General features: G+C 41.6%; 1 long non-coding RNA gene across 3 annotated transcripts; it reads left to right on the top strand.

The window, feature by feature from the left end:
* Positions 1-384035: 384035 nt before the first annotated feature.
* On the top strand, positions 384036-1080369 carry LOC109280872 (uncharacterized). 3 transcript variants are annotated; one of them, XR_009464392.1, is made up of 6 exons: positions 384036-384433; positions 454967-455012; positions 827180-827293; positions 1041529-1041663; positions 1069763-1069892; positions 1079971-1080369. It is a non-coding gene; the product is annotated as an uncharacterized LOC109280872 (long non-coding RNA). The 3 variants fall into 3 exon arrangements; XR_002087329.2 differs by lacking the exon at positions 384036-384433 and adding an exon at positions 398332-398393 and having other exon boundaries at positions 1079971-1080368; XR_009464391.1 differs by lacking the exons at positions 384036-384433; positions 827180-827293; positions 1041529-1041663; positions 1069763-1069892; positions 1079971-1080369 and adding exons at positions 398332-398393; positions 569332-569411; positions 569708-569912.
* The last annotated feature ends 73064 nt before the right edge of the window (positions 1080370-1153433 follow it).

Raw genomic sequence — 1153433 nt, 5'->3', positions numbered from 1 at the left:
TCCCCTGACCCACCTCCCCCAACACAGACACTGAACAGCCACCCCCGCCCCGACCAGGACCAGAGCCCCCTGGAACCCCCAATTCCCAAGTGTGGCTCAGCCCTCTCATCCCTGGACCCACCTTGCCCCCCACATGGAACCTGACACAGACCCTACCTGAAAGTCTGGTCCGTGTCCACGTGGGGGAGGAGGGTTTAGAAACTCTGGTCTTAGCGGGAACAGGGTCCATGTAGTTTGGGTACAGAAAGGGACAGCATCTGGCTAATCCAGGTCCAATAAAGTGGGTTCCTGATTCATAAGACCCTGCCTTACCATGTCTAAACTACATGGACTCTACCCCTGCCAGGATCAGAGACTGCAGACTTGTCCCTCCAATGGAACTGGACTGGCCCAATCTGGCACCCAGTACTCAGAACCATCAACACCCAGACAGTCACTAACTTAACACAATTTCAGTCCAGCAGCATATGACCCCACCAGACTCACCCACTCTGCTGGAATTGGGTCCATCAGCTTGTGCCAGAGAGGTAAGGATCCACTGGGCTTCTGAAGGGGAATCTGACTGCCCACAAACCCTGAGGGTGCATCCAGATGAGTGCAGCCGTGCTTTTGCAGTGTACGTTTGCAGTGCCACATACTGCACAGTCCAGTGTTCTCTATACTGCAAGGGTGCATTGCCAAAGCATGCGCTGCACTGGGTTTTTTTTCTGTGGGTTTTTCTGACCCCTGGATATCCAGAGGTCAAAAAAAAACTGAGGAAAAAAAAAAAAACCTGAGCAGCGCACACTTGGCCAGCACATGCTGCTGAGAAGCAGAGCCAGGCTGCCCAGAGCCATGCTCCTCTGCTAGCCAGGCTCCACACAGCAGAATTACCATGGCTACAGCCCCAGGAGGCCCCCAGGACCTCAGGTAAGGCTGCCTCCCCTACCCACCTGGGGTAACTTGCTGCGTACCAAAGCGCACGTGGCATAGGCATTCCCTGGGGACAAGAAGCGGTGGCTCAAGTTGCACTGCTGCTATTTGTCTCTGGAAAACCAAACATCCACAAACATTTGGACACACCCTGGGACTCCTATCTGAAGCCCCGACAGCTGGGAAAGAGAGAGGGGAGGGGTGCTGTGGGGAGAGTGGATGTAGGCCAGCCAATCATCCCAGACCTGTGCCCTCAGCAGGCAGACTGGGCATCCTGCAAAGCAAGCTGGGATGTATGCTCTGGGGCTAGTGCAGTCTGCCTGCAGAGCATTCAGCTTGCCCCCTTAAACACTTGCACAGTGTTCTACTAGTAGGTTTCCAACCACTTACATTAAACTGCTAAACTTCACTAGTTCATTTGCTTGCATGCACCCTATACCTTTCTCTAAAACAAATGAAGATACTATTTGCTCTCCAACTGTTAATACAAACTGAGAATCTGTCCAAATTGGTTTAGAAGCTAAATTTTCGAAAACTAGGAGCTCAAAATGATTAAAAATAACATCATCCACATTTCTTCCCATCTTGAAGAAAGATAGGATGTACCACGGGGACATTAAGGGAGGGATTGTTGAAGGTACAGTACTGCTTCCAAGACACTAAAACTTGTTAACAAGAACCAATCTCACAATGAGACGTATCAAAACTCTACCTCAGAACCAGCCTCTTTTTTTTTTTTTTGCTCCACATATACACTACCTGAATTTGTCACATTTGCCTGATGTATCTTCTTAATTATCATCCTAATAACTAATTAAAGGTTACCTGAGAAGGCTCCCTCTTTTACTGTAATGTGGGAATTAGCCGGTTTTCTCAGCCATCAGAAGTAAATGCCCCTTTTCATCATTCTGTACAGAATAAAATGAGATATCTGAAGTACCAGTATAACAGCAGGGAGCGCTGTATTAAACTTTTCAATCTAAAAAAAAGAAGAATTCAGAGAAAGTAGCCTGGTACTACACAGGTTACTCTCCAGAATATAATGGCTCAGGGGAGACATATTGGCAATGCAAAACTGATTTAACAGGAAAGAAAAATACATCCTCTGGTTAGCAAAGCACACACAATAGAGTCAGCTTTGCTCATTTTGAAGTTTCGAATTGCATAAAAAATATTGGCATTTTCCCCTTTTACAAACTAAAATGCTAAAAACTGTGTTGTACTCTATATAATTTGTCATGCCATGCTGAGAGGGCATGTCAACATCTGATGTTACATCACCATAGCAATACACTACATCAATGTAGTGTCCATGGGCAAAAATCGTGATGCTCCCACTATGTCGCCATAGCAATGTGCTTCCAAAAGGAAGTACAAAATGATGGCGCAGTAACAACGGTGCCATAGGGGCACATGTAGATGCACCCAGAAATAGGTAGTTAGTTATGTTAGGCTGAAGTCATAGAGAAGGCAAGGCAGAGACACACCTGATAGATTCAGAGATGCATAAACTGTTGTCATCACTGAATTGAGTCATTGATGATCTTTGTAGTTGCCAGCCTTCATTTGCTTGCCTAAAAGTTTGTGTGCTCCCTCATTTATAGTGAAAATCATCCATTTACACTGTCCAAATACCCCACTGTAGGCAAATATTTGAGTCCTTTATTTCAAAAAGGCAACCACTTAGAATGTCAAGACTTCTCTATTTCTTGTATTGAAAATGACAAATTTTGTTGCCATTTTTTCTTGAATAATGAGGTCACATATTTCCCTGAGATACCAGCTTATCAGCATATTTTTAATATATTCAAAAATTAAAGTCATTACTATGTATCTCTAAATCTTGTATGACTCCTGCAATAATTACAGTTTATATTCAGTAATCAAGGCATTGGGTGTCATAAAAGCATGTTGATTGGTCTATGATTGAATTTGTCTTTTCTGGAAATGCAAGGAAATATCCAATAACAAAGAAAGAAGTAAACTAAGGATTTCCTTATATTTCTTTTCTGTGAATTTCCAGAGAAGCAGACACTTATTTATATTTGTTTTCCCTGTAATATTAGTTTTAGGCAAAAGTTACTCACTTTAAATTTTGAATATTCTCTTTTTTTTTTTTAATTGCCACTTTACAGTAGTTTTCCCTTGCAGAAAATCACTAGAAAGCTGATTCCAGACTTCTTTGGCAAAAGTATTTTTTGCACCAAAATATTTTTCACACATAAAGCCACCTTGCAAATATAAAAAGGAAGATGGACAGTTTTGTCAATTGTGAAATTCTTGTAGATGAAGCTAAAAGTTCTTTGCAGTGCCCAAATTTTGCTCTTGGAAATATGATTAGGGATTATTGTAGTCATTGAATGCAATTCTGTGTTTACCTGAATGGATTCTCAATTTTTTGGACTACCTGGGGACAAAAATTTCCATTGCTCTGTACAACAATGGTGGAGTAATTCAGTCTATCCTACGATAAGTTACTTGTCCCACTGAACATTTTGGAAATGTCTCTTTCACTGTCAGGGATTGATTCTAGTAATCATAACCTACCAGATGGGATGTCAACGGCACAATCAAACCTGGCATTTATGTTATTACACTACCAATACAACCCACTCATGGTTCTACAAAAGCTAAACCCTCATTCAGGTTATCAATACTTATTTTCGCTTTAGTAAAGAAATTGCCTTTTACATTGCAGAATGGAAAAAATAAACTTCTTGTAAATCAATAGTACAGTGCACTCTCTTCCCTTGCTTCAGATAGTCCTGATGAATATAATTTTAGTCTACCAATGTAAGAGATGCTACAGATTTAGTAGCAACAGCGGTGGCATTATGATGTTCTAAATATTACCGTTTTTCAGTACTATCTGAGATTTAAAGTATATTAAAGTGATTAGAATACCTCATAAATGTTTAATAACCATCAATTTAGTCATCAGTGAAAGGAAGCTAATATCCCTATTGATACAGTTATCCCATGTTACACTGAGATTAAGGCTCTGCAGTTTCAGAGGGACCCTCAGAACATACCATGTTGGGAAGTTGGACTATTCAAGTGAAATAAGCAATAGCCACTGAATTAGACCAGTGGAGGATTGAGCCTGAGAAATTAAGATCAAGTCCTTGGACTGCATAATTGTAATGCAACCCTGGCTTATGTAACTTATCAAAGTAAAACCACCAAATGTGTTAGGAAAATATTTTTTTTTTCCTCAAAAAAACTTGTGGGTAAAGTTTTCTGATTGACTCAAACCATTCTTTAATCAGCTGACAGCATGCTTTGCTCACTTCAGAGTGAAAAGAAAATCACTTCAGCTTCCAGAATGAATTCCTTACTCACTGAAACAGAAGTGATGGGTTCAAAATCATATTTTTCATTTGGTTTCTATAAAAAAATGGCTAAATCCTAAACTCATCACTCAGATAAACCTCCTCTGAGCTCAGTTTACATGAAAAAAGGCTGAGTAATACTCAATAAGCAGCATACAAAAAACTAGAACTCTTGGTTCCAAAATGTTACCTTTTATTAGACCAACTGGGAAATCGCAAGACAAATGTCTTTTCTGCAAGCTTTCCAAATCAAAGTCCCTTCATCAGGCTCTGGGAAAAATATAGATGGTACAAGATGGTAAAACCATCTTTTTACTATCTTGTACCATCTACGGTTTTCCCAGAGCCTGATGAAGGGACTTTGACCCCAAAAGCTTGCAGAAAAGGACAATTTTCTTGTGATTTCACAGTTGGTCTAATAAAAGGTATAATTTTGGAACCAAGAGTTCTAGTTTTTTTAATGTCTTCTTGCCTCAGACCAACATGACTACCAAGTACACTCAATAAGCAGCAAGTGTTTGGCCCAGTTGGCAGATGGCTGCTATTCTTTGCAAATACTTCTGGAGGAGATGGAACGGGGAACTACAGCAAAATGTACATAGACAATCCCACTTTCAGAATTCTATCTATAGTACAGCTCAGAGTTGAAGTTATGTAATCAAATTTCCTTTCTGCTCTATGCTTCCAGGAAGAAACCCTGGTCACATTTCTGCTGTGTATGTATCTTAACCTCATCCTAGACACATTCAAAAGTTCTATTGTGTTTGGACTGTCACTCAGCAGATATATGTCATTGAATGCCATTACCTCAACAGGTGTCCAATCAGAACCAATGTCTAACTGGAGTTGCTTTGTCTGAGATTCTCTGCCTTACAAAAGGGAACCATTATAACCTATTATATGTGAAAGGAACTTTCGCTGGACACAGTAAGTGGGCCAATTCTTTTAAGAACTCCACCAAAGTGTTTTAAGTGGATTCTTAGTCCAACCCAGTAGATACAGGATAGCTTCCCCCCCTATGTCTCCTTTGTTTAATCCTTTTGCAGGAAATCTTTTCTCAGATATTCATTTCAATTAGGTTATTAACATCATTTTTACCACCTCTGTAACAATCCATTGCCTTTGAGTTACTGGAAAATTGAGGCATCATACTATTAAAGATGTGTCTAGAAGGAGTTACTTTGGGGTTTTTTTTTAATACAGTTTTTTTTTTATAAAGAGTTCTTTGTACCTGGGAATTGGAACTTATTGATGCTGGCAAAAATAATGGCACCTCTAGTGGCATTATGAATGGTTGATATATGTACTGATAATTCCCTGACGTAAACTGATGTACAGCAGCCAGTGTACCTTTCAACTCTCTAACATAAAAATAAGGCTGATAAAATTCAAGACTGGTAGATGGGAGCTGCAGTGAGCTGTACACCAGAGATTCAAACTTTGCAAACAAGATGCCCTAGGCTCTCATGAAAAATGCAGCCTACCAACTTGCCTTTGCCCATTAGGGTCATGTAAAAATCCTTTCACCTTTAAATTTCACCTGCTACTGTTCTTTTGCTGCACCCGGCCCCTGCTCCTAGTGTGATGCAGCCTTTGAGGCTTCTGTTGTTTCAGATACTGGAAAGGAACATTCATTTAAAGAGATTTATTGCAAAAGGTCAGACTATACATTACCTCGGCATTAGGTTGAGTCTGCAGAATAATGATTTCATTTAGATTACTGAGGTTCTTCAGACTTATCACTTCTTTTAAAATATGAGTTTGAAGGATCAGGAATATATCAAAGTCTAGCAAATAAGTTTATTTCCATTTTTCTATGGGTTTTTGATGCACTGAAAAGCTAAAGCACTTTTGTTCATTTTTTTAAATGAATTTTTATTTTGGAAAAAATTGCATTGCATACTGAGCTTATTTAATAGTGTAAAGCATGTAGCATTTCCACACAACCAAAAATTTCTACTCCAAATTAGATTTTAAGTTGCTTACTATACATTATCACATAAAGCTGGGCCAAGACAGCCGGACTGAAGTGTAAATTAAATATTTCATCTCTAAAAACAGTGCAAATTAATGTAGTCAAATGGAAGTCATTTTTAAACAGTTTCTTATGCCTCTGTTTATAAATCAATATTTATTTTGTACATTATAATCCATGTGCTGCTTCCAATTCTCTACTAATTTCTCCCTCTCTTCTAAGAGAACCAATCAGACATAGGCCTGATAAAAACTAAGGTTAAAATCATGTCTAGTGTTAATCCACTGATTCTGGTAAAGTCAGTACGTGAAGTCTGGTCACATCGAAGGCTACAGGAATTTTGCCAGATGAATTCAGCGGGGCCATTTCATACTATTTATGTAGAGCTTGTCAACATTGTGTCTAAGGTCCTTATTTGGTAAAACACCTATTTTGGACAGAATTAAATGACTATGCAAGGTGTAATTCAGTGGAAAATAGGCATTGGTTTAGCAAATCATTGTGTCCCAGTTACAAGCACTTATGTTTGTCATATTGTCAGGACTTGAATGAGGCTCTTAAATAAGAGGGGAGAACTACCCATAATTTAGAATACCCCTGAAAGCCAAGGAGGGTTAAGGAGCATGACGAAGATAGCTGAAACTTGATTATTCCCAGACTGATACACTTAAAACAGTTATAATCATCTTTCTTGATGATCTCTTCTGTTCTGTTCTGTCTGTTCAACATGGTATTTGAACATCCTTTTCACTTGAAACTTGCAAACTATTTTTTGCAAAGGCTAAGGAGGTTTCATTATCCCCAAACTATTTACAGAAATCTACAGGTTAATAAACTGTGCAATATGAAGTGACTTACCTAAAGCAACCCAAACAAAAATAGCAGAGAGAAAAATAAATCGCAGGAGACCCCAGATCCTTCTCTAACCACTAGACAAAACTTCTCTATTTCCTCTTTAAATAAAAGGAAATATTAATTGCTTTAACATGAACAATTTTTAATTGCAAGTCAAGTCATATGACTGTATTACTTGTTACATGCCCTCGGTATCAGATGTGTTTCTATTCCTAAACCAGTAGCCATTAGAAATAAAAATAATAATGAAAGAAATAATGAATAAAATGAAATCACCTGTTCAGAAACTTAGATCAAGTAGAAAAAGGAAAAAAAGGGATCCAAACTGGGATTGAAACTGGAGCGAAGCTTGAGAATACTAGCATGTTCAACATCGTCATCTATCATTTAATCACAAAAAGTCTATAGCAGTGCATATTTTTAATATTTTCATTCTTTTCATCTCATTCTCTTCATTCTCTACCATCTCACCGTTACCAGGAAAGCCAAATTGGGATCAAGGAATAAGAGGCACATGTGCTTATGACAAAAACAATTTTCTATCGGAAAATTCAATCAAAGTTCTTTTAATCAGGACATGAATCTTTCAGATACACATCACAAAACTTACAGCAAACGTGACCCCCATTGCTATTTTTCAGTCATTCTGCAATTACAGCCTATCAGTAAGAGGCCAGGAGAAAGGAGGCAGTACAGAAACAGACAGACCTTGTAAAATCAGTTTTAAACATGATGAACTTGGTATTTTTTTCTATTTATCTCAGTCTGCAATTTCAATCCTTTGGGGACACAATGAAATGGAATTGGGCAAAATGTCAATCAATACAGCAAAAATCACTTTTAAAGGGTATGCTATAAATGCAACACTAAGAGCTGAACCCTCTGCTTGCAAAAATGGGTCTGCAGATTGTTTTTATTTAATGGATGCTGCAAAATGGTAAAATGGCAATGTTTAAAAGGACTGTTATACACTCCCTCTCATTTAGCTGACCTACAGAGAAAGTTTATTGGGTGGTTGTAGTCTAATGCTGATCAATCTTTGCAATAAAGTCATTCAGTTTCTCAAGCTACTTTGTAACTTTGATTGAATGTTTCAGCAGAAAAGATCATGCCAAACTGATTCACACAACCTACTGGGGGCTAGATTTTGAATTTAGTTACAACCGATGCCAGCAGCAAGTTTTGACACCCTGCCATCAATTCAGTTGTGCTAGCCAGTCCATTGGAACAGCTCCATCAATTGCTTGCCCCTTCAAGTCTGCTTCACAATCACCTGAACAGTCAGCATGTGTAGAGCACCCTCCTAACCAAATACTCTTCAAGCCAAGATCTGGGTAATCCATAAAATACTGTAGATCCCTTTATCTTCGTTCATGTAGGCATAGAACAAATCACAATAAGGCCCTGTTCAGATAGTATTTGTTTTGCTTCAGTAAAAATATAATTGTCATTAATTTAATTAATTCCATACTGTGATTTCCTCTTCCTTTGTCCTCAATAGAGTATTGCAATCACCTCCCACTTCATGATTAATTTCATTCATATTTTCTTTAACTCTTCCTTTCCAAGCTAAAAAAAAAGCCTGTTGGCATTACGCTGTGATCTCCTGTCTATGGTTATATTCAGGATTCATCTGCAATGATGGTTCCTGCACATGGTGTTTATTAGATTTTTTGGCTTCTCTTTAGCTCAATTTTCAGCAGATGTTTTAAGTTTACCCTTCATTATGAATCCAAATAGGAAAAGAGGAAATGTCTAGGCTTGCAATGAAGCATTATGAAATCAAATGGCCAAACTGTTGTTTGTATCTTGGAAATGCTTGTGTGAATTTTCCCTTTGCAATTTTCTGCCATTGTAAATGTTTTGCTCTTCACAGATCAACGGAACACTATTCCCAATTTTACTTGCAGCATTAAGTACCAAGCAATTTGTCTTCATCTATTAACAGTGAGTACATTGATGTCCTAAGGCTGTAGAAAGTTTAATAGAAATTATATAGTAGTTGTTTTTTTCTGGCATAACAATACACCTTTTTTGCCTGTAAAACGTTGATTGCAGCCAAGAAATATAACACCAGGAGTGATAGTGCCAGAGTTTTCACTACTCTCTAAGTGCGTATTTCAGTCTGTCAATAAGTGGCAACAGTTTTGTGCATTGTTTTGAATAGAAGTTTTAAAAAATATCATGAATGTCCCTATGTATGCATGATGATCTGTGTAGTGCAGTGGGTTACTGATTGCTTTGGGTTTTGCTTGTGAACACAAACAGGAGTTGTCAAAGAGGCTTTTGTCTGATATCCATCTAGTCACACCTAGTTTAGCACATCTGTTCCTTACACAGGAAGGGAAGGAGGGGATTCTAAGGTATGGACAAGCAGGCATTTTAGCTACTTTAAAAAAGGATAAAGCTGCTTCCTCTAGGAAGCCTACAGCAGCCATTCTAAGGTAATTGTTGCACATGCATGATCTTGTAGCAATACAAAAGAGCTAAATCAACTAACCTTGACCCTGAATATAGCAGAGTTGGAGTTGGAATGGTATATATGGAATAAGGCAGGGGTGTAGCCATGTTGGTCTAAGGACATAGGCAGACAAGATTCCTTGGGAGAATTTGATATCTTTTATTAGACCAACCCAAATAGTCGGAGAAAAGTTATTAAGCAAGCTTTTGGGTTCAAAAACCCTTTGTCAGGCTAAGGACGTTTCAGCAGTTGGTGTGTGCTCTTCCTGGATGGAATGAAAAGTAAACAAGCCAGGGGCTGGGCTGGGGAGTCAGTTGCCAGGCAGATTATAACGTATCAAAAATCCAATGTTTATGTTTAGTCCATGATCTCTAGTATCCAGGAGGTTGATGAAATGGAGCTCATAGGCTTGTCTCTGGGAAGTCTTGAGTAAGTTTCCCTTGAGGATCAGGACTGAGAGATTGGAGAGAGAGTGGCCCTCCTGTGAGAAAAGTGTCCCCACCGGTAATTGGGTGTTTCTGTCTTTGATGGATTTCCGGTGTGCATTCATTCTGGTGCGCAGTTGTTGTTTGGTCTCTCCTACATATCTTCCATCAGGGCATTTGGTGCATTGGATGAGGTATATTATATTTCTGGAGGTGTAGCTGTAAGATCCTGGGATGCTGATGGCTCTGTTGTGGGGTGTAGTAATTGTGGGGGTGGTGGAGATGTGTGGGCAGGTTTTGCAATTCTTGTCATGGTACGGTCTGGATCCTTTTGGTGTGTTTGGGCTTGAGGAAGTTTGCTTCTGGTGATGAGGTTGACGAGGTTTGGTGCTTGTTTAAAGGCTAGGATGGGTGGCTCTGGGAAGATGTTTTTAAGAATAGGGTCTCTGTCTAGTATGGGTTGCAATTTTTTGAGGATTTTCCGTACAGGTTCAAGGGAGGGGTGATATGTCATAACCAGCGGTGTGCAATTTGTGTGTGGGGGGGTCCTGTACTGCAGCAGTTCTTCACGTGGTATCCAGGTGGCTCTTTCAAATGTGCAATCTACCTCTCTGGAGGAGTGTCCTTGCTGGGTGAAAGCCTTTTTAAGATTGGTGAGGTGGCGATCCTGGGTGTTCTCTTCAGTACAGATGCGGTGGTATCTGAGGGCTTGGCTGTATATCACAGCTTTTTTGGTGTGTTTAGGGTGATTGCTGGTTCTGTGCAGATATGTATGTTGGTCTGTGGGTTTCTTGTATACTGTGGTCTGTATTTTACCCTTCTGGATACTGATCATTGTGTCTAAAAAGGGGATGTTGGTGCTGGAGTATTCTAAAGAAAGTCGGATGGAGGGATGGTGACTGTTGAATTTCTGGTGGAACTCAATCAGAGATTGCAGGTTCTCAGTCCAAATGATGAAGATGTCATTGATGTATCTTAAGTATAGCAAGGGTTTGATGGTGCAGTTCTTGAGGAAGTCGTCTTCCAGGTGGCTCATAAAAAGGTTGGCATACTGTGGGGCCATTTTAGTGCCCATAGCTGTTCCCATAATCTGGAGGAAGTGATGATTATTAAAAGTGAAATTGTTGTGTGTGAGGATGAAGTGTATAAGGTCAGTAATATCTTTGGGTCTGTATTCTGAGTTGTAATCTTGTTCCTGTAGATATGTAAGGCAGGCATGGATGCCATCCTGGTGTGGGATGCTGGTATATAGGATGGTAACGTCCATGGTGGCTAGGAGTGTGTTGCTGGGAAGGTGGTCTATGTTTTTAGGTTTCCATAGAAAGTCTGTGGTGTCTTGGACAAAACTTGCTCTGTGGGTGACAAGCGGTTTTAGGATTGATTCAACGAAACCTGATATTTCCTCAGTTAGGGTCCCATGGTTGGATATGATAGGTCTGCCAGGGTTCCCTTGTTTGTGGATTTTAGGGAGCATGTAAAAAGTCCCTGGGTTAGGTAGCAGGGGGATCAAGGTCTGTAGTTTTTCTTGTAGTCTTAATGGAAATGATTTGATGGTATTGTTGAGTTTTTTGGTGAAAAGGGGAGTAGGATCTTCTTGTAGTTCTTTGTAGTAGGTGGTGTCAGAGAGCTATCTCTTGGCTTCCTTTATGTAATCCTCATGGTTTAGGATGACTATGGCTCCTCCTTTATCTGCTGGTTTTATTACTATTTGGTGGTTAGATCTTAGAGATTCTATGGCCTTTTTCTCTGGTAGAGAGAGGTTGTTGTGGTGGCGCGTGTTGCTGATTATTTCATTGTTCATTCTTTCCCTGAAGCAGTCAATGTAGCGGTCAAGGTTAGGGTTTCATCCACTGCGAGGTGTCCAATCTGTTGTTTTTTTGGGCTTGTTGGCATTGATCCTTTTCTGAATGCTGTCAGAGGATGATTTGTTGTTGGGAGTGGGTTCAGTTTGGTCATGGAAATATTCTTTGAGGCGCAAGCGTCGGAAGAATTCTTCCAATTCTCCACATTGAAGTATTTTATTAGGGTATTTTTCTGGACAGAAATTTAGGCCTTTAGAAAGGACAGATGTTTCAGTTTTGGTAAGCGTGTGTGTGGAGAGATTGATAATATTTGTGGGTTGGTTGCTGCTTTCAGTTTCATCTTGTCTGCCTATGTCCTTAGACCAACACGGCTATAACCTAAACCCCTGCAACATGGAAGATATCGAATTCAGCCGTCTGAAATGGAAACTGTACAACATGAAAAGGAAAGAAGCCAAACTCAACAGCAACATATATTTTCCAAGCCTTTGTAAGAAACACAACTTCATTCCCTGAGGACTAAACATCTACAATCCTTTGACTACTACACCCAACTCCAAATATGCTTCACAGCTATGCAGAAGAACTTCAGAGAAAATTAAAAATCATCTACTTCACCTACTCTACTCCAAAAGAGACCAACTCAGGAAGGAAATCACCATATACTACAACGATTTAAAAGACAGAAATCCATGCATGTTCCCTGACAATATACAGTGGATACAACGAGACTACGAAAAACTTTCTACAACATTCATCCTACATAAAAAGAAGAAATGGAACGAATTACTCCAAGAACAAGCTCCCCAGCCACAAAACAACCATCAGAGGAACAACACCAACACCTTACAACAGTCCAACCTCAGACTTGATGAAACTGAAAAGGCTTTCACCCAACAAGGACACTCCTCCAGAGAGGTAGGTTGCATGTTTGAAAGAGCCACCTGGATACCACATGAAGAACTGCTGCAGTACAGGAACCCCCCCCCTCCCCCCACAAATCGCACAACGCTGGTTATGACGTATCACCCCTCCCTTGAACCTGTACGGAAAATCCTCAAAAAATTGCAACCCATACTAAACAGAGACCCTATTCTTAAAAAGATCTTCCCAGAGCCACCCATCCTAGCCTTTAAACAAGCACCGAACCTCGCCAACCTCATCACCAGAAGCAAACTTCCTCAAGCCCTGAACACACCAAAAGGATCCAGACCGTGCCATGACAAGAAATGCAAAACCTGCCCACACATCTCCACCACCCCCACAATTATTACACCCCACAACAGAGCCATCAGCATCCCAGGATCTTACAGCTACACCTCCAGTAATGTAATATACTTCATCCAATGCACCAAATGCCCTGATGGAAAATATGTAGGAGAGACCAAACTGTCACAACCCAAAGTTGTGATTTTGTGTTTTGTGTGTGCTTTGGCACTGCTAAATTTTTTTCCCGCTAAATTGCAGCTTCTTTGCAAGGTGGAGTTTTCTGCTGAAGAAGAGAACCCTGGTGCAACGGAGAATTCCTGCCAACTTGTAGCTTTCTTTGCAGGGTGCATTTCTTTTTGCATCTAAGAAATGCTCGGTGCAAAGAGTTCCCACCATTTGTATTGAAATTCGAGCCACATTATTGGTTCACATTAAATTATGCATACGTGGCGGCTAGCGATTGGCTTGCTAGCCGTATAAAGAGCTTGGGTGGTTTCCGCCCAAGTCGGAATTCGAGAGAGAGAAAAACCTTCACCTTGCGTGAAGATCTCTAAGCGCTGCAGATCCTTACAGACCCAACGCATTTCTTAAAAGGCAACAGGGGCCTGATCAGCCTCTGGCCTCTCCCTGTCACCGATAGGTTCCTAGACGTATCCCTCCCTGCGCGCAAAAAAAGATGGACCACGGAGTTTCGACAACTCTGTAGGAGATCGAGCTTGTCGTAATCCTCAAACGAGGATTTAAGTGGAGCTGTGCCTGGAAAACTGCCCAGCCTACACCACGACCATCTTTGGTGTAAGTAAACAATCTTGAATCAACCACTAAGCGTCCGTGACTAATTCTAGCTCACCCCCCGGTTTTCTCCGACCCCGTGTGCCCGGGCTGCTGGCCACAGCCCGCATGCACAAAACGGGCAGCGGATCGCTCCCGGCCCGCACACAAACAACAACTGTGCGCCAAAATGAACGCACACCGGAAATCTATCAAAGACAGAAATACCCAATTACCGGTGGGGACACATTTCTCACAGGAGGGCCACTCTCTCTCCAATCTCTCAGTCCTGATACTCAAGGGAAACTTACACAGCACTTCCCAGAGACAAGCCTATGAACTCCACTTCATCAACCTCCTGGATACTAGAGATCATGGACTAAACATAGACATTGGATTTTTTATACATTACAATCTGCCTGGCAACTGACTCCCCAGCCCAGCCCAGCCCCTGGTTTGTTTACTTTTCATTCCATCCAGGAAGAGCACACAGCAACTGCTGAAACGTCCTTAGCCTGACAAAGGGTTTTTGAACCCAAAAGCTTGCTTAATAACTTTTCTCCAACTATTTGGGTTGGTCTAATAAAAGATATGAAATTCACTCAAGGAATCTTGTCTGTCTATATACGGAATGATACACTTGTATCATTAAATATTCATGCAGACTTAACAGTAACATTATATTAGCTTTTATGGGCATCCTTTGAAATTGAACCAGTTGTCACATCTTTCTATAAGCCTATTTGAGTTGTTATACCTTACTTCAGACTTACATGGATAAAATGTTGCACTATTTGCAGTCTGCATGGAGAGAATGCTCCTGGGTTGGTGTTTGTTACCACAAAATGTTGTTTTACTCTCTGAATTCACTGCATATTGCACAAGCAAGCACACTAGGGTTGCTTGTATCTCTGAAGAAGAGGATTGCTTGTCCAGTGTAAAGTGGACTTTCAAAATCATGTCCTCGTTTTTTTTCAGATAGACTTCCTTGGAAGGAGGAAAGTGGTTCTGGAGATGACCAGATACATAAAAGCAACCTCTATTTCAAGCCAATAGAAGTGACAATGGTACCCTTTGTAATGGACTGTAATGTTGAATGTCATGTACATACTATAATGTTGTAACCTGAACTACAGCTCCCAGAATCCTCCAGGGGACTAAAAGAAAGAACTATAAATTTGCACTACTATTCCTATAGGGCTGCAGGGGATGAAGGAAGTGGAAAAGCAGCAATGGAGTGCAGGACAGTGTAGCTAAAAAGACACATGATTGGAGGCTCAGAAACAAGGACTGAGGAGACAGAGCCAGATGGAGCCAGGACTGAAAGCTGTGGCAGCAGGGTTCAGATGTGGGAGCCCTGGCAGATGGTGATTAAGCATTTTGGGACCAGAGGCTGGTTGGGAGTTACTCTGGGGTTATGGGAGGGTTTATGGTTTCTCAAGTGTGTATACTGCAGTATTAGTGCTCCTATATATTACTTGTTCTTTGGTAACTTCACCACAGTGTCACTGTTTATTACCTGTTCCCTGGATCCTAAGTGTATGTATCTTAATATTAATGTTTGTTCACCTGTGCCTGTCCCTTTCTCCCTAGCCCATTCCCCAGCATCCCCTGTATCAAAGTGGAAAGTTCTTTTGCTGGCCCTCTGTGCCAGTTCCTAGGATTGTGGGGTTTGGTACATCTTGGAGACTCACTGCTTGTAGGGATAAGAGATGCGGGGACCCCAGTGAATATTTTTTTCCTACCATCTGACTGCCTTTCTAATAAATGCCTGGACTTTTCCTTTCAACTTGTTATATGCTAACAGTGTCAAATCCTGCTGACAGTGGGGTTCAATGGGGCTGAAAAGGAGCCACAGTAACTCTCTAAAATGCTGGGGTGCTCAGGATCTTCTCAGCAAGGTAGAAAGCTAGATCTGTACAGCAGACTACACCATGAGAGGAACTTTCAGATAACAATTACTGGATGCTCATAGAACCTTTGCTTGCATGATTCACCTGTACTCCACATTAGGTCCGTATTTGATCAGTGCAATGCCTAGGAGATTTTGAAAATTGGTTCCTAAATCAGGGGTTGACAACCTATGGTTTGTGGGCTGAATCTGACCCTGAAGAGCTTGGATCCAGTCTGAAAAGGTCTGATCCAGCCCATAGTGTTGTCCTGTGCAGGCAGAGGACAACTAAGCATTTGTGGTGGGGTGCGGGTAGCCTAGTAGCCCCAGTCCCCTCATCAGCCTCATGCTGCTGACACGCTCCCCCCCGACACACATACACAGGAGATGATGTTGCTTCATTAGCTTAGCATCCTTACTGCAGCCACTTCCTTTCTTTCTGCCAAATTTACCAGTCCCATTTACAATGGGAAATGCTACTATTTAGCAACAGTGATGGGCTGTGGTAGCTGAAGTAGGGAAATGCCAGAGGGTCCCTAGACCCCAAAGCTGCAGCATTAACCCCCAGAAGGGTGTAAGGCTGGCAAAGAGACGAGGGCTATGCCTCTGCTGGCAGCATGCTAGGGTGGGGGAACAGGTTTTCTACAATGGCAGCCAGATCACGAGTAGTAGCCCACTATTTTTAAATGGTTGCTGATCCTTGTTCTATATGACTTATCTAGAACTCCTTGAATATCTGAAATCAGCAGAGCAAGTCCTTCTCTTAGTCCATGTTTCCTTGCTGATCTGTGATGAGTGAGGCAGTGCTTGTTCTTATGTCTGTCATGGGCTTCATAATTTTCAGAAGTTGAACTAATTTTGCTCAGTGCCTGGAGAGCTGCCTGACTGGTTCATGGACAGCACTGGCTGTTATAATTAGGAGTAGTGGTTTGTCTTGTGGCCCACAGATTCTGTGTGGGGTTTTTTATTAGTGTTTTGTGACTGACAAAATCATTGCCTCTTACCCCTGTGCACATTAAGCAATGGAGAAAAACAAATAACTGCTTTTGTCATTTTAAATTTAAATTCAGTTCCATGAGGAAGTTGAGTTGGGATTCTGATGTCCCATGAAAAGCAGGGAGAAAGTGAAGAAAAGGTATTTTTTAACTCTCTTAATTTTTTTTTCATTGTGACCATTATGTACATACCCACTTTTGCTTTTCAATAACAATTGTGCACAATGATGTTTGGTTGCATGAAGGTTGAGAAGTGGCTGGTTTCTCTGGGCACCTATGCATGTGCTCAATGCCTGCTCCGACATGTGCTAATTAGCTAGAGTGTGCTAATTGGCACACCGACAGCCTCACTGTCATGTGTATTCAGCATCTCCATGCTTCAAAATGGTGGTGGGGGTGCTTTATTAAGTAAAGCTTGTTGAACAAGCTTTATTTAAAGCTTTCCCACCACCATTTTGAAGCACAGGATGCTAAATACATAAGATGCTAAATACTTGAGATGCTCATGAGATGCTCTAATTAAAGTGCACCCCCTTCACATCGTGGAGCACATGTAAAGATGCCTCCTGTGACTACAGTCACTTATATGTGGATTTGCGTGCTGATGTTTGACTAATTCCACTTATCCACTTAGGAAGTAGAAAAAATGCCATGTGGTACAGGTGACCAATCATAGACCATCAATAAATTAGTCTTTTTAACCATTGTAGAAGTTTATGAAGAACTTTTTGCTTATTTTTAAGAACTTCAGTGGCCTACCCTGAACTCTTAAAAGAGAGGAAAGGAAACTGCTAGGTCTATTCAATTTTTTCCTACCATTTTGTCCATTTCTTTTTAGTGTAACTTTGTAATTCACATTATTTTCTAGGTGATTCTCTGGAAGGACAAAAGGCTGGAGTATAAAAATTGTGGATCTTACACAGGCAAGGGGAGGCTTAAAAGACTTGAGCACTGTTCTGTGGCTAGGAGGAACAGGCTCCCTTCATACGTTTCTGTCTCTTTGGTTTCAGCATCAGGTTTAGGGACCTTTCTAGAGACATCCTTCTAGTTGATTCCCTGCCCCCCCTCCCCCCATGTTGCCAGACTGTTCCTGAGTAGTATGGGTTTTTCTGTATTCTACCCAGAAGCATAGGGATTTAAATGTATTGGGTATAGTAGGTTTCTTGTACTGTACCAAATATTTCCCTTAGAACTTGGTTTTCAAACACTTGCAGCCCTTTTCCATTTGCCTTTGTCAGAATCTAGATTTACATCCATAGAAAAGGAGAAGTTGATCCTTTGTGCCATAAAGCAGGATTATAAGCTTTCCTGAGATTTTCCTTGATGCAATTATTTGATCCAGGTTAAACAGGCATGTTCTAGCACTGTAAATTCTTGCCTTAATGTCTTCAGTTGATTGCCCTCAGTAATTATTGGGCACCTATCCACATGCATTGAGGCTGCTCTGACATGTTGTAATAACAGTGTTTTGAAACAGACTTGATTAATTGAGTCTGCCGAAGCATGGTAATTACTGTGCTCCAGCAGACTCCAGTGTCACGTGTATTGGTGTCCCCGCACTGAAAAATGGTGGCAGGGGTGTTTTAACTAAAGCTCATTCCACAAGCTTTAGTTAAAGCACTCCCAGCCCAATTTTTTCATTGCGGGGTGTTGAAAGCAAATTAAGATGCTCATGGCTGGCTCATGTTAGGTTATGGGACCAGGACAGTGCAAGTTGGTAAGGCCATTCACAGGTGAGAGTGTAAATAGGACAAGTGATGTCATTCTGGTCCTCAGTTTTGTAATTTTCCATACGACATCCCTTAGGTATAATGGATAGAGTGCAGTGTGCACATTTTGGGGATGAGTGCATCATCCAAAGTGCTGTGTGCACTGGCCCTTTAAAAGGTTTCTGTGAGGGAGAGGCTCAAGGTATGTATGTATGGATGTATGTGTGGTTGGTGGTGAGGGTACGCTTGTGAGAAAGCTTGTTTAGGAATGCCTGAGGGCCTGTAAAGACTGATTTGATAGAGAGACAGTGATTGAGAGAGAGTGATAGCTTGTGTGAGTGAGTATAGATCTGCCATGGAATCTGGGCCCTTTGCGAGGAGCTAGGATCCCTGGAGTGGTTGGAAACCACCCCTCAATACACTGCTATCCTCAGTCAGAGGTTGGCTCCTGACATTCTCCCGTCAGGTGCATAAGGGCTTTGGTAGCAGCCTCACTGAGTAGTTGGTGAGTATCCCCCATACCTTGGGAAGGGATACTTTTGTGGGCTATCCTTTCTCTTGTATACCCTTGTATAAGACCAGTGACTGGTAATAGGGTAAGGTAAGCCCTGGCACTGGGTCTGAAGAAGGAGACAAAGCCGCCAACGGTGGTCCAATAAGTCTCTCTCATGATTGCTCTCCCTTTGTTCTGGTTATAGGATTTATAGGACTTAGGAATACTTAGTGTTGATTGTTACTGGTGTTACTGTTGTCCTTTATATATATATTACTAACATAGCAGTGGCTGTTTTGTGTTTCTTTAATAAACCGTTTCATTAGAGTACCACAACCCTTCCTCTTAGCGATTATTAATTAAATTGCTGGTAGATATGGACAGGGTCAAGATCCACCGTACCTTTCGGGGAGAAATCTGAGGAGAAGGGGTTGTTTAGGCCAGCTTCAAGATTTGGTTTAAAAGGTGCAATTTTTCCCCAACAGGGGATGCTGATACACTTGATGCTCCTGGTGCTTTAATTAGAGTGGCTCTTGGAAGCACTCTAATTAAAATGCCCACCCTTCCAGAGCACGTTTATAAATGCCCATTGTTCCTAAATATTTAAATTTAGTTTTGTTGACATTAACAGCAATCCCAGCTTCTTTGGCATTTGACTCTATGATCTCTTCATTCTTTTGTATTATTTCCATTTCCTTTCCTGCTAGGCAGATATTATCTGCATATGAAAATACCTGGTGCAATCTGTTCAGCTACAGATGTTGGCTGAAAATGTTTGAAAACAAAGTACTAAGGAAAATATTTGGTGCAGTACAAGAAAATGGAGTATGGGGGAAAGACATAAAGAAGAGCTTGTGAACGTTTACAAAAGACCTGATGTCTGAGGTAAGATAAGAGTGCAGAAAATTAAATGGGTAGGTCATATTGCAAGAAGTGATGAAAGAAGGCATGCAATGTTAAGCAGATTTTGGAAACTGAGGTGAAAGGTGTAAGGCTTCGAGATAGACCAAGGCAACAATGGGAAGATAACATAAAAACTGATCTTATAGGGATAGGCAAAAATGCCACAAGTTTGAAGGAGACTGTACAAGATAGGAGGAGATTAGTTAAGGCTGTTATCAACCCTAGAGGCCTGTAAGATTGGAAAGAGAAACATGTGCATTAGGTTGCAAAATTCATGTTTGAGACTATATTAATTGGTAGGGGCAGCTATCTCCTCATTGATACAGACTATGGAAGGAGGAATGGGTCAAATTATTATTTGATATTTTCCATATAATAAAATCATGGCCTACTGAAAATATGTTCCTGGTCCCTTGTCTGTCTGTCTTCAGTGTCTTTAACAAAATTCACTTCCAGGGAATGTAATGATGTTTTGAGCTATATGCTAGCTTTGGTTGCTTTTTGTGTATGTTACTTGTAAAGATCTTTTATTTGAGAGAGCAGTTGTGGAAAAAAGCAAGAGTTGCACTTATGAAGGGAGGGAAGAGGCAGTAATAAACATGGTTATGTTTATATTTTTCAATGTCACAAATTTTCAGACTTGATGATACTGCTTATGGGGTTCTGCTACTGCAAACATTTTCTTTTCTTTCATTTCATTTCACGATGATGAAAATGAAATACTATTTCACCTTGAAAGCTTTACTTCTGAAATGGGATTTTAACCAGAGTACATTTGTCCAGAAACCACCAAACCTTGAGATGAATAAAAGGTTTGACAGCTGAAAGTTGATAAGCTCTGGTGCCCTATTTTCCGGTGTTCCAGCCTACTGTCTTGTTTTGTGTAAATAGGCTACACCAGCAGTGATGATTATTATTACACTGATAATGTGGCCTACAGAGTCACAAATAATGGATTACATCAAAAAATACATTATTTGGAAGGCCTTAAAAGTGTAACGATAAACAAACAAACACAAAAAGTTCACTACCAGCTGGCCCACAGGGCTATTTGGGCTTTTTTCAAATTAGCTGAAGAAATTTATGTTTAATGGCTTTTTCTATGTTGGAAGAAAGTAGAAAATGATAAAATATCCCTTCTTACTGATTCATTCTTATACTAACCCTCACAACAGAAAACAAAAGTTTAAAGACATGTAGTATGCTTTATAATTTATTATCTTAGGGCTTGTCTACAGTCTGTGTTAAATCTTCATTATAATTTTTATTTTAGTGATGCAAATGGTTTTAGAAGATTTTAAATATAAATATTTGTTCCAATCTATTTAAAGATAAGGAGTGAAAAGTGACTTAGGATGGAATGCTGCCATCTGATATGAATATTATATTTTAAAATGTCAAAACAATGTAGGCAAACTATGAGTTTTCAAATGAAAGGAAAAATTAGGAAAGACTGGTACCTTTAAAATATATCACAGTATACTATTTCTTTTGACAGACAGTAGAGGTTCTAAACAACAATTGTGAGAAATATTTAATACAACTAAAACAATTTGTGTTCCTCTAGTCTTCAAAATGGCTGAACCAATTTCCTTCTTTTAAAAAGAAACACATACACATCCCAAAGTAGTCATTCAGCAAGGGATATTTCAGCCTATACTTATCAAATTCAGGAAAATAATAAGCATCTAACTGTGGTGTTAAAATGGAAAGTATGGGGCATGTTTAACTACTGGTTAAATATAGTAGTCAGTCTTTTGTGTATCATAAAGAGAAAGGAGGTTTAGGTTATCCATAGAGTTGTTTAATGATCAGTAGGCTGAATTGTACTTCAAAGATGTATTTGAAGTAGATAAGCTGTTGTTTTTCAGCACTCATTTCTGCACTGGAGGGTATGGTCTACAAGTATTACTGTTTGCTAGAAATGATATAAATGGAAGTGGCTTCTGGTGCGCATTCTCAAATCAGTGATAAAGTAGCTGACCCTTACTTTACTGGAGCCAATAGCAACCATAGCTTTAACTTCTTAGAAGATACTTACACCTTTAATAAGACAGGTCCTTTTTTGCATTTCCTTTTCTATTTACTTTTCTTCTCAGTCTTGATGAACATTACTAATGATTCTTTAATTGGGAGCCACTGATATGGGCAAACATACAAACGTTTAGAGTTCTTAGGATGAAGTTACATTATACGTAGACCATACTCAATCTGTGGAATGTTAAGCTGTGTTAAAGTTAGAATGTGCTGTGAATAGTTGCACCTTAAGGGTTAATGTTGTTTCTTCTCTGCATAGCTGTCAGCTAGAGTGCTGGTGATCAAGGGTGTGGCTAAAAGCCAAGACACCTGAGCTCTGTCCCTGCTCTGAGTGGGGGGCAGGGGTGTGGGAGTGGTGCGCCCTGAAATGTGTAGGGACTGCAAATTGCTCGTCTTCTCTCCATGGAGCAAAGTGAAGTTACCCTAACATGAGCTAGGTAGTACAGCCTAGAGGTAACCCTTCCTGAACTGGTATAACTTTGAGATGATCAGAGGGCATTTAGCATGAGTTATCAAGCAGATGCTTGTGTTTAAGTACCCTTAGTATGGTCTAAGTCAAGGGTAGGCAAAATAGAGGCTGTGGGCAAGATTCAGCCCACTAGACCATTCTATCCAGTCCTTGGGCCCCTCCAAAAGAAAATTTTCACCAGCCTGTGGCTGCCCTTCTGAAAGCCAGCTGGAGCCATAGGCTTTCAAAGGTTGCACACAATTGGATCAAGCCACCTCTGTGGGGCTACCAGCACTCTAGCTGGACAACAGCTACCCCCGCACAAACTCATATCCACACCTTCCCCATGTCCTTACTACCCCCACAAACCCCACACAAACAGCCACACCCCCACAAACCCCACATACACAGCCACACCCCACAAATCTCACACATACACACATCCCCACAAACCCCACACACACCCCACACCTACCCCCAACCAGACCTCACACATTCCCCCACACACAATATACAAGAGTAAGACTTTATTTTGAGCTGTTATGCACTCACTTTTATACACACTATGCAAACAATTAAACCAGAACAAAAACATGTTTTAGATAAAATTAAAATACATTATAGTAGATGTTTGATTTTTAGTATACGATTTTTTTTTTCCAGTATCAAGATGGCAAGCCCCCTCCTAGTAGCAGTACTTCTGGGAGCAAGGGTTCTTAGCAAGGGCTATAGTTAGGGGTTAGGGACAGGACTTCCAGTCCAAGGATGGCAACAAAGAGTCCAGAGAAGAGCCACGCGCATGATCAGAGGTCAGGGAAGCAGACCCTACGATGACAGGCTGAGAGCCCTGGGGCTCTTTAGCCTAGAAAAGCGCAGGCTCAGGGGTGATCTGATGGCCACCTACAAGTTTATCAGGGGTGACCACCAGTATCTAGGGGAACGTTTGTTCACCAGAGCGCCCCAAGGGATGACGAGGACGAATGGTCACAAACTACTACAAGATCGTTTCAGGCTGGACATAAGGAAGAATTTCTTTACTGTCCGAGCCCCCAAGGTCTGGAACAGCCTGCCACCGGAGGTTGTTCAAGCGCCTTCATTGAACACCTTCAAGATGAAACTGGATGCTTATCTTGCTGGGATCCTATGACCCCAGCTGACGTCCTGCCCTTTGGGCGGGGGGCTGGACTCGATGATCTTCCAAGGTCCCTTCCAGCCCTAATGCCTATGAAACCTATGAAACCAGGGGGCAGGGCATCTATCGGGGGCAGGGCCCCCCCTCAAGGGGCAGGGCTACCCTTGCAGTCCTCAACAGCTCACCAAAAGTCATTAAATGGCCCTCCTGCTGGAATAATTTCCTACCCCTGGTCTAAATATAATGTGTTACTTTAGTTTCCATGACTGAAAAAGGAATCCAGTGGCATAAAATGTGTGAATAGTTGAGATGCAAAAGACACTTATGAAGAGCTATCAAAGAAGTGACTGTTGAAGAGCTTAGGAAAAATTTCAAACCCAGCCCAGAAAATCATCAGCACTGGAAAGGATATATTGACAACCAGGCTAAAGTCCAGGTTTTACAAATGCATTTTTATGTGCTTACACATGAGAATTCCCTTTAACTACAAGACTGAGTCCTACAAATCTACCTGTGGGTCCTGAGGTTCATTTTCTGTGGCCAGCACACTTTCTTAGTTGTATAGGAGGTGTTTTTGGATGATTGTTTATGTTTCTTAGTGAGTACAATTATCTTTCCTTCTAAATGTAATTATAACACAGTCTACTCTTAATGGATGAGGACCATTATGCTTAGTACTTTATACCCTTATTAACATTCTTTTTTTTTAACTCTTTGCTACTAATTTTGGCTAGCACATTGATCTTAAATTCAATGTAAATCTCATTTTAAATGTTTTTGGCATTATTCCAGGGAGAAGCCTGAAAAGGAGAGACTAACTTAAAATAGATCTGGACACACTATAGAATCACACCCATCAGTTATTATGGGTTATATTAACAGTTATTATACATATAGATATTTCTTCAGTGCAGATACCTCATTGTTGTTGTTATAAATCAGTGAAGAAGGTAGAGAGCAAAGATGGCACAGATGCTAAGGTATATGGTTGACAGCCTAGGAGTCACAAATTTAAGGTGACTGTCAGAATCTAATAAAGCTGTGAATTCTATTAAAATACCTTGTCACAAGCACATAAGAAAGGAAGTGGAGATAGTGAAGAGAAGATATGTTAAGGTCTGTGACTTTTTCCTTCTGATATGGAGAATAAACTTCTACATGATTTGCCAAGCTGATTTGACATTGTTAATGATTCTCTAGGGTCACAGAGCTTAATTTAATCAGGTGTCTGATTCAGTCTTGTATTATTGCCAAATGTGCACTCACACACAGTGAAAAAAGGAACAAACAATCTGAATTAACTTGAAAGTAAATTCACTGAGCAGTGTCAGTAGACTCCATGCATTTCCATAACACAGTTAGAAAATTGCCTCATGGTGCCCATGCATGGAGATGACTGACTGCATTGAGAAGAGGATTACAAAGCAGGGTGAATGCTTGTGTAGGTGGGATACTTATAGTATTGAGTAAATAGAGATGGTATGGGTTATAGCTGTTTTTTTAAACCCTGTGGTTGGGGGGAATAATGGGGATTTGGAAGTCTATCTGTTTTAAATACTTTGTTACTTGGCTTTTCAGTCTCTATCTATGTGTTTAACTGTGTGTTGTGTCTGCTCCCCATTGTTTATTTAGCAGTGGTTGAGAAGATGAAAAACCACTTACGAATTTAGTACATTTTATTGAAGATAATGGAGATACAAAATGAAGGCCTGTGACGTCTCTTTTCAGAACAGAACCATCCTTTAAGCCTTCCTTTTAACATAATCCCACATGATCTTTATACAATTTAGTTTTTTACTTAAATGGACTGGATCCAGTTTTTATAAGTGATTAATTGACTTCGAATTAGAAGTCCCATTTAGGAGCATAAACCAAACCTCACTGAAATTCACTTAGGTGCCTTGGAAAGGCCCACTCATCAACCCTGTTAGGTAACTAGTGCTTGCTGGTCCTTTGGATGTATCATTATCCATGAAAAAGGGGGATTTTTTTTGGAAAGATTTACATGATTCTTCAATGCTGTTAAAAATGATACAAAATTCCTAGTATAAGAAGGATAATAGGAGTCTCTAGGGGGAATATTGTGATTGCTGTGCAATAGGATACTGCTGCTTCTCACATTGCTCAGCACCTGAGTTAAAATCAGCCCACAGATAATATGATAAGCACATCACCTAATGTGATTCAGAATGAGCAATTTTTGTATTAATGGCTTTCTTACTGTATTAATGAAAACACAATTCACCATTACAATGGGAACATCACTTAAATTACATAAAAATTGCTAATGCAAAAGGAGGTTGTTAATAAGGTAAAACTATTGTATGTGCTAATGACATTCCTATTGTATTAACAGTGATTTTTATATTAGCAACTGTTGTATTACATTAGCAAAAATCGAACCAACTCATTGACGTTATAATAAAGTCATTTATGTGGTAGGACTTGTCTATTGTATTAGAAAGATTTGTGAGTGCAAATTATCTTTCATGTGATTTCTGTGAGGATTGCAAGGTCTAAAAGATCCAGTACAAATCTAGGAAATGGAAGACTTGAGTTTTATTCTTGAATCTGTTGCTGAACTTGCCATTTTTTTTCAATAAGTTGCATCAATTCTCTGTGCTTCATCTTCCTCTTTTATTAAATGGGGATAACAGTTACTGACTACTTATATACAGCTTTATTCACAAAAAAATCTATAGAATTGCAAAAAAAAAAATCTTTTAAAAGAGGAGAGCGTATACTCTGATCCTATACTGTTGGAAGTGAGTAGTACACACAAATCTCATAAAAATCGAATGATCATACCTCTTCTTGAGTTAGAAACCTAGAAACTAAAAGGACTAGTCACATTTGAAAATCTTGATGGGGAAGTCAGTAAAATTAATCTGAGTTTGCACAATACTCTTTTTTATTTCCTTTCTATACCCACCCCCTCAGCTCTGACCATTCAGCAACCAGGAGCAGCCAGCATGGATCTGCCAGCTCTTAAATGACCAGGGCCTGGGGTGAAAGGGGGGAATTAAGCCCCCTTGCCTAAGGACCCAACCCAGGTCTCCCCAGTAACCCAACCAGGGTAGCTGGCAGGGGATGCGAGGTGAGGGGACCCAATTTTCTTCCCCTTTCACCTCAGCTCTGGCCATTCAGTAGTCAGCAGCTCTGTACTGGCTGCTGTATGGCTAGATCTGGTTGGGGGGGGAATGGAGCCCCCTCACCTTGGGGGCCCTATCCAGCTCCCCCCAATAGGTGAGTGGACTTCATGCCCCTTTTGCAGCTCTGGAGATTCAGCATCATCAGCTCCCTCTCCTTCTCATTGGCTCCAGCCCAGCCCCACCTCCCATATGAAAAACTAACCCTGAGGTACTTTTGAGCACCTTAATGAGCCTGATTTCATACCTTAATTTAATACCTGCAGGGAAAGCAGTGGACATGATATACCTTGGCTTTAGCAAGTCTTTTGATATGGTCTCCCACAGCACTCTTGCAAGCAAGCTAAGGAAGCATGAGTTAGATGAATGGACTGTGAGGTGGATAAAAAAGCTGGCTGTATCGCCAGGTTCAATGGGTAGTTATCAATGGCTCAATGTCTAGATGGCATCCAATATCAAGTGGAAAACTCCAGGGATTGGTCCTGGGGCCAGTTTTGTTCAATATCTTCATCAATGACCTGGAAGATGGCATGGAGTGCATCTTCATCAAGGTTTAAGATGACACCAAGTTGTGGGGAGTAGTAGATATGCTGAAGGTTAGGGTTAGAAGTGACCTAGAAAAATTGAAGGATTGGGCCAAAAGAAATCTCATGAAGTTCAAAAAGGAGAAGTGCAAAGTCCTGCACTTAGGATGGAAGAATCCCATGTGCTGCTACAGGATTGGGACCAAGTGGCTAAGCAGCAGCTCTGCGGTAAAGGACCTGGGGTTACAGTGGACAATAACTTGGATATGAGTCAATAGTGTGCCCTTGTTGCCAAGAAGGCTAACAGCATACTGTACTGCATTAGTAGGAACATTGCCAGGAGATCAAGGGAAGTGATTTTGTTTATGTATCATTATGGTGATCTGCAACTTCATATCTCAAAGCCCTAGTATATAGGTTGTTGATCATCTGTTCATTTAAGTACATTAATGCTTTTAATGAATTAGACCTAGGAACATCAAAGATGGCAAGGAGAATGTCATTGGGATCAGTTAATGCTTCTCCCTCTTGTCCATGTAATTTACTAAATGGCTAGTTTTAAGCTTTGTTATAGAAGGCAACATGCAACACTTATGAAAATAGTTAATAATGATCACAAATAACAATAGCATGAGCTGTTTGAAATATTTATTTCCAGAGAATATTTTCCATTCTTAAACTGAATCTCTTTCATATCTTTGAATGAGCTCTTTCATATCTATGCAAAGTAGTTGAACATGATGAATTCTTTGTTTGAAGGGAAAACTGGGAACATCTTCCCTTTCCCATATTTCTATTCCTGGATCTTAGAAATTTGATAGTATCTCAAATTGTTGTAATTGTCCCCTCTCCTTAGTACTATGATGGGTCTCATTGTCCAATGGTATGTGTATTACTACATAGTCTGCCTCAGTCTATAGTAAATTTCAAACTGCAAACGTTCTCTGTTTAGTGGTATCCTGCCTTGATTCATCCACTTTTAAATTATCCTGCACATGATCAATTTGTTCAGTAAGTTTTCAGTGCTGCTTTTTAGAGTTCTGCATTTCAATAAAGCCCTGGCCCTGAAAAGACTTTATGCACAAGTTTAATTTTTCACACACTTAGTATCCTCATTGAAGTAGCTGAGGTTACTTAAAGTATTTAAACTTAAGAATTTGCATAAATCCTTGTGGGATTGATTACCTAATGATTTTAAAGGACTTCATAACTTCTCCAATCCCCATAGAAAAAATCTCAGTGACAAAAAGAAGAAAGTTTCATATTCCTTGCAGTTCACCTTGGCAATTCCCCATATGCACATGTATAGGACTTGAGTATTCTCTCACTCACAGTAACATAAACCAAGAGAAACCCCAACAAACTCAATCGTCAATCCCAAACTCACTACTGCATGATGAATAGAGAGAAGAATGAACAGCAGAATATCTATGTGTTATTGAAATCCTAGGATTCTTAAAGTAGCAATAAAGAGTTCGATATCCCCACTCTTTACTTCTTAAAGGAGACTGTGCACCTAATTCTCTAAACGGTGGTTTATAGAAATCCCAGTCTCAGTAGAACTAAATGCAAAAAGGCCATGTGAATGCCCTTTGTATGAGTATGAATTTCAGTAATGTGTGTGTTTAACTAATCCCCTAAAATGAAAAGTTATAAATAGGATATGTAAAAAATAGAGTGAATATGTGTATTTTTCTATGTTTCTCAAAAAATTTCAAACAATTTTTTAGTAGTGGCTGAATGAATGTGTCTTCAGTGTCATGTCATTTTTAAATAAATAGGGTTTTTTTTTCTGGTGGTGTTGTGAAACCTTTGGAGTTAATTACTGGAATTAGTTGGATTATTTTTTGCTTATCTTTATTCATCTGGGACTACATACAATTTGCATGTAGCACCATGGTCTGAGTCTACTTTTGATACAGTCAATTATATGAGTCTATCAACAGCGATTTTATTATGGGAACAATGGAGACAGAAGGTTCGTGCTCTGTGATGAATGTAGATTAGAGAGAGGTCACCCTGACATACATAATTAGTTTTAGAATTTTAAATTAATAGGTAGTATGCCCCTAAGGCATCCATACATTAGGCTGAGGCTGCAGGATATCTGGTCCAGCTCCTGTCTGCTTTTGTCAGCAATGACATGGCTTAATGCACTGCTTGTATAATGGCATAAGATATTATGGCAAGACTAAATCACTGTAAAAACAAAATTTGCATAATACTTTGGTCATACTACATATATTTCCCTTTGGAAACATTTGTGCTGTTAAATTATTATGCAAATTCCAAATAGATGGTTGGCTCAGGCTGATATATCTTCAGGTGCTTTATGAGAGCTAAATAGATGCTTAAATAAGGACTCTATAAACAACTGATGCAGAAGATCGAGGCATATGAATTCACCATTGTATGCTGTTATAGTCAAGCATTGCTAACTAAAAATACCCAAATTAAAAGTAAACTGAAAAACATTTTTCCAGCTGAAAACAGAATTGAGGGACTTTTTCTTAAGCAACAACTTATATGCAAATGTTATTTTTAACCTGGTCCAAGACTTTACTCCAAACTGGAAGAAAACCCAAATAAAATTGCTGTTTTGCTTCCCTGCAACCCTCCGAAATTCTAAGAAAAAAAAAATGGTAACTAATGCCTCTGCTTCCCAGAGTGCATCTGTATTTCATGGTCTTGCTTGTTGTTAGAAGTTGACTCCAAAGAAGTTATTCTGAGACTCACCAGTGTGAAGAACATGATGTAGAAATGTGGATAGTTTGGTAAAATGATTACAATGAAATTTAATAGTAGGTAAAACTTATTTGAGGGTTTTAACTCAAAAAATCACAAAGACATGAAAAGATTTACTGAAGTTTGTACTTTTGAAAATTGATTTGGAACAAATTTTCAAGCAAATCTGGCCCTGTTTATAGTTTTGTATATTTACATTTTTAAAATGCATTGTTTGCAAGAGTGAAAGGTAGCTTCATGGCATCAGTTAGTTTTGCTTTAAACTTTTGAGCTTGTTAATGAAGAGTTCCAATCTCATAAAAACGGACTGCATCCTATGTTTGCAAAATGTCATGTAAAGTGAAATTAAGGAGTTCCACAAAGCTGAGTCTGCTATCTTAGTGTTTTTGACTTACTGGGTTTACTAGTAATCTCACATTTAGAGACATTTTACATATTGTCTATATTATTTGGTTGCATTCCTACTTATACTTGGTATAAATATTAATACCTTTTAGCTGGGAACACAGATGAGCACAGGTCATTTTAAGCTGAACCAGGAAAGTGCTTCACACAAAACCTAAGATATTTCCCAGACTGATGAAGTTTCAAGTGCCTCTTGAGATGAGTTGACCTTTAGCCCAATTAATATTAGACTGAAATGATCTCCAAAAGTTTATGTATTGATAATTATTAGTAAAATGATAAAGCAATATGAAAAAGTTGTATTAAAATATCAAAATCCCATGTACCTATGAATTAAGACATCGACAGAACATTAAGTCTGTTGTGATTTTTTTTCCCCTTTTAAGATAGCAATAGCTGTTGTCAATCAGTGGCTGATATTTTACAAATGGAATATATGCCAGACACTCAGATTCCTGGCCATTCAACCTTTTTTATTTCTTCTTAGAGATAATGTCAATGGAATAAAATGTCACTGAATAATGGCTTCTTGCTGCTACATAAATGCCACAGCAAAACCAATTATTTATTTTATAATTACCTGTTTTATGGAAAATAAATGTTGAAGTGATCCCAAAATGTTTGTTTTGTTTTGCTCAAGACACTGATCCTCTGACAACCTCCTATTATGATGCCTTTACTTTTATTATTATGTCAAATGATTGATGGGTTGCAAATTGAATCATTTTGTCTTGCAGGGACTTGTGCAGTTGAGTGATTTTTACAGAGTAAAAAAATTGTTGAATTCTTACCTATCCTTCATGAGCTTTTTGCCCTTCTCTGAGACCATTTAAAAACGTTTCTGCTTGTTTAGAAAACTGTTAAAGGCATTATTGTAAAGTTTTCCTTATTGTTTACCTTTCCAACTGTAAATTCATTCTGCTTTTCCCTTCTCAATCTTTTGACCACCCCATCTCCAGAACTTGAGCCTCCTCTTTTTATATCACTCTTCCACTGCTTTGATCCCTCTGCTTGAAATTCTACAATGTCACTGACTTTCTAAATAATGCCTAGTTACTAGAGACATAATACCAGTAATATGACAAAAATAAAAGCCTTTTCCCCAAACATACATGGGATTTCTCCTTCACATGGGAAGTCTCATAATGGAGATTTTTTCATGTTCTGTCTTAGCAGAACCTCCTGCATTTTCAAAAACTTATCTGCAACAAGTTCCTGACAATGCTGGCAGCGATCTTCACTAGCTTTGCTGTCAGTTCTCAAGGTATCATTGATCAAAACAAAGATCAACCAAGATGCATACAGCTACAACTTCAGTCCAGATGACCAGTCTTTAATAGTAACCAAGTCTGCCTGCTACAACTACGAGGAGGATGGCATCACAAAAATAGCTGCTGAATGATCCAAAGCCTTCTTGCTCCATGTGTGAATATAAAGCCCAGCCAGTCTCTAATTGCATGGGTACTGAACAAATCCAGCTAGGGTAAATCTGATAAGAAGAACTGGAGTCAGGACTGAACCACTTTCCCATCATCAAATTGCTAAGGACTATATGATTTTGTGTGGCTTCCCCCCACCCACTTTCCCCTGCAGCATGAGGCACACACTTTTCCCTTAGAGCCTCTGAGCATCTATTACTTTTCTGCCATTGTAGTGGCCAGACATTGACATATCTCTTTGCTCACCTCATTTGTACATGTGCTGTGCTGTACTGTAAAGTGTTTTTGTTGTTCCTATGTTTGTAATGGGCTTTGTGGTTATAGTGTGAGAGGGGTTGATTTTTGAGCTCTGTAGATTATGGTGGCCTGTAAATACAAAGGTCTAGGCATATTGGGAAAACGTGATATAATTGATCTCAAAACAACAGCATTTTTTTTTCTCACAAAGTTTATTTTACAGTCCCCAGGATAAAACTATCACTGGTCGTGATGAATTAAGAGTATTCAAGGATATTCCCTACCTCCTTCCAAAATGATGGAAGCACTTTAATAAGAGACTCTGGAAAGTTCCTGTGTTTCCTAAAATGGCTGCTGTAGAAAGTGTAACTGATGTTAAACCTCCATTGGGTTCAGCCTAGGGTTATTATACTTTCCCTCTTTTTCAAAATCTTGGGTTGGTTTCAGTTTCAGGCACAATGGTATAAATCCAGATGAAAGCTATCCTCTCATTTCAAGTCTTCCAAGGTTTACACCAGGGAATGAAAACTGAAAATGAATTCTTGTCTTTATTGCACATTGTAGTACAGCAACTAGAAAACGGTGACAAATTACAATAATAAATGCCAGCCTTTTTCTTCTTCTAATCTGCTTTATTTCCTGTTTGGCCTGTTGGAGATTTTGAAAAATCGACTTTGTTACATTTCTATAAGAATGCTCTGTTGCAACTAATGGAATTGATAGGCCAAACCCCTCTCTTGGGGACGGGCATTTTATGTCCAAGTACTGCTGCCTGGCTGCACTTAGCTTTTCCTATCTTGTCATTTCTTGTCCAAATTGTCCATCCTTCTGTGCTAACTTTCCTTAGAGTTGCACAATTTTGTGATTATTATAACAACCATGCAGTTGGCACAACGGCTGAAATAAATCGTGGCAGACATCACTTGACTTTTGTTTAAGGTCAGATGGGCCACCTGGAGCTTCAGCCGCAAGTAACGCAGAACAGGTGTCCTTTAGAGTTATAGTAAATAGTTTTTGATCTCCCGCTATAGTGGGCCAAATCAAAACTACCCTATTCAAATAACTTCACAAAGAGAAAATCCACATCTGAAACCTTGATTTAGCAAAATATGGGTTTAATTTTAATCATATGTGTAGTTACGTCTTTTTTTCTTCAGCAAAGCAAATAAGAATGTGTTTAACTTTAAGAAAGTATTTTCTCTCCTTAAAGATTAAGAGCATATATAAATTCTCTAAGGAATAAGGATGGGATTAATCACATGCTTAAGTGAATTGGAATCTATGACTGAACTTTGCAGCTAGTCCTAATACAAAACCGAAGTTTCCTATCTACTTTGCAGGAGGATAACTACACTGCTGAGCTCTGCCTCCTTTTTTCTTTTCCTTTGTAATCGAAACTCTCTCCATTTTCCTCTTAAATCAACTATCTCTACCAATTTTAATCCCAAACCAAAAACAGCATGCTTTGTCTGCAACTAATAAGGACAAACAGCTAAGGAAAGAATTTCTAGTTGATAAATGGAGAGAAATTGTTTGGTTTTATTGAAAAAATGTTTAAGCAAGTACTTATATTAAACCAATTTCATTCCTAGTGTAAACAAGTATTTTATATAATGAAAACTAAACTCTTCAAATGAGATGATTCTTGGGATATTTTTGTAGAAAAGCTGATAATCTAATGGACATTTCTTTAAAAGTAAGTACTTTCATAGAAAAAACGTACTGAGTAGTAAAGACCTTTTTAATCTAGTGGAGAAAGATATAAGTAGAACCAATATCTAGAAAGGAATCCCAAACAAATTCAAATTAGGCATATAATTTTTAAAAGTTATTGCAGTTAAGATTTGAAATAGCCTGCAAGCAGAAGTAGTAGACACACCTCCAATTCTTGAGATCCTTAAATGAATAATAGACATCTTCCTGGAAGATACACCTTAGGCAAACACAAGCAAGCCACTAAACTAAATATTCTAGTTTTCGGTTCTGGTTATAGTAGTTTATCAAAGGTCAGACTTTTCAAAGATATTTAGATGCTTTCAGATATTAAATACTTTTAATATTTAGATCATTTCAGATGCAAGTAGGATTTGTAGAAGTGCCTAGGCTGGTTATTTGTTAATGGCCATCAAAATTAGAGGGCTAAGTGCTTAATCTGAGTATTCACTGATTAACTTTTTTAAAAACATCATCTGGCATCTATCTGAAATTTTAGATGTCTAATACCTTAGAAATCTGGCCTCTAGTTACTAGAGATGGCTGTTATTTTTATGTTAAAATATAGCTGTTTGTTTTCTCTAGTGTTGTATATATATATCACTAGAGAAAACAGATAGATACATACATTTCAAATCTATGTTTTCATTGGGTATGCATATTTTGGGTCATTGGATATATATATAAGTTGTCATCGTATATATATATATATATATATACGGTATATGTATATATATATATGGTAATGACATCTTTGCTTATTGTAACTTGTTATTAATCCAACTTCCATATGGGCCACATTTCCAGGATGTCTTTTTTATTTAATATTATTCACAGGTTGGGATGTAGAGAAACTTTTGCCCTGAAGCTCACAAATTTGGCCTTCCATTTCAGTTTGGTGGACTCTGAGGATAGTAATTTGCATAGAAATATTTCAGCAAAAATAATGACTTGAAAAATATGAAGTAAGTTTAAGCAGCATACCCTAAAATGAGTATTTTTTTTTAAAATAGACATCAAAATGTTAGAAAGTTTTTGACCATATCCATAAAATATAGAAAGTAAATTGTTTTTAATGCCATTGTAAAATATATATGTAAAGCATTGCAAAGAATGATTTATAATAAAAAAAAATGATGAGTGATCCTAAAAAATAACAGCAGTAGTTGATGTACCAATGATATTGCAGCACTAGGGGGAAAATGGACTACATTTTTAATGTCATTGCTGTAGGTATACATTTTTCATTTCAGTCACAATTTCTTCTTGTTCCAAACATGCCATATAATCTGAAGGGATCTAGGGAATTAATTAGGTGCATTTCATTTCTCCTCTACCTAATCCCCTCAATTCCTTTAGTTTAGGGAGCTGAACACACCAATGACTGATAAGCCATGAGGGTCCTATTTACTTTCCAGAAGGTTCTGCAAATCCCAACGAGATGCTGGCCTGTGTTTAAATTTTCTTTTCTTTGTCCTTGAGGTGGTGGCATTTGAAATCAAAAGTACTATTGCACTTGGAAAAACAAATGGGAAAGGATTAATAAGAAGAACAACCTTGGCATTTTAACAGCTGCAAACCTCTTTTACAGTCAAGTTTACTAATATTTTCTGCTTAATTAGTGGTGCATCAAAGGACATACAAAGCATTAATTAGGATCAACAATATGAATTTTGACCATTCTACTTCCTATATATAATAATTACAGTGAGTATAGTTAAAAAAACTACCAGAGTTTCATTGTTTTAATTCTGCAGTGTTAGATTGAATAGGAATGCTTTCAGGTCTATTCTGAAATAACAAACTGCATTTGTCTTACTGAAGGATGGAAAAGAGCATGCGCCTATACCAAGTATATCACACCCTTGATCCTGGTCCTTTGATTCTGTACATTTTTCTTGAAGAGAACTAAAAGGGTAGTATTATGCTCTTCTCTGTCTCCCTTTGTTTTGTAGCAGAAAGCCCCCTTTTCCTCTTGCCTGCATTTGCTCTCCCCTCTTTAAATATGTTTTTCCTCTTCTACCTTTTCTTCCTTCCTCTTTTTTTCACTTTAAGATAAGGAATTTTGTTTTGAAATGTGTATGTGTGCATTTTGTATCTCCCCTTGTATTTTGGTATTTTTATCTATTTGTGTGCCATGGCATTACTTTTGTAGCTTATATTTTATACTCCTCACCTTTCAACTTTCAACTAAATGTGTTCAGTTTCATAAGTAAGTTATACATTGTAACAATGTTAACAAGGGCAGGAGTCAAACTGCCGCTTCCCTGTATCAGGCTGGCCCCTGAAAAAGCGAGTGAATCAGTGATTGAATGTGTAACACGGTAGCAGGCAGCAATTAACACCTAAGGAAACTGAAGATCAACCAACAGAACAAATCAATAGAAGACAATGTAACAACCAGGAAATCTCTAAACGTCACTGATCAAGGGCTAGAAGCCCTGGCCTGAGTTAATCAACGCCGGGGACCAACTTTGGGGCTGAATATCTCCACATCGACCGCTCCCAGAGCCCTATTCAAAATTCAACAACAGAATCCCAAACCTGCATGTACATGCGGATGACCCCTGGGGCTGACAGATGCCATCCAGTAGCCACTGAGGGGGGAAGTCCCACAAGGGTCAATGACCTCTGGATTGGGCAACCCTGAAAACTGGGGTTCACCAAATTCTGCCAAGGACAGATAAAAAGCAGTGAAAAGTGACCCTCAGCGGTGCCCTCTTGATCTCCAACTTGACCAGCACCCAACTTGTCCAGCCAGAAGAACCAGCCGGCGACCCCCTTCTGGAAGATAACACCATGCTGAAAGAAGCCTCAGCGGCAGACTCCAGTGCCTGTGGGATAGGTATACCTGACTTTTATAGCTTGCTACTGTGTGTGTGCATGTGTGTGCATGTGTGTCTGGGTGTATGTGGGGACCAGGCCCAAGGTTTATGATTTAACTTCATTGCAGTACTTCAATACGCCTAATAAACCAGAATTTTAAGGATCCCGAGTTGGACATTTGTAGCCAACAGTTTCAGTGTATGTAGAAGATTAGTAAAGAGAATGAAATACTTGGGATTTATATGATGAGATTTAGCTTTACATCTACTGTGTATCAGACTTAATTAAGGCAATTGTGTCACTGTCCTGGTGAGAACGGATAAGGTGGGGGCATGAACACAAAATAATGACTGCTGTAGTACAATTAGGGGTGGATGAGTGGGCACCAGCCCTGGGCCTTGCTTAAGAGGGGCCAGAATGGCAGAGCTTGTGCAGCAGTGGTGGCAGCAGCTACTGCAGTGGCTACTGCAGGAACATATACCACCCACGTGTGGGAGCTGGTGCAGCAGTAGCAGCAGCTCCTAGTGTGATGGGAGACCTTATGCAACGCTAACTGTTTGTGTGTGCCTTATCCTGCTGCATCTGCTTCCTCCTCCATTAAGCCAAAAGCCCTTATATCATTGGAAGTACATAACCATTAAAGCTATGCATAGCCATCTGGGTTGATTGTTAAGAATAAGAAAGTAAATAAAATCTCTGAAAAAGTTTCCTCTGGAGGTTCCTTGTGTGCTGTGAAATAACATTCCTCAAATTCATCCAACCCCCTCCCCCACCCACAACTTTATCACTCCATATTTTAGATGGTAGCAAGCATCTTATCCAGAAATGAGGCATTGATGTATTCAGTTTCATCATCACAATATAACATGGCACATTTTTCAATATTGTTAGATTCAGATTAGGTCATTACTATAGAAACTGCATCAAAAGAATGATTTGTAAGCAATTGCCTGACTTGTCATAATTTTTAACATTACATATGCAGAATAAGTTGCCTGATAAATGTGTAAAACAATAATGCCCATGGAGTACTTATTAATGTTCTGAAAGTTACAAGCAGCTTATCTCTGGCAAAGTTTGACCTTCATTCTTACTATGCCAATTAACTATTTCTCCCAGAAATGAAACATGAGGCCTATATCTTTCTCTCCTTATTGATCTTTCCATTGAGCCTGCAGAAGCATTTTTATCTGGTGGCCCATTAATGTGGCAAACACTTAGACATTTAACTAGGAAAGAGTAATGATGTCATCTGATGTGCTATAAAACTCACGTATTCGATTTTCCACATTTGAAATAGCAGCTTTTCATTTCCTTCTATTACCTCAAATAAGGCTGGTGCTAATTATGCCTTGCTAATTTCCTTTGTTTTATTACACTTAAATAGCATACTTCAAGTGTTCAATGTTATTTGCTACCACTGTGCCTAGATATCAAGCAACAATAAAAGTACTGAGACTTTACGGGGATGAGTTAGTGCAGGTTGACTAACAGCTTAATTATTCTGCTATTGTATTGCATTCAAATTATAGAGCTCCCTTCTAATTTCAAGCAAGTGGTCAGACATCTTTGAAAATCTGCTATTGTGCTTAAGCAAACTGGTTGTTTCAACGGTTGTAGCAACTGCATGTATTATGCGGGATCTTTCTAAGTAGTGCTTGCCATCTGAGTCTAGAGTGCCAATGCTAGTGCTACCTCTCTTGGATTTTAAAGATTTCTGCTTATCATTCCAATTTATCATCCTAACTGTGGCTAAGTATCTCTAAGACTTTTCCTGTCTGAGCAAAGAATCATGTTTAGGACATATTTAGGATAACACTTTCCTAGAAGCCAAAGGAAGTGACTATTCATCTAACTTCAGTGATATTCTGGCAACTAGCTCCCCAGTCTTAATTTCTGCACAAAATGTCCATTTTACAAATTTGGTAAAATATACATACATTGATTTGAACTAGGGAGTTCCTTTCCTCACACGTCTAGTGTGTAGTGTAAAGTATATAGTCTTTTAGAGGTACATGACACTCGAATAGTAGAAAACAAAGAAATTGTCAGCAGTGTTGTGTCTGTATTGATTAGGAGGTGTTCACCTTCCCTGTTTGCTCATTTCAGTGTTAATTAATGCTATTCTTTCTCTTGCTTGTTTTTGCAGAGGGATGATTTAGCAGTTGCAGTGAAAGCATTATACAAAGAAAACATATCCCTATTAACTGGAACTATTTTGTACCATAAGCAGTAGATGATGCAAAATGTCTTCCTTGATGCAGGATCCTCATTTAAAGCTGGATCCAAAATCCATTGATTTAAATGGGAACCATTTTAATTTGGATTCCATATTGGACCTTTATGAAGCCCCACTCAGGGATTCAAGAAGGACCTAAGTGTTGTCTAGGCTGCTTTGTAGTCACCAAACAGGTGTGAATATCACTATATATAAATAAGGAGCTGTTTCAAATCCCAGTTAAGTTATGAATAGAGCTAGTTAGAATGTTACTGATTTGACAAAATGTAAAATGTTCTGCAGGAATGTATAGATTTTATTGAGTCTTCTGATGGAAACACGCAGGTTTACTACTAACTCATCTAGTATCTTGGAAGTTCATGCGGGTCCAGGAGCCCCAAGTCTCCTGATAGCCCCAGGAAGATAAGGCTATCTGAGGAAACTATCAGCTGCATAGCAGGGATCCCAGAAACCTTAATAACCCAGACTTAAGTTCTAAACTGAAGAAACTAGGGCTTAATCTTGGGTACCTCAGGCATCATCATTTCATAGTAGTTTCATACTAGCTAGGGTCAGGAGGGACCTGAACAGATCATCTAGCCTGACCCCCTGCCACAGGCAGGAATGAATTATGGGTTCACAAGATCCCAGACGGCTGATCATCCAAACTCCTCTTGAATTTGCCCAAGGTAGGGGCGAGTACCACTTCTCTGGGAAGTTGGTTCCAGATTTTGGCCACCCTAACTGTAAAATATTGCCTTCTGATCTCTAACCTAAACCTATCCTCCATTAGCTTATTACCATTGTACCTCATCACCCCAGGTGGTGCTGGGGAGAAAAGGGCTCTACCTATTTCCTGTTGATCTCCCCTGATAAGCTTGTAGGCAGCCACCAGGTCCCCCCTCAGCCTCCTCTTGCTGAGGCTGAACAGGTTCATGTCCCTCAGTCTCTCCTCATAAAGCCTGTCCTGCTGCCCTCTCACTGAGCGGGTGGTCTTCCTCTGAACCCTCTCCAGGCTGGCCACATCCCTTTTGAAGTGCAGCGCCCAGTACTGGATGCAGTACTCCAACTGCTGCCTGACCAAAGTCGCATAGAGGGGGAGTATCACCTCACTGGACTGGCTTGAGATGCATCTTTGGATGCATGACAAGGTATGGCTGGCCTTGCCGGCTGCGGTCTGGCATTGGCAGCTCAAGTTCATCTTGGAGTCAATAATGACTCTAAGATCCCATTCCGCCTCTGTGCTTTCAAGAAGGGAACTCCCCAGCCTGTATGTATGCTATGGGTTCCTTCTCTCAAGGTGCAGCATCCTGCATTTATCTATGTTGAACCGCATCCTATTCTCATCTGCCCACTTTTGTAGTCTGTCTAAATCTTGTTGCAGTCTCTCTCTCTCTGCAAGTGTGTCCACCTCACCCCACATCTTAGTGTCATCAGCAAACTTGGACAGCATGCTTTCCACCTCCTCATCCAAGTCGCTGATGAAGATATTAAACAGTGCGGGCCTGAGGACCGAGCCCTGGGGTACCCCACTGCTCACATCTCACCAGGTTGAGTACAACCCGTCCACCAGTACTCTCTGGGTGTGCCCCATCAGCCAATTTTTTACCCCTCCAACTGTGCAGGCATCAATGTCACAGTCGCTTACTTTATTGATGAGGAAGGGGTGAGAGACAGTGTCAAAGGCCTTCTTAAAGTCTAGAAAGACTACGCCCATGGCAACTCCATCATCCAAGGATTTAGTTACTTGGTCATAAAAGGTAGTCAGTTTGGTCAGGCAGGACCTGCCTTGGATGAACCCATGCTGATTCCCCCTGAGCATGATCTCCCAAGCTGTCCCCCCACAGATGTGCACCTTGATGATTCTTCCTAAGATCTTCCTGAGTTTCTGATTGTGTGGCCAGGAGCAGAAATACTGGATCTGTAGGAAGCTTGGGAAGATTCAACAGTTTGTTCCAAAAAGGTGAAATAAAATGTCCGTTTAGGGTTTTATAATAATATTTTGGAATTCTTGGTCTGGGGGGAAATTTAGCCATTTTCATCTTGACATGGAATGAAAATGACTTTGAAATTTCAGAAATTTTTGTGGGGAGAAAATGTTGACATTTTTGGTTTGAAAAAATGAAATGATCTTTCCTTTTAACTTTCAAAAAATAAACAGATGAAACATCCTATGTTATGTCCAGACTTAGGTGCTATTTCAAGTATACCAAGGCCAAAAATAAGATGCCATACAATATCAAAGTGATGAGATTGTGTTTCTGTGTTTAATCTTAACATTTATTAATTTTTTCTGTGCTCCGCTGTCTCACCTTACAGTATTAGCATAGGATTTTATATTTCATACTTTTAAATACCTGGTTACTGGCAGTTGAATCTTGAACACTGATTTAAACAGCTGGAAAGAGTGTTCATGCTCCTAGACATGCCCAACACTTATTAGTTGACATTTTATCAACTATTAAAAACATCTGTATGCTTTTTCTTGATCTTATAATGGCAATAATAACCTCAGTATAAAGTATTTCCTACAGATTAATGACCAGTTGAACTTAATAGCCCTGAGATGTACTTTAGGACCTCTGCTTCTCGCAGATGATCATTAATCCCCAGGAAATGTCTTGTGTTTAAATCATCATTGTTTAATTAGGCCATTATGAAAGTGCATGTTGATTGCAGTATTACAGAATGCTAGAGATAGGCAGGTGGCTGGAAAGATCAATGGTATTGCAGTAAAATGACCCCAGCCTACACACACATGTAAACTGCAAGGAATTGCTCTACCTGATATTTTATTCTTAAACTTTGTGGGCTTGATTCACTATGGAGCATTTCCAGTTTTAAACCAGTGGCACTTGACTGAAATAGACATGTACATATGTGTACACATACACATACAAAGTGAGCAGGAGTCAGTGGCATTAATTAAACTAAATGATGTTGTGTAAGTCTGACCCCAGTTTAGGCTTTGGAAATTATCTAGTCAAGTAGGCTCATGCAAGGAGGCTCTTTCAGACTTCTGCTTGTATGTAAACAAAAGCATATTTAGAAGCATTCTTTTAAAATGATAGTCTGCTACTATAGGAGTCCAACTTCACATCTTTAAAGGGAGTTGTATATATATAATGCTGGGGAATCAAGCCAGGCTACCTTTCTTCCTTTAAAGACAAATACATTAGATATGAAATGTTGAGTTTCCACTGACAGTTGTAGAAATATTCCCGTATGCATAGCACTCTAATTTTCTTTCTTTCATCTGCACATATAAAATGGAAAGAAGCACCAGTTCATTTTAGTGTATGCTGCTTAAACTTATTTCATACTTTTCAAGTCATCATTTTTGCATACAATGGCAGGGAGCCCCACCCCCCATGTCCCTGGATGAGCCACCCAGGCTCTCACTGTCTCACCACCCACCCCAGGGGCCCATTCATTCCAGCCCCTGCCTCTGCTCCCCTACCTCCCTCACCATGGGGGCCTTAATCTACCCCCCTCCCTCCCAGCACACTTACCTACTAGGTTCTACTTGACACATGGTGCTGTGTTCCCAGCCTTGTGCAGCAGGCTGCTGCTGGGCTCTGGGTGTGTGCAGCACCTCCCCCCAGCCTTCTGCAGACCACTTCTAGGTCATCTGTATACCACAGTTTGGGAACCTCTGACATGAATGATATTTTCATCATCTGGACTAAAGACCTGGACTCACTTATTGTTTTGTACCATAGCTTTAACAACTATCACCTCTCAATCAGATTTTCTGTGGAATACTCCTAGACTAGCATCAAATTTCTAGACACCACATCCACATCTGGGCCAACCCTACAAATCACTGCATACAAAAAAACTCACAGACAACCATGCTTATGTCCACAAGACCAGCAATCATCCCAAGCACACCAAAGAAAAAGCTGTTATCTATAGTTATGCCTTCAGATACCACCATATATGTTCTGAAGAGAACATTCATGATGCCAACCTAGGCAGCCTACAATGTACCTTTATACAACAAGGACAATCCAATAATGAAATAGACTGAATATTTGAAAAAAAACTATTGAAATTCCCCATGGTAACCGACTACAATACAAAAACAAACCCTCTTGTGACCATCCACCTCCTATGGTCACCTATTGCCAAACCATGGAACTGATTAAAAGAATCATCAAGCAATTACAGTCTACACTTGACAAAGATCAGACCTTGAGAGAAATATTCCTAACTCTTCTGCTCCTGGCTTTCAAATAAGCCCATAACCTTAGCCAGCTCGTCATCAGAAGCAAACTCCTCACAGCTCACTGACATCAAATTGGACACAGCCTTGCTTTAACAATAGATGCTTAACCTGTCAAAGCATCTGGATGCTGCTATAATCAATGTCCCACACAAGAAACACATCAGAATCTATGGCTCCTACACAGGTCTTTCCCAAAATGTGATATATCTGATCCAAAAGCAACAAGTTCCCTCATGGTAACTACATGGGTGAAACTAAACAGCAACTACATAAATTCTGACAGAAACAAATAAGGACAGAGAAAAACATGTGTCAGTAGGAACATATTTGGTATAGAATAATCACTGCCTTTCAGATTTCACTATCCTCATTCTCAAGAGAAGTTTGCCAAATGCTTTAACAGGTGAGTTTGGTAACAAAAAAAATCATAGGCTGTCTGGACACTAGGAACCAAGGACTGAACACTGATGTTGATTTAATGATATACTATAATCTACCTGATTCCTGAAATTCTTTCTACATACTGCAGGTAATAATGATCCTCCTCCCTTTTGATAGACCTTGATCACTCAGCAATCAAGCTTCTTTTCTTCTGCTAATTGTTATTCTGTTCCTCCTGGAATTTATTCTAGCCTTAAATTTCGCAGCTCTACCCCACTGTTCTTAAAAATCACTGTGCTTCAGGTCCCCAGACCTGAAGAAGAATGCTTTCCATTGGCAAGCTTGTCTAGCTTTTCCTAACTATACAGTTGATCCAAAAAAAATCCTTGCCTCTTTTATAATTCCTGGATCATCATGGCAACAACATCAAATAGTAAAGACTATGGCCATGATTTTCTTTATAGGATGGAAGACCTGAAAGTCATACAGTCCTGACCCTCTCCACCCCTATATTGCACATATGCTTTATAAGACTCTAGACTTTTACATTCCAAAGCTTATTTTAAAACTCTAAACTATTTTCTAAGTCTGAGGGATTCCCCCTCTCCCCTCCTTAGCCACCCTCACCTTTGCTTTCTCTCCCCTTCCCAAAGATTATGGATAATTCTCAATCCTCTCTACAGCCATTGTGAGATGGACCACAATTTCCTCAATTTGTAAATGGATTGAATTCACTTTCAGGCTCAAATTGCTTCAAAGACATTCCAAATCAATAACATAGTGGCTTAAACATGAGATACAATGAGCTTCTCCTTGTACTCTTATCTCAACTCTGCTAATTCCCATCACAGAAGGAGGGTGAAAATAATTCATTTTTTAAATCACTGGTCAAATGAGATATCTGGATTGATCTTAACATTTTGTTGTTATTTTTGAAACAGAAATTTTTTTTAAAAGTTTGAAAGAGTAACATTTAACAAATGAATTGGATGCTAAATATAATGTTTGCTGGGGCAAAACTGAAATGTTTGGTTTAGTTTTCAGGGGGTGTCTTGGGGATAGTGAGAAGCGGTACTGGGAAGCCCTACTCATGGGACTTGGGTGGGAAGAAACACAAAAATAAAGAAAGAAATGCAAAATAACCACTTACCTGCAGGAGAAGTGATGCCAGAAGACAGAAGAGAAAAGCCCGTGTGGTTTACCTTTATGCAATTAAGGCCGGCGGGTGACATCATAAGGACACATCAGCCAGCAGCAATAAAAGTGGCTGCTGGCAGTAGGGAGGGGAGATCTCCATGCTGGCAACGGGCGGAACCGGCACGCACAGGGAGCACCCAGATGTTGAGTGGCTGGGGAAGCAACAAGAGCTCCCCACACTGTAGGCACTGAGATTGAGCCCTGGGAAGGGTGGAACACTGGGGGTGACTTCCCCCTTGTGTCGCCGGGGAAGACGCCAAGTGGCGATGTGGCCAATTCGGCGAACGCAAAGAAGGGGTGAAAACCAACCTCAGGGAAGCGGAGTTCTTCCCACTTGAACGCCCCAGGTACCAGTTCAGGGATCTGGGCTAGGGGCAGAAGGAAGAGAGGGACCCTGCAGGACCAGCATAGGGGGAGAACTGTCAAGTTCGGGCAGGAGGTCTGGGAAAGCTGACTGGTAGGATACCGGACAGGAAGGCCCCTTTCGGGTTGTTTTTTTCTTTATTTCCTTTTCTTTGTTTTATTTCTTTACCCCTGCTCGACAGGGGCACCCTTAAGCCCCAAGAAGAGAGGTGACTGGTTCAAAGGGAATCTCAGGCCCAGAGTTTGGCCCGGCTAAGTATCCTTCCCCAAAGAAAAAAGAGGATACCATAGGGCACAAGGAACAGCCACATTGGAGTGGCAGCTGAGTCAAAATCTGGCACCCCACCAGAGGTTGGTGTAAGGCTGGGGTGTAGGGGAGGTGGAGCCCCATGAACATCCTGCAAGCAGAGTGGTCATCCCTGAGGGGAGTTTCGAGGCTGAACCCCACACTGACATACATTCAAAGACATGGCAGGTGAGTTTGAGGAAGGCCAGTGGGACAACTGAAACACACCTCGGGGAACCCACGAAACTAGAGAGCGTACACCCTCTGCTGTCTGTGCCAAGGAGGCCCGTGAGTGGGCATTCAAAGCCAGGTGGCCACAGGGGATAACTTTTAAAAAAATAACAGCTTACATTTAAAAATAAAATATTGTTTCAATATGAACAACTGAAATATGATGAGCTTGGCATAAAATCTTCTGACTGTTTTATTTTACAGTTTTTAAATAAGCCAAAAAAATTGAAGGATTCTATACAGATTTGTGAATTATGTTGATCAACACAAAATCTTGTTTATGTACAAAATACTCTGTCTGAAAAAAAATAGCAGCACTACACCAAGGCAGCAGTCAAATAAATTATGGAAAAAAGTCAAATTACCTGTCTCTAAAGATGAGATAATATCATATTCCTACTTTACCTAACATTCACTGGAATGAAGTAAATAAATCATTGTTAGATATACCAAAGTTCCAATCAAGTTTTAAGATATCACTGTCACGTTATAATGATTTTATGGTAATAATATCACTATAAGAAACAACTGAATTTTCTAGTTTCCATGCATACAAATGACTCTTTTAACACTATGAACTATTGAATATTAGTGAAGAATAATCTTATAACTTTTATTTTAATTCACATTGGGAATTTTTGAGGAACACTTTATATAAAATATCTAAATGAAAGCATTTTACTACCACTGGGTGCTTGTACACACACTGGAGGTTTAGTTCTCCACAAATTGAAATGGTTGGTTTTTAACTGTGTCACTTAAAAACCCATTTCAATTAAGGGTCTTCTGTGATGTCACAGTGCATCATGCCCCCCATCCGCTCACCTGCCTCCCCACCCCCCTTGCAGGCACCACCAGAAAAAAAAAAGTGGTGAGGGGCCCAATCCTTACCCCCTCCCCCCCAGACCTACCTGCCTCTCCCATGGCCAGGGAGCAAGCTGCTGGCAGGCCAAGTGGTCCCTGAGCTGTGGGGGACTCCAGAGCTTCCTTCCATGGTGATGACCCCCACCAGGCGGCACCACCCACTAGCACCCAGCCCAGGCAGTCTTTGGGAGATGCCACCACCATGGAGGGAAGCCCTAGGCCCCGTGCAGCTCAGGGGCTGTGCAACTTAGGGGCAGCTTGTGCAGGCAGCCTCAACTGAGGAAAAAAAAAAAGAAAAAGGTGTTGAGGAACCTGATCTTTTTTTTGTGTGTCCTCCCAGAGTCTGTCTGCCTGCCTGAGCTGTGCAGGGCCCAGTGCTTCTGCCTGTGGTGGCAGTGCCCCCTGGGCAGCACCTGCCCATTAGCAGCACACCTAGGTGGTCCTGGGGGTGCCACAGCTGTGTGAGGAAGCACCAGGCCCTAAGCAGCTCAGGCAGGCAGTCAGGCCCCAGGAGAAAAAGAAAAGATCAGGCTCTTTACTGCTTTTTCTTTTTTTTTTCCCCTCAGTTGAGCCACCTGCTTCCCTCTGCAGTGATGGCACCCCACAGGACTGCCTGGGCCAGGTGCCACTTGGGGGTTGCCACCACTGCAGAGGGAAGATCCAGGATCACCCTCAGCTCAGGAGCCACTTGGCCTGCTAGCAGCTCGCCACCCAGCTCTGAGAGAGAAAGGTGGGCTCCAGCACCTTGTGCACCATCCCTATTGCCTTCCTGCTGTCTGGGATCACCCAGGAATGGCTGGCTGGCTTGCCTCTGGGGCAGTGCAGCAAGGTGGAAGGTGGGCAGTTGAATGTGCTGATGGTGAGAGAAGGCAGCAGGGATGATGCACGGGGTACTGGAAGCCCATCAAGCCCAAGCTTCCCCAAGCACATCTGGGCTCCCAGTGCTCCATGCGCTGTTGCACTTTGTTATGTAGCAAACTAGAATACCTCAGATGGGTTTTACCTTGCTACATAACAAGGTAATTTAAAGTGAAATACGCTGACGAATGTGTACACCGTCATAAAATTAAAGTGAAATACACCACCGCAGGTGTAATCAGCAGTGCCATTAAAGTGGTAAAAAAGGGCACAGTATTATTAGCCTACAGCACATTAAGCATCTTGTGTAGATATGCTCACTGTACAGTAGATTAGTCTATTGAGCAGTAAAGCATTTTGTGTAGACACACTCAGTAAAGTGTCAACATCTACATGTGCACCAGTATTAGGTCCAAGTAAACTTATAAACTACCATAAGATAGTACTGTTGGGGACAGTACTATCTTATGGGTGGATCATTTACTGCGCTGAATGCATGTGTAGACAGTGCCCAGGTTGGGTCCAGACTCCTGCCTATTGCTGAGACACACAGCTCTGTAGGGACAACACTCTTGTCTCCCAGCCAGAACCTGTGCCACCCGATGCTGCCACCCAGAGCCAGAGGCTGATCCCCAGGCCCTTTGCCAGCCTGGTTCTGCCCCACACCAGCTTGAATTGCTACTTTCCTGCATGCATGTGTAGAGCTGCACCTGGGAGCAGCTTACTCTGGTTCAAACAGCTCTGAAGTTTATTGCTTTGCTTTAATATCACATGTAGATGTACCCACTGTGTAAAAAAGAACTTTTTGTTTATTTTAAACTTACTACATGCCAATGTTGTTTTATGACCCCTTAGTTCTTGTATTGTGAGAGATTATTAAACAATAGATCACTATTTATTTTTTCTTTGACACTGAGTATTTTGTAAACACTTATCGTGGTACCCCCTGAAGTGTCTCTTTTCTAAACTTCATAGGTCTAACCTCTTTAGTCTCCTATCATATGAAAGGTCCTCCATACCACTAAGCATCCTTGTTGCCCTTTTCTGGACCTTCTTGAGTTGTATATTCTTTTTGAGGTGAGAGCACCAGCACTGGGCACAATATTCAAGGTGTAGACACACCAGGGATTTATGAAGGTGGATAATGCCACTTTCCATTACATTTACAATACCTTTCTTAACCATCCCTAACATTTTGTTTGGCTATTTTGGCAGCTGCTGAGCAGTAAGCTGATGTTTTCAGTGAACTGTCCACAATTACTCCCAGATTTCTTCCCTGTATGATAACAGCTAATGTAGAGCCCATCATAGTATAGCTATAATTTGGGTATTTTTTCCCAAGTGCATCACCTTACATGTATCTAAATTGAATTACATCTGCTATTTAGTTTCCTATTCCCCCAGTCATGCCAGATCCTTCTATAGTTCTTGACATTCTGCCTTGGTCTTTATCACTGAATAATTTTTGTGTCATCTGCAAGTTTGGCCACCTCACTACTCATCCCCTTCTCCATATCATTTATGAATATGCTAAACAGCACTGGTCCCAGAACAGATCTTTAGGGGATCCTGCTGTTTACCTTTTTCCAGCCTGAAAATGACCATTTATACTCACTCTTTGTTTTCTGTCATAGAACCAATTTCTAACTGATCCCATGACCCCTAACTTAGTTAAGAGATTCTGATGGGGGATCTTGTCAAAGGCATTTTGGTAGTCCAGATATACTATGTCACCTGGATCACCATGTTCTACCTGCTCATTGCCACCCTAAAAGAACTGTAGTAGGTTGCTAAGGAATCATTTCCCTCTGGCAAAGCTGTGTTGATTCCTCCTCAGCAAGTCATGTTCATCCATGTGCTGAACAATTCTATTTTTTAATTATTGTTTCTACCAGTTTTCCAGGAACAGAAGTCAAGCTCACTGGCCTGTAATTAATTCCTTGTGTCCCCTCTAGAGACTTTTGAAAATAATGGAAGTAACACTGACAGCCCTCCATTCCTTTTGTACCAATGCTGTTTTTAGTGATAGGTTGCATACCACAATAGGAGTTCAGCAATTTCTGATATATTCTCCTTCAGGATATTAGGATGATTGCCATCAGGTCCTGGTGATTTGATGCTGTTTATTTAACAATTTCCTCTACAACCTCATCAACTGAAACCTCAATTTGTATTAGCTCCACTGACTTGTCTCTGGAGTGGAATGGATTTGATGACATAATTTCCCTAACTTCTTCCATAGATATGACAGATGCAAAGAATGCATTTGGTTTCTTGGCAATGGCCTATCATCCTTTAGTTCACCTTTTACAACCTGATCATTCAAAGGCCCAATTGACTCTCTGGCAGGACTTTGGCTTCTAATGTACTCAAAAAAAAATGTGTTACCTTTTGTGTCTCTAGCAAGTTTCTCCTCAAATTTCTCTTAGCTTGTCATATTTCAGTTCTACATTTGCCTTGCCAGTGTTTCTAGGTCTTTTTATTATTATTATTTTCCTTTTTAGAATTTGACTTCCACTTTTTGAAAGAAGTCTTTTTTCTGCTTATTGCCTTAGTAACTCTGCCATTAAAACATGCTGGCTTTCTTTTATTATGCTTTTCTTTATGCTTTTCTTTCTTTCTTTCTTTCTTTCTTTCTTTCTTTCTTTCTTTCTTTCTTTCTTTCTTTCTTTCTTTCTTTCTTTTTGATTTGCAGTATGCATTTGTCTCGTGCCTCCAATATGGTGTTTTCAAGCAGTTCCTATACTACCTGCAAGTTCCTCACTTCCCCATGAGCCCCTTTTAACCTCCATCTAACTGACTTTCTCATTTTGATGTACTCTTCCATTTTAAAGTTAAAGGATCATGAGGCCCAGATCTTCAGGCCAACCTGTACATACTCTTTACTGGCCCCAATTTGTCACCCTCCCTGGAATAAATGCCTCTTAAAAGAAAGAAAAAAAAAAGTTAAAGGATAATGCGGTAGATTTTTTAGTCCCCCCTCCTACATTGATGTCAAACCCAATCGTATTGTGGCCACTAGGGTGGTGCAAACCTTTGGAAGCTGATTAGATCCACAGGAGATTTGGCCCAATTCAGGGACCGAATCTCCACATCTGAATTGAATTGGGAGACCAATTAAAAGCTCTGAATCAATTTGGCCACTTTGGAGATTCATCCATAGGCTAAAAAGGCAGCTGACACAGCTGCCTCCAGCTGTTAAGTCTGTTGGGTTTGGGGGAGGGGAGAGGGAAGGGGTGTAGGGGAGGGAGGGATTGGGGCTGGTACAAGCTGCCCAGCTGGGGCAGGGGGCATATTACTCAGGGAAGGGAGCGGGGGGGGGGCAGGATGGGAGCACGGCAGTGCTGGGAGCGGGGGCTCTGCCCTGCTGCCGCTTGTCCAGCCACAGTGGGGTAAGGGAACAGAATGTGGGTGTGGCTCACATAAGGCAGAAGGGGGCAAGCGTCAGCAGGGCAGAGCCCCCACTCCCAGCACTGCCGCACCTGCACCCCCCCACGCCTATTGGCAAGCAGCGACAGGGCAGAGCCTCTGCTTTCAGCACTGATGCAAACATGGCAGCGCTGGAAGTGGGGGCTATACCCTGCTGCCGCCTGGAGTGAGAAGTGCCTGCATTGCACCACACCACCCCCCATGCTGACTGGGCAAGCAGCAGCAGGTCACAGCCCCCATGGCTTCCCCTGCCAGGACAGAGGCAGGCACAGCCAGAGGAGCTGTGGGAGAAGCCCCCATGGCTGCCCTGTCTGGCCCCATCTCTTGCCCAGCCCAGCCTCCTGGCACATTAAAAAAAAAAAAAAGCCCTGCACTCACCGGCTCTGGCAGCAGTGATCGGGTCCTCTGAGGGCTCATGGGCTCTGAGGGCCTCCCTGTGCAGTGTGGAGCAGTGGGGGGCACCAGTGATTGCCCCCCCATTTGGCACCCATGCAACAGCTGCCCTATGGTTTGGGTGCAGTGCAGCTCAGCAGGGCACCACTCACTGTCTGGGAGCTGGGGTGGTTTCACCTGTCAGCTGGAGCCTGGCACCACTCAACCGCAATGGCCCCAGCTCCAAGACAGCACACAGCTGTGAGTGCGGGGTTTAAAAAAAAAAAAGAGCCCGGCACTCACTGGGTGCACCAGTGGCAATTGGGACCTCTGAGGGCTCCTGCCCAAGCCCTGCTGTGCAGTATGGGGCAGTGGGAGTCAGGGGGGATCAACCCCCCAACTTGGCACCTGCACAGCAGCTGCCCCATGGCACAGGTGCAGTGTGGCTCAGCAGGGCACTGTGTGCTGTCTGGGAGCTGAGGCAGCTCCACACGTCAGCTGGAGCCTGGCACCACTCAGCCCCAGTGGCCCCAGCTCGCAGGCAGCAGATGGCATCCTGCCGAGCCATGCTGCATCCATGCCATAAGGCAGCTGCCACACAGGTGCCAGGCGGGGGGGTGGGGGGGGGCGATCCATGCTGCCCACCACTGACCCATGCTGGACAGGAGGGTCTCTGCCACAAGTGTCCAGAGGCCCCAGTAGCTGCTGCTGCATCCAGTGAGTGCAGGGCTTTTTTTTTTTTTTAAGTGCCAGGAGTAGCCTGGGGCCAGGCAGGGGATGGGGCCAGGGAGGGCAGCCATGCGGGCTTCTCCCACAGCTCCCCCCACCCAGGGAGAGGCAGCAGAACCTGTAGCTGCCCAGCACACCTGCCTCTCCCCAGCTGATCTGGATCACTGAATCTCTCCAAATCAGCGCTGAAGCTCGCGATGCAAATCTCTGAATCGAATTACTGTCCTCTGAATCAGCTGAATCTGAATCAAATATTTCCCTATTTGCACAGACCTAGTGGCCACTATTGCTGAGTGGCTAAGTAACTCTTACCCTTTGCACCAATCCTGTGCACTACTTGGGTGCATCCAGATGATACGTGTGGTATGTGATGTCACAGACCCATCTGTGGCACTGCACACTGCATGTGCTGCATATGCAGACATTCCCTGCACTAATAATTTGCAGTGCAAGGAGCGGTTTTGACACCAGGAGATCCCTGTGTCAAAAAAAACTACGCTAGAAAAAAGTAGGATGGCACATGTTGCAGCAGCCTGTGCCACCTGAAACCAGAGTCTAACTAGCCAGAGCCATACTTTAACTGCCAGCCAGGTTCCCTGCTTCCAAATGACTACTGCTGGAGCCCCAGGAGACCCCCAAGATCCCAGGTAAGACCCCAGCCTCTCCTGCCCCACTCAGGGCAACTTCCACCTGCCAGAGCACGCATGCAGGGGCATTCCCCAGGGACAAGTACCAGTGGAACAACTATGTGCTGCTGCTATTTGTCCCTGGGGAAATGTATGTGTGCACTCATCTGGATGTACCCCTTAAGACAAGAAAAGGAAGGGCCTTTCCTTTTGTAGTTTCCAGGACTAACTGCTCCAGGAAGCTGTCTTTTATAAGATAAAGAAATTTGGTCCCTGCATCCTAACTTGATTTTAGATAGATCCAGTCTATTTGTGGATAGCTGAAGTTCCCCATTGTTACTGTTGCAGCCTTCTTCAACTCCCTTAGCATTTCTAGCTCACTGCCGCTGTCCTGGTCTGGGGGTTCATAGTATATCCCTAGACATACTTTTATTCTTTTGAGACCCAGGATTTCTATTCACAAATATTCTATGGTGCCACTCTTATCAGTTGATAAATTTAACCTATTTGATTTGATTCAGTCTTTGATGTACAGTGCCACTCCCTGACCAGTATGGCCTACTCTATCATTCCTATATAACTGTACCCTGGTATTATAGCATCCCATTGATTTTCCTTCTTCCACCCTGTTTCAGAGATACCTATTATGTCAATACTATTATTGACTGCTAAACATTCAACTTCTCCCACTTGATCTTAAATTTCTAGTATAAGAATACAAATGTGTACTTTTTATTTTTGCCTGTTTGGTTACTTCTGTGTGACTTTTTACTCATTAAAGGTATTTGCTTGTGTTTGTCTTCACCCTGTTCCTTTCCCTATTTTCTTACAGTTTTATTGCTATAAGGTATATCAAGCTGAAATGTGTTCTGATCTACACCTGTTGGCTTTCCCCTTATTTTTAGTTTAAAAACTGTTCTACAACCTTTTTAATGTTATGTGCCAGCAGGTGGAGACCATTCCTTCTATAAAGGCTCCTCTTGTTCTAATAGCCCCCGCCAGTTCCCAATAAACCTCAACCCTTCCTACCAATACCATTGTCTCAGCCGTGCATTGAGACTCTGGATCTCTGCCTGTCTAGCTGGCCTACACATGGCACTTGAAGCATTTCAGAGAATGGTCCCATAGAGGTCCTGGCCTTCATCCTTTTACTTAGAAGCTTAAATGTAGCTTTCAGGAACTCCCTGCTACCCTAGAGAATCAGGAATTTATATTTTCCCACTTGTTAACTGGCCTTAAGAATTATAATATATATATTAGGAGAGATGGCATGAAATTTAAACATGCAGTGCTTTTCAGGAACATAAATGTAATAATATTGAAGAAGAAGAAGAAGAAGAAGTAAAGACACCTGCAACTCATTAAGTTGCATACATTTTCCATTTTGTTACAAAACTTATTTCTTTCCAGCTGAAAGTTTCTCATTGATTTCTCTTTAAATGCTATATTCAGGTTAACCCTTGTTGGAAAAATCAATAATTTATTCCATACCTCAGTAAAATGCAAAATGGTATGTGTTCTACTTAGCATAACAGCATCTTGCTAATATATGTGTAGAACATAAATCACCAATTTCCATTAAACAGTAAATTTTAGCCATTGATTTTGTTCAAAGCTTAGACACTATGTTGGAACTTGGTTTCTATTCAAAACAGAGTCTAAATCTCTCTGTTAATACAGGAAATAAATTTGATATTTTGTATATGTAAGCATACATTTCTTGATTTTTTTTCAAAAGCTCATTCATGACGACATATTTACTGAATGAATAGATTCTAAATTAATTGCTAGAACTCATCACCACAAGATATCAAGGCTAAAAGATTTCATGGAATAGACTTCTATGTTTGCGAACACAAACCAATTAACTGTATGACTCAAATATCCCATGTTGGAAAGCTTTTCCCTAACTGTAATTTCCTTGTCCTTTACCCTGAAACACCTGTTATCGATTCTTTTTGGTGACAGGACAATGAACAAGAAAGACTTAGATCCCAACTACCAACCTATGCAAACCTGTCAATGCAACTATGATTCCTTGAACAGTGTGGATTTTTTTTTCTGTCAGCCTTTAGTTTAATTGACTTTCCTTTCAAAATAATACTAGCTTATTTCCTTATATCATTTTTTTTATACACCATAATTTCTAGATGACTGTAGTATATTAAAAAGCTAGACGTTTTGGATCATGTCTAGCACATTATATGTTAGTTGTAGGTGACAAAGGAATTGCACTTACATCTCATACATGGTAGGATCACTTATATTACAAGAGCACACTATTAAATAGTTAAAACAGAGGGTTATAAATCATCACTGAACATAGACTTGCCCTCAGCCGGCAAGTCTACATGTGACACTTTATTGTGCATTAGAGCTAATTACTGTGCAGTAAGTGTCCATGTCTCTATGCACAGACACTTATCGAGCAGTAGTTAGCTCTAATTTCAAGTAAATTTGCTACCTGCAAATGCAAGGAGCAAATTTACTAAAGATTACTTACTGCTCAGTAGCACACATGTAGACTCCAGACCGGGAACAAATGTGCTCCTGGTAATCTGGGCAGCAGGGGGCAGGAGATTGCTCCCTGCCTCCAGGACCTGCCTGATTCTCAGGTGAGCTCCACCACCAGAGCCTGGGTGGGGACAATGTCCCTCCACCCCAGCAGCAGGGAGCTCCCAGTTCCCACTCCACACTCACAGGGCCAGTGCTGAGAGATCCTTATCTCCCAGCCTGAGCCCTGTGGTAATGGGACCCAGGTTGGGAGACCTGGGTGGAGCTGGCACTGGGAAAGAAATATCTCCCAGCACCAGTCCTATGGCCATAGAGCTGGTGCTGAGCGATAAGGATCCCAGGTCCCATGACCACAGAGCTCAGGCTGGGAGATAAGGATCTCCCAGCCCAGGCCCCAGGATCACGGAGCAAGGCAGCTCCTAAGGCAGTGATTTATATCCCAGCCCCTGCCTGGCTCCTGGACTAGTATCCAGGGGGAGCCTAGAACTTCCCTGGGAGCTGCAGGGGCCCATTGTAGGCCCACAGGAAGCAGGGGCAGTCCACTGCTAGGAGCAGCAAATCTGCTCGTGAGTCCTTCCACATGTAGACATGTGCCCCAGATTATGTGTAGACATGTCCAGTAGGTGCATTTACCTGTGAAATTAATTTGAAGCAATAAACCCCAGAGAAGCATCTACATGTATACCTGGGACAACAGCAATTTGAGCCAGGGCAGAGCAGTTTATGCCATGGCTGCTTAGCCCTGGTCTCTGGGTGGTGGCATTGGGAGGCAGAGGAATGGCAGGGGCATGAGGGTGCTGAAAATGTGGAACCATTTGGCTAACTAACAGGCACGAGTCTGGCCCCCTGCTGGCTGGGCTGACAAAGTACAATTTATACCTATAGGGTGCATCCAGATGTGCGTGGACATTTGGTTCCCTGGGGACAACTAGCAGTGATACACCTTGTGCCACAGCTACTTGTCCCCAGGGAAAGCTTCTGCCACATACATTTTGGCTCACAGCAAGTTGCCCCGGGTGGGGTAGGAGAGGGTGGGGCCAGCACTGTGCTGGCCCCAGCAGCCTTATCTGGGCTCCTGGGGGCCTCCCGGGACCGCAGCCACAGTGATTCAGCCAGGCTGAGCTTGGCCGGTAGCAGACTGTGACTCCGGGCAGCCCAGCTCCACTTTTCAGCATCATGCACTGCCTGAGTATATGTTGCACTGGGGTTTTTTTTCTGCAGTTTTTATTTTCCTCCTTGGACATCTAAGGGGTAAAAAAAAAAACTGCAGGGAAAAAAAAATTTGCAGCATGCACACAGGCAGTGCACCCTTGCAGCGCGGAGAACACCGGACTGTGTGGTATGCAGTGCTGCAAACGTGTTTGCGGTACCACATTCTGCATGACCGCGCTCTTCTTGATGCGACCACAGTCAGCATCTACACATGCATTTAATCATAGTAAATTACCTTGCTGTAAGATAGTACTGTTCCCAACAGTACTATCTTATGGCAGAGTTTATTAGTTTACTGTGGCCTAACACCATTGCACAGGTAGACGCTAACACTTCACTGCACAGCTAATTGGTCTACTCTGCCTAAAAGCACACCTGTAGACACAGCCAGTAACACTACATTGATTTATAAAAACTGAGAATATGAGCTAGGAAATATGGATTATATCTTCATTTTTTAATCATTTGGTCTAGTCATCTCAATCTTCTGTCTCATCTTCCTTATCTAGGAATTTCAGTATCATACTTCTGAAAAGTTGCTCTAGGTAAATATCAAAACATTCATAGGTCCAGTACTACATGAAGGAAAAATTAAATTAATGAATACTTTCCTAAAATTTTGTTATTAGTACCCCCAAGGGTAAGATGTGAGCTCTGCATGTCAAAGTTTTGTGTTTAACTTCAATAAAAGAAACATTTGAATATATGAAACAGAATTCTATTTCACCAAGAGGACAACCAAAGTACAAATTGTGACCAACTCCATGTTACCAACTCAAGTGTAGGAGGAATGCTATTATATGCTCTGTGTGCATTAGGGTCCCCATCATAGGAATAGGCTCACCCTCTAAAGCCACAGACGTCTTTCTCTTCCTATATTAGGCACACTTACATGTCCACTTACATGTCCACTTACCAATTAGCTGTGCAGTGATAAGGTAATAGAATCACTCCTACACTTTTGTTAGGAAACTCAGAATTGGTTGTAAGCTGCACTTTGATTGTCCACTAAGTGCAATATAAATCTATCAACAGTGTAAAGTGCTCTAGATAGTCTGATTGATGGGTAAAAATGTGTAAGACAAGTTGTGTTCATTACTGCAAAGTAGCCTGGCAGCAGCCTGGGAAATCAGGTTCTGCCCAAGAGAAGTGATAAGCATGATTCCCCCCCCCCCCCCCCGAGCCTGCCTGCATGAGCTGTGTCGGGGACCGGTGCTTCCTTCTGCAGCTGTGGTGTCCTGTGGGGCTGCCTGAGCCAGGTGCTTGCAGGCAGGTGTCACCTGGGGGGAGGGGAGGGTGCTGCTGCCATGAAGGGAAACACCAGCCCCAACCCACAGCCCAGAGACCACTCTGCCCACTGGCAGCTCACCCTCCCCTCCCTGCTAGAGAGGCAGGTAAGTCAGCAGGGTGTGAGCACAATACAGGGGTTTAATCAGCCTTAAATTGAAGCGGTGTTTTTTTAAAACCTGCCACTTCAATTTAGAGCCCCCACTTCATCTACACATACCCTAAGAGAAGGAGCCTCGGAGTGGAGACTGCATCCTGACCAGATGTACTTTGCCTCTGATAAGAGCTCTAGGATTGGTAGATATAGAATTGTTTGATTGCTTGTATTGTTGCTTTTTTGTTATCACTGCGTATCAATAAACTCACCTATTATCAACTGGCAAGTGTTGTGGTCGGTCTGAGGGTTGTGCTCACCCAAAACAAAGGTATAGGGGCTGGGTCCAAATCCAGTGTCAACAATACGGCACCTGTTACAGGGAGAAAAGGGGATATGCCAGCAGGAGCAAAGGGAAAAAAACTCACCTGCAGCCGGACAACGGCGGGAAAAGCAGGACTATACCGGGAAGCCAGGTGCTCCCAATGAAGTGCTGCCCAGACTCCAGCAGGGATGCATGTGGGAGCAGGATCAGGGTGGATTGGCTCCTCCTCCTGGGGGAGGATCCAAAAGAGACAGATTGCCCTTGAGGCACGGGCCAAGTGGAGAGAGCAGATGATAAAGATGATAAATGGCTTGGAAAGCAAGTCATATGAGGATAAGAGGAAGGAGCTAGTCATATTCAGCTTGCAGGAAAGGTGCTAAAGATGGGACATAATAGCAGTCTTCAAATACCTGAAGAAGGAAAGCACCTTTTCTCTCTTGCTGCAGAGACGAGGACATGGATCAATGGCTTGAAGCTGCAGCAAAGTTAATTAAAATTGATATCTGGAAAAATATCTTCCTTGTTAGAATAGAGAGGCAGTGAACTAGACTGTCTAGGGAAGTTGTGGACTTTCCAGCACTGGAGATGTTCAAGAATATTTTGGACAGACACTGGTCAGGGATGATCTAGGTGTAGCTATGCCTATAATCTGTTATGGGAATTTCCCATGCTTCTGGGCTTTCCTGGTTGCCCCTGCCTCTCCTCCCTTCCCTCCTTTCTGCCACATGTGTCATAGCACTTTAAACCTTCTTCAGAGGCATTTGGTGTTGGCTACAGCCAAGGCTTGGGACTTTGATTGGGGTGTGGCAATGCTTCTGTTGGGAGCCAAGCCAGAGGCTCCTGTTAGAAGGTCTTGATCAGGGTCAAATCAATCCCTATATTTGGGGTCAGGAAGAAATTTTCTCCCATGATCAGATTGGTATGGATTGTGGGGGTTTTCACTTTCCTCTGTAGTGAGGGTCATAGCTGTCTATCCAGGATCTCTTCAGCATATATTGACCACATTTCATAGAAGCAGGATGTTGGCTGCCATAATTTCCCAGCTTTACCTGGGGCAGGTTAGGGTATTAGGTCTGTGTTGTGTTAGGGTTGATGGTAGTCTTATGTAGAACTTAAATTATGGTTTGTATATAGGGGTCTGTACAGGGATGATCCTGCCCCATGCAGTGGGTTGGACTAGATGACATCTGGAGGTCCCTTCCAGCCCTACTTCTCTATGATTCTATGCAAGAAGAGAAAGCTGACACTAAAAGGTCAGAATGATAGTGGTACTTCCAGTTCTGTTCTTCCTTTCTTGTTTACTACGGCTAAATAAATCTAATTCATTCCTGTTTGTTAGTTTAATGCTTTCCGCATCTCCATTTCCCCTAAAACCGCATTCATAGCTATTAGTGGCTTGTTATTATCCAGTACCATATCAATTAACAGAGCAAATGTGCAAAGAACAGGATGTAAATCAATCCTGTATGTAAGACAGTGGCCTTGTAGATTGAGTTTTTCATATTCCCTCAAGCATTCACAGTAAAGTGATTTCTGATTATAAGGAAGAGTGGTTAAGGGAAAGAATGATAAGGAATTATAAGGAAAAATAGTTAAAGAAAACACACACACACCAGACTACTTCAGGCCCAATCCACCAGTAATTTAATGAAAGTTGGATTAGGAGCCTCAGAGGCGGTTTGGTGTTGTGGTTTTTTCCCCCGCTTCTCATTTATTTTTCTTTCTTTTTTTGTCCCCCTCCCCCCCCGCCCCTTTTTTTTTTTGGATTTGTTAGGAAGGAAAGAACCTCAAATGTGTTCAGACAAGATGCTCAAAGTCTGAATGATTTTCTGTTCCTTTATCCAAAAATAATTGTACCCAAGCTTCTTAACTGTGCAGGATTTAGGGGTAAGTGTTATGTCTGTAAGCTTGCTTTCCTGAAATTGCTAGCATATTCTGGCTCTGATCACACTGTGGACATTCAAGATGTTTTAAAATCAATTAAACCATTCAGGACTATCAAAAATGTGGTCTGTGGAGTAACAAAGTAGCTGGTAAATATGCACCTGAGTTTTCTTTAAGCACTGCTTTTAATAATAATAAAAGTTACCATTTGCATGGCATGCTTTAAATTTGGCTGAGCATTTTAGATGGGGAGATGTGTTATATTATTTTTAAAAATGCTATCAGATTGCTGTATGGTTCAGTTCCACTTGTAGAAATGAGCCTAGGTTTTTTCAAGAGACTGAAATCTTATCAGCCTCCTTTTATTTTTCCATTCTGGTTTAAGCATCCCTTTCTCTGATATGGGATCAGGGTCTTAGGCCAAGGTATGTTTTGTGTATACAGGTCAGGCAAACCATTTTACCTGTTTTTGGTCTCTCTCTGAACCAGTAAACTTCTACTGCTGTTAGACTAGCACCCAGCAAAACTTTATATTCCACATTACTTTAGATGACTGGTAGTTGCTTGGACTACATTATAATGGTTGTGTGGTGAATGTGAGATAAGGTCTAATGTCCACTAGGAGATGAATTGAGGCTATTTAACTTAAGATCCCTTTCAAAGTCATCTAATGATTCCCTTTCACTCCACAGAAAGCTAGATTCCAATTCAGGCCACAGAACCAGCTCAACATTTTAAATTTTGTACCTCTTTTATATCTTGAACACAGAGGTGAGAGGCCAAAAATAATTCATTGAGCTGTACTGGCATATTTCTGACTGCTGGCTTGACATCATCAAAGTAAGGAGAGTTTTGATGGAATAAATACCTGTTTTCAGAAACTATGTAGAGAAAACATTCAAAGCCCAATCATGTTCCACTTAATTGCACCAAATTCTCTGGAATTCCATCAGTTTAAAAATAATGTAAGGTGATGGGGAATTATTGTGGACTCCTGTTATTAATCAAATGAAGGATATAGCTGCAAACTTGTGAGTGTTATACTGAAGGGCATGTTCAGCTACCATCAGCTGGTACTACTATATTGACAGGAAGGAATTACAAATAAAGAACAGTCTTTTATTTCTTTCTTTCTTCATTTATGTACTCTCAGTAGTATGCTATAAAAAGTAAACTTTTCTGTTAAATGATTTTCAATTTGTATCTAATTCTTCCTTTACTTAATGTCATGCTTGTTGCTTTTGACTGCTGTATTTCATGATAAAATGAAGTAACACATTTTCACTAATTATGTTGCCATATTCATGTTTCTCTCTCACATCATCTACAAACATCCGTTCCTTGCATTTTAAAAACCAGAATTCATTCTGCACATTTCTTCCTAATTTGCAACAAGTCCTAAAGCTGTAGATTTTATAATCTGACAAAGTCCCTTTTAAATGCTCCAAAACCACAAGGTGTGTTAATTACAGAATGCTATGGGGAGGTAAGAGATCAATTAGACCATTAATCCAATTGATTCCATTTTGGATAGTCCACAGATTCCAGTCACTTATAATCTTTCCATAAACAAATGCACATGTATGCAATAAACTCAGAAGTTAGAGAACACTCTGAGCATAATTAAGAAAAAAATGTTATTTATCATTTTGCATAATACCCATTCATAAAACGTCATTTACAATAACAAAAGAAAGCCATTCCTTTTGATAAATAGCATAAATAACAATTATTGTTTTATCTGTATTACTTTAAAAATCTTTTCAGTCCTTGGTTAGTAATGTGAATGCAAAATAAACAAACAAAAAATCAAACACTTGTTATACCATTTACCTTACTTATTTTGTTTTCTGAAAAGTGTCCATGTTCCTGGATTGTGATTAAATTAACAGATGTAAGAGAGAGATTTTCAAAGGGATGTCTTCCCCACCTCCTCTGCACATTATGATAGCATTGATCATGATCAGCAATGTTGTATATGATTATATGCTTATAGGCCTATTTATATAAATGTTGGCATCAATTCTTAGTTTTCCCTGTGAATTCACCTAAAATGTAACTATTTGAGGCTATTTTCTTTTTCAGACAAAAAAGAAAGAGTGAGTATTGGCCTACTTCCAATTAAACTGATGGGAGTTTTTGTTGATGGTTGGAAAGTATGTTTGGACCTTTTGTTGGGGGCTGTAAAGATCAATAGGTAGCCTGTACAATTCATGTTTTTGATTTGCTCTAACTGAAAAATTTTCTTTCTACAGTCCAAGACAGAACGTGGTTTTTAAAACATGCCCAGCATTATTGGGCATACAGAAGGGCATACAGAAGGGCCTTTCAGTAGCAAGACCCTGAGAAAAATTCTTAATAATGCATCCAGAGGTTCTTCTGGGATTCTGGAGATCTGTATACTCTACCAGCAGCTACACTTTCCTTTGAATTAATGTAGATTCTATCCAGAACTGGTCAGCTATAGCTTCACAGTCACTTTGCATTTCCCTGCTTCATTTAGGAGACAAAGGGGATTGATGAGAGCCACTTGCACATAGTGAATCCTAGTAACATCTCTGAAGGCCAAGAGCTCCCCAATCGACAAAAATGCCAAAGTACACAATGTTAAAGATACAGGCAGTATTTCTGTCATATGAAAGAAGAAGGAAACAAGGTCTGAATAGCAGGAAGCAGCACTTCCAATCTACACTATAACTGTGCTCAGCATCAAGGGCACACATTGCAGAGAGAACTTGCTGTCCACTCTACCACAATAGGTCTGATCAGGGCAGCCACAATTTAGCCTTCAGTATGTATGTATTGAATAACCCATAAATGCCTCCATAAAATATTTGTTAAAAGTGAACCATTAATCTGTTCCAGATGCTTTGTGTTTTTATTCAAGGCCTGTAACTCCGTTCCATGAAAAGTAGATGATAATACATGGGATAGAAATTTTCACATGGATTGAGGTATATTCTCTTGATCTAACCTTTCACTGCTTCCAGGCATGACAATAGCTTTGAATGATACACTAATTCACAGCTGAGCTTACAATTATACAAACTAAGGAAATCATGCCAATAGAACTTCCATGAAAGACTTCCTTCAATGTCAAGGATATACAAACATCCCTGGTTGATAACTAAAGTAGTTACTTTCATATTCCTAGAACCCAGATTCATAGAATCATCTTTTACATTAATTCCTCCTCATTTCCCTTAAAATTATAAACAGCAGTATTATTTGAAGTGGTCACGATTGTCCTGGATTTTGATTCCAATGCAACCAGGAGGAGCACAGCCCTTTACGCATGTCACTGTTGCAAGTTGCATTGCTGCCCCTCTGTCAGTAGGTGACCAAGGAGAGCACGTAGACTGATTGGTTTGTATTTGGAATAAACTGCAATTAAGTTAAGTGGGCTGCAATTAACTTACAGATATGCACAGAGATGTCCTGAGATGGGGTTGGGGGTGTAGCACCCAGACTACTTCACAGGTACTTGAAGATGGACAAGGGATATGAATGTCTGTAGGATTTCAAGACAAAAGGCTTTCTCTCAGGAGAAATACAATGTCTGTTTATAGCTTTACATCCTAATTCCACCTTTCCTCCTCACTCTTCTTTTGGCCCTGATTCAGCAAGAGTGTTAAGCAAAGCTCTGAACTGTAAGTCCTTGAATTATCCCATTTTTTTGCCTTTACCCAACACTGGCTTTCTCTCTAAATTGAATCTATTGCATCTTTCATAGCCCTAGAACCTCCAGGCACATTAGACTGGCTCTCTCCTAAGTCCTTCCTCATTTCTTCCACCTACAGCCTTGACTTAGTCCACTGACAAACCTATACTGTACAGTTGCTGTGTACCAAGTCATAACATGTGGCAGATGGAGGAATGTGTATACTGAGCAGTTGAACAGGTAGGCAGAACGCCATCTGTAGGCAACATGTAGTGGTATTTAAAATATCATTGTAAACAATGAGGCATATCCTAATGACCTTACTTTTTTAATTCATTAAAAATGGCAATGCAATTAATTCCTTTTGTCTATGTAAAGATCTATGTAAACTAAGTAAGTATCTCATAGTTTTACTCATTTTTTTACATGATTATATGGAGTATTTTTGGAAAAAAAGAATAGAAGGGATCTGACATACACAGCATGCAAAAGCCAAGAGAAGACAATCTGTGACTGATGTTGATTTAAAGCCACTTATTCCTCTAAAGAAACATGTTGAAGTCAGTAAAAGTCTCACTTTTCAATGTCTTTTCGCAATTTTATTGCAACCATAACCTCATTACAATGTGGTTTATTGACAAGTGTTGATGTATTTCAGTGTCCCCTTCCATTTTGGTTATCACCCATATTTTAAAAAGTCAGGACAGGTTCCCTCTTACAGTAAACTCCTGTGAGATAATTTGCCACTGTGATTTAATTTGCCATTTTCTCTTTGCAATTCTGAGCTAGCACCTCCCATAATTGTTTACCACTGGAAAATTCGCCATCATTTGCATTTCCTTGGACTAGCAAATTGACTGGAGTTTACTGTAATGTCTTGACCCCATCACCTTGAAAAAAGGTACATTAAATCTCTGAGAAGCCAAAGCCTCTGCTTGTCAGAGGATTTGTGTCTCTACCATTCTGCAAAGATATCCTTTAGGAGAAATTGCTTCTGCAAACCAGAGGCCTTGCATGGGAATGTAAGACAAAGTGCACTATAAAGAAGATTAAATATTTTGACTGGAAGGTTGTGGCTAGAAAACAGTTCTGAACCTATTGGATCACTTTGTTTAAACCACTGAACTGTGGTAATTAGACTTCCTGGGAAAGAGCATTCATATTTTAGAGACTGAAATGCTGACTCTCGTTGGCTTTCTGTAATATGCACTGCTGATTTCTTTCCTTGGTTTAACAATGTGTATCATCTCCTTAAGTGATGATGCTTTTTTCATCTCATTTAAGGGTCTACATGTGGAAGCAGATGATAGCTGAGGGTCCCCTACTTTACACATTGCCCTCCAAGGAAGGAGCTTTATAAAAGAAAGGAGCTTTATAAAATTAGTGCAATGTCAACTATCTCCCTGTGAAATGTCTGGAATTAAGGAGGCAATGAAAGCAATTCATAAAAAGTTCAGCCACCCAAAGCTTTCTCTGTTGTATTATTACTAGAGAGAAGGCTGAACTGACAGCGTGGGGTCACTCCTCTCCTGGTTTTTCTCGCAGATCTTCCTCTGACTTGATCACTTTCAGCTGCCCTACAGGCCATGGTTTTAATGCCACTCAGCTCAGTCTTGTTTCCCTAAATTCCTTGCTATCAGCCAACCAGTGATTTCTGATGCTCAGTTCTTCCTTGAACTGCTTTTTTATGAGAGAAAACTTTTACTGGCTGGTTTTTTTTGTTTTCCCCTGTAGATGTTTTAAGCTGTCTTTGTCATATCAAAATTGTTGAAAGGGGAGTACCAGATGTACCTTGGGAAATTCTGTTGGGAATAGGACCTACCCCAAGAAGTACAGAGTTGACTGTGCTGGCTTTCTGCTCCTTCCCCTCATAGGTATAAGAGTCAAGTCAAGTTAGACTAGTATCCTGACTGAAGATATAGAAGAAACAAGTTACCTTGTCTCAGTCTCAGTGCACCAGTGCAGGAATTAATTTTACCTGATGGTTCCATGGAAGATAACAGTTAAGATGGATCTACCTATAACATTAGGTACCCAATATATATTAAGTGGTAATGGTACTCTTTATGAAATGCTGTACAGGAAGAGCAGGATACTTGCTCAGTTGCAGCTTGTGGAATCCAGATCTGGTTTTAATTAATCTACAACCTGAAAATGTTACATTTTGGGCAAGGCATATCTCTTGTATAGGAACTCTGCGTTAATGAAGGAAATTCTTTCTGTAGAGCAGGAAGCTTCTTTTAGGATACATGGAATCTCTTTGGCTGAAGAATTGAATAGCTTTCTATTTTGCTATCTTTTGCTATATTTAGAGGTGCTGGGAAGAGCATTTCTTTGCTTTGGATTGTGCTTTTGGGAATTTTCTCTTTCGGTACTGAACAGCATGGAAGAACTAAAACTCTATTTTTTTCTCACTAAAAAGACATTAAACAGACATGTAACAGTTTGTAAATGGCATTTCGACATTTTTATATAGTAGGTGACATGGAGAAGTAAATTTCCTGCATTGTGAATAGCAGTTTCCTGGTGGGTAGATGAAGTGACCTGTTTTCAACAGTGTTTCTCCCTTCTGGGACCTAAAAACATCCTGTATCTCTTTGCTTCAGTCCACTCAAATGTTCTAACCTTTCTGGATGTGCAAGTGTAGGATTGGTGTTACAGCAAGAAATCATAGGGTTCTTTTAGTTGTTGAAATGAGGTGCACTCTCAGCCATAATAAAACCTATTAGTGTGGCACATTAGGCAACTAGTTAGGAAGCTGGCAGTAAACTGGATGCTTCCTGATTTTTCCACCAGCACAGGGCTCAAGTGCCTCTTTAAAGGATTGCTTCTTTGGAGCTGGGTGCAGTGCACATGGGAGAAGAAAGGATGAGGAAATGCTCAGTGTGAGGGATCACAAAAGGGGAGTTGGCTGGTAAGCTATTTCTTTTCCCAAGACTATGCTACTGCTGGGCCCTAAGAATGGAGGATCTCTGCTTGTTCTTCCAGATGCCCAATATGTCTAGAGCAGTGGTTCTCAAACTTGACAGACTCAAGGTGCCCCTTGATAGACTTGAGGCACCCCTGCAAAATGTCATCTCTTAGTTTTCACTCAGTTCTTGACTACAGAAAAATAATAGAACAGTTCTTCTATTGAAAAGCATGGAAGAAGACCACAGCAGGTCATAATGGTTTTAACACTGTAAAGTCTTTGAATTCTCTGAATTTATCATGTGAATCATGTGTATACACTTTTCAATACTAACATTTTGCTGGCTGCACCCTGTGGCATCCTTGAAAGGATCTCAAGGCACTTTGATTGAGAATCACAGGTCTACAGAGACATCTCTACAACTCTCTAGCTGGTCGCACCCTCGTTAGTTGAAGAGTTCTAGTCTACAGCATATCAAAACTCATTTGCAAGGGTTTGAACAACAAATAGTTGCAAGACCAGTTTGAAAAAAAAAATGCCTGAATATTATGTTTTAAAGGAAAAGCCTTTTTTGGTTACTGGTATTATTTAATATTCATATATTATTCCTTCTTGAAATAGTAATTTCTTATTGGAAACAACTTGTAATAAACTATTTCTATTAAATAAAAGTAGCACAGAGACCTCAATATTGGGTGTTGGACCTAACCATATGTGTGTACAGTTTAACTTCAGATGTATAATAAGGAACTATTACAGGTGAAGAACTGGGCACTGGAAGATTATTTGCCCAAGATCACATAGCTAGAAAATGAACCCCACCTCCTAAATCTCATAAAGTAACTACAAGACCATCTTTATTTTGGCTGTCCTCCTTTTTAAGACTGAGAAAGGAGGGACTCTTGCTCCTGTGACTGAACTCTCACTTAACATCTCTCCAAAAATGGACACATTGCACTCTAGCAAACTGGAATTTAGCTTGGCATACATTCATGTGGCTTGGACATAATGCAGCACAATAGACACTTCTTTAGGGATGGAGAGCAGTTCCAGAGACCTTATCTAAATTAAATGAAGAAACCACTCTCAAAAATGATGGTAAAATTCCTGAAGCCTGCCTTCTTTAATGACTATCCAAATTACTTTGGGATAGCCTGACAGATCTCTGTGAAATGCTTATGTTTCTCATGACTGCTTTTCCTACCTAAAATAATGACATGCAGAGCTATGGAAGATAGTTGCTAATGTTTTTGAGATCTGACAACCTGTATAAGCTTTCCTTTAGTGACACACTTTATGAAGAAAAGTACCATATTAACCTGAATTGCAATGTATTATATTACAGTAGTTAAGCTGTAAAAGAAGCCAGACTGGACCTGGTTCTTTACTCTGAACAAACTTATACTAAATCTAACCCATTGATTTTTATGCAATTGACTAGGTTGGAGCACAAAAGGGGTGAGCAGCAAGCTGTAAGATGTCTGTTTTTAAACCATAAACCCAAGTTTCTATGTCAGCAAATCCAATAGGTGAAGAGAGCATGCTGGTTATAATGGGCTGTAGCTTCCTCTCTGCTAAAGTAGTCTATACAAGGTCAGGAGAACTTAAATGGTGGGTAGTGCAGTTGGAGAAATAACTTTGTGTATCTGTTCTTATGCAGTGACCATTGTCATGGTACCTATTAGGGGTGTGTGAAGTGGGCCGCATTTGGTTCGGATTTGGCAGAATTCAGGGGACAGTGATTCAATTAGTTGATTTGGATTACTGTCCCAATTTGATTCGGCTGATTCCAAATCTGAAGATTTCATGCTGATTCGGAGAATCAGTGATTCGGCCATAGAGACAGCTTTAAATGTTATTTCTACATACCTCGAGGAACCAGGTGCAGCTTGTGAAAGTTGAGATGGTGGGGCAGATGGAGCATTCCACAGGAGCATAGGGGTACCCCTGTGTGCTTGGCAGTGGACCACCCATGCTTCCCCGGCTTGGCGATAGGCTATAGGGCCACCCCGGGTCCCTCCCCAGACCCAGGAGGCATCAGTCACAAGCCGGGGTGAGGGTCCCCTGCGCACTCTGTGGCAGACCCGGAAGTGGACCAAAAGTGCTTCGGGTTGACTTCCGGGGCTGATGCTGAGCACGCTGGGGACCGCCCCCGTGTTCCTGTGGGATACTCCATCTGCCCCACCATCTCAGCATTCACAAGCTGCCTGGTATCTTGAGATATGTAGAAAAACATTTAAAGCTGTGTCTATGTCTGAATCATTGAATCTCTCCAAATTGATTTAGAGAGATTAAAGGGTCTCCTGATTTGATTTGGATTTGGAGATTCGGCTGCTGAATCGGGCTGAATCTCCGCTGAATTGAATCAGCAACTGAAGCTTCTCACAGCCCTAGTACCTATGCTAGTTAAGCAAAGAAGGTTACATTACCATTCTCCCTTCTTCCCTATGCATGTGTCATGGGCTTTCAGTGTAAAGGATAGAATAAACTGAGACCCATTCACTTTCAGAAGAGAACAAGAATGCTTTCTTGTTCTCTTGTGCAAGTGAATTCTCCAAGTCATGGATCTGTCATCAAGGAAATTGTGGGTTGCTCACTTGAATTTTGCCTTCAGTCGACCAGTTACAATATACTGGAACATAGCTGTGATGGGGCTTCATTATGATAAAGAAAGAAGCAGACCTTTAAATAACTTGAGCCAAGTCCATGGAATTGTCTGAAGGCCCTGACTGAAACTTTTAATGTGACTCCCTCCCGACAATTAATAGAAAGCCAGTAATGAGAGTACAATGCTGGGGTGACAAGCCCAGTTGACCTGTTGTACTGAGTAATTGAGCTTCTGTCTGATTATGAGCTCTGAAGCTTCTTGGCTTTGAATGTCACTTGAGCATGGATGCTACCTGTGACATGTCACCATATCCTTGGTAAAAACTACAAGTAAGCACATTACAGGTAGCAGGTGATGCTATGATTTTGGCATAACCTATTAAAGGGCTGCAACCTGGGCAGGCTACTGTTGAGTTTGGTTTCTGCAGTAAAATAGAAAGCTCTGAAAGGTGAATGTTATGGTAACTCCTCCTGACTTCTCTTGGGGTGAATTTAGAGGAAAAAGGTCAGTCCTTATCATTCCTTTGCCTATGTGACACCTATCATCTTGGCCTGACTTAGACAAGAGGCTCTGTGGCTCTGGAAGAGAAAGTATGTCTGTAAATAGATGTCGTATTTGTCCTGGGAGAAAGCCTTTTGTCATTGGAACCAATAGATGTGCAAATTTATTATCCTATGTCAAATTCCTTTGAAGTATGAGGGGGGAAAATAGGTTAATAATTTCTCCTAGGACATGTCCATGTGCATCTGTACTATTATTCTGCCTCACCCAGAGACAAGCTGGGGAGCTTGTGTGCTCTTGCTTGTCACCTACTGATGAGGAGCATTGCAATTTAAGGAGAGGACGAGCCCTGCAATTTAAAAGGATATAAATATCTGAGGCATACATGTTCAAAAGACTTGGGGAGATTCTTCTGAGTTTATTCTCCTTGTAGAAAAACTTACCCAGTGATGCCTGAACAGACATTCAAATATTGAGTCCCTGAAGAGCAGAGAGTTTGAAGTATTACTTCTGGGCAGCTGGGTCCCCTGTGCATACATCTCAGCGTGATCTGCAGGCTCCCTCAGTCTGCCAGTTTGAGAACTGGCTTGTAGGTAAAATAGATACTTCCTTAGAACAATGGTCCAGGTGAATGGCAAGGGTTAATTGATTTCTAAAAGCCTGTTTGTGACAGTTTCCTTCAAGGCCCACTGTGCCTGACAGGCAAGCAGCAAGCAGACACACAGGTTGGGAAACTGAAGACATGTACCAACTGTTCCATTACATGAGATAAAGTGGCATTAGGTCACAGTGCCAAACTGCAGGTCCCTTAAAATTCCTGGCCTTGATAGATGAATCAAATTAGGAGAAATGGCTAAAACCCAAATTAGGAGGTGTGCTGTGATGGGTTTGTGAAACAAAGGAATATGTTGACAGGACAGAGCATGGACAGTATGATGACCACAGAGAGACCAGTCAATGATGCCCAGAGATGAAGAGACATTAGGTGGGGAAAAGGATACAAAAGGCAGAATTTCAGAGCAGCAAAGTGTCCCCAAGATGGGAACCCAAGGCCACCATGGACAGAGGGCACACTTCCAGCTCATCTCACTGGGATGGGAGTGGGCCTCAGCCTCTGACCTCCAGGCTGCTGACATCTGACTTTCAAGAGAACCTCAGAGTGAAGCTTGCATACTGGCCAAATGTACCTTGACTGAACCCTGGGACTGATAGATATACAATTGTTTTCATTATTCTTAGCTGCTATTACTGTATCGATAAAATGTGTCTATTATCAAACGGAGAGGTTGTGGTCATTCTGAGGGTTTAGATCCACCCAGAACAATGTATCTGCATCATAAATCCAGTGCCAACACTGCCTGGTGACAGATGGCAGTGATGGACAGGGCAGCTCCAATTGACTGACACAGATTGATCCAAGTCATCATATTTCTCTCAGTAGCACAACATGAGATTATGAAACGGGTGTGTTCTGCTCCCTGCTTGCCTAGAGTAGTAGAGTCCAGCCACAGTAACAGTCTCCTAGAGTGGCCATTTTTGCTTGGGGAAAAAATCCCAAACATCTGTACATTTGTGGTTTCTCCTGGAAAAGCAACAACTCTCGCAGGAAAAAACTGAATGTCTGTATGTGGCCTAAACTATGCTCATTTTGATCTGGGTCAAACCCCAGGATAATCAGGTCCATCTCAAATGAGATGCCTATTTACAGCCTCTGTGGCTTTTCAGATTGAGATAAACAAGCTAGCTTTGTAGCTGGGGACTTTAACAGACTGGTGTCTTCTGTGTCTTGGGCTCAAAAGGGGTGTGTGGTCTGTAATATACACTAATGGTGATGGGTCATACTGTCTTTACTCAACTTGGTTCAGTTGGGTTTTTCTCTGGAGGCATTTTTATACATGTAAGCACCACAGGGCTGGGCACTTTGAAAAGCTCCCAGTGCTGCATTTCTTGCAGTTGTATAAGCGGCGAAATGTGTGTCAGCACTGAGAAAATGGCGGTGGCACACTATTGATCTAAAACACATAGAAGTTGCTTTCGTTCAAAAGCTCACTGCCGCCATTTTCTGTACACTGTTGCACGTTTCACCACTTATACAATTGCATGCAGCACAGCGCAGTGAGCAGATTCAATTAATCATTTCTGCTCCAAAGTGGAGGATGTCCAGAGCATCGCAAGATGAAATGGTATGTGTATAAATGCCCTGGAGGACTGCCCCATCATGGTTATCCTGATATAAGTTCTACAGCATTTTTGAAGCTTCACTCACTTTAATCAATTACATTTCTAGGAGACTTTGCCAGCCCTTGCAGGTGTTTTCATGAATATTTAGCTAGAGGTAGTAAAACTGATTTAGTCACTTGAATATGCCAGACACAGTTTGTGTTTATTATTTTTATATTTCCTTTTCTTCAAAGTAAGTTTTCATATGTGTTCATAAGTCATCTTACCACACACTCATCAAAATACAAAGTTCCATAACATACACAACATACATAGCCACTAGCTTCCCTAAAACATCAGCGGGAAATGGAATTGGGCTTAAACTATAAGGAAATAATAAAAAATATAAGAATAAATGTATAAAACTAAATTGCTACTTCCCTATGGCAGGACAGGAAGCCCCACATCTGTTCTTCAGCTGTACCAGAGCCCAGTACTTTGAAAGAGAGGCAGAACCCTCAGTGCACTAGCCAAGTAAGAGCCTTGTTACACATTAATTTTAGGCAGCTCATGGAGCTCTTAACCCCTGTATTGTCCACACATTAATACCGGAAACTAGTTTGAAGCATTTGTTATGCAGCTTAAAGTTATACCACTTCAGGGTAGGATTATCTCTGATCCATGTTACTCAGCTCATGTTGCACAAAGGTGTAGCTACTCTAGGCTACACCTAAGTGCAGGCACCCCACCTGCCCCCTCTCCCCTGTTGTCCTGGGTTGGGCCTACTGTCCCACCCCAGCACTCCAGACCCCTGCTCACTGCCACCCACCCCACTTGCTTATGGCTTCCTGTGCTGTCTGTCCCAGGGAGCAGGAAGGGAAGATTAATCTGCCTGTCCAGCCTCTGTGGCTGCTGGGCAGGCAGGTTAGCCTTCCCCTGCCTGCTCCCTGAGGACAGACAGTCAGGCAACTAGAAGTAGGTGAGGGAAGGTAGGGTCAGGGGGCACCTTGAGGACCAGGGGAGAGCCCTGGAGGTGGGTGGGGACCAAGGGAGCCCTGGGGGTCAGGGTACAGGAGAGAAGCCCAGAACTGGGGGGAATGGAGGAGGACTTCAGTCCTCCAGGCCCCTTCTGGTCTGAAGTGTAACTTCTCCAAACTTGAGCTAGTACTAACACTGATCAACATTTGTGCAGCTCACAGCAGAAGGTGTAATAAGGCCCTAAGAATAAGACCTCTTCCTTCCCAAACAAGGGAGAGGAACAGAGAAATCTGCATTTGCCAGGTTCATGCTCTTTGTTTTTGAGTTCTCTTAGGAAAAATTGAAAGATCAAAAGAGGAGTCCTGATCACAAAGCTCTCAATATACTAGAGAGTGACTCCCAAAGGTGAACAGCTCTCTGACTGGCTTAGCTAACTACCATCCCTCCTCCTACCCCAATCCTCTCAAACTTGGGAATCCTAGGGTGCCTGTAGATGTTCAGGGACGCTGCTCCAATGCGCTGTAATTACATATAAATTGAGTCTGCTGGAGCGTGCTAATTAGTGTGCTCCAGCAGCCACTATGTCTCATGTATTCAGTATCCCTGTGCTTCAAAATGGTAGCAGGGGTGCTTTAATTAAAGTTCATTGAATGAGCTTTAGGTAAAGTGACCCTGCCATCATTTTGAAGGGTGGGATACTGAATATAGACGATGCTATGGGCACTTTAATTAGAGTGGCTCTCAGACCTGCTCTAATTAAAGCGCCCTCCACTCACCCCCATGTAAAGATGCCCCTACAGTATAGAGAACATGTAGATAGGCTTAGACAGAGTCTGATAGACTCTGTATACTGGTGGAAGAAAGAATGGGAATTTGGTATTTCGCAAGAGGAATATATTCCCGTCTTTTTATCCATTATCCAACAAATCCCTATCCATTGAACAGCTATTCAAAGTCATAATACTTATTGTCCAAAGTTATATTTCATATAATGGCACTCTTGGCTAGGTAAGAATGTAGAAGAATCACAGAGAATCGACAGGCAAAATAAGTAGGGCAACCTGATGCTCAGAGAAGAAATAGACAAGTCACTGCTACGTGGGTGATGTATACAAGTAGATGGTGTGTAGGATAGAGAGAACAAAAACTTCTTTTTCACATATATCATATCAGTTTCAGTTGTTTCAGCCATTTAAAGATCTCTAACAATAATGTTTGCTTTTAAAAATACTCATTTTAACAAATTGAAATGATAACCAGTATTTTAACCACGTCCCTGACTGAGCCTTCTAAGTCTAGTTTCAATAGGGATTTTCAAGCATTGTGGGCTCTAAGAATATTCTATTTTATATAATATAATCTATTTTAAGTTTTTATGCTAGTATACATCACTTCAATATCTGAGCATGTTGCACAGAAAAATTAACAGCAAGAGTGAATCCTCTAGTGAGCTCTTTGGTTCTTTACCTTTGGAGACAAAAACTGTACTTGTTTTTATTTATTTCTTTGTTGTTTTATCACAAATCTTTTGTTTCTTTTTTTATGGGTGGGCAGGGAATTTAAATAGATGTGGGATACATGAATGTCTACTAGACCCTCTGACATGATTCTATAGTACATTGTTGATATCAACAGGAACTATATAGATGTGCCTTAGGACAGAAGTTGGACAATGCTTTTTATAGCCAAAGTCAGCCCAGAAGCAGTGCAGATCTTGTACATGAAGATCAGAGCTTATACTTCATGGCATTAGGTTTGATGTAAATCCCACACTAAATCCCAGAATTCCTTTGGTGTTGTCCAGTGCTACCCTTTATGTCCTGCATTAATTTTATTAAGCAAATTGCTTAGAAGAGGATGAAAAGGTAGATAGATAAATGTCTCAGTGGAGGAAAGGAAACAATGCAAGAGTTCCTAACCCATCCTTCTTTGTCAGGAAGGAAGTATTTATTTTAAAGACTATAAAAAAGACTAAACACTAAAACTATGTTTGTGTTGATACTTTAAACTCCAGTCTTTTCCACTTTTGGTGTGCAAGCACAAGAAGATATCTTCTCTGTACAATTAAGGGAGAATGTGGACACTGACAAAATGTGTCCTTCTAACAAACAGCGCCTATGATTAGGAGTTAACAGCAGACCACATGTAAAATGAATGCAAGTAATCTTATGGTTTTATTTTTTTCTTCTTTGCCTACTTCTCAGAAATGCCTCAAATTGACACTAATTTGATAGTTTCAACTCCGAAAGCCCCTTTGGATAGTGAAGGTGGAATGCAAAGAAATTCTCCTTGGTGTCAGTCAGTAACTTTCTCCTTTCTTCAAGTTACAAAAGGTGATTGATGGGAATAGAAGCTCTACTCAATGCTATAACAGAACCTGTACTGAAAGCTAGATTGACAGGCAACTGCTGGATTTTTTTCCCCCTTTAATTGTGCAAAGTAATGACAATGAGCAAGATGCAAGGAAGAGTTGCTTGATCTGTTTTTAATAGGATTTTTCTGACCTAAATGAAAAGTAATACAGTAATACAGTAATATTATATGTTTAAAACGTTCAAAACACATCAGAGTCTATTACACAAAGTTTCATTCTCTCTCACATACACACAGATTTATAATCTTGCTTGGTGGGTTTCAGAGAATGGCTGACAATGGGAAACGATTACCCCGGCTGTAAACTCTGTAAATGCCGTTACCCATTTTACTGATATTAATTTGTTCATACAGGTAAAACGGCTTTCAAAAGATGTGATTTGACTTGGCACGATTTGTTTAGGATGTGTGTGCCCTGTGGGGAAGCTGCACCTGATGGAGGACTTGCTCTGGGAAAAAGGTGATGTAGAGAGAAACCTGACAGCTCCTGGCAGCCAGTTCTATATATTGCCTCACTGGTACAGCCTTGATTAGTCATCTTAAAATGCTCTGGCCATGCCCTGTTGTCAGGTCAGTGGCATCTACTACTAGGAGCAACAATGGACCCTATTTTATTTCACTTCAGCTGCCACACAGAAAACTACTTATTCCCATTCTTGCTTCATCCATATGATTCAGTATGATCACAGCCCAGCCCTTCCACCATTCTCAACTGTAAGCCTCTATGAAAATGACAGGTTAAGGGAGGGCCTTAGCCCTGGCCCCAGTGTGAAAGGTAGTGTGGAACATGGGAAGGATCCACCCATTGAAGAGGAGAAACCCAGACAAGTTTATGTTCATCTATGTGCCTGTGAGAAGGTGCTCTGTATGCAGTACTGTTCTTAAGAAAAAAAATGAGCCCCCATTCTACAGTGTTATACAGAATAGATCAGATCAGAATGCCTACCTCCTCCTCATCTGCACTATTTAATGATTATCATTATCCCAAAGGTGAATGTGCCCAGATGAAGAAAGAGTTACAAATATACTAATAAGCAGCTCAATTCACATCAATTGGGTGCTGCAAAGAAATGGATTTTCAAACTGTGTGAGTAGAGGAGGGAAATGATCTAAAGTCCTATAGTACACAAAGCTTCTCTCCACTTGCAAGATAGTTATGAGACAAAAGGAAACTAAAGCACAGAGTCACATCCTGCATGCTTTACTCTGGTTGTCTATAGAAACTTTCCCTATTAAAGTTACTTTGGGTCTGATTAATGACTGAAGTCCTAGATAATGATCTCTCAAACAAATAAGTTAGGATTAACTTCTCTATCTTCCTCAGAAATTAAAACATTTTGAAGTGCGCCTGTATACACACATCTAATCATATGGTGCAATATATGGTGTTAAATGGATACCATTTAGGTAGTAAAATCAAGCATTCAGAATGCCAGAATTGCAGTTTCATTTATGCAACCTTCATTTGGCTTCCTTGAAGTACATGACCTCAAATTATTTTTTCCATACACTACACTGAATAAATGGTGGAAGTCCATATTTTATTTTGTTTTCTTCTTGTATTTCAGCTGTGGCTTGTGTCTTGTTTACTGCAAAGTGTTTCCTTGTGGTAGTGTCTGAGTGATGTGGTCATGAGGGTCCAGGAAATATTTGGGATGCAGGGATTTTGTGGGTGATATTTTTTATTGGGCCAACCTCATGGTTGAGATAGATTTAGACAAGCTTTTGAATGAAATGTGTTTAATTATGCATTCAGAAGCAACTGATCCAATAAAAGATATACAGGAAGCAAGGATTTTGCAGATGATAATGTCCTTATGGGCATTTCTGGGGTGACTACTACTATATTATCTATTTTTCAAATAGTAATGAGTGCCATCTCACAAAACACGTTTTGAGGTGAGTGTGTATTATTTCTATTTACAGATGGGGAACTGAAGCAAAGAGAAAGATTAAGGTCAAAAGATTCCAGTAAGAATGAGTCCTCTCATTTCAGACACTTAGGATTTGCTTTCTTTCCACCTCCCCTTCTCACCCTGAATAGTTGTAACCCTTCATATGTTTAAAGCACAGCTCCCATTGCCTCCCATGCATCTGTAAGCACTTCTGCAAGTCAGATGCCAGAATACCAAATAGGGACCCAGAAAATGAAGAACATGCACACATATATTGACCAGACCAGCTGTGAAAGATGTAGTTCAAGTGACTTGCTTCTCATTACATAGAAACCCTGTGGTATAAATTGTTGCCTATACACATGACTTGAGGCTGCTTTGACATGCTGTAATTACAGTGCATCAGAGCAGTTTTGATTAATCAAGTCTATTGGAGCTTGGTAATTACTGTCCTCCTCCAGACTCCAGTACCATGTGTATCAGTGTCCCTGCACTTAAAAATGGTGGCAGGGGTGCTTTAACTAAAGCTTGTTCAAGGAGATTAGTTAAAGTGTCCCTGCTGCCATTTTTCAGTGTGGGGATGCTGATACAAGTGACACTTCAGGTGCTTTAATTAAAGTGGCTCTCAGAGCTGCTCTAATTAAAGTGCCCCTCCCCCCACTTCCTGGAGAATGTGTATAAATGCCCAATAGGAACAGAATCCAGTTGCTAAGACAAGTGTGAAACTGCCTTAACCATGGTATTACTCTTCACTCTTCTGAAATCCCTATACTTATTTTTAGAAGTGAGTTGTTTCGGTCGAAATTTTGTAAAAACTTTTACTTTGAGGCAGATGTAAATAAACATGTTGGGTCAAAGTATTAATGTTCAGCAAGGCTGTATGTAATTGAAAGCAGTCTTATACTGGAAAGTGTTTAGTAATATTGATATGATGTGGTGCCATTATCCCTACCTAATATGCATTTGTATATTTTAAAAAAGGACTGGTAAATTATTATATTAGTTTCTCCTGGATTCTTAGGCTAGAGGCTGAAATTATTTCTCATGTGTTTGTCTCCATGGCTGAGAAGGGGTTTGATTCACCTTTGCCTCTTGAAACCTTTTGTTGGCTGATACAGTTTGAATTTTAGTCACAGAGGAAGTTGACTTTCCTGTCTGCCTTATTCTGGCACACTTGCTCTAAAAGGTAGGTTCAAAGGAGACTAAAGAAGCAGAGTAAGAAGGGCAAAAACAACAGTCTTCAACTCTCCTTTGTCAACCATATCATTCAAAGAGAAAACTAGAGAGGAAGGAAGGGATTGTGCTCAGATGCCACCAGACCATCTAACATTAAAGGAACAAAGTGAGATTAAAAACTGCACAAACTTCAAGCTGTCTAGATAGTGCTGAATGAGCATTTGATTTTACTCCATGTGAAGAGTTGTCAGAACTGTTTGTTCAAGAATAGTCTTGACTATGGCCTTTTTTTCCCCTCCCACAACTCTTTCCCTCAAAAAGGTTATGATTAGCTGTACTAAGATTTGTGGCTGTTCTAGCTCCAGATTCTCACACATGGAGGTTTATTCTTATCCAGCCTTCCTTGGAAATGTCACCCAACAAATTCTATAGTAACTGGGGATGCTTACAGACACAGAGAATAGATTAGGAAAGGATTCTGTTTCTTAAGGACAGGCTGATTTCACTTGCCATGCCAAATGACCCTTCTGAGGGGAGGGCAGCAACAGAGCATCTCTGTAACTTCCCACGTTCCAAAGGAACAGTGAGACTCCTGGTGAACCTGGGAGAAAGCTTTCATGTGCAGAGATGCTATAACTCTCTGTTGGGAGAGAACCCCACAACTAAATACAGTAAACTCTCTGGTAACAGGCACCTTACAAGCTGGCATGCTCTGTTAACCGGCATGCCGGCTTGTAAGGAAAAGTGAAACCGGACATGCCCACCATGGCACTTCTGGTTTCTACAAGCCCCCACGGCCTGGGGTAAGGCAGCCTGCCCCGCTGACCCCCCATGGCCTGGGGGCATAACAGCTGCATGGGGCTGTGTGGGGCCTGCCTCCCCGTCCTGCAGGGCCCACGGGAGCGGTGGCGATGTGACAGGAGGGGCGGAGGGATGCCCCAGATGCGGTGGGAGAAGTGGTGGCCCAGGCCACTCAATTAACCAGCATATTTTGTTATCCGGCATCCCCCATTCCCAGGGGATGCCGGATAACAGAGTTTTACTGTACTGCCAAAGCTGTATACAAAACTCAATTCTTTTTATCGATATGTTGCTTCATGTACAAATGAGATTTCTATCTTTCTTGCTAAATAGGACACACAGCTACCACGATGATACGGTCATATAGATGGAAACAAGGATTATAATCAAGTCTTTTAAATGGGTAAGTCTTTTCAGATTCATTTGACAGACTGCTAAATGATTTGTGTGGTTATCTCTGCCTAGATCAAAGTGGGAGCAGAATCCAAGAATCCTGCCTCCCATTCTGATGAACATCTAAAAAATATCTTGAATCTACAGGCTATTACAGTAAATATGCAAATAGAGAGGATAACATTGAACAACTTAAAACATACTTAGCAGTAATTCAGTCATGTAAAATAAGTAAGTAAATGTGAAGAATAAAGAAAATGATGGTTTAAAACATGCTCAAGTCTTTTACCCATTACCAAAGCCAAAGGATGTTGATAAACTTTGAAGGTGTCCTTTAGTGAACTTATAAAGCATCCACATAGAAGCTATTGTAAAGCAAATCAAAGGCTTCAACCTAGGAAACGAACCAACAAATGGCTGGATTCATCTCTTCAGTAATAGAGCTGACAGCATGATTGGATGGCAATGAAAGCCAGGTGGACATATCTGGTTAACCTTCTATCATTAGCTTTCCATTAATGTGGCCTGTTTTGATTTATTACATTAGCAGAAGAGCATAGCTATTTAGAAGTGGATAACTCTAAAGTTTAATGGCCAGATTAACTAATGTTGATGCCCAGAAGTTTAATTTAAAACTCTTTGTGCCATCCTGACCCCTTTCAGCATGGATTAATTCCATGGAAAGACAGGTTTTGGTAAAGCTTCCCTCCAGCCCCAACTCTGCTTACAGAAGCAGCTTTAGATTTTGCCCAGTTTGAAATAGCAGTTGCTAGATGCTGCAAAGAGACTATATCATCACTGGACTAAAATACATGGATTATATAACATCCAAAATTAATTCATCTGCACCTGTACCAACATCATATATGCTATCACCTAGTTACAGTGCTCTTCAGTCTGCATTGGGCAAACAGAACAATCCCTTCATGAAAGAATGAGGGGCACTGATCTGACATCAAATCTAAAACTGCACAAAAGCCTGTGGCAAAACACTTTAACCTCTTTGGACAATCCATTGCTGACTTCAGGGTATCTGTTTTTAAATAGAGAAATTTTAAAAGATAGAGAAACAAAAAAATCATTCCCACACTGGATTGCATTAAGTATAGTCTAAACAGAGACTAAGGATTCTTCTTATGACCTTTTTGGGAGATTGTCTTTTTTGAGCCCTTTTCTCTCCTTGGGTTAATTACTTGTTTTCCTTTCAAACACTGCTCCCCGCCCTAACCTGTCTCAGCCCCTTTCCCTCCTTTGCAGTAAAATAACTCTATGTGATAGTTTGGTCTGTGCATATCCTTCATAGCACCTGATGAAGCGAGCTCTTGATCACAAAAATGTGTACATCTCTGACTCGGATCATTTATAATGTGCTTCTCTACCATGCTTCATATGCAAGCCACAGTTGCACTACATCCTTGTCCAACACCTAGCACTCTTTTGACCTGCATAGTCTGTCTACCTAAAATGGAAAAGTGACTCCACTGAAATCCATGAGAGTTTTTCTGCTCTTATAGTTGTCTTCTGGAAGGGATGTTGTTACCAAGTCCTCCTTTGGCTAACTGACTTCCTTCTTGAGAAGGACCCTTCACTAAAATTTGGGTTCTCCAATTACCACAAACCTAGGGTGTATCTATCCCCAAACAAGTAATCCATACTTTAAAAATAATGGAAAATGTTTTACTTTTCTTTTAGACCTAATCATGATATTTGTTTAAGTCTTTACCTTCCCCCCCTTTTCAGATATTTGAGAGCAAAGCTCTTGTTTTTCTGCACTTTTTTAATTTCCTGTCTGAAACGAAGAAAGTCCCAGGAAGCTATATCAGTCCCTTGGGTGCACAGTGATCTGAGCTAATACATGGATGATTTAGAAAGTCATAAAATAATGATGCATAATGAGTGCATTTAGTATTTTACGCATGTTAAGGATCCCTGTAGCTCAAAGGCAGAATTATTCTTGATTTTTTTCAGGGTCTTTTATATTCAAGAAATAACCAGGCTATTTCAAAGTTAGCTGATGACCTATGCAATTGTAAAAATCTACTTGCAAAGGATATCTCCCTAGACATGTTCTCACTTTATACAAATACTCATTGTTCTTTATTAAAATGAAATACACAGCACCAATTAAAATAAACCCCTATTTTCAGAGAAAAATGCTGCTAGGTTTAATATACTAACTTCCTTTATGCTGGAGAACTAAGATCACACATGGAGATTATAATACGCTGACCAAAGCTTAAAAGGTCCATCATTAAATGACTTTCAATTTAACATTCAGATTGGACAGCATAACATTAAAGTGTACCACGTGTAATTTAGACAGTTGTTATATTTGCACTTATTGATATATGGCGTAATTAGGGTGTGGCCACCAGGGCATCCATCCTAGTCACTGACTTGAGAGGAGAGGGATATAAAAATGACTGCTGTCACAGCCATGCAATTTTACTGGTAGTTTGGTGGTGGCTAGAATGTGTTGCTGCTTTTGCGTATGTAGCAGCTGTACAGGCTCCTAGCTGCATCATTATACCTGTGAAATACATTTAGGTGGACAGTTTAATATCCTTTGTCTTATGAAAAAAAGCCCTGCACTCTAAAATATTGAGTTTCAGAGAAATGTTTAGAAGGACAGACAAAGTTGGTTGTATGGATCAGTAAATGTACAAATTGAAGGCCAGATTCTTTACTCTTCAACTTCCCCAAATGCCCTTTTACTTTGGGCACCTTATGGGGATGAAGTATACAGATGGGTTATACCTGATTACTCCAAAGTTGGAGACACATTAAAAAATGAAGTCAAAAGGTAGGGTGGTGTTCCTTTTTCTTTCATTTGCTTGTTTACTCAAAATAATGTTTCACATGAAGTTTCAAAGTTACTTGAAGTAGGCTAGCAAAGTTTCCATCATTGCTTCCAATTGGAAAATTTCAGCTCAAGTGGTTAAGGCTTGATAAGTGAAAACAGGGGTATTTAATGGAAAGTGTTTGTAAACTTCCTTTTTCTTTTCTTTTTTTAGATATGTAACTATCTTTTAAAATTGTTTATGTCTGACTATATCCCATGATTTTCTTTAGAAACTGTACAAACACAAAAATGGACAAATGCTTATATTCTGTTTCTATTTTCATGACGATACGCTACAGAATTAATTTTATACATGAAAAGAAGCTAATATGTTATTGTAAAGTCCCTGAAAAAAGGGATAAAAGATGAGCCAATTAGAATTCTTACTGAGACAAGACCCAATATCCAAAGATCAAGATGTAAGATTAGATTTAACTTAAGAAGTAAATATCTCCAATGTCTGAGGTGCTCAAAATATATAACTAATACCATAATATATTTTTTAGCCTGAACACATCTATAAAAGAAATTCCAAAACTAAACTATAAGGTAGAGCACAGACCACTTGAACAAACCCCTGAAGCTATGGCAATAGTTTCAATGTAATTGGTTTGGTTACTAAAGAACCATCAGGAAAGTGTTTATTTCTAGTGAAGAAGCTATGATGGAAATATTGCTAGCCTAGTTCAAGTAACTTAGAAACTTCATCTGAAACATTTTTTTGAGTAAATAACCAAATGGAAGAAAAAGGAACCCCACCCTACCTCATTTGACTTCATTTTTTAAATAGGTCTCCGACTCTGGAAGCTCAAAGTACTGTCAAATGTATTCTGCATCAACAAATGAAATGGTAAACTACTGGTACCTGCCAGAAATCACGTAGAGTCAGTTAATTATCCTCTGAATTGAAATGGAGACAGTACAGAAGATCAGAGCACGGAATAACAGTTGGGGGTACCTTAACTAGAAGTTAATAGGACTCTGTTACCTGCTCTTTGCACTATGCTTCCCTACTTACACACCTCTCACATTCATTGGGAAGCCGAATGGTGATGTTTAAGTCAAAAATTAAGAAACTGAAATAATGCATTATGCAGTTATAAACATAAGAATGTAGGCAAAAAAATCCCCACCACCACCCCCTTGTTCCAAAATTGGTAGGGGCCATAGTGTTGTAGCAGATAAAGGGGAAGATCTAATAGAATGCACAATTAATATATGCAGCATCATTCTTTCATGTGGTACTATCCACTTGAAAGGCATATACAGCTGGCATGGTGACTTGGAAGCAGTGCTGTTTGTTGTCACACAATTTGCCAGTCATGGGAAAATCTCAGAAGCTGAGAGGTTCAGTTTGGTTGGACATTAAAATACTTAAAATGCCATTATAGATGAAGGTTTAGCACTGTCTTTAAAGTTACCAACACTTTCCATTAAATATCCCTGTTTTCATTTGCCAAACCTTATCCATTTGAGCTGAAATTTTCCATATTGAATGTTGCCTCAGGTAGAATTATTTTTGAACATTTTAGCTAAAATGCTCCAGCTATTTCTGAGAGAGAGACTTGGGGCAAAAATACCTTGTTTTTCCCATGTTAAAAAAATCTATAATTTACATAGTAATTTCTTTTACCTGATTGCCATTTAATAGTATTTAGGGAAGTTATTTTGTCATACAAGCCCTTAAAATAGACTGAGACAACCCGTTTATTTCACATACATCCTAGTAACTGTCAGATCATGTTGATTTCAATATGCTATTGAATTGTAGATGGAACCTGTGAATTGGTCCATATCTCATGACTGATGACTGATACTTTGGATCAAACAATTTTTAACCAGGAACATCTTGTAGTTCCCAAGGTTCTGCTGAATCTCACATAGCTAAGCTAAGATATTAGTTTGTTAAATACACAAAATGAAACAGATTTGAATTAATATGTGGGCAGAATTGGTTGATTTGTGCTTATATTAATGAGATAAATTTATTTTTTTTCTATTAATGAATAATGTGGAAATGAATTATGTTGTTAATTATTTTTTCTTTCTTTATTATTCAGTAAGTAGTTGAGAGGAGCAGGCTTGAGTAAATAGTGATGGGTAAATAGATGCTTATTGACAGGATTACCAAAGGGGCCCAAGGGCCTGGGACTTGAATGTGTGCCACATCTGTGACTTTCCCATTCTGCACATGCCAAACCCTAGAGGTAAGGTAGTCAGCCACACTTTTGCACCAATAAGTACTCCTTAGACAGTGAGCCAAACAACAACTCTGGCTACAGCACTATATGGTTGTCCTAACTCATTTTAGGGAGCTGGTGCGTGCAGAGGGTATGTCTGAGAGGGTTCAGTATGGTTCACAGTGGCATTTCTAGAAGGCCTTGCAGATGTGTCCTTAAATACCCATATCCTATTAAACTGTAATTAGAGTTGGGCATCTAAGACTTTTGTTGGACACTCAAGACTATAAGTTTTAGCTACATGCGTCATTTGTTTGGCAACTAAATTCTCAAGTATATTTCTCCTTAATTTTCATAAAACTCCAAAATATTAGACTTTTGTTCATATTGATATGGTAGATCTATTAGGTTAAACAGTAGAAAAGTGTTTTCTAGCAGGGGATATGAAAAAAAACTTGCAGAGTGAAACGCTTCCACTTTTATTGTGATGTTATTTTCCTCAGACATTCTTGTGCAAGAAAATGAGGTCCACTGTGGGTAACCATGGTGAGGGACCTCATTGGTGGGGGGATATTGTTAAACTTGGGAGGGTTTTCATGGGAGGTAGTTCCAGCTGCCGGACCCATCAGCAATCCTGCAGCTCTCCCGCTGGAGTAGGGGACATTATGGAATGCAGTTAGGGCTGTGTCACAGTGGCAGAGAGTGAATGAGAAAAAGGAGAGTGAACTGGGTATGACCAGGGTTTTTTCCACATTTATTCTCTCACTTGCAGCCTCCAGCATTTCAGGTCTGGGACATTCTAATTCAGAGGCTGTATCCTAATGTACTGTCTCCATTTCAATTCAGAGGAATACTGGAAGAGGGAGGGGGAGCTTGGAGACCCCAGCAGTAGGAGCAACAGGAAAGTAATGGAAGGAGCAGCACCAGACTAGGAGCCTGGGGGCTGCAGGATAACTCCTCAGGGGCTGGATGTGGCCTGCAGGCCACCAGTTGGCCTGCCTTAGGCTTTTCACCCACATTGGTCTTGATCCTGCAAGATGCTAAATATTCTTGTTAAATACTGAGCACCTCTAGCCATATGTAGGGAGCTACTTAACTCACAACAACACAAAGCCATTTCTCCAGCTTTGTCTTGGGACAAAGAGTCCATTTTGCAGGACTGTTGTGGTAGCCCTGCCCCTTGGTGCTGATTGGCACTGGAAGGAAGGAAGAAAGGATGAGGGGGCAGCCACCATCTTAACTGCTGGATGCCCTTCATCTATCCCTGCTTGGTTGAGAGGCCTGAGGGGGGAGGAGGAAGGAGGGGCAGCCACCATCTTGTCTGCTGCCTCCTTTATGCTGCCCCAACATCTGGCACCTTCCCCTCACAGGGGTAGGGGCTTGTGAGGCACACCTGGGAGGGAAAACCTTAGTAAAAACATATTTTTATTGATTTTTTTAATGGATTTCATGGGCAAACTTGTATTTTATGGGCAACTCCAGATTTTGTGGTTTCTAGGAAATCCATGAAACCACAATTTAGGTAGGACTCTAGTCATATGGAAGGTAGTGCGGACTGAGAGTATTCAACACCTCATGCAAGTGGTAAAAACACTGCAACTTCTAGCTCAGAGATGTGACAGTGAATTTGCTTTTCTTAAAACTGCATTCATTTTGCTTAATGGGATTTGCTGCTGGATTGTAACGGTGTTGTGATATAGATAGAGAGAAAAGCATTTCTGCCCCAGTCTTCACATTGGTCATCTGTAAAAAGGAGAGAGAAAGTTGAGCCAGTGCTGATATCCAAGATTTTGTACATTCTGTGAGTTTTGATCAAACACAAAGCTATAATCAAAGGCTTCCCACAGGTCTTGATGATCAGCAGTTTCCTAATAATCAAAATCAAGCATCCCATTAACAAATGCAATGAATCTAGAAATAGTGTTTTTCTGGAAAAGATCTAGGAGGTCAACATTTTCACATGTCTTTCACCTACAGTTTTCCTCTGTTCTGTACATACACATATTTCACAAACTGGCACAGCTGCAAAATGCTGTCATTCCTTTTGTTTATTGTGACTAAATACATTGAAATTGTATTGGCTATTTGGCTGACACTTGGGTCAGGATCAATGGGGGAATAATCTGGGACAATATTTATGTTTCTGGAAACCATTGAGTTTTATACACTATCACTTCAAACCTTTTGGAAGCTGTGTCACAATTTCATGCAAATTCATATTTTTTCTAACTTAAAACTTGATGCGTCGGGATATGAATCAATAGTAAACAGGTTCTTTTATATTAGCTATAAGTGATACAGGCAGGCAGGCAGGCAGGCAGGCAGGCTTATAGGAAGATCTTTATTAAATATGCTGAATGGTCCACGTGAAACTAGAGCCTCCATGTACACATACCAGCAATACCTGGCTAAAATTTCTGAGCCATGGTGCTATTAAGATCTTCTTGAAATCTGACCTTCTTCCAAGGTTTTCCTTATCTTCCTTATCTCTACCAAATGTTCATTGGAACCCTCCCCCTCCAACTAGATTTCTGTAAGGAAGGATTTATGTAAGAACTATACTTAACACAGCTACTTTTATAACTTGTACTAAGTGGCTGCACAGGGACCCAACAAATATCGCATGATGCTTCCAGAGACAACAGAGCAGCATGCAGACATGGCTTATCCTGCTTTCACTTTTCTTTCATCATAGATTTGTTAAGGTTTTTGGAGGTGAAGGGCTTTGCAATTCATTGCCACTCCCTTGGACCCAAAACCACGAAGGGGCATTTCATGAAGATCCTGTCATTTTCCTATAGTCTGACCTTTTCAAGGAGCTCAGACAATAATAGTAATTGTTTTGTTTATTTTTGCACCCATGCAGTTTTTTAATTTTCTAGGAGAGGAAATCTATTCTCCTATTAAGTTCGTGTCTATGGTGTTTGTGTCAAAAAAGTGGCATTATATATTTATCTTTTTCAAAGAACTTTGTCCCAAATGTTGCAAGCTTCCCAATAGTAATATTAACAATCAGGGATACTGAAAATAAAGTTCACATATTTATCTAATTGCTTACCATGTATTTGGGACAACAATTTACACTTCATAAATACTGTATGTTTTTGCAGGTTTGTTCCTTTTGGACACTGATCATTTAACCAGTTAGCTTCACTTCCTGGTTATAATCTGTATACCAGACACTAACACAATGGCCACTGGCTGGGTTTCCAGCACTGCAGAGGAATATTTATTTAAGATAAAAAGCAAATTTTTCATTGAAAGAAAAACAAATCAAAACTTTTCTATCCTACTGTGTTTTGCAAAGCTCTTGAAGTGGCTTTTCAGTTGGGCCTAATTTCATTAAGAAACCTCTTCTATAAGTTCCATAAGGTTTCCGCAATGAATATTTTATTAAATGTGGTAAAAAAGTAGGAGGAAGTGTTCTTTACAATTCAGACAATAATAAAAGCAGCTTGGATAATTCACTGGTTCCAGGAGAGAGATGCAGAAGTCCTGTTACTTGCAAAGAATCAGGTCCCCCTCCGTAGCAGAGGTGTGGTCCCCAGCAAAAGTTATTGGTGCAAGTCTCCAGTGAGGAAAGCATGATGAGTTTGTCCGGCTGCGTTTAAGGCTTGTCTGCCTGCTGAAGAACAGCACAGCACATCCTTGCAGCTCTTATCTACAGAGTGATGTGGTGCACTGGTAGAAGGCTTTGTCTTTATTCACAACACATTCGTGTGTCTCGGCAGGAGAGGAAACAGCAGAGTTGTCTTAGCCTGTCCTCTCCCACTGTCTGCAAAATAAACTGCATACTAACTCACCATTAGAGAGAAAGAAAGGGAGAGAAAAAAAGACAGAGAGAGAGAGAGAGAGAAAAAGAGAGAGAGAGAGAGAAGGGGGATGCTCTCTGGCTCTTTCATACATTAGGTCTCTCTGCAAAGGCAGAAGGCAGAAGGAGCAGCATCAGCAACCTTGCAAGCAGTGACTGTAACTGTTTCCCATTAATATCATAGTCTAAGATACTTTGTGAAGCCAATGTATTACTTTATACATGTAACACTTGAGCTCTACTGAAAACTGGAAGTGTCAACAACACCTTTGTTTTTGATTTATTTATAAAGATTTGCATCTTCCTCAGCGCAAACCTTATCAAGAGAGATTCACCCAAGACAGGTAAGAGATTTGTAACACCTTTACAGGTTATCATATGCTAACAATGATTACTTTTTAATACTACATCTGGCTATTGCTGGACACTTCAAACTATTAAATATTTTTCATGCTGTCCTTTTTAATAAGTTCATTCCCAAGAATCTTCAGCATAAATCTTTGCTGAGCACTAAAGATCAAGGCTATTTATTTATCTTAAAAGTTAGAGTTCACAGTGAGGGAACTTTGTTTTCAGAAATGTGATGAGATCCATTTCTTAATGTCTCTACTGTTTTATTGAAATTATCTTATGATACTATTTTTAACTATTGTCCTTTGATTAGTGTGGAGGGGTGGTTTTTAAGGTTTGGATTTTTTTTCTTAAACGCATAGTCCAAGACAACTACTAGTGGACTGATTAACCAATGTAGTTTTGAGAGTTTAGTCATTCTCATTCTATTTGCTGAAATGAGTCTACGATAATTTTACAGCATGATTGTATTACATACAATAGGCTGTTTCATCAAAATGTGATTTACAAAATGCAAGCAATTGTGAGAAATATTGAACAAATTATTTTAGATATTGTACCTGTGGAAACTGCATGTAATCTGCTTATTATTCAAGATCACTTATATGATTGTTCTGCTAACATCTATCAAGTTCACTGATAAAAAAGTATGTTCTTTGCAGAAAGTCATAAATAAACCTTTGAGAAGTGAGTAGTATTGAAAATGTTTTATACTTTGAGGGGCAAAAATTGGCAGAGGTTTTACTTTATAAATGTTATAATGATGCTGATTTCTTTGCCATTGCCTGGGTATACTCTTATACATCATAGATCATTTTTGGGACACTCGGTGCTTAAAACAAAAAAAAGTTCAAATGAATTATTGCATCGTATGATGAGAAGAGATTGCTAAGAAAACTGGAAAAGAATCAGTAATAAAATCTGCTCTAGTGACACTGGACATTAAATTTAAACTTCACAGATTCCAGTAAGTGTATAAATAAGTCATTTCTCAGATATTTGCAGGCCAATCTGTAACTTTCTTATTTCTAGCTCTTCCTAATAAAGCACCTTTTACTAGTGTGTTTTTCCTATCTAATTGCTTCACACAAAGAGCTCTCAGGGATAACCATTTAAAGACTTTGTGATGACACTTTTATGGTTTCTGGATGTAACTTGTGAGGCACCATTAATAATGAAGACAACTAAAATAAGCTGTAGTACTGTACATGCTTGGGGTGGTGGTTACATTTAAATCCAGTATTGCATTATTATAAGACCATATAGAATTTTACATTGGCAAATGTTATGACCCCTGTAATATTTTGTGACTTTTTTCTCACTTTCAGTTTCATAACATCCTTAGGCACTGGGCACTAGGCACTGGGCAGTTTTTTGTAGTTCAGAACAGGACTTTACAGAAGTACTTTGTGAAACTTTCCAGATTTGAGAGATGCCAGTGGTTTTTTCTCACAAGTTTTCATAGGGCCTAAAGGAACTTCCTGCTATATAGAGTAAAACTTGGATGTTTGGCTGAGGAATGGATAACTTCATCTTCTAATGAGGTTGAGAAACAAAAAGTAGCAGTGACTTTGAATAGATCAGGGGACCACTATAGCTTCCAATGAAGTCACTGCCTGAAACCTGATTTTCAAAGAAAGGTCTGAAGGGAGTCAAACTAAAATATAAGAAGTTTGAAAAAGCACAGGATAGTTTTTCTCACTGCTCCTGAGCTCTGTGCAGAAAACATCCATAATGCTGTAGCTAATACCTCTTGGACATGATCTCTTAGCTGGTTCAAATCAGTATGGCTCTATTGACTTCACTGGAGGTGTACCAGTGAATACCAGTTGATGATCTGCCTCCTGGGTGCAAAGTGTGTGTAGATATGAATGTGTTTGCATGTATATATGTATGGGGAGGGGAGGGGAGGAAGGTGATAGTGTACGGGTGGCTTATGGTGTTAGAGCTACCTTCAGTGCTATGTACTCCAACAGGGGTACACTGGGGCATGCTGAGAGCATAGTCATGGAGTCAGGATACTGGTCTTTGGGTATTGTAGACTAAATGAAGAATATAGTGTAGCGTCCAATAAATACACTCCTCCAAAGTAGGTTACCCTGCCCCTGTACTTGAGGAACAGATTAAAAGAGAACAGTATGTTTCTTATATGGCCTTCTATGGTTTCCAGGAAGCAAACAGCATCTATGATTCAGTACCATCTAGACTCACCCCCTAACACATCAGTGGTTCACTGCACATTCTGGGTCCTTAAAACACTGCTGAAGAGCCCTTCTGTCAGCTCTTCTGTGGTGGAGAAAGTCTCCTAAGGAAAAAGGCATTCTCAGGAAGCACTTTCTTCTCAAGAGGCCCATCCATCATAGGGATGATCCTGCCTCAGGCAGGGGTTTGGTCTAGATAACCTCTTGAGGTCCCTTCCAGTTTTACATCTCTATGATTCAATGATTCTTAGTGTAACTAATAGTTATGACCTCCTGTGCCACAGCAGGAATAATGCCTATTCCCACAACTTCTGGCACAAGATACCTGCCCTCTGTCTACCAGGCTGGTTTGGCTCTGGGATGTCTATTCCAGCATTTGTCATTAAGGCTTTTTAAAAGCACTGTGATAGACAGGTCAGTTCTAACAGAATTGACATGTATTAATTCCTGTCACTTCAAGGTTGTTACCATACAGCTCAAGAATATATTTTTCTTCTTTAGGAGAAGTTTGAAGGACTTTTAGTTCAATGCAGTTAGAGGGAAAACTTTTTTTTATTCTATCACTTGTATTAGTAGATAGAAGCACACCTGTACAGAGGAAACCACCGAGATAGCAAGGATACCTGCTCCATGAGTTCTTGTCGGAAGGCAGGCAAGTTGTTCTAAAACACTGCTTACAGAAATATTACATACTGCTGCTTATATTTTAGTGTTAGCATAACTCTAGTCAGTTAATTGTCTGCCACTGTCATCTGGGGTTTGTAACTCATTACTTTAATTCCTAAATTTTTCATGTATACCGCCTCTGTCCTTTACAAGTTACAGGAGGGAAAATAACAAAAAGCTTTGTGACTTTACATGCAGCTTTGTACGCCTGGAGTTGAAATTTTTATCCTTTTAGGAATGTTCAGCCAACCAAACTGTGATTGGAAAGCATGACTCTGACAAACCTATTTTTCTTTCACCCAAGGACTTTATCATTTCATCCTTAAATGTACCCCTTTGTGCAGAAAATGCAACTTTTTAATTAATAAAAATATATTTCATGTAAGGGAATTAACCAACAACACTCTTAAAACATACTTGTTACAAAATAAACTGTGAAAAGGCAAACTGCTGTGCTCGCCATAAACCACAGACTAAAGACAATAGGACTTCTTGTGAAAAGGGAAACAGAATTCAAAGCAAAGAACAAAGTCAGAGGTGTGTCCAAACTAATTTAACTTGCACCTAAAAGACTCTCTTGGGCAACACACTTTAACTTGCACATTCCCATTCATTGCTTTTGCTGCTTCTCACCCTTTATTCAGTCCCTAACCAATTTAGACACCAAGAGAGTTCATGGGACATATTTAGAAGTGGTAAGTTACATGCTTGTAAAAAATATGAGCCTAAAGTGTTGAACAGAATCTCAGAAAAGTTTATTAATGAAATATCCATGATGAAGTGGCTAGAGGGAGTTGTATTTGTTCAGCCTATCTTGGGGGAGGAAGGGAGATACAAAGATACAGCACCAGTAATTTGTCCTAAGAGTGGAATTTAAGTGACTGATGTACCATTAAGTAACCTCTTTATATGTGGTCTGGGGGTGGGGGGTGCTTTAATGGGGGGGGGGGTGCTTTAATTAGAATGGCTCTGAGAGCCACTTTAATTAAAGCACCTGCAGCTTCTTGTGTATTCAGTGTCCCATGTTTCAAAATGGCAGCAGAGGCACTTTACCTAAAGCTCGTTCAACAAACTTCAATTAAAATGCCCTCACAGCCATTTTGAAGTGTGGGGACACTGAATACACAAGATACAAAAGCTGCTGGAGCACGCTAGTTAATGTACTTCAGCAGACTCAATTAATTTATTCTGCTCCAATCCATTGTAATTACAGCACATCGGAGCAGCATCCCTGCATGTCTACAGGCACCTTGTAAGAGTAAATCCAGACAATCAAAATCCCAAGGCTGAATTGATTCAATATTCATAGATTCATCTAAACTGTGTAGATTGAACCAATAAGTGAACAGACATTCATTTTTTTATTTTGGAAATGCAACCACATGCCTGCACTGTCTCAGGCCAGAAGCCATGGGAACCTAGATCTTGTCTCCTGACTCTGCTGGAGCAGACAGCTCGGGCCAAGACTAGCCCGGCCACCCTAGGGTTTTCAGAGGAGGTGCAAAACATCCTGGGATGCTGGGAGAATATCTGTTAACCTGAATCTGGAGGGGATCTGGGACAGAAGTTGGATAAACCAGTTTCACCTAAATCAGTTAAGTCTGATACTACATCCATCTTGGTTTATTTTAAACTGGCTTTAGCCACTTTGAAAGGAGTTTATGTACAATGAACTTCTGTCATGTTACAGATCTGAACCCGTTTCCAATGACTTATATCAGTTTATGTGTAATTTCTGTCCCTAGACCAAAAGTTTACAGTTATCGTATCCACAGAACTGAACTCAGTACAGCAACTGTTTATTAATGAAAGGGATTGGTTGTTTTTAGCCAGTCAAGAGATAATATTTTGGTGTATTCAGTAAAACTAGCCTGTTAGTACTCCAAGTATTTTCATAAATAATTGCTAAAGCAAAAAGGTGAAACACAATGCCTATATGTATGCATTAACTACTTCTTGTATTGATTCTCATTATGGTGTCAATAAAATAGATCTGTAGGGTATTGTCTCTGTTCCAATTAAACATTTCTTTCATTCACAATGATGGCACTGAAAAGCTGTTACAGTGAATGTCATGAATATGTATTAAGCACTGTCAGCAAGAAACAGTTAAAAAACAGTTTAAAAAAAAGTTAGGCCCACAAAAATCATGAGTTTGGCTTGAAAGTCCAGTGATTTTAAAAAAAAATGTAATTAGGACTTAATGTTGCTCTGAACTTGACCTTATTAAGAAATCCAGACAGAGATGGAATCAGTAAGGCATGGAAGGGTAGATCAAGTTAAGGACTTAGATCTCTGCAGTGAGATTTTTTGTACTGATTCTGAAACTGTAATTATAAAGACTACCAGGAAGTTGTCATTTAAGCACCATAATCAATTAACTTTTGACTTTAGGTTTTCCCACACTCTTTCACTTGCATGTACTAGGGACTTTCCTCAGTCCTGATATTGCTAAGCAGCTTGGTGTCTAGATTCTTTTCTCCAGTTAAATATGCTGAGGGAATAGGTCTTGATGACATTTCAAGAGTAACCCTAATGCACATGAGCAGGATCAGTGTCCTTATAAAATGCAGTGGTAGCTGCTTCTCTGTTTTAAAGAATGTGGTGGTGATGGTGTTCCTCCCGCTTCTTCTATATAATACTCTAATGGTTATAAAGTGGCAGAGCCATATTCAATTCCATACTCTGCCTACAGGGGTTCAAACCTTCATTTTCCACCTCTTAGGAGCATAGTCTAACTACAAGGCCATACAATTTTAATGAAGAAGGATGCATCTGTGTGTGTAGGGTGGACTCTCAATATATCCTGTTGAAGTGGTGCTACTATGGAGAAACAAAAAAAGGTTGATCCATAGAGGACATACAGATAAGAGTGCAACTCCATAGTCTTGTGGTTAGTGCACTCAGCTGGCAGAAGGGAGACCTGAGTTAAAGTTCCTTTTCAAAGGACTGTTTCTGTCTTCTATCTAATGACTGTTAATGTAATCCTTTATTGGATTATTGACTCTAGATGAAGGAAGGAAAGAATGTTTGGGGTTATGTGAATTATTTTGGGTTAATCAGCAAAGCAAAAAATTAACTTTTTAGTAGATTTTTATAAATTAAATTTTAAAATTTAGGCAAATTATTTTTGAAACACCAAAACATACCTTATTCCCTATTGAAAATGGCAAAATATTTCTGTTTGCAGAATTTGGTATGCTTTTGTGAGATTTCTTTTGACATAAAACTGCTTTTGTTGACAAATATAAGTATGCCTGAAAAATATCACCAGGATACATTAGTGATGGATGTAGTCCAAAAATTGTTAACAGACAAAGCATGATTTAGGGTGATATTGATTTCAATTCCAAAACAAAAGAGAACTGAGAGAGATACCTGAATGGTATTGGTTGTCAGAGCTTCACTGACCTTAATTAGCTTTTACCAGTTTACATAATTGAATAACCTGTCTGTAATAATATTGGTATAGCAGGGCACTGGGATGTGCTTGCTCATTTAAAAGGGCAAGCCATCCAAGAGACTGCTTGCAGGTGGCAGAAGGGAGTTAATGAGAGATTCACTTGACCAGAAGAGGACTCAGGCTTCAGCTATATAAACCCAGAGCCTGCAGAGGTCAGGAAGTCTCTTCCCAGTGTTCATGAAGAGAGGAGCTCCTGGCTGTAGGGCATCAGGGCACCTGAAGGGACCTGGATTTAGTTAAACTGCATTGCAAGCCTGGGAACAAAGGCATGTGCAATGGGCAGAGAAAAGCAGAATTACAAGCAAGTGGCCTTCGATTTATGTTAACTCTAGAGGGTTGAGGTGCCTACTAGTGGGTCTGAGAGCCCAAGAGAGTTGAGTATATAGGTTAGGGGATAGCCCCAGGTGGGAAAGATATGCCCACTAGAAGATGAGGAATGTTTGCCTCTTAAAGAGGCAGAGAGCTTTTTCAGCTGTTGTTTGTGTTTCTGTTATAGCCCAGGAACTTAGAGTTTATGTTACTTTTTACTCTGGTGGTTTGGGTTGGGACCATAGGGGAAGTTTCAGAGATCCTATTAGTGCCTGAGTGGCACACGACTGCCTAGATCTGTGCCAGATGCAGGCTCAAGGCCTGAGCAGTTGTTGAGCCCAGAGAGGGGCAGAGCGCAGGAGTACAGCGAGCTGGGGGCCAATGGTCCGGTGCTCAAGAGGAGTGCGGACATACAGGAGCTAGGGGCCTGGTGACTGAAGGTAATAGATTGAAACTAGTGCCTCAACCCAGTTCTGATGTAGAGGGCCTAGGTTAGAAAGCCTAGTGAGGTTAAAGGGGCAGAGGCCAAGAAGGTCAAGGCCTCAACAGAGGAAACAACGTTAATGTAACATCTACAAGGCCTGGGGCATTGTGTAGGGGAGGAAAAGGTGCCACACACTTTGCTCTTAAGGCTACATGTACTCTGCAGGGGTCTAGTCAGTCTGAGAGGGTTGGATTGTGGTCAAGAGTGAAATAATTAGGAGTAAGGTGCACTCTAAGGCCTATTGGCAGCCTCCCTTAATCAACCATTAATATTAAGATGAAGGCATGGCAGGTGAGCAATCCAGAGAGAGTGGCATTAGGTTCTGAACCAGGCAGGAGCTGCAGGGCTACTAGGGGCATCACTGCCAGCCCCGTGGCCACGAGTCCTGTCACAAATGGCTAAAAACTTCATTGTTGCTTTTATCAATGTCAAATGACATCAATTTATTTACATATTTATACTTCCATTGCAGAGTGGTTGGAAACTTTCCCAAGTATCTGGGATTACCATATTGTTATAACTCATCTTCAACGACCATACATGTCTGCATGAAAGTTAAATGTGTCATTCTGCAGCCAATAAAATGTCAGAGATTAAAGAGTTCCTTCGATCATGAACTTTCTTTATTTGATTAAAGGGTTCCTGACATTTTAGAAAAATTATTTTCAAATTAACTCTCCATGCTTTTCCTTTAATCTGTGCAGGGAAATATTACTGGCCTTAAAGTTGCTTTGAGACTGTGACAGACTCCAATTAATTAGTTGCTTCTGACAGATAGGTATATTGTAAATAAAAACCATGGGGTTCCTATAAGAAGGTTAATTCATTACCTACAAAAGAAAGTAGGGGCCCTGTCCACCACTCACAAGTGCTATAAGATTCTTCTAGCTTGCACTGAATGTCTAGATGATATAGAACCACCGTAGCAGGTCTTCACAACTCCAACCCTCAGATGAAAGGAATACTCCAAGAAAAGGGTGTGTAGTCAAGTCATCCTGGATCTTCAGTGATTTAGGCTGATAGAGTAAGACTGGGGGATCCATACACAACTTAAAACCATTAAAACTGACTGAAGATGAGGATGGTGCTGACATGATTGTCAGCTGGCCACAGGGTAGGGTGCATGGCATAAGAAGTTGTATACCTCCCTATCAGATCTGTACCAAGAACTTGATTTGTAAAGTGGAACTGTTTGCAATTAATAGTATACAGGGGAAGCTATAATTTTGCTAAACCTTTATATTAACTAGAGTAAAATTAAACTGATACCATATATAATAACCTTCTTATAGGTTCTGGTGAACATCTCAACAATAATATATTCCATAAGCTTCTGAAAGACAAACTTTTAGTGCTTATCTTATAATCCACTAAACATATGCAGCCTCATCTTCATTTTTCCCCTTTTAGTACTCACAACTCATAAATGATGATTTATTTCCAGTAAGAAACATGTGGTGGGGCCAGATGTTCAAATAAAATGACTCCCAACAGACCCACAATACAGGTTTATTTGAGAATGGGTATGTCTAAATACACATAGGACAAAACTTACCATAATTCAAAATGAAGATGCAGGGCATAAAGTGCTGTAAAATAACAACAACAACAACAACAATACTGTTTGTACCAGTTTAAAGTCTGAGGACCATATCCTGTGCCTCCTATGTGGCATGTTGTTATTGTAAGTGAATTATGCATTCTGTAACACAGGTGATAAAAGCGCTCAAGCAACAAATAATTAACAAGACTTAGAGAAGCTCACAAGAATTGTACTTTTTGTCACTTTCAGAAATAGAATTAAGAATTCCCAGGATTATTGGTAAATGCCTCTCAGCTGAACCTTTGTGGCATCCAAAGTAGTTTTATCTAATTTATTCTTTCAGAAGTGAACACTGACCCTGGTTAACAGTGGTAACTTGAATCTATAGTCCTCCATTTGATTATTTTAATGTTCTGTGACTTACCCTCTTACCTTCTCTAACTAGCAGTGCCCTGCCCCATAGACTCTGCTTCAAAGTGGATTAATTTCTCCTCTGTAACCTGTCCAACTTGCTAATTTGCTGCCAGCTGCTAAGAAACACATGATGGGGAAGCCTGAGCCCACCTTCACTCATAACATGTATTTATCAATAACCTGTATTTTTAAAAATGATTTATTCCACTTTATATAAAATGGGCCTTTCTAATTTTGCTATTATCTAGTTATAAAACAGGACAGAAAAATTAATAGCATTGCCCATATTAGAAGCAGGCCTGTTTCTGTAATGGGTTGTCATAATGGCTGACTAGCTGCTGTTCATTCATGAGGTCTCATTCTTTTGAGATACAATGTTTCCTGAGGGTAACTCACTAGACTGAAGCATTTTTTTAAATCTGTTCCACTAAGTTTGGGAACAAGGAGGACATTATCCTTGTCCTTGTGAAGCACCATTTAGTGTTCAAGTCAGAATCCCAGAATGTTGCTAATAATTGTCATCAATTAATTTCTTTCAGCCAAATCCTGAAAGACATTGTGTACTTTGAATTAATGAGAGTTTAAGGTGCTTAGCATGTTACAGGATTAGACCCTGAATAAAGCAAATACTTTTATTAAATTATCATCAGTAAAAATATACAGAAAATATAATATAAAAAAAAATATAAAAAATATAATATAAAAAAGGGCTGTTTTTATGCTAGTGTCCAAAAATCACAGTTTCCCCATGAATTACACTAATTCCTTATCTTTAGATACAACACAGTAAATTATAATTCCATTTTTTATGTTTTCACAGCAACAAGCTAAACATTTGTATACTTTTGCTTTGAGACACATCTGAAAGTATTTCTATTTTCTGTATTTTTTGAGATGTTTGAAAGGCTTGAATTGATGAGCAATGCATGACAAAAATACTCATGCCTTTACATGATCTGTTTCCACATTTGAAACAACAAATTCTGTTTGCTGCCTGCAGGAAATATTACGAAAGTTATTAACATTTTTACATCTGGGAATGCGCATGGTAATCATTGTCCCAAATTTTAATCTTCACCTGTGTTCATTTACGCCTCTTTTGAGAATGAGTTATCTTGAAATCTTGGAAAAGGTTCAATGCAGGTTGCTGGAATCACTGTACTGGGTGTTGAGGAAGTTGCCCTGAGGAAGCAGTCCCTGGGCCACTGCAGCTATCCATCATGCAGCAGGTATGGCTATACATGTGCACAATGCCCCAGTTAATATACTGTTAAAGATGGGTAAGGTGCATTGATTTTTGTATACTTGAACACAAATACATTTCAGTCACTTTCAGGGTGAGGGAAGGTCAAGGATGGGGTCCTGCATGGATCTGTGCTACACATAGTTTTGTTCAGCATTTTCACCAATGACCTGGAAATGGGAGGTACACAGTGACATTTCCATGTTTACAAATGATACTAAATTATTCTGAGTAGTCAAATCCCAAGCTGACAGAGAAGGGCTGAAGAAAGATCTCCCCAAGCTGAGTAAGTGGGCAAAACATGATAAATGAACTTCATTGCTGACAAGTTCAAGGTAATGCATGTGGGGAGAAATGACCTCAGCTATACAGACACAATGCTGATAGTTATGAACTGGGTTCAGGAAAGAGACCCTAAAGTCAAAGGAGATAGTTCCCTAAAAACATCAGCTGAATGTGCAGCAGTGACCAACCCCTCACCCCTGCAAAATGCTGGGCATCTTTAAGAAGAGGGCTGAAAACAAAATTGAGAAAATCATCATGCCACTGTAGAAATCCACGATGCATCCATATCTTGAAAATTGTTTGCAGTTTTGGTCTCCACAGCTCAAAAAGGCTGTAGTAGAATTAGAAAAGGTATCAGAGAAGAACAACCAAAATAATCAGAGGTGTGGAATAGTTGTGATGCCTTGATAGACTAAAAAGGTTAGTACTCTTCATTTTGGAAAGGAGAAGGATGAGGGAAAATATGAGAGAAATGTACAAAATCATGAATGATGTGGATAAAGTAAATAGGGAACTGTTATTAACCAAATCCCAGAATGCTAGAATTAGGGGCATCCATTGAAATTAGTAGGAGTCAGTTTTAGTAGGAGAAAGTACTTTTTATTCTGTGTATAGAGGCAACATGAAGTTACAAATAACACTTAGACCACACTAAATCTGTGAAATGTTAAGCTGTGTTAAAGTTAAAGCATGCTGTGAGTAGTCGCACGTTAAAGGTTAATACTGTTTCTTGCTTGCACAGATCTGACTTGCCACTGAAGAGCTGGTGAGCAGGTGTGTGGCTAGGATTTCACAGATTTCATAGACATTAGGGCTGGAAAGGACCTCGCAAGATCATCTTGTTCAGCCCCCTGCCCAAAGGCAGAAAGTCAGCTGGTGTCAGAGAACCCTAGCAAGATAATCATCCAATCACATCTTGAATGTGTCTAGAGTAGGTGCTTGCACCACTTCTGAGGGTAATCTGTTCCAGACTCAGGAGACTTGGATGGTAAAGAAGTTCTTTCTTATTTTCAGTCTAAAACAGCCTTCCAGCACTTTGCCACCATTGAACCTTGTTTTCCATCAAGGTCCTGATGTGCACCCCTGATATACTTATAGGCTGCCACCCAGGATCTAGGACAGTTGGACTCTATCCCTGGTCTGGGTGGGATGAAGGCTGGGAATGGTGCATCCTAGGATTCTGAAGAGCTGCACATTGCTCATTTTATCTCTGTGGAACAGACTGAAGTTACCTTTAACATGAGCTAGGTAGTACAGCCCAGAGGTAATGAAGTGGTGCAACCTTGAGGTGCTCAAAGGGCACATAGCATAAGTTAACATGCTTTAATATGTGAATGCCCATGTTTTAAGTGTCCTTAGTATTGTACAAGTGTAAGGTGTAACTTCACCCATAGATAGTATAGCCAGGTTAAAAAAGGGATTAAACAGATTCATAGATGATAGGGCTATTAAACAGAAGAGTCAGAGATGTTTCCCTTGTCACCTGTAAACTGATGATGCCTTTAAACTAAGTGCTGCACCTGGGCAAAAAGAACAACCAACACACTTACAGGCTGGGGGATGACCTTCTCAGCAGCACAGCAGTGGAAAGGGATCTAGGAGTTATAGTAGACTCCAAGATGAACATGAGTCATCAATGTGATGAAGTGATTAACAAGGCTAACCACACTTTATCATGCATTAGCAGATGCATAACAAACAGGTCCAGGGAGGTGATGTTTCCCCTCTATGTGGCACAGGTCAGGCTGCAGTTGGAGTACTGCATCCAGTTTTGGGCACCACACTTCAAGAGGGATGCAGAGACTCTTGAGAGGGTTCAGAGGAGGGCCACTCATATGGTTAGAGGCCTGCAGGCAAGGCCCTATGAGGAGAGACTGAGGGACCTAGATCTCTTCAGCCTTTGCAAGAGAAGGCTGAGAGGTGATCTTGTGGCTGCCTATGCATTAATCAAGGGAGGGCAGCAGGGAATAGGAGATGCTCTATTTACTAGGCCACCCCCTGGAGTGACTAGGAACAATGGCTACAAATTGATGGAGAGCAGATTTATGTTGCACATTAGAAAGAATTTCTTCACAGTAAGGGTTGCCAGATTCTGGAATGGGCTTTTAAGGGAAGTGGTGATCTCCCCTACCCTGGGGGTCTTCAAGAGGAAACTGGACAAGCATCTAGCTGGGGTTGTCTGACCCCAGCACTCTTTCCTGCCCAGGGCAAGAGGTTGGACTCGATGGCCTACTGAGGTCCCTTCCAATCCTTGAATCTATGAATCTATGAATCTATCACTTGGGTTCCTGAGAGGATAATAAATAGGGGATAGATCACTCTAGTTATAGCTGGTTTTGAGCTCTCCCTCTAAAGCATCTACTGTTTGCTACTGTCAGGGACAGGTTCCTATGCTAAATGGATCATTGGTCTGACTTAGAACGGTACTTTCTATGTTCTTAATATCTTCTCCCCCATCCCCGCACCACAAAACAAGACTCCATATTTATTAGAGCCTTGTCTGTGAATTTATACACACACTTTTATATATAAATCAACTTCTATTCCATATTCCTTACATTATTCTTATTCCCTTTTTCTTGGTGAAAAGTACTATGTTGGTTTAAGAAATACTAGCTTTTCAAAAATGCAAAAGAGAAAAATAGAAAGTAAAAACATTTTTCAACAGATGGGATTTTATTAGAGTGACTAGTGACATTGGAAGTTTGTGCACAGGTAAATGAAAGTTCTAGTAATTCATTTCCCCTCTTTCTTGTAAAAGAAAATGACTATAAATATTCCAGGACAGGCCCAAGAAGTTCTATCTGCAGTTTTTAACTTCAGTGGTATGAAGAAATGAGAAATTTGATAAATGTGGCCATTTTAAAAAAGCAAGAAAGACAGGAGAAATGTTTGCTTTGAATTATATCTTGAGGGAGTGTCTGGGGAATGTAGATTTGGATAAACTATGACAGAAGTCAAGGAAACAAAAGGTAACTTTGAAATATTTTACTACTAAGCTATTTTAACACACACAGATCACTCTCTACATCCAAGAAAGACTAGAGTAATGTCAGTAAGTTAGGAGAAACAATCAGAAAAGGAAGTGGATGTGAGATCTTTACTCTAAATGCAGGGAATGCACCTGCCATTTGCAAGTTAGATTTCTTTTGGAATTGTGTTGGATCTTCAGATGCTCTTGGGAGACCAAGAAAGTAAAATACACTTTTCCATTTGCACTTGGCCAGGAATTTGTTTTTTTGTTTTTTTTTAACTTTTGGATAAAGGAACATAGTAACTATCATCTTTGTTTGGATAACTTCAATATTGGATAACTTCAATACATTCTACACGGGACTACATGTTAGGATCAGTCAACAATTGAAACTCATGCAGGAAGAGCCTTTTGGCAGTGAATTTAATTTGCAGTTTTCTGTATCTACTTCTGTGTGCTCCCTCTATTCCCATTTATTTCAGTATCACAGACCTTTAAAAAGTTATCTTCCAAATTCCACTTCAAGAAGTATGGTCATCCCCATTTTACAGATGGAGAACTGAGACACAGAGAATAAGTGATTTGTCCAATGTCACACAGGAAGGCTGTTTCCATGGTCACACTGGGACAGGAAATTGAGTTCCAGGCTGGTACACTAAACATTGGATCACCTCTCCCTTTAATAACAGTAATCTTTTGTCAGTGAGCCCCACCATTTTAATAACAATTAAAACAACCTGAAAGGCTGAAAAATATTGTCAAGTTGTTATCAAGCAAAAACTAATCCCTTTGTGCAGCTTATTATGGAAGGTAGGTGGAAAAGGTAGGATGATCTAGTCAGTGACCTAAGAATCGAAGGGAAGCTGGGTGACAGTGACCATAAGTTCATCACTTTCACTATCCATTTCAAAGCTGGCAAGTCAGTCAGCAATGCAGTAGTCCTCAACTTTAGGAAAGCTGACTTTCATAAGCTCAAGAGGCTCTGAGGGACCATGATTTGACAGGGAAGGGAGTTCACAATGAGTGGTTGCTCCTTAAGGAAGCGATCCTAGAAGCACAAGGGAAGTCCATTGCAACCCATAGGAAAGGTGGTAAAAGGGCTCAGCAACCCCCTTGGCTCAATAGGGAACTTGTGAACCTCCTACATCTAAAAAGAGAGGCTTATAAAGAATGGAAGATAGGAAACACCACTAAGGAGGAGTATTTTGCATTGGCCCACACCTGTAGGGAGCAAACTAGGAAAGTCACAGCTGCAATCAACCTCAAACTGGCTACACAAATCAAAAACAATAAAAAAAACATTCTTCAGATACTTGGGGAGTTGGAAGAAAAACAAGGGCAACATTGGACCTCTGCTAAACCAACTGGTCTACCTGAAAGCCAACACCCAGGAAAAAGCCGATCTGCTTAATGATTACTTTGCCTCAGTTTTTCACTAGCCCAGAGGGATCACCCTGCCTAACATGATGCAGGATGACCTGGGTGAGGGTAAATATATGCCCACCATTGGTGTAGATCTTGTGAGACACCCACAAATCAGCTGTTCCGGATAGATTGCACCCAAGAGTGCTAAAGGAACTGGCAAACCTTATAGCATGGCCACTGGTAAGGATATTTGAGAACTTGTGGCACTCGGGCAAAGTACCTGAAGATTGGAAGAGAGCCAATGTGGTACCCATCTTCAAGAAAGGGAGGAAAGAAGATCCAGGAAACTACAGGCCTATCAGTTTGACCTCAATACCTGAAAATAACTTAGAAAAAAATATCAAAGAAACCATTCTTGATAGGCTAACAGAAGGCAGCATTCTGAGGGGTAGCCATCACAGGTTTGTTGTGAGTAGGTCTTGCCTGACTAATCTCATTTCTTTCTATGATCAGGTGACGTATCACCTGGACAAAGGGGAAGAGGTTGATATATATTTGGACTTAAAAAACAAACCACATCACACTTATAGGCTTAGCAATGCTAAAGTTGCTAGCACCACAGCTGAAAGAGACTTGGTGGTCATGATTGACCACAAGATGAACAAAAGCCACCGATGCAGTACCGCAGCCAGCAAAGCGAACAAAACTCTGGCTTGCATCTACCGATGAATCTCAAGCAAGACCCAGGATGTTATCCTCCCACTGTACTCGGCCTTGGTGAGGCCGCAGCCAGAGCACTGCATCCAATTCTGGGCTCCACAATTCAGGAGAGATGTGGAGAAGCTTGAAAGAGTCCAGAAGAGAGGCACACGCATGATCAGATGGCAAGAGAACAGGTCTTATGAAGAGAGGCCGCAAGTCTTGGGACTCTTCAGCCTGGAAAAGCACAGGCTCAGGGGTGACTTGGTGTCAGCCTACAAGTGCATAAGGGATATACATCAGGATCTGGGGGAGTGCCTGTTAAGCAGAGCACCCCAAGGGATGACAGGGTCCAATGGTCACAAACTCCTGCAAGACTCTTTTAGGCTGGACATAAGGAAAAACTTCTTTACGCTCCAAACCCCCAAGGCTTGGAATAGACTCCCTCCAAGAGGTGGTGCAAGCACCTACTTGGGACACTTTTAAGAAACATTTTGGATGCTTATCTTGCTGGGATCCTTTGACCCAACTGACTTCCTACCCTTTGGGCAGGAGGCTGGACCTGATGATCCTACAAGGTCCCTTCCAGCCCTAATGTCTATGAATTCTATGAAAACTTCTGAGATTGGAAAACCTCTCAACATATGTCATTCATATGAATATTAAATAGCAAATCCTACAGTGTTCTTTTTTATACATCCAAAGAGTGCAGATGGTGAACAGGTAACTATAGCACTATGATTGGCTTGAGAACATCTCTGTTCAGAGCGCAGAAGAACAGCAGAGACTCCCTATGCCTGAAGAAGGGTGACTGTGCCCAAAAGCTTGCAAAGAACTTTTTTCCAACTATTCATTTGGTCTAATCTACTCAAAGAACCTTGCCTGCCTATGCCCTTAGACCAACACAGCTACAACCAACAACCCTATGACTCACTGTGTATATAATAGTCTCAAATTTATTCAGAAGCAACCATTTCAAAGCTCAGCTCCACTTCTCAAACATAATTCTTGTAGTACAGCAGAGTGGAATGCTATGGCAGACTCAAAAAGGACAGCTTTTTCTACACCTAACTGCAGTCCCAACAGCTTGCTTCTATGTTAAGCTTATAGTGGGAGTGTAAAAACAAGACAATTTTTTTTCTTCACTGGCTGCCTCTGTTATTCTATTTTTATATTAAGTTATGCCTGTCAATACCTATATAGCTGAAATTTTACCTGTCAACTTGTAGTATCAATGGCTGACAAGTTTAAGCATTTGAGAAAGAATTATTGTGAATAACTGGAAGCAAAAAAGCTGTCAATCAGCATTGGTTTTGGGAGTCATGAACATATTTATTGAAGTGTAAGAATTACACCATATCATGGCTTTTCTATGGAGTTTTCATTAGAAGTGTCCCCTAATCACTTTGATGCTTCAGCTTTGCATTTTCCATCAGAAAAAGGGTATGTTCAGAAAGATATGTTGACATATTCTGCTGCACTTGGATGTAAAACTACATAGCTCCTACTTAAAGAAATTATGGGTATATTAAAAAGTCTCTACAGCGTTACACCATAAATATCCATTGTCTATTAAACATACTATCACTATATGCATCAATCATAGGTATCCTTGGTTTTATGTGACTTTAATTTAGAGAGTAATTTCTGCTTTTCTCAAAGGATGGTAAGAAATGATGGTGCCTAGATTAAGGTACACGAGCCAAAATTCAGTCATTTCATTTAGTAACCTATTTATCACAGCTGCCACTTTCTTCATAATTAAAATCTAATCTCTACAGAACAAGCAAGCTCTGGAATCAACACCAATGTACCTCTCTAAATTGTGCCATTTGGAAAAAAATATTTAAATAGCTAGTGTGAATTATGACTTGTATAAGATTGTACTGTTCTTGCCTTCTATGATTTAATATGATTAGTTTTTCAGAAAATGAAAGCTATAATTCAGTGGTTCCAAAGCATTGGGTGTATGTGTATGTGTGGCATATATACTGTAATTATGAAATTAATGAGGTGTGTTCACCAATATGATTGGTGAAGATCACTCAGATATTTATTCATAGAAAACTGTCTTTCTGTGCCAACTCTGTATTTGCCTACGCTTGGAAAATGTTAACAGTTAGTGTGCTGAAAATTTTCTAGTAGGGGCCATAGAATCTTCTCTTCTTGATAGGTCATCTGGATTTATGGCAGTCATATTTACTTTTAACTGAGTGCACACCTACTTACCTAGAGAGCAATCTCACTTTTATTTCTGCTTTGGATAGTTTGCTTACACTTGGAGTTACAACTTACTATTTACTGATCCTTGCTATTTTCACTTATCTAGCTAATAAATCACAAATTAAGCAATGGGTCATGTTTCTTACATGGCCTACAATTGTAACCAACAAAGTTCTGAAATAAATAAATTCTATATCTATTTCGATTTCCTGGTGTCACTGGGACATGTTCCTAATAAAATGGACATTTAGGAACTCAGGAGTTGCCATAAAGTACATCAGTGATCCATCACTATCCAGTTTCTGACACAGACTAATAATGGAGGCTTCTAGGGAAAGGACTATAATGGAACATTATGGAATTACTTGCCATAGGTGAAAATTTCTTCCAACCCCCAACAGTTAGTGGTTCTCCCTTATACTCTCACTTACACTAATGCAACTCCATTGATTTCACTGGAACTCTGGGTTTACCCTTTGTGCCATTATACATTACAAAATATGCAATGGAGGCATTTGTCATACTACAGTAGTAACAACCCACTATTTATGATTTACAACTGAATATATTGCATTGATAACAATTATCAAGACCAAATGCATTTCACAGAAAATGAGACTCAAATCAGCAGGGAAAAGACTGCATAATCCATAGCAGTTTCAGGTAAATTTAAAAAATGGAAATTTTTATTGAACAAAAGTATGAGAATAAATAATTGAACTTGAAAAATATGCTTTGTGTTACTGAAATTGATATTAAAATCAATGGATTTTACCCTGCCCTTAAATGTTGTGATTTTAATGTGCCACAGTTCATTCAAGGCTGTAGAGCAGAAGAGAAGCTGGAGAGTCTGACATTTGAATTGGGCAGTCTGGTCTTTCTTGCCCCTTAGATAACAGAATAGGCAATTTGCATCTGTGGGATAAGCACATTGGATGACATTCTTTTTTTCTTTTTTTTTTTCTTTCTTTTTTTTTTTGGCTAAACACAATCAGTAAAGAGTTATACTTGTAGTCATCATTTTTAGACATATAATTAAAATCTTGACTGCAATGAACTGTACCTTTTTGTAGACTGTGAATTTCAGGCTTTCTGCAGACTCAAGCACACATTTGCAAAGGATATAAATACTAGAAACACTTCTTTTAATGAAAGCCTATATAGTGAAGCCCATGTTCAGCAGCAAAGTGTTGATGGCAAATTTGGTGCTGCATTCGGATATCTGTCTGGACCCCTTTTGAGCTACAGCAGTAACTAGTAGCAGAATGTAGCTCTCTGATCTGAGGACTTGCTGTTATTAATCAAGGGATTTTTAATTAGATTGTTAATGACAAGTTTTAATTATCTAATAATGATACTGAATGTAAAATTGCACAGATATAAATTGTTTTCTGAATTACAGGCTGCAACCACCTTTCCTGAGAGGTTTCACAGAGTAAAGACATTTAATTGGAACCTGAAGATTAGGGCAATTCACTTACATTAGCTAGATTTGAATCAGGGTACTTCTGCTACTAATTCAGCCACACACAGTGTCATTGCAATCTGATGGCTGTTTTAAGGATTTATGTGGAATATATAGGTAGCATCAGTCAAATACTAAGCAGGCATTGACATTAGAAAAAAAGCATGGCTGCTTAAACTAATAGATGCCTTTGTTGGAGTTCTTAACAGTGAAAGTTAACAAGGAAGCTGAGCACAACCTTGGCACCTTTATAGCCGGTCTTTTAGAAGTCAGATCTCACATGCATTTGTAGGAGAGCATATCAAACTACTTGTCTACATCTTATTCAGAAGCAGGCTAGATTCTCCATTCATTAGGCTGGCTCAGTTATAATACTGCTCTTCATTTTTGTCCCCATACCCGATTAAATCCTGTTTTGGTGGTCCATCCCTCATCTAAGGCAGTGACCTTTGAGGTTCTTCTGAGGGACTCTACCCACCAAATCAGATGTACTTTCCTTTCCTTCCTCTCTTTTTCTCCTCCTTCATATGCTCCTGCTTTCTTTCCCCTCTCCTTGTGCTCTTTTCCTTCCATTGGAATAGCTGGCCCTTTCTGCTTGCGGTAAGACTTTTTCCAAGGGACTTGTCTGCCTATACCCTCCCCTGGAATCACAGATTGGCATTTTTTCCAAACATTAAATTCACTTTTATTGAAAAAACAAATGCACCACGGCAGAAGCCCAAAGTGTCTGTCCTCACTGGCAGCAGTTAACACTGAGGTGAAGGAAAGACTGAAACAATTAAACATTATTTGATGCCTAAGAGATTTCATGCATAACCACCAATCACTTTTGCTGGGAAGGTTCGGGAAAAGGAAGATGGACTGTTAAGAAAGAAAAGGAGCTCTATAAAATGCATGTGTGTGTATGTGTGCGCGCATGTACATACCCTATATAGAATAAATTCAGGGCACTACAACAGTCAAATGGGAGTGGTTATCTCTTGTGGTGAAATTAATTGCTTGCTTAGCATGAACCAGAGCTTTTAATAGTTTATCTTGGATTCAAAGGTATTTGTCTGCCTTCTTTTTTTGGAAGACTAATTATTTTTTTTCCTTAGTTCAATTAATTGAGTTGTAAGATTTTATTTTGCAGCAAAGTTAATTTCCTCAAATGTATTTTACCTTGTAGCTGCCTCCTGTGTAAGTAGTTAATGTAATGCTTGTGCTCCTCTGACTTCAAAGGCTGGCTAAGAAACAAGTCCATAAGTTTGTTATGCATAGAAATGGGGTGAAAGAAGCAGGGGCCATGTAGTTATTTTTCCACAGAGAGGAAAATAACTTACATGCTCTTAAGAAGTAGCACAACAATATTGCTGCTCTCCTGTAGCAGTGAACAGTATTTGGAGCTTATTACCTACGGGGTGCTATGAATCCAATCTTCTCCTTATTTTAAGCTGTATTGAATTACACAATCAGGTTATTGTTCTTTTTATCATTTTCTAAATAATAGCAACAGCAATGGTCTGAGCTGTGATCTCATTTACACCAGTGAATATCTCGGTGTTCACTATTTAACTAAGAGACAGACTCTAGATATAGACATGGGTAGATGAAATCAGTCTCATGTCCTTAATAAACAGCAGCATATTGAATCTGATCCTGCAGATTACTTGTGCTAGGGGGGAGGAAGTCCCAATGAGCTATAATAGAAATTTTGCTTGGGTAAGGGATGCCATTTCCATTGTAAAGATTTTACTTAAGTCAACATTTAAGTTCAAGATGTCCTTCTCTTATTCCTTTTTCTTCATCCCCTTGATGAGATAATGTTCTTGTGTCCCTAAGTACATGATCTAACCTTTTGTCTTTGTCAGTAACAAAAAGGGGAAGGGAGAGGGGGGAAGATTTATCACAGGGAAAATTGAGCGTAAATGAATGTAGCTCATCATTTTAATCATAGGTCAGGTCATCTTGGCGAACCCCTGCCATGTTTTGGCACAGTCACATGCCACTTAAATATAAGTGCTTCCTTTATGAATTAATAAGTAGACTTGCTAATTTTCATTCTTATGTGTAAAGACAAAGTCCATTAAATGCTTTAATCCAATCAAAAAAAAATCACATCTTGAATTGTTGATGTGATTGCCCTTCTGTCATTAGTTGAAGGAAGAATTAGAGGTTGTCTGGAGTTTAATTTCATAAATATCAAACTTTCCTTTATAATATACCACCTTTAACTAAACCTGTTTAGTCAATGTATCTGATTAGCTATAGCTTTTATACTGAATCTTCTATAAAAAAACAAAAACAAAACAAAACATAGTTTTATCTAGACAGTGAACTTCTAAATCATGACATCATTCAGAAGTTCAAGAGTCAGATTTTCCCCCTCATACTGAACACAGCAAGGAACATGATGAGAGTGTAACTGAGAGAAAAGGAAAAAGAAAATTTCTGATAGTGATCATTTCCTAGCAGGAAGAAAATGGGATCAGCAGTACAGTTGGTCCCAGACCTAACTGGGCCTTGTAGGGTACAAACAATCCTTGACTTACAACATTTTGAGTTACAATGTTTCACACTTAAAATGCTTATAAATTGACACCCTGTTTCAACTTTATGATGTCAGTTTCGACTTTACAACACTTGATCTGACTCCAAGCCATGCCAGCAAACAAGTTATCTGCATCACCCATCTCCCTGGAGAACATCTGTCCAAACTTCCTTGGACACTTTCTTTAAGAAAGCAGAGAAGAATCCAGAAAAACCTGCAGCCAAGACTCCTGAGAAGACTGGGTGAATTCAGCCTCCTACCAGGACAAAACTAAAATATGTGAAGATTAGAGCCAATAACTCCTCCCCTACCTATACAGTTGTTCTAACCTCAATATTCTACCCTTTCTGTAAGCTTTTTTCCTCTAAATATGAAGAAGAGGAGCACAGTTTCTGAAATGACTAGAAAAACTATAGAAGCTTCAGATGATATTAAGAATAAGAATGCAAGCAACCCCTGCTTAGCGCTCTTAATTGGTTCCTGAAAAAAACGAGCGTTAAGCGAAACAAGCGTTAAGTTAAACCAAAAGTATTTGACGACCCAAGATGGCAACTGTAATTGTTTTAATGACCCAAGATGGCGACCATGAGTGTTATAGTGAAACTTGCTCAGTGCTAAGTGAAATCAGGTATCAATTTAAAATGAGTACTATAGCGAAATAGCGCTAAGCGAAACAGCATTAAGTGGGGGTTGCCTGTTTTACATCAGCAATTTTACCTTTATGATTTTATGTGTTGTAATAAGCGATCATTTCATCAACTGCTGTAAAGTTACAGTTACACTGAACAAATGTGTGATGACACTGAATTCAGTTTGCTGGCAAATGGAAGAGGTTATGTTCTATTGCACTAGCTTACAGTGGGTGCATCTATATGTGTACTTTACTGCGGAGTTGACCAGTTAGCTCCTCAGTAAGGTGTCACCATCTACACATGTGCTGGTATTAGAGTACAGTAAACTCCACCATAAGATACTACCATCAGAGGATTTATTTACTGTGCAGAAATGAATGTGTGGATGCTGATCAGGATCACAGCAGTTTGAGTCAAGGCAGAGGAGCCCCAGGTTGGCGGCAGATTCGTGGGTGTCAGCCACACTGCTCCACAGTTTTGGGACTCTCATGTCTCAGCCAGACCCTCTGCTTCCCAACATTACTACCAGAGCCCAGACCTGATCCCACAAGCCTGTTGCGAGCCTAGGGATGTTCCACCCCAGCTCAAACTGCTGCTATCACAGACACTATCCACACGTGCGTTTGCACCTGGGAGCAGCTGACTCTGCTGCAAACTGCACTGGAGTTTATCACATTGCCTTAATGGCATGTGTAGATGCATCCAGTTTTTCTAAAACATACTTAACTGGCTTGAAGAGGATTCCCTGTAACTGGCAAATCTTTCAGTGAAATAGAACTAACCCCGTGGACTCCTGATCTATTAACACATTGGGAAGGGAAATGTGCAGGCCTTGTAACTGAATAGCATCCAGCTGCCCTGTGAAGTGAAATGGTTGACAGATGGCATGAGTTAATAGTACTGTGAAGTAGTTGATAGATGGCATAAGTTAAAGCAACCTTTAAGACATGAATGACACAAATATAGACCCAGATTAAATGCAAAAGTTAATTTAAGTCATCTTTACCCTCTCTGCCCTCTCCACTGTCCCATCAAAAGCTATACTCTGAGCTTCTCAGCCCAAATTCAGAATCTGGCCCATTGTTGTTTGCATGAATTCTTGTTGCTGGGATAGTTCATTTCAAAATAGAGAAGCCAGTCACATAAGAGCATGCTTTCTTATTTTAATAAGTTGCCACAACTTTTTCTGTTGTCTAACATACTGAAGAGGGGAAAACAGCACAAGCCAAATTAAATATTTTCTTACAACGCTATTCACCTAATTCATAGGACTGCTAAAGTCAATAAAATGCATTGGCTTAATTTTAATAGTGCTTAAGCCTATACAAAATAAAACCTATACAGAAATGTTTTGCTGAATCAAGGCCTTAGATTGGGGGTTACAAAATATATTTGTGGCTTTTCTGTGCTTTACTGAATATTTGGCACAGAGTACAGTTAAAATATTGTAAATGAAGAAAAATTTATGGAATTGAGAACACCAGACTGGCAAATACATGTTCATCAAAAACAGATTAGCAAGAAACAAGACTCACATAATCCTGTAATCAAAACTTGATACACAAACCCATGGAAATGCTAAACAACTGCTGTAAATATTAGATAATTAATTTCTTTTTTTTTTCCCTCCCAAAATGATGAGCCGTAGTGAGAAATATTTCTCATAAAAGATAATTTCTTCTTATTTTAAGATTGCACCTACTTTGCACCTGCCTGCTGGTAAGAGAATGCAGCTTAATTAATAGGATGAAGGCATAGTTGGTCCACTGAGATAGAGAACTTCACAACATAAATCTCATATTAGCAAATATCACAGCAATTGTCAGATATGGACGTATGTGGATAGGTGCTTTAAACCTCCAAATGGCTAAAAAATTCTGTGAGGAATAGTGGCTTCACTGAGGATGAGTGGATGTCAATGAGGTATAAACACTGATATTCTGTATTACAGCTGGATTTTTTTCCTGATTAAGAAACTTGACTGATTACTCAAACAGTCATTTGGGGTGGAACAAAAGGGGAGGAGGTATGTTGTATATGAGAAATTTGCAAAGATTCATTACTAGGGATTACATATAATGAAACGCATCCAGAGCATGAGGCTTTGCAGTTGGTGCGCTTAATATGTACAAATTAAATCTTTGCCTAGAAATATAATAATAAAAACAATGAATTAAACATCAGGACCAAGAGATTTTGGCTTATTAATACAGTGTAACCCTATTCAGTGAACTCTAATTTACTGAACACAGATGTTGCCAGCAAAATAATTAGTGGAGAAATTGTATATCCAGCAGAATATCAAATGTATTAAATATTAAATTTAATAAAGATTTAATCTCTTATTAGAAGTTAGGTAAAAGGATTTGTGGTGGGAAACATTAGATAATTTTATCCCTTTTTACATGGTTAAACTCCAGAAAATGAAGCTTAGTGAACAGAAATCATTCACGTAAAAGTGCACGATGAAAGAGAAAAAAGGCTTTGCATTTGTTGTTAATGCATTTAGTCATTTGAATTTTTTTTCCTTCTCCAAGGAAATCCTCTTGAGATTTATTAATCCTGCACTCACTGGGGACCTGGAGAAAACACATTGGTATCTATCACTAAAACTACTGGAACACCAGAAGCAGCATTGAACTTTGGACAATATTTCATAGATGTTGGTTTATAGGCTCCGTCGCAATCTCATGGAGTACGGCTGTGATTATCCAGACCATCTCTTTTCTGACAACTTTTCTGTGGTAACTGTACTAATTGCCAAGATGGAAAAGTTTTATTAGTAAAGTCTCTTTTTAAGTGTCTGGGGGGGGTGTTGACACGAGACACTGACTGTGCAGTAGCCAAAAAATACTGCACTGTAGCATGTCATAGCACAGACAGTGCTAATATGCTACTGCACAGTAGTATTCGGTTACTGTGCTGTAGCATTATTTAAAAGACGTTCAATGGTGCTACTGTGCAGTAACTCCAGTTACTGCACATTTATTTAGTACTTGCTAATGCATCAGTACTAAATAAATGAGCAGTAATGACTATGCAGTAGCATCTCATGTAGATGTGCCCCGTAATGCAATGAGTTAAGCTCCTTGTCCTGATTTTTAGAGGAATTTCCAAGCAATGAAGAGCCCAGAGGCTGAAAGAAACCAATATAGCAATAGGCCTGTTTTGTATCCTTGGATTCTGAAGTTAACTATGATGCCTTTGAACTGCCTGACGAAACCTCTATGCTGGGGGAATTCCTTGTCTGGGGAAGGGGAGAATCTTCCTGGAGTCCAGCTCCCTTATGTCATGGAAACAACCCAAAACATATGTGTCAGGGCCACAGGGCTTTTGGTTGTTCATTTAATTTTTCACTCTCATCTACTTTGCTTCTAGCTTTTCCCTGGCACTGGTGTCTCTGTGGCTTTGACCTCCTGCTAATTCCTTCTTCCTGAGTGTGCATCCTGTTACATCATTCTCTTCTCTCATATGTTTCCTAGCCCCGTAGTTCCCTTTCCCATGTGGCTTGGTCCTCTTTTCTCTCCCCTGGACACATTGCCTGACTGTTTTGTTCCCTTCTCTCACAGATGTTCTTTGGGTTTGGTCCTTGGACCAGTGTTATTTAATATCTTGATCAGTGATTTGAGCGAAGGTGTGGAGAGCACCCTCTCCAAGTTCGCAGATGATACCAAGTTGCGGGGCAAAGTTAACACACCAGAGGGCAGGGAGCAGATACAGGCCGACCTAGATAGGTTGGATTAGTGGGTGGAATGAAATAGGATGAAGTTCAACAAAGATAAATGTAAGGTCACCAAGGAAGGAGGAATCCCCAGCACACCTATAGGTTGGGGGATGACCTCCTCAGCAGGTCAGAGGCTGAGAGAGATGTTGGAGTCATAGTTTACTCCAAGATGAACTTGAGCCAGCAGTGTAATGAGGTCATCAACAAAGTCAATTGCACCTTGTCGTGTATTAGCAGATGCATGACCAACAGATCAAGGGAGGTGATGCTCCCCTCTATGCAGCATTGGTCAGGCCGCAGTTGGAGTACTGTGTAAAGTTTTGGGTGCCACACTTCAAGAGGGACACAGAGAATCTGGAGAGGGTTCAAAGGAGGGCCACTCACATGATTAGTGGCCTCTGTGAAAGACCCTACGAGGGGAGGTTGAGAGATCTGGATCTCTTCAGCCTTCACAAGAGATATGTGAGGGGAGACCTTGTAGCTGCCTATAAATTTATCAAGGGAAGAGAACAGGGAATTGGTAATGCACTATTTACCAGAGCACCCCAGGGAGTAACTAGGAATAATGGGTGCAAACTAGTAGAGAGTAGATTTAGGTTAGACATTAGGAAGAAATTTTTTTTATAGTAAGGGTGGCCAGAGTCTGGAATGGGCTTCCAAGAGAGGTAGTACCATCACCTAACTTGGAGGTCTTCAAGAGGAGGCTTGATAGTCACCTGACTGGGGTCATCTGACCTCGGTCCTCTTTCCTGCCAGGGGCAAGGGATCGGACACGATGATCCATTGTGGTCCCTTCCGACTCTATAATCTATGAATCTGTGCTAGATTAACTTTAATCTAGGTCATCTGGGTAACAACAATGCAGAAGACATGTCAGTACAACCACCATGGACTCTGGGCATCTTCTTCAGTGGTTAGTCTATGCCAAAATCCATGGCACCACACCTTCACTGCTGTTAATTCTCATGTGGCTAGACTAAAAAGAAGCAGAAACAAGGAAAAGAAACATATAAATCTGAGAAACATTGCTCTGGCCTCATGTGACTTCTAACCTTACAGAGAAGCAAACTCTACAAACCTGTGCAAATTGTATATCTTGATGATATCCCTGTCTTTGAAAATCACTTTATTAATCAGTAGCTATAGAAGATTATATCTCTATTTAAGGTGATGAGGCAATCAATCAAGTAGCAGTAATTCTGAATTATTAAAAGTTTCTATCTGAACATGGGAGCAGTTTGTGAATGGGACAGTCATATTTGAAAGGAAACTGTATATTAAGATATCACTTTTACATCTTTGGCAGACTTGTAAGCCAAAGTAACAGGATACAAGCAAGTCCAGGCTGACACTGCGGGGAAATCTGTACCATAATTGCACGCTATAGGAATGCTACAGGCATGGGAATTCACATAAACTGACACACAGGAAGCTATAAAGGGAAGAATAGGAAAATTATTCATGAGAGGAAGGAGTAAAAGGGAAATGGTAGAAAGAAACAGAGGATTTGAAAGATGATTCTGAGGAGAAGCGTCAGTCTCTTATACACAGAGAAGAGTGATGAGAATTTGAGCAGCAGGGAGGATTGTCTGTAAAGCAAAGTCAAGACCTAAATTTCAGAAGGACAGAGATTAAGGACCATGCTACAAACTGTGATATCCTAGCCATTTTAGTTATTACTTAGAATATATAGAATCCTCTACTTTCTTTTAATTTTAGACCATGTTTTTGTCTTAGAAGACAAGAAAACTTTTAGAAGCTGGTTATTCTATTCCTTGCAGCCACAGCCACACGACTTTAGAATCCTGAACGTTTACGTTTCTGTGTCCCCGAAGCTTTCATTATCATCTATCATTGAATAAAGTTAATGTGGTTGTCTTAAATATCATAGATGACATTATGAATTACCAGGAGGACATAGTTGCTAAAAATATGCCAATCTTGAGGCTATGGAAGAAAAAAATGTAATAGAAAAAAATAATTTAGATTCAACCAAGTAAAGGTATAGCAAAAGCTTGCAAGTTGGCTAGGTGGCCTAGATTGGAACACACAGAAACAACCGCAAGGAACTGGCCTTGAAACAGCATATTCAGCTCTGAGAAATCCCAGGACAGAGGTTTAGGAAAATGAAAATGTGTTGCTGGCAGGAACACTTATCAAATTGGAATTAAGGTGCATTGTTATAAGAATGGAAAATGAGCCTCTGAAAGATGAACCACTGGAGTTTCAACCCTGTACTGAGTCTGTTTACAGAAACAAGAAAATCTCAGATGGAGTTCCATAAATTGACCAGGTGCCAGCTCTATTATTTCCTAATTACTTTTAGTATTGCAGCATTGTGAATAAACCTAGCGTGTCAGTTTCCAAATGCATTCTTTTATACTTTTATTTCCATTGCTAATTCCCAAACTTATCTCTTTTTTCTCAGCACTGGGAACATCAGTATTTTTAGAGTAATGAAATCTGGGGAAACAAGTAGAATCTCCCTGGTAGAAGGGTCACATTATTCAGCTTCATCGTACAGAATAGGGCCTAAATTGCTAACTTTTGATATTTCCATCTAGTTTTATATCCTATTAGAAAATTTTATTGGATGTTAAGGGTTACCCATATATTTTGCAGGTTCCTTTTATAGTTAAAGACAGAAACATGCATTTCTTTAATATTTTTATTGCAATTTAAGTTAAGAATATTTTTGCTCTTTAACAATAAAGGAAAACCAATATCAGCACATATTTCAAAAGACTATTTCCTGTGCTTCCAGGCTTTTCTCAGTGTTCTGGTTTTACTGCATTTAGCAGAATTAAATGTGTAAACTATTGTGAATATAGGAAGGACACATCATCAAATTGTGCTTGCATCTCTAGCTGGTCTTAGAGGAGTACTCTGGAGTTGTCAGATGGTATCCTAGCTAAAAAGGCCAATTAGCTTTAAGAGATTCCATCCGGTTCCCTTTTCTGCACCACTGAGCTTCAGTTTTTGCATTTTAATGAAACGGAATGGGCTGAGAGTGGCTTTTGATTTGCAGTAAGTACAGTAACTGGGATGTCATTAATGCTGCAAATGTCCACAAGGTCTTTTACCAGCCAAGTTACTACCTGATTTCTGTTATTTAAACAAGGTTTGCACACTTCTATTTTTATATATAACCAGCTTCAAAATACAGTGCTTGGAATTCTGAGCTGTGCAGTACAGAAAGATTCATCCTGATTCAGGGCCATGCCAAGAGTTTGTGAGGCCCCAGCATACAACAATCCTCCTGGGCTGCTTTCAGGCTGCCCTGAAACTGCTGAGAATCCCCATTGCTTGCAAAGCACTCTCCTGTTTCTGGCATTCCAGAAATCATCTTGATTCTCTTAATATGACAATGTAGGGTCTCCCTCTTTCCTTTCCCTTTCTCCTAAGGCACTTGAGTTATAACTACCTAATTGCCTAAGAGGCATTGGTTGCCTGTTATAGGAACTTTTATTTCCCAGCATGCCATTCTAGATTTAGCCCTTTAAATCTGCCAAAGTGAAATAGCTGCAGCTCTATAATAGATATACTGTGGCTGGCTGGTTATTGTATTTCCTTGTGTTCTAGGTGGAAATACCATGATTTCTTGTTATGATATTGCTTTCCTCATTCTTAACGTAGCCCAGGTAACTCAGGTGTATACTCCCCTTCTCCAACTGAAGGGGATTGTTAGCTGGCAGGTGTGCTGTATGGGGGCGGGAACTGCAGACTGCTCAGTTTCCCTCCATCCTCGTAGAACCAGGCCAAGACAGTAAGGGGACTTAACTATATACAAAGTTATTTACATTAACTTATCACAAGGAAAATAAACATGGATATAAACATATGTACTATGTACTAACATATATATATATATGTTATCTAAACAAATACCATAAACAATACCCTCTGGGTAAATGTCATAAGACCTTAGACCAGTGCTCCAGATACAGGTAAGTCACAGGTAAGTATCTGATCTGAAACAGATAAACCCCAAAATAAACATAGATAGCCAACAGATAAACTATAGATAAGTGTGGGTGAACAATAAATAAGCCACAAATAAATACAAATAAACAACAGGTAAAATAATAGCAACAGGGGGTCCCAACAGAGCCCTAGGACTGTACTTATCTATTCATTTACAAGCACGAGAGTTCACAAAGTATAAGGCATGACATCACACCACTTATGGCGCAAGAACCCCAAAGAGAAACTTAACTGCAAGGGGAAACCCCAATGCCCCTGGGCTTTTCCCAAGTCCGACAAGGAAGCTAGTATCTTTAGGGGGGCCCTTCCAGTGGGACCTCCACTTTCAGGAACCCTTAACTAACTGGGGGTGGGGCAGGGACTCCCCCTCCCCTGTGGGAATCCTCTTTTCCCTGCAACTCATGGCTCCCAGGCCTGGAGGGTGGCCCTCATCCTCTGAGGGTCACCGATACTCTTCAATGTTTTCATCAGCGACTTGGACAAGGGAGTGAAGTGTACTCTGTCCAAGTTTGTGGATGACACAAAACTGTGGGGAGAAGTGGACACACCGGAGGGCAGGGAACGACTACAAGCAGACCTGGACAGGTTGGACATATGGGCACAAAACAACAGAATGCAATTCAACAAGGAGAAATGCAAAGTGCTGCACCTGTCCAGCATACCTACTGCCTAGGAAATGACCTGCTTCGTGGCACGGAAGTGGAAAGGGATCTTGGAGTCCTAGTGGACTCCAAGATGAACATGAGTCGGCAGTGTGACGAAGTCATCAGGAAAGCTAATGGCACTTTATCGTGCATCAGCAGATGCATGACGAACAGAACGAAGGAGGTGATACTTCCCCTCTATCGGGTTCTGGTCAGACCGCACTTGGAATACTGCGTGCAATTTTGGGTGCCGCACTTCAAGAGGGATGTGGATAACCTGGAGAGGGTCCAGAGAAGGGCCACACGTATGGTTAAGGGCTTGCAGGCCAAGCCCTATGAGGAGAAACTAAGGCACCTGTACCTCTTCAGCCTCCGCAAGAGAAGGTTGAGAGGAGACCTTGTAGTTGCCTATAAGTTCATCATGGGGGCACAGAAGGGAATTGGTGAGGCTTTACTCACCAAGGCACCCCTGGGGGTTATAAGAAATAATGTCCATAAGCTAGCAGAGAGCAGATTTAGACTAGACATTAGAAAGAACTTCTTCACAGTTAGAGTGGCCAAGGCCTGGAATGGGCTCCCAAGGGAAGTGGTGCTCTCCCCTACCCTGGGGTTCTTCAAGAGGAGGTTAGATGGGCATCTGGCTGGGGTCATCTAAACCCAGCACTCTTTTCTGCCTACGCAGGGGGTCGGACTCGATGATCTAGCCAGGTCATGATGACCCAGCCAGGTCATGAGGCACTACAGGGATTTGGGAGCGGGGCTTAAGGGTCTGGGGGCACAGGTGGTGTTCTCGTCGATCCTCCCAGTCTCAGGCTATGGGCTGAGAAGGGACAGGAGGATCTATGTGGTCAACCAAAGACTGCGGCACTGGTGTCGTCAGGAAGGCTTTGGCTTTCATGACCACAGCCCGCTCTTTGGCGAGAAAGGCAGCGAGCTGCTGGGAAGAGATGGTCTCCACCTCTCTCCCCTAGGGAGGAGGCTCTTCTCAGCCAGACTGGCTGACCTGCTCCACCGGGCTTTAAACTAAGCCCGTTGGGGGACGGGGGGTCTACTGCCACTGCTGGCCCGGTGAGCAATCCTTGCAAAGCCAGTGGATCACGGCACTCAAGGGAGCCCACCCCAGCCCCAGCCCTGGTAAAATCTGTGGGCAAGGAAGGAGCCCCCCAGGGGGCACTTGCCTGCCTGTACACTAATGACAGGAGCCTGGGGAAGAAACAGGAGGAACTCATTCTCCTGCTCAGTGCAAACAATTACAATGTCATAGGGATAACGGAGACCTGGTGGGACTCCACCCATGACTGGACCACGGGGATAGATGGCTATACCCTGTACAGGAGGGATCGTGTAGAGAAAAGGGGCGGGGGTGTAGCTCTGTATGTTAAGGAAAGCTATGCGTCCCTGCAAACCAATATTGGCGACCAGGGTGGATGGCTGGGGACCCTCTGGGTTAAAATCCGTGGGGAACATGGCACAGGGGACACAATGGTGGGAGTCTATTACAGACCTCCCACCCAAAGTCCTGAGCTTGACCAGGAGTTTGCCCAGGAACTGGCTGAGGCCGCATGCTCCAGGACCATGGTTGTCATGGGTGACTTCAATTACCCGGACATCTCGTGGGAGGATCGCTCAGCAAAATCTGAGCGGTCGCAGAGCTTCCGCTCGTGCGTGGATGACCTCTACCTGACTCAAGAAGTCTATGGGCCAACGAGAGGCAAAGCGCTGCTCAACCTGGTACTGGCTACTGGGGATGACCTAGTCGGCGACCTAGTGATCGATGGGAAGCTGGGTGACAGCGACCATGAGCTGATCACCTTCACCATCCGCCGAAAAGCTGGCAAGTCAGTCAGCAACACGCAAGTCCTTGACTTCAGGAAAGCCGACTTTGACAAGCTCAGGAGGCTTGTCAGTGAGGCCCTAAGGGACTGTGACCACAGGGAGAGGGGAGTTCAAGAAGAGTGGTTGCTCCTCAAGGGAGCGATCCTCAATGCCCAAACTAAGTCTATTCCATCTCGGAGGAAAGGCAGCAAGAGGGCACAGCAGCCCCCCTGGCTCTCCAGGGACCTAGCAGACCTCCTGAGGCTAAAAAGAAAGGCCTACAAAGGATGGAGGATGAGAGTCACCTCCAAGGAGGATTATTCTGCACTGGTCCGGTCCTGTAGGGAGCTGACCAGGAAAGCCAAGGCTGCAACTGAACTCCAGCTAGCTTTGAGCATCAAGGACAATAAAAAGTCCTTTTTCAGATACGTGGGGAGCCGGAGGAAAAGCAGGGGCAACGTTGGATCCCTGCTGAACCAGATGGGGCAAGTGACAACTGACGCCCAGGAAAAAGCCAACCTATTAAATAGGTACTTTGCATCGGTCTTTCATCAGCCCCATGGGACGCCCATGCCCGCTACAGGGCCAGGAAGTCCGGGTGAGGGTGATCCCCTGCCCTTCATTAATGCTGACTTCGTGAAGGAACATCTTGAGAAGCTGGATACCTTCAAGTCAGCCGGCCCTGACAATCTTCACCCCAGGGTACACAAGGAGCTGGTGAGCATCATAGCCCAGCCTCTAGCACGGATCTTTGAAAACTCTTGGCGCTCTGGTGTAGTGCCCGAAGACTGGAAGAAGGCCAATGTGGTGCCTATCTTCAAAAAAGGGAGGAAAGTGGATCTGGCTAACTATAGGCCCATCAGCCTGACTTCTATCCCGGGGAAGATCTTAGAAAAGTTTATTAAAGAGGCCATCCTTAATGGACTGGCCGACGCCAACATCTTAAGGGATAGCCAGCACGGGTTTGTTGCGGGTAGGTCTTGCTTGACCAATCTCATTTCCTTCTACGACCAGGTGACCTATCACCTGGACAAGGGAGATGAGATTGATGTCATATATCTTGACTTCAAAAAAGCCTTCGATCTGGTGTCCCATGATCGTCTCTTGGAGAAACTGGCCAATTGTCGCCTTGGGTCCTTCACGATCCACTGGCTGGAAAATTGGCTCCGGGGTCAGACCCAGAGGGTAGTAATTGATGGAAGTCACTCATCGTGGTGTCCGGTGACCAGTGGGGTCCCCCAGGGCTCTGGCCTTGGACCCATACTGTTCAACATCTTCATTAATGATGTGGACACTGGAGTCAGAAGTGGACTGGCCAAGTTTGCTAATGACACCAAACTTCGGGGCAAAGCATCCACACCAGAAGACAGGAGGGCAATCCAGGCTGACCTGGACAGGCTCAGCAAGTGGGCAGACAAGAATCTGATGGTGTTCAATGCCGATAAATGTAAGGTTCTCCACCTTGGGAAAAAAACCCCACAGCATCCTTATAGGCTCGGCAGTGCTTTGTTGGCTAGCACTATGGAAGAAAGAGACTTGGGGGTCATCATTGACCACAAGATGAACATGAGCCTGCAATGTGATGCTGCGGCTAGTAAAGCGACCAAAACGCTGGCTTGCATCCATAGATGCTTCTCAAGCAAATCCCGGGACGTCATTCTCCCCCTGTACTCGGCCTTAGTGAGGCCGCAGCTGGAGTACTGCGTCCAGTTTTGGGCTCCACAATTCACAAAGGATGTGGAGAAGCTTGAGAGAGTCCAGAGAAAAGCCACGCGCATGATCAGAGGTCAGGGAAGCAGACCCTACGATGGCAGGCTGAGAGCCCTGGGCCTCTTTAGCCTGGAAAAGCACAGGCTCAGGGGTTATCTGATGGCCACCTACAAGTTTATCAGGGGTGACCACCAGTATCTGGGGGAACGTTTGTTCACCAGAGCGCCCCAAGGGATGACGAGGTCGAATGGTCACAAACTACTACAAGATCGTTTCAGGCTGGACATAAGGAAGAATTTCTTTACTGTCCGAGCCCCCAAGGTCTGGAACAGCCTGCCACCGGAGGTCGTTCAAGCGCCTTCATTGAACACCTTCAAGATGAAACTGGATGCTTATCTTGCTGGGATCCTATGACCCCAGCTGACTTCCTGCCCTTTGGGCGGGGGGCTGGACTCGATGATCTTCCGAGGTCCCTTCCAGCCCTAATGTCTATGAAATCTATTGAGGTCCGTTCCGACCCTAACATCTATGAATCTATGAATCTATGAATCTGCGCCAAGCTGCAGTGGGTTTTGGGGGTGTGGGGGTCACTGTCCCCTGGAACAGGGCTCCGCTATGCAGGGCTTCTGGGGCCTCTGGCTTGGCCCTGTCTGCTGGCTCAGTAGCCCAAGCACCGACTGGCTCCCTGGACTCAACCTTTTGCTGTGTGTTGAGGCCTGGGCTGCTTCATGCAGCACCAGGCTCACTCCGCTCCTGGAGCCTCTGTGCAGCGTCTCCTGCACCGAGCTCCCAGCCTCATTTTGGGGGCTAAGGACCTGAACCGCCCAAGCACTCCAAAGGTCCTACTTCATGCACCATCCTGTGCACCATGTCTCTGGCTGCACACCAGAGGTTGCTGACCTGAGCCACCTCATGCAGCTCCTGGGGTCTGGACGCTGTGTGCTGTGCTGCTCACCGAGAGCCCAGCTGCTGGAGCCGTCCGCCATTCCCTGCTGATAGAAGTCTTCAGGGGCACTTCAGGGCTACTGCTTCACCCTGATAAGCAGCTCTCCTCAGCTCTTCTCAGCCCCACTTTTCTTTCTTCTCTCTCCTGGATGTGTTCCCTCATGATGGGCATGCAGCTCCTTTTATATGCTCCACGGCTTCCAGACCTGAGTGTTAGTCTTCAATCAGGTCCGGGGGAGAGGGAGAACTCCTCTCCCCCTCCTCTCAGGAAAGGGGCATGACTTAACTCCTCTTGCTGCCTCCCGATTGGTGATTGGGCTCCACCATTCAAAATGACAAGATTTCAAGCCTGGGACTCAACCCAAGCTCCAAAAGGCAAGTCTGTTACATTAATATGACACATTTCCACAAGACAAGAATCAACAGAACTTTGAATGGATGTGTGAGAGCTATTTATCCAGTCCCAACAAAACATATCAGAAGAACTGGAGCTGGTTTGTATACAATGAATGAGGCTATGCAACAAGGCAAAGAAATATAATTGAAGTAGGTAAGGCCAACATTGCCAGATTTGTAGTATAGCTCTGAAGCTTCAGACTTAAGCAGTTTAAAATATTCCTAGGACACTAGTATATTATTGTCAGCTGGGCATGGAATTCTATGCAGGTAACAGAATTTAGCCACAGGCACTTCATTTTAGATATACCTTCTTTGAATTACTTTGTGTGTCAGCTAAAACAGGAGCAAAATGTGTGGAAACTGTTTGTTGTTCTTTGAAAGAAGATCTTTAAAACTCTTCCTTTTTGATGCCTTCTTCTGTAGCCCAAAAGTATGCTCTCTGACTCTGTCATATGTTTTCTTGATGTTTGATCATCAACTTTTGTATAAAAGCCATGGCAAGATTTATTTAGTCCATAGTTTATGTAATGCTTTGCAGATTCATAAAGTCAGTGGGATTGTATTAATATGGTTTGATGGTTGACAATTGTGAAGTTTTAGTTGGGTTTTCCTGTCTAAGTATAAATTGAGGCAGTGCTGCCTAAAAAATAAATAACTAAGAGGAAAAAAGAAACTACAGCAACCCACGCAGCTCATTAAATAGATCCACTGACATTTAAGAAGCTACTTCCAATTTTGTTTCCATTTTCAGTGACAGGTAAAATAACTTCAAAATACACACAATTTAAATGCTTTTGGCTTAATCCTGCTTGTTTAACTTTATCCCAGATCATTCAACTAGTTACTGAGTCACCACCATATTATTCCAATGTAACATTACCATAACTTGATTGAAATGAGTGGCGCTACAGTAGCATGGACATATTATATCTCCATAACCATTTTTATGTGGAGACACACTTGTTCCATGGTAGTGGGGAGTCACTGAATACTCACTTTTATGATAGAAATGCAGTCTGTAAGTGGGAGATCATTGTCCCCTGAACGTTTTCTCCTGCAAGGCCTCTTGGATTCACTAACCATAAAGTCACTGATCAAATTGTCGTTTTCTGACAAAGCATAAGACTGCATTGGAAGACCCCTCAGAAATCCTGCTTCTTCAGGCAAACGCTGAAGGTAATTTGTATACATATAATGGGGCTGTATGAGCAACATCATATGCGCCTGCAGCACATCACTGCCTTTACCTAGGTTTTAGATAGGTGCAAAAGCCCTTGCCTATGGAGCATCTTGTAGAACCAGGACTATGAGGAGTAGCTGGTAATAGGAGAAAGTATAGCAGAGGTAAGAAGGTGATGAGTGGTACAGGATACAAAGACAATTGTCATGGCGGAGTAATGACCTATTTCTCTAGGCACAATGACGACTGCAGAGTTAGTTAAAGGATAGTCCTCCCATAGTAATAAAAGAAATAATATTTTTGAGGTTTCTTTTCTTTTTCTAAATGAAAATGGATGTTTCATAAAGGGAGAATTAAACCAATTGTCAATGGGGATTTACAGAGCACTTTTAAAAAAATAAAATTGTACTCTCATCAGGCAATCTCCACATATTGAGCTGTAAAGAAGTGGCAAAAAACAATGACATTCTTTTTAAAATTGCTGCTTCAGCTCTAGTGAGACATTATAGTTTAGCTGCAAGTGCTAGGAATAATGTTTTGCATAAATAGTCCACAATATTGAGCATATTCTGTATCTATAATTAGAGCTTTGATTTACTTACAGACAGAAATAATTAGGGAGTAATAATTGTACTGTAATTCTTCTGTTATAACCCAAGCTGGATTTTCCTGTCCCTTGTTAAAATAAAAGGTGCGCAGATGTATTTCTTTAACTTTTATTAAAACACTGTAAAAGCTGTTTAGGGATAAATGCACTTGTTGCCATAGATGAGAGCATGAACTACAATAAGCATGCTTCATTTCTTATATAATTCATATAGGTATTACAGTACACCTGGAGTTCAGCTAGAAAATCCCTCAAATTCAAGACCACCAAAACTTCTGAATGCTTTTATGACTCTACAGCAGAATGATGGATTCCCTTACTGCTAGAACTAGAGGCCATATCTTTCACTGTTTCCAGTTCAGTTAAATTTACCTCATGTTGAGGGCCCGCACAGCATCTAAATCTAGCCTAAGCCTTCAGAGCTTAAATAGTACAGTGGCCCAAACCTGCCTTGCTGTGCTCCCAAAATGTAAATGATGTAGCCTGAAATGGCAGGGCACAAAGCCAGGCAGCAGGAACATTTCTCAGAACTTAGGCCTGCTTAAAATTGCCTGTATTGGTGGAGTCTCCATCCTTGGAGGTTTTTAGGACCAGGGTAGACAGAAATTTGGCTGGGATGATCTAGTTGGGGCTAGCCCTGCTTTGAGCAGGGGGTTGACTAGATGACTTCCTAAGGTCCCTTCCAACCCTCACTTTCTATGATTCTATGCCTATGAGCAACAGAAATTAAACATTATCCATAAATTGAATCAAGAATGAGGTAAAGCCTTCAAGGAAAGGTAACTATTGTTGATGGACATCACTGGAAAGTATGAGGCCAAGAATTGAAGGAGGACAGAGGATTAGAATTAGCCTGTACCTGGTTAACATCTATTACTTCTTGAGTTGCAATTTGGCAAGCTGATACATTTTCTGCCCTGTCATAAAAGGAAGCACCAGAGTAACTAGCCAGAGCAGGCCAACTAGTGAGGTGGCAGCTAAACTCTAGGTTAAAAAGTCTACTCATTCCCACAGGCACTACTTCCACTACTGGTGGTGGGTAACTACAGTATGAACTGCCTACTACTGCCAGTCCCACTTGTCTCTTTTCCCTGCTACCCCTCACATCCCCAGTTGAATTCTGGGAACAAAGACAGGGATTAATTTACTATCCAGGAATTAACATTTCTCATACAGGAATGCACCTTTCACCGTTTTTACAACCCCAATGAATACATTATTTATAATCAATTGATATTGAATTAGTGTATAATTACTGCCCAATTTAATCTCAGTTCAATTATCTGAGATGCATAATTCAAAGTGGTGACCATTATTTCTATAACTTTGATTTTTCTCCTCTAACTGCTAACGTCTTTAGTAAGAAGCTATTTAACTTCCCATATTTCAAGGTGATTGTTGCCTGGATAGAATTATCCTATTTTACTAACATTCTGAAGAGAACAATCATTTAATAGTCCTCACCTTCCAGTGCCAAGAAGCTAAGTGCAGATACTCTAAGTCTTAGTGCTCGATTTTAGCATTGGATCTTTAGATCTCTGGAGTGTCTCTGCCTGTCATGACTGGATAAAATGCAGAAACACATCTCTGAGACAAAAAATGTTACAGGTTCATCCATTTCTCCTTAATCAGTGATGGGCAGTGTGATGCACTTTAATGTGACAGCAGATTGGCATAATAGTGGATATATTAATTCAGAGCAACTTGTTCAGCAGAAGTCCCTTTTGCCAAGGCTGAAGTCAAATGCACAAAAATTGCACATACCTCTCTCTTACCCTTTGAAGTAGTGAATTTTCGTGTGGTAAACAGATGCTTGCAAGCAATACAGATAAAATGGTACGTGCACCTGTAGGCTGGGTATATAGATTCTGCAAAGGAAGCACAGGTATAAACCTTTTCTTTCACCCATTTCCACTGTTGTTTTCTGACCTAGAAGAACAGGGTTAAAGGGGTGCTGTGCACTGACCCAAGACTCATCTATCTTCAGTATATCTACACTCCATCTTCAATTGATATATGCAAGTAATTCATGTTACTGCAGTGCTTGTGGTAAATTGACCATATAAAATATTGTGCACTCCTTGCTAATTATAAAACTATTGGCAAAATTGTGAAGATATTATAAGTGACCACGATGTTAGGCTGGTGAATCCTGTGACACAGTCTTCAGGTTGCAATGGTTAACACTGACCTATTGTTTTGTTGGGTCAAAAGTGTTACATTTGATTTTTCATAGAAATATTGCTAGAAAGCATTTGAATCACAATTGTGTGAGCTCTCAAGAATGTGCGAGTGCAGTTTCTCTATGTTACTTTAATTCATGTTTCAAGAACTGAGCGTGCTGATAGAAATACAAGAATTATTTACCTGTTACTCCAGAATAGCGGTGAAACAGAATCAGAAGTGATTCAGTCATAAATAATAAAGAATGCTTGTGAAGGTGACACAGATATAGCTCCAGTTGTAGCTCAAATATTTGATGAGAGCTATTTATGTTTGGATTTAAGAATGGATAGAAAATTATATGCCTAAAATTTAATTAGCAATATCTACTTATGGGATTCCTGTTTATCTCTTAAACGTGAATTTAGTGCTAACAAAATGTACCAGGCTAACAATGCTGCAAACAGTCCTCTAAAGCTTCCTCACTCTCTCCTAGTGATAGAGCTCTGGACTATAGTAAGGAACTATAGAAACTCAGTTCTTGGCCTGTCTAGTGGTTAATATACTGCTGTTTCTGTGATTTAAATTAGGTAAACCAAGGTTGAAGCAGCCAAAATCCATGTTTACTTCTAAGTTTCTTGACAGTTAAGGTCAGTTTCTTTGAACCAGTTAGCCTGTAAGATGCTGGTGCCCTGCCTTTTCTCTGGCAGTAGATCAAGATGCAAGAATCAAACCTGAATTTTGAAAACCACCAAAACTGTAGTATTTGGACCTGGGATTTTGTTTTTATTTATTCTGAAATGGGATTACTTATATGTTTGAAGTTAAGACTCAGATTTTTAAAGGCATATGGATGCCTAACGGTGCTGATTGGTGCCTGGTAGGATTTTTTTAAATGGCTATGTGTCTTATTCTAATTGACTTCAGTGTTAATTTGGTGAATAAGTGTTTTGGGAAATCCTCCTAGCTGTACCTTTAAAATCAGGTTTTAAGTGCTTTGAATGATAAGGGCAGAATATTCATTGCTTGGCTGGAGCAAGTCCACAATGAGAGGCAGCCTTAGCTCCAGGAAGATTGTACAAAATATGTGAGATAGTTACCTCAATGGGAAGTTAATTGACAGTCATATAATTTATTAGTAAATGAGGTCCTGGTTCATCAATAGTAATTTATAAGGCTATGACTATTGCTGTAACATTTAATAAAAATCAGCAAAACCATCCCAAACAGTGCTGACTAATGTTTATCATAATGTCACCTTGTTTCCATAAGCCAATAGCTCTCATTTGAATGTCTGTGCTTCTAAAAGATTTTTCAACTTCATTGAACTTAATTCAGCTTAGGTCATAAACTGTTTCCAACCAATGTCTGTTGGACTTATGTGAAATGCACTATCCTCTAGAGACAGCTGTCCAATAAGCCATGTGGTTTAGACATCCAGTTTTATTCAAACGTGCACCAGTTGTGCATGGTGTGTCTGTTCTACATAGAAAAATCTACCAATTTAGCATCTTTTACAAACAGTAAATTCAGAAATCAATTCCACACCAAATATATGGTAGCATCATTTTTAAGGTAGCATCAATTAAATCCATTGCCTAACCCTGAAAAGCCATGATGTTCAGGGTAAAAGTATACAACCTTGTAACCTTTCTCCACTTGTTCACTTGAATGAGTTGACACTTCAGAAACTTTCCCTAGTTTGCTATCTTCTAAGATTCTGACCCCTTGCTTAGCCAAGGGTTATTTTCACACTGTGTTATAATCACTGTGTCAAACAACTGTTCAATAAAAATCAATCTAAGTTGAAATACAAAAACTGTTAGGCAGTAAAATATGTATTAAGTCATTATACAGAAAATACAAGGTAACTATAGGCATAAATATAATATGCTTCTCACATTACTTGGAACTGTTGATACAGAAATGGAATTACAGTAAATGAATGATTACATGGCACATTTGATGTGCAAGCCTGGTTATAACTCTTTTGAGCTACACTGTTCAAAAGGGCACTGGTGATAAGCAGAAAAGGGCCATATTCCAGCTGGAAATCACTGGCAGAAGATTTTTGTGGAATACAGGAACTCCTTGCAGGTGTGCCTACATGAGACATTTCATCATTGCAGTCCCTCAAAGATGAAGATGATGCTTATCAGGCTTGATGGTTCCTCAGGTGACTGAGGAACCCAATTCTGGATGCACGTGTTCTTCAGCAATGGGGGTATGTTGTGCAGGGAAGTGGGATTGGCAGCCCCAGGTTGGTCTCCTTCTCCTTCGTCCACCACTGCCAACTCAGTATCAAGTTGTTGGACCTCAAAGTAGTGTGTGCCTTGGTGGACCAGGTGGCGCCATGCTGAACAGTCAGCAGTTTGCTCCTCCCAGCCATTGGTGTCGATGTCTCCATGCTTGAAGGTGATTTTGAGTGTGTCTTTGTTCCATTTCCTTTGGCTGTCCTTTGAGAGTTGGCCAACAGAGGGCTGGGAGAAGAGAAGCTGGCAAAGAAGGTGGTTCTTGGACATCTGGTTGCAGTGGCCCGTCCATCAGAGATGATTTCTCAAGAACACGGCTTTGATGCTGGCGGACGCAGTTTCGTGGAGGTACTGTCACACTGGTCTGGTGGTCCTCCCATTTGATCTCCAGGATTCGATGCAAGCACAGCTGGTGAAAGTTCTCAAGGCTCTTAATGTGGCATTGATAGATGGCCCAGGCTTCACTGCAGTAAAGGAGGCTGGTCAGCCTGATAGTCCTATAAACCAGGACCTTCATCAACTTCCGAAGATCTCTATTTTCAAAGACACATTGCCACATCTTGAAGAAGGCACCACTGGAGCAGTTGACCTGGTGCTGGACTTCTTCATCAATGGTAGCTCGTTGAGAGAGGTGGCTGCTGAGATACGGAAAGTGCTCCATGTACTCCGGATCCTTCCCATCTACATAAATAGTGTGAGGGATGTTTAGCTAGCCTCAGGAGGGTTGGTGAAGAACCTTCTTCTTTGCAACATTCAAGAACAGGCCAAGTCTCTTATACGAAGCATTGAAAAGATTAAGGGTCACTTGCACATCCTGTGCAGGGTGAACCATTGCACAACAATTGTCCACAAACTGAAGGTTGTGGATGTCCTTGGTGCTGAATTTTGTTTTCTCCTGGAAGCACCCAAGATTGAAAAGCTTCCTGTTCAGTTGATATTGGATACTGACACTGGATGGTAGAACATCTTGGATGGGGTGGATGATGACAGTCAGGTAGATGGTAACAGGGTGGGGGCTATCACACATCCTTGGTTGTCCCCGGTCTGGATAGGAAAGACGGTGGTTTCAGATCTTCCACTCAGGATGATGGCAGTCATATAGTCATGCCGGAGTCTCAGCATGGTGACAAACTTCAGCAGGAAGCCAAGGCATTGGAGGATGGTTCACAGAGCTTCATGATTTAAGGAATTGAGTGCCTTGATCAGGTCAATGAACATGAAGAACTTGATTTTGCTCCCAACATTTTTCTTGGATCTGCCTGGCAATGAAAACCATGTCTGCAGAGCCCCGGGATGGCTGGAAGCCGCACTGGGTTTCCAGAAGGATCTCCTCAGTGATGGGATGAAGGAAGTTCAGGAGGATGCAGGCCAGGATCTTACCTGCAATGGACAAGAGGGAAATACCCCTGTAGTTCCCACGGTCAGATTTGTCCCCCTTCTTGTAGGTGGTCATGATGGTCACATTCTTGAGATCCCTGGGGATGTCCTCTTCATCCCAAAGTTGAAGGATAAACTGGTGGAGTTGTGATGTGAGCCAGAAGCCACCAGCATGTTAGACTTCTGCGGGTATACCATCTGGCCCTCAGGCTTTCTTGGTTTTCATCTGTTGGATGGCCCCCTTCAGCTCTCCAATGTTTGGTGGATCATTGAGGGAATCCACCACAGGGCATTGCAGGATGGCTTAGAGGGTTTCCTCTGATATGGAGGACTCCCAGTTAAGAAGGAGTTTGAAATGATCCTTCCAATGGAGATGGATGGCATCATCATCCTTAAGGAGCCAGGAGCCATCCTGTGATCAGAGGGGGTTTTGTCCAATGAAGTGGGGTCTGTAGATTGTCTTGGTAGCCTGGAAGAAGTTATGCATGTCATACTGATCAGTGTAGCCCTGGATCATGTGCGCCTTGTCCAACCATGCGGGGACAGGTGGGGAGGGCTGTGCCATGAGGCCCCAAGCCAGTAAGCTGCAGACAGTGCGGGAGGTTGGAGTTGGGCAGGGGAGCAAACAGGGGAGTGAGTGGGAGGCTGGATCTGGGTAGGAGGGGTGAGTCGGGGGCTGGGGCCATGTGGGGGGTGGGCGGGAGACCCACCCCTCCTGAGATGCCCCCCCATGGTCTCCCACACCCTCAGTAGTCCTCCCCCTCCTCTAGCCCCCTCTCCACCTCCTAGTTACCTGGCATGGAGCCCAGGTCCCGGTCACTTCAGCCTGCACCACTATCTGCCTGCATAGAGCACTGGGTAAAGGGCCAGCCATAGGGACACTCTAACTGGCTACCAGAGTGTCTCTGTGGAGGTCTGAGCCTCTGCCTCAGCTCACAGTCTGGGACTGTGCTCTGCTCCTCTTCTTTCCCTGGGGTATTTTTTGGTACTTGGATCTCTAGGTATCATGTTTTACCCCCACTCGGCAAATATGCAACACAGAGAATGCTTTTTGTTCCTTGCATGCATGTTTGCATGCAAGGAACAAAAAGGGGTTTGAGATGCTGCAAGAGGGTTTGAGATGCTGCAAGAGGCATGTGTGTACTCGTCTGGACATGCCAATAAAGGGTAAACAGCCTATAACACTATATTTTTCCTGAAATTGGGAAATGACTACCTTAGAGATACTGTTGTTATGAAAAGCATACTTTTTAATGTTGATTAATGATCAGACAACAATATTAAGGTCAGGTACTGACTCAGTAGGGAGGTAATTTATGCCTCCCTGGTAGTTGGGTTTAGGCTTCTAAACAACTAGGTGTTTTTCAGAGGTTTTGAATGCAGTCAGACATAATCTCCAATACTTTCAAAATGTATAGAGGCATTCTTCTTCACTGTTTGGGTGTTCAGATAAATCAATCTGAAAGTGTAGAAAGTTGTGCATAGGATTACAGGATCATAGGAAAATAGAGTTGGAAGGGACCTTACAAGTTTCAGCCCCAATTCAGAGCAGGATCATCCCTGACTAGACTGGAGGGGTGAGATTACACATCACAATTAGACCATGTTAATAGCACTTAAAGTCACACAATAAGGCTCATTAGCAAGTACTAAGTACCCCCTAGGCATTTTAAAGTTATGATGCTTTGGGCAAGGGCAAGGATTATCTTTCAGCTGTGTTACCTACCTTGAATTAGTTACATTTTGACTATTCACCTGAGATAAAACCACCAATCTGCAGTCCTCCAGTATCCCAGGATAGAGTGAGGGGAAAGAGGAAAAGGGGGACAGAAGGAAGTCTGCCTATGGTCTACGGTAATCTCCAGGTCCTTTTCTGCAGTACTTCAGCCTAGCCACTCATTCCCTAGTCTGTATTTGTGCATGCAATTATTCCATCCCAAGTTTAGGACGATGCACTTATCCTTGTTTCATATTCTACAGTTGCAGCATATTCCAGTTTTGCACGCTATAAGAGGCAAATTTCACTGAAAAAAAAATTTCACAGTGAATATTTAACCCAGATGTTATAGTTTCCCATGTGCCTTCAACAAGAAAAAAATATGATTACATGGCAATAGAAATTCTGCAGCAACTGGAATGATATACTGAAAGAGATGTCAAACTCTATTATGTAACTGATTTTTTTCTAGGCCAAATAGAAAATAAAATGGAGGCAAACTCTCCTTTGTAGGATATACCTGAAAACAAACTAAATTGCAGAAGATATAAAAGACATTCAGTTTATAGCACATACCAATTCCTGGGTAGCTGAAAATAAACTTAAATCCCCTAAACAAGACCAAATTGTCAAAATGCCTTCTTCCATAACATAACCTGACAGTGTCCACAGTTTTGTAGACCGATGGAACATGATCTGAGTCTAGACTCGCTGAACCTTCTTTTGCCTTATGCAAGCTTTTCCAGGAGGAAATAACCTAACCTCTTTAAACTCAAAAAGATAAAAGATCTTCTTGGCTTTAATTCTAAATCAGCTCATCTTTTGGCATAAAACAAGCCTTGCTGCAATAAAAGATACTCACCTCATGCATCTGCACTGATCACAATTCTCCAGAGGATTTGCCAGAGCTTGATAGGTTCCCAAGGTTTCTGGAGTACAGCTTGCACAGACTTTTGACTGCCATCCTTACAATGCTTCAGTCTGGCTTGAAATTGGAACACTGCAAATTGATCCTTTTAGGTTAAGTACAGACAGTCAAAAAGCCTGAGGCTGGATCGATTTAGTGTCCACAGGTTAGTTTAAGTTGTGCAGATTGAACTGATAGGCAAGTAAACAGACACACGTTTTTGATTCAGAAAATGCAGTCACATGCCTGCAGTGGCTCAGGCCAGAAGCTGGGGGGTGCTAAAGCATGCTTCCCTGTCTGGCTGGAGAAGGTAACTTGCACTAAGGCAAGACAGGATTTGTCAGGAAACTGCAAAGCATCCTAGGATGCTGGGAGACTGGAGTTAACTTGAATGTGGAGGGGAGTTGGGATAGAAGTTCAATAAACTGATTTTACCTAAATCAGTTAAGTCTGATACGACACCCATCCAGGTTTATCTTAAACTGGTTTCAGCTATTTTGAACATGGTTTATATGCAGTGAACTTCTGTTGTGTTACAGATTTGAACTAGTTTCTGATCACTTATACTGGTTTCTGTGTAATTTATGTTCCTAGCCATAATGTTTATTTTGATTAAGATTGAGAATTATAGTATTGTGGGAAAAAAATTCATATCTGACTTTTCAAAATCTGGGACCTGCATCCATCCCACAGGCATGTGCAAAACTCCTCACACATGAACTCATGTCTCATTGCTGGGTTGCATAAATGGGCGTTTGTGCCCACTAGGATCTATTTACATGTTTCATAAATGGATTTGTGCCTGCAGTTTTATGTTGTATTTTTCTAAGCAGCTGAATGCATATTCAGCCTCAGGTTTTGTAAGTGTATATTTTGGGATTGAGGTTTGAAAGATTTTGGTGTGTAAAATGGAAACTTGTTCAAATGCAGCTGTTCTTTGTTTTAAAGGTTTTCCAGTCTTCTAGAGGATATTCAGTTTCAAAGCTGAGGACCCCTGATTGTATAGTTCTATAGTAGATTTTGAGCAGCCATGATAATACTTCTACTGGAAAGATCCTAATAAGTTTGTTGAAAATGTCCAGATGAGCACTTGAGCAGGAGACAGAGCTAGGAGATATGTTCCAGATTTCAAATTTGTTCTGCTTTTCCAGTTCACATATTGCAGTGGCAAAATATATGTCTGTATGTTTATTGAGAGAAAAGCAATAAATATATTGCAGAACTTTTATCTCATAAATCTTATCCTCATAAAAAATATAGTTGCTTCTGCTCTAATGGGTATGTACCAGCCAGGCTTCTTGGGCCAGATTCCATTCCAATTATGGAGTAGAAATAGACGTAGATGCCTAAGTACTATTCTGTTCTACCCTGTTAAAGTCCATATATCCCTCTAGACTTGCAACATGTTGCTGTTTTATATTTAAGATCAAATCGCAAAAAAAAGATGAATAATGAAGAACAGGATCCACCCCTTTTAGCATGAACTTTTTTCAGGGACTCAAATATGTTAGCATAGAATCACACTTAGGTACCTAAATCTATTTATGGGCCTGATACATGGAATAGAATTTAGACCCTTGCACTATAGTTTGTGGTATAATATTGGTAACTGAACTACCTTTCAGTGGATTGAATACAATTAAAATCCCTCACTCTAACAGAAAGCAAAGAACTCAGACAGTGGAAAACCCAAAAGAAAAAAAAATCCTTTAAACAGAAAACAAACAAAAACAGAAAAACCTAATGGTTCAGAGAAATTCATTATACTTTCCTGTACTAACCCAGAACACTGCTCATTTGCTTTCTATGCAGCCATTTACATGACTTCATTCACCATAATATTGAATTATTTTACAAAAGTAATTTATTTTGTACAGTCACAGTGCCCCTCTGAATTTAGGATATTTTACAGCAGGGTAAGCAGAGTGACAGTGCTAGGAACTGAATGAAGGTTTCTTTAGTCTCTCTCTTGCAGTTAATAGTCCCAAGACTGCCCTGTTTTTTTAGTATGAAGGGTGTGACCTTTAAATGGGACTTTGAGAGTAGAGGTTGCATTTATATCTGAGCAATGTAAATTGTATTTTTTAATCTGAATTTGTTTTAACTACAATTGTCCAATATTGAGTAATATGCTTTAGCAACTCTCTCAGATGACATTTTGGTTAATAATTGCTCTTGAGTTTTATTGTGTCCAGTTATTGGAACTGCACAAAATGAAGTAACAGAAATGTTTTTTAAAAAGCTGCTTTCACTTTTTCAGCACAAAAAAGAACCACAGGGATTTTAGTTAGCATCTTTTGAAACAAATACCAACAAATAATAAGAAAACCAATTAAATATAAATTGAATAAAATATTGCTTGGCATTTGTTATGCACCTAATACTCCAGTATCTGACACATTTTGTTATTGATGGGAATTCTATGAGATTAATGGGAAGACTATTCAGTAGAGTTTCAGGGGCAATTAGGTACCTAACTTCCTCAGAAGTTGAAAAAAAAATCTCACCCATAAGCTTATATTAGTGCTAGGAAGATCTTTCTGGCTTGAGCTGAACGTGTCTGCTATTTAGCTCTGATGCTTAATTTTCAACCCTTCTAGGGGAATGTGTACCTGTGGAGTCTAAGGCCATGTACAGGAATTACACTTTTACTGGTATAAGTGATTAGAAACTGGTCTACAACCTGGAACAGAACAGAAGTTTGGCACACAAAACTGGTCTATACCCATAACAAAAGTTCAAGACACACAGTCTGGTTTAAATATGGAGGAACCCAGTCTGATTTGTCCCCCTGAACAAAGGATGAATGTATATTCGGTTTGCTACTGATCTCATTGCTTACAGAAAACTTTGCAACTTAGATCAATTCCTTCTCAGGCTCTTTGAATTTCTGTACCTAGCTCATTACATCAAGGTATGAAGGTAACTGTAGTGTATAAAAACAATCAAATGCCTTTGACATCAACACTGAGATGAAACAGGGCTGTGTCTTAGCCTCCATGATTTTTAAACATCTACTTTTCATTCCTGTTTCGTTATGCATTCAAGGACCGGAATGATGACATTTATTTTTGAACCAGACTAGACAGAGGATTGTTCAATTTTGCAAGGTTAAGAGTGAAAACCACGGAAAAAGAACTGGTTTTGAGAGATTTCGTGTTTGTGGATGATGCAACCTTGGTTACCCACAGTGAATCTTCCCTGCAAAATCTCTTGAGCAGATTTTCTCAATTATGCAAGATCTTTGGGATGGCAATTAGTCTCAAGAAGACTGTCATCCTGTACCAAGGGGTGAAAGAATCAATACCTGACATCACTCTGGAGGATAATTTCTTGGTGTCATTGAGCGTTTTTGTTACTTGGATTCTATGATCAGCAGGAATATTGACCTTCATACTGAACTAACAGAATCAGAAAAGCAGCTAAACATTTTAGGCTATTAAAGAAATCTGTATGGAATAATATAAAATTTTCAACTAAGGTGAAGATATGAATCTATGAGAGTTGAGTGCTGTCATCCCTGTGTTATGGCTCAGAAATGAGGACTACATATGCTAGGCATATAAAAAATCTGAACAGCTTCCACGTGAGATGCCTGCATAAGATCCTGAAAACAAAGTGGGAAAACAGAATATCAAATACAGAGGTCCTGGAGTTTATGGGACTGCCACACTTAGAAACCACTAACAAGAAAACAAGGTTGCAATGGATAGGCCTTATCAGGAGAATAGGAGAAGACCATCTCCCCACCAAGAGTAATTTGTACAATGAGAGTCAAGATGGCTCTAGGAAGTGGGGTCACCCTCTATGGTGGTATCATCAGGTGTGCAAAAATATATGAAGTCTGTCAATATCGATGTAGAAAGCTGGGAGAAGCGTGAAGAATCTACTCTGATCTGGAGGGAAGATCTGGCATTGGGTGCAGCTCAGCATGAAGCGGCTTTGATTCAGAGGATGGAAACAAAGCGAGAAAGAAGAAAGCAGAATGCTGTAAATTTGGTTTCCATGAATCTGTGAAACTTGTAATAAGCTGTGTCACTCTTGAATTGGGCTTGTCAACCAAATGGATTCATCAGGCATCTTACTAGACCGCTTACGTGTGCACCATGATTCAGAGGATGTACAGTTGCCTACTACTACCTAGTCTAAGACAGCAGTCCTGGAAATGGAGCTGTAAACATGGACTCTTAACTCCTGTGTTGAGTTCCACTTCAAAGTTTAATTTCTGTTGGTTTCCGTGCAGACTAGAGGATTCCATGTTTTCAGTTCCATTTGTAGATTCCAAAGTATTGTCTGTACACTTGGTGTGACTGCCCCTTCTTGGTTTCCAAGCTGTTACTTTAACAGAAGTAAAAGGTAAACAGAATTCTGATGAAAATAAATGTTAATCTGACTCAGAGGCAGATTTAGAGTTAGTGGGGCCCTTTGCACAGCTTCATAGATTCATAGATTCATAGATTCCTAGAGTCAGAAGGGACCTCAGTGGGCCATCTAGTCTGACCCACTGTCCCTGGCAGGCAAGAAAAGAAGCACCAACCCTGAGGTCATGTGATCCCAGTCAGGTGCTTGTCCAGTCTCTTCTTGAAGACCCCCAAGGATGGGGTGAGCACCACCTCCCTTAGGAGCCCATTTCAGATTCTGGCAACCCTGACCATGAAGAACTTTTTCCTAATGTCCAGCCTGAACCTTCTCTCTAGTAGCTTATGGCCATTGTTCCTTGTTGTTCCAGGGGGTGCCCTGGTGAAAAGATCATCACCTACTTCATGTTGCTCTCCCCTTATGAATTTGTATGCTGCCACAAGGTCCCCTCAGCCTTATCTTGGAGAGGCTGAAGAGGTTAAGGTCCCCTAGCCTTTCCTTGTAGGGCCTTCCCTGCAGGCCTCTAATAAGGCAAGTGGCTCTTCTTTGGACCCTCTCCAGGTTGTCCACATCCCTCTTGAACTGAGGCATCCAGTACTGGACACAGTACTCTAGCTGCAGCCTGACCAGTGCCGCATAGAGGGAGAGAATCACTTCCCTGGACCTGTTTGTGAAACACTTACAGATGCACAACAAGGTGCGACTGGCTCTGCCAACTGCTTCATCACATTGGAAACTCATGTTCATCCTGGAATCAACAGAGGTGAGAAGTCCCCCCTCCCCCCCCCCCCCCCAGCCTGTAGGTATGATGACAGTTCTTCCTCCCTAGATGTGGCACCTTGCACTTGTTCTTATTGAATTGCATCCTGTTGCTCTCTGCCCACTTCTCCAGCCTGTCTAGGCCAACCTGCATCTGATTCATCCCCTCCAGGGTGTTAGCTGCACCCCATAATTTTGTGTCGTCTGCGAATTTGGACAGGGTGCTTCCCACCCCTTCATCCAGATCACTGATGAAGATGTTGAACAGCACTGGCCCCAGAACTGCACTGGCCCCAGCTTCATTTTTGCCCCTCCCCCTCCCCCCAGTACCCAGCCAAGAAAAAGAACATTCAAGACAGTGAAAAAACGGTGAAGCAATTTTTTTGCTAGACTACTTCAAAAAAACATGTTTAGAGTACAGTTTGCAGAATAAGTTCACAGAATACAGAAAGCCTGTACTGCTTTGCAACTTGAAATGTTTATTAAGTTCAGTCATTTGTCAGATTTGTCCTGCATTTTGGGACCCCCTGTCACTGGGGACCCTGTGCCACTGTGCAGTTTGTTTCATGGTAAATCTGCCACTGATCTGACTCTATGTTCAGTTTTCTAGGGTAGTATCATGGCTTCTCAAAGTAGCAGAACTGCTACTAGTAAAACTACTAAAACATTGAATACATACATTGAATAAAAAGAAGTGATTTGAACATTTCCTCCTCCCTCAGATCAGTATATTTGGTGTGCCTTTTCTTTCTGATTACTTTTGTTGTTCTCTATGCCTGGACACATCTGGATCAAGACCAGGACCAGAAACGAAGTACCAAACTAGTAAATTTGTTTTATTCGGTATTCCTGATGGAAGGGGAAACAAGGAATGTCAAAAACCTCCCCCAAAGCCTGTTATAAGATGATTTCCTGAACAATTTTTAGACATAAGGTCATTTTTATAAGGTTTGATAACTGCACAAAGTTGGGCTATTTTCTTCTAACGTTCTTCTTGAAACTTGCATTTGTTCTTGCAAAAGAAGCCACATAGATGTGGCCATTTGGTGAGTCTCCCACCACTCTTTGGTGTTTCTCCTATGCAGTCCACATCTCCATAATATATAATTCTAGGTTTTGCTGGAGAGGTGATCATAGTTAATTGAACTCACTACCAGAAACTTGTAGATAACTTCTGAGACCTTTGGATAATCAGTGTTCACTTTCATTTCCTTGGATATTTGTGAAGTCTCTCAAGAGCAAATATTTGGTTCAGGTTATTATGAAGGACTTGTTAAATTCTGTAAAGTAGTAATAATTAAAAGCTTTCCTGCTATCTGATATAGCCTTGTGAAAATCTCTCTTTCTTTTTTTTAAACTGTAAATTAAGTGTTCAAGAGAAAACAACCTTGAAATGTCCTCAGAAATGCAAAGGGCCATGAGCTTCAGCTTTTGCTTCTACCGACTGTATTGTTGATATAATTTCTGCAATCAGTAATGAAGGTCCAGCTTGTCATTCTTCCATTCTTGAATTCTTGTCATTGTAGCTAAAGTCAAGGAAGAAGAAAGCTCTCTACATTCCAAATAATGATCTCTGTAGGTAGTGGGAAGAATGTTTTAAAGTTTAATGACCTCTTTCATTGCATCAGTTCTGAGCCTGGCACAGAATACCAAGGTAAAGATATATAAAGATGACTTTGCACACCCATATATTGGGGCTGTTATGGATAGTTCAGCCCCCTAGCACATGTTAGAACAACCTTGAAGTCTGTCCCCATCATTGAAGAATGGTCCTGACCATGCCTCCACTCTTCTGGTCCAGAATCACCTGTCAATAATATTATAGAATGAACTATAACTGCTCTGCTCCTGTTTCCCTCTATTCAGATGGAGGACTGGGTTGACATTTGCATTTTCTCTCACCATCCTATAACATTTGCAGTGCATCAATTCATTTGGCCCATGCTTAAAATTCTAAAGGTAGTTTACAAACTGAAATCTGAAAGTAAATATTTGCCAACTCCCATAAATTACAAAGGAATATTCAAGTTACACGCACTTATCTTGTCTGCTTCTTCGCATCATGTCTGTCCAGCACTAACTCTCAGCCAAGGAGGCCAATATTAATTGCTGACAGGTGTGTGGGTGAGAGTACATGATGAAGTACCTACAATCCAACGTTGATCAAAAGATTACAGCTTTCATCTATAAATACAAGTAAATGAATATACTGATGGTAGTGCAGAATGCTTACCATGTCTTGATTCCCACTGCAGACTGCATTTGGATGGTTATAGTTTCCTTATCACTTGGAGGGTCACAAAGTAGCAAATAGAAAGCCAGATTCAACTGGACATAGATCAATAATATGTTGTATTTATAGGTTATTGTGTGCATTTATTTTGCCTTTGTAAATCCTATTTTTTTTCCTTTTAATATTAAAATCTTTGCAATGTATATATATATTCCATATATTATGATAACCAATGTTAGGATTCATATTATGTTAGAAACATGATAAACAATGGAACTTCAGGAGTGAGAAGGGGTATCCAAATGCATCTTGATGGCTGTTTCCTGTTACACAGAATATTTGGGATGAAATGGGCACTTGTGAAGACATGGCCTTAGACTACCAGATACAATGTATGATACAGTAGATGAGGGACAGGCAGTTATTTCAGCTGAAGCATTTTGGTAAGCTGTCAAGGACCGCAAAGGTATCCCCACACTTTGACAGGTACTTCACCCCCTGGTTGCCATCTTGGGACCAGAAATCCTGCTCCCACCCCTGATCTTTGCCATGAGAGGTCCCTCCCCTTGCCCCCCAGAAATACTCCTTTTGGGAAGGGGAGGGTTACCATCCTAGAACCAGAAAAAAACAGAATATATACTAAAAGTCAAACACCTACTATAACATATTTTAATTTTATTACAAAAAATACTTTTTTCAGGATTTGTTTTTGTACAGTGTATATAGAGGTGTTTGAGTAATAACTCAAAAATAAAGTCTTACTTTTACATATTGTGTGTGGGGGTGCCCAGCAGTTCATGGCTTTGGCCAGTGCTGCACATGGGGGTGAGGAGCATAGCCAGGTCATCCTGCCTCTATTGCATGGGGCAACCCACAGTGCATATGCAGCTACAACACTTGCATGGCACCAGGAGAAGCCCTGTGCAATGCAGCCAGCTGTCTTCACCACTCCCTGCCACACAGGTCCTGGGACTCCACAGGAAGCAGGGGCTGGGGCTCTTCTCCATTTATGCCAGAGTCCTGAGGCATGCATGGTAGGAGGCTGGGAAGGCAGCCAGGTCCATCACACTGAGCTTCCCCCAGTGTCACATGATGCAAGAGCTGTACATGTGCTACAGGGAGCCCCATGCAAAAGAGGTGGGCTGGCCTGGCTCTGTTCCTCACTCCCATGTGCAGCACTGGCCAGAGCCATGCACCACTGGGCACCAGTGACTGCACAAGGCATGAGTGCCCAAGTGCCCACTGCCTGCTGCTGCTGTTGCTGCTGCAACCAACAGGGGATGTGCATCATGGGGCAGAAATGTGTGTGGGAGGTTCTGACACACCCCACCTTCCCTTACACCCACACCTTGCCTACCCAAGCTCCACACTCCTGCTGCCCCCCGGGCATGGGCTCCATGCTGCCACCAGCACCCAGCCCCATGTTCTGTGCTCCTGCCCAGCTGCAGCCCCGCATTCCTACCACTTCCCTACATGGTACCCAGAATAAGCAGGACACAGGGGAATCCAAGCAGGTCTACCTCTGACTGCAGCAGTGGCAGCAGCAGCCCCGCCCAGAAGCTGCATACTGGCTGGGCCATGCCTTTCCATGCAGGGGTGGGAGCCAGGTGAAATAGGATATGTGGGGGTATATGTGTACATGTGGGTGCCTCGCTCCCACCTTCATGAGTGAAAGGGCTGGGTGGGGTACAATTAGTGAGCACTCATGAGTTGGATGAAATTGCCTGGTGGACCAGATTCAGCCCATGGGCTGTATTTTGCCCACCCCTGCAGTAGATGCATTTACACACGTCATTAAGACTATGTAATAAAATGTGATCCAGTTTGCACTGGAGTCAGCTGCTCCTGGGCTTAGAGTCTACATATGCTCCCAGGACCACAGCAGTTTGAGCTGGGACAGAGCATTCCCAGGATGGCAGCAGCTGGCTGGCAGCAGGAGGGCGGGGGGGGGGGGGTCAACCCCAGGCTCCAGGTGGTGGTATTGGGTGGTGGAGGGGCTGTCTTGGGCATAAGAGGTCTGCAGAACCATGAGGCTGACCCTCCCCAAGCCTGTTGCTATCCTAACAGTATTAACTTCGGGCAGAGTTAATTAGTTTACTGTGCCCTAGTTCTGGTGTGGTTGTAGATGGTGACACTTTACTGCAGAGCTAACTGGTCAACCGTACAGTAAGGTACATGTGTAGGTGCACCCACTATATACAATATATAATCTGACAGTAGCCACTTTACCCATGAAAAAAAAAAGAACAATCTTGAAGCAGGGGCACACTTTGTTTATTCTTCTCACAAATAATATATTAGACTCACAGCTATCTTTGCTCTAAAAATGAAGTGACTTACAAACATGAATGGATTAAGGCTCGCAACTGTCTAAGATAGGGACAAAACAAAAAGAGAAATTCCTGGTTTAGGAAAGAATTTAGATGTTATTTTATCCTTATTTAGGACAGCATTGAGTAGGAATACATTAAAAAATCAAGGACCATTACCACCAGTCAGCAGAAGAGGTAGAGAAAGAATCCATGAATTCTGACTTAAGTTGACTGTGCTTATCCACACCTTACTCAGGGCCTTGTTGCATCTTTAACTGTGAGTCACACAAATGTTGATCAGTGCTAGTGCTAGCTGAAGTTTGGAGCAGTCACACACTCAGGCCAGCAGAAGTCTGGTGGACTGAAAGGTAAGAATCTTCCCCCTATCATTTCAGGTTTCCCCCCTGCCTCCTGCCCCACAGGGATCCCTTGGTTCTTCCTTCTGTCCTGGAACTCCCCCTATGCCTATTGCGTTGCCCTCTGGCCTCCCCTCCCAGCCTCCGGTGCTCCCACACTTTCCTGCCCTACTTATTTGTGACTGCCTATGTTTTCTGTCCCAGGGGAGCAAGCAGGGAAGGGTTAACCTGCCTTCTTCACCCTTGCCTCTGTCACTGCTGGGCTGCTGCTCTTCTCTGAGCTGAGCCCACCCAGACAGCAGCAGAGGTGGTGGCCAGCCAGACAAGTTAACCCGTTGCTGCCTGCTCCCTGGACAGACAGTACAGGCAGCCACAAGTAAGTGGGGAGTGGGGAGACAGGATCTGGGGTTTTGGAGTGTGTGTGTGTGAGGGGGCACAGACCTGATCGGGGACATTAGGGGAGGGGATCAGGTGGGTGTTTACACTAAGATGCAGCCTAGACTAGCTGCACATTGTGTAACAGGAACTGGGCTACATGGATCAGAGATAACCCTGACCTGAAGTGGTGTAACTTTTGAGCTGCATAATGAGTGCTTAAAACTATTTTCAGGTGTTAATGTGTGGACAATTCAGGTGTTAGGAGGTCCAGGAGCCACCCAAATTATCGTGTAACAAGGCCCTCATACTTAAATATGTCTCTTAAGAGTTTGAAGCAGGTGGACTGTTAGTTTTGCCTCTGGTTTTAAACTCAGTATGAATATTAATAACTATATCTTATTGAAAAAATAAACTTTTATTGGCAAGTATGGTGGAAAGTCTCAAGTAGAAAGCACAATGTGTTCTTACACAGGGAAATTCTTTTCAACCTCTGTGGCATGAAAATAGTCTTCAAACCAACTCCCATACTCCTTATATAATGAGCAAGGTGACAGTGAATTAAATGTGCTATAATTACATAGATCCAGTTGGCTTAGTTCACTTTACAGGTAATATGAATGGCGGGGGTCACTATTCTAAGTAGGCACTAAATGGATGTGGGTGGGATTGTGCTTTATGTGATTAGATTTCTCCCCAGCCTAAACCTTTTACACTTGAATAGCTGCAAGATAGCTAGCTTTGTCTCTTTTGTGAACAATGTATAATACAAAACTGAGACTGGTATCTTGGACCATACAGTAAGAAGCTCATCCCTCTCGGGCTATATCTACAGTACAATAATATCCCACATACTATTGATTTTATTTATATCCTGATGTTATTATTTTGTGTCAAATCTACAATTCTTTTGTTACGGATATAGTGCAACTCCTATTCTGGGTCCTCTATACATTTTATTAGGCATGGAAATGTTGCTGAAACATATTCTCCCAACGGGTTATTTACTTCTCCTATTATTGTTTTATCATCCTCCAAAGTACAGTCAAATTCCTACTTAAATCCATGGAAAGTGTCCCATTGACATCAAGGGGGAGCAGGTTAGGCTAGTGATTAATTTCACCATTTCTCCCAACCACGGTGTCTTTCTAGGTCAATATTATCTGACTCCAGATCCGGCTTGCATTATACATTTAGTCTCAAGGGCCATCTTTACATGTGCTCTGGAATGTGTTTGTGTGCGTGGGGGGGGAGGGGGGAGGTTAATTAGAGCAGCTCTCAGGAGCCACTCAATTAATACACCCACAGCATCTCATGTATTCAGTGTCCCACACTTCAAAATGGTGGCAAGGGCATTTTAAGTAAAGCACATTCAACCAGCTTTAGTTAAAGTGCCCCCCACCACCATTTTGAAATGTGGGGTTGCTGAACACACATGATGCTGAGGCTGCTGGAGTGGTCTGATTAGAATGCTTCAGCAGACTTGATTAATTGAGTCTGCTTTGATACTTTTTAATTAGAACACATCAGAGCAGACCACGGGGATGTGTATAGGTGCCCAAGAAGCTGTGGCCAGATAAATATATGTAAATGTACCCTAGGGAAGTTGGTGCTACTGTTGTCACCTCCAAAAGAGCTGAGAGTACAGAATGGAACTGTATGTGACCTCAAAATGAACACTCCAGCCTGCTGGAAATATTAGCATCCTGTAGTTGTACAAAGTTTTATGGCAACCTTCTTTACATTACTGAGAGGAAGTTACAGAAGACCACTGCAGCGGAGATTAGCTGAACTGAAAACTGTGTGTATTCTGTGAAGAACTTAGTTAGATTTGAGCTTTCCATAAAGAAGACAGTGATATTCCAGGAAAAATAGGATGTGGTTATATCTTCTTATTTAGAAGTGGCTAAGCTAGCCAAAAGTCATCATGAAAGGAATATGCTCAATATAAACACAATGGGGAAAATACTTTTAACACATAGATAGACTTTGAAATCTACATGCTAATAGTATCAGTTGAAAAGGTAACATTAGCGTAGCATCCAAAGAACACTGTCTTTGTTGCTTTATACTTCTTAAAAGTTTGCAATCTGTCTCCCTATAATTTGAGAATAAATGTGTACTAACTTTACTCAAGAATAGTTATTGAACTTCTGTCTTCTACCAAATTTATCCTTTCAAAAACCTCATTTAATAATGACATCAAGAATTACTTTGAATTTTTAATTCGTTCCATAAGTGTAAATTCTCCAGCAATACCACATATTTATACTGTAAAAGTATATTGTCTCTTGAGAGGTCATGTACACAGAATTATGACTAACACTAACTCTTCCATAAAGTATGTTCTTTATAGGATAATAGGATATATAGTAGCTATTTTAGAAAGAGAAAGAAAACATGTTTATGGTTAACAAGTGCTTATATTAAGTGTGATTAATATTATTACATACTGTATGCTACAAAATCATCATGTGGAGAGGTATTCGTAGAGAAAACAAAACATGCGTAAGTGACTGCATGCCTATCTTTTGTGCTAAATCCACATGCTATATCATACCAAAATGGTCACTATTTTTTAAAATAACCTGAAAGTTATGTTGATGCTTCTATATCCTGGGGTAACCTATTAAAAAAAATAAATTAGTAGAGTCTTACAAAAAATCAAAGATTTTTTTGAGAAATAGCTTTTCGATGATTTTTTTAAACATTCTGTTTTCATAAAAACAACCCAGGTTATAATGTTTTTCATGTTTTTGGCAAACATTTTAGTACAAGTAGTCATTTCAGTTGAATCCTTGTTTTATAAGGAAAAGTATTTTTAGAGCAGCTGTATGCTGAGTACTTTATTTCTTCTATTGTTATGCCTGTAATAGCAGAGCAGGGTTATTTAGCTGATGAACAGATTGGAAAATGGGTGCTCTTGCACATCTTCTGTTGTTTCATTATACCTGCATGCAAATCAGCCATTAAAAAGAATTACACTGGTGTTAAAAAAATGATAAAATCTTCAAAAAAAGGTCTTCCGTTTCCCAGGGACATTAGTAGTAACTCAGGAACTGTGTAGTTTAGGACACTTAAAAATATTCTAGATGTGGATAACTTAACTGCATATAGAATGATGAATCCTTATTAGCCTTTCACATGCACTGACCTGAAGCTCTGAAGATGATGGATAGATTGTGTGAGGGTAAGGACAAACGAATAAAGTATAGGGAGACAAACAGGGTAGGGCAGCTAATGTGTGGTAACGTTCATCTTTGTTTTTAGTCCACAATAAGTGAAAGCTAAAGTGGGGCAATTCTGAAAGACACAAGATTTTACTTATTATCTGCTATGATAAATATACCTCTAGGTCTATCAGGCAGAAGGTGAAAAGGTGAAAGCTACTCACTTTCTGCACTGTTGTCCTTTGCAGGAACACATTTATAAACAAGAGATCCTCTTTTGATAAGGAGGGGAATTAAGTAGGTTTGTTGAATCCATAGGGGACATAAACATGACTTGACTCTCTCAGATATAGTTGGGAGCTCTGTCACATTATTCATTATTATAATGTATGTGTTGATAAATGGTATGTATTATTATTTGTTATTATGTTTATTATAGCTGGTTAGAGGCCAACTGAGAATGTGGTTCTATTGTGCTAGGTGCTATAGAAACTAGGATAAAAAGTCTAGTTAACAACTCTGGACCTTTGCTTTTTAAAACTAAGAACATTTTGATTTCACCAGCTTTATTAGAAATTCTTAATTGAGGTAGATATAATCACTTTTACACTTTATAAGAAGTCTTACAGTCTATTGCAAGAACCAGCCAACCTTATTGCTGAGTTTATCACTTTCCTGACTGTTCCTGACCTGCTTTCCTTTCTTGCAGTTACAACTCAACAGTGTTTTTTAAAACAGTGCAAAAGAAAAGCACTGGAAAAGCCACCCAATGAGCAAGTCGACTAAGAATGTTGAACTTAAGTTACTGTACTAGAGATTTCCATCCCTATTATGATCTAAGGAAATAATTCACAAACATTACAGAAATATGTTGCACAAACACAATACTTTCCAGCTGTAATAAGAGTTTCAAAATACAAATTCAATATCTAGCATGCCTTTTATCTATTCAAAAAGGCCACATCCAGAAGAATGTGGCTATGCAGTATGTGTTGCTGCAGACCCATTTGTGGTGCCACACACTGCACATTCAGGTATTCCTCACGCTGCTGCCTTGCAGTGCAAGGGGTTTTTTGACCCCTGGAGATCCTGGAGTCAAAACACTCGCGCCAAAAAAAAAGTGGGGCGGCACACACAGTGGCAGTATGTGCCATCCAAAACTAAAGCCTGGCTGGCTGGAGCCATGTCCCAGCTGCCAGCAGGCTCTGGCTGCAGAAGCACTATGGCTGCAGTTTCCCTGGCCCCCAGGATCCCAGATAAGGCTGCTGGGGTCAGCACAGTTGCTGGCCCCAGCCTCCTCTACCCCACCCGGGGTAACCTGCCATAGGCCAGAGTGCATGGGGCTCAGGTGTTCTCCAGGGACAAATAGCAGCAGCACAAGATATGCGGTTGCTTCTTGTCCCCAGGAAAAGAAATGTCCGTGCTCATGTGGACATGGCTGAGATGTGCAAGTTGCCCTGGGTTTCAAACCTCAGTGTCTTATATGTAGATAACTGACAGAGTTATCATGTTTCTTTATATTTTATATTTGAGTGCATACATTTTTATTAAATACAATATGTTGGTCCAGGTAATCAATAAGCTGTATCTAGCTCAGGAATAGAGTTGGTTCTTAATGCAGGATATTGAGTCTCATAACATTTTTTCCTGTAGTTCACGGGTACAAATGCCAGATGTCTGAAAATCCCTGAGTTTTTGTAGCTATACTTGTACGAATATACCTTTAAGACAATCATTTTATTTGGCAAATGCTCTTGAAGACACAAAACATGGGTTAATAAATATTTAAGTTATAATTACATCTTTTTTCCTGAAACGAGTTGTAAAAAGGATGATATCAAGTCCAAGTATTAAATTAAAAAAATTTAGTAACAGCTCCTTGAGTTTTATGATTAAATATAAAGTAAATGACAAACTACTATGCTGTAGAGATATTCAACATATTTATTTAATATCGCATAATATTACTTTAGTAAATCTTTGGATTTTTGGTAGTAAAAATATTTTAAAATGCTCTAAGTTCTAAGATCATTGAAACAATACTATGAAAAGTCTAAATAAAGAAAATAAACAACACAAGAAAACAGCTGATAGTGATTTCTCCTTTTGCCAAGACCTGGGCGCAACATGTCCTTTTCCCTCCTACAGCATTAAAAACAGTGAAAAAAAATGCAGGTCCTCTTCTTGTTATATGTGTTCGCGATGTCCTTTTGTGCTGCAGAAGAAGCTCCATAAATCTTTCATATGAGACTATTTGGTATATTGTGTCAGGTCAGATCAGAAAGTTTCTGATACTGAGCTTTGTAGACAGCACATGGGATCCCCTCATGGACTCACAGGCCTGATTTTAAGCCCAGTGAAAGTCATGGAGCAACTCTTATTGATTTTACACATTTTGGATGAAATCCTTATAGAAACCAATAGTAAATTAATGCAGAAAATACATGACTATCCTGAACACCTGCAGATCATCATTGCCATCCTCAAGTCTCCAAGCTTCTCAATAAGCCACTACCTGGCTCAGTCACTGAGCTTTCAGTCCCTCAGATCTCAGCCATTCCAACAAATTGCTTTTCAACTCCCAGAAGTGACAATGCCTTTGGACAATCAGATTTCTACTAATTTCATTCATTTGGAATTGTGATGGAAAGAGACACATGGAACTGAATCCAAAGCCCACTGACATAAAATGAGTCTTTCTATTGAATTTAATAGGATTTGGGGCTAGTCCCAGAATGTCTAATAATAAAACCGTTCAAAATACATTGGTTGGGATTCAGAGGGATTCATAAAAAGTATGTGCCTCATTTTTCACTTGTCCGAGTTCACTCAGGATTGGGGATCCTGGCTTTCTCTGTTTAAAAATCACAGATTCTCTGATTAAAACTCCCCAAATCCATGTTTTTTCCGCAATTAAAATGAAACACCAATCAATATATAGTTATCAGTTGAACACAATGTTTTATTGATATATTTTCAATTTTAAAGTGATTTGGAAGCCTACCAGTGCCTCAATTTTATAATAAAATAAATTCTAAATACCTATAAATCTTGGCATTTGATTTTGGGGTTTTTGTTGGTGCCCCTCACTCTCTACCTACAGCCCCCTGGACCTGCTGGTGCACCTCACTTCCCACTCACAGCCCCCTCAACTCTTGCTTGTGCCCCTCACTCCCCACCTACATCCCCTGGGCCCTGCCAGTGCCCTTCACTCCCCACCCACAGCCACCTGTGTCCCCCCATCCCAGACCTGCAGGAGGGGGCCTCCAGCTGCCAAGTCTATGGGGCCAGGGACCCAGGTCCACAGCCCCCTGTCCCCTGCAGCAGTTCCTAAGCCCTGGCAGCTGCCTGCGGGAGGTGGCAGCTGCTGCGGCAGAGTGGAGCATGAAGCCCAGCTCCCCTTCCACCATGGGCAGCACGGCTGGAGCAGAGCCCATTGGAGGGTGGAGGCGGGCTGCCCACTGTAGGCTTGGGGCTCCCCACCCTGCTGCCCTTCCCCCCACCCCGGGACCTCCACAGCTCATTGGTTGGGACCCAGCATGGCAGGACAGAGTAGGACCAGGCAGGGGAGCTTGTTGCTGCTACTGGGAGCCCTGTGTCACCATGGTGAGGAACTCTGCCAGCCTGCAAGGGGAAACCCACTGGTTCCCGTGCTTTTCTCTTAAAGGACAGAATCTGGGTTTTTCTCCTTAAAATGAGAAAATCTGGGTTTTACCATGTTTTTCTGTAGTGAACCAAAAACCTGGATCCCTGCTCATGATATCAAGTACAGTGATCAATATTAAGGATAGATGAAGCCTTTAGAAAAACCTGAATAAAACAGTAAAGGAATGACGTAAAAAAACTCAAAGGAAAACTGTTTCAAAGCTTTCGTGTTGACACAAAACCATAAAAGTCAATGAGTACTCCAAGATGGATCTACATTTATTCTGATGTTTTTCATATCTCAGGAAAGCTCTGGGTAAGGTTGAAAGCTAACAATTCAATAAGAAATCTAATACACTTTAAATGTTTACCTTCTGTCATACCCCATATTTCTTGTATTTTACCTAAAAAATACTATGATGATTTTCAGAGAAGTAAAACATTTCTCTTTTGAAAAAATAAAATATGAGAAGTAAAATGGTAGATAAACAAGTTTGATAAGATGTCTTGATGGTTATTGAAAAGGAAACTTCTGAATAACTAAAAGAAGAAAACCATTAAGTCAATTTAATATTTACGTTTTTCTTGTACGTTTCTTGTCCAAGTTCTATTATCTGAAAAGAACATTAATTATTTAAGAATCACCTTTTGTTGTGCTGCTGCTAACTCTGTCAGTTAAAGGAAATTGAATGCCAGAAAGATAATAATGGATAATAACCCCACCTCTGTGGGAAGGGGCAATGAAATAAGTAATACATTTCTGTTTAAAGTTTCATGTTTTCATTGCTTTCCTTTTCCATCCTCTGTTCTCTCTTCTATATTCTTAGCTAGTTGAATGCAGACTTATGAAATCACTTCTTTGTGTAAACGCAGTCATCAGTTTCCTCTCGTATATATACATATATACACCTTGGTTACAAAGGCATCCAAATTTTGGGGTTGTTTATATACATATATATATATATATATATATATATATATATATATATATATAACTGTAAATCTCAACATCAGTAGGCCCAGCAGGAAGAAGTATAGCTGGTATAGCAAGAGTATGGTACTGTTATGTCCTGACAGGTATGAAGAAGTTGTCTGAGCCCTTGGGGCTCCTTGATATTTCTGGTATTGGGTTATAATGAGACAACTAAGCTAGGTACAGATATTCAAAAAGCCTAAGGTGGAATCAATCTAAGTAGCGTGATTTTCTGTAAGTAGTGTACTTTAGATCAGTAGTAAACAGAACACACATTTGCCCTTTGCCGGGGGCAGGAAGGGGGGCCACAAATCTTAGACCGAGGTCCACCATTTTAAACCAGTCTGTGTACTGTTATGGACATAGACCCTTTTCTGATCACCTGTAGCAATAAAAGTGTAATGTCTGTACCAGCCTTAGGGACAATTTCAGAAGAGAAACAAGTTAAGTAGGACAATTATTCTTGTTACCATTGATACTTTCTCTTATCTACTTAGAGGACAGAGTATAAGAAAAAAATCAGAATGTCATGTTGATTAATGCAAGCTTCATGGTGTGGTGAGCTATTAATCTCCATGATTTAAGATGGAAAAGACATTGAAAATGAACAGAGATACAGATAGAACAAATGCAGACAAGTATTTGTCCTATGTCTATTCAGCAGCTTCCTGCCAGATCAGTCTGCCTGTCTTTACATGAAACACAGTCATCTTTAAGATCAGTAAGGTCAGTTGAGTTGGGTTTCCCTTTGTGTATAGAACAGAGTTCACTGAAGGCAGGGAATTTTTCTGGGGGTCCCTCAGCTTATATACTTAATATCTGTCTCCATGACCTGAACAAGCCTGGCCTTTTACACCGTAAGACTACTGAAAAATTTCTCTGTTATATATATGACAGGTGTAACAAGGGATAACAGAAGAGTTTGAAAGGGGAGACATTTTATTCTGAGTTAGTGTTTTGCAGGAGTAGCGATGAGGAAGTTTTCATTTGGTGCACTAGCTTCTTTGCTTGAAGAAAAGCTGTTGGGTTTGCTGCTCCTGGTCATGTCTTAACTGGGTTGCATTTTTAATTTTCTGTCAAGGGCACCTAATCCTGGTAGAGAAATAAGGAATGGTCTAGTGTGTAAGGTATCTAAAAAGGAGTCAGACTTGAATGCATGCATCTACTCAGCTACACATTTCCTGAGAAATCCTGAGCAGGTTACTTAGCTCCATTAGCATATCTATATAGTGGCAGAGCTATATCCTGGCTACCCATTCTGATCTGCATGTTCCAAACTCAGAAATACCCTAGTGAAACGTCTCCAGGGACATTCTCTCAAGCTAGAGACCAAAGTCTTAAGAGCAGCCATAGAGGAGTGCCCAGAAGTTACTTCACTGGTCCCTTTCTGGCTTTAGAGCAGGTAAGCCTCGTGTGTGAGGCCGAGCCTCATGTTTAATATTGAACTTCCATGTCTCAACTGATGCTAGGATATACATTAAAAGTTGCAATGCAGTCTCATATTACAGTCATCTGGCCAATACAATACAGTAAGATAGGATTCTTTTAATTTTGCTTAAAACCATTTACTTTTGGAATTTAGAACTAAGCATCAGCAAGATGAACAGTCTGTTATAGACTTACTTTGGTTTACCATATTATCTATTAGATTTATTATAAAGCCAAGATCCATTACCACTGTTTACCCCCTTGCTTTTCATAACCATCGTATTCTGTTAGAGAAAATTCTAACATTAAATTATTAACATTCTGTAAGTACTGATCTACTTAAACATCCTCTTAAAGAGATGTGGCAATCATCTCTTTTTAATAATTTACTAATATAACAGCATGATTGCCCTATGGTTCAAGGGAGAAACAATGGGTCAGTTCATATTACACTTCAGTCAAACCACCACAGAAAAGCTTTAATTATATAGTAAATCACGCACTATATTAGTTATGTATTGAGATGTCTTCCTTAGCCAGTAAGTTTACCAACCTCTCCTCCCTTAGCTCTTCAAAGAAGCTTGTGGAACTCCAAAAACAATTGAAAACAAATCCTAGTATTTATCAGAAAGTATTTATCAATGGCCAATTCATTTTTAAGGTATAAATTTGCCCAAACTATTTTTAATGGCTAATAGTCCCAGACAGGACAAGTAATTAGAATGTACAATAATTCAAAGAGATTTTCTCCCACCTCTGCCTATGAGATGAGCTCCTTGACAGCCATTGACAGTCCTGATAGAACTCATATTAAAATTAGTAGGGGTCTTTCCATTTATGTTGGACCCTGACCTAAATGATTTGTATTGTACACAACAAGTTTATGAAATAATAATCACGTAGGCCCATTGATCTCCTGAATTGGCAGATGTGTGAATGAGAGCACATGCTTCTCCACATAGCCTCATACCTATCTTCAAGCCAAAAGATGGTTTGTAGGTGAAGGTAGGTGACTAAGTAGCCAAAGGTTTGGGTACTAGTTCTAGTATCTTGTATTAAAATTTTGTTTAATATTAGAAAAATAATTGAATCTCTCTGCCAAGTATTCCCATGTGTAAAACAGAAACATAATTCTTCCCTATTCCTATCCCAAAGTTGACATGAGATTAAATTCATGTTTGTGAGGCACTCCAAACACATAGAGCACCCCAGAAATTGCTAAACACATCATAGTGATATATTTTTGGTTTGGTTTCTTAATTCCCCAGTGTAGCAAGAAGCACACCCAAGGGGCAGCCATGATACCACCACTGGTCAAGTAGCTCCTGCCTTATTCTTGCTCCTTGGGTTCCCTTCTTTTTCCCTCACCTGCCATACCTTGGTTTAACTAGTTGATCTGTGAAAAGGGAGGCTGCCCACAGTCCCAGAGCAGGCCTGGATCTATTTTTAGTCTGTGGACTCTACTCAAACCCCCCTGATCCCTGTTCTGCCCTCAGGCACTAGGCAGGACCCTGCCAGTTCATACATGCTCAAGTGTACTAATTGCCTTCTGCGCTAATATTGTGGTCTCCAGCCTCCCCTCCACCCATGCCCATGCCTCACAGGGATTTCCATTCAATCAGTCTCCCATGTTGGGGCCTCAGCCTTCCTAGCCCCTGCCTCTTTCCTCTCTCAGGGTCTTCTAGCCCAGGCCCACTGTGCTGGACCTGGCTTCTGGGTTCTAGCTTCTGTCACAACTTCTCTGGCTCTGGGCCCTTGGCTTTGATGATGACTGTCCCCTGAGATCATGGGTCCCCTGGCTCTGGCTCTGCCCTTCTCAGGCAGTGAGCCTGCACTCCACCCTGGCCCTAGCCGCAACCTTCTTGTATACTTGGCCCCATGGCCCTGGCACAAAACAGCCTTGTGCCCTTTGGGTAACACTCGGATCTTCTCCACCCCTGAAAGTCCTAACCCAGTCTACTGGTTTAACTATAAGGAAAATGTAAACCCACTGGCTATAACACAAATTAGCCCCACACTGGTCCCAAACATAAACTCTAGCTTACTAGGTTTGCAACACGACTTTCCCTTACCCTGGATTGCATTCTGCTGCAAGCCATCAGTGTCTCACTAAGTCTCCAGGGCAGCTCAGCTGTCAGCCAGGCCTTCCTCTGCAGCCTTCTTAGTCAGGAGGTCTTCCCCTGCTACCTGCAAGACCAGACTCTTCACCCTGGCTCAGGCCCTGGGTTTATGCCTCACTAACCCTGCCCACATCCGGTCAGGGGGCTTGCTAGCCCTGGCACAGCTATTTTATTCAAATGGGATGCTTACTGCTGTTACTCTAGCTTCATAGCAGTATCTTTACTCCTCAAGCAGGACTCTGCCCTACTCTGTACTATCACTGAGCAGCTATCCCGACAGTAGGCACTCTTAATCTGTGGTTCCCTGTCTGCCTACTCCCTTAAAGTAACGTGAGCCCTAGGCTCCCTGTTACCCCCAGCAAATTAAATTCTGAGCTCCCTTAAAATTTGAGGATTTTTAGAAACTTAAAAAAAATTAGGGTAGGTGAATGGGATTAAACAATCACAATTTTCCCCCAAATCACTTCTGTGGATCTGAACCAATGACTCAAAGGCTTAGTTTACACATTTCTGTACTTTTAGACTGTTTTAATTCTGCTTTCTCTCCTCCTTTCTACAGTCATTTTATATTGAATTTATACATTAACCAAGTCATGAATATTTTTTTAACAATGTAGATACCACCATCCTGCTTTATTTCTGCTTAGCTGTATTTTAGGGGGGAGCTATATCCTTTCTCTATCCAATTGGTATTTTGTTGCATATGTTGCACAATGTGCTTTGCAGCAACTAAACTAAGGGAAAAATCATACATCTAGTAAATTCTTCAGTCACTCACAATCCTCATTTTGCAACTGGCTTTTGATAAAACTGGCTAAAATTGAGACAGAATAGTTTGAAGGTATTCATGGGGGGGTATGGTGATGATGATGATGATGGTATGTGTTTCTCAAGTGTTACCCTTGGACTTGTTCTGTACCTAACAGTGCAACTGCAAACAGAACAGCTCTGGTCAAAGTAGCTGTTTAACTTCCACACTCTTGTTTTCTGAATAGTGCTTATAGACATTTGTAAGAGGCTGCTTTCTGCAGAAGCAACTTCCATTTTGTGAGGTGGAGCACATGTAACTACCTACAACATGTTTTCTCTCTTTTTACCTTGTTGTTTTCCAATTATCTAAAATAAAGACCATTCTTGGTGACAGAGTGTGGCTGTTTTCTGTGTGTGGGAAACAGGCTAATGATTTCAAATGGCAAATAACTCTTAAAAGCTCATAATCTGCGAAAGAGACAAAGGAATTGGAACAAAAAATATGACACAACAACCAACTTAAAGTTTCCTTAAATCAGAAAGGTGTAGGGAGGGAGGAGTGGGGAGGCTTTTACTCGACTCAGGAAGACACTACAAATTAATGTGTTTAGCTGGGAGAGTGTTTCAGAGTTCCCTAGGGAAATCCTTTTGAATTTATATCACCCAGCAAACAACATTTCTAATCTTTCTGATTTTAACGGCTAAGGTTACACATATCATCTCCTTTAAAAACTCAATGTGTTAATTTAATTGGCCCTTGTAGATGGACAGACAGCCAAATGCATGTGGTAGGGTGTCAGTTTGACTGAGTTTAGCATCTTACAGCCCTGAAATATAGTCTATCATAACTACAGCCTATGGATAGTTTAAGGATAAGCCCACATAAAGAATGAAAGTAATTTCATATTGTATTGTCAGACTAGACATCATGAAACTAGGGTGGACAGGTGGAAAACCCAAAGGATAAAATCCTAAATGCTCTGAAGTTAGAAGTAAAATGCATATTCATTTTGATGGGTTCAGGACTTTGTGCGTAGACTTTCAAGGATACTGGTGTTTATCAGAGAATGTGTAATCCTTATCTGAGAATTAGATAAATCAAGTTAATTATGTATATTATATCAGGAACGACATCTCTTAGTGTGCTTCAGTTGTACCAGTGTCCCTACTATTTGAAATTTGGTGCACTAACAGCAGTAAATATAATTATGCTATTCCTTATGGTAGTGATTTTCTAAAACATGCACATCTGCTACTATGGAGTGATCTGCCAGCTCTGGGGAAATATCACTTAGCAAAACATGTAGTGCACACAAAGCAATTTCCAGCAAAGTTGTTTGCTAAACTAAATCCAACATGTTGGAGGGAAGAAAGCTGTAGATGAGAAAACCCTAGCAGCATTAAGAGCTGTTGTATCCTGGGAGATGGCTGATATTGTTCTACATTACAGTACAGCCTAACATCTATGAAAGCCCTTTCCAGTGGAGAAAAATGTTAAAAAGTAAAAACAGCCAAGAGACTTTCTGCAGGATGAGGCCAGCTAATCTGCTTCGGGGAATCCCATAAATATATAGTCAATCAAATACTGCCATTTTGCTACATGAAAATATCAGTAGTGTCTGTAATATGCCATGAACTGGTCCCTTTTCAAAAACAACAGAGTTTACAATCCTGTTAGCAGAAGGACTATCATAACAACACTGGTACTGAAAAATGAGTATACAATTTTCTTATAAAGATAGCTCCATTTCACTTGTGTTCTTACTTTGCATATGGCAGCATCAAAGCTGAGTATTATGGGTCTTCTATGGTGTCTGAATATTTGGCTGTTTTTTTCTTACCTATTTCACATCCACAGATATTACTGACTTATGTGGGATTCTTCATGTTTAAGATTCAGCATTTGCTTTCCTTTACCAGGGCTAAAGTGTTGGATCGACACTTTATAGCAGGGGTGGGCAAAATATGGCCTGAAGGCCAACTGCAGCCTGCCAGGCCATTCTATCTGGCCCATGGGGCCCCTAAAAAAATTAGAAAGTTAATATTTATCTGCCCCTGGCTGCCTGTCATGCAGCCCTTGATGCCTTGACAAAACTCAGTAAGCAGCCCTCTGCCTGAAATAATTGCCTGCCCCTGCTTTATACTAAGCAAGTCCTGAAGTCCAGAAAGCATGTGTAGCTCAGTAGAGGCCCATTAATCCTAGTGTGAATCCAAAGTTTTCTGAGTAGATGCCACCCTGAAGTAAGTAATGTTCTTCTTTTACTATTATATCTACAGCAGTGCAGAAAATATTTCAGTAAGTCTATGATTAATACTACAAGTTTTTTTACTAAATCCCATTTTAGCTCCTCTATAACTTTGATTTGGAAAATGTGTTTGACCTGAAAAAGGTCAAGCTTACTATGAAGTAAAAGCCACAAAGTACATTAACATTATTATTAACAAGCAGTTTTGTGACTTTTAGTTTTGATCTAAACTAGTTTTGAATTCTATAATTTGAAATGTTCACTTTTCAGAAATATTTTTTTGTTTCCTAGTTATTCATGAAACTCATCACCACCCTCTCTAACGATATATGTGTGTGTACACACACACACACACACACACACACACACACACATATAGTTAGAGAGAGTGGTGGTGAGTTTCATGAATAACTAGGAGACAAAAAACAACAACAAAATATATATATACACATTTTCTTATATATAACTAGGAAACATATATATATATATATATATATATATATATATATATATATATATAGCCTCCCCTACGAGGAGAGACTAGAGAAACTGGACCTTTTCAGCCTCTGCAAGAGAAGGTTGAGAGGCGACCTTGTGGCTGCCTATAAGTTCATCAAGGGGGCACGGAAGGGAATTGGTGAGGTTTTATTCACCAAGGCGCCCCCGGGGGTTACAAGAAATAATGGCCACAAGCTAGCAGAGAGCAGATTTAGATTGGACATTAGGAAGAACTTCTTCACAGTTAGAGTGGCCAAGGTCTGGAACGGGCTCCCAAGGGAGGTGGTGCTCTCCCCTACCCTGGGGGTCTTCAAGAGGAGGTTAGATGAGTATCTAGCTGGGGTCATCTAGACCCAGCACTCTTTCCTGCTTATGCAGGGGGGTCGGACTCGATGATCTATTGAGGTCCCTTCCGACCCTAACATCTATGAATCTATGAATCTATATATATATATATATATATATATATATATATAGTCAATCCCTCACAGGCGAGGATGATTATCTTCCATGATTGCTTTATCTTTGGGTCAAAAGATGGTTGACAAGGCTGATCCAAGATTGACAGACTGTTGTTGCAACTCAGGCACATATTTCCATGTGGGTGGGTGGCTCTGAATTCTTGATTTTGTCCACAACATGCTGTTCCTGCTGCTCCCACTTTTCTATCTCCTGTTGTCATCATAAGGTTTCAAAGTACTGAGATCCTTGCAGCACTCTTCCCACATTCGGGCTAGTGCTGGGTGATAGTCTCCCATGAACTGATTTTGACATTACAGATTTTCAAGTTGGTCTTGAGGATATCTTCAAAGCACTTTCTCTGCCCTTCTCTTGAGCACATGCTTTGACTGAGCTAGGAGAATAAAACTTGCTTCAGGAATTTGGAGCCAGACATGGATTACATAGCTGGCCCAGTGAAATTGATGTTGGGTGATCATTGCCTCAATGCTTGTGGTGCTTGCTTACAAGAGGACACTAATGTTAGTGCATCTATCTTCCCACTGGATTTGAAGAAGCTTCCACATGCAGCATTGATGGTACTTCTCCAGTGACTTGAGGTGTCTCCTGTATGTTGTCTACATCTCAAATCCATACAGTAAGGTGGCGATCATGACTACTTGATAAACCATGAGGTTGGTGTTGGATCTGATGTTGTGATCTTAGAACACCTCTTTCTCAAGCACTGCCAACATTCTCCCGTTGTTGTTGGAATTTGCCAGTTTTTTGTTGAGGCACTAGTCAAAAAGGTCTTGCTTGTTTGTGTCCTTGAGTGCTTCAACACTGATTTTCATTGGCATTTGTTGTGCTCACAGGACGTACATGTAAATTAAAACAAGACAGAATCTTATCAGGGAATAAGGCATGCCGCCACATTTATTGGAACATAAAACATTAAACATGCAACATGAAAAAAAACAAACAGTATCAGCTTCACTTATTCCTATGCATACTCATTCATTCATTCATCCATTCATCCATTCATTCAAAAGAGACAAGCACACACGCACAGAAGTTAAACAGTCCTGCAAAGGTTAAGGTGTTACCAAGTTCTAAGTCACTTGGGTCAGTCTGGTAGCCGGCCAGGCTAACCATGAGGGCTGGAGTCAGGTCTTGTTGGACACACCCAAAATTCCTTCTTGCGGGTGGAAAAAGACCCAAAGCCTTGTCTTTGTGTTCATTCTTTATAGTGACAGCTGTCCATACAAGCCTATGGATTCTGCTGAGTCAGACACGAAGGTCATCCTCCTTGTTGTGTTGGCAGGCTGGGATTGGTAGGACATGATCTTCTGGCTTTGTGGTCTGCAGTCTTCAGTGGGGACATTGCTTGCAGTCTTCAGCTATCAGGGTGAGGCATGATCCAGTATTTGGTAATCCTTAACTGCTGACTCGATGTCACTACAGCCTTTAACCATTAAACCACAGAAGGCTATTTTCATCTGCTGCAAGAGAACTGTTTTCCTTCATGTTGTTACATACATACATCATTCACTCTTTTGTTACCTCTTTCAACATATGCCAGACATACTGCAAACCCTTACACAAGCATTTTCCTTATACTAAATTTAAGTGCAAAAGTCATAAGACCAATAGGTCAAATATGTTTAAAATCATGAGATCAATATGTTCAATATATTTATGCTAAGCAATAAGAAATTGAAAATAGATGGTTAATTGCAGAACACTAATAATGACTGATCAAATTATTATAAAAAGTAAATCATAGCAAGACTAACTTTATCTTAAAGGTTAAATATTTCATTATATAAAAAGAAAAATAACAATATAAGCAATCAAAATGATTATAGTCACTGCAATACTACACATAATGATTCTTGCCCTACAGCCTGTGCTCTAGTGGCTGGGAGCATCTGTGAATTCTGATAGACATTCAACTGAGCTATGGATTCTGATCTGTGAATTCACATAGATGTTAAACTGAGCCAAGAAATTACTTAGATATTTAAAGGGGCGTTTAAATAGAATTTAGACACTTAATTCAAAACTGTGTTCCTGAAAACCTCTGTTTTCTGTCATCTAATGCTATAGAGACCTAAATTCCATAAGCATCTTAGGTTTTTTTATTTACTTTAAAATTTCCCAGGCATCTAGCTACTTCTTCTGAGCATGTCTAGAACTGTCAAAGTCTTGTGCTCATAAGGCCCAATGAGATTCATAAATGTTGAACTCCTACGCATAAATCTGCTGAGGGACATAGGCTAATGGTATTCCCAGAGCATATCCTATACCATTGACAGGGTCAGGATCCACACAAAATGCGCTGTGTTAATCAATATCTTTTAAGACACAGCAATGTCTATTTTTATATTAACAACCTAGTCTTAAGGACACAGCACTATTGCCAGGCTCTGTGATCTGCCCGAGCAGAGCAATTTTCAGGATCAAGTCAACGTACAGTAATAGTTTAAATGCGAAGATCAAACACCCAATCAGTGCTAGGCGAGAGAAAGAATTGTATATCCCAACCATGCCACATGGGCTCATTCACACGAATGTCAGATTTCTGCCAGTCAGAAAACTTTTTCTTTTATCCTCACCATATGGAAGTTCAAGACACATTAAATGGTCTTTTCTGTGCCAAGGTTGGCAAAAGGCCTAATCCAACAGCAAATTTTTATACAAAATCAACAGGCTTTAACAAAACGACAGTCACAATTCAGCATGTTACCAACTGATGGCCTTATATGTGTGCATCTGCTATGTAAGAGGGAAAAAAAAAACTTTTCCCTTAAAGTGACAGCTATCTCATTAAATGCTTTAAATTCTAATAAAATAAAAGAAATAAAACTTTTTAATATTCTTATGTAAATGAGAAGTTTCTATTTGAAGGAAATTAAATCATATGACTAGAGAATCAAAAGGAAAATATTTCATTCAGAACATTTGCAGCTAAAGATCTCATTCGAATCTCCACTATACCAGTGCAAATGTCCATGCAAACAATTGCAGTTTATAATGGTGTCACTGAGATCAGAGTTTGGCTCTAAGGATAATCCACTATTAAGAGGTGCCATAACCCAGCATGTTAATGAAAACCAGGAGGCATTTCTGTCAACACATATTGGCCTTTTCTGAGTACTTATATATAATAAATGGGCCAAGATCATTTTCAGCTGTGGGCAGCAGGTATCTAATATGTAAGGACATTGCACTAAATCTACAAAATGACTTGTTCCACTAAATTAGCTATGTTTAATTAATGAATTGTTTTATTCTTTATCACTTCATCAATAAGAGAATATGGTATCTATTGGTCAAATTATGTGACAGAACTGTGACCCAGCTAGTATATTGATGTTATGGAAAAATATTAATATTAATTAGAGATTCAGAGATTGCTAAAGATGATAACAAGGCAGAGGACTTAATCCAAAGACCTTTGAAATCCATGGAAAAATTTGCATTGGTTTCAATGGGCTTTGAATCAGGTCCAGAATGAACAGCTGTCTGGAAGTCACATATTTGTGAGCTGGAATCCCAAATCTACCATCAGTCATCCATGAGCCTTTTGAGTAAATGAAACTGTATGTGCCCACTCACCTTTCTTTGAAAGGGAGCAAAGCATTTATAAGCATGAAATATTTAACACTGCCTTATAAGATGGTTCTAAACAAAGTTGTAGATTAATGCCATTATGGGTGCATCTACAGGGGACACTACTGTACAGTCATTACTGTGCATTTGTTTAGTATGGGTATTAGCAAGTACTAAATAAATGCTCAGTAACTGGAGTTACTGCTCAGTAGTGCCAATGTGAGCGTCTTTTAAGCGATGCTACTGCTCAGTAACCTAATAATACTACATAGCACCATATTAGCACTGTCTGTACTGTGATGCGCTACTGCACAGTATTTTTTGGCTACTGCAAAGTTAGCATCTCATGTAGACATGCCCTATGAGACACACCCTATAAATGCTTTTTACTGACATTCATATTTTTCTAACAGTATTTTAGGTCTTAGAAGTGTGATGGGAAGTCCATACAAAAAACTAGAACTCTTGGTTCCAAAATGATACCTTTTATTAGACCAACTGGAACATGGGAAGTCCAGATATTCCATACTATTTGGGGGTCTTACAGAGCCTAATACAATATGCTAATTTTAATATATTTTCAAAGGATATAGACCAATACAGTAAACTTACATATGACTCATGGGAGAAATTATGATATCCTTTTGAAGAAATGAGGTAGGTTTCTATAAAATCATCTTTTCCAATTAAAAGGATACATTTAATAAGAAATGAAAGCATGTGATATGAAATATAATAGAAAGAGATCTCTGTCCTCCATATTACATACAGTGTCTACACTTCATGGGGAAGATCCCATAGCTGAATCTTTTCCTACTCCTGTGCTTTTTTTGCACCACTGACAGAATTTGACTAAACAGTCCCCTCCCCCAGCTGTTCAGTTTAGCTTATTTTATAAAAGAAGCTTCTTTATGATTGCTGTATGAAAACTCTCTGTTCATTCAGAAACAAATTGATTACCAGTTCTTTATTATCAGTAGTAACATGGTATCCATAAGGTGCTAGATGCTATTCAAATGGATAGCAAGAAAATCCTTGGGTTCTCAAGAGTAACTTTACGTTTGTGAGTAGAATTATTGAATATTCAATGCATAAATTCATGCTAAAACCTGTGCATCTGTCTAAACATTCAACGACCTTCTCTGAGTTCTCTGACTCCCTCACAAATAACATTAAAAAAAAAAAGAGCATAGAATTCTGACAATGTAAAACTATGGCTTTATGCTTGGATGCATTTGTCTCCTGGAATAACCAGAAATAACTACCGAAACTAGCTACTTGTTAATAATAATTACACTCATTCCAATGGAAGCAAGATCAAACAAAAATTACCTATAATTTTTCTTTTGCAAAATACTCTTATTATGCTAAGAAAGTAGTTTCTTATAAAACTCTCTCTCTCTCTCTCTCTCTCTCTCTCTCTCTCCTTCCCTCTCTTTTGCAAAATACTGAAACTTTATCCTGATGTCTGAGTGGGGTGAAATCTTAAGCATTGTAGATTTCTTGCCATCTCAAGAGTATAAACTGAGGTTGAAATGTTCTTCAGATCTATTCGTTCCATCAATTTGTCTTCATAAAGGCTTAAAAGATTACTATCCTACATAAAGGGACCTAGCTTATAAAGAAAGAAGTAGATACCAGAGGAATCACTGGCCACGAATACATGAGATGCTGACTATGTTGTTACCCTGCAGTCATTTAGTACTTGCATACTAAAGTACTAAATGACTTGGCAGTAACCAGAGCTACTGTGTAGTAGCATCACTGGATGGCTTTTAGGTGATGCTGATCATGCAGTAATGCATTACTATTGTGCAGTAGCATCGCATTCTGCTTTGTGCCATGTGACACTACTGTACAGTAGTAATGAGCTACTGTGCAGTCAGTGTCTCACTGCACAGTCAGTGTCTCATGTACATGTGGCCTCTGTGTCATAAAATAGAGTTTCTAGAGTTTGAAATTCTAATGATTCCACATCTCTTTAAATAAAAAGAAAAAGTGTTAACTGTAGTTGGTATATATATAGCAACTTCTTTTGTACATTTATATACTTATATAGAACTTTTAAATTCATATAAAGTTTCTTCCAGTTGCAGTACATAGCAATATTACATATAGAAGTAGTGGTACTGGATTAGAAAAGTGGGCTGTGGAGTCCCAGTCATTCCCAGAATTCTAATTATGCCTTTGGCAATTCACCTTTGGGAAAAGGCAATAACCAGTGCTTGTCTGAGAGAGATTCTAACAGCAAAATTATGATATTACTAATCCAATGCGAGTTTTAAAGGTCCATCTTGTAACTTAACCCTGTCTCTGAAGTATGTCTCAGGTTGTGTGTGAACTAGACAGCCAAGACTTCTGTAGATTTAAAAGAACAGTGGGATCATGCACTTTTAAATCTTCTTTGCTTTAGGAAGCAAAGAAACCCTCTTGGTGGAGCAAGTAAATCCAGGAGCCTGGAGGGGAAAAAAGAGGCCTATAGGCTGTGGAAGCAGGGGGCTGCCACCAAGGAGGAGTATACCTGCTTGGCTCGAGTTTGCAGGGAAACAGTGAGGAGACCCAAAGCTGAAATGGAGCTTAGGCTGGCAGCAAAAGTCAAGGATAACAAAAAGGCATTTTTTAAGTACACAGGAAGCAAAAAGAAGGTGCAGGGTAATTTAGGGCCCTTTCAGGATGAACTAGGACAGCTGGTAGCAGATAGGATGGCCAAAGCAAAGCTTCTAAATGATTTCTTTGCATCCGTATTCTTGGACACAAATACAAATATGCATCCCATTGGGACCTTAGGTAAGCCCAGTATAGATACCAACCCACCAACTGTTTGTGCTGACATAGTAAAGGAGCACCTGGAGGGGTTGAATGTATTTAAGTCAACAGGTCCTGATGATCTTCATCCTAGGCTACTTAGGGAATTAGCTGGTGTCATAGCAGAGCCACTGGCACAACTGTTTGAGCACTCGTGATGCTCAGGACAGGTCCCAGAGGATTGGAAAAGGACCAATGTGGTCTCTATTTTCAAGAAGGGGAGGAAGGAGGAACCGGGTAACGATAGGCCAGTTAGTCTCACCTGTATCCTTGGCAAGACCTTTGAGAAAATTGTTAAGGATCACATTTGTAGGGGACCAGCAGGTAAAATGATGCTAAGAGGCAATCAGCATGGGTTCATAGCAGGCAGACCCTGCCTGACTAACCTGATCTCATTTTTTATGACTGGGTCACAAAATGCTTGGATGAAAGAATAGAGGTAGATGTGATTTACTTAGATTTCAAGAAGGCCTTTGACTCAGTGTCACTGAGTATTTATTTATTTATATATTTATATATATATAAATAATAAACATATTTATTTATTTATTTTATATACTTATAAATAAACTAAACAGTTGCAATGAAGATTATTACACAGTCCGGTGGGTAGAAAATTGGCTTAGGGGAAGCACCCAGAGAGTGGTGGTGGATGGGTCAGTTTCTACCTGGAGTAACATGGGCAGTGGAGTCCCCCAAGGCTCTGTCCTGGGACCAGTACTATTCAATATCTTCATTAGTGACTTGGATGAGGGAGTAGAAAGCACCCTGTCCAAGTTTGCTGATGACACAAAACTATGGGGAGAGGTACACAAACCAGATGGCAGGGAGCAAATCCAGGTTGATTTGGACAGGCTGGGGAAATGGGCCAAACAGAATAGGATGCAGTTTAACAAGGACAAGTGTCATGTGTTGCACCTGGGGAGGAAGAATCATCAACACTCCTACAGCCTAGGAGGGACCATTTTAAGTAGCACAACTACGGAAAGGGATCTCTGAGTCATAGCCGACTCCAAAATGAACATGAGTCACCAGTGTGATGAGGCAATAAGTAAAGCTAACTGCACCCTTTTTTGCATAAGTAGGGGCTTCACAAACAGGTCTAGGGAGGTGATACTTCCCCTCTACGTGGCATTGGTCAGGCCACAGCTGGAGTACTGCATCCAGTTTTGGGCACTGCACTTCAGAAGGGATGTGCATGGCCTGGAAAGGGTTCAGAGGAGGGTCACTTGTCTGGTTAAAGGCCTACAGAAAAAACCTTATCAGACCAATTGGAAGACCTGAACCTCTTCAGCCTTCACAAGAGGAGGCTGAGAGGTGATCTCATGGCCACCTACAAACTCATCGGGGGGGACAACAAGAAATAGGGGATACAGTGTTTACCCAGGCACCTGTCGGGGTAACTAGAAACAATGGCCACAAACTGCAAGACATCAATTTGGATTAGACATCAGGAAAAAAATTCTTTACAGTGAGGATCGCTAAAATATGGAATAGGCTTCCAAAGGAGGTCATGCTGTCCCCTTCCTTGGAGGTGTTTAAAAGGAGATTGGACAAACACCTGGCTGGGGTCATCTGACCCCAGCACTCTTTCCTTCCCAGGGCAGGGGGGTTGGACTCGATGATCTAATATGTCCCTTCCAACCCTAATAACTATGAAACTATGAAATAATCATATCTTCTCATATGTTTGTGTAGAACCAAGCATGCTAGGCTGTCAGTTAAGAAGTCATTATTAATAGTTAATCTATTTTTTTATAAATTGGACCTTTCTTTTATGTTGGTGCAGTATGTATTTTATGCATCTAGTCATTCATCAATTAATGTTATACAAACAGATATTCAGAAATGTCTGGAGGTTTCTTTGTACGCACTCTCAAGATTTGTCCCTTAGTGGAAAAATCCAAAAACAACTTTGAAAGTATACTCCAGTTCATAATATAAAGTTCTGTAATGGAATTGTATTTGAAAGAACAGAGAGTTACTGATGCAGAATTTTACGTCCCTTCCACCATATATGCCAACCTTAATGTAATTTCCTGCACTCTGGCTTGATTTATAGTGTCTAATTTACACAATCAGAATATGATTATCTAAATAACTGTATAACATGCAAATCCCTGTGCACTGATTGGCTGACAGTCTTTATTAGCCATTCAAAGTGCATGAATTTGCATAATAACATTGTACTTGTTTCTCAGTGACTGTACTGTGAATATGCCAATTATGTACTCTGGTCACTACAATCTTTCTTCTCTGATTGGCTCCTGCATTCAGAATTTTCAAGCTCTTTGCCAAAAACAAGCATATCACCTTGACTTCTCCTCTCTAGAGTGGCAGCAGAAAAACTCTAAAACTTGTATGAAAAAAGAAAAATGAAAGTACAAAGAAGGGATGTTAAACTGATAGATGTTGCTGTAGAAGTTATAAAACTTATGCATTTTCCCCTTCTGCTTTTCTTGTCCCTCCATTCCTTCTCTCTCTTCCAAAGGGTCAGGAAGGCTTTTGGGGCATTTATAGATGACACTTTGAAGTGGGTTCAAAGTGGGTTAAATGCCTTTTGCACTGCTTTAATGGCATTGCTGGTTGCACATTCGGTGGCATATTGCATGTTAATTCCAGGCACTGTAGCACATTTGGTGGCGTAATGCACCTTGAATGACTTTGGGACGCAGCAAATGATTTTGGGGTGCTGCAAAGTAAAACACCTCCAAGGAGTTTTAGTTTCCTACCCTACAGCCATGCTTCCATGGCTGTACTGAAGAAGCACTGGGCTCCTTGCGGCTCAGGGGCTGTGCAGGCACAATGTGCAGGCAGCCTGGCAGCAGCCCAAGAAGGCAGGCTCCACTGAAGGAAAAAAAAAGCAGTGAGCCTGGTTCCCAACCCGCCCCCCCCGAGCCTGCCTGCCTACCTGAGCTGTGCGGGGCCCAGTGCTTCCCTCTGCAGCTGCGGTGCCCCCTGGGACTGCCTGAGCTGGGTGCCTGTGAGCAGGTGCCACCTCGGGGGGAGGGGGCCACCGCTGCCGTGGAGGGAAGCACCAGCCCTCCCTCCCCCAACTCAGGAAATGCTCTGCCTGCCAGTGGCTCAATCTCCTCTCTCCGCCGCTGGAAAGGCAGGTAAGGATCAGGCTCCAACACAGGTATACAGGACACAGGGGTTTCCTTTGCCCTAAATTGAAGTGGTGTTTTAAAAAAAACACTGCTTCAGTTTAGGGAGAATTAAACCCCTGTGTCATGTACAAATGCCCTTGTTTCTCAATTCACTCCCCTATATTTCATGGCTTGTATTTGGAGAATTTTAGCCCCTCTCTTCCTAATCATTGCTAATGTGTTATCTGGACAAAAATCTGGTTATTCTTCACAGAAAAGCCTTGATATATAAAAAAAAAAAAAAAAAAAAATGAAGGAAAAATGAAAGGGAGAAATAATTGCTGCTATGGTTCTTTGGAAGTGATTGTGAAAAAAAGGGGAAAAAACAAAACAAAATAAAATTCTGAAATACATTACTACAACAAGCCTTCATCTGTCCAAAAGAAGATGGTCTTTTAATAAAAAGCAAGAAGAACTTTGACAGGTAGTGACCTTGGTGCCTTGACCTTGGTGCTCCCACATTCCCTACTGCTTTCAGTCCTAGCCGAGAACAAGTCTTTTTGTAACATTGAAAAATCAGACCTTCATCCTGCAAGCTGTTGCAGATGACAGACCCATTCACTTCAAATATGCTAGATTCAGATGCATAGTTCACATATGTTAGTATTAAGCAGGAGCCAGGGCTAAGTGGATTACCTATTTTTCAGTCTGTGTAGGGACTGCAGTGGCTTTTCTGGGTTTTATATTTATCATTTTTAAGCTCCTTTTCCTTCTTCTTTTTTAATTCTTTAGTGAATCTCAACTTTTTGCAGGCTTGTAACACCTTTTAGCTTTTATTTTATTTTCCCCTTTAAAAAAAAAAGGTTTAAGACAAAATTTCCCATGCTTCATTGAACAAACAGTTAATATTTTTTTTCTTATTGAGAAAATAATGAGTTACTTGGGCAGTGATGGCCTAGTGCTAGCACAGGAAAGTTGCTGTTCATGTTAAATCTGAAGAGGAGAAAGCCATTCTGTGTAGTTTCCTGTAACCAGTCCAGATGATGACCAAATAAGACCTCTGTCATTCCCTCCAACACTGAATACTATTGGGGTAATCTTGATCCTATTTTTAACAAATACATGTATTTAATAAATGCTTAATAGTATGTACTGGAACAGACTCATTGATTTTAATAGGATGGTTCACATAAAGAATGAGGAATATAGTGATCCTGGATTAGTGATCCTGGAGCTGTAAAATACTCTGGTCCTTGAACCTCAGCCCTTGAATTTCAAGCAATAACTGTTAGTTTTCTAGTAATAATATTTTTCATTAACATCACCAAATTGGCATGGGTCGAATATGAAGTATGGTGCTAGCTGAAATTCTACCAGCTAATCCATTTATTCCCCCTCGTACAGTGACCCAATTCATTAGACAAAGTCTGAATGTCAAAGTTTGAATGAAATTTGCCCACTGGCTTCACTAGAGATTTCTTCTAACCACATGCCCTCACAAGTTACTCATTTGTAGTCTTGAAGTAATATTACAAAAAAACAATCTTGGGGTCTAATTTATAAAAGTTGGTGTCTGTGAGTTTGGCAGTGCCACATTGCTTAACAATAAGATCCTTATGACATTTCACAATATTCTTTGGACCGAAAATGAGGAGTACTGCTAGAACTGAAAATATTTGCTAAACCAAAAAGATTTCTTCCACTGTGACCACTGTGGAAAATCTGAGGTAGAGTACGAAATAGAACTCAAGCTGCCTTATATCACTTTCATCCTTTACACTGTTGATGGGTGACTTTGCTTTTTCAGTTCTTTTCACTAAAACAGTTCTCTTACGTTTGGGTTCACAGCCTTGCAGGGGATTGTTCTTATCCACACAAAATGCATGTCAATCTCTTTGTTTCCATCAAGCAAATATTTTTGATTATTCCTTTTATAAAATACAATACTTTGAGTAATGTAATGGTAGCACTCTCCTGCTTCTATACGATCTTCAAATGAGTGAACATCAGGAGTCTGTGTGTTATATGAATTCCTTGAAGAAAGGTGGGACTTAGACTTCTAGAAGAACCTGAATAATTTAGCATATGAAACATAATGCCAAATTATATCATGGATCCCCCCCCTCTCCCCCAATGCAGCATATGTAGTAAAATACAAGCTGTTTAAGAAATGAAGGCCTGAATTGTACTCCCAGCACCCATTATTCAGTACCAGACTGTAAATGTTTTAGTAAACTGTGGATGAGTGTCTAGCAGTGATTGGGTTGAATTGGGGAAGGACTTTGCTTTTGATGCTTGCTCAACAACCATAGAAGCCCATGTAAATTTTTTGCACAAATGCAAAAGTAGAATGTGACCCTGAATACTCTTTTGTCCTTGATTATACTGAAAAAATTGTGCGCAAAGAGAGAAAGAGCTATCAGAACTATGTTGTGTGCAAAGGCAGAAGTCTGATCAAGTGTTGTAAAATGTTATTTTTCTCCCTTTCAGCATCACTATTAGTTTTGCCATAGTAGGTGTTGCCTGTATCTATTTTCATCATTCACTCAGAAAGCAGAAAAGGACTATTTCATTTCTTCACGACATGCCTGGCAGGAAGCACTGAAGTGGTGCTTAGATGAGAAGGCATTTGTTTTATGATTATCTGATCCCTCCAACCATGTTTTTGACCATCCTTCCTCTTAGTGTCTCTCTGATGCTTTTAACAAAGAAAATAGAAGAAGCCCACTTTTATAGGAAGGAGAATGGATGTGCTGAGGCCAGTGCTGAAGGCCTGACCTGCTGAGAGGATCACAGCCAGAGTACAAACTCACTCTCTGGGATTTTGAGTCAGGTTGACTTTGTGCAGCACTAGTTTGAAATCCTAAGCCAGGCAGCTCCTGTTTAGTGATTTCATGTAAACTTGCTGCTCACAGTCTTGCACATTAGGCAGGTGTCAAAGCAGCTCTAAGTCTAGCTGTTCCTCATACAAAAACTGGACTCTGTTAAGCTGCATCCCTGGCTGACTTGTCATAGGTATATCATACAATAGCTTCTGAAGCTACAGGGACAAAAGCTAAGTACAGATGTTCAAAAAGCCCAAGGAGGAATCAATCTAAATGACATGGATTTCTCTAAGCAGAGTAAGGTAGATTGCTAGTGAACAGTATACATCTTTGCTCCTTGGTGGGGGCACACAGGCTGCCTGAGCTAGCTGAAGCCTGCAGGTTGGGATGCTGCTGGGATGCTCCTGTATGCCTCCAAGTTTGTCCCACGGGCTCCCTAGGCTTCCAGGGACTACCAAGCACAGGTAAGGGCCTGGACCACCCTTGATTGGCTGATGGGTATGGGCAAGCATGTCCACAGACATCCCCTGCCCCAATACTTTGGGACCTTGTAGCTGCAGGCCAAAAAAATCTTGCAGCTCCCCAGGTGCCCATGACCTGGGTACTTGCCGGCAGCGGCTGAGCCATGGAGGTCACAGGGTTGCCTCAGTGCAGGCCCAGTCCCAGTGTTCTGCCCTCTGCCATCCTGACCCACCAGAGATGAGCCACCTGCACTGGCTCCTGCTCAGGGGGGTCAATGTTGGGGTGTGGGTGGCAGGGTGCAAGGCGCTGGCCATGGAGATATGGTGTGTGGGAGCCAGAGACGGGCTCTGTGGGGCGGTGCCCAAGCATAGAGACATGGAGATCACCGGCTAGATGTGCAGGAGCCAGGGTCATGCTCCGTTAGTCTGTGCCTGCTCACAGGAGTTCTCCTGGGCTCAGTGTCAGGTGTGTATGTACATTATGTGGTGCTTCATGATGGGGTATGGGGCCATGGCCTGGGGATGCAAATGCCTAGGTCCTGAGGCAACTATAGGCCCGTCAGTCTTACCTCAATCCTGGGGAAACTCTTTGAGAAGATCATCAAAGAGCACATCTGCGATGGGCTGGCGTTGGGGATGATGCTCAAGGGCAACCAGAGCGGTTTCATTAGGGGCAGGTCATGTCAGGCCAACCTGATTGCCTTTTACAATCAGGTCACAAAAGCATTGGATGCAGAGGTTGCTGTAGATGTAGTCTTTCTGGACTTCAGCAAGGCCTTTGACACTGTCTCCCACCCCATCCTCATTAAAAAACTAGGTGACTGTGGCGTCGATGCCTACACAGTCAGATGGATTGCAAATTGGCTGAAGGGTCGTACTCAGAGAGTGGTGGTGGATGGGTCATATTTGACCTGGGGGGAAGTGGCAGCGGAGTCCCCCAGGGCTCGATCCTTGGGCCCGCGCTGTTCAGTTTCTTTATCAGCGATTTGGATGACAGGGTGAAAAGCAACCTGTTCAAATTTGCTGATGATACCAAAATATGGGGAGAGGTGGGCACGTTAGCAGGGAGGGAGAGACTGCAGAAAGACCTGGATAGGTGGCAGGGGTGAGCTAACAAAAACAGGATGCGTTTCAATACTGACAAGTATTGTCAGTACTACTTGGGCAGTAGTAACCAGCAGCACACTTATAAGATGGGAAACTCCCTTCTTGAGAGCACGGAGGCAGAAAGGGATTTTGGAGTCATTATTGACTCCAAGATGAACATGGGCCGACAATGCGAGGTCACGGTCGGCAGGTCTAACCGGACCTTATCATGCATCCACAGATGCGTCTCGAGTAGGCCCAAGGAGGTGATCCTCCCCCTCTACATGACACTGGTCAGGCCACAGCTGGAGTACTGTGTCCAGTTCTGGGCACCCCACTTCAAGAGGGATGTGGATAACATTGAGAGGGTCCAGAGGAGGGCCACCCGCATGATCTGGGGACAGCAGGGCAGACCCTACAACGAGAGGTTATGGGACCTGAACCTGTTCAGCCTTCACAAGAGAAGGCTGAGGGGGGAACTGGTGACCATCTATAAACTCACTAGGGGGGACCAGAAGGGTTTGGGGGAGACCTTGTTTCCCCTAGCGCCCCCCGGGATAACAAGGAATAATGGCCACAAGTTGTTGGAGAGTAGGTTTAGATTAGACATCTGTAAGAACTACTTCACAGTCAGGGCGGCTAGGATCTGGAACCAACTTCCAAGGGAAGTGGTGCTGGCTCCTACCCTGGGGGTCTTTAAGAAGCAGCTCAATGCCTACCTGGCTGGGGTCACTTGAGCCCAGTTTCCCTTCTGCCCAGGCAGGGGGTCGGACCTGAAGATCTGCAAGGTACCTTCCGACCCTACTTCTATGATTCTATGGTGATTCTATGAGGCTTCTGCGGGGAATACAGATGCCTATCTTCCACCCTATGCCCTGCCACCACCTGCCTGTGGCTGACATATGGTCAGAGGCAAGATGCAGGGCTGGGGAAAAGGTTTGTGCTGGCTTGGCTCTGGGAGAGCTTGGCAGCGGTGCCCATTGGGCACTCAGCCAGAGCAGTCAGTCAGGTGTAGATCAAGTGATAGTGCACCTCCCTGTGAGGTGGGTGGTGCGGGGGGGGGGGGAGGGCACAAAGGAGCTTGGGATGCCATAGGACAGCAATCTAATTTGAATCAATAGGGGATCTGGTACAGAAGTTTGATTCACCAATCTAATCTAAATTGATCAGATCCGAGCGCATATCAGATCAGGTCTATCTTAGACTACGTTCTGCCATATTTAGACCTATGTGCACTGAAATTCTGTATGGTTATGGGTTTAGATCAATTGCCATTTACTTAGATTGCTCTATGTGTAATGTCTATACCTGGTCAAAGTGTTACATTTCCGTAAAAAATAAAGCTGATTCTCTTTTGCTGCTTTCTGTTTTTCAGGAAGAGAGCATTATTCTGAAATCCTTTTTAAGCCCCATGCTTGGGGTTAGTCAAACAGAGTGCAGGTTGACTTACATAATGTATGGGTCAGTGGCCTCCTAGGGGTATTGTTTCAAGCACATCATTTTTCAGGAATTCCAGAACACTATTTATTGATATTTTAGAGGTGCACAAAAGCTTGAAACTCTGCCTATTTTTGCAGCTAATTTATTCCCTTGCTGAATGTTAGCCTAGCAACCAAACTGACTGAACTGGTCATATTTCTCACCATGGGTGAAGTTGAATGTTAGGGAAAGGTTCATTCTGAATGTCCTGCTCTAAAATTCACTGTGGAGAAAATTAGTTTTCAATTCATGGGGGCAAACCTTTTCTCCTAAAGCCATCACTGAGCCTATGCTTTAACAGACCACAGAACAAATGTATTTTTAAGAAGACTGAGGAATGTATCAGAGGTGAGGAGGTATTTGGAATTGTGAAATGCTGCTTTAAAAAATCTATCTTTTCAGACCCTTTCCATATGCAGCCTACAGTCATTTCTCTCCTTTCTATTGAAGAGATATTGATATGTCTAATTCAAATGTTGGGGATTTGGAAGAAAACAGAGAGACCACATAAATGAAGTTTCTTTAAAAGTTTCTTTTTCCCTCAGAGAGAATACAGCATACTCAAAAGTAGGCAGAAGGCTACCGTCTTCATTTTAATACTCAGATTATAGTCTGTTTTCTAGTTCTGGATGATGATTCAGTACAGCAGGTAGGATAAGGGAGTTCAGGTCCATGGTTGGAGCTCCAAAGTGCTGCTATAATGCAATTTTTTAACAATAATTATTATCCTAATGGTAGTTTCAGCATAAAGTCTTCATCAGTCTTCTCATATTTACTCCATCTGGGGGATATTAACTTGAGCACCTCAGTTGCTACAGCACAGCTTGTAAGAGACAATCTTAAGTATGATGCGTATGTCTATTATGTGCACAGCTGTGCCAATAACTAACATATATTTCATTTTGTTTTCCAAAATACTGACTTCACAGGAAATATGATATAAAGGAAGACTCCTGCATTTATAAAAGGTTTTGGTTTTATTTATTAGCTGTTATTTAGTCCTGTTCTTCTATAGTGAAAGGTAGGTAGATTCCATTAAAAATGGAAAGGTAGGTAGATTGATTCTTATTTTTCAGGTTTGAGCTAGGGGAAGGTAGTATTTTGTATGATTTAATGAAAATCCAAGACATTTCAAATGCCTCAAAGGAAGTTTCCAGAAAATAAGCACAGCCTATGAATACATGCCACTCTTTCCAGCAAGCCTGGGAAATGTAGTTTCTTTAAAGTTAGCATGTTATGCAATATGGTAAGAAGCAGCAAAGAGTAGTTCATTATAAAAGTGTATGCTGGCTGTGGTAATGTAGCATACAGTGTGAATGTGTGATCCTATAAAGACCAGAGAGAGGTAAGGAACTACTGAATCTAAGCATGCTCATGGTAAGGACCTTATTTTATAAATACCCCTCACCCCCTCATTACAAATATTTTGCAGATGAATTCCAGTATTCATAGGTTTACTCGTTCGAATTAATTTGTGAATTAATTAATTAAGAACCAGCACCATTGTCCTTTTTCACATAATTCCAGAACCAAGCATGATGGATTCCATGAGTCTAGCATTTCTCTGTTCTAGGGTCTCCCAAAGATACTGCTTAAAGACTTACAGCAGAATTTCATCCTGAAGCTTACTGACTAGGACTATCTTTGATACTTACTACCTATGGGCTTGTTAAATTCCTATGATCCAAAAATTGGGATCTTAATTGAAATTCCATGCCTCTACCCTTACTCAGATGAACTCTAAAGAAATGTTACCAACACCTGCACCTTTATCTTTTTCCCATATTCCTTTACTATCAGACTTATACTTATTACTTATATTTTAGAATGAAGGGACACTAGACAGAACAAAAGTAAAGTTGCCATAGGGGAGAAAGGTCACAGCGTGTTCATTTTCTCTGCACAAATTATGGCAACCTGGAATAAAATAGCTGCTGGCAGGTCAAAAGGATCTTGCTCATTTTATATTTAGATAATCAGTAAAATGATTCTGTTGGAATCTTGTCTCATTGAGCTTGTTGCTGTGATATTTTAACCATGATTCTCCCTGAAGTAAATAGAAAAAACTACTGTACTTAATAATTCTTTACAACACATAGAACCTTTAACATTCCTACAATAGCTAATTAGTTGTTTGTGCATAAAAACACTGCCATATGTATGCTTAGGAAGGGTAATAGCATGCATCTATTAAATATGCATACAACTGTATCCTTAAAGTATAAAGAAATTTCTAGTACTGAGAAAACAATAATCTTTTAATAATTATGGCTGCAACCAAGTTTAATAAGACATATCCACAAAAATTACCTTAGATTTAAACACCTATATGCATAGATTGATTTTTATAGACCCTTGACAAACATTCAGGATACCAAACTTAATGTTAACCAAGATTTTGTACAGTAAAGTGCGTAGGCATTTTTCTCAGATAATATGTTGGTGATATCCATTTCATATTTTGTCAACCTGTGTGATAAAATTTGTAGCTTAGAATATATAAGTATTTTTGCTGGATCCTTCCCAAATCTCTTGAGCAGCTTTCCAATAGAATTCATTTTTTCCCAGAGAGATAGGTTAGTTGGGCACGTGTAGACAAAACAGGGGCCCTAAAATGAAGCAGTGGGTTTTAAAAAACACTGCTTCAATCTAGGGCTGATTAAACCCCTGTGTCATGCACATACCCTGCTGATAACCATCTAGCTGGGGTCATCTAGACCCAGCACTCTTTCCTGCCTATGCAGGGGGTCGGACTCGATGATCTATTGAGGTCCCTTCCGACCCTAACATCTATGAATCTATGACTTACCTGCCTCTCACTGTGGAGAAAATTAATTTTCAATTCATGCGGGCAAACTTTTTCTCCTAAAGCCATCGCTGAGCCTATGCTTTAACAGACCATAGAACAAATGTATTTTTAAGAAGACTGAGGAATGTATCTCCAGTGGGGAGGGGAGGGCGAGCTGGCTGGGGCAGTCCCTGGCCTGCGGGAGGGGCTGGTGCTTCCCTCTGCAACAGTGGCATCCCTGCCCCCAGACAGCACCCACCCAGTGGCACTCAGCTCAGGCAGTCCTGCCTACACATGGCCTTTGTTTCTAGATCTGAGAAGCTGTGAAGAAGTTAAGATGCATAATATATGTAGTATTTAGTTTAAATAGCTTGTATACATTTCTAAAATTATTGTTTGTAACTTCATTTTCACCCTTAATTGCATTCAAATGAGCACTAGGATATAAGCACAGCACAGTTTAACAGCATACACAAAGAACAACAATTATACTGAAGCAGGCATAAACCTGAGGTGGCCCTTTTGTGCTTCTGTACCACCTCCCAACAGGCAGCACTATACTGAAATAAGCAAATCATCAACAACAACAATGTTTGTAAGTCTCTGGCCCCTGATAGATCTTACATATATTAAACAATTAAGTTGTTAATCGTGCAATAAATTTAGACAAGCCACATGTATAATTATCACATGATAAAACATGACTATCCAGCTATACAAAGAGCCAACCAGTAGGGCTGTGCAAAAATTCGGTAGCAGATTTGATTCAGAGGAGATTCGGCCGAATTCGGGGACCAAATCTCCAAATCCGAATTGAATTGGGAGATCAATTAAAAGCTCTGAATTGATTTGAAGCATCCAAATCAATTTGGAAATGCTTCGGAAAAGATCCAGCCACTTTAGAGATTTGGCCATAGACTAAACAGGCAGCTGACACAGCTGCCTGCAGCTGGTAAGTCTATTGGGGTTGGTGGGGGGGGAGGAGAGAAGAGGAATGGGGGTGTGAGGCATTGGGGCTGGGACAAGCTGGCCAGCCAGGGCAGGGGGGCATGTTACTCGGGAAGGAGAGTGGGGGCGTGGGATGTGGGCATGGCAGAGCCTCCACTCCCAGTGTTGATGTGGGTGCAGTAGTGCTGGGACCAGAAGCTATGCCCTGCTGCTGATGAGAGCGAGCCTTGCCTGCATTGTGCCCTCCTGTGCCAGCTGGACTGGGTGGGGGATGGGGCCAGGCAAGGCAGCCATGGGGGCTTCTCCCATGGCTCCCCACACTGAAGCAGAGGCAGGCACAGCCAGAGGAGCTGCATGAGAATCCCTCATGGCTGTCCTGCCCAGCCCCAGCCTCCTGGCACTTAAATAAAAAATAAAAAAGCCCAGCACTCATCGACTCTGGCAGTGGTGATTAGGACCTCTGAGGGCTCGTGGAAGAGCACCCCTGTGCAGTGAGGGCAGTGATGATCATTTCCCCCCCCCCCGCCTGCCACCCACACAGCAGCTACCCCATGGCACAAGTGCTGTGTGGCACAGCAGGGTGCCAAGAACTGTCTGGAAGCTGGGGCTGCTCCACCTGTCAGCTGCAGCCCACCACCATGTAGCCTCAGCAGCCCCAGCTCCCAGACAGTGCATGGTGCCCTGCCAAGCCAGTGCCTGTGCCATGGAGCATCGGCTGTATGGGTGCCAGGTGTGGAGGAATGATCCCCACTGCCCTCACTGCACAGGGGGGCTCTTCCACGAGCCCTCAGAGGCCCTGATCCCTGCTGCTGCAACTGGTGAGTGAGGGGCTTTTCTTTTTTTCTTTTTTTTTTTAAGTGCCAGGAGGCTGGTGCTGGCAGGGGATGAGGCCAGGCAGGGAAGCCAAGGGGGCTTCTCCCGCAGCTCCCCACTCCTGGGGAGAGGAAGACACAGCTGAAGGAGCCAAGGGAGAACCTGCAGCCACCTGACTGTGCCTGCCTTTCCCCGATTGATCCGAATCTCTGAATCAGCACCGAATCTCTGATTCCGATTCAGCTGAATCAAATGGGTACAGTGATTCGAATCACTGATTCAAATCACTGTCCTCTGAATCAGCCAAATGTGAATCAAACACTTCCCTATTCACACAGGCCTACCAACCAGCTATAAAGTTAGTGCTTGAAAATGTATAACAACTCCATACCTGTTTTCTCTCCAGCTTTAACTTGAATATATAGCAGGGCCCTTGGAAATGTATCTGAAATATCTTTCTGCAAAATAAATTCCACAGGCAATACAAAGTGTATAAAATGTTATTGGCATGAATAGGTTGATCTGCCAATCTTATTTATAGCTTTTCTATGTCTGAATAACAAGAAAGAATCAGAAAAGATCAGCTCAGCGAAAGCGGAGAATTTTCTCAGACAGAAGGGCTGTGCATGTCCATGTCTCCCATTAAAAATTGGAATCTTTAACCCATTTATTCCTTTAGACAATCACCCCAGTATACAACATTACCTGTTCTGCTACATATATCACTGCATATCCACCTCAACATATTCTCTCCATACACAGTAAGAATTATAGGGGTTATGCATTATGTCTTGACTTGAGATTATCTCTAGTTTCACATTATTGCATCCAATCCTAACTCCTTTCAGAGTATACTTATTGCCATTGTAGGCAGATTCCATACTAATCATTGAGCTCAGTCTCCAGATACAGTGTCTTCTTCTGATAAAACAATGTCATTCAGGGGAAGATGAAACTGTAATTACAATCAGAGTTCAAGCTGGCAGGAGATGGAGCAAAAATTAAAAGTGCTAAATCTCTGGCATTTTGATTATCTGAAAACTCCCCAAATCTTGCAGACGGCTGCATTTAAATATGTTGCCAAGTGGCTCTCTATAAATCAAGTCATAATTGTTCAGAGCTTGGTTGCAGAAGCCGCTGTCAATTTTCCACTCCTTGTGAAATTCTAGGCTTTGATTAAGAACTAAGGTATGAATAATGGACTTTCTTCCATTGAATCCATAGTCCACTAAGGCGAAAAAAACAACAACCCCCTCCCCCCTCCCCCACACACACACATTTTTAAAAGCTTTTCATAAAGAGCTAAGGTATTTAGAGCATTTATTTGAGAGGACTTTGAATTTCAGTCTTGGACATACAAGCTCTCACTTATTAAAATGCTGAAGTGATAAGAATAAGTACTTTCCGTAATATCAATCTGCTCCTCAATTAGTGTCCATTGTATTCAGTCACATATCAATATTCACTAAGGATACTCACAAACATCTTAAATTCAGCTAATTTGGTAGCCTATTTTCCTTTCCCTATTATATATGTAACTGATATTGGTGGAAGGTTTGTGTGCATATGGTACAGATAATGGACAATTTAAACTCTCTTTTCAGTTAATAAAATTATTTAAAACTATTTTTAGTGGTTTGGCTAATGGTCTTTTCTATCATGTTTACCTTTTAGAATGAAAAAAACATATACACAGGTTGCTTCAGAACACAGGAAGTTTACTTTCTATATGCAAATAAGAGTGCTTAGCAGTGATCATCATGGCTCAGAAGAAGAGATTTGAGAATTGTTTATATATATGTGGAGCATGAACTGCCATCCACTGAGAATAGTGGAAGTTTACTGTTAGCTCATATTAGTGCAGAAAAAATGTTTATATTTGGAAAGGAAGAGCATGTAACTCTCAGATGATAACCATGCTTGGGGAGTTTTTGGTTTTCTATTAAGGCCACATACAGACATTCAGTTGCTACTTTCCCAGTAGAAGGCACAAATGTACAGATTTGTCTCCCAGAGCAAAAATGGCCACTCGAGAGAAAAATAGCCCAGAAACAACCAGTGGTAAGTCATTCCCAGGAGAGTTTCTCCTGGGAGAGTGAATGTCTGTACATGTTCACTTCTGAGTGAGGCCACAACGCAGTCCTCCAGCATCCCAGCAAGACTGTGGGAGCATCTACCTGAAATGCTTTACTGCACAGTAAACTAATCTACTGTGCAGTAAAGTGTCACCATCTACATATGTGTGGCATTTACCGTGCAATAAATTTGTTTACTGCGCTGTTGGCTAGTAAATACAGCTACTAGATTAACTATGCAGTAGTTACTGTGCAGTAGCTCTCGTGCAGATGCTGATCAGAAGCAAATTTCCCCCTAATCAGCCATACCAGCAGAGGGCTACAGGGAATGGGGGAGTTCTCTATCCCTCATCCTGGCACTCTTCAGCTCCTGGCTCTCCCTGGGAGCTGATCAGCACTGGGGCAGGGTTGCTTTCTGTTCGCCCCCCCCCCCCCCCCGCCAATCCTGATGCTACTTGGCTCCTGGCTCAACACAGGAGCGAGGAGTCAAGCAGCCCTGGAACTGAGGAGAGCTCTCATTTCCTGCTCAGCTAGGGGTTTGCAGGGGGGTGGCCAGGACCTGTTCCACTGCTGATGCTGCATAGCTAGGGAGCCCTTATGCATCCATCTCAGTGTGCTCTGCTGTGCAGGCTTCCTCAGTCTGCCAGGAGATGGATAGTAGCAGTGTACAGGGCACCTCTAATTGCTGACCCAGAATGCTCAGTCTATGTCTCGCTGCAGCACAATGTGTGAATTGTGAATGAGGCATGTTCTGCTTCCTGCTTCACTGCAGCATTAGAGACCCAGGTGATTCCTGCCTGACTGGGAGCTTGCTAGCACCTGCCCCAGGAGTGGGACATCTCCCAGTGAGCACCCCACTAATCAAGAAGCTGTTTTGGACATAGAGCTTGCTGGAAGCGATGTGTCCCAATGTGCATGGGGTCAGGAGAGCTCTACTGGCTGCAATAGCAGCTGTCTCTCTTCCATACCAGATTCCCTATAGATTCAAGCAGCCAGGAGGCTGCTGCCACTGCAGCCAACAGAACTCTCCTGGCACCATGTGAATCAGGACCAGCTCCATGCTTCCTGACATCCTGGAGCTCCCTCTGGCTGCTGTAAGGGGGGAAGAGCTGCCCTGTACAGATTTGCTCCCAACAGGTGCATTCGTAGATGTGCTTCTAGGGAAGGCTTACTGTGCAATATTTTACTGCACAGTAAGCCTATATCACACTATTAGCATGTGCAGACATACCCAGTGTGTATGTGGATGTGCCTGTAATGCTGCAGCGAAGCAGGAAGCAGAACATGCCTCATTCATGACAGCAGGAAAAGCTTCTTCACCATTAGCTGAGTGAGGCAGGGGCATAGACTGCCTAGGGAAGTTGGGGACTTGCCATCATTGGATGTGTTTAATAGAATGGCCAGAGAAATGAGTTATCAAATAGCAGGTTTTCTTCAAAGCTATTCAAAGAAATCATAATTATTTACTGAATAAATAATAACTTCATTTTCTTTTTATTGGGGGTAATCTAAAGTCTTCCAAGCACTACAAAATACACTTGAAATTATAATGAAATAAATACAGTTTGGATTTAAACTATTAAGAGGATATGGTGATAAAAAGGATATCCATCTTTAACTATCATAATAGGTTAGTTTGTTTAAATTATTTCACCTAGCCTAAGAAAAGTAGTTTGATCTATTATTATATAACAACACAGTCCCACTAGCAAAGCATTTGCATAAAATATATAATCCACATCTGGCTGTTTAAATTGATGACTGATTTCTGCTGACAGATCTTCCCTCCTCATACTCCTTTAAACAGCATTAGTTATTCCTGTTTCTAGCAAGAATAATGTTTATAACAGGTTTGTGAATAGACTGGCTTCAGTTGAAAATAGGGAAATCTTTTGTGCCATATACAGTGGTCACTATTACTTTTTCCATTACAAGAATAAGATAGCATTTCTGGTGGCAGTTCTTTTTAGAACTTCAGCGTTGTGAATCTCACTGCAAAGTTGCCAAAGTTAACATAGTATGCGGCACCTGTACACATGCTCTGGGTTGGGGCATTTTAATTAGAGTGGCTCTTGGGAGCTGCTCTCATTAAAATGCGCACAGCGTCTCATGTATTCAGCTTCCCACATTTCAAAATGGCAGCGGGGGTATTTTAACTAAAGCTTGTTTGATGTGCTTTAGTTAGACCGCCCCCTTTGCCATTTTGAAATGTGAGGGTGTGGAGTATGTGAGACTGCAGCACACTGGAGCATTCTGATTAATTCAATTAATTGAGTCTGCTCCAATGCATTTTCATCAGAATGTGTAAACGTGCTCCTGAACATGGATTTAGGAGGCCTAAACAACAAAAAGACATTGAGAAAAAAATCTGAGGTACATAAACAACTGTTAGTTACCTAGGAGCTTGGGAATAAATGAGGTTAAAACTGTAATCTAAAAAGGTATAGGCAATACTACTAAGAGGTAAGACAGTTATACATAGCAAGACTGAAAGAGAAAGACTTGAGAAAAGTACTGCAGATTCTGAAGGGCATATATTACTCTAAAAGCATCAAGGTAAAACCTGTTGCTTGATTTTTAGAACATGCTGGATAATTTCATTGTAATTTGAACCAGAGTTTTAGCTATGAACTGCACTAATAATCAGTTAATATAATCTCATATATTGGCAGGAAAAAGGATCCCCTGCAGGAACAGGAAGGATTTTTTTTTAATCCTATGTGTATAGCATTGCACTGTTAGCAACATATATTATAAGAAGCTTTTGCCTGCAGGCAGAATATAATACTTGAGTAGGTGGAACAATACTATGGCAAATCCTATGATCCTGTGAAATGTTCAAAATAATTGATTTCTTATTTTTTTTTAACAAAGCACTGAGTAGGGAATTTAGCTGCTTGATTCCCATTAAAGTTGACCAAGAATGTTTCACTAATCTTAATGTTACAGGGATTTGTAATTGATTTGATTGAGTTTAATTGATTTACTTGCTCTATGGGCAGGCTTTAAAAGGAGCACCTGAATGTGCCTAGGAAGCAAAGAAAATAATAAGGAGCTTTATAAATTGTCAGGGTTCTGCTGCAAAGCTGCATTGTTTTCTTTTTCCCCAACCCCAAAGGATTATTTTGTATTGCTACTAAGATTTTATTTTTTATCTGAGAACATCTATTAATTCACATTATTGAAGACCACTATTGGTTTTCACAGTGCCACAATTACTATAGGTGCTATTTAACATGGGGGAGAGGGAAGACTGATGTAGGTTTATATTTCTGAAAGTCACAGAGCTTAAAAAACCAAGTCTTAAAGCCAGGATTTTATAATATCCATATGCATTTGTATTATAGCTGCATGAACAAATGGTTACTTTTTTTGAATATTTTCCCAAGTCCCTCATCCAGTATGAGATCTAATACCTTATATAAAGTACCATTAATAAAGACAATACCTATTTTTTTTCCCCTTTCAATAACAAGCTGTAAAAAATGAAGCAAAATGTATTTGAAGGTGTCCTTTTCTTAAAAAGTAGTAATGCAGAGTGAGATACCTTTACAAATACTCCATGTTGGACTGGAGTATTGCAATGATATAGTTCTTGGCTGGGAACCTTATGTTTAATGAGCACTATATGGAAGTTCAACTGTTGCAAAAGGAAATGGTTTACCTGTTTTGTTGTGCATTTTACTTGGTGCATAGTCCACCTTTCTCTGCAGCCTGAACCAATTTCTACTTTATTTCTGGGAACCTTTTAAATGGCATTTTGAAGCTCTAAAATTGGAAGATGCTTTGAGGTGTGAAAGTGAACTTAAATTGTTTAGAGAAACTTCCTGCAGAACTCCAGCTATTCAGGGAAAACTCACCAGTCACCTGCTGCTGAAGGCAAAATTTTACCATTTGTTACAAAATTACAAAAAAGCAAGAGAGGAGATATCAGAAGCAGCTTTAGTTGTGTCAGATGAGAAATTCACTCATAGGCATGGTATAGGGAGGCTGGTCAACTTGATTCTCCAATGAGAATATCTTTGAGAGTACTTGGAACAATCTGATCCTCTGCAGCATTCAGTTAGGCCAAAAGGAGTGTAATCAAGCTGTTAGTGCTCCTCCTTTTCTCTGTTGAGGTACAGTAGAAAATTGAGTAAAATCTTGTGGGTATTTTAGGCCCAATTCAGACCAACTGAATTCAGTTGAACCACTCACCTTGAGATTTAAATCAAAACTTTATAAAGAACAAGAGCTCTTTTTGTATGTCTCATCAGTTGAGAGCAGGTAAAATCCTCAAATTTAAGGCAACAGAAATCTTTCAGTGCAGTGACCTTAAATTTAAATGCATTTGTCTCCCTCATACTACAGCTTTAGCTTTCTAACCATAAAATACATTTTTTTTCTATTAAAGCTGTGTCCGAGTTTTTAATAAATGAAGAATAGAGATCTTGATTTCTCTTACTAAGATTTCCTAGTGCATTCAAATCTAGTGAAGAGAATGTTTCTTCAGCTTACTGGTATAGTATCAAGTATCAGCGAGTCCTCTGTCTTGTGAGAATCAGTGCATTTTCTGTCTCGTGCCATTGAATTGTACCTTCTCTTTGACATAATTGTACAATTCGTGTTACTTTATGTTCTAATCAATCCAAGCTGGCCAAAACTGCAATTACAATCAATGCTCATATCGACAGAGACAGAGCAATAATGAGAAACTGCAGATCAGTAATAAACATGTTTTGGTGTTCTTTTAACAGCTTGCAATAAAGAAGGGCTAGTCCTATTGACTAACTCATAAACTATCTGTAAGCTATTTTCAAACCCTAAACAGTCAAGAGTATCCCAAAACAAACAAAGCAGATTATTTTGTGGGAAACAAAGTATATTCAAAACAGCTGGCTCAAACATTACATTTCTCTAACACCTGTGACTTGCAGCCATGCTGTGATCCTGCTAGATCTTGCAACCTGACTTGGCCAGTTTTTTGCCTCAGAGACTCTGAAGAGCACCTTGCTCATTACAAGCAATTCAATAGAAAACAATTTACCTTCTGGGTCAGTACTGAGGTAATGGTATAACATGAGGTTAGAGCACTCTCTGGTTTTGTATTTGCATGCTGCACCCTGCTTGGAATAGCTAGGTTAATGTATGGAATGTCTCTGTTGATTATGGTTACACAGCTGTACTGTTAGGAAAGCAGATATCTTTGCCTTTTTACTGTCGTGTATACTCCATATGTGATCTTTGTGCCATTGGTAAGGGGATTTTGAATAGGTTTTGTGCCTTTAATTTTCTGGTTCTCTGTCACTTAGGTACAAAGATAACAGGTGCTACAGAATTATAAACTAAATGGAATGAATGGAGAAATAGATTAGTGAGAGAAATACATTTCTGTATAGCAAAGTTATCTTCAATCCATATCAAGAATTATCCTTGAGAGGGATGCAAGCACCAGGTTCTTTGTTTCACTCAGTTACAATGAATAGTAACTTTAAAATTATGTTTGTTACATTTGGGGATGATCAGCACAGAAATTATATAAAATGAAATGCATTTGATCAGTATACCTTTAATATACTGGGTGATATTTTTGATTCAGCAGAAGACATATTTGAATCAGTTGGTGAGTTTGATTTACCGTAGGAGATATCTCTTTTGATAGATGATGCATCTTATTCAATATTCAGTAAGTAATGATTCAATAGGGGATGCATCTGATTTGGTGAGTGAAGTATTAGATTTGATTTTGAATAATTTTTCCTAGTAACATATACATTTATTTTAATAGCTGATGTATTTATTTTATTGTGAAGTGTGTCAAATTCAAAATATAATAATCTTTCTTCGATGGGTGTGATTTTTAGATTTTACAAGTAATGCATATGTTTCAATTAAAGGTAATATAAAATATTCATTACACCTTGTCATGAGTTCACAATCCTTTTAAACCCGTCTCAAATGGCACCTATGATGGAAGTCTGCAGTGGCTTAAATGTTAAAGAGATTGCTAAGTGTGGAAATGAAAGCATATCTTTAGCAGAAGCTAGTTAAATACCATTATTATATAGATGGAACCTTATCAATAGCAACTGCCTACATTTATACTGTGCCTAGCACAATGAAATTTCAAATACTATAATAGTGACATAAATAACAATGTATTAATAAGGCATAATAAGTCAAGGGTTGCTCCTACTCTCAGTCATTTCAACAAGAGGTTTTACATTGGCTTCAGTGGAAGCAGAATTTGGGGCTCCATACTCTTAGCAATGGTAGAACATAGAAAGTATTTCAGTTTTTCCTTCCCTGCCCAGGAACACAGTGGCTTACAGAGTTTGTGATGACCTTTAATCCCTGCCCAATCAACCAGCCACACAATGCAATTTGTTGTGTCTTTTCAATAGAGGCCAACATAAATTAGGTTTTAGCTGGCACCATATTACCCTTGTTTTAAGTGTTTAAACTTTATAGGACTAAAGGTTATCTCCCTAGATGCTTCTTATTTTATTTAGTAGCATGCTATGAACAAAATTATATTAGGTTCAACCCTGCCTGCTCTTTTCTATCTTACTATTCTTATTTAATATAGAACTATGGCTACAAGGAAGGGGGAAAGAACAGAGAAAAAGAACAGTTTTATTAACAGGTTTTAATGCTAGTATTGTGCTATATACAAATATCCAACTAGAAATGAGAAGCCGAATGAGTCTTAAAGGAATCTGAAACAAAAATTATTACTTAAAGAACCAATATTACTTACAAGATTTTTCAAGAAGTTATAAAAACCATACCATTCACATCAATCATTTTACTCTGTTCTAGCTAACTTGAGAGCCTTGGGTTCTATTTCTTGTTTTGCTTCTGGCCTCCTTAGGTAACCTTTGTTGCTTTGTGTCTCAGTTTCCCCTTCTGTAAAATGGGAATACGGATGCTACAGTTCTTTGCAATCTACTGATCAGTGGTTGGAGCTCTACTGGTAGCTAAATAAATAAATATATATATATAATGCCAATTAAGCAGTTACCATAAATAAGGGCCAAATAGATAACAGCTGACATCTATTAATGTTTTCTAACACTGGATTTTGATTGTGTACAAATGTCCAAAAATAGAAAAGGAAGGATAACATAGGTTTAAAATAAACTGAAATTGTGATAAAAACTAGGGATGTGTGAAGCTTTGAGTGGTGATTCGATTTGGAGGAGACTTGGCCCAATTCAGTGGCTGAATCTCTGAATCCAAATTGAAACAGAGGACCAATTAAAAGATCTGAATCGATTTGAAGCTCTCTGAATCTTTGGAAAGATTGGGAAAACTCCTCTTGCTTTCTAAAGGCTTCTCTTAGCTAAGCCAGATAGAACTGTCCTCAGCAGACTGTTTTGCAGCTCCCTGAATTCACTGAGGCATACTGTACCCTGGCTGTACCCCAGCCCTCAAGAAAAGCCTCCTGTACTAAGAAGGAAAGGCTTGTAGTGATATAGAGCCAACAAGGTATATAGATATAGAGCTCTGCACAAGGCTTTTTGTCTACATCAAGGGAATTCTTTTCTGATTCTTTAAAGCAGATTTCCAATCCCTTTGTGCCATCAAATCATGCAAATGGGATAAAGCTAGGGACCAGGACCATCCTGAGATTTTAATCGTCAATCTATTCACCAGATGAGTGTGGAACATTCATTCCCTTTTGAGCAAGCTTCTACTCGGACTTCTATCACCTTTTCTAATTAACTGACTTCCAATTTTCCTCTGGAAATGTCTAGGGCTGTGTTTTCGCTCTTGCTCTGCACCCAGTGGTAGGGATATCTCATTGTATCTTTTGTGTTTTGCTTTGTTACATTTTTTGATATGTTCATAATCAGTTTGCTATTCATGTAGCAGTATTTGAATTGCAAATTGTATAAAACACTATTTAAATGATCTAAAGCCTCATACGATTCAATATAAGTTTAAAAGCAGTCCCAATAATTTTTCTATAAGCATTAATTTTGGAAACAGTATTGTTCACTTACATAAGGTAGCCAAGTTTTTGGGTAGCACAGTACCCTTTCCCAAGCCTCACTGTGTAAAGGTGAGGTCAGAGGAAGGATATTATGACACCCAATCTATCCCAACCATGCATTCGGTCCAGTAAAAGATAATTCCCAAGAATTCTTGCCCCTCTCTTATTTCCTTGACCATCATGGCAACAGCATCACCTCAGCACTACTGTCTCTGTGGAGGCATTTGAATACAAATATAATGCAATGCTAGATGTAGATAGGAAAATACAGTGGCTTATAGAAAATTAACATTTTAACTTCTTCCTAAGTACCCAAGCTGTTAACATACCTGGACTGTTTATTGGATAATGCATGCTTTTGTTGTTACGAATTAAACATGAAAACAAGCATGCTTCCTTTAAAATATTATCTGACTTGTTATATTCCATAACACTGCATTATGCCATATCACATTGGCATGATAGGCAAGTGAAACAAGACAGTTCATGCTAATGAACAGGGAAACACAGCAGTGTGCTAGCTGCTAAATTCACTTAGGGTATTTCAGAACATTTGGAGGTATTATAAGGTAGACAGTTATTGTTGAGCGTAGCAGAACAAAAATGAAATAAAGTGAAATATTATATTTTTGCCTCTGTTTTAACCAATACATAAAGTATTCCCTCACTTGATAAATACATTTAATGTTTGTCAAAAAAAAAAAAAGAAAGTTAAGATGTGCTGTAGGAGTATTCAAATTAGGATACAAGGAACAGATCTGAATATTAATTAGAAATACATTTCATCACAGCGTATTCTGTCTCCATGGTGGTTTCCACTACCATTTGCCTGAATATTCTCTGATTCTATTCATTGCTTGCAAGAAAACAAGCTGTGTTATTTTTCCTTTTGAGAATATGGCCTGCTAGGAATAATTAGATAGAGTTGTAGTAAACAACCCCCTGTGGAAATTATTAATTTAATTGAAAGAAAAATTTGTACTTTACGATTGTTCTGGCCATTGTGAATTATACTGGCTATCTCTAGCCAGACAGCTCATATTTTGAGTAAATAACATGAGATTCTCAAAGTGTCAGTGCTTATTGTTTTCCAGATTCCTAGCACTCTTTTTTTGTTAATGCTGAGCTGTTTATGATGTAAGGCTACTTTAAAATCAAGCAGGGTTTCAGATTTCTTTGGAGCAGGTGACATTGGATTTTCATGACACCGTAGTATTAGTATTGCTGTGCTGCTTTTGTGGACTGACAGAAGCAAAACTGTAATTTTTGTTGATGCTATATTTTATTTTATTCTTTTTTAATTTGTAAATTAGAAGTGGTCTTTTTTTCTCCTTTTTTTTTTTTTATAACTATCTGATAGGCTTAGCCCTTTTTTCTATTTGCGTACAAACAAAATGTTGATCTTTACCAATTAAGGTCCCAATTCAACAAAGCCCTTATGCATATGCAAAATGTTAAGTATGTGATTAGTTGATGGGAAGTCAAACCATTCTATACCTCCTCTGCTATATGGCTTCGGAAACAACTGAAACTAAAAATATCAACTATTTCAACAACACTTTCAAGTTTCAACAGCAACAAAAATATACTTACATAAACTAGTGTTTCCATTTACAATCAGATTCGCTTTTTTTTTCACAATAGGCCATTCTTACCCAGGAAAAACAAATCTTCAGTACAAGCAGCTGTAAAAGGGCTTCTACAACACCAAAGACAGCAACTAAGTTCTACTTGATCAGACCCTGTGCTTTGAAAATTTTAATAGCATGTTGCATGTTCAATTACCTTAATAAAGTTTCACCATCTCACCTGCTTTCTAATACTCATTAGCTGTTTCATATGAACAAAAAATAGGTTTAACTATCATTTAAAAAGTTAAATTGCAATATAGGTGCGCTGCACAGATTCAAGGACATTCCCGTTCTTGTTCTGGGACTGAGGTTAGCTCGGGTGATGTATGCCCTTTATTGTTATTGTTGACTATGCAAAGATATCTAATTGGTAAACGCTCATTTTGATTATTTTTCTCCTAACTTTAAATACACTTATATCTATGGGCAACTGAGAAATATAGGGTTTCCTTTGAAGATTTGATTTGAAATAATGTTTTTTTTCTTTTTAGAAGACTATAATATAATTTCAAATCAGTCCCAGCTTGGAGCACAGCCATTTCTCCGGAGTCGAGTCAAGTTTAGTCCTCGTAACAACGTGTAGAGATTCCACAAACTTTAGGCTTTTATCTCTGTAACAAGGACCCTTTTTCCCAACTATAAGGGGGGAAAGGGCTCTTCAGAAGGGACTGTTTAGACTGGAAGGCCTGATACTGGCAGAACTATAAGGGAAGGACTCCAAGAGTAAAGGGCAGAAGAGCAGTGCAGGAGTTAGGCTAAAAGGAGGCTGGTCCTTGGACCTGGGAGAAACCTGAGTAGGATGAAGGAGGCCTAATAAAGGTTAGGCTAATGAAAGCCAAGCCAAAGGACTTTAAATAGGGCTGAGAATAGCCAGCCATGACAGGAGACTAGCAGAAATCACTAGAAACTAACAGAAAGGTGTGGGGGAGGTATAAAGGGAAGTAGAAGGCAAACTTTGAAGGAGACCTTGTGAAGCATCACTCCTTAAGGCAAGGCCCTCTCTTGGTGGCCTGACCACTAAAAGAATGGGAAGACCCTCTCCCAGTGGCCTAAACACTAAAAGGAAGACAAGGCATGGCAGGAAACTCGGAGAAGCTAAATTAAAGGCTTGGACAGTGGGGGCCAAATGGACTGTACCTCAAAGTAAGGAGGTGTTGGTACTTGCTCTCAGTCCCTAGTGTGACTATATAGTCCCTTGTGAAAAGAGCACTAAAGAGACCTGTGATTAGAAATGAGCAGTTGTGTCTACCTGAGATGCTTTACTCAAGATTGGAGCTGATTATTGCACAGTAAGCATCACCATTTACACGTGCTTACTGTGCAGTAATTGATTCTTATCAATCTCCCCTCACAGGGTCCTACACGGAGGTCACTAATCATACGAGTGGCCCTCCTCTGGACTCTCTCCAGATTCTCCACAACCCTCTTGAAGTGCGGCGCCCAGAACTGGAACCAGTACTCCAACTGTGGCCTGACCAGTGCCGCATAAAGGGGGAGCATCACCTCCCTAGATCTGTTATTATGCATTAGCAGATGTGTGACCAAAGTGTGATTGGCTTTGTTACGCTGCCGGCTCATGTTCATCTTGGAGTCAACTATGACTCCATGATCCTTTTCAGCAGCTCAGCTGCTGAGGAGGTCATCCCCCAACCTATAGGTGTGCTGAGGATTCCTCCTCCCTAGGTGGAGTACCTTGCATTTGTCTTTGTTGAATTGCATCCTGTTTCGTTCTGCCCATTGGTCCAACCTGTCCAGATTGGCCTCTATCCACTCCCTGCCCTCTGGTGTGTTAACTTTGCCCCATAACTTGGTGTCAGCCATGAACTTGGACAGGGTGCTCTCCACACCCTCATCCAAGTCGCTGATGAAGATATTAAATAACACCGGTCCAAGAACTGAATCCTGTGAGACACCACTGCCCACCTCCTTCTAGGTCGAAAACAACCCATCCACCACTACTCTCTGGGTGTGGTCCCTAAGCCAGTTTGCTACCCACCTGACTGTGTAAGCATCCACTCCACAGTCTGCTAACTTCATTATAAGAATAGGATGCAAAACTGTATTGAAGGCCTTCTTAAAGTCCAGGTAGATGACATCTGCCTCAGCTCCAGTGTCAAGGCAGCGTGTGACTTGATAAAGTTTGTCAGGCAGGATCTACCTGTGATGAACCCATGCTGGTTTCTTTTCAGCATCATTTCCCCTACTGGGCCTTCACAAATGTGCTCTTTAATGATTTTTTTCCAGTGTTTTCCCAAGGATAGAGGTAAGACTGACTGGCCTAAAGTTACCCGGCTCATCCCTTCTCCCCTTCCTAAAAAAGTGGCATCACGTTGGCCCTTTTCCAGTCCTTAGGGACTTGGCCAGAGCACCATGAGTGCTCAAACAGCCGTGCCAGCAACTCAGCTGTGACTCTGGCTCAAGAACTTTACTTCCAGGGTTATGTCTTTTCAAAGGAAATATGCTGTTAAAGCATTTCTAGAAATACTAATCAGTTCTAGAAATGTTAATCCACTGTATCTGAAGGATGCCCACATGCTGATGCTTTTTTAGATGCTGCCAGAACATGTTTTCTGCTTTTCCTAGGAATTCAGATAGATGCAAATTATGGACTGTGCTATATAGATTTCATTTTAGCTTTAACAGTTTCCTCTTATTCCTAATAGCACCCACATTTTGTATGTTGCAGTGTATTCAGTAGTTTTCATAAAATCTTTGTTGTTTCAAAGTAGAAGCTATTTTCAGTGCTTTCTGTACAGCAAGGACAGCTGGCAGTGCCCCAGGGTCATATCTATCTTTGGTGTGATCTGCCTCTAGTCCATCAGTTCCTTGGAGTGGAACAGTTTTCATTGTACTATAGCTGAGTTGGTCAGTTCAGATGAAGGCAGGCAGTCGGCACCATATAGAAACCAATTTTTTACCTCCTATTAAACTCTAAACACTAAAGGCAAGAAGTGCAGGCTATCTTGTCTTCTTCATTTCACTCTCATACTACCCAGTGAGCTGCCTACAGTGGAGTTCAGGACTCCATTCAAACAATGTATTACCTTGCTGTGCTATTTTATTGTTGAACTCTGTGAGGGCTGGGAGTGCTGAAGAGAGTAGGTGATGGCATTTAATCACAGGTGATCAGTAGTTGGTACTGGATCAGGTGAAGTGGGATGCTCAGGCCACCCTCTCAGATTACAGAAGATGAAGCACAGTATTCAAACTCTCTGAAACAGCTGAGGGCAAATTCTCTCTCTGCTATGATGGTGACCTGAAATATGAGTATCTTAGCTTAATAAAAGAAAGACACAAAATTAATTCTGTAAGTCTGAACTAATACATTCTCTCTACTTGCGTTCATGTGGCTATCCTAGAAGTAGACAAATAAACCATTTTGAATGTTGTGGGGGTTGCATTTGTTTGGCTGGTTTTACTTTTTTAAATAGAATTGCCTGGGTTTCTATTCAGAGAACTTCTGGTCTTCATTCTAGCTGTTCATATGATGCTGAACTAATCTTTCACTTCAGGTTTTGTATTTGTGAATTTAAAAAATGTTTTAATAGGAGCTTAATTTTCAGAAACTTGCATGACCCATTGAAAATCTGGAGGGCTTACTGTTAATATTCACTTCTACCAGTGATGGTTCTCCATACTTGATACACATGCATAATATCATACACATATTTAGTCATGTAATTTATTTTCATAACTATGTTATTCCAATTTTCCATGTGAAGAAAGTAATGCAAGAGAAGAATCAGTTCCAGAATCAGAAATGCTCAGTTACCATTCCTGAATGCAGACACTGGCCAACTACATGTTCAAATAGCGGTTAGATTCATGAGGCACCATTTGCACATTTGTTTATTCACTTTTCACAAGCAGTTGTATGCACATTTGGTGTAAAAAGATCCTAAAATGATATGTCCAGAGTCATTCATCAAATTATTTACACAAGCAAGACTGGAAACCCAGTCTCAAAATTGCTATGTAACTTTTAATTATTTGAAAGCAAGCTGTTATAAGAAGAAGAATGTTTCTTCTATGTCCTGCTGCCTGTTGGGTTTAAATAAGTTTTCCAGTCTGCTACTGCCAAGATTTGCTATTGTTCTACTACAGAAAAAACTCACTATGAACTCGGCAGCATTGTCATTTCTAAAAGATGGGTATGTACTACAACAGTGGGACACATGCTTTAATAATCAAAATGTATTACTACCATAAAAATGTTGTTTCAGCTCTTTTTGTGTGAAGCAAAACAGTGGCACCCAGTGGCCAGATATGCTAAAGCCCTAGCCATAAGCTTTTACAAACTTCTTCAATGGAAAGAAAAAGAAATTCGCTCCTGCATATGAATTGTTTTCTCTAATGCTCTAACTGTCCTTCTAAGAATAATTATTAATCTCCTAACAAATGTCAAAGTACTTCCTTGTTTTCAGATACACAAGGCCTTGTGTGAATTCAGGTATGGGGTAATCAGCTACAATTACTGAACTTAATATTAAGTCATTTTAAACAATGGAACTCTATTTTGTATAACAGCATTTACATGTTTGTATTTTACTATTTGAGGGAAACCCTCTAACTATGATTTTATTGTAGTGTTTTCCATTGTTTATATATTTTTTTTCTCCAGAAACCAGTGTAGTATACATATTTCTTCATCACTGCAAGGATCCTAGAAGGACTGATGGCCTTGACTCTTTTAATAACTACTAAGCCCTGGCTTCCCATCCTTTCCTAGAAGACTCAAAGTTCTCATAAACCCATGATAATCCATCCTTTGAGGCTTTTAGGTCTTTGGCCAGTGGGGATTGTGGCAATTAGGATATTAGTATTTGTAAAGCAGTAAGTTAGTCATGAAGTGCTTCAGAATGCACATGCTGCCATGTAGCAGCTGCGGGGCCCAAGATGTCAGCATAAACTTATTTGAAACATTGTCTTTTTCAGTCTTTTCCTAAATGAGAAAAACAACACACATCTCAGAAGCACCAACTGAGTTTCTCTTCTGTAGCTACATCAGAGTACAGATGGTGTGGATACTTAACACTAGGCCAAATACGGGTGCTTCACTCTAACACTGTATGACCAAGGCCACAAAAGCCTTTGCTACTCAAGCTGCATTTATTGCTTCTCTGATAGCATAAAACCAGCTACTTTTCATGTGATTAAAATGAATTTCCTTATGACTACATGTCATAGTTTAGGAAAGAACAAGTAAACCTTCAGCCCTACCAGTCAGCTCAACCTAGTTTGTTTTCAAGGCTCTATTATGAAGAGAAGGCAGAAGATAGCATTTTCCTTTTGTAAATGGCAGCAGCTTTACTTTTCTGCAACCTGGGGATAAGGGGTACCTGTACCCAAAGTCTTTTTGGTCACATGGTCTTCGCCCAAAAGACCACATCTGCGCTTTGCAAAAAAGGCTTGCTTCTAAATCTGTTGTTATTCTGTTCGTGTCCAGGAAAAGCAATTCTTTGCTTGGCTCCATGTCAAGGCACTGGATCATTATCATCAAATGTTTTTTGTCAATTTTTTTTCTGCAAGTCTGAACTAATTTAGATGATGTCAAGATCTTTGCTACCCCTGTGTTAAACAGAACGCTTATTCTTGAAAGATCTTTAACACTCTCCCCAAGGCAAAGCAGGAAAAGAAGGTTAGTGGACGATTCAGTAGTTAAACTACTGACAAATATTTGATATGCCTCTAAGGCTTTACACTTTAGTTTGTATCTGTTAAATTTCCATGAGTTTTTTTTCAGTAGTTAATTACCCTCATGAAATATATGGAGCCTGCTCGCAGCGATGCCTCACTTTTAGAAATTTTTCTGACTGTCATTCTAGAAGTAAATTAATCAATGTAATGGGGTTATCGCCCTGTGCCTTAGACTGTCTTGAAAAAGGAAAGAGAGTAACTAGTGAGCAAGTGACTTCTTTCACTGTCTTTATAGGATGTGACATACACTCATTATCCCCCCATACCTATGCATAGAAATGATTCCTTGTAAATACAGATTTCCCTCGCTTTATTCAGGTTCTGTATGTGCAAATTCACTCTTATGCAACGACCCTTTTTATACCAAAAATTTGTTGTATGAGAGAGAAATTCACTGTTATGTGATCAGTGTGGTGGAAGCCCTCAGTCAGCTGCTTTGTGTGGTGCATTATGGGAGTTATATGCACCAAAATATAGCCTCCTGTATGGATCTGTGCTCCTCACTCATTGTCTGTGGCACGTGTTTCTGTAGTTGCCCATCCCCATTATGATAGTATCCTGTGCTTGTGTGCACTGTCTGCTGTTGGTGAGTACCAAAATTATCTTGTAAAAGTGGTAGTAATGGGTCTGGGGGTCAGTACAGTCGGTGTCTTGAAATGTATCCCTGTTACATTGTAAAGTGGGTTCCCTTTATGTGAATTCAAGTTATGCACCGTTTTCTAGGAACACATGTACAGCATAAAGTGAGGAAAACCTGTATTCCTTCTGCTACTTTGAAAGGAGAGCAAGCAAGGAGCCGGGTTATATACAACTGACTCCTATCTGTCTTGCAGATAAAATAGAAAGGATCATTCAGCTTAGGTCAATATCATCTTTCCTGCAATTTTCACGCACCACTAGGAAACAGAGAGAGATCATACAGCAAATAAAGGGTCTCCTGGAAGAAGAGAGTCCTCTCTTCCTACAAAGTTCTTGGGATTTTCCAGCCTTGAAAAAATAATTCTAGGTTTTGTGGCCTATTTCCCTCATTTCAGTAAAAAGGATGACAGGACACACATCATGGCTTGATGTATTGAAGAGGAAGGAGATCATTCTCATAGGATTTTTTTACCCCTTGAATTGCTGCTTGCAAGTAGGATGGATGAATATAGGCCTTACAAAATTAAGAATGGGCTGCAATTACTGATATATTAAAGGTTCCTAAATGGACCTGTGTATCCCATTTTCGCTGGCAGCTCTGTAAGGGATTCTTCTTGCATATTTACTAATGTAAAAGTATAAAAAGTATTAAAAAAAATAAGTCCGCCCAAGCATTGGAAAATGCCACAATTTGTCTGAACTGACCTGAAATCTTCCTTTGTTTGCTTCGTTGTAATTTTTTATGACATCTCAGGGAAAATAAAACTGTCTTGTATGCCCAGCAGCCTGGTATGCATCATTCTGATGTAGAAATGATAACATTAACTTGCATAATCATTTTGATACAGGACATGGCAAATTGGATCCCTGTTATTAATGGTTTGTGCTAACTTTATCTTAAGCTGCCAAAGTACATCTATTGAGAAAAAGTAAAGAGGTGGAGGCGAAAGAATGAATAAATCATAATTTTAAAAAGTATATTAAGAAATATCTTGAATGTGTTCAGAAGTTCTCAAAGCAGGTCCTTCATCCTGGCAATTTTATATCCTGTATATGTGTCTGTCCTTTATATTCTATCATTTTGTTTTCTGCCTTGTTTTGTTGCTATTTTGACAACCGTCAGCACTGACAATGCTTCTGAGGAACTGAATACTATAACAGTCACCTGTGTCTGTATAAAAGTGGGAGTACGTGTTGCTTCCCAGCATTTGTTGAATATGAGACTGAATAACTTAATTGACTGGGTTCAGCCATGTTATCAGTGATATTTACATTCTAGGAATGCATAAACCTTTTTATTTAATTTCTTATTTAAGTTTTTTATAAGATTTTAGGGGTGAGTTGAAGCCTGAGTCTAACTTAAGTGTCACTAAATGAAGTTTCACTGAGTTGTGCATTTAGAAACAGTGTACAGTACCCTGTGGAGTTGCTGACACAAAGGCCAATAGATATAGGAAGTTATAATTTGGCAGATTCAAAAATTAATTCTATGAGGAAAAACTATTTTTTATACACAACAGGGAAAAGATAAGCTTGTGTTAACAACCCAAATGCAGCAAAGCACAGCCTAAGCAGTTTGGTGATCGTACAAATTAAAAACAAATACAACCACAATCCGAGTCTCTTAGGTCAAGCAAATCGCTGATATTTCTTAGGAGGCAGGTTGCCTTTTGTCTGTTACCATTTGTAAAGGTGTACTTTGTTTCCCTTATCAAACCCTGCCCTACATTCGTAACTACAGTAGGACTGGATTGTGCAGCAAGAATACATTGACAAAGTGGAACTGTTTGGGTCAGCATTTCTGGCTAAGCAATTCTCGTGCTAATGTGCATGAGGTAAAGAAGGGGCACTAATAAAGGGACCTTGAGTCAGGCTTCCTGCCACTGTACCACCACTACCATAAATTGCAAATCTGCACAGTGGCTGAGCAAGCAAGATTATCTTTACTCTATCTTATAGGTGGGGAACAGATAGAGACCCTTCTCAGCATATTTGGATATGCATCTTCTATCTATTCCTTTACCTCTGAACCATTATACTCTAAATCTAGACCTTGCCAAAGAGTTTGCTTTTGATCATTAAGTACATTTCCTCACAGTTTTTGCTTTCTTGTCCTGTAAGCATTCACATAGTTAAGTTTTATCAGTAAGAATGTTAGAGGAAAATAATTTAAAAGTTTTATGAGTGTGTACTTCCAGAAACTGAATATTAAATCCACACTTGAAGTATTCATGCCAGAATTACTATCATACTCATTCAACCAGGGAGCAGGAAAAAAAATAAAATAAAAGCAACTCACTTGCCTACTTGTAATTGGGTAAAGCAGTTTTGGTTTCAAATGTACAATGTTGAAAAAGCAGAGAACTGTTCATAAAAATTGAAAAAGTCACTTTGAGAAATGAATAAATGCAATGTTCTGCAACCCTCAAGGGTATTCTCAGAGCAAAAGGAGAAACTAGTTATGTCTGATAAATTATTCAGTCTATTTTCTTATCTCTACCTAAATCAGAAAGCCAAACATTTTTTGCATTTAATTCTATACATTTTTTTTCTTGGGTATTTTTCTGTGAGCAAATTTGTAAATTTAATCCTTAAACATTACCTCCGCATAGAACATTATTTTATATTCAGTAAGAGCTATTTAAAGAGTACACTGACATTACTCTGATTTTTGAGATTCAATGCATCTGTGGCCAACTGGGAACACCAAGGGTTAAGCTTGCCATGTATTCTCTGTAAAGCGGATGGAGAGAGAGTTAACAATCTTGCTAAAATCTTGTTGGCTCAGTCTTCTGACTATCCGTAACAGCTCTCAACGTTACTTTTAAAATTAACTCGATCACTGCAGTGTATGAGAGAGTTCTCAATCTTGTCAGTGAACCTTGTCATTCCCCCCCCCTGAATTCTGAATAAATAATTAAACTCTTGATTATTTCTCCGCATATTATAAAAGGGATTACAGATCTCAAACTAGTTCCTGGGAAACATGAACAGGATATTCATTGGCTGTGTGCATCTACCTTTTCTCTCCAGGTTTTTAAACCTAAACCTTCCTATTCCAATGCTGCTCCATAAAGTGATGAATAATATGTCTACAGACTGTTAATTACTGTGTAAAATGATAGTTACATATGGCTGGATGCACCGAGGGATAGCAAATGAAGCACATGCCTATGCACTTTTTGAATAAGGTTTGTTTGCAAAGCACAAAAAAAAAAAACCAAACAAAAACAAAACAAAACAAAATATAACAAAAACACATGGATTTGGGCTCTCAAGATGCACAGCTGCTAGCAGGTAATACTAACTTGCTGCAGGTGGGTCCAGCATATAAATCAGAAGTCTGTGCTTCAGCTAGTTCTACTTATTCCAAGTGTGACCTAATAATATATTTATTGTTTTTCATTTATATTTAAGGTCAAATGAAAAGTATGTTGGGACTTATTTCCCTAGCCACACAAGCCAAATAAATATTTCAAATACTCTGAGGAATACCTACTAGCTACTTCATAGCAGAATGAAATGCTGTCTTTTTCAGAGGTTACCGTGTCACCCACTAGATCCTTCTTTATTTACTCAGCCAAGTAAACAAAAGTTTGCACAAGCACCTCAGTTCATGTTGTCTATTTTTGCCTTGTGAGTTGTAGGGTTATATAACATACATACAAACTGTATAGTGTATAGATATTTAAATGAAAATCACTGAATCTTCTTTCTGCTTCACCAACACAGCAATACATTTTCAGGTCTGTGTCTGTCTTACTTTAATTATCAAGAGCCAAATAAACAGCAGAGCTAAATTCAGTTCTTTGATTTTGCAGGGTGCTCAGGCCACAGGAAGACACTTAAGGGTATACTTTAGCTGATGATGAATGGTAACAAAGAAATGAGTTATTGCAAAAGAGCTAAACATGATGCTTTCAAAACTTCCTATGGGATTTAGACACCAAAACCAGGTACAGACATTACACTTTTACCAGTATAAGTGTTTGGAAACTGGTCTACACCTGTAACAGAACAGAAGTTTGGCACACAAAACCAGTCTATACCTGTAACAGAACAGAAGTTCAGTGCACACAGACTGGTTAAAAAGATGGCAGAACCGGCTCTAAGATTTGTCCTCCACACCGAAGGGCAAATGTGTGTTCTGTTTGCTACCAATCTAAACTATGCCACTTACAGCAAACCATGTAACTTGGATCCATTCCATTTTAGGCTTTTTGAATACCTATACCTAGGCCAGGCAAGGTTCTTTGGGTAAATCTTTTATTAGACCAACTAAATAGCTGGAAAAAGTTCTTTGCAAGCTTTCAGGTACAAACACTGTTCGTCAGGCATAGGGAGACTCTGCTTGTGTTATGTGTTCTCCAAGGTAGAAAAGAAGCTAATTTACAATATGCTTTCACAGACTTGCATGTTGTAAATTAGCTTCTTTTCTACCTTGTGTCACAACCCAAAGTTGTGGTTTTTGTTTGTGTGTGCTTCGGCACCACTAAATTATTTTTCCCGCCAAATTATAGTTTCTTTGCATGGTGGAATTCTCTGCTGTGGAGGGGAGCTCCGGATGCAAAAGGCTTTCTCGCCATTTTGTAGCTTCTTTGTAGGGTGCATTTCTTTGCTGCATACTAGTGATGCACATTGCAAAGGAGTTCCCGCCATTTGTATTTAGATTTGCGCCACATTATTGGCTGGTTCTAAATGTAGGCACACGTGGCGGCTAGCTATTGGCTTGCTAACCATACAAAAGGCTTGGGTAGCTTCCGCCCAAGTCGGAGAGAGAGGAAAACTGGAGGACTTTACGAACCCCAGGAGGAGGAGACTTCGCCCTGTGTGAAGATCTCTAAGCGATGTGGACCCTTGCGGACCCAACGCGCCTCTCTTAAGCAGGCAATAGAGGCTTAATAACCGGACCCATGGAGCTTTAACAACTCCGGAGGGGGGAACAAAAGAACGAACTGCCTCTAGCCTCTCCCCGTCGCCGAGCGCAATCCTAGACATATCCCTTTCCTGTAAACCCAATTTTTGAACCCATGGAGCTTAAACAACTCCGGGGCCTGGGAACCGGACAGCCCACGGAGCTTCGACAACTCCGTGGGAAAGAATTGCCGAACCCGCGGAGCCTAAACAACTCCGTGGGAAAGAATTTGTCGTAGTCCTCCAACGAGGATTTAAGCAGAGCTGCACCTGGAAAGCTGTCCAGCCTACACCACTACCATCTTTGGGTGTAAGTAAATAATCTTTTGATCAACCACTATGCGTTTGTGACTAATTCTAGCTCGCCACCGGTTTTCTCCGACCCCGCGTGCCTGGGCTGCTGGCCACAGCCCGCGTGCGCAAAGACAGGCCGTGGATCGCCCCCCCCGACTCGCACTTGGCGGCGGGATCGGGGCCCGGCCCGCACACCTTGCAGAACACATAACACCAGCGAGTCTCCCTGGGCCTGATGAAGGGTATTTGTACCTGAAAGCTTGCAAAGAACTTTTTTCCAACTATTTAGTTGGTCTAATAAAAGGTATCACATCTACCCAAAGAACTTTACCTGTCTATGTCCTTAGACCAACACAGCTACAACCAAAAACCCTGTACTTAGTTCAGCTTCCTTTAGGCATCTGTGAAAGTTTCACCCTCAAGCTGCACATCTGAAGGGACTCTTCACTCACAGTTTTTATTCTGCACTTTGGGCAAGATAGTAGCTAGTCTTAGAGAGGTGACTTCTCTGTATACATACAGAAGCAGTCACAATTTGGATGCTAGACCTCAGAAGCATAAAGAGGAGTGAGATGCATACTCTAGCACTTGCTTAGAGACCTGTAGATAATGATTTTTGCCACTCTTAAGAAGAAGTACAAGCTAATAGAAATACAGGGCTAATAAAAACATTTAATCCAAACTTTTTTCCTATGATAAGCTGGGTCTTTGGCTAAACTGAATTTTCATGGAAAGTATATATTTTACATTTATTTTATTTTTCAGCAGAAGAAAAAACATTTTTCTACTGAATGCTGATGAAATATTTTCTTTTCTAGATAAAAATTTTCTTAACACAGGGAAAAAAAGTTGTCACTATTTCCAAGTAAAAATAAACATGGGCAAATTTAATTTGGCAAATGTCTTATGCACTGAAAATTGTTGTTATGTATTATGGCCAGTTTAAAACTAACAATAAAATTGAGTCAAATATCATAAATATCTGTATTTAAATTAAAAAAGGAAGAGAGAGAGAATTCAACATTTGAAAATGTTGAGGCATTTTTTAAATGAAACATTCTGAATTTTTTTACTAGGTTCACTTGGGCGCTATTAACAAAACGATTAAGGAAAAAAATGCTACCATATGTCACTATATTCTGAGATGCTTATGTCACTGACTTGGGATATGATGGCCCTATTCTCAATTTTTTGTTTTGAAGCAGGTGGGGAGTAGGGGATTAACCGGGCTTTCCTACAACTCCTGAGCATCTTTATCACCACCACCAAGTTTCATAAGAGGTGGATGAGTTCCATTGTGGATCTCACTATTTTCTGTCATTAAACATGAATTGAAAAGTAATATATATTTATTTTCATTTTTTCCAAATAATACTAATAAAAATCCTTTTATTTTTAACAGAAACAATGTATATTTTTATTTCAGCTACTGAATCCAAAACAAAAAAATAGCTCTGCATAAAAGGTTTTCCTCCAGATCTAACATGCACCTTAAGAAACCTAGGACTGTGTGCTAGTTTCTAGCTAAAACAGTTCAGGTAATTAATTTTCCATCTTTTTTGCATGTGTTCTTTATGAAGTCTCAAGTCCATTTTGCTCTTTTCTCTCTGTCCTAGTTCTGTTGTTTTTTTCCCCCCAATCACTATCTCTTCTGAATAGAATAAATATCCAATAGTATTAAAATATCAATCTAATTTTCAAAGCCACAGAGTTCGTTTTGGTTCAAAAAATAAGTGGAAAATATTTGCTTCCCCCAGGTTTACAGTGGTTCACCAAATGAGTGACTTAATAGCTAAGCATTGGAAAAACACTGTTTTCTTTTCTGGGTATATCCCATGTGCATTAATGCACCTTTGCTTCTGTGCATTAAGTTTAGTACCTCTAATATGAGGTGCTGCATAAATGCAGAGTGGCTGATGCTAATGCACATTAGCAAAGGTGCATCATCTTTTTGTGATGGTTAATGCACAGTGACCTAATTCTACAGTGCATTAATGCATTAGCACAGTTTTTGCTGTGACATGCTAATGTGGTGTAGATTTAGTTTACTGCGCATTAAGCATCTCATGTAGACATGCCCTTTGAGGCAGGGTTCAAATTAAAGGGAGTTGGGGGGGGCTGAGCCCACCATAAGAGATGAGAGCCCCCCACAACCAGCAGCCAGGCAGAAACTGCTGTTTAACATGGAGGAAAACCAGCCCTTCCCCCTTGTCATGGCCAGGTGCTTTTTGCTGCAGCCACCCGGAGTCCACTCCCAGGCTGCCCTGCAGCTTCTCGCTGTTGCTGCTACCACCGCCAACCCCTCCCTCCCCACAGCAGTCAAAATGTAATTCAAATCCTGCTTTGAGGAGTTTTTTCTCCCCACTTTATGCATTCTCTTACTGAGTTGTGGTGTTGCCCTGTCCAAGACGTGTAAAGGTTCAGTGTCCATGGGTTCAGTATGGGTCATCTTTGTATTTCCCCACACACTCCCAGATCCTTTCAGAGGATTGCTTTCAGATAGCAGGATATACCTTATCAAGAAATCATCCACCATCCTTGGAATTCCCTTCAAGAGGTGAATTCAGTCATAAATGGGGAGTATTAACTTATCCACAAGAGTTATGGTAAATTTGGGCATAAGGTGATACTATGGAGAATAGCCCTATCAAATTCCCAATTTTCTAGCCCAAACCCCAATGGAGTCTCCTCAGAATGATTCTGCCCCTCTGGAATGGTACTTTCTAGGCCAGGACAAAATGAATGTCTATGGGCACACCTACACGAGATGTTTTCTGTGGAGTTGCCTGATTAGCTCCTCAGTAAAGGTCTTGGTGTCTACATTTGTGGCCCTGTTAGGTGGCAGGAAACTAATAAAATCTGCAACAGGTTAGTTTCCAGGAATCTGGAGTTTTTCATGCACAGCAATGCATATGTAGATGCTGATGGAGCTGGCTGCAGGGACTGGTGGTCAGGTAGCCACCTTATGCTTATAAAGCATCCTTATGCCCCCTCTGAAGCACGTTGCGGCAGGTTGGAGCAGTCCTAGGCTGGCAGGATGACTCCTGGGGCCCTCTGCCAGCTGGGGCTTCTCCAACCCAGCTCAACATGCTACAGTTCCAGGTGCACATGTAAATGCAGTGCCCAGGAGCAATAAACTCTGATATGATATATACCGGAGTTTATTACTTCACCCTAATATGCACATGTAGATGCTCACTATATGTCTGGTTCATGGGAGCAGCAAATACATTATGGTCCTAATGAAACCCAGACACAGGGCCTAAAAAGTATAAATATTATGGCTTTATAGCCAGCTAGCTTTATGCTCTGTACAAAGCCTGTTTGCAAAACAAGACTCCTTGTTCTCTCATGTTGATTTCTATAACTGCAGCAGCAGAGAAATATCATGCTAGAGTCAAGGGCAAATTGATCTCTCACAGTGGAGGCAATTTCCTCTTTTAAAAAACTTAAAATGAGATTTTAAAAAATACAAACAAATCTAGTAAATCCACTGAGGAGATTATTGAACTAAGTGAAGCTAGATGAGCTTGAAAATATATTTCCTGTTTGTCCCAAGTTGTAACTTCCCTTTATTAGTTTGTCTGTGCTGACCTAATGGGAGTTGTTAGGCTGAGCATATGTAATAGAGGAAGCCAGGCTCTCTCTCATGATAAAGACATAGATACCAATCTATACCTACAGACAATTGAAGATAGATGCAAACTAAATATTTGGTTTTCTACTGGAGGAGATGGGGAATGCAGGAGGGGAAGGTACTCAACTCTGCAGGCCACATCCTTACCTATTGTAAATAAGCATGATTTTGATCAAGCCACAAGAGTTAAACTGCTATAGTCCCACAAGTGCGCTCTACTTTTCTCTGAATATTCTGAAACAATCTGGGAAATCATACTTCCCTAAATGAGACACAGAAGGGATTTATCTTTAAATTGTGAAGAAGCTTAGTCCCAATTCAGAGAGATGCATGTTTTCTATTGAAAACTGGTTCCTTTGTCGGTTAACTTTTAAAATAGTTCCATTTTAAGCATTTTGAAAAAGTGCAATTAACCAAGCAACTGCACACACACATTAACAGGAATACTGTAATAAACACAATATAAGTCTTCAGCCATTTTAGAAATAAAGGATTTGTCATGCCTAATAGTCTGTCAAGTGAAGAAATTAGGTTGGCTCATGTTATCAAATTTTAAAAAAATCAAAGTAATTGCACATTACATTTGTCACCGGTTGTTCTCCTACTGAACACTCCAGTGCAGCATAACCAACACATGCTTCACTTTTTTTAAGTGCATGAACATGTGTCCCTCTGACTTAAAAACAAAATGCTTTCATTCTTAATGCTGAGCAGGTGCTTCAGTGCTTTATGTGACCAAAGCTGAAAGTTCATATCAAACCTGCTAAAAGATGCTTTTGTATGAGGCAACATCAGGGAGATTCCACATGTTCCCATTGGAGAGTATATGTTTATCCCTCACTTGGAAAAAAAAGATTGTAGCTCTAAACCTGGCAGATCTGTGGGAGGTTATAGCCTTGTGTCTCAGAGTTGACTTTGCTTCAGGGTTAGAGAATAATTGAATATCTGTGAATTGTTTTTAAATATGTGAGGAGGTTTTTTTAAGGCATAAATGACAGTTAGATCCCCAGGCCTTATAAATTCTCAGTACATTTCAGGTTCTGTTGGGCCCATTTGAAAATTATGATTTAGGGGTATTAGTGATCATAAGAGTACTGTGGGTTACATATGAAGGCCTTTCCTCAGCTGGTGTCAATCCTTAAAATGCTCAGATTTCAACAGAGCTGTATTGATGTACACCAGCTGACATTTTTTGAACATATTTATAATGGACTTTGGCTATCAGAAGGAATCCGCCTTTGAACAGCTGAGTGAAGTCAGAAAATGTAATCTACAAATACCATTTCAAGTTACTTACTGATATATTTTTCTGTCTTTAGCTATGTAATCCTGGCCTGGCCACATGCATGAGATCTCTTTTTGAACTAAGCCCATCCTGCTTCAATATGTCCTATAATAATGGCTCAATAGAGGGCACTAACCTGCTATAGCAGGCGACCTAGCATGACAAAAGATATGGCAGAGATAACCCATATATATGCTGTTCAATTACGGATAGTTTTTAAAATGAACATATGTGCTCTGTCCCTAATAATTCAATGGTTTAACTGTTATTGTTGACATATCTCTCTGCCATACTTTACCCCAATTTCTTTTTCTTACACAGCTCCAAGCACTCGTGATGGATCAGAACAAAAGCTTACTTAATGCTCTTTCAGATTTCATTGACTGTGGGCAACTGAGCCTAAAGCAATATTTTTTTTGCCAAACAGCATGAGAGCTGGAGGCTACTACTTTGATTCTGATTACATACCTGGTGAACGCCATAGCGAGTCTTAGTGCTGTCAAGCCCCTCAAAGATTTAACTTGTGAGCTCCCTGCTGTTTGCCCAGTAGGTTCTCTCTCTAACATGTAACTCTAGATGCGTTTTTTTAAAGCTTGCAGTAAAACATGAACCCTAAATGTAGAAAGAAAATCATTCCATTGGGCCCATTCCTGAAAAGGGGGCTACAGTCCTACAATTTCATTCAGGAAACAGCATTAATAATCACATATTCATTTTTAGTTTCCAAAAAAAATCTTTTTATAACAGCAATTTCCCGTTACGGTGTCAGTGATGCTGTATCTTTTCCCTATCCCTTAGGAATATTTTTAAAAATGGAAAATTAACTAGATACAGTGATCTTCACTTAACTGAGGAAAATAACATTTAGGAGAGTAATCTGATCAGTAAAACTCATTGTTTTCATGAATAAAATGCATTAAGACAGTGGGCGATTAAAACTTTAAGTGTAGAAAACAGCTGAGTGGTGGAAACGGAAGCCTGACATTCAGATCAAGATTGCTGAATTATGCTCTCTGAATGTAATATTGTTGTGTGCATGGAAGGTACATAGATGGGGTACCACCATTATCTGCTGGCTATGTCAGAACCAAAGAAAACAACTAGAATGTCATCCATTATTATTGTTTTTGCTGTTGTTATTTAAAGTTACATTGGAACATTAATGTGTATTTTGACGGACAGACTTAGGATCCCATTTGTTATTATGCATCTATAACTCTCATCCTTCCCGCCTCCCCCACAATTTTTACTATTGGACATGGCTAAATTCAATCTAGACTCAGGCGTGTCTGTTGGCAAGATCTCTGGGAGACTGGCCCTCTTAGAGAAATAAAATCAACATAAAATAATGTATCATATTATTGTTGCATTGCTCTACACCTTTCCTGGCATTAATAGCATGACATTTCACTCGTATAGATGAAGGAGAGATGCTGTAGTGTCCGTAATGTCCACGTCTATGAGGAAGAGTTACTTCTAAGAAACATCATAAGATCTCATGTGTACACTTGTGCAATTACAAAATGACACAGAGGGGCACTCTCCAATGTTTTCAAAGGACATGTTTTCAAGAGCCAAATGCACTTAGCATAAAGTACTGATCCCCTCAATACCAGCTGTGACGAGAGCAGGGGAGAATCCATAGGACCTTTACAGCACTACATGGATCTTAAATTTCAATGTAGCAAAGGAGTTATTTGGGTGCCTAATCCTAAGAGATTAAATGTAGATGCTATGTAGTCCTATTAGTGTCAATCAGGCTATTTATATGCATGAAGTTAAATACATAGATACATTTTTTTGGTTGGAACTGCATTGTAATTAATGTGCAACTAGAATTATGCCTAAAGCTGGTCTGGAACTTTTTGTTGAAATATTTTTCTAGTCAGCAATTGGAAAATGCTGATCCGTCAAAGATGTGCTGTATTTACCCCAGTCCAAGAGAACTCTGAATTTCCATGTACCAAATCTAGTTAATGAAGAGTCACCCTAAATTCATCCCTCCCCACTGCTGCAGCAGGGCAGGCAGTGCGGAGAGGAGGGACAGACAGAGTGGTGGGAGTTAAGCAGTGTGACCTTTGTCTCTTGCCCCCAGTTCTCTCTCCACTTTCCCCTCCACTGTGCTTGCATGCCCCAGCATCTGCCCCCTTGCCTGCCTTCTACTTGTCCCCACCATGTGTGCACCTGCTGGCACCTACCACTCTGCACAGCCTCTGCTCCTCACATCTGCCCCAGCCCCTTCCTCCTGCTTACTCTTTGGCTCTGGTAGGGCTCTACCCTAACTCCAACCTGGGCCAGGGAGCATGTAGTTGGTCTAGCTCCAGCTTGGCCCAGTAGCAGTGGTGATTATAGCTCTGGCAGGCTTCAGAGATGGAGCCTAGGTTAGAGCTGTTGCTGCTGCTGCCACTGCCACTGCTACAGAGCCAGGCAGGCGCCAGAGCAACTATGTGCTCCCTGCCCTGGGCCAGAACAGGGTGGGTAAGTGGGGGGCAGAGACTACAGAGAGAGTGCACGGGGTGGGGGGGCAAGCACAGGTGTCAGGGGATCATTAGCAGTTGCAGCTCTGATCCCAACCTTGGGTTGGAGCTACAGCAGCTGCCCACCTAACCACAGCCTTGTACTGAATCCAGGATGAGTGGCTTCCCCCCATGTTAAATGGGAAGAAAAACTTTGTCTTAGATTCAAATAAACACAGTATTAGCTCCAAGATGAATTTTTTACTCAAACTCACTTGAGAGAAGGAGAGAGAACTTACCATTGATCTACTGATTCTGCTAGGATGGGTCTCTGTCTCTTTCTCTTAATATTTTTATTAAATTAAATTCTTTTCTTCTAGCCAGCTTAATTATGACTTTGCAACACGATAGCCCTCACACCTCTGATTTCTACCCTGGCCCCACCTGCAAAATGAAAGATAGAAAATGAGAGAGAAATATAAAATACCTGAACAACAAATAAGTAACATTTTTTTTTAATCTTGTTTTTGCTGGACTCCCTAGTAACACTTTAACAATGAATAGATTGGTGTCCACAGCTCCAGGCTCCAGGCTCTGAAAGAAAGTGTCTTTGTTTGATAGTTTTATTATATGTTTTTAAGCTAAATGCAATGGGGAAAGAGGTGATTTACTGGTTCTGCACTGCTTTACTGACTTTAGTTCAGATTAGAACAGGCTGCTAACCCCTATTTCTCACCTGTGACTCCAACCTATAAATTATAAACATACTGGCACAATCGTTATATTATTATTTTTTTATAGCTCTCAATTTACAACTCTGGCTGTCCTTGAGCAGGTTCTTTGTATTTGTTACAATCTCCTGAGGGAGGATTCATTGACTGGTGACTCTACATTTTAGCTCAAAGGAAATTCAGTCTCATTCTGGTGTCTTCAATTTTCCACGAGACCCTACTGGTCCTCATTGATTATGTACCAAGGATTAATTATGCTGTCACTTAGTGTATTTACATCCTTGGACAATGTATTAGCTCACTTACTTTAGTATGGTCAGCGGTTTGTTTTTTTTCCTGGTGTGGGGGCACTTTTTTTTTTTTGTTAATTGCTTCTGAGCAACATGTTGCCATTTAAACTGAATGACAGCGATCAGATACCTAAGTTATATTTATTCCTCCAATAAATCCATGAAGATGATTTTCCTTTGCTACATTAGGAGCTGGAATTCCTAGCTCTTGCTTCAAAGACACCAGAAAAAATGGTGAGTCATGAACTAATAATACACTAACATTTCCAATTGGTTGTTTTATCCAGTTCAGAGCACCGTCTAGATAAATGTGTTACTTTTTTGATAAAAGACACCAGAGTGATCACATATAAATAAGGAGATTGTGCCATCTGGACTCTTATTTTTAGCTATCTGTCATTAAGGGTACAATAATATCATAATAAAAATAAAATGTTGAGATGATTGGAAGGGATGGAACAAATTATGTGGGGGGTGCATATTGAACATATAATTTAAAGCCTGTGTCATGGTATTGGGCTTTGTGGTGCTGTTATCCAAGTACAGGGCTCTGAACGCTGGTAGCTGCTATGATGGCAAGGCAGAGTCCTCTACAAAATAATTACCTTAGTACTTTTAATGTGCTGGGCTGATGTTAAGGCACAGATCTAACTGGCTTAGGATCTCTAACACAAGCTATTGAAGTTGACTGACTCAGAAGTCAAATTTGTCAACATGGTGTCAGTTCCCAGTCATCAGTGAAGTAAGTGGAATAACACCTGGAGGTATAACTAGCAATTTTGATACCCTGAGTAGAGACTCTTTTGAGCACTGGAGAATGGGGAGATGCCAAGTGCTAGAGAATGGGGACGTGGAGTGCTGCGGGAAGTTGCTGGTGCCCACTCTAAGTCCGCACTCGGGACTAGGGCTTTGCTTTCCCTATACTAGGTATACTACTGGAATTCACTGTTGGGGATGAACACAGTTCCTTTAGTTTGCTCTGGGCCTTCTCTGAGCCCACTGGTTCACCTCTATTTTGAACGGTGGTGTGAAAATCAAGCTCTTTGAAATTACTGTTTCTGTTGAAATTAACAGTTTCACAATGATGACCTAAAAATAATAGAGTGCAACCCTAAATTGAAGCTATATTGGCCACATATGGAAGACATTCATTAAGAAAATAATATTGTTTTAGAGAGAAGACTCATTCTGTTCACGTTCTCATCTTTGCTGTCCAGGACATATTTGTCATCAGGTATATAAATTACCAAACTGCATTTAGAGCTGTTCTTGCATATGAAGTAACATTGTCCTTTACAATGGCCTTCATAATCTAGATAGAAACAGAGCAGTTAAAAACTATATATGATACATTGACTGAAGGTGTAAGATTAAGTGGCTAAAAAAATCGTGAGTGACTAAATGGAAGAAATGTGTTTTTTTAAAGAAAAGATTTTAAACAAGAGAAAGTGAATCTATTCACTGTGAGAAGAAGAAGGTGCTGTAAGTGGTGTCTTAGATGACAAAAGCATATGGTCATTCATTTTGTATGTTTTCCTGCTTTCCTTATTTCTTCGTTTTTTGGAGGGGACAGGGAGGAGGTCTTAATTTTTTTTTCCATTAGTGGTCCATATTGTTTTATTTATTGTGTGTGTCCTAAAGGGACTTTTAAGGAGGTTTGAGAACTATGTTTGTCATATGGGGGCTGCATACTAATTACCAGTCTGACAGGATATAATAACAATACAAGAGCATCAGTGAAGGAAAAAAATGATCAGAATATGCAATTATTTTATAAAAGAGTTTCTTTCCTTGAGGGAAAATTCTGCACATTTACCATCTGCGACAAAGGAGATGCTGAACTGTGTAAGTGAATTACCCGTAGCTCTGTGTACGTGTGTATATGGAACAGGATGAACTTGAAATGACATTAAGCTATTTTGTTATTGCAAGGAAAGACTAGGAAAGGTACTGAACTGCAAAGATGCATTTCCTTCCCTTTCAAAAGCCTAATTCAGGTTGATAAATGAAACATGATGTAAAGCAGAAATACTGTATAGACTTCTACGGAAATGTTTGTTATGCTGCACAAAGATTTCATTTTTCTTCATCGTACAAGCAAGATGAAAACTTATAATGTATTGAAGAAAAAAATTAATAACTAGACTGTGTCAGGATTAACAATCTGTTTGGATAGATGTTTATTAATAGTACTAGAAAAAAGAACGCTTTAAGAATATTAAAGGGGCAGCTTCTACCTACAAAACCCGGAGCATTATTTAAAGTTCTGCCTCTCAGATATGCTATTCATTTTTCTTTTGTAAGATCATTGGGCTTCAGAAGGATAGGTGATCTTATACATTGTGGGTATTAAGTTTTGGCTTTTTCTGCTTTAATTCTTCAAATGCAAAAAAAAAGGCTGAAAAAGACACTTTATTTCTCAACCATACTGTAGTCAATCATGGGTTCCCACAAGACCATTAACTGAAGCACTGTATAATCATATATTATCTTCCTAAGAGCCACTCTGAATCCACATGTTATTCAGTGTCTCTTATTTTGCTGCAGTTTTCAACTCACAGTGAAACACAGTGCATACTATGTGGCATCTCCATGGCACAGGAAGATGCAGCTAAGAAGTAGAGTGTATGCTTAAATACAGCATTTAACTGCCTGGCAGAGCACATGGTACTCAGTGCACACAAACAAGGTTGTTAATCCAAGCCAGGCTAAAATGTTTTTTTGGCCTTTGTATACCACCCGAGTAGTGTATAGGAACCACCCTCCCCATGTCATATTGATGTTATTGATATTACAAAGCAAGTCCCGCACAAGATCAGAGTCAAATGTCCATTGTGTTAGACTCTTTTACAATCCAAATACATGAGACAAAAAAGATTATCAGTTATCCTCATCAGGGACATGACAAGCAGGGTTTGTGGCCTGGGCAAATCCTGTGAGAGAGTGGGGAAAGGGGAACCATGATTCTGAGAGCAGGAGGAAGTGTAGAGGAGCCTTACCCAAATAGACATGGCTCTTTTCTTATGGGTTACTGTACTATTTTGTATCTTTTTCCAAAATAAGAGCATCAAGGGAATTTGTTATACAGTCTGGAATTCCCTACTACGTTAAAAGAACTCGGAACCTTAACTGTGAGAGTCTTTAATATCAGTTGAAAGGGAAAGTGCTTTGTCACCACTTTGACACAATTAAGGAATAACATTTTAGTTCCATTTGAACTGAACATCCCAGTCATAGTGGCCATCAGTAATTAGATGGAGGGACTGCTGAGGATTAGCAGTAATTAGTTGCTTTGCAATACAAATGATCATTGTGGTGTGTGATTCCTTTTTCCATCTGTTGATATGAATGTACATACAACATACTATATTTACCTGAAACTTGTAACTAAGATCAGCTTTAAGACATCTACTACAGGCAACTCCAACTTACCACTGTTTCGCTTAGCACTTTTTCACTATAAAAATCATTTAAAATTAATACCCAATTCCACTTAGCGCTCAGCACGTTTTGTTCAAACACTCACAGTTGTCATCCTGAGTCATTAAAAACACTTGCAGTCGCCATCTTGGATTGTCAAATACTTTCAGTTTCACTTAACGCTCGTTTTGCTTAGCGGTCAGTTTTTCAGAAACCAGTCAAGAGGACAAGCGGGGTTTGCCTGTATAAGCAGTTAGGAGTGATAGTTTTAATTGTGTCTGTTTCAGTACCAAGGCTCTGAAAGATCAAGTTATCTTTGAATTGCATCAGAAAGTTTGCAGAGAAAATGGCATTAATGGAAGAGGCAAAGATTCTTGTGGGTAATACCTTTTATTGGACCAACATAAAAACCTAATGATGACCCTCCAACATAGGAAGAAAAATTGGAATCACTTATTTCAACCAGAGCCACATAATCACATTATCTCAACCATGAGCATTGAGCGGGGGGAGGCGGAGACAGGAAGAAACAGGCTAGGGAGCTTGTTCCTTCCCAGATCCACCCCCTAATCTCCCAGCCTGAGCTCTACGGTCCTGGGGCTCAGGCTGGGAGGTCATCATCTCCCAGGCTAAGCCCCTCAACTGCAAAGCTCAGGCAGGAGATAAGGGTTTCCTAGCCTGAGCTCCTTGACCATGGGGCTCAGGCTGGGAGATAAGGGTTTCCTAGCCTGAGCTCCTTGACCATGGGGCTCAGGCTGGGAGATAAGGGTTTCCTAGCCTGAGCCCCATGAACACAGAGCTCAGGCTGGGAGATAAGGGTCTCCCAGCTCCCTGATTATGATGGTGAACGGGAGTGTGGGAGATAAGGATCCTTATCTCAAAAATCCCAGTTCAATAAAATGAATTGCAAAATTGCAACTGACTGTAGTGATGCTAGAATGCCACCCAACAGTGTCTAAGAATCATGGAGTCAGCAGTACCCAGGGGTTTGTGTTTGCCTTTAAAATGTCATGTGTCAAAGCTGTCTACACATGATAAATAAAAGCTACTTGAACAGACTCAGTAATGTAAATTATCTAAAATAATATAATATTAAATGTCTTAGGGTAAAAATTTCTCAAGTTTGGAAGCAAGTTGGTGGAAACAAAATGAATGTAATTTGCATTTTACCCAAAAAAAGATGTTCCTCTCCCCTCCTGGTTTTAATGATTATATCTCTCTATCACTGAAAACCCCCCAGTAACTTCTGCACCTAAAACTTTGTTTCTCCTTCCAGAGGAAGTGAAGGGCTTTCACTTTTAAACTACTAAACACAAATGTGAATTTTGAAATCCTTGGATTAAAACAATATTCCAGTTATGACATTGGTCCAATAAAAGATATCATTGCCTCTTGCACTGTTCTTTAAACAAATATATTGGCCTTCTATTAGACTTATTAAGAAAGCTGCTTTGCTTGAGTGTTAGGTCCTTTTTACACATTGTACTTTAAGCTTCTCAAATGTTGATATGTGTTTAGTGTTAATTTGAGTTTAGATTAGTTACACATTCAGGCTAAAAAACTTCTCTGATTGTCCCCAACCTGCACAGCTGTGACTTGCTACTAGAAGGCTGGTGAGCAGGGGCCTGGCTAGGTACTACAGCTGTGAGTTGCTACACTGAACAGGCAGGTGAGGGGAAGGGATTCTGGAGAAGTGAAATTTGGGTGGCTTATCTTGGGAGAGAGGCCAGACATTCAAACACAGTGGAACATGAACAGGATAATATGGGTCAGAGATAATCCTGGTCTGGAGTGTGTAACTTTAAAATGCCTAAAAGGTACTTAAAACTAATTTCACTTCTTGATGTGTGGCCAGTCCAGGTGTTAAGAGCTCCCTGAGCCACCTAAAATTAATGTGTAACTGAGCCCTTAGTGTGGTATTTTAGTTGTGTTATACAAAAATGTGCAGTTCAGACAAGTTTTGTGATATAAGCTGTATATGGCAATGTTCAGAGATTTCAAATGGTCATATGGACTGATATTCACTGATTGGGTATAAAGAGGCAGCTGGCTCTGTTAGTCTGTCAGGCAGAAGGCAGGGAACCTTAGAGACTAAGTGGTTCAGAGAAGAAAACGTGTTCATATGTGACAGCCTACCTTGTCAAAGGCTATTATATACACATATCTAATCAATAATGAGACTTTCAACCCAAACTAACCCTCCCCCCCCCGGTAGTTCCCAAGTGCCTGTATCTTCAAGCAGGGATCAGGGAACCTCTGTGAGAGTTCTCTTCTCTGCATTTGTAGATGCACACTGGAGAAATCCCCTGCAAAGGAATTCCCCTGCATGCATATCTGCAAGCAGGGATCAGGGAACACCAGTGCCCCTGTGGGAGTTCCCCTCTCCTGCTTGCAGACACAAGCTAAAGAAATCCCCTGCAGAAGGATTGCCCCATGCACAAGTAGGGAGCAGGAAAGTTCCCACCCGCCCCCACTGCATCTGGGGGTTCCTCTGCAAAGAATTTCACCATACACAACTGCTTGCAGATGTGTGTGTGAAGGTATCCCTCTGCAGGGGATTCCCCCACTCCCCAACATGGGGTGCACATCTGCAAGGATGGGGGTCCCTCCTGCAGACACACCCCAACTTGGGGCCCTGTAATCAACAACATCTATAAACATCCATGGAGCATGATCAGCATCTGTGGAGCTGTGCTGCAACCTATCACAGCACTGCCATCATGCTCCACATATCATGTCTGTTTCGAGCCAAAGATAGAGATCGATTAGGCAAAGATCAGATAAACAGATACCTGAAATCCTACGCTACTGTTAGGAAGATCCACACAGCACTGTTAGACTGTACTATATCAAGATGGATAAGGAACACCAGTTCAACATAACCTGATACCTAAGACACACTTGAATTTGATTTTATACCTATCGAGATTAAAAAGGAAATAGTAACCCCTATAGGCAATGGGAATCCCTATGCAAAATAATCATCATCTATTCATGTCTATTGGGGCATGGATAATGGCTGATGCCTCAAAGGGGGCTGGCCTTGCAGATGAACAGCCAGGTTCTAACTTCAGTAGAACTACATCAGCAGTAGGATAGTGATCAGTGGATGCGTCTACACATGTCTTTAATGGACAGCAATAAACTGCGGAGCTATTGCTGTGCAGGTTATTGCTCTCGGGAAGCTCCTGGGCATATGTCTGAACATGTATCTAGACTGCAGCACATTGAGCCGGGTCACAGCAGCCCCAGCTGACAGGAGGTCCAAGGAGCCAGCCTTCCAAGCTGGGGCTGCACGTGGGCTGGATGGGGCATGAGGGTGTGGGGCTAGCTGGCAGGCAGCCCTTTCACTGAAGCACCCTCATGCCCCAGCCAGCCATGCACAGTCTACACATATACTGCTGCACACACACACACAAAATTTCAGCAGGGTAAGACTTGGATTTACTGGTGCCAAATTTATTAGCTGTGTGTGCCCTAATAGGGCTTACATGTAGACACTGAAACATTTCCTGCACAGTTAAAATTAGTCAACTGTGCAATAAATGTCTCATGTAGATGTGCCCAGTGTAAGTGGAGGTGGTTATGTTCTAGTCCAAATAAGAGAATATTGCCCAATTTTCAAAATATCTCTATCCATGCAAGAACCAATAGGGTTTTTTTTGGAAACAGAGGCTTCCAAACTCAAGCTTCAAAGCCAACATTTCCATTTTAGTTACCCAAATTCCAGTTTGAAGGTCTAAAGGTTTAAAATGGGCACTTTACCTCAAACATTCAAGGTTGGAAATTGACCTTCCTTCAGGAAACAAAAATTTAGATTTAAGCTTTCAAATTCAACTTTATTTTTCTATTGCACATGCCCTAGATAATTTATTTCCAAATACTGGCAGGAAAATGTTTCACAAAAACCTAACATGTATGATATCTGCCCTTGATAGAGAAAAATCATTTAAAAGTAAGATATATCTGAAGACTAGCTCATTAGTAAGCAATATAACTGATTATGATAGACTATAATAGGAGCCTTAAGATTGGGACTTGCAAAATGACTCTTTGCGTATATTGAAAATGACAGGTATATTAAATTCAAGGATATCTGCTAATTAGGAATGGCAACTTATATCTCATCTACTTGATGGTAAAATATTCTAAGAGCTGGATGCATCCATTCTATAACTGCATTGAGAAGCACAGCAGAGTTTTTCCTCTCATTTTTCTTTCCCATCCTTTTAAGGCATTCTGAGACAAGACAAAGGAAAGACACATTTCTATTGTTTTTCCCCACTTGTTTTTCATTTTTTTCTCTTGCTTATCAACATTTTGCCATGTGGTGTGGTTTATAAATGAAGTAATAGCAATAATAAAAAAATGCATCTGAATTTTAATTTTTCAGAGCTAGAGATAACACAAACATTTTATTTCAAAATTACAAAAATGTAATTATGTTTTTGTCTTCAGCACATTAAGCTGAGTAACTGAAAGCTTATATGTTTCAGTTTCTCTCTGAGTCACATATACACACATGCACCTGTATTATACTAAAGGAAGTTCGGAAAGTTGCATATTCAAAACTTAGGAAATGCTAGAATAAAATTTTTCTGTGCAACATCAATCAATCCCTCTTATGCATATAACTTATGATAGGGTCTTTATTTACATGGTAACATATTATTTTTTTCCACATGACCCCAGCCTCGGGGACTGCATTCAGAGGAGCAATCACATGCATGTTGTGGTGTCTCAAAGCAGTTTGAGATGCCACAGGATGCACGCTGGGAATGAAAAAATGTATGCAGCACAGACTCTAAGTTTGATCCTTGGAAATCCTGGTATAAAAAAAAGTGCTCAAAAAAAGTAGCACGTCCTGTAGCATGCCCTGAAGCAACCGGAGACTGGGTCTTCCAAAGAGATGCTCTAGCGCCCAGCCAGAGCATCTCTATGCCTGCCGCATGCCCCTTCTGCTCCATCACTCTGCCTCAGCGCGCTGGTGCAAATAGAAGATGGACATTGCTGGCAGCAGTGGCCCGGACCCAGGCTGTGTCCTCGGTAAGCAGGGACATAGGGAAGAGGGGACCATGTGTGGGTGGGGGACTGTATGGGAGGGGTGGATCCCCTGACCACCCACTGTGCAAAGCCCTTACCATCCCCAGCAGCAGCAGCCAGAATTGGGCCCTCAGACCTCTCATGGCCCGCTGTAGGCAGAGCCTGCCAATGAGTTGCCATGTTGCCTGAGATCCGGGGGCTACCCGTGGTGCACAGAGCTGGCCTGGCCCACTGGTGCATGTCTTCGAGCACGACCAGACCAGCTCCTTTTGTCACCCAGGGCTCCTGGTACTTCACATGGCAGCTGCACAACATTGGGCCAGGCTGGTTCCTGCCTCCATGTGCCCTGCACGCCATCGGGCCAGGCTGGCACCATGGAGGCACAGACGCGGGGAGCAGAACAGTTAGGGTTGGCACTGGGACAGAGCTGCTGCCAGGAGGGGAATTCATGGGAGGCAGGCAGGGAACTAGTGGGAGGTCAGAAGCAAGGGCTACTGATCAGGCTGTGGGTTGGGAGTGAGGGGCAAGGGCATGGGCAGGGGCAGGACACTGGCATGTGCATGCTGCTCAGCACCACAAAGCAGCTACAGCTGTCCCCACAGCGAAGGGGGCAGTTCTGATTTTTCTATGCTAAAAATTCCAAAAGCAAATGGCAAATTGTATAGATATCTAGAATTAATTATATTATGATGATAGAGGAACTTGTAGGCTTCTAAATTGCTTTAAAATTTTAAGTATATCAATAAAACATCGCTCAAGTGATCTCTCTCTATATAGTGGTGTTTCATTTTAATTGTGGAAGAACATGGATTTGGGGTATTTTAATGTCAGAATTGGGGGGGGGGGGGGTTAATTGGAGAATTTGCAGTTTTTAAGCAGGGAACACCAGGATCCCTGTTGGTGAGGCAAGTGGCAGGACCCAGGCAGAGGAGCCTGCCCAGGACCAGCACCTAGGTCAAAAGTATTAATTATTTTCTGGTGTCCAATCAGGGACACCCAAGACCTGATATTTTTAGATGTCTTAGCATTATAAATATGTATGTCCAAAGCACAATACAAATTAGCATCAATTGCAGTAGTGAGTGGAAGTTTATCTACATATTCTACCCAAACTCTGTTCCCTGTCTTTGCCCAGCACATTCAGTTCCTCTGTACCAAGCTTCCAGGCTCAGCATCTCCTACTAGTCCTATTGGCTCCTTTCCTGTCTTTCTTTCTCAATCCTCTTGTCCACCCAATCTTAGTGTTTCTACCCCAACTGCCTATTCCATTTCCTTCCTCTCTTCTCCTTCTCCTACCCTTGTCAGTCCCAGTCTCCCCATACGGTTTTATTTTCCCAATTTATCACTCCTACCTTGCTCCCTCCCTTTGCTTCCTTCCCCCTACAGATCTGGCTTGAAGCTGCTTGATTTAGATGCAGAACAGACATATCTTCCAGGACGCAGCAAGGGGGATAATTCAGAGCAGAAGAGAGAAGCTTCCATCTTCTGATTTCATATGTCCTGATGACAGCCAAGAACTGCAACTGTAGGGAAAGTTCTGCTTAGCCCCAGGCTGGAACTTGCTCAGTACAGATAGAAGCTTTGGAGAATTTAGCAGCTAAAATGAAAGTCTCTAGCTGAGCATCACTGAACTGTGATTTTTAAAAGGTTTTAACTCGGCCAAAAATATGTGAATTTTATTGTGGCACATCCCTGACACAAAGGACTCTATCTGCCAAATTTCAAATCTAAGTGGTGACCATTGGAGTTCTGGAGCTTTTTAAAGAAAATGCCACAACATTTTATAACATGCGGAAGACAACATATGTTTTCCTAGCCTCATTCTTAGAAATGCTGAACTTTTTTGACTGAGACTTTCTTAAACAGTTCAGCCTGAGGCAGACACCTGGCATGCAACATTTTAGACGAAGGAGTTAAAGTTTGGCAAAGTTCTAAAGCAGCTGAAAATATAGTCTCTTAATGAGAATAGTTGGACAGCAGTGAAATTAGGCAGTGTTACTGGCTTTATTCTATTTTATTCCAAATGCTTCTAAAATCAAAGCATTCTAAAAAGAAAATGTTACAAATCTATGAAGAAGCTTACTATGTTCTGGTGTATCTAAGCAGAATATAAATAGTATAAGGTAGTGGGGTAGGCAGTCAAATATTCATGTAATGCACAAATATAGATGGCTTTTATGCAGTATTTTAAAGCTGCAAAGTATTTTGACCAACAGTTTCAAAGAGTGGTGCCTAAAATTAGATATCTAAATCATATTTAAGTTAGCATTCCAGGAAACTCCCAAATGCTCTAACTTTAAGTTCTCAAGGGGTGTGTCTACATGAGACACTTTACTGTGCAGTAGATTAATCTACCATGTAGTAAAGCATCACCATCTACATGTGCACACCATTTACTATGCAGTAAATCAGTTCGCTACTACCTGTAGATACAGTTAGTAAACTAATTGCACAGTAGCTACTGCACAGTAGCACATGCAGAGACACTGCCAGGGAGCAAACTTGCTCCCTGTCAGCCCCAACACTAGGGACATGTCCAGAGGAGCGCAATTGTGCAGTATATGGTACTGCAGACATGTCTGTGATGCCACATACCCCATGCTTGGTTGTTCCTCACACTGCAAGGGAGCAACGTGGATGGGTTTTTTGACCCCTGGATATCCAGGGGTCTGTACACTTATTCAAGTTACTTTGGTCTGAGAGTTTTATGACCTTGCCAGATTCTTTGGTTCAAGATGGCTAGTAATAGAAGTAGAGTGTTTTTGCCCAGTGTCCCAGGTGTTTTGAGTGCTGGACAGAATGAACAAGTGAAGAGAAAAAGTTATTAAAGTTTTTGAACTTCATCAAAGGCTCATGATTGCTCTTTAAGTTGCTCTTATAATTACAGTGGCACTTGGAAGCCCCAGGCAAGTTCAGGTCCTCGTGCTATTTACTGAACCGACATAATCCCTGCATTCCAGATTTTGTAATCTAATATACAGGGTTTACTTGAATGAGGTGCAAGTTAGGTCAAGGGATGGGAATATATGCTTTTGAATAAGACTTTAATAATCTTTCTATTTGGTATAGACATTAAAAATCCCATGGCATGTGCAAAAAGAGTAGAGGCTCACTCTTTCTGCTTCATCTGTCTTTTCAAGAATGTATTTTATGTATAATGATATCATCAGATTATGCAAACACCCTCCATGTAGATCCATGACTGTGATGCACATCAAGAACCTCTGGGAGAAATTGTCAACATTATTATAATAAAATGATGACTTTCAAATGCTGCCCTATTCTACAAAGCACATTCATAGCTACAACTTAGAGTAGAACAATTTTATAGTGTATAAATTAATGGAATATTTATTTTCCTTTTTTGTAGGTCGGTTTGGGTATCTAACTTCTGAACTAAACCTTTACTAGTCCTAGTCAGAGCCTGTTAGTTGTGCACTATAGCAGATAAAGTGGTTAATCTACTAACTCAATTCCAGTGCATCTTACCTCTTAAATGTGGCTGCAGGGGTGGATCCAGTGGCACAGTCACACCTCCCTTTCAGACTACACAACAGGAGCAGCAGCTAGGGAATTTTTTTAAGTCCCTGCATCATGTAAAGACCTTCCTTCCCTCACTCAGCGGCAGGTCAGCTCATCTTCCTTCCCTGCCACTGTGCCTATGTCCCTGCTGTCTCTGGTTGCCCTAAGTATTGGAGGAGCTCCAGACCCACTCCTACCCTACTCCAGTCAGGTTTGGGGGGGGTTTGGTGGGGGCAGACTTAGCTTGGGAAAACAGTAATAGTGGCAGCAAATAGATTCCTCCTCTCTGCCTTGTCCTCTCTGTGGGCTTAGTGAGGGAAAACCCATCTAGTGCTACCACCACTGCAGATGTCTCTAGATGAGCCTGGTTCTTTGCATGGCCCAGGAAAGGGAGGGCAGGTGCTGCTTGCCAGGGGTTGGGAAGGGGGTGCCAAGAGCTTGCGTGTGTATGTGTTGGGGGGGTGAGGAGGATATAGTCTTATCTGATTTGGGGACTTAAAAAGAGTTCCTGGTTTCTGCTTCCATGGCATAGTCTGTCCATCCGAGTGTGTGTGGGGGAGGAGTTGGGAGCAGAGGTGCAGCCACCTGCAGTGCTGGTTGCTGTTCGCACACAAAATCCTGGATCCACCCATGCCTAGCTGGAACCTTACCTGAAACATTCTGCCACATGTTTATTTTAGTTTTTTTAGTTTTCCAGCAGTTAGAGCAGAAATATAAAAATGAAAAGTTCTGTTCCTAATTTGCCACTAGCATGTCCTTACTTTAGCCAAGTGACTTTACCCCTTAGTGTCTCAGTATCCACATCTTTAAAATGATTTTGATAACAGAAGGGTGCTTTGAGAGTTAATTATGTTTTTATGAAGCACTTTGGGAACCTTATATTATACAATATACATAATCTGCAAACTAATATAGAATAGAGGCTAATTTGGAATTCTTTCTCATTCATATTTGTTTGCCATTTCTGCTTTTCAACTGATAAATGGTTTCCAAACCTACTAACACAAATCCTTTCAAATATGTGCCATTTACAACCTTAAACACATGCAAAGCTTTGTCATCCCTATGATAAATAATACACTTGAAATGGTAGCTATCCAACCATATTTGACCTGTTACATAAATATAGTCAAAACTGCCTGCAATTACTGTAGGATCCAACAATTCAAACCAGTCTCATGTTAAAGACAAATCATGCATAAACTCCAGCTAAGTAGTGGTCTCCCATGATTCTGATTCATGCTGTGCTGAGAAAATCTTCATGAAGGCAGATATGCTGCATCAAGAACTAATTAAGAACACAATGTTTTATGCCTCCTTTGCACAATTTTTAGCCATGAAAATAAGTAACAGCATACTGAAAATAACTAAAGCAACAAAATATAGCACTTTTCCCCCCTTATTCTTATGCTTAAGACTTTAAATCATATCTTGCATTTTTCCTCTGCTTCAATTACTGGATGTGTCTCTGGGGTTTGAATGCCAAAAAATGAAGCCTAGTCAGTAGGAAAAGAGTGTTTATTTCACAGAATATTTTATTTTTGTTAGCCCATGATGATGTGAACATTTTCAAAAATAGGCTTAATTACTCTTTATGGAAGTAAGAGTAAAATGTGTGTCAGCTTTACTATAATTAGTTTCCATACACATAATTTCTACAATCTTTGGTATGATACCTGGTCAAGCAATCAAGTGACCTTAGCTCATCCCAAACTGAGTATAGCAGAGAAGAAAAAATTCTGTAACCATTTATACTAGAGGTGCACTGATACATCGGTCTCATATGGGATCGGTGCCAATATAAGGAAAAGTGACAATTTTGGTAATCGGCTTTTTTTTGGCTGATGTAGCCAATAATGTGGCCAATAAATGTCCCATGCATGTGCTCAGCCACAGTGCAGCATGCTGGCGGCCAGGAGCACAGCCTGGCAGCATGGAAGGCAGCTGGGTCTGGCTAGTAAGTCTGTTGTGAGGGATTTGGGGGGGGGGGCAGATCCAAGCCCCAGTGGTGAAGGAGGGAGTGGGGCTGGGGCTGGGGCTGGGGCAGAGGCAGGCACTGCACAGCCAGGGTGCAGCATGGGGTGGAGTCACAAGTGGCTTGTCTGGGGTGCATGGCAGGGGGTATCTCCTGCTACTGCATGCACTCTGGGAGGGTATGGGGGTGTGTGCCCCCAGATCTATGTGTGGGGCAGGGCAGGCTGCCACTTTGGGCAGGGGCAGGTGTGGCGCTGGGCTTCTCCTGGTGGGGATCTGGCCTGGGCTGGGGTGTGCTCAGGGTGGGCAATGGCGGCACTAGGAGGGTTGGTTGGGGGAGCTATGGTGAATTTTGGGGTGGCTGCAACTCCCCCTATAGCCCCCCTCCCAGGATTGCCACTGCCCACCCCAAGCACAACCCAGCCCCACACTAGCAAGACCCTGGCACTACCCTGGCCCCAGCCCACAGTGACAGCCCACCCTCACCCCACTCAGATCTGGGGACTCATGCCCCCCATGCCCTCCCAGGGTGTGTGCAGCAGTGGGAGCTTCCCCCCCAGATGAGCTGCTCAAGGCTGTGTGCCATGCCCCATTGTGGCTGGGCAGCGCCTGTCTCTGCCCCAGCCCCACTCCTTAACTTACTGCGGGGACCTTGATCTGCCCCCTCCACACCCCTTCCCCTACAACAGGCTTACCAGCCAGATGCCACTCTCCATGCTGCCTGGTTGCACATTGGAATCAGATTGGTATCAGCTGAGATGACTCACTAAAAATTGGCCATCGGTGTTGACCTGAAAAATCTCTATTGATGCACCCCTAATTTATACCAGGTATTGGTACTTTCCTCAAGTTTGCCTCACACACACCTCTCAAAGCTATTTATATGACAAGGGCCTTCTAGAGAGAGTATCAAACCTTCAGCTAATGTAATGCTTCCCAGTATTTGGGAGTTAAGAAGGAAGTTGGTGGTAATCTAGCACAGTGGTACCCAATCTTCTGATCCGGCGAGGCCAGTCCACGGAAACGGGAACAGGTAGGGCCCCACGTGTCAAGATCAGGGCGGTAACACCTCTGCCAGGTCCTGCTTGGCCCTGTGACACTCTGCATCACCCTGCTCAGTCCTGCAGTACTCCACATTGCCCTGATTGCCCTGCACGCTTGAGTACTCACAGCCAGGCTCTCCGGCCCATGGGTTTCCCCCTGAGTCAAGAAATTTGGCAGCAGGGGAACATAAATTAGCTACCACTTTTCTCCTGTGCCAAATTTTTAGACTCATGGGGAACCTCACAGGTTAGATAGCATGGCTCCATGGGCCAGATCTGGCCTGCAAGCCAAGGTTGAGCCCTTCTTCTCTAGTACATCAGTAATGGCATGATAGTAAATATGTCCTATATATAAGTTGCTCAGAATATTTTTTCTATTCACTAGAAAGTCAGTTGTTGGGGACTGTGGGAGAACATATGAAAGCCCATGTTGAAAATTAGCTTTTGAACAAAACAAAGACATTTCAGTCTGATTAGTTCAGTGAGGTGTTTTACATTGTACTGTCTTCAGATATTTCATAACTTCAGTGTGAAATAAAACAAGAGTAGTTTTTGACTTTTTAAGGAAGTTTCTCTTTGACTATCATAGGACTGGCCACATTTTAAGCTGAATAATATCCCTATAAATTAGTATCGTGCATCATTCACAGCAGTGAGGCAAGGAGCACATGAACTGAGTATATTGAGATCTGCTTTACATTCAAAGTAGAAAACCTACCACATAGAGAGTACAACATTTTTTTTCTCTGTTTCCAATATGTCATTATTTCTCAAGAAATTTTTGAACCACTTTGTGAGCAGCTTGGTTTCTTCTATTGGAAAGGCTCACTGGTTACAAGTGAAAATTGCCAATTGTTTCTGTAGTTGTAGATTTTCTCTGTTTTCTTGGCATCCACAATTGATATTCCTCTAATTCTGTGTTATCTAAATTACGACTGTTTTAGTGCTTCTCCTGTTCACTTCCTATCACCCCTGCTTGTCATTTAGCTTTCTCTCAGTATTGTCTTTACTCCCTTTGTCTTCTCTGAAAATGGCATTAGCTCCTATCAGTTCAGCAGACAGATACATGGGAAAAATCATGGCTTTAAGTGTCGCAAGCTTTGCTTGCACTTGAGACAAGGGTAGCAGGATTCAGAGAACATTTAGCTGTGGGTCAGCACCCTTGACCCCATTAAGAACAACAGGGCATTTTGAAGGAATTGTTCATGGAGTATTCACCTGAAGAATTTGTCAACTGTTGATGAAGAAAATTTCATTTTTAAAGAGTAATGGTAAAAAGTTTTTAAAATGTAGCAAATAGACAAGATGTCAGTGAGATGTTGCTATAACAAATGTAAAGTGTTTGCAATTCAATTATTAAGTTCACTTTGGACTTGGAAGAGAGAATTTATGTGATATTTGATGCTAAATTTCCCATGTTTTAATCGATTTGAACTTAAGCTGGTTATACAATGTGTCATTTAAAATATTACAGTATTTTTGTGTATATGAATGTCTTCATTCAAATTCAAAACTTAAGCTGTTGAATTTAAAAGTGACTGGTAACCTAACTCTAATTTTTTTTTTTCCTGTCCCTTGGCTGGAGGCTCACAACTGATAATGCTATGCATGTGAAAGTTTACAGCAGTCTTATTTTAAATAAATTCTTCCTGAGTATTAACATGTGAGCTTAATATTGGCTTCTGCCAATAAGCTGAAAGTTCATGCAAAGTTACTACAAAATAGTTCAAATGTGATGGAAGCAATTTAAAAAATATATATATTTAAATAAATAAGCCTTTTTTTTCTTTTGCGATAAGTATTCATCTCCATATATACCTGCATTATAGCTAATAGACAAGGCCTACCAAATTGGAAGTTCTAACTGCTCATAACTCCTATGTAAAAGCTATGTCCTCTATTAGCTTCAGTGAGCTGGTCTCCAATACCATTTGGATCAAGCCCAAAGTTGGTAGGAGCTGTTTACACTTCATAGATCTGCTTTCTTTCTGTAAATAGAAGAGGGCAATGAAAAGGAGTAGATGCTTATTCATCATGAAAGCATGCAGACCAATAGACTGTGGCTACCTGAGGCTTTATTCATGTACTCTGTGTTAAATATGTGTCTTCCAAAATCAGCAAGAGTGTGTATGCATGGAAATGTATTATATGGATAACACTTCTATGCAAATGGAGTACATAATACATGGACAGTTTTCCCATTGGAAAGAAGGGAAAAAAAAGAATGTCAATCGTATTTTAACATTTTTAATGATTTGAGTTATAGGGAGTTTCACTTTTCTCAGATTGATCCTATTTGGAGTACCAAACACAAACACACAGAGAATCTCTTCCATAAGAATCAGTGGTTCAAGATTATTGATAGAGAAAGCCATTGCATCCTATTATAAAACTCTCTTTCCTAATGTATTTTCCTTAGATAAGCAAATTTCTTGCCTTGCTACATTCAGCTTTATAGATTACAGGGAATTATACTTTATTACCATCAAATAAAACTGCGAATGCAGTGATAATGAAAATGGGGGGAAAAACCACCAACATATTTGCATCAGGTTCTCCTTGAAGAAGAAGATGGAATTTTCAGAAATGATTGAAGAAATAGCCTCTGCATAGTCTTGCTTTTTATCTTGCTTTTTTTTTTTTTAATTAACTACTCTAATTCCAACCTTCTAATTAGATGGATGAGTCACTTGGGAATAAAGTACCACAGATGTGTAAATAAGCAGACAGTTCTAATTCCTACACAATTATTGTATATACTTAAATACAAGATGATGTTTTTTCCCCCAACCAGCATGCGGGGAAAACGTCCCTCGTCTTACATTTGCACACAAGGAAACCTCATAAAATACATTGTGGGTACATCTATACATGCGCTTTAATGCATTGTAGCCAATCCTACTGTGCATTAAAGTAGCACGTAAAAAACTGTCTAATACACTAATGTGTAGTAGTATGGGCTACTGACCATTAAGTGTCTCCTAAAAAGCATGCACTTGCACAACTCAATATTAACATTGCCTAATATGCATTTAGTTAGTACCTCATACTGGAGATACTAAATTTAATGTGTATTAGGAAAAGCACATTAATGCATGTGTAGATGCAACCTGTCTGTCATTAAACTGCTGCCAAAAGCAGCACGTGTTCAGTAATGGAAACCAACCATTAAATTGATTAAATGCAGCCAACACTAATCAAAACTATAAAACACATGGCCCATATGGGGCAGACATGCTGAAAAGAACCATATTTTTCCTTTTGGCCCTTAAAAAAATGAATCAATGTTTCCATCCACAGGGAACTGGCACTAGGCCTGGAGGTACTGCAATACCAGGCCAGCACCTGGAGGTCTGGTGCTAGCTCCAACACCCTCCCCTTGGTGCCAGAAATGTTTGATCTTAGCCAAAAGGTTGACATGCTTACAGAAACCTACCACACAAGATAGGTTAGTGCAACCCATCTGAATAATATATATGGTAGCAACATTGCACGCCGTCCCCCTCAGCAACAACTCTTGGTGAAGCCCATGTCATGGTGAGACATTACCTTGATTACATTTTTACTTCCTCTTCACTCCCACAGCTTTGCTGCACCTTTCTTTCCCATTGCCAATTATTCCTGTTTCTTCACCAGTCTTAAATGTCTGGCAAATGTCACCTAACAGAACCCCAAACAGTTCACCCAGAATTCCTCTGTTGCCCTCCCCCCCCCCTTGCAGCCTGTCACATATAATTACTGTGGCCTCATGTGCCATGAGGTGGAGTTGGATCAGGTTCTCCTGCATCTCTTCTGCATATACATTTTGGAGGTTCCCCAGGACTCATGACAAGAACACCCGGTTTCAGTCATGAATGGGGGCTAATTCACACATGGATCCTTTGTGGGGAGTATCTGGAGTACACACACATACTGAGTGAGCAGTGGTGAGCTGCAGGGTCATCATGGCTTAAAATGCTGCTGCCTAGTCCAATGAATTATATGGTGAATCATGAGCCTTTTGTCTTTGGACTAATTTCGTGCATAGTTTGTACTACACATAAGTAAAAACAAATGTGTTGTGTAAAGGTGTGTTTGTTGAGTACCTGTGCTAAAACTTGCAGCAGTTTCTGAAAAGGTAAAATGCATCAATTTTAGATGAACTAAGTATATGGATTGTATATGCAAATTGTCACAGAGATGTTTATTTCAAGGTCAGAGTTTTCAAATTTACTTCTCACTTCCACGTGCTTAGGGAGAGCAGAGTCGGGCAGTAGGGAATGGTAAGGGGCGGCAGGGGGAAGAAGTTTACAGGTTTACCCTTTGCATGTACAGGTAAAAGCACAATAGGATGTAATGCATGATCCCACAATCACACTTCCTGCAATGCACAGCTGTGATTTCATGGATCATGCATAGATTCCATAGTGCCTTTACATGCACATGTAGAGGGGGCCAAACAAAGCTCATGTGAGCAGCCTCTTAGGTCATGAGGATCAGCTAGAGATTAAGAATTTGGATTCAGCTGCCTGGCAGTGGTTTTCTTTGTGCCTCAGATTGTAGCCAAGAAAATCTGTGAGATAAATACTGGTTTTAAGAGCTAGAGCTGAAGGTAAGTGTCCACACCCCTAACATGTGTGCTCGTTGAAATCACTCTGACTGTTATTTAAATTAAACATAATAGTCAGAAGTATTCCATTTATATGATCCTAAAATTTCTACAACATTTTAAAGGGGCCTCAGCATACAAGCAACTAGACAGAGCTTTTTCTAAATAAGCTGCAACTTTAAAGGTGCAAACCTTGTAGAGCTGAAGCTTAGTTGGCGGTGTGCTTCATGTCCTTCATGTAAAATATTCTGTCACTTTTAATTTTGAATCTTGTTTACTTTCTCTGTTACAAAAGAACTGGGACTTGTTTTTAGCAGCTCTGATTAAGTTTCCATTGATTTTTGAGATAGGAAATGGAACTTTCAGATTTCCCACATGAATTTAAAGCAAGTCAGATATTAACCTCGAGGTAAAACATCTGCCATGGCATTCAAAGAATAGGCAAGTACTATCTTACTAAAAACAGCATCTGTGCTCAAAATGGAGTGCTTGGGATTTGGATTTTTAGAGTAATACAACACACAGGATGTTTTATATTTTCACAAACTATAAAAAATATAATTTTCCAACCCACTCCCTTTGTCCCCCACTACCAACCTCTAGGCTTCCAGTTAGGAAAGGCTTGAGAGAAAGTAAGAGCAAAAGGAGCTAATCAATTATAAATGATAATGCAGGGCAATATTTTAATTCATATTTATTTTTCTTAAACCAGATATTGATTTTTTTTTTTTTTTACCGTTTCACAGTTTTATATATTTGAGAGAGTGATTTGATCCCATTTCCCTTCTGTCTGATGCTTTCTACCAAAAAAGTTCCAACCTGAATCTAGGACTATGTAACTGATTTCCAACTTTACATCAACCTGTACTAAAGTGCTGGATCTAAACACCCCTACTTTGAACTTTCATGATTAAAAATGTCACTGGTATGAAATAAACATCAGTATTATTCACCAAAGCACCATTATTATTATTCGATATAATAATCTGAAATGCATGCCATGCTTTGGAAAATAAGAGTTCAGTCAACAACTGATAAACACAAAAATCTAATTCTTGGATATTTTTCAGTTAAGTATTTTTTCCCTTCTTTAGGCAAAACATGTCCTTTCTTGATCAGCTGATTCAAGTGTTTCTGTCAAGCCCAAAATCTTTCATTAGAAAAAAAAAATTGATAAATCTAAAAAAAAGAGCATTCAGATGTTAGAAGTCTTTTCCGGGGGGGGGGGGGGGGGGGAGATACATCATGGTCCAACAAGCTGGAATGCTTCTCTTTTTTTAAAGGCATTATCAGTGAATAGTAATTATTATGTATATGAAAAAAGAAGCCCATCTGTCCTCCATAAAGTGCAGAGGCACTGAATATTTTATCTGTGAGACTTCGAAGACTTTTATTTATTGACTTCTTAAAGTAAATGAAGCTTATGGACAGTTTTATTGTTATAACAGTGATCCCATGAAGCTTTGTTTCTGTCTGCAAACAAATATGGAACCTTTCCTGTAAATATCTTTCTCATTGGGATAAATAGGCTGCAGCTGGTTAAACTCTAGTCAATATTTTGAAACCTATTAAAAAGAGAACTGATCAATACATTCAAACACCCTTGTAAAACAGCTTTGATCAACAAAGTAGAACACTTTTGAAATGCATAGAGAAAAAAAATCCATTGATGCCTTTATAAATGAGTTAATCTTCCCATGCTGAATGTTAACATTTGAAGTGCCACCTAAGTGATGATAACTTAAAAGTCATTCTGGGACTCACAACAATTTTATTGAAGAACAAGACAAGCAGCCTTCTAAAGGATCAGATATTAAGCTGAAGCTGGATAAGATGGAAATACTCCATTATTAGTGCTTCTCACCTAAATACTCAAATTAAACTAATATAATAATTAATCAGCCCAAAGACCTTGTAAGTGATACCATCTGGAAACAGAAAATACAACATCAGCTATTCAATACCAGTGGACATACCATATTTGCTTGCATATTTGCCTTCACAGAATCAGCCCTCATAAACTGGAATACATATAGGAAGTGGAGAAACCATTTTTTCTTCACAAGAAAAGGTAGAATAGAGCAAACAGAAACTCATGACTGCCAAGGTGGCTGCATGTCCTCTCTGGGGCTGAAAAATTGTAGAGGAAAGTCCAGCGTTAACCCTTTCACAGATGCTGGTGATTCAGTAGCTTTAAGTGAGCTACTGCATGCAGTCTGTTCTTGATGAGGCTTGTGGTGTGGAAATAATACTTTATTTGAGACCCGGAACTTATATAAAGATCTAGTTACAGTAAAGACATAACAGTCTTACAACTACCCTCACAAGTGTCTGGGGCCTAGCCTTGTTGTCTTACTATACTAGGAAGTTCCTGCTCTCTTTCCCATAATGTGTCCTCAGATGCCACACTTCTGGGAAACTGTTTCCAGGAAGACTTGCTCTGTCATAGTCAGCCATGACTCTGGAAAAATCTTTTATTTTTAATTTTTTTTTTTTTACATTCTGCTTTCCAAAAATAAGGTTCATGTTTTATTGGGGGCATACAGTGTGTAAGAAAATACAGTACTGTGTCAAGAACTGAGCCATTTGAAATAACACAGTCCAATATTTTGTGAACACATCAAATAATGACTACTTATAGTCTACTAACGGTGCTTAAACATTTTCTTGTCATCCACAGTTCATCACATTTTCAGTCATTTTAAAATATTTTTATACTGATATTTCTTGGATGCTTCCTGTATGACAAAGAGAAGATGGTTTCTTAAAGCAATGCTCTGTATTACTGTAACGTACACTTCCATTCTTTAATGGTAATGGCAATGTTTTAGAATTGAAGAAACAAAAATGTAATAACTAGAACTGAGTAACATAGTCATAAAATTAAAAACACTTGTGATTAGTCTTTTCTTAGTTTTAGTGTCAGAGTGTTCTCTTCCAAAATTATTTGTATTCAGAAAAACATCAGGGAACCTATTTATCTGAATAATAATGAACATTTCATTTAGTGAAGTTTGTCATAAATTTGAACTGATATGGCCAAGCAATTTTATGTGCCTCAGTTTTTGGTTGCTGAGCTTGAAATGCCTTATTGTGGCTTAGATTTTCAGAAGGGGCTCAACATTCACCCTCTGAATCTCAGATGTCTTTTACATTCTCTTTTAAACCTGATGTATTAAACTAGACAAATACCTGTAGTTCACCAAGGGGAATGCACAATGTTTTCCAGAAAATACACATCTATTCCTTATTAAAGATTATGTGTGTTTCAGAATATGTGAACAATAAGAATGCATCTACACGTGCGCTTTAATACGCATTAGCCTACTTTAATATGCATTAAAGCATCACAGTCGAGGTACTAGATTTAATGTGAATTACCTAAATTGATTGAGTGTAATGTACTAGAAAATTGTGCATTAGTCTATCTTAATGCACATTAGCTAAAGAGCACATTTTTGTGACACTTTAATGCACATTAAAGTAGGCTAATGAGCATTAATTAAATGTAAGGTAATAAATACATAGCCGAGGAAAAAAAGGCCATTCCACTCTGCCTGTAAGATGACAAATGCACTGTATAACTCAAATATAAGATGATTCTGAATATAAGATGACTTCCCAATGATTGGATACTATATATAGAAAATGTTTACATTTCTTATAATTTTTCAGGTATAGAATCTAATTGTTGGAGGTTTACATTGAATTTGTCCCCCTCCCACTTCTACATGTAAAATAAGTGTGAGGGAGTCACTAGGCCAGGCATTAAGCAGTTAAGCTTTCTTGAGGAAAAATAGTCTGAAACCTGACTATATTGTGATTATTTTTTTTATAACTAATTAGTTCCTTATTATTTTCTTCCTCCAACTGTAGTTTTGTAATAGTACTTGATTTCCTTATTTGGCCATTATCATGCCAGAGAAGACTGTTTGAACTAGTGAAATCATGTCCCCAGAGAAGCCAATGTGGATTGACTGCCATGCTCATTTTATATAGTCTTCTGAGTGGTTGCCACAGGATTTTGAGCATCATTCTGTGCCCTAGATTCTATTTTGAGTCCCACAGCTGAAATGTTCCATATCCTATTATCAGTCTCTTGGAGCCCCTCTACATGTGCAGGTAAGGTAATGAGATCTAATGCATGTTTCACACAATCAGGCCTCCTGCCATGCCACACGTGCATGACAAGAGACATCCAGTCACGCATTACTGCTAGTGCAGGCAGAGCCCAATTCCAGGCTCCTCCTGAACCAGCAAGAAGCAAGCTCCCATGGCTGGGAGCCCCATCAGCTGACCCAGGCTCCCAACTATGGGGTCACCCTAGGGTCTCTGTGGCAGGGAGACTGCAGCTGATGTAGTGTCGCATTCACGAGGGTTCATGAAGCAAGAGGTACCTCCATAGCTGAGACATCAGATCAGCTGTGGTCTTCCAGCCATGGGAGTGCATCTGGTGCCTCCACAGCTGGGAGCCCCACCAGGTTACTCCACAGATGGGGTTCCCAGTAACAGGGGCATGTGCTCCCATGGTTGGGTGCTAGCATCATCCAGGAGCTACCAGGCTCAGGGGTGCACATAACCCTGGCACGTGGGAGCTCCATTCAGCTGATGGGACTTCCTGCCACAGGGGACCCTGGTTTCATCTTCAATTAATGGCATGATGGGAAACAGCTCCAAAGTTATTCCATGTTTTTTGTGGAATAACTTTTTAAGTTATTCCTCTTTTTATCATTTCATTAATTGAATGAATATGTGGCTGGGTGATCACTGAAGGTGTGATTAACTAGTTAAATATAATGTATAGATGGGGTCTTGAACTATCCAGTCAAAATTGCAAGGCAGAAACATAGAAAGGAGGAGAGAGAGTGAGAGGGAGAGAGAAAAAGAAAAGCTAAATTAAGGGAGAGCTAAGTGGGGAAAATTATTTCTGTAACTGTCCTCATTACTTAATTTTTCTATTTTACCTTTTATCTACCATTTGATGTTTTACTCTTTAAATAGTAGATTCTTTGTGACATATAATGGGTTTCTACAGAGTCCAAGTGTATAATTCCTAGTTGGAGCCTATAAAATATATTTTCCATATCACCATAGTATAATAGAATAATGGCATAGGAAGCCAGATGATTTTGCATCCAATATGTTAAAAAAATAGTGCAAAGATGGTAGACAGATGTACCAAATGCAGGACCATGAGGAGCAACGATGGCTACCTGTGGATGGCTATCAAAATGCTTATTGCAGCACAATACAGTTAGTATAGGAGGCTGGTTTTGATAATACCAGAAGTTTGCATTTTCTCTACACGTACAACTTTGTTTAAAAGTGACACCTGCTGTTGCTAAGACACATTGCCTGCCTAATCTTTTTCCTATCACGTTCAGTCAGCTCAGTTGGCCAATCTATTTGCTGTTTCTGAATTGAACACCGTAAAACAAAACAAAGAAAAGAAGGCAAAGACCCAGTACACAACAGAGGTAGTCCAGGTGAGGAAACCATCAGGTTGTCCTGTATCTTATTTGTATGTTATTAACCAGCAACAGAGAAGTCATTCCAAAGCCTGGGCTTGTTTCCTACTTTTTGGGAAATGATTTGTAAGCCTTGCAGGGAAAAGGCTGATTTTTTTTTTTAATGGACGTTTATTCTGAATACAAAAATCCAGACGTTAATGTCTTGAATGTGCTAGATAACAATAACTCATTCATTAATTGGAAGACAGATTATTAGACTATGATCCTGCAAAGGAACCTTCAGGCACAACTTGCTTGCTTACCCTAATGCAATGTGCCCCTAACTTCAAGTTGCTGAAATTAACAGACCATGCTTGTAGTTTGCTTGCCTACTTACAGAAGTGAGCATATAATATTATCCTTTTATTTTTACTGGTAGATTATGATTAAATTGAACCAACTGGTTATTTTAAGCCATGTACTCTGCATGTGTACCCATTTTCTTGATAATATTGATTTGGCACCTGTCTAATTGATCTCTAAAATTCTGGTCATTTTCACCTGTTTTTCCTTCAATTCTGGGCTACAAGACCCCTGTCTGGTTCATTTGGACCTGTAGTCTGAAAGCAGTAATTCCACAACTTCCTGTTCATCACTTCAAGTCCTCCTGCATCCCACTTCCTGTCTCTCCTGCATATAATTAGAACCAGATACATCATGAGACACAAATAGTGGGTAGACCAATTCCTAGAAGCACTCCACTCAAGGATGCACAATGGGCAGCATTCACAAAGTAGGGAGGAATAGCTGTGGCTTAGGCTAGTTGAAGATGACTAAGGACCTACCTAAATTGGGGCAAGACAAAGAGTTTTTCATGGCCCGCTTGAAGCATGAAAAGCCACTTTCATGGATGTTTCACAGTAGCCCTGCTGCTCACTGCTGATTGGCATAGTGGGCTGCTTTTTGTGCAGTCCTGCCCCTCACTGCTGATTGGTGAAGAGGCCCTGGCAGGGGAGGAGGGATGAGGGGGTAGCCATCGTCTTGGCTGCTCCCCTTCATGCTGCTGTGCCAGCTAGTGCTTCACACCCCGCTCCCACCAGGTGGGGTGCAAGGCTGGGAAGCAGCAACTGTCACTGTAGATCCAGCATTTTACTTCTAGTAAGTTTTACTTTTTTGGGAGGCCATTCCATGTGAAATTGTGGCAAATACCATTTTTCATGGCGATCATATAAACCACCGTTTTTGTGGTTTCTATGAAAATAAGAAAAGCACAATTTAAGTAGGCCCCTAAAGATGATCCTCAGGACCATGCCGTACATAGTGTAAGCTTATGTTAAAGACAGTGTAGTAAAGAGACACAGTGGAAAAAAAATGCTAGAAGATTAAAATAAAGCAAGGAGTATTAAAACAGGGAGGAAGAAAATGAGAGAGAGAGAGACAATTAGAGAAAAAATGTTTAATTGAATCTAAAGCTAACCTAGGGCAAGGAAAAGCACCTCCAGAACCCTTCAGAGATAATGGATGTGTAAACTGATTTTTTTTTTTAAGTATAAAATAATATACATTAAACCATTGAGATACAAGGGAATTTTTCATTATTTCCCTTATGGCAGAAATATGGTTAGAGCAACTTACCTAAAGGCTTGTCAAAATTGTGGTAGCAATATGTCCCTTTGAGCAGGGGGCTTAACATGTTTCACCCTGGCAATTTTGCAAGTATTTAGGCAGTGAGAGCAGGTAGTGAGGATGAGCTCAGAGCAGCCTCCCAGGCAAACTCCTGGCTCTGGTATTCACCAACAGAATTGGATGTGCAAGATGAGTGAATGTTGTGCTCAGATCCTCTTCTGCCAGGACATGCAAACAGTAAGGTAGGGATGTCCTTTTGGTGTCAAGAGGGAGGCCTATTTATGTAAATGTTGGATCATTTACACAGGGGGTTATTTACAAAGAGAGAAAACATTTTCACAGGTGGAACATAGGTATGGAACAGGAGAAATAACATAAATTTAAAGATGTGTTGGTTTCAATAGGTTGTGGTACCATAGCTCCAGAAGTCATAACTGAGATCAGGTTCCCATCGTGTCAGGCTCTATATAAAGATATAGTACAAAGAAGATCCTGTCCAACGTAGGTAGTATAAGAAGCCCAGCAGGAAAAAAGAGATAAAAAGAAACTGAGATGCATAGGGGGCATAACTTGCCTGAAGTCACAGAAAAGGTCAATAGCAAAAGTGGTTTAAAATTTGGTTTTGACTTCATTTGGATAAAATGTAAAACAAATAAAAAAAACCCAAGTAACCTGCAAAGAAAAAAAAATAGCATAATTAAATAGATTATACCTTAAAAATAGAAACAATTTCATTGCTCTTTTTCTCTGTCTTTTAAAAAAAAGTTTAATACATTAGAATTAGTAGAATACAAAAACCGTTAATATGACATAGTTATGGTTAATCTAAAACTTAATATGACTTAATTCTCTGTTTTCTTAAATTTTATTTTATAGAAAGTGAAACAAGTTTTTTTCAGTTTTTTTAATTAGCATAGTAATGGGAAATTCAATAGCAGTCTAGGAAGAAAGTGGTATCACTTCTGTTTCTTTAAACCCATTCTATGATGCTCATTAAATGCTCCTCTGTAGACATGTGCATGAGAAGGATCTACAGAAGAACGTACATAAGATAAGGCTATTAAGAAGAAACCTTCTGTCTTAAGACACCACGCCATAATATACCCACATATATTGAGTATAATTCTGCTACTCATATTTTAAAATCTCATTAATTAAACAAGTGTGTTTATTTAGTCCCTTGAGTTGACAATTGAGACTGGCTTCTATATTATATAATTGGTCTTAGAACTATGAGAATTGTCAGTTTGGTGCCCAAAACTACTACTAATAATAATGATGATAAGAATAATTTTGAGTTAGACTGAAACAAATACACACACACATATAGAGGGAGAGAGAGACTAAAACAAATATATAGAATTTTATATATATAAATTAGATTTTCTGATTTATGCCATTTTTAATTTTTTTATTAAATTAAGATAAATTTAGTCTTGAAACAAAGTTTCACAACAAAAAAATGAAATGTTTCATTTTGAAAATGTTGAAATAAATTTGTTTAAAAGAATTTTGGCCACAATTTACTGATTTTTTTCACGTATTTACAAATAATTATGGTTAACCTAAAAATCACATTTTTCAGCAAATATTTTTTTGACCCAAGATTTGGCTTCATAGCTGTTGGGCTAGAAAAGTTAAACTTCAGTAGAATGTTTAAAGTCCCTGTGCATGCTGTCAGTCTTCCTGTTCTCTTCTTGCTTTTACACAGGGAAAGTAATCAGTTACAGGGAAGGAGATGGAGAATACAGCCAGGAATAGTTTATTGTAGAATGATTCTCTCTCTAGGTATCTGTCCTCAACCTTGAGTCTTTCCTAATATTGACTATGGCTAGCTAATTTTAGAAATGCATACTCTCACAGGGACAGTCATTGCAGGATTGTTGATTTGTCAGATCTTGAGTCCCATATGTAGCTAGGATTTTTAATGGGTTCTAGTTTGCAACACAGTCTTGAAGATCTATCTTGAGACCATAGAGTCCCTGTTTCCTTACTGGCTGTCACAACCAAATTAAATAGTGCCCATGTCACAAACAAATAAAACCATTCAAAACAGTTTTTTTCTACACTAAGTTAACTAAGGGTTAACAATAATGATAATAACCACTTTTTTTTGCTGCACATGTCAAAAAGAAATTTATAACTGCGACACTAACATAAAATAAAACTTAGCCTTCTGTGCTGTACATAAATCATTATAATTGGTCAAAGAAAACAGGGAGTAACCCTATAAAATAAAACCCTAACAAAGACCACTAAATAATTGGCGATTCTAATTAAATTTATGACGTGACAAAAAACAATTGGCTATTACACAAATAAAACCCATCTTCACTTCCGTGAAGAACGGGAGACCTCCGCACACACACCTAAAAAACCTCTAAACATATGCGTGAAAATAACTGACAAATTAATCACTTGTCAGTCTCCCCTGTCTCAACCCAATTCTCAGACATAAATCAACAACCTGCCGGCCCGATCTTTTTCTCCATTTATCTGCCCGACTGATGAACTCTTATACAGACCGACCTATGACCTACAAACCTTAAACTATAACTAACCAAGTATCTCTGACCTCCGCTATTCACCACCTTGACGGCTTAAATAAATAATCTTGCTTTACAACCGATAAGCGTCCGCCTAATTAATTCCACTCCAAGCATCACAAATACCCGCCTAACGGCCTTCTAAGGTGACGGACCCTTAACTGCCCGGGTGAGAGTCAGGGACAGCTGCTGGCCGGCTGCCCTGAGTCCCGGCACTGGCAAATGTCTTGAGCTAAACCACTTTTTTGCTCTGATCAGGTGCTGAAAAATTACAGTTCCCTGGATGGCACTTAGGTACTCCTACTCCATGCCATCACCACTCTGAATGAGAACAGTTCTTCCATTCTTCACCTGGGGTCCCTATAGGTGCCTAGGGGAGATGCTCTAACTCATGGCACTTTACACAAAACACTGTGAGTTAGAGCCCCCTCCCCCTGACTCAAAAGACATTCACCTGTTGGGTCAGGGGGGATTGAGCCTGCCTGAGTCTTCCCTGGTCAGCAGATGTGGGTGCTCCAGCACCCTCCCAGGGAGGTTTGTTGAACGGCCCCTCTTCCCAACCCTATCTTCCCCAGATCTGGTCACAGCAAAGCCAAGCCAGCAGCTGTGTGCTGCCTATGTCAAGAGACTCAGCTGGGGGTAGAGGAAGGGATCCCCCCCTCCCTTCCCGAATCCTTATCCTGAGCTTCTTGATAGCAGGAACACACAGCTGCCAGCTTGCAGCTGCTGGCTGGACTTTGCTGCAGGTGGAGCTGTGGGGTGGAGCTGAAACAGAGCTCCCTTGCCTCCATAGGCCTGGCCTGGCTCCCCATAATGCCCCAGCCAGAGTAGCTGTGGGAACCCATGAGGCAAGGGGACTTCATGCCATCCCCCTCCAGCTCTGGCCATGGCAAAGCCCAGCTGGCAGTTGAGTATTGCCCCTTCTCCCTCCCCCACTGCACAGGGAAGAGACTCTCTCTACTCTGTGACAGCCCTGCATTAAAAAAAATTAACCCTCAAAGGAACCTGAAACAAAGTTCCCAAAGGTGCTCTGCTCTAGAGTGCCTTCAGCTAATAGATGATTTACCAAGAGTTAATTTTTCATGCAATCAGCCATTTTAAAATGCTCTGCAGCTGTGAATGTGCATTATGTCATGGCTGTAGAGAGCTTTCAGGGGCCAAATTACATGAAAAATGTAACTTGCATGAGCACCCCTGATGTGTTTTTTACATTACAGGAATTGGCGGAAGACTCTGAAGCACATACTTCACTCTGTAAATCTAGGTATCAGACCTGATACTAGCATTTCAGTCTGGATGAATATGAAGGATTTTAGAGTTGGCTGGTACACAGTTCAGACTTCATTGACTAGTAACGCTCAAAATGTAAATTATTTTCCTGTGGTATATGCATTTATAATTTTTGGTAAATCTAATGCTGCTAAAAGCCAATTTGAGTCATTTTAGTCCAGTTCAGATACATTAAACTTGCCGTGATTATTTATATACAAAAGCCAGAGCAATCTCACTACAGCACTCTCTTGTCATTGTCCGCTGCTTGTGAAATATTTGAAAGGCTTGCCTATTTTGTTAAAAAGCCTGAGCTATCTGTTCTTCTCTAAAAGCATGAAATTACTGTGTACTAAATGGCAAAAGATATTAAAAACATTATCATTGTATTAGCTTCCTCCACTCCAACTGCTCAGAACGTAGATGAGGCTTGCAGTATTTATATAGTCCTCTACAGTATTTATTAACACTGTGAAATGTTTAAATGAAATATTTTAGTGCAGGCTGACAAGATTTCAATTTATGAAGAGCACAAAAAGATGCTCTTCAATATTTACCCAAACCTATTATTTTGGTGTAAAACCTCTCACTTGTGGTAATGGATAGGCCTGAGGACAGGTGTATATCTTGCTTGGTTTGCTGGGAATAATTTCCTAAAATGGGACAATTTGATAGAATTTCATTTGTGGTGTAGAAGGCCAAAATTAGACTGCAGACAAGAAAAGAGGAAGAGGGGGAAAAATTGGACCATAGGAGAAAAAACCTTTCCTTTCTCACTCAGTATCTGACATGTCAGTCAAGCTCTGGAACCAGGCCAGTGATTTGTAATTATCTGTTTGGTGTAAAGGAAGGAACAGAAATAGAGCACTATTTCCGAAGATAAATAAAGCTGTCTTCTGAGAATCTGAGCCACATTCTCTCAAATAACTGGTATATTTATGTTGCTCTTTTTTTTTTTCTTTCCAACTCATACATGTTTTGATTTTAAGTGGTGGATTAGAAAATGGTAAGATATTACAGAACCTGCATTCAGAAACAGTGGATCAACTTCTAAATAACTAGAACTATAGAACTTGAAAGATCCTTTTAGGGCAGTCAGTCTAGTCTGCTGCTTTTGTGGGCAATGTGTAATCCCTTTCTTGAACTGGTAAAATTCCATCTTAAAACTGGCTAGTATATTTTTCTCCCCTCACCAAACACTGAATATAAATATCCCTGTACTTTGGGAACGATTAGCATTACCATAGAAGTAGAGTACTTACCTTCTAGCCCATAGGCCAAATGCAGCCCACGGAGCTTTGGAATCAGGCCCATGGGACTCCCCACAAGTTGGGAAATTTGGCAGTGGAGCAGGAGCAGTACTGCCCCCACTCCCCGATGCCAAAATCCCAAACTCAGTGGGCTAGGACACAACCCCCCTCCGCACAGCTGGTTTGGGGCCAGGTTGTGCCCACCTCTCCCTGCAGGCCCTCCCCCAGGGCAGCTGTTTTGAGGCCAGCCCATGCCCCCTTCTTCTCCACCCTTCTGCAGAGCTGGGCCACGTCCCCTTCCCTCTACCTAGCCAGGTTGGAGCTGGGCTACACCACCTTCCTCCCGTGGGTGCCTGGCTTATGGCTGGGTCGCATCTCCTCCTCCTTGTGGGGCCAGGTAGGGCTGAGCCAAGCCCCTTTCCTCCACAGCTGGCTCAGAAATAGGCTGTTTCCCTCCCCACTCGGCATGGCTGGATGCAACCCCACTGCACCTGCTTTTATAAAAAAAACAAACTGAAGTGAAATCGAGTATTTCTGTTGATTGTGTCCTTTGAGATGGCGGTTTCCTTCAAACTAAAAACTCAAAATCAAGTTCAGCAGGGTGTGAATTCTTGTAATATTGATAAAGCCAAATAAAAATGTTAACATGAAGTTCTGTGAAGTGAATGTGTTGCATTGCACACATTTCTAGTAGAAGGCTGTTAAGTGGTTCTGTCATTTAATTGTTATGTGACAGATACATTTTCATAGAACAAAGAAGATAAAAAATATAGACTGGGGTTCCTAAGCACCCTTTAAGCCCCATAAAATTAAAGATTTAAATGACTTACCTATAAATCCAACTGTTTCTATAATGTTTATAGACCAAAAGTAAGAAAAGCATTCAGCTTTATCTGGTTGTATCAGGAAGCTGGGTCAAGTACTTTATATACGTGTATTAAACTTTCTGTGCTTCAGCCTGTTCTTTTTTTTCCTTTTTAATCTTTTTATAACAGAACTACCAATGACTAGATGGGGTTAGTCTGATATGTACACTGTTCATAGAAATAAAACACATAGTCAAATTAGTAAATTACCTTTCATATATCAAAGCACCCAGAGGGGAAAAGAAGACTAAGACAAAATAAACACTCATACTTTATTTAAGGAACAGTACAAAGATACTCAATACTCATACCCGGATTTTTAAAGCTGTGCAACAGTCAAGAGCTTCCACTAAGAATCTCTTTATATGAATCTATGTAGAATCTCTGTATGCATGACACAAGGCTCGAAAGAACAAATATTTCATCCCTAATGTTTTTGGAAGAGTTTAATAGATTAGGAGCTCTTCCTCTTCCTGTAAAAATGTTTAAAGCTCACTTGAAAATATTATGTGTACATACATATATTTTAGGTAGATAGAAATGAACACAAACAACAAAGGATTTCTAACTCTAATCCTATCAGCCTCACATCAAGTTACCAGAGTCCAAATAAAATATAGGGTAAAAACCCATTTCAATATTTGTGGTACATCTGTAAACTTACTTGATTTCAGACATTTCCCTCTGTGATTAAAGACTTTTGGGAACAAACTGGTTTTCAAAATAGTATAGGGCAGTGATAGTGGTAGTCTTGTGGGACAGTTTATATTTTGTTCAGTTTCCCTGGGGACGGAAAGAGGATGTGTACATTTCCCATACAGCAAAAATAGCCCCACAGCCTCTTGGGTAGTTTGTGAGAACAGAAACATAGTAGATGAGGCTCAGCTGGGTTTCTCTCCTTTCTAATTCCAGGGCAACTAACACTTCTAGAGAGCTAAACTCTAGTATATCACTCATCTTAGTCACATAGGCAGAGAGAAAAATCAAATCATAGGCAGAGAGGACACAGTATTTTCAACCATCAGTGTTCCTGGTGTTTGGATACTCTGTCATTCGTTCTAAATTGTATTGATTCATATACAACCTTATTAAAATATATATTCTTAAGGTAATAAGTGGAACATCAAGCTCACTCATCAGCATACACAAACAGTGAGGCTGCTCCAAAGTGAGCAGACTTGATTAATTGAGTCTACTGAAATGTGCTAATTAGCGCTCAGGCAGCCTCCAGCATCTTGTGTATCAACATCTCCACACTCCAAAATGGTGACAGGGGTGCTTTATCTATATGTGTGAATGAGTTTTATACTATCTATATCTTTATCAAACAAGTGTTAGACTTCTGCTACCATTTTGAAGTACAGCAATGCACACAAGATGCTCTGAGCACTTTAATTAGAGTGGCTCTTGGAGCTGCTCTAGCTAAAGCACCTCCCACTCCCGGAGCACATGTATAAATGCCCCTCAATACAGGCATTTCTCTGGGACCCTCAGCCCTAGATATTATTTTGTGTTGTCCGATTGGTTATTTTCCTTACCAACCTCTCTTTCAGAGTCAGTCTTATCCTCTCTGTTTCCCTTGCTCTTCTTTGTTTCTCCTTCCCTCCTTGTAGCATCTCTTCATTGTCCTTACAAGTTCTCTTTCACATCTTTTTTCCATTATTCCTTTACCAAGATTAGTTTATCAATATTGCTCCTCCATGTCTCAGCTTACTTCTATAATAATAAATGACTTTTGCAATTAAGTGAAAGTCATTATCTTTTCATATAACCAGCCCCTCCAACCATATTATCTTGTTATAGTCATAGTTGTCTTCTTTTCCACTTTCCCATGTATGTACTCAATGTGGCAAGAAGGTGAGTCACCTGAAAAGATGTTAAGAATGTAGATAATTATGATGTCAGTGGCATACATATGCTTTGCCTGATTAAGGCTAAAGTGCTGAGAACCTGGCAGAGCTGAGCTTATGTTTATAACTCTCATCTGCTAAGCCTTGTTCTAAACTGGTTGGTCAATGCTTTGGGGCAGAGCCTTATTCTTGACTGACACTTAAATGTAATGAGGCTCAAATACTAAATGGTGTGCTACTGTAGTATTATAACTGATAACAACACAGAAAGAGCTGGTTGAAAAAGTCTTTGTTTCTTAATTTTTCAGTGAAATACTGGAACAATTTTTCCAAAAAAGAAACTTCCATGAAAAAGACAGCCTGTTATAAAGCTAGCTGTATAATTGGTGCCAATATAAGAAGTCTAATATGTTTTGAACAAGAAGGAGGACATTTTCACTGAAAAAGTTTCCATTTTTTAAGTAGCTTTTACTTTCTTCATAAGATGAAATAGATGCCACTATAACACTGAAATATTGTCCAACATTTCTGTCACTCTAGTGAAATACTGCACTTCTGGAAATAATCTGTTTCTTTGCAAGGGGCAACAGTAAGGTTAGTACAGTATTTTTGTTTTGTGCTTATACATCATAGGGAAATGGACCATAACTATGATACCTAGGTGCGATAGAAAAATAATAATTATTGATAATACTCTTGCATTGTAAAATAAAGTGTTCTCTCATAATGAGGTGTGTACCTCAGCCCATATTGGAGTGTTGCAGATTGATGTGCCTTTGCTACAGAATTTATGCTAGAGAGCATGTATTTAAAACTGAAAAGGGGAGTAAGAATTAGGGTTACCATATTTCCAGTTTAAAAAAAGAGGACACCTGTCAGGGGTGTAATATGTTTTTGGGGGGGCAGTGATATGCCCATGCCCTTGCCATGTCACTCACCCCCAAGCCACAGCCTTCCCAGCCCTGCTGCTACCCCTCACTTTCTGCCCACAATTGCCCCCCCATCCCTGCTGATACCCCTGACTCCCAACCCACATCCCCCTGTGTCCCGTAGTTCTGACCCACAGTCCTCCACCCCCTCCAGTGTCCCACAGTCCCAAGCCACAGTCCCCACAGTCCTGCCAGTGCTCCTCACTTCTGACCCACAGCCCCTACTCCCTCCAGCTCTGCGCTGTCTCCTCGCTGCCCCACCCCTGCAAGCACAGGCATGGACCCTAGTGCCACTGGCCCAGCCATGAAGCTCCCTGCTGCCCCTGAAGGGATCCCCCCACCCCTCTCCCCTGCTGGAGGGGCAGGCATCTCTCCCATCTTTCCTGTCCTGCTGCAGCCCCAGTGCCCAAACAGCTTCCCTAAGCACTGGCAGGTACTTGCCTGCCTTCGTGCACCCATTCCCTCCACATATTCCTCACACACACACACACACACACACACACACACACACACACACACACACACACACACACACACACTTTCTCACCCACCCAGACAGTCCCCAAGCCCTGGCCCTCCAACCCTTGTCCCCCATAAACTTACCTGCATGCAGCTTCCGGAGCTGCTCCCACCACCCTGCCAGGTGGCATGCTGGCCACATGCATATGCATGCACAGATGTATGTGATGCCCCTTGCCTCCAACTGCCCTTCCCCTTGCCCCCACCCCCATCCCCAAGCAGCTCCTTGCTAGAGCAAGCCAAAAAGTGCCAGGAAAAACTTTGATGCTGACCAGAGCAAAATCCTGGACATTTGTTGATATTTTTAAAAATCACCTGGACAGAGATGGGAGGACCCAGAAAAAGCACTTTGAAGTTGTTCTGGTTAAATGTCTTAAGACAGATACCTGTGCAGAGACTTTACTGCTGACATTCTCAGTGTCCACCTTGTCTGCAGACTTGTCTGTATTTATGCACGAGAGACCCGGTCATGGAGCACAAGAAGCTGGATACAAGGTAGCTGCTCAGACCCCTACAGAGTGCCAGAGACATGTAAGTAGATAGTGCTAGCAACATGAGGACCAAAGGGGACCCTTGATGTGGGGTGTTAGAATAATCAGGTTGGCAACTGCTTGTACCTGCAGTGCCATGACACTTGAATAGGCTATCCAGGCCCTGGAACATGCTGCAAAGATTCAGGAAAAAGGTCTACAGATGACTACCTTCTCTCTGAGGGATGCCACCCATACTGCTGTGGAGCTGAGAGAGTCACAGTACCACAATAGGGAGTTTATGCACAGGGTCAAAGACCACTTGGGATCCAGCTATGACACTCCTAAGTGGTGTCAGCCCCACTTCCCATAGGGAGATCATTGCCATCCCAGGCTAGAGTGGAGAGGCAGGCTGTCACCTCACTCACCTCTGCCATGGGTATGCTGGGTGGGCATGCGCAGGACTGCCAGCTGATGGCTCATGGCTATGACAAGCTGCTGACACACCAGGTCCAGGTGGGCAGCTATGATGTCCCTGCCAAACAGGAGCTGCTCAGCCATTAGGCCCTGCTTCAGAAGCTCTGGCAGCCAGGGAAGCCCATGAGGCATGCTGGGTGGCATGTAAAAGCTTCTTACCTGCTGCGCTCGGCCCATGAAGGCAAGCTCTGAACTTACCCCGCCAAGTGCTAACGTGTTCTGCTTCCTCCTGATCTAAACGGGGGCACTTGGAAGAAAGCTCAAAAGTTAGAGCACTTTTGCTGCTGGCTTCTTGGAGCCCCTGTACTTAGCCTAACTATCTAAATACCTTTAAAGATATGGCCAGGTACACTTACAATATAACTCTTTTTTTAGACTATATGTTGACATTATGCTTCATATGAGAAAAGAGAAAATAGAGATGACAGAATCTAAATTTTGTGATCGAATTAATTTCTGATGTAGCTGAGAAAATATTATTCTTTAACTATTACATCTACAACTGATTGAGCAGACAGGTTCTACCCACAAGGGGCCCTCAGAAAGTTATGAACTCAAATGGTTGCTAGTGAAAGTCCTCTTCCAGGATCAGTTTCTTATTTATTACACTTGTTTCTGATTTTAAAGTGCAATGTAATGTTATAATTTGATGCAATCATAAATAGTTAAGAGCAGCATTTGAAATCTAATTTGGTAAGCAAATAGCAAAGTTATAAAATTAGGCTTGGAGCAGAGCTATATAAGGCTGAATTCAGTCCTGATAACACTATATTAACTTACACCAATGCTGAATGTACTTCCCTGATTCTGCTGCCAGTGAAGAAAACAGCCCATGGAAGGGGGTTTCAGGCCTCATTTTAGTACTAAAATATAAACAGAGTATTCACTTGAAGGAGTGCACTGCTTCTAAAATGAAAATCATCTTTATTAGTTACTTTGCAGGTGTAACATGCTTTTCATTATATCCTTTTCTAATTTTATTTAAGAAGAGAACTTGAGATAAACCTGTTACACCTTGGATTCCAATTACAGGAAGATTCTACAACTGGGTGTAATATGTATAAGTGCCAGCTCTAAATTAACAAAGATTCATTCCATTCACTATTTCTACTAACTGCTTTAAGGTCTTGACTTTGCATAGTAAGGAGATTATAGAAATGCCTGAAGGACAATTCTGGGTATAAAACCAAATGCCCCCATGCGAATTAAAGTTGCAAAAAAAAAAAAATCCCTTTCATCTTATTATTAATTGTATAATTAATGCATCCTGTGTACTGATAAGAATAATTCCATGTAATTAATTTTTAAGAATTAAAACCTTGCCTTTATCCGGTCGCATGGTCCACTTTCATGTTTATAGCTGTGAATATAAATCCTCTTATCTAATTATAACATGACTGGTTTCATTGTTCAAAAGAAACCACTCTTTATTATTTATTATTTTATTATGTTATATTTTACTTTATTATAGTAATTATAGGCTTTTCAATAAAAAAATAAAAAGTCCAAAGAATGTAAAATTTAAAGACTTCTAAAGCTTATCGGTGAAATTCTGTACTGGTTTGGATAAGGTGTGATATTTCATTTGTTTTCTGTGTCTGTTTTTGTCTTCCATGATTACCCATTCTGTTTACAAAAAGGCTCAATTAGCATTTCAATAGTAAGCCAGAGAGCAGACAGGTTGAGAATTCTTATAGAACTAATTTGGCAGGCCTTCTCATTTTCCCCCCTCTCTCTCATAGCTTTTTCTTTGCCTCTAATCAAGCTACAGTTATTAAAGCTAGAATAAAAGAACTGATTTTCCATTACATTGATGCATGTTGAACAGTGCCTTGCTTTGCTTTTTCTTTCAGCTATGCTAATTGGACTCAAAGGAAATATTTAGTTTATAATAGCAAATGAAGAATTCATTAAATTCTAGGAAGGAAAAAAGTCAGCAATGGAACTGGACAGTGTTTTTCAAACACATCCTTCCCCACATACTTATCTTACTGCAGGGGCAAAATGGAAGGACTGCATTTAAGTTTAAGGAGTTACAGTGATATGAGACATAAGGTTTTTACAGTTGATTGTCAGCATTTCTAATTTTGTTCATAGCTAGGAATCTCCCAAGCCTTACTCTGATTTTAGGAACAAGACATAAAGCAAATGAAAGAAAATTATACAGTGTTTCCAGTTCCTAAGATTTTGTTGTAGATCATGTGTTCTGTTTTGGTTTTAAAGCCCAGAGATGGTTTTGGGCATCTCTGCTTAGAAGTAGTGAAAAGGTTCCTGGGTAATATCTGGGAATCAGCATAAAGCCGGGGAACTTCCTTATCTTAGACAAGCTTTTTTCTGCAATATTATGACTGTCTTAATTGTAGGTGCTCCTGGCATACATTAATGTAAAAATGATAAAACTAATTCAGGATCAAAAATCTCTAGCATAATGATTCTCATCCAGGATGCTGGGGCCCCAGATCTTTTGAAGGGTACCCTGATGTATGAGAAGGTAACTGGTGTGTTAAGAGATAAGCAAATCTACTAAGCATGTAAGCAAAGGCTCAGGTTTGCTTGCCTGGGTGACCCCTCATCCCCATTGCAAGTCCTCTCTACAAGGAGCTAAGCACTGCAATCTATAAATTCGTTTTTGAAATTGGAGAAGTGCCTTGAGTGCAATGATGGATGTGTTGAAACCAAAAAGGTTAAAACCAGTACTCTAGTAGTTAAATTAATCCACTCATGTTTACATGCCTTAATAGGAGGTGCATAATCAGAATTATAGCTAAATAAACTCCGAATAACCTGTTGTTCTTATGTATGAACTCCCTTCCACATGACATGTAACCACATCTATGCAAGAAAGTTTTGCCGGCAGAACTGTTGTGGGCTTGTGGATGCTAACATTACTATGATATACTCCAGCATATACATATTTGGCTTATTTTATCTGTGCCAGGCATGTTCATTGCAAGTTGTATCGGCAGAAAACATGCTGTAGCCAGGAGTAGGCAAGGTGTACAGCTGTTGGCATTGTTACATTGTTGGAGTATATTCATGGTGGCATTTTGCTGGGAGCTGTATGTCACCTGGTCTCCTGTCATCTGGGGAGGATATTTTACTTAGGCAGCAGAAAGGCTGGGTTTTGCTGGCTTACATATATAGTTTGTATGAATGTGTACATACCTATAGCAACAATAGGCAACTTCTGTCAGCAAAACTTTATAGTACAAAGCAGGCCCCAAGCCCTGCACATGCATTTTAAGAATTAAAAGTCAAATAGGATTTCACAGCTTGTGGCAAAAGCAGTGGAAGTGGTAGGAATCAACACCTATCAAAGTAAAAACACAGAAAATCAACACCTATCAAAGTACCCTATTTTTGATTTGTGGATCTTTATCTTAGAGAGACAAAAGCCTGCTGCTTTGTGATTTAGATTTCCTAGCAATCTATGTTGACATTATATTGCTCCTATCACCCTAGTGTCTGAATACCTCACAGGGAAAGAATTTATCCTCACATTACCCCTGCCAGGTAGAAAGAGCCATTTTACAGATTGAGAGCTGAAGCACAGAAAGGTTAAGAAACTTGCCTAAGGTCATTGTGAATTCTGTGGCATAGTTCAGAATTGAACACAGATCTTCTGAGTCCTAGTCCCGTGCCCAAGATCCCTTTAATTTCTATCATGGCAAGGTTTTTATTTGTGTTCTTTATTAGGCAAGCATTTTGGCAGCTGAGATCTGTGCAGGCTGCATCACCATGGAGCATTCTCGTAATACTGGTGTGTGCAGCATAACCCAAGTGGTCCAGGTCCACGTGCTGGCAATGCAATGTTCTAACAGACGAGACAGCTTCTCCCTACGATGGCCATGCATGCGCCTGGACTGTCAGCACAATTAGTGCTAGTGAGTTTATTGAACCAGTGACTATAAGAGTTACAGTTCTAAAACGTGCTACTCATACATTAATCTAATGAGTATCATAGTAATGGTATCAAAAGGAAAACTGGAAAGTATTTTGGGGAGAGAAATCTCAGAGAAACTCTTGTGGGCTGCAGAGGTTGGAAGTTTTATTAGACAGACAAATACGGAGGTGTTTCTGAACCTAACTCCCCATCTGTCTGTACTCCTTGGCTATCTATCACTCTTCTGATCTTCCCTTTGAACTGTACTGACTTTGAACTTTTCAGAACACCCGATTGCTTTGCCGGGCCTGGATGCCAGCCTGCCACTAATTTCAATGCTCCAGCACTAGGTCCCTTAGAATGCATTCCTTATACCACTGTCATTTTCCCTTAGCTCCAACAAATTTTGCAGACCTGAATGTTTGGTAAGTATAATACACTTATATCATTCCCATAAGGTACTATGTAAGACATTTAAAGTGGCTCTTTATAGTTTCTAGCAACTCTAGGCTTGCCTTTCCCTTCCATCCTGTGTTGACTGAATGTTTCTTGCGTCACTCTCTTCCTCCCACTCCCCCTATGGATGAACATTAAACTGATGTGTCATTAGAACTCAAATCATCAATTAAATGAAGAAAGACAGAGCCCAGCCTGGAAACGTGGGCTTATGTTATATGGATCAGAACAGAACAGCAAATCTTTTCACAGCAATCTCCGATGAAAAGCTCAAGCGCCATTGTATTAAAATGAATAAATGGCTTTTTAATTTTTCTCTCACATGGTACAGCACTGAAGCTTCTTTGAAATTTAGGAGGCACTGGAATTGCCTCTTTGTTATCTTGCTGTATACGGCTCCCAGGGACTGGTAAGTACAATACTACAGCTCCCCCTGCTGCTCTGACATTCCCTCTCAATTGGTTCTGACCTTAGTCTGAGACTTGCTCTAAACTCATCCTCTGCTATATTCATTCAGCTCCCTTTGTGCCCTTTTAATCCAATTTCTCAGCTCCCTATGCTTTCCCTCTGACCCTTTCCTGATTTTCCTTGTGCCGGACTCCTTTATAGCTTTCCTTAGCAGCCGCTGAATTATTGGCACCTTTCAGTCCCGGCTTGCTCACTGTACCCTCTCTCTCAGCTTCCAGCCTCCCAGAGGATCATACTCAGAGCTCTGCCTGAGCCCTTCAGATCCTCTAAATCTCACTTGTGAAATGTGCACTTCTCATTCTGCACAAACTGCAGCTGTATGAATCAACAAGACCAAAAATAAGCAGTGCACTATCAGACACTGATGTGGGAAAACAAGTAAAACCAACACAACGCTCCCTCAGTGTTTTGAAATGTCAGTATCACAGCTCTTCCTATTATCTGTCATCTAAAACATTTATATGGCACCAATCACCATACTGTCTAGGGGAATGTCGCCCGTATTAGAGATCAAAAGCATGCAATTTTTATTTTTAAAAGAAACAATTTTATAACTACAGCATCAAAAACTTGTTTCCAGGCCAGCACCTCAAACATATACCTTTCATTTTGATGGATTTCTGTCATTTTTTTTTATTTTAAACCTACAGATCTAAACTGACAGCATTTTATTTTTGCCCAGTTTCAGCACAAGGCAGCAGAAAAAGTGGAAATTTAAATCAAACGGATTCATTTAGGGGACATAACTGGCTTGTTGCTGCTGAAGGTAACAAGCTGTTGCCTATGCTGTAGCTTCAGCACAAGATATAAAGTACAACTTGTTTATGGGTAAAGTGTATTTCTTAATTAAGGTTGCTGACCCATCATTTAGGTTGAGATTGTGAACCCACTAAATTAGAATGGGAAGGAAATAAATCAACCTGCAAAAGAGATTTTTCAGACCAGTCTTCTCTAGGGACTAATTTAGTCTCACAGGGACAGATTTTAAAAAAGTAATTAGATACCCAAATCCCCAATAGGTGTTTAGGGGAATTTTCAAAGCCATCTTGGCTCTGGATTTCAATAACAACATACTTCTAAAAATCAGAGTTATCATTCCCTCTTCTTGATAATGGATTACCTGAAACAAACACCCTTAATAGGACAGTTCAATCCTCATATTCTGTTGGGCAGGGGATGAAGAAGGTTAACCAAGAGGGATTCTCCCTTCTCAAAAAAGCACATCCATTCCTCCCATGATCAGCTTCAGCATGGCTGCCCATTCAACTATCATCTCTACCTTTCCTCACTCAAATGGAGCACAGATTTCAATGATTTTTTTTTTTACCTGACTGGGCAAATAAGGCAGATCCCACTTCAAGCTGCTTTACTTGGAGTGCACTGAGAGGGAATCCAAGAAGCCCCTTTCCCACAGCGTTTCAGTAAGTCACATGCCAGTGCTAAGATCAAGTAGCATAGCTACAAACAGAAGATACCAGTACTGAACCCTCAGTAAAGCATGCTTCATGGCAGGACATGTGGGAATTGTTAAGTTACCCCTTAAAAAAGGCAAAGAAGGGCCTCTGGTGAACAAATCCTCTCACATTTCTAGAGATGTATTGTTTGTCCTTGTTAAATACAAATATGATACCTATAGATCCTGCTGTTAAGAAAATGTCCCTTCTTCCATGACTGCAGTTCTCTTTGTATTCAAACCTTCAGTAATGAAGTATATGCTGTAAGCCATGGTATATATGCACTGAAATGTATAGCAAGATAAGCCATATACAATGCAAGAAAAATCACTGTTTAAGTACAGCAAAATCTTCTTAGCTGTAACGGATCCTAGAGAATATTGAAAGAGCCCAATTAAACAGTTGTCCCAGTTCTCATAGGCTCCTAGGAATGCATTTCACTGAGAATCACTTTTCTTTCAAGAATTGCTTTAGAGATCAGTAATGTATAAAGAGCTGCGACTGTGTTCTACATTTAATGGTAGCTTTTATCCCAACATCAGTCACAAAGGGCTAGATAAAAGAAGGAACTGAGGCACCTTTTAGGGACTTGATCCTGTATTGGAAACCAGAGGGATGAGACAGGCGGTGAGGCCCCACATACAGAGCAGGGAAAGATAGAGGCATCGCAGAATGGGACCTAAACCAGGCAACAATCTGAACAGAATGCTGCCTAAAATAAAGTAGGTTGGAATGGCTAAGAAAGGTCACCTGCCTTCAGGTTCAGGGCCTTTATTTTACTCTACTTGAGCTTAATAGCCAGGAATCCTTTCCTGAGGGAAGATGTGTAAGCTCTTTCTTCCAACAGTGAAGCATGTGAATCTTTTTGTCCCGTTGCAGACCACTCCAGTCCGACCCCCATGCTTCTGCTGTATACAGAGGTATGTGGGACAGTTCCACCTAGTGGTGGTGGCAGAGAAGCCTGGGGAGATGCAGGAAGCGCACAGATAAATCTCCAGGCTGCCATACGGCTGCCAAATGCAACACGTGCCTCTGCCTCTAGGGGTGTGCATGGTCAGACTGGAAAGGGCTACATTTACATGCCAGATAAACCTGCAGGCAACAGCACCCCTTTCTAGTGAAACCCGCTTCTTCCTGGCCAAGAGTTACACCAGGGATGGGCAATTATTTTGGGTGGAGGGCCACTTAATGTGTTTGGGTGAACAGTTGAGGGCCACACGGGTAGCCCTGCCCCATGGCAGTTGCCCCACCTCCTGGTTACCATCTTGGGGCCAGAAGTCCCACCCCTAGCCTCTGAACTTTGCCACTGGAAGTCTCTCCCCTTGCCCCCTGGAAATACTCCTTTTGGGGTGGGGGGAGGGGGTTTGCCATCTTAAAACCAGAAAAAAAACCCCAAACCACACACTGAAACTCAAACACAAACACGTACTACAACATACTTTAATTTTATTACAAAAACTATTTTTGTCATGATATGTGTTTGTATAGTGTATATAGAGGTGATTGCATAATAACTCAAAAATAAATTCTTAGTCTTGTGAATTGTGGGGGTGTGCGCATGTGTGTGCACGTATGGTGGGGTATGTGTGTGTATGTGTAGGGTGGGGTGTCGGGGTGTGCATGTAGGGTGAGGGTGTATGCATGTAGAGTGGGGTATGTGTGTGGCGGGGTGAGGGGTGTATGGTGGGGTGTGGGAGGTGTATGATACATTGTGGGGGGTTATGAAGGGTTGTGGCTGTGTATGGGGTGGCATAGGGTATGTGGGGGGGTTATGTATATGTGAGGGGTTTTGAGAGCAGGGTGTGGGTGTGTGGGGTTTGTGGGGTGTGAGGGAGGGTGTGAGATAGATTTCATAGACATTAGGGCTGGAAGGGACCTCGGAAGATCATCAAGTCCAGCCCCCTGCCCAAAGGGCAGGAAGTCAGCTGGGGTCATAGGATCCCAGCAAGATAAGCATCCAGTTTGCTCTTGAAGGTGTTCAACGTAGACGTTTGAACGACCTCCGGTGGCAGGCTGTTCCAGACCTTGGGGGCTCGGACAGTAAAGAAATTCTTCCTTATGTCCAGCCTGAAACAGTCTTGTAGTAGTTTATGACCGTTCGACCTAGTTGTCATCCCTTGGGGTGCTCTGGTGAACAAACGTTCCCCCAGATACTGGTGGTAACCCCTGATAAACTTATAGGTGGCCATCAGATCACCCCTGAGCCTGCGCTTTTCCAGGCTAAAGAGCCCCATGGCTCTCAGCCTGTCATCGTAGGGTCTGCTTCCCTGACCTCTGATCATGCACATGGCTCTTCTTTGGACTCTCTCAAGCTTCTCCACATCCTTTTTGAATTGTGGAGCCCAAAACTGGACGCAGTACTCCAGCTGCGGCCTCACCAGGGCCAAGTACAAGGGGAGAATGACGTCCCGGGATTTGCTTGAGAAGCATCTATGGATGCAAGCCAGCATTTTGGTCACTTTACTAGCCACAGCATCGCATTGCAGGCTCATGTTCATCTTGTGGTCAATGATGACCCCCAAGTCTCTTTCTTCCATAGTGCTAACCAGCGTAGCACTGCCGAGCCTATAAGGATGCTGCGGGTTTTTCTTCCCAAGGTGGAGAACCTTGCATTTATCAGCGTTGAACACCATCAGATTCTCGTCTGCCCACTTGCTGAGCCTGTCCCGGTCAGCCTGGATCACCCGCCTGTCTTCTGGTATGGATGCTTTGCCCCAAAGTTTGGTGTCATCAGCGAACTTGGCCAGTCCACTTCTGACTCCAGTGTCCACATCATTAATGAAGATGTTGAACAATATGGGTCCAAGGACAGAGCCTTGGAGGACCCCACTGGTCACAGGACACCACGATGAGTGACTTCCATCAATTACTACCCTCTGGGTCTGACCACAGAGCCAATTTTCCAGCCAGTGGATCGTGGTGGATCCAAGGCGACAATTGGCCAGTTTTGCCAAGAGGTGATCATGGGATACCAGATCAAAGGCTTTTTTGAAGTCAAGATATATGACATCAATCTCTTCTCCCTTGTCCAGGTGATAGGTCACCTGGTCATAGAAGGAAATGAGATTGGTCAAGCAAGACCTACCCATGACAAACCCATGCTGGCTATCCCTTAAGATGTTGGTGTCGGCCAGTCCATTAAGGATGGCCTCTTTAATAAACTTTTCTAAGATCTTCCCCGGGATAGAAGTCAGGCTAATGGGCCTATAGTTAGCCAGATCCACTTTCCTCCCTTTCTTGAAGATAGGCACCACATTGGCCTTCTTCCAGTCTTCGGGCACTATACCAAAGTGCCAAGAGTTTTCCAAGATCCGTGCTAGAGGCCGGGCTATGATGCTCGCCAGCTCCTTGAGTACCCTGGGGTGAAGATTGTCAGAGCCGGCTGACTTGAAGGTATCCAGTTTCTCAAGATGTTCCTTCACAAGGTCAGCATTAATGGAGGGCAGGGGATCACCCTCACCCGGACTTCCCTGTCCCATAGTGGGCATGGGAGTCCCATGGGACTGATGAAAGACCGACACAAAGTACCCATTTAATAGGTTGGCTTTTTCCTGGGCGTCAGTTGTCAGTTGCCCCATCTGGTTCAGCAGGGGTCCAATGTTGCCCCTGCTTTTCCTCCAGCTCCCCACGTATCTGAAAAAGGACTTTTTATTGTCCTTGATACTCGAAGCAAGTTGGAGTTCAGTTGCAGCCTTGGCTTTCCTGGTATGCTCCCCGCAGGACTAGACAAATGCAGAATAATCCTCCTTGGAGGTGACTCCCATCCTCTGTAGGCCTTTCTTTTTAGCCTCAGGAGGTCTGCTAGGTCCCTGGAGAGCCAGGCGGGGCTGCTGTGCCCTCTTGCTGCCTTTCCTCCGAGATGGAATAGACTTAGCTTGTGCATTGAGGATCACTCCCTTGAGGAGCAACCACTCTTCTTGAACTCCCCTCTCCTTGGGGTCATGGTCCCTTACGGCCCCATTGTGGGGAGCCCCCTATACTCCCACTACGGTGCCACAGCAGCCAGGGCCACTCAGGGTGCTCGTGCCTGGAGGGGTGCAGCTCTGGCCAGTGCTGCACATCACATCATGGCAAGGGGCACAGCCTCCACCGGCAGTCTGTATTGCCAGCACAGTTGTTAGGCACGGGAGGGAAGCCCCAAGTGCTGGAGCTGGTTGCCTTCCCTGCCAGGGCTGTACAGCACTGGAGGGAAGCCCCAGGTACCTTCCCCTGGAGGGCTGAGAAGGCAGCCGACGCCAGCTCCTGGGGCTTCTCTCCTATGCCTGGTGAGTGCAGGGAGTGCTGGCAATACAGACTACTCACCGGAGGCTGCACCCCTTGCTGTGATGTGTAGCGCTGGCAGGAGCTGTGCCCAGTGGGGCACCCATGCCTTGAGCACCCCTGCCTGCTCCTGCAGCCCCTGCCACCACCGGTTGTGGCTACACACCATTGGAGGAGTGTGTGGGGGTCCTCAGACCCCCCACCCTCCCTTACACCCACGCACTGCCCACCTGAGCTCCGTGCTGCCACTGCCCCCTGGGTGTGATACCCTCCCTGCCAGCAGCCCCAGCCCCATCCTCCCACTCCATGCTCCTGCCCAACTGAATTCCTGCCCCAACTGCTTCCCTACCTGGTGCCTGGAACCAGCAGGAGCCCGGAGAAGTGGAGCAGGTCCCCACGGGCTGCAGCAGTGGCTGCAGCAGCCCTGCCCAGAAGCCATGTGCTGGCAGGGCTCGGCCCTTCTGGTCCTGAGGGTGGAAGCAAGGTGCAATAGGATATGTTTGGGGGTGTGTACACATAGGTGCCTTGGTCCCACCTCATAGCTGGAAGGGCTCAGTGGAGCACAATTTGTTGGCGAGTGCTGCAGGCTGGATAAAAGTGCTTGGCAGGCCGGATCCAGCCAGTGGGCAGTATTTGCCCCCCCCGGTCTACACTCTACAGAAGGTCTGGGGCACTTTCACCTGGCGAAGGCATCCAAACCCCAGTTGAGAACCACTGAGGCAAGCTGAAGCTGTACAACAGTGGTTCTCAGCCAGGGTATGACAAGTTTGGAGAAGTTATGAAGGGCTTACTTAAATCCAAAAAGGTTGACAAACACTGGCAGAGCAAATCTGGGTAATGTTCCTGTCCATAATACAATAGCAAAACATTTCTATATAAACAGTAGCTGCACAGCTGGAAATCTAAGCAAATAGATAATCTCAGTTATTAATACTGTAAACAGGACAGAGATATCACCAGTTGGGCCTCTTAATGAAATAGGTACACCATTTACCTAATTATACATGAGGATTTAATTGTGCTGCACTACATCTGTTTCCTGGGAGCCATAATGATTATCAGAGCACTATGGTTTTTTTCCCAAAATTGCATGCAAAACACTGCATATTTTCATGTATAATCACATTTATTAAATCCCACAATGAATAAATAATTTCATTATTTCCTATACTGAATAAAGTTGTGCACAATGGAAATTAAGACAATGGAAACAGAACACGAAACAACAAATATCCTTTATGTTTAAATCTGTGTTTTCATAAGTCTATTCCTGGATAAAAATGATAGGAGAATAAGTTTGGCTAAAATGCAAATTCCTTTTGTGACTTTATCAAGAACTCAGACCAAACCATTTGTGGAAGTTTAAAATACTCAGTAAAATAATGGAGAGTTGAGATAAAGTTAGCAGTTTTATGCAGGGCCCCAGAAGCCAGACTCTCCCTACACCTATCACCTTGAAACTTGGCAGACTTCATGGCCTCAGCAGGAGCTACCACCCCTGCAGTTTTCACCCTGCTGTGGTGTAACACATAGACGTGACATAAGTTTTCCTTTCAAGAATTTGGGGTGCAGTTTCCCCGAACCCCCTCCACCTATCGCCTTGAAACTTGGCAGGCTTTGTGGCCTCACTAGGGGCTACAATCCCTTTCGTTTTCACCCTGCTGTGGATTAACACACACTGGGTCATCTATGTCACGAGTTTTGCTTGTCCACAGCTTGAGGTTCAGTTACCCCCAAACTCCTGCACCTATCTCCTTGAAACTTGGCAGCTTTGTGGCCTCACCAGGGGCTACTACTCCTGTAGTTTTCACCTCCCTGTGGTGTAAAACATACATGTGATGGATGTCAGTTTTGCTTTCAAGAATTTGGGTGCTGTTTCTTCTGAACCCCTTCATCTATCTCCTTGAACCATAGTAGGCTTCATGCTTTCATCAGACACTACCACCCCTGAAAGTTTCATCCAAATCAGACAAATAACAACAAAGTTATAGATATTTCATTGATTCCCCATTATACCCTATGGCCGGATCTCTGAAGCGGCTCCGAAGCTTCGGAGCTGCTTCGGCCGAATCAAAGCGGGAAACCGATCCAGAGCTCTGAATCAAATCGCTGGCATCCGAATCGGCTGGATCTGAAGCCAAATCGAATAGCTGCCTATTTGCACAGGTCTAGTATGCAGCATCGCAGACCAATGTGCAGTGCTGCACACCACCCACACCCCACATGCAAGTGTTCCCAATGCTGCAAATTAGCAGTTTGGGGAGATTTTTGACCCCAGGAGATCCTGGGGACAAAAAAATCCTGTACTTAAAAAAAGAGGGGTAGTGCACGTGGTAGCAGTGTGCATCACCAAAAACCATAGCCTGGCCAGTTGATCGACTTCCGGCCAGGCTCTCTGATGCAGGATTGCTGCAGCTCTCAAAGGCCCCTCGGACCCCAGGTAATTCTGCGAGGGCCTGCACAGTTGCTGGCCCCAGCCTCTCCTACTCCACCCAGGGCAACGTGCTGCACGCCAGAGCACACATGGCATGGGTATTCCCCAGGGACAAGTAGTAGCACATGCATTGTGCTGCTACTGTTTATCCCTGGGGAAAACACATGATCTTGCTCATGGGGATACACCATCATGGTCAGTCAAAACCTGAAAGAGCCTTAGATAAACAAGAAAAGGAATTAAAGGATGTCTTTACATTATTCCTGGAATCAGGAAGTTCTGAAAAATACCTCATAAGAGCATATTTTAGGGGAAATTTAGCTCAATTTCATGTTACAAGTGAAAAATGCCTTTTTCATAAAAATTTCCACAAACAATTTTCAAACTGTGTCACCTACAAACACTTCCTTATTAAAAAGATGTATAGCAAGACTATCCTAAGGTTAAGGCTATCTTCTGTTAGGCAATGCAACAAAAGATTGGGAATCCTGTATGGAAACTTTATTGGTGACAAACACACGAACATAAGTAGTTTTATTAGACAACTTACTACAACTTATTAAGCAAAGTAAATTATAAACAGACACTAAAGAATAGCCAAGAACCACAACCTTACCTGATTGACTAAAATCTCTACTTTCCTAATCTAGCCCCTTCTAAGGCCCCCTCTACACATGCAGGTAAAGGCATGGTGGGATCTAATGCATGATCCACAGTCACACCTCCTGCCATGCCATACATGCATGGCAGGAGATGCGATTGTGGGATTGTACATTACAGCTCATCACGCCTTATTGCCAGTTCAGGGAGAGCCCATTCTCACGCTCCCCCTTCACTGGCAAAGAGCAAGCTCCTGCAGCTGGGACCCTCCTTAGATAAGGGAGTCCCAGGCACAGGGGTGCCCCATGCAACCCCAGGGCTGGTGGATTGTGACTAATACTATTCCCTCCCTAGCCTCAGAGGTGTGGGATTCTGGGTCTCCATTTTGCCAGGACCTAGTCAGCAGCTGCTGAGACCCCCAGTCCTGGCTGGGAAAATGCATCCCTGCAGCTGAGAGCCCCACAAGTTGTGGCAGGGGTGATTCTGCTACATATGCAAATTAAAGCTCAATAGCAACCAGCTATGAGGTCAGTACACATTTTCAAGATCTAACTTTATATCTGGTTGGAGCATTTTATGGTGTGATAACTACTTTGCGTCTGTAGTTTGTCTCAAGGTAACTGCACAGTTAACCAGTTAATTGTGCAATACCTGTAATGTGTAGAGGGGATCTAATTGTCCACAGGTAACAGTAATGTGATGCTTCTTCTGGCCATGAGCTATGCTCAGTGCAAGGGCATGCCAAAATTAAAGTAAAGCACTGGTTTTGGTTTTTTCTTTCATGCCTGTAACCAGCCATAATATTTTTGTCCAGAAATTTTACTCTTAGTTACTAAAAGAGAAAGGTAGGTGAATAAAATAAGGAAACCCTTGCAAGGTGAGTATGACGCAAGTCAAATGAGAGTTTTAGTAAGTTACTCATGTTAGGCAAAGGGCCATACATGTATTCAAGCATATGCTGCAATTAGCTAGTGAGAATACATGCTCTTTTAAGTTTTCTTGTACAGAAGGAACTCCAAGGTATCCAAATATTATTTTCATTGTCTAAACTATTTAATGCAACTATTAATAGAAATCCCTGTTTTCACAACTTCAGGTTTTCATCATGCACTTATTTATTGTGTAACTTTATACATATTGATGGGGGCAGGCACTTTATGGCCTAGGCCCTTTCTGGCCCACTGTCTTACCCAAGGACGTCAGGATGCAGGTATCAATGCTGTCACAGCTGCTCTCCAGTGTTGTAATTCACAACTGCTATATCTTTGATCTTTTACAAGTTGGGAGCTAGTTATGCTGGCTGATAGGCCCAGGCCTCTTGGAGGAATTCCTCCATGGGGCTCTGCCTCCCTTTATACCTGACCCTTACCACATTATATATGTTATGCTAAATTCTTCTTTTTGGGGCATGACCCCTTGTGACAAATATATTAGTGCTTCCTAGGCTGCCAGGATCCTGGTCAGGCCTTTCTGATGGATTCAAATGAAGCCACGCAGTGGGCAATCCTAGTTTTGATCCACCATGCAATCAGGGTTTATCCACTTCTGTTAATTGACTGACAGCTTTCCAGTGTAAATAAACTTAAATAGATTCACTAATTCCTCAACCCTATCAGAAGGTGTCTTGGCTGAAGTCCCTTTCTTTCTTCAGGGTTGACCCACTACATCAATTTCTTAGCAGTCCCAAATAGGAAAAATCAACTTAAAGGGATGTATTCATCTGGGGTTGATCCCCCTCTATCAATTTATTTTTCAGCCATCCCAAAATGGAAGAATCAACTAAAATGCATTCACTCCTTCCCCCTCCCCATCAGTTCCTTTTTTAAGCAGTCCTGGAACAGAAAAATTCAATTTAAGCAAACAAACTCACACTGGCTGGCTCTACTGCCCCATTCCTTGAAGGCTCAGGCTCACCTTCCGCACACCACCCATCTTAGGCCAGGGCTGCATGCTGGGCTGCAGGTCTTCACTAGGTGTGCTGCCCCAGCATTCTGTCAGCAATCCTTGCGCTGGCTGGTGGTCCTCCGACCAGTCATGACTGCTGCCATGCACTCCTTCACTTCAGTTAGCTGCAGGCTGATGCAGGCAGGAGAGTCCTCTGGCATCTTCCTTGCTGGGATCCCTTTCGCGGCTGCCCCTCTCTGGGGCCAGAAGTACTGCTTCACACTTCCTGGCCACCAGTCTGGACAGAACACATGCTGCGAAAGTGCAGCAAGGTGCTCCAGGCTCTGGCTGTGCTCACCTAAGGCTGTGCTCACCTAAGGTAAGTGTGGAATGATTGTCATCCCCGGGACCTCCTCTGCACCCAGAGCTTCTCCCTTCGCACATATAAGTAACATTATTACATTTAAATGGACTACCCATACTCATATTCTTGTTGGTATGGTTGGGATCTTAGCCCTGATTCTTAACTTTGTTTCCATGACTGTCCTACTTGATTTCTATAGCACTCTAATCACAGTTGTTAAATTGAGTGTGTGCAGCAGGTTTTTTAGGACTGGGTTCTTGATTAAGATCTATAGTTTTCAATAGATGTCTCTCAAAATACTCAGCAAATGAAAAAGGCAATATAGATACTTCATACACCGAGTAACTTCTATGCTAGCATCCAGTAAGACGAGGGAAAATCTCTTTCAATTGTTTAAGGAAAGAAATGAGAGTTGAACTCAAATCTGATTGCAAATGAGAGGCTTGAAGTAAATCAAAATTTTTTTCTGGCCTTGGAAGTTTTCTGATCACCTGTGCAAAACTATTGATTAATGATGATCATTTACACATAAATGTTTTCCCTGCTGCACTTGTGGGAAAAGTGTTAATATTTATTGTTTTCTAGCAAAAGGTTTTCAGCAGGCCTGTCAGCATAAGTAAAAATGGTTCACAGTAGTAAGAAGATTAAGCTGACAGCAAACCATTTTCTGTTGTCACATGAACAAGCTTACATGCAGTTTGTTTTTTTGAATTGAATGAAAATTAATTATATATATCAAAGAAACATGCTGATGTAATTTGAAGATCAGTTTACCTTTATTTGAACAGCCTGAAAGCTCATTTCAAGATTAAGTAATTTAATTAAGCAAATTAATAAATTAAAGTGATACAGGGTCATTTAGTAAGCAGGTTGTTTTAACTTTAGAATAAATATTATTAAATTGTATAATTAAGTGTCAATTAACTACCAATTCCAAACCTGATTATACCTTATAAATCTTAATGTTGCTTGTTAAAGCAAAACAGCACTGAAATGGTACTTGTTAAAGCAAAACACCGCTGAAATGGTACTGCCAGTGTGCATTACTTTTTAAAAATAAATGTCTTTATTGAGAATAGAAAAATAAATAAACTAAGTAATTTTCAAGTTTATTGCAAGCAGAACTTCTGTTTCACAGTTTGAAACAAAAAGATAGTAACATATTAAGGTTTATTAATATAATAGACAGATAAAAAACTGACAAGGGTTTCCTGTAGAAAGTGACAGGTGGAAAATGCTGCAAATATGTATAATTTTTTATAATGTTGCTATAAATTAATCAGCTCCTGGATTTCAGGTTGAAAAAATAAATAATTGTTTATTGTCAACTAATCCAAGATAAAAACCTAGTCAAAGGCAACATGTTGTCTTCGCGTGTGGCAGGTTATATTGAAGATTATGGGGGAATTTAGAGTTTACCTTGACTTGCTAACTTATCTTAAACCTATGCCTTGTCTTCAGAAGGATGTTTGCCTCCTGCTGGTTGCCATACTTTGGCTTGCATGGGTTAGAAAAGCTTTTTTTCTTCCTTTGTGAAAGTGAAGTCACTAATCTAAAAACTCATTGATTGTGGACTGCGTTAAATTTTTCATCCATATTTTCTAGCTTGAGCTCCCTTCTATATAGTTTTAGTCAAATAACATGGTACAGCAAATAAACATCCTAGTTGCATATAGAAGTGGGTAAAACTATCAAGATATGTAGGGCTAGATCCATTAAAGGACACTGGACAATTAAAACCTGGAGTGGAATCCAGGACCCTATGTTAGGTACACAAGTTTCCTCTTCAATGCATGAGCAGTATTAAGTGTCTCAGAATGAAATCCAAAACAGAGCCCTAAACTAGGAGCTACCTCAAGCTAGCTGCTAGGAAATAGTGAAAACAGGGGTGTACCTTAAATTCTGCCCCTCCCTCCAGCTTATGCACCACCCTTCCCTTGGAATACACATTCTGGAACCCTCTCTTGAAGGTAGTTTATTCTACATGTATAGTCCTGTTACTAGAGAAACTGGACAGTGCTCACCCTTTTTTGGAAAATATCTGGAGGAATTGTTGAACTTAGTCTGAGAAGATTCCAAAAACCAGAGAATGGCCACTCTCCAGAAACAGAGAGAGAGTGGGAAGGAGCATAAATCAGTAGCATAATGGTTAGGGTAGTAGAGGGGAGAGGAGACCTGGGCTTTGGGTTTTAGCACTGTTTTACTAATTGTACATTAAAAAGTAAGTAGTTAAAATAATAAACAGTCCTTGACCAGGGAATAGAACCCAGGACTTCCCTTTTGGGTTGACTCAAGAGATGTGCTACAGTCCACAGCCCATATCTGGTCTGCCAGTTACTTTTATTTGGGCTCAAGTGACGGTTCCAGCTCTGGCCTTTGTTGATACTGCAGGGGATGCTGGGTGGAAGCAGCGTCATACACAAGCCCACTTGGCTCCATGTTGGAGGCCCTGGGTGAGCTGCACTCAGGCCCCAGTGACTGCTCTCAGGCTGTGCTGGTGGTGCCCCTCCTCCTCGCGGCTTGGATCTGGTAAGAGCTGCCCCAAGTGCTAGGACCATGTGGCAGATGCTCCACAATCATGCCCAGAGGTGTCAGAGCTTCCCCTGTGCTTCCCAGCAGGTGAAGCCCTGACCCAGGCCCAGCCTCACCTCCCAACTTGCCCTGTGAATCACTGTGACCCAGTTCTGCCACCTGCCCCCTCCTGGCTGCAGCTAGCACAGCTCCTGTCCAATCTACATGGATGAGGCTGTCCCCAGTGCCCTGGGGCTGGAGGAAGGGAGAACCCTGGGCTCCAGGTCAGCACAGCCTGCATGGCCCTGGCAGGGAGCTGGGGCAGGCCAAAGTGGACTGCTGGGCTTCCACAGGCTTTGTGGGAGCAAATGTGGATGGGAAGGGGTGAGGCCAGGCAGCTTTTGGGTGTAGGTGGATCTTGAGGGGTATGTCAGGGGGTAGTCTGAGGCAGGAGCTGCCTTGTCATTTGGGGGAAGAGGTGGCTGGGCAGTGGCAGGGCTCTGGTGGGGGTGTCCTCCCTTGACCAAGTGCCCTGCTAGCTTGTTTTTGTTCCCTTGAGAGTGACTTTATTTTGAGCTATAATGCAATCATCTCTCTATACACCACTCAAAAATCATAAGTCAGGACAAAAAATATTTTCTGAAATAAAATTAAAATATTTTATAGTAGATGTTTTATTTTTAGCATATGGTTTGTGTTTTATCTATAAGTTGTTTAAATAATATCATCACCACTAATTTTATATGTGCAGAGCTCAGCTGGGCAGGGGGTGGGGGGTAGAGACTGCCACACTCTCCCCCCATAGCGTGCAGCCCCACTGTCTGGCAGCAGCAGTAAGTAGGTGGGGACATCAGGGAACTCATGCTTGATGCAGGTGTGGCTCTGGCCAGCACTGCACAGAGGAGGGAGTGGAATTTGCCTTATGCTCAAGACTCTGCTCCCAGCACCTGTAGCTCCTGCCCTAGCAGTGGGGGAAGCCCCACACTGGAGCCTGCTGTCTGCCCCGCTTTGGGCTGTAGTCCCCACACTCTAATGGGAGTGGATGGAGCCCTGCCCCCTGCTTCCCCAGAGAGTCTAGCACAGGGCTTCTCCATGTGAGTGGAGGGCTGTAGGAGCCCCCACACCCACACCCTGCCCAGCTGTGCTCTATGCTTCTGTTGCCCCTCAGAGGAAGGAGGAAGAGGGGGAAGAGTTCCCCCTAGCATGGAACAGAGCCTCCCCCACCCCCACTCTGGGGTTGGGCAGCATCACATGGAGCCCCCCCCCCCTCCCAGCCCTGGGGCAGTGGGGGCAGGAGGGGAGGGGAAGGAAGAGTCCCTATCCAGTGCCTCACAGAGTCCCCCTCCCCACCCTGGGAGGAGGAAGAGAGTCCCCCCTCCCCCCAAGCATGAAACAGAGCCCCCCTCCCTACCCTGCAGGACAATCAACCCAGCATGGCCCTGTTAAGGTGAAGGGGGCAGGGAGAAGAGTTAATTCCTCCCTCCATTTCTTCCCTGCAGCTGGGGTCTGGCAGCTCCAGGGGCCACCACTACAGCCCCCTCCCCTCTGCTCCCTGGCAGGTAGGCAGACCCTGGCTGCAGTGGGGAAAGAGGGAAAGGAGGGAAAAATGAATCCTCTCCCTATCTACTTTGCCTTAATGGGGCCATGCCCACCAGTGTCTCCATTAGGGCCAGTTCTTGCTCCAGCTAGAGAGCAGAGGGGCAGGGCCAGCCCTGCTGTGGAGCAGAGAGCCCAACCACAGAGAGCATTTTGGGATGCTGGGGGACATGTTAAACCAGCAAGGGGTCTGGGACAGATATTGCATAAACTGGTTTGAGCCAAATCAGTTAAGTCTGACACTACATTCAACCAGGTTTATCTCAAACTGGTTTCAGCCATTTTGAAACTGGTTTATGTGCACTGAATGTCTGTTCTGTTACAGGTTTAAACCAGTTTCTGATCACTTAAGCCATTTTACGTGTAATGTCTGTCCCTACCCTAAGTGGCCCTCCAGCTGATGTAATTGCTCACCCCTTATGCTAGAGTCACGTTACCTTTTGCCAGCTCCTGCCTCAGCCTGCACCTTGACACACTCCTCAAGAGCCATCTGCTTTTATTTCTCTGGTCTTGATTCTTCAATTCTTTTCCACCTGGGAAATGAGGGGTCTGGGACAGATATTGCATAAACCAGTTCGAGCCAAATCATTTAAGTCCAATACTACATTCAACCAGGTTTATCTCAAACTGGTTTCAGCCATTTTGAACTGGTGAAGTTGAGAATTATTACCATAGTCTGTATATGAGGTAATATTTCAGGTTTTGTTATTTATTACTCATTTAAAACTTTTACTTAATGAAAGGTGTTGTTATGTTTTACTGAAATGGGTAGCAACATATTTGGGGTCTTGTATGTTGTTCCAATTCAAGAAAATGGCAATGGGTGTCAAGTGTTTCTTTCATGAAAATTAGTTTGTTTATAAGTCATATGCATAGTATTTCTTCTACTCAAATTCCTTTTTCAAGCAACAGGAGACAAACTTCTTGCTCTGAGCTTCTCTGTCACCACCCTATTCTTATGCATAACCATCAGAAAAAAAATACCTGGTGAAGAAGTTCTCTGCCTAGATGGTTCATATTACTCAATTGACTTGTACATGCCTCTGTCTTAGTTGATGTGTATGTATACCTGTATTTTGTCTTGAGAACTTTAACTCCTTCTTTGCAGCTATTTTAAGTCTAGGTAGAAGGTTACACTCACCAGTTTCAGTGACATTCACCTAAGTCAGAAAAGGAATAGGTTTGACTTGTTAATTCCAGCAAACTACTATGGAAAATGTTGACCAGTTTCAATTTAGGACAATACTTAAATATGTGTGGGCGGGAGTGGTCCGAGGCTTTTGGGGGCACGCAGCAGGCTGTGGCCAGCAGCCCTGGCACGTGGGTCGGGGAATGCAGGCCGGCGGACTAGAATTAGGCATGGACGCGTAGCGGTTGATTAAAGATTATTTTACTTACACCGTAGATGGTCGCGGTGCAGGCAGGAGAAAACTTCGCTTAAGTTGCAGTTACAAAACTCGTACGAACAAGACCCGTAGAAAAACTCAAGCCTCTTGAAATAACTCGGGCAGAGCTCTGGATATATACACACACAGAGTTTGTTAGGCTCCATGGAACGAGCGCGCAGGGAAGGGTACGTCGAGGGATTAGGCAGCGACGGGGAGAGGATAGAGGTTGATCAGGCCCCTATATCCTTCTTAAGGCACACGCTGGGTTTGTTAGGCTCCGCAGCGCTTAGAGTTCTTCACAAGATGTGAAGTCCTCCTTCTCCTCCTCCAGATGGTTGTGGAGTCCTCCAACTTGGGCGGAAACCGCTCAAGCCTCTTATAAGTCTAGCAAGCCAATTGCTAGCTGCCACGTGGGAATAATTTAGAACTGGCCAATAGTGGGACACAAATTTGCATGCTAATGGTGGGAACTCCTTTGCACCGGGGTTTTCTCTATGCAACTGAGAATTGCACCGTGCAAAGAAAGCTCCTTGTGGCGGGAAATAATTCTGCAGTGCCGAAGCACATACAAAATCATACCCTTGGGTCATGACATCCCCCCTTGCTGAAGGCACAGCTGAATAATGCCATACACTCGTTACTCAGGTCATCGAGAGCTCTTACCACGGGTCATTAAACTAAACGGGTAAACATAAAATTAGCTAACATAAGAAGTTCGTCCTCCAGGGATCGAATCAAATAATAACCACTACAAATACATATACACATAATCAGATTTATAACAAAGAACTGCACGATCAGGGCTTCAGTGGGCGTCATGGCGAAGTCGCGCGTCAAGCCCTCGCTTCTGCCGATGATGTTATCCTTCTTGGGGCTTCTCTCCACCACGCACTCTGAATTCCGGATCTGTAAACAAAACTCTCAAAAGATAAGTTAACGTATATCAAAATATTTACAGAATTTCCATGGAACCACACTATTATTTTTAAAACATATAATACAGGTGTTTGCTACTCCGGACAACCGCCTCTTGCACACTCAACTGGATAAAATTGTCGAGAAGTCGTCATCCAGTTCTTCTAGATAATGGAAACCTAACTCATAGGCCCGTTGCCATTGGCCTGCATCCCCTAAAATCTGAAGTTGCCGCTTATTGAGTCCAGAACGCTGTAGGAGAAATCCAAACATGTATCGCTCCTCTGGTGTTCTCTGTGGCAACAATGGAAGATCGGATTTGCGGTGTCTCGCGCCTTGAGCCTCGGTCTGGTGTCAACGTTCCCGATCACTGGATAATCTTGGCTCCATCAGGATACGCAGTCGTTACAACTGACAAAGGAGGTTACTCACGGGTTGGTTCACCATTGGGTTAAGCAGAATCCGGAGGACAACGATGTTCTTTTGCCCGTAAACCTCAAGACAACTATCTATGCTGTGAATGGTCACTGGAACGATTCCAGGATCTCGTAGATGACGGTGAGGCCATGGTCTTATTCGCTGGAGTGATGTCAGTCCCAGCGCACATGCTCTGGGGTTCCAGGCACAGTACGAGACTCCAATGATCGCTAGCTTGAGTTGCTCTGCACTGGTATGTTCTGGCCATCCGTCATGCCATGCGTGGGCTTTCTGACCGATCAGTCCTGCAACAAGTGCTGGCAGTGGAATAGGCCAGTGAGCATTAAACGCCACCATGTCAATGTCAGTGACATGTCCTCTACTCCACGAAGCTTGTCTGACCAAGAAGCTTGCTTCTTCCTGGTTCAGCAGGTCAGACCCAAGTTCCACGACCAAACGTCCCAACCACACAGCCAGAGTTTCTTCAGGTTGGATTCTTGATTCTCTGCACAAATTCTGCAGTTCCGTTCTGGTGTGAGCATAGTAGGCAGTAGCAACTCGGTTAGTTGTTGTTATAGGCTGAACTACTGCTGCGGGAGTCATTGTTGTTATTGCTTCAGGCAGGAGGGGCGGATGCACTCCTCCACTCGATTCTCCCTTCTGTCGGCAAGAAGGCGTGGTCGCCGGAAGCGAAGCTGCGTCGGTGGGCGGGGTCGCCGGCCGAATTCTCGCGGGTTTCTCCAAAGCTCCACCCTTCTCTTCCGGTTCTTCCACGTGGTCTCCCTCTTGCTCAGCACCATCTTGGCGTGGCGTCTCAGGATTTTCTTTCACAGCCGCTTCTTTGACCGCTTGAACGGCCATACGCAGCTGGGCTTTTAAACTTAAATTCTTCTGCATTAAATCGGTTACAGTACAAAAAGTTGCAGTTAGCACTCCCCCCTTGTCGTATTTTGGGGCCACCCTCTCATCTGCGGCACGTCCCTCCGTCTCCAGATCTTCGCGGAGCTCGGATGGAAGCTCACAACCCCTTAATTTAGACGCCAGCATAAAGGGGGCGAACCGGTCGATCGGCACCGGTTCTTCACTCTCCCGAGCACATCTTAGGCAATGGGCACACTCCCGGGTGAGGGTCAGGTCCACTGCGCCTGCCGGGTTGACACTGGCAAAGGGACACAGTGTCGAGGGGCCTGAACAGGACCCGCTCATCACTCATCACACACCCGAATGCCACGGGGTGAAGATACACTTCCCTCTCTTTTGGGGCTCTGTCTTCGGAAGCTCCCTCTTCTCCCTTTAGCGAAAGGCGTCCGCTGATAAACCTCTCACCCATTCCGCCCGCCTGGTGGTAAGCGATATGCGCCTCCAGTTCCATGAAGTTTTCTACTTGGCGTTTTCCACTGCGCCAAGGGCAGTTCTTAACTAATTCTAGCTCCAGCGTGCCTTCCCCTGATCCCATCCTCATCGCCATGTGCAGGCTGGGAGCGGTCCGAGGCTTTCGGGGGCATGCAGCGGGCTGTGGCCAGCAGCCCTGGCACGTGGGTCGGGGAATGCAGGCCGGCAGACTAGAATTAGGCACGGACGCGTAGCGGATGATTAAAGATTATTTTACTTACACCGTAGATGGTCGCGGTGCAGGCAGGAGAAAACTTCGCTTAAGTTGCAGTTACAAAACTCGTATGAACAAGACCCGTAGAAAAACTCGAGCCTCTTGAAATAACTCAGGCAGAGCTCTGGATACACACACACACAGTGTTTGCTAGGCTCCGTGGAACGAGCGCGCAGGGAAGGGTACGTCGAGGGATTAGGCAGCAACAGGGAGAGGATAGAGGTTGATCAGGCCCCTATATCCTTCTTAAGGCACACGCTGGGTTTGTTAGGCTCCGCAGCACTTAGAGTTCTTCACAAGATGTGAAGTCCTCCTTCTCCTCCTCCAGATGGTTGTGGAGTCCTCCAACTTGGGCGGAAACCGCTCAAGCCTCTTATAAGGCTAGCAAGCCAATCGCTAGCCGCCATGTGGGAATAATTTAGAACTGGCCAATAGTGGGACACAAATTTGCATGCGAGTGGTGGGAACTCCTTTGCACCGGGGTTTTCTCTATGCAACTGAGAATTGCACCGTGCAAAGAAAGCTCCTTGTGGCGGGAAATAATTCTGCAGTGCCGAAGCACATACAAAATCATACCCTTGGGTCATGACAAAATACACTATTAATATTAATTATTCTTCTTCCTTTAGATTGGGGCACCTATTTCCAACTATTCCCAATGTAGGAATAGTTGAAAATAAATCCACACATATCAGATGTGTTGTCTAGTTTTCAATTTTCATTTTATATCCCAGTAAAGTAAAATATTATTATTATCCCATTATTATTATTATTATTAAAGTATTATTATTATCCCATTATTATCCCATTATTTAAGTATGTGTGTGGTTGGATTTGAAAGTAATTATTACTGAGCTAACACAGAAAAGAAACTGCAGTCAGTGAAACCTTTGGACTTTTATTCCATTATGTTTACATGTTTGTATTGCTCTCAGCGCATTAGCATCTGGGAACCTTGAAGCAGAGCATTGAATGACATGACTAATATCTTTAACACACTGGTTCTTTCATCTTCTCCCAAGCAGTTAAGCACATGCAGTAGATTGTGGTGTTTGTACTCTATATTTATTAGGCAGGTATCCCCAGCTTTTTCTTACAAACACACCCCAGCAGTAGTCAGTTTGTGGTAAGTTTGATGTCTTCAATAGCAGTCAGATGCATACAGAACTGATTGTGTAGTTGTACTATATTTGGGTGTGTGGATGCGGTATAGTTTAAGAGTGTAAAAAGAGAACATCAAAATAAGCAGTATTCAGGCTGTGTCTGTTCTTCCATATGTACCGTCCTCTCTCATCATACAAGTAGAGTTCTTGGCATTCTAGAGACCATCTTAGATGTAGCATCATATACTGGGATTCTATCTGTTTTTAACTTTGTTTTGTCATGCCATTTCAGTGGTTGGAATTGTGATGATGTATTATGATTGAATTTCTGTTTCTGCATATTTTTTTTGCAAATTCTCTACAAGTGAATTGGGATCTGTCTTCAACTGTATGGTCTGAAATTTCATGGCTGTTTAGTGCTTCATTCCTTAGTATACGATGATTGCTGCTGGACGGCTTGTTCACTTTCTAGGAGCCTAAAGAGCAGTCTGAAAAGATCTCTTTCTACTCTACTCTGAAGTCAGTTGCAAATGCTGTATTTTCTCATTCAAGTTTTTTACTTTTTAGCTAGTGGTTCCTGACATGTATAACTCTTGCACACTAGGTACCAGATATCTTAGTCTCATGTGGCCTGTATACAGCATCCATGGTGTTCCAGAACAGCTCCAACATCTTCTGTATGGAGTTCATTTTCAATGATCTGGGTATTAAGATGTTGGCAGCTTTGTGTGTGTGTGCCCATCTGGTCTTGTTAGTTCTGGTATTTTTTTTGTTTTTCATGGCAGAAGGATTTCCCTCCAATATCTAGCCTCCCAGATAAAATGGTTTATAATTTTGTCCTACTCAAATTGTTACCCATCCTCAAATAGACACATCAAACTTGCCATATGCAAACAATTACAAGACATTCTGTTTCAATTTCCCTATGCCTTTCCCCATGTGTGACCTTGATACAAAGCTTCTGATACTATTTTGTGGAAGGGATGGCCCAATCCCATCTCACTAGACTCATGTTGTGTAATTGTCACATCATTTGCACTGTAACAGCTCCTGATGGAATAGTTAGTCATGAGCTCCTGGGCATGTGTTATGGTTCCATCACACTAAGACAAAACATCCGTACTGCATATTTGGATATACCTATACTGCAGTCATGATAGTGATATCAATGGTGTGTTGGCAGATGTGAGATAGCTTTAAACCAGACACTAAAGAAACAGAAAAATAGCACACACTGGCCTATGTGCTGCTATGGCTAGGCTGTACTAGTCTCTGAGATAACTTGTTTAAACCTAACTAGAACTTGTTGAAACCTAACTACAGTATGTTCTTGAGTCACTTCTGTTTCTGTGGTGTAGACATACTCTTTGTCCAGTAATTGCGTGTGAGATTTCAAAACATCTGAAAAATGTGAAAGAAAATCTTTTGTGATAGCTGTCAAAATCTAATAGTCTCTGGATACATATTATAACTTTAGGTAGGAGCATTAGCACATTGTTTTCATCTTTTTGAGCATGGCTGTACACTTGGGAGGTCAGCCACTATCTTACATATAGTACTACAGTCCATCACTATTTCTCTTTGTTTATGTTTCATCTTAGATATACATCTTTCATTTTTTTTCTGACAGATAAATGAGGCTCTGGTCATGATCCTCTTCTGTTTCCAGTATGCAAAAGTTATCGTGTGTGATGCCAATCACTGAGAATCCTGTTAGTATATCTTACTGGCAGCACTGAGAACCTTCCACTGCAAGTTTGATCCAAAACAGCATGTACAATCATATGTTCCAGTTGGTATCCAAAGTGTGGTGAGGTACCTCCTTTTTTCGGGTAGCTTTTGCCAATATCTGTCCTTGACAGCACGTGCTAGGAATATTTTTGCTTTTGAGGGCATTTTGATAGTGTTTTGTTTAAACTGAATTGATCTATGCAAATGTGCTGATTGTTCAGTTTTCATGGATACCAAATTGCCTAACCAACTTCAGAAATGACAGCCTTTTTTATTTGCTTCATTGTTGCTTTGACTGCAATGGTTACACTTTAAGGCAGGTTTTGCCCCAGACTTTTCATGTGTTTTCTGGTGTAACACACCTAAAAGGCATCCCTTTCTTTCAGAAATATCTTTGGATTCCTTTACGGATTCAATGTGTGGATACTGCCATACATTGTCTGCTTTCAATATGACTTCTTTACTTTTATGTCTATTGTATGATGACTTTGTCCTAGGCTTAATGATAGGCTTATGAATTTACTACTTCTACTTGAATTCTGTGCATTTTTTTGTTCCCTGAAATCTCAAATTGACTCCTTTCCCCAGGTATTCTTCTCAAAATTTGTTTTGTTGTAGTAGTATTGCTATGTGTGACAGGGGGCCATCTTGCGGCTGATCAAATCATTGGCCCATCTAGAGCAGTCCACTCACCTGCCTCCCTGCCACACCTTTGATGTGTCATGTTTACAAGGCCGACAGCTGTCCATTTACTCCCTGATGCCAAGGGCGTAATACACAGCTCTGAACCTTCCCTTATACCGTGTCCCAAGCCTCGCAGATGACATCATTATGTGGCTCCAGTCCCAAGATTGACCTCATTCTATGCCCACCTGGCATTCGGACCCCACCTGGATCCCTCCTACTCAAGTGGTCTACTCCACCCTGAGGCACGGCTGTCAAGCTCCCTGAACCCTTCTCCCTCTCAGCAGTGGCCTCCTCCAGGACCTTTGGTCACACAGGCTGTGGCCTCACCTCTAGGCCAGTCAGAACCCCGGGCCCCTGGCTCTGGGCATCCCTCGCAGTGGGCACTCTGGCCCTTTGACCATTCTGGTCCTGGTCCCAGCATTGACCAGTCGAGGGTTTCTCTAGTCAGATTTGTTAGCAGCTAGCCCACTTCATCTCATAAGGGTCCACCTTCTCGGGCCCCTCCAAACACCACTCACTCTTTCACTAAGGCCAGCGTATGCACAGTCCTTCAGGCCCACCCTTGTGGACCCAACTCTATGCACCCCATCTCACATGCCCTCTTACTGGGACTACTACTCTGCCACTCCACTGGGGCTCTTTGCCTTACACCCCTTGGATTTCAGGCCTGATGACATGCCTGGACCCCTTGTCTGTCCCTTCTATGGGGAAACGCACCAGGTCATGGAGGGCTGAGGCTATATGGCACCCTATACTCACCTTTCACTAGGCAGGCACTAGTGTGGCATTTCCTGGGGACCACCCCGCCACAGACAGCCCCATCCACAGCATCCAACCCTAGCAGGCTGTAGTTTTAGGTCATTCCACAGGACCAGGAGCCTCCTCCATCCCCATAGTTCCTACCCTTGAGCACCAGATATTCTGGAAGCAGCAGCTCTGGCTGGTGATGTTCTCTCTCTGCCTCCCTCCAGCAACTGCCAGCTCAGCTCTGAGGGCCTATGTGTACACTGAGGCTGCTCAGTCCCATCATCCAATCAAGGAGTCCTTCCACAGTCATGTGACCACCTTGTTAGGCTGCATCACACCTGCTGGCTGCTTCACAGCCTCCTTAAGCCTCTTAAAGTGGCTTTTACTAAATGAAGATTTACAAAGACAAATGACACAGAAAACCAAAGGATTGAATGGAAAGCCAAGCTAAGTTACTTATTGAATTCCTATTAGAGGAAGACTAAGGGGAATGTTGCAAACTCTCACAAACAGCTTCTGTTTCATTGCCTTACAGGGCCTGCAGCTGCATACAGGGAGAGGCTGCCCTTGGCAGCCAGGGTAGGGCCTCAGGGTCACCATTCCCACACCTGAGGCTCTGCAGGTGCGCTGGCTCCCCCAAACAAGGACCCTGGACAAGATACTCCTCCTGGACTGCATAGTCACAGCAGATGCTCAGGCCTGGCAGGCAGAAGATGTGGCCCACTAGGACAGGTAGTGGGTGGAGGACATCACCCTTGAGAAGATGTGGGACCAGGAAGACAGGGAATTCTAGGTGCAGCTCCTGGCCCTGGAGCACAAGCAGTTGGAGGCTCTATGGGAACAGAAGGACAACCTGATCAAGGCAGTGTGGGCCATACATATAACCGCTGAGTGCTGGACACCATTCTGGCCCTGGCAGCTGCCTTCATACTGCCCACTGCCTGGAACCCAACCCTAGCCACAGGTCCCCCCTGGAGGCTACCCAACACCCAGCAGCAGGCCCCTGCCTGGGCCTGGGAGGAGATCCTGCACTGCCTCCAGTAGGCAGGAGCCCCTGGGCCAGCCCCTGCTCCAGGTCCAGAGTCACTCAACCCCACCACCTGGGTTACACCCTGCTGCTCAGCCCAGTTCTACATGGGTATGGAGCCAGAGCTGCCTGCAGCAGGGCCAGGACCACACACCAGCCCTGCTGACCCTGGACACCACCAGCCCAAGAGGGAGCCACCCATGCCAGGGGATTACCACCATGGCTCCTGGGCAACCCCTATGCCCACTGCTCTCACTGAGGTGTGTACACCTGTGGAGGAGTGGCCAGAGGCTGGGGTGCTGGCCGCGTGTCTCCATGCTTTGTCTCCTAGGTGTCCCCACCTCATGGCCGGGGTGCCGGGATGGCACACAAGGCACTTTTTACATAGTTTTCATGGGGAATAAGGTTTTTAATTGTTAGTGGGTGAGGTGGGTGGTGGAGGAGCTCTGTTTGTTGGGGAGGGAGGGGGGAAGAGGGGCTCTGTTTTTGGGGGAAGGAGAGTGGGAGGTCGGGGTCTCTTGTTGATGCAAGGGGAATAAACACTTGTTCTTCTGAGATGTCTGTAGTAAGCATGGTGGGCAGGGGAGTAGGGGGGTCCGTGGACACCAGTACAAATGGGCTAGATGGGGAGTGCTGGTGGAGGCGATAAGCCAGTGCCTTCTGTACCCAGTGCCCTGACCCTGCTGGTGGGTGTGTGGGTCTCCTGGGGCCTCAGTGGGGGATGGCCACCACTGTTGCTGCTGCCATAGCTGGTGCTCCCACTGCTAGGCATCCTCCACCCACCATACCTGCTCTGCCCAGGCCTTGCACAAGAGCTCCCTCTGGGCCTCACAGATGTTTTGCAGCATGCAGGCTGTAACAATGACCTGGGGGAGGTTGTCCTCAGAGAGCTTGAGACAGGCGGTGAGGGCACTGCAATGGTCCTTGAGGCAGCTGAAGGTGCACAGGGCACAGGTCTAGCCTAAGCATCAGGTAACTAGTGTGCATGTTGGACCCAACAGTGGCAGAAGAGGCTTATTGCAGGGCCCTGGAAAGAGGGAACAGATTGGCAGCAAATCTTCTCCCACTTCTCTGCACATGAAGATGCCTGCCTGGCACAATTTATTGTGAGTAATTTACACACAAGTAAATTGGTGCCACATCAAATGCATATTTAGATATACCCCCTACCTCTAAGTCATCTTTTACCATTTTTTTTTCTTCTCTGCCTTGTATTTGTGCATTTGGTTTTGCATTCATTTCAGTATAGTTTTTTCCATGCTTTCTATCTGTCCTTCAGCAAATGATCACCATGTTATCCTCACTTATTCTCTGCATTTGCGTGTGAACTAGTTTGCTATCTTTACACATGTCTATAGCTCATGGAAGAATTAGTGTGGTCTCTAAGCTTTCTCATTAAGGTAGCAAATCTTGTTTTCCTTTTCCTAATTTATCACATATCAGCCCATCTTCTCAGATTCAATAATTGCACAAGTTAGACATTTTGCACAGTTGAGTAATCTATTGTGCAGATTCTTGATTATGTGAGGGTCACTCAGAAAGTAATGCCTTTTTTTTCCATGAGTGGAAAAAGGCCATTAATAGAAAAGGAGGCTTTGTTGAAAAATATGTGTATGTTCAACAATTTGATTATACAAACTTTCTATGCAAGTTTAATATATTTTTAATAAAATTTGGCTAAAGAAAAATGTAAGAAGTCTTACTTGCTGGCTGAGCCTTATATTTATTGAAAAGATCTTTCATGTTAGTGCTTTTTGCAGATTGAAAATGCTTCTGGATTTTTTTATGTGATACCTCCTGATCTGTTGCTGATCAGGACCCTTTGCCCATTTTTGTAAGACAGTGGCTTCTCTTGTTTTTTTTGTTTTGATTTTTCTATTTTTTCCTGCCCTCCAAAGGCCCATTATAATTTTGGAGTTTGAATTTACTAGTTGGTAAACATGTCCTTTCTTGCCCATCTGCTCAGGAGTAGGAATTTGACATGCCACCACAATTATAGTTTTCATTCTCTTTTTTTCTCTTGAAATATACTTTAAATCTTTATTTCTAATTTCATTTACATGTAGGAGCTGACTCGCTTCCGAAACTATGTTCTAATTATAAATATTAAATGAGAGATTGTCAAAACAGAGTGATATTCAGGTTTTATGCCCCAACATATACTGTTCTCTTTCTTCAAGCACATCTGGAACGTAGACACGTTCTTGGTCATTGTTCCTAATCATACTTGTACGATAGCTCCCCTTACTTGGAAACTATCCTTTATAACAGATGGGAGGTAAAAAGTTCAAGGAAATTGAGGGATTTTTTTTCTGATAAAGACAAGCATCAATCATATTTCAAAGGACAGTAGGAACACTAGGAGAAAGTTTGGAGAGGGAGGGTTTAAAATAATGTTATCAATAAAACAGATCATCAGAAAGTTTAGCATCTTACATTTACTTCAGGGTAAGAGAAAACAAAGAATGACTTTTATCCCAAATGTACTTCTTAGTTACATAGCCAGATGAAAGGGACTGACAGAGTGACAATATTCAGCTGTTGGAAGTTGAGAAAAATACAAGGTTATTTTTATTGTTTCTTGAGCTTCAAAACAAGGATACAGTGTAGGATTCTGCAGGGGGAAAGGTGAGCAATCATTTTAGTCTTGTCCTTTTAAAATAAAACCAGCTTCTATGTCAATATAGGATCATAATAGAAGGTTTTTTAGCTTTTACTATATGAAGATTTACAAAGACAAATGACACAGGAAATTAAAGGATTGAATGGAAAGCCAAGCTAAGTTACTTATTGAATTCCTATTAGAGGAAGACTAAGGGGAGGAAACTTCCCAAAGTTCTCTATCATTAATCACAAAGTTATTAATCTGCAAAGATGAGAGAACCCATTTTCTTTGGCTTGTTTTCTGGTATTCATTTGGGGTGAAGAATGTCACCCCTGCTAAGAATTTTGTCCACGGGAAAAGACTTCCTGACTGGAAGAACAGTGAACTAATAGTGACAAAAATAATGATCTAATACTGACAGAAAGCCCCTGACTACTGCATAGTAGCATCTCATGGGAGAAAGTGTGATGTGACGCTATTGCATAGTAGTCACGAGCTACTGCACAGTCAGCATCATGAAAAATCCAGTCCTTGGAGTGACCGCACAGTAACTCCAGTTCCTGCGCAGTCGTTTAGTACTTGTTTATACAAGTATAACCCAGGTGACGGCCAATAGTTGCCACTCCTGCCCAATATCAGGGATGGTGTGGTAAGAATGGGGGAGGACTTCTGGCCAGCACCAATTCACTTTCTAGCTGGCCTCTGCTCCCCACAGAGCAGGTCCCAAGAAACTCTAACACTTAACTGATTTAACTATTTACACTTTATTTACAAAACAAGACTAGCAGGAAAGGTTATTTACAAGTGAACTTAAATGACATAAGCAGAATCACAAAACAAACCAGAATGCATTAGTCAACCCTTGACTCAAGAACCACAGGTAGGGGAACTGGCAGCTTTCAGCCACTGCTGAGATGCTACCACAAGGAAGCAAGGTGCTCACTCCCAGCAGCTCCAACAGGCTTCCCAATAAGCGACAGACTGCAACAGGTTAAGCTCTTCTGGTCTGCAACAATCAAATTGTATCAAACCCCAACCCCACAAAGAGGCTGAAGGGTGACGCTCCTTGGCAACCAAAAAGGCAAGCAACAAGCAACAGAGTAGACTCCTGCAGCAATCAGCATGACCCAAGCAGAAAGCTCAGGGACTCCATCCGATGACAATCAACTGCAGCATAAGGGACAGGACTGCGTCCCCTCTGGGGCAGTCAGTGGCAGAGGATCAGTAGCACAGGTAGCTCCCAGGGGTCATTGCTCTAAACCCTTGCTCCAGATGATTGTCTGGGCACTCCACACGCCTCACGGCTCACCAATCCCACTCCGAGCGCCGGCCTGCACCCTGAGCTCCTAGGGACACTCATCCTGGTGCTCTGCTGCTCCTCAGGATCCCAATGCCTTGCTTGCTACTGTCCCACTTCCCCAAGGAAGGTAAGGGGTTGCCTCAACTCACCGGCCCAGCTCCCTGCTCTGGATAAGGATGCTGCCTGCGCTCCTGGCTGCTGCTTCTCCGCAGTGGAGTGGGCGGCTGACAGCCACCCCGAGCCTTCAGGATGCCGGGCACATCCAGCACACTGCGATGGGGCCTTGAGGCACCAGCTCTCTGCCCCAAGCCCTGGCCGCAGCTCCCCCTGCTGTAGGGCTGGAGGTACGGCTGACTGCTGCTGTTGCCTTCTCCTAGGGCCTTCCAGGCCTCTGCTGGGTCAGTTCACCCCAGCTCTTCTTAGGCCTCCTGTGTCGTTCCCCGGAGTCACTGTCAGCAGCTCCCACACTCCAGTTCAGCTGCTGCTTTTATCCCCTCCGGCAGTCCCTCCCTGACTTGCAAATTGGTAAACCAGGGCTCAGGGTGGTGGGCCCCCAACTCTGGCCACCCCCTTCCATGCGAATGAGGAGATTGAAAACCCTTCTTTCGATTGGCTTCTCCTTTTCCACAGGGCAGGGCTCCCCGGCTCCACCCTTGAGGTCGCTTAGAGCTCACCGGCACTGTTTCTAGCCCAGGGTAAGTATCTCAAGCCAATCTGGTGAGCCCACATTGTCAGTCTGTTACACAAGTACTAAATGACTGTGCAGTAATGACTTTTCAGTTAGCATCTTGTAGATGCGGCCAAAGTTGTATAAATTGACTGATTTAGAAGCTGAGCTCTCTAAAGACTCTTATATTTCCTAAACAGCATGGAAAAAAGAGTGGAGATGGAAGACTGAGGGATTTATTAAAATATTCTGCAAGAAGTTTGCAGGCAATTTGGAGAAGATTCAGTAGAAACTTGACTCAAAGGGAATCTGAGTTTCAAAACTTTGCTTAACTTTTTGTGTGTCTATTAATTAAAAGATATAACCACTTACGCATTTCTAGTTTTGGCAGGAATAGGAAGACTCATGCTATAAGATGGAGAATTATATTCAGAGGCCGATAAATGTATTTTAGGTATTACTGGAACTTACTGTTATTGGCAGAGAGGTATTTGATGACATCAGGATTTTAGTTTTAATTTAAATTAAAATATATCTAGCTTTCATGGTTGGGGGAAAAAAAGCTTAATAGCATGACCTTAGTATAGCTGATATAGTGATGTCAATGTGAATTTTTGTGAAAAAGGAATAATGTTAACCTGGGAAGAAATAGAACTTATTGGATCTTATACCCAGCACAGGAATAGTCTTAAATTTCTGTTGTCCTGAAGTTACCACCCTCTCCTACTTTGTGGCCCTGGGAGTCACTGCACCACCTCTACAAATGAAATGGGAAGGTCTACTCAGACTCTATTGAGATGGTGGCAATGAGAGTCCCATATCTGGGATGTGTTTCTAGAGTGCTAGGTTGCCTTTCTCCAGATTTGATTATATATGTCTGAGGTGAACATCAGCACTGTGGGTATTTTTTAGTTGCAGTGTCTGGAAGTGCAGCAGTCTGTGGGAGCCAGCCACTATGCACTGATATATATATTGTCAGGCTATACTCTTGATTCCCAAAGACTAATGTATGAGACAAATTATGAAATGCTATGTTAAAACTTAGGGGATTTTTGAACATCTAAACCAATGATGTTGATTAGACTCATGTATTTACTTTACCACTTTCCGTTATTTCCTTAGTTCCTTTTAATCTTCTCCAGGGAAATTGAAAATTAATATTGCCTGGTTATACTGAATTATAAAAGTTATTTAGTAAAGCCAGAAAAATTTTCTTGAAGGATTTCAAACCACATTGTTTTGTATGAAATTGCAGGTAGGGACATGTATATTTGTTTCAAAAGGGGAATGTTTCCAAAGGGGAGCTCCTGATTGGAAGCATGAAGCACAAAGCCAGGGCCCATATAAATGTAACAGACTGCTCTAACTTTGCCCCTGGATAAAATAGCATGTAGTAGGAGCTGTGTTGCTACATTTGTATAGTTCCCCGTTTCTCTATGTATGACCATTAGAATGTAAAAGCTGCTGCATGGTGCAGAACAGGCATCCCCACTCTTCCTCCTCTGCAGAAATGACTCCAAATGTACGTGTCTATACCCTGCTATAGCATGTAAACAGGTTTATAACATGCACTTCAACATATTGAAATGAATCGTGGCTTGGATGTGTGCCTCTGGTTCAGTATACATTTTTTTTCAATGCAAAATAGAATGAGTTTTCTTGGTTTTTGTTTTTGTTTTTTTTTTTTAAGTTTTGAATACATTTAGCCCTTGTATTGAGATATTTGAAAAGTAAGAAAAGTGAGACTCTGAATGTAAAGAGAAGTGGCCAGTGGCAGTGCAGGTTTATGAATTTCAGGCCTGACTTTGAAGGACCCCTAGGTTAGAGGACTATACTCTTCCCATACCCAATTAATCTTTGGTCTTTTTGCTGATAATCCTGCCTATGGTGCCAAATGTTGTGGTGTGTTTTGTGACCTAAGACACAGATTCATTAGTAACCAGACAAACAACTGTTTGGTCTTTGAACAGCCACCCAATAGTAAATGTCAGTACATTACTATTTGCATATAACAACGTCTGTAAGTTTCAATACCACATAACATTCACAGAAAAAATAAGATAAATTAGCAGCAAACAAGTATTTAAAGATGATTTCTTCATTTGGGTGTGATATTTTTGGTGGGAATTCAATGTTAATGTATTTGTATGCTTTCAAAAATTATATGTACAAATCTGTTTGCCAGATTTCTAGAAATAGAAATTTCTTTTTAAATGTATTTGCATCTGAGCATCTGTTAACATTTAAAACAGTTTAAATAATGTTTGGTATCTTTGGGGGAGGAGAGAAATGCACTTTATTTTGCTGGAAAAAAAATAGATATATTTTTCTTCCTATTCCTCAAAATAGGATAAATAGTTTCATAGATTTCATAGACATTAGGGGTTGGAAGGGACCTCAAGAGATCATCAGGTCCAGCCCCCCCCCCCCCCCCCGCCATAGGCAGGAAGTCAGCTGGGATCAAGTGACCCCAGCAAGAAATAAATCTAGCTGTTTTTTGAAGGAATCCAGAGTAGGTGCTTGCATCACCTCTGGGGGTAGTTTGTTCCAGACCCTGGATACATGCACCATAAAAAACTTTTTTTCTAATATCCAGTCTAAATCGGCCTTCCTGGAGTTTATGGCCGTTAGACCTTGTTATCCCTTGGGGAGCTCTGGTGAACAGACATTCTCCCAGGTCCTGATGTGCCCCTCTTATGAAGTTGTAGGCTGCCACCAAGTCTCCTCTGAGCCTTCTCTTCTCCAGACTGAAGAGTCCCAAGTCCCTCAGCCTCTCCTCGTATGGCCTTCCATCCAGGCCTTGGATCATACGACTGGCTCTCCTCTGGACTCTTTCAAGCTTCTCCACGTCCTTCCTGAAGTCGGGGGGGGGGCAATGCTGGATGCAGTACTCCAGCTACAGTCTCACCAGGGTTGAGTAAAGTGGGAGGCTGACTTCCCTGGTTTTGCTTGAGAACATCGGTGGATGCACGCCAGAGTTTCGTTAGCTTTCCCTGCCACTGCATCACATTGGTGGCTCATATTCATCTTGTGGTCAATCAAGACCCCCAAGTCCCTTTCGGTCCTGGTGCTAGCAAGTGTAGCACTGCCAAGCCTGTAAGTATGCTGAGGGTTCTTCCTACCAAGGTGCAGCACCTTGCACTTCTCTGTATTGAAGGCCATCCAGTTTTTGTTGGCCCACCTTGAGAATGTGTCCAAGTTGGCCTGTATTCCCAGCCTGTCCCCCCCCGTAAATTGGTATCATCCACAAATTTGGCCAGTTCACATCTGACTCCCGAATGTAGATCATTGATGAAAATGTTAAAGAGTACTGGCCCGAGTACCAAGCCCTGAGGGACTCCACTGGTAACACTGCACCACGTTATATTTGCTCCATGTTGGCTAGCATTAAGAATTTTGCCATTAGTTAATGGATCCCCTGACAATATTCTCCAGAATTTTTCCAGGGATGGACATCAGACTGATTGGTTTATAGTTCCCAGGTTCATCCCTCCTCCCTTTCTTATAGATAGGGACCACGTTGGCTCTTTTCCAGTCATCTGGGACCTTGCCCGAGCACCACGATTTTTCAAATACCCCTGCCAAGGGGAATGCAATGATATCTGCCAGCTCTTTCAAGACCCTCAGATGCATTCCATCTGGGCCCACAGACTTGTGAATGTCTAGTTTCTCAAGGTGTTCCCTCACCTGATCAACATCAATTTTTGACCCATCACCTGCTCCCAAATTGGTTTGTGCCATTCCTGGCAGTGCAATCCTCGTGGGAGGGTGAAAAACTGATGTGAAAAAGTCATTTAGGAGATTGGCCCTTCCTTGGACATCTGATGTCAGTTGCCCTGTTGGATCACTCAGGGGCCCAATACTGTCCTTGTTCTTTTCCCTACTCCCACATATCTAAAGAAGGACTTTTTGTTGTCCTTGATACCCGTAGCAAACCTAAGTTTGGCTTGTGCCTTGACTGCTCTCTGCAGGTGCGGGAAAGTGCAGAGTAATCCTCTTTGGTAATGCTTCCTGTTTTCCAGCTCGTGTAGGCTACTCTTTTGAGCTTAATGAGATCCAACAGTTCCTTATTCAGCTATAGGGGCTTCCTTGCTCGTTGACTTCATTTCTTGTGAGAAGGGATGTCTTTGCCCTGTGCTTCAAGGATTATATTTTTGAGCAATGACCATCCCTCATGTACTCCCTTATCTGGGGGGATACGGCCTCTGATTGCCTGACTGACCAGTTCTCTCAGTTTGAAGAAGTTGGCCTTCCCAAAGTTAAGGACTTCTGTTTTACTGAGGGGTTTGCCTGTGCTTCGGTGAACTAGGAAGGTGACCAACTCATGGACACTGTCACCAATCTTCCCCTCAATCCGTAGATCACTCACCAGGTCCTTCCCTTTGGCCAGGACCAGATCCAGCAGTGCCAATGCTACTTGATAAAGCAGTTATTCTGGGAAATGTTCTTATGTCCATTCCAGGCAGGTGTCACACCATACAGTTAAATATATATAGGATCTTAGCTCACACTGTTTCCTGTTAAAAGGTGAAACAAACAGAATCAATGAAAAATTATTTTTATGTATATTTCTCTAGCTGACTACAAAAGAAAGTTTATGGATAATAGATTCCTCAGATGGTCAATACAGTGCTAAGCACAATTTCAGAATGATATTGATTGTCCTAAAACCCACAGTTTTATAATGTAAATCATTCCCATTTTTATTTGATACTTATATGCTCATCTGTGATCCCACTAATAAGAAAAATGGTTGCCCTGAAGAGTTAGTTTAGTCTATGTCTCTTAGTATAATTTATTATATGGATTATAATTCCAGTGACCAAAACTGTTTAAATTAAAGGGCTGGGGGGGTTTCTTCTTAAGATATTTGCATGTTCACGTGCACCCAACTATTGAGAGAGCTAGATTTTACCAAGTCCTACTATCATATCACTTTGTTCTTCTAATACTGAATAGGAGAGAAGCAGCTGAGCATAGAGTTCAACAGAAGTGATTTTCTTGTTCAATTTTCTGTTTAAAAATAATGAAGTGCTCACTAGGCTGGAGATGTCACACAGTAATACCTCACCACAATGAATTATAAAAAGTAGTAATTCAATGTATGCTGTAATCACTGTGTTCTGCAGTGAGATTAACACTCATAGGCATGATATAAAATAGATTTATCTATACATATAGCATGTCTTTAAACTGCTTGCCAAGGTGAGTCTTTCAATGAATACTGTCCTTGTTCAAAAGCACATTGTCACAATTGGCTGAGGCTGCTTTAATACAGCAAGGTTCGTTTCCTCTTTTCACAGTTCTGGGAAATTGTGAAATAATTTATATTTTTACCTCCCTTAGAAATTTTGAGTTGTTACAAAATTCTTTTTAAGAGGCACTTTATGGCACTGCCTTAAAGGTATGATCAGCAACAACTGATGCTTAAAATTAAGCTGCATCTAGAAAATTCTTAGTCTTTACAAAATGTCCATCTTTTCTATATGTAAAATATAGTCACATACATGAAAAAGAACTAATTCCTCCATCTCTGGGTCACTTCACTTTATTCCCAGGATACCCCTCACTGGATGCTAGTGAGTTCAAAGACACTTCTAAAAAAATAGAAACGTGTTTGTGTATCTCTAGCTTTCTGTAGCTAGATGTAGTATCTGTGTGTCTGGTAACTCAGGGAAAAACATTTTGTAGCTACTATGGGCACGTCTATATGAGATATTTACTGTAGTTACCTAATTAGCTCCTCTCTAAAACATCTCGGCATCTACACATGTGGTGGCAGGAAACTAATTAATGCCACAGCAGATTAGCATTTGTAAATACAAATACTATCCCAGTACAGAGTTTTTTCATGCACAGCAATGTATGTGTACATGCTGACCCAGCTGGTTGGGGCACGAGGGTGCTTCAGTGTGGGGGCTGCCTGCCACCTAGCCCCACACCAAAGTACCCTTGTGCTCCAGCCATCCCCTCTGCAGCAGGTTTAGCTGGGTCAGATCAGGCTGGCAGGCTTCTGGCTGACCCCCTGGGTCCCCTGCCAGCTAGAGCTGTTCTGAACCAGCTCAATGTGTTGCAGTCCCAGGTGCAAGTATAAACGTGGTGCTCAGGAGCAATATGTGATAGAGTTCATTGCTGTGCATTAATATGCACACACAGATGTACACTGTATGTCTTTTCAGTCCCTTTGCACTAGGTTTTAGGTTTTCCTGATGTCAGAAGCCTTGTGTGCTAGATCCTGTGAACTATCTTTTTTCTGTAGTTTTTCCATAGGGACAAAATGCTTTAAAAATAGGGACCAGCTATACTTAAAAAGAGGTATCAGAAGCTCTAAGTACTCGGTATAGTGCTGTCATCTGGCAACATGTTAACAGAACACTCTCTATCTAATTTCATAGCTACCCCAGTGTCATCTCTGTTTTTTTTTCACTGATGAATCATCCTTAATGCCAAAAACTTGTGACAGTACCTATTTCTTAGTAGTGATCTACAAATGCTACAATGCTAGTAGTGATCTACAAATGATGGTCCAGTTCCCTCAGCACTGGATACTGTCCTCCTAGTACAGGGATTTCCATACAACCCATGTGTATCACCACTAAACTCACTTTAACTCTGGTAATGTCTTTGATTTTTTGGAGGCTTTGCACTACCTTTTACCTAGGTCTGAGGAGGTACTGTGCAAGTTTCAATAGAGCAGAGGAATGTCAAGGAAAATGAATGTGTGGAGAGAGGAACTGCATGTCAAAAGGCTTGATGTCACAGAAGCGGAAGAAAAACTATAACTAACAATTGGAGGTCAGATTTCTCCATTTTAGCACTCCTAAAATTCAATGAGATTCTTCTCATGATGGAGGTTCCTAAGTATAGATACGATTCCATACATGATACCCCTTCTTCCTGGGACAGATTTGGTGGTGACTGAAGGAATACACTTGTGGTATCAATCTGAGGTCTATACTTAGTGCAATTTAGGATGCATTTGGAGGCTCTCAGGTAGTTCCGTGAGTAAGAAGGGTATAATTTCTAAAGCCTCTTCACCTTCTATTTTATGGGGCTTTGACCTATGAATCAGTTTTCTCCACATTCTCTTTCTATGCCTCCTTTCAATCCAAGTATGATGTCAATAGAAACCTTTGTCAATATTAAAGCATCTTCTTGGTCAGGAGGACCATAAAAGAAGTCTTTTCTCAACAGCTCTTTCACTCCCTATCACTTGGAACAGAGAAAGTGAAATGACTAGCCAAAGTTAACTGAAAAAGAGGAATGTATAGAGAAGGAGAGGCTGGAAAAAACTGATGCTTAAGCATATAGAAAATGCCATACTGGGTCAGACCACAGGGCCATCAAGCCCAGTATCCTCTATCTCAGGGGCAAAGAGCAAATACTAATGGAGTAAATATTTATGCAAGACTTATCCAAACTAACCCATCCCTCTTGTCTTACAGCTTTTACCATTTAGAAACCCAACCTTATTTAGTTTAGTATCTATCAATGGGCTTAACCTGCATGAATTTGTCCAACCTCCATTTGAACCTAGTTAAAATATCATCCCCTATAACATCTTGTGGCAATAGGTTTCATGAGTTACTTTAGTGCTGTGTGAAAAAGAACTTAATTTTGCCTCATTTAAACTTGCTTCTTAATAATTTCAATGCATGTCTCCTAGTTTTAGTATTGTGAGAGATGATAAATAATAAATCCTTATCTACTTTTTCCATACCGTTCATTATTTTAAAGAATGCTGTCATATCCTGTTGTCATTTTTATCTCTAAAATGAAAAGACCTTAGCTATTTTAGCCTCTAATCCTACAAAAGCATCTCCATGCCCCTGATAATCCTTGTTTCCCTTCTCCGTACCTGTTCTAGCTCTTCTATACAGGGGCTGGGGAAGTGGGGAGGCAGAACGGCCTGAAGTAAGGTGCAGGCATACCATTGATGTATACAGTGGTGTTTCTCATTCTTGGACAGAATGAGGGGGGAAAGAGTTTCTATCTTTTATTTACTGTTAACAATACTTCAGGAAAGTGTGTTAGCCTTTAAAATTCAAGTTGGAAAGTATCATCAATCAAAAATATACAAACAGCTCTCATAGTAGGAGTTCTTTTCCCTTGTGCATTTGCTTAACCTTAAACTTTAACAAGTTCTACTTACATTTGTGGTAATGAACTTAAAATAAATCAAAAGTAAAAGATCAGTCACATTTACTGTATGACTGAAAGTTTTTGTGTTAGGAACAGTGACTGGACTTGACTAGACCACATCCAGAAGGGGATCTCTTCTGAAATAAGATGAAAAGTCAGAGTACTTGCTCTTTCATGTATCAAGGGGGGTAAAATTCTAGTGAACTGTGCAGTAACTGTCTATTCCCTACTGTGTACTGAGATTAAAATATCGTTTTGACTGTGATCGTTACCAATCAGAACTTCTATAGTTGTTCCTTAGAACTGAAGATACATTCATCTTCCATACCATACAACATCCAGCCTTTTCACTTAAAAATACCTGATGGGTAGAAATCTTGTATTGGTTTGGAGGGAACTGTATTTGATGGGCTTCTATGTTTTTGCAGAAATTCAGATTTCATGGAGAAGAAAATGTTGTGGACTGTCAATGGAAAAAACCCATCTGTGCTAGTACATAAAACAGCAGGACAATACAGCAGTGAGAAGCAGAGAAATTAAGGAGATGGTGGTGGATTTACTATATTTAGATTAGTTAACACACACAGAATATTTGTTGTTACCCTATAATGTTAATATTGAACCCAATTTTACAGTGCCTTGCACCTTATGGTGATATAACAGTAGTGCAAAATGGGTGTAAAATGATGTCACTCTGAACTGGAAGCATTTTACAACCATTTTAATACTCTTCTCACATATTGAAAATTACTAAACAAGGTGCAAAGCAGTGGAGAAATAGGCCTGTTTTTTACTTTGAAACACATTTTTCTGTTCCATATTGACATGCAGTAGTGATGTTTCTTAGTGTACTCTACTAAACAAGTAAGTGAATTTACTCAGATGTCCTTCCTTATATTTGAGAGTCATTTATACAATCAAAATGAGAGAGGAAACAAGGTCACTATTATGATAGCCATTGTGGGTGATTCCACTAATATCTGAGCTGAACTCATCTAAGCAAGGCTACTGGTGTTAATCAACATTTTTCATAAACTAATTCCATTGTGAGTGTTTGTAATTTCTATTTACAGGGTAACTCCATTCCCTACAAGTCAAATATGGCTTTTTGATATTCATAGATTTTCTTTTTAAATGTCACTGAAATTATCTCAGAGGAGCAGATCTGACAGGTCAATCACTGCAGATGGTAAGTGCTTTGTTAATTATACAGAAATTTAGAAACAATTGTAGAATGTCTTGCCTCAGGAGAAATTTCTCTCTTATCCTGCTTGAGAATAGATTTCCTTTACTGAATTAATTCTGTGTTTGTGAAAAGATAACAATCTCTGCTGCATTGTAGGAATAACTCCTTGCCTCTTGTTCAAATATGCAACTGTAAATAAGCAGAGGATATTGCAAATAAACAATACCATTCTTTTTAAATAATGCAATGTGTGTAATTAGGGCGATGCAATTACAACAGTGTACAGCTCTCAGTGTAACAATTAGTTTTTCAGTAAAATGTAATTTGTTCCAATGCAAATGTTTTCCCTCAATTCAGAAGATTCCCTTGAGTTGTTACAATAATAAGCCTATTTCTACAAATATATGTATTTGTGCACAGTATGTTCCAATACACAAATCAAAGAGGACAGCAACATTATAATAAGCTACTGGAATTATAAAATGCTAGCAAAATGGTATTGGTGCTACTTTCTGATGGTGGAAATATGTCCAAGTACCCTTCTTAGATTTTCATCTAGCTCAAAGAAATCTTGTTAAAGCTGAGTGTCTCATACAGTATTGCATCAAATTTCATTGCAACATAATTTCACTGTTGAAGATGGCTGGTATTGATCTATCTTATGTTCTTATACAGTCCCTATTACTGTACTAACTTGCCACCCATGAGGTTCAGAAATACTGGTATCCCTGTTTAACAATGAAGTTAAATGGCTTGCTCAAGATAACTCAGGAAGATTGTGAAATGGTAGGGACTTGAACCTGGGTCTTCCATGCTCTGTGTGCTGGACCTCCCTCATTTCTAGTAGTGCCACCTTTTACCAATGAGTTAAAACATTGTAATATATGAAAATACAACTTACTAGCCTACTAGGCTCCTTGGACAGTTGACATCTCTGATTAATCCAAGCTTCAAAATACTTACTATGGTGCAGGATAAATTAGATATCATTTTAAAACATCTGAGCGCACATTACCAATTGCATTGCTAAAAAAAAGCACCAATCATTTTTTGGTTGTATTGCATACAAATCTGCATTTATTAGTTTGCTTTCAAGACTAGTGTAATATAATGGGGGACATTTTTGTACAGATAAAACAGCACAGTTCTATCTATGCAGGCATTGGCAAGGCTAGTTCAGTTATATTAATATTACTGAAAGATCCCAGGAGAAGTTACAGAAAGAATGAATATAATTACCCAAGATGGATGGATGGGAGCACTCGACATTTTCTTTTAAAAGTGATTCAGTCTGAACTTTTAATTTTCATTTTTTTATCCTCTTAGTACATGCCTTATGTTTGCAAGGCATTTGTGTTTTTATTGTGAGCACTGTCCTACTGTCACATTTGAAGGTTTGATTCTCGGTGACTCTAGCTCTAAACATGAGTTATTGGTTACTTTTAAATATTGGAATGCATTCAGTAAATGATTAAAAAAACCCACATACACACAGCAGCAGCAATGTGTAATCATTATAGAGATAGGTGCTGCATTAAGCATGTCTGCTTTGCTCAAGTCAGTGTTAATGAAACATCCCAGCTGATTAAAGTGGTAGAAAGAAAAGTCACCTGTGAGCATCCATGTTTCACTGTATTCTTTTACTTTTTGTTTCTGTTTCTTAAAATACAAGATGTAAGCAACAAGAAGAAAAAAAAGAGTGTATTAATTATAAATCTTACTACCTATCACACACGCTGATTGGTGACATCTTCTGGTGAGATTCTTTCTTGTCTTAAAACTCTGTACACTCCACTGTTCTGCTTCCCCTGAATTCTAATGAGAGAAAGAGTGGGAGGCATAAGAGAAGAAGGAAAATAAAATAGGCCTCTGAAAATGCAATGATATTGAATTGATATTTACATTCATCCAGGAACCGTACTTGTGCCTGCTCTTGAATAACAGTAATGGTGATCAAAGGAGAAATGTATGATCTTTGGGCTTGATGCTTTCAAACTACACACCAATCACTGTAATTCAGGAGAAAATGGGGACAGAACTACACCAATAAATACCACAATCATTGCTACCTGAGTAAAAGTGACTCCCACCCAATAAAGCTAAAGCGAGTAAAGACTGCTCTATTACATGCTATGCTGAAGTTAAATATAGGACTAAAATCCATTCAAAGACCGTCTGTTCCTAAGAGTGTAGCTAGTCTGCTTTGTTAAGTGAATAATACTGTTCACAATCTTCAGAGCGATCAGCATTGCTGAAGGCACAGCCTGTGTTACTGCGCAAGCCTATTTTAACCGTGGTTGTGCCAGCTGTGGTCCCATGTGGAGTCCTATAGGATGTGTAGTTTTATGGAATTAAATACCACTAAAAAGAAGATATGCAGGTGGAGCATGGACTTCTGGTTCTTCCTCCTCTCCAGTTCTGGCCCCGCTCTGTTTATGCATAGAAATGCAGCTGCCTTCAGACAAGAATCTGAACAGTAGCCAGCTGCTTTATAACTGTATTAGCCTGAAGCCCTCATGAGAAATATTTTTTTGCTGGAAAATAAATTATAACATGGATAAGTGGTGCCTGACAAAGCTAAACAGGAGCCATACTGCTGTATTGCAAATTCATCTGCAGTCTCTCGGTAGAAAGACAAATAAAAGCACTTCATCAAAATCAGTCAGAGAAACCCAGGAATGCTCATAGGAGACCACTAAACTCTAAATACCAATCAATTCACCAACTTTTTTGTCAAACTTGCAAGTCCCCTTAAGCACTGTTGTCTAGAACTACCGGAAAGCAGCTGCATGGCATGCAGTGGGGGGAAAACAGACCTATTTACAAGGCCCTGTATAGCAGAAGCAGTCAGGGTATTTGCATATCTTTGCAAGCCTGTTCCTAAGTTCATTGAAGGCAATGGAGTTATTCTAATTGCTTCTGAAGGCTTATGGCCCATTTGAGAATATAGGGTAACAATTTTGCACAATTTGCTATTTTCAGTGACTTGAATGTGTTCACTAGTATTCTGTGGCTATTTGAGTTCAAGATTGCTAACTTTTAATCTTTGTTTTTGAACTGAAAGTCACTGAATTAGACTACTGTGAAATTTTAGTCAACATGTTTGAACTGCCCGCTCTGAAGTGCCCCCTCTGCCTTCTAAGGCACTAAGGTACAGACATTTAAAAAGCATGAAGCAGAATTGATCAAAGTTACTGTAATCTGTAAGCAGCATAGTTTAGATGGGTAAGAAACAAAACAAACATTCACCCTTTGGTGGGGGCACAAATCTTAGACCAGGTTCCACCATCTTTAAATCTGTCTGTGTGTCCTGAACTTCTTTTCTGTTATGGGTATAGGCCAGTTTCCAATCACTTATACCAGTAAAAGTGTAGTGTTTGTACTTGGCCTCAGAGATTTTAAGGGTGTTTCTAAAGCCAGTGAGATGTAAGGACATTGATCTTTGTCACTGGAATTGCTCTTCAAATTTGGAAGTGTATCTTGAGAAAAGAGACTAGTATCAGCACTAAAAGTGATTGAACAAAAAAGCAAAGGTTACTGTCCTGCTATTACAATATTTATATGCTTCAAATCAGGAGCATATGTTAAAAATCTGTTCAAACAATGTCAGGTCCTGTATACACAGCATAACAGCTAGAGAGAAAAGTAGCTTTTCTCAAACTCCATATATCTCACTGTGTCAGCACAAATAAATGTTCTGACTTGAATAAAAAGCAAAGGGAACTCATCAACTAGGCTGTGAAGCAGAGCACAGGACAGCACAGCTACATAGTGGATTAGGTCTAAGCTGACCCTGAAATAAATGATGAACACTCCTGGCTTCTCCTGGGTTTACATTTTTTCTTCTCTTCTTTTTCTAGCATTGTATTGATTGCATCCTTTATCTCTCAGGTCTTCCTTCCGGTGTTTCATTCCTTTACTTCCAAAACCCCTGTCACTTTGTTTACATTCTTTGCCTTCTCTGACCCTTTGCTTCCCACCCCATCACCTAGATATTTCTGTAGCTTTTATTTTCACTTCATTTCTCTTTTTCTTTGAGGAAACAGATTTTTCTCCTATTCAAATCAATGTTTTTTGACTGAAACCAAGAGTAATATTGGGCTGCAGGTCTCTATGCTATGGCTATATTACTCTGTATATTCAGGCAGCAAGCCAAAGTTGGTACTGGATTTCAAACAATGCTTCACTAACAGTAAAGGTACAGAATCTCACAAACCTCATTTATTGCTTCCAGGCTATTTTATTAAGCATTTTGTGAAACTACTTTTTATCCTGCTACTAAGAAAGTTGAAGCTTGTAGGCTCCTAGGACAATGTCTTGACAATTTCTGAGTGTTAGTTGATTTAGTGATAAAGAAAATGGGAGAGGATAGGGTTCAGGTGTTAATGAATAATCCATGAGCGCAGTAAAAAAAAAAAATAGTATGAATTTTGTTTTATTTTTTTCAAGCATGCAGTGAAAAGCCACCCTGCTTCCCTTTTGCTGGGTTTATGAAAAATCTAAATGTTTGGGGCCATATGCTGCCATCATTTATATAAAATACCATTGATCTAAGTGGCAACTCCCTGTGTAAAGTGACAGCAGGAGATAGCCCTTGGTGTGTTCATGTCTGGCTATTTGCAGCTTCTGCTATACATAAAAATAGCTTTTTTCAGAGAGTCTTTGTGTGAGGGATGGATAGCTGAAGTGATTGATTATTGGACCTTAATCTGCAGCTCATAAATTGAAGCTAGGTGTGATAAGCTGCCATTTGTTGAGTGTATTGTAGATGGTATGAAATTAGTTGCTGCTTTCAGTGTAGTTCTTAGAGAACAGTAAGACAAAAAATAAAACCATAACTGACACTTGTTGGCTATTTACAGACAGTCAAAAAGCCTGAGGCAGAATCAGTCCAGCCTTTATCGGCTTCTTGCCTGAAATGCCCAGGCCAGAAGGGGAGGTGGGGGGGAGAGGTGGGGGCACTCCTGCACACCTCCCACCCTGGCCACTGAGCCTAGCCAATTCAGGGCCATCCCTGACCCCCTGCTGTCACCACAGACCCCCCTCTGCACAGAGCCTTAGGCGTCCAGAGCTGGTAGGCATGGTGGCAGCAGAGGGGCAGGAGCAGTGCAGGGACAGATCCCTCTGTCCTGGTCAGACCCCCTCAGCTGGGGTTTGCATAACACGTGGTGGGGGGTGGCCTGCAGCCTGGCATTCCTCCCCCTGCAGCCTGGCTGGGTGATCATACCCAGTCCTGTCCTCATGCTGGACCCATGAGCTGTGGGAGGCAGGACCAAGAGGAATGCAGCCTGCCCACCCTGGCCATGGCCCCACCACGCTGTGCAGGCCCCAGTTGTGGGGGCACTGGCCAGGGCTTAGAGGCTGGGTCCAGCACAGGGCTGGGGCGATTGCCCAGCTGGGTTGCAGAGGGAGGAAAGCTGGGCTGTGGAGGAAAAGCCACTGTCACAGGGCCCCCCAGTGCTGTGTAGACCCCAGCGGGGGCAGAGCAGGAGGCTTCATTCCCTCCTTTGCTGGGCCTGGTGCCCCTGCTGGTTGCCTGGTCAGCCAGGCTCTGCTGGAGCAGACAGCAGGGCAGAGGCTAGCCTGCCAGCTCTGTGAACCAGGTTGACAATGGAGGTGAAAAGCATCCTGGGATGCTGCGGAACTGTGAAGTAACCTGATACCAAATCATTTGAAAGTGTCAAGGAACAACTGCTTGTATCTTAGTGCATATCTCATTACCATTTTTGCCAAACCTGTACATTGTCTTTGTGAATGCCATAGGCAAAAGAAAAAAAATCCCCCAAACCCCCCAAAACCCCTAAAAAACCCCAAAGCTTGTAAAATCTGTTACACGTGTATGCACATAAGCACACAATTGCTTTGAATTTCACAAATACATCAGGAATTGATACAGGTAAAAAAGGATGCAATCAGTAATTGATATGAATTACTGGGCGTTTCAAAGTATAGACTCACCAGCTGCATCCTAATGAGTGGGAGTGTGTGGTTTGTGGCACCTCAAAGCCTTCTGAGATGCCATAAAATACACATGGTGCTCCTCATTCTATTCACCGTACTGCGTATTTGCAGCACAGTGGCAAAATTAGATATTGTTAAATCACGGTATCTAAAAAGTGCACAACAGGAAAAGTGGGGCAGTGTCTGTGGCTGCAGCGAGAGCTGCCCGAAACTGGAGCCTGGCAAGTCAGAGCCACACTCTGGCTGCCAGCCAGGCTCTGTGCACCTGGGTTGCCACTGCTGCAGTCCCAGAAGGCTCCCAGGACCCCAGGTAAGGCTGCTGGGGCCAACCCAGGTGCTGGCCCCAGTCTCCTCTACCCCACCCAGGGCAATTTCCTGTACACCACAGTGTGCATGCAGAGGCATGCCAAGGGACAACTAACAGGGGCACGCACTAGGAGCAGCACAAATGTATGCTCATTTATGCTCGTGGGGATGCATCCACTATTTCAAACTACTTCCGAGTATTTGAAGCTTTATGGCATGAAATTCAAGAGGCAAAAATTGATAGGTTCATAAAGCTCTACCAAGCCTTCTTCAGGACATTATCTAAGCACATTTATCAGGTGAAATAGTGTCAGGAGAATGGTACTGTTTAATTACAGAGAAGCATTCTAATAAATTATATATCTTACTTTCTAAAACACTTGATTCTTCCTGCCAACTCTTTGATGCCATCTGTTATAAACAACCATTTTCTGTCCAGTCTAAATTGTGAGTGGGTGCAATCCTGTTTCCCAGATATCATAACACATTCTGTGCTTCCCTTGTATTTTGGTTAGGTACAGATAACCATGGATACACATGAATGTTGTTCAAGGTTTCCAATGGCATTGTCAGTCTCAGGTGTCTAGAAAAACAAACAAACTTTTCTTACAGAATGATTGATGACAGCTTTGATTGCTAAAGGCAGTCATCAAGTTGTGCACATCATTGCCAGTTCCAGGCCAAATTTACTACTTTCCTAAGTTTTCAAGATGGTGCAGTGAAGCCCAAGTTTCATTTCATTTCATTTCATTTCATTTCATTTGGTTTAATTTTGTTTCTTTGCTTTGCTTTCTTTGCTTTTTGTTACATATGATAAGTCAAATAGACCCCTTTCAATGACTGAAATACGAATTCGTGAATAATTAGCATAGCCCATGTAAGTGGTCCTTCTGCTATCACATTCACACACATCATTCTAATTTTAGCTGGCATTTGCCTTTGATATTGATTTATTTAACCACCAAAGCATCTCCTTTAATATGGCCTACAGAGTAAAGCATTATACTGGAACTCAGAGAACCTGGGCTCTGGTTGGAACTCAGGACCTGCTAGGTGGCTGAAGTAAGTAATGCATCAGTGCCTCAGTTTCCCCAGCTATAAAATTTGGGTAATGATAGTGTTGCAAGACTCCCAGTTACGAACAGACCTTAAAGTATAATCCATGGGTGATACTCTCAGTGGCATAGTGCAAAGGGCTATGTGGTTTGTATTATGTAGGTCCACAAGCCATTTCCAAATGTGCTTGAGCATGCACTTGCAACAGCAAAATTAGTAGCAACAGACTACTTTTTGCTGCTGCACACGCCCCTGCATATGCACTTTGGTGACAAGCAAACTGTCCCACTTTGGGCAAACAACTCTTGCCTGGTTCTTCCCAGGTCCTGGCATGCTGGAGGAACCAGGGCAAAATTGCAGGAGTGGAGATGGTCTGGCTCACAGCCAGAGCATCTCCCTGGAAGACCAAGCCTCCATGTGTTCTGGTGCGCACTGCTGTTACATGCGCTGCACTACTTTTTTCCTGGTGGTTTTTTTTTTGCCTCTGGGATTTCCCGGGAGCAAATGTTGGCCCTGTGCTGCAAATTTGCAGCACAGGGCACATTTTAACTTTCCCCACATACAGTTTGTGGCACCACAAAGAGGTTTGCAGTGCCACAAACTGCTTATGCCTGCATGTCTGTATGCAGCCATAGTGTGGTAAGACTTCTTTGTGTCTGACTATAGAAGGATATAAATTACCTAATCCCAATCAGTTAATCCACACCTGCCATAAATTTTGTATTTTTTTTTCCCAACAATTGCTACATACTCTATTTTTTCTGGCCTAGTTTTGACCTATGAGTAAACAGACATTTCAGTCTCTCACTCTTCAGGGAAAGGGCTGTGTCATGTAAAAGTGCAGCTGACTCAAAACCAAAGAGATTTCCTGGCCTGTCTTAACTTCCCAGTGATAACTAAATGAAAATGTCATCTTAAAAGGGATGAGTAGCACATGGAAAACAGGAACCCTGTACATCTGGGACATGCTTTTGAAATGTGACCAATCAGAAATGACCAAAGTTCTTTCCTACTCACTGGCTATAGGAAGTCTTTGGGGGAATGAGTCACATCTAGCCTTCCAATTAGCACTGCAAAGGGTGTACAAGTCACACCAGGCAACTGCAGCCACATTTCAGAAGAGGTCAGCAGAATAAAGGAAATCAGTATGTCAATAAGCCAGCAAAGTCCAGCTCATTTCTCCATGATTGGGTAATAGCAAATTGATGTTCTCTCCCCTCTTTATCCAAAAAAAGGGGGGAAAAGGGACATCCTTTTCCCCATCTCCTTTGAAGTTTGCATTTAATTAGAAAAGATCACAGATCATAATTCTGCACATGCCTGTGGTATACATCCTAATGATTTAGCCATAAAATATTTCATAGCCATAGCAAGGGAAGGAAAAATGGTGCCTAAGACATTTTTTTAAATGTATATATTAATCAAAGGCAAACTCATAAAGTTTTAGATACACTTTCATTAATGTACAACAAAATATTTTACATTTCTCTTCTCATGTGCTCTATACAGTATGCCTGCTATTTGCTGAAGGCCCCAAGCACAGAGTTCTCAGTGAAGGCTATTGACCCTTGGAGTTTTCAGTCTTTCAGAGTGCAGAGCTGGGGATATGCAGCAAGGTCTGCCTTTTCCTGTGGGATAGATACATTGGGGAGAATTTCTCCCTTCATGCTATATAACAGCTGAGAGTAACAGGGATGTAGAATAATGTTGCCTAGATATAAGCACCTTGGGTTGTTTTCCCAGAAAAAAAAATTAACTGCATATTCTCTGTTTAATATAGAAAGGTAGCTTTTTAAAGAAAAATTATCACTGGAAAAGAAATGGGACATTGTGAAATATGTACATCAAGTTTACATAGATTTCATTAAAGCTTGTGACAGTATTAGAAGAGTCACTATGGTCAATCATGGTGGGCTTTGGAATTCCCAAGACACTAGTACACTTTATGAAGATGTGCAATGAAGGATCAAGGAGTTGTGTGAAAACTGAAGGAATGCTATCAGACTTGATAGAAATCAATAGCGGGCACAAATGAGGGAGTGCAGTGTTACCACTGCTTTTCAGTTTAATGCTTGAGAACTTCATAAGAACCCTTGAAGAAAAAGGAAAAGATCTACTACTAAACAGACGGCACCAGGTATTTATGTATGCAGACACTATCTGCCTAATAGGAAAGAAAATACAGATGGTCCAAAAGAATACAATGATCAGGCAGTCAAATGCCAAGGAAGTTGGGCTTGTTATCCATGTCAGCAAGATTACATATACAATCACATGTGGAAAAAATGTCAAGGTCACAGGAAGATATGGATAGAAATTAAATTTCTCTATCTTTTCCATATTGCATCTTCACAGACAGACTTGCTAACCCAGTGAGGAGGGCTTTAAACTAGATTTCCCGGGTGGGGGGGGGGGGGAGTTGGAGACCAAAGCCCTGAGGTAAGTAGGAAAGTGTACCAGGGAAAGTGGGTGACCTGGAGGAAGCACAAGAGGAGGGGGCAATAGGTAAGGCCTTCTTCATTCTTCCTGAGAAAGTAGGGCAATTGGCTGTACACTAATGCACAGAACCTAGGAAACAGGCAGGAGGACTTGGAAGTCTTCACACAATCCCAGAAGTATGATATTATTGAAATAATAAAGAATAGAGACTGGATAGCTTGAATGACTGGAGCACTGTCATGGATAGGGATAAACTGCTCAGGAAGGACAGGCAGGGAAGAAGAAGAGGAAGAGTTCCTCTTTATGTAAAGAGCTGTATGCAGGGCCGGCCCATCCAATCCTGCAGAACCTGTGGCCACAGGGGGCCCCACAGCCAAGGGCCCCCCTATGGCCGTGAACACTCCAAAGCAGTGCCGTAGCAAGGGGGGTTGGGCGGGCACCACCACTGCCTAGGGGTGCCACCATTCTACATTGCTGCTGCCACCACTGGGTTCATGTCCATCCTCTCACCACGCTCCCCTCCCCCCCTGCCCCCCCCCGCTACCACTGCTGGTGCCACTGCTGCCGCCGCTGTCAGCTTCTTTGGCCACTTTCCACCCTGCCTCCCAACCACTGCTGCTGCTGGCTTCTTCACATCAGAGGGACCCAAAATTATATCTTGCGGGGGGGCCCAGAAAAGTGTGGGCCAGCCCTGGCTGTATGATTGCTCAGAGATCCAATATGAAACTGTACATAGATCTGTTGAAAATCTCTGGGTTAGTCAGAGGAGAGAGCTACAAGATCGATGTTGTGGTCTGCTATAGACCACCAGACCAGGAAGATGAGGTGGATGAGGGTTTCTTCCAACGGCTAGCCTACTTTTTTCAGATCACAGGCCCCAGTTCTTATGGGGAACTTCAATCACCCTGACATCTTCTAGGAAGGAAACATAGCAGTGCACAGGCAATTCAGGAAGTTTTTGGAAAGTATTGGGAACAACTTCCAGGTGCAAGTCTTGGAGAGGCCAACTAGGGGCTTTGCTTTCCTTGATGTGCTACTCACAAACAGGGAAGAATCAGTAGGAAACATAGAAGTGGATGGCAACTTGGGCAGCAGTGATCATCAGATGATTGAGTTTAGGATCCTGAGAAAAGGAAAGAAGGAGAGCAGCAGAGTAAGAACCCTGAACTTCAGAAAAACAGACTGTAGTTCCCTCTGAGAACTGATGGACAGGATCCCCTGGAAGGTCCATCTGAGGGGAAAAGGAGTATAGAAGAATGGGTTGTATTTTAAAGAAACCTTACTTAACACACAGGAATTAATCATCCTAAAGACTAGCAAGTATGGCAGAAGACCAGGTTGGCTTAGCAGGGAACTCTTCAGTGAGGTAGCACACAAAATGAAAGCTTACAAGAAGTGGAAATTTGGACAAAGAACTAGGAAGGAGTATAAAAGTATTGCTCAGGCATACGTGGATGAAATCAGGAAGGCCGAAACACATTTGGAGTTGCACCTAGCAAGGGATGTGAAGGGTAACAAGAAGGGTTTCTACAAGTAGGTCAACAACAATCACTAACAGTGTGGGTCCCTTACTGAATGGGGGAGCCAACCTAGTGACATATGGTGTGGAAAAAGCTGAAGTACTCAGTACCTTTTTTATCTCAGTCTTCACAGGAAAGGTCAGCCCTCAGACTACTGCACCTGGTATCACATTTTGGGGAGGAGGTTAGCAGTCGACCACAGCAAAAGAACAGGTTAGGTATTATTTAGAAAAGCAGAATGTGTACCATGGGACTGGACATGATGCACCCAAAGGTCCTAAGGGAGTTGGCTAATATGATTGCAGAGCCAGTGGCCATTGTCTTTGAAAACTTGCGGTGGTTGGGAGAGGTCCCATATGATTGAAAAGGGCAAACATAGTGCCTAACTTTAAGAAATGGTAGGAGGATCCAAGGAACTACACACCAGTCAGGCTCACATCAGTCCCTGGAAAAATCATGGAATAGGTCCTCAAGGATTTCATTTCTAAGCACTTGGAGGAGAAAAAGGTCATTAGAAACAGTCAGCATGGAATGGACTCACCAAAGGTAAGTCATGTCTGACCACCCTGATTGCCTTCTATGATGAGGTAACTGGCTCTGTGGATGTAGGAAGAACAGTGGATATGACATATTTTGGCTTCAGCAAGGCTTTTGATACCGTCTCCCACAACATTCTCACAGGCAAATTAAGGAAGTACAGGCTGGATGAATGGACTGTAAGGTGGAGAGAAAACTGGCTGGATAAGTGGGCTTAGAGAGTAGTAATCAATGGCTCTATGCCTACTTGGTAGCCAGTATCGACTGGAGTGCCCGAGGCATTGGTCCTGGGGCTGGTTTTGTCAGTATCCTTATCAATGACCTGAAAGATGGGTTGGAGCACACCCTCAGCAAGTCTGCAGATGATACCAAGCTGGGGGGAGTAGTAGGTACACTAGACAGTAGGGATAGGATTCAGAGAGACCTCAACAAATAGGAGGACTGGGCCAAAGAAATCTCATGAGGTTCAATAAGGAGAAGTGCAGAGTCCTGCACTTTGGACAGAATAATCCCATACACTGGTACAGGCTCAGAACTGACTGTCTAAACTGCAGCTCCACAGAAAAGGAACTAGAGGTTACTGTGGAAGCTGAATATTAGCCAACAGTGTGCCCTTGTTGTCAAGAAGGCTAACAACATACTGGGCTGCATTAGTAGGAGCATTGCCAGCTGATCAAGGGGAGTGATTCTTCCCTTCTATTTGGCACTGGTGAGGCCATATCTGGAGTACTGTGTCCAGTTTTGGATCCCCCACTACAGAAAGGGCGTGGAAAAATTGGAGTGAGTCCAGCAGAGGACAGTGCAAATGATTAGGAGACTGTGGCACCTGGCTTCTGAGCAGAGTCTGAAGAACTGGGCTTATTTAGTCTGGAGAAGAGAAGACTGAGAGGGGATTTAATAGGGTGGTTGCAAAGAGGATGGTACTAGACTGTTCTCAGTGGTGTTGAATGACAGAACAAGGAACAATGATCTCATGTTGCAGCAAGGGAGGTTTAGGCTAGATATTAGGGGACATTTCCTCATGAGGAGGGTAGTAAAACACTGGGGCAGGTTACCCAGAGAGGCTGTGGAAACTCCATCCTTGGAGGTTTTTAAGACCTCGCTAGACAAAGCCTTGACTGGGATGGTAAATTTGGGGATGATCCTACTTTGAGCAGGGGGTTGAACTAGATGACCTCCTGAGGTCCCTTCTAACCCTAATTTTGTATAATTCTATGTTTCTATGCTTTTAGAACTGAGAGAAGGCATGTGAGGCAGACTTTGGAAACTGTATCAGTCCTTGAGCTAGACCACGACACCAATAGGAAGACAACAACACTGATCTGGAAGGGATAGGCAAAGATGGGGCAAGGTGGAAAAAGACTGCACAAGATAGGAAGAGATGGAAGGCTGTAGTTAAGGTTGTTCAAGGCCCCCAAAAGCCTGTGAGACCAGACAGAACAAGCACTTTTTTAAAAAGAGTAATGGAATGCTTACTTAGCAGATATTTCATTTATGAACCCATCACAGGAGGCCACAAATAAGTTTCCCTTTATAATAATCACAAAGTATACCTGCAAATTCATACTTTCAATAACAGGTGGAAAAACAATCTGTTTTAGGCATACCAAACCTCTTTCTTATACCTAAAATAAAGGTAGTAATCTCAGATGTATGTTCAGAGAGCATTAATGAAGAGGCAGAGAACATTTTAAAAGGCCGGTGATAGATTTTTACATTAGGAACAAACAAAATCCTCCCCAAAGAAGAACTTCCTTCAAGCATAAACATCAAAGATCTTTTAATAAGAAACTAACATATGACACTGTCCCTTGTGACAAGAACAGCCAGATTGAAAGTCTCTATTTCCCTTAACTGATAAGCAGCCCGATCGACTTTTCAATAAACAAGGATCCTTCATACAACTTTAAAGGAAATCCAGCTAAACTATTTGAGCCTTCTAAATTCTAACAAAAAGAATATAATGACAATCAGCATGATAATGAGATGTTTTTGCTTCCAAAAGAATGCTTAAGGAAGTGTAGTACAATATAGGGTATCTTAATAGTTTGAATAAGGAAAAAAAAGAAATCTTCAGCATCCTGATGCTGATTATAAGTGTAGCAATTTTTTTTTTTCTCATTAGGTGAACAAACAAAACATGGAAAATATATTTGCATTATACTGATATGGATAAAAACAAACCAAAAAAAAAAAAAATGGTCCCCCTGAAGTTCCCCTGCCTCCATTTGCGAATTATTTAGTCCTTTTTTTTCTTTAAAAAATTCCTATTTATTTTAATTCTTCAAGTTTTTGTATTATTTTTTCTGCTGAACTCATGGGCTGTATTCAACCCAAGTATATTTTTCAGGAATCTTGCTATTTGCTGAAAAATAATTTGCCCATCTCTACTTCTGATGCTATAAATGGCTGTATGTCCTTTGGCTTCAATGGAGAAGGACTTCAGGCTGTTAATTACCCTTACTTATCAGCCATAAGCCTGAAATCAAACATGTTTAGATCATATCTCACTGCAAGTATGGATGCCTATAGAAGTTGATGGACATCTACCCAGATGAATCTCTTGCCCATAGCCTTTTAGATCAGATTATAAAATATAAGATACTGTTTCCTAGCTGAAAGATTAGTTTCTGTTAAGAAAACCAAATACCAGTAAACAATTCAGAAATACTTTTTTTTCTCTCAACATGATGACCAAAGCTGAAACACATGAACACAAATATACACAAATGTGTATGTGTAACTTCCATCTACATGTAGTATGACTTGAGAGCGGACAAGGATTTATTCTTGTAGGAGAGATGACTGTTGATGACTGGCTATAATGTAATAAAATTCCTAAAATAAATTGTTTGTGTAAATTATTTATTCAGTAGTGGATACATGATATTTTCTTCTTCATGTCATGTTTTCTGCATGGAATATCTTCATATTTATTTGAAAATTTTCACAGAATTTTTCTGCACTGCTGATGATTGCTAAGCAAATAATGAATAATGCAACTCATCATTTACAGTATGGTGGTTAGTTACAAATTAATTTTTTTTCCCATTTCACTGATTTATCCAGTTAAGAAATTATGAAATGCAATTTTATGTACTAAATTATCTTTCAGTGAACAAGTATGCTTAAACTTTATTTTTTTCAGTGGTCACACTAGTAAAAGTAGAGTGATTTTAATAAATGAAGCCCTACTTCTTCTCTACCCTCACAAAAAAAGAACACCACCAGCATCCTCAACTGTGAAATAGTTGAGAATATGATAAACAGAGGTTTGCTCTATTCTACAGTTTTAGTTCTCCTTATTATGATATAACTAAGAGATCCTGGAAAACAAACATGTCTGAAATATAGGTTCCATGTATTTTATTCTGAGACCATAACCAAAAAATAAAATAGCTTGAATTTTGTAATATTAAAATTGACATCTACTCTGCCAAATTACAGCTTTGTGATTTGCCAGTTGTACTGACACACAAAATGAGCTCTCATGGAAATATTTCTCTAGCCAATGGATAGCAGTTCTATTCATATGCAGATAACACTGTTGCTATGTCCATTCCCCCGCTCCCCCCGCAAAAAAACACTACAAAGAAGAATCGGTATAATTGAAAGATGTACAGTGAAGTAACAGGTGAGAACAGAATCTAAATGGAGAATGCCAGGAATGAAACAGTTTCACATCATTGTTCTTTCTGACCAGACAGCCAGAAAAAATGTGAGGATCTAAACTTTTTACCAAAGCAATATGATATATGCTTTAAAAAAATGCTGTGGTCTGCTACAAGTTTTGATTCTATACAGAAAACACCCACAAGTTGTAATATAAGTTTAACAATCTTTTTTTTTTTTTGTGATGTCTAAAAGTGGGTGGTGAAACTAAAATTCCTCTTGTGTTTGCTAAAGATTGTTTTCAGCAGGACTGCTAGAGCTCCAGCTATAGCAATAGTTATAGTTAAAGTTACCTAAGCATTTCCATTGAAATTTCTATACATTTGTTATAGTTTTCTAAAAATTTTGTTTGCGAAGAAATGTTATTCCAACACGTGATCGTTATTTTATTTATATATGTTATTTATAAAAATAAATATTTTTTCAGCAACTTTGAGACAAAACTGTTGATATCTTTTCAGGTTGTAGAAACAAATGTTCTTCTCTGAGGCCATGTCTACTTGTGTGCTTTTCTGTGGAGTAGAATAATTAGCTGCAGAGTAAAGCATCACTGTCTTTCATATGCAATGGTGTTAGGCTGCAGTAAACTAACTAAACAGTACTATCTTACATCAGGGTAATTTACTGCAATTAAACGCACATGCAGATGCTGACCACTGGCATAAACTGAATGCAGTCAGCCTAGTCAGCCAGGGGCACTCCTGCTTGCTGCCCAGCCATATAACTCTGCACTTTCTACACCCTCATGCCCCAGCCATCCCCTCTGCACCTCAATTCTGCCACCTGGAACCTGGGGCTGAGCCCTGTGCCTGTTGCCAGCTCAGGCCTGGTTCCAACTGCTGCTGCCCCAAGCACATGTATAGATGTTGCACCCAGTAGTAGTTTACTCCAGCTCAAACTGCTCCAGAGTTTATTGCTTCACATTAATGGCTGGCACACATAGATACACCCTGAGTATTTTAAAACAAACAAAAATAGAACCAAACTTGAAAGTGTTTGAGTAGCCATGTAACCCAAATGACTGGGTGCAGGAAGTTGAACTTTATCAGAGATAACGTCCGAACTGAGAAAGGAGTGTATTGGTAAAACCTTTTGATTCCTCAGCTTTCTGACCCTTGAGGGACTCCACGATGTGAATGCACAATTGCAGCTGGTAGCATGTTTTAAATGTTTTTCAACACCCCTAAGAAAAAGGGAAGGCTGCTAAAGCAAAAAGGCATGAATCTGCTGGAATATGAATTCTATCAAATGCTGTAGATACATGTAACACTTGTCATAAATATGTTATGTATGTCCAAAGGGGGGGGGGGGAGAGACTATTGTGTCAGGGAGTAGTTTGAGCAATCATTGTATGACACTTCCCAACCCTGGATGTGGTAAGTGCATGTCTGAGACACTAGTGGGGTTCCCTCACACCTTCACAGGCACCCTTCAGCCCCAAGTCCCTCTCTACCATCTGTTCCTGGATCATTTGAGAACAGACTGGGTGAGTCTACATGTGACACTATGTCACCATAGCAATGCACTCCCTTGGTATAGCATGTTGCTACGGCTCACAGCATAAGGTATAACAAGACTCTAAATTTCAGTGATTGCTGTTCGTTAGCCATTAGACTTTGAACCTCTCCTAGGGCATGGCCAGACGTGTGTGGACGTTTGGTTCCCTGGGGACAACTAGCAGTGGTGCACCTGGCACCACAGCTACTTGTCCCTGGGGAACACCTGTGCCATTTTGGCACACAGCAAGTGGCCCCAGGTAGGGTAGGGGAAGCTGGAACCAGCACTGTGCTGTCCCCAGCAGCCTTACCTGGGGTCCTCGGGGCACCCTGGGGCTGCAGCCAGAGCGACTCTGCCACACAGAGATAGGCTGGCAGTGAAGCACGGCTCTGGGCAGCCCAGCTCTGCTTTTCAGCAGCACAGGCTGCCCAAGCATGCACCATGCGTTTTTTTTTCTGCAGTTTTTTTTTGACCCCTGGATATCCAGTGGTAAAAAATCCTCATGGAATAAAAAAACAGCACAGTGCATGCTCAAGCAGCATACCCTTGCAGCCCTGAAAATACCAGATGGTGTGGGATGTGATGCTGCAAACATGTTTTCAGTGCCACATACCACACAACTACATGCTCATCTGGATGCACCCCTAGGTGCACCCCTAGGTACTCATAGTTTATTACTGGACAATCATTATCAGACTCTGCAATCCTGCCTCTATTATAGCATAAAAGAAATACATTTTGTATCCAATAACACAATGCATATAAACATAAGGGCAATAAAACTAGATACAGCTTGATACTACCCATATATACAGACCACACTTTCCATGTCAGAAAAAAAACTAGAAAAAAAAAAAAAAGCATGATAGCCTATGAACCCTCCAGACCATAGTAAGGTACCATGTACAACTTATGAATTGGAGTTTGATTTTTATGAACATAAGAGCATACATTCTACAGTCCTGGCTTATGACTGATTCATGCTCTGCTACCTCCTGCTCTTTATAGTAGAGAGCAGGGGAATGATGCCCACAAGTCTATTTGTAAGAGATATCAGTTAAGGACTATGTGATGGGCAAATAGTCCTGCTGTCCAGACAGACAGACTGGCTCAAGAAGAATTATTTTCTCCTGGCTTTTCTGCCAAAGACTGGGGTCTAGAGCAATAGAATATCTTCGGAGACAGACCTATGAAAGTCTTAGTACAGACTTATAAAAACAAAAAGGATGAAGAGTTGGAGGGGAGACTGTCAGCACAGGAAACTTAGGAAAAGGAAGAACAATGGATCCTGTTTAGCTGCAGATAGAGCTAAAGAAGGACCCAACTAACTGCACATAGCATGACTGAAAATGAAGCTATTTGCTGGGTGGATGCAGGGAGCAGGATACTGGATTATAAAAAATATCAGCATGTGCTGGAACCAACAGGAAGGGCCAGATGGCAGGGCATGTGTGCAGTATGCACTCCATGCCAGTCCCCTGTGCTCCATGCAGTATGCATGGCCACTTTAGTCCTGTGCATCTCCTGCAGCACATGCCAGCCCCAGAGTGCCAGCACCACATGCACAAAGAGCCTTGGGGCTAGTACATACTGTGGGAAGTGCTGACACAGCCCTGCCCCATTCCAGTGCTGGTTTCAAAATGGGAGAGGGGGAAGAGAGTGGAGGGAGCTCATTCTGGGGGTTGTTCTGCTGGTGCTGGAGGTTGGGGTTGGTGGATTGGAGCCCCTCTGAAATGGAGGGATAAAATCCAACCCCCCACTCCAGCTCAGGTTGGGGAAACCCCAGAATGGGCCTCCCTTCTCTGCTTCCCCCTCTCCGCTTTTTTGAGACAGCACTGGGGGCTAGGAGAGGGGTGGCAAGCCTAGGGAAAGAGGTTGCAGAAATACAGCCTTTCCCCCTGTATTAACTCCTAATGTCTGTTGGGTTGGGAGGGTCAGTCTAACTCATGGAACTTTTGGGGATACACCATGAGTTAGACTGGGGAGCTGCACCCCAGTCTGAACCCTTTGTGAAAATTGTGTTCTAGTGTTCAGGTCTTACTTTTCTTATCTTTGTCCTTCCACAGGTCACAGTTTACTTCCCATCAGTGTTAGAACCCTCAGTATTATTCAGCAATTGAAGTTCAAACTTGCATTGTTAAAAAAGAATATTATTAAGACCTTAAGACCTTTGACTGGGACTCCTACTTTAGACTTTTCAGTTTGATTAATAGGAAATAATCTCTCTCTTTTGTGATTTGGTTGACTAATAGAAGTTAGAAGCAGCACAAATAATTTCTACAGAAGCGTACTTATTGTTTTAAGAATATTATGAAAATTAGTCCCTTACTAGATGGTTAGGTCTTTAGATATGCTAATGAACAATAGTCTTCTATGCCATCTTTTAATGTACTTTTAATCACCAGCTAAGTAACAAAGAAGTGTCTTTTAAAATAATTAAGACTACATATTGGGTCTCCATAGGATATCAACAATAAAGGCGTTAATGATGCATCCAGTCATAATGGAAACAATAAAAAAGTCTTACTTTCAACAACCCAAAGCAACTTTCACAGGATACATTCATCTCGGTCAGAATAATTTTCATGCCAGCAAAGCATTTTTCATTCTGGAGAAATTGCAAAAAAAAATTTTAAAGAAGTTATTACTAATGGTAGCAACCTCCTATGTAAGTGCAGCCAGATACTTAAAGGAAAGACAAGATATCTCTGAAAGACAATAGGTTACTGTGACTAAAGAAAAAATGCCATGGTATGGCAAATATACAAAAAAAATATGATAGTATGACTTCCTCTATAACAATATCAAGATTCACCAGTGATTTTTAATGAGATTTCCTTGCACATTGATTCTTGGCATTTTAATAACATTTTAAAATCTTCCTGGAAAAATTAAGAACTTTTTCTTTCCTTGAACTCTTTGGCTATGTATTTAAAAATGTAAATGTTTCCACCCCCCTCCCCCCCCCCCCACCCTCAAAAATGGCCTGTGAGAATCAAGAAAATAAGTTTTATGTCTGTGATAATTTAGGTTAACAAGTATTTTAATAGGAATTCTGTGGATGTTTGGCATATCAGTCATCTCTGGTTTAGTTAAAAAGACCAACCATTTCTTGTGGGATCCATCAAAGCTATTTGTAGTGTGCAAAACTAAGTGCTAGATCAATCAATATAGACAAGTCCTTATTGTGCAAGCCTGCACATGCCTGGATTTGCAAATTGCAAGATTGTGCAGCAGCCAGAAATACATACAGCAATGGATTATTTTATTTTAGTCATCCAACTTAAGGCAGAATAGGTGCAAAGTGCTACCCAAGTGTCAAAATCTTACCATTTAGCTGGCTAGAAGATAGAGTTCTGAAAAGCAGAAGCAGGTATTGAGCATTATATTAGCAGATCGCTTATTGCTCAAAACACGATAGCTCTGAACAACAATTGGTGTAGGAAACCTTCTTTATTATTGACACAGAAAGAAAATTGTCATAAATTTTCCATTATGAAGTGTCCAAGATGTATTGGTACTGCAGAAAGCTGCTGCATTTTAATTCATGTGCATTCTTTTGAAAACTGCCTTTTCAACCAGGATGTTTCAGCCCATGGGAATGCAGTGTATAGAATACTGCTAGGAGACCGGTAAAAGACCATCTGTGCTTTGGTCAAAAAGACTTTAGCTGACATGGAAAAAGCATTTAGTTGTTTTCTATATAGTTCCTATTTTATGTGGAGAAAAATATGTGAAAACACCTTATAGAAATTAGGGAAACCTTTTAGATAACCTGTCCCATAAATGTGTGAACACAAGATGATTCTGTACAGTAAGGCTGTGCAAAATTGCTGTCTCATTTCGATTTCAGATTTGGCCATTTCAGATGACAGTGATTTGTTGTGATGTTTCAGATCACTGCTCTGTTTTGATTCAGCCAAATCTGTTTCAGAGTTTCGACGTTGTTTCAGAGATTCAGATCGGCTGGGGAGAGGCAGGCACAGCTGGGTTGCTGAAGGTTCTCCTGTGGCTCCTCCAGCTGTGCCTGCCTCTCCCGGGGTGGGGGAGCCACGGGAGAAGCCCCCATGGCTGCCCTGCTTGGTCCTAGCCTAGTTCCAGCACTTTGAAGAAAAAAAAAAGCCCTGCATTCACTGTGCAGTGGTGATCCAGGCCTCCGAGGGTTCATGGCAGAGCTCCCTTGCAGAGTGTGCGGCAGTGGGGGGTAGCAGCAATCGCCCCCCCCCCACTTGGCACCCACACAGCAGCTGCCCCGCGGCGCAGGTGCAGTGTGGCTCAGCAGGGTTCTGCATGCTGTCTGGGAGCTGGGGCAACTCCAGAAGTCAGCCAAAGCCCAACACTGCTCAGCCCCAGTGGCCCCAAGTCCCAGATGGTGTGTAGTTCCCTGTGAACCACACTGAACCCATGCCATTGGGTAGCACCCTCTGCCCAGCAGTGCCCTGCTTTGTGCAGGGGGGCTCTGTCATGAGGCCTCAGAGGCCCTGATCCTCACTGCCAGAGCTGGTGAGTGCAGTACCTTTATTTTACCTTTTTTTAAGTGCTGGGAGGATGGGGCCGAGTGGGGGAGAAGGGGGGCATCAGGGGCGGGGCTGGAAGGGCAGGAGATAGGGGAGCAGAGGCAGTGTGGGGGGGCTCTGCCACATGGCCCCAGAGCCCCCATAGCCCCTGCTACAGCCAGTGAGTGTGGGGCTTTTTATTTATTTATTTTTTTTAAGTGCTGGAAGGCTGGGCCAGGCAGGGGATGGGACCAGGCAGGGCAGCCATGGGGACTTTTCCCCCGGCTCCCCCGACTGTGCTTGGCATGAGCTGCACTGAGTAGACTCAGGTGCTGGTGCTGGCCCCAGCTGGCAGTGGCAGCATGCTGTCATTCTGCATGTAGATCCGGGGACCCGTGTCCCCCAGGAGGGCTCTGGGGCTGTACCAGACTCCTCCCAGGGGGCATGGGCCCCCAAATCTGTGCATGGGATGGCAGCAGGCTGTTGTCCCTCCCCCAGAGCACTGGGATTGGAAGAAACCTCAGGGACAGATTGCAGACACCGGCGAGCTACAGATGTCAATATCAAAGCAATCCTTTCACCCCTCATCCCCCTCCCTCTTCTGTTTTCCTGCAAGCCCAACTCCAAAGCATCCAAAACATCCAAAACATTTCTGAAATGTTTTGGATGGTTTCATTATGTTTCAAAGATGTTTCAGAACTTTCCAGTTCATTTTGGATTCGGTGCTTCAGGCACCAAAATGGGCCAAAACACCTCTGAAATGAAACGGCTACTGAAATTTTGTACAGCCCTACTATACAGTATATTTGTACAGCCAATGTGAAGAGGGAGGACAGGAGTCAATAGACCATGTTCCATACCCATTTTTGCCACTGGTCCAGTGTGGGCCTGCAGTTAATTCACTTCAACCCCTTGTGCCTCTGATTCTGTCCCCCTCCTTTCCATTCCCTGCCACTTTACCCATTCACGTTAAGTCTATTTAAATGATAAGCTCTTCAAGATAGGGATGTCTCTTACATTAATCTGTACATTGCCTAGAATAATGGGCCCAATCTCAGCTGGGGCCTGTAGACACAATAGTAATACTAACAATTATAATAATTATATTTGTTCGGGTTTTGTCCAATCTAGTTATAAAAATCCCAAGTGATATGGCTTCCTCTGCTTCCTTTGACAAATTATTCCTTAGTGTAACACTGTTAAGACATTTTTCCTAATAGCCCACATTTATTTTTCTCACTTTTGTTTCATTACCTCTAATTAACAGTCTTTGTAGTATTTGAAAGAATCCTCCAACCTTGGTATTTCCTTCTATTATCTAAAGTCTGTTAAATCATTCCCATATAATCAATATTGCAGGCTGTCATAAACTTCCAGAAGTTTTCACCATCTTTTTGGTACAGAGAAGGCCAGAACTAACTGCAGAGGGTGTTAGTACATTAACTTTTCACAAGGAAAAGAAACTTGGATATAAACATACATGCTCTCACTCTCTCTATATATATATGATATCTAAACAAATAGCACAAACAATATCCTCTGGGTAAATGCTATAAAAACTTAAACCAGTGCTTTAGATACAGGTAAGTCACAAGTAAGTATCTGAGCTGAAACAGATAAACCCCAAACTAAACATAGATAGCCAACAGATAAACTATAGATAAGTATAGGTGAACAATAAATAAGCCACAAATAAATACAAATAAACAACATGTAATATAATAGCAAAAGGGCCCTAGGACTCTACTCATCTACTAATTTACAAACATGAGAGTTTACAAAGTATAAGGCATGACATCACACCACTTATGGCGCAAGAACTGCCAATATAAACTTAATCCCAAGGGGAAACCCCAATGCCCTTGGGCCTTTTCCCAAACCTGTCAAGGAAGCTGGCAACTTCAGGGGGGCCCTCCCAGTCAGACCTCCACTTTCAGGAGCCCTTAACTAACCAGGGTGGACTCCCCCTCCTCTGTGGGAATCCTTTTTTCCCTGCAACTCATGGCTCCCAGGCCTGGAGGGTGGCCCTCGTCCTCTGTGCCAAACTGCTCTCTCACCTGCGGTGGGCTTCAGCAGGCATCGCTGTCCCCTGGAACAGAGTTTTACTATGCAGGGTTTCTGGGGCCTCTGGCTTAGCCCTGTCTGCTGGCTCAGTAGCCTGAGCACCATGTGGCTCCCTGGACTCAACCTTTTGCTAGGAGTTGAAGGCCTGGGCCACCTCATGCAGCACCAGGCTCACTCTGCTCCTGGACCCTCCGTGCAGTGCCTCCTACACTGAGCTCCCAGCCTCATGCTGAGGGTTGGGTACCTGAGCTACACAAGAACTCCTAAGATCCTGCTCCAAGCACTGGCCTGTGCATCATGTCTCTAGCTGCACACCAGAGGTTGCAGATGCGAGCCACCTCCCTCAGCTTCCAGGGTCTGGGTGCCTTGCATTATGCTGCGCACTGAAAGCCTAGCTGCTGAAGCTGTCTGCTGTGCCCCACTAATGGAAGTGTTCAGGGGCACTTCCAGGCTACTGATTTATCCTGTTGAGCAGCTCTCCTCAGCTCTTCTAAGTCCCTCTCTTCTCTGTCAGAGCATGCAGCTCCTTTTGTACTCTTCAGGGCTCTGTCCCTGAAGTCTTTCAGACCTGACAGTGTTGCAGTCTTCAATCAAGTCTGGGGGGAGATAATCTCCCCCTCCCCTCAGGAAAGGGGCGTGACTTAACTCCTCTTGCTTCCTCCTGATAGGTGGATGGGCTCCACCAATCAAAACAGCAAAATCTCAAGTCTGGGACTCAACCCAAACTCTAAAAGGCAAGCCTGATACATAAATTACAATGTTTACTTCCTTGCAGAGGGGCCTGGCAGTGAAGATGGAGGACTGTCCAGACAGGTACAAGCTTGAGCTTGCTCTTATCTGTATAGAATATCTGTTTAACTCCTAACTCATCTTTTAGCTCCTTACACTTCAGAGCACCCTTCTAAAGATCTGGTGGCACCCTGTTTGAGAATCACTGTGCTAGGTATTGCTCAAGCAAATGACATAAAGGAAATCTTTAACCCAGTAAAATCTAGGGGTGTGTGAAATAGGCCGTATTTGATTCTGTCAGCCTCAATCAGAGACAGTGATTCAATTAGTTGATTCGGATCACTGTCCCTGATTTGATCTGGCTGAATCCAAATCTGAATATTCACTGCTGATTTGGAGAATCAGTGATTCGGCCATAGACACAGCTTTAATTTTTTTTTTCTACATACCTCGAGGTACCAGGCACAGCTCATGAATACTGAGATGGTGGAGTGGATGAAGCATCCCACCCGCATTTCTGGTCCACTTCCGGGTTTGCTGCCGAGCACACAGGAGGGCTCCCCCGCCAGCTCGGCGATTGGCCATGGGAGAACCCCACCAGGTTCCCCCCACAGACCCAGGAGGCATCAGTCACTGAGCTGGGGAGTTGTGGGGGGGGGGGGGGGGCTGTGTACTTTCTGGTGGACCTGGAAGTGGACCAGAAGTGGACACTAAGACATGGGGCGAGGTGGACACACTCTAAGGGAGAGAGAGGATGCAAATAGATTTAGACAGACTACAAAAGTGGGCAGACAAGAATAAGATGGGGTTCAATGTAGACAAATGCAGGGTGCTGCACCTTGGAAGAAGGAATCCACGGCATACATACATGCTGGGAAGTTCCCCTCTTGAAAGCACAGAGGCAGAAAGGGATCTTGAAGTCATTATTGACACCAAGATGAACATAAGTCGCCAATGTCAGACCATAGCCATCAAGGCATCCAAAGGTGCATCTCAAGCCGGTCCAGAGAGGTGATATTCCACCTCTATATGACTTTGGTCAGGTCGCAGTTGAAGTACTGCGTCCAGTACTGGGCATCACACTTCAAAAGGGATGTGGCCAGCCTGGAGAGGGTTCAGAGGAGAGCCGCCCGCTTGGTGAGAGGGCAGCAGGACAGGCCCCATGAGGAGAGACTGAGGGACCTGAACCTGTTCAGCCTCGGCAAGAGGAGGCTGAGGGGGGACCTGGTGGCTGCCTACAAACTCATCAGGGGAGATCAACAGCAAATAGGTAAATCCCTTTTCTCCCCAGCAGCACCTGGGGTGACTGATGAGGAACAATGGTAATAAGCTGATGGAGAATAGGTTTAGGTTAGAGATCAGAAGGCAGTATTTTACAGTTAGGGTGACCAAACTCTGGAACCAACTTCCCAGGGAAGTGGTCCTCGCCCCTACCTTGGGCAAATTCAAGAGGAGGTTGGACGATCACCTGTCTGGGGTCTTGTGAACCCAGCATTCATTCCTGCCTGTGGCAGGGGCTAGGCTAGATGATCTGTTCAGGTCCCTCCTGACCCTAGCTACTAGGAAACTATGAAACTATGCACTGGGGAGGCCCCTTTGCTCCTGTGGGATGCTCTGTCCGCCCCAGCATCTCAGCATTCATGAGTCACCCGGTACCTTGAGGTATTTTTGTAAAAAAAATTAAAGCTGTCTCTATGTCCGAATCATAGAATATTTCCAAATCTCTCCAAATTGATTTGGAGGTTTCCAATTTGATTTGGGGAGATTAAAGGGTCTTCTGATTCAGTTCAGATTTGGAGACCCGGCCACCGAATCAGGCCAAATCTTGGGCAAATTGAATCGGGGACCAAAGCTTCACACAGCCCTAGTAAATTCAAAGTCTGGGATTCACACAATACCCAACAGCTGGAAAACATGCACACAGAGCATGTCTAGTGTTCATTAATTCACCATAGTTAAAGCTCATTAAGTTTAGTACCTATACTGACAGGTACTAAATGTGCTGTAATCGGTGCTACTGCACATTGGCACAAATGAATGGTCTTTTTGTGACACTAGTGCGCAGTAGGCTAAAACTGCTAAATCTAAAAATAACTGTGCACGACACACTAGGCACAGTACAGGCTATTACTACACCATCATTTAGTACTTTCAAAAGGAAGTACTAAATACTGATGAAGTAACAAAGGCTTCATAGAGACACATGTAGACATGCCCTCTGTGTTGCTCAAAGCAGAGTTTAGAGTTGCTTCATGGTTATTTTTAGCAATTATGGCAAAGCTAGGGTAAACACAGATCTAGGAAATGTACATTTTGTTTGTCTTTATAGAGGCTTCAGGTTTCTTTTAAATGGATGTGATTTCTTTTTTATAACACATTACAGATTGTCTTATTTAAACCTAACAGTATAATTTACATATTTTCCAAAGATCAGTCTAGTTGTCTCTATCATAAGTATTTCTCCCCCTCCAAATAACAAAATATCTAGGATCTGCATACAAGGAACTTCCTGCAAATTACGTATGACTTATTATTTTGGCTATTCTATGCATAATAGTACCAGTAGTTCAATATTGATCATATATATACTCAGAAGAAATAGTTAAGGTTGAAATTTAACAAATTAATTAAAAAAAAATGGGTTTGTTTTTAAGTGAATGGTTTCAAATTAGGCATTTATTGGTACTTTTAGGCACTAAATTAATAAACCTATTTTAAATTATTAGGTATTTTGTTTTTTTGAGAACCAACCCACCTATTTAGGACCTAATTTTAGAAACCCAGCCCCTCCACTAACTAGGATATTAACTGGAATATTTCACTGAAAAACCCAGAGAAAAAATAGTCAGTGTTAACAGGCCAGTTTACAGAGAAAAAATAGCAACTGGAATTGTAAATTGTTACTGCACAAAGATGTCCCTTTCATTAAAAAGCCGAGAGATATGCTCCAGGTTTTTGTTTACTCCATGCATAATATCAAGCTGCAACAAAGTAATTTTTTTTAAAAAATCACACATACCACATAGAAGTCTGGTGCAAATCCCTGAAATGAAAGTGGTGATTTTCACTCAGCTCTCTGCAAAGCATCTCCACCCACCCCTCATAGTCTTCAGCAAATAGAAAGTCAATATTGCAATTATATGCATATTGTTGCCATGTATAATACAGAGCAGAATTACCTATCTTATTCTGAGATGTCCGAAGATTTCTTTTTTGTTTTTTGTGGTTTTTTAAAAAGTATTAACAACTATCATTTTCGTTCTAACCCAATAATGCAGCCTGTGGGGACATTCCAAAGGTACCTTATGTCTTTGATGAAAGACAATGTAAATTCAGAAGCACATTGTCCACCATATGTACATTGCTCTTCTACTTTTCATTTTCCTGTAACAATATGGCTCATGTGTATTCAGGAGACTTCAAAAGTGCAGCCAAAAAGACTGAGGCTCAGAATGGTCCTTTTTTATGCCTTTGATGTACAAAGCAAATCAGCCTGAACTCATCAGAGACTAGTGATGACGGAGGCTGGGCAAATCTTAGAATGATCAAAGCATTCAAAGTCACTGACATTTGCAAAGAAATTAATGATTCCTCTACAAAGGTTTTAACCATCCTATAAATACGATAAATGTAGGAATCTTTAGATGGATTCTGCCATTAACTAAAGCACATTACCCAAAATAATCACAATAGTAGCTAATTTATTAGTGAAAAATATTCACCACATTCATTTAAATCCCACCAAACAGACTATATAAAAGCATTTTGGAAACCTTGATAGTACTTTTTTAAACTGAGAAATTAGACATTGAAAAATATTACTGTGTTTGGCATATCGTACAACTACAAAGGATCATTATCCAATCTAAGAGATATAGAATTATTACAGATTTATCAATTGTTTCTACTGATACAAAAGGTCCACTGCTGGCATAAGATGTCTGACTCACAAGAATTGCTGTAATGAAGTTAAATCCCTTAACTTATCTTTAATAATTCTAGTGACAGTTACTACTTTTAGCAGAACTTCTAAAATACACTTATCTTTGGTTTGATTGGCAGTTAAAGGGCCAGATTGTAAATTCAGGGTTGGCATTTTCTCTTCAGAGCAGATTTCTCAATGTTGTTAAATATGTTGAGATCACATTCATGCTGGAGGAAGAGATAAACCAACCAATAGATAGCTGACAACGCAGTATTTCTTTGCCTTTATATTTTACTGCTTTAAATGATATCTGCATGGCTTCTTAAGCTTACTGATTTCATTAGATCATTTGTTTTTTTAAAGATATTCTGATTTCACTACTGTAACACCAAGACATTCTTATGCCACAATAAATAAATAAAGGAAAGTTACAGATTTCATTCAAATGAAACATGACTCTAGACTCATTGTCAAGAGCAGGTATAATTGATTAAGTCTTCAGCCACCCCAAAAGAAGTTGACCCCACTTACAATGATAGAACGTTGTATTTCTCATTTGTACATATGCTACTAGGCTAAGGACATTAGAAGTTAAATTATGCTGTGTTCTCTGATGCGCCAACAGACTTGGTGGCCTATAGTCCCTATAGACAAAAGGCTGGGTTTAGTCGGTGCACTACATTTATGCACTAATTTATAGGAGGTAAACATGCAAAGCAGTGCCTGCAGATTTAGCCACATGACTCCCATTAATTATTTAAATGAGTATGTAAGACCATTTCCAGGAAATTTCTTATCAACATTTTCAGCCAAAATCCCATTTGAACACATTTTTAGATGTTTCCTTCAGGCTTTTGTTTGAATTATTACACCCTGGGTACATCTACAGGAGACACTACTGTGTAGTTGTTACTGCACATTTATTTAGTACTTGTGTTAGCAAGCACTAAATAAATATGCAGTAACCACAGTTACTGTGCAGTAGTGTTGGTGAATATCTTTTAGGTGACACTGCTGCACAGTAACCTAATAATACCGTGCCGTAGTATTTTAGCACTGTTCGTGCTGTGATGAGCTCCTGCACAGTATTTTGCAGCTACTGCACAGTCAGAGTCTCATGTAGACACAAGTATCACTGTGTTTTATATATGTGTAGTAGGCTTACCTTTCAGAGCTTAGGTTGAGTCCCAGGTTTGAGATCCTGCTGTTTTGATTGGTGGAGCCCATCCACCAATCAGGAGGCAGCAGGAGAAATAAAGTCACATCCCTTTCCTGAGGGGAGGGGGAGAAGAGCTCTCCTAGACCTGATTGAAGACTGTAAACTGTCAGGTCCAGAAGACTTCAGGGGCGGAGGCCTGGAGCGTATAAAAGGAGCTGCATGCCCAGCATGCAGGGCAGATGTGGTGAGAGACTCAAGAAGAGTGGAGCCAAGAAAAGCTAGGGAGCTCTCCCCCAAAGGGCAATAGGCCCAAGGCTCCTGAAGCTGCCACTGGAGGAGCAGCCTTGGGAGCAGTGTGAGACTCCTCGTGCTGCTGATGGTGCAAAGGGACAGTGCATGGAGACCCAGCCCTGGGAGTAGTGTGAGACTGCTCGGGCCCATCACAGTGCAGGATTTGGTGCATGGAGCCCAGGCTTTGGAGCTGCAAGCAGTGGCTCGAGCCTGCAACCCTGGCAGAGCCAGCTGGCCACACAGTACGTGGGGCAAAGGCCTTGGGGCTGCAGTGAGGGGGATCAAGCCCCATCTCCTGGCAAGTGGCCAGGTCCCATGATGCACAGGGAGGTTCATGAGCCCAAGCCTTGGGAGCCAGAGAGCAGCAGAGGCTGCTTGGGTTAGTCACCCGGTGTGAGGACAGCTGGCTGAAGCCTGAAGGGCCTGGCCTGTGCTAAGAGAGCCCTCAGTGCCAAGCCAGGGCACAGGGAAATGGTAGTGCTGCAGCATGAGGGTCAGCACTCAGGAGCCAGCAGCAGTGATGCAGCTGAGCCCTCAGTGCCCAGAGTGGGGCACAGGGTAGACAGGAGCCCAGCAGTGCAGGAGAGGCCTGGAGTGGCACTCCAGCAGAGGAGATCCCATCAAGCTACATCCTTGGATCCCACAGGGGAAAGACACTTGGGGAGGGCAAGCCCAGAGAAGGGGCTGGGTGAGCAGCCCCCTGCCTAGTCATGGCCCTAAAAGGAGGGGCTCCTGATGCTTCCTGGACATCCCCCAAGGGACCCCATTGGAAGAAAGACTATCTCTTGCCATGGTTCAGGGGCTGTATTAAGGAATAGATATTATTAAGATTATTCATGTTTATGCCTTACATTTTGTATTTGAAATGTTGTATTGTGATGTTGTAAATAGTGTTATTTAGGGTTTGACCTTGGTTATTGGTTAGTGTTCTCTGTGTAAATATATGTACATGATATTTATTTTTATGTTTATGTATATTATAACAATAAATTGTATATAGTTAAGAACCTTGGGCTTGGGCTAACTCTATAAAGGAAAGAGGGATCCGCTTGAAATTCTGGCATCCCTCTCACAGCACCCACTCCTGCCTGTCCATCCCATTCAGTTGAGAATAGGGCACACCCTTGGGTGTACCCAGGTTAGATATGTTTACATTCCAAAAAGGATGCTTTGTATGTCCAGGACAACAGTGTCCAGTGGGTGTATCTACATGTGTGCTTTAATCTGCATTAACCTATTTTAATGAGCATTAAAGCATCACTAAAAAACACGCTATTTAGTAAATGCACATTAAAATAAGCTAATGCACATTAAGCATTACTTAAAAACTGGGCATTTATACACATACCTTTTCATCCCGCAACGTGCTGGAGATCTGCTGCTCTGCATGTAAGCTGAGTGCACTGTGCTGCACTGCATGAAGTTGTATAAGCAGTGAAATGCATGTCAGCATGCAGAAAATGGTGGCAGTGTGCTTTTGAACTAAAGCATCATCTATGTGTTTTAGTTCAAAAGTATACTACTGCCATTTTCTTAGTAGTGATGTGCATTTCATTGCTTATACAACTGTAAGCGATGCAGCACCAGGCTCTTTTCGCAAAGCCTGACATTGTGTCATTTGCATGTGTAAAAATGCCTTGTGCTCTTTAGTTAATGCTCATTAAGGCAGACTAATGTGCATTTTCCTAGTACCTCACAATGGAAAGTGCCTATACACAAGCGCAGAGGCTGCTCTGACATGCTGGAAATTCAGTGCATCAGAGGAGATTTGATTAATTGAGTCTGCTGGAGTGTTGCAATTGCTGTGCTTCAGCTGCCTCCTGCACCTTGTGTATCAGCATCCCCACACTTAAAAATAACAACAGGGGCACTTGAACAACAGTTTATCAAATGAGCTTTACTTCAAGCATGCCCACTGCCATTTTTAAGTGCAAGGATGCTGATACAGGAGACACAGCAGCACTTTAATTAGAGCAGTTCTCAGAGCACTTGTAAAAGTGCTCTGAGGTACTAGATTTAATGTGCATTAACTAAATTGTGTTAGTGCTCATGTAGATGTGCCCTGTGAGATGGTACATGGGCATATCAACTGAAGCAGCCTGATGAGCAAGCAGTGTCCCTGGCATGATGATATTCATTTTCTGTAGGGGCTTTATTTCATAGATATCCTGACATTTTCTTACCTAAGGAACATAAAAAGGCATGCAGCACACAGGGCTGGAGCTAGAATGTCCAGAAATCTGCAGGCTAGACCATATGACTCCATGAGGTGGGTCTGGCAGGGGGGCCATATGTTTGATACTCATGTGCTACAGAAACCCATTGGAGAACTGTACATCAGTTAAGCTATAAATTGCAGAATTACTAGTTGTAGTCCACAACTAGTTATAGAAAAGAAATGTATTAGGGAAATCTGGGGGAAGATATCAAGGTTTGTATAAAGGAGAGAAAAATATTCTCTAACCTACCCTTGTATTCATGATTACACATAGTTAAGTATAGATCGGAAGGATGCGAACTCATTGAAATTTAACTGAGAAGTATGATTTGGAGAAGGAATGTTGTGGTTTAATGGATTGAGCATAGGGCTTGAAGGACCCAGAATATAGGTTCTTGTCTTCTCCACTGCATATTTGATGTATGAGATTGGGTAGTTCACTCATCCTCTAGGTAGGTAATCAAGATGCAGTCTGTAAAATGGAAGCAGGTATGCTTAGCCTTCTGTACAAACGAGTTGAAAGAAATATTTATAAATATGTGCAGAACGTGATTTTAACTGAGAATTAGAATTACATTTGTACTACTCCGCTCATTGTCACTGTGTGTTAAAATTTAGGTTCCTAATTTAGTAGGCTGGTTTTCAGGGGTAGCACACATACAGTTCTCATATAGGTCAGTTTGAGCTGTGGTGCTATGCATTTATATGTATGTCATTAACTTAGGTGCCTGATTTTACATACCTGCATTTAAACATATTAATGACTCCCTCTGTGCTGAGCTTTAACTTAATGCTGTGAGGGTTATATTTTTTGTCACATAGATTTTGTGAGGTTTAAATGTTCATTAACTACTTTTAAGATGAGTCACTTAATACGGTAACTTTAATTAAGGATGGTTGAACCTCAAAAGTGGGAGTAAGTAAACTGAGGTATAAAGAGGTTGTGTGACTTGCCCAGGATTGAGAACATTGTTCATGAGCCTTGGCTGCCAGGGGAAGAGATACTAAACTGACATGCACATAGGCTTTCTGAGGAGTTCATAGAGCTGTAAATTCCTCCTTATTCTTCAGCCTGGCAGAGCTAAGTATAATTTAGTAGATTGCTAATCTGCTCTGTGTTAAAGGAGCAACGGCCTTCATCTCCAGGTGTAGGTCTTCTTTGCTTCTCTTTGCAAGGAAATAGGGAGGAGATGTTGCCCAATGCTATTCTGATTCAAGTTCCAGTAAGTACACTGTCTGTATAAGTGAATAGAGGTTAAACAAATGGAATCTTCCATTTCAGTAGTCACAGATACAATAATGAAGCATTGGCCCAGTTCTTCTACTGTAAATGAGGAGTACTTTCTTTCAGACCTTCCCTCTAGGAAGGTCTGCAGTACAAAACAAATTGCTGGTTTGGGCCGGGCTTGCGGGGAGAGGGGATGTAATATAAAATAATGAAAAAACTCTCATTCTTCCCTTCCCTTGCATGACCCCTAGATCACACTAAAGAGAGTATATTTTAGTCATACCACACTGTTCTTTTAAGGTGCTATATCTTCAATATCTAGCTGCATTTTATTTTATTTTGTATGTTGCTTTACGGCCTGCCAATATGGTCATCCTTATTGTGTGCATCAGTTAAATTCTGTAAATATATATTGATATGCATTTGTATGTATTTATTATTATTGGATTGCATTTTGGATTGTTTAAATTCACCAAAAATTCATTAAAAGATTTATTAGGGGACCAAATACTAATTATGTTAAGCTTAGCTCCGAACTATCATTAGAGAAACTTAAAAAATAAATATCTAGTCCCTTTCTCATGTAATTGTGGACAGTATCTCTATTTTTATTTATGGATGATACTTAAAGAACTGGTTAGTTGTTAGCTTCAAATGGATTTCATATAAAAGTAACAGGCTAAGCCAGTAAAAGCAGAAAAATGAGTAGATAGCAACTCTGGTATGGGATGGAGATAAATAAAGATCTAAAATGAGGTATGTCCCATATAACAAGGTCATTTGCGAGGTAGATGGTGTGTGCACTTTGTGTCAATGAATAATGCATTCTGGTAAGTATCAAGGTATTCATGATGCATGAGTTCTTTGTATATATTATCAGGAGATCCATTTTACTCGGAAGATGAGACAAATACTTCAGGTACCTTAATTTATTTTAAATGGTTAGTTGGGAAAAGTGTGTGTGTGTCTACTTGAATTTGGTTTTCTTTTTCAATCCTGATGGGGTGGCGGTCCTAAATGACCTTCGCACATATACAGTATGGACTTTCATTCAGTTCCTGTTCACTGCAAGTTGTTTGGCTCCACAAATGAGCTCATTTTAATGCCTGTTAGGAAGAACATGTCCTGCCACCATGGAAAAACTAACAATTCATCTTTCCTACTGCTCTTTGTATGAAAAACTACATGGAAATTGACACGTTTTCCCCCCAAAAGCAAAGAAAAGGGACATTGTAATGAATGAAACTCTAATGAAATTCTGTTTAGTTTTAGTTCTTAAACAAAATGTAAACTAGCCAAATCAGTTAGAAAGAAAACACTAATTGTATCAATGTGATTTGCCCTGAGAGACTGCTACAATGTAAATATTTATCAGAGCTCAATGAAGTGATTGGGTTTTTGACATTCAGGTAAAAGCCTTTACTGATTTCTCTCTCCCCCACCCCTGTCCCTCCCCCCTCCAGCTTAAAGCAAATAATAGAAATTCAGGATCTCCTGGTAACAAAAATCAACTACTTGGCAATGTTGTTTCTTGCAGTGATAACAGTCTTATAGGCACTTTAGCCCTGTTGCTCCATATGAGGGTTTGCTCTCTTTTTGCCGTTGCTCTTCTTAAGGCACTTCTGGAACAAATGTTTTGTTCCTGGATTGTTAACAAAACATATAACAGAAGAGAGGGGGAAAGTCTGAGGCTCTGCATGGATGTACGAGGCTTAGGGATTTGTAAAATAATCTTAGAATTGGGCAAAGGTACATAGCTCATTTATTTCCCACCAGAAAATCACTTCTCTCTTCTTAGTAAGGATAAAGCTTCCTTGTTTGAAAATTCTTTTCCAATCCAGTGACTTTTCCTTCAGAACACTTTCTTTTCCAGCCTTAATCAAAGCTATCCATGGCTCAGTAGTTTGAACAAATCCAAGACAGTACATAATTCCATTGGAAAATGTTGCTTATAGTGCAAATTATCTAATAGGTTTGGCAGAGGTACTAACATGTATTCTCCTCCTCCACCGCCACCTATACATTGTTTATATTTTCCATATCTCCAATATTTAGACCCAAAGTGATAGCTATAAAAAGGTATTTAGATGTTTGGTGTTGGGAATTGGCTTATAGGTATTATATGTATAGATTTGAACAATAGTCCAGGGTGGCATCAAAGGTTAATTAATTTCTAAAGGCCTATTCACACAGTTCCCACAGCCTTTAAGGCAGGCAGGGTGTCTAACATAGCAAGGCCAATGGAAATGCACATAGTATGGGAAATTGTGGGCATGTACTTCACTATTCCATAACATGAGATAAGGTAGCATTAGCTCACAAGGCCCCAAAGTAGGTGTCTGAGAGTTCCAGTTTTGGCCAACAGACCAAATTAGGATGTGTGCATGTGATGTGTTTGTGAAACAAAGCGATATGCAGACAGGACAAAACGTGGACAGTATGACAGCCATAGAGAGATCAATCAGTGATAGCCATTGATGAAGATTCATCAGGAGGGGAAAAGAATACAAAAGCAGAGACTTTAGAGCAGCAAAGGGTCCCCCATCCCTAAAAAGAGCTCCCTGACAAAGGGGCCCTGAAAGGGACCCCCAAAAGGGGTCCCTGAGAGGGGAATCTGAGGCAATATGGACAGAAGGGTCCCCGAGAGGGGAACCCAAGGTATATAGGCAGAGGGCATACCACCAGCCCATCTCATCTACCCCACTGAGGGGGTTGGCCTCAGACTCCAACCTCCAGGCTGCTAATATCTGACATTCAAGACAGAACCTCAGAGTGAAGCTCGCGTCATGGCCAGACATTCCTTGACTTTGATGACAGCCCTAGGACTGGTAGCTATATAATTGCTTGTATTATTATTTTCTGCTATAACTGTGCATCAATAAATTTGCCTATTATTGAATGGAAAGGTTGTAGTCAGTCTGATGGTTTTGGATCCCCACAGAACAAGGCATCTGGGTCATAAATCCAGTGCCACCACAAGGTAGACCAAGAGGACATGCTGGAAATCAACTCTAGTCCTTATGTGAAACAGTAGTATGTTGGATGGGGTCTAACCAAGTCTACTCACTTTTGTCTAGTATTCATTTCTGTCCCTTATAGCATAAAATAGCTTTTGCCCATTGATGTTGTGCTAGAGACTTGATAAATAACTCATTCAAGACATCTTTGTGGCCCCAGTTAAAGCCAATGAGATTCTTGGGTGCGTGAAAAAAGATAGGAGGTAACAGAGCATGATATGATGTGCCAAACAAAACATGTCCCTGTTTAGAGGCTGTGTTCTTTCATGTTATGAAAGACACTGTAAAATTTTCATAAATGAACAGTAGGGATGAAGGCATGGGAAGTAATAAAACAAGTGATTCAAAAACATGTTTTTTGTTTTTAGTTGAGAAAAGGAAATGAACTATGTGGGGACCTGACTAAACTGTTAAATTTTAGGTGGGGGAGGGGCTGTCATAATAAGCTCTCCCTTCTGGATGCTTTTCAGGCTGCTGCTTTTGGTCTTCTAAGCTTTGATATCTGAAGTAAGGTATGACACATTTTTGGGATATAGATCCTCTGTCTATCAACCCCTTGGAAGGCTGAGACTGTGCATTCCAACTGCCTACCTTGAGATAAGTGCCAGCTCCCTCATTGCTTCCTGTTGCTTAAGCAGAGGGACCTTTTTGCCCATTCTGATTTACCATTTGCATCCAATATCTATATGTTAGCAGCTTGTCATGCTTCAGGGCATATGTTGAACATAATAAAAGCCAGGAAGGCATTTTTCTCCTTCCATATAATTACATAATTGGCTTAGTGCACTGGTTGAAGTGTATCACCTTTAAGTGACAGGATACTCACTGAACTGGGGATTTGAAGGGATATCTTGGCTTTCATGGTTATGTGTGTGCTTTCTCTTCCCATATGAAAACAGAGTCCTGCATCTCTGATTTCTTGTGTTGATACATTAGTGATATATCTGTTCTCCAACTGTAGGAGCCAATATGTTGAATTGAAAGTCTATAGTTTCCATCCCTATTTTATTTGTGAAACTCTTGGCAGATTTTCTCCCACCTCTGGCTTCTTTTTGAGCAGCATAATCTTATCTCACTGGAGGCAACAAAAGCTCTAAAATCTGTCCTGCTCTACTGCTCTGGAAAACACAGCCCTTGCTCACCTGCCAATCAGCGGTGAGCATGAAGAGTAAAATAACACAAAATACAACAAGATGCAGACTGTATATTCTCCTGTGCAATCCTGAATACAAAATATAAAAGATCCACTACAGATATAATAATCTCAGAAACACCTTCTTACAATAACACTCTTAAAACAGCATTGCAGATGAAAAACTCTTTATATATGCACTAAAATGATGCCAAGGGATATTACCGTCTGTGGACACACTCGTCCAAGAATTCTGTATTATGGAAAAGTAGGTCTGGGTAGCAGTCGAGGACCTCAGGTTTTCAACAACATCAGGTAATGATGAAGTCCCATTTATCAACTTAGGCAAGATTCTTAGGCTGAAACCTGATGATCATGGTGTGCAGTGCCGCATACTGCACATTCAGGTGTTCTCCATGCTGCAAGGTAGCAGTGCAGGGGCATTTTCTGACCCCCAGACATCCCGGGTTAAAAAAAAAAAACACACACAAAAAAAACCGGGACAGCACATATGGAGACAGCACATGCCACCCAAAATGAGAGCCTGGCCAGCTGGAGCCAAGCTCCAGCTGCCAGCCAGGCTACAAGAGGCAAGATCACCACTGCTGCAGCCCCAGGAGGCCTCCAGGACTCTAAGTAAAGCTGCTGGGGCCAGCTTAGTACTACTGACCCCAGCCTTCCCTACCCTACCCTACCCAGGGTAACCTGCAGTGTGCCAGAGGGTGTGTGGCACAGGCAATCCCTGAGGACAAACAGAAGTGGCAAAAGGTGTTCCACTGTTTCTTGTCCTTGGGGAAACAAATGTGCAAGCTCATGTGGATGCAGCTGTAAGGTGCATTCAAATGACCATGCAGGTGTGCTTTGAAGTGCCTCAAAGGCTTTTGAGGTGCTGACAAATGCACACGATGCATATGAAAGTGTTCTTTGTGCTGCAGCACAAAGACAAAATTAGATACCAGGTATCTAAAAAAATGAAGCAAAAAAAAGTAGGGTGGCCAATGTCACTGCAGTGTGTGCCTCCTGAAACCATAGCCTGGCTGGCCAGAGTCATGCTTCAGCTGGCAGTCAGGCTCCGCATGCCCATGCCCAGATCACCACTGCTGCAGCCCTAGGCAGCCTCAGGACCCCAGGTAAGGTTGCTGAGGCCAGGCCAAGTGCTGGCTGCAGTCTCCCCTACCCCACCCATGGCAATTTGCCATGTGCCAGAGCAGGCGTGCAGAGGCATGCCTGGGGACAAGTAGAAGTGGCACAAATACGTGCTGCTGCTATTTGTCCCTGGTGGGAAAACTCATGTTCCTGCTAGGGGGGTGGTCCATTATATGTTAAAGTAGAGGTTGTTTTTTTTTTTCCTGAACAAGTTAGAAGTGTAAATAAAACAGCTATGCCATTAGATAGTCTCTCATTAAATAGCCTTCTTAGTACCCATCTGAATAAAGGAATGACACTGAAGCATATAACAATTTTTTTTTTATTCACTTTTTGTTTTTCCTTTTAGAACTTCCCAGGTCTGCCTCTGGGTTACACTGTGTATGCAATATCCATTAATTTAACTTAAGTCTTGCTTAGTTTTACATACAGTGTACAAAGGACCACATTATATATGCAGCTTTGTTGCCTAATTAGTTTTTTTATATACAACATTGCTGCTTCCAGCAGCAACCCAGAAACTCCTTAACCTTTTTAAACTGCAGTTACTCTATAAGGAGCTTTCTGGTATCCTCTAGCCAGTTATGGCCTAGTAGTGCCTTCCTACTTTGGACTCCGACAAACAGCTGAACTGTCTTGCATCTGTATAGATTCATCCTGACTGGTGTCTGGAAAAAAACCCCAAACAAATAAACTATCAAATATGAAAGGAAGAGGAACACTTAATTCAATCACTACTATGTTGTGTGTGAAGGAGGGGCTATAAACAGATTCCTACCCTCCCCTTTGCCCCGCTTCCCCTCCCGCCCCCATATTTTCTTTGGGGGAAGAAAAGCGAAAGGGAAGGCAAAGGCACTTTTGAAATAGTCCTAGTATCTGCTATATATTGTGAATATATGGAAAGGATGTTTTAACTATAAAAGAGGTTAACCAACCAGTTTAAATGCCAAGTGTAACCTGATATGAAAATGTTTTCCTTTGGGACAGTTCTATGTTAATGCTGTAATCTAAACAGAGAAAGCATATGGCTACTATACAGTTTCCAGCAGACCTATCAATACTGGTGGATCATTTAAAAATATTTTATCTTGAAACATGCATATACTATACTTTTATGGAGCAGAATCAAACTACCCTTGTCTTTTCAGACTGGCAGACAGGTCCTGGCATTAGGGTTCTAGCGTGTTATTTAGAAGATAAGGGTTCTATTAACCTGTAGCATGATGTTGATGTAGGTGCTTAAAACAATTTCCCCATCTCTAATGCAGGAATAAGGACCTCTGGAGGGATAAGTATGAAAAGTGCTGGGTAGGTCTGTTTTTATTTGTTGTTTTCTGTAGTAGAAATTCTTTCCCAAAAGCTGTGATGACCTTGAAGATGTGAGTTAATCAACAGGTTAATTAAAAAAATTACATATGGTAAGAAGGGAGAGTGACTAGTGTGGGAGATACAAGGCGGTCAGTGTTGGCAATGAAAAATATATTGGAAAGACATTTGATATTCAAGGTTCTGAAACAATAGTGAAACGAATTAAAATATTTCTTCAAAATAGAGGCGATTAATCTAAGTGATATGTAGCTGAAAACAGGATATGGGAACTTTAATACATGACATGGCTAGCTTTTCCATTTCACAATATAAATTATATGGTTTAGGAATAGTGCATCTTTCAGTTGTGTGGGATGTAATAGTAGATGACCCTAGAAGTTCCTTCCAAATCTATGAGTCTATAACCTATCTTGTTAAGTGCAAGTATGAGAGAAGTCCCTAGATTGGAAAGGATCATGGGGAATGAAGAGTGATTGGTTATTTGATACATAGCTTTGGAAAGCATAACCTGATATATGTTTTAAAGAGACCTTGAATTTATCTTCTTTTTTTTTCCTTCAGTCTTAATCTGCTTGGCATAAAAATGTTGAGGCGTTTCTATAGTTTGTTTCATAAAGCAAAAAGCTAAAAAATGAGTTCAGTTGGCCAAGATGTGCCTATCATATCCTCAGCTATTTCAACATTATGTCTCAAATTCTTAAGGGTATCTTAAGTCAGTCAAGTCCCATTGCTTGTGAAAGGAGTTAAATGCCTATGTACCTTTAAAGACCTGAACATAACTTTGCATAATAAAATTAATGAATGCAAATCAAATATTGTGTAATATGTTGTTATGCAACATACTTCTTTATTGCCAAGGAGTTAGGTTTTTTTCAGCTCCTTACATCTTCACATGAACTTTTCACTTGACTAAATAACAGGTCTGTCAAATGATGATGTTTTCATTGCTTTCTTCACTCACTTTCAGATTATTTCTTGGCTTCGTCATTCCCACTTGTCATTCATTTGTCTTGAAACATAGTTAAAAATGCTTTCCCTATTTCCTTGGTGACCTTTCTGCAAACATTCTCTGCATTTCTAACATACCCCCATGCACATGCCAACTATAGTTTTCCTTTGTGTGGTTTCCATGAAGTTAAAAGCAAGTGACAAAAGTATTGGTCTCCAAAGATTTGTTTCTAATCACTTCCTAGAAGCCCATGGGTTTATTTATTTTTACCATGTAAATCTAATAATACTTTGTGAAGTCTTCTTCACATTATTGTGACTAGTCCTCTGCTTGCAAAATGTCATAACCACTGATTACGTGGTTGAGTGAGCCATTTTCACTATTTTGTGAATTAGGAAGTGCTAGTGGTATGAAATACATGCAATCCACTTGTGCTGGAACCGTGCCGGCCACTCTACTACGTGAAGCAAATGTGAAGGCATTTGGCACAATCCAAAAGGAGTGGCCTTCATAGTTATTTTTTCCCCAAGACTCTAGGCTTCCATCATCTCCTTTCACTTGAAGATTCTCCTGTCTTTTTCTTACTGAATCAACTTTTATATGTGGTATTAGTGATCATGAAAAAATGTATGTAAAGATATGACACAACCACATGAAACATGGGTTAGTTTTAAGCCATGTTTCATGTGATTCCCACAGCTACAAAATATCTAATTCCTCACAATCCAATTCCATTGCAACCAAAAAAAGAAAAGGAATTCCACTCATCACTACATATGTATAGCAGGCTATCAGATTCTCATGAAAACCTAAGGTAATTTAGGGTGCAAATGGTGAGGCAAGTTAGTTGGCTAGAAAGGAGTAATGGGAGATGACATTCTCTTGGGGGTTGGTAACTCAACAGATTTAATTCTCCAAACAAACCTGCAAGGTGCCCCTCACTAAACACCTCGCAAATAGAAGAATTCTGAAGCTTTCACATAACTAATTTAGGCCAGGTTAGATATAAAGTGTAACGAGATATAATGCTTGTGTCCTTTCAGATATTCCTCTTACTTGTCATTTCACTTGCAGTTTAGACAGCTGACTTTTGATTATCATACAGTCCTGATGTCACCCATTTATAAGGACTGCACAGAGTAGTATCTCCTATGTTTGTGTATAAAAATCAGCATCTATAGTATGTTAGTAGGATGCTTAAAATCACTGTTTTGCTTTAAGGTAAGAAACAATATAGAAGTTAGTGTTAGAAGTACACCGATACATTGGTCTGGTATCAGGTTGTTACCCATATAAAGAAAACTGGCTGTATCAGATATTAGCACGATGGGGCGGATAATTTGTCCAATAAATGCCCGTGCTGCGCACAGCTGCAGTACAGCTCCCAGGCAGTGAGGAGCAGAGCCGGCAACATGGAGTGCTGCCTCCAGCTGGTAAGTCTGGTGTGGTGGAAGGAGAGCGGGGAGGGAGGGGGTATGGGGAGGCAGATCGACGCCCCCTGTGGTGAGGGAGAGGGCAAGGGCAGGCACTGCCTAGGTGGAGTGGGGGGAGCAGAGCCACAACTCAATGGGGGGGCGGCTCCTGCTGCTTTCACCCTGGGAGGGCATGGGGGGGCCACTTGCCCCCCCCCATGAGCTGTGGCTTTGATCCCCTGCCCCACCTGGGCAGCGCCTTCCCCTGCTCCTGCCCCCTCTCTCACCATGGGGGGGATGTTGATCTGCCCCCTCATGCCTCTTCCTTCCCCTTCCACCACACCAGATTTACCAGCTGGAGGTAGCTGTATTGGAAATTGGATTGGTATTGGGCAATATGCCTCCTCAAATGTCAGCTATTGGTATCGGCTCCAAAAATGTCTATCGGTGCACCCATATTTACTATATATTTCCATAAACTAATCATACTTTTAACTCCTTCCCAAACATAGCTAATAATCTGAGCTCATGATTAGTTTAACAAGTTATTCTATTGTTGGAGTGAGTCTGGTTTCTCAGGCCCTGGGCTATACTGAATGACATCCAAAATGATACATCAAGTTCATGCTACATGATACTTCAGCTCAACTTACAGTGTGATCTATGGAGTGGGATGCATGTGGCAATTACACTGGGAGCTATTCATCCATCTTTTCAAGCAGTTGTAGCAAACTGTGATAATAGCTAAATATAGGAGACAGTCAATGAGGACATTATTGAAGATGGAATGAATAAGCCCTGGGCCTTTGTCTAGACCTCGTGGGACTGTTTTCAACTTGTGGGGGCATAGTGCATTTCATTATGTCACAGATTAAAAACAATAATCTTCTATATGATGTCTCAGACGCTTGCTGAAAGGTCATGATACAGATAGAACCCAAACCACTGTGGCTTTCAAGTAGTGCTAATAAGTCAAGGAACTCACATAACTGTGTTCAACACCTATGTATTGTATGTGGAAATGATAGCAGAAATCAATTTAAAAATGAACTGGGATCAATTATTTTCCCCTTCTCATCAGGTAGATTGTCAGCTAAAATGCAAGTGATCTTATTTTATTTAAATTTACAACCATCCAGCTGTTTAGTGCAGAAAAAAACTAGCAAACACTTTAGTGCTATAGGCTTTTTGTCATCCTCTGGGAGAACTGTTAAACAGAAAAATATAATTTCATGACTGAATTTAGAGTTCAGTTCCATGAAAATTGGCAAAGAACTTATATCAGCAAAAAATCTGATTGTTAAGGTTTTTTGAAATGCTTAATTTTTATTTGTCCTGAATTATTTGAGATATTTAAAGGTATACACTACAGAAAACTACTGGCCTAATATTTTTCAGTAAAATGTTATTGATTGAAATATTCGTATTATATTTTTGTGGAGATTGCATAAAATGAAATAAGCAATATGCTGTTATTGTTAGGCATAAAAGCTCATTTTGGAGGAATAATACATTAACTGCTTTTGCATCTTCTATGTTAAAAGTATTTTAAAGGAATACATTGGTAGAATATAACCATGCATTATTTTTATTCTAATCATACTGTAACTTCAACTCCAGTTACGGAGAGTATCTGATAAAGTGAGCTCAGGCTCGCAAAAGCTGATGCATCTTTGATAAACAATAGGTACAGACATTTGGGGAGGTGAGATTGTGTTAAAAATGTCTACCCAATATAATTTACTTTACCCAGGTACAGACCTTAAACATATGGGGCATTTTTGTAATGCAAGTGCCACAGCACTGTGATGCTTGCAATTGTATAAGCTGAGAAATGGCAGCGGTGCGCTTTTGAACTAAACACATAGAAGATGCTTTAGTTAAAAAATGCATTGCCACCTTTTCCTGTGCGCTGGTGTGCATTTCACCACTTATACAACTGCATGCAATGCAGCACAGCGTGCATCAGAGCTTGCATGTGGAGCAGACTCAATTAATTGACTGTGCTCCAAAGTGGCAGATCTCTGGTGCATCGTGTGACCAAAAAGTATTTGTATAAATGCCCGTGGTGCCTTACAGATGTTTGGGGCCCTGCTTTAACTCGTAGTGCTTTACATAAAACACCATGAATTAAAGCTTTCCCTCATGACCCAACAGATGTTCACCTACCTGCACTGGCCCTGGCCAGCAGCAAGGAGTGCCCCAGTAGCATTGGAGGAGGCTGCTGAACCACCCCTCTTCCCCGCCCCATCTCCCCAGCTCCAGGGCTGTCAGCAGGGGAGGGAGGGGGAGGGAGAAGCCATCATTGTGCCTGGAGGGGGGACAGGGAATGGAACCACCTCACCTCATGGGCCTGACTCAGGCCCCCCCAATACCCCAGCTGACATAGCTGTGGGGGGGGACCTGTGAGATGAGGGGGCTCCATTCCACATACCTCGCCCTCCAGCTCTGGCCAGGCAAAGCAGCCAACAGCTTCATGCTGGCTGCTCTCTCCCCTTCCCCTTCCCCTTCCCCCTCCCTCTTCCTCTCCCACTGAAAGCCCTTGGGGTGGGGCTGGACTGGTGCACAAGTTATGTAAGTTGCCCTTTTTTAAGCACCTTAATGTAATACCTCATTTGACTACAGTTAATTTTTCATGCGATTGGCCATTTTAAAAGTGCTTTGCAGCTGTGTATGTTTGTTATGTTATGGCTGTGGTGTGCTTTCAGAGGCTCAATTACATGAAAAATGTTACTTGTGTAAGCACCCTTAGCTTGACCTAACTTGGGATCTAAGTGTGAACTGTACATAAGTTCAGGAAGTTTAGTTCAGTTTAAAAATGGCTGACCTGATCCAAGGTAACCCTACCTCAGAAGTAGCCTAATTTAGATCAGGTTCAGCAAGACTGATTTAACTGAATTTATGTACAGTTTCCAGTGTAGCCCCAGGGCTGGGAAATCCCTGCCACTAGCCCCAGCCCTGGGGCTATATTTTTCCTAACTGCCTTTCTGACACCAGGCTATTTATTAGCCCCCTGGCACCTTGCCCTACCCCAACATGGACATCCCTTGACTACTGGGCCAGCCATGGGTATTTGTTCACCAAACTTCTGTGGCTCACCCAGCCAAGCTCACCAAACTCCCCATCCTGCCAGCCATGCCTGGTGCTGGTAGTCAATATAAGTGAGGGTGGGGTGAAGGGCGGGTGGAATTGAAGGGTTAGGTTCTTTGTGGGGGTGCTGTTTATCTGGGAGTGCAGGGAGTTGGGGAACTAAAAATAGACCAGGTTCCTGGGAGAGAGCCCCACTATCCTCCCAAACCCACCCCCACCGACCCTACTTGCCCCCAATCCCACAAAACCCTCCCAGACCCTACCAACCCCTCTGGACCCTGCTAGCCTTCATCAAAGTCTCCAAGCCCCCTGTGGACCCTGCTTGCCTCCCCCCCTTCCCACTGTTTCTCCCACTCCCCCTTCATGGACCTACTTGACTCCCATTTCCCTCCACAGACTCCACTTGTCCCTCCCCATCTCTCCTGTGGACCCTGCTTGTCCCCCAAATCTCCTCTGTGGACCAGCTTTCCCCCTCAGTCCTCCTGATCACCCCTGTGGACCCCACTGATTCCCCAGATCCTCCCAAAACTCTGCTGCTAGCCACCACATCCTGACTTGGCCATTTTAAACTCAGTCTAACCTCCCCTTAACCTCCCCAAATGTCTGTATGCACCTTTAATTAGTCTATAATGTGCACCTCTACCCTGCCTTCTGCCTGACTTTGAATTAACATGGCTAACTTTTCTATAACTCTGGTTGTGCAGTTCCATAGATGCCAACTTTTATTTTTGGTGGGGGGCAGAGCTCAGATGAAGCCCCTCCCTCAGGAGGCAGAGACAAGCAGAACCCACTGGGGGGTGGTGTGCGGGTGGATGTGGGCTACCTACTGCAGGTTCAGGGTTCCCTGCCTACTGCCCTCCTCCAGGAAGACCCATGCCACCATGGTGAGGTGCCTCCTATCCACCTGGCAGCAGCAGGGGACACAATTCTGTGCTACTGCTCCTGCCCCCACTGCTGAACCTGTAGCCCTGAACCTGTAGCAGGTAGCCTGCATTTAGCCCCACCCCACTCACAAATCTGGGAGTTTGTGCCCCCCCCATACCTACCTCCCTGGGAATATGTGCAGCAGTAGGGAGCCACCCCCCTTCTTTCTGAACAAGTCACCCATAGCATGGCTCTGTCATGCTCCCTGCCCTGGCGCCAGGCCCCATGAACTGCCCTGGCTGGGCAGTGACCCCAGGCCCAACCCTTACCCCACTCCCTACCTCACTGTGGGGGGCCTTGATCTTCTGACCACAGACTTACCTTCAAGCAGCTGGGGAGCTGCTCTCTATTACTGCCTGGGATGTATTCCTGGCCGTGTGAATGTGTGCATGTGCACACGTGCATGTGACTCCCCCTGTGCCCCACTCTCTGCAACCCCTTATAGGAGCCCACACAAACCTGGGTTTGTCAGTCTTCAATTAGGGATTAAGGTGCTCTTCTCAAGGTAGGCCAGGGCCCTTGGGCCCCCACATACTCAGTGCCTATAAGCAGTTCATATACAATTATCTATACCTTAATATTACCCATTGTTCAGAGCCTTTGTAATGTTTAAACTGTGTACAGACATCATTGCCAGTATAGAAGGAATTATAGTCCCAGCTCTGAATATTGTTCTATACCTAGATGTAAGTCAAGATTTGTCTTAAATTTAAATGGAACTGTTGGAAAAGTACCAATGACAGGCTTGCTTAATTTTTCTATCCCATGGTTGGAATCTTATTTTTCTAAAACAGGCATACTACAGAATACAGACCTAACAGAATGGTCTTTAGTTTGACTGAGTGGTACTGACCAGTAGTGAAAACAAGAACTAAATCCAGTCTCAAATGATGTACAGTGACTTCAGGTAAGTATTGGGCTTCAGCTCATCTTCCCTTCCTGATCCAGAAACAGAACAGCTCATATGTAAACAGAGCATAGGTTCAGATATCTATTCCTCCCAACCCGCACATACTCTTCCTGGATTCTTTCCAACTTTGATGTTATTTTCTACTTTTTCCATCAGAGTTGGGCAAAAGGGAATTTGGAAACCAGAACTGTTGGAAAACTGGAATCTCCACTCCCTAAGAGTTTTTAATGCTCGTGCTTCTTTGAAAACAAATGTCAAATATCAAAATGTTGAAAAAATTTATGGAATAGAGGTTTCTAAAAATTTTCCGTGTGTTAATGTAAAAGTGTTTTACTTTGGCTCATTTCAAAATGAAACTACTTCATTCTGCTCTCTGATCTCAGCTCAAATAAATCTACTATGATATGCCAGATTAATTAAAATAATGAATCATGAAAATAGTAGCCTACCTAGACTGAACTCAGTCTTTTTATTCCCTTCTGCCCCTGCCTCAGTTAACCTTTCTTTGCAAAGAGAAATATTTGTTTTTATAAAGTTATTTAAACATTTTCAAGCTTGTGTCTTGTCTACATAGGGGATTGTTTCGGAATAATTATTCAGAATTAACTAATCCTGATTAATCTCCTATGTCAATGTTCCTGGAATGTTTGTTGTGGGTTAAAAATGCCTTGTTTCACTTTTAAAGTGTATTGAGCTAACTGAAAATAAGGCATGTTGGAGTAAATGCATACACACAAAAGAATTAGGAAAATAGCTATTCTGCTTTATCTACACAAAGAAGTTCATTTAAACATGTAGAGTTTTTGGTTTGGAACGTTACCATGCAGGTGCTTATTTTATTTAAATCTGCATCCATCAGAATTTGAGAGTTAGTATGATCACTGTATATGAAAAACGGTGGTTTGGGGGTATTCAGCCCATAAATTTGTAGCGAGTGAATACTATGAAATGTAATAAAAACAAATCTTAAATCAGGAAATATGTTCTAATGTGTACTAGGTTTTTGAATGCTCTCCCAAGGACAGCAATTGATGACCCATTGCTTGAACTTTTAAATTAGACTGGATAAAGTCTGTACACTGACACAGTGGTAGGCAAAATTATTTAATATTCATTTTGCATATCTTAGTTCTGTGTTTCAAAACACTACCAAGATTAATCTAACCAGGAAGTGCAACTGTGGTCCTTTACAACTTGTGTCATAAAATAGATAGACCAACAAATAATTAATCACCATAGAGGTCACTATTTTACTTATGGAAAATTAGTAATAACAAAGTTCATGGCTGAAAGAGGGATAACGAGTCATGCACTGTAGATTTCATATTACAATATTGGGGACTGGAAGAGCTGTGTGTAAGTGATACTAAGCTTCTTTTCCTTCCCCTTCCTCACCCCTGCCCCACCCCATTCAGCATTTATTATGTACAAATGTCAATACAAACTTTCTCTTCATTTTTAATCGTAGGAGATCTGAATAGTAAGATTTATTTGTGTTTCACAGCTAACATCTCCATATTTTCCGTTATTGTCATGATACAAATAATCTCTACCACCCAATTCAAACATGCTTGGTCAATCATTGATGCCAATAAAGACCAGTTAGGGTATATGGAGCCTTCATTATTTAGAGTCCCATATGTTTGGAGGGATGGCTGGAATACCAGATCTAAAACTGTCACTAACTCAGATGATAGGCAACGGCTAAAACCCTGGTCATCTCTAAACTGGGTTGTTTTATGTATTTTCATGGTCCATGATACATCTGATATCTTACGGCATGTGTAGATGAAATGGGTGCCCTAAATTGAAGTGGTAGGTTTTCAAAAACACCGCTTCAATTTGGGGCCCTTTAAACCCCCGTGTTGTGCACACACCCAAATTTACCTGCCTCTCTGGTGGCGGGGAGAGGAGGGTGAACTGCCAGTAGCTGGAGCTGTCCCTGGGCTACAAGGGGGGCTGGTACTTCCCTTCGCAGCACCAGCAGCAGCAGCAGCAGCTGCCCCCCCCCCAGGTGACACCTGCCTGCAGGCACCTGGCTTGGGTGGTCCTGGGGGACACTGCAGTCATGGAGGGAAGCACTGGGCCCCCACACAGCACAGGCAGGCAGGCTCCAGGGGAAAAAAAAAAGATCAGGCTCACCATTTTTCTTAGGTGGAGCCTGCCTTCCTGGGCTTCTGCCAGGCTGCCTGCATGGACTTCCTGCCTAGTCCCTGAGCTGCATGGAGCCCAGTGCTTCGCTCCATGGCTGTAGGGCAGCAAAGTAAAACTCCTCAGAGGACTTTTAGTTTGCTGCACCCCTAGTCATTTAAGGTGCATTACACTGCCAAATTTCCTAGAGCAGCTGGAATTAATGCGCAATACACTGCTGACACATGCAAACACTAACACCGTTAAGATTTCATAGACATTAGGGCTGGAAGGGACCTCGGAAGATCATCGAGTCCAGCCCCCCGCCCAAAGGGCAGGAAGTCAGCTGGGGTCATAGGATCCCAGCAAGATAAGCATCCAGTTTGTTCTTGAAGGTGTTCAATGAAGGCACTTGAACGACCTCCGGTGGCAGGCTGTTCCAGACCTTGGGGGCTCGGACAGTAAAGAAATTCTTCCTTATGTCCAGCCTGAAATGGTCTTGTAGTAGTTTGTGACCATTCGACCTCGTCATCCCTTGGGGCGCTCTGGTGAAAAACGTTCCCCCAGATACTGATGGTCACCCCTGATAAACTTGTAGGTGGCCATCAGATCACCCCTGAGCCTGCGCTTTTCCAGGCTAAAGAGCCCCAGGGCTCTCAGCCTGTCATCGTAGGGTTTGCTTCCCTGACCACTGATCATGCCCGTGGCTCTTCTCTGGACTCTCTCAAGCTTCTCCACATCCTTTTTGAACTGTGGAGCCCAAAACTGGACGCAGTACTCCAGCTGTGGCCTCACTAAGGCCAAGTACAGGGGGAGAATGACGTCCCGGGATTTGCTTGAGAAGCATCTATGGATGCAAGGCAGCATTTTGGTCGCTTTACTAGCCACAGCATCGCATTGCAGGCTCATGTTCATCTTGTGGTCAGTGATGACCCCCAAGTCTCTTTCTTCCATAGTGCTAGCCAACATAGCACTGCCGAGCCTATATGGATGCTGCGGGTTTTTCTTCCCAAGGTGGAGAACCTTGCATTTATCGGCATTGAACACCATCAGATTCTCATCCGCCCACTTGCTGAGCCTGTCCAGGTCAGCCTGGATCACCTGCCTGTCTTCTGGCGTGGATGCTTTGCCCCAAAGTTTGGTGTCATCGGCGAACTTGGCCAGTCCGCTTCTGACTCCAGTGTCCACATCGTTAATGAAGATGTTGAACAGTATGGGTCCAAGGACAGAGCCCTGGGGGACCCCACTGGTCACAGGACACCACGATGAGTGACTTCCATCAATTACTACCCTCTGGGTCCGACCCCGGAGCCAATTTTCCAGCCAGTGGATAGTGGGGGACCCAAGGCGACAATTGGCCAGTTTCTCCAAGAGACGATCATGGGACACCAGATCGAAGGCTTTTTTGAAGTCAAGATATATGACATCAATCTCATCTCCCTTGTCCAGGTGATAGGTCACCTGGTCATAGAAGGAAATGAGATTGGTCAAGCAAGACCTACCCTCAACAAACCCGTGCTGGCTATCCCTTAAGATGTTGGCATCAGCCAGTCCATTAAGGATGGCCTCTTTAATAAACTTTTCTAAGATCTTCCCCGGGATAGAAGTCAGGCTGATGGGCCTATAGTTAGCCAGATCCACTTCCCTCCCTTTCTTGAAGATAGGCACCACATTGGCCTTCTTCCAGTCTTCGGGCACTACACCAGAGCGCCAAGAGTTTTCCAAGATCCGCGCTAGAGGCTGGGCTATGATGCTCGCCAGCTCCTTGAGTACCCTGGGGTGAAGATTGTCAGGGCCAGCTGACTTGAAGGTATCCAGCTTCTCAAGATGTTCCTTCACGAAATCAGCATTAATGGAGGGCAGGGGATCACCCTCACCCGGACTTCCCGGCCCTGTAGCGGGCACGGGCGTCCCATGGGGCTGATGAAAGACCGACGCAAAGTACCTATTTAATAGGTTGGCTTTTTCCTGGGCGTCAGTTGTCAGTTGCCCCATCTGGTTCAGCAGGGATCCAACGTTGCCCCTGCTTTTCCTCCGGCTCCCCACGTATCTGAAAAAGGACTTTTTATTGTCCTTGATGCTCAAAGCTAGCTGGAGTTCAGTTGCAACCTTGGCTTTCCTGGTCAGCTCCCTACAGGACCGGACCAGTGCAGAATAATCCTCCTTGGAGGTGACTCCCATCCTCCATCCTTTGTAGGCCTTTCATTTTAGCCTCAGGAGGTCTGCTAGGTCCCTGGAGAGCCAGGGGGGCTGCTGTGCCCTCTTGCTGCCTTTCCTCCGAGATGGAATAGACTTAGTTTGGGCATTGAGGATTGCTCCCTTGAGGAGCAACCACTCTTCTTGAACTCCCCTCTCCCTGTGGTCACAGTCCCTTAGGGCCTCACTGACAAGCCTCCTGAGCTTGTGAAAGTCGGCTTTCCTGAAGTCAAGGACTTGTGTGTTGCTGACTGACTTGCCAGCTTTTTGGCGAATGGTGAAGGTGATCAGCTCGTGGTCGCTGTCACCCAGCTTCCCATCGATCACTAGGTCATTGACTAGGTCATCCCCAGTAGCCAGTACCAGGTCGAGCAGCGCTTTGCCTCTCGTTGGCCCATAGACTTCTTGAGTCAGGTAGAGGTCATCCACGCACGAGAGGAAGCTCTGCGACCGCTCAGATTTTGCTGAGTGATCCTCCCACGAGATGTCCAGGTAATTGAAGTCACCCATGACAACCATGGTCCATGACAACCATGGTCCTCAGCCAGTTCCTGGGCAAACTCCTGGTCAAGCTCAGGACTTTGGGTGGGAGGTCTGTAATAGACTCCCACCATTGTGTCCCCTGTGCCATGTTCCCCACGGATTTTAACCCAGAGGGTCTCCAGCCGTCCACCCTGGTCGCCAATATTGGTTTGCAGGGACGCATAGCTTTCCTTAACATACAGAGCTACACCCCCGCCCCTTTTCTCTACACGATCCCTCCTGTACAGGGTATAGCCATCTATCCCCGTGGTCCAGTCATGGGTGGAGTCCCACCAGGTCTCCGTTATCCCTATGACATCGTAATTGTTTGCACTGAGCAGGAGAATGAGTTCCTCCTGCTTATTCCCCAGGCTCCTGGCATTTAAAAAGTGGTGCAAAAGCATTTAACCCACTTTAAAGTGTCATGCACACATGCCCTTCATTTCATCTATGCACGGCCTCATATTTTAGGGCTTCAGATGAGCACTTCTCTGGAACACTAAAACTCATTTTTACGGTTTGCTACATGTCATTCACATTTTTCCTATAATAAATATTTTGTTCATATGCTGTTAGATCAATATACTATTTATGGACTGAAAGGAATACTGAGTGACACCTGGTATCTGACCAACATGTAAGATAGTCCTCTATTGCACTTTAATACATTATATGCACAAATTTCAGGTCACAGATTTTGATGATTTTTGTTTCTAAATTGCATCCACCAAATCTGAATGCCATATCAGATCTGACACAGGTTAAAAGTTAATTGGACCTAACCTCTTAGGGTACTCTATAGATTTTTGAAAATTTTGCCTTTTATGTCTACCATAAATATGTCCAAATAGTTATTAATGTGAAACTTTGGTAGTCTCACTTGTAAGTGTTTTTAATATTTTTAATTAAAAAGTGCCCCTTTTCAAAAATAGTCTGAAAAATTATATTTCAATATTTTCCAATTTATTGACAAAATAAATGCCAAAGTAGTATTTTTTTTAACATACTAATCCTATTTTTCCATGCACCCCTTTATTGTCTCCCAACTTTTTTCTACAAAAAGCAGCTACTAAGATTTTTTTTTCCCCCATTAGCTATAACTAATGTATAGGAGAAGTATGTTAAAATATTATAAAATATCATTTAAAAATAACTTTGCTCATAGAATCATAAATAATAGGCTGGAATAGGACTTTGGAGGTCATGTAAGCTATCTCACTTCACCTGATAGATGATTGTTTAATCATTTGTTAAAAAGCTCTACTGCTGAGTAATATACAAATGTCCTAAGTAATGGATACCAGCATTTAACTATCCTTACAGTTATAAAATTATTCCTGACACCAACCTAAATCTTGGTTGTTGGAATTTAAAAATAAGGCAAAACCCTTTTTCACATTTGTCATTTAATTAGTTTTCCCTCACCATTTAGTACATGAATTCCTTTCCTATGAAATCATTTAGAGAATGTTTTCCTTTTATTCTTTATACTCTGCTTGCATCTCATTTTATATTTTGGCCTTCCAATTTTGCTCTTGGATGCCTGTGCTACTCTTCTATATAGATCCTTAGTAATTTGATTTCCTTTCCATTTTTTTTGCATGATTTTTCTCATAAGTTTTAGTCTCTTAATTTTTTTCTGTCCTTCCTTCATGTTCAGATAGTTTGTGTATAGTTTTCCTTTAACAGTGTTTAATTAACCCCCCCCCCCCCCCGCCAATTCTCTTTCAACTCTTTTCTTACTTCTGCTTTCTATGGCCATGTGTAGCCGAAACAAGTGATGTGTGTGCATGACACTTTAAAGCAGGTTAAATGCTTTTGCACCACTTTAATGGTGTCAGTGTTTGCATGCTTCAGCAGTGTATTGTGCATTAATTCCAACCACTGTAGGAAATTCGGTGGGAGAATGTGCCTTAAATTACTCGGGGTGCAGCAAACTAAAACTGCTCTGAGGAGTTTCAGTTTGCTTCCTGTACAGCCATGGAGCAAAGCACGGGGCTCTATGCAGCTTTGCAGCTCTGCATGAAGCCCTGCAGGCAGCCTGGCAGCAGCCTAGGAAAGCAGGCTCTCCCCAAGAAATGTGGCAAGCCTGGTCTTTTTTTTCTTCCCCCCTGAGACTGCCTGCCTGAGCTGTGTGGGGGCCTGGTGCTTCCCCCCAGAGCTGTGGTGCCCCCCAGGCCCACCTGAGCTGGGTGCCTGTGGGTGGGTGCTGCCTGGGGGGGATGCTGCTGCCACAAGGGAAGCACCAGCCCCTTCCTCTTGCAGCCCAGGGACCTCTTCACCTGCCAGCAGCTCGCCCTCCCCTCCCCACCACTGGAGAGGCAGGTAAGTCAGCAGGGTGTGTGCATGGCACGGGGGTTTATTTGGCCCTAAATTGAAGTGGTGTTTTTAAAAACTCACCACTTCAATTTAGGGCTCCCATTTCATCTACACATGTCCTATGGGGTCTTTCTTTTAAATTCTGAGCTGATTCATATCTTCTATCTTGAAGTTGATTGTCTTTCATTGATGATTCTCCCTCCTTTTCTTTCTTAGAATGAAGAAATTTATCATTACCTGAACCGTAAACTACATTGCATTCTACTTTCATATTCTCAATTACTGGTCATTCAAGTTCCAGGAAAAAAATCCCTATAGTCATTTTTTACCCCAAGTTTTGCATTAAAAAAAAGTTGTCAAAATATTCAAAAACTTGCTGAACAGGCCACCCTACTGTATTATTTCCCAACAGATGTAATTAGAGAACTCCATTTCTAAATTCTGTGCTTTGTATGAATCAAATAATTGTTCAAAAATACTTCATCCTTTGCATCTTCCTGGTTTGGTGGTTCACAAATAGATATCATGCTTGTTGTTTCCTGTAACAGGGAGCCAGGGGCTCCTATTACTTTAAGAGAAAGACTGCAGCAGAAAGGGACCTAGGCAGCTGAGCAGGGATTAGCTGCAGGAGGGAAGGCAACAGGGGAGCAAATGCAACTGAGGCACAGTAAGCTTCCCATTAAGATGAGGGGACATGCCTGCAGCCAGTCAGGAGAACACTTGATCCGAAGGGCAAGAGCCCAGGGGATATAAGCCCAGGCCCCTAAGGAAGAGGGGCAGTGTAGCCTTGAACCCTGCAGGGAGAGGGTTTCTTGCCAGCTCAAGCTGGTGGGACACAGAAGCTGCAGGTCGTGACAGGTAATCCCAAGGCTGACAGAGTCAGAGAGTGGGGAGGTGACTTGTTAGTGATATGATGACCCAGGCTAAGTGCAGACAGTCAAAAAACCTGAGGCTGAATTGATTCAGTCTTAGCAGGTTAGTCTAAGCTGCAAAGATTAAACTAAGAAACAATTGAAGACATTTACCTTTGATTCAGGAAATGCAGCCACATACCTACAATAGCTCAGGCCAGAAGCTGGGGGTGCTACAGCATGGCTCTCTGGAACTTTTTCCTGCTGCCCCTGAGGTCCTGGGATTTGCAGTCCAGCATCACATCAGCAAGACTCTGGAGAGTGGCTCATTACTTCCTCTTCCTGCTTCCAGGTCCCTTTGGGACTTGTAGTCCACAATTGCAGCCAGCAGTAACTTTCAGTACGTTTAGCTGCAGGGCTGCTCTGAACTCAGGGGAAGATGAATTTAGCCCCCTTCCCTGGTCCCAGACTCTAGCCAGGGTTTGCCTCTCTTCCCTTCCCCACTCCCTACCCTGCAAGTCAAGGGCTGGGAAGCATGCTGGGATGCTGAGGGACTGTGATTTAACTTGAACCAGGAAGGGGTCTGGGACAGAAGATTCATATACCAGTTTGACCTGAACCAGTTAAGTCTGATACTACATTCAACCAGGTTTATCTTAAACCAGTTTCAGCCATTTTCAAACTAGTTTATGTGCACTGAGCTTCTGTTCTGTTTAAACAGGTTTAAACCAGCTTCTGATCACTTAAGCTGCTTAAACCAGTTTATCTGTAACTTCTGTTGCTAGCCCCAGAGAGGGACTTCAGGAACTGAGTGTGAAGTGGTTGGTTGCAATTTTGCTCTAGTTTATACTAGGACTGAATTTGGCTATAGAGCTGGAAGAGAGGCAACAGGGGTGACTGAGAAGCAGGCTAGTTTTTGAGCCCTGCTAGAGGCAGGGGTGCAAGACACAGATAGGCCAAGAAGGCCAGGGCCTGAGCCCTGAGGGGACAGCTGAGGTGGCTGAGACTGAGTCCAGAAGGGCAATGCAGATGGCCAGGGGCTGCTGAGAGGCTGAAACTGAAAGAGGAGGCCAGAGCCAGGGGACCTAGGCTACCAGCCTACAGCCAGAATAACCTGTTGGCTAAGGCTTAGAAGACCAAAGCCTATACAAGGAATTCACTGGTGACAGAGTGACATCTGGAAAGCATGAAAATGGCTAGAGTGGTGGACAGAAGTTATGAATAGTCCATAATGTACCTAGTACCCTGGGGTACCAATAAAGCTAGGAGGACCACAACTGAGGCATAGTAGAGCTGGGCTGTGAACCTGGAGGCAGCCTCTCTTCTGTACTAGGTGTAATTATGTCAAGATGTGACAGGCAAGGGATAAGGAAGGGTATTGGGAGGGGCCCGAGTAGAGGTCAGGAGTTGAGAGGCCACCGGGGGTGCTCAGTGCTAGCCTCAAAGGCTGGGGCCTACATTTCCCCATTATCTTTACCCAGAGAATTTTTCATACAATATTTGGAGAATTTCAACAGGTCTATTTACTGCCATATTCTAGACTTAGATTTGCCACCATATTTGTCATGCCAATTAAATCCTAACTTTGATTATATATTGAGATAACTTCCCATACTGAATCTCCTAGTTATTTCCCATACTGAATCTATAAACAGACCTATAAAGATTTTAGCAGATTGACTTCTGTTTCTGTTATTGTGCCTTCTGTGGTTCTGTTATGATTTCCCATTTTTCCTCCCTAGTTCCTTATTATGGCTTTGTCCAGATCACCATGATTTGTCAGTACAAATTACATGTGGGCTTTTATCACTCACCACCATTGAGCCCACTTTAAAATCCTTCTCAAAAGGTTAGCAAGTCGTGGCCCAAGTATATCTTCCTCTTATTTTTTAAATGGCCCCCTTTTCTGTTCAATAGTCAACCTTTCTGGAATACCTCCTCATGATCAAAACCATACCAGTGACATCATTTACCTTGCCATGCATTTATCTTCAGGTTGCATCTATCCCTGTGTGGCCATTTACCCATGAGTAGAAGTAATGAAAAAAACAACTTGGATGACAAAATTCATTGCCGTCACTCCCACAGCCTGACAGCTGCTTCTGATCTGCTTGATCTATTTGTTGGCAGTATCATTAGTGTCCACAAGGATGAACAACATGGGGCAGTAGGTGAAGGGTGGAAGAGCTTTGGCAACTGTTCCATGAGGCCTCAGATTTGGATTTCTCCCAGGCGGCACTCTAGAAAGAAGTCTTCAGCTGCCACCACTTTGTGTGTGTGTGTGTACGCGCTAAGGAGTATGAACTACAGCAGTCTTAGTGCCATTCCCTTTTTCTTCTACCTTTAGAGCTGGTTCCTCAGCTACTGATCCTTAAATTCAAAAACTAAAACCCAAGTCTTTGGGAGCATGTTTGCAATCCCTTTTCAAACTGTCATCTGATGACTGTTTTTCTTCTTCTTTGGAGTTGAATTTAAATAAACCTTGAAAACTGCACTGAATTTCATATCTATGCTTGCCACAGATAAGAAGTGGTTAAATCCTTGTGACTGGAAATAACCACAAACTTCAACTTGTCAAATTTCATGAAAAGCTATAACAAACAGTGATTTTATGAAAGACAGTGCAGACTGAATTTAAAGAGACACACTTCTAAATGGTTCTATGGAAAGAAGACCAATGAATGCCACTAATGAGGTATTAAAAGTGACTAGTTTGCAAGTAACACTAAGAATGCACTCACTACAGAAGAATCCATTTGAAAATCTTCTGTTAGTTCAATATCTTAAAAGCAAATCAATTTACATATGTGGCTTTGCAATCCTCCTTTCTGATACAGTTACAGGAAGGATTTGGATGGTGTTGTTTCTTGTGCATTGTTGATACTAAACTATTTTAAACATCTCCCCATTTATGCCTGTGACTGCAGTAATGTAGAGCAGGGCTACGCAAAATTTCAATGGGTGTTTCATTTCAAGCCTGTTTCAATGCGTTTTGAGCTTGAAACAACAAAATCAAAATGAAACAAAAGGCTTAAAAACAGCTTTGAAATGAAATGAGGACACTCAAAACATTTCAAAAGTTTTGAAATGTTTTGAATTTCGAAGCCAGGCTTATAGTTTCGTAGTAGCTAGGGTCAGGAGGGACCTGAACAAATCATCTAGCCTGACCCCCTGCCACAGGCAGGAATGAATGCTGGGTTCACAAGACCCCAGACAGGTGATCATCCAACATCCTCTTGAATTTGCCCAAGGTAGGGGTGAGGACCACTTCCCTGGGAAGTTGGTTCCAGAGTTTGGTCACCCTAACTGTAAAATATTGCCTTCTGATTTCTAACCTAAACCTATTCTCCATCAGCTTATGACCATTGTTCCTCGTCAGTCACCCCAGGTGGTGCTGGGGAGAAAAGGGCTCTACCTATTTGCTGTTGATCTCCCCTGATGAGTTTGTAGGCAGCCACCAGGTCCCCCCTCAGCCTCCTCTTGCTGAGGCTGAACAGGTTTAGGTCCCTCAGTCTCTCCTTATAGGGCCTGTCCTGCTGCCCTCTCACCAAGCGGGTGGCCCTCCTCTGAACCCTCTCCAGGCTGGCCACATCCCTTTTGAAGTGCGGCACCCAGTACTGGACACAGTACTCCAACTGTGGCCTGACCGAAGTCACATAGAGGGGGAGTATCACCTCTCTGGACCAGCTTGAGATGCATCTTTGGATGCATGACAAGGTATGGCTGCTCTTGCTGGCTGTGGTCTGGCATTGGCGGCTTATGTTCATCTTGGAGTCAATGATGACTCCAAGATCCCTTTCCACCTCTGTGCTTTCAAGAGGGGAACTCCCCAGCCTGTATGTATGCTGTGGATTCCTTCTCCCAAGGTGCAGCACCGTGCAGTTGTTTATGTTGAACCCCATCCCATTCTCATCTGCCCACTTTTTGCAGTCTGTCTAAATCTATTTGCAGCCTCTCTCTCCCTTCGAGTGTGTCCACCTCACCCCACATATTAGTGTCATCAGCAAAGTTTGACAGCATGCTTCTGACCCCCTCATCCAAGTCGCTGATGAAGATGTTAAATAGTGTGGGCCCGAGGACCGAGCCCTGGGGTACCCCATGGCTCACATCTCACCAGGTTGAGTACAACCTGTCCACCACTACTCTCTGGGTGTGCCCCATCAGCCAATTTTTTACCCATCCAACTGTGCAGGCATCAATGCCACAGTCGCTTAATTTATTGATGAGGATGGGATGAGAGATAGTGTCAAAGGCCTTCTTAAAGGTTTGCTTGCAGCTAAACAGAAACTGAGAAGAGGGAGGGGGAGGAGGGGAGAAGGACTGCTCTGATATTGTCATCTAGCTCCCTGTTTGATTCCACAGTTCTCTGATCATTTCCCCAGCTCCTCCTGGGGGGTGCAGGCCCCTGATCTGTGTGCCAGGTTTCAGCAGACTGCCACTGCAGGGTGGGACCTCAGCTCTTCCTAGGGGAGGTGGGCACCCAGATCTGCACACGCGGTTTCAGTAGGCTGCAGTGACTCCCAGCCTGCAGAAGCAGCTTGCTGAAACCCTGCGTTCATATCTGGGAGCCTGAACCCCACCAGGAATAGCTGAGGAAAGTAATCAGAGACCTAGGGAATCAAACAGAGGGCTGGGGAATTGAACCGGGAGCTGGGGAATTGAACCGGGAGCTGGGAGAATTTTCAGGTCCCTGAAAATTCCCCCAGTTCCTGGTTGGATTCCCCAGCTCTCCGATCACTTCCCCCATCTCTTTCTGGTGGGGTGCGGGCCCCCGGATGATGCAGGATGACAGCAGACTGCCGCTGCCAGCTGGTGGTGGCTCTGGGCTATTTCCTCAGCTGGCAGCAGCAGCCTTCTGAAACCCTGCATGAAGATCCAGGGGCCCGTGCCCCCCCGAAGGGTTGTGGGGCTGTGCCAGACTCCTTCCGGGGGGTGCAGGCCTCCAGATCTGCATATGGGTTGACAGCATGCTGCCACTGCTGGATGGGACCAGCACCAGCACCTGAGTCTGACCAGTACAGCTCACACTGAGCGCCAGGAAGAACCCAGTGCTGGTGCTGGCCCCAGCTGTCAGTGGCAGCCTGCTGTCATCCCACGCACAGATCTATGGGTCCATGCCCCCCAGGATGGCTGTGGAGCTATGACAGACTCCTGCTGGGGGGTGCAGGCCTCCAGATCTGCACATAGGATGACAGCAGGCTGCTGTTGCTAGATGGGACCGCCACTCAGCGCAGCCTGTATCAAATGCTGGGAAGAATGGTACTGCTGCTGGCCCCATGCAGCTGTGGCATCATTCTGTCATCCTGCATGCAGATCTGCAGGCCCACACCCCCTAGGAGAGCTGCAAGGCTGTGCCAACTCTTCTAGGGGATGTAGGCCCCTGGATCTGTGTGCAGGATGACAGCAGGCTGCTGCTGACTGGGACCGGTGCTGGGCACAGCCTGTGTTGAGCACCAGGAAGAATGCTGCTGCCGCCGGCCCCAGCCAGCCCTCCCTCTAGGAACTTTATATGGTCCTAATGCAACACTGCATTTTAGCATGTTTTAACAAGCCCCATTCTATTGAAACACCTTGCAGAGCTGAATGGAAATACCTAAAGTAAATTTAAGTTGACAGGAAGACAGGCTGAAATTCCAATGCAGACAATACTGCTGTTTGCTAAAATAACTTAAAATTATATTTGACTTTAAGAATTTGATATATACTCATAAAAGATCAAATGAATGAAAGAAGTATCGACAGATTCTACACATGTGAGCAAATCCTCATAAGAAAAAACAAAATTATGGTATTACAATAAAGCAGGGTTGTCAAGATGAGTGGCACTGGGCCAGTCTTCAGGCTGGATTGGGTCTACAGACTGGCCCTCAGTCTTGGATCAAGTTTACCACAGGTGCCCAAGGAAGCGTGCACCCCAAACTGGCCCTGACTACAGCTGGCAGTATGCCCCAGGAACCAGTCCGGAGTCCAGCACACCCCCTAGACCAGCCCTGTACTTCCTGAGTAACATGGGCCAGTCTGGTGTGTACCTCATGCAACACTTGGGTCCAGCCCAGAGTCCAGCACATACCCAGAGTGCTTGAGTCCAGCCCCTGGGACCAGCCTGGTGTCCAGCACACATCCTGAACCAGCCCTGTACTTCCTGGGCAATATGTGGGCCCAGTCTGGTGTGCACCTCATGCAGTGCTTGGGTCCAATCTAAGAACCATAGGCAGCACTGTGAGCTGGATGATAGGGCTTCACAGGCTGTATCATTGGCACCCCTGCAATCAAGTATCAACACACATTATATTTGACTTTCCATCATTTTGTCACTCAAAAGACATGCAGGGTTGTAAGGATATCAGTATCAACTTATATTCACCAGGGAGTAGCCTAGGTGTAGTCTGTGGATGTGTCTACGTGTAATTATTAATGTGATGCAACAAGTTTGTGCCAGAGTTTATTGCTTTCAGGCGCAGTGCTTATACATGCACCTGGGACTGCAGCATGTTGAGCTGGGGCAGCACAGCCCTGCCTGGGAAAGGACACTGGGGGTCAGCCTGCCAGCCCAGGTCTGCTCCAACCTGGTTCAACATGCTGCAGAGGGGCTGGCTGGGGCACCACAGTGCTTCAGTGCAGGGGCTTCCATTCAAATTTACTTGTGTGTTGCAGCAGAGTAAATAACTCCACCATAGGATAGTATTTGTATCTGGCAGTACTAACCTAAGTCAATTAATTAATTCACTCCAACCAAATAGTTCTGCACATGTAGACGGGTGACACTTTACTGCAGTGCTAATTAGGCACCCTGAATGAGTTAATGAATTTCTTCTCCAAAGACTACACATTTGGGCATATTTGCTTTTTTTTGATAAAATTCAACTTAAATAATTATTTTTTTTTAAAACTCACATTCTCTTTCTTCTGATATAATCATAACCTTCTATAGAGTATGCAAATGAGGAAAATAGGATAGAGAAGCCAAATCTTTGCAGTTTACACTTGTGGTTAACCTGTATAACTTTCTACCTCTCATTCTGTGTTTATAAGAGTTTCATGTCACTCATGCAAGATGACATTTCTCTGTGTCTGTCTTGCATATTTGTGTCTGAAGCAGTTGCTATTCTTGTCTAGATCAACTCCTAAGTCTCATGCATGTAAATGCAGTTTGTCCTTCAGAAGTCATTTCATCCATGTGCCTCTTTGTTTGCAATTTATTTGCATCCACAGCGTCCCAGAACAAGTGAGTCTTCATAAGAAAAGAACTAAACAGAATCTGACAGGACACAAGTAAGAAACAAAGTCTTTAACCCAATGAGATTGTTGTGAGGGTTTAGCTTCTACTTTCTTGGTCCAGGTTTCTGGTTTTAGAGAGAAAAAAAAGGGAGGTTTTGGCTTTCAGTATTTTTTGTTTGTTTTCTTTTCACTGAATACAATTAAAATCAAGGCATTCATGCCTTTTAATGCCCTTGGGGAGTTCAGTATACATGGAGTAAGTCATCACATACTCAGAGCTTTAGTGAGCACCTTTCTACACAGATTTTCAGGAGCCTACCACTCACGATTGAGGCCAATGTCCAAAGTACTGAGCCTTGAATAACTTTATGTTTCATAGAGCTGGATATTTGAAGGGTTTTGGAATTCAACTTTTATTCTTCTGTGAAAACAAACAGGTAGATTTAAAATTAAGAGCTGGACCCTTTTAAACTCTAGTCCTAATAATAGATGTTGAATCTACTTTAGAAAATCGGGTTCATAGTTGCTGTCATGATCATACTCCAGCTACACATTGAGGATGCCACTTTCATCAGCCTTCACCTATTAATGCACATACAGGTAGACAACATACATAAAGTCCACTTAACAATCTATTGATTCTTTTTCAGCCCTACCAGCATATCTAATAGCCATGAGTGACTGGTGCCTCCTGAATCTGGGGGGGCACCCTCAGAAGGTGCCAGCAGCAGCAGCCCTGTCAGGGGGGCATCAGCCCTACTGACAGTATTAGTGTTGGCCATGAGGGTGGGCACTGGCCCTGTCAGGGGGGCACATGCACCCCCGTGCACCTCCTACCAGTTGCCTATGCTAATAGCCATACTGGTACAGGCATGTCTGGAGAAAAGTAGCTTCTGTTGGAAAGTGTAAGAAGTGTTCTCTGTTTCCCAATGTAATCTCAGCTCCTTTGGTATATTGGTAAAGGTGAGCTTGGTTGTGTCTAATTTCTGCATTCCAAAGATATTCCAGGAACTTTAAGTAGCTTGTAGTCATCAAAGTAGTTGCCCATGAAACACATTGAAAATTGTATTTATTTCTGCAAGCTCTGTAGGTACTTGAAAAACAGCAATTTTTTTCCCCATAATTTTAGCTAAGAATCTACCCTGTCCCTTTTCATAACAACTCAGTGTTTACATTTCGGGGGGGGGGGGGGAGTCAAATTTTGAAATGTTTTCTTACCACTCTTACACTTCTACCAGCTACATCTTCTAGGCTAGGGGTTGTCAACTGGGGCTACGAGTAACCCTGGGGGTACTTGAAAAGGGCCTGGGGGTATGCAGGAGGCAGGGAAAGGCCATATGTGGTGGCTGCCACTGCTCCATATTCAGCTGCATGCCACCACGGTGTGGGGGGCACTCTGTGTCCAGCCACCAGGGGTACACTGACCCCAAAAGTTTGAAAACCCCTGTTCTAGGCTATTAATTTTGACACTTCCTGTCCTCACATCTCCCGAGTATATTTAAGCCTTAATTCTGAATGATTATGAATTTATTTCAAAATAAGGAAATATACCTGATAGGAAATGCATTTGTACTTCTTAAAATGCCTGTAAAACTTATCGGTATGTCCTCATTAAAAATAGACTGTCAGTACCAATCTACCCCTTGCTGTATGGCTTAATTGTGCCTCATATAAAAAAAATAGTATATCTTGAGATGGCATTGTAATGTATTTATATATTAGAAGCAAAGTTCATAATCATTCTTCCTTCTTAAAAAGAAAAAAAAATGTTTTTTGTAGGTGTTACTCAGCTGGATAATGTTATTTCTTGGAGAATAGGATCCTAATTATTTTGATACATTTAATATGGGGGCCAATTCTGGGCTCTGCACATTTTGATTTGAAGACTGAGAAAAATCGTTTCCCGAAGGGCTGGGGGTGGAGGGGGTGGGAAGACTTTTTCTATGATTACTTTGTGAAATGCTATATATATATTCACACTCTGTTTCTAAGCATATAGTAAGTCAAAATTTTTACTTAAAAAGGAAGGCTTCCTTATTTCCTAACCTCATTCTTTTTACATGTGATCTCATCTCTTCCTCCTTTTCACAGCTTTAATAAAATGGGAAACTAATGAAAAATGTTTGCAGCCCTGATTATAGAGTGCTGAGCAGTACCTGCTATGAGAAGCATGCACATATGAATCACAACTCAAATGGATCTTTGATTACTCCTATGGCTTTATGCAAGTTATGATTTGTGATATCAGGGAGGCCCAGAAATCATTTTAAATATTTTCATTACAGTGCAGTTCAAATCTACTGTGGAAAAACAAGTCAAGTGTTCTGCTAGCCAGTTGCTATCCCCATCATTACAGAACACTTTAGGAGGTCTCCTTTTATTCATGCCAGCTGTGTGGTTTAATTTAAAAGTAATTCCAAGCATTTAACATGCTCCCTTCATTTTAAAAGGGTACTTCTTAAAAACGAAAAGGATTCAATCAGTGTTCAGAGGCGCAAACATGGTACAATATAAATAAGTCCCATCAGTGCAGGTCTGATGGTTTCCTATTTAAATAGTTTTTTATTAAATATGAAATGTCCAAATTACCTAATCATTGTTGGTTGCATGATAAACTATTTTGCAGTGCCTCTCTCCACCGTCTTATCTCATAGCTGCAGGATGTCTGTTGATAATGTTGCCTTCGTGTTAGACAAGTGGACAAATAATTTGATTGTTCTGTTTACCACATTGTTCAGAGCAGTGCTTTAAAACTAAACTTTTGTGTCTCATGGTGTGACAAAGTCCATTAGTTTTATTTGTTGGTTATTTTTTTGAAAGCCTCAGCATCAATATTGTGGGTTTCTTTTTCTTTTTTTTTTTTTTTTGGCATTTTCCATTTTTTCTCCCTGCCTTTCCCCTCCCCCAAACAGTTTCATTGTTACTGTCTATCTTCTACATTCACTCTAAATGGCAGTAAATGGTCAACATGAGGAAGAGTAGCAAGATTAGGTCCATAGATATCAAATGTAAATAAGATAGTAGGGTGATTAAGACCAAGACCAGAATGAGTGACCTTTACCTAATATAATTGGGTGCCTGTACATATGCAGGAACACTGCTCTGATGCACTGCAATTACAGCATGTCGGAGCTGGAGCATGCTAATCAGTGTGCTTTAGCAGCCTCTGCAGCTCATGTTTCAGCATCTCAGCACTTCAAAATGGTAGTAGGGGCACTTTAACTAAAGCTCATAAAATGAGCTTTAGTTAAAGCACCCTATATTTGCTTCAATATATAATGTTCTGCAATAAATACTGGGCATGTGCATTTACCAGCAAATTAGCTTAATGTATCTTGTGATATCAGGTTCCCAAGTTAATGCCTCCAGTTGTTTTCTGCATCTCTCATGATGTTTGCTTGTTGAGTTAGGGGGGGATTAAGCCTGCCTGCACCGACCCTCCTGGCTAGTAGACGGGTGCACTCCAGAAGTCTCTGAAAAGGCTACTGAACCACACATCTCCCCAGCCCTGTCTCCCCTCCCTGCTCTGCCCTCCCCACCCCTGCAGCTCTGGGGTCAGCAGGGACAGAGGGGAAGGGGAAAGTAAGAAGCACAGAGCTGCTGGCTGGGCTTTGCCAGGCCTGAGCTGGGGGGGGGGTGTGGGGGGGCAGGCGGGAGGTGGAACAGAGCACTTAAACTCATTGCGCTTTCTCTAAACTGCCATATGTTAGAGCAGGGGTCTGAATGTCTGTTTGCACCCTTCATGATAGTTCTCCTGGTATTGATGAAGAGCACTAATATTGGTGTTGAGGCAAAGATGATGGGATGGGAAGAGGCCTCCTGTAGGTGAGCATTTTTTTTTACTCAATTGAGAGCCTTTGAAAAGAGACAATGTTACTACATTCATTTCCTACTTTGGTTCCTTCCCAAACTCTGATATTTGGCTGGACTTAAAGGTCAGACTGCCTCATTTTCTGAATCTGTAGGTTTAGAGTAATGATACTTCTCCAGTACCTGTATGTAGAAGGGCAGGGATTTCAGGCCTATCTCATTTACTAATTTGCACTCACTGTGCTAGGATTATATAATATGGCTGCCCCATCTGTAGTCATTTTTATTTGTTTTAGAGAATACAACTGGTATTAATTTATAAAAATGAGGAAGGCTTGCCATCTACAATTATTAATTAGCTTGCACATCTGCTGAGAAGGTGTTTCCATAAGCCTTGTCTTAAATACTTTATTGTGCTTTTCTTTTTCTTTTCTTTTTTTCTATGGGGTGGGGAGGATCAGTGCTAATTTTCAGTGTTTACCAGCAATCATAGATGACTAGCAGTTAAAAAGCCATCAGCTCTGTCACATTTTTCAGTGAACAGAATCCCTTTCCAGATGGCCCTTCATTTGGATAATGGACAGCCTAAGGGGATAAAAATGTCACCTGTTGTAGCTAGTCAACAGTATTAATAAAAACAGAAGAACAGACCATTCATGAAACAGGCAACAACCCAAAGATGATTTTATGAATTGTGGAATGAGTCTCTTGGTAGAAAACCTTACTTTTAAGAGTTCACAGAGAATATCTGCTCTAGTCATGAATCACTTTGAGAGATTTGTCTGTCTGATTTATTATTAATGGATCTGATTTTTCTAAGTGTCTTCTAAATGAAGAAACAGAGAATACATAAGAGCTATGCTTAAAGCCATGATAAAGTCATGAGTAGAATTCTGTGTATAATAGATTTTTTCTCGTTTGTTAGCAAATTTCAAATTTTTTTGGTTGAAAAAAGGTCATTTGTCTCGAAACACAGTTTTAATTTCCTTTTAGATTTGAACATTTAAGGCCCCCTCTACACATTGTAGGTATCATGCAATTAACTGGTTGATTGAACAATTACCTTAAGACCAACTACTAGGCCTGTGCAAAGTGGCTACTATTCACTTTGGATTCGGCCATTTCGGGGGACAGCAATTCAATTTGGTGATTTGAATCACTGTCCCAGATTGATTCAGAGATTCTGCTCTTCCCAAATTAGTCAAGTCTCCAAATCACACAGGCCCCATTCCCCACCCGCTCTCCCAGACCCACCCAGCCCCAGCTCCCGGCACTTTGAAAAAACAAAAAACCTGCACTCACTGGCCATTGCCAGGTGGGTGGGTGATCCCTGCAGACCCATGCCATGTGGGGGGCTCTGCCATAAGCCCCCTGCCCACTGTCCCAGTCCCCACATGGCTGCCCCACTTGCCTTAGCACCTGGCCTATAAAAAAAAAAAAACAAATAAAAAAAAAAATCAAAAAAGTCCTGGCTCACCAGCTCCTGCCTGCCTAGGGTGGGTGGGAGTGATCCCCACTCTGTCCTGATGGCTGCTGCAGCAGCCAGTGATTCCAGGTTTTTTTTGTTTTTTTGTTTTTTAAAAGGTCCAGGAGCTGGGGCAGGCGGGCCAGCCACTGGGGGGGGGGGAAGAGGAGGCTGGGAGAGTGGGTGGGGGTTAGGGGACTCATGGCACAGCCCCCCACATGGTGTGAGGAAGTGGGAGACAGCAGGGATTGCCCCCACCACCTGGAAGCAGCTGGTGAGTGGGGGCCTTGTTTTAAAAAAACAAACAAACAAACAAACTGGGAGCTGGGTCAGGGGAAGAAGCCATGGGGAGGGCTCCGGCAGGGATGGGGGGTGCTGTGGGGCCAGGGGCAGCAGGCAGGGGATGGGGCCTGGCAGGGGTCCCCCACCATAGTTCCCTCTCCCAGCCCCCCATCCCCCACCCCCTACTTAGCAGCATAGAGTCTGGGTCCAGCTCACTGCTGCAGCCAGCAGGGACCGCCCAAATTGCCAAAAGGTCTCTGAATCTTTTCTGAATCAATTTGGAGAGCTTTGAATCGATTCAGATCTTTTAATTAGCCCCCTGATTTGATTTAGATTTGGAGATTCAGCCACTGAATCGGGCTGACTCTCCTCCGATATTTCAAATCAGCACCCGAAGCTTTGCACAGCCTTACCAGCTACATTTGCAAAGTAGCTTTCACACAATAAGTAGCTCTGACCAGCTATAAAGTTTAACCTCAAAAATATGTACTAATTTTATAGTGGGTTGGTATCAAGCTTCAATTTGCAATGTCTCTTCTACAGATGGGAGGCATATCAGCTGATAGGGTTCTTGGATCTAACATGCAATCCCACAGTTGCACCTCCTGCCATACATGTGTGTCATGGCAGGAGGCATGTTTGTGTGAATCATGCACTAGATCCAATTATTCCTCTACATGCTAAGGAAAAGGTGACAGAAAACTATTATTTTTAAATAGTAACATAGTTTTAAAAATTCAAAACAAAAATGGTATTATGGATAAAAAGTAAAGGTTTTAGGTGAAGTTTTAATCTCTCAAATTCAACTGAAAATGAAATACATCATTTGATTAAACCAGAAATGCAACAATATGAAAGGAGGATTTTATAATATATATTGTGTAGACTAAAATTTCAGTTTAAAATTCAGCCATCTCAAATTATATCCATGGTTTCCCCCCAGCCCAAGTTCTGAGGCCCCTGGCACATGTTATTTTTCTGGTGTGATTAAGGTGTTAATTGTATCAGAAACAGCAACTAGCCACACATTCAAATAATTTATGGCACCGGAATATAATATCACAAACTAGTCACAAAAATTTTGCTTGAAAAAAAAAAATAAAAAAATCTTTGGGGCTTGTTCACATAGTGCCATATCTTGAGTGTGTGGCATGCTCTGCAAGGACCAGGCTTGAACCCCAGAACAGTCTTAGTCAGCAGCCCTGCCAGATGATGGCTGTTCAGGTGGTCCAGGGCTCAAACTCCAGGTCTGTCCTAATAAGCTCATCATCAGCTGGCAGGGGCTGCCCAGGACTTGATCCCAGAGATGATTTCTCCTAGTTGACAGGAGATAGGGGCAGCCCCATGGCATAAAACTTGTGGCTGTCTCAATTAGCTGATGATCATTCATCAGGGACTGCCTAAGGGATCCAGTCCTGGGGTGGTCCCTGCCAATTGATGGGAGATTTGGATGGTCCTGCGCCTAGAACCTGGAGGTCCATGATCTGATGATTGGTTAGCCGCAGGGCAATCCCTTCTACCCAACTGCAGATCATGGCTGGAGTTCTGAGGCAGTAATGGGGCAGTACTGATCTGCCAATGATTGACTGATAATTGGTTGCCTCTGAGGACTACTGAAAGCCTTGAATGGCCCTATGGGTCCCTGGAGACAGACAAAGATCAGCTGATTGTCAGTCACTCAACCTACTGGTACAGAGGAAACCTGGAATCATGATCCTGGGCTCCCCTGAACCAGCAATATGGTATGATTGAGGTCTCATCCTGGATCCCACAATTGTGCATCCTGCCATACATGTGTAGCATGGCAGGAAGCACAATAGTTGGGACCATGCATCATATTCCATCATGCCTTTAATTACATGGGTGGCAAAGGCCTGGAAATCAGAGCTTGTGGGTTCCTTTGCCTGGTTCTGCTATGAAGGTGCTGAGCTTGGTTAGATCTCTTAATGTTTGTGCCCATTTGCTTATTAAGGAAATGGATATAACTATTCATGTTACAAGGAGGGTGTTGCGGAGACTTAATGTGCAAGATTCATTTTCCCCTGATGCATGTAACTAGTTTTTATTTATTTTCATTACTATATACACTGTACCTTTCACATTTTGTGAATGAATACCCCTATCCATGAGACTGCACATCCTGAATATTATTAAAGATCTTTACCTGACCAGACAATGACCTGTGAGCTTTATTTTAACATTGTAATTTTTTTTTTACCACAGCTCCCTTAATGAACTAGTATCTATAAAAGTTTATCTCTTTATTACAAATGAACCAGGCCCAATAGGTGACAGTCTAAAGGGCAAATCTCCAAGACCACCTTAGTAATTTTTTGATATGGGTGAATGTATAGCCACTACTTTAAGATATTTTTCAGCAAGCCTCCATAGTCCAAGCAATGTTAAAGAGGAGGAATATATTGCAGTATATTTTTCCATAAAATAGACCATTATTTTGCTCACATTATCCCTTAATTATGATTCTCATGTAAGCTCAAGTTAGTTTATTTACACTCCACCTCTTCTTTACAACCCAAAGGCATTGGATACTAAACTGATGTACACACTGAAAAGTAATCAAGACGACTGCAATGCAAGTCACTTACCTTGGAAGAGCATGCTAAAGCAAATGCAAGGAACTGAACCCTTTTTATATTTACATGTATTGGTATTCTCTCAGACTTTAGATGCTGAACTCCTCTTCCCGTATCCAGAGAAGAATACTTCATGAACCAATCTGTTGCATGGATTTCTTTTCCATCAGATTCAAGAATAAGCTCAGATGAGGCATAACATTTTAGACCAAGGGAGTTACCCAGAGTATTTAGTGGGAGGATAAAGCCACATTTTCTTTAGTAATTAGTTTGATTTGCAAGGGATATTATTTTCAGAGGGTGAAAAAATATACTCTAGCAAGCCATCCTCCCTTTTCATTCAGGAAGTAGAGAGTTTTAGTATATGTTAGATAAGAGTTTAAGGAAGAAGGCAGGGTAGAGATGTACCCTACAGACTGATTAAATCAGAGATACCCAAGCTTTTGTGGGCCAGCATTCACTTCATTAGATGCTATGAAAGAACATACACAGAACAAGCTATCAAACAGAGACAGTGATTTCAACATGAAGGACAGAGGGAAGAAAAGAAAGAGGAGAAAGGGAGGGGCACTGCTGAGAGATGCAAACAAGTAATAAACCTATAGGAACAAAAGGTTCATGTGGCAAGTGGAAACTCCCTGGCTAACTACAGTGCTAGTCTCCTCACCTGCCTCTGGACACGCCACCTGCCTTTTTCGTCTGCCATACCTTGGTGACAATTCAGGTGTTAATTAGGCAGGAGGCTGCCCTTCAAATGCCCTGGTCTTTTGGGACTACGTATGCAACTCCAACCATCTCTATACCACATCCCAAGCCTCACAGATGCTCCTAATAGCTGGGCTCTGCTACAGGCCGAGGCCAGGCTCAATTAATTCCAGTGTTAGGCCTCTCGTTCTCTGCACTCTCATACTGCCCCTCCTTTTCCCAGGGCCATACTCACCCTGCCCTCACCTGAAGTGTTCTGGGGCTTGTTTCCCTGCACTCTCTGGCCAGCAAGCACACAGCCGAGTGAGCGCTGGGTAGTTTGCAGAACACTGGAATGACTCTGCCTTTAGTCCCTCACTGGGTTGCTCACCCAGCTGCTCTGAATTAGGGGCCGCTGATTTGTCCCATTGTTTACCCATGGCACTTCCTCAGCTGCTCCACCCAATCAGCCTCTGGCCCACCTATGGCCTCAGGTGCCCGAAGGCTTACCTGGACCTAACCCGGCCCCCATGTTAGCAGGGCCTACCCTCAAGCCCCCTGCTCACCAGGACCCACTTTGCAATCTTTCCTCCCAGGGCCTCATCTCAGGCCCCCTGTTCATAGGGCTTCACTACTCACCCTTCTCAGCATTCACATGTTGCAACTGTATCCTAGCCCCCAACTCTAGCCTCACTCCTTAAACTGAGCCCCTCATTCTCACTGGGCTCCTTCCCCCACACAGTCAGGGCTCCTAGCCTCTGGGCACCTTGCCTCTTTGCTAGGCTCCATATCCCTTACTAGGCTCTTCAGGCCTCCCAACTGCCAATCTGGTGCAGGCTCTCAGGTGCTCCAGTGCACCCTGCTCAACACCTCCACTGAGGCCCATACTCTGCCCCCTACACTGGGGCTTGGGGGTCATACACACACCCCACAGGCTCAAGTGGCCGTAGCCATGCCTGGCCCCACTCTCCAGCATCTTGTATCCAACAAAGGCTCAGGTGGCCACAGCCATGCCTGGCCCCAAACTGCCTCCAATGTTAATCGACCCACCTGAAGGTGGTGGCTGGGGCTTAGGCACCCTTATTTGCCTTCCACCAGGGTGGTAACTGGCCTGGCATTTCTGGGGGGCTGTTCTGCCACAAACAGTCCCACCAGACCACCCATCCCCAGAAGGGTGCAGTTTTAGGTCTTGCCCAGGACCAAGAACCTCCTAACCATCCACATCAGCTCTTGTCCTTACCTCCTGGTGTTACCGAGGCAACAGCTCCATCAGATGTTGTTTCCTTGGTGCCAGGCAGCAGAGTACTGCCTTTGGCTCTGCTGGCCTGAATCTTAAAATGGCCACTCATCAGAGCTGGGCTGCACCTGCTGGTTGCCTCTTCAGGCTCTTAAAGTGGCAGACACCAGAGGTGTTCTGCCACACACCTTCCTCCCTTAGAATAGCTCCTGGGGGAGGTTCCCCCTGCTGCTCTGCCAAAACAGGCTCCCCTCAGAGCCTGTGAAAGCCCTTGAGTGGCGAGCATCCCCAAAGGTTCTCCACCACAGTTCACAAAAGACAAACAAAGTCATGGAATAACAATCTATTGTCCCTGTTTAGACCAGATTTAACTCAATCCAGTCTGTGGGTGATTTGTTGTTCTGCAATTTTATATTTAAGTTAGCTTTTAAAGTTTTGCATGTGTTCTTTCATAGTATCTGATAAAGTGAGCTCTGACTCATAAAAGATTATTCATTTCTGATTTAATTAGTGTACAAGGTGTATCTCTATCCTGCCTTCTGCCTGACTTCAAACTAACTACCTCTCTCTGCTTGTAGGGTGCCTATACATGAACAGGGAGGCTGCACTGATGTGCTGGAATTCCAGCGTGTTGGAGCAGACTCAGCATGGAAATTACTGTGCTCCAGCAGCCTCCTGCATCTCATGTATCAGCATCCCTGCACTTCAAAATGGTGGTGGGGGCACTTTATCTAAAGTTAATTTGTAAAGTTTTAGATAAAGCACCCCCACTGCAATTTTGAAGCACAGGGACACTGATACAAGAAATGCTCCAGGCACTTTAATTGGAGAGGCTCTTGGAGCCATCCTAATTAAAGCACTCTCTTGCCCTCCCCTCACCCAGAGCATGCGTATAAATGCCCATACAATTTAAGGGATACATATATCAGCAGTGTAACCAGAGGGAGCCAATAAGGGCACCCACCACCAGAGATGGCGAAGAGGAGGACAAAAAAAAGCCACTGTTACTAGCAACCATGTGTTTGCATTCGCTATCACAGTTGCAACCAGAAGTCAGGCACCTGGCTACATTCCTACACTGATGACATGCATGTGCAGGACTTATTCAGAAGGGCTTAGTTTGTCATACTGCATAAAGGCAAAGATTCTCTTAAAACTAGTGATTTGGGGGTTATTTTTTGGAACCAAGCAAAAACCTGGTTTATCAAAAAAAAAAAAAACACTGGTCACCCACCCCCTGAAAACCAGGCCTCTTAAAAATAGCTCAAGTGGGCACCCAACATTTTTAATCACTTTTGAAAATCTTGGCAGCATCTTCTGAAAACACAAAGTATGTTGGGCCAGAGGATCATCTGGTATAAAGTGATAAAGGAAGTGGGGTTATGCTGTTTTGTACCTCTGGAATGCATCCCAGAGCAGTGGTTAAAAACCCAACAGGTAGTGAATCGCACTGTTTTACAAAGTAGCTTTTTTTTTTTTTTTTTTTATGTGAGACATTCCACAAAACCTAATGAAGAAGAAGTTACTTTTCTTTGGTATTTAATGGCTCCACTGACTGGTATAGAAGCAGTTTTATGGATCCCAGTATGAGAACTATATAGTTTTCCTAGCTGGGAGGTGAATATTCTTAACCTGAATTTTGATTAGTCTGTAGAATTCAGGTTGAGAATTGTCAGGTATCTAAAAAAAGTTGGAAAGGCTGTTCTCAGAAAGGGGAGGAATAGCCTCAAGTACCTGACAGGGGAGAATACAGGGCATTTTGATACACACTAGAATAAGTATGCATTACCACGAACTATTGGGTCAATAGGTATGTTTTAATGGGAGCTTATTTCTACTTACCTGAATGCATTTTCCAGTAATAGATTTAATCATAAACTAAACATTTTTTTTTCATAGCAAACTATAGGACTACTAACTATTATTCTTCCATCAATCATATTAAGTAATACATAATAAAAATGTGTGCTAATAGAAATTCATTGATGGAAGCTAGAAAAATTCACACATATAATCTATTGTTAATTTTATGCATCATATCAGATGACATTGCGGATACTATTTGCTGAGTAGTAATAGCACTGGTCTTCACTGGCATAAACTTATTCCTCAGGTTCCACCCTCTCTCACACAGCACAGTGCTCTAAACACGAGGCCATAGCTTAGGCATTATCTAGCTTTTCTTTTGAAGCTGGCTCCCTGTGTAGACAAAAACAAAGATACAAAGAAACACGAGGAAAGAAAAAGATAGAAGGTGTGCATCTTGTTGAAATGGATGCTGCTTTGGAAAGGAGCAGGTCCTAGTCTAACTTCTCACTCAGTGGCTGCATCAGATATGCTGGCACATGTGGTTTGCAGTGCCACAAGCCTCTTTGTGGCACTGCAAAACACATGCAACAAATGTTGAAATGTGCCCCGCAGTACAAATTTGCAGCAAGGGGCCAAATTTGCTACTGGGATTTCCTGGTAGCAAAAAAAAACCAAACAAAAAAACCACACAACAAACAAACCAACAACCCCCCCCCCGAAAAAAAGTGTTGTACTGCATGCCCACCAGGCATGTACCAGCACACATGGAGGCTGGCCTTTGTGCTGCTAGACTTATGCCCCTGTTGTTCCAGGCCACAGGCAAGATTTCTAGGGCCAGCACTGTTACTAGCCATAGCCTCCCATTCTCCCTGGCTGAAAAGTTGGGAGGCGCTGGGCAATGGCAGTTTGAACATTGCAGGATATCCTGCAATGAGGGGCACGTGCAAGGACGTGCACTGTGGCAATTTGTGCTGCTGCAAGTGTACACCCCAGCATGTCCAAAGCCAGCCAGTGGGTGCATCTACACATGCTGCTGGTGTGACACAAACTCTGGTGCAATTTGGGTCAGAGTTTATTGCTCCTGGATGCAGCATTTACACACATTCTGGGGACTACAGCATGTTAAGCCAGGGTGATGCAGGGGGCTGGGGGGTCAGCCTGCCAGCCCAGAGATGCTCTGCCCTGGCTCAACATGCTTCAGAGGGGCTGGCTAGGGCACAAGGGTTTTATAGTGTGGGGCTAGGCAGCAGGCAGCCCCCACACTAGCACTATCCTGCCCCAGTCACCATCTACACAGGCATTGCAGCAAAGTAAGTAACTCCACAGTAGGATAGTACTTGTATTGAGCAGTACTATCCTACAGCAGAGTTAATTAGTTTACTCTGACTTAATAGGGGTGCATGTGTAAACAGTGACACTTTACTGCTGAACTAATTAGTCAGCTCCCCAGTAAAGTGCATGTGTAGATGCCCCCAGTTTGCAGTGTTAGTTTTAAATGTCCCATGGTTCTTTTTCAAGAGAGCTATACCCTTCAGTCTTCATAGTGCCTCTAGTCACCCAAAGGCTATTTCTAGTTTCCTAGTCCATTTGAAATATATAGACTTTTTGAATATGTTTTCCTCAGCCAAGTTTTGGGTTTTCTTGAAATCCCAAGAGACTGACAAAACCATTCAAGTGAACCTGTATATTTTAGGAAGCAGGGGTGTTTAAGAGGTTTTGCATCTAAATCATGCAAAATTCAAACTTTAATTATGAAACAATTGAAGCTTGGCAGTTTTTTGTGTTTCACTCTAACCTTCAGGATTGGTTCGAATCCAGACGGCAAAGCAAAATTTAGAAAAAATGCAATCCAACATGTGGCGAAAGACTACAGCAAAGTGAATGTTCCCATATACCTGGCAATGAAAAACTTAGATTGGCAACATTCCACTTATTTGTTAGAAAAGAAACCATGAAGTGGGAAGTGATTAAATTATAAGAAACTATAAGCAACCAGATGCTACAAGTGGGCAGAAACAGAAGGTAATAGAGGATGAGGTAGGGAAGCAGGAACTATTGGGCAACTGTTTTTCTATTTTCAGCTTTACTTGCTCTTGATGTGTGATTTTAGGAACTTTAATAAAACTTCTTCCTCTTACCCTCCAGGTAAAGTTAAAAAGAACACACACACACACACACACACACACACACACACACACACACACACACACAGGAAGTTAAAATATGATTTCCTCTTTAAAGTCTAGGTGACTTTACAAATATACGTTGGCTACATGGATTGAAATCATAAGGGTGTTTATGAAAGAGTGCAGAAGAAATATATGTTCATCATAAGAAAAAATATAAATGAACTGACAGAAAACATTATCAAAATATGCAAATAGAATTTGCCACTGTAACTATATTTTGTAGAATTTGCCAAGAACAAAGTGTTCTTGGTCTAAATCCTGGTTCCAATGACATTAATGACCTTTGCAAATGACTTTGGTGGGACCAGGCTTTTACATCCAGTCTTTTATACAGCAGCTTCCTTGTCAAAGAGTCATAATATGATCTTAATTTGAAAACTTATGTTAAGTATCTGTACTGGAATAAATTTAAATTATTCTGATTTTCTATTGTTTTGATTAGTTTCTACCCTAATATGTGATTTATAAGACTGTTGAGGATGATCCCTGTTACCTTAGCAATATATTTTTTCTTTCCCATATCAGAGCATTACAAAAACATACAATTTCAATATTAAAATCTATATAAGAATGGTATAGGTAATAGTAAGAGGAGTAGGATTTTCATTTAATTGCTGTCTACACATCTATATACATCTATTGTTGTTTCCCTTTAATTTATGTTTTGTAGTACATGATAATATTATGATGTTGGGTCAGCAGTATGAGCCAGCAAAATATTAAGAGGCAGTAGTGTAAAAAATTCCACTCATTTTTGAAAAATTCCTCTTGAGTTTAGGTGTTACAATTGTTGCACAGATGGTACAGTAACCATATCAAAGAGGGCTGTCAGGTCCCTGTAATTTGTGACACAACATCATGAGTGCAAGATGAATGGAAGCCTAAACTCCACATTTCCCAGTCTTTTGGGGATTAATTCAAGTCTTTATTGATCTACTGATGCCTCTTGGAAAATTCTCTCTATTAAGAGAGAGTTCTACATCTGTTTTATACTTATGTTGTCTGTATTTTCATTTTTCATTACTTATTGGCAGTTCTATGAAAATTAATCTTTTCCCCTTCTTTTTGAAGAGTTTATAACAGCTCTTCCTGTTTCCCACCTGATGTCATAGGCTTGGTTTGTAAAATCATAATTCATAGCTATGGATATATGAGAAATTATAGGGCTTTGGAAAACAAAGCACAGCAGTGTGGCAAAGTTTTTCCTGTGCCTTTCTTCAACATATTTTATGACTAACTATACACATACTAAAAATGATTAGGGTGATTTGTTTTACTCTGTTTTATTTTAGTAATACATAAAGATACTGTGTGGTGTCAGATGAGAAAACATACTTTGTCATGCGGTTAAAAAACTTGCAAAGTGGAATAGTCTACTTTTTTACATAGTACATTTAATTTATCTATATTTTTCTCCTGTGTATCTACTTTTAGGTTCACATCTTGAAATAGGTCTGAGTCATGTAAGTGAACAAGATAGTAACTGTAGACTTAAAAATGTGATCCTACTTGCGACATAATGTATTGAGTTTTTGTAGAGTTATATGGATGAAGACCTGTTTACTGGTCTCATCTGACTGTCAGAAAATTGTTCAGTGTTAAGTGATGGGACCTAGCCCATCGCCATTGCTGCTACTATAGTACTAATAGCAATCCTGAAACTGACTACTACTTCTTTTTCCCCTCCAAAAAGTATTTCCTTCCTTTTTTGCCTTATATTCCAATCTGTCACAGTAGTAAAAGAAAAGGGGAAGGGACTTTTGAATTTGTCTTTTCCTTACACAGAAGATTTGGAATTGACTTCTCTAGGTTTATTTTATGACCTACACTAGGATCTGCAAGTTTCAAGACAGGATACTGTGGTTTTATTACCATTTACATCAGGGCTGTCCAACTGGTGGCCTAAGGGCAAGGGCATTAACCTGCAGCCAAATTTGATCTGTGTCAAATTTAAGCTACGCTCCTCCATTTTTAGTATGTAACAGGACGAGTCCATGTCATAGCTATTCTATAAGGAAAAAAAGAGAAAGGCCAAACTTGTCTGCAGCATGACTAAACAGAGCATGGATTTTGTCTATGCTGTTTCGCTAGACCTGGCAAAGCTGGGAAATAATATCTATTAAAGGCTCTCAAAGCATGGAGTTCTTAAAACCACAAGCTCAGAAAGACCCTCTGTTAGCCCACGCTTCACACTCAAAGGCCATTACTACCAAATAGTATAGTTTGAAAGAGAACATCATGAATATCCAGTGTACATATTGAAATGATGTTTCATACAGGCATGAGATAAAATAAAATAGCAATTTATGCATGAGCTCGCAATTATGCACAATGCTTATTTTTATCCAAAGATATCAAAGATGTTTTCATATCTGAGCCCTTTTTCCCTTTTATTCAAATTGGCTTTAGCAGAACAGAATGATTATGAAGCCCATTAATCTTAATTTTTCACACTGAGATTCATTTTATAGGACTGGAATCTACAGAAATGGAATCATCCACCTCTTGGTCCACCACTAGGATATTTGAATGCAATGCAGAAAGAAAATTAAACACAAGAGATGAGACCGCAAGTCTAATAACTCAGTAATTTCTAAATAAATAGACTCAGATTGATTGAAAAGAAAAAATCTGTTTTTCCCAATAACATAGGATGGTAATATTCATCTAAAAATGTCTCAGATTGATATGGATTTTCTAAAGCCTCTCACTTATTACTCCAACCCGTTATTTAAGTGTATGCAATGGTACCAATTCCCCACTGTCTTATGCCTTCTCTAACTGTGGTTACACTTAATTGTAAAAGTGAGAATAAAACTTTGTATAAAAGAAAAGATAGGGAAGAGAAGGTCAAAAGGTTATCTAGTCCAAATTCCACCCCTTTGCTCAAGGCATTTTTATAAATAATCCTGGACAAATATTTGCCTAAACTACACTTAAATGTGGAAATATCTGTCCAAGATACATGATGATCAGGGATCTGGGCCACTGTATTTAATGGCGTTTGCTTTATTAACTCAGTTAAATCATTAACTTGAATAAGATATTAAGGGAAAACAAGACCACCATGGGTGGGATGGGTTCATATATCCATCCAGCAATTTTAAAACATCACAACATGTTTAGAGGGACTTTTGCAGTCTTCTTTACATGGTGGGTTTGAATTCCCATCTAAACAAGCAACACAGGAATCTTAATAACGCTAAAATGTAAAAAGTCATCAGAGAAAAAAAATGGTGACTTTTTCTGCTTGCAAAAGCCTTGTATTATGAAGCCTGGATATAGCAGAGTGAAAATTAGTGGTGTCTCTTGGCAGGTGGTTGCCTAAATACCTTCTCAGAACTTAATCTGTATGGATTCATAACCCTTTTAAATTTTCTTTTGAAATTTTGAATTGGTCTTCCAATTCTCACAGGCGAAACAGTTAAATCTCTTAATTTTCATGTGATTTCATGGCAAAGCCTTTGGAAACAAAGTTTAATCAAATTTTGGTGTAAAAACAGACCCCAGAGTTGCTTAAAGTTTGTCTCAGGCTCACTTAGGACTGTTTATTTTGATGATGATCCTTTTCTGAATTTCTGGCTATTAATGAAATCTTAAAACAAACAAACAACCCCCCCTGCAAAACAACCCTTCACCCCAAGGAATTGCATAGTTTTGTGTGGATTCACTGAGAACTTATCATACATTTCTAGTTATGTCTAATCTGTTGGTAATTACTGGGTATGCTCAACAGGAACTTTCTGTCTGTAACTTCAATTATTAGAGTATTAATATACTTAACCCATCAGGGTACCCAGGAGTCCTTTAGATATGTCATCAGCTTTTAAAATCATTGACACTACTATTGGATCCAGCAGAGGTGGATGGGAATCATGGTTGAGTGCTTCTGTTTCTTGCTTTCTAAGAGATCCCAGAGGATGGTGTTGGGTAATTGCTCATCCACTTGGAGAGCACGCTCTGATTATAAAATAAATAAATGAATAAAAGTGAAAAAAGAAATTACACCATTTGCTAAGAAATAGATCAAATGTTGCCCCCCAACTGTTCAGCATCATTGTCTCAGCATGAAAGTGAACCCAAACCTCTGATCCTAACCATGCATACATGAGCGAGGGAATAAATGGAGCTTTATAAATGTGCTATAGACAACCTCTCTTTCTTTCATCTCTGTGCCTGCTAGGTAAGAAAGGATCTTCCTGTCTGTAAATCCCTTTCTGTTGTTTGCCTGGTAGAGAAATTAAGTCTGCTTTTTCCTAACAGGCATACACTGTTAGGAAGAGGGACATCTTTTGTTGTTATCTCCCAGGCCAAGGAACACAAATTCAACTATTTGCTTTGTGAGAAAGATGCAGATGCCTGGTTATAAAGATTTTGTTCACAGTTTTATTTATTTGACAGACTTTACAACCAGTATGGGTTGAGCTCTGTGAATGCTTATAATAAAACACCAGCAGGAGAAAGACAGCTTAGAGTCACAACCTGTTCCATGTGCCATGATGTAAAAAGATAAATGAGTTTGCTATTTGTGGCTTGGAAGGATAGAATTGAAAATGAAAGGCTTTCACAAGTTTCGTTGTCTGCCCCCTTGTGTTCTTCTTATGTTTCCATAGTCTCATGCTGCATCCCTTCCCCTGCTACCAAGTTTATTTTTGAAAATGCTTAGACAAACAATTTGCCTGCTCAGAAACCTGATATACTAAGGCAGTGCTGGTCCAGAAAGTATCCAACATTCACTTACCTAGACTCCTCATCCTGCAATTAGATAGCAGAGGCAACCTCCTAAAACTGCTGTGAGTCTCCACTTAGGCCTTGGGATCTGCCCACTCATATTTTCTTGCAGTATTACAAAATTTTAATTTTTCATCTAATGCTGTCCCACCAAATACTTGAATGCTACTGAAAAACTAAAATGCTTAGTCCTTCTGTTCACTCAGTTATTATATAATTAGATAGTACTGAATGTGATAACTTCAGAAGTAAGAAGTACATTTCTAAGGGCTAGGTGGAAACAATAAATACAGTACCACCTAGATAGCTCTGATTTTATGGCACATCTCTGCTGTGTTGTTATATTTATTCCTCTAATATGAAAGTGCAACATGACAAGAATGTAATTTGGAAATGTATGGACACAAAACTTTAAGTTTTGGAACTGGGGGAAGTAGCTCTTCAACAAACTTTGTGTCAAACCTTTCTATTTGATGAAATCTCTTCTACCATAAATAAAATAATTGTTTATCAACTGGTACACATATAACTATCCCTGGCCCCAACACTATTCCCCAAAAAGTCCTATCTCAAATGTGTTACTATAATTCAGAAGGACAGAAGACCCAAAGTCTGTAAAGTCCTCTAGTCATCTCACCATTGTAATTCCATTTCCTATGGAAGCCCTCAGTTATAATAGGTGGTAATACAAAAACCCTAAAATGTCTGTAACGAAAAACACACCCAACTTCCTGAAATATTTTGGTTTTTTTTTACCTTAGTATACACAAACAATTGAATAGTGTTGAGTGGTGAACAACCCTAATTCTCTTTAGAAGACCCAGTTTGTAGGAGTACAGCTACTGTAAACACAAGTTACATGTGTGAAGGAAGTACTACTGTTATAAGTAAAAATCTCTCTGCTTTTCTTAAGATATCATAAAAATGTCATGGATTTTTGTGATGTTTCTTTGTTAATGACCATGGAAACATGTCAAAATGCAAGTGTACAAAATGCAAGAGCCTTGAATAGGTAAGTGTGCGATTCCATCAATACCTTCAGGTGATTTCCTAAAACGTGAAATATGTGCTCTGTTAATTAAAAAGAGAATAAAGAAGAGTCTGCCAATGATTAACAATATATCTAAATGTGACTCAGTAGGAGCATCAAGACTTTCTACTGACCTGTAAGATAATATTGCGTTCAATTTTGGGTGCCACACTTCAAGAGAGATGTGGATAACCTGGGGAGGGTCCAGAGAAGGGCCACTCGTATGGTTAAGGGCTTGCAGGCCAAGCCCTATGAAGAGAGACTGGGGCACCTGGAACTCTTCAGCCTCTGCAAGAGAAGGTTGAGAGGTGGCCTTGTGGCTGCCTATAAGTTCATCACGGGGGCACAGAAGGGAATAGGTGAGTATTTATTCACCAAGGCGCCCCTGGGGGTTACAAGAAATAATGGCCACAAGCTAGCAGAGAGCAGATTTAGACTGGACATTAGGAAGAACTTCTTCACAGTTCGAGTGGCCAAGGTCTGGAATGGGCTCCCAAGGGAGGTGGTGCTCTCCCCTACCCTGGGGGTCTTCAAGAGGAGGTTAGATAGGCATCTGGCTGGGGTCATCTGAACCCAGTACTCTTTCCTGCCTATGCAGGGGTTTGGACTCGATGATCTATTAAGGTCCCTTCCGACCCTAGCATCTATGAATCTATGAATAGTGCTTTTGTGTATGTAAGCGGAAGAAGAAAATGCATTTCTGCCTTACATTGAAAAGTTATCTCGGTTGAAAAGACAACAGAAACAGCAATGGATTCATTTCAAATTATAATGATTCCTGTATTTGCTGTCCTTTTGAAGGCTTAACTCCAGTTGACTTCATTATATATAGAATATCTGATGCATCTGATTCTAACAGTTAGGAAAGATAAAGGAAAAATTTCCAAGAGCTGCCTGTAGATGTTGCTATATGACTTTTCGTGTCATTCACCTGAGGTGACCAACTAAGCCCCATATACTATTTGCCCTATTTATCCATGTGTATTGATAATGGTTAGATTTTGTGTTGATTCCACCAAATGCAAAAATCAAATCCCCAGTGAAAGATCAAACCCACAGTATTTTGTTCAAAATGGAGCTTTAAACTTAAAGTTATCCAAGTTTATAATACTATGCCTAGAGAATGGAGTTTTCAGTCATACGTTGTCTTTTCCTTTTTGTTATGGGATAAAGCCTGTAATGGCTTTTTAAATTTAGTTTTATTGTTTGACTGTACACATGTTCCATCCTATCATGTATGCTATTTATGTAGGTTATCTTTCTGACTTTAAGAAAATAGTATGCACTGCATTTTACATGAAAAAAAAACAATTCACACAGTATATGGACTCGTTTTTGAAGTTAGGAGGCCATAGTAGCAATCCATAGTAATTAAAAGTGCTCTGAAATATAATCTGTGGCTTAAGACAAAAGACTATATATATATATATATATATATATATATATATATATAGCGCTACTCATCCATATAGGTGCTCATGATACTTCAAAGTGTGACTTTGAACAGGTCAAAAGTGACTACATGGCAATAAGGTGGCAGGCTCTATAGATAGTGGGGAGAGCAGTTGATGTGAAATATATAGCAGAGGCAACCTCCTGAAACTGTGCAGTGAGTCTCCACCTCAGATATATATATATTACTTGATTTGCATGCAGGAAATAATGCCTATAACTGGAAATAAGTTTTAAAATTAGTTTTCTTATTTATAGTAGGCAGTTTAGCCAATGCTAAGATAATGCTAATTTAGGAATAGCTGAACAAAACACCCTGTGAATAGTTAACATCAGGAAGATAAACCACACAAAATATTTCAAGTGGAGGATCATAATAAGCTTGTCTGAAATTTTATGCAAAATATTTTTTTGTGTGTGAACTATGGTAAATGAGAGAGATAGATTTTGCTTTATTTTTGCCTTTATCATCATTATTCTGCATTTAAAAAATACAGGTCCTGTATAAAATTTTATGGCCATCATGCAGTGGTTGGTCTAATTACATATTAATCTATAGTGAATCTGCTCTAGATAGAAGTATTTTTTGATTCACCCCAAAGCACTTTTTACAATATTCCACTATAACCAAACTAGAGCTATGCAGTTACACAAATATAACTATGAATGATAGTATTTTTATGTGCCCATATAATGAGTTCCTTAGAATATATTACTGCAGTCCTCATTTATTTCATCTTGAAATACCAAACTATTATTACCTATATTAAATCCAATCATGTAACAATTCTAAAGCATTATAAGCGTTCAATGATGTGAAGTCAAGTGCTTATAAAAATGGCCTCTTAAGTATAGTACAAAGAAAACAACACCCTAAGAGTTATTTCTGACAGAGGACAGGGTATTAAAATGCTGCTAGATGATATCCCAGCTTGGGTTTAAAGAATTAATGAAGAACAAATGTTCTAACTGACATGTAAGCATGAAATTCTCTCTGTGGGTTGACCTTCATTCTTCTGCAGTTAGTTAATGAGGATTTTCTTTGTTATCTTTCTTGCTGAAGAACCTCAGGGCCTTGTATCATTATTGAATGAACACAATGTCACCTCAGCTGGCAGTAATGTTTTGTCTTTTGTCAGGAAAAGAAGTTTCCTTGTGTCAGCTGGTGAAAGCACAACATAGCAATAGGCAATTGAGACCAGACGTTTCAATTCAGCTAACTTAGCCCAGAGGAGATGTTTAACCTGCTGCAGTTGTTCTGATCAGAATATTTAAGCTTGCTTGTTACACAACTCTTGGATCTACTTCTGGAGTTTGGAATGGCTGTCATAAATTAATGATAAACCAAAGCAATTTATCTTGAGATCTCACCATATTCCCTTTTTAGCAGTTAATTATCATTTCTTGGCTGAACAGTATGTATTTTGAAAATAAGCACTTAACAGCAGCTGTTTTTACTCAAAGTGGTAAGTGAATTGTTCCTACCTGTGCTTCTTGAGGGGTGGGGGAAGGATATCTGCTCAGAAACTTGAGTTGCAGTTTTGTGTGATTTTGTGAAAGGAGTTACTGGAAATGAGAATTCCATCTAATACTTGTCAGTTGTGCTGCCCCACAATATTTGTAGCATTCTCATCATTGCTAATGGTGGATATGTCATCATACCCTGGAGCTAAGGGGAAGAGTAACTCCTCTGTTGAAGAGGAAAGGATTTCTTTAGGTCATATCTTTCATTGGACCAACTTCATAAAATATGTAGTTGGTCTAATAAAATCTATCATTCAAAAAACCCCAACCTTGGCTATCACACAATTCCTGGACCATCATAGCTACAAAATCACTCTAACAGTACCATAATATGGGATATTCAGTTGAACATATGATCAAATGAGTTTTTCTTGTTGGGGGTTTGTTTGTTTTTTTTACTATTATTATTTAGTATTACAAAGGGCATTTGTAAATTTTGGAGGGAGGGAGGGAATTAACTGAATAGATTGTCGAATGCTTTGTTCACTCTTTTGTTGTATATAAGACTTCTTGCATAGCACCCTAGTTATGGAGATACAGAAAAATATCAGGCCTGGCTGTCCAGTGAAATAGTCTTGATGGTGATGCGTAAGGGTGAAGACATTTCATGTCTTTTCTGAAAAAAATACAAACACTTATCTACATGTCATGGGAAAAGAAAAATGCAGCTCTTTCCATGGTTAGCTAAGTAGGAAAGGATACCAACTCTACAGCTATATAGAACTTCCTTCAAGTTCAGATCCCCTATAAGCATTTAAGAGTGGCAGCTTAAAGGGAGGTAAGATCTCTCTCTCTCTTGCATGTGCGCTCTCTCTCTCTCTCTCTCTCTATAAATATATATATTATATGTACTGTGTATACAACACCCATGGAAGTGACATAAAGCTATACTGCACATATGACTACTACTCTCTTGGCTGATATGCCGAGGATTGAACCAGGCCCCTGGAACTGAAAGCTTTTGTCTCTACAGCTTGAACTAGAAAGCCAAGCTCTCTAGGTAAGGGAGTATCAGATTTGAATGCTCTGAAGCAGGGGTGGGAAAATGGTGGATCTGGTTAGCAGCTAGACTCCATTTCCCTGCAGTCCCTGCCAGCATCATTGTGGCCGGTTTCCATGGAGATCCCAGGAATGGCAGGGCCATGACAGCGTAATTTCCAAGGAGATTAGCCCCAGCAGCACTGGCAGGGCTTGCAGCTTGGTAGGGAGCTCCTCCAGGGCTACAATCTTGCATCAGTGACAGAGTGATTTGGAGCCAGGGCAGAGGTGTGATCTGCTGCCCGCATGTCCCTGCCCAGGGCATGCTGGCAGTGGATCGTGCTTCTGCCCTGGCTCTGGACCATGCTGTCACCATTGCAAGATCCAGGCTGTGGAGCAACATGGGGGCCCGGCCATGTACCCTGCCAGTGCTGCTGGGTCCGGTCTCTATGGAAACCTTAGCGCTGCACTGTCATGGCCCCACTGCCCCTAGGGTCTCCATGGAAACTGGCCACAGTGACACAACCAGGGGCTGCTAGGAAATGGACTCTGCAGTGGGCCCAATTCTGCCCATGGTCTGGACTTTGCCCACCCCTGCTCTAAAGATTGGTGCACAGGGATGCAACATTCACTGACTAGTCACCCTTTGTTGGCAGTGAAACTAATCAGAAAACAGAAACCAATGAATACAGTAAGTTTTGATATCTGTGCTTCCTAATTTATCTGATTCTGTGTGTGTGTTGTGTTTAGTACATTTTAGATTCAGAGTCCCTAATTGAATCAGTGCTTACAAAGTTTGCTTTTGGGTCAGATACAGAACTGAATACAACTTTTTTTCCTGAGATATGTCTGAAATTAAGTGAGAATGGATGAATTAGCAAGACTTCATTATTCAAGAGAAAACATATAATCTTATGAGTTTAGCTGTTTGTGTGATATCAGGCATGTCCAAATGAACATGCATGTATGGTTTGTGGTGCTGTGGACCCAAGTGTGGTGCAGAAAACCACATGCACCACACAAGCAGGCATTTGCTGCACTCCTAATTTGCAGTGTGGTGGGGTTATTTTTGCACCAGAAGATCGTAGTGTGAAAAAAGCCATGCCAGAAAAATGTGGCACAGCACACATGGTGGCAGCGTGCATCTCCTGAAACTGGAGTCTGGCCAGCCAGAGCCATGCTCTGACTATCAGTCAGGGTCTGCACTCCTGTATCACTGCTGCTGCAGTCTTGGGAAGCCCCCAGAACCTCAGGTAAGGCAACATCCAGAACACTTTTTCCCATGCTTCCCACATACAGGGGTGTGTGCTGGGGCAAAAAGCAGTGGCACAAATTTTTGCCACTTTTTTTCCCATGGGAACTGCACCCCCCTTCTTGTGGGGACATGACCATCCTGTCCATTTGGAGTCAAGATCCTGCAAAATTATAATTACTGACAGACTTGAATGTATGCTCTCACTTAAACTGAGATGTGGGGGGATTGGAGGGGTTTGTGGGTGGGTGTAGGATTTGTGAGGGTGAGGTTTGGGGGGGTATGGGGCTTGTATGGGGGTTTGTGGTTTGTGGCTGGGTATGTGAGTGAGGGGTTTGTGGGGGTGGCTTGAGGGGTGGACTGTGGGTGGATTTGTGGGTGGATTGTTGGGGGGACTGTGGATGTGGGGGGCCTGCTCAGGAGGGATGCATCTGCCCCACAGGGTGCAGCCCCCCCGCACAGCACACAGACTGCCCACCCTCCCGCATGGCCCACAGCTCCCCACCCACAGAGCCCACAGCCCCCCCACAGGGCCACATCTCTCCCCCCCCCCCCCATACTCCACAGCAGCAGCAGCCACTGAGCACTCAGAGCCTGCTGCTATCAGAGCCTGGCATGGCGCAGCAAGCTGTGTTGGATGCAGCACCACCTGTACCACTCATCATGGGCCTGGTACAGGGCCCTGTGCCTTTGGGCAGGACCAGGCTGCTTGGACTATCACCTAGGGGCTTGGCACTGCTTGCAGGGGCTGTGCATCCCATTGGGCTGGGTCCTGCCTCCACAGAGGTGTCCTGGGGCATGTGGAGGCAGAACCCTGCCCAGCATGATGTGTAGTCCCTGCAAGTAGTTCTGGGCCCGTGGGTGACAGCCTCAGTGACCTGGTGCTTCCTTAAGGTACATGGCTCTGCACTGCGCCAGGCCAGGCTGGGCCTGCGCGTTTTGGCAGAGGCATCGCTGGGTGTCAGGCGGCCATGGCTGTGCCATACTGCCCTGCACCATAGGAGGGGAGAGGGCTGAGCTCTCTAATGCCAGCTGCTGCTTTGCTGGGGCTGTGTGGCAGGCTCTATGGATGGTGGGGAGAGAATTTGATGTGATATAACTTCACTTCTGTTAGGCTTTTGACACAGTCTCCAATGTCATTGTTGGAAGTACTATAAGATGAATACATAAGTGGTTAGATCATCATACTCAGTGGATAGTCATCAATGGCTCAATGTCTAGTTGGGAGGAGGTATCAGCTGGGGTACCCCAGTGTTCTGCCTTAGGTTTCATATTGTTCAACATCTTCATTAGTGATGTGGATGATGGGATTGAATGCATGTTAAGCAAATTTGCAGATGACACCAAGTTGGATAGAATAACAGATGCCCTTGAGGGTAGAGCTAGGATCCAGAATTACCTGAATGGTCTGAAAAAATGGTGTATAATCAATCAAATGAGATTCATCAAGGACAAGGGCAAAGTCTTGAACTTGGGATGGAGTAGTTGTATGTACAAATACAGACAGGCTAGGCTGCAGTATTTCATAGTAGGAGTAGGGGGTGGTTACAGTAGACCATAAACTGAAAATAAGCCAACAGCGTGTTCATGTTCCAAAGCAAGCAAACAAACCACAAAATAGTTTATTGGGCTGTTTTAAAATAAGTGTCACTAGGGAAAAGATTCTTCCATTTTATTCAGCACTGGTGAGACCTCATCTGGAGTAGTGTACCAAGTTTTGGGCTGCACACTTCAAGAAAGATGTGGACAGATTGGAAAGAGTCCAGCACAGAGCTACAAAAATGATTAGGGGCCTGGGAAGCATAACTTATGAAGAAAGGCTGAAAGACTGAGGCGGGGATTTGATAAGTCTTCAAATATCTTAAGGTTGATTACAGAGAGAATGAAGATGGGCTTTCCTCTATGACCACAGGGAGTAGGACTAGGAGCAATGCACTGCTGCAGCAAGGGAAATTTAGGTTTTAAATTTTGGAGAATTTCCTGAGTATAAAGGTGGTCAACCTTTGGAACAGGCTACCTAGGAACATTATGGAATCCCCATCCCTGGAAGTTTTCAAGAGGAGGTTGGACAGACATTTGGCTGGGGTGGTCTTGTCAGGGATGTTTTTCCCTTGAACAGCGGGCCGGACTACATGACCTTGTGAGGTCCCTTCCAGCCCTACTTTCCTATGACCCTATGATACATTCAGAAGATTTGTTATATTGTGATTTTTCAGATCACCCATCTTTTATTGAGGCAAGAACTACTGCCATCTCAAACTGCTTCCAGCATGGCATAAATCTATGATCATGACTATAATCAGGTATTTATATATAATGCAAGTGAAAAGCATCTGTGCATTTTTGCTATTCCAGCCATCCTGCAAATTCTTGATACTGTAAACTGCAATGAATCTTTGAGCCGACAGGCACATATGTTTTGTTAGTCATTAAAATAATGCTGTATTAAATACTTCTCAAAAGTAAGTCAAGTACAACTGTGTTAGCTTCTGGTTATTAGGACACATATGTCTAATATACATTCATTTCAGAGTCCTTTAGGGGACAGCATTGTTATTAATAGAGACAACAGCTGAAAGAGCATATGGTTTATTAAGTCATGTTTATATTAATTATATGAAGATACTATTCAAAGGGGGTCACTGGTCTATAACTGCTTTATACCAGAAAGGCTGGTAAGAAACCTGATCATCTGATCTACTATCTTTAGTCAGAAGGAAACTGTATTTTGAGGAAACCTGGTAATTAATGGGATTGTTAAGTACATAATGTTATTATAAAGAACCAAAGAAGAGTAGTATTAGCAAAACTGCATTTGTGTTATTTTTTGCACCATGATAAAATGTATGGGGAAAGGTCCAAAAGTAACAGGGTTGCATGGTATCAAGCACTTCCAGGCTTTGATCTATGATTGAGGTCCCTAGATGGTAACATAACACAATTAATAACAAAAAATGTAATCTCATAATTGCTACTCATAATATAAAACCAAATTCCATTTAAAACAATATCTTTGGTCTACCACACAACTCTGTAGCTTTTCCAATATACATTTATAAGGGTAGTAAATATTCCAATACCTGCTGCCACGCACATGATTTGTTGTCTGCAAAAACTGCAACAACTTTATAATAATCTTGCATCTTTAAGAGCACTTTTAATCTCAAAGCATCACAAGCTCCATAATACAAGGTTTGTTTCAGTAGTAAGTAAAGAAATGCTTGGTAGAATATTGCTGGTGTTTAGTAGGCATCATGCCACCATGAAAAGTTTAGGACCAAAAATGATGAGTACCATATGAAAATAAACGAATTTAAGTAGCAGGAATTGACCACAATCTGCAGCTTGGTCAGGACACATGAGGCTCACATCTCTTCTCCTCACCTTTTGTACTCTGAACCTGTGTCCAAATTAAAGATTTAAAATCTTCTGTGCTATGTCTATTCTGTTTAAGATATGGAAAGAGTTTTATGCTTCCCATGCCTCTGCAGAGTTTCAGTAGAAACCGAAATGATTACACTTTTGCCTTTTCTATTCCTTGACTCCTTTCCCTGGTAAATAATTAGGTACACAATACACAACTTCTGATGGGGCTGTAGAGATTTTGTTTCATATGCATAACTTACTCTTCATGTCCTAAGGTTACATGAACAGAATTGTATGGTGGTTGCCATTAAAAAGCCAACTTTTAAGAATAGCTGCTATCCCACAGTTTCTGGGATACCATGCTCATTTCTTATTGCAAGTTTAGGTAAACACTGGGATCTAGTTCTTCTGTGTGTATATTTTCAGGTAAACATTGTTTTAAAAAGGGCCCTATAATGCCAACTCCAAGCATTCAAAAATGAGCTAGGATTAAAAAACAACCTAAATTAAAATGAGATTTTTTTTAAGTGCTGTTTCTATTTTCATTATTTTTTTTTTAATCAAGATGGACTTGGACCGTGTTGAAAAGCTTCTCTTCACAAATATGAGAGTTCATGTACTTGTTCCTTTTTAAGAGGAAAACTGAGACTGCTGATAGATTCTGACAGAATCACATGACTCTGGGGGTGGGGGACATGTTGGGTGTGGAAAACAAGAAGTGTAGCAAAATTTACTATAAAACTGTGAGGACTGCAATACTGTGGGGGCTCTTTAAGTAGCTGTTGGCCTAGATTTTCATAAAGTGTCAGTCTGCATGACTGTGAACACCTTAAATTTCTGAAGATGCTCAGCCACTGGTTTCTGAACATGAGGGACAGTGTTGGCCTGTGGATTCAGTGAACTCTTGGAATTAGGACACCTAAATTTTATTCCAGCCTTTGCTATTAGTCTGCTGGTTGACCATGAGCTGAGCATGTCACTTGGCCCCTCTGTGCCCTACTTTGTGCATCTGTAAAATGACATGATAATACTGACCACTTTTGTACATCACTTAATCTACTGAGAGGAATGTAGGAGTTAGCTCTCAGTATTTAAGAGCTCTCACTCTAGGAACCCACATTTTGAAGAACTCCAAATCAGGCACACTTCTGAAAATGTTGAAAACCAGTATTTTAAATACTCCTATGAGTCTTGTCTTGATGAGGTGCAATACAAATTTAGAAACAGATGACTAAATGCTAGGCAGTTCAAGTAAAACATCTTACAAAACAAGTGTAAAAATATAGGAACAAGGAACTTGGTAAAGGGAGGTAACAACTGCTTGCTCTTCCCTATCATTGGTTGGATAGGATGATCTTGTGAGGTCCCTTCCAGCCCCTTACAATATCTATGTTGCTGCAAGCCCAACAGGCAGTGCATCATGCCATTGCCTGTGGTCCCTTCTCCCTTTCTGCTCCTGGTACCAGTGCGCTGTCACTGGCATTGCAAAGTAAACTGGCCACAAGCATTTGACTTGAAGTAAAATGAGTGCAAAACTTAACTGCAGGTAATCCATAAATTTGAAGTAAACTTTGGTAATTTTTCTTGAATTACGCATCACGTGCGTGTAATATTTGTCCTATTAAGGTGAAAGAGCAACTTTTAACTAGCTATCCTCCTCCAAAAAGTAATTGCAGCTACACTACAGTGTGGGAGAATTTGTGTCAGAGCCCAGAACTCCCTGTGCACCTCAAGACAACTGTTAAGTAAATTCTAATTACAGGGTCAATTAGTTACAGCTGCACAAATTCTCTGTGTTACACAAAGGTAACAGAAAGCAGTGAGCTCACACAGGTGTATGTGTGTGGACATAATTGGCTTGCAAAACCTCTCTCAGATAATGATGCAGCAGAAGAAAATATCTCTTTTAGAGTCTCAAAGTCTAGCCTTACTTTGTAGGAAGTACCACCCTCTCTCTATCGTAGGCACATTTAGTACAGAAATTCTTGAGAGTGCGCGTGGAATACTGCCATTAATTTTAGTCACTTTTCAGGGCAGACAGCTGACTTTATAAAACGTAATTGCTGAGATGTAAAATATAAAGATGGTGCATTTAAAAAAGTAATCACCATAAGTAATTGGAGTATTTTCCTATGTTGTTGTTGTTAATCATATTTATGTTTAGTGTCAAGGTTTGAGCCTCACTGTGATAGGCATTGTAAAAACAAGGAGAAATAAGCGGTCATTCGTCATACAGCACATATAGTCCACGTGGGACAAGTGAAGGGTAAGTGAAAGGGGAGGTTATATAATACATTTCTTAGAACTGTGAGTTTTAGTTGGGAAGAAATGAACATGGCAGAAAGACAAGGGAAGGGAGGCGGGCAGGAAGAAGGAGCGGGATTTGAAGGAAAAGTGGACTGAGGGTGAGTAAGTAAGGTGGGGGAAGGTTGGAACAAAGAATTAATCAGCAATAGGCAGAGAAATTCAGTCAAAAATGTCTGAATAATTTGACCGTACTAGTTCCAAAGCCCTTTCCTTCTGGGGCTGCTGTGCTAGCTAGAATTTTTTTTTTTTTTTTCCTTAAGCCTGTCTGGTATTAAAACGGGGTGGGGTGCTGTGCAAAAGACACAGAGAAGTTTCTGGCACACTTCTCATCTGCACCATTGCTTCTGTCCCTGCATAAGTAGTTTCTTCCACTGCTCCAAATAGCTTGAGTATTTGACTGACCTCTTCCTGAAGTCCCTTGCCCTAACAAGACAAGTATTTTGATGTGCCTTTCCAGAACGGGGCCCAAAGCCCACCAAATAGAGCTATAATCCTAGAACAAGAGGATGCCATGCTGTAAAAGTTCAGAGCCTTGAGTCTGGGGGGTTTGGGACTGAGGAAGTGATGGTTTACTACTATTCCTATGGGACTGCTGTGTCTCAATCACTGCAAAATAGTGAATACTGGACTCTAAATTGTGTTCTGGATAATACAGTGGACATTTTTCTGTATGTAAATCTCATTGTTTAAGATTTAATTGAGATTGATGCAATGCACATTGTATATATACAAGGCACTTTGAGCAGTTGATGAGAGGTAAATCCCTGCCTTTTTTTACCTTGCAAGTACTTCATGTGCATATGTCCTAAGTTCAGTTGTGCTGCAGCAAGGTACATAAAGTGCAGCAGTGCTGCTACTTACTCCAGGAGTCTGAAGATTACTTGAAAAAGGTGGTATAATTGCTATCTATGTTCCTCTTTAGGTCCTAGTCTTTCTTGTTTGTTTGTTTTTTAAATAAGTTAGAACAGCAACAACCAAATGAGTTGAAATTCAGGCCTAAAATGTGCAAATATTAATGGTAATATTGGAGCAATGTTGTAGCTGTAGTGGTCCAGGAAATATGCAAAAGTGGAGGATTTTTCTAACTTGCTCCAGTAACAGTTATTGCTGCACAAACTCCTTGCCCATCAAATATTTTATTATATTCTGCATTATGCACATGGTGTTTCCCACTCCTTGGGATTGCAGTCTACCATAAGCCGCAATAGTGCATAACTGGAAATTTGATTAATCTTTTGTTGTTTATTTTACTTTGGAGCTTAGTAATAATCCCCTGACAAGAGTCCCCAGTTTCTTCATCTAGCTTCTGCAGGCTATTTGCAACCATGATATTCACATAGTTTTATTATCCTTTCTACTTGCACATCACTTCATTATTTATTCAGTTGCAGTGTGCTGCCTGTTTAGCTTGGATTTTTAGTTCAAGGTCTCATTACAGACTATTATGATTATCAAGAGTGTGGCATTTGTCTACTTTCATGACCTGGTTTCTGTTTATTCACCACATGTTGTTGCTGGTGGGACTTTTAAAAGTATTTTCAAGTGGTGCTGAATGAAAATCAGGATCATATTCCATTATATAAAAGGTCATATTCTACCTTGATGTTTGTATCAATTTCTATTGTTATCAGTAGAAAATGTTTATAAGCCTATAGTATAGATCTCGCTCACAGATTTAGAATTAAATTTTCAAACAGCTTAAAGTTATATCCTACACATGGTCACCCTGTGGGTACCTATACACATGCTAGACATCTGATCCAATACATGCTAACTAGCATGCTTCAGGAGCCTCATTGTCTCATGTATTCTGTGTCCTTGTGCTTCAAAATAGCAATGGCAGTGCTTTAACTAAAGCTCATTGAACAAGCTTTAGTTACAACTCCCACCCCCACCATTTTGAAGTGCAGGACACTGAATACACATGATGCTGAAGGCACTTTAATTAGAGCAACTCTTGGGGCCACTCTAATTAAAGTGCCTCCACCCACCTGTAAAGATACCGGCACCACTTACATTGGTCCATGGGAGCTGAATTCATTTCATGGAGGGGAACAGCTTATTTCTTAATGTGGATGAAATTTTGAAATAGAAAAAGGAGGGTTTTTTGTAAACTGTTCCTTGTTTATAAGCAGATAATGCAATCAGTTTATATACAGCTGTATATAATTTTTAATTGATTTTTATTTAATTAATTTAAATGTCTTCTCTATTTTTTGTTTTATACTGATTTTTGTAGAGGATCCCTGGTTCCTTTAGTGACCAGACTGCATAAATGGAGCATCTTTTGACTCTGCTGGAAAATGCAGGCAAAATTTGATCCTCTAATTTTTATTTTTTGTGGGGAGGAATGGGGGTAGGGGCAGGACTGTCTCATCTAATTTTAGGCAAAAACTCTCGCTCTTTCTTGTTTAAAATCTTGTTAAACAGATATTTAACATCTTGGGAGAAGATAAATTGTTCTAGAGAATCTTCTACATACTGCAAATCATTTTGGTCCTTAGCTACGATAAGGAGGTTTTGATGTCTCTAGGCTTAAAGTTTTCTGATGTAGGAGACAGATGATCTGGGATTTTGTAATCCTTGACACAGTTCTGTAAAATACTAACAGTAGAGTCGCCAGGTGCTATGCTTTAATCACACTACAAGGAACAGCTGACATGTGGCATAATAGCAATAATTCCAAGCTAGATGACTGCAAATAATCTACCTACAAATTATATTGTCAAGTGAATCCACATACTTTGTAATATATTCTAATACATATTAATTTGAGATCCCTATAGGGGACAGTCTATTTATTAATACACAGAGGAGCAGATGTGGTGGCATATGGTTTACCAACTCATATTTATGTTAATTCTATGTAAATAGGATTTTAATAAGGTAACATCAGTCTATGGTTTTGGAATCCATTTTGGGCTAGTAGCAAAGGGCAGTGAAAGGGGGCTCTCTCTGTGGAGGTAAGGCTGCATTTAACATCCTTTTGTTCTTTGAACATGTGTGATATCATTTACAAATGCAATAACAACTTCATTTCACAGACAGAATACTATCCAATCTTTTCTGTGGGCATTATTGTGCTACTTGGTCCATCTGCATTAAGATTTTCAAACCTGCCTCAAAATATTGTCTGCCATGTGGTTTCATCAGACTGAAATTTATATCTGCTAAGTGGAAAACATCTGCAGTATAGACCTGCATTCAATTGCTTTATAAAAGTTTGCAGAGCTCCAAAAACTGACTTCCTTTTGCACCCTTTGTCCATATGACTAGCTCCCTGCATTATCACCCACCTACTGCCACCAGTTGGAATAGTTTAGACTGCAATTCTCATTTAGCCTCAGGCTCAGAAGCCACTTCCTCTAGGTCATGATTTTTTGTTATTTGTATTATTATTATTAAGCTCCCAGGCACTGCCAATAACCATTTCAATTTCTGACTAGGAGAAAAACAGCAATTTGAGTTCCTGCAAACAGGTGGGGAAACCAAAGGTATTTATCAGCACTTCTTTTTCAGAGAATGAATTTTTAAAAAGCGTACTACAAATCTTTTCAAGTCTTTTACTAGCAAACAAACAAACATTTCATTCAAGTCTTCAAAGAAGGTTCAGATTTATCTCAATAGGACTTTGTCCTCATATCTGTCAAATGTTTATATTCTGTGCAAGCTGGTTTGCTCAGCCTTAGTTGCTATTTTCATACCTTGGTTCCCAAATATTTCCCAGAGTTATAGCTCTGGATGAAAAAGTAGAATTTTACTCCAGAGTGGTAATTGAGGTGACTTTAAGAAAAAAGTTTTTCTCCATTATTTGTTTATATTCAAATTTTATAAATAGGATTTTTTTTTTTTTCCTGTTGGGAAGAGTTGGGAAACTTACCTGAACTTCTACCAACTGGCATTTTATGATGGGACATTTTTAAAGGAATCTGATGTAATGAACAGTTAAATCCAGAAATATGATTTAATATAGAAGGACATGGAAGTTTTTTATGTGGACTGTATGGCTGTGTAGAAAACAATTTTTACTTAACCAAAGGAATAACTCAGAGTGAACCCAGGGCATGGAACTTTTGGTTTCAGAGATGCCTGGCTGTCTGCTTGAAATATAAATACTCAATATTAGTTACCTAAAGTGTGAACGCTAATAAAAAAAAAAAAAAAAAAAAGTTGTCAAATTTTCAGTGAAAGAAATCCAAAACTACTTAAAAATAACTAGGTGCTTACACATGATGGTTTTTGCCATTTAAAGCATTCTAAAGCCATCACATGTGTGTGACTTCAGAACATTTTTTTTAAATGGTAGAAGTTGCCTTAATTAAATTTCATTGTATGTGTTTTAAATGTAAAGCTAACTGCAGTAGCACATCTCAGCTTACCTAGTTTGCTTTTATTGCACATGCATTTAACTAGGGCTTTTCAAAGGGGCAGTTGATAATTGCTATCACCAGGTGTAGCTAGCTTTGGAGCCTAGTATCAGTATGTCTCAAAGCAATCTCCTTTGTAATTTAAAAAAAACCCCAACCCCCAAAACAAAAGTAAAAATGATCAACTTGTCAGTGTTATTTATTCAGCACCTGCCTTTTACGGGGTGGGGAGGGTTGCAGATCATACTCCATTGTCCCCCTCCCCCCAGGAGCCAGGAGAGCCTGGAAACATGAAACGTGGCTATGGGAAGCCAGCAAGGAGACTGCCTACCACAGCTCAAATAATAGCTTCCAATAGTCTCCTCCCCCTAGGCTGCATCCTCCCCCTGAACTCTTTGCATGGGGGTGGGGGGTGAGACAGAGGAGATTACTTTTATCACATGCACGCATGCCTGTGTGCATATGCCCACACACAGTGCAGTCAGTCATGAAGATTACTCATAAGCACCGAGTCATTCTAGACTTCCCTGCAGCCTCAGGCTGTATTGTTCAGTATCCACCTCATCGTCCCCTATTCTACAGAACTACAGCATGACACAAAACTCACACCAAGCCATGGAATGTCTATTAAGTTTTAAGATGCAACTGGTGCCTCCTGAATCTGGGGGGCGGGGGGCACTTGCAGAAGCTGCCAATGGTATTGGCCCTGTCGGGGGGGGGGGGGGCATGTGCACCCCCTACCAGTTGCCTATGAGGTGCTGTTCCTACAGCACTTAAAATCAAGTGCAGAAATTACAGCATCTTTGGAAATACCTGCCCTGCACATGTATAGGCACCCTCTATGGGTAAGATACAGATGTTCAAAGTGGAACATGTACAGATGTTCAAAGTGGTGCCATATGCCTTGCTGCCCAGCCCACCCAGCAATGGGACACGCATGGCACTGCACCACGCTGCTTTCAAAGGTGGCAGGGTGGCAGTGAGGCACAGAGGCAGGGAGCAGGCAGAGACTAGCTCACAGCTTCAGCCCGCCCTTGCCCTGTGCAAAGCTCAGGGGACCATGTGCATCCTCTTGGCTCCCTGGCACTGCAGTTCTGGAGGATCACTGGGCTCTGATTGTGCCATGACCTGGCCCAGGTGGGGCCTCATTCACCATGAATGGGGCCCTAGCCAGGCTGAGTCATGGGATAATCTCCACAGTGCAGCAGGGAGTGAGGCAGGCATGAATGATTCACCTCTGCCCCTACCCCACTTCCTTCTGCACTGTGGAAGTCTCAATGTGACCCCTGCCCCCCAAGCCAAGGCAGTCATAAAGAAAACAGATAGAAAGAAACTTACCTACCTGCTGGGCCAGCTGTGACCCTGATTGTGCAAGGTATCTAAACAGGTAGGTAGTGTGTGCACTACTTCCCCCCCACCCCGGCTGCAGCAGCCTGCAAACGGGCTGCCCTGTGGCTATCCCTGCTTCCCTGTGTTTGGGGGGGGGCTGAGCCCCATTAGCCCCCACCTTCCACTGCCTATGCCTAGGAGGCTGTCCAAGTAGCTTCTCTCTCTATCCCTGCTGCCCTGCACCAGCTGGTGACTGTCAGCAGTGGCTGGTGGGGAGAGACTCCGGACTCCTTCCCCACAGTTGGGGAGCCAACTGAGCAGCAGCATGAACCATCAGGGGTAAGTGCAGGAAGGGAAATCCCAGAGCCCTACCCCTGCAGCCTTTCTACCACAAAACAGTAGCATGCCACTTCCTGGCCTGGATGGGTGGTGGGGATAGAAACTGGACCCTCTCCCTGAAGCCCTACTGCCTAGGCTGTACCACAGCTATGGGGGGAGAGACTCCTGAGCCCGTACCCTGCAACTCTGCCCTGCCAAGCAGTGATGCACTGCTGCCTGGCCCAGGCTGCTGTAGTGGGGGGAGGGAGTGACCCTGCAGCCCCATCCTCAGCTAGGCTGTGGCACACTATGGGGCTAGAGTAGCTGTGGGGGCAGGAACCATTCTTCCTTGCCCCCCCCTCCCTCCCAGCAAGGTTGTGCACTGAGCAGAAACCATCCTTCCTTGCCCTCCCCCACCCCCCTCCCAGCAAGGTCGTGCACTGACTTGGGTCAGTGACAGCCAAGGGGGTGGGGCTGGCCTAGGCTTAGCAGAGTAAAAGAGCTCTGCACAGGACTGAACTCTGTCCTTGGGCAACACTGCCTAGGATGGCAGAGATCATGCTCTAAGTTAATCCTTGGTGGAATGTGGCACAGACATTCGATTAAGTGCTCTTAGAAAGCACTTTAGGTTACTACACATCCATCCAGGGTTAATTTAGAGTGTGATCTGCCATTTTCTAAGAGCTGTGAATGTCTGTTGTCTTTAGAGTGCTTTCTGCCTGCTTAATAAACAAGATCTGTAATGTCTGTATCTAACTCATGGTGTTTCCCCACCTCCAATTTCTATCCCATTCTTTTTATATCTAATGGTGGCATTTTTTTTCATTAAGCCAGAAATTTAGGCACCAAGCAAAACTTAAGTTTCATACTGGAGTTCTAATGATATTTCTATACTGGGAAAGTACTGTACTACAAAAAGTCTCTCCTATACTTCTTTTAGTATAAAGTTACAGAACTTATAATATTTCAAAAAAGGATGATTCTGATGTTGAGTGACTTTCTTTTTGTAAGAGAAGTCTAAATTCAGTGGTTTTTGGATCTGCCCTGAAGAAAAGTTCCAATGTCTTATATGTAGGGTCCTACCAAATTCACAATTTTGCAGATTTCATTAAATTTAGTATTGCCCATGAAATCCTTGGAATGTTCAAAATCCACCAGGAACCCTTACCAAGTACTGAGGCAGCTTACAGGGATGGGGGAAAAAGTTGCCAGCAAACTGGCTTCTACTCCACCCCTCACTGCTGACTGGCTGAAAGGGCTGCCCATCATGTACCCCCACTCCTCTCCACCAATCAGCTGTGTGGGGCAGGGCTACATGATGGACAGCTCCCTGCAGCCAATCAGAGGTGAGGGGCTGGGGCACTGGGGCCCCTTGGCCAGTCTCAGGCATAGAGGAACCACTGTGCTCTACTTGCAATCTGGCTGCCCAGGCTCACGTCCTGCTCACAAAATTTGGAGGCAGCCCCCTCCCTCCCCAACCCCCACCATGGATTAGGTAGGTCCCTATTTATATACATGTAAACTGCTATTGATCATATAAGCTAATTCCATGACTGCATTTTGTCTTGCTTTGTTGCTTAATTCATAGATGTTTGGGGCTGGAAGGGACTCCTTGAGATCATTAGGTCCATCCCCCCTGTGCTTGGGCAGGAAAGATTGCTGGGGTTAAATGATCTCAGCAAGATGAGCATCCAGATGTTTTTTTCAAGATAGCCAGAGTTGGTGCTTGTATCACCTCTGGGGGGAGTCTAGTCCAGACCCCAGACACTCAAGTTGTAAAGAAGATTTTCCTTATGTCTAATCCAAAAAGTGGCCTTCTAGCAATTTATGACCATTAGTCCTAGCCTTCCCCTGAGGAGCCCTGGGGAACAGACATTCTCCCAATCCCTGATGTGCACTCCTTATATACTTATAGGCTGCCATCAACTCCCCTCTGAGTCTTCTCTTTTCCAGGATGAAAAGACCCAAGTCTCTGAGCCTCTCATCATATGGCTTACTCTTTATACCTCTAACCATATGCATTGCCCCTCCTTTGAACTCTCTCAAGCCTCTCCACATCCTTCCTGAAGTGTGGTTTCTAGAGCTGGATGCAGTGCTCCAGCTGCGGCCTCATGAAGGCTGAGTAAAGTGCGAGGATGACATCCTTAATCTTGTTTGAGATGTATACCAGTGTTTTGTTTGCTTTGCCAGCTATGGCATCGCATTGGTGGCTCATGTTCATTCTATAGTCTGTCAAGACCCCCAGGTTTCTTTTGGTTGTGGAGCTAGTAAGTATAACACTGCCGAGCCTGTAAGCATACCTTGGGTTGTTTCTCCCCAGATGGAGCACCTTACACTTCTCAGTGTTTAAAGTCATCAGGTTTTGATCCGCCCACCTTACAAGCCTGTCCAAGTCAGCCTGTACCTCAACCTATCCTTCAGCGTGACCACAGTCCTCCATTATTTGGTATCATCTGTGAACTTTGCCAGTTTGCTTTTAACACCAGAATGCAAATCATTAATGAATATGTTAAAAGGCACTGGTTCAAGTACTGAACCCTGAGGGATGCCACTGGTCACCAAGCACCATGTTGACTCAGTTCCATCTATTATTACTGTCTGGGTCCTGCCTTTGAGCCAGTTTCCTAGCCACTGGACCATTGGGTTATTGAGGCCATAGTTCCCCAATTTTACCATGAACATGTTGCAGGAGACAGTCACAGGATTTTTTTGAAATCCAAGTAAATCACATCAACTTCATCTCCCTTGTCCAGGAGGTGTGTTACCTGATCACAGAAGAAAATGAGGTTGGTCAGGCATGACCTGCCCAGAACAAAGCCATGTTGGCTATCTATTAGAGTGTTGCCTTCCATTAACCTATTGCTACTGGTTATGCCAAAACCATATTCTGTTTTGTTTAATACTCCATGCCATCAATTCCTGTGAGTTATAATAATTCACATGTTCTCTATGAATAACCTTTCATTTTATAGCAAAATTCTTCTGCTAGGATCTAATAAAAAATAATCAATAATATATGTGGTAATCTCTTTAAGAAAATGCTTTAAAATAGTAAATAAGCATGTAAGCAACAGATTTAAAAAGCAGCACTTAAAAGGCAGGATATAATGACAACATGTTATGTTCTTATTCCCTAGATAGCAAAGCAAATACAATGAAACAGTTGGGAACCTAAGCAAATCAGAATAAGGGAAAGACAATAGCATGCAAGATTATTAGAAAACTATAATGAACTGTGATCTCTCAAGTGGTCAGCAAATATAGTTCCCCTATCACTGCTGATAGTGAGAGACACTGGAGATTCATAATCCATCCAAAGTGAAACGACAGTTTGTGTCATCATCAGCAGAGGGATATCAGATCGTATATCTTCACTTGACAAGAGGTGGCAATTTAATCTGACAAGTTTCCTGCCAATGAGGACAGCTTTAGGAGTTCAACTGCTGTGGTAAAGATTTGACATGTCATTGAGGGATGTTGTGCAGAAGCTTGACAATAAACTGGAACTTGCTAATGCAGTTTAGGATTGCTGTAAAAATTTATTAGAAACCAGAGACTGTAAAATTACTATACTCCTCCAGAAATGTTTTTCTTTCCCTTGCTGAATATTTATGTGATGTTTAATGCACAGCACATGTTTAAAAACTTGTTTCCTGATGGTATAAAAGAAGTCTATTATAATGCACATGAAATTGCAAGGAATTCAATTAAATGCATGAGAGAATAAATAGAATGTCCACCTGTAAGCCTATTTTGACAAGGCTTTACTTTGAATTTTTTCCCTTTAGTTTAAGAAGATTCAGAGATAGGAACTAGTGAACTAAGAAACAATTTGCATCTGATTCTGTGTCATTATAATTGTGGAAAGGTGTTTCAGGTCACAAGCAGCTAATAAGTTATCTGGACCCCAGAAGTTCATTAGAAAATGTGGTTGCACCAGAGCTCCCAATTTTAAATAATTATTTCGGCATTTAAAAGTGGAGGTGTAGGTTGTGGGAATTACAAAACTTTCTAATCATATTAAGTAACAAACTCCCATTGAAAATAAATGGGAAATTAGGCAGCTAATGCACCTCCCCCAAGTCCACCTATTAGCATCTTTATGTTGCTAAAGGCCTTTGAAAACCTCTTCCCCCTGTATCTGAAGGTGGTGGGGGTAAAGAGGTGGGAAAATATATTTGCTGTACTGCTGCTTAATGAGCCACTCATCTGATCCTAAACCAGATGTATGAAACTTATAGTTGCTGTTTTTAAGTCTGATTTGGAAAGAATGGGATGTTTGGCTTGGGAATGTCACATTTACAAATATCACAGTATAGTGGGACTAGAAGCATAGTTCAGTCTGAAAGTGTTTTCTACCCTGCAGGTTCTTTGCCACAGAATATTTTCAGGAAGAGATGGAGGATGCTGTAGGCATGTATCCTTCTCAACTCATCTCAGTTCTTGCTGATCCATGGACAAGAGATATTTTTAATATACCTATCATTCCCAATGTGCTTCTCCTGTTTTCTCTATAACCTTAGATCATCTTGATATTTCATGGTAGTGAAAACAATATTATATCTTGAAAATCTAGTTGATCATTGATGAAAGGCAAATCACCACACATTAGCTGACAAAAGTTTTGTGAATCCTGCCAAGGTAGATATGTTATCCTAAATGTTCATAGTGATGTAGAGGGTTGCAGCTGTTGATGTTAGTGTCCCTAACAGAAAAAAAAAATTAAAAGGGAATAATGCATGCTGAGGAGGAACCATTTGTATAGGCATGGTGCCTAAAAGAAGGAAAACCTGTTCTGAGAAAAATGTATCCAGCTAAAAAGAAAATAAAGTATGGGTCTGATCCCTGGTCTTTTTATTAAAGGGGCTCATAGCATCATCTGAGGATTCCCAGAGGCAGTATGTTTGGCTCTACTTTACCCCACCATTAAATAGAGTGTTGCATTATTCCTTTGCAACCACAGCTAATGTAATATTTCTACTGAGAGTCCTTATAAAGCAAGATAAATTAAAGTAGCCTGAGGTCACCACAGGTTATGTTGGTGGCCGTACTATGCCTTGACTGTCTCATGGACTTGTGGAGTGAAAGGGAGAGAGATATTCCACTAGATCCAAGGACAGGGAACCTGCATTTACTTCATTTTGCTACTTTCTACTTCTCCCCTTAGTCCATTTTAGCAGTATATTTCCATCATAGGGTGCAGTAGTACCATACTGCATCCTAATTGTTCTTTAGTTAAGAATGCTTCCTGCTAGCTGGGAGTATTTTTCAGCAGTTGAGACAGCACTGTGGTGGGAGGCTGGAAAGAAAATCTTGATTAGTCAATGTGAAATAATTTTGCTGTTTTCAGAGAGGAACCCCTTTTAACAGAAGAAAATGTGTTGGATCTTACATGCTAGTTTGTAAGTCAAGATCAGAGGGATGAAAGTCTGTGGGACATTCTGGGAATCCTGGGATGTTCTTAGCTAGGTTTTTTTTTTTTTTCTTGATTTAAGACAGGTAGTTAGACATGTAAGTCTGTGGTTGGGCAGAAAGCAGGGAAGATTTGCACTTTATAGACTCAATTGCAGCTGCATGGCAGTGGTTTGCTTCATCACATTCTGTGAAGGGATTACAGGAAACAGTCTCTAAATAGAAAGCAGTGATTAGAATACAAAGGGTGAGGAAGGGGAATAAAAGAGGATAGAGCACTGCTGAGAGGCAAAGTGGGTAGGAAAGAGAAACAAAACAGTTTACTCAGTGATGCTCAACTATTTGGCCCCAGGATCCATATGGCAAGTGCAGGTCTGATCTGGGGGCTTGATCCCTCAGCAGTCAGCAAAAGGAGTTAGGCTGTACATGCCAAGATCAAGGACCTGTGCTGCCTTGGCCTGGCTCTGTAGGTCCAATCTAGCATGCAGGGCTTCACTACCTGGCTTCCTGGATTCCCCACAGGGTAGGAAATTTGGCAGCATGGTTATAGGAGCTAATCCAGTGAACGGGATAAGAATCTATTGTCTTGGTTTAGACCGTACTTAACATAATCCAGTCTGTGGGTGATCACTTTTTCTGCAATTTGCCATTCAAGTTCATTTTTTAAATTTTTGTAATCTAGAGCAGCCACTCTGAGGTCAGTGATAGAATATCAATGGAGGTTTAATCCCTTCAGGGAAAAGTCTCCTTGCAGCATCTGATGAATTAAGTTGCTGCTTACAAAAGCTTATGCTATACATCTCTGACTTAGAATGCAGGGTACATGTACACCTTATAGACTATATTAATTTTAAGAACATTGTTTAATTCAAGAAATGTTTCCTTCTCCTTATTCTTTTGAGTCTGCAATTTGGACTTCCAAATCATAACCAAAGTACAATATAAGGAACCTGTTTAAATTGTAGCATTCCCACTATGAGATACCCATGTCTTAAGTAGTGTTTAAAGTGTTATCACACATTTTAAATTATCGTTATTATTTACTACTAAGTGGCAATCTGTTGGCATTGTTGTGCTTGCTTCTTGTATTTATTTCAGTGGCATTTATTATAGCAATAGATGTATTTTATCAATACATGGCCATGGAATTGAGCATGTCTGTGATAAGCAATGTTACAATACTTTTGCCACATTAACTGGGGAAGAGAGAGGCTTGATAAGGTTTTCAATTCAAATGCTGGAAAGATGCCTGGTGTTATCTGGTAGGGAGACAGTGCTTTACTGCTAGTCCATAGAGAATGAGTTATGACAATCACCTGTTTCACCTAGGTTCTTTAGTTCAGGCTGTAGTAGCTCCTCAGTTGAATTCATGGCATAAAAGCAGTACCAGACAAACCTTTTATGCATTGCAGCTACTAGAGGGGGACAGAGTTACCATGTGTAAGAGTGGGTTATTCAAGGAACAGCTTTTGGGAGTACTGTGCTCAAGCATTCAGATCCCTTTTCTTTGCTCTTTTATTTGTTTATATCCCTTGCTGCTTTAGGGGGATCAGCTGCATGTTGCCAATTAGGCTCATCAGCATTGTCAATAACAGATGTGGAGTTCCTAGTAATCCACCACTCTTGTTAGTGGACTGCAAGGGTTTCCGACTGTTTGTGTTGGGATTTAACCCTTATCCCCCTGTGTGCCTGATCCTTTGGGGTGGCTTTCATGCTGTAACAGGCCCATGTTTAGGTTTTGATTTTCTGTTCTGTGTAATTGCTTATACTGGCATCTTCAACTATGTTTTTAGCCAGGGTTACAGCTGCTTAGTATAATTAATACTAAGGCATAATGAATTCCAGTTTAAATTAAAACATATTTTAATGGTTCAGCTACATGTTAGTAATGCTTTCCTCCATGTCATACTGATTACTGGACCATTCCTTGTCTTTCCACTCTACTTTTGTATTGATTCTGTATTTGCTTGGGACAACCCTTTGACACATTTCTCTAGTCTAGTCTAACATAAAAGACCCTGCATACCTATGTTAGAATAACCACATCACACCAATGGGAAGAGGAAGGTATCATAACACTTACTGGCAATTGTTATATGGAACAAATATCAAGGCAATGCTGACCACAGATCAGTGCCAGTGAAAACTGGAAACATGTTTTAATGCATGTTTAATGTATTTGTAGGCCTGTTGCTAATTAAAAGGGGTAGTCTGAACATTCTTTGAAGCCTATAGTAGAATAAGGAATCTATATATTTCTTTTCTATCAGTGTGACGGGGCACTTAGTGTGCCTGTCACTTTATGAGAAGAGGCTGCTCAGAAAGAAGCCTGCAGGTGGTGAATGAGGCTGATTAGAGAGTCATATGACTAAAAGGGGGCTGGGCTTCAGCTATATAAGTCCATGGCTTAAGTTATTTAATTAGTCTAGCCCAAAGTGCCACAAGGAGAGGAGTTCATTGCAGCAGGGCTCCTGAGATAACTGCTGAGCTGGGGTAAGCAGTACTGAGTCTGGGAACAGCACAGGTCTTGAAATACATAGGCCTGAGACCAGGGGCAGATGCAGACCTGGAGGGGCAGGCCTTGGAAAACTGGTGGCTTGTGCATGGGACTAAAGAGCGATAAGGAGGTCCCAGCTGGCTGAGAAAGGGGGGCCACTGGAATAGAAGGCCTGGGGCCTGGAGAAAGAGGGCCCTCAGTCCAGGAAGTGTCGAGTAGAGAGAGCTTGGGGCATGAAGCCCAGTACAGGCAGAAGTGAAAGTGTCCAAATGAAGGCAAGTGTGAGCAAGGCTTGAGGGTAAAGTCAGAGCCTGAGCAAAAGGCAGAGTATGGGGCTGAGGGGGCTTGGAGGTCTCAACTGGTCTAGGAGCAGGGCCAGTGTCTAGGGAAGTCAAAGGCCAGGGACCTCTGCTGGAGACTGCCAGGGCCAGGGAGCCCAGAGACGACAACTAGCTTAGGAGTGGGACTAGGGGCTAGGGAGACCAAAGGTTAGGGACCACAGCCAAAGACTGAGATGGCCAAGAAGCCCATATCTCAGGAGGGATGAGGACTGGGGCTGGAAGCCTGGAGCCTAGGAAGGGCATGTGTCAGCATGTCATCTGCGAAGCATGGGAGTGGGTACTGGGGAGGACGGAGCCCATGTAATTAGCACTTAAGGCAGTGACTCTGATGGCCACAGGTGCCTATAGTAAGACCAGGCTTGGGCAGCCCTAGGGCAGCCTTTCTTTTATCAGAGGTTAAAAACACCAGGGCGGAGGGTGAGTAAAGGGGAAAGGGCCCAAAGGGAGTCAGTTTGGCAAGGGCTGAGTGGGCTCCAGGGGCTACTGTGACCATCGCTGGGATGAGCACTTGCTGCAATCAGCTGTTAAGTTGTAGGGAGAACAGTAAATTCAGTAGGTTGTTGCAACATTTGAATGCAAATTTTTACATTATTAATAATGCTGTAAAAATAAATGTTTAGCATCTAGACCTAATGTTCTATGAGTAATACGTGCAAAGCAACCCCTACAGTACAGCAGGCTTTTGTGTTCTAGTAAAGTATTTCCAGACATAAAAGTATGGTCCTTGGAAACCATGAAATAATGTGTAGACAGAAACTCCACTGAGTGCTCTGTCAGCCATTAGCTATTCTCTGAGTGGCAGCCAGTGACAAGGTGGAGTTAGTGAGCCTTAACATCCAGTTCCCGAGGGCGTCTAACAAGTCAGGAGCACCGAACAGAATAATGCAAAATTGAAATTTAAACGCCCTTACCAAATACTTTTTTTTATATGAAGAAGAATGTTTTTGTTTCCTTTTCTACTTTATGAAGAGACTTATAGCTAAACAATGTTTATACGAAATAAAGAGAAAATACTGATTTGCAATGCAATTGAAGATGTTCGATTTCTGTGAAATAAATATTAAACAATGACCCTGTGTCCAGCAGAGAAACTCTTGATCATGTTAACTCGAATTTGTGAGTGTGTGCATGTGCATATGCACTGGAAAATCAGAATTTCAGACTAAAACAAAACATTTGCTTGACACCTCTTTACTAAATCCTGTCATAATTTCTCAAAGTTAACTGGAAAGACCCGAGGTTTTTTCCACTTGAAACTGCAATGCAAATATGGATATCAATACCAGATGCGCTTCATAACACCATGGCTGATGGATTATTGATTCATAATGAAGTTTTAATTCTCTGCATGTTAAGTAAATTATGTAGCTGTTGCATTGATACTACTGGATTTCTCACTTGTCATTAGTGAGTTATAAATTATTTAAGTTAGTTGCTTTGTCAGTATGGCTTTGTTGAGATTAGATCTGCAGAAAATAGCTAACATGTACAATGCTTTTTCAAAATGAGTTATTACGTTTAGACTGATGCATAATTATTAAATGCGTGGTATACCAACATTTTAATTCTGAGGGTTCCTTGGTTTGGAGTATATTTCATGTAGACTTTTACTGCTTTAGATAACAATTTAATATAACAGATCATTGAGAATTAATCTACACTTGTACAGAATGTCATCAAAAGACTGTTGCATCATTTACTCCATCTTGACTGCTTAAGTTACCATTCAGATGGTGGATAGGTGTCCTCCAAAACACTTGTAGGATGGATTTCAATCTGATAAAATATAGAGCTTTGCCTGCACTCCATATGTGGACATGCTTACCCTGGATTAAAAGTACAATGGTTCATTTCATTTTATAAATAGATTAAGATAGAGCAAAAGAGGAATGTCTGCACATGGAGTTATTGAGGAATAGCTACAGCAGTACATTCACATTACTTTAAATTAATTTTCAATTGTAGACAGAACATATAGGTAGACATTTATAAATATCTTTACGTTTTGTTGAAAACCAGCTTTTTGTTTACTTATATGTAAGGTCCGGAGTTTAGATTTCCATGTTCCACTTGGCAACAGATTCTGATTTTTACTAACACTTGAAGTCAAGCAGGTGGCACTTATTTGTACTCTGGGAAAACTGATTTGGATCTGTAGCAGTGTTATCATGGCTAGGGAGAGACACTACACAGAAACTGGTTTAAGTGATCAGAAACTGATTTAAACCTGTAACAGAACAAATGTTCAGTACACACAAACCATTTTGAAAATAGTTTGAGATAAACCTGGTTGAATGTAATATCAGACTTAACTGATTTGGTTCAAACTGGTTTATGTAATGTCTATCTCAGACCCCTTCCTGGTTTAACTTAAACTAGAGTCCCCCAGCATCCCAGATGCTTTGCAGCCCTGGACTAGGCTCTGTTCTGGAGCAAGGCTGGCTCTGCCCTTATGCTCCCTACCTGGAGCTCCTGCAGATACTGCAGGCACAGAGCTCTGTCTGGCTTCCCCCTCCCTGCCTCACCCCTCACTGCTCAAGCAGGGATTCTCCTCATCCCCTCTCCCACAGCAGGGACTGTAGCCAGCATGTGGTATACTAGCTAATACTGAGAGGTGTCTGTGTACAGCAGATGGGACAGTTTCTGCTTTGGGCTTTTTGGAGCTAATCGGCAAGTAAGCTGGTAATGTCTATTTCTTCCTTCCTTGGAAACAGTTGTTTAAGAAGAACTAATGAGAGAGGTTTTTGTTTTCTGGATGGAGTGCTAAATGCTGCCCTGCCGTGCAGGTCAGGAGCAGTGTGGGGAGTGGGGGGAACCCCTCCCTAATCAGAGTCTCCTGCTGGGGCCTGGCCATGCCCCCCCCCCCCCCCCAGCTCAGCACTGTGGAAAGGACTGGAGGACTGCTGTAGCGCCCCCTGGTTTCTACCCACTGCAGGCATCTTTCTGCATTTCTTTAGTCCAGAAGGGATGTTTGAGAGGTTTCAAACCTGAGCCTAGCCAGGTTAGACTAACTTACAAAGCTCAAATCAATTCAGGGTCAGGCTTTTTAAATGTTCAGATGCAAGTGCAAATCCCTCCAAACAGAACTTCCTAAGTATTGGTACTGAAATGCATAGTTTCAAAATGTAGCTATTCATAGTTTTAAATTAGCCTGTGTCATTCTTCTCCCCTGGCTCCCCACAATGATTTAGTAATTCAGTATATGCTTTCACTTTTTTAAATCTGCAGGAATTCTGCAGATGTTACCTACTAATGAAACCAGAACTTTTAAATGTACAGAAATGGTTAAACTTACCTATCTAGTTGGTGCTTTCAAATTTGCGTATACCACCTCAGTTAATATGAGAAGCCCATTGTATAACAGTGTATGATATGGTATAGTAGATGTTTCACTGATAGAACAGCTCTATTTATTTAAAAAAAAAAATCAACTTTTGCTGGCTATTCTCCATGAAAGAAAAATGAATATCCTAGAATTTTCTAGTAAGTCAGAAAACCTCGTTGTTCCGAATTCAGCTATGCCCCACCAATGCTGTCCTGAGCTAAACGTGTTTCAGCTGGTGCACTCCACTACAAGTATGTGCTAGATGCTAAAAAGAGAGCAGAGTTTTATTATTATTACAATAGTGAGAGAAGATTTTGCAGTGATTTATTTAATCTTTTTTTCCCCTGGGTTTGTTTCATTACATATAATAACCTTCCCCAGGCAACAATAGTTAGCAGATAGTTCCTTTCTACTGGAACTAGAAATATGCAGGGAAAGCTATGGATAACCCTAAGGCTAAAACCAAATTCTGCTGTCTTTTAATTAGCAAGCAGTCATGCTAGGGGGCAATAAAGCAGAAAGAAATGCCAAGTCTGTGTGTGCACGCACATGTGCATGCACACATGTAAATAGCTATATTCATTATGAGTTTTGGACTAACTCCACAAGATGAGCATTTGATACACTAGTTTATAAGTTTGTAGGGATAATGTTATAACTGAATGGCTGGCAATTTATGGAGAGCATCAAATCTGGAGCTGGGGGGTCAAATCTTGTCCACATATAACATGACTTATCAAGCTTTAATTCATATTTTCACCCTCAAAAATGAGAGAGAATCTTGCTTGCATTCATTTGTACATCATACAAATAAAATGCTGCTAAGGTCAATTAAAAGAATTAAATTACTTTTTTTATTATTGTTCATCAAAAGAAATTGCTTAATTTAGAGTATTAAGGTAACACTTTGAATATTAAGGTAATTGCAAGATATGACCAATAAACATGATGATATCTATTGGTGTGATTCACAAATTTGTTTCCTGTTATGGATCACATTGATTTTGCTAGAATCTATTTGAAATGGAATGATTTTGAAAGCAAAATACTAGATATGTCCTAACATGTCAATATCCAACACTGCTTCCTCACATAGATCAACATTTGTGGATCATGTTCATACATTAAAGATGATATGATCATAGGTGGCCTTCATATTCACCTTTGTAATTACTGTTTTAAGTTTTAATGCATTTCTAGAAGAGCCAGATCTGCACAAATGTGCTTCAGTATAATATTTGTGTGTAAGTGATTCAGTACCCTAGTGAAACATACCAATAGATAGTTATGACTTCTTTAATTTTCTTGAAAATGTGTGTGAAAGTTTTGTGGCTTTGAGACATCTCTGTTTTACCAGTAAGGGCCATGCCCTGTATGTTAGCATACAATGTCTTGCGATCCATGTTCCCAAAGCCTTAAAGTTGCACCTAGAATATTTGTATATGAACTAACATGTATGCATAACCTGACACCTGTATTTGTAAAAGTTTATTTGTACTGTCTGTGCAGATACTAATATACAACTGTTCATTCCTGCAGAAAATAGCTGGAAATGCAAAATATGCAGGGTAAATTTGGTGAGTTTTTTCTGACCAGTCTGATTCTTTGCATCTAAGCATTAAATAATGTAATGTATTCTCTTAGATAAAGTGGTTAAAATGACATTTTAGAAAGCAGCAGCTGGTCAGAAGAATCAACTGGCAGACGATATTCATTGCTAGTATCTGTAGACTGCCATGTTTTAAAGGGAAACTTGCATTGCCTTTGCCAGCACTGGCTTCCTACTGAGCCAATTGCAGTGCTATTATTGTTTAATCAAAGTCTGAAAACAGTGGGAAAAGCCTTCATTTTTTAAATGCATAAAAGTGTCTGTGCAGAGTGTATATGTATGTGTGTTCTGGAGGCCAAGTGGCTACTTATCTAGTTTTTCCACAAACCTGAAAATCTAGATTCTACCTCCCTGCCCACTTCAGTTGCTTGGTAGAACTAAATGTTTTAGAAAGACATGACTGAGTGCACAATAGTAAAGAGATTAACGTGAAAACAATTGTTAATATTTAGGCTTTTTTTTCCTTCAAAATATTTCAAAGCATCCATCGTTTCAACAGAGAAAAGGAAGCAAATTTTTATAGAAAATTACTTTGTCTTCATAGACTTATCTTGGAAGCAGAGAATCTGTTCTGGGTGCTGATCAGAATTGTGCCATAACACAGGCACATTTTTGGAACTATCCAAAAGTATTGATAATTTTGTGTTGGTTTTATTTTTGCCTTCTGTGTTTCCCATCTTTCTACCCTTTCCCCTCCCGCCTGCCTCTCCTCTAAACACTATCCTAATTTTGTGTTCCTATTTTATGAAAGCAGTTACTTGGCTCAGTAAACATAGAAAATGATGACCTTCCAAAACATTTGCAACAATTCTGGATTAATTGGGTATGAACAGATGTCATCAAATGAAGTGGGTCAGTTGTGCTGGGATGTGTCCTAGCATAGCAGATCTGCTTCATTAGGCAAAATGGACATCACCTGCTGTCCTTCAAGCTTGGGTCCCTGCTGCTTCTATGAGTGGGACAAGGCTTAGGGCATACCTCTGCAAATAGGGAACCCTGGGTTTCCCTGTTTGTAGAGGTGTGCCTGGGGGATTCTCCAAATCTTGTGCTGCCCCATGCTTCTATGCTGTGTCCTAAACCACCATATGCCAAGTCCTGCAGCCTCCCCTTACCATTTCAGGACATGTGCAATAACTTGCACTGCCCCATGATTCTGCACTGAGTCCTATTCCTGTGGTATCCCTGGATCTACCTCTGTAAATGGGGAAATGCAGGCAAGCTCTGGGGGCTTCAGGGGCTGAATCCTGCATGGTGTAGGAATTCCCTTGAAGAGAATTCCCTCAGCATGCAGAACTGGGCTCCTGAAACCTTGGGGAGGGCCTGCTTAGGGTGGTCGAAGTGTGGGCAGCTACAGGAGAGCATGGGCGGCCCATCATAAAGTAAACAGGTGTCTGTCACTAAATAAATAAATAAAAATGGCAAAAATTGACACCACCTATGTCATGGCCACAAATATTGTACCACCCTTGCCAACCCACAAATGCCCAAGGGCAATGTCTGTTTCCAGCCATTTTTTCCATTATGGTGTCACAAAATAGTCCTTGAAATTTGACTTATTTCACTGGGAATAGGATAGAGACTTGATTTAGCAATGGGCCGTGTATCCTCAGCCATACGCCTAAATCTTTCTTGAAAGAAGTGGGATTTCTACACTTAAACATACACCCATTTCAAAAGAGGGTAGCATCTAACACCAATTAGCAGGTTCCAGACAGGTCTTGTTTCTTTAGGCAACCGAATACTCATAAAATTCTGTCCCTTAGAGCATAATGAATGAATAATGTTTAGGGAATACTGAAAACTGCCACAGTAAGAGCTGCTATTTTTAGTTCATGGAAATACTTTGCTCTGGGTCTTAACTTGCAATCCGGCACTAAATTTTTCACATTAAAAATGTTTTCAAAATAGTACCCATCCATGTAGATTTGAGGGAAAGTTAAACTTGTGCATTAAATATAAAAATACATTTTAAAAATGAAGTAGCAAGTTATCTTTTAGTTAAGATTTGTAACACTTTCCATTTTATTCTATGTCAAAAAGGTTTCAGAACTGCACAAGTACAAACAGTCAAAAGCCAGAGGCTGACTCAATTCAATTTTCACAGGTTAGTCTAAACTGTGTAGATCAAACTGATAAACAAGTGAACAGACATTCACTTTTACTTCTGGAAATGTAGACGCGTGCCTGTAGTGGCCCAAGTCAAAAGCTGGAGGGTGCTAGAGCACACCTCCCTGCTCAGCTGTAGCAGACAGCTTTGGCCAAGGCTACACCACCCACCGAGGGGGGGGGGGGGGGCTATAGGGGCATTGCAAAGCATCCATGGGATGCTGGGAGTTGGTGAGTTAACTTGAAGCTGGAGGGATTCTGGGATAGAAGTTCCATAAACTGATTTAACCTAAATCAGTAAAGCCTGATGCTACATCCATCCAGGTTTATCTTAAACTGTTTTAGCCATTTTGAAAGGGGTTTATGTACACTGAACTCCTGTTGTGTTACAGATTTGAACTGGTTTCTGATACAAATTACAACAATCTGGTATAATTTGTTCCTAGCCTATGTGTGGTATATTTCACCTCTTTAAAGAAATTAGATTTTACCATTTCTATTATACTTTGTCTGTGTGCATGCATGTGCACACACCTTTGCCCACCTCTTAAGTATGATGGACTTCATGAAACAGCATCAAGCTTTATGGTGTTCTCCATGAGCCATTTTCGTGTTACCAGAAATGTTGTTTTCCCCCTGCACCTATTTAAAAAAAAGTAATTTTGCTGCAAGCTCAGTGGAGCTGTTTGTAACATTATTTTAGGCTTACTTTTTATCATGAGTCCAATGGGCAGATTTACTCTGGAAAGCAGCCTGCAGGTCTAATGGGTTTGACTTATTTGTTGGGAATTTGCTATAGGGGCACATTTTTGATTCAGCTGTAATTTCCCTCTGATAGAACATTTTAATGATGACATTAAATAGTGTGTGTGTGTGTGTGCGTGCGTGTGTGTGTGTCAGTGAATTGGCAAAATATAATTTTTAAGAGAAAAGGAGTTAATGACAATTAACAGTTGTAACAAGCGCCTTAATCTTAAATGTGGTTTTGTTTACTGAGTGATCTGTGGTGATATATAGAAATATTCATGAGAAATGCTCTTGGAGTTTACTGAGAAATGCAAATCCATAAAGGCTTAGGCTTGAATGCCTCACCTTGACATTCACTTGGGAACAAATAATTTTATCTGATAAAATACCCAGAAATAGCAATTGAGCCATACTGTTGGACCTGGAAGGCTAGAATTAATTTGGAGCATTAGTTCATTGTAGCCTGAGCATCAAATTTAAATAGAAAATACATAGATATTTTATTTACAGATTAACTTTTTAAAATGTATTGTCAGTGTTCTGTGATGTGTTCACATCTGTCTTGTTTTTAAATTTAAGTGAGTATAATCTTAGAGTGGGTCTTATTTCTTTTCTTTATACCATTTACAGCTTTTTCCACAAAATGGAAACAAGAGCCTTTTTAAAAGAGGTTTTCCTTACACTTTTAAGATCCAGAGAAATTAAGACATACTTTTAGTGGCCATATAATATCTACCAGTAGCCTAATATAACCCATTCTGAATGAGCACCCTCTAACTTGCTGCAGTAGTTTGCAATGATATTTGAAAATGACACAAAATAATAAAGTGGCTTTATTTTCATTCAAAAAAATAATACAATTTTAAGTTTGATGTTCTTAAAATCGGTGAACAAAGTTAAGATTTCCATAGCAACCCAAGGTGTATCCTCTTATACACATACGTAAATCTCTTAACTTTGTTCCCTGATTTTCAGAATATCAAATTTAAAATTGCATGGTGTGTGTGTGTGTGTGTGTGTGTGTGTGTGTGTGTGTGTGTGTGTGTGTGTGTATTCCTTGTAAGAAAATGAGAGAGACAACAGAAGTTCAAAAATACAGACCATCATGTTATCTACAGCCTTCTAAGTGGGAAAAATAATATTTAAAATTCTGCAGTTCTGTTGTAATGCACACATTTACATTCAGGGGAGTGGACAACCAGTGTCTCTATTATATAGCTGGGATATAAGCATTTAGGATGAGACTTGATAGAGTGGCAATCCAAGAAAAGAATGTATGCATCCTGGCTCTTTACACGCAAGTGGTTCACTGCATCACAGCATGTAGTACCCTGTGAATCTCCCTGATATTTCCCCATAATGACTAATACTCTAAGTATAAGGTGTAGATGGGACCTTAAAGTGTGATTAACCAGTTAATCCTTGCTTAAGTTGTGACCCAGCAACACATCCAACCAATTAATGGTGTGATAAAAGAAGCAATAAGCTACAACATTATTCACAAAAATGTGTAATAATTTGGAGCTTGTTCTTATCATGCTATTAATTGAACATGTGGCCAAGTGCTCATTTGTGGCTAGGAGCCCCACCACCTGTTGTCAGTCCCACAGCAGACCCGGTTCTCAGGGGCAGCAGAGAGATCGCTGTCACCTCTGCGAGCCTTGGCAGGTGTGGAACTCACAGCGGGATAGTGGGGAGAACTCTGCTGCTGCTGTGAGCCTTTCAGTTGTGAGGGTCATGTGTCAGAGGCAGTGGGGGAAATACTGGCCCCACTGTAAGCCCCATCAGTTGTGGAGCAAACTGCCATGAGAGCCAGTGCAGGGGAGCCCAGGATCATGACCCTGAGCTCCCCCTGCATTGTCAATAAGAAGCGGTGAGATCTAATGCATGATCCCACAGCTGCACCTTCTTCAATGCACACATGGAATGGCAGGAGGCATGATTGTCTGGATCATAAATTAAACCCCATTGTGCTTTTACCTGCATGCGTAAAGGGGCCCTAAGTAATTGTCTGTCATCATCTGGAGATATCCTTTTCCTTTTCCACCCCTGGAATACTAAATGCAATTGTATGTGCTGCTAAAATCCTGTGAGCTTCTTTTTTCCTCTTTGAAGTCTGAGGAGTTCTTTGAAATATGTGGATCAAAAACTGGCAAGTCTTCCCAGTATAATGATATTTGATTTGTAGAAAAGCCTCACCTTTGGGAAGGACAAGCAGGGGGAAAGGGAGGAAGTGTTGTTCTGTATATGAAGGAGATATATGTGTGTTCTGGGGTGCATTATGAAGAGGGAGGGTAGACTTGTTGAAAGCCTTTGGGTAAAGGTTAGATGGGAGATCAGAAGTGGGGATGTCACCATGGGTATTGGGTATAGGCCACCAAACCAGGAGGAAGAGGTAGATAAGGCCTTCTTTAAACAATTGAGGGAAGCTTTCAATCTGCAAGATCTGCTTCTCATGGGGGACTGTAATTATTGACAACTTGTAGTAGGGGGCTTACTGCTTTGAGAAGGCAGACTGTGAAACTCAACAAAGACAAACTCCTGCACTTTGGATGGAATACTTGCATGCGCAGTACAGACTGGGGAATAAGTGACTAGACTGCAGTACTGGAGAGCAGAACCATGGGTTACAGTGCACTATAAGATGAATAAGGCAACAGGGCATTTTGTAAAATCTAATGGTATAGTGGGTCATGTTGACAGGAGTGTCACTTGCTGATCAAAGGAAGCAATTCTTCCACTGTTCAGCACTGAGACCTCATCTGGAAAGTGCATCCAGTTTTGGACCCTATACTTCAAGTAAGATGTGGACAGGTTGAAAGCATCCAACACCGAGCTACAAAAGTGATTAGGGACCTAGGAAGCATGACTTAGGACGAAACACTAAATAAACAAGGGTTATTTAGCCCAGAGAAGAGAAGACTGAGTTGGGATTTGATAAGTCTTCAAATATTTGAAGGGCAATTGCAGGGATGACAGAGATTAACTTTTCTTTGTGGCCACAAGGGACAGGACTAGGAGCAATGGCCTCAAACTACAGCAGAGGAAATTCAAGTTAGGGATTCAGGAGAATCTTTATGATTGTGAGGGTGGTAAGGCATTGGAGCAGGCTACCTAGAGCAGTTGTGGAATCTCTAATCCTGGGAACTTTCAAAAACAGGCTGGACAGACACTTGGCTAGGATGTTTCAGTTGGGGATGATCCTGCCATGAGCAGGGGGCTGGATTAGATGAGTCTGTGAGGTCCCTTTCAGTTTTTCTTTCTTAGGATCTTTCATGATGATTTGGACCGCTGTTCCCACAGGTAACGGTATTTGTACCATTTGGTGTAACTGTTCAATGAGCATCCAAATGCTTCAGTGTGCTGCTTCACCTGCATGACATTTGCTGATTGTAGTTCTGTCAGCATAGGTAAAACATTATGATTAGGTGATCCATGATAAACTTATAGGTGGAAAGTTTATCGGGGTGTTCACCAGGATCTGGGGGAACGTCTGTTCACCAGAGCACCCCAGGGGATGACAAGGTCGAACGGTCACAAACTCCACCGTGACCGATTCAGGCTGGACATAAGGAAGAACTTCTTTACTGTCTGAGCCCTCAAGGTTTGGAATAGACTGCTGCCGGACATGGTTCAAGCACCCACTTTGAACGCCTTCAAGACACATTTGGATGTTTATCTTGCTGGGATCCTATGATCCCTGCTGACTTCCTGCCCCTGGGGCAGGGGGCTGGACTCAATGATCCTTTGGGGTCCCTTCCAGCCTGAATGTCCATGAAGTCTATGGAAGTCCAGCTGTGAACCTGCTCCCTGGCCTTGACCCATATCCCTCAGACCCTGGCTCTGCTTCCGGGCCAGTTGAGACCTCCACCAACTCTAAAGTCTCAATCCCTAAACCACTGATCTTGCTTACCCCCGCTCGGATGCTACTGAGGAGCTTGACTACAGCCCTTCTGCTCAGGAGCTTTTCTCTTTGTGTTTCCCCAGGCCAGATTGCCTGCCCAGCTCAGGCCCTGGGCTTATGAAGTGCAAGCTTAACCCCCTTCTGGGTTATGTGGCTCCTGATCTGCCTCCTGCAACACCTACAGTCTGCTTTCTCTGCAGCCTTTCTGCTCTTAAAATAATAGGAGCACCAAGCCTCATTCTGATTTTTACCCCAGAAAGCACTCAGTGGAATATCCCTTCTTCTCTGCATTCCTTCACTCCCCTCCCCCCATGCACACACACTTTATCCTCTAGGCCTGAGCTTGTCTCTGTCTTGGACATTTGCCAGGCTTACTTTGTTGACACTTTTCTGTGCTAGACAAGGCATTTTGTTGTATTTTGGTATGGATTTCCTCCCAGGTTGGCTAGGTACAGACATTCAAAAAGCCCAAGGTGGACTGGATCTAAGCTGCACAGTTTTCTGTAAGTGGCATAATTTAGATTGGTAGTAAGCAGAACATATATTCACACTTTGGTGGGAGTGCAAATCTTAGACTGGGTTCTGCCATTGTTAAACCAGTTTGTATGTGCTAAACTTCTCTTCTATTATAGGTTCCAATCACTTATGCTGGTAAAAGGGAAATGTCTGTACCCGGCCATGATGTTGTTTTTTGGGTCTGGTGCTTGGCCTTTTTGGGTGTACCCCAATGAGCATGCATGTGCAGAGGGTGTGCATCTCCCACAGGACAAATGGCAGCAGCACATTTATGCTGCTGCTATTTATCCCTGAGCTCTGGTGTGCAGCAAAGTAACGCAGATGTGGTAGAGGAGACTGGGGCCAGCACCTAGGGTCCTGGGGACCTCCCAGGGTGGCAGTAGCAGTGCTGAACCAGCCACTTGGAGCCTAGCCAGCAGGCAGAACGTGGCTGTAGCTGGGAAGGCTCCCCTTTTGGTGGTGCATGTTGATGCCACATGTGCCACACTGCTTTTTTCAGAGGCTAATTTTTTTTTTAATCTCCTAGTGTGAATCCCCTCTCCCCCACATCACAGAGCAAAATAGCAGTAATGGTGAATGGGTGCCCATGTACTGCATGCAGCTGGTGATGCCTCAAACTGCATGTTTGTGCTTGTCAGGATGCACCCTTTGATTGTATCTTCTCTCTGCACTGGAAACCTCAGCTGATGGTCCTGTATTAGGGACTCTATTTTCCTCGAGGGAACTTCCTCAAGCATAAACTTTTACAATTCTTGCCTTTTAATTTTTTGTTTGTTTGTTTGTTTTTTATTTTCTCCTTGACAATTCGTCCTGTAAAAAAGTCAGGCAGACCATTTCTGTAAGTCTCTCACTGCTCCCCTTTTGTTTGCAGAATGATTTAGCCAGAAAACTGCCTCTTCTCCAGCCTGTCTCTCTAAGCCCTACTCTAGAGCACATCATGGATCCTTTGCCCTCAACCACTCACAGTCTACTTCTGTCAGACTCAACCACTTAATACTTCACTTTCCTTTAATTAGTCAGTCTTGAGGCCTCTGCCTCTATTTTGCTGCTCACATATTCCCCCTCTTCCCCCTCGCATCCTGTTTCTAGTTTCTGTTTTTCATGCATATGTCATTTGCTAGGGGTACTTCTGTGGCATTTAAATAGCTGCTGAAGTTTACTAAGAGCTCCAGCGTATTGATCAATCATTTTTGAAGGTGGGTGTGGTGCATCTACTAAATTTTGATAGGCATCACATAACAAAATGGTTAACTGTATATCATGGGTGTGCATACTGCTTTACATTCCCTAGATTAATGGGTTCTAGAGTGATAGGAGGCTCAGTTGCATCTATAATGGCTAGCTGTGGCATAGGCTTTTTTCTGTACTGGTATGTCTGAGCAGCTGTCCTTCTCTGCCAATCATTATACCTGCTTCCATCTCCAGGCTGATAACTAGAGCTTTTTGCAGGAGGCAGGTGTCAGGTTCCATGAACAGGCGTTCCTGCAGCCGGGTGCTGTTTGTCATTGTAATGAGTTGGCTCCTTACCATCTCATCTCAGAGTGCCCTTAATGTGCTCATAACCACAAGTTCCCATATTGCAGCCACAGACTGATTTATGGGTTCCTGTCTCTCTGACCACACTGCTGAAACTTAGTCTGTTCTGCTAATGCATTTGAAATGGGTCTGATGTGTTTTTTACAGTGCTTGCATGGTCTTTGTATATAAGGTGGCAAAATACACTGGCCTTATGCCCCCAATGAATAAAAAAGCAATGCTTACATCCATCTGTTCTTACATCAGGTCACCTGCTAGAGGGGGAGGGAGGTAAACTTTCTAGCAAGTCCATGACAGAAATATAATTCCTGAAAGCTGTTGAAAAGAAGTTACTCACATGTATACATTTGCCTTCCTCTCTGCCAAATGTTTCTCTGTAAATAAGGAAGGAGATAGGAACTTGAACAGTAAGCTGTTTACCCAACTCTGCAGTATAAATAGCTGGTATGTACATCACTTAACTTCCTCATTTCCTCTGACCTTCATCCTTAGGACCCTGTTCTGCAAAAAAAAAAAAAAAAAAAAAAGAGGGCTTTTTGTCAAATAGTGGGGGTTCAGTGATGTGTTTATGGGAGTGGTTGGCAGATGGTTATTTTTCAGCGTTAGGTGAATTCAAGTGTGTGGGTCTCAAAACATGATATGCTTTTCTTTCTGCGTTTTTACAAAAATAGTGGAGAGTGTGCTGATGTCTACACTGCTCAGTATGGTGCTAGGGCAGGGGTGGGCATTATTTAGGCTGAAGGGTAGCTTAACAGCTCCCCAAAACTTGTTGAGGGCTGCAAGGGCAGTCCTGCCCCTTGACAGGTGTCCCACCCCTTAATCTCCATCCTGGGGACGGAAAGTCCCAGCACCTAACACCTGACATTTGCCACCAGAAGTCCCTCCTCTTGCCTTAGAAGTATTCCTTTTGGGGAGGTGAGGGGTTCCATCTTTGAACCAGAAGAAAAAAAAAATCATATACTAAAAACTAAAACATCTACTATAACTTTAATTTTATTTCAAAAAATTATTTTTGTCCCAATTTGTGTGTTTGCATAGTGTATAGAGGCAATTGCATAACAGCTCAAAATACAGTCTTATCCTTGTATATTATGTGGGGTGGGGAGAAGGGTGTGGGTGTTAGGAGGTCTGGGGGGTGTGGTTGGGGGGGCTGTGGGGGAGGGTATGGTGGAGGCTGGTGGGTGTGTGGGGAGGAGGGGTACTCAGAGTATATGAGTCCCTGCAGTCTAGCAAGACCACCCCTGCCTGGCCCTCTAGTGCTCAGCTTTCCATGCTTCTACTCCAGTTGCAGGTGGCAGCAGGGTGCCCCATAGCACTCGTGTCTGAGACCCTAGCTGCACATGGTGGCAGTGTGCAGGGCCATCCCAGACCCATACTGTGCAGTTCCCCATACTCCCAGTTCCCTCTCCCCCAACAGGAGTCCCTGCCCCCAGCGTGGTGGGGCTATTTCTACTTTCCCAGCCTTCCCTCCCTGGGGAACAGCCATAGGGCAGCCAGGCACAAGGCTCTGCCAGGCAGCAGCAGCTTGTCTCTGTCATGACCCAAATGTCTGATTTTTGTGTGCTTTGGCACTAAGAATTATCCCCGTGGGTATACAGCTTCATTGCACGGAGGAGTTCTGCTGCGCAGAGAACCCGCGTGCAGGGAAGTGTTCCCGCCACTTTGCAGCGATCTTTGCAGGGTGCATTTCCTTTGCAACACGGAGGTGCACGGTGCAAAGGTTTCCCTCTCGTCGTATGCAAATTTGTGCCCCGCAATTGGCTAGTGCTAAATTATTCACACGTGGCGGCTAGCGATTGCCCTGCTAGCCGTATAAGAGGCTTGAGCAGTTTCCGCCCAAGCCGAAGAGGACTCCGCATCCATCTCGTGGGGACTCTGGGTGTGCGCAGCAGGGTAATAGAAACCCTGTGTGTCGCTCAGAGGAGTTTGGCGGCCTGATCCACCGCCCACCTCTTCCCGTCTTCGAACGGAGCCTACTATAAGACGTAATGACGAGTTTAATGCGCGCTTGTCCTGGACATCCGGAGTTTGTCGTGTTCTGTCTGCGTGGAGCCTTGCAACCTCCACGTGTGTTCGTGTTTTTTGTTGTAACCAACTCAAGCAAGTTCTCAGCCTACACCACGACCATCTCGGTGTAAGTAAAATAATCTTAAAATCAACCGTTACGTGTCCGTGCCTAATTCTAGCTCGGCGCCCGCCCTCTCCGACCCGGCCTGCCTGGGCTGCTGGCCACAGCCCGCGTGCAGAGCGATGTAAGCGACCCGGGGTCAGACCCGGCGCGCACAGTCTCTAGTGCCCCCTGGCTCAGGGCTGGGGGCAAATCAGGCCAAACTGGGGTGTGGGATGGTTGGTTAGAGATGCCAGCTTCCAGAGCAGCAGCTGACAGCTAGGGCCCCTGATAACCCTTATGGCCCACGGGGCTCTTCCATAAGCCAAATTTTGCCTGCCCCTGTGCTAAGGAATATCCAGTATGGATTCCTGCTACCTTGCTAAACACAATAACATAGTCATCTTAGTGTAATATTTGGGAGTACGCAAAGAAGCTTTGTCTTAGGACATAAGATGGCTGCATTACTTTCATTTTGGGAGGGGGCAAGTGCGCTGCAGTGCAGTAAGGGTGCCTATACACGTGATGATTTTTGCCATTTCAAGCATTCTAAAGCCATCACTGAATATACATGGGTGACTAGAATGTTTTGTAAATGGCAGAAGTCACCTTAATTAAACCTCATTGTATATGTTTTTAAATATAAGATGAACTGTGATAGTACATCTCAGCTAACTAGTTTGCCTTTTTATTGAATGTGCATTTAACTGGGACTTTTCAAAGGCTACTCTGCAGCCTCCAACTGTATTGCGAGTATCCAGGACTCCCTGCCTCCTGCTCTACAGAACTACAGCAAGACATGAAACTTGCACCAAAGGGCAGAACTGTGATTATTAGGTTGTAAGGTGCTGAACCTACAGTGCTTTAAGTAAAGTGCAAGCTACAGAAGTTTTGGAAATGTCTGCCCTGAGCGTATATAGGCACCCAAAGTCCTTCCCTGATGCTAAGGTGTGTTAGACAAGCCCTTTGGGTGTGTTAAGCAAAATAGCCTCCTTTTCTTTTTGTCCCCAAAACAGTATCTGAAATGCTTTTTGTGATTTCAGTCTATGTGGAAATGACCCTGTTCCTAATGAAAGGGTGCATTGCAAATAGAAAACTTACCGGAAGAACTGAAAATATTTATGTTTTACAAGAAAAAATACCTTCCATTTTCTATAATTCCACAACATAATTTCATTCTATTGGGTCTGAAATCAGTTCAAATTTATTAAAATAAGAATTTTGTTGAATTCAATCACAATTTTTTTTTTTCACCAGCTATTCCCTTGACCTGAAGAGGTCAAGGTTCCCTTTGGCAAAAGTATGAAAGAAGAATGTTTTTGTATACAAGTGCAAAAACCTTGCACAGATATTGTTATGGGAAGCAGTGGTGGGAGGCAGCTGAACTACAACTCCCAGACCGATGTATTTGGAGTTATGGACAAAAACTTAATTTTGGGGCTATTTCTCAACAAAACAAAATTCTGTAGAAAGTGGACATTGTTTTAACAATGCACAAACCAAAAAATTTAGTCAAAGTTTCCACTGGGAAAAAATATGTATCCGGAAAAGTTTCAATTAAACCTATTCTCCAAATGGTAGGTACTTTTGTGCGGAAGAAGCCTAACTACAAATCCATCACCTGTTTTTCCACATATGCAGCTCCTCCTTTTATAGTCACTCTTTTTTCCTATTTTCCTTTATTATATTTCATAATCTATATCCATAATGGAAAAATGTCTTGGATTAAAACAGTTTTAGATCAAAATTGAACACCCGGAAAGGTGAAAAATTTAACAAAATTGTAAGTTTTTTGGCCTCCTAAAATATTCCAGTTTGGATGCATTTCCTCATTGGCTCAGGGGAGTTGTGGATTAGTTGCCATGTGTTTCTGTTTTCATTTCTGGGCCTGGGTCCACAGCTAAATTTGATCTCCTGAGATGGATTACAGCCATAGTCAAACCATGACGCATTATCTCCCAGTCAACCAAAGGAATGACTGTGGTGAGGACATAGTCCAATGATCAGTCAGCTGAAACTGTATGGGAGTTTGTGGCTATGAGCACATTGAGGGCATTTTTAAGATGAGATTGTAAAGACCCTGACCTATGAAAAAATAGGATGATGAGAACACCAAAGCATGTTTCTGATGAGGTATGGTATTAGTACTTCTAAATTGAAATATTTCTGTTTTCAGTCAAAATATTTGCTTGGTTTGGTTTGGGGTTTTTTTAGTCTAAAAGCCAACTTCTTTTTTCTCTAGGAAGAATACTGTTTTCCTGCTGGAGGGCCATGCTCTTTCAAAATGCAATCAGTTCTCCCTTTTATAACAGAACAATGTATCTATCCAACTTGGAATAAGAAAAAGGAATGAAGAGAGGTTTGGTTTTGGCCAGCCACCCTAGATTCTTTCTTTTCATGTAAACGCAGAAGGAACTCAGAGTTGGCTTTTAACTAGACCTTTCACAAATGACAATATGCTGTCATTCTTTCTCTACAGCTTTGTGTAGTCTATAAAGTGCGTCTCAACATGCAGTCCTGATTGCCAATTCATAGACAGTTAACTGAAAAATATTTCACTAGGCATTATTTTAGGGTTGCAGAAGAGAGGAGAAATGATCTAATGTGCTGTTAGAAATAGTAAATCTTGAAAAAGAGAAGTTTAAGCAATTTTAAATGACTTTCATATAGTAGCTAGCAGCAACTTGGGGATCATTGCTATCATGGACCTGTCAGCCAGCATGCCCAGAAACCCCAAGTTTTCTCCCTGTTATCCTGCTGCTCATCTCAAGGAACAGACTAGGGTTTGGTGCTGGGACAACTCATCCACCTCAAGCTTCAGCAAAACCTGCTCTTATACCAGACTGCACAGCTGCAGCAGGGAAATCTTTGCCAGCTTGAGGTTGATGAGGGGAGGGGAGGGTGTCTTCCCTTGGTCATAAAAAAATTATGGGTCCTGCTCTCCATAGAAGAGAAATACCTGGAATATCAGTTGCTGTGAGCTCACACTTTGACACGAGCAACCACTATGGCAAACAAACAAACAAAAACAGAAGGGATGTATCCCGGCAAGCCCACAAGTGCAGGGACTCATTTTTCCCAGGGGACAAAAACAGTGGCACGTATTTGTGCTGCTGCTATTTGTCCCTGGGCATACCCCTACATGTGCACTCTAGTGCCCAGCAAAGGGACCTGGTTGTGGTAGGGGAGGCTGGCACTAGCACCTGTGCTGGCCCCAGCAGCCTTAGCTGGGGTTTTGGGGGTCTCCTGGGGCAGCACTGCCAAGCCACCTGCTTGGGGCATGGCTGGCAGCATGGCTCTGGCTGGCCAGGGTCTGGTTTCTTGTGCACACATTGTTTCCGTGTGTATGCCACACTGCCTTTTTTTATGAAACCAGGATATGCTGTTATCAAAAAAAAAACCCAAACCCCACCACACTGCAAATTATCAGCACAGCACACAGGTGCATGAGTGCTGTATGCAGCTTGTGGCAACCTCAGATGGCTTTGAGGCACTGCAAATTGCATGTATGTGCTTGTGGGGACATGTCCAAGGATGCATAGAAGAGAAAAAGCTGTACAAGAAAAAGTTGATCATAGTGTTTGGAGGTAAAGTACAGAACAGAAACAATGGATACAATTTCTTATCTTCTCAAACAGTTACAACACAATCCTTCAAATACTTCTGACAGTTTTTCCAGAGATCTGCCTTCCTGCTGACTGCCAGCTCTGGCTGGGGACCTAGATTCATCTCTGGGTATGGGACAGTCCAAAAAACAACTTCTACCTAACAGACACCTTCTAATATCTTCATACCACCTCCATATCTACTGTCTAATCAACTTGCTGGGGAGCTGGAGATCCTATATAACAGGGTGTCAAATTAATTTGACCAGATTTAGCATGTGGGGTTGGTCTGGCACAGGTCAGGCACCATATATGCAGTGCATGCTGCACCGACCCTCTGTGCTGGGTGCAGCGTGCATGTGGATCTGGCCGGATCCAGCTTGAGCTGCATGCAGCATAAAACTCGCAGGCAGCACTGTGGACCAGATTATAGCGCTCTGCAGGCTGGATGCAGCCTGCAGGCCCCAGCTCTACAATATACTTGCCTGTCTGGAGAATCTGGAATTTTTCCAGGTAATTTGCTCATTTTGCTGGAAGTGCTTGCTATTGTGGGAGTAACGTTTCTTCTTACAGGTGTGTCCATTCCCTCAATATTTTAGGCATCCACCTGAACAACAGCCCTCTCTGTCAAGTGTTTGGGAGCAGCAATTCCAGTCTCCGTAACAAGATTTGGCCATTAATACCTGATAGCTTAACTTCCCCACACCCTCCACTGTGTTCATTTAGGCATGCATACCACAGGTAAATATATTCTGACATGTAAATATATTAACTAGGGATGTGCATATAACTTTTTGATTTATGCCACAGAATTGTAAAGTTACATATAGAATAACACATACATACAATACAGCTATAAAAATGATACAAATGAAAACAGCTTACCATTAGCTTTAAAAGAAATTAAACATGAAGGTAGTTAAATAAGACTTGGAGCAAATACCTGTTTGAGATGCTCTAAACCCAAAAATCATTCCTGCTTCTGGGATGGGTTCATGACAGCTGTTTACTAAGAAAATAAGTCCTGCCATCGTTGTCTTTCCAAGATAGTTCTACAGAATATCCCAGTTAAGTTTGACAGCTTGTTAGCAAGGAATTCCTGCCTAAGGGCATCTCATAGACGCATCTTATCTTATTGTACTAAACATCAACAAAATTAGGTATAAAATAACAGGCCAAATTTTATCCCTGGCATAAATAGGATAATATTTTTCCCCTGTATGTTCAACAAACACTTTTTTCCCCACCTTATGTATACATTTGTGTGATGTGTAAAGTAATTTCATGTATGCTCATTCTACAGTAAAAGAGGAGCCAGGTACTTTCAGTTACTAACTTGTTATTAACTTTCCAAAATTAGAGTGAGTTTTGGGGTCTTGATTTCTGATCCAAAGATGGTAAATAAAACATTTTAATAAATTTAAATAACTTAACAGGTCATGGGCATGGAATCGGATGCAATTTTTTTCTGTCCATCTCACTAAAAGTGGTGTTTTCAGTTTTCTGAAAAATGACATATTTTACTTGTACTATGATTTGTTTCTCAAGATCAAATTTTATCCAAATTACATCTCCAGATTTTGGTCTCCAACTTTCAAAACTTCTGCAATATATGTATACAAATATGAAAATGCGTCATCTGCATGCAAAGGTGACAGTTTTCTATTTTCCACCTTATTTTGAAAACCAGACTATACATTAAAAAAAGAGAGGAGAGAGAAAACCTGACTTGTGCACAGAAGTTTGGTGCCCTAGGCATATATGCCAGACTGTGCAAGAGGAGGGGGGATGCCAGGTACTGGACTGTTGCAGCACAGGTGCCCCATCAAAGGCCAGGTACAAGCATTACACAGTTTAAGGGATCAGAAATCAATCTAAACCCCTAACTATACATAAGTTCAGCACACATAGAGCAATCTAAAACTGGTGGGATCTGCTCTAAAATAGACCTGGTTCAATGTACATTAAAATGTAATCCATTTAAGTTAGACTCGTGAATAAAACCTCTGCACCAAATCACTCGCCCCGCTATCCCGGCCTCCTTTGCTGCCCCTTGTGTTGGCTACAAATGTCCAACTCGAGATCCTTAAAATTCTGGTTTATTAGGCTGATTGAAACACTGTAATGAGTTGAATCATAAACCTTGAGGCTGGTCTCTCTCTCTCGCACGCACGCACGCACGCAAGCTACAAGAGTCAGGTATACCTATCCCACAGGCGCTGGAGTCTGTTGTTGAGGCTTCTTTCAGTGTGATGTTATCTTCCAGAAGGGGGTTGCTGGCTGGTCCTTCTGGCTGGACAGGTCGGGTGCTGGTCACATTGGAGATCAAGAGGGTGCCCCCGAGGGTCACTTTTCGCTGATTTTTATCTGTCCTTGCCAGACTTTGGTGACTCCCCAGTTTTCAGGTTTGCCCAATCCAGGGGTTGTTGACCCTCGTGGGACTCTTTCCCCCCCCCCCCCCCCGGTGGCTACTGGATGGCATCTGTCAGCCCCAGGGGTTGTCTGCATGTATGTGCAGGTTTGGGAGTCCGTTGATGAATTTTGAATAGGGCTCTGGGAGCGGTCGATTTGGAGATATTCAGCCCAAAAGTTGGTCCCCGGCATTGATTAACTCAGGCCAGGGCTTCTAGTCCTTGATCAGTGACGTTTAGAGATGTCCTGGTTGCTACATTGTCTTCTATTGAGTTCTTCCATTGGTTGATCTGCAGCTTCCTTGGGTGTTAATCGCTGCCTGCTATCGTGTTACACATTCAATCACTGATTCACTCACTCTTTCAGGGGCCAGCCTGATATAGGGAAGCAGCAGTTTGACTCCTGCCCTTGTTAACATTATTACAATGTTGTCACAGGCCAGCTGGGCACTGTGAATGTATCAATTTTGGATTGAGGAGGCAAAGTTGGGAGTGGAATAAAGGCAAATTTATTATAGCTTACACACACACACAATAGTTAACAGAAAGATAAATGTGATAAGCAGATAAAGCAATACAAAAGAGCTAATAGTAAAATAATAACAACAGATAATAATAACAGATAGATAGATAGATCAATCTGTCACAGGCCAACTGGGCACTGTGAGGGTATTAACCACACTGGGGTGTTCAAAACAACAAATAGACAGACATGGGTTGGCAACTTATCGATAGCCTCTCAATGCCAGGTGTGCGCCAAGTGGTTCCAGCGAAGTCAGGCGTCCCTGAAGATCAACGCTGTCAGAGGGCTTACCGGGGAAGGGCCGTTGCTCAGGATCCGATCCTCACTCACACCGGGAGTCCAGGGTCCAGGCGTGGGACAGAAATGGCCGTTCTGTTCTCTCCTTCCTGCTGGTTACATGATGCATGTGTTTTTTATACCTAGTTTTATGCTAATCTGTTGGCTTCAGGGCCACTCACAATCTTGCCCTATAGCTGTTACCCTATGGGATTGAAAGGTGTCAAAATCATCACAAAAGGTTACTACCCAGACTCAGGTTTATCCAATAAGCAAATTATGATGCAGCACATTTAGGTTTGAAATTGACATTGCTCCGCCCTAATCCCAACCCCTTTTAGGCTTCAGTTGAATATGCTTTCTTGGGATACCTCTTCCTGGAATGTGTTTGGGTGTGCCTGGCAGTTAGATCTAGGTTTTATCACTAAGGCTGAACCCTGAGCAAAAAACCGCTAGGCCAGCTAATCTCAGAGCTACAGCTTTGCCTCTGGGGCCCAGTCAGTTCCATGAACAGTTAATTTATCAGTTTGGTTAAACTTATGACAGACAAGTTATATTTGCAAACTTATAAGCTTATATTAACTAATATTACCTATTTAGGCAAAACACCAAATGCCTCCAAGAAGCACACATTATTGCTTATTAATCCCTCTGGTTCTGGCTGTCACAAATGTATAACTTACTTATGAAACTAAACGCATTTAGTTGAAAGTTGAAAGGTGAGGAGTATAAAACATAAGCTACAAAAGTAACGCCATGGCACACAAATAGATAAAAATACCAAAATACAAGGGGAGATACAAAATGCGCACATATACATTTCAAAACACAATTCCTTATCTTAAAGTGAAAAAAAGAGGAAGGAAGAAAAGGTAGAAGAGGAAAAACATATCCAAGGAGGGAAGAGCAACTGCAGGCAAGAGGAAAAAGGGCTTTCTGCTACACTTGCGGGGGGGGGGGGGCAGGGAGGGGGTGCAAGTGGGGAGGTACACTACTGCTCAGCCTGTGCTTGGCTGCTCCAGCCAAGTGCCAAGCAGACCCTACTTCCAAGCTGTCCCAGAACCAAGCCAGCACAGACACTCACTCCAGCCCTGCTTCCTGCCTCTGGGCATCTGTCAGCTTCAGCCAGGCAACAGGGATGGCAGGGGAAGGGAAAGGGAGGCATCACTGTCCCCTGCACAAGCCCTGAGACCTGGGTTGGGATAGCAAGCCAGAACATTGGGATTGGGCCTGCATGAAGACAACCATGTGACTGTACCTTGGGTGCTGCAAGACTTTTTTGGCCCACAGCTACAGGGTTCTGAAATACAGGCAGGGGGCAGGTGTGAGGTTGTGTTTGCCCTTGCCTGGAGCCAGTCAGGGTGGTCTAAGTATTTGGCTGTGCTTGAAAGTCTCTAGCAGTCCAAGAGGGAGCCTATGGGGCATGCTGGGAGGCATGCAGGAGCGCCCCCAACCTGAAGGTCTCAGCCAGTGTAGGAAGCCTGAATGCTGCCCCCCACTCCCTCCCAACCAAACAGGAAATGTGTATACTGCTAACTACCAGTCTAACCTAGGCCACTTGCAGATAACCACATAACTTAGATCGATTCTGCCCTGGTCTTTTTGAATGTCTGTACTTGTCCTAATGCAATGTCTAGATGTAGTATACAGCTAGCCAGTTCTGTTACTATGTATGTATGCAGAGAAGCACTGATTTCTTCTGGGTTTTTTTTCCCCCTAGTGTGCTGCACTGTGCTGGGGGTGGGGAGTCAGGGAAATGTGTAACTTCAGATATGTCAGATATTTTCAAATCCTTTTTTTTTTTTACTTGGAAACCTTGCTATCAGGTTTTGTGGACCTCTACAAAGTTGATAGCCTCATTTCACTACCTTGTGGACAGGAATCTAAAAAATTGTAACTGTTTGCCTAGCATGTAGCATAACATAATTCAAAGCTGGACTGAGGCTAGCATGCATACAAATTATAATAAATAAATGTTTTAGGAGTTCAAGTCCCTGTTGTCTTCATTACCAAATCCTTCCAGGAGCATTCAGCTTTTGTTTCTTTATAAATAATATAAATGTATTTTCCACAAAGATCTAGCATGCTCCTCAACCAAGAATTAATGTTGTGTGTGTGTGTGTGTGTGTGCGCGCGCGCGCGTGCATGTGTAAAGACTTCTAAATAAACTGAAGTTGGTGAAGAAGTTAGCAACCTAATTGTTAAGTCACTATGGAGGATCACACTTGCAATGGTCTACATTAGTAGGGTTTTGGATAACATAAAGGGCTTGGTTTTGTTCTGTGGAGTTTGGAGTGTCCTGCATTGGGGACTGCTGGTCTAGCATTGCCCAACAAAATTATAATTCACAATTTTCTGTTGTTTGCCCAGCATTCCCTAGGTTGTGTGGCAATTTTGTTGCTTTTGTTTTTAAATGTGGGTATGTGCAGATTTACTTGAATTTGGATGCTGTTAGGCATAGGGTATTCTACTTTTTCATAACTTTTTGTGGTTCTAGATGAGTTACTAGACTTTCTTCTGTATGGTTTCTGTCTTAAATGTAAATAAAAATACTGATCTCTGCAGTGTCTGAAGCACAGCAAATAGAAGACTATCATTAATTGAAACTAGATTTTAATTAATCAAAAATCTAATATTTAAAAATGTCTAAAAATAAAAATTACAAAACAACTACGAAGAACCCCTGATAAAGCTAAGTAAATAATAAAAACTGTTTAGGCATATTCTACAAAATCCAAAAGTACTGAGGTATCACTAAAAAAAAAAAAAAAAAGCTTTCTTTGATTTCCACAGAACTGTAGTATATAAAACTCAATGTTCTGACTTTAAAATTTAAAATACACGTTTCTGGTGACTGACAAGAAATTACTATTGGATGGTTTTTCCTTTTAATCTCATCCCTTAACACATTTTTAAAAGCATTTAACCTGCTGGATTTCTGTGACGTGAATCTATCTTATTACCTACCCATGCAGAGAACAGTTGATCCAGTGAAAGATGCTAACGAATTAGGAAAATATTGGTTCTTAGCCTCTTTGATCCTGGTGTAGAAAGTAGGACATCCCCAAACAACCCCAGGACAGACTTTCTTTATGTTATAACTGACTCCAGCGATAACCCCCTAAATGACTAGCTTAGTGGCTCATACCAGAGTCTTACCTGATAACAAATAATGTGGCTAATAAGGTAGTATGGTGAATTTTTAAGTCCTAATAACTGTCACAGACTTACTTGAAGTATTTCAGTTTATTCTCAAAGTGAACACATGGAATTAAAAGGGGAAAAGATACTCTTTCTGATGGTGCCATCCTGGTGGCAAAGTATTATCAGCAAAAGACAGGGACATCTTCAAGAATGTGTCAGGAGAGAGAGGAAGTAGACTAGCATTGATAGCTACAAATTGTGTTTTAGTAATGATCCATGACTTTCACTTGGTTTAATGTGCAAAGTAATGCAACTTTAATTCCTTACATAAATGCACATATCCTTCTTGGTACTCTTACAAGATTGGGGGGGGGGGGGGAATGAATTTTTTAGGTTAGGGACAGTTATGTGAAAGTCTATCAGAAAACATTCCTTTAGCACAACAGCTTTTTGCTTTGAGGTCCAGAATGGAGAAAAGATTTGATACCACTTTCAGAAAGCAATTCATTGATGTTAGACAGCAAATGTATTTAATTAACCCTTAAAATGTGGGTAATATTATTTGGTCTTGGATACAGACTTTAACTAAATGAAAAAACTGTGCGCCGAAGAACATTATATACAGTAATACTCCATTTTTACAAAGGGAGATTTTCATCAGAAAAACATTATACCTGCCACTGTATAAAGTGTCTGAGTAAAAATCTTTTATGTCAAGCAGTCTGTTGGTCGATTACATTTTCTCAACTAATCACCTTTTACACTCTATGCTGCCTACACAAGGTTATGTATTGCTTATGTGGGCAAGTCTGATTAATATGCATCTGCAGAGCTATGGGAAGACTACTTCCCAAGTGATGGCAAGAATTTACTGCATATTTATTATGAAAAACATGTTGGTTGGCAACAAGGTTGCAATTGCATATTAATCCCACAGAAGACATTGGCTTACATCATGCCATTATAACCTGAATTACTGTTACTTTACCATAATTGTATAATTACATCATCACCACTGGGTGTGCTACAGTACTAAAGAAGCTAAGCAGTACCCTACAACCAAGCCTTCCAGTTCTGAAACAGTTTTCACATAAAAGTGCTTATTGGGTTTCAGCCAAATGTCATATGTACTTGCTCAACTGAGATCTGGACAAGGGATGCTTTTAAAAATAGGAGATATAACTTGAAAGCTGATAGGAATGGGGGAAACCCCTCTAAATGTTCAAGGTTTAATTTAAGTCCATCCCACTTTTAGACAGCTGGCAGCCACATGCTACACAGGCAGCACCCTCCTACCACCATCCCAGCTCCATCCCACTCCACAGGTTGTTGAGTACTCCCCCACACATGGTGTGGGTACCCCAGTTCCTCTTTTTTGTCAGCCACACATACTATGTGGACAGTAATTCCTGTCTCCTGCATCACAAGCAGCCCTGCCACATATACAGCCTCTCTCTCCCCCAACCATATGCATCCCTTGTCTTCAGTGCAGGCAGCCCAAGTTCCTTTACCACGCATGTAGCTTAGGCTCTCCAGCTCTCTCACTCCTCCCCTGGTAGGTAGAACTGGTAGTGGATAGTGGTGACCAGGTGGGAGCCCACAGACTGCATGTTAACCTTGTCCTGTGGGGGCCTTCACTTAGATAGCCCAGGTTAAATTCAAATGCCCTTTTGTGTTTTTTGCTTATTTTAAATGATGTGGTTAATGTAAGGTTCTTAATAATGAGAAGAGAGTTCATCTGGGTGAAGATAAGGGGAATTTGCCAACTGTCCTAAATGGCTCTACCAGTGAATATTGATTGTCCAGTCCTAGGTTCCAGAATTTGACTAGCCTCAAGATCACTAACAGATGGAGTTGATAGAGAATAACCATTATGTATAGGGACCTAATTAGTTCATGGTTTCATGGATTTCTTAGAGGCCATGAAATCCAGGACTGTCCATGATCAACATCAAAAACCTTAATAAAAATAAAATAGTGGCTCCCCAGTGGGAGCCAGCAGTCCTCAATGCTGGAAGAGGAAATTGCCAGCTGGTGGGGCAGCAAAAGGGGCAGTGGCCTCTTCATTCCTCTTGCCTCAGCTGGGGCCTTTCCACCAATCAGTGCTGAGGGGCTGGGTGGCATGAAGGGCAGCCAGAAATCAAGATGGCAGCTGCCCCTTCATCCCTCTGCCTCCCCAGGGCACCTCTGCCAATCAGCACTGGGGGGCAGCACCTCTCTCCCAATCAGCAGGGCCACCATGAAATGCCCACAAAATCATCTCGGCGTACCACAAGCAGGCCAGAAAAAAAACCTCTTTATCTCGCCATGATTTAAGTAGATCCCTAATTTTGTATTACTATGAAGATGTATTACATATCTATATACCATATATCAAAATAGAATAGCACAATAATACATCTGGAAGCCAGTGACTAGATGTTGCTGTAAGTTCTCATTTAGCAAAATCTCAGATTTACTGTCTATGCACATGGTTTATGGGGATTAAGATAAAGGTGAAGGAGCCGCAGTTTTTACCACTCCCTTCTGAAAGATGAGTGGAGCTCTCTTTTCCGTTCCTAGCATGAAGCAGCAGTCCTCTTCAGCTGGTCTTCACCAATAGATAGAATTTTTAAGAGAACAAGCCCTGTGCTTACCTTAAATATCTATTTCATCATCTTAGGCTTTCCTCTGGAAATATCTACTAAGCTGTTGTATCAAGTCATGTGAATGACCCACAGTCTTACAAGGTTTAGGTTGTTTGGTCTGCTCTGTGGCTGACATTCATTGAGTGCTAATAAGGAAATGTATTCAAGATGCGTAAGTTGCGTGTTAAGCTTCTCTTTTGTAAGTGGGGGAAAAAAGGCAAAGCATGTATCATGTTTATTGTTTCAGGTATAAACAAATGAGCATTTTGCATATATGGCATATAGACAGGTAAATATGACTTGGCCATATTTGCTTCATGGGAAGTCACGCTCACAGGGAAGAGAATTCTATCCAGAACTTGTTGGGCAAGTTCTGTACAGAGTAACTCACAAAGGTCATGTTCTATATTCTGATAAGTTTTTAATAGGCTAGTGTTATTTGTAAGCATAAAACTAAGCATTCTTGCATTTATTTTTCTCATATACAGTAGCTTTATTACTGGTATTGACAAAGTTAGTGTTTGGGGGGCAAATGAAGAATGAACCACCTTGAGAAAAAATTGTTCTCAGCAAGACGATAAGTATTTATGGGAGAAGCAGGCTTTTCTGTGAACAGCTGTAAAACTGCCACAGGGCATAAACAATGTTTGAAATGCATTCAAACACAGCTAGTCATGAATTATAAATGTCTCCATGACCCTTCCTGAGCAATTTGGCCACTGGGGTTAACTGTCATCTAGTAGGGGTTTATGACCCAGTGGAAATGTGGATCTTGGCTTACTTTGTGTTCCTGAGGCCCCAAAGGAGTTACCAACACAGAGGAAAGCAATTATAGGAAGAAAGATTTGAAGAGTGAAAAAAGAAAGTGAGAGTGGGAGAGATCAGCTTTCAAAGTTCATTTTTATTGCATTAATTTGTTAAAAAATTGTCCACTTATTTAAAAAAATCCTTACCAATAGGAAAGGAATCTGTACTCTCAGCTTTTTTTTTTTTTTAATTCCTATTATAGGATTGGATGGATTATTCATTCAGATGGATTATTGATTTGTTTGAAGCTCTGTGAACTAAGTGTAGCAGAGAGAGAATTGCCCACCCCTCTCGAAATAAAAAGATAAACATAATTTCAGTGCTGATAAACTTATTTCTGAGAGATGACAAAACTACTGCTTAATTTTATGCACACTGGGAAGGGTTGCTAGCAGTCTAGAGGTTGAAACAGAAACCATGACAAAAAAGAAAAGAATTCAACTTGATGTGTATATGTATACGTATGTACATGTGTATATATGTATGTGTGTGTATGTAAACACACAGAGCAAAAAGATGCTACTGTACAGTTACTTGAAATCTATGGGATGACTTATTAGGGGAGAGTACAATATTATATCTGGCAGACAACTTAATCAGGTAGCAAAGTCTCAAATTTTGCTGTCGATGCACATGCTTGATTGGGATTGAAGTAAAGATGGATGAAGGTACCACAACTGATTCTACCCCCTGCTGAAAGCTGAATTAAGCTCTCCCCTCAGTTTCTTACATGGAAGAGCAACCCTTTTTTATGCCTTTCCTTTCTCCTTGACTGTCATGGCAAGAGTTTCTTTTTCCAGATTTTCTCTGCTTTAACCTCATGTACTTAGCACTGCTTCAGCTGAGACTCAAATAATAGACTTGTGCTCTAAACAGATGTTGCCCTGTGAGGTCAGGCAAACTCCCAGGATCTCAAAATTGTACTGTTAGACAGGAGGGTGTGACACAATTGCACATATACAAACACACAAATCAATTGGGTGCACATGCGTGCATGCACCCCCCCCCCCCGGCACATATACATCCAAGATTACCAGCCTAGACACATGAATACCTATCAGCAAATCAAGCACCTACACACACCAAAAATTAGACAACAATCAGTTGTTAATACCCACACACTCAGTATACATACATAGATCACTAATTTATATATCATGCACACAATGACATATATATTCACCAGTTCACACACATACCACCCACCTACATATATACGCAGGTGATTTCCTAACTTGGATGGTATGGTGTGTATATGTGTGCTTGGGATACCTGGAGGGAAGAGTAAGGTGAGAGAGTGAAAGTGTAGGGAATGAAAGTTACCAGGACTGGGATTAGAACCAGTAGACTAGAGAGAAGCTAGACTGAGGAACTGAGGTTTGGGGTTACTTAAGGTCAAGTGGCCCCAGGGTTACTTGAGGTCACTGGTGCTGGGGTGGAAGCAAGGGAAAAAGGCCGGTGGCAAGGAGGAGACAGCCAGGAAAGAGAGAGCAGAAAGCTGGGAGATTGCGGCTGGAAACTGAGGCAGAAAGTTGGGAGATCAGGGGCAGATAAGTAGTGGCAAGGAGGAAACAGTCAGGAAACAGATAAAAACCCAACTCGGGGTTTCAAAGTAACTCGCACTCACACTCACTCTGGTAGCAGGAGAAAGAGACTCAGTGGAAGGGTTGGACTCCAGGTAGGGAAGAGAAGCAGAGTCCAAGTCCTTTGCTTGGTGAAGAAAGGTGGGTGATAGCTACCTCTCCTGGGCTGTGAGTTGGGGGTCAATGGAGTTGGGGGTCTTCTCCAGCAAGCTGTTGTCCAGAGGGTCGTCACCAGCTGGGCCTCTAGGTGGATATGGTGCTGGTCCAGATGGAGAGGGTGTCCCACTGGGTCTGTCTTCATTGTCCCCTTTTATAGGGGCAGACCTTCTATGACCCCAGTGGCAGGGGGCATGCCCAGGCAAGGGTCAAACCCTGGTGCACTGAGCATGTGCATTCCAGGTCAGGACAGTTTCAGGTGTCTATAATGGTGGGTTGGGTGGCTTCTGCAGCAGTCTTTGTGTTGTTAACCTTGAGCCAAGGAGGGTCAATGCAGGGTGATGGTTGGGTCTTTGAGTTGATGGTTCAGTCATTCAGAGGGAGCTACGTTTAGACCTACTGCCATTGTCTCTCAACCACCCTCATTCATCCCCATTCATTCAGGAACCAATTTACATAGGAGGGGTAAGTATAAGTCACACAGTTACAACAGAGTTACTATAGGGTATGCCTGGGCTGGGGACACAAGATAGAGACTTGACAAACAAACTGGAAACTTGACATGACTTATGCTAACTTACATATGTAGGCCTAAATCATATAAATCCAATGTAAAACAGTAAAAATCAATACAAACATAATAGAACACTACCTGCAATACAAAAAGGGGCTTATCACTGTGTGGGAACACAAGAACCCATCCTAGCTTACCCAGTACTACCTATAATCACCCATAAGGGATAGAGAGGGCAGAAAGAAAGTCAGAAATGGTTAGGGGAAGGGGAGGGAATGTATTTCCAAACAACAACAAAAAAACCCCCAAAAAACCTGGGGCCCTGCTACATACTAAAACTGGGGGTTTTGCTACACAGAGATGCATTAGTAGGCCACTGAAAAGGAATACTGCCTCATCAGTGGCCAGCACAAAAAAATGTGCTAAGCCAGTCTCAGCTGCAAGTTGCTTTCTCTGGACAGTATCTTACATTAAAGAGACTGTGTTTTATTTAAGGTCTCCATATTGTGCACCGTAAAGTATTAGTCCATTATCAGTATAGCACAATAAAAGCATTGATTGTAACTGTACTGTATGTCAATTGCTGCAGTCTTTTACAATTTAGCTTTGATCCTGATGGTGAAAGATAAAGGTGCGTAAGAGCCAGCAACCTCTAAAAGTGTCATTTAGCACATTAAAAATGTGTCCTACATAGAAGAAATGTGTGTGAAGGACAAGGCCAAAAAACAGAGTGACTAAATAACTACAACATACTTGGACAAACATTTGCAACCCTCTACACAATCCTATTCCCAGTGGACAGGAGGGAAGATGAAAGCACACAATGTAACTGTTGTGGCTCATTTGTATCATGCCTTAAATTAAACATGTGGCATGTTGGGACTGACCCATGACAGATGCTCAGCTAAATGTAGAGATCTAGTATGGGGCATACCTCGTGCCCAGAACACAGCTTTTGGGCTGGAGGCACCACTCAGTCCTAGACCCAGTGACCCCACCCAATACCCAGAGGCATGAAGATGGGGTGCCATAAGCCTGATGCCAGGGAGTGTGTTCCTGATCTCAGATTCACTGCACCCTGAACCTTTAGAAAACAGGAATTTAACTGAATTCCCTATCCCACCCAAAGTGGAGCTTGAATCCCCCAGCTCACCACTTTTGGTGCTGCCTCATGAGGAGCATGTGCAGTTGGGGAGCCAGGAGCTCCCAGATGCCTGTGCCTTCCATCATGAGTCCTGGTGCACAAGTAGCTTTAAAGATCAGTCCTGCAATTAGCTGCAACTGTTTTTTTTTAAAATGCTGTGGGTGCAGAGACCTAGGTTGTAGGGAGAGGCTTGATTTCTAGTTCCTAGTGTCCAGGGAGCTTTAAAGAGTATGCTGAGGTGATTTTCCTGGGTTTTCCTGCCAGAGCCTTTAAACCTTGTATCCAGCAGCTAGGGTTGCGCTGATGGAGCATTGGGCGGGGGTGGTGGGGGTGGGGGGGAAGAACATGGGGATGACAGAAGCTCCCAGTGGAGTTTAAAGTCTTCAGCAATGCCTTTGGCTCCCTGCACTGCAAAGAACTTCCGATGTCCCAGGCCCAGTAGCCTGACCAGAGCTGCCAGGTACCAGGTTTTGACAGTTAGCTGATTATTGGCTCATCCTGGATAGCCCAGTCTCAACCGAAACCTGGAACTATCCCAGCTGAGACCAACAGCAGCTGATTATCAGCTCCCCGCACTGAGGACTTGAACTGGCACTGATGCAGTCTGGGGCCAGAGCTGATAGTCAGCTCATTGTCAGCTCTGGTCCCAAACTGCATATGTTGCATGGCAGGAGATAGTTATTGGGATTGGGGATTAGATCCCATTGTATCATTAAATGAATGTGTGTCAGGTAGTAAGAAAATACAAACTGCAAATAGCCCCTGTCCCAAAGAGTTTCCCTGCACCAGTGTTCAGACAGACCAAGAATGATCATAAACACAAGGCCTGGGGTTAGGAATTTGTGTTTATTTGAAATACCATTCAGAATCTGAACAGTGCATTGATTTAGTTCAGTGCCCTGCTTGTAAAGACAAGGAACCCTGAACTACATGGATATAAAACAAGTCCATGATGGGTAAAACAGTAAAAAAAGTTGATTGTAAAAACAAATAAGGAAGAAATTGGCCACATGTGAAGAAAAGCTACATCCTTGCTAAAAGGTGGTCTTTTTTGTTCTTTCTGTAACAAATCTATCACTTTATCTCTGGATTTAAGTGGTTATACACTGCCAACAGATTTTCAGCTACTGGCACACATGTAACTGCTTGATTGGTACTTATAGGATCACTTCCAGCAACAAGTTTGATAGATCAGGGTTTTTTTTTTTGTTTGTTTGTTTTTTAACAACTGTACCCCTTCCATCACATGTACCTCTTTATATTTTTTCTTGTTTTTAAAGGAGGGGTGCAGATCAGATCCCTCATGGTGAGGGAGAGAGTGGGGCTGGGGCAGGGCAGGTGCTGCACAGCCAGGGTGAAGCATGGGACAGAGCTGCAAGCAGCTCATCTGGGAGGTATGGGGAGGGGGAGCAGTTCTTGCCACTGCATGCACCCTGGGAGGGCATGGGGGGCATGTGGCCCCAGATCTGTGCATGGGGCAGGGCGGACTGCTGCTGTTGGCTGGGGTGGGGCTGCATTGGGGTCTTCCTGGCTGGGGCTGGGCCAGGCTGTGCTCAGGGCAGGTGGCAGTGACACTGGAAGGGTGGCTACGGGAGGGAGTGCAGCCACTCCAGAATTTGCTGTAGGCCCTCCCCCCCCCCCCTCCCAGTGCCACCATGGCTCATCCCAATACCCTTCTGGGAACAGCCTGGCATGAACCCAGTCCGAGCCTACAGTGGCAGCCTGCCCTTGCCCCATGCACAGATCTGGAGGCTGATACCCCCCTATGAGCTCTTGGGTTGGCATGCAGTGGAGGAAGCCACCCTCCCCACCGCACATCTCAGTCCTGCACCCTGCCCAGGCAGCTGCAAGCCCTGCCCCAGCACCAATCCCACTCCCTACCCCACTCTTGGGGCCTCCATCTGCCCCGCCCCCTTCCCTCAACCAATTTACCAGCTGGATCTGACTGCTCTGCACGCTGCCAGGCTGTGCTCCTGGCCACCTACATGCTGCACTGCAGCTGTGAGCATGCATGTAGCATTATCAGCCATATCAGTTCTTCATACTCCCTACAACCTTTCTAAGTACCCCCAAGGGGTATGCGTACCCCCAGTTGACAACCACTATGCTAGATAATCATCTGTTACAGAGCTTACTAAATGAGCTTGGATCTTTCTCACTATGCTGCCTGCCCTTGAGCCCTCCATGAAGTGATGTTCAATTTTAGCTAGGAAATTTGAGATCAACAACTTTTTAAAATTAAAATACAGAAATTGACAGTGGATGCAATAATCAGTGTTCTTGTGTTTGAAACACTATTCCCAGCAGAACTGAATGAAGAGGCATTTTGAATAGGCCACTGATGGCAGACAACTGAGGAAGACAAGGCACTGTTGTCAAATGATTTTTCAGCTAATGGTCATGAATTGCTTTGAAAAGGTAAAGTGCCATAATAGTGCAAAGAATTATTATTCATTTCCCGATGGATTATAGAGTAGGTTCATTTTTATATGTTTCCTCACTGGAGTTTATTTCTAACATAGTTGCAAATGGGAATATGCCCAGGGCTGTCTAACTGTCTAACAATTTAAATGAGTGAGATTTCAAAAGATTAGAAGTGAGTTGTTAAATGTCTCATTTAAACTCATTGCAAAATATTTCATTGTTTGAGGAAGACACTTTAACAATGGTCTGAAAATTAATCCAAGACAAGATTTTACTCTCTACAAATGAGTGAGACCTATGTAGTGTACAGAGGCTAATAACTCTATTTGTCAGGGTCCAAAATGTAGATGTGAATGCCATTAAAATGCATGCTGTACTGTCATTCAATTCCTTGTCATGACATAAAAAACAAAAACCCCACCATTTATCAAGCTGAGCCTTTATCGTGTTGACAGAAATAGTCAGGCCAGAGGTAGGAAATCTACATGCACTTCCAAAGTTCAGGGGGTATCAAATCCAGTGACCTGGTTTATTTATAAATGTCAGCCCTCCTTAGCAATTCACTAAAAAAAAATCTATACAGTCCTATAGTCTTGCTTGCCCAGAGTCAGTTTTAAGCCACTGAAGAATCCCTGCATGACACCTGTTATCCTCGTGCTTCTCTTACGAAGGATCTTGCCTCAGCCTGTCTTGAGACAAGTGAATCGTATAAATACATTCAAATATTTATTTTTCCCCAAATATTTTGGACATAGAAATACATTTTTATGTATATATTATTTTCTAAATATGAAACCAAGGGTCTAAGATTTGTCCTTTGTTATATTCCTGCAGCCTCTTTAATGTAAGCCAGTTGTAAGGGAAGCACTTTCACTTTAATTCTGAGATTTTCCCCCCCCCCCTCTGATTTCAAGTGAAATCAAGGTATATTGCTGGCACCTCATAAGCAAGGTATATGAGCAACTGAATCAAAACGGATAACATCTGTGGAAACAAAAATGAATAGGACCAAGGAGGAGGATGTGGGGGGGGGGGAGGGGGGACCTACCTCGCCTGCCTGCCTGCCTGCCAAATTGAATTTACTGTTTAGAGGTGTAAGGAACTTTGCATTTTCTGGTAAACTCAGTTCTATCAAAACTGAAATACTTCCATCAATTCCATCAAAACTGAAACACCATAAAATGTTGAATTTTCTGATTATTTTTTCCTGGAGGGGAGGGGAAAACAAACAAAACTCTAAGAATGTCAAAGGGTCCCCTCTTCATAAATTTCAAGTGAAATACTGAATGCTCATTTAAATGACTGTGAAAGCTTTTAAACATAAAATAAAGAAACAAAAAATACCTCCAAAATAAAATAAAACACTTTAAAATCATTTGAAAAAAAATGTCCTTTGGATTTTTCCTCCTCAGAGAAGTTGGTTATGTGACTTTGTTTGTTTGGTTTTTTTTTTTTTTTGGGGGGGGGGTTATTATTTTTTTGGAGGAGGTGGAGGGGGAGTTGGGGATAGAGAGAGCTCATATCAACTTAGACTAAACAAAAGATTTACATTCCACACTCAATGAAATTTTCCTCCATACTGCTTAAGTATAAATCCATGAGAACCAACTATAGGATTAGATTTGATTAAATAAAGTCTATCAACCTTCACTTTAACACCCCCTCCCCGCCATACAAATAGAAAAAGATTGTTGTGTTACCTTGACTCATATGGGAACATTTCAAAGTGGGGAAGAACTCTTTATTTCCATCCAAATATCTATAAATATTTTTCTGTATATGTTTGTCAGAATTTGCCTCTTTGCTCGTGAAAGTGTGGCCTATAATTTGTGTCCAGAGTGTATTTCAAGGATACATTGAAGTCATGTAGTCTGAGGGACTACAAAAGGAACTGAGAAGTTAGGACTGCTAGTTTTTAATTTTGCCATTACCTTGCTGTGTTACATACATTGAATCACGGGGTGCATACAGAAGTTACATTTGTAATGTGATTAGCCCTCTGAAAGTGCTCTACAGTCATGCCGTGAAACATGCATGGCTGCAGAGTGCTTTAAAAGTGGCTGATCATGGGACAAATCAACCCTCATCAAATGGATCACCTATGGAACTTCTGTTCCCTAGGGTGAATCTCTCATGCAATCAGCCCCTGGTGCCATCTGCAGAAAGGGAGGGTGGAGGGAGACGTGAAGGTAGAGGGAGCGAGCTGCGAGCTGTTGTTTGCCCAGCCTGAGCTGGGGGGGTGGATTGGAGCCCCCCGCCCCACCTTGCATCTCCCCTCCTAACCCCCCTCCAGCTCAGGCCAGGCAAACCCCAGCCCACAGCTTTCTCCCTGTCCCTTCTCCCCCCTCCCTTCCTTCAGACTGCATTGGAGTTGGGGGTGGGAGGGAGTGGAGGGGGGAAGTTGGAGGAGAGAAGCTGCAGGCATGCTTCTCATGCTCAACCAGCTTCAAAAATTGGAGCTCAATTTTTCCCATCCCTCCAAACCCAACAGGTAAACATCTGTCAGCATCCACAAATGCTGTCTCATTTTGACTCATTTTGATAAGTAAATAAGCAAGATGATGCCAGCAGACTATTTATAAATTCTGTAAAGTACCTTTGGATCTATGAGTAAAACAGTGGGAGAATGATAACAATAATTTACAAAAGTACATTGAATCAATTTTGGTTTCTGTATCTTCACATCTCTTTATCCCTGTTGTCCATGACCCTTTTTCTAAAAATGTTAATGCAAGAGAGTCTTTCAAAGATGTAAAGGAATGGCCATTCTTTGTTGGAATGTCTACACAAAGCAAGTATGACATTTCTGTCCTCCCTAGACTCCATAATTTCATCTGTGTGAATAACAGGTTCACTTAAAGTTAAGTGCAATGGATAAGTCACTAGTGAGAGACTTAAGAAAATAAACCTGAGTCATCTAGTCCCTATTTCTTGTGCCAAGTCATTAGGTTACTTCACACTTCAGTTTCACACGCTTAAAGTGACATTAAGTAAAATACTCTTCCTCATTGGGCAATTCTGTGAATAAATACAATAAAAGCTATGAGACCTTTAGTATAGTGCTGGGGCCAGTTAAGTACTTCTGTAAGTGCAAAGTTATTTGGGAGTAAAAAGATATGCTTTACAGCAAAAGCTTCAGTCATTCGGTCAGGAGACACAAGCAATAGCATGCGAAATTACTAAATAAGCCAACACAACAAACAGAGAAATGAAGATACAGCCAAAGGCTAAGTACAGGCATTCAAAAGGCCTCTGGCAGAAATGTTTTAACTACTTCACTTTACTTAAAGTGCTATAAGTTAGAGTGGACAAGATTCTTTGGGTAAATGTGTACATTTCATTAGACCAACTAAATAGTTGTAAAAATTGTTCTTTGCAAGCTTTTGCACACAAACACCCTTCAGACATAGAGAGATACTGCTATTATTTTGTGCTCTTCTGGATGGAATAGAAGCCAATATGCAAAATGCAGGTCTATGAAAATGCAAATGCATAGCAGTGAGGATCAGAGGCCATGGGAGATGATAGGTGTGATTTAAGTTAGAGCAAGAATGAACCAAACAGACATTCACTGTTTGGTGAGGGAGGTTCGGTGCCTGCCTGCACCGGCCAAGGCCAGCAGATGGGGGGCACTTTCTCATGCCTTCCAGATGGCTGCTGGAGTAGGCCTTTTCCCCAGCCCTGCACCATCTCCCTCTTCCCCCTCCCCTTGCCACTTGGTGACTGGGAGGGAGGTGGGGAAACAGAATCCCCTGCAGTGAGGGCACCCCCACAGCTTGCTGGCTGGGGAATTGGGGAGGGCTGCACCAGGTCTGTGTAGCAGGACTTGGCTGGGGGGTGGGGGAGAGCTGCATGATAGGGTGATGCCCCCACCCAGCCTCTTGACAGCATCAGCGAGAAACTGCAGTGTGGGGCTGCCCAGCCTGGCTTTTCACTGAGCTGGGAACTGGGTCCAGGACAGAAAGGAGCCCCTCCCCCCCCAGCATGTGGACCCAGCCCAGCACCCCCAGACCCCTTCCATCAAGCTGTGGGTGGGGGGGGCCTCATGGCATGGGGTGTTTCCTTCCCCTCAATTCTAGTTCCTGCCATGGCAGAAAGCTGGTCTGGGCAGCCCTGCTGTAGCTCCTGGCTTCTGCTGCCAAGGGGCTGGGGTATGGGGGGAAGGGAGCCCCTCTGCCACGTGGTCCTTGCTCAACCCAACCCCAAGACCTCAGCCAGCAAGTTGGAAGAGGGGGCTCATGGTTGGAGGGCTCCCTTCCCTCACTCTTCCCTGTTCAAGCCTCCTGACAACAGCAACCAGAAGCTGCAGCATAGGTCTGCCCAGCTTGGCTTTTCATTTCCTTGGTAACTGGGGCTGGGGGAAACAAAGCCTCTGTGTTGCTTGGACTTGGTTCAGTTCCCACCAAGACCCAAAACCCGATCACACAAGCTTGGGGTGGGATCTGTGTGGCAGAGATACTCTGTTACCCCACCATGCTTCCCAGCTGCACAGGGAGGAGATGGAGCTTTTTCTCTCTCCCTTCTGTGACAGCCTAGAAGCAGGGCTGTGCTGGTGCTCTCTCAGCACAGTCAAGCACCAGCTGAGACTAGGAAGCCACCTAGTGAGAATGCAACCTATGTTGAAGTGGAATGATGAATAGTAGTGTTGCTCAAAAAAGCTCTGTAACCTAAAGCACTTTAGTCTAATACTACATCCATTAAGGGTTAACTTGGAGCATGATCCACAATTTTTAATGTGCTTAAAGTGCTGTGAATAATGTCTGTTCTGTTACAGCTTTAAAGCACTTTGTGCACTAACATGCATTAAATATAACATCTGTACCTAGCCAAAAACTGCCTATATACAAACTTGGGGGTAGGGGCGGGGAGCGTTTTAATTAGAGTGGTTCCCAGAGAGCCACTCTAATTAAAATGCTTCCGCATCACATGTATTAAGCCCCTGTGCATTTCAAAATAGCTAGAGAATGCTTTAGTTAAAGCATGCTGTGGCCATTTTGAAATGCACAAGGGCTTAATACATATGATGCTGTGGAGATGCTAGAGTGGTCTAACTAGAATTCAGAGTAGACTTGATTATGCACAGATCACTTGTAAAATAGGAACAGTGGTAAATGATGTGTTAGAAATAATTCATTTCTACACTGAGTTGCATGTTGATTTCTGCCCCCATCCCCCGTTGCCATTATTATTTAAACTAATAAATGGGGAGTGGGAGGAAAGTTAGTTGCTAAGGTTTGAAAAGAAGCTTCATTTTCTAAACGGTATATATCGGAAAAAGTAGTTAAGCTACATTGGATATTGCACAATGCACTCTTCCACAATTAATTTTTTCTATTCTAATTCTGTCTGATCTGGTATTTGACTTATTTAATATTGTAGGCTGAGTTAATAATGTCTTTAGAGAGTTGGCCACTGCACTGATGTTAAAACATCTTATTTGGAGGAGTAAATAGGGACAACATAGCTCTTTATACTTTGGGACCTTAGTGATAGGCTTCAGTAGCCCACATCCCCACTGTTAGCTTTAATAGGATTAGTTTTGGTATTATCAAAAGAGCAATTAACACCTGCAGATATGATCACAGATGGTATCAAAGAGGCAGAAGAACTCAATTTTACACTGAAGCTGTGCTTAGACTTTTGTATCTGCCACATCAGTACAAAATTGGCTACACATTACAGTTATGACCTGCTACTTGTATTTCTAGCTTCAACTTGTTAAGTCATGATAAAGCAGTGCACTTGCTACGAATAATAGTTATATTACAGCTCAACCTCATAGTGTACATGTGGCATCTGTGGGCACAATACAAGGAAAAAAAATTCCTTTTTACTGTATCTTTGGAAATATAAGGCACCGCCTTGCTCTAAGATGTGGATGCTAACGGAATGTGCTTCAGCTTGAAATGACAAAATACTGACTGATATAGTTGATGAGAGAACTCATTAAAAATCACTATGAACATTTAAGGCCAGAGCTTCAGTCCCATTAAGTCTACAGTCATCCTAGGGTTCTCTTTGCAATAGTGATGTAGAACTGGTATCATTGGTCAAATCTTGTCCTCTCACTACCCTTGGAACAATAAGTATATGGAGGAAATGGCCAGAGTTCCAGGTCAGGACCTGTGCAAGTTGCTATGCAGTCATTTTCCAGTGTTATTTACAATGTTGCTGTGGTCCAGTCTGATTTAAAGCCTGATTCTGTTGAGTAAGGGTTTCCATAACAAAAGTATGGCTAAGATGTTTCATAGTTGGTAGGATCAGAAGGGACCTGAGCAAATCATCAAGTCCGGCCCCCTGCCATGGTAGGAAAAAGTACTGGGGTCAAATGACCCCAGCAAGGTGTTCGTCTGACCTCCTCTTAAAGACCCTCAGGGTAGGAGTGAGCACCACTTCTCTTGGAAGTTGGTTCCAGATCCTAGCCGCCCTGACTGCGAAGTAATGTCTCCTGATGTCTAGTCTGAATCTACCCTCTGCCAGCTTGTGACCGTTATTTCTAGTCACTCCTGTTAGTGCTTGGGGGAACAGGGACTGCCCCAGTGCCTGCTGGTCCCCTTTGACTAGTTTGTAAATGGCCACTAGATCCCGCCTCAGGCTTCTCTTGTGGAGGCTGAACAGGTTCAGGTCCCTTAGCCTCTCCTCATAGGGTTGCCCTGCTGCCCCTTGATCATGAGGGTGGTCCTCCTCTGGACCCTCTCAACATTGTTCACATCCCTCCTGAAGTGCGGCACCCAGAACTGGACACAGTACTCCAACTGTGGCCTGACCAGTGCCACATAGAGGGGGAGGATCACCTCCTTGGACCTGCTTGAGATGCATCTGTGGATGCATGACAAGGTGTGGTTGGCCTTCCTGACTGTGTCCCCACACTGTCGGCCCATGTTCATTTTGGCATCAATAATGATTCCAAGATCCTTTTTTGCCTCTGTACTGATGAGAAGGGAGTTCCCCAGCCTGTAAGTATGCTGCTGGTTCTTCCTCCCCAGGTGCAGAACCTTGCACTTGTCAGTGTTGAAACCCATCCTGTTCTCATCTGCCCACCCTCGTAACCTGCGTAGGTCCAATTGCAGCCTATTCCTCCCTTCTAGCATGCCCACATCCCCCCACATCTTAGTGTCATCAGCAAATTTGAATAGGGTGCCGAATTATTGTTCTGCAATAACATAGCTAGCTCAGGAACTAGTAGCAGTCCAGCTACAGAAGCACAGAGCTGAGTTGGAGTTGCAAGGTTTACCTGAGAAGTGGGCTAACTGGCACATGTTGAACTTCATTCTGCCACACCTAGATTGCTGTCTGTGAATATAAATAACTAGTTGAGAATAGCTTAGTATGTAGATCAGGCATTGAAAAAATATAGCCTGTAGGCTGGGTCCGGCCCACCAGGCACTTTCATCCAGCCCATGGCACCTCCCCAATGAATTGTGCCCTACCCAGCACTTACACCCATGAGGATGGGAGTGAGGCACCTGAGTGCAGAAGCCCTCAACATACCAAACTGGGCCACACTTCCACCCTCCTGGGTGGAAGGGCTCTGCCCAGCCAGCAGCTTCTGGGTGGGGCTTCTTGTGCAGATAGAACCTTCTCACTCTGGGAAGCAGGTAGGGAAGTGGTGGGGTTGGTGGGGGTAGGGTGGAGTTTCAGCTGGTTGGAAGCGGGAGCACAGTGCAGAGCCTGCACCCACAGGGGCAGCGGGAGCATGGAGGAGCTTAGCTGGGCAAGGTGTGGGAGTGAGAGTGAGGGGTGTAAGGATTCCCCCCATGGTGTGCAGCCCCAGCTGCTGGCGGCAGCAGCAGCAGCAAGCAGGGAGGTCAGGGTGCTCATGCCCAGCAGAGGCGTCTGATGGGATGTGGCTCTGGCTAGTGATGCACAGGGAAAGGGAGTGGAGCCTGCCTTATCACTGGGGCTCTGTGCTGCATGCCCGCAGCTCCAGCACCCACAGTGGGGGAAGTCCCACACTGGAGCCTGCTGCTTCCCTTGCTCCCTGCTGATAAGATCCCTGCACTCTGCTGGGAGTGGAAGGAGCCCTGCCCCTGCTTTCCCATGGTATCCAGTGCACGGCTTCCCCACTACCATGTGGAACTACAGATGCACAGTGTGGAGCCCCTGCAATAGAGGTGGCCAGCACTGAACTGGGGGCAAGGGGCTCATTCCCCTGCAGCCTGACTGCGTGTTTCTATTGCATGCCTGCAGCTCCACTCTTGCACCTGTGAAGCCCCATGCTCAACTCATGGGGAAGCAGGGGTGGGGCTCCTTCCACTTCCTGCTGCTCAGGTCTCTGCACTCTTCTGGAAGTGGGGGAAGCAGCAGGGTTCAGTGTGGGGCCTCCCCTGCTGTGAATGCTTGAGCTGCAGGCATGTGATCTGGAGCCCTGGTGAAAGGGCAGGCTCCACTCCCTTCCCCCCATGCAGCACTGGTTGGAACTGTGCCTGCTTCAGACATGAGCACTCTGACTTCCCCACTGGCTCCTGCTGCTGCCAGGCAGCAGGGGCTGCACACCATAGGAGATGTGTAGGTGGTTCCTATATCCTCCCACCCTCTCTCGCACCCCACATACCCACACCTTGTCCCCACAACCCCCATTGACATGTACATACACCCCAACATATTCTAGGTGTAGCCTTACACAGCTACACCCCTCCCCCCACATACACACACTATAAAAGCATGGGACTTTATTTTTGAGTTATTGTGCAATCCCTCATATACTGTACACAATCACAAGTCATGACAAATATTTCTTGTGATAATATTAAAATATATTACAGTAGGTTTTTTACTTCTGTTTTTTCTGGTTCTAAGATGGCAACCCCTGCTCCCGAAGGGAGTATTTGAGGGGGTGGGGGACAGCAAGGGAAGGGACTTCCAGTGGCAAAGGTCAGAGGTTAGGGGGCAGGACTTCTGGTCCCAATGTGGTGACCAGGGGGTGGGGCAACTGTCAAGGGCAGGGTTACCTATGGAGCCCCTGACAGCTCACCAAAACCTGTTAAGTGGCCCTCTGCCCAAAATAAATGCCCGCCCCTGATGCAGGTGCTCTAATGTAGCCAGAAATGTGACTACAGTATAAATGTGCTATAGATCTTTACAGAGGCCATCTCTAGTGGACACAGACAGTTTTCTCTCTCATTCACATTCAAACATTGTCACACTTGCTGAGAACTTTTTGGTGTTGCACTGGGTGTTTTTTAGTTTAGGGGGAAGGTGAAATTTTTTTTTCCCCTTTGCATGATATTACCATATTTTCATGCATATACTGCACATGGGTATAACCCGCACCCATGTATAACCCGTGGAAAATTGCATTTTCAAAAAATAATCCATGCATACCCTGCATCTGTGTATTCCCCGCACCCCTTTTTTCCCCACACCCCCAGGCAAGGAGGCACCCCCGGGAAAGAAGGAGACGGAGGACGAGGCCCTGCCACGGCCCCCTAGCTCACCTGCACCACTGCCCCCTGCCCCAGCAGTGCAGCCTAGCCCACCTGGACCCAGTGGGGAGGTGCCGCTGGGTGTTAACTACATGCCATGGCAGGCAGCGGTGGCCAGGGTGCCCCCAGGGTGAGAAGGAGATGGAGGGCAAGGCCCTGCTGTGGCCCCCCAGCCCACCTGCACTGCCGGCGGGGCTCAGTGGGGAGGCGCCACTTGACTTGGAGTTGCCTGCATAACCCGCACCCTTGCATAGCCCGCACTCAGCTGCTCTGCCCAGCTCTGCTCTGCCCCCAAAGTGCGGGGCCCAGGGCGGTTGCCCCAATTCACGCCTCCTCCCACCCCCGGGGTGGCCCTGTACTCCATTTTCTACCAGCTTCATTCATTCTCCTTCTCCCCTCTCCCTCCTAGACTACCCTCTCACCCACTGACTCCCCAATTTCTATCTTCACTGACTGGCTTTCTTGCATGCATACCAGCCTCTGGCTTCTTTCCTATTCATTCCATCCAGAAAGAGCATAGACCAAGGGTATTTATACCTGAAAGTTGGAAAACTTCTTTGCAAGTTATTTGAGTTGGTCTAATAAAATATATCAGATTTACTCAAAGAACCTTGTCTGCCTGTGACTCTAATATTGATATTTAGGATGGTACATCAGGAGCATTATATATTTCACTTTGCAAGGATGTAGAGTCCAGTCATCAAAACTGAAATGCTTTACACTTACAAACAGGGCATTACCTGCTAGAAATGAATGAGGGCAGGGGTATTTACAATAGTTATAAATAAATAGGTATTGCATGACCTAGAGTAACACCAAGTTTATTTTTAAGGTCATTTTTGACAACTGAAAATACATCTAGAATGCTAAATGCACCCTGCACAAGGATGCAGCTTTATACAGCAATTATCCAATACAAAGTCAACTAAGTTCAAAAGAAATTGGTTGCTGCCAACACCTTTTTATTCAGTTCCCTGTAGGTAAAGAACAAGAGCCAGGTTGGAACAGTAAATTTAACCCCAAATATGTTTCATCATAATGTTCTCTGCAAACAATGTATTGGTTGCTGCTTGTAAATCAGATTAGTGTTGCTGTGGAAGCCAAAAATTACTTTTGGACACTTTCCTGAGAATTGTGTTTTACTTCTCTCCTTGCTGCAGTTTGCATGTTCCAGCACAGGAGGCAGTCTTGTTATTTCTCAATATATTCTGATGAACTTCTTGGAAGTTCCTTCAAATGAAATACTCCTGCTTCCACCTCCCAGGAGAGTTTTATTAGCTGAAACTCAGTATCCATATTTATTCCACAACCTTTATGTCCAAGGTCCAACTTGCAAACTTACTGCCCCAGACCTGGTGGTACAATGCCAGCAATTTCAGAATCAAGTTGGGAGTTTTAGTATTCTCTCTTGAACTATAAATTCTGCTGCTGGTTCAGGCTGGTAATCCATGATAAGTCCATGATACTAGTTGCAGAGGGTTCTGAAGGTCACAGATGTGGGAACAAATACATTTATAATTCACAGGAGGAAGCATACCTGATAATCCTTGCCTTTCTTGCCAGCCATCCTGATTATAATGCTAATGTTCCATTGAAAAGCAATAGAAAATAAGTTACAGTTAGCTTTTGGTGATGCAGAGGCCAGGACCTCCAGGGGCTGCAACCGTGGCAATCTGGCAGCAGGGAGCCTGGTTGGCAGCCAGAGTTTTTAGTCCAGCTGTCCAAGCTCCAGTTTTGAGTGGCTCATATTGCCACCACATGTACCACTCCACTTTTTTTAGGCGTGGGGTTTTCTTGACACCAGGATCTCCTGGTGTCAAACCCTTCCTGCCCCCAACCCCTTCCACTCTGCTCCCATGGGGCTGCAAATTAGCAATGTTGGGAATGCCTGCAAATGCAGTACATACAACATGCAAAAGATGGAGCTGCAGTACTATATACCACATGTGTACACTCTCGCCCTCTGTGCATATTCTGAGCCTCTTCTGTGTGCTACTTAAAAATTGGATTTATTCTATTGTATCTTATTCTAATTCTTATATTTATTGCATTCATGCATTCTTCTATTCATTGCATGGACACCTTTCAATAGGGCAATAAGACAGGTGGGAAGAGTGCATTGTGTGTCACGTCCTTCCTAGTTACTTATTCCCTTGTGAGTAGAAATTGCATGTAGATGGTTGCATTATATGTGTATATTAGCAAAAGCCAAATGATTTCCACTCCCCCCCCCCCTTTTTTTGTTAAAGCAGAAGGTGATGAGGTCTGTGGGAGATTCATAGATCCTGAAGAACGTGTTTTGTTGCCCAGGGTTGACCCCAAAGAATGCTTTGTCTTCCTGGATAAATAACCTTTTACCATTGATTTAGATAGTTCCACTCTATGAGAAGATTATTTTTATCAACCAGAAACTTTTAGTGACATTATAGGAATTTAGGCTGAAACTATGAAGTGCCTTGAATGTATGGAGTGACATTTCATGTTTGATACAATGTTCTTTGGGGATCCAGTGCAGTGAGTGGAAGACAGATTTTCATTGGACAGTCTTCTATGGTATGACTGGAGCCTCAATTCAGTAAATTATAGATGTAGTACCCCCTTTTACTGTCTGCCTGGTGGAGAAAACTCTTTTAATGCAGCAGTTAGGGTAGTTTCAGGGATGCTGATTGAATAGTGTCCCTATGAAAACTAGGTAATAACTACTGAATAATTACTTGCATCTCATTAATACTGTGTATCCTAAAGGATCCTAAAATATTTGAAACTTTCTGGGGAGAATTATTTGTTTGATCAAATTTTTCATTTCAGGATTAAAAAAAAAAAATTAAAAGATTTCCACGTTATTTTTCATTAAAAAATAAAACAGAGATACAAACCTGGTCTTTACTATTTTGAGCTCACTCTATCTAGGAATTTATACAAGATTAAATATTATATATAAATGATTGAAATTGAAATAGAAAAGACATTTTCCCAGATTGATCTAATGATCAAACCAGACTTTCAATTAACAGAAGTCAAAAAATATATATATTCATTTGAACCAGGAAAAAAATGTCAACTTTTTAAAAGCATTTGTAGTATGGGAAAACTTGTTTCCCACCCAACTCTGTGCAACTATTATGATGAAAATGCATGCCTCACTCTCATAGTCTGTACATGGTAATCCCACAGACCATCACTAAGGTATAATGGCATAAAACTATTGTAATGGAATAGGAAGAAAGCCCCTCCAGGTCGGGGACTGTCTCTGCTTGTACAGAGTCTAGTGCAATGAGGTTCTGGGTTCCTAGGTATTATTGGAATACCAATATTAATGTTGGTGGCCTTTTAAAAATCCTTATGTTGATCACAGTTAACTGAAAGAATTTTAACTTATTTTTGGTCCAATTGCTAGTTTTTTCTTTAAAGTTTTAGTTTCTTCTTTTTTCTGTATTTTGATGATCTTGGACAATAAAATTGGTCTATTTTGCTTTGCTGTCTAGTCTTCAGAGTTTTGCTTTTGTTTTTAGTTTGAATAATATCAATCAGTTTTACTTTCCAGTTATCATGGCCAAATACCATATAGCCTAAAGTATCAATACTTTCCACTTAGGAAAAAAGTTTGAATAAGATTTTAAATTGCATATTTAGGTTTGCTTTAAAAAACATATTTTAGTGAAGTCAAGGGTTCAGTGGAGCCTTTTCTGGATTCAAAGATAACGATAAAATAAAATTGTGTGTCATAGAACATTGACAAAATGGGGTTTCTTAATATATTCAATTGATGGTTATGTAATATCAGTATGTGGATTTAGCATGTGACATATTTCAGTATAAAAAAAAATACACCTCACAGCAAGTGAGAGAGCTGGAAAGAAATAAGAAAATACACTGCTTCTGTTTCACCACTGGGTGATACTCTTGTTCAATTTATTCATTTTATCAAGGTCATTTATATAAAGATTAAAAATGTTACACAATGAGGCTCTTAAAGAATAGGATTTAGAGAAAAATAAAGATCTTCTCTCCTCAACTTCAACTAAATTAAACTTTAACAGCATCTTTGGTTTATAAATATATATGAGTCTTATCATAATCTTTACTTTCACTATACTGGGTTCACTTTAATGTGCTTAGTTCTTAAATTGAATACAACAGCAAACTGATTGACACATTTTTAAGTTACAATGATTCCCAGTACAATTAAACCTGTACAGTCAGTATCAAACCTATGTAATACAAGCTAAAATGTTGTTCCATCCCTTTCAGATATTAATTAGATATGTCTTTTTTAATGAAATGCTTTGTGTAATATAAATAATATGATGTAGGTACTATGTTATACCTTTATATTATGTGAAGACTGACATTTTAAAAGGTTTGCTTTGTTTTTAACTTAACTGCTTCTATTTTATGCTGATTAAAAATAAAATCTGATTATCTGAATACTTGAAGTTCACTTTAGCTCACTTAAAGGACTTTGTTAGGACCTCCTTGGATTTTGTCATTAATGTCACACGTGACTGTATAACTGGAGCTAGCAGGAGGCTGAGATAGGCACACGAATTTAGACTTGTGACATCACAAATACAATTTTTACCTCTGAGGAAACCTTTATAGAAATCATAAAGAAGCAGTGATCAGCTTGTTATTTCTCTTTTTGTTGTGCCATTCAATTTTAATTCTTAAAACTAATGTAGTGACTCAGGAAGGGTGTTTTCACTTTGCAGCAAGAATTCAAACTCAATATTTACCGAATATGATGTCAAAAGTGTTCTGAGACCGCAAAACACTCCTACGTGTCTGCCTTCCTATTTATTCTAGAAATTGTGTGTGGAAAGAGTATGAGAACAGACTAATTTTATGGAAATATTATGCATGCCAATGTAGCATCAGGGGTGGAAGGGAAGACTCTAGAGAATGGTTTATAATCCATATCCTATGGAAATACATCCTTTGAAAGTAAGCATTATTCAGGTTTCATTTATTTGTAAATTATCTGCAGCATGCTAACATTAACATCTTACTTTTCCTAGAACTTGGTTCTGAGTTTTGTAAAATCATAACTTTGGGTTTTTTTATTTTCACTGTAAATCCCTTGATATCTAGTACTGTCCCCTATAGCTTGAATTTTCCAAAGGACTTGTCATGATCTGGAGTCAATGATCCGTTAATGACACCAGCATTCTCATTACAGTGCTGACATCAGTTATGCCTCTTTTCCCTCCTAGTCTGCCGAGTATGCAGGTGCATTCTAAAAGGCCCCCAAATCAGTTGCTAAGGTCACTTTCATTATTGGCTTTTGCTGGGAACAGATGATTTGGTTTCTATGCAACATAAATTGACTTATTTCAAATCAAAGAAAGTATTCTCCTCTAGCCTTGACTGACAATATTAAAACAAAGAGCATGCCCCTACAAATGCTTATTAGTGGATAGTGATTTTACCAAGAACACTCAAGTAAGCTCTATCCTAAGCAATGCTCTTTATCTGTGATTGACAGTAAACATTTATGGGCCCAAACTTGCCAGAATGAAATTATGTGAAAATAATCATCCTTTCAAGTGAAAACCTTCACCCTTTTAACTGTGTAGCCACATCAATTATAGCTTACTTCCTTAGGGGGTAGAGATTCCATTTCTCTTCTGTATTCTCTTTATTCCCTTCTGCTGAGCATCAGTGATATACTGGGGAAGTCTAGCCTGAAAGAACACAGGGACAAGCTGGTCTGACCCGTGTGGACAGGGACAATAGTGTAGCAGTTCAGGTTCCAATGAAGTAAAAGAAATCCCCCAAAACATCCACATTTCTCTGGCTCTTCTCTGAGAAAGCACAGGTAGGGAAGAATATTAAAGAAAAGAACAAACCACATTGGCATGTTTGGGTTTTACATTCTCTGTAGATTCTGTTCAACTGGGCAAAGCTAAAGTTCACGTGTGTGTGTGCATGTGCGTGTGTATGTGAGAGAGAGAGAGAGAGAGAGAACAGCCCTGTGCCTGTCTTCCTGCTTCTAGCTCAAGTTACACAGTCACATTTGACATCACAGACAAAAAAAAATCTGAGGAGGTCCTGACCAGGTCCTGTAAGAAGGCTAAAGTGAATACTTGTCATTTCAAGTAGTTGGATAATTAGATATTGTTAAAATTGCCAAAATAAAAACAGATTAAATATAAAATGCACTCTTATATTTACAATAGCAAAATATTATATCAGCTGGATTTCTAAGAGGCGGTCATTGTTTAGCTTCCAGTACTATTAAATCTGAAGTACTATTAAGTCTACTGTAGCTTATAAAATAATTTCTAATGAATAGCTTAATTCTTTGGCAGATGTCCTGTATTATCTTCTTAAACATATAATAATTAGTCTCTGAACTAAAAATATTATGAATATGAAGTATTTTTAAATAGTATATGATCTGCTTATATATATTTGTTTTAGTTACAATATTATAAACTTATATACATTTAATATATCATATTATTTGTAGTCCAATGGCTAATTATAGTGTACATTCAGCAATTCTACCAAGTATTTCAGTTGTTTAATTTTTCTTGTGTATTCCACACCACTGGAGCAGGACAATAGTAGATTTGTCTACCACTCTTGTCCTCTAACAAAAACAATAGTAATTTCTCTGCTTCAATAACTTTAGAAAAAGGATTGCCTTGTATTTGAATACAACAATCTAATAACAATAGCTTTTACCAAACCAGTGTGTCAAAGGAAATACTGAAATTTTAGGGAATTTTTTTTGTCACATATTTTTATGATTTACTCCACTGAGCAACGCAGAACAAGAAAACTTATTTTAGGAGAAATTTTAAAGTAGCCTTTATGATGATAGAAAAGAAAATGGTTGCACTTATTAACAATGGTCATTCAGGAGCACTAGTAGTTAATTGTGTTTAGGTGATATCTGTACCTTTTAGAGACTCACAACATTTTCTTTTGTCTTATTGTACTGTATACAAGAGCTTACCTGCAACCCAGTGATAGATGTGATCTCCAAAACTCTAAAAGTTTAATCTAGAATCACTTGATTTAAAACAAATAGACTCTCATCTTAATTTTTCCAGAGCTGTTTGTCCAGGGAATTGTCATATATATGACAGTGGGTTAGACAACAGTTGCCTTGCCATTACTGTAATGCAAGTTAATTGCAGATGGAGGGCTATGTTTCTAGCCTAGATTTTAACCAGACCTTCATACTGCTACCCAAATATTTTTAGGGCAGTGTCTTAGTTCTGGAATTTCTGGGTTACAATAGGTATTCAAAAAACTAAATTGCATCTTGTGTGGTGATGGTGGGATGAGAGGAATTACACCCATAATTAGTAAGTGAGCAAACAGGTCAAGTTTCACAAAACTGCTAAACTCTGAATCTTAAACACATGCCAGGCTGCTACCCAACCTTCAAGGCAATGAGGATAAGACAGTGGCAAAGAAACAGGGGGTTTGAAGGTAGAGAGGAGCTCAGGACAGGTGTTGGAGGTGGCAGTGAGCCAGAAGCAGGACAGGGAGAAATAAGACAGCAGTTAGAAGGGCAGGCCAAACCATAGTAAAACAAAACCCAACTTAGGGGTCCAAGTAACAGTTTTATTACACAGACAACACTACACAGCCCCAGACAACACACTACACAGCCCCATGAAATTATTGGTACACACACACACACACACACACACACACACACACCCACCACACACACGTGCGCACACTGGCAGCAGGAGAGAGACTCAGTGGTAGGGCTGGAGTTCAGGTAGGGAAGAGAAGCAGAGTCCAAGCCCTTGGTTGAAAAAAGGATGGGGTTGATAGCTACCTATCCAGGCTGGAAAAGGGGTCCTTGTCCAGCAGGTGTTGTCCAGAGGTGGGTCACTGGCAGGGCCTGTGGGTGGATAGGTGGTGTGGCATGGTGCTGGTCCAGATGGAAAGCACGTCCCACTGGGTCTGTCTTTAATGCCCCTTTTTATAGGGGCAGACCTTGTGTGACCCTAGTGACAGGAGGCATGCCCAGGCAAGGGTCAGCCCCTGGCATACTGAGCATGTGTGCTTCATGCAGGAATGTGCAGTTTTGGGTGTCTATAATCGTGGGGTACAATGGTGGAGTTGCTGGTTCTGCAGGGTCTTTTGTCTTTCAAATGCTGGGTTCTTGTCTCTGTTCCTGAGTGAAGTCCGTGGTTCCTGGATGAATCAATGTGAGGTGATGGCCTGGTTGTTACAGGCCATTCAGTAGAGGCCTGCTACCATTGTATTTAAATCATTCCCAATCACTCTCATTCATCTGGGAACCCATGTACATGGGAGGGGTACGTGACTCATACAGTAGCGACACAGGGGATGCACAGGCAGAGAACACAAGATGGAGACTTGACATACAAAATGGAAACTTGACATTACTTTGGTTCACTTACAAACACATGCCTAAACCATACAATATCCATATGAAACAATAAAAATCAATACAAAAATGGTAATACAATATACAACAGTAAGAATCAATACAAACCTAGTAATAATACAATATAAAACAGTGGATATCCAAAACCAAAAACTTGCTACCAAAATAAAAATTTTAAAGCTTATCCTAAGTCTGATCTCGCTTATGCTTGTCTATAGGGAATAGAGAGGGAGAGAAAGAAAAGCCAGAAATAATTGGGGGAGGGAAGGGAATGCATATCTATCATATATATTAAAAAAGAAAAACTGGGGGTTTTGCTACAAATCTAGTATCAGACTTAACTGATTTGGCTCAAACCAGTTTATGCAATGTGTGTCCCAGACCCCTTGGTGGTTTAAGTTAAATCAAAGTCCCCCACCATCCTGGCATGCTCTCTGCTCCACAGCAGGGCTGGCCCCTCCGCTCCCTCTGCTCCCTGGCTGGAGCTCAACACAGACTTGTAGGCACAGCAGGGTGTGCTGGCTCCCCTCTCGCCACCTGCTGCTTAAGCAGAGATCCCTTCCTCCTGTCTGCTACAGCAGGGACCATAACCAGCATGTGGTATGCTAGCTAATGCTGAGAGGTGTCTGTGTGTGTGTCTCTCTCCAGTTTCGGTGGGGCAGGTGAAACAGTGACTGCTTAGGGCTTTTGGAGCTAATCAACAGGTCAGCTGGTAAGCTGTTTAAGAAGTTTGAAGTAATGTGGAGAGAGGCTATTTTGCTACTTGGGTGATAAAGACTGTTATCAGCCATCAGCCTCTCCCTTCCCCCCCCCCCCCCCATCTGGCTTGCTCACCTGGCAGTTTGCTGCAGCCAGTATGAGGAAGCAGGAATAGGGAGATTGAAAAGTTCTGTATCATGAACAGATGCATGTACTGCATACCCCTTCTTGCCTCAGAGTGCTAGGCCAGAGCTGGGGGCTGGCAACACTCCTGCCCCTGGAGCAGCCAACAGGGAAAAGCCTGAGACCATGCAGGCAGACATCCCTAATGAGAGGAGTCCTGCCAGGGCCTGGCCATGCCCCCCTTAGCTCAGGTTCCTGAAGAATGGAAGGGAGGACTGCTCTAGCATCCCCTGGCTTCTAGCCTGAGCCACTGCAGGTATGCGCCTGAATTTCCTCAGTCCAGAGAGGATGTCTGTCCAGTTACAAACCAGTTCAGCCTAGTCAGGTTAGACTAACTTGCAAAGATTGAATCAATTCAGGCTCAGGATTTTTGAATGTCTGTCCGTAGCCTAGCAGTCCCTACTCAGTTGGTAGCTTTTTGCACTGAAAGCCTATGAGATTTGCAGGGCAATCTTTTTTTTAATGTAACTTAGAAATATTGGAGACTTCAGTTGTTGTTTTTTTTTTCATTTGAAATATCAGGGTTTGATTCTTCAGTTCAAAATTAAATGTTTATGACTATGTACAAATGGATTGATGTGCATAACAAAGAAAATGTTCACAGAAGTCCTTGCCACATATGATCCTGAATTTGAAAATAGCTATATTGCTTGGATTCATAATCACTCTCTTCTCTTTCATTTTCTCTTGATGGTTGATATTTTGAGTTTCTATTTTTAAATGCTTTCTTCTCTTTTGTGGAGAAAAGAAGCAAACAACTGCCATTAGCTGAAATTTAAAGGATAGTTATTTTTCTTCAAAATACATACCTTACCTTGTGTATTGACACATGATTAATGCACAATACAGTCTGTTGAAGACGACACTTTGTCACATACAAAAAGCAAGTGACCGTAAATTGGTGTACCTGTCACTGGGTTTTGTTGTTGTTGCTGTTGTTGTTCAATGCCATGTAGCACAGCACTGCAGCGTGGAAGGGAATCTACAAGTATAACACTGTCAGCAATTGCAATAAATCTTGTTTATCTTGATCTTTTATCTTTTCAGTGTTCATTTTTGTTTGCACAAGCAAAGATGATGACATGAAAGACAAGTTCATTTTCTTTTTTTTTTTTTTCATTCAGTAACCTTGACCCAAATTCATACAATAAAATTGGTTAACATACAAGGTGTACAGCTTTGTAACAGCCAGTTAGGGTGAGGTGCACTCACCCTGTAGCAAGCCCTGATGACTGAGATTGAGGTGGGAAAATGTATCAAGAGTATCAGAAGAGCCATAGAATATGCATTGCAAGTGTAGTCAGGTACCTGGGAAAAGTATCTTATTGTTCCCCTTTGTCTCCCATGTACCACAACCCTCCTCCCTCCCCTTAACAAACACCCTCGTTTGCCCCCCACATGCTAATAAAAGGTTGAAATTAATCAATATTTATTTATAAGCAAAAGTTCATACATCCAAATTGTTGCAAAGCCTTCAGCATGGAAGCAGTTATGCCAGCTGATAGAATTCACTCAGTGATTCAAAGAAGAAAAAGAACTTTGTCACAAGGAAAACTGGTTTATGTTACAAAAGGGAAACATAGCTACTGTGGGCTTATTTCTCTCTTACTTTATGCACTGACAGGAGCTGCATCTGTGTGGGCATGAGCAATATTTGACCCTTAAGATAACACTACATTAATACATATGACTGGTTCATTAAACATCCTGGAACGACAAAAAAGCCTGCATGTCTCTCTAGAACAGTAGCTGTTACCTAGTGATTCACACTACCTGTTAGCAATGATTGACAAAGGGTCACTTTTGGATGTCTATAAAACACCTATCCCAAGCACTTTTTTTTTTTTTTTTTAATCTGGTTGAAAAATCTTGGAAAAATTTTAAGTGACACCACTTAAAGGATGTAGGTGTCTGCAGGTTTATGGTCAATAATCATTTGACTATAGTTACATGTTGTAAAATGTTTGAATAATTACCATGGGGCAGGAAATCCTATGTAAATGACCCTTGTCCTCCATGGAATGCCTGCTGGGGAGCTAATAAGTCTTGAGTTCTAACCATGTCTCTAACACTGAATTCCCTACGAAGTTTCCAAATGGCATTTAGACCAAAACTCAGGAATTTAAATCCTTCTGAGGTTGTGGCATGATTTTCAGAAATGCTGAGTACCTAGTTCACCATGATTAAGATCTCTATGTTGTTCTGTGTCTGCACAGTTTGTGGCATGTGACTCTTGAGTGCAATTGCATGCTATGGTAACACAACTAATAATTAATAACAGGTGCTTTCAAACTGAAGTAAGCTAAATGGGAGCAAGGCACTTTTATGCCAAAATAACTCCATGGGTTGATGAGCTGTAATTTATATATGTAAAGCTAGTGGTTTCTCTTTTGACAGGACATTTTTTTAACCCTCTTGTGATTGAAAAACTTCCATAACTGCAGTCTGAGAGTCTTTATTTTATGTTTCTGCAGGAGGATTCCTCGTGGTTCCTCATCAGAAGACCTAGAACTTCTTCTGGTAAGACTGTTGGATCATCTTACTATTCTATTACAAAATGTCATTTTCTGGAATCTGCAGTCACTGAAAAGGAATCTTTGTCTTCGCTGTCATTTGAGGGTTTCCTAAGCAGTGCTTGCATCCCGTTGTTCTGTGTCCCCTTTCCTGCACCCCCTCTCCCATCTCCTTTCTGCCTTTGTTTTAGAAATTTGTAGACAGTACTTGAAAGGTATTCTGAGTAATTAAGAATACTTGAAATGTTTACATATTTTGTGTATAAAACCTATTCTAATATGTTTTAAAGATATGTTTTATTATATCCAAACATATCAAAGATTGCCTACAGATGTTCAGGGAAGTTAGGGGGAGGTTAGATCATGTTAAAAATGGCCACCCAATCTGACTTAGTTTGCCCAGGTGCAGACTTTATACTTAACTCCCTAGTTAGGTTGATCTATGTGCAAGCTATACAGAAGTTCAGGAAGGTTTGATCGGTGGCCAACCCAATCCAAGTTAACCTGACCTTTGAGGGAGCCTTACTTGGATTGAGTTGGCCATTTTTAGACCAATCTGACTGTCCCAATTTTCTATATAGTTACCAGCACATCCCCAGGGCTGGGAACACCTAGCCACTGACTCCAGCCCTAGGTCTGCACATTTTCTACCCAAACCCTAGCACTGAGCTATTTTAGCTCCCCGGCCTCTCGCCCCATCCCCAGATGAGCCCACCAAACCCCCCATTACACAAGCTGCTCCTGGTGCCAGTTTATCAGTATTTGCCAATGCTTGGAGCTAATGAATTAAGTGTCTGTGGGGGGGGGGGGGGGGAGGGGAATGGTTAGGTTTTCTGGCAGGGACCTAAAAATATCCTCTGGTCAGGGGGGAGAGAGCCCCCTTGTTCCCTTCAGCCCTGTCCCACAGACCCTGTGACCCCCCTGATGCCACCAAACCCTCCTGGACCCCACCAACATCTATGGACTTTGCCTGCTCCCACAATTTCCCCAATCCTTCCCACAGAACTTGCTAGCTTCCCTGATCCCCCTTGGACCCCACCTGCCTCTGAAGCCCCCCAACAAACTCCATCTGCCCCCTGATCTTCCTCCATCCCAACTTACCTTAAATCAGGTGGCTATTTTTAATATCGATCTAACCCCTCTCTAACATTCCTGAATGTCTTTACCCAGCCAAAATGTATTCTGTTGCTACAGCATATGAAATACTACATTGACAGCTCAGAAATTCTTCAGAGGGCTTATGTGATCCTTTATTTAGCAAACCTACGAGCCATGTAAGAAGAAATTCAGCTTCTCTTATTTTGAGCAAGTTTTTGGCCTTCTTCATTTCCAAGCTGGCCGTAGTAACATAGACAAATACAAATTGCTTCCAATATTAAAAGAAATAGTTCATTTTTTCTAACATCTAAAGATTATCACCACATAATTTTCTTTATCATAAAACAGTTTGGTTATGTTTAGATTGTCTCTCTCTGAATGGTTGGTCCTGTACAAGTGCTGTTAAGCACAGAAGTTACTGCTTTAAAATGGAAGGAATGAATTCTCTGTGTTGTATCTTATCTAAAAGCAAATATGCAGTCTTCTTTTTAAGTAGTTAGTCCCCTCCAAATTGCATCATAAGTGTCATAAATTGTGGCTACATAGTACTGGGAGAATCCATCACATTGGTCCTGAAGGAAGAAGAATATCATCATGGAACAGAACTGTTAGTTGGGGTATCATGTTTAAAATTCTGGGAATTCATCATTGGTGATTCAGTTCCAGATTTTACACTGCTACTGATTAAACAGCCTGAACTTGACTGATTTAGCCTTATAAATTTAAGATATGGCAACAACTACCTGTATTCAGTGTCTGCTCCTCTATTTTTAAGTATTCATAATACTGCTGTATAACAGTTAATTTAGAACGTTCTACCATGGCTTCACAAAGGGCTTTTCATAGGTTATTATAGCATATGGGTTTTGTCATAGGTTATTATAGCATATTAATCTAGCTTTATATTAGTATAATTTTATTGATCCCACAGAAGAAAAGTGCCATCCTCTTCTTTTATGTGATTCTGTAGACCCTGACTTTCACAAGATAATTTGGTGTCCAATCTTGTGGAATACCTGGCCAGTACTATACACTCAGAAGTGGCAACATACAGTGCAGGAACAGTGCTCAGGGGGAGATGCTGCCCCCTCTTTTTATGCCAATGTGTGTCAACTGGCCATTTAAACACCAGTTTTGGACAAAAGAAGGTGCACGGCCACTGCCATTGTTCTGTCCTCCTTGTTGCTGGAGTTGGAGCTGGAGCCACTTCAGGGAATGTGAGGGTGCAGGGGGATAGGGAAAGAAGGCTGGAAGCACCCCCCCCCCCCAGATCCATTCTGGCACCCCACTTAGGCAGCACCCAGGACTTGTGCACACTCTCCCATCCATTGTTACACTACTCACATTAGGAGGAAAAAGTTAATAATTAACTACCCTGCTACTGAATAATATTTTTGTGTTTGTACAAATTTTTATAGCTATGGTGCTATTTCTGTATTAATGATGTGCTTCCTCCTTTCTTACATTTCTATTCATTCTAGCTATAGACAGACATAAAATAAGAGAATAAGCTACAGAAAAAAATTTCCGTAACCTAAAATAAATGTTATGAGGCTAATTTTTTATAGAGGTAACATAAACTAGGATATTAATTTGAAACGGATGAAGTAGAAGTGATGCATACAAAGAAAGGCACATTAACAATAACTCCAATTTAGCCATAGACGTTATTCAGATGTTTTGCTTCAGAAAACAGCTATTCACAGATCTGAGTTAACCTAGAAAGATCCTGTGTGTAATTTAAAAGCTACTAAAAGTTTCAAACACCTCTCTTAATGCATCTCAGTGTGGAAGAAGGCATCTCTCAACACTCTGATCCTCATATAGTACTTCATGATGACCAGTTCTAGCTATGTCTATCATTTTACATTTCACTGTAGCAGCAGTTGGGTCCTAGGAGAGAGGCACTTTCTAAATTCCATAGCATCAGACATTATAGGAAAAAGGATTCTAAATTGTTTGTATTCCTTTTATTAGTTGTTGCATTTTAGTCATGGAGAGCTACACCAGTGCCAACTCCAAGATAAATGATGTGTGGCCATCATTATCTTTAGTTCTCAGGACACAGCCAAGAACCAAGTGCAGTCTTTAAATCATGTCTGCTCTTTGCATAGTTACAATCTCCAATGATGTAAAAATTTTAGTAAACATCAGATAAATAAGGTTATACTCTATTATGTTTTAAAAAGTGCTGGTGATGGAAAAATATGCAAACTTAGATTGAAATTCTCCTATAACAGGCACGTGTAACTCAGCATGGAGAATACTCTATTCCTCACAACTTTGATGTAGCCCTCCCACGTGTTTATCTTGTTAGTTATTTCAGTTCAGCACATGAAACTGTGAAATGTATAAAATCAGGTAAGGCTTTTGCAAAGTAATTGCAGGGTAGAAATTATAAACTTGTATCAGAAGCTGATCTAAGAAGTATATACTTTTGACATAGCAGTAAAATTGAGTATGAGTTGGGGAGAAAAATAGAGAAGGATGATAGATCATGCATAATGAAGAGCTTTGACAAAAATAGTGTGAATAAGAAACAGTTAGTGTATTACCACAGCTGGAGTATAAACATGCAGATGGAAGTGATAGCTGTGATGTCTGATCTCCAAATGCATTTTGAATCTTCTTAGATCTCTATGAAGGAATCGTTTAACACGTTTCTGGAAGGGGACTCCTAGAAAATCCTCCTCTGCACAAAAATTAACTTTCCTTGCACTTTTTCATTCTTTTGTTGCTGTAGGGTACTAGTCATCACTTAGATTTTTATTTGTGGTACAATATGGCACCAATATTATTTTGAACTTGTCAGATGAGGCTCAGCAAACAGATCCGATTACCCAAACATAATCTTCTCTCCTGCTATACCAGAGTAATAAAATAGAAGTTCTCACTCAGCTTCCTGAGGATAGAGTTAGAGAGTCAACTACATGCAGGTGTGGATGAATAGCCCTAATTTAAAACCAGTCAGGACTCTCACCCTGCATGTATTCTAGTAAGTCTGTTGAAGACAGCCCAAATCCAAACCCAGCAAGAGCCTAATTCATGTACAAGTATTATATTAGCAACATCAGAAATCATATGAATTGAGCACTTGGGTGCTTGGTGGGCTGATAGCTCTGAAGAACTAAGTGTTCTGCTTATCCATGGCATGGTACAACATGCAAAACAGCAGCACAGGCTTTCTTCATGTTGTCCTACCTGTGTATCCTTAACCTTAACAACCACTGTGAAGTTCATGCTCAGAGGCCCCTTAGGAAATCACAGCCATCAGCCTTTCACCTGTAACTGTCAATAATGATGATGTTTTTCCCTTATATATTTATATATCCTGAGAGGCCAAATGCCATCAAATTTATGATTAGGGAATTAACAACTTGGGGTATGAAATGTCTGGAAGTGACATGCTCTAAATTCTGTTGTTAGTCCTCTGAGCTATTGGGTTTCCATCCTTCTCTCTCTCTCTCTCTCTCTCTCTCTCTCTCTCTCTCTCTCTCTCTCTCTCTCTCTCTCTCTCTCTCTCTCTCTCTCTCTCTCTCTCTCTCTCTCTCTCTCTCTCTCACACATCCCCTTCCCCAAGCCAAAAAACAGCAGTTACTCTTTTTTTAGCATTATCTAAAAGGAAACAGAGAGGATTTTACTCTCTAGTTTAGTTAGTACAGTCAGCATAACAATCGTAGTGTACAATCTAACTCTTTCACTTTAGGTATTGATGGAACTTGTCATGGATTCAGTTTTTCATTATCAGCTACCTATAAACCCCACAATACAAGAATTAAAAATCTATCAAATTCCATCCTTTTGGGGGGGGGGGTGTGCATACACATTTCTTATATATAACCAAAAATTATTTTCTTTATCTGGAAGATAACCTTTTTATGTGATTTTTTTTTTTTTTTTTAATAATGACAATGACAGACCAATGGCTTTACTTGCTCCATTTCATTCATTTATTTTTCAAATTTGACATTCTAAGAATTAACATTTTATCATTGACAGAGGATCTGTTTGTTAACTTGAATGCCTGCTGCTTATTGGTAAAAACCACTTCTGATTTCATTTAAATTGTTTTGTTTAACTAAAAGCAGTTCTGTGGCATACATGGGTATTTAGAGATTATTGTGCAAGATAATTTGTATGGCATTTATAAGTGCAGTCCTAGGGACTTTGATTTTAATAAACAGTTTGCCTACAACCATGCAACCCTCTGTTGTGGTATGCTTAGATCACCCAAGAAGGGAATGATTTAAAAACAACAAGAAAATGCCAGCGTGCTACAGGAAATGGTGTTAGTAGTTCAGATAACTGATTTTTTCACATCCAGGTCTTGCTTAATCAGTACCTGGGCAGGATGTTGTAGAACTGTAGGTCTTACTATTTTGAATTGAGTGCAGTAGTTGACTTTTTCTAATACTACTTTTTTGTTGTTTTTTGAGATTGGAAAAGGCTATTGCATATACACAAGTTAAGGTATTATTAATTCCTGTTATTACAGCTGGTTTCCATGTCTGGTAACTGCATCTAATATACTGAGATACTAGGGACTGTCCAACTTCACGTAGTTCTGGTGCTGTGTACCATGTTTGTTTGTTTGTTTGTTTTTGTTTTTAAATGATGGCATATGTGTCCTTAGCCTCTTCTCCAAACTGACTACATTTCAATGGGGATGCTGTAGCTACATATATTCCTAGCAGGATGCATTTATAATTGTTATTTGTACTGATGTAATATCTATCCAGAAAGCTTAAACATGAGAAGTAATTAATTCACTAAGTCTCAAATCAGCCTCTTTGGGAGTTATCTAAGAAGTATGCAAGGGTCATTCATATGGTACTGAAATGAAACCACTTTTGGAATGGAAAACAGCTGGAACTTTAACAACAGAAGAATATAAGTTAGCATTTGACCAGTATGCTGAATGCACCATGGGAATTCTAGTGACCCTCAGGAATAAATATTTCTTCCTCACCCTAACCCGAATACTTAGCCTTCTACTGGTGTTCCTATGTTGACTGAGTAAAATACCACCTGCTAAATCACTCATGCTTCTTTCTCTGTTACTTAAGCATTGCTGGGAGGTCTTTCCAAATACTGATTAAGATGAACTTATAAGATTTGACAGAACCACAGCTCAAGATGGTATGGCTGGAGGCAGTCAAGTATTTTAGGATGAAGAAGTCTTTTGAAACGTAAGGTAGAATCATGCAGAATAATTATCAGCAGATGACATTTTATTCCATTGTGATTTAAACCTTTCAATAGGTGTTTGGCATAATGTGGAAGAAAAAGCAGAATGAATAGTTGGTAGATACAAAGATGTTTCTTCGAACAATGCAATTACATTTCTTTTGCATAAATAACTTAGCTGTTTATAGACTTATCCTTGAATTGATAGTTTGGGCTTTTTTTTTACAAAGACATGATAGGATTTTCAAAATACTGAAATATTTGCTAAAAACACTGGGAAATAATTTCTAATCAAAACAGCAAATAGCCTGCTGGTTGCGGCTCTTGAATGGAATTTCAAAGACCTAGGTTGAAGCCCTGTTGGGCAACATGAGGTATGTCCAGCCAAGTGCCTGCGTGCAGTTTGCAGCACTGCTGACCTGCCTGTGCCATCACAAACCCCACACACCGCACATGCAGGCATTCACTGCATTGCTAATTTGCAACATGGTAGGTTTTTTGACACTAGCAGATCCTGGTGTCAAAAAAAACACGCAACAGAAAAAAAGTGGGGTGGTGCATGTGGCACCAGCATATGCTGCCTAAACTGGAGCCTGGCCCTCTCCAGCTTCCTTCCAGGCTCTCTGCATCCATATCTCTGCTGCAGATGTCCTGGAAGGACCCCAGGTAAGGCTGCCTGGGCCAGCCTCTAGCCCACTACAGAGCATGCGTGCACGGGCATTCCCCAGTGATGAATAGCAGTGGCACAACTATGTGCTGCTGCTGTTTGTCCCTTGGGAAACGCACATGCACACTCATCTGGATGTGCCCATGAAGAGCAGGGACTTAAATACTGGTGACCCATCTCCCATGTTAAAGGCCTGGCTGGTGGTTGTTTTGCATGTTCTTTCTTAACATCTGCTGTTGAAGCCATTGTACTTTACAGGTTCACCAGCCCAGAAAGAGAGACTGGGATCGGTGATTTAGTCAGTCATTTGGGATGTAAGAGAACTGGATTTAAAAATAAAATTGAAACAGGTACAACAGTTAATATTGAGAAAGAACCATTTCAGCCTAAAAATATATCTGCCTGAGATGCAGGGAAACTGACAGATCGGGACTTCCCATATCCTATGCGAGTGTTCTAACCACCATCATAGATTTCATAGACATTAGGGCTGGAAGGGACCTCGGAAGATCATCGAGTCCAGCCCCCCGCCCAAAGGGCAGGACGTCAGCTGGGGTCATAGGATCCCAGCAAGATAAGCATCCAGTTTCATCTTGAAGGTGTTCAATGAAGGCGCTTGAACAACCTCCGGCGGCAGGCTGTTCCAGACCTTGGGGGCTCGGACAGTAAAGAAATTCTTCCTTATGTCCAGCCTGAAACGATCTTGTAGTAGTTTGTGACCATTCGTCCTCGTCATCCCTTGGGGCGCTCTGGTGAACAAACGTTCGCCTAGATACTGGTGATCACCCCTGATAAACTTGTAGGTGGCCATCAGATCACCCCTGAGCCTGCGCTTTTCCAGGCTAAAGAGCCCCAGGGCTCTCAGCCTGTCATCATAGGGTCTGCTTCCCTGACCCCAGATCATGCGCGTGGCTCTTCTCTGGACTCTCTCAAGCTTCTCCACATCCTTTTTGAATTGTGGAGCCCAAAACTGGACGCAGTACTCCAGCTGCGGCCTCACTAAGGCCGAGTACAGGGGGAGAATGACGTCCCGGGATTTGCTTGAGAAGCATCTATGGATGCAAGCCAGCGTTTTGGTCGCTTTACTAGCCGCAGCATCGCATTGCAGGCTCATGTTCATCTTGTGGTCAATGATGACCCCCAAGTCTCTTTCTTCCATAGTGCTAACCAACATAGCACTGCCGAGCCTATAAGGATGCTGCGGGTTTTTCTTCCCAAGGTGGAGAACCTTGCATTTATCGGCATTGAACACCATCAGATTCTCATCCGCCCACTTGCTGAGCCTGTCCAGGTCAGCCTGGATCACCCGCCTGTCTTCTGGCGTGGATGCTTTGCCCCAAAGTTTGGTGTCATCGGCGAACTTGGCCAGTCCGCTTCTGACTCCAGTGTCCACATCGTTAATGAAGATGTTGAACAGTATGGGTCCAAGGACAGAGCCCTGGGGGACCCCACTGGTCACAGGACACCACGATGAGTGACTTCCATCAATTACTACCCTCTGGGTCCGACCCCGGAGCCAATTTTCCAGCCAGTGGATCGTGGGGGACCCAAGGCGACAATTGGCCAGTTTCTCCAAGAGACGATCATGGGACACCAGATGGAAGGCTTTTTTGAAGTCAAGATATATGACATCAATCTCATCTCCCTTGTCCAGGTGATAGGTCACCTGGTCGTAGAAGGAAATGAGATTGGTCAAGCAAGACCTACGCGCAACAAACCCGTGCTGGCTATCCCTTAAGATGTTGGCGTCGGCCAGTCCATTAAGGATGGCCTCCTTAATAAACTTTTCTAAGATCTTCCCCGGGATAGAAGTCAGGCTGATGGGCCTATAGTTAGCCAGATCCACTTCCCTCCCTTTCTTGAAGATAGGCACCACGTTGGCCTTCTTCCAGTCTTCGGGCACTACACCAGAGCGCCAAGAGTTTTCAAAGATCCGCACTAGAGGCTGGGCTATGATGCTCGCCAGCTCCTTGAGTACCCTGGGGTGAAGATTGTCAGGGCCGGCTGACTTGAAGGTATCCAGCTTCTCAAGATGTTGCTTCACAAAGTCAGCATTAATGGAGGGCAGGGGATCACCCTCACCCGGACTTCCCGGCCCTGTAGCAGACACGGGAGTCCCATGGGGCTGATGAAAGACCGACGCAAAGTACCTATTTAATAGGTTGGTTTTTTCCTGGGCGTCAGTTGTCAGTTGCCCCATCTGGTTCAGCAGGGGTCCAACGTTGCCCCTGCTTTTCCTCCGGCTCCCCACATATCTGAAAAAGGACTTTTTATTGTCCTTGATGCTCAAAGCTAGCATATCGTATTTTTCTGTTGTTGAAATAATGAACAATTTTGGAGAACTGGAAAACTGTTTCCCACCCATCTCTAATCATTACTTGAAGCAAACATAATGTTACTTTGCTTTTGTTATGAGCATGTGTTTTCACATTTGTTTTATTAGTAGGTAAGTAGTGTTCTGTGTTTAATATAGTGAACTTAAAGTCTATGGGCATTTTCACATGTGCTGTGGGACACAGCACTGAACACTTTAATTAGCAAGCTGTACTTATTAAAAGACCTGCAGGTCATGTGTATCAGCATCCATATGCTGAACAAATGGGGGTGGGGCACTTTGAACTATCACTTATCAAACCTGTTTTATTTCAAAGCACCCTGCCACCATTTTTCAGTGTGGAGATGCGCTGGGACACTGATACACGTGATGCGGAAGAGATCATCAATTTCCGTGCTCCAGCAGACTCAATTAATCGAGTCTGCTCTACGGCACTGAATTTCCTGCATGTCAGAGCAGGCTCTGCACGTCTGTATAGGAGCCCTAAGGCACCTAAGCGTCAACATAATGGCTGACATTATAAATCACTAAGGATGCCTGACTTTGAATGGGACTGATTTCAGAAGTCGATTAAGCTGTCTTGGAAAATCTTGTCCTTACAATTATTGTTATTGACCTCACTTCAAGATTTCTATTATATATGACATAGTTGATACCTATTAAATAGTACTTTCTAGAAATATTTCTTAATGTGTTATGTTCCTTATTTTTATGGGACAATTCAAGGTAACAAAAATGTGCATCTGTTTGGGCAAGGAGGGGTGGGTTTTTTCTGTATAATATAGTGAGGATTATAAAAGATAAAGTTAGCAATGAACCTTAGAGATATGCAGTTCACACTCAAGATCATTGGGAGACCACTCCTGTGAGAGCTGATAAAAAGGGAACTGTGAAAAGGTATGATAATGGTTCATAACAGATCAGCACATCTGAGGCATTTGCACAATGGTCATTTATGTAGGGTATTTGTTACCATTACTATTAGCTGCAGCATCATTGTAGTTTATGAACTGCAGCATGAACATTTTCCAAGCCTATAAAAAGGGGAGGGCAGTGAATGCAAAGTTATGAAGCGAGGTAAGGCAAGCTGTGAGGTAGGAATGGTGCTGGTGCTCTCTGTGAGTAAAGGCTACAGACAGTTTTGTAGGTATATAAATGGAATTAGGACCCATTCTAGGTTATTCCCCTTTCCCCAATTAATTTTTCCATTGACTTAATTAAGCTCAACAGCTTTTCATTAGAAGAGAACTTGCTCGCCAGGAGGGTTTTTCACAGCTCTCCTCATAATCCATTTTCTCCCCTTGTTTTTCTATGTGATAAAATCATAATCCTGCCTTTGCAACATAACAGAATGATAGCAGCACAGAGAGAGAGAAGTCTCCCTTTCATTGAGCTTTTAATTCCTCTATTGACATCAATAATGCTTGAGAAGCCTTCTCCAGGGAGGAAAAGAAAGAAAGTAGAGAGGGAACTGCCCCCAGAAACTCAGTTTGCTTGCAAGGCAGGCCTTTGAAGATGTACATACCCCCACCAATAATTCGGCATGGGTAAAGGGGCTTGTCGTGAAAGGATCATCATGAACATTTGCTCAAAGCTCAAACCACAGAAAACCTAACCTCTTTGAGATTAGGTTTTCTGGTTTGTGAGAATATAAGTGGAAAATTTTCCATGACAAAGGCAGTCCAAAATTAGGAGGAGCACTTCAGGAACAAAAGAAAGCTACAAATTCTGCACACTTCAAGGTAATGAGAACTGAGTCATCTAGATGCTAATTCTAGCTAGACTTCTGAACAGTCTAAGGGTCTCCAATCACCAGTGATTTCTCTATTGTTTGGTTATTTACATGGCAAAATCCCATGGCTCTTTTGCAACTGTTTCTGCATCAACTGCATTATGCATCTGTTCACATGGTGGACCATTTTTCTGCATAAGCAATTGTTTGTAGGGGAAATTTGTTCTAATAAAACAAAGTAGAAATAACAGGGGGGAGAGAGAGAGAATTCCATTAGAAATCTAGCTTCAGATTGGAGCTCTGATTTATTTGTGATTTTTCTATATAGCAAAAGCAAAAATAAACCCAGCAAACATTAATTTACTCCTTTTAGAAGAGTTTAGTGAATCATTGAATTAGGCAGCTTAAAAAAATTAAATCATAATTTTTCAAAATACATGAGAATTGCGTAGACGAAGTCTTCCTTTCTCCAAATGTAGTCATGCATTCACTGAATAAAACATTTCAAACAGTCTAGCTAAAATGTCTTTTATTGCAAATCATTCAATTTTTGCTTCTCAATTCATTCATGGCTTTGTAAAGAATGTGAATTCCATATGTTGTTAAGAAGTAAGAAAGGATGCAAAGTTAATCCTGTCTTTATTTGCAGATCATGCTAGGGCTAGTTTTCACTTATCTGAACCCTAATGTTGATCTTAAAAAAAAAAAAAAAAAAAAAAGTAAGATTAGATTTATGACTGGAGTGTCTTGTTTTACTCCAGATACATATGCATGCTACCATGCTTGTTTTTCAAAATCACTCAGTCTTGGTGCAACTGTATCAACATAAAAGTTAGTGGAAGTTTTGCCTTTAGGAGGAAGAGATATTCCAAAACTGAGTGCTTTTGAAAATCCCAACCTATATAAGCATATTAAAAAGACAACGCAAAAATGTTCATTTGTTGGGGGTATAGTATTAGAAAGTTGATTTGCTTCCACACAATATGATTTCCCTAAATTTTGGAACACAAAGGCTTACTATTATAAGAGTAACAAAGTTATTTGAAATATAGCCATTTGAAATGGGTATAGAGAAGGGACTAGGCATTTAAGGACAGTCAAATACTCTGGAACTGCAAGCTGTGTTTACCAGCTCAGACATCTTGTCTTCTTTATGTGTTATCTAGCTCTATTGCTTCATGCAAGTAATTAACATACCTTCCACCAGTGCCTTAACTACAATAAATCAATACATCTTCAATGAAGTCCATGGATCTAAATCCATCAGTGAGCACTGAGGCCATCACCACTCACTATTTTATTCAGTTACATAATTATCATAATTATAGTTATAATCATTGTCCACCATTGCAGATGTTCGTTGATTTAATATTTTTAAACTGCTTTGAATCCTTAGGAAGGGGAGGTATGTTCTATTTCACACGTGCCATAAGTAGGCATCCTCTTTGTGTAGCACACAGCAGATTGGAGAGGGGACAGACAGCACAGCAGCAGATAGGACAGGAAGCAGAAAGTAAAGCAGCAAATCGGGCAGAGAGCACAGAGAATGAAGCAGAACGCAGAAGAGATCAGGCAGTGAACGCAGGGCTGGGAGCAGAATATAGGGCAACCAATCTGGCAAGGCAGGGGATAGGAGTGGCACTTGTGGAGGAGAACTTGTGACATGCCTACCAAAAAGTTTGTCCCTGATTGTTCTAGTTTATGCCACCATTTTTCTCCTAGCAATGAGAAGAATCCTTGGTTTTCAAAGTAGATCTGAAGAAATAACTTGAAAATTAGTTAACTGTGGCTCTAAAAGAAGTAGAAAAAACCCAGCACATTCTTAACTATTATGCTGGTTTTAAAGTAAGCTATGTGCTGTAGCAACTAAAAATAGAGGGTTGTTAGGGTGACAGAGTTTGAATCTTGGGGAGCATTGGATTTGCAGCTGAATAAAAGGCTATAACCTGTGGTCTTACAAAGCTGGTAACCACAAGGCAGAATGGTATGTTAAAAGTAACATTACAAGACTGTTAGGCAGGCATTTTCCTAACAATATAGTAGTGTTGTAAGATGTATAGCTCATTGTATAAGAAAAACAGGATGCAGACCACTGGATATCATTAGGAGATAAAGCAGAAGGAAGACCTTGGAGACAATGAAGAAATCAGCAAAAGACTACAAGTGACTGAAAGAAGCAGGGGTCAGGGTCTTAGGCATGCTCTCATAGCAAAAAGACATGTAAATAAATGAAATGCATAGGTAATTCCATGCTAATGAAATAAACAGTAAACAGAGGTGGAGCTAAAGATGGGAAGGAACAAGGGTGGAACAAAGGAAGGACAAAGGTGGGATAAATGTTAATGAGCATAACCAAGGTTTATAAATATGGAAAGATGTTCATGGTGGCATGGAACTGATGTCTAACAAGGGTGAATACATATGTTTTTCAGTTTCCAACATCAGTGGTTGGTACCATTTAATGCTAGTCATCAAAGCAATTACGTCTGTAGAAGTATAAATGTTTTCTCAACTTCCTACCTGGCCAGGTGCTTGTTATATTTCATAGTTTGATGATTAGCTGTTAGCATTAATTTTAACAATTACAGCTTGCCAATGATATCACTGATTTTCCATTTATACGTGGAAAAAGTCAGATTAAGAAAAAAATTTCAGGAGAAGAAAAGTATTCATTTCAGTTTTTTGTGTTATTCTGTACTCCCAATATGCTGCTAGGGAGAGAGAAAGTATGCATGCCAACTAAGTACATAAGTTCTTGGATCCATGTCCCCTCTAAAAGCTTCCAAACACTCTTTAGAGTCCAAGGGACCAGAAAACAGCTTCAGATTTCAAAGTAGAACTATTTTGAATTATCCATATTGTATTGCATATAAAACCCCCTCTTTTTGACTGGGAGGTAAAAATAGCTTTAAGGTATTCAACAATTTAACTACCCAATATCAAACTAATAATGTTTTAGTGTGCATTACTAGGTGAAGAAAAGAATTGTAATACACAAAGTTATGGTCATTTTTTTTATTCCATGTATATAGGTACCATATGCTTAAAGCACAGAGCTAACAAACGTAAATATTTCAGGTAATAAATAGAAACTCTGGGCATAGCACAAGAGTCTGAATTCCTTGCTTTACCTGTGGTTTAAATTACTTGGAATAGGAATGGGATATCTATTGTTAAGTATTTCCATACCTTAGCCTACTTGAAGAGGTGAAAAATTTTGAGTGGCTCTCTGTAACGGGTAAGCACCTTTGGGGAAAAAAAAAATTAAAAATGTATTCAGCTGGTTAGCATCTGGGCAAAACTGCTTTCTGTTATTATGGCCTTGTAGGTAGTAACACTAAAAAAGGGTTAGTGGAAACACAAAAGTGAAAGAATACTTTTGAATTGATTTTCTCCCTTTCATTCATGTCTGACTCCCACTTCTCTTCAGAGTTCTGATGGAACAAGCCAGGGGGCTGAGATAATGCAGTTTCTGAATGTTGTGAGAAGTAATATATGTAGTACGCTTTTCTGAGATACCTCTTGCATACATAAATCTATCTGTCTGTCTGCTCAAAGAAGGAAATAAGGAAGAAATGATTTTACCTTTTATAAAACTCTCCCAGAACTTCCCATTTCCTAGAACCCTTTTAACACTAGCTGTGAATAGCATCTAATGTATACAAATGTATCTTTTGAGTTGTAAATAAAGCAGCAAAATATTGTAGTTTTAATAGCCTTATGCTTTCCATATTATATTTTTAACAGATACTCTTAGTGCCATATAGTCTTAGAACTGTAGCACACAGAAATTCCTGCATGAATTATTGATTCCTAAAAGGATCACATCAGAGAACAATTTGAATGTGTTGCTTAGAGAATAAAAGTGCAGCATTGGTCAGAAAATAATGCTTGGATTGCCCCGGGGGTGGTGGCACCTCTTTCTCAGCATAAAAACTCTTTGAGCATGTCCACACATGCAGGCACATGTGCTTACAGCAGCTCAAATAGGAGCGGCACAAATTTGAACCAGGGATTATTGCCTTAGCACACATGCCTGGACATGTACTTTGGTGTAGGGCAAGTTGTGCCACTTAGGGCAAAATAACCCTGCCTGTCTCCTCTCTGATCTACAGCTAGGGGCAACTAGAGTCTGAGGCCAACACCTGTGCTGGCCCCAGCAGTATAAAAAAACTGCCTTGGCAAGCAGCTCAGGAGCTTCTGGGGCCTGGTCAATTGGTATCTAGGGACACTAGCCCCTTGTGCCAGCTGGAGTGCCAAAGCAGCCCTAACCAAGAGTTCCCTGCACACTCTACCCACTGTAGCTGTCTGGCAGTGGGGGCTGTTGCCTGGCTGTGACCTGCTGCCTCCTGCAACAGCATGCAGCTCCAAGTCTGCATGTCTACCGAACCCGCATGGGGACATCACGGCCACAGCAGATGCATCTATACCTCTGGGCCAGCTGCCAGCAGGCTGTGGCTGCACAATTGGCCTTTGTGTGGCACTACTGCCATGTATGCTGCAGCCCTGCTATCTGGGCAGCTATTGCCCAGAAGATATTCTCAGTGTGGTGGCCTGCTTTGAACTGTCAAAGCATGTCCTCCTTGACTCAAGTGGCCAGGAGATCAGTCACCCCAAGCTGGGTCCTGGGTGCCAGCCCTAAGCAGGCTCCTCTGCCTTGAGTCCTGCCACTTGCCTCACTAGCAGGAGTCCCAGTGTTCCCTATTTAACAACTGCAAAATCTCTGATAAAAAAAATCCCAAATTCACTTTTAAAATACCCCCAAATCCATGTTATTCCATAGTTAAAACAAAAGACTATCTATCTATCTATCTATCTATCTATCTATCTATCTATCTATCTATCTATCTATCTATCTATCTATCTATCTATCTATCAACTGGGCAATGTTGTATTGATATATTTACAATGTTAAAGCAATTTGGAAGCCTACCAGTTGTCTCTATCATCATAAGAAATTCTAAATAACTATATGTTTTGAAGATTGCTTTTGGTTTTCTTATCATAGAACAGTTAGAGCTCCCCTGCGCCCTTCACTAACTAAGATGTGGGAACAGCTGGCCCTGCAGCCACAGCTCTTGCTAACAGATCTCATCTTGTCTGGCACCTGGGCACAATGGGTGTGTGATACGGGGGTGTGGGGTTTGCAGGAGGGGGGTAGGAAGGGATGTGGGAGCATGCGGGGGTGTGGAGGGATGTGGGAGGGGCATGGGGTGTGTGGGTAGGTGTGGGGGGATTGTGTGGGGTGCTGCTCAGGAGGGGTGGTTCTCTTGCCCTCCCACAGGGCACAGCCCCCTCCCGCACAGCCCACATGCCCCCCTCACATGGCCCCAGCCCTACATACAGCCCTAGCACCCCCACATAGCCCACATGCCCCCCCCAACAGGATCCCATTGTGTAGGCCCAGCATGCTGCAGCACTGTGTGCTTTTGGGCAGCTCTGGGCCACTCATGCTGTCATCTGGGGCCTTGCACCATTCACTGGGACTGCCTGTTGTGCCGGGCTGGGTCCTGTGTGTATGGAAGCAGCCTGGCCTGATGGCACTCGGGGCCCATGGACACAAGATCCAGCCCAGCATGACGGGTGGTCCCCACAAGCAGCCTGGGGCCCTGGGTGACAGCTTAAGTACCCCAGAGCTGCCTGAAGGTGCATAGTCCTACGTTGAGCCTGGCCAGGCCTGCATGATATGGCACAGGCAATGCTGGGTGCCAGGAAGCTGGGGTTGAGCTGTGCTGCCCTGTGTCATGCAGGGGGCCTGTGCCAGGAGGCCCTGAGCCCCCTGATGGCTGCTGCTCCTGCAGATGAGCTCTGGGCCATGCTGGGGAGGGGGGCATATGGGCCTTGTGGGGGGGCAGGCGGGGAACCCATCCACCCCTCCCAGCCCTGCTTATCTGGAACAGAGCCTGGGTCCAAGTCGTTGCACCCTGCATTCCTGTTTGCCCTGCATGGGCAGGCAGCGTGCTGAAGTATCGGGCAAGGGGGAGGCATAGAGACACTCTGGCTGGCTATCAGAGCATCTCTTTGGAGAACCCAAGCCTCTGGTTGCCTCAGAACACAGTCCTGGACTGTGTCTTGCCCTACTTTTTTTCCAGGAGTGGGGTTTGATACCTGGATATCCAGGTAGCAAATTTTGAGCTCATGCTGCAAATATCCAGCACAGGGAACATTTTTTTTGTTCCCAGCGTGCCTCTTGCCATGTCTTAAACTGCTCTGAGATGCGGCAAGAAGCATGTATGTGCAGGTTCATCTGCACACACCCTGTGTGTCTACACACATATATGTGTGTGTCTGTTTACCTCTGTTTCTTCTGTGAATCATCCCTATCTGCATATTTTTCTGCACTTCCCCTCACCCCCAAAAAAGTTCTGATTACGAAGTCCTCCTTAGTACTGAGGGAAAAAGAATCAGAAAAAATATGGCTTTTCCAGAGAATATTAAATTATCATTAAAACAATATCATTTGACTTATAAAAATACAAAGTTTGATAAATCTAAGGTATGGAAAAAGATACGCTGGTTCAAAGGTTCTTTTATGTCTAATGAAACAAAATTCAGAACTTAACTGCTGAGAGCAACATGAAGAACTGGACTAATGTCTTCCACACAAGTTCAAGAATATTCTTTCAAGTTACTAGGAGAATATTGTATGGTATTATACCAACAATAGTTTCAGCTTTTTGAATATACATATATAAAGAGACCTACAGTTTTCTTCCACTCATAACAAACAGGTATTTCCTGTTTAATATCTGTTTATCAAGAATAACATCCAAAATTTAGTAATACATTTCATACCAGCATACTTTCCTTTTAATAGATGTGATTAGGCCAGAACTTCATTTTCTCCTTCTGGATCACATTTTGAAATAAATTGATGCCAAAACTTTATTGGCATCTTGACCTTGAGAACACAAGAAAATGATCCTTTCTGCCATCTTCATTTATCTATAGCTTTATTAGCTGAGGGACTTTGGCACAACCACATTAACTAGACGTAATTAATCTGCACACTGATGACATCAATCAACCTCCATCTAAGTAATGTAATCAGCCTCTGTAATTTACTTTTCCAAAAATAAAAGGATCTCATACTCTGAATGCAGTAACAAAGGAAACAGGAAAAAGTGTTGCATGAATAGAAGTGCAGTGTCTAATTGCGGATGTGTGAGATGCGGGGTAGAAAGTTCAAAAGGAAGTTTACCATTTCTATATATAGTAGTAGGATATAAAAAAAAACAACAAAAAAACGTTATTATATTTATTATTTCCATTGTGCCTCAAAGCTCAAAACAGCACCTGTTTTCAAGGATAGTGGAGTCCCTCAATAGTGTGTGATGTTTGTAAAGTCACAGCTCCTAATATTTATATACCTGCCTCAGTTATAATATCTCTGATTTGAAATGGCTTGCTTTAGCAAAGAAAAGGGCATATTTCAGCAAACTTAACGAGTGCAAAAAATTTCTTCTGATGGCCCCTCTATCTTATCCTCCTACTCTAAATTCTGCATGCAGTGTGTGCAGAATACATAGTACATAACTATGGTGCTAATAAAAGAGTAGAATTTTTCCATGAATTTCAAGCTGGCTGTAAGATAGGGTGCAGAAGGCTACTAGACAAAGAGATATTTGAGGGGGAAAAAGTTCAAGCAATATAGATTTAAAAAATATAGTCTAAGTAGAGGTCTGCATTAATGTCACTGTGACTAATCCATGAAGCTTCCAACTTTGTCTGCGGGGAGTCCCATATTTCTTATTAATAGGATCAGTAGTGGGCATCCACTAAATCTGCAAGAAATCTAACTGTTAGAATTAATTTTACTATCTCATCACAATAGTCATATTAGGCACCTCTTAAAAGGCCAAACCATTGCAGATAACACAAGATGCCCTGAAATGCATTTAAAAGAATCTAAATCTCTACTCAGTGATAAAAGCCAAAGGGTGTTCTTTTGAAACGTTGCTCAGCTAAAGCATATAGCAGGTGAGAGGGCTGTTCTCAAAGACTTCACTTCCCCTTTGTAGTTTTATTTAGTACTTTTAAAATCTTGAAACAAGTGAGCAAATCGAGGTAGTGAATCTGGTCCTGCAAACGAGTATAGACCCTTTGTAGAGGGATTATAGGCAGTGTTAAGATTAAAAATACCTTTAAAAATGAGTTGATACAGGTCATTGATGAGTACACTCTTCCCTGGAAGTGTTCTGCTATAAATGTGAATGAAACGAAAGAAACCAAAAATTCTACTTTGTGACAATTAACAGCACATACAGGAGAATAGTCCAAGTTTTTCATCTCTGTGGGACAAATCCTTAGCTGATGTTAATTGGCGTAATTTTATTGATATTTATTTGCTGAATATCTGATACATTTTTATGTCCTGCAAATAACTCTGTATAATCAGGTACAAATACCAGGAAGTTTAATAGTAGCATTACAAAAATTAAATCTTACATCACGCAGGACCAAAAAAAGAAATGCTATCTTATGAATAAGGAAAATAAAACTGTAATTTTCAGTAAACCAAACTATTGCCAAGAGCACTAGTGTGCATTTCATCAAAAGAAAAGAATAAAATAAAAGGAAAACACACCAAGAAACAAGGGAAAAAGCTTAACACTTGTCATTAGTTCTGTGAAAAAAAAAAAGGTGGGAGTGTGGGGCAGGATAGTAGGATATAAGGAACATTGAATTTTCAGTTGGTGTACCTTTTTTACGGTTTATTTATTAACAAATGCAACTTAATGAGTGCTCAGGTAAGCCAATTTGTTACTTAAGTAACAAATGTAACTTTTAGGCTAGGGACAGACATTCAAAAAGCCTGAGCCTTAATTGATTCAGTCTTTGAAGGTTAGTCTAACCTGCAGAAAGTGAAGTGGTTTGCAAGTGGATAGACATTGAGCGCATGCCTGCAGTAGCTCAAGCCAGAAGCCCAGGAGCGCTGCAGCAGCCCTGCCTTCCACAGGGAAGCTGAGCTTAGGAGGGGGAGCAATTCGGGCACACAAGGCTGCACAGCCCCAGAGGGAAACTCTTCTCCTTCTTCCCTCTCCCCCACAGCCACTGGGCCAGAAGGGGACCCCTGTTCAGTGCTGGGGGTGGGATCTTCTCCCTCCTCCTCATCCCTGTGGTGGGGTAGGGGAGGGCGGCCCTGTGAGAGTGTCTAGCCCCAGAGGGGGACTCTTTCCCTTGCTTCTCCCCAAATGCTGTGGGGTGGGGAAGGGGGGGGGGGCTCTATAAGATGCTGTCCAGCCCCAGAGGGGGACTCTTCCTCCCACTCCTCCCCCTGCTCCCCACCCCCCCCCCCCCGGGCAGGAGGAGGCTCTGTTCCATGCTGGTGGGAACTCTTCCCCCTCCTGCTCCCCCTAGAGGGGCAGTGGGAGCAGAGCTCAACTGGGCAGGGTGTGGGTGTGAGGGAGGGTGTGGGAGTGTAGGGACCCCCACACACTCCCCCCATGGCATGAAGCCCCTGCTGCCTGGCAGCAGCAGCAGGCAGGGAGACCAAGGTGCTTGTGACTGGTACTGGCATGGCTCTGGCTGCTGCTGTGTGGGGGGTGGGAAGAGAATGGAGCCTGCCTTATCGCCATGGCTCTGGTCTGTAAGTCTGAGCCTGCAGCTCCAGCCTTCACAACAGGGGAAGCCCTGCACTGGAGCCAGCTGCTTCCCCTGCTCCCCTCTGTGCAGGTCCCGGCACTCTGCTGGGATTGGAGGGAGCCCCGCCCCCTGCTTCCCTGCAGAGTCCAGTGTGGGGACTTCCCCTCTGTGAATGCAGGGCTGCAAGCACACGGTACAGAGCCCCAGGGTTTGAAATGGCAGGGCAGACTGTGCAGGGCTGTGCTCCTCACCCCCAGCACAGCTCTGGTTGCCTCTATCATGGCTCTCTCTGCCCACTTTGCCTTAATGGGGCCATGCTGGCTGGTGTCTCTGCTAGGGCTGGTCCCTGCTCCAGGTAGAGAGCATAGGGGTGGGGTCAGCCCTGCAGCTGGAGCAGAGAGCCCCACCCTGTCCAGAGAGCATGCTGGGATGCTGGGGGAGTCTGGTTTATCTTAAACCACCAAGGGGTCTGGGACAGACATTGCATAAACTGGTTTGAGCCAAATCAGTTAAGTTTGATACTACATTCAGCCAGGTTTATCTCAAACCAGTTTTGGCCATTTTGAAACTGGTTTTAGTGCACTGAATGTCAGGTTTAAACCAGTTTCTGATCACTTAATCTAGTTTATGTGTAATGTCCGTCCCTAGCCTGAAAGATGTATTTAGCCCCATAAAGTATACATAAAACCATATTTATCCCATAACCAAGTTAGTGTTTACAGAACAGTCTTCTCTTCCTTTCAGTCTCTGGTGGTTCCTTTACATTTCATTGTCAGTGTTAAGCTTTTGTGTTTCTTCCTCTATATGTGTAACCTGCTTAATAATTAATCCCCTCTCTTTCCTCACAGCTGTGCATTATACAGGGCTCTCTGTCTTCTACTCATCTATGCATTTTTATATTTCAGATTCCTTCCAAATTTGTTTTTGTTAGCTTGTAGAATCTGCACCCTCCTGAGTACCCAACCCCCCCAAACTTTCTGGTTTGGATGCAGAAAAAGACTTTTTTCCCTGTTTTTCCCCTCCAGCAAATTCCAAGAATGTCCACCAAATTTCTAAGTAAGCATCTTCCCCCCCCCCTTCCCCCCCCCCCCCGGTAGAAACATTGGTGTCATAGGGCCGTATTTCCATTACTAACACTTCCCAAACTTTTTTAATTTTTTTTAATTTTAGAGATGCCACATCTTTTCCAGGCTGTTGCAACTATAATTCTTGCAGCCACTAGAAGATGAGTGATCAATTCCATATGACTCTTATGTTGCCAAGTTCTCTGGAAGGATCAGTAAGCATACTAAGGGGTTATCTAACAACTGACATCCTATTTCCCTTTCTGTGCCTAAAACCTTTTTTCCAGCTCATTCCACTGCTCCCTACAGTTAGACCTCAAGTTGATAAACTTAGGCCAGGTACAGAAATTACACTTTTATTGGTATAAGTGACTAGAAACCATTGTGTAACCCAGAGCAGAACAGAAATTCGGCATACAACAATAGTCTACACCCAGAATAGAACTGAAGTTTGGCACACATTAGATGGGTTTAAAACTCTGTCTAAGGTTTGCCTCCCCCATCAAAGGGTGGATGTATGTCCTACTACCAATCTACACTATGCCACTTATGGAAAACCGCCTAACTTAGATTGATTCTGCCTCGGGCTTTTTGAATGGCTGTACCTAGCCTTTGATTTTTTCATTTTGGCAAAATGGGTTTTATTTTCCAGTGGCAAGTTTAAAACTGAATATGATTTTCAGGTTTATAGTCTATCATCATTATAAAAAAACCCAACCCAACTTCTGCTCATTCATAACATTGACAAATTAAAATAATAATTTCCTCCCTCTCCCAGCCTCCAGCTGTCTTTTTAAATAGATCTCGCTGCTTTTGAAGTACAAGTGGAATAAAATAAGAAATGCAAACCCTGTTCCTGATCATGGTAACCAATGCATTGTATAGGAGCATGTTGAAGCCGTGTTTTGGCATTACGAAGCAAGAGCAACCTCAACAAATAAAAATAGAAGCTTTTCATAAAGCTGAGTCAGAAGCCAGACAAATGTAGGCAAGAGCACTCAAACCACCCAATACTTTACCTAGCAGGAAATAAGCAACCACCAAACATTTTAACTTTTTTGAGGGAGAGTTTCCTACATAAGGTCATGAAGAAAACCATCCCACACAATATAAAAATAGAGAGAGATGTATAGCCATGTTAATTTGGTTTCAGGCAGAAGGCAGGGTAGAGGTGCACCTTATAGAGTAACTGAATCAGCTGTATAAGCTTTTTATGAGCAAGAGCTTGCTTCATCAGTTGCTATGTAAACTAATAGATAAAATCAATAAAAATAATCACCCATGTAAGTAATGGAAACCTTCTCAAAGGTAAGATAACTTGGTTAAAGAATCCAAAAAATTCTACTGCCCAACTAGCAGTCTCCAGTTCAGGGAAGAGGCCAGTAGCAGCAACTTCTCACCTAGTCTCCCCTCCCCAGCAAGTCTGGGAGGGGAGATGAACAGCAGGGCATGCTTCCAGCCCATGTTGGGGTGTCCCTAGTTTGGGGAAAAATCAGGAAACAGCAGGTGATGCTCCTCTCTCCTCCTGGACAAGACCCAGGGGAGAGAGGGTAGTGTACACATGTTCACTCTTGTGTAAGAGTTTCTCTCACAAGAATGATCTTCCAAGATCCTGTTGAAACCTGGAAGATCTTTATCCCAGAGGGGACATATTTCCCTCAGGAGAAACTGAATGAATGATTTGTGCTTGTAGTTTCTACTAGGAGAGTTGTGATTCTGGTAGAAATGTAATCTCTCTACATGGCTTAAGTAGAGCAGATTGAAGTCTTCATCTTCTAATATTCCTATCTTCCTGCCTGATAAGTACCTTGAAGTTATGACTTGTTCACCCTTTGTACTTTACAACAGGGAGAAAAGTGTTTACTACCTTGTAGCAGAATAACAAAGGAAAGGAAGAATAAAAACTGATCTAATAAATTAATAAGTTTAAAGACATTTAGCTCTCTCCCGCCCTGTTTCTCTCACTAAATTATTTCCCCTAATTTTCCTTCCATTTTTGCACATGGTTCTTATTAACTGGAAAAAGGTCTGTATCAGCTAACTTTGTTTCCTCATTGTTATTCATTGGTCCAAAGAAGCTGAGATGGGCATCTCGGTTTATTTAATCAGTAACTTTCTGCAAGGGAGGTTAGGAATCATCTCTGTGTATCAGAACTGATATGTAGCAATGCCCGTCAGAAGAGATTAGTAGGTCCATGTCAAGGTGGAAGCAGCGGGGTAGAATGAAACCTGATGCTGGGTTAAGTAATTGGGTTCTTGTTCAATAAAAGTGCTTGTTTGTGTGTTGTAATGAAAGATCTTTGGTGCAATGGATGTCTGAATCCAAATACCCTCCGGATTTTCTGATGGATAAAGAGATAAGGGTGAAAGGGATTTAATTTAGAACTATTGAAAAACTTTAAAGAGATTAGAGGAATTCGTAAATGTACTCTCTCTTTTATCAGGGTGCCTTTTGTGACTTATCAGAACCAGTATAAAAAATTGACACAGAAGTCTTCTTTGGCTTGCTGCCGTTATTAACTCCCCATCTGAGGCTCACATGTAGGGGGGACAATAATGAAGAAATTCTGGTTTTCCTGCTTGTATTATCTAATCAGAATGTAGGAAGGTGTTTCTGCAATTGCTTCCCACTTGAGTGTCTTATCAAACCCAAGGACGGTAGTGCTGGCTTACAGAATTATTTTCTCCTGCTCTTGCTTCAAATGAAAAGTCCTCTTTCCAAGGTCAGGTCATACTAGTGGATCTAAGCTTTTATTTAACTAGCTCTCCTAACAACAGTCTTTAAAACTGAGAGAATCCTATTTATTTTTAGGGGCGTGGTAAGCTCTTTTGACTACTGAATGTTGATGTTGCCTTCAGTTGTAATATTCGATAGATTCTATACAGACGTTTTTCATAGATTAATATTCCATAGATTCTGTAGTAAAGTGCTTTTATATATACATTTTTTGCGGTCCTTTTAATAAATGGATGATCAAGAAGTGTGATAAGAATATGAGGAGGGAAATGTTGCTTAATCCTGAAACGAGTGAAACATAGCTGTGTATCTCCTCCATCTTTTCTTAATCATGTGTATTTTAAATAATCTTAATCATGTAAAATATACAACTTCCAATTTTAGGTTGGGAAGAGCATGTTTGATTTGTAAGGATTAACTGTCTCCTCTAAGTACAGTAGTTCACTCAAGATACACAATTAGTTGACATGGACTGAATATTTTTCCTTTGTAGTTCTGTGCACTAAGTTTCTCTAAGTCTGTTGATTTCTAATGGTGGATTAAAACTTACAATTGCAGAACCATCACATGTTACTTCCCTATGGTTGGATTATCAATCCACAGTGGGAATTGCTTTGATTCTCTACAAAAAGGTGCATTCCTGGCATAGGATGGTAATGTTATAATCCTATGCTACATACCTCAAGAAATCTCAAAAGCACAATCCAATATCACTTGAGTTATCTCTGCTGACTGCTCATGTTGTGTGGTGTTGCTGGCTACAGACATTCAAAAATCATGAATAAAACCTCCAATTCAAAGATTATCCAAGATTAAAATTGTTGAACAATTTCTATTTGTCTTCTGCTCTAAGACTTCAGGATGATTTTGGGTCACATTTTCAAGCTTTTTTATCATCACAAAGGGCAAACACTTACTTAGAAAATAATGTATGCTGAGATTCTCATGCAAGTCCCTTATTCCTGGAGTTGGAACTTTAAGAAACAAATCATTGTTTAATTACAAACTGGTACCACAGAGGGGACACAGAAGGTTATGAGCCCAAGAAGCTCAGGAGTATTCTTAGTAAATGGGTTATCATGTAACACTGCCTAACTGCGTATGCCCATGTCTTCTTCTACAGGCTTCCTCAGTGAGGATAAGGTATTCTTTTAGTTTAAAGACTACAATGTTTTGCTTCTGAAGATTCAGATTTTGTCCTTGCAGATAACAATGTTATATCTAGGCATATCGCCACAAACACATTACAGTAATATATTCAAGGATCTGATTTGATCCAAAACAGAGAAAAATTCTGAGTGACAGATGGAAATTCAACTTTCTTTTTCCCAGCACAGTATAGAAAAAAAAAAAAATAAAGCCTTGTCCACATCAGTCCTTCCTCCAAGCTTATATTTGTTATGGAATCGTATGCGGCCAAGAGAGCTAGTCTCAAAAATCAGATTCCTCTTAGTGTATTTTCCATCAGTGCATGAGGTCAGAGGTAGTGATACTTTCATTATGTGCTTTTTAACTTGGAAACTAAACCCTCCATATTAACAAGTACATATATGCTCCCCTTTGTCTGCAAGTATAAGAGACTTTCTATATTTATTTTCCCCTAAGTAAACCCCAACACTCAGCTGACAAGTTTAAATCAGAAGAGGATCAGGTTGCCTGTACCTATCTCAGTCTTACAGCTTCAGGAGACAATATAATGAAAGTTACTGTTGTGGGGGAAGGGGGAGGCAGGGGGGGAATGGGACCCCCCCCCACCTTTTTGTTTTTGACAAGGCCTTTTTTTCTCTCTGCACAGGAGTTATAAGTGTGGACAGCCTTTTTCTATTGATGTAGTGGCACTGCTAGTCCTACAGGATGGTGTACACAATTAGATATGTATACAGAGATTGGCCCACTGTTCACTGGTCATGTTCTCACTTTTACTGTTCGTAGCCCAGAATGTCTTATGTTCTTCACACATGGTGATGTGTAAACTGGGATCAAAGTAATTAGATGCTTTAGAATGCACTGTAAATAATAATCATTGCCTTTGGGGGAAAAAATTCAGCTTGTTATTGTACAGAATTGGTTGATGGTCTTTGGTTTGTTATGAATCCTTTTGCCCTTTACCAGTATTTCAGTGAGAAAATCTGATGTACTCGGCGGGTGGGAGGGAATCCTATGACAAGCAACAGTCTTGTTAGTGCAGCAGCCTGAGCAAGGAAATTCTGCCACAAAAAAAGAAGTGAGCAACAGATCCTTCCTTCAGTTTTCATGCCATATTTTAATTGTAATTTTGGATCCACACAGCATAGATATTTTCTGATTTGTAATTTGGACAATCCAAAATATATTTCTGGACTCTAACAATACAGTCCTCAGCTAAAAAAGAACTGGGGTTGGGGGCAAAAATTAGTAGGTTACTAGACTCCTATATTTATCTGATTCCTAAATATATGGCATTTGATGTGTGGCAAAAGTACAAAGCAGTTCCATGGTATCCCATTCTGATGAAGCTTCATGTTATCCTCTGAACTGTAGATGTTATGATTAGAGCTGGGAAATAACCAACCTGGTGAAAAACCTGTATTTAAAAATGAAAAATGGGAGAAAGAGAATTGCCTTTCTGACTACCTTGTGGACAAGATTATTATGAAAAAAAAAAGTCTTCCCTCAATTTGAAAATAAAATACAAAAACAATTATAGCACTGAGCTAACCTATATCTTTCTAATTTAACATAGTATATGTTAGTTCTTTGATTAAGCTCAAACATTGCTATAAATTAACCTTAAAACAGGAACTTGTGTGTTATTTTTTGTGACTTTTGAACAGATGATTGTAGCTGAAGAGCAAGAAGGTGTGATAAAAAAGCCAGCAATCCGCCTTAGCTCTGATCAGCTGGGAATACCTCTTAGTGGCCATGTCTACACAAGACTCTGACTACTCAGTGGCCTCTGACTGCTGTGCAGTTGCGTTGCATGGCAGAAAGCATAATGTTACATTACTGTGCAGTAGTCTCAGGCTACTGTGCTGTCAGCATCATGAAATAGCCATTCCTCAGTGCTACTGCACAGTAATTCCAGTTACTGCACAGTCATTTAGTACTTATTTATACAAGTAACAACTGCACAGTCAGCATCTCACGTAGATGAGGCCAATGAATGTCAAATGTCTTCAATCATTGGTGTCCATGGCAAAGCTGCCAAATATATGGGCAGTACTTTCACCAGTAATCTAAGCACTGTTCACTTCTTGATCCTTGCAGCAAGAATATGAAATGAGATTTAAGTTCCAAAGTTTAATAAAGTTAATACAAACATACTCTGTCAAAGCAGAACAAGGATACATTTTCAGTTGTCAGTATGTTTCAAATATAGGCAAAAATACCATAGAATTCAATTACCATACAAATTAAAATTAGAATATGCTTGGGAACCAAATAATTTGGGGATTTTTTTTTCAGTTTCAAAGACATTTTGACTTGAATGAAAACTGTCAAAAAATATTTTTTGAAAATACTTAGGAATTTTTTGTTTGTTTTTTTTTTTTTACATAATTCTGTGATTTGTTTTTGCTTCTTTTATAAAATCATTTAAATTTTGTTTTTCCACAGGGTAGTTCTGGATTGTTTACAAATTGTGACTTTGCCCTGTGGGTTAGTGATAGACATTCAAAGAACCTGAATTGATTCCATCTTAGATTAGTCTAACCTGCAAAGCTTGAACAATTTGGAGGTGAATAGACATTCCCATTTCATTCCAGAAATGCAGGCACATGCCTGTGTGCGGGCCGGGAGTGGTCTGAGGCCCTCGGGGGTGTGCAGCAGGCTGTGGCCAGCAGCCCTGGCACGCGGGTTGGGGAATGCAGGCCGGCGGACTAGAATTAGGCACGGACGCGTAGCGGTTGATTAAAGATTATTTTACTTACACCGTAGATGGTCATGGTGCAGGCAGGAAAACTTGCTTGCGTTGCAGTTACAGACAGACATGTGGAGTTTGCTAGGCTCCACAACACGAACTCAAACAAGACCCGCAGAAAACTCAAGCCTCTTGAAATAGCTCGGGCAGAGCTCTAGATACACACACACACACACACACACACACACACACACACACACACACACACACACACACACACACACACACACACAGCTTGCTAGGCTCTGTGGAACAAGCGCGCAGGGAAGGGGTTCGTTGAGGGATCGCGCTCGGCGACGGGGAGAGGCCAGAGGTTGATCAGACCCCTATAGCCTTCTTAAGGCACACGCTGGGTCCGTTAGGCTTCGCAGCGCTTAGAGTTCTTCACAAGACATGAAGTCCTCCTCCTCCACGAGATGGTTGTGGAGCCCTCCAACTTGGGCGGAAACCTCTCGAGCCTCTTATACGGCTAGCAAGCCAATCGTTAGCCGCCACGTGGGAATAATTTAGAACTGGCCAATAGTGGGGAACAAATTTGCATGCGGGTGGCGGGAACTTCTTTGCACCGGGGTTTTCTCTTTGCAACTGAGAAATGCACCCTGCAAAGAAAGCTCCTCGTGGCGGGAAATAATTTAGCAGTGCCGAAGCGTGCACACACAAAATCACACCCTTGGGTTGTGACATCTCCCCTTGCTGAAGGCACAGCTGAATTATGCCATAGACTCGTTACTCGGGTTATCGAGAGCTCTTACCATGGGTTGTCGAACTAAACGGGTAAACAGAAAATTAGCTAACATAAGAAGTTCATCCTCCAGGGATCGAATCAAATAATAACCAGCACAAATACATATACACATAATCAGATTCATAACAAAGAGCTGTACAATCAGGGCTTCAGTGGGCGTCATGGCGAAGTCACGTGTCAAGCCCTCACTTCTGCCGATGATATTATCCTTCTTGGGGCTTCTCTCCGCCCCATTGCTGGAGCAAAGATAGCACTCTGGCTAGGAAGGAGAGGGGCAGAGCTAACCCTGCTCTGCTCCAGCAGACAGCTCAGCCCAGGGCTGCAAAGCATTTGGGATCCTGTGGACTCTGATTTAACTTAAACCAAAAAGGGGCCTGGGACACAAGTTTCAAAAACCAGTTTGACTCAAGTCAGTTAAGTCTTGTACTATATTCAGCCAGGTTTATCTTAAACCATTCAGTCATTTTGAAACTAGTCTCAGGAGGTCCTTTCCAGCCCTAAACTGCTGTGAATCTGGTTTATGTGCACTGAACTTATATTCTGTTACAAGTTTAAACCATTTTCTGATTGCTTAAACTAGTTTATGTGTAGCTTCTGTCCCTAGGTGTGGTATCCTCTGCTAGTGCCTTGATCAAATAAAAGTACATAAATCACTGAATGCACTCATTCCAACTTTGTGTCATGCAAAACTCTCTCTCTCTTTTTTTTTTTTTTTTGGTTTGGATGGATTTTTGGTTTTAGAAAATCTAAAATCAGATCAAAACAAAAAAGTCTTTTGAAGCCTTCAAAGTAGTTTTATTTCCTACTCCTTTTATGTGGTGGGGCAGGAAAGGGAGGAGAGTGACAGCTGCAAGTCCCTCTGTTGAAGAGGTGGTGCAGACTTGGAGGTGGGCTGTGAGGAAAGGAGAATCCTTGGGTGTGAGGCAGAATGGTAGGAATGAGTGGGCAGGGAGTAGGAAAAGATTTCTTGTAACTGGATGTGAGTGGAGGTTTGGGTGTCATAGATGGGGTTAGCTGAAGGGTTTCTTGTGTGGAGGTCTTGGCAGGGGGGTGGTTGATGGGGGCAGAGGTAGTTGGAGTTCTCAAGTTTTAGGGTGTTGTTTAGGGAATCCTTTCTGTGGCTTGTTTGTTTATAATAAGTTTTTCTGAGCCATTTGGATAGGGAAATATACAAATAAATATGAGCTGAAGAAAAGGCATGGGAGGAATGATTTTCACTTTAAGCTACCTCTTATAAGTTAGGGAATATGTCCTTTACATGGCCTAGTCTGTGCTTGGAACAATTATTTCCTTTATCCCTAGTAAGCCGAAGGGCACACATTCACAGTTCTGTGCTGTCCAGTGTTTTCCTCGCTTTTCTCTCTTTCCAGATCTAACCTTAATAATTTTTATCAGTGGAAGTTCTGTACTGAGACTTAAGGAAATTAAACCAAAATTATTAAGCGTGAAAACTGTTGCACAATTGTCTATTTGCATTCTTCCTTTATTGTTGATCTCTTTGGTTTTTTAGAACTGGCAACACTGGAAAGAAACTGACAGCGTTATCAAATTTGAAACGTTATTATTTTGTTGCAGTATAGTGAAGTAGTGATTCTGCTAGTTCATGTGCTTATGGTGATTAATGCCACAGGTCAGCAGCATCAGGTGTCAGGCTGCCTTTTTAGTCCATGCATTACAATAGAACAGCGATAAGTCCAGAGCCTTTTTTTGAAAATTCAAAAACAAATCTTTGTCAAGCTCTGCATCCTTGGTGAGCATCTTGCTTCATTTTAGGGATCCATAGGGCATTATTTGGGTGAAAAAAGCATGTGTTGATGCAGTCATAAATAATTATCATTACATTGCAACAAAAGATATAGGTAACCTGAATTTTTCTCAAGTTCTCAGCATTAACAACCACTGTTGGCTTAAGGGGCTTGTTCCACCTTACGCTGTGTTGCACATGAGTAATGTTAATTGGCTTAGTGTTGTTTGGCTTAGTGGAGTAGTCAAACCACAGCTGTGAATTGAAAGTAGAGCAGTGGCAGGACTAGGAGCTGTGCATGGCCCCAAGTGAAGGTGCCCCCCCATAATGTTTCTATCATTTTCCTTCTATTTTTCTGTAACTAAAAACTCTTTGAGCCCCCAAATACGAGCTCTTTTCAATCTGGGGGGTAAAATGTGGTTGAAGCACCCCCAGCAATACCAAGTGATTCCAGGACCCAATGTACACAGTCAGGAACCTGTGGCTGGATGGGTGGGTTGCTGGCTGTGGGGAAGGACCACATGGGAAGTACCGGGACTGCTGAGCTTTACAGGCTGCAGTGCTGGTTTTGCCCGGCAGGAGTAGTGAGCTAGTCCGGACAGTGGCAGGAAGCACTGTAACCATCGGGTTCTCCTAGGTTGTGGTGCTTGAACTGCCTGAATTACCTGGGGGGGGCACCTTCTGGATCAGCTCACTTTTTCTGTTGGCAAGAGTGAGCACTGCAGCCCCGGAACATCCAAGATATTGGAGGATGCCAAATTACGTGGAATATCTGGAGAGTACCACAACTACTGTTCCTTGTTCCTGTTCCATTAACAACACCTTAATGGAACAGAAGTAAGGTTATTTGGATTAGAGATAATCCTGCCCTGAAGTGGCATAAATTTAAGGTGAATAACAAGAACTTTAAACTGCTTAAATGTGTTAATGTGCAGCAAGTCCAGGGGTTAAGAGCTCAAGAAGCCATCTAAAATTACTGTGTAACAAGGCCCTAAATGTATTCACTATTATTCTTGACTATCTTTTGGAATAAATACAATAGATACTTCTGACCCATTTAGAGAACACAGATACTAATTTTTAATGCCCATTATAAGCAGCAAGCCTTTGAAAATTTAATTCAAATAATTAAAGCTTGTTTAATGAAGAAGATGTGAAACTGATTTCTGGAATGTAGCCCACGCTTTTCAAAGTGTGTAGATACCAACCTTTTGTCTTTGGCTCGGCTTCTTTAAAAAAAAGATTTGGGGCAAAAGGATTATTAAGTCGTACTGGAAGTGTACTCTCAACTACCATTTCTAGGATGGTTTCTCAAATCATCATTGCTTTTTATTTATTGGGTTACTGTAATTATTGTAATCTGCAATGCTTATTATTCTAATTCAAAACTAATAACAAAATAAGTAATGCAAATAACTAATCTATAAACCTACACATTAATTTTTGTCTTTCACAGAATTATTGGATGTGTTTGCATCAACATTTGTTTTTCATCTCCAGATTTGCATGCGTTTTCAAGACATTCTCACATGGCAATGAGGTTTTTCCATTGTTTAAAATTTATCCATTGTTTCTTGCTCCAAAAATGTTAATGGGCCCACTGCATAGACACAACATATTTATTCTGCAATAATTTCCTTTGGATTTTACTCCACAATAAATTTATTCTGTAGTAAAGTGAAGACACACAACTCTCCTAAACTTGCTGCCTAAAGTAGGTGCTATTATAGTGTTTTGCAATGAGGTGGCAAGAGAATGAAATTACATTAAGCAAATGGCCACCCCCTGAGTGAATTGACAGTGCAAGCAGATACAAAATATGTCAGATACTGTTCCAGCTATTGAGAATCTAAGACGACTTAATCACCTAAGGAAAATTCTTTTTCAAATTCCTGACAATCCATTAATGCATCTCCTTTTTATAACATACTATCATACCACCCTTGAAACTGAGTGAAGCAGTGAGGGGGAGGAGGGCCAACTCAGCTCTGGTATTAACAGATTTTCAGGGACTTGGGCATGCACTTACATTCATAATCAACCCTGCTCAAGTCCACTTATGTGCCTAATATGTGGAATAGAATCTGAATTGAAAAATTGTTTTATATTGGAGACATGGGTGACTGGAGCCTCCTGATTCGGGGGGGGGGGGGGGAGGGTGTCCAGGCACCAATTGCTGATTTGGGGGGGCGTTCCCCCAGTGGCTGATTGCTGAGCCCAGAACCACCAGCACTTCCGGTATTACTGCCGGCGCTTCTCTTGCCTTTGGGGGGGGGGAGGGCATGCCGGCCCTTCTCCCAGTGCCCCCACTTCTGGGGGCCAATCTCAGGGAGGACACGTGCCCCCCATACTCTTCCTATGCATAGCCAATGATTGGAAAACAACATTTCCACTGATAGACCAGGTAGGAAGTGTGTGGCTAGCAGGGGTCAGGGTTAAGGTTCTGGGTGTCTTTTAGACTGAGCAGCTGAAATGTGCTCCTGCCCTCATGACTATATAGAATATCAGCTGTGTCCTCTCCCTCTTTCCCTCCCTCCCCCTTGGGATGTTTTGTGATACAGTTGGGGTGATGTAACTGAGACGTGGTCCAGGAAAAATGCAAGAGGCAAGGATTTTTGTGCGATATATATTTTATTGGACCAACTGTATAGTTTGGAGGGATATAAACAAGTCCTCAGTCATGAAGACCTGGGAAGGGGTGCTTCATACCTAAAAGCTTGTTTCTGCCTCCCAACATAGTTGATTCAATGGAAGATACCACTTACAAAAATCATCGCCTTTAATATTCTGTAGGATTTTAAGCATGTTTGTAGTGCTACAAACAACTTGAATGGCTCTTTTTTTGTTTTGTAGCACTACAAAAGCATGTTTAGCACTACAAATGTAACACCTCTCCACAGCTAAATTACATAATTTTTTTTGAGTGCCAGTTCATTTCTTGAGTTTGCAGCTGATTGTAACCAACCTTAAATTTCAAGGAATTTTACATTTTGCTATAAAGATCTTGTATGTGCCAAGTAAATGCCTGTGGTATTTCAGTGTACTGTAAATCCATGCACATTCCTCTTTGCCCAAGATAACAGAACCTTAAAAGGCCTCATGTTATTACTGAAAAAGAGAGTCCATGTATAGATGTTTGCTTAGCTTGTTGGCAGAATGGAATTTTAATCTAAAGAACAAACTGAATAATACCTTCCTTGCATTCTGTGTTTAATCCAATAAGCTCTCTTGTAAAGTTTTATTATGATGTTTTTGTCATTTTAGAATGTATGGCTTATATTAAAAACAGATGGCCAGATTCTAGATGGGTATGTCTATATTATTATAATTTATTTATATACTAGGGCTATTTATACACTATGGCTTAAAGTTCCACACTGCATAAAAGCAAGTGTGCAGCTAATGCGAGGGGATCCCTGGGGCACGTCTACACATGCATTAATGTACTTTAGTTAATGCAGATTAAAGCTAATACCTCCATTGTGAGGTACTAAAAAAATGAACATTAGCCTGTCTTAATGAGCATTAACTGAAGAGCACAGGGTGTTTATACATGTGCTCTGCGGGTGGTGGGGGATGCTTTAATTAGAGCAGCTCTTGGAGCTGCTCTAATTACAGTGCCATAGCATTTCTTCTGTCAGCATCCTCACACTTCAAAATGGCCATAGAGGTGCTTTATCTAAAGCTTGTTTGATGAGTTTAAGATAAAGTGCCTCCACTACCATTTTGAAGTGTGGGAACACTGATACACAGATGCAGAGGCTGGCTGGAACACAGAAATTACCACACTCTAGTACACTCAGTTAATCAAGTCTGCTCCAATGCACCGCAATTACAGTGTGTTGGAGCAGCCTCTGCTCTTATATATAGGCACCCACAGTTTTTAAGTGATGTTTAATATGTATTAAAGCACATGTGTAGATGCACCCTTTCTCTCTAAGAGATAACATCTTTAAGTAGCTTAATTAACTTATCTGCTAATATTATGGCCAACAGTGTGTGGTATATGATGTCTTATCCCAATCTCTGTTCAAAACAAGCAGACTTAGATATACAGACAGTGATTTTGAGAATAAAGCAGTTTTATCAATTTTCAAATAAGAAAGGTGTCCTTTAAGATAAGAGAAATAAACTTAAGAAATGTTTGTTTGTTTTTATAGCAGATCAATTGTAACAGTCAGGAAAGTAATTTTGAAAATTATACATTTCTAATGTGTGAAGACTTGTGTAATGCCTTCCATGAGCCTTCTAAGACCAAACTGCTTACAGTATTTACCAAAAAAAAGTACCTTTCATTGCTGATACAATCCCTACAGAGCTGAATACAGCTATTTTCTGCTTTGTCTCCAATACTGTTAATATCGCCAGCTAAGCATTAACTCTAGAATTGGCACTTACAGGTCAAAATATTGACTCTCTTCAGTGCTGAAAATAATAAACCTTAATTGTGTGGGATCATTTTCTATTAAATGAAAAGCTGAGAATTCCAACTCTAGAAAAATCAAGTTTTAATTATCACAAGGAAGGAAGTTCTCTCACCTGTCATAGGTTTCCAGATAGCAGTATGCATTTGTCTGTGCTGGAGTTCAGAGACACTTTTCTGTTTATAAGTATATAAGATATGATTATGGGACAGTGGAGGGGAGGAGAACACAACAATTCAATAGGCAATTTAAAAAAATTGAATAGCGAGGTAAAATCGTCTTTATTTGTGAAATTGTTCAAATGAACATGTATAAAATTATCTTTTGATCTTTTCACAAGTCCATTTATTACTTGGGGGGGAAATAATTAGCAGAGTATTTTAAAATAAATTGTCAATTCTGGTTTGCAAGGTAAGATAATCAACAGTAACCTTGACATTAGTCTTAGTGTAAGTTCTGTTAGAGCTATATTGAGAAGAATGCAAACTTAAAAATAGCTGTCTTCTAAATAGGCAATCCAAAGGAATAGCATTATATTACATACATGGCATATTCCATTGCAAAGTGTTTCACACTTTACCCCACACATGAAATGTGAAAACCTTTCTGTGATAGCTACTTTGTATATTAAATGAGGTTTAGTTGAAGCCAAGGATATTGGGGCCAACTGGTGTTCCTCTGATACATATCATGGGGAATCTTTCACTTTTTATCTGTATGTCTGTACCTTGCAACAAAATATGAACCAGACTGTGTTGCACTGGTCCATCAAGGGGACACTGCAATGTAGAAGATGAACAGCTGATCCTACATGCCATGAGGGCCATGGGTTGAGGGAGTGTTGTTCTCTAGTAATGTGGTGTTTTTTGTATTTGACAGGTGTTTCATGCTTGTTCCCTGGGAGAGCCACATAACTTTGCACTTTCAACTTTTCTGTTTTTTAAAAAAAGATCTGTATAATAAAAGTTTAGAAAGTCCAGAGAATCACTTGTTCTCCCTCTCCCACTCCCTCTCTTTTGTGTGTATTTATATATAGTTATATCCGTGTAGCCTAATATTATATATCTACTGCAGAACTGGCTGTGCAGATTAGCAGATGTACATTTGAAAGGGTGATTTACTAATGCTATATCAGGCACAGTTGCTATTTCTGGATACTATAACATACTTATAGCTAAAGCCTTGTTGAAAAATCTCATTTAAGGAGTATGCATATTAGTGATGTATAGGGAGAATAAAAGACCACAGGTTTTCATTATTGTCTCTATTGCATATTACAGTGTTCTAGGAGAAGCTAGACAGGAGTGTATCCAAAGCAATGCAAAATATAGTATACTTCACACCTTGGCCTGGTATTCCATACAGATTAGGACATATGGTATGAAGCACTCAGGACACAGGAACCGTGTTACCTTGTACCTTCAGGTCTTTTCTAATTGAATTTAGGAAGGTATACGTGTGTTGTCAAAAGATGGATTAAAGCTTGTACTTTTTTGTAATCTACTTCATCAAACTTTAACTCTGAGAAACCCATGACAGCAAATGTCACATCTTATTTTCTGTAACACATCTGATTCCTATGTGAGAATAATGCTTATTCAGGGAGTATAGAAATTGTTGAACCATGGGGCAGTGTGGATATGTTATTGGTTTCAATTTTAGATAGTTCCATAGGTAACTGTCACCTAGCCCAATCTCTTCAATCCTGAGATTTAGCCATACTGCTTTTCGTCATTGGCTTGCACTGTGTGTGGTACAGATCAGAGTTTCCTCCCTGAGCTCACTAGGAGAAGAGGGTGCTGGTTCATGATGCAGTGAGTGCCCCCTTGAGCTCTGAGAGTGGGGCATTTAAATGGATTTTTAAAAAGGAAAACAGGAAATTGGTGCAGACAGAGTGAGGAAGGTGGCACTCACTTCATCTGCAGCTGGAGCTTGGGGAACTGCAGCAGCATGAGATTCACCTTGAGAAACACCAGCTACTCTACCAAACCAGGGTCCAAGAAGGTGTGATGGGGTGTCATAATATCCCTAGCAGTGCTAAACGCCCTTTCGCTTGGAACACAGGTCAGTGGACAGGACAGGTATTCCTGGGCAAATGTGGCCAGATCCTGCCACATCTGGCAGCGGGTTGCCCAATGGACCACAGTCCAGCAGCTCCACATGCTCAGTGAGATAGGTAGTCACCAGCCTTTCTAGCATCAGGTATGTGGAGTTCCACCAAGTCTCCACATCCTGCATGATTTTGTGCTGTGGGATGCTCAGCTCTGCCTGTTTCTCCTGCAGCATCTTGCCCCCTTGATGCTACAGTGGAAGTAGCCAACCACATTCCTGCATTTGGAAATGAGCTGGCTCATAGTGGTAGTGGATCTTGTCCCCCTCCAAGGTATCTGTGATTATAAGGTGCAGCCTGTGTGCCTCACAGTGGATGCCAACAAGTTAGCATCATGGACCGCCTTGACCATATTGCACCTATTTTTGGAGACCATGAACCCATGGGTAAGCTCACCCTGCCCAACAAGCCACTCCTGCACCATGTGGTTCATGGCCACCATGATCTCACTTGCTGTGTGAGGGTCATCCATCACCTTGGCTTGAAGGAGAGCCCACTGATGACCTGACTGATTGTGCCAGTGCCCTGTGAGGGAGAGGTATGCATCAGCTCCACCCTGGCTGCTCCTGATGTCCGAGGTGAAGTGAAAGGCTATCTGTCGCCCTGCCTTGTGCAGATCCTCCATCAAGTACTCCCTGAATGCCTCATTCAGGAAGGGCACTACTGTCCTGCTGAAGGTAGTGCATGCGGGCACTTGATAGGGTGGGGCTATGAGTGCCATGAGCTGGCTGAACCCTGGGCACTCAAGTAAGGAGAAGGGCTGGTCACCCAGAGCAAGCATCTCCCCAATGCTCTGGGTGACCTCACTCGCCCTTGCAACGCGCCCCTCTTTGTCTGCGGCTTTCTGCCACTGGTCCAGAGTGGCCTGCTTCAGCTTCATTAGGGTGGGGGCTTTGGAACAAGAGTGGGACTTACCTTTGGGCACACTCCCACTGGTGCCAGGCTAAGGAGGAATAAGGCCAAGAGGGTGCTGCCTCCTGAGATGCAGCAGCATTGCCGTGGTGGTGAAGTGTTTCATCTCCTTGCCCCGGCTGATATGTCTTTGGGAGTGCTTGCAGATAGCATACTTGGGATCATCTGCCACCTCAAAGTGATCCCACTGCTTCTGGGTTGAGGGTGGGGATCTTGCCTTATCCCCCTCCTCAGCAGGCTGAAGCACAACAAAAGGACAAGCTGACTCAGCTGAACCACTTGCCTCCACAACCACAACCTCCTCCGAGGTGCTTTTTGGAGAAGGAGACCTGGCTCTAGGGGAGCGCTGAGAGGTGTGAAGCACAAACTCAGATTCCCTGTCATTCCCCAGAATTTATTTTGCTATAGCACTCAAGTCCCTTGCTTCCAGATCCAGCTGCTCCTCTGGCACTGGGAGGATCATGATGGGAGATGAAATTAGGGTGGAGGAGACTGTCATTCTGCTGCTGGTGGTTATTTTTGGTGTTAGGGGAGGTGGTGCAGGTGCAGGGACAGGTCCTTGCTCCCACTGGCAGCAGAAGACTCATCAGTGCCTGGAAAGAGGATTCATCTATATTTGAGGGTGGGTGGGGAGGGACTTGCAGCTCTAGCTCTCACCCTACCCTCTCTAGCCCCTTTTTCTCCCCTGCCGGAAGACCTGGCACCTGCCTTTCCAGCATGCTTCATATTAATCTTTCCTGTGCTGGAAATTGTGTGTGTGTGTGCAGCTGAAATATCTCTTCTTCTCTCTGTGTGTATAACTAACTTCTTCTCTAATATCTCTTCTTCTCTGATTACTGTATGTCTCTGACTTCTTCTGTGTTGTGTTTACTGTATGTGTGTATAACTAATAATATGAATATTACTACTTCTTCTCTGTGTATGTTTGTGAGTGTGTGTAATGCATGTGCTTTCCTGCACAGTTATGGATCACACTGCTAGGGAAAACACAGCTTTAATTTTAAGAAGTGTAGGGGAAAAAATGAGAATAAATAAGAGTTTTTTGGGGGGAAGAATAAGTTGAAAGAAATGGATTGGATAGGGATAAGTAGAGGGATTCCAGGCAAGAGTAATTAGTAAGCTGTATCCAATCCTTTCTAAGAACAGAAACTAGCAGGAGACTGACTAGAAAGCCAAGCCAGTCCAGTCCAGTACCTGCGCTGTTGCTCAGGCAAAAACAGCTCACAAAAGGGACAAAAAGGCTGCAGACCAGAGGCTTATATCCTGTTTCTACATCCCTCCCCCAGAGCACTGTGATTGGAAGGAGACTCAGGGAAAGATCAGTCACGGGCCAGCTACAGATGTTAGTCTTTCCCCCCATGCTCTCTCCCCCTGTTCTCCATTTCTGTTCCCCTGAAAGACTGCCTTCTGAATCTCCAAATCTTGTTCTGAATCTTTTCTGAATCAATTCAGAGATTTTTTTTTTCTCCTGATTCAATTTGATTTCAGCAATTCGGCTTCCGAATCAGGCCGAATCATCTCCAAATCTAATCGGCAATAGAAGTTTCACACATTCCTACTAGTTTATGTTAAAATTAATGGAAGTTAGGAAATTAGGAACCCAAACTCTATAGACAGCTTTTATGGTCTGTTTTAAAACGAGATCATGCTTTCAAGGTGATCATGATGGCATGTATCTCATTTTTGTTGTCAAGAGAAGTGTCATTCAAAATCTTGACAATGCAAACTTTGTTTTGTGCATTGAATTTCACTTGAATTTCAAGTGAAAGTGTGAAGACAGAATTTAGGTTAGATGATAGAATAGTGTCATGGAAAGGATTTAAGGTGAAGACAGAAGCAGAAATGTAACCACAAAAAGGAAAATGGGAAAGAAAAAAATCTAGCTCTATGAAAAGACAGCTGGTACATATTACAGAAAGGTTTATTACAGAAAGGTATATAACCGGTGCCTGGCTGCATGATGATGTAAAGGATTTTTGCTATGTGTACTTAAAGGAAAATCACCATTTCTATAATGTAGTAGCTGAGAGCAGACAGTGTGCTCTATCAGATGAATAACTGGAATTCTACACATTACAAATCATCTGTCAGGAGCCCTGGGTGGCAATTGGGAAGCAAACAAAAGAGGATAGATGAATGGTCTAGTAAACAGAGACAACTGGATTTTTATTTATATGCAGAATATGGCATATTTTGAGCAGTTCACTGCAAAGACTGAATACCCTTTTGGTTTCCAAGCTGACTTTTTAACTTCAATATTGTTTCTTGCAATAAGTTTCCTGTCTTTCATTTAGACTAGGTGGAGGCCTGAAAACAAGGATCTGAAGGCTGGAAAACATTTGTTCTGGGTATTCAATTTCCCTACCATCTAAACTACTTGTTTCTAGGGCTTCCTTAAAATGAACACTGGATAATGGCAGCTCAGTGTGGTGTCGATGCACTGGTAGAAGCCCCATTATAACTACTTTATTTCATTTGTTCAGAAACCTAATCTTCTTTATTTTTATTTTATTTATATAATCATTTTGCACAGGGAAGCTCTGGTAGGGTGACAAACCACTTTGCTCTCATGCAGGTCTTGCTGCAGGGAGCTATTACATACAATCACATGGTACATTATAAACTATATAATACCTATAACATAGGGTGGAAAAACACAATAAAATGGCTCTGTCCCAGCTGGAGTCTCACTGGCAGTCTTATTAAATTTGCAACATCAATCACACTGCATTCAGCTTTACAACTTTTAAGGCCATATGCTATGCATGCTCTCTGCACTGAGTTCTCATTGATGACAAGGAGTATCCTACACCTGCAACAACAGTCAGTTTCTAATCCATGCTGGTTTAAAACCTTTACTGTCTAAGCCCCCCTTCTAATCCTAAAGCCACTAAAATAAGCCCCTTTACAAATGCTCTCACCAAGAGTTTGGAAAGCCTCACCTATTAGATGCAATTATGGTTTGAAGCGTGGCTCTCATGATTGGATTTAATTCTGAATTTTGTTATATGTTTTCTTTGAAAAGAGGAGCAACATTTTTGGAGATCATATGGTTTGCTTCCTCCTTTTTGCAGACACACTGGGCACAATTTTGCACAAGACTACAGACACACTGGGCACAATTCTCATTTACACTGTTATCCCTTTACAAAGCAATAACAGGAAGTTTCAGTAAGTTGACTGTCGAACCTTACTTTTCTAGAGTCCCATTCATCTAGTGATTTCTAAATGTTCTATGATTTTTTTAATAGCTTTCACTACTTCTCTGTAAGGTAAGGACACATGGGAGAAGCTAAAGAAGGGAGCAAATAAGTGATTCATGGTGAAGATGAACTTTAAGCTAGTTTCTGATTTGATAATAGACTCCTGGTTTTCCTATTCAGGCAAACCCCTACATTCTGTGTTTTAGGACACATTCAAATTTCAGCCCAAACTTATAAGGAGTGCTGCATAGTTGTAGATTATGAAATCCACAGGACAAAGCAGCTTGTCTACTCCTGTACTCAGCACGCTGGTAGTGCTGAAGGAAAAAAAATAATGGTAACGATAAAACACATTTGTTCTGCAGTTCTGACTGTATAAAAAATGGGTCTAAGCATTGAAATAGCATGTTACACAGACAGAAAGCTATGTGAAGGCTAGTGTGAAACTTTTAATACAGAAGAAGAAACCTGAGTTACACTTTCTTATGGCTTGTTAGTTTTCCTAATTTTTAGAAGGAGAGGGGGAGGTGGGGATGAGTGAACAGGAGCAAGAGAGATGGATATGATATAAGGTCCAAGAAACCTTAGTGATTTAAAAAGTCTGAGTGACATTGACCCAAATATAATCTTGCAAGTAGTTTGTTGGATGAAAAAAAAAGATTGATTTCTTTTTTTTAAGCTGCTCCTGTATGATTTCTTAACTCTTGCGGTTTTGCTTTGCTGTATTGATCGCTCCTGATGCTTATCTCTCAGAGTCTGCACAATGTCTATCCCAAGCAGCTATCTGTTCAACCCTCAAGTCCACCACATGCTTCCTTCAGTTGACCTCAGTTAACCCCTTTTACTTTGTCAGGCATCAAATGTTAGCAATAGAAGTCTACTCCTCCCCACTGTGGGATTATGATTATATGACTTTTATGTCCAATACTTTGTTATTTACGGAAACCTTTGGTAATACACTGTTGCAGTCTAGACAGTCATGGCACTCTTGATACATGATGGTATTTTTTTTATGCTCTTTAGCTAGGAAGGATTAACTCTAGACCTAATCAAGCCCAGGTCCCTGAGGAAAATTGAAGTTTAGATTCTGAGCTCACTTATACTTGGTGTAAAGCAGGAATAGCTTTGCTGAGGAAAATGAAGTGACATCACTATGAAATCAATAAAAGTGAGATCAAGGTATAGTACTAATATAGAATCAGAATATAGTATTAATTTTATAAGACAAAATCTATATCCTTTAACATTTTTAGGATGAAGATATAAATGAATTGATTTCATTAGCAGTTTAAGATCAGAAGCATATTTAATTCTTGTCCTGAATAAAGGTCACAATTAATGATAAAGCCAGTTTTTTCCATACACGTTTTGATCCAAGTTGAGAAGAATTTTTAAAGTATTTTCAATGTCCATGGTTTCCAGTTAAGCAGCAAGAAGTTGAATCATATCCATCTGACTCAAATCATGTTCAAACTTTAATAAACACTTGAAAAGTTAGAGAATATATCAGGATATCTTTTAATATAGTGGATTTAGAATAATGATTACTGAATATTGAGGATGTATTATTAAATTGTTTTGTAGATGCTATGGGGCCCATTTGTATTAGATACTTTACAAATAAAAGACATAAAAACCAATAAACACATTTTTTAAATAGCTCATAATATGGGGTTTAGACAATATGCGTCAAGTAAATATTCTGACAAAAAGTTGACTGGGAAGACAAGGTACCAGCTGAGATAAATGCATTAGCATACATGAATGTATATATAGTCCTACCAGATTGATCAACTACCAATACCTTGGAAGCTACTTTAGCAAAAATCTGATTTGGAATAAGCACATTGAAAATGTAAATACAAGAGCAAAACAAGCTTTGACTGGAGTTTTATCTGTTTTTACAATAAGATGGACAGAAGAGCACTTCAGGAAGCATTAACAGTTTAGAGAACCAGATTCCATTTTATTGTTTGGAGCAGAACTCTGGGATGCTGACCCTATTGTCCATGAAAAAAAGAAGATTATTAATTACTTTCTAAAGTGAGAGTAGGAGGTTCATGTGGGGGCTCATGCACTCTGAAACTGGACTGATAAATACGAGCACCTTAGCTCAAGTAAGAACTCTAAATTACTGAATGAAAACTAGATATTTTACATCCACCAGATACCCTAAGAAGCTGTTGCCAAATGAACCCTTTTTGGGTGGTTAAATAATATCTATATTCTCTTCTAGACAAATGGTCTGAGAAATGTACTGAGAGTCACTGACCCAATACTTCTATATGTTAAGCAAGACATAAATTTTAAGAATTAAAATGCCAATGTGCAGATGGCTATGATGAAAGGGAGACTGTCTCAAACTTTCCCTTGTTTGAGATTAATGAACTGCTCTTTTGCCCTAGATAGCTACCTGTCTGTGGTGCAAAACTACAGGCAATGAGAGACCATTATCGCTAAGTACAGAGAGTCAAAAAGCCTGAGGAGGAATTTATTCAGTCTCTGCAGGTTTCTTTGAGCTGCATAGATTGAACCAATAATGCATTAAATTCACATTCAGTTTTCACTTGGGAAAAGTAGCCAGATGCCTACACTGGCCCAGGCCAGAAGACAGGGGTGGTAAAGCATGCCTCCCAATCTGCTGGCCTTTTGTGAGTGAGACAAAACCCAGCTGAGCCAAGGATATTTCTGATTGGCTGCCCAGCACATGCCCCACCCTCCACATGAGCGGAGAAGCCCCTGTCCCAGTGCTGGGGGTCTGCCCATGCAGCAGGATCCACCTCAGGGAGTTTTCTCCAGCCTGAACAAGGTCGTCTTCCCTGCTGCAGAAGCCTGGGGGATTTCCTCGCTACCCCCTCCTCTGTGTGGTCCAGCTTCTGCTTAACCACCCCACCTGCGCAGGTGGGAGGGGGAAAAGGTCCCTCCCTCAGGGACAGGTGGCTGCCCATGTTGGAGGAGGCCTTCAACACTGAGGCAGGGGACTGTTCCCCCACTCCCATCTCCAGGGGTGGGGGTGGCTGAGCAATGGTTGGACCATGTGGGGGGAGTGGCTGGGGAGAAAACCCCATGGATCCCACAATGGGGGAGGCTGGAGCTTGCAGGACCCTGGGTGGGCGAGAAGAACCCCTCTGCAGCAGCTCTACCTGAGTGGGCAGACCTGCCATATACAAAGAAGGGGGACTGTTCCCCTATACCTGTGGGATGGCCAAGAAGCAGCTGGACCATCTGGGGAGAGGAGTGGGAGTGGTTCCCAAAGCTCCTGCAGCAGGGGAAAGCAACCTGGGTAGCTGGGGGAAACTCCCTTGAGACAACCCCTGGCACCAAGATGTGGGGACCTGTGGGGTGGGGCTGGCCAAGCAGCAGCTGGATCGCATGGGGGAAGGAGTGGGGGAAAATCCCCAAGGCTCCCATAGCAGGGGAGACCACCTTGGGTGGGTCAGAGAGACCCCCCTGAGGTGCCCACAGGGGCAGACCCCCTCAGCACTAGGATAAGAGACTGTTCCTCCCTGCCACCTGCAAGGACAGAGCTATCCAAACAGTGGCTGGATTGCATGGGGAAGGGGTGGGAGGAAATTTCCCAGGCTGTCAGGACATGGGAAGCCAGGCCTCAGGGAACCCCAGGCAAAGTGGGGGAAAATCCCTGAGGTGGCTCCCCCTGTATGGGCCAGCCCCCTGGCACTGGGACAGGGACAGGGACAGCTTCCCACATCCCACCTGTGGGACAGGCTGAGCATGGTGGGGGTTGAGCAGCTGGGAAGACTGGAGTCTGGTGGCAGGGCCAGGGCTGGGGGAGGATTTGTTCCCCCTTCCCCCCCCCAACATGGTGGGCTGACAGGCCAAGCAGGACAGTGGAGGCTTTGGTGCCTTGGCTTTTTGATAGCCTGAGGGTTGGAGCTGATCAGGCTTGGCTGGAACAGAATGCACATCTAAGGCTAGCCCTGCTACCTCGTGAACAGGAGTTGGTGGGGGGGTGCAAGGCATCCTGGGATGCTGGGGAACTGTGACCTAACTTGAGTCAGGAGGCAATCTGACACAAATGTTCAGTAGACTGGTTTCACCTAAATTAGTTAAGTTTGATATTACATCAATCTAGATCTGTGTTAAACTGAGTTTGGCCATTTTGAAACCGGTCTATGTGCTCTGTACTTATATTCTGTTACAAGTTTAAACTGGTTCCCAATCACTTGTACTGGTTTATGTGTAATTTCAGTTCCTAGCCTAGGAGACTGAGATTCACTATAATGAGATCTGTAGTCATCTTGAGCAGATGGTTTCAAACCCCATAGTTGCACAGAGTACAGAGTTGTGAGAAGAATGAGTAAGGACGTGCGAAGTTCATGGTGGAAGTAGAGTGCATGGTGGCTCCTTTAATCTTGCATGTTCCCCCATGTACACCTTGCCTCCTGCTCCCTCCACACCCGCTGATTAGCAGAGGACCCCACTGTTCCCTCCAGATGAGCAGGGAAGCTAAAACCACAATTTAAAACATGGCCCTGTTTTTTCCTCCTCACGAGTCAGCAACAATCAGCAGGGCCATCTGGGGCCCCTCAGTCAATCAGTGATGGGAGGCAGAAATGGTACCATATTTAAAACCACAGTTTTTGCCTCCCCACTGATAAGGAGTAAGCTGTAAGTGGGGACTCTTCACCAATTGGGGAGGGGGGAGAAGAGGGTGGGGTGCGGGGGAACCTGCAAGATTAAAGGAGCCACAGAGCACCCCACTTTTGCCATGAATTTGGTAGGTCCCTAAGAGTGAGATTTGTGGTGGTGGTTTGTTCTTTGACAAAATAAAATTAATCTCTCCATTAATAGTAAATATTAAATACTGAGCTAATGAAGTAAAAACAATCTGCCTTCTTTTTAATACTTCAGTCTTATACACCTTCGGTGTATTTGTGTTATTTATACAAAGAATGAAGGCCAAAATCAAATAGAGTCCTCCTGCTTTGTTTTGCATTTTTATTGTCCACTGTGCTGTGCTTTATCTTTTCTTTTATGTCATCAGACACTATATCCTGTTTTAATTTTGTGTAAGCTGCTAAAACAGATAATCCTACTATGCTATGTTTTATTTTATATATAGTTTTGTTGCTTATTTTATCGTACTGTTTTGTTGAAAGTTGTAAATATATTACTACTGACCAGGCCCTGAGCTGCCCCTTTCTCCCTCCAGACAGCCCCTCTCTCCCATCAGACCCTGTAGATTTGCCAGCCCCTCCTCCCAGCCTGAATTACTTACCCAGCAGCTCCCCAATGGTGCTCCAGACAGAAGTTAAAGGCTGTATGTTCTTCTCCCAGTCTAACTTTAGGCAGCTAGAGTAAAGTCACCTAAACCTAGACTGGGTAGAGCTAATGCTTGTTTGCACCCTAAGGTGCCACCCTGCCCTGCCTTCTGCCTAAAGTCAGACTAACGTCTCTAAATACCTCTCTCCTTCTCTAAGGTGAAAGTATCAACCTCAGGCTTTAAATCTGTGTATGCAAAATATATATCAGGAGTTTGTGCTAATGGGCTCATGGACTGGAACTTACAAAGGAGCTTAATAGATGTATCGTAATTCTTTGGATTGACCTTGGAAAGCCAAACTCAATCTGTGTTTTCATTTTAAATTGTTGTACTGTTCAAATGTTCAGGAATTGCTGTCCCTCATTGCCCCTGCTGGAATCTCTGTTAGCAGTAAGCAAGCTATAGCAAGGGACCCACTACACAAGTCTGTGCCACGGACCTTTACCAATGATACTGGCATGTGGAAGAAGTGCAGAGTTTGGTCTTAATATTTAATAGCAGCTTTAAAGACCATTTATTCTTGCTCTTGTATCCTTTTTCAATGTGAAAATTCAGCAGATGCTGTTTATCTGTATCGTGAGTGCACAGATCTCTGTGGATGAAAACTGAAAAATACATTTACTTAACTGTATGGAGAAACTGGCCTTTAGAGTATATTTTAAGTTTCTGGTCTTTCATGGCATAAGAAGAGAAGCAGATTAATCAGTGCATCAATCACTACTATATGCACTTGGGACAATATATTATTCATGACCATGGCTTGAAGATAACAGAACTGATCCCAGTTTCCATAGAGGCAAGCCTTCATAATGTCCTCTGATCATATACAACTGACATTTGATTAGCACTCACAGATAGAATCATTTTTATGTAAAGCTTATGCTGCAGTAGGAAACTGCTCAGTTGTCCTTTTTTGAGATAAAGCTAAAAATACATTGCCTCGAAGTAACTGGACTTTTAATGCAAGAAAGAGGCTAGTTTTAGATTTTTGCAATTTAAGTTCTAATGCTGGCAATCTCTGCATAATGTCATTACCACCAAAGGTAATAATTTTTGTGCCTATGACATTAAGAAGGCTGAGCCAAATTCTCCTCTGCTGTTTACTTCAGTGGAGTTACACCAAGATAACTGAAAGGTGAATTTATCTCCTTGACGATGGTCTGTGCTTTCCAACCACTTCCTTAACTAGATATCACCTTCAAACAACACCAGTCTTCTAGAAAAATCAGTATATTAAAATAGAAGTACATTTATACATAATTTGGTTTACCTTTTGTTACCAAATTATAATCAATCCTTAAATGCAAGGGTGTCCCGGTAAAGCAGAAGGTGAAAAAAACTGCCTGAAAATAAAGCATCGCTAGAAAAATTCATGAATGTATAGATAAACCACTCTATTACACATATAATCCCTGGACAAAAAGGGGTTAATGTCTAACCTTGAATGAATGCCGTAGGAATAAATTGCATGAGATCTAGATAACAGTAGCATTACAATGTGTGACAAATCATCACTCCTTCTTTTAGTATTCACAGAATTAACATTAATCATGCTGAATTATTCTAGTAGTCGAGTGTATGTCACATCTTATATCCATAGAATTCCATTGTACTTTAGCATGAATGAATGCCTACTTATCTGAGTGTTAATAATTACTACTACGTTGATCCAGTAATAGAAAGAGAGCTTAAAACTCAATGTCATCCTATATGTGGAAATGCATTTTAACAATAGTATCAAACAGCATTGGGTACATAATTTTTTTTTTTTTTCTAAAAGAGATTCTTAGACTAGTTAAGAAATATAGAGTTGACCTTTCAGAAAATAAGCATTTGTCACCGAAGAATGATGTCACAAAAGTGTACTCGATTTTACCAATATTTGCTGGTGTGTGTGTGTATAGCAAAGTGTAAAATCAATAAAGGAAGCTGATTGTTTTGTAATATCCTTCCATTTCCTCAGCAAGTCATAATAACTTGTTCTGACTTTTGCAGTATGGAGAGCCTTCCTGCTGTTATGAGAGAGAGAATATGTTTGTACAATGCTTTAAGTGCATAGTTGGAAAAAAAAAATTACCACTGAAATCTCTTTATTGGGTCCTCCTCCCTGTTTTTTAACAAGATGTATACTATTGAAATAAGAAACAAATGAAACATGATGTATTGCAATTTTTATTTGTATTAGCATTTTAATCAGTGAAGCAAGATTATCATGTATGTGGATTTAAAATAGTGACTAGCAGCCTCTCTAGAGCACATTTTTCTGCATATTATATTTAATTATATAAGACCCTAATTCTGCAAATACTTTTGTACATTAATTCATTCTGACTCCTTATATGTATAGTTGTGCATGAGAAAACATCATGTAACTCAGGTTTTTGTAGGCTGTTCAGATTTTTATGATTCACTTTTTTTCTTTATTTGTTTACTCACAAGAATAGTTCTGCTGGGGTAAATTTGAGCATGTGAGCATATGACTGAAGTTAGGCCTGTGCATAAGTGATTTCCTTTTTGGATGGTGACCTCTGCCATTTATGGAAAATAACATATACAAAAGTTAGTAAGGAAATGATCCTTCGGGCACAGAGGGAGATGATCCCAATGCGAGGAGAAAGAGGGAAAGGGGGCAGGAGGCTTGTAGGGAGGCAGTTAGATGGGCCAAAGCTACCATGGAGCTGAGGATGGCATCCCAAGTTAAGGATAACAAAAAATTGTTTTTTAGATATATAGGGAGTAAAAGGAAGGCCCAGGGAGGAATAGGACCCCTGCTAAATGGGCAGAAGCAATTGGTGACGGACAGGGGGGACAAGGCTGAACTCCTCAACGAGTTCTTTGCCTCAGTGTTCCTAAGTGAGGGACAGGACAAGGTTCTCACTGGGATTGTAGAGAGGCAGCAGCAGGGTGCCAGACTACCATGTGTAGACCCTGAGATGGTGCAGAGTCACTTGGAGAAACTGGATGCCTTTGTCAGCAGGCCCGGATGAGCTCCATCCGAGGGTGCTGAAGGCACTGGCCGACATCATTGCACAGCCACTGGCGGGAATATTCAAATGCTCATGGCACATGGGCTAGATAGGCACCTAGCTGGGGTCATCTAAACCCAGCACTCTTTCCTGCCTATGCAGGGGGTCGGACTCAATGATCTATTGAGGTCCCTTCTGACCCTAACATCTATGAATCTATGAAAAGAATTATCCATATAAAGGAGAATTTCTTAAGGGTCCAAAATCCTCTTGGTATTGAAATCAATAATTCAAAGTTCCCATTGGCTAAATTAGGTGCAGAATCAGTCCTTAAACGTGTCCACAAATATTTGGTTACATTTTAGGATGTAAACAGCATGCTTTTTTTCTAAAAACATTTGAATGGGTAGCATAAGTGAAATAACTTAATGGAAAGTGAATTTCAAAGCTGTCTGCCTGAATATCTGTGAAAAGATCATTTTAAATTGCTCTTGCAAATATCCACACCTGCAAAGTTTATCGAACCTTCTAATTATGGTTGAGAAAACTATGTATCCAACCAATCATAGCTAGGCAACACAGTTCAAACTCATATTGGGTGCCCGTACATATGCTTTGGGACAGTGCCAGTGTGCTGTAATTACAGCTCAATTAATCAATTAATCAAGTCTGCCGGACTGTGGTAATTACCATGCTCCAGCCAACCTCCATGCCTCATGTATTGGCATCCCCATGCCTCACGTCTTAGCATCCCCACATTTCAAGGGCGGGGCGGACTTTAACTAAAGCTTGTCGAATGAGCTTTACTTCAAGCCACCCTGCCACCATTTTGAAGTGTAGGAATGGTAATACATGAGATGCTATGGCGCTTTAATTAGAGCGGCTCTTGGAGTGGCTTTAATCTAAGCACCATCCCCCACCCCCAGATTACATGCAAGAGTGCTAATTATTTGTAGTTGTTTAATATAGTTAAAATCCAAACCATCACTCATTAAAATGAATAAACATGAGGAATTTCTGGGCATCTCCCTAGAGGCCCAAACCTGTGTTTGTTCCAGCACATGTTATTATAGCATGTGCTGTGCTAGGTTATTTTTATTTTTATTTTATTTATGTATTTATTTATTTTGCTACTGGGATATCCTAGTAGCAAATTTTACCCCTGTGCTGCAATTTTGCAGTGCAGGGCACATTTTAACATCCTATATGTGTGGTTTGTGACTTTCTATCTATACATCCCCCATCACACATAGTATACAAGTGCTTCACAGTCTTCATAATTTTTTTTTCCTTACAAGTGTCTGGCAAGAAAGAAAAATGATAGTATCCCCATTTTACAGATGGAGATATGAGGCTCGAAAAGCTTGCCTAAAACAGTACAGAAATTCTTTGACAGAGCAGAGAATGGCAGAAGGCAGTGTACATGTACAATTTGTAGACTAAGTAAATCAGGGATGCATAAGCTTTGGTAAGCATCAGCTTTCTTCACCAGCTGCTGTTAAGGGACTACAGGAGGCCACACTTCTAAATAGAAAGTAGTGATTAAAATAGAACGGGTAAGTATGGGTGAAAAAAGAGGGAGCACTGCTAGGAGAGGCAAGGCAGGTAGAAGAGAGAAAAGGAAAGCTAGTAAGTCATTGAGGGACATGGGATTATAAAAGCTACTCGAGGTAATGGGAAATGAGTCCTCAGTCTTGGATTAGACCTGGGCTGTCCAACTTCATTCAGGCCAGGGGACTTATGGTGTGCTGGTTGTGGGCCACAGGCCTCATATTTCATGGGCCCCACCATGCAAGCCCCCTTGTGCTGCCACCACACAAGCGAGCCCCTTTCCCTCTCCACTGCTACTGTGTGAGCAGCAGGAGCTCTTCCATTGCTTCCACTGTGTGGATGGGCCCCCTGGCCCCCATTGCTGCTGCTCCTGTGTAAGCCCTACCCCCCACCACTCAGTTACATGGACAGGAAGCTTACCAGGGCCTCTCCTGCCAGTCTTAGCTGCTCCCGACAGTCTAGCTCCTGTCCCAGCAGCAGGAGCAATACAGTGAATGGTAGGAGCCTGTGCTGTGGGCCTCACTTTAATCCCTCATAGGCCACTAATTGGATAGCCCTGGTTTAGACCATACTTAACACTCTCCAGTTGGTGGATGATTTCTTGTCCCACAGTTTCCTGTTCAAGTTAGTTTTTAATAGTTTGTTGTGTATGAACAACTACTCTGAGGTCAATGCATTAATGTTGAGAGAGGTTAAAATGTTTGACAGGCTTATGTATCTTTCTGTAATTGATGCCAACTCACTAGTCATTCATTCTTTTAAATAAGGATTGTCCCGTCTGTCCAGTGTAGGCAGCAGAGGGCACTGTAAACTTAAGATAGTGTATCTGATATTGGTAGAGGAGCAGGTGAATGAATTTTAGATGTTACAATCTGTGTTGTTTAGTCCATTGCTTATGTGGTCTGTGTTGATCAGGGGGCACAGCTGGCACTTGGTCCTGGAGCAATGTCTGGTGTCTTGGTAAGAATAGGAGTGAGGTAATCTGTTGCTGGACACACATCATTTGAGGTTGAGGTGCTGCCTATAAGCATGGTTAGTCCTCCATGGTTACCGTGAGACTGTTGTCATTTTCCAGGAGGGGTTAGAGCTCAGTAGTTGTGTCCAAGGTGTTCAAGCTTGGAGTTCTTGGTAACAAACCAGAGAGATTCTGTTGTTCTTCTCTTGGGGTTGGCATTGTAGTGTAGGAATCCGTGACCCAGTTCCTTAGGGTACGTATCCTGGTCAGCAGGTTCGGAACATATATGCTTGGAATGCAGAGTGTGCCTGTACACAATGGATCTAGTGGTGTGCTTAAGATGAGAGCTGTTAGCATGGAAGTAACTTTATCAGTTGAGTGGTTTCTGATACAAATAGTGGTGGTGATCTAGTGGTGGTGATATGGCCATTGCAGACTTTCATAGCAGTGCCAAGAGTATTTCAGGGTCAGTTAGATGGAGGGGTGAAACTTCAACACCTGGTTGAACATCTCTACAGATTTCTTCTTATAGGTCCATATGATGAAGTCCTAAATGTACCTTAGGACTATCAGGAGAATGAGAGGGCAGCTAAGTAGGAAGTGGACTTCATGATCTGTCCTAAATATACTGGCATACCGTGGGGTGGGAGGCATACATTTGTCAATGGCAGTCCCATTCATTTGTAGGTAGGAGTCCCCAGATTTGTAAGAGTTGTGCTTCAGAAGTGCAACAGAAACAGAAGTACTGTTCTCACTGGGAATAATGATTTTTATAGCTCATAATTTGTCCTCATGGAGGATGTTGGTATATAGAGATGTGACATCCATAGTAGCTAGTATGATGGTAGCTGGAAGCTTGTCAGTGAAATGTAGCTTCTTTACAAAATCTATGGTATCTTTTATATAGATGGTAGTTCCCATGGTGTATGGGAAGGGGATAGAGTCAGCATAGCCAGAAACTCCCTCTGTGCTGATACCAGTACCAGAGCAGAGAATGACACTGCATCTCCCATGTTCACTTATAGGTTACTGAGTAAATGCAATATTAGCCCAGGGTCCTTGTATGGAAGAGGATGATTTAAATGTTTCCATAACTACTGAACACAATAGCACTAAATTCCTTAAAAATCCTTAAGTATGTTTCCCTTGCCCAAAATTCCAGCATGATATGGCATATGTTAAGTTTCCCCTATATCCCAAGGACTACAAGTAAAAGAGAAGAAACTGTTAGAGGGCCCACTACTTCTATATATAAGAGTGTAATCCAATGCAATGGGCACCTCAAATATTAGCATTGCCAGATGTGGTGCATCAGTCTCTAGCTATACAAGTCAACATGAGATCATATCTAAGTGCTATAATTCTTTATTGTCCATGATTTTACCATAGTCTTTCAATGCTCATTAAGAATAAACAAGACGGACTCTAAATATGTATGTGTTACCTTATCCCTTCTTGACTTTCCTACAAAATTAAAAATTGCCCAAACTGTCTGAATAATGTTTTTTATTAATTAATGCTCAACACATGATATGATGAAATTTCATGCTGGAAATGGATTTCACAATTCAATCTCTCAAAATAAGTTTAAATAAAGAAAAAAACTGGACCTAATTTTTTGCAAAAAGCAGCTCTTTTGTCGGTTCTAAAACCACAGGAAACAAATAAGCTAAATGTTTTAATGCAAAATCTTTTCCATAATTTTGCCAGCCCTGTTGGAAATGCAGAATCCTCCAAAAAATAAGCAGAGTGAACTGAGAGAAATTAGTAATTTGGAAGCAAAGAGTGAAAAACTGAGATAGTTTTGCAGAGTGAACAAAGTATCCTGGCAGGACACAGGATTTTTGCAGGCCAAGAAAACAGAATTCAAGCTGTTAGACATACTGCAAGCATCCTATTTAGGCAAAGAAATGTGCTGTTATATTGGAACATTCTGGAAAGCCTTCTTGCCCAGCTGGTACTATATTTCACTCCATGGTTGCTACCACAGTCACACTCTGACAGAAGTTTACAACTACTGTTGGCAACATCCAGAACTCTCTTGAAGGTGGTGATATCTACTCCCAAAACTCTCAAGTCATTGGCATTCATGGAACCAAGCATATTAACAGAGCCCATCTGAAAGTGTCACAAGCTGGAAAGTCTGATGTGAATGTTGTTCACATAGCTGTTGAAATTTCTTCCCGAGTTTCTGATTACAAGTTAGAAAAGCATTGTGCAGCATTTTGGGAACAAGGTCAGGTGATACAGTTATTTTCCAGTTATTGGCCAGTTCCTGGGCTTTGTGCAGGTATACAGGAGATAGAAAAAACTTAAGTAGCTTATGAATTGCACTCTCTCTGATCAGGAAAAGCATAGGAACTGCTCCTACCCTGCCCAGATAGGAGGTACAGCTCTCTCCCTAGAAGCTCCTTTCACTCCAGAACAATGTTTCAGAACCCTAACAAGAGGATATATGGTATAAAGTCTTTGTGACCAACTAGGAGATCACAGAAGGGTTGAGATTCTGAGAAGCTTCCTGTTCTTGTGCACAATTAAGACCTCAAGGATCTTATTTTTCTACCAGCAACTTTTTTAAGGAATGGGGAATCTTAAACCAGTTTGCCTACTGTAAATTCTAATAAATCAAGAAAAGTATCTGAATTATTTTAATTGTTTTTAGATTTGTAAATCATTGCAGTGGACATGTAGTTTACTGTGCAGTAAGTGCATGTGTCTACATGCTTACTGTGCAGTAAATGGCATTATTCAAGAGTAAATTTACTATCTGCTAATGCAAGTAGCGAATTTATTTGTGAGAAGTTACTGCACAGAAACTCATGTGTAGACACCATCCAGAATCAGATTTGCTCCCAGCCAGCCCCACCACTAGGAGCCAGCCTGAGTTCAGCCCCAGGGTTCTGGTACTGGGAGCCTCTCCTTCCCAGGGCTGTGCCACCTCTATGGCAGCCCCAGCTTCAGGCCCTTAAAATACTTCAGGGATTTTGAACCCCAGGGCACATGCAGACAGCCTGAGGCCACTCCAGGCCCCTGTGTCCTCCTCCTCAGGTCACAGGTCAGCTGCACCAGCCTGTCTGCAGCCCAGTGCTGCTGCCTTACACCACAGTGCCATGTAGTTGCCAAGTCTGGCCTGTCCAGGCCTGCAGGGTGCTGCAGGCTCCTGCAATGCCAGCCAGCAGCCAGGCCCAGCTCCAGGCAGCTCCAGGCCACCAGGGCCAGCTCCAGCTGCCTGCAGTGCACCCCAGAAGCCTGCCCAGAGCCTGCAGGTGTTGTGAGTCTTTGCCTCAACACGTGGTTCCCAGTCCCAGATGCTTGCCCTAAGGGAGTGTTTACTCGCAAGTAGTTTACTTGCGAGTAAACCGATTTCGGATCAAATTCACGTGTAGAAATACCCAGTATATATTTTATTCGAACCAAGGAAACAATTCTGTGGAACTCTATACAGTCTAATATCTAATTGTATAAGATACTCTGTATCATAAAAGGAAATACAAAGCAATGATGGTTGTTGTGCAAATATAGACCTCAGTTCTATGTGATGATGGCTGAGAGAGAGACTTCTAAATATAATCCATTCAAATTACTGTCATGTTCTTCCTATGGAGTAGAGAGAAAGTTATTTCTCCTTATGTTTCAATTACCATACCTGGAGATGTTTAACAAACCTCCAAAGTAATATAGAAGTAACATAGTGCATATGCATTAACTGTGGCACTAAAGACATCTTGGTAGTTTAAATTAAATTAGCAATCAGGTGCAGAAGAAAGAAACTGGAAGCCAAAAATGTTAAACTTAAAATATTTGGTCACTTCTTAATAAATTAAAAAAGAGCTTGAAACTAAACCTGAACCAGTCAGAATATTCCTTTATTGCAAATTACATTAGAAAAATATTAACCTGACAGTCATATTTCTGATGATGTTTGCTGCACAGATTTACAGTGTTTTTGTAGACTGCAGCAAGCTTACATATAAATAGTATTTTAAATCTTTCATTCACACTTATGTAGATGCCTTGGACTAAAAATTCATTTTTTAAATAGAGCAATATGAATTTGGTGCTCCTTATCTGTTAAATGAACAGTATAATGTTTATTTCAGTCACAAGCTAAAGCAAATACTGAAGCTGAAAATGCAGTCAATTTCTGGATGATGTGCAGTAACTGAAAATGATTAGTATGTTGTGCCCAAAGCCAAAACCTTAGAGAGAAAACTATTATATGCAGCACACATTTGATCAACTTGACTTTGTCCTTAGCCATAGATATTGATTCATTCTTTGAATGGACAAAGAATGTGCACAGGGAACATCTGACATCTAGAGTCAAAGGGTAACACCTAAGCTCAAACTAGAACTAAAGCTGCCAACACTAGCTCCCAGGTATACAGAGGTCAAAGGGAATGAGGCTGTCAAATGTGACTCAAACGCAGTTGAAATTCTAAAACGAGATTTTTCCCTCCACTGTTACAGTTATTGGTTGAAACCTAGGAGATCTAACAAAACTTGACAAGGTACATTGCAAGACTGTGCAGTAATGCAGATTAAGACTGAGACAGCAAGGTTTGCACTCATAGCAAAGCTAATAGATAAAGGCTATCCCTGAGATGTACCCTATGGGATTAATGATTCACAAACTTCAGGAATGTTGCAGAAAACTATAGTGTAGTAGCATAAAATTGTAAACTTAGGCAGAAATCGTTTACATAACACACCAATAAAACTAAGACCCAAATCATTTCAAGTAAAACTTCTGTAGCAGTTGTCACAAAATGACATGATAGTGTCTCATGGACATTAATGATCTAAATTTCACCACCCCCTGCAAGACAGGTATGCAGTAATTAGCCCTATTGCAAGACAGATAAGTGATTATTATCCATATCATACAGATGGAGGAAATTGAAACACAGGAAGCATTAAATGATATCTACCAAAGGCAGACAGAAAATTTATTATTTAGCAAGGAACAGACCCCAGCTCTGACTGCTTTATCCTAATCATCTAGACCACATATCTAATCTCAAATTCTATTTTATTTTTAACTTTGAACAGCACACTTATTTTTCAAGTTCTGCCTTCCCTCGTAGTTGCCTAAACAGGAAAAATAATTGCAAAATATCAAAATAAGGAGTGGTTCAGGTTGCTTCTGGTTGCTGAAAGCATGATACACTTTGAAATTTCAGAAAAGACCATGTCTTCATAAGAGTTCTTCAGCCCTAGAGACTTGGATACTTCTGATCAGTGCCTGAATTGTTACACATTAATCTGGACTGTATTTGAAGCAATATGTAAACTGCTTGTGATTTAATGCCAGGTTTAAGGCCCTCATACTGAATAGGAAGTACCCTACTGTAAAACAGGCCATACTGAGATAAACAGGAGTGCTTGTAGAGTGAAATTCTGCTCAGTGTAACTGGGGGCAAGGGACTAGATTCTGGCACATGATGTCAAGGTTTCAGACTTAAGTTTATTGATTTTAAACAACCTTTCATTGAAAGAAAAATATTTCCTGAGGAAAACTTTAACTGGGTCACTGCTACTTTCATATGATCCTTGATGCAGTTTCAGTGTCAGGAGATTGGATAATTCAATGCATAAAAACTAAGCTGTAGCGGACTATGACAATTTAAAAAATCCTATTTTTTTGCATTCAGTATTAAAATAATTGTTATAGATGCACCTATAATAAAATAGGAATCTGTTTTGATATGTATGAAAAGACTTATTTTTCTTTGTATAGGACCTGAGTACAATAGTGTAGTGGAAGTATGTGGTGACTATAAATTGACCATTAGTTGATGTTTAGACATGGATCAATATCCAATTCCTAGACTGAAGGATCTTTTTGCAAATATGGCAGGTGGTAAAATGTATTCACCTTGATTTATCACAAGTTTATCGACAGAATATGGGAGATGACAGCTTCAAACCACATTTGATCATTAATACTCATAAGAGGCTCTATCACCATAACCACTTACAGTATGTGCTTATGTTTTTGAAGTGTCTGCTCAGATTCAACAAGGTTTAAAAACTGTTCTTTTCTACATGCATAGAATTGTAGTCATGACAAAAATAAACTCTTGTCCCTCAAGTCTCTGGAGTACAATACAGTGAAGTTACAAAAGTCTAAAAGAAACATCTGAACCTTATTTCTTGTTTTGCTTTTTAAAATTATGAAAAGTTTCAGTGAAATCTCCTTGAAAGAAGGTGGTCTCTACTATGAAAATTCCTGAGAAATCTGCAACCAGAAAAGAACAGTGGTACCATCAAACAGCTTCTGAACTGAATAAGAACTTTTATCCTATTTATGTTTGGTGTTTATGGTGCAACCCTTTCAGTGTACTTGACTGCTAATGTTTCACTATGTGGGTGGGTAAGGGTATCATGTCATTTTTCTCAGGATGCTCATAGTCACTAAAAAGCCTAGTTTTTCTTCCATTCCCTTTTTTTGCAAACTACAAACTTCTCCCGCTGACTTGCTCTGTGGCTTTCAGAAAGTCATGCTATCTCTCTTTACCTTTGTTTCATATATATTAGATGAGGATATTGATACTTGCCTTTAATCTCAAAACTTTTTAGAGAGTTGTAAGTACAAAGTGTTCACTATCGTAATTCAACTTGAAATAATTTTCTCGATTTGTCTCTTGAAATAGGTTTTACCTGTAGATGTAAATAAACTCATAGAATTGAGTGACTAATTTCTGACAGGTAAATTTTCCATGATGATTGTTTTGCTTTTTGCTCATATAACAAAGATCCTTTTTTGACAATTCATTTGTTACACAGAGGTGTTCACTTTTGTAGATATGTAAGGTAGTAATTTTTATTGCTGGGGTTAATGGCAGGAAAGAGTTGGGAAAGTACTTAATTCTGTTAGACCAAACAAGAGATGATCTGGTAGCTGCTCAGTTAGATGAGTTGTGTTGTTCCTTTTCCAGATGCAGCGAGTGAGCATCCAAACACATCAGCTCGGAATACGCCAGTGTTTACTTTGAGGTCTGCTTACTAAGAAATTTGTGATTGTAAATTTATTTCTGAAGGAAAGAAAATTAGAGGGGCCCAAACATGACTTGAAAAAATTACTGCAAAAAATTCATTCTTTTAGTTTTTGTGTCTCCTATATACAGGTTTCCCTCACTTTATGTGGATTCTGTATATGCGAATTTGCTCTTATGCGATGACCCTTTTTATATTAAAAAAAAATCATTATATACGTGGTAAATTCACTCTTATGTGATCAGTGTGGTAGAAGCTGCTTTGCGTGGTGTATTGTGGGAGTGATGCACAACAAAATATAGTCTGCTCTGTGGATCTGTGCTCCTCGCTTGTTGTCTGTAATATGTATTTCTGTAGTTGTCATCCTCATTATGGTAACATTCACACACTGTGCTTGTGTGTACTGTCTGCTGTTGGTGAATACCAAAATTGTCTTGTAAAAGTGGTAGAAATGGGTCTGGGGGTCAGTACAGTTGAGGTCTTGAAATGTATCCCTATTTGTTACATAGTAAAGTGGGTTTCCTTTATGCATATTCCAGTTATGCACCATTTTCCAGGAACACATGTACAGCACAAAGTGAGGGAAACCTGTAGTTGTTTATGGAACATATTGGCACATCAAGGGTATCATGTAAACCAGAGGACATGTTTAATCAGCTATAAACTCATGTTCTAAAAAACAAAGGGAGAAGACAGAAGATACATTTGTTGTGCAGTTGGCCCCTTGAAAGTGCTCTATAAGCATGCCCTTACAGACATGCATGGCTGCAGAGTGCTTTGAAAGTGCCCAATTGTGTGACAATCTGAACCCTCCAAAGCAGAGCACCTTCATTAACATCTTGCAGCATGCTCTGGGAGGAGGCTCCCAGTGCTCTCTTCAGAATGGGAGGGGGAGAAGGGAAGGGAGGAAGTTCTACTTGGGGTTTGACCAGTCTGCGCTGGAGGGTGGGGTGTGGGGGCTCCAATCCACCTTCCCCACCCTCCAGCATGGGCTTCTAAAGACATCACTGGAGCTGGGAGGTGGGAGGGGGAAGGGCCAGGGAGAGCAGCTGCAGACATGCACCCACTGAAACTTGATCCCTCAACCCCCGGACCCAACAAAGAACATTTGTTAGGTCAGGAGGAATGCTGTAACTCATGAGTTACAGTGGGGAGCTGCACATCCATCAGTGCCCAAACTGAGTAGCCAAGAACATGAAAGCTAAAAAAGTATTTTTTTAATATTTCATTATGTGCTGCTTAAGTGACATAACTAAAATGCATGCAGTGCTGACCATTGTGGCCATGATAGGATTTCACAGTAAGAATCACAGTAGGGGATTCCAGACCTAAAAGCTTGAACCTCTACAGCAGGAGATCAGATTCCTCTGCACAGCTAAGGGGTGGAGCAGAATTCTCATCTTCAGTTGACTGAGCAGAGAGATGCATATAACATATATTGCCCAATGGATTACGCAGTCATGATCTATGGATTTCAATGAATTTTTCTTTAAATGACAAAACTGGACAGAGCATGGATGACTAGAACCACCTTTGATGGGGGGGGGCACATGCCCCCCCCCAGCAAGCAGTCAGCAACTGGGGGGGTAGTTCCATCTCACCAACTGGGGGTGGGGGTGGGGGGGGGAGAGTCTCCCATGGCCAATCTTGCTGACCTGGAAGTGGCTGCGGCGCTCCCGGAAGTGGCCATGGTGTTTCATTTGGTGCTCCCACTCCCCGGCTGGTGCTCTCTGGCGGGGCACCTGTGCTCCTGCCTGCCCCCTCACCTGTCACTGAAGTGGGGACTGCAGCCTGTCAGGGGGTGCGCCAGCGCTCTCAGGGGCTGCACGTGCACCCCCGTGCATCCCCTACATGTCGCCACTGGAACAAACTATAGCTAAATAACCAAAATGTATTTGTATTCTGGAAGGTTTGGAGCATAGTGATAAAAATGGACATTTTTGGCAAAGGATAACTGGTCTTTTTTTTTTTTTTTTCCCCAAGGCGATCTGTATTTCTTCCCCAAAATCCCTAGTCAAAACACAATGGTGTTGATGGCAAGGAACAAAGCTAGGATTAAGGCATTGAAAATAAAAGATCTGCAATTATTTGCTGTCTCCCAGGCTTGACCTTGTTCACAGTGCTGATAGTAGAGTTGAACTGGTGACTCTTCTAACGGAGACTCCCAGCTGAGACGGCTTTAACAGTTGACAGGGCAAACCATGTCAGGAAAATGATCGAGGGTAGGACTTGCACACTATGTGAAAAGGAGTGTGGTGTTTCCCTGAATGAATCAGTGAATGTGACCCAGGGCTGTCAACTCTGTCACTTTGCTGACCTTGCTAGACCGGCATCTCTTTAAGAGTTGTACTGAATATGATCAAATTTTGCTCAACTTGTTTTCCTGAAGTATGTCTTTTGCTATAATTGCTGTAAAGCACAAACAATTGTTACTCAGTGTTGTATGTTGTACAGTGCCATTGTGATCAGGTGGAAATTATCTGCTATCCAAAAATGGATCTTGTCCCCTTATACTTCTGTTAGGCTGAACATTCTTTTGATTATTTAAATCTATTAAATGTCTTGCCCCCTCTCACCTTCTCCTTGTGATACTGCAGGAGTCAAGATGATCTTGTACTGTACAAAGGGAAAAGATGTCCATGTTAAGTGTCATTTAACAAGCAGTTATTGAAGGAGGCTTTGCTGAATGGATAATCAAATTGGTCCTCCAAATGCCCAGTGGCACACGCAAAGTCAGTGTGCAGCTGGCACATGACTTATGCTTAGTTTTCATATTGCTACATTGTGCTTTTTCTACTGACCTCTTTCATTATTTCTCCTAATTTTCCCCATTCCTTCCTTTGCACATAACATAGATGTGCACAAATTTCACAACATTTCCCATTCTCATTGGTTTGAATATAGACGATGAAGTTACTCTGGTAGGGCTAGTGCCCCTTGTATATATTTTGTATGTATTCTTTTTATGACTTTTTGAGGGTGGAGTCTTGCTCAGCTGAATGCTCACAAGAAATCAATTAGAAGCTTCCACAAAGAGGGACTCGTGCTGCAAAATGTTTAATATTTGATGAGATGGGGCATTGCTTGATAAGCAGGAAAACAGGGTTTTGTTAGTATTGAACATAATAATAGGGATGCAGCCTCTGAATCAGAACTTCCTGCACCTCTGAATGTTGGAAACCACGGTGAGGGGGAAGCAAGGAGTAGAAGATGCAACAAAATTAAACAAGAATCTAACCCTTATACATTTTGTAAAAAATTCACATGCACATTTGTGTGAAGGTCACACTCCCTTAATTCAGGAATTAAAAAATACCTTGTGAATTTGTGACCTGTTTATTTAATCGAAACAAACAGTACAAGCTTTATATAGTGTGTATACAATACTCAGAGTTCAGTGGTTACATAAAAGTAAAGAAGCGTTAATATAAAACAGTATTGGATAAATTTAAACTTAAGGAGTTTTAAAAAAATTGTAAACAGTCTGGGGGTGTTTGTGAGCAAAATGGAAGGTCAGTTATTCACTGTGATTTACTTACTGAGCTTACACAACCTGCAGTACTTTCTTCTTCAGTTCTATACAACAAACAATTTTACATTTGCCATCACTGACTTGGGTTCCTCTCATTTTATCGTGATGCCCTACAGTATGTCCTGCTTATTATACCAGCTTAATTGTCTCTATGGGCATTATCTAATTGCTTTCTTCCATCCTCTTATCCATTATCTCTTTACAGCACTTTGATAACATCCTATTTCTTCATCATCTCCACTTCAGAATATGTCATATTAATCACAGAAATCAGAGATGGAAAAGATCTGTGAGGTCATTGAGTCCAACCCACTTACCAGAGCAATGTTATTTCCTGTATGTTCTCCAATGCATTATTGGAGCCTGTTCGTAAGTGACTGAGTGAAGTGACTGGATTTCCTCAACCTCATTCAAACCTTTATGCAATAAATTTTCCCTTCCTTCCTTCCCTCCACTTTTTGATACTTCAGCCATCTGCTAACAAGCAAAGTCCTTCATGCCAGATGTTAAATTGCACAGGCTTATAAACCTCAGGCACTGAGTCAGGAACATCATACTCATAACATTGTTATTAATATGTTAACAGGTGGAAACTTATTATTGTCCCACTGCTCTTTTTATTTGCAGTTATGTTTAGTTTACAGTTACACTTGATTAAAGCTTGGGCTGTTAACATTTTAAGTTATTTTAATTCACAAAGTGAGAATGCTTACTGCAGTAGCCAAAAATCTATTAGTTATTGATCCAGCTGCATCATCAGCCTTGTTTTTAATCTGCATGAAATCTAAACTGCTCACACAGACATTTGGGTGTTTTGTAAGTGTTGAATAACTTGATATTGATGATCTTGCTAATACAACTGGTGCAGAACAAAGAAATACAAAGGAAAGTGTCAGAATGCATTTTGCAAATACCACACTGCTGCAACAATACAGAACAAACTTCATGGTTTGTCAACATACATAAATTGTATCAAAATGGTGAATTTTAGCAATTTTCTGACTGACACAGCCTGCTTCAGGCTATGTCACTTGCCTCTCCCTAGTTTTTACAAGCCATCTGTTTATGAAAGGAAGAGTTGCCACCCCGTAGTCATGGTGCAAAGAAAGAGATATAAGTGAGCTGCGAGCATTTCTAGCTGCAGGTTGCTCAGGTCAGTCTGGACACACACTTCTCCAGCAGCTCTGTTTTAACATTATTCTTCCTATTAAAAAATAAGAGTTGGAAGGGTTTTGTTTCCCTCCCTCCCCCATACATCACAATGTGAAATAATGATCATTAAAACAATAGACTGAAGACCCAGAAATGCTTTCTACATGCCACTCTTTTAAAGAGAACAGGAGTTATATTTCAGCAGTTTCTCTCCCACCATGAGAAGGAAACAAATGTGCCGTTCAGATTGGTTCTAGCTCTTTGGCTCCCACTACCTACCATTGTACCCTGTTTCTTACCACTTTTGCATATTGGTGTATTTCTCTGCACCAGCTCCTTTTGCCCATACAGTGTTAAAACCAGTTCATACCTCTTTGTGCAAAAATCTTGCATGTGCATGCACTCATGGGCATGCATACATATGTGTATAAGGGTATCATTCACAAAGATTGTGACTCTACCTCTCCCTTTCTGCTCTTTTTTTTTTCTTTCGTGGACGTTAGCTTTCTGAAGTCTAAATTCAATGTGCGAAGCTTTGGTCCCCAATTCGATTTGGCATAGATTCAGTCCGATTCAGTGGCTGAATCTCCGAATTTAATCAAATCAAAGGACCCTTTAATCTCTCCGAATTGAATCGGAAACCTCCAAATTGATTTGGAGATTCAGACATAAACACAGTTTTAAATGTTTTTTTTTCTACATACCTCTATTTAGCAGGGGCTCGTGAGTGCCGGAATGCTGGGATGCATGGAATGTCCCACAGAAGCACAGGGGGCTCCCCAGCGTACTTGGCACTAGACCCGGAAGTGGACCAGAAGCTCTTCCAGTCCACTTCCAGGTCTGCTGGGGAATGTGCAGGGAGGTTCCACAGCACCTCCCCCAGCTCGGCGACTGGTGCCTCCTGGGTCGGGCGGGGGGCGGCATCCAGGGTCCCTCTGCGGCCAATCACCAAGCTGGGCAGGCACGGGGGGGTGGGTGTCTCTCAGCACACTTCTGGGTTCACCACTGAGCATGTGGAGGGAACCCCCCGCACTCCTGTGGGACCCTCCATGCACCCCAGCATCACAGTGATCATGAGCCGCACCTGCTACCTCAAGGTATGTGAAAAAAAACGTTTAAAGCTGTGTCTATGTCTAAATCAGTGATTCTCTAAATCAGCATGAAATCTTCAGATTCGGATTCGGTCTAATCGAAACAGGGACAGTGATCCGAATCAACAGATCAAATCACTGTCCCTGATTCTGGCTGAATTTGAATTGAATAGGGCCTGCTGCACACACTCCTAATTAACATGTGAGCTGGACAGCCATTTACACATACAGCTCTTCCAAACTTCATTGCTGCCCCTGTGAGAGTAGGTGGCCAGTAAGGGCATACAGACTGACAGGTTCATCTCTGGAATAATTGGCAATTAACATGAATAACTCATGATTAACTTTCAGATGTACGCAGCCTTGGGGAGGAGGGAACTGTTAGCACATTTTATCTCACATACATATGTACTTGAAGTGATACAACAGACTTGTAAATCTGTAGGATTCCAGGACAAAAGTCTTTCTCCTAGGAGAAATGCCAACTCTGTTTACATTCTATGTATTTTGGGAAAAGGTTCATACTCTTAAGTAGGTCTTAATGTCCATTTACACAGTGGTCTGGCTATTCTACTGCACGGAGTTTAACTATAAAAGTACCATTTAAAGATTTTTTAAAGATCCTCTGATACACCTTTTATTACAATATTTTAGCATATAACCTGTGAATTACTGAAGTTTCAGATTTCTTGCTTATCGAACTTTAGCTTTTATTCTGTTACTTGTAGTTACTTTTGTTCATATGTAGGACAGGAAGTTGTTTGTCTACCTACACCATTGTTCTTGTCAAAAACAAATCCTGTTATTGGATGCTTTGCCAACAAGTTAATGCCCTGTAGGCAATTCTTGCATGTCTTTAAATTTATAAGACCAGCTCTGACTATTTTAATAATCCCTTGGGCAATTTTGTTAATTGCTGAATATTCTCATTTTTAAGAAATAGAGTATGTATCTCAGGGTCCATCTGCTTTTCTGACTTGATTTTGCTGTGAAGTCTTAAGGATAAATATGTGTCATCCTAATTACTTCCACAGAATTGGCCTTTGCTGTCTTTGGCTGTGCCCCTCTCATCCATTTTGTAACCTCATGCATGTCATAGTTAATCCCAATTTCCACTTCTATATTAAAAACAAGAAGTCTATATCCTTTTTATTGGAAGAGTGTGAATCAATTATGACAACTGAAGTTTTATTTCATTCCATGAATTACCATATTGTTCTGACTATAGGTTGATACTTTTTTCCTCACCTCCCCCCCCCCTTTGATTCATATGTAGAGCCAAACTCTAATAGGAGCTATACAGAGCAGATGGTCTAGCAAAACTATCTTAAAGGCCGCAATGCCTTATAATTTCCATACAGGATCATCTTCTCTGTACTATAGTAAGCCTTAAAGGTAACACATAGCGATATCTTCTCCATTATGGTAGCTGTAGGAGAGCCACAATACCTGGATGCCTCAGACTGTCACTACCTCACAGTTGCTGGAGATCTCTCTGGACTTCTCCACTGCAGAAGGAGGCAGACCTTTATCCTACATCATGGAAGTCGGTGATCAAATACCCTAATAGCCCTATATCAAGTTGAGACTTCCAGGTCCTTGGCTCCATTTCAGACAGAACTGAAGCTCCCTACTGAAGCTGAAAACACTTTGCAGGAACTGTTCTGAGTTGCAAAAACCCCAGGACCAAACAGAAGTTCTCTGCTGGTTCCAGGGGGAAGGGGAACCACTCTGTGGGCTGGGAGCCTGTAGCCAGTTTCCCCTAGCAACAGCCCCTCATCTCTTCCAGTCTGTCCCTATTTCAGAATGGAAGTGGGGAAAGGGAGCAGAGGGAGCTCATTCTAGGGGTTTCTTAGCCAATGCTGGGGTGGGATGGATGTACAGGAGCCCCCCACTTCAGGGGGCTCCAATACACCCATCCCACCTTCCAGCAGGGGCTGAAAAAACTCCACACCAAACTTGCTCTGCTGTCTTTCCTCTGTCCCATTCTGAAAACAGCTCAAGGCTGGCAGGCAGTACAAACAGAAGTTACAGAAGCCACTGTTTTGTAATGTCTTCATCTGACCACTCATTGGCAATTTTTGACACCATCTGCAGCCATGATCTTGTTTGGTCATGGCTGTAAACCACATTCTGTGGCCAGATTGGGTGAAAATTGTCACTTCTGTCTGCAGCTCCTGTGACTCCAGCTCTGGGGGAGTCCATGTGACAGATAGCTAATGAAGCCACAGAACCCTGCCATAGAAGTTGGTCAAAATTAATAGTGAAACATTTAGAAATCAATAAAATAGCATTTTTAACAAAACAAAACAAAAAAATCAGAAAATCCTGTAGAACAGCCCAGTTTCTTCTCCTGCATATCCCTCAAAAATTAGATTAGTTTGGATTTTGAATCCCTAAAATCAGGGAGGCTTGGATCCAATATTTTGGATCGACATGTCAATGAAGTTTGGCTACACAACCATAATTAAAATATGGCTTTTTAATAAAGGCCTGTTTTGGTTTACACTGGTAAACATTCTCCTTTTATTGAAAAACAGTTGTCTTGACATTTACTGTCAGGGGATATTAGGTTGAGGAGAACATGATAAGTAAGGGGCAAAATTATCTTTGTTTAAAAAAATGTATTTTTCGGGCACTTAACCTTTGGCTCCTTATTTGAATCTCTTACTGGATTTTGGAAAAACATTAGCAATTCAAAGATGTTATCTGTAGTTATCAATTTATACTGGCAGAAAAAGCTGTTGTTCCTAAAACTGAATCTGAATAATGAGCAGTTGAATTATATGCACAGTAGAATTACAAACTGAACAATACAGTATTTTATTTTCTTTCAACTTGCAGCTTATGCTGGCTGTTGGGTCCATAAATACCTTGTAATTTTCAGAGCTGAAATGCAAAATCCTGGGGAAGGGAATGCTAACTTATTTCCCAATGGTGGTGCTAAAGCTGCTATAAGCTCTATAATGGTCACCTGTTAAATACTAGCTTCTGAGCTGGCTACATTGCTAATCAGCTGTTTTGGCCATTGGCCATAAGGAAAAATAGCCCATTGGGCACCTATACACAAGCAGTGAGGCTGTTCCAATGCACTGTAATTACAGTGCATCAGAACAGACTCGATTAATCAAGTCTGCTGCAGCATGGTAATTACCACACCCCAGAAGATTCCAGTGCCTTGTGTATCAGTGTCCTCTCACTTAAAAATAGTGGTGGGTGTACTTTATCTAAAGCTCATTCAATGACTTTTAGATAAAGTGCCCTGGCTGCCATTTTTAAGCACAGGAATGCTGATACATGAGACAGTCTGGGTGCATCAATCAGAGTGGCTCCAGTGGCCCCCTCCACACCCCACTTGGAGCACATATATAAGCACCCACTGATGTTAGAGAGCATGACCTATTGGGCTAAGTATGCAGCAGGCTGTGGTCTGTCTTTAAATGTCAGCTTTGAGCTGCACAATCTCTTGGGCCTTGGGTATGTCACTTATTCTCTCTGCTTAAATTTGTATTTGTTAAATGGGAATACTATTTACTTTGGAAAAAAAAACGTGATTGGTCATCTTAGTTAATTCTTGTAACATGATTTGTTTTATTTCTGGTTTGGGCTTTGTGGGTTGGGGGAATAGTGTATTTTTAAGGGATCAATGTTTTTTCCTAGCCAGAGGAAATAATGTGGAAAGAGCTTTAATAATTTAGAAAAAGCTTTAATAGGGATTATATCTTCATGTGTGCACATGCACACACACACAAATAACATGGAAAGAGTTTAGGTAAATAAAAAAAAAAGTAAGTAGTAGAGGGTACTGTTTGGAGTAAAGCAAGAAGGGGAAGTAGGGGATATTTAAAACAATCCCAAGGCTCTAGGAGCTCAGTCCGGGGTTTAGAGCCAATTTAGACAAATCTCTAAAAGATTCGCTGACTGTTCCCTTTCTTTTTTGGTGGGTTTTTTTATGCAGGAGCAGCCAGTTCATATGACTTATTGTCTCATTACTGGAACTTTGTAAGTAAAGCTAAAGTATATTTTATGGGATTCTAAACTGAAGTTCACTGCTTCCGACATGTGCAAAAGACTTCAGACGTCTATCATTTCTCTTTTCCCTCTCTCTCTGAGTCTGTTCCTTCTGATAAACGTCTCTGAAGCTTAAGCTTCAACACTTGGTCTTATAAATTGTAGGAAGAAAGTGAGATTTCCATGTGGTGATTGAGAAAAAAGTTGTGCCATCTTTATGTTTATGAGTATTCCACTTGCTACTAACCTGTTTGTTTGGGTTTGGTTTTTTGTGGGGTTTTTGGGGGTGGGGGTTAAGAAAAATAATGTTCTATGATTGTAGGTAGAGGCAGGGAGTCATCTGGAGTAAGCTAGTGTTTTACAAATGCAAATGGCTTTGGTATCAAACCTGCACAATAGCCAACATTGTCAGCACTCTGCTAAAGGGGAACCTTAGAGCAGTGTCACAGTCTTGGCAATCTGAAAGGGTTGCTATGGCTACTGGTGCTAAACAAGCCAGGTGTTGAGAGCAGAAGAAAAAAAAATTAGCTATCACATTCAGAGTTATGATACTTGTTATTTTTCTTCTGTTTCTTGAAAGGTTGTTAGCTGCCATCTCTCACCTCAACTCTAAATTGACTGTTTGTAGTAGTGAAATGAATGAATACCCTGCTGTTTAATTCCAATTAGCATGACAGAGTTTTCTTAAATGAAGATATCTGAGGTGCTAAATTAAATATCAGATATAATTTGGAGCCAAAAACATTAAATGGATAACTGTCTCTTGAGGAGTACCTGACAGCCCGCTCTGCACCAGTACCCACCTAATACTGAGCTAGACAGGGTGATGGATCAGTTGGACAGCTACAAGATTTACATAATATACTACATCCAATATGTTGTTCAGTGGAAACCTTCTAAGTGTCTTAAATTATGAAATATGTCATTTCTGGTAAGTACAATTATCTGCAAAAAGTGGCAAAGCACTAATAGTACTCAGAAGTAAAGGCTCTTTTTAAAATATTACTGTTACAAAGTATAGGCTTTTGTAGCCTATAGCTTTACATTTGGACATGTGGATGGCCAGTGACCTCTGCTGTAATAGAAAAAACATCCTTGAACACAGCTAAAAGTGGATATGCCCAATGAATTGCCTGTTCATATTGCAAGAGGAGGGGCATACATGGGAGAGAGTCTACCAATGAATAGGTGAAATTGGAAAAAAGCATACATATTGCATATGTGCTTAAAGCTAGTATATAGTGTTAATAAATGTCAAATGTAAAGTGGGTCCACATTTTTCCATTGACAGTTGATCAATTAAATATTTAAATATTATTTTTAGTTGTTGTCAAAAGTGTCGTCTTTGATTTTACTTTGCATTGATGCAAATTTATAGGCAAAATACATCATGAGAGGTATACTTCTATTGCCTTGAATCACCTTTCTTCTCTTTACATTGGGCTTATAAGACAACAACTGTTTCATTTGTGCCATAGCCAGGGAATCAATAACCCACAACTTCTGTCATGGTGAAGCATGTAGTCCAAGTAGGTGACATGGCCTACTGACACAAATGGGAGCATGAGGACCACCAAAGCATTTCAAATTAAAATATTTAGTGTTGGCAACAATTTTATTGAAAATCTCTATTATTATTTCAGAATAAACATTTTCTAAACAGCTGTATTTTGCCTTAAATAACAACTTCTGAAATGCACAGTTTCCTTAAAGAAAAAAAAGGGACCCATCTTATACCTTTACTGCAGCCTTTCGTTGTTTCCTTGCTCAGTGCTTCCTTTGTGCTACCCTCACAGCCCCAGAAGTTGGCGCAAGAAACAGGGAGGAGTTCCCACTTTTATACAGAAAATCATAGGGGTAAGGGTCACAAACCAACAGGCCAAAGGGAGGAAACAGATTAATAAAGAAACATCAACAGCCATGGTAATATACACTCAGTCCCTTAATTTCTCCCCCACGCCTCTGGAGGTGTTGTCAAACAAGCCTTTACCCTCAGAGTGCTCAAGAAGCAGCAGTCTGTAGTTACCCCTAAATCTGAATCCAGGTCCTGCAGTTCATAAAGTCCTGCATGACCATGCCAGTTGGATCCCCACTTCCACTGTGCGCTCCCCCAAAGTAGGGCTGACTGACTGCCACGCACAGGGCTGCAAAAGTTTGTTTTTCACTCTGACTGCAACTTCCTCTCCTGCTTGATTTCTCTTCCTTCTTCCCCTGTCCCGTCCCCATTCCCTGCAGGTTTCTAGGGGTTGTCATCCAAATGAATAGTCATCACAGTTTTCTGGGAGTTGTAGTCCAACTTAGGAGTCATCACAGCTCCAGAGACCTTATCTTGGTTCCATCTGCTGTTACACACATTACTGATTACATTCACACATTACTCATTATACTTGCAACAGGCCAAGTAGCAATAGAAACTGGACTATGGAAAATTGCAACTAAATCAAAACTGATCCAAACAGATCCAAAAATGAAAGATGAAAGAAAAAAAATAATGTAGTGCACCTGGTATAATAGTAGCTGGTAGAAACCAAATTTGGCTGTATAGAAGTGTAACCTTTTTAATGCTAAGTCAGGTTGAAGAGTAATACCTTTATAATTCCTATGCACCCACTTCTATTATCTGTTGCAACAGTGGGGAACAGTCAGCCAAGTTTTCTATGGCTAAACCTGTAAACAAACCTTAAAATGGGTTTATTCCTTATTGGAGGTTTGACCCCACAGTATCAGTAAAATGAGTCTCCTGTCCTTTCTTTGTCTTGTTGATGGGTAGCCAGAGACTGTAAAACAGCTGTTTAAAGGACCGAAATTATTCTCTTAGAGTAAAATCCAACAGCCATTGGTGAGACCTTACTGAGGGAAAATCTGATGGTACTTGCATGAAGAAAGCTTTATATTTTGCCTGAATGAGGAATGTATTATCTGATCACTGTCAGTGAAGAAGTAAAGAGTTCTCATGTATCAGAAAACCAGTATGCAAATTAAATGTATTAGGAGATCCTTGCTTTTTAACCTCGATTCATAACTATTGTGTGCTAATATAGTTAATTCCCATTATAATTAAACTCTTGCCAGTCTTTCATGTTCAATGATTGTCTTTTATGCAAAAGTACTATACAGTCAATCATGAGGTTATATTTTTTCTATGAGATGTTTTAAAATGTAATTATAATAAAACTTTCAGGAAAGGATAGCCTTATCAATTCTGTTGTTTTCAAGAGTGGTTTCAACAGTAGGATTTTGTATTTTTTTTGCCTTTAAAATCTCTTAGTTCTATAGGACTTTTTGAATAAATAAATGCTTTTATATTTGAAATGCCTTTTAGTATTCAGGATTAATATTTACCCTTACATTCAATTAAATTCTTTAGAAACAAACTTTCCTATGCACAGTGGCTTTCTTAAACACAAAACATTGCCAGCAGCATCAATTTGGCAGTTCACTGTTTTATCTTCAAGCAATGTTTGGTCTGTCTAATGCCTCCTTTCAATTGCTCTTCCCTTTTAATGGTCATGACCTTGCTAGCTTCACTTAAAGGACTGCTTTTAAGATATTGTTGAAATCTGGAATTGTGATTTATTTGTGCCATTGGAGTGGCTGCTATACAGGAGTTTGTGTAAACATAATGTTTACACACTATCTTCTAAAAAATAAATAAATAAATAAAAAACTCCAAAAGGACTTGAAACAATTTCTCAAGCTAGTGGAAAACAGACAAAGTAAATTCAAGTCCTTATTGTATTTTTCTTTCTATGCACTTTAGGGTTCAGATTTCCAGACAGCCTAATTCAGTAAGGTATCCATAGCCCATTGAAGTTCAATAGAAGTTGAATGCTTAACTTTTTTGAAAAGTTCAACTGAGTATCTTTAAGAGAATAATTTAAGTAATGTGAGTAGGTATTCAAATTGTTCACCATGCTTGATCCAGTTCACCATGAATTCTTGGTGGGAGGCAGAGCTAGGGGATGTTACCCCTCCTCACATAGGGCAGGGCCCCTCTGAGAAAGAGTTAGGACCCAAGGAAGGGGGTGGATTTTGACTGCCTGGCAAGCTGGTGTATGCAGGTGTTGGCAGGTTTTCTAGCCCAGACCCCGTTCCCTGTGTGTTAGCGGGTGAGGGTCTGGGTAGGGTAATCTATTTTAGAGGAATTTTGGCATGGGAGCACCTGCCTGCAGCACAGCAACCCCTGGGGCACACCTTGAGACCCTCACAGCAAGCGCCCACCCATGCTTTCTGCAGGAGGGGCACAGAAGCAGCTCTGCCTTCCTGGGCACCCAGTCCAGGCTACCCATGTATACATATCTGAGGCCATCATCATGTACAGCATTATTAACTGAGGGTGTGAGTAAGTTCTTGACAGTTTCTCAGTTGTGTATCAATTAGTTTCCTTTTCTTTAACCTTTGTAAATAAAGTATGCATAGTTATAAATTGTGTGGCATCTAATCGAAGGTCTAGGGACGCTAAATGCCCCCCTGTAAGGGGAACTTCCCTCACTCCAGGAGGATGGGCGGGTCCAGGCTGTGGGCATCTCCAGGGATCCGGAGTTGGGTTGTGGTTTTGCAGGTAGCCCTGCATCCAGGGTTACATGTCCATACTAAATCCATGTTAAAAGAAAATTAGGACTCAAATGTAGTAATCTAGGAAAATTCAAAATATAGATTAAAGATGTTGATACAGCTTTAATTCCAGTTAGTGTAGGTGTTATGATAATCCTACCCAACATCAGAAAGGGAAATTTATGGTAGAATCAAGAGAAGAACCTAGCTCTAATTGGTTTCTGATCCACAACCATAACCACAAAAATACACCATTGGTTTCCTTACATTCATCTGCCTTATTCTGTTCAGGAAATAAAAATGAACAAATAATTTTAATCATATAACTAAAGACTGTATCCTGACATACAGTGTTCAAGAACCCTGTGTTATACTGAATTGGCTGTATTTTCTGAAGCTTTCCTAAATAGGACAGAGAATAAGTGGGGAATTTTTAGGTCAAACAACTAAAAATGACCAAAGTGACTTAAAAGTGGGGTGTATAATGGTAAGTTATATGGAAAAGAAAAAGCATTAAATACAAGCATGATCCTTAGACAATGGAGTGAAAATTAATCACTACAATATGGTTGAGCTAGGTATTAGGTATAACTAGCTCACCAGGATGTAATTGTAAGAGTCAGTGTAATGAGTAATGTCTTCAGCATATTTGTGTGAATCCTTTCTTTGACTCTCTGAGCTTAGCAAAGCTGCCTTTATATCTGCAACTCATTCTGCTCACCTGTCTGTGTCATTTTAGTCAACCTGTCATTTCTAGCTCATGTGTCTTCTTGTAGCCACAGGCTGACAGTCTGTGTCCTTGTAATGCTTTCAATGTGCTCTCTCAAAACTCTCTTTTCTCTCTGTTGTTTATCATGCTTTAGTCTTGTACAATAGGGATTTAAGCTCCAGTGTTTAATATTCCATTGTGGTTTCCTGTGTATCTAATATTTAATTAATTTTTATTCCTCTAAATTCAAATGTGTTCGTTCTCCTAACTTGCCATTGTGGGGTACAGAATGGATTCAAATTTATAAATAATAGCTAGGATTGTACAGTGCCTACCACAAATGTACAAGGTTTAATAGTAATGATAAATGAAATGATAAATAACAGGAACTGTCTACTTCCCTATAACAACCATAATTGTTTTCCCTGTTGTACTGTATAGTTAATTAAGGAAAAATAAACTTCCTACAGTTTTTAAAATTACACTTTATATATAATTTTTTTTTTTTATATGTTAGGCCAGTCTTGGGGAAGGGGCAGGTCTGGGGCCACTCAGGGATTGAGGTGCCAACCAGGGTCAGGAGGAGCAAGTAGAATCTAGGGACATGCCAGGTCAGGAAGCCGTGAGGTCAGTCTGAGAGTGGGGTCTAGGAAAAAGGTGAAACAGGAAGTTTGGAGATCAGATGGAGGGCAGAATCAGAGAGCAAGCTGGGTTGAGAATCTGGAAGATCAAGCAGAGAGCAGAGCTGGAGAGCCAGCTGGAAGGAAAAGCAAAGCTTGAGACCTGTTGCTCAGACGCTTCCTGTTCTTGTGCTGGGGTTTATATGTGGGAAGCTGATCCTAGTCAGTCACTCTGGCGACAGGGGGTGCGTAGAGGATTAGGCCCTGGTGAAGGCTTTAGCCATTCAGGATCAGTCTGGGCAACCAACTGTAGTGATTACTACCTTAGGCCAGTATGAACAACTGTGTTGAACAAGCTGAAGGCCCACATTTGTGTCTGTGGCTTAACAATCATAGGCTATGTTGGATGTTAGTTGTCTTTTATTACACTGTGCCGGGGTGCTCAACCTCCGGCCTGTAGGCCAAATGCGGCACATGGAGCTGTTGCATCTGGATCCTGGATCTCCCCACAGGGCAGGAAATTTGGTGGTAGGGGAGCAATGGCCATTAAAAATATTACCCTCCCCACTGCCGATTTCCCAAACCCAAATCCCTGCACACCTGGTTGGAGCCAGTCTGCACCCCCTTGCCCCTGCAGGGTTGTGTTGGGGCTGGTCCATGATTCCTTTTTTCCATGAGGCCTGGCTATGCCCTCTTTCCAGCCCATGAGGCTGGGTTGAGTCTGGGCCATGCCCCCTTTTTCCCCAGGGGGCCAGGCTGGGCCTGAGCCATGCCTCTTCCCCCCCTGTCGGGCTGAGCCATGTTGCCTTCACTTTCCCAGCCAAGTCACCCCCCCCCCCCCGGGCTGGGTGAAGCCCCTTTTCCTCCTTCAGGGGTGAGCTGCCATCAGTTCCCCTCTGTGTGGCCAGATGGTGCCTGCTGAACTGGCCCTGGGTTCTGCATCAGAACCACCAGCTGGATCAGGCCCATAGTTGAATCAAGGACCACTCATCCGATCTTCCAGGGGAAAAGGTTGAGCACCACTACAATATGTCATAGTTTGAGTGTTATGTAGGATTAGGAGGTTGGAATATGTTCATGCAAAATAAGAACATTTCCTTTAATTGTGTACATATCTCACACTTGTTTTTCAGGGGAAAGGTCTATTTCGTAATCATTCCCTAAGTTTTGTTGTGGGGGTTGGTAATGTTGTGGGTACTTTTGGGTGAGAGTATATATCCACAAAAATAAACTGTGTAAAGAGCCATTAATTTCCCATTAAATGCAAATTATTTTGCATATCTTTGTATTGCAAAAGATGCTAGTATAGTATAAGTAACCATAGTGATTACTTATCTCCCCCTCCCACCAATATACAAGTGGATTATTGATTTAAGTAGTCTACTGACACAATATGGCTAGTGTCCTGCTAGGAATTTGGTGTAAACATAAAACTTTGATTTGCCTTACCTCGTTAATAAGATTGCATTATAAAGCTCTGAAGGAACTCATCTACATGTCAGTCATATCTAAGTTGAATGACTTGCTTTCAGTTATATGCAACACCCACCTACTGTGGGATTTTGATATGTTCCTTACCATTCACCATTAGAATTCTGAATGTTGTGCTTTGCTTAGATCTGTTGCAAAAACCTGAACAGCCTCCAGGTGATATTGGGACTGATTCTAACCTTGTTGAAGTCAAATGAAAGACCTATTGAAATCAATTGCCTTTGGATCGAGTCTTTTGAACATAATTCTTTACAAACAGTGGAAATATCGTTGGTGTACAAGATGTGTTTGTTTCTTGAGGGGTTTTTTAAAAATTCATTTTCACGGGAGAAAAAAACTGAGCAGTATCAGGGTATCAGGTCACTTGTTGTGGACCCTCACAATTCACACTTTTTTGCTGGAAGTCTCAGTATAGAGGATGACTATTAAAAAGCAGGGGCCTGGAAACTAAGGGCACCTATATGCATGCAGCAAGGCAACTCTGACATGTTGTAAGAGTCTGCTGGAGTGCGGTAAATACTGCACTCCAGCAGACTCCAGCATCTCATGTATTAGTGTCCTGCACTGAAAAATGGTAGCTGGGGCACTTTAACTAAAGCTTATCAAAATAGCTTCATTTAGAGAGCCCCTGCTGCCATTTTTCAGAACGGGAATGCTGATACATGAGATGCTTCAGGCTCTCTAATTAAAGTGCCTCCACCCCACTCCCAGAGCATGTGTATAAATGCCATAAACTGCTATCTCACACTAAGAGGTGCCTAGATACATTACTGTGTCAGTGCATTGAATAAGACTTTTCTCTCAGTCCATCATTTCTATAAGGAAGGGGTCCTCCATCTCTAACATAAACCAGTCCACAACCCTAAGTAAACTTAAATTACTTGAAACAGCTCAGATAAGTTCTGGAAAAGGTGGAACACATGTTGGACAATGATACTTTCTCAACCTTATGTACTAGTGCTAGTAAAGTTTGCATTAATTGGCACTTAGGGCTGTGCGAAGCTTCAGTAGCTATTTCAATTCAGAGGAGATTTGGCCTAATTTGGGGACTAAATCTCCAAATCCGAACTGAATTGGGAGACCAATTAAAAGCTCCAAATTGATTCAAAGCATTGATTCAGAAAAGCTTAGGAAAAGTTTTGTCCACTTCAGTGATTCAGCCATAGGCTAAACAGGCAACTGACACAGCTTCTTCCAGCTGATAAGTGTTGAGATTGTGGGAGAGGGGAGGAAATGGGCATGTGGAAGGAAGGAATTGTGGCTGGGGCCAGGGGCACGTTACTCAGGGAGAGGGGCGGGGGGGTGCGGGATGTGGGTGCAGGATGCGGATGTGGCAGTGCTGAGATGGGGACTCTGCCCTGCTGCCACTTGCCCAGCCGGGGTGGGGCCGGGGCAGGATACAGGCATGGCTCAGTCTAGGTGTAAGGGGGAAAATGGCAGCAGGGCCTAGCCCTCACTCCCAGCGCTTCCGTGCCCATATCCTATACCCATCCATGCTGGGTGGCAAGCTGTGGCTGTGCAGCATGAGTCAGTGGGGGGCAGCAGGGATCATCCCCCCCACCTGGCACCTCGCAGTAGATACCCTATGGCGTATGTGGAGCGTGGCTTGGTAGGGTTCTGTACATTGTTTGGGAGCTGAGAAGGCTCCACCTTTTAGCCAGAGCCTGGCACTGCTAAGCCCCATCTGCCCCAGCTCCCAGACAGTGCACAGTGCCCTGCCAAGCTGCATTCCACCCATACCATGGGGCAGCTGCTGCACGGGTGCCAGGTGGGGAGCAGCGATCCCTGCTGCCCCTCACTACCCTGCGCTGTGCGGGGGGGCTCTGCCATGAGTGCCCAGAGGCCCCAATTGCCACTGCTGCAGCCAGTGAATGCGGGGCTTTTTAAGTTCCGGGACTAAGCTGGGGCTGGGCAGGGGATAGGGCTGGGCAGGGTGACCATCGGGGCTTCTCCTCCAGCAACCCGCACCCAGGGAGAGACAGGAACAGCTGGAGGAGCTGTGGGAGAACCTGCAGCCACCTGGCTATGCCTGCCTCTCCCTGGCTGATCTGAACCGCCGAATCTCTCTGAATCAACACTGAATCTTCCAAAGTCGATTCAGCCGAATCAATTCAGGACAGTGATCCAAATCTCTGAATCGAATCACTGTCTTCTGAATTGGCCAAATCCAAATCCAAATCGAATACTTCCCTTTTCGCATAGGCCTAGCAGTCATCCTTTAGGTTGGTAGATTTTCTCATCTATGGTAAATTGGCTTGTCAGTCTTCTAATAAACGTTCCATGCTTTTATAGAACTTGTTGCAGATAGCAAGGCAGCAGTAGCACTCCATTTTATTTTTAGCCTATATAGTCATTTCAGATTCATAATGGCATCTTCTTAGAATGTATTGTTAAATATGATGTCAATGTTGCAATCAATAGAATACAAGTTTGCTAGTGAATAGGAGCAGAAGAGAGAGAGAAAAGATGCTTTGGGATATGTTTGTAAATGCTTAAGTAGGTTTTGGATTATGCTATAAAAAGGCAGAAAACACTTATTTACAAGCCAAAGCCTTCCATTTATTTTAAAGTACTCTCTGCTTTCCATAGATTTGTGAACTGCCATTGCACTTCTCACCTGTACATACTGTTTTTCAATGACAACTTGTTAGCTGAGGATTTTTGTGAGAGCTACTATCTTAAGAGTGATTATTAGGCACAGTAGGCTAGATAAATTATTTATTAAATATGTTTTCATTATTTCTCAGTAAAAACATCACTGATCTCTTTTTCTAAGTGCTCCATTGTAACAGTCATTTACAGACAAAGCAGGTCTTTGCTTAGATAAATATTTATGGATAAGTGTTGTTATGAAAAATGAAAGAGCTATTACAAACAGAGCTGGTCAGGAGTTGTATGATAAAATGGTGTTCCATCAGAAAATATCAATGCATCCAAACCCAGACTTTTTGTGGGACAGGGTTCATTTCAACAACACTTTAATGAGGAGGTTTCCAAGGTTCAGAAATGAATTTTGGCCATATACTCCCTCATTTCCCCGATCCCTGAATGCTCAGAAGTCTTGTGATGAGGCCAGTGGCCTGTGTTGTGGGCCAGATCTAGTAAAAGGCACAGCTGATTAAAGTTTACCCCATAGCTCCCATAGAATCCAAAACCTAGGGAGCTGGTCACCTAGGGCACCTATACACGTGCTGCTAGTCTGCTCTGATGTGCTGTAATTACAGCATGTCAAAGCAGACTTGAATAATTGAGTCTGCTGAAGTGTGGTAACGAGCTTAAATGAGCTTTAGTTAAAGTGCCCCCACCAGCATTTTGCAGCATGAGGATATATGAGATGTTTCAGGTGCTTTAATTAGAGTGGTTCTCAGAGCCACTTTAATTGAAGTGCCACCCCGACCCTGCAGAGCATGTGTATAAATACCCCTAGGCTCCCATGACAATCCATAAGGAGAATTAGGCTCCTCAGAAGTATGATGTGTTCAACTCACATTCTCAGCCAAGCACCCCCTAGAGCTAGCTGACACAAAGTGTTAAGTTCAGAGGGCAGTATCTGACCTTCTGCCCCTATCCAGAGTTTACATTTCTGTCTGGCATATTTGTCCATTTGGTATCCAGGAGCTAGAGTCTGCTCCTGAAAATAAACACTTTACAACTGTTCTCTCGAAGAATTGAGCATGATGTATAGCTTTCCTTTAAAAAAAAAAAAAACAAAAACAGTGAAGGGACAGTGAATTGCCATTGGTGCTGCCTGACATACTATGTAATGACCCAGAAATTAAGAATTTTTTCCAGGAAGTGAGAGACTTGGCCTTTAGGCTGTCATACTAAGAGAAGCCTAAGACACATCTCCCATCTTTCAGGGGAGTAACATAGGGCAGAGGTTGGCAGTCTTGCTGATGACAGCCATAGCTTGCATCCCAGCCACAGATGCAGGCCAGAAGTCTCTGCTGCATTGGAGCAACCTGCTGCCTGATTTCACTCTGCTGCAGGTTACCAGTCCCTCTATAGTGAGAAATGGCCAGATGTGGCAGGGCAGCAGGCTCTGCTGCAGAGTGCTGCAGGAGGGATGGGTGGCACAAGGTAGCTCTAGGCTACTGATTCCCCATGCCATATCAAACATTTGTGGGTTTGATCAGACCTCTTAATGTTCTGGGTCTAGCCTGTGAGCTGTAAGTTGCTGACCCCCGACTTAGAATATAGGCTATGCTGAAAGCTCTTTGCACTTCCTGTTAAAGCTCTGAAAGTTGAATTGGGGTATTCTTCGTTCAGGAAAAAGAGGAAATGGTTGTATCCTACTGGTTAGGGTCCTGGGTCTTGGGAGGGAGAGGACCTGAGTTTTATCCCCTGCATCTATACTTTTTCTGGTTTTATTCAGTGACTGGAAAAGATACAAATAGTGCTGGATACAATAACTGGAACCCTCAGAGAATCCACACCCTAACCAGAAGGCTTACAGGGTGATGATCTCCTTGGTGTTGCCTGTTTCTGGACCCTAGAATCTTGTATTCCATTCTTAGCAGTAGAGCTTCAACAGGTGTTCACCCTAGCCCTCAGTTGTTGACTCTGGATTTAGGATCCAGATACCTTGTTTTGGGGAGGTGGATGAGACGGGCTGGTGGTATGCCTTCTGTCCATGGTAACCTCAGGGACCCTTACTGAGAGACGAGGACAAGAATGAGAAGGATTGGGGAGGGACCCTTTGTTACTCTTAAGTCTCTGCTTTTGTATTCTCCTTCCCTCCTGATGACTTTTGATGACTCTTGATCCATGTCTATCACTGGTTGGTTGTCTCTATGTGGTCATACATCCATTTAGCTTTCTGGGCCTTCTAATTGGTCTGTCAGGCCTGTAACAGGTAAGCTGAGTTATGCTGAGGTTCTTAGCATAAGTTCAGGCCTTTCCAGAACTCAGCAATTAAATTGTGCAGAGTACCTTATAAGGCACTGGGAAAAGTGAGTGCTGTAATTGGTATGGTGGGCTAACCAGGTACAGTAGTTTCCCTAGAAGGAAAGGAAACCAAAAATGGAATAGGATTGGAGTACCTTATCTAGAAACATGAGTTAAGAACCTTGAGGATCGGATAGTTTGAGATGAGAAAGTTACAAAAGTAGTGGACAGAGACAGTGTGTGTTCTGTGTTGCCACCCTGGGGAGACGGGATCAACCTTGGAATTCTTGCTTTGAGTAACAAGCAATCCAGAAACTAACATCGCACACACCCACTAGAGGATCTGAGGCCAGTACCACTGAAGGTCGCTGCTGTAATGTCTGAAGGAACTGCTTGTCAGGTTGTATTATAAGGAGAAAACCTGTAATAAGCTTAGGGGTTACTATTAAACGTTCACTTGATACCAAACCAGATGAGGGGCTGTGTCTATCTTTAGGGGTCTCTTGTCAAAGGAATCCTGGGGGCAACAAGCCCTGTTTGCTCTGGGGCCTTGTTAGCTGGTTCCACTTTATTTTGTGTTGTGGGCAGTATGGTACCTATCCCCTCAGTTCCCAGACTGTTTTCCAAACTGTGTGTCCTTGTTGGCCTTGTTGTGTTAGACAGCCTGTCTGCTTCCAAGGCTGGAGAAACTGGGTGACTGTGAGACCCAAGCTCTTTAGAAATCAATTAACCCTGCTGCCCATCCTGAACCATTCTAATACATAAATCTATACCTATAAGCCAATTCCCCCCCTCCAAAAAACCAAACCTTTAAATACCATTTTTAAGCCAACATCAGTGTGAGGGCTCTTTCCTATAATGTCATGGATATACTATATTTACATTAATATAAGACAAACCTGAATATAGGGTGACCCCCCTCAATAAATAGATTCTATATATGGAAAATTTATAAATTTGATATAATTTTCCAGGTACATAATCTACTTATCAGAGGATTGTCTTGAATTTAGCCCTTGCCTACTACTACAGTAGGGGAAATAGTGGTGTTGGGTGGGGGGGGAATCAGGTGACCCCTTGTCCTCTCCTCCCTCGCTCAGTTTTTTCCTGCCCCTGCTCACTGCCAGACTCTGCTTGGTTTCTGTTTCCCCACTGAATACAGAATGGAAGGAGGTGAGCTGTATGTGACAGTAAGGGGGAGAAAGGGACAGAGCACAGGGCAGAAGCTGCAGAGGGAAACAGGAGACTGGTCTAGGTCTGACTCTAGCTCTGACCCAGACTTAGGCCAGAGTCAGAACCGCAGCAGTTGCCTGCCCCCTCTTCCCCCTTATTACCTTGAAATGCAAGGAACCAAAAAACCCACTGACTTCACAATAAACATACCTCTAGTAACTCGCATACATGCAAATTACTATGAATAAATTCATCCAGCATTGATGCATTTTAACTTGTTGCAAGCTGCTGCAAGTTTCAGCACAGATACTCCAAAAATATGCTTTTGAGCAGCACGTTTGTACCTAATTTACATAGTGCAAACTGTGTAACATTATTCCAGAGCCAAATGGCTCATGATTTATATAGTTCATTGGATTAAGCCCCAGCAGAGTCAACAGTACTTGAAGCCATGGTGACCTCACAGACCAGAACTGCTTAGTATATGCCTGTACTCCAGATACCTCCCACAAAGGATCCATGTGCTAATTAACAACCCAACTCATGACTGGAACCAGGTGTTCATTATGCCCATGATCCTCCAAAAATGTATATATAGATGAGACACAGGGTTGCATGGTCTATCTCCACTCCATAGAGGATGGGACCACACTAATCATACATGACAGGATGAGAGTGGGGGCTACATAGATGTTTGGTGATGTTTGCCAGACATATAAAGCTTATGAAGAAACAAGAGTAATTGAAAATGAGAAAGAAAGGTGCAGCTCAGCTATATGAGTGAAATGTATGCGATGTTGTGGTTCACCGTGACTTGAAAAAGAGTTGGCACTCAGTGGGACTGAGCATAATGGGCACTATATTTTATTTAGATGTGCTGCAATTACCTTTCCTTGTGGTAGGGTCTCACCGGCATTGAAAGCTTGATCTATACCTTGAAGGCAGAGAATGGGATCAAGAGAGTGAGGTACTAAGGCATGGACAAGGGAAACCTGAAGCTTGAAACAATGGCAGTGGTGACAAGTAAGCATACGGTGGAAAAAGAGTTGAAGAGCAGAAATGAATACCTGGAGGCAGAGAGTATACTGAAGTGGAGAAGAAAGGAAGAAAGAAGGTGACAGTTTCTGAGTGTCGCCAGTTTGAGTTTGAATTTGAGTTTCTGAGTGTCCTGCCAGTTTTTGAGTGTCGCCAAAATAAAACTGTGATTAGCACGGGAGATGATATTATATGGACTCCTACCAACAGGATCAGAAGAAACATTATTAAAAATGTTATTAGCATGTTTTAAAACTAGTTCATGGAAAGTTAGAAACCTCTAGGTGTCTAAGGGGTTGGCTTTTACTTAAAGAAAGTGCCTGAAGCTGGGGCTGCATGAATTGAAATACTACATTGATTGGGACAAGGAAGAGATTGGAGAAGAAAAGGCAGAGGAGAAGTGGAGGAAAAAGGACTGGACACACTTGTTTCACTAAAGTAACAGAGAGGGCTGATAGAGAGGCAGGGAGTGTCAGGTGGTTACTGAGGTAACAGGTTTTTTTGTGGGTTTCTGTATGAAGAAGTAGAGTTCTGTAAGGGTGTGGTTTTGTAGGAAGTTGATGTATGTTGTTTAAGGTTTTAATATATGTAGCTGTATGTTTTTGATATGTAGTTTCTGTGCTATGAAGTCTTGGTAAAACAAGGATGCTCAATGCATGTAGATTTGTAAGTGCAGTGATAAATATATTTTTATAACATTTGTTAAAAAAAATAAAAGGTTCCTCTCACCATTTTGGCCTTTTTAGATGAGATCGAATGTAGCATTTTTGGCATCAAGGGGAGGGTGTCAGGGCTGCCCTTGCCCTCCTGGTGCCTGCCTAGTACTGCAGTAGAGTACCTCCAAGCCTGGTGCCAAATCCCTGCAAGGGTGTGGGGGGACGACACCTGTTTGTTTGTTTTTAAGGAACACACACACACACACACACACACACACACACACACACACACACACACACACACACACTTTTCCCATCAGCTTATTTGCCCATTGTGGGTTAAGTGTTTTATGGTATGCTCGGCATTGATTACATTCAATCACCTTCATAGTTGGTTTCCATGACTGATAACATGCTGCTTCTAGCAGCAGTTTCATCATAGACAGTGGTAGTGGACACATCCCGACGAGTGTGGCCATGCAGTACGTGGTGCCGCAAACATGTCTTCAGCACCGTAAGTCAGGTGTTCTCCACGCTGCAAGGGTGTGCTACCCATGCATACGCTGCTCCATTCCCTCCCCCCGCTGTTTTTCAGCTCTAGGACTTGAAACTGTAAGCATCTGGGGGGACTTTCAAGCCAGAGAAGTCCAGTGTTTAGCTACCTTCAGGATTATCTGTTAGATGTATATACTGCCCTTTCTGACAGACTTATTCCAAAGAAAACCAGCACTTTCTTTGGAACAATTCTAAATAAGAAAAAGGATAGCTAACTGTTTTTGTGCCACTGACACTGAATTTGTAGGGCCATCTTCATCCCTTTCATGCAGAGGCACAGCTTCTGTTATGTTCAATGACAACTACAAGCTTAATTCAAGGACAATTTTGCCCTTTCCTCTTTACTCATGTTTCCCTTTTTAAGTTTTTTTTTTTCATCTTTCCTTCCATCTTTCTGAATATACTTTTCTGTTTGTTTCTGAAATGTAGTGTATTTCAGTTATTTTTTCTGCCTTACTTTCATTTTTGCTTCATTTTCTCTATCTCCATTTCTGTATTTCCATTTCAGTTTTTCTCCTTCTTCCCACTGCCAAATTTGCCTCTTTTTCTTCACCTCTATTTTCCCTCTGCTATCTACTTCTTTCAGTCTCTGTTTCCTCAGTAATAGCTTGGTTACTGCACTTTACTTTACTTCTGCTATTTTTTCTGCTAACCTATAAATGTACATGACCTCTGAAATGGAAATAAGAGCAATAAATATACAAAATACTTCAAAAGCAAAAGCAGTATCTTCGATCTATTCAGGTTGTGGGCCTGAGACAAGCTCTGCGAAGCCTGACAAATTTAGGAGATTGAAAAAAAGAATTAAACCCAACCTTTTTCTTGCAAGAAAATTAGTAGTCCTAAGGTCAAAATGCAGTAATAGGGAACTGCTTACAATTCAATTCAAGATATTACATGATGCTTTAAAGTGTAAAACCCAGTTGACAACCATAAAAACATTTACAGTCACACTAATTGACCCCTGCTGTGATTTGTAGTTCTAATAAACAGTAATGTTAAAAAAAAATCTCTGGAAAGATGTCAGCTACTAAACACACATGAAAAGAGTATTTACCATGGGGTTTTTTTTCACAAGCCATCAGGCAGTAATAAGGAATTTGGAAAAGACAGATAACCCTTCCCCTGAAAAGTTGATTTTGACTATGAACTTTAATGGAACAATTTGCCTCCTGGGCATTTTCAGATTGTGTAAAAAAGCTTTTCTGCCAAAGCACTCACCAGAGACATATAGATGCATGTACTGCGATTTCTGAGACTGAATGAGTTAACTGTGAACATGGACACAGTTTTTAAACCACAGCATGTTGTCTCTATTTTCTACCAGGGAACTTATTTGAGCAGGGTAATAAAGTCAAACATTTATGGAAAGAGGATTGCTGTTGCTATGAGCAGTGAAGAAATATATAGCAAATACCTTCACTGTGAGGAAGAAGAAAACATTGCTTTAAATTGGTCAGGTTAAATATGAACAGTGTGCTTGCTTGCTTGCTTGAATGTGTCCTGCCAAGAGGTGCAAGATAACCTCTTACCCCTGGCCTAGCCAGAGCAAGAGACAAGCCTGCGAAAAACCTATTTCTTTCATAACATCTGATATTCCAGCAATGACATAGAGTGGATATGTGCAAGAGTTTACAAAGTAAATCACAAGTGGCAGTAGTACAGTTGTCAGGGTGTTCATTAGTACATGTATGTGGTATGTCAGCTGAAGCAAAAAAGATCTTAGTTCATTGTTCTAATAGGAGAGACTTCCAAGAAACAACTGTCATCTGATTTCTGACATCCGGGAGAAGACAATTAAACTAAATTGGGGACATTCTTGAGAGCTCTATAAAGTTAACATTATGTACTGTAAAAACCATCCAAATGAAGCCTGACACTAGATCAGCAACTTAACTTGGAGGGAGAGAGAGAAAAAAAATTACAGATATAGGTACACAGTCAAAGAATAAGGAAGTTGTGATATCCCCTGGGAGTAAAAAGAGACTAAGAGGGGTCTACAGGTCAGCAACAAAGCTAGGCTATTTTCCCTTATGGTAGACATGATAGAATCTCCCCCACCCCTTTTCCCCCTGCTCCCCCTTGAGATATTTTTGCTTTTCTATTCATTAAAGAGAAAAGAAAAGAAAGGTTGAAAAGCAAGTATTTCCAAATCTCCCACAAGAGGTAACCAGCAATGAATTGCTGGCCTATATTGAAAAATATAATGCAAGCATGATTAACAAGTACACACTTTCCAAGAATGTATAATTGCAATAGTCACTAGTGAGTAATATGTACCTAATCACTTCATAATTACTGAATAGTCACTTCCAGACTGAAGTTGTCTGGCTTCCTCAGGGTGTTAGGTCCTGAGCAACAAACTAAAGGCATTTGCATTGCAAGAGCTCCTTTTATGAAGACAATACAAAATTGACCATTCCAGCAACTAAAATGATGAGCATGATCCAGATTTGATAGCAGTCAAGAGGCAAAGCCTTATAGCCCTGATGTCCTAGCAGAGGGTGGATTACTGCCCTTGTTAAAATGAGATTTTACTGTTTTGAGAACTCTTTAGTATGTCTCTAACTATGGAAGTAACAAAATATGCTATCCCCTTCCCTCCCCAAAACCAGTGGAGACTAAAATAGCAGGCTTTACATGTGTCAAGCAGAAACACTTAATGACCCTCAGGCCACTCTTTTGACCAGGGGTCAAAGATGCTGATAGACTCTTTATCCTTCTTTCTCTGAAAACCTTGTGACTTAACACAGATGCAGATGCCTGGAAAAATTCCCAGACAGTTCTCCAAGGACTCAAATAAAATTATCTGCAGCAAATAAAGAGGACAAAGGAATATCTACCTCCTACTGCTAAATTTAGAATTGATGGGGTAAATTAGACTATGGCATCACAAACTGCCAATGCTAAGTTGCTATCTGAAGGGAAAGCTAATTCACAACCAAGATTCCAGATTTAATGATGTAAATCATGATGTAAATTGTATTGTATGCCACAAATTGATCTAATACAAGCTAAAGAACAATGTGTAATAATCTGAAACATGTTCTCAAATATTTTCATGGGCTGTACTTTATTAGAGAGATCATCTTATCATTGCACAAAGGCAAAATAGCTTCACTGAAGGTCTTACAGAACAGAATTTGACTCAATGAGGGGAGACAGTTATTCCAGTGGGACTGATCTAAGTGACTGGCTTTCTACCCTTTATTTCAGAGCTTCTCAGTGTTAGGAACTTTCCCACCAGCACTTAGGCTTAGGTAGAGGATGCCATTAACAAAGGGACTAACTTCTGCAGTAACTATATCCTTATATTTCTGCTAATGCTTTCTTATTCAGACTTGGGGCCTGATCCTATTCTGTATAGACATTTACATGGTATGCAGATGTCTAGGGCTTCTCTATACCACACTGGCAGTCTCTCCTGACCCAGCTGTGCCTGAGCCTTTTGCACCCACCTGCACCTGCAATTGCACTCCAAATCCATAAGTGCACTTGTGAAGAGAGGCCTTCTTGAAAACCAGGGGCAGTTCTATCTGCCCTGCACATCTCTGTTTCCAGAAGAAGCATGAAGGGTCAAACTGGGAAGGGTGGTAGGAAGAGTGGCAGCTCCTGTCTGCTTTCAGTTTATCAGAGCCAGGCTCCTGCCACAGCCCTTCCTGGTCTGGCTCCCTACAAGCCACACAGGGCAGTTCCACCTGATGCAGGAGCAGTGATGCCCATGACACAGCACCCCTGAAAAGTTGTTGTGGTACTGTAGTTGAGAACTATTGGCTTAGTGTCTCTAGAAGGTGAGTGGGCTACAGGGAAAGACGGAAAGGCCTACAAGAGAAAACCTTGGGAATAAGCAATCTGAGAAGGCCATGAACACACCCAAATGTATGTGCACATACAGATATATGTGCATAGTTTGGTCTTTTCCTTTAAATATTGGTCTCGTTCATGCACAACAGTTGTGCACAATTTTGAAAAGTTGCCCTTAAGTTCACAAAAAAAAAAAAGCAATTTCCAAATTGGCTATTCTTGGCATTTGTGGGATCTGGAATACTATTTGCTTTCTCTGATTTTGCATCACCTCTTCAGTCATCCTTGGTACTTGAACACAGAAAGACCAAAGTTGCCCCCCCCCCCCCTTTTTTTTTTTTAGGGACAATTATACAGATAATTAATTTAGAACTATTACAGTTAACCTATGTACTTTCCCCCCTCTCCACCACTCTTTTGCACTAGTACAACAGATAACCCTAATTTTTCAGGCTGCTTTAATCTAGTCTTACAAATGAAAGTTGTTTAAATTGTGTGGTGATGTTTTTCCCATACATTAAAACCATCAGTTTTGAGAGAGTAATAAAAAGGAATGGCAGCTATCCCAGTAATTTAAAATATCTATTAAGTAGGCCCTTCTTTCTGGAAAACAAGTTTTAAGATTACATGCTCTGTATTTAATAAGAACTTTGAACTGATACCATCAACTCATAGTAGGAGAAACAACAACACTTATAACTTTGCCACTCTTAACGGTGGTGATCTGGAATTTTCTGCAGAAATGATTCAACACAGCAATGTTAAAATGGCTGGATTATTATGGGATTTTATCTGCAAAACTGGAAGGCTAAAGCCAATTTTTCAAGGAAAGTGTAGGTTCAGTTGATCACAATCCTCTCCTTTGATAAAACTAAGCGAATGCAATTTGGAGTTTTTGTTTTACATGTTGCTCCACTCTGCTGCCTTCACTGAAACCCTCTCTCACAATGTGTTTTACTTTCTTGTCTCTCTTCACCTGACTTCCCTCTCCTAAAAGATAGAGACACTTTCTTTTTCTTCCTTTAACTTAAATTTCCATTGTGTCAAGACCAACAATGATCTGATAGAGCACAGTGCTGCCTGTTATACTAGCATAAGACCTTGTCTTGACTGAATCACGATCAATTTTACATTGGGGTGTAGGTTGCCTTAGAAAACTTTTAGTTTAACATACTGCAAATAGTATTCAGTAGTAGAAGCCTTCTTAGAAACATATTGCCTTCTAAATCCTATAAACTCAAGAAATTAGGTTGAATCTTTAAACCTTTACATTTACCTTTGTAAATATTGCTTTATTTTCATTTTCTGTATTAATGCCCTATAATGTACAAAAACCCCTATATGAAACATGAATGATGGCATGTAAATGTTTGCATGTTTACTATCAAAGAGGTTTCTTTTATTTTTATCTCGATTGCAGTGCTAGTAACAAAGAGAAACAAGATTGGTTTCATGTGCGTATTCTCAAGGCAAACTTGTCACTCATGGAATAACAGTCTGAAATGGATGACAGTGCTCACACCAGCTGCTTGACATCTAGGCAGGTGCTGGAGCCCTAGGAAATGTCACACCGTCAAATGCAGCTTCTGAATGTGTGACTGGCAAAAAAGCTTCTGGCCACAGTTATCACCCCAGGCCATGGCTAACACCCCAGGCCACATCATTCCTTAGCTTGAAACCATTGCTGAGCTGTCAGTTTAATAAATGAGTAGCCACTTTGTTTTGATCAGCATTGTCAGGGCTTATTTCAAAAAGTGATTCTGATTCCTTCTCACAGCCTAGCCTAGCCAAAGTCAATTGGTACAATTTCAAGGTGAATTTATTCATTCTTTATAAAAGTTCTATGCACGAATATATCAAGACAGTTGAATAAATTGAAATAAATAGACTTGGAGTTACATATTCTCCTAGTAATTGAAATAGTTTCCCCCCAATATATTTGTAGTAATAATGCTACCTTTATGAGGACCAGACTATCTACAGAGAGGAAAGCATGGAATTACCATTTTGATAACATATTTGGAAAATGCAATTGGGGCTAATATGTTGGAAAGGGCAGGTGAAAGTTGTCCTTGCCTTTAACTTACTGCTTAAGATAAAGTAAGAAGGAAGTTTGCTACTAAATAATAATACACGTTCAGCTGATTATTAGAATGTGCATAGTGGTTACTTAGTTTGCTTTGCAGATGCAGTACCAACATTTCTTCTGTTTGTTTTGAGGTAATAGTGGATACGTCTTAATTATTATGGTAAGGAATGTAAGAGTAAATGTGGACAATGTTGAGTGCCATGGGATTGCATAGTATGGGTACCCTATGTCACTTAGTTTCTGTGTGGGGAGTCAAGATGCACTGAGCAAGGTGAGAATGTCAAGTCTTTAAAGTAATGGAATGATAAGGCCAGCATTTGCTTTTGTTTAAAGTGCATAATAGTGTCATGGTACACAGGCTTCAGCCTTCACTTTTGTTTTGTAAGATAAGTCAAGGCGATATTTTTCTATTGTTCCTCCAGAAAAGAATCAAAAACTGACAGACAGCAAAAACGAACAAATAACATGCCCTTGTTTTCCAAGTAGAAGGGGACTGAGTATAGGTGGTTTAAGAAAAGCTTTTAGAAGACTACCATTTGTATTATTCCGCTTGACTTTTCAAAGTTGGCAATTACATTACATAGCAGCATTGCTTCTCTGAGCTGAGTCTAAGACTTGCAAGTACTCTTGACTGATGGTAGTTGCCAGATAACTGAGATTTAAGAGTAATAACAAAAGAGTTGAGCAACAGTTTCAGATACCTGTCTAGGTCTTCACATGGGACTTGACACTATGGAGCAATACATTTTGAGAAGATTTTCAAGAGAGGTTTCTAGGTTTATACATTAGTAAATGACATCCAAAGAGCTGATCAAATTGATAATCCTGGCAGAAACAAGTGAAGACATTATTTTCGCTTCTTGGTCTGTTTAATGGTGTCAATCAGCTGCTTGTCATTTGACTTGCATTCTTGGACAGCACTTCCCATATGATGATCATCCAGTCTTCTCATTTTCCTGAAAGCGCATCTTCCCTTAGAGGAAGATTAGGAGTGACTGGTTCTGAAAGGATAAGAGGAGACCTACCATTCATTTCTGCCCAGGTATTTCAGTTTTCTGGTGACTCTTGTCACTCTTTCTTTCCAAGGCCTGGAGTGGAGTGGCCCCAGGGGCATTGGTTCAGAGCAAGTGGTTCAGCAGGACCTTTTTTCTATGAGTTCCTTACACCTCCGATTTATGATAGCTCCTGCTGCTTTTTCCTCCGTTTCAAGGAGTTTATGGGCACATCTACAGAAATATTTACTGCAGTTTACTAATTAACTACATAGCAAACATCTCTGCATCTACGTGTATACCCCTATTAGGGTTCATGAAACATAAACTGTGCAGCAGGGTAGGACTTGCAAGTACAAGTCCTACCCTGCTGCAGAGTTCTTTTCATGAACAGCAGTGAACGTTTAGACACTACACTGGCTGTCTGGGGCACAGAGTGCTTCAGCGTGGGGCTAGGCAGCAGGCAGCCATCATCCTGAAGCATCCTCATGCCCCAGCCAGCTACTCTGCAGCACATGGAGCCCCATCAGAGGAGCCCTGGGCTTGCAGGCTGACCCTGCAGGTCCCCTGCTAGCCTGGGCTGCTCTGACCGAGCTCTACATGCTACACTTAGATAAACTCCAGGGCAAAATGTTTTTTGTTTCTGGGCACATGTTCAAGTGGCTCACCCAGGGGCAAAAACGCTGAAGCAATAAGATTCAGAATGTATTTGTGTGCATTAATTGTATGTATAGATGTGCCCTCTATGTGTGTGTATACAGCTGCTGGTTGAGTAGGGAGGAGTTAAAAATTAGTATCACATTCAGCCACCTCTAGGCCCCTGTAGATTTTCAGGTAAAGGCATGATAGGATCTGAGGGGTATAACTTGTAGCCGTGTTGGTCTAAGGACATAAGCCGACAAGGTTCTTTGGGTATATCTGATATCTTTTATTAAACCAACTCAAATACTTGGAAAAAAATTGTTCTTTGCAAGCTTTCAGGCACAAACATACTTCATCAGGCTGAGGAAGCATCTGCAGTTGGTCTGTGCTCTTCCTGGATGGAATAAATAGTAAAGAAGCCAGAGGGTGGTATGTATGCAAGAAAGGCAGTCAATGACAATATAAATTAAGGAGTCAATAGGTGAGAAACAGATTGGGGGGGGGCAGAGCTCTCCAGTCTCTGTTCTAATCCTCAAAGGGAATTTGCAAAACACCTTTCACAGATGAGCTTATGAACTTCACTTCATCAACCTACTGGATACAAAATATCATGCACTAAATATAGACATTGAATTTATGACACATTATAAGTTTCCTAACCCCCCCCCAAACCTGTCTTTCACCCATTGACTCCTTAATTTATATTGTCATTGACTGCCTTTCTTGCATGCATACCAGCCTCTGGCTTCATTATTATTCATTCTATCCAGAAAGAACACAGACCAATTTTAAATGCTTCCTCAGCTTGACAAAGGGTGCTTGTATCCAAACGCTTGCAAAGAAAAATTTTTTTCCAGCTATTTGAGTTAGTCTAATTAAAGCTTTCAGATTTACCCAAAGAACCTTGTCTTATAGGATCGGTTGCATGATCCATACAGTTGTGCCTCCTGCCATGTCACACATGAAATGTGATTGTGGGATCCAACATCAACTCAAACCATGCCTTATTTTCAGTGCGGGGGATTCCAGGCTCCCCTGCACTGGCAAACAGCAAACTCCCACAGCTGAGAGTCCCATAGCTGATCAGACTCCAAGTTGCAGCTGCACATTGTGCACCCCTGCAACTGGAAGCTCCATCAGCTGACTGGGCTCCCAGGTGTGGGGGCATAGCTATCTATGTTCCTTGCTACATGTTCAAATTAAAGATGGGTAGAAAGTAGCTATAAAGTTGTTATACATTTTCCAGCTCTAACTTTATGGCTGAATGGACCTGATTTATGGCATCATAGTTGCTCTGCATATGTAGCCAGAGTAAATTAACCAGTTAATTGCTTAATCCATGTAACATGTAGAGGAGGCCTCTGACTCTTCAGCCCCAATGACCTCCAAATAAATGGGTACAGGCTTTGGCATGAGTATGGAGCCAGGCTTCAACTCGTACCTCAATCTGTTACTGTGCCCTTGAGAAAATACTATCAAAGGATGAAACGGACACTTGGACCTCAACTCAGTCAAGCACATTAAATGTGCTTAGCTGAAACAGAGGGCACAGATACCTATAGTCCTGCTTCTTTTCTTCTTCTAATTTATATTTTTCTCCCCTCACACTTTTTTCCCTAGATAAAGGGAATAAGAATGAAATGCTAAGATAATTGAAACACTGTCAAGTCAGGGAATTTTAAATACAGTTAAAGGTCTTCGAAGTATTAATGGCATATGTTTGATTTCTGATGTAGTAGCTTTATTTGATTTATCTATTTAAAGTCTCAACTTTAACATTTCATTAGTAGTAAGAAGAGTGTCATTTGCCTGTCAGACTTTTATTTTGTCCAGAGATTTATTATATTTCATTCTGGATAACTAAATATGCTTTGGGCACTAACTAAATATACTTCTTGTATTTGGAAAGCCACATTATTAAAAAAAACCAAAATGAAACCCAGAACTGTTATGGCATATCAGGTAAAACACATTAACGTGTTTTTCAGTGGATGCATTTTTTTGTTTTGTGTTTTTGTTTGTTTTTGTTTTGTTTTTTACTGGGAACACTGTAACAGCTCCTAAAGAAATGATGTATTCACATCCTTCTTAGTTCAGGAATTATCACCCAGAGCCATGTTATGAACTAATGCCCTGTAAACACTGGAGCTTGAAAAACAAAGACCTTTTTGGTTTAAAGGAGAAGAAAGAGCTATGTGAAATGCAGAAACCACAAAGTCTGGGGCACCTCTTAGATGGTAAATAAACATACAGTTCCTGACCTGATAACCTTGCTTGCTAAGTTGCATCCCAGAACAAAATTTCTAAAGACAACTTACATATCCCCTTGAAAATCAAAGGTTTATAATGGCAATACCAAGGGTATCCTTAACTACATTAGAGCAAACTGTGCTACTGTGATAAGAGAAAAATATATATTTTACTTTGTGCAGTTCATCTTTTCCCAAATCATGATTAGTAGGTGGCAGGGACAATATGGCATTGAATTGTATGCAAAGATAACCAAGATTTCAAATATGAATCTTTTGCCAGTATAGAAGATGAAGATGACAGTTATAATCTCTTCAGATTCATAATTTACTGAGCGTTAGGCAGACCTGAAGTGATTGATAGTCTCTAGGCAGGGTTTAGTGATTTGAAAAGCATTTTATTGCATTACGCAAATGTGAAATCTAAAAGTTTTAGTCCACCCTTATCTGTAACTTGTACAGCTCAAGGGAACTGATCTTCTGGAAAGTGAAAGGAAAAGACGCAGAGTTGCTATAGAAAATCTACTGTACCTTATCATTTTGTACATCATCTTCTATACAGTAGGTCATACTGAGTAAATTCTACAGCCCTCTGGAGACCAGGAATTATTCTTTCTATTGAAAGAGCAGCCATGGCAAGCCTGGGATAAACACATTCATTAATGTATGTTATTGAGTGGTAACAGTGCAATTAACCTGTGGCTTCAAAATATGTGTATTTTTAAATTCACTGGTTTTATTATAACCTTAGAGAGATAAATGAAGTAGTTCAGTATTAATTATTTACAAACATGTCCATAAAACTAAGGACACAGATTAGGTCGTCCTTCCAAAATAAAGTGTATTATATTTCTGCAGATTTTTTGGTTGGATTTGCTTTCTTTCTAAGTAGTATAAACATTTTTAATTCACTGGAGTTGCTTTGGATTTAAATTCATTTAATTGGAGGCCCTGGCTGACTAAATGTGGACTTGTAGTTGTCATTTTGTAGCTGAGAAATGAAAGGGGGAAATGGTGTTTGTTTTTTTAATTTTATAAAACTTGAAAAGTTTGAATGGTTGCCTCAGATTGCAAAATGACCCAGATGCCCTTTGCCAGGTACACAATGCCAGGAGCCATATAAATAGCTAAAGTAGAAACCAGGATGTAATGCTTAAATAGCACAAGAACAAAAAACTCCTTATAATGCTGGCATTTCTGTTTGTACCCAAATTTGCTTTCAATGCTATTAGAGAATTCTTGCATTCAGTGTTATGGGTGTTTAGCTGCATGTCTACTTGCATGTATAGATTGTAATTTTATGGAGCAAGATGTTTGTCAGCTTTTGAAACTCAGACTACAGAATTTACTTCAAGCTTCCTGTGAAAGCTTCACAAACATACTCTTGTTGGCTTGTTTGGCTCAAAATAGAAAGCAAACACACAAGCTCTAAATAGTTGTACTTGATGATGCAGCTCTGTTATCCAACTGTGACTCCAGTCAAAGAGAAGGCAGGGTAGAGATGCACCTTATGGGCTAATTAGATCAAAGGTACATAAGCTTTTGTGAGCCTGTATTCACTTTATCAGGTGCTGTGAAAGGACATGCACATCCTTTGTTTAGTTTAAAGCAAATAGAAATGGAACTTAGCCACAGAAGTTTGGATCTGACTTTCAGGTGGGTTCATCTGCAAGGTACAGATGCTGGCATGTGTCTTGCAACAAAAGGACAAAATTCTATCTGCATGGATTTGCTCTTGGTATTAGTGGTTTGATCAGAAAAATGGGCAATATAATCCTTATACTTCAAATGAAGTCAGATCCAGAGTTGAGACATAACATGCATAGCTGAGAGAAAATTTTGCCTTTCTCTAATACATTGTAGTTTGAATTTTCAACACCATTTAGAGTTACAATCACTATGTTCTTATTGTAGTCAACATGCAATAAGCATGCAGTTGACTTCATTATGGGCCAGTGCAGGGTACCTATATAGTAGATTCTCCCTTAATCATCTAGCAAATTTCCTAATGGCCTATGCCAAATTTGGTCAGGTAGATTTAGATTGTGTCACAGCAATAGTTTTAACTGCAGAATTCTCTAGCCACTGTAACCTTTCTCTGTCCAAATTAATACATTGTATGGACTTTATCACAACGATTCATACTCTAACTTCTTTTAAAAGTCAGCAATTGGTTATTTTGATTTTGGGAAGTTTGGGCTTACAATATTTTAGCAGTTTAAAGAGTTATGTTCATCAGGTTTTTTAAAGTGAATGTTGTTGCTGATTTTTTAGAAATATTAGATGGTTACAGAGCAAAAGCTCCTGCATGGTGAACTGAAAATAGATGTTCTAACATAAAAATTGAAATATCAAAATAGGTTTGCCTAAAAAGAAATGGAACATTAAAGTTTGGGATTACAAAACTGAATGATCAACTTAGAAGAGAAGCAATTCCTTACAGGTATGACGCAACTGGTTTATTTTGCAATAATATTACACTTTTCAAAATAAATGTCACAAAAAAGAAGAAAAAGAACAGATGGAATATGCTGTTGCTCAAAATACTACATTTGTAATATACTGACTGTCTGATAAACTTTAGTAATGGAAGTTGGTACCATCAATAGAAATTCACAGACAGGTTTAGCCCAGTACAACTTAGAAGCAACTCTTGTTATGAGGTAAACTTTCAGAGCTTAGCAATTTCAAAGTTTCCCCTCTGATCTATAGAAAATTGGAATGCTAAATCCCTACATTGCCTGTATGGTGGGAAGTAAATTACATACAGAGGACCAGATTGTGACTTCCTGCTGCACAGACACACAAAATGAAGGAGTCTTAGGCTTGTGCTCAGGAGTTAGACAAAATCAGTCCTATCATTCTTCAGTCTTTCATGAACTCGTGTCCCCCATCTACACAAACCATATCAAATGAGGCGTGCCCATGGCCATATCCTTGTTTTGCTACACACTGCATAGAAGAACATGTGCTGAACCAGCACAAGGAATATAGCAGAGGATGTGCTCTTTTTGCCTGCTTCAGAGTCCATAGAATTGTCTTTTTCTCAAGAGTTAACTCAGGTTATCTACACTTGAGATGCTTTACTTGAGTTAATTTAGTTCAATTGAGAATGGTCATACTGAAACAGCTCTTGAGCTGCTGCACCCCTGCTGACTTGTGTATCATGCTAAGACTTTTATGGGTACATCTCACAGTTCTTAGTACTGCAGTAACCAGAGTTTCTCCGCAGTCTTTCCTAGTGAACTGTGGAAAAAAAATCTTTGCCTTTTCTGGGGATTCAGGGAAGCACTGGAGTACAGGTGGCTTTGAGCAGTGGTACCCTGGTCATTTTTGCAGCTGCCAAGTTGTTCTGGACTCTCTCAGCCAGACAATTTGATTTAAAAGCATGACTGCTCATGAGTTAAAGTTCTTCTGATGTGGACAGCACTGCAGTTAGAGTCATCATCTTCTGCCCAAAGCTGTGGCTGAAAGCCACAAAAACCTTTCCCTTTGTTAAGAGTACATTCAGAGGCTGTTTAAAATCTCCTGAGAGCTTTGCAGGATTTACTTTGACACCTCTGTTTCATTATTTCTTCCATCAGCTATCAGTAAGAATTAGAGAAAGTGGTGGGGAGAAATTCAAGGAAGGTGCTTATTAGTAATAAAGGAAATCCAACAAATTTTCCATAATAGTCTGAGCAATCAGATAAATTGATTTTTAAAACTATTCTAAGAGAAAAATTAAATAGATGCATCCACTCAAGCATGACCATTATGAGTTTCATGTCCACAGAGGTGTCAGGTCTGACACGTTATTAAAAAGATCAGATTAGAATTCAGGGAAATTTAGCTAATAAAAATGAGCAAAAAATAAATTCAATAAGGTAATTGCTTGTTACAGTTTCTGGCCTCCTGTCTACCACCTGCCATGCTCTAGTAAACTGTACTTTAGGAAAGGGCATTGTATAATAACTTTTTATATTGTAACAAGATTATGTTTTCTTGCACTGACATTCAGGCACAAACATTTATAATTAACTATGGGAATGTGTCTAAGCCATACCTTATTATGACTGATATGGCTCTTTTCAAAATGTAGTGCACCATTGTTCTTTTTAGCTCTATCAACACCTGCTTGTAGTACCATGAATAAAAGCATAAGACTTGGAGGTGAGCATAGGAAAGGGGAATTGAAAGAATAAGAATGCATGAGAGAGGTGTTTTGGAGCCTTGGTTTCATAATTGAGAACCTACTGTCAATTTATATCCTGTGTCTTTGTGACCAAATGCAAGAGAATCCGAAGAATGATAAAATGTACCATCCTCCTGTCCCATGAACTTCCATGCCAGCACCTGATTTACAGTAGTTATCTTATTTGTTATTTGTATTACAACACCAAGCTGGTAAGCACTTGAACAGTGCATAGGTAATTTGGTGAGGTCAAGTTATAAGGTGCCCTGGTCAGTCAGTTAATGTAACAAGCTGTCATCTTATTTCCCTCTACTCCTTTTCCTTGGAGTATAAAGAGGTACTTGATATTCGTACTGGGCACTATCAAAAGCAATCTACGTAATATTTGGGAGAAGACTTTTCACTTATTTTCATGCTTTACGTCAGGGCTGTTCAACTGGTGGCTCACTGGCTGTATGCCGCCACCAAAGAGTTAAACTACTTCCCATGGGCTCCTGGTCTGTGGCCACTGGCTACTCAGAAGTTGAACACTCTTGCTTTTCATTTAGTGATTGCTTTAAATTAAAAGAAAATAAGTACCATGACATAATCATTAAAAAGGCTCATTTAAAACACCTGATCTCCAAAGCATTTCTGTAATTATGAGACATTGCTTTTACCCCCATTTCAGTGCAAAATTAGCTTCAAGGAGCTGCACTTATTAAAGGACACCTTGTACCTGTAAGAACAGTTAGCTTCATTTTAAACTCCAAAATAAGTCAGTCAACCACAAGGGCAGTAGATTTTGAGAAGCAGTGTCTGCCTGATCGCTCTTAGATCCCTTCTACATGTGCAGGTAAAGGTGCTATAGTATCTAATGTGATTCACATGTGTATGGCAAGAGGCATTATTGTAGGATCTAGCACCTTATTTCCAGTACAGGGGGAGCATGGGAATGCCATCCTGGGCTTCCCTTGCACCAGCAAATAGGGGACTTGCAGACCTGGCTGCACCACACATGTAGCTGGAACTGAGGTCTCCTACTTGTAGGGAATGCAGTTAGGAGCTTGTAGCTACTGCAATATCCCAGCCATAGGGGTGCACCATGCATCCCTGGGGCTGGGAGATCACAGTGATGTCGCACAGTTACCAAGACCCAAGAGTCCCACAACTGCTGGTCATTGCAGGGATGGAGTCTCCTTAGCTGCGGGACTCTCAACCCCTGCTGGCCATGGTGCACCCCTGTGGATGGGACCTGGTTGACTGATGGGGTTCTTAGCCACAAGGGAGATCCTTCTTGTATTAGCAAGTACTAAATAAGAGCTCAGTAACTGGAGTTACTCTGCAGTAGTGTTGGTGAACTTTTAGGTGATGCTACTACACAGTAGTCTGATAATACTGTGCATTAACATATTATCACTGTTCTTCCTGTGACTTGCTATTGCACAGCATTTTTTGGCTACTGCACAATCAGCATCTTATGTAGACTTGCTCATTTTCAGGGATAAGCCCTTTTAAGGTGTGATAGGTACTTTGCATATGTAGCTGCCCTCAGTTTAATTGCACAATAGTTGTAACATGTAGAGGGGGCCTTACTAATCTGCTACTTATTTATTGATTTAGTAGTATGACATCTAGAGATACTGCCAAGTCACGGATGGAAGGTCAGTGACTATAAAAATTAGGTATGGCATAAGAGGGGAACTAATTTAAAGACTGTCAAGACAAATACAGATTATTCAGGGCTATACCCAATATTTTTGCCATGCAAGATTAAGTATTATAGTGAGACAAAACTGACTGAAGATTTGGAGATTTTAAACTAGGCCACTAACAATATAAATACATTTCTTGAATATGCAACTGAACTATGTCCAAATTCTTGTTTGTTTCTCAGTTCTGTTGGAATAAAATTGATCTACAAAAGTATGGGAGAGGATAGGAGTCAAGATAGCGAACAGTGTTTGGTTCATACCACTGGATTAAATACTGGAATGCCAATTTTTAAGATAAGAAACCAAAGTGCAAAGTGTTTTGCCCCAAGTTGCACAGAGTGAACTAGCTCACCAAGTACTAAACTAGCACCAAAATTTTGGACAATCCCACTTCTCCAAACAGGAGCATATGTTAGAATATGTTATATGAGTTGAAATGGTTTGTTTATGTTCTGTTATGTTCCAATAAAAGTCAACATGAAAATGGCAGTGTTATTTTCACTTGAGTTCCTCTATCAACTATATTCTCTCTCTCTCTTTCTCTCTGAATCATATATATAATTTTGTTTCCTATCACTGCAATGTGAAAATTATATTTCTATATGAAAATCCTCCATGTTGCATACCCATGTAGTGTAGCTTCCTATGTTATACTTGAAGAATCAGTACTGAAAATGTTTAACATTTATTTGATTAATTAAAAATGTTTCTTAAAATGATTTTGATGTATTGTCACTTAATTTAAAAATTCCTTAACGACATTGGTGGGGCTGTACTGAAATGTCTTGCCTTGAAGTTCAGGCTAAGGAACCAATCTTGCCAACACTTGCAGATGTTAGTTGGGGCAAAATCAGTGGAGCTCTTCATGTAACTATTGGCAACCAGGTGTAAGCACTGGAAGAATCAAGTCTTTATGCTAAATAAGAAGGAACAATCCTGTTTTTGTGATGGAAACAGATGACCATAAATTTTATCACTGATATCCACATACAGTTTGTCTTCTTTGTTTATAACACAATTACTGTACATGGTTTAATAATTACTATTCCAGAATCTAATAATTTATGCATTAATATTTTCCCCTGTCATGTCTTTAATTTCTGCAATTAATTGTCTTAATAACTGAAAGGTTAATTGCACTATTCATCAGGATTGCTTGCCGTGAAATGGTAGACAATAAGAACCTTTAAAGATAAAGGGCAGGCTGACTAAACAGGGTTGTCATTCCAGTGGAATTTTTTTTTTTTTTTAACTTGCTAAGGTGGTCTAATGGATTCATTCAATTGCCTAAGTCTTGGGTTTAACAACTGTTCCCATTTAAACTAACAGAATTTTAACAAGCCATCTGTTACTAAAAAAAATAGTGTTCTGAATACATCCATGTCAGGAGTATCGTTCAGTAGGGCAGTGTGAGGTGAGTGAGCAGGGCACATGCCCTAGGTACAGCACTAGGGGAGCAGTGCTAGAAGGACAGAGAGATGGTGCCTTACCCCCTCCTCCCATTCTGTGGCCCAGGTAATGTGTGTAATGTAGTGAAATAATTCTGGGCATTGTAGCTTTGTATAGCTATACGTAAAAATAAGCAAATGTAGATGAGCATCATCCTCATTTTTCAGTTAAGGAAATGGAGCCCAGAGATATTATAGACCACTAAATTACTGTGGCTAGCATTAGGCATCCATACTACTCCACATAGGTTTATTCCTGTTCCAGAAGCAGTATAGCGGTCTCTGTATGGAGCTGCTGGTAGGCTGAACTATCACTGCTGAATGACACTGCCAATTAATCTGACCTCATACTAACTAGCACACCCACAGTACTACATGGATATAGCTACACAACTTCCAGTCCAAAAGACAGAGGGAACAGAATAGCACAGCATGTTTAAGAATGCTATTACCAAACAGATTAATAGTCAGGTCATACTCAAAGAGATACTGAAAAGATTCTAGAATGACTTCTACTCCTACAGGTGCTTTTTAAACTATCATTCATAATGCATAGCATGTTTACAAGTAGCAAATATTCTATAGTTTGCCTTCTGGGAAATACTTTTTTTCCTTGCGTAAGTGCCCGCATTATAGGAATAGAGAGACATTTCACATCTCTGGAAGGTATTTCTATCTCTATAATGGTGGAACTTGCATGCTCAGAACGGGTAATAGAATCACTCTTACACTTTATTTGTTTAACTCTGAGTTTGTCATGTGCTACACTTTGGTTGACTCATACATTTAATTAACTCCTGCCTTATATTGGGTTTACTGTATGTAACCATACAATATACGCTACGTGCATAACACATTCCAAAACATATGCAATATAACATTAGCATGAGCTAGATGCATACCAAGAAGCAAGCAGAAGACACAGATATTATTAGTACTGGGTGAACACTATGCTACATCTGCTATATTATGTCTGCTTTGGAGAGTAACTTGGATGGAGAATGTTACACTGTAGAGTTCCTGAATATGGTTCTTTGATTCATAGATTCATAGATGTTAGGGTCGGAAGGGACCTCAGTAGATCATCGAGTCCGACCCCCTGCATAAGCAGGAAAGAGTGCTGGGTCTAGATGATCCCAGCTAGATACTCATCTAACCTCCTCTTAAAGACCCCCAGGGTAGGGGAGAGCACCACCTCCCTTGGGAGCCCGTTCCAGACCTTGGCCACTCGAACTATGAAGAAGTTCTTCCTAATGTCCAATCTAAATCTGCTCTCTGCTAGCTTGTGGCCATTGTTTCTTGTAACCCCGGGGGCGCCTTGGTGAATAAATACTCACCAATTCCCTTCTGTGCCCCCATGATGAACTTATAGGCAGCCACAAGGTCGCCTCTCAACCTTCTCTTGCGGAGGCTGAAAAGGTCCAGTTTCTCTAGTCTCTCCTCATAGGGCTTGGTCTGCAGGCCCTTGACCATACGAGTGGCCCTTCTCTGGACCCTCTCCAGGTTATCCACATCCTTCTTGAAGTGTGGCGCCCAGAATTGCACGCAGTACTCCAACTGCGGTCTGACCAGCGCCCTATAGAGGGGAAGTATCACCTCCTTGGACCTATTCGTCATGCATCTGCTGCTGCACGATAAAGTGCCATTGGCTTTTCTGATGGCTTCGTCACACTGCCGGCTCATGTTCATCTTGGAGTCCACTAGGACTCCAAGATCCCTTTCCACCTCTGTGCCACCCAGCAGGTCATTCCCTAGGCTGTAGGTGTGCTGGACATTTTTCCTCCCTAGGTGCAGCACTTTGCATTTCTCCTTGTTGAACTGCATCCTGTTGTTTTCTGCCCACCTGTCCAACCTAGCCAGGTCTGCCTGCAGCTGTTCCCTGCCCTCCGGCGTGTCCACTTCTCCCCATAGCTTTGTGTCATCTGCAAACTTGGACAGAGTACATTTGACTCCCTCGTCCAAGTCGCTGATGAAGACATTAAAGAGTATCGGTCCAAGGACCGAGCCCTGCGGGACCCCACTGCCCACACCCTTCCAGGTCGAGACCGACCCATCCACCACGACTCTTTGGGTGCGACCCTCTAGCCAATTCGCCACCCACCGGACTGTGCAGTCATCCACATCACAGCCTCTTAGCTTGTTCACCAGTATGGAGTGGGATACCGTATCAAAGGCCTTCCTGAAGTCTAAGTATATGACATCCACCCCTCCTCCTGTGTCCAGGCGTTTCGTAACCTGGTCATAGAAAAAGACTAGATTGGTCAGGCACGATCTGCCCGCCACAACCTGTGCTGGTTTCCCCTCAGCATAATTTGCCCTGCCGGGCTCTCACAAATGTGAGCCTTGATAATTTTTTTCAAAGACTTTACCAAGTCTTGATGGTGAAGACATGTCTTCCATCTTTCCTGTCACAGTTCCATTTCCCATCTGTCTTTGTTCATTACATTAGCCTTTCATATTTTCATATTTCTTTAGCCTTTTTGTGCAACTGCATGTTGCAATTTCTGTTGCACATAATTTTTGGTTTTCAAGCTTTTGTGTAACTTTTCTGTTCTTGTAATCTTAACGAAACCATGACTTGCTGTTAAATATTTTGAGAAATTCAGCAGGCCAAATCTGGAAGGGGTTCCTTCTATATAAATCAAGGTGAAAAAAACTATAGATTGGGATTTAGAAAGGTTGCTAAATATGATAATGAGCTCCAGCTAAATGCTGTTGAAATTGGGCAACTAACTAATCTGCTAACTAATTAACAATTAATTAAACAGTATCCAAACTAATTAGCCTAACTAAGCAGGTTTTTCAGGCTGCATACTTAAAGAAAGGCTTTAAGGATATATCCAGATTGCAGCCTAGAGGCATGATCACAGCTCCTGTCAATATAGCTCAACTAGCTTTAAAATGGCTAGCTCAGGTACTTATAGCAGTTTAATTGCTTGGCATGGGCTTCAGATAGTGAGTGTTTACCCAGGGTCCCATGTGGGTTTCTGCATGATGACACACATACTGCCATGGCTACACTGTTATTCATACCTGATTAAGCCAGCTTAAAGCAAACTCAGTAATGTCTATGTCAGCTGCAGTCATATTTTGAGATTATAGTGCTCAGTACCCAGGGGCACAGTAATAGACACAATGGGACTAAGGCTAGAATAGCCTTGACAACCTTTGTAGGCAAAATAAATGCATATCATCAGCATATTTCTCTTCATCCTTTTGGAGAAGAGAGGCTGTCACTTAAAAATGCTCTTCTCAATCCAGGCAAAAGTGTCCTTTACCCAGTATCAGGTATCCTCATATGACAGTGGCATTTTCTTCTATGCAGCCAGTCATTCTTGTTGTTGGTATTATACCAGAAAGGAGTAAAATGACTCAAAGTCTGCTTCAGGGGTATAGGTTGTAGACGTGTTTATCTAAGGACATAGGCAGACAAGGTTCTTTGGGTAAATCTGATATTTTTTATTAGACCAACTCAAATAGTTGGGGGGAAAAAAATCTTCTTTGCCAGTTTTTAGGCACAAACACCCTTCATCAAGCTGTAGAAGCATCTGCAGTTGGTCCATACACTTCCATCTGTGTCCATTCTATCCAGAAAGAGCCCTTCAAAAGGGCTTGACTTGTGAGCCGGATTGAGGCAATGTCAACAGCTGCTGAATTACTAAGATTATTTACTAAAACCAGTGCAATGTAGCTTCTTAAAAGGTTTTGTAATTAGAGTATACAAAGAACCCTAAAGAATGTTCTGGTAGTCAACAGCTCATAGTTGTAAGAAAGAGGATTTTCTTTCAAATTTATCATGATTTCAGAAGGTGCAGGAGGAATTATTTGGGCAGACCCTAATTTTCCGACTAGAATCAGGTTGATGTCAGCAAGGGTATATATGGTAATGAAGGTATGCCCCACAGATCCAATTTCAGGATTAGGACCTTGCTGTAATGTCTGTAGGGCAAGGACTGCCTCTTTCCAAATTAGAATTTAGCACCTGATAAGGACTTTTTAATATTTATGATAAACAAGCCATAAATAAATCGCCCAATCTAAATTATACATTAAAAAACATTTATGTGTATTAAAACATAAAATATGATGATTTGTCTAGTGTTAGGGGATAAATGATTTTGTAGAGATGAATCCTTTGTAACATAGATATGTTGGGTACAAATGAAAATGCAAATATCACTCAAAAATATTTTTTTCACTAAGTATTCCTAACTGGAGTGTTGTATTAATTTAATGCTAATTATACTTTCTTTTCTAACCATACGACAGTCTGCTTACAGATCCTACATAAGAATTCAAACTTTCTGATCATTATTAATACTCTTTAAGTGATAAGCAAAATTATCCCTTGAAAAGTATAATAGTTATATAAAGCTGCAACACATCTCTGCCACAGAGAGAGATTTTAAGCCCCAAACAGGAGGTTTTATACTTTGGCTGCATGGATGCTGAAGGCATCAGTTAAACTAGAATGCTTTGATATGTTAATTATTTATTGTTGTAAATTATGCATCCTCTAAAATCAAAGAGCCACGTAACCTACAATTTATTATTCATTTAGCATGAAATTCTAACAGTCTTTATATAACTGTTTCCCTGTTAGGTACAGAATTCTGTTTTGATGTAAAACCTATTAACATGGACTACGGATGTAATGTAAGAGAAGCTGAGGTATTTTTTAAAACCTGGCAATGCACGTTAAGACTAAATGTAACTCATTCAGCTGTTTTCATCAGCTTCTAAGTGCACTGAGCACTCTATCAGTTGAATTTCATTAGGAATGGGCCAAATAATTCTAGATAGCTTATTAATTGGGAGAAGATTGAAAACCACTGATTTTTTGCATATAATAAGTTTTATGAAAATCCCTAAGTAAAAGCTCACACACCTGTCTTGATTTTTGCATATGTTGTGTTCCTTAGATGTGGGAGACAAATGTAGATTAGGATATTAGAATAGGAAATTCTACTATTCTAGTGAGGGGGGAAACAGAAAAGTACAATTACTTAATAGAAATTGGCAAAACAATTCAGTGAGTTCTTGGAATATATTGAAGAACACTCCTTGTGCCAAAAGGGGTTACTAGAGGAGTGGTTATTTTAGATATGGTTCTGAATAATAGAGAAAATGGCTGAAAATGTAAATATGGTAGATAGTGTGCATGAACATGAGCACAAAATGTTCGGATGCACTCATATAAGGACAAGGAGTCACAAGAACAGTTAATAGACTGCTCTTATTATTAAAGATAATAGACTTCAGAAAGGTTGATTTCAATAAACTGGTAAGTTCTCTTGGGATATGAAGTAAGACAAGGCTGTCCAACTGGTGGCCCACAGGCCTCCAAGGGGTTGAATTGAGTATCCTGGGCTCTTGCCTGGCTACCACTCTGCATATTCCTCCAGCTGCACCAGCAGTCAAGAGTCTCTGGGCTTCCCCTCCCTCCTCCAGCTTTTCAGAGATTTCATAGACATTAGGGCTGGAAAGGACTTTGTAAGATCATCGGGTCCAGCCCCCTGCCCAGGGGGCAGGAAGTCAGCTAGGGTCAAATGATCCCAGCAAGATAAACATCCCAATGTTTCTTGAAAGCATCCAGAGTAGGTGCTTGCACTACCTTTTTGCTGCATGTCCTTATCCCAGGGATGGGGCAGTGCAGCAAGGTGTGGGTGAGGGAACTGAGGTTTAGCTGGGGCCACACGTGTGCAGTGCACCAGTAAGGGAAAAGGGGAGTACAGTGGAGAGTGTATGGGGGACAACAAGCATGTGATGCAGTGGTTGGGAGGGGTATAGACGCATGGTGCTGTGACAGTAGGTGCTCCCACATGGTGCAGGGGTGTCCCATGGCTCTCCCTGGTGCAGCCTGTGGGTGTGTGGCCTCCACTGTGTAACCCAAAGGGCATTTGACCCCTAGCTGCTATGAAGGTGGACAGCTCTGATGCAAGATATAAAAGAGTGCAGGTTGTAAGTTATTGAAAAAAGACTATTACAGGCACAATACCAGACTATCCCAAAGAAGAAGAAAGGTAGAAAGCATGGTAAAAGGTCATTATGGCTACTTTATGAGCTCTTTTTGAAAGACCAAATTCAAAAAAATTGTGCAAAAAGTAGGAAAAAAGGCACACAACTAAAGATGAGCATAAAGGATTAGCACAGGCACGTAGGGATAAATTCTGAAAGGCTATGGAGCAAAATGAATTTCTATTCCATTAACAAGGGACATAAATAGGAATAAGGAAAAAAGGTTATTGCTATCTATCTATCTATCTATCTATCTATCTATCTATCTATCTATCTATCTATCTATCTATCCCCCGCCCCGGTCTAGATAGATAGACAGAAAGATAAATGTCATTATATATAAAATAACAAAAGTTCATAACTTAATGGGAAGGAGAGCAAATCATGGACAGCTGAAGTATTCAATACCATCTTTTCTTCATTCTTCACAAAAAATAGGTTGATTGTGATCAGATATTTAGCAAAATTAATTTTAACGAGGGGATGGAAGTATGGATCAAAATACTGAAAGAACAGATTACTCAGATAAGATGGATATATTCAAGTTGGCAGGGCTTTATGAAACTTACCCTAGAGTACTTAAGGAACTAGATGAAATAATCTCAGAACCATTAGTGATCATCTCTAAGAACTCATAGAGGATATGGGAAGCCCCAGAGGACTGAAGACTGGAAAACATAGTACCTATGTTTAAAATGGGGAAAAGGAAGGAATTATAGATCAGTCAGCTTAACTTCTATTCTCAAAAGATATAAGAATAAATTTTAAACAATCAATTTATAAACACCCAGGCAATAACATGGTGATAAGTTAGCCAGCATTGATTTGACATTATCTGTTTTTGATAAATCCATCTAATTTCCATCTCTGGAAGTGTAACTGGTGTGCTGGATAAAGGGAAAGCAGCAGATGTGATACGTTCTTGACTCTACTAAAAAAAATCACATCATTCAAATGGTATTTTTATAAAGGTGCCTTGTTACCTTTGAACCATCAAAAAAAGCACTCAAAATGGGAGCATCCATCCATTAAAGGGTGTTAACCCATGCTAAGGACTCTCTAACCATTCTAATGTTATGCCATGTCTGGCGAGGGTTTTCTTTGATCTGTTTTACCCAGGTTATTCCGAGGTATTGTTAGTCTGCTCCAGGGAGATAAAACACTCTATTTCCATTCTTCCACCATGCCAGGATGCACCATCCCCAGGGGGTGTGACCTCAGCACACCCTGAACACTCTAAACTCCCAGGTGCAGCTCGCTAATTTGCTTTTTTCTTTAGTACCCCCATACAAACAACAGCAGCAATCCTATTACCTACCTCCATGAAGAGAATGAGTCAGAGAACAGAAACAAGTCTCCGTTGGGTGTCATCTCTACCCTAGTGTAGCATGCAGGAGTGATCCTGCTGGGTCTCAGCTTGACCCTGTTGTAAGTACTAACTCAAGCCAACCTTCCCCACCCCCTAGATTCAGTGAAACATGCAAAATTTTGGTCCTTTATTTTTTTTTCCTCTTCTTTTCCCTTCTTCCCCCTGTCCATTCACTTCAAACAATTTTTCCTCCTTCCTGCCCATGGCTATGGCTGACTCCTGCTGGCTGCAGACTGAGGGAAGCCACCATCTTCATGGCGGTTTCTCCACCTCAGAGCTCCATGGTACTCTGCCCACTCCTCTCTGACCTCAGAGGAGGGATAAAGTCCTGGCTTGTGTCCATACTCCTGCTGCCAGGCCCTATAGTGGCAAGTCACAGTTGCTCAGGTCTGGAACAGCATTAAGCCTTAACCTGTGACTGCTCTGAAACTATTCTAACTTTATGAAGGCACTGCATTCCACAGATGTCAAATGTTTTAAAGGTAATCTATAACATCAACCAAAGTAAACTAGCTAGGTATGTTTTATATGAAATAACTATAAGGTGGGTACACATCTGGTAAAAAAAATAACTTTCTATGATTGCTTATCAATGATTCACCATCAAACTGGAAGGACAGTTCAAGTAGAGTCCAATGGAGATCTATCCTGGGATTACTCAACATTTCTATTAATAGCTTGGATGTTGCAAAAGAGGCTATAGTTACAAAATTTTCAGATGACAGTAAAATGAGAGCAGTTGCAAGTGCTATAGAATGCAGGATCAGATTTCAAAATGATCTTGATAAGTCTGAATAATGGTCTGAAATCAACAAAATGAAATTCAGTAAAAATGTGTAAACTGTTACACTTGCATAGACAAATTGGAGAGAGACTAAGGAGAATAAAAGAATGATGGGGTTTGGAAAATATGTTTTATATGGAATATGTGGCAGGAATTAGCTTTGTTTAGTCTACAAAAAAGAAGACTGAAGTAGAGGTACAACATTGTTCCAATACATAAGTAGTAGTTACAGAAAGAGGAGTGAGGAACTGTCTACTGGTATAATGAGAAAGAGAAAGCAATTAAATTGGCAGCAAAGATTTATGCTGGATAATAGGAAAAAGAATTCTTAGAAAAAGGAAGGTTAGGCACTGGAAGAAACAACCTAGGGAGCCTGTATTTGGGTTCTTAAGAACATGTGAGAGACAAGCATTTGTCAGGGAAACTTGTTCTACCCCAGAGCAGGAATTGGATGACATAAGCTTTGAAATCCCTTTCAGTTCTGCATGTTTCTGATTTAAATATAATGCTTTGGAATTATAAAACAAATTACTTTTTTATATATAATGACTTTTAGCAATATGTGTGTGTGATCTTGGGCAAAACCTGGCATTGTTCTCAGCTATTAAGCAGAAGCATGGCTGTGAATGGAGGGAATGCAGTCCTGGGATCCCGTGAAGTTTGAAAGCAAGCGCTAAACTCCTGCTGGTTTTCATGTAAGAGAGAAAGCCTAGAGGTTGAAAGAGAACTTCCTTGTTCACTGTTTCTATTATTTCATGTTTCTATATTTGTTTATATACTAGTCTGTGGTACGTTTGTTTACTTCCCAACATATTTTAACAAACTAAGGACACCTTTTATGCAAAGCATACACCGTACAGAGGAAATTAACACAAGAGAATGCATTGGTGACAACAAGTATGTTGCTGTTGTTGTTGTTCTTTCAATTGTTCAGGAATGAATCAACATTATTTATTCTTTACTGATATATGATATTATCAATATTCATTATAGAATCATAGAAAATTAGGCTTGGAAGGGACCTCAGGAGGTCATCTAGTCCAGCCCCTGCTCAAAACACGACCATCCCCAACTAGATCATTCCAGCCAGGACTTTGTCAAGCCAGGTTTACAAACCTCCAAAGATGGAGATTCTACCACCTGTCTAGGTAACTTGTTCTAGTGCTTTACCACCCTCCTAGTGAGAGAGGTTTTTTTTTTTCCTAATATTCAACTTAAACCTCCCTTTCTGCAACTTGAGACTTTTGCTTCTTGTTTTGTCATCTGCAACCACTGAGAGCAGTCTAGCTCCATCCTCTTTGGAACCCCCCTTCAGGTAGTTAAAGGCTGCTATCACATGCCCCTTCAGTCTTCTCAGAATAGAAAAAAAAGTGATACATCTTTAATATGTGACTGACAAAAATATGCCTTTAACATTAGGGGCTCTGAATGTACAAACACCCAGAAAGAATGAGACAAGTAGTGGAGTAACAATGATCAGAGAACTGACAGTACTAGGTAGATAACATTTTTTTTTTCAGTCTGGACTGTTAAATATTTCCTAGATTTTGTACACTTGCTGGAATGATCTGAGTTCTCCTTGGGTTATTTTTCTCATAGAAAAACTTACCTAGAGATTTCTGAAAAGACATTCAAATGCCTGAAGAGCAGACAGCTTGCAGTGCTGATGCTGCACTTCCAGGGGGCCCCTGTGCATACATCTAACCATGCTTTGCAGACTCCTTCAGCCTGCCTGGAGACAGCTGGCAGCAGTGAACAGGGCAGCCTTGATTGGTTGATCCAGACAGCTCAGTCTGTGCCTCCCAGCAGCACAATATGGGATTATAAAGGGTGTGTGTTCTGCTCTCTGCTCAGCTGGAGCAGCAGAGTCTAGCAACCAACACACTGGGCATGTCTACACAAGACACTTACTGTCCTTAATAATCCTGTGCAGTAGCATTCCAGACAAACACCATGCTAATATGCTACTGCATAGTAGTATTAGGCTACTGTGTAGTAAGCATTACTAAGAACTGTGTGCTGGAGCTACTGCACAGTAACTGTAGTTACTGCACATTTAATTAGTACTAAGCAAGTAAATGAAACTAAGTAGTTTAAGCAAGTACTAAATTACATGTGCAGTAACTACTGTGCATGAATGAATGTGTAGAAGTGCTTAGTGTCTCCAGTGCGGGGGGAGCAAAGTACCTTGGAATGTTGGAGCACTGTGCTATTGCTTCTCTAAGAACAGAATATGTAAAATGTTTGCTCATCCAGGGGAAACCCCCAAGAGTGATTTAACTCTGGTTGTTCCCAGGGTATTTTGTCTCTTGGAGGAGCCATTTTCACTCTATGAGAAAAATCCTGAACATTAAAATCCTGAAGTCCTGTGGGTTCTCCTGGAATTGCAGCAACTCTGCAAAAAACTGAATGTCTGTCCTGGCTTTAACCCTGTCTGATAACAAAGCTGCACAGTAAAGAGAGATTAATGGCCAGCCTTATTGCTGAATTATATGGTATGATAGCCTTGGACTAAGGATTTCAGTGGTATAAAGTGTGATGTAAATTACTGAGGGAAAAAGAAGGATGAAAAGGCAACAGAAGATGTTTAAGTAGCTGGAGCTACTGGATATGTAAGTGTCCTGAAGATACAGAGGCTAAAGAACTGATGAAACAGGACAGTAGTCTCTTCTGAGGTTTGTGTACAAGAGCAGCTGGTTGCTGTATGTTGCTTTGTTCAAGGAGGCGGGCTTACAGATATTCTGCATACAAACAACATCAAACCAGGAAATGCCTAACTTTGTACTGACAAATGGGAACTTCTTAGAGCTCAGCTTTCACTCAAAGGACTAAAAAAAAATAGTTCTTGTATCTTGTGTTGCAGTCTTTGAAATCTGAGGTGAAGCTTTTGTATTTCTTTCATTAAGGTGATATAAGCCAGTTGTGCATGCACTTGTTTCATGCAAAATCTTTCTTGAAGGTAAAAATGAAATCTTTCAGCTTCTTTTGTACCGTCAGTTCATAGCCAACTTTGTAAGCTTTCCTCTCTGAAATGTTTCGCATACCTTCAGCATGTGGGTAATATTTCCAAGGCTTCTCTTAGCAAACATCAAGGCATGCCAAAAGGAAGTGTAGACATTAATCAATGCACAGAAAAAAAGCTTTTTTTCCATGTGCGAGCTTACACGGGCCATCATAACCTTCAATAGCTGAGTATGTTGTCTCCAAATAAGAATAAAACTGAAGACAATATTGCAAAGCAAATCCAGATTTACAATATTGTGCATGGATATAGTCATTTTCTTATCGGGTACTTCTGTTTCATTGGTTTGATAATTGTATTTTATTGTCCATTATGTGGGATTTCCAGCCTATCTAGATAACAGGCTTATTTCTCTGTAAAGCATCTTCTCTTATAGAATTCCTTAGTAAATGATGTATGAGGCTAACAGCATTAGAAACTCATGTCTGGTATAATTTTCCATTTAATTGTTTAATTATCATGCTAGGCATCTATTTAAATTGACTTGATACTACTTTGAATAAGAATACTTGAAATATATATAGTTTTTTCTAATGTTAAATTCAGGCTTGGCTGCATGTATAGCTTCAGAAAGTTACTTCTGCTATCAAGCTATGTTTCCTATAGTTTCTAATAACAAAAGACAATCATATCCCATAATCTAGGACGTGGTTCTCTGCAGCATAAATAATTATAACTTAAACCTTAATATTTATTTCATGTCCCATCTTGCTGCTGACATTCCTGTTAATGTTTTGCTTAGCAAGTCAAAAATGATACCTCTATACTTTATAGTGCTAGAAAAGATTGAGAAAACTCTTTGTACACAAATCACAAGAAAGCATAACTTATCTGTTACAGTGCAAGAAGATTAAATACATGGCCATAAAACCCTTGCAATCACGGTAACTGGAGTAGAGGTTTCTTCTGATTGCTTTAATAATTCCTTTAAATATGCTTTCAATCTCTCAACAATTCCTGACAAAGCTTGTGTGCTGTTGTTGTGAATCTGCCTACGTCTAAAGTTCCGGAGATGAATATTTTATATGGCTTATCGCTGCGCTTGTGTCACTGCCTCAGTGGATGCTGGTGTACTGTTTGTTAGTGCTTGTTAATACCATCTTAGGCAGAAAGAAAAGATAGATATATGGTTTCAGACTTTAGCCCTTCCATTTCCTGTTGAAGAAGATAAAAAATTATTTTTCTGAATGATGAATGAGGTGATTATATTTCACAAATTTTGAGACCTTGGTCCATTAACTGAATCACTTAGAGAACTTGTCATAGTTTCCTATGTACAGTACATAAGGGAATAGGTTGATGATATTAGAATAGCTCAGTAATGAAATGGTATACCAGAAAATCTGTCATAACCATAAATATTCAAACTTCCTATGTAGGAAACTGATGTCTATTACATGAGTCACCTTGCAGGAGCAGGCCATCCAGCCGCAGTTACAATTCTATTTTTCCTTTCTAGGTACGTAAAGCTAAGCTTAATTTAAAACCTTCTTGCTGATCATTTGAATGTATACAAGTGTGAAACTGTCAAACTTGTGCATATCTGCAGATACAAATAATAAAGCCCAGCATTATCCAATGTGTCTGGGACCAGATAGGGGGTGTGTTAGTTTTTACAATTGAAAAGACAGCTTTCATACACTCGAGTCAGTGTTCAATATCACTGCTAAAGAATGAAACAGGTCTGTACCCCATGTGTAAGGCAGATACAGAAAATAAGTTTTTGTTCCTAAGGGTTTTTCTTTCTTAATTTAGGAAGAAAAGAGGGATATGATGATGATACAACCTGTGCCAATTTTTTGGGACCTTTCTTCTGTTGATCTGTGAAAAGCCAGTGTTTTTATGCCAACGCTATATCACACAGTCTTTGATGATAGTATTTAAACAATGGGTAAAACATAGTGTGCAAGTACTATCTACATATGTGAATGAAAACTAAAATAAATCTTGGAATGGAGGCACAAATAAAAATGAATTTGCTTTGGCTGTTTTTTAATCCATTTTGGTTCTCTTTTCATGAATATTTTAGCTGAACGAGTTTACTAGCAGGAATGTTTGCAGAACAGCATATTTCAAGTCAATATTAGCAAATACTCAGAAAAAGCAAATTTGGATCTCATAAATGAGCACGCTTTCAAGATATATTTCATGGATTAGGACAGTTCCTTGGGCAAGACTTGATTAAAGTGAACTCCACTACAGATACTATAGCATTTGTTTTGTGAAAAATTTGTCCTGCATTTGTTGCGGCTCCAAACCAGTTGATTTGAGCTGAAGAGATGTTGAGGATGGAACATTTTAAGTAATAAAATATCAAAGCAAATGATCCTACAGCATGGGTAAAATCTAGGGAAATAAAGGTACATCACATGTGGGGAAGCTACAGACGTGTCTAGATTCAGGAGCACTAACCAGTTAAGTTGTTGACGATCTACATTTGAGGATAAATTGAATAATGTTAATTCCACTTTACTTAAATGCCAGACTTAGGTGAGTTCTGCTGAGACTGTTGCCCTGTGGCCAATGCTCAGGATCTCAATATTGTGCTGTTAGACAGGAGGGTGTGACACAATTTCACATATACAAACTCACAAATCAATTAGGTGTGCGTGCACACACACACACACACACACACACACACACACACTACCAACTCAGGCATATACACATCCAAACCAGCCTAGGTACATGCATACCTATCACCAATTCAAGCACCTATGCACTACACACCCCAAAAGTTAGACAAAAATCAGTTGTCAATACCTGCATGCTCAGTACACATACACGGATCACTAATTCGTCTATCATGCACCCAATGGCATGTGTGTGTGTGTGTGTGTGTGTGTGTGTGTGTGTGTGTGTGTGTGTGTGTGTGGTTAGACACACACACACACATACACACACACACACACCAGTTCATACCCATACAACTCACCTACAGATACACACAGCTAATTTGCTAACGTGGATGGTATGGTATGTATGTGTGTGTTTGGGGTACTTGGGGTAAGGTGAAAGAGAAAGTGTAAAGAGTGAAAATTGCCAGAACTGGAATTAGAACTGGTAGATTAGAGACAATCTGGGTTAAGGAATTGAGGCTTGGGGTTACTTAAAGTTAAGTGGCCCTGGGGTTACTTGAGGTCACTGGTGCAAGGGAAAAAGCCCTGTGGTGAGGAGGAGACAGTCAGGAAAGAGAGAGAGGCAGAAACCTGGGAGCTTGGGGCTGGACACTGAGGCAGACAACTGAGAGATTGGGGGACAGATAAGTGGTGGCAAGGAGGAAACAGTTAGGAAACACATAAAAACCCAACTCAGGGTTTCAAAATAACAGGTTTATTAAACAGACAACACACCATGCAGCCCCATGAACTTAACGGCTCACACACACACACACACACACACACACACACACACACACACACACACACACACACTGGCAGCAGGAGAAAGAGACTCAGTGGAAGGGTTGGAGTCCAGGTAGGGAAAAGAAACAGAGTCCAAGTCAAGTCCTTGGTTGAAGAGAGGGTGGGGGTGATAGCTACCTATCCAGGCTGGAAAGGGGTCTTTGTCCAGCAGGTGTTGTCCAGAGGTGGGTTGCTGGCAGGGCCTCTGGGTGGATAGGTGGTGTGGTATGGCGCTGGTCCAGATGGAGAGGGCGTCCCAAGAACTCAGTCTTCACTACTCCTTTTTATGGGGCAGAAAACCTCTGATCTCCTATGGGGAGGGCCTGTCCAGACAATGTCAGTCCTGTCCCAGAGGGCTCCAGGTGTTCTTACTGAGCATGTGTGGCCTGGCACAATGGTGGGTTGCCTCATTTTTTGTTTCTTAAATGCTGAGGGTGGTTCCGATGGCTGGGTCACTGGTCCAGGTATTGGTGTTGATGGTTTGGTCATTCAGAGGGAGCTATTTTTAGACCTACTGCCATGGTCTCTCAAGTATCCTCATTCATCCCCGTTCATTCAGGAACCAAGTTACATAGGAGGGGTAGGCATGAGTCATAGCTTACACAATGGGGCCTGGGGACAGGATGGAGACTTGACAAACAAAATGGAAACTTGACATGACTTATGCTAACTTACATATGTAGGCCTAAATCATATAGTATCAGTAAAACAGTAATATAGAACAGTAAAAATCAATATAAACATAATAATTATATAATATGAAGAAGAAGAAAAAACAACAAAAAAATTCAACTTGCTACCAAAATAAAATGCTGAAGCTTATCCTGTCTTAGCTCACTTATAGTTATCTATAGGGAATAGAGAGGGAGAGAACAAGTTAAAAATGGTTGGGGAAGGGGAGGGGATGCATTTTAAAAGAAAAAAAAAAACCTGGGGGTTTTGCTAAAAGACAGGACCATACACTACCATGCATATTTTAATAGTAGAAGATACAATCCTTAATACTAATTGGCATTTCCTTAGCCAAAAAAGTTTTCCCAAAGAAAACAAAAGAAGTGCATTTTGGGAATGTATGGATTCACAACCAATCAGAGGATACATTAGAAGTTACAAGGAAGTTATCAGTCTTTACTAGACCAGAATAATATTTGTGTAGAATTCTCAATTATGTTGCTTCCTAATGTTTGTACCCAATAACCTTGTATTGCATCTAGTGATGCACTTGTCCAGACTTTCATTATTCTTTTTTTTTTTGGTTGAGATTTGTGGTTCCAGAAAGGAACTAAATGATTCAACGTTTTTTGTCTGGCTATGATTTCCATTCTGCAGAAACATTAAAATGGTGAAACTCAGACCAGGAAAGGATGTACCAGTCACTGAAAATATGAGCAGATTGTTTATAACAGGATTTGACACAATGAGGAGAATGATTTGAGAATCAGTGTTAGTTAGTTATGGCCAGCTTAGCTGTGTCAGACTAGAAATGTAAAAGACCTTAGGTTTTTCCAGTAGGTATAGAAGAGGCAATACAAAATTATATTTTGAATGCTTATAAAAGGCAAATGGAGGGAAAAAGATATATATGTAACCATACTGAAATATATGTATACACCTGTTTGGCATGGAGATACTGTCTTAACTACATTCACATTTCCTTTCTAAAACTGAGCTCTGAGAGTCAAAACATCTTTAGTTATGGTATAGGTTAAGAAAAACTTCACTGGTGAATAGGTTCGCTCATTCAAATATTACACCAGAAACAATAAAAAGTTACTTCCCTTAAAGGAAATAAATTGTTTATACATGCAGTATCCTGGCAAGAGGGCACACAGCCATACCAAACTATTTACAGCAAACTAATGAGAGAATGTTTAGACATGAAAAAATGGTTCAAATAATGGGCATTTAATTTAACCTTTCTGGTTCAAGTTGTGATTCAGTAAACTCGGTTTCCAAATGTGATAGCTTCTTCAATTCATAGCTTCACAGAACTGTTGGTCATATATTAAATTTCTTTGCCAGTATCCATAGATCAACCAAGAAATATGAGGAAGCATCCATGCTATCTGTATCATAAAACTATTAAAAGACAATGGCATCACCGAGATACCTCTCCACAAAACTACTCTTGGTACCTTTAGCAGAGATCATACGCTAGGGTAAAAAACTATAGTATTCTTGACTCTACTATTGAATGTGTATGCCTACATGTAAGCTGTTTAAAAGAACTGTGATTCAAATTACCTTTTTTTCTTAAAATGTATTATGAAACTTAAGATTTTAAAGTGGTTTAGAATTCATATCAGGTGCTATAATATAGTGTTTTCATATATTTAAATATAAGAGATATAGAAAATACAGTAGAAGGAAGTGACCAGTGAACATTAAATAGTGTGTGTGTGAATGTGCATTAGTGTATGTGTGACTGCCTGGGTTTTATTGATTACAGAACCATAAATATACTTTGTTCTCTGTATTAGACTATACAAAACTACTGCATCTATATTTTAGACAAAATAGAACATGGCTTCTATAAAAACTGGTTCATGTCATAGTAAAGTAATATTTGAAGAAAACAATGACAAAAGTTTATATTTTCAGCAATGCTACTTTCTTAGGTGAATTATAACTTCATAAGGATTGGAGCCTATAATATTTTTTCTGCAAATTACTTTTTAATCTTATCTAGTGTATTGATTTATATAAATTCTAAATTAATTGAGGAGGCTTGTACCAAGGGAATTTTTTTTTCTCCTCTCAAAGCCTGACATGTTGAATGCAATCCCAGTTGGTACCTGTTTAGATCCTCAGAGATAGTTATTCTTGATATTAAGAAATTCAGTATTAGAAATGAATGAATTAGCAAGTTGATTAATTGAATGAATTCATGATTAATAGAATAAATTGTTTAGATCCCCTAGGCTACTTTATTACCTGCAGATTTTAATATAATCAGCTGAACTGTTTTAAATTGAGTAGCCACATTTCAGTATGTTTGACATGTTTTCTCATCCAAGAACCGATTAAGGGGCCAAATTCAGCTGCCTGAGTAGTCCCAATAAAGTCAGTAAATTGATTTCTGTTTAAATCAAGAGAACAGAGTTTGTGTATGTATTATCAAGCTCTGCTGCTCCCTCCAAGATTCCCTCCTTTTGGAGCTTTCAAAGTTATTAGTACCTATAGTAGTACACCAAAAGTACCAATTGGGTTTAGACACCTGTTCTGGATGCTGTACAGACTTTAAAAAAGGCCACTCCTACTCTGCAGGGTTCTTTTCCTTTCTCAGAAATTTTTTTTTGGTAATATGTATTACCCATAGTGTGCAGGGGATTTAGTAGAGGTAGCAGGTAGATTGTAATGAGACTGTGACAGAGGGCATGCTTGGTGGTGGGTCTCGCATCAGCTTGCCCACTGGTCTAAGTAGGGCAGTCCACCCAGTCTCCCCTTCCACAACTTGCTGTTTCTTAACCTGGTGTAAAATGCAAGAGGCTGCCTATTTAAGATTCCGATGCCTAGGGGTTTACACATAGTTCTGACCTTCCCTTACTGTGTCCCATGCCTCGAAGATGGCATCCAGTTTATTATTGCACTCTGGCTTCAGGCCAGGCCTAACTCGGTCTACTGTTGGTCATCTCACACACTTTCCTTTTCAGAGCCACATTCATACCACCCTGCTCTCTCACAGGGCCTCTTCCACTCTGCCCTCTCTCACAAGGCCTCTTGCACACTGCCCCTCATTGGGTCACTCTCAATGTGCCCTGCTCCCTTGAGCAACTCCCTTGGGCCATCAGGCTTGACTACTCTCATGCTGTCACTCCACACACAGCTCTTTGGATCGCTTGTGCTCCCCTACTCTGTGGCATAGTCCTTGTGCCTAACGTTGTCTTTGAGAGGATGTTGGAGGTCCAAGACCACCAGGCTGCCATGATAGCCAAGGTGGTAGAAGCCATGCAGTAGGACTGCCAGGTGCTGGACACCATCCCAGCCCTCTCAATCACCTTTGTGGGGCTGCTCCTGTGCAGCTGCCCAAGTACTGGTCAGCACCCCTCACCCCCAACCTCCAGCAACTCCTCCTTCTCTTCCTCCTTCCCCTTCTGCACTGCTCCCAGCAGCAGTTAGCACTGAGAAGTGGCAGCAGTGGCCATGAGGACACATGGCACAAGCCCAGTGGATGGAAAGCAGCTGAGAGCTGGAGCCTCATGCTGAGGCAGGAGCTACCTGGCTGCAGCTTCCCCCTACCTGGCTGGGCATGTAGTACCCAGCACACATCCCCACAGCCATCATTGCTGATTCCCAGTACCTAGATTGGTGCAGCGGGGACAGGAGGAGGAGCTGCTTGAGGCAGGGAGAGCAGACCAGTACCCAGGCAACAGCAGCTGCACCAGGAGCAGCCCTGCTGGAAGGTTGTATGCATTGGCTGGGGCTGAGACCATTGGGGTGCAGGCATGAGTACAGTGCAGGCTGCCCAAGACCAAATACAATCAATTGGTGGGCACCCACCTGTGGACTGGATCTAATCATTTGGTTTGCTGGATCTGGTTTGAAAGTTGTATTTTGCCCACCCTTGGTTTAGCCCGATTCAAAAAGAGATCGGACAAATTCTTGGAGGAAAGACGCATTAGAAGCTATTGAGATTGGGAGTTAGTAGTACAGCAGCTGATTCAGAATTTTTAGACTCTAAATGCTTGAGGCTGCAAGTGAGAAAGAAACAGTGAAAAAAATCGTGGTCATACTGAGCACTTATACATGTGATGGACTGAAGACGCAATTGATCGAGTGTTCTGCAAGTTTGCCAGAGTGTGCTATTTAGTTTGGTGCAGCAGCCTCTGCATCACATGTATTCAGTGTGTCCATGTTTCACACTGATGGTGGGGGCACTTTAACTAAAGCTTTTTGAAGGAGCTTTAGTTAAAGCACCCTGACTGCCATTTTGAAGTGGAGGATGCTGAATACATGTGATGATGTGGGCACTCTGAGAGCCACTCTAATTAAAGCACTCACCCTTGCACCCTGAAGTATGTGTATAGAAGCCCACCATGTTCACTCTCCCTTTCAGCATCCACTCTCTACCACTATGTAACACAGGATATTCATAGATTCAGTTGAGCAAGTTAGACCTAGAGTCTGACCCAGTTAATGGCATTTATATTCTTATATCATTTTATATGTGTGTGTATATATATTAGGGCTGTGCAAAGTTTCGGTTGCTGATTTGATTTGGCAGAGATTTCGCCTGATTTGGTGATGGAGTCTCTGAACCTGAATTGAATCAGAGGACCCTTTAATTTCTCTGAATCAAATCAGAACCCTCCAAATGAATTAAAAAAGATTCAGAGATTTGGACATAGAGACAGCTTTAAATGTATTTTCTACATACCTCTAGGTAGTAGGGGCTTGTGATCACTGCAATACTGGGGTGCCTGGAGTGTCCAACAGAAGCATGGGAGGCTCCCCAGCATGCTCAGCTGTTGCCCTGGCAAGGGGTCAGGCCAACTCTCAGGATCTCAATATTGTGCTGTTAGACAGGAGGCTGTGACAGAATTGCACGTATACAAAACAAACACAAATCAATTAGGTGCATAACCACACACACTACCAGCTCAGGCACATACACATCCAAACTGTCATAACCCAATGATTTTTAGTGCCTCGACACGTTGGAATTTTCCCGCCACATGGAGCTTTCTTTGCATGGTGGATTTCTCAGCTGCAGAGAGAAATCCCCAGTGCAAAAGAGTTCCCGCCACACGTATGCAAATTAGTGTCCCATTATTGGTCAATTCTAAATTATTCCTACATGGCAGCTAGCAATTGGCTCGCTAGCCATACAAAAGGTTAGAGCAGTTTCCGCCCAAGTTGGAGGACTCCGCAACCATCTCGTGGAGAACTCTGAGCAAGCTGTGGAGCCTAGCAAACTCCGCGTGTGTCTTGGAGGAGGACAGAGAGGCCTGATCAGCTCTTAGCCACTCCCCGTCATAGTGTGAATTTGACATATCCCCTGTGTGAAGCGCTTGTGGAGTCGTATATCGACGACTCATCTCGGTTCGGTGCAGTTCGGAAGAGATCTCATTTGTGTTTGTTTGTGTGCAACTGCAACTCAAGCAAGTTTCCTTTCTGCACTGTGACCATCGGCAGTGTAAGTAAAGCTTTCGTTGTACAACCAATACGCTTCCGTGCCTAACTCTACTCCGTCGTGGAAAAACCCCACCTGACGGTCCGGGCTACTGGCCATAGCCTCAGACCGACCCTCGGTCCCCACATGGCGTCATGAACAGGATGCGGGGAAGACACGATGGAGTTAGAGTTAGTGAGAAACTGCCCTTGGCACAGTGGAAAACAGCATGTAACAGACACCAAAGGAATAGAGGCGCATATTGCTTACCATCAGGCGGGCGGAACGGGTGAAAGGCCCATCAGCGGTTATTTTTCGCTGAAGGGAGAAGAGAAGGAAGCGCATCTTTACCCTGGAGCTTTCAGGTGTGTGATGGGTGGAAAGCGGGTCCTATTCATATTCCGAGAGGAAGGGGGCACCGTATCCTCAGCCCGAGTGAAACCAGTGGGTGCAGTGGACCCGACCCTCGACCCAAAGTAGACTCGCTGCCTGTGATACGTGCAGGAGACGGAAGACCAGTTTACTCCCCAAGCAGTGTTGTCTAGAGTGAGGAGCCGTGAGCTGCCATCTGATCTCTGTGAGAGTTTTGAGATGGAGGGACGTGCCGCAGCTGAAGGGGCAGCCCCGAGGTGCGACAAGGGAAAGATGTTAAGTGCAATGATCCATGCTATGACAACTGTCATGCGGCAAAACGCAAGTTTAAAAACCCAGCTGCTCGCAACCGTTCAGGCGTCTAAAGACGCGGCTGTGAGAGAGGATCCTGAGACGCCATTTCAAGATGGCGCCGAGCAAGAAGGGAGCCACGCGGAGGAGCTGGAAAAGATGGGCAGAGCTTCAAAAGAATGAGCAAGAATCCATCCAGCGGTCCTGCCCACTGAAGTGACATCGCCTCCGGCGGCCCCGCCGCCTTGCCACAGGGAGGGAGCATCGAGTGGAGGAGAGCATCCGCCCCTTCTACCAGAATCAATAATGGCTCTAGCAGCAGTTCACCCTGTGACACCGACCTGCTAGGCAACTGATCCGTCGAGTGCAGCTTGTACTACCACCTATCGTGCTCGTACTCGAACTGAGCTGCAGGAACTGTACAAGGAGTCAAAGATCAGACCTGAAGAGACCCTAGCCGTGTGGATGGGATGCCTAGTTGTGGAATTTGATTCCTATTTGTTGGACCTAGAAGAAGCAAGCTTCCTAATCCGGCGGGCCTCGTGGAGTAGAGGGCATGCCATCGACGTCAATACAGTGACATTCAACACTCATTGGCCCATTCTGCTTCCGGCGCTTGCTGCAGGACAAGTCAGTCAAGAATCTCACGCATGGCATGACGGCCGGCTGGAGAAAGCCAGCGCGGAGCAGCTTTTGCTGGCTATGGTTGGAGTCTCGTACTACTCCTGGAACCCCAGAATGTGTGTACTGGGACTAACACCATCCCAACAGAGAGGGCCATGGCCTCACCGTTATCTGCAAAATCCTAAAATGGTGCCAATAAAGCTGGACAGCGTAAGAGTCTGTGTTGAGGTCTGTGGAGGAAAGAACATCGTCCTCCGAGTTTTCCTCAACCCCATGGTTGGTCAACCTGCAAGCAACCTTTTGTCAGCTTTCGTGACTGCGCATCCTCATGAAGTCAAGAACACCTAGCGACTGGGAGCATCGATCTACTATATACCCGGTTGAAGCTCAGGGCGCAAGTCCTAGCGAATCTGATCAACCGTTGCCGCAGAGAATGCCCGAAGAGCGAATCATGTTTGGGTTCCTCATAAACCATTCTGGGCTCACCAAATGACAGCTCTGACTCCTGGGAGATGCAGGCCAATGGCAACTGGCCTACAAACTGGGTTTTCAGTATCCAGACTCGCCAGACGACGGCTCCTCGACGTTGTCATCGATGTTTTCGTCTTGCTGAGCATGGATAGAACCCCGCGATGTTTGCCATCCAACTCCACGTTGGTTGTAACCACGAGCGTGCAGGAGAAAAATCGTCTGAAGTGGAGCCGTGCCCAAGCACCTGTATTGTGTGCTGTGAGAAGCGGGGAGCGGCGACGAATCTTGCTGACTGCCCCATCGCGCGCGGTTCCATGTAAATATTGCAATATAAGTTAATTTATCGTTTTGAGGATTTTCTTTTACAGGTCCAGGACTCAGAGTGCATGGTGGAGGGAGGTCCCGAGAGAGAGAGAGAAGGAAAACATCATCAAAGAAGCGAGGACTTGACTTGTGACTTCGCCATGACGCCCACTGAAGTCCTGATGGTTGAATTTCTGGTTATGAATATAATTATGTGTCTGTGTGTTAGTGCCGGCTATTATCTAATTTGGTCCTTAGAGGACGAACTTATTTTGTTGTCTGAATTTGTGTTTAACCGTTTAACTTACAAACCAGCCGAGAGAGCTCATGATGTGCATGTGGTTTAAAATTCCGGCTGTGCCATCGGCAAGGGGGCATGTCATAACCCAATGATTTTTAATGCCTTGGCACATTGGAATTTTCCTGCCACATGGAGCTTTCTTTGCATGGTGGATTTCTCAGCTGCAGAGAGAAATCCCCGGTGCAAAAGAGTTCCTGCCACACGTATGCAAATTAGTGTCCCATTACTGGTCAATTCTAAATTATTCCTACGTGGCGGCTAGCAATTGGCTCGCTAGCTGTACAAAAGGTTAGAGCAGGTTCCGCCCAAGTTGGAGGACTCCACAACCATCTCGTGGAGAACTCTGAGCACGCTGTGGAGCCTAGCAAACTCCGCGTGTGTCTTGGAGGAGGACAGAGAGGCCTGATCAGCTCTTAGGCACTCCCCGTCATAGTGTGAATTTGACGTATCCCCCGTGTGAAGTGCTCGTGGAGTCGTATATCGACGACTCATCTCGGTTCGGTGCAGTTCGGAAGAGATCTCATTTGTGTTTGTTTGTGTGCAACTGCAACTCAAGCAAGTTTCCTTCCTGCACTGTGACTATCGTCAGTGTAAGTAAAGCTTTCTTTATAAAACCAATACGCTTCTGTGCCTAACTCTACTCCATCGTGGAAAAACCCCACCTGACAGTCCAGGCTATTGGCCATAGCCTCAGACCGACCCTCCGTCCCCACACAAACCAGCCTAGGCACATGCATACTTATCACCAATTCAAGCACATGCACTATACACCCCAAAAGTTAGACACAGATCACTAATTCGTATATCATGCACACAATGCCATACACCCCCCCACACACACACACACACACTAGCACCTCAGATACACACACGTTCAAAATAACCAGTCTAGGTTTATGCACACCTATCACCAGTTTAAGCCCATACACACTACACACACCAAATTTAGACAGAATTAGTTACCAGTTACCAACACCTGCACATCCAATACACATACATGGATTACTAATTAATATACCACACACACATACACACACACACACACACTGATATCTATATATGTATATATATATGTGTGTATTCACTAATTCACATACATACCACCCACTTACACATACACACAGGTGAGTTCCTAAGTTGGGTGTTGTGATGTGTATGTATGTACGTGCTTGGTGTACTTGGGATACCTGGGGAAAGGTTAGCGTAAGAAAGTAGAAGTAGGGAGTTAAAGTTACCAGGACTGGGATTAGAACCAGTAGACTACAGTGGCCTGGGCTGAAGAACTGAGGCGCGGGGGTAACTTTAGGTTAATTGATCTTAATTGATTAAAAGACAACATCCAAAGCCTGCAGATCAGGGAAGCATGCCATCACAGAGTCCAGGACTGGAGCCAAAGCTATGGGGGACCTGGAAAGGTAGATGGGGACAGGGAAAATGGGACTAAGGGAAAGTGTGGGTGTTAAAGAGGGGCTCTGGGTGTGGGGAGCCAGAGGATGGCTTCAGGGCACCTAGAGAAGTTGCATGGAGCAGCAGTAGGTGCTGGAAGCTGGAGAAAACTGCAGAACAGCTAATAGGAGCTGGGAAGCTGTGGGGGAGGGGGGGGGGGAGATTAGAGAAGGTGCGGGGGAAGCCTGAAAACAGAGAGACAACAGCAGAAAATCACAGGAAAAGCAGCAGGTATCAGGGACAGCAGGAAAGCAAGGAGAGACTGAGAGGTGACAGAAAAGGGGAGATGGAATTGGGAGGAGATCGGGAAACTAGCAGAGAGGATGGGAACTGGAGCTGAGAGAGAGAGAGAGAGAGAGAATGAGGCTGGAATTTAAGATAAGGAAGGGACTGGGATTCAGTAAAGAATGACACAACTTGGGGTTGCAAATGACAGTAGTTTTATTGAACAGGGGAGATGGTGACACAATGCCAAATTGGTTCCCTTGCACCCACACCCAACCACACACACACACACAATCACAGCAGGGGTTATAGAGGCTTGGTGCAGGGGCTGAAGTCCACTGTAGTCCAGGAGGAGAGAGAGAGAGACAGAGAGAGAAAGAGAGTCCAAATTGTAGGAGGAGGTGTGCAGGTAATATCTACCTATCCAGGCTGGAAAGGGGTCCTTGTCCAGTAGGTGTTGTCCAGAGGGCAGTTGCCGGCAGGGCCTCTGGGTGGATAGGCGGTGTGGCATGGTGCTGGTCCAGATGGAAATGACGTTCCCACTGGGTTTGTCTTCACTGCCCCTTTTTATAGGGGCAGACCTTGTGTGACCCTAGTGACAGGAGGCATGCCCAGGCAAGGGTCAGCCCCGGCATACGGAACATGGGTGCTCCATGCAGGGATGTGCAGTTTCGGGTGTTTGTAATGGTGAGAGTTGCTGGTTTTGCAGAGTCCTTTGTCTTTCAAATGCTGGTCTTGTCTCTGTTCCTGGGTGAGGTCCATGGTTCTTGGGTGAATCAATGGGAGGTGATGGCCCAGTTGTTACACGCCATTCAGTACAGGCCTGCTACCATTGTATTGCAGTCATTCCCAATCACACTCATTCATCGGGGAACCAATTTACATGGCAAGGGTATGTGACTCATACAGTTGCAATATGGGATGCCCAGGCAGAGGACAGAAGATAGTCTTGACATAAAAAAAAATGAAAACTTGACATGACTTTGGTTCACTTACAAACACAGGCCTAAACCATACAATATTCATATGAAACAATAAAAATCAATACAAAAATGATAATAATACAATATACAACAGTAAGAATCAATACACACTTAATAATAATACAATATAAAACAGTGGATATCCAAAACCAAAAACTTGCTACCAAAATAAAAATGTTAAAGCTTATCCTAAGTCTGAGCTCACTTATACTTATCTATAGGGAATAGAGAGGGAGAGAAAAAGTCAAAAATGGTTGGGGAAAGGGAGGGAATGCACTAAAAAAAGAGAAAAAAACTGGGGGTTCTGCTACACGGTAGCAGACCTGGAAGTGGACCAGAAGCATTTCTGGTCCACTTATGGGTCCACTGGGGAGCATGCTTTGGCCCCCCTGCACCTTCCCAGCTCAGCAACTAGTGCCTCCTGGGTTTGGGGTGGGGGGCACCCAGTGTCCCCCTGTGGTCGATCACTGAGCTGGGGGGCCCTGGGTGGGGCCCTCAGCATGCTTCCTGGCAGACCAAGAAGTGGACTGGAAGTACCTCCTGTCCACTTCTGGGTTCACCACTAAGCATGTGGTGGTGGTGGTGGGGGGGGGTCTCTACACTCCTGTGGCATGCTCCATGCACCCCAGCATTGCAGCGATCATGAGTTGTGCCTGCTACCTCAAGGTATGTAGAAAAAACTTTTAAAGCTGTGTCTGTGTCCAAATCACTGATTCTCCAAATCAGCATTGAATCTTCAGATTCAGATTCGGCCGAATTGAATCAGGGACAATGATCTGAATGAATTAATTGAATTGCTGTCCCTGATTCAGGCCAAATCTGAATCCAAATTGAATAGGGCCCGCTTTGCACACCCCTAATATATAGGCACTTTTAATTTTCCAATTCTATATTTGTGAAAAATCCATACTTGGATGATTTTTGTACTTGTAAAAATGAAATGTTAAAACAGATTTTAATCTGAACTTTTCTATAATCTGTTTGTTAAGGGTATGATTTAGGAAATTTCAAAGTGAAGTAGCAGTAATGGAAGGGATGGAGTGTTATACATTGTCGGTTATAAAACAGGAATTTCTGAAAAGAAAATAGTGATTAAAAATATTAAAAACAAAAAAACCCAAACATTTTCATTTACAATCACAAGCCAGAAGTCAGTGCTTCCACTTTGTCCCAGATACCTGGTGCTGGGATTAGAACCGGCAGACTGGAGGGAAGTTGGGTAACTTAAGGTTAACTGTTGTTAATTGAAAGCAGAAAGCCAGCAGAAAAAAGGAGCAATGCTGGGAAAAAGCCTGAAGGCTGAAGCTGGAGCAAGGAGGCTACAGGGGAGCCGAGAGGTATGTGGAGAGAGGAAAACTGGGAGTGGGGCTGCAGGGAGGGAGGCTGGAGAACAGAGAGAGAGAGAGAGAGAGTGAAAGAGAAGGCAGGGACAGATAGGGATTGGGGAGAGGTGGCAGGAGGCAAAAAGCAGCGGGAGGGGGGCTGAGAGCCTGCAGAAAGAAACAGGGCTGAGAGCCTGGATAAAAGGGACAGAGAGGAGGCAAAAAGTGGCAGGAGCAGGGTTGAAAGCCTACAGAAAACAAGAGGGTTGAGAGCCGAGAGGGAGAGAGAGATAGACAGAGACTGAACCTTAAGCTAGAGAAGGGACCAGGGCTCAGTAAAACACAACCCAACTCGGGGTTACAAATGATAGTGGATTTATTGAACAGGGGAGATGGTGACATGATATTTTATTGGTTCCTTTGCTCACACACACACACGCACACACACACACACACACACACAATGGCAGCAGGGTTAAAGAGGCTTGGTGCAGGGGCTGAAGTCTGGGAGGAGAGAGAGATAGAGTTCAAATTTGAGGAGGAAATATGTAGGTTGATATCTACCTATCCCAGGCTGAAAGTGGGTCATCAATGGCCAGTTGGGGTCTCCTTCAGCTCAGTTTTGTCCAGAGTGGGGTCTCCAGCAAGGCCTCTGGGGTGGATAGGTGGTGTGATGTGGAGCTGGTCTGGGCCAGATGGAAACGGTGTTCCCAAGGAGTCAGTCTTCACTACCCCTTTTTATGGGGCAGACTACCTCTGATCTCCTATGGGAGGGCCTGTCCAGGCAATGTCAGTCCTGTTCCAGAGGGTTCCAGGTGTTCTTACTGAGCATGTGCAGCCTTGGCACAATGGTGGGTTGCCTCATCTTTTGTTTCTTGAATGCTGAGGGTGGTTCCAATGGCTGGTCATTGGTCCAGGTATTGGTGTTGATGGTTCGGTCATTCAGAGGGAGCTATTTTTAAAGCTACTGCCATTGTCTCTCAAGCACCCTCATTCATCCCCATTCATTCAGGAGCCAAGTTACATAGGAGAGGTAGTATGAGTCATAGGTTACACAACTGAGCATTGGGATAAGATGGAGGAGGCTTTACATTACAAGATGGAAACTTGACAACTTATACTAACTTATGTATATAGGCCTAAAACAGTAATCACATAATATAAAAACAATAAAAAAATCAATATAAACATAATAATTATCACTTATAAAACAGTGGATATCTATATCAAAATAGCAGGGCACTTATTTGCATAGAAAAAATAAAATTTCCAACTAAAATAAAATGTTGAAGCTTATCCTACATCTTAGCTTAATTATACTTATCTATAGGGAATAGAGAAGGAGAGAAAAAGTCAGAAATGGTTGGGGAAGGGGAGGAAATGCATTTTAAAAGAAAAAAGAAAAAGAAAAACTGCAGGTTTTCCTATAAGAGGCTCTCTCTCCACCTGTATGTGTGTGTGTATATACGTACACACAAGCTCTATAAAGGGTTATCTGAATATCTGTTTACCATTGTTGACCTAAAATTTACCAAGAAACCACTCCTATTAATGTGGAAAGCAAAAAGTATATACTCCTATAGAACTCAGTTCTTGGTTTGTGTAAGAAATTGTGACACAGTGCAAGAAAGAACTTTTTAAAAATCAATTTGATCTGATTTGTAATAATACTGAGTTGTACTTATTGTACAGAGAGAATGTTCTGAATTCATTTCCATACTTCAATGTGGATTTTTTTAAGTTTATGAGTCTTCTGTGAAGCTATAAATCTACTGATTTTATAGTTTGGTTATGATTACAACATGCTTTTAATGTATTTTCCTCATATATTTGTGATATGTCCTGTCCATTTTATTTGTATCTCATATTTTTGACTGAGAATGTCAAATAAAACTAGAAAAACTAGTAAGACAAATGAGGCAAATGACACCAGATTAGCAACTTCAAAAGGGAATTTAAATCAGTTCTGTGCTAGATTCTAGGCAGGTTTTAGTAGTGTATCTGTATACTCCAGTGATGCACAGAGTGCTAAAATTCTGGTAGAGATCAAACTATACCGAGGGCCCCAGCCGAAACAATCATAGACATATCTCTTTCTGCAAAGAGTACTGAAGTCAGAAGCAATTGTTTGATGAGTATCCTGCCAAACAGATTGCAAACATCTCTTGATCTAAATCACATCCATATCAGATATGTAATAACTGATATTGGATAAAAGCATGTATCTGGGCAACCATAATACCCCAAATTTCCAATGCTGTAACCGGTTTGATTCAATGAGCCTTCTATGACATTTTCTTGGATGATTGATCAACATGGCCGTAAAGGCTGGCCTCAAAATTATCACGCTACTGTGTTTGAATTAACTACCCTGTCTTGAGAAAAATATATGTCCAGACTGATCCAGTCCATGTTGCCTGAATGCTCTACAAAGTTCAGCCAAGATGTCTGAGGAGCACAACTGATTGTCTTGAAGTGTCCAGAACAAGAAGAGTGAGTTTGTTAAATGACATACTATTTTTATCTAATGCTCATTCCAAAACCAAAATATTGTTCTTGAACCATCCAGATCCTAGCTGTCACTAACAGCTAGAATTGTCAGCTCATGATTTTATTGTGGAACTTGTGAGATTTGGAGTCATATGTTTACAAGTCTTAGCATTCATTTAAAAGAGATTTTATCTCTCATATTTGCACTAAGGACTATGAAACCAACAGTTCAGAAGGCTCCAAAACCAGAAAGCAAATTAAAAAAAAAAAGTCCCACAGTTTTTAAGCCAGTCTCATGATTTTGATGGGCCTAGCTCATATTTGTATATTCTTGGGACGGCGCAGTACATTCTTCATGACTATGCCGATCAATTGCTATATCCCTTTTCATATCATATTGCACCTGGGACTATCAAGAACTATACATCTTGACAACTTCCACTCTCTGGCAGTCTATGATCTTACTTTTCCAGATGCTACTTGCACTCTCCAATCTGCACAAGAAATCCTGAACTTTCTGAAAAGCCATTCCTCTTCTGCCCATCTGCACAACTGGAGTATTATGCAATGATCAGAAGCTGACCTGTGTGCAGGTCCTCCATTCACTTTCTCTATGGAAAAAGAACCAGACTGGGGGAACAGCTTCATCCTAAAAGCAGTGATAGGGCTAATGAAGGACATAGAGATGCACAGAATAATGGAAGGACCTCCATAGTTAAAGTATTCATAGGACTTGCTTGCTCTGATCCACAAAAGGCAGGAAGAATTTAGCTCTGACAGAGATGCTTTTGATTTAGGCTCAGGGTGGATGGGAGGGGGGCATGGAGTGATGGATTCCTCTCTCAGACTATATGTAAAATCCTTCCCTTTCAGGAAAAAATACAGAGTAAACCTCACCCACTTGGAGACACCCTGGCAGGAATGATTAAAGAATGACAAGCTGAGCTGAACAAACCACATACTTATCCTCAGTACCAATAAAATTATCCAGTTCTCCCTCAGACAGGCTATACAATGATAACAGAATACATCATCAGGTACCTGATTAAAGAGGGAAAAATCTGACTAACAGCATATCTAAATCAGGACAAATTCCTACATCCATTATTTTTGTTGACTAGAATTGGAACCCTTTCCACATAGAGCTACTTCTGTGATTCATTCTATCTTCTCATTCCACATAAAATTAAAATATGTCAGTTTTGTCTCGCCATAGGTAAAATGCATTCATGGCTTTATAATTTGTATCTCATAACAGCTTCCTTTAACTGTAGGTAATTATACAGTATCTCATACATAGATCAGAACTTGATATAAAACCGTCTGTTATTTACTTGTTCATAAGTATTTGCTACTTAAGAAGTGTCACCTAAATGTCTTTAAATCTGCTTCTGTCATTCGTTCCGATTTACTGCAATGCTGCTGGTTGTTTTTATAGAGCTTTTCTCATGACAGGTTTATATTTTTTTCTTTCACTTACTTTTTTTATCTCTTCATTTGCATTTGAGATGATAAAACCTTCAGGCGAAGGAACTTCTAGGAGCAAAGCTCCATAATAAATTACCCCAGAAATTAAAGACTAGGTTAATGATGTCATTTAGGGCAGATGTTAGAGGTTTGCTTATTTGCCATATAATTATATAAAAAAGAGATTCAATTTTAGAACCAGTCAGCACTGACTGGAAAGAGTGTCCAGCAGTGGTATCTCCCCTATCTTTTAAGACTTGCCGGGTTAATTATGTTCTCATGACTGTTCTGCCCATTCATTCCTAGGATAACTCCAGTGAAGTACATTGCATTATGGCAAGGATCCATTATTCAGGCAAAACTCACAGTGTCTTCAATGACAGTTACATACCTAAAGAATTGCAGAGAAGAAACCTTTCAGACTCAGTGCAGAAATAAACCCAGAATAGTTAATTTTATGTTTGACTTAAAGTATATTTTATGATGAGATTATAATCTCACTTATAAAAGTGTTGACAAGATCTAGACTTAGATGGAACATAAGCATGAGCTTCAGCAGAAAAGGTTTCTGAAGACAAGGGTGCCCTCCTAAGTTTTAGCCAAGCAGTGTAATAGATAAGGGCTTGTCCAGCAAGTAGGAAGAATAATAGATCAACTCCAGAATGTGAACATAGATTCTTGGCTCTTCTCATACACAGGACATAGATTTGATAGAATCCATAGATGTTAGTGCTGGAAGGGACCTCGAAGATCATCAAGTCCAGGCCCCTGCCCTAGGGTCAGGAAGTCAGCTGGGGTCAAAGGATTCCAGCAAGATAAGTACCAAAACATTTTGTGAATGAGTCCAGAGTAGGTGTTTGCACCACCTCTGGAAAGAGTCTCTTCCAGGTCTTGGGGGCTCAGACAGAAAAGAAGTTCTTCCTTATGTCCAGCCTGAAACGACCTTGGAGGAGTTTGTGACTGTTTGACCTTCTCATCACTTGGGGTGCTCTGGTGAACGGGCATTCCCCTAGATCCTGATGTACACCCCTTAGCTACTTATAGGCAGCCACCAGGTCCCCCATGAACCTGCACTTTTCCAGGCTGAAGAGTCCCATGACTCTTAGCCTCTCATCACAAGGCCTGTTCTCCTGCCCTCTGATCATGCGTGTGGCTCTCCTCTGGTCTCCCTCAAGCTTCTTGACATCCTTCTTGAATTGTGAAGCCCAGAATTGGATGCAGTACTTCAGCTGTGGCCTCACCAAGGCTGAGTACAGCAGGAGGAAGACATCCTGAGATTTACTTGAGAAGCATCTATGGGGGCAAGCCAGAGTTTTGTTTGCTTTATCAGCTGCGACATCACATTGGTGGCTCAAGTTCATTTTGTGGTCAATCATGACCCCCAAGTCTCTTTCAGCCGTGGTGCTAGCAAGCATAGAATCGCTGAGCCTATTAGTATGCTGGGGGGGGGGGGTCCCCTGAGGTGGAGTACCTTACATTTATCAGTATTGAACATCATCAGGATTGTATCCTACCAGTTACTAAGTTTATCCAAGTCAGCCTGGATCACTAGACTGTCCTCAGGTGTGAACACTAAGTTTAGTGTCATTGGTGAACTTGGCCAGTCCACTTCTGACACCAGTGTCCACATTGCTGATAACAATGTTAAAGAGAACCAGTCCAAGGACAGAGCCTTGGGGGATGCCACTGGTCATGGAGTGTCATAATGATTCACTACCATTGACCACTACTCTCTGGGTCCAACTCGGAGCCAATTTCCCAGCCATCAGACTGTGATGTAGCTGAGGCCATAGTTGTCTAATTTTCCCATGAGGAGGTCATGGAACAGAGGGAGACGATACCGATGCGGGGGAAAAAGGGGGAAAGGGGCCAAGAGGCTTCCTTGGCTGACCAGAGAAATCCAAGGCAGCCTACGGGCAAAAAGGGGGGCATATAAAAAGTGGAAACGGGGAGAGATTACTAAAGAGGAGTATACCTCCTCTGCTCGCGCTTGTAGGGAGGCAGTTACACAGGCCAAAGCTACCATGGAGCTGAGGATGGCATCCCAAGTTAAGGATAACAAAAAATTGTTTTTTAGATATATAGGGAGTAAAAGGAAGGCCCAGGGTGGAATAGGACCTCTACTAAATGGGCAGAAGCAATTGGTGACGGACAGGGGGGACAAGGCTGAACTCCTCAATGTGTTCTTTGCCTCAGTGTTCCTAAGCAAGGGGCAAGACAAGGCTCTCACTGGGATTGTAGAGAGGCAGCAGCATGGCACCAGACTGCCAAGCGTAGACCCTGAGGTGGTGCAGAGGCACTTGAAGGAACTTGATGCATTTAAGTCGGCAGGCCCGGATGAGCTCCATCCAAGGGTACTGAAGGCACTGGCTGACGTCATTGCACAGCCACTGGCGGGAATATTTGAACACTCATGGCACATGGGCCAGGTCCAGGAGGACTAGAAAAGGGCCAATGTGGTCCCCATTTTCAAAAAGGGGAGGAAGGAGGACCCGGGCAACTATAGGCCAGTCAGTCTCACCTCCATCCTTGGCAAAATCTTTGAAAAAATAATCAAGGCTCACATTTGCGAGAGCCCGGCAGGAAAAATTATGCTGAGGGGAAACCAGCATGGGTTCATAGCAGGTAGATCATGCCTGACTAATCTAGTATCTTTTTATAACCAGGTTACAAAACACCTGGACGCAGGAGTAGGGGTTGACGTTGTTTACTTAGACTTCAGGAAGGCCTTCGATACGGGACCCCATACCATACTGGTGAACAAGTTAAGAGGCTATGACTTGGATGACTACACAGTCCAGTGGGTGGCAAATTGGCTAGAGGGTCATACCCAGAGAGCCGTAGTGGATGGGTCGGTTTCGACCTGGAAGGGTGTGGGCAGTGGGGTCCCGCAGGGCTTGGTCCTTGGACCGATACTCTTTAATGTCTTCATCAGTGACTTGGATGAGGAAGTGAAGTGTACTCTGTCCAAGTTTGTGGATGACACGAAACTGTGGGGAGAAGTGGACACACCGGAGGGCAGGGAACAACTACAAGCAGACCTGGACAGGTTGGACATATGGGCAGAAAACAACAGAATGCAATTCAACAAGGAGAAATGCAAATTGCTGCACCTAGGGAGGAAAAATGTCCAGCATACCTACTGCCTAGGGAATGACCTGCTTGGAGGCACGGAAGCAGAAAGGGATCTTGGAGTCCTAGTGGATTCCAAGATGAACATGAGTCGTCAGTGTGACGAAGCCATCAGAAAAGCTAATGGCACTTTATCGTGCATCAGCAGATGCATGACGAACAGATCCAAGGAGGTGATACTTCTCCTCTATCGGGCACTGGTAAGACCGCAGTTGGAATACTGCGTGCAATTTTGGGCGCCACACTTCAAGAGAGATGTGGATAACCTGGAGAAGGTCCAGAGAAGGGCCACTCGTATGGTTAAGGCATGCAGGCCAAGCCCTATGAGGAGAGACTAGGGCATCTGGACCTCTTCAGGCTCCGCAAGAGAAGGTTGAAAGACAACCTTGTGGCTGCCTATAAATTCATCATGGGGGCACAGAAGGGAATTGGTGAGTATTTATTCACCAAGGCGCCCCCAGGGGTTACAAGAAATAATGGCCATAAGCTAGCAGAGAGCAGATTTAGACTAGACATTAGGAAGAACTTCTTCACAGTTCGAGTGGCCAAGGTCTGGAATGGGCTTCCAAGGGAGGTGGTGCTCTCTCCTACCCTGAGGGTCTTCAAGAGGAGGTTAGATAGGCATCTAGCTGGGGTCATCTAAACCCAGAACTCTTTCCTGCCTATGCAGGGGGTTGTACTAGATGATCTATTGAGGTCCCATCTGACCCTAAAATCTATGAATCTATGAACACCAGATCAAAGGCTTTTTTAAAGTCCAGATATATGACATCAAGCTCTTCTCCCTTGTCCAGGTGATACGTCACCTGGTCATAAAAGGAAACGAGATTTTTCAGGCAAGACCTATCCACGACAAACCCATGCTCGTTATCCCTCAGGATGTTGCCCTCAGCCAGCTTATCCAGAAGGTTCTCCTCGATAAATTCTCCACAATTTTACTGGGAATTGAGGTCAAGCTGATTGGCCTGTACTTCCTGGGATCTGCTTTCCACCCTTTCTTGAAGATGCGTACCACATTGGCTTTCTCCCAGTCTTCAGGTACTTCACCTGAGCGCCACAAGTTTTCATATATTTTTGCCAATGGTTGGGCTATGACACTTGTCAACTCCTTGACTACTCTAGGGTGTAATCTGCAAGGACCAGCTGACTTGAAGGTGTCCAGCCTCTCAAAGTGATCCTTTAATAGATCAACACTGATGCTGGGTATAAATATGCCCTCACCCTGGCTGTCCCACGTCTTGCTAGGCAGGGCGGTCCCATTGGACTGATGAAAGCAAGGGCAACCTTGGACCCCTGCTAAACCAGATGGGACATGTGACAACTGATGCCCAGGAAAAAGCCAACCTATTAAATGGGTACTTTGCGTTGGTCTTTCATCAGTCCCATGGGACGCCACACCCACTATAGGACAGGGAGGTCTGGGTGAGGGTGATCCCCTGCCCTCCATCAATGCTGACCTCATGAAGGAACACCTCGGGAGGCTAGACACCTTCAAGTCATCTGGCCCTGACAATTAGCACCCCAGGGTACTCACAGAGCTGGCGAGCATCATAGCCCAGCCTCTGGCATGGATCTATGAGAACTCCTGGTGCTCTAGTGTAGTGCCCAAAGATTGGAAAAAGGCCAATGTGGTGCTTATCTTCAAGAAAGGGAGGAAAGTGGAGCCAGCAAACTACAGGCCCATCTACCTGACTTCTGTCCTGGGGAAGGTCTTAGAAAGTTTATTAAAGAGGCCATCCTTAATGGACAGGCTGATGCCAACAACCTGAGGGACAGCCAGCATGGGTTTGTTGCAGGTAGGTCTTGCTTGACCAATCTCATTTCCTTTTATGACCAGGTGACCTATCACCTGGACAAGGGAGAAGAGATTGATGTCATATATCTTGACTTCAAAAAAGCCTTCGATCTGGTATCCATGATCACCTCTTGGCAAAACTGGGCAACTGTGCCCTTGGGTCCACCATGATCCACTGGTTGGGAAATTGACTCCATGGTTGGACCAGGAAGGTGGTAATTGACTGAAGTCAATCGTCATGGTGCCCTGTGACCAGTGGGGTCCCCCAAGGCTCTGTCCTTGGACCCATATTGTTCAACATCTTCATTAATGATGTGGACATTGGAGTCAGAAGCGGACTGGCCAAGTTCACCGTTGACACCAAATTCTGGGACAAAGCATCCATACCTGAAGACAGGAGGGTGATCCAGGCTGACCTGGATAGGCTTAGCAAATGGGTGGATGAGAACCTTATGGTGTTTAACACTGAAAAATGCAAGGTTCTCCACCTTGTAGGAAAAATCTGCAGCATCCTTATAGGCTTGGCAGTGCTATGCTGGCTAGCACTATGGAAGAGAGAGACTTGGGGGTCATCATTGACCACAAGAGGAACATAAGCCTTCAATGCAATGCTGCAGCTAGTAAAGCTAGCAAAACGCTGGCTTGCATCCATAGATGATTCTCAAGCAAATCCCAGGACGTCATTTTCCCCTTGTACTCAGCCTTGGTGAGGCCACAGCTGGAGTACTGCATCCAGTTTTGGGCTCCACAATTCAAAAAGATGTGGAGAAGCTTCAGAGAGTCCAGGGAAGAGCCATGTGCATGATCAGGGGTCAGGAAAACAGACCTTACGATGACAGACTGAGAGCTATGGGACTCTTTATCCTGGAAAAACGCAGGCTTAGGTGTGATCTGGTGGCCACCTATAAGTTTATTTGAGGTGACCACCAGTATCTGGAGGAATGTTTGTTCCTCAGAGCACCCCAAGGGATGATGAGGTCAAAAGGTTATAAACTCCTGCAAGGCCATTTGAGGCTGGACATAAGGAAGAATTTCTTTACTGTCCAAGCCCTCAAGGTCTGGAACAGCCTGCCATCGGAGGTGGTTCAAGCACCTACATTGAACACCTTCAAGAGAAATTTGGGTGCTTATCTTGCTGGGATCCTATGACCCCAGCTGACTTCCTGACCCTTGGGCAGGGGGCTGGACTCAATCTTCCAAGGTCCCTTCCAGCCCTAATGTGTATGAAATCTATGAAGACTGATGCGAAGTACCCATTAAGGAGATTGGCCTTTTCCTGGGTGTCAGTTATCAGCTGTCCCTTTTGGTTTAGCAAGGGTCCAACATTAGCCCTGCTTTTTTTTCTGACTCCCTACATATCTGAAAAAGGACTTTTTGTTATCCTTGATATGTGAAGCCAGATGGAACTTGGTTGCAGCCTTGGCTTTCCTGATCCGCTCCCTGCAGGTACAGATCAGTCCTGAGTACTCCTCCTTGGTGGTAATTCTAGCCTTCCACCCTTTATTAGTCTCTGTTTTGAGGTGTAGGAGTCCTCAATTCCCTGCTGAGCCATGGGGGTTGCTGTGCCCTTTTGCTACCCCTCCTCCCCTTAGGGCCTTAACAACAAGCCTCCTGAGCTTGTCAAGTTTAGCTTTCCTGAAGTCAAGGACTTCTGTATTGCTGACTGACTTGCCAGCTTTGCAATGGATAGTAAAGGTGATCAGCTCATGGTCACTATCACCCAGCTTTCCATCAATTCTTAGGTCACTGACTAGATCATCCCATTTGGCCAGTACCAGGTCCAGCAATGCTTTACCTCTCATTGACCCATAGACTTCTTGAGTCGGGTAGAGCTTATGCACGCATGTGAGGAAGTTTTGCTACTGACTGGATTTGGCCGAGTGCTTTTTCCATGAGAATTCCAGATAGTTAGTCTCCCATTACAACCATGCACCAGAAGCATGCAGCCTCAGCCACTTCCCTGGTGAATTCTTGGTCCAGCTCTTGTTTCTGGTTAGGAGGTCTGTAGTTGACTCCTACCATGATGTCCCCTGTGCCATGTTCCCCACATAATTTAACCCAAAGAGACTCCATTCATCCTCCCTGGGTGCCAATGTTAATTTCTGCTTGTATCTTTCCTTGATGTAGAGAGCTACAACCCCACTCCTTTTATCTGCATGATCTCTCCTGTACAGGGTATAGCCATCTAAACCTATGGCCCAATCATAGGTGGAGTCCCACCAGGTCTCCATTATCCCTATGATGTCATAGTCATTCTTATTTAGCAGAAGGACCAGTTTCTCCTGTTTATTCTCCAAGCTCCTGGCATAGGTGTACAGGCAGGCAAGTGTCCCATTGGGGGCCCTTGCTTTCCCATTCTGGGGCTAGGGTAGGGGGTGTTCCCTTAAGTGCCTTAGCCTGCTGAATTTACAAAGGTTGCCCAGTGGGCTTGCAGTGGCAGTAATCCCCCCAACCCCCAGTGGGCTTAGTTTAAAGCCCGGTTGAGTGGGTCAGCCAGTCTGGCTGAGAAAAGCCTCCTCCCCAGTGAAGTGAGGTAGAGGCCATCTCTCCCCAGCAGACCACTGACTCTCTCACCGAAGAGTGGACTGTGATTGTGGAAGCCAAAGCCTTTATGATGACACCAGTGCCACAGTCTTTGGTTGACTACCTCAACCCCTCTCTCCCTCCTCAGCCCATGACCCACAACTGGGAGGAGCAAGGAAAAGACCACCTGAACCCCCAACCCTCTAGGCTTCACTCCCAGAGTCCTTTAGTCTCTCATGGCCTGGCTGGGATTGCTCTGTGTTATTCATGCCCACATGGATAAGGAGCATAGGGTAGTGGTCGGGGGCCTGGATTATCTTTGGAATCCCCAGACATTTAAGCCTGAATTTTCTGCTTACTCACAACATGCTCTAACTACCTACCAGTACATGGGATAAGAATTGTGCAGAGAACTCTTTAGTCCTTCCCATTAAATGGGACCACTGGGTAAGGAAGAGTGGTGTATCAAGTCATGTCTCAGGTGATGTGGATGCTGCCTTGGCAGGAAGGGGGATCTGGATTCTGGCCTTGTCCCCTCCTCACATGGAGCAGAAACTATCCCACTAGCAGGTACACATGTACCTGGGAATCCTATTTTGCCCAAAGTGAAAATGAATTCTAAAATCTGTGTACATGTCAGCTAGGTGTGTAAAAGTGAAATGTGACTTGGCTCTTTTGTCTTCACTGGGCATGTCTACATGTTCCTTACTGCATGTAGTAACAGGTACTAACTGAAAGTGCAGTAATTTTCACTACTGCACAGTAGCTCTGGCTCATGCTCTTTTTGTGACACTAATGTGCAGTAGACTAATTCTACTGAGTATTAGCACATTAGCACGCCTTTTGCTGTGATGTGCTAATGCACAGTAGAATTAGCCTACTGACTGACATTAAGAACTTAAATCTGTTGTGAATAAGCAGAGGCCCTGCCCTTTTATTGTCAATATCTTATTATGCAAAGGTCTAATATAACAAAAAGATTCCAAGTTTAGATGGACATTATAGTAAATTAACTAATTTTCATTATTTTTTAATCCTGGGATTTATTTGTACTTTAATCCAGAACAAAAGTGAATACAATTTCACAGTATGCATAAAACCTGTTTGATCAGGCTTTAAACTAAGACTGCCAGGTGATGGGGGAACTACTGCCACAGCAAGCCCACTGGATAACTTTTGAAATTCCAGCAGGCTAAGGCACTCAAGGGAACCCACCCCTACCCCAACCTCAGAATGATGTGTAGGGAAGACTAGGGCCTCCAATGGGACACCAATGCCAGGAGCCTGGGGAACAAACAGGAGGAACTGGCCGTCTTGCTAAACAAGATCTCATAGGGATAACAGAGACCTGGTGGGACTCCACGTATGACTGGACCACAGGTATAGATGGCTATACCTTGTACAGGAGAGATCATGTAGACAAAAGGGGCGAGGGTGTATCTCTCCATGTTAAGGAAAGTTACACATCCCTACAAGCCAATATTGGCATCTAGGGTGGACAACTAGAGAGTCTCTGGGTTAAAATCCATGGTGAACGTGGCACAGGGGACACAATGGTAGGAGTCTACTACAGACCTCCTAACCAGGATCAAGAACTGGACCAGGAATTCGCCAAGGAACTAGCTGAGGCTGCATGTTGTCAGTGCATGGTTGTCATGGGAGACATCAACTGCCCAGAAATCTCATGGGAAGAGACAAATCCAAATGGTTGCAAAACGTCTTTGTGTGTGGACGAGCTCTATCTGACTCATGAAGTCTGTGGACCAACGAGAGGCAAAGCACTGCTCGACCTCATACTGGCAATGGGGGATGATGTAATCAGTGACCTAATTATCAAAGGGAAGCTGGGAGACAGTGACCATGAGCAGATCAACTCCACTATCCACTGTAAAGCTGGCAAGTCAGTCAGCAATACAGAAGTCCTCGACTTCAGGAAAGCTGAACTTGACAAGCTTAGAAGGCTTGTTGTTGAGGCCCTAGGGGACCATGACTTGACAGGAGCACGATTCCAAGAGGAGTGGTTGCTCCTCAAGGGAGAAGTCCTGACAGGGTAACATTGGACCCCTGCTAAACCATATGGGACAACTGACAACTGACACCCAGGAAAAAGCCAACCTACTTAATGGGTATTTTGTGTTGGTTTTTCACCAACCCCAAGGGACGGCCCTGTTCAGTCTGGTACAGGAGGGAGAAATGTTATCCTTCATCCATGTAGATCATGTGAAGGAACACCTTGAGAGGCTGGACACCTTCAAGTAAGCTGGCCCTTAAAGTTTGCACCCCAGGGTACTTAAGGAGCTGGCAAGTATCATAGCTCAGCCACTGGCATGGATTTTTGAGAACTTGTGGTGCTCAGGTGAAGTGCCTGAAGATTTGAAGAAGGCCAATGTGGTGCCTATCTTTAAGAAAAGGAGGAAAGTAAATCCAAGGAACTACAGGCCTATCAACCTCGCCTCTATCCTGGGGAAGATCTTGGAAAAAAATATCAGAGAGACCATTCTTGACAAACTGGCTGATAGCAACATCCTGAGGGATAGCCAGCACAGGTTTCTTGCAGGTAGATCTTGCCTGATCAATCTCAATCTCCTTCTATGACCAGATGACATATCACCTGGACAAGGGAAAAGAGATTTATGTCATATATCTTAATTTTAAAATGGCTTTGAACTGGTGTCCCATGATCATCTCATGGATAAATTGGCCATCTGCGACCTCGGCTACATCACAATCCAATGGCTGGGGAATTGGCTCAGAGGTCAGACCCAGAGAGTGGTAATAGAAGGAAGGACATCATCATGGTGCACCGTGACCAATGGCATCCCTCAAGGCTCTATGCTTGGACCTATACTCTTTACATCTTTATTAATTATGTGGACATTGGTATCAGAAGTGGACTGGCCAAGTTTGCCGATGACACCAAACTTTGGGGTAAAGCATCCACCCCTGAGGACAGGATGGTGATCCAGGGCAACCTAGACAGGCTCAAAAAATGGGCAGACAAAAACCTGATGGCGTACAACACCAAAAAATGAAAGGTACTCCACCTTGGGGCAAAAGATAAATCTGCAGCACGCTTATAGGCTTAACAGTGCTATGCTTGCTAGCACCATGGCCAAAAGGGAGTTGGGGGGTCATGATTGACCACAAGATGAATATGAGCCACCAATGCGATTTTGCAGCTGGTAAAGTAAGCAAAACTCTGGCTTACATCCGTAAATGCTTCTCAAGCAAATCCCAGGATGTCATCCTCCCACTGTATTCAGCCTTGGTGATGCCGCAGCTGGAGTACTGCATCCAATTCTGGGCTCCACAATTTAAAAAGGATGTTGAGAAGCTTAAGAGAGACCAGAGGAGAGCCACACACATGATCAGAGGGCAGGAGAACAGGCCTTGTGATGAGAGGCTGAGAGCCATGGGACTCTTCAGCCTGGAAAAACAAAGGGGGGACCTGGTGGCAGCCTATAAGTAGGCAAGGGGTGTACATCAGGATCTAGGGTTCAGAGCACCCCAAGGGATGAGAAGGTCAAATGGTCACAAACTCCTCCAAGGTCGTTTCAGGCTGGACATAAGGAAGAGGTTCTTTCCAACCTGAGCTCCCAAGACCTGGAACAGAGTCCCTCCAGAGGTGGTGCAAGCACCTACTCTGAACTCCTTTAAGAGATATTTAGACATTTTTCTTGCTGGGATCCTTTGACCGCAGCTGACTTCCTGACCCTGGGGCAGGGGGCTGGACTCAATGATCTTCCAAGCTTCCTTCCAGCCCTAATGTCTATGAAATGTATGAAATCATATTGTTGATTTAAACTAGTTAATTTTTACCTGTGTTACAGTATAATATGTTCATTTGTGCTCTTTTAAAAAAAAATTAGCAATTATTAGTATCCAGCACCCTTGTCAAGGGTTAACATATCAGGTGATCCAGTAACCTCAGTAGTTATTCTATTGTCTGAGTTTCCACTTATACAGGTTGACTCCCATTAGCCACTATGCCGTAATGGTTTGTGGGAAGATTACCAAAACCTAATTAATGTCAGCCACTTTTCAACTACTTTTCAGTTTCATAAGATGATTAAAGCTGATGTAATAGGGCTCATTAAAATTGAAAACATTAGACTCATTAAAAAGCCATTAAACCATCTCACTTCTCTGATTTATTTTATGATAGCCTTATTTGGCCAGTGTTTAAAAGTCACAGAACACAATCTTGTCTCTCTTATTTTTGGAAGAAAAAAAACCCTATCATTCAGTGTGAGGAAATACTGATACACAATGTTTCCTTCATCAGCTTTTTAAAAACATATAGCTCACCAGACCCTGAAAACCCCAATTCTACATTAACTTAGCCACATGTTTAACCATGAGTTAGTGGAACTGTCACATCCTTAAATTGAAACACCAGTGAATATGTTTATAAGTTTGGGATACATATGAATAATTAATATTCAAATCTGATATTACCTGAGTTAATCAAAGTTAATTTCAAATATCTAATTTAGAGTGACTTCAGAATTAAATGCTATACTTCCTTCCTAGTGCTCTTGGATAATCAGACATTGAGATGCTTTGAAATACAGGGTTAATAAGAATTAGTGGATCATCTCATGCAACATCTCCAGATCATAAAATCATAATGACCCTTGAGTAGTTCATTCAGAATTCAACAACAGATATTAGGTCATAGGAAGAACTTGTATGGAAAAGTGGTTTCCCCTTGTTCTGGCACCTTGTTATAGGGGCCAGAAATGCTTAATTTGAGCCTGAAGATCTCTAATCCTTATCAGCCATGAGAAGACAGTTTTATGCCATGTGTGGCATATCTGATGGTATATATTATACTATGTATTCATTTATATTAGACCTGTCCCTGTCGCCTTACTGAACTGCATGTGCACTGTCGCTCTGATGCTGCTTCCAAACACTTTGCTCTGTGGCTGCATTAAAGCACAAAGGTGAGATCAAGAATATTAAAACTGAGTGGTTTAAGTAGCTGGGTATTCTAAATGACACCAATTTGTAAAGAGTACACCTAATATTCTAACCCTTTCTTCATAAATATACCCAAATCTGACAGCCAATTATTATTAGGAAAACAGCTTTTCAGAGCAACATTGGAGCATAAATCTGTTTTGAAGTAGGAAAGTAAAGTGAACCAGATGCACCTCAGAAAGGCAAATCCAGCTCTTTTTCAGCAATTCTACAGGAGTTTCAATTTCTGGCAAACAGCTGTTTGTGGAAGCTCTGCTTCTGAATAAGCACAGTTGCCTTCCCTTAACAGTAGGTCAGGGAATTCTGAAATTACTTGCAGTGTGCAGAGTAAAATCAGTTTAACTGCACAAAAGATGAGATTTAAGGAGGAGTATTAGAAATTCTTGAAAACAGGTTCACATCTACCATTCTTTAAAGTCTATGGAACACTTTACAAGCACCATAGTTCAGGTGTAAGAGGAGCTTCAAGAAGTGAAAACAAAATTAACATATGGGTAACACAAGGTTAACTGATATTCCCATTCTCACACAATATAATCATGGAAAAGTCAGAAGGATAAAATAGGCAGAATATGTTCTTTATGTCCTTACCAGAAGGTGCTTGGGTATGGGTGCATCTACACATGCAGTTTACTGCAGAATTGACTAATTAAGTCCCCAGCAAAGCATCATTGTCTACACATGTGCCCATATTAGGGGGCAGTAAATTAATTAACTCCATCATAGGATAGTACTGTCTGGGACAAGTACTAGCCTACAGCAGAGTAATTTATGCTGCTACAACACACATGTAGACAGTCACCAGGGCTGGCTGGGACATGAGGGTGCTACAGTGTAGGGGCTGCCTGCCAGCTAGCCCTACATTGTAGCACTGTCATTCCCCAGCTATCCCATCCATTGCCTGACTTTGCCAGCTGGAGCCCAGGGCCAACTGGGGCCTGAGGGTGCTACAGTGTGAGGCTACTGACCCCCTGGGCCCTAGGGCAGCCCAACAATGCTCCATCCTGGCTCAAATTGCTCTGGTCCTGGGTGCATGTGTAGATGCTATGCCAGAAGTAGTTTTCTCCAGTGTGAACTGTGCTAGAGTTTATTGCTCCCAGATAATTGTTCATGTAGGTGTATCCGATAAGCAAGCATTAAATTTTAATTGACCTAACCAGGGTTAGCTTGATCTAAATGCCTGATAATGAAGATATTTGATGAGTTTAAATTGGCCAGAAAAAGGCGTGCCTGATCCTAAGACAGGGTTGGGAAGAAAGGGGGAGGGGTTGCGCTCTATGTCAATGAGCAATATACGTCGACCCTCATCAAGACGGAATCAAAGGATGAGGAAGTAGAAGGATTGTGGGTTAGGTTACATGGGGGGCAAGGAGAAAGGGATTTGGTGGTAGGGGTCTGCTACAGACCCCCACACCAAGGGGAAGAACTAGATTTGGGGCTCCTGAGGCAGCTCTCAGAGACCATAAAAGCTAAAGAGGCGGTAGTATGGGGGACCTAAACTACCCAGATATCTGCTGGGAGACGCAGACAGCAAAGTCCCACCATTCACGCAGGTTTCTAACCTGTTTACAGGACATCCACCTGACACAGGAGGTACATGGTCCCACTAGAGGGAATGCCTTACTGGATCTGGTATTGGCAACGGGGGGGTGACATGGTGGGGGACCTACAGATCGGTAGCCATCTGGGGGACAGTGATCACCTAATAATAGAATTCTTCATAAGACGTCGAGTGGGTAAGGTAACTAGTAGGGTGAAAGTACTAGACTTTAGGAAAGCTGATTTAAATGAACTCAGGCAATTAGTCAAGGACGCACTGCAGAGTAGGAGTTTTGAAGTGATGGGATCCCAAGAAGGGTGGCTGTGCCTTAAGGAAATGATACTTTGGGCACAAAGGGAGACGATCCCGATGCGAGGAAAAAGAGGGAAAGGGGTCAGGAGGCTTCCTTGGCTGACTAGAGAAATCCAGGGCAGCCTAAGGGCCAAAAGGGGAGCACATAAAAAGTGGAATTGGACCAAAGACGAATATACCTCCTCTGCTCGTGCTTGCAGGGAGGCAGTTAGATGGGCCAAAACTACCATGGAGCTGAGGATGGCAATCCAAGTAAAGGACAACAAGAAATTGTTCTTTAGATATATAGGGAGTAAAAGGAAGGCCCAGGGAGGAATAGGACCCCTGCTAAATGGGCATAAGCAATTGGTGACAGACAGGGGGGACAAGGCTGAACTCCACAATGAGTTCTTTGCCTCAGTGTTCCTAAGCGAGGGGCATGACAAGTCTCTCACTGGGATTGTAGAGAGGCAGCAGCAAGGTGCCAGACTTCCATGCGTAGATCCTGTGATGGTGCAGAGTCACTTGGAAGAACTGGATGCCTTTAAGTCGGCAGGCCCGGATGAGCTCCATCCGAGGGTGCTGAAGGCACTGGCCGACATCATTGCGCAGCCACTGGCGGGAATATTTGAATGCTCGTGGCACACAGCCCATGTCCCAGAGGACTGGAAAAGGGCCAATGTGGTCCCCATTTTCAAGAAGGGGAGGAAGGAGGACCCAGGCAACTATAGGCCAGTCAGTCTCACCTCCATCCTTGGCAAAGTCTTTGAAAAAATTACCAAGGCTCACATATGCAAGAGCCTGGCAGGACAAATTATGCTGAGGGGAAACCAGCATGGGTTCATAGCAGGCAGATTGTGCCTGACTAATCTAGTCTCTTTTTATGACCAGGTTACAAAACGCCTGGACACAGGACGAGGGGTGGATGTCATATACTTAGACTTCAGGAAGGCCTTCGATACTGTATCCCACCCCATACTGGTGAACAAGTTAAGAGGCTGTGACTTGGAAGACTACACAGTCCGGTGGGTGGCGAATTGGCTGGAGGGTCGCACCCAGAGAGTCGTGGTGGATGGGTCGGTTTCAACCTGGAAGGGTGTGGGCAGTGGGGTCCCGCAGGGCTCGGTCCTTGGACCGATACTCTTTAATGTCTTCATCAGCGACTTGGACGAGGGAGTGAAGTGTACTTTGTCCAAGTTTGTGGATGACACAAAGCTATGGGGAGAGTGGACACGCTGGAGGGCAGGGAACAGCTGCAAGCAGACCTGGACAGGTTAGACAAGTGGGCAGAAAACAACAGAATGCAGTTCAACAAGGAGAAATGCAAAGTGCTGCACCCAGGGAGGAAAAATGTCCAGCACACATACTGCCTAGGAAATGACCTGCTGGGTGGCATGGGAGTGGAAAGGGATCTTGGAGTCTTAGTGGACTCCAAGATGAACATGAGTCGGCAGTGTGACGAAGCCATCAGAAAAGCCAATGGCACTTTATCATGCATCAGCAGATGCATGACGAATAGATCCAAAGAGGTGATACTTCCCTTCTATCGGGCGCTGGTCAGACCGCAGTTGGAGTACTGCGTGCAATTCTGGGCGCCACACTTCAAGAAGGATGCGGATAACCTGGAGAGGGTCCAGAGAAGGGCCACTCATATGGTTAAGGGCCTGCAGACCAAGCCCGATGAGGAGAGACTGGGGCACCTAGACCTCTTCAGCCTCCGCAAGAGAAGGTTGAGAGGCGACCTTGTGGCTGCCTATAAATTCATCATGGGGGCACAGAAGGGAATCGGTGAGGTTTTATTCACTAAGGCACCCCCAGGGGTTACAAAAAATAATGGCCACAAGCTAGCAGAGAGCAGATTTAGATTGGACATTAGGAAGAACTTCTTCACAGTTAGAGTGGCCAAGTTCATGAACAGGCTCCCAAGGGAGGTAGTGCTCTCCCCTACCCTGGGGGTCTTCAAGAGGAGGTTGGATATGCATCTAGCTGGGGTCATCTAGACCCAGCACTCTTTCCTGCCTATGCAGGGGGTCAGATCTGATGATCTATTGAGGTCCTTTCCGACCCTAACATCTATGAATCTATAAGTTAGTTCACCCAATCTAAATTATTCCAACCACTTGGGAGCTGTGCTGTTTCTCCCCTTCTTCCTGTTCCCCATTCCTCCTCCCCCCGCAGACCCTAACAGGGCTATTTTTAGCCGTCCAACCCTCCCCCCCAGACAACACATTTCCCTCCACCCTCCACCATCAGCCCCTTCTGATCCCATCAGCCTCCCCCCTCACCTGAGTTACTTACCTCAGGCTGTCCTTGACACTCCTGGCCATGGTGAATGTCTACAAGTGCTGCTCCTAGTCTAGGTTTAAGTGACTTAACGTAAGCCCCTTAAACCTAGACCAGGTGTGTTGAGTATGTTACTTACCCTTTGGGGTTACCTGTGACCTGAGAAGTACAGTCTCCTTAGTCCCTTATATTTATCTTCATTGATAGCTGATTGATTCTCCTTTCCTTTCCATACCTCCCCATATTGTTGAAAGTCACTTACTTGCTCCTCTCAGTTGTCTTTTTTGGGACCTTGGTTTTAGGCAGTTTCCCACCAAATCCCCTAGATGTATATTCAGACCAGTCATTTTTCTGTTCGTAACTCCTGGGTTTCATTAACAAGGTGCAAAAATGTTTCTGTTAATGGTTTCAAAGCAGGTAACCTCATAGAGGGGCCTGATGATGCCCAGAATATGCCTTGTACCAAGACTAGAACTTCATAATTTGATTACTGAGTATTCCAGGGTACCTCAGACACTACTAGCAGGAAAACAGAGTTGCAGCAGTTTGTCTGGAAAAATAATTATTGTATAGTTGTCTTGAGGAGAAAGGATGGTCTGACAGCCAATTGTATTATATTTGCATGAGATTTAGGTGAAGAGATGTTCCATAGAAGCCCCTAAAGAGGCAGAAGGTAAGAAAAAGAGCCAGACAGATATTATGAAGATTACTGTTATGACCAACTAGCTACTTTTGTAAAATGTCTGTAAGGGACAGAACGTACAGACCCATAGTGTACCATACATAGGTAGTCACCTTGGACCAGCTGGATACAGGCATGCTGCTACATTGTGTGGAAGGTGGCAAATGCTACAGCACTTCATTCCATCATGATTTAGAGCAGTCAGGGCAGCTCAAACCTAAAACTTTGGTATCACACCCAAAGCCACCCAAACCTGGTAGTAAAATAATACAAAATCCAGTTCGAAATTATGTGCTTTTTGTAATCTACCAAAACTTCTTACTTTTCTTTTTCTCACTAGTGTGCTGTATGTTTGTACTTATGTACCATACATGTACCTTTACCCTACTCTTCCTACAGTTATTTGACTAATAATCCCTTATAAATCTAAAGCAAGCAATGAGTTGTAAAGAAAACTGTCATGGACAGTAATTATCAAGGTAAAAGCCATGTGGCAGCCATTAGTGTCACTGAATTGAACAGCAGTAGGAGAACATGGAAATTGTGTTAACAGTTGCATTATCCAGTGCTAACATGGTAAGTATGCATATCATATTAACAGAGAATGTCTTATTCCACTTCAAAATCATGCTGATTGCAAGTGTGGTTGAAGGTTAATTAGTTGACATATTGTATTGTTAGCACTACTTATTCAATGAACTCATGTAGGAAGTGTTGTTTGGCTACTGGTAATGATAAATTATAAGTTAACAGGCCATTTCACAGAATATCTACTGGTGAACTTGCTAACTGAGCATCATAACTCAGGGGTTCTAATGGGTTGGTTCATTTGGAATTTCTTGTGGCTGCATCATTAAAAGCTGAATGCTTCTTGGGCCAGATTGTTTTTTAGTTTCAGCAGGGTAAATGCAGAGTAATTACCACAGATTGAACTGTAGGATTTACAGGGGCATATGTCAAATAATATGGTCCCTTAATAAAAAAGGATTAATTTAAATAAGGGCAGTTAGGGTTGTACTCATTTACCATATATCAGCTCTATACTGGCTCTAGTAATGTTCAGTTTTTCCTTTGTAGAAAATGTGTTTTGAAAATATTTTTTTCCATGAAAGAGTTTGGTAATGAAATGGTAAATAAGAATGTACAGTAAGAAGTCTCAACCTTGCTACATCCTGTTAGTGGCTTGCATGAAAAAAAGATTAAAAGAGCTTCTTTTTTCTTAGCAAACTGAAAAATGAGAGTGGATATGATTATTATTCATAAATATACTCTGGGGTAAATACCAGAAAAGAAGAAGAGCTAAATTCAAGGCTATTATTATTATAGAATCAAATAGATACAAATTGTTTATATATAAACTTGGACGGAGATTTAGGTGGTTTCTAATCATCAAAAAGGAAGGAACATGATAGATTCCTGGGAAGGATGGTCTGATGGGATATGGGCATTCTTATATGTGATGTGATATGAAACTGAGTGTTTGGTGATACTTTATAGGTGGTTTGCATTGTGAGGGAACTGGTAGAGGGCTGGCTTTTTAACTTCACTGATGGCAAAACTAAGATCTGGAATCAGAGGTTAGAGAGAGATGCCTCAGAATGACATGGTTTTGTGGTACTTGATGGCTGAAAATGATATATAGATATTTGCTTTTGGGAACTGACTTGTAGGTAAAGTAGATATTGCATTAGAATAATGGTCCAGAGGGATGGCAAGGGTTAATTGGTTTCTAAAAGTCTGTTTGTAACAAAATTTCCTTCAAGGCACACTGTATCTGGAAAGAGCAGATACACAAGCTGGGAAATTGAAAATATGTACCATAATGTTCCTTGAAAACCCCAAAACATGAGATAAGGTGGCTAGGTCACAGTGACTAACTGCAGAGCCCTTGGGATTTCCATTTTTGGTGGATGGACCAAATTGGGAGGTTGGGGAATGCCCATATTAAGACATTGGTAAAAGATCAAATTAAAATGTGTGCATGTGATGGGTTTGGGAAACAAAGGAATATGCTGACAGAACAGAACATGGACAGTATGACAATCATCCAATCAATGGTACCCAGAAATGAAGAGCCATCAGGGGAGGAAAAGGATACAAAAGGAGGGATTTCAGAGTAGCAAAGGGTCCCTGAGCAGGGAACTCAAGGCCACCATGAACAGAGGGTACAGCAGCAGCTCATCTCACCCACCCCATGGGGTGGGGATAAGGAAGGTGGGCCTCAGCCCTTGACCTCCAGGATGCTGAGATCTGACATTCAAGAAAGAACCACAGGGTGAAGCCTGCATACTGCCCAGATTCCCTCTGTGGCAGCTTTAGGACTGGTAGATATAGAATCAGAGTGGTTATTTTGTTTGCCTTGCCTACATTATTCTTATCTGCTATCACTGTGTATCAATAAAATTTGCCTATTATAAAATGGAATAAGTTGTGGTCAGTCTGAGGGTTTGGATCTGCCTGGAACAATGTATCTGGGTCATAAATCCAGTGCCAACTGTACTATGGGAAAAGTCTGTCCTGGAACAGACTTGTATTCTTGAAGCAAGTTTGTATTTTGAGGATAGCTTGGTGTGTGCTAGTAAAGAAGGACTGGCCAAATAGTTGTGACAGCCCTTTCAGGCTGTTGCTTCCCTCCCTTGTTCACTTGCTTTCCTCTTGAATTGATAATATCCTCTTGAATTGATAATATCGCTTTTTGCACTGTATTATACTGTATTTTCTCTCCCCGGTTGTGCTACTAAGCATCTCTATGTGTTTTTACTGTTTTCATAATAACTGTTCTATATGACTTACAGTAAGGGGTGGGAGACTATACAAAGTACATTACCACACCTAAGGAGATTGAGAAAATATTCAGGTGTCTGACTGGTGGGTCTTGTTTATGCAGCTCTTCATCTCTCTTCTGTAGAGTGGAACACTCCCTGGCTCTCATCAGTAACGATGTTCATTATAATAAATGAAAGAGAGAGAGATCAAAAGCCTACCTTTGCACTGGGCATGTTAGCTGCAAATTTGATTGATAAGGCTAATAGATTATCTTTGATAAGAGTGACACATGAATAAATGATGTACTTTTGTACCAATTGAGATTGAACACCTTATTCCACTCTTTCTGAAAATTAAAAATGATGCTTTTTCTGTATCCAGCAAAGTGAGAGCTGGACACATTAAAAGATTTATTTTTTAGGCTAACCTGTATCAATGTACTAAAGGAATAGATGCAGGATCATAAAAAGAACAGTCATAAAGGTGATGTCCTAATTTACTTCCCAGTTTTATTTCAGCTTAGTTCTCCATTGCCACGAGGCATAAAAGTTATTGGGTTTTACTACATTCACCTCACGCTGGTTTCCTATCAAACAGAATATCAGTGAAACACCTCTGCTGAGCTCTCTACATGAAATTGTCCTTTTGTATGTCTCATAATCTGCTGCGATGTGGCCAAGCATCTGGTGGTGACAAGCAGACATCTTTGATTTATTGGCTAATATCACTGCTTGTTAGTGGATGGTTGAGCAGGAGACTAAAAGAGCATAAAATCATAGAGAATAAATTATGAAGGCACTGAACTGTGGCATTATAAACCCCTCCTTGTCACAGCTGTGACATCTCATAGGAAATGGAGGATGAGAGAGACTTTCCCTCTTCAAAGGACCCTGGCCACTACCTTCTGATACTAAATAAAATAAAAAAAATATATATAAATCACAAAAGCATCTTACCTAAATAGCAAGTGTTTTCTTCTGCTACAGCACTCTGGATCGATGCTAGTGCTTCTTCTTGGAAAACAAGGTGTTTAGCAGGCAAGGTTCCTTGGGTAGATGTGTTATCTTTTATTAGACCAATGGAGTCATTGGAAAAATGTTATTTACAAGCTTTTGAGCACAAGCACCCTTCTTCAGACTTAGGGAGTCTCTGCTGTTCTGAGATATCCAAAGAATGAATCAAGGTGGTTAGCAGACATTAAGAAATACCTGAAATACGAGTGTATTTTATTTTTTCCTCTCTGTGTACACATGAGCCTATCGCCTTCTTTCAGTTGTGAAAAATTGAATTAATCACAGAGAACCAAGTGTGGCCAAAAATTCTAATCCTCCACTGCAAGTATTTTCCACTGTTAAACTCAGTAGGAGGCCTCACATTCAGCATAGCAGAGAAAAGTATCCACAGCTCAGATGCAAATTGGATCATCTCACTAAAGTTACCCACCTCTTAGTTACCTGGTTAGTAAGGAAGGTAGCTTCTTTCCTTGTGGACTAATCCACTATAGCACTTGGATAACCAGGGGTCAAAAACACACACGGGGGAAAAAAAAAAGCAGAGCAGCACACACACAGGCAGCGCTCCCTTGTGGCAGGGAGAACATCTGAATGTACAGTATGTGGCGCAGCAGACATGTTTGTGGCATCACATACTGCACGGCTGCTCTTGTCTGGACATGGCTGCTGAATTCTGTAATGCTTCTGGTACCTAAAGTAGCTTAATTTAAAGCTATTTCAGGTACTGTGAAGTAGACATATCTGTGTGCATATGTTTGTGTGCATACATGTGTGTCAGAAACCCTTACTTCCACTTATAACTGTGGTCCCTCTTCCATATCATCATTAATATTTAGCTGTATTGCAAGAGGTTCTTTTTTTTTTTTCTAAAGAGCTACAATTACAAATGCAGACCCAGTGTGTAAGGTACTGTATAAACATGTAAAAACCAAAGATGAAAGGAAAAGAAAAAACCCTGGTCCTAGATATCTGGTAATCTAATGAATTATTATCCAAGAAGTTAAACAGTGCCTATAACTGAGAATTGCTTACAATTTCAGACAACCCTTCCTTTCAGACAGAGATGGCATATAATAAGAGCTGAGCCATTTGTTTTTCTCCTGTTCATTACTTGTTTGCGAATACATTATGAAATTCTTATGTTTATTCATTGTTCAATATTCTTTTCATCTTCTGATGGCTGACAACTATCAATATTCACAATATGAAGTTAGTTGTATGTCATTCCTGCAAATAGAGAGATTGCAGTTGCTCTAGACAGCTGTTTGAAGGACAAAGGAGGAAAGCATCTTTCACCCTTTCTCTTCATGTGCAATAAACAGATACAATTTGACTCATGGCAAGATGCCATACAATAATCCTGCTTGTGCTTTCTTGAAAATATAAGATCGCTAAGGAATGTATTGCGGTCGCCCATTCATTTACTTTATAAAACCATTACAAAATTTTCATATGTATGTTATTAATCTTTTAATGCTATTTTCTCAAAACCAATAAAATCAGAGACAGTTCTTGTGAAGATGTGACTGACTTTATTTTTTACTAGAAATCCCAAGTGACAGCTGGAAAAAAAAAATGCCTTTTTCCTATTAGGGAATAGGAAAGATTTTACCACTTTGGCAGATATTCCTTGTAGTTTATAGTGAGCAGCAATCCTAATACAGTTAATAATTTTTTCTGGGATTGAAAGCAGTAAAAGAAAACTTATCAAAGGTGTCCTCTGGAACTGTGAAGATGGTAGCCTTATGCAGCTTCTGTAAACATGTAGAAAGAGAAAACAGAATTAAAAAGAGAGGTTTGGTAGTGAGAAGATCATAGGTTAAAGATATTCTGTCCTCAGGCAGAGGTATGTCAATTTGACGCAACATAACTATTACCCAAGGTCTCTTTGGAACCCCTTGTTAAGAGATTTCAGTGAACAAGGAGAAAAAATCAAGATTTTTTCCATGGTAAATGATTTTACTGAAACATCATATATTCAGCAAAAAAAAATATTTGTAGTAGTCCATATCAAGAGCCTAGCCTTAACATATTAGACAAATATTGCTTTTCTTTGGTAATAAACTCTGCCTCACACAAGAAAAATCTAGATGGGGTATTGCTTAAATCATTAGATTATGCCCACTTTTTATGTTAGAAAATATTCTTGTCTCAGTGAATATTACTTTTTCTTCCCCACCATTTCCTACTCCACCGCACCTCCAAAAATAAGAGATACTTGTTTAATGGGTTTGCAGAGTAGTTTGAAATACTTTCCAATTATGGATATCAAAATACTTGTGGATTCCCCTCATGATACCTTCAGTGTTTCTGAAGTGTTAAGCCCACTTGTCCTTACCTTAAAAAAAAAGTCCAAGTTGAGTACAATTTCTAATGATGAGTTTCAACTCCCTCCCCCATGGATAAGATCAACTGATCAGACCCTTGCATAGATTCACAGTGAAACAGAAACATCATCTTGAGCAGAATTCTGTTTGTTAGACAGTGGCCACCTGTGAGTCAAAATGATTTTGACAGTGAGAGACATTCAAAAGCTACAAATGCCTACATATCATGAAAGACAAATTAGGTGACAGAGAGCCTATTAAATAGACAACACAGATATAATCATCAAGTAAAGAAAAATGCTTTATGTGTTTGAAAAACTCAGCTTGTCAAAATGTCAAAGACGTCAGGGGCTTAGTGAATGAATTCCACCCCCCACCCCCTTAAAAACAAAAAAAGGATTTTCTTCTCTTAATTCCAGGATTGAGGGGAATATAGTAGAAATAACAAAGGAATTAGAGAGAAAAAATCATCCAAGAGAGGATATATACATTTGCAAGATATGGTATTCCAATTCATAACTCAGTTAATAGAAACAAAAAAGAACTGTATGGCATTGTGTTTCAGGAACTCAAATTAAGGTTTAAGTCACAACGCTGCTATTGTCAGACTTTGTGCAGTCTTGGACAAGAGACTTTGTTGGTGTGTATTAGTTCCCTAATAAAATGAAAATGGTGGCCTACTCCCTCTTTGACTTAAGTTTTATCTTTGGCTTTCACACCTCATTTCCCCAGGTGTTTGCCACTGGAGACTGATGGCAACACCATTCTCTAGGAGAAGACAACTCTGTTCATGTCCTTTGATTAGGAATAAATGTTTTAGTTCAAATTAATACTTTGCTATTTGCACATCTCTTTAAATTTACAAACAAAAATTTTCTCCTTAGTGACAAACTAGTTGATACATGTGTGCTGTCTACATAGATTCATAGATGTTAGGGTCGGAAGGGACCCCTCAATAGATCATCAAGTCTGACCCCCTGCTTATGCAGGAAAGAGTGCTGGGTCTAGATGACCCCAGCTAGATGCTTATCTAACCTCCTCTTGAAGACCCCCAGGGTAGGAAGGAGCACCACCTCCCTTGGGAGCCCGTTCCAGACCTTGGCCACTCTAACTGTGAAGAGGTTCTTCCTAATGTCCAATCTAAATCTGCTGTCTGCTAGCTTGTGGCCATTATTTCTTGTAACCCCTGGGGGCGCCTTGGTGAATAAATACTCACCAATTCCCTTCTGTGCCCCCGTGATGAACTTATAGGCAGCCACAAGGTCGCCTCTCAACCTTCTCTTGCGGAGGCTGAAAAGGTCCAGTTTCTCTAGTCTCTCCTCGTAGGGCTTGGTCTGCAGGCCCTTAACCATACGAGTGGCCCTTCTGTGGACCCTCTCCAAGTTATCCGCATCCCTCTTGAATTGCGGCGCCCAGAATTGCACGCAGTACTCCAACTGAGGTCTGACCAGCGCCCGATAGAGGGGAAGTATCACCTCCTTGGACCTATTTGTCATGCATCTGCTGATGCACGATAAAGTGCCATTGGCTTTTCTGATGGCTTCGTCACACTGCTGACTCATGTTCATCTTAGAGTCCACTAGGACTCCAAGATCCCTTTCCACTTCCGTGCCACCCAGCAGGTCATTCCCTAGGCTGTAGGCGTGCTGGACATTTTTCCTTCCTAGGTGCAGCACTTTGCATTTCTCCTTGTTGAACTGCATTCTGTTGTTTTCTGCCCACTTGTCTAACCTGTCCAGGTCTGCTTGCAGCTGTTCCCTGCCCTCCAGCGTGTCCACTTCTCCCCATAGCTTTGTGTCATCTGCAAACTTGGACAGAGTACATTTGACTCCCTCGTCCAAGTCGCTGATGAAGACATTAAAGAGTATCGGTCCAAGGACCAAGCCCTGTGGGACCCCACTGCCCACACCCTTCCAGGTTGAAACCAACCCATCCACCACGAAAAACGACCCATCCACCACAAAAACCAACCCATCCACCACGACCAACCATTTTCCTGTATGAGAACATTTCATATAAAGCACCCTTTACCAGGGCTCCCATAAACAGTAAAGGTGAAATTTAGACGTTTCAAAGTTTGGGGAGGAGGGTGGGGGGACAACAACAAGAAAATATTGGTGAGAGTTCACAATAGTGAGCACCTACATGGCTAGGTCATATGAAAGGTGTGTGATTGGCATTTGGTTCCCTGGTTTGAATCAGAGCAAGGACTTGAAACTGGGTTCCCCAAATGCCAGATATTTTTTCTTAATCATCAGGCTATTCTGGTCTGGGTTATATACCTCCCTTTCTTTCCAGTTGGAATTGTCTATTATGTGTCAATACCTATCCACTGCACAAGAAAGAGAATAGATCTATAGCTGAGTGGTCACAACATACACCCATTTCCAGTCTTTGCCTCAATGACGTTCTGGTTATAAAAGATGAAGGAGAGAGCCATTCCAGTAGCCTAGTATATAAGGCATTTGTGTAGCATTAAGGGGATATTTATGCACATGCTCCGGGAATGGGTGTGGTGCTTTAATTACAGTGGCTCCAATTAAAGTTCCCAGAGCCACACTAATTAAAGTGCCCAGAGCATCTCGTGTATTAGCATTCCTACACTTCAAAATGGCAGTAGAGGTACTTTATCTGAAGCTCATTTGACAAACTTTAGATCAAGTGCCTCCACCACCATTTTGAAGCACAGGAACACTTGATACACAAGACAAAGGAGGTTGTTGGAGCATGGTAATTGCCATACTCGATTAATCGAGTCTGCTCTGATGCCCTGCAATTACAGGGCGTCAGAGCAGCTTCCCAGCTCATGTATAGGCACCCTAAGAGATCAAGGTTCAAATCCTTGGGATGAAGCAAGTAAATTCCTGATTAACTCTGTTGCACAGCCTAAAATGATTCATTTCAATTTAGGGCAGCTCTTTATTTTTTCAAACAAATTTTCTCAATTATGCAAATATACTCTGGGGTTTGGACACATTGTTTTATTCAAGAGATTTTCAACTGGGGGTACAACACCTTTTAATGGCTGTGTTTCAAAGACTTTTCTGTATCAAGAGCTGCCAATTGCAGGCCAACCTGTGGACTGCTCCTCTTGCCAGTTCCAACCCCCTGCGTTTTCTCTCTCTCTCTTTCTGCATTATGAATTATTGTAGTTAGTTAAGACCTAGCCAGAGAACTAAGAATCATTTTATTCTCTTCATTCTTTGCCATCTCTATGTTGACTATATGATCTTGAAGGACAAGTGACTCTCTTGCTATATATGTACAGAAATTATTCTCAGACTTTGCCAGACTAGTCTCAGACTTTGCCAGGGGTGGATCCAGGGGAGGGTGCAGTGGTGCAGTTTTACTCTCCTTAGATTCCTGCTTCACCCAAACTTTAAAACAATTTGCCAAGGAGTATTTCTCTTCAGGTAGTGCTGAGAGAGTCAATCAACTTTATGGTTCATATCATCTCCTTGATTTCTGATAATCTCTCTCCACTCCACAGGTGTTAGTAACTGTCTATCTGTTTTAATGGTCTTGATGTTCCACTATTCAAACTATCCTTTCTTTTGCAATTTAGCTGTCTATTAGCCATTCCTGGTCATGTCTCTCTTCTATTTTACAGTCCTGAAGACTGTGAAAGAGTTTTTAACTCTTGCTAAAGTCCCTAACTCAGTGTTCTAATATTAACTCAGGTATAGAAATAATTGACAGTGTAGTAGTACTGGAGTACTGTCAACATGCTCAAAAAGACTAGTTTTTGTTTTATGAATCTAGATAAGAGATATACACTTACTTATAGTGACCACAGGATTAATGTAAAAATATATTACAGTTCAGTTTTTGTTTTTTAAACTAAATATATAATCCAGCAAATTAGTGTACATTCCAGTAAATGTATTTGTTTATGCTTTGATTTTGCACTGAATAATATAGCACTAGCTCCCTAGCTTATTAGTAAAGCTTCTAGTTTATGTTTAACCAGAAAAAATGTATTGTTATGTATGATAATGTGCTACACCATCTGCACCCAGCTTTTCGAAATCCTAAACCCGCCCATGCCTCTAGGTATCCATTCTGCACAAATAATAACAAACTACTGATTTTATTATAGTATTAGCTGTGATACATGGAACACTGCACAATTTTCTGACTACAGAGCAATAACAAGTAATATGTTATTACATACTAATTAAGATGTATGCCAGTATGCATACATATGTGTGCACTGTATTGTTAAATGCAGTAGGTTGCCTGAATGGAGTAAATCACTCCATGTACACTTAGCTTTTGAAAAGTCATTTTTCTTTATAGTTATACTAAGTATTAAACATTAGCCCCAGCATGCATCATGCAACTCATTTTGCAGTATGTTTGGTAGGAAGGGTATTCTTCAACTTTTGATCCATGTCATAGTCTTCTATTATCTCCATCACAGTATTTTATTATCTCCATCAAAAAATGTTTCAAATCCACCTCTATAGATGCGTGACACCAGAGGGACTCAGTAGTATTAACAGGAGGATGATTATAACATTAAAAAGAAATTGTTCAGACTTCACAGGGCAAAATGTCATTGATCTTAATGGGAAGCTGCACTCTGTGAAAAAGATACTTCAAAATAGCCCTGTGTCAATTATACATTTAAAATAGAAAGCTGAAGGAATGTAAACAGGTTTATGCCAATCCTAGCATCAATCCACCTGTACTAGGCTTCATTTAAGGTCAATGCACAGATTGATAGTAGAATATGAAACTGCGTTAAGATACCTTTAATACTAATAAAAACATCAGTTTCTCTTTTCAGTTCTGGAACACTATACATTTATACATGTGGGGCGGGGGGGGGGGCATGTTTTAATTAGAGCGGCTCTGAGAGCTGCTCTAATTAAAGCACCAAGAACATTTCATGTATCAGCACCCCTTCAAAATGGTGGCCAGGGGCGCTTTATCTAAATCTCATTAAACAAACATTAGATAAAGCGCCTCTGCCACTATTTTGAAGCTTGGGGATGCTGATACACGAGATGCGGGAGGCTGCTGCAGCACAATAATTACCATACTCCAGCAGACATGGTTAATCAAGTCTGCTCTGACACGGTATAATTATAGTGGGTCGGAGCAGCCTCCCTGCTCATGTATAGGCGCCCTACGTTGCCTCATGTTAGATATAGAGTTAGTCATTTTGTTCCCCCCTGCAAGTCATAAAGTAATTTGTAAGGGAATAACATGAATTCAGATATGATTCCTAAGAAAATCTCCAACTATCAATTTTATTTCCTTTTTCTGTGCACTTGTAAGAAGTAATTTGGTCTTTAAATAGATAAGAAGGTTTGTCTTTTTAAAATCTCTGTAACTCTATCAACTGTGTAATGTAGTTGACTGCTGGACACAAATGGGAAGCAAATACTAATGCTGTACTCTTTAAGTCCTTATTAAAATATAATTAAATTAAATTTAGGGGAATGTCTTAGATTTCTCCCACTCAGGATACTTCTAGTTTATTTTGCTATATAAATTAATCTCTATATCTCTTTAAAATATTTGTAAGTCCTGGAGAGATCCAAAACTTAGTTCATTTGTATTTCCAATTACAAGCAGTAAACATTTCAGTACTAAGGTGAGAGGAAGTCCTTTGGCCAAACAAATCATATTTTGCGAAAATATAATGGAATGATATGCTCCAATATTAGAGGCCTGGATGTCTTATTCCAGAGCAAAGTATGTGCTGTTGGAATCAATCATAGAAACATAGAAAATTAGGGTCGTAAGGGACCTCCAGAGGTCATCTAGTGCAACTCCTGCTCAAAACAGTATCGTCCCCAACTCTGTCATCCCAGTCAAGGCTTTTTCTACCAGGGTAGTAACAACATCTAAGGATGGAGATTACACAACCTCTCTGTGTAGCCTGTTCCTGTGCTTCACTACGTTCCTAATGAGAGTTTTTCCTAATATTTAACCTAAATTTTTCTTGCTGCAACTTGAGAACATTGCTTCTTGTTCTGGCATCTGCTATTAAATCCCCTGTCAATCTTCTCTTCTCCAAACTAAATAAGCCCAGTTCCCACAGCCTCTCCTTACAAGTCATGTTCCCCAGCCCCCTTACAATTTTGTTGCCCTTCGCTGGACTCTCTCCAATGGCTGCATCCTCACGAGCATGGATGTTTGTTTTCCTAGCAGCAAGAACCAGTGGCACACCTTGTGCCACTGCTACTTGTCCTTGTGAAATGCCTGTACCATGTGCTCTCTGGTGCACAGCAGGTTAGCCCAGGTGGGATAGGGGATGCTGGGGCTAGCAATTGTGCTGGTCCCAGCAGGATTACCTGAGGTCCTGGGAGCCTTGGGAAACAGTTACCAAGATACTCCTGTAATTGGGAGCCTGGCTGGCAACTGGAGCATGGATCTGGCAGGCCGGGCTCCAGTTTTGGGTGGCATGCACTGCTGCCACTTGAGCTGCCCCACTTTTTTAAGGCATGCAAGGTAGCAGCATGGGGTATGTTTGCATGTGCAATGTGTGGCACTGCAGACTCATCTGAGGCACCACATACCTTACATCCACACTTGTCTTGATGTTGTTGGCTCTGGATTTAGGACGCAGAGACCTTGTTCTGGAGGGAGGGGTACCCACCCTAGAATCATAGGCCTGGAAGGGACCCTGAAGGATCATCAGGTTCAGTCTGCTGCATGAGCAGGAAAAACAACTGGGGTCAGGTGATCCCAGCCAAGTGACCATCCAGTATTCTTTTGAAGTCCTCTAGAGTAGATGATTGCACCACCTCTGGGGGGAGCTTGTTGCATAATCTGGACACCCTAGTTGTGAAGAAGTTTTTCCTAATGTTCAGCCTGAAACTATCTGCCAGGAGTTTGTGGCCATTGTTTCTACTTTTCCCCCAAGGCACCCTCAGACCAATCATGTTTTCCCCAAGGGTGCCCTTAGACCAACCATGACCTTTCCATTCAATAATAGGAAAATTTATTGATACACAGTGATAACAGAAAAGGAGCAATATAAACAATCAAGCAATTCTATATATCTACCAAATCCTAGGGCTGTCATCAGAATCAAAGTACATTTGGTCAGGACACAGTCTTCACTCTAGGCTCTCTCTCTTAGGTGTTAGATGTTAGCATGTCAACAGCCTGGAGGTGGGATGCCAAGGCCCACACCTCCCCTTCAGTGGGGTGCATGAGACAGGCTGCTGGTATGCCCTTTGTCCATGGCAGCCTTGGGGACCCTTACCAGGGGATGGGGACAGGGACCCCTCTCAGGGAGAAGAATGGGGGGGATGAGACAAAGGGAGGGACAGTGAGGAGGGGCAGGGAAGGACAAGACAAAGGAAGGGACATGGAGGGAGCCTTTGTTACTCTCAAGTCTCTGTTTTTGTATTCTCCTTCCCTCCTGATGAGTCTTCATCCCTGGCTATCTCTGGTTGGTTGTCTCTCTGTGGTCACACATCCACATAGTTTTCTGGACCTTCTCCTAATTTGGTCTGTTCCCCCAAAACCAGGACTCAGCCACCCCTCTGCTCTGGGGCCTTGGTATGTTATGTTATGGGCAGTATGGTACATACTCCCTTGGTTCTCAGGCTCTGTGTCCTTGTTGGCCTTGTTGTGTTAATCAGCCTGTCTGCTTTCAGGACTGTGAGAAACTTTGTATGTGGGACCCAAGCTCTTTAGAAATCAATTAACCCATTGTCCATCTTGAATCCTTATAACGTATAGATCTATACATATAAGTCAATTCCCAAAAATCAAACCTTTAAATGCCATTTCTAAGCTAACAGACACAGCCAATTTGTTCACATCCTTTCTGCACTGGGTGCACCAAAACTGGACACAGCACTCCAGATGTGGCCTCATCAGTGTCAAATACAAAGGAATAATCACTTCCTTCAATCTGCTGGTGGCATTCCTACTAATTCAGCTCAGTATGGTGTTAGACTTCTTTGCAACAAGGGCACACCACTGGCTTACATTCATCTTATTGCCTACTGCAATCCCCAGTTCCTTTCCTGCAGAGCTTCTGCTTAGCCAGTCAGTTCCCGGCCTGTACCAGTGCATAACATTGTTCTATCCTAAGTGCAGGAATTTGCACTTGTCCCTATTGAACTGGTGTACTCCAGAACACATGTATTGGTAATTTAGTTCCTAGGATTGAATTCACAGATCACCCTCTTCATGCACACATTGAGGTCTTAAATAAAAATAAGTAAATATTGCCTAAAATAAATTAATATTGTGATATACTGTGAATAACTTCAATATCTAGTCCAATACTTTTCCCTTTATATCATCCCTTACACCTGCTTGAAGTTGGAGAAACAAAACCAGAATTGTGGCATTTCCCATTCATTTTACCTGGTTGTAATAGAATGATTATGATTATCCTATTTGGCTTATCAGGCTCCTTTTTAGGGAATGCATTTACCTCATAGTGACAGCTAGCATAATTGCATCTAGTTAAAGGAAAGAGACACTCTTCTGAAGTGTTTAAATATGTAATTTGCTAGTGGTTCACCTGCTCAGCTAACTACACATATTGCAATGCAGTTGCAGAGTGGAATCACAGAAACACGGTATATCTGTGTATTGATACTAGCAAGGACCCCCTTCACATCATGTTATGTCTCCACTCAGGGGTAGATAGAGGAGCATATAGTAGGATTGTATCATGTTAACAAAATGACAGGAAAGGATTCATACCATGTGGAAACGTTTACAGTCAATTTTCAGTATTCTTGCAATTAAAACATTACTATTGCAAACTCTCAGTGGCTCAGCAATAGACATTTCTTGTATACTTGAGTGAACACAAGTGTAACCGTGTGCAACCATGTGTGGTGAATCTGTCAGAAGTAACAGCAGGAACTTTGATAAGAGTTCTCCATCAGTAAACCTGTTTGATAGCTCAAGGTCTTTGAATTGTTATTATAAGTGGCACCCGGTAGTGCTGCTACAGTTAAAGGTCTGTCAGAATTTTCTTGGCTTTTTTATTTATTTATTTATTTTCTTTTTCCCACTGGGATTTTTTTTTTTATAACTCAGCCATTTCAAGTTGTGTTGGGGCTGAAACTGTGGCATACAGAATGTCAGCAGTTTATTTTTCTCCCATGAATTAAAAAGTGGGTTTTCAGCTCAAGAATAGGTGCTCACCAGGGAAGCTAAAGAGATGGTCACTGCATATGTTGATGTTTTTTAATGTGGTGATACATGATTAACATGAACATATATTGTTTCATTAATCAATCTGTTTGATACCTTAGATTCTTTGAACTGTTATTGTAATAAATAGGATTAAAAGGAGTACCTATTTATTTCCTATCAAGAAAATGGGAGCAGTTCATCACGAAAGTTTTTATGCCAGAATACACTAAGGGGACAATTTTGAGGAATGAATTCCTAATAAAATGAATATGTCCAAGGATCATTTGACCACTGGGGTTTTGACGTGAGTATGTGAATTTTATCCTGCCTCAGAGCCTATGAATAACTGCATATATGACAGATTTCACCTATGTAATGAGCCACACAAGTCCTAATGAATTGGTGGAAGCTGCATGTGTGTGTAATTCTTTTTAAATATAAAAGTCACACATCCAAGATCATGTTATACACTTCTGTCTTTAAAATAATGCAAAGGAGGAAAAGGAAACAGGGCCTCAAGAGCAGATGGTTAAGGTCAGAATAATACCCAGATTACTGAGATGATATTACCAGACAAAGTAGACATAAGGGCTGTGCGAAGTGTTGGTTGCTGATTTGACCCAATTTGGCAGCCAAATTCCCGAATCTGAATAGAATCAGGAGACCCATTAATTTCTCTGAATTGAATTGGAAGCATCTGATTCAATTTGGAGAGATTCTACGATTCAGCCATAGACACAGCTTTATATGATTTTTCTACATACCTCAAGGTACCAGGCAGCTCGTGAACACTGAGATGGTGGGGTGGGTGGAGTGTCCTATGGGACCATGGGGTGTCCCCAGCGTGCTTGGTGGTGGACCCAAAAGTGGACCAGGAGCATATCTGGTCCAATTCTGGGTCCACCGCAGAGCATGAGGGGGACCCCCCTCCACCCTCTATCTGGGTGACTGGTGCCTCCTGGGTCTGGGGGGAGCCCAGGGTCCCTCCATGGCTGATCACCAAGCCAGGGGAGCATGGGGGAAGTCCTTCACTTGCTTGGATGCAGACCTATAAGTGGACCAGAAGCACTTCCAATCCACTTCTGGGTCCACTGCCAAGCATGTGGGGGGGGGGGGCCCTCATGCTCCTGTGGGATGCTCCATCTGCCCCATCATCTCAGCATTCATAAGCCATGTTTGGTACCTCGAGGTACATAGAAAAAACATTTAAAGTTGTGCCTATGGCCGAATCGCTGATTCTACAAATCAGAATCGAATCTTCAGGTTCGACAGAATTAAATCAGGATAGCGATCGAAATCAATGAACCAAATCACTGTCCCCCAAATTGGGCTGAATCTGAATCTGAATCAAATATAGCCCACTTCACACTCCTCTAGTAGACATGGGCTCGCTGCTTTGAAGGTAGTTACAGTTAGGTAGATCACACAGCTTTACATACAGCTTTAATTTTTTAAATCTATGGTAATTTCTTAGTGAATCTAATTTATTTTCTTATTGTCCCAAGTTTCAAATGCTTCTCTGAATTCTAAAGTGATATAAAAAGTGCCAAGAGAACCAAGGATTTGGTTTGTGATATGATCCCCCTTCACCCTACTGAGGCACTACCATAGAAAATGGTACTAGGGACAATTGAAGTTGGAAGATAGCTAGTTGCATTTTACAGGATTGTTTTCCTTCATTCTTTTGGCAACTTAATGAAACTTAAAGTTGAACCCTCTATTGTATATTCTTTTGGAGCTTCAGCAAATATGGAAGGCATTCCATTACTGGTATGACAGAGGGTCATAGATAGTAATATGGAATTGTTTCCACTTAGATTCACAAGGATTTGTGAATTTGCCTGTCACCACTGTTGTCTGCCAGGAAAGGGGCAAACCAGCCAACCTCCTCATCCTAATTAAAGAATGACAACAGACAATTATGTGAAAATGTACTTAAGGAATTTGTTGTTTCCTGGAAAATTAGACTTTAGAGGAAGAAAACTTTAAGGGACAGAGTACAATGAATGTGGAGAATGAGAGGGATTTCTTTACTTTGCTGGAAAGTATATGCAACTCAGTTTACTCCCATGTATTTGCAGGAGCAATTTTTTTATTAGGACAAGGAACTGAAAAGGATAGGTATGCCTGAATGAATATTAAAAACTGTGTTGCACCATGGAATGGATAAATGGATTTTCTTCAGAGATGTAACAGAAAACTAAAGACCTGATGTTAACTTTTAAATATTGTTAGCTGAGGGGGGGTAGAACATATGACTATGTGACTTCATACAAAAACTTAGGCATCAAGACTATGATAAGAATGCAGAGAAGACTTAGAGGTCACTATTGTAAATAACTTCTCTGTAAATAAATCACTGCTTTACGTCTGTTTATAACACAGAACTAGTCAACATGGACCTCAGCCTAAGATAAGGAAAAGGCCCCAAAAGTATTTCATGAACTAGAGAAATAGAGTATCATACAAAAGCTGAATCAAACACAAAGCTATTTGCCATCTTGACACCTAGAAGAGTATTTTTTTCCCATAGTGAAAGTAAAGTATAGGTACAATTTCCAGGACAGACATCCCCCACATGATGTGCAAGCATGGTTGTAGTCCCAAAAGGAAATGGCAGAAATAAGATTTCAGACTGCAAGGGTCAGGTCTGTTTTCAGATCTAAACTCAGTTAGGACCTTGGCACACATTACACTTAAGACATGATTGACTGGTTAATCGTGTCTTAAGTAATGTTGTGGCCACACTTTTGTTCAGTTAATGGTGCCAGAGTACAGGATGCCCGGCCCACAGCTAGGAGCTCCAACCATTGCTGGGGCTCCCAACCACAGAAGCCAAGACTACCAGTGCAAGGGGAGCCCCTAATCATAATTCCAGGCTCCCCCTGCCCTGCAGTATGGTATGATAGGATCTGATGTGAGATTCCACAATCATAGATCCTGCTATGCACATGTGGCATGGCAGGAGGTGCAATTGTTGGGATCACACATCAGATCTCATGATGCCTTCTTTTTAATGTCTGTCAGTGACCATAGAGTTTCTATAGGGAATGACATATACTCCCCTGTATTATACGCTGCTTGGGCAACATAAAGAAACAAAAATCTTCTCAAATTTAAATTCTGTGTCTTGGTTCCGGGAGTGAAGAATTGGCAGTCCTATCTTCATGATATCTTCTAGAAGGTTTTGTTTCAAATCAAATTTTGCAAATTTTGCATATATATTCAGGTGTTCCTGAATACCTTGAGAGGAAAATGTCACAATAGGTAAAGGATCAAAGAAGAAATATTATCAATTCCAACTTAGCACAGCTGGCTCTTGACAATCAGGGAAAGACTGGAGAATGCAGTTCTAGCACTAAAGTCTGAATTTTCAAAAGATAGAATTAAGTTTCTAGGCTAGATCATTAATGGGGCAGAGGGTGAACCAGATCCAAATCATGTATATATGAAGAATCCCTAGGGTCACAGTGAAGAACGTTGATTCACTGGTCTGGGTGACACTTCTCTGTGAAGAGAGAAGTCAAAGTCATTATGAGGTATGAAGCCACAAAATTCCTGATATCAGGGATATAAAGAGCCAGCCATTGAGAGAGATAAAGCATGAAATAAATCTATTGCCTGTTTTATCCATATGTTAGCCAAATACAACCATTGTGGTCTCAGATAATGGCTCATCTTAGTAATATCATCCTTCTTGTGTCATACCTAATAGTCTATTTTCATAAGCACTTTCAGCACAAAGCAGCAGCACTACATTCGCATATATGAAGCAACCCTGGACACAATGTAGGCCTGTTAAAACTTCAGAAACGTTCATTAAGTTGGTCAAACTTGAATGTGGAACAGGCTAGCATATCAATCAGGTTCAAAAAATGTTGATGTGTTATCACCTAGAGTGCAACATTTTTTAATGAAATTCATTTATTATTAACTGTTCATGTACAAGAACATCCACAGCTGACATGGAGATTTGGAATGATAAGGTTGGGGGTCAGTCACAGTAATTGCAGTTACTGTAGTAATTATCCAGAATATATGGTGGAGTTAGTCCAGGGTTTGAAACAGCAGAGAGGAACCTTTTCTAACCAGGTGTCAGCTTGCAGTACCAGCTTTCTAGCATACATTGAAGTTGAAAGTTAAAGAAGTATTTGAAAACTCTTGCAAGGATGATGACTACTTAAAAAAAGGCAAATGACTTTGTAGGAAAATACCTAATTAAGTCACCATCAACTGCACAAAACTTCACAGAGTTCCTTAGAAAAGTAGTGTCCAAGGGCAATTTTAGTACATTTTTTTGGCAGTTCACAAATTCAGTCTCATTATATCTGTGGACTGCAGATAGACCATAAAGTGGTTTGCATTCTCTCTGTACAAGAAACAATAGATTATCAGTCCCACTTGTGGATATGGATTCACTGGAACAATAGAATGACATTGTGGGAATGCTCCTGAGGCTATAGAACAAATGATTCATGAAACTATTTCATAGATTTCCTGTAACTGCTGTACTTCCTAAAGTCATATCAGAACTCCTTGGGTATTGTAGACTGCTGAAATGTCACTGTGGGGATTGCAGAATTCTTCATTGAGAACCCCTGAGGCTGTGGGGCATGTCAGGACAGAAAGACCTGATCTTCAGGATAGCATTTTGTACTCCCTATAGGGCTATACCTAGCTCAGAGTTCTCTTGGACTTGGGAACTGGTTTGCAGTCTCTCCAGGGTTTTAAACCACATCGCAGAAGTCCTTTGGGAATGTAGACTACATGAATTGTTTCATTGTCTTGACATTTCTACTTGCCTACTAAAAATATGATCGCGTTGCTAATAGCAGAGTCCCTTGTCATCATTTATTTTTTTGATGGCATATGCAAAAAAAATAAATAAATACTTTCCTTTTTTTTTTTTTTTAAGACTGGTAGTCATATTTCAAGTCTTAGTCTTAAGTGCTACTGTAAAATTACACAGGTTTTTCAGTGTACTAGATTTCCTTCCTCAATCCTCCACCTTAGAGTTGCACTTAATGTTCTGCTAAAAAGGATCAGAGTAGCAGCTGCTCTTGCCGGTTTTGAATAAATTCTGTATGTATGCACAACATGTGCTTAAGTAATGGAGTGACTTAAGTTTCACTGGTGAGAAGCACTATCCTTACCTACTGCCCTTCTTTTTAATTAGATACTCAATAGCTTTGTCTTGTTTTTGTGTGTGATGTTTATCATAACTGGCCTATAACAGCTTCTGCTAGATCATGGGTAACTGGTTTACTACTAAGATTTAGGCAATTGTGGAAAAAGGGATTTGCATAGAAACTCTGCTTTTTCTTGCCAGGGCACTGTGATAAAAAGGCTCAGAGCTTAAAATGTTCCCTGAGTCAAATTAAGCCAATGACAGTGTAAAGCTACCGTCCAAACAGACAACAGATCAAAGACCTAATTTTGGCCCTCAGAGCTCAAAGCTGGCTGTGGCATGCAAATAAGCTGCAGATGAAAGCATTTCTTAAACATCTGAAATCAACTGTCTCTATACAGTCAGTAACTTTCACTATTGTTAGAGTAACACTCCACTCTTATAAGAAATAGAAGTTGTACTCTGTGGGTGCTGTAAATGACTCAGCTCAATTTCACATTACAATGCTATCCCACCACATTGATGCCACAATTCAGATAAGATAGGTGTACTTACTGACCACCTTTTTATTTCTCCTTTTTTGATCAATCTAGCTATAGACAAAACAAACACTGAGGGTATGCACAGTCATTACATTTAGATGGATCTAACCAGGCTGCAGCCCTAACAGCCCACTCGAGCAGCTGTTTGCAGGGTTTAAATTGGCCCCCAAATGGCAAACCTAGTCTAAGTTAGTGCACCTCAGTGTAGTCCCTAACTACCACTCAGGGGGCATGTCTACATGTGTGCTTTAATGTGCATTAGCTTATTAAAGCATCAGTAAAAAAAAAAAAGTGCCTCCAGTGCAGAAGACAGGCTAATGCACATTTTCCTAGTCCCTCCAAATGGAGGCTGGAGGCTGCTCCAATGCACTGGAATTCCATCATGTCAGAGCAGACTCGATTAATCAAATCAAGCAATTGCCATGCTCAAGCAGCCTCCTGTGTCTTGTGTATCAGCATCCCCACACTTAAAAATGGCAGTGGGGGTGCTTGAACTAAAGCTTGCTTGTGGGGGGAAGCTGATGCCACTAATTAAAGCACCTTTCCCTCCCCCGCAAGAGCATGTGTAAAAGTGCCTGTGCATACTAGATTTAGTGTCCATTAACTAAAATATGTTAATGCACATGTGGACATGTCCAGGGTTAGGAAATGATGGTGCTTTAACTGTTATCCTGGTCTAGTTCTGTATGGGTTATGATAAGCACTTGGACATGTATTTGTGAAGAAAAAAAAATTCTAGTAATGCTACAAAAATGCTAAAAATTAATGTAGGTCCAGAGACCTAACCATTAATATCTGAAGAAAGAACAGAGTATTAGGGGATTACAAAATGGGCCGTATTGGATTTGCATATGGCCCAAATTGAGGACAGTGGTTTGATTTGTTGATTCAGATCACTGTCCCAATTCAATTCGACCAAATCTGAATGTGAAGATGTAATGCTGATTTGGAGAATCAGCGATTCGGCCATAGACACAACCTTAAATGTTTTTTATGTGTACCTCAAGGTACCAGGCATGGCTTGTAAATGATGAGATGGTGAGGTGAATGGAGCATCCCACAGGAGTGCAGGGGGGGCTCCCCATGCACTTGGCAATGGACCTGGAAGTGGACCAAAAGTACTTCTGGTCCACTTCTGGGTCCACTGCCCAGTGTGTGGGGTAGCACCCTCTGCTCCCCCCCAGCTTGGCAATTGGCCATGGAGGGAAACCAGGTGCCCCCCCCAGACCCAGGAGGAATCAGTTGCCAAATGGGGGGGTAGGCAGTGGTCCCCTATGTGCTCCACAATGGACCTGGAAATGGACCAGAAGTGCTTCTGGTCCACTTCTGGGTCCACTGCTGAGCATGCAATTCAGCTGCAGCAGCACAGAAGTCCACATGGACTAATTTACCTGGTAAAAAGGGTATCTAGAGATCTGTGCTGCAGTGCTAGACTGCTCTAATATCCAAGCCAGCTCACTGAAACCTAGCTTAATCACCTTTTTGCAACAATGCAGTCTTCAGTGTAGCTGTATCATATACTGGAAGCTCAGGGCTGTGCGAAGCTTCAGGTGCTGATTTGATTTGGAGGCAATTCAGCCCAATTCAGTGGCCAAATCTCTAAATCTGAACTGAATCAGGAGACCAGTAAAAAGGTCCGAATTGATTTGAAGCTCTCTGAATTGATTCAGAAAAGATTCTGAGACCTTAGGAGATTCAGGCAGTCCCCGCTCACCACCACAGGGAGCTGGACCCAGACTGTGCCAGTAAGTAAGGGGTTGAGGCGGAGGGGAAACTGGAGGAGTGGGGAGGGGACCATAGGCAGACTCCTGCCAGCCCCCATTACCTGCCTTCTCCCCCAGCCCCCCTGAGTGCCCCTGACCACCCTCTCTGCCAGCCCCCACCACTGCATGGCTGCCCCAGCTCCCAGTTCTTTAAAAGAAAAAAAAAGCCCCCACTCACCAGCTCCCCACTGCCCCCCTCTGCCCTACACTGCGAGGGGGACTCTGCCATGAGTCCCCATTCCCCATGTGCTCTCCCAGTCCCAGTCCCATGGCTGCCCCACCTGTCCCCAGCTCCCAGTTCTTTAAAAAAAAAAAAAAAAAAGCCCCACACTCACTGACTGCTGTAGCAGTCATTGGGGATTCTGGGGGCTCATGACAGAAGTGAAGGTTCTCTCATATGAGATACTTTTCTCACAATGCCATTTATTAGCTTTCTTCAGAAATAGTGAATATTTGTCACTGATCATTTGAATTCCAATCTCCTCTTAACACCAAACAATCTGGTCTCTTCATTTTTTATAATCACTGCCCCATGCAGTGTGGGGCAGTTGGGGGGCAGAAGGGATCACCTCCCATCACACACACCTGGAAGGAACTGGTGAGTGTGGGGCTTTTTTTTTTCTTTTTTCTTTTTAAAACCAGGATGCTAGGGCAGGGCAGCTATCGATGGGACTGGGAGAGCAAGTGGGGAATGGAAGTTTATGACAGAGTCCCCCACACAGTGTGGTGCAGTGGGAGGCAGCAGGGATCACTCCCCAACCTGGCAGCAACCAGTGAGTGCGGGGCTTTTTTTTTTTTTTGAGAGTCAGGAGGCTGGGGCCAGGTGGGGCAGCCGTTGACAGGACTGGGAGAGTGCGCAGTGGATGGGGCCTGTTTGATTTGGAGATTCTGCCGATTCAGCGGTGACTGAATCTCTGAATCAGATTTGGGTGAATTGATGTGGGACAGTGATTCAAATCACTGCCCCCTGAATTGGCCAAATCTGAAATGAATACTAGCTGCTTCACACAGGCCTACTGGAAGCAGTGAGGTAACCTACAGTTCTTTGGTTTTAGCATCTCCTCAGGGGCATTATTTCTTTCATGCTTCTTATACAGTACCTAGTTTAAGCAGCAGCAGCCTGTAAATAGATTGCATTCTCTGTTTGAGCTGAAGTCCTTGTTTTTATGGAAGAATTTCTGGGCCCATCGCCAGGCAAAACACATATTAACCAGTTCCAAAGCTAATCTTTCTAGCAAACGTTGGGTCCAATAGGCTGTTTTACACTGTTTTCACTTTTCAAAATTCTCAGCTTGTGACAAGATGCATATTCCCATGACTTTCTTTCAAGACTTCCTCTATATAGTTGCATGCCAGTACAGCCCCTACACAAGTTCTTTACAAACAAGTATCCTGTTGCATTGTCTGCCAGCAACTGTCTACTCCTCAAATGGATCTCCAATTCCTGCTGTAGCCTACATCCCTGTTCCACTCCCAGAAGGAATGTTGCTTTTCTAACTTAGACTCATTCAAGGAGTTCCTGCCTTCCCTACAAAATGACAGAGAGAGAGAGATCTAAATGTATTATAGGTTAAAGATACAAAGATAGGAGATGGAATGTAATACAATATGGTTTACAAAAAAGTGGTTAGTTTTGGGATGGAGATGCTAATAGGCCCATAAAAATTTAATTCTGACTTTACCTCAAGATAATTTATTTCAGCCCTTTAATAACGCCTTCCCTGTGAAGCAAGCAATAGCTAAGGATCCTTACCTGCCTCTTTCATCATCAGTATTTGCCTGGGACTAGAACCAAACCCACCAACACATTGTGAGGATAGGTATTCTTTTGATAAGAGCTGATCAGGAAAAAATGATTTTTTTCTTTAAAATAAAATTGAAATACTGGATAATTAGAATTTCTGATATTTTTTATCATGTTTATGACTGCCCACTTTAGAACAGCGGTGGAAAAGGCTTGATTTTTATCAACTGGACAATAAGAACCAGATATTTAATTGCAGAAACTCTGTGTTTCTGAAAGAAAACATTGTGGAATTTCATTTCCATCACCATGTTTTATATTTATTTTTTAATCCTAGTTTAGATTGCATAATATTTCCAACTCAAAAGCTTTCATAGAATTTAAATATGTATGCATTTTTATTCAGAGCACTGGAGCACTATAAAGCTTTACAATGGCAATACAAAGTGTTTTTCAGCTCAGACTGACTGTGTACAACAATGTATTTTGCATTTACTTAAAAGTGTAAGATGGGCAGCATGCAATGGATAGAGAATCTTCAGCTTTATTTAATCACTTCACTTTTCATTTGAAAAGTAATTCATCATGGAAAGTCAGTGGGGTATAGAGAGCACTAATTGCAGCAAAATATCAAGGACAGTTTTCCTCTGTCTTAATTAAACATTAATGAGTAAAGTTATTTGCAAATGCATGCTGCAGGGATGGACATGTCTATCCAAGTTTGGTAAATACTGACATTGGGTGTCAAAATAAAACACCTTAATTGATTTATACAGAAATAGTTTAAAAAGAGAGCACCTGGACTGACATTTCTCTAGCTTTTTATAGAGTAGTTTCCTGATGAATTATTTATAGAGAAACTTGGCCTGACCTATCTTAATTACAGAAGTGATAGTTTCCAAACTAATCAATTTTGTAACTGAAGTGAATTTTCTTCCCTGTCACTCCTTGCTATGCCAAGAATGATACAGAATGAAAAATATATCTTTTGATAAAAGTTCCTACTGTATCTATTGATGGGCTGCCAATAGATCTCGTGCATTTACTCTTGTGCTCTACAGAAGGCTAGTTCTCATTTTCTCAACATGCAACTATGTTATGCATATATTGATGAGGAGTGTTCAGTAAACAAGCCAGCTATGAGAAATTCAGTATCAGTACTTACTTTTTTATGTTTAGCCATAGGGCACATGGAGTAAATGAAGATTATAAAAAATGAAGAGACCAGATTGTTTGGTGTTAAGAGGAGACTGGAATTCAAATGATCAGTGACAAATATTCACTATTTCTGAAGAAAGCTAATAAATGGCATTGTAAGAAAAGTATCTCATATGACAGAACCTTCACTTTTGTTCCTAAGAATGTGATTTTTTTTGGATTTATTAAAATATTCCTAGTACAAAATAAATTCATACACAAATTGAAAAATAGAGATATGAAACAAGAGTGATCAGTTTTACAAAAACAAGAATTACAAAAAAGCACACACCTGAATTTTGTGAGATAGTAAAATAAAGTGTAAAGAATAGCAACAAAAATTGATGTATGAATGTAGAAAACCTATCACAGGATGAGAATGCAAATGTAGGCTCATTGATAACTTCTGTAGGAAAGGATGTTGAACAGACAAGTTGTAAAGTATTTGCTGCAAAGTACTAGTAAATGAACTGCTTCAACCACAAAGCATTAAATTTAAACATTGTAGAAAGAATACTGTATATAAGAAAAAAGGTGTTGTTTTTGTCCTTTGCAGGTGAAGACAACTGAATCCAGCAGGGGGAGGGGATGGGGGGAGAAGAGAGAAAAAAAATGGGAAAGAAACAGGGAGGGAGAAAATACAAAAGGAGAGAAAAAGGGAAAAAAAAGGGAAAAAAGAGAAAGGGAAGAAAAAGGAGTGGGGTGGAAGCTAGGTTGTGTGGGTACATAGGTGATTTACAAGCCCAATCTTTGTCTTGATCAATCTGCTGCAGCAGGGGCAGGAAAGTGATGAGAACTAGATATGGTTTTTGTTTTCCTGGCCACGCATTTCTTCATTGCTTCTGGTGCGAGTTGCTGTTCGAAGACCTGTGCTCCATTTTGGATTAATGACCCCCAGGATGGATGGTCACGAGTGATTTGCTCCCATGATTCTGGGTCAATGCCGAAATTCCTTAGGGACACCTTTAGGGTGTCCTTGTACCGCTTCTTTGGTGCACTGTCAGAATGTACTCCATTTGACAGTTCACTGTAGAAGATTTTCTTTGGCAGGTGAGTGTTGGGCATTCTTGAAAGGTGGGCAGCCCATCTTAGCTGTATCAGTTTCAGTAGTGTGAGAATTCTGGAGACAGCTGATCTTCCAAGCACCTCAGTGTCTGGAATTGCGTCCTGCTACTTGATCTTTAGTATCTTTTGCAGGCAGCACAGGTGGAAGTGGTTTAGTTTCTTAACATGATGCTGGTAGACAGCCCAGGTTTTACAGGTGTAGAGGAGGGTTGAGAGAATGATGGTTTGGTATACCTTAAATTTTGTCAACATTCCAATGTGTCTGCAGTCCCAAACTGACTTATGGAGTCTGCCAAAGACCACGCTAGCTTTTGCTAGTCTCGTATTGACTTTGTTCTCAATGTGAACAGCATGGGAGAGTGTGCTGACTAGATAGACAAATTTGTCAACCGTTGACAGTTGTTAGCCTTTAACTGAGACATGTGGTTCCTGGTGTGTTCTGCCAGGCACAGGTTGAAACATCACTTCAGTCCTCTTCGTGTTAATAGTGAGTCCAAAGTTTTTGCAAGCTGGCGAGAATAGGTCCGTGGACTGTTGCATGTCAGTCTGTGAGCCTGTGTATAATGCACAGTTGTTAGTGAAGAGGAAGTCAGGAAGCATGGCTGTTTGGACTTTGGAGCTTACTCAGAGCCTGCTCAAGCTGAAGATCTCTCTGTCAAAATGGTACCAAATCCCCATATGAAGGCCATTGTCTTGGAAGGCATCGGGCAGCATGGCAGAGAATACCATGCTGAAGAGGGTAAGTGTGAGCACGCAGCCCTGCTTGATGCCATTTGTGACCAGAAAGGGGTCAAAGCATTCACTATTCACAAGGACATATGCCGTCAAGTAACTGTCAATCCATATTGATTAATTTTCCAGGGCATCTGTACTTCTTTATGATTTCCCAGAGGCCTTTGCAGTTCACTGTGTTGGAGGCTTTGGTTAGGTCAATGAGCATGAGGGGAAGGTTGATGTTCTTTTCCTGGCACTTTTTCTAAAGCTGTTGGGACACAAGAACCATGTCAGTGGTTCCGTGTCCTTTTCTGAAGCCTCATTGCCTCTCAGGCAGTAGGGAGTTTAGATGGTCGGTCAGCCAGTTGAGAAGGACTCTTGTGAGTATCTTGCTGGCAGTTGAGAAGAGGGAGATGACCCTGTGGTTGTCACAGAGTTAGTGGTTTCCCTTCCTCTTGTACTGATGGACAATGGAGGCATCCATGCATTCTTGAGGGACTACCTCCTGTGCCCAGATACTGCAGAAGATTTCTATTAGTTTCTCCATGAGGTCATGACCACCTGATTTGTAGACTTCCACTGGAAATGCATTGGCTCCAGGAGCTTTGCCACTAGAAATTTGTTATACGGCCTTTTGGACTGGCACGATTGTAGGTGGAGCTTCAAGCGAGGTTTTGACGCTTATTTGAGGCAGCTTGCGTATGGCATTCATGTTTCATAGATTTCATAGATTTCATAGACATTAGGGCTGGAAGGGACCTCAGAAGATCATCGAGTTCAGCCCCCTGCCCGAAGGGCAGGACGTCAGCTGGGGTCATAGGATCCCAGCAAGATAAGCATCCAGTTTCATCTTGAAGGTGTTCAATGAAGGCGCTTGAACAACCTCCGGCGGCAGGCTGTTCCAGACCTTGGGGGCTCGGACAGTAAAGAAATTCTTCCTTATGTCCAGCCTGAAACGATCTTGTAGTAGTTTGTGACCATTCATCCTCATCATCCCTTGGGGCGCTCTGGTGAACAAACGTTCCCCTAGATACTGGTGATCACCCCTGATAAACTTGTAGGTGGCCATCAGATCACCCCTGAGCCTGCGCTTTTCCAGGCTAAAGAGCCCCAGGGCTCTCAGCCTGTCAACGTAGGTTCTGCTTCCCTGACCCCTGATCATGCGCGTGGCTCTTCTCTGGACTCTCTCAAGCTTCTCCACATCCTTTTTGAATTGTGGAGCCCAAAACTGGACGCAGTACTCCAGCTGCGGCCTCACTAAGGCCGAGTACAGGGGGAGAATGACGTCCCGGGATTTGCTTGAGAAGCATCTATGGATGCAAGCCAGCGTTTTGGTCGCTTTACTAGCCGCAGCATCGCATTGCAGGCTCATGTTCATCTTGTGGTCAATGATGACCCCCAAGTCTCTTTCTTCCATAGTGCTAACCAACATAGCACTGCCGAGCCTATAAGGATGCTGCCGGTTTTTTTTCCCAAGGTGGAGAACCTTGCATTTATCGGCATTGAACACCATCAGATTCTCATCCGCCCACTTGCTGAGCCTGTCCAGGTCAGCCTGGATCACCCGCCCGTCTTCTGGCGTGGATGCTTTGCCCCAAAGTTTGGTGTCATCGGCGAACTTGGCCAGTCCGCTTCTGACTCCAGTGTCCACATCGTTAATGAAGATGTTGAACAGTATGGGTCCAAGGACAGAGCCCTGGGGGACCCCACTGGTCACAGGACACCACGATGAGTGACTTCCATCAATTACTACCCTCTGGGTCCGACCCCGGAGCCAATTTTCCAGCCAGTGGATCGTGGGGGACCCAAGGCGACAATTGGCCAGTTTCTCCAAGAGACGATCATGGGACACCAGATCGAAGGCTTTTTTGAAGTCAAGATATATGACATCAATCTCATCTTCCTTGTCCAGGTGATAGGTCACCTGGTCGTAGAAGGAAATGAGATTGGTCAAGCAAGACCTACCCGCAACAAACCCGTGCTGGCTATCCCTTAAGATGTTGGCGTCGGCCAGTCCATTAAGGATGGCCTCCTTAATAAACTTTTCTAAGATCTTCCCTGGGATAGAAGTCAGGCTGATGGGCCTATAGTTAGCCGGATCCACTTCCCTCCCTTTCTTGAAGATAGGCACCACGTTGGCCTTCTTCCAGTCTTCGGGCACTACACCAGAGCGCCAAGAGTTTTCAAAGATCCGCGCTAGAGGCTGGGCTATGATGCTCGCCAGCTCCTTGAGTACCCTGGGGTGAAGATTGTCAGGGCCGGCTGACTTGAAGGTATCCAGCTTCTCAAGATGTTCCTTCACAAAGTCAGCATTAATGGAGGGCAGGGGATCACCCTCACCCGGACTTCCCGGCCCTGTAGCAGGCACAGGCGTCCCATGGGGCTGATGAAAGACCGACGCAAAGTACCTATTTAATAGGTTGGCTTTTTCCTGGGCGTCAGTTGTCAGTTGCCCCATCTGGTTCAGCAGGGGTCCAATGTTGCCCCTGCTTTTCCTCCGGCTCCCCACATATCTGAAAAAGGACTTTTTATTGTCCTTGATGCTCAAAGCTAGCTGGAGTTCAGTTGCAGCCTTGGCTTTCCTGGTCTGCTCCCTACAGGACCGGACCAGTGCAGAATAATCCTCCTTGGAGGTGACTCCCATCCTCCATCCTTTGTAGGCCTTTCTTTTTAGCCGCAGGAGGTCTGCTAGGTCCCTGGAGAGCCAGGGGGGCTGCTGTGCCCTCTTGCTGCCTTTCCTCCAAGATGGAATAGACTTAGTTTGTGCATTGAGGATCGCTCCCTTGAGGAGCAACCACTCTTCTTGAACTCCCCTCTCCCTGCGGTCACAGTCCCTTAGGGCCTCACTGACAAGCCTCCTGAGCTTGTCAAAGTCGGCTTTCCTGAAGTCAAGGACTTGCGTGTTGCTGACCGACTTGCCAGCTTTTCGGCGGATGGTGAAGGTGATCAGCTCGTGGTCGCTGTCACCCAGCTTCCCATCGATCACTAGGTCGCCGACTAGGTCCTCCCCAGTAGCCAGCACCAGGTCGAGCAGCGCTTTGCCTCTCGTTGGCCCATAGACTTCTTGAGTCAGGTAGAGGTCATCCACGCACGAGAGGAAGCTCTGCGACCGCTCAGATTTTGCCGAGTGATCCTCCCACGAGATGTCTGGGTAATTGAAGTCACCCATGACAACCATGGTCCTGGAGCAAGCTGCCTCAGCCAGTTCCTGGGTAAACTCCTGGTCTAGCTCAGGACTTTGGGTGGGAGTTCTGTAATAGACTCCCACCATTGTGTCCCCTGTGCCGTGTTCTCCACGGATTTTAACCCAGAGGGTCTCCAGCCGTCCACCCTGGTCGCCAATATCAGCTTGCAGGGACGCGTAGCTTTCCTTAACATAGAGAGCTACACCCCCGCCCCTTTTCTCTACACGATCCCTCCTGTACAGGGTATAGCCATCTATCCCCGTGGTCCAGTCATGGGTGGAGTCCCACCAGGTCTCCGTGATCCCTATGACATCGTAATTGTTTGCACTGAGCAGGAGGATGAGCTCCTCCTGCTTATTCCCCAAGCTCCTGGCATTTGTGTACAGGCAGGCAAGCGCCCCCTGGGGGGCTCCTTCCTTGCCCACAGATTTTACCAGGGCTGGGGCTGGGGCGGGCTCCCTTGAGTGCCATGATCCGCTGGCTTTGCAAGGATTGTTCAGCGGGCCAGCAGTGGCGGTCGTGCCCCCGTCCCCCAGCGGGCTTAGTTAAAAGCCCGGTGGAGCAGGTCAGCCAGTCTGGCTGAGAAGAGCCTCCTCCCTAGGGGAGAGAGGTGGAGACCATCTCTTCCCAGCAGCTCGCTGCCTCTCTCGCCAAAGAGCGGGCTGTGGTCATGAAAGCCAAAGCCTTCCTGACGACACCAGCGCCGCAGTCTTTGGTTGACCACATAGATCCTCCTGTCCCTTCTCAGCCCATAGCCTGAGACTGGGAGGATCGACGAGAACACCACCTGTGCCCCCAGACCCTTAAGCCCCGCTCCCAAATCCCTGTAGTGCCTCATGACCTGGCTGGGAGTGCTCCAAGCCGTGTCATTGGTGCCCACATGAATAAGGAGCATGGGATAGTGGTCTGTGGGTTTGAGGAGCTTGGGGATCCTCTCCGCAATGTCCTGGATGCGGGCCCCTGGGAAGCAGCAGACTTGCCGGGCTAAGGGGTCAGGGTGGCAGATTGGACCCTCCGTCCCCCTCAGGAGGGAGTCTCCCACAACAAACACCTTACGTTTTGTCTTGGGGAGAGCAGGGGCGGGAGTTGCAGTTGGGCCCATGTTGCCTGTGGGGGCCGGCAACTCAGCAGGCTCTGCTGGGGCAGCAAGAGGTGCATACCTGTTGCTCAGTTGTGGCGGGGGTGGGGCCTTGGTGCGGCGGGCCTTAGGGCCCTTGACCACCTTGGTCCATGCCCCTGGCTGGACACAGCAGGAGGTCCCAGAGTCCTCCTCTGGCCTGGAGGGAGACTGTGATCTACCCTCTGCCTCCCGGGGGAGAAGGGCCTGGCAGTAGGATTCTATCTCCTGCTGGCAGTCCCTGATGGCACGCAGTCTGTGGACTGTGGCCTGGAGCTCCTCCAGCTGGCGTGCCAGAGACCCCAAAAGGGAGCAGACCCCGCAAGGGGAGGTCGCCATGCTCCCAGGCCCCAGAGCCTGAAAAAGGGACAGGCAGCCCCCGCAGCCGAGAGCCAGGGGCTCCGTCTGCGTGGAGCCCGGAACCAGGGGCTCCGTCTGGGTGGCCGTTTCTGAGGTGCCAGAGGGGGGGGCCGCGGAGCCCGAGGGGACCCTCGGGGTGCGGCGCGTGCCCATCCGTGTCATGCCTCTGGTAGGCTGGCTACAGCTGGGACTGTCTACCCTAGGGGGTGTGCAGGCAGGGTCTGGCGCCCTCCCGCACGCCCTCCCGCGCGAACTCCGCGCTAACTCACGTGCCGGCAGAGAAGCGCGCCTGTTTGTGCAGCCTGTTCATGTTGCTCCGGTCGCGTGGCTCCCTGGGGGGCTGGGCGAAGTAGGGGCCTGGGCGGGGCTTGACCCGGCCCGGCTCCACTCAGCTGCCGCCTCCCACACACACACTAAGGGGTTAGCCCCTTCTCTCCACGCGCCCCGCTAACCCCGGCTGCGCTGGGGGTCAGCGGGGGGCTCCGCGGCTGCTGGAGGGTTTCTGGGGGGCTTCGGGGGAGCGGGGGCGCAGCGAGCTTTCACCCACGCATCTCTCGCCGCTCCCGCGTCTAACTGGGATGTTGATGGAGGAGGTCCAATTGAGGATGGTGCTGAAGTGTTCAGCCCATCTCTGGAGGATCTGGGCCTTCTCAGTTAGCAGCATAGTCCCATTGGCACACAGCAGAGGGGAGGATCTGAGGACCTGCAGACCATAGACAGCCTTTAGGGTGTCAAAAAATTTCTTCACGTTGTTTTGGTCAGCATAATGCTGGACTCATCTACTTTGTTCTTCAACCATGTGTCCTGCATCCCTTCCAAATTGCATTGAATGGTCTTCCATATCGAGCTATAGGTGTGTTGCGCTGACGTGGATTTATCATACAGGTAGGCTATGTGCAGATGTTGTCTCTTTTCCAGCAGCCATTGTATCTCCTTGTCATTTTCATCGAACCAGTCTTGGTGTCTGCAGATGCTTGGTCCCAGGATCACAAGAGATGCAGAGTATATAGCTTCACAAAGCTGCTTCCAATTGGCTTTGATGGAGCCAGAATAGAGTAGTCTGAGTGTAAAGCTGATCTTTTAGATGGTTCACAAAAGGCAGCCTGGTGCTGTCATTTATCAGCCTAGCAGTGTTAAGGCACTTCGGTCCACTTCATCCTTGCAGACGCCATCTGGTTTAAATAATGATATTTAGTGAGGAGATGATGAGTCAATGATCAGTCCAGCATTCAGCACCATGCATGGCTTTGGTTACATGGACATCATGTCTATCCCTCCTTTGGATGATTACATAGTCGAAAAAGTGCCAGTGCTAGGAGCAAGGGTACATCCACAACATCTTCTGGTTGGGGAGATAGAACACATTGTTAGTAACCAGGAACATACATCCAGCTCATAGTATGAGCAGGAGAAGACCATTGCTATTGCAGGTTCTGATCCTGTGCTTTCCGATAACACCATCATGTGCTTGGCAGTCATAGGCAATCCTGGCATTGAAGTTTCCAAGGAGGATGAGACGGTCAGACTTTGTTACAGCAGCGATCATGGAGTAGAGATATCAAAGAACTGGTTCTTGACTTCGTTGGAGTTGGTCATGGTAGGGGCTTACGCACTGATGATAATGGCTCACTTTTTGCCAAGCAGGGGGAGCTTGAGCACCATCAGCCAGTCATTCATTCCATTGGGCAGGAAAAAGGTAAAATGAAATTTAAACCATATTCAGAAAGCATCTTCATTCAGAAAAGCACTAAGGCACATGCTTAAGTCCAAATGATTTCTGTAAGACTTAAACCCTTTCCTGAATCAGAGCCATAATCCATTGCGTAATTCAAATGCAAATATTGTGTGCCTGATTTTGTATAAGCTATTGTTGCATTCATTCCCTGGAGCCAGTGGAGCTGCTCTCTAGGTGTACAAGTTATATATGCATATAAGCCTTTTCAGGATTGGAATCTAATACTTATTTACTTACAAAGAGCATCGTACAGAACCCAGTCATGAAGAACCTACAAATTATTAATACTTGCCAAAAAGTACCCTTTAAAACCGTAAATGGTATGTGCAGACATTCACTGTATCTGATCTATGATCACATGGTGTACTTTATGCTCTGTGATCGTAGATTGGGAATGGTTTGGGCACACGTTCACCAGTGCTAGGAGCCCTTCTGGGAACCTGATCTGAGTAACTTGGGGTGGGGGGAAGAGAAGGTGGGATTGGGAGAGGAGGGGCTAGTGGGTTTGTGAGGGGGGTTGGCAGGTATGTGGAGAGTTGGCAGGATTGGAAAGGTCTGGTAAGTCTGTAGTGGGGGATTAGTAGTCCACAAGGGGGGGAGGGGTGTTGTCTGTCCAGGGATGAAGGGTCAGGGGACTAAAAATAGCTCAGTCAGGGTGGGGGGTTGGTAGGAAGAGGGCAGCTACAGGGCTGGGGTGAGCAGCTGAGCTTTCTGAACCCCAGGGCTGTTCTCTGAATGTGTGCAGTTGTTCAGTAGATTGGGCTAACCTATTCCCTATCTAACTTAGTTCACCTCCTCAGGTGAACTAATTTAGATCAGATTGGCCATTTAGATCAGACTGCCCAATCTAACGTGCCTGAACATCTGTAGAGATCAGCATTTAGATTTACCTAACTGTAATTAGATCAATCTAAATATAACATCTGTAGTGCCCAAACATACTCTTATGAGAGGCTTGCAGGAAGGTGCATAGTTTGCATGTTGAAAAAACAGTTTAACTCATGAACAAGAATGGCTTTATACTTTTCCAGTCTTCAGATATACCATATTATGCACCTGCAACATGACTACAGTGCCATTTTTGGAATCGGTGTTGAATATATCACTAGAATGATGAAATAAAATATGTTTTGAAAAGTTAGATATCACTAGAAACCCTGGAATTGCTATGAAGATTGTACAGGTCCTCTACAGGAAAATGTACAGATGCCTAAAAGTTGTGGGCTTTTTTTTTCAAAAGAACAGCCTATCTTCTCTATGAGAACTAGATTGACAGCATTGAAGGCATAGTTATTCATCAGGAACACAGTAATGTCACAAGTCCAATGGGAGTGTCACCAAACTTGATCTGCCAAAGCATCACAATTTAAACATTGACTGACTCTTTTCACAAAGAATATAAATGATTCCCTGAACAGTCTTTCTTTGGATGAGAAAAACAGATCAGTGTGTGATAGATCAAAGATATAGTCAATTGTTTTGCTGTGCAAATTGCAAAGCTATTTATGAACAATAAATTGTCTATACTAACAGGCACACTCCAAGTTTGAAAATGCTGCACCCCCCCCCATCCCCACACACAAAACAACCCTTCCCTCCCCACCCCCCCAAAAAAAAAAATCAAACTTACAAATTATTACATGGAAAAAGTCAATTGTTTTTTATATTTTATACATTTTACAAATCAAGACACCACAAGTTTTGTTATTGCTTTTTGATTGTTTTAACAACTTGTAAGGAAATATTATTTTTGAAAGCAATCAGAAGTATTTTGAGTTTTATGTTTCAGTGACTTCTCAAATTCTTTCGAAGACCAAAGACCAAAATGTCAACCCTTATGCCCATGGATATGCAGTTCCTCACGTCCATGAATAGTCCCACTGAAATATAACTACTTGTGCAATTTCTCACAAGATTGAGTAAAAGGGATCACAATTAAGCCCAAAGTAATTATCTAAAGCATATAATTTCACAAGTGCAGTGTGTTAAATGCAGTGAAAATACATCAGTACGTTTTTACACTTCACAGGTTCTGACTTTCTCATCTCAGATCTTCTCTGTCATATAAAGAAAAGGGGTAAGGAAAAAAGCATCTTACATTCATTCAGACCTCACTGTAAATTTGCCTGATTTTTTTGTGCTCAGTTGTTTCCCCTTAATCCTACTTACAGATGCATGGACCGTGATGAACTCTGCCTTTCCCTCCTTAAGTGTTTATACCACAGGCTTTTATGGACTCTTAGATCCCCTACAGCAATTTTTTTTAAGCCATCAGAGTCATCCCCTCCAGACCCTGTATATTTCTGTAGTTCTTCCCTGGATTCCCTCTAAAAAGAGTGACATGTACTCTGTCACATTGAAACTGATTCTTCAATTAATAAAGCAGAAATGAAACAGCAGTCTCTTAGCTGGTGATCTCCACAGGCAGAATCATTTTACAGGCAGGGGACCCATCTAGATATCAGAGGAGCTGGTCTGAATTTAGCCCAGGGTATGCTTAATATTATGGAAAGGCAAAGCCCCGCACAAATGTTACTTGCTCACCATGACTTAAGCAACTAAAACCTTGCTTATAAGCAAGACAAGCATATCATTTTATTTGTTTTACTCACAGCCCTGCTTGCCACTTGTCCCACCTGTCTAGTGCAGAAATGGTGGAAAATACATCTAATTACACCAAAATCAGTATTGCTTTGTAGTTGTTGGAGGTGTAGTCTGATAAAGGCTACCAGAAATGTTTATTAAACACAACTGATTAAACCTCTACTGTTCATGTCCTTGAACCATTTATCCTATGTATGAGTCAGCTGAGCAGGGGGTACCTGGCCTGTTATAGATAACTTGACTTCCACCTCAGTACATCATGAACATTACTTGCATTATAAATGTAGTACCTCACAGTTACTTGTATTAATGTCACAAAAAATGAGAGAAAAGAGACACAGCTCTCACTTGGCTAAGGGGAGGAAAGAACAGTTGGTTTTGCTCTGAAATCCTGCCTTTCTCTTCATCTCCCCTGGCTTTGTTTATATCACCCTGCACTATGGGGAGGGAGGGAGAGGGAGTGGAGTCAGTGTATCTTGCATACAATCCAGTGCTCTCAAAAAACTGCTCTGAAATGTAAAATTGCAAATAGTATCTGCTACCATAGCTGCATAGTATGGTGTACCCACTAAATTGGCTGTGTCTACACAATACACTGATTGCACAGTAGCCTGATATTACTGGTTAGTAGCATTGTGTGGCAGAAACTGAGACATGCGTGGCAGAAACTGTGACATGTACAGAAACTGTATCTGATATCTTATGTAGAAGTGCAGCCTGTTATCTGTATATACCCCTAATTGATTGTTGGTAAGTGCCCTTGTCTTCTAGCCCCTAACAGAAGCAACCTTGATATTTCATACATATTTTGCCATCCTTCAGAATTCACCTCTACATTGCATTGAACTTTGCTGCCATTTTGATTTTTGAGCAGATGGATAATACTGATCGCAGGATCCTCTGATTGAATAATTTCTGGTCTTGGCTGCAACTCCAAAGGAAACAACATAATTATTTTGGATAGAGAATCACATGCAATTAATCAGTATTTGTCAGCACTATATGTTGCCTATGAAATAGTCATTAGATATTCAATAATTGCTGACAATGGAGACATTTAGCACAATGGAGATAACTGGGGAAATTAATTTTTTGTCTATGCAAAAAAAACCACACCTTCAAGATCCTATCAAGAATCATCTAAAGTATTTTTTTTTAACTTGTTCAATTTTTCAGATCATGCTGCTGTATTTTTTTTTTTACAATAGATCACACACTAACCTCTGCCCTAAGTCTTAATTGAGAACCTGTTCAAGATTTCATTAGGACTTCAATGCCGCATGGCTTTCAGGTACATGTTTTGCATGGCACCTGTTTACACATGATCCTTATTGTGAGCATGTCTGCCTTATTTATGTGAATTTATTAAATTATAGACATGAATCACTAAGACTAAGTACAGATATTACCCTTATCATCTGATAAACACACAGAAAGTGCTCTACAATCGTAACCGAACAGATGTTCACAGCACATACAGCACTTTAAAAATGGTGGATTCTGCTCTAAGTTAACACTGGATGGATGTGGTATCAGACTAAAGTGTTTTAGGTTACAGCACTTTATGGAACATCTATACCTTATCCCATCATGAGTCATTCTGCTGTTAGGTGGCATTCCATTGGCACCCCAGGGACCCCTTGCAGGGCAGTATGCTAGCATCAGCCAGTGCTCATCGGCTCCAGGCAAGCACCAGCCCAGCCCTGTCCCTGGGCTGTCAGAGAGAGGAGACAAAAGGCTATGACTCCTCCCTGCATGGCTGGGTATGGGGGTGGGGGAACAGAGCCCCCCTCCTGCATGCCTCCCCACAGATTGCTGTCTTAGGTCTTGGTGGGGGTCAGGCTGGGTCCATATGGCAGAAGGGTTCCATTGCCCCAGCTGCAGGCAGGAGCTGATAACTGTAGGCAGCTAAGGGCTGTGCCACTTTTTACTTTGCTGGGAACTGGGGGGGAGGTGGGAGAAGGAGCAGAGCACCTCCCACTGCATGGACCCAGCCTGATACCCCCACAAGACCCAAGCCAGCAAACTGGGGTGGGGAGCGGGGTCCTGGTGGGGGGCTCTGTTCTTCCCCCTGGCTCCTCCAATGCAATGAAAAGCCAGGCCTGGTAGCCCTGTGCTGTTGTTCCTGGCTGAAGTTGTCAGGAGACTCAGGTGGGAGTCAGGGAACGGAGACCCCCCTACCCATGGGGACCTGTTCCACCCCCTCAAGACCTGCACCAGCATTCTGGGGGGTTGCCCATGTGTCAAGGGGCCTCCATTCCTCCCTGCCTCATTTCCCAGCATGACAAAAAGTGGCACAGCCCCAAGTTGCAGCTCCTGGCTGCAGCTGGGGGAATGAAATTCCCCTGCCATTCAGACTCAGACCAGTCCCTCCTCAGCCCACCAAGACCCAAGCCAGGAAGCTGGGGGTGCTTGCACAGCAAGGGAGCTGCATTCTCCACCACCCCTAGTTCCTGGCACAGCAAAATGTGGCTCAGCCCTGAGCTGTAGCTTCTGGCTGCAGCTGAGAGAAGGGAGCCCCTCTGTCACACAGACCTGGTCCACAAGGTCAGTGGGACCATGTAGTAGGGGGGATCCATTCCTCCCCCCACCCCCACTGCCACTGCTGACAGCCACCAGCTGTCATGGGGGCAGGACTGGGGAGAAAGGCTGCTCTAGCAGCCTTCTGGGAAGCATGCAGAAGCATCCCAGTTTGAAGGTCTTGATCAGTGCAAGCCACTTCCATGCCTCCCCCCTCCCCAAGGGATAACATCAGTTCTATCCACTCCCACACTAATCTTGGGTGCTTTGAGTAAAGCATGATACTTAGAACATTTCCACCTCAGGCTTCTCGAATGCCTATACTTAGCCTAAGAGATGATGTCATTTACAAGACAAGCTAGTTACTGTAAAACCTGAATATAGAGAAAATATGGTTTTAATAATCGTGATAGATCTCAGTTGGTGGCTCTTGAATTGTTTTGAGCTACACGTATGATCTTCTACAGATATGCAATTTCATGTATTTACAATGTCTAAGAGACAGGATGTCTTTTTTCCAGGTAGAGGAACTGTCTCCAATCTTATATGGTTATCATTGTGGAACTTGAATCTGCCAGTCCTCTTCTTTACTGTAAATGTCAGCTTCTTTAACATGAACACACCTGAGAAACTTAATATCTATTAGTTTCAGAGTAAGAAATATGGTCTGTCCCAGTGTACATAATGGATGCCTCTTTTAAATATATTTGGGGAAGTAATTTTTTTTGCTGAATTATACACATACATCAATTAGCTAAGAATAGAAATATACTCAGATTTGGAGCTGTGTATTAGAGATTTCAAAGTAACTTGAAAACATGTTTTCAGCAGTTAATCTGATTATCTTCTTCTTTATTATTAAGAAGTATTTTAAGTATTTTAAGTATTTTATGGTACTTCCCAAAGGGTGTCCTGTTTTTAAGATTATATTTTTAGGTTTTTTGCTTTATTTTTGCACCTGAGAAATGTTATGATTTCTTTCAAGTTATTCTGCTTTGCCTATTGTTTTAATAGCATGCAGGATGATGGTCCACTTCACCAGCTCTGTTTTTCAGTTCTGGCATGTTAATGTCAAGTAAATCATCTGTCAATACAACATAACTCCAACAAACCACTGGCAAACATAAATAGCAATATCGTTATTTAATACCTTAGTACATTTACTGATTTTTTACATGGCTGGTTGAATCTATGGAAGGTATGAATTGATTAAATGATTTAATGAAAGATGTTTAATTAAAAAAAGAAAGTATACTTTGAATGGTATCAGATACGTGGTTAGTGTAAAAAAAAACAACAAAAACACACAAATAGATTTGAATAGCAACATTTGTTAAAAACAGTTTTCAACAAATATGCAACAAATTCTAATCTTAATTTCCCCATAAACTACCACAAGCAATAGTTTGTGATGACATTTTACAGTATAAAAGAAAAGTTCACAGAAACTGCCTGGTGGCTCCCGATAAGCATGCAATTCATGTCTGTCATCGCTACAAATATTGGTTAGATAATAGTTTTTTGCCAGCTCCATCGTTGCACTCATCACTTGTCAGTGTGATCACTGAGCTTTGGGATTTATTTACCCCCAATTGTCCCTTTAGTATTTTTGCTTCTAGTTAGCACTGAGCCATGTAGTTCGGTTTGACACAAGTGTGGCAGTAATATTAGAAAGAGTGAAGCTTGACGTTAAAGGAACAGCTACTCCACAGAGTGAGATATGCCACTCTGTATACCAATCTAGCTAACTTTACTGATTATAACAAAAAACTTCAGTGTGCTCTCATTCATGTTAGCAGCACAGAAAGCAGCATTTATATACTGAAATTCTTTTTAATTGCTGTGGTATAATGCCAGTACATAAATGCTGCTCTTTTTAATGGCATTGCTAATCTTTAGTTATGGCCCTCACTTGAAAATGTAATGCTCTCATTTCTATATATTGGATTTGTGTAGACCTACAAACAAATGCAGTATAAAATGAAAATTCTACATGCCCTGAACTGTGAAGTCATGATGTACACCTCCATAACATGTATCATGCTTTACATTAGAGAAAAACCATCCTCACTGCATTTTCTTCAGACACTTGTGTCTTACATAGTTATGCTAGATGAATTTTGTCTCTGTAGCCTGACAGAAAATTGTCTGAAGACATTATGGTTTGAACAGGTTACCCAAGATAAGCAGGTTTTGATGTAAAAGACTATCTAAAATTTCAGAATGAAGATCATGGCTCCACTGGCACAAGAGAATGCTCTACAATAAGCAAAAAGCTTGTGTATGCAGGAGAGAGAATTTCTCAGGGACAATCTAGGAATATGGAATAAACTCATTCAAGGACTAAGGACTAACCTCACCACCTGCCTGTGCAAGAGTCTAGCACATATCCTTGACTTTCTTTTCTCTAACACAAGCACATAGGAGTGTGTGTGTGTGTGTGTGTGTGTGTACTTTAAAGAAGAAAAAATAGGAAACAAGACACTTCACTGCACGTGCTTCTCTCCCAGAGAGATAACAAGAGATCACCTTGTTTAATGAACTACTCAAGGATGCATAGATGTTATAATAATGAGCACAGACATATATAGAATAGAATGATAAAAGGGGTCACATTGTTAAAAAATAATGGACCTAATTTTCATTTCAATGTTTAATCTCAGGCTTTAAGTAACCATATGAACCGTGCTGTAGTTGCTCTGTATTTACCATATTTATTAGGGGCAAATCAATTAATCGAATCACTGTCCCTGATTTGGGCCAAATCCAAATCGAGCAGGGCCCAATTTGTACACCCCTAATATTTACCCAACCTCCCAATATCTAGATCCTATATATGGAAAAATTATGACTTGTTACAATTTTTGCAGATATAGAATCTAATTATTGAAGGTTTGCATTGAATTTGTCCCCCTCCTACTGCTATGGCAGGGGAAATAAATCTGGATGGGTCAGGTGACCCCCTTGTCCTCTGCCCCCCAATTTCTTCTCCCTGAAGCCCCTTCTCTCCCTGAGCCCATGGAAATGAGGCGCAAATTTGAAAACATTGACCTTGAAATAAACATACCTGTAGTATGTATGATGTATTTTACCTTTCTTAAACTGCTGCAAGTTTTAGCACTGGTACTTCATAAATCCACTTTTAAGCAACAATTTTACAGATTTTTTTTTTTAAAGGAAAATTTGGCATGTCCCAGGTCAAATTAGCCAGATCATGTCAAAATTGGTTTGAAACATCTAAGAACCATATGTGGCCCTGCTACCAGCAAGTATCCTCCACCCAAGCCTGGGGCTTCAGATACTTCCAAATCCTTTGGCAGGCATCCTATGTGAAGTGTCCACTGAGCAGGAAGGAAGTAGTGGGGGAAGGGGTCAGCAGCAGCCTTTCCCAATATAGAAGCCCTGGAGAACCTAGTGAGAGCAACGGGGAGGGACAGAGTCATTACTGATCAGCAGTGATGTGGACAACACACAAGATGAGAGATGAGAACCAGTGACTTCCACCTTTTCTTTATCCTGGTGTTATATATTGCAGCTTTACATGTGAGAAGTTTATTGACAAGGAAGAGGGGGGCCCAAATGGCAGTAACTTTATGGTCTATCGATACAGATGTGATGTGTGTACAAGAGTGTGGAATACCATGGGGAGATGAATATAAATAACTGGAGAAGAGATGGGGTTTAGGGAAATCATGGTGAGCAGTAACAAATGCAAACAAGGTGGCACAGGGTGGCAGTGTTAATGAAATATCCAGTGGTTAAAGTCAAGCAAGTACAAGTGTTAGTATGATGAAGAATGAGGAGCATCTTGTTGTAGACTAAAGTGATGAAGGTGGAGTTGTGTAACATACACACCTGGGAAAAGGGAGGGGAGGATGACTTTATTCCAGAAGTTGGAAATGTAGGGTTGGGTGGGAAGATACCAAGTCATAGTTGGCAACTTCAACTGCATAATTGAGAAAGGAGATAGAGAAAGGAGTTAGACACTTCCTCAAAGATGTTAAAGAAAATTATCAAGGAAGAAGGTTTCAAGGATGTGTGGATGGGAGAGAAAGTACATAGAGTGGAGCCAGGAGGAAGGAAAACTTCAAGGATTGATTTTGTTTCAGGCTTGGAAAGAGTGGTGGTGCAGAAGAAAGAGATACAAGTTGTGCATTTTAGTGACTATTGAGTGCTATGAGGAGATGGGAATGGGGGGACAGAATGGGAAAGGGAAAGGCCTCTGGAAATTGAACGTTAGGCTTCTACACAATGAAAAAAATGTGTAAGGAGTTTATGAAGGAGTACGAGAAACAGAGAATCTTAAAGAATTGTTATAAAAGCAGGTGGGAATGGTGGTGTATGACTAAGAGACAAGCAAACACATTTTTCATGAACATTAGGAGTTGCAGCATTTGATTGTGGAAGCAGCAAGGGAGAGACAGGTGAAGGAAAACTGGAAGATGATGTAAAGTTGGAGGTGGAGGAGTGGTTTAAAGAGAGAGCTGCTGAAAAGATATTCCTAGCAAAAGTGCCTTGGGTGGCAGAAGAGGAAGCATGGAACTCATACTTTGCCACAAGAGTCAGGAAAGCAAAGGGAGAGGTGGAAAGAGTGAAAAAGGAGAATGGAGACTATGTGGAAGGCCAAGAGGAGGTGCTGAACACTGTGGCAGACTTCTATGAGGATTTGTACAATTTGCAGAAAATTGATAGAAGGAAAGGAAGGAGAAGTTAGGAGGGGAAATAAGGATAACAGAGGCAGAAAAATGTTTGAGAAATTTTAAAGGAAACAATTCACCAGGAAAGGGTGGATTACCAGCTGAATTTTATGTGAAATTCTGGCCATTCATCAAAAAGGATTTGTTGGAAGTCTTCAGAGAGATGACAGAAGAAAGAAAGATTGGGGAGGGTTTTGCAAACAGAGTAGTGGTGCTACCATATAAAAAGGGAGATTGAGAATGCCTCAACCCAGAGGCCGGTGATGTTATTGAATATAGATTATAAAATCCTGGAAAAAGTCATAGTAGTATAAATAAAAAATGTTCTGGATCAGGTCATACAGAGGACCCAACTTCTGCAGTGGAGGGGAGAAGAATCACGCAAGCACCCTAGGTATTGAAAGACATGCTGGTGTACATGAAGGACAGAAAAGGGAATATGGTGCTAGCAAATTTTGATCTTGAGAAAGAGTAAGACAGGGTAACACATGAGTTTTTGTTTGGGGTGCTGCTGAAAATGGGATTCCTGGAAAAAGTTTCATAGTTTCATAGTAGCTAGGGTCAGGAGGGACCTGAACAGATCATCTAGCCTGACCCCCTGCCACAGGCAGGAATGAATGCTGGGTTCACAAGACCCCAGACAGGTGATCATCCAACCTCCTCTTGAATTTGCCCAAGATAGGGGCAAGGACCGCTTCTCTGGGAAGTTGGTTCCAGATTTTCGCCACCCTAACCATAAAATATTGCCTTCTGATCTCTAACCTAAACCTATTCTTCATCAGCTTATTACCATTGTTCCTTGTCACTCCAGGTGGTGCTGGGGAGAAAAGGGCTCTGCCTATTTGCTGTTGATCTCCCCTGATGAGTTTGTAGTCAGCCACCAAATCCCCCCTCAGCCTCTGCTTGCTGAGGCTGAACAGGTTCAGGTCTCTCAGTCTCTCCTCGTAGGGCCTGTCCTGCTGCCCTCTCACCAAGTGGGTGGCCCTCCTCTGAACCCTCTCCAGGCTGGCCACATTCCTTTTCAAGTGCAGAGCCCAGTACTGGACACAGGACTCCAACTGCTGCCTGACCAAAGTCACGCAGAGGGGGGGAGTATCACCTCTCTGGACCAGCTTGAGATGCACCTTTGGATGCATGACAAGGTATGGCTGGCCTTGCTGGCTGCGGTCTGGCATTGGCGGCTCATGTTCATCTTGGAGTCAATAATGACTCTGAGATCCCTTTCCACCTCTGTGCTTTCAAGAAGAGAACTCCCCAGCCTGTATGTATGCTGCTCATTCCTTCTCCCAAGGTGCAGCACCCTGCATTTGTCTATGTTGAACCCCATCCTATTCTCATCTGCCCACTTTTGTAGTCTGTCTAAATCTAGTTTCAGCCTCTGTCTCCGTTCAAGTTGGTGGACTGCATGGAATTATTGTATGGTGCAGCACAAACTCAGGTCCTGGTGAAGGGAAGTTGAATTGGGCCTTTCAGATACAAACAGGAATAAGGCAAGTATGCCCCTTGTCACCTGGGATCTTTTGTGTGTCCCATGGAATGTCTGGCATGGAGGATAAGAGGGGACAAAATAATCAGTAGAGTTAATATTCCCATGGGCAGGCAGGGGGGTGAGGAGTGAAATACTCATTGTATATGAATGACATTAATGTGTTGGTGCAAGATACCATTTAATAAGGAAGAATCCTGAAACATATGGAAGACTATTGGGAAGCTTTAGGTGTGAAAGTAAACAAGGCTAAGAGTGAGGTGTTGTGGACTGGAAATTCAGGAGATCTAGGGAAGTTTGGCATGAGGTTGGTTAAGAATTGGAGAAAAATCTTAGGAGTGGTTATTGATATAGAAGGGAATGATACAAAAGCATGGGAAGAGAAAGGGCCATGGGTTTTGAAAAATTTAGCATTTTGGAGCACAAGGGGTTTGTCATATTCAGGAAAGGTTAAGCTGGTGAAACAGGTGTTTCTACCCTTTGTGCTGTTTATGGTTGTAGTATATCCTCTGTCATTGATTCAAAGCAGGAGAATGCAGAGACTGATTTCTATGTTCTTCTGGGGTTCTAAAATGGAACGGCTTGTCACGAAGGAATCTATAAGGGACACGAATGTGGAGGGTGGGAACTACTGGACATAGAGACTGTTTTTCTCCGCACACCATTAGAATGGTGATGAGGGAAGCAATGGAAGGAAGCAGGAGAATGGGAAATGTTTGCAGATTTTGGGCAGGGAAATGGCAGTGGAGGAGAGGCCTATATGGAACAGGGTGGAAGAGGCAGTGGACTTGAAAATTGTTGGTATATTACAGGACAGCAGAAAATGTAATTCAAGTATGAGGTTTGGAAGAGCTAGGGATACAAGATTTGAAAGAAAAGGGAAGGATTTTGAAGGAAATAAGAGAGAAAGACAAAGTAACTGAGGTGGATGATCTGTCAGCACAACAAGCAAGGCAAGTGTGGAGAGGGGTAACAGGGGAAGATTTAAAAGGGGAACATGCAGACCTGATATGGAGAAAGGTGAGGAGAGTTTTAAGAGTATGAGTGGTTCAATATACTGTGGGGTACAGTGACTATGATAGAGGTGCAGGGGGGGGGGATGCATTTTTGGTGGTACATGTATTTTGGGAATGCAACTTTGCATGGGAAGTTTGGAGGAGGGCACAGTTTTTTACAAATTTTAGAAGTAAATGATAAGATACATTTTGAGACAGTGATGTATGGGGTTGGTTAAGGAAAGACAGGAAGATATGGTCATGGGTGATCTGTATTAATGCAGCACTGTGGAAAGTGAGGAACTGGCTGATCATAAAGAGAATAGATTTTACTACGAAAGGATGTTTACAGCTAGCCTGTTTGAGCTCAAATATTACATGTAAACGGATGAGGAGGAGGAAGATGAGAGTAAAAGGGAGGAAATATGGAGGAAAGATAACTGGAATCCTATTCACTTGAGGAGTGCCTGAGGCAGTGGGGTGAGAGAGAGGGGAGAGTGGGAAGGGGAATAGTTGTGGGACAAGGTAATGTTGTTATTGTAAACTATTAAGAGATGAGGAGGAGTTAATATGCTGTGAGGTTTTGATGGATGATATAAAAAAAAAAACCTTCTACACATATTTAGCTACAAATATAAAAATATGTTTAAATATGTATAAGAGGTTTCAGTTGTTTTAATAATTCAGCTCAACATTATTAAAATAAAAGGTTCCTTCAGCATGTTTGTCTAATATATGCCATGTGTTTTATAGTCATGATCTGCATTGGCTGGATTTAATCAACTTCATAGTTGGTTACCATCATTGAACATGTACTGCTTGTGGCAGCTGTGTAGTGATAGACAATCTATTTAATGAAATTTTTTTGTACATGACTATAAGATGAGGTTGTTTTGGTAAATCTGATATCTTTTTTTAGACTAATTAAAGAATTGGAAAAATTTGTCTTAGCAAGCTTTTGGGTCGAAAAACCCTTCATCAGCCTGAGGAAGCATCTGCAGTTGGTGATGTACATTGTGGAGTCAGTGGGTGAGAGGCAGGCTGAGGGGGTGGGGGGGAAGGGGGATGAATGTAGCAGGTGAATAGTGGAGAGGTACCAGGGGAGTCAGATGTCAGGCAGGTTATAAAGTGACATAAATCCAATGTCTATATTTAGTTCATCGTTTTTTTGTATCCAGGAGGTTGATTCAGTGAAGTTCATAGGCTCATTTGTGAAAAGTGTTTTTTAAATTCCCTTTGAGGTTTAGAACTGAGAGATTAGAGAGAGAGTGATTTTCTTGTGAAAAATGTGCCCCCACTGGTAATTGAGTATTCTTGTCTTTGATAGATTTCTGGTGTGTGTTCATTCTGGTGTGCAGCTGCTGTTTGGTCTCTCCTACTTATTTTCCACCAGGGCATTCGGTGCATTGGATGCCATCTATTACATTTCTGGAAGTGCAGCTATAAGATCCAGGAATACACATGGGTCTGTTGTGGGGTATAGTAATTGTGGGGGGGTGGAAATATGTTGGCAGGTTTTGCATTTCCTGTTATGGCATGGTCTGGGTCTATTCGGTGTTTTGGGCCATAAAAAGTTTGCTTCGAGTGATGAGGTTAGTGAGGTTTGGTACTTGTTTGAAGGCTAGGATGGGTGGTTCTGGGAAGATCTCTTTAAGAATGGGGTCTCCTTCTAGTATCGGTTGCAGTTGTTTAAGGGTTTTCCATATAGCTTGGAGGGACGGGTGATGTGTCATAACTAGCAGTGTGCAATTCATGAGGACTTTCTTTCTGTACTGCAGAAATTATTTATGTGGTATCCAGGTGGCTCTTTCAAAAGTATGATCTATCTCTCTGGGTAAGTGTCCTTGTTGGGTGAAAGCCTTTTTAAGATTGGTGAGGTGGCAATCCCGGGTGTTCTCCGGAGTGGAAATTCACTGGTATCTGTGGGCTTGGCTGTATATCACAGCTTTCTTGCTGTGTTTAGGGTTATTGCTGGTTCTGGGCAGATACATATGTTGGTCTGTGGGTTTCTTGTATAACCTGGTCTGTATTTTACCATTCTGGATACTTATCATTGTGTCTACAAAGGAAATGTTGGTGCTGGAGTATTCAAGAGATAGTCAGATGGAAGAGTGATGATTGTTGAATTTCTGCTGGAAATCAATCAGAGATTGTAGGTTGTCAGTCCAAATAATGAAGATGCCATCTATATATCTTAAGTAGCAAGGGTTTGATGGTGCAGTCCTTGAGGAATTCTTCTTCTAGGTGGCTTATAAAAAGGTTGGCATACTATGGGACCATGTTGGTGCCCATAGCTGTGCCAATGATCTGGAGGAAATGTTGGTTATTAAAAGTGAAATAATTGTGTGTGAGGATGAAGTGTATAATATCTTTGGGTCTGTACTCTGAGTTGTCATCTTGCACTTGTAGGTATGTACACCAGGCTTGTATGCCATCCTGGCGTGGGATGTTTCATGGTAACATTCATGGTGGCTAGGTGGGTGTTGCTGGAAAGCTGGTCTGTATTTTTAAGTTTTCATTGAAAGTCTGTTGTGTCTTGGACAAACTTGGCTCTTTGGGTGACAAGTTTTAGGATTGATTTGACAAAATGTGATATTTCCTCAGTTAGGGTTCCATGGTTGCATGGGCAACTGGTGCCTCCTGAGTTTGGGGAGGGCATTAACAGAAACCAGTGGTGGCAGCAGAGATGGGGCTGGCAAGCACCCACAGAAACCAGCATCGGCAGTGGGAACGGGGCTGGTGAGCATCCGCAGAAGCTGGCAGCGGTGTCAACAGTGGGGACAGGTCTGGCGAGCACCCCATCGGGAGCAGGGATGGGGCTGGCAAGCACTAACAGAAGCTACTGGTGATGTTGGCAGTGGGAGACAGCCCTGTCGGGGGGGGGCATGTGCCCCCCCCCCCCGTACCGCTGCTACCAGTTTCCTATGCATGATTAGATATGTTAGGTGTAAAGTGAAATGTGGAGTAGGATCTTCCTGTAGTTATTTGTAGTAGGTGGTGCCAGAGAGTTTTCTGTTGGCTTCTTTTATGTAGTCTTCATGGTTAAGGATGACTGTGGCTCCTTCTTTATCTGCTGGTTTTATTACTATTTGGTGGAAATTGAGACGTCAGTGGGTGAGAGGCAATCTGGGGGGATGTTTCTCACAAGAAAAGCACTATGTCCGATCTCTCGGTTCTAATCCTCAAAGGGAATTTACAAAACACTTTTCACAGACGAGACTATGAACTTCACTTCACCAACCTCCTAGATACAAAAGGCATGGACTAAATATAGCCATATAGATTTATAACACATTATAACCTCTCCACTATTTAGCTGCTACATTCATCCACCTTCCCCCCTTCCCCAGCCTGTCTCTCACCCACCGACTTCTCAGTTTACATCTTCACTGACTAGCTTTCTTGCATGCATACTAGCCTCTGGCTTCTTTACTATTCATTCCACCCAGGAAAACACACATTAACTGCAGAAGCTTTCTTAGCCTGATGAAGGGTTTTTATACCTGAAAGCATGCTAAGGCAAATTTTCCCAACTATTTAGTTGGTCCAAAAAAGGTATCAGGTTTACCCAAAGAACCTTGTCTGCCTATGTCCTTAGACCAACTCAGCTACAAGCTACACCCCTGTAACATAAAATGAGATTGGGGGAATCTCCTGCTGATTGGGGGGGAAAAAACCTCCCCCTATATTTAAATAAATACAGCGTGTTAAGAAAAGTGAACAATTAAGTTATACTAATGCTGAAGATTATAGATGCTAAACTATGTATGTTCCAAATATTATTAGACTTTACCTGCTCCCTTGTAAGGCTACTGAATGCAATAATCAGTGGCAACAACAGTCCTGCTGTGCCTATTGTTTGTGTCCCTGTATTGTTACCAGCTCATGATACAATGCTCTTTCTGTTTCCCTGGATGCATGTACACAAGATGCTGACTGCACAATACCTCATTACTACTGTGCAGTAGTGTTGTGTGGCACGAAGAATGACATGATGCTACTGCACAGTAGTAACTAGCTACTATGCATTCAGCCTCACCAAAAAGCTGATGGTACTGCACAGTAAATCCACAGTACTTGTGTATGCAATTACTGAATAACTGTGCAGTAACAACTGTACAGTCAGCGCCTCAAGTAGACATGGCCCCATGTACAAAATTATTCCTTTAATCAAGCTAGACATATCGTTTCCCTTTTGGTCAATTGGATCAGAAGGATGGCCTCCCAGAATTAGGCATCCACACCCTTCCTTGAGAAATATTTGGTAAAGGGAAAATGAGATTATATTTGGACATCCTGAACAAGTGTGACCCCATTACAAATGAGCTTTGGGTCATTTTATCTATCTTCTTTAATTCAAGTAAGATTAAAAATAAAACTGTTTCAAAAGCATATCGGGATCCAACTGTTGGCCTGCTGGAATGGGCTCCCTGATGCTTTAACCCTGTTCTACAAAGTCTCTTTGTAGAGAGCTTGTAGCACAGTAGTGTACTGCAGAGACAGCATTGCACAGCAGGACTGAGTCACTAAGAGGAATAGTATCGCAGCCCTATCAGTATTTCAGTAACCTTATTATACTATATAAAAAACCCTCCATGTTTGATTTTTTTAGAAGAGTTCAGAGACAAGATTGTCTCTGTGATAAGAATAAAAGCAACATTTTTTCTTGATATATTTATAGATAAAGAAATACAGAAATGTGGAATTAAAAAAAAACAGGCATATAATAATATATATAGTTAATTACCCTGTAGTGGACAGACAACTGATTTTTAAAGTATTCCAGTTATCAACAATATGGAATTTATGCCTTCTCTCACCATCATGTGGACTGGTTGTCAGGTTTGGCCTTGAGAAATTTCAGTTCCTTTAAATATAGTGGCTTTCTGCTTGAAACTCAGGGCTTATAAACTGCTCCCTGGGTCTTGTTTGTGAACATCTTATACAATTCTGGACTTTCAGTAGGTTCAGTGGGTGACCCCATAGAGATTCCCTTTTGTAGTGTTGCTCTCCCCTTCCCTCTTCCCCCCCTCCCCCCAGTAGAATATATTACTTTTTCTCCTCTTTACAGAAGTAGAGGGAGAAATCTTTTAGTGCTTGATTAGGAATGCAATTAAACTGCTGTAAGAGGATATTGCATATGAAGCATTAGCAAGTAAAAAACACACTACATGTGACATACACATCAGGGCGTTACTTATAGTGAAGCTAGAAGGCAATTATAAAATTGTGTATTTCATATGAAATTAAAATATCAGTCAGAAATTAAATGAACACTGTATAGGGTTTTTATGCATTGGCTGGCAATACGTAGCCAACACATTTAACACATTACATTATTTTAAATATAAACAAGGGAAAATACTGAGATAGTGCAACAGGACCAATTTAAACAAAACCAAGTAGAAAGAAATGTTAAAAATCACCTGCATACCAGCAGGTCTCATGAAATTCCAAGCTGCTATTGCTTTAAAAATGTGGATCAAAAGAAAAGCCTCCTTAAGTATGGCAGGAGCAATAATTAAACACAATGAATTGTGAAAACATAATACCCTGTATTATAGATGATCAAATTATCTCAGAAAGGGGGAATCCCTCCCCCCCCCCCCCCCAGAATTCCAACCTGACCATGAAGTAATGGTGAAAATGAAGGTAATTAGTAAATGGGAAGAAACTGCTGATGGGACAAAGGAGGGAAACATACAAGATTAAAGAATTCATACCCAGATATTCAACCAGATACCACTGAAAATAAATCCTAAACTCATAGATCACTACTGATGTATTTTCAAGAAAGAAAGGCTACATAATTAAATATATATTGCACTCAGTAAGTCACCTCTTAAGGGCCCTGCCACATGTTCAAATTAAAGTTGGTTAGAAACCAGCTATAGATTTTTGACATATTTTTAAGCACTAACTTTATAGCTGGTTGGCTTTATAAAGCTAGATAATCCTTTTTATGGGGTGATGATTACTTTGCACATGTGACTGGTCTTTCTTTGATTATGTAGCTAGTCCAAATTTATTGCGTGTTTAACAGTAAATTGAATAATGTACGTAAAGTGTAGCTGGGGCCATAGTCTGCAGCACACTTTTGTTTTTAATGATCTAATTCATAAAAAGCAATGCTGAGAAAAGGCAGCTGAATGCATTATACTGGTCTAGCTATCTCATGGGATTCATAATGAAATATGCACCTTCTTGCCTGTAGACCAAGAACCTGAAACTAGCCTAGATGTCTGTTCAGCAACCTTTGTAAAAGATATCAATGGTCTCCATTTAACTTCCCAGAAATGAGTGTTTCAAAACTTCAGTGACTGGAAATAGTTATCAGGTTTATTGGCATTTGCTCAGAAAAGAATCCAAAAATTAAGTGTGCATGGAGCATAAACTGACCTCATCCTCTGAGGGAAAGAACACATCAAGTAACATTTAAGACACATGCAAGGGGAAATTGGTCTAAGTGTGTTGTTGTGCTTGTTGCAACATTTCAGGCTTCTGTCTAAATATTTACTGGAAACACTGTGATCATTTAGGCTAGGAGGACTCTAATAAGAATTTGTCTGCTCCATGTCCCTACCACTACTTGAGAAAATCCCACCACTTGTTCCTACTCTAAACACAAAACTGTGGAAGGTGAGACAGTTCCAGGGACTTCTTCAACAAGTGTTCCCAAACACACAAGAAACCAAAGTCCCAAGAAAAGCTGGAGAGGGGTGCCTATGGAGTAGCCTCACTGCTGCATATCCAGGCTTAGTGTGTGCATGAGCAGGAGCAAGTAGCTAGGTGTAATCTGGAGTGCGTGCACTTGACAGTGGTAGGGATGTGGTGTAGACATATTCTGAACTACTGCACAAACAGCTGAGCCAAGGCTTAAGGGAGCCATATCATTTTGTTTATAGTTTCTTATATAATAAAAATGCAAATGCACTAAGCTAACATTCAAGTAGATGGAGAGATGTTAGTGCAAGGAACCCAACAGCATGGAAGTGCACTCATCTCTTACCCATCATGTTTTTCATTTTTAGTCTGGTGCTGCCCCCATTCTGCTAGTCTATGAAGGACTACAGAAGCACAGAACATCCTGAGTTGTAGAATAATCATACTATTCCACATGTTTGTTTAGACATATGGTTTGCTCTGAAACACCTTTGCCACTAACTCAACATCTGAAACAAAAGGCAGAGCTTATAAAGGCTTTCTCTCCCTTTGTGCCAGTAGAGCAAATCAGAAAGAGTTACCTGCTTAAAAGTTATGTCTAACACTGCTCAGTGAGGCAGGATAAATTGACCCGCACAAACTCTGTGCTAACATGGCTGTACTATTTCCAGTACCCAAGGTGGCTCATTTATAGTGCTAAATTAAACAGCGTATACATACTCAAAAAAATGATTTTTGCTTGTATGTTATTAGGCAACAGGAAGTTTAGTTACTGCTATGGTTAATGTCCTAATTCTAATACTATAGTAACATAATTATAAATGTTAGACCTATATCTAGCAATAATTTAATAAAAGGACTATGAATAACTTGGATTTGAACCTAAATTATTGTACTCATAAGAAAACAAACTGGACCGAGCAAAATACTGAGCTCTATTACTGCTTCTCTATTTAGCTAAATTAACATCATATCGAAGATTCTAAAATCCCTTTTTACCTCCTTGCAAGTTAGAGCATGCAATCCTTTAGATAAAATTGCTTAGTCAGTGGTAGGTCAATGTGATAAGTTTGAATTAAAACTACATTTAAACACATCTAAGATTAATATTTTTATTACAATTTATCTCACATTCCTATTTGGTTTAGATTTATTTTTCTTACAATCGGTGTAAACACTTATATTATCTTGCAGGCTCAAATGAATCAATCAACACCATACACATCCTTGTGGGTCCTCAATCATGCTCACCCAAAGCAATAGAAATTAAATCAAAATCTGTTTCTGTGTACTGGGGATTATAGTTCAATACAAAGATTCCTTACAATACAATACACACAAAACCCACTATGCATACAATGGAATATATCTCCTACTTGCAATGAACTCTTTCTTTTTGAGTTTATGTAGGGATTTACTGTAGTCTTTTAATAACCGATTTTTTTTAGAAACTGGCCTTTCATTGTGATCTAAAAGGGTCTTTTCCCTCTTAGTTCTACAGACTAAACCTTGTACTCCTAGGCTAGATACAGACATTCAAAAATGTATCAATCAGCAGAATCAATCTAAGTTCTGTGGTTTTTTATAAGCGGTGTAGTTTAGATTGATAGCGAACAGAACACACATTCACCCTGTGATGGAGGGGGCAAATCTTTGGCCAGGTTCTGCCATTTTTAAACCACTCTGTGTGCTGAACTTCTGTTCTGTTATGGGTATGGGCTGGTTTCTGATTACTTATACCAGCAAAAATGTAATGTCTGTCCTTGTCCCTACTTGCAATTTCATAGATTCCTACTAGTTATTATAGCTATACTTGATTATATCCTTTCTTGAGGATGAGAGAGGGAACAAGCTTCTCCTTTTACAGTCCCTTCCCCTCTTCCCCTTCTGTTTAGACATCAGCACTGTAAGGCAGTACTAATTTTAGAAATTACTAATATTATTTGATCCATTTTGTTTTTATAATGCATATTTGTACTAGTATACTTCAACATTGCCAGCATCAGCTACATCTGACCAACCCAACTGTTCACCCCTTTGTTACTTTGCAAAATAACTGTGTTGGCCTTAATTAAGCAAACTTAGTCAAATGGAGTCTTCAACAGGTGCACCAGGGGTAAATCTGGTAATTTTTGGACATGTAAGCAGCAAAAAAAATCTGAAGTTTTAGTGGAATGAACTGTAGTTCTACTTCATGGTTAGATGGAAACTTCAAGATCCTCATTAATTAGATAATATGAAATTTAAAATATGGGAACCATCATGTCTTACATCAAAACAGCCATTAGAGGACAGAAGTGCATCTGAAATCCCACCTATAAGAAGATCTTGGAACTTTACTAAGCACTGCCAAAACTGCCAGCACTCTTCTGTAATGGGGATTCAGAATTACATCTCTCCTCACAGTGCCAATGATCTTTCTTTAAAAGATGTACTTGGCATCCCCTTTTCAACTGCAGGAGAATGTGATAGTTGTCCCCTTTTTACAATAGCTCAGGGGTTCATGCAGTCACTCAGGATGTGGGAGACAGCAATTCAGTTCCCTTCTGTAACACATAGGATTCAAAACCACACCTCTAAGGAGAATGATCTAAGCATCAGGCAGTAGGCTATTCTAAAGTGTGAGTCTCTCCACTTCACTCACTGAAACTGTTCGATTTGCAGAAAAAGAATTCAAGATTTATTGTACAAAGAATGAAGGTGAATTAGCATGACTCTCTGGCCTAGTTGTAGGGCACTCAGTGGGAAAAGGAAGAATCTTGAATTCTAGATCCTGTTCCTAAGGAAAATTGGTAATTTTAGAGGACTGAAATGCTATTCCACTCCATGGCTGAATGGAAATAGCAGGATCCTACCTGAGCAAACAACATACTAAACACGTTGCTTATGTTTAATATAAAGTCCATAAACAGAACTTGGAGCAAGTGCTTGGCAATGGAGTCAGGGTCATTACTGCTCTTGCTTTTTCTCTTTTTCTATCCCAATAAATATTGAAATTTCTTCTTCAAAGTGTAATGGTTTCAACAGCAATGATGGAAAGTGTCCAGAGGAGGGGTATGTGGATTTGACTAATTTTAGACAAAGAATGGAACTATGATTGGGTCACCCACATCATGATTGAGTGCCATATGTTTAGTTTTATTGACTCAAGAGAGTTAGCCTTACTGATAATCTTCCTGTTTTAGCAGATCATGATAATTTCTTGCCTGCTATCAAAACATGTAGATTATATATTGCATTAAATATTAACTTATTAGAAAGCCACTTATTTAATATATTAAGATGCTGAAACAGCTGTTTCAACATGTTCTGTCCTTTTTCAGTGACTAACCAGCTATTTCTTAATTTCAGATATTTAATTCAGAAGATAAAGATGTAAAACCAAAAGACATTCATGCTCATTTGACATCCTGGTAGCATGTGTTGTATCTTCTTAATATGAACAAACTGGATAGAGATCTCTGGGCTTTAATTTGCATACCTTATTCAGAAATACTTCAAAGCCATTCAGTAAAATCTGGATTCATTACTGATGTCTTTAGGAAGAATCACAAGGTGGATGTTGGAGCAACATAATTTAATTTGTGACTTTTATTGAATATGTGAGAGAGGTGAGGAATAAAACAGCCTATTACCTGTGGCAAAACATTGCCATACAGATGGTGGTGACTGTGACTGTCATGATATTACAGTTTGTTAGTGGCTTGTTTTGCTAGTGGGAAAAGACCATAACATAGGCATGGATTGGTAGCTTCAATATGTCCTTCAACAAGCATTTCTGAAATGTTTCTGGTATTTATGTGACAAGAGATAAGTACAAGCATTTCATTTCTCTTACACCTGTACTGTAAATTATCAAGGAACACTTGTTCTATGTAAGCAGTCTGCCAGCACAAGCTTGAATTAATGGCCCCGTGAGAGACAGACAAAGGTGTTCTGTACAGTTCAGAAAGCTCCCAATAAGGTAAAGTAAGCATTTTGGTACTAATCAGTGCTATAGCTACAGGTTACATTTTCCTTTGTTAGTCTGAATTTGTGTCTAATTTTTGAGGTGATGAAGTGACATGAGCAGACAGAGCTGGAAACTAGTCATTCATTTCCTGACATAAGAGGCAGAGCAGAAGCAATAATGTAAACTTCTCCATGTTGCCGTGCCACTTTGCCTCAAACCTGAGAGAGAATAAGCCCTTGAAGATTAGGGTTTGGGGTTTTGTTTTTCAGTTCAGGCCTTGGCCTCTGTGTTGAGAAAGTCAACACTAGTAATGATTAGTGCTCTTATGGTAGATTAGTGCCCACATGAACATTTGACACTGGGCGGAGACGCACCGAACTCATTTCACAGACAGCACTGAACAGCCATGAGATGCTAGCATGTTTTCAGCAGTAACCAACTGTCTCAGACAGGATGTGTCTACACGTTCATTAATGTGCCATAATTACAGAACATTAAGATTAGTAGCTGCAATTACAGGTACTAACTTAATACACCATCGTCAGTGCAACTGCACAGTATTGCCAGCACATGCTTTTTTGTGACATTAATGTGCAGTAGATTAATTCTACTGTGCATTAGCATATTAGCATGGTTTTTATCGGCCACACTAATGCACAGTATAATTAGTCTACTGAGTTTTTAGCATCTCGCATAGATGTGCCCATAGTTTCAGATAAATAATATAGAATCAAACAGCTCTTTTTATTACTAACCAGATCATCCTATGATGTATATACATTGGTTTGATCTTTTAATACATATACCTTATTTTCTTGCTAACTACACTTAACTTTCCCCTGCAGAATCAGTCCGCCCAAATCTGAGGTGGGTATATGAAGGTGGGAAGCTGATTATCTGACCAGGATAGAAGCATCCTGCTTTGATTCCTACTCTACAGCATAGTAACTGCTGCATTACTACTCAGGAAGCTGAGAAAGTCAATTGGTTCCACTCATCAAGCTAACCTTTCTTCAGGAAACTTTGCAGTTTGATAGCTTCTGCTTTTGATCTTTCTCCTTGTATTAAACACAGCCTTAGAGACTCTAGCCCTTCAAAATCATATCAGGTCATGCAGGGAGACCAGTCTTCAGCAACAGCTAGCGTTTCAGCTTTAGTTCAGCAGGAAAGGGAGGATGAGTCAGCTGAAGTTTAAACTCTGTTTCTGCTCCATGCAGCCATAAAAGGAAAAATCTGTTTTTTCCTTCATTCTGCCTTTCAGAAATAATATATCCTGGGGCGTACTGCATATGAGAAAATACTGTGTTAGAAAATGTTTGCATTTCAAAGGGGAATTACATGTCAGTACAATTAAATATGGGAAGGGTTCACCCAGGTCCACATAAGTTATGGCAACGTTGTAGTGGCAGCATGTCCCCAAAGCATTCTCTGCGCTCTGCGCCCCCCCCCCCTTCCCGAACTGCTCTCTGATGCTCCAAACCAAAAATCATGCTTGTGAAGCTGCTATGGGGTTATTCCACAGGGCTTATCCCAAAGACGATTCTCAAGCAAGCTGGAGACTAAGATATTGAGAGTATTGAGCTATTTGGAGAGATATCCCAAGAGCAGAGTAACCACTGCCTTCCTTGCCTTGGAACAAGTAAGTGATAGTAGATGAAACAGTGTGGGAACACCCTAGCCAGGGCATGCTGCCACTTAGGCATAAATAAGTGTACTTGAAGCTATAACGATACATTATTAACATGAAGATATTAACTGTCAAATGTTGCACAGAAAAAAAACAGGCAGGGCAACATTTAGAAGAATAAATCAATGCTTAGTGAAATGGCAGGCACTGAGGTTTGCAAGGCAGTATATATTGAGATCACTGCCATTACAGTGATCTCAATATGTACTGTAATTGCGTTATGAAACCACCAAAAGAACACATTCTGTTTGAAAGGGTGTCTTAATTGAGACTGTATGCCATTTCTTTTGATATATGTAAATATACACATATATTTGAAAAATAACCATAGCTACAACAACTCTTTTATATATTTATCCATATATAATATGTTTAAAACATTTTGAATATATAGTATATATTATTGAGATATAAATAGGAAGCAGAAATATATAGCATCTACATTTGATATAAACTATATTTTATATAGATATGTAATATATATTAGAATATTATTGTGTATGTTAAAACACCTACTTAAGGCACCCAGAGAACATATTTTGGTGTGGGTTGTATCTGCTTTCTTCCAGTCTTTAGTGGCAATTTCTTGGCTAGTTTTAGAGATTTTAATTAATTGCACATTTTATAACTGTATCCTTGAATGATTAAGTATTTGAAGAATGTTAACAACAAAGATGTAGAGAAATTGCAGAAATGAATGGATATTTACAAGTTACCTCAAGCGGAATAAGAAATATTTAGTGTCTTGAATTTTGAAGTTCTGGTGAAACTGTCAAAGTAGAACAAGGAAAGCTGACATAGCCATCTGCTGCCTTCTGGACAATCACAAGGCAGGTTAAACTTTCCAAATTTGAAGATGGAAATTGAAATGGGAGGGAAAAAAATCACAAAATATATCCTGGTTCTTGACCAAAGCTAAGCAGAATATCACGGAAAAAAGTACCTTGCAATAAATCTGTTAGATATCAAATATTTTTAAGGGCCATGGAGGAAGACTGAACTTAATTAAAATACTGTTAAACTGGATTGATCACTAGAAAAATATTTTTTATACGTTTCTGCATTAGTTGATGCGGAATCAGTCACATACATCTGCCTATTTAAAGAGTTTTAATGACCTGAACCTGACAGATAAAATTCAAACCAAGTTTAAATTTTGGCAAAATGATGTATAAGAGAAAACCTGGTCTTACAATGAGACATGTTGGGCTACCTTAAAGGATAGACAGCACTATCTGTTCCTTCTTCATTTCTTTAAAGCATCGTTAAAAAATGTGTGGTTTGATAGCAGTCAGGGCCCTCATTTCTATTTTCTACAGCTTTTTCTGTGTAAAGTAAAATTTGTCACAAGTTTTGTCATTTCCTAGAAGTGAGGGAAGGAATACCTGCCAAATACAGTGTACAAGCGTTAACCAGACCTTCCTGGTCTTGTGCACTTCTCATTGTACCTCAGGATGCTGTGGGATCCCATTTTGCCCACATATAAAGTTGATGCAGAATAAGTAATTTAGGAAACAGTGTAATTACTCACTATGTAATTGAAATATGGCTACTCATTCTGACAACTTTTGTAGTGTTGATGCATTTGTCTTCAGTTTAAAGTTTTAATGGAGTTTTCACAGTTATAAATAGAGCCCTTTTATAATTCAGGGTTCAGGACTGCTTTATGCAGAGCTATAAATAATGCAGCAAAACCTCAGAGGGGGGAGATGTCACTTTACCAACATCTGTTACCTACTTTCGCTAACTTCTGAAAGTTTAGTAGCTTACTCAAATGCTAAGTTGCTCTTTTTAGGAATTTTTATTTTTATCATCCTTTATTGTAACTAACCCTTTATATCTGGCAAAGCCAAACAGTTACAGTTTTAAAGAAGCCATTTTTTAGTAGATGGCTACTTTATATTTCTCTCTCCCAGTTTGTAAGGACTTTTAAGTCATGTTACTTTTTTCCCTTTGTTTTGAGGTACATCCCAGGTAATCACCACACACAAAAGACTGTATCAATATGTTCTGTTCATAAGTATCCAAAAGAAGGGGATTTTTTGTGTAGTCTTAAAGTCCTTCTGTTTTTCCACTTATTGTTTTGCTTTTCTACTCCATATCTATGATTCTTTTGTTTGTCCAATACAAAGGGCAGTTCTGTGAGTTTATAGCCTGTGTTCACAATTTGTTTTGGGAGCTAGAAGAATGGAAAATGTGACAGTGATGAGACTGACACCAAGACCTGAGGCAAAAGGGGTGAGCCATGAGTAGAGCAGCAGGAGACTGGGAGAAATGCTCTCTGTTACCTTAGCTTTACATAAATAAAATACCACAAGGCAAGTTGGTTGCTGTAAGTTTTCCTAATACCATTAGGAAGCTCAGAGGTAGTTCGCTTTTCCCATTTCCTTCCATAATGCTGTGTCAGTTCCTGCAGTTAATAAAGATGCATGTTCCTTCCTTTGGCATGGTTTATTTGCAGAAAAATGCAAACATGTCAAACAATAAAAGGATGGGGAAAAAAATTAAATTTTTTTTTGACATTTTCAAAAGAAATGTTTTTAAATTTTCATTTTGAAACAATATTTTCATTTTAAATATGGCTTCATTCTTTTTCATTTTGAAATGTTCCAAATTTTCACAAGTGGGATTGAATAGGTTATACAGCAGCAACCAAAACTTTCAGTGCTTTATTTTGGATGAAAAGCAACATTTCATTTGACTTTAAATTTGTTTTCTTTTTGTTCTCCTTCACTGAGAAGACAATATTTTTTTTAAATTTCACATCAGCCTGAAACCGTGTGTGTGTGTGTGTGTGTGTAACACTTTGTTTTTGCTTGTTTTTTTTGTTTCGTTTAATCAAATGAACTGAAAAACAGCTTAGTCACATGTCTGTAATCTTGAAATGCATCAGAGGGATGTTGATCTGCAGCAGTAGAAAGAAATAATCCACATTTTTAAAAATGTGCAGTTTGTTAAATTACTTCATAGTCAGTGGCCACTGCTATTTCATTTCCAGATTTTCTGCACAATTTAATTGCACTTCCCTACATTAAAGAAAACGCTTCCACGTGATTTAGGTCTAATATACCCCAAACCTGGAGCTTTCATAGTAAGGCATGGCTTGTGGGAGTCTTAATGAGAGCTAACAGTGATCTATTTATGCTCTAAAGTATGTGACAGCTTGCTCTGGCGATCTGGGAGTCAACACTTTGGTTTCTGCTATATTCACAGTATTCTTCTCAAAACTCTTCACAAAAAGATGTTAAAAAATAAATGACTGGATTGCATTGTGCTACTAGTTACTACCTCCAAGTAGGAGTATTTATAGGAATTACATCAGGGTCCAGTGCTACCATGCATATATGGACATTTAGGGGATCCATAGCCACTAGTAGGCATTTCTTTGGAGAGTCAAGTCTATTTGTAAAATGTAATCAGAGCTGGTAGAAAATATATAGTGAGACTATCCTTTACCCAAATGCTTGATGCTCCTGAATAGCAAGGTTATTAACTTAACTAATGATCCTTTAAATGGGTATGTAAAATATAATTTAAACTACTTGCAACATGCAAAAGAGAGGCATCATTCGTTACTGCCAAGATCACTGGCATGTGGAAATCAGAAAATCATTAGCCTTGATAGAAATAGTTTAATACAACAGGGAAGGGAACGCATTATTTAGAGCAGTTAAATGACAATTGATACGACCACTGGTGAAATGCAGAAAAATGAGTGCAGTTTAGCAAATGATAAATAATGCACTTAGTACGTATGCATGCAAAATAATGAGAAGTTTTCCTTATTATACAGCATATTTAGCCTGGGAGGCAAAGTTTGTTGAAATGTTACATGCACCAATCCTAATTTTTATAATGTTTATTTCTAGACAAGCCCAATTCTTGGTCTAAGATAAAACATCTTATTGCCTAGATGGCACCAGATACACTAAAACTGTCTCTACTATTACAAGAAGTTTATACTATTAAAAGAGGTTATTGCACTTCTGAAATATTTAGTGGTAACAATCTAAGGGCTTGTGTACATTAGGAAAATTAAAAGTATATTGGTACACTTACAGCAATGCTAATTAGATAGATGGCTGTGATGCTCATATATGTTAGATTTACTTTACACCTTTCTGACCATATAAAGGAACAGAGCAAGCATAATTTGCGCTCACTTTAAGGCTCTTATAAATGACTAGATTAGCATAAAGTATCCATATGTGTAAATAGGAATCAAACCTACTTCACTGGAGCAAAACAGGGCCTGCTAGACAGGGGTAAACTGCATTAATGCAAGCTCTGTCCTGTACTGCAGTGTCCCACTGTAGGGGTTTGAACAATATACATTAAAATGTTATATACTTCTTGGTAAAATTCTCAAACTGCACCTGACTCAATGGGGAGAGTTTTTCTATTATATTGAATTTATTTTTATGATCACCTTTTCCATCACACATAAGAGGAGTGACACTAGCATCTTTTTGCTGCCATATGACACAATATAATATTTCAGTAATATGTTCTTGAAGAGTTAGGAAATGGTGAGTGTAAAATTAGATTCAAGACAACCTAAGTGTCTTATAGTGGCATAGTTATAAGTATTATTTGTGTCTTCACTAAGGACGGTTGTATCTGTTAAAATATGCCAATACAGTTAAAGTGTCATGCTTGTAGTATACACAGGGTTGAGGTTCATGACTTTGTTTTGGAAGCAATGCAAAATTCCTAGATTTACAGGAAAAAAGTATAAAGCAAAAAAAAAAAAAAAATTACAAACCCTTCAATTTCCTAGGATGCATGGAGAGCCAAACTCTGTAAATTCATAAAGGAATATTCTCAGAAGCTTACAACACATGGGGATTTTTAACCCCATGTATTATTATGAAACTTTAAAGTTATGGATTTCTCAAAGTCGTTGCATAAACTGATAAGTAAAAGCTTGGGAAGCAAAACAAGGAATGCATCTTGTGAAGGACAGACATGGCTCTTACATTCATGTGTCAAATGCATTTAAAAGTTCTGACACTGACCATATCTTTTCTAGAACTTGATAATGGATGCAACCTGATGAATGGTAAAAATGGACTGCGTTATTTCTAAATGCTACAGATGTCAAATCCATTTAATAGAAATGGCAAACGTTTGTTTTCTAGTTTGCCCAGTTCCATAGTATCCCAGGCCCCAGATTCTTAACTAAAGGTGGAGTGAATGGTTTTACTCTTGAAAGTATATCACTGTCAGCTGTAAACATGAATATGCATAAAATCACTTTACATTGCCTATTAATATATATGCTGAAGAATTATGGTCAATGTACAAGAGGTTTATTTTGGATCTAGTAATTTATGCTATCCTTTCTTGTATAAATTAGCATATGAATGCCACATGGGGCATTCAAAAGGGGAATTGTGAGGAAAAAATGCTTCTGACAAAGATGGCTTTACTGCATTTTACCATTCCAATTGGAAAAATAGCATAATAAAGCAATGGGTCTTTGTTATGTGGATCTACAAAGTGAAGCAGTTAGAAAAACCTATAAATAATTTTGTTTTTGAAAATTTAAATGGCTGCTCTTTGCAATCAAATTATAGGAACACCAAACTTTAATAACTAATAACAGTGCATATCCATAACTTTTTTTCCCCCAACACTCATTTTTCAGGGAATAAGATTGCTCCAAGAAAATAGGACAGCTTGAATTTTAGGGGGTTTTTTGGAACATAGACGCAAGTTCTAATTTAAAAAAAAAAAATCTCTTCTCCCCATACAGTGTGTGTGTGCATGTGTGATCATTTAATATACAGGCAGCGTATTCCATACAAGAAATATGTAAAATATTATACAAGCTAGTAAACTATGATACAATCAGTCAGTTATGGTATACTTAATGTAAATGAATTATGTTTCTGTCCTTTATTGTGTTTTTACGTTATGGCTTTTAAATAAACAGACCTTCTCTGAATTATGGTTCTTGTAAAAGCAAGATGCCTAATTTTTAAACTTATGCTGGCAACAAAATAGCAAGTAAATCAATACAAATAACAGCTAAAAATGCACCTTCTGCTTCCTATATACCTTGACGTATTTAAGTGACGGCCATAATTTGAAATCAAGTACTTTGAGAACATCCAATACTCTGTGCAACTACAGAAAAAAGTATCTTACTCATCCAAGCAACGCAAGTTATTAATTCTCTGGAATTCAGGCAGACAGAAACAAAAAAGATCTTGATCTATAGATATTTGACTGGTCTATACACATTTGTCACCCTACAATGGGCTACTTTTTAAAAAATGCTTCAGTAAGTTTTCTGATATTGTACCCGCAGTTTTGTGGGTGTAATTGATGTGTACGTCATTGCATTTAGATGTCTGACTTCTCCATGTAATTTGCAAGCTCAAAGTATGAGATCACAGCCTGCGTCCACATGTGGTTTGGATGTTTGGTTCCCCTGGGACAACTAGCAATGGTGCACCTTGTGCCACCATTAGTTGTCCCCAGGGCATGTCTGTGCCATGTGTGTGCTGGCGCACAGCAAGTTGCTTCGAGGGCAGTAGGGGAGGCTGGGGTTGGCACTAGACTGGCCCTAGCAGCCTTACCTGGGGCCCTGAGGGACTTCCAGAGCTGCAGAAGTGGCAATTCTGCTGTGCGGAGCCTGGCTGGCAGCCACAGTGTGGCTTTGGTTGGTCCAGCACCATTTTTGAGTGGCGCACGCTGCTCCTGTGTGCCCTGCTCCATATTTTTTCTTCAGTTTTTTTGACCCCCAAAAACCCTCTGCATTGTTCCCTTGCAGTGCAGAGAACAGCTGACCATGTGGTACATGGCACTGCAGATGTGTCTGTGGTGCTGCCTACCACATGGCCGTGTTTGTCTGTACATAGCCATAAAGTACATAACTGATGAGATTTTTCAGAATATACATGAGCATTTCAAGAACATGGGTCCATTAACTTTCAACAGGACTTGTGCTCCTTAGTGGGTTGGGTATTTTGAAAAGGGTACCCATATTCCAATATGAACATATGGTTGTTTGTTCCCAAAAGTTTTACCTTCAGCTTATTTTCTGGTCCATTGTTAGCAGCGATCCTGGTTTTCCCTGATAAAAAATCACAAATTCTATGATAAACCCTCCAAAATCCATGATAAAAATAAAAGGCACCCTAAAACCCTCCAGGCCCTGCTGGTGCCCCCTTATTCCTCCCCACAGTCCCCCAGCCCTACTGGTGCCCTCCTCAGCCCCCCTGCCCTCCAGCCCTGCCCATGCCCCATGCTCCCCATCCATAGCCTTTGCCCCCCATCCCTGCTTGAGGGGCCCCCAGCTGCCAGGGCTATGGCACCAGGGACCTGGGTCCACAGCTCCCTGCCCCTGACAGAAGGCAGCAGCTGCTGCGGTGGAGGAGATCACAAAGTCGGCTCTCCCCCTGCTGCCTGCTACAGGCTCGGATGAGGTGGGGGCCAGCTCCCCACCACAGTGCACACTCCTGGAGGGGTAGGTGGGGGCCATGTCCACCAGATAAGTGCGTGGGGTAGGGGTGAGGTGAGTGCATGTGGCAGGCTTGAGTTTTCACTCTGTTGCTCCCTGGGGACTCCACAGCCTGCTGGTGTAATCCAGTGCTGCAGGGCAGAGCACAGCTGTGCAGGAAAGCTGCTTCCCACTGCAAGCTCCGTGCTGCCCTCATTCATACGGCAGCAGTGAGTATGGCAACCCCATGCTGCCACCCATGCTGCCCCTGTGGGTGCAGGGAATCCCTCGCCAGGGCAGCACAGTTTGCAGCAGCAAGCAGCTTCCCTGAGTGGCTGTGTTCTGCCCTGCAGTGTTGGGTTCAACCTACCAGGCTGTGGAGGCCCCAGGCAAGGGCATCAGGGCAGGAGCCCACCCCTGCCCTGTGCACAGATCTGGGGAGCATGGGTCTGGCCCCACCCCCCACCCCACCCCCTGGACGAGCCACCCACAGCCCTGTCCCACTCCCAGTTGAGGCCCTGTGGCTGCATATTGCGGTCCTGGACACCAAGTCCTATGCATCACCTGGCAGGACAGCAGCCGCAGCCCTGCCCAACTCACTCCCTATGGCGGCTTCAATCCCTGCCTCACCTACCTGTGGGAGCTGCTTTCCAGACTGCTTGGAGGCATGTGCATACAAATTTACATGGTACCCCCAACCTGACCACCATCCTCCTGCTCCCTTCCTGCCCCCTGCAGGCTGGAACTCTGCTAGCTTGCAGAGGGCTTGCTGCAAAACTGCAAAATCCGTGGGTTTCTTTGCTAAAATGAAAAATCTATGTTTTACTCCAGTAAAAGTGAAAATCTATGTTTTATTCTGTTTTTCCATGGGAAATGGAAAACCCAGATCCCTGATTATTAGCCATGAGTTGGTGAATCTTCGAGAAGTAGGGAGGAAAAGAGAAAGCCAAATATTCTTAATCTTTAATGATCAAATCTACACTTGTATTTCCGATTTATAAATGTTTACTGATTTACTCAATCAGTATATCAGCATTATCAGTGTGTCATCTTGTAGTTCTTGTTAATTTTTTGGTTAGTATACAGACCTTCATTTGTTGAGACAAAGCTGTCACAGAAATCAATGGTACTTCTTCCATTGATTTTAATAGGAGCTTGATATGGTCACTAGCAGTAATAGTATAATGCTTCTTGGTGTAAAAGTATAATTGATAAGGATAGGGGAGTACTATTCTGCTCTTTATCATATTTTCATCTGCTCATGCATTCTAATAGTGAAACTTATGTACAAGATTGACATAGCATCTAGTTTTTTCTTGTTTCTTTCCCCATCCCTCCCCTTAAGAAAACTGCACATATAGCTCTGCATACACTTTAAAATAACATATTTCTTCAAATTGCAAGAAAGGAAGGAAGTTCATATGTACTGCAGTAAAGAGTGGAAGGTTGTATGAGAGGTAGGTTGTGTGTGTGTGCGCGTGCACGTGTGCGCTTGTACGCATTTAGTTATACTGAAATAAAATAAGAAGTTAATAGATGCAGCATGCAGAATTAAAATTGAGGAGATCAAAGACCATATTAAATATGTTCCACTATATAATCTGATATCAAATTAATTTACTAACAGCTCTCTAGGTTTTTGGTTTGTTTTTTTTAATTTGTATCTACTCACTGCCAACTGTCTATAAATATTGGTACATTTTTATACATACTAATATTTGGCAGTTGTAGAAAAATCTCAACCCAGAATTCTCTAAGTACATGACATAGACTGGCTCAAAACAGTTGTGGTGTGGCTGTAGTGTTGGATACTATTCACTAAATTTGACCAGGATTTTCAGAGAAGAATTAAGGAGCAAAATATCTAAATCTAATATTTGAGTTAAACAGCCAGCTCTTTCAGATTTATTTGAAAATCCCAACATTTATGAATCAGAAAAATGCAGCACAGAAGAATTAAGCGACTTGTTCCAGGTCACTCAGGGTTAGAGTTGGAGAACAGGTAAATAGTTTTGTAATGCCCACCTAACCTAGAGATAAGTTTCCTCCATTGGACTCAAGTGTGGATGCTGTTAATTGAGAAAGTCCTTGTCTATGAAAGTTAAATCCAAGTGGTAAAGTTAATGTGATAGTTTTAATTGACTGGGATTTTTAACATTTATTTTTTTAGGGCACATTTTCTCTAGAATTTCATTAAACCCCAGAAATGAACTGAAGTTTTGTCTGAATTTTGCCTCTGCTGCTTTAGATCCTCAATTTGCTTTCACAGGCTGGATCTAGTTATGGAGGCACATGCAGTTTATGGTGCCACAGACCTCTTTGTGGCACCACAAACCACACATGTTGCATGTTAAACCGTGCCCCATGCTGCTAATTTGCATCACGGGGGCCAAATTTGCTACTAGGATTTTCCAGTAGCACAAAAAAAAAAAAAACCCTGAGAAACAAAGCAGTGCAAATTTTGCCAAAGTGCTGTGTGCCGGGACAAACACGGAGACGGGGGAGCAGAAAGCCCAGGGCTGCCTTCTTCCCTGTCTCCATGTGCTGTGGAGCCTTCATGCTGAGGTACATGCAGCCATTCCCCACCTGGCTGCTCTCCCATCTCGAGGCACACCGTGCCCCAGCCAGCTGCTCCAGGGGCTCCACATGCCTCAGTGTGGGGACTCCCAGGGCTGCCTACTCCCCTGTCTTGAGGCACCCTGTGCCCCAGCCAGCTATAATTTAGATTATAAAATCTATGATCCCAGGCTGATTTTAATGCTTATTACTTTTTGATGTAGTAGCAAAGTACCACAGAAAAATTAATAATAGATGAAAATAGGGTAAAGGAAAACGTATATGTATTGTATCTTCAGGGTAGAAATCACATATAGTTATCAGGGCAGCTGAAGACTATTCAAAGTGGCTTCTACTGATTTCCTTAATCTCAAAATGACACTATAAATAAAGATGGGTGAGCAATGGAGTTTTTTGGTTTAGTGGCTAAAATAAATATTTGTTTTGGGTCAAATAAAAACAGAAATTTATTTTGTTCAATCTGAAACAAAATGGCTTGTCCTTTTTCAGGTTGGGATTTTTAACCTCTTTTTGAATGTTTGTTCTTCTAAAACAGATCATTTTTTAGAAGAAAAATGCTATTATGAAAAAGGCAAAACTTTTCATTTAACAGTGCTAAAATTAAATATTTTAGCATTTCCAAAGTGACATATTTTCACATTTTTCAAATGTTCTTCCAAGGTTGTGGCTGAAATTATTTGCTGTTTGATCTGAATTCCTGAATAGTGTTCATCTCCCTAAAATTTCATCATATAACAGATTTTCTATTTGTCAAAAAAGAAAAAAAAATATATGCCTAGCTCAGTAATTCCCAAACTCTGACAGATTGCGTACCACCAATTTAAAATGATACAGCCTTAAGTACCACCAGGAAATTTTTCATACACATAGGTAACAGACTATGTATTAAAACAACATCAAAACCTTAGTTATCATAAAACATTGTTTTATCAGTTACAGTAGCTATATAAAACAATTGTAAATTAGAAAAAAGACAGTGTAAACTTACCCATCCAGAGATGCTGTTTGGGTTGTCTTTAATGGGAGGGGTGAGCTTGATTGACAGAGCACAGTATTCAGATGTCTGGTGGGGGCTGAGGTGTGTGTGTGTACAGTGTGGGGGGGTGGAGTTCAGGGAGGAGGGTCCCGCATGCCCAGGCAGGATGTGGGGTACTGTGGTTCAGGAGTGAGAGGCAGCAGCAGGGCTGGGGTGGGGGGTGGTGGTGCGGGCTGTGACTTGGGAGTGACAGAAATACAGACAAAGCTGCACACACGCACATACAGACACAGAGACGCACAGTGCCCAGCAGGTAAGTCCATGGAGGGGGAGGAGGAGGGGAAGGGGGGAAAGGGAAGGAGTGGGGAGGCAGATTGAGGCCCCCGCAGTGAGGAAGGGAGTGGGGCAGGGGCTAGGGTGAATGGGACCCTGGGGCCACAGTGAGTCATGAAATGGAGCCACAAGAGACTCATCCCCAGCCGACCCAGCAGTGGAAGGCACATGGCATTGCACATGGCTCATGAGACAGCAGCAGTGGGGCACAGAGCCCAGCAGGCAACCCACCTCCATCCCACGCACAAATCTGGGGGCACCTGCCCCCCATGCCTCCCCCAGGGTTCACATAATGGTGGGATCCCCCCACAACCCTGGACAAACCACCCAGGCTCTGATCATCCCACCACCCACCTTGGGGCCCCATTCCCCCTGCCCATGCCTCTGCCCCACTGCCTCCCTCACCATGGGGTTCTTGCTCTGCTCCCTCCCCCCACTGTTTCTTCATGCCCCTTCCCCGCAATGCACTTGCCTGCTGGGTGCTGCTCTACACACAACACCATTCCTGCCTGTGTGGAGTAGGCTGCAGCTGGGAGTCTGAGTGCATGCCCCTCCCCCCAGCCTTCCGTGTACCACTCACAGCTCATCTGTGTACCACAGTTTGGGAACCACTGGCCTAACTAATTGCAAAAAAGCAATCAAAATAAAACTGGACATTTTCAAATGCTTTGAACTTGTTGGATTTCACGCTTTCCCTCTCTTTGTTAAGGGATGTATGTTCACTTACAAATCCTAGAAAATGAGAAAATCCCCCTTAAGAATGAACTTACTATTTCTTTCACTGCTTTTTCACATCATCTAATAGATAGATATATTATTTGGCAAGTTTTCCATATACATTTTAAAAGGTGACAATCTCAGTTCTGGCTGTGCTTTATGGGATGTTTCTGCCTCTTTACAATGTAATCAGCAAAAGTGTATGCATGCTGTATCATAGAGGGGAAAAAAGCATTTTCCCGAGAATTACCCATAGATAGCTGCTTATACAATGAACAATAAACATAAACAGTCATTAAAATATTCCTCCTTTAATAGAGTCAGATGGCTCTTTTTTGGATAATTCTGGTGCACTGGAGTAATGAGAAAAGGTCCAAAGCATGAATAAAATGCTCACAGTATGACGTATAGTGAACTGAAGTAGTGTGGGCGCACATGCAGCTGGTGCTGATGATTGCTTCATTAGTCATTCTGTATTCTCTGTTCTTTTCAGAAGACATTTTGTGTCTTCAGAGGAGCTTGATCTAAAGCTTGATAGAATTTATAAAGCAATGTCGTCATCACATTTTATTTTTATAATAGTGCTTCCAGAAAGCTATGCCTACAGAGTTTAGAAGCTGAGAACCAGTCACCCCTATGGGTATATAAGAAACCATGCCAGCATTTCAGATTTTTTCTTCTGAAACATATCACTTGTTCTAGAGTATGAAGTTATCTGAAGTAAAAGCCAGAACTACTGCAAATGCCAGACCTACTGCAAATGCTTCCATTGTCTGCTTTGGCTTTGAACTAAACTCAAACTCTTTCATCAAACTGATTTTCTAGGCTACTCCAGTTTAAACAGGCAGAGAATGTTGCCTAAGGTGACAAACAAGACAACTTGGGGGTGGAGAGGGGAGGTTTTTTATGGAAAACAAAAAAATATTGACAAAAATAATATTGCTTTTTTCACCTATTCTAATGACATAAAAATAGAGTGAGAACTCATAATGCTTTATAAGGCATTGTGCTTGCCATTATCAGAATGCACTGTCCTTTATTCCAACCTCAGTTAAGTATGTGGAAGATTTCCAATGAGATGTAAATTCAGTTTGCATTGACCTTTTGGCTATGATATGATCAATCATGAGTTTCCTGTCTTTGATTGAATAAGGGGATATATAAACAGACCATCTGAACCAAAGAGGAGTTTAAGGCTATGTCTGCACTGATAATTGGAGTTGACCTGATGGCCTCCCTCAACCCTATGAACACTGAAAACATCAGTACAAATTGAGAAGCTTTGCTGACCCTGAAGACCTGATATAAAGCCTTTAGCCTGCTTGTAATGGATTTGGAAACCCTCTGCTACAGCTGCAAGCACAGGATGTACCAGACCCTCTGCATCCTGTTTCCTTTCTTTACTGTCCAGAATCAGAACACCTGGACAAGCACAAGCACAGAAGAACAAACAAGTAGTCTTCATACTGTTTTCTCAAATGGCTGTTTCAGGACTTCAGCAAACCATTTGACAGGGTACCATATGATCATCTCATAAACAAACTAGATATACGTGAGCTGTACAAAACTACTATTAGGTGGATAGAAAACTGGCTCAGTAGCCTCAAGCACTATTATAAATGGATCCACAGGTGACTGGTAGGGAGCACAGCTCAGGACGGGGCATTTTTTTTTTTGCTGCACAGGCCAGTGGTGTGTTGGGGGGGGGGGGGGAGGGGGCACTAAATTATGGCACAGAAGTATAGGAGTGGATATGGGGCTTTTGGCCTGCCCCTGGGCCCGCCCACAAATTGTGCTCGCCAGACTCAGGAGGCATCAGTCACCCCTGAATGGATCCATGTCAGAATGGCAGGAAGTTTTGACTGCAGACCCATGGCAATCTATCCTGGGCCTAGTTCTGTTCATCATATTTATTAATGTTCTGGATGCTTGTATAGAAAGCTTTTTGAGCAAGTTAGTAGATGACCTGAATCTAGGAAAGACTGTGAACATGTTAGAGAATGGGAGTACACTGGAGCTAAAATGATGAAGTTCAATGCTGGCAAATGCCATGTGTCCTTGGGAGGAATAATAAAAAATATAAATACAAAATAGGTGATACCTGGCTGGATAGCAGCATTATGGGAAAGGATCTAGGAGATCCAGTGGATCACAGACTAGTTATGAGTCTGCAGTGTGATACAGTTGCACAAAGATAAATGTGATTTTCATCCCTGTCAATAGAAGCATTAGGTTGAAGAAATGGGAAGTGATAGTGCCTCTCTACTCAGTACTGATTAGGCCTCATCTAGAGTATTGTGTGCTTCACTGTTTTGGGCTCCACATTTTAAAAAGTACTTGGAGATGGGTGACAAAAATTATAAAGGGCTTGGAAGGCTAGCCATACAAGGAGAGATTGAAGAAAATAGACTTGTTCAGCTTGTGGAAAAGGTTCCTAAGAGGGGACATAATAGCAGTCTACAAATACCTGAAGACCTACATGCCATGCCATGCTTTTTTCTGTTGCTGCGGAGAGTAGGACACAAACCAGTAGCTTGAAGTTGCAGTTCGATTAGAGATCAGGAAAAAAAATCTCCTCCTGGCCCTCTTCCTGGGATCTCTTGAGTGTATTTTTAACAACCTTTCCAGCAGCAGGACATTGGCCACCATGATCCCTCTGCTTTACCTGTGGCAGATTAGATTATGTCTTAGGTTGTGTCAGGATTGACTGTGTAGTCTCCTAGGAGGAAAAGGAAACACAATATGCAGAGTGAGATATAGATGAGGAAAGGCAGATCACTAGCACAGAACCTTCCATATTTGAACACTGGTTCTTCATATACATTAGTTTGAACACAACACTTTTCACTTTTCTTCATATTCTGTGCATCAGCATAATCATTCTGTAAGGCTTGATGAGTTTGTATTTTTTTGAGGAAAAGTGTACTTGTGATTGTAAAAAAAAAAAATTAAAAAAAATAGAAACATAACATTAGAAGCCATAGTGAATGAGTGCTCACAGGCACTATTTTTTTATAGAAAACCTCTCCTTATGTCTTACACTGAAGATAGCTTTCGTATAACTTGTTTTGTACTAAATCAAAGATCCACATCATTTATAAAGTCAAAAGTATTCCTATATGTGCACATGTATAAATATAGAAGTCCTGTTTAGCTGAACTGCTTCTTTAAACAAAAATATGCGAGCAAAATATATGGCTTTTTAGTAGGAATGCATTCTCTTGAAATGTTTCACCTGGAAGTTCACTGATATCATTGAGCTGCAGTTTTATTGTCCTGTTCAGCACATAGCACATTTTTTATGTATCAATCTGTAGCCAAATGACTTACCAGCTTTACTTAGAGCTGTTTTACTTGGTACTTAGCAAAATAGAGCCTTTGGACAATGGTGTAACAGACTGGAGGTGATTCCTCAAAATACCCCATGCTGTTATATAGTATTGAGTCTGCAGAAACACTGTAGTTTTGGTTGAAATTCTGAACCATGTAAACCTATGAAGAGAGCCTGATAGCCATGGGACTCTTCAGCCTGGAGAAGCACAGGCTCAAGGGTGACTTGGTGGCTGCCTATAAGTACATAAGGGGTGTACATCAGGATCTGGGGGAATGCCTGTTCACTAGAGCAGCCCAAGGGATAACAAGGTCCAATGGTCACAAACTCCGCAATACCATTTTAGGCTGAACATAAGGAAAAACGTCTTTACTGTCTGAGTCTCCAAGGCCTAGACTAGATTCCCACGAAAGGTGGTGCAAGCACCTACTCTGGACACTTTTAAGAAACAATTGGATGCTTATCTTGCTGGGATCCTTTGAACCTAGCTGACCTCCTGCCCTTTGGGCAGGGGGCTGGACCTGATGATCTTATGAGGTCTCTTCCAGCCCTAATATCTATGAATCTATTTTTATATGAAGTAAATGTATGAAGGAGGTTATAAGAAGTAAGGAGTTAGTTCAGCTGTCTTGGAGAAGCCATGACAGCAGCTAAGAGTGGGGTTTGAAATTAACTTCATTAGTGTTAATTTCTTTGTTAATAAAGCCTGATCAGTTATGCTTTTAAGTTTACACTGGGCACATATACACATGCATTTGATTCAGCCTATGTTTCACTATGGTGTAAATTACTCTGGTGTAAGCCCTTTTGGGAAGGCATCTACGCATGCAAGGATTAGGGAGCAGATTTGCTGCTTTTTGCACCCAGTTTCCTGTAGCCCTGCAATAGGCCCCCGCCATAACTCGGGGAAACTCTAGGCTCTGGATGCAGCTGCCAGCACCCTGCAGCCATCTTTAAATGGCAACCGTGCTCTCTGCTCTCTGGCCAGCTCCTTCCTTGCCCAGAGCAGTGTCCCAAGCACAGGGGCCGCACAAAGCAGCTTTCTCTTTGGCCACTCTGCTTGCCTGCACTATGGCTGCTCCAGTCCCTGCCCCTGCCAGCAATGACCAGTGCCCTGAAACTCCTTCTGGCCACTGCTGGCCCGCTGTGCCAACCACTACCTGTCCAATGACCATCTCGCCCCACCTGACTCCACATCACACCATACCAGGGGTGCTGCCACTGCTGCAGGGCTGCTGCCACTGCTGCAAAGCTGCTGCCATCATGGACAGACAAGGGACTCCAGGATGCCACAGCCAGGGCCACCATCACTGTTCTGGGCCTCCAGCCCCACTGCCCCTGTGCCAGCTGCACCAGCCAGGAGTGGTGGCAGCACATCATCCAGCACACCTGGGATGATGAGCACTGGCTAGACATGTTCTGACAGACCAGGACCACCTTCTGGGATCTTCTCCAGCAGTTCCAGCCCCACCTGGAATGGCAGGACATCAGCATGTTCCTGACCTTCCCCATGGACACCTGGCTGGCCCTCGCCTTGCTGAAGCTAGTCATGCCTGTCAGCTTCCAGAATATCAGACATCTGTTCAGCATAGGCAAGGCCACCTCCAGGGAAGCCATCCTGGAGGTATGCACCCTGTGCTCCATGTCCATGACCCCCTGATGGTGGTGGTGGGATTCCATGCCCTGGGATTCCCTGAGTGCATTGGGGCCCTGGACAGGACCCACATCCCTGTCACCTACCAGTCCCATAGTGACCAGCCCAACTGAAGCTGCAGGGACTTTCATGCCATAGTCCTGCAGGCCATCATGGACCACCATAGCACATTCATGCACATGAGTGGTGGCTGGGTGGACAGTACCCACAATGCCCACAGGGACACAGAGGCCTGGAGTTCCCTCAGGCTCCCTGTCTGTGAACCCCAGGGCTCAAAATGTCTTCAGCCTTTTAAAGCCTGAAGACAGGGGCTTCCATAGAAGCAGTCCAGCCCTGGGGCAAGAGAGCTTCCTAACCCACAGCCCTGGGGCTGGCCTCAGGCTGGCCCCTAAGTGGCTGGGCAGACCTGAGAGCAAACTTGCTCCAGGGTTGCATCTACACATGCATTACTGAACAGTAACTTATCCTGTGTAAATTTTCTACTTGCATTTTCAAGTAGCATATTTAATTGTGATTAAGGGTTTTTACTGCACAATAAGTGCATACATGTCTACTCATGTGTGCTTACTACGCAGTAAACTATGCTAATGCACAGTAATGTGTCTCATGTAGAAGCTCACAGTTTGTACATATCTGAATTAGAACCAGAAACATTCCCATTTATCACTACTTCAATTTATTTATGCATTTTATACCTGCATTTTTCAAAACCACAGTAGACCCTTTCAATGCTCAATAACTAGCTGTACATACTTTAATGAAAACAAAAGAGAAAAGTGAAGGGCAATTCACTGAATAACAATGTTAGAAAACAGTCCCCTTTGCAAAACAAATCTTGGGTGAATTTCATCCAAGCCATAAACTTATTGCAATTCTGGCACATTTTGTAGATAATTAAAAAATGTTGCTGCTAGTTTCATGTTTTCCATTTTTATGGAGCAAAATCTAGTCCTTCATTTATTTCAATATTGTCCATGAGAATTTGCAGTGTTAGTTAATAAAACAACTAATTTTCTTTTTATACAAGTGGGCAAAAAGCCGGACTTCACCAAAATCCACTGATCACAGCAACACAGTACTACAGTAAAACCTGGTTAGTTTGATATCAGATAGTTCAAAGTATTGTATACTTTGAAGCTATTGCTGTTCCCCAGTCCAAAAGAAAAGTTTTTACATGCTTTGGATTATGGATATTTCAAAATATGGGTACTTTGAAATTTGAAGTTCTTTTATAGTGCCTTGAACCAAGAAAAGTTCAATAAGTATTTTGTCTATTGTTAAACAGTAGTGAGAAGTGGGCCCTGTTCAATTCAGATTCAGCCCAAATCAGGGACAGTGATTCAATTAGTTGGTTCAGATCACTGTCCCTGATTTGATTTGGCTGAATCCGAAGATTTGATGCTGATTTGGAGATTCAGTGATTCGCACATAGACACAGCTTTAAAAGTTTTTTCTATATACCTTGAGGTATCAGGCACAGCTCATGATCACTGCGATGCTGGGGCACATGAAGCATCCCACAGGAGTGTGGGGGAGCCTTCCACGTGCTTCGTGGTGAACCCAGAAGTGGACCAGAAGTACTTCCGGTCCACTATTGGGTCTGCCGGGGAGCATGCAGGGCCCCCTTCCTCTGTGTCCACCTGGCTCGGCAATCACCCACAAGGGTCCCCCCTCCCCCCCCAGACCCAGGAGGCACCAGTCACTGAGCCAGGAGGTGTGGGGTGGGGGCCCACAGACCACTCCCCAGCAGACCTGGAAGTGTACCGGAAGTGCTTCTGGTCCACTTCTGGGTCTGCTGCCAAGCGTGCTGGGGAGCTCCCTGTGCTTTTGTGGGACACTACACGCACCTCAGCATCGCAGCACTCATGAGCCCCTGCTACCCAGAGGTATATAGAAAAAAACATTAAAGCTGTCGATTTGGAGAGATTAAAGGGGCTTCTGATTCAATTCAGATTCAGAGATTTGGCCACTGAATTGGGCCAAATTCCCGCCAAGTCGAATCAGGAACTGAAGCTTCTCACAGCCCTATTAAACACCTGCTAGAAACTGTGTGTGGCTATAGGAGCCAGCTACAAAGTTGGTTGAATGCAAACTGAGGATGCTCATAGAGAGCCTATCATAAGGCTAAGGTCTATAATTATTGCCAGTGGGAATCGATCATGAAGGCAGGTTAGTCCAGCCCATTTGAACTAAACCAATACCCATTGTAGCTCCATTCCCTGAGCACTGACCATTTTCCAAGTCATTGGAAACTATTACATTCAACGTATTTCAACTTCCTCTTCACTTCCACAGCTGAGTAGTGCATTGGTTTCTCATTTCCACTTATTCCTATTTGTTTGTCAATTTTGAATGTCCAGCAAACCTCATCAAATATCTATGTAGATGAGAGGCTCTGTTCCCCACCCCCCCGCCTTAGCCTGTTACATATGATGGAGGTATAGCTGGACTAGGCAGCCTCATACCTAGTCTGCATATAAATTTTTAGAGGGTCCCAGGACTTGTGACAAGAGCACCTCATTCCAGTCATGAGTGGGCATGCCTATTAATTTGAAGTAGGATTACTGCTCAGTAAAAATACTTCAGAGTAAGCCTACAGAAGAGTACATCTACACACACTTACTCTTGGGGCTTGCCCTGCTTGGCATGGGCAAGCAGGGCAAGCCTGGCATGGGGCTTCCCTGCTTGGCATGGAACCAGCTGCTCTGGTAAGGAGGGGCTGGGAACCCAGCCCTCATTTGTCCCCTAGAGCAGCCAGCTCCATGCTGGGCATAGCTGGCTACTCTAGTGGACAAGCGAGGGCTGGATTCCCAGCCTCTGCTTGCTCTTCACAGCAGCCAGCCCCAGGATTGGGCACCCATGCACCAGCAAGAAGCAAGCACTCCCAGTTGCTACCCTGGGTCATCTGATGGGACTCCCAGCTGCAGAGGTGCTCCAGGGGTCCCTATAGCTGGGAGACCACAGCTGGTGCATGAAGCCTCACCACAGCTGGGAGATTGCAGCAGCTGCCATCATCCAACCATGGGATGCATGGGGTCCCCTGAAGCTGAGAGCTTCCTGGCTCTGGGGTGCATATAGGCCCCCCAGCTGGGAGCTATGACCAGCTGACAGGACTCCCAGCCCCAGGGGCTGCTGGCCACACATTCAATTAATGAAGTGATAGGAAACAGTTACAAAATTATTGCACATATTTTATTAAATAACTTTGTAGCTTATACCTCTTTTTATCGTGTCATTGCATTGATTACATGTGTGACGTGACTGGGTGACTACATCAGGCATAATTAACTGGTTAATCACACCGTAAATATAACATGTAGATGGGACCTAAATCATGAAATTGTGGCACACCAAAAAACGTAACTGCTGTATATCAGCCTAGCCAGAGTGCAGCCTAATGAGAACACTCAGTTGTTGTTTGGATACTTGTGTACCTATGCTGTATCACATGTAGGACTGCAAACTGTGCACAAGTACTAAAAATAGCACTTATGCAGCTGGGTAACTGTCATTTGGGTATGTAAAGTAAAAAAGGTTTCTGTCCTTGGTGTGCAAAATCCTGAATGAAAATGAAGTGGCCCTTGAGATACTTTTTAAAGTATAGTTCCTATGATGGAGATAACTGAAACTCTTTACCCAGAGTATTAGTGTTTTCATATTTTGTGCATGTTGTTGTAATTAACTGCTCATTTGATATGGGTACACTCTGGAAAAAGCCATAATTTTAAATTATAAGAAGGAGTTGTAAATACTCATTAAAACATCCTGTACTTTTTATTTCTTTTTTCTTGTTGAGTGTAGAGTGTGTTTTCAGGGGGGGACAGGGAATGGAGCAAACAAAATAAAATTTAATCTCAGAAAATAAAATCTTGGCCCATTTTTTTAAATGGCCAGTTAATGTTCCTGGCCTGGCTTCCATGCAACTCTTGGAAAATATTTGCCCCAACACCACTGAAGTGCAGGGGTGGAAGGAATAAAACTAGTAGCTTCATTCTGTGAGCAGGTTGTACACCAATAGCTACAGTGGTTGAGACCGGGCAAACTTCATAGACATTAGTGAGCAGTTAGTCCCATAAATGGCCCTCAGTTTTATTAGGAGCTCACCATAATAACATCCACAGCAGTGCAAAGAAAAATGGTTACTCGCTAGCTTAACAGAAGCACTTATTATTGGCCTGCTCTAAAACCTGTCTCCAGGCTTTTCTGTTTGTTGTAAAGGTTTCACTACATAAATTTGATCATGAAACTGAATTTATTTAAACAATATAAGAAAATATTTAAATGAAAGTCAACAGTTAATAAAAAGAAACGAGCACAGCAGAGGGCAGACTAAAAATATACTGTATGTCTACATGGAAAGGGTCACAATTATTGGCATGATATTTTCCTTTTGCTTTAAGCATCTAGGCCATTAAAACTTTATTAAAGCTTAATATTACTAGCTGGGAAGAATGACTAAATGCAAAAGGTTCTTCTACTTACATCCTTATAAACTTTCTCATTTTTATTAGTCTAATTTATTCGTCAAGCTTCACTTTGGAACATATTGGATTCTTTAGTTAAGAATTTCACTAAAAACTGGCACAGTTCTGCCTTCCTTTAAAAAGGCACAAGGGATGTATCTAATTGGACATCTGTTTTATGTATCAATGGAAAGGTCCCGAATGGAATAAAATGCTTGGGTATTTAAGACTTCATATTTCAAATAAAACATTTATACTACTTGCTCAAAGAAGTCTATTGCCTTTCATTTTCTTTATTAAAATAACTGTTCTGTTTTGTAAAACTATAAAATATAATCTCTGAGATAAAACTTCTTCAATTCTGTGTTTGAAGAAACTATACAAACAGGTATCAGAAAGTAAGTCTTCCCACTGTAAAATATATAAAAATATATATATATATTTAACCTGTAATTGTGAAGTAGCTTCCAGTAACTGCAGGAAGGTCCATATCTGAATTTCTTTTTTCCACAAAGCTTGCTAGAAAAAAAATCTATAGATAGATAGACAGACAGAAAGAAAGACATACCCTTTAGTTATTGTTTAGTTAAAGAACTATGTTGGATTTTTCCCTTGGGGGGAAAAAAAAGGTAAAAACAGTAATATGAATCTTCAATGAAAACTTGATAGGAAAAAAGAAGTTTTGAGTCTCTCAACCATTTCTCTTTTATTATTGTTGAAATTTACAAAAAAAATGGAACCACAGCTTAAGAACATATTTAGAGTTAAAAATGTTGTAATCCAAAGGTCTGGCCATTCAGCTAGAGATTCAATTGTAGCATTCAGGTCAGAGTGCTTAAGTCAGTTCAGAGTTGTTCATCTTTTTTTAAGATTTTACACTGCCAATATGTTGTGCTTCAGCATTTCAATAACAGCACATCCTTTCATCCAAGAAATTCAACATACAAATGTGGTATGAAACATACCATAACTATTTGACATACATTAAGGGGGAACACTGGGTGGGAAAGGCTGAGTTTCTTAAATGTGTGCGTTAAGCATCACAGCCAGACCTCTGCTTTCTACTAGTCCCCTGGTAAAAAAACAAAACAAAACAAAACAAAAAAACAACATTAAAAACTGCATTTATACAACTATTATGCAGAAGTGAATGGTGCAAAGATTACATTAATAATGAAATCCAGCAAGAGAAAATAGTTTAATCTGAGCATATAGTAATTTTAACAAAATAAGAAGATACTGGAATATACAGTTCTTTCTTATCTGAGGGAAGGGAGGAAGAAAATTGTTTCTTGACAGGCCAAATTAGCCCAATTTGACAAGTCAAATTAGCCCAATTTTTGGTTTGTGCCGATGCAGTTTGACTGCTACTAGTCCTTAAGTTAGCTAATTTACAGGTAGATATTGGGACTGCAGTGAAGACTTCCTTTAAGGCACTAGGCTAAGACCATGTCTACATTACAATAGGAGCATCTTCTAGCTGGGTCAGTCTCAACCATGTCCCGGTCACCTGCTCCAATTCATACAGTTCAACACTGGAAATACATTAGTGAGACTTCTCAGGGGGTCATCACCAGAGGCTGTTCTCAAGAGGTTAAGGCTTTGAAAGTGGCTACAAAGGGAACAACTCCATTGGTGTAACTATGATTCAAGTTGTGAACAGGAGTGGGTGAGAGCTGCATGGTTGGTAATGCCCAGGTCAAGATCTAGACTACACTGCTACAGTGGTAGATACAAGCATTGGTACCACTGCTACAGTGGTAGATACAACACTGTTTGACATAGGAATAAATAGACCTCTGTTGGCATGAGTTCTGCGTTTGATGTATGATTTATCCAGGTTTGTCCAAACAAAAGTCTAAGTGAAAAATTATTTTTAAGAGCAAATTTTTATTCCAGTGTATTAGTGCAAGAGATTGGGAACTGAAACTGTTCTGATAGAGAATAAACAAAGGGGTTAAATCAAGAAGAATATTTACTTCCTATAAACCATTTCAGATGTTGCTAAAAATAATACGAATAAACTAATAGTAATAGAAAAAAGAATAGTAAGTTTTGACTTGGTAGAAATTCTTTTAGTTATACAGTAAATTTAAGCAGCTTCAATGGTGAGAGTATAAGAAGATCCTTGTAGTATAAGCTCCAGGCATTTCTGAGCAGCATTCATTAAAAGCAAGAATCAGCTTGAGCCTGTAAGGCTAGCTGTAGCACAGTAAGATACTTGTTTAAAAATAGTAATTTTGCTTCCTTACAAAAGACATGGACAAACTGTACTATGAATTCTCCCTCTCTGCCTTTCCCTGCTTCTAGTGCTTTAAGCTATTTATTTTGTGTAGCTCTCTAATGAAGTACTAGTCACTTTTCATGGAGCCTGTAAAGTACATATGAATAGAATATTTCTGCAGCAGAGCAGTTGTGATCTTAATAAGTGACATTACTTAATAATCTCCCTGAAAAATGTGCCTGCTCTATTGTTGGTGCTTAGAAAGGCTCTTAGTTTTATACTGCATTGAAGCAGCTGCCAAAGTGTGTGGAATACATTTTAAGTGACAGGACTAAAAAGTCTCAGGTCAATAAGCAATCCTGACAAAAAGTAGCAAATAGAGTTTTGTTGAGAGTTTAAGAGAGTTAGAATAAGAAAACCATTGTAAAAAAAAGGTAGAGTCTGTACTACCCATTTGCTAAGAACATTAACTCTCTTTGTCTTTGGGGTTCTTATTAGAATTCTCCAGACATTTTGTTTTTTAAAGTTGTAAGGCAAGGGGACAATGATACATAAAGATTTTTAATAGAAAAAATGGGGGAGATGTATTCTGAGAATAGCTCTGAGCCATTGAGGAATGTCATGTATTTTAAAACAATAGGTAGGTGACAAAGTTTATATTGAATTACTCAGAATATGATGACATGAGAATGAAGTCATAACTTTCAGGACAGGAGATCACAAGTACATACTTCTATTTATGGAGGACTATTTACACAGAACACAGATGTTCCTCATTATCCCAACCAAATATTTATTCTTGTGTTAAAGGATTAAAAGTGGACACACTGAAGTCTGTCCCTTGAGTCTGGCTTTGGAAAATTGCAGTTGTTTCACTACCATCTTCATTCTAATCAGGATTGTCTGCTTTAGGGGAGATCAAGGCAAGAGTCACCTTTTCTCGAAGAGTCTGGAGGCAGTTTTTGCGAATTAATCAACTCTCACCGTCACCACCACAAAGTAGTAGTCCATCTTCTGCAGTTCAGGGAACAGAGATACCTCAAACTGAAATAACTTGCTCAAAGTCACACAATTAAATAAGTGGAAGATCTGGGAAGGGAAGTTAGAATTTTTAATTTCCAGTCAGTAGTGCACTGCATAGTCTCTAACAAATTCCTAAGAATATAGAGAAAACCAAATTTTTTTCTTCTCTCACTTCGGGATCCCCTCTTTCTATAGACTTTCACTGGTTTCTTTAATGCCAGAGGCTGCCTATACACATGCTCGGAGGTGGGGAGGGAGGCATTTTAATTAGAGTGGTTTTCACCCAGCTGCTCCAATTAAAAAGCTACAGCATCACATGTATTAAGCCTCCACATGTTTAAAAATGGCTGAAAGATGCTTTATCTAACCCTCAGTTGATGATGTTTAGTTAAAGCACCCTGCAACCAGTTTACAATGTGTGGGAGCTTAACACACATGATGCTGCAGCAATGTTGCAAGCGTTCTAATTGGATTGCGGAGCAGACTGCAATGACATGTTCTAATTAGGGCTCAAAGAAACACATGTATAGGTACCCAAAGAGTGCATCAAGTACATATCAAAGACAACTGATTGTCCTTTCTCTCCCTTATTCACTTAGTCCTTTGTACTATCTTCTGCTTTTGAATGTTCTACATTAGAATTCACCCAAAAGCCCCTTTCCCATTCTGCAACAGTAGTTTGCTTCTATTCTCAGTGCCATACAGTTAGTTTCTAACTCTCTCTGTATCCAGGGACTTGCAAGTGAACCAATCAAGGATTATGAGATATGGGCTAGGGACAGACATTCAAAAAGCCTGAGGCAGAATCAATCTAAGTTACTCAGTTTTCTGTAAGCAGTGTAGTTTTAGATCGTAGCGAACACACATTCACCCTTTGGTCATGGCGGGGGCCGTGAGGGGGGAGTGGAGGAAATCTTAGACCAGCCTTTATAAACCAGTCTAGGTGTGCCAAACTTCTGTTCTGTTATGGGTATAGACCAATTTTATGTGCTGAATTTCTGTCATGAGTGTAGATTGGTTTATGATCATTTATACCTGTAAAAGTGTGATGTCTGTAACTGGCCTCAGAGAGGTTTTTCTTTTCAGAATCCATAGTATAAAAGTCTATAATTATGGCAACTTCAGTGCAGAAAAGCATTGACCTCACCTAAAGACTGTGTTCAGTTGCTGGTTGCTAATGTTTGCCTAGCTTTGAAATACTTTTTAAAATATTGTTTCTTTTTATTTTTGTCATTCCTCTACTTCTCTGCCTGGGTTTCTTTGTGTTTTGTGACACCCTGTCTCTTGATGACAGGACAGGTGAGCTTTACTCCTTGAGGAATATTTTACCCTGCCTTGGCAGAGGAGCATGGATAGTAATCCTCCTCTGGAGAGAAGGAACATATCATTTCTTTGACGTGCTTAGCCTTTGCTGACCAAAGACCCAAGAGCCTAAGTTTTATGTGGGTGACAGTATATTAGGTCTTACAGTTCCCTAAACCTAGTTCCAATATGCTGTGCCATTGTGAGTTTTAATATTTGAATACTACAGAAGTTAGAATTTCAGAGACTGTACATAGGGATCCCTTGACTGTAATCTTTAATTGTTGAAAATGTATCTGAAACCAATTAAAACAAATATATTGCATTTTAAAATATTACTCTGATAACATGTCATAATTCTGAAATACATTATTCAGTCCATGATTTATTAAAGTCAAGTTCAGTCCTTGTCTGAGTTTATCAGCGTTTCTATAGATTGATTGGCCATATTGTTATTTAGCATCTGAAAGAGCACGGAAGAATATTAGGCATGAAACATTAATCAGGAAATTATGCATTGCTTTCACAATTAATGTGCAACTGGACTTTACTTTGTAATATTGTATTAGCTCTTAACATGCAAATTATTGTAGGTAATTACCTCATTTTTCAGTGGCCACTTGATGGATTGAAGTTTCACACAGAATGTTCTGTGTAATTTAAAATCGTGCAATGATTTGTTTCTTTACTTTTTCATAAAAATCCCAGTTTTCTTTGTCATACAGCAGGCATATAGGGCCAACAGCACTGTAAAATTCAATGTGAAAAGTTCATTTTATTCAGTTCTTTTAAGTCTAACTAGAGTTGGCAAATTGGTCAAATGTTATAGCAAAGATGTCTCTTGCTACAGTTAAAATGTCTTAAATGCTTTTTGTAACAGGAGTCAAACTGTCTCTGTACTACTCCTTCTGCATAAAAAAAAACTGGAACAACAATTCAGCCTTACCTACCTTATTTTTAACATGTAATTTGGTATGCACATATCATTAGGGGTGCATCAATAAAGATTTTCTTGGCTGATATCAATAGATGATGATTAACCAACCATATCAGCTGATGCCAGTCCAATAACTGATATTTAGTAGTAGTGCAAGGCATTTTAAACTACTGACATAAACCTTTTTTGTTTATTTTCTATTTATAACACACACATGCCTCCTGTCTGCTCCGACCGTCAATGAGGAAGGTGATGACTACCTTACACCCATGGACATTTCTCCCTCATTCATGGCTCCTACCCACAGGCCCTGCAGAACCCGTGCTGCCATCCTGGGTGGGCAGGGCATACCCTTGCATGGACAGCAGTGCGGGGCACATTTGGAGCCCTAGAGCACTCTGCTGCCTCAGCGCCACCAGACCCTGCACAGCTAAGCTCCCACAGCTGCTGGAGAGAAGACATTTTTGCAAAGGCACCCAGTGCCCAGTAGAGCAGAATGTCCCTCTTGTGGTGCCTTACCTTGCCCATGGACAACCCAACATCTCTGTGGCAGCCCTGGTGCTCAGGGCCCTGTATGGCATTGCCATGGCACTGGGACCAGCAGCAGCAGGAGTCAGTAATGATCCCTTTGTTGTTGAGCATACCACCCTGTGACCGCTCCCTGGTGCTCTCCCCCCCTCCCACTGCTCTCCAGGATCTGTAGTCTAACGTGAGCTCAGGTTGGCAGCACAGTGTAGGGACCAGCTGCTCACCAGGGTACTCTGGGCATGCAGCTGTAATTATTGACTACAATGACCAAAAAAAGGCCAATAGCCAGTAATGTCATTTCTTCTTTTATTAGTGTCAATCTGATAGCAAATGGTTATATGTGTACCCCTATATATTGTATACATACCCTGTGTTCAGTAACATCCTTTGATCCATAAAAAATATGTACAGTGATTAGTTTCCATGATTTAAATGTTAAATCATTTCAAACATTGAAAATGTAAAGATAAGGAGCTTAATCTCTTTTCTTCTCTATATACCTACTTTAGCATTTCTGTTATCTTAAAAAAGCATTTTCAAAACAAATATTGGATATTAGCAAGTCTCTCTCTCATATATGTATAATATAATATTCATAAAATGTATAGATATAGATATGTGGACATGTGTGTGTGAATAGTTCTGAATATTTAGGTAATTCTTTCTTCATATTTTTTGTTCTTCCGTGTCAAATAATCACAAGTATTTGTTATGACCCAGTCCATTCAGAATCTTAGTGGTGTAAAATAGCTCCTCCATAAATGTCAAACAATGTAAAATTGAATGCCTATACTTAAATAGATGTTAACAGATAATAAAACTCTTGAGATCAAAATGGTTTCATTCAGTGAGACAGTTCTTTCAGCAGTATGCAATTTGTGTGTCACATTATGTAAAATACATTTTAAAAAAGTCTAAAATTAAAAGCAAAAATATTAAAAACATATTTTAAAATAAAGCTAGAAGTGTTGCATTTTAATTCTAGGTCAAGTAGAGAATGAAAAAAGATAATGGTAGGGTACCAAATCCTGTGTTTATACATTGTATTGCTGTGGTTTGATTTGTTTCCCTTTCTGCTCATGTTTGTGACACCCAAATTTCAAGCTCTACAGTCAGAATTTCCCCCTCCCCTACAACTTCTAACTTTCCTTTGTTTAAGAGAATGCAAAAGAATTAGAGTATTTTGACACTCGATTATGTCAAGCACAAGAGAAAATTGCTTTTCCATTTACAGGTACCCATTTGGCATCTTATCTCTGAATACCCAGATACATCACAGCTTACAATTGGTTCACCAGCACAAAGGGTTGTATCATGTCTCTTGTGATAACAGCTACTGACAGTCTTTTACTTGCTAAATATTAAAATGGACATGTGAAATTATGTGACTGAAAAAATGTTATTTTCTCCCATGCAGTGCCCAAATATAAGACTTATCAGCACCCTGTTGAAATACGTTATATGGAGTTTAATATGAATTTGCTACCAGAAAAACCGTTTTTCTGATCAGTCAACATAGCCCATGATCTGATTAAAACACCAGGTCACTCATTATTGAGTGCATGATAGGCAAGTGCAGGATGATAAGAAAATAGGCAAGAGAGATGATCCCTATATGACATGCTAATTAACAAAGCATGGATAATTTACATTTACTTCTTTATCAAGCAAGGTTGATACTTAAAGTAGGCGGGGCCAGATAGCAGGCTACCTAGGGTACTAAAGGACATAGCAGGGAATTTTGGAGTCATTGGCTATCCTCTTTGAGAACTTGTGGAGGTTGAATGAGAACCCAGATGACTGGAAAAGGGCAAATATATGGCCTATCTTGAAGAGCAAGAAGAGGGAGGATCCAGGGAACTACAGACCAATCAGCCTGACCTCGATACCTGGAAAGATAATAAAGCCAGTTTTCCAGGAATCTGTTTTGATAAATGTAAGTTGGAGATAAGAAAGAACTTTCTGACTATAACCGTGGTCAAGCACTGGAACAGGCTACCTAGAAAAACTGTGGAAGCTCCATCCTTGGAAGTTTTCAAGAGCAGGTTAGACAGACACTTGCCTAGGATGATTTAGTCAGGGATGACCCTGCTTTGAGCAGGATGCTGGACAAGGTGACCTTGTGAGGTCTCTTCCAGCTCTACTTTTATGTGATCTTATGATTCCCATGATATATTTTTATTGATGAATGATTTTACGGATGAAGTTTATTGATGCAAAGCTCAGATGGCTTGTTTCTGAGAGGTAGATTTTTCAAAGGAAAAATATTTTCCTTATAAAGGAAATGCTATTTTTTGCTTATAAAGAAGATGAAAATTAAGCTGATCAAGAGCACATCCATGGTGTCATCATGGGCAGGATGTGAACATATGCTTTTTTTTCTGGATTCTTGGCTCCCTTGCTCTTCCTCCAGGGCCAAAGGGAGACAGTGCACTGGTATGAGCATTTCTGAAGCTGTAGGGCTAGATAGAATGTAGCTCAGAAAAATAAAACATCAGTTAAACAATTAAACAGGGGGTGTCTGGTTTATTTTAAAACAACAAGGGGTCAGTTTTGCACCATAAACTGGTTTGTGCCAAATCACTTATGTCTAATATTACGTTCAACCAGGTTTATCTCAAACTGATTTCCGCCGTTCTCAAACTAGTTTATGTGCTTTGAACATCTGTTCTGTTACAGGTTTAAACCAGTTTGTAATCACTTAAACCAGTTTATGTGTAATGTCTGTCCCTAGCCTAAAGGTCAGTAATCAGAAGCTGTTTCAAAACAAGTTGGAAAATGAGTACAATAGTCCTGGCAGCATTCCTCTCTCCTAGACCAACTGCTCCAGCTAAAATGTCCTTGTGGATTGTAGCTGACTGTAGCTGTCTCTCAATTAGGCAAGTCCCAAGCCACTTAAGGCTTTAGAGGTTAACTTAAAACACTTTAAGCTTCTAAAGGTAGAAGAGAATAACTGTATTATTTCATTAGGTGTCATCACTTTGTGTTTCAGATACATAACTCACACATTTTTAGACTGTGTGGGCTTACAGCCTGACTTATAGTAATGATTTTCCTTCCTGAATATTTCTAATTAATCTAGATGTTGAATACTGCACAGAGACAATGATTTCCTTGTGGGTAGTAAATATAAATTGTTCCAATTCCTGTTTGAATAGATGACTGGGAGAGGTTACAGGGAGAAAACATAAAACATTGACCTTGATGCAGCTGTCGCTGTTGTTTGTGCTTTGTACAGGATCTTAAGTGGCATTTGTAGCCTTAGATCTATAGTGGTGACACATTCTCTTGTGAGCTATTGGGAGATAATGTCATTATCAAGTTGCAGAGGGTCAACACGAGTTGTCTGTCACCTTCCATTTGCCACTTTTTCTCCTACACTAAGTTCTTTTCACTTTGGGCTTACATGACATGGCATGCGAAGCCATATTCAATGTCACCATGTCGCTGAGGCTGGGGAATAGCATTTGTCACCACAGAAGATTATTCAGTAACAGGAACAGAAAAAGTAGGAAGCAAGAGGAGGATCAGAAGGAGGGTGATTCACTGTTAAAATGAAGTGTGGTGCTGAATTCCATGCAACTGCAGTCATATGACAAAGAAAAAAAAGCATAATTGCTTTACAAAAAAGAGGTCTTGCTACATTGTAATTTTTATCTCTATCTTGAAGAGCAACTCATGAAAATTCTTTATTGTAAATACATTGCACCCTTACATTCAGCCAAATATATTAAAAAAACTTAAGCAATACTTATTTCCTTTGTATTGCACAATCACCAAGTATTCTTATGAATTTTTGAGTAAGCTAACAGAAAATAACATTCATGAAATAATATATTGCAATGAAAAGAATATTGATCTTTAATCTTGATTTTAACATCATCAGAGATATCTCGCTCTGCATTTCAAGGGTCTTTGAATTTCATAAATGAGGAATACATGTAACAAAATCCCTCATTTTTTAAAAGGATTTGAATTGGGAATAGACCTCCAGGTTGTCAGTATTTAAGTTTGTATAAATTCTTTTATAACCACAAATTCAGTTAAAAATCATATTATTGTATTCTTTGTCACTGAAGCCACTTTGAAGAAGAAAAGTAGATCTGAGTATCCCACACATAGCAGTAATACAATGAGGTGGCACACATCCACATTCAAATATCGACTAGCAAGGGATTTCAGATGAGCACCAGGAAAAAAACTCCATCTGTCCAATGATTGAACAATTAATTAAAGATGGGCATGGTAAAAAGTATCTACTCTAATAAATGTTTAAATGATCTCCCTCCAAGTGATCCACTAGAAAGCTAAAGGCAGTTATGCAGGACAAGAAGCAAAAGGATATTCAAGAATTAAAACAGAAGGTCAGAGCTGCAAAAGGAGATCCTTATGTCTAAAACTTGCAGAACTTCCAATCATTTTTAACTTGGTTGCAGATTTTTTTTTTTCTCAAAAACCACTGATTATCCTTTGCAAATGTAAAGTCAAACGTACCTTCAAATATATGGTGACTCATATACAAAAAGTATATATATATATGTACTGATATATACATATGCTAAATGTAGTGATAGTTATGTAGCAGATAATTCAACTGTTGTGAATAAGTGCATTTTATCATGAAACTTTGATTGCCTAACCTCAGGCTCACCAGGGGTTCTTTACTAGACCATATATGCACGCCCCCCCCCCCCCAAACTATCTAGACATTCAGGTGATTTTACTGTAGTTGTAATATACCTTATTTTAGTTTCTTCATTTTTTTTAGAGATAGAGAGAGGAAACACTCAAGTATTTTACTGTATTCAAAGTTTTTAACCAACTACAACTTAGAATTTTGTCAAACAAATGTAAGCTGTAAGAAAGAAAGAAAATGAAGCAAACACCAAAAAACAAACAAAAAGCCCAAATGAGCTCAATTTCTGTCTGTCATGGTTCTTCATTCTCTACTTTTGTCCTTGTCATATTTCTCTTGGACCTCTGTCCAGACAACAAGATTCATAAGTGTTGGCAGGACTGTCGAGTCCAATTAGCTTCTTGAGTCAACTGCCATCCATTTTCTCTTCAGCAACAATATAAGCAATTATAAACTATTATAAAGTATATTATAGTTTGTAATGTGTCCAAGAACATTAGTTTAAATATAGTCTCTTAATTTAAATCTAGCAAAGGCACCCAGTGAAAGTACAAGTCTATAACTTCAAGAGTAGAATGTAGTCTTCAGGTACATATTTAGCTTGCCTGTCAGGAGAAAAATGAAAAAGACATTTCAAAGAGTGAGAAAATATGAGTAGATAAGATGGAAAATACTATGGAAGTAATATCACAATAGCATATGCATCTCTCAAAGAATAGCCAGTTACATTGTCTAGTTAAGGACCATCACACAATGAGCTTGATTTTACTGAGATGTTATGTGGTCCTTGTTAGTGTAGAGCTGATCAGGAAATAATTTCCCCATCCCATAAAAAACTTTTTAAAACATTTTTAAAATCTTTCTATTTCAGAGAAGGAGGAATCAAATACACATGCATGTCCCACTCTGCCCCACTCTAGGTCAGGCCAGTCGTGATCCACCATGTGGGGAATACATTGCAGCTTGGTTCTGGCCACAGGCCCAACCCTGGCCCTGGCCCCAGGCCTATGCTGTCACTGCCATGCCATCCCAGCCCTGGCCTCATCCACCCATCCCATTCCTAAATGCTTCTCCCAAAACAGCCCCATCTGCCCTGCTGAGCGCCCCTGCCCATGGAGGTTCTAAGTCAATCGCCACGGAAACCCTGCCTAAGTGCTTCACCAGTGGGAATGGGGCAGACCGGCCAGGGTGCCCAGGCAGTGGGACCAGGTCCAGCAGCAGCCATGACACTGCCAGTGGGAGCTGAAAGGAGCTAGCACCAAAGGAGCAGCTGGGAAGCAGAATTTGGCTGTCATGCTGCCTCAGCCCCTCTGTGCACCTGGGGGTGTTGAGATCAGCCACATATGCCATAGACTGAGCTGCCCCTCAAGCCTGGGCTGAATGGGCCAGGGACCCACTGCAGGCCCATCTATGGCTGTTCTGCATGATCCCCGCAACCCCCCCCTCGCTGTCCCATCCCCCCCACAGGTGCCCCACCTGCCCCAGCTCCAGCCCTTTAAGAGAAAAAAAATGAGAAAAGTCCTGGGATTCACTGCACCAGCCTCGGGGTCTTTGGGGGGCTTGCAGTGCAGGGCAGTGGGAATCACCCCCTCCCCCACTGGCAGAAATGGCAAGTCTAGAGGGTTTTCTTAAATGGCTGGAGCCACAGCAGGTGGGGCAGCCATGGGGGGGGGGCTGGGACAGTGGGAGGGAGGTTGGGGGGCTCATGCAGAGCCCCCCATGCAGCGAGGGGCAGTGGGGAGGCAGCAGGGATTGCCTCCTGCCCAGCAGCACCCAGTGAGTCAGGGCTTTTGTTTTCAAAGTGCCGGGAGATGGGGTGTGGAGCAGCCATTGCTGGGATGGGAGAGCAGGTGGGGGACAGGCCTGCCTGCTTCAGAGATTCAACAGCAGCTGGTGCAGGGGGATCACGGGGAAGGGGCATGTAGTGTTGTGGGCAAAAGGCAAATTGTGCTGGGGAAAGTATGAGGAAGAGATGGCAAGGATCAGTGAATCAAATTGCTGTTCCCCAAATCAGCCCTATCCAAAGTGAATACTAGCACTTCACACAGGCCTAGTAGCGAGTCCTATTGAGTGAGTCTTCAGTTGGAAGTTGGGAATGTTCTCAGTTGTACAATCCCAGCATCCTCCTTCCTCTGGTGTCTTGAGAGTACTGTAACTTCATGTTGATAGCAACTGAATATGGGACTGCTGGAACTGATGAATATTAGACTTTTTCTGGGCCTTTCCTCTCTCTGAGGAAGAAGTTTCCCTGGATTCTCTCAGTAGGCTTTTGGATGAGATTATGGGGAAGTGTGGGCTAGAGATGACAAATTCATTTTTAGATCTTACTTTGTTTCTTGTGTCTGCTAGTATACATTAAGTATTGCCACTCTGCTTGAGTTTTGTTTATCCATAAGGTAAACATTTCAGTATTTTTGGGGGTAGTTTTCAGCCCACTTACTGATGATTCACACTGATTTTGGGCAACAGACCTTTTTCATTTAATGCTTATGTTTCTAGAAGAAGAAAAACACTGGACTATTTACTTTATCTATAAACAAAAAATGGTATCCCACATTCTTACCTGAAACCCATCCATGACTTTTTTCTCAAAGTATGTTTGTTATCTTCATCTGTTTATATACCTTGAATAAACAAACAAACAAAAAACTATACACACTTCTCTGAAACCAATATTAAAAGAAGCCAAATATGTTTAATATCCTTTCAGCCATTTATATGTAGAGAGCCTCATTAAAGGTAATCTTAGGACCAATGCTCATTACAAAATTAAAAGCAAAGCCCCTTCTATATCAAACTAAGCCACTGATTTCACCTGTAATCACTGATAGGCAACTTAACTGTTGATCAAAGACCTACCCATTTTGGCCCCTTGTTCCTACTACCATACTCACTCATGTATAAGGCAAGGGTTTCATTCCCCATTCAGCATGGGGGGGAAAAAAAGCCCCTCATCTTTTATTCAAATACAAGCAAAGCAACCAGCTGCTACAGTTTCAGAGGGGGCTAGGATGGTACATGAGCGAGCATGGGAAATGGGCTTGTGATGTAAGGGGAGCATGGGGAAAAGGATGCACAGAGCAAGGGGGCCATGGAAAAGGGGATGTGTGGAGCATGGGAAAATGGCACAGGGGGAGGGGACACATGGAGTGCCCCTTCCCTCCACACCCTTCACTCTGCATGCCCCTTCCGTGTGCTCATGCACCATGTGTCCCTTCCGCATGTCCTCCCCCTCACTGTGAACCCCTTTCCCCACACAGTGAAAGTGTGCATGGTGGGGGAAGAGCATGGGGAAGGAGCATGTCATGCAGGGGGATCATGGGGAAGGGGGGAAAGGGCAAATTGTGCTGGGGAAAGTATGAGGAAGGGGTGGCAAAGGGAGGACTGGTGAAGGGAGTGCACCTATGGAGTGAGAGAAGTGGAGTGTGGAGTGAGAAGAGCTCAGGGAAGGGACATGAGGAAAGGGCATGTAGAGTGGCGGGTTGTTGCTGCAACTCCAGCCCTGACCAGGACTGGAGGCTGAAGCCAGAATTGCTGCTACTGCCTGGCCCACCCAGGTGCTTCATGCCTCCGGCAGAGATGACTGCAAAGGTAAGGGGGAAGGGAGCAGGCACAAAATGGGGAGAAGTGGTAGGAGGGACAAAAATGCACAGAGGGGCATAAGTGGGAGAGGTGTAGGCACAGATAGCAAGTGGGAGGCAAGGAGCATAGGACAGGCTTTTCATGTCTGCAGTGGAATAATTGGGGGGGTCATCTTAGATTAGAGTAAATACAGTATTGCTGTTTTTCAGAATCAGGAAGAACAGCATATCTTAATGTATACTGATCAGACACAAGAAACAAAGCAAAATCTAGAATTAATTTATTATCTCTGCTCCATACTCAGGATCTGAGTGCTTGTTTTAATTATAATCATGTTTGTGTTTATTGTATACTAATTTTACTAAAGTGTTTTAAACAGTCCATTCTGTTTGATCAAAAAACCTTCCTGTCAAAACTTTTCAGATTTCCCTATCGTAAGCTTTAAATGAAATCAGTGGTATAGGTTATATCTGTGTTGGTCTAAAGACATAGGCCAGACAAAGTTATTTAGGTAAATCTGATATCTTTTATTAGACTAACTCAAGTAGTTGGAAAAATTCTTCTTTGCAAGCTTTTGAGTACTAATACCCTTCATCAGATTGACCAACTGTGGATGCTTTCTTAGCCTGACAAAGGGTATTTGTACCTGAAAGCTTGCAAAGAAGAATTTTTCCAACTATTTGAGTTGATCTAAATTAAATCAGGTTTTTTTTCTGAGGAAACAGTTTGGCCAGAAAAATTCAGAGAATCTATAGTTCAGTGTCACATGGCACATGCTTTAAATTTTTAGGTTCTAGCTAAAGTAAGAGCTAAAAAAAAAAAAAACAAAGTCTTTCTCACTCCTCCAAATCTATCTTTCTTCAGTCAGAATTACTACATTCTGGCACGACACCCTTCTTCATGACTCTTCATACAGAAGAAGATTCTTTTTCCTGTTGACACCATAAAAGGAATAATTTGTAGTCCTACAAAAGAGTGAGTCCTGGAATAGCTCCTGCCATGTATGCGGAGATTCCTATTTAAAAATTCTTAGAATTTAGGGATTAGTGGGCACATCTATGCAAGATGTTTACGTTGGAGTAGATTAATTAGCTTCACAGTAAAGTCTCTGTGGCCATGTCTACATAAACAGCAGACTCCACAGTCGTTACTGTAAAATCATTTAGCACTTGGAGTACAATCTGCACATGGTTTTTTTCCAGTGCTACTGTGCAGTAGCTCATTACTACTCATGTCCAGCAATACTACTGCATGGTAGCAATGAGCTACTGAGCATATTGCTGCTAAACAGTAGTGTTTCATGTAGATACACCCAGGGTCTACATGAGTGGTCCTATTAGGCCATACCAAACTAATTAACTAATTAAGTTAGTACTTTTGAACTAATTAGGTAGTACTTGTAAACACAAGTGCTGTCCTGTGGCAACATTTAGTGAATAGCAAAGCACATGTAGATGCTGATGTGACTGGCTGGAGCAGGAGGGTGCTTCAGTGTGGGGACTGCCTGTCAGCTAACCCACATTGAAGTACCATCATGCCCCAGTCAGCTCCTCCACAGCATGTTTAGCCCGGTTGGAGCAGCTCCAACCTAGCAGGCTGAGCCCCCAGAAGCCTGCCAGCTGGGGATGCTCTGACCAGGCTCAATATGCTGTGGCCCCGGGTGTATGTGAAAACGTGGCACCTGGGAGCAATGAATTCCAGCCTGATATGCTTCAAAGTTTATTGTGCTGCATTTTCATGTGTAGACACACTCAGCAATACTTAATGTGGCTTTATGTGCACTTGTGTGTGTTGCTCATGATGTTCTTTTGACACTACTGAATTCTTTGTATTTTCTATTAAATCATATAAAAACTCAGCAAGAGCGAGGTATACAAGCATAAGTAAGAAGTTTAATAGGTTATTCATATCTAAATTTCATGTAAACTTAAGTTTTGCATAACTGGTAAATAAAATATGAATTTAACACTCGTGTAGCATTATTAACATTACTACACTCGTGTATTGCTACACTCGTGTAGCATTATTAACATTATTTACATTATTTATACATTATGAAAGTTCCCTTATAATAAGCAAATCAGTGATACTGTGTAAAGTTGACATGCAACTTTAATGTCATTTCTATACTCTAACCCTTGACTCTGAACTCTCATAGAAAATTGAAAGTGTCAGGTCCTACAGATAAATGAAATATTGGGGATAAGGTAAGAAAAAGAAAATGTAAAGTTTGTCTCTAACTCTATGGTCTAATTATGCAGTTCTTACCCAAAGGAGTAGTTCTACCAAAATTACTAAAACAACTAATGGACATAAGAGCTCTTCAAAGACTGAGCCCATATATTCCAAGTCAAATGTATTAATTTTGAGGAACAGTTCTCATACTGATTGGAGGCATGTTCTCCACAACCAGGCATCCTGCTCTTCTTCACTAATAGCATGAAATTAAAAATAGTGATGCATACCGCTTCCAGCTGCCAAAAAATAAAAGAGTTAGCAAGTATTTCCCATAATGCACCTTAAACGCATTACATTTTGCAATGTTTATAAACTTCTATCATATCTGCTGTTGCAAAAAGCAGGAATCCCAACACTGAGTAGAACCACTGCAGAACAAGATTAATATATACAAACAGGGCAGTTGTAAATGTAGATGGAAAAACAAGCCACAAAAGGGAAGTGGGGAAAAAGCTACCTTGGACCCAATGCTCTGTCAGCCACAGTACATGCTTCTCTGGTAGTGCTCGTCAACTTTCAAATTTCAGGAGAGCATGTTACAGTGCTGAAACCCCTTACTCTTTCTGAAATGCACTGGCAGATTATATGCCACTGAGGGACCAATGGTTTTATTGCACCCAATATTAGAACACTTACCAATCTGATCTTTTTAGGAAGGTTCGTCTTCAGTGGGCATGAATTATACCTACTGTAGGATGTGAAATTACTGTTTTTTTTCCCTTTTTCACCAGAGATTTTTATTCTTTCTAGTGACAGACATGTATGAAATATTCAGAGTAAAATGTTATGCCAGAAATGTGTTTCTTTACTTTCTACTATTGATGCAAAATTACCCTATGTTTGTGAAATAAGATGCCAAGTGTCATGCTTTCTTCCCCTCAAAAGTTGGACAATTATGGATCAATTTACAGCAGAAAAATCAGTCTATTTTCAAAGGATAAATATATTTGTCTTCAAGTGAAAGCCAGCTTTTCACAAAACCATGTGGAAATTCATTTTCCCCATACTTTTTTAGGTGGAAAAATACCTATCTCATATAATTATAGTTCACTGCAAGAGCTAGAAGTAGAGAGGGATCTGAAGACTTCCTAAAATCCATTACGATCTATGCAACTCTATTAACCTGATACAGACACTACAAGGATGGATGGTGTTGCAAAACTCAGGGAAATCCTGCTGCAACCAGTATGTACTTTATAAAACCATGAGCCATTTCTCCTCTTATGTATGTTTTCATCATTGTAAAAGTCTTCATTCCAAGGGTTACTGCTGGCTTATCCATCACAAGTGAGAAAAGAAGCATGCCCAGTCTTCACAACCATTTCCTGTGTCCCTGCAATGAGCCTCTGCTGCCACTAGGGGGAGGTCTAGGCTCCCCCTGGATCCTAGCCAGAGGCTGGCAGGGAGCAGGGGTCCAGGAGTCAGCTGTATGCTGCCTAGGGCTGGGACATTGCTCCCTGCCCCCAGGAGGGTGCCTGCTGCTGGAGTGGGGACAATATCACACTATCCTGCCATAGGGAGCTCTGAGTGTCAGCTCCACAACTGTGGGGTCAGCCCCTGCTCCCCAATTGCAATCTCAGACTGGGGGGCTTGGAGCTCCCTGCTGCTGGGGCAGGAGATATAGTGCCTCCCCCTTCTGCCCCTGCCCCCCCTGGGCTCCAGTGGCAGAGCCTGCTCTGGCAGCAGGCAGTTCCCGGGGGCAGGGAACAATCTCCCACTTCTTGGTGGCCAGCTGACTGGGAGCAAATTTGCATACTGTGCAGTAACTACCCATGAGTAAATTTGCTACTTGCATTTGCAGGTATCAAATTTAATTAGGTTTAGCAAGGTTTACTGAACAGGAAGTATGTGCACATGTAGATGCACATGCTTACTGAGCAGTAAACTACACTACTTTGCAGTAAAGTGTCTTGTGTAGATGCATGCACTGGGTGCGTCCACATGAGCACGCACGTGCAAGAGGCATGTGCGGGAATGAGAAAGCATTCCTCGCACTGCAGATTTACAGCATGGGGCAAAATTAGACCCCTGTATATCCAGGGGTAAAAAAAATACTGTGGGGGAAGAAAGCCAGACAATGCTCGGAGGCAACCTGAAGCTCCATCCTCCACAGAGCATCTCTATGGCTGGCCCTTGAGCTGGTGCTGAATAATGCTGCCTCCCTGTTTTTTATGTGCTGGCAGCAGTGTGGACCTGGCAGTGGACCTGGGCTTCTGCCAGCCAGAAGGGGGGCTGAAGAAGACAGGATTATGGGGGACCCTACCAGCCTCACCCACTTCCTCAGCCCTCCCAGATTGCTGTCCTGCCTGGATCCATCCCCTGCTCACTCCCCCAGCCCCCCTGATGGCTGCCCCACCTGACCCCATCTCCTGTCTGCTCCCTGAACCCTTCTGATCCCTGCCTCACCTGGCCCCACCCCCCGCCTGTGCCCCAAGCCCCCCAATGGCTGCCCCACCTGAACCCATCTGCCACCTTCCCCCCCCAAAGCCTCCCTGATAGCTGCTCCATCCAGCCCCATCCCCTGTCTGCCCCACCCAACTTCCATGATGGCTGCCCCACCCTGCCTCATCCCCTGCCTGCCCCTGAGCCTTCCCAATTGCTGCCCTGCCTGGCTCCATCTCCCAGATACCCCCTGAGCCCCACATTGCTGCCCCACCCAGCTCCAGCATCCCAGCAGCTAAAAAACAAAAAAAGAGCCCCGCACTCATTGGCAGTAGCAGGTGTCATGAGGATCACTGGGGTCTCATGGCAGAGCGCCCCCCCCACCCATGCAGTTCAGGGCCTGGGTGACAGCTACAGAAGCCCCAGCAGCTTGACAGCACGTGGAGCCATGCAGCACCCTGCCAACACAATGGGGCAGGGGCAGGCGCAGGCGCAAGGGCAGTGCGGGTGCCAGGCAGCACTGGGGAGTGAGGATCTGCCATATGGCCCCAGTGAGCCCAAAAGCAGCTGCTACTACTGGTGATTTTGGGGCTTTTATTTTTTTTTTTTTGAGTGCCAGACTGTTGGGGCCAGGCTGGGGGAGGGGGGCATCAGGGGCTGGGCTGGGTGGGGGGGGCGATTGAGCAGCCCTGCTGCCCCCAATTCCCTGTGCTGCATGGGGGGGGGGCGGGCTCTGCCATATGGCCCCAGAGCCTCCATATCCTCTGCTACTGCCAGTGAGTTCAGGGCTTTTTTTTTTATTATGTGCTGGGAACCTGGGGCCAGGGGGCAGCCATTGGTGGGCTGGGGGTGCAAGCAGAGGATGGGGCCAAGCAGGGAAGCCATTGGCAGTCTGGGGGAGCAGGCAGGGGTGGGTCAGGTGGGGCAGCCATCAGGGACTCAGGATCAAAGTTGGGGGGAGCTTCAGGAGCCAGTGGGGAATGGGGACAGGCAGAATAACATTCCAGGGAGCTGGGCAAGCAGGCAGGAATAGGGCATGTGGGCCTGCAGGAGGGTGTGGTAGCCCCTGTGGGGCCATGTGGCCCCTGTTGGGGGCTGTAGCCCTGGTGAGGGTTTGTGGTCCCTGGGGGGGCTGCAGCCCTATGGGGTAAGTCCCTGAGCTGTGCAGAGGGGCTGCGCCCTGTGGGGGCCAGGTGAGCCATCCCTCTTGAGCAGCCCCCCTGCACAGTCCCCCCACAATTCACTCACACCTATCCACACACCCCAAAGGCCCCCACATCCCTCCACAGCCACCCACATCCACCCACCCCCTTCCCATCCCCCTCCTGCAAACCCCACATCCCCCAGCACACACCCTGCATACCCAGCTGCCAGAAAGAATGAGACCTGCTGGCAGGAGCTGTGGCTGCAAGACAGGTGTCCCCAGATCCTGGTTAGTGAAGGGGTTAGGGGGAGCTCTAACTGCTCTATGGTAAGAAAAAAAAAGGCAAACAACAAAACATGTAGGTATTTAGAATTCATTTTTTTATGATGATAGAGACACTGGTAGGCTTCCAAATTGCTTTAACACCATAGATATATCAATAAAACATTGCCCAACTGATCACTCTCTCTCTGTCTTTCACTGTCTCTCTCTATATAGTGGTTTTTTGTTTTAATTGTGGAGAAACATGGATTTTGGGGCATTTTACTGGGATTTCTTTATCAGGGATTTTTCAGTTTTCAACTAGGGAACACCAGAAATCCTGCTAGGGAGGCAAGTGGCAGGACCAAGGCAGAGGAGCCTGCTCAGAGTTGGCACCTGGGACCCAGTTGGAGGTGGCTGACCTCCTGGCCAATTGGGGCCAGGAGAACTTGCTTTGACAGTTCAAATCGGGCCACCACACTGGAAACATCTTCCGGGCAATAGTTGCCCAGATAGCTGAGCAGGGGCACAAGTGGCAGTAGTGCTGCATAGAGGACAACTCTGTTGCCACAGCCCACTAGCATCTGGCCCAGAGGGAAAGATGCCTCTACTGGCTGTGCAGTCCCCATCCGGTTCTGGCAGGAGCACAGCAGGTCACAGCCAGGCAGCAGCCCCCACTGCCAGACTGCTGCAGTGAGTAGAGGGTGCAGGGAGCTCTCAGGGCTGCTTCAGCAGTCCAGCTAGCACAAGGGGTAGTGTCCCCAGGTACCAATTTGCCAAGCCCCAGAAGCTCTGGAGAGCAAGTAATCCTGAGCTACTTGACAGGGCAGCTTTTTGCATTGATGGGCCAGGACAGAGCAGCTTTTTATACTGCTGGGAACAGCACAGGTGCTGGCCCCAGGCTCTAGCTCCCCCTGGCTGCAGATCCTTAAGGAGCCAGGAAGGGTTATTTTGCCCCAAGTGGTACAATTTGCCCCACACCAAAGTATTCTCTGGGCACGTGCGCTGAGGCAAAAAGCCCTGGCTCAAATTTGCAACACTTCTATCTGAGCTGCTGCAAACGCATGTGCTTGCATGTGTGGACGTGCCCACTGTTACTTACAAAGTTTTTTTGAAGACCTAAATGGAGGCAAGAAAACAAAAAACCCTTCAGTTAGCTTGGAGGAGACAGCTTTTTAGCTAGTATCTATGAATGACACTAAGCAGTTCATGATCATTTGTTTGTAAGACTTAAATTGCTTATCCACGTGAGATGGGTAGGTTTAAAAATTGTACCAATTCAAATATTACAAGAAAAATGGGCAGTCTTCCTATTAAAGAGGAAAGTTATTAACAGTTTTGAAATAAACATGTAAGTATGTGTATGTATAAAGTGCTGAAAAGGTATTAGTGTTCCCCGAAAATGACAGGCTATGCATTGTCCACCACAACTTATGCTTTGATTAGAGAAAGGATAGTTTCATTTTCAGGCCATACACCTTGGCATATAGACAAAACATTAGTTTTTCTGCCTATGAAATGTCTGCACACAGATCACGATTCCCTTCATTTTTTGTTTGAAAATTTTTTTTTTTAACATTTATTTTTAACATTGTATTTGAATTTTGTAGATCAGTCATGGACAGCTGTAGCAAGTGTTCAGAGTTGTAGTTGTGGTGCACATTTGGGCTTGTTAGGATATGTCATATGGTATTGATTACCATTCTTTGATCAGATGAGTACATGCTAACTTTTGGTACAGCCAGAAATGATTTTTAAAGTTCAGTTTCTGCCAACATTATGCCAGTTCAACTCAATCTCACAAATGCGTAAGTCTAAAGCAAATGCTAAAGAGGCCTGAACATGGCCCAAATGAATCAATTTAAAACTGTGAAACAAGATATGGACCTTAATCCTTTTCTTATAATGACCTTTTCATTAATGACTTCTGCCCTTTACTTCAGTAGTGTGCAAGAACCAACCCACAATGGTTTGATGTACAGTTCACTAATCTGTGTAGGGATCAAGACATATTTTATTGACAGCATTCAAGCAGCTGTGAAATCTCCTCTTATGATGCATTTTTTTTGTCACATATGTCTGTCTAATTCTGCCTTTTGGAGTAAAGAAAAACATAGAAACTCCTAACACATCCATTTTCTCATGACAAGTGGTTTTCAAACTTGTTAGACAATGCACCCCATTGCAATTGTCAGCTCTTACCTTTCACTTATTTTTTGACTATGGAAAAAATAAATGAGGAATTCTTCTGTTTCAAACTCCAAAAGACTGCAAAAGATCAGTGTTTTTGATGATAGGGATTCTTATTTGAAATCTCTGTGTTTATCTTGTCAAGAATGGGTAGGTGTTTGCACATCTAACAGTGGTAATATTAAGTGACATCCCATGGCACCCTAAAAAGGATGGCACAGCACCCCAGGATGCCACCTCACCCTGGCTAATAATCACTAATTCTTGGTCAAACCCTCTTAGGTTGTCTGATACCAGACTGAATTATGGCATAATATCAAATAATTGGCCAACCGCAAAATGGGGTATTTAGAAGTGAAGGGAGAAATACAATACATGTTGGTGCATTAAAGGGATTATATGTAAAATCCTAAAAATAAAAAATCACATTACTACAGAGAGTACGTATTACAGGTTACTGAGACCTGGAGAATAAATTGCTATGTCACTCAAGTACTTGTATCTAATAGTGGTTCAGAGAATAGTCTACTGGAAAGTAACTGTATAGAAGAAAGTAAAAGTCTTCTATAACTAGTTTTGGCAGAACACACACACAAAAGTGTTTTTTTTTTTTATTATCATGCTTTGCCTTTTTATAGTCACATTTGCTCCCAAGAAAGAGCCATAAGAAAGCAAATGGCATAAGGAAAGCAATCATTCCCTATCCTTCATTAAGATTCTCTTTGCCACAAATTATGTGAGTGTCATTAAACACCAAGATTGCATATCTATAAATACAAACCTCCTAGGATCAGATCATGAAATTATAGCACTTATATGATAAGAACCAAAGGTTAGCGTAGTGATGAGAAATCACACCTTATATTGGAGATGCGTCTGACACTAATTGTAAAAGAGGTGTTCTGTGTTGCATATAGATTTTAGTTTGAGTATAAAATATAGGTACCACATCATCAGTAAATGTCAGCCACAACCAAAGAATATAGATTTACTAAAATCTTTTTTAAGAAAAAAACCCCAAGATAGTGGTAGCTCAGTCACGATACTGGTTACAGTGTTATTTTCACTTCAAGATGCCATTAACCACAGGACTACACTTGAAAAAAAATTATATTAAAAAAAAAATCTCTTAAAAAAAAGAAATAAGCAAAAAAGGAAATGCAAACATATAGGAAGTTGTTGTTCAAACATTAAGGCTGTTTTGGTGCCTAAAGGGTGTTTTTTGTGCATTTCATTACTTTGAAAGTTTAGGTTTCTTTTAGGATTAAGTTTACCTCAATTTGCAAAAAATTTTACTTGGGAATATAATCTATAAACCCTACCTAAAGGAAAGTCATAACAGTATTAACAACACCCAATATTGCTAAATGTCTAGGTACACATTTATCCACAGGATAGCCTACGTCTAAGACAACTAAGGCAGTGGAAGACAGGGCACAAAAGTAGCAGTTGTCACCACCAGCACTCTAGGCACTGCCCCATGTGCTTTGTCCAGAGTACAAAACACCTAGTTTGAAAGCCTGCATCCATTATGAATTGGTAGTTCTGACATTTGTTACCTTTCCCAGGAAAAGTAACCAAAGAAGAAGCTGTTGATACCAATTTATGCATTTAAGTAAAACAGGAGCAGTTTCATAAGGTTAATTTATTCAAATGGATGTTAATCAAGATTTTTGTTGTTCCTTAGCACTGTAAAAGTCAAAAGACAGCCATCCTTATCTCTCACATACGGTATCATAAAAAAGCATTTTTTTTTTCAATCCCTAGTCTAGTCACCAACTAAAGAAGTATCAGAACAAACTGAAGAGATTTTTTCCTCCAGAGATAAAAAAAATTAAATGATTTTTGCCAGCAATATCATTGTTTCAATTACTCTTGTGTTTCAAGTAAGAGAAGTAAGATAAAGAAATGTGCTTATTTCAATAAGTGATAAAATGGAAGAGATTTCATACATTAGGCAGAATACCTTACATAGAGCCATGTACTATTTGAGAGGTGTATTTCAAATGAAAGGCATAAATGAATACAAATGCTAAGATGGTCTTTTTCTTGTGACCTTCCACCACAGCTATATGTATAGGCAAAAATGGATCTTGGGTGGGGACTTTGATATTACATAGCTCTTTTAAGAGTGCGCAGACCAGTATGTTCTATGGGCTGTTTTCCTACATTCACATATGTCTGTTTCATCAGAATAGCCCCATATACATGTTATCTTGTGTCCTGGCAGCTCTGTTCAAACATCTCCATTCTGGCCAATCTCTTCCAGCACTTGCAGGTAAATGTTCAGCAGCATTCATTTCATTTCCAATCCCTTGCTGGTCGTGTTGAGTTGTCAGCAACATATTTCCATCTGTATTGTCACCAGTAGTTCCACTATAGCCAGAAAGCTTTTTCATTATTTCAATCGTGCAGGTCTGTCTATTGAAGAAACCATCAAGTTCTCCATTGTTTTGTGCCTCATTACCAAGAAGGCTAGGGACAGACATTACACATAAGCTGGGTCAAGTGATCAGAAACTGGTTTAATACTGTAACAGAACAGATGTTCAGTACCCATAAACCATTTTGAAAATGGCTGAAACCGGTTTGAGATAAACCTGGTTGAATGTAGTATCACATTTAACTGATTTGGCTCAAACCAGTTTATACAATGTTTGTCCCAGACCCCTTGCTAGCTTAAGATAAATCATACTCCCCCAGCATCCCAGAATGCTCTCTGGGCTGGGCTGGGCAGGGCCCTCTGCTCCACAGCAGGGCTGGGCCCTCTCCTCTGCTCCCTGACTGCAGCTCCAGAGACTGTGGGCTGCTTCCCCCCTCCCCTCACCACTCCCTGCTAAGCTGGAATTCCCCATTCCCCTCTGTCATGCTGAGGAGGTGTATGTGTATTAGCTAGCAGACCACATGCTAGCTATGTTCTGTGGTGAATCAACAGGTAGAATGAACAGCCATAATCAACAAGTAGCTGGTAATCTCTCTCTGTCATTTTCTTAATTGGGTGATTAGCACTGTTATCAATTCTCTTCTGGGCTAATCAGAGCATCCTGCCAGAACCTGGCCCCTCTCACCTCAGTGCTGTGTAAGGAAGGGAGAGCTGCTCTAGAGCCCTTGGCTTCTAGCCTGAGCCACTGCAGGCATGTGCGTGCATTTCTGGGATGTCTGTCTGGTTACAAAACTGATTTCACCTAGCAAGGTTAGACTAACCTGCAAAGATAGAATCAATTCAGGTTCGGGCTTTTTTAATGTCTGTCCAAGAAGACATACACATGAATCACTTCGGGGTGCAGTGAAAAAAAAGCTGAACAAACTTTAGGAATAAATTCCCTCAAGAATGGCAGAGCCACCAATCTTGCTGACATCCTCCTCAAACAGATAAAACACTGGGCCAATAAGCAAAGTCTGTTTACTTCTGGTGTTCAATACATTTTCAACCATGTGTAAAATCTGTAAGATTTAGTGACCAAGGATATGTTGCAGGACTTCTTCATTAGAGATGAAGAAGTTCAGATCCACATCTCTATTATGTCATCTTTATAAACTATACAAGTGTTAAACTGCCGATTGCCTTTTGTTAAACAGCATCTTATTCCAGAGCAAGCTGGATTCCACTGTGGAAAATCACATACTCACCAAACACTGAACATCACTCAGCTCATCAAAAACAGCTTTGAAAAGCGTATGTTCACAAGTGCCATGTTCATAGATTTGTCATCAACATATACTGTAAACCTCCAGAGATTCCTTGTCAAAATACATAGCATGGGGAAAGATTATTACCTCACACCAACTGATAAATCTGTTGAATCTGTTTTGAATGATGTGAGAAGTAGAGCTGATGACGGAGACAATGCAATGGCCTGCCCCAGAAGAGTTCATTCATGCCTATACTACTTGCCAGGGCGATCTCACTTTGAGGCAGTCAAGAGCTATAACATCATGGGCTACATATCTGGGGGCCACATGCTGTGGGGGCTGTCCTAGCCCCTTCCTGGTCACATAAATCATGAGGGTAGCCCAGTTCCTAACCCCCCTCCCCCAACACACACACATGCAGCACCTACCAATGCTTTTACATCCATGAACATCATATATGTAGTCTACCTACAGCACACAGAAGGGGCAGCTTGGCTCCTTCATTTGCAGATTATGCAGATTGGCACCTTCCTCTTCCATGTGCATAACACAGGCAGCCTGACCCCCTCCTGTTCTGCTGTCCTTCCCCCAGAAGCAGGGGGAGGAACCAATAGGTGGAGGAGAAAGAGTGACCCAGGAAACCGTAGCTGTCACTGGCAAAAGAGCAATAGGCAGAGTGGCAGCTGGGAGGGAGCCTGAGGGGGTCTCATGTTAACCCCTCATGGGCTGCATCTGGCCTGTGGACAACCTTGCTTTTCACAATCTACACAAATGATCAATCAATCAATTGTAGCCCAAGACATTTTATCTATGAATATTGCTTATGTAGAGGTCTAGTCATGGATGATAATACCTGTTTTACCTCTTCTACCATGCAATGTGGCTATGTAAGGTTCAGGTATGGATTTCAAAGAGTGGGCTTAGCCAAACTGACTTCAAGGAAGACCTAGACATATTTATTTTTCAAACAAACTATTTAAACAATTGAATAATAAGGTTGATCTAATTGTAAATTTATTTTAAATGCATCAAATTGTTTTGGTTGAACAAATGAAAAATCCAAATGTTTAGGGATTTTCAAAATAAATTCAATTTTGTATGTAAAAATAACAGTTCATATTGAAATGTAACAAATATTTAAATTGTAATTAAGTTTGTTCCTTGAAACTAAATATGATAAATTAGTTTTCAGGGAACCAACCATTATTTTTTATTTTATTTATTTTTGTCAAACATTTAGTTTTGGGTTAAATGAGATTTTTGTTTAAATGTATTTGAATTATTTTGATTTTTTAATTAATGTTTATGATTCTTTTTTCTATTTTTATAAGCCAGCCATAAAATTGAAAAAAAAAAATCTTGGAAGGGAACAACTCTTTATGAGACTGGAGATTCCAACTTTTGATACAAGGTATTTTTTTACATCTTATAGGGAACATGACAACCTAAATATAGAAAAAAGAATATGGTATTATATATATCCAAATGAATAAATACTTTGATTCTTATTTTGAGGTATACATAAATGTACCTAGATTTTACATTCATTTGACACTTTTTATTGCACAAAATTTTACTGATATGAGGTGCAACAAATAACTTTGGACAAATAGTAACATAGGACAAAGGACAATTGACAAAAGATCAAATCAAGGAATTTGCCAAATATATGTTCCTGATGACCATATATATCCAACAAATAACTGGAACATTGTATTTGAGGACAGAGGTACCCCAACAAAGCAGTAAAGGGCTTAACTAGAGTTTTTATCATGCTTACTGAAGTTTTATAATTTTGTTCCCTCATATGGTTATCCTAGTTTCTTATAGCATTACACAAAACAAATAGGCATATAGACAAAGATACTCTTAAGTGGCTAGGCATTTTTAAAATTCCATATTTTGTGTACCAAACCTGAGATATAGGTACTGGATATGAGGAACATTTGAGTTATTAGCTCTCAACAAAAGAAGCTGTTTTTAAAGAAATCTCAAGCTATGTCAACACAAAATTGGAGCAACTATACTAATCAACATTTTTTAAACATGTTATCTATAGAATAAAAGTTGGGAGAATGTGATACTGTCTGCTGAAAGAGTGTAAAAAGGAAACAAGATGTGCAAGAAAATGGCAACAGGGACACCTTGAATGTTATGTTTAAAAATACTATAAATCAGTATGCAAAACACTCAGATAAAACTGCTGAATTGCACATAATAAAATCTCCTCCAGTTAAATGCCTCTGAACCCCAACTAACTTTTTTTTGGGAAACTTATTAAAGATTCATTATTTTGAAGGAGAGAAATACTATATAAAACATTACTTTCCTTTCCTATTCTTTTAGAATCTTTTTTCAGAGCTTTGCACACAAAAACATTTGAAACTTTAATGAAAACAATATATCATTTATGAAGAATTTTCACCCAAGATCTTTGGAATCTTGCATCTCTATGATTGTTTAATTTGTCAAACTGTTCACAAAATTTCAGCTCCAACACATTTATCTCATACATCTTCTTTCTGAACATATCTGAGGCAAGGAATATAATAAGGGAATACATTGTAATCAAGGCTTTTTTTCTGAAGCATATGCTATGACTGGTACATAGGTCACACAATCTCATTTTGGTTTCTTTCTGATCAGTGTTCTCAGACCTGGAATATAAATCAGGTTTTGTTAGTTGACATAGATTACTTCTCCGCTCCTCGTTTTCCTTCAAGATATTCTGCTATGACTATTAAATAGATTTGTGAGACATTTTGCATGTGAATAAAACATTTTCTAATACTTTAAAGCTCACAAGCAAAACTTCTTTTTGTTTTAAATAATTATCAATTCATAATTACAATGTGAAAGTAATAATATGTTTAGGAAGGGTGTGTGCTAAGATAATATTCCTGTTACCTTATATGGTTTTTGATAAAGTTTTTTCTAGAAAGAAAGACTTTTGATTTTTAGAAATGTTTATTGGGGGGAAAACAGGTGACAATACAACAAGACATCCCACATGGACCCAGGTGTGGAAGATAAAACCTGAGGCTAGCCCTCAAGTTCTGCCCTCACCATGAAAACACAAATAACCCCAAAAACATCCAGTACCGCAGCAATCCACTAAGGCCCTTGCCAGTACCCTGGGAGGAGAGTGGGGGTGGGGCAGTGTCACAGCATGGGGATCAAACGGTCACCCTCAACACCTCAGAGTGCCCCCTAAATGGCCCAACCCTCTTGGAAGGGAAGTACTGTCCACTGGAGAACCACATCTTTGAATCACAGTGACAGGCATGTCTGGACCAAAAATTGGAAGTGTCACAGGGCGGGATTAGAACCAGCTCCAGCAAATTAACTCTTGAAGCTTTGGAAAGTGGCCTTCTTTGGCACATGATTACCCCCCTTAGATGCCTGGCTTGGAAAATAAAACAAGCAATGTCCAAGAGATCCAAATCTAGCACCACAATCAAGATGCCAGGGGCTGGTGCCATTAGGCACTGCTGGCAGGCATACTGTTTGGGACGAGTGGCAAGGATGAGGGCACGGTGGACATGAGCCATCCATGTGTACGGGGCCCCCCAGGAGAGTGTGCCAAGATGAACCCTGGCATCACCGTCAGGAGACACAGAAAGAGTCAAGGAAGTACTGGGCCCACTGCCTAGGCCGCTATCCATGGACTGTGATCCAAGAGTCTAGATGGAATAATGCAGCCACCCCACAGGGCTGGCAGGCAGTACTTGGCAAAGCACAAGCAGCTATGGTGTGCCATGGCAATCCCACCAATTGTCACCATTAGCCAGGTGTACTGCCTCGGGTCAGCATGGAAATGACACCAGGTGGCAACAAAGTCCCCTACCTCCAAAGTAATCCACAGCTGCTGGGCTGAGAACAGATGAGGTTCTAGCCTATTCTGGTCAAGCTGCTCATTAATCATGTAAATTAAGTCCCCACTCAGGAGGAGAAGGTTATTGCTATCAGTTGAGCTCTGTAAAAAATCATCCAGGGTCTCAACAAGGGCAGGCCATTCCTGCCCAACAGTGGGCACATAGATAGTAATGAGAAGGCAATGTCATGTTAACAAGATACAAACAATCAGCAGGTGGTCAGGGATGACCTCTTGGGCATTCATGGAGTAAGATGTCAGCTGCAGCAACAACAGTATCACAACCCCTGTACTGAGGGAGGTGCCATGGCCCAGGAACATATGGCCCTGATGTGGCGGCATGCCAGTTGGCTTGATTAGGTGTCTCAGTTTGTGTTCCTACATGCCATGCAGCAAGTGCCCAACATCATCCACAAGTTTGCTCAGGTGTAAACTATAATGCTGCATCCCCACAGTGGAGTGCAGTGCTGCTGCTGCTGCTACAGCCTTGGTGGAAAGCACAAATATCTCATGTTCTGGGAAACATTTATGAATATACTGTGCAACCTTCCGGTGGTGCTTGGTCTGATCAAGAAAATCAATAAGGTGTTCAACAGAGGAACAAGCACAGGGAGGTTCCACGGAAGCAGGAACCAGTTCTGCCTGTGGGTTAAGGACCTTCCCCATGGAAGGGGGCACTGTAGCTGATTTGGGGGACCAAGGCACCACCTCCCAAGGTAGGACTTCCATCAACTCATCCTCAGAGACAGAATCAAAATCTGACCCCGAGGAAGAGGAGCTGTACACGCCCTGCACCAAGAAACACCAAGGCCAGGGCTGGGTGGTAATTGTCCCCTCACCAGGAATCTCAGCATCAGAAGTGTCCTCTGAGGGGCAGGGAACACATCAGTCCTTGATTTTTTGGGAGGGGCACTCTCCTGACCTGGGCACTCTTGCTTCCAGAGCCACTTGCAGCTCCCATAGGGCCCAACCTCCATGTTGACCTCATTAGGCTCAGGGAGCTGAGAGATGTGGGGAGGGCCTGCAGACCTCCCCTGCCACCTCCTCTGTCCCCAAGTCACCCCCAACCACTACAGGGCCTGGGGGATGTCTGGGAGGCAGGCAGAAGTGGGAGTTCCCATTTACTAACCTCAACTCCCTTTGAAGCGGTGGGGAGGTTTTGAGGGGATGAGGAGGCCTTTTTTGGAAGACTCCTTCTGTTTCTGGGACTTGCCCTTCCCAGCAAGAGGAGCCAAAACCTCCCCTGTAGGGGGAGGAAATGTGGGAAGAGGGTCCACTGCTGTGGATCTAGCTGCCTCAGATGAAGCAGGGAGTGGCTAGGAGGAAGGCCTGTCTCCACCACTCAATGAGGCTGCCGCATCAGAGGCAGATGAGCCACCATCGGGCACAGCTGCAGGTGGCTCTACTGTGGCTGACTTCTTCTTCGGGCACTGGGTAGCCAGATGGGACCTGCTACCAGAGCAAAAGCATGAGGTGTCCCCAGGAATGAGGTAGATCTCATAATCCTGCCCGTCAATCAGAAAGGACATGAAGTGGGGCAAACTCCAACCTTCCCAGTCAAGAAGCATCAACATCTGCTGTTTAAGGACAGGACATACCGGAGCCCAGGGACCTTGCTCCCAAGCAGGCATCTACAGACTGGGCCCACCACCATGCTATAAGGCTCAGGCCTTGGTGAGGTCGTCATCCAAGAGAAATGGGGGGATGTTGGAGGCTACCACCCAAACAGCTGGTGTGTCCGGGGGAGGAAAAACAAAGCAAGAGAAGGAGCAAAGCTCAAAGAACCAGTAAAAAGCTCTAAGAGCTCAGACAGAGCACACTTGTCAATGGCCATTTTGAAAGCAAGCAAGCAAGAAATAAACAATTCTTCACCTACTGCCTTTTAGCATTTTTTGCACTGTCCACAATGAAGTATTATTTAAACTCTAAAAAACTGTACATAGTTAATGACTCTTAATTGAGAGTGGAGGGAAGAGCAGGCAGGATTCATTACCCAGGTTGTTAAGCTATTTCTTTAACATTAATTAAATTAGTGGTTTCAAAGGGTGTATTGGGTTTGAATCTAGAGCTAATACATTTTAAAAAACTAGAAAAGGGTTTGCACCTCTGCTTTGAAAGCTCTCCCAGTTACTGCCAAGCTGTAAGGACAGGTTGCATGGATTTGTGGTTTCTTCTGAGTGATAAGATCTCTTCCTTGTTGGGAGAGCTGCCATTGGTCAATCCTGATGTTTTAACAGGTAGTTAGATTGATTGGTAGCTACCAGGGCCTTTTCCATGATCATAAGTAGACATTTTGCTTTGCTTCTATCATTGCAAATATTCTTCCTTTTCTCCCAGACAGGCTAATAGTCACATAAGTACTGTTAAATGCCAGGGCAGACTTTGGAGTATATAGAGTTGTGCTTTGTATAAGTTAATGGGACCTTCCATATTCCATTAGGCACCTTTTGAACCAAAAAGCAATTGCAGGTGTGAATTACATTGTAGATACTTGGTTAAAATTGTCATGGTTTCTTTCTTTCACAGGATCACAACTTTAGTGATTGCTCCTGGCAACAGGGGTTAAATTATGCTTGGTGTGTTCAGAGTGACATTAGATGGATGTCTGAGAGGATACCATTATGGTTCAAATTACACTTTGACTCTTGGGGAGGCAGGTCTACAAAAAAATTTAAACTGGTTCATTGATTAAAGACATTATTGTTGTTGACTTCAAGGACCTATTTTGTCCTTCTGCAAAATGGTTCAAATAAGCACATATCACAGCTATTCAGTAGGCATAAAATTAGTGTAGCCTTTATTCATGCTATCAGCCAGATGATCAGACTAGTCAAAAGAAGGGGTAGTGCAGGGTTAAATACAAATACAAAGTATGTTTTTATTCTACTCTTTTTATACATCAGAAGCACTTACATTAAGTCTGCACCATTGCCCACACCTGCTCATTCATATTTGGTGCCATACACCTTGCTTTTCACTGATTAATTTACTTAACATTTTTACATACTTTTCCAGGTATCTACCAAGTTTTGGTTGTACCATTCTACATGCTTTTCTTATATTTTATTATGTATTCTTTCCATCACAAGATGTTTTTGACCAGATCTAAAATGTTTTGATGTTCTCTGGTGCTTTCCACAGAATTTTAGACTTGAAAATCTTAATTCTTTCTGCCCTTGGCCAGCTAATCTTCCATGTTTGGTGGTTAAAGATGTCTGAACATTCATAGCAACACAACTTCAGTGAGCCATAGGCCTCCAATGGTTTTGTCTATTGGAATCCCTTAAGGGTATGGGTGAAAGTAAGGCTTTGAATAGCTGGGTTTTTTTTAGATTTAATCAAATGGAGAAAGGGTTTTAGGCTGAAAAAAGTGAGACATGTCATGGCTATCTTTAAGGATTACTGCAGGTCATTCATTTTAGGCAATATAACTCTGGTTTTCCACTGTAGTTCTTGTGCCTGTCAGCATGGCTTCCTGACATTTTTGAAAGAGGAATTTAGGAGTTCTGCATGAGGGGGGCTTGCAGGATTGGGTACTGAGGACAAAACTGATTTCAGTTTTAATCAACTTACCTTTTTTTTTGCTTATTGCTCATCAGTAAGAAAGTCACATTAGCAAAGCAGTGTGCAAAGATTTTTCAAAGTTATTCTGAAGTTATGATGAGCAAGTTTTGAGCAAGGATCTCAGATCATACAGATCATGCATTGATATATGGAGAACTGGAAACCCCTGCATTATGCAAATACAAGTAACAAGAAGAGACAGATTCTCAACTAAGTCCAAAATGCTGTAGGTGGGAAAAGCTCACATTCACAGTAAAAATAGCCACCTGTGGACACAATGCTAAATGTTAAACCAGTAAAAAAGCAGTGTCTTTGAAAGCTCACTGAAGGTTTTCTTTGACTTCTGTGTGATGTATAGAAATGAAAAGCAAGCACTAGAGAAATTATGATTTTTTGTTGTTGTTATTGCTAAGAAACCTTAGCAACATTCACAAGGCAGTTCAATAGCTTTTGTTTACAGCTTTTGTTATTGCTTTCACATCCAGAGCACAGCAATGTTGTTCATTACAGTTCAAATTTTTTTGGTGCCATTAGCACATGAATCAAAGGAACTTTAGGTTAGTCAAATAATAGAAGAAAAATGGTTGTCAGTGTCCATAATTAATTTAAACAAAAAGCTGTTGTTGTCCAAAGGTACATTTTTAATGTGCAGCATAAAAAGAGATAATTTGTAATCTAAAGATTTTCCAGCAATGGCAGTTGCTTTCAGATTGTTCATAGCATCAAAGGAAACTGTTGTCACATCTGTTTGTAAAGAGAACAGAGTACAAATTCCCTGGTGGATATAAAAAAGAAACCGATAAATGCCTGTGAAGATAAGGGCAAACAACTGATGTGGTTTATTCTAGTCATATTAAAACAAATGTTAATACATTCAGCTAATGTCTCTAATGAAACTGACTGACATTTATATTCTGCAAAAACTCTTGGACAAAATGGGAACTGTTTATTTCTTTTAAAATTTTGGCAGAATTTTTTTCAATGAAACAAACAAAACCAGAATCTTTTTGTCCTTATCCTTTTGCTACTTTTCCTCCTTTGTATGTTCCAAAGGCTACATTTTCACTTGAAAAAAAAATGTTTTGATTAAAAATATCAGTCATCCCAAGTTTTCTATTTTTGGATATATCATGAACCCTTGCAGTGATTTTGATGGATATTAAAGCAAGCTATAAATAATGTCCAAGTTACCTGGAAGTGAACATCTACTGTTTACAAGAATAAGTTGTTGGAGATGGCACTTCTAAGAATAACTAAGGGAACAGCTATACTCCACAGTGCAATGTGAAGCCTCTTAAGGTAGTTTCTAAAAAACTAGTTTGGGAACCTATAACTGTCTAGCTGTGGTGGCAAATTACTCCAAATGGACTATTGTATGTTGCCAAACGGGCCACAGGGTAAAGCACTTAAAAATGCTGGGTTGTAGAGAGCGAGGCAGAACCCATACTTTTAGACATCCGAGAGTATAAGGACCTGACCATGGAAATAATGGGGGAGAGGCTCCCCCATCCCAGGGTCCTGGTGCCTGGGGACATCTAAAAACTACATGTGTATCTGGGCTGTCCCAGGGATGGTCCAACAATCAGTTAATAGTTAGACATGACCCTGAAAGCTCTGAGTCTTGAACAGTACTTGAATCAGCTTGGTGCTTTCAGGTCTGGGTCTGACAATGAGCTGGTCCTGACAACCTGATCCTGACACCCCCTCCAGGGGCTGGGAGTAATTTTTGAAATGGGACAAAGCTCCTCCCTGCCCAGTCTGCAGGATTTGGCTGGGACCAGTTTAATAGTGATGTGATAGGAATTGGAAGAATTTTATGCCCCATCCCAAACATAGCACCTCCTGCCATGTGCATCTGGCATGGCAGAAGGCACAATGTTCAGGATGCACTATAAAATTTCTCTGACCTCAGTCATGCTATTATTTGAAAGTCGGCCTGGGAGCTGGAATTGACAGTTCTGTTATGTATTATTTTTATCTTTTTTTTTTTTAAACAATTTAGTACTTAATTACAACAATGGTCTTAAAAAGGAAGCCAAAGCCTATTGTAAATCTAGTCCATGGTGGGAATTTTTAATTGTAAAAAAATTAAAAATTTAGCTGTTTAGCTAAAGTTTAGCTGAGTCTCAGGTGACAATACCATATTTTCTTGCATACAACGTGCTGCAGAATAAGATAAACACTTTATTATGGACGTTAGCATTAAGGGGGAAAAAGTGTTTCTTGTAGTAAGTAACTGAATATCAGCAGCTAGAGAGTCAAACTTGCCCATTGTTCTGTTCCTTGTGGATTATGTGTAGACCATACTTTTGCATTCGCTTGGCTGAAGCTTAAGTAGCAGAAACTGTGGTTAATATTTCCTTACGTACAATGCGTGCACAGATTTGGGAGGCTATAACAGGGAAAATGTATTAACAGTCACTGTCAGTCATGCAACTGTTTTTATGTTTTATAAAAGCACCCTGGTCCTGACTCTCCATTGCCCTACAGCTTGTGTAATCAGTTTTGTGCCAGCGATAAACGGAAATAACCTACTATTAATTCACGATGATAGAGATTCAAAGTATTGGAAAATCAAGACCTCCTTCTAAATATATGATAACCAATGCATCTAAAACCAATATATATTTACAGCTTTTAAAATGCTCAGCAAAAAATACTCAACTTGAGCTACTTAAATTTTGCTGCACTTTACAAAATCTGGCAGCATAATTGATAGGGATTTGTTTATTTGTTAACCATGAATGTTCCTGTTCAGGAGGAATTCTTTCATCAATATTTTTCAGTCTTCTGGTGTTATCTTATCTCTTTTATTTTTTTTTCTCCAATAAAATTGTAAAATCCTAGCCACTTCAGTATTTGTATCTATATATAATACAGAAAACAGTTTCTGCCATTTTAGTTCATGTGACACACTCTTCACCCCACACAGCCTTGGCAGCTTATTCTTATATAATTTTGTGCTTCCCCCCCTTCTCCCCTCCCAGAATTAGACTTACATTACGGTTGCTAACTGAAGCACACAAATGTTAGGAAATGCCAGATTCACAGGTGCCCATACATCATAAAATTGGCCTCCTCCTATATTTTCATGATGACAGTTTTAATTGCTTGAGCATATTCTATTCTTTCCAAAAGATAAATTTCCATATTTCAGGCAAAAGAACCAAATAAACCAGCCCTCACTAGCTTGGCACTTCTCATTTGTAAGAATGACACTACATTTTTGACAATTTTCAAACTTAATGTTTTGGTTTTTATTATTTGCTCACTTATACTGGTGCTATCTTTCTTCTCCCTTGCAGAACTTGACCCTTCGTTCCTTCAAGAAAGCAATGTCTTCCCCTTCAATTTAGTTCTAGATGCATTCAGAAGCTATAGTGAATAGTGAGGATTGATAGGCATACCTAGATATACATTGATAGGTAACAATATTTTTATGTTTTCAATGAAAGTGGGTTCCACAAGAATCTTTCATCAGCTTTATTGAACTGCATATTTCTTTTCTTCATTAATTATTTAATATGCTATTTATTTCTCTTTAGATGTATTATATGGCCTCAACATTTACTAGCACTAGAATGAGATACTCTCAGATCCTTTGTTCTGCTTATATCCTTTAGAATGAATTAGAATTAATCTTTTTTCTGTTTATTTAAGATCTTCCATAAATAGTGAACAAAAGCAAAAGTGAGGTTAAAAGCACTTCACAAATTAATGTTTCCTAGAAATCCATCCCAGTGACTTCAATCCTGGGACAGGTGTAGGAAAGGAATCTTGCTTGAAATGGTCTAAAACTACAAACGAATACTATGAAAGGCATACAGGTTTGTATATAATTAAGATTTTATTGGTGAGGGGAATCTGAGGTTTCAGTATGTGCAGTGGAGCTTTAACTAAATATTATGCAAATATTTGTTTCAAATAGTGGCTGAGAATCTTACAGTTTATTCTCACAGTTGTATTTAAATTAGTGTGGGGTTATTTTACAACATGATCAAGAGAAAACAGAAAAGCTTTTCAGTGCAAAGAGTTTATCTTATTTTGCAATTTTGAAAATGTAATAGAGAAAATTCTTGAAAGCAGTTTGATGTGAAATTCAAAAGCAGTGCCTAGGCTAGGAAAAGTGAATTTTTCAGGTTTCTGAATTGTTCCCACGCCAAGTTATCATACTCCAAAATGTGATGGCAAGCAGCAATGCCAATACAATAATGATGAAAACTATAACTAAACAAAATGCTACTAATGCAGACAAGGCAATCATGTCTGTTGTGCCACTTACAATTATGTCTTCCACAGAATTGTATCTACCCTCGAATTATTCTTGCAACTAAATGGATTATTTTCATACACTTGATGTATTTGAATAGTAGCCACCCTCAAACTATAATCCTAGCATAGCAATTTGCTCATCACTCACATAACAAGTCTTTAATATGAGGGGCCACAAGACAGAGAGCGTGTTCAGATTTGTATACTAGGAAAAAAAGGCATCATATACAGGAACAAATTGTACACATTTTATAGTGAAATACATACATTGCAGAATTAAGCATTCTTATTACATAGTATTGAATGAGATGTAAATAATCAAATAAGGCGTAAATCCCTTGAATTTTAGATATATCTCTAGAAAGGACATTCTGGTCTTCTGCTCAGCTTACAGACTTTTCAGAACTCTGGCTATTGAAGTCAAAATGGCTCACAATACCTGTTACAGAGCACAGATATTTAGGACACTGAATGTGAATTACAACATAGCTCCTTTAATGAGTCAAGTTCTAGACCTCTGCAAAAGATTCAGGAAAATTCTTGTTAGTTCAGAATGTTAGTTGGGTATTGTTATTTTTCAACCTAGATGCTAGCGGTACTGAAATGTGTTTCTGGGTCAGAAGAAATCTAGGACCCAAGACACGTGTTGAAGAAACCGACTGTTTGGGGAAAATTTAGTTCACACATATTCACAGAAGTTTGGGTCTGAAAGGGACCTTGGCAGTTTAAGATTTGTGTTTTTCATTTAAGATGTCACTAGTGTTAAATAAGATGTAGTAGAGAGACAGTGCATTTAAACCTTAAAATAGGGCTTTATAAAAACAGTCCTTTTTTAGAGTGCAGACTCACTGTGTGCATCTCTAACTGTACCTAGTGATTTAAAAATATATATGGTTTCTGTTAGCCCTGCAAAGTCAACCTAATGTGGAAAAATGAATTGGCCAAAAGTGTCATTCATTTATATAGTACAAATTCATTATAATGTGTCCGTACATTATACAAATTCATTATAAAGGGACTGGGAGAAAAGTTCATTAAAAGAGGGTATGATCTGTTATAGGGTTAGTAAATTTGCTGCATCATAATAATGAAAACAAATGGTTCCTGCCATTGGGATTATTAAAAGTAGTATTTTGTTATAAACAGGGTTTGTTATAATGAAATTGTACTATAACTATAAAAATTATAAATTATACCCGGTCGTAAGAATATTTTGTCCAATTAGCCTGTTCATCTCCTTTTGAAGAAAGAGGGTTCTGCAGGTGTGACTGAAGGTAGAATTTAACCTGAAGACTCTCTTCGGCTAGGGACAGACATTCAAAAAGGCTGAACCTGAATTGATTCATTCTTTGCAGGTTAGTTTAAACTGGCTAGGCTACATCAATTTTGTATTTGGACAGACATCCCAGAAATGCAGGCACATGACTGCAGTGGCTCAGGCTAGAACTCAGGGGGGAGGGGGGCACTAAAGCAGCCCTCCCTTCCTTCTACAACATGGAGCTGGGGGGGGTGCAGGGGTGGCCAGGTTCTGGCAGGAGCTCTGATTGGCCCAGCAGGGAAGTGAAAACAGTGTTTATCACCCAATTAAGAAACCAACAGAGGGGCATTTCCAGCTACCTGTTGATTCAGCATGGACCATAGCTAGCATGTGGTCTGCTAGCTAATACACAGACACCTCCTTAGCAAGACAGAGTGGAGGCAGGGAATTCTAGCTTAGCAGGGAGTGGTGAGGGGAGGGGGGAGCAGCCAGGGAGCAGAGGGGAGGAGCCAGCCCTGCTGTGAGCAGAGAGCCCCGCCCAGCCCAGAGAGCATGCTGGGATGCTGGGGATGTCTGGTCTATCTTGAGCCAGCAAGGGGTCCATGACAGACATTTCATAAACCGGTTTGAACCAAATCCATTAAGTCTGATACTACATTCAATCAGGTTTATCTCAAACCAATTTCGTCCATTTTCAAAATGGTTTCTGTGTACTGAACATCTGCTCTGTTACAGGATTAAACCAGTTTCTGATCACTAGACTCAGCTTATGTGCAATGTCCATCCCTAACCTTGTTAATGAAGCAGAAAATAATGGAGATCAAGTGCAACATTCTGCTTTTTGATATCACAGTTCTCTTCTGCCCCTATTATATGAATTTGTGATTTACATACTTATAACTGTATTAATTAAACATGCAGTTGCAATCAGTTTGTATGAACTCTTGCTTCTCTAAATTATTTGGAAATTTGCCAAGGATAAATAAATAATGTGCCCTTTATAGCTTTGAGAACAACTAAAGAAGTAAACTGTGCTATCTACAATTTTTAATTCAGCTACTTTAGGCTAATCACCAGTTTTGTATTTTAAAATTGGTATACATTTCAGAATGTTTCAAAATATCGTTATGAAAACAACCAGAATCAGCAAAAATGTATGACATTCAACTGACACATTTCCCATGTATACTCCAAAATAGGAAATTAGCAGTGTAACACTCACAGACACTTGGTTGTGCATTGTGGGGGTTTCTCGGGGGGGGGGGGGTTATGTGTGTATTTTTATGTGAGCAAGATGACCCCTGGTGTTTGGGCTATATGCTCAGCACATGGCAAGCTTGAGCCTGTATTTGGGGAAAAAATATGTAAAACCCTTTGGCCTCATTGGCCAGAGGAATCAGAAGATCCTTCAGGCAGATTGGTTGGGAGAAAGACTGGACTGTGGCATTCCCTAATTGGACAAGGCTTTGGTGCTTTCACACCAGATATATAAAAACAATTCAATTAAGATTTCTCTCTCTTTTTCCTGGGGCTGCTGAGAGCTGCACAGCTGAATTGGGGGCCAGAAAACCAGCTCCCCATGGTGGGTCTCCCCCACTCTTCATGGAGAGGCAAGCAAGTGCTATGTGATTAGGAAGCCTCAGGTACAGGGAAAGAAAGCCTGTCTTGGAGTTTGAGACTTGTGTTTCCTACCTCTTTCTTCTTTTTTTTTTCTTGAGTTAGGGGTATTAATCCCTGGAGCAGACTGACCAGGAATGGGTCCTGGCAGTTACTGGCTCCCTGTGTTTGGGAACTGTAGTGTCTCAGCATTGTAGTATAGGGCTAGGGACAGGAATTACACATAAGCTGATTTAAGTGATAAGAAACTGGTTTAAACCTGTAAGAGAACAGATATTCAGTGCATATAAACCAGTTTGAAAATGGCTGAAACTGATTTGAGATAAACCTGGTTGAATGTAGCATCAGACTTAACTGATTTGGGTCAAACTGGTTTATGCAAAGTCTGTCCCAGACCCCTTGCTGGTTTAAGATATCCCCTAGCATCCCAACATGCTCTCTGGAGAGCTCTTCTGGCACAGATTTGCAAACACAGCAGGGTCTGCTGGTCCCCCTCACTCTCCCTGTCACTCACTCTCCCTCTCTCCTCTCATCACTTGCTGCTTAAGCAGGGATTCCTTCCTCCCCTCTCCCATAGCATGCACCATAGCCAGCATGTGGTATGCTATCTAGTGCTGTATAAGGCTCCAGCAGAGAGTTCAGACACAGCAGGGTCTGCCTGGCTTCTCCCTACTCTACCTGCCCTCTCTGCTTAAGCAGGGAATCCCCCACTTCTTCCCTCCGCCCCATCTCCCACAACAGGGACCCCGGTCCCAGGGACCCTAGGCATGTGGTATGCTAACTAATGCCAAGAGGTGTCTGTGTGTGTGTCACTGGGAGAGGCAGGCAGAAAGAACAGGGCTTTTGGAGATGATCAACACCCCAGTAAGCTATTTAAAAAGAGTTTGGACTAAGGGGAGAGAGCCTAATTGCGTGATAAAGGTACTTATGAGCTCTGGTATAACTTGCTTTGCCTGTCAGTTTGCTGCAGACAGTCTGACAAGCATGGAGGCAGATTGAAAAGCTCTGTATCATCAACAGATACATGCACTGTATACCCCCCCACCTTGCCTCAGAGTGCTAGCAAGGGTCTAGGGCAGGGGTAGTCAATGTTTTTTGGCTGGAGTGCTGAAAACCCCCACAATGCCTACCTTGGAAAGTGCCAGAAAAACAATGAGGGCAGGGGATACATGGAAGGATGCTCTGCTTGTGCCCCTTGCCCCCCACCCAAAGCCCCTGTTCCCCAACCCGGGCTTTGTGGCTGTCAGTAGCTACCCAGAATCTGGGTCAGCTGCAAACATCTGCTGCCTTCCCATCACGGCCCTGGCCCCAGCTGTCTCCCAGCCCCAGACCTGGTCCTGGGCTCTGGGAAGGCAGCACATACCAGCAGTGCTCCCTGTTGTGCTGCCCTCGCTGCTTCTGCAAAGCAGTATTGGAACCTGGAGCAGCAGGGCACAGCGGGAGGCACAGAAAGCTGCCTGCTCCCAGCTCCCTGATGCCCTGGCACACTTCTTCTGTGTGCATGAGAGCAGCATGGGCAGCAACACAGTATTGTGCCCCTTGCTGCTGCCCCTGCATGCAGGGAAGTGTGGCAAGGGAGCTGGGAGCAGGCAGCTTTCTGCATCCCCCACTGTGCCTTGCCACACCGGGTTCCAACGCTGCTTTGTAGAAGTGGTGAGGGCAGCACAGTGGGGAGCATTGCCAGTATGTGCTGCCTCCCTGGAGCCCGGGGCCAGGTCTGGGGCTGGGAGGCAAGTGGGGCCAGGGCGGGGAGGCAGCAGATGTTTGCAGCTGGCCCAGGTTCTGGTTAGCTACTGATAGCCACAGAACCCGGGTTGCTTGCAGCAGGGCTTCCATGGGAGCAGCCCGGGCTCCATGACTATCAGCAGCTACCCAGAGCTGGGGCTGACTGCAGCCAGGAATCTACAAATATCTGCTGCCCTCCTGCACCTGGCCATGGCCCCAGCCCCTGCCCCAGCTCTCTCCCAGCCCCAGGCTCTGGGATGGCAGCAGGTACCAGCACTGTGCCTGTTGGGGCTGGGAGCAGGGAGGCAGGAGCTGTTTGTAGCCTCCCAGCTGCAGCCAGTCCCAGCTCTGGGTAGCTGCTGATAGCCACAGAGCCCAGGCTGCTTCCAGCAGGGCTTGCAGCATCCCAGCTGCCTGCTGGGAGCAGCCCAGGCTCCTGGCTGGCAGCAGCTACCCAGAGCTGGGGCCAGCTGCAGCCGGGAGGCTGCAAACAGCTGTTGCCTCCCTGGCCCGAACAGTGCTGAGGAAAATGACCTCACATGCTATGCTCAGCACATGTGCCGGGGGTTGCCAACCCCTGGTCTAGGGGCTGACAACTCTCCCACCCCTTGAGCAGCCAGCAGGTAAAAGCCTGGGACCCTGCAGGCAGATATCCTTAATGAGAAAGTCCTGCCATGGCCTGGCCACACCTCCATCAGCTCAACTCTGTGCAAGGGAAGGGAGGGCTGCCCTAGCACCCCCTGCCTTCTAGCCTGCACCAATGCAGCCATGTGTCTGAATTTCCTCAGCCTGGAGGGATTGCCTGTATGGTTGGAAACTGGTTCAGCTTATTAATGTTAGACTAACCTGCAAAGGTTGAATCAATTCAGGCTCAGGCTTTGTAAATGTCTGTCCCTAGCCCATTTGAGACTGGATATCCAGGCTGCAACCATAGCTTGGGCCCTTTTTATTATTTCACAGCTATTGTGTTTCAGACTAGCTCTGCAGCTGAATCTCAGCCATAGGTTTGGCTGGCAGATTTGGGCCAGGGTGAAGCCTGGCATGGTTTGAGCCACGGTGAGAGAGGCCTGACACTATTTGTTTTTTATCCAGGCCTCGGTGCAGTATAGACCTGGCTGGCATTTTGCTGCACAGCCTGGGCCTAGCGAAATAGGCCTGGGCCTCCTTTGGTTGCTTTTGTAGTTTCTGTTCCAACCAAGAGGTGTGGTTGGACACTAGTTGTTGCTCAGGCCCAAACCAGAATAGGCCTGACCTTTGCTTGCATGTTCTGTTGCAGCTTTCTGCCCAGTAGAGGTGGGACTGGAACTAGACATTTTGGGTGGTGGTATGATGATGAAAGCTGCAATTAACCCCTCAAAGCCACCATGGGGAAGTGGAGGTCAGCACTCTACCACTTCTCTAGGAGCAGTGGAGCCCCTTGTAGTGCAGAAGGATCCATGTTCTCGAGCAGCTCCCTGCAGCACAGTGAACCCAAGGAGCAGCTCAGGACTCTCCAGTGTGGGCACCCCTCTCCAGCTCATTGCTGAAGGGAAGGTATAGGGGTGCATGCCCCCAAAACTACCCTTTGGGGAGCCCAAAGTTTCAGACTGCCTGGGTATGGGTGAAGCCCTCCCCTCCCCCCATGAGGGTGCCACTTATAGACTTTGCTTTGTACTTAATAGTGTTTTAAAATTATATTTAGTGTTTTGTTTTATTCTCTGTAATCAAATTGGGTTTTTGCATTTATATTGCTTGTGAGGTGGGGGTTTTATTTATACAGGACACCTGAGCAAATCTGGTATTCCCAGGTTTCTGGGTTGGGGCTAAAGCCACTGGTTTAATTTATGAGGTACCATGAAATGTGAACCTGGCCCTTTTTGCTGCTGCCTGGTGCCTGGCAGAAGGGTTACAGAAGGAAATCCTTTTTTCTCATCTCTTATCTTTGTTCTTTTTTTTATTCTCTTGTATCCTCCTCATCTGACTTAAATTAAAGTTTGGTAATGATGATAACAAAGAACATCTTATAAATTTAAAAAATCCTGCTTCATGTAATTATTGAACAGCTATAAAATTTGACAGGCTTATTTATCATCCCATTTCCTCACTTAATTAAAATAGCACCCCAGTTGTATTAGAAGGAAAGGGTTGCTCTTTTTATTTACAGTACACACTTGTTTATCTCTCATCTAATTATGAAAATTGCATCAGAAGTGGATAAAATGGAAGTTCAGCGGTTGTTATAGCCCTAATGGACCATGGGTCCTTTGACAGTGATTGTACTGTCTGGCTATTCTGTGACTTATGTGAAATGAGGTAAAGGTTTCAGTCCAGTTCCTTCTAGTCATCTCCAGTGACCAATTTGTCGGTTGCAGAAAGGATGACAAAGACAGAACAGAAAGTCCACTTAATTTACAAATAAGTTCAGATGACGTAAAATGCTTGCAGTACTGTGTTTGTCTTCGGAAGGCTACGGTGTTTATATCCTGAAGTATCTTCAGTGAAAGATAGAATTTCTCTGCTTCATCTAGGAACTATTCTTACGGTTTTTCTTGCTAACATTTGAAACACATTCAAAATTTATAAATGTTTTTGTGAAAAGTCACCTGTTATTTAAATACTTGTAAATAATTAATGAAACAACTAAGAAATAATATTAAATCAAACTCAACTTTTTTCCATGAAAATATTTTCAGATCAACTTCCTGATTACCATTCCATTGTCTTTCAACAGTTTTAGGCCACCTAAATCTAGTACCTAGGTAAGCAACCACTTCATATAATTTTATAGACAATCACTTCATATCATTCCATTCATAAACTGATCAATTCCCATTATTTTTGCCTCACTTTTCTTAATGAAAATATGTTCCAAGATCTCACTTCTCTGAAGGTTAAAAGTTTCCAGGTTACATTTATTTATGGGTATTTTATATATGCTGGTTCTTGGGCCAATATAGTTCTTTAATAGCTCCTTTCCCTCTATAATGTTTACCCTCAAGACGTGCTTATAAAGAACGATCATATCTCTTCTCATCCTTCACTGAATGAGCCATAATCATTTATGTTATGTCTATACTGCATTTCTGGCTATTCTGGGGAACGTCACTCTGAAGTATGCTTCATCCACCTGGTCTAACTCACAGGTATCAGACCCAGAAATGAGGTGGTAAAATTACTTCAGGGAAACCCCTTGCCACCCTCTCAAGCATGCCAGAGGGAGAGTTCTCAAGAGCACTGCCCTAGAGCATCATCACTACCTCATTTCTAGTGTGGGAACATCTGGATGGAGCAGGTGGGCAATGTTTGCTCAAGAACAGCGTTCCCTGGAAGCACAAGTGTAGGTTTCTGAAGGCTTTTAATCTCCATCAAAATTGTTCTGAAATGTTGAATAGGGTAGGGTCAAGCTTAGGCCCCTAGCAGATGCTATGCCTATCAAACAACAGGTAATATCACTCAATGGAAACTATACCATGTGACCTACTTCACAGTTCTTTAATATCTCTATTAATATTACACAAATTTATTAAAAAATCCTTGTCACAGGCATTTTATTTCATGTGCCAAAATGTTCAATATTCCGGGAAAGAATGTGACTCAAGCATTTTGAGTTCTTTGATGTTTGCTTCCATCTTGGATGTGGTAATTTCTTTTTCTGTCCACTGATTCCCATTAGCTATTCCCCCGTTTGTATCTATGTTCTGTATTATCTTCCATACTGAAAATGGCTCCAGAGAGGTGCAGGGCTGTATAACCATTACCAATTCTATGCTCCATTTGTCAACCCTAATCCCTTGCTTGTTGCTTGAAGTAGTAAAATATATTATACGTATCTGAGTCAAATGAAGCTTTAAAAATATAATGCTCTTCTCAAAACCAGTGGAAATGTGATTTTCCCTCTCCTAGCTCCAAACACATTTCTTTTTTCTCTTGCACCTTCCTCTTAACCCATTCTATGTTTAAAATCTCTGTTATTTAAACTGAACAATACCATTATTTAGTGGATTCCATAAACGTAAGAACTCAAGAGGGATAGTTCACTCTTCTCTTTTCTAACAATAATGTATCAGAACATTTCAACAAAAAGTGGAAAGTGTTTGCAGGTCTTTTTAGATTTGAGCTTTCACCTTCTGTCAACCCAGTATATATTTGGCAAGATAAATACAACATTAATAGATTTTTGTTGCTAAGAGCAATGGGTAGAAAGTATTAATACTGGGTGAGATCCTTTAAACCAATAAGATGCTGCAAATGGCAGAGGCTACAAAATTTATTATAAACTGACCACAGGGGAGAGCATAATAACATGCCAATATACTTTTCTGATGCTTTTGATAAAAAAACTAAAAGGCTGTCACTAAAGTGACTTATGAATATATTTGTATTTTCTTCTGGCTAAATGGAAGTTTCAGTTAGGAAAAAATGTTATATTAATGTATATATAGAAAATCGGAAGACTAAATCATTTTAGTTATCACTTTTATCTTATAGGTGGAATACATATTGTTCTTATTCACACATCAGGTTTTCAGTGCTAGGAAGGATTATAAAAAATAGTATATAATAGTATATAATCTGATGAATTTGAACATATATCAGGCTAATGGCTTTATTGTACTCTCAAGCACAATGGTATGTATTCCCATTTATCTGAGGAAAAAATTGTCACTGCACTTAACACATGCGCAGTCATATCTTTGCTTAGTATACTGAAACAGTACCCTTTTAGACAAAAGGTTCAAGTCTTAGAGGCCAAGATGGGAACAATGGAGTAATTCAGCTCCTCATTTGATGAAGAGATGAAATAATTTCCTTTTAGCCTGACACAACCATTGCATGCTTTTCTTTAAATCTTCACAATTACAATGTTCAGTGACAATATAATCAGACTGCAATATTGTATTGATGTTAATTTATAAAAGTACTTACTGTATGCTATTTAATGCAGTGTATAATTTTGTGGCAAACCTTTTAGCAGGTCCACAAATTGACATCTCCTGTAATCAGCAGTTCAAAAACAATAGTTTTCAATCAATCAATGAAAAAATATATACATACACTTCTCTACAGAATCACTGTGCAATATAATTCAAACATGTACTTTTCCTTTGTGAGTCATAATAGAACAGAGACCATTTGGAGCCCTTTAAAACTAAAATGTAAAAGCAGTTCAACACTGAAAAGAGAGGGGAAAGCCTATCAGTTAAAACCTGCAAAGGTTTTTAAAGTGATGATTTTTCCATCCAATAAACATTCAAGCTTCATCCTTAGAGTTTTCTGTTAAGCAGATGCTGTTGTTGGCATGGTTTGCTACTCCTCTTTAAAAGCATCAATGGACTTAGGACAAGATTCTGTCCTTTTAACTCCAATAAGTGCATTAGTAGAATCATGTAAAAGATCCCTTCATTTTCAAAAGAAAATATTATTTACCACTATGTCCTATATACATAGAAGGAGGAACACACCAAATTTATTTACCTACCAAACTCACCTTTTCCTCCAAAAATTAGCAAACAGAAATGGGTATGTGTGCATTGCTTAAATGCGGAAGCTGATTCGGAACAGTTTGGTTAAGGGAAACGTATTTTTTACAGTACAGATTTCCTCAGAGAAAGGTTGATTATGGGATGTTTGGGGGCAAAGGAATGGCTTTGTTCAGGGATACATCCAGGGGGATGAAGTGGCACTGATGCACACTCCCCCCCACCCCTTCAGTTTACCATGCCACAAGAGAAGCAGCCAGGGACTTTTTGTTAAATCCCTGAAGCAAGTAAATCTCCCCACTCCTTTCCCCTCCATACTCAGTGTCATGTCTCTTCTTCCCTACCCCTCCCACTGCTGTCTCCAGCTATCCTGGTGGTAGGGGTGGGGAGGGGAGCTGCAAAGATGTTCCTGTCTGCTGTAATTCCATGCAGAATCAGGCTCAGCCAGGGACAGTGGCAGCAGCAGGAAGGTTTATTCCCCCTATCCAGTCCTCCTGGGTATCCCCTGTCAGCCCAGGAGTAGGGACACGAAAAAGGAATCCACTCGCCACCACTGTTATCTCTAGCCAAGCATGGCTTCACATGCAGCCCATCTGGAGTGGGGGGGCAGCAGCAGCTCTGGATCCCTTGCCCCCACCCCCAAGTCAGCTGGACACAGTAGCAATGGGGGTGGGGGGAGGGGAGAGAATGAGAAGGGAGGGGAGGGGAGGGACTGTGCCACTGAGCATGGAGGGGAAGGGAGTGGGGAAGGACTATTATTACTTGTCTTTGGAACTTAAATCTTCCTGCTGGTTCTCCTATGGTCTGGTCCGCCTGTGCGGATAGTGGGCAGGGAAGGAAGTCACCCAAGTCACTTCACTGCTCTTGTACACAGCTTTACAAAATCCTGGCTCTGCCCACAATTGTGTGTATGTATAAATTTGACTTCAGGCAGTTATTCACAATTTCTGTCCCCACTATTTATGCTGGAAAGGGAAGTAGGAGGAGCCAGGACAACAGAAAACTGGAAGTGCAAATCCACAGCAGGCAAATCCACAGCACGTGCAGCCCACATAAAAGCAGGAGAGAAGAATGCAGAAATAGTGGTATTTTCAGGGCCACAGTAACAGCTATGAAGTGGCTGTGCACTGTGCAGATGCCTATGGGTATGGGGAATCCCTCCAGTTAGCTGTTTTAAATAGAAAATCCAAGCCTTTCAACTGAGTTCTTAGATAGTACAGTGATCCATGGGATTTCTTGAATACAACATTTCAACGAGTTAAAATATAAATATAGCAAAAATATTAATAGACCTATCAGCCTTCCTATTGGAAGTGGCTTGTGTACTGTGAAATACATTTTGTTTCCTAAAACTGATAAGGAAGTGACGACTTTTACTTGAGACAAATACAATACTTAAATCATAGAAAAACAGAGCTGGAGGTCATCAGCTCAAGGCTAGATTATCAGTTCCAGATGAGTATTTGCCTTGCCTTTTTTAAAAGGCTTAGAGGCTTCACTTCCAAACATAACCATCAAAATTGCTAATTCCAATAGAGAAATTGAGTTCTTTATCAGCAGGAATTAACTGATTTGTGCACATAAGTACCAATCGGAATGTATAGGTGTAGTTTTACATACATGCAAATCCAAGGAGTTATTTAAAAAACTACGGCCTTATGAGGTTACAGAGCATTGATTTGGAAGAAATACTAATTTAATTAACCAGTGGGGAATATGTATTTAGATTACATGTCTCTCTTATGTGGTCTAAATTTGAGCAGAAATGGAGCAGAAGTAGGCTGACCATATGGAAAGCCAGGATATAGTCCTAGAAATCTGGGACATCATCCAGGAAATCCAGGACATTCCCCTTCCTCCCCCCCACACTCTCATAAAATGGCACGGGCAGGGTTGTGTGCTGGAGATGCAAGGTGCTCCGCACCACTTCGAATCTCAATCAGACTGTACACCGTGCCCCTGCATTTCTGGGACACCCATTATAATTCCTAACTGCCAGCCTGGACCAGCCTATGAAATCCAGGACTGTCTCAGCTAAAACGGGACATATGGTCACCCTAAAGAAGCCACAACTGTTAATGGACTCTAAGTGTATTAGCTAGGCTTGCTTTAGGATATTTTATAAGTAGCCTCTAACCTATTAATTTAAAAATAAGTATGAAAAGAGATCGTTTTGAAACTTCCCAAGATATTCTCATCTGTTTTCCACTGATAAACTAAATAGTAGGCATTGTCTTGCTTTACTTGAAAATCAGGCAGACAAGCTTCTAATTACTTCCCTGAGTGTTAGTTAAGGGGATGGGTTTAAAAAGATCAATACTGTGATGTGTTCTGAGTGGGATGTGCTTTCTATGCAAGATATCTGGTTGAGCTGTTGTGGTTAATAATAGGGTTAGGGGTTACACATTGCTCCTTTTCATGGATAGTAGTAAGAAATAATGTTTAATAAATTGCCCTGATGTTTCCTCAGCTTATAGGATGGTCCCAGTACTCTCTGTTTCCCTACTATAGTTGTGTGGCACAGGCTAGCAAGGACAAAGCTTTGCCTGAGGCAGCAAGATTCTTGGAGACTACTCCTGGAATAAAGACCTGTGTTGTGAAATGGTTTCAGTTAACTTTATTTTATTATTCTGATCTTTTTTCTTTTTGAGCTGTCAGCTACATTTCTGTTGCTCAAGGTGGATGGGACATAAAAGTAGTGCTGTTTTACCCCTTCATTCCACCTCCTGGTTATTTTTTTAAAGGAAGATTGAAGTTTTGAGTAATAAAAATACAAATAACCAAGCTTGGATCAAAGGGTTTTTTTCTGCATTATGTGGCTTTTATGCTCATGAATTTACTTCATCTCTGCATTTTTAATAAAGCAGTAGTGAGGCCTGAAGAAGGGTATTGTGATACCTGAAAACTTGCCTTTGTTGATCCCTACCATACAGTTGGTCCAGTAAAACATATCATCCACAAGAATTATTGCTTGTCACATATTTCCTGGACCATCATGGCAACAACGGTTCTTTACACTACCAATAGTTTGTACCTCATTAATGCAAATATTGTGAATGTGGACCTAAATATAGCCACACTTCTTTGTGTACTTCTGGCACTAAACTAAGGTAACTAGTAGGGTGAAAGTGCTAGACTTTAGGAAAGCTGATTTCAATGAACTCAGGCAATTAGTCAAGGACGCACTGCAGAGTAGGAGTTTTGAAGTGATGGGAGCCCAAGGTGGCTGTGCCTTAAGGAAACGATCCTTCGGGCACAAAGCGAGACAATCCCGATGAGAGGAAACAGAGGGAAAGGGGCCAGGAGGCTTCCTTGGCTGACCAGAGAAATCCAGGGCAGCCTAAGGGCCAAAAGGGGAGCACATAAAAAGTGGAAACAGGGAGAGATCACCAAAGATGAATATACCTCCTCTGCTCACGCTTGTAGGGAGGCAGTTAGATGGGCCAAAGCTACCATGGAGCTGAGGATGGCATCCTAAGTAAAGGACAACAAGAAATTTTTTTTTAGATATATAGGGAGTAAAAGGAAGGCCCAGGAAGGAATAGGACCCCTGCTAAATGGGCAGAAACAATTGGTGACGGACAGGGGGGACAAGGCTGAACTCCTCAACGAGTTCTTTGCCTCAGTGTTCCTAAGTGAGGGGCACAACAAGTCTCTCACTGGGGTTGTAGAGAAGCAGCAGCAAGGCGCCAGACTTCCATGCATAGACCCTGAGATGGTGCAGAGTCACTTGGAAGAACTGGATACCTTTAAGTCGGCAGGCCCGGATGAGCTCCATCTGAGGGTGCTGAAGGCACTGGCCGACATCATTGCAGAGCCACTGGCGGGAATATTTGAACGCTCATGGAGCACGGGCAAAGTCCCAGAGGACTGGAAAAGGGCCAATGTGGTCCCCATCTTCAAGAAGGGGAGGAAGGAGGACCCAGGCAACTATAGGCCAGTCAGTCTCACCTCCATCCTTGGCAAAATCTTTGAAAAAATTATCAAGGCTCACATTTGCGAGAGCCCGGCAGGACAAATTATGCTGTGGGGAAACCAGCACGGGTTCGTAGCAGGCAGATCGTGCCTGACTAATCTAGTCTCTTTTTATGACCAGGTTATGAAATGCCTGGACACAGGAGGAGGGGTGGATGTCGTATACTTAGACTTCAGGAAGGCCTTCGATACGGTATCCCACCCCATACTGGTGAACAAGTTAAGAGGCTGTGACTTGGATGACTGCACAGTCTGGTGGGTGGCGAATTGGCTGGAGGGTCGCACCCAGAGAGTCGTGGTGGATGGGTTGGTTTCGACCTGGAAGGGTGTGGGCAGTGGGGTCCCGCAGGGTTCGGTCCTTGGACCGATACTCTTTAATGTCTTCATCAGCAACTTGGACAAGGGACTGAAATGTACTCTGTCCAAGTTTGCAGATGACACAAAGCTATGGGGAGAAGTGGACACGCCGGAGGGCAGGGAACAGCTGCAAGCAGACCTGGACAGGTTAGACAAGTGGGCAGAAAACAACAGAATGCAGTTCAACAAGAAGAAATGCAAAGTGCTGCACCTAGGGAGGAAAAATGTCCAGCATACCTACAGCCTAGGGAATGACCTGCTGGGTGGCACGGAAGTGGAAAGGGATCTTGGAGTCCTAGTGGACTCCAAGATGAACATGAGTCGGCAGTGTGACGAAGCCATCAGAAAAGCCAATGACACTTTATCGTGCATCAGCAGATGCATGACGAATAGATCCAAGGAGGTGATACTTCCCCTCTATCGGGCGCTAGTCAGACCACAGTTGGAGTACTGCATGCAATTCTGGGCACCGCACTTCAAGAGGGATGCGGATAACCTGGAGAGGGTCCAGAGAAGGGCCACTGGTATGGTTAAGGGCCTGCAGACCAAGCCCTACGAGGAGAGACTAAAGAAACTGGACCTTTTCAGCCTCCGCAAGAGAAGGTTGAGAGGCGACCTTGTGGCTGCCTATAAGTTCATCATGGGGGCACAGAAGGGAATTGGTGAGTTTTTATTCACTAAGGCGCCCCCGGGGGTTACAAGAAATAATGACCACAAGCTAGCAGAGAGCAGATTTAGATTGGACATTAGGAAGAACTTCTTCACAGTTCGAGTGGCCAAGGTCTGGAACGGGCTCCCAAGGGAGGTGGTGCTCTCCCCTACCCTGGGGGTCTTCAAGAGGAGGTTAGATGAGTATCTAGCTGGGGTCATCTAGACCCAGCACTCTTTCCTGCCTATGCAGGGGGTCGGACTCGATGATCTATTGAGGTCCCTTCTGACCCTAACATCTATGAATCTATGAATCTATAAACCATTAATGAAATGCAGTTTGATTTTACTTCTGCAGGGAAAGCAGCATGACCAAGATGCAATTATATAGAAATAAGCTTTTGTTGCACTTAATGGCTTTGATTTTTTGCATTTCTCTTGGTGCATCTACATTAGACATTTACTGCAGACTTGCTGACTTAGCTTTGTAGTAAAAAGCTTAGCATCTATATGTTATCTACTTCTTATTAGGCTGCAGGAAACTAATAAACTCCACATCAGATTAATAATTGTAAATACAAGTGCTGCAGATTTTTTTTGTCTGGACAGCAACTCACATATAGATGCTGACCTGGCTAGGTGGGGCATGAGAGTGCTTCACTGCGGGGGTTACCTGTCAGCTAAACCTACACTGAAGCACCCTTGTGTCCCAGTCAGCCCCTCCGCAACACATTGAGCCAGGTCAAAGAAGCCCCAGTCTGGCAGGCTGACCCCCTGGACTGCCTGCCAACTGGGGTTACTCCAACCCAGCTCACTGTGCTTCAGTCCTGGGAGCACGTGTAAACACAGCACCCAGGAGCAACAGCCTCCAGTGCAATACGCACTGGAGTTTATTGCTTTGAATTAATATGCATGTGTAGACGTGCCCACGGACAACTAGCTATTATCTTAAGAAGTAGAGTAAGATAATTAACCCTTCCATTTTATACAGAGTGTAACTTACTAGCAATAACAGCCCCCATTATGAAATGATAAAATAACAATGTTGACACTTAGTGAGTGCAGTTTATATTTTAGGATCTGAGGTTATTAGACCAAGGGAACACATTTTAAAAGGTTTTCGAGTCTGAACTCCATCAGTGACCAAATGTTGAGATTATTAGACTGGACGGAGGGATAAACTTATTTTGAATCGGGGTATGATCCATTCAAGTAAATGGAAATAATGCTTTGATCCTTTGGATCACACCACCCATCACTTGTAAGCTACTCTTTCTCCCTTAGAACATCATAGCTAGTAAAGTTGCTTAGTAAAATGTGGTGAGAAATGTATCAGGTATCCAGGTTGTAGCCATATTGGTCTAGAGGAAAAAGCAATCCAGGTTACAACCTGGATACCTGACATATGGAAGATATTGATTTTTGGCCAATTTTTAAAATGAAATATTTGTAATTTCAAAAGGAGAAAGCAACTTTGACCACCTGAAACCTGAGATACTGCTCCTGCCTTTGTTCAAGGTAATTTGCATCATCAGTTTCACAAGAGAGCTGAGAGACACCTTACCAGCTAAGAGCTGCCTTCCCAGAGAAGTATTCCATCTATTGACTCCTCTGTGAAGTCCTATGAAATACGAACTTTGTTTTCTACCCAGGAGAATGTTTACAATCTTTTCTCTGATGCCTGATGAAGGGCATTTGTGCTCGAAAGCTTGCAATTAAAGTTTTTTGTTTGTTTTTTTTTTGCAAACATCTTGTTGCTCTAATAAAAGATATTGCCTCTACCACAAGCCATGAAAAATATATTAACTTTGCTCTTGGTAACATCATTATACTTCTATTACATTTTTTTTCCTTTTTTGTGGTAAGGAATAAATATTTATAGATTTGTACTGTTGGCTTATCTTGGTAGGATTAACTGCACAAATATTGATACAGAAAGATCACACAAGGCATTTAGATTGTGTCCTTTATGAGAAACTAATAAAGATATAAAGTAGAAGGAATGAAACAGAGATTTAAACAAGTAAGTTTGAAAGTCATTCATGTGTGTTTATTTTAGCATGTACTTAGTAACACCTTTCATTACTATTCAGACAAGCTACATCTCAAATGTTTCATATTCAAAAGTTTTGCTTCTAATCACTGTCCCAAGCAATGAAGTTGCTCCAAGAGATCCAAAACAGCATAGCTACCTAGATAAATAGATATCCAAGTTGTAATACGCAGGTAAGGTTCTTTGGGTGAATCCTATATCTTTTATTAGACCAATTTAAATAGTTTGAAAAAATGTAGTTAAATAGTGGAGAGGTACCTGGGGAATCAGATGTCAGGCAGGTTATATAATGTGTCATAAATCCAATGTCTATATTTAGTCCATGATTTTTTGTATCCAGGAGGTTGATGAAGTAGAGTTCATAGGCTCGTCTCTGAGAAGTGTTTTGTAAATTCCCTTTGAGGACTAGAACTGAGAGATTGGCGAGAGAGTAGTTTTCTTGTGAGAAGTGGGCACCTACTGGTAATTGGGTATTCGTGTCTTTGACAGATTTCCGGTGTGCGTTCATTCTGGTGCGCAGTTGTTGTTTGGTCTCTCCTACATATTTTCCATCAGGGCATTTGTTGCATTGGATGAGATGCATTACATTTCTGGAGGTGCAGCTGTAAGATGCAGGGATGCTGATGGCTCTGTTGTGGGGTGTAGTAATTGTGGGGGTGGTGGAGATGTGTTTGCACATTTTGCATTTCTTGTCATGGCACGGCCTGGATGCATTCAGTGTGTTCTGGGCTTGAGGAAATTTGCTTTTGGTGATGAGGTTAGCAAGGCTCGGTGTTTGAGGGCTAGGATGGGTGGTTCTGAGAAGATCTCTTTAAGAATAGGGTCTCTTTCTAGTATGGGTTGCAATTGTTTGAGGATTTTCTGTATGGGTTCGAGGGAGGGGTGATATGTCATAACTAGTGGTTTGTGATTCGTGGGGATTTTTCTTCTGTACTGCAGCAATTCTTTCTGTGATATCCAAGTGGCTTTTTCAAACGTGCAATCTATCTCTCTGGAGGAGTATCCTTGTTGAGTGAAAGCCGTTTTAAGATTAGTGAGGTGGCAATCCCGGGTGTTCTTTTCAGTGCAAATGCAGTGGTATCTGAGGGCTTGGCTGTATATCACAGCTTTCTTGGTGTGTTTAGGGTGATTGATGGTTCTGTACAGATATGTATGTTGGTCTGTGGGTTTCTTGTATAACGTGGTCTGTATTTTACCCTTCTGGACACAGATCATTATGTCTAAAAAGGAGATGTTGGTGCTGGAGTGTTCAAGAGCTGGTCGGATGGAGGGGTGGCTCCATTTCTGATGGAAATCAATCTGAGAGTGCAGGTTTTAGTTGTAATAGTAAATTCATGGAGCTCCTTACTTAAACTGAGAAGTCTAGGGAGAGTCTGTTGTATTACTTATTTTTAAAATGAGTTCTAAGTACCTGTTGTAAGATCTAAGCGTTTTCTGTTGTATCCTGTAACATATTTTCTTTTTAAGTGTTCTCTTATGCTTAATTTTGGCTGTCATCTCTACTTAGCTCCAGTGTATTAATATACTGAATAGATTTTTTAAGTACCACAGTATGAAACTAATTATATCCCAAACACTTTCAAGATTAGTGGGCCAGATCCTCAGATGGGGTAAGTCAAGAAGAAATGCACTGATTTTACACCCTGTATGACTACTTTGAGTAACAGCATTTAACAAAACTAATTACACTCTACTTCATGTAAGAGCTGTCTTAATCCATTTTGCCTTAATGAGAATGGTGATATGGCTCAGGGGACTGATCACTGATAATTATTTGAAATGCATAGTTAGGCATATAGGTAGTATTGGAAATAATGCCATTGCTAGTGATGCAATGTAATTATCTTATATTATAAATTTACTTTCCATTCTTTTTTCATTCTTATTTTTCCAGTATATTTTGACTAATTTTAGAGTTATCTTATTAAAGATTATATCACAAGTAAATGTTTATTATTATTATGGTGACAAGGATAAAAAATTGAGGAACTCATTGGCAAGAACATTGGTCCCCACATGTTTGAATTGTTTTGTTTTACCCTATTGTTATGTAGTCCAAACATACCCAGTGGAATGTAAATCCTGTTACAAAGCCAGATGCAAACATGTTGCTCTCACAGATCACACTATGTTGCCAACTTTCAGGATTTAATTTCAAGTCTCATGAGCTTGGTTTCTCCCTTCCTCATTAAAAAACACTTGTCCTGGACTTGTGCAATGATTTGACAATCTCAGTTCTCATAATTTATTAGTAAATTTCTAACAGTCACAAATGTGTATGAAACCTGGAAAAAACTCAAAATCAGAAGGCAAGTACAAATAATTTGTATTATTTTGACAAATCTTTTAAAGACAATCTTATGATTCTGGAACTCCATGCTTTTGAATGCTTGGCCATCAGTGACACCACTAATGAGCTGTTACAGACCTCCCTGACTTTAGTAGAACTACTTATACAGTGAAAGTTCAGCAGTGGGAGTGAAGAGTTTGCAGTCTAGACCATAGTGATATGTTCTATACAGTAAAAAGTGCAATATAACCAGAACTTTGGTATAAAAGAAGATCTGCTTGCCCACCTCTTCTTTTTCAACACTGAGTGATTACACAGGCTCTCTCTGTTCTCTGTAGGAAGCATTGCTAGCAGAGTACATCTCTGTAGAGCAATATCACTCCCAGTAGAGAACAGCTGTAAAGCAAGACCAAGCCTGGTTTCTTTTGACTTGTCATTATGGAGCATCTGCAACCAGATTGGATGCTGGAGATCTCTCCCTAACTCCTCTGCTTGGTAAAAACAGAAAAGGGAGAAATGGAGGTGATAATATGCTTAGACTACATTCCTTTAGTGTGTGTTTGCTAAGTGAAAATGCTGCATGTTAAGGATACGCATTAGGACTCATTTATCTTGCCTGACAAAGTAGGTTGTTTAGGGCCAAATCCACTTTTTCAAATTAAAGTAGAACTGAGACACTGTTCACAGGATCAGTTTGGTTATTGGCAATCACCAAAGTCAAGAGGTACAGGAAACTCACCATGCCCTCATGCTTTAGATTAATCATGTAGCCATGCTTACATTTGGAAGGAACTAGATGGCATTCCCTCATTTTGATTTGATTGTTCGTCATGGAGCAATTTGTAGCATACAACCTGAAGTTCATTTTGTCATTCATTCAGGAAGCTTTAATTGTAAAGGTCTGTTTAAGATTAATAAAGGAAGCAGGGTATGTGTCCTTATTGTACAGACAGCTTAGCTAGAGGTCTGCCAAAAGAATCAATTATAATTTGGAAAGTGGCAGGCACTGGGTCCCTGCCAATCTGCAAATAGACTGGGCAGTTTGCTACCTCTGACAACATGTGTGCAATTTAAAATGACCAAAAATACATTTCTTCATTGGCGCCTTTTGCAACAGCAGATGACACGTTGACATTAGAAATATCAGGCGATGTGATGCCTTGTAATGGAGTTTATAATACCAGCCAAATTTTGTATCATTTTGAAACTAGATTCATGCATTTATACTAATAAAAAATCCATTATGTAAGATTTATAAAGCATAGTATGTGCTTGTACCAAGGTTTACATATTTCAGTCCATTTCAAAAGACAGTTCTGGGCAGGTAAAATTTGACATAAATATTACATGTCAGTGTTTTTGCTTCTGGCATCTGGGCTGCTAGCTTAGAGTGCCATTTGTGAAATGCATATCAATTATGTGAAAATATTTGGAATTAGCACAATAAATTGGACCAAGCAAGATTTTATAACACAGACTTCATAGGGGAAAATGTCAGCTGTTTAGAGTTCTGTAAAACATTGACTCTAGATGAAAAATTTGGATGCCAATAGAAGCCCTATGAAAGTTTTTAAAAGATTAGTCAAAGTATAGTTGAAGCAAGAGAACAGTTCTTGATTCCCAGCACATTTATTTTCTGAAGGTGCCCTATATCTCTCTCATTCTTCTTTAAACTACCTATAAGTTCACTACCCTAGACTTAGTTCTCTATCTACAGAATCCACTTTGTGGAATAGGTCTTATATTTTGCATATTACCCCACAGTATTCTTAGTGAATAATGTAATATTCCGAGAAGAAAAGAGGATAACTGATTGTAAAGGTATCATTGGTATACAACACTTCATTTCCACAGAAACATTTTCTTAAGATATAATACCCACTACAACCTACCTCTTAATTTTCCTTTTCCCTCCAACCTCTGTCAACCACACCTCTTCCTCCTCTACAGCGTTGCAGTGATTTCTATTCTGTTTCAGTCCTTTTCCCCATGAGCAGTCACTGCTCCACTTCAGTATCAGAACTTTTTTTCATGAACTGTCTTTCTCTGTAAGTGATCTAAGTAAGCTCACAAGGGTTTTACTTTGGGTTCACAAATGTCACTGATTGGAAACATGGGCTAAGAAGAGTCATTGAACAAGCCTGAGCATGAATTGATTCAATCTTTGCAAGTTAGTCTAACCTGCATAGATTGAACCAAGAAGCAAGTGAACAGACATTCACTTTTGATTCCAGAAATGCAGCCACATGCTTGCAGTGGCTCAGGCTAGAAGCTAGGGCTGTGCAAAGCTTCAGTTGCTGATTCAGTTTGGAGGAGATTCGGCCTATTCAGCGGCCAAATCTCCGAATCCTAATTGAATCAGGAGACCAATTAAAAGGTCCAAATCAATTTGAAGCCTCTGAGTCAATTCAGAAAAGATTCAGAAAAGATTTGGAGATTTGGGCAGTCCCCGCTTGCTGCTGTAGGGGGCTGGACCTGGGCTCCATGCTAGTAAGTATGGGGGGGGGGGTTGGAGGAGGGAGGAGGAGACCATGGGGGACCCCACCAGGCCCCATCTGAGCCTGCTGCCCCAGCCCCCCTGAGCACTCCCAAACCCCACCCACTCTCCTAGCCCTGTCAATGGCTGCCTCACCCAGCCCCAGTGGCCCAGATCACCCTCCCCCCCCCCAACCTGGCAGGAGCTGGTGAGTGTGGAGCCTTTTTTTTTTTTTAAGTGCAGGGATGCTGGGGCAAGGTGGGGAAGCCAATGATGGGGCTGGGAAAGTGGGCGGGGGATGGGGCCTGTTTGATTCAGAGATTATGCTGTTTTGGCAGCGGCCGAATCTCCAAATCAGATTCAGCTGAATCGATTCAGGACAGTGGTTTAAATCACCAAATAGAATCACTGTCCCCTGAATCAGCTGAATCTGAAGCGAATATTAATCACTTCACACAGGCCTACTTGAAGCTGGGGCGTGCTAGAGGAAGCTGTCCCTTCCCTTCTACAGTGGCCAGAAGGCTGGAGGGAAGCTGAGCTTGGGGAATGGCCAGGCCCCAGCAGGCTGAATATGATTGGGGATGGGTTTCAGCCCCCAACCTGGCCTGCATAGTCCCCAGCCAGAGTGTGTCTGGAGGGGGAGGGGGGCAGCAGCCCTTGCCAGGTGTCCCCAGTCTCCCCACCACCACTTACTGCAGAAGCACTTGGGCTTCTGCCTTCCCTGAGTGAGTACTACTGAATTCATGGTTTCATAGTTTCATAGATGTTAGGGGATGGAAGGGACCTTACAGATCATTGGATTCACCCCCCTGCACATGGGCAGGAAAGACTGCTGGGATTAAATGACCCAAGTCATTTAAAGTGCATTATGCTACCAAATTTCCTACAGAGGCTGGGATTAATGTGCAACACACCACCAAGGCATGCAAACACTGACACAATTAAAGTGGTGCAAAAGGATTTAGCCCACTTTAAAGTATCATGCACACATGCCCCTTGTTTTTTCTACCCACAGCCTGAAAGAAGAAACCAAGAAGCACTATGCCCTGCCCCCCTCACTCCTGCTGCTTGAGCAGCGACCCGGGGGTAGGGAACCTGGAGGCAACTGGCAAGGTCTGCTGACCCCCTGCCAGGCAGACCCTGGCTGGAGTACCATGCTGGTGGAAGAGGGGATGGAGGCGGGGATTAAATCTCCCACTTCCCCTCAGGCTTCTGGCACTCCAGAGCAGCATTTTCCATCCCCAGCCCCATCTCAGCCATCTGGAGTAGTGATCGTGCTCCAGCTATGGAGGAGAGGGGTGGAGAAGACCCTGTTTCACTGGAACAGACAGCACAGCCCAGCCCAAGGCTGAAAACCATCCTGGGATGCTGAGGGACTGTGAATTAACTTAAACCAGGAACGGGTCTGGGACAGAAGTTCTGTTAACTGGTTTGACCTAAATCAGTTAAGTCTGATACTACGTTCAACCAAGTTTATCTTAAACCAGTTTCAGACATTTCAAAAGCAGTTTATGTTCACTGAACTTCTGCTCTGGTTACAGATTTAAACTGGTTTCTGATCACTTAAACTGGCTTATGTGTAGCTTCTACCCCTAGCCATGGTCACAAATTTTGCAAGTCAGAGATAGCATTCCCATTAAAATCATCACCTTTTATTCATTGAAGTTCTGTGGCTATGACACCAGGGGGTGGGTGAGAGCACCCAGCCCAGTATGCTTGGCAGTGGGAGAGTGGGTTGGGGTGGTCGGGTATGTTTGCACCTGTGCTTTTGAGTTCCCGGGGGTGGGTGACCTGTGAGAGATGTTTTCACTTTTCTGCTATCCCTTCTTCCCTAAACATGAGTTCAATAAAGTTTAGTAGTCGGCACTTAACTGAAGTCTGCAGTTGGCTTGCTTGACTTGGGGTGCCCAAGACAGAGAGTGAGTGCTCGTATCCATATTTTTGGGCTCCCAGGGGTGGGAAGTGAATGATAAGAAGATGTGGTCAAGTAAAGAGTAAAGATAGTTTTATTGACTAAACACTACAAAGGATCTCGTTGTTAAAAGTTGCCAACAAAAGGCGGGGAAAAGGGTGTGAGGCACTTGAATTCTGGCTACACACAAGAGCAGCCAGTTACAGCAGCAGGGGGTGGGGGGAGGATGAGGAATTATGTGTTTTTAGATGCTTGGAGACCCAACCAGATCTATGTCACAGAATGCTTGGTGTGTGTCCACATGTAGCATTGACCTGATTCACTGTGTACCAGTTCAAAAAAGTACTTTATTTTCCACATACACTTTTGAACTGTTCTAGGCAGCTTTAAACAAGCTAAGCAGGCTGTAACATCTGTCTTCTTCAGGTTTAAACTGCATTTAAACCAGCATAAGAGTTAGGTGTGTCCATACCCTTCCTTTTCCTACACTGAGACTTTAATAAACTAAGATAAAAAGAGTACTGAGCAGTGTTTTCATCTTGGAGCCCCAGTGTAATTTTCCTCTAGGGATGACAGACCAGTGTGGGAAAAAAAAAAGAAGAAATCTTTTCACACTTCAGAAATGTATTTGTGTATGTACACATTTTGAAATGCAAAGGTGTTGACCTAGAGAGGAATGTGTTCAGTATTTCTAATCCCAAAGTGCTTAGAAATCATAAATGAGATTCTATGCTGCATGGCGGAAACATGGTATAGGAAGGTGGGTGGTAGCTTCTTCCAGATTTTTTGGATAGTGCCTATCAAGCCTGTTAGTAAATATAGCCCCAAATATCAAAATTAACCATTTTGACCAACTGTGTTTATGTGAAACTTAACAATAATTCCAAGTTGCCTAAAATAGCATTTTGGGGGGAGAATAAACTATTTGCTAAAAATAAAAATATGCCTAACCTTACCCATAAGTGTAAATTAATGTATTTAGTGGACAGCTTAATGACACAATAACATTAACATGTAATAAATATTGCCAGTAACTTTTTATAAATTAAGCATTGTGTTTTCCCCTCACAAAAAACCAAAAAAATACATACAGTCACACGTAGCTTCCAAAGAAATAAAATTAATAAATATATACAATTATGCTAAGCCATGTACCACTGTTTTTACTGGTTTAAAGTAACTTTAACAACATAGAACATGGTGATCATCACTAGGGTGCTTACAAAGTATTTCAAGGATTATTAACCTATTCATCTACACAGTATTAAGTGAGTGGTGATAAAATCAAAATTGGAATGAGATAATGAACAGAGCTGAATAAAAGGCTCACATACTGTTGCTGGCCTAGAGCTGTGAAAACCACTAGTGTGTAACTAACATTTCCTGTTATCAACTGAGTCCTCAAAATAAGGAGGACACCAGAACTAAGCAATATAGAAAACAGAAACAAAATAAACTCTTGAACCTCAAAAAGTCTGGAAGTTAATTCTTAGTTTGCTTGAAACGGGTAACCTATGCCTGGAAATGCATTGTCTTGGTCCGTGTGTGTGTGTGTGTGTGTGTCCGTCTCTAAAGCGAGAGATATCACATTCTGCACAGTTTCTCCAACGCCTGCTAGAAGTGTTATCTACAGTATGTTTATTTAGAGAAAGATTGTTCCCATATGTTTTATCCTTGTGAACAGTTTGTAAATAAAATAACAGGAAAGCATCATATTACAGAATGCTCATCTTGCTTGAGGCTGATAAGGACAATAAGTAGGCTGAATTGCCACTATTTTGATCGTGGTTTTTTTCCTATAAAAACAAAATAATTTTCTCCAATTTAATTATGGATAGAGTGCATTAAGAAATGACATCAACAGAACTTGACAAGTTATAAACTTAATGAAGTCATCTTAAATACTCAGCAAATACCCCCTGGTATTAGACACAGTACACCATTTGGCACAGCTGTGGTATTATTGCAATTATATAAATGAATGCAATTTAGCTGAAGAAATTTTAGTTATTGTTTGGTTCTATGAAAAATGATCTCTAAGTTTATGGACTATTTAATGTTCTTCAGCACTCACTACTTATATTTTAAGGGAAATCGCTTTTTACACGCTATCAATTTACAAACTGCAAAAACAATGCATAAAACTGCTAACTGTTTCTGGCGTACGATATATAAAAGACATGTAAGGCATGTTATAAACTTGCTTTCTTTAAGAATTAATATTTTATTAATTACATAAGTATAAAATATTAATAATTGGAAGTGCTGAAGAATTTCTATCTTAAGTGAATTTTTGGGTACTACTTTTAAAAAAGTGACTTGTGGGCCTAAGATGCAAAAATCACTGTTTTGAAATACACTTGTAACACTACCACTTCTGCCTCACTTTTGGATTTGCATGGCACAACGATTTCTGAACAAGGATAAATTTTACCATGTGAACCTAAAAATATCTGAGACTTTAACATCAAGCTATGTGAATTGTCTCCCTTTTGAACAATAGAAAGGCATCTAACATCTGTCAACAGTGAGCTATAATTCAGTAACACATTTTTCACCAGAATTTGCTGCAGTCCCATAACAGCCACAACAAAGTGTCACCAGGAATTGGCATAAAATCAACAATGAAGTTGATTATGTTGTCTACAGTTCCTAGTTTTTCTATGGTAATATCCATCTAACTCTTCTACCCATCTTTTACAACTTGATCCAAAATCCATCAAAATTAATGGGACTTTTTACCACTAACTTCAATGGGCTTGAACCTGTCCTTCATTCCTATTTCCTGCTAATATATTTGTACAAACTCTTTGTATCCCCCTTACTGTCTTTTTTACCATTAGTCCATTCTTTTGTTTGTTTACTTTTTCAGCTTCAACCCTTAGTGATTCAGGGCAGTTCTTGTTGGTATTCTGCTCTTTTATTCATTTCTACAACTATCATTGTTATATTTAAGATGCTTGGGCTTTGTTTCATAAAGCTCTGTTAGCTATTCTTTGTGTCTTATAATGCTTCTTCTCAGAGGAAATGTCTACTGAACGTTACTTAGGATGGATGATGGTGAAGTAGAGATAGAAAGGAATATATTCACCCTTTTCCCAGACTTTAATACTTTGTCACATTACACCAGGAGTTGGAACTCTTGATAGAAGTGATATCTTTTATTAGACCAACTAGATATTTGCAAAAAAAAATGATTTATTTGCAAGCTTATGGGCACATGCACCCTTCTTCAGGCATGGGAGAGTACAAAGATGCTAATATTCCTCCTTGGTGGTGATTTTGTGCAAATTAGGCTCACATAAAAGTTAGAGTAGTCTGTTTACCTCAAAGTTGTCTGATGACAAGCAGGATGTTGATTTATGCTTCCTTCTGGTTATGATGTTTCATATTTCACAGAAGGATGGCTTCATGGAAGGTTCTCCCTGGGCAAGGAATTTCTTTTGTGTTGAAGCAGCTCTGAGCTCTGTGAGTATGCAAATAATTTTACAAGAAGGAAGCAAAATTCAACACCTTGAAACCTGAAAGTTGATACCCCTGCTCCAGTCTTTTGTTTCAAGCCAAATTTGCATGCTCACAGAGCACAGAGCTGCCTCAACACAAGAGAGATTCCTTGCCCAGGACAGCCTTCCATGAACCCATCCTCCTGTGAAATATGAAACATCATAACCAGAAGGAAGCATTATTCAACATCCTTTTTGCCATCAGACAACTTTGAGTTAAATAGACTGCTCTAACTTTTATTTGAGCCTGATTTGCACAAAATCAGTGTTTCCAACCAAGAGATCTCACAACACCTTTCAGCTCTCCTGTTAAATATGAATTTTCATTTCCATCAAGGAGAAATGTTACAATAGTTGTACTCTCCCATGCCTGAAGAAGGATGCATGGGCCCAAAAGCTTGCAAATAAAGATTTTCTTGGCAAATATTTAGTCTGTTTAATAAAAGATATCTCCTCTACCAAGAGTTATCATTCCTTTTTCCTGTAGACCAAGATGGCTACAATCTCATTACACCATGCACCTTCCATTTCTTAATTAAAAAAAAAATCCTTGTGACCTCTGTTATCCATATTCTATTCTACAGGCAGAATTCTGTTTCACCTAATGGATGACCAAAGGTGGTTTGAGACGAACTCTGAGTTACCCAACTTTTCTTTAGGAGTGATTCTACCTTTTCTCAGCACACAAGTGCCCCCATTATGGGAATAGAGCCTTTCTCTCAAGTTGTGTAGATGTCCCCCTATCACTTTAATGAGAGTACTTACAAGCACAGAGCAGATAATAGCATTGTTCCTATGCTTTAGTCATGTACCACAGGATTGACCACAAACTGCACTTTGGCCACACACTAGATGAAACAGAATTTTGCCCTTGTAACAAAGACATGTCCCACTGCTTGCCCCAGTAAACAGACCAAGGTTACCCTGATATAATGCTTTATCTCCACAAGACTCAGCTCCATTGCCCTTATCCTGGACCCTACATCTGCAGCAAGGGAATCTCTGCCAGTTCTAAGTGCCCTCCCCTTCAGGTTGTGAAATAAATTTAAGGTCTCCCTTTCTGTAGAAAGGGCTAGCCTGGAATATCACTTGACCATAAGTTTAAAGATAGAAAAACAAGACAATGTTTCTTACCCTCTGCTCTGGCTGTCTCCTAGACCCCTGAGAATAGTGCCAGTGTTTTTAGAGATCAGCCTTCCTGCTGATTCTACTAGGACAGACTGCTGGAACCTTGAGTGCTTCTCCAGCCTAGAAAAAATGCAAAAGACAGCTAAGCAAAAAAACCCTAAAAGCTCCCCCCACCTTCCTCCTGCCCCCCCCCCCCCCCAAGCATTATTTCGTTCTCAAAAGTTACTAAAATCCTCCAGAAATTTCTGGTATCCCTGAAGCACCTAGGATTCCTCTGGCTGATGGGTCATTTTTCTCAGATGCCTTTTTTTATAGATGAGCTGATTTCTCCATTATAGGCAGACAATGCCTTGGGTGCCTCACCCAATGATGTCCCTTTCTGTCTGTACCTGGAAATAGCAATTGTACTTAAATAAGTATCCCTAAGTTCCTTGACTAAACCATGTCCAAAATCATAAAGAAATTTCCAAAAGACGTTATACAATCTATTCAGTGATAATAGCAAGATAAATGGATACAGCATGACATTGGCTTTCCAATGTGACTACATAAACTAGATTAGATTAGTGCTAGAAAACACAAGAAAACATTCAAGACACCTGACAACCGTTCTCCCCCCAGCCAATGGTGAGGCTCATAGAATGATAGAATCATAAAATCGAAGGACCAGAAGGGACCTGCAAGATCATCAAGTCCGGTCTGCCATGAGCAGAAAGTTATTGGGCTCAGATGAGTTCAACAAGGTGCTTGTCCAGTCTTATCTTGAACACTTCCAAGGATGGGGACTGAACCACTTCTGCTGGGAATGTGCTCCAGATTCTTGTGACCTTTACAGAGAAAAAGTGTTTTCTTATGTCCAGCCTGAATTTACCCTCTATTAGCTTATGCCCATTGGTCCTCATCCTCCCTTGAGGTGCCTTCCTGAAGAGTTGCTGCCCTAGAGTTTGATGCTTACTTAAGTTACCTCTCAGTCTTCTCTTACTCAGTCTGAACAGGCCCAGTTCCTGGACTCTCTCCTTATAGGGCCTATTCTTCATGTCCTAATCATATGGGTGGCCCTTCTTTGTACCCTCTCAAGCTTATTCACATACTTCTTGAAGTGTGGTACCCAAACTGGACACACTACTCCAGCTGTGGCCTCACCAGCGCCGAATAGAGAGGAAGGAGGACCTCCCTTGATGTATTGGCAATGTATCAGCTGATGCATGGCAGAGTTCTATTTGCCCCACTGGCAACCTCATTGCACTGTTGGCTCATGTTGATCTTCCAGTCGATTGTGACCCCCAGGTCCTGTTCAGATGCTGTGCCAGCCAGTGGACCACCACCCATTGTGTAGTTATGGTGAAGGTTCTTCCTACCCAGATGAGAAACCCTGTACTTCTCCCTGTTAAACCTCATCTGATTCCATTTAACCAATAAATCCAGTCTGTCACAGTTGTCCTGGATCTTTACCCTATCCTCTGATGTGCCCATGTTGTCCTCCTGACAGCCCTTACTGCCTCACTTTATTTAATTCAAGCAAAATCAAGCTGTACTAGTATTCATGGTTGTCATTCACAATGCAATGTCAAACTCTACAATGCTGAGTTATACAGTCTTATGCATTTTTCCTTTTGAAGGAAAACATAACTTTGCTTCTAGAACACATTACTCTAAATCAACAGTATTAATGTCTAAAATCTTTCTTGTCTCTATCAGGCTTGGCATAGGTTAGGTTTATGGAAAATTATCAAAATACCTTCCTATATTGAAAATTTGCTGGCCATAGAACTATCTTTGCTTCAAGATTGTCATAAGAGAAGTTAATGCCAGCATTTTGAGAGCAAGGATCACATTTACTATCTTATGTGAAGATTGATATAATTGTGAAAGTCTTTTACTCTTTTTCCATCTTCCCTCAAAACAGCATGATCTCTCTGTCTCTCCTTTATTTCTACCAAGTAGAAGAAAATGAACTGGATTAGGAAGTGAGTGAAGGTTGGCAGAAAGCAGATGTTTTATAGACTAGTATTTCTAAGTGTGTAATAGCTAAACTTCAGTAATGGCACAGATTTTAGCTGGTCTTCTGTGACGAGTGAAACATTACCAACATGAACATGTGTTACACACATACATGTGTGTATGCACGCACATTTTAAAAGCATGTTATTTGGTTGAAAATTATTTTAAAAATGAAATATTGTGCAATCTTAATTCAGCTATTTTATGAATATATATTATGACCATTTCTATTCCATAATCATTTAGTTCTTTTTCTGCCCTAGCAGTTGAATTGCTAAGGTTGTTGCTAAGACTGCTTCCTCATTTATTGCAGAAATTTTGAAAGGTCTTATGCTGAAAGCAGTGGAGTGCTACCCTAGAAAACTGTATAGTATCCTTGCTTGTCCTACAGAATTCTTATGCAATTTCCATCACTTAAACCAAATTCTTCCCAGTTGGCCATTAGTTCTCTGTTCCCTATCTTCTGTGGGCCTAACTTGATGTTCTTGAGACTGATTTGCAGAAGTGCTGAATAATCAAAGCTGCAACTGAGCTCTGGAAGCTCTGTTTCAGAATACTAAGTACTCTGAAAAATTGGGCCCTAAATGTGTCAAAGTGGGCACCCATTTGTGAATAATTTTCACCGTAATTTCTCTGGTTACCTATAGACATGCCAGGAGGCAGTTCTAATGCACTGTAACTACAGCACGTTGAAGCAGACTTGATTAATTGTGCCTGCTGGAGCATGCCAAGTACTGTGTTTCAGCCAGCCTCTGTGTCTCATATAACAGCTTCCCTATGCTTCAAATGGTGACAGGGGTACTTTAACTAAAACTCAATTTAGATGAAGTGCCTCTGCTGCCATTTTGAAGTGCACTGATACTAATACGCTCCAGGTGTTTTAATTAAAGCGGCTCTTGGAGCCTTCTGTGCCTTAATTTGCCAGCTGTAAAATCACAATTATTCTCCCTCCCACATAGGGCTGTTAGGAAAATAAATTCATTATGTTTGTGAAGTTCACAGATACTATAGTGAATAGAACATAAAAACCTATGAGGATATTAATAGCTTGCTTTTTAGGACGGGATATGAACAGTGGGCATGTTTACCTGTGCAATTAATGCAACTAAATAAAATCCAGTCCAACATGAGCTGGAGTACATTAATCTGATGTCACCATCTACATGTGCATTTAAGTGCAGTAATTTACTCCACCATCGGATAGTACTTGTGTCTGATGGAACTATCCAACGGCGCAGTAAGTTAGTCAACACCAAACTAATAGTCGCACACATGTAGATGGTGATGATTTACTGTGTGGCAAATTCATCTACTGCACAGTAAATCACACATGTAAATGCACCCACTGGGCACATCTACACAAGACACTATGTCAACATAGCAATGAGATACTGCTCCGTAGCTCACTGCCACAATGCAGTGGCAGCTAAAAATAACCATTTGGCAATTGGACTGCTCAGTAATGCCAGTTACTGCACGGTTATTTAGTACTTGTTTAAGCAAGTACTAAATGACTGAGTAGTAACAACTGTGCAGTTGGCTGCTTGTGTAGACACGGCCACTGTGAAATAACTAAGGCCAGGGATCACATGCTGAAGAACGAGGACAAAACTAAAGGCAGAATGGATAGTTAAATTTTGACAAAGACGTAAGTAACTGAAAACAATCTTTTAAAGGGAAGGACTGTACAATTTCTGTAATCAGCAATGCTACCAACCCCATATATAAAAAGTTTGGGGTTGCAGTTAGCTACCAGATTAAAATCTCAAATAGTCAAATCTCCTAGCTTTGTCCTCTGGCAACAAGGACAAATTTATCCCAAAATTCTGAAAGACTATTTAGTTCAGAGAATTTTTTAGTACTAGTAATTCCTTAGCCATATGCTTTAGAGTAAAACTGTACTGGGATTCTTATGGGAACAGCCAGTGTTTTGGGATTTCTGTTATTTATTCTTTTTCTAGAAGTCAAAAATATCTCCAGCTTATGTTTCAATTCATCCTCTTCCAGTTCAAAAGACAACATTTAAGTTTCTCCTGCTTTTCTTTTCTATTTGTTCAAAATGTAGATCCTTTTTCCAACTGCCACATATTTTTCAACTGATATAAAACAGTAGCTGAAGCTAGCTGGATACCGTGCTTGTATTTATTGTTCACCCTTGATTCCCACTGAGCTAAGAGTTCTAAAAATACATGGCACATCATTAACTGTAGTCTGTTATCATTGTCAAGACATAATTATGAATTAAAAAAACCATGAAACTTGGACACACAGAGTAGGTTGTAAAAGGAGAATTGAAGCCTGTCACTCACAGTTAATTTGATCACCGCTGAATATTGGCTCTGGAGCTCTCAGGTTGAGGCTTATATGCCACAAGTTTTCACAGGCTGACCACACCTTGAATGAGGACTTGGATTTTCATGTCAAGGACAAGATCAGACCCCCCAAACAAACTAAATGTTTACACCAATGTAAAAAGAATAGTACACATATGATGGAAACCACTAAACAGAAGTCATTTTTCCCCATCTAGGAAAGAATTACCTTAAATGATTCAATAGTAAAATTCTACCAATGTAAATTATCCCTATTCAGATTTAATATGGGGTAAGGTATGGTATGGGAAAATAGCATGTTACCTGTTAAGTGGTGAGATGCAGTAATAGCTGCCTACTTCATGCAGTTTCCCCAAAATACCTGCATGTCTGTTCATTCCTGATCCCAGTGTAATTTACTTTGATATATAAAAGCAATGTAAATTGTACCAGATTACATATTTGCCTGCCCAGGGCCCTCTTATCATTTTTAACAGAAGCATATATCTACTGTAAGTGTTATATATTGATTCATGGTAAGACATTTTTCTGTCTTTGGACACTGTTTTTAAAATTATTTTGGAGGCACCTGCTTTGAATAACATATCCCACTGCAGTAGTACTTTGATTTAATAAAAACACAGTATCCAAATCTTGTTTCCAGGGCATGTGTTTGGACCTTGGCTAGATGACCATTTCTTCTGGTCCTTTGTTTTGCAAACACATTTTCCTGTGTCCTTAATACGTAAGTATGATAAAACAAAGACATCTGATGTTACAGCAATACTAAGGACAGGCCTAAGTATATTAAACAATGTAAGATATACAGTTATGCACTGCTGCAACTAGACCTTGGCAGGGGCTGCATTTTGTATCTCCAGGACTTTTGTATTTAAAAAAAAATTCATTTGGAAATATAATAAAAATGAAAAACAACATTTAGGGTCTATCGCAGTGCACCTCACTGCCCCACTCCTAGAGAGGGGAGAACTGCTGGGGAAAAGCCTTAGCAGAGATAATGAGCGCAGCTGCAGGTTGCCAGGGCAACTAATGAGAGTCAGCTGATCCTGAGGGGGGCAGGGCCTGGCCCCTATAAAGCCTAGAGCCAAGGCCAGGCTGGCAGTTCCCTGCCAGCAGCCAGAGGGGCTTGGGCTCGGGCTCGGGCTCGGGCTCGGGCTCCTGCTCCTCCAGTTAGGATGCGAGGAAAAGTCTAACAGCAAATATAGCTCGTGAGAGCTCCAGAGGCTGGAGCAATGATGTTAAGTTGCAGCCAGGAGGCTTATGTTGTTAGGGCCCAGTGCCTTGTGTTTTGGTTATAGCCAGGAGGCTGGTGTTTGCTTTAGTGTTTGTATTAAACCGGTGGTTTGGGTGAGGCTATAAGGGGTTGGAGGAGGCCTCATAGGGACCCCAGAAGGGTGGGGCCCTAGCACCAAGAGGGCGCATTATCCTCATAAAGGGACCCACAGTGGTGTGGGGGCCCTAGCGCCAGTGAGGGCGCAGTACTCATAGGGGGGCTCACAGGAGTGTGAGGACCCCGACGCCAGTAAGGGCGCAACTTGAGTGGTGTGTAGACCCCAGCCCAGAGAGGGGCATTTAAAGAGCCCAGTGTGGGTACAGCAAGCCCCAGAGAGAAGGGCAATTTTATTACGAAGCCCAGGGTGGGCATAGATAGCCCCAAACAGGGGGCGGTATTATTAAGGAGCCCAGCGGGGGCCCGGAAGGTCCCAGAGAAGGGGGACCCTTGCAAGGCCCAAGAGGGGCAATGTTTGAGAGGCCCCAGGGGGCAATGTTTGAGAGGCCCAAAGGGGGGCAAGATTGAGAAGCCCAGGATGGGCGTAGTGTGCCTGGTAACAGGCTAGCATTACAGAAAACCCAGGACAGGGGCAGGGTGCTGCGGTGGACCCAGATGAAAGGGGTTAGCAGTACAGCGCCCCAGGAGAAAGACGGTGCTGCGGTGGTCCCCAGGAAAAGGGGATAGCAGCACAGTGCGCCCGGCAAACGAGAGGTTAGCAGTGCGGTGGGCCTAAAAGACTGGTGGCTTGAGAGGACTTCCCAAAGTAGACTAGATTATTTTAGAGAAGGCCCAGAGTGGGCCTCAAGAGTCCCAAGAGAGGGGCGGTGTTACTAAGAGTCCCAGTGAGGGGCACTGTATTAGAGAGAGCCCAGAGTGGGCACAGTGAGAGCCCAGGAAGGGGCACTAGCATAGAGACATACGGAGAAGGCTCTAGAGTGGGCTAGATTACAGAGGAGGACCCGAGAAAGCGGGTGTGTATTTTGACCGGACAACGTCTATCCCATCTGCGAGGCTTGGGGTGTGGTATTAGGGGCTGGTAGGAGCCATGCGTAGCCCATAAGGCTGGGGTGCCCGAGTAGCACCCATCATACCGGGAGACAACAAGAGTCCAGGAAAACCACGGGGACAGAGGTCCCGAGTAGCCGTGCCCAAGGAGGAGTAAGGTAGCCTCCCTATTATATTTACCAGCAAGATGTGGCAGGTGAGAATAAGAGGGTGCCTTGGGCCGGCCTTGACACGGTGCGAGGGACCTCCGGGAGCTCACGGTCCTCCCTCAGGCGCCGCCGTGACAGGGTCATATAAAAGGTTTAATTGTGATTTTGATTTATTTTTAAGGTTTTTTTTAAAGTAATTTATTTTTGAATTACTCAGTTTTAAACAATTAAATGAGTAGTACAATTGGAATGAAAAATTAAAATGGTCCATTCCATAAAGGTCATCATCTTCTTGTGTCCTGTCACCATGTTCAAATTTGGGTCCAGAAATGGGTACATACTATTGCTCGATCTGTAGCCTTAGTGAGGTCCTCACTGGGGAATGGTCACCCTATATGTGGGCAGACCAGTAGGTGTTCTGTAGGCCTGTGCAAAATTTCTCCAGCAGTTTCATTTCAATGCTGTTTTGACTTGTTTCAAGCTTGAAATAGTGAAATCAAAACAAAACAGAGAGCTTTCAAACAGCCTCGAAATGAAAGGAGGCAAGTCGAAACATTTTGAGTTTCAAAGCTCAAGCTGGGCTTGCCTGTAGGAAAACAGAAACTAAAGTAGGAGAGGGAGGGAGAAGGGGGTGGGAAGGGGGGCATGGGGAGGACTGCTCTCATTATTGACTGTGTAGCTGGCCAGTGCCTGTCATACTTTCCTGAGGTCTCTTCCAATCCCAGTGCTCTGAGGGGAGGAATGGAAGAACTGCATAACAAGCAGCATTGTTTGAACTGCCCTGCTTTCTGCGCTAATGTTTTAAACATGCATCAGTGAAGCCTAAGCCATGGAGAAGGCAGAAACCCATTGTCTGTAGGAGCTAAAACCTGTGCACTGTCTTCAGGATCAGCAAAGAACTTAAGCATTTTTTTAAGTCCATCCATTTTCAGCAAAACAACTAATACATTTAAACCTAAGCACATACAACAGTTTTGCTGTTTGAGTGCTTAGTACTCAGTGGGCATGTCTACACATGCAAATATTTCAAAGTAGGCCTACTGTGCAGTAAAAATACTGTGCAGTAAGGCTACTGGGGGGCATGTCTACACATGCTCCCTCTTGGGAGCAGATTTGATTGACCTTCCTCTGCCCTCCTGTAGCATCCAGGGGGAGCTCCAGGTTCCCCTAAGTGCTAGCTTAAGGACTAGCAGAAAGCATGAGGCTAGGAGACCGCTGTCTCCTGGCCTTGTACACATTGGGAGGGGTCACAGGGCAGAAGAGATGCTGCTGAAGGGCTTTCCCACCCTGTGCACATGAGAACAGTGGCGATGCATAGGGGGTGCATGGGAGCGCTAGTGCACCCCCTGACAGGCAACATTTCCCACTTTGGGAATGGGCAGGGGGGACAGGTGGGAGTGCTGGTGCCCCCCTGAGAGTGCCAGCTGGGGAGTGGGGGTGCCAGAAGAAGCACTTCTGGGCGCATTCCTGGCCCTTCTGCTGGCACTTCCAGAAACACTCTCCCCCTGCCAATTGTCACTGACTGGCCACTGGGGGTGAAGGGGGGGGGGTCAGTGCCCCCCTGACTCAGGAGACACTAGTTACCCATGCATGGGAACAAGCTCTATGCCCAGCGGGGTTTTCCCACAGCTGGCTGGGACCTGTTCCCATCTGGGGCAGGTCCCAGCCAGCTCTGCATTGCACCCCTCTCCTGAAGCTATTTCAAGTGATCAGGGCATAAGGCTGGTGACCAGGTGATTGGGGTGATCAAGTAATTCAGGTGATTGGGGCATGTGTCTGAGAAACAGTTAGAGGGGAGGGGCCGGTTCCAGCCCCCTGCCCCCATCTACCAGTGGGGTAGCTAGCAATGAGCTCCTGGCTGGGTGGGGAATCCCTGCCCAGCTGGGGGCTCACTGCTAGCTGCCCCACTAGCAAATCAGGGCACAGGACTTGCACCTGCCCCTCCCCCACAACTTTTTCCCAGCCCCATGTCTCAATTTTCTGATCAGGGTGTGGGACTTGGAAAGGGCTGTGGGGCTGGGACCTGACCCAGACCAAGACAGTTCCCCACCAGTCCCAGGCTGAATGGGGAAATCTGCATGTGCAGCCTAGAGCTGGCTGGAACCTGACCTGAAATGGGACAGTTCCCAGCCAGCTTTGGGCTGCATGTGCAGACTTTCCCACACGGCCTGGGGCTGTCCAGGAACTGTCCCAACTTTCCCCATGCAGGGACCCCGGGACACTGCAGTGATCTCCCAGCCCCACTCCAATCACAGAACTAGGGCTAGGAGCTGCCTGCTGCCAGGGCAGGGGGACATTATCCCAGCTGGGCTTCAAGCTTGGAGCCCACCCCAGCAACAGGCAGCTTACAAGGGCAGGGAACAATCTCCTACTCCCTGCTGCCCAACTGAGCAGGATCAAATTTGCTCCCAGTCACATGCATTACTATGCAGTAAGTATTCCCCATGGAAGCAGAAAATGCAGGTAGCAAATTAACCGTGGAGTAGACCAATATACTGTGCAGTAGGGCTGTGCGAAGCTTCGATCACTGATTAGAGTTGGCTGAGATTCAGCCCAATTCAGTGGCTGAATCTCCAAATCCAAATCAAATCACGAGACCCTTTAATCTCTCTGAATTGAATTAGAACCCTCCAAATAGATTCAGAAAGATTTGGTGATTCAGATATAAACACAGATTTAAATGTTTTTTCTACATACCTCAAGGTACCAGGCAGCTTGTGAATGCTGAGATGCTGGGGCAGATGGGGCATCCCACAGGAGTGTGGGGGGCTCCTCAGCATGCTTGGCAGCAGACCTGGAAGTGGACCAGAAGCACTTGCGGTCCACTTCCAAGTCCACCAGGAAGTACACTGAGCGCCCCCCCCCCCCAACATCACCCCGGCTCAGAGACTGCTGCTTCCAGGGTCTGGGGGGGCACCTGGGCTCCTCCCCAAAGCTGATCACCAAGCCCAGGCTGGACCTGGAGTTGGATTGGAAGTACTTTTGGTCCACTTTTGGGTTCACTACGAAGCACATGGGGGAGCCCCCTCCCCCCCCCCATGCTCCTGTGGGACACTTCATCCACCCCAGCATTGTGGAGTTCACGAGCAGTGCCTGGTACCTCGAGGTATGTAGAGAAAACATTTAAAGCTGCATCTATGGCTGAATCGCCGATTCTTCAAATCGGCATCTAATCTTCAGATTTGGATTCGGCCAAATCGAATCAGGGACAGCGATCCATCAATGAATCGAATCACTGTCCCCAATTTGGGCTGAATCCAAATTGAATTTGGCCCATTTTGCAAACCCCTACTGTGCATTAAGGCTCTCCCTATGTAGATGCCTATACTTCCTGCACAGTAATTTAGTCTACTGTACAGTAAAGCATCTTGTGTAGATGCACTCTATCACTTTTGTACCCCAGCCAGACTCTCCACTGCCTGACCCTACCGTCCTTAGCCTCGGGCTGACCTGCCAAGCCTGCTGCCAGCCCAAATTGCTGTGGCCCGGTGTATGTGCAGATGGTGCACCTAGGAGCCGCTGACTCCAGCTCAAACTGCTCCAGAATTTATTGTGTCATGTTAATTTCGTATGTAGATGCATCCATCTATCTGCTCACTTATAACTTATTAATATTATTGCTAATTTTACCTATGTTTTAATGTATAAACAGATTTAGTATTTAATAACAGCAAGGGAGATCAAGAGATAGAGAAATACAAGGAAAAAGTTATCTTTCAAAAGTGATTAATGAGAGAGAGGTGATAGAAGTCTGCCATTGAAGATAAAGTAACATAACATGGAATGAATTTACAAAAGAGCATAGAGGAATAGGAAGTGATAACTTAAAGATAATAAATGTCTGAAGAATCAAAATGACCTTGAAGGACTCCCTGAGAGGAGTACCATATATGCTGTAAGGATAGCAAAGATCAAAAAAAGGCACCATCCTATATTAAATAAGGAAAGGAAATGGTTAAGTATTGTAACTGATGCAGTGCTGCCTAATGTACCATGTAGAGTATGTCCCCATTAAAAAGACTGTGGAATGCTGACAGCTAAGAGACTTTAGGCAGCTTGAGAAACCATGAAAATAGCCAAATTATAGCTGTTACCCTGAACTTCGAGAGAACCTTTGGAAGAATTGGTTGGAAATATCTGGTCCATATGTTACACAAATTTGGCTTTAAAATGCTCTGTAGAAACAACGAAGTAGCAATTGTTACAGACATTAAGCTTTCAGTTGCCAAAGGTCTGAATTGCTCTAGACTACTGGTGAGCTAGTAGATGTTAGTAGTACTGGATTTTCAAGGTCCTTCACAATTTTCAAGGATACCAGACAAGGCTGCCATGTGTCACTGTACTTGTCTGGCATTGCCATAGAGATGTTAATTAAAACAGTTGGGCAAAACTGGCATGCTAGCCTCCTGTGAGCTAAGATCAAGTGTAGTATTTATTTATTGCTATTCTCCAGTTTGTTACACACCCACATTACATTCTAGCATTCTGCTTCAATTCTTATTGACTTTTGGGGTATATCCAACTGTAAAGTTAATTGCAATAAACCTCAGGTCAGTGTGGGTGCTATAAATCTCACTCTACCAACTAGAATTTTAGGAAGGTAAGTAATAGGATTAGGTATCTGAGTGTGAGTCCAATCAGCTTAAGGATTTGGTCATTTGTTTTCAATATATGTGCAAATCTCAAAATGGATCCGGAACACTGGGAGCAGCTAAAATTGACTTTGTGCAAAAAGTAAATTTCAGAAAGAATATCCTGCTAAAATTGCTGCAATTATTTGGATGAAATCCCCCAAAACTATTTCCTTAATCTTAAAAATAAAGCCAAGTTTTTCTATTGGACAGGTAAAACTACCAGCTCCCCGCCCTGCCATCCCTACCAAGAATCCAACTCTTAAATCATCCTGCAATTTGTAGATATATTGTGTTTTATTGTACATATAGTAGTCATACACAAGCAAATACTGTTCATCTTATTCATAAATCTTAAGATTTTAAAAGGTGCCATAGTATTTTTAAATGTATTATTGCCATGTATCTCATTTTTGAAATTTCAGAGTTGGTCTGAGGCAAATAGTCACAGCTAAGCAACAAGAAACATATGGGAGTAGGGTGTAATATGGTACTATGTTCTTTTTAATTATTGTTTCTGACTCAAACTCCCACAAGGAACATCCTAAGTTGCAAGAAAATCTAGACGGCAGGAGTTTTTTAAAGTAAATTTTCATTAATTGATATCTCCATACGGCTGTGATCTTGATGCTATAATTAATGGACATAATTGTATGCCTATTTGGAACGGCACTGACTAGGTAAATAAGGGGAAGCTGTGAAGGTAAAAGTTCATAGGGGAATAAAGTGATGAGTGGAGTAGGAATAGATTAGGGACTGGAATTGCATCTGGTACTTTATTGTTTACATATTAATGATCTAGAGGAAATCTCCACTACTGTAAGTAGATATTACTCAGTGGTGAGACAAAGGAAATGGAGGCCTTAGGGAATGTGGACATAATTACCCCATCAGTTATGAACATACAGCCTTTATGGTTCTTTTCTGACAGCAAGGCTATGAAAGTCACCTCACTTCACTGTCTCACTTTTCCCATCTGTTATGATAACATTTACCCACATACATAAACTACTTTGAGCACCTCAACAGAAATGGAAAGTGCTGTTATAATATCTATGTCTAAAGACTATATTAAATTGGGTCAGCCGACAAAAAATAGATAATCCCACCATATTTTGAGAATTCTAGTTACTTTTAGAACATTGTAGACGAATGACTTTTCAACTTGAATTTATAAAAAATTTCAAAATGTGGAGGCTGGGGTTAGAAACACTTAAAAGAACATATGCTTAACGGGCCACAGTCAGCAGAACAGAAAACAGGAGTAAAAGACTAAGAAGTAATGGTAGAGAGAACCCTGAAACTGTCAGCAGATGGCTAGGATCCAAAATGCAAACGGGAGATTGTTCAGACTATTCACTCAGATACATAATTAAGTATTGCAGTATGATCCAATTGTGAGGGCTTGTTCTAGTATTGTACAAGTGATTTATTTGTTGCTAACCATGCACTGTTTCTGCTTCTGCTGAAGCTAAGAGAGAAATTCCTAATGACTGAAGTGGAAACAAGACAAGCTTCGCTATCTTGATGGCCTTGTGATTACAATGGTTGCCATCAAATCATAAATATTTACCTAAAGAGCTTAGTGAAAAGGACAAAAAAGAATACCTCTCTACTTTAAGGCATAAAACTTGGTATTTATTTTATATTTATTTTCTATTTTATTAACATTTTACAGACCTATGAGACAATGTGTTGTTGCATGTTCCATGAGAGAAGCTCTTTATACTTCATGGCCACAACTCTGGTCATCAGGCAACTGAGGGAGACAGAGAGGTTTGTGAACACCAATTTCACAGTTGGGACCATGCATGAGCACAGATGCAATTAACTAGAATGGATATGATGAGAAAACTGAATGTGATATTTTTATCCAGCCAATAAAGAAGCAGGATTCTATCTTTCTAGTTTTTGCTCTGAGTTAGAAAAGGACTCTGCACTCTGTGGCCATATCCAGATGAGCATGGCCATGCGGCACCACATACTACGCATTCAGCTGTTCTCTGCAATGCAAGGGAGCAGCACGGGGAGGTTGACCCCTAGATATCCAGGCATAAAGAAAACTCATGCAAAAAAAAGGGAAGCAGCACATGTGGGGACAGTGTGCACTGCTCAAACCTGGAGCCTGGCCTGCCAGAGCCACACTCCAGCTGCTGATCACCATTGCTACAAGTTGTCCTGCTGCTAGTTGTCCCCAGAGAACCAAATGTCCATGCTCATGTGGACATGGCCTGTGAGTAGTAAAAGATAGAGCTGATTTTTTTTTTATGTGAATGAATAGAGGGAAGAGATCACGTGCAAGGACACCACCTCCTTGCTTAACCAATGCACTGGCCTGATGCAGGTTCTGTTCTTTAGGTACCATGTTGGAGGGTACATAGTGTGCAAGGACTGAAAAGTCAGGACCAATAACAGGGTAGTGAGGTAACAATGTGCATTGTGGAATAGCCCAAAGAATGAGAGCAAGCTGCAGCATCTACGGAGTTTCCTTGTGTCATCATGCTATCATATTTTAACTCATAGAATTCACTCTTGCAGGCAGAAAAAGATTGGAAATTCCCTAAAAGTCTTAGACTTTTAAACGTTATGTACTCTGTTTCCCTCCCTAACTCTGTGTCCATTTACCTCAGTACCTAATTTACACCTTAGAGCCATGGGTTGTTTAAACACCTAGGGCGTGTCCAGACAAACGTACACGTGCAGCTTGCAGCACCACAAATCACACGTATCAGACATACAGGCATTCTCCGTGCTGCTAACGTGCAGCATTTTTTTGACACTGGGAATTCCTAGTACACCCAGATTGCCACTGCTGGAGCCCTGGGAAGCCCCCAGGGCCCCAGGTAAGCCTCCCATACCCCATCCAATGAATTTTTCCCCATGCTAACCCTACGTGCAGAGGCATGCGCTGAGACAAAAGGCTGTGGCGTGAGTTTGTGCTGCTGCTTTTTTCCCTGAGGCTACGGTACACCTCTGCTCTTGGGGATGTGCCCCTAGGGAGCATTGCTACATGCAGGGGCATTCACTTGCAATGCCAAAGAAGGTAGTGGCACAAATTTGTGCCACCAGTTTTTGCTACTGTGCACACTCCTGCACATGTGCTTCAGTGCATGGCAAAATGTCCTGTTTTGGGGAAACTACTATTTCCCCACTACTCCTGGCTTTTGGCTTGCTGGAGGAAATGGGACAGAACTAGAGGAGGGGAGCTGCTCTGGCTGGGAGGAAGACTAAGCCTCCCAGGAGAACAGAGCCTCCATATCTGCCAGCATATGCTCCTCTCACATGCTATGTGCTACTTTTTTTCATGGCTTTATTTTTCCCCAAATGGGATTTCCTGGTAGCATATTTTGGCCCCACACTTCAAATATGCAGCACAGGGCACATTTTAACCTACTGGATGTGTGGTTTATGGTGCTGCAAAGAGGCTTGCCATGCCACAAACTGCATATGCCTGTATGTCTGGATCTAGCTCTAGGAACACTGTTGTTGTCACATGGGATTTTCCTTTTTTAAAAATCTTTCTCCCAGGAATAGGTAAATTTCTGGAACAGTGGTTTGAATTTCTTTCATTCTGAGGTGAAATTAAATCTTGCTGCCTCATTGTCTGATGACCAAATTATGTGGACTCTATAAATTTACCATGCTTTTGAAGGGATTATCCTGTGAATTTCCCTTTCCAGTAACATCCCAATTCAAACCCTATAATGTTTTGAGATATTGCCATTTATTTAGGTTCAGTGATGATCTAATATCATCTATAGATTTTATCTAAGCTTGCTGAAAGTTTCAGTTGGAAGGAAAATTTCCTGTGTCTTTCCAAGGCTGAATTTATAAAATCATGGAAAAGAAAGATGGTTCAAATGTGTATTCTGAAGCAGTCAGAGAGTGTGCGTCTACTATATCTATTATGGAAGACTTAAACTGGCCTGTTGCAGAAAAGGAGGGTCCCTTCTTCATCATTTGGGGTTTGAAATGAAGTGTCTTTCTTTTTTCAGTGAGATAAACTTTAAAAAAATCATTTTGGTTAGAACAGAAACTTTTATTTTCTTGTTTGCTACCAAACAGAAATACAAATGATTTATGCAACCCAAATCATGTCTAGAGTGGGAATGGGCATTGTCTATCATGTATTTAAGATGTGCTTGTAATCTTAGAGAAGATATTTCATATGTTAGAGGGGAAAGGAAAAACATATTTTAAAACAGGGATAAGAGAAAGATTGTAATTGAAGGTACTCAGAGGTTTGGTGCACTAGAACAGAAGTTTTCAACCTTTTTTAACAAGTGTACACCTTTGGTTTCAAAGTTTCAGCTGATGTACCCCCTTATATTTTTGTCTTCTTTTTAATGGCATTGTGACCCCTGTGGTGAGGGAGGGAGGGAGTGGGACTGGGGCAGACACTGCATAGGTGGAGGGAGAAAAAATTATTTGGGGAACATGTGTGTGAACCCCCCCCTCCCCCATTAGATAAGTCTGTGGGGAAAGGGCTGTTGTGGGGGAAACAGCAGAACAGTGGAGGACTGGCAGGGGCTGGGGTAAGTGGAGCCCCAACTGGGCAGCGTAGTAGGACAAGCAGAGGCCTTGGGGTGCCCCCCAGGCCTCTGTTTGTCTCACCACCTGGCCCAGCTGGAGCCCTACTCAACCTAGCCCCTGCTGCTGTCCCACTCCCTCCCGCACTGCAGGGGCCACAATCTGCCCCCCTGCAGAGCAGTCAGGGAGGGAGTGGGGCTGGGGCTGAGCCCCTCACAGTGCAGGAAGGAATGGAGCAGGGGCAGAGGTGAATGATTTACCCCTGCCCCTGCTTCTCTCCTTCCTGCACTGTGGAGATTCTCACAAGCTAGCTGGGCCAGGTTGTGGGACAATAGGAGCCCGGTGGCTCATCCAGGGGCATGGGTGGGTGGCTCCCACTGCTGTGCACAATGCAAGAGAGCGGGGGGGGGCACATGCCTCCCCCTTGTCTCCCCACCTGTGCCCCTGGATAAAACTCCAAGCTCTGACTGTCCCACAACCCAGCCTGGCCGGGGCTTCATTCACTGTGAATGCGGCTCTGGCTGGGTCAGGTCATGGGGCAATTCCCAGAGGGCAGGAGGGAGTGGGATCTCAAACTTGCTCCCACCCAAGCCCAGTCACAAGCCCAAGCTGGGTGTCAGTGATGCTGGGAGGGGGCTACAGGAGGGACTGTAGCCCCTCCAACCTCCTCCCAGTGTAGCCCAGCCCAACACCCCTGCTGGGAAATCCAAGCACTGCCCCAGCCTGCAGATCCCACAGCCCACCCCATCCCACATGCTGATTTGGGGGCAAGCTCCCCCCATGCCATCCTGGGGGTATGCATAGTGGCAGTGTTGGGAGAGGGGGCTGGGAGATAGGGGGAGATCTTGCATGCGGCAGCTGCAGCCACCTCAGCATTTGGCCATGCACCACATCACTTTGCCACAGCCAGCCCTGGCTCCACAGACTGCTGACTGGCCTTGCACCCAGCCAATCGCATGCTGGTGGGGGAAGGCACAACCCACCCGGCCTGCCATTCAGACCCTCACAGCTCTGCTGCAGGGGTAGTGGCCAATCTGGAGAGCAGGCTGGGGTTGGGGGCAGATAGGTGCCCCGGTGTGTTGCTTGGGGCCGGCAGCACCCAAAGCATCCTTACCCTGGGTGAATGTGCCAGGGGAGATGCTCCCACTGTGTCCCAGGGCACACTCCTTTCTAAGTACCCGTGGGGGTACTCGTACCCTCCAGTTGACAACCTCTGTAGTGGAACATTTACTTTTGGAGAGGTAGCCAAATATAGAAGATGGATTATTAGGATGGTCAGAGTGACTATCATAGAAAAGGAGACTTTAGCCTAGCCAAATGAAAATTGAGAGTGTTTATGATTACTGTCTATAAATACCGTATGGGAGGAAACACCATGCAGGGAAAATATCTAAGCTAAAGAGTTATTTAGGTCAGGAATTAATTTTGGGTAGAAATTAGTGGATGAAGTGAAGTTTTGGGGCAGACTTCTAGGTGAAATGAAAAGTAAAATAATTAGTTTTAAAACAAAACTTGATACAGTTCTGACTAGGATTATATGACAAGATTCTTTGCAGAAGCATCAGACTGGACTTAATGATCCAGGAGGTGCCCTCAAGTCTATCATGTTTATGTAAGTGCCTCTAGTGGGTTATGGAACAGAGAAGATCCCACACAACTTACTGATTCATTTGATGCACTGGCTGGGGAAATTTTCAGCTAATTGCATGATTTCATAATGATTTCACACTTAATTTATACAACGCTATTTTAAGAAATACCATAAACATCAAAAACACGATAACTATATATATGAGGAACAATACTCTAAATGCACTTCTTTAAAACAATTACAATTGCACCTAACTATATAACTTGAACCAGAAACGTTATTACTATGTTATACTTACAATCGTAGAATTCCGAGAAGCCAAACACCTAAATATGGTTTAATTCCTCAGTAGTACAGTTCAATGGGCTGGCCTCAGTAGTACGGTTCAATGGGTATGCCTCAGCGATAGGAACAAGTCCCCTTCCTTCAATCCCACTCAGGCGCTCCACGGCTTCAGCGTAAACTAAGAGATTCGTGTTCATGGAGAGGGTGGTTTAGGTGATCAGTCTGATCTGGCCTACACTAGCGATTCTTCCTTCGTTGTTCTGCAAGTGAGGTTACCTCCAAATTGGGACTGTAGGTTACAGTTTTTATTGGGTGAGTTGCCGTCTTGGGCCCCTCCTACCCAAACCTGTCACTACTCCCAAATTTGGGCTCGGATCTTACTCAACAGGTTTTTTGCTAGGTGATCAGTTTGTCTTCCGCAATGGAATTTGTCTGCTGACTATTTAGTTTATTTTAAATTTTGCTTCGGAGGATTTTCCATACCTCTGCAGTGACCTTTCTTTTACAACCCCCTTCCAAAAGGCTTCTAGGGTTTTGATCTCTTGCAATATTTGCTTAAGGGTCGTTTTTCTCTGGTCCTTAGGATAACTTGTTAAAGGCCTCTAGAGATAAGATCAAGGAGCCAAGACTTTAAACACATTTGTTGTAAGGCCAGGTAAAACAATGAAGTTAAATAAGAAGATGAACCTCGCCTTTTTCTAAACTGGCTAATGGGCAACTATTACAAGCATTCAAACTATTACATTCAATATGACAGTAAGGTAACAAGCAATTTATATGCCAAGTATAATATGTGGTTTATCATATGTCTCTGTGACACGTTACCAATTTTGATATATGCATGCTGGTTTTTCAGCGGATTTTACAAATTTGTTTTTATTCAGTTACTATGTTTTGCCTAGCTCTAGTGTTTGAGTCTGCATAGTGGGTACATAGGCTCTCACACATGTATTATGTGACATTGTTGTCTTTTCAAAAGTGCCAGAATTTAGTGCTGTTGGCTGTAAAACAATCCCTTAAACTCTTTTTTTTTTCTGAAGCAAATTCAATTTGATTATTTTATGTCTCCAGTGAGCTTTTTTTAAAAGATGGAAATCCTTTGAATATAATTTTTTTCTTCAAATTTCAGTTTCCAGAAACCTATATCATGTGTTTGAAATGATTACACTAGGAATGGATATACACTATAAGACTTCCTCAGGCATATCAAATGATTGATGGAAGTCAGAACAATTCATTCCACCAGAGATACTGGTATGTTACCTGAAGATATAAAAATGTAGTTTTTTCTCTAAATCAGAGTTTGTATAATAGTTAAGGATTAAATAGACATTTCAGATACTCTAAACAGACCAGAACTTTCATAAAATTTAGAAGTACTAGAAACTTCTTTGCAAATCAGAACAGAAGTGCCACATACACTGCATATTACATTAGAATACAACTGCTACATAAGTAAATGAGGATATTCTACATATGGAAAGAAAGGTTTAGTAGGTTTTCCAGGGCCCAACTGAAGGGCTCAGAGTCAAATCCCATTTGTATTCCCTGACAATTCCTCCCATTCATGAACCTTGTAGGTTAATCAGACATTTCTGGCTTGATTTTCACTGTTTCAGATGGGAGGGGAAAATATGAAATGGCTTTGGGTTTTTTTGGTGGTTTGGATTTGTATTTAAATTGTGTTCATCCAGTGCCAAGAATAATTAAAATAAATGGCTTCATCTCTGACTAGAAAGCTAAATATTTGTCATTGCCATTGTTAGTGACCACACTTTAGATCATTTTATTTGTGCCTTTGAGCAAGATCGATAATCTTCAATTAGTAGGCACCACTATTAGCAGTGCCATATGCAGAACTGTACGAAGATATCTTTCTGAAGCAAAAGCAAAGCACAATATGTGGGGATACATTGTTTATCTGTATTTAAAGGTTATCACATCCTATATACTATATGAATAGCCCTAACTGACATTTTCCTGCTCTTCTCAAGTGATGCATGTCTTGTTTATTGTGCTATGCCGAGTCAGCTGTCAGGCACTGCATCAAGGGATCAAAACCTATTCTTTTACTGTTTTGTTTGCACTTCCACTAAAAGGCTTCAAATCTTAGGATTTCCTACAATGGAAAAAATATTAGCAACCAAGGATAGCAACTTTTGCAGACAAAGACATTTGGGGGTAAATGGTTTTGCATTTCAGTAGTACCCTATATGACAGCAAATCTGGAAGGGAAGGTGAGATTCGGAGGGGGAAAAATGCTCACCATACAAATACAATTATTAACAAATACCAAAAATAGCAGTTACCCAAGTTCACCATCCTAACAGCATGAGTTTCATTAAAGTCAATGGAGAGTTTAAAAAGCAAGGGGGAAATCATGTTGTTTCTTAATTATGTTGTTGGCTTAATATATTAAAGGCTCTCACCAATTTCCTTCTAACTAAAGTAATTAGTATATTTTGCTCTCTGTAGACAGCATAGTAATGACACATAGATAACTCACTCTATCTGACATGCAAGTGTTTATTGCATAACCAGATTTGTAGTATATAACCAGAGTTCCAGGAAGAAGGGTTATCTGTATGTAGTCCTATAAGTAAAATGTTAGGGAATAGGAATAACCTCTGAGTGATGCTTTTTTAAGATTCACTGCTTAAATAAAATGCCTCTGTCTTGCACCTCATTGCACTGACCTCTAGAAAAAAATAGAACATTTAGCTTATCTATTTAGTGTATTCTCTAGAAATGATGAATACTAAGGGAATTACAATGTTAATAGAAAGAAAAATAAATAATTCTAAATAATTATGTAGAATAAGAACAGAAGGGTAATCAGTAGGGTTTGTAAGTGATGGTTAGAACTGATGAGGCAATTTTAGTTAATTTTCTGAAAAAGCTTTTTTTTTGTTTTGGTTTTTTTTTTAACAAATTGATTTTTTTGTGCAAATGTGCGTGCGCACGCGTGTGTGTGTGTGTGTGTGTAAAGGACATATATATACTGGCAAGAATCACAAAGGAGTGCTTTTATCAGCATAATTTATTTTGCTTCAGGAACTGATATAAGCTAAACCAGCAGAAGCACTCCTATGCTGTGTCTATTGGGTTTGCCAATATAACTGTACTGGCAAAGTCTTTTTAGTGAAAATTAGGTTTCTAAAGGGGAGGTGTAAGGTCTTTTTCTTAGACCAAAATTTAAAAATGTTTTGCGTGTCTCACCTTTCTTCTTCTGCCAGCAATGAGCTTTACATGCAACTGCAGAAATCAAGAACATTCTGTTTCAGATGTAGATCCTAGTGTAGTGATTGAATTCTTAATGCTGTTCCTCATTTCAATAGCTTTGGCTCCAAATCCCGCAATATTTGATCTATCCACCAGCTCGGCAGCTTTTAATTGTTTGCCTAACAGGCACAGTGAGACTCTGCAATACATATCAGATGGAGCAGCTAAAATATAACGGCACCGTTAAAATGGTGAGTTTTATCTACCCGTTTGTATTGCATTTTATATTGTAACAAAAAAAAAAAAGGGGGGGAAAGTTTGATCCAACTTCATCAACAGAATTCTGATGAATCAGAAGAGGAGGAAATTTTAAAGTGACTTTAAAAAGTAAGTGGCAAAGCAACTTTGGCAAAAATCCCACAAACCTTTTATTGTAATAACAATCTATAGGTTCAGCTGTATTGAATAGGGCACTGTCATGCTGCTCTTCTTGACTAATTAGGGAAAATATACAGTAAGCCTACCCTGAGCAAAAAATAAAAGTTAACACATCATGTTCACTAACACAAAACTAGAGAACATTTCCTTTGTGCATACATTATCATTTTAAATATAATTTAAGAAGAAAAATAGCTCAACCAATCTATTTAATCATGATTCCCTTAAATATTTCATAGAATCGTAGAATCATAGAAGTAGGGTCAAAAGGGACCTTGTAGATCTTCAAGTCCGACCCCCTGCCTGGGCAGGAGGAAAACTGGGCTCAAGTGACCCCAGCCAGGTAGGCATTGAGCCGCTTCTTAAAGACCCCCAGGGTAGGAGCCAGCACCACTTCCCTTGGAAGTTGGTTCCAGATCCTAGCCGCCCTAACTAATCATTTCATTTAATGGATTGCCAAAAAATGGTGAGCTGTCTGCATGTAATCGTATGTAAAAGATTGGTTGCCCCAGTCCCACAGACCTTGTTTGAGGAATACTCCCACCGTAATCAATCAGTTTTGTCTGACTAAAGGTTGTCAGATAAACCTGAACCATTTCCTATAATGGTATTTCAAGGATCTATAAAAGTGCAAAGTATTATTATTAAACTCAATTTTTAGAGACCAGAAGATACCTTTGAAATGATTTAGCATATGTTTTGAAAACTGGCTTTTTTTTTTCTGACCTAGTGATGGGTTTAGTCAAAATTCCTTAAACTATTGCATACACACATATACTGTAAATACAAATAATTATTGCTTCAGAAAGACATAAAGCCTTCTACAGTCTTATTTCCTAAGATATACAGGCAAAGTCTAGCACAAGGACTGTTTTTTCTAGTCTATGAGAGGAAGATGTAACATGGTTCTAATTAAGCAGCATTTTGAATTGTTTTTTTCTAATGGAGATGATGAAAGCACATTTTTGTGTGGAGTTTTGTTTCGACTCAGTCTGCCATGAAGCTATTTGAATCAAGGCTTATGCCCACATTATTCAGATTGCCAAAAACATCAAAACAGCAACAAAGGAAATGCTAACCTTGAATTTACAGCATGTATGTTGGCCCTTGTAAACAAGTTACCATGGAGATAGTACCCAAGTGAACTGTAGAGTTGACTCATAACCACTGTAGGTTTTGGACTGGCAGCAAAATATGACATGGCGTTAGTGCCATTTATGACAAAAATTGCATTTCAAATACTGCATTTAAGCATTCTTTCAAAGAAATGTCATCTGAAAGCTTGGAAATTGCTTAAAAAGCCTCAAATTGCTTAAGAAGGAGGCAAGATGGTAGATGAGAAGTGAATCTTTACCTGTTTGAATTTTTCAAATTAAGTAACAGTCAGATAGAGATGATGATGTGAGGTCATTCTCTCTGTGTGGTTAGCAAGATGAAAGTCTGGGAAGACAGCCGGACTTCAACTTTAAATAATTTTCACTAGAAAATTGTCTCCAACAATCTAAAGTTGAATCTAAGAAAAGACTTTAAAAAGCTAAACTATCCTTGTCATTATAAACAACAGTGCATTTTGAATAGGGCTTCAATTGTAGCTGGGAACCATGTCAAAAATAAAAATCAGCTGTCATGTTTATTGGCCCACTTATCTCTCATGGACAAAAAGTTATAACAGAAAACCACAGGTAGTTTATCTTGTCTTCAGAGAGTCTGAGAAATCTTTCTTCTCATTCAGATGCGATTTTCATTGCTAACTCCTTCACTCTTTGCTGGTTAAAACATGCTTTCTAATTATTATAATCAATCAATCATTATAATGTCCCTAATTGTTATAATTGGCAGTCCTCATCCTTTACAAATTCTAAAAGCTTAAACCACATAATTCGCCAACACCCTCCTAGTAAATGAGGAAATATCTATTTAAGAAATTGATAAACTATTAAATGGAAAGGTTAAATTAATTGTCCAAGGCCACAGAATGAATTAGTAGCTACATCCTAATACAATTTTCACCATTGTAAATACATAACAACTCCACCTCAATTCTGATCCAGAAACTTAGTCTCCTGCTGTAACCTGTAGAGACGACAAAACCAAGAAAAATATTATATTGCTAATACGACATTGGGAAACAGGCTTTACACTTGTTTACTTGATTTCAAGACCATTTTCCACTCTTTAGTTTGAATTTTGTCTGTAGGAGTAGGGCATGTGAGAGATACTTATGTACTTATGTTGATATGAAGAATCTTTGATATTGCATCTTTTGTGTATCCAGAGAAGTCACAAAGAAAACTTGTTTTTTTTTTTTTGACGTTTCAAAAACAGGAGGTCTAAATGCTGAAAAGTCATGAGTAACTATATGTGTCCGTGTGCTTCTAAGAAGGCCTGGCTTTCTAAAAATGCTAAGAACTCCATCTGAAATTGGACCCTATATGGATGTTTCAAATAAAAGCACTCACCACTTTGAAAGATGCTGGTGATTAGGCCATTACTTTGCACATGTATATAGTTTCTGAGATACCAGGAATCTAAAATGTAGGGCATTCCATTTTATTCCCAAAGCCAACTCTGGCAGGGCCTAGGAACATTCTTAGGCCATGGGCCTCTTGTGTTTTTATAATTATAGTTCATTAAAAATACTTGTATTGAATGTGTCCTAAAGCATCTAGAAAAAACTATTGACTAGATGTATTAAAGGACATCAAATTATAATTCTATGTTCATTTATTTTATATGTAAAATTGAAAAAGACCTAGACCCTATCCATGCCGCTGTGCTGACAACATTTTGACAAATGAGAGGAAAAAATCAAATCAACCCTTCCCTTCCTATATTTTCTCTAGGCTTTCTTCTGTATATACAGCCTCTAGTTTTCCATCCTCTTTGACCTGTTTTTTCTTACTCTCTTTCTGTTTCCCCTATCTATCATTTTCCCTGCTTTACCTCTCTGGTCCCCTTTCTAAAAAAAACAGCTTATTTTCTATGCCTATTGATCTTACTTTAGAAAAAGCATGCTTATAATTAGATTGTTTTGGTCAGGTTAAAATTATGGAAGAAACTGGCAATTACATCAATGTATAAAGCTCCCTTACAATGAATTATTAACTATTCAAGTACAATGTCTGTGGTGTGTTATGGGATTGTAGTGCCCTATCCCAACTAAAAGGGGTACAACAAGGATGTTTGCTTGCTCCATTCCTTTTTAATTCATTCTTGAATGATCTAGAACAGGTGCTTATAGAAGATCAATTCCATGCACCCATAGTATTGAAAGGCCCTACCCATGCTGTGCTTTGTTCAGATTATGCATTAATAATGTCACAATCCCAAAAGTTATTAGATGCTTTTCAGCAATATTTTATCTCAAATAGCTTGGAAATCAAACTAAGGTATTGAGTTTCAGGATTGGAAGGAGGAAATGAGTTTGGTTTTACAGGGAACAAAACAAGAGGTAGTATGTTCCTTTAAATACCAGAAATCTGTTTTAGCAAGAATCTGAGCTGGAATAAGCACACTAAAAATTTTAACACTAGAGCAAAACAAGCCTTGGGTGGAATCTTATCTTTTTATGCTAGGACAGGCAGAAGAGCAGTTTTGGTAGTGCTAAACATCTATAAATGTACAGTAGAGTCCATTTTATTTCATGCAGCAGAAGTATTGGGTGCTAACACTGTTGCACAGAAACCCTTGATTAATGTGTTAATAATATTAGTAGGGTGCTGGGAAGGTATCAGAGGGATAACTTGATGGTTAGCCAAGCTAATGGGTGACTTGGTTCAATCACTTTTACTGTACAAATATTAACAGTAGTGTAACAGCAAGTACAATGAATGAACAGAACAAGGAACACAGAACAATGTTTATACTTTATAAAATAGGAAACACAGAATAGGGAAAATGGGAACAGAGCCATGCAAGTGCAGGGTTATATTTTCTATCAAAATGTGAAATCTTCTCTCACTGGTGCCTGGATTCTCCAACCACTGGTATAACTGATGCTGTGTTTTTTATATCAATGGGTGCTTGGTAACTTGCCACCTCTTTGTTATCCAATCACACACTGAAGAGTACAATCTCTGTGGTGACCAGGGCTGCCACTCATCTGAACTGCAACAATCTTGCACCCACCAGCACTTCTCTCTGACTTTTACCTTCGGCATGTCACATCACACACTTGTCAATCTCATTATTTTTCCCTCCAAAACACAAACAGCAACTATGCATGCTCACTTACAAAAAATAGGCCAGGAGATGAAATGTTCACTCCTTCCCTGCCTTTCTAAGCCTGGCCTCAACTGCACATGCTTGACAACAGAACAGACCAACAGAACAAAGAGAAACATGGGGTCTACAACACAATGGTCTATTTGAAAGCAGAAACTAGTTTTAATTACATTTTAAATATGGCTTTTATCCCTATGTAATTCTATTGGGGGGGGGGGGGAGTAGGGAAGCTCACACACTGTAAAACTGGCCTCATGCACTCAATTAAGAACACTACATTTTTAAATGAAAATTACATTTTTTTATGCCTGCCACATACCATAAAGGGTGCGTTGCCTCTCCTTTTCCAAATAAACACTTGTTTGAATAGTTAAATAACAGTTATATTCTCCTCCAGACAAATGGCTTGGGAAATGTACTGAGAGTCACTGGCCCAACATTTCCCCTATATTTTAAACAAAACATAAATTTAAGAATTAAAGATGCCAGCGTGCAGACAGATATGATGGCAGTGAGGCTTTCTCAAACTTCCTATTGTAGTAAGGTTGAAAAATCACTCCTTTGCCCTAGAAACCTATCTGTCTTCTGTGCAAAACTACAAATAGCAAGATACCATTACTAGCTTGAGATTCACTCTAATGAGATTTGTAGTTGTCATGGTCAGGTGGTGTTGGACCCCATATTCAGATAGAATATCTTCTTGTGGGAAGAATGAGATCGATGACTTAAATCACTATTTGTGGTCTTGTTTGTTCTTTGAAGAAATAAGAGAAAAATATGTATCTTCATTAATGGGAAATTTTGAACACTGGTTCAATTAAACACCAAGATGTGGGGAGAGGTAGGCATGCTCGAAGGGAGAGAGAGGCTGCAATTAGATTTAGACAGACTACAGAAGTGGGCGGATGGTAATAGGATGGGGTTCAATGTAGATAAATGCAGGGTGCTGCACTTGGGGAGAAGGAATCCACAGCATACATACAATCTGGGGTGCTCCCTGCTTGTGAGCACAGAGGCGGAAAGGGATCTTGGAGTCATTATTGACTCCAAGATGAACATGAGCCGCCAATGCCAGACCGCAGCCAGCAAAGCCATCTGCACCTTGTCGTGCATCCAATGATGCATCTCAAACCTGTCCAGAGAGGTGATACTCCCCCTCTACGCGACATTGGTCAGGCCACAATTGGAGTACTTCATCCAGTTCTGGGCACCGCACTTTAAGAAGGATGTGGCCTGCCTTGAGAGGGTTCAGAGGAGGGCCACCCACTTGGTTGGAGGGCAACAGGGCAGGCCCTATGAGGAGAGACTGAGGGACCTGAACCTGTTCAGCCTCAGCAAGTGGAGGCTGAGGGGGGATTTGGTGGCTGCCTACAAACTCATTAGGGGAGATCAGCAGCAAATAGGAAGGGCCCTATTCCCCCCAGCAGCACCTGGGATGATGAGGAACAATGGCCAGAAGCTGCTGGAGAATAGGTTCAGGTTAGAGATTAGGAGGCACTATTTCACTCTTAAGATGGCTAGGATCTGGAACCAACTTCCTAGGGAAGTGGTCCTCACTCCTACCTTGGATAAATTCAAAAAGAGATTGGATGAACACCTGTCTGGGGTTGTGTGATCCCAGGGTATGCTCCTGACAGTGGCGGGGGGTGGGGGTCAGACTAGATGATCTGCTCAGGTCCCTTCTGACTCCTAACTACTATGAAACTATGAAATAAAGACAATATGGGTTCTTTCTAAGACCTTGGAGCCTGTCCTGTACTCCTTAGTTGTTCTTGCATTATTTGCACATTGCACAAAGAATAAGGGTCAGAACCAAATAGAACTCTCATATTCTGTTTTTATGTTCACTATTTCATTCTCTTTTTCTTTTATATCATCATGCATGATGTCCTGTTTTAATTGTTTGTCATTTTGTGAAATGGATAATTTTACTGTGTGTTATTAGCAAACATTGTATGTTTTATGGGAGGGAGGGGGTTGATTATAGCCATGTTGTTCTAAGGACATCGGCAGACAAGGTTCTTTGGATAAAAGTGGTATCTTTTTTTAGACCAACTAAATAGTTAGAAAAATTGTTCTTTGAAAGCTTTATGTTGTATAGGTGTTTTATGGTATGTAATATTTATTGCTCGTTTTATTGTATTGTTTGCAAAAGCCATAAACAAACTCCTACTACTATAAGAATTCAGATATAAGATTGCCTCTATGATAAGAACAAAAGTATACATGGCTGTGTGTAGACAAAACAGGGGCCCTACATTGAAATGGTGAGTTTTTAAAAACATTGCTCCAATATAGGGCCCTTTAAACCACTGTATCATGCACACACCCAAACTTACCTGCCCCTCCGGCAGCAGGGAGGGGAGGGTGAGCTGCTGGTGGTCAGAGCAGTCCCTAGGCTCTGTGTGTGTTGGGGGTTTGTGCTTTCCTCCACGGCAGGGGTGGCGCTCCCCTCCAGGTGGCATCTGCCCACAGGCACCCGGCTCGGGCGGTGCTGGGGGGCACTGTAGCTGCAGAGAGAAGCACCGGGCCCCTGCACAGCTCATGCAGGCAAGCAGGCTCCAGGGCAAAAAAAAAAAAAAAAAAAAAAAGATCAGGCTCACGGCTTTTTTTTTTTTTCCTTTGGGTGGAACCTGCCTTCCTGGGCTGCTGCCAGGCTGCCTGCATGGGCTTCCTGCAGAGCCTTATCCTGGTGCTTTGCTCTGCGGCTGTAGGGGCATCAAACTAAAACTCCTCAGAGGAGTTTTAGTTTGCTGTGCCCCATGTCATTTAAGGCACATTATGCTGCCGAATTTGCTACAGCGGCTGGAATTAATGCACAGTACGCCGCCAATGTGTGCAAACACCAACACCATTAAAGCGGCCCAAAAGCATTTAACCCACTTTAAAGGGTCATGCACACATGACCCTTGTTTCGTCTACACACAGCCTATATGGCTAATTAACATGTAATGCACAAGGAGCTTATTTGCAAGGCATCCAAGTTATCAGCATCATGGAATGTGTACTTCTTTTTCTTCACCCCCTCCAGCCATGTGGACTGGGTGGCAGGGTTGACTGAAGTTTTAGTTTTGTAAATACGGTGGTTTCCTGCCTGATATTCTATGCTTATAAACTGCTCTCCTTGTCTTCCTCATGAACACTCTGTTCAATTCTGGACTTCCAGCAATAGGTTCAGTGTACACTTAGATATATTTGTGCTACTTACACAAAATCAAATAGCATTACCCTTTGTTGTGTTGTCTTCATTTTTTTATGTCAGAATATACAATGCTGTGTTTTAATTTTGTGTTAACTGGTAAAAAGGATAATTTAATTGTGTGCTTTTAGTAAAAATGATAAATTACATAGATGTTATTTTATTATATATAACTTTTTATTGTTCATTTTATTTTACTTTATAGTAAAAACTGTTTTAATATAAATATACTGTTACTACTACTTGTTCTGATGGTTGTATATTACCATAAGCACAAACCCTAAAGCCATGATGTCAATGACAACGTTACCCTAATTTCACAACAATTTGATCCTTATTTTTTTTCCTAAGACACTTACAAGAGCAGTCAGTTTCAATTAAACAGTTTGTGTTATTTACCCAAAATATTAAGCTTATTCCCTGTAAGAGATGCATAAATTTTATAGCTGGAAGTTATTTTACAAATATACCTGAGAAAAATAAGTTGAAGAAAAACATTCTTATATTGAGAAGACATTAAGCAAAAATTGGTATGCCTGCTCTCAGAGATACTTGGAATTTTACTGAAAATTCACTGTATTTCCTATAAGAAGTACAACAGGACTTCATAAGAAACACCATTCATAAAATAAGGTAATGTATTGCTAATGATCTGAGATGTAAGATATCTTTTTGTTGAAGAAATTGTCTGGCTGTGTATACTAACAGCTCCCCTGTGTTCTAAAATAATGCAAACAATATTTTCCCTATCCAGAACAAAATGGTTAAATTATATTTTCCCAAGCTGTATGGAAATGCACTAATTTGTAACTTTCTAAAGCCAACACATTTATGCTTCAGAGATGCATAATTTAGTAACAAACAGCAGGCTGAATTTTGATCAGGTTTTAAAAATGGGTACAATAGCCTTTAGACTTCAAATGAGCTGAGAAAGCTCCCTTGGTATTTTTCTTCCAGCTGAAATTTAAGGGGTAACATTTTCCTTGAAGTTTCCTCCAAGAAATAATGAACAAATCAAAAAAGTCTTGCTTATTGTATTACCCTAAAATCCTGTTAGCACAGCATTCTATATAGGCAGAGGCAATGGCTCAAGTCATGGTTTCTTCACAGTCCTAGAGAAATGATACAAACTATTAAAATGTCCTTATACTATTCATGGTTACAGTTGAAGGAACTAATTTGAATAAAGTAAAAACTTACCTACATCAAATATTGTCTTTTTAAAGCGTTCCCTCCTGAACAATAGCACGTAGAAGACTGGGATGAGAGAAGAACCAGAAATATCAAGATTTTATAAGTTATTTGGTGTTTCCCTAACTGTAGACATGGGTAATACTAGAAAATACTAGAACAGATAAGTAAGGCAGGTTAATGTAAATATATTCAGACTGATTTCCAGAAAGTGTTAGAAAATCTGACTTTTGAGAATCTGACTTTTGAATAGCTCAACCCATGCAAAAATGCAGACATTTCTGAGGCTCATCTTTACTAGCTGTAGTGTTACCATCAGTAATAGGTACGGAAAGGAAACATCCATTTCTAAGTAGTTCCTTATTCCAGTTCTAATGCTTAATGTGTATTGTGTAATAAACACAAATTAAATAGGGGGAATGGACTTCAAAGAGGAATTTTAAATTTGAAGGATTTTTGTCAAGTTGGCAATTTTGGTGCATCAGTCATTAACTTCAAGTGGCATTTATTTCAAATCCAGTTTCAACTGGCTTTCAAAGTAGACTCCCAGGGCCCGTCCAGACAAGTGCAGAGGTGTGGTATGTCATGCTGCAGACCCAGCTGTGGTGCCACATACTGCACACGCAGGCATTTGCAGCACTGCTATTTGGCAGCGCAGGATTTTTTTTGACACAGACCAAAAAAAAAAAAAAAAAAAGCAGGGCAGTGTACGTGGCAGTATCGCATGCTGCCCAAAACTGGAGCCTGGCCAGCCAGAGCCACACTCCAGCTGCCAGCCAGGTTTCCTGCTGCAGGAGTGCCACAGCTGCAGCTCCCAGAGGCCCTAGGACCCCAGGTAAGGCTGCTGGGGCCACATAGTTGCTGGCCCCAGCCTCTCCTACCCCACCTGGGGTAACCTGCTGCATGCCACTACTACTTGTCCCTGGGGAAACACATGTTCCTGCTTATCTGGAAGTACCCCCCATGGCAAAACTCTATCTTGTAGCTCACCATACTCCCCCAGTCCTATGATTTTTGGACACCTCTTCCTCTAGTATAGTGGAGCTGTTTTTCTATCAGGATTTGATTTTCCCCTATGTGATATTCCTACCACCCTTCCTCCCATAGAAAGTAAAATTCTTTTGTTGAATTTGGTGTTTTGTTATGTTTTTTAATTTTTTTTTATTTTTACTGTTACTCAGTCATTTTGTTTTTACTTAATACTATTGACAGCAAAATAAGAGTGATTGCTTTGTAAGAGCAGCCACTCTCAGTGAGGCTGTAGGCTGTAGCAGGATCAGGAATCTGCTTTGCAATGCAAAGTAAGCATTGCCATCACCCAAAGCCCTGAAGGAACTAACACTTCATTCCAGGTCATAATAGGGGGAATAGGAATTTTGCTTTCAGAGCATGTGTAGATCTTTTATAAACCGATTAATTTATAAATTCATAAGATTTCATCCATATAATTCATTTTCTGCTAACTAACCCTGAAAAGAGACATAGGACCATATCCCTGGTGCTCCCAGTGAGCAGTGGTCTTAAGCACCCATCACCTACCTGATCCCACTCACATATGCTGAACATGGAAATGAGGTGGTGGTGTTTCATTGAAGGCCCCTCTACCCCTCCACCTTTTTAACTACACAGAAACAGAATTTAGGCACCCTTAAAGTGACTTTGCCATCTCATTTCTGGGTTTGACACTAAGGAACAGCAGAATGTGCTTAGGGCATGCATAAGTGTGCGACTCCCAAGTGGTCCACAGGTATGGGATTCAGCACACCCTGGGCGCATCTACACATGCCCCTACAGTGCTGTTGTTACTGCAGTAACAGCCCATACTGTGTCATGCTGGCAGCACGTGCTTATTTTTAGCCACTGCATTGCTGTAGCGATGCACTATACTGAGGGACCGTGTCATTACAGCAACATAGCTGCAGTGTCATGTCTTTTGCCCACCAATACTACGTACCATAATGCATTGCTATGGTGATGTAGCACCCTCCCCTGAGTGCAGTCTTATTCCACCCTGCTCAGGTGCCTGGGGAAATATTATTAATATAAGGATGGGTAGGGGTTGCTCCTCCTCTTTCTCCTTAATTTTCTTTGTGCCTTACTCTTAAGACAAAAATGGAGCAAAAGAAGATCATCAATGGTTTTCCAGAGACATAAGCATAATGGAATAGGACTCATTCTTATTAGACACATAATAGATGAAATATGATCTGGGCCATCCTTCATTAATAATATACCCATGGGATCATCTTTATGCTAGCTGGCCACAATTTATATTTACTAGAGGACAAGGCTATTTTTCAGTTTTGTATTGTAATGTTTAGTGCTGTAAAGAAACAGTTTGACATTGACACTGGTGTTCCTACTACTACTAACCTGTCAAGAAATAATGAAAAGTACTGAGATAGAAATGAAGCACTTTTAATTTCCAACACAGAATTTACTTAAATGAACCATTTAATTTTTTTTCCAAAAAAAAAATGTAATGGGTATTTTAATCAAACCTGATTAAAGACTATGAAATTTATATTTCATAAGAACAGATTTTTCTGTTAAAGCCTATTTCAATTAACATTTTCTGACCATCTGTACTCAAGAATCCTAGCAAAAATATTTTTTTCCTTTTCAGTTTAGACCACTTTAAAATGTAGCCCATGTTTTTTCTCACTTCCAGTAGTCCCCAGACTATTGTGATATGCTTTACCTCACACTTTCAAACAAATGTGAAAACACAGCTTGTTTCAAAAGGCAACATCCCAGTGGTGAAACAATGCCTGATGCAGAGATATCATACTAGATATTAATGGACAATTCATGTTATCTCTGTTTTTCCATCTATAGAGCTGACATGGTTTGGGTTTTATGTGCTTGTGAAACTACTTTTGTCTTACATGAGTTGAGATCATGAGAGCTGCCTGGATTTATAATATCTTTGTGATACATGAGTGGATGAGTATAAGGGACAGATCTGGAACTTCATCCCTGCCTAAATTCATAGCCCAGCTGTGGTGTTATTTCAGTGAGACTCTAAGCACCTTCCCCCAACATGCAGGTAAAAGTGCAGTGGCATCCAATGTATGATCTGCATGATTGCATCTCCTGCCATGTCTCTCAAACATGGTAGGAGCTGCAATTGTGGGGTCATGCATTGGATCCAACTGCGCCTTCGTGCTGATGTAAGGGGAGCCTGCTCCTGGCCTCTCCCTGCATCACCAAGAAGCAGGCTCCCACAGCTGGGTGTCCCCCTTGCAGAGGAGGATCCCATCTCTGGGGACCAAGTGCAGCTGGGCTGAGAACCCCACCAGGTACAGGACTCTCAGTCCTGGCTGTCCATGTGGCACAGCCAGAACCAAAAGCCCTGCCAGGCACAGGATTTTCAGCCCCCTCACCTGTGGGGTGCTGCTGTGGTCTCCTACCTGTGGGGGTGTTTAGAGTGCCCCATGGCTGGGAAATCACAATGGCTGGAAGATCACAGCAGCTGTGATCTCCCAGCTGTTACTTAGACTGCTCCCTCCACTGTAGCTGGGAGACTGCATTGGCTGCAGTCTCCCAGCTTTGAAGGTATGCTGTGTTCCCCAGCACCTGGGAGATCACAGCAGCTGCTGTCTCCCAGCCACAGACTGCCTACACGTGCAAATTAAAGCTGGAGAGTAACCAACTATAAAGTTATTACACATTTTCAAGCAATAACTTTATAGCATGTTGAGAGTTTTTAAGGCAAGCTAGTTAATTTGCACATGTAGCCAGTCTAAATTTATTCTGCAATTAACATGGCAATAGCACAATAGCTATAATATGTAGAGGGGACCATCTTGTTCTCCTTAGCTTTTGCTGTTACGATAGTGAGGTAAGAAAGAATTATAGAGAGTGAGGTAAGGGAGACTTATAAATGAAACTCATTATATGTTTATAAATGACCTTTTGGATAGTCATAAAATTATTTTTCTTAGACATTCAACCTTTTTAAGCCTTCAGTCTTCTAGATGTTTTATTGATATACTTTTTATTTGTAAAAGACATGCAGGCTTACTTTACACAGGACTTCTAGAGAAAAATGCATTTGGAATCTAACTAAAGACGTGCATGGACAATGTTCTTTTTCAATCCTTCAGCTCCAACTCTTCTCTAAATCTCTATTCCTTTCTTTTATTCAAGTGTTTACACAAGTAATAACAAATGGAAACTGTTTAATTCTAGTTACATGATGATTTCCGAATGGTAGTCATTCACCTTTTCATGAGAGAGATTTCATGTCACCTCTTCTTTATATGAGGTGGTAATGTTCATGAAGGGTGGAAAAGTTTCAGGATTTCCAATGTATGCTCTCACATTTGTGAGAAGAAGCAATAAGGGAGAAAGAGATTAGCCAAAATGAAAACTCCCAGTTCACAGCAAAGGTTTCTGGAATCCCTAGAAGTGCCAACTGAGGTCTCTTGGAAACCTGAGGACCCAGAAGATGCAGTGTACTGGTCTTAGAGATAACAGTTAAAAATGTCCTAGTATATTCAGAGGTGTGGGTTCAAGTCTTGTTCTGAATTCATAGCAAGGACTGTCTCTAATTTGATTCAGCTATAAATGGCACTTGGTCATATAAGCTAGTTGGTAAAAAGCAGGTGGACCTGCTGCTAGCTCCACCACTCTCTTCCATTCCATTGGCTGCAGAAATGTTTATGCCCTAATCATATTAGCCCCATCATCCTTTTAGGACTGGGAGGACCTTTGGCCTTTTCTCCTGTTTTATTGCATTTGACACAATTCTAACTTTCAACTGATTTAACACATTAAAGACGGGAAATAAGATACCTCACCCTAATCTAAATTAATGAAAAATAATACATCTTCATTAATAAATAGAGATGAAACTTCATAATACTTCCTGCCCCTGTCTCTCTTCAAAAAGGATGTGTTGAAAATGTAAGTTTATTTTACAGATCTAACACTTCTCATTTGAAGTGATTAGAGTCATTTGGAAGCCTAACACTATGAACACCCCATAGAATCTTTTACCATTAAAACTTACTTGACATTCTGTGACTGTAAAAGCTTTAGACATAATATTTATGCAGCTAGATCAAACAGTCCTATTTTTTTAAAGAAAAACTTGCTACCTATCAGTAGCAGGTGGGCTAATTTTTGATGCCACAATTCAGGTACAAAACCGAGGAAAAGTTGTCCCAACATTAACTGCTAAGTTACAGCATGTTTTATGGTCAGCTATGTGCACACACATATGTGCCCATATCTGACCATAAATCAATGCCTTAAGCTCCCCTCAAGAAAAGTCAAACAGTACATTTCACAGAAGAAAAAAATGCATTTAAAATTACTGCAGCTATCAAACAAACTGACATAATCTAAAGCAACAAATATGAAGAAAACAATTTTCTAGGGCCACATCTGTGTTTCTGCAAATTTTCCTACTTCTTGTTTTCCCATCAGTGATTTGGTGTGATTTCCAAATTGGATAGAATGCATTCATTATTCCTTGATACTCAAACCAGCCCACCCCTTTCTTCTTTGAATCCTTTTCTCATAGAGACAAATCTAACAGAGTTCAAAGAAAAATGACACTACTGGTATCTTCTCTCAAGATTTTTATCTGTTGCAGACAGAAGTCCATAAAACTCCACCTGCAGTCAGTTGCAAGAAGTTCCCTTCCATTTTTAGAAGGTTCAACAAGTGTAGGGGGTTTGGATTTTACTGTTGGTAAATTCACAGTCCCTTTTTTCAAGTAAAAAGAAATGATGGAATTTTTCATGGTTTCCTCTGGAAACCTTTCTCCACTTCCACATACAAGGTATTAGAGTGAAAGATTGTCATAGCACTAATTGTATTGCAACATGAAAAGAACTTGTTTGTAAGTGCTAAATCTGATTGTTCGTACCCGCTTCCACTTGTGATTTCACCTCTTGTACTGAATCTCTGTGCATTCAAAGATAAGGGAGGAGCAATCTGCACAGAAGTCAAGTGTTGAATATGTGCTGCAGTTCCATTTAATGTTTGCTTCCTGTTATTAGGTAGAAGGTCACATATAAAAAAGGAAGACTACCTAAACCAAGAGCAAAACAAATATCCATAATTTATATGCATATGCTCATTTGCTATTGAAAGTAAAAATTAAGTTATTTTATAGCAATTAATTACCCCCCCCCCCACCCCTTTTGCTCTTGGCAGCTTTGAATAGTGTCCATTGCTTGTTTGTCTGCCATTAGTATTTCATGTCCACATTGTTTTCTTTGTACCCATAAGACACTATGCGGGTTGCGACCGATTATGCTATCACCATATCCTACTAGGGTCTACCAAAGGGAAATGCTTTTATTTACAACTCATAATTCAACTATGAAACTTGTTGGCATTAAGTTAGGCTTGAAAGGTTTAGTCCAATTGAAAAGAGAATGATATGTATGGATAAACATAAATAATGATAAAATCCAAATTTGTATTTAATAAATGTATTTTCATGAGGGATAAAACAGAACTTACAACATTATTCACCTATAACTGATGAAATTTAGGTCAAATATTCCTCAGAAGTCCAAATGTAACCACTGCTGTATATCTTGTATCTTCCTCTAAGTACTAGATCATTCAATATGAATTGTCTGCATAACACTGCACCATCAAACCCCTGCTATACTTAAGATACATTGATGACATCTTCATCATTTGGACTGAGAACCTGCAATCTCTGACTGAGTTCCACCAGAAATTCAACAGTCACCATCTCTCCGTCCGACTTTCTTTAGAATACTCCAGCACCAACATCCCCTTTTTAGACACAATGATCAGTATCCAGAAGGGTAAAATACAGACCACAGTATACAAGAAACCCACAGACCAACATACATATCTGCACAGAACCAGCAATCACCCAAAGCACACCAAAAAAGCTGTGATATACAGCCAAGCCCTCAGATACCACCGCATCTGTACTGAAGAGAACACCCAGGATCGCCACCTCACCAATCTTAAAAAGGCTTTCACCCAGCAAGGACACTCCTCCAGAGAGGTAGATCGCACGTTTGAAAGAGCCACCTGGATACCACGTGAAGAACTGCTTCAGTACAGAAGAAAACCCCCCACAAATCACACACCGCTGGTTATGACGTATCACCCCTCCCTTGAACCTGTACAGAAAATCCTCAAACAATTGCAACCCATAGTAGAAAGAGACCCTATTCTTAAAAAGATCTTCCCAGAGCCACCCATCCTAGCCTTCAAACAAGCACCGAACCTGGCTAACCTCATCACCAGAAGCAAACTTCCTCAAGCCCAGAACACACCAAAAGGATCCAGACCGTGCCATGACAAGAAATGCAAAACCTGCCAACACATCTCCACCACCCCCACAATTACTACACCCCACAACAGAGCCATCAGCATCCCAGGATCTTACAGCTGCACCTCCAGAAATGTGATATACCTCATCCAATGCACCAAATGCCCTGATGGAAAATATGCAGGAGAGACCAAACAACAACTGCGCACCAGAATGAACGCACACCGGAAATCCATCAAAGGCAGAAACACCCAATTACCGGTGGGGGCACATTTCTCAAAGGAGGGCCACTCTCTCTCCAATCTCTCAGCCCTGATCCTCAAGGGAAACTTACACAACACTTCCCAGAGACGAGCCTATGAGCTCCATTTCTTCAACCTCCTGGGTACTCAAAATCATGGACTAAACATAGACATTGGATTTTTGATGCATTATAATCTGCCTGGCAACTGACTCCCCAGCCCAGCCCAGCCCCTGGCTTGTTTACTTTTCATTCCATCCAGGAAGAGCACGCAGCAACTGCTGCAGTGTCCTTAGCCTGACGAAGGGTTTTTGAACCCGAAAGCTTGCTTAATAACTTTTCTCCAACTATTTGGGTTGGTCTAATAAAAGATATCAAATTCACCCAAGGAACCTTGTCTGCCTAACACAGGCCAAAGCATTTTAGCCAATAATTCAAGCATTGTGTTCATACTGTATATCTTTTCAACAACATATATTTTAGAATACATCCAATCTTGGTTTAAAGACTTTATGGGCTCTGACAGATGTGAAGAAAAAAAAATGGTACTTTACTGGAAAAAGAAGTGTGTTAGTTCGACCCAGCTCCCCAGCATCTATATAGATCAGGTGCTTCAGTGGGGCTTTTTGGCCCTTATTGGGGTCTTATCTTTCCTTGCCTTTGCCCCTTTCCTCTAGCTGGGCCCATTAGCCAAGGCCTACTGCCAGACCTGGCTTCTGGGGTCCAGCTCTCTGTCTCACTTTCTTTGGCTCTGGGCCCTTGGCCCTGGCTCTGCCCTTCTTGGGCACTGGACCTCCTGGGCCTGGTGTCTGCCAATCTTAGGCACTGGGCCTCCTGGCCCTGGTTCTTCCCTTCATGAACACTAGGCCCTCTGTCCCTGTCTGGCTTCTGCCCATGCTAGGCTTCTGCCTCTCCCTAAGCTTCGGCCACCCTTTGGCTTAAGCCTACTCTGTGTCCTGATCCCCAGTCCCTGGCAAGGCTCAGAACACCAGCATGCCCCTAGCACCCTGCTGTGGGCTGACTGTAATGCACCCCTCAGGCACCCCACTGTGGCCTCTTCATCTCCCCTTGTCACCACTCCTAGACCACCAATATAAACTAGAGCAGAGAAATATGAGTCTGTGGCTGTAACTAAAACTCTAAGCCTACTGGCTATATAATAAAGCCCTCCCCATCCCAGGTCCTAGCTCTCTGCAAGCCCTTGGTTCCTTATGTCCAATTCCCAGGCATAGCAGGATCTCACTCAGTCACCCAGCAATAGCCATATTGGTGTAGACCTCTTCCTCTGAACAGAATAAGCCTTGGGGTGGGTGACATGGGCGACTGCCCAGAGTGTTGTACTCATGGGGGCACCCCCCCCACACACACACACAAACAGCCTGTGCTTACAGCAGCACTCTGCCCCACCCCGCCCTGCCCTGCCTCATGCCTCCCTGGCTGATCCCCACCCCAGGCAGTAGGAGGGGTGCCCAGCCCAGCTTGTCCCCCACCTCCAGTCACTGCTTGGCCATCATGCCACTCCATCTCCCTGGAACTGCACCCAGGCCACTGGCCACCTGCCTCTGCCTGCAGTGGTGCTTCTGATTTAGGGAGAGGGCCTGGGCAGGGGGCACCAAAATGCAAGTTCACCCACAGCAACATTTTCCCTAAAGTCAGCTCTGCCTCTGAAGCCTGCAGGGCCAGACCCCCAGCCTGGGATTAGGCACTGGCTTTATGTACCTCTTAAGTCCTGCCCCTTCCTGTTGGGTGATGCTCCAGCCACCCACAGGGGTTTTTACCCTGGGTCTGAAGACTAGGCTGCCTTCAGGGAAGCTTACCATTGGTGCCCCAGCAGCATCGCAACTGCTAAAACAGGGCCCTGCCCTATCACATTATTGCAGGGCAAGTTACTGGGCAATAGGCACCTGCAGCCTATGTGTCCCCGGCTGCCTCTTCCCCTGTAGCCAGTCCAAAAGATGTAGTTTCTCCCCCGACATACGGATGTTCTTGCTGCTGCCTCCACCTTCAAGTAACAGGAGCCTCTGGGTTCTTTTCTGAATTGTTTCAAATTTTCCCATAGCCTTCCTCAATTACAAGAGTCTTGGAAGTATGGCATTTATTTATCTATCCAGTCCTATCCAAATGGCTAAGAATAGTTAACAATAAGCAAACAAGCCACAAATAGGATTCCTCAAATAATACCCCAAAACCCTAGAACTCCAACTCTACCCCCCCAAAGCATCCTCTCCCTGTCTAAGACTTCACATGAGCAAACCCTCCTGCCACTGTCAACCAGGGCTCTCAACTGCCACTCACAACCAGATGCAAGAAGCCTCTCCCTGCCTACCCACTCCCACCACCCCACCTCAATCCTAGAGATTTTCACCCAACCCCCACCCTTTCCCAAGGCCACCTTCCAGATCTTGTTTAACATCCTTGGGTTAAAGCATGCGATGGCTAATCATAGGGAAAAAAGACTCTCAGTCTGAAACAGTATAGCAATTTCCCTGTATCCATCTTGAAGGAGTATGGCCACAACTGCACCATTGCCCACTGTGTGAATACAAGCAGGGTAAAGCCCCTGTCTTCTTGTTAAACATTCTTTCTTATACTTCAGAGACAAGTGCTAATAGCATCATAGTTCTGCAGATTCCTTCATGTCATAGAGCACAGGAAACACTGTTATGCCCTTCAAGAGCTCCAAACAGTGGAATGAAAAAGAGAAGTCTCTCTTTTACACGCTCTCCCCACCTTCTCACAGTCTCACGCTTGTCAGGTGTAATCTGACCCTGTTTGTATAACATGCAGCTTAGTGTGGCAGCTGGTCCATGAGGCTTCTAGCATCCAGATGAGTTCAGGACCACTGAGAAAATCTATCATCATCCAGAACATCTTGAACACATCAGAGTGTTGAGTCAGACTAGGCATGGTGCAAGCATTCGGGCTCAATAATATATTTCCATTTCTGTGACAGGTTAGTCCACATATGGTTAAGTTAATCTTTATTTGTTAAAATTCTGCTAAAAACCAAGAAAAACTCATTGATTTTTTCCATTCAGCCATTAACTGTTGCTGCTCTATCCCTTCCCTTAATTGTCATTGTAAAAAATTGGTCATGACTTTAGATAGTACTAAGTCTCCCTGAAATCTGTTGTTACTGTAGCTAATGGCAGCTTGTTAAGAGTGTGATAGCTTTTGACTGTGCCTGAGTTATTCAGCAATGAATGAGTGTAAAATATGCAGTAAAACAGCAAATATTACTTGCTTCTGTAAAAAAATGGACCCTAGAATATTGAATACATTTTCTTTCTTTTCCAAAATTGAGTGAATTTACTGACTATAGAAGTGAGAAATAAAGAACACCTGCCTCAGTTGGGCAAAGTGTGAGTAGTTGCTGCATAAACTTTCCTATTATTTTCATAAATATATGCTGAAGCTGTAGAAGCTTCTGAGACTTGTATCAAAATCTGAGATCATCCAGTGGCTGAGAGGGTACCATGAGACCCATCACCTGTAGGGTAGGGATTTCAAGGCCTTTAGAAAAAAAAAAAAAAGTAGGATTGTTTTGCTGAATTCAAAATCAGGATTCCATGGAACATGGCAACCCCCTTTTGTATCAAATAATCCCATGCAATTTGCTGACCTCATCACTCCCAGAATACCTATATTTACAGCAAAAAATGTTTCTAAAGGTAGGGCCCTGGTTATAAATACTGATGCCTTTGAAACTTGGATTCCCCAAATACAAAACAAATATTTCCACAGCTGTCTTATGCAAAGGAGAACATTTGACTCAATAAACTGCTAGCTTTACAATGTAAGTTTCAAAGTAAATATTGAGGCATAAACTACAGTGGGCCAAATACCATCTAGTTAGAGTAGAGGGCACAGGTGAGGTGGGTCTGGAAATGGAATAGAGGCTGAAGTGATAGTAAGATGGCAATCAAGGGAAGGCTGGAAACAAATCTTCACAGATTGTATGCTCTAGAATTCAGAGTACATAGAATTCATTGACAGCAGCTGAAGTTGCTGCTTCAGATATGGTTGCAGGTTGAATAAGGAAAAAAATTTAAAAATAATTTTAAAATGTTTCAAAAACTCTAGGTAGATTTACATCAGGTATTGATCCAGATCTTTTTAATCTTATTGGGTAGGGACAGACATTACACATAAACCGGTTTAAGCGATCAGAAACTGGTTTAAACCTGTAACAGAACAGATGTTCAGTGCACATAAACCAGTTTGAATATGTCTGAAAATGGTTTGAGATAAACCTGGTTGAATATAGTATCAAACTTAACTGATTTGTGTCAAACCAGTTTATGCAATGCCTGTCCCAGTACCCTTTCTGGTTTAAGTTAAGCCAGACTCCCCCAGCATCCTGTCATACTTTCTGGGCTAAGCAGGGCTCTCTGCTCCACACTTTTCTGCTCCCCTCCTACCCCCACCCCCCACTTCTCCCTGGCTGCAGCTCAAACAGAGACTGTAGGCATCTGCCTGGCTACCACTGCTCTCCCCCCCTTACTAATTCCTCTCTCCCCTCCAGCTTACACAAACACCTCTCAGAATTACCTAGCATACAACATGCTGGCTATGGTCCGTGCTGTGGGAAACCAGTTCCTTCCTTAGAAACAGTGTTTAAGAAGAGCTTGAACTAATGGAGAGAGGCTTTGTTTTCTGATGGGCTGATAAACACTGTGTTATCAACTGCCTGCTGGGCTGCTCAGGGGTGGGGGAACCCCTCCCTAATAAGAGTGTCCTTCCGTGGCCTGGCCATGCCCCCCTCAGCTCAGCATTATGGAAGGGAAGGGAAGGCAAGGCGGCTCTAGAGCCCCCCAGCTTATAGCCTGAGCCATTGCAGGCATGTGTTAGCATTTCTGGGATGTCTGTGTGGTTACAAACTGGTTTTGCCTAGCCAGGTTAGACTAACCTGCAAAGATTGAATCAATTGAGCATCAGGCTTTGTAAATGTCTCTCCTTTATCTAGTTAGTCCACCACTACAAGTGATTGGGCAATATTTCCTCAATGTGTTTTTGTTGGAAAATTCCAGGTAGTCCAAAACTTGTGTTTCACAGAAATCTCTCTCTCTCTCTCCCTTTGGACAGAATCAACACAGTGGTCACGTTCAAGGTGAGTTCCCTAGTTTCTTAGCCGGTTCTAATAACCATACCAGAGGTTTAAGTAATCTTCCTCTTTGATACACCCTGCTGGACACACAAAATAGTAAACTTTTAGTAGCAGTAATATGCGTAAAAGCAATATAACTTTATCAGCTATTATGACTAGGTGAGGAAATAAGTGCCAATATTGTTAAAGACATGACCTGACTAAGCTAATCATTTATTGTGTCACACAGTAATTTTACTTTCCTTCTGGAAATTTATGGGTTCTGCAACTCTTCAGTAGGCTCCTGCATATGTTTAAAGGGACTCTTTTTGTGAGCAAGTGTTGCATGTTTGGATCCACAATTTGGTTATTGGAAAAATAATAAATAAAGGGTACAATAGAATCAGAATTTTCTTGCTAAAATCCAGGTATTTTATCATATAGGATCATCTTTATATGTAAGCATAGCAGGAAAAAAACATTTTTAATAGGTAATTGCATGTAGTGATCAACTTCCCTGCCTTCCTCCCCAAAATCAAATCTATTAGCACAAATGTGCACAGAGGAAAAGGCTTTACTAAAAGAAAAAGGAGCATTTTAAAAAGTGTCCTGCACATTAACTCAGTGTTGAATATATACCCTTATAAGAAAAATTTCTCACAATTTTTTTTTTGGTTGAGAAATGGTGAGAATAAGGCCAGATTTGGAAAGGTGGTTAGTTACCTAACCAGTTACAGTGCTTTTGTAAATTCAATTAAGCATCAAGCTGAATCATTAGACACATAAATGCCTTCATTGTAAATCTATTGCTAGTTTCTTTGCATTTGTGTGGGGGTGTAAAGCAGCCACAAACTGATTATATAACCTAGGTTTATAGCTGCTTCATATTGCCAGAGCTGCATAAGGAAGCTAATATGAATGCTTTGATCAAATTTTAATAAATAATTAAATCTTGATTTAAACAAAAAATCCCTGCCAACATACAAATGTATGTTGACTTAAAAAAAAAAAAAAGTGGGGGTGATGGGGGGAATTATGACCCTGTCAAAATTCATAAGGAATACAGTATTTCCAAGGCTAATGATATATTCTTACTAGATGTAATGTAATTAACTTCTAGTCAGCATTGATGAAGGTTTTCACTGGCTGGCCTGAGGAGCATTCCAAATGAAAGGAGAGATATAGAAGCAAGCCCAGTTGTCTGCATGTGAATTTTCCATTGAAGATGACTTATTGTAATATTCCATTAAAATATATATCTTTGAATAGGTCTTCTCTTTTGGCAGGCAACGTTCTTTGGGTAGATGTGGTATCTTTTATTAGACTAAATAAATAGTTAAAAAAATGTTCTTTGCAGGTTTTCAGGCACAAACACTCTTCTTCAGGCATAAGGAGAGTCTGTTGGTGTTTTTGTGTTTTCCTTCCTGGGTAGAATAGAAACCAATATGCAAAATGCAGGTCTGTGAAAATGCAAATGCATGGCAGTGAGGGCCTAAGGGAATTGGAGAAAATAGGTGAGAGACAGGTAGTGGGGAGGGGAAGGAGGAATGTAGAACTGGTGATAAAATGTAACTAGTAAAATGCAGATACATTACCTGGGGTTATCAGATGGCAGGCAGGATATAATGTGTCTTTTCTTTTGTGTATTTTCTCTTTCAAAGATGAACTAATACTACCTTAGAACAAATAAAGTACATTTAATACAGCTGTTCAATGTGTCAGACTTTTTAAGAGTTAGGACTTTCTCCAAACAAAATCTCTTTAGATGTGTTTTGTCATATGGTATCATATGGTATCATATTATTGTGATATATGTGTTAGTGAGTTATACTATAAGTAACAAGCAATTCTAAATTTTGAGGCTATAAATCCATAAAGAAGTTCTGGTGACATTTTTAGCCACAGCAAAGCGTAAGTATCTTATGTCATTACCAGAACCCTGAAATGGAAGGGAAGTCTTGTAACTTAATGTTTGCTTATTCCTTTACATAATGTATAATAGGTAAGACAGTAATTGGTTTGTTTGGTGGTGGTGGTGGTGTGTGTATGTATGTGTGTTTTAAGATTTCAGGTTTTTTCCTGACGTAATTTAGAGTCATGGCAACATCAAAGTCCTCTCACTATACAAGCATCGGAGTCTAACTCAATACTCTAATTGCTGCATCGACATCATATTTACATGTGACATTAGACGAGCATAAATGTAATGAGATGATGCACACATAAACAACTTTGCAAAAATTCCATTAACAGTAGCATTAGATCCAACCCATGCTTTGACAAACTTCAGGTCCTAATCCAGAGTTCAAAATTCATGTTCCACACACAGATAATGGTCTTGAATGCAGATTCTGAAAATGAACACTAATGAGTGATAAGGCATTCAAATCCAAGATCTTCTGAGCATTATAACTTTTTTGATAATGCATTCTCATTTGGGACTATACATATAGTATTGATCTGTGTGGGGTGGGGAGGTTTCTTGTTTGTTTGTTGTTAAATCCATTTCATTGGAAAAGAAAGCACTATGAAACTGTGAACAACGGAAGGCATACTGGGTTTAATTTGGAGGAGGTCCCTAATGTTATTTACCTTTTTCACAAAAAACAAAACAAAACTGGATTCAGAAACCTCGGGTGAAAGAGATCCTATATCCTTCTTAAGGAGCCTGTATCAGTACATTGCTGTTCTTATATTTTAATAAAATCTAACCTACATCATCTTTGCTGTAAATAAAGCTGATATCTTCTTACTTTCTCCCAATAGGCATCAAGAACAAATGATAATCATTCTTTTCATGGTGACCTTTTACATAATGAAAAACTATTATCATGTTCCTCTATAAGTCTTCCCTTTTTCTAAACTAAACAGATTCAGTTCCTTTAACTTGCCCTTATAGTTAAACTTTTCCTTTAACTTTGCCTATCTTTTTTCTATATCACTTATAGAAGTGGTATTGCTCTCCTTTGGACTCTTCATTTAAAAAAAATATATATTTTCCTTAAAGCCATAGAACTCAATTTGATTTAATTATTTCCCATATCTTACATATACTACTTCATTTAATAATAATAATGTCTGATGCAGACCTCATCCATTTAGTTCTTTAGTCTGGCAGATTTTAGCCTTCCCTGAGTTAAGACATCAGACATGAACCTTAACCAGATATAACTATAAAGGAGCAGCTCACACAGGCATCTCCTGTGTGATTTGAACTTGCCCTCTAAATGCTCTGTCTTGTAACATTGTCTTTCCCCAAAAGTTGGAAAGAAGAGTAAAGATCTAGTTCCTTTCTTTAAGAATGCTTTAGGTGTTTCTCCTTTGTGAGTGAGAGAGCAAGGTCCTCCATATAGTGAAACAATCATGATTCAGTTGCTCAAGTGGGCAGCATCTGAGAAGCTGACACAAAGAATATTTGTGAAACCTAGCTTCAAAGGAGACCCCCCATGTTCCAACTTGCAGTAGTACTTGTAGACGGCAGAGTAGCTGTTGTTATATGGCTTCACTGGCCTTTCCTTTCACAGTGGGGAGGGAAGACAGCTTACTGAATACACCCTAGGACAGGGTTTCCTCTTCCCCAAGGTACAAACTATTGTGCAGTTTGACTGTTCAGGAAGCAGTCTTATTTCCCCTAGGTGCTTCCAGTTTCTGCCATATCAGAGAGCTTGGGGTCTCTATTGCTTCTGTGAACCACAGATCCAGAGAAATAATATAGCTATTGGTTCATAGATTCATAGATGTTAGGGTCGGAAGGGACCTCAATAGATCATCAAGTCCGACCCCCTGCATAAGCAGGAAAGAGTGCTGGGTCTAGATGACCCCAGCTAGATACTCGTCTAACCTCCTTTTGAAGACCCCCAGGGTAGGGGAGAGCACCACCTCCCTTGGGAGCCCGTTCCAGACCTTGGCCACTCGAACTGTGAAGAAGTTCTTCCTTATGTCCAGTCTAAACCTGCTCTCTACTAGCTTGTGGCCATTGTTTCTTGTAACCCCCGGGGGCACCTTGGTGAATAAATCCTCACCAATTCCCTTCTGTGCCCCTGTGATGAACTTATAGGCAGCTACAAGGTCGCCTCTCAACCTTCTCTTGTGGAGGCTGAAAAGGTCCAGTTTCTCTAGTCTCTCCTCGTAGGGCTTGGTCTGCAGGCCCTTGACCATACGAGTTGCCCTTCGCTGTACCCTCTCCAGGTTATCCGCATCCTTCTTGAAGTGTGGCGCCCAGAATTGCACGCAGTACTCCAACTGCGGTCTGACCAACGCCCTATAGAGGGGAAGTATCACCTCCCTGGACCTATTTGTTAGGTCAGGGGTGGGCAAAATACGGCCCACAGGCTGGATGCGGCCTACAAGGCTATTCTATCCGGCCCATGGGGCCCCTAAAAATGTAGAAAATTAATATTTCTCTGCCCTTGGTTCCTGTAAAAAATGACAGGAACCAAGGGAATTAGGGCCCAAGGAAAGCCCAGCAGGCTCCAACAACAGCAGGGCCCGCGCAGCCCTGCGCCCTGGGAGTGCATGGCTGCCCTGCGCCAGAACCATAGATAGGTGATGGGGAGAAGGGCGGGGGGGACCCCAGGCAGGGGAGGAGCGCAGGAGGGGGGTGGGGGAAAGCGGCCCCTTCCACATCCCGTGGCTGGTACCCCATGCTGCAGCTGCTTGCAGTCCATGTGGGGCTTCCTGTGCATGCTCCGGACAGCCCCATGTGGGCTGTGAGAGGCTGCAGCATGGGGCGGAGGAGAGGCCGCTTTTTCCCCCTGCACTCAGTTTTTCCCTGGGCTCCTTCCTGGCACAGAAGAGCAGCCCTTCACCTGCCCCATGGCTGGTGCTCCCTGCTGTAGGCACTTGCAGCCCGCACGGGGTTGTCTGGAGCGGGCACAGGCAGCCCCATGCCGGCTGTGAGTGGCTGCAGCGTGAGGCACCAGGCATAGGGCAGGTGAGGGGCTGCTTCCCCCCCACACACACACACACTCAGCACCACCTTGTAACCCAGTGGGGCTGGGTTACAAGCTGGTGCTGAGCACAGGGAAGAGCAGCCCCTCACTCTCTGTGTGGGTAGTTCCCTGTGCTGCAGCTGCTCGCAGCCCACCTGGGACTGCCTGTGCCTGTTCCAGACAGCCCCGTGTGGGCTGCAGGTGCCTGCAGCAGGGAGCACCGGCCATGGGGTGGGTGTGGGCCTGCTTTTCCCTGTGCTTAGCACCAGCTTCTTCCCTGCTGGCGAGCAGGGGGTCAGTGCTGTGTGCTATCCCCTGCCTGTATCATGGGAATGGGGAGTACTGGGTGTGAGTGGGCTGGGAGCACGGGGCCCGCACTGGTGCCCCGGTGTCAGTACTGGTGGGGCCCAGAGCAGGGTGGCAGGACCACGGGGTCTCAGCTGGCAGGGGCTCTATGGAGCCGGGCCAACTCCACCCTCACCTTGCTGGTGCAGCCCAGCCCAGCTCCACAGACCCCTGCCAGCCTGTGCCTCACTTCGAGCCCCACCGGTGCTGGCCCTGGGACATTGGTCCCAAGACATTGGGACCAATGTCCCAGGGACATTGGGTAGCCCCGATGGTGACCAGGGAGTGGGACACCTGTCAAGGGGTGGGGTACCTGTCAAGGGGTGGGACTACCCATGTGGCCCTTGACAGCCTGCCAAAACTGGGTAAGTGGCCCTCCACCCAAAATAATTGCCTGCCCCTGGGTTAGGTAAACCTCACTGAAACTGGGAAGAGGGGTGTAACCACCACCGGTTAAAGATATAATAGAAATAAACCCAGGTACCTGGACTAACAAGGTCCTTTACCACAATTGAAGGCACATTTCCGAACCCCGAACAGAAGCAAACATGAGGCTGCTCAGAAATTTGACCTGCATCCCCGTTCCATCAGTCCTCCAGTTCTCTTCCTTAGATGATCCATTCCCCACTCATTACTTCACCACCAATTCAGTTCTGTTATATCCTATCCAAAGAGCACTACACCTTTTTTTTCTACAAATGGTCATCTCTTACATACTGTGTCTCAGGGCACTAAGGTGTGCCTGCTCCTTTAAGGACAGAAACTGCCTAGAGAGAGGGCCCTAGGAGCCAGGCAGAACCCCTCAGGTGCAGGTTGCCATGGCAGCAGGCTAATGAGGGAATTAGTCTGCACCTGCACCTGGTTAGCTGCCTGGAAGAAGGCAGGAGCCTGGGCACCTGTAAGCCCCAGGGCTGGGGCTGGAGGTTGCCAGTTCTCTGACAGCAGCCAGCGGGGAAGGAGGTCATGTATAAAAGCTCCATGGAGATGCTTGGTTGTTGGTAAGACTAATGGAGCTCCTATAGTGCCTGGGGATAGGAGGCACACATTGCTGAGGGAGAAAATGGCCCTCTTAAAGGGACAGAATGCAGCCTCCAGTGTCATTGGTATTATTATTGTTAGGTTATAGCCTAGGGGCTCATATTTTTGTTGTTTAATCCAATGGACTGGGATGGGGCTACTGGGGAGGAGGAGGCCTCACTGGGGCACACTACTGTGCAGAGCCCCAGTGCCAGAAGGAGCAGCAATGGGGGTGAGCAGACCCCAGCACCGGAGGGTGCAATTCTGGAGGCTAAGGGTCCAGTGACAACAAGAGGCTGAACTAAACTGAGGCCTCATCACTAGAGACAACATCTATATACCAGCTGTGAAGCATGGGGTGTGGTAAAGGGGCAGTTTTGGAGCCATGCATCTAGCCCATAAGGCTTGCAGTGTCTTATGAGGCACCTGCTTAGAATGGGACCCAGCAAAGGATCTTAAAATCCTCAGGGTTTAGTGGGGTCCATCAGGACTATGACTGCTTAGCAACTTGCGGGCAGCCTCCCTGTCTACTATCTTAACCAACAAAGTATGGCAGTTGAAACTAGAAGGTGCCTGCAGGGTGAAGCTGGCATAGTCACAGGGCCCTAGAGGAATCACAGCTCTCTCTAGGGACCCCACCCTGTGACATACTGATTTCAAAAGAAATATTTAGATTTATCTGATATTTTCTGTTTCCTAGCCCCCTTTTCAAGTTATATGTATTACACAATTAACTGGTCAATAGTGCAGCTGCCTTGAGACCAGCTACACATACAAAGTAGCTATCACACCATCAAAAGCTCCAACCAGCTATAAAGTTAGACCTAAAAAAGTTGTACTAATTTTACACTTTACTAATTTGCACATGTAGCAGGGTCTCCCCTGCAGCTGGGAGCCCCATCAGCTGATGGAGATTCCAGGCACAGGGTTATGCCATGCTCAGCCAGGGCTGGGGGTTGGACAACTAAGGGGATTCTCAGCCCTGGCAGCTGCTGACTGTGGATCCTGGAAGCACCCCACAGCTTCCTGGGCCCAGAGTCTGGCAGCTGTGGATGTTGGGTCCCAGGAGCATGACTCCTGGTGCTAGGACTTAGCTGGGTCTCCAGCAGCAGTGCTCCAGCCTTGGAGGCTCCCTGCACCCCGAGGGCGGGAAGATCATAGCTGCCATGATCTTCCAGCCTTGGGGGGCGGGGTGGGGGAAGGGGAGACTGAAGCCCTGCATTTAGTTATTCTGATTTCACAATTACCCCCAGGAATGGAAGATTGTAGCAGCTATCTCCCAGCCCTGGGGGCATGTGTGGTGTCCCATGGCTGGGAACCCCTCAGCTGAGGGGGGAAGCTTCCTTCTTTACTCGTGCAGGGGGAGGTGAGGATGAGGCTGGGCTTCCTCTGATGCAATAAAACCTTATGGGATCAAATACAAGATCCCACAGTCATAACTTCTGCCATGCAAACATGTCATGGCAGGAGGCGTGATTATATAGATCAAGCATTAGAACCTATTGTACCTTTACCTGCACATGTACAGAGGGCCCTAGTGATATGTAGGAGTTAAATCATTTCCACACACTATTTTCACTCTTTAAATGTTATTCTCCAGTGTACTCATGCCTTTAGAAAGATGTGGAAAATCCTTCTCTGAATCTCTGCTTAATTATTGTTCACTTGTCACCACTTTGAGATCCCTTAGGGGTAAGATGGCTTCTGAAGTAATTTTCAAAGGAAGCAGCTTTAAAAGAAATTTTAAGTTCATTCTCTGTTTTCTGGTAATTTGAGTTTATGATCTAGTTTTAATGTTACAGTCCAATTTCAGGTTGCCCACTTCACATAATTTGTTTACATCTATTTTTTGGATCACTTTGAACAGGCTCTTGCTATATGAGGCTAATTTGTAAACAGACCCAAGTGAATAATTGTTAATGGGATCAGTTATTTTACAAAGTTAGCTTTTTCTGTTGAGAAATAACTTGCAGATTTCATCAGTGAATATTTTTAGATCTGTAAATTATTTAACACTGATATTCACCAGGAATATCTGGAATCAGCAATTCTGTGAATAAGAACAATTTTTTTTTTGGTGGATGATCTGATTGGCCGATCTGTTTAGTTAAATAACAAAGCAAGAGTGCTGGTTGCAAATTAAAGTGCAAAATTCATAATCTGTAGGGCAATTGGATAGTTGTCCAAATCAAATTCACCTTTGCAGCAAGTGAAACTATAATTTCATCTTGGTTAATGGGGTGGTTAATGTGGGATGGTATTATTCAAACTTTCTTTTTAGCATCATATAGCCATTATTCCTAATAGTTTTGATACTTTTGCAGTTCTAATCAAAAGAATTGTTACCTAACAATAGTAGCATCAGTGGAGTTAATCCCATCCATTAGATAAAGTGTCTTTCCATATCTTTTCCAATAATCTCACCATTTTACTAGCCATCACTTCTCATTGCAGACGAGTAGAGTGATAATTGAATGATCAGCCCCCATCTTGGAAAAGCATTAACAATTATACTTACTTTCTCAACTTCTCCCTCTTCCCTATAACCTGAACTGAAGCACGTTCCCACAGCATGCCTCCCATCTTCTGCCAGCTCAGGAAGCAATAATTAGTGTATAGCAAAAATAATATCTGCAGTTATATTAGCTAGTATAAAATTACAATGGCTATCAATCCTCATGCTGAAGGCTTAAGCTGATCACCAGCTGGAGTTAGGGCAAAATTTCCCCCTGTAGTATAGTACTGCACAATTAGGCAGGAGGTTTTTATGCCTTTTTCTAAAGTGTCTGCATTTGGCTACCCTTAGAGACAGGATATGCAAAATTAACTGAATTTTGACTGTTTGATATTGTTTGCTCCTTTACTTGAATGAGTGAGAAGCATTTTTAGAAGGGAAGAGTAAAGAAATGCTCAAGTAAAACTGTGTGTTAGAAGTCCTCTCTGGGATTACTGAAAAGGAAGTGTAAGCAAAAATTTTGAAAGTACATTAAATAAATTAGACTAGATAGATATTTTATTTGTTCCAGTAGATTTTAGTAATCATGTGTGACAACACATGTGTTCAGATTGTTAGACTTATGTCATTTTTATCAATGATGAAACATGTTCATCAGTAATCTATAAGAAAATGTAAGCCACTGCTAATATTTGTAGGCAACACAGATTTACAGAATGATAAACAAATGATGGGGATAAAATAGTCTTACAGAGTAAACTGGACTGCTCAATCATAATGAGTTTTAATATAGTCAAATGCAATATATTTCTAGTTTTAGGAATGAGGAATGTAGGCCATACCTACAGAATGGAAAATAGTATCCTGGAAAATTAGGATTCTGAAAAGGATTTAGCAGTCAGGCATGAGCTCTAAGTGCAACGTTATGGCAAAAAGGACTAAGATAATCCTGGGGTATGTAAACAGAATGAATTTACCTCTGCTTATGGCCTGAGTGAGGCAGTACTATTTGTAAAGTTTGGACATTTTCCAAAGGGTGTTGAAAATGTTGAGAGTTCAGAAAAGCACTGCAATAGTTACCAGGGGGCTGGAAAAGATGAATTCCAGCAAGAGACTTAAACAGAGTAATTTCTTTAGTTTATCAAAAAGAAGACTGAGGATGACTTGCCACACGTTAAGTGCACAGAAGGAAATCTAAAGCCATAGCTGAACAGACATTCACATAGAGCACTTTAAAATGGTGGATCCTGCTCTAAATTAACCCCGGATGGATGTGGTAGCAGACAAGAGTGCTTTAGGTTATAGCACTTTATTAATCCTATTTCAAGTCAAGGTAGACTGTATTCTGCTGGTACTCAAGGAGATTTAGCAGGCTCCCCCATTCCCTTCCTTGCATGGAGGCATGCTGGAACTCAGCTCACTTGGCTAATCCAAGGTGTCAGCTACAGGTGGGGTGCTGGGGAGGAAGGAGTGTCTGTATCTCTGTATTTTTCTAGCATTATACAATCTCCCTAGGCAGGGCAGGGATGCCTCTCAGATGGAAGAATTGTACCCCTCAGTAGGGCAGGCAGAGCAAACAAGCAAGAAGTGGCTGCAATTTGCTATGCTCTGTGTGCATGGGACCTGGTAGGGCCATGGCATGTTACTGTTGCTGCTGCTGGCTCTCTGTGGTGAATGCTTGGGGTGGTGTGTATGGGTGCACATGCTTCCAGTCTGGCCCAAGGCAGTGAGGATGGGAAAGGGAGCTACTGCTGCTGCTGCCTTTCTGCAGGGAGCACGGCTTGAGAAGTTGGGGGTAGGGGTGTGTGTGTATATAGCCTGCCCCCAAGTAATCCTAACCCCCTCCCCCACCAATGTACAGCAGATCCAGGTGGGATAGATGCTTCCAGCTCCCATCACAGCTCCAGAGATGCCATGTGCCTAGTCTGCCCCTGCCAGGACTTAGCAGACAGGCTCCCCACTCAGCCCCCAGGCACCCTTCCCTGCCTGGGCAGATTGTATAAATCTAGAAAGATACAGACACTCTTCTCCCCCCCGCCAACCTGTTGTTAACAGCTTGGCTTAGCCAAGTGAACCGAGGTGGTGGGGGATGGCTCCCCTGCACAAGGCTGTGAATCAAGAATGTCTTGCCCATTCAGCTGTGCTTGGGAGACTCTGGCAACCTGGCAAGCCCACGAGGAACACTGGGAGGTGTGTGAGAGCACCCACAGACTGCTGACCTCAGCCACTGCAGGAAGGTTCTGAGCACCCCTCCCCACATCCCCACCAAACAGTGCACATCTGTTCTGTTCATTCCCAACCTAATCTATAGCACTTTGAATAAAGTACAATACTTCAAGTGATTCTGCCTTGGGTTTTTTGAACACCTATGTTTAGCTTTGATTACAGTGAAAAGGTACTGTATTTAATTGAATAAAAGATGACCGTTATTATAAGATGACCCCACCCCACATAATTAGATTCTATATATGGAAAATTTATAAATTTGTTATAATTTGCCAGGTATAGAATCTAATTATTGGAGGTTTGGCTTGAATTTTCCCCCTCCCACTGCTATAGCAGGGAAAATAAATCGGGGGGGGGGGGGGGGAGGATGCCAACTATCCCTTTTCTCCCTGCTTTCCTTCAACTTTTTCCTCTGGCTGCTCCTTCTCCCTCTTGTTGCTGTCAGACTCTGCTTTTCCTGAGCATATGGGTGTAAGAAGCAAATTTTCAAACAATGACTTTGAAATTAAGCATTGCTGTAGCAACCAGTGCACTTAGATTTCATAGATTTTTAGGGTCAGAAGGGTCCTTAGCAGATCATTGAGTCCGACCCCCTGCCCTGAGCAGGACAGAGCTCTGGGGTCAGATAGGTGCTTGTCTAGTCTCCTCTTAAAGATCTCCAAGATAGGGGAGAGCACCACTTCTCTTAGAAACCCATTCCAGATTTTGGAAACCCTCGTCATAAAGAAAATTTTCCTAATGTCTAATCTAAATCTGCTTTCCATCAGTTTATGGCTGTTGTTCCTAGGAAACCCAAGGGGCACCCTGGTAAACAAAGTGTCCCCTATTCCTTGTTGCCCCCCACAATGAATTTGTAGACTGCTACAAGATCCCCTCTCAGCCTTCCTTTGAGGTGGCTGAAGAGATTCAGGTCCCTCAATATCTCCTTGTAGGATCATACCTGTAGGCCCATAACCATACAAGTAGCCCTCCTCTGGACCCTCTCAAGATTATCCACATACCTCTTGAAGTGCGGTGCCCAGAACTGGATGCAGTACTCCAGCTATGGTCTTACCAATGCCACTTAGTTTATCCAGAAATAACGGATAAACTTTTTGTTAAACTGCTTCAAGCTTTAGCCAAAGTACTCCATTAACAGCCTTCTGAGCAGTACTTTGGTACCTATTTACACATCAGACAAACTATTTTTTATTTTCATTATCTTATTCAAGGCCAAATCAATTCCAAATTTAAGTCTCTGTAATTCTACCCCTGGGCAAGTATTCTCACTCTCAGACCCATTGATCTGGAGCTTCTAATACTTCCCAAATCCAGGCCATCATCTTATGTGCAAGCCCCAGACACTTGGGGTTCAAATCCCCCCCAGCCTCATTTGATCTTGGCCAAAAGGCTGAGAAGCTAGTGGGCATATCTGTACATTCATAAATGTACAGTAGTTACTGCACATTTAGTATAGTACTTGCTTAAAGAAGTACTAACTGAATGCACAGTAACTAGAGTTACTGTGTAGTAGCACTGGCACATGTTTGGGGGTTTTTTTGTAATGCTTATTGCTCAGTAGCCTAATACATGGCACAGTAGCTTATTAGTACAGTTTTTGACTGGCACATTACTGCAGTGTTATTAGGCTACCATGTAGTAAGTGTCTTTTGTAGACACACCGTGTATGTAGTACAAACTCTGTGATATAACAAATCATGATGCTTTAGCTTAATATGGTTCGCTGAGCTGAGCCTTACCAGAATCAAGATCATTTAAGCCATGATGACCCCATAGTTCAGGTCTGTTCAGCATGTGTGTATATTCCAGATACCTCTCCCCCTTAAAAAAAAAAAAAAAAAAAGAAAAGAAAAAGGATCCATGTGCCAATTAGTCCCCACTCATAACTGGAACTGGGTGTTTTTGTCACAAGTCCTGGGATGCCCCCAAAATTTATATGAAGATAAGGCATGGGGCAACTTTCACCTTACGAAGGGCTGGGCCATGCTAATCATTCTTAGCTAGGCTAAGAAAGGGGCTGAAGGGGGAACTCTGGGTGAACTATAATGGCTCACTATGACTTGAAAAAGAGTCAGTGGTGAAGGGGACTGCACTTAATGGGCACTGACCCTATGCGTACATTAATCTAGTCTTGTGGTAAATCGCTATCAATATGTTATGAACAATGTATTTTATAGAAATGCTCAGTGTTCGCTGCATTTCATCAATTTTATAGTTGGCTTCCATTTCTGGGCACATGTTGCTTTTGGCATCAGTTTAATGATAGAAACTGTATTTAGTGAGATTTTATTGTATGCAGTTTTACAATAAGGGTTTTTTCCCCCCATCTTAATTGGGGGGGGGGGAGGAGGGAATCTTGTCTTTTATTTAGTAAACATGATACTTACCTTGACAGTAGAAAATACTGAGCACTATGGAGAATGGCATAATAAAAGCCAATGGCTTGAGGCTGAAGTCAGATTTCAAATTAAGGGACACAGCACACATGTATAACCACAAGGTGGAATAACTACTGGAACAAATTACCACTGGTAGTTTTACCATTTCTTGATGTTCTCAAACCAAAACTTGATGCCTTTCTGAAAGATGCTTGCAGCCAAACAAAAGTTATTATCTCAATACAAGAGCTATTGGGTAAGTTCAGTGGGTTCTGAGGCCCTTGACAGAGGTTATTTTTATTGTGAGGCAGGTACTAAGACGTTTTGTCATGCTTTGGAAAAGTGCCTGGCTTGATCTCAAAGGGCAGCTGTCTGAAAGTATAAAATTCAGCCCAGCTGGAGACCTGCTACCAGGGACAAATCCAGGTTTCCCCCCTCTCCTCCTGCTGTGCTGTGAATGCCCCAGTCCTGCTAATCAGCTGATTGTGGACCTGTGGAGGGGGGGCATGCCACCTTGGGCTGAACTGCCTACATATCCCTGGAGAGTTCAAGCCCTGCCACCAACACCCCCAACACGGTTTCTTGCACCAAACCAGGGAACTCTGGCACTGTGCAAGGTGTGGGAGAATTCATCCATGGCTTGATCCATCCCAGATATGCTTGGTGTCATGAAGCACAGGTAGAGACATTCAAAAGGATTTTCTGGGTCCCCTGAAAGTGGGGGGTGGGGGTGGGGCTGAGTGGAATGAATGTTCTGAAGGGAGTAACAGGTAGGAGAGAGCTTCCTGTGAGGTAAGGGAGACTGGAGGTCCCCAGGGGAGGGAGCTGGCTATGACTGAGGGGACATTGACCTGGGGGATTATCACAGAAAAGATTTGAGGACTAGGCACTAGGCCAACTGTTGGGTAAAGATGTCATTTTTTCTGAGCTTTTTGATCACTTTTTCTTTCTGTGTAATAAACCCTTTTGGTTTTTTTTCTGTTATTTGACTGAAGTGCATAGGATAAATTATGGTTTATGAGCAAATTAATAACTTGGGTTATTTGGTGGAGTAGGGGGGCAGTAAGTTTATCTCTGGGAGCACCCTGATATCCCAGGTTGTCACACCTGGAATGGCTCTAGCCATGCAGACTCATTTCATGACTCCTTGGACAGCTGTCACCCAGTTCTATGAAATGGGCAGAGAGCATTTTCTTTGCACAGACCCAGGATGAGGGACTGATCATGCACCTAGGGCAGGGGTGGGCACAGCCCCAGTTCACCCACAGGAGTTATGAAGCAGAAATCACGTTCCATCTTCATGGTTCACTGCCCCAGGCTCTGGAACTGGTCAGGGTCCCAGCACCCCAGTTAGAGCTTCGAGTATGGTCCAGGTTCTCTCACAGTGGCGGTAGGGAGCAGTGCATCCTGGGATGCTGGCGGACCCAGCCAGACCCTGTCACTCTATGTGTAACATTACATATTCAAATTACAGTGAAACACAAACATGTTACACATTTAACATATAACATTTTTTAGGCTAGTTCACCATCTTTATTGCATGTTAAATTGCTTAAATGCATGGCGTGCTACAATTTATCATGTGATTAACATGCTAATTGTGCAAAACATGTAACATCTGCCACAGACCAGATATATAGGATGTAGGACTAGATGATCTGTAGTCCCTTCTGCCCTGTGGCTCTATCAATCTATGTCAGAAATGGTTATTGAAAGCATTTTACAAAATTAGAAAAGGTGTTCATAGGAAACAAACACATTGATATATTCCAGGGTATAGCACATAACAGTGGGAGTATAAATCCTTTCAAATATAACTGGATAGAATGAGGCTTTTAAAGTTTCTGGAGTCAAATTAACACTTCAATTAAAATATGTTAAAGATCACTACATTTGATATGTTTTAATATACAAAATTGATGAGGGCTTTAGTTATACTTCTTTATTTAAGAGATGCAAGTGCCAGATTTGTTTCTTTCAGCCATTCTTTGCTCTTTATATTTTCTTTTCCTTCTCCACTTCTCTTTTTCAAATCTCTTTAAAATATTACCTCACATGTTAAAAATGCCCTAAACATTCATTTTATATTCCATTATGTGTATTTTTCTTATGTTGATGGTTAGGACCCAGGTCTGAGCTCTATTTCTAACTTTACTACAGGCTTGCTGTTGAATTTGGGCCATTTTGGGTGCCTCAGTAGGCCCTTTGGGCCCCTTTACATATTTTATTTTATGCAGTATATAATGTATTTGAAGGTACATTTTAAAAATAAATAAAATGCATGTACTTTATTTTAAAATTGGCCTTAAATCTCTATGCCTAAGTGTTTTTATCTGAAGATGAGGACAGTTCATAACTGGCTTATAAGTCTATTCACAGGCTTAGTTAACGAATATGATTACACATTGTAATACTTTCTTTCTGCAAACTTATTTGCCTGGAAAAATAGAGTTCTTAGGAATGAACTCAAATAATGTCTAAAAATGAGAAAATAGGAATTGCCTCATGCTTTTTATTTGAATGGTTGTTCCCAGATAACACTTGTCCAGAACTTGCTATGGAATGCATTAGCTTAGGTAGTACACTGGGGGTGTATGCAGGAAAGTCTTATAGAAACCTTATCTTGATTTTTTTTTTTTTTTTAATGGCTGTCTGAATATAATAAATATAGCATTTGCACTTGCCAAACATAAAACATGCTGTGTGAATATCATTCATCCCTTTATGTAAAAGCTCAAATACTTTTCCTTCACTGTTATACTTTCTTAAAGTATAGTGTTCCTTAGAATACACAACCCTCTAGCTTTTTCATGCTGCACTACAATTTTAGCTGTAAATACCAGAGAGTATCCTATTTATGAATTCCAGTCTCAGAAGCTAATTTAATTGGTGTATTCCAACTACTATTGCTTATTTCACACTTCAGTAGGTAAAGATGCATTAATAATCGAAGTTTCAAACTGTAATTAACATTAGCTTTAGGCTCCTGACAATGAAATGATTACATTTTTATATATGGCTTGATAAACAAAGTTAATCTAACCTGTGAATGAATAACAAAACGAACCACATTTACTCTCTAATGCAAATCACTACATGCAATTGTGTTCCCTGAAACCAGAAAAGGGAAGAATTAAAAGCCATACTAGTGGCAGTAAAATCTTGCCTGATGTCCCTCAAACATCTATTTCCATGATTACAATGAGCTGCTGCTGATGCAGCTCCTGCCTAACGTAGTTTCCATTATTGTGTTATTTTGTGGCTAGTGGAAGGTGTTAGGGTAACAGTCTGAAAAATAAAGTCTTGTATTTTTTCATCATGCTATTGAAGGTTCCTCCTTATAGTCCCACAAATACCTCTCAGTAAAAATTATATTCAGATTTCCATGACCATTCAGTTTTCTGCTGAGACTATAAAAACAATGTCTTCCAGTGATTTTGGTTTTTTTTTTTTATTATACATTTTTCCTAATAGAAAATAGTGGACCCTTTCATAAGAAAAAAAAAACTTTTATCTGTAAGGGTCACCAGAATCTGGAACACGCTCCCAGCAAAGGTGGCGCAGTCACTGTCCTTGGAGGTGTCCGCCTCATCTTGAATAAGCTCCTTGTTGAGCTTGTCTGAGCCCAATAACTTCCTGCCCACAGCAAGGGACTGAACTTGATGATCTGATAGGTCCCTTCTGGTTTTATGATTCTATAATTAATGTTGGTAACTTTAGAAGTAATAAGATGGCTAAAAGTAAAATAATGTACTAATTCAGTTTGCAACATTAACAGCATTTTTGAAACAAAGTTACAACAATAGTATATAGAAATATGACAGGAAATTACAGCAATATACCACAAAAGGATGAGCTGTAGAACCATGAGTTCTACCACTGCTGTAAGTCTTAGTTGAAGCTAATGATGTCAATGAAAGAAAGGTTCTGTTCTTCCAGCTGGTGAGTGCTTCTAGGAGTTAGTGAGAGTGGTCAGCATCACATAGGATGAGGTGTAAGTTATTGAGTAAGGGTATGGACAACCATACATTTCTAGAGACTTCAAAAGGACAAGGGGGACTCTAGCTCAGAAACATGCAGAAGATCTTACATTCTAACAGTTAATGTAGATAAAAATTATATAAATGTAGCAAAACAGCTCCAGCTCTAACACTACTTCTTCCAGATTTAAAGTTGGAACACTTTCACAATATTTGTATCATTCCTATCGTGTCCACACAAAATCATTACATTTGAACACTGCTGCATACTCTTGATCAGCAAGTTCCCCTTTTGAAATGTTCATCTTTTAAAATGGCTCCAAATGCATGCTGGTGGTTCTCAACCTTTTTTGGACTCAAGGTACCCCTGGATAGACTCAAAACACCCCTTAGAAAATGTCATTTTTCACTTGATTGTTGGCTACAGAAGAATAATAGAGCAATTCTATTGTTGCAAAGAACTCAGAAAGACCATAGTAGGTTAGAATGTTTGTAACACTATGTATTCCCATTGGAAATCGTTGTTTTTTTTCTGGTGATCCACGTTTATAAACATAACATTGCATGGCACCTTGCAACAATCTTTGGAAGACCTCAAGGCACCTCCATCTTACATTTTTCACTGTTTAACAATTAGGTGAAATACAGTAATGTTTACTAGTTTGATTGTAGTATTAAAGTTTTTTTGTGATGTCCTATAAACCCAACTATAATTTACTGAAATCCAATTCTGTCACCTAATTTTGACAAAAAAACCAACAAAAACAGATTAACGATAAATATACATCAAAACATTCATCCCTCTCATTTGTCTCATGAAGTAATGATGAGCTCTCCTATTACAGTATCCATCTGTAGAAGGAATGTATGCTTTTTTGCAGGGGAAAGTTCAGTGACTATTAAACTCTGGGGGAAAAAAAATGTTTACAAAATTATTATGAATCCCGGTTGCATTTAGAAAACTGAGCTAGAAATGTAAGGTAGAGGAAATTTGCACTTCAAATTTTATAGTTTTATTTCAAAATGTTTCTAAATTTACAAAAAGTGGTAGGGGATAAAATGGGTTTTGAAAATTTAAATATTTAATTTGGTTCAGATTAAACATTTTGGCTAGCCCAAAATGAATTTTTTTTCTTAATTTATTTTTTATTTAAGACACAAGATTGGGGGGAAAAAAAAACTATTTTTTGACAGGTCTTTGCTATTTTCTATGGCAGCTTGTCATGATTCATCTTTTTATGCTTCATGGATGGATTCTAGTTGTGTGAGGTCTTGTAAGATGATATCATAACTGGATGCAGCAACAGGCTTTAAACTGTCTGAGTTTTCTCAGAGAAATTGGCATGGTCCAATAGCATTTGCCACAGGTTGGGGTTCTGTTCCCAGCTCTACCTGTTGTGTTCCCACCTCTATTATTGCTTTTTATGACCTTGAGTAAGATACTGAACCATTCTATGCCTCATTCTCATTTAAATGGCAAAGCAATATTAGAGGCCTGTGAACCATAATTTAATTAAATGTTTGTAAAGTGTGCAAAGATTCAGTACAAATACAAAATATTTTCTTTCTGAAGTATGCACCCCAGCTAAGGTGAATACCTGAGGACAGTGAAAAAGCCTGAGGTGGAATACATTCAATCTATGCATCTTTGTCTAAGCTGTGCAGATTGGGCAATTATTGAATATAATACACATTCACTTGTGCACTGGCCAAGGTAGGCAGATGCCTGTATTGGCTAAAGGGGGTGCTCCTTCATACCTCCCAGCCCTGCTGGGCTACAAACACCCCAGCTCCACCCCCTCACCAGCCCCCTATCAACTGGGGGAAGGAGCATGTTGGTGGCGGGGCAGGAGATGGACCCCTGCTCTGGCATCCCAGTGGTTGCAGAGGAAAGCCCCTGAGCCTGACAACCAGCGAGGTGGTGTGCGGGGACAGGGTTGAAATGTTCACAGCCTAATGGAGCTGCACCATGGGGAGAGAGCCACCACCTCACAGGTTCCCCCCTCCAACCTGCTGTAAAGAACCTAGCTGGGGGGCTAGGGCTGAAGTAGGGGCCCAGTCCTCCCCTCCACCTACCCCATGGCTGAGAGGTTGGGGTGGTGGCAAGGGTGGTAGGGATAAGGTGGCAGAGCTATTTTGCAGAGGGCAATCCCTCCACCCACCCTGCTGTGCAGACTCCCACTGGGGGGATCTGGGGCCAGGGAAGAGATCCATTCCCCCTGCTCACCCACCCTGTGCTGCCACCAGTGGGGATGGGGAGGCTACCTCAGCTCTGTGACTACCAGGGATGAAGCTGCCCAGTTGGGCTGAAGCAGGTAAGCTGAAGTAGAAACTATCCCACCTTACCTATGTGGGGTGGGATTTAGTTGAAGGCTGCAATGCATCCTGGGATGCATGCAGGGGGACTGAGACCTAACTTCTTTCAGGAGGGAATCTGGGACAGAAGTTTGATAGACTTGCTTAATATAGATCAGTTAAGTCTGATACTACATCCCCTTCCACAGATCTATCTTATACCAGGTTTGGACATCTAAAACCAGTCTGTGCACTGAACATCTGTTCTGTTACAGGTTTAAAAAGGTCTGTGATCATTTATACTGGCTTATGTGTAATGTCTGTCCCTAGCCCATGTCCAGATTGCATCTTGAAAACAAGAGGTGAAAGGCATCTCTACTTGATTTGTTTCACATGTCCCTAAATTGGGTCCTTTTTCCCCCAAGTATGTTGTCATTTCAAAATAAAGATATGGAAATCAATATGTGGAAGCTTTTAACAAAAGTGGTGTTGTAAAGTGTCTATGGAGTTGGCTGCTATGGAAACCTATCACATTACTGACAGTCCAGCTGTTATGGAGATGATACAATCTAAAGTATTCTTTTAAAAGTTGTTTTTAATTTATTATCTTTTAATTCAGATTGGTCTTCATTGTTAACATTTAAGTCAGTCTGACCAGATGGCATAAGGAATACATTAAATAAATTAGGTGATATAATAAAGTTATAAATTCCTTTTCATCTCCAGAAAGGTTTAACATTCCTTACTCTTCTTCTAGTTATGTTCAGTAATTCCATATGTCATGAATAATTACACATTGCTAATAATGATAATTAAAAATAAAAACATTGATATTGAGTTGAAGTTATTGGGGATTTGTTTGTTTTCCTTTAAATCAGATAACATTGAAAGTGCTTTGTTTAGTAATGAGAGTTTGGAATTGGACTTCAAATGACAGATTAAACCAATTTGTGCAGTTTTGCTAAATGCTAAAACATGCATTCTAGTCCACTAATTAAGGCCTAATTTTCAAGCGTGGACACAATAAATTGCTAGAATGTGAATGTGTATCTAGCACCTATTTAGGGCTACATTTCTGTATGTAAATAAAATAATTGTGCACTTAATTATTCAGGCAAACTGATATTTAATCTGATTTGAGAGTGCAAAGGCTTCTGTGTCATATCAGATAAGTGGCTTTCAGATTCACTCAGGTTTGTAAGTGTGGTTGCTCCTTAACACCTCAAAAACATAGCATAAAATATTTTGCAATGAATCTTTCAGCTGCCTCTCATATCTGGCAGGCCTTCTTTTGCTTGTGCATTTAATAGTACTGAATCTGTGAATGTGTGGCTTTCATCCAGGCAGTTATTTCTTTAATTTTGCTAAGTGATGCAAGTAGTCATTGTTAGGGTGACAGTATTTGGATTTTGGGGAGCATTGGATTTGCAGCTAAATAGAAGGCTATAACCTATGGCCTAGCAAGCTGCTAACCACAAGGCAGAATGATATGTTAAAAGTAACCTTGCAAGATGCTTAGGCAAGCGTCTTCCTAACCATATAGTAGTGTTGTAAGATATAGAGCTCACTGTGTAAAAGAAATAGGATGCAAACCACCGGCTACCGTTAGAAGATAAAGCAGATTTTCCTTATGAATGCTTATGCTAAGCCAGCTATTTGCTTATGCTAAGTAGCCATCTTAACTGTGTCAACCATTTTTAAGTGAGTCTGTGTAAGTCTGTGCGCTGTGAATGAGGTGAAGTCTTAGGAATGTGGAGATGGTACAACGTGGGACTGAAAAACAGACTGGAATATGGATGACAACACATAATTGGTAACAGAATCCAAGATAAACATATGCGAAAAGGTGAATGGTGACTAGTAAAGAAACCTCCAAAAGCTTCCGGTCCTGCCCAAGTGACCGAAAGAAGTGGGATCAGGGTTTTAAACATGTGCTTATAGCAAAAAGACATGCAAATAAGTGTAATACATAGGCAATTCCACGCTAAGGAAACAAACAGTAAACAGAGGTGGAGCTTAAAATGGGAAAGACTAAGGGTGGAACAGAGGAGGGAGAAAGGTTGGGAAAATGTTAATGAGCATAAACTAAGGTGTATAAATATGGAAAAAAAAATAATGTTCATGGCAGCTCCTAGTATTTGGAACTTTGGCCGAAGCTGCCTCCATTTTGAATAAAGCTGTTGACAAGCAATGTATGCAGGTGATGCATGATGGCATCGATTTGTTGTCTCTCTAGTCATTGGGTGTCACATGGAGTCAGGGTCTAACAGCCATGACAAACTCCTAGTTCCCCACCTCAAAAATCACTACAGCAAGTGGCAGAAGTTAGCATTATCTGTCCTATTATAGATGGAGATACTAGTATATCATAGCACATACAAACAAGGGGAGAAAATTAGTTCTAGAATTTCTTACATCTGAGTGTGTAACTTCGAAATCTTAAAGCTAGTTGTGACAAGGGTCAGTTTAGCATATATATTTATAGTGGCCATATCTACATCTGTGCTTAAGTGAGGAGTAGGCTAATTAGATGAGCAGTATAGCTTCACTGTCTCCATGTGCAATGCTATTAGGCCACAGTAAACTAATTAACACTGCCATAAGATAGTACTGTTGGGGACAGTACTATTTTACAGTGAGGATGCTGTATTTTACATGTATTACTATTACCAGTGAGGATGCTATTTTACATGTGGAGATGCTGACTGCAGGCAGAAATTGTACCTAGTTAGCCCAGGCAGCAGGGGGCTAGATTCCTGCCTGCTGCCTAGCCACACAGCTCTGTATTTTCATCACCCTTGAGTCATAGCCAGCCCCTCTACTGCCCAAAACCACCATCCAAAGCCCAGGGCTGATCCCCCCCCCCCCCCCACACACACACACACAATATAGACAGGATCAGCCCCTATGTAAGCTGCTCTGTCCCAGATCAAATTGCTGCTGGCCTGGGTGCACATATAGATGTTGTACCTAGGAGTAGTTTCCTCTGGCTCAAACTGCCTCAGAGTTTATTCCTTCAAATTAATTGCACATGTAGATGCACCCGCTGGCCATGTCTACATGAGCGTAGATGTTTGGTTCTCCAGAAACAAGTAGCAGTGGTGCACCTTGCGTTGCTGCTACTTGTCCCCAGGGAACACCCATGCCATGTACGCTTTGATGTGCAGCAAGTTATCATGGGTGGGGTAGGGGAGACTGGGGCAAGCAACTGTGCTGGCTGCAACAGCCTTATCTGGATATCCAGGGGCAAAAAAATCCCATGGGAAAAAAAAAAAAGCAGAATAGAGCATGCATGGGCAGTGCTCCCTTGCAGTGCAGAGAACATCTGAATATATGGTAGGTGGCACTACAGATATGTTTGCAGTACCACATGCCACGCTTATCTGGACATGGCCACTGTGTCTTTACCTACTGTGATGTTATTTCTCATAGAAAGAACATGTGCTTAAAGGCAGAATTATTTTGTTCCCTTATGCTGACAAATGTTGTGCATGTGCTTAACTTGATGTACCCAACTGGTTCCATTGAAGTCACTGGAACAGTTGACCTGCATAAGACTCATTGGGCACATCTACATGAGATAATGAGCAGTTGTAACTGCACATTTATTTAGTACTTGTATTACCAAGTACTAAATAAATGTGCAATAACCAGAGTTACTGTGCATTAGCACTGACAGATGTTTTCTTTAGGTGATGCTATTCTGCAGTAGCCTAATTAGCTATTGTGCAGTAGCCACAGTAGTGTATTACCACTGTCCATGCTGTGATATGCTACTGTACAGTATTTTTTGGCTACTGCATAGTCAGCGTCTCATGTAGACATGCCCATTGTGTGTATTTGTAGGCTCATGGCCTAGAGATGATCCTTCTTGTTAGCATTCAGTTTGGGAGACGTCACAGAATGAGGAAATTGGTAATAATGCTGTCTAGGGATGTATCTCCGTATCTCTTCTGTAAAGGAGTGACTTCTAGTTCTAATGCTGCCAGCACAATCTCTTTCAAGAATGCTACATTCATGCATATTTTTGTTACAGTAAGAATGAGTACAGTTTCTTTTAATCTGTAGCAAGATGGCAGGGAGTAGGGAAGAGGTTCCATAGTGAAATAAAGACCTACAGAAAGAGAGAAGTTTTAAAGTTAAAACTCTTTTTTCCCAGTAATAATACATTTTCTTCTTCACTGTTAGAAGAAAGAGATTAGTTCTGTGCTGCTTTACCATTGTCAATATTAATAGAACATCTTACAATATAGACATACCTCTGGAACAACCAATTCCTGGGTTGTTCTTTCTAGATATTGATTCTAAACAGGTATATTACAGTCTTCCATGATTCTGATCTATCTTGAAAATTGAAAGGTCATTGGGTAATAATGTATCTGAGAAACAGGAAATGAAACTTTCATACAGTTGTTCTATTTACATTTGGATTATGTTTATTGGCTTCGTGTTTTGAGAATAATGGATATGTTCTGTGAGTCTCATAGCTACTTCCAAAGGGACAATGGTATCCTACATGACTTCTATTCTTAATGCCTTTAGATGTGGTCCTCTACAAATGATACTTGTCATAGAAATACTACTCATGTGACCAATTTTCCTTACCTTCCACTTTTTTAGTATTGATGTTTTACATCTTAGAGCACACCTTCATGGTTTGATGTACATCATAGGTAACGGGGGCAGATCACTTAGAATAATACATTTCTTGGGTGACAAATATTATAAGATCATAAATCTGTTCTCATGAAAAATCAATGAGAATGGAAAATGGTATAAAGTAACCCATTTTCATTATGGTTTTTAGACTATAATCATCTCAGCCTATTCTAATACCACAATATGGATGATGAGCAGTTGAAATCCAATTTGAATTCATAATACCACTTTTAATTTACACTACCACCTGTCAATAGGAAATAGACTGAGACATATTTCCTGAGATATCCATAGGGAATGTTCAATTATAATTAACCTTCCCATTTTTGTTAAATCTTTGTCATAGCAGTGGATTGTTTGTGCCATTTCCCATTCTTGTAACAATCTGTCAAGAGAAACTATTTGAATTTTAATCTAATATTTTCTGTGAAATATACCAGAAGATTTTTTTTTCTAATCTTTTCAGTATTGTGATCAGCTGTCCATCCCATTCTTTCCCTCTGCCTGTATACACAGTAATAACTCAGCCAGGGTAAAAGTGGAACAGCTTTGCTGAACTCTCAAAAGGTCTATGTAATATAACACTACTGTAAATGAATGGAATATATGGTATAAAAATGTGGCTACAGCATTTCTTTCTTCTGACAGAGCTGTCATGCACAGATGAAAGATAATAAAAATGGGCATAAGCACAGACTTAGCCTAGTCGTTATTATCATTAGACTGTAATCTCTGGCTCCTCTTCAGATGTCATCATATGGCAGTAGTTGACATCAGAATTGGATTTACATTATCACTTTTAACTTGCACAAGTACTGTGTTCCAACAGCTGAAACCCTAAGTTCATGTCTCCTGGGATACTAATATAAACAAGCTCCTTTTTGTGTCAATAAATGGAGGGTGCAAATAGCCTGGTTTTAAAATTATTGAAAATAAACTAAAGAACTGGTCTAAGTATGAGCCTGTGAGGTTTGAGCAATCTGGTTATTTAATTTTTGTGGCTTTGGTTTAATTTTTCTTACTTGCCTTTATAGTCTCTCATTCCAACCAGAAAAATCTGTCAACTTGACAGATCCAAGATATTCAGAGTAGTTTGGCTAAGCACCATATACATTTTCAAATCTCTGAATGCTTTTCTCAAATGAAACAGTCAAATATTTCAGGTGTGAACCCATCCCTTGTAAATGCTACATTCCACTGATCTTTTGTCAGAATGATAAAATATGTCTTGGAACTACTGCAGTTTTAGTGAAGATTTCCCCCTTCAAAACAAGATGGAAATGAATGTTACAGAAATATCTCCCTAGGCAAAATGACTGGGTGTTTTGTTGTTAAAGACAGTAAAACAGAGGAAGACATAGAAGCTCTGCACAACTAGTTCCTTTGGATTCTGCTTGCAAGTGTTTTGTCTGTATTCTAAATCTGGTCCCAAATCCCCACACCTTGAAATGAAATTGAAGGAGAAACACAGCCATGAGATTTTCCTGGTTTCCACCAAAATCCATAAATACTTCCTTCACATTCAGCCAAAACTTACTGGAAATTTGGTCCATGGCCCTCATAGGTAAACCTTGCCTAAATTCAGTTATGAAGCAAAAAAATCACATATACCTTACTCCAGCTACAGTGTGATTCACTCATTGGACCACTGAACTAAGCCCTGTGTCTTGGGTTCTGCATCTCATAGCCACCAAGTTACTATGTGATATTGGTCAAGCCTTTTCTTCACTTGGTGCTTACCCTCTCTGTCTTCAAGACAGAATAGTATGTAGTCTTTTTAAATGATCTTGGAGACCTATGGATGAAAAGCATGATATAAAACCTTGTAAAAGTGTAAATGTTTGGAATGCTGAAAGGCAATGTAAAAGGGAAAGTTTCCAAGATGGCATCCTTCTAGCATTTTACATTCTCAAAGAACTTAGCTTCTTTTTCCTTTTCACACATTTATTCTTCTACATGCAATTGAGCAGGAAAGAAAACAAGTTGAGTTGCAATTCTAGTGCTAAAAAATGTAATATGTAGGAACCCCTAAATTTATAGCATCTGGAAAAGAAATTATAACTTTCTGACTTACATATGACAAGAAAACCTTGAAATTTTTTTTTATTCTAATTACTTGAAATTGGTAGTATACATAGGGTGCTCTCTTTAAAGTTCTTTTCCATTACAAAATTCCATAGCCTCTAACACATTCTATAAAATACAATTGATGACTTATGGTTACTATTTAAGATGCCATTAACACATGTTCAAGTCAATTTAAGGCATGATAATATGATAAACAAGCCACAAAGTTATTCCACATAGAATGCATACCAGTTTTGTGGCTTGCTGCATTGCAGACTAGACTGGAATGAGTTACAGATCCCAGTTCTGTCCCTGGCATCAACTGACAATCATCTGATTGCAGGTACCCAGTGTTCAAGTTGCTGGTGTAAGTGGATCCAGGGATCATGATCCCAGACTTCCCCTGCATTGGCAAGTAAGGTGTGTTTGGGATCTAATCCCTCATCCCTTGTATGTGTGGCATGGGAGCGTGAGTCTTGGGATCACAGATTCAATCCCATCATGCTTTGAAACTGATGTCTGTTAAAGGTCTATTTGTTACAGAGAAATCTTTATAGTGGGGAATTCTGCTTAAAAATCTTTCAGACCAGTGGGTCTTCTTAGACCACTAATTCTAGGTTTAAAAACCCCCAAACACATTAATTTTAAACCACCTCCTTTTCTTGCCTGCACACTTGATATTGAAATATGTGGCAGCCAGATATTAAAAAAGGTGCAGGTCTGATTTGAATGAGTATCCAGAATGTTATATACTTTCCCAAATTCTGCTCATTTTTACTTACAATGCTCACCGACTGGACTACACACAACCATATTCCTTCTAGCATACCCCTGCTTCTTGCCATCTGTAATGTTGCTTGTGGGATAGATCCAATAGCCAGTCCGCTACCTAATCAAACATACTGTCATCATCTAGTTAAATGGGGGCTTATTTTCCTCCAAGTAGTCAGGTATCCTCTTTTGGGAAAATCTGGGCAGCTTGGTCTGGCATGGTGAGATCAAGTCTACATTTTGCCTGTTCCTTGGGTTTGACTTTTCAAAATGTTAAAGGTACACTAAAGATCATGACACAATATTCTGAAGACTGGGAGATGGTTCTTAATTGGTTGCTTTAATCTCAACAGGCTAAAACAGTGCAAATGGTGTTAATTGTTGCAGGAAGAATGAACTTGAGAGCTAAGGAAGGAAGGAAATTTCAACTAAATTGTTATAAATGTAAAATTTATTTGGAACTTCAGTGTTTTTTCTTTTGTAATTGTTCTGCTACTGGTTTGTAAACTTAAAAATTTGAAAAAATAATTAAAAGGTGGATAGTGCATCTTTAAGGCAGATTAGGTGATTTCAAGGTGTAGCTTTTAAGGGAGAACTGTTATGCTGGAATGACCCAGAAGGGTGCCTATTGTACTTGCTATATTAATGTGTTTCATAATGTATGTATATGACTTCCCGGTTCCAGGAGAAAGCACAAAGCTTCCTGATTGGTAAATGCATTTTCATGCTGACATGTTTCTATGGAAGGAAAATTACGCTGTTCTTGTTTTAAATGAGATCAGCAAGTCTGTTATCAACAGGAAGTTGAGTTTGCTTTGGGAACAGTTTTTACCCTGAAATATCGCACTTATTATGACTAAATGATATGGATTTCTAGCCCTGATCTTAGCACCATCAAAGATATAGCTAACAGAAGTGGGGACAGAGATCTCTGTGACTGAAGTAATAGACTTAATGCGTCAAATGTAACAATGTGAGTGATCTCATGTAATTATTTGCAATGGGTGTTGAGTCCACACACTATGTGAATTAGTGTGCAGATGCCACAAGAAACCTGAGACTACAATTTCCACATCCTATTCACATAATGGATATGGAAATAGAAGTAATTTCAGATAGTAGATAGGTATCCCAAGCCAATAAAAAACATATATAGCTCAATTTCCTTTTCAGCACTATAATAGGAGGTAAACAGCTGTTCAGATGCAGTATAGTACTCTTTTGGATTGCTTTGGACATATGCAGCATGGTACCTTTGAAAAGATTAGTTCTTGCAACATGAGAGATGTTTCTAAAATATATATATAAAATTAAAAGTCACAGGTTATCATGCCCTTATGACCTTTCTTCTCCATGGATACCTATTCTTTTGTACCATGTGAGCTCCATTTTGACCAGCTTATTATTTTCATCAGTGCTATCCAGCAATGACTTTTTGAAAGAGACTGCAAATTAAAAAAAAGGCAGAGCACTTCTGGTCCCAAAGTGATCTTTGTTCATTGAAGCTAACCAACCTCCATCTGTGCTTTCTTTGTGTGAACCTGCCACTGCATAATGTAAAATCTTCTAGGTCACTAGTGATTGGTGAGTTCAATTATGTATCCCTTCAGCCTAGGAGTGGTTATTTTTGTTTTGTTTTGTTTTGTTTTGTTTTGTTTTTGTCACTCCAAGGTAGAAGTGTTGAGTGCTGGTTGTTTGATGTTCATTGAGATGTTAGGGCAGCAATGAAGTTTTAAGCAATGTATAAATATGTCATACGTCCATACAATGAAGAGGAAATGACTATTTCATAAATGCACTAAAGTCATGGAGATACTGAGGACCTCTGCCTGTATGTTGTATCCTCCTATTTTGTGTCTGTCTTTTTCATAAAGAATATAACCAATTCAGGGCGGATACTTAGTAGTACGTGTGTCTGTGGATTGTCTAGTGCAGTACTGGAGCCAAAATATTTGTTAGACCGTAGGAACTGCCGTAATACTAGTAGTAGTAATAGTAATGATGATGTTGAATAATGTATTTTGGTAAACAAGCTTCACTTTTATAGCAAGGTCCAATGATTTCGAGGATCCCAGATGAAAAAAAATAATATTAGTAATAACTTCTAAATAGATGTTTGTGGGGGAACATTCACTGGGGGAGAATTGACATTTTCATCCATTTACAGAAAAATGAAATAATTGGATTTAGGAGCTTTCATTTCATCATATGTGTATGTGTCTGTGCATGTGAAAAGGACATTTTGTTTTCCATAAAGGAAGGGTGTTATTCCTGTATATGAATAATGTTAAGCTGCAATTGAACTACAAAGCTTTAATTGTAGTTCAGTTGCTTGTTGATCACCTTAATTCAGAGGATCATGGAGTTCCATCTCTGCTAATAAGTAGAGCCGCTCAGGATTTTTTTCTTTAAACTTTTTTGTTGAAAAATGAGGATTAATTGAAACTGAAACTTTTCAGGTAACCATAGAAGTACTGATGAAACTTTCATCGGGACACTTTCTCCAGTCCAAGATGGAATTTGTGATCAAACGAAAGAAACAAACAAAAAAGAAATATTCTACACCCAGTGCTTAGGGGACTCACTGGAATCTAGGAGATCTATTTTCAGGATCCTGTGCCTCCTCTAAAACTACCAGGTTACACAGTTTGTATCTTAAAGAAAATGTAATCATTTAAATATTGTGCAGCTTCTCTAGGAGAAGATATTAAGAGAGCCCCACCTTATAGCACTAAACATACCAATGATTTTTTTTTTTCCTCACCAGAAAAGTAGGAGGCCCACATTCAGAATAGGGGCTTGAGTCTGTGCCACCTATATCCTTGATGAATGCCCTCACCTCTAGGGTATTGGATGTGTTTTTGTTTGTTTGTGTTTTGTTAGAGAACATTTTGAAAGTGTTGGATTCATTCCTTTCAGTACCAAATAACACACTGAAACTGTGACATTTCAGGACATCGAATTCTTGTTTTATAGTGATGAATGACCCTTAAAAAATCTGGTTTAGGATGAGCAACATTAACAACGCTTTTCTGAGAGGAAAATGAAAAAAATCACTTTGAAAAAAAAACGTGTTTAAAGATATTCCTACAGTAGTCCTTTTTTTAAGATTCCCAACGTTTTCCATTTCCAGCCTGGCGCATAGTACTACATAAGAAGCCATGTTAATGGAATTTCTGAAATTGCAGTCCCAGAATGAAGTAGGTTGTGCAAAGATTTGGTGACAGTCAAACCTCAAAAAGATCTGGGGCTCATATTTGACAAAGTGTAAGGTTTGAATGACTTCTGTGTTCTCTGAGTTAATAGAACACAGCCCAAATCCTGAGTACCTTCAACTCACATTTATTTTCAGTGGGAAATGTTGGTGTCTGGCTTCGCTCAGGATATGACTCCATAGCTCAGTTTTTCGCAGGCAAAGCTTCTTACCAGATTTTCTGCACTGCTTGCTCACATGTAAATAAACCCTAATTTGGGAAGGTATGGAAAGAGTTTTTGTCCCTTGCTTCAGCTGTGGGAAAATGTCCCTTTTTCCCACAACAAAACCTCATTGTTTTCGGGCTCCTACTTCAGACAAGGTTATGCAGGAGCCCACTATTTCTACTACCTGTCTAGGTCAGTCTTTAGTTGCACAATACACATTACCTAATAAGTACTATAACTATATGCCAGATTTTTAAATGATATAAAGACCCAAAAAGTCTAAAGTAAGCTGGTAGTAAGGATTTTTTTGTTGCACTTGACATAACTTTCCTCATTTTCAGAACTTTTCAAGAGTTAATTCTTCATCTAACATTTTGAAAGTACAGCTTGGAATTTCATATATGAGGATTTACTCGTATCTGAACTCTGCTTTTCATTCAGTCTCAAATCCAAAGCCTTACTTAAGTCTAAAATACCAGGTCAAGACCCAAACAGCACCTTTTTTGCCCATCTCTAACAAAACCTAAGAATTCTTATTTAGCTCTCTGTTTATGCTGTGGCATAAAGCCACATCTTTATGGCTCCATCAGCGTTATAAATCTGCCTCCATATAAACTGCATATCCATATTGAACTGAAATATATATTTTGCTTTTTGGTTAAAAAACTGCATATTATGACATTTATTATTGGTGGTGTAGATTAAGAGGCAAATATTGATTTAATTAATTTATTATGCAAGGCAAAATCTGGTTTTGTTAATCTAGCAGAAAACATTTGTTCAAATAGAGTTAACCCAAATCTATGTAGGTATAAGTGGGTGCAGTTATATGTGCAATTAATGCGAGACAATAAACTCTGGAGCTTATTGTTACATAGTTTATTGCTCCCAGGCATGCTGTTTGAACATTGAGCTGAGTCAGAGAAGTCTCTATTGGTAGGGGGGCCCTGGGGATCAGGGGGCCCTGGTGATATGCTGGGGCTGCTCTCCCAAGGCTCAATGTGCTGAAAAGAGGCTGGCTGGGGTACAAAGGTGCTCCAGCGTGGGGCTAGCCAGCAGGCAGCCCCCACACTGAAGCACCCTTGTGCCCCAGAGAGCCAAGACAGTGTCTACATGTGCACTGATGTGGAGTTTTTTACTTCACAGCTTCAGAGTTAGTTTACTCCAGCCTAATAGGTGTGCATGTGTAGACATGCAACATTTACTGCAGAGCTAGTTAGTCTACTCCACAGTAAATGTCTCATATAGACGCACCCACCGAGATTAAAAACAATTGAACCTTTTAGCTTATTGATTGCTTAAAATTATAAAGAACATTGTCACACAATCCAAAGACAGCTCTGTATAGTTCACTCTTCATTTGCAGTGCCCAACATATGCTGTAACTGTGGGCCAAAACCACAGCTGGTGTAAGATGACACTGCTCCCTTGTCTTTAATGAAACTATACTGATTTAAATGAACCAAAGGTCTTCCTGTCTTTTTTAGCTTATGGCTCAGAAACAAAGTGTGGTATTTTTAGTGCTGTGAAATAAAATCCTCCTTGCTGCGCAAGTTAAAATATTTAAAGTACAGTGCTAGATCTTATGGGTGTTTAGAATTTTATGACTTAACCTTAGGATTTTCATTACTTATACATTACTGATATTTCACACTTAAGCAATTAAAACCTGTGATAATTAGCCTATTGCTTCCATAATCCACTGTACAATAATGGTACTTAAGAGCATCAGTTTAACATAATAAAATAAAGAATGTTTGAAATAATTTTATGCCAAGCTAGCTCTCATTTGACAGTAAGTTTATAGTGGTTGAGTACCTTACGCTCTAATAAAAGCAAATAGATTTTCGATTATTACAAACCACTCGCGTAATGCTGGCAGGGGAAACAGTGATTCTAAATAGGAAGTAAATAATCACACCAATACACCATCCCATTTAAGTGTAAAAGTAAAACAATTATGGTTCTTTCTCTAGCTTCTCACTGAAGCAGACAATGAATCATTACATGTATTTAGAATTTTATTAAAGTAAGATCATCTTGAATGGTATACTTGTGGCATGCAGTAACATTTCTGAATTGTATTAAAGGTTACTTTCTTTCAGCACAAATGCAAATACAGGATTACAGATCATGAAAATGAGAAGTTAATTTTGTAACAATTTCAGGGGAAATAAAACAACTAGGACCTTACCATCTGTCTTCAACTTGCTGCAAAATATAGATGGAATTTTGCTATACTTCATAAGTTTTAGTTGACCTTAGGCCCTGATCTACTGAAGTTAACAGAATTATTTTCATTAATTTAATGAGCTGTAAATTTGGCCCCTACTGGGCACATTTACACATGCATCAATGTGCTTTGCCCATTAAACGTAATACCTCCAATGTGAGGTACTAAATAAATTCTCATGAGGCTGCCCTAATGCGCAATATGTACAGTGCATGTTTTGTAAGTGACAATGCAGAGTAGTGTATTTTACTGTATAATAGTGTAATCACATGCTTTTTTATGTAACACTTTAATGCACAGTAAATAGGTTACTGTGCATTAAAGCACACGTAGTCATGCCCACAGGGTGCTATACTTGGCCTGACTGGTGGCAATGTGGAACAGCTAGTCAAGCATATCGATCTGACTGATGCTAGAAAGATATATTAAAGTCTTCCATGGCATCTGCTAAATTCGTTGCTGTACTTGTTGCTGCCAAGTGACTGTAATAGAATTTCTGATTTTTCTCAGATGATGTAGCAAAATTATTTTAAAGTCACACCAAATATTGTAGTTCAGCAAAACAACTAGTTTGCTTTCTTTATCAACTTTTACTACAATAATATGTTACTTATTTCAACACTAATAACACAACATATCTTTATTCTAGGTCTATTACAGGGAATTTACCATTTAAGGAGAGTGTATTTGGAGGCCTGAATCGCTGATTTACACATTCACCTCAAAGCAGGTCAAAACCTTGGAAAGAGAATGCTCGTCAAAGGTTAGTAGATTTGTTTGGAGTTGTTTCCTGAACTGTTATACATTTTGGAATTGATAGCCAAGTAGTTTTGTAGCTCTCAAATCATGCCTGTATTCTATGCCGAGTATGCTATGCTGTGTGTGTTAAAGCCCAGAGGAAGGACGCTGTGTGCACCCTCATGCAGGACTGTAGATGACGTAGCGAATATGAAACTGTTCAGAAGAGGGTAGGTTTGGCCAACTCTTCCCATTCAAAAAGAATAATAAAAAATGTTGAAATTGTCAAAAGAAAGGGGCTTTTTATTTAAAGTAATTTCCCATTTTTTAAGATAGGTTTCAAACTTGTTCATGCTTATCATAATGAAATCGTTGGATTGACTCAATACAATCTTTATCCTTGATTTGGCATTTACAGCATTTTTAATATTAATTTTTCATCCCCATTTGAGGCAGTATAGATCTTTTAAATCTCAAACTATTGTGTGAGAGACAAATTGTTGTCTACCTAGCTCTATCCTGCTCAGTCCCTATTAAATTCTAGTACCATAAGTGTATAATAAACATTCCTCTAAAAAGGTTAGATCAATGCATTCATATATGACAGTCTTATGATCTCAATATACAAAATAATTCTACTCTCTGATTATGTCACATATAATGTTCATAAAATGGTTATAGCTCACTTGTAATAATGAGATTACATATCACAATCATGTCTATTATAATGGTGTCATCAGATTGTAATTTATTCATCAATTGAGCTTCGTGACAGTGCTCTTAGAAAATATAAGAGGACCTGAAAAAATGTACTTACCAGATATTTAATAATTTCAGGGTCTGCTGAAACTTAGACTTTTACAGTTACCAAAGAAATAGAATTGCCAGCTTGCTTTAGTTTAATTGTGTTTGCTATTGTTTTTAGTATATGAAACCTCAGTTCTTAGTAGTTTTGCTTATCTCTATGCAGCATGAATTTATTTTGTGTAGACAAATAGCCATAACATTTCCTCATGACTCAAGTCATTTTATGTGTTTTCTTCATATAAATACATTTTATAAAGAATCAACCAATCGGTTAAGTGTCTCTGCTTATTTTTATTCTTTTAAAATTATGCATAACAGATATTATTTTCATATCTGACTTTCTTAGTTTTTCAGAAGGTGAATTCTTTTTTTGTTTAGAAAGATATTTGTTAGCATGTGTGTGTGTATACTTTTTAATACTTCAGGCTACAGCACAAATGTATTAGGTGTCCATATTGTTCTTTCATTGTTTTGAAATTATGGCACCCCCAATTAAGCATCTAGATCCATAATCTAAGAAAGAACATTTTTTCTATATTTTTTTTCAAATATGCCAAAACGAATAAAGCAGACAAAAAATCACAGCATATTTTGAAGTCTATTGAGTTCATGTTTACAAAACAATAGTGGTTTATTTTCTGCATTAGTAAATTGAGCTGCTTAAAATCTCCATTGTTGTTGTAATTTATGTTCTTAAGTCTTTTTAGAAAATCTTCCAAACTTCTCAGCCCCATGGAGATTTTATTTTACTCCCACTCCTATCTCAAGGATAAAATTTGAGAGAGCAGTAGTTGTCTCTTGAGTTATATGCAGTCTCTGAAAGGATGCTTTAGACTTGAAGGTACCTTTTAATAAGGATACATCTGCCCTCCAAATCACACCAAGACTTCATGAACGAAAATTATTACATGAAGAATCACAGTTTTTTTAGTTAAAAGAATATATGGTTCTGCTTGCTGCCCAATCTTTCTTAATCCTACTGGGATAATTTTCCAGGAACCAAGCATTTTTTCAATGTTGCTATTTGATACTTCATTGATTTGAGCTATCTTAAGACTTTTTTCTTTCATTGGTTTGTTAAGGCCATGAAGATTTCATGAATATATTTTACTTGGTTTGTTTTATGGATCTGGGAGTAATGCGAATGAATTAGGGTATAGAAGGCCCTTGATATTTACTTTGTGTGTGTGTGTGTGTGTGTGTGTGTGTGTGTGTGTGTGTGTGTGTTATATAAACAGCAGGAGTTAAGCTCTTTGATCTGTACTGAACTGTTCTAGTATGTTTGTAACTTTACTGAGTTCAGTAAGAAAATGTTTATGAAGTTAGAAATTAGAGCTGTGCAAAGCTTTGGTCTCTGACTCAATTTGGCCCAATTCAGTGGCTGAATCTACAAATCCAAATTGAATCAGGAGACCCTTCAATCTCTCCAAATTGAATTGGAATCCTCCAAATCTATTTGGAAAGATTCGGCAATTTGGATATAGACATAGTTTTAAACGTTTTTTCTACATATGTCATGGTACCACGTGGCTTGTGAATGCTGTTAAGGTGGGGCGGATGGAGCATTGCACAGAAGCATAGGGGGCTCCCCCATCCCCCCCATGCCCCACTGGCTCAGTGACTGGTGCCTCCTGGGTCTGGGGGGCACCTGGGGTCCCCCTATGGCCGATCGCTGAGCCAGGGAGATGTGGGGAGGTCCCCCTGCATGCTCAATGGCAGACCTAGAAGTGGACCAGAAGTACTCCTGTGGGATGCTCCATCTGCCCCAGCATCACAGTGTTCATGAGCCACACCTGATACTGTGGCAGAGCCGCCCCATGGAACGTGGGGTAGTGAGGGGCAGCGCAGATTGCCTCCCGCCCAGCAGCACTCGGTGAGTGTCGGGGCTTTTCTTTAAAGGGCCGGGAACTGGGGTGGGCAGGGCAGCCATGGGGGGTCTGGAGGAGCAGGGAGGGGATGGGGGCTGGCACGGATCCCCTCACGGTCCCCTCCCCCAGCCCCCGTTCCCCCACCCTCTTACTTACCAGCTTGGAGTCGAGGACTGCCCGAATCATCGAAGCTCTTCGAATCTTTTCTGAAGATTCAGAGAACTTTGAATTGATTCGGACCTTTTAATTGGTCCCCTGATTCCATTTGGATTTGGAGATTCAGCCACTGAATCGGGCCAAATCTCTGAATCGAATCACCACCCAAAGCTTCACACATCCCTGCTAAACACCTGAAAAAAAACAATTTGCCAAACAAAGGAAAATTAATTTAAGCCCTGATCCTGAATGCTTTTACCATGCTAAATTTCTGGCCCCATGGACAGCTCTAGGGACCATATCTTTGATGACCCTGTTTTAAATTTATAAGTGGCTATACTAGTACAACCCCCCCCCCCCCCAAAAAAAAAAAAAACAATTTACGAAACAAAGCAAAGCCGTGATCCTGAATTCTTTTGCCACGTGAGGCTACAATAAGACTTGAAGAAGTAGTAAGGCCTGCTGATAACAGAGTATATTATTGTCTAAAGACATTTTACTTTATTGGGAAGAGACTGCTAAATACTTCAATGCATTATAAGTGTAGGGCTGTTTGTGATGTAAATAAATTAAACTAGCCCATTAACCTTCTTCAAAATATCCTGTCTGGCTTTCCTAGAAAAAAATCTCTCCCCCACCCCCAAGAAAATGGATAATAATAAGGATTAGAGTTGCTTAATTTTTTTTTTTTTTTGCTTGCATACTTCTTGGTTTCCTTTATTATAATTTGTTTTATTTTATGGAATGAACATGAATTCATCCCCTGCTTTCTTTGAACTGTCTTAATGGCTAAACCAGCTATAGCTCCTACAATTTTGTCACTGTGGTGGTTCTGAAGGCAATTGGGTTTGCTATTTATAAAGAAAGATCAGTTACATTTTTAGAAGAAATATAGGCTCTCATCACTTAAAACATAACCATATGCAGAAATGTACCTCTTTAAATAATCCCAATAAAATGATTCAGACTCTAATGTGCTCTAATGTTCACACAAAGACATTTACAAGGTCATAATCTAAAATCTAAATGTCACTTTTCATCCTTAAGGAAGCCAAGAACCAGTATAACTCAGATAAAGCAATACATAAATAAATAAATAAATAATCTGCTAATCTATTATTTTTTCTAGTTGCTAAATTAATAAACTGGTTTCCTAATTAGGCCATGTAACACTTCTCATTATAAGAAGAGGTTTTTAATTGCTGATAACTTTGTCAAACTTTAGCCATTTGGTTGAAATGTTGTATGTCAGGTTTCTATTTTATGCTCATTGTTTTTTAATCTTTTTGGCCTTTTCTGAGAAAAAGGCTACAGAAAAAATTGTTGTTTGGCACTATTAAAATGTTTTATGACACAATACCCCCCATATATTTTATTTGAAATTGGTCATAGAGTGGCCTCTATCTCAGGGTTACATCCACATTTGGTCAAAGTAATAAGCCTTTCAGGCTTAGCTGCTATTTTTTTCTGAATGTTCTATTCTCACTGAGCACATTTTCAAGTGCTGATCAGACTTTACGTAGACTGTCCCCAAAGAGCAACCAAGCATGCTCCCTCCTGACCTTTGCAGGATTATCACTGCAGGATTTTTTTTTCTGAGAGTCTAGGCATTGGAACAGCAAGGGAACCTTTCTTGTTCTGTCCGTGGTTCCCCTGTTGGCCCTCAGCGCTGCCAAGGAAGAAACCCTCTAATTCAAATGCAGAACCAACAACAACCAAATCAGTGGGGAGGGAAAGGAACAGATTCACACAAAGTATCTTGTGGGACTGGCTGGGCCAGGAGAATGGGAACTAGTAGAGAGAAGAGGGGACACTAGGATTGGAAGGAAAGGGGAATGTAAGATTGGTTGGGCAAGGAGCTTTTGTTTCAGGAAATTGGGGTGAAAGCTAGGAGACGATTTGCTTCAGGGTGGAGGGGAAGAACATGGGGATCAAATGTTGAATTTGTAAGAGTGGAAGTGACTAGGTACTGGCTCGCCAAAGATCCTGAAAGTAGTAATAAGTGGGATGAAGCTAAACAAATGGAGATGTGAGGGCATGTGTCTTACAAAGAGCTCTGTTCTGAAAGAAAAACGGGACCTGGCTATGAAAGAAGACTAGGACAGGAAGCCAGAATAGGAAACTGGAACAGTGAAACACAGAGTGGAGTAGAGTAATGGGGAGGAGGAAAGGAGAGGAAGCAATAAGACTGGGAGCCTGAGGAAGGAGCGGAGAGGGATTGAACAGGAAGTATGGATTGGACTGGGGTGGGCAATTATTTGGGCTGGATGGCCACTTAGGGAGTTTTGGTGAGTTGTCATGGGCTGGATCATCACCCCCACCCCCCATGACAGCTCACCAAAATTCCCAAAATGTGGCTCTGTCCCATGCTCAACTAGGCAGATGAGAGAGAGCTATGGGCAGGTGGGGAGCAGCGTCTGGGAGTGGGACAGGTGGGCAGGGCTAGGGCTGCAATCAGTATTGTAGGGCAGTGACAGTGTGGGGCCAGGGCCTGGAGCAAAGCCATGATCTGCTCCCTGCATGCCTCTGCCCGCAGAACTGGTGTCCAGCGTGGGGACATGTGGGCAGCAGATCACAGCTCTGCCCTGGGTCCTGGTCCTGTGCTGTCACTGCTCTGTGATCCTGGTCCCAGCACCGTCCAACTATCCCACTCTTGGATGCTGTTCCCCACCTGCTCTTAGCCCCATTCTATCCCCCTGATTGTGTTGACCCAGCCCTGCTCACAGAGGTCCCAGCCAGTCTCCATGGAGACCCACCTGCCAGCTCCATCCAGCACCCCCCAGTGGTGGGTGCAGGATGGATGGGCCAGGGTCCCCAGGCAGTGGGGCTGGGGCTGGTGGTAGTGGCAGTGGCAGCTGGAAGAAGTCGCCATTGTGGGGGTGCTGGGAAGCAAGTCCAGCTGGTACACTACCCCAGCCCTGCCGCATGCCCCAGGGCTATGGGACAAGCCTCATGCACCATGGCCTGGGCTGCACCCCCATACCTGGGCCAGGTGAGGCTGAGGAACCCACCAAGGGCTGGATAAAATCCCTTGACAGGCCAGATTTAGACGAAGGGTCATATTTTGCTCACTCCTGGGATAGGGCAAAGTAATACAATGATATTATAAATGGCTGAGAAATTTGAGCTATGAGGATTAGGAGTAGACAAGTGAGAAGAATGAAACTGGAAGAAGGAACAAAATGGGATGAGATGGGACAGGGTCAGAGAGAGGCTAGATGGGTAATTCAGAAAAAAAGGTCAATAAAAGTCATGTGCTGTAGAACAAAAAAAAAGTTGCATTGCATCCACACACAAAGAACCAAGGTGTATGACAGCTGAGTAACACCATCTTTTTGAGAAACAGTCCCCTTGAGCCACTGTACAACTGCTAACATGACGCTAGGGTGGTACCTACTTTGCATTTATCAGCTGTAGTAGTTTTCCATGCATAATTCCATTCCCAATGCCTTGCTCTCAGCTCAGGTCAAACTGATAGGAGCACATCCCCTTTAAAACTCCACTTTCTTTTACAAAAAGAGTTTCCTGCTTAACCATTACTGTGTGCAAATGTGAACTGCTGCAAAGAGAAGCAATCACTGAAATGGGATATTATTTTCTGGAGCAAGGTGGAGATGCTACATCTCCTTAAGCTTGTGGGGAGAGGGGGTTTTGCAAATCCACTTATATGGAATCCCAGGAACAAAGATCTTTACAAGGAGCTAGGTGGGGAATGCAGGTCAAGGAGCAAAAGTGAGATGCAAAGCTGTAGCAGCCCAAGGCTAAGAATCTCAACAGACTGACTCCAAGGAAAACATACAAACAAAGACCTAGAGCATCCAGTGTTGTGTTCCTTCTTTAAGAATGTATATGCCACTTTGGTGGCAACCCAGCATCTGTCACACTTGTGACCTTTGAGTCCTCAAAGGGAACCTCTGAGTTCCACAAGAAGGAAGAGGATGATGAGCCCCGAGACAAAGAGGGGAGATGTTGGTAAGTGGTACAGTTTTTCATTCATTTCCAGAATGCATTCTTTTCTCACAGTGTGCTTTCTCTGGTTTTTTGCATGCCTAGGACAAAAGTTATACTAGACCGCATCTTATTTATTTATTTAAGGAAGTCCTATGAAGTAGGTCACAATAAAAGTTTAGAGATCTGAACTCTCTGCTACATAATACCCACACACCCTTTTATTAGTACAACATTTCAAAGAGGGGTTGTGGCATGATACCCAAGCTTACCGTGTTACAGGATGTGCGGTTTGCAGAAAAGGCCTTTTTTTTTTTCTCTCTCTTAGATGGACATGATGCATTTGGGCTCCTTTTTAATTTGTTTCCTGGAAAAGACAGTTTGTAGACATGTGGAGTCAAACTATGTTGACATGTCCTAGATCCAGACACTTCACTTTCATGATTTGCTGAGGGAGACAGCTGAAAGGGCTGGAGAGGTAGTAGTAGTGTCCTGGTCTCCAGGGATCCAGCTTGTAATGTAGCAAGCAAGGTCATACCGCTTGCTCTTGGGAAGATTCTTTTCTACTTGCAATACATTTAACTATATCCAGAAAGTTCTTTGGAACTCGCTCATCCTTTCCTTGAGGTTCCTGCATATTCCCAGCTTGTTTCTTTTGCTCACACAGGACCCTTTCATGCTAGTCTGCAGGCATTACTATGGACATCATTGCTGTTAACAAGCGGGCTTCAAGGTAGCTCAGGAGCTCTCAGCCTGCCTGTAGCATTTGACTTATCAGGGCCTTTCTTAACAGTGAGATATCAGCTAAAGTTGCACAGGATGCTGGCCAGTTTTACAGTATTATGAACTACTGTAATGTTTTATTTTATTTTATTTTATTTTTTGCAATTTTACTTTATTGGACCTGGATGCTATTTCCTATCACATGCCTCTCCCTAGTTTCTCTGCACTCTTTTTGGAAATATGGGAGACTTTGGCCCCACTAAACTCACTTCGGCAGTAGGAGCTAAAAGGTCCCATTACAAGTTCCCCTGCAAGCTGGTGACTGCTGTAACAGCAAATTACACATTTACACAGTAAATAATAATAATTAGAGAGATTTAAAAGTTTTCTTTTCCTTTGTGCTAATGCTGTAAGTCTAGCAAGCTCCTTGTCTTTTTTATCAGCATCCTCAGCTGCAATAGTCTTGAGAGGCACACCTTGACAGCAGCAGCAAGGCTGATGCAGATGAGGAAGTGAAAGAGACACTCCAGGGAGGACATGTTCATAGAGCTACTGAAATGTTCAGATGCAGCCAAGGAGCAGTGGAATGAGAGGGCACTCCGGGAGAAGGAAAATGTATTGAAAGAGAGGCAGGAAAAGAGAGAGGTGCACAAATGGATGCCCAAGGAAATAATGAATCCACTGAAGCAGCAGACAGAGATGCTGCAGAAAATAATCCACCATCAGATCCTCTGCACAGGAGCTCTCTTCTCATTTCACCCCATGGAAAAAGCATCTATAAGGAGCCTTGTACTTTGGTGCACTCTGGGGAGGGATACTAGAGCCTTTCTTCAGCATACTGCCTGAAAGGTACAAAGAAAAGAAAAACAGGGATTTGTGTACACTAACTCGATGTGCCAACAAGCACTTTGCTCTTCTTTCCCTTCCTTCAGGACTTTTCATATACTAATCTTACCAGTGTTCATCTTGCTTGTTTTCATTGTTTGCTTTGTCCAGCTGTTTGATCTGTCTGTTACCACTGAACAGAATCCTGCATCAGTTCCTAGTTACCTCAAATACAATTATTACCTAATTTATTTCACTCTGTGCATTAAAAAACAATCATAGCCATATGTGTACAGGCACATGCTTAGTACACGACTCCCAGTTTGGGTGGCTAATTTTGAGGATAAAGGTGTGCAGCATACATGACAATATACAGTATTATGATGTGATGTAGTTATAGCCATTTGTGTTAAGCTATTCAGGTAGTTGGACAGTTTCTCCATCCACTTGACACCCAACTGGCAATGTTTCCCCTTTAGCAATAACAGTGGTAGTGATGTTTGACTAAGTTTGAGCCTTGTCAGTGGCATACCTTCAAGTACCCAAGAGCACATTCAACTGTCATTCTGCAGCTGCTTAGCCAGAAATTACCTCCCTTTTTGCTGCCATCCATATTGCTAGTGTATGGCTTCATAAATCAGAGAAAAAAAAGAAAAGACAAATCACCTAGCATATGATTATCATTCCAATTAAGTTATGGCAGTTGGAAAGAATGCCCTTTCTTGCAACTGTTCAAAAAGGTTTGCATGCCTGAATACGAGAGCATCATGTACCTTCCCTGACCAGACAACATTAATGCCTGTATGAACTAACTCCTGTGACCTGTCAGTGCTTGCAATGCTATGGAGATGCACCATGAAGGACATCTAATGGCTCTGCTTAGCTCAATGAGGATAGCCCCAACTGTGGACTTCCCTGGCTTTGAATTGATTTTGAGTGGTAGCAGTCTGGTGGTTCTAGCTTCTATGGTACAGTTGGCACCTGCTTCTTGACTTGTATCAGAGCACTGGAGGGACAGGGGCAATGGTGTTGCACACCTCTAGAGAGGTTACCATCCATATCTGAAAGTTTTGCAGAATTTGGTGATTACCCCCAGCTTGCATGAAAATGTTACCACTAGGGCTGTGTGAAGCTTCGGTAGCTGATTTGATTTGGAGGAAATTTAGTTTGATTCAACTGCTGAATCTCTGAATCTGAATTGAATCAGGAGACCCATTAAAAGGTCCAAATCGATTCTGAAGCCTCTGAATCAATTTGGAGGGATTTCAAGATTCAGGAGGCTTGCAGGAAACAGAAACTGAGAAGAGGGAGGAGAATGGTGTGATCTTCCATATATGGAAAAGGCTGAGGGGGAGGGAAAGACTGCTCTGATATTGACATCTGTAGCTAGTCAGTGACTGATTTTTCTCTGAGTTCTCTTCCAATCACAGTGCTCTTAGGGAGAGATGTAGGAACTACATAGCAAACTGTGTCTGAAGTAATCTGTGATTTTTGTGAGCTATGTGTCTCTTGGAGCAGCAGTGTCTGAAAGGCTCTAGCTTGCTATCTAGGCTCTTGCTAGCTTGGCTTTCTTCTTGTAAGTTGGATCCAATCCTTGCCTACTTAGCCTTGCCTACAATCCCAATTGTTATCTCTATGCGTTCCTTTCAACTTATTCTTCCCCCAAAATCCTATTATTTGTTCTTGTTAATCTGTCTTGATTCTTTCTCCCCACAAAAAGAAATCTGTGTTTTCCCTGACAGTGTGTCATCACTACTGTGCAGGAAAGCACAACATATATTACATGCACACACACACGCACGCATGCACACTTACTTTGCAGCACACCAAACATTATGAAGCATGCTGAGAAGGCAAATGCCAAGTCTTCTGGCAGGGGAGGGAGAGCTGAAAGTTCCCCCCACCCCAAACATTGCTGCCAGGAAAGAGGGTGCATCAATGAGTCTCCTGCTCCTAGTGGGAACAGGGAGGTGGGAGCAGTGTCTGCATCTCCACCACCAATACCACTAATCAGCAGCAGCATTACATTCTCCACCCCAATTTCAGTTCCCATCGTGATCCTTCCAGTGCCAGAGGAGAGGCTAGATCTGGAAGCAGAGGAGCTGAGGGCCATAGCAAAGGAAATTCTGAGGAAGGACGGGGAATCTGAGTTTGTGCCCTGCACCCCTCAAAGCTCCCCTAGAGGCAGGTCTCCTTCTCTGGAAGGCACTTCAGAGGAGGTTGTAAGGGCAGGTTGCTCAGCTCCTCCTGTTGTTTGTGCCTCTGCCTGGTGAAAAGGGGACTAAGGCAGGATCCCCACCCTCAACCCAGAAGTAGGTGAGTAGTGTAGTGTGGGATCATTTTGAGATGGAAGATAATCCCAGGTATGCTACCTGCCAGCATGGCCGAAGGCAGATCAGCTGGGGCAAGGAGGTGAAACATTTTGCCATCGTGGCGATACTGCTGCATGTCAGGAGGCAGCACCCCTTTGCCCTTGTTCATCCTCAGCCTGGCACTAGTGGGAGTGTGCCCAAAAAGAAGTCCCCCTCTCACTTCAAAGCCCCCTGTCACCAAGAAGTAGAGGCAGGCCACCCTGGACCAGTGGGGGAAAGGCAGAGACAAAGGGGAAAGGCATTCCGACGGCGAACAAGGTCACCCAGAACATTGGTGAGATGCTTGCTCTGGATGACCAGCCCTTCTTCTTTGTTGGGTGGTCAGGGTTCAGGCAGCTCATGGCCCAATCATACCAAGTGCCTGCATGCACCACTTTTAGCAGGGTGGTGGTGCTTTCTCTATATGAGGCAGGCAGGGAGTACTTGATGGAGGTACTGCAGAAGGCAGGTCTCTAGGTAGCCTTGCACTTCACCTCAGATATCTGGAGCAGCCAGGGCAAAGATCGTGCCTACCTCCCCCTCACAGGACATTGGTGCAATCAGTCCTGCCATTGGTGGCCTCTCCTTCAGGCGGAGTTGATGGATGGGCCCCACACAGCAAGGGAGACCATAACCTGTGTGGTGCAGGGGTGGCTCATTGGGCAGGGTGAGCTCTCCTACGGGTTCATGGTCACTGAAAACAGGGCCAATATGTTCTAGGTGGTGCATGATACCAACTTTGTTGGCATTTGCTGTGTAGCACACAAGTTCCACCTCATAGTCAAGGATGCCTTGGAGAGGGACAGGACTGCTGGTGAGGGTGCTGTCACAACCAGCCCGATCATTTCAAAATGCAGGAATGTGGCAGGATACTTCCACCAGAGCATCAAGCAGGGCAAAATGCTGTGGGAAAAACAGGCAGAGCTGAACATCTCACAGCACAAAATCATGCAGGATGTGGAGGCTCAGTGGAACTCCACATAGCTGATACTGGAAAGGCTGGTTCAGCAACAGAAGACCATCCATGAGATGGCCTTGGTTGCAGAGACTGGGATCAGCAGCCCCCTTAACAAAACAGAGCAGGATACCATATTCCAGATTTTGATGGTCTTCAAGCCATTCTTTGAGGCTACTAAGAGCCTCAGCCCGGGCAAATGCCCTCCTTAGCCACGTGATTCCCCATAGTGAAGGAGTTTGAGAATGAAATTGAGAAGTTCCAGGGGACTGATATTCCTGGCTGGGGCAAGCCGCTTTCACCAGAGGCACAGGCAGGAGTGAAGCAGCTGAAGGAGGGCATCAAAAAATGGCTGAATCCCTTGCAGTCCAGAACAGTCCATGTGGTGGTGGGCACGTGTGACCTGAGGGTGAAGGGGAGCATCTGCAGCAGCAAAACCCTGGATCACTGGATGGAGGTGCTGGTGAACAGAGTCAGGGAGGCAGAAGGGCAGAGATGGGGGGACGTGGAAGGTGGGGGGAATCCACTTTCCCATGACATCACTCAGCCACGAACCAATCTCCTCCACCACAGCCACTACCAATGTGGGTCATGGGCATGACTTCAATGTTGGGGTTCAGAGGCACCAGACCCCACCATCAGGCAGGTAGCATGGAGGCCTCAGTGTCTACCTATCTCACTGAAGATGTGGAGCTGCTGCACTGCGACCCCTTGGCATATTGGGCAACCCTCAGCCAGATGTGTCAGGATCTGGCCATGGTTGCCCAGGAACACCTGTCCTGTCCACCAACCAGTGTTGCAAGCAAGAGGGTGTTCAGCATTGCTGGGGATGTTATGATAGCCCACCACACTTCCTTGGATACTGGTTTGATGGAGCAGCTGGTGTTCCTGAAGGTGGTCCTCCTGCTGCTGGTTCCCCAAGCTCCACATGAAGGCAGAGTGAGTGCCACCCTCCTCACTCAGCACCTATTTGCTTTTTTAATTTGCTTTCAGAAACTTAAGGTACACTTTCACAGAAACACCTGCACCACTCTGCCTGAAACCTGGCAGGCCTCATGCCCACATGAAGGGCTACCATACCTGCTGCATTCATTCCACTCTTCTTTAACACACACAAGTGATACAAGTTTTGTTTTCAACAGTTTGAGGTGCACTTTCACAGACACCCCTATACCTAACTCCTTGAAACTTGACAGACATCATGCCCACAGAATGGGCTACTGTCTCTGCTGTTTTCATCTAAATCTTCCAAAAAATGACAAAGTTATAGGTATTTTAATGATTCCCCATTATAGTCTATGGCCAAATCTTCAAATCCGAATTGACCAAATTGAATTGGGACAGTGATTCAAATCACTGAATTGAATCACTGTTCCTCCGAATCAACTGAATCTGAATCCAATCAAATACTTGCCACCAGTAGTGACACAAAGAGGTGCACAGGGGTGCATGTGCACCCCCTGAAAGCGCTGGTGCACCCTGTGACCATCCATGCTCACTGCTTTGGTAATGGGCAGGGGATGCAGGTGGGAGCACCAGTGCTCCCCCTGCAAGCACCAGCCAGTTGCTGCAGCTTCTCCCAGAAGTGGCCGCAGCTACTCCCAGAAGTAGCTGCAACAATCGGCTGCAGCAATCAGCAATCACAGGATCAGCCACGGGATCAGCTGCAGGCATCCCCTGGAGCAGTGAGATCAGCCATGGTTCTTTGGACTGACTGGCAGTTGTACAGGTTTTGTTTTTCAGATTCTGCTGTTTTGATTGGTGGAGCCCATCCACCAATCAGGAGGCAGCAAGAGAAATAACATCACACCCCTTTCCTGAGGGGAGAGGGAGAAGAGCTCCCCCAGACCTGATTGAAGACTGCAAACTGTCTGGAAGACTTCAGGGTCAGAGCCCTGAAACATATAAAAGGAACTACATGCCCAGCATGAGGGAGATGCATCAGGGACAGAGAAGAGAAAAGATCAGGGCTTAGAGCTGAGGAGAGCTCATCAGCAGGGCAAAGCAGTATCCCAGGAAGAGCCCCTGAAGACTTCTATCAGCAGGGAGCGGTGGATGGCTCCAGTAATCAGGCTCTCAGTGTGCAGCATGGCGCACGGTGTCCAGACCCTGGGAGCTGTGTGAGGCAGCTTGGGTCTGCAACCTCTGGTATGCAGCCAGAGACATGGTGCACAGGCCAGTGCACAGAGCAGGATCTTTGGAGCCCCTGGGGTGGCTCAGGTCCTCAACCCCTGGAACGAGGATGGGAGCTTGGTGTGGGAGGCACTGCACAGAGGGTGAGACACCCTGGGAGCCACTTGAGGTGGCTTGGGTCTACAGCTGCTGACACAGGGCAGCAGCTCAATGCAGATGACGCTGCCCAGAGGGTCCGGGAACAAACCAAGCCCCGGTGCTGCACAAGGCTGTCCAGGCCTCCAACCCCTAGCACAAGGCGAAGTGCCCACTACACACAGCGGTGCACGTGACCATAAGCCAGGATGGTGGCAGCACAGTCAGGTGGCAGGAAAACCTGGCAGGGAACAGAGCTTGACCTGGAAAACAAGAGACAACCCTTCAGGACTGTAGAGTAATAAGTTACCCTGGAGAGAGGGTCCCCTTAGGGGAGCCCACAGGGGAGCCCCCTCCCCCCAGCGAGGGTTGCCAAGGGACACCACATGGGCTGCTCCTGGGTGATAGTTGGGGAGCTTAGGAGTCTTTGGGGGTCTTCCTCTCCTTTTTCTTTCCCCCACCTCCTTTCCTGTAGTGGTACCTTGGAAGTGGGGCTCCTGCTGTGGAGGGCACCCAGGTAGTCTAAGGACTGCTGATTATATTTGTGGGCTGTACCTTACAGTTTATGTGAATAAATTGAAGTAATAGTTTGTATATGAATAGAGTTATAAGGTTGCCCAATCAATATCCTTTGGCCTCGTTTGTTCTATTGTTCATCTGTATTTTAAATGATAACTGGGTGTGTGTATATCTGTGTGTGTGTGTGTGTGTGTGTGTGTATAATAGGGTTTATTGTTTTGTAAATTTGTACATATATAAAATCTATGTCCTTACCCTTTAATGGTTTCATTGTAATAATAAATCTGTATATAGTTAAGTAATTGATTGACTGGACCTGACTATAGGGGATGGAAGCAGCTGCTGGGCTGTTGTGTCTCTGCAGCACACTGCCCTGCCAATAATTCCCTCAATTGGAGAGGGAAGTACAAACCTGTGCACACCCGGGCTACAAATTAAAAAAAAACCTAGATATTTTTTATAAATCGATTCTATTTAGTAATGGAATTAACTAGGATTTCCTGAGGCATGTATGTAGACCTTTGCTAATTATCTCTTTGTTAGCTTTCTAGACTTCACATCCATAGGTTAAGGTAGAATCATATCTGAAGTGCAGATTTGTAGGTTGGTCTGGTAGCTGTATATTTTTGATGACCAAATCTTTACCATGATGAGTACAGCTGCTATGTCACCAATTCATAATATGATTTCCTTCTGGATATTCCCATTAGTTGTACATTACTGCCATGGTATGACTTATTCCTTTGTATTCTAAATGCAGTGCTTGGGTTGGGACTTCCTGGGGTTCTCATTATATTTTCTTTTGTAACTAATTAACCATGTTCTTTTTTTGCAATGAGGGAGTTTTTCAATTTTTGCTTGCATGTAGGTTAAGCTGTTTCTCAAAAGAAATGAAACATCAGCAAAATCTGAATCTTTTCTTATAATTTTGTTAAACAATCTAATGTTTATTTTGTATCCAAACACTTTCTCATAATAAAGTTGATGGGAATAGCAAACAAGATAGGTAAGATGATACACATACATGTCTATGTTCAACTACTCACTCAAGTCTGTGATGACTTTGCCTTTCCTACATGCTGCTTTTTGTAGTTTGGTCCTTTGATTTTAGTAGATTTTTGCTGCTGCTTATTCTGGAGTCTTTTGCTGGGAGTTGGTTTCACTCCTCTCTCACAGGTCTGTGTGTCTGTCCTGAGTTGTTTACATTTTAGGTCTGAATTTTTGGAAATTAAATAGTTATCACAGCCTCTATATTACTAAAGGAGAGAGGAGATTGACTTTTTGTAGTGTAGTAATTGGCAACCTTTAATAAGCCATGGGACAGAACAATTTGGCCCTGTTCTGATGTGGGCTGGGTGCCTTTGGTGGCATATCAGCAATCAGGGCAGGTGGTTTCCTGCATTCTTGCACCTGCAGTGAGGCAGGCAGCTGGCAGAGAAGACGTTCTGGAGGCAGCCCTCACCACTGCCATTTCTTCTTCCCCCCCCCCCCCCACCCCTTCCTTCAGCTGCAGCATGGGTGCATCTTCCTGCCTGTGCAGCTTCCAGCTGTGCCAATGATGTAGCCAGGAGGTGCGGTATAGATTGGGCATATGCTGCATTGTGGTTCTGTAAGTATGGACAAACAAAACATGGCAGCAACTTGCTATGCAACAGCTGCTCTACAGTAACTGCATATGTGTTTTCTTAGCTCTTACCAGTAAGTAAAAGCTCAGCAGAGGTAGCAATGGAGGAGTTCTTTTCACTGAATGGCTGACTCACAGTACATCCCTTCCCTCTTTCAGCTTGCTGCAATTACTCGTTTGTTCATACTCCCTTGTAGCACCTGAAATCGTAAAGGCAGTTCAATTTGAAATTGCTGCTAGGTCTTGTTTACTAGCCCTTTATTGCCAGTTTACTTGGTGCTTTTAGTGGTGTTATTTTTCTGAAATATGGTCTTCCATCTTTCTACGTATACTCTGTGATCACTTCTGAAGGCCATTTTTCTTTATGCTCTGACATTCTAGAGAGCTGGTCTAAATTCATCCGTTTCCTAAAAACTCCATCTGGAGAATTTCAAATGACATTATTTTAGTGTTGGAATACTGTGCCATCAATTATGAACCCTGCAGTTCTAACAGTCCTTCATCATGCTGGTTTTAGCAACCAAGATGATGGTTCTTTCTTTGCTCTTTTGGTATTAAAATGCCATGTCACTCAGTTGATGTCATGATTGGATATAGTGTCAATCAGAGTACGTTGGCAATTGTGGAACTGATCTTTGATCTTACTTCATGGGTACTCAAGTGTTCTATTAGTCTTCTCTGGGCCATGAACGTGACCTCCCCCCCCCCCCCCCCCCTTCCTCAAATTACTATTGAGAGGCAGGCCATGGAAGTAGGTGAGCACTTCCCTCACCTCAGTAGTCACCTCTCTCAGAGAATAAACGTTGAGGAGATCCAGCACAGAACCCGGCACTCAAGCACCTCCTTTGGGAAATTACTTTGGCATGTTTTTATTGATTGTTATCTCTGGAAGGACACCAAGATCCAGGTCTACAACACTCTGATCATCCCCACTCCCCTCAATGGATGTGGAACATGGATAACTGGCTGTTCTCATCTCAAGAGCCTGGAGAGGTGTCACCAATGATGCTTCCAGAAAATCCTCAGCATCAAATGGGAAGATCACTACATAAATGCCAACATCTTTGCTCAATCCAGTGTTACCAGCATTGAGTCAGTGATCCTCAAACACCAACTTCACTGGTCTGGACATTGTGTGCAGATGTCTGACTCTCAACTCCCAAAACAGGTACTCTGCTCTCAACTTAGTTGCAGCCTGAGATCTCTCAGCAGTCAGAGGAAACGCTACGAGGTCACCAGTGTGTAGCAGGGGGGGCAAGCAGGGTGACCACTCCAGGCATTGAAGTGAAGGGCCTCCAACAGGTGCTGCCCAGCTGGGTCAGGGCATGGGAAAGAGCCATGAGTGGCTCATTTGGGGGGCACAGGGATGGGAGAAGGGCGGCTCCTGCCACTGCATGCATTCCCAGGCAAGCATGGGTGGGGGCGGGGTTGCCCCCTGGATCTGTGCATGGGGCGAGGGCAGACTGCCATTGTGGGCTTTGCCCTGGGTGCTAAGCTTCCTTGCCATGGTACTGAAGGGCACATTGAAATCATACCTCAAAAAAAATTGGATGCTGACATCAAAATCTGGAAGAAGCTGGCTGCTATCTGACCTCAGGGCACCACAACTTCAACCAAGTGGTAGCCTGCTTTGAGGTAAAGCATCTTGCTCTCAAAACAGATAACAGAGAGTGGAGGAAAGAAAAGGCAAGAAATTGCAGCCAACAGTGTATTCTCCCCCCATGGAAAGACCTGAAACTTCTGTAGATGAATCTGTGGCTCAAAGATTGGACTCTTAAGTTGCTCCAAGACTCATTGAGGAGCTGTGAGTAGATATCACCCTTGAACTGAGAGATGTGCAGTTGCCTAGTTGGCTGCTGGTGAAGGAAAAATAATTATTATTTTCATATATAGCATTTTAACCATAGTTCAGAGCAGTTAGATGTTGTTGGCTAGAAACATCACTAAATAGCACCAAGTTTTAGTTAAAAGCAGAATGAAATTCTCTTGGAGTTCTTTCCTTAGGAAGAAGAATAATGACCTATGATCTTTTTTTCTTAGGGTTTCTATGGTAAAATCCATCCCTGTACATCCTCCATATCAAATCTAAGTTCTGGATAGGACATTTGGGGAGGGCATGCTGGCAAAGTGGCTAAATCAAATGCTGCATCACAGTCCCAGAAGTATGATTTTGAACTTTGCTATGGTTTTATGACAAAGCTCATCCCTAGCTAGCCTAGCTGTGATTGGGTACCTAGCCATAATTTTTGGAAACCAAAGGCAATTGCATGTGATACTGGCCACATCGCTCCCCTTTGTAATTTTGGTTACAGACACAAGACTTCTTTAACCACACTTGGCTTATGGGCTGCTAAGGCAGCAGATGGAGTGCGGATGAGGGGTACTTTTGCCCAGGATGGATTTCACCCCTGCTGTGCATGGCCTATACAGTAGAAAAATAGATTTTTTCTTTCTATTCTTGAATGTCCAAACTTAATATGGCCTGAAATAATAGGTTACCTAATACAAATTATATATAGCATGAGTATATGCAAGGCAAACATTTAATAAAAACATAATCATACAAGTAAAACTTTGACAGAATATTTGGTTAAAACAATACATATTATTTTTATGTTTCAGTCTTTAATCAGGACTCCTCTCTGGAAACAACACAAACTTCGGCTTAAAACCAGGTGGCTTCATATGGTCATTTTTTACTACTTCTCATAGGAAAAATTGATACAATTCATTCATTCATCTTATTAGAAGAAATTATAGATCATATCTAATCTAACTTTGATGATATGTTATGGATAAAGTTATTGATAATACCTGAGTTGAAGCGCCTGGATATTTGAAATCACTTGGCTTAGGAAACATATTAAAGTTCAGAAGGCCTTGTTCAAGCAGATATTTTCCAGGACTGTCTTAATGTTAATGTATCCCAAGATTTTTAAAATTTACTGGACAATCTATCATTTGGCTGTAAACCATTAATCTTTGCTATAGAGCTATACTTTATACACAAAATATATTGACAGCTTGAATTATATCACCTTCTTTTACACAAGTGCTAGTTTAAATTAATTAAGAATAAAGATGAGATTTTTAATTTTAATAGCAGAGTTGCTTTTCTTTGCTTTGCTTCTTGAAAAAAATCTGCTACTGTACATATGCTGTTTATTCAAGTGGAGCTATGGTTGTGTTGAGTTGTTTTGTTTTTCCAAGGTACTGTATATAGTTATGTGCACCATACATCTGGAATTACAGACCGGCTCCAATTCATTAAGTCAGAGGAAAATTAATATCTGGATACATAAAAGCAAAGTTGAAGTTTTTAAACCATACAACACTGTATGCTATTAGATGATTTTAGTATCTGTTCTTGATTCTCTGCTTCAGCTGTATGTAGTCTAGCAAGGGTCTAATAATAACAAATGTTATACAAAATTAATCTAATAAAACACTGAAGAAAATTGACCTGAATGTGTACAATTATGAAATAGTGTCCTAAGGAATTTTAATGCTGTTGTAGCAGAGGAGGTTGTAAATGGGCAGTTAGCTCTACACAAGCTTTTTCTTCTCATTGAATACATACCTAGCTAATTATGAGAAGGTTAAAAAAGAATCATATGCTTGAACAAAATATAAGGGGGTAAAAAGAGAAAAAAGATACAGTTAAAATAATAAACAATTATAATAATGGCAATTATGGGATCTGAATTAGTCCTTTCTTTCCATTTTATTTTTTAGCTTAATATACTTTCATCATTATCTGTGCAGTTCTTTGAGGAAGATCTCTTGAGTGTTTTGCCCTGCTAATATTTATCATGGAAGGCCACATGCCTGATCCTAGGAGGACTTTTTTTTTTTTTTTTTAGCCTTCTCATTTTAAAACAAATTATAAATATGGTCATTGCAGGAAAACATTTCCTTTTATGTCTTCTTTATTAAAGGACCTCTCTTATGCATTCTGCATCAGTCTTTATGCAGCAAATCAACCAAATCCAGTGCACCTAAATGTCAATCTGATTGTAAAGAACAAAATCAAGAGAGACTCCTGAGTTGGGGGAGGGAGAACTTCAAACGATATAAAGATAATATTTTTGAAAGACACACTAAGGACATATTTAAATTGACAAGTTTGTAACTGCCACTGTGTTTTTTAGGATTAGTTTGTGAAACTCCTGTTAAAGTTAAATATTTTTTTACCTGGGACTTTTTAAATATTTTGCTCTTTGCTACTAAATATTAATATTCAAGTGCATTTCATTGGGTTGATGTACTGCATTAAGACCCATGAGGAATGTTTAAGCTGACAAAAAGACACAATACATATTTTACAATACATATTTTATGTGGGATAAAATATATGTATATTTTTATAAGAGTGTGAGTAAGTCTGTAGCAATGTCTTTGAAACCATCTAGTAATTTCTGTTTAAACTTTCTCAGTAATCCTCACAATTTGTAACATCTGACATCTCTTCTACACTTCACAGGAAAGATGTGTCCAACATTTTGACCATTTGTCTGGTTTCAGGTATACTGAGCAGCAAACATGCCTATGCTGGCTGAAAATGCTAACAAACATCCAGACTACTGATGAAATGACCTGTGGTGTTTGTGATTGGCCTCAGTGAGCATCTTTGAGCCAGTGCTGACCCAAGTTAATCAGTTTCCATGGAAACTCTTGTTTAGGGACCTAAACTCCCATTGACTTCGATGGGAATTTAGGGTCTTGAATAGGAATTAGGCACTTAAATGTGGTTTTGGATCTGGCTTTTATTCACTGATAGGTGCTACAGAGAATCGCTCTTCAGCGCTGAACAAGCAAGGTTTTCCTCAGTAAGAGCACCGTAACTGCTTGGCAACATTTCTCCTACAAATGACTGCACAAGATTCCCACATGATGAGATCTGTTTTCTGATATTTATTATGTAACCTTTGATTTTTGACATCGTTACTTAGATACTACAGTAATGGGGGCATTGGATAAGGCTATAATTAGAATATACATGCTCTTGTAAAAGAGCATCAGAAAGAGATTTGTTAAAAGATTGAATCCCCAGACCATTTTACACTTTAAATATTGTCATTAGCACCTTTGAGTCTGCCAGGGATATGCTGCCAAAATTTCAATGAGGGGCTTCTATGGAACTGTTCTTACCAGTCTCTTGTGTATCAGGAGCATATATTGACAGTAGAAAAGAAGAAAAGAGGCTTGAATGGAGTTTGGGGGCCTAAGGGTGGGGGAGGAGGGGAGAAAGGAGGATGAAGGTAAGTTGTATATTTACTTTTTAGTTACTAAAAAGCATGTTTTTATAACCACGATGGAATGTGGATCAAAACCGCCTGGAAAGCAAATATTATGTATGAGTTGCTGGCAGTATACATGTATTGCTTAAACATAAATGCTAATTGTACAGTGTTCAATCTATCTAATTTAGGAGGGGCTTGGGCAAAGAAGATAAAAGACCTTAAGTGGTGTCAGTATCTTTCCTTTGTTTTTTTTAATATACCTCACATGTTCCAGCATAATAATAGGAAAGAAAGACAGGGGTGACTTTGGAAGGTTTGGGGGTATTTTTGTTTTGTTTTGTTTAATTATATCCTGAAAATGGGGCAAATTCCCTCAGAGACTGTGAAATCATATGGATTCCTCCTTTCCATTTAGTGGGAGTCTAATTAAGGGGCTTTCAGGAGCCTTTGCCATCCTTTTTGCACATAACACCAAATTCCAGTCAGATCTTAGGAGATAAACAGTAGACACACAGACTAGGTATGTTGCATTTGCCCCAGTCTTGGAGAATAAAAGGCTTTGCGTGTATCTACAAGAATGAGATTAAGAGGTGAACCAGGAGGTCTTACAGGCTAAAACCCAAGAAGCAGCCAGCTCAGAAGAACCTTATGTTTGTATTTTGTTATTAAGACTAAAAGAGAAACCTGGAAAAGTGTGTGAGCGTTGAACATTGCGTGTCAAGCAGGGTAGAAACTTTGTGTACCTTTGGATTTATGAAAATAAATCCTCATTGAAATCTTTAATGAATAATCACAAATCTATGTTATTGCTGTGGACAGATTAGGAATACCAATAGGCCTGCAGAGTCTCTGAGTACTGACAAATAAAGTCACTCTTCCTCTTTCTTTTACCTGTTACTCTGTAAGAGAAGATCATAGCAGTGGACTTGCCAAACAGTGACCTTCTGGGTTTTTGTTTCACCTGAAGGATGCAGCAACAATGGTGTTATAGAACTGAGAGGTAGGTAGACTAGATGTCATTAGGCCTTGATTTTTTTTTCTCCAGACCTCTTACTGCTTCCAATGTTATTTGGCATAAGCTTTAACTTCTCCCTGGCCACATCTACATGGTATGCTTAGTGTGCAAGTAGCTTGTTACTACTGCTTAGTAGCTCGTTATTACTGCACAGTAGAATAGCTGGGCACAAACCGTGATGTGATGCTACTGTTCAGTAGTAATGAGCTACTGTGTAGTAGTAACGAGCTACTGTGCAGTAGGTGTCACTAGGCAACTTGTGCTGGGATGCAACTGTGCAATAATGCCGGTTACTGCTTGGTACTTGGTTATGTACTTGGTTATGCAGGCATTTAGTACTTGCATAGCCAAATACTAAATGATTGTGCAGTAGCAACTACACAGTTAGTGTCTCATGTAAACGTGCCCCCTGTGATGCAGTTTCACCACCTAAGAAAAGAGAATAATGTTATTTTATCTACATTTGTGAAGCACTCTGATCCTTGAGTGAAAGGTACGGTATAATTGGAAGGTAGGTATGATAATTCATTATACCAGTCTCTGGCGGGACAGAAGACATGGGCTGGTCATGGCTGTGGTGGGATGCAGCCAGGAAATGACAAAGGCTGGAATGAAGAAGGTCTCTAGAACAGAAAAAAAAAAGGTAGATGGAGCTTTCCTTTCTCTCCAAATAGTTGAACCTGTCCCAACATAAATATCATTCCTACTGCCCAATCCTGATAGAACAACAAGGTAGCTAGAGAATCCCAATGCACCACATTAACCATAAAAGTACAAGGAAAAGACAAAAGTGAACATTTGCAATATAGTAATCATAAGCATTAAAATGACTCTTCTGTGATTTGCCAATTCACTTGGTGTAAGAATCCCAACACACCACAATGAGCTATTTCTGAACTATCCTGCAATAAAATGTAAAGTCATTGTAAAAATACATCTCAGCAGTTTAATTTGATAATGCATATGTATGGGTTCATTCTTGTTTTTATAAATACTGTACTGTTTTGATAGCTTTTCAGACACAACTGTGTAATAATTGCATGTCTAGGATGGTTGAAAACATGAAGCAAATACAATCTAAATAAGTTTTCCAAGGAATAATTGTACACTCTGTCATGTCTGATTGCTTAAGTGGTATACAAAGAAAGAACACTAAACTAAATAAATTATATACAATGGAAGGAAGCAGATTTTATTTAATTAAATAATAGCATTATTAAAGTTAATTGAATTTATTTACTTCTTTATATAGTGTATGTATTAGGGGTGTGCGAAACGAGCCATATTTGATTCAGATTTGCATTCAGCCTGAATCAGGGATAATGATTCAATTTATTGATTCAGATCACTTTCTTGATTTGATTCAGCCATATCCAAATCTTAAGATTTGATGCTGATTCAAAGAATCAGTGATTTGGCCATAGACACAGCTTTAAATATTTTTCTATATACCTCGAGGTACCAGGCACGGCTCATGAACATTGCGATTGTGGGGCAGACGAAGCATCCCACGGGAGCGTGTGGGGGTCCATGTCCAGTGCTGCATGCTTGGCAGTGGACCTGGACATGGACCAGAACTACTTCTGGTCCACATCTGGATCCACTTCTGAAAATGCTGGAGACCCCACCACGCTCCCGTGGGACGCTCCATCCACTTCAGCATCTCAGCCTTCATAAGCCACCTGGTACCTTGAGGTATGCAGAAAAAACATTTAAAGCTGCCTCTATGTCTGAATCATCGAATCTCCATGAATCGATTCGGAGGGTTCTGATTTGATTCGGAGAGATTAAAGGGTTTCCTGATTTGATTCGGATTCTGAGATTCGGCCACCAAGTTGGGCTGAATCCCCATGAAATATAATCAGTGACCAAAGCTTTGCGCAGTCCTAGTATGTATGTTTTACAGCTAAAATTCACTGTGAATGTTCCCTACCGTATCTATACATGCACATGTTGCAGCATTTTTTCCCAACTGGGTGAAGAAGAGTCAGCTGCACCCAGGAAAAAACAGTGCAGATGGTGTGGTGTGTGCCTGCTTCTGGGCTTACATTTGAGGAAGCTCCAGCAAGCTTTTGCAAACAAAGTCAGTGTGTGTCTGCACACTGTAGAAGCTACCACTTAAATTAGCTTTAAAAGTAAATAGAAAAACCTTTACATACATGTATGGGTAGATCCAGGATTTTATTAAGGCGGGTGAGGGAGTGGCAACAATTATTGCAGGGGTAGCTATATCCCCTGTTCTTATGCCCCCTTCCCTCACATGAGGGTGGGCTAACTGCAAAACAGGACCAGCAGCTGATGTCTTTTTTTTAAGTCTGTCAGTACAGTTAGAATCTTCTCTCCTTCCTTCCCTTCTTTTCTACGTACAGCAGCCTGTCTCCTCCCTTCCCTGCCTGCTGCTGTTGCCATTCCCTCTGTCCAGATAGCTCAGGGGGTGGGAGGAGAAGGGAGGCTCCAGAAGTCCTCCCGCCCTGCTCCAGCTGGTCCGCATGTGGTACCTGGTTCTGCTAAAGACACCAAAGGCATCAGTGGCTGCAAATGGCAGGTTACTTCCCCTGTGCCTGGTTCTGGGCTAGCAAGGAACACCAGGGGACTGTTAAGGGAGGAGGAACTAGCCTGATGGGATGAAGTGTACTTTTTCAATTTTGGAGTTTCCATCACTGTTATGTTGAGGGGCCCAATCCTTTTTTTTTTGGCAGAGCCTACCTGCATCTCCTATGAACTGCTGGGGGGCTGAGCAGGCCCTGAGCTGTGGGGGGGCCTGGCTCTTTCTTCCATGGTGGCAGTCCATCCGTGCTCTGCCCTCCCCCCACCCCGGGCTGCCTAGGCAGGCTGCTAGCAGGCTGGGTGCTGCCCCAGCTTGGAGGCAGCCCCTGACCTGATCCAACTCTTTCTTGACCCTGAGCTGGTGCTTGCTAAAGGCAGGAGTGGTGAGGGGCCCAGTCTTTTTTTTTCTGCAGAGCCTGTCCACCTGTTCTGCAGCTGGGGGGGGAGGGGAGGGTGAGCTGACTAATAGCTGCAGTACATTGTTGGAAACTAAACTACATCCTGATGCAAACTCATTCAAACCCCCAAAACTCCTGCTGTGTGTACAGCGCAATGCCATTAAGCCACATAAATTGACATTTCCATCATGTGTACAATGGCATCATGTGTACAAGCACCCTTGGAGAAGAAGGTGATTTGGAACAGTCAACATGGATTCACCAAAGGCAAGTCATACCTGATCAACCAGATTGCCTTCTATGATGAGATGACTGGCTCTGCGGATGTGGGGAGAGCAGTGGATGTGATATACTTTGACTTTAGCAAGGCTCTTCATACAGTCTCCTAGAACATTCTCACAAACAAGCTAAGTAGGTACGGATTGATTGAATGGTCTGTAAGGTTGATAGAAAACTGTCTGCATCATCAGGCACAAAAGGTAGTAATCAATGGTTCAATGTCTAGTTGGCAGCTGGTATCAAGTGATGTGCCTCAGGGGTTGGTTCTGGGGCCAGTTTTATTCCATATCTTCATCAGTGATATGGATGATGAGATGAAGTTCACCCTCAGCAAGTTTGTGGATGACACCAAGCTGGGTGGAGTAGTCACAGTAAACTGAATTCTCTAGCTCAGGGGTAGGGTTAGGATTCAGAAAGACCTTGAAAAATTGAAGGGCTGGACTGAAAGAAATCTCATGAGGTTCAGTAAGGACAAGAGCAAAGTCCTGCACTTAGGCTGGAACAAATCTCATGACCAGTACAGGCTGGGGACCAGCTGGCTAAGCTGCAGCTCTGCAGAAAAAGAGCCGGGGGCTACAGTGGACAATAAGCTGAATATGAGCCAGAGTGTGCCCTTGTTACAAGAAGTCTAACAGCATTCTGAGCTGCATTAATAGAAGTGTTGCCAGCAGATAACGGGAAGTGATTAGGTTTCCCTCCATTTGGCACTGATAAGGTCACATGTGGAGTACTGTGTCCAGTTTTCTCTGATTCTATGACTTAATAACAATGTGGGAGCAGCAGCCAGGGATTTTTTTTTAACTGAAAGGGGAGCGTGTCCATGCCACTTCACCCCTCTGGATCCACCCCTTCATGCATGTGCTTAACATTCTTACCATGAATAACGTGACAAATGTAAATTAGACACTTTGTAAACTAGGCAGATTAGGCTCTTTCGGTAAATGTGATATCTTTCATTTACACCAACTCAAGCACACACCAACTGCAGATACTTCCTGAGCCAGATGAAAGGTATTTAAACCCAAAAGCTTGCTAAGAAGAATTTTCCCAACTATTTGTGTTGGTCTAATAAAGGATATCGGATTTACCCAATGAACCTTATCTGCCTATGTCCTTAGACCAACACGTCTACAACCTACACCCCTGTAACACTTTGTAAATTTGATGCTTGTATAATTATATAACTTTTTAAAATAGTTTTGTGTGTGAAACTCACCTTAAACCAATGCAAACCAGATTTAAAGTATATGAATGGCTATACAAGGATTTGCATGAGTTTACTGAACCCATTTCATAATTCCACCATTAGTTAAATAAGTGTAGCTTTGTATATAGACCAAACTTTAGCTGTATCATAATCAGGATATTCTATAATGTGGTATTAATTCAAGTCACAACAGTCATTATAGTCTTGTAGTTCTGTAGGAAACTGCATAAAAGTATCACACTTAACCCAGACAGTGGAGAGTCATGCCCCATTTGTCCATCTCAGTGTGAACAGAGCCAAATTTTACTTTCTGAACTTCTCACAGTGAGGTCCCATTATTACCATAAAAAGTATGTATTCTAACTCAGGACATGGGTTCCTGCACTGCACTAGGTCCTGGGTTCAGTTCTCAGTTCTGACACTGACCTTTTCTTAATTCTGCATCAGTTTCCCCACCTATAAAATTGGAATGGTAACATTTTCCTACCTCATAGTGGAATTGGAAAATCAATGTATTAAAGAGAGTGAGGTGCTTAGATAACGTTTATAAGTAATAAAGATAGAATCACGGAAAAATAGTGCTGGAAGGAACTTAAAGGCCATTTAGTTCACCCCCTCCTCCCCTCCCAAACACATTCCTTAGGAATAAAGTGATACCAGTATATAAGTACTCTATTTGTAATTATATAAATAGGTAACTCTTCCAGTGAACCCTTTAGTGCTTCACTGAGACTGGGAAATATTTTTTTTATGGAAGACTAAATTAGTTGATGTGGAGGTAAATATGTTATGTGTCTGACAGTTAGTGATCATAGTGGTTAGAGCACAGTCCAGGATGTTTGGAGGTATAGGACTCATCCCAAGTCCAGCAGCTGCTCACTGTAGAACACATGGGACTTACCCTCCCAGCTATCCAGCACTCCTGGATTTCTTAAAGAATAGCTTGAATGAAGCATGTGGTGCACTTCAGAGGGTAAAGCTAGGATTCAGAATGACCTGGATAGACTGGAAAAATGTTCTGAAGTCAACCAGAAGAAATTCAACAAGGACAAGTCCTGCACTTGGATTGAATTAACTGCATGCACAAAAGACACCTAGGGAAAGACTGGGTAGGTTGCAGTACTGCAGAGAAGGGTTACAATTGACCATAAGCTGAATATAAGCCAATAGCTGGTCAGTGTCAGAACGTGGCTCCTATGGGCAGCAGCCAACAGCTAGTTTTCTCTTGTTGCAAGAAAAGCCAGAAGCATACTGGGTTGTATTAATAGAAGTGTCACTTGTAAATCAAGAGAAATTATTCCTCTGCTCTGTGAAGCACTGGTGAAGCCTTACTTGGGAGTACTTTGTCCAGCTTTGGGCCCTACACTTCATGAAAAGAATCTAGCTCAGAGCAAAAAAATTAATAGGGGCCTGGGAGGCAAGACTTCTGAGGAAAGGCTGAAAGAACTAGGGTTATTTAGTCTGGAAAAGAGGTGACTAAGGTGGTATTTGATAACAGTCTTCAAATACCTGAAGGGTGATTAAAGAGAGGATGGAGATTGGCCTTTTTCTGTGGCCATAGGGAACAAGATTTGGAGCAACAGCCTCAAGCTGCAGCAGGGGAAATTTAGGTTGGAGTTTAGGAGCAACTTTCAGGTTCTGAAGAGGGTCAAACATTGGAGCTAGCTGCCTAGAGAAATTGTGACTTCTCCATCCTTGGAAATTTTCAGGAGCAGGTTAGGCAGACACTTGGCTGGGATGGTTTATTCAGGGGTGCTCCTGCCTTGAGCAGGAAGTTGGACTAGATGAATTTGTGAGGTCCTTTCTAACCCTATTTTTCTATGATGTGTAACCTAGTTGCTTTATCAGCAGTAGTGATATCGAGCTTAACGCTCCATAAGGAAAAATTTAGTAGATCTTCATTGTTCAGAATAAGGAAAGCTAAACCTGGCCTTTTTATTTTATTCAAGATTTTCAAAAGTTGGTGTTCAGCACCCCTTAAGCTATCTCAAGATGCAAAACCTAACACTGAGGCCCCTAAAATGTCAAGTTGAACATTTTTGACCAAAATATATAGTGGTATTTTTGTAAAGGTAATTAAAGCTGCCAAAGAAAATGCCATTTTCCAAACAAATAAATATTCTGAGAATCTTTATAGCTTTGTATCAAGGACAGTTGTATACTCTTTGGCATCTTACAATATTTCATTGCCATACTGTATTAGTGAAACTCTTTATGAAACTCTTCATATTAACATCTGCTGCTTTGTCCCAGCAACCAAGACAAGAGAACGATCCCATATTGAAAATATTTGACATGCCAAGCATGTTCTTTGGATTTCTCATTACCAGAACCTGAGGCACTTATCTGATTTCAGGAGCAAGCAAATAACAATCTCCATTAGTGGAAAGTGGGAGAGCATAGCAGGAAGCCAGAAACTTTGCAACTCTTACTCATCTTGAGTAAAAAAAAAAATAGTCTGTGAATGATCCAATTGACTTCTAGAGAACTGATCCCAAAGTATGGTTCCATTCTGTGTGAATAAGTGTGCACAATTTGGCTCATTAAGAAGGAAATGTTACCTTCTGAACCACAGCTTGATTCAATAGGTGTTGCAACAGATCTTCAAACAGCTTTGACACTTTACCTCAGGACCCTGTAGCTCCACTGAAGAGAGGTCCTATATGCCCAGGCTGAGAGTATTACCAAGTATATTTAAATTCTGAAGTCACCCTCCGTTCTTAAGTCTCCATGAGGAAAAATAATGCTATTGTTACCTTGCTTCTAATTAATACTTGTAAAATGGTGTGAATAGACAAAATAATTATATTGCTTTAAAGAGGTGAAGGCACTTGCTGCATGTAAGCTGATCTGTCAAAATTGTTTTATCAAGTTACCATATTAACTTGAATCCAAGATGAGGATTCCCCCCCGCCCCACCCCCATTCACCGTGCGGGGGGTGGGTGGGAATGCCTCATCTTAGCTTCAAGTACCACCCAGGACAGTCAACCGCTATGGCTCCAGCTTTGGCCCTGACCCTGGCCCTGGCTCCATGCAGCAGGGGGAGCTTGGGAGAGGGGTTACAGTGCAAGGGCAAAGAGCAGAAAAAAACATATGGGATGCAGCCCAGTGAGAGTGTGGGAAAGGGGGTCTGTGATAGGAGAAGTATGGGGTAGACCATGCGATGTAGAGCGGAAGCACAGAGGAGACCATGCAGAGGCAATGCAACTGTTGTGGCTCCAGCTCTGGCCCTGACCTGGGCCCAAGACTGGAACCCCAGCCACAACCACAGCTGTTGCCTTCCCCAGGCCAGGGGACGCTGCCACTGCCACTGCTGCCTGGCTGAGCCACTGTATGCTCCATGCCACAGGCTGGAGTTGGACCCAGAGCCAGTGCACAATGTAAGTGGCAGCAGGGGTGATGAGTGGCTAGGGGGACAGGTGGTAGGGGGCAGACACTGTGGATGGTAAGTGCTGGGGAACAGGCACTGAGGTTGGGGGCAAGTAGCAGGGGGGAAGGCAACAGTGGAGGCAAGTGGCTGGGGGGGCAGACAGCAGTAGGTGGTGTGGCCAGAGGGGTAGATGGTGAGGGGGCAGGTACCAGTGGAGCAATGGTGGGAGGACAGGCAGCCAGGAAGCAAGTACCAAGGGACAAGTGACTAGGGGAGGAAGCTGGGGAACAAGGGGTAGGAGTTTGCTTTCCCCACAGTGGGGGGAGGGGGGGAGGAGGGGATAAATTTAAGATAACCCTCCAATAATTAGATTCTACACACAGAAAATTTTCCATGCATAGAATCTAATTATTGGCAGGGTTGTCTTTAATTTGAAGTCCTCTTGGATTTGGGTAAATGGTAGTACTCTACCCTTTGGACAGTTTATTCCTAAATGAAACAACTGCTAAATTACTGCAGTTTAGCTTCTGCTTTCCATAGGATTGAAGAACAGACTAAAGAATTACAACACATACACTCAATATATGGTAATTGTCCTTCTTTCCCTTTTAACTTGTTTCATCTGTCCCTTCCTTGAGAGAAGCTATCTAAAACACCCTTAGATATTTGTACTCAAAGTTTTTTTATTTTTTGTCCACTGACCCCCCCCCCCCCAAAAATGAGTAAATTCCAGGAGAGTTTAATTAGAAAATGTTTAAACAAATGCATTTAGAAGCTTTATGGTGAATATATAAATATAAACCTTATTTTACAGTAGAAAGATATAAAAATAAATAGTGTTAGGCAGGTTTGATTGTAATGGTACGGAATTAGACTCCTCCTGCAATTATCTAAATTCTACAGACGGGCTGAAAATATTTTATGACAACACGAGCTGGATTGACGAATGGAAAGTGACACAATTCAGAACACTGCTTTGAACCTGTACCAGAGGTTAAAACTATTAACAATGAAGTAGCTTACTGAAATTAGACTCTACTTGAAGCAAATTGATGTCATTGATTTGTATAAGAAGCTGTAGTACTTTGGCTTTAGTGAGTTTGACTGTTTGTGTTAAGCAGAGGGTATTGTCACCTTGATTTTTTTTAAGACTATCCTAGACCATTCCCGCTGTTAAATTTCAATTAAACAAAATTTGGCTGAAAAAAATGTTGAAATTGTAAGTATATTTCTTTTATCTACCCTGAACTATTGGCAAAACAAACTGGCTTTTCCATAGTTGGCATTTATTAATAATATTTTGAATACCACTGTGCTTTTTAAGCTGAGTGTGGTAGAATTCTCATGTGGGATTATTAAATGAGTCGATTTGCATTCTAATGAGAACAAATGTTTGGGATTGCTTTGTTAAAATGCTAAAACGGTGTGTGTATAATTATTTTGCAGCTTAGATTCGCAGAACTCATTTCCCCAAACTCTTTTTTTTAAATAACTAAAGAGACAGAGCATACTGACGGCTGGAGGGGAGGTGATTAGGGTAATTTAAACTGTTCACAAATGACTTTGCTACTGAATGAAAGCATTTCTTTGGCTTTGCTTTGCTCCTTTCATTATCTTTAAGCGGCTGCAGTGTTGAGTCCCATAAGAAGTCTCACCAAGCTCTCTTTCCTTGTACAATTTCTCATTTGTATTGATTAATCATTTTGTAATTCCATTCTAGGTTGACTTGCTCATCTTTAAGGCATGTGCTGCTTTTTCTTTGCTTGTCTATCCTGTAACGGTTATGTTGTCTCTTCTAATACCTTAGCTTTATCACTGCAAGTCAAGCTTTAAAACATTAATCCCTTCATGCTTTAATTTCATATTCTATTACCAGAATGAATGCAAATACTGTTTCTTTTTTGCTCCTTTTTAATCATCTTCACTACAGCTTTTGCAAATGGTCCAACAGTAAAGTAAGCTTTTTATTACAGTCTAAGTCAAAGATTTGTTCGGCTACTCTTTTAATATATTTTTTCTACAACTGTTGCCAGAACAAGAGTTGTTTACTGCAAGCTTCTGAGATGGTCTGCAGCCTTTATATTCTCCATCTCAATCTACTGCAAAGCAGCATTATCTAAAATTTTGCTTTTCTAAGAAATAGTGTATGTTTATGACAAAATTACCATAAGGTACTGCAGGGAGTTTTAAATAAAGCATTGTCTTTCCCCCTCCCACTGAATTGTCTTGTCATAAACAATTGGAATTATGAAATGTGTGGGGCAGGGACCATTTCTTTACCTGGCTGTGAAAAGCAGCATGCACAACTTAGTACTATATACAAGTATAAAAATTATATGGATGTGCCTTAGCAGCTCCATGGTTAAGCTTGATTTATATCAGGCTTAAAGTAGGGTTTAAATCCCTGAAATTGACAGGAACTGTCATAAAAAAAACATCTTAAAATTTGTACCATTCCAGTAAGGACAGATCTGATCATTCTTAGGTGAACTCTGAGTATGTTCAACTGCTGGTTCACAATACTAAACAATTTAAACACTCCTTTTTAAAAAACTATTTTGTTAAGATATTTTCTAGGCCCCTGATAGATAATAATTATGATATTTTCTGACTTCTGATTTCATGTGCAGGTCTTATTCCTGTGTCAAACACAAACAGAGAGGGAGTTTTAAACATGTTCACAGTGTCTAAAATAATTTATTCATTCTAACTAGTATCTTTTATCAGACAGTCCCAAAGAGAATATTTCTCAGTGGGTTTTCCTGTGCAGAGGGAAGAGGCTGCAGCCCAGTAGAGTGATCATGAGGCACAGGCAGAAGTTACAAGTTTGACCCCATCTGGCCCCTGAAAGCACTCTGCAGCCATGACCAAACAGAAGTGCAAAGTTATAGAGGGCCTTAAAAGGGCACAGTCCCATGAAAATCAGAACTCTCATTGCATAAGGGTTCAGATGAAGATGCTCCAAAATGGAGTGGTATTGCCTCTCAGCCCCAGCACTGTTTTCAGAATAGAAGCCAGGGAAGGGAGAAGAGGGAGTTCGGTTCAGGGTTTTTTTCAGCTGGCAGGGGAAGGTAAAGCTGGACAGTATGACAGGTGGTGGGGGGGGGGCTCCAATACACCCACCCCACCCTCCAGAGCTGGCTGGGGACCCCCCAGAATAAGCTCTGTCTGTTCCCTTTACCCCGCCACCCATTCTGAAAGTAGTGCCAGAAATAAGAGGGAGGAGGGGAATTGCTAGGGGAAACCACCTGCAGTCTTGGAGCCAGCGGCTGGATTCCCCAACCCTTGGGACCCAACGGAAAAATGCTGTTGGGTCCAGGGGATCGTTGTAACTGATGGTACTTCCTGCAAAGCACCATGAGTTACAACAGGGAGCTGCTCTTCTGTCTGCACCTATGGGCTGCAGCAATCACAATGTCCTGGGTAGCTATCCTCAGGATACTTTGGAAAGGAAGGGAAACACTTCTGTTTCTGTGTTTCTGATAGATATGTTATTGTTGCTCACTGAAAACAAAAGTCAAACTAGGTGTCTTACAGCAGCAGCCACTTGTATACAATTTAGTTGGATTCCCAAGTCATTGTGTTCAGCAAGCCTCAGGATCAGTAAGTAGCAGGAAGCACAGGGAAGCTCATCCTCAGTGCAGTTAAATCCTATTTTGAGAGAATGCATTCTCTTTCAGGGAGCCCCATTTACTGTCCAAGCCTTCTCTTACCACAGGGAAACCTCCAATTATTTCCTGTTTTCCTCTATGCTTGCCTCCCTATTATTGTGCCTTAACACTCCAAATTTCTGGCCTCCAAAAATCCCCTTCCCAGGATGCTTCCTTCCTAAGATCCCATGTCCCTGAAATGTCCATGTCATGTACTATTTTCATTCTTCAGATTGCTCACATAATATTTTTTTGTTCTCTCTCTCTCAACTACTGTCAGGAAGAGAGATAACTGGGTACCCTAGGCTGCAGAAATGTATAGTGCAGGATCAGTAGCTTTAAGTTTGCTGATGCTGGAAGATACCACCTCCTATTTTTGCTGTTGACATACATGTCAAGATCAAACCACTGCCTGCCCTTCCTGCATTGTGCACCACCGCCCTTTCTCTGCCTGAACTGGATCTGAAACTAGAGCTGGAGCTGCTGCAGGAAAACTGCAGAGTGCAGCAGGGGAGGTCAGAAGAAGAGGGTAAGGTGCCACCTAGCTCCATTCTGGCACCCATTTCTGGCACCCTCCCTTAGGCAGTGAGCACAGCTCATATCCCATTTGCCCACCCAGGGAAAATTTTGTTGTTACTTCTGTCAGGATCATTATCCATCTAATACTTTTCAACTAACTTCCCCTGATTCTGTAAATCCTTTCTTATTCCTTGTGACACCTGTGCCATATTTTCCAGTGCAAGCAGTAACCATCCACTATGTTCTGCTGCCCCTAAACTCCCACAAGCTAGTACTATTCCACACTATTTTTTCCATCTACAGTTGTACTCCAACACTGAAAATCTCCCCCATGTCCCTTTTCCTAACAACCTCCTCACCAGAACTTCACACAAAGAAAATTTCCACCAAAGTACATTTCTTAAGGTTGCATTCATTTGTTTCCTTTTGATATAAACACAAACATATCAAGTAAATCAGAAACTAAGAGTAACATTCAGAGAAACTCAATATGCATGCTTTACTATCCAAATGTCATGGAATTCAAACACGCTCAGGCTCTTTATTTACTTATGGGAGTCTTAATTATTATATTGTAATGATCTTTAACATGTCTCTATAGCTAAATTAAGCACTTTGTTATCCCGAACTGCCAGTTATCTAACCTTCACACAACCACAACTCTCTCTCCACCCACAATCCTAAGAAGCCATTGGTTCTCATGACCTTTCCTTTTTTATGTCTTCAGAAACAGCTTTGTAAATGTCACAAGCTCAAGGTTCTTCTTACAGGCTTTTGAATTCCAGCTCTGTAATCGCATTCGAGTTGGATATGGTCCATGATATTTATTGACAATTAGGGTGGCTTTAGGTCTCTAATGTCATAGGTTGGATCACTATATTGTCTAACCCACAGAAAAAGTCAGGCCACACAGCAAGTTATTTCACACTACTTATTTAGCAGTCTCTGAATTAATTATGGCTGCTCAGAAAGAGTGTTCTTTTATCTTTTCTCCCATTTTATATTCAGAAAGGAAAGGACACGCAGAGAGTATGCTAATTTGTGAATTTGATTTCATACCAGAGGAACATGTGGAATAACTCTATTACCTACAACCAGCTAAGCGAGTGGATGGGCACATACACATTCATTCTTGAAAGAATATATAATGGTCAAAAGTAGTATTCAGACATACTGGCAGTTGTTTAGGAGGTCTGTATGACTCAAGAGAGGCAAGATAATGAGTTAATAATACAGGTCACCCAAAGAAAAAAATAGACAATAAAATATTTATGTTAGGCTATCATGTATTTTGGTTTTGCTACATACTTCAAAACAAAGGCACTTCAGAAATGCTTTAGAGAGTTTTAAAAACTTTAATTTGTAATTCAGTATCCATCTGCCAGTAAGCTGAGGGATTTTTTTAGTGCTGTGAGCTCTACCTGGACACATCTTAGTAGCTGAGCACATCATATAGTTTCCACAAACACATATGGTTTAACTACATACCAATAAAAACACAGTGGTTTTTTTCCCCCTGTAATGTGCTGTAGTAAACCAAGGCTCCATCCTATGCTTTAGAACTGAAGCCAAAAAATAGGACAGAAAGCTAGGACAGTTCAAGAAGTGGAAGGGAGTAATTCTGAAGCCCTGTCCTGCCCAGGCTGCAGAGGAGGTGCAGAACTGCTCCATGGAAGTTATTTCAGCCTTGTAGCTGCAATAGTCCTAGTATGTGCCTTGCCTGAAAAACACATTCCAAAGCCTCGTTTTGGCATGTGTATCCCCTAGTATATCTTTCTAACCCTATACCCCTTTTCCTGTGCAAAAGAATTATAGCAGTGTTAATATTAACCTGCTATAGGGAAGGATACATTCCCCATGCAACAGAAACCAGGAACTGAAGGACATAATTATCTTCCCCAGTTATGACCAGGCAGCCTATTAGAAGCAGCTGCTGCCTAGGAAGAAGTGGGGCGGTATAGAGAGAAGCTACACCTAATTTCAGAGAAACTTCCAGGATACTAGTTGAGGGAAATAAAAAAGAACTGGAAGACAAGACACACTGATCAGGAAAGGTAAGACGTAGCCCAGAAAAAGGACTGGTGCTTTGTTGCTTATCACAAGATCCCCAGGTTGGAATGAAGAGGAGAATGTGGTCTGGCATTTGCCGCTTTGCTGAGGGGAAGCAATGGGTCTTGGCCTTAATGGAAAAAGGATTAGAAAATTAGGAGGGGCATTTTGTCCCCCTGGATTCTGGGGGGTGATTTTGAACATTTTGTTACCCTGAGAAGAGTGAATCCCTAATTCATGCTAATAAAGGGTCACAAAAGGACACAAAGGTGACAAAAGGACACATCAGTGCCATAGATGGCATTTGGAGGTCTTTGACAGGGACTTTGGCCGCAAAGGTGAGAGGAGAATTTGGTCTTGTGTGAGAGTCCTGTTTCTTAGAGGCATATGCGGGGGGAAAAAAACAAAACACTGTGCAGAGGATCACTCCTGTTTCATAAGCAGAGCTCAAAATGCATGGTTAAAAAACATCTAAAACCTTATAGAAAAAAAAAAAACTATAGGGAAGCTGTAGTAGTAGCATGATGAATAGTGTGTGACATCACTGAAAACTGATAGTAACAAATACAAATTTATACCTAGTAACTGCTGTGGATAGGTTTGCAGATCATGGCAAGTATGCCATTTAAGTGGATTACCTGTACATTTATCCTTGTTAAGACTCCTCTGCACTAATTGCACTGTTCTACAATAATCTTTCCAATTAAGCAGGCATACCATTAATCAGAGTGTTGATTTAAGGAGATGCTGCTGTTTAGGTTAAATTCTGCTCACTGGTACTCAAGGTTTACACAGGATTTGCTCCATTAGCTTTGAAAAGATTTACCAGGGTTGTCAAGTCTCATACACAGCATTTCCTTAAATCTCTAGCTCCCAGAGGTGAAGGGATTCTAGCAAAATATTGGGTTTCACTGCAAATTCTGTGTTGAAAATAAAAGGTCAAAAGTGTACTTAGGTTGTATTCTAAGGATTAAAAGTAAGAGACAAATATGTATTATTAAAATTCCAAGAGCTTTTTTTAAAAACACCTCGCATGGCTTGGTGCATGGCTTTAAACACGGGTTAGCAGTATTTGGTTAATCAATACCTATTCTCAATATTGAGATCAAAATCACAGAATCATAGAAAATTAGGATTGGAAGAGACCTCAGGAGGTCATCGAGTCTGACTAATCCCCTACTCAAAGCAGGACCATCCACAACTAGATCATGCGAACCAATGCATTGGCTAGCCACCTATGTCTTAAACACCTCCAAATTGCAAAATCTCTCTAGGTGTTTTACTGCCCTCCCATTGAGAATGTTTTTCCTTGTATCTAATCTAAACTTCCCTTGCTGCAACTTGAGACCATTGTTCCTTGTTCTGTCATCTGCCACCACTGAGAACAGTTTAATTCCATCTACTTTGAAACCACCTTTTAAGTAGCTGAAGGCTATTAAATCCCACTCAATCTTCTCTTGTCTAGACTAAATAAGCTCAGTTCCTTCAGCATCTACTAAGTTGTGTACCCTGACCCTGTAAGCATTTTTCCCCTCCGCTGGACTTTCTCCAATTTGTCTACATGCTTTCTGTAGTGGGGGACCCAAAACTGGACACAGTACTCCAGATGTGGTCTCACTGGTGCCAAATAGAGAAGAATCACTTGCCTTGATCTGCTGGCAACGCCCCTACTAAGGCAGCCCAGTGTGCTGTTAGCCTTCTTGGCAACAAAAGCATACTGTTGGCTCATATCCATCTTCTTGTCATTTTCTGCAGACCTGATGCTTCTCCAGTCAGCCCCCAGCCTGCACCAGTGCATGAAATTGTTCTGTCCTAAGTGCAGGACTTTACACTTGTCCTTGTTGAACCTCATGAGATTTTTTTTTACTCCAGTCCTCCAATTTGCCGAGGCCTCTCTGAATCTTAGCCCTACCTTCCAGTGTACCTACTACTCCTACTACTACCACTGTGTCCAGTTTTGGACCCCTTACTAAAAGCATGTGCATAAATTAGAGCCAGTGGGGGCAATAAAAATGGTTAGGGGGCTGAGACACATGATTTTATGAGGAGAAGCTGAGGGAACTGGATTCATTTAGTCTAGAGAAGAGAAGACTGAGAGGGGATTTTATAGCAGTCTTCAACTATGTGAAAGTTGATTCCAACGAGGATGGAACTAGACTGTTCTCAGTGGTAGCAGATGACAGAAGAAGGAACAATGGTCTCAACCTGCAGCAAAGGCAGTTTAAGTTAAATATTAGGTAAAGCTTTCTTACTAGGAGAATAGTAAAACACTGGAACATGTTACCCAGAGATATTGTGGACTCTCCATTCTTGGAGGTTTTTAAGATCTAGATAGACAATGTCTTGGCTGGCATACTGTAGTTGGAGATGGTCCTGCTTTGAGCAGAGGGTTGGTTTGACTGGATGACTTCCTGAGGTCCCTTTCAACCCTAATTTTATATGATTGTTTTATTCTAAGTTGGTCAGGCATGGCTTGCCCTTTGTGAATCCTTACTTACTTCCTAATCACCTTCTTCTCCAAGTGGTTAGAAATTAATTCCTTGAAGACCTGCTCCATGGTTTCTCCAGGGACTCAGGTGAGGCTGGCCAGTCTGTAGCCCTTTGGATCCCCCTTCTTTCCTTTCTTAAAGATGGGCACTATATTACAAACATGCTTATAAATTTCTACCTTCCTCCCCCTCCACCCACAATATAGCTGTTGTCATAGTTTAGGGAATTTTATTTGTCAGAGGCTTGTACTTAAATTAAGTTCCACAAACACAGTCTCAAAGGTGAAGCCACCAGAGAAATGCTATGCAGCATATGTAGCACCCAAGATCCCCCATTTGTCAAACATCCCTTCAAAGGCTGAAAATGAAGACCTGCAATGCATACATCATTCATACTATGAAGGGGAAATCTTTCTATAAACAGTTTTATTCCAGTCTTAAATCATTGCATTGAATATATGGGCCTGTATAGAAATTTTGAAAGCCTTTAAATATTTCTTCTTACACAGGATTACAGCAGAAAGATCAAGATAAACCTGTCATGTCTGATGAGAAATTGTTGACAGTTTACTTTTATCTGATTGTTACCCAATGTGCTAGATATATGTGGGTGGTAAAATATCCAGGGTGACAAATAGGTCTCCAAAATTATCAAGATACCACTAAACTCCTGCTGTATTTATAGTGTAATTTGTGGAATGTTGTTTGGTTTTTGTGTCTAAATCCCTTTCAATATCTCAAAGTTATTTCTAAACAAGAAAATAATGGTTCTTTTTTCTCTCACTGTTCTTATTTCAGCTAAAATAGTAACAGAAGAGAATGTGATTGAATGGTATATTGCCAATGTGTAATTTAGTTTTTTCTGGTCTTCAAACTTCCCTACCACACAAATGGTTTGGTTTTAGGATATAGTAGCTGCAATTATAGATGATCCTTTTCTATCTGATGCTAGTACCTTCAGATTTATGAACATGAAAAGTGAGCACTGATACAGGAAAGCTATCAATTTATGTTTGATATTTATATTTCTATTAGTTTTCTAGTGTCTGATTTCTAAGTTCTCTGCTCATTTGAGTATGGTGGTGCAATGTTTGTTTTTTTTATGTTAGGGGTGGCACATGTTTCTTTCTTTTAAAGACAAGTTGATTTAGAGTTGCATTAGCAGTCTCCTAGGGTCAAATGTGACTGCTTTTAACCTGGCTTCTTGTACAAACTGCATGGGAGTTTGCCAGCATTGTAGGATTTGACTACTATCTCTAGAAGCTGAAGAACAACCGAGGGTCAGCAACAGGACCTGAACCAATAGTAGGGTTTGACTTGCATTGGTGGTCTCAAAGAAATTGGTAGAACCATTTTAAAAATAAATAAATAACTTGCTTACAAGGGCACAAGTGGTATCTAGTCTATTCTCTCAGACCCCAACACTGAGTTAAGAAACCACTATAATTAAAATAATTGGTAAAGCCTTCAATGATTAAATCTATTCCATAATACTGTTAAAATGAAGCTTTTCTTTCCTTCATATTCTGATAATAAACAACTTTCTAAAAAGCTGTTTTCTTGGACAGAATGTACTTGCCTGAAATGGCTTCTTACTTGTGTCTTCCAATGGGGACTTGCTGTCCTCTTCTGTGTTTTTGCTTCATACCTAGATGCCAATATCATTTTATGGGAACAGCTGAATTCCAGATTTCATTATAGTGGATGGTCCAAATATAATGTCCTTAGGATTACACATTGTCTCTATATCTGTAGTGCTAAAGGTTGTAGTTTAGATACACTCCTCAATTTGGAGAAGTTGGGAATTTGGAGATGGCCCCTTGTGAAGCAGTTAGTCAGATAGGCCAGGTACAGAAGTTACACTTATTGCACGGTAAGCACACAGAAAGTGCTCTATAGTCATAATTAAACAGACAGTCAGGACACTGTAAAATTGGTGAAAAAAGATGGCCAGTGCTGTAAAAATGGTGGATTCTGCTCTAAGATAACTCTGGATGGATATGGTATCAGATTTCAGCATTGTAGGTTAGAGCGTTGTAATGAACATCTGTGCCAGATCCCATCACTTCCACCTGCAACCCAGGGGGCATTGTGGCACCCTGTTCACCCCCTTCTCTCTCCCTCCAGGGCAGTGCTCTAGCTTCAGCCATAACTCATGTGGTCTGCTCGAATGATGGGCTGGCCCCATCCCTAGGCTGTAGTGGACAAGCCAGCAAAGCCTCTATTCCCAAGCTGACCAACGTTCTCCGTCTGGTTAGCATAGATCCATCCACAAAGAAAACTGCATATTGCTGAATTTCTATTATTGCATGGGTGCAGTTAAGCAAGTGCTGAATGCAGGTAAATTGATATTTTACCTCTGCTCAGAGTTAACCTGTCTTAAGAACTGATTCATTTTCACTGATTGCTGGCAATGGGCAAGTTCCCTAATAGACATGAGGCTTTTAACATAAAATCAGGTTTAACTCCTGGCTTTTTAATATGGTTCAGAATGACATCAAAATACATTTGGTGATGAAAATGCCCTCTAAACACTTCCTCTACCAAGGTACTTAGTAGTTCTGTAACACTGTTAAATTGTATTGTGCTTTTCAAATGTTGTTAAAGAGCCCCTGGTGTAGACAGGAACCCCAGCTCCTCTTACTATAAAAATATACCTGAACATGCTCAAAATGTACAGCAGCACACCTATACATTAGGGCTGTGCAAAGCTTTGAGTGCTGATTTGATTTGGAGGAGATTCTGCCCCATTTGGTGGCCAAATCTCCAAATCTGAATCGAATCAGGGGACCAATAAAAAGGTGCAAATCAGTTTGAAACTCTCTGAATCAATTCAGAAAAGATTTGGTGAGCTTCGATGATTCAGGCAGTCCCCGCCCACAGCAGCAGGGAGATGGAGCCGGACTCAGAGCTGGTAAGTAGGGGACAGGGAGAGGGAACCTTGGGGGTCCCCCACCAGGCCCCATACCCTGCCTGCTCCCCCAAACCCCCCATGGCTGCCCCACCTGCCCCAGCTCCTAGTCCTTTAAAAAACAGCCCCCACTTACCAGGTGCTGCCCGGTGAAGGGGTGATCCCCACTGCTCCTGACTGTGCCCCACTGCATGGAGGACTCTGCCATGAGCCCCCAACCCCTCCACTCCCTGAGCCTCCACCATGGCTGCCCCACCCACCCCAGCTCCAACCCTTTATGGAAAAAAAACAACCAAAAACCCCTCCAGTCACTGGCTCCTGCAGAGGCCTTGGGGCTTCTGGGGGCTCATGCAGAGCCCTGCACACAGCATGGGGCAGTGGGGGGCAGCAGGGATTGCCCCCCACTGGGCAGGAACCAGAGAGTTCAGGGATTTGGGGTTTTTTTTTCTTAAAGGGCCAGAGCTGGGGCAGGCAGGGCAGCATGGGGAGGAGGGGCTGGGACAGCCGGTGGGGGTTGGGGGGGCTTGTGCAGACCCCCCCATGCAGCGTGGGGAAGTGGGGGGCAGCAGGGATCACCCCCTCACATGGCAGGAACCTGTTGGGGCTTTTTTTATTCAAAGTGCCAGGAGCTGGGGTGGGCAGGGCAGCCATTGCCAGGGCTGGGAGAGTGGGCAGGGGGCCCGTGTGATTTAGCTGAATCAATTTGGGACAATGATTTGAATCACTGAATTAAATCACTGTCCTCCGAATCGGCCGAATCCAAATCTGAAGTGAATACTTTGCACAGGTCTACTATACATACTAAGAAGTAGCATCGATATTTTCCAACTTGTCTAGGGAAACCGAAGGTATATATAAAATGTAGAAGGTGAGGAGCACTTACACTCAGGCCCACGCATCTTTTTTTGGGCCCAGTACAAACTTGTATGGCAGGCTCCCTCCCACACACACACCATCCCACATTCATAAAATCTCATGAATCATGAAAGAAAATTTTCTTCTAAAATTACATTCTACATTGCTGACTATTTTGTAACTTTTTGGCTGTTGGTCTTAATAATGGTATTATCCAGTCAATGTTTTGATTTTTTTTGTTCTAATGGACCAACATAGCTTCAAACATTTTATAAATAGCCCAAGTCACTTTAAGGCTTTATTTTTCTGGCCTTTTTCACTGCAAAATCATGAATTATCTCCCCAAAGTCCATTTCTCTTGCAAGTTCACACTCGATAGACAATATAGCAAGGTGGCTTAACCATTCTTATCCCATAGTAGAACGCCTGTAGTTTTTGATGAGTGCTAGCTTGCTAAAACTTGTTTCACTTTCTGCTACAGTCACTGGTAGTGCGCAAAAGATCTGTATGGCTATGTATACTTCACTGAAAATTAGTTGCAGTTGTTTTCTGTAAATCTCATTGAATAAGATTAGTGGGGGTAGTTCATACTGTTTTCCAAAAGTAGATTTGAAGATTGTTTTCAGATGCATGATTTCACAAGGAAAATTCTCAGAAAAATCTGTAGGATATCTATGAAGTAGACATTTAGAAGCTTCATCCAATTCCTCAGGCTCTAGTGTCACATATTTTAGGACTGACCTGAATGTAAAACAAATGCTTTGAATCTGTGCTCTAATCCATAGACAATGTTGTCCAAAGTTGCATCAAAAACATTCCTTCTAAATAAAGATTCTGGATCATTTTAAGAGATGGTAGAAAATGATTCCTCAACTGTGTCATCATGAAATCTTTTCTGCTTCTTGCCTCTGTTCTTTGGTAATTGTGGCAAAATGTCCATGCCTTCTGCTACAAGACATGCTTCCTGTAGAATTTTGGGCCACTGATCTTTAAGTTGTTTTACTTCTTCAATAATGCCAGCAATGAGAGTTGCCTCTGATTCAAGAGAGATTCCCCTGGCTTGTAAAATCGTGTTTCTGTCATCAATACTTGAAAGAACCTTTTACCAGAAGCTAGCCAACAAAAGGCATGAAAATGAGCTGAAGTACCTTTTCAGTGCTTCCAGTTGTGATTGAGCTTCATGTGTCAAATTTAATTCAAAAGCACATTCCAGTGCTTCCAAAATACCTGGAAAATGCTTTGTGAGTGGACAGATAGCATCAGCACATGCACTCTAGTGGTGTAGCATTAACTGCACAAGCACACTCACACTGCCCTACAGAAGGGCCCTGGGCTGGCCAGCAACTCACTGTTCAGAATGCTGCTTGTTCTGCTCCAGCAAATCTCACAGTGGAGACCCCATATAGGTAGTACATACCTTTATATACATATCCATATATATTCTCAAGCCTGACCTACAATTTAGCCTTTGTTTTTTTTTCCTCATGGCTTGGCTTTGGCCTGCCTGTGTGGCCTAGGGGTTTGTGTGCTGACTCCAGGTCCAAAGAGTTAATTTGAGCTGGAGGGATGTGGGCAGTGGGGTTCCCCAGGGCTCGGTCCTTGGGCCCGCACTGTTCAACATCTTCATCAGCGACTTGGACTAAGGGATGAAAAGCATCTTGTTCAAATTTGTGGATAACACAAAGATGTGGAGAGAAGTGGGCACACTAGAAGGGAGGGACAGGCTACAACTAGATCTGGACAGGTTACAGGCATGGGCGGATGAGAATAGGATGGGTTTCAATAATGACAAGTGCAAGGTACTGCACCTAGGGAGAAAGAACCAGCAGCATACCTACAGGCTGGGGAACTCCCTTCTCATCAGCACAGAGGCAGAAAAGGATCTTAGAGTCATTATTGATTCCAGGATGAACATGGGCTGCCAATGTGAGGATGCATTCAGTAAGGCTAACCACACCTTGTCATGCATGCACAGATGCATCATGAGCAGGTCCAAGGAGGTGATCCTCCCCCTCTATGCGACATTGGTCAGGACACTGTTGTAGTACTGCATCCAGCTCTGGGCACTGCACTGCAACAGGGATGTGGACAACATCAAGAGGGTCCAGAGGAGGGCCACTCACATGATCAGGGGGCAGCAGGGCAGGACCTACAAGGAGAGGCTATGGGACCTGAACCTGTTCAGCCTCCACAAAAGAAGGCTGAAAGGGGATCTGGTGGCCATCTATAAATTTACCAAGGGGGACCAGCAGAGAACAGGTGAGACCCTGTTCCCCTGAGCACTACCAGGAGTAACTAGGAATAACGTTCATAAGTTGACTGCGAGTAGATTCAGGCTAGACATCAGGAAGCTCTGCTTCACAGTCATGGCGGCTAGGATCTGAAACCAATTTCCAAGGGAAGTGGTGCTCACTTCTACCCTGGGGGTCTTCAAAAGGAGGCTAGATAATCACCTAGCCGGGGTCATTTGACCTCAGCATTCTTTCCTGCCCATGGCAGGGGGTCAGACTGGATGACCTGCTCAGGTCCCTTCCAGCCCTACCAACTATGAAACGATGAAGCTCATGGTAATAGGGTTGCAGCCTGGGCTGGGCTCCCCAGATCTCCAACCCCTGGTAAAGTGTACCCTTTCCACCTCCCCCTCCCCCCATGCTTGGGCCCTGCTTACACTACCTGTGCACAATACAGGATGCAGGACCAGAAACTCATGAGTCCAGCTCACAGACACAAAGCCCCAGAAATCCTGGATGCATTCAATAGCCCCTAAAGAAGCAGAGAGTGTTTCTCTTGTCTCATGTCTTAAAGGCAATTTCTAATAATTCTGGTCACTTGAGTAATAGTTTGGAACCACATGCACTTGATAGAAAGCTGTTTCTGATAGTCTGTTACCAGGTTTGAGGTATGCTGCTGGGAGCCCCACAGATATATACATATGGCAGCTAACTCCAGGCACTCTATTTTTGTCAAGCTCCCACACTGTTTTATTAGTTACCATTTTACAGTTGTTGCTTTTCCTGGCTATATGAATAATAATGTCCAGTGGTCTTGCTAACCTTAATGTAGTGTTCTTTTCTTAGAGCCACTCATCATTTAAAAACAAAACAAAACAAAAAACCCTCTGAGACAGTCTACAATGTTCCCCTTCAGAAACACCTCACATTGTTTAATGGGAGGAGAGGAAACTCTTTCCCCATATTCCCACTCTGCTGCCTGCAAAAGAAGCAGTGATTTTTATTTTAGTTCTGAACTCAGTAGATTCTCTAATATCTGTACAGAATTTTGGAAGAAAGAGACAAATAGGGCCTCCCTCCTGAAGCCAGAGTGAGTAGAGGAAGTTGGGTTTTCCCATTTGCCAGCTCATGCCCCAGAAATGATGACTTAGGATCACCAGGTTCTCAGTATTGTAGCAATACTGCATCAGTTCTTTTTTAATTGCCTAAGTAGCTGGCACCCTAACATTAGAAGTCAATAGGACACATTTGTGTGTCTGAAGGGCAGGAAATGAAGACTGTGCCCTCAGCACCAACACAATGTGTTGTTTACCTAGAAATTGTTCAAAGGTTGTTCAAAGGCATTGTTTGCTTGTACTCAGAGCAGTAACACTCCCGTTGTGTGTTTTCTGAAATAGTCTAATAGTCAGGAGAAACTGGGGGGGAGGAGAGGGTTTTTTTTTTAAGTTTTATCTCTCAGTCCTTCAGTTGCATGCAAGTTGTTGAAATGTAGTTATATTTAAATCTGAAGTTCCACTTGTTATTTTTCAAGGATTTATGGCCTGATCCTTCACTCACTGAAGTTAGGGGTAATTTTCCCTTGTTTTCAACTGGAGCAGGATTGGGTCTTTGTACAATACTGTTTAGTATTGTATACACACGTACAGACACACACACACACAGAACCCAGGCATCAGAGATGTATACATGTGCACACACACATGCACATACACACAAACTTGTGTGTGACAGGCATCACAACAGCAGGGTGTTTGGGGCATGGTGGCCAGTGCAAAATGGCCACAAAGTGGCTGGCATGGCTGTTTGACTCTGCTCAGGGTCTTTGGCAGCCCAGGGAGCTGGTGGGACACACTGGGAGGTGTGCAAGTGTGCCCCCCCCCACACCTGTTGGGCTAATTAACCCCACAGAAGGGTTAACATCTGTTGTATTCAGTGCCAGCCTAACCTTTGGCACTTAAAGTTCAAACATTAAAGTGCTTCCGCCTTGGGCTTCTTGAATGCCGGTACTTAGCCTTTGTTAGAGCCAGACATAGGATCAGCAGGGGTTTGCATTCTGCTCCACAAATAAAGTTTATTTCAGGATTCTTTTCATTCATGTATATCTGTGTTTATTGGACCACTACAATATCATCGCCTGAAAACACTGTTGATGGGAGATCTGCAGAAGACTCAAGGTCAAGTACAGGCATCTGTACTTAAATTAAATGTTATATTTGTTATTAAGAAATGAAATAATATTTCTTTTTAGAACCACTACTATTTCTGGCTTTGATTTTTCTTCTTTTCTTATCCATCGACTCCTTCTCCCCTCTTACCCTCAACTCTACACCCCCCCCCCCCCCCCGCCCCTTTACCTGCATTTGGTGCTCTTTTTTTCTTTCTCATGGTTTTGCCCCATTCTGATCGCTGTGCTGCTGCTACTTTTTCCCTGGAACACCCATGCACACATGTTCTGGCATGTGGCAAGTTGTCCTGGGTGCAAAAGGGAGGCTAGGGCCAGCACCAGGACTGGCCACAGCAGCCTTACTTTGGGTCCTGGGGGCCTCCAGGAACAACAATCTGAGTGCACGGAGCCTGGCTGACAGCCCTAGTGTGGCTCCAGTCAGCCAGGCTCAGGTTTTGGGTTGCGCACACTGCTGCCACATGCACTACCCTGATTTTCTTTTTTTCTTTTTTTGACACCGGGATCTCCCAGTGTCAAAAAACCCCAACTGTACTGCAAATGAGCAGTATGGTGAATATTTACATGTGTGGCACATGTGGTTTGTAGTGCCAGAGACGGGTCTGCAGCACTGCAAGCCATATGTGCACACTTGCCTGGATACACCCTCAGTAGCCAGGTGAGGAATTTAAGTATGAAATCAAGTTGAATCTAGCACCTGGACTGTGTGTTTTGGAATCACTATTGTCAGGTATTATATGATGCTCCAAGCACTTGTCAATTTGATATGCAAGTGCTCAGCTGTCAACAATGCCAAAATGGGGTTCCAGCTGGAATTCAGACTCCTATCTTGTAGGAACTAGAGCAGAAGTTTGTCAAATGATAGAACATAAAATTATCTGCTATTTATGGTATTTTAAGCAGGAACTGTAGCCCCCAGTCTCGAAGCCTGGGATCTATCCAGAACTCCAAAAATAGTTGTTACTTAAAAAAAAAAATAAATAAATTGCTATAGTTGTTAATTAGACAAACCTAACTAACATTTACATAAGGACAACAAAAAAGACTTGCTTAAACTCCCATGGAAAGGGGTAGAGGGAGGGAGAAGGAGAATATTGATATCTACTTAAAGATCCATTAAAATAAAATTTTGGATATAAATTATTACTTATGAAATATGTTGCTAATTTCATATATACAGATGTTTCATCTTGAAAACGAATTTAATTTTTTACATAAATTACATAATTCTATAAGACACAGTGTAAATGAATCGTATTAAAAGTCTTTTTTTCCTGCCAGTGGCATGTTAAAGCCACTCGGCATAATACATCAAAAATTGATATTAGTATTTTATTTGAAAAAGCTTGTTACTTTTTAATACAATTGAAAGATGGATTTAACCAAACTTTATTTTTATTTTTGTAGACACTTAATTTTTTTCCTACAGTGACCTGTTCAGAGTCCCTTAGAAGGTACCTTTTTCTAATGGAAATGATTTGTTTTGAGGTGTCCTGTAAATGGCTAAATATTTACATTTTTTATTTTTCTAAACACTGTTTTAAGAATATCTTCTCCTTATCATGACTTTAAATCATGCATTGCTGGATAGGAGTATTGAAATTACAATAGAAAAATCTTCTCTGACAACATCCAGATCCCTAGAAATATGATATTTCATGCCCAATTTGAAGTCAATGACTTAAGGTTATTTAATAAAAAAATATTTTGCAATTATTGAGCTTTTCATGTTCAAAGCATTTTTAAAAAATGAAGTGATCCTTTCAGGTGTTCAACAAGTTGTATTAAGTAAGATTATCTTTAGTGAGAATATCTTTATTAGACAGTTAGGGAAACTGAGTCAAAAGCAAAACAGTGTTGTTTTAGATTGAATGTTGGGACAGTGGCTGTCTGAGCCAAAATAATTGCTTGGGAGTTCTAACCTTCTGCTTATGCTTCCCTTTACTAGGGATTGAAATATAAAGAAAAGCCACGGTTGGGGTCCACTGTTGAACCTGTTAGAGTGGGGAAATACAAGGCTGGCAACTCTACTCATAGTTAACTCTATGATATCAATATCAAGTCACATAGAGCTTCATGCTGTATGTTATAATTGTCCTTCATTACGAGGGATATGGCTGATTACATCTACACCTACCATTATGAACCAGTTTGTTTGGTTGGAAACATCTCACTTTTATTATAAATTAATTACATTAGGTACCAGAATCATAACACTAAGGTTATGGAGAGAGTGCTCTGTATCACATTAAATAGGAATAAATCCCAATATCATTTCCTAGCTGCCCACGGTGAAGTGTCTGTGTTCCATATTAGGGTCTTGGCAAGATGAAAGGCATGTTTCACAGAACAGAAGCTAAAGGTTTTGGTGCAGACTGCATACCTCAAATTTCCTATGCAAAAGGAACAAGACAAGATGATCTAAAATTCTGCTCTTCCAATTAAGGTGAAGAGAGACCTTTTTTATTCAGAATCCTATAAATACAGGGTAAGTACTATCACTAGTTTAAATAAGAAATGTAAGATAAGCAAGAACAAGATTAAATAAAATGTTACTCCCTGTGTTAGTCTGATGCAATCCTCAGTTAAAAGTAGAGAGAATAGAGAAACAGTTAAGCAGCAGCTTTGGGATCAGGTTTTCAAAGGTATATGGTCCATACTTGTCAGGCCAGTTGAAAAAATAAGTGAAATTGGTAGTAGAGTTAGTGTACTTTAGTTATAGTACGCTTTGCTTGAAAAATTCACTTAGCACTTACTATATATACTAATAATGCTTAGACGCAGGAATCAAGGTGGATGTCATCTACTTGGATTTTAAGAAGGCCTTCAATATGTTATTTCCTTCTATTCTTATAGATAAACTGAGTGACTATGACATAGATGATTACACAGTCATATGGGTGGCAAATTGGCTTAGGGGTTGCATCCAGAGAGTGGTGGTGGATGGGTCAGTATCGACCTGGAAAGATGCGGACAGAGGGGTCCCACAATGCTCAGTCCTTGGACCGGTGCTGTTCAATGTCTTCATCAGTGACTTGGATGAAGGCATGGAAAGCACTTTATCCAAATTTGTAGATTATACCAAATTCTGGGGTAAAATTGACACACCAGAGGGTAGGGAATGAATCCAGGGGTATCTGGACAGGTTGGAAAAGTGGGCAGAATAGCATAGGATGCAGTTCAATAAGAACAAGTGTAAGATGCTGCATCAAGGGAGAAGGAATCACCAACACACTTACAGGTTGGGTGAGGACCTTCTCAGCAGCACAGCAGTGGAAAGGAATCTTGGAGTCACTGTTGATCCCAAGATAAACATGAGTCATCAATGTGACGAAGTGATCGGTAAAGCTAACTGCATTTTATCATGCATTAGCAGGTGCATGACAAACAGGTCCAAGAAGGTGATACTTCCCTTTTATGTGGCATTGGTCAGGAGTACTGTGTCCAGTTTTGGACTCCACACTTCAAGAGGGATGTGGACAACCTCAAGAGGGCTCAGAGGATGGCCACTTATATGTTTAGGGGCCAGCAGGCAAAGCCCTACAAGAAGAGATTAAGGGCCCTGGATCTCTTCAGTCCCTGCAAGAGGAAGCTGAGAGGTGATCTTGTGGCCACCTATAAATTCATCAGAAGGGGAAAGCAAGGAATAGGAGATGCTCTGTTTACCAGGGCACCCCTTGGGGTAACTAGGCACAATGGCCACAAACTGACAGAGACCAGATTTAAGTTGAACATCAGGAAGAACTTCTTTACAGTAAGGGTTGCCAAAAGCTGGAATGGGCTTTCAAGGGAGGTGGTGCTCTCCCCTGCTTTGGTGGTCTTTAAGAGAAGGCTGGACATACACCTGGCTGGGGTCATCTGATCTCAGAGCTCTTTCCTGCCCAGGGCAGGGAGTTAGACTCAATGATCTGCTAAGTTCCCTTCTGACCGAAACAGCTATGAATCTATGAATATGTATGCTAAATAGTAGGTCTGTGTGAAACAACACTTTCATTTTTACTTCCATTTCACCATTTCAAAGGGACAATGTTTCATTTCATCATTTAATTTTGTTCCATTTTGTTTTGTCGTTTCAATGCGTTTTGACCTTTTGCTCATAGGCTATAATGGGGAATCACAAAAATGCCTATAACTTTGTCATTTCTTGCCTGATTCAGATGAAAACAGCAGAAATGATAGCCATGAATCCTACCAAGGTTCAAGGAGATAGGTGCAGGTGTTTCTGGAAAACGGCTCCTCAAGCTGCTTACAAGCAAAACTTGTGACATGTGTGACTGTGTGTGTGTGTTAAGATGCACCCTACTTGGTACTAGGGCCTCTACTCAACACAGTAGACTCGTTTGTAAATTCAAACTAGCACTGAACCTCGCTAACCTCAGTTACAGTCCAGAACACATGGAATGGATCCAGGCCATGCCATGACAAGACATGCAAAATCTGCCAACAATATCTCCAGTATGGAGATATCTTCACAATACATATCTCCATCAGGGCACCAATGCCAGGATGGAAAATATGTAGGAGAAACCAAGCAACAACTGCACACCAGAAAGAGTGCACGCTGAAAATCTATCAAAGACAAGAACACCCAACTATCTGTCTCCAATCTCTCAGGCCTAATCCTCAAAGGGAATTTACAAACCACGTTTCACAGACGAGCCTATGAACTGCACTTTAGCAACCTCCTAAGTACAGAAACTCATGGAATCAAAATAGACATTGGAATTCTGACACACTACAACCTGCCGGAAAACTGACTCCCCAGGTACCTCTGCACTTTTACCTGCTACATCCCCCTTCCCCAGTCCCCACCCCCCAGCCTGTCCCTCACCCCCTGATGCCTCCATTTCCATTTTCACTGACTGGCTTTCTTGCCTGTATTGCATACAAGCCTCTGGCTTCTTTACTATTCCTTCAATCCAGGAACAGCACACATACCAGCTGCAGATGCTTCCTCAGCTTGACGAAGGGTTTTTCAACTGAAAGCTAGCATCACAGGTGTCTAAGCTGAGCTCACCTGGAACCTCACAACTCCACTGCAACCAGCAAGCCTCAGGCCTATCAAAGATGTGATGGGTCTGGGCTTTCCCCAGCCACGACTACACATGCATGTGGTAGCTGAAGGTTATGGCACCTTCTACCTACCTTTCACCAGGGAGATCCAAGATCCTGGCATTTCCTGGGGCTGCTGTGCCACCGGCAGTCCCACCAGGCCTTCCAACCCTATCAGGGTGCAGTTTTAGTGGTCATAGCCCCTACCCATACCTCAAGGTTCATTCTGGCATGAGAGCTCAGCAGGGACATGTTCTTCACCTGCTGGCTGGTGATATAGTGAGTGCCCTCACCAGCTCTGAAAGTAAGGCACTAAATGATAGTGAAACCCAAGAGTAAAAAAAAAGGAAGTGTGGATGGAGTGAGGAGGGTGGCACTCACTCCATCTGCATGTGGAGCTTAGGGAACCCCAGAGTGGGAGGTTCACCTTGAGGAACACCAGCTGCTCTACCAAATCAGGATCCAAGGAAGTGCAGTGGGGTGTCATTACATCCCCAGCAATGCTGAACATCCTCTTGCTTGGAACACTGGTTGGTGGATAGGACAGGAGTTCCCAGGCAACTGTGGCCAGATCCTGCCACATCTAGTTGTGGCTTGCCCAGTAGACCAAGGGGTTGCACAGCAGCAGCTCCATGTCCTCAAGATAGGCAGGCACCAAGGCCTGAGTGCTACCTGCCTGATGGTGGGGTTTGGTGCCTCTGGACCCCACCATAGAAGCCATGGCCCTTGGCCCATATTGCCAGCACCTATGGTGGAGGAGGAGACTGGCTGGTGAATGGCATGCTGGCATGGGACAGTGGATTCATCTCTTTCATATCCCCCCGCCTTTGCCCTTCTGCCTCCCTGCCTCTCTTCACCAGCACCTCCATCTACTGATCCAGGTTTTGCTGATGCTCCCCTTCACCCTTGGGTCACACAAGGTAGCCAGCATGTGGACTGTACTGGACCACAAGCCATTTCCTGGTGCCCTCCTTCGGGTTCCTCACCAGTGCCTGCATGTCTGGTGAAAGTGACTTGCCTCAGCCAGGAACATTGATCCCCTGGAACTTCTCTAGTTGGTTCTGAAGTTCCTTCACTATAAGGATCACTTGGCTAAGGAGGGCATTGCCAGCCCTGAGGGTCTTGGTGGCCTCGAGGAAGGGCATGAGGGCCACCGAGATCTGGGAGAGTGTATCCCACTCAGCTCTGTTAAGGGAGCCACTGATCCCAATCTCCATGAGCAAGGCCATCTCATGGATGGCCTTCTGTTGTTCCACCAGCCTCTTGAGCATCAGGTATGTGGAGTTCCACCGAATCTCCACATCCTCCATGATTTTGTGCTGCAAGATGTTCAGTTCTGCCTGTTTGTCCCACAGCATCTTGCCTCCCTTGATGCTCTGGTAGAAGTAGCCTGCCACCTTTCTGCATTTGGAAATGATCTTGCTGGTGGTGCTGGCACCATCACTGGCAACTCTGTCCCCCTTTAAGGCATTCCTCAGAATGAGGTGGAACTCTTGTGCCACACAGTGGATGCCAACGAAGTTGGCATCACTGACCGTTGTGACCATATCAGCCCCATTGTCTATGACCATGAACCCACAGGTAAGCTCACCCTTCGCAATGAGCCACCCCTGCACCATGTGGGTCATAATCTTGGTTGCCATGTGGGACTCATCCTTCACCTTGACTTGGAGAGCCCATTGACGGCCTGACTGGTTGCACCAGTGCCCTGTGAGGGAGAGGTATGCATGATCTCCACCCTGAGTGCTCCATATATCTGAGGTGAAGTGTACGGTCACCTGTGGACCTGCCTTGTGCAGCTCCTCCCTCCAGTACTCCCTGCATGCCTCATACAGGGAGGGCACCGCCATCTTGCTGAAGGTGGTGCATGTGGGCAATTTGTATGATGGGGCCACAAGCACCATCTGAACCCTGGCCACTCAACTAAGGAGAAGGGCTGGCCATCCACAGAGAGCATATCCCCAAAGATCTGGGTGATCTTACTCACCTTTGCAACGTGCCCCCCCCCCCTTTCTGTCCACCTTTCCCCCACTTTTTCAGGGTGCCCTGCCTCTGCTTCAGGGGGATGGAGGCTTTAGAGCAAGAGGGAGACTTCTTTTTGGGCACACTTCCATTGGTTCTAGGCTGAGGAGGAGCAAGGGCAAGGGGGAGGTCTCTACATGCTCATGTGTTTTGTTCCCATGTCCTGGCTGGTTTTGGCTCAGCAGTGCAGGCAGATAGTATATGTGGGATCATCTGCTAGCTCAGAATGATCCCAAGCCATGCTACCACACTACCCACTCACTTCTGGGGTGAGGGTGCATGTGTGGATGTTGCCTTTTCCCCCTCCTCAGCAGGCAGAGGCACAACAACAGGAGGAGTGGACTCAGCTAAGCCACTTGCCTCCACAACCTCTACCGCAACCTCCTCCAAAGTGCCTTCTTCAGAAGGAGACCTGGTTCAAGGGGAAACTTAAGGGGTGTAGAGCACAAACTCAGATGACTCCCCCTCCTTCCCCAGAATTTCCCTTGCTTTGGTACTCAGATTCAGCTCCAGCTCCAACTCTTCCCCTGGCATTGGAAGACTCAGGATGGGAAGTGAAATGGGGGTGGAGGAGACTGTCGTGCTGGTGCTGCTTGTTGTCATGGTGGTGGTGGTGGTGGGGGTTATGGCTGGTGTTCTTGGAGAGGATGCAGACTCAGGCAGTGGCACTGTTCCCCTCTCCTTGCTATCAGTAGAACTGGAAACCTCATGCCTGTTAGTTGTAGGAAAGAAGGTGTGTCTCGGTTTTGGAGGGGGAGGCGGGACTTACAACTCTCACTCTACCCCCTCTTCTACCCCTCCCTGAATGCTTGCCAGCTGCCTTTCCAACACACATCATGGTGTGTTTCATAGTGTTTGTCTTAGAATGAACTACTGGGTTCAGAAGATTCCCCATGCTTGAACAAAGGACGTACTCACGATTGTTCTCACTCTTGCAAAGCTTTATTTAAGGATACTCGCAGAGGCAGGCAATAAAACAGAGCAGAGAGGATGATCACTTCACATCAGTTCCAGGCAGCAGCCGCTACCCCACTTAGTTCCCCTGGCCCCGGAGTGTCTCGATCCTGGGGATGCGATAGCCTGCGCCAGGCTCTGCGCAAGTCAGGATTCTTGCCAGAATGTGAGGAACTCCCATAACTTAAGAATGTACAACTTATATAGTCTGGAGTAAATAACGTTATCTCGAACTAGGGATTTGGTTATCTCAAGCTAAGAATTTGGGGATGAGTCATGATCCAACACACCTGGTGTTTACCCCATTCCACTTTATTACAACATTCTACTATCTAGGTTCATGGTTCTGTCACTCTCACAAAGCAAAAAGCTACGTGCTATAATACCGGCCTACTATGGAGTCAGCATACAAAACTCTTGCTATGAGCATTAAGCAAAGCCCTTACTATTACAGTGTGTTTAGTGTCCTGGAAAATGTGTGTTCTTCTGTAATGCAGTCTGCATTTATGTAATATATGTAGATAATCGTATGTATGCATTTATATAATGAATGTATGTATGTATTTATGTAATAAATAAAAAAATATAAATGTATGTAGTATGTGTTCCTGAATACATTCTATATTATTATATGCAATATATGCTGTGCTTACCTGCATAGTAAATGGAATGCATACTGTGAGGAAAAGCACAGATTTCTTTTCTGGGAGAAAAGAATCAAAATAGACAAGCAAAAACAAAAAGAGGATGGGGGGTGGGGAATAAATTGAAAGGAATGAATGAATACAATAATAAAATAGTATAGAAACCAAAAGGTATTTAATCCTACTTGCTAGTAACAGGCTAGCAAGTAGGAAGTGATCATAGCCTTTCTCTGACGCTGCTGAGCTGCTGGAAGACACAGCTCAGTAACTGACCCCAATGTACAGAGAAAGCTCAGTTCAAACAATGTTGCTTTTTATGCTGTTTTTCTGTTCCTTGCCCAGAGCACTAGGATGGGAAGAGACATCAGGGAAGGATCACAGTCACTTGCCATCTACACAGCCAATATCAGGGCAGTCCTTCCCCCCTCTTCCCCCTCCCTCTCCTTAGTTTCTGTTTCCCTGCAAGCAAGCCCAGCTTCAAAATTTGAAATGTTTTGAAAGTTTCAAAATGTTTCAACTGTGCTCATTTCATTTCAAGGCTGGTTCAAAGCCTTTTGTTTCATTTTGATTTCACTGTTTCGAGCTCGAAATGAGTTGAAAAAGCATTGGAACACCAGGCAAAATTTCACACAGCCCTACTAAATACCAGCAGTACCACAGACTCCAATCAGCAGAATATTTCCTGCTGCTCTGAACTGAAATAAAACAAAAGCAGCAATACTAGTTCTCAAATTGCATTTTGTTTACAAATAGTAACTGAAAATATAAACATAGAGTCATAATGATGAAATTGGACAAAAGTCATAGAGGATGTAAACAGGTTGGTAGGTATGACATGATAAAATAATGGTAAATGAAAGAAACACAGACTACAAAAATCTAGCATGCTAAATATGGAGCTCAATACATTACACACACAAAATATTTCACTTAAAACACAGAACAGAAAATATGAAAGGTTTTCTTAATGAGTAGGGCAGCATGGTGGATATAGAGGAAGAGAATGTATGAAGTTGAATGTAATTCCATAAGCCAAGATTGTACAAGAAATTGAATCCAGCATATATTTAACATGACTCAAACCCCAAATTACTAGTTTTAAATGCTGGAATGAATACATACCCTGTCTCCTGTTTAAAGGAGGCTAAAGGAGAAGCCACCTGAACTTGATGGGGGTGGGAAACAGGTCAAGTGGGAGAAAGGGTTATGGGAGGGAAAGAATAACATTTGGAACACTGATAAAGACACTTTTTGTCGAGGAAATCTCTTTAAACATTGCTGCTTAATTCTTAATGTTGGTCCATATACAGTATCATAACAGACACAGAAGTATTCAGAATTGCACTTCAAACTATGCAACTGGGGATGGCAAATAAAAGTACTCACCCATTTGGTTAATATTTTGAAAAACTCAAGATAACTCTCTCTTCAGCAAAGAGACATCTCTGTTTAGATTTATTTATAAAGACTGGAGTTGGAAAAGAGTTTTGGCCCCTCTGACACTCACCATGAGATAGACAGTTGAGGGAATTTAACCTCCTAGATTAAAAACCAGAAATGTAGCCTTCCTGCTGTTGCCAGTAATTGATTTGGCAGGGGAAGACACAGAACTGCTACTGGGGACTGCAGACAGAGGGACTTCCTAGACAGGGCTGTGAGGGTTGGAAGCTTTTAGTCTCTGAGTTAGTACTGGCTACTTCTGCAAGTACAGTGTAAGTATAGGATTGCATTCTGCTTTGTGATGTCCAGAATAAGGACTGCAGAGCCAGTTAGGAGTGAGAATTATGTCTACTAGTTGTTTTTCCCCTCTTCTTGGCTAGAGAAGGACAAATAAAATAAAAGAGTGATGGATAATTCTAAAAGTAAACCCTGCCAAGTCATGCTGGTGGTGTTCACTATCCCCTTATGTATTCTGTACCATTTTGTGAATGTATCCACTGAATAATGCAGTGTTATACAGAAACACCTGAGCTAACTCTAGAATAGAAGCCGTAGAGGTATGCTAAGATGGCAAGCAGCCTGAGCTAATATATCCTGCTGCTTGGCCAGGAAGAGAGCTATATTAACATAGCTGTATTGCTTCCAGTATGTGGACTAACTCATTTGGAGTTGGATTGTGTTTTTCCACTTGATACATAATTGTGCAGTGTAGACATATCGCATAAGATTTTTCTATTACTCTTGGGATCTGAGTCTCCTGTTGATTTTGGCATCCTGTGTATCAGGCCCATAACAATAATTGCATAATCAGGACCATAGGCATTTTGCACCAAATTACTGAAGTTTCTGTTCTCTTCCATTCTGTAACTGAGTAACTTGTTTGAACTAGACTAAGTTTTAAAATAATTCTTTGCCTTTTCTCTCATATAAGATAAATAAGTACTCTTAGGCATTGCACATCCAAGAAAACACTTATTAGAGCATTTTTATGCTTTCCAAAACATAGGACAGATTTCTGTTAATACTTAGCATCTAAATTAGAAAAATACTTAAACAGGAAAATACTTAAATAGGTTTGCTGTTCTTCAAAAATGATTTTTTTAATTGTTTTTGTTTCTTTGTTTGGTGGTAAATACAATAAGTGAAATTACCTGAGGATTGTTTTTTATGGCCTTTTAAAAAACAGGCCTAGGTTAGAATCATAGAGTTATAAAATAGAGGAACTGGAAGGAACCTGTAAGATCTTCAAGTCTGGTCCCCTGCCATGGGCAGGAGGTAAATGGGCTCAAACAAGCTCAATGAGGTGCTTGTCCAGCCTCCTCTTACACCTCCAGGGCTGGAGACTGCATGATCTGTACAGGGAGTGTGTTCCAGATTCTAGATACCCTTACAAAAATGAAGTTTTTCCTTATGCCTAGCCTAAATTTTTCCTCAACTAGCTTGTGCCCATTGGTCCTTGTCCTCCCATGGGGTGCCTTTTTGAAGAATTGCTCCCCTATATCTTGGTGTTCACCCCTGACATACTTGTAGGTGACTATCAAGTCACTTCTCAGTCTTCTCTTACTCAGACTGAACAAACCCAGTTCCCCAAGTCTCTCCTCATAGGGCATAACCTCCAGGCACCTAATCATACCAGTGTCACTTCTCTGTATCATTTTGAGCTTATCCACATCCTTCTTGAAGTACAGTGCCCAGAACTGGCCCCAGTACTCCAGCTGTGGCCTCACCAATGCTGAATAGAGAGGGAGGAGTACTTCTCTGGATTTATTGGCAACACATCGGCTGATGCACGCCAGAGTTCTGTTTGCCCTGCTGATGACTTCATTGCATTGTTGAGTCATATGCATCCTCTGGTCAATTGTCACCCCCAGGCCCTCTGCAGCTGTGGTGTCAGCCAGCAACCACCACCCATCGTATAGTTATGGTGAAGGTTCTTCATACCCAGATGAAGGATCTGGCACTTGTCCCTGTTGAACCTCATCTGATTGCATTCAGCCCATAGGACCAGTCTGTCAAGGTCATCATGGATCCTTACACTCAAATGTGCCTGCATTTCCCCACAGCTTGGTGTCATCTGCACGATACAGTTAGTTTGGTAATCCCTTCACATGATCCACATCTACTAAAGTTTCCAGCCCCACCCACCCAATCCAAACCCCTCCCCACAGAAAAATCACATACTTACCACAAGTTTTAGCAAGAATGGTTTAAAAAAGGGCCCCCTGGCAAGTTAATTATAGTTCTTTGTTTATTTTTTTCAGTTCTGAGCATCATATTTTTCTGAATATGCATCACATTCATTTAGGAATATTTAATTTAACTTCCTTTCCAGATAAACTAGCTTTATTAAGTGCCTGGTATGGATGGGCAAACAAAGTTTGTGCAGACTGCAAATATCTCTGATTAGTGTGGTACAGTATATTGCAATCTAAGGTACAATGATTATTTGTAATCTTTTCACCCAAGCTTGGCAAACTTCTGGTGGGAGGACCCAAAATGTCACTTGTGCAAACCATTGGAACAGAACCAAAACCAGAATGCCCTTTACTTCTCTAAACTGTACACATGCAACTGTCTGGAACCATAAAGCTAAAGCCATTTACTAGAGAAACTGAGACTCATAATTTAATAAAGGGCTTCATTAGGTCACTGCCCAAATCAGAATCTCTTCACTGGCTTACCCCTTCTTCTGTGTGTACATTGACCAGGTGTCTGTCTATGATGCAGTCAAAGGTGTGAGTATAACCTGTTTAGATATGTACCCAAGCTATCTTAAGTATTAATAAGACTGTACGATAGCACAGAGCTCTGTATGGGCTGCACAAAACTTATGTGAGAAGCTGGGTAGATATTCAGGTAGTTAACTTGAACTAAGCTCCATGATGCTTTGGTTATATTTTTGCTGGCATACAGTTAACTGATTTAAAACTAACCCTAGTATTTTTAGATGTAGTGCAGTCACACCTTTTGACTGCAGTGAGTGCCACCCTTAGACCTCATATAGACATACAGGACACCTATACATGAGCATGGAGGCTGCTCCAATGTGCTGGGATTCCAGTGCAGCCTCACTTGAGAGCAGACTCAGTTAATCTGCTGGAGCACGGCAATTGCTGCAGTCCAGCAGCCTCCTGTGTTTTGTATAGCAGTGTCCCCACACTTAAAAATGGTAGTGGGAACTCTTGAACTTAAGCTCATTGAACAAACTTTAGTTCAAGTGCTGCCACCACCATTTTTAAGCATGGGGATGCTGATACAGGAGACACAGCAGCTGTTTAATTAGAGAGGCTCTCAGAGCCACTCTAATTTAAGTGCTGCCCCTTCCACCTTCTAGAGCACATGTGAAAGTGCCCATAGTTTCTCTTGAGAGAGTTGCTGTTAACCTAGGAGAAACCATGAGAGTATAGATGTTCAGGCTTTTTCTCCCAGGGTAAAAATGGTCACTCCAGGAACAACTGGGGTTATATCACTCCTGGAAGAGCAAATGGCTATACATACCATGGCTTCTCTTAGAAGAGAACCTGGCTCTCAGGCTCCTACCCCTCCACCCCAGGGAGACTGTCACTCTCTGGACTCTCCTGCTCCAGAACATTTCCTCTTTACAATTACCACATTGTGCTGCAAAGAAAACAGGTTGACTCCAGGCAGTCTGAATCAGCCAATCAGGGCTATTTTATGCCTTGCTATGATTGGTTGGTAGACAGACTAAGGAAGACTGTGACTACAGAGCATGCTAGGATATGTGCACAGGACAGACAATCTGTTCACTCTTTAGGTCCTCAGCATTTGAATGTCACATGAAGTTTCTCTACAAAGAGAACAAACCTGGGAGAATTCTCCTAGGTTCTTTGAATGTGTGTATGCAACATTAGTCAAGCTTTGAAAGCTGGGAGCTGATAGAACTTGAAAGAAGTGAAAGGGAAGTGTGGGTGTCATGTGGGGAGGCAGCAAGGGGGTCACTACGTTTTAGATTGGAGCACAGGATGTATAACAGGTTTCTGCAGAGATATAGCTAGTAGCAACTGCATGATAGAGGTAAGGCAGTAGAAACTCAGCCCAACCTCGAATTATTGGCAGTTCTCTTTTCTAAATTACTTTCAAGTGAACTCCCTGAGTATCATGAATTCCCCTGACAGCTCAATAATGAGACCATAATTGCAATTAGCCACATTTATCCCCAGTATAACTCTGGCCTAGTGTTTTGCTAAGCTGGAATAGTTTGATGGTTTAATTCTTTTTCCTCCTAAAGCTACAACATTTCCACCGGTGACAATGGGAGATTGACTTTAAAAAAATAAGGCCCCATGAAAGTATACCCACCTAGATTTTTAGTAATGGGAGTGCTCTGAAGGGAAAAAAAAAAAGATTTCTTTGGTCATGTTTTGTTTAATTTGTGCAACAGTTTATTCTCTTTTGTAGTCGCATGCTTTTCTGATTAAATTGCATGTTATATATTGGCATTTTCCAAATCAGCTGGCCTAGGACGAATTGCACACAAGCCCCTTACATTTTCAGAGGCTTACATGGCCTCACATTCTTCTAGAACTCTTAAACACAATTTATTACAGCTGCTCTACATATGCAGATTTAATATGGAGACAATCTCTACATAACTAATTAGCTGGCTATTAACTTGTAGTTTAACAGTCATTTACCCATAATGTGCCAATAGTGGGCCAGGTACTGTGATATATTTTGGGGCCTGAGTACGCTTGAAATTTGTCTTAGGTTTATCTGAGTTATTTTATAGTTTACATCCAGACATCACCTAGTTCTTTAGCACGCATTATCAAACCTGCTTTGAAAGTGAGATGCTGAGATGCTGGATAAATTTGCCTACAATAATACTGGAATAGGTGCCTCACCTCTGGAAAAACAAAGCAAAACAGACTCCCTAACTCACCTGCTTCCCCCACATCCCCAACCCTGTTGCTCATGTTATTCTCTCACTGGTATCCTGTGATACTGTACTGGCTACAGGTCTGCTTTATGTTTCATCAAAGGCCCTCTTACTCCAGAGTCATTCTTATTTAAATGCTAAAATGCAGCTAGGTGTTTACTCTTTGGAATTCCAACATACATTTTTCTACAGTCATGTTTTAGTATGTTCCTGTACTGAGGTCCTGCACAACAATCCCTTCTGGCAACATGCTTACCTGATTAATAGTTACCACAATGCACAGATGTACAAGTAAGTTTTTCAGACATATAAAAAAAGATGGGACACAAGAATTGAACCAGTGGGCAGTAAGAAGAGTATTAAGGACCTCTGGAGCAATTTGCAGGTTCCATAACTACCATGTGCAGAACTGTGTGTTTTATTTAGAGGGTTTACCACTCAACTACTCCACTTGGACACTACAAAGAATACCTCTGCCCATGCCAAGTTAATGTAGTCCAGGAAGAGGCTACTTTTAGCCTGGTAGACCCCACGACATTCCTGGATCACTAATGGAGGATCTAGATCACAGGCAGACAGCCAAAAGGTAGATAAGACCACTTACTTCTAGTAAGTGTTGTGTTTGAATATATATCACAATTTCTGGTGAGGAATAGGAAGGGATGAATTAAACCCTAATTTGGGGTATATATTGGGCTCCTTTCTCACAATTTCCTGGACTTTTAACCATATACAAAATCTTAGCCTTTTAAAATATGTAAGTACACAGCAATCCCTGCTTTAGTTTGTTGGGTACCACCGCACAATTTCTAACTGCATACTTATTACTCCTTCACTTCTTTCTGGTCTGTCCTCTCACAAACACTGACTCATGGCAGTCTGGAGTGAGTTAAATACACAGTTTAAAGAAGACGTATATTTATTGTTACAGTTGGCACAGAAAAGTAAAGGCATTCGAATTATTTCTCTGGCTCAAGGTTTTCCTAATGCTCTCAGCTTTGAGTCAATGTGAGGAATTATGAAGTAAATAGCCCAATTCATGCTACACAGACCTTTTTTTTTTTTTGAAAATCCAAAGGTTTAAAGGTATTTACCTTGCCTTCAGCTAACTGAAAAATTCTATTTATTTTGCAGCACATCTTGTGCTGATCTTCAGAAGTGAGGAGAATAAAAGTTTAAGCTACAGAGAGCCAGAAAGAGTGTTCTAATTTAGCATGGAGGTTGTGTGGCAGTACAGCTCTCGGGTTACATAGCTGGCAATTTCCTTTCACTCTGGAACCTGCTCTGGTGGCACTGCCCTGGCAAATAGTGATATAACATATCTTCCTGTTTTACTCAATGCCATTTGGAATGGATTCTTTTTCTGTCTTTTAGGAACACGCCTCAAGGTACATCTACACTGGCTATAGTCTAGAGATAACTTAGCTAGTTTGAAATTAGCAAGCCGCTTCTCTGATAGCTTAGGTGTTTCTACACTACACTGCAGTTTACAACAAAAAGAGAGCCTCAGTACAATTATTCTCTAAAATAATGGCATGCACAATTAATAGCATTTGTCTGCTAGAAATATCCCAAAAGCAACCTGCTGTACGTGCAGCACTACATGCAGTCACTAACTTTATTAGGATTCCTCGCTGTAGCTGGCCACTCTGCTAACGTGGCATAACATTACTTGTTACTGTGCATATTCTTCAGAACCCACTGCTTTGTAATGATGTGGCTTCCTTGCAGAGGGCATTTGTACCCTCTCTCCTTTGTAAGCATTGTGCCCCTAGCTCCTCTTCTCCCTACCCCAACCCATCCTTGCACCAAGTAGGCTACACTTTCACTAAGTAACTTGGCTGTGTTCCCCTCACTTCTTTTTCCACCCCGTATTATAACAGCCACCCTCATTCAGGTCTTTATATTTCCTTCTAGTCTTTCAACTTTGTAAATCCTCTTCTTAACGTTCATTAATAAATTCTACTCCCCAAGCTTTCATTACATTTCCATTACAGCTACATCCATGCCACCATAGGCCAAAAGAACTACAAGATTTGGAGCGCTGTAAAAATGTCTTACTATCTCCAAATTTTCCTAAAACTGGAGATAACTTGCTTTAGAATTAAGTAAATATTCCCCTCCCCACCACCCCACCCCCCAGTGGGAGGTGGGTTAACTTAGAATTGCTTATGAGGGCAGTGGAGTGGGGGCTGTCTGTTGTGGCTCAGGCTCCAGCACTATCCAGGTTTGAGGCCATAGCTGCAGTTGCTGTGTGTGCCTACCCCACCACTGCCTCTGCACCCCACCATCTCCCCCATACAGTCTCTTCTCCACCTATCCCTCCCACCCTTCCTGTCCCTCTTTCTCCCCCCTTACTTTTGCTCCATGCCAGCAGGCTCTGTGTATGCTGCAGCATACCACCTGCCCCCCTGCAGTGATGAAAGAGATGAATTAAAGATGACATTTCAATAATTAGATTCTACACATGGAAAATTATTTTTTTAATTATAAATTTTCCATGTATAGAATCTAATTATTGGAGGGGGTGGTCATCATCTTAAATTTAGGATCATCTTTGGCTTATGTAAATATGGTACTTACAGCATTGGCTACCCAGCGTTGAGATAGAGGACACTTTTTATACCAGTTGGCATGGAGAGCACAATTTATACTATAATTAGTCATCTCTCTTTCCCTGCCCCCCCCCCCCCCCCATCCATAGCATCTGATACATTCTTTTCCCACCCTGTGAACATCAGTGTTAGTACAGGCATCAAATAAGCATTCAGCTTATCTCCTTTAGAGGAAAAGGAATGGAAAAGATAGCATTTTCAGAGAAATTGTCTATGCATATCCCATTCTGCATGGTTGCAAAAAAGAAAAGTCCATGCCTTTATGTACACTTTAGGGCAGGGGTGCTCAAACTCCAGCTTATTGAGTCATATCCAGCCCACCAGACACCCCACAGATCTGAAGATTTGGTAGCAGGGTAATAGCCCTATTACCAAATTTCTGGATTTGTGTGGAGCCCAGTGGGCTGGATAATGTGGCTTTGTGTGCTAGTTCTGGCACAGGGGATAGGGGAGACCAGGCCTCAAGAGATCCATCAGGCAGGGCCAAAAGGTTGACTTCCATTGCCCAAGAGGATTGTCTGTATCTTTAAATGATATATTTTTAAAAATTAGTTGGACGTGTTCATAAAATTTAAAAATTATTTGGCACAGGTATGTTTAATATCCTTTTTTTTTATATTCACATATTCAACTATATATCAAAATCAGTTAAAATAACTCTCTATGTTAATTGAATAATATATTAAAATATTCAGCCTCACTCATTACAAGAAATAATGGCCATTACAAGAAATAATGGCCACAAGCTAGCAGAGAGCAGATTTAGATTGGACATTAGGAGGAACTTCTTCACAGTTCGAGTGGCCAAGGTCTGGAACGGGCTCCCAAGGGAGGTGGTGCTCTCCCCTACCCCGGGGGTCTTCAAGAGGAGGTTAGATAACCATCTAGCTGGGGTCATCTAGACCCAGCACTCTTTCCTGCCTATGCAGGGGGTCGGACTCGATGATCTATTGAGGTCCCTTCCGACCCTAACATCTATGAATCTATGAATCATATCACCTAGCTTTCTTATCAAAGTTGCCTCATAGGCTTGATTCTGCATGGTGAGTTTTGCCTTTAGGTCCTACAAATCAGATCTATGGAGCAGTCAAAGTAGGATGTGGATGTGTTGGCAAAGTAGTATCCCTGAGTGTACCTAAGGAATACCTAGAGTTTTTTGTTTTAATTTGGATTATCTTTCTAGTTTATGTTCACTTTCTGAAAACTTAGGGTAATCAACCAAATATAGGGTATATTTTGCAAACTTAATACAACTTCTATGAATAAAGTTGTATTAGCAAGCTATAATCACTCATAAAAACAAAGAATAAATTCCACACAATGCAATGAACTGTGTGGACTATAGGTCATCTGACTAAATGAGAGGCCTTCTTCTCTACAAGCTATTTTCACTGAGCTGCTGTATATATTTGTCTTGTTGTGTATACCTACATCTTGTTGCATACATTGATTTATATGTAGCATTATGTTGTTTTATATTTTATATGCTTATTTCTTGTTGGGTCTTCTGTTTTTTTCCCCTCCTTTTCTTGACTCTCCTAGCCCAAAATTTAATTCCCATATACTATTCAAGTTTCTGCCTACAAACAATCTCAATCTATTCTCACTTTTTGGGTTAGCAAAATTATAACTTTTCTCATCACTGTTAAGGAGAAAGCAGAGAATTCTGTTCCTCTAAATCATATAAGTTCTGTGGCTTACACTTGCTGACTTGTCATTAGATGGCATAATTTGTGTTCATAAAGAACCCAGATGTTTTGTCTTTCTCATAATGGTGTCTATAGCAAAACTCCCTTAAAATTCAAGCTGATCTTATACACCATTATAGACCATAGCTCCCCACTTTCCTTTCCCTTGCCCCCCCCCCCTGCAAAAAATAATTCCTAAGATGGACTGATTAGAGAGGAAAACTAATTTCCTACCTACTAGGAGAAACACGTAATAACAGTTCATACACTGCCTTAAGATAGCTATTGATTGATTACATTTCTATTGGTAATTTGGAAAAGTTTGAATTTTGGATTAATTGAATACATCTATCTGGTTATGTTAATTGTATCACCTCATAAGAATGTATCCAAAAACATTGGCCAATTACCTCATTTCCTTTTCATTCGGATATTTAGCCATTTAGGTAACAGTATACATATTGTTTTCTGGGAAGCTTTAATATCACTAGCAGAGAGATTATAAAATAAAAATGTATAGGCTCTACCATAATAGATTAATATTTATTTATATGTAATGTATATGTATAATATTACAAACGTGTGTATATTTTAATAAAATATCTAAAATAAGCATGGAATTATCTGCTAGATAAATAAATTGAAACCACTCAGTACATTGAAAAATATTGACTTATTGTCACACAGCATGAAACAGATCCTTGCATCTGCATTCCACAGCCTTTGGTTTTTAGGTTTTATCTTTGTCTCATTGATGAGATGAATTATGAGGAGGCTGAGGGAACTGGGTTTATTTAGTTTGGAAAAGAGAAAACTGCAGGGGATTTGACAGCAGCCTTTAATTACCTGAAGGGTAGTTCCAAAAGATGATGGAGCTAGACTGTTGTCAGTGATAGCAGATGACAGAGCAAGGAGCAATGGTCTCAAGTTGCAGCAAGGGAAGCTTAGGTTTGATATTAGGAAAAACTCTCTCACTAGGAGGGTAGATAAACACTGCAACAGGTTACCCAGAGAGGTTGTGAAATCTCCATCTTAGAGGTCTTTAAGACCTGGCTAGGATGGTCTAGCTAGGGATGGTCCTGCTTGGAGCAGGGGGTTGGATTAGACTGTCTCCTGAGGCTCATGGATTAATTTGAAGCTTCCTCATCCAGTAAGACCAAAAGGTGGATTTTGGTCTTCCTGGACAAAGAAGCTTCAACCAAAACTATTTTGCAAACATGCTTCAGTTTCACCAACTTAAAAGAAGATCAAAAGGCAGATTTAATGTGTGTACTTCCAGTTTGCCAAACTAAAATGCTGATCACCACCCTGTTACTGGGTTTGCTGTTGTTGTTTTGCTTGTTTTTGGTTTTGGTTTTTTTCATCTGAGTTCCATTTTCACAAATCATTCCATCTTTTTTCCTCCAAATTCATCTTGGTGGGACAATAAATAATTAAAGGTAATATGCATATTAAAATTGTTTATGTAGATGAATAATCAAGTAACTTCTAAATTTGGTCTACTCCCTTTCCTAAATAAGAGCTCTTTCTTGTTACATATAGTAATCAAATATGTATGTAGTTCTTAATTCCTGACTGAAGTATTAATGTTTATCATGCTTCCAAAGATATCGTTGTTTTATACTGCTTAATTTCTGACTTAATCAGAGTATGGTAACCTCCTTATTTTGCTCCTGATACCAAGTATAATTCCTCATGAATGGTACTGAGACCATCATAACCGCAAACAAATTTTAGAGTCAGGAAAGAGGTATGGTCCAGTGGAAAGAAAAACAATAGGAAACATGTTAGATTTAAAGTTTTTCAAAGGAATATCCTTAGTGTTTGCATAAAACAGGTACAGCATAAGTTGTCATATTGCAACCTTTCCAAGATTTCTAGAAGAATCCACTTCTGGGGGAGAGTTGCAAAACAAGTTCAGTTTCCAAGTTCCTTTTGCTTTTGACTCAACTGCATCTAGACTGTCATTGTGCCCTTGAGTTATATGCTATGGGATCAAGATTCATTTCAGATATGGCATTTATAGCTGTTATTTTGAGAGAGACATTTGTGCCAAATTCTGATTTGAGTTATGTTGGGGTATGTTCATGAGACCCTCACTGTTTGACATGGACTGGATTTGAATAGGTAACCTAGAGGTGAAATTTTCCCTATCCTATTACCAGTCCTCTGAGCCATCCAGTTGCCCTGGGAGAATTACTGTTGTTTTAACTAAAGACAGGCAAGAGAGTATTTTCAGTTCTAAGAGACTGCCAAAATGGATCTCACTTATGTGAGTGCTAACACATTATGAATGACTGTATAACTGAACCGAGGACTGAACAATCCCAAAGGGGCACTGTCTTAGCATTTCTTTCTGGCAGAAACTGTACAACTCTCCCTATAGCAGACACTTCTTCTGATAATCCCTAAAGGGAAAAAGTGGAGAGATGGAAGACAGTTACAAAGTTTAGAAAATTCATCTTGGCTGGAATATGTGTTATAACATAATTTCTTTATGGGAAGTGAACTTATAATATTCTTTCTTTAAAGGGTAGTTTCTAAAGGATATAAGATGCTACAAGAGATGACCTTTCACAGCCTGGATTTTAATAAGCTTAACTTTATTGAATAGTGCTTTATTAATTGTTTAATTGGCACATGTTAATGAGTCTAATTGCAAAAATATTTTAATTTTAAAATCAAGAATTGGGTTGGTATTTGTTTACATGATTAAATAAAGCAACTGAGTTCTTGAACTGATTGTGGATTTGGATTCAGGCCTGTGATGGATTAAATCTGAAAGCTTATCAATTTTCATTAAATGACTGATGTTGATTATTTCCTCTTTAAATTGTTCCATCTTAAAGTGTTGATCAAGACACTGAATGCTAAGTATATAACAACAGCTATACTGGCTTTCCTTTTTTATTATTATTTATGTGTTGATTTTTTTTTTTCATTTGAGCAATTTTAACATGCTTCTGTAGCACTAATTAACATTTGAGTTTTGTCAAACTGGAAATAGATTTTCCATTAAGAAAATATAATTTCCAAAGGCTGAATCATGAGCAAAGAATGGGACATATGTAATAAATTTCACCCTTTACTCTCAGTTTAGAGTAGATTTTGTAGATTCTGATTTATTCATTTTTCATCTTTCTCACAAATTATAGGTTACTGGTGAAAAATATTTGTGAGCATGTTTTCTGTTATATACGTAATATATTTGAAAAACCTGGGTCATGGCCAGGTATCCAGGTTATAGCTGTATTGGTCTAGAGGAAAAAGCAATCAGGATTTGTAGTAGAGATGATATCTTTTATTAGACCAACAAGATTTCTGCAAAACAAAATTTGCAAAAAAAAAGTCTTTAATTGCAATGAAATTAATGTATTTAAGCTTGCAATTATTTTTTTTTTCAAAAATCCTGTTAGTCTAATAAAAAATATCATCTCAACTATGAGTCCTGATAAGGGTCATTGCCAGGTATTAGATTTTTCCCAGCCTTTCTCCCAACATAAAAAGAGAGTGTACAGCTGTTTGATGGGTTTATTGCTGACGAAAACTGGCTCTTCTACAAGAAAGTTCTATTATATCAAACAAGTAAGAGCTCTTCCCCTCTGGCACTAAATTTCATGGTTGTATACTTCTCTTGGATGCTGAGGACACCCAATATCCCATAGTCTTCTTCCCTCTTTCCATCCCTCCAATGGAGAGAACAGGAGGGAGAACACTGGCTCTCTGGACAGCCTACCTAGAGGTGAGGTATCAGGGAGCCCTGTGAGGGCCCTCTTGAGGTTGCCAATGCCTCCCAGCCACTGAACAGACCTAAATGACCCCACATTTGTGCAAGATGGGCAGGGATGGGGGGAGGGAGGGCAAATTATTTCCACAAGCTGAAGATTCTGGGGCTGTGGGATAGTTTCTACTGCAGGAAAATGTTTCCCTCCTCCCTTACACCCTCCTAATGAGCTGAGAACTGCATAATGCTTCCTGATCCCTCCACCCTTCTGGGTCACCCTGGGATTTACCTATAGCTGGAGCCCTCGGAAAGTACTAGCCATGGGAGAATGGCCTTCACTGTGTATACTTCTCTGAGTCACCCAGAGAATGGACCGGGTTGGTGTAGGGGGCAGGGAGCAGAATGGGTGAGGAGAGCAGGAAGCAGCTGTTATGGCAGCTGCTGCTTTTCAGAAGCTGCCAACTGCCTATTGATAGCCTGCCTCTGTCCCTAGCAGGAGGGTTTCCAACCCAAGATATTTTTTTTACTGAAAATCTGCAAACTTTTTACTAATGACCACATTCTTTATTGAACTGTGTTTTTGCCAGACAGAGTAAACAGGCTGTGGGAGTTGCTACCCCCCAGTTGGGGGTAGCACAATATAAAACCATTCTTGCCATCAAGCATCATTGCCAGCCCAAGAAAAAAATACTGATAGCATACAAACTTTTTATGACACCAAAAAGCAAACTTTTTTAATGACAAACAAACATTTTTTACTATGGTTCGTATTAAACTCTACATTTGAACCCAGCCTTTGTCCAGGTCCTGCCAGAAGGCTTACATTCAAGTTGACTTGTCTATACCCCTGGCTGAACCCCTCACCATGCTGCTTCAACTCCCTGTTCTGGTATGGACCCCCAAAAAGGACTACTGTCTAGCTGAGGTGACCAGTGTTACAGGCAGAGATGGGATGCAGCAGCAGCACATGACTGATGGGGGGAGACGACTACAAGCTGCAAAGCCCTGAGAGTGCTTCCTCAGATACCAAATGGCACTGTTCTGCTGTGTCTGTCCTTCATCAGTCTTTGTTGAGAGATGAAGCTTCAAACAAGCTCCAGTTGCTTACTTTTGTTTACAGAAGGCTCAATTTTCTTCTCTCCCAGACTTTACAACAGGCTTTTTTTTAGGCTTGTCTTTTTCCAGTCTGTCCATAAATGTATGGGTGGTTGGCAGTCCTCTCTGACAGAGTGGATTGCAGGCTGTCAATCACCTGGATTCTTTAAGGGCAGTGGTGACCCAAGGAACAGCCCTCTAGTGTCCCCTAAATGGAGACTTCACTTGTGTAGCTTTTTAGCAAGGGGCTGAAATACATGTATACTCCAAGTGTGAAATTCTTAGCACTAGAAATGAATGTCTGTCCATGGCCCTGGCATTTTAACTCTAGTATTTTCATCCTGTTTTTAATTTTAAAATGCATCCAGTAGAATATATTTTAGTATGATGACAAAGATTACTAGATAAATTACATAATGATGTGGGCTGGAACATCTCTGTACAAAATGACTGTCATAAGTAATCCACAGCATTTAATTTTAAGAATGGCTATAATAACCTGATATAGCTCAGCACCCTTGTAATGGTGTGAGAGTGAGCTGCCTGCAAATTATTGTGTACATTTTGACAAAGATTTTCAAAAATATATATATATTTCCTATATTATATTATCCCAAATCCACACCTAGAGAAGTAAATTTAGTGTCCAGTAATCTTACTAAAATGTGATAGTTTTTGGATCCCTTGGAAAACATGGCTTTTAACATTTTAAATGTAGGCCCTCATTTAAAAACAATAACATGGTTCTTATCTCTGGTGAAACAGTCTTTACTAGGGCTATGTGAAACAGCACTGTTTTGTTTTGACTTCTGTTTTGCCATTTCAAAGGGACAGTGTTTCATTTTGTGTTTCGTTTAATTTTGAAGCACTGTTCCATTTCATTTAGTTGAAACTGTTTCGCTGTTTCAATGCATTTAGTCTATGGGCAAAACATCGATAATGGGAAATCATGAAAATGCCTAAAACTTTGTCATTTCTTGCCTGATTCAGATGACAATTGCAGAGATGGTAGCCTCTTCTGAGGACATGAAGCCTGCCAAGCTTCAAGGAGATAGATGTCCAAAGCAAAACTGTTCAAAGCAAAACTCATGACACTTGCTTGCAACGGCAGCCTCTTGTCATCTGGCAGGCAGATCTGGGGGCCCGCACCCCTGGGAGAACTGTGGGGCTGTGCCAGACTCTTCCTACAAGTGTGGGCCCCCGGATCTGCATGCCGGATGACAGGAGGCTGCCACTGCTGACTGGGACCGGCTCTGCACACAGCCTGTGGAGTGCTGGGAAGCCTGCTGCTGCTGCTGGCCCCAGCCAGCAGCGACAGTATGCTGTCAGTCCACATACAGATCCGGAGTCCCACACCCTCCTGTACCACGCTCCCGTACCAGACTCCTCCTGGGGAGCACGGGCACCCGGATCTGCATGCAGGATGACAGCAGGCTGCCGCTGCCAGCTGGGGCTGGGACTGGCACTGAAGCCAAGTAAGCCTGACTTTGAAACTCGAAACATTTTGAAACTTTTGAAATGTTTCGAGTGCCCTCGTTTCATTTTGAAGCTGTTTTGAAGCCTTTTGTTTCATTTCAATTTCTCTGCTTCAAGCTCAAAACAGCTTCAAAATGAAACGTGGTGACATTTTGGACAGCCAGCCCTAGTCTTTACTTCTGCATGCTTGCAGGCTTATCCTCAGTGTTACAGTACTAAAGAATTTACACTTGATCAGTAACCAGAGTTAAGCATTGCCTACAAGTACTTATACTTGATGATCAGTAACTAGAGTCAAGCATTCCCTGCAAGATTTAACTGGATGTCTGTGGAAAATTGACTGTTCTTAAGACAGAACTAATTTATTCAGACATTTTATAGTTTTATATATTCAATTTATTCCCCATTAGTTTAAATAAAGCCACTGAGCATAGACTCCTTTCTTTCTGTGAAGTTTAGAATGCTTTATTGTTTTCCTTGATTGCAAGCATTGTTTCTAATTGTGTGACTCTTCCCTTTAAGTACCCAGAGGAGCAGGGTAGGTAATGAAATCCCCCTACATATTTGAGAGCAGAACCTGAATTGCTTTCTTTTTCTTTTAAACTGATTGCAAATAAATAACTGTTATGGAAAGAACTCCCCCATGCAGTACATCTTCAACAAGTCCCTCTATGCTATTCAGACCAGAACCATTTTTTCCTTTAAAAAAATTCAGAAGCAACCAGTATGTTTAATATATATTTGTTATAGCCCCCATGGTGGCCCCAACTGTCTAAAAATACTCTGACTAAAGGAAAGTAAAATGAGGTCAAAATTTGCATTACTTTGAAATTGCAGAAGTTTCCTGAATGTTTTAGTAAGGCCATGTAAAAACAAGCTACTGTTAATAGTATATTTGACTTTCCCGGTGATTTCTATCATGTGCATCTGTGCAATGAGTGAACAGTGTTTATAGCATACCAACACATTACAGGAGCAATATTGTAAAATTGATATCTATAGTGGAAAACAGGCAAATATTGTAGTAACTTGAATATAAAATGACCACCCCCCCAATAATTAGATTGTTTATATGGAATATTTATAAATGTGTTATTATTTTCTAGGTATAGAATCTAATTATTAGTTGTTTTCCTTGAATTTGTCCCCCTCCCACTGTTACAGCATGGAAAATAAATCTGGGGGGTCAGGTAGCCCCCTTGCCCTCTGCCTCACTAAATTCTTCCCTCTCCCCTTACTATCAAATCCAGCTTCTCCTAAGCACATGGAAATTAAGGGCAAAATTTGCATAAAGGTAAATTACTATGGGTACTTATTGACTTAGTTTAGCGAGAATTGATACACTTTACCTCTTCTGAAGCTGCTGCAAGTTTTAGTACAAATAGTCCATGAACACACTTCTAAGCAGCACTTTGGTACCTGTGTATATATAGTACAAACTACACATGATATTAGTCCAAACCCAAAAGGCTTGTGATTTACTATATAGTTCATTGGGCTTGGCTCTCTAGCAGAATCAACAGCTTTTCAAGCCATGGTGACCTGAGAGCTTAGCTCTGCTCAGTATGTGTGTGTACTCGAGATATTCTTCCCAACCCCACAAAGGATCCCCACTCATGACTGGAACTATGTGTTCTTATCACAAGTCCTGGGATCCTCCAAAAATTTACGTGCAGATGAGAGGCTCAGGGCAGCTTGGCCTAGTTGTACCTCATGTGGGGCTGGACCACACTAATCATATGTAACATGCTGAAAGAAGGGGTGACAGAGGCACATTGATTGAACTGTTTGGAGCCCCATTCGGTGATATTTGTCAGACATTTACAGCCGGTAAAAAACAGAAATAATTGGAAATGGGAAAGAAATGTGCAGCTCAGTTGTGGGAGTGAAGAGGAAGTCAAAATGTATTAATTTAGTGGTTCACCATTATTTGAAGAATTGGCACTGAGGGGAACTGCATGCAATGGGCAATGTCATAGTTGGTTTCCATTGCTGAGCACATGCTGTTTTTAGCCGCAGTTTGATAAAAGACAATGTATTTAATGAGGTTTCTTTGTGTGTGTTTATGAGGAGCTTTTTCCCCCAATACTGATTTGGGGGGGGGGGGGGGGAACCCTGTCTTGTATTCAAATAAGTATAGTAATCTTTTCACTTGCTGATGCATGGAGAGGAATGGCTATAAAATCAATTGATTTTTATTGTGCTATCAGTTTTGAAGCTATTTGAATTCTTAAAACAATTTTTTTTCAGAAATTTGTAAAAATATTTTGTCAAATACATGGTGTATAAACATCATTTAACCAGATGCCTACACTAGTATCAGTGCTGTGTTCATTAATTCCTGTTTCTGTACTTGTGTACAGCAGACAAAATGCATAGTACTTCAATATTTTTAATCATTTTCATAAGGGCTACAATCGTGCAGTAAGCTCATAAGTAAAACTGCTGCTGCCAATGAAAAAGTACTATTCACAGATAATAGTGTTAATAAGAATTTATCAAATGTGTTTTAAAACACAACCACATTTTCTGTCTGCCAGGGAATTTTCCAACGTTATGAATACTTAGCATTAGAAAAATCACAAAAAATCCATGGGAAGAGCCATGAAGCAAAACAGATTGCAGCATTAAAGTACCAACAGAGTGGTAAATTTCCTAGTTTATCTTAATAAAGTGTTAATGTCAAAGCTAGCTTTGATTTTTAATATCATTGTGGGTGGATATAGTACTGATGAAAATAAATCCAAATAAGATTTGACTCAAGCTAGATCAAGAGCTGCCAGGTGCTCAGCAGTACAAAAGCTCAAACTCCAATGTGCAACTTGACCAGTGCTTCGAATAGCTGACATTCAGTGTAGTTGATATGTTAAATTGGGGTTAATCTCATGCACTGTTATGATGCACTGTATTGTGAGTTCATGTTAAAAAAAACAATATGAGTGCTCTACATGCAGGAGGTCATCATGTTTTGTCAGTGTTAAAATTCAAAACAACAAAAATGCTTCAAACATTGCAAATGCTATATAAAGAATTTATCCTACTGCAGTATTTGTAATATGTATATTGAAACTGGTTGAAAGTTGGAGGTTTTGTTCTGCAGTAACATGTAGAACATGTTGATATGCTACACACACAGACACACACACACACACACACACACACACATATATATATATAAATTTTTAAGTTCTTTGGCAAGAAATTCTACCATTAATCTGTTTTTAATGTTTCCCCTCAGCCCCCACACACACCAATTTTAGCAGAACCATATATACATTTGGTGGTGGGGAGGGACATTAAAAATAGATTAGTAGTGGAATTTCTTGACAAAAAACTTTGAAATGACACATACATATGTGTGTGTGTGTGTATAGGTATAAGTATATATATGTATAACACCAACATGTTCTACCCTGTAAAATTTTGATCGTCTCAATGTCTTTTGTTCAGCTTTTCTTAACAGTAAGTTCACATTAAAGTGACATATTCCCATGCAAAAATTATTGTGATCAGAAAATATTTTATTGTAAAATGAAACTGCTGTTTTCTTATATAAAAATTTCAGCCAGGTTTAATGAATAATAAAGCATCTATATTCATGGCTATAATTACCCAATACAGCTAGGTTTATTTGCCTTTTATTCATATTTGTGAAAAATTTGGGGAAAAAAAATCCTTATTTAAATTTCTCCCAAATATTCCTACAAACCAGGGTATTGCATTTAAGCACAGAAGTAGGATGATTTTTTTTCCTGGAAAAAATGTCACTGCCGAAGTAATTAGGAAATGGTCTGGAATGGAAAGAGCTGCCCTTATTGTTATTTCTCTTGAAATAGCTGCTGGGAGCCATAGTCATAGACCAAAGACCCATTGTGCTAGGTGTTTTACTGACACAGAACAAAGAAAGGTTGCCTGCCCTAAGAACTAATAATGGATTTCTAAAGGCCAACAAGGGGCGTACAAGGAAGCAATGAGACAATATTGGTCAGCACAACAGGCAGAAGCCACACTGCATCAGTTCCTTAACTAATGTCAAGATTTTTGCTTTTTGGTTATTGTTTTTTATTAATAGGGAACATAACAAAGTGGTGGATCTGAACCTGACATCTACCATCCAACAGTGACAGGCACGGTTCTTACAAAAAGATGATGTTAAATTGCACAGAAATTTTGATACCCTTGTAATCCATTAAGGTTGTCTTAGGAATTCTGCATAAGTTTCAGATTCTGGACCTAGCACTGAAAAACAAGTACCATTTCTGGCCAACCATTATGTAGAAGAAAACAAAAAATGTTGGTTGGGGAAGGGAGGGATATAAAATACCTGATCTCTGATCTGGTTTGCGAATGGAAATTTCATCCCAGTGTGCCTGCCTGATAGGTATGCCAAGGAGATATCTTCCTTTCTTCTCTCTCTAAACTTTATTTCATTCCCATCCAATCCACTGAAGAGGTGGCTGCCAGGATGATCTTCCTTGCCTGTCACTCCAACCACATAATTCCACTCTTTTCATCTGGCTGTCCTGTCCACTGAAGCCATGGGCAATTTAGGGAAGATCTTACTTAATCATACAATTAAAGACACAAAGCATATAAACAAAGCAGGTTATTCAAGGCAACCAGTTATAAGCCTGGCTTCCTAACTTCTTAGGCTAAGGACATTACACATAAACGGGTTTAAGTGATCAGAAATGGGTTTAAACCTGTAACTGAACACATGTTCAGTGCACATAAACCAGGTTGAAAATGGCTGAAACAAGTTTGAGATAAACCTGGTTTAATGTAGTATCACTCAAACTAGTTTATGCAATGTCTGTCTCAGACCCCTTGCTGGGTTAAGTTATATCAGATTCCCCCAGCATCCCAGCATGCTCTCTAGGCTAGGTGGGGCTCTCTGCTCCACAGCAGAGCTGGCTCCTCCCCTCTGCTCCCTGGCTGGAGCTCCAGCAGAGACTTGCCCAGCAGGGTCTGCTTGACTTCCCTGTGCCCCCCTCTCCACCCTCCTCACTACTTGCCGCTTAAGCAGAGATCCCTTCCTCCTCTGTCCCACAGCATGGACCGTAGCAAGCACATGGTATAGGGGAGATAGGATAGTGTCTAATTAGGGCTTTTGGGAGCTAATCAACAGCTCACCTGGTAATGTCCCTGCATTCCTTCCTTTGGAAAAAGCTGTTTAAGAAAAGCTTGAACTAATGAGCAAGGCTTTGTTTTCTGATGGGGTGCTAAATGTTGATAACAGAGCTGATAAATGCTCTGTTATTAAGGGTGGGGGGGGACCCCCTTCCTAATCGGAGCATCCTGCAGGGCCTGGCCACAACCCCCTCAGCTCAGTCTAGTGGCAGGGATGGGAGGGCTGCTCTAGCACCCCCCAGCTTCTACCCCTGAGCCACTGCAGCCATGTGCTGGCATTTTTTCTAGTCCAGAGGGGATGTCTGTGTGATTACAAAGTGATTTAGCCTAGCCAGGTTAGACTAACCTGCAAGCATTGAATCAATTCAGGCTCAGGCTTTTTGAATGTCTATCTCTAGCCTTAATGTCTGAAATCACAACATAAATGATTTTCTTGAAGCATAGTTCTAATGTAACTTCCTGGAATTTTTAAAGGGAAAAAAAACAAAACCAAGTTCTGTTGTGTTAAACTGCAGCAACTGCTCCAAGCCTTACTTCCAGGATCAGAAGGGGAATTTAAACCTTTACTACCAAATACCTGTAATGTGAGCTAAAGAACCACTTACATTATCTAGCAGCAAGAAAGAAAAAGCTGTTTTTCTCCATGGATCAGTCACCATGTAACACACCGAATCAATGTGGCTCACGCCCGTATTTTATGAACAGCTGGCCAAGGGCAAATATTTAGTTGGTCTTTGAGAAGCATTGTGGATAACTGTCAGAAACTGAGTCTGAAGTGTTATAGTTCAGGGGTCTGTTCCTAGGTCTTCTAACCTATGAGGCTGAATTTAACACTTAGGCTTTATAAAAATTTCAGAATTGTTGCTACAGGTAAATGGAATACAGTTCAGTCTTCTGGCTCCCAGTATAATATGCCTTCTCTTGGCTAAATAGTTTTTGATGGGGGGTAGAGAGAAGCTGCAGTAGAGGTGGGAAATTAGTTCTGTCCATGTCCCAGTATTCTACTGGAGGGTCTGCTCTGTATGTGAACTGTTTGAAATGAGTCAGTGGGGTAATATATGTATAGTGCTGTAGGAGTCCCGGTTTTACTAGGCCATAGTTATGGTAATCTATGGTTAGTTATGGTGTCAGAAACCAGTATGGGAGATGAAGGCCTCATTGCTAGATGACCAAGTAAAAAAGAAACAGAATTAAAAATGCATTAATGAGCTGCATTAAAAATGCACTAAGACACTGAAGCAAGTACAAAACCAGTGGCTAAGAAACTCAAGGACAAATGTAAAAGAACTTACTAATGACATGGATATAACAAGTGCAGGTGCATAAAGTTGGCAATGGGATAAGTAAAGATGAATATCTTGACAAAGAGATAAGAATTGGCAGGAGACAGGAAGCATGCAAGTATAAATACAGGGGTTAGGAAATCTGTCCCTTGTAGAGGCATAGGTGATCATGAATAACGTACAGTCTCCATCTGTCAAGGACAAGCTTTAGTAAGTTGGATTGACTGTTTTCAGACCAACTGGTATGCTGTCCAATGACAATAAATATTTCTGAGCTTTCGCTACTGAACACACATCCGAGTTGTGTTTTCTGCATCACCTTTGGAATTTGGAAGACAGCTTGCTAGCATCGGCCTTCCAGAACATACAGACTCCGGCAACCTGTATATCAAAAGTGACAGCAACCAAATACCACCTGAGAAAACACTCCACATGCCTCAGAACAACAAATGCTATGGAAACGTTCAAGGATTTTGGGATGCTGCCAAAAAATACGTTGTGATCATTACCAGTCTGTTTTACCCCATGAACATTCTTAACTGTCTAAATCTGAATGGATTTTTGTCTCTCTGAAAAGGGCACTCAAGTCCTATTTTCTTATTCTAGATTTACTGAAAAAGTTAAAAACATAGAATGTGAAATTTTAGTTCAAAGCTTCCAAAGAACTCACACTGGTGACTTCTCAGGCTCTCATCCCATCCCTTGCCCCCACCTGTCACATGATGTAGCTCCATTGAATTCTCTCTGATCCTTTGCACAGTGCTCATCTCCAAGTACCTGGCATACCTTTGTTGGCTAAGTCCAATGCAAAGTCAACTGAGACAGTGTCATGTCTACCAAAGCTGGTCTGCATCAGGTGGTATTGGGGATTTGCACATACCTTGGCAATAAAACATTGTTTAGTTGCAGATAATCCTGCAGCATTTATGGATAAAACCAACCGGCCTGATTATAAGGAGGGTGCATATTGTTTTTGAGGACTTCTGCCTTTGTTCTGAGACCCGTATAAGCAATGGTGAAAAATGTTCAGAAGGAGAGTTATGGACTTAACTAGGATTGTCATAAAATAGCTCATTCATTTCTCCCACTGATTTTGGTGTGACAGGATTGGTCTGAAGTGTGTAGGATTTGCTTATTTTGGAAAGTAAGACAATGACTTTAGGACTGCTGTTTGTTTATCCGTGCCACTACCTACCTATTGCCATAAATAGTGATCCAGAACTACAAAACTATCATTTCTGCAAGGGAAATGAGGATTGGATGGTGACTCTATGTCATTCATCTGAAAATGGAGCACAATATATTAATACCAGGCACTGGTAATTCTGTGATGTTTTGTCCACAGGTGCCAGTGCCAAGATTCCAGTGGATATTTTCGTATTTGAGATTATAAATTGTTTTTCACCCCTTTGTAAATATAGCCTTCATTTGCATTACCATCCAGTTTGTTAAATGTCACTTTTTAAATATGAATTTATTAAATGTCAGTCGAGCAAGATAATTTGAATACTTATTTTCTCTTCCCATTATTCTGTTGCCACCATCCTATTATTAAGGGCATTTTCACTGTTGATTGCTTATATCACTGATTAGAACCTTTGTTTCTCTACACTTTTTCAAAAAGAGGAATTAAAAATAAATTCCTTTAGGCTTAGAATGTGTTTTTAATGTGGCCTGATTTTCCTTTCCCTTGGTAAGAAGTGGATACAGACAATGGAATATAATTGCAAAATCATGGTGCAAACTCCCATTGAGAAGCAATTTATCTTACACTGAGGATGATTCTTGCCTTCCATGTACCTCAAGCTGGATCTCAGCATCCTTGTGTTTTTTTTCTTTACTATGTCTCATCAGAAGCTTTCCAAAAGAGACCCAATTAATTGCAGCTACAATTGTCACTATCAAATTATCAATCTTATGTGAAATCTGATTCTCTAATTAATGTTGTAGCATATGTGCATTAATCTGTCTGCCACTGCTGCTCTCTAATGAGACAGATACTTACAATGCTTTCTTAAGAAATAGTAGTAAACTGAGTGGCTATGCATGACACTACTAATTAATAAAATAATGGTATTTTTTTATAGAATCCCTGTATTGCAGATTTAGCATCTTTCAACACTTTTATTGTTTGTAGCTTTAATCTTAAATAGTGGAAATACAATAAGTGATACATATTTTGGCCATTAGCAATCTTTGAGTAACCTGGCAAGGTGCTAGAATCAAAAACTTGAAATAGTTTCCTAGAACAAAATAAAAGATCCTCTCTGTAACTGCAATAAAATGAATGAGCAACAGAAAATGTTCTGTTTATAGTGACATCTAGTGGTGTATGCTTCTTTCATCTGAACAAATGAACCTAGTGAAAAGGATGCTAAACTATATTTTATAGTTTAATTTTTCCATTGAGTGAAACTGAATGGCCAAATCCTCAGCCTGTGTAAAATAATATTGCTCTGTGGACTTTGCAAGAACTATACTGGTTTACACTAGGGGAAAATTTTCCTGGAAAGTGACAGTAATGAAAATGCAGGTATAATTACTGGATAAATGTTAAACAAACTAAACACATAGCTTATGCGTTCTGTCTTGAAAGTAGACATGTCATAATGGAAGCACCTCTTGCCAACTAAAAGACTGAATATAGAAGAGATCATATCCCTCTAAATACTACCGTAACAATGCTTTTAACTCCTTCAAATGACACTAAATGAAGTGTTGGGAAAAGAGCTGACAGGCCTTTTCAGCAGTCCACCATTACCAACACAGTTTGCTACTAAATGTACCTTTAGTTTTTTAAATGCACCAACTGGTTCATTATTTCCCTGTCTAATAGCTAAAATTATTAAATATAAATTAAATATAGGTGCAAAAAAGATGCATTTTCTTATCTATTGCAAACTAATTGCTATATGTTATACACACAGAACAATACTTTTGACAAATCATGTTTGATTTTTATATATGTTAATCCATAAGAAACAAAGCACAGTGGTTTCCAGAGGTTTGTATCCAACTACATTTTCCAGACATTCATTTCAAATGCCCTCTAAAATCAAATTTTGGAGAGTTAAAACACACATTTATTTCTTGTTGTCTGTTCCCCCCACCCCATGAGATTAGCTTGGACTACCATCTTTGGTTTTATAATATTCATTTTTTCACAGCAATAAATCCCTGGCAATTTTGACTTGGATAGGAAACCTGGGGAATTGTTGCACATTAATTTAATTACACGTTATTTCATGTTACAGTTTCGGTAATACACAGCTCTGTAAGGGAAACGGCTCTAAAGTTCCACGTATAGAAATGAAAACATTTTATATCCTGAAGAAGGTTTACTTTGGGGTCCAGTTTGGGAAAGAACTAATATGAGCTGCTGTATCTTCTGCAAGACAGCAGCTGTTAGAAGTTATAGTTGAGGGGATGAAAAGGTTGGGGTCTAGATGATGGCTTTATCCCATTATATGATAGATGTTCCTACTAAGTATGACAGGGAGCTAGAAGACTGATAAGGGTAAAATATACTAGGTGGTACAGAACTTCCCAACTTGTCATTCCTTCTGTTGCGCAGGAGGCAATGTTTACAAAGAGAAGTCCAAGCAAGAGAATGGAATTCGAAGCAGAGAGCATGGGGGTGTTATTTGTTACAACTCAGCAGTAGGTAAATGGGCATGCTCTGTACCCAGATCCCTGCCCAATCCATGCCACATGGAAGAGCACAGAGCAAACTGTTTCTAACAGAAGTATGCTTAATGATTTTGAAGTCCCCTTATCACCAGTGCAGGTCCCTTTGGGTCCCAAGTTGAGGAATTTGAACTTGCTTTATGTCAAAGAAGCAGTTCCAAGTGAAACAAATATCACAATAGAGAATTTTGACATAACTTTTTAGCACTTCTCTTTGCAGAAATAGTTTGGAACATACAGCATGCTACAAACTGATCCCTGGGGTTACAAAGGAAAAGTAGTTGGGCTTTTCATCTCTCAGATCTGGCCAAAAGTGTTAAACGGACATACTCCTATAAAACACTTTAAGTAAAAAAATCATAATTGTCGTTATGTGAATTTTATTGGATTACATTGCATCAAATGAAGTTGTGAATCCTTCAGAAAAGTATACTACGATGCACTGTAATATTCAGAAATGATCAATAGAAACTGTGCCTCTACATGGACTTAGAGCCACACACCCTAGAGAACAGCAATAAAAAGATTAGATGTGTCCTACTGTTTCCCTGTGTATGGTATGATAAGTCATGAGCTTACATCCATAGGGTCAGTCCCTACTTTCTGTTGTAATCAGTGCCATAAAAAGTTTCAGAACTGTAATGCCTCATTTATTTGACTTTTCAATATTCTGCTCTTTGATTGCCCGTTCATTTCACCTCTACCCCAGGTTACTGAAGCTGTAAGCAAAAGAGAGTAGGAATGGCAAGTAAATCAAATAACATTGCAGGAACATTACAAAAGGTCAAAGTATTACAAATCACCACTGCCTTTCACTGAATATACACAGTACTGGAATCTTTTTCAGATGCCACACAGATTTGGAGAATTGTTACAAGTTTTAATAGAGAGCCTTAGGAATAAATTAATTCTTAAGGCAGATTTTGAAGCAAATACCTTAGGGTTAGGAGATTAGAGGTGTCCAGAATAAAATTCAGATGTGACATGGGTATATAGCTTTCAAAATGACTAAAAATAATCTGCATATGAGGGATGTTTTGATTTTGTTTAAGAATCTCCATTTACAAAACCCTGTCTTTGCCTTGAAATGGTACTGGGGAAATCTGCATGTAGCAGGTCTGCATGTTACAGGCAACATGTTAAAAAATAGAGATTTCAGGAAGAGAAAATTAGTGCTAGGATTCATTACAGCAAACCCAATTTCATGTAGTAAAAAATGGAGTGTTCTGGATGGTTTTGCTTTATGGTTTTCTCATTTGCTTTTTTATTTACTTTGACGGCACACTGGTATTCAGAGCAACTATTCACAGAAGCAATATTTGTCAGCAGCACAGGAAGGTGTTTGCTTTGCTTCTGTAAGGGAGAGGTTTTGGGTTTTTTTTAAAGGGCAGTATTTGTTGTGTTATTGTTTTTTCTTTTGGGGGAGATTTTTTTGGAGATTGTTGTAGTACAAAGTGATTAGATATTTTAGGGTTGTCTAATAAGTCATTTTGGTAGGGGTATAGTATGTTTTTCTATATGTTTGTAGTGACTGTAATATAATTCTGATTGTATGCAGGGTGGCAGCAGAGCATTAGGAAAAATAGGGTATAGGTATCTTCAAGGGGCTAGGATATGGAGATCCTAAATAGCCAAAAATGTAAACATACAGAATATTTTAAGGCTGCTGAAACATACCAGGTGTATATGTGGAAAAAGATAAGAGGGAAAGAGTGTCTTTATTCTTTCAATTTCGGAGACAAATGGTGAAGTTTTGTTCCTGGAGAGATGCTGCTCTTCTGATAGCCTCCCTTCTCTGTGCTCAGAGGAAACTCTTCTATTTAACTGTGCATTTACCTGACTTACCAGCAGGGATTTTTCCTCTCCTTTTCTCCCCCCAGTACATTTGCTCCATGGGGATATACAGACATTGTGGAGTTTGAGGTTTTGAGCACCTCTCAAACTGCATCTGGGGGTTTGCAAGACTTCTGAATTAAAACTCTTTATTTCGGGGATGAATATAAAAATCTTGACTCCATTTTAAATCAGTCCTTACTTCAGGAAAATTTCTTATCGACATTTTAAGGTCTTTAAGATTTGGTTTGCTATGAAAACTCAGCTTCTTAACAAGGTGATTGGAAATTTTCCATAAACACCTAATATTATTATTTTTTTAAACCCAGAAAGTATATTTATTTTTCTCCTTTAAAAAACAAAAACAAACTCTCATTTTCTTTGCTCTTTATTCCTGAAATAATAATCCTGATCCTGTGAGCTACTTTAATAATTGAGTTCATGATTGAACCCTTTTGTGTAAAAAGAAATGAGAGAGGTTGCTTGAAAACATGAGGGAGAATCAGGATTGCTTCTCAGCAGAGGAACGTTTTTAAATTTGGCCATGAGGTACATGAGTAATTCTTTAACACTTAAACTATGAACATTTCCCACACTATCAGCCAAATACGTACTTAGTTGAATGTGTGCTCCCAAAAGTTAACTGGTGATCAAGACTAATGATTCATTTACATGTACTGGTAAAGCTTATTTCTCTAGAGCTGTGTATTGACAAAATAAGACAGCCTCATATTTTTCACAAGGCCTGAAAAACCAAAATAAATCTTATACATCACAACCTGTTGGGTTTTGACTTATCCTTTCAATCCACATTCACAGCTGGACTCCATTGATATCAAAGCATCACAGCTGCTGGCTAGGGCCACCAAACACCACTTCTTCATATAGGACTTCTTTGAAAAGTATAAAAAAACCAGAAAGCAAATCCAGACATTACGTGCTAGAAATATAAAGACAAAGAAGTGGAAAAAAAATAATGTACTTTAGTTTCATAACTGTGAAGTCTGCAGGAGCCACACATTTGATTCTGAAGGCACAGCTTGTCCTTTAGGAATTAGGTTATTACTGGCAACTCATGAAAATAATATATAAATATTGACTGGGTTTGAGGGCGACAGTTGTAAAAGCAGGCTTGCAAGTCAAAAAAGTAAGATTTTACTCTAAGGCTTTAGGCAAGAAGGACAATTGAAAGAGATAAAACCAAAAAGTAAATGTTGCTCTTCTTGCCATCCAACCAGTTGGTGTTTGTTTTACTAATCTCATTGATCTTTCAAAGCATCTGTGGAAACAGTATTTTATTGCCGATATTTAAGACCCAAATATGAGAGATGGAAATGGAGGGTTCGTTCCCCAGCTTTGCCATTTACTTTGGTCTATACTGCAGTCAGTGGGGACAGACCCCAGCTAGCTTTTAAACTTGGGTAGCTTGTGATAGAGATAACACTGTAATTGGGGATGCACAGAGCTCAGTTCAAGATGTTATATCCATCTGAGTGACTAGGTAAATATCTGAGCTGTTAGTTCACATGGAGCTCCATGCTCACATGTCTGACCTATTAAGCAATTTACAACTGGCTCAGGTACATCCCTTATCTGCAAGTTGCAGTCCCACCTTTGCTGGGTAGGCATAATTCTTGTGCCCCTCTGCCTCAGGTCCTTCAGCTGTAAAACTGTTGGAGCACCTACTCTCTCCTACTTGTTTTGCATTGTTTAGATCAAGGATTCCCAAACTATGGTATTCATACCCCTGGGGGGTATACAAAACATCTCTTGGGAGTATGTGGGAGAAATTGTATAATGGCAGATTTAATTTTCACAAGTCATAGATTGTTAGCTTCATAGATTGTTAGGGGCTGGAAGGGACCTTGCAGATCACTGGGTCCAGCCCCCAATCATCGGGTCCAGCCCCCATTATAATAATAATTTACTTTTAAGGGGTTAACATTTAAAACATATGCTAGTAGGGGTATGCAGGCAGGTGGTAAATCTGGAAGGGGGTACACAATAAGAAACAGTTTGGGAACCTTTGGTTTAGATGGTAAGCTTTACAAAGTGGGACATATCTGTCTATCTGTGTGCATGCTCAGTAGCTCATGCATTGGGGCTCTGATCTTTTGATTTTTAAGGACTTGTATTCAAGGAGGGCCTTTTTCTTCCTACCTAACCCCATTTCTTTCAGAGATGGATTGCAACTTTGCAGGAGGCACTAGCGTGGAGCCATCAAGAGTAAGAGCTGTAGTTTTGGTAGTCTTCATGCAGGCCATATGCAGGAAAGGATCTGTTTGCTAGGTTTTCTATTCAAATGCCTCTTAACATCAATGCTAAACAAATTTGAGGGCTTAATCATAAGTAGGGACCTACTTTACCATTTTGCAGATTTCACAGAAACTGCAAAATATGGGATTGTCCGTGAAATCTGCTAAATCAACAAAACAGCTGGCTTAATAAAAGTTAAATGCTGGCTCCCCAATTGGAGCCAGTGGTCCCCACTTCCCCCACTGGGAGGGGAAGGCACCAGCTGGTGACACAACGGGCAGCATACAAGGTGGCAGCTCCCCCCTCATCCCTCTTCCTCTTGCTTGGGCCACTCCAACAATCATTGATGAGGGCAGGGTGGCATGAAGGATAGCCAGCACTCAAGATAGTAGTTACCCCTTCGTCCCTCCTCCCTTCTCTCTGCCAATCAGCACCAAGGTGTGGGGCCACCAAAAAACGCCCATGAAATCAGTGTGCACTCTGCAAGTAGGCCATGAAAAACCCTTTGTCTCACCATGATCTAAGTCAGTCCCTAATCATAATAGACTTCAAAGGAGAACTTTTATTAATGCTACATGTTACTTTGCATACTATTCATAAGGTTAAATAATATGACATTCTTAGCAGGGATCAGTTAGTGTAAATCTTCAGAGTTCAGTTGGACCTCAGCTGAAGATCAGACCTTATATTTTTACTGACAAGAAAGCAAGATTGGTTTATTCCCCCACCCCCTTACACCCAGACACACACAGCCAAGGACACCTTCCATTTTTCTGGTTTTCAAGTTTTTTACTTGTCTTAGTGAAGTAAAGTACTCATGCTTCCTTCAATTGTACCCCTAGCAGAACAGCAGCTTGAAAATCAATAGGGAGTCATTCTCCCTGACACTTTAAGAAGGAATATTGAACAATTTAACTTCTTCCTTTGTCCAGTGATGTAGAAACAAGTATTCTCAATACAGGAAAAGATGAATTTGCACTTTGAGATTTTACTGCAGTTTTACTTCATGATAAAAACATAGGTTAATGAGCAAAATTGTGCTCTCTAATACATTGGTGAAAGTCCACTAAAAATAACCTGTGATAGTACATTGTGTACTGTCAGATATTACTATATATTGAGAGCAACTGATCCTGCTTTGCAAATGGGTGGGTTTCCTTTTTACAGGGGCAAAAGCAAGGGAGAGGAAACCTGGCATATCTGCTCATTTAAAAAGTGGCAGAGCTGAAAGCCTTACATTAAAAATGTTTTTGGCTAAAAATAATTGACTGTACATGAACAATACGGCAACTTTTTAATTTATTTCAGGTTTTTTTAGCTAATTCTTTCACTTTTGCATTGAATGGAAACCTACTTCTTGGCTTGAATGTAATAATAGAACCTGAAAAATGAGATAGGGCATGAATTGAGTTGATTTCTAGATGCATTTGTCAACAACAGGTCATGTTAAAATGCCAATATAATTATGTAAATTGAGGTAAAAATCTGTAAAAGACAAATGTAATTCCTTTTGGTACCATATTTTGGTTGTTTTGTTTTGTTTTTAAGTTGTGAACAAGTATTATTTAGTTACTAAAATCATCCATAGTAGAAAATAAATTTATTACTTTTCAGGAATACTCTGAGCATTTAAATTGATAACATTATGTGTTCTGCACTGCATGATATCAGTGATCATGGTACTTCTGATCAAAAAGTGTTGTGCTTCTTTTTTTCTTCTTTTTTTCTTTTTCTTTCTTTCTTTTTTGTTTTGGTTTGTTTTTTGTTTTGTGGGTTTGGGGTTTTTTTTTGCAAAGGTAAATGGTTTTGCAGGAGTTCTAATGTATTTCTGTGTTTATTCAGTACTAATGAAATTATTGAAACTTTAAAAAAAAACAGGTAGTGAGGAAAAATAGAGGTGGTTTACTTTTTTTAAAAAATGTAAAAACTGCTCTGGGCTCAGTTCGCAAGCACCAGATTTAGCTCAGAGCACATTTCCCTTCAGATTTGTAAAATCCTGTAAATAAGGAGTTAGCTGAACTTGAATGTATACCATTTCTAATGTGGGCCTTCCAGGCCAAGAGCCTGTTACTTAAAAAGTATATACTACTTATATTTGTATATGTACCTATTACTGATGCACAAAATACAGAGATGGCACTCTCCAAAATCTAGCCAAATATGCATAAGAACATCTCCATTTCTTGCATGTGTACATATAGTTAGCGTGTATGAAAAAGTAGTTGCACTATGAACGCCAGGCCATACTTTATGAAAATTAGGCTTTAAATATCCAATTTCAAGCTAGCACTATTTTTAAAAGTTATTTATGGTATGGGCCCCAGTTACATGCATGATTTTAATTGTATTAATGAGTAATTGTGCCATAGCCTTTTAGGGTTCTCTCACTTGCTGCAGAAAACTACATTGTCTGCAACTGTGCAACTAACCTGTAAAAACAGTTTCAGCTGTGTCCATAAAACATGGTACCTCCATATGCAAAAAAAGAAGCATACAGTTATGCAGATATTTTATATCCCTACAATATTTATAAATGATAGCACTGATATTCATTGTAATGCTCACAGCATTGAACCTGATCCCATTGCTTTTTGTAGAATTAGTTTTATTTGCAAATGTACTAACAAGTTTTTCCTTAATGGATGGAATAAACAGTAGGAAAATGTATTTTGGCTGGTATACAGGCACACTGAGAACTTGTTTGTCATGCTGTATAGGTTCTTTGGATTTGCTTGCCAGCTCTGCACAAAAGTGTTTGCTTTACTTTATCTAGAAGCTGCCACTTAGTGATTCACAAAGATGCTACACGGGAATAACAAAAAAAAGTGAAGGTCATAGATGACATAGACCATCATGTAAATAACATCAGCCTTTCAATATATAGTTGGAGAATAAAATGATATGTAGAATACATCTCTCTATATTTTTAAGATGTAAGGGCCAAAAAAGAAAAAAAGACACTTCTATGGCATGGCTGTCTGTTGAATTTACTTGCACATTTCCTGTGTTTCTCGTTCCCTGACTTTGGCTTTTTAGTTTTCTTATCTAGACAGAAATGATGAATCTGTGAAAATGATACAGCAGCTGAGCTATTTAACTTCTTATTTCCCTGGACCAGTTGCCAATATTTGTCCAAGCAAACAAACAATTTGCAATGTTTTCTGGAACTGGTTGTTCCTAGGAATAATAGCAAGCGGACTCGGACCATATTCTTTCCAGGGGTCTCTTGGTTGACAGTACTGAAGAATTCATAGCAACAAATCCTCTTCAAATACATAGTGGTGCAAAAGCTGCAGCCTTTTACTTGCCAAATCCCTTGTGTTTAGTTAGAATCTCAAATATTTTCTAAGGCACTCCAGTAGAAATTAGATCATCTCCAGATGTTTTGGTACTGTGAATGGTGAGGCTCAAATTCACTTTTAATGAACCGTATTTGAATGTCAGTTTCTCCTGTCTACTTAAATGACAAAGAGCTCATCTGACTTTGTAATGAATTCCACAACTGCTTCATTTATTGAGCCTCTGTCTCAGTATTGTGCCAGTCCACAATAGCAGTGGGTTGACAGTCTGAGTAAACTTCACTGCAGGTTTGTTAGCAAAGCTACAATATCTAAGGAAATGACATCCAAAGCAGCAGGAGGTGATGGAATGCCTAGTGTGGAAAATAGAAGCTGTAGCTGGGAGATGGGCTAACGGGGTTGAAGAGATAAAGAAGGGCTTGGCAATCCATAAAGCAATATGACACTGAGAAACAAATAACCTAAGAGGAAGAACTGTTCAGTGACTGATTAGAATATATTCAGGGGTTATGTATGTGTCTAGTGGGAGTGTGTAAAGGACCAATGTGGATGATCAAGGAGAGGCATAAATCAATTAAAGCTAAGAAAGGCATATGAAAATGGAAGGAAGAGTGTATTAGTAGTTCTGATGCATAAAAATGTTTAAAGTACAAAAGGAATAAGTAGTCAGTGGAAGAGACTAGAGGGTGTTCTGAGATGTGGCATAAACAATTAAATACTGACAGTACTTTGTCAACATACCAACATATGTTAGCTAAGAGAAGGAGACATTTTGGAAGGAAATCAAGAAATGATGAAGATTTAGAGAGGGAAGTCTGACACACCCAGCAAGCCAGATGGGATCTCGCTCAGACTTCAGAAGGAAGTGGCAAACCAGATAATGATCTATTGAAATTTTTGGAAATAACAGGAGGCGATAGAAAGTTAACGAATGGTCAATATTTAAGAAAGAGTCAAAGAAGGAACTAGAAAACTACACATCTGAGTGCTTATATTCAGTAATGAGGGAAATACTGGAAGTTAACCATAAATGAGAAGAGGAACTCAGAGCACTTTAAAATAAAATGTACTCCTGCCTCAAAATCCATCATTATTTTTGTCTTCCCCTCTTATAAACGCTTCTTAAATCTTTTGTTTCTTCCCATGATGCTTTAACAAGATCCTTGTTAGCCTAACTGTCACAGATCCATAGGGGAAAATTTCTTCTGATTTATCTGTGCTGTCTTTGAGAGGGTGGTCCTTTTAGTGCTAGGGCCGGCACTAATTTTGTAAGGGGAGGAGCTGCAGATCTACTGCTCTGAGACAACCCTAGCTTCATCTCCACTGTTTCTCACTATAGTTCCTTCAACAAGCCCAGTAAGTACTGTTGAAGACCTGTTCCTTTGGGAGCTATATGATCAGCAGATGTTTTTAGTGACTTGGGATATCATTTTCCAAACAAGGCAGATTTTATTAGTCAAGTAGAATACAGTCAAGTAGCATACAGTATTATAGGGACCTTTAGATAAAATGGTGAGCTAAGTGAGAGATATGCAGAAAAGTTTTGCCCTGTTAGCTTCTGAATTTTCAGACAGGCAGGCAAAGATGTCTTTGCCCTGTCCCGTGGCATCCAAACCTCCCTGCTTTGTCCATAGTCCTGGGGAATGTACAGACATTCCCAGGACCTAATCCGTGATCATGCGACTTACTTTACTACCTGTATGATCATAGATTGTGTCCCTGTTTGTGCACGTTTGTTAGTGCTCAGAGCTGCAGTTGCAGAATTGTATCCTTAAATTACTAAAAAAAAAATTTAAAAAAAATTCCCAAAAAACAAAACAAAACAAAAAAAACCCCTCCTATATATTTTCATTAAAAATGAGTCCCAGTGAAAACTAATGGCTGGTGACTAGCTACAGAGCATTCAGTGCTGGTGGGCTTTTTGGTGGATACATTTTATCATGCAAAAAAGGCACAAGAAATGGATCTCCCTTTGAAATGGTTTCTGTTCTATGTGCTGTTTATTACCTGGACTGTATTACTTTTATTAAATGTTGTGTCTAAGATTCAATTGCCCATTCAATAAATTCTAGCATTAGTCAGATTTCTTGGCTGACATAAATATTGATTTCCTCTGACTGATAATAGAATCAGGTTCTCAGCGGTATGTGAAAATACTCTCTGTTGAGGATTCTATTCAATAAGTTTCTGTTTGAGCAGTTTGTGCTTGAATGTTATGTGTGTACGTATATGACATTTGTTATCCATGATGTCTAAGTATTACAAAAGGTTATTTTATTTCAACCATTAACGTCTTCTTCAGCATCTTGCGTGCCAACCTTGGTAAATACGTCATGCTGAATAAAAACTCCTCAGCTGCACTCCATTGAATTAAAAGCGGGGTGGGGGGGGAATGTTGAGTAAATAAGGCTATGAAAAACAGTAGCCTCTTTCTTCTTGAAATGTCTTGGTATATTTGTTAGAATAAAGGGGGTAAAATATGTCACTTCTATTGTCATGGGGGGAACATAAACCTACAAAAGAATCCTGTGTTAAGTGTATTGTATTCTAGTCACATTTCATTTAACCTTGGGGCTTGTCTTGGAGGGCTTCACTCTCCATACTTTAGCTTGTACATTCATATCATTTGAAGGAAGTGTGAAAGGAGTATTGTATGATTCTTTCCTCCACACTACTTCAGTATTCTTCTTCAGATTTAAAGCAAGGTCCTGCACTTTCAATATAGAGATATGTTTGAACAACATATTGGATGTTACTGGCAACATGGGGGATTCCTTTACTATCTAGCCGCTCTGCTCAAGCAGGATGGTTCATGGAGACAGAACTTGTGGGAGATGTATTCTGTGCTCTGCACTGAGCCTGGTTCAAATGGCATTGGTGGACAGGGAGATCTTTCATTTGTCTCAGAATCAGGCTTCTAAGTACAGTTCCAGAAATGAGTTCACAAGTATACAAAGTATTGTAAATAAGGCCACTTGGTACTGTGGCGCTAGTGAGAGTAAGATGCAGTCTTCAGCTAGGATCTGTTGAATTCTGTTTCACTCTAGCTTGTGGACTGGGAATAGAATGAGGTGGCATGTGCCCCTTCCACATACAGAAGACTGGATAGTATTCTCAGTGTTTTAGAAGATTTGCCCCCTGTATATAAAGAATGGGAAACGTGGGTGTATGCCACTCAGGAGAGCAGTGGGAACAGGAACAGCCTTTTTTTATTTTAAATTTAATGGTGGGGATAATATGAGTAGATGCTTACATTAGCTGTTCCCTTTAAGTTATACATTGGCCTTCATGTTCTTTAAGGATTACTGCAGGCCTCGATGACCTTGCTTAATAGTAGTACTAGGGGTCAGATGTTCACATAGATGAGTAATGAACATTATCTATCTTATATTAGGCATGAAGTAACCTTTCTTATCTAGCAGACTGGATTTCTCCTCATTCCACAGCATTTTCTCTTGAAAAAACATGATTTAGTATAATCATTGCAAAGGAAATGTCACAAATATGTCTGAGTGTGTTAAACAGTACTAAGGGCACTTTAAACATGAGACTTTGCATGTTAATGCCACTTCAAGCAAGGGTTGACTCTGGGCTGTGCTACCTAGCTTATGTTAGGGTAACTTCAGTCTGCTCCATGGAGATAAAATAAACAATGTGTACTTGTCCAGCATCCTAGGATATACTGCTCCCAGCCCTGCCTCCCTCCCCCAACCCAGAGTAGAGATGGAGTCTAGAGGCATCCAGATGAGTGTGGATGTTTGGTTCCCCAGGGGCAAGTAGCAGCAGCACACCTTACACTGCAGTAACTTGTCCCCAGGGAACGCCCACGTCACGCATGCTTTGGCGCACAGCAAGTTATCCCAGGGGCAGTAGGGGAGACTGGGGCCAGGGGGGCTTAAGGGGGTCCTTACCTGGGGTCCTGGGGGCCTCCCAGGACTGCAGCCATGATGATCCTGCCAGGTGGTGCCTGGCTGGTAGCATGGCTCAAGTGGCTCAGCTCCGCTTTTCAGCAACGCATGCTGCCTAGGCGTGTGCTGCTCTGTTTTTTTTTTTTTGGTTTTTTTTACCCTGCAGGTTTTTTTGACCCCAGGGGGATATCCAGGGGTCAAAAAAACCTGCCCAAAACCCCAGAGCAGCAGATGCTTGGGAGGTGCATCCTTGCAGTGTGGAGAACACTGGACTGTGCGGTATGTGGCACTGCAGATGTATTTACGGTGCCACAGACCACACAACTGTGCTGGACACACCCTAGGTATCCTGGTTCTTATCTGCACCTCTGCTCGCCAGCCCTTTATTAGCAAGACAGAGCTGTGAAGACAAGAAAGTATTAACCTTTGATGTGCAACTGCTAACAGCATGTTCTAACTTTAACATCCCTTAGCATTCTACAGATTTAGTATGGTCTATATGTAATGTGTAACTTCACCCACATCTCATGAGAAAGTAGGCCCATCATTGTGGTCTGCACTTACATCTCTGCCTTACTGGGGAAGGAGGAAGAATTATCTTCTTAGACCAAAATTAAGGAGTAACTTACAAGGCTGAGAGGGGACCTGGTGACCATCTATAAACTTACTAGTGGGGACCAGCGGGGAATGGGAGAGACCTTGTTCCCCCGAGCGCCTCCTGGAGTAACAAGGAATAATGGCCATAATTGTTAGAGAGTAAGTTCAGACTAGACATCAGGAGGCGCTACTTCACAGTCAGGGTGTCTAGGATCTGGAACCAACTTCCAAGGGAAGTAGTGCTGGCTCCTACCTTGGGGATCTTTAAGAGGAGGCTTGACGATTACCTAGCTGGGGTCATTTGAGCCCAGTTTTCTCTCCTGCCCAGGGCAGGGCGTCGGACTAAAAGATCTGCAAGGTCCCTTCCGACCCTATATTTATGAATCTATGAATCTATGAGTCTTCTTTCATCCACTGAACAAGATCCTTTGAACAAGATCTACACAAAGCAGCACTTCTTACATTCCCATGCACACAAACCATACATCAATCTTACTAATGTTGTCCTGTGTGATTGTATTATACATTCCTTGTATGTGTTTGTCAGTACTGTGCTGCTGCTCCAGCCACAGGCAAGTTCTGGCCAAAGTTTCACAGTGGCACACCTAATAAATGGAATGATATATATTTGGCAGGTGCACCCATTTACCTCTTAGTGGTTTTCCTTTGAAGTCTGGACTGGAATTCAGTTCTGTCCACTGGGGTAGGAACAGCATCAGCGCTAATTCTACAAGTTGCCCAAGGGGTATTAAATCCCCAAATCTGATGGAGCTCCTTCTTGGGTGAAACAGAAATGTGTGGTCACCTTGGCTATCTGCTTTATAATAATACAGACCATTTTATCAGTATTAGAATGTCTGTGTTTAATATATCACTAACTTAATAGACCCTTTCTCCGTGAAAGTCTAAAAGCTGTTTAGTCCATCATAATCCCCTTTTTCATTTTCTGTTTCCCTAAGACACTAGTGAAAAGTTGTTTTTAATGACTCTGGCATTCTTTCCTCAAATATCCTCTCTACAAGGCCATTCCATGCACAGATGATTCTCATAAAGAAAAAAAAAAAACACTTCCTGCCTTTTGCTTCTATTTTCTCCCTCTTTAATTCCCTCTCAAGTCTGCCCAATTACCCACGTTGTACAACCCAAGTTAACACTGCATGCTTCATTCAAGGCTTTATACACTTCAATTAGAATTCCTCTCCTATCATGAATGTGTGATGCTTTCTATTTTTCAGTGTTTTATTTGCCATTCCTAACCACCTTGCACAGCACATTCAAGTTTACAGATATGCTATGTGCTGCTTGATCTAGGGTTGCAGTTGGCTCAAACTTTATTAGCCAGCAAATGGGATGCTCCCTCTCTATTCCACTTGTTTTCCACCATTAACTTCCATCACTGTGCTGGACTCCTCTTGGACTCCGACTTAATCTCTGTGTAGCATCAAACCTTGCTTGCTCTGTGACTTACATTATTCATTAGTTTGTAACCTTATCTCAGCCTCCTTCCTTTTGTATTTATGTACAATGCTTATAAGATCCCTGGAGCAAGGATCCTTTAAAAATCTCTGTAAAGTGCCATGCAGGGAAACATCACTATTTACATGCTTAATACAATTAGTAAGGGTATTATTTAGGCTTCCAATCTCTATACTAACTTTGTTACAGAGAATTTGGCATTGTGGAAACAGTGGAAAGAAATCCAGCCTTTTCAATGTTGTAAATGGAGCTTAAATGGCAGATAAAATGCAGCATGTAATGTGTCATATGACATGTTTTGTGGTACACTAATCAACCTATTTGCAGAAGTTCATAAACTGTAAATCATGGGAACTCATACAATGAGTAGTTATGACCAGCAAAGTATTTATCTAAAATGATGGTAAAATGAGTTTATACAACAGAAAGAAAAATAAAATGGGGCCCATGTGTCATTCCCCCCCTGTTTCCCAAACTGTAATTCTAATACTTGATTTCATGAGCACCTGTGAAAGTGAAATGTGAAGGAGAATCTGAAAAATGTTAATTAATCCTATCTTAACCAGGGAATTACTTTTCATGCAAACTATATGATCATGCTTGTACTCTACCATATAAATCACATATTATAGGGAATTTTGTGGGTTCTATTAGGACTCCCACGGTTGAAATTGAGATATTTAACATATGTATTGGTCTTTGAACCTTTAAAATGTTTTTGTTTTAATTTAGTAAGAGGATATCAAGACTAGAATAAACCAGTCCCGTTTGGAAGTCTGTTTGTGATTCAGCACAATTACACAAGCTCATTTATTTTTGGGCTGTTAACAAAATTTATTTTTTAGACATATTAAGTGATTTTGCTGCTGCATGAGATAAGCAATACCCCCCAATCCTATCCTCCCTCCACTGCAGTCGAATGACCATATCTGAAGCAATCTCCCTTTATATTATCACTACAATGGTTCTAAGAACATGCTTTGTCTTCATTATCCTGTATTTGGCTTTTAATGACTTTGGGTAAATTATTTTCTGATAAGTCTTGAGTTGTATTTCAACAAATTTGGTCCTTTAACTTCCTGATCTTTACTCCTGAGAAAAACGGGACAAAGTTTTGTTTTCTGTTTTTCTACAAAAGCTTAGAGATCATGAGCTGAAGTCAGATTCAGTGGAGCTTTGAGACAAATCATTCAAGTGCTCAGTCTCAAGTTAATGCTGGCTGTTTGGCTTTGTCTGAGCGTCAGTAATGTTTCATCCTTTAGAATGGTTTTAGAGAAAACTCTAAGGTGAAAATCATATATATCTGGGATGGGGGGAGGACATTTTGTACGATCTACATGAAGTAAAATGTATGCTATTTAAGAAATTATCCAGTTCTTCAGTTAAACTCTTAATTTCTCCAGTGACTGTCCATATGCATACCTTTACCTTGGGTGGACATGAACTATAACATTCAGGGCTGGAAACTGATTGCCACAGAAGTTCCCAGAGGACCTTTTCATTTTCATCAGACATACATACAGTAAACTCAGGTGTATTTGTGCACAAAGGGAAAAAAAAGGATAATGTGTACTTTCTGCTTCTCCTTACCTCTTGACTGCCAGCATTTTGAGATAATAAAATCAACAGATTGCTCTACCTGAAGACTATATTTCTCAAGAGGAAAAGATCCTTTGAGATCTTCTCATCCTCTTGTTGTTTTTTCTTAACCTTAATGTTTTTTTTCAGATTAGTAATTTTCTTGTGCTGTTACATCCCACCATGGGCAGGCATTATGACAGATCAGTGAGTAATGGATACCTCTGCAGGTGGATCATCGTTTTAGCTCATTGATCACCCTAAATCCCCTTCTCTATTCTGTTAATCCTTTCTAGCCCCTGCAACTCAAGGATTTTACAGGGGTTTCTTTCTAAGCAAGAAAAGGGGATGGAATCCCACCTTCATTTGCAAACTAAATTTCATAATGATCACATTAGCCACTATTATAGCATCCCTATATGTGGGAGACTGGTTTGCATCTCTTAGCCTTCAGGCACACATTTTTATTTATTTTATTTTTATTTAGTGACTAGACCTTCAAAGAGGAAATACTTTTTGTTTATGGTGTCAGGACAATTGATAGTACATGGTCATTCCATTTGACCTCTTGACAGATCTGAGAGTCTTCACCCAGATGCTTTTAGTAGTAACTGTATCTCAGTCTAGATGACGGGCAGGTGAAGGAGGCTCCACATCAGTGTGGCAGTGTCACACCCTAAGCCTGTTAATACAAACTCCAAAATCCAATTTCTCCCCCATATAACAGGTAGAATTCATAGAGCTTCTCTGTATCCTGTGACAGCCAGAACTGATCTCCCATAGGATCAATTTCAGTCCTTGCAAGAACTTTTCTGCTGGTTGAGCAATTCCCCACTACAACAGTCAAGCTCTCTCTCTCTCTCTGTTCTGGACCACTATGTGCCACTGTATTTCAGATTTAACCTCATGTCTCTCTCCAGGCTTCCTAACAATTGCTTTCTTTATTCCAGTGTCAGGAGCTCTCCCATATGCCTCCATGCCCATGCCCCTGATTCCACAGGTACTTAACAGGGCAGACAAGACACAGATGATTATGCCTTGCATGGCTGAATTTTTTTGTAGTATTTTTTTCTTATTGTAAGGTTGAGTATATATATGTGCATACAGTAGCATTAGTAGTAGGACTGCCTTAGGTACCTCCAGAATGCATGAGCAAGTACCAAGAGATTTTTATGATATCGTAAAACATTATAGAATCTTGGTTCTAATGAATACTTTTCCATATCCCCCACTCAGCGAGACACATTAGCTAGGTACAGACATTTAGACTGTCAAGTTGGTGTCTGGGCCACTCTGGACCAGCTGTTGGGCACAGGTGAACACATCCTTTCCCCCCTGCAATGTCATCTGCCAGTCACAGGTATTGGCACTGGATTTATGACCCAGATAACTTGTTCTGGGTGTACCCAAACCCTCAGACTGACCACTTCTTCCACTCAAGAATAGGCACATTTTGTTGGTACACTGTGATAGCAGATAAGAATAATACAATTAAGGCAGACAAAATAACCCCCAAGATTCTATATCGAACAGTCCTAGGGTTCACAGAGGAAAGATACGCCTGGCCAGTCAGCGAGCTTCACTGTGTGGTTCTTTCTTGAATGTCAGGTGTCAGCAGCCTAGAGGCTAAGGGCTGATGCCCACCCCAGTGGGTGGGTGAGACGGGCTGGTGGTGTGCCCTCTGTCTATAGTGGTCTCAGGATTCCCCTTTGGGGACCTTTTGCTGCTCTGAAATCCCTCCTTTAGTATTCTTTCTCCTCTGACTCTTCATTTCTAAATACCACTGATTGGTTTCCCTGTGGTCATCATATTGTCCATGTTCTGTTCTGTCAGCATATTTCTTTGTTCCAACAAACCCATCACATGCACATATCTTAATTTTGTCATTTACAGGCGTCTTAATTGGGGCCTGCCTTGGGCTTCCTTATTTGGTCTGTCCACCAAAACCAGAAATTCCAGAGGCTGTGCAGCTGTGCACTGTAACCTAGCTCCAATGCAGCAAACCTATCTTTTGTTACAGATTTTCAGGGAACACTGTGCAGATTTCCCAGCCGGTTTGTTCATTGGCCTGAGACATGGTGTTTGTCTTGAAGGCTATGAAAGTTTGTCACAAACAGGCTTTTAGAAACCAATTAACCCATGCCATTGCCTTGGCCCATTGTTCTAATGCAACATCTGCTCTACCTAGAAGCCAGTTCCTAAAAGAAAATATCTAAATATCATTTTCTAGCCATCAACAGGCATCTGTCAGCTGCAGGCAGGCAGTGTAGGGGTTGGGGGGAGGAAGGCATCTGTATCCTTGCACAAACCCTGTCATGAAGTGCACCATGATGTACACACACACCTGACACTGAGCCCAAGAGAACCCCCACAAATGGGCATGGCACCATGGAGCCTGAGCATTCTCCCCCCTCCTTCCCTTCCCTGCACTGCCTGCCAGATGCCTGTGGCTGACAGGTGACGTAGTAAGGGGAGGGAGGGATGCTCATCCATGCCCCATAGCCTGGTCAGGCTCTGTGGCACTACACCTGCTCACGGGGTTCTCCTGGTCTCAGTGCCAGGTCTGTGTGTATGCCATGGGATGCTTCATGATGGGGTTCATGCAGGGAAACAAACACCTCCCTTCTCCTCTCCCATTTCCTGCCTGCAGCTGACAGCTGGCTGGAAACAGGGATTGAAGCTGCAGAAAGTGTTTGTGCTGATTTGACTCTGTGATAGCTTGGGGATGGGGCCTGCTGAGTGCACTGCAAATGCTAGCGCGCCTCCCTGTGTGGGGAGCTAGCAGGGTCTGTAAAGGAACCTGGGAGGCTGGTGGACAGTGACCTAACTTGAATTGATAGGGGAACTGGTACTGAAGTTTGATGCACTGGTGTAACCTAAATCAATTAAATTTGAGTGCACATTGATCCAGGTCTGTCTTAGACTGGGTTCTACCATTTTTATACCAGTCTATGTGAGCCAGAGATTGCTATGTTCTGTTATGGGTTTAGACAAGATTGCAGTCACTTAGACTGGTAAAAGTGTCATGTCTGTACCTGGCATTAATCATCAGCTTCACTTTAGCTATGATAGAAATCCAGTTGAAGTCAACAGAACTACTTATCTATTTAAGAATAACACGTGCCTGTGGTTTGCTGGGTTCATGCTAATGTCACTAGATGTTCTGCAGGGAATTTGTGGCTTTGTCTAAGGAAAATGCAACTTTTCGGAATAGCTTTAAAAAAACTAAATGCGTGGTAATATTTAATCATATTTGTGACAAATAGTTTTAAGTGAGTAAGCTTTTTTTCTCCTCTTTATGTTTCCAAGTTTGTATAACATAAATACAAGTGAATTGGGCAATGTTTTCTGTACAATTTGAGGGTAGAAAAACATAGTAAAAAGTGAACTAAAAGGAATCCCATTAGCAGCCTATCAAATCACCAGCTATCTCACTATTATTTTATTTCCACTGACACTTTATAAAGTATTTAGAGTTTGGAGCTAAGACAGAAGTGGAAGATTCTATGACTGGATGATTCTAGACACTGACATTTAGGAAACTGCAAAAACCTTAAAAAATGTTAAAATGTATTGGATGCATAATAGATCCACACAGAATATCCTATGTGACCTCCTGCCACTTCGACACTGATCTAATAATAGATATTCTGTTTACCCATGTACGCATGACTCCGTTTTTCCTTAGTGTATGTGACACATAAGGCACATATCTCCATGATCCAAGAAAGGACCGTGGAATTATTCTCTTGAAGTCATCTCTGGATAACTTAGTTTTATGCTAACTGTAATAATACAATTTGTACCCCTTCCTTGTCTGTTGGGTCAGGCATGATGGCCTCAGTCATCTATGATCTTCCTACTCACTTTGAGTGCTATCTTTTACCCTGTTGTCTTCTATATCTGCAAATTACTGCAGCTCTGGTGAGGCTTTATATTGCTGCATTCTGCCACTTGTTATATTTCCTTAATTTAATTTTTGTCCAGCGCTGTATGGTATTTAAATATTTAAGGCATATAAAACAGATATTTTTTCTGTGTCCAGTTCAACTAGCTGTGTGTAATGACAACTTCATCCAGCTCCATCCAGACTGCCTGCAGAGCTCAGCTTCTAAAGACACAGGCCCTGATACCATAGATTTTTTTTCAAAGGGGTAATGGCCCTCCCACTTAAAGGGCCTAATTTTGCTTTCTGTTCCACCAGCATATGCTAGAAGTCACTAAATAAAGCCAGTATAAACCAGTGGTCCATGGTGACCCCTTTCCTAAGTCACCTGTATTGCTTCCCAGGTGAAGCAGTATAATTTTACAATATTACACTGTAAAAGTGACAGTGGCATGCATAATTGGAAAGATAAATGAGTCCTTATTGGTCATTCATCAGCCTTGCTAATCTATTTTAACTAATTTCTAGCATAAAACAAACATCAGTTAAAACTAAATATAAGAAACCTTAATTAAATGTAGGCCTCATCTGAAAATTCTTGTTCTATCTTCTTCCTAATTAAATATAGATCTTACTTCTTTCTTCACTCCACTTCACATTCTTTCCAGCCATCTAGCACAAACCTTCTCTTGATCTATCAAAGAACTTCCTGCTACTGATGCAAATATGTCTTTTGCATCTCCTGACATCAAATATATCTAATACTGTATAGCTCCATGTTACCGATCCTTTATTGTCCAGTCTTCTCTGAGACAGCTTGTTTCCTAATAGCAATACTTGTTCCTCCCTGAGTCCTGCCCACCACTCCCCTTTATCTTATTATCTAGGTCTGGGTGTATGCAAAAGTGCACTTGCATCCTGTCCAGACTTTTATGCCCACAGGTGTCTTGCATTATTAGGTACATCTACACTTTTGCATAATCACTGGTCTGAAAAAAATGGGCTACCATATTACACTGTCTGCAATATTCATGGTAGCTTCTGGTTAAGACGAAATACAATATAAAGCCATATATTTTATCCTGAAGACCCTGTTCAGCACATTTACACATTCCGTGGTTTGCAGCCAACACTTGAAAGGCAGGGTGACTTCTCATCTAGGGGGTAGAGAGGAAGCACTGCCATAAAAACTGATTAAATTGGACCTGTTTTAAATAAAACCTTTTAGTTTCGTATAGTCATGTAACTTATCCATTTCCATTTCTTAGGTATGAATAAGAAACTGCATTGCAAAATCTTTTGACTGGGAAAAAAGCCTCATACCTTTATATCATAAATAGAATTTGGGGGCAGTGGAGTGATGACTTCAGATGATATTAGTTTTGGAAGGTCAGTTCTTATCGCCAATACTAGCTATGCCCCAGGTTTGACAGCTGCCTTGGTTAAAAGACTCATAGACTCACTGTTTCAGAACTTGCTAATTTCCCATCTCCTTCCTTGTGTGAGGATGAATGGCTGACTGGTACGTCTGAGATCATAACAACCGCAGCTACCAGGGATTCTGGGGCAGATGTTTTATTTAACCCTGGGTGATTCAATCTTATAAGACTGGAATAGATGACAATCACTGAGCTGTGAAATTCTATGTGTATCTGTGACTATTGTTTTATAAATAAAAATTCATCACAAGGGGAGTTTCATTATAGTAACAGTGGCGATCTCTGAGCATGTACTAAAGAAACAGCTTGGTACATCCAAATTAGTCCTTTCTGGAAATATTAATTATGGTTTTCCATAATATTATTCTATACCATTGTTTCATTATTTCATAGAAAAAGTGTTTGGGGGTTTTGAGTAGGTTTTTTTTTTATTCAAGCAGCAGCAGGGCCAGTATTTCAATGTACATGCAATTTTCATCTTACCAACACAGGGTGCCACTCTATTAATGAGCACTGATCTCATAAAAAGAAAAGTAATTTGAAACCAGAGAAAAATATTATTAATTCAGGAAGTTGAGGGCTAGGAAAAGCATTACAGAAAGAAGTGACTTATGGAATAGAATAATTTTCAAAAGGTGGGTGGCTGTGGGGGTGTGCAGGAACAAAAGACAAATTCTCTTTATATCGTGTGACCTGATGTGCAGAGAGAGAGATTAAATTGAATATTGATTTTGGAAAGGTGTGACTATGCTGTTAACATGATAAAAGAAAACAATGAAAGAATTGATCACCAAGGAGAATGGTAACTGGGGACAGCATTCTAGCTGCCATCTTCTCAAGGGAGTCATAGCTTCAGTGACTGGCAGAAATACATTGGGCAGATCACTATGATCAAGAAAAAATGCACAAAGAATTGAGAAGAGGGTTAAGAATATGAAGTTAATTCTAAAAGTTTTCCACCTAAAAATGCCAGTTTGATAAAGAATTGTTGTAGAAATCCAGTTAGCTCAAGAGCGAAGTGGAAGTTGGAAAAGAATGAGGGGTCTAGGGTACTTCTTGAGTTAGCTAAATATGATCTTAACTAGAAATTTTAAAAGGTAGGAGAATTAGCACAAAAATAAATTTACTTTAAGACAGGTGTGGAGACTGAGCAATTAAAAGGAATCTTTTCAGATCCACTGTTTGTTTTTCAGGTGCTAGTAAAGAATTAAGTGGATGCTAGGGTTCACACCAGCTCCATTACAGAAGCCTTATGAAGACTGTTTTTAAATGTCTGTATTCCAACTAGGCAATGTTTGTAAAATTGATCAGTAATAGCCAGCAAATAGAATAGAAACATTTTCATACCTGTTTTACATGTAGGTTTCAATTTAGAGGTCCATTGGGAAATGGAGCTATCCAGTATTTTTTAGTGCATTACCTTTCACATCTAGGGACCAACAGCCATATCCAAAAAAAGGAATGAGATACCTAAAGTGGATTTAGGCAAAAATAAAATGCATAAATCAAAAACTGTAATCCTGAAAGCACCTACTCAGCTGCTGCCTAACCCTGATGATGCCTAAACATCATAGGAGTCTAACTTTTTGTATCTTAAAGTTCTCTAAGCACTTTTTTTTTTTTTAATACAAACCCAGAAGTACCTCAATCTGGACCGGACTGAAAAGCCAGAAAGGGACAGGGAGAGAAAGTGTAGCCTTGTGATTAGGAGACACAACTGAAATAGGTGGGGGGGAGACCTGGATTAAACCTGTTCTAAGGATTACTTAACATAAAATACATATACAGTCTTCGGAAGAGAGACTGAAATACAGGATGCACTATTCCTCCAGGCCTATTTTATCCCTGCAACACTGGGCAAAAAGCTAAACCCTGGAAAAGTGTAGAATCTTAGGTACAGACCTGTCAGATCACATGCTCAGTGTTTCCGTTTTTCTGTCTTTAGATAGCTGCACCTAGAGTGCACTGATTTTTTGGGCAGCTCCCTGCTTAGTGCAAATGTTTTTGTCAATCCTTTGCTGAGGCACCTTCCTTTCCCTTTGTACTATATGGTCACATGCAGATGCTCAAAAAGCCTGAGGAGCAATTGATCTAACTTACACAGTTTTCTTTAAGCTGTCTAGTTTAGATCAGTAGGGAACCATATACACATTTGCCATTTTTGCAGGGCCATGCAGGCTGCTTTCATTGACCGAGGCCTGTAGGATGGGGGTGGTCCCACATGCTTCCCAGCATGCCCCACAGCCCCCCTCGGGCTGCCAGAGACTATCAAGCACAGCCAAATGCCTGGGCCACCCCTAATTGGCTGCCAGACATGGGCAAGCATGACCCCAACTCCTTGACACATCACCATAGACTCTCCCTCATGCCCAGCCCTGGGCTTCCAGAAAAGCCTCAGAGCAAGTGCCCTCCATCATGAATTGCACGTTTTCATGTTCTGGACTTCCTGAATCCTGCCATAGCATCCCACTGTCTGTGCTCAAACATGGAGACCCACGAGCTGTGGCATGTCCAGATTGTCATTCTGTGCAATACTCACTAAAGGTTGCAGGACATCATACACACCCACCTGGACACAATGGGACAGGTGCTTTCATGCCCCTGAGCCAACAGGTGGCCATCCTGCCTGGGGCCACCTATGCCTGCTGAACATCCTGGACTGGGTCACTGACTTTAAATGGCTAATGTGGATGCAGCTGTCCAAGACTACATGGATGATGGGATGCTCTGGCACCAGCTCTACACCATTGAGTGCCAGTTCTGGGCCCATGACACCAGCAGTGACTGGTGGGAGCAGATCATTCTGGAGACCTAGGACTATGAACAGTGGGTCCAGACCTTACACTTGCTCTGAGTAACCTTCATGGATGTCGTTGCCTAGATAATTTCCACATCGTGTGCCAGGATGTCAGCATATGGCCACCACTCACTCCAGAAAAGCAGATGGCTATTGCTGTCTTGAAGCTTACTAACTCCAGCAGTCTCCACTGTGTTGCCAACCAGTTCAGTGTGAGCAAGCCCTTGGCTGGAGAGGACATCTGGAAGAAATGTATGCCTGGTCATCCATAAACATCTGACCAACCACAGTATCACTCTTCATCACCTTGTCAACATGCTTCCACTGCATGGGCTTCCCCAACTTGATGGGGGGCATAGATGGCACCCACATTCTCATCGTCTGCTTTCCCAAGGGCACCCAAGTGTTCATCAACTGTTAGAGCTACTTCTCCATTATCCTGCAGAACATTTTCAAACACCAGCTCCACTACATCCACATCTTCACTGCCTGACAGAGCACCACCCATGATGCCCTCATCTACCAAAACTCTCCTCTCCCCAAGATGATGGAGGATGGGCGCTATGCTTTTGGAGTCCCCAGTTTCATCATCAGTACTGTTGTCATCCCTCCTTTCAGCATCGGGGGCCTGGCTTAGCCCCTCTTGCCTTGACTGATGAAGCTCTACATAGGGTCTAGACTTCTGGAAGGAGCACTTCTACTACTGGGGAAACACTGACTGGAGCATGCCCAAGGACCAACATACAAAAAAAGCTCCATAGATAGGGACACTAGGAGAGCCACTCTTGTGGGAGCTGAGGGAGTAGTTCTCCTTCAATGTGACAGGAAGTCATGGGTCTCAATTTCTAGAAGCATGGGGAACAGGCAGAAGGAGCTAGCCCTGCTACTCTCCAGTGGGTATTATGATCTAGTAGGGATTCTGGAGACCCGGTGGGACATGATTGGAGCATAGCCATAGAGGGCTACACCCTGCATAGAAGGGACCAAGTAGGGCAAAAAGGTGGAGGTGTAGCTCTCTATGTAAAGAAATGATAATGGCCACACATGCATAGGACATGGTTGTCATGGGTGACTTCAATCTCTTGAGAGGAACACTTGGCCAAGTTGGATTGGCTGCATTTCTTCCTGACCTGCATCAAAGAGCTCTTCCTGTCTCAGGAGGTGCATGGGCCAACCTGAGGTAACACTATTCTAGGCTTGGTCCTAGCCAAAGTAGATGACCTGGTGACCGGCTTGAACATAGAGGGTAGCCTGGGCAACAGCGACCACAAAACCATTACATTTACTGTCTGTTGCAGGGCAGGCACATTACATAGAAGGGCTGAAGTTTTGGACTTTAAAAACGCAAATTTCAATAAACTCAGGTCCCTAGTAGAGGAAGTGCTGCAAGACCAGGGACTGAAGGCAAAAGGAGTGCATGAAGAGTGGTCTTTCCTTAAGGACACAATCCTTGAAGCACAAAGGAAGTCCATTGCCATGCAGAGGAAAGGTAGCTGGGAAGGGCTGGGAAGTCCTCTTGGCTAAGCAGAGAAATTGTGGCCCTCTTAAAAAAGATGAAAGAGGCATACAAACAATGGAAGTTTAGGACAGTCCCCATGGAGGACTATACAACAATGGCCCGCAATTGTAGGGAACAGGTTAGAAAGACTAAGTCGGCGACTGATATTAAATTAGCAATGGAAATCAAGGACAATAAGAAGTCCTTCTTTAGATACATAGGGACCAGGAGAAAAACAAATCGGAGTGTGGGGCCATTGCTCAATAACTCAGGACAGCTGGTTACCAGCATTCAGGAGAAAACTGAACTCCTGAATAATTACTTTGCTTTGGTATTTCAGCAGGCAAAGGGAAAAATACCAGGTAGGATACAGAATGGGAATGGTAGAAATGACTGACTTCGTACTATTCCCGTAGAACTGGTGTGTGATCAATTATAAAAATTAGACATACACAAGTCAGCAGGACTGGATTAACTTCATCCAAGAGGGCTGAAGGAGCTAACCAAAGTCATCATGGAACCCCTGGCAAAACTCTTCCAAAACTCATGGCACTCTGGAGAGGTCCCTGAGGACTGGAAGAGAGCCAATGTTGTGCCCATCTTCAAGAAGGGGAGGAGTGAGGACCTGGGTAACTATAGGAGAAGTAGTCTAACTTCTATCCCAGGGAAAATCCTGGACAAATTCATTAAGGAGTCTATGTGTAATAGGCTTGCAGAAGGTAGGATTCTGAATGACAGCCAACATGGCTTGTCTTACCAATCACATCTTCTATGACCAGGTAACTCACCACCTGTATAAGAGAGGAGGTTGACATTATATACCTTGACTTCCACAAGGCCTTTGATCTGGTATCCCATGATGTTCTCATGAAACAGTTGGAGGATTGCTTAACTACACGACAGTTAGGTGGGTAGGAAGCTGGCTGCAGGGTAGGACCAAGAGAATTCTAATGAAAGGATCTGTGTCATCCTGGTGAGAAGTGGCCAGTGGTGTCCCTCAGGGGTCAGTGCTTGGTCCATTTCTTTTCCATGTTTTTATCAATGACTTGGATGTGGGAGTGAGGAGCGCACTAGCCACGTTCATGCCAAGTTATGGGGGAGCATGGTCACGCTTGAAGATAGGCTGCAGATTCAGGCAGACCTAGACAGGTTAGTAAGTTGGGCGGATCAAAAAAAGATGAAGTTCAACATTAAAAAATGTAAAGTGCTCCATCTGGGACAAATAATCCTCAACACACCTACTGGCTTGGCAGAGCCAAACCGACCAGCACCATGAATGAAAGGGACCCTAGGGGTAATAATAGACCACAGTATAAATACGAGCTGCCAGTGCCATGATGTAGCCAGTAAGGCAAATACTCTGGCATGCATCAGTTGATGCATCTCAAGCAAAACCAAGGAAGTGATTCTTCCACTTTACTCAGCATTGGTGAGACCGCAGCTGGAGTACTGCATCCAGTTATGGGCACTGCACTTTAACAAGGTTGTGGTAAAGCTTGAGAGAGTCCAGTGATGAGCCATGCATATGATCAGAGACTTGCATGACAAGCCATAAAAGGAAAGGCTGAGGAACCTTGGGACTCTTCATCCTAAAAAAGAGAAGGCTGAGAGGGGACTTGGTAGCATCTTACTGCTACATCAGGAGAATACATCAAGGGATCAGTGAACAACTGTTCACCAAGACACCCTGGAGACATTATGGTGCCGTGTCTATGCAGGAGTGGTACTTTGCTCCTGACATTTCCCTGTAAGAGTCAGGTGGGCCTGGAGGCATGAACTTTACCACTACTCCAGAGGGAATGCCAGTCATTATGTTCTGCTCCTGCTGTAGGATATGATCCCTCTAGAAGTGCTTGACAGCTGAAAGGGAGACATCTGCTTTGATGGTATGCCAGGGAAGCCTGTGTTGCCATTCAGTGTGAGAATTCACATTGTATGCTACCTGTGGCTCTGTTATGATAAGTAGATACCATTGGATAAGTTCTCAATTATGATCTCAGGAGAGGTTTCCCAGACCTCAGCTGCCTAAGAAGAGACATTTTGTGCACTTACCTCGGCTTTCCAGTACCATTCTTCTGCTTTGAAGATTCTAGGAGCTTGTAGGAGTTGGAGTAGGTGTAGGGGTTGCTTTACTTCAGGAGAGTCATCTGGACCCCATGGGCTTTCCCAGGGATTGGATCGAAGCAGAGGGGGGAAAGTGCTGGAGTGCTACTTGAAAGCCTCTCCAGGTGCACAACTTGGGAGTCACTGTGGTTGGGGGACCAGATGAGCTGAGATAATGGTCCCCATGCAGGACTCATGACATAACATCTGTACCTTGGACTAGGAGGGAGGGAGACGGGTTGTTTGACAAAGAGGAATTTTCTTGTTACTGCTGCACTGCAATTCCTGTTGTTCTCATAGGTAGTTGCATGTTATTTTCTGTTCCAAACCTCGGTGTCCTCTCTTCAACCCAGGACCATGGTGCTTCCCAATGGGGCAGGGAACTTCTGGCACTTGTGCCAGTTTTGTGTGCTTTGGGTGCCTACAGATGTTTAGGGCCCCACTGTAAGTCATGGTGCTTTACACAAAGTGCAATGTGTTAGAGCCCCAATCCAACCCAACAGATGTTCATGTGCTGGGGGGGGGAGTGTAGCTTGCCTGCACCTGCCATGGCCAGTAGGTAGGGGCACTCCAGCAGCCTCCAAGGAGGCTGATGAACTGCCCCTTTCCCCAGCCCTTTCCTACCACTTTGTGCCTGTCAGTGGGAGAGGGACGGGGAGAGAAACCAGCATGAAACTACCAGCTGCTTTGCCACTGCCAGAGCTCAGGACTGGGGGGTGGTGAAAGGATCCCCTGCATCTTGCAGAAACAACGCCCCACCTGCCTTGGCTGGAGTACTTGGGGGAGCCATGTCAGGCCCACGAGGTAAAGGGTCTTCATTTCACACTCCCCCCAGCTTTGGCTGTGGCCATGGAAAAGCCAGTCTGAGGAGGAAAGGAGTCTAGGGTAGCTGGCTGTACTTTAAAAAAACCTTACTGAGGGTACAGAAACAAACCATCCCACTGTGCAGGAAGACTAGCAAGTATGGCAAAAGAAGAGGAAGCTTGGCTAAGCAGAGAACTCTTCAATGAGCTAAAACACAAAAAGAAAGCATATAGGATTGAAAATTTGGACAAACATATAGGAAGGAGAATAAGCGTATTGCTCAGGCAATACGCCTGAAGTCAGGAAGGCCAAAGCACAATTGGAGTTACAGCTAGCAAGGGATGGGAAGGGTAACAAGAAGGGTTTCTACTAGTAAGCCAGGAGCAAGAGGAGGATCAGGGAAATTGTGGGTCCATTACCGAATGGGGGAGGCAACCTAGTGACAGAGGATGCAGACAAGTCTGAAATGCTTAATGCCCTTTTTACCTCAGTCTTCACAGACAAGGTGAGGTCCCAGAATACTACACCTGGCAGCACAGTCTGGGGAGCAGGTGAGCAGCCAACAGTGTCAAAAGAATAGCTAGGGGCTATTTAGAACAACTGAATGTGTACAAGTCCGTAGAGCCAGATGGGATGCATCCAAGGGCGCTGAGGGAGGTGTCTGATGTGATTGCAGAGGCCTCATCTTTGAAAATTCAATTGGGAGAGGTCCCAGACAATTGAAAAAGGGCAAACATAGTGCTCATCTTTAAGAAAGGAAAGGAGGAGGACCCAGGGAACTACAGACCATGGAGCCTCATCCCAGCCCCTGGAAAAACTCATTGAGCAGGTCCTCAAGGATTTCATTTATAAGCACTTGAAAGAGAAGAAGGTGGTTAGGAAGTCATCAAGGATTCACCATGGTCAAGTCATGCCTGACCAACTTGATTGCCTTGTATGATGAGATAACGGGTTTTGTGGATGTGGGAAGACCAGTGGACCTGATAAATCTTGACTTAACAAGGCATTTGATAGAGACTCCCACAACATTCTTGCAAGCAAGCTAAGGAAATACAGGTTGGATGAATAGACCGTAAGGTAGATAGAAATCTGGCTAGATAATCAGTCTCAACAGGTAGTGATCCGTGGCTTGATGTCTAGTGGACAGCTGGTATCAAGTGGAGTGCCCCAGAGGTCAGTCTTGGGGCCATTTTTGTTTAGTAACCTGAAATCAATAACCTGAAAGATGGGATGGAGTGCAACCTCAGCAAGTTTGCAGATGACACCAAGCTAAGAGGAGTAGTAGATACACTAGAGCATGGCTAGGAGTCAGAGAGATCTCGACAAATTGGGAAATTGGCCCAAAAGAAATTCCATTAGGTTCAACAAGGAGAAGTGCAAAGTCCTTTACTTAGGATGGAAAAATCCCATGTACTAATATATGCTGGGGACCAGTATAGGCTGGGGACTGGCTAAGAGCAGCTGTGCAGAAAAGGAGCTGGGGCTTACAGTGGACAATAAGCTGACTATGAGCCAACAGTTTGCACTTGTTGCTAAGAAGGCTAAAGGAATACTGGGCTGCATTGGTAGGCATTGCCATTGGTAGGCATTGCCATTATATCAACAAAAGTGAATATTCCCCTCTAGTCAACACTGGTGTGGCCACATCTGGAGTATTGTGTCCAGTTTTGCCCCTCCTCCACCACTGCAGAAAGGATATGGACAAGTGGGAGAGAATCCAGCAGAATGCAATGAAAATGGTGAGGCTGGGGCACATGACTCTTAAAGAGAGGCTGAGGGAACACAGCTTATTTTATCTAGAGAAGAGAATGTGAGGTGATTTTATAGCAATCATCAACTACCTGAAGGGTGGTTCCAAAGAGGATGGAGCTGGACTGTTTTTGGTGGTGGCTGAAAACAGAACAAGGAGCAATGGTCTCAAGTTGCAGCAAGGGAAGTTTAGGTTAGATATGAGTAAAGTTTCTCACTAGGAGTGTAGTAAAGTACTGGAACAGGTTACCCAAAGAGGTTGTGGAATCTCCATCCTCAGAGGTTTTTAAGACCTGGCTAGACAAAACCTTGCCTGAGATGTTCTAGTTAGCAATGGTTCTGATTTGAGCAGGGGTTTGGTTGGACTAAATGGCCTCCTCAGGTCCATTCCAACCTAAATTTTCTATGATTCTATGAAACCACCTGGCAGCTCTTTGCTGCTGCTGTCAAAAGGCCCAGGTGGGAGGTGGGCCTCATGGTCCCAGCCTAGATCCCCTTAATACCCCAGCCAGGGGAGTGAAGGGAAAGAAGAATGCTACTGGTCTGCCAAGTTCTGAAAGACAAAAATCTTTTGAGCATTTAGTGGCCTCAGGCCCTGCACATTGAGTGCTCAGCATGGAGCGATTCCCCATACCATTCTTCCACCCTTGTAGCCCCCAGCCTCCCTTTGCTGGAATGGTCTAGTTGGGGATGGTCCTGCTTTGTTGGACTAGATGACCTCCTGAGGTTGCTTCCAACCCTAATTTTCTATGATTCCATAACACTTTTATGGGCTTCTCGGCCACAATGGCCTGAAAGAGGGGTGTGACCATGGGGATGCCCTGTAGTGGCTGCAGGTTCTCCTGCTCCCCCTTCTCTCCCCACCTTCTTCCCAGGGGCTTTGTTTTCCCCCTCCCCTCCAGTACCTGGTTCCCTATCATGGATGATTGGAGGAAGGCAAATCATACCATCCCAAGTGGTCAGGCATCCTCAATTGGTGCCTGACTCAGCAGAATCAGGGGAAGGCCTGACCATAGGTGGAGTGTGCACCATAGGTTGGATGAATGATCCACATAGGTCCTGCAGGTTGTGCTGCAGCAACACCCATTGTACTTGGAGGGCACTTTAAACATCTGGAAGTGGGGTAGCAAGGGGTCAGAGGAGTGGGAGCATAAAACCCAGTGCAGCTGGGTGGGAAATGATGTCCTGGGGTCTGTGGGCTTGGCTGTAGTCCACAAGGTTGATGACTGGGAGGATGGATGGAGTTCCCCTGAGGCGATTGGAACAGGCTTGGACTCCAGTTCCTGGCTCTCAATTTCTGCAGCATCGGATCTTCCCCCCTCCCCCCCACCCCATTATTGCACACTGTGCTCCCTGCTCTTGACCATGCCCAAGAAAATGTCAAAGGAGCTCAGGTCCAACTTGGCTTCCACATCCTTTGATGTGGGGCCAAAACCAATGGGGCAAATTCCTCGGGGGCCATTTCCAGCAGCTGTCCTCTTGTTCTATGGCCCCCCAGAGATTTGCTTCTGGGAACCCAGTTTTCCTGTCATTCCAGGGCATCCCTGTGCTTCCTACTCCAGTGAGGTTCCTGCTGACAACAAGTTTCACTCTCCTGTGGTGCTGTAGGTGTGCAGGGTCTCAAAGGCCCAGTCTGCAGTGAGGAAATGGGACTGTTCCTCATAGTAAGGCATGTTCTGCATTCTGGCCCTGGACTTCTTGTTGGCATCATGCATACACTTATACTGGATCTCCATCCATTTAGTCTTGGTGCAGCACTAAACCCAGTCCTTGTTGTGACCCCACACCTGCATCTGCTGAGCAATATGCTTGGAGACATCCCTGTTACAGTACCCTTTGTGGAGCTGGTGCTGAGTCTATGCCTTGCCTCAGATGGCAATGAGATCCCTTATCTCCCAATAGGGGACAACAGGATGGGTTCATCCATGGTCCATGACAGTGCCCAATGGGGTCTTGATATTCATAGGTGGGTGAGGGTCTAGCTGCTAAGGGGTGAATGGAAGGATAGAAAGGTAGATGGATGGGTGGATGGAGGGAAGGAGTGGTGGATGTACATAGATGCAGGTCCTGGCATGTGGCTGTCCCTTTCACTGCTGCTGGATGTGATTTCTGTTCCAGAGTGACCAGGGTTCTACTGGTCAGGCCACCCCCAAAACCTCAAACTTTTCAGGAGCTTCCAGAAGGCACCCTGTGATTCAAGCAGTGCCCTGTGTACCATCCAATGGAAACATTTCCATTGTTTCCTATCTGCAACATAGAGGCAGTTGGCCATGCCGCATCTGCCCCTAAAGTTCCAAGGGACATCCACCTGCTTGCACCAGCTTGGATGCATAGTGTCTCTCTTCCCATCCTCCCATCCTAATAGTCTAGGACCCTGTAGCTGACGGCCAAAAAATCTTTGCAGTACGCCAGGGTACCTGCCAGCAGTGGCTGAGTCATGGAAGTCACAGAGTTACCTCTGTGTAGGCCAAGTCCTGATATTCTGTCCCCTATGACCCTGTCCCACCAGAAGTGAGATGTTTGCATTGGCTTCTGCTTGGAGGTAGAGGGGAATCCATGCTGGAGTCTGGGTGGCAGAGTGCTGGCTCTGGCCTCTGAGATGTGGTGTGCAGGAGCCAGGGTCAGGACCCAGGGGGTTGTACCTGCGCATGGGGGTCCCTGGCTGGGTGTTTGGGTACCAGGATCAGGGTCTGTGGTGCTGTGCCCAAGTACAGGGTTTCTCTTGGGCTCAGTGTCAGGTGTGTGTGTACATTGTGGGGCATTTTGTGATCGGGTGTAGGGGCATGGCCCGAGCACTCAGGAGCCCAGTTCCAGGGGCTCATGCAGGGGACATAGATGCCTCCCTCCTCTACCCCTCCTACTGCCTGTCTGCGGTTGACAGATGGCCAGAAGCAGGGGGTAGGGCTGGGGCAAATGGTTGTGCTGGTTTGGCTCTGGGAGGGCTTGGGGGTAGAGCCTGCTATGTGCTTGACCAGAACAGCTGAGAGTGGTCTGAATGCTAGTGCATCTCCCTGCAAGCAAAGTGTAGCAGGGGAAGTGTAGCTTGCAAAGGAGTCTGGGATGCTGGAGGACAGTGATATAACTTGAATTGATAGGGAATTGGTATAGAAGTTCAGTGCACCAATCTAACCGAGATCAATCTAATTTGAGTGTATCTTGAACCAGGTCTATCTTAGCTTGTGCCATTTTTAGACTGCTCTATGTGCCCCAGACTTCTATATGGTTATGATTTTACAGTGATTTCTTATCACATAGACTGGTCTAAGTGTAATGTGTGTATGCATCCTAGGTGTCTATCAGTTTTTTAATTCCACTGCAGAAACACCAGCAGTTCAACACTGAATGTTGCAACACCTTTTAGGTGCCTTTTTGGATCTAGCCCAAGAAGACTGAGAGTTAATTCTAAGCAGAATTATGTTGTGTGTATGTTGCCTTTTAGCTCTTGGTACATCTTTTACTGTACCATTTTAGCAGCATGTGGGTTGGACAGAGGGTTGTGGCTACAATAGGAGTGTTGGAGATCAGATTTTGGAAAGTGGGCGTCAAAGCTGGTCCAACACTGGAAAGTATGACACATGACTGCTTGCCCCTTACGAATCCTGGCTTTTACTTGCCTATTAAATATAAGAGTAAACATTTGAAATGCCTGAATAGTCTTACTCTAGGTACAGGCAGATAAAAGCTACTGTGGTAGATGCCTTAGAAACAAAATAGAAAGGTAGATTAAAGAGTATGATTTTGAAACTTACATCAACAGTACAGACAAAACCTATTGTATTGTTGTGTCTTGTTTTATGTCACAATTTATCTCTGCTGCCTTTCCAAGTTCTGTTTGACAAATGGACTGTGTAACATAGTGTAGCTTCTCTGTTACTGTTGCTATTCCATCATTTACCTGCCTGATTGCTGCGCTGACCAATTATCCTTTTGATGCTTACTCATGTGAATTATACTTGTTGACTCAAGCTTTGTCCTCATGGACACAGAGGTATTTACAAATGTACATTAGCTACACTGCTGTAAAATCCTAAGTGGAGACAAGGCATTTGTAATGTTTACCATGAAGTAGCTAGGGGAGGTCAGCACTATAAACCTCCCTTCTTGGTTCTGTGCCCCTAATTGATCTTGTCTAGTTTACCTTGTGGTAAATCAAAAGTGTCTTGTCTTCTTTCTGTTTTTATAGTGTAATAGCTATCACCTGTTGTTAGTGATGATGTAGCCTTGGTACTACATGTTTAGTTAAAAAATGGACACATGGAGTGTCACAGTATGATATATTATTGGGAGAATCACAATCTCTTAGTCGGTAACCATTCAAAGTTTGTTTTTGTTTTTTCTAACATTGAACAGAAGCAGTTATTCTGAATTTCACTTTACCTGATAGATAGCAAATGAAGTGGATAATTCACTCTGCAATTTGAATCATGTAAATTTTTTTTTTAAGGAAGATTAACGGGCCTTGAAAAGAGAGAGGAGCTGGTGAAGCATATCTTGGTGCCATGTGATACAGATGGTGCTAGCTTATTTAGAAATTACCTGTCTCCTCCTGTCATGCAGCGGAAATAGAATTCAACTCAGACTCACAAGTTAACATTCGTCTAGCAGAAAACAGAGCAGGAGCAATGAATGCTGTTTCCAGTGAGGGGTCTTTATGACTAGAAGCTTCTCCTTCTGACAGAATCTAATTGTGGTGACCGTCAAGGCACATTTCAAAATTGTACGTGTGTCTCAAGGGTTTTCTTGATGATGTGGGCTGAGATATGGAGAAGAGGGAGCATTTTGGTTTTGAGAGGGAATTATCCTACAGGTTAGACCACTGGACTAGAACCCAGGAGGTCTGAGTTCTAGTCTCAGTTCTGATATTGGCCTGTTAGGTGTCTTGGTGTCTTATGACAACTCAGGTCACTATCGCCTTTATCCCCTTTAAAATGGGGATAATGACACTGACCTTCTTTGTCAAATGCTTTGAAAGCTGCGGATGAAAAGTGCTGCATGTGCTAAGTATTATTTGCATTAATTATGGATATTGGTGAAACTGGGAGTCATACACATTCTTGACATCAATTTAGATAAGTTTCAAGAGTGGTGTATACCTGAATTTAAAAAATTCATGTAAATTCAGAAGCTAATTTGTACTGGCACTGTACTTAGGATCAAGAACAGTAGACTTTCTATAGCACACAGTCTTTTATTACTGTAAGTGGCAGGCACTAGTGAAGGCTCAGTTTACACAGTTGCTATTCATAGATCAATTAGCAGTAGACTTGATAGAAATACACATCTCAACAGTACCAAAAGAAGTGATGGTATATTTTATTGAGTATAGTGTTTAAAAAAGCTATCTTGAATGCCAAATCTAGGATTTTATGTAAAGCAAAACAAATAAGAATTCAGGTTTAAGGAGAGGTGGGTGAAAACTGCAACTGCAACTTTGTCTTCTCATAAGAGCTTTTTAAATAGCCACCCCAATTACATATTCTCTTTATTCCTAAGACATGTAGCTGTATAATAATATGACTGGTTGCAAAGAATCTTGTTTGTCATATTAGTGTTTTTTTTATCACTTGTTATTAGAAGCCCAGTTGTAGATGATCCACATACAGTTTAAAAGTAAAAAATAAATAATGCCATTAAAAGGAGAGAAAATATATCAACTTTTGCTGAAGTCTTGTAGCTCTGGTATTCTTGTAGTTGGGTCAATAATGGTCTTGAATTAACAAGCAGATAGTCTAACATCTCCCAAAGAAAACAATCTAAATTCGTCCCTCTCTTCTAAACCCGCCTTGACCTTGTGGTTTTTCAAAGTTATATCTTAAGGCGTAAACCTCATAATTGCAATATCAGTGGATACTCTATGAAGTTAAGAGTCACTCTTTAAGCACTATTTGTGAGATGGGATTATTGGACTGTCATCTCCTTTATGATTCTATTTTATCTGGTTGGAATACTGAAAATAGCCTAGTAGAAGCCATTTTGGTTAAACTGGCTGTTCTATTCCTTTAAGATCTTCTATCAGAAGGACTAATTTTGTAATGGACAGCAATTCAAAAATCAAAATTCACACAGAAGACATTTTTAGGAAAAAAGAAGCACAAAGCTAAGATTTCAGTAAGTTCTCATTGGCTTTGGAAACAGTGGCATATAAAATACAAATGCAGGAAGGCAGAGAGAACATTGTGAAGCTCTTGGCAGAAGCTTTACATGGGAGATAATGTAGGTAAAACTTTGCTTTTTAACACAAAATTCCCTAAAGAATGGAGAACTATTACAAATATGTGACTGTTGCTAATGAACCATTACTAATGAGCCAAGTTTACGGAACACTAGGAAGACTTGCAGTCAACTAAAGTTATGTATAGCCATTACATTTAGATTAACCTAAGTGGGATTAGGTTGATCTAAGTGCCCACCTCTGCAAGTGTTCATGAGGTTTAAATTGCTCAAAAATGGCAAACCCAATTGAATTTAGCTCACCTGAGGAGGTGAACTAACTTAGATCAGGAACGGTTTAACCCAATCAATTGAATTCAGAGTGTAGTACCAGGGAAAGCCCAGCCAATTGCCCCAGCCTTGGAGCTGTGCTCTTCTTACCACTCTCTGTCCCCGCTCCCCCACCCCTTGACCCTGCCTGGGCTAATTTAGGACCCACAGTTCCCCTACCCACAGATGGACAACCTCCCCCAAAGACTTGTCAGCCTCCCCCTGATTCAGCTAAACCCTCTCATGGACCTGCTAGCTCCTTTTGATCCTGAATGTCTCTTCCCTCACCCCACTTTACTTACACCAGTTTTCCTGCATGGCTGCTGGGAGCAGTGAATGCCTGTATATTCCTCTATTTTCACATGGCTTAAAGCATGAACAGTTTAGAGCATGCACCCCTAAGGAGAAAATGTCATGAAATAGTACAATTTTGGGGTCAAATTCTGATCTTGGACAAATAAATGTAATACCCAGGCATTTGGCTGTGTATGTCTACAGAAGAACAGATAAAGTAAACCACTGAGATAATAGAACAAGCAATAAAAGCAACAAAATTGGAGGAACTGGAAATCACAAGAGCTTTTTGTAATATTTTGCAACACATTAAGAAGCATATCTGTTTCTTAACTCTCTACAACATAACATTTGATATGGAGGTCTGTCTTACTACCCAACTTGATGAAAGAAACATTACTTGTATTCAAAATGAAAAAGGATCACGTCTCTAGATTACAGGTTTCATGTTAGTAGGTTTTTAGGACTTGCATTGAGCTATAAAAAAGAATGGTATACAATATGGTTTTTAAAAAGCATGAAATAGTATGTCCTGCTTTTTCCCATTGGAAGTTGACTAACTTTGAGATAATTTAACCTCACCCAGGCTATTATCATAATTTGCCTTTTTACTTACCTGAGGACAAGCAACTGCTTATATTCAAGAATGCAGCTGGTGACCAGCCTTGCAATACAAATTAATTGAGGCAGCAGCTAGTCAGAAGTCAGATTTGATCCTGCTACAAGGAAGGAACCTGAATGGGAAAAAAAAAAAATTGATTTCTCAAACCCTCAAGATATACACCATAACCTCAGGTTTTTTATATGGCTGAGGGATTAAAATATGGTTTGGAAACCACCCTGCTTTTTGTCCCCACTAGCATGTAGAATTGGATGCTATGAGACTTGCCCATTGAACAGTTTTAAGGGAAATTAGTTGCTTTTTTTAAAGTCTACCTCATCAAAGCCTCCAAAGAGCACACTGTTTAGCCTAATATGCCATAGTACAGTTTTCCTAGCCAATATTTTGGTTGTACATAATAATTCTGGTTGTAAAATTTGAAGTCAAGCCTATATGTTTTGAAAAATGCAGTGCTCATGTATGGCCCTGTAATCATAACAGGAGTATTCCTAAACTCATTTGTGACTGGATAAAGAGAGTATATGAATTAAGAATACTTATACTGATGGTTTCTATGGTCACTCATTATTGCATTGACAGTTACTATGCTGAACAACGCCAGGGTGCACAGTATGCCACAAATAGCACAATAAAGTAAACTTCACCAGCATGTCAGGTTTTCACTGGTAACCATGGCAGCTATTAAATTTCACATTTTATCAGAAGATCTCATAGAAGTCCCTTACAAGTAACAGCATTTTACAAGCTAATGCTTCCCTTTGCTAATATTGCTTATGGAGTTGTAGCTTCTGATTTGTAAGACCCAGTTCAATACAGCAGACCAGTTCATAGGCAAAATCTGGTGGAATACTTGGTGTACTCAGTGATATAAGTGAATTTTGAGGGCTAGCCACCTGATCTTCATCATTCTTCAGACAGGCATACAGACTTGTGCAGACAAACAGCATTCAGGAATTGCTGTTCTCTGTACTATTCTTATAGAATATTGATTTTTCTGAGGTATCACTTATAAGACACCAAATTAAAAATATCAAGTAGAACATGGAGGCAGATATTAAATTATATTTGACAAGATAAAGCTGCTACTTTTGTGCATAATGATAGTAAAATGAAAATAAACTTGTGGATATATTTACAGTGGTTCAGGGTGTTGCAGACAGTTTTAACAGGCACTAAATCCTGTATTTCCCAGAGGCTTTATGGATTTATGACGATCCTCTACAAACATGTTCAGAGGGAGAATCCAATAAAGACAAGAAAAGTGAAATTTAAACATGGAATAACCATTTTTGTTTTTCAGAGGAGTTGCTTAATGATTATAATAATAATACATTGCAACTAGCTAGTAAAGTCTTTGCTCAAGGATAGAGACCTTGGCATAATCCAAGTGTATCCTTTCTGCCTCCTTGTGTTAACTGCATTTGAGCATTCCAGCATGCTGACTGGAAGAACAAATTTGCTTTGTCTTGTATGCGCTGTACTTATCCTTCACGAATATCCACAAAACTCAGCAGGGATTTGGCCAAGCCAGTCAGATCATTCCTCCCAGAAAAACCAGTAATAAAGCTGGGAGAGTTTACTGTTTGTACAAGATCTAAAAGCAGCTTTCAGAATTTGCCTGAGGAGGCTTGTATAGCCATGAGTAAGGAGATTATGTAAACTGCTGAGTAGAGCTGAGAGCTTGCAAAGGCTCTGCCTGGCAGGAGAGCTGTATGAAATAAATAAATACACCGTCTCTGCATTCTCTAAAGCTGGTGGGCTTCTGTTCATTGCTGTCTGCATTACATATTCCAGCTCCTTGTTCAGTCACTACTCAACCCAATTGTGCAAATTTCACCCCTGTCAATCTCCTCTTCATCTCTTTATTTAATAATGCTATTAGAGCATGAACATAGCATCTTTAGGAAAATGTCTGTCTTCATTTGGGACAATTTGGCAGAATACTTGGTGTATTCTCACTTAGTGCTTGTATTCCTCTTCAGCCACTCCTCCCTCACTCTTTACAATGGTTCAATGTACTTCACTTCCTGAAAATTAAAGTTTTATTTATAACTTCAAATTAATTGGGGTAACCAAAACACTTTTATTTTTGAGGCAGTTGCTTTCATTTAGCTAATGTTAGTCAAGCTGGTCAAAAATATTTTTTCTATCCACCTTGAGATATATGAATCATATTGAAATGGGACTAAACACCATAAATGGCAAAGTTTTCAGTTATTTTTGAAAATATTGGTCTGGTCCAGCCGATTTTAGTCAATTGGCAGCATCTCTTTTTTATTTATTCATTTGGCCCCTTTTTAAATACAAAAATACATTTCAAATTAAAGTTGTTAAAAATTCTAAATCAGGTTTTGTTCCAAAATATCATTTCAGTGTTTTAATATTTTATTTTATTTAAAATTATAATTCATACAGATGACCATATTTAAAAAAACAAAACACTGTTAATCAAAATGGCATTTTTCAACACAAGCATCTTTGAACAAGAATTTTCTGATTATTGTTTTATTTTGACTTTAGAGTAAAAAAAACAAACAAAAAATCTCAAAGTAAAATCTCAATTGAAACTGAGTTTCACTACTTTTCACGTAGTTTTACATACACACCCCTTGACAGTAACATTTCCCATGGGTAAGATACACAATTGTAAATTAACCCAGGTAACTTAAAATGTTTCTAAACCTTTACATACCTCTACAACATATGCACTGAGTTTATTTGTCCTGAAATCTCCAGAACACCCAAGAATCATTTGAATCTTAATATTTCTTAAATATGGTACTCCTTACTGCTTTTCTAGATTTTACTGAAAACATGACACTTAGATATGTAGTAATAGCAGTACTAGTAGTGATAGTAGAAGATTATTTACAGTTTTCACAAAAAGAACACAATAATATTTACAATAAAATTATTTAATAATAAAATAATATAATATGGTTATTGGTAAAGGCATACAATAAGATCATGCATTCTGTCAGTTAAACAAAATAAAAATAGGTCACAGTATACAATGATACAAAAATAAATACACTGAAGCAGTATACAGTAGTAAAAAATTAAGAGCAAGAAATTCTATTTGATTTTGGCCCTTATTCTTTGTGTAAGTAATGCAAATAAACCTAGGTACTACAGGACAGGCGCCAAGTTATTAGAGAGGAGAGAAATCGTGGGGGTTTTTTTCATTAGCCAAATATTTTGAATATTCCACTAACGGAGTGATCCATCTTCCTCTTATTTGTTCCAAGAATTAACAAGATCACAAATAGTGTCTTAAATCAGCTATCTCATTATTCCTGCAAGAACATATCCTCTTCATACATGACATCCAACATCACCTGCCAATGACAACTTAGATGTGTAAATGCTTTAAAAAGTATTATTTGACAGCAGCTATCAATGGATAGCACTGCTTACTCAGCCAGGAGAAAAGTGAAAATTATTTTAACGTAAATCAGGCTTATATAAAAATTAAGTGCGATAAACTTAGATATGATACACCATCTGCATATGTCCTTTAACTTGCAAGTCATGCACATTTATCTAGTTCATAAATTTGACAAGTCCGGGAATACCCATTGTAACCTTAATATTTTTAATTGCAGTGCTCCAAGCGCATATTTTTCCCCTCTTTCCATTTGTAAGGTTTTCATATCCATGAATATAATCAGGATTCTTTTGCAATCTTAACTTGTGACATGGGCACAGCTATTGATGTATTTTTTAAGGTAGATTATAGGGTCCTTATGTATGAGACAGATAAGGGGGATACAGTATGTGTACGTTTTTAAAATGCTATGTTTTTCTTTTACTTATGCAGATTGCTTTCTATGAACTCCAAATCTCAACTGGTATAAATCACAGCCTGTACCATAATAATCTAGCCCATGGTTGATCTGTTGGGCTTAATGCTGTTCTATTTCATTAAGCCATTTTGTATCACTAATAAGAAAACTGTTACCTCACTACCAAGGGAGCTGTGATGCACATTCCTGTTCTGCATTTGCTTTCTACAGGCTTCTCAATTTTAATTCAACAGTCTAATTTGTGGTGTCTGAGGAAATAATGGTCCTGATCCTGCCCTTCCTGAAATCTAAGACAGTTTTGCTATTGATCTTCATGGGAGCAGGGTGAGGTCTGACTCCCTATTAAATGCAACATATTTGTTAGGTTGAAGCAAAGAAATGAAGACTCTCCTTTGATCATAATCCTTGAACAAAGGCTTAGTTTATTTAAATTCACATTCTTTTTTATTTGATTTCAAGATAGACATCAACCAACTGATTGTTCTATAAACTTGTTCTTGGAAAGTATAGAGACTGCCTCATTAATACAGGGCTATTGTATCTGTTGTCAGAGTGCAGCTGTGAATTTTGTTAATCGCCTAATTAATCAAATGATACATTCTTGCTATGATGATCAAACTTATAAATTTCTGTACTGGAACTATGTTCTTCAATAGAGTTCTCTCAATACTGTTTTGGGATAGTGAGTTTTGGAATTGAAAAAAAGCTTAGACATTGCTCATAGAACTGAGCAAGTAATTATTATTTCCAAATAATTCAATAAAATGTTGGTAAATGATCTCCATGCACAAACAAAGCCATACATGTGCTATCATGGATAGCTTTTTCTTGTGATACCTAATATATGAAGGGCATTATTATACATGTTTTTCCATATGCACAATTAAAAATGGGCAAAGCCCTTCCACATCAAGGCTTAAATCTTGCTGGAGTAAATTAGTTTACTGCAGCCTAGTAGGGACACACATGTAGATGCTGAGAATTTTACTGTGCAGTTAATTAGTCTAATGCATAGTAAACATGTCATGTAGACACACCCTTAGTACTGCTGTACCATCCTTCCAGCCACATTCCTCAGACTGCTAAAGAATAAAAAAAGGCCGTATACTATAGTTCTTTTCTCTTTTCTCCTTTGTATCTCTTTTAGGAATAGGGACAGCATCAGATGTCAGTGCTGTTCTGATTTCTTTTTCAATCCTCCCTCCAGTGCTTCAGAATCTTTTAACTCTCCCACTAGTTCTTTCCCTTCTAATGCCCTCAATCTTTAAACCACTCAGAGGGGTCTTCCTGTTGTTAAACATGATGGATGGCCAATGTTATTACCAGTTCACTTCTAGCCATATGTGAATGACTGAAAAAGAGAACCATAGAGGTAAAACAGAGAAGATTGTAGCCAAGAGTTTAAAGATTAATATCCTCCCTCCACGTGCCCCCCGCCCCCTGCCCGGTCAAAGATATATTAAAGATGTTGGGTGTTTACTTATTCTAATGATGACCCAAAAAGATGACTGAGTCTCTGATAACTGAAGCATTCCCAGCAAGAAATGCAGTATGCTTAAAATATGCTGAAAGCTAAAGATTCTAAGGAAGGAAACTTTGGTGAAATAAAATGAAATATTGTACTGGGACTCAAAACATCTGGGTCCAATTTTTGTCTCCCTTACCTTATGTTCCTGTTACCATCCTTCCATGAGATTTCAGTCAAATCTACCTTTATGTGTCAGGTCTCCAACCACACATAGCTACCCCAGCTGGGGTACTGCAGAAAAGCTAGGCTGAGCCCCCAGATGAGTGGGCTCTGTTCCACCCCCTCCCAACTCCAGCTCAGGCTGGGCTTGCCTGCAGCTAGGGTAGCTGGTGGGGACCACAAGGCAAGGGGCTCTGTCCCACCTCCTCGTCATCCAGCTCAGGCTGGATATAATAGTCCAATAGCTGCTGCTTCTTCCGTCTCTCCCTCTCCGCTGACAGCCCTCGCTCCTGCATCCAAAATTAAACCTTGAGGGAACATGGTTTCCATAAGGCACTCTAAAGAAGAGTACCTTCCTCTTTTATGTGATTAGACAAGGGTTAATTTTTCATGCAATCAGCCATTTAAGAAGTGTTGACCATGCACATGTCTGAGGTCTGGCTGTAGAGCCCTTTCAGGGGCCAAATCATGTAAAAAATGTCACTTTTGTTTGCTCCTTTTATTCTACATGGTGTTTAGCCTGTTAATTCTTTGGGGCAGGGAGATTTTTGTTGTGATTTCCTACAATGTCTGCTATAGAAAAAGTATCTTGGTTTGTGATACTCTAAAATAAATAATAGGGATTATAATTATTGATATAAAATAAGTAAATATATGGCTACTAGGAAAAAAACTATCATTACATCAAGATTAAGAAGCATTTATGTAGCCAAGCCAAAGGTTTTTTAAGCAGTTTGGCAGTCATGGGTATATAGACATATTGTCCTTCCAGGAGAAGGATTACTAAAATTAGGTCATAAAACTGAAAAGGGAAACTGATGAGAGATTTGTAAGTCTATAGTTGTTTTATGTTTTTGAATGTTATTCAGAAATACACTATATAATTTATACAGATAAATAGTCATGTTCATAGGTTGTTGGTTGTAGCTGTGTTGCTAAAAGGATATAGGCAGGCAAGGTTCTTTGGGTAGATATGAGATCTTTTATTAGACTAACTAAAATTAGGGGGGAAAAAGTTCTTTGCAAAATTTTGGGCACAAACATCCTTTGCCAGGCATAGGGAAACTCTACTAGTGTTATGTCATATTCATGACACTTGCTGCAACTACCTTTTAAAAGAATGCACAAATGTACTTCTTACTTCCCTCTTATGTAAAGCAGATGAAAGTGGCAACGGCTTCCTTGTATCCTGAAATATGCTATTTCCCCAATTTATGGACTTTTTCAGACAAACAGAACAGTAAATTATTTGAACTGAGATAAAAATATTTATCTAATTTTCACTTGGAAAATTAGTCTGGAGTCATGTGTCTCCTTGCGCACCTAACAATAATTTCTCTTGCTAGTGCACTGGGGTCTCAGGTATAACTCATTTAACATTCTGCTCTAACAAAACAACAACTTCATTGCATAAATACCACCTAATAAAGAAATCATGTTGATAAATTTTGACTGAATATATTATCACCAACTGTCTGAACTTAGGCTGCTAATTTGGACCTGAAATGTCATTTTTCCAGAGATCTTCTCCAATCAGTGATTTATGTTGTGTAGTCACTTCTCACTTCCACTTGCTTTAGTTACTTTAATATGTTCTTTCCATTAAACTTTGTTCTAAGTTGCAATATGTTGCTTTATCTAATGTGTTGATTTCTGTTCAAGTACATATGTTTTAACATTTTGAATTTTCTTTGGAAGAAACCATCATCCAATCATGAACCATATTGTGATGACAAAGAGATACATGTGTACACTCATAGCCCATGCATGTTTATATCTGATATGGTAATAGAGATTTAAAAAAACCCTATGGCCATTATAAAAAAAGACCTAACCAAAAATCAGCAGCATTATATTGCATATGAGGGGGAACAGATTCTTCTGCTATGTAATGTGAGCTGAGAACAGAAAGCAGACCCATCTGTTCTCAAAGGAAATTCTAGTCAACTGATTCAAGCTTCAGTGTAAGTTTGGCCTCCACCTTAATTCAACATATTTTTTGCCCCTCTTTCTGGCTGATAATTGTTTTGTTTGGTAAAGGAAACTCTCTTCTAGTATAAAGCAAGACACCTTGTGAAGTATCCATGATAATAGTGGAATACAATGCACCTGCACTATTCTGGTTTTTAATTGGAATTGTGGTCCCTTAGGTATTGCAAATAACTGATGTAATTAGCTAATATTTACTCAAACTTCAGCTAAGGCAGTTTTCATTACTGCCAGTCATGAGTACAAAAGATTCACAAGTCAGGTTGCAAAATATTATGAAATTTAGAAAATAACAAATGTCAAATTATTTTTATTTGTGTTGTGATTTTTGAGTTTTGATTCATGTTTTCAGGCTGTGCCCTGCAACTATAAATGTTAGTTTATGGGTTTTAAATTTACCTTTGTAAAAGTGGACAAGGTTCCTTGGGTGAATTTGATATCTTTTATTAGACCAACCCAAATGGTTGGAGAATAGTTATTAAGCAAGCTTTCGGGTTCAAAAACCCTTCGTCAGGCTAAGGAAGCTTCAGCAGTTGGTGTGTGCTCTTCCTGGATGAGCACACACCAAATGCTGAAACTTCCTTAGCCTGACGAAGGGTTTTTGAACCCGAAAGCTTGCTTAATAACTATTCTCCAACCATTTGGGTTGGTCTAATAAAAGATATCAAATTCACCCAAGGAACCTTGTCTGCCTATGTCCTTAGACCAACACGGCTACAACCGAAACCCTTTTTAAAAGTGGAAGTTTGCTTCTGAGGAGCAAGACCAATATGGAAGGAAAGAACAAATAACAAACAAAAATCCCACCAGAAAGTGTAAAAGTTAGTAAAACTTAGTTTGATGAGCAGAAAGCTAAAACTAGTTGTCTGTCTCCCTTTCTCTCTGTTGGCTAAGCAGAATATGGTGCAGAGGGGAAAAATGTAAAGGGCGTCCTCTTTCATATTATTGAAGTGTTGAATAAACTGCACTGTATGTAAAATAGTCTGTGCTTTAGCAGAACAAAGACACACAGACAATTGTCCAAGAAGAAAGTAGTGATTAAAGTTTTGTTGGATAATTACTTTTTGTATGCTTGAATTGTGCTGCTGAAAACCATTTCTGTTCAAAGCCATCTGCATGAATTGTACATCTGTAAACACACACAAATTAGGATAATTTTATTAATCCTTTGTCTTCTGTCCACTCGTTATCTCTACTAAATGAAGTAGACTACTTCCTAACTCAAGCATGTTAACGTTTGAGGTCTGAGATGACGTTTTAATTGGCTTACCAGTAAGAGTGGTCTTTTATTCCTCCACAGATCATGCTCATTTCTAAATGTAATTCATGTTAGAAAGTGTAGTACCCATACTTTTCAGGAACAAGTACAATATATTAACTTCACTCAGCCCAAATATGGCAGGGAGTCTTATAAATTAGTGGAGCTGTTCCCTGTTCTAGTGTGCATACACAAAAAATTCCAACAGGGAGGTCAAGAAGCTGTTGTTCAGGTTTATCTTTCACTGTGCCAACTCTTTATGACAGTTTGTACTTGATTCTCCCAAGTGAATGACCAGGCTTTAGAATCACTGAGTGGATAAGTGCTCTGACTTGACAGCCACAGGAAGGTAAAGATTATCATACGTGTAAGGATAGATGAAAGGTTGGTTAATTGAACTTCCCAAAAGTGCATAGTGATGAGCAGCATAGAGAGGAGCCCTGTCGTTACACATTCACCACTTTGTGAGGAAGAAAGTATAGAATATCCTTCCTACCAATTACCTATTAAATTGTCATAATAAAACACCATGCCTACAAAACTTGTCATACAGCCATGTAGGAAGATGGTTTTATTAGCTGGAGGGTCTCAGGTTGAAATTATTAAGTACATATATACAGACTAGGAAAAGGCAGCTGCAAAGGGCTCTTATTATAGTGTTGAATATCTGAGTTTCCTATTATTTTCTCTTGGATGTATTACACTGCTTTTCCAAGTTGAATTGCACTTTGTTAGTTTCTGCTCTTTTCCTTCCCTCTCTACAGGATCATTTGCATTATTTTATAATCCTGATGCATATCTGAAACCCACTCTATCTGGTATCATCTGACCGTTTTATTAAAAGGTATTTATCTCTCCTACTCCATCATTAAGATAGTAAATAAAGCTAGACTTGATACAAATCACTGAATGTCCCATAGTGTACTGCCCGAGGCAACAAAAGAAGCATCTTCCTCAGCTTCCCAAAAGGAGCCTGAATATATGTAAAATTTCCTATGCATTTATGCTACAGCAGTGGTCTCTTACAGAGCCAATAAGACCATATGGGACAATAAACATAGTAAAAATGGGGCTATACTGTTGCATGCGGTTCCTGCACCCCATGCTTAGTTGTCCCACCTCCTTACAGCATATGAGCACCAATGTCTTAAATAGGAAGAGGCTACAGAACTTACCACTGAGGGGCCTAAGGACAGCGGTAGTCCACAAGGACTTCTCACAGCCCTACAGCATCCTTCATATTAAGAAGTAATTTCACTAGCTTTCATGAGACCTCTACTCTGTTTGAGTGATTGATTTGTGGCTTCATACAGACCACTCTACGTGAGTGCTGGGGAAGTCACCTCTTTCTTTGTTCCCAGTCCTCTGAACAGAATGTCCATAACAGTGGACTGAGAGCTCTCTTTCTCTTGGCCTACTCATTTACCCAGGTGAAAATGTAGAAAGATGAAGATGTTTGGGTAAAACACCATGTTTATATGTTGGAATGTTTGAACAACCATGAAGAAGCAGAATGAGCAAGAAGAAGCACTGGTATCTTTCTACATCTCTGCTTCTATGCAAACACAGACACAGACCAGCTTCTGAAGTGTATATACCTAATGTCCTCTCATGAAGAATCTAACAGCATTTTGATGGACACAAACTTGGTCAGCTAATATGACAGAGGAACCAGCCAAGTGATTCCTTGATTCCTTTGCTGTGTCCACTGGAGAGAGTACCAGGAGAAAGGCAGCAACAGAATAATGTCACTGAATGATAAAAAAAGTAATACTGGAAGGGACTTCTGGAAATTGACTACTTGTAACCCCATGCTGAAAGCAGGATTATCTACCTAAACTATGCCAGGCAAGTATTTGTCTTTAAAAAAACTTCTGAGGGTGGAGGTTACACAACCTCCACAGCCTGTTTCAATACTTCACCACTCTCGTAATGAGAAAATTCTTCCTGTTATCCAAACTAAATTTTCCTTTCCATAATTTGAGACTAATGTTTCTTTTCCTGTTCACTGTGGTCACAAAGAACAGTCTACCATCATCCTCCACATAACCAACCTTCAGGTATTTGAAAATTTTGCCAAATCTCCCATCAGGCTTCTCTTCCCCATATATCACTAGGGTATCTGTTGGGACAGTCATACTCTCCGCTCTTCTGGAAAATCACCCTCTTGAAGGCCACAAGTAACAAGGCTACTACTAAAAGACAACTTGTTTTAGACTTCTTATTCAGCAATACCCTAGATTCCTTCTCTATGGTATGGAACAGTAAAGCAGAAATCATAGCCCATTTGAAAGGGAAACTGATAGATGAGGGTCTGAAATTGCTGGCTATGGTTATTCAAGACAGCATCACTGTCAGGTAGCCACATGGAAGTGGATGTTGTAGGCAAAGACAGCACCATTATGTGGTATACTGTGGGAAAGAAGATGATGATAGGATTCTCCAAAGTACAGTACTGGTGCCCACTGATTCAGACTTCTTTCATTATTGGTAGATGAGAAGGGATATGTGGCCTGACTTAGTTACCTCTTTAATATGACAGGATCTTGAAGCTCCAGAAACTACACTTGGCTCCTCAAGACATATTTGGAGATACCTTTGTCTCCCTAGATGAGTAAGAACAGATTATGTTGAATGATGCTGATGTGGCAACAGACGGGGTTGGTTGTTTTTTTCTTACAGGACTTTCTTGAGAATAGTAAGGGAGGGAAGAGGACTTGTACAAGGAAATATGCTTTCCCAACTTATTTGTTAAAAATTAAACAAGGCCGATATGGAATAGGAAGTAGTTTTGCTCTTTAAAAACTTTATTCACAGATCTTTGGTGTTTTGGGAGGAGTAGGTATCTTTTCTTTTTAATCCTTAAAAGGCATGTCTACATGTCGCCCTACGTGGAAGGAAGGAAGCAATGAGCTACACCGCCACACTGCATTCTATGACAACGTAGTGATCATGCAGGTCTACACAAGATCACCAGCTTTGTCACTGTAGTGGCGTACTCCCCCGATATAATGCACTGCTATGGCAATGTAGTAGCGAAATCTATTGTGTGCCATGTGCATGGCACAGTAACTGCCTACACTGCACTTAGTACTTCCAAAGGAAATATTAAAGCATGGTGCCATAGCAATCTTGCTATATGGCAATGTGTAGATGCGCCCAAACTCTGTGTGTGTGTGTGTGTGTGTGTGTGTGTGTGTGTGTGTGTGTCTGTGTGTGTGTGTCTGAGAGAGAGAAAGAAAGAAAGAAAGAAAGAGAGCATGCTTGTGCATGCACAGTGGGGAGGGAACATCCTTTCTACCAAGTACCTTGTTGGCGAGGCATTTTATATAAAGTGAAAGGAAGGCCTAAGATCTGCTGCTGCTTGCAACCCATGAAACTTAAGGTTTCTTAACATGTCTTCATGAACAAATGGTGTGCTTTTTTCTGTGCTTTAGTTGATGTTAGGGACAAGATAGTAGAAGTATGAAGAAACACACCCTCTCCTCTGTCACATTAATAACATACAATATCAAACAGCAGGTGTTTGTGCACTACATTTGATTTACAGCGTGTTCATAGTCACAGAACTAGCATTACAGCTATCTGTGCATTGTTTAATTTGCTGGGAATAAGGAGAAAGGGGTCTTGGGAGAAGTGTAAGGAGGCAGCACACAAACTTTCTTCTCTACTTAACTGTATCATTATTTTCTCACCTGTGAATAAAAAAGGGATAGCTAATTTGGCACCATATTTGATAGGTTTGCTGCTATGTATGTTTAATGTTCCTAGAAAAATTCCATGTTCACTTTTTTCCCAAATTTTTTCTGATCTGATCTGGTTTATAGATGGGTGAAACATATGTGTGGGATGTGTAGATGGATAGGGAATACCGGGAAGACTTTAGATGGCCTGTACTGTAAACCTAGTACAGACAGTCAAAAAGCCTGAGGCTGAATTGATTTAATCTTTGCAGGTTAGTCTAAACTGTATAGATTGAACTGATAAGCAAGTGAACAAGCATTTGTTTTTTTATTCCAGAAATGGAGCCACATGCCTGCAGTGGCCCAGGTTAGAAGCCAGGGGGTGCTAGGGCATACCTCCCTGCTCATCTGGAGCAGACAGCTTGGGCCAAGGCTATCCTGCCCACCCTGTAAGGAAAGCCATTTGTGGGGGAGGTGCAAAGCATTCTAGGATGCTGGGGGACTGTGAGTTAACTTGAATCTGGAGGGGATCTGGGACAGAAGTTAAATAAACTGATTTGACCTAAATCAGTAAAGTCTGATGCTACATCCACCCATATTTTAAACTGATTTCAGCCATTTTGAAAGTGGTTTGGGTGCCTATATGCATACTCAAGGGTGGGGGTGGGGTGGCTTTTAATTAGTAGCTCTCAGGAGCTGCTGTAATTAAAATGCCCACAGCATCTCACATATTCAGTGTCCCATGTTTCAAAATGATGGCATTCGATGAGCTTTAGTTAAAGCACCCCGCCTCCATTTTGAAATGAGGGACACTAAATACACGAATTGCTGCACCACACTGAAGTATTCTGATTAAAATGCATTAGAGCACATGTATAAGCACCCTTTATGTGCCCTAAACTTCTGTTGTATCGCAGAATTCAAACAGTTTCCGATTATGTATAATAGTTTGTGTAATTTCTGCCCCTAGCCCAAATGAATATGTAAGTTTGGGTGAGGCTTTTCATTTTTTACTTTAGAAAATCATTACCTAAATACAAAAGTTAATTGTAAATGAGTAATTACTGACTCTAAAATAGTTTCTCTGGAATGTGTCTTTAGACCAGGAGGGGGAAAAATATGGCCTCTGGGCTGGATCCACCCCACCAGGACATTCTATCTGGCCCATGGGACCCCTCCTAAAAACAATTATTACTGGCCCACAGCTGCCTCTGTGAAAGCCAGCAGGAGGCACAGGCTTTCAGAGACGCCAGCTGCGGGAGGCACCAATTGCAGCAGCAGCTCAGAATCTGGTTGCTAAGCAACCAACCCCCACCCAGCCTGGCCTGACCTGCCTTGCCCCTGCCCCATGGTAAGGAATGTTGGAGACAGGAAGCTACTGCAAGGCAGAAGCTTGTACCTGGTGACCCTATAGCTGTTCCCCATCCTCCGTCCCTGCAAGAGTGGAAGTTAAGGTAAGGGCCCCAGGGACTCCCATTGGGAGAAAGTTGGGAGAAAGTGGGGGAGCCATGGGTGATCGCCCTGCTTCATGCCACATGTGCAGCTCTTGGGACTCTAGCTGGGAGCTGCAGGGAGCTGTGTGCACATGGGGCTCCCAGTACTGCAGCCAGGAGCCAAACACCATAGGGCAAAGTTGGGCTGGCTCTGTGAATTCACATCCAGCTCCCCACTGGAGTGCCAGAAGCCCCATGTGAAGGCAGCTGGGAGCCATGGGAGTTGCATTCAATCATGCTGGGCTGAGCTGGGTGGGCTCTGTTCCTCCATGTACAGCTCCCAGCTAGAGTGCCAGGACTCCCAAGTGGAGGCATGGAGCTGGCCTGGCCTGATGGTGTGTGGCTCCCCATGGGCTTCCAGCACTCCAGCCAGGTTACTCTGTATGCTGTGGACTATGATCTACCACCTTCTGCTGCTGCCAGAGGTGGGGGCTGTGGGTATGTGTGGTGGGGTGTGTGGGTGTGTGCATGGGTATGGTGGGGTTTGCACATGGGCCACCCCCCATATTTGCCCTATGGCACAGAGCCCCCACCACTGACAGCAGCAGGAGCAGCAGGAGGCAGGCTCTCAGGGCACTCATGGTCCACGGCAGGCAGAGCCCCCCAGCTGGAGTGCTGGAAGCCCATAGGGAGCCATGCACCATCAGGCTGGGCAAGCTTTATGCCTTCGTGTGGGACTCCTGGCACTCCAGCTGGGAGCCACATGTGGAGGCCCAGAGGCCCAGTTTGGTCTGACACAATTGTGTGTGGCTCCCATAGCTCTTGGCTGCATTTCTGAAAGCACCACATGGTGGCATAGAGCTGGCCTGGCCTGATGGCACATGGCTCCCCATGGATTCTGGTACTCCAGGCAGGGTGCTCTGCCTGCTGCGGATTCTTGAGGGCCTGTCCCTTGCTGCTGCCAGACATCATCATACACACACATCAGGACAAAACTTTTTTTTTTTAATTAAATTAGAATATACTATAGCAGATGTTTGGCTTTTAGTATATGATTTGGGGTTTTTTTTTCTGGTTCTAAGATGGCAAAGCCTCATCCCAAAAGGAGTACTTCCAGGGGCAAGGAGAAGGACTTCTGGTGGCAAAGTCCAGGGGTTAGGTCTGGGACTTCTAGTCCTAAGATGGTGATGAAGGTGCAGGGCACCTGTCAATGTGTTGGGCTACCCTTGCAGCCCTCGACAGCTCATCAAAACTCATTAAGAATTCCTCCCCAGCTGAAATTATTGCCCACCCCTGCTTTAGACAGTGACAAAGTAGTGATGAGCGAGGACAAATGCCAGACCCATTATCCAAAAGCAGGAGATGTTAGAAAGGAATGGTTTATGCTGAGATGTGTTCCGGTGATAACACATGCAAATACATAGTATCTGAGTTTGATATCCATTCTGAATCCCTAGTAAGGGTAGTACAGGAAACTCTCACTATTCCCGGATTTGGCATTCGCCGTTTCAAATATTCACAAATGCTGAACCCTCATTTTAAATACACTTTATACACTTACAGGAGCTCCTTGGGAGCTGTGTGCTTGCTGCCGTCAGGCTCCTGCCGCCACCACTGGGCTCCTGCTGCTGCCGTTGCGCTCCCGCCATCACTGCTGGAGCAGTGCCCACCCCCCAGCTTCCAGGGGCACTGCGTTCATGAATGCAGACTGTATTCATGAATGCAATGCCTTATTCGCTGATTTTGCCATTCGCGGGGGATATGAGAACATAGCCTCCATGAATGGTGAGGGTCACTTGTAGTGTAATAGGTCCTGGCTTCTACATACAGAATAATTAATGCATTTGAATTTTTCTCAACCCATCAGATGCTACCTAGTGCTTTACCCCTCTGTCTGTCATGCTGTTTTCCAGAATGCCTCAACTGCTATATTTCTATAACTTAACTTTTTTTGCTTGGATAAGCAGTTGGCCTACTTCTCAGCTCCCACTATGAAGGATCAGTAGAGTGCATGATGTCTGATCTCTACCCTTTGACCTGTCTTGCTTGGATGAGCTAGCTCTTCAGGAGTTGAAATTCCAGCCAGCAGAGCTCCCAGGGTCACTGAGATATGTAAGCTCCCCCATCACTACATGGGATAGTCCCTAGACAAAAAGAATAACATAATAACAACTATATAAAAACAAACAAATAATGATGTGGGGAAGAGGGGAGTTTGAAGTGTTGTTTTATATGATTATTTTAAAATAATTTTTAAAAAGCAAGCCTCTGTGAGGATCATAGACATCAGTTCTCGTCCAGGATATCACTGTTACGCATAGGCCACCTTTACATGTGTCGGTAAAGGTGTGAAGGGATCCAATGCTCAATTCATACAATCATACTGTCTGCCATGCCATACCTGCATGGCAGAAGGTGAGATTGTGGGATTGTGTATTAGATCCCATCGCACCTTATTTCCAGTGCAGGTGTAGCCTGATCCTGGGCTCCTCCTGCACCAACAAGAAGCAAAGTCCCATAGCTGGGACCCCCCTCAGTTTAGCCCATCAGTTGAAGGGCCCCCAGCAGTCCCATAGCTGAAGGATCCCTGCAGGGGAAACTCCTCTTCATTTCTATTAAATTTGCATGCGCAAATTCAGCAGAGAAAATATTGTTATGCAGTAAGCTTTATAAATCCCTTAATATATTTTTTTTATTCCCTTGACTTTTTTATCACAGATATCTGTGCATTTTCATTAGCGTTATTAACTAAATGTCTAATGTAATGCAGGCAATGGCTCTCTTAAGTTTCTAGCTAAGTGCTACTTAGTAAACATTTCTTCTGCTCTTTCAGCTTTGATATGAGAAACATTTCATCTTATAACCATTCCTCTGCAGTCTGCATATTTGTTTTGTAGCTTTTCCCTTTTTCAGTATAGTAAACAAATGGTCTTGTGGGGTTAGAGATTAGTAGCAAAGAGTCATGTGACAATACTGCATTGCATCTTAAGGGAACAGATCAAGAGAAGTGCCACTCAACCACCTGCACTTAGTCAAGTCACTAATTAATTCGTGAACATTGACTTGAGTTGTAGATTTGCTGGTATATATGGGAATAAATTCGTATCTTATAAATACTGCCCTGATTTAATGAGGCTTTATTAGGATTAAATGGTTTTAACTTTATGACTTTGTTTTTTATTATTACTGGCTGTATTTTTTAATATAAAATGATAGGGATTTCGTGGTAACTCAGAAGATGAAAAACATGTAAAGTGCAAAACAGTAATAGTATAGAAAAATGCATAAATGTAATATTCTTGATGACATCTTTCAGCAAGTGTTAGTACTGGGCCCTTATTTTATTAAAAATAACAGGGAAAGAGATCCCAGCAGCTTAATATCAGACATTAATAAGACAGAAATAGATAGAAATTGTGTTAAACAGGAATCTTGTTTAACTATGAAACTATTAGGCAGATTGGCTAGCAGATGGCTGCATCTGGTGGTACACCCCTTTGAAAATAATGAAATTAGAGGGGCTTCTCTCCAAACTCAGGTAGCAAGGCATCTTTCAAAATTGTGAGGAGCTGGTAGCCGCTTTTCTTCCATTCTTCATCTCTCTGTAGAGTTAGCATGAATGGCTATGAGCAGACCTCACACTAAACTGTATTAAAAAGGGTGTGTGTTGAGAGGGACAGAGAGGTTTATTACCCAGGAGTGCACATCAGCTGTGCTGGTGTCACTGTAATTCCATTCCTACATTACTATAGTCAATCTACATCACTGTAACATTAAACCTGAGTGATACAGCTTAATGTTACAGCAGTTTGGCTTTCATTTAGGACAGAATAAAGTGGACTAAAGTTTTGGTCAATGGGCTGTAAAGCGCTACACTTTTTAAATGCTTTTACCTCTATGCATATCCAGAGGTAAGTTGCAGGAATCAATCCATGTCTTCAGGAGAATAATGAGACTATGTTTGTGCCTCACTCAACATGAGATACAAAGGGGAAGTTTTATAACATGCTTCACACAACGCATTCTTGTGTTTCTGTATAGGAACCATCCACAGACTGCCTGTAGGAAGATGCAACGCATCCCCAAATGTACAAGCCTCCCCAACTGTATGCTTGTTTCTCGAAGTTGGAGCATGTAGCTAGAGCACATGTTGCCACTGTGCTAAAAAGTGATAAATGTTGAAAACAAATTAGTTATCTACAAAATGCAACTATTTCTGTCCCATTTCATCTCTAGCTTAACAGAATCTTTAATCTGCTGTGTTGTGAATCCTTGTTAAAATTGTGAGGTGATCTGTCAAGATTTAAAAGATAAATATTTTACTTATGGACTTCAGACATTTCTTCCAGTAGGACTGCAATTCTTGAAAGGCTGCTTGGTTCAAAGAAACATATATTTAACCCAGATGTTGTCAAACATTTTAGAATGTGCGACACATTTAGAAACAGCTTGTCAGATGCACACAGCTAGCCACTAACCTGTACACAAGCACAACAATGAAATCAGAAGTTAGCACAGTGGGAGATCTTTGAAAGATAGTACGAAATACTTTTGAAAGGATAGCTTTGGTAAAGCTGTAAATGTAATAACATGACTGGGGTCTACATCATAAAATAAAATAAGACTCCTGTAAGGAGCTGCTCAAATATCAGGGGCTTCAAATGGAGCTGCAGGTGGTCAGCAGCTAATATTCTGGCTGGCTGGAAGGTAGGCAGCCAGTTGAAACTGATAACCGGGAAATGAGGGTAACGCTACAATGAGGGTTAAGAGCTTCAGGAGCAAAGTGCAAAGAGGAGAGATCAGAACAGGTTGCTCTGGGGAAAAGTAGATCCAGAAAGATCCCAGCTCCTTTTCTAAGGAAAGAAACTAGGTTTTGGTTTGTTGCCTGTCTGTTTTGGTTACTGTGGTTTGGTTAATTTGTTTATTATTGGTACAAAGCTTCACCAGAGGAAATTTAAAAAAAAAAATGTAGCCTGAAACCAGAACTGATATATTTAGCTAAGGAAGCAGAGTAAGGAATCTGCTTACAATTCCCCTGATTGTTTGGCTGGGCTAAATTGCACAAAGCTATTTGGTTGAGAGAGACAGAATACCTGCTCTTTGCTTTGGGGAGGTGGGAGGGAGGGAAACAGCGTCAAGTTGATTCGGTCACAGGCCAAGAACTGTTATTAAATTTGATCACAGTAGACATTCCTTCACACATGCTGCACGCAGTTTTTTGTCTTTCATCCTTGTACAGGCATATCTCAGCATAAGTCTTGCTTCTGGGTACTGCTAGATATTTCTGGAGTGTGGTAGCATTAGTGAAGGCTGGAGATGTAGGAAGAGATCCCCTCACTTCTTATTTTCTTAGAAAACATACTGGTCCTCCAAGCTTTTATACTGGTATGGCAATACAGACTGATTTCAGTACAGGCTGACAAATTTTTCCAAGTCATGAATTATTTGAAACTATAGAGCAATTGTTCTCAATCTTTTTGGATTCTAGCATATTCTCACTGGACTCAAGGCATCCATCCATACTTTTTGGGAATTAAACAGCACACAATTTCAGAACAGGGACAAACCTGAGCCTGTGCTTTTCTGCTTAGGTTATCCATCACAGCACCCTTCAAAGGATTTAGGGTGCCACAGCACCTTGGTTGAGAAGCACTGCTATAGAATAAATCAGTACTTGCCCCATGCCACAACTGAAGCTCCTGGCAAAAATTAAGCACCTGCTCCTGCTCTATATGCTCTAAACTTAAATATTAAGGAAGTCCTGGGAAGGCAGCACAGAGCAAGTATAATGTGCCCATAGTGTTTATGCCCTCTACTATCTGAGGTCACCCCTATTTCCACACTACCAAAATAGTATAGTTACTGGATATCTAATTATTTAAACTTAAAAATTATCAAAAAACAAAATTAGTAATCACCCTCCTCTAGCAGAGCATGAGAGGCATTTTTAAATCCCAATGTAATACTGATGTCACAAGTTATGTTCTCCACGTTCCAGATAAATATTCTTTTACATCAAAGTATTAAGAATCCACCCTCTTTTCAAGTCTCTAGTTGCTTCAATGATGTAAAAAAAAAAGTATAATTCAGAATTATAAGAGGAATAACTTTATCAGAGACTCCACCAGGGAATCAGCTGCCTAAACGTCATGTTCCTTCATTATTATGAGAAGCTTACTGCCCTACAATCTCTCCATAAAGGTGTAATGAAAAATCATGGCACTATATTTTCTTTTTCCAAACCATGACACGGTAGGTGGCACCAGTGCTTTAAAAGTTAGGCAGTGCCTAATTTATATTTGTAATTACTGCAGTTGCATTTTCAAATTCTAAATAAAGAGGAGAGAAAAAAAAAAAAAACAGTGGTCCTTAAAGTGCTTCAACTCTACTCTCAACCTTTCTGCAAAGTTGTTTGTCCATAATGGGAGATCTGCAGTAGGACTAAAGATGGTATATGACCCTAATTATATAGATCTGCCCCATGGACCATGATAATTAAAACTGCAATTCAATGATTTCACAACCCTAATCTAATCTGAGCCAAAGTACTAACTCAATATGTGGGTTTGGGAAGGGCAATTAATCACTTTAAACTGATTATCAAGTCAACACAGAAGGGAAACAAAATTAAAAATTAAGATCTACAGTAACTGAAAACCAGATGCTTTCATTTAAAACATGCAGTCCTGTGGAATGAAAATACTTTTGTCAGATTACACAAGTGTGTTTTCTGTAGCAAACTCCTTGAGCCTAGGTAAGCTGGAATTGTGGAAGTTTGATGCCCAAAGGTTTGGATGCTCAAATAGGATATAGCAGGAGAGCAAGCAAAGCAAGCTGTCCTAATGCTGATTTCACTGTAAAATTCTGTTTCCAGAGAAGTTAATAGCAAAATTCCCACAAATTTCCTTTAGAGTGGGAAAGACATTTCCCGCTACTACTATGGCCATTAAATAGATCAGTTCTAGAAGCACTCTATTCCAAATGTCTATTTATGTAACCTATATGAAACTATAATTTTGAGAATAACAAACCTTTTTATATAGGTATTGACTATATCATGTTAATCTAAAAGGTGATAATATCCACAGGATATAAATAAATCATTTCCTTTCAGATGCAGTTGTTAAATTTAATGTAATTATTCGTAACCATAACAAGGACATAATTCAGCAGATGTATAGGAGACCTTTAGTTAAATATTACATGCTTCTTTTATTTAGAAAAAATAAAAGTAAATTAATCATTTTTATTGGTAGTAGCTTTAGATAATATTCATTTCTTTATTTTTTTTTAAATCTTACTAATAAAGGAGTTCAGGATGCTTAGCATATTCTTGCTAGGCAATGCTCCAAACTTTGCCCTCTAGTTGGTATTACGGTATCAGTAATTGCTGCCTCATGTTAACATTTATTTAAAGCTGCTGATTTAACATTTAAAAATTCTGAGGTTAATGGATCTGTGAATACAGATCCATTAACCTCAATAAAAACAAATGGGACCTGTTGTGAACTAAAATAAGCGCAGATCAAGGATACACTTTCACTAATACTTACTGATAGCATTTAGATTGTACTGCTAAAATGTCAGGTCATAAAAAGGGCTAGTAATGTAGTAATATTCAAGGTGAATTTCAGTGTTTCAGTCACTCCCATGACCCAAGATACGATAGTTTAAGATCAGGCAAGTTCAGTGTTCTAATTGCAACACACTCTGGATGGATTGGCATGTAAATGGTATGTTACTAGGGCTGTGTTGGATTTACTTTAGAATGAAATTGTGTTCTGAATGCATATTGCATTTAATGAATAAATTCTGATACTGTAGTTAAATGTCTTTATCATTTATGTTATTTTATATAGAAATTAACTTCTATTGTGCAGCACAGGGGAAATTTATAATACTTAGGGGGAAAAAATACATAGTGGGGTAACCTATTTCCTTATAATAGAATTACTTTCCTTTAGGCCTGTTATTTAATCTGACACTGCCATAAAAATACAATATATAGGACTCATCTACACATGCATTAATGCGCTGTAGTTACAGCACATTAAGTTTAGTGCCTGTAATAATAGGTACTAACTAAATGCTCAATAACTGTCACTGCTGCACAGTAGCACCAGCACATGCCTTTTTAGTGACACTAATATACAGTAGACTAATTCTACTGAGCATTAGTGCAATAGGATGGCTTTTGCTGTGCTGTGCTAATGCACAGTAGAATTAGTCTACTGAGCATTTAGTATCTCATGTAGACATGCCCATAGAAACTAGAAACACTAGTTAGAAAAAAACAAACAAACAACTTAAATTAACCTAGAAACTTATCCCTGGCATCATAACACATGCAATTTACTTTACAATAGGCATATCCAGAAATATTTTAAATTGTAAATCCTTTTTCATCTTTGAGTTAAATTCATTTATATGGTTGGGTTTTTACCTTTTAGCTAGAACAGATTAATTCCCAAACTGTTGTGTGATCCTATTTTTCCTTAGGCATTTGTTCATCAAATAAACAAATACGACTACTTTTCAGACACTTACATGTGTACATACGTATATGTATGTAATAAAGCCTAAAAAATTGCTTACCTGCTAGAACAAAAAAAAAAAAAAAGAAAAGAAAAGATTCTGGGCCCTGTTTTTCACCATGGACTTCACTGTGGACACAGTCACTGTCTCTCTCTAAGTCTTCATATTTATGATCTGAGCAGTCAGGAAATTACCATTTCTACATTATGATATAGCATTTTATTCACAATCCCATGATAGTTGTCTAATAATAAATAACTATGTTGCATATATATTTTCCATGGGTGAATAAAGAATTTTGGTGGGGAACTCAACCAATGAAAGACTGTTTTCTTTTCTAGCCTTGCTTTGGAGCCATAATTTACTATACTTCAGACTAGGTGGTCCAATATAAAGTTAAATTCCAGTGCTTCCAGTTACTAATCTTTTCCTAATGTTTCATTTAAATCTCCCTTACAATTTAGGACCACTATTTTCTGCCCTATCCCCAGGTTATAACCTTCCCATAGCAATCATTTTGATAGTTTTAACATATTTATCAGTTGTTTCTCCTTTGTCTCATCTCTCTAGAGTGAAGGAACTAAATCTGTTGCATCTTTCCTCATAAGGCACATTTTCCAGACTCTCCTAATTTTATGTTGCTCTCCTCTGGTCCTTTTTATTTTTTCTTGAAGCATAGTGCTTCTTTGGACACAAAAGTGTGGCCTTTCCAGTGCTTAATGAAGAGGAAGAATTACTTCACACTGTGGCTAAGTACAGACAGTCAAAAAGCCTCAGGCTGAATCAGTTCAGTCTTTGAAGGTTTCTCTGAGCTGCGTAGATTGAACCAATAATTCAATTCACTTTTGAATCCAGAAAGGCAGCCAGGAGCCAGGGGGACCCTTTACTATGGTCTGGCACTAGCTTAGCCTGTCTGCATAGGTGCAGGGGGAGAACAGTCCCTTCAGCCCAGGGCCAAGCGGGGACCTGATATCAGACCACGGGGTAGAGGGGATGGGGGACTCCCCGCACCTCAGCCAGGGTTTGCTTGACCCTGGCAGGTAGCCCATGACCTGTTCCTGGGCAAGTGGGGGAATTCCCCCCTACCTTTCAGCATGGTCTGGTGCTGTCTTAGCCATGGGGTGGAGGGACTGTTCCCCCACTATGCACCTGTGGGGGTGGGGCTATGCCATGTCTGGACTGCGTGGAGGGATGGGAGGAGGGAATTCCCCCTCTGCACTGGCAGCAGGACTCAGGGGACCCTGGCTGAACTGGAGGAACTCCCTGCTAAGGCACGAGGATCCCCCAACATGGGCTGGAGAGACCGCTACCCCCTCCCCAAACCTGTGGGGGCAAGGCTAAGCTTGCACCAGACCATGCGGAGAGGTAAGAGGGGAGGATTCCCTTTCTGCATTAGTGGCAGGGCTCAGTGAACCCTGCCCAGGCTGTAGGAACCCTCACCGAGGCATGGGGATCTGGGCTGGCCCCAGGCTGGAGAACTGCTCCCTCTCCCTCCCACCTGCATATCAGTGATTCACAAGGGAGAAACCTTCACACACCAGGGATTGAGGCTGGGGCTCAGGAGCAGGGCTCTGTTACCCACCCCCACCCCACCACCTCTGCGCCATCAGATTGACAGGTGCAGGCAGCACCAGGGCTGCAGAACAGAAGCTTTGCTACTTCAACTCTGTGACAGCCCAGGGGTAGGGACAGCCCAGCTTGGCTGGAGCAGACAGTGTGGGCCAGGGTTAGCCTGCCCACCCTGGGGGTGGGTGTTTGCAGGGAGAGATGCAAAGCATGCTGATATGCTGGGGGACTGTGACTTAGCTTGAGCTGGAAGGGGATCTGGAACAGAAGATCAATAGACCAGTTTAACCTAAATCAGTTAAGTTTAATATCATCCGGGTCTATCTCATACTGGTTTCAGACATTTTGAAAGCGGTTTATGTGAACTGAACTGTTCTGTTACAGGTTTAAACCACCTGCCAATCATTTAAACCAGTTTATGTGTAATGTCTATCCCTAGTCTGAGTCACACACCTATTTATTTGTCCAGTGTGAACTTGTCTTTTTTTCACCAGCCTCATTGTCTCATGTCCAGTTTGGGACCCCACTACAACTCCTAGGATTTTCTCTGAAAAGTTTCTGCTTGGGTAGTTTATCCCCATCTTTTATTTATGCATATGGCTATTTAAACATAAGACTTTCTACTTCTTGTTGAACTGCATAGTTCTTGTTGAACTGCATAGTGCTTTCTTCAGACCAGTTTGTTAAGATCATTTAAAATTCTAATCCTGCCCTCCAAAGTATTTGCAAACTCTCCAGGATTGGTATTGGCTTCAGATTAAATAAACACTTTTTCTCTGCTGTTATCCAAGTCATTAATGAGAATATTGAATAATACCAGACCAATCACTTATACCTGTGAAGCCTCATTTGATACTTCTTTTCACTTTGAGGGTGATCCATTGATAACTACACTTTGAGAATAGTTTACCAATCTGTTGCATACCATTTAAATTAGTTTACTTCAGATTGTATTTCCCTAGTTTGTCATGAGAAACCATATCAACAGCCTTGATATATCATACCTACTGTTTGTTCCTTATCCTCAAGGCCTATACCCTGTCACAGGAGGAAGTTAGATTGGTTTGACCTGACTTGTTCTGACAAATCCACCTTGGTGTTATATATCACTATGTCCTCTTCTTGATGCTTACAAATAGGTTGTTTGATTCATTGATCCAGTATCTTTCCAGGAACTGAAGTTAGGTTGACTTGTCAGAAATACTTGAAGCCCTCATTTCCTTTGTATTTTTTTTAAAGTTAGGTGGAATGTTTGTAAGTCTCAAAGTTTTAGCTAACAGCTCTAAGATTGCTTAAGGTGGAATACTAGGGTGGAGTTTATCAGACTCAGTGGATTTAAAAATGTGGGTTTTCACAGTAGCTTTTTAATATAATAATAATAATGATTATGGTGATGATGATGATAATGATCATGGTATTAATATCCTGATTTCACTCTGAGAAGCAATTGTAATTTTATTTGCACTTTAATCACTTCCAGGAAGACATTTAAGGGCCTTGTTACAGGGTAATATTGGGTGGGTCCTGGAGCTCATAACACCTGGATTATTAGTATATTAACACCTGAAACTAGTTTTAAGCAGTTGTTAGGCAGCTCAAAATTACACCACTCCAGGGCAGGATTATCTCTGACTCGTGTTACCTAACTCTTGTTACATTAATATGTAACTCTAGGCCCACCCTCCTCCACTGGCCCAGATTGGGCCCATTGTCGTCCCCCCCCCCCCCCCCAGCACCTCATATCTTTGCTCACTCCTTGCTTATGGCTGTTCACACTATCCTGGGGGAGCAGGCATGGAAGGGTTAACCTGCCTGCTTGGGCTGCTGCTGCTCTCTGGGTGGGCTCAGCTTGGAGAATAGCAGCAGCCTGGCACTGGGGGGGGGGAGGGGGGCAGAGACTGTGCAGAGAAGTTAACCCTTTCCTGCCTGCTGTTGCAGGAGAAACAGCATAGGCAGCCACAAGTAAGTGGGGCAGGGGTGCAGGGGGAAACCCTGAAGAGTAGAGGGGGAACTGGGGGAACCACAGGGTGCAAGCCTAAAATGAGAAATGGGCATTCTTGCCTTTAGGTCCTCCAGGCTTTTGCTGGCCTGAAGTGTGACTGCTCCAAACTTGAACTAACGTTAAGACTGATCAACATTTGTGTGACTCACAGCATAAGGTGATTCAGGTGAGGTAACATATGCTGTAAATTAAGTCAAAATTTGGTTCAGGGTATAAGCATGTTACAGTTCAAAGCAAAGGAATTTAATATTTTCCTCAGAAATGAATGCTGATTAAGTGGTTTTCATAGATTTTGTAGACATTAGGGCTAGAAGGGACCTTGGAAGATCATCAAATCCAGCCCCTGGCCCCAGGCACAGGAAGTCAGGTGGGGTCATAGGATCCCAGCAAGATAAGCATCCAAATTTCTCTTGAATGTGTTCAGTGTGGGTGCTTGATCCACCTCCAATGGCAGGCTATTCCAGACCTCGGGGGCTCGGACAGTAAAGAAATTCTTCCTTATGTCCAGCCTGAAACAGTCTTGCTGGAGTTTATAACCATTTGATCTTGTCAACCCTTGGGGCACTCTGGTGAACAATCATTCCCCCAGATCCTGGTGAATACCCCTGATAAACTTATAGGTGGTCACCAGATCGCCCCTGAGCCTGCACTTTTCCAGGCTAAGAAGCCCCATAGCTCTCAGCCTGTCATCATAAGGTCTGCTTTCCTGACTTCTGATCATGCACGTGGATCTTCTCTGGACTCTCTCAAGCTTCTCCACATCCTTTTTGAATTGTGGAGCCCAAAACTGGACGCAGTACTCCAGCTGCAGCCTCACCAAGGCCAAGTACAATGGGAGAATGATGTCCCAGGATTTACTTGAAGCATCTATGGATGCAAGCCAGCATTTTGCTTGCTTTACTAGCTGCAGCATCACATTGAAGACTCATGTTCATCTTGTGGTCAATCATGACCCCCAAGTTATTTTCATCCATAGTGCTAGTCAGCATAGCACTGTCAAGCCTACAAGGATGCTGCAGGTTTTTCCTCCCAAGGTGGAGAACCTCACATTTTTCAGTATTAAACACCATCAGGTTCTCATCCATCCATTTCCTGAGCCTGTCAAGATCAGCCTGAATTGCCCTCCTGCCCTCAGGTGTGGATGCTTTATGCCAGAGTTTGGTATCGTCGGCGAACTTGGCCAGTCCGCTTCTGACTCCAATGTCCACATCATTAATGAAGATGTTGAACAATACAGGTCCAAGGACAGAGCCTTGGGAGACCCCGCTGGTCACAGGGCACCATGAAGATTGACTTCCATCAACCACCACCCTCTGGGTCTGACCACGGAGCCAATTCCCCAGCCAGCAGATCGTGGTGGACCTGAGGCCGCGGTTAGCCAGTTTTCCAAAGAGGTGATCATGGGATACCAGATTGAAGGCTTTTTTGAAGTCAAGATATATGACATCAATCTTCTCTCCCTTGTCCAGGTCATAGGTCACCTGGTTGTAGAAGGAAGTGAGATTGGTCAAGCAAGATCTACTCCTAACAAATCCATGCTGGGAATCCCTCAGGATATTGCCGTCAGCTAGTCTGTTAAGGATGGCCTCCTTGATAATCTTTTCCAAGACCTTGCCCAGAATAGAGGTCAGTCTGATGGGCCTGTAGTTTGCCGGATCCACGTTCTTCCCTTTCTTGAAGATAGGCACCACATTGGCCTTCTTCCAATCTTTGCGCACTTCACCAGATCGCCAGGAGTTCTCGAAAATCTGTGCCACAGGCTGGGCTATGACGTTAGCCAGCTCCCTGAGTAGCCTGGGGTGTAGATTGTCAGGGCCGGCTGACTTGAAGGTGTCCAGCCTCTCAAGGTGTTCCTTCATGAGGTCAGCATTGATGGAGGGCAAGGAATCTATGGATGGTATAGGACATAGCAAACAGGTAAGCATCAAAATCTGGTAAAAGTCAGTGACAAGTCCACAGATGTCAAGAGAAATAGATTTTCAAAGGTGTGAGCACATAACAAGCTAAAGTGCAGTTGTCAAACAAAAGGAGAAAGCTACCACTGAATATTGACATTTCTTGTAAATAGTTTAGCTTTACTGTCATAATATATATTTTGATAAATAAAGCTGAACACAGTTTAGAAAATACTGAAGAACCGTTTTAAAAGTATTTCTTTATTTTGCAAAATAGACAATGTCAGGTTTTTTTTACTGCTGTGGTTTTGTTTCAACTCTACTAAACATCAACTAGATTGGATTCTTATGTTGGAAACTTGAATGCATCACTGTGTGAATTGAAATGCATTACTCCATGAATTGGAATGAATTAGGCACACTCTATTGCACTGCTGTCCTGTCATATTTCTGTCTTTCTAAAAATGATTTCTGCAGGAATTTACTATTAAATCTAGAACAGCACTTTATAAACAAATTTACTGGGAGCTTTCATCTGTTAAATTTCATTACAAGTAGTATTAGCTCTTTTTAACACCAGAAATATGTTTGTTTTCTCAGTAAATTGCACTTAAAGTATTGAACAGAATTCAGGTAACGTCCCTGTCCAAGGAACACTGTAAATTTTGATGATAAAAGTAGGAACAAATGTACTGTTCTAGTGGGTTGCAAAGCATCTAATTTTACCTGATAGAAATGAACTTTAAATAAGTTGTTTCATTTACGTGATGACAGGAAATGCTAAAATAAATTACCATACAAGGCGGCAACATTTCTGGAAGCAGGACATGGTTGCAAATGCAGAGGCGGGTCCCCATATGAGAGTTTCCTCCCTCTGGCCTTGCAAACACATGCTGGGAAAAACCCCTGGAGAGGGATTCCCCCAGCATGCATATCTGTGCCCCCACACAAGCATCTGCAACAGGGTGGGAGGGGAGCCCCTATGGGAGTTTCCCCCTCTGCACTTGTAGATGTACATGAGGGCAGTCCACTGCAGGATATTCCCCATTCCCCAACCCCAGGGGTATGTCTGCAAGTGGGGTTTTTCCCTACTTGCAAATGCTCCCCAATTTGGGATGCAGCAATCAGCAATATCTGTAAATGTCTGTGGAGTGCAAACACCTGTACCACAACATATCATGGCAGAGTATACTCCACAGATGATGTCTTTTTCTAGCCTTTGTAGCATAAAGCAATTACCTGCAACTGAATTTTGCAAATGCTTAAGCACTGGTGCTTTTTTGGACAAATAAATTAATGAGCTAAGAGGCATGCCTTTTCTTGGAAAACAAAAATGAAGAGGCCTACTCCATAATTTTGACAAGTAGAGGTTAAATGTGAACATATTGCATTATTATAAGTTACAAATACACGGTACTGTATTTGTAGAAGTTATAAAGTCCAAATACCTGGACACTCTCTGAATCACTTACAAGGTTTGTGTGGCGTGAGGAAATTTTACCTAGGTGGGAGTGGGGAAATTTGAGCTGTACTTTACAGAAAATTCTGATTTCATCTTTTTGATCTGCTGCTTGGAAGCTGGTGAGAAGCAGAGCCATTTCGGGAAATGTATTTATTAGATCTGGCAATGCATACTGTTACTGATCTTGATAGTGGCTTAAATAATTGCTTATGGTGCCTATCCTCCTACATATCATTCATCAGTATACTTTATTCTAATGGATTTTCCATTTCTCACAAATAAGCAGTCATTGATCTTTCATGTCCACTGTGTTGCCAGAATACTGCTTAATACTCTACCAGACTATGACAGACTTACTTCTTGTGACTCATGAAATTAAAATATGATATACATAGTGGCCCAAAAAAACTACAGTTTACCAAGTTGTTGCTACCTATTTTGGGCCACTGTTAAAGAATAGGCTAGTATGCTCCTTTTATTGGTAACAATTTCCTTTTACTACTGCTACAGTGTATACTTTATCTGTAGGGCACGATTTGGCCACTTCACTTTTTAACTTATAGAAGGGTACTACAGCTGTGTCCAGATGAGCGCAGACATACAGTATGTGGTGTTGCAGACCCATCTGCAGTGCCATATGCTGCACATACAGGCATACCCCACACTGCTAGCTTGCAGCATGGGGCTTTTTTTGACCCTGGAAGATCCTGGGGTCAAAAAAATGCATGCCTTAAAAAAATGGGGTGGTGTACATGGCAGCAGCACATACCACCCAAAACTGGAGCCTGGCCTGCCAGAGCCATGCTCCGGCTGCCAACCAGGCTCCCAGCGGCATGAGCAACATGGCTGCTGCTCCCCAAGGCCCCCAACACCCCAGGTAAGGCTGCTAGGGACAGCACTTGCTGGCCCCAGCCTCCCCTCCCCTATTTAGGGTAACCTGTCACATGCTAGAGGGCATGTGGCACAGACATTCCCTGGGGACAAGTAGCATCTTGTGCTGCTGCTTCTTGTCCCTGGGGAAACAAACATCTATACTCGTGTGGATGCAGCTTAATTTGGTACAGACTAGTGCTTCTCCCCCTCCTCCCTAGCTGTCACGGGCAGCCTAACTGTTGTACCTATTGATACATGGACCTAACTTTGACAGCCTTACCAATGATGTACAAATACTTTGCCATCCCATTGAGTGGAACAGACGTTTCTTCAGTGTCAAAGTATGAGTGGAAAATCTGGTAGACCAAAGTATGTAGTTATAAGAGTTAAAGTCTTTAACAAAAGATGTGTTGTCTTACAAGCTCCTTTTCCCTCTCCCTACCACCAAGGGGTTTGAGCGTATTTACCTAGGACTCTGAATTCTTCCATTTAAAAGATGCATGTTCCCAGTGTGCTTACCAGTCTCAGAATGGTATGCAGAAATGATTTTCCCTTATAGCATGGCATCAAGATTCAATCTATCATGACTCTATATTTGTAGCTACCTTAAAACATATCTGAGTAACTGATTCTCCCCTGGCCCTGCCCTCCCCCCCCCTCCCCCCAGCTTTCAGATAAAATTGTTGCATACTTCATATTTGTTTTAACTCTCAATCTGATGACTGGTCTAATTCAGGGCTGACAAGGTATGGCCCACAGGCTGGGTCTGGCCTGTAGAGTTCTATCATCTGACCTCCAGTGCTGCCCCTGGGTCTTGTATTGTACCTTCACATCACCTGTGGTGTGCACTGAAATGGTCCTTTGCACTGCACATTGAACAAGGGGATGATCTGGTGTGCACTGCTGGCAGTGTTCAGGTCCTATCCAGGGCACGCTCTGTCAGCAAGTTGGACCTGCTCCAGGGCACACATGCTAGATCCAGCATGTGGGGCCATTCTGCAGGCCTGATCAAATTTGAGGACCAGCCCAACACTACTCACCTGGCTGGCGGAGCCTGATGGGTTTGACACTTGTGAAATAATTTGAAAGAGTAATGGCTAATGTACATATCTGCTGTTGTTGAAAGCTCAGAGTTTAAATGAATAGTTAGCAAATACTAAGCAAAAAATCGTGTAAGGATATATCTTATATTATGCTTATTTTTCCTGTTTATTATTTTGACTGGCTTAACAAATTGTCTATGGATAATTATTTCACAATGCAAGTTATTCATGCATTTTACCCTGAAGAGGATTTTATGCTCATGGATTCATTCTTACACAATCAAACATAGCCAGCTGAAAGCAGAGTTCACATGAAATTCTTGCACAGTATTTTGCATTAGATTGTTCTCATTTACATTTGCACAGGTGAAAATACAGGTTGGCAGCCAGCTTCCTATCACAGAAGCACACAGTGAGACAGCTTAGATTTCGTGCTTTTACTAGATCTCACTGCGGTAGGTGCTTGTACAAAACAAGTCCATTCTGTTGGTCAGTGTTCCAAGCACATTGTTTCATGGCCAGAAGAATTTTTGTCCCAATTGTATCTTCACATGCTACTTTATTGTATGATGCTCATGAAAAATATGGGAATGTATTTAATAGCTTTCAGTTTGTAATTCATATTCACAGCCCTATGCCATTTACTACTCTGGCATAGGATCAGGCCCTTGTATCCAATTTCATATCCATTGAAGTCAGTAGGAATAGAATGATAGAAATTAAGGGCTGGAAGGGACCACAAAAGATTGATTCCAACCCCCCTGCTCTGGGCAGCAATACTGCTGAGATCAAATGATCCTATTTCTTGCTGGGATCAGTTTACGTCACTTATGAGTTAAGCAGTCATAAATCTTATTCAGCAATTTTATTCAAAGTGGGTTTTAGGCAATTATAATTTAATAGCTGCTTTTTGAGGCATAGAATAGAATGGATTGTAGTTTCTTGAACTTTGATAGTCTATTTCCTATAGGGGGGAAAGAGCTGGGAGTGAGCTGCCCAGAAATAGAGCCCTTTGCAGGATCTGTGATAGGGTTGTGCATCTCTCCATTTTTCCTGTCATAGTTCTAATTGATTGCAGTATTGTCTCAAATAGAAATGGGGAAAAAGAGCATATGGTTTCAGATTTATCAAATGATATTCAACACTATGGGCCTTGGATATTTGCCCTTAGATTGCATAAGGTGATTGGACATCAAGGAAGTATTTACTTTTTAATGAGTAGTGCATTATAAAGCACAGTTTTCCTGAAAGGTGTTAATAGAAATAGTAGTTGTCTTTGTATTTGTTTATACCTACTACTTTTGTTTGGAGGCAAAAGAGCAATTTGAAAATAACCTTGTCCTCAGTACATCAGAAGCATTAAAAACTTAACAGATAAATAAATTGAAACACTTAGAATGAGGAGTGCAATCCATTATTCCTTTTACATGATTTGGTGGAGGACAGCTTAGTTAGTGAATTGGAGATTATGTACAAATTGCTACCATTATGCCAAAAGCATGCTCAAGTACGAAAATATACTCTAATGATCCTCAACTCTGTTTCTTTCTTTCTTTTTCTTTGAAGAAGAACAGTAAGGTAGAAAGAAAGTTATTTGATCATTTTTAAACCATTATGAGTCACCCTGAGTCTTAGACAACCTAAAATATATGACTAAATTTTAGACTATGCTGCTGCCAATTGATAGATCAGATCAAGATGTCCAGTCTTGAATCTCTTAGATTTGTAATTCAATTTGAGGTCTTTAGGGTTCATGCAAGTATTATTCCTTGGGAATACTCTTCTTCTGTTTACCTGTCTAGCAAAACTTCTTTCCCAAGGCCAAAGAAAAAGAATAAAAATGATGCATACAGTTGCCTAAAAACGTAAAGAGTATAATTTTTAGAACAGTACAGTATCCAGGCTTCGTAGACATCTAGAAATGGATGCCTTCAAGCATATCTGTCTCAAGAAACATTTTTAAGTCTCTGGTATTTGTTGCGATGTATTGTGTTTTAGGCCAAATTGCTTTGCCCTTCCCTAACTCTCAGAAGTACTTTAGAAATCTTCAAAACAAGTTGTCTCATAGAAACAGGGTGGCTCCCAGTGGAATTAGGGGAAATCATTTCACCCTTCCTTTCATTGCAAGGTAGTCTTTTTAGAAAACAAGGGACCACTTTTCAGCTCATCTTTGATAAAGAGCTTTGAATGTGCTGCTCCAAAATTTTGCCCTGTGGGATCAAGCCAACTCTCAGGATCTCAAAATTGTGCTGTAGACAGGAGTGTGTGACAAAATTGCACATATTTAAACACACAAATCAATTAGGTACATATACACACACTACCAACTCAGGCACATACACATCCAAGATTACCAGCCTAGGCCAGGGGGGACAAAATGCGACCCGGGGGCCAGATGCAGCCCACCAAGTCATTCTATCTGACCCGTGGGGCCCCTAAAAAATTTAGAAAATTAATATTTATCTGCCCCTAGCTGCCTATCATGTGGCCCTTGATGGCTTGCCAAAACTCAGTAAGTGGCCCTCCACCCAAAATAATTGCCCACCCCTGGCCTAGGCACATGAATACCTATCACTATTTCAAGCACATACATGCTCTAATGAGAATGACATGAAATCATGCACAATACATATTTACTTAAACATATACACACAGGTTAAACACTGACTCAGGTGACAGTGTGTGTGTGTTGGTGCCTGTGGTACCTATGCTTTGGGTGCTTGGCACTAAAGAGCAAGTGGCAGAGATCAGGGGAAAAGGCAGTGGGAATAAGGCAATAGCAGCAGCAGAGATCAGGAGAAAAGGTGGTGGGGACAAGGCAATAGCAAAGAAACAGGGCTTTGCAGGCAGAGAGGAGCCCCAAATGGCTGGAACCACAGGAGCATGGGACAGGTGTTGGAGGTGGCGGTGAACCGGAAACAGGAGAGGGAGAAATGAGACAGAAGTTAGTGGGGCAAGGAGCAGAGATTGGAGCAGGGCCGGAACTGTAGTAAAGCAAAACCCAACTCAGGGGTCCAAATAACAATTTTATTAAATGAACACTGTACTGTACAGCTTGGTTGCCACACACACTCACACAAGCACTCCAACACACTCTCACACAATGGTAGCAGGAGAAAGAGACGCAGTGGAAGGGTTGGAGTCCAGGTAGGGAAGAGAAAGAGTCCAAGTCCTTGGTTGAAGAGAGGGTAGGGGTGATAGGTACCTATCCTGGGCTGTGAGTTGATCCTCAATGGTCAGTCGGGGTCTTCTCCAGCAAGGTGTTGTCCAGAGGCAGGGTCACTGGCAGGGCCTCTGAGTGGATAGGTGGTGTGGCATCGGGCTGGTCCAGATGGAGAGGGCGTCCCAAGGAGTCAGTCTTCACTACCCCTTTTATGGGGCAGACTACCTCTAATCTCCTATGGGGAGGGCCTGTCCAGGCAATGTCAGTCCTGTTCCAGAGGGTTTCAGTTGTTCATACTCAGCATGTGCAGTCATGGCACAATGGTGGGTTGCCTCATCTTTTGTTTCTTGAATGCGGAGGGTGGTTCCAACGGCTGGGTCATTGGCCCAGGTATTGGTCTTGATAGTGGGGTGATTTAGTAGGAGGTCCTGCTATCATTGTGTTTCACTCATCCATTCACTCTTTTGCTTCAGGCATTCAAAAAAAACCAATTTACATGGGAGAGGTTAGACTTAAAAGTGAGTCATAATTGCAACATATTTGCACAACAGGGCATGGGGACAAGATGGGAACCTGACACACAAAATTGGATACTCAACATCACTCACGTCAACCCACATTGCAGGCCTAAATCATACAATGATAACATAGAGACACTTAAGACACAATAACTGTATGGTGTAATACATTACAGAAATCCAACAGACACAGCAAAACACTATTACAATAGCTCATGGTTTCTATAAAAGGGGACTTATGTACACAGGGATTCAACTTAACTTATAACTACTTATATATATACCCATAGGGAATAGAGGAGGGGAGAGAAAAAGGCAGAAATGATGGGGAAAAGAGAATGTCACATTTCTGAGTTTAAAAAAAAAGAAAAACTGTAGGGTTTGCTACAAAAATATTTTAATTTCACACAATATTTAACGTTTATGTTTATTTGGTCCCATTAAGGAAGATATAATTATGCAGGTTTGTAATCAATATGTTTGAAAATATTTGGTTCTATAAATCAGTTCTATTAAACTAAAATTTTACAACTGCCTTACTTGGTTGCTGTCTGAGAGACTGTGGCTGCAACTCATTCTAAATAAGATGGAAACAATACTTGTTGGAAGGGAGAAGTAAACAGGTGGGCAGATGTTATATCTTCAAAAACTTTTGCTAATGAATACTTAAGTTATCAACATGGTCCTGATTTCTCAGGTAGGCATAGGCTGCAAATAGACATCTTCAGTGATGCATGATTGCTATGCGGTGATATGTCATGGCACAACTGATCGTGCTCCAGGGACTTCTGTAGACATTCCCAGTTGTTGCGCCCAAACTTGGGGTGTGTTTGCAAGTGGGAGGGAACTCCTGCTTGTAGAAAACTCCCCATTGGAGAGTGGGGGAATCTCCTGCAGGAGTATTTTCAAATGGGTTCCTCCCCCACTTGCAGATAGATGCAGGGAGGAATCCTTCTTCAGGGATTTCCCCAGACAGGCCTCCAAGCAGGGAGGGAGGAACTCGGGTCCCCTCCTTCCATATTTGCAGGGGTGTGTGGGGAAATACCTTTTCAATGAAGTTCCCTGTGAGGTTCTGAAAGTGCAGAGTGGGGAGATTACACAGAGGTCCCTCCACTGCATTTGCAGGTGCCTGCAAGCAAGGAGCCAGGGGAACTTGCATGGGGGAGGTCCCCCTTCCATGACTGTGGAAGCCCATGGCCCATGCTCCACGCTGCTGCCAGGAATGCATGCTGATTCTGCTCCTCAAGCCCATGGAGCTCCTGCCCAGGGAAGGCTGGAGAGCCTGGAGGGCTGGAGAGCTCAGGAATACTACCTGAGCAATTCCACCATAAGCAAACAGACGTGGGCCACAATCAAGTGGCCCAATGTAATACTACCTTCTGTCTTGGCCACAAATTTGAGCATCTGTTGTGTGACAGGAGATATGCATGCCTGCTTGCTTTCACTTTGTGCTGCCATTATTTTTTTTCTGCCCATAGTGATCTGCAATGCCTTAAGGCATATTCTGGTAGGCCAGAAGCATTCCTGTTTTATTAAAAAATGCATACTATTGGAGGTAGCCAAGAAAGCCCAGAGGAAAGCTCTAAATACCAAGTTGCTCAGCTTCTCAGTGATGGAGGGTTCTGGATTTTAAAATTCCCTCAACAATCCATCGGAACTGAAGTGAACCACCTTTAGGGCAAGATACAAAAATGATTTATTTTGTTTAGACTTTAATTAACTGTTTTAGTTTTGTTTTGTATTTTAATCACTATAATTGAAGCACCTAGCTGTTATAGAGATTATTAAATAATCAAATAGCATTTTGTGGCAATATAATCAGGATGGTATTTCCTTTGTAAATTATTAGCATAGCATAAATAGTTCATGATATCTGACTATTTACATATACTCAGGAATACATTAACATCCAGGAAAAGTATTTCAAAGGAATTACAGATTAGTCTATTCTGTGATTTATTTAAAAAGTTTTTTTATAGTGCATCAATTAACCATAATATTTTACTTAATTTTATATTATTTTTCTCAGAGCATTCAGAACAAATGAATACATGATGAATAGTCATGGTGAAATCAAATGAGGAATTCTTATTTGAAAAAGAATTCTTTTGACATTGTTTGCTGTTGTTTATAATTTTCATCTCTATGAACATGCCAGACCTCACTATTTCATGTAAAGAGAATAATAGATTACAAGCTTAACTATTACCATTTCATTTTTTATGATCTTTCAAATAAACTCAGCAGTTTGGGAGGGGGAGGGGGGGAGTTGTCCCAGTAGCTGCACATAAATTGAGAGAATTGTAATTTGTAAAACATCCCTTGTATTTAACATGATTCAGCCAAAATGCCTGTGTTGTCCTTCTAACTACCACAGTTCACGCAGAATAATCAGTACAGGAAGTAATGCATTCATCAGGGTGGACTGGATTCTAATCCTTATGGAACACTGAATAAGGCAGTGATACTTCTCCTTATGTAACAACTGCAATGTGTAATCCAATAAAATAAAACATGGAGATGCTGAGAATAATTAAGTGATACAAGCAGTTGGTTATGGTATTCACAAAGTAAGTAACATTTACAAACACAGCCAAATGAGCATGTGTTGTCATAAAGTGATGAGTATTCCTGTTCTCTTACACTTAGTTCTCTTATTCTGACAAGGTTCAATCTCAATGAATATTTTAATCACATTAAAGATATAGGATATTCCCTCAGCTGGTATAAATCACCAGCTCTACTGAAGTCACCAGGCTAGTTTTGTTAAAAGCGTGGAGCTTGGTTCATGTTGTCCTCTTTTCTTAAGCAAATATGCTAGAGTGAGCAATTGATCATTAGTGATGTAGTTAGTTCATATTTCTGGATTGTCACCTGTAAGATTTACCTATTTTTTATGAACAATCCTGCAGATTATTAAAAAGCAGTTTGTTCTGTATATTTAACATTTAAAATTCAGATACAGCTTGGAGAGGATACGTAACCTATGGTATGGTTTTGGGCTTTGACTGAATGTGTGTGACTGCTGATTGTCTACTATATCTATTCTCTTTATATTACCCATCACCATAATATTTAAAGCAAATATTTGCATTTTCATCTTGAGAATTCCCTTTCTATAAACATTCCTTGGCATTTCCACTTTCCAGGAAATGGCAGCTTGGACAAAAAAAACTAGGGAGGAATATAAGAGCATTGCTTAGGCATGCAGAGATGAAGTAAGGAAGGCCAAAACGCAATTGGAGTTGTAGCTAACAAGGGATGTGAAGGATACCAGGAAAGGGTTTCTACAAGTATGTTAGTAACAAGAGGAAGATCAGGGAAAGGGTGGGTCCCTTATTGAATGGGGGAGGCAACCCAGTGACAGAGAATGCAGAAAAGGCTGAAGTGCTCAATGCCTTTTTCACTTCAGTCTTCACAGACAAGGTGAGCTCCCAGACTACTGCAGCTGGTAGCATGGTTTGGGAAGCAGCCAACAGCGGTGAAGGAACAAGTTAGGTACTATTTAGAAAAGCTGGACATATACAAGTCTATGGGGCTGAATGGGATGCACCCGAGGGTGCTGAGGTAGTTGGCTGATATGATTGCAGAGCTGCTGGGCATCATCTGTGAAAACTCACAGTGATTGGGAGAGGTCCCAGATGATTGGAAAAGGGCAAATATAGTGTCCATATTTAAGAAAGGGAAAAAGGAGGATCCAGGCAACTACAGACCGGTCAGCTTCACCTTTAGCCCCTGGAAAAACTGTGGAGCAGATCCTCAAGGAATCCATTTCTAAGCACTTGGAGGAGAAAAAGGTGATTTGAAACAATCAGCATGGATTCACCAAGGGCAAGCCATGCCTAACCAACCTGAGTTCCTTTTATAAGATGACTGGTTCTGTGGCTGCAGGGAAACCAGTGGGTGTGGCATGCCTTGATTTTAGCCAGGCTTTTGATATGGTTTACCACAACATTCTCACAGACAAGCTAAAGAAATATGGCCTGGATGACTGTACTGTAAAGATGGATAGAAAACTGGATGGATCATTGGGCCTAGAAGGTAGTAATCAATGGCTTCATGTGTAGTTGGCAGCCAGTATTAAGTGGAGTGCTCTGGGGATCAGTCTGGGGGGAGGAGGGGGGGTGTTTGTTCAATATCTTCATCAAAGACTAAAAGATGGCATGGAGTGCACCTTCAAGCAAATTTGAAGTTGACACTAAGCTAGGGGGAGGGGAGGACTACGATTCAGAGAGACCACGACAAATTGGAGAATTGGACCAAAACAAATCTCATGAGTTTTAATAAGGACAAGTGCAAAGTCCTGTACTTAGGACAGAACAGTTTCATGCATCGGTACAGGCTTGGGGCTATCAGGCTGGGCAGCAGTTCTGCAGAAAAGCCCTTGGGAGTTAGAGTAGACAGTAGGCTGAATATGAGCCAACAGTATGCCCAAGGAGGCTAATGGCATACTGGCCTGCACTGATCAGAGTGCTGCCAGCAGATCAAGTGAACTCATTATTCCCCCTGTGTTCAGTATGGGTGAGGCTACACCTGGAGTACTATGGTCAGTTTTTACCTGCCACTACAGAAAAGATGTGGACAAATTGGAGAGATTCCAGCAGAGGACAAAATCGATCAAAGTCAAGAATACCCAATTACTTGTGGGGGTACATTTCTCACAAGACAACCACACTTTCTCCAGTCTCTCAGTTCTAATCCTCAAAGGGAATTTACAAAACACTTTTTGTAGAACTTCACTTCATCAACCTACTGGACACAAAAAGTCATGGACTATATATAGACATTGGGTTTATGGCACACTACAACCTGCCTAACATGTGATACCCCCAGTAACCTCTCTACTATTTACCAGCTTACCTCTTACCACCAGGTCTACAATCCCCACCCCCACCTCCACCACCCAACCTGTTTCTCACCCATTGATTGCCTCAATCTGCATTTTCACTAACTGGCAGTCTTGTGTACCAGCCTTGGGATTCTATTCTATTCTATTCTATTCTATTCTATTCTATTCTATCCAGAAAGATCATGGAACAACTTCAGACTTAGCCTGAAAGTTTACAAAGAAAATTTTGGTGTAAAAAAGATATCAGATATATCCAAAGAACCTTGTCTGCCTGTTTCTCTTCCAGTCATTTTTCCTCTTGTCTCAGCCTGCTTCAACACTGCTTAGTTCTGGAAACAGTGCCTGTTTAAGGAGTTATACAGACATGGAAAAGACTGTCCTATCCCTAGAGGATGAGCTCAGCGCTGATCTTTCTCCCCAATGTTTTGGCTCCTCCTTGGTTTGAGGGACAAGACAAGAGTCCAGTTTGATTTTTTCCCCTTTAACTAATAGCATTATGAATTGCTGAATGAATAGCCTGTCTTAATTCGCCAATGGATGGATACTTAATATTTAAGAACCACTGTTTTAGTGACAATAGATGGGAAGTAACATAAAAAAGACAAAAACACATCTCAATTTTAACAGTCCGTTTTTTAGGAATAAACTGTGCCCTTGTCCAGCATCAGTTCTCATGCTGAGAACCTTCCATTCTGAGGTATTGCTCTGCCTGGTCATATAGGATCTGCAAATGTGTCCCAAGCCAAAATACTTTCCATAGAAAATGGATGCCCGTGTTCTGGAGTTGAGAAAAGTCTGTAGAATGTTAACAGTCTTTAAAACTGATTACTTCTACACGTGGCCCTCTGTGACCGCACAGAACCCCAGTAAAGAGAGTGCAGGGTCAGGGTTGCAAGCAATTCAGATAGGAAGTGTGATGTTAGTAATATAATTTCACTTATAAATACTGAATTAATTCTTGCATCATAATACAAAAGTAAAGGTTCCTGTATTTTCTTTAATTATAGTGTTTAATCAGAAGTAATATAGAGAGATGATATTAGGCATTAAGGTCAAATTTAAAAAAATATTTAGGTACTAAAAACAGTCTATGGATATTCAGAAGTGCCCAGATGCCTGCCCTGTTTAAAACCAGTAGAAACAAGATGTTTAAGGTGCTTTTGAAGATCTTTGGAAGACATTATCTGTATGTGTAAGTGTGTATATACTCCTGTGAATGACTCTAAATAGGAAACTGAGACTTATGATGATTATGACAGGATTTCAGCTTTAAAGTGTAAAGCACAAAGTCTTCTAATACTTCCCCCCACCCCTTGTCTTAGTTACTTAATATCAGCAGCAGCCAATCTTTCTGGCAGACATGCCACAAATTAAGCCTCCTCTAGTCCTACTCTAATCTTCTTTTCCCCTGCCCACTCTGCTGCTTGTTGTTGTTATGCTATGTGCTACATGCAGAAGCTTGTGCTAGTTGTGGCCCACATGCAGCAGGTTGGCCACCCCTGTCTTACATGGTATAGTATTTAGAGTTGTCACTGATTGTATGTCAGGCACCATCTTTTTGGCAAGGTGCCTGATCCCAGTGATGAGGCACATCTACATGTTCATTAATGCACCATAATTATTGTGCATTAAGTTTAACTACCTTAATGCGCCATAATCAGTGCTACTGTGCATTAGTGCCGGTGCATGCTTTTTGGTGATGCTAACATGTAGTAGACTAATTCTACTGTACATTAGTGCCTGGTTTTGCCTGCCACACTAATGTGCAATAGAATTAGTCTACTGTGCTCAAAGAGTCTCATGTAGATGCACCCGTAGTGCCTTAAGTATGCTGCACTGTGCCAGGTGTGTTTGTCCCTTACACTATCAATTGTGTAGTAGTAGGAAATTAGCTTGGGGTGGCTACTTGGTGCTGTCATAGTCTATTATGGCACCACCCGAGGTGCATCTACATGTATAATTAAGGTGATAGAATAAACTTTGGCCCAGATTGCAAGCCCAGTTCTACATGCGTGCCTAGGACAGCAACACTCTGAGCCAGGGTGGAGCAGGCGCAGGTAGGCAGCTGGATCAGGGGGTTGCCCTGGGTTTCAGGTAGCGGTGGCAGGTGGCAGAGGGGCTGGCTGAGAGAGGGGAATGCCCAAAGTGAAGAGCTATGTAGCTAGGTGACAAGTGGGAGTCTGGCTCCCTGCTGGCTAGGCTGACTGGGTGCCTTTCACTGCAGTTAATAACTCTGACAGTACTATCTAATGGAAGAGTTAATTAATTTTCTGTGCCATAATACCGACACTCATATAGATACTGACACTTCACTGCAGAGCTAATTAGTCAACTCTGAATAAAGCACATGTGTAGATGCCCCTCCCCTTCTCTCTCCCCAAGTGTTATACTGCTTCCAGTTTAGGAAGGAGCTTACCCAAAGCTGCATGGCATGGTTGATGGCATCACTACTTGGGGACAGTAAGTTCACCATACAGACTCTGTATAGCCACTTACACCAAACACCTCCCCTACAGTATGAGGAGAAAGTTCATTTCAGTCCTCCTTATCAACATAAAATATTTTGCTGGGAATTCATAGGGCCAGATTCACCGGCATTGTTCTTAATGCTTTGAGAGATGCCAACAATACAAAGTGTCATTAAAAAAACATAGCCACCTGGGCATCCAAGACAATGCATTTTGAAACGTGTGTGATAAATTGAAATCTACGTAAAGTTCTGGTATCGAGATCCTCCTCATTTTTTTCCATTCCTTTCGTAATCCATATATTATATGTGCTGCCTCCTTGACGTATTGTAAGTCCCTTCAGATAAGCTGATGCAGAGTGAGCATCCAATCCATTTTGCTATTACCTTTATGAAAGCTACAGTGCACCTTGAGAAGAGTATGTCTGACTCAATTTGATCTTTCATTTCTAACACCATGGCTTGCTGACTTCTTAAAGGATAGTTAAGAAAGCCTTATTAACAGATTTTATCACTGGAATCACCCTTTCTAAAATAAGGAATGACAAGACCATCTGTTTATTTGTTGCTTGATAACCAAGGTTTCAGTGTTGTCTTGGAAATCCTGATGATAGGTCTAGCTCCATGTAGTTGCATTGCATTGATCTGTTTGGAGTGGATTTCTGCAGAGCAAAACACATAAGGGGAAAAACGGAAGCAGTCTTTATTTTAAAGAATTAGTGCTAAAGTTTCCTGTACTCAAGAGTGTTTCAGGCATAACATTTTCAAAAGTGCTAAAATAACCTTCAAGACCAAGTCCTACTGGCTTCCATGAAAGTCAGTGAGACAGATTACATAATACCTACATGCTATGAAAATTTAATCAGCACTTTAAGTGAGTTTTCTAGAATGTTTAGAAAAGAAAGATCTGTTGGGGACATAATTTAACTTTTTTTTTTAATTGTCAGAATTAGAGTATAATTTGAGGTTACTAGTACAGCAGCTGTTTTAATGAAGCGGGCATAGTATCTTTTTAACTACGGTAATACCTATTTATTCTTGGGTATGGTAGAAATATAAATTACATGTAGTTTGCAACATTTTAAGGATCTCTTGTTATCTTCAAATCAGTGCAATTTAGTAGATCGCAAAGTTTTTGGTTGAAGTTATTTTCATCAGAAAAACCATATAACGTTACAGATCCCCATGATGCATTGTGGTTTGTCGTAGAAAGTTATCTAGTAAATCTGAACTCAAACCAGAAAATCTTAGCTAGTGGAGCTAACCTGATTTTTATTAGCAAAAAAAACCCCTGGCCATAATGACTTCATCCTTCAACTGGATCCCAGTCTTTTTATTTAGTCAGTCAGATTAAATTGTCACTTAAAACTTACCTACAAAAAGAATGTATCCTTGTCCTGCTAATGAGTAATTAGTAGGTTTACCTCAAGCATAGAAAAGTGCTGCCTGAAAAATGCACAACTATTTCCATAGAGGTTTATCATAAAATAGCTAGTAGGAACTTAATTGGCTCAATTATTAGTTAGGTTTCTTCCCAGTGGTCAAAAACATTCATTCAACACTGTTAGTTACAGAAGATTTTTATTTCTTTCTAGGTATTAATTCTACTACATCAGAAACTTTGCATCCAGTCCCTTAAATAAGGATGGTCCTTCCTTGAGGAGGGGCTTGGACTCTTGATTCTTTTCAGGCCGGCTTGTCTATGATTCTATAGTCATATAATAGTTATTTTTTAAAGGATTCATATTAAACCACTAAATGATCAACAAATAAATCATATGCAGATTGCTAATTCAATCTATATCGTTTAAAATTTGTGCCATTTAAATTATAGTTTATCACTTTTGGATTCAGAATATTGAGAAATCTAAAGAGGCACTGTGAAAGATATCCTGCATATGTTAGCTCATTTCTACATTTCTTCCACTGTTCTATCTCTGAGTTGACAGGTTTTAGTTGTTCATTAAATCCAGCAAATTGCATGGGTTTTTTTTATAGAATAATGTGTAGTCCAAGTTTTGGCATATCAAATTGTTCATAATAATATTCTGTAAATGACAGGTTTTTGTCTAACAGTCACAACTGGCAAAGTTTTATTCCATGCCCCTGTATTACGTCATAGAATCATAGAAGTAGGGTCAGAAGGGACCTTGTAGATCTTCAAGTCCGACCCCCTACTTGGACAGGAGGAAAACTGGGCTCAAATGACCCCAGCCAGGTAGGCATCGAGCCACTTCTTAAAGACCCCCAGAGTAGGAGCCAGCACCACTTCCCTTGGAAGTTGGTTCCAGATCCTAGCCGCCGTAACTGTGAAGTAGTTCCTACGGATGTCTAATCTAAACCTACTTTCCAACAACTTGTGGCTATTATTCCTTGTTATCCCGGGGGGCGCTGGGGGAAACAAGGTCTCCCCCAAACCCTTCTGGTCCCCCCTAGTGAGTTTATAGATGGTCACCAGGTCCCCCCTCAGCCTTCTCTTGTGAAGGCTGAACAGTTTCAGGTCCCGTAACCTCTCATTGTAGGGTCTGCCTTGCTATCCCCAGATCATGCGGGTGGCCCTCCTTTGGACCCTCTATATGTTGTCCACATCCCTCTTGAAGTGGGGTGCCCAGAACTGGACACAGTATTCCAGCTGTGGCCTGACCAGTGTCGCGTAGAGGGGGAGGATCACCTCCTTGGCCCTACTTGAGATGCACCTGTGGATGCACGATAGGGTCCGGTTAGCCCTGCCGACCATGACCTCGCATTGTTGGCCCATGTTCATCTTGGAGTCAATGATGACTCCAAGATCCTTTTCTACCTCCGTGCTCTCAAGAAGGGAGTTTCCCATCTTAAAAGTATGCTGCCGGTTACTACTGCCCAAGTGCAGCACCCTGCACTTGTTCATATTGAAACACATCCTGTTTTTGTTAGCCCACCCTTGCAACCTATCCAGGTCTTTCTGCAGTCTTTCCCTTCCTACTAGCGTGCCCACCTCACCCCAGATTTTGGTATCATCAGCAAATTTGAAGAGGTTGCTTTTTACCCCATCGTCCAAATTACTGATAAAGAAATTGAGCAGCATGGGCCCAAAGACCGAGCCCTGGGGGACTCCGCTGCCCATTTCCCCACAAGTCGAATATGACCTGTCCACCACCACCCTCTGAGTACAACCCTTCAGCCAATTAGCAATCCATCTGACTGTGTAGGCATCAATGCCACAGTCGCCTAGTTTTTTAATGAGGATGGGGTGGGAGACAGTGTCAAAGGCCTTGCTGAAGTCCAGAAAGACTACATCCACGGCGACACCTGCATCCAATGCATTTGTGACCTGATCGTAAAAGGCAATCAGGTTGGTCTGACATGACCTGCCCCTAATGAAACCGTGCTGGTTGCCCTTGAGCATCATCCCTGATGCCGGCCTATCACATATGTGCTCCTTGATGATCTTCTCAAAGAGTTTCCCCAGAATTGAGGTAAGACTGACAGGCCTATAGTTGCCTGGGTCCTCCCTCCTCCCTTTCTTAAAGATGGGGACCACATTGGCTATCTTCCAATCATCTGGCACCTGGCCCGAGCACCACAAGTGCTCATAAAGCCATGCCAAGGGCCCAGCAATAACCCCTGCTAGCTCCCTCAACACCCTGGGGTGGAGAGCATCTGGACCTGCTGACTTGAACACGTCCAACCTCTCCAGAAGTACTCTAACCCGGTCCTCCTCAACCTTAGGTCTTGAGGCGTTCCCCTTGAGTCCATCTTGAAACACAGTGGGGGAGCCCCTGTCCCTGCACAAGAAAATGGAGGTGAAGAATTTGTTAAAGAGGTCTGCCTTCTCCTCTGGCACAACCACCAGATTGCCCAGCGCATATTGCAGGGGCCCCACATTTCCCGGTGTCTTCTTCATCTTCCCTATATATTTTAAAAAAGGACTTCTTATTATCTTTGATCTTGGACACTAGTCCTAGCTCTATGTCCACCTTAGCTTTCTTAACAGCCCCCCTACAGGCCAGAGCAGTGGAGGTATACTCTTCTTTGGAGATAGCCACCCCCCCCTTCCACCGGGTGTACGCCACCTTTTTGGCAACCAGGCATTCCCAGATGTCCTTGGTGAGCCAGGGAGGCTTTCGGGCACTCTTGCCTCCCTTGCTTCTTGTTGGGATAGTCACCCCTTGGGCCCTGAGTATCGTCTCCTTAAGGAACGACCACTCATCTTGGGCACTGAGTTCCCCTGCCCTTGAGAACCCCAGCACCTCTCCCACCAATCTCCTCAACTCATTGAAGTTGGCCCTCTTGAAGTCTAGGCCTGCTGTCTTGCTGCAGGCCCTTGACACCCTGCACTGGATGGTGAATTCCAGCAAGCGATGATCACTATCACCCAGGTGGTCAGGGACCTGGAGCCCCCTTACCAGATCATCACCTGTGGTCAGGACCAGGTCCAACACAGCATTTCCTCTGATGGGACTGTGCACCTCCTGGGTTAAGTGGAGGTCCTATATCTCGGCCAGGAACCCCCTGGAATGGTCCGACCTGGCTGACTGCTTCTCCCAACAGATGTCTTGGTAATTTAGATCACCCATGACAACTACATCCTTGCCTTAAGTGCCTCTGCAAGCTGGCCCGAAAATTCCTGGTCCAGCTCCTCCCCTTGGTTGGGGAGTCTGTAGTAGACCCCCACCGTTAAATCCCTCTCCCCACGACCCCCTTGTATCTTGACCCATAGCACTTCAGCTTGCCCCTCCTCTGACCCCATTTTGCTGTCAGAGGATGTGTATTGCTCTTTGACATAGAGCGCCACACCTCCTCCCTTCCTTCCTTCTCTATCCCGCCTGTAGAGCCTATAACCCCTAATGCTAACTGCCCAGTTGTGGGATGAATCCCACCACATTTCTGTAAGCCCTACTATGTCTGGGTTTGAACTGGCTACTCTGAGGGCAAGTTCCTCCTGTTTGTTCCCCATACTCCGAGCATTGGTATATAGGCATTTAAGGCCTTGAATAGCTGTGCTTGCCACCCCCCCCCCCCCGATTAGGAAGACTATCCAGACCTCTGTTTCTTACCTGGACACTCCTTGAATGTGCCACCTGTCTTGCTTGGGTGGCATCTCCTCGTTTTCCTGCGCCCCCCTCCCCCGGTACAGGAGGAGGGAATTTGATCTGTATATCCAAAGGAATTTTCCTTGAAGGAATTCTATCAAATCTCTTTCTTGATAGTTGTTGGCATGGGAATTATGACCCAGTCCTGATACCTTGTTCCAGACAGACCCAAACCCTTAGACTGACCACAAAAAATTGGTGACACACAGGGAAATAAGAGTAATGCAAGCAAAGAAAGCAAGATGATTACAAAATTATTATCCAGTCCCTGGGGGCTCTCAAGAAAGCAGTATCTGAGTGCCACCTTGTGATTCTTTGCTTGAATGTCAGACATCAGCAGCCTAAAGATCAAAGGACAATGCCCCCTCCCACCTCCAGATGGGGTGGATGAGACAGGCGGGTGGGGTGCCCTGTGCTGCTCTTAAATCCCTCTTTTCATATTCTTTTTCTCCTGATGACTCTTCATTTCTGGGTACCATTCATTGGTTTGTGGTTGACATACTGACAGCATTCTATTTTGTAAGTGTATCCATTTGTTTCTGAAATATATCACATGCATAAATCTTAATTTGGTCATTTACCAGTGTCTTAATTTGGGCATGCCCAGCTTCCTAATTTGGTCATTTCGCCAAAATCAAAAATCTCAGGGGCTTTGCAGCTGGTCACTGTGACCTAATGTCGATGCTGCAGGTTCCCTTATCTTTGTTACAGAACACTGTGGTACATTTTTTCAATTTCCCCAACGTGTTTGTCTGCTAGCTTTCCACACAAAGGCTGAGAATGTGAAACTTTGTCACAAACAGACTTTTAGAAACCAATTAACCCTTGCCTTTCCCCATGCCATTGTTCTAATGCAATATTTACTCTACCTAGAAACCAATTCCCAAGAGCAAATCTCTGAATATCATTTTCTAGCCATCAATACTTGTTTCTCTAATACAGTGCAAGTCACACATATTTAGGCACATTACCCTTTATTGTGGTTTAAGCCTCAGATCTACTGCTAGTATTTCCTAGCTAAGTGCTTTTCAACCTGTTGTCTGCATACCCTTGGAGGCCCACAGACTGTCTAAGTGGTCTGTTAAAGATGACTATGGTCAATCAAAAGTATATGAATACCCACACTTACAATTTGAAGGGGTCCATACCTCCACTCAAAAATTTTTAGGGGTCCTAAGTTGAAAAAAGGTTGAAAATCACCATCTTAGCTCATTCACTAAAATGTGCATTAATGTGTGAATGTAAAAAGCATGAATTATAACAAAATCTGTTTAAAACACTTGAATAAATAGTTGCAGATATTTTTATTGTCTTTGCCTACTTCAGTTGAGCAGACTTGATAGGAAAATATACATTGAACTGTAATCTTGTTCTATTACTGTTTGCTGTATCTGTTTGGATGGGCAATAATATCAGCATGAAGAGAGCAAGAATCTTGGTTTCATTGCACCTTTATAACTTTCATCACTCACTGGGTTATTTTGTATTTGGACCTGTATTGGTGCCCAAAATGTGTAAATATAATATAATGTTTAATGTTACATAAACTGTTTTCCCCAGGTCCAAGAGATATTTCTCTTGCTCTGTGTAGTTTTGGTTATTTACCCTTCCATTCTCCAATGTGCCCTTGAATTTGGATGCAAAAGTTTGCTTATTTCAAGTTAAATATGTAGGGCTTGGCTTGCTAATTATGTTCATAAAAAGTGTGGCCTTTTCTATATCATACTTATGTGATATCTTAAGTGCCCTTCAGGAAGGGATACAATATCTCAATGCTATGGCTCTTTTCCTGCGCAACATCTATTGTATTTTTTGGCTATATTAAGTGGTTTTCTATAGTAAACAACCACTGACAATTGAAAGGTTTGGAATGATCCATTTTTGTTTTGTTTTCATTTTATTTAAACAAACTATTTGCAGTTTCTCTTTTCAGAAAAAAAAAAGAAGTATATTTCAAATTTCCTCTTTGTAATGAAAAAATATTTTTCAGGTTGCAAAAACATTTATTATGAAAATAAATTTCTGGTATAAAACAAACTATAAAAACATTTTAAATTAATAAAATCATTGGATTTGAGTAAAACCTTTTTTTCCAAATTTAAAAATGGACATTATAGTTTTTCATTCTTACCAGGATAGAAAATATTTCTGATTTTTTCAAAGGTTCTCACATTTTAGGAAAATCATTTCCTACCAAACTAGCAAAACTATATATTCCCTTCATAGCTCTTAAATTGTAAACAGCTTTGTAAATAATGCAACAGAGAGTTCTGTTATATGGAGGTTTTGGAGGAATTTGGCAATCCAGTAGTTAGCTCTAGTTAATAACTATCTGCAAGTCTACTTTTCTATTATTATGTATTATAAAAGTGTAAACAGTTTCAGTAAATTTAAGGTGTTCTTATAATCCTTAGACTGACCTTAGATCCAGAGAGCATTAGGATAAGTACCTTTGCTATACCACATGCTAAGTATAAGTGATTCAAGCAATTAATTTGCAGGGTATAATATATATTGGCTATATTCAACTAGCTGACTTCTGCCAACTATCAATTGGCCAGAATACTGTTCCTGAGTGTATGGTAATGCATGTGCCAAAAAGGGACTAGAGAGAGACGTCCAAGTCTCATAAGAGTGTTCAGACTGATGGTGGGCTGGATTTAGGTTTAGTTATCTGCAAATTATGTGACTAATCTGTTTTAGACTCATTCATTCCCAAATGTGGTTTTAGCTGCCAACCCAGTACTGGGCCTCTGTTTTTACTATCCTGTGGCTCATAAAAGAAGGGAAGAGGGGACAGAAAAGTAGGGGAAAGAGAATTCCAGTTCACTTTATTGCTGCCAATGGCCCATGCCTGCTTGCTGACTGCTGCCTACTTGTCTGTGCGTTAGTGCTCTCTACCTCTTTGTATGGCATTAATATTTTATTCAGTCCAATCAGTCCACTGCACCTGTATATGTGCTCTGCATTGAGAGCACTCTTTATTTGTGCTTATGACAGTGTCCTCTGCTCCTTCAGTGACTACTTATAGTTTTAAACTTGCTATGATCCACCTTCATGAAATAATGCAATAGTCATGCATACAGTTCCTTGTGCCATAAGACACTCAATACCACTTTTTGTTGTGTGCGATACCAACTTCAGTCATAGGGCTCCTTCAGCAAATGCTTAATTTTTCTAACCAATGACAACTGGATCATACCAGCAAGTCCTATAATCACATTCCCTCCAACTGATCACAGCTATAATGACTTTTATTGCCAAATAACTTTAGGATTATGATTCCCATCTTAATCTGACTGAGTTCCAGTTTGTGATAGATCAGCAGATGAATGCATATCCCAGCATGTTTTTGCAATATGTTTCCATTTTAATCCTTTTCCGCCTTAAATTCTCTGAGTAATTTTTAAACATTATTATCAGTATTTTTTCCTTTTTTCTCTTTTAATTTGGATGTGCCTACTCCACTATGTACTACTTGTAATCAAAACTCCGGGTTTTTTCTTTAACTTAGAGAAAAATATTGGGATGGTAAGATGTTTCCTAAGTACAACTGTGAGAATTTGTTTTAAGTAACTAGTAAATGGATCCAGAAATTGAGTTTTACATGATCCAAAATAATTAATGAGATCAGGTCAAATTTAGCAAATTGTTTTGAATGAAGAGATGAGAAAAAAACAAGTTTAAAAAATAAAAATATTTGGCTTTTTTTTACAAAATAAAAAAAAATTCTTGGCTATTTTTAAAAAATTACATGTGTTTTTTTTAATGTTAACATATTTTGTTTCTTATTTTTTAAAATAAAATATATTCATCTTTTTTTAAACAGCTTTTGTAATTAAACAATTGACCTACTATTAAAAATGGAGGAGAACTTTAAAGAGGAAAAAGGAAAGAAAGTTTCTATTTAAAAAAAATAATGAAATAAAGCACTTGGGATCATATTTTTCTTTTCTTTTTGTTTTCTTGAAAGAATTTAAAATTTCTTGTTTTTAAGTTGGCCTAAGCCTATTTTTTCTTCCTTTTTTTTGGTGTTCTTTCTACCATTATTGGGCTAGCTACTGATCACCCAAATGTCCATTTTAGTACAGCTGTCTTCCTGAGTTTACAGTCCTTTTCATGTTTCCACCTGCTTTAGCCACCTTGTCTTTTTGGATTAATGTGAAAGGAGAGGCATATGATAGGTGGTTTTCAAGCATCAATTTGAAACTTCTCTGCAGTTTCCTCTGCTAGCCACCCACAACCCATATCTTTTCTGTTTTTCCTACTGACCAAGAAGTAGACTAATTTCAGCAGGGGTCCTTTAGGCTGAGAAACTCTGGTTTTAAAATGCTGCCTTGCTGATGTCTACAGAACCAAACCCAATTTCAGAGCAAAACAGAAATGCCATAGGTAGAATCAATTGGTTGTCTTTTCTAAATAGCACAGAATATTAGAGTGGAATTTAAAATATGAGAGCGAAGATTCAAGGGCCAGGAAGATGGAAGGAAAGAGGGTAATGACTTGGATAAAAAAAATCCTTTTTTGTATCATGAAATTACCAGTACATAATCAATGTCATCTGTAGCACACCATGGCTGAGTCTACATGAGACTCTTACTGTGCAGCAGCGTTGGGGATCACGGACTGTGATGTAACACTACTGCATAGTAGTAACAAGCTACTGTGCAGTCAGCATCACCAGGAAGATGTGTGGGGATGCTACCACATAGTAACACTACTTCACAGGGCGGCTAGGATCTGGAACCAACTTCCAAGGGAAGTGATGCTGGCTCCTACCCTGGGGGTCTTTAAGAAGCGGCTCGATGCCTACCTGTCTGGGGTCATTTGAGCCCAGTTTTCCTCCTGCCCAGGCAGGAGGTCGGACTTGAAGATCTACAAGGTCCCTTCCGACCCTACTTCTATGATTTAATGAACACCAGTTACTGCACAGTCATTTACAATGTGGGTATGCAAGTAATAAATGACTGCGCTGTAACAATTGCATAGTCAGCATCTCGTGTAGACAACCTGTGTAATATTATTTTAATATTTTACTCATTGCAGATGAGAAAGTTCTGGTAGCACTTGAAAACTTGAAAGGCCTGAATTCTGGATGTACAGAATGCCACCAGCTCCCATGGATTTCAATGGCACTTCTCAGCCCTCAGTTCTATTGGCAATTAAGTAGTTAGTGCAAAAGATATTAAGGCCTGGACCTACACATTTGTTCTGACTAGTGGATAGAAATCCATTCTGCAGACATGTATGCTAAACATACCGCAAGCTTTCTTTAGGGATTGCTCTACACAGTAGCACCTTAAATGATAAAATGTCACAAGTGACGCTTAAGAAATGTGATGAAGGAGAGCGGGGCTTGGCCACATGAAAAAACAAAACACATTTGTCTTATACACTCGTGCAGTAATTCTATAATGCTTGGTAATATTCTCTTTTTTTATTGGCCTAACATCATTGGAAATTGTATTTAATAAAAGGAAGCTGTAGCCAACATGCTGAGCTAGGCAGTTGGTTATGTTATATATTCAGTGCTATTGCATGCTATATTCAGTTTTGTTCTGCTGTATTTCCTTTGCCTTTCACAAACAAATTGCATTCAGCAAGAGAGATACAGCCAGAAAAAAAAATCCACTGAGTCCAGAAGACAAGGGAAAACATAATTTGGCAATTGATACAATTGTTCTTCAATGATTACCTTTTTAGCAATGCATAATTGCTACTTTAAAAGAGTGTGCCCTTCAGTATCTAAGAGCTGCAAGGCAGTGTAGGTTTATTTTAAATGCATTTCTTATAGCATGCTATCACCATCTAACTATTAAACTGAAACACTACACATAGTTAAACCTTCAGACTACTGTTGCAGAAATACTTATCAAAAATACAACTTCCTAGAAGAATTATTTACTCCAACAAAGAGCTGCTCTAGCAGTTGCTGCTTTTAAATGGGGAGCTAACCTTTTCTACGAAAGGCACAGTCTATGGGAAAATAGTCACACAACAAGTGGAAAAAAGAGGATCTTAAGGGCTTTATGCCAATATGGGTCAACAGCTTGTGGCATTTTGTCCTAGACATTTGTAGTTTTAATGAGACCACTTTTTCAGTTCAATAATCTTCCTTCCTACATAGAAAAAAAAAATGAAGATTCCTTGCTTGTCATTCCCTCATCCCCTTACGTATTATTTATCCCTTAACTCCTTGATGGGATATTGCACTGTCCCTTCCTGAGAGTGACATGCCTCAGTTAAAGTAGCAGTGCCACTTACGACAGCTCCCAGACTCCAGGGTTTTATCATTTCAGAAAAAAAAAAGTATTACAATTTCAGGGGCTGGAAAGACTTCTGTTGTCCTTGTGGAAAAAAAAAAAATCATCTTCCTCTTCCTCAGAAAGAAATGATATTCTTTTAGACTGGGCGTATTTGGAAAAGGTAGTTCAAGTCTTGGCTATCCTAAAGGCTTTTTGATTGGATGCAGGTAAAACTTAAGCTCTTCACACCTTAGTTTCTCATTGTAAAAGTCTACTTAGATTATAGTCTTCAAGGCAGAGATTAGCTCTTACTGGGTGCAGCTACACAAGTGCTTTATTGCAGCATGTACTAATAGCTCTGCAGTAAAGCATCACCATCTACATGTGTGCCAGGAAACTAATTAACTCTGCTGCAAGGTAGTACTGTCAGGAACAGTAGTCTTACAGTGGAGTAATTAACTGCACTGAAATGCACGTGCAATTGGTGACCAAGCAGGGACCAGATTCCTGCCTGCAACCTAGCCACACAGCTCCACAGGTTCAGCACCCTCATGCCCCACCCAGCCCCTCTGCTGCCCGGTGCCACTACCCAGGGCCCAGAGCTGACTCCCTATTCCCCCTGCCAGCCTGGCCCTGATCCACCCTGGCTCAAATTGCTGCTTTCCCAGGCACACACGTAGATGCTGTACCCAGAAGCAGTTTACTGCAACTCAAACAGCTCTGGAGTTTATTGTTTCACCTTAATTTCACATGTAGCTGCACCCACTGTGTATAACACTTAGCACAGTGGAGTCTCAGTCCCATATGAGACTTTCAGTTACTACTGTAAAATAAGTCAGACTAATTTAGGTCTTTGTTTTCTGAATGAGTTACTCTAAGGTGCCACCCTGCCCTGCCTTCTGCCTCACTTGACTAACATGGATAAGTACTTCTCTCCATTGTTGAAGGATTTGATTTTTAGTGTTTAATATTTAGACAGAAGTAGTAGTCTTCAGATTAAACTGGGGGTGTTCTTGGTCTCAGCAGTTCTCAACCAGGTTCTTTCCCCAACCCTGGGGGGCTGTAAACAAGTTTGGGGGAGTCCTCCTGGCCCAGCTCAGCATGGGGAGGAGCCACCTCACACCCCCAGGGCTGAGGAAAGTCCCAGGGGAGGGGCGGGGGCAGGGGTAGGCCATGCCCTCCCACACCCCTCCCACATCTTGTAGGTGGTGCTGTGGGCAGGCAGGTAGGTGAGGCTCTGGACTGCTGCTGCTCAAGTGTGTGGGGTCCTTGGACTCCTTACCACCAAGCCCCACTGAACCTGGGGTCCTGCAGACAGGACCGGGGATCCAGGCCAATCCTCAGGCAGGAAAAATTTGAGAACCCCTGCTTTATCTTAAATTTCAGCTTTATCTTAAATTTCCATACAGTACATGTATGTGAGTTCCACGAAAAGGTTTGTAAATGCATCCACAAGCAGAGTTTGGTTGTTTATGGTTTGGGGGTACCTATACAAGTTAGCAGCCTCTCTTCCTTCTCCTTGCCTCTCCAAGTTTCTCCTTGCTGGATGGGTGTGTGTGTGCATGCACATATGCACACACGTATGTGCACACAGAAATTATTGTAAGCTATAATACATAGTTTAGATATAATTATTAGTATTTAAAATATGAAATCTGTGTACACACACACACACTCTATAAGGGTAGATTTCTCGTTTGGGAGTCCAAACAATCTATTTCAAGATGTATATGAATATATAGGATTGGGAATCTTGTGCTTAAGTATGGATGAGTCAAAAGATACAAGATAGTTTACTTCTGGACACAGAATGACTTACGGTATGTTTAATCTTTTCTTCCTATTTCTGCAAATCACAAATATACCTCAACATTTGGAAGTTGCAGAGAAGTCATGCCACTGGAAAATCCGAGGTGCTGCACTAGGGTGTAAACGACACACTGGGAGTTCTACTTCAGTGAAGAAGCTTTTGCAGTGTGTGCCCATATCAAGCACAGCTCTTGGCAGTGCTATTTGTCCCTTGCTGTCTGGAGCACTAATTTACTCACCAATCTTTTTAAAAGCTGCAAATTGTGCTACTAATTTGCTGTGACTTCAATAGGAATAGGAATGAAATGTTTGTTTCTCATCATACTCACTGCATCTATTAGCTTTCTCTTTTTTGTTGTTGTGAATTGCAGGCGCCTTAAATCTAGCATTTGGATGTAGAAGGGTGCCTGCCGAGCATAACATTACAGCACACAGTAAAGGTGAAGAAGACTTCAGAGTCATTTTCTTGCTTTTCGCATTTAATTTTTCATTTGGTGCTTTAAAAGGCATCTCAGACAGTAGGAATTCTCAAGGGCTTGTTGGGTTCCTCTGCTGGTTTAATAGTGATCGTGACACTTGTAGAAGTGCGGCACTGAGAGAATTAGTGAACTCATCAGACGGGAGGAAGGGTTGATCAATTATTCACCACACGCCACCAACTACAAGAAGCCCAACTGCTGCCTGTCTCTCTCCTTTTCTTTCTGCTGCAAACAGAAAACCAGCTTACCCTATTTGTGCAATTACATTATTTTCATTCAAACAATCTCTAGAGAAACCTGTTTCTATGAGTATGCTGGAGCATTCATCATCAGCGAATAAAGTGCCCTTGATAGTCACTACCTCGCCTCTCTTCTACCTTCCTTTTTAATTACTTTTAATTCTTGGGATAAACAACAGAAAGATGTAGTAGTTTTACACATAAAGAACAGAATTCAATAAGCAAATCTGAAATTTCCCGTGGTCTGTCCACTGCTAGATTATATTTGGGTAGGCATTTTTTCTAGTTCCATAAACTTTTTGTTTTCAATGGGAGGAGTCAAGAAACATTGCAGCATGCAATTGTTTAAATATTCATAAATCACATTATAATGATTACTGAATTTCAATTCACCTTGATATGTTATTTTAAGAATATTCTTCAAAGAATATTTTTCAATGGAATTTGTTACAGGATTCTTGTTAGTGTGAAAATATAGTAGTTTATACACTAGAAGGAGTATCAAGTTAGAGTATAAAATAGACAAATCCCACTTTAAATCCCCAAAATTTCAAGATCCCGTTCACAATTGTAATTATTTTGTAGGGGGTTTTATTAATCAAAGAAGTTTAGGTGTTTAATTGGTATGGTCTTTGCAAGTAGCTTAAAGAAATTGAACCATAAGTGGAAATACTGATGTCAAAATTAGAAGTTAGGGTTAACTTTACTGAACTTTGTGATAGACTTTGAATTTGTTCACTATTCAGTTAAGCCATGAAATTAGAATGAACTCTGTATGAATTCTTATGACTGTACGCTAGGATCCAAATATGTTCTGGGGTTTGGCAACCCAGAATTCACTGCAGGGTGAGCACTTTCTCTCTCTCTCTCTCTGTCATGCCATTGTGAAATCCTAAGAGTTCTAAGGCAATTTCACCAACCTGCTCATCAATCAAATCAATTCTTAACCTCAGAAATGAGACTCATTTACTTGAGAAAGAACTGTCTCAACAGCTGGCCCAGTCCTGTGTATCTCTCTTCTGGGAGAGAATAAGAAAAACAACAAATCTCAGTGGCTTCAGAAAAGAATGTAAGCTCAATTTCTCTGACTTTGGCTATTTTCAATAAGCAAGTAATATTTTAAAATTAATAAACATATGATCTCCATTCAGACAATGGTAGAAAGTAGAGAAAGGAAGAGAGAGAGAGATGCATGGAATTCTTTTGTACTTATTTTAATGTAGGTATCATGCTGATGGGCTTGATTGATGGGTACCTATTCTAGTTTTCTTCTAGTACCTACTCTAGTTTTAACAGACTCATCTACTGGATACTGCAATAAAGATGTACTAATAAAATTCTGCATTGAAACATTGACTCCCTGTGTACTTATACTGTCTAAGGGTACATATAAGCATTACATTTAGATCATTCTAACCAAGGTTAGGGTGATCTAAATGCCCCAGCATGCAAGTTGCTGCCCTAACAACAGTGTGTCTGATCTAAAGTTAATTCACTTCCAAAATGAGGTTCCAGATAATTCCGGAGGTAACTAGCTTTAGATCGGCAATGGGTTAAGCCAATCTAATGAACACTTGCGCAGATTCATAGCACAGCCCTATGGCTGGGAGAGCTCAGCCACTAGCCATAGCCCCAGGGCTGTGCTGTATTAACCCCTCTGACAGATAGTTAATGGGTTATTTCTTTTGCCCCCACCCCACAACTACTCCACACTTCAGACTAGGCACCCCAGTGCTTTGGGTCTAATTTTACTGCAAAAGAATCACTAATAAATTAGGCTGATGCATAATATTTGTGGTGCCTACTTTTTTGCTATTGCCAAGGTACTTAGAGAAGTCTGATCCACTACCTGGACTTGTGTGAATTAGAGGAATCTTACCGCCTAACCTCTGGCCCCTGGCAGACGTTAATTTAATTGCACAATGGGATCTAATACATTTCATCCTGGATCTAAAAAATGATATGTTCTGCCATTCCAGCATCTCCATCATAGGGAGCCAGGAGATTGATCCTGAGCTCTCTACACTCTGTTCCTTCAAAGGGCTATGTGGGAAATGCAGCACTGGGGACAGGTCCCAGAGGCTACCCTTCCCACAGTGACCTTTGCTCCCCAAATGTGTGGGGAGCCTGAGACCAGAGACTCAGTCCCCAGTCCTGGGTTCCTTATATAATAGCAAGATGAAAATGCACCACAGGAAGTGTGATATCTTGGTACCACACAAGGAATCCAGGCTCAGGGAGCTGGTTTGAACTCCCCACATAACAAAATGAAAGGGTACACATGCAGCTGGGTTGCACACATACCCTTTCAAAGTCTCTGTGTACGGGATCAGGCTGTATCCCTCATCTCAGGCTCCCTGTATGCTGGCATGTTCAAAGAGCATGCATACAGCTTGGCTGCATACATGAACCAAAGCTTTGGGGTGCCTAGTCTGAAGTGGCGGGTAGTTGGTGGCAAAACAGGGGGTTGGGCGGTAGGAAATAGCACAGTCATTGTCAGGGAAATTAAAACAGCAGAGCCATGGGACTGTGGCTAGTGGCTGGGCTTGGCCAGCCATGAGAAGCCCAAGGTTAGGTACTGGCTGCCTGATCTCAGGCTCCCCATTTGGCATATTCAAAGTGTCAGAGAGGGTTAGTTCACTGCTTGGGAGTGGCTGCTTCTTACATCCTTTAAACTAACGTATATGCCACACATTCAAATTAAAGCACAATACAACCCAGCCACAAAGATGCTCCACAATAAATGTGTCTGTTTTCTATGTTTTATCACATGATAAATTGCTCCCATGTGTAACATATTATAGTTTATCATGCGATTAATGTATTAATACAACAATAAATGTAATTACCTGCCAGGACCGCAGTGTATGTTTAAAGGTTCAATGTTTGGCTCCCACTTGGTTGACTGTGGCACAGAAAATATGTGTTTTTGTTTCCTTTTTTTATCCTGCCTATTTGGAAGGAATGTATTACTTGCAGCTGTATGTGAAAGAACATCAGTTCAAAAGGGATAATTCCTTCTCTTTTCATTTTTATCTTATGTCCTCAGTGTGACATCTGAGTGCCAAATGTGAACTGTTTCCACTTTGAGCCACAAAGAGACTTCCTAGACAATTAAAAGAAGCCTACAATAAATATGCAATTTTGAAAACACTAAGAGTTTCATGGCTGTTCCTTCACTCCAACACCTTCACCTTGCTGGAGTTCTCCTTGGTAAATTCACAGGAGTAATGGAATTGTGTTCGTAACTATCAAACTGTCACAAAAAAAAGAGATGATACTACATGATCAGAAAACTATATTTCATCCCCTTTTCTCTTTGAGGAAGCTCTAATCCTAATCCAAATCCTGCTGTTTAGGCCTCTCGCGATAAAAATTTTAATAAGACCACAATCGGTACACCACTGACATTCTGAAATATTTGGATTTAAAATTAAATGTGGTCCTGAGCTCTGCAGGATCATGCTAATAATTACTAATTAGTAAGCACATATCTATCATCTGACAGTATCAAAAAGATTCTGATACTCTATAATCAGCTGCTCTTAAAAATTTAGGACAGGCATTAAATATTGCCATTTTTTGATGGGGAATATTAAACCATGGATTAGGGAGGGTATTTTGCCAATGAGTCTGCTAATTGTACTATACCCTAACTTCTAGCCTGCCCTAGTGCTTTAGTTGGCATCACAGCATTTAGCCCAGAAAAGCATACTTTTGTATTTATGTACTTATTTTAACATATCTAGTAGAACGCTGTGCATTAGCTTATGATTAATATCTTCTTCCATACCTGTCATTTTTCTCTTGCCAGTAAGTAGAGGGTACTGAGAGAAAAACAGGGTTATATTTTTGTTTATTTCGGTTTTTTTGGTTTGCATACTTAGGCCACACCCACATGAGCGTGGATGCTTGGTTCCCTGGGGACAACTAGCAGCGGCATACCTTGTGCCACTGCTAGTTGTCCCTCGGGCATGCCTGTGCCACGTGCCCCCTGGTGCACAACAGGTAACTCCGAGTGGGGGAGGGGAGGTTGGGGCCAGCACTGGGTTGGCCTAGCAGCCTTACCTGGGATCCAGGGGGCCTCCCAGGGCTGCAGCAGCAGTGATTCTACTGCTCAGAGCCTGGCCAGCAGCTGGAGCTTGGTTCTGGCTGGCCAACCTCTTGTTTTGACCTGTATATGCTGCCCTCATGTGTATCGCTCCACTTTTTCTTATGCAGGTTTTTTGACTCCTGGATATCTTTGGGAGACCAGGGGAGAAATTTTGCATCTTCTGTTTCACTACATCTGTGACCTGTTGGAAATTAACAAAACCTCATAACACTATACCACCCCCAATGTGATGGGCTGGTGGAATGGTTCAACCATACTGTGGTTCACATGCTGTCCTCCCTGATTGAAGACAATCAGATGATGGGGATGAGATACTTCTTTCTGTTATGGTGGCTTACAGGAGCAGTGTCCAGTTACCTATGCAGTATATACCATATATTATATTGTTTGGATGGGAGATCTGCCTATCTGTTAATGTTATCTCTGGAGTAAAAGTATCAGAAGGATTTAGCAACCTACCTGAATATGTTACAAGGGTGCCAGGATACTTAAGTTCAGTTAGCTAAGCTATTAAGACACATCAGGCTGCAGCCATAGAAAGGCAAAAATAATACCATGACTTTAGGGTCACTGGACAAGTTTATGAACTGTGGGAATTAGCATGGGTGTGGAACCAGACCATGAGATGGAGACAGTTGCCAAAAACTGTGTAAAAGATTCAGTGGTCCTTATACCATCATCATAAAGTTATCTGAGGTGTTATATGACCTAGGAAGCAGGCCCAGTGGACAGATATCAGTAGTACACTATAAACAAATGAAATTCTAAATGTATTCAGAGAACAGAGACCCTGACCTGACAAGGGAACTAGGGAGGCCTGCTCATCAACAACCAAGACAAGGCCAGGGTTTTCATAACTGAACTTAGTATTATAGTATTATAGTGCTTAGGGTCAGAAGGGACCTAAACAGATCATCAGGTCTGATCTCCTGCTCTGAGAAGGAACAAGTGCTGGGGTCATAATACCCCAGCCAAATATCTGTCCAGCCTCCTCTTGAAGACCCTCAAGGTAGGACAGAGCACCACCTCCCTTGGGATTCCATTTCAGATCCTGGCAGCCCTAACCATGAAGTAATGCTTCCTGATGTCCAGCTTGAACCTTCTTTCTAACAATTTGTAGCCATTATTCCTAGTAACCCCCGGTGGTGCCCGGGGGAACAGAGTTTCACCCAATTTCTGCTAGCCCCCCTGGTGAGTTTGTAAATGGCCACCAGATCCCCTCTCAGCCTTCTCTCATGGAGGCTGAATAGAGTCAGTCCCTTTAGCCTCTCTTTGTAGGATCCACTGCCCCTTGACCATGCGAGTGGCCCTCCTCTGGATCTTCTCAATGCTAGCCACATCTCTCTTGAAGTGCGGCACCCAGAACTGGATGCAATACTCCAACTGTGGCCTGACCAATGCTGTATAGAGGGGAAGGATCACTTCCGTGGACCTGCTTGTGATGCATCTATAGATGGACAACAAGGTGCAGTTAGCCTTACTGACCACTTCCTTGCATTGGTGGCTCATGTTCATCCTGGAGTCAACAATGACTTCAAGATCACTTTCTGCCTCTGTGGTGACAAGAAGGGTGTTCCCCAGCCTATAGGTGTGTTGCTGGTTCCTTCTTCATACATGCAGTACCCTGAACTTGTCTGCATTGAATTCCATCCTATTCTCATCTTCCCACCTCTTTAACCTGTCTAGATCTAGATGGATTCTGTCCCTCCCCTCCAGCATGCCTACCTCACCCCACATCTTATTATCATCAGTGAATTTGGAAAGCATGCTTTCCATGCCCACATCCAGATTGCTGATAAAGATGTTCAATAGCACAGGTGCCAGGACCAAGCCCTGAGGGACTTCACTGCCCACATCCCTCTAGGTCAAAAATGACCTGTCCACCACCACTCTCTGGGTGCATACATCTAGCCAATTTGCCACCCATCTGACTGTGTAGGAATCAATGCCACAGTCACTTAGTTTTTTTGAGAGAATGTGGTGAGAAACAATGTCAAAGGTCTTCTTAAAGTCCAGGAAAATGACATCCACCTCAATGCCCTCGTCCAGGGACCTTGTGACCTGATTATAAAAGGAAACCAGGTTAGTCAGGCAGGATCTGCCCTCAATGAACCCATGCTGGTTGCCCCTGAGCATTACTTCCCTTGCTGAGCCCTTGCAGATGTTTTCCTTGATAATTTTCTCAAAGGTCTTCCCAAGGACTGAGGTGAGACTTATGGACCTATAATTGCCAGGGTCCTCCTTGATCCCTTTCTTGTAAATGGGGACCGCATTGGCCCTTTTCCAATCCCCTGGTACCTGGCCAGAGCCCCTGAGTGCTCATACAGCCATGCCAGGGGCCCTGCTATGACCCCTGCCAATTCCCTCAGCTCTCTCGGGTGAAGAGCAACTTATACCAGCACAATCCTAAATATGCCCAATGGGGTGCTGCCTGGGGGTACTTCTAAATCCAGGGCTGTAGGGTGGGACACATGGTTTGACAGAGATGACAATGGCAAAGATGGACGCATATGGGGGGGTTGGGGGAGGAGACTAGGGTTGGGCACACCTGAGAGTACACAAAATCTGCCAGAGCTAGTGAAGGCCCCTGTTCCTGAATTCTCAAGTAGACCACAGAGAGACTGGAGACCTCCCAGGTGGCTTAGTGATTACATGGTATAACTTTGGTTGGATGCAAGAATGCATCCCATTAAAAGAGGGGGTAATATAATGTACTCTAATGCATATTCACCTGTGCTTTTCTCAATCTTCCTAGCCCACTGGCTTGGGACCCTAATTCCCAGCACAGTGGTGATGTGTAGGGTGTGCACGGGGGTGCACAGTCACTCCCTGGTGCACCCCCTGACAGGCCTCACTGCTCGCTTAGGTGATGGGCAGGGAGGGCAGGTGGAAGCGCAGGTGCCCCTCCTGCAAGCAGCAGCCAGGGAGTAGGAGCACCAGGAGCACTTCTGGGAATGCTATTGGCTGTGGGGGGAGCCCCTGTGAGATTGGCCCTGGGGGAACCCCCCACAGTCACTGACTGGTTGCTGGGGAGGCACATGCCCCTCCTGACTAAGGTGGCATGAGTCGCCCATGCCCCAACATCTCACATATAAAAGTGAAACCCTCTCTTGGTTTTTCTCTTTGCCAGTTCTTGGGGTTGCAGGGTTTGGTACAGTGTATATTGAGTGATATGCATCAGAAATAAAGGGGTTTGTTCCTGGAGACTGGTATAAGGGAGGTGTCTTATTTTAACTTATGCCACTGCAGGTCATTTACTATTAGTACATCTATAATTTTTGTACCACCTTAACTTACCTTCTGCAAGGTATGATACTATGTTTTGCTCTAGTAACTCAAGTAACATGATAGATATTAATGTAAACGACTAATTGTCATAGTATTTTGAATATCTTATCTCTTCCTTTATTACAACGTGTATTCTTTTACTTTTTATAAATTTTAAATTCATTTTCTCTTACAATGTAGTGTATGAACACGTTTATTCAGTATTCACTGTACTGAGACGTGGGGTAAATTGATTCCTGATCTTTAATTTGTATGGGCGAGTAATTGTTACTGTGAAATGTTGACAATATTTTTACAACACAGAAAAATAGAAGAAAGTGTTGTTTCTTTCACGATGTCTAGAGGATGCTGTTGTGCACTAGACTGAAACTTCCTTGGCAACAAGCATTTAATAGGTCAAATTAACAAGTTTTAGGCTGTAAATTACTGTATCCTTCAATAGATAATACTTTTGTACTCCTCTACCACTTCTCTTTTGCAGTGCTGAGGCCAGATTTATTAGGCGATGCTGACATTATAGGACTGTTAAAACTACTCTAATTACTTTTCTTCTGAAAACATGTTTTAGAGGCAGTTTTAGAGGTTTACACTGCTCCTTGGAGATAAATGAAAAGAAAGAGTAGAGTTCAATAGGAAAGACAAGAAGATCTGATTTATTTCTTCTGTTGAAAATGCATGAGATTTTCTGTTTTACTCCCATCCTCACCCCCACCCTGTTGAGGTCAGCTGGAATTGGAATACTCAAACCAATATCTTTCTGTAAAGCTGCAAATTCCAGTTGGGCTGACTTGTACGTATGCTGTAATTGTTTTGAAAATTAACCTCAGGATTTGGCAAAGAACATTTTGACCACTTCAAGATTTCTAACAGAAATCTGGTGATGAGAAGTGAATAGCTTACTGAAACAAGAAGAAAGCTGGCAAGAGCCGAAAGATTTATACCAGAGCAAAACATCTTCAAGTGGGATTGAGGCTCAATACTGCCAGACTGTCAGGAACAACAAGATGAGGACTTTCTAATACTAGAGATTAGGTTTAAACTAACTGCAGATGTCCAACTGGAGATGAAAGCCTTTGAAGATAATGTGGAAATGTTTTAGGAAGATTGGAACTTGAAGCCATTATGCTATAAATCCTTTTGGTGCTACCATAGTAGTTAGAAAAATCTAAACTGCATAATATGTTTATTTTGTTTCCATATTTAACCCCAATTACCCTTTGCTGGGGAATTCTTTTTACATTTAATTCCCCATCTCACTTTTTTAGCTTTTGCAAGCCTTATTTTTCCCCCTATGTAAATTGCAGCAGGTGCACAGAATTGAAGACATCACAATTAAATGTAATCAAATATTTTAGGCACTAATGAACAGCTCCAGGAAAACAAGTCAAAAGAAAAAAAAAGCCTTTAAGTGAGTGGATTTTCAAACACCCAAGGCACCATAGGGCCAATTAAGGGAGTCAGACACCAGGACACATACTGGCATTAATTATCTTTGAGTTCAGGGAAATAAAAAATAAAAGCAACAATTATCATAATAAATCTCCACACACTGCTTGTAAGTTGTGCTAATCTACAACACACCTGGGTTTCAGAGATTTAAGGCATGAAAGTGAATACTCAATCAGTTGGTAACGACCTCACATAGAGGCTCATGGGATATGTTTCTTTTCTGTGATCTGCCAATCAGACAGGGGCTAAAATGATGTCCAACAGCCGCAGCAGCTTTATTCTGTATTGCTCAGAAGCACAGCAGAATAAGGCAGAATATAATACCTTCAAACAAGAAGGGTATACATTCTGCATTATATTAAGACCATGTTCATTCTTAAATTCTGTTTATCGATCTATCTAGTTTTAATCTCTGATTATGATAGAAGTGTGACTATTGAATGCTTTTAACCCCAGCCCCTTGTGGGGCCAGATATACATTAAACTCTGTGTTTAACATTTTATAGTGAAGGTCTAAAAATGTGGTTGGTCTTTCAATCAGTCTGTCTGTCTGTCTCCTCCCCCTGAAGGGATTTTATCCTGAGGGAATTGTGACTTAAACTGCCATTTTACATGTGCGCATGTGCACACACACACCTATATCATGGCAGTTTAAGTCACAATTTCTTCAAAGTACCTAGGAATCTCTTTAAGTTTGTTTCTTCCTAAAACCAAGAAAGAATCAGACTAAAATGAACAAATACTTAAGATTTTCCATAGAAGTTTAGGTGACAGCAGCAGCAACAGGTACACTAAGCTAGAAAAACAAAATTAAAAGTATAGTTATTATAAATGGATCTATGTCTGATTGTTATTGTGAGCTAAGTGCAAGTAGCTCTTCCCCAAAATACAGAAAACTAAAATAGTATATTTTGTGCTGTTGCTTTTACATCTGCCTTAGCTTGAAGAAATGGCTACACTGGAGCTCTGAAGTTGTTTTCTAGTTTGGTTGGGAGAGTAAATGTCTTTCACACTACTCCTACAACATACCCAGAGGAAAATCCAGTTAGTCGGTTATTGTGGAAGTGGACAATATGAGTTTCACTGATATGTGCTTCAAACAAAATATTGCATGATGCTTTGTTGTAGATTAAGGAAAGGGAAATTGTTATGTATCTATCTTTCTGTATTTGTTGCTTGTTCTTTGTCTCTTAAAATAGATGTTCTTTGGGGTAGAATCTTAACCTTACTTTATATTTGAAAAGCATCCTGCATATCCAGGGTATAACCAGCTGGATGTGCAGGAATAAGCAGGAATAATGAATGCACTGATATTAGAGGTGTGTGAAACGGGCTGTATTTGATTCAGATTCAGCCCAAATCGGGGATGGTGATTTAATTTGTTGATTTGGATCACTGTCCCAATTTATTTTGGTCGAATCCGAATCTGAAGATTCGATGCTGATTCAGACAGCAATTTAGACATAGACACAGCTTTAAATGTTTTTTCTATGTACCTCGAGGTAGCAGTTGTGGCTCATGAATGCTGCTCTGGTGGGGTGGATGGAGCATTCCACAGGAGCATGCGGGGGAGGCCCCCCACGTGCTTGGCAGCAAACCCAGAAGTGAACCAGAAGTACTCCCAGTCCACTTCTGGGTCCACCGCTGAGTGTGTGGGGGGCCACCTCTGACCCAGGAGACACCAGGCACCAAGCATGGTGGAGACCCCCCTGTGCTCCTGTGGGATGCTCCATCTGCCCCACCATCTCAGCATTCATGAGATACCTGGTACCTTGAGGTATGTAGAAAAAATATTTAAAGAAGTGTCTATGTCCAAATCATCGAATCTTTCTGAATCTCTCTGAATTGATTCGGAAGGTTCCAAATTCAATTCAGAGATTAAAAGGTTTCCTGATTCAATTTGGACTTGGAGATTCAGCCACCCAATTGGGCCAAATCTCGGCCAAATCGAATCAGGGACCAAAGCTTCACACAGCCCTAATTGATATGAGTAACTCTATCATGGATAGTCTCACTTTAGTCCAAACAAGTAAAGGCCTCATTTGTAGGATGCATATGGGAACAAAGATGAAAGTACTGGTCTATGACCAGGAAGCTAATATCAACAGGGAACTGTTATGAAAGGAAACTAGAAGGTAACTGGAAGATTCTTCTTAAAATTTCAAATAGTCAATACAGACTTCATCTTCATCTGTCTTGTATAGTATTGGACACCCTACTAACATTTATTAATCAATATAATATATAATTAAAGTATGTAAAAAGTATGTGCCTGTCCATCTGTCTGTCTGTGTATATATGTATATGTGTGTGTGTACAATATGAAAAAAAAACATTGTAGAGCTCCAAAAATTTTAGCCAGATTTGGGAACTGGTAATTAAGGATATACACAGATATTACACATAGATTGATTTAGCTGGGTTTAAGTTGATCTAAATGTTGATTTGTACAGATCTTTAGGGAGGTTAAATGGGGCAATTAATGTCTCACCTCTTCAGAGGTGAACTAAGTTAGATGGGGAATGAGTTAGCCTGATCTAACAAGTGTCTGTACATGTTTGGTGTAACCCCAGGGTTGGGAAAGCCCAGACGCTCACCCCAGCCCCAGGGCTGCACTTTTCCTACCTGCTCCTTTCCCTAACTGGGCTATTTTTAGACCCTCGGACTCCCCCACCCTAGAGGACAACTTCCTCTGCAGACATGCCTGCCTGCTCTTTCCCCTGTCCCAACTTACTTAGATCTAGTTCCTGGCACCAGTCCTAGCACCAGCAAATGTCTGCATAACCAGAACCTGATCTATAATCACACAGCTTAAAGCATGTGATCATAGATCTGGTCCTAGAAATGTGTGTACATGACCTAAATGGCAGATGGAGCTTAAAATAGGTGAATGCAAAGTAATGAAACATCAGGAGAACTAATTTGAATTTTACATGCACAATTCTGTGTTCCAATTTAGCTGACACTGCTCTGGAAAAATAAAAGATCTAGTAATTGTAGACAGTTCAATTAAGATGTCTGCTGAATTTTCAGCAGCAGTCAAAGGCTAACAGGATTTTTGTCTTGCACCTGACATCATCATTTTACCACCTGTACAACCCCCTCCCCCCAAACCCCCCTCCCACACTTATCTTCTCAACAGTTACAGAGACATACCTGAAAAACTGCAACTTGCCCTTGTATTTTTCCCCTGAAGGATGTAACTGGTCTTCAAAAATATACAAATAATGGAAATCCTTTAGTTTTGGAGGCTCTATGTGTAAAGAAAGAAACAAGAAACTTGAATTGTTGATTTACAGCCAGATTTGGCCACCCTTGTGCTGAGTGTCAGCACTTCACCAGTAATAATAACTACAGATAACAGACTGCTCATGAAGTAAAGCATTATTACATCTGAGAAAAGCATTCCAGAATCAGGACCTTAGAAAAGAGACATGATTTATGTATACTAATATATAGTCTGTTAAACACTGAACTAATGCTTCTCTCAGTCCTGGTTCATAAGAAGAGAACAAGGGGGGACTCAGTAAAGCTGACTTAAAGCAGATATAAAACTGATAAAAAGATACTGCTTTATGCAGAGAAGATCTATGAAGTGGACAGCCACAGGAAATCAGTGAGTCAAAATGCTTCGAGAGATTTAACATGGAACTTGTACATCTGCTGGTACATCCCATATAATCCAACAATGTAGGTATTTATGTAAAACAATAATGGGAGAGTGAAAAAAAAAAAAGAATGGCTACCACTAACAAAAAGTCTGCTTCTTAACATGGTCAGAGACTTCCTGTTTTACCATGGCTGTTTCTGGTGAACTGCTTTTCCCTCCAATGAAGCTTTGCACTTAGTTAAGGGCAGTTTTAAGTGACTACAGCATGATGCAATGTACCTCCTGAGGTACCAGGTTTTAGCCCTTGCCAAAGGCAGGTGGACTGATAATTAGCTCCTGAAAGGTAATTTCTGTTCTTTTATGGACCTACTGTGCAGAGAGTGTGGGGAGAGATGATGATATTTATTGAGAAATAATCAGTTAGGTCATTAGCAGTTAACAAGTTTGTTGTCTAATGGCTCTCTCTCAGATTATGACAAGTGGCAATCACATTTAATGCATGTTTCATTTATTAAGTGGGCATTTTGTAGTAATGGAACACCTGTCTCCATCAAAATCATTAGCTAATTCTCAGAACACCACATAACATTGGTAAATAAAACAATCCCTTTTTTAAAATCAATAGAGAAACTTATATTAAGGTCACATTTTTCTTTCAGTCAATCAACCTTAAATTTTAGATGGGTCTGTGGAATATTTTTCAATCTTCTATTTGGGTCACACCATCAGAAATGGTTTCAAGTAACTCGTGGGGGAGATTTTTTTGGAGAGGATTTACCACATCTCTCTATTTCTGAAGGCTGCCCACATACCTGCCTTACTCTGTAAGAGGTGGAACACAATTGCTTTTGTTGCATAGTTCAGCTGTCATCTAAAACTAAGGCTAGGTACAGACATTACACGTATCATACAGTAAGCATGCAGAAAGTGCTCTACAGTCATAACTGAACAGATGTTCACAGCACATAGAGCACTTTAAAAATGGTGGAGCCTGCTCTAAGTTAACCTTGAATGGATGTGGTAGCAGGCTAAAGCACTTTCGGTTAGAGTGCTTTATCGAAAGTCTGTACACACATCCCATCATGAGTCAAGGTAGATTGCATTCTGCTGGCACCCCAGGGCCCCTTGCTGTGTGGTCTGTTAGCTTCAGCCAGTACGTGTCTGCTCTGAGTGAGCATTGGCCCAGCCCCACTGTCAGGCTGTTACAGAGTAGAGACAGAAAAGGCTCTGTCTTCTCCCTGTGTGGCCAACATTATTAAATGTGGATTAATTGTTTCCCTGGGCTTGATCAGGGTAATTAAGCCATGGTTTCAGGCCATCCCCAAGCAGGGATGCTGTATAAACAGCTTCACTGGGGTCTCAGGCCAGTTGTGGCAGGCAGCCAGGACACTGCACTAGAGTCTAATCATTGTAACAAGCCAGGCCAAGGCTCCGCAGACCCTGGTGCAGCCTTCTGGCTCCCTGCCACACCAACCCGAGACCCCAGCGAGGCTGCTCATGCAGCATCCCTCCCTCCCTTCTCCCTCTGCCCTCCCCCCACCCTTCCTCTCTCTGCCCTCCCCTCTCCCCTCCTCTGCCCTACCTCCCCACCATGCTCCAGGACATCAGGGCTTCCCATCATTTTCTCTGAATGCCAGTAAGATTTTTTTTATCAGGCAACCCTACATTTTTCACGGAGCTCACCTTTTTTCATGGAGCTTGCCCATATTCACAGTTTTTGTGAAAACCATGCAATCATGAATTTGGTAGGTCTCTAGGCATAATAAATAAAGTTACACAAATAAAATGCATTAATCTAAAAGCTGTGTGTGCGGCTTCCATCTGTTTATTTACTTCTTCATTCTTTACAACTTTGTTCTTATTTTCTCTTCCTTGAGTCACTCCGTCATCTCTCTATGAGATATCTTATTTTCTCTCTATCTCTCTGTCTTTTCTTGGGCATTTGGTTCTACTTTTCCTCATCTCTTTCTTTTTGGAAAAGCAACATCTCATTTGTTACCTTGCCAATTGTTTGCTCTCTTCTGGGTTAAATTGCCATTTTGTCCTTCAATTTTTCCTTTGCTTCTGATCCTTAATTCCATTTTCTTCTTACAATCTCTTTCTCTCTTCACTCTTTTCCCATTCTGGAGTCTATGGTTTCTTCAAGGCCTTCATTTCTCTCTCGCTCATTCTCGTTCTCTCTTTCAACTTATATAGCACCCTATAAATAATTAGCTAATCAACCTTTTGGAGCACTGTTTGATAGGTAAGAATTATCCCCATTCCTCAGATGGGAACATTTAAGCACAAAGCTTAACTGAAATGAACAAGGGTAGAAGGCAGAAGCCCCAACATTCATACTTAGTTCAGTATATTACTTTATCCCTTAATATAGTACGAGGTTAAACCCATGGCTATATGCAGTATTGATTACCACATTTTCTCATGTATAGCACACTCCTGAATATAATACACACTCTGTTTTTGAAAGACACCATGAAGAAAAGAAGTTCTTATCTTGCATTGTGAGCAAGTAACTGAGTAGCAGCAGCTAGAGAGCCAAGCCCGCTGCCAGCCCCACATGCTGGATGGGGCCAATGGGCACACCAACCCAATCCAGTGTACTGAGTCTAGGGTAGGGTATGGGGCTTGACTCAGTATGGCAGGTCTGAGGCCAAGTCCAATCCAACTCTCTGGGTTTGCGTGCCATGTGCCAGCCCAATCTGGTGTGCAGGGCAGTGCCATCTGGCAGGAAGATTCCAAGGGATCCAGAAATTTAGCAGTGGCAGCCTGAATTTCTGTGGCTCCCAGAATGATTCTTTTATGCCAGAAAATATGGAATTCTGTGGAACGAAGCTGGTGGCATCCTGAGCCTGATACAAGGGAGTACTGGGCTCCCACAAACACACACAAAATGGGAGTTCAAGAGCCTGAGCCTGAACCTCTCCCCAGAAGTATTCAGAAATCCACAGAAAGCACCTTTAATGTGAAGTTTATCCATTACAAACTGGGTAACTTGTTTTTTTAGCCAATACTAAATTTGCCAAGAGAAGGAGAACTTTTTTTTTTTTAAGGGGAACCCAAAAGTATATGTGAATTTGGGTTAAAAAAATATGTAGTGGTTTCAGCCCAAAAAGTAGGGGAGGAAATTGCCAAAACACTAAAGCAGTCCATTTTGAAAATGTCAAGATGAAATATTAAAGTATTTCTGAAATTAAACTTTTTTAATGTATTCAAAACTAAATTATTCAACCTCACTGCAAAATAGTGTTTTGGTATAAAAATGATCTAGGGGTTTAAGTGACTGAAAATTAAATGTTTAATTGGGGGTTGAATGAAATGGTGTATGTTGACCCAAAATAAACATTTTTATTCTTTTCATATGACCAAAACTCCTGAAAATTTCCAGTTTAGTTTCACTTAAACATTTTTTTAGCTCAGCCACCAAACTGAAAAGCCTGTTACTTATCTAGCTCTACTGTTCACTTTGCTGTTTTCTTTTGGAAAGCAGAGTATAAACTATTTACTCTTTCTAAATTTAAAATAAGAGTTTGCAATTCTGCTGTAAATAAAAATGTTCTTGGAAATGGTTTTTATTTTGTAACTGAGCAACATTTTTTTTAGATATTATCCATTATATTTTTTTAAAGTATCAAGATTTGTTGTGATCAATATCCATTTTCTGATCTGCAGTAGGCCAACTGGGAAATAAAAAATACTTTCTGTGTGGGTTTCAGTCAAATAAAAGGAAATAAAAACAAGTCCTATGAAACCATGGGGGAGAATGAAATAAATGTGTAATGTGCTATATACTAAGTGACAATTAACTTCTCAAAATACAGTTGTGATATAAAGGGAGCTAGAAGACATGTCCAGAAGAAACCCAAGAGGCATTAGCTATTTACTTATACTCACAGTAACAGTACAAATTGACATATTACTTCTGAAAACTAAAACAAAATTATGGATTTATTGATGCAATTGAGTAGGTCAGGAAGAAAGTAGTTTAGGTTAGATGTGGTGGACTTTGTATACGCCTACCATAAAATTGTGTAGTGATTTTTAACTACACTTACACTTTACAGAATTTATATAAATAAGATGTTTGATATTGTGAGCTTATGTGTGTTTCTCTTCAAAGGCAACAGCTATAAATAAGTTCAGAGTTACAAAGATGGTAATAAAGATATATACCAGTATCTCTATTGATTTATTACTAGCTGTTTAATTTCTAATGTTTATATTTTAAGATATAGATTATCTTGAATATCTGTGTATATGTGGATGAAGATATTTAATTTATCTTTTCCACTTTTTGGGTCCAAATTCTGGAATTGATACTTCATTCATATCACAGTATATCCATTTTGTCTTTCTTTCTTGAGTCACTGACTACATCCTCTAATCTTAATTAACATCTACTATATTAATGAGTTTTAGTGGATGTAGTTATATTTATATTTTTTACTTGTGAAAATATTTTGATCTAAGAAGTCGAATTCCAATACACTTTAAGGGTTCTAGAAATAATAGTAATATTCAGAATATGATTAAATTCCAAATCAAAGGCTGCAATGTATGCTATTAAGTCGCATTTCTGAAAATATACAACAATAAACAAAATTATGAACAACAATAGCAGCTCTCCAGAAATTATATTTAGTTTTTCAAAGTGATCAAAGACAGATTAGAGCAGGGGTGGGCAATTATTTCGGGTAGAGGACAAGTTTGGGCAAGCTGTCAAGGACCACATTGGTAGTCCCTCCCCTTGACAGGTGCCCTATCCCCTAGTCACCATCTTGTGACTGGAAGTCCCGCCCCCTAGCCCCCGACCTTTGACACCAGAAGTCCCTCCCCTTGCCCCTGAAAGTACTAGTTTCAGTAAGCAATTTTGCCATCTTGAAACCAGGAAAATACCAAATTATATTTTAAAAAGCGAATAACTACTACATTCATTAATTTGATTTCAAAAAATATCTTTTCCCTGATTTACCTGTGTTTGTGTAATGTACATAGAAGTGATTGTATATAATAGCTTAAAATGAAGTCTTATTCTTGCATGTTGTGGTGGGAGGAGAATGTGGGGGTAGGTATAGGTTTGTGGGGGGTGTGGGTGTGTGGGTATATGGGGTGTGGGGGAGGATGTGGGGGTGTCTGTGGGAGGTGAATAAGCGTGGGGGTGTGAGTGTGGGGTAAGGGAATATATGGGTGTGTGTGTGGATATGCGGGGTGTGGGTGGGTATGTGGGCTGTGAGGGGATGTGTAGGGGGGAGGGTGGCTGGGGTGTGTGAAGTGGTGTGGGTGTGGTGGTCTGCATATGTAGCAGTGTGGGGGGGTGCATGTATATGGTGGGGTGTGCATGTGGGACTCACCCTACGAATACACACACTACCCCTCCGTACACATACACACACTCTCCCACTCCTGGCTCCAGGGTACCATGCTCCCCAGTCCAGCACTACAGCCAGGAGCCATGTGGTGCTGGAGCAGTTTGGTGACAGGAAGGCAGGGAAATGGCTGGGGGTGAGGCAAGGCTCGGCTGCTCAGTCATGCTGCTGGCTCACCCTGGGTCCTACAGCTCCTGACTCCTGCCATATTTGACAGGCAACCAGAAGCAAATAAATATGAATTTATTAAAAATGTTTAGGGTCCCCATGGGCCAGATAAAAAGGTCTGGTGGCCACATCCAGCCTGCAGGCTGTATTTTGCCTGCCCCTGGATTAGAGGGATGATTAACTTTACATCTGCACATAAATAGTAGGTAAATAACATGGATCCAAGGAGGTTTCACCTAAGTTAACTTTGTCCTTCCTTTTCTACAGTGCAGTGCAGGTGAGTTGAAGACAAGTAGCCTTCCCATCACTCTGTGCTCATGGCCAAAAGCAATGTCATTGTTCTTCACTGGATTTCCCTTTGGTGGATGAATTGCATCAGACATAGTCTAACTAGCAGTTAAGAAGTCAATTGGTAATAGTGGTGGCATAGAGAGCTCACCAAGTGCCAGGGGTGGGGGGTGACAAGGGTATTCTGACCACAGTAGATAGAGGGAAGGGTGTGTAGAAAGTGTAGCAGCATGGGTGAAAAGAAGGAAAGTCTTACTTCCCCAGTTGCTGCTGCCACTCTGCATCATCAGTGCCAGCTCTCCTGTGGCTGGGCTTCTAAGCAGATCCTGGTGCCTCTTTTGCTCCTCCCTACATGCATACATACTATATTAGGAGCAGGGCTGTGCATACTCTGGTGAAGGTTTTCTGAGTGATGGGAAGCACTATTCTGCTTGTCCCACTTGCCCTCCACCCCCTCAGATATGCTACTTGGTGTGGTACTGCCCTGCTCAACTCTTATGATGGCCAGGGACAGGGGCAGAGAGGACAGAGCTTTCCCTACCACAGCAAAGGCAGAAGAGATCCTGACACTTCTCTCATAGTTGGAGCCTCAGGTAAGTGCCCCCTCTCCCTGCCCTAGTTATGCTACTGGGTAATAGTCTCTTAAAGATCATCTCCCTAGAGCTCCTAAAGAAAACAGGTGAACCTGAAGGTTCTGATATCTGAACAATGTTGGACTAATGGTGGAAATTAATTTCAAAGTAGAGAAGTCCTCTTAGGCTATAAATAGATGTCATCTTTGAAGTGGATGTGGCCTGGAACAGCTGATCTGCTTCATTTGCATCTACAGATATCACCTGGGGCTCTGGTCCTGCCACAGCTTCAGGGTCTCAATCCTGTGGGGCAATGGCCTCAAATACCATGTCCAACCTGGGCCACATCTGCAAGTGGGAGAAACTTGTGGAAGCCCTGGGATTGGCAGGCATCTGACTATGCAGGACAATAGCCCTGGGTGATGCCTGTAGATGTCAGTGAAATTGATTGGCTGTGCTAGGACACAGCAGTTGATCCCACACTAAAGACAACTTCTGTTTATAACCCAAAAGGCTTTGTTTACTTTGAAATTAATTTTCACCATTAGTCTAACGCTGCTCAGATATGGGACGTTTCAGGTTCACCTGTTTTCTTTAGGATCTCTAGGAAGACCATCTTTGAGAGACTGTTACCTGTTGCATTCTTCATTGCTAGTTGGTATATATGGTATCCTTGATGTAAAGACTGACCCATACTGGACAGTTATTCTATGTGAAGTTTTTAAAAGGTATTTACATGGCTACATTGCCCTGAATAAACTTAAGACCTAAATGGATCAGATTAAATCTCAATGCTCATCCAACTATTGCAAAAAAGACTGCAACATTTTCAAAATTTACAAAGCTCTATAGAACATGCTTTCAGATGCCCATTTTGTGAGGCATATTGTGCTTTTTGTGTGAATGTAACAGTTCCTGGTTCTCAGAGACAATGTGTAACTTAATGGATTCTTTTTCTGATGAAAGAACAGGATCCAAAGGTTAAACATGTATAAATACCCTAACTTTTGTTAATTTTGAAACATTTGGACTGGAAATCTTTGAGATAGACTAATATTGTAATCTGCTGCTCATTCCTGCTTCCACCAGGACCAGAAATAGTCCTGTGTGTAGTCTTGCAGCGTTTTGACACTGGCACTTCCAATCCCACCTGGAACCTAGAAATACTGAACTGCACCAAAATGGAAAAAAAAGCATGAGAGAACTAAGTGAGCAAAAATTTTAGTTTTGAATCTGAAAAAAGGCTTTGGTTACTTTCTGTCATGTAGATATTATGTAAAGTGATTGTAAGCAATAAAAAATTAATGATTTGTATTTATTAAAGAAAAGCAAGGATAAAGGCAGACAGTTAAGAAGTGCCAAAGACATTGGAAAATGAAGATAAAAATTGACAAGGACAAATCCAGGACTACCTAGAGATCTTGAGCATATTATTAAAAATGCATTTGGTCAAAATGACTACATGTTACTGCTATTAGGGAACTACATTATAAACTTTCTCAAATTAAAAAAAAATCTATTTTCAGGTGATGTGTGCCTTAATTTTTCATTATTTAATTATTATTGATGGAACATTGTAATCATATTTTTTATCCTGTCTTGTTTAAGTTTAATAGAAAAGGAGAGAAAGATTACTGTATATCCTTATCCATGGCTATTAATTTTAATGGCATGTGAATCTTATTTTAAGCATAGGTTATTATGACCACAAAATTGATTGGAAAGATTGCATCCTTAAAACAGTGTAGTTTCCAAATCAAATACACTCTTTGAGGCAATATCTCCCTTTTGCAAGGATAGAACAACTACTTCTATGCAATTTAATACCAGTGCAGGTCATTCAGGTACTAATACACTCTAATTATCTTTTCTGCAAGTTATAAACTCCTTTACTAGCAGTAAAGTGGCACTCAAAATGTGTTAAAATTAAGAAAAAAAGCAAGTGAATTGCTTCTGGTCTGACCTTTCTGACCAACTTTTCAGTGTAAGAAAACAGCAAACATCTCAAAGTCAATAGAAAATGGCTTTTCCAAAATAAGGTTTTGGTCCATACAGGTGAATGGTCCTGACAAAACATAACCACTGTGCCCAAAATCCACTTCCTCTTCTTGTGGCTCTACATGGAGAATGACTTTGACTTCAAAATGTAGGCAGAATCCAAATAAACTGAACAACTTGTTTCCTACTACAGCATGCATGAAAAAGGTGCAGGCATAAAGCCAAAAAGTGATATAGACAGCTGAGGTTGGACATAAGAGGAATACAGGCTTGTAAGTCTGCAAAACTCCACTCAGTTTTTGCCTAAATCCCCAAGGCACCTCACTTTTCAAACTTGAGGTTTCCCAAGTATCTAGCATTCTGATGCTATGCATATTTCAAAATGCTTCAGCCTTGACAGACCTAAGCAGCACAGCACCTGTCTTGCACCTATGTCTCTTGGGAATCAAACACTAGGCATGCCTCACCTATTTTTCATGGGAGCTCAGTCTGCTTTGTATCAAAATTCAGAGGTAAAAACTGCTTCCTTTTACAGACAGTAAAAAGGGAGGGGAGATCTCTAAATGCTTGTACTCAGTAATTGTGGGGGTCTCTAATCCCTCAGACTCAGTCACTCAGTCACTGCTGTCTTCCAAGAGAAACTATGAGGGTATTGGTGTTAGGCTTCTTCTCCCGAAGTAAAAAATGGCTGCTCCAGGAGAACTATAACCTGGGAACAATGATGGTTAAATCACTCCCAGGAGAGTTTCTCCTGTGTGAGTGAATGCCTGTGCAGAATGCCTGTGTCAGAAGAGGACATAGTCTTCCAGCATTCCTGCCTTGTTCCTCCCCCAGTGAAGCAAAGTAGGGGGTGGGGGGGCATGTATCTCTGGCTGGACTCTGCTGCTCCAGAAGGGAGCAGAACATGTCCCCTTCACAATCTCCACATTGTACTGCAGGGAGACACAAGCTGACCATGGGCAGTGTGGGTTAGCCAACCAGGGCTGCCCTATGTATTCAGAGTAAGAATTACTACCATCTGTTGCCAGGCAGACTAAGGGAACCTGCAGAGCATGCTGATGTGTGCAAAGCCCCTGCTGCTCCCCCCCCTCCCCCCCCGCCTCAACTCTGCACAGTGTCAGCTCTGCAAGCTGTCCACTCTTCAGGTCCTCAGAATCCAAATGTATGTATATTCACCTCTAGGTAAGTTTTTTATCAGGAGAACAAACTGGGGGAAGTTCTTCATAATTATCTGAATGCATGTACATAGCCTAAGCTTTTTAGGCAAAGTAACTTCAAGAGGAGGGATCAAGAGTATCCTGCCCCTGCATCCACAGCCAACCTGGGCCAAGCTTGCCCCATCTTGAAGGAGTTAGTAGATGTGGGTTAAATCCTCTTTACCAGAGGGAGCCCAAACCCAGGTTTCCTTTATTATGAGTGAGTACTCCAAACACTAAGGATGAGATTTAAAAATGGCTATCAGAACCACCATTTTAAAAGAAAAAGAGTGTGATCATTTTCTGCTTTTGAAAGCAAGCACTTGGGGATCAAACACAAGGAGGGGGTTCTGAGAGAATTCCAAATGGAGGAAGTGTCCTCCTGGTATTATTTAGGGAGGTGCTTAAATCTGAGTTAACACTTTGCACAAGGTGTGGTTCTAAAATAAGCACACAGGATTAAATTAGGAAAAATCTGTTAGTTGGTTATCAGCAGCCCCACAGTTTAGTTTCCCTTTTCCTGTTGGTCATTAGTTTCCATTTTTTCCCCTGGCACTTACAGAAAAATAGATCCTTTTTAATAATAAATGCAGGAATGTAGATTTTACTGAGTCTGGGAAATCCAGCAAATTTCAGCAAAGTGCACAATGATATGACAGGTGTTCATTAAACCACACTTTAAAATATGTTCATAGTCTGTCCAGTCTGTTATACTGTGATGCATCTTTAATTTGTTTGATATTCTTTAGAAGTACCCTTCATTATTTAAGCAATTGTGTGTGTTTCTTTCATTAAGACCATAAACAAACAAACAAACAAAAAAAGAAAAAGAATTTTAAGGGTGGGGGATAGGGGAGGAAAGAAGGGAGGCCAGGGACTCTCAATTGCCAATACATTTTCTCCATGTATTTGTCATAATTTGAAACTAGATGAGCTTGAGCTGGAAAGGACATGCATAGCAGCCAAAAAACCCAAAACACAAGAGAAGGGGTCTTTTATATGCAGCCTGTCATAGCATGGAGATTTGGAAGTAAAATTCACATCCAGCTAAAACAAAATCTCCATACTCTCTTGTTTTGTTGTTGAGGTCTTAATTTGGTTCATCTCTAGTTTTTACTTGAGCTTTCCATTGGAGAAATTCCAAATACTTAACCAATATTAATTGAATATTATGAAATCTCTGAAATGCTTTGAAAATTGTGTTCCTATGCTGTGGATCTTTAAAAGGGAACCAAACAGAGGTTAAAACCAAATTTTCAGATTTTGATAAAAGCATGGATTTTTTAGCCCATCAACTTTAATTTTTGAGTAGAGTTAGAAAAAGAACCTGGGTGTTGTGATCTATTCTCAAATCCCTCCTGTAACAGGTTAGCATAGCAAATAAAATTGAACTTTGCAAAATGTATCTAATATGTATCTAAAATGTATTGAATCTGTCTCTTGCCATAGCCCTTCCCTATCATAACTTTAGAGATAAATTTGCATGCTACCCACCCATCACGAATATAACAAAAAACCCCTAGAATTTATGATCAGAGTTATGTTAATTCTTACTCTGACTCTCTTGAAGAAAAAAAATTAGAGAGAATCACAGGCCATCTGTGTAACTCATTATCAAATAAAAGACCATAAGCTCTTTATGTGCAGTTGTAAGATTATGATCACTGTTTTACTATTGATAGCATTAATATTCTAGTGCTGGTATTGATAGATATGATGTTGCTGTGGATTTACTGTGGAGAAATATTTATTAATAGTGTATCCAACCGTAATGAAAAATCATAAACTTTGCTTCTCATGCTGTTTGCTTTCATCTAGATCTCTGCAAAGCTTGAGTAAAGTTTTATGCTCGAGCAAACAAAGTTTGTCTGATCAGGCTTTTTCTGAGAGTGAAGCAGCAGCTCAGGAAGGGACCTTTTCATTTAATGATGAACTCTCTTTTTCAGGCTCTTTGACATATGCTTTCTTCTAATAAAATGCTACCACATCTTGTCTGGTGACTTCACAGGGGATCTTTGCTCTAACAAGAGCCTTGTTTTGGAATGAAAGTCCTTTAGTTCCTGAAAAAATAAAAACATCAGTAGTTGAGACAGAATCTGACATTTGAAGAGTGCTGTAATAATGAAATGAATTAGGGTAGTTTGCCCCTATGATATTTCATTGCATGCATGTGCAAATTACAGGCATTGTAGTGGGTTAAAAGTGGCACAAGATCTTCTCAAAGCTGGTTAGCTTTCCAGTTTCACGAGGCAGATTTTCTGAGCCATCCAGTTTTTTTGTTTCATTTTGGTTTTTTCTTGTTACCACATTAGCTAATCTGCATCTGGAGAGTTAAATTGACTATACCATTACAAGTTTTAGACTGATGTGAAATAGATTAATGATGAAATTCACCTCTATGCAGATTGATAGCACAAGCTTATTGAGAGAGAAAAGATGGGGAGGAACTTCACTTTATGTTAAAGAGCTGTATGATTGCTCAGAGCTCCAGTATGAAACTGGAGATGGGACTGTTGAAAGTGTCTGGGTTAGAGTCAGAGGGGAGAGCAACAAGTCTAATGCTGTGATGGATGTCTGCTATAGACCACCAGACCAGGAGGATGAGGTGAATGAGGCTTTCTTCAAACAGCAAGCACAAGTTTCCTGATCACAAGCCCTGGTTCTCATGAGGGACTTCAATCACCCTGGTATCTATTGAGAAGGTAATACAAGAGAGGACAGGCAATGCAGAAAGTTTTAGGAGAGTATTGGGGACACCTTTCTGGGGTAAGTGTTGAGGAGGGGCCAACTAGGGGCCATGGTCCTCTTGAGCTGCTGCTCACAAACAGGGAAGAATTGTTGGGGAACATAGAAATGGATGACAACTTGGGCAGCAGCAACCATAATATTATTGAGTTCAGGATCTTGAGGAAAGGAAGGAAGGAAAGCAGCAAAGCAAAGACCCTGGGCTTCATAAAAGCAGGCTTTGACCCAGTCAGGAAACTGGAGAAAAAGGTGATTAAGAACAGTCAGCATGAATTCACCGAGGGCAGGTTATGTCTGAGCAACCTGATTGCCTTCTATGATGAGATGACTGGTTCTGTGGATGTGGGGAGAGTGGTGGACATGATATACCCTGATTTAGAAATAATTTTTCATAGTATCCCACAAAATTCTTGCAAGCAAGCTAAGGAAGTATGGACTGGATGAATGGACTGTAAAGTGTAGAAAAAACATTGGGTTGAAACGGTAGTAATTAATGGCTCTATGTCTAATTGTCAGCCAGTATCAAGTGGAGTGCCCCAGGAGTCCTTCAGCCAGTTTTGTTCAGTATCTTCATCAATGACCTGGAAGAGGGGATGGAGTGGACCTTCAGCATGCTTGCAGGGGGGTACTAGATATGTTGGAGGGTAGGACTAGGATTCAGACAGATCTAGACAAATTGGAGAATTGGATTAGAAGAAATGTCATGTGCTTCAATAAGTAGAAATACGAAGTACTGCACTCAGGATGGACCAGTCTCAGGCACTGGAACAGGCTGCGGGCTAACTGGCTAAATAGAAACTCTGCATAAAAGGAGCTGGGGGTTACAGTGGACAACAAACTGAATATGAGCCAAGAGTGTGCTCTTGTTGCAGAGAAGGATAGGGGCACACTGGGATGCATTAGTAGAAGTGCTGCCAGCATATTGAGGGAAGCAACTATTCCCTTCTATTGAACACTGGTAAGACCACATCTAGAGTACTGTGTCCACTTTTGCCCCCTCCCACCCACCCGCCCACTACAAAAAGAATGTGGAAAAATCAGAGAGAGTCCAGCAGAAGGCAACAGAATGGTTAGGGGGCTGGGAAATATAATTTATGAGGAGAGGCTGAGGGAACTGGGCTTATTTAATCTGGAGAAGAGAAGACTGAGTGAAGATTTAATAGCAACCTTCATCTATCTGACGAGTGGTTCCAAAAAGGATGGATCTATACTGGGACAGACTCCTCCCAGAAGTGGTGCAAGCACCTACTGTGGATACCTTTAAAAAATGCTTGGATGCTTATCTTGATGGGGTGATCTGACCTGAGCTGACTTCCTGCCCTCTGGGCATGGGGCTGAACCTGATGATCCCTTCCAGCCCTTATGTCTATGAAATCTATTAAATATATGATGACATATGACAGAAGAAGGAGACATGATCTCAAGTTGCAGCAAGGGAAGTTTAGGTTAGAGGTAAGGAAAAACGTTCTTACTAGGAAGGTAGTATATTACTGGAACAGGCTACACAGAGAAGTTGTGGAAACTCCATCCTGGATAGTTTTTAAGATGTGGCTAGACAAAGCCTGGACTGGGATGATATAACTGGGAATGGTCCTGCTTTCAGCAGGGGGTTGATTGGACTAGATAACCTCCTGAGGTCCCTTCCAACTCTAATTTTCTGATTCTTTGAATATTTAGGGGTTTTGTTTTAGGTAAGAAGCTAGTGCCTGCCAGATTTCTGTGCTTTGTTTAATACAATCTGAGATAGTCTATGAGGGTATGTGTAAGTGTTACAATTAAATCACCCTAAGCAAGGTAAAGGCAGGCTAAGTGCTTAGGTAAGCCTTTGCAATGCTTAGGTGGCCCTAAAAAACAGCATGCCTGATCTAAATTTCTTTTTCATCAGATAAAAAGTAACTTTAGATCAGCATGGAGTTAACCTGACCTATCAAGGGCTAACCCAGCCTAGTGAACACTTACACATATTCTTAGTACAGCCCTGGGGCTGGGAAAGTCCAGAAAGTCTCCATCATTGGTGTTGTGATGTTTTACACCCTTTCAACCTTGAACAGGGAATTTTTACCCCTAATCACCCCAGCCTGGACAGCACTACCTTTGCACCCCGCCACAGACTCACCAACCCTTTCCTGACTTGCTTGCCTCTGGGTGCGTAAACCTCCTCCCAGCAAGTGGTCAATGCTTGCCCTTGGTGGTGTCTCATCTGGTAAACTAAGTTACCTAAACCTGAGACAGGTTCTTCAAATGCTTGTTCTCACCCCAAAACAACACAAATTTCAAACAGAAGAAACAGTCAAGTTTTATGACCCTATAGGGGTTTTTTTCCTTAATATTATTCACTACTGAAAATGATTAATGTTGGAAGCACATGCTGTATCTGTCTGTCTGTCTGTGTGCATGTGATATGAAGAATAAGGGTTAGTTTAATCAGGGCAAAATATCCAAGTTTGATGGGTTTTCTATCAAAAGCAAAGGGTCTATGAAATGTAATGTAATACTGTGCACATAACTTAAATGGAACTAACTATGAAAAATGTTGCTCACATGCATAACTCTGTTTAGGATCATTTGACTTGTTAGTGTCTATGTCAAAACAAGCAATGCAAATAAAACCATTGTTGGAAGATTTAGCTTAGGGCCTTGTATAAGCTGCACAAATATTGATGGGTGTCAGTGCTTGCTCAAGTTTGGAGCAATCACACTTCAGGCCAGCAGAGGCCTGGAGAACTGAAAGGTAAGAGTCCTTCCCTCTCTCATTCCAGGCTTCTCCTAATCCCTTCTGGGATACCTCCATTTCCCTCCCTGCCTGCAGGGCTCCCCCCTTCATGGTTCCCCTTTGCCTCCCCCCACTCTTGGGGCATTACTTACTTGCAGCTGCCTTCGCTTTGTGTCCCAGGGGAGCAGGCAGGGAATGGTTAACCTGACTACCTGGCCAGCACTGCTGCCCTTCTGGCCACAGGTAAGCAGGGGGGCAGTGAACAGGAATCTGGAGTGCTGGGAGGGGAGTGGGCAGTGAGCCCAATCCAGGTCATTGGGTATGGGTGGTGGCCTAGAGTGGCTACACCTTTGTGTAACATGAACCTGATAACACAGATCAGAGATAATCCTTCCCTAGAGTGATGTAACTTTGAGCTCCATCACAAGTGCTTAAAACACCATAGCAAGTGCTTTTGAGCCCCATAGCAAATGCTTAAGATGTTAATGTGCTCAGAGTCCAGGTGTTAAGAGCTCCAGGAGCCACCCAAAAATATCATGTAACAGAGCCCTCAGAGGGTTAAAACTAGGATGAGCTAGACAGAATTATCCTCTTTCACTTCCTGGGCAGCATTTATTTACGAAGGGGTGAGCAATCTTGATATTGAAAACATATGCCTATATTGAATGTTTATAGCACTTATAGCAGTGGTGGGAAAAATATGTCCCCAGGTGAAATCTGGCCCACTAGGCCATTCTATCTGGCCTGCAGGGCCCCTAAAATAATGTAGAAAAATAATATTTATCTGTCCTTGGTTCCTGTCAAAGATGACAGGAGCCAGGGGCAGTAGGACCCAGGGGAAGCCCTGGAAGGCTCCTGCAACGGCCAGAATGGGCCTGGGACTATGTGGCTCCTCGTGGATGTACTGGCCTGGGAAACTCAGGTAAGAAGTGGGGGTAGGGCAGGGGAGGACCATGGTCAGGGAAAGACCTGGTGCTGAGTGTGGGGAAAAGCGGCCCCTGCCCCACCCTGTGGCCTGCGGCAGCGACTCACAGCCCATGCAGGGCTGTCCTGAGCAGACACAGACAGCCCCATGTGGGCTGTGAGCAGCTGCATCACAGGGCGCTGGGCACTGGGCAGGGGAAGGGCCACTTTTCCCCATGCTCAGCACCAGCTTGTAACCTGCCCCCACTGGTAGCCTGGGCCCTGTGCTGGCTCCGGGCTCACCTGTTGGGGCTGCACCACAACAGCAGCAGCTGCTCAGTGTGGAGGAAAATGACCCACCCGCTTGCCACACCGGGCAGTGTTTGCTGCTGCTGCCCACCCAGAGCTCTCACCGTGGTAGGCTGTGGTGAGGTTGCCACCACTGCCTCTGTGCTGCCCAGTATGTGAGCTCTAGGTGGGCAGCAACAACAAACACTGTCCAGCTTGGCAAGCACAGGGGTCGCTTTTCTCCGTGCTGAGCAGCTAGTTGCTGCCGCTGCATGCAGCCCCAATGGTTGAGCCTGGAGCCAGCGCGGGGCCCAGGCCAGCAGCAGCAGAGGGTTACAAGCTGGTGCTGAGCATGGGGAAAAGCAGCCCCACCAGTGATCCATGGTCAGTGCCCCATGCTGCAGGCACTCGCAGTCCACATGGGGCTGTGTATGCCTGCCCAGGCTGTGAGTGGCTGCAGCAGGGAGCACTGGCCATGGGGCAGGGGAGGGGTCTCTTTTCCCCCATGCTCAGCACCAGCTCAGTCCCTGCCGGTGAGTACTGGGGGTGAGTGTGTGTGGAAGCCAGTGGGAGCTCAGAGCCCACACCAGTGTCCTAGAGCCAGCCCCAGCAGGGCCCAGAGCAGGGTGGCAGGAGTACAGGGTCCCGGCTGGCAGGAGCTCTATGGAGCTGGGCCAGCTCTCTCCTCTTCCTGCTAGTGCAGCCCAGCCTGGCTCCACAGACCCCTACCAGCTCATGCCCTGCTCTGGGCCCTGCCGGTGCTGACCCTGAGACACTGGTCCCAAGACATTGGGACATTGGTCCCAAGATGGTAACCAGGGAGTGGGGCACCTGTCAAGGGGAGGGACTAGCCATGTGGCCCTTGACAGCTTGCTGAACCTGGGTAAGCAGACCTCTGTCCAATATAATTGCCTGCCCCTGACTTATAGTCTGCCTAGTACCTTTCACAGATGCTAAAACTACTTCAGAAATGGGGAAGCAGGGAAAGACTATATCCTTGCCCTTGAATTTTTCATTCAAATAATATTAGAAAGTAACAATTAGAAAAAGGCAGATGAGAACAGAAAAGTCTGACACATAACAGATAAAAGCAATCTTAAAAAAGAGTTTTATAAAACTGCAGAGCATTATTCCTTTCAAGAAAGTGTCTCAAGGTCTTCCTTTAAAATATCACCAACTACTAAAATTGAAATCCTGTCATTTTATTGTAGTAACCATAGGTTTGTTGATTTCATAATTGGCTTGGCCAGGGATCTCACTTCAACACCTGTAGGGATTTTACCACTGGCCGTTCTTATCAATTTTTTAATAAATCCCACAGATTGAGTACAGTAAATAATAAATGACACAGTGCTTTGTAAGTCAATATTTAATTTAATATGGACTCAGGGAAACTAACATTTTACATGCACATATTACTATGCTTCTTTAAATGGAAAAAAAAATCTAGCCTTTGTTTTAATATGGTGAGTAAAGAAAGATAGTGGTAGTTAGAAAGTTTATTGGGGTAGCTTTGAGGGCACTGAATTGCATTGTATTTCTTAACCTTAGCCCAGGGTCTCCTTCACATCATGACTGAGAATGCATAAAGCACCTATCCTGCAGAGGACTTTCTTCAAGCCCCACTTCAACAGAGTCCCATTTTATTAACTGGGTGGATTGGTTTATTTGTTAATGTCTAAGCAATTTGTTAAATGGAGTGGAGGTTAAGTATATGCTTAAATTTAAGCAGTTGCTGACCTGTCATATAAGGAAATGGAAGATTAACAAGAAGCCAAAGCTAATTTTTTTCCTCCCTAAGGTTTACAAAATATTAAGAGATTACTTTTATTAAATAAATATTGAGTCATTTAAATGTGTGGAATTTTGTGAGCTAACACTGCAGTTCTTCAAATAAATATTTCTTAGTATGGTCAGTCAGAAAACGGTCAGTATTTTCTACAAGAACTTGGGTGCGGGGGGCTAATCTCACAACATTTATTTTATTTATGTGTTTATTTGCAGGAATTTATATTTTTGATGTAGATTCTGAAATAAGAGGAAATCAAGAAATATAATTAATTTACATTGTAGTAGATGGAGAAATACTTATAGTCAGCAATACACTCAGTATCTTTTTATAGGATCAGACCCTTTTGAGAACACACTCGTAGTTTTTAGGCAAAAATTGCTAGGATGAAAATCAAAAATAAGGCAATAATTTCAGTTGAGCACTTGAAAATTTATTCTTTTTTTTTTAAAAGAATCAAAAGACCAAATAATTTTACCAATTAATTATTTATTGCCATGATAACTTGACAGTAGGCTTTATCTCACAGTTATGAAACTTTAAACAATAATAATAAATGTTACTAGCTCTTTAATAGTGGAGATCTCATATTCCTAGTGTGCCTGTGGTTAAACTGAGATCTCTGGAAAAATTCAATAACAACTTGTTTGTTCTTCATTATTTTTAAGCTATGTAGACTGTATTTTAGTCAACAGATCTTTCAATATATAAGAACACCAATTGTATTCAATAACTTTGTGTCATCAGATTGCCCTCTATGTTTCCATCATATTGGGCATCAGCAGTATAAATATTTTTTCCATACCCACAATTCTTTTCCCTCTCTTGACTACCCCTCTAATTAAGAACATCTAAGTGCTGCTAATGAAGTTACTACTCTGCAGTGTATCACGTGTGTTTCAAGGGAAAAAAGAAATCAGCTAAAGCCTAAGATAAACTATATCAATGCTACAGGCTGCAGAGTTGACATCTCATATTAGAGAGATTTATGTCGTCTATTGCAAAAATTTAGCTTTTCTACACAGTTATTAATCAGAGGGGTCTTGATCCTAATGTTTCTGAATGGCACAATTTTCTGTAAATCAAGAAACTGCTTCAGATTAAAAAAGAAGGGCTGAACAGTGGTCAAAAATGGATTTGTCCTGGAAGAAGAGGGATATCCTGTAGAGATTCAAGTTGCTTAAAACTATGAAGAGAATTGTTTTGTATGTTTTTGTTGTTCTCGGAAGAGATGCACAGTTCCTATTGTCCTCCTCAAAATTGTGCATGAAGATCCATTTTGGTACTTCTGTTCCCCACCAATTTGAATTAAGCTGTAAGAGTACCATGTGGCAACAGGGGTCTACTTAGGTGAATCCTATTACAGGATCCTTCTTCTTCTCAGTGCTCAATAAAGCCCATATAAATAATCTTATCGACTTTAGTAAATGTTGGTCCAGGCCTTAGATAAATAAAACAGGTCTAAAGGTGCAATGTATCAGAAATGTAATCTTTTAAGGCTCTCTCTCAAAGTTAACAAAAAGATTTAGAAGTTCTCTAAAGCGTACTTGTCCAGCTGAGCTTTCTCTTATGTTCTGTATATTCATTTTACCTCAAGCTATTATCTAGATTTTTTACAAGTTATTATTTTGTTTGTTTCTAGAGTGGCCCCAATAGTATTATTCCTTGACAATCTTTACCTTTTATCATTAAAAATAATAACCCTTAGTATTTATACAGCATACTACCTTTTTATCTTCAAAGCATTGTACAAACATTTACTCTCCTAATTCCCATTTGTATTCATTTTTCTTCTTCCCTCTTTGTAGTGCTGCTCTGTTTTCTTTCCTTTTGTTTTGTTTAATTTTCCTGGCATGAGTATTTGAAAAACTTTCTGTGCCATAGGCACCATTTTATTGTAAAACAAGTTAGATATTTTGGCTTCCAGATAGAAAAATGCCATATGGAGTGCCTCTGATAGGAAAGGAGTATACCAGGGTGGGGCTCAATATAGGTGATATGGTCTCTTGAATCAATTACAAGAGACTGGTGCTGACAGTGAACTATGATTTCACTTGCAGAAACCTCTTCCACTTAAGCACAAGCATCGTTTCAGTGGGCAGTTCTAGGACTTAATCGTTGTTTACAATATTTCACTGCAAAAAGAAATTCAGCCAGGGGCACACACCGAGTATGCAAAATTTCAAACCAAGTAGTTCAGGTTTGATTAATTATAAGCCAGTGACAGAGGATTTAATAATGGAAACTGTTGACAATGTCAGCAATAGGAATAGCTGCTTATGGCTTCTACATCACAAGAGAGGGGAGAAGGGTAGAAAACTATGGACATTGAAAAGTCAGATACTTCTGCTGCCCTAAAAATAAAATGGATTCTAGCAGTGGCTAAGTCTGGTAGAAATTTGAGGTCTCTTTTTGTCTAGACAAAACCATTTATATTTAGCAAACAACAGCAACTTCTTCTCCTAAATCGTAACTGCTTGGGGATAGCACTACACTCTTCCCTCACCTTCCCCCCTCATTGGCCAAAGAGGTCTGGATGCTTTAGCCTACAGAGAGCTCATTAACTACACAATGCATCAGCTAGAGATAGATATGTGACACAAGCAGAACTTGGCAACCTCTTTCTAACAATGTAGTATCTATCCTCTAATGCATTTTCCACCGCAAATATTGCCTTGGATAAATTATGTGAAAAATGTTTGTTAACTGATTTATATTTTCAAATAATTCATGACACTTATTGTTTGGGTAATGTTGAAGTGATGTTGTAGCCACGATAGTCCAGGAATTATGCAAGAGGCAAGGATTTCTGTGAATCATATCTTTTATTGGACCAACTGTGTAGTTGGCTAAAACTTGTCTAATTTTATCCCAAATATACAGTCGGACCAATAAAAGATTTCACCCACAAAAATTCTTGCCTTCCAGTTATTATTTTGGATATTAATTTTTCACAGTTTGTTATAAGTAGTTACCCATATCACAAATTGCATACATACGTGCATAAACAAGTGCATAAGATAAATCTATTGTCAATTATATTACATTTAAAAAAAACCTTTTCTATAAGTCTTTAAAAAAAATGAGGTCAAACTAGTTAGGTAGAAACCTGAATATATATCTAAATCCCATTGAATTTGTTTGTCAGAACCCTTTTGTCAGGGTTTTCATTACATTATGCTTATTTTCCTATAATTTCTGCAGCAAAATATGTTTTTTCTGACAACAGAAGTTTGCAGGGGAAAAGAAACCCTAGTGATATTGTCCATTAAACATGGACTGGGATTTTCTTCTCAGAATTATTGATTTAAGGGACTATAATTTTTTTTAAAAGATTGGTTTGGATGATGGCACAAATCATTAATGTAAGCCAAAGTTAATGGCTGAAAAAGTTGTTGTGATTCCATGAATTGAAGGCAAACTAAGTCTGACGGTTTAAATTCAAATACATATTATTTAACTACTCCATGGTATATCTTGAATTCCATAATATATTTGGGGTCTTAAAAAAATATTTAAGCAAAGGGAATGTCAAAAATAACATATTAAGAGTCTATTGGCACAACCTTGCTGGCCAATCTGCCTTACTTACAGGAAGGGCATAATTGATTTCAGGAGAGCTACTGACATGATTAAGGCCCTCTGTGCTTAGGTTAATTAAAATTAATGATTGAAACTTTAGTTAGATTGCTCAGAGTTAAGAACTTCCAGCAGTACTTGGACAAGGAGATCTAAAAAAACCCAATTCTCTTGAATCATTATGACTAACAAAGGGATGGGCAGGGGTGGATCCAGAGGGGGTACAGTAGTACAACTGCCCCCCTCATCCCCACTCACCATTTTGGAATGCACTTCAGGAGCAGCAGCAAGACCTTTTTTTTTAAGTCCCCAAATCAGGTAATAATCCTATCCCCCTGCTCCCATCCCCACTACTGTTGGCACCCTGTACCTCCCCTCCATCTTCCACCGTACTTCCCTTCCCTTCTCTCCTATTCATACTCACCCACTGCTTTCACTTTCCCCAATGTCCCTGGCTGATGCAGGTGGGAGGGGGGCAGGAGAGCAAGTATAGGTTGGGTGAACCCACCCACTATTGCCATCATGGCTGTTGTTCCCTACTGAACTTCACTGAAGTGGCTCTGGAGACCCTCCTGTCTGATAAATGCATTGGGAGAGTTGTGGTTTAAGAGGTTTATGTGGGTAGGAGCTTCAAAGTTGCTGCTGCCAGGCTTGGAAAGCAGCAAGAAGCAGTGGGCAAGTTTGCCCACCATGAACTGTCTCCAAGCCCAGCACAGAAGGGCCAAAATAGTGCCAAACTACTGTCACACAATATTAAAAATCTGGTAGAGAAGCTTTGAAACTAAAAAAGTTGGCAAAGCTGACAGTTACAGGACAGAGTTCAGCTTGACACACCCTATACGGGTGAAACCATAAAAAAGGGGGGGTAAGAAGAAAAATGGTGGTCAAGACAAGCACAAGCAAATACTTTTCATGTGTAAAAGGTCACAAAGTATCCAACCAGGCAACAATAAAAAGTACACATGCTTTTATACTAACACTAGAAGTCTAAGATCAAAGATTGGGGAACTTGAATGCTTAGCAATAAATAATATTATTGCCATAATAGGCACCTCTGAAACATGATGGAATGAGGAAAATCAGTGTGATGCTGTAATAGCAGGATACAAATTATATAGGAATGATAGAGTAGGTCATACTGGTGGGGGTGTGGCACTCTATATCAAAGAATGTATCACATTAAATAGAGTAGATGTTTCAACTGATAATAGAGGTACCATAGAATCTTTGTGAATAGAAACTCCAGGTTTTAACAGTAAAAGAATATCTAGAGATATATTATCTCCCCCCAGATCAGGACAGCAGTAGCGAGTTTGAAATGTGAAGACAATTGAGAGGACACAACAGCAGAAAACAGAGTAATAATGAGGAACTTCAGTATCCACAAATAGACTGGGTCAATCTCACATCTTGCTGGCATGCAGAGACTTCTTAATTTGATAAAAACTGCTTCCTGTAGCAGTAAGTCCTAGAACCTATAGGAGGAAAGGCCATTCTTCACCTAGTCCTAAGCAGTGCGCAGGATTTGGAACAAAGAGTGATTTAGTGAGTGTTTAGCCACTTAGTAATAAGATCCATAATGCAGTTGGGTTCAGGTGCGGCTGGTGAACTCAAATTGGTGGAGCATCACACGGGAGCAGTGGGGTGTTTCCTGCCAGATGGCAGTGGGGAATGGGGTGGGGTGGGGGGGGATGCAGCTGGCCAGGAGAGGCCGGGGGGGGGGTGCGGTTACAGCCTCTCCAGTACCGACTGGAGTGCCCGGCTGGCTGCAACCTGCCACCCACTCCGCTCATGGGATGTTCGACCACCCCACCAGTCCGAGTTCACCAGACATGTCTGGTTGGGTTTGACATCCATGTAGGAGGTGAAAGAAGAAAATCTACAACAGTAGCCTTTAGCTTTCAAAAGAGAGACTACCTTAAAATTAGGAAGCTTTAGACAGAAATTTAAAAGGCACCCCTGAGGAAGTGAAGAACTTGGAATCAGCATGGTAACTACTTAAGAACACCATGTTTAGAGGCACAGAGCAAATACATACCACAAATTTAAAAAAATGGAAAGTGGATCAAAAGAAAGTCAGCATGGTTTAATGGCTGTTGCAGAGGCAATAAACAGGAAAAAAGCTTCTTTCCAAGTATTTTTCCAATGGTTTTACTTAGTTTAATTAAAGTTACTGGATTTACCCAAAGAACCTTGTCTTTCAAAAAGTGGAAGTCAAATCCTAATGAGGAAAAAAAAAAGAACATAAATACTGGCAAGGCAAATGTAAAGCTGAAATAAGGCAAGTTAAAGAGAGAATTTGAGAAGAAGCTTGCTAGAGAGATGAAAGGTAACAATAAAAATTTCTTTAAGTACATTAGAAGCCAAAGACTTGTCAGGAAGTCAACTGGGGCTTTGTCTGATCAGGCTGTAAAAGGGGCCCTAAAACATGAGAGGGAGATTGCAGAAAAACTAAGTGTATTTTTTGCATCTGTCTTCATTGTAGAAGATGTTAGGGAAATTTCATCTCCAGATCCACTCCTCTCTAGGGTCAAGTCAGTGGAGCTGCCCCATATTGAGGTTTCAGTTTAGCTAGATTAAAAAAAGGGATTAGACAAATTCTTGGAAAGAAATGGGCATCAGTAGCTATTGAGCATAAGAGTTAGGAATACAGCTTCTGAATTGAAGCTTCTCAGACCTTAAATGCTCGAGGCATTAAACCCACTTCTCTGGCTTGTTGACTGTTATAGCACACTTTGTCTCGTCTCTTTCTTAATGCATAATAAATACAGCCAGGAACAAGGGCTAGGGACAGACATTCAAACAGCCTGTACCTAAGTTAATTTAATCTTTGCAGGTTAGTTTAACCTGGCTCAGCTAAATCAGTTTGTAACCCAAACAGACATCTCAGAAATGCAGGGACATGCCTGCAGTGACACAGGCTAGAAGCTGGGGGGTGCTAGAAAAGCCCTCCCTTTGCTTTCACAGGGCAGAGCTGAGGAGTGTGTGGCCAGGCACCAGCAGTATGCTCTGATTATCTGCCCCCCTGAGCTGCCCAGCAGGGAAAGTTTATCACCCTTAACTCAGTTTATAACCCTTTATGTCACAGGCCAGCTGGGCACTGTGAGTGTATCAATTTTATCACAGGCCAACTGGGCTGTTTGATTCAGTTTCGGATCGAGGAGGCAAAGTTGGGAGTAAAATAAAGGCAAATTTATTATAGCTTACACACACACGAGTTAACAGAAAGATAAATGCGATAAGCAGATAATGCAGTATTACAGCGCTAATAGTAAATAATAACAACAGATAATAACAACACATAGATAGATCAATCTGTCGCAGGCCAACTGGGCACTGTGAGGGTATTAGCCACACTGGACTGTTCAAAACAACAGATAGACAGACATGGATTGGCAACTTATCGATAGTCCCTCAATGCCAGGTGCGCGCCAAGTGATTCCAGCAAAGTCAGGTGTCCCTGTTAGACGCTGTCAGGGAGATTACTGGGGAAGATCCTTTGAACAGGATTCAATCCTCTCACACCGAGAGTCTGGGGTCCAGGCGTGGAATAGAAATGACTGTTCTGTTCCCTCCTTCCTGCTGGTCACCTGATGCATGTGCTTTTTATACCTAGTTTTATGTTAATCTGTTCGCCTCAGGGCCACTCACAATGTTGCCCTATAGCTGTTACCCTATGGGATTGAAAGGTGTTAAAATTATCATAAAAGGTTACTACCCAGACTTGGGTTTATCCAATAAGCAAATTGAGATGCAGCACCTTTAGGTTTGAAATTGACATCGCTCCGCCTAAGTTCCAACCCCTTCTAGGCTTCATTTGAATATGCTTTCTTAGGATATGGTTTCCTGGAATGTGTTGGGTGTGCCAAGCTTTTAGATCCAGTTTTTATCACTAAGGCTGAACCCTGAGCAAAAAACCATTAGGCCAGCTAATCTCACAGCTACAGCTTTGCCTATGGGGCCCAGTCAGTTCCATGAACAGTTAATTTATCATTTTGGTTAAACTTACTACAGACAAGTTACATTTGCAGTTTACAAACTTACAAGCTTATATTAACTAATATTACCTGTTTAGGCAAAATACCAAATGCCTCCAAGAAGCACATATTTATTGCTTATTTATGCCTCTGGTTCTGGCTGTTACACCCTTTATCAACTCGTTAAGAAAACAAAGCCTCTTTTCATTAACTAATGGAGCCCTTCTTAAACAGCTCTTCCAAGGAAGGACATTAAGCTACCTGTTTATTAGCTCCAAAATGCCTGTCTGCCTCTGTCCTCTCCCACAGCGGGGACTGTAGCCAGTGTGTGGTTGGCTAGCTAATGCTGAGGTGTCCGGGTAAGGCAGAGGGGAGCGGGCAATAATTCCTGCTTAGCAGAGAGAAGCCAGGCAGATGCTGTGTGCCTGCAAGTTTTTGCTGAGATCCAGCCAAGGAGCAGAGTGGAGGGGCCAGCCCTGCAGTGGAGCGGAGTGCCCCACCCAGCCCAGAGAGCATGCTGTGATGCTAGGGGCATCTGGTTTATCCTAAACCAGCAAAAGGTCTGGGACATTGCATAAACCAGTTTGAGCCAAATAATTTAAGTCTGATACTACATTTAGCCAGGCTTTTCTCAAACTGGTTTCAACCATTTTCAAACAGGTTTATGTGCACTGAACATCTGTTTTGTTACAGGTTAAAACCAGTTTCTGATCACTTAAACCAGTTTATGTGCAATGTCTGTCTCTAGCCAAGGTAATATTGGTAAGTTTAGCTTTCCTTTTTTTTTTCTTTTTTCAAAAAAATAATGATCCCTCCTCCTTACAGGTCATTAAAGCACTGTCAGTAAGCACTGGGTGTGAAGATATCAAATAAGAAAATAGTAGGCAGAACTGAAGTGCTTCAGAAGGGTTCAGTCTGCAAGAAACCTTGTGTGGATACAATCTTGAACAGCAAAAACGGGTAAGTCCATCAACTCAAATTTCTCTTCAGGTTTAACCAACACCCTTCACAGAAGAGTTTTCTTTCTATAGTATTTCCATACATATAGGGAAAGCCAGGCTGAGTTAAATGTAGATTTTAATGTATACAATTAGTGATTAGTGAATATGTTCATTATGTGAACAAAAGCACTAAAAGTTCTGCCTTCACTTAATGAATACAAGATATTACACAGTGTGCCTGCCTAAAATGTTTAGCCGCACACACCAGAGACCACCCTATGCCTATTGTTTTCAGTAGAAAAGCAATAGCAGCATGATACACATTTCTTAATACAAGATAAATGCATACTACCCACACAAACCCTATGAAACTGTGTTCCACAGATGGAGCATTTAGAGACTGGAGAAGTGACATCCTAGGACCATCTGCAACGTATGCTAGGCTAGCATAGATGCCCTAAATTAGTTAGGGTGGAATTGTGTGCTCCCCACACATCTTCCCAGTGCAGCCAGAAATCAGAACTTACATAACAAGGAAGATCTTGTTCTGGGCCTGTGCACCATGAGTGAACTTCAGCCAAATTCACTCATCTGCAAATCAGCTACTGTTCTCTATGTCTTTAAAAATCTACTCTTATATTTCCAGCATTCTGTAGTATTTATGAGAAGTCAGCAAGTAAGAATATCATGGTTGGTAATAAATGGATCCTCTCTTACAAAACATGTGAATGTGTATAAGTTTTAGTTCAAAGTGCTCCACCACCATTTTTTCAATGCGGGGAAATGCGGGGACACTAATACGCATGATGTGTGGGCACTTTTAATTAGCACAGCTCGCTAATTAAAGTGCTCAGTGCTGCATCCCAGAGCACATGTAAAAATGCCCTTAAAGCAGGACAGTGGTGGAATTTAGGTTCTCATGTCCTTTGGTGGACTGGGGCTAACTGACTTCTGAACAAAGCCCTTTGTTCTAAAGGAGAATTGAATGAGGAAGACAAAAATAATTCTAAAAAGGCCGGACAATTCCCCATATGCTCTGCTGCAAGAGATAACAATGCTTAACTGATTTTTCAGTAAACAAGGTAAAGCAAAATGGCCATACGGACTAATTAGAAATGAAAGGCTTTCATAGATTCATAGATGTAGGGTCGGAAGGAACCTAAGTAGATCATCAAGTCTGACCCCTTGCCCTGGGCAGGAGAGAATACTGGGCTCATATGACCTCAGCTATGTAATTGTCAAATCTCCTCTTAAAGACTCCCAAGGTAGGAGTGAGCACCACTTCCCTTGGAAGTTGGATCCAGATCCTAGCTGCCCTGATTGTGAAATAGTGTCTTCTAATGTCCAATCTGAACCAGCGGGGGGGACGATGCTCAGGGGCAACCAGCATGGGTTCATTAGGGGTAGGTCCTGTCAGACCAACCTGATTGCCTTCTATAATCAGGTCACAAAATCATTGGACGCAGGTGTTGCGGTGGATGTAGTCTTTCTAGACTTCAGGAAGGCCTCTGACACTGTCTCCCACCCCATTCTCATTAAAAAGCTAGGTGACTGTGGCATTGATGCCTACCCAGTCAGATGGATTGCAAATTGACTGAAGGACTGCACTCAGAGAGTGGTGGTGGACTGGTCATATTCGACCTGGAGGGATGTGGGCAGTGGGGTCCCCCAGGGCTTGGTCCTTGGGCCTGCACTGTTTAATCTCTTTATTAGAGACTTGGATGAGGGGGTGAAAAGCACCCTGTTCAAATTCGCTGATGACACCAAGATCTGGGGTGAGGTGGGCATGCTAGAAGGGAGGGACAGGATACAGCTGGACCTGGACAGGTTACAGGGGTGGGCAAATGAGAACAGGATGGGATTCAATACTGACAAGTGCAGGGTACTGCACTTGGGCAGTAAGAACCAGCAGAATGCCTATAGGCTGGGGAAAGCACAGTGCCAGAAAGAGATCTTGGAGTCATTATCGATTCCAAAATGAACATGGGCTGCCAATGTTAGGACTCAGTCAGTAAGGCCAACCACACCTTGTCATGCATCCACAGATGCATCACAAGCAGGGCCAAGGAGGTGATCCTCCCCCTCTATGCGATTCTGGTCATGCCACAGTTGGAGTACTTCATCCAATTCTGGGCGCCACACTTTAGGAGAGATGTGGCCAGCATCGAGGGGGTCCAGAGGAGGGCCACTCGCATGATCTGGGGACAGCAGAGCAGACCCTACGATGATAGGCTACGGGACCTGAATCTGTTCAGCCTTCACAAGAGAAGGCTGAGAGGGGACCTCGTGGCCATCTACAAACCTACCAGGGGGAACCAGCGGGGAATGGGAGAGACCCTGTTCACCCGAGCACCTCCCGGAGTAACAAGGAATAACAGCCATAAGCTGTTTGAGAGTAGGTTCAGATTGAAAAATAATAATTTAAATCTGGATACCCTTGATACTTACTAGAGGTGTGCAAAATGGGCTGTATTCAGTTCAGATTTGAATTCGGCCTAAATCGGGGACAGTGATTTGATTCATTGATTTGGCTCACTGTCCCGATTCAATTCAGCTGAATCCAAATTTGAAGATTCAATGCTGATTCAGAGAATCAGCTATTTGGCCATAGACACAGCTTTAAATGTTTTTTTCTACAAGCCTCGAGGTACCGGGAGTGGCTCATGAACCCAGTAATGGTTGGGCACATGGAGCATCCCACAGGAGCATGGGCGGGGGGCCCCGTGTGCTTAGTGGTAAATCCAGTAGTGGACCAAAAGTACCTTTCAGGAATTCAGAGGGTTCTGATTCAATTTTTATAAAGATCTGTGAGCTGGGGCCAGGCGGGGCAGCCATGGGGTGGGCTGAGAGAATGGGCAGGGGATAAGGGTTCTGCCATGAGATTTAAGGGTCCCCTAGTTCAATTTGGATTTGGAGATTTGGCCGCCAAATCAGGCCAAATCTCTGCCAAATCGAATCAGTGACCGAAGCTTCGCACAGCCTTAATACTTACCAGAAGTGCTTGGAGAAGGAAGATTTGCAAAGTCACTCCATGAAGCTTTGTGCATGATGCATGATTAGAAAGATGTTAGATGAGGAATCTTTAGTATCCAGGAGAAAGTACATGGCTCTCCTTCATCTATTTTTCCCCACCATTCAGTCTTGATGAAAATTAATAACATGGCTATTTTTTTTTAATTCAAAGGGTAAGGTATTCATTACAATACTTCTTTCTAAAGGGAAGGAAGCTCCACATCAGAACAGTTTTATCACTGGCCTAAGGGCACTATAGTTTATTTCAGCCAATTAAAATAACAATTACTGTTAGAGACACTAATAGGAACACCCTTCTGCTAGTTAGTTCTGCATCCCTGATGGCATGATTAAAACACAGCAACTTCACATTATTGTATTGTACTGCCTGCCCCTACTTCAAAAAATATTGTAAAACAGTTATTCTATTTCAATAATCATTTTCACACACTCTTTGTCTAAATTGTTTTAGAAGTTCTCTTTTCTGCAGTGTGCCAGTGCCTTCATTGCTGAACTAAGAATAGCTATTCTGTTTAAGGCAAAAGAAGCTACCGTTGATTGATCTCTTTGGGGCATAGATTATCATTTGCTGTGTGTTTGCACAGTGCTTAGCACAATGGTTCCTTGACCTGGTTAAGAACTGTAGGTAATATTGCAACATAACTGTTAAATAATAATAATAATAATAATTAATAAATTGACTGCATATGATGGTTGACTTTTTACATGACGGAAGACATGGAATTGTTTCCACAGTGCTGCTTTTGTGCATATTTAATATTAAGTATTACTGTATAGGGTGCTGACTTAATCTCTCATTGGCCAGAAAATGCTGCTTTTGTTTGTCTGTCTCCCATTGCTTTCTTCTGGGACTTGATATTATTTAAACCAAATAGGAAATATTTTAACATTAATGTACTTTCTAGAGAGAACATACATTCAGGGGGTTCAGTCCTCTCTCAGCTGAACATTCAGAAAAGGGAAAAAGGACAGGCTTCACTCAAAGTTATTTCCCTGATATTACACTTGCACAGGGTCAGAACAATTTATGAAATAATATTAAGCAATCTCAGAGCTGGCTGCATCCATGGCTATGTAGAGATGCCATTGTAGTGGTTGGGGATGTGAAAAAGCACTTTGGAGGAAGACCTGAAGGGAAAAAAAAATCCTCATCCTATGTACATGTATTTCTGGGATCCTTCCTACCCCTGATGTGGCTCCTCTAGAAATGTGCAAGTGAGCAAATAAAGTGGAGCTGGCTTTTGGCACCCAGGGATTGCATTGTGTAGGGGGAAATCCCCATTAACCATAATCTGCTGATACAGTAAGCAGCAGCTGGGTTGTGGGCTGAGGAATATTTACCCAGTATCTGAAACATTCCTTTCAATGCATTCATATACTGTACCTTATACAATGCTCACCAGTCTCATGTTAGATGGTAGCTGATAACACCTTGAAACAGAATAGTTTTTTGAAGGTTTATTACTTTGACAGATGTTTAGTATGTGAATAAAGACTCTGAGTTCTCATGGAGTTACAATAAACCCATGTAAAAATGTACACAACAAAAATGGAAACCTGGCAAAACTAGGCAGACCGACTTACTGTTTTATTCCAACCCAATGCTGAAAAACGAAATCTAGCAGGGGTGAAATAAAACTTGAAATACGTTGCCAGAATCCCTCAGAAAACTAAATTTTATCCAACTGTAATAAGGCAGTGGCTACTTTCAGTTGGGTAACTGGTAGCACAGTAAGATTAAGGCTGGAATTTTCAAAATCACCTAAGGATATGAACAAACAAGTGGTTTACTACAGCATAAAAGAGAGTGAGGCTTTACCACTTCTCAGTTACTCTGCAATATCTTTTTATGTACATGCTCTAGCCTTTCAGTTAGTGGAAGCTAAACTACTGTAGTTCAGTTCCCACTTACTACCAGATAAAGGTGTGCATGTAAGCAGTTATTCCAAACCAGCTGACATGTTAGAATGGCCCGTGCCCTCTTTCTCTACAATAAATTGTTCACATTTCAATGCCCTAAATGATTCTAGGCCCCTTCTGCATTCCAGTTCTGTTGCAATTATTAGGGCTGTGTGAAACAGCACCATTCCATTTTGACTTGCTTTTTGAGGTTCCAATGGAAGAGCATTTTGTTTTGAATTTCATTTCAATTTGAAACCACTGTTCAGTTTCATTTTGTCAAGACAGTGATGTTGTTTTGACGCTGTTTTGACATTTCGCTCACAGGCTATAATGGGGAAGCTCGAAACAGCCTCTCTTATCTGGAAGGCAGGGGGCCCGCAACCCCGGGAGGGCTGCAGGGTCTGTGCCAGTCCTCCTGCAGTTGTGGTCTCCCGATCTCCCTGCCAGATGAGGGAGGAAAGCTGGGTGCTGCTGCTTGGGACTGGGGATCTGGGGAAGATAACTGAGCTTGATTGCTCAGTTCATCTCCCCAGCACTAGGATGGGGCTGTGGAAAGGAACTCAGCCCACCTGAGTTGAGTCCCCCTCCCCAGCTGGGCTGAGTTCCTTTTCCTAGTCTGATCATAGCACTAGGGAGGGCAACTCAGCTCAGCTGGGCTGTTGCCTTCCCCATCCTGATCGTAGGGCTGGGGAGGGGAACTGAGTGATCTGCTCAGTTCCCTTCCCATGTGCTACAGTTGGATTCCTGCAGCCCAGCTGCTGGAGGCAGAGAGAGCCAGGGCTGTGCTCCCCACCTGGCTGAGCTACATGGGGCTATGGAGCTGCTGAGAGTGCAGTCCTGGTTCTCCCCTGTCTCCCACCACCTGCCTGCTGGCTGCTTCAAAACTCAGAATGTTTCAAAACTTTTAAAATATTTCAATTAGCCTTGTTTTGTTTCAAGGCTCTTTCAAAGCCCTTCATTTCATTTTGATTTCTCTGTTTTGAGCTCAAAATGAGTCGAAACAGTGTCAAAATGAAACAGACAGTAAAATTTCACACAGTCCTAGCAGTTATCATTAATCATGACATAAATGTCAAGGCTGCTACATATGCACCCACTTTGAGGCACCATAAAGTGGCAAACAAACCATAAACATGTTCTACCTATAATATAGGACAATTGGAAGGGGTTGGGCTCCCCAGGCACCCTAGGATTGGGTTCCCCTGCACCAGCAAGAAGGTGTGATGGAATCTAATGCATGATCCCATAATCACACCTTCTACCATGCACATGTGGAAATGGCAGGAGGCGGAATTGCATGGATTGCGCATTAGATCCCAATGGACCTTTACATGCACATGTAGAGGGGCCCCTAGTGAAATTTTCAGGCAGATATTATTGCTTGAAATAAGAATTTGGATCAACTGAAACTATTTGAAAATTGATATCAAATTTGTTATAAGTTATAACCAAAGAAAATGGAAAAATACCTGGCAAAAAACAACATTTGATAAAAGCATTAACTTTCTTAATGTCAAAATAATATGTCCTTTAAGAATTACCTACACTTAATTAGTAAAATAATTTTCCAAATGAGCTTTTAAAAATACTTTTATTTCAGCCAATGAACTGAAAATCAGTAATTTGCCTAGATTTTCTTTGGAGCACAAATTATTAATCATCAGTATTTAAACTCCTGAATCTATTAGCTGTTTTTGAAATTGCACCCCATGTAATTCAGGCAGTCACATAGTGTCAGAATCTGGAAAGCAACTAGAGATGCCAGACTTCCAGCTTTTCTCTTCCAGTCAATGCTTTACACATGCTAGCTAAACACACAGCAAATGCAGCTTAGGCTGTGTGAGCATTAGTGATATTGAAAGGCCATCATATTCTCTCATTCCTTCCTTTATCAGTTTGAATTTGGGAAAACGTTCATGTTATGTTAGTCTGTAATGCTGTTTGGTCTTTGAAATTCAGTTATCATTTGTGAGAGGCCCTAGAATGACACCTGTGGATATTTCAGAGAGAGTCTTCAAAGCTTTCCATCAATAGCCTCTGTTCCCCTAATATTAATGTTTCATAGATTCATAGATGTTAGGGTCGGAAGGGACCTCAATAGATCATCAAGTCCGACTCCCTGCATAAGCAGGAAAGAGTGCTGGGTCTAAATGACCCCAGCTAGATACTCGTCTAACCTCCTCTTGAAGACCCCCAGGGTAGGGGAGAGCACCACCTCCCTTGGGAGCCCGTTCCAGACCTTGGCCACTCGAACTGTGAAGAAGTTCTTCCTAATGTCCAGTCTGAATCTGCTCTCTGCTAGCTTGTGGCCATTGTTTCTTGTAACCCCCGGGGGCGCCTTGGTGAATAAATCCTCACCAATTCCCTTCTGTGCCCCCGTGATGAACTTATAGGCAGCCACAAGGTCGCCTCTCAACCTTCTCTTGTGGAGGCTGAAAAGGTCCAGTTTCTCTAGTCTCTCCTCGTAGGGCTTGGTCTGCAGGCCCTTGACCATACGAGTTGCCCTTCGCTGTACCCTCTCCAGGTTATCCGCATCCTTCTTGAAGTGTGGCACCCAGAATTGCACGCAGTACTCCAACTGCGGTCTGACCAACGCCCTATAGAGGGGAAGTATCACCTCCCTGGACCTATTTGTCATGCATCTGCTGATGCATGATAAAGTGCCATTGGCTTTTCTGATGGCTTCGTCACACTGCCGGCTCATGTTCATCTTGGAGTCCACTAGGACTCCAAGATCCCTTTCCACCTCCGTGCCACCCAGCAGGTCATTCCCTAGGCTGTAGGTGTGCTGGACATTTTTCCTCCCTAGGTGCAGCACTTTGCATTTCTCCTTGTTGAACTGCATCCTGTTGTTTTCTGCCCACTTGTCCAGCCTATCCAGGTCTGCCTGCAGCTGTTCCCTGCCCTCCGGCGTGTCCACTTCTCCCCATAGCTTTGTGTCATCTGCAAACTTGGACAGAGTACATTTCATTCCCACGTCCAAGTCGCTGATGAAGACATTAAAGAGTATCGGTCCAAGGACCGAACCCTGCGGGACCCCACTGCCCACACCCTTCCAGGTCGAGACCGACCCATCTACCACGACTCTTTGGGTGCGACCCTCTAGCCAATTCGCCACCCACCGGACTGTGCAGTCATCCACATCACAGCCTCTTAATTTGTTCACCAGTATGGGGTGGGATACCGTATCGAAGGCCTTCCTGAAGTCCAGGTATACGACATCCACCCCTCCTCCTGTGTCCAGGCGTTTTGTAACCTGGTCATAGAAAGAGACTAGGTTGGTCAGGCACGATCTGCCCGCCACAAACCCATGCTGGTTTCCCCTCAGCATAATTTGTCCTGCCGGGCTCTCACAAATGTGAGCCTTGATAATTTTTTCAAAGACTTTACCAAGGATGGAGGTGAGACTGACTGGCCTATAGTTGCCCGGGTCCTCCTTCCTCCCCTTTTTGAAAATGGGGACCACATTAGCCCTTTTCCAGTCCTCCGGGACTTGGCCTGTGCGCCACGAGCATTCGAATATTCCCGCCAGTGGCTCTGCAATGACGTCGGCCAGTGCCTTCAGCACCCTGGGATGGAGCCCATCCGGGCCTGCTGACTTAAAGGCATCCAGTTCTTCCAAGTGACTCTGCACCACCTCAGGATCTACGCATGGAAGTCTGGCGCCTTGCTGCTGCCTCTCTACAACCCCAGTGAGAGACTTGTCGTGCCCCTCGCTTAGGAACACTGAGGCAAAGAACTCGTTGAGGAGTTCAGCCTTGTCCCCTCTATCTCTCACCAATTGCTTCTGCCCATTTAGCAGGGGTCCTATTCCTCCCTGGGCCTTCCTTTTACTCCCTATGTATCTAAAAAACAATTTCATGTTGTCCTTTACTTGGGTTGCCATCCTCAGCTCCATGGTAGCTTTGGCCCGCCTAACTGCCTCCCTACAAGCACGAGCAGAGGAGGTATATTCATCTTTAGTGATCTCACCCTGTTTCCACTTTTTATGTGCTCCCCTTTTGGCCCTTAGGCTGCCCTGGATTTCTCTGGTCAGCCATGGAAGCCTCCTGGCCCCTTTCCCTCTTTTGCCTCGCTCGGGGATCGTCTTGCTTTGTGCCCAAAGGATCGTTTCCTTTAGGCACAGCCACCCTTCTTTGGCACCCATCCCATCAAAACTCCTACTCTGCAGTGCTTCCTTGACTAATCGCCTGAGTGCAATGAGATCAGCTTTCCTAAAGTCTAGCACTTTCACCCTACTAGTTACCTTACCCACTCGCCGTCTTATGTTGAATTCTATCATAAGGTGATCACTGTCTCCCAGATAGCTACCGATTTGGAGGTCCCCTATCATCTCATCTCCCGTTGCCAATACCAGATCCAGTATGGCATTCCCCCTAGTGGGACCATACACCTCCTGTGTCAGGTGGAGGTCCTGTACACAAGTTAGAAACCTGCGTGAGCGATGGGACCTTGCTGTCTGCGTCTCCCAGCAGATGTCCGGGTAGTTTAGGTCCCCCATGACTACCGCCTCTTTAGCTTTTATGGTCTCCGAGAGTTGCCTCAGGAGCCCCGCATCTATTTCTTCCCCTTGGTGTGGGGGTCTGTAACAGACCCCTACCACCAAATCCCTTTCTCCTTGCCCCCCATGTAGCCTAACCCACAATCCTTCTACTTCCTCAGCCTCGGATTCTGTCTTGATGAGGGTTGATGTATATTGCTCACTGACATAAAGTGCAACCCCCCCCCCTTTCTTCCCCGACCTGTCCTTTCTGTACAATCTATAGCCCTCAATATGTACCGCCCAGTCATGGGATGAATCCCACCAGGTCTCTGTTAGCCCCACTAAGTCATAGGTGTTTAGTGCAAGCAGGAGCGCTAGTTCATCCTGCTTGTTCCCCATGCTCCTAGCATTAGTATATAGGCACTTGAGCCCTGCAACTGGCGCCTTTGCTGCCCCCCTGCTCCCAGTCCCATGGGGCCCATTGTTTCTTACCTTCTTGTTCCTTACCTGTTCTGTTGTGCTGGCCTCCCCATGGCTTTCAGGTTCCCAATGTTCTCCTTCTTCAGGCTGGGCTGTCCTTGTGGGTGCCACATGGTTTGGTGGTCCACAGCTTCCCCTGCCCTCGTACTCCCCTCCCCCCGACGAGCCTAGTTTAAAGCCCGCCGGAGGAGATCCGCCAACCTAGAAGAAAACACACGCTTACCTTTGGGGGACAGGTGAAGCCCATCCCAGCTGAGCATGTCCCTCGTCGTGATGTGCGGGTCATGGTCCAGGAAGCCGAAGCCTGCCTCGAGACACCACTGCCGAAGCCGCCAGTTGGTCTCTCTGATGCAGTTCTCCTGCCGTCTTCCTCGTCCGGTCACTGGTAGGATGGAAGAGAAAACCACCTGGGCACCGAACTCCTTCAGCACGCCGCCCAGAGCACAGTAGTCCGCCATCAAGTGATCGGGGGTTCTCCTGGCCGCATCATTAGTACCCACATGGACTAGGACCATGGGGTAATAATCGGTGGGCTTGATCCTGGCCTGGATTACCTCCGTCACATCCCAAATCTTTGCTCCAGGGAGGCAGCATACCTCTCGTGCCGAGGGGTCCTGGCGACAGATGGGTCCTTCCGTACCTCTCAGGATGGAGTCTCCTATGATGAGCACACGTCGCCTCTTCCTCTGGGTCATCGTGGATCTCTTGATCTGTTTGGGGTGTGAAGAACGTGGTGTTTCTTCTTGCCCAAGGGTGTCCTCCTCCCCTTCCATCTCCTGCAGGGTCGCCAGGGCCTCGTACCTGTTCACCAGTCGGACTGGAGAAGCTGGTACCGGTTCTCTGTTCATGTTTTTGTCTAATTCTTCATATGACGTCTGTGTTAATTTTGTGTTCTGTCAGAAGGAGTCTTACATCCTGCTTAAGTGTATGTAAAAAGGAAGTCAGAAACATATATACATTGATAAAAAAATCAGGGTAGACTCCACCCTTAGTTGCTGGTGGTTTAAATCTGGAGTCATTTGATCAATGTCAGTAAAATTACTCAAGATTTACATCCCTGTGATTGAGAGCATGCATATGACATAATCTTTTGCTACTCTTGGCATTAAAAAGATAAATTCCACAAAATAACATTGCCTAATACATCTAATATGTTCCTCCATGCCTTATACTTGAGCCTTCTGTAATGCGTATTCACTGGATCTCTTCCCCTTCCCCCCAACATGTGTAAGAATGTGTACAAGATGTTGTGAGGGCTACCAATACACAGTGACCCATCACAAATATAATTGTAATTGATTCCACTGAAGAAACTTATGGTGGCCAGTGACTCTCATATTGCATATGATGTGATGTGCTGGTCTAGTGCTAGGCACTCATTGTTCTGTAAAGCATTTTAGAACTACTGGGCAAGGTACAGACATTCAAAAAGCCTGAGGTGGAGTCGATCTAAGTTATACGGTTTTCTGTAAGCGGCATAGTATAGACAGGTAGTGACCAGAGCACGCGCTTGTTTTTGGTGGGGCAGGAAGGGGCAAATCTTAGACTGGATTCTGCCATTTTTAAGCTAGTCAGTGTGTGCTGAACTTCTGTTCTGTTATAGGTATGGACTAGTTTTTGATCACTTACAGAGGTAAAAATGTTATGTCTGTACCTGGCCATGGTTTAGTTTAAAATAATGCATAAATCTTTTTTTTCTTTTTTAACCTTGACACAGATATGGATATACAAAGAAACAAAAACATTAGGTCTTTTTTAGATAATTTAAGAAAAGGAACAAAATATTCAGCTCTTGTAATCTTTGTATTTAGGTTTCTCTTGTATTAGATCTGAAGTGAGCTAATATATTAATCTATAGTGTGTTACTGAAAAGTAGTACCAAACTATCCTTAATAGTCTGCTATTCTTTATTTCCTGGTGGTGTTAATGGGCACAGGAGAAATACAGTGCAGTTTGCTTGTTTTGACAAAGTTTCCTGTCCCTATTTCAGGTGTACGTTTATAGAGGTGGATTTAAGTGGATGAAGGTCATTTGCCTGCATGTTTGTTTTTAAAGACCAGGGATTTTAATGGTTTGAATTTTAAGGGTATCAAACAGATAATAACTTTAGGCATTCCTATGCAGATAACTTGATTATTTAGGCTTTTGTACTTGCACACCATGAAGTAAAAATATGGTTCAACTCACCATAGTTACTCTCTCCTGCCTAGGAAAAGAAGTAAGGCCTAAAAGGTGATGAGAAAGTAAAACACATCATTAACATAATCAGGACATTGTTTAAGTCTTCATGTCTCACACAGACAGATCCAAGAAGGGAACAGATATGCAGGGGCTTGAGTCTTACCATTGCTCCATATCTAGTATTCTGCTTGTTCCAGTGTGTAGACTCCACCCGCACACACGCTACTAAATCAAAACTGTCTTGTGAACTTTGCTTTCTACGTCAAATACCAAGTTTGTGGGTCTGTGAAGATTATTTACTTTAATTTGATTCTTGGTATTTACATGCTTTTAATTTTGGATAACAATTCATACAAACTCTACAGTCAATCATCATAAATATTCACAGAGTATTTCTGAGTGATTTTTATCTTTTAACAGCTTAGAATATAGAGGCAAGAGAGCAGTTTCCCTGACAGCCACTGGAAAGTGTAGCACACCTGCCAAGAAGAGAAAAGCTTCCTACAGACTTTCCATTTAGCTAAAATCTCTCGCTTATTCTTCAGGAGTTCTGCACTGTATGTTGCTGCAAAAGAGCATTGCTGAGGTCTAGATGGTTTTCTAATCACAGGGTAGGCTGGTAAGCTGGATAACTTATAGGATGGGGAGGGGAGAATAATCAGGGAATTAATGCAAAGAAGAAAAGGGGCCGGCATGATGGACTAATTAGCCTTGTCCTGCTTCTAGCAAGCTGTCCTTATGTCTAAACCATCTGTTGGATAATTTGAATCACCTCCTTGTTACTGGACTGAGTGTCTGAGGAAACAAGCAATTTCTTAGGAATTTTAATTCCAATTGTTGTGCCTAATTTGCAGCTTGTCATCTCAGCATACTTCATTTAGTGCAGTAGTCATCAACATTTAAGTCTAATTTGTACAGTTTGCATAGTTCCCTTCTCCCCTCCCCCATATAGCTACACTGGTGAATTAACTTTGCAACATTCAAAACAGTTCCCCAGTAAAGAGGAATATAGATTTGCAGATTATAAAGACAGAAATCCTGCATGCTACATGTGCGGGCCGGGAGCGATCCGGGGCCCTTTTGTGCACACGGGCTGTGGCCAGCAGCCCGGGCATGCGGGGTTGGAGAAAACAGGCGGTGAGCTAGAATTAGTCACGGACACTTAGTGGTTGATTCAAGATTGTTTACTTACACCGAAGATGGTCACGGTGTAGGCTGGACAGTTTTCCAGGCACAGCTCCAATTAAATCCTCGTTTGAGGACTACAACAAGCTCGGGTCTCTCCCACGGAGTGGTTGAAGCTCTGTGGATGTTTTTGCGCGCAGGGAAAGGGATACGTCGAGGATTGCGAACGGCGACGGGGAGAGGCTAGAGGCTGATCAGACCTCTGTTGCCTGCTTGAAATGCACTGGGTCCGATAGGCTCCGCAGCGCTTAGAGATCTTCACACAGCATGAAGATCCCTTCTCCTGGTGTTCATGGAGTCCTCCAACTTGGGTGGAAACCACTCAAGCTTTTTATACAGCTAGCAAGCGAATCACTAGCCGCCACGTGTGCATAATTTAGAACTAGCCAATAATGTGGCTCGAATTCCAATACAAATGGCGGGAACTCTTTGCAACGAGCATTTCTCAGATGCAAAAAGAAATGCACACTGCAAAGAAAGCTACAAATTTGACGGGAAAATAATTTAGCAGTGCCAAAGCACACACAAAACAAAAATCACAACTTTGGGTTGTGACATTACACATTACAGGATTTCACTGAATTAATTTTCATTTGATTTAGTGTATATCTTCTAGATTTAAAATGTCCTTGTAAATTAAAAGGATTAATTACCTACAATGTGAAAAACACTTGCATCTTACTTCTTGTTTGATTTTTTTCATGCTTCAGCTTCCATCCAGTAAGCTTTGTGTAGATTGAGTAGTGTTCTACTGTCAAATTTCTGTTCCTTATAAGATAATATATCCCCATGAACTATATATAATTATTCTTTGTTAAGATACATGCATTGTGTTGATTATGCAAACTGGCATAATACAAAAAAAACTGGGTATAATATTCCAGTAGCACTCATCTAAAAAAAAAAAAAAAAAAGCTAGCAGCATGCTGTTTTAACAGAAGTGTCCCATGCTAATTAAGGAAAGTGATTCCCCCACTCTATTCAGCACTGGTGAAGCCTCAGCTGGGATATGGTATCCAGTTTTGGGCCCCAAACTTCAAGAAGGATGGGTACAGGTTGAAAAGAGTCCAGAGCAGCAAAAATGATCAAGGGCCTGGGAGGCAAGACTTCTGAGGAAAGGCTGAAAGAGCTAGCATTATTTAGTCTGAAAAAGAGACAACCGAGTGGGTTTTAATAACAGTCTTCAAATACTTGAAGGGCAATTATAGAGAGGATGGAGATGGGCTTTTTTCCATGACTGTAGAGGACAGGACTAGAAGCAAAGGCCTCAAGCTTCAAGAGTGGAAATTTAGGTTGAAGATATCAAAAGACATCTATATAGTCTGTTACAAGACAGCCACTACATTTGCAGGATTCTGCAGCAGTGCGAATTGGTCCAAACAATTCCACCTGTAACCCTGCTTCATTTGGGGCCAAAGCTAGGGTAATTTAGCTAACCTGTATCTATACAGGATCATGCAGAGGTAACAGTTAGATTGAAATAGGTGCTACATGGTCCTGAGCAGCAGCTCCCCCTCCCTTTTTAAATAAGCTAAAATGTACATTTTCCCCCATACCTTCAGTAGCATAACTGTAAATCCAAGAGAGGCAATTTTATTTATGAAATGGAGCAGAGTCATCTTCTTTCATAGGTGCGAAGACATTGTGGTTTGTGTTACCATGAGCCATTTATAATCTTTCAAGTCCTAATGCTGTCTTGTGTCCCTGTGAACCTTTGCTATGGATGTCATACAAAGCACACTAGGGAATATGTACTTTCACTTTTCTCTGTAAATTTCTGTCACAATGGTTATTGGGATATATCCATTTTTATTCAGAGATGTTATAACCTCCATTTTCATACATAGAAAACTTTGTGTTTGTTAGGTGGATTATTATATGGTATTCTCCCATGAAAATTAAGCAGGTGCAGACAGATTCTGCTTTAATGTGCTTTCCTCGTCCTATGACAGCAGCCTTATAATGCATTGTATTCTATTGCTTCCATAATTGAAAGACTATCATTTTACCTGATGCTGTCACTGTACAACGGATGCAGTTCTCCAATAAACTATACTATCTTTTCATAAGTTTCTCTTCCTTTAGGTTAGATATATGAGATTCAGAAGAGGAACCTGACATGATGTGTATTATTTTGTTTCTAAAAACATCCTTCTAGCAACAAGTCTGTGTTTTGAGAAAGGGCTGAAATGATTTTTTAACAATGTCAACAGGAGTCCACAATGCTATTGGGCAGACTTTTGGTCCTTCCTTTCCAATGTTCAGAAAACTTTCAGACATATTTATCACTTAGTCTTCTTGACCATAAATTTGGGATTTGATGTTGACAGTTCCTGTTAATTTTATACCACTGATTTGGATACACACAACAAGTAGCATCACTAATATTTATTTTCAGCAGCTTTTGATATAGAAAGTATTTCATCCCCACTCTCACCATGTGGAGTATGTCACCAGATGCACAGGGTACATCTACATGAGTCATTTACTGCAGAGCTGCTTAATTAGCTCTGCAGTAAAGTCTTAGTGTCTATACGTGCAGCCCTATTAGGCCACAGGAAACTAATTAACTCCATTGTAGGTTAGTACTTGTAAACACAAGTACTAGCCTATGACAACACTGGCCATAGCAATGCACATGTAGACACTGATGATGCAGCTGACTGAGGCACAAAGGTGCTTCAGCATGAGTGCTGCCTTCCAGCTAGCCCCACACTGGGGTACTCTTGTACCCCACCCAGCCCCTTTGCAGCACACTGAGCTGTGTTGGAGGATCCCCAGGTTGGCAGGCTGAACCCAGGCTACCACCCGGAGCAACATGCTATGGTCCTGGGCACATGTTTAAATGCAGAACCCAGGACCAATAAACTCTGGCACAATGTATGCTGGAGTTCATTGCATCACATTAATTTCATGTATAGATGCACCCGCAGAGAATTAAGTATATTAGTACTTACATCTTCCTATGAAATATCACCTACTGGCTAAAAGTATACTGACCCTAAAATACCAATGTTTTGATTTGCTAATGAAATCTATATTTCTCTGATAAATCATAATAAGGAATTATATGACAATAATTACAAGTTAGACCTTCAACCATGTGACTTTCATCAGCATAATGGCAATTAAATAAAATTAGAAAAATAAATTTTAATAATAAAGATAAATATAAATGAGGAATTCAGCTTCACAACATTGTGTAGTCAATAAGGAATGGTAGATAGTTGCTACATTTCATTCTGAATAATTTTTTAACAAACTCTCTGCTATTGTGATGGATAATGTTACAGTGTAGAAGCATTTGTGCTTGGAAAGAGAATTAAAAATCCATTTTGGATCATATTGGAGATCCCAGGACTATCTCTTAAGAGTAGAAGTTTTAATCCTGATATCAGTTTGGATGATATTATTCAACAATCAGTATAAGTTTCAATTCCAATTCAAATTGTTGTCATGAAAACTATGCTTCAGTTCTTAAGGATGATTGGCTTTGTAGGAATATACTCTAAGTCTAATGTTCTTTTTGCGAACCGAGCTAACTTGTGAATAAATAAATATGATTTTCTTTGACAGATTCCATGATGTTTGATTTTAGGTCTTCTTAGCTTTTTGCCATATACCTGGGCTTATTTTCTCTTACTTTACTTCTTGTTGACTGTATTTAAAATGTCTACAGGTTCCAGAGCTTTGAGACCACTTGGTGGGATTTCCCCAAGAACTCACAGCTGCCAAAAGCAGCTTTGCTAAGAACAAAATGCGAGCTCAGACAAAACAGAAAATATAAGCTAAAAGTAGTTTACTTTATTCACACTGAGAGATGAAAAAGGGGAGTGCTAGAGCGAGAGTAAATAGACCAACATTTTAGCTGTCCATATGTCTTTGGAGTAAGTGAAAAGTATTCACTTTGTACTGGGTGTTCATTTTGTCCCATCATGTGTTCTAAAGAAAGCACTGTATGGCACTTAGTGGATACTTTCTGGTATGCCAGAGTTCTTGTCTTCTTTTTGCTTTTATTGAAAATCAGCATCTATACTAGAATTGGTTACAGAAAGCTTTAACATGAAAGAAAAATTGCTGCCAGGGGAGGAAGCACAAAGGACATATTGTTACTTATGTCTTTTCTTTTTCTCCTTAGTGCCAAGTTTGACCACTGTTTTTAAAGCTAAAATTACAGAAGTAGTTAGGTTGCAAGGCACAAATCCTCAATTGTGTTCACTGATTTTTCATATGTTTCATTTTCATTTCCTACTGACTGCTTCATCCAAATGACTAGTTGGCTTCCAAACAGCAATTGTGAAAAGTGAACAGCTGGGTGCTCAAATATATGTTTGTCATGTGCAAATACCTATTTACTTGCAGTTGAAGAATGTGTACCAGTGTTTATGGGTGCTATTGTTTGCATTAAAATAAAAAATTTAAATTGGACCTAGAGGATGACAATGTGGACTTTTCTGGAAATGACTATCTAGTCATTTAAAAAAAATTTCAAAGGCTACTGTTACAGTTTCTATTCTGTAGCTTCTCTTAGCCACTTGCAGTCTTGAAAATAATTCCTTTAAAAGTATTATAAAAGGGATGCATATTGCTGGCTGCTGAATGCATTTGAAAAAAAAAACCCCTCATTTCATGTGGTTGCTGAAATTGGAGTTGAGTGCCTTTGGAAATTTGGCCAATTACCGTGTTAATTGGAAAATATTGGATACTGAGTCCTTTTGAAAATCGGGCCCTCAATTTACTTGGTCAGTCATTATGTGTAATTTGGTGGGCTTTTTGTGTAACAAAAGGCAAAAGACAACATTATAATTGCACCCCTGATTTTTGTGAATGTCACCTTGATGTGTCACCTTATATGATTTCGATTGTGTCTTCCTACTTGAGACAGATAGTGACTATTTTTCTCTCTTCCACTTTGAATGAAGTCAGATTTATACAACTCTTTTGTTTAACATCTTTACTTTACACTGAATTAAACTTGTGTGAAATGCCAAACTCCAACCAGTAGTACAACTATGGCTGGACAACCAGGGTACAATCCCTGGACTCTGAATATTGGTGCGGCGCTAGAATGGAGGTAGGGGGTATGTTACAGGGCACTTTACAAGGAGAGGCTGCCTGCAAGTGTGGCAGGGGTTGATTAGAGAGTCAGCTGACCAGAAGGGGGCTCAGCTTGAGGTACATAAGCCCAGGGGTAGAGCTGGTTGGGTAGTCTAGCCCTGGGAGCCACAGGAAGAAGAGCTCCTGCCAGTAGGGCTTCTGCCTTAATATCTGAGCTGGGGTAAGCAGTACTGAGCCCAGGAGCAAGCCAGGCATGGGAACAGGAGTGGGTAAGCCCATCACCTGGAGAGGGGCCCAGCGGCTGAGAGCAGTGAAACAAGCCTTGGAATACATACGTGAAGAGGGGCCAGGGATCCAGCTCCAGAGAGGAGACACAGGCCTTGGAATAGATAGGCCTGAGGACAGGAGTCAGGGCCCAAGAGGGGCAAAGCAGGCCTTGGAATACATAGACCTGGGGATAGAGGCAATGGCCTGAGCGGGCTGGTAGTGAACAGTGGTTGGTGGTTGTGGAAGGGACTGAAGGGGAGTTATGAAGGTCTGAGCTGGTTCAATGAGTGAGAGACAAGGGGTGAAGGAATAGAGGGCCTGGGACCTAGAGGGAGAGAGTCAGAGCCCATTGAAGGGCAGAGAGCAGGGCCAGAGTAGGCCTTGGAACAGATAGGTCTGAGGCCCACACAGACAGAGCGCTAGAGCTCAGGAAGGGCTAGGTACTTGAGCGAAGGTCCAGTGCCTGTGGCAGGGAGGACCAGGAACATCTGGTGCCCAGGAGGGACTGGGGTGCATTGAAAGTGCCCGGTGAAGACCAGGAGGGTCTGGTGCCTGGGGGGGCAAGGGTGCATTGAGAGAGGCTCTAGTGCCTGGGACCTGCTAAAGGGCAGAGAGTTGTAGTAGGAATTAATAGCATTAAGGCAGTCAGGCAGGTAGGTGAGTAAAGGGGAGAGACCCCCCAAGGGGAACCAGGTTGGCAAGGTCTGAGTGGCTGCTAGGGGATGTCATAACCAGCCCTGGAATAAGCAGTTGCTACAAGGTGCCAGTGTGGTGACCAGGGGATGTACTTAGAATGACCTTATCCAGGGGCTGGAAGCTGTGGCTGTTCAAAGCAGAGGCAGAAGTCTCCTTTTTGGCCTTACTCCCCTCTTCTTTGCTCTTCAGTGCACATCTAATGGGTGAACTCCCTCATAGCTTCTGCTGAATAGAGGCTTTTACAGTGTTGTTCCACATAAGATTCAGAGGCAGCTGTGAGAGGGTTAAACATGTAGTTCTTGCAGCTTCAGTGTCTCCCATGTGAAAGGAGAGAATAGGAGATGAAGAGGAAAATCTGACCCGTTTCCTGTGGCTAGAGTCTTCAGTCCCTGGATGAGCCTTTAAGACTTTTCCCACTCCTACCCATATTCTTCTGAGCTCAGCACAGCCCTCCTCCACATTGCATTCTTCGATATGCCCAGGGCACAAAAAATAGTTAGCTATGCCTCTGACTCAAACTGTAGAGATATTTTAAATTTGTCCCCCCATCCTAAAAAAAAGAATATGTCTGTGTGGACAAGCCATGTTTCATTGGATTCCATGTATTGCATTTCTGGAGGTGCAGCTGATGAATGTTGTAGAAAGTTTTTGTGGTTGCATTCCAGCCCAGCCTCTGCCTTCTTTACTTTTCATTCCATCCAGGAAGAGCACACACCAACTGCTGAAACTTTCTCAGCCTGATGAAGGGTTTTTGAACCTGAAAGCTTACTTAAAAAAAAATTTCCTAACTTTTTAAGTAGGTCTAATAAAAGATATCAGATTCACCCAAAGAACCTTGTCTGCCTGTGTCCTTAGACCAACATGGCTACAACCTACACCCCTGTTTGATATTAATACATTTGTGGTGTCTGGCTACTTGGCATTTTATCAGATAGTGATCCCTGGTGCAGTTAAGGAAGTCAGAGTCTCTGGAGCTAGGTCACATGGCACAACTGCCTGGAAGAAGTTATATTCACAAGCTTTGTAACCTACTGGGCCTTTCACTAACTAATGGGAAAAGCCAGCTCAGCTCACAAGATGCCATTTTCATTTGGTTTCACAAAGATAGTATATTCTAGGTCAGCATTTCTTAACCCATGGTTCTCAACCCAAAAGTGGGTCGCAAGACTATTTCAAAGGGTTGTGAACTATGGCAGGAGAGAGGGGTGGCAGGAAGGTGCCAGGCCCTTCCAGCAAGGGAAGAAGGCAGGGGAGATCTGTGTGGCCAGGCTGGTGGCACTGGGGGCTGGTTCCTGTGCTCACAGGGCCAAGACAGCTGAGAGTTTCTGCTTGGAGGGCAGGAGGGGCCATGACCAGGCTGCCTGGTGTAGCACAGCAGCCACGGCCCAGGCCAGGGGGAGTGTCACAGTCCTCTTCTCCTTCTCCCTACAGCCTGTGCCAGGGCTAGACTTGCTCTGCTTCCACCCGCATGAGCTGGAGCCACTGCAGTCACCCTGCTCTCACCTGAGTAGGAAGGAGGCAGCTAGGGGCCCTGCATAGATTCATAGATTGTAAGGGGCTAGAAGGGACTTTGCAAGATCATCGGGTCCAGCCTCCCTACACTAGGCAGGAAAGACAACTGGGGTCAAATGACCCCAGAGAGGTGACCGTCCAGTTTCCTCTTGAAGATTTCCAGGGTAGGTGATTATACCACCTCTGGAGGAAGTTTATTTCACAGTCTGGACACGCTAATTGTGAAGAAGTTTTTCCTAATGTTAAGCCTGAAATGATTTTCCAGGAGAATTGTGGCCATTACTCCTGGTTTTCCCCTTGGGTGCCCTGGTGAACAGTTGTTCCCTGAGCCCTTGATGTATTCCTTTGATGTAGCAGTAAGCTGCTACCAAGTCCCCTTTCAGCCTTCCCTTTTTTAGGCTGAAGAGGCCCAAGTCCCTCAGCCTATCCTCATATGGCTTGCCTTGCAAGTCTCTGATCATATGGGTAGCTTTTCTTTGGACTCTCTCAAGTTTTTCCATGTCCAGTACTCCAGCTGTGGTCTCACCAATGCTGAGTAAAGTGGAAAAATAACTTCCTTGATTTTGCTTGAGATGTATCAATTTATGCATGCCAGGGTATTGTTTGCCCTGCTGGCTACAGTATTGCTCTGATGGCTCATGTTTATACTATAATCTATTATTACCCTTAGATCACTTTGAGTTGTGGTGCTAGTCAGTTTGGTGCCATCAAGCCTGTAAGTATGTTGGGGATTATTCATCCCCAGATGGAGCACTTTACACTTCTCAATGTTGAACTTCATCTGGTTCTGATCCGCCCAACTTGCCAGCCTGTCTAGGTCCACCTGTATCTGCAGCCTATGTTCAAGTATGACCACATGCCCTCATACATTGGTGCCATCCACTAAGTTGGCCAGTGACCTCTTCACCCCCACATCCAAATCATTGATAAAGTTGTTGAAAACACTGGACCAAGCACAGACTCCTGAGGGACACCACTGGCTGCTTCTCACCAGGACGACACAGGTACATTCATTAGAACTCTCTGGGTCCTACCCTGCAGCCAACTTCCAACTCACCTAACTGTCAAGCAGTTAAGCCTGTAATCCTCCAATTTTCCCATGAGAACATCATGGGATACTGGATCAAAGGCCTTTCTGAAGTCTAGGTATACAATGTCGATCTCCTCTCTCTTATCCAGGTGGCAAGTTACCTGGTCATAGAAGGAGATGAGATCAGTAAGACAAGACCTGCCCATGATGAAGCCATGCTGGCTGTCATTCGGAATCCTACCTTCTGAGAGCGTATCGCACATAGACTCTTTGATGAATTCTTCCAGGATGTTCCCTGGGATAGAAGTTAGGCTAATTGTCCTATAGTTGCCCAGGTCATTTCTCCTCTCCTTCTTGAAGATGGGCACAACAGTGGTCCTCTTCCAGTCTTCAGGGACCTCCCCCAAGTGCCACGAGTTTTGGAAGAGTTTCACCAGAGGTCCTGTGATGACTTCAGCCAGCTCCTTCAGCACTCTCGGATGAAGTTCATCTTGTCCTGCTGACTTATAAATGTTTAATTTTTCTAACTGATCATGTACCAGCTCAATTTTGATGGTGGGAAGGTGGTCATTCCCACCATGCCCATTCTGAACCTAATCTAGTATGATTTTCCCCTTAGTCTGGTGAAATACTAAAGCAAAGTAGTCATTCAGGATTTTTATGAGTGTCAGTAGCCACTGCCAGCTCTCCTGAGTTGTTAAGCTATGGCCCCACACTTCCATGTTTTCCTCCTATTCCCCACATATCTAAAGAAAGACTTCTTATTGTCCTTGATTTCTGTTGCTAGTTTAAATTCAGTCACCGCCTTATCCTTTTTAATCTGCTCCCTACAAGTATGGGCCATTGTTGTATAGTCTGCCTTGGGGATTGTCCCAAGCTTCCATTGTTTGTAGGCCTCTTTCTTGTTTTTCAAGAGGACTGTGATATCCCTATTAAGCCAAGAGGATTACCAGCCCTTCTGCTACATTTCCTCTGCATGGAAATGGACTTTTTTTGGTCTTCAAGGATTGTGTCCTTCAGGAATGACCACTCTTCATGCACTCCTTTCACCCTTGGTCCCACAGAGCTGCCCCTACTATTGCCCTAATCCTGTTGAAATTTGCTTTTTTTTTTTGAAGTCCAAAACTTCAACCCTGCTAGCTGATTTTCCTGCCTTGTGACAGATAGTGAATGTGATGGTTTCATGGTCGCTGTCACTCAGGCTACCCTCTATATTCAAGCTCACCAGATCATCTCCTTTGGCCAAAACCAAGTTTAGGAGAGAGTTACCTCTGGTTGGCCCGTGCACTTCCTGAGTCAGGTAGAGCTCTTCAATACAGGTTAGCAGGGCTGGGGGTGTTGAGGGGCTGCAGGTCAGGAGTGATGGACACCAGCATGGCTTGGAGTGGGGGGAGATGGGGGCAGAGGAATAGGAGTTGGGCATCGGGAGGGCCAGAGAGGTGTGGGTTGGGGCAGGCCGTGAATATTTGTGAAAGGGTACCAGTAGGAAAAACATTGAGAACCACTCTTCTAGATGCACAACTTACTTTCTAAATGTGTCTTAGTCTCCCTTTAGTGGATGGGGCACATAAAGAAGGTTTATGAGACTGTGCTGCCTTTGGTCTACCAAACTAGGTCCTTTGTTTCATACAATAGAGGCTAATGTGCTGTATAGTCATACCAGATCCTGATGTTACTCTCTAAAGTTTGATCAAGGGATGGTGTGAATAGAATGAAATGATTGGTGGTCCCATTCCAGTCCCAAATCCAACATTATGGAACATGTAAGCAAGTTGAATTGTATTAGTAGATGTTTAGGATTGTGAGTCCAAAAAAGATGACAAAGTCATCAAGTAGGGAAATACAAATTGCCAGAGCAAGAGACTAATATTGGAGGGATGGGGGTGAAGAGGGGAGCACAACTAGGTCACAGAAAATACAATGTTAGCCAACTAAGTCCAGAGGAGGGGGAGGGGGAGGGTTCGCGATGCTGAGAGAGAAAGAAGATAGATGCACACAAGCCCATACAATGGTCCACAATGGTGGAGGAAGTAGGTCGAAGAAAGTGTCTCAGTCCATATACAGTCTCATCGCGGGGGTCCTCTTCAGGTGGAGCTGGGTGGTCCGTTGCTGAAGATTCCTCTTGAAGTGAAGTCCATCAGGTGCATAGTGGGGTTCAGGCAGTCCCCTCTGGGTCCGGTCTGGCGGTGGTCTGTCTGGTGGGGTCAGGGTATTGCCAGTGGCCCATGATGTACTCCACGTAGATATCGCAGGACCAGTGGATCGTGTAGGACACTATGCGGCTGTGCATCAGCTTGGCGTAGCAGCAGGAGATGTGGGTGGCATGCAGCACGCTCTCATTGCTGGGGTCCCAGGCTCCAAGCATTCCCACGATAAGTACTACTATGCAAGCAAAACCCCAAACAGTCTGTAAAGGTATTCTTAAGCAGGCCTTCTTAATGCTATATGATGTTGACTCAGCTGATCAGGCATTGTCACAGCACTGGGAGTTGCATGGTTGACCGGCATGGTCTTCTGGCTTGAAGACAGATCCCCAAACTGACACTGCTTTATTAGGCTTTTATAATTTTTACAGCCCTCTTCTGTATATCCACTATATGGTCATCCTATAGGTGTTCACGAAATATTTTTTGGTTTTTTTACAGTAGTGCTTTCTTCGTCAGTCTGTCATACTCTGCTACCTTTGGCTTGATTCTTTATGAACTTTTGCTCTGCTGAGCTGTCCTTGGATTTGTTTTGCAAATGGCACTACCCTGGGTTTGTTTTCCTAGGGTCTACTTTTATCTACATTTTGTTTTGCCTACCTCAGTTGTCTACATTAACTTTGTGCCTTGTTGCCTTTGTGTGTATTTTGCTTGCCATTTCTCTCATGTCCATTCAGAGAGAGAGATGACATCAGTCATGCAAAGGTTTTCAGGCCTTTAAATTGTCAGCAGTCCAGGTATAAGACTGGACTACACTCTTCATAATGCCAAGTCAGCTGCATCAACCTGCAGAGGGATGATGTGTGCCAGTTCTCAGTGTTTATCCCAGACTTGCCTGTTGACAGTTATGCCAAAAATCATAATTTTTTTAGCTTGGTCATTGTATGATATGGATCTTATAACTGTTATGACCCAATGATTGTGTGTGCGCTTTGGCACTGCAGAATTATTTCCCACCACATGGAGCTTTCTTTGCACGGTGCAGTTCTCGGCTGCAGAGAGAAAACCCCGGTGCAAAGGAGTTCCCACCATCCGTATGTAAATGTGTTTCCCACTATTGGCTGTTTCTAAATTATTTCCACATGGCAGCTTGCGATTGGCTTGCTAGTCATATAAGAGGTTTGAGCACTTTTCAACCAAGTTGTAGAGGACTCCACAACCATCTCGTGGGGACTCTGAGCACGCGGCAGAGTAATAGAAACTTTGTGTGTGTCTCAGAGGAGTTCGGCGGCCTGATCAACCACCAACCTCTTCCTGTCTCGTTCGTTAAATTCTTAAGACGTATCTACAGTTTTGCGCACTCGTCAAAGGTATCCAGAGCTCTGTCATGTTTGTTTTTGCAGAGCCTAGCAAACTCCGTGCGTGTATCTTTGGTGGAGCCTAGCAAACTCCACTTGTGTTTGTCTGTAACTGCAACTCAAGAAAGTTTTTCCTGCCTGCACCGCGACCACCTACGGTGTAAGTAAAACAATCTTTAATTAACCGCTACAAGTCCTTGCCTAATTCTAGTCTGTTGTGCAGAAGTACCCGTCCTACCATTGCGGGCGCCCGGCCACAGCCCTCCATGCACCCCCGAAAGCCTCGGACTGCTCCTGGCCCGCACAATAACGTGGTTGCCTGCAATAGCAGGGAACTGGATTTGGTGATCTGAGAGAGATCTCCTTGTCTAACATACTTATACAATAAATTCCAGTCAGTGCTCCACTACTGTGGATTGAATGGTTAGGGGATTGAATACAGGAGACTGAATGGTTCAGGGTTTGGTAAAAATGTATAGAACTTTCTAAATATAGCCCAACATTTTAAATCTATTAAAATAAATTGCAAAATGTCTTTACCTAAAAATGGTTTACAGTTCAATGTCGAAGAACTTGGTGAGTAAATATAACTACTACTGAGCAGGCAGCCACATCATGAGGCCATCATTTTCAGTTCCAATTTTGCACCTTGCAGCTGAAAGGCTAGTAAGCCTGATCAAACAACGTTCATGACTATATTTCACGGAAGTGTATGGATGCAGCTGGGCACCTGGTGGAAAGCAGAAAGGGTGACTTTTTCACTCTCCTCCTAGGTTGGCAACTGGGGTGGTTGTCCCTATCACTCCTCTCCCTACCCCTCTATTCCAGATACACTACTGGTATTTTGTAACATTTAACAGATGTATTTATTTCAGTTTTTCATTATCCCGTGGCTTGTGACTCTAGACAAGTTAGGTGTTGTTATCTGTTAATACATAATTGATATTGATAATTTACTCATCTTTAAAGCAAAAGATAATAGATAAAGGAAGGAATTTAGTTTGCTTTTCACACACAGGTACTGATACTTTCAAGACTTATGCTAAAACTTAAATTTAAGTGCTTGAGCCATGCCATTGAAAAAACGCAGAATGAAATAAATTAAGTGAATCTGGAAGTTGGGGGGGGGGGTTGTAGATGTTGCTTTGTATTTGTATAATAATTAATAATGCACAGCATACAGACTGTTTTCAAGTCAAAAGGATTTCTTTTTATTATGTACAACTGTCTATGACACCATTCATTCTCCATATTCACTTTATGGTTTCGATCTGCTTTTATCTCTAGAGCTTAGTATAACAATAAATTGCTTCCTTGACTCACAAAAGTTTCCTTGCCAACACTTAGCTTCAAACATGAAGCACTTAACATTACCATTGCTATAAAAGAGAGTAATCAGTCCATGATTTAGCTTCTCACATGCAGATAAAATAGATTTTCAGCATTGTACCAGACTCGCATATAAAATAATTAATTGAGAGTATATCTTAATTGAAAGTACTCTATACACATACAGATATATTAGAAGTAAATTTTTAACCATTTTACTTTGCACTGAAATGTATCTCATCATTATCTATTAAGTTAAAGCTCATTTGACATAAAACAACTCAGTAAGGCACGAATGACACAAGCCAGTGAATTGTGATTTGCTAGCAAAGTAACTGTGAATTTAAAAAATATGAGTATTAAAATGAGTATGTATATATAATGTTTAAGTATTTTAAGGAAGACATCATCAATGCACAATTTTTTCAATTTACAGAAATTCCGAAAGGCAATGTATTATCTAATCTACAAGAAGTGGCCAAAATGAAGAAATATTTTGTAATTTATAGTCAGTTTGTTAACAAGTCACAATTCATTGATTTGTATCATTAATATACTATAAATGACACATATTATAGGTGCATAATATATAAGAAGTATGCATGTATTATGTACATGAAGTTTATATATATATATATATATATAAAGTGACATCTCTCCAGCATGAATGCCTCTCTTCACAGATATGGTACAATAAAAGCAGTCCCTCCTCATCCTTCTGTGGCTGGCAGTTGTCTGTATCCATTACCAATCTGCTGAACATGATAGCATGAACTGTAATTGCGAAGGTGTGTGTCGTCGTCCCGTCCCCCCCCACCCCCACAAACATGAATATATGTCCAAATATTCAGCCAGCCTCTAATTCCATTTTTTTGCATGAAGCCATTTACTTGATATGTACCACACTGAATAAAAGTGTTAAAAATATGTTGCCCCTTGCTGGCACACCATTGAAATTGATGGTGCTTTGCATAGAATCAGCAGCTAGGCTATATATTATATAGTGCAGTAGTATGGAGTTAGTGAGGCCATACAACTGTGTTTGTTCAAATGATAATGCCATGAAAAGTACAGAGCTGCATTTTGAAATTACAGCCTGTGATAGACTATCAGCTCTAAAGAGTATTCTTCCTTGTTTTGAAAGTTTCTATATTCTAAAACTATATTGCCCTTTCCTTAAAAGATAATAGGTACTTTACTACTGGCTTCATTGGGCACAGGATTTAACCATATACCTTTTAGCAATTGATAAGTTTTTCAGATATGACCTAATGATGTTCTCAAAAAAGCATTAATTCAAGCAAACTTCAGCCTAAACTGGGCTATACTTAATTGTTCTCACAATAAGCTGTTTGCAAACTAACTCTCTGATTTATTCATGCAAAAAACAAATGGGGAATTACAGAACAAATATAATGATTTTTCATTATTGGCATTTAGTTCTTTTTTCCTCCATGCAGATACCATCACAGTGACGATAAACCCAGGGCAAAAGAGATTAAAATAGTTGGGTGAACTGTCTCAGCAAGCAACGGTTCATAGGAGAGCATTCATCTGCACTTTCTCAAGACTATGTGTGCGTAATTGCAGGTAAGTGCAGTGGTTACATTTTCTTCAATAGAACCATTATAATAGAAATTATAATTAAAGGTCTGATATTATACTCATGACTGGATATTTGGGTCAGAAATTGTGCATGCACTACCTTGAAGTCTGTTCTAAAAATGCATTTGATTACATTTATACTTTATTGCATCCCTTCAGGGGTATGATTATGCAGCCAAAATGACTCAGTTAATTTCAAAATGATGCTTATAAAATTGGCAATTTTTATTAAGTATTTCAATCTTTTTGTGCATTGTTTTTATAATTGGGTATTGTTGAAATATATAACAGTGAAGGATCAATTGTACATATGCAATATCTAATATGGACATATTACATTCCTGCACATACATGAAAATATATTTAATGGGGAGATTTTCAAAGCCAAAATGAGGACCCTAACTGCCTTTGAAAGTCACTGGGAACTATTTTTTGTAGACAAGTTAGGTACTTGTGGGGAGCTATTATTCATATACACTACACTATTTAGGGATTCTTACATTGATTTTCTGTATAAGTAGTACCCTGGCTGTTCTCATCAGCAACTCTGAAATGGTCCTATCTAAATTTGTCATGAATGGAGACTCTATGTAATATCAGAACATACAAGAAATGTGTGAAAAGAATTGCTTTATGTAAAAGTAGGGTTATAGTTTCATATTTTGTAGGGTCAGAAGGGACCTGAGCAGATCATCAAGTCTGACCCTCTGCGATGGCAGGAAAGAGTACTGGGGTCAAACAACCCTGGCAAGGTGTTCATCTAGCCTCCTCTTAAAGATCCCCAGGGTAGGAGCCAGATCCACCTCTCTCGGAAGTTGGTTCCAGATCCTAGCTGCCCTGACAGTGAAGTAGCGCCTCCTGATGTCTAGTCTGAATCTACCCTCTGCCAGCTTGTGACTGTTATTTCTAGTCACTCCTAGTAGTGCTCGGGGGAACAGGGACTCCCCCAATGCCTGCTGGTCCCCTTTGACTAGTTTGTAACAGGCCACTAGATCCCCCCTCAGCCTTCTCTTGTGGAAGCTGAACGGGTTCAGGTCTCGTAGCCTCTCCTCGTAGGGCCTGCCCTGCTGCCCCCGATCATGTGAGTTCTGGACCCTCTCCATGTTGTCCACATCCCTCTTGAAGTGCGGCACCCAGAACTGGAAACAGTACTCCAACTGTGGCCTGACCAGTGTCGCACAGAGGGGGAGGTTCACCTCCTTGGATCTGCTTCAGATGCATCTGTGGATGCATGACAAGGTACGGCTGGCTTTCCTGACTGCGTCCCCACACTGTTGGCCCATGTTCATTTTGGCTTCAATAATGACCCCAAGATCCTTTTCTGCCTCTGCACTGACGAGAAGGGAGTTCCCCAGCCTGTAGGTATGCTGCTGGTTCTTCCCCACTACAACAGGAGGGCATCCTCGGGTCACTGTGCTCTCCCCTGACGCCTCCTTTACTGTGCCAAGCTGCCTACAGGGCACCCTCTATTCTCACCCACCACGTCTTTGCTGTTATGTGTATGTTATAGGGAAGCTGCCTTTTCATTCCCTTGGACATGGTACTCCTGTTCTACACAAGTCCCGTTTCTGGAATGGGTGTTCTGGTACCCCCAGCCTCATGGGCTATGCGTAGCTCCAACCACCCCTGTACCATGTCCCAAGCCTCGCAGATGGAACGGACGATCTTTGGTCTCTGGTCTCTCAGCTGCGCCTCACTGAGTGCTCAGGCTCTCCGTGGCCCCATCTCTCAGCTGCGCCTCACCGGGCGCTCGGGCTCTCTGTGGCCCCATCTCTCAGCTGCGCCTCACCGGGCGCTCGGGCTCTCTGTGGCCCCATCTCTCAGCTGCGCCTCACCGGGCGCTCGGGCTCTCTGTGGCCCCATCTCTCAGCTGCGCCTCACCGGGCGCTCGGGCTCTCTGTGGCCCCATCTCTCAGCTGCGCCTCACCGGGCGCTCGGGCTCTCCGCAGCCCTGTCTCATGGCTGCGCCTCACTGGGCGCTCAGGCGCCACATGACCTTGTCTCGTTTTGCCTTACCTGGCACTCAGGGTTGGCACTCCCAAGGCTACGCCCTTCCTGGCGCTCGGGGTCAGCACACTCCCAACACTGCCCTTTCTGACTTATGTTAGTTGTTGCCCCCTTTTCTGGGGCCTCTCACACTGCTGCCCACTCTCTGGTGCTGGAGTTCCCATGCTACCGTGAGTCCCCTCAAGAGGCCTCCTCCAACCCCTAATAGCCTCACTCAAACCTCCAGTTACAAACAGCAAACACAAAGCATAAGCCCCTAGGCTAGAACATAAATCTCAGCCCTCTGGCTCCAACATTCTTTCCACCACACCAGGGGTGCTCCATCTCTCACCATCTCAAGCCACTCATGTATTCAGGCCTCTTCTTTATACTCGCTCCGGCAGCGCTCCTTCCCCCCTTGATGGCCAGTAGGGAACTGCCCGCCTGGTCCCAGCCCTGGGGTTTATATAGGAGCCAGGCTCTGCCCCTTCTGGTCAGCTGACCAGCCAGGTGTGGGTCACTAGCTCCCTCTGGTTACCCTAGCAACCGGCACCTGAGTATTTATTCTGGCTCTACAAGTAGCAGGCACCTTAGTGTCCTGCTACACCCCACCAAGTGCAGTACTTTGCACTTGTCAGTGTTGAAACCCATCCTGTTATCATCTGCCCGCCCCTGTAACCTGTCTAGGTCCAATTGTAGCCTATTCCTCCCTTCTAGCATGCCCACTTCCCCCCACATCTTAGTGTAATCTGCAAATTTGAACAGAGTGCTTTTCACCCCCTCATCCAAGTCACTGATGAAGATGTTGAACAGCTCAAGCCTGAGGACCGAGCCCTGCAGAATCCCACTGCCCCCATCCACCACCACTCTCTGGGTGTGACCCTCCAGCCAGTTAGTGACCCAATTGACTGTGTAGGTGTCAACACCCTCTTGCCCCCTTTGATCCGTGTTAGGATTACCTGTCTTTGGGCTTGGAGGATCGTCTCCTTAAGGAATGACCACTCTTCTTGGACACCTGACTCCTTCCTCATCTGGGACCTTAGTGTTTCCCCGACTATTCTCCTTACCTCATTGAAGTTTGCCCTCCTGAAGTCCAGGGCTGCTGCCTTGCTGCAGGCCTTTGCCACCTTGCACTGGATGGTGAATTCCAGCAGGCGATGATCACTGTTGCCCAGGTGGTCGAGCACCCACAGACCCCTCACCAGGTTGTCACCCATGGCCAGGACCAGGTCCAACAAGGCATCTCCCCTGGTGGGGCTATGCACCTCCTGGCTTAGATGGAGGTCCTGTATCTCAGCTAGGAACCTACATGAGTGGTCAGACCTGGCTGAGTGCTCTTCCTAGCAGATGGCTGGAAAGTTCAGGTCACCCATGATGATCACATCCTTTGACCTAACTACCTCTGTGAGCTGATTTAAGAATTCCTGGTCTAGCTCTTCCCCTTGGTTGGGAGGTCTGTAGTAGACCCCCACCGTTAAGTCCCTTTCCCCTCAACTTCCTTGTATTCTAACCCAGAGCACTTCAGTGTGCCCCTCCTCTGAACTTGTGCTACTTGTTGAGGATGTGTATTTCTCCTTGACGTAGAGAGCCACACCCCCAACCTTTCCTGCCTGTCCTATCCCTACTGTGCAGCCTATAGCCCTTGATATTCACTGCCCAGTCATGCATTGGGTCCCACCACGTTTCTGTGAGCCCCACTATGTCTGGGTCGGTGTCAGCTAGCAGGAGGGTAAGTTCCTCCTGCTTGTTCCCCATACTACAAGCATTTGTGTAGAGGCATTTGAGGCCTTGTGAAGATGCATGCACTGGCCCCCTAAACTCAGTACTGCCCGGGCCCCTGTTACTTACCTGGGTATTTGTTCTGCTCGTCGTCAGTCTAGGCTGTGCTGTTCTTGTGGGTGACACTTGGTTTAGTGGTCCAAGGCTTCCTCTGCCAACGTCTTCCCCTTCCCCGATGAGCCTAGCTTAAAGCCCGCTTGAGGAGATCCGCCAACCTAGAAGAGAGCACATGCTTACCTTTGGGGGAAAGGTGGAGCCCATTCCACCCAAGCATGTCTTTTGTTGTGATGTATGGGTCATTGATTAGGAAGCCGAAGCCTGCCTCAAGACACCATTCCCAAAGCCGCCAGTTGATCTCTCTGATGCATGCTTTGTGTCATCTTCCACATCTGCTCACTGGTAGGACAGAAGAGAATACCACACTTATGGAGGTGTTAACAGTGTAGATAGAATCTTGGCAGAAATCATTAATCAATAAGGGAAAAATTGAAAGGCTCACATGAGCTTTTGTCCCTTTAAAATTAGTACATATTGAGTAGAATCCCAAGTAAAAGAAGCAACACTGCCTTTTCTCTTAATGTGACTCTTGGCTCTGAACCAGTCTCCTAGGTTGCTGCCTCCAATCCTCGTGTGTTATTTCAGTATGTTGTTATATATTTAAAGTATAAATCACTTGCGAATCCTGAAACATAAAAGAGAGAGACTCTGAAAATCAGCATGCTTATAAGTACACAGTGCTTATGTCTACACATTGCTGTACAATGGCACTATTACTGCACCATGCTTTAGTACTTCCTTTTGGAAATATTAAAACATGGTGCAACAACCACCCATACTGCGCCATACAGGCAGCTCACACTTAAATTGCCCTGCTATGTTGCCATAGTGGCACACTATAAGTGGGGAGTGCTCCACTTCAGTGACATAGCTAAATATCACATGTAGACCCGTACGTTGCTGTAGTGCACCATACAGTGACATAGTACATCACTTTGATGACAGTCTACAAATATCTGCTGGCAGGGGCCCCACTTCCAAGGTACCACTACAGGCAAGAATTGGGGGGGGGAAGAAAAGGAGAGGGAGACCCCAAAGACTCCTAAGCTTCCCCGCTGTCACCCAGTAGCAACCCACGTGGTGCCCCTTCGCAAGCCTGGGGGGTCTCTCCCCTATTGGGACCCTCTCTCCAGGGTAACTTACTACTCTACAGTCCTGAAGGGTTGCTTCCCATTCTCCAGGTTGAGCTCTGTTCCCCACCAGGCTTTCCTGCCACCTGACTCTGTTGCCACCGGCCTGGCTTAGGGCCACATGCACCACTGTATGTAGTGGGCGCTTTGCCTTGTGCTAGGGGTTGGAGGCCCGGACAGTCTTGTGCAGCACTGGAGCTTGGTCTGCTCCCGCACCCTCTGGACAATGTTGTCCACACTGAGCTGCTGTCCCGAGGCACCTCGAGCGGCTCCCAGGGTCTCTCACCCTCCAGGCAGCACCTCCTGCACCGAGCTCCCAGCCTCGAGCTGGGGGTTGTGGAACTGAGCCACCTGAGGGGCTCCAAAGATCCTGCTCCACATACTGTGTCTCTGGGCTCTTCCTGGGCTAGTGCTTCACCCTGCTGAGCAGCTCTCCTCAGCTTTTCTAAGCCCCGCTCTTCTCTCTTCTCTGTCCTCGATGCATCTCCCTCATGCTGGGCATGCAGCTCCTTTTATATGCTTGAGGGCTTTGCCCCTGAAGTTTTCCAGACCTGACAGTTTGCAGTCTTCAGTCAGGTCTGGGTAAGCTCCTTTCCCCCTCCCCTCAGGAAAGCAGTGTGACTTTATTTTCCTTGCTGCCTCCTGATTGTTGTATGGGCTTCACCAATCAAAACAGCAGGATCTCAAGTCTGGGACTCAACCCAAGCTCTGACAGGTAAGCCTGCTACACAGATATTCTGACAAGAGACCATGTTTAAATAGGAAATCTTGTAATCTAAGGCAGGGCTGTCCAACTTTGGGGCAGCTGGGGGGTGACATGCAGCACAGACTGCAGACCTGCGACCATTCTCCTGTTGTATGCACAGCCCAACCTCCTGCTCCACCGCGTGAGAGCCCACAGGCTACATGTTAACCCCTCTTAGACCATCATTTAGATAACCTCGATCTAAAGCCTTGAACCTGAAAAGGCTTAAGCGTGATGCATAACCTCACATATACAAGCAGTCTCATTCCCTTTGCTGAACTATTCATTTAGGTAAAGCTGCACACATGCTTATATCTTTGCAGGATTCAACTCTAAAATTCTAATTGCAACTAATTCCTCAAAAGAAATCAGTACTTTCAAGCGATTTTAAAATAAAATCTAATTTCTTGCTTGCTTTCTTGCTTTTTTTCCTTCTTTCTTTCTTGCTTTCTTAAAGTGTGAGAAAGTTGTGTTGTTTCTGAGATATCAGGATATGACCATGTGGATTTCAAGAAATATGAAATTTTGATATAGCAATGAATATACATTTACACTGTTAATTGAAACTATTTCTGAATCCAGTATAATATTACATCAGTGTAAAGTGACTAGGAATTTAATTCTGGAAGAATAGATGAATAGACTGACCAGGTATCACAGATATGGCAGACAGAAAAGAGTACCATGATTTTTATGTCTTTTTAAAGTAGACTCAATAATGTACTGAAGAGCCTTTAGCTTTATAAATTTCTCATTTTGTCACTAATTAATTAGGGTTTGTTTTTGTTTTTTGGTTGTATTGTAATGTCTATTCATGGAGTAGAAGAAAAAACACTTTTTTTTCCTAACAGGTGTAGCATATAAATAATATTGCACATGCAATGATTATTTGCTTCATCTACTAAGTTACTGTCCAATTCTGCACAGCAGCTAACTGCTAACAGCATTGGAAACCATGGTAACTATTGCTGTTATTTTTTCCTATATTATAGTCCAGTTGATTGCACATACCACCACAAGAACTGGCAAACCTATCACTGCATCAGAAAAGCTTCCAATTCCAAACCTGAAACATCTGCAAATATTTTCTATGTAATGACTCTAAATTGTACCTCAGGTTCCAACAGGTGCCTAGCAAATCTAGTCTCAGAGTTAGCCACACATACACACAAATCCCTGAGCTGAGAATGTCTCTCTCTGTTTCTTTCAACAGAAAAAATGACAAAAAAACAAAACAAATCAAACATAGCTAAACCCTCAAACCACATGAAAAAACCAACGAGACCCCCTCAAACTTCAAAACAGTGGTAAAACAAGACGTGTTCTGTCTCCTTTCAATAGTAAACTGTTCATGAATAAAAGGACAATAACATATTGAGCAGAGAGAGAAAAAGAACAAAGAAAATTCCTCCTGCATACATTTAAAATGGAAGACTTTTTCTGTTATTCAATCCTTCCTCTTGGGAACAATCCTTGAAGTGTTTGAGAAATGTCTGCAAAGTTTTCTGCATGTTTGAAAGATCTCACTTTACATACTAAAGATCCTTTTTTATATTCTTCACTTCACAGGTTGGGTCCTAGATAAAAATCAATACATTACTGACTCAAGATAGAGGGTGGGCAAAATATTTTTGTTACTATTAGTGATCATTGATATTTTTTTTGCAAAATTCACACTTATCATGCTATGACATTTTGGAGATAATACTTTAGTTTAGATTCCTAAAGCAGTGAAGAACACTGCTTTCAGTGTGGAGGGGAAAAAAAATTGAGCATTTACTAAGAACTCAGAGCTATTTTTGACTGATGAAAATACCATCTTTAACTGAATCCAAGACCATTCTGAATTTAAGACACCCCCCAATAATTAAATTCTATATGTCAAAAATGTATAAATTTGTTATAATGTGTATAATGTATAGATTATTCATGTATAGAATTAGAACTAATTATTGGAAGGTCATGTTAAATTTGTTCCCCCTCCCACTGCTGCAGAAGGGAAAGCAGAGGCAAGGGGACAGGAGATGGTGGGCAGGTGGTAAGGGAGGTAGTGGGGTGGAAGGGGAGGAGGCTGTGAGGCAGGCAGTCTGGTGGGGACAGGTGGTGGGAGCAGTGGTGGAGAGGCAGGTAGTGGGGCAGGCACTGGAGATTGAGGTAGTGGGGGTGGAGATGGTGAGGCAGGCAGGGGATCAAGCACCCTGAGCTCTTCCCCACTATACTTGCCCCCTACTGCCTGTCCCCGCCTAGTTCTTATCCCCCTGCCCCACCCTTGCTGACTGCCACCGTGGTATCTGTCCCCCCCCCCCCCCCGCTGCTTGCTACTGAAGTAGCACCTGTCTGATAATCTAAACTTCCCTCCAGAAATATGTCTATTCCCACAAATACAGGTTTATCTTTTCACAAGCTCAGACATTTTCAACTTTTTTGGCAACTATATATATGTATTTTATCTCAGACTTTGAAAAAATAATGCAGTAAGGCAGTAAACAAGGAAGACTAGAATCTCTAGTGCTAAAGCAGAAAATTCATTTGGGGAAAAAATGCTATAGGCCCAAACTCTTTTGTCAGTTACATCAGTGTAGAGGCCAATGACTATTGATATCATTGGAAAGATTCCAAGAACAAAGATCCAAGATCTACAAAGGCACCTACTGCCCATTATAACATGGTCATAACTGCAGGGCAACTCAACTAAAGTTGAAGGGATCACTTTAGCTTAGTGATGGTGTAAGAGCACAATTACTCCAACAGTGTCCATTTTTTGCACAGAAAGGATGCACTTTATTATTTTTCATACATGTATGTGACATTCTCTGCCACCAGTACCAGAAATGTAAATCTTACAGAGAGAGTTTATTGAGAAGTTGTATTGGTTTGCAACCTTATGTTAGAAAAAAAAAACCCACTGGGAGGCATCTTCACAGCATTCTGAGATTCTTTGCAGCTGTTACAATCATTGCTGGGGAGTCTGACTTAGAATGCAGAGAGAGCAATGTGTCTATATATTAGTAAGGCCTTTCATTAAATCTTTACTTTTAAAAATAATTGGTTCTTTTAATCTATAATGGAACATGGACTTACAGGCTGCCTGTGATTAAAATTAAACCTTATTTGTCTTTTAATATGGTGCTATGTTCTTCTGTAATTGAGTAGGGATCGATGCCAGCTCTGTGATGGACAGTAAGCTTATCCAACATGACGGAGATAGATTTCAGGGAAGAGAGACTTTGCTGTTTCTGTGTACAAGTGGGATGAGTAGACCATATCAGCAACATTTAATTATTTTGTAGGTAATTATTCATTTGAGGGACACAAGTTTCACAGTAATATCGGAATAGGAGAAAGACCAATACAATTACTGTTTGTCTAAATACACTGTTTGCGCTGCTTGGTGGGAAACCATAATTGGTTTTTCATTACATTTACATAAAGTAATGTTTTATGCAATGAGGAACTTGAGTTTATGCTTAAGCTAATATGAAAACTTTATTGTTAATACAAAAACACTGACTTGCTAGGAGAGAAAATAATAACAAAAAAGTATAAAATATTATGCATTTTTGTTTGATTTCAGAGGTTTTTTTACAGATTTTTTTTTCTCTAGCAAAATTAAACCATTTGGAAGGAGTAAGTGCTTCAAAACTAGAAGGCATGAAAAAAACAGAAGAGCAAACAAAAGTTTTACCAGATATGATACAGGCTTTTATAATGAATATGTTCCAGGGTAGCTTGAATAGACTTACTTGCAAATTTGTTTGTATATAAGACTATTGATCAGGAAAACTGGATTTCTTTTTGCTGCATTGTCTGTGTTCCCCGCACCATAAACATTGTTATCTCTATGGTGTTTGCTAAGCTATAAATATTAATGTACCACCACCAATATTAACAGAAGAAAAAGTCAGTTTTATTGGCAGTGTATATGAACTGCAAGGGCTACGTCCAAAGCAGGTATTCTTTAATTGTAAGGATTTTCATCATGTAATTTTACAGAGCAGCGAATGTTGAGTCTCTCTTTATCTTTTCCATAGTAAAATGCAGATGGGTGCATTGGAATGCACATGTTAAATGAATGCATTTCAATCCTGGCTTGGAGGGACTTAGCTCACTAGGGTTTCAGTCTTTCTGTTCATTTATTTCTGTGCCTCTTTGGAGCACAGACTACCAAATATATCTCTGTGACTGTCTAACTGCAATATCCATTGAGATAACATACATCATTTCCTTGGTTAGTGCAATGTAGTGTGTGATTTTGTACAATTTGTCACACTGTCCTATGGATAATCTGAAGACTATTATTCCCTTAGGAAACAATAGTAACCGGAATTCTGAACTAATTCTTGCTTATTTTATTTCTCTGCTATAGCACTTACAATGAACATCAGCAACAGTACATTGAACAATATAACTGTTTGGAGTACAGCCAGTAAACTATGTAATTTATTTTATGCTGGTCTAAAATGTTCTAATGTGTGATAGCTTGTGGATATGGACAACATAAAATTCTTGTGACATAACAAATTGTAATACAGTGTGGTTTCCCATTATGGCATTATCTCAAGCAACTTTTACAAAGCAATGAGTTGGGTACTCGGAGGCTGTGGCTACATATGCAGAAGAAACCTTTAAATAATCCACAAATAATAAATTATCTGACATGCAGCTTGGCCTACTACAAAACAGCATTTAAAAGAAAGGAGTCTGGGGCATGTAAAATTTTCTTTTTTTCCACTCTTTTCAAACAGTGAAATAGATGCTTCCACATCCTCTAGACATAACAGAAGGAACCTTGTTTTAATGTTGGATCTTAACGACAGAATTCTACATAGTACAGCCTCTTTTTAGCATTTCAATCTGATTGTCAGTGTTCGTCAGTCTAATTCCTGTTTGGAATTCTCATCTGGTGTTTTAATGTACAACTTTCTGCTGTAAAGGGAATAGTGCCACTGTGCTAAGAATGGCCTTAAGTCATTAAGAGGGAACAAGTAAATTAACCAAATAAAAAAGGATTCACTGAATTGTTTTGGACTTCTATCCAAAAATGATACATGAACATCTGATTCTAGAATAAGAGGAACTGATTTTTTGCATGGTCCATTTATAATATAGCTGAGATTTTCAAAGGAACCTCAGAAATTTAAGGGCATTTTTACATGTGCTTTGGGGTGGGAAGAGGGGGTTAATTAGAGCGGTTCTCAGGAGCCTCTCTAATTAAAAAGCCCACATGTATTCAGTGTCCTGCACTTTAAAATGGTGACGGGGGTGCTTTAACTAAAGCTGCCATTTTTAAATGTGGGATGCTGAATATACATAACACTAAGGCTGCTGAATATACATAACACCAAGGCTGTTCCAGTTAGAACGCTCCAGCAGACTCAATTAATCAAGTCTGTTCTGATGCATTCTAATTGGAATGTGTCAGAGCAGGCATCGAGCACATGTACAGGTGCCCTAAGTGCATAACCACATCAATTGCAATGGGAATTGTACTCCTAAATCCCTCAGGAGGTCTAAGTAAACAATTTAATAGTCTACAGTATACACACAGAGTTGTATACAGAAAAAATAGGTGCGCTTGTTCATCTCGTTTGTTCTGTCACAGACTTAGTCAAAAGTTTCTTCTTGAAGAACTTGATGTTAGTCTGATAATGTACACCTGTGTTGCCTTGCCTGTGTTGCTCTGAAGGTAATACTGCCTACTACCTTATTTAGTATTTGCTGTTTTCTTTATTCATAATTGCATAAAACTATGACAGTGGCAGAAAAATGCCTGGGACATGCCTAGGATAATAAACTATCCTACTACCCTGGTGTTCTAGGTTTTTTGCTAAGTTTTCTGTAGTCAGTCTTTTGTGAAACAGTAGCTTGGGTAAGTTTTGTATTTTAGTACCTCTTTTTTGCATCTCAGGAAGAAAAAGAAAAAAGGAATGATATATTCCTTTTCAAATTCCAATCCCTTTTATAGTTTTAAATCTTTAACCCACCCCAAGAAGCACACCTTATTTTGTGAAACAGTTGTCTAAACACAGCAGCCCCTTTTCTCCAGCAAAAGCTATAGCACCTAAAACTATAATTACCCAATTGGTATATTTATTGGTAGCTGTCAGAGGCATACCTGGGCACTTCTGTAATTTTGGCATTGGTACACAGGACAGCTACAGCTGGGCCTGCAGCAGAGTGGATGCTATTTTTGCACCCCCCCCCCCCCAACTTGATATGTGGGACTGGTGCCCTGGTCACTTCCATTTAGTTACACTATTGCTAACTACTTGTTAGTAAAAATTCTCTGGCATTAAAGCCTAAGTATTGGATTATATCAACCTTTCTAAAATAACTTTATAAGTTTCTGATACAAATGGAACTTTTTTGACTCTCTCTGCCAAGGATGTCATCCCCAACTCAGTAATCCCCATTAATTGCACAGGTATGATTTTTTCATGTCTTAAAATAATTTCCATTTTATAATAACAATATGATACTCTGGGCACTACATTTCTAGAGATTATTGAACTTCTGAGATGGTTCAAGTCTCATAGCCTTTAGCCACCTGTTTCCCAGCACACCTCAGGCATGCAATAACAACTGAGAAATACACTGTCACTTAATATTCATTAATTCTAGTCCTGGATATTAACTCATTCATGCAATATCTACAACTTTCAAGGGATAAGTAGCCTATAATTCACACAGATTAATTGCATATAGATAGGGATGTTAAATACTTGCAGCATTGGACTACATTTTCAAGTTATTGCTGGAAATTGTCCATAAGCAAACTTCTAGATATCTTTTCTATGTCACCTTCCATATGTTCCATAGGGAAAAAAAAATGATGTAACATGATGAAATGGCAGTTTGTGAGGAAGGAAAAAGTAACTTGCTCTTACAAAAATTAGAGCTAGAGTATTTTAAGCAAAATCATACTTTGAAAGAGTTGGTGAATGCTTAGTTTCCAAGGCTTGCAAAAGCAATCATAGCACATTACTTTCAAAATCCTGAAACTCACCCACATTTCAGATTAATGTGAGAGGAGTTCCCTAAAGCCACCTATGTTTGAAAGATGTCATAGAGAGAGAATGATTGAGAATCATTTTAGTACACAGAGTTCAGATTCTTTTTGCAGCAATCAAGTACTTTCCAACCAGAGATGAATGACTTTTGTAAATTCCAGACTTGAATTCACAGAGTTTATCTTGAAAGTGGCAATCAGATTTTTTTTAAAGTACTCAGCTCTTCAGAGAGTACACGCCAACAGCTCACAGTAGCCTGGACAGAAGGATAAATGTTGACTCTTCTCTGGGTCTGATTTTCTATTATTCTGTATTTTCTGTTGTCATTTTAACTACTGCAAAGTGGGCGTAGTAGGCTATCAAATGCAAGTGGTAGGGTCTGATACTTATTTCCACCTAAATCCCTTTCTACACACTGGAAGCGTAAGGAAGACTTAATGTGTGTAAATGACTACACTAAGATCCTAATTTTTAGCTATGCCAAAACCCCTATGTGAGTGATCTTTTGGCATGTTAAAAGTCTTTAGCATAATAAGAATCAAGTTCCAAGAACAGGTCAGGGAGTGATTTGACGGATTTTTCTTTGTTTTATAAAAGAAGACATTTAATTGATAGGTTCTCAAAGATGAGAAGTGGAAGTTACTTGATCCTAAGATTATCCTAACTCATTTGACAGAAGGTATAATGAAAAGGATTGATAAATGAGAATTTCCTACTGATATAGAGCTAGTGGGCCTGATTCAGCAATGAATATGTACAATTAATCACTCGTGTCTCTCTTAATGTCAGCTTTGTTACATCCACATAAAACTGGAATAGTGCAAATGAGGCTTAATGCAATTAAACTGTTCAAAGTTGTTTCCCCCAAGGATGTGATTATATCCAATTTACATTTAGCAAAACTTTAAAAGCTTCCAGTAAACCTCAAAATATTGGTATATCTATCTATGTGATTAAAGCATTCAGAGTTGTATCAGAACAGGAAGCACTCTAGATCTGAGACTGACTGTTAATTTCCATAAAAGACAACAGAGATTTTATTTTTAAAATGTACAGATCTGGTCAGGAGTAAAGTTATTTTATTTTAATCTTAATTACTAATCCATCTTTTAATTGAAATTACCAAAAGCCATTCTTGAACAGATTTGGGGCTCAATATAACAGCTGCTGTACATGTATACATTCCCAGTGAAGTCAATGACAATTTATCACCTGAACTAAGTACTAGGTGATGTTCTTTAAATTGTTGGGATCTTTTTTTGGTGGAGTGGTGTTTTTAACTTTTTTTTTAAACAGAAAACTAGCTTTTCACTCCAAAACACTGTTTGCTCTCTCAAACTATACTTTTTTCATAAAAATGAAAAAAAAAACAACCCTGAAATTGAAAGCATAAATATTTATCTCCCTCCCTCCCCCATTTCCTCTTCCCCCTTTGCTAGTGTCTAAACAGCTGCATTGCCTTTGGCAGTGCCTGTGGCTCTATTTTTTGTAAACCTACAACAGTGGATTACCAGGTCACCCAAGGAAATTCTGGTAAATTGACAAGGAAAACAAAAGAACATAAATATAAACTAGTCTCTGGGCCAGAAGTGAGGAATACGGGTTTGTTTGTTTTTGTGGGGGGCCAGGGGGAGTTGTATCTCAGATTTTGCTTGAAGATACAACCAGCCAACTAGCAGCCATACAAATCTGTTTTCACGGGTAATGTAGTTTCACTTATTGCTTACTGGAAGAGCTGGTATGGATAGGATAAATGGTTCATAAATTGAAGAAATTAAAGTTGAAATTGAAAAAAAATGTTTGTTTCGTTTTGGTTGGTTAGTTGGTTGGTTGTTTCCTCACAATTTTCAGCTAGCTCTACATTTAAGGTAGAGTTTTTGGAGCTAGTTCTACAATGGTGACAATTGGTGACAGATAGAGGGGACAAGGCCGAACTCCTCAACGAGTTCTTTGCCTCAGTGTTCCTAAGCGAGGGGCACGACAAGTCTCTCACTGGGGTTGTAGAGAGGCAGCAGCAAGGCGCCAGACTTCCATGCGTAGATCCTGAGGTGGTGCAGAGTCACTTGGAAGAACTGGATGCATTTAAGTCGGCAGGCCCGGATGGGCTCCATCCCAGGGTGCTGAAGGCACTGGCCGACGTCATTGCAGAGCCACTGGCGGGAATATTCGAATGCTCGTGGCGCACGGGCCAAGTCCCGGAGGACTGGAAAAGGGCTAACGTGGTCCCCATTTTCAAAAAGGGGAGGAAGGAGGACCCGGGCAACTATAGGCCGGTCAGTCTCACCTCCATCCTTGGTAAAGTATTTGAAAAAATTATCAAGGCTCACATTTGTGAGAGCCCGGCAGGACAAATTATGCTGAGGGGAAACCAGCATGGGTTTGTGGCGGGCAGATCGTGCCTGACCAACCTAGTCTCTTTCTATGACCAGGTTACGAAACGCCTGGACACAGGAGGAGGGGTGGATGTCGTATACCTGGACTTCAGGAAGGCCTTCGATACGGTATCCCACCCCATACTGGTGAACAAATTAAGAGGCTGTGATGTGGATGACTGCACAGTCCGGTGGGTGGCGAATTGGCTAGAGGGTCGCACCCAAAGAGTCGTGGTAGATGGGTCGGTCTCGACCTGGAAGGGTGTGGGCAGTGGGGTCCCGCAGGGTTCGGTCCTTGGACCGATACTCTTTAATGTCTTCATCAGCGACTTGGACGTGGGAGTGAAATGTACTCTGTCCAAGTTTGCAGATGACACAAAGCTATGGGGAGAAGTGGACACGCCGGAGGGCAGGGAACAGCTGCAGGCAGACCTGGATAGGCTGGACAAGTGGGCAGAAAACAACAGGATGCAGTTCAACAAGGAGAAATGCAAAGTGCTGCACCTAGGGAGGAAAAATGTCCAGCACACCTACAGCCTGGGGAATGACCTGCTGGGTGGCATGGAGGTGGAAAGGGATCTTGGAGTCCTAGTGGACTCCAAGATGAACATGAGCTGGCAGTGTGACGAAGCCATCAGAAAAGCCAATGGCACCTTATCATGCATCAGCAGATGCATGACAAATAGGTCCAGGGAGGTGATACTTCCCCTCTATAGGGCGTTGGTCAGACCGCAGTTGGAGTACTGCGTGCAATTCTGGGCGCCACACTTCAAGAAGGATGCGGATAACCTGGAGAGGGTCCAGAGAAGGGCAACTCGTATGGTCAAGGGCCTGCAGACCAAGCCCTACAAGGAGAGACTAGAGAAACTGGACCTTTTCAGCCTCCGCAAGAGAAGGTTGAGGGGCGACTTTGTGGCTGCCTATAAGTTCATCACGGGGGCACAGAAGGGAATTGGTGAGGATTTATTCACCAAGGCGCCCCCGGGGGTTACAAGAAACAATGGCCACAAGCTGGCAGAGAGCAGATTTAGACTGGACATTAGGAAGAACTTCACAGTTCGAGTGGCCAAGGTCTGGAATGGGCTCCCAAGGGAGGTGGTGCTCTCCCCTACCCTGGGGGTCTTCAAGAGGAGGTTAGACGAGTATCTAGCTGGGGTCATCTAGACCCAGCACTCTTTCCTGCTTATGCAGGGGGTCGGACTTGATGATCTATTGAGGTCCCTTCCGACCCTAACATCTATGAATCTATGAATGGGACTTATACAGGATTTTACTGATTAATAGCCATTTCAGGTAGAAAGATTCTTAATTTTAATCCTCAAAACCCCTGTTTTACAGCCTCCTACCTGAGGACACACCTAGGCTAGGTGTAGACATTCAGAAAGTCCTACCTGGAATCAATCCAAGTTACGCAGTTTTCTGTAAATGGTATAGTTTAGATTGGTAGCAAGCAGAATCCACATTCGCCCTTTCGGGGGCGGGTGGGGGGAAATCTTAGACCAGGTCCCGCCATTTTTAAACCAGTCTGTATGAGCTGAATTTCTGTTCTGTTATGGGTATAGACCAGTTTTGTACTCCAAACTTCTGTTCTGTTACAGGTATATACCGGTTTCTGATCATTTATACCTGTAAAGTGTAATGTCTGTATCTGGCCCTAAAGTCCAACTTTAGGTACCTGAGTAATTTTAAAGTTTTGCTGTGGGAAGAGTCCAGAAGTTCTTCAGTCTTAACAGTGGTAAAATGCTATGTAGACCGCTTGTGCGAAAACCATGGACTAATCACTTTTGAAATCTCTCACATGGACCGCCCAATCTGTTGAGGGTGGAACAGAAGGGAGAGAGAGAGAGAAAGAGATAAGAGAGCATCACTTCTCAGGTTAATGGTAAGGAATTCAGTAGAGTTCAGGGAATGTGCAGGGTCTTGGTTTTACCCACTGTTCAGGCGAAGGCTTTAGACTAAGCTTATACAGCAACATGGACTGGAACTTTGATCTCATACCTCCCTGGGTAGTGTACCAAGCACCAGATTGGACACATGATTTTTTTTCCCCACACTCCTTTGACCTAGTAAAAGTTGATTAATTAAAGTGGAACCAGGAGAGATTGAGAATTTCCACCAGCACAACAGAATATCTTATTGATAATGGCACTCTTCTGGAAGACAGGAGCATGGGTTTTAGATTTCCTCAATCAGAAGAGGAAATTAACCCTGGGTCTTACAGGGTGCTTGTACACACAACAAAATTGGCTTTTAAATTGGCTTAAAAGGAGACCACCACCACCATAGAGGGACCAGGGTCCCTAGCAGTTCAGGGGTTGTTTGGTCCCCACGGGAGCTTACCTTCTCGCCCCCTCCTGCCTGCAGGAGGGGGAAGTAGGGGGAGAGGATCAGGCCCCTCATCACTTTTTTATTTATTTATTTTTTTCTGGTGGCACCTTCCTGGGGAGGCGGGTGAGCTGATGGGGGCCTTTACACACTGTGATGTCACATGACATGATGGAAATCCCTAAATTTAAATGGTAAGTTTTTAAACAACATACAGGTACTCCTCACTTAACGACCTACCTGTTTAACGACCGCGCGGACTTACGACCAGCTCTCCGAGCAGTCGGTACTCCGAGCAGGTAGGTCGTTAAGTGAGGAGTGCCTGTATTGTGGAAACGGCGCGCCGCAGGTTCAGCATGGCGGGGTGGACAGCTCCCGCTCTCGCGGCCCGGGTGGGGCGGGGCGCACTGAGTGGGCTTTCCTCGCCGGGGCCGGGGCCAGGGCAGCTCCGCTGGCTCCCACCTGCCTGCAGGCGTGATGCCCCCGGCCCCACGCGACAACAGCCGGCAGGGCACAGAGCAGCCCCGCACGCGGGTCTGGAAGGTGGGTTTAAGGGTGGTGGTTAGTTCTGCCTGCCGGGGCTGAGCTTCCCTCCTGCTCCCTGGTGCCAGCTCCTTCCCTCTCTCAGCATCCTCTTCCCACCAGCCCTGGCTTCAGGGCCAAATGCTGCCCTGGTGCTGGCAAGAGGGGGGGAGGGAGAAGCTCGGCCCCCCGCCCCAGGGATGCGGCTGCCAGCACACGGTCCTGCGGGGAGCACTTTGCTGCTCAGAGCGGCTCCTCGCTTATCAACCAATTCACTTAACGACCGAGTCGCAGGAACGGAACTCGGTCGTTAAGTGAGAAGTACCTGTAATTAAAAACCCACTGCTTCAATTTAGGTAGAACTAAACCACTGTCATGTGTACAAGCAATATGACTGCTTTATTCCTGAGTCATTGGAATCATTGCACAGAATAGGGATAGAACCCAATCTCCAGTTTTGGAAAGAACTAACTCCTACTTAAATGTTTAAATTCCTTTAACCTCCCCCCCCCATAACAGGTTCAGGGCTGTGAATCCAGAGTAGACAGACACCTCCTTTCAATCCATATTAAGGTATACATTCTAGATATAGGTATGACCATAGATGCACCTACCACAGTTTTTCCTCCTCATTGTGCTGCTGTTGTGTAATGTGATTTTGTGTAGAGTATATGTTCATTTTGTGCCTAACTTGGACACTTGAAGTAGGTGCTGCATTGCTCGGCATTACAATGCCTAATTCTTATTTGTGGTTCTATCCTTTTATATCCTTGATCTCAAACAGACAACTTCATCTGCCAGTATTCCAATCACATTACAAGAGTGCATAACTAGGTAAAGTTCACGTGAGTGTAAAGACGAATGAGTTCACTTATCACAATGGCTATACCCTTTTATTTACAATTTCATAAATCTCTTAAAATATGTATTTACAATATTTCAAGACAGTGCAGTTAAGGAATAGGCCCACACAACATATCATGCCTGAAACTTTTTGGGAATGGCAAGGTTGTCACTCATTTGGTTTAAAGATTTTAATCAGACATCAGGAAACTGCTGTACCACTGTAGTTTATTTTTACTAGAGGGGTCAGGAAGCTAGGAGAACAATTGAAATTACCTTGTCGTCTCACATACACATGCCCCCAAATAAGATGTACACCTTGTTTCTGAAAAGCAGAATGAAGCTTCTGCAGTAGGAGCTTCTGCTGGGGGAAAGAGAAAGTGTCCTTAGCCAGCAGCTAGGCCATTCCTTGTTTATAATGTTCACCCCATTTTCTTGCAGCTGCATGCCACGTGTGAGAAAACATGGTATTCAGAAATAGTGATAATAAATAGAATGTGTTATTATGCAAAGTACAGCAAAATAATATATTATAGCCATGTTCTTGTTCACAACAGAAAGTATGGATGAAGTTGTTTTCTCTTGGACATTTAAATAGACAGACAGATATTTAAATAGACAGGAAGATACAATATGTGCCATCCAGTCATTGCATTTGTATATTCAGCAAAGTGCAGCCAAAATGACATACGTAGTTATAAAAGGATTTTTGAGATATAACTAAAGTAATAATCAGTGTTAGGAGACCTTAATAACTTTTTATAAGGCAAACTGGACAACTATTGAAACATTGACCAAATTCTTGACCACAAAATATCTGCATGCTGCAACAGTACAGAGTGAATGTAAAGATAGCTGAGAATTTTCCCAGGCTAGGAACAATCTTTGGCACCATTTTGCCTCCCCATACAAGAGGATATGACTTAAACATCATATAACTAACATGATCCATGCTCCTCAACTGCTGCTCTTTAACGTAGTTGGGAACAAAAAAGAGCAACCTCATATCTTCATCCTTAATTATATTTGTTAGAGTTATGAGTGTGCATGTTTAAATATGGCATATATCTTTTTTAATTCCCCTGAAACAGTTAGCTCAAGGCAGCTTGTCTCTGATGGTATCAGCAAGGGAGTAAAGAAACAAATTCTAAATATGCTGTACTTCAGGAAATAATTTAGTAACAAGAAACTTTGCACTAAAAAGGTTAAAAATACTTACCTGCCTGTAAGCAGTTGTATTTCCTGGGAACATTAATTTTTTTTCATAAAGATAAACATTCCTTTTTTTTTTTTTTGCCTGCTGAGCAATATTTTTTTGAAGAACTAGGCATTGTGCTACATTAAAACAAAAGAATTGAACTAATAAAACTAAGCAAATCAGAGAAAGGGGAAAAGAAGACAAAACTGAAAGAATTGTTCTGGTAGTGCAAAATACTAGTTCTTAATGGATTAGTTAGTTCTTAATGGACTAGATGGATTTTTTTCATAGAAACTTAGGGCATTGTTACATGGTAATTTTAGGTGGCTACTGGAGCTCTTAACCCCTGGATTGGCTGCGTGTTAACACCTTTTAGTGACTTAAAGCATTCATTATTTGGCTTAAAGTTACACCAGTCCAGGGCAGGATTATATCTAGTCTGCTTAATTTTATTCCTGTTACACTAAGGTGTGGCCACTCCCTATTGCTAGTCTACCCAAATTTAAGTCATCCAGCATCCCAGGATGCAGTGGCCCCTTCTGGTTCAGGGCGAATGGGGGCACCTGGACACATCAAGGCCAGGTATGGTGGTGCTGCTCCACTGCTCTCACCAGGTAGAGCCAGCGCCACACCCCCAGAAAACCTAGCAGCCACAGTGCCTCCTGATACAGGCATTAGAAGGCCAGGGCTAATGGGGCCTAGTCCCCCCAGGGGATGAGCACAGACACAGGCATGCCACCGCAGCCTGCACAAAGCCAGGATTGCAGTCCAGCAACATGTGAAGCACTGTGCACCACAGCAGGCAAGTCTGTGAAGGGGAAGGGCCAGATCAAGGCCCCCACAGTGATGGAGGGAGTAAGGCAGAGGCAGGGGGAGGGGCTGGAGTGTATGGGTCCCTGGGTAGGTCGTGAGATGGTCAGAGCCTGGGCAGCTTGTCCAATGCTGCTTCATGCACCCCGGGGGAGACATGGGGAGCACATGCCCCCTGGATTTGTGTGTGGGGCAGAGGAGGGCTGCCACTGTGGGCTGCTGCTCTGCATCCCACTGCTACTGTCTCAGGAGCTGCACAACACCATGTGCCTGCTGCTGCCAGGGGGGCAGGGGACATGGTGCAGCCTGGCAGCAGCAGGCACATGGCTTCACACAGCTCCCGAAGTAGTGGCAGCAGGGTGCAGAGCCCCAGCCTGTAGTGGCAGCCTTGCTCTACTCTGCACACAAATCCGGGGGGCACATGCCTCCCCTAGTACGTGTGCAGTGGCAGAAGCTCATTTATGCCCCTGGATGTGCTACCTGGGCTCTGACCATCCCATGACCTGCCCCAGGGCCCCATATACCCCAGTCCCTGCCACTGCCTCTGCCCCACTCCCTCCCTCATCATGGGGGCCTCAATCTAGCTCCCTCCATGCCCTTCCCTCTCCCCACACCTGTTCCTCCCCACAGACATACCCTCTGGGCAGTATGTGTGTATGTGTACTCAGCCCCCACTCCCAAATAATATTTTCTCCCTCTGCCTGTGCCTCCTGGACTGGCTCACTGCTCCAAATGCCCAGGCCAGACTCAGGCCATGATACCTGTGGAGGGAGGCAGGTTGATAGCCACCCTTCCCATTGATATACATTTGAATCTTTGCCCAGCTGCATGCTCCACTGCAGCATGCCCCTTGCCCAGTGCCTGCAGCCCTAGGACCTGGACACATGCACCAGCAGGGCCAGGTGGCTGGATCAGGGTGGAGTTCTGCATCCCAAAGCCGGTGCCTGCTAGCCCCACACTCTGCTGGGCAGTGCAGGGTCCAGTTGCCAGCTCACCCCACCTGGCTCACCCAGCAGTAACTATGGTTGGCAGATGCTTGCAGCCCCTGAACCCTTCATAGTTGAGCTGCTCCAGGTGTGGAGCACGGAGCTCAGGGCTGCCCATCTGGAGAGCAGGTGGGGAAGCTGTGCCTCCCTAGCCTGGTTGGGGTGGGAAGTCTCATTTCTGTACCTGCCGCAGGCACGTTCCAGGACTACTGGACCCAAGCAGACCAAGTGAGCTAAAAGGCTCCAGTTCTGGCCCCGCCCAATGACAGCAGAAAGCTGCTCCTTCCCTTAACTTCTAGTCCTGGTCCAGAAACATGCCTGGAGTGAGTACAGGGATAGGACTTCCTGCCCCTGCCAGGCTTGGGAGGTGACTGTGAGCAGCGCAGCCTCCCCCTGCTCTGTGCAGATCCAGCCTGGATGGGCAGCACCAAGCCCTGTGCTCTCTGCCCAGAGCTGCCAGACTGTTGTGTGGGGAGGGGTTAGGGGCTTCAGGCACCTGACAACCACCAGGCAAGCCAGGCAGAGGGAACTGGAAGCCAGACCCTGCGCAGCCTGCCAGAAGGCAGGATCAGCTCTAGCCACCTGACTTGTCTGGGTCCTGAGGATCTGATCCTGTTTTTTCTCTAGAGCTCACCCACTGTGTCACTGCTGGCCAGCCAGGCACCACCGAAACTCCAAGGGGCCTGATCCTTTTTGCAACTCAGGCAGTGCCAGGCTGGACAGCAGACAGGGAGGGGATGTTGCAGGGATGGGCAGAGCTATGGTGAAAAAAAGGATTGGGCCCCTCAGAGCTAGGATTGGCCCCTCAGTGGGCCAATCTGGAAAGCAGCTGGAGGCACTGTGGCTACTGGGTGCTTTAGAGCTGCAGTGTTTGCTCTGCCTGGTGGAAGCAGGGAACTGGTCCTGCCTCTAGCTCCTAGTTCTGCCTCTGCTCACTGAGCCTCTAGTGGCAAGTCACAGTTGTATAGGTGAAGGACAGCCAAAGATTGTTTTTCACCTTAAGGTGTGACTGCTCCATTAAGCCAAACAACACTGAACTTAAATGTGTGCCACCTGAAAACAAAATACTAAAAAAATATCCATTATGAGCTTGCACTGCCATGATACCTCATTTACCAAAAAAAGTTATGTCAAGTCAGTTATTTCATCGTAGAATCATAGACTCTTAGAAAATTAGGGTTGGAAGGGATTTCAGGAGGTCATCTCGTCTATCCCCCTGCTCAAACTATTCCCAACTAGCTGGGTCTTAAAAACCTCCAAGGGTGGAGAGTCCACAAACCCTCTGGGTAATCTGTTCCAGTGTTTTACTACATTCCTAGTGAGAAACTTTTTCCTCATCTCTAACCTAAACTTCCCTTGCTGCAACTTGAGATCATTGCTCCTTCTGTCATCTGCTACCACTGAGAACACTCTAGCTCCATCCTCGTTGGAACCACTCTTCAGGCAGATGAAGGCTGCTGTTAAATCCCCTCTCATTCTTCTCTTCTCCAAACTAAATAAGCCCAGTTCCCACAGACTCTCTTCATAAATCATGATCCCTAGCCCCCTAACCATTTTCATTGTCCTCCACTGGAGTGTCCTCAATTTATCTATCCAGGAAGAGCACACACCAACTGCTGAAGCTTCCTTAGCCTGATGAAGGGTTTCTGAACCTGAAAGCTTGCTTAATAACTGTTCTTCAACCATTTGGGTAGGTCTAATAAAAGATATCGAAATCACCCAAGGAACTTTGTCTGCCTCAATTTATCTACATTCTTTCTGTAGTGACGAGCCCAAAACTGGGCACAGTACTCCAGATGTGGCCTCACCAGTGCCAAACAAAGGGGAAGAATCACTTCCATTGATCTAATGCGAATGCTTCTCCTAATGCAGCCCAGTATGCTGTTAGATTTTTTCTCGACAAGGGCTCACTGTTGACTCATATTCAGCTCATTGTCCACTGTAACCCCTAAGTCCTTTTCTGCAGAGCTGCTCCTTAACCAGTTGGTCCCCAGCCTGTGCTGGTGCATGAAATTGTTTCATCCTAAGTGTAGAACTTTGTACTTGTCCTTATTGAAATGTATGAGATTTGTTTTGGTCCAATTCTCCAATTTGTCAAGGCCTCTTTGAATCCTATCCCTCCCCTCCCCCCAGCTTGGTGTCATCTTCACCAAAGGAGTTGACCTTGTCTGTGAAGACAAGTAAAAAAGACAGTGAATGTTTCAGCCTTTTTCTACACCATCTGTCACTATGTTGCCCCCCTTATTCAGTAAGGGACCCAGACTTTCCCTGGTCTTCCTCTTGTTTTGCTGGAATACTTGTAGAAACCCTTCTTGTCACCCTTCACATCCCTTACTAGCTGCATCTCGAGTTGTGCTTTGGCCTTCCTGGTTTCATCCCTGCATGCCTGAACAATATTTTTATACTCCTCCATAGTTGTTTGTCCACATTTCCATGTCTTGTAAGCTTACTTTCTTGTGTGTATTACTGGATATAGGTTTGTTCAATAGGAGAAAGAGGAACAAAGATAAATCATTCTTGAAAATGACATTTGCAAAGGTTAAGACAGTTCATCAATGAGCAAAACAATAGAAGCTTGTGGAACATGTAACAGCTGTGAGTTTTACAGGCCATCTTTCAATGTATTGTACCTGCCTCTCATCTCACATACATGCTATTATCCTTGATTATCATGATTATGTTAATTTTTTGTATCATTTGAAATAGAGTGGTGTTGCATTCTCAGGCAGCATGAATGATAGGAATTAATCTTTATGCATCGTTTTTTGGAGAATCTCATACTAATACATCTGTTATAATTTTTTATCAGTTTCTGTTGTGTCAGAATGCTAGGAGCTAGACCAACATTTTAATGGCTCTGTTTTATCATGGATATAGTCTCACATAACCAAAGAGCTCGTAACCTTTATTCATTTTGCCATGCAGAACTATTTGAAATAGCTCCAGTCATTTAATAAAATAATTAGTGAACAAAACCCTTAAGCTTGGCTAATATGGAGCATTTTATAAAACTTATTATTAAAGCCATCTGCCCCAGTGGCATACAAACTTGGTAACTTTATATGAGTTCAATGCTTTCATAAAATGGTATTTATGTTTTCCCAAAGAGCACAATTAACATCAGACTGAAGAAGAGCTTCCAAGAGGATCAGAGCTAATGGATATTCCATGATAAGGCCTATAGTTCATACTTGCACAAGAATATTATTAGAAATGTCAACCCCCTTCCCCCCACCCCATCTCTCAAAAATCTGTAAATTTAGCACCAGAGTTTTATTTTAAATTCTGCAATTCTAGAGGGCTGTTGTCCTGCCTAAGACACTTAGATCATTGCCTGTCAGCTTTAATGCCCCATTAAACAATACTGCCTTTGTACCTGTATTTGACATTGCTAAAATGTTGGTTATATGCAGCTTTTCCCAGCTTGCTTTTTATTTTTTTCAATGGAAGAATAGTGTGACTTCTGATTTATCTGTTAGCTGACTTGTTAAACTGAGTTTCTGAGCCTTTTTTGGTAGCTACTTAAAGCATAATTGAGTTTCTAATAGAATTTTATTGTAAACTACAAAAGGTAGAGAAAAAGTTAGGTGAGAATTTAGTTTAGTAAAAGAGAGATGTTGTTGGCTCAATGTATATTTTCTTAACGCCTTTATCCTTTAGAGATGAATGATGTATATCTGCATGTAATATTGGAATTGAAAGAGGAGGACCCCTTCTTAAGAAACCTGCAGCGTAATAAAATGTCAGTGAAGCCAATGTATGTATTGTCCATCCTATGAAATATAGATTTTGTTTGTTTGTTTGTTTCAGTAGTAGAGGTAAAATTGTAGTAGAGTAGTAGAAGGGAGGAAAAAGGGTAAAACTGGAGGGCAGCAAAATAATTTCCCAGCTTTTAGTAGGTTTAAAAAAAATTAAAAAGAAACAGTTGGCAAAATTTAAATAGATCCTTCAGGGTTAAATCCGAACATGCCGGAGGGAGGAAGGAATCCTCCCAGGCATAGCATTGCACAGTTGGCTCTACCTCTTCTTTTCGGAGAATGCACCATATTGGTCACAGCCAGAGTCAGCACAATGGATTTCACAGACCAGTGGGCTGGTGTACTATGGCAAATCCCATCCTCAGAAAAAAATAATTGAATATTTTTTTTCATCTATACAAACATCTACTGGTTGATTCAATACATATAAAACACACTTTAGTCTGGTCCAAGGGTTTCCAGGGGCCTGGAACTTCTCAAGATAAGATATATTTGTATAGAGAGAGCCAGATTGTGTCCATAGCACAAGACCATGTTCCAGGGATTGGACAGTCATAATAGGAACTATTGAAGGTTTCGTTTTCTACCTCCCCAGCCTGCTGCCTTCCATAGTATGCTATGGGGTGGATAGCTTTTGCATTTATGGGATTGATTTGCTGTCTCTCTGCTGCATAGAAAAGAGTAGGATATAGTAGGAAGGATTAACTAAAGACCAAACACATCCAGCCAAACACCTGGGAAAGGGAAATATCTGACAATTGCCTTGGTGTACTGTTATTTACAAAGAGGGGAACCATTTAATTAGTCTATCTTGGTTTTTAATTCACCTGGACATCAGCAAACAGTTCAATCTTTGGCACTTTGTTTGAGACTATTTAAACTTCTGGTGGCAAAGGCTGAAATTATAGGAAATTCAAATGATCAAGAAAGGTATCTAAACCTGTAGATAGTTGATGTCTTAATGATAAAAGTTGGTTATAAAATAATCAAGATATTTTAATTTAAAAGGGACAATTTTTTTAATGAAAATCTCATCCCATTTTTGTTCAGCTAGAAAATCAGTTTAAAATGAATTGTCAAAATCTTGGCTTTAAAAGGGACAAGTATGTGGAGAAAAAAATTGTGAAATATTTTCTCATTCTCTGACTAGTTTGACCGACGACTTCTGCACTCAAATCAATGTCAATCAACTTGTGTATCTAGCAGATATGTTTTGCTAAATTACAGACCAGAGTGCTCAGCATTTTACAAGGTCAAGGGCTTGAAAATTATGGGATGGTTTTAGTTCATCCCTAGTGAAAATGGAAAGTTAGTCCAACAATATTGTAACTCTTGGGAAGGACCTAGTTCAAATCAGCACTAAAATTTTGTCAGCATAGAAAGCCACTTGATACCAAATGACAGGGTTTTTTCCAATATTGGTTATATTAAAAAATATACTTTATTTTCTCTTTAATGAAAACACAAAAATTACACTGGCAAGTAACAGACACTATTTTTGACATTTAATACCTTACACTGCATCTAGACAAAAGTTATAATCTTTTACAATAATAATATATACAAGAAGAGTTCATCCTTGTATTTATCACATTATACCATTGATCACGTTTTCATAAATACAGCACACTTTTATTTTGAAATTGCATCATGTAATCAAATTTTACCACTCCTGTATGATTTAAAGTTTAATCTTGGATCTCAACTGTTCAGTTTCGTTTTGGGTATTCAGTCCCGTCTCTCAGTATCAACTAGAACTGTACATTACGGCTTATTTATTCAGAGCCAGTTGATGTTGTAATTTCAGTATCACTGTCATATTACATTGCCACTAATGTCACATATTTGATAAAGCAAGAACAGAGCCAAGAGATAGTTGCATTCTTATTAATTAGAGATGTGATAAATTGATTAGCTTGTTTGGTAAGTAATCCTTGACATGTAGGGGAATACAAATGCAGAATTCCTGATTTACAATTCATGTTATCTGGAATCGTATAGTTTATCTTGAGTTTAAACATAGTAAATGTTTCCTTTCTTATTTCTCTTCCCAAGCATGTGTACCTGTGTGCGTGTGTGTGTGCGCGTACGTGTATGCACTGACACTTACACTCCCCCCCCGCAGGCATAAGTATAACTCTATCTTTATGATTATTCTACATCTGATACCTGGAGAATCCCATACATTTTATCTCAGATTCTGTTTGACTAAACTCTGGTTGTGTTCATAATAATTAAGCAGGGTTTTTTTGTGTGTTCAACGATATTCCAGCACAGTTCCTTTCATTCTTTACCTATTTTGATTTTTTACTTTTTTCTATTTATTTCTTTTTTCTTCTTCATTTTCCTGGAGTGTTGCTTCCTTGTGTGAAAGAGACTAACTTGTGGGAAATTTTGGGAGAGGGGAAAAAGTCATACATTTTCTTAATTTATACTTTGTAGCCCATTTCAGTGAACCACTGGCTCATATTTTACAGAAAATCTCTTATTTAATCCACATATTGGTTAAACATACAAGGTTCTTTGTCCAATGTTTCTTAAATGAACCTTCAAAATATTCCAACAGATTTGGAATAAGGTAGAAGCTCATACCATAAAAAGAATATTGTGAGATGCTGGTGTTCCTGCAAAACAAGTCTTGCCCTTATTTTTCACATATTGACTTTTCCTTTCTTTGAAATGTAAGTACTTGCCCTAAGCCCACGAAAATATTCTGCATGCCTGGAATAAGGTGCATTCAGTATAAACTTTTAGAGGGCTAGTTCTATTCTATTAATATCTATTCATTTTGAAAGTGAGTTTCTCCACATGTATAGAAGGCAGTCTAATGGCTGGCAATACATTTACAAATGTATATGTTTTGCAGGTTTAAAACAGCAGTTTGCTCCACCACTAAAACATATAGATCACACTAACATACATCACACAAAGCTGTTTGTCAAAAGAAATTATTCCATTACCCCCCTGCCCCCTTGCCCTCCTTTCCCTCCCCTTCCCTCCCTAAAGAAAAAAAAACAAACTAACTCTTAACTCCCTTATCTTAGGCTAGAAATATAAAGACTAAATCATTTATACTTTTTCTTGTTGTGTACACAACTCTATGATAAAAATGCTATTATCTATAGACACACCCTATCCCTGGATGCAGTCAGATGCACCTTTGAGACAAACTTTTGTGGTGTTCTCAACCCTTCAGAAGTGCTTTTCATCCCCAAAACCTCATCTGCCCTTGTTTGACCACTAATAACTGACTGAGATGCTCCAGAGGGGCAGAGGGGATTTTGCCAGCTTGAAGAGTCACACTCTTGCCCAGTCATGGGCTCAGAAATTATAAATTTCCCCCTTGGAAGAGGCCTGCTTGTAAGGTCAAATGCTCCAAAGTCACCCTTACTATTGACAATAGTAGATAACAAAATATTTATTATAAAAACATGATAAAAAATAAGAAATCGGTAATCACATTTTGTGATACAGAGATATGAGAATAAATGCACAAACAATATATCTGAACAATAATCTGACTTTATCCTGGATCTTAAACTTAAGAATGCAGTTCCTACTCAGTTCAACAGGTCAGAAAACAGTAGGGGTGTGTGAAACAGGCTGTATTCAATTTGGGTTTGGATTCAGCCCGAATTGGGGACAGTGATTCGATTTGTTGGTTCGGCTCACTGTCCCCAATTCAACCTGGCCGAATCTGAAGATTCGATGCTGAGTTGGAGAATCAGTGATTTGGGTATAGACACAGCTTTAAATGTTTTTCTACATACCTTGAGGTACCAGGCATGGCTCATCAACATTGCAATGGTGGGTCAGATGGAGCATCCCATAGGAGCGCAGTGGGGCCCCCCGCGTGCTCCATGGTAACCAGAAGTACTTCTGGTCCACTTCTGAGTCCACCGGGGAGCACACTTGGGAACCCCCCATGCCACCCCCCAGCTCAGTGATTGGCTGCGGGCAGACCCTGGGTACCCCCCGCAGACCCAGGGGGCACCAGTTGCTGAGCTGAGAGGGGCACAAGGGGGCCCCTCAGCATGCTCCCCAGCAGAACTGGAAGTGGACCAGAAATGCTTCTGGTCCATTTCTGGGTCTGCTGCCAAGAGAGCTGGGGACCCCCCTATGCTCTTATAGGACACTCCATCTGTCCCACCAGTGTTGATGAGCCACCTTGTACCTTGAGGAATGTAGAAAAAATACTTAAAGCTTTATCTATGTCCAAATCACTGAGTCTCTCCATATCTATTTAGAGATGGCCACAAGCTAGAAGAGAGCAGATTTAGATTGGACATTAGGAAGAACTTCTTCACAGTTAGAGTGGCCAAGGTCTGGAACGGGCCCCCAAGGGAGGTGGTGCTCTCCCCTACCCTGGGGGTCTTCAAGAGGAGGTTAGATGAGTATCTAGCTGGGGTCATCTAGACCCAGCACTCTTTCCTGCTTATGCAGGGGGTCGGACTCGATGATCTATTGAGGTCCCTTCCAACCCTAACATCTATGAATCTATGAATAAATCGAATCAGCAACCAAAGCTTCACACAACCCTAGAAAACAACTCCTGCCTCTGACCTTTTTTTCAGGACTCCTTGCAACCTCTCCTGCTACACTGTTTCACTTAGCCCACTGGCTGAGAGCCTAAAGTTATTATCATTCCCATATCCCTGGGAACAAACTAAAGACAACCACTTGCTCCCATAACAAGGCTAAAATTTAGTTTCTTATCTGGCCATTTACGTACACTAGCCATTAGAGTCTTTGGTATCCTGTACTAAGCATATCACTTCCTGCCCCCCAAGGGTGTATTTGTTTACCAGACCAGAAATCTTTTCTGATCTAATTATGACCAGGAGAATATTTACAACCTTTCAGACATAGTCAAGGATCTCTCTCTCTCTTTCCCTCTCTCTTGCTTTCTTACTGAGAGAAATTACCTTCAATGCCTAGCCAGATGTTTTTCTTGCTACAGGACTCTCATTTTAAAATGTAAATCCGTCATTATCTGAAAGGGCCTGCCTCAGGTTCCTCAGTCTGCAAGGATCTATTGAATTGGCCATTAAGTATGCCATCTTGTCATATTCTATTTCTCAATGATTATTTTTCTCTAGTATGAATAGGGAAAGAACACTTAAGTGAATCATTTCCCTACTAAACAGTTTTGCCCAAATTTTAAAAATATATGCAAATTACATTACAATTATACAGACATAATAATGATAATGTTAAATAGAACTTGTAACTACATATATGCAGAAACGACACGTTATATTAGTAAATGAGACACAAGAAAACATGCATGACATTTCACAAACACCTCAAAATATTGTAGTTTGGTGACATATACAAGAGGAAGTCCTGATTCATGTTGTATCATAAACCTGTGCTTCAGGCTCCTGGCGACTTTATAGTTCCTGCTGCAGATAGGTGCGTCTGAAATGGGAATCATGGCTCACTTCCTACATGTGCTTCTGCATAAAGTTTGGTACATATTTGGCACAAGGGAGCATCTTTAAGTTTAGGTTTTAGAATAAAAGTTCCTAATCAGTAATAAAATTTTAATCACGTCTTCAGAGCTGATAAACTTGATGACATGGATCAATAAGTTGTGCTCAGTATATCCCTAATTATTTCATTCAAAATTATTCTTTTCTTGGCTGTTATCTTGATCTGTCCTTTTTTGGGGTGGTGGGGGAGAGAGAACTGTTGGTGCATAATGCAGATCTGCTCATCCATTTTTTTCACTGGTTCATGTCTCCATTTTCCACAGCTATCACTTGAAGCAGCTCCATTTAATGCTTTAAATCAGGCATGAGCAATTATTTTGACTAGAGGCCTGCTTAACGAGTTTTGGTAAGCTGTCAAGTGCCACAAGGGTAGCCCCACACCATGACAGGTGTCCCGCCTGTTTGCCATATAGGGATGGGAAGTTCTGTCCCTAACACCTGACCTTTGCCATTGGAAGTCCCTCCCCTGGAAGTACTTTGGGGGAGTGGGGGGCAGGAGAAGGGGTTGCCATCTTGGAACCAGAAAAAATATATATGCTAAAAATCAAACATCTACTATAACATATTATAATTTTATTTAAAAAATATTTTTGTCCTGATTTATATGTGTTTGCATAGTATATATGGAGGTGATTTCATAATAGCTCAAAATAAAGTCTTACTCTTGCATATTGTGTATTTGGGAGTCAGGAGGTGTATATGGGGGATATGGGGTGTGTGTATTGTTTAGTTGGTGGGTGTGGAGATGTGGTGGGGCATGGGGATGTGGAGGGCATGTGTGTTGGGGGGTATGGGTATGGTGGCAAGTGTGTGTATGTGTGTGGGGTTATGGTAGGGTCTCTGGTTGGGGTGGGTGGGTGGCTTGGGTGGCTGTGTATGGGGGTTCCCCCTCCATGCAGCTTCCCCCGTCCTGCTTTTTGTGACGTGGCTGAGCCCAGCCCCTCCACAACTTGTAGGGACAGAAGAAATCAGCACTGTCTGCCTGGCTCAGAGCACACCGCAAAGCAGTACGAAAGTAGATGCTACCAGCAGGCAGTAAGGGAAGTCTGGTTGCTCTGGAGGAGGGGTGGGGAACCAAGCCTTGTGCCATCCATTCCCTTGGCCTCTGTTCCATACCTGGGACTGTAACTGTGCCAGTGCTGGCACCTCTTGCAGCTGCTACTGCTGCTGCTGCTCCTGTTCCACCTGCTTATCTCATGCTACCATGAGCCAGCCTTCCCACGCCACACACCCTTTTTGTTTACAGCTGCAGGCAGAGTCCCCAACTATCCACAATGCTGCTGTGTCCCCTCCCTATCTGCTGCCCAGAGTGCTTCAGCAGTGACAGGAACAGGATCTGCTGTAGGCAGGGGGAGCCCAGCAGTTTCTCCAGAGCTGCAGCAGCAGTGTCCCTACCCAGAAGCTGTTTGTGCTGGCCAGGGCCCTCTAGTTAGGGAGGGTGGATGAATAACATATGCTCTCCCAGGGAGAAGCAGGTTGGCCTTGGTCCCCTGCAGAGCACAGCAGGAGCAGCTGCAGGCCAGGCTGGATACAATTTGTGGGTGGGCATCCACCCCGAGGCTGGATCCAGTCAGCTGGTAGGCTGGATCCAAGCTGTATTTTGCCTATCCCTGCTTATATGGAATAGTTTTAACATTATACATATTTAATGCATACTTAATTGCAGTGCACTTCTTAAATTTAAATTAAAAATTGGAATTAACATGAACTCCAAGAGACAGCCCAAATTTGATATATAAAACAAATAAACACCTTTTATTCGTTATCAACAGAGGTACTTTCACCCATGTCATCCAAAACTACCATTTTGCCACATGTGAAAAAGGACATTTTCTTTAATTCTATACTATCACATGGCCAAATGATACTGGTTTATTGATGCTCAACTTTAAGAGCTACTTATGGAGGTAGTAAGTGATAAGTTTTATATTAGTACTCGGTGCCTTTTCCAGTTCTGTCGTGTTATTCCTTGGGCTACTATGGTGACATGTATCACTCAGATGTGCGTGGCAAGTCTGAGGGATATACGTTGAAAAGTATGGGTGCTAGCACAGACCCTTGGGGACTCCATTCCTCAGAGTTTGTGCTCTGCTTATTTTTTCCCTTGGCTGGTAGTGAGTTTGAATGATCTACTGAAGAACGTATTCATAGTGAAAGCATATAGCTTGCAATCATGTATAATTGAGGCTTTGGTGCCATACATTGTCATAGGTGACTGTAAGATCAATAAAGATCATGCCTGTTTTTTGCCTCATTTCAAATCCATTTTCTGTGTAACTTGTAAGTAATGTGACATGGTCAGCAGTATACGCTTTTTCTGAAAGCCAGCTTGTTCTTTTGGGAGCTGGGGGGTCAATGATGTTCTCTGTTCTATTCAGAATTATGCACTCTTCAACCTGGACAATTGTCAAGTCAAGAGCACGCTGAATATCAGAGTAGGCAACTATATCCTTCCCTGTGAGCATACCCCAGCCTACCTAGGAATCACATTAGACAATTCCCTTACCTATAAACATCCCATTCAGAAGGTCAGCAGTAAAGTCTCTGCACAGGTGAGAGACTTTGTGTACATTACTTTTGGCCATGTCATTTTTTTTTTTTCAATTGGCATCAGATATCAACTTCCAAGTCCATGAGCCACTGTCTGGTATTATCATTCAGCCTTAAGATGTTTAGCCAATATGACATGGGGTGCCAGCTTTAAAGTGCTCAAGACCACTGCATTTGCAATGGTATACACCCCAACAGAATATTGTACTCCTGTGTGGTGCAGAAGTTGTCCCTCTAAAAAGCTCAACACTGTACTTAAGAGTGCGTTAAAACTCATAACAGGCTGCACAACTTATACACATACAGATTGTGCTTCCTGTACTCTTGGTCATTAGACCAAGTGATATAAGAAGACAGATTCTAACATCATTACTGGCAAGAGATGATGAAAAATCACTTACTTCAGCAACTGTTAACTGAAGATGGAGGTTTAAAAGGCTTAAAAAGTCATAAACTGTTTGCATACAAAGCTCACAAGCTCCTGGAAGAAATCAGGGATGCCAAACCAAAACTATAGGCGGCAACAGAATGAACTGACCACTGGGAAAGGTCAGGCCTATTCCTACTGCATTGTAGACCACCACCAAACAAGTCCCCCACTGGGTATGATCTTAACAAAGAAGCATGGGTCAAGCTGAAGAGATTGAGATTTGGATACAGATGCTTCAAAACAACACACGACTAATTTCTTGGACAGCCCCGTGGGTGAATGCAGTGTCCAACAAACAGCACAGCACTTAATCAAAAGCTGCAATCTTTACAACTGCTCCAACAGGATAGATGGAATCCATACACTGAATAATAATACCAGATAGTGGCTCCTAGACTTGGAAGTTGATATCAGATGCCATATGAAAGAAAAAGACAACATGGCCAAATCCTTTCCATCTCAGATACATATTTTGCCTGATACTAAAGTGTCTGAGCTCTTCATAGAACCCTTGATAATCAGATAAGTACTGTGATAAACTGAAGTGCAGGGAGACTCAAGGCCAGCTTGTAAGGGCACTTAAAGATACAGGTAGAAATGCTTAGTGGGTTTTTCAAAGGTGCCAATGCACTACAATCAGTGAAAGTGATGTGCTTTAGAAAGTGTTGTGCTTTAGAAATCCCACAGTAAAAGGCTATTTGTATCCTTAGGTTCATAAATAACTTTAAAAACCTGGCCCTAAGTGCCTTCCCTTAGGCCTTGAAGGAAGTCTGTAGTTGAAAAACTAGTTGAAGTAAATTTTCTTGTGTCTCTAGGGCCTTCATCACTGAGGCAGCCGGAACAGTCCATATTTATTATGGACTTTATCCTGAAATGATTACTTGTATTGATTTATTCCTCTGATGATTAGGAATATGCTAGTTTCTATTATACATAGTTTGGAACTATATACTAGAATTTAAAAAATGCCCCATTCTTGTGGATATTCAGTTGACTAATTACACAAATTGGGTTGTTTCCCAAGTCACTTTACTACCTAACAAAAGTTGGATGCTGCAGGCAAGATTATCAGCATGAGAATAAATGAGTTAGCAAGCAGTAATAAACCCTGAAAACAACTATGCTAAATGTTTTATGCATCATTTATGTATGTGCCACTGCAGAAGGTGGAAGCTGTTGTTTTGATTCTGAATACTAAGGGCAAGAGGAACTATCTGCAGTTCTGTAATTTAGTGGGTTTTGATATCTTTTTACCTTGAGGTTTTTGTGTAGGAGTAGCTATACAAGCAGCAAAAATATCATAACAGACAAAGAAGAGGTATTGGCATAACAACATTTTCATGACAATTGGAAGGTTGTTTAACACAGGAGAAAAAATGAATGAATTCTGGTAGAAGGTACTCAGTGAGAATGCCATTGATGTTACTTATCATCTTTTTCTCTCTTTCCCACCTAACCCTCCATTTTTCCCCTTCAATTTTCAACTGGAGACTGGACAGGCACCTGGCTGGGATCACATGATCCCAGGTCTGGTGACCCTTTTCTTGCCTGCCAGAGGCAGGGGGTCAGACTAAATGGCCCACTGAGGTCCCTTCCAACCCTGTAATCTATGAATCTATGAAAACTTGTAGGACAATTTGGAGGAAAAAACTCCAAATAGTTATTGAAGGTTTGCATGTTACTTGTGCTCTGAGCCCACAAAAGGCCAAGACGCGACAGTTGCTACCTTTACTATATTTATGACATTTACTAATGTACTAGATTCACAGTTTCATAGATGTTAGGGGCTGGAAGGGACCTCTTATCAGGTCTAGTCCCCCCTGCGCTTTGGCAGGAAAGACTGTTGGGGTCAACAAGGTGAGGGTCTAAATGTTTTTTGAAGATAGCCAGAGTAGGTGATTGTGCCACTTCTGGGGGAGTCTATTCCAGATCCTGGACACTCGAGCTATAACAAAGTTTTTCCTTATGTCTAATCTAAAGTGGTCTTCTAGAAATGTATGGCCAGTAGTCCTAGTCTTCCCCTCGGGGGCCCTAGTGCACAAACGTTCTTCCAGTCCCTGAAATACACCATTTATATATTGATAGGCTGCCACCAAGTCCCCTCTGAGTCTTCTCTTCTCCAGGCTGAATAGATCCATGTGTCTCAACCTCTCATCATATGGCCTGCTCTCCATACCTCTAACCATATGCATAGCCCTCCTTTGAACTATCTCAAGCTTCTCCACATCTTTCCTGAAGTGCAGCACAGAGAACTGGACACAGTACTGCAGCTGCGGCCTCACCAAGGCTGAGCAGAGTGGGAGGATGACATCTTTAGTCTTGTTTAAGATGCACTGGTAGATGAATTCCAGTGATTTGTTTGCTTTGCTGGCATTGCATTGGTGGCTTATATTCATTGAATGGTCTATCAAGACTCCAAGCAAGGCCAAAATAAAATACCCAGAAATACAAAGAGAATGGTTCCAACTTCTTTCCAAACCCACCTCCAAACCTAATGTGATAATTCCCAGAAAAGTCAATAATTAACTTGACTAATTTAGAATACTGACCCAGTGAGGGTTTTGTTTTTTATCCCCTTGAGCACTGCCTTAGGAAAACTATAGTCTCACCTATATGGTATTCCTCTTTTGTAGATGTGATGGAAATAGGCCTGGTCATATGCAATTATATTATCTTTTTTTGCCCTTTGGGGGTCAAACCCTGCTTCTGTCTAAGCAATGCAGTAGGAGGGTGACAAATCAAGGACAGTGCAAGTATACTGCATAATCCCTATCAAGTTTTTCTATGTCTTGCCTAAAAGCAGACTCCAGGAGTATAGCAGAGGAACAAGCCATAAATGCAAGATGAAAAATGTGGTGCCCCATGCAGAGTAAGGATTCCTGCAGCTGTGAGGCTGAAGTAGTAGCTGTCAGGTGACTTTGCTTAGATTGTGCTTTGGGGATTAAGAAAAGAAAAAGAGAAGAAAGATTGATTCTTTATTTGGTTTGAGTTAGTAGATCTTTCCTTTCCATTTCCCCTTTCCTTCAGTGTTGATAGCTGGTTTGGTTCCAGTTCTCTGTCCTATCTGAACTTCCTTTAGCTACTACTGTGCTTTAGCTTCAACCCCATGGACTTCTGCAGCATCTGGCTGATCAGCTACTTGGGATATTATCTGTTATGCCTTGGTGGATAAGTAATCTACTTATTTGATGCTCTTTCAATACCTTCTGATTACTGGAGGCAATTTTATTGACTTTTCAATGTCTTCTAATAATGTTTAAAATGATCCACTACCAGATATCTTGGAGATGTGTTTCTAAAGCTGTCACCTCTCCAAGATCCTGTAGAACAGGGGTGGGCAAAATACAGCCCAGGGGCTGGATCTGGCCTACCAGGCAATTTCATCCAGCCCGCAGATGTCCATCAACTAATTGTATCCCACCCAGCCTGCATACTTTGCTTCCACCCTTGTAGACAGAAGGGCCCAGCCCAGCCAGGATGCAGCTTCTGGGCAGGGTTGCTGCTGTCCCTTCCACAGCTGTCGGAAGACCTGCTCAGCTTCTCTGGCATCCCACTCACCCCGGGCATCAGGTAAGGAAGTGGCAGGGCAGGGAGACCTGCAGCTGGATGGGAGCATGGAGTATGGGGCTGGCAGCAGTGCAGAGGCCACACCAAGGTGGGTGGCAGGAGCATCGAGCTTTGGTAGGCAAGGTATGGGTATGAGAGAGGATGGAGGGTGTGAAGATCCCTCCACAAACTGCCTTCTTCCCATGGCGTACAGCTCCTACTGCTGGCAGCAGCAGCAGGTGGGGGCATTCAGGGTGCTCATGCCCTGTGCAGGCACTGCTTCCCATCAGCACACAGCTCCAGCCAGCACTGTACATGGCAGCAAGGAGTGCAGCCCACACAGCCTGCCACTATCACGTGGGGCTCTGCATGGTACACATGCAGTTCCAAGCTGCTGGGGGAAACCTCATGCAACGAAGCTGGATGCCTTCACTGCTCCCTGTCATGCAGGTCCTGGTACTACATCATAAGTGGAGGGGAGCCCCACCTCCAGCTTTCCCAAAGAGTTCCAGGACTCGCACGGTAGGGAGCAAGGAAGGCAGCCGGCTCCATCTCATGGGGCTTCCCCCATGGCACAGAGCTTCTTCACGTACACTGTACAGAACCCTGCATGATAGAGATGGGCTGTTCAGGCTTCACTCCTTGCTGCCATGTGCAATGCTGGCTAAACCTAGGTGCCACTGGGTGGCAGCACCTGCACTGGGCACAAGCACCCTGAGCACCTGCCACCTTCTGCTGCTAGAGCTCTACACCATGGGGGCGAGTGTGTGGGGGTTCCCTACAGCCCCTCACCCTCCCTCACACCCCACAAGCCCCATACCCCCACAGTCTGCTCCCATAGCCCCCATATATACACCCCAACATACCCTATTGCTCCCCCCACACAGCCACACCCCCATATAAATCCCACACACACACATCCACACTGCACCATCCACCCCCACACCCAACTACACCCCACACACCCCCATACACAATATACAAGACTAAGACTTTATTTTGAGTGATTATGCAATCACCTCTATATATACTTCACAAACATAAATCATGACAACAAATTTTTTATAATAAAATTAAAATATGTTATAGTAAGTGTTTGACTTCAGCATATGATTTGAGTTTTTTCTGGTTCCAAGATGACAACCCTCCCCTCCCAAAAGAAGTACTTCTAGGGGGCAAAGGAGGGATTTCTGGTGGCAAAGGTCAGAGATTAGCAGTGGGACTTCTAATCCCAAAAAGGCAACCAGGGAGCGGGGCACCTGTCAAGGGGTGGGGCTACCCTTGTGGCCCTCCACAGCTCACCAAAACTCTTTAAGCAGCCCTCCAACTGAAATAATTGCCCATCCCTGTGATAGTACTTCCATCTGTGGTGGCCATTCAATATTATAGCTCATAATATAAACTATGATTAGCAATTTGCTCGTAGAAATTAGCAAGATTATTATAAAAAGCCCCAAACGTCTCTCTGAGGATCTTCTCCGTTAGACTACTCAACCATCATACAAAGACATAGAAATTTTGGTCTCGGACTCTAGGAAGATTAATCATTTGCCACAATATTACTCTAGGTTTTCTAGAAGCCAAGTATTGTTCTTTCTCATTATTCTCCATATATTTATCTCTCCATTGGTAGTTATGACTGATTTTTATATTTAGCAATAATTGTCCTGGGGCTGGAATTATTTAATAATTGCCTACATATTGCTAGAATTAATGGGGTTTATTCAGGTATCTTTTGTGCAGGATGCCAGGGTTATGTGGAAAGGCCACAAGGAGCCTTTCTGTTCCTCATATATCTGTATGGAATAATATGCTTTCGTACCTCATTAATCAATGTGTGTTAAATATGCCCTCCACACAGAAAATGTAAGTCTTCTGCAACCTTAGGTACAGAGGTTGACTATCCCAAACTGTGGTTCCACATTGAATCCCTGGCAAGATGGAAGCCATGACACAATCTCTGATCACAAGTGTTGGAGAATTATAACACTTCCAGGGATGTATGTCATTTCAAAGTATATATGCTAATCTGGGGTAAGGGCACACAGGGCGTGACTACACGTGCATTAATGTGCCATTTCTAAAGTGCTTTAAATTTAGTACCTCCAATATGAGGTACTAAATTAATGCGCATTAGGGTGTCTTAATGCACAGTAGCACATTTGCACACTTTTTAGTGATACTTAATGCACAGTAAACTGTTTTACTACACATTACCATAATGTCAATTTTATGTGCTGCTTTAATGCACAGTAAAATAATTTATTGCACATTAAAGCACACATGTAGATATGCCTGCATAGATCTACTATTTTCAAATTCTCTAAAGGTATGGAGTTACCAGGGAAAGGAGTAGTAGAAGCTACATTTTAGTGTATTGTCAGCAGCCAAGTTAATTGTGTATAGGCTCTGAGCAACTTAGTTCTAAAGATGCATATCATTGGTAAGGCACTTCTTTAACTGTTTGCCTTTTCAGCTTAGCTATGTGCTAAATGCCCAGATGTGGTTGTAGTCCTAGAAATAAGAAAGTGTGTGGGGGGGGGGGGGAACAACAAGAAAACATCAGACTATATACATATACTTCAAAGCTAAGGTCATCCATTTTGGTGACACTCAGAGTACAATATCACATCACTCTCTTTGAAGGGTGAAAAGATTCTTCATAAAATATATCTTCAGTTGTTTTGGTACTCATTACTAGCTAAATTCTCCAATACAACCTTTTTTAATGTTATGAGCATGTTACAAACTTCTTTGCTGTACTTGAAGGCCAGATAATTAGTGAGTAATGCAATATATATTTACACAAATACTGTTTGGTAAAGTACATAGGCTGGGGTTGGTTCCTAGAATTTTCTGGAAAGCACTGCTAAAATAAGTTAGATGAGGATCTGTCTGTGCCAGCCCTTTGCAAGACAGATTTCACAAAATGTGTAAGAATGTATAAGAAAAGTTAAATTAAATTTAAACCTTTCACCAAACTGTCAAATTTTACAGACATATTTTTTAATGGAATGAAGCCTTTGACTGTCCATAGTCACACTTAATTGCTAATTGTCACAAACCTGCTTTCCTCTTGAGAAATTCACTCCCCAGTAGTGTCTTCCAGTTCTCCACCCATAATCTATGGCCATAATTTTGAAACCATTTGGTTATTAGCAATGTAAGTCCATATTTAAGTACCCAAGTATAAATTATTTGCATTCAAAAGTATATAAAAAATTGGCTTATACCTATCCAATTCAGGGCTAGAATCAATACTACCAATGCCATAAGTCAAACCAACTGATATAACTTACATTTTGGATAGTAATTGTTGAAGTAGTTAGAAAAATCCTCACCAAAATAATTGAGTAAATGTGAATCGAGAATAAAGTCAGAGAAATTGCAATCTGCTCACGGACATTCTGTGAGCAGAATAAGAGGCTAAATTTGTTGAGTAAATTATTCACTGCAAATTATTTGCTTAGTTCTAATGATGGGATTATCATCCAATTTAGCATTATGAGTTAATGTCAGGACAGCATCATTTGATTACTTCGTATTTCCCTCCACCTGGATATATTAGACTGGAAAATGCCATTCATTTACATAAGGAATCAGGTCGGTCAATCCATGCACAATACTGTTAGTTCTAGATTAAGTAATTAAAATCCTCCCAGGTCCCTTTTTGAGGACTATAATTCCTAGCACCCTAATGTCCAAAAAACAATTTATGACATATTCTTCGATATTATCAGTGGTAGCACAGAAAACATAATCAAATCATAAATCTACCATAACTAAATATCATTTTTCCCAAATTAGTCTTGGGCCTATTGTACAGACTGTAGTGTAATGGAGGAGGTAGCTAAATTTGCCTTAAATGAGTCCAGTTCACGTACTGTAAGCAGTTTAATCATGGAAGCACAAGGCTCCATATCCAGGAATAAAGTAAATAGTGTAAATAGTCAATGTGGAGCACTTATGCGATACCTAGACTGCATCTGGTATATAAATGGACTCTTTTAGAGTTAACTTGTTTAGTTTCTGCTTTTGATTACAGTCCCAGTGTAGACATGCACCCAGTGGTAGGTTGACTGAGCCTCATGGCCATTCTTCCAAAGCTATTAATTAAAAAAGGGTTTTCTCATTTATCAAAAGGCATTTTAAATGCTCAAATACCAAAACTATTTGAAATTCATAACTTTGGTTTTGTGTCAGTAGCACAATACAATTTCTATAAATGTCAACAGAAGCACTAGCAATACTTCCCTGTACACTAACTACAAGTAAAACTATTTCACAAAACAGTCTTGTAAAATAAAACTTATTTCTGGTAGAGAACTGTCCTTGCAAGCTTCAGCCAAGAATGGCCTAGCAATAAAACTTCGAAAAAATTTAACATATAATTAAAAAGCTGACAGAAATTTAGTTACAAATGCATTAGCGAGTACTGCTTTTTAAAAAAAGAATTGTTTCTAATGTTCAAAAATTATGTATTATCATAAGGATTCTTGTAATAAGCCAAGAACAGATGTGCCATAACCAACAGCTCACATCTTCAGTGTAAAAACTCTAGTTTTCACAATTCCAGTTTATTTCCAAGTCAATGATAGCTTTAATGTGTGTTGCTATAATCTGACAAATTCATAATGATTTTAAACAAATACAAAAAAAACCCAAAACAGTGGGACATTAAACCTCATATTTATTCTGCTATCTCCTATAGCCCAAGCCATCACAGAGTAAGTTTTGAAACTATCATCTTTGTAACCATTTCCAAGCATTCACTGATGCCCGTCAGGCACAAAATGATCCTTACAAAATGTGATGATCTATACCATTTATATTGTCTGACACAAAAATGTCACTTGAGATGGAATGGATAGATGAATGTTGAGGGTGGGACTTAAATATCTTTCAGAAGGGAAACATCAGTTGGGATAAAGAGTCTGACACAGTTAGATGGAAAGTAAGGATGACTGAAAAGATGATCATGATGAAATGGAACTAAATCTTTCTGTAAGTTAAACAATATTGTGTAGTTATAGCCCAACATATTATATTGTACTGTAACAGTGCTGCAATACTAGAGACAATTACTGTGGAATATTATTTTTTTTAAGGAAAGAGAGGGCTTTGCATCTCCTTGCTCGTTGCCTGGGAAGAAAAGCAGGATTAATGCACAACAACATAAGTTCAATTTTTGTGTTCAGAAATCTTAAGGTCCTACTGTATACGTTCACTTACTATACAGGGTAAAACTTCAGGATAACAAAATAGGCAAGGTTTTGGAAAATGATTAATTTATCTAAAGCAAAGACTTTGGTGAGGCCCTCTATATGCATATGAGATGATAAACAATGCCTGCCTTCGGCCTTTCACCTGCTCTTAGATAGCACTCTAGCTCTCTTATTATTGTAGGACTGGTTTCCCCTGCACCCCCTGTTCTACTAGTCACTTTTTAGGTTACACCTATATGTGCAGCACTCTACAGCTGCACAGTGCAAGATCAAGTCCCTGGAGGGAATACCTTTAATGCATCTTCATAAGTCATCTCAAGTTTTCTCTGACTCGGCTACTCATTAAACATCATCACATTAATATTAATGTGGAAGTCTCTAAATTATCATTTTTTTGCATGGTGCAAAGGTAGACAGCTAATACTTAGAAGAAATATTCAGTTTACTTCAGCAAGATTCTTTGCTGGAGAAAGTCACCTGGCAGATGCTGCAACTGCCCCCGAAAAATACTTGTGATGTATTGTGAATTAGTCATTACTGAAGTAGACTGAATATTTCATTCAGCTGTCTAATGAAAATAAATATCAGCTGTCTGCATGAAAATGCTTAATGACTGGGTATCTGACTAATTAGGAGTATTGCTATAATCTTGTGAGTCCACAGTGGTAGGGAGATAAGACTAACAGAGAGAGCACCAGACCGATCACATGGCTGGTAACTTTATTGTTCTGAACACAAACCAAAACTGAAAGTAAAATATGATGCATAAGGAGGCACACTCCCTAACCACATTTAAAGAAACAATACCATGGCTGTTTGTAGACAGGTTAACCATTTTCTAAACTAGGGGTTTCCAACCTTTTTTAGGCTGAGGACCGGCAAGCTGTGGACCGGAAGTGACCACAGACCAGCAACCTGCGGACCGGAACTGACCGTGGACTGGCAAGCTGTGGTCCAGCAGTAACCAGCATACTGTGGGCAGGCAGCCAACCCTTTTTTTATACTTAGTATAAAAGTATGCCAGTTACCCGACACTATGCCAGTCACTTCTAGTCTGTGGTTTGCCAGTTCGCAGTCACTTCTGCTCTGGCAGCCAGCCTTCCTGTGGATCGGCAGCCAACCCTTCCTGGCCTGGCACTAGGCCACGGCCTGGGGGTTGGGAACCCCTGTTCTAAACCATGTTAACTGAGTTGCATCACAGTGTTAATCAAATTTCAGTTCCAATTAAGGGTTAATAGATAATCAAGGGAGTTTGTCTGCTTCTTTACAGACCACTAGCTCACGTGATCTCAGGAACACTGTTAGTCAGGGTACTGATATTTAGTCCAGCTGAGGTGGCATTGGCATATTTGACTTTGTAAAGATGTTACTTTGTGTTGCTAAGTGTTTTGCCTGCACAGAAAAGATTTTAACTCAAATAACTTCCTAATTTCTTTTAAAGAAGCTATAAACATCCTCCTTGTTTACTTAGATTTAGCCAATCGCAGTGCCACCCCGAGCACGAGACGTAGCACATAGGACCCAGGCCTACAAAACTCCCCACAGACCAGGGGATGCCCTGTGAGCCAGACCAGGTGTCATGGGCCAGATCTGGATACTCCAGCCTTAGTAGTTCTTCAGAAATGTTGGCATTGTCCTCTTAATCTTTTCACGATGAATTAATATACAGTAAAACATTTCTCAGACTTCTCTCTCAATTGTCTTATAAATCCCAAATATTCCTGTTTTTGTTATGTGTTCCTGACCTCTGTAAACCTCTTATATTAGAACCACCAGAAGTGCATGTAGTATTTCACTTGTGACAACTCATTATACACAGTTTAACTTCCTTTGTTCTGAGTTTTATGTGTTAATGAAACCCAGAATTTTGTTAAAGTGCTAACTGTAAATAGCAGATTTGATAAGCAATTGAAGATTTACTCACAGAAGGAAGTACTTTATTTGAGGACCTAATATAAAAGAATTCACAGTGATGGTGTTACTATTTGTATTAGTCAAAAAAAAAACAAACATAAAAAGCATATGCCTCATATAACAAATGGTTTGTGAAAGGCTTCCCAATTTGGTACCACTGGATGATCACCGGTTGAAATCACTAACCTCTAAGCCTTAGAAGAAAAGGAAAGAAAAGTACTAAAGCAGTCAATGTTTGTGATAAGGTTTCATATATATTGTCCTTATTCCCAACAGATGTTTCTTAAACACTAAAATAGTGTGCTGTGTCAATATTAGCCTCCCAAAACAAAGTACTGAACAATTCAGTGTAATTGGTGTGTCTGTGCCTGGGAACTGTTAGTAATTGGCTTTCCTTTTGCTTTTATTTTGTGCATCTTTATAGTTCTAAAGCAGTGAACAATACTGATATTATTAAAGTAATCTAGATCTATGGTACGCTGCCTTGCCTATCTTACCTTTGATGGTCTGGCCTCTTCTGAGTAGATTCATAGATTCATAGATGTTAGGGTCGGGAGGGACCTCAATAGATCGAGTCCGACCCCCTGCATAAGCAGGAAAGAGTGCTGGGTTCAGATGACCCCAGCTAGATGCCTATCTAACCTACTCTTGAAGACCCCCAGGGTAGGGGAGAGCACCACCTCCCTTGGGAGCCCATTCCAGACTTTGGCCACTCTAACTGTGAAGAAGTTCTTCCTAATGTCCAATCTAAATCTGCTCTCTGCTAGCTTGTGGCCTTTATTTCTTGTAACCCCCAGGGGCACCTTGGTGAGTAAAACCTCACCAAATCCCTTCTGTGCCCCCATGATGAACTTATAGGCAGCCACAAGATCGCCTCTCAACCTTCTCTTGCAGGGGCTGAAGAGGTCCAGGTGCCCTAGTCTCTCCTCATAGGGTTTGGCCTGCAAGCCCTTAACCATACGTGTGGCCCTTCTCTGGACCCTCTCCCGGTTATCCGCATCCCTCTTGAAGTGCGGCACCCAAAACTGCACGCAGTATTCCAACTGCGGTGTGACCAGCGCCCGACAGAAGGGAAGTATCACCTCCTTGCTTATGTTCGTCATGCATCTGCTGATGCACGATAAAGTGCCATTAGCTTTTCTGATAACTTCGTCACACTGACAGCTCATGTTCATCTTAGAGTCCACTAGGACTCCAAGATCCCTTTCCGCTTCCGTGCCACCAAGCAGGTCATTTCCTAGGCAGTAGGTATGCTGGACATTTTTCCTCCCTAGGTGCAGCACTTTGCATTTCTCCTTGTTGAATTGCATTCTGTTGTTTTCTGCCCATTTGTCCAACCTGTCCAGGTCTGCTTGTAGTTGTTCCCTGCCCTCCAGCGTGTCCACTTCTCCCCACAGTTTTGTGTCATCTGCAAACTTGGACAGAGTACACTTCACTCCCTCGTCTAAGTCGCTGATGAAGACATTGAAGATTATCGGTCCAAGGACCGAGCCCTGCAGGACCCCACTGCCCACACCCTTCCAGGTCAATACCGACCCATCCACTATGACTCTCTGTGTACGACCCTCTAGCCAATTTGCCACCCACCGGACTGCGTAGTCATCCAAGTCACAGCCTCCTAACTTGTTCACCAGTATGGTGTGGGATACCGTATCGAAGGCCTTCCTGAAGTCTAAGTAAATGACGTCAACCCCTACTCCTGCGTCCAGGTATTTTGTAACCTGGTCATAAAAAGAGACTAGATTAGTCAGGCATGATCTACCTGCCATGAACCCGTGCTGGTTTCGCCTCAGCATAATTTTTTCCTGCTGGGCTCTCGCAAATGTGAGCCTTGATAATTTTTTCGAAGACTTTGCCAAGGATGGAGGTGAGACTGACTGGCCTATAGTTGCCTGGGTCCTCCTTCCTCCCCTTCTTGAAAATGGGGACCACAATGGCCCTTTTCCAGTCATCCGGGACCTGGCCCGTGCACCATGAGTGTTCAAATATTCCCGCCAGTGGCTGTGCAATGACGTTCAGCCAGTGCCTTCAGTACCCTCATAGGGACCACTGTAATTTGGACTTTGGGAGATTTCCAGGGGAATTTGAAATTTAGCATTTCTTCCAAAGCTCTGGAAAACTGCAGTTTGGCTGGTAATGGCTTCAAACTGCAGGGGAAAAAGAAGACAGGGGAAAACATTTAAAAAAAAAATCTTACCTGAAGGATGGAGAAGTGCATCAGAACCCCATATTTTAATTTCCAGTTTTGGTTCCTGTTCAGAACAACAACATTACCAGCCAAGTGATCTGTATGGTGTTCCCACTGCTAGCTTCATCTCCCCACCACTGTGGTGCCACAAGATATAGTCATACTCATAATTAGTCAGTTGCCTGGTCATTGATCATTTGCGTGCAGATTCATGTTTCATGTTCTTTGTTTTTTAAAGAATAAATACTCCAGAACACTGTTTTAGAAGATTTGTAAACGAATTAACCTGATTTTTTTAATTGTAAAAGGACTTCGACTGCACTCTGGTCAGAAGCAACCACACCATACTTAAAGTTGGAACTACCATTAAAGATGAAACTACCATGAATGACAATTCTGTCATCCTCAACTGAAATATGCTTAAACTTGTATTGTAATTGAATTTATCCTCAAATTGAAGTGAATTAGACAAAGTTGCTTGAGTTATGAAATCCTGAAAATACAGCTGAAGCATTGCATTTAAAAAATTGCAGCAAAGATCTTAATTCTAGCCTTTTCTAACTCTAACTTGACTTCACAACCTTAAGGTTTTCTTGGCACATTTTATTACACAATTGCATTTTTTTCATAGCAGGTTTTTTATCCAGGAAATAAATCCATAAAGAAAAGTTGCCATACCCATGGGTAATGTCAATCTACCATAGACTTAGTCATTACTGACCTAAATGGAAATAACTAGGGAAATAACCTTCTTTAAAATTCATATGTAGAATGAGCTGCTGAGCCTCATAGTGATTACTGAAGAATGGCCACAAGTTAGGGTAGGCCTTAAGGTAACTCTAATCTATCTAGCTGTACAGGCAGCCTCCTAAAAAGAGGTAAAAGCTACATTCCTTAGTCCCACTGCTGGTACTGAGGGGTAAACTACCTCATACTGAATTATTGATGTGCCTCTTTACTAAACCAAATGGTTCCCACTGTCTATACATGAAAAATCAAAGCCAGTAGAGAAATAAACAGGTTTGGAGTTCTATTGTACTGGTTGCTGTATAAACACATGATAAAACATATGTCTGCCCTCAAGGAGTTTTGTCTTAATTGCAGCATGTCCAATATTAAGCCATCTGGTAAAAGCATTTTTAATATAAAAGATTTATTCTTTGTCCTGCCTCATTTAATTCTTCCAAACTATGCATTTCTTCTTCAAAAAGCCATAAACATTTTAACTGGTGAAGGCTGTCTTTTGGTTATGGTGGAAATTCAAGATATTAATTTGGCATTTACACTGTAGAATACAAGGGAACTAGATAATAGAATCCTAGAATCTGGAGGTCATCTAGTCCACCTCCATGCCTGGATCACCCCTATCCAAATCCTTGTCTAACCTGTTATTAAAAGTACAGATTCAAGCCTGCCACACAACTGCAAAAAGTACTATAGCACTATAATCTGCCACAGGCAAAGAAGGAGGACAACAGTGTCCAGTGTCCTTCTGCTGCAAGGATTGTTAAAATACATTTGAGAGATCCAGGGAAGATGGCCACACCCCCAGCTACAGAGGAGGTGAACCCGCCCCTCCTCCCCCCAGTCCATACCAATCTGATCACAGGGTAAAATTCCCTCCTGATAGTAAAAATAGCAGTTGTTTTGCCCTTCTGCTCAGGGTCAGACCCCTCTAGCCAGGAGTCTCTAGATTTTAGTCTCAGGAAGTAAAAATCTCCAGTGCTGGCTGCAGCTAACACCAAGGGCTGTTGATGAATACGAAAAAAAACCCAACTCCTTCTTCACATGTGTAGAAACAAGAGGGGAACAAAAAAATTTCTTCCTGGCTTCATGTGGCAACTAGCAAATCCCAGAAGCATGGGTGATACCTATAACATAGCATAGGCATAGCTACCCCTAACCAATGCTTACCCAACCTCTTCTTAAACATCTCCAGTGATGCAGACAGCAGTTTCCCTAGGAGGTGTATTCCACTATCTTTCTGTTCTAACAGTGAAGAAGTTTTTCCTGTTATCCAGTCTAAACATACTTAAGCCATTGTTCTACATCCTACTCTGCAGTAAAAGAGAAAAGGCGCTCTTCTTTATGGCAGCCCTTTAGATATTTGAAGACTGCTACTAAACTGAACATCCTTATTTCCTTCAATCTCTCACTGTATGACTTAAATTCCAAGCCCTTTATCATTTTTGTCATCTGCCTGTGGACCCTCTCTACTCTAACTTCTCCATGTCCTTTTTAAAATGTGAAGCCCAAAACTACACACATCTCTAAATGAGGTCTACCCAGTGCCAAGTATGGGGGCACTATTACCTCATACTTCTTGTACCTCATGTTCCATTGACAGAGCTGAAAATCATATTTACCTTTGTGCAACTGCATCACACTGAAGACTCGCACTGAGTTTGTGATCCACCATGACTCCTAGATCCTTCCACACAGTGCTTCTGTTAGCCAGTTGCTGCCCATTTTTTCTTTGTGTTTTCCATTATTCTTTTCAAGGTTTAACCTCTTGCATTTCTCAGCATTAAACTTCTCCTGTTAGTTCCAGCTCAGCTTTCCGATCTGTCAAGATACTTTTGAATTGTGCTCCTGTATGCCATTGCTTTTACAATCCATCCTGCTTTGTCATCTGTAAATTTGCTGAATAAACTCTCTATTCCAGCAGCCAAATCACTAATAAACATGCTGAACAGTACTGGGTCCAGGGCAGACCCCTGTGGGACTCCATTCAAAAATTCCTGCCATGCGTACATGGATCTGTGCTATTGAGCTATGGAGTCAGTTGTTTATCCACCTTATAGTCATTCTGTCTAGCCCCCCTTTCTCTAATTAGTTCATAGGAAGGTCAAATGGGACATTGTAAAAGCCTTGCTGAAGTCCAAATATGCTATGCACCACTGCATTACCTTCATCTACCCAACTAGTTATCTTGTTGAAGAAGGAAATCAAGTTTTATTTGGCACAGTTTGTTCATAGTAAATCCATGCTGGCTGCTTATAATCAACCTCTCTTTCTCAGATGCTTGTAAACGGACTTCCTTATGATACACTTTGGTAACAGTCTTTAGTCTTTGGTTAGCAGGTCAAATCCAACATAACTAACCATAACCGTGATGCTATTTTGAGGCCTATATTAATTAAGACATTGATCTTTGCTAAAATCCTAGTCAGCAGGTATCTCTTGCAATATTACAGTAGAATTGAATGGACTACATTTTTTTTTGCCCATAGAAGTGGACCTATCAGGTCAGGATTGAGGAACAACATCAAAGATATCCCTGAAATTCTCTCATTCTGCTCCATATAGTTATTTTGAAGACAGGAAAAGGAATTTAGTACACAAGGATGAATCACCTAGCATTAATATCCATATATATTAATTCAGAATCTCAGAACCTAGATCTCTTCCTTTGTTATATACCCACTGATCAAGCTCCAGCTAGAAAGTAGTTAGGTTTTATGTCCCCATTGCTCCTATCAGAAACCTGTTGAGGAACCTTACTGCTCTGATGATTAAATACCTTCTAATTTCAGCCTAAATGTATGCATTGACAGTTTATACCCATTTGTTCTTATGCCAACATTGGCCTTTAGTTTTTTCCTCTCTATAAGAAAGTACTTAAAGAGAAAAGTCTTACTTTTTCTCACAGCTGCACAAGCAATCATTGGATCTGAGATATTTTTAGTGACAGTAGTTCCTGGATAGTTAAAATAACTATCCATTTATACTGTAACCCTGGAGGTCAACCCCATTGTATAATTTGCAATGGGAGAATCCTATTTATTGAAAAATACTATTACCTGCCTAGCCACATTCTTCTAAATATATTACACCAGCCACACAGGAAAGTGGAGAGGCAAAGGTACAGCATAATTAGTACACCTTTTTATTCTGCCTGAGAGGCTCATCAATAAACAGTGCTTTTCATCATTCTTTCTTTTGCTGTTCAGAGTTTTGCTCTTAGTTCTTCCCCTTCTCAGTTGGAACCAGCTGTTTACTGGAGCCCTTTTGCCCTCTTCTTGTCTGAAGGTTGAGGAGGAGCTGAAGCAAAAAAAAAAAAAAGAAAAAGCAAACCCCAAAAGTGCCCCCTGTCTTTCCAGTGTACAAAATTTTAGGAATCTCAGCTCCTAAGAGGCTTCCTTATGGGATGCTATCCACTGACTCCATTTCTAACAGTTGTTAATCAGAAACTTTGTTTCTCTGGAATAAATACTTTCACTGGAAACATGATACATTGAGGCTCTTCCAGACAAGTTCATTGATAACTAACAGTTTCCTCCCTAATATTGGAAGAAAAAAATGTCTCTTCCCCACATGGATCCTAAATAACTTGGGTACCCAGTGTTATATTTCTTTTGGGTATCTATGAATCTTTTTTTGCTATGCTAATGGTTATAAATGAAAACTATAAAAGAAAAATGAGCCAAATAGAAAAATAAACCCAAATAGATGTAAAAGATGTGTGAGAGCTAATATAGGGCATGATCCAAAGCCACATGATGTCAGTAGCAGTCTTTTTGCTAATATCAAAAAGCTTTGTATCATACCTTATGTAAAGCATGCAACAGTGGCGGGGGAGACAAATTTTAAAAGACACAGAACAACAGAAGTATAAATACTGTACTGTACATATTTCCATTTTTACCGTATTCTGAATTAGGAACAGTTTAGGACCCTGTCAGTTATAAAGCATTCAAATCTAGAGCTCAGATTGCTTCTCAGATGAGGGATAGTTTTATCAGTATAAAATAGGTCTATGTCAAATTAAATTTTAGCCTTCCATGGTAGCTCTGGGATGAAGATTAAATGTTCTCTACCATAAATGTAATTTTGGCCCCAGTTTACTAAATTTAAGAGCTCTGAAAGGAAGCATGCATTTTAGAAATGACCTTTCCTGGATTAATTACCAACTTCTGAATATGATTATGTTTCATATGCCATTCCCCAGCATTAATTCCCTGTACAACATGGTTGGATGCATGTGTACTTGTCAGTCTTATTTTGTAAGAATTAATTAATAGGAGATGCATGTATGAATTTAACATTTTTGCAACTCTTTCCTATCTTTGTTTAATTTCTATAAAGCTATTCTTATCCTAATATTTCATATACTTATATAGTTTTCCTCTATCCAAACTAAATATGCTCTGTGTATATTACTACATATGAAAATATATGAAAAAATGTAGAATTAACACATTTTCCTATTAGTAGTATTACACAAGAGGATTTAAAAATTATTTTTCAAGATAAGTTGGGTTCAGATTAAATGTCAAATATAATTTGGTATAAGAAGTGTGAAATATAAGATTGTCCTTAGAGAAAATCTAACTGCTCAGGTCTCCTTGCCAAATTGTTATTTGCATAATAGTGAGCTATAAAGGTTATAGATCACTATATGGCAGAATGCCAGACCATAAACTGCATGGTAACACTACTAAAAACTTCAATCTGAAACACATTCATCTTAGTAAGGAGTTTGAGTCTTCTATAAAATATGAAGTGTATTGACATTTTTTTAGTTCTTCAGCAAGTATGAGCAAATAGAGAGAGAGGGTACTGAAATCTATTTATGGTTTAGCTGTGGTAGACACAAATGCAAAATGAATGTTGACATATTTATTTAACATCCCTGAACAGATTAAACTGCTTTAGAAGTTCTTCAATAATCAGTCCAGAAAATATAAACTAACATTCATATCCCTGGGTAGATTAAATTGTTTCAAAAGTTCTTCATTAATCAGCTAAGAAAAAATATATTAAAAAGTAACAGCAGGTTCTTTGAAAATATTCTAAATTTACCTCCTGATAAAATTAAACAACTTCACCACCTAGTGTCTTTCTTCTTACACATACACAATTAAGACACCACCTTTGAATTTTCCTGAGAGGAAAGGGGTAATGACAACCTCAATCTGATGAGGAAGCTACTTGTGAACGTGTTAAAAAAATAGCTGACTTGCATGCATAAAGCTTTGTTTCTTCCCTTCCCTTCCCTTCCCTTCCCTTCCCTTCCCTTCCCTTCCCTTCCCTATATAGCCAGATGGCTGCATTGGCTGCATGCTATGCATCACAGAGAACTTGAGATACACAACAGTATTAGTTTCTACAGTTTACCTAAAGTAAGGGGGATATTTTCAAATGCCACCATCAGCATAGGTGCCAAGAATGGATAGAGGAATTTCTCTTTGTGTCTGTTTCCAATTTCACACTAACACCATTGCTGTACTGAGGCACATTTAAAGTATTAGACCCTAACTAGCCCAAAAAAGGAGATTTAGGTCATTACTATAACATGCCATGTATGGAAAAAAAATGCACCTCCAGTAAGTCATTGTCGGTTTCCAAATATTTTTGCAATACCAAAACTGCATGCTCATCCTATGATTTAAGCAAATAAAAATGTTGGTTGATGTGATAAAACAGACTTTGAATGATAAAATAATACAAAAATACTTTTTATTTAGTCTAATTCAGAAGGTTCCTTTCAATTGTAATAACAATGCAGATATAATACTATGTTTGGAGCTGTACACAATGACTATTGTAAGAGCTCACAATACTTTTCAAATGTCAAAAATGTAAATATTACAGTATTCTAGTGACAGAGGGAAATATTGTTATTCCAGAGTTGTAGAGGGAAGCTGAACTCCTGATATGTTAAGTGACATGTTCAAGGTTGTAGTGATCATTGGGTTCAATAAACACTGGCATACATGAGTGAGAAAAAATAGACAATAAACTAAAATAAACTTTAGTTGTGAAGCAGTAGGCTGACCTCTGCAACCCTTTTTCTTTTTAACTAGCTGCTGTTCTGTAAGAGAGAGACCATCTCCCAACTTCCTTGGTCTCCTTAGTTAGGGCACATCTCTAAATTATAGCTGTCCCCCTGGTGGCCATGTTACTTCTGCCCTCTGCAGCCCCTCAAGGTATCCTCCTTTTCTTCTCACATGGCATGCCTTGATGGAATAAATGTAACAGTGAAGTTTAGCACAACCCAGAATTAGACCCAAAGTTTTTTCATCCCGATGTTGTGGTTTAGCCACAACTCCATCCTTTCCAATAAAAATAATCACCATATGACTCTGAGTCCTTTCCATGCTTAGTTACTAACTAAAAATGTTTTTAAACCCAAGTTACAAACCTTATATTATTGGTGGCTCAAAAAATGTCTGCTTATTTTTGCTTCATTTTATGGACCTTTAAAAGGCTGAAAGTTTTAGCATGAAAGTAGCCTTTGCCATCCTTTGAAGGGAGGAACACATAGCATTCCATATTGCAGTATAGGAACCTGGCTGTTTTTTTGATCACATATCCCAACCCAATTCCTCAAAAATATAATACCTCAATTTTGCTTTGTGTTTGCTGATTTTCAGATTGCCAGTTACATGAATGCTTCGGTGGACATTCATTAATGTCCAGGTCTATTAAAGTTCACATTCAGGTTTTAAAATAAAGAAAACAAAGTTCAAAACAAGAGACTAGGTCTCTTTAGAAGTCAATAGAAAAAGACTTTGGCTTCAAAAGGGCTAGGACCCAATCCAAAGATCTAGACCAGGGGTTTTCAACCTTTTTTAATCATTGTACCCCCAGGCAAGCAGATGAAGAGCAATGTACCCCTGGCTGCCAAGCAGAGGAGGATGGCACATAACCAGACGTGAAGCAGAGGCAACCACCATGTGCAAGTTTCTCCTCCCCCCCGCGTCTGGCTGGGCACTCCCATGGGGTGGGGAAGCTCCCACATGGCAGGTGCCACTGCTCCACATCTGGCCATGTACCATGTCCCCCCCTGCTTGATGTCCAGCCTGCTCAAGTACCGCTGGGGGGTACACGTACCCTTGGTTGACAGCCCCTGATCTAGACCTTTAATAGTATTTATACAGCAGTTGCCTTTTGTCAATGAGTAGAATAAAAATGTTTACCTTGCCATCTTTTTTACCTAGAAATGTGTCTACAACTTACAACTCTAACTTAGAACTCAAACTATCAAGCAAATGTTTTTTACAAAAAGAATTTCCCAACATGATCCAAAGCTAGAAATTCTACCACAATTTTTTCAGATTCTACCAGCTAGTTACTGGACTGGGCCCCAGGGGTAGCCATGAGACTCCCTGGTGGTCACATGGTCTCTGCCCTACTCTGGCCCTTCATGGTACCCTCCCTTTCCTATCAACTTCCATGCCTTGATGAAATAATTTGGTTATAAAAAGGAAGGCTACCTCAGGGTTCCAGAGTGAGCCTTCTCTTCTTTATCTTGCGGGTCCCTCCAGCACTCTGCTGCTCTCAGCCTTCTCTCTCAAGCATTAAATGTGGTCTTACTGGCCCTGTCCATGCCCCTAGGGGAACTAGTTGCCTTAAATGTTAGATATGCCTTCTTTCCACCCCTACAGTCATGTCCATGCTTTGCAGATGTTACCAGGTAATTAGTGTACCAGGGCAACTCACCCCTAGAATGATGCCAGGCCTCCACACCTTTGTTGGGTGTTCACCCTTATGCCCTCTGCCCCTTTTCTTTTGCTGGGTTCCTTAGCCTAGATCTACTGCATTACGCCTGGCTTTTGAGTCCCAGCCCTGATCTCTGCCCTCCAGGGCTCGGGGCCCCTGGCCCTGTTTCTGTCCCTCCTGGGTTCTGGCCCTTAGGCCTCCCAGGTTCAGGCTGCATCTATCACCTTTCTAGACTCAGGTTTTAACTTCCCTGGTTTCCACCTGTCTGTGTCCTGGGTACAGGCCCTGACAGAGTTCAAATCCTCGTGCCCCTCAGGCACACCTAGGATTTGATTCCCTGTCCCAGGCAGGCACGTATAGTTAGATTACATTGCTTCATATGCTGTTTGGCACCTTCCAAAGTCTCCTCACTCATATCTATAGCCATACCCGGTGCACCAGTTGTCCATTACCAAACAAAAACAGGAAAACAACAAATAAACTCAGTCCACTTCTGGGGCCACTCACAGTGTTAGTTAAGCCCCCCTTATCCCTCCAGCAGGGACCATCCAGTCCTCTTCATAGCCAGGGCTCCATTCCCCATTTTCCTGCCCAGAGGCAAGCCTATTTATTCCCTATGCCCTGCTTCTTCCAGCCAGGTTGGCCTATTAGCTGACTTGAATGCAGGGGCTGCTTGTTAGTCCTATCCTTGCAGGTGGCTTTGCCTGTGCCACAAAAACCCTTCTCTTAAAGGGTCCTCATTGGCTCTGCTGGCTTTGTGGAGGGGCTGGCTGGGGCACGAAAGTGCAGAAAGTGTGAAGCCATGTGGCCAGGCAGCAGTCAGGAGTCTGGCCCCCTGCTACCTGGGCTGACTGGGCACAATTTGCCCTCTCAATTACCATCCACATGTACATTTCATCTCATGTACTGTCCCCAATAGTACTATTTTATGGCAAAGTTAATTAATTTACTGTGCCCTAATACTAGCACATTTGTAGACAGTTATGCTTTATTGTGGAGGCAATTAGTCTACTCTGCAGTGAAGTGCATGTATATATGCAGCTCCTGGTCACTTGTACACACGATGGGGTTTTAGTCCTCAGGTTTTTACTCTATGCCCCCTGAATTGAAATGGTGGAACATAGAATAAAACCCTAAGGACTAAACCACTTCAATTTTTCTGTCATGTTATGGTGAGGGGTCTGATCTGGTTTTTGTTTGTTTGTTTGCTTTTTTTGGTCAGAGCTGGAGCCTGCCTATGGCTGGAGAGGTGAGCTGCTGTAAAGTGGAGCTTCCAAATTGATTCGGAAAAGATTCGTGATTTGGCCATAGGTTATAATGAGGAATCAATGAAATAGCTATAACTTTGTTGTTTTTTGCCTGATTTGGATGAAATATGCTGGGGTGGTAGCTGCTGCTGAGGACATGAAGTCTGCCAAATGTCAAGATGATGGGTAGGGGCATTTCTGGGAAACTGCACCTCAAATCCTGAAAACAAAACTCATGCCATGTGTGTGTGTTAAGCCACAGTGGGGTGAAAATTGCAGGGGTAGTAGCTCTTTCTGAGGCCACAAAGCCTGCCAAGTTTCAAGGAGATAGGTGCAGGGGAAACTGCACCTCAAACATCTGACAAGCAAAACTCATGACATAGGTGACATTGTGTGTGTGTTAAGGGGTGAAAACTGCAGGGGTGGTAGCCCTTGCTGCAGCCACAACACCTGCCATCTTCAAATCACCAAATCTTTTCTGAATCTTTTCTGAATTGATTTGGCTGAATTGGATCAGAAAAGCGATTCAAATCTCCGAACTGAATTGGCCAAATCCGAATTGAATAGTTGCCTATTCGCACAGGCCTAGTAAAAACAACACTGGATGGGCTGTTTTTGGATTCTTGTTTTTAGTTTTTGGATTTTGTTTCTTTTTTTAAAATAAATACATCAGTGGCAGAAAGTGCAGGGAGGGAGAAGAGATTTTCAAACAACAAAATATCGGCACAAAAACAAATGGATTTAGATTAATTATGATTTTTTTTTTTTTCTGGACAGTCGTAGTTGTGGGCTTTCTATTGGAGTTCAAAAAACCTAACTTGTCTGAAGATACAGATGTATCAGATTATATGGTTGCCTACAACAACAGGGGGCTAGATCTGATGGTTCCCTAACCATGTGCTGCATCAAGAAGCTTGAGCAAGGTGCAGATAACGTGACTTCTTTGACCAGAAAAAAGTCTTCATTATGTAAGGCACAAACAACTGAACTCCAACCCAAAAGGATCCCTAAACACATCCTCCTGAGATATAGGCCACTGAGCTACAGCCATCTCTGATGATCCTAAGCCAACAGTTCCTAATTTTTCTAGGCTCACATGCTCACTTCTCTTGTAAGGCCAGCTTTTCCAACTTAATTTCCATGGCCATCCCCAAACCCCTGATTTGAACATACTGCCCTTCCCATAAGCATGCTATCATATGGTGAATCAGAGAACTCTCTTTTTCACTATTACCTGTCACATGTCTGCAGACGACAATATTAAAAACAGTTAAATTCTACCTGAGGACTGCAGATATCAGTTTCTATTTTTGTCTTGTACTCAAACAAGAGATCATTGTGTGGTTTTGTTTACATTTATTTTAAATAAAATGTCTTGCACTCAAAAATAAATAGCTCTTGTTATGTGTAACTGATAGAGCAGATAGTATTGTTAAATATCAACTAATTACTAAAACATGTTCCCTGATTATTCATTTTGTAATAGTTGGGTGTCAATGTCCATTATATAGCTATTCAGCATTGAAAATATGTTCTCAATAATCATTTCTAATCTGTTAGCACAGAACACCTGTCTCATTAGATCTAAATTAACTGCATGTTTGTGAGCTTTTGCTAAAAAAAAAAAAATTGTTTCATTTTTTTCCCCTTTTGAAATGTGGTAACTCTAGTAACTAGAAGTTATGCATACTGCCTCTAATAAGCCAGGCACATAGCCTACTTAACCACATCTTTTTAATTGTGATTGTTTTCAAATAAAAGCTTTCACTAAAAGAAACGGTAATCAAGTCCAAATCCCAGCATCTCTAATGTATGCTGTTCCAGTAGGAGTTTTTTTCTTTGGATTCCTAATTAAAAACCTTTTAGCGAAAGGCAGCTTGAGTCTGAAGCTGTCAGTTCTACCCTTGTCCTTGATCCTTACCAGAAAAGAGAGGAAGGGAGGATTTTACTTTTAAAGAAGCTCCAGTTTCTTGAGACATTTGTATTCAAGCATTACTCGTTTTCTCATGGGAGCACAGCTCTACTCTTCAAATGAAAAAAAGAAATAATAAAACACATCAGGAACAGTGGACCTCAGACCTGGTGTTTCACTCCTTGTCTTGGAATGTTATTTCCATATAGAAAGCTACTCTAATGGGACACTTGTAAATGGCAGGGAATTTAGCCCTTGTGGAGTCTTCTCCAGAAATTGGATTTTTGCTTAAGCAAACAGCAAACCATGCAGCAGGGAAAAAAGCTATTTATTTGGCTGCTTGTTGAAGAGCCTTACAAAAATACAATTCAGTCTACTATGATCAGTCAAGTCCATCTAGTATGCACCAAAAAAAGGAATCCAGTTACTTCAGCTAAATATTGAACTAGCCCTTGAAAGTACATCAAAAGTTAGTATCAGAAAAGTCTTAAATTTAAAATACTCTCTTTCATTTAAAAGAGAACATGGAAACTAACTTCTGTTATTAAAATGAAAATTTTGATACCTTCCATCACCAGTTTTTGTAAGCTTTTCCTTACCAATGTATTGAGTAAATTAGAGTTAAAAAATTCTAACAAACAGAAAATGTCCTGTTCCTTCCCTCTTCCCACTATGAGTTGAATTTTCCAACATAGCAAATTATGTGTAATTGGTTTGAAATGGGCATTTCCACATACACAGGTAATCCTTTCATTGCTTTTCTTTTTTACATGCCTAAAAATAATTTATGTTTACTTCAAGTAATTGTGTTGACTAATTAATAGACCTAGGAAAAAATATAGTTGGGAAAAAAAGAAGGATATTTCCTTTCCCGCTTTCTGCCCCTGAAAAATTCTAAAGGTTTCAACAGCAAATAGACACCAAGAGGTCTCAAAGATGGGCTATTTTATGAAACAATTTGAAGCCTATAGTCCATGTAATTGTGGATATTTAACACCTCTGAAAATCAAACCAGTTTCTCTGCGAATTTAAATATGGTTTATTTTCAGATCATGCAGATAAAACCCTGATATCATAGATTCTCTAAGCAGATATTGTGGTTGGCCTCTATGGAACATCTCTCAAATTATTTTTATATGAGAAAGTATATGGTTAGGTTGAAATACAAGTCTTAATTGCATTTTATTGTCCTGACTATATGTCCCTATGAGATGAAATACTAGTTTCATTAAAGTAAGTGGGGCCAGTGACTTCAGAAAAGCCAGGATTTCACCCGTGATCTTAGAAAGATCATATTTAATGGGTGTTCCTGAATACTTATATATTAAAGTCCATTGGTTTTAATTCAATAGGTATAATCATTTTACTGTGAAGAAAAGAAATATCCTAATGACACTTTGATGCAAATAGCATGGGTTTTCACAAGCACTATAATTTTCCTTCTTCCTTTTGGGTATGTCTTGAGTTACGTCTGTGTTGGAGATGTTTGCCAAGAGGTGGTATTTCGTACAATTTTTGGCAGTTATATTAACAAAAGTTGGTGGTTAATATTAAAATTAATAAAAGATAGTGGGTAATATGACAGTTAAGGGCATACATTAATACAGAATTTCCTTGAGACTATTTTTCAACTTCTTCACGAAGTAAACCAGTTGCTATGAAAAGTACATTTCAATCAGTTTTGTCTTAGTTTTATTATCTTTATAACATGTTTTGGACAGCAAACTGAAAAAAAAATATGTATTCTCACATTTCTACTCTGTCATCGTAATCTCAGAAATGGATGTACAGGTGTGGATTTCTTTTCCTGCACCATTACAAGTTGATTAGACAATATGGAAAATGTATCATGTCTGGAGGTCTGCCTCTCCCCTTCTAGTCCTTTGATCACATATCGTTTGAGCTTCATGTGTAGATGGCTGTCACTCTGATCTACCCAAACTTGACGTGGACCACTGGCTATATAAACCTAATTACATACCAACACCCAATTCCCCTTCCCTTCTTTTACCAGAGAATGGAGAAATCTAAATACATAAGGTCTCCTCTTTGTACCGATTCAAATTAGCAGTCTTTGTTCCAGTTCTTATCAAGGAGCCTATGGAGAGGAGAAGTTAAATAGGCTAGGAAAAAACTTTTCACCCTAGAAAAAAAAGACTGAAGGGAGGTGGGGGGATAGGAAAGAAGTCTATAAAATCATGAATGGCACAGAGAAAGTCCATATTACTTACTATATTAGAATGCTATACTAGAATATGAGAATGAGGGGACATGATTAAATTATGAAGTAGCTGGCTGAAAACAAAGAAAAGGAAGGCCTTTTTCACACAAGATGTACTTAACTTATGAAATTTGCCAAGGGTTACTGTAAAGGTTGATAATTTAATGAGGTTTGAAAAAGTATCAAACAGATTCACAGAGGACAGTTCCATCAGTGGTTATTAAGTATGATAGTTTGAGGTACAGCTTGAAAATTAGGACTTCCTGGGCCTCTGAGGCTGGAAGCTGAAAAGAGTGAGATGAAGAAGCTGTGTATCAGTTTTGTATATTCTACTTAAATTTTATTCACCTTAGCAACCATTCTTTGCCTCTGTGAGAGACAGGATATTGAGCTAGAAGGACTTATGGTCTGGCCCAGTATGGTATTATACTTTTATGTTCAGAATAAAGCTAGAGTATAAAAACTGTCTCCAGTATTTCACACACTTTATACATTTCCTGTGTTACCAGGAATAATCTGTGTGTTAGAAGAACATTTAAGGTTTCAAAATCAAATGCTTGGAAGTAAGAGTATGGATATTTGAGCAATATACTGTGGGATAAAATTTACTGTACATTAGCTGAAATTTGGCAATTGCCTGTTCATATTCTCTTACCCCATGGAAAATAGAAGCTAAACTATGGTAGCTTAGCCCTCAATGAAAGATTTAATTTAAATATGTGTTTATATATATATATATATATATCTATCTATCTCAAAACCTGTGATTTGGAATGTGCAGAAATGCCTCTGGGCTTTTCTCCCTTTGTCTCTGTCAGTAGTGGAGGCCAAGTCCCAAGTTCCTAAACTATTAGTTTCTGAGATATCTAGCAAATACATAATTGAACAGCTATGTGCCAGAAATGATCAGTACAGAGTTGTATGTATGCCATCGCTGGTACATCTGGAAAATGCACAGCATGCCAGTTCTATTATTTATCTTGTGTTCTGAGTAGAAAGTGCCCGCAGCCTAATTAAGGGCCTACCTAGGCCAAAATAAACTCTGTGGCTGCTAGGTCTCAGAAGATATATAAACTTACATGGAGCAGACACTGTGGGCTTTTATCCTTCAATAAAATGTATATAATGCAACCACAGCCACCCTTGCTGTAGTGACCACCAAAGCCACCAAAGCAGATATGGAGGTACAAAGGCAATATGACCTGGGGGATTCACATGGATGCTTGTCATCATTCCTAAGGATAGGAGGGTCCAGAGCTCATTTTTAACTGTTGCAATGTATATCCAGAGTATCTCCATTTACTTCAGGGGGCATTAAGGAGAGCTATTTTAAAATTACACTGGTACAGCAGAATTTGACCTGAAGCATTTGTGGTCTTTGGGTGTTGCATAGCTCAGAAAGCCATAGACAGTGGTTACATCTACATGAGATGCTGACTGCGCAGTAGCCCATGGCTATTGTTCAGTAGCATCATACAGCAGAAAGCATGATGCGACACTACTGCAAAGTAGAGTCAGTCCACTGCGCAGTCAGCATCATGAAAAAGATGTTTGGTAGTGCTACTGCCTAGTAAGTTGTTACTGTACAGTCATTTAGTACGTGTTTATAATGATTGTGCATTAACGACTGTGCATTCAGTGTCTTGTGTAGATGCAGTCACTGACTCTTAGACTAAGTTCATAAGAAACTCAAGTAATATTTTGGGGCTACATGTTAGATGATATTCCATGGTCCACAGAATTGCCAATTATTCAGTATTTTAGCTTTGAAAACAACTTTCCTTAAACAGATCTTCAAAAAGGGGGATAAAAAGAAAAAGGTACAATGACAGAGAATGCCTATGCCTCCTCGCATTGAATATGTAGAAGTTTTGACGTATACATATATGACATTTCATAGTAAAATTCTGCTGTTTGGCATTAATTATTTTTCCTCTTTGGTAAGTCATATCTAACAACAGATTCCTTATCTTTTTAGCTGAACCTAATTCATTTAATTTAAAAGTCCATTTATCCTCAGTACTCTGTGAGACTTTGCTTCTAGTTTTAAAATAATGGCTATTTTATTTGATTTTACATTGCGGTTTTTAATCTTTAAAGTCTAAACTTGTTCTATTTGATATTGTAATTTGTAGGTAGTCTTCCAATTTATTAAAAAAAAATGTCAGATGCTATATGTATAATGCCAGTTTCAAAAACATTATGAAAAATGTATATAATTTATTTTTCATTGTTTTATATTAAGCACTCCTTGTGGATATACATTTTGTATTTCAAGGTAGATTAGCAAGTGAGAACAATGACAAAAATCCCATTTCATTTCTAAGTGTCCTCTCTGTATCAGTTGTATTCCACCCATACACATTACAGTGTGTTACAGTGGTAAAATTCATGACAATCTTTATGCTGTACTTTGAATTTAAGACAGAAAAGATTTTGATGGCGGCATGAAAAGGGAGGGAAACTGAGACTGGGGGAGAATTCCAAAAGATAGTTTCCTAGTGTGGTATTTAAGGGCTGATTCAATTAGGGCTAAGTGAATATTCACAATGAGGAAAACTGGCGTTCATAATTTTAACTAGAAGGCAGGTGATGATTAATTCTTTGGCATCTTTCTGTGCAACCAGATATAGAAATGACTCAAGTGCATTATAGAACACTAAATGGTTCTGTGAATTATGCTTCCTCTCCATTATGAAGTGAAAAAAATAACGATGTTAACTAAACGCCAGAGTGAAAGTCATGGTATTTGGGTGTTCTCTAACTATTCAGTTCATGATAATTCAGGAATCATTCACAGCCTAGGGTTGAACATGTCCATTAAATTGTACTTCTGGAGCCTCTAAGTAGTGTGTAATTCCTATATGATATTTTCCAATTACCCATAATATGAAGGATGTGAAACCCTTTCCTTTGTCACTTCTTTAGTTTTGTGGAGGCTTGGTATGCTTTCCATCAATTAAAATGTTCATGTGATGTACAGTAACTATGTTGCTCTCTTTCACTGTCTCCTGGTACATTTGTTTTCATCTGAGTGCTTTTCTTTGTCCTGTTCCTATCTATTCAGGTAAAAATGAAGGATTATCACAGCAAGACCTATTGGCAAGCACACAAACAAACTGATTCACCTCAGGGGACCTACTATATACCCTGTGGTTACATTTAGACTGTATAGTCTGAATAGGGTGATGTAGCATTACTGCTGCAGCAGTATGCGTTTCATGTTGAGGACTGGTGACTTTTTTATGTTTTCAGAACAAACATACAGAAGGTACAGGATAGCTAATTAATTGTGAATACTAAAAGAGATACTAAAAAATGCAGTCCATTCATGCATGTTAATTCAATGAGAGCACACTGGAGAGGAAGTGGCAGAGTAGCTTTGCCTACACTAGACAATTGAGTACTTCCAATATGCACCAAAGGGATTGCATGAAATATTAAATTGCAGCCATTTCGTGTCTATAATATTTCACCTGGTTCAAGGGCTGAACATTTTGCAACTTATCAGCTCTTAAGCAAGACTTGCCAAAAAATGGGCTTAATTTGGCAAAATGATAATGTGGAGTGCCAATTTATTGCACCTTAATGGGACATAGGAGTTCTGAAAACTTCTGAAGATCAGGCCCAACATAACTAAATCAGGAGAGACCTAAAAAAAAAAAAATTGGCACAAGAAAATTAAGTAAATAACAGCATTTATAGTGCTGGCCAGAAAGAGACCAAGGTCAGAGCCAATAAAAGTTACATTGATTCAGTGCACATTTTTAGAGGCTCCATTGCCAGGAGCCTGGTAAGAAACCAATGTTGCTATTCCAAACATAACAGATGAGGAAGTTGGCAATGGAAATCTGTACCCCAGTGTGCATCTTCTACCCTTTCCTACAGAGTATCGGGTAGCAATTTTTCATATCCCTGAGCCAGCTGAGATAAAGCCAGCCCTCCATCTCAACTCACTACAATGGAGCAGTGCACAAAAGGTGTTATTTTCTAGACCTTAACTGAGTGACACAACCAGCAGAAAACTGATCTATTTATATTTAAACTGAACTATTTCTGATAAATTCTTTCTTTCTACATTTATGGGCTTCAACAACAATTGTCAAATGTCCGTCTTACATTTTTATAAGATGTTATTGAAAAGACACAGGTTGTTAGCGGTGAAATGCTAACAACCTACTTCATTGCTAGTGTACTTATATATAATCTATTTAAAAGAATATTAAATAAAAAAGACCCTAAAAACACTTAAACCAATTGACTATAAAGCTTGAAATCAAAGCAACCCAATGCTAACCAAGATGTTCAAAAGAAGTATAACTGATGATTCCTGATTCATTAAACTCTTAAGCAATAAATAAAAGTAAACTGACAAAAATATATTAAGCACATTCAGTTAATGAAACACATAATGGCAAGCACCATTTATATAGAACCAGGCAAAGGAGTGTTCAACTAATTCATGGTAAGGTATTGATAATCATTTTGTCACTGATGTCTCCTGGAATAGAATCAACCTCTTAAAGAATAGTTCTGCTTCTGAAACATAGACCGTAGACCTCATTCTATAAACACTTTCATGTATGGAAAAACTTGAATAACCACGTATGTACATTTTTTTCAGCTCCAGGTCATTCTAGAATCTATTGTTTCTATACTTAAATGTATTAGATACTATAGTAAAAAACACAGCATCTGTGTTTTTATGTTGATTTACACACACACACACACACACACACACAGACATGTATGAAGTGCTTTGAACCCTTAAAATTGCACACACTTATTGTTACTGATGATGTTAAAATGAATAATGTTAAACATTGAAAGCTATTGACTAAATCCTAAATACAGTGCAACCATAGGGATTTAAGCATTCAATTTTTAGAGGTGATGTATCAGCTGCCATTGCTCAAATGAAGTACCCAGAGATCAAAACATTTGTAGAGTAGAGCAGAAGGGGAATGGATTAGGATAGGATAGGATAGTAATTTTTAAGCTCTAAGGTTTGACTATGTTAAACTTCATGCACATTTAATATTTTATATGAAAATAATAATTTAACTGTATGATTCCAATTAATATTTCCAGTAAGGACTGAAATGCTTCCAGCACTTTCAGAAAGATTTCCAAAATGCTAATACTAGAAGATTTTTGCTAACTATAATTTAAAGAAAGAATACATATGAATTCTCAATGGCACTGAAGAAGTACCAGCAAAGAAACAGCAAATGTATGCATTCTGTGGTTTAGGGGAACAGCAGTGCAATTACTGTATAACCCTGCACTTACCAACCATTTTAACCTCAATTTAATGTGCGTAGCAATTCTCCCAGAATGACCTTGATAGTATTGAATGTTTTGCATTTTTAAACAGGCTTGAACAAATATAAAGAAATGCAATTCCAATTAATGGGCTATTACATCCAAACATAATTTTATGTTTTACAAGTAGTATTTATAGAAAATTTCCATCTATTTACAATATCATAAAAAATATTCCCTTAGTCAGACTAGTGACCTTTTTTGTACTGCACCAAGCTTCTAAACAGTTATTAGGGTGTACATAGAGTAGTGCTATTTAAAGACTTGCAAAACCCCTTGACATAAATTGTACCCTCCAGCTAAAACCTGACATGGTGCAAGTAACACATACAGCACACTGCATGGTGTGCAGTTGCACACTGCTGTTTTGAGGTTCCTTAGCAGGATCTACATCCTCAGAATATGAGCTGAACTTTCTGTGGAGCAGTACTTTTGAAAACTTCAAATGCTATGTAGTGCTACCAGTGGAGATGATGATCTCAAAGTCCACTGTTAAAACTTCCCTCAAGGACATTTCCATTAGAACTTTGTATATTGGGCAGTTAAAATATCCCAGCTATTGATTTTGGCTCAGAAATCCCCTCTCCCCTTTCATATTGTTCAACGTTTTGACAGAATTTCAAAAACCACAAACTGTGGCTGCTGGAGATTCCACCTAGGATTTTATGCTTCTCATTTGATTTCTTTAGGCCACATCCTTCCTGTGTCCTTGTCAACACTACAAGGAGAAGAGCCGTCTTAGAAGATTTGCTAAAAGGCAGAAGCAATTTCACAGCAATCTAAAAAAAATCTGACCTTTACACATACAGAAAATCTCTCTTAAGTAAATAACCTTTTTAGCTGTAAAATTTTGCCGAGGCATTCATTTATCAAAAACATAGATAAAAATCACAGCGTGTTTATCTCTTTTTTTTTTCACCATTTAAAAATTGCATTAAAAGGAATCAGCCACCAATGCATGTGGACCAGAGGAAAAAGCCTCTGGCAAATTAAACGATTTTATTTTAAGATAGAATTGTCACTTTAGAGTTTCTGATGGTGGAAGCTGAGCAATTAATTATTACCATCCGCATTTTGTGTCCTTATCCCCATTATCAATTTCATGGACACTGTGTAATGAAGTTCATTTAGCCTCAGCTGCACTTCCAGGATATGATAGTTCAAAATTAATAGAATTTATGAAGAGGATAATGAAGGAGCACTGTAATTATTTATGTTTAAGGGAAACCATGATCTACTTGATCTTTATGCAAGATACATTGGTGGGTATCTTAATTACTAGACACTCAGATATCACAGTGATTATGCAACAGCAAAATTTAGACAAATATTTTTCACATTTTCCTTATTGATTTCAAATTAGACTTTCAAAGAGGAAGAACTGTCTCCAAAGTAGAGATGACCATATTTTCTGCTGAGGGGAGATTTTTGGATCCTCATCTGGGCTGCCTCTTCATTTTTCATCCTACGCAGTCCAGGGTATTTTAAACTACGCAGATTTTTGTACCAAGGTCCTCACCCATATTTAAGTTCAGAAGCACACTGATATCTGCAGAGCACATAAACACACAAGAAAATCTTTGTAAGTATAAGGAAATCCTTAAGTACATCTCTGAAAACAAGACATGTAAGTATATGTTTAACTTTGACCATGGATTTATGTTCCATTAAAAAACAATGACAATTAACTGCATCTTTATTTGAGCATATGCTTGATAGACTTCAACATAGACTTCTTCTTCTTCTTTTTTTTTTTTTTGGTTTGTGTTTTCAGGCCTAAGAAAAAAACACATTTCATTTGCATGTATGTGGATTGACCTAACATGCAATTACCAAAAATATTTAACATGTAATAGAGAAGTCTAATTGTCTAGCTAGTTTACACTTGTAAGGATCTCTTGGCCTGTAAGGATTTTGTGGGAAAAGAAGGAGTTTCTGCATTGCTCTAAGATTTGCTCCATTTTTTGTTTCATGAAAAAAGGTTTAGGGCTTAGAAAGTTTCAGTTACGTATCTGGGATAAGGGTCAGATTGATTGCTTTACATTGCTATGCAAACATTCTGCATGTGGCCCTTTTGCCTAATCAAATGCAATGACAAAAGGATCTTTAGATAAATGAAAAGGCTTACAATAGTATTATTTTTATAATTTTAGAATTATCATTAGTCATTTGGATTAGGGGATGATTTATATTCTGGGTGCAGTGTGATTATGGAGAAGTCCTAGCATTCAAACTATGAATTAGATGCTCAAGGACTAATTTAGTCCTTCAGTAAGGCTAGATTCATGCCTACTTCTATGTTTGTATGATTCTTTTTCATATGCATTTACCATGCCCCCTATTTGTGTGCACACACAATTAGGTAAGTACCTTTGCAAATGCAAAAATAGGTGTTCAAGTGTATCAGCAAAAGCAGATGGGAACTTCAGACCTCAGTCTAAGAATCAGGCTTTCATAATACAATGTTAGATAGTACAGAGATAGAAGCTATCAAAAACACTTAGATAACTGTTATTATTGTAAATTGTTCCATACAGTTCTTCATTCCAGGATTGCTATTCTCTGCATTTGTTGTTGATATAAATAATTTAAAGAGGGAAGACCCCTGCTATAATGAAATGTTACATAACTTCCTCCTCAGTCAATCAGAAATGCCACATTGCTCTAAATGCTATTTAAAAAAATAACATCCAAAAACAGCTTGTTCAGCAAGTGTAGGGGTACTTTGGAATCTACAATGACTGTTTTCATATTACTGAGTACTGTTTGTCCTTAAATACTACAAATGGAGAATTACTGTCACACTGAAATGAGAGTGGAGAGTGGGTGATTGTTCCTTGTTTTATAACATTACATTTAACTCCTTTCATTCCACATTGTGGCAACCCAGCTGCTGAAAATCATTGACAGATTTATATTGTTAGCAATTAATTGTTGATTTTGTTTATTTGGGGGGAAACAAAAAAGGTTACAATTGAGCCATATGATAGAGAATTGTAAGAAACTAATAGCCATGCTGTCACACTTTGGGGCATAGCATTTTGTGCCCTTTTCTGATCCTTTGTAGAATCATTAAGACTTACCTTGTCCCCACAGAAATCTTTCTAGCAGGATTTGTGGATTCTTAAATTCAGGGAACAGTAGTCTATTGTACATCTGAATGAAAGAGTATCAAACAGTCTTTTCGGTAGACCCAGACAACATGTTCTGTTACTTGCTTATTCTTTGAATGTATTTTTACAAATACCCTACTGAAATAAACAAGACCCGAACAAGTGAGGCTGGGCTGTTGTAACCCATTGACCTACTCCTGCTATGTTTCTCTTTCATCAAATAGGACAGGTATTTATTTATGCCTCATTGATTAGCAGTCAACCTTGTGAATCAAAAAGACACTTTACCATTTTGGTAATGTGTCTTTGACTGTATAAAATACTTTTACTTGATAAGGTTAAAAATCAATACTGTGTGAATTATGCACTTCCAGTTATGGTAAAACATAAGCAGTAGATAAAGCCTTTCTCCCTTTAAATGAAAGAACAGCAGAAAAATATTTTGGACACGTTCTTTGGTTCCCTCACTTCCCCATATCATAAAAAGCATATTAAATAATGTTGCTGGGGGGAGACACACACACACACACACACACACACACACACTTCATGATTTCTCCTGACCGTAGTTCATTTTACTTACCAGTTTCTTGCATTTCTCAACATCACCCTGGAACTTTCCTGGGTGTTGACCTCTTGTTTCTTTCTATGCCAGGTGACTCTTTTTCTGGCAACTTTTTTTCTTTCCTTATACCTTGGGTAATATATGCTCCCTATTTCTTAGGCCCCTCATACCAGGATGATCTCGCATATTCTCTCTCTCCATTCTAAGCTCTCTGGTTTCCCACCCATTCCTACCTTCCACTGATGTCCCTTTTCTTTCTATCATTATTGTTTGAAAGTCAGGGAGATAAGCTGTTAAAATAATAGTAAGAGCATTAATGGGTGCTGTCAACCAGTTCTTTAATGTATAGATAATTGGAGGCAGAGCTGACCAAATAATGGATTTTTTATTTTGGAGCCTGGACTAAAAAATCAGGGGGGAAAATGGTGTGCCATTAAGGGAAACACAGATAACCGGGTTAATTTTGAAAATATCAAAATGCCATTGTATGCCAAAACAAAATACTTTTTCCTTTCTTTGTAGACACTATCTGCAAAATGTGATCAGATTTCACAAAACTCCATTTTTGGTACCAATTTGTTATTCATCAAAGGTGTTCACACAGATCTACTTGAGGTTCTGGCTGTTTTCAGAGTCTGGCAGGGACTCCATATGACCCTCATGTTTTTCCTGTTGGTTTTCCAGTTTTCCAGCAAGTCTCTGACAACTTGGAATTTGTTGTTGATTGTTGTTATTTGTGACTGTTTTCCTTTTCTAATTGTATTACTTTCTACCTGAATGCATAGAATAAAATCAAAGGAGACTGTAAAGGGGTTTAAAGAAAAATAGTCAGGGTAGCCAAAACAGTGGCCTGCATTGACAGGACCCCTTCGAACACAATAGGTATGAAGGAGGGTCCTCTTTGGCTGTTATTTCCAATTCAGAAATGAAGAATGAACTGTATTTTCCTGAATTGTAAATAAAGAGGCTAAGTTTAGATGAGATAATTGATCAGGTGACGTACCTTGTTGTTGTTTTATACCTTGACCCTATGTGCTTCGTAACTTTGGGTAAAAAAGCAAAAGACATTTTGTTTTGAAGAAGCTATTTTTAACTCATTTAATCAGTTCGGTAAAAGGCTCCAGAGGAAACCCTTTTAGGTTCTAGCCTCAGGTGGACGTGATTGTAACTATGAAGCAGAAACCCAAGTTCTGATCTGACAGTGGGTTACTGCAAAATTTCATCCCAGGACTGATATTTTGGTGCTGCCTGCTGAGACCACAGGCAAGAGAAGTGGTACAGCTTTGTGTTTAGGAGTCATTTGAACCTAAGAGAGCAGCAAGAGGGAATCCCCTGGAGGACAACTAAAGAGCAACCTGACAGCTCACCTTGCCAGGTTGCCTTAAACTGGGTGTGTCTATATGTGCATTTATGCCATCTTAAATTTACAGCACAGTAAATTACTGTACAGTAAGTGGGAATAGGTCAGTGTCTACATGTGCAGTCATTAAAGAGCATTAATGCCATGTGTGGACTGACTGGAGACTAAAGTTAGACCCAAGTCAGTCCACACACATCGTGTTACTGCTCAGTAAGGCATTTACATGTGCATTATTGTGCAGTAACTAATCGGGCATAAATTTGATATCAGCATGATGCAGGTATCAAATTTACACTCAAATTGGTTTAAAGTGCCATATTTACTGCGTAGTATGAGCATGCATGTGTAGATATGCACTCGTGCTACACAGTAATTTTGGTTACTGTATAGTAAATTCACACATCTAGACGCACTCACTGAGGTCCCATTTGGGAAGCTGCCATTTAGCCTTTAGTTGATACGCTCTTTTTCTTGTTTCAGATATAGTCTTGTGTGATAATCTTGACCAATTTTAAAGGCCTGTGAAACTACACATGCAGTAATCTCTACATAGATTGGTATTTATTCTTCTGTATTAAAGAAGCATTACAGTTTTATATTTCCTTCAAAGAAAAATTATTCCATTTGCCTTTAATGAAATTTAAGTTTCTTTAATTTCTCTCTCTCCCCTATCCCCTTTCTCTGTGAAAACTTTTTAGCTTGTGGTTGCACACAATTTGGGGGGAAATTGATTTGATTGCGAACATCCAGGTTGGATTATTCACCAGCATTAAAATGTGTTTTGTCCCATTTTTCTTCTTCTCCTTTCTTGTGAATTTTCTTTTCCTCGTTCTTTCTTTTCACACTTCATATCTTCCCACTCACTCTTTAAAGTCATGTTATGACTAAATAATTAAGTAGAACAAACCCACTCCTTCCCACTAGGAGGCAGGGTAAGGATGAATGCTGGAAGAAGTAAGTAGGAGATATTTAGGTAATGTTCTTCCATCCTAAGAAACTCACTGGTTTAGTTTCAGCCAGCTTATTTATACCAAAATAAATAAATAAATAAAACCTTGCAAACGGGGCTGAAAATGTATTCATGTTCACTGGCCTGTCATAGAAATGTCTAGGACCCACAAGAGAACTACTAGTGTTTCTTCAGGAAATGGATCTAAACCATATGTACAGTGACTAATATGAGAATAATAACTAAAGACAAAAGAGAATGTAGAAATGCAAGGAAAGGGAAAAATAAAATAGAATAAATTCAACATTAATAAATTAATTTTCTTTACAACTAATTTGCATGTTTTTGTAGAACTTTCAAGGGACCCTGTTTTTGTATTTGGAATAAAGAAGTAGGCATTTGAGTACTTGAATTATAACAATGTTGTCACAAACTCTGAATTCTTCACCTAAATTAGAGAGGTAAATCAGAGAAAATAAATTTCACTGGCAGGTACATAAAGTTTTAATGTTGATGGAGACCCGGTAACATCCTATTCTACCACTAAGTTGTCCTTTAAGAATTGTACACAGACTCCAGCATGACAAGCTGTGTTTCACCTAACATAAGAGGATAAGAAGTACCATACTGGAACAGATCAATGGTTCGTCTAGCTCAGTAACCTGTCTGACAGTGGCAGGAGTGGATGCTTTAAAAGGAGAGCATTTGACTTTGTATATCTAGATTGATCTATTGCCTGTTTGTTACCCTACTTTGCATCGACCATAATTAATTTTGAGATACCAGAGGATATATCTCTGAATATTCTCTTTAATAGCTATTAACAGATCTGTCATCCGTGAATTTGTTGAGTCTCTTTTTAGACCTATGCTATCTGCTTCTACCTGTGGCAATAAATTCACAAGTTAATTACATGCTGAATAAAAGGTACTTTCTTTTGTTAGTTTTAAACCTATCACCTACTAGTTTCAGGTGGTGCCTTCTAGTTCTAATTTTCTGGAACTTGTTGCATAACAGTCCCCTATTTACTTTGTCCACACCTTAATTCATAGTACTTATGATCAGAAGGGACCTAAACAGATCATCAGGTCCGACGCCCTGCCCTGGGCAGGAACGGAACCTTAATTATTTTATAGACTTCTGTTATGCTCAGACTTCTCATTTCCAAATGAAAAGTCCTAGCCTTTTTAGTCTCTCCTGGTATGGCAGAGTCTACATAACTCTGCTCCTTCTGGTTGCCATTCTCTGTCCCCTTTCTAATTCTACTATACCATTTTTTAAATAGAGACCAGAACTGCACACAGTATTCAAGATGTGGATACAATGTGGATTTGTATAGTGACAGGATTATATTTTCCATTATGTTTTCAGTTCCCATTTTAACAACACCCAACATTTTGTTGACATTTTTGGTTGCTTTTAGAGAACTATCTACAATGACTCCAAGGTATTTTTCCTGAGTTGTAACAGCTAGTTCAGAATGCAGTATTGTGCACATATAGTTTGAGGTTATTTTTCCCTGTATGCATTACCTTGCGCTGGTCAACATTGAAGTTCATCTGCCATGTTTTTTCCCTACTCAGTTAGCTTTGTAAGATCTTTTTGCAGCTCCTCAATACGAGCTTGAGATTTGACTACCTGGAATAATTTAGTAGCATCTGCAAATCTGGATATTTCACTGTGTCCCTATTTCCAGGTCATTAATGAAAATATTGAACAAAATAAAGCCCAGCACAGATCCCCATGGGACCCCACATTTTTAGGATGTGGGGGCAGGGTAAAATTGACCATTTAACCCTACTCTTTGCTATTCTATCCTATGAATCCTACTGAACCCTATCCTACCCTATCCTATTAGCCGGCTCAGTCCACAGAAAAACCTTCCCTCCAATTCTGTGGCAATTTATTTTTAAAAAGCCTTTGGTGAGGGACCTTGTTAAAATTTTTCTGAAAGTCCAATTATATTATACATTCTACCAACTTGCCAGGGATGAAAGTGAGACTTACTGATCTATAGATCCCAGGATCATTTCTGGAACTGTTTTTATGGATGGTGTTCTGGCATAGAGGACATTTCTAATGATAGGTTACATACACTTCTCTAAAAGAGATGCCTTGTGGCCATTGGAAGATTCAAATACTCACTAGGAAGCTCTCCCTAAAATATTCCTTTAAATACCAAATATGAAATTCCAAACTGTGCAGAGTATTATAGTGATAAAGAAGGGACATGGGCAGAGATTTGACTTACAGGTTCCTCCTAAAAGTCTAAGGTTTGATCTGGACTCTTAAAGCAGTCAGATTATATCCATGCCATTTCATAAATTGTGATTATCTTTATTCTTTGATATATGTCCATTCATTCACTCTTCCCATGAATCCTTTTCAGTGGGAATTTCACTCTGAATTTGTGAACAGCTTTCAAATAAGTTTGTCTACAGCCCTATATCAACACTAACACATTATAGTTTTAAAACAATAACAAATTGTGTATTGCCTAACATACTTATGGCCAGCATAAAATCATCATCCTAACTATTACTAGACTCATGTCTTATGAATGAACAAGGAGTATACTGAAACTTATCTGTATCCAATTGTAGAATTGGGATTTCTTCTTTTCCATATTAAATGGCATAGAAAATAATTCTCTATCTTTTCTCACTTGTGCAGTATTCAGACTTACAGTTGTGACTTCACAATTTACAGAAAGCTGAGCTAGAAATGTAAAGTGTATTAGGACTATTTTCCCTCCCTTCCTGCTACTCAGGAAACCTGGTTTTATAAATAAGTTACATATATGAGAGCACTGATAAAGATTTAAAATAGCTTTTTTCTAAAATCTGTAGCATAAACAAGAACAGAATAACGGGTGATAGATTTATTGGCACTAACTATTGATTTTCTTGTTGCATTGATACAAGAAATGTGTCTATTACAAATTAGCCATAATATAATCTTTATAACCCACTGCTATTGTACATACACAAAATTTCATTAAAACAGGAGCTTTGTGTGGGCAAAGGGGTTGGAATAAAGAAACATTGGTTCAATTAATCCGCTTACATTCATCCTGGATCTTTATCCTAACAAATGTTCTGGGGAGCTTCCTCCAGGTTTCTAATCAACTAATTACAAAATGTGTTGACAGAATATTGTACAATAATGTAACGGGTTACATGACTTTCCCATAACCCCTTCCCCTGTTCACATAAACACAGATCTCTACCTCAGCTAAAGCTGATGAGAATGAAAAAAAAAAGTAATAATCCACCCATCAAATGACAATTTGTTCAAAGAGCTGTGAATTCATCATTGGAGCAATAACAAATGACTGTAAAAATACCATATGACTCCTCTTCCTGCTGCCCTTGGTGGGAGCAAAATGCAGAAGACATTGGTGCAGAAGGATTGGGCTTCAAACCAAGAAAGTAAATAAACTCCACAAGCAGTGAAAATCGGATTTGAAAAAAAATACTTTCAGAAGGCTTCTCACATTAGGAGAATGGAGCAAGATTGTTTGGAAGGGAGAAAGAAGACAGCCCACATATGAAAATAAAAATAGAAAATAGTAGGGAAACAAAGTAAGGCAAAAAAGCAAGAGTTGGAAGGAGTAATTTTCTGTTCTGTTAGAACAGTGTCTAGCCTGTGTAAGTACATTGACTTCAATGGCGTTAAAATGGAATTAGACTGCTACGGCAGAAACAAACAAAGTTGCAGCTCCCTAGGAAAGGAATATCCTAAAGAGCACAAACATTGCTGTCTGTTTGGGGAAAGTTCCAAACTCTTTTGGTTGGGTTCAACAATATCCTTTTTTCAATTTGTTATCACTGAAGAACTAGGTGTAGGTTCATTTCCTTCTTTTCAAATAACTTTATCACCCATCCATAGAGATCAATAAAAAGAATCCCACCGAGTTCAGCAGCCACTAGATCAGATCCAAAGAGAGGAGCAGATGGGACCCAGATATTTCCTCAACTGTCATCAGGTGAGCAGAATAGTTCTCCACACTGCTGAAAATCTGATATTGTCTCCCTCATTCTCTAAAATGAATTAAATTTTTAGGATCAGCCAAGCCCTACATTCTGTATGTCTCACTATTCAGTTGGGTAGCAACTGCACAGTCTGGCCTCCCAACATGTCCAACATGCATACACATGCACATATATGCATAATCAGCATCACTCTCACAATGCTTTCTACCTTCTTTCATATCTCAGTTATATTTAATATTTACATACCAGCTACAGTGGACTACATTCCATATGTGGGCTGTCATGTTGATTTTTCAGTGTCTTACAATGGCATAAAATCTGGGTAGGGGACCCTTGGATCTGAAACTCCAACAGGGTCCAGAATGATTAGGCTGCATGCTATATAGAATGAAGTCCAGCAGATGCCACTGGCTGGAAGAAACCTGGAAACTTCTAACTATCCCTTTTGATTAAAAAAAACAAAGTCAGACCTATCTATGATGGAGTTTCTAGGAATCTCCGAGGCTTACTAATTTATGAACTTTTTTGTAGTGTGGTTGCTTGTTAGTATTATTCACTAGTGTACAAACTAGTTGATAAAAGCCAGAGTTGCTTTTCACTGCTTTAGAAATTTCACTGCTTTAGAAATTTCGGTCAAATTGGCAGAAAATACAGCACTTGGAACAGTAAAGTTAGGCAGAGTATATACAAGAGATGCATTAGAATTGAATGGATTTATCAGCAAAATACATTATTTCAGAGTAACATGTCTAGCTACCTATAATATTTGTGTAGGTTGCAGAGTCTCTAGAGTGTTGCTGGAGACACTGAAAGCTGAATCTCAAAGAATACAGCAGTATATTCTTGTTGAACACTCAAATTGCAATGGTACCTACAGTCTAGCTAGGTTGATTTTTCCATTGTGGTAGGCCCTACGCAAACATAGGGTGTGAACAAGCATTTGTGAGACCTGTCTTAGGTTGAGGAGGCTTAGGCCTGGTTGGTGGAGAGTGAAAAATTAGCCCCATGGGGCGTGTCCACACATGCAATCACATGCGCTTGCAGCAGCTCAAATAGAAGCGGTGCATATTTGAGCCGGGGCTTTTTGCCTCAGTGCACATGCCCGGACATGCACTTTGGTATGGGGCAAATTCTGCCACTTGGGACAAAATAACCCTGCCTGCCTCCTTTTGGATCTGCAGCCAGGGGAAGCTAGAGACCGGGGCCAGCACCTGTGCTGTCCCCAGCAGTATAAAAAGCTGCCCTGTCCTGGCCCCAGCAGTACAAAAAGATGCCCTGTCAAGTAGCTCATGGCTACTCACTCTCAGGAGCTTCTGCGGCCCAGCCAATTGGTACCTGGGGACACTACCCCTTGTGCCAGCTGGACTGCTGAAGCAGCCCTGAGAGTTCCCTGCACCCTCTACCCACTGCAGCAGTCTGGCAGTGGAGGCTGCTGCTTGGATATGAACTGCTGTGCACCTGCCTGACATGGATGGGGACTGCACAGCCAGTAGAGGCATCTGCCCCTCTGGGCCAGCTGCCAGTGGACTGTGGCTGCAAAGTTGGCCTTTGTGCAGCACTACTGCCATGTGTTCCCCCTGCCTGGCCATCTGGGCAGCTATTGCCCAGAAGATGTTCTGGGTGTGGTGGCCACTTTGAACTGTCAAAGCATGTCCTCCTGGCCCCAATTGGCCAGGAGGTCAGCCAGGTCCAGTTGGGTTGAAAGTGCCAGCTCTGAGCAGGCAGGGTCCTGCCATTGACCTCCCTAGCAGGAATTCTGGTGTCCCCTATTGGAAAACTGAAAAATCCCTGATAAAAAAATCCCCAAGTCACTCTGTAAAATATCCCAAAGTCCATGTTCCTCCACAATTAAAACAAAAGACCACTATAAAGAGAGAGAGAGACACACACACACAAAGACAACAATCAGTTGGGCAATGTTTTATTAATATATCTACAATGTTAAAGCAATTTGGAAGCCTACCAGTGTCTCTATCATCATAATAAAGTGATTTCTAAATACCTATATGTTTTGCTGCTCCCAGCTGGGGCTACAGCCCCCCCAACAAGGGTCACAGCCTCCCCCACAGGAGCTTCAGCCCCCCCAGGGGTAGCAGCCCCCCCACAGAGGCCAAATGGCCTACCACCTCCCCCGCAGGACCCACATGCCCCACCCCCACTTGCTCCCCCAGCCCCCTGGATTGCTGCCCCACCTGGCCCCATCCCCCACTGGCTCCTGCAGCCCCCCCTGATGGCTGCCCCACCCGGGCCCATCCCCTGCTTGCACCCCCAGCCCCCAATAGCTGCCCCACCCCCCCCAGCCTCTGGCGCTTAAAAAAAAAAAAAAAGAAAAGCACCTACTCAGCACACGAGCAGGGGCTGTGGGGTCTCTGGAGCCTCCCGGGTAGGAGATGGGGCCAGCCAGGCATGGGTGGATCAGTGGGGCTGGAGAAGCAGCTGGGGCCAATGGGGGACCCCTCCCATGCTCCCCTCCTCCAGCCCCCACAGCCCTTAATTACCTGCAGTGGAGCCTGGGTCCAGCTCCCTGTGGCTGGCATGCTGCCTGCCCTGCACGGGTAGGCAGCGTACTTCAGCACCAAGGTGAGTGCCAACCATAGAGACACTCTGGCTGCTACTAGAATGTCTCTGTGGAGGACCCAGCCTCTGGTTGCCTCAGGGCAGAGTCCGGGACTGTGCTGTGCCCCACTTTTTTTCTCTGCAGGTTTTTTTGCCCCCTGGGTGCACCCACACTGCAAATTTACAGCACAGGGAACATTTTCTCATTCCTCCACATGCTTCTTGCAGCATCTCAAAGGAGTTTGAAATGCTGCAAGTGGCATGTGCGGGTTTGTCTGGATGTGCCCATTAGGGTCAGAGAAGTAAGAACAGCATAGTCATAGAGCTGTAGGGAGTGGCTGGACTTTCCAAATCCTGTGGCTGTGCTAGGAATGCATGTAAACATGTTAGGTTGGGTTAACACATTTTAGGTCAGGTTAGCCCATGCCAATCTAAAGTTAGTTCTCACTTGATATTTAGGGTACTCCAATTTTAGTGTGACCTAAACCCTGCAAATGCTTGACCATCCAGGCATTTAGATCACCCTAAGTTTGGTTAGGATGATCTAAATGTAGTGGTTGTATGCACTTATAAAAAATGTCTAGCCCTACTTGAAATGCTTACAGTCTAAAGAGCACACAAATGGAGCATTCTTTTCCTGGCTTCTCAGCACTTTACGAAGATGGGTAAGCAGTGTTATCAACATTTTTGAGAGAAGGGGACTAAAGCACAAAGAATGACATGTCAAGGGTTATACTGTGAAGCCATGGCATAGACAGAAGCAGGACTGAGTTCTGTCAGTTCTCAGACTGGCACTTTACTACTTGAATAGACAGTTTAAATGAAAAAAAAAAATGTCACCTGAAGTTGCAATTCAGAAACAAAGTGTGCCAGATTAGAACAGAATGGTAACTCTCACTGTGAAGTTGCTGGTATTTATAAATTTAACCTGACCCTTAACCTTACTTGTATGCAATTTTCTGTCTACGAATATTATCATCACCTTCCCATTATAATTTTCTTCCCAGTGCTTAAATTATCACCCTTTTGTTTAAGCAGTTGACTTCATACCCTTTGATCTCATACTCTTTGATCCACTAATTGTCTCATCTATCTTCTGTTTCTGCCTTGCCTCTTTTGAATTCAGTATGTCACTTTTCCCAGTTGACCCCTTAGTACTTTTCATGCTGTCCATCTTTCCCCAGATTCTTTTTTCTGAATCGCTTTCAATACAGAGTGTATTGGCCCAGTTCCGTGTTATAATCAATTGTATTCATTCTTCATTTCACAAGGTATGACAAATGCTTCTCGACAGGCACCTTTTATATCAGTTTCTAATTCTAGCATGTGTTTGAGCAATCCCTTATTATTAGCAAAAGCTTGATATATCTGGCTCAAGTGTGATTGATTCAGAACACATCATCTTCAAGGGAACATCTGTTTATGCCTAACAATTTCATTAGTGTGTAATGTTCTAGATGCAAAGGGGAGTTGATACCCAAGGTGTCCATCATTTAATCAGAAAATGACTAGTGCACAATAGAAACCTTCGTTGGAGGCAAGATATGTAAACCTTCTGATAAATGACAGCGTACGTTAAAATAGCAGCACAATATATACGGTTTTAACCATGACTTCCATTAAGTTTAATTAGTCATGATGCCGAGTCCCTATTCACTGTGCTGTTAACTCTGTAATGGCTTGTTTGTTTTGTGCCATATATACTCTACATTGATTTATATATAAATAAATATATATATATAATTTATGTAAATTCCTCCCATTTTGGGAGGAATTTTTAAATCACCACAATGTGTTATAACCATACCACCCCAGGTTACTGTATCTTTATGGGTAAAATAAGGATCTGAGTTCAGAGTTGGCTATGATTTTTCTTTATTACCTGAATGCAAGGTGGAAACTGATTATTTCACGCTACTTTATTTTGCATGAACAGGAAACTCTTTACTTTCCCTAGAAATTGGATGTGCAAACTTGTATTGTTTGCCAAGGGTTGATAATGCAGTGGTATATGAAAACAGTTATTGCCCTAAGAGTTTTCAGTCTAACACTATACTAATTGACACCAACAGTTTAAAATTTCCTCTAGGGAAGGAAGCTTTAGGTAAGCATGTCTTGCATACCAGAGCTCTTCTTTGGTGAGAGAGAGTTAGGGAGTCACTTCCATCTCCTTCACTTATAAGACCAGGCTTAGTCCTGATACAATTTGGAACTGGCATCTCTTAGATCAAGGACATCAGACTCAAGGCCTGAGGCTGGATTTAGGCTGCAGGTCTCCTCCAGCACCAGACTGATGGAGCCAGTGGCAGCTGTGGTGGATCTGGACCTGGGGGTGAGTGGCAGCATGGATCTAGAACTGGGTGCAGGTAGGGAATTGGGTGATAGTATTGAGGGGGAACTGGGCAGCAGTGCAGGGGGTGGACATCAGCATAGATCTGGAGATGGGTGATAGCATGGGTGTAGGAATGAGCAGCTGTGTCGGTGGGGTTCCAGACAGCAGCACAGATCTAAGGGTGGGCAGCACCAGTGGCAAATCAAGTGGCAGTGTGGGTTCAGGAATGGGCAGCAGTACAGACAAGAGAGCTGGTGACAGCACGGGTGGGGGAATGGCAGACAGTGCCAGTGTAAGAGCAGACAGTAGCATGCATCTGGAGTGGGCAGCAGCATGGACCCAGGAGCAGGCAGCAGTAGAACATGTGAGGGCTATATCTGCACAACCCGTGCTTGCCCCCCTGCCATCAATGGCAATGTCATTCAGAATCCAGAGCCCCTGAATTCTGTGGCAGGGCACACCAGTAGCCACAGCCCCCAGCTTCCAGTAGCCAGTTTGACTGTTGGTGGGCCAAATCAAACTGTTCTGCAGGCTGTATGTTTGATACCCTGTTTTAGATCTTCTCTGATAAGAGATCCCCTGCTGGGGAAAGGTAGAAGCACAAACACAGAGCTAGCATGCTTGCTCCCACCAGTTTCTGTAGGTAGGAGGACTTTTCTGCATAATGCTTGAGATCATATTACAGCCCCTTTACATCAAAGAGGTCATGAAATCTCTTGGAAATATGACCTACTATATTTTCAGTACAAAGTCTAATATCCACCTTCTTTTTTCATTCCTTACTTGCTCCCACTATTGGGAAAATTTGGGGCCTGAGAGCAAGCAGCCAGATTTCACTCTGTTACTCTGTTTTACAATGTATTAAACACTGCAAACTTTGCCTTTATATAGCAGTAACAAAAATATTACTTACTCAAATTTGTAGTGCTTTTCTATCACCTGAGGGGCTTCAAATGCTTTACAAAGGAGGGCAGGTATTGTCATTTTATTTTGCAGACAGTCAAAGTGACGCACAGACTAGGTATGCTATCTACAGCAACATATTGGATGAGTGGAATAGCATGGAAGAGAACACAATCTCATTACTTCCATTCCATTGCTCCAGCCATGCTCCACATATCAATGAACAAAGTACTCCATTCATTCATTAGTGGACTATGGTGGGAGGATTTTTGCCCCCAATTTCACATCTTCTCTAAAGGTTCAGACATTGATGTGTGGATCCACTAGTGATTTTCTTTTTTCCTATATGTGTTTCCACTTAAACTTGAAATAGCTAGAATACTTTTTTTTAAATCCTCAGTGTGGGGATTCCAGTGACATTCTGGTGCAGCTACAGGCTCTTTCTTTTTTTAGGATCAGTGACTAGTTCAGGTTAACAGGAGAACATTTAACAGTGAAGAGCATTCTCATAATCACTGCTTTCCAGGTAATGCAGGTCATCTTTATAACCTGACTGATTATTTGAATAACAGAATTATAAAGAAGCAGAGCTAGAAGGGACCTCTGGAGGTCATCTAATCTAACCTGAAGCCAGACACAGGATCATCTCTATCCAAACCATCCAATACATATCCTTGTCTAAGATTTTATTAAAACTATACAGTCAACCCTGTCATACAACCATGAGGCATAGCACTGTAATGTGCCACAGGTAAAGTAAGGGGACAACAGTGGTCAATGTCCTGCTGCTGCAAGGATTGTTAAAATACTTTTGAGAGATCCAAGGAAGAGAGTAACATCCCTGCTACACAGGAAGATAAAAACCGCCACAGCCCATGCCAGTCTGATTATAGGATAAAATTCCTTCCTGATCTCAAATGTGGTGAGCCAATGCAGAAGCACTAGCAAACCCCAATCAAAATCCCCAGCCTTGGCTGTAAACAACACCCAGTGCTTCTGAGGAAGGCAAAAAACAAAGCTTTAATGCATGTAGTTGCAGAAGGGGAACAAAAAAAATCTTTCCTGACCCCATGTGGCAACCAAAAGAATAGGCAAAGTCCAGAAGCTAAGGCAGTACCTGTAGCGTAGCCTAGGCATAGCTATTCCTAGATCGTCCCTGACCAATGCTTATACAATCTCTTCTTGAACACCTCCAAAGAAGGAAATGCCACAGCTTCCCTAGGCAGTTCATCCCACTTTCTCACTGAACAGTGAAGTTTTTCCTGTTATCTGTTTTAAAAGTACTTTGCTGCAACTTCAGCCATTGTTCTGCATCCTACCCTCTACAGCAAGAGATAAAAGGTGTTCTCTCTCTTTTTCATGGTTGCCTTTCATATATTTGAAGATTACTATCATGTACCCTCTTATGCCCCTTTTTTTGAAAAACTGAACATCCCTATTTCCTTCAACCTCTCCTCTTATAGGCCTTCAAAGCCCTTTATCATTTTTGTCCCCTGCTATTGAACTCTCTAATTTCTCCACCTCTTTTTTTAAAATGTGGAGCCTACAAATGTACAAAATTCTCTAAATAAGGCCTAACCAGTACTGAATAAAGGTGATAAAGGCACTATCACCTCCTTTGTCTTGCACCTAATGCTCCTATGATGCAGCCCAAAACTGCATTTGTCTTTTGTACAACTGCATCACACTGCAGATTCATGCTGAGTCTGTGATTCAGAAAGACTAACAGCT

This window comes from Alligator mississippiensis, chromosome 9 (assembly GCF_030867095.1).
Source record: "Alligator mississippiensis isolate rAllMis1 chromosome 9, rAllMis1, whole genome shotgun sequence".
NCBI lineage: Eukaryota > Metazoa > Chordata > Crocodylia > Alligatoridae > Alligator > Alligator mississippiensis.
The sequence above is the reverse complement of the archived record's forward strand: the minus strand, read 5'-3'. Positions and strand labels throughout refer to the sequence as shown.